The 1,153,433-nt window shown below is 39.0% G+C and overlaps 3 protein-coding genes and 3 long non-coding RNA genes across 41 annotated transcripts; 2 read left to right on the top strand and 4 right to left on the bottom strand.

Moving 5' to 3' along the window:
- Positions 1-1,356: 1,356 nt before the first annotated feature.
- On the bottom strand, positions 1,357-57,868 carry RNF217 (ring finger protein 217). Of its 5 annotated transcripts, XR_009153807.1 has the most exons (7): positions 56,929-57,868; positions 32,920-33,153; positions 25,082-25,246; positions 21,447-21,648; positions 9,323-9,394; positions 8,735-8,892; positions 1,357-6,786 (listed from the first exon to the last, which is right to left on the bottom strand). XR_009153807.1 is itself a non-coding variant. In XM_058172425.1 (6 exons), the coding sequence occupies exons 1-6, from the start codon at positions 57,547-57,549 to the stop codon at positions 6,753-6,755; spliced, it is 1,341 nt and encodes a 446-aa protein (XP_058028408.1). In that variant the 5' UTR covers positions 57,550-57,867; the 3' UTR covers positions 1,357-6,752. The 5 variants fall into 5 exon arrangements, 4 of the variants coding, with proteins under 4 accessions (XP_058028408.1, XP_058028396.1, XP_058028425.1 ...); XM_058172425.1 differs by lacking the exon at positions 8,735-8,892 and having other exon boundaries at positions 9,310-9,394; positions 56,929-57,867; XM_058172413.1 differs by lacking the exon at positions 8,735-8,892 and having other exon boundaries at positions 56,929-57,866.
- Positions 57,869-128,655: 70,787 nt separating this feature from the next.
- On the bottom strand, positions 128,656-771,556 carry NKAIN2 (sodium/potassium transporting ATPase interacting 2). Its single transcript, XM_058172453.1, has 7 exons — positions 770,666-771,556; positions 479,180-479,317; positions 431,484-431,564; positions 273,813-274,013; positions 162,517-162,577; positions 150,339-150,395; positions 128,656-128,741 (listed from the first exon to the last, which is right to left on the bottom strand). Exons 1-7 carry the CDS (start codon positions 770,717-770,719, stop codon positions 128,656-128,658), a joined length of 678 nt encoding a protein of 225 aa, XP_058028436.1. The 5' UTR covers positions 770,720-771,556.
- On the top strand, positions 173,829-202,287 carry LOC131192897 (uncharacterized). The gene is made up of 3 exons (XR_009153811.1): positions 173,829-173,866; positions 200,986-201,155; positions 201,999-202,287. It is a non-coding gene; the product is annotated as an uncharacterized LOC131192897 (long non-coding RNA).
- LOC131192901 (uncharacterized) lies at positions 369,963-370,355 on the bottom strand. Its single transcript, XR_009153812.1, has 2 exons — positions 370,294-370,355; positions 369,963-370,125 (listed from the first exon to the last, which is right to left on the bottom strand). It is a non-coding gene; the product is annotated as an uncharacterized LOC131192901 (long non-coding RNA).
- Positions 771,557-837,748: 66,192 nt separating the features above from the next.
- On the bottom strand, positions 837,749-846,940 carry LOC131193027 (uncharacterized). Its single transcript, XR_009153828.1, has 3 exons — positions 846,846-846,940; positions 838,108-838,198; positions 837,749-837,914 (listed from the first exon to the last, which is right to left on the bottom strand). It is a non-coding gene; the product is annotated as an uncharacterized LOC131193027 (long non-coding RNA).
- On the top strand, positions 846,313-1,106,224 carry TRDN (triadin). Of its 32 annotated transcripts, none has more exons than XM_058172483.1 (98): positions 846,313-846,794; positions 860,532-860,738; positions 871,502-871,639; positions 875,817-875,846; positions 877,457-877,486; positions 894,474-894,533; positions 895,033-895,095; positions 910,652-910,756; positions 912,635-912,748; positions 917,417-917,476; positions 930,770-930,829; positions 931,489-931,668; positions 939,115-939,174; positions 954,073-954,138; positions 965,242-965,271; positions 968,216-968,278; positions 968,401-968,460; positions 969,141-969,203; positions 970,188-970,250; positions 1,009,076-1,009,111; positions 1,011,330-1,011,386; positions 1,024,523-1,024,561; positions 1,025,978-1,026,010; positions 1,026,127-1,026,165; positions 1,027,034-1,027,066; positions 1,027,171-1,027,209; positions 1,028,654-1,028,686; positions 1,028,799-1,028,837; positions 1,030,840-1,030,872; positions 1,031,027-1,031,065; positions 1,031,188-1,031,220; positions 1,031,316-1,031,354; positions 1,032,331-1,032,363; positions 1,032,483-1,032,521; positions 1,032,644-1,032,676; positions 1,033,569-1,033,607; positions 1,033,911-1,033,943; positions 1,034,062-1,034,100; positions 1,034,223-1,034,255; positions 1,034,361-1,034,399; positions 1,034,702-1,034,734; positions 1,034,855-1,034,893; positions 1,035,016-1,035,048; positions 1,035,154-1,035,192; positions 1,035,495-1,035,527; positions 1,035,646-1,035,684; positions 1,035,807-1,035,839; positions 1,035,923-1,035,961; positions 1,036,084-1,036,116; positions 1,036,222-1,036,260; positions 1,036,563-1,036,595; positions 1,036,714-1,036,752; positions 1,036,875-1,036,907; positions 1,036,991-1,037,029; positions 1,037,415-1,037,447; positions 1,037,552-1,037,590; positions 1,038,809-1,038,841; positions 1,039,255-1,039,287; positions 1,040,168-1,040,200; positions 1,040,304-1,040,342; positions 1,040,527-1,040,565; positions 1,043,249-1,043,281; positions 1,043,397-1,043,435; positions 1,044,070-1,044,102; positions 1,044,202-1,044,240; positions 1,045,899-1,045,931; positions 1,046,035-1,046,073; positions 1,047,065-1,047,097; positions 1,047,205-1,047,243; positions 1,048,312-1,048,344; positions 1,048,453-1,048,491; positions 1,048,827-1,048,859; positions 1,048,973-1,049,011; positions 1,049,251-1,049,283; positions 1,049,388-1,049,426; positions 1,050,549-1,050,581; positions 1,050,695-1,050,733; positions 1,051,599-1,051,631; positions 1,051,713-1,051,751; positions 1,051,840-1,051,872; positions 1,051,999-1,052,037; positions 1,053,344-1,053,376; positions 1,055,802-1,055,828; positions 1,058,141-1,058,188; positions 1,062,381-1,062,419; positions 1,066,586-1,066,636; positions 1,068,935-1,068,982; positions 1,072,054-1,072,104; positions 1,076,129-1,076,167; positions 1,076,968-1,077,018; positions 1,081,562-1,081,588; positions 1,082,617-1,082,664; positions 1,086,968-1,087,006; positions 1,087,796-1,087,843; positions 1,088,031-1,088,075; positions 1,089,736-1,089,780; positions 1,091,386-1,091,415; positions 1,099,234-1,106,224. In XM_058172483.1, the coding sequence occupies exons 1-98, from the start codon at positions 846,773-846,775 to the stop codon at positions 1,099,347-1,099,349; spliced, it is 4,512 nt and encodes a 1,503-aa protein (XP_058028466.1). In that variant the 5' UTR covers positions 846,313-846,772; the 3' UTR covers positions 1,099,350-1,106,224. The 32 variants fall into 32 exon arrangements, with proteins under 32 accessions (XP_058028466.1, XP_058028475.1, XP_058028503.1 ...); XM_058172492.1 differs by having other exon boundaries at positions 1,076,132-1,076,167; XM_058172520.1 differs by having other exon boundaries at positions 1,034,861-1,034,893.
- Positions 1,106,225-1,153,433: the final 47,209 nt, after the last annotated feature.

Consider the following 1,153,433-nt stretch of genomic DNA (forward strand, 5'->3'; position numbering starts at 1 on the left):
TGATGCTGAAGAGGCCAGTGCAATGGTACAATTTCATTTCTCATTTTATGAAGCATTTTCTCCATTAACTGGCTTAATGGAAGATTGGAAGTAATTTTATACAATGCATAATATATTATTGATAAGTTGCTTACTTTTAAAACGTCCATGCAAAGAAGTGATTTTATGCCAAAAGCGAGAGTTGTTTAATTTGGATTAACGGGATATAATAAGGAATAGGAAGAGTAACACTTATCAAATTTACTTCAGTATTATGAAAATACAGTTGGAATATTTTGACAGTTTTCAGAAGAGATACCAGCCATAGGAACAATTTCATATGAAAGATTCAAATTCAAGATAATGGAAATTTATGAGATAAAATAAAACTTCTTTCTGAATATTTCTAGGTAAATATTCAAATATGACATATACACAGCACCAAATTATTCAGAAGATGGAAAAGAATAAACCTATGCTCTTAAGATGCAAAATATTTTTTAAGCAAAATGTGGATATACCTACTTTTTAAAAATCTATCTTCCGTCATCTAGTGGCTACTTATGTACTATCTTTTCAACTCAACATATGCATACTCATGCAGAAAAAAACATAACATACAATTATCTATCCATCCATCCATCCATCCCAATTGATCAGTTATCTCCCTACCAGAGACACTCATACAGAGGGCTCATCCATTGGAAAAGCACTGGTTTAATTATAATTATATTGCCTTATATGACTGGGGACCTTTAAAATTTCCAGGCAACATAGCTGATTTTATCACTTTGAGACCCCAAAATCTTGGCTCTTTGTGGGAAATAGTGTTTTAAATCTCAGCTCCTTTGTCACCTATTTTTTTCCCTCTCTCTCTCTCTGTCTCTCTCATACACACACATACACAACAGGAAAAAAGGGTCGGGAGGTGTGTGTTCTGAGGTGAAATGTTCTTATCCCAATGGGGTTTACTGAATAAATTTCAAATTTATTTTACTCCAAATTGCATTAAAGGTCAAGAAATTTCACTCAGGGTTGCAAAATCTCTGCTTAATATTCATTTTCCATCTTCCACTTTAATGGAATTCCTGCCTGTCTCTAATAATCCTCAGTATTATTAAAAATGTTCTTCCCATCCACTTCATACAGAAAATTTGGGTTACAGGTAAAAATTGCAGATGTATCCAGTTTTCCTCCCTCTTCTCAGTAAAAATTCTATCGTATTCCTGAAAGCTGATCCTGACATGATAGATCCCTCCAGTTATTGGGAACTACAGAAGGGGCAGGAAAGATTAACTGCCACTAAATTAAAGTCTTTAATACAAATTTTTATAGAAAATTATAGAAAAAGAAAAATAGAGACACTGATTCTGAAACCAGAGGAGAACACAGATGTTTTTATTTTATTTTTACCATAAGAAGTACGGTTTCAGATTTATTGTGTGTCAATTAGTCCACCACTTCCTTTCAGAAATATTGTTTATGATTTTTATAAATCAAAGTCTATTACAGCACAAAAGTACATATAGTTCCAAGTGTAATTATAACATATACTAGGTTGTTTAAATAAATTAAAACAAACAAACCACCTTGCCTTCTCACATAGTCAGGATTTCATATGCAACTTATTTGGAAATGTTACACAAACAGAGAAGCTATGAAGTTAGCACGTAACATTGGCAATGCATTAAAAAGATTATGAATGCCACAGAGGGGAAAAAAAAGACATATTCATTCCTTTGTCCTTGAAACTTCTGTATATGACTGCAAGTGTAAATTAATGTTCTATGTACTTAGTAATAATTAGTACTCTACAGTTTTCAAAATTCTGTATTCAGATCCTACTGCCATACAAAATACACCTCAGAAAAGCAAATGGGTAAAGCAACAACTTACACAGTTGACATCTCTTGATGGGAAATGAAGTGATCTCCTCCCATGAGAGAGAGTTGATCAATACTATCAGATCTGATGCCACAGAATTACTTTGCATGTCATGGAGGGTTTTCTTTTCTAGCGTATTTTGCTAATACTAAGACACATTCAGAAAGACAACACAATTACAGCCTTTAAAGGCGTAAATCAGCACTGCTGTAGAGAAGTATAAATGGATGGGATACAATTGTATATTTTAAGAAAAGGTTACCTGACGTATTTTCATAGATTAACATCATGTAAAACAAAATGTGTTCAATAATTTCACCTGCTTTTTTCAGTATGTCAGATCCATCAAATTACAGGGCAGCTTTCTCTGTTTTTAACAAAAACTTTGAATGGCGTCATCTTTAGAAAAAAAGCAGGCAAGCATCAATACAGTTATCAACCATCATGCCACCTAAAGCAAGATCATATTTTTTATAATTCACTGAATATCTTAGTAAAGCTGCACCAGAAATGGCAGTAGTGTTACGTGGTTACAACATCTTATTTTTTTTAAAAATCTATTCATTACTTTAATATAGACAACGCATTAAATGAATAGTTCTAAAGAAAGTGCTCTAGAAATACAGAACTAGCCAATATGTAGCCAAGAACTGCACTGCATTATGATTATGGTTTTTATACGGTAACTTCATTTACTGAAAATGTCCAAAAGTAGCACAATAGTTTGTTATAATCAGAGAAAGCCTATTTGCTGAAACCATACACAAGCTAAATATCAAATGGAGCCAGAATGTTAGTAATTTCTCCATTAAGATGAAATCCTCATGCAATTTAGTATTTTACTTTAAATGCAAATACAATTCTATTTGGCAAATATATATATTTAAAAAGCGCTGTATAATCTAATCTTCCTGGGGTTGACATATTTAGTTATATAGCAATCAGGATCTTAGAATAAATACTTGAGTGGCACAATATCATTCAAGCTTTTCTATTTTTCACTGTCAAATTAAAGAAGAATTATATCCTAAAAAGGAAACTTTTAAATAATTTAAATATTTCAAGTCTTTTGCTTTGATAAAGTTACATTATATAAATAAAAATATTAAAGATGACTTCCTTACTATAAATAAGAAAAGACTAGAGACATTGGGGACAAAAGTAATTTAAACTGGAGTAACTTTTCTCAGAAAAGCACCAAAGATCAAGCCAGAAATTGTGAAAGAGAAACACAATATTTATAATAGTCAAAAAACAATTCAGAAAAATACAATTTTCTTCCAGAAACAATCCATAATTATTCAATGATTGTTAAGCTGAACATGTTCACAGATATATAGTTAAGGCTGACTGAAATACAATTTGTAAAGATTAATCTTTAATAAACACTTTATAGAAAGCTAGTGCATATGTTTTTTTAATGGGATAGTATAATTTCATTTTGGGGTGAATTTACTAAAATAAGAATAACTACAGGATTTGACGGAAATATTTCTTCAAGCAGTAAGTTTAGTGTTAAAAGTTAAGAATTAGAATGGGAATAAAGCTTCAATTTTAAATTTCTTACAGGCATAATATGCATACATATTTGTGTTTTTTATTTTAATATATCAACTTTTTCAATACCACCCAATTTATATCCAAGATGCCATTTTTTTTAAAAAAAGGAAAACACTTGCATTTTATCCAGCAAAAGTAATCCACTTATAGAATGTTCGGTTTCCATAAATGAGATTATCTTATGTGGTCCCAAATGTGCAAACATGAATGAAAAAGACTGCAGCATTTCATAAGGGTCCACTCTGATTGTTCAAATGCAGAATCTTACACAAAATCATTGATTGTTATCTCTGTCAATTGTACTGATATTGTATTCTAGACAAATGGGCTAGCTGATAAGCATTTATCTTTGCACATAATTTGCTTTTACATACGAAGGTTTCTAGACAAAATCCAAGAACTGCTATATAGGCAGTATGTTTCACAAGGATAAAAGAAGGGGGAAAATATGGAAGCATTGCAGAAAAAGATAATTCTTAAATCAAATGGAAGCCTGGACATTGCTTTAATGTATTCCGCACTATAAACATCAAATCCAATCATAACTTGGGTGTCTGAATGTTAGTAATACAAAAATGTTTTCACAATAGCATCTGACATTATAAGGAAGGACTAAAATCCCTGAGTAAATCAAAGACAATAGATACGTTTGGCCTGAGAAAACAATTATTTGGGATTAAGTATACAATCGTTTTTTAAAAAAAAGTTTCTTAAGGCAGCATTCAACTTTGAAAAACACAATAAAAGAAAAACACATTAAGCTAAAAACATATTAATGATATATAGTTGAATGCAGATTTATGTTAACAGCAGACCCTTGAAATTAAATTATCTAAAATCAGTGGTGGGATTCAAGTAATTTAACAACCGGTTCTCTGCCCTAATGATTTCTTCCAACAACCAGTTTGCCAAACTGTTCAGAAAGTTAACAACCGGTTCTCCCAAAGTGGTGCGAACTGGCTGAATCCCACCACTGTCTAAAATAGTTCTAACTAATTTAAAGGCAGTTAATTTCAACATATCAAATCTTATTTTTTAATAAATAAAAATTATGTTAAAATGCAACGTCTCCCTAGTGACTCCCCAAAATCAGTTTAATTTTAATGGATAAAAAAGGCAGTAGTAAATATGGGTATTATTTGGGGTTAATAGAAAATGACTGATGCAAAACAGAATTTAAAGTGAACATATTTAACAAATTAGAGACATTAGTTTACTTCAACAGGCCAGACAATGAATCCAGATTATATACTACAGTTGATTTTATACAAACTGTTCCACTTAAGAAGTTTTGCTAAAATGCGTACATGTTCCTTTCCTGTGCAATGCATGGAGCCTATTAGCATGATTATAGACTGAATTCACGAACAAACAATTTGCAAAATAGCCATTTTCAGTAATACTGTCTTACTTTTTTAAGGATCTCCAATAGTGAAAGAAGTATTAATACCTCAGGCTGAATCATGCTGTCCATAGAATGCAAACGGAAGTCTCAACACTGACTCATGGAAATGGAAAAGGTGATTTGGCCTCTCTCACCCAAGCCATGAGAGAGAAAGAAAGAGAGAGAGAGAGAGAGAGATTGCACTTGAGCTGCAGCAGGTCTTCAATGAGGGAAAGTCCTTCCTCTCACTGTAGAACTACTTCAGTGACTTAAAGGACACTTTTAAAATTCAGTTCCTAAGGACTAACTGCATACCATGTTCCCCCTTTCCCCAACATTCTCTTCTATGTTACCCTGGACAAAACAGAAAAACTTTAAAAAAAATATCCTTGATCATTTTTATTCCTAAACCTTTTAGCCTATTATCATTTTTAAATTTTAAATCCAATAAATGGTTATTATTTTAAAAGCAAACCAACAAGAAAAACAAAATGTTATTCGGCTAACAGCTCTTGAAGTCAAACATTCAATTTTGTTGTAATAGCTTTTAAAAATTTTACTGGTAATCTTTTAACTCAATCACTTATATTCAGTATGTGTATATGGGTCAATTTAGGTATATAATAACCTACTTTATGACACTTGGTGAACACCAGAGAACTGTAGAGAAGCATGAGCATGCTGAGTCTATACAAAAACATAGGAAGTTTCACTTGGTGGTCATGATCCTTCCCAACTTTTAGGGATGAATCATAATATGGCAGACTAATCAGTAAGGTCCACATCTTCTCTTCGCCATTATGAAGAACCAGACCAACTGGCACTGTGTTTTAATTGGCCTTATATTAAGAACCTTTTCTGAAACTACAGACATTCCTAGATGTTCCTAGTGAAGAACCGGAAACAGTTTTAGACAAACTGATACAGTTTGGTGGAAATGTAATATATGTTGGTTTCTTCAGAGCAAAGTGTTACTTTCTATAATGGACTTTGCTGAACACTGTGAAGAACTATCTGAAAGAAGATTATTTCATTTCCTAGCTCTTCAAAACATCTTGATTTCTGTGGCATACTAGGTTATGATCATGCTACTGTCTTGCAGTGTGGATATGTATAACAAAGCTTGCATTGCATCAGACACTACAGAATAACCATAAAGAACAGGTTTTTGTCTTTCTCTAATTAGGTTAGACACAGTGAATTGCTTATACAATTCAAAACACAATAAATGGATGACATTATCTCCCAAACATCCAAGCTAATTTTTCCAACTTTTTAAACAGTAGTAAAATATGAGATATTGATGCTGTTCTAATCATTTCTCATTTCTATTCTGGATATCTGTCAACAGCTAATATGGTTCATTATTACGCAAAATTTCACATCTAAGACAATTATTGCATTCACCACCAAATGGATCCAACCATCATACTGTTGATGACCATAGTTATCATTTAACACAATACTTTTAATCAACTGCCAGCATGAAACCAATCTCTGAAGAGAAATCACCTTCACTCGAATTGTTTCTGTAAAAGTGCCAGAATTATTGTCAATAACTTGGGAAAATGTTGCTGAATTATATACTTCTTTCATGAGCTCATCAGTAGATAGGCATTTACAGTGCAGATATAAGCTGTTCAAGAAGGAAGAGCTGAATTAAACCTTAGGCAGTTGGGTTGGGAGTTTAAAAAAAACAAAACAAAACTTCTGGGGTCCCAGGTCTGAGCAGAATTCTGGCTTGTCTTTAGTAGTGTACAGTGCAATAAGAATATGGCAGATGGCCCCTAATATCTGCCAGGGCTGTGATATCGAGATAGTTAACCAACACATTATTGCTGTGTTGTTGTCATTTTGCATAAGCCTTGCAGGATCAGCTCCATTCAAATGCACAACTCTTCACTCGTACCAGGGCATTTCAGTTTGTGGTCTTTTCTTCTTCTTTTTACAAAGGCAATAGATGGGGAACACAAATAAACCTATTAAAAACAAGAGAAATCATTGCATTTTAAACATATGCCCACAATATCACTGTACACAAGTGTATTTTGAACTGGAATAAATGTATTCTGGTGAAGTCAAGCAAAATTCAGTAACAGTGCACATAACTTGTTATTCTCCAGAATCCTCATTTGACACACATGACTAGACTCAAATTATCTGACTTTGGCCTATTATGTGAAGACCCAGCTCTCTGGAAAAGGCTCTGATGATGGGAAAAGTGAAAGGAAAGAGAAGATGATGACAAGTGGCATGGCAGGGTGAATTTTAGGGGCAAAAGTTATGGATAGATCATCACTGAGAAAATCTATCAAGGTGGTTGGCTTGGAGTCGAAACAACTTGATGCCACATAGTAAGAAAATGCTTGCTTCAGAATACTGAATTTTAGAGCAACGTGCTTTATTCAGATTTCTATTGCCTTTCTTTAAAGAGCTCAGGGTCATATGCAGCACATTTTCCTGCAAAGTCTTCCCATAACCACCTGTGACTTAACTGGACCAGCCTAAAATCATCCAGCAAATATATACATGGCTGAGGAGAACATGGATTCATGAAAGCATGAATACAAATGATGGTTCAGGAATAGCACTGAAAATGCAATATTAAAAGCAACTACATTATAAAATATAAATATTGTAACATTATAAAAATAAAAAATTGGAAAATAAAACCATTTTCCAACTCTTTGCCATAGACCCAATTAAAAACTAAGACATCTTTAATTACAGCATATTAAAATTTAAAGAGCTCAAAAAGTAAAACAAAAATTCCTGGAATATGGCAATGTATGTTATAGGACAACCAATATCTTTAATCTCTCTAAGAACAGCATTTGTTGACAAAGATACTTAGAAATGAATAATATTGGGTATTTGAAAACAACCTGTAAACATTTCAGAAATTTTACTGTTGGAGTAAAATTTGCAACTCTACCAGTAATTAACTGTATGGCACTGTGGAAATTATGCAAATGAAGGCATTTCAAGGCAGTTAATAAGCAAGGTATTGCCTATATTCCCAAACTTAGATAAATTTACAGAATGTACAAAATATCACTCAACTTCCTCCTCATGACTGAAGATATCTTTTTTAAATTTTTGTCTTGGGAGATCTAGCAATATTCTTTTTAAATACAACAAGTGCAAGGTTTTTTTTTAAACAGTGTAACAATCAGATTTTACTTCATCTGGGATCTCTGACATGGCATCGGGAGGTGAAATGTATCCACAGATCACCATTAACATCCACCATTCCCTCAGTTTTATCTTAAAATAAAAACAATCTAGAGAGAGAGAGCAAAACTGTCATGCTGCAAAGCAAAGTGCCAGTTTCCAGTATCATCTTTATTTCCAAGAAAGTAAAAATGATTAGGAAAAGTACAGTACTTTGTATTTTCTAAAAGGTTAGGGAAAGTACTCCAAAAAGTACTTGCCTGGAAGTATGCCCATCTACTCAGAAAATGAATCCAAATCAGAGCAATGGGCTTTATTGGCATGATAGGTAGATTGTGAAATGGGGTTATAGCATGCATGGTAACCAGAGGTGGGTTTTAGCAGGTTCTGACCAGTTCTGGAGAACCGTAAAAATTCTGACTGGCCCCACCCCCATCTATTCTCTGCCTCCCAAGTCCCAGCTGATTGGGAGAAAATGGGGATTTTGCAGTAACCTTCCCCTGGAGTGGGGTGGGAATGGAGATTTTACAGTATTCTTCCCCTGCCACGCCCACCAAGCCACATCCACCAAGCTATGCCATGCCCACAGAACCGGTAGTAAAAAAATTTGAAACCCACCACTGATGATAACCATTGTGGGTGGACAAAGCCACCATTTCATTTCAAGATTTATAAGGTTGCCCAACTCAGACAGTGTGACTCTGACATACAACGTCTGTAACAGGTTCTCATAATTCAAACATATCTACTCACTGTGACTTAGCTTCTGATATTCGGAAGAGAATTTTACAATGTGCTGTTTGCTAGTGTTTTCAATGGTTCCTGCTGAATTTATTTATTCTAACTCTTGTGACTTTTTAAAAATTTACTTTCATATAATGGTAGGAAGAAGATAGCAGTTTCAACTAAATCTATTGGGAAACAGAGTAAAGGTAAGTTGCAAGAGGAAGAAGAATCAGAAAAAAAGTCATTATCAACCTATACCACCGAAATGTTACACTGGATCAGAATCCCTTCAATTCATGAAAACATAATGTAATCCAAATGAATACAATCAGTGTTAAAATGGAATTATGTGAACTGTTAATTGAAAATATTAAATATAATCAATATCTGTCTTTCAAACGTGCAGTTACTGAATTGTAGGGTGTTATTTATAGATAGAGGTTGAATTTCAGGAGACAGAGAGTAAGTGTTAATTGTGCTTTTAATTGAATTTCCAAGATTTCAATATCAGATAGCTCTGACACCTTTCTTCTTTCCCCGTTTATAATTTCTTTGAATGCGATATGTTCCAGAGTTTGAAAATTATGTAATTCAAAACATACCTTTTTCTCTTACCTATTAGAACAACTACAGCTCCTACTACCAGTCCCAAAACCAGTATTACTGGTGCAATAAGTAACTTCCCACCTGAAAAATAGAATTTTTTTTTACAGATTGTGAGATATTTCAAACCATGCTATTTTAATTTCTGCTGGAAACAAACTAGTAAAAATAAGCGAACAAACTTTAAAAATTTAAGGAATATGCATATCATTCACTTACATGAGAGAATTTTTTGCCTTTTGTGAATTACACTGTATCACCCTTACTGAAAAAAATCATTTAATTTATGCAACTTATGGGCCATCCAACTCCAAAGACTGGAGATCACTGCTTCATAAATCTAACTGCAGTTGTACACAAGGAAGTGAATAACTAGATTAGGGGATAAAACTGAACTTCCCTTATCTTCTCAATGGAAAATACCCTTTTTCTAGGATTAAATTTCAAAATTACTCATAACATCAAAAACCACACTATTAATTCAACATGTAATTGGCTCCTTGCAAAACACCTTTTAAAACTCAAAATAATTGTCTTTTGAAATCATGGAACCTTCTACTATGGGGTTTCTTTTCTCTCCGAAGAGGCTAAGAAGAGGGTAAAAGTGCACAATCAGAATCTACTTCTTTTTTTTCTAAGAGTAATTTATAAATACAGTATGTATGAAATAGATGATCTTTAGCACCTGCTTTTTATAATTGGTTAATCATATTCCTGACTCCAATCCTACAAAATCCCTGAATTTGTGCAAGTGTAAGAATTGATGCTGTTTAAAGGCAAAGGGTGGTCACACCAATATTGATTTGATGTGGATTTGTCTTTTCATTTACCTTCCATTTTGTTAATTGATAAAAATAAACTATTAACACTTCTGTTTCTGAAAGCATTCTTAATTTATAGCATTTTTGCACAACTGTCTAACACTATTGCACAGTATGTACACCCAAGATATTTGCACTTCACTGAACAAATCTATTGCCTGTCAAATATGAGCTGTGCATATTTATTCCAGGTATCAGTCAAAAATCAAAAATTGATTTCAAGGAAGCACATTCAGTAATTGAGCAAGTTACTGGCAGCTGTTATTGGTTATTTTTTTTAATGAAGAACGTTTTCTGATACTTATGAATAAAGGTAAAGGTTCCCCCTGCTAGTTGTTCCCGACTCTAGAGGGTGGTGCTCATCTCCGTTTCAAAGCCAAAGAGCCAACGCTGTCCAAAGACATCTCTGTGGTCATGTGGCCGACATGACTCAACGCCAAAGGCACATGGAATACCGTTACCTTCTAACCAAAGGTGGTCCCTATTTTTCTACTTGCATTTTTGTATGTGCTTTCAAACTGCTAGGTTGGCAGAAGCTGGGACAAGTAACGGGAGCTCTCCCCGTTACATGACACTGGGGATTCAAAACGCTGAATTGCCGACCTTTCGATCAACAAGCTCAGCGTCTTAGCCATTGAGCCACCTTGTGAATAAAACAACTGATCTAAATATCCAACACATTTTTGTCATAAATTTCAGCATTCTAATTGAATTTTAGTATATTAACTCATTGCACTTATTTAAAAAATTTGATGTTTCTGTTCCATCATTTAACTGTTTTCACAATACAAGTGTATTTCCTTCATTCTACTAACGATAAAATTGCAAACATAACTTCTTGTTTGCTAGTATCTTTAATATAGGTACAAAGTTTATTTAACCTACCAAACATTAAAGTTCCACAAAAAGTATTGTCCCAAGAGTATGTGTCTGTGTTTATTTATTAATGGTGACATTACAACAATGAAAGTAGAGAAGGGAGGAGGAAAGGTTGTGTTAAGGAAGGAAGTGGTAGCTGGGCAGGTCCGAATAACTGTCTGGTTCGGTTCTGCAACCCAACAAGAAAAACACAAACTCAGAGGATAATTAGAACTGCAGGAAAAAGTAATTGCTACCAACCTGCCTTCCATTGAGGACCTGTATATTGCACGAATCAAGAAGAGGGCCGTGAAAATATTTACAGACCCCTCGCATCCTGGACATAAACTGTTTCAACTACTACCCTCAAAACGACGCTATAGAGCACTGCACACCAGAACAACTAGACACAAGAACAGTTTTTCCCCGAAGGCCATCACTCTGCTAAACAAATAATTCCATCAACACTGTCAAACTATTTACTGAATCTGCACTACTATTAATCTTCTCATAGTTCCCATCACCAATCTCTTTCCATTTATGACTGTATGACTATAACTTGTTGCTGGCAATCCTTATGATTTATATTGATATATTGATCATCAATTGTGTTGTAAATGTTGTACCTTGATGAACGTATCTTTTCTTTTATGTACACTGAGAGCATATGCACCAAGACAAATTCCTTGTGTGTCCAATCACACTTGGCCAATAAAATAAAATAAAAATTCTATAAGTAATAAATGAAAGTTAATGACTAATGTTGAATAAGAGACTGTACAATGAATAGGTTGTTGGAAAATGGAAATAAAACTTTTTTATTAAAAAACAAAACAAAACAGTGGATTCCATCTCTCCTTCTCCCCCCCTCCCCTCATCTATCTTTGGAACTCACTGTTGTAATATTACTCCATGTTGTTATTTTTGAAAAGTACATAAAATCCAAATCCAAATTAATCCAGGGCTACAAAATATTGAAACTGTTTCCATAACCCCACCTCTATTAGTCTTGTACTGCAAACAGAAGCCTTGCAACATTTTTCAGGGTGGCACATTTATTCTTGCACGAAGTAAGGTCAGTCCCACATCTTTGCATTCAACCAAGAGCTGGCTGTTCCAACTCCAAGTCTTTGGTGATTCATGATATAGGTTCTGCCCTTGCAGTAGGCAAGCGTTGCTGTAGGATTCTTCCTCTTCCAGTGACTCAATGGCTAGAACAATTGAGCAATTAATTTTCCCATGGGTTCATATGAGAAACTGGGACTGTTCTGGAGGGCTGCAAGTGCACTGCCCTACCCAGATGGTCAGACTGGGATCATCTGTGGGACTGGATGTGGCCTACAGGCTGTAAAAGGAACAGATCTGGACTAGCAAATTAACTGCCGCTACGTTCCGGTAGTTTTATTTCATTTCCCCCTCTTAATTCTTTCAATTTTACTTTTGTATTATGGGATACCAGTCAGAGCTTGACCACAGCAGTTTGTGCAATAAATGAACCTGCTAGTGTTTTAATTATCAACTGATTTTAATTAATATTCTCAAGTACAAAAATACAAGAATTTAATGTACTTCCCAACATTAAAACTATAAACTAACAATGGTTTATGAGTTGGTTTCTGAAGGTGTATGAGTTAAAAATAAGAAGGCAGTTTTTTCATGTTCAACACACTCTAAGTATAGAGTAAAAGTTTATAAATTCAGAACAGAAATTTAAAAAATCTATAAACATCTTCCTTGATGGCCAGGTATGGCCTGTATTTCCAACATCACATCCACAGTTCTATTATGGTGCCTCCCTTGGTGGCAGTCAAGTTTCACTTGATTTACTAATTTATTTTACATCCATTTAATTGAAAAATAATCATTAGTGGAAAGTTGGCATGTTATTACAAAAGTACCAGCTTCAGGCAAAAATGCAGGCTACTGGGCTTTGCATAGACCCCAGGAATATTATTTAAAAAATAAAAAACTGAGTTTTATTTTAAAGTATGTTAACCTACAAGTTTTAAATTTAAATCTACTAATGAGACACAGAATATAAATTAGCCAGATAAAAGAGGAACATAGTACATTACTCACAGCCTTAGTGAGTTATTTTGAAAGAGGAAAGAATCACAGTTGGTAAAATGTAAACTAATTCTTTATCTAACATACGTAAATCTTTTCTCTTATCTTTTTCTTTCCGCTTTTATATATAAGATGTAAATAGGATTTAAAAATACATCCATATGAGATGTGGAAGCAAAATATCACCCCTTCCACCTTTTGCAATGCTTAATTTTGGGTAAGAGTAATTGGGTAATTTTTACTTCATTTCTATTGGTGATGACAGTTTTGTATTTTTTTTGTAAAAAAAACAAGGTTAAGCTTACATTGCAAAAAGTTTGATGACATTTAGCATGCTGACATTTCTCCCAACATTTATCTTAAATTCTCATTGCCATTTTAAATGTTCACTGATGCTCTGCTACATGCTGTCCTATAATTGACTGCATTCCATTTCATTTCAATTGTTTTATGTAAAAAGTTATTATCTTTTCTTTCCGGGAATCCTGTAGGGCAGACACTGTGTTGTAGAAAAAGCAGACAGCGCCACTCTTGTTAAGCAAACAAGCCAGCAGACAGCACAGAGTATAGACAACAGTAAAGTAGGCAACAAAGAATAAAGCTGTTAAGAGATAAAGTAAACTTCCCCCAATGGCTATTATCAGGGACTGCATTCCATCTATTGTAACATAAATGCCCAGGTCTTATAACATATTATAACATATTATCCAATTGGTAAGTAGTACAAGTCAGTTTGCATTGTATATATGTAAACAGATAATAAAAGCCTCTGTTTTCTGAGTCATTGTCATCTGATTTTGTGAGACAGGTTGTTGTTAAAGAAGATGCAGTACCATCCTTTTTCTTTACAGCATTTTTGGTAAAGGAATCTGATTTTCCATAATAATTTGGTTCCTCAAGTAGAATTGGAAGGAGTTGACTGGTGAACAAAAATTATGCCCACAAATGATTTCATCCTTGCCCTCATTCCTCTCAGATCCCCTCTCCAATTCAAACTTGGTAAAGATAAAAAAAAATGGGTAAGCTGGCAAAAAGACCCAATATCCTGGGTGACTCCTGTGGCATGTGCTCAGTGATTGGTCTTTAGACAAAGGGTCTCCAACCTTGGTCCCTTTAAGACTTGTGGACTTCAACTCCCAGAGTTCCTCAGCCAGCTTTGCTGGCTAAGGGACTCTGGGAGTTGAAGTCCACAAGTCTTAAAGGGACCAAGGTTGGAGACCCCTCATCAATATCTTAAATTCTATTCCTGAATGTGGGATCAGGAAGACTGAAACACTTGAATCTCTGATCCAGCTAAGGCAAAATAATTAAGGAAGTGAGAGGGTGAACTATGGACATTGATGGAATGGATGGACACCTAACAATCCTTAACAAAATAGTGGGTATAAATACCCGTGAATCGGATAAATAATATTTTATTTTAAAAGACCGTCAATATATAAAGGTAGGTAGAAGTATGAGATTTATAAGCAGAAAGGGGAAAAAAAGGTTAAGAGAAAACATGAGACAGATTAAAAGTCTCAGGAATTAAATAGCTGATTAAAAAGTAAACATTCCCAGTTGATTAAAACAAAACATATTAACAGAGATCACTGTGCACATGCCCACCCTGAGAATATTTTATGGACTACAGTTTGACTCCGGCTCAAAAGGAAGTACTGGTGGCAATGTTAACAGAGCTATAACTTTATTCACCTATTCAGAGGAAGTGATCATGCCACTAACTCAGACATACAATTTCTATTCAGATTTGGTAAACATCCCTGACAAACGTATGAAGAGGCAGAGTGGGGTACCAAAATATATCTTTGAGAGCAGCCTGGGCTGGATAATTAGGTCCATTTTTATCTGGGTAGACTGGATTCCAAATTATCTACACAATATGGTTTTACAATGTCCTAAAATTAATGCATCCTCAGAAATTTAAGTCATGTTTTATTTTATGAGATACATGGTCTGGCATTAATCAGTTTTCATGACTATCTTAGCTCAAAACCAATGCACTGAAATAAAATTTTCGGATTCTTGGTACCTTGATGAGGTACACTAAGTTTGTGTCTTGTTGGTTAAAGCTACTGATGAGTATACATGCATTTGCATGGTAATATACATATTCAGGTACTCCTCAACTTACAAAATTAAGACCAGAATCAGTTGTTGAGTGCAGTGGTACTTAAGTTAGACACTTATATGACTGCTTTGCTCAATGACTGCAATCTTGGCACTTCTAGTTGCAGTAATTAAACAATCTCCTGGTCATTAAGTGGCTGGAGCAAAAGAGCTGCCTGCTAAAGGATTTCAGCTCTGCGCAGAACTGAAATCCTCCTGACAGGCAGTTCCTTGAGAGTGAAAGGGTTTCAGTTCTATGTGGAGCTGAAATCCTCCTGGTTAGGGCTCCTTTCAAACTGTGAAACTGTGGTTGAACTGTGCCCGCTGGGTTTCCGAGCATTTCATCAGCCGAGGGCCCAGGGTAGGGGTGGCGGGTTGGCGGTTGTGATGAGAGAGAGTCTTGAGCCGAGAGAGTCCACTGTGCCTCAGATAGCCGGTTGTGAATCCCTTCTTGTGAAGTGGGGCCATAAGAATCAGATGGGTCTGTTGATCGCGTACCTGGCTCCTTGCTACGTGACTACAGCCCTGCCTGAGCTGCTTGAGGTGCTTGCCGGGGTGGCGATTGAGATCCCCAGACTTTTGGTCATGGGGGACTTCAATCTGCCATCGGCCGGCTTGTCATCGACGGTGGTTCAGGAGTTCCAGGCTTCCATGACGGCCTTGGACCTGATCCAAGTAACTGATGGACCTACACACACGGGGGGGTCCACACTGGACTTGATTTATATCTCTGGACAGTGGTTTAATGATCTGGTATTAGGGGATTTAGTGACGACACCGGTGTCATGGACAGATCATTTTCTCCTCCGCCTAGACTTTCAGACCGCCGCTCACCACCGCATGGAGACGGAACCAATGCGTTGGTTCCGTCCCAGGCGCCTGATGGACCCTGAGAGGTTCCTGACGGAGCTTGGGCCATTTCCTGATGATCTTGCCCATGGCACGACTGAAGAACTAGTGGCGGCCTGGGAACAGGCTGCGGCTGGGGCTTTGGACCGTGTCGTGCCTTTGTGGCCTCTGACCCGGCGTAGATCTCAATTGGCTCCTTGGTTCTCTGAGGAGCTGAGAGAGATGAAACGCCGGAGAAGAAGCCTAGAGAGTACCTGGAGGTCCAGCCGTTCCGAGGCTGATCGGACACTAGTTAGATCTTTTTCGAAGGCCTACCTAGTGGCAATGAGGGTTGCGAAACGTTCCTATGTTTCCACCCTCATTGCGTCGGCAGATAACCGCCCAGCTGCCCTGTTTCGGGTGACCCGTTCCCTTTTACACCAGGGGGGACGGGATGACCCCTTGCAGGGACGTGCTGAGGAGTTTAGTGGTTATCTATACGATAAAATCGCTCAGCTTCGGGATAGTTTGGACCAAGATTGTGATGATCTGGATGGGATGACTGAGACACGTCTTGTTGATGTTGTTTGGGATGAGTTTGATTCTGTGGCTCCCGAGGACGTGGACAGGCTGCTGGGGAGGTTACATGCCACTACATGTTTACTGGACCCGTGTCCCTCCTGGCTGGTGCTGGCCACTCAGGAGGTGACACGAGGCTGGCTCCAGGGAATTATAAATGCTTCTTTGTTGGAAGGGGTTTTCCCCGCTGCCTTGAAAGGGGCGGTGGTGAGACCCTCCTCAAGAAGCCTTCCTGGACCCAGCTATTTTGGGTAACTACCGTCCAGTCTCAACCTTCGCTTTGTGGCGAAGGTTGTAGAAATGTGGTGGCATGGCAGCTTCCCAGTACCTGGATGAAGCCGTCTATCTAGACCCATTCCAGTCCGGCTTCCGGTCCAGGTACAGCACGGAGACAGCTTTGGTCGCGTTGGTGGATGACCTCTGGAGGGCCAGGGATAGGGGTTCCTCTGCCCTGGTCCTGTTGGATCTTTCATCGGCTTTTGATACCATCGACCATGGTATCCTGCTGCGCCGGTTGGAGAGATTGGGAGTGGGAGGCACCGTTTATCGGTGGTTCTCCTCCTATCTCTCTGACCGGACGCAGACGGTGTTGACAGGGGGGCAGAGATCGACCGCGAGGCGCCTTACTTGTGGGGTGCCTCAGGGGTCGATTCTCTCGCCTCTCCTGTTCAACATCTACATGAAGCCGTTGTGTGAGGTCATCAGTGGCTTCGGGGTGAGTTATCAGCTGTACGCTGATGACACTCAGCTGTACTTTTCCACCCCGGGCCACCCCAACGAAGCTGTTGAACTGCTGTCTCGTTGCCTGGAGGCCGTACGGGTCTGGATGGGGAGAAACAGACTCAGACTCAATCCATCCAAGACGGAGTGGCTGTGGATGCCGGCACCCCGGTACAGTCAGCTGCAACCGCTGCTGTCTGTTGGGGGCGAGTCACTGGCCCCAACAGAGAGGGTACGCAACTTGGGCGTTCTCCTGGATGGACGGCTGTCGTTTGAAGATCATTTGGCGGCCGTCTCCAGGAGAGCCTTTTACCAGGTTCGCCTGGTCCGCCAGTTGCGTCCCTTTCTGGACCGGGATGCCTTATGCACGGTCACTCATGCTCTCGTCACTTCCCGCCTGGATTATTGCAATGCTCTCTACATGGGGCTACCCCTGAAGTGCACTCGGAGACTCCAGTTAGTCCAGAATGCAGCTGCGCGGGTGATCGAGGGAGCTCCTCGTTGCTCCCGGGTAACACCGCTCCTGCGCAGTCTGCACTGGCTACCTGTGGTCTTTCGGGTGCGCTTCAAGGTTTTGGTTACCACCTTCAAAGCGCTCCATGGCTTAGGGCCCGGGTACTTACGGGACCGCCTGCTGTTACCTTATGCCTCCCATCGACCCGTACGCTCTCACAGAGAGGGTCTCCTCAGGGTGCCGTCCGCCAAGCAATGCCGGCTGGCGGCCCCCAGGGGGAGGGCCTTCTCTGTTGGAGCACCTACGCTCTGGAACGACCTTCCCCCCAGTTTGCGCCAAATATCTGACCTTCGGACCTTTCGCCGGGAATTAAAAACTCACTTATTTATTCAAGCGGGACTGGACTGACTGATTTTTTAAATTCCAAATTTTAAAGTTTTAATCCTTTGTAATTTTATATGGGGTATTTTAGGTTAGGTCAATCTGACGGTTTTAATTCGGCCACTATTGAATAGGTATTTTAAATTGATATTTTAACTTTGTATACTTGCTGTTTTTATTTTTGGCTGTACACCGCCCTGAGTCCTTCGGGAGAAGGGCGGTATAAAAATTTAAATAAATAAATAAATAAATAAACTCAAATGTTTCAGCTCTATTCCTGCAGCCCCACAAGGATTTTCCTCTCGTCTCCATCCCCTCCGCTTGCAACCTTCGTCTTGAACTTCCCAATTGGCTTTCTGCAGAAGCTGGCAGAGAAGATTGCAAGTGGCAATTGCATGATTGTATGGTGCTTGGCAGCCAGCCATAAATACAAGCCAGTTGTCAAGTTCCCAAAATATGGTGATTTGACTGTGGAGGGAAGGTATAATGAGATGTTTTGCAATGATTGTGGTTCATGGCAAGAAAAACATCTTTCTTAGGCCATGGTAACTTTGGTCATTAAATGATATTCCTAAACCGAAGACTATCTGTGCAATGACAAAATCAACAATACAACTGCAGCAGCAAGTCTATTTTCAGTTTGCAAATGATTAATCTATTGTCAGCTTTAAACTGACTTTTCTGATATTTAAGAGACACTTGGCTTATCTGGTTTATAAATAATATTTAATGAACAAAAGACCTTGGCCAAGAATCAACATGGTCAAATGGGGATTCTTCACTGGACCAGAAATTTTCAATAGCAGTAACAGGCAAATTATGCAATGTCTCTAATGCTTTTCTCTTTCAGAAGCAGACTGTTGTGCAGTGTGGAAACTCAATATGAGCAGCTCACAAGCATGAAATGCACACAGTGGTGAAACAATGTGGGAGAAGTTGAGGAAAAAAAGAAAAATCTAAAAATCTTGCCTACATATTGCATGTCAAAGTATAGTATGTCCACCTGCCCACCTAGCACTGTTTGAAACCTGCAAATGCAAGTAGATAAACAGGTACCACTACAGTGGGCACATTAACAGAGACATGAAAGGAGCCCCCAACTGGGCATCCCCAGGCAACAGTAATGTCACCAGCTAATCCTTTCAACCCAGAAGTGCCTCAGTGCTTCCAACACGAATACGATGCAAGTGCAGTAGGTTTTTAAAGCAATTTTATGAAAGATTTCTTACAACCCTCCTTTATCCAAGCCCAGTTTGATTACAGATCAAAATTTCAAACAATGCATCATTTATAAAAACACACACATGCACACGATACTATCCTAGCTCTGTTCTAGCTCTGCCTAGACAGATGTATGCATATCTTGTTAAGTAGAGAAATTAAATTTAGTCCTGGACTTATTTAAAAATACATATTTCTTACTGATTACAGAGAGGCTTATGCGTGGACAGGGACTCATGATCATTTAGTAATCTTTACATCTTTCTATTTCCTCTGAAATTAAATCAATTGAAATCTGTTGAATGCCAAGCAGCTCCTTCCCCCACTATAAAGAAATGAATTCTGTGGTTTGTTTTACCTCTGAGTACAATACATAAGCAGTAATGCATTATCTGATCTATTATTCACTTAATTGGATTCAGATTCTGCAGAGCTTTAATATCTTAATACATTTGAAAGCGCTGCATTTTACTAATTTCCAAACCATTACTGGGATATGCAATTTTGGCTAAAACATCAGAAACTTTGGAAGAGCATATTGAGTTTCCAAGCAGCTGAGCAAAAAGAAATTAGTTAACATTTCATCTTGCTCTTTGCCAAATAGTTTTAAAAAGCATGTTTCTTCTTGATGTTCCTCTTGCTATAGTTTAGCAGATGAACATACAGAAAAGGGAATACATAGTAGAAATGTATTGTTTTGGTAACTTATCAATAAATTCCCCCCTCCCCCCTACAATTTATAAGGCAAGCTACTTCATACCTAAGAACGATAGCTTCCACTGACAATTCAGTTAACATTGCAGTAATTGCTTAATGGAATGGTCAGTACATTTATTTCATATTTCATTCAGTTACATTGTCAAAAGCAGATGTACAACTGTTCTAGTTACTAGTATTGTTATTAATGTGTCTCCTTAACACAATTTCTTTTCTACCCATTTCTCAATGTTTAGTACTTATTCGCAGGTCTATAAAATCAAGGCACAAAAAGCAATGTCCTTCCAACAATGCAATAAAATTGCCAAGAAATTCCCTGTTAAAAGTTCTTTTATATAATTCTGAACCACAGGCAATCATCATTTCAGTTTAGACAAATATTTTAAAAACATCCAGTGTATTTTATTTATTTATTTTAAACTCTGCTGCTAGGTTGTTATGTTTGCTATTCCATCATGATCTTGTAAAAGGATAAAAGAAAGAAAAAGTTATAACAGAGCTATTCTGCTATGCTCCCCTGTATCCCTGATTCTAATATGTATTATGAGAGTTCCATTAAACCACAAAAAAAACCCACTATACTTCATATAACCTTTCCATTTTTTAACAGGATGGCATCATGATCTGGATAAAACCCCTGTACCTTTAAACTCACTCTTTGTAATAGCAACACAACTTTTGACAACTATGAAACCCCTCAAGATTAATTAATTATTCAATTATCAGTTCTCCTGGAAGTTAAGGGGGCTGTATGGGAGCATCTCCCATACAGAGACAAGGGGCTGGCTGGCTGGCGGAAAAAAATGGGTTCAGAAAAATGGAAAATGTGTAAGCCTAGTTGTTTATTATTTTCTATAGATACAACATGATTTGCATTTTTTAAAAAGCATTGAGTTACAAACTCAAAACTGACACAGATTAAGACTGAAATATATAGAAAATATTAGGATAAATCCATCATTATGTTAACGGATGTGATTGTGAAACCAAAGTTTTAATTTCCCCATTCTATGGTGGAGGCTAGGGAATTCTGGGAGTTCAAGTCCACAAGTCTTAAAGTTGCTAAGGTTGGACACCCCTGCTCTCAATTGTTAGATTCTCAAAATATATAACTGGCATCTAATCTGTTAAGAAGTTCAAATCACATTTGTGCAATTCTTGATGCAACCTCAAGATGCATAGAATTAGGAAACCTAACAAGCATACTTTAGGAAGAGATTCCCATGGTAATAAATCTTACGTTCAGAACAAAAATTTATAGTTGGAGAAAGTATGTTTATTATTCTATGACGTGTTAATGAGGAATAAGCATCAGAGTTCTATCAATGGCAATTACTTCATAGATGACGTAATTTTCCAAAAGGTTTTATTACACACTTACCACAGACGGAGCCTCTCACTAATCTCCTTAAATGTGGACTTTCAGGGAGGTAGCGGTATTTGCATCCAAAAACACTGAGGTTTGATGTGTGATCTCCAAAGAAACGAAGCTGGCGATATCTCTCCCCACAGCGGTAACAGAAGTTAGTGTTGCATTGTGAGCAAGTCATATGATCACAGCCTTCTGTTCTCTGAATATGAATCTTTAAAAGTAAAACCGGTGGGAGGGAGGGATAAAAATAATTGTTTTTTAAAAAAGAAAGATTCCACCCAACGTTAACTACCTCAATTTTTTATGACAAATCATCCAATACATTCTGAAGAAAGGTACTATTGTAATAATACAGAGATTTATAGGAGAAGCTAAAAGGCTGCTGCAATTAAGGTTTTTAAAATACTGTTTAAAGCCACAAAAAATTATAAACTTAAAGAGACTGGTTATTTTCTCTATAACAATGAAACAATGGTAAATTAAATCTAAGAAAAACAATTAAAGTGCTGCAAAGTTAAAACATTCAGGAAAATTGACAAAATTTTTCAGCAATTCAAATTTTCCAAACTAGCATTTCAAGCCTCTCGTTCTTAGCCAAGAAGGAGAGTTATTATCCCATAGACAATCACCAAACATTTGCCTAAGTCTTTGGATAGAGTCCTAGGTTTATACAGTGCCATTTTGGAAGGTAATTAACAGTAATAGTCTATACAGTACATAAATATCAACAAAGACTCCATGATGCACATAAGGACTCACACTAAAAAGGTTGAAATTTTGGATATTAAAATAATTAAATTACATATATGTGTATTAAATATATTCAATGAAAAGTTGGTTCTTTTGATTTTTTCTTATTAATTGATTGTGTTTCTAGTTTATTAATGTTGGTTATTGAGAAAATTCATTCAGCTGTTTATCTATTTAACATCATATGTCTGTTGTTCCAACTGGAAACCCTGAGTGGTTCACAATAATAAAACAGAAAACAAATGGGCTAATTAAATAAATAAAAATATGAAGTCATAATTATTTTAATCGTTTTAAATCAGAGGTGTCAAACTCGATTTCATTGAGGGCTGCATCAGGATTGTGTTTGACCTGGGGGGGGGCAAGTGGGTGTGGCTGGGGTGGGCATGGCCAGTTCAATGTCACTCATGTCAGGAGTGCCTGTGGTTGCCTCCTGCAACTTTCTGCCAGTTAAAACGGAGCTCGGGAGGGCTATGTGCAGCCCTCCTGAGCTCCGTTTTTGCTGGCAGAAAGTTGCAGGAGGCCAACACAACCGAAAACAGAGCTCAGGAGGCTGTGCGCAGCCCTCCTAAGCTCCGTTTTGCTGGCAGAGGCTGGTCCTTCCCTGTTTCCAGGATGGCCCCCCCCCCAGGCCAGATCTAACCTTGAGTTTGACACCCCTGTTTTAAATCAACAAAGCATAATCACACAGAGTTTATACAAAAAGTCATGAAGAATCCTGTAAAGTGTCAATGGTATTTCTACTTTTTAGAAGCAAATCAAGATTCTAGGTATTTTATGTGTGAAAAATATTCCCTATTAGTACAACAAAAATATTTTAGATTATGCGGAAAGTTAGTAAAGCAGTATTTTTGCACAATGTATTTAAAATTTAAATTACTGAAACACCTGGCTTTTCAGTTATATAACTTAACCAGGAATTGACTATAAAAATAATTCAATTTAAATCCATCTTCTTAAAATTGCAGAATCTTCAAAGGATTTTTAAATTGCACTTGAAAGTTATAATCAAACTGATACCAATTACAACTGCTAGTAAACTGTTTATTCATTTTGAACAAAAACTTTTAAATAAATTTTATAAATAGCATGTGGTAATTAATTCTAGTCCCACTTTATTGTAAATTTCCCCTTTCAGATTACAAAAATAACAAATAAATTCAATATCTTTTGTTAGCTACCATATTTACTATAGCAAATCACTGGAAAGCTAAGGTACTTCCTTTTTTATGTAGTAGTATTTAAAACTTTGAGAAATGGTGGCAGAGGGTCTTGAATAACCCTTTACTTGAATTCTGTATAGTATTCAATTTCAAAACTTACAATTTTAAAACAGTAACGTTGCCTTGTCATTAAAAATAAGAATTGCAGACTAGATACAAATTAATCCTTTGGTATAATTTATAGCCTCTTCTGCAGTAATCCAATAGATTTATTTATTTATAATAAACACTAGGAAAAAACAATGCTGAAAATCTGAAATGTTATTTTCAAATCAGGATAAAGTGTTCCAAAAATGTATTCTACTTCGGTTTTATATAATGAATATGCAATTTGTAAAAACAAGCAGAACCAGTTGGTGGAAACATGTTGCATATCATCACCCTTAGAACATAAAGCACATGTTTGCTCAATAAAAAATAATGTTGTGTGTAGAAAGTTCAATTTCACTGGAGTTTTCACAGTTGTCAGATGAAGAAACTTGAAACACATTTTATTCCTGCAGTCAGATTTTGAGTTCTGTGTTCGTTAATGAATGAAACAATAGCTGTTAACATACAGGCTGCATCATCAGAATGTGGGAAAATCATTTTCTATTTTCAGGCTAGCATTTGATGACATTATTTTCCTATTTACTGCCTGAATGCTATTTATGCACTTTGATGCAAACATTTGGCTTTAATTTTACTTAAGTAAATGCAAGAGCCCCACTGTTTCAATAACTTTTGGACAGCTCCTGCAAAATAAATTTGCATGTTACAACTTTTATTTGTGTAAAAGCACAGATCAGAGAAATACTGCCCATGGGGAAGAAAGTAACCATCAACCAATCACCAATCAGTGACCTTCTCAAAATATTTGGGATTTATTTTTTGCAAGATTTGGTCATTTTTTTCAAGATGTTGAGTAATAGAAGGAAGCTCCCAATCTGTAAAATCATGGGCTGATGCTCATTCCTGAAAATATCGTTGACACTTCATGTACAGTATGGAAACTAAGTTATACTGTAATTCTGTCATCTGTAAAAAGCAAACATTTTTAAAAAAATGAATGTTGTCATATTTTTTAAAAAAGATTTTAAACAAAAGAGCCAAATGGTTTTAATTTAAAAAAGAAAACATTTTCACATAAAACTGCATTGCACTGGTCTTTAAGAAATATGGGTCCAACCTTGGCAATTCAATTCACCTTTCATCAATAACTATCATTAATATTTTTTTTTAAAAAAAATGCAGTGTTTTTCAATATTGCCAAATGTAGATTTCATCAAAAAAATTCAGTTGAAATATCTTTCTCCAACTTCCAATCCGGAATGTCTTGAAACAGAGAAATACATTATCAAATATCATTACCCAGAATAGTGTATCCTCAGAACTTACCATTTAAATGGTAAATGGTAAGTTCTGAGGAATACATCTTAGGTTAATCAGAAGAAGAAAAAAACTTTGGGAAATGAGGGAAGGAAAGGTTATTTGGCTTCTTTTCCTTTCCTGAGAAACAGAATGTTCTAAAAAGTCATTGGTTCAATAAAGAGGGTGATAAGAACTGTAATGTCAACAGATGAAAGAGATTGGTTTTCTCAGTTCGTTTCTTAGTAAGTGTTAGTTCTACTAATTGACTCTGCCCAGGCACCTCAATGAATAATATTGAAAGAACATGCGCTGTCTTCTTACCTTGCATTTTGGACATTTTTGAGCATTTCTTTGCCCATGTTCAATTTCACTGGCCCAGTGACGTAGCAGTTTGTCTCCCTTTTTAAACTCTTTGCAGTTGACACCTTCGTGCCAAGGAGAGTGGCACTTAAAACACCACACAAATTGGCAGGTTGGGCACTGGATCTGTTTAAGTAAAGAGCATAAAGCAATAAACATCTAAACAAATGGCCATTAAATGAAGGTGGGCAAGCATAACTCAGCTTCCCCTTGAACAAAAATTACAAGGGGGTATAGATGGTGAAGACATGTTACCAGGAAAACCACCTAATGCAGGTAGACCTCAACTTATGACCACAATTGAGCCCAAAATTTCTGTTGTTAAGTGAGTTTTACTCCATTTTACAACTTTTTTTGCCACAGTTGTTAAGTGAATCACTGCAGTTAATAACTTAATATGTTAAGGTTGTTATCTGGCTTCCCCATTGACTTTGTTATGAGAAGATTGCAAAACATTATCTTGGGACACAGCAATGGTTATAAATATGAACCACTTGCCAAGTGTATGAATTTTGATCACATGATCATGGGAATGCTGCAAAGGTTGTAACTGTGAAAAACAGTCATAAGGCACATTTTTCAGTGCCATTGGAACTTTGAATGGTCACTAAATGAACCGTAATTCTGCAATTTCTCATTTACTCACACAAAGCCCTTAAGAAGCCTTACCGGTTAGAGAAAAAGACATTTTATAGGGATTTAACTTTGTTGGGCAGCTTAAACCAATAAAATTCTCTTGAAATCAGAGTGTGTCACTGTAGGCTGATTTATATAATTTATCTCCCCACCACGCTAATTCCACTTACTTCAACTACTGTTAGTACAAAACCTATTCTTATCACCAATATTAGTGCTCTAATTGAACTTGGAAGACAAGAAGTAAAATATCCATTTATTATTATTAGCTGATAATGTTCATTTCATTTATCTTTCCATTGAGCACCAACTATAGACCAGCTTTTCCTTAGGAAATTGAACAAATATACAAAAAGTTGCAAATTCTCATTATCAATCAATTGAATAATGGTAAGTGGAAAACACTAATCAACGTTCAATCTTCAGTAGATATAGAGGACAGGCTTTCTTCCAAGTTAATTAAAAAGTTAAATCGAATATATTTATGTAAATTTATATTTGTCATGGTGATGCCCACTTTCTTTTTGGAATCTTGTGCCCCCTGACCCCAATGCCTGACAGTCAAAGGCTGTGATCTTCAGTTTATAAAAAATTACATGCCCCCGATAAATAGGATTGTCTTCAAAACCTATTTAATGCAGGAAGCAGCAGGTGAAGCTAAGCATCAAATACTGTACAATTAGCACAGGGCCCCCCCAAGGCTGTGTGCTCTCCCCACTTCTCTTCTCTCTGTATACCAATGACTGCATCTCCAATGATCCATCTGTTAAGCTACTGAAGTTCGCAGATGACACAACAGTGATTGGTCTCATTCGAGACAATGACGAATCCGCATATAGACGAGAGGTCGAACAACTAGCCTTGTGGTGCAACCAAAACAATCTGGAACTGAACACACTCAAAACCGTAGAAATGGTGGTAGACTTTAGGAGAAACCCTTCCATACTTCCACCTCTCACAATACTTGACAACACAGTATCAACAGTAGAAACCTTCAAATTTCTAGGTTCTATCATATCGCAAGATCTCAAATGGACAGCTAACATCAAAACATCATTAAAAAGGACAACAAAGAATGTTATTTCTCGCCAACACAGTAAGCTCAAACTGCCCAAGGAGCTGCTGATTCAGTTCTATAGAGGAATTATTGAGTCTGTCATTTGCACCTCTATAACTGTCTGGTTCGGTTCTGCAACCCAACAAGAAAGACACAGACTTCAGAGGATAATTAGAACTGCAGAAAAAATAATTGCTACCAACCTGCCTTCCATTGAGGACCTGTATACTGCACGAATCAAGAAGAGGGCCGTGAAAATATTTACAGACCCCTCACATCCTGGACATAAACTGTTTCAACTCCTACCATCAAAGCAGCTATAGAGCACTGCACACCAGAACAACTAGACACCAGAACAGTTTTTCCCCAAAGGCCATCACTCTGCTAAACAAATAATTCCATCAACACTGTCAAACTATTTACTGAATCTGCACTACTATTAATCTTCTCATAGTTCCCATCACCAATCTTTTTCCATTTATGACTGTATGACTATAACTTGTTGCTGGCAATCCTTATGATTTATATTGATATATTGACCATCAATTGTGTTGTAAATGTTGTACCTTGATGAACGTATCTTTTCTTTTATGTACACTGAGAGCATATGCACCAAGACAAATTCCTTGTGTGTCCAACCACACTTGGCCAATAAAAATTCTATTCTATTCTATTAATGAAAGAAGATGCAAAAAGATTCAATCTTACAATAAATGGAATCTGCAACAAGTATTCAGGTGTACCCTTACACAGTAAGAATTCTCTTATTCATTGGCTGGTAATAGACATCTGGGAATTTTGTTCAGGCTTTCTGTCATATGTAAATTTTCCTCAAAACATATTGTATTCATTATGAAAACTTATTGTTCCTGTTTAAGTTTTGTAGTATACTATAATATTATTATTCTTACAATGTTTTGGTGATAATCTTTAAGGAATACAGGAATCTGAGTTTTCAATATGCACTATGGACCAAGTGCAATAACACAGCAATCTTTGTATGCTTATGTTTTCTTTTCCTCTAAGGAAAGCAAATCTCATTAAGACCATTCAGTCTTTATTCTCTTTCTCACCTGTTTTATGCTTTATTTATTTAATTTATGTGCTACCCATCTTGTCCAGTGACGACTCTCAGACAGGTTTTAACTTTCGTAAGAATCCAGAATGTCAGCTCTGTTACATTTATTGCAATATACCAAATGAAAAACTGGTGTCATATGTTTATCTTTCCTACCAAGTTAATATATTTATCTTCATATTGGTAAGGCATTTTGATAGAACCCTATAGCTATTTCTCTGCAACAATCTAGATATAATAAGGGTTGTGGATTTGTTGCAATGGAACAAGTGCCTTGGTAAGATTCCATTAAGATTTCAGCAACCATCCTATTATTATGACCTCTGATCAAAGGCAGTTCTCTTGCATGAGGTTTTGTATTAATAAGAATTTATACAGCTCTAAAAATATGGCACAGCAAAGCTGTTAGCAAAATATTAATTAAGCAGAGGTTAAGTTCATTATGTCTTCCTGGTCAAGACAAAGATCTATTTTATTTTAATTTTTGAAACATAATTTTATATATATAATGGATGAGTGCAATGTGGCCAAGCCCTGCTACTGCTTGAAATAATAGGCACTGTATAACACACAAAGAATAACCTTATAACTACAGTTCCTTTGTTCTAGGTACTTCCCATAACTACTGGCTATGTCAGGACTGCGAGTTATATTTGTCTGACTTTATGTTGCCTTTCATTCAGGAGTTCAAGGAGGCATAGATAAATCCCTATTTTCTTCTTATATAAATGAGCCCCAGTGAAATGTTGTTATAACAGCACTTGGGATTTCCATGTGCAAGACCCTCCCAGCCACCAAAGCTCACTGGCATAGTTGCTATGTCTTAGCCCAACATACCTCCCAGATTTAAAAGAAAAAGAAATGGAATGCTTTCTATGTTGACATAATTTTCTAGAGAAAAGACACAATAAATTAAATGAATGTTCTTCCTGGTAACATATATTTGCGCAAATACAATATTCCTATATCATATTTTCAACAGAATATGTTATAGTTTTAAAAATCAGTAATATTGTTTTGAATCAATAGTCATGACATTTTTTTTGCACTGATCAATACTGGAAATTCTTTGATTAGGCCTCTTCTTAGAAATTAGGTAACCAACTAGGTAATTATCCTTCCAACCTAGTCTTGTACTTTTCCAAGTTGCAATATTCTATCCTTGGTGGGAGCTGTTCAGCTGTACTCTCTGCTTAACATGCAGCAACTTTAAAAAAAACCAGCTGACCTTTGAAATATTAATAATCATATGTAAATATGACTTAGTTGAGCAAGTTGTACTCTTAATGTTCAACCAAAACCTAGTTTTGCAACAGAGATATTTGGTCAGAAACAATATGAGGTAAATTTTAATATCAAATTAAATCTAAGCCAGACATAAACTACTTGTAGAGCTATACCTGATAGTTCTTTATTATCATTAAACTGGCTAAGTATTTTTTAATGAATTGGCAATGTGCATTTGCATAGAAAAAGTGCAAAATTTAGAACCAATAAAACGTTGAAGTAAATGGAGATAACACTAAAAGATTTATACTGCAAGCTTAACATGTACGATACACTACAGAGTATTCTCCTTTTGGGTGTGTAGGAAACAGCTGGTATAATCTTACAAGATCAGCCATTGCAGATATCTCATCTATATGCAAAGAATGGTAAAGCTTAATGTTCAAAGATAGCAAATGGCTTTTATTTTTGATGTCAGCAAAACTGAATCTATCCTTAAAAATCTATCTGCAGAAGAAAAGCAATCATATATATCTATATAAAATATAGATTATTAAATATGTGCAAAACATTTCAACTGAATATTTAAGTTAGGTATAGATGTTGTACTTAGCACATGAAAGACCACTATTCAAAGTGCCAGGTATCTACATCTTCTGGAAGACTCGACAAAGTTGTCTTAAGGTCTATTCCCGGTTGCTTCAGCAGGTATCTGCAGGCTAAACAACTTTACCAGCATACCCTATGGAACAGATGTCTATGCATGCACACACACACAGCCTGGGAAGACCACAAAATCAAATATTTGATCCTTTTTAAGAATCATACTTTAATGAGTGCTTTATAAAGTGTATAAAGTACTTTGTACAACCTTACAGTTTATATAATACAGAGGTCTTCAAACTTGGCAGCTTTAAGACTTGTGGACTTCAACTCCTATAATTCTCCAGACAGCTATTGCTCTCTAGGAGTCTCTGAGGCTTGGGACAGTAAAAAACGTCACTTCCTGTCCAACCGGAAGTTGGGAAACGAGCCATTTCTGGCCTCCGGAGGACCTCTGGGGGGCGGGAAAGGCCCTTTCGCCCTCCCCAGACTCAAAGAGGTGCTTTGGAGCCAGGTGAGAGAGAAAAACAGGCCTAGTGGGCCATCGCATGCCAGGAGTGGGGAGGGGGAGATCACACATGAATGCATGGGGCAGGGTGCATAGAATTACGGGTGTGGCACATGCGTGTGTGACCCCCCCATGCCCTCCTCTCCTGGGACGCCGTGGCAAAAAAGTTAGCCATTACTACTCTAAATGAATAAATTTAAGATTTAGCCTGGCTCGCTCCAGATTTGGATTTAATTTTCCTCAGTTCAACTAACATAGTTAATGATTAGGGGAACAAGTCTTGCAATATACAACATCCAGAGGGCACTAGGTAGCCTATCACCAAGGTTTTATGTGTGAAGCCTTTCTTTTTCCAGCTGTGTTTTTCACATTGCTTTTCAACACAGTATATCTGACAGGGTTGATATTGTGTGTAAAAATGGGGGGAGAAGATGCTATATATCCTGACATGATGAGTGCACAGAAATCTACAAGTTGTAGTTCAAGCGTACACCAGAGCTCTCTGTTAATTTCAAGACTTATTTTAGGAAAACATATAAAGATATATCCACCCTAATGTCATACTGCCAGATTTTTTCACTGGATGTCTTTCATGAACCACTGACATGCAACTTTAATTTTGATTTTCCTAAAGTATAATGGATTTCCAAAGGATAATTCCACAAAATAGTTCAGATATCATGAGCTGAATAAATTATGGTTCTAAGCTCACAAGAATTTTGTAGATTTTTTTAAATCAGAATTGGTCATAATATCCACAGTATATTACCCACAGTAACAAGTTACATATTTGCAAGGCATAGCAACTATTAGGAAGTTAAGGGAGGGGAAGCCTTTAGAGCAGCATTACTCAATGTGCTGCCCATATTGTCTAGACAGCAGCAGAATAGAGAAGACTACTTTAAGAAATGAAGGTGGTGAGGGATGAGTAAGGATACAAGTCAATAACACATTCCAAAGTTCTAACTCTATTAACTTTGAATTTGATTCCTAATCCTTTCAATGTGATTTAAGAAAAAAACAATTCAACAGAAAATGTAGAATATAAAGTACATTAGTCCTAAAACAAAAATTAAGAATGTAAAAAAGATATATTCATTAAGTGCCCTGATTATAAAAATATTTTCAAAAAGTGTGCTTTTCCCAAGAACACTGAGCTTTTGTATCTAATTAATTGCTAATTTTATATTATCAATGATGAAATATTAGATTATAAAATACAATCTAATAAATATTACATTAAAATATAAATATTAGGGCTGTACAGAGTTTCCAATTCAGTTCCAAAAGGTCCCTTTAGAGAATATGAGAAACATAATCTAAAATTTTTCCATCTTTTCCAAGGATCATGTGACTATCTTGTACAACTGCTATATATTTTTGTAAATAGATTCACTTGCTTTAAAGAGGGCTACATTTGCATCCCTGCACTATTTGAAAAACACTTTTGGAATATAATGAATTATTTCCATATAATTTGTAGAACATTATTCATGTCTAAGACTGTGTATGTATCGGTAACAGTTAGTGAGAAAGGCATCGGAATATTTAACTCTACTTAAACTGACATGATAGTATCTGCATTCTTGTAGGTAAATTCTACCTAAGAATTTCAAACCAAAATGGCATGAAAAATACAAGAATAATCCCAAAAGTAAAATGCAAAGCCCACCATTTACTTTGAGATGGTCAATTTCAGTGCAGTACCAAATCACAAAAGTAAAACTGGGAACTCTGTAAAATTCAGCTAGGTTCTCATATAGTACAATACTTCAAATAAACATTGCAAAGACCACCAAATACTTCAAAGTGGAAAAACTGCCAAACTCCATAAAATAATGCAGGCCAGATGGCCATTTCCAAACATAGACAAAAAATTGTAACAAACATAAGGATTAAACATGGCATCTGACTAGTTAGTCCAGATAGATTAATGGTTGACTAATATTGGAGTGCAAGCTATATATTTTTGTAAATAGATTCACTTGCTTTAAAGAGGGCTACATTTGCATCCCTGCACTATTTGAAAAACACTTTTGGAATATAATGAATTATTTCCATATAATTTGTAGAACATTATTCATGTCTAAGACTGTGTACCTATCGGTAACAGTTAGTGAGAAAGGCATCGGAATATTTAACTCTACTTAAACTGACATGATAGTATCTGCATTCTTGTAGGTAAATTCTACCTAAGAATTTCAGACCAAAATGGCATGAAAAATACAAGAATAATCCCAAGAGTAAAATGCAAAGCCCACCATTTACTTTGAGATGGTCGATTTCAGTGCAGTACCAAATCACAAAAGTAAAACTGGGAACTTTGTAAAATTCAGCTAAGTTCTCATATAGTACAATACTTCAAATAAACATTGCAAAGACCACCAAATACTTCAAAGTGGAAGAACTGCCAAACTCCATAAAATAATGCAGGCCAGATGGCCATTTCCAAACATAGACAAAAAGTTGTAACAAACATAAGGATTAAACATGGCATCTGACTAGTTAGTCCAGATAGATTAATGGTTGACTAATATTGGGTACGAAGCTATATATTTGTAGTCTAAAAACACATCTTACATGAGATTCCAGTAAGAGAAGAAAGCCCATTTAAATGCCCACCATATCCTGGCCTAATTTTGCTGCTCGCACTCTGCCATTTAATCCATAACTTGTGTGAGCATGCTCACTTTGTACTTGTTCTCCATTTTGGTAGGGGTCGGGATATGACCTTTCCTCTTGAAGGTTGTAAAGTGCTTGCATTGAGGGCATGGCTTGGTGCTTGAGCCGATACGGCCAAGTTCCAGGAAGTATTTATATTTGATGATGTCATCATGTGGCAAGTTGAAGAGGATGGTGGTTTCATCCAGATGTTCACTGCACTCTGTAATCGGACATGGGATATCTGCTTGCCCCACCTGCACCTGCATATAAACAGAACATGTTGATAAGATAATATGTCACAAAAGTAACCTCATAGAACTATTCAATTCATCTTTTAAGTGAATAGCTACCCTGTTTCCCCCAAAAGAAGACATTCCCTGATAACAAGCCCAATTGGGCTTTTGAACGCATGGCAATAAGGCCAAGAGCTTATTTCAGGGTTCAAAAAATATAAGACAGGGTCTTATTTTCAGGGAAACATGGTAGTCCTGGTCCTCACTTAACACCTGCCCTGTTTAGTCACTGTTTTCTGATGGGGCAGAAAAAGTAATTTTACGACTAGCCTTCACACGTATTACCGTCTCCAGGAGAGCTTTTTATCAGGTACGCCTGATCCACCAGTTGCGCCCCTTCCTTGACCGGGATGCCTTATGCACAGTCACTCATGCTCTTGTTACCTCTCGCCTGGACTACTGCAATGCTCTTTACATGGGGCTCCCCTTGAAGAGCACCCGAAGGCTCCAGTTGGTTCAGAATGCAGCTGCGCATGCATGGCTCGTGGCTCCCATGTAACACCACTCCTGCACAAGCTGCACTGGCTGCCTGTGGTCTTTCGGGTGCACTTCAAGGTGTTGGTTACCACCTTTAAAGCACTCCATGGCTTAGGACCGGGTTACTTACGGGACCGCCTACTGCCACCGTTTGCCTCCCACTGACCCGTGCGCTCTCACAGAGAGGGACTCCTCAGGGTACCGTCAGCCAAGCAATGTCGGCTGGCGGCCCCCAGGGCCTCCTCTGTGGGGGCTCCCACCCTCTGGAACAAACTTCCCCCAGGACTTGGTCAACTTCCAGACCTTCGGACCTTCCGCCGCGAGCTGAAGACATATCTATTTATTCGCGCAGGACTGGCATAGACTTTTTAAAGTTTTTATTATTTGGTTTTAAATTTTAAGGTGGGTTTTATTGTTCTAAATGCATTTTAATTTGGGGCCATATTTAATAAGTTTTTTAATTATTGATTTTATTCTGTATTTATTCACTGTTGTTTTATTTGGCTGTGAACCGCCCTGAGTCCTTCGGGAGAAGTATAAAAATTTAATTAATAAATAATAATAAATAAATAAATGACCATCATAGCATTCCCACAGTCATGTAATAAAAGGTTTGGGTACTTCACTAAAAGCAGGCCTTTATGACCTTCACCATATCCTGCAGTTATATAATCACCATTTGTGTGCTTCAAAGACAGCTTCCAACAAGCAAAGTCAATGGAAAAGCTAGCAAAAAAATTGAAAGTTGGGTGCACAAGGTATCTTGCTTAATGATAGCATTGCTTAATGATGAAGTTGCCAGTCCCAATTGTAGTTATTAAATGAGGACTATCTAATATAAGGCAATGGGGTTAAACTTAATATCAATTTTATTGTGTGTAAATACTACAAGCTATATTTATTTATTTATTTTATTTAATCAAATTTTTATACCGCCCTTCTCCCGAAGGACTCAGGGTGGTTTACAGCCAAAAAAACCCAGAACAAACATAATAAATACAGAATAAAATACTATTTAAAAAACTTATTCAATTTGGCCCAAGTTAAAATATCTTTAAAAGAATAAAACCCACTAAAATTAAAACCAGATAAAATCTAAAATCCTATGCCAGTCCTGCACAGATGAATAAATATGTCTTTAGCTCGCGGCGAAAGGTTCGAAGGTCCGGAAGTTGGCGAAGTCCTGGGGGAAGTTCATTCCAGAGGGTGGGAGCCCCACAGAGAAGGCCCTACTCCTGGGGGCCGCCAGCCGACATTGTTTGGTGGATGGCACTCTGAGGAGTCCCTCTCTGTGAGAGCGCACGGGTCGGTGAGAGGCAATCGGTAGCAGTAGGCGGTCCCGTAAGTAACCCGGTCCTAAGCCATGGAGCACTTTAAAAGTAGTAACCAGCACCTTGAAGTGCACCCGGAAGATCACAGGTAGCCAGTGCAGCCTGCGCAGGAGTGGTGTCACATGGGAGCCACGAGTGGCTCCCTCTATCACCCGTGCAGCTGCATTCTGAACCAACTGGAGCCTCCGGGTGCTCTTCAAGGGAAGCCCCATGTAGAGAGCATTGCAGTAATCCAAGCGAGAGGTAACAAGAGCATGAGTGACCGTACATAGGCATCCCGGTCAAGGAAGGGGTGCAACTGGCGAATCAGGGAAACCTGATAGAAAGCTCTCCTGGATACGGTTGTCAGATGGTCTTCGAAAGACAACCGCCCATCCAGGAGAACGCCCAAGTTGCGCACCCTTTCCATTGGGGCCAGTGACTCGCCCCCAACAGTCAGCCGCAGCTGCAGCTGACTGTACCGGGGTGCCGGCATCCATAGCCACTCCGTCTTGGAGGGATTGCGCTTGAGCCTGTTTCTCCCCATCCAGACCCGTACGGCTTCCAGACACCGGTACTGTACCTCGATAGCTTCGTTGGGGTGGCCTGGGGTGGAAAAGTACAGCTGCGTATCATCAGCGTACAATTGGTACCTCACCCCAAAGCCACTGATGATCTCACCCAACGGCTTCATATAGATGTTGAACAGGAGAGGCGAGAGAATCGACCCCTGCAGCACCCCACAAGTGAGGCACCTCGGGGTCGATCTCTGCCCCCCTGCCAACACCGTCTGCGACCGGTCAGAGAGATAGGAGGAGAACCACCGATAAACGGTGCCTCCCACTCCCAAACTCTCCAGCCGGTGCAGCAGGATACCATGGTCGATGGTATCAAAAGCCGCTGAGAGGTCTAATAGGACCAGGGCAGAGGAATAACCCCTATCCCTGGCCCTCCAGAGATCATCCACCAACGCGACCAAAGCCGTCTCCGTACTGTATCCGGGCCGAAAGCCGGACTGGAACGGGTCTAGATAGACAGTTTCATCCAGGTATTGGGGTAATTGACGTGCCACATTTTTTGTGAATATCATTTTGATATTCACAAAATGAAAGGAAAAAAACCAGGACCTAGTAACACCATTATGGAATATTCTAATATAAGAATTTAGAAGCTGTGGTCTCATAGAGTCCAGAAATTGCTTGGGTCAATAAAACAACCAATGCTCAGAGATTGTGGGGAGGCTTAATTCATTAACATTTAAGGACAACCTCTGCCACCAAATTTATTTAGACAATTTATTTTTTTTAAAAAATCTGCCTACAAAACAAATTCATAATGAAGAATAAAGGTTTTTAATCTGTCAGGTTTGCACAAGTTAAATTAAAAAAACTCTCAAAAATTATCAGTTACCCAGGCAAATTAATCTCTACTAGGTAACAGTGAAAGCTAGATGTATCAAGTACATCTGCATTAGGGGTGAAATCTAGCAGGTTCTGACAGGTTCTAGAGAACTGGTAGCAGAAATTTTGAGTAGTTCGGAGAACCAACAAATATCACCTCTGCTGGCCCCAGAGTGGGGTGGGAATGGAGATTTTGCAATATCCTTCTCCCAGGAGTGGGGAGGGAATGGGGATTTTACAATATCCTTCCCCTGGAGTGGGGTGGGAATGGAGATTTTGCAGTATCCCTCCCCTGCCATGCCCACCAAGCCACGTCCACCAAGCCACGCCCACAGAACCAGTAGTAAAAAAAACTGATCTACATCCAGCGAAACAATGTTAACAAAACTTGAAAAATATATAACAGCCAAGAAAAGCTAACAAACCACAACAGACAAACATGATACATCAGGGGTGTCAAACTTGATTTTATTGAGGGCCGCTTCAGGGTGGTGTTTGATCTCAGGGGGAGGGGGCGGATGGGTGTGGGCAGGGTGGGCATGGCCAGCTTGATGTCACTAGTGTCAGGGAGCACCTGAGGTGGCCTGGGTGGGGCTGAGGGGGATCCTCCAGCAAAAATGGACCCCCAGGAGGGCTGCATGTGGCCCTCCTGAGTTCCGTTTTCACTGGCAGAGGCACCGCAGGGCCAATCCTTTGTTATTTCCAGAACGGCCCCCTGGGCCAGATCTAAGCACCCCGCAAGCCAGATCTGGCCCCCGGGCCTTGAGTTTGACTTCCCTGTGACACAGGCTCAACTATACATCCGGGGCCTCAGGCTTGATAACAAAAACCTTTCTTCAAGATCTTATAAAAAGGCCAGCAAAGCCTGTCCTTTGTCACACATACTTTCAGCTAAGGCAGGCAATAAAAATAATCATAAAAAGAATAAATTTAAAATAATTTTTTAAAAACTAGTTTTTGAGAAAAATATTCTCAAATATTAAGTATATTCATGTTAAATAATCTGTACATATTTTTACCTTATTCAATTGGTGTTTTATAATACACTTTAAATAAATGAAAGATTTTTTTAACATAAATGAACAATGAAGCATTCAGATATTGTAATATAAATATTTATATTTCAATTACCATATTATCATCATTTCATTTTGACCTGATAAAAATAAATAGCAAGAGAGGTTCAATAAAAGTAAAATCTTACTTCAACCTATTAATCATAGACAATATTCCTTTATTTTGAGCCTGAGTCAGGCCAGGAGTAGCAGAAATTAGCAGCATTACAAAGAAAAAAGCTAAGATTGTAGCAGGGCTCACAAGTAATGATTTTAAAAGCTCCATAACTAGATTTTGAATCTTAACTTCAAAATCTAGTTATGAAACTTTTAAAATCATTACTTGTAAGTTTTTTTAAAAAAACATGCATTGTAAATTCAGTATGAAACAAAGATACAAAGACTGCTGCACTGCTACAAAATTAGATTGATTGTATCCAACTATTTACCTGTAAATTAATGTGGCTTAGTGATTAGGTTTGCAGTATTATATAGCACTTATTTATACAGGTAGTCCTTGACTTACAACAGTTCATTTAGTGATTGTTCAAAGTTACAATGCCACTGAAAAAAGTGACTTAGGAACATTTTTTAAACTTACCACCTTGGTAGCATCCCTATGATCATGTGATCAAAATTCAGATGCTTGGCAACTGGTTCATGCTTATGAACGTCACTGTGTCCCTAGGTCATGTAATCATCATTTGCAACCTTTTGAAAACAAAATCAATGGGGAAGACAGATTCACTTAAAAACTATGTTACTAACTTATTAACTGCAATGATTCACTTATCAGCTGTGGGAAGAAAGGTGATAAAATGAGGCAAAACTCGCTTAACAATTGTTTTACCTAACAACAGAAATTTTGGGCTCAGTTGTGATTGTAAGTCAAGGACTACCTGTTTATTACTTCACAGGTTCTCTAAGCCAGGGGTCTCCAACCTTGGCAATTTTAAGCCTGGTGGACTTCAACTCCCAGAATTCTGGGAGTTTAAGTTCTCCAGGCTTAAAGTTGCCAAGGTTGGAGACCCCTGCTCTAAGCGGTTTACAGAGTCAGCATGTTGCCCTCAACTATTTGGGTCATCTTACTGTCCTAAGAAGGATGGAAGTCTCAAACTCCTGGAGTGAGAAGTGAGTTAGCCTGCAGTAATGCATTCTAACCACTCTGCCACCACGGCTCAATATAAAGTATATGCATCGCACTAGCAAGAACTTGTTTTAAATTGGTCTAGTTTCTTCCTAATTTAAAATTGTTGATTTAAATCAGCATGGGTCCAAAGCTTTAGGTGCAGCACCCAGAGACTTCAAATGTCCGCTATCAAAATATAACGTGACAACAGCACAAAATAATTATGTAAAGTAATTACGTTGATGTTATAGGTCTGTGCAATAATTAGGGTCGGTTCAAAAGACAATTCACATGCATGCAAATACAGCAACTGTCTGCATATCATTAAAGCAGATATGCTGATTTTCCAGGTTTGCACAGCTGCTAGAGGGAGGCTTCTGCTACAGTTTACCAGCTGTACATTCTAGTAAACAGATGCTGCTTTAATGATGCCCAAACAGGGCTGCATTAAAGTGTTTCAAAGCACCATTTCCAACTCAAACATTTCATAGCCTTAATATTTCACTTTATATATTGTATAAGGAGTGCGATGACTTAGCAGCTAAAGACACTGAGCTTGTAGCTAAAAAACTGACAGCCAAGGTTTGAGGCCTGAATGCGGCGCAATGGGGTGAGCTCCTGTTATTTGCCCCAGCTCCTGACTACCTAGCAGTTCAAAACCATGCAAATGAGAATAGATTAATAGGTACCACTTTGGTGGGAAGTTAACAGCATTCTGTTTGCTTATAGCCATGCTAGTCATATGACCATAGAATGGTCTTCAGAGAATGATGGCTCCCTTGGCTAAGAAATGGAGATGAGCACACACACACTCCAGTCAGACATGACTGGACGGGAAACTTTTACATTTACCACTTTTATCCTAGAACCACTCACTAGTTTGTAGAGCAGGGCTTTCAAACTCCCAGTCTGTGGGCTACATGCATCATGTGCCCTGCAATATTTAGAGCACTATGTATTATGTCAGCATACTAAAATATGTTGAAAATATAGTATTTAGATACATTCATTTGACATTGTGGGTATAGAGCTCTTTGGGGCTAAGGATCATACTAATCTTGGAATGGGGTCATGGGGTCACAAACCAAAAACAGGCTGAAGATAAAAAATGTTATTTATTTTAAAATTAAATATAGATTTAATTTAATATAAGTGTAGGAATATACCTGATGCATTTTATAGTTCTCATTTTTAAAATCACATTTTAAAAATGTAGTTTGGCAACAACTTTTGGAAGGGCTTTAGGGACCACACCCAACCTTTTGGGACCCATATACAGCCCTAGAGATGTTATAATGTGCATTTTTGTTTCAGATTATAGCATTTAGACAGGAATGTATCAGGTTCCACAGCTAGACTTGCAAGGTAATCAGTCAAACGGGAGTGATGAATAATAACACTAATGCTTCATATGCAATTTAATATAAATACAGTAATCTAATAATTTTGACATACAAGTGTGGTAACAGTAAATTACTATCAGCCCCCTACACGCACACACACACACACATGTGCGCACACATGCACACACACGTGCATGCACACACACACACACCATGAGCCAGACAAAAAACACAGCTAGATGTACAAATTCTACTTTATTGTGAGGCTACATTGATAGAATCTTCCAAGTACACCACTTTTAACCACTTGAGCAATTAGGATGTTTGTGTGACTATTAACCCACTGGGGGTGGGGAGGAACCCTGCCTCTCTTGTATGATTGTTTCCTAGGCAACATCTCTTCCCTCTTTTCCCGCAAGGTCATCGATACAGTCTGTTATTAACACAGCTGCTTGCAATTACTGCAGGTTCAAGTCCCACCAGGCCCAAGGTTGACTCAGCCTTCCATCCTTTATAAGGTAGGTAAAATGAGGACCCAGATTGTTGGGGGTAATAAGTTGACTTTGTATATAATATACAAATGGATGAAGACTATTGCTTAACATAGTGTAAGCCGCCCCGAATCTTCGGAGAAGGGTGGGATATAAATGCAAATAAATAAAAAAAATTACAGCTACAGAAATCGATGAGTATGTAGATACATTAGAATAGAATAGAATAGAATAGAATAGAATAGAATAGAATAGAATAGAATAGAATAGAATAGAATAGAATAGAATTTTATTGGCCAAGTGTGATTGGACACACAAGGAATTTGTCTTGGTGCATATGCTCTCAGTGTACATAAAAGAAAAGATACGTTCATCAAGGTACAACATTTACAACACAATTGATGATCAATATATCAATATAAATCATAAGGATTGCCAGCAACAAGTTATAGTCATACAGTCATAAGTGGAAAGAGATTGGTGATGGGAACTATGAAACGATTAATAGTAGTGCAGATTCAGTAAATAGTCTGACAGTGTTGAGGGAATTATTTGTTTAGCAGAGTGATGGCCTTTGGGAAAAAACTGTTCTTGTGTCTAGTTGTTCTGGTGTGCAGTGCTCTATAGCGTCGTTTTGAGGGTAGGAGTTGAAACAGTTTATGTCCAGGATGCGAGGGATCTGCAAATATTTTCACGGCCCTCTTCTTGATTCGTGCAGTATACAGGTCCTCAATGGAAGGCAAGTTGGTAGCAATTATTTTTTCTGCAGTTCTAATTATCCTCTGAAGTCTGTGTTTTTCTTGTTGGGTTGTAGAACCGAACCAGACAGTTATAGAGGTGCAAATGACAGACTCAATAATTAAAGCAACAGTTATCAATAAAGCATGCTTTATTGTGCTGTAGTTGCAATTTCCACATAACATGGCAACCCTAACACAATTGGAAGGTGATGGCTTGGGGAAGGTTGCAATAGTATCAGCTGGTATTTAAAATCTGAGCGCAAGGTAAATTAATTCAATGATCAGTATATAAATTAGTGGTAAGAGACAGTGAGTCACCACAGTCTGAATGTTCCTCTTGCTAGGATTCTCTGGTGTCTAGTTTAGCAAGAAGCAAAACTTCCTTTCAGTTAAAATAGTTCTTCCAGGTGCAACTAACAACAAAATTCCTTTCTGCTGTTTCTGCTGCTGATAATAATTTTATTATTATCTCCTTAGAAATTGGTTTGATTTCTTTCAAACAAAGAACTTTGTTTGAAAGAACTTTAATTTTTTTTGTTTTATTTTCAAGACAATTTAACATTCAATTGGAAACTGATTTTGAAACACAGAAAATATATCTTTCAATCTTATCATCTTCTCCTTCAAAATACATACCATATTTTTTGGAGTATAAGACGCACCTTTTCCCCCCAAAAAAGAGGGTGAAAATCTGGGTGCATCTTACGCTCCAAATGTAGCCCCGCTTAGCTTCTAAAATGAATCTAGAAAGAGTGAAATCTAGAAATGTTTTTTTCTTAAAAATTTCTAGAAAAATCTAGAAATGACTCTAGAAAGAGTGCAGAGAAGAGCAACAAAGATGATTAGGGGACTGGAGGCTAAAACATATGAAGAACGGTTGCAGGAACTCGGTATGTCTAGTTTAATAAAAAGAAGGACTAAGGGAGACATGATAGCCGTGTTCCAATATCTCAGGGGTTGCCACAAAGAAGAGGGAGTCGGGCTGTTCTCCAAAGCTCCTGAGGGTAGAACAAGAAGCAATGGGTGGAAACTGATCAAAGAAAGAAGCAACTTAGAACCAAGGAGAAATTTCCTGACAGTTAGAACAATTAATAAGTGGAACGACTTGCCTTCAGAAGTTGTGAATGCTCCAACCCTGGAAATTTTTAAGAAAATGTTGGATAACCATCTGACTGAGATGATGTAGGGTTTCCTGCCTGGGCAGGGGGTTGGACTAGAAGGCCTCCAAGGTCCCTTCCAACTCTGATGTTATGTTATGTTATGAATGTTTCAGAGGCTGAAAAAAGCATCAGAAACAGAGCTTCAGAAAAAAAGCCCCAAACAGAGCTTCACGGAGCTTAGAAAAAAAGCTCCAAACGGAGCTTCAGAGGCTTTTTTCCTGAAGTTCTGTTTTGAAGGCTTTCAGAGGCAGAAAAATGTTTTTTCTGAAACAGAGTTTCAGAGGCAGGGAAAAAAAGCCAAAAAAAGCAAGGCACAGAGCTCACAACCAAGGAACCTGTTGCTAAAATTCACCTCTGGGAACAGCTGATTGGGGTACTCCGGGAAGCTAATCCACCTGTCATCAGCCTTTTTCTTATTTTGCTCCCCAAAAACTAAGGTGCATCTTATACTCCAAAAAATACGGTAAATATCTAGAGTTATTTTATTTAGCACAAATGAATATTTCTCATTTACTACATTTTCATAGCTTAAAGAACCCAACTTTGGAATAGTACCACTTGTCTGAAATTTAATTAAAATTCAATCTGCTTCCAAGCTTGAGACATACTGTTTATCATACTATAAATTAATGTGAAAGTAGAAACTGTAAACTCTTTAATTCAATATTTGTAAAGAATGTCCCTTCCCACATTTTTTATCCGAAAGCATGAAATATTCTGCAGCAGACTAACTTTTCCAAAATGTTTTTATCTGAAAAACAGTTTAATACAGAAATTGAAATCACAGAATATTCAATAACATGAAACATTCTCACTTCTGTAGAACTTTAACGTTCTTCCCAAAGGAACTTTCAGGAACACATATTGTATCATTTCAGTAACTGAAACTTATTTGGCAAAAAGTTAACACACTGAGATTTGAATCCCAAGCAAGCGATTTCTGAATTAATGCATTTTGTCTCAATGAAGCAAACTCCATTCCGGTTGCCTTATTACTTTGGGGGACATAACCACAATTATCCTTGGATTAAGGACAGACAGACTTGAAAGGATGAACCAGTTTCCTCAACCGATTCTGCATGACATGAAATTGCTGAAAATGATTACGTAATTTATTTTTACTGAGTCCTTATAGGAAAAGGAAAAACGTTATTACATGACTGTCTGCTTTGATGTCTAAGCAACTTGACAAGTCCTATATTAAAAGCATCTGAAGTGAAATGAAGTAGGGGAGGTAGAAGGCAATTATTACCAGGTATTTGGAACCTTCCCCAAATAAACACATCAGACAAGAACATTGGAAAATATTACTTTTAAACAGTAATTAAATTAACTTCAACTAAATTAACTAAATCAAACTGCCCTTATTGCTGAAAAATCATATAAGGAAACAAACAAACAACTATTATAAACAGCCAGTATCCATTGCTTTTGCCTTGTAGCAATTGCATTAAATGATAAAGATTTAAAGAACACTTGGTTTCTTAAAATAGAAAGAGTGACAACTTTTATTGGATTTGCGACAGTTTAGATTCTGAGCGTAGAGTTCCTACTCAGCATAAAAAGATACAAAAAAAAAAGAAAAGAAAACAATACAACATATAATTTTATAGTAAGACTAAGGAGTTAGGAATAAAATGCAATCAACTAGTCATAATTAACTAGTTTAAAGCTGAAGGAAAAGTATAATCAGCAAGTATTAACTAGCAATGTTTTAATAGACTTCCTAAAATGCCAAAAGGAAAGGTATCATTTGAAGAAAAGGCTGTATCACAGGAGGGAGCTACAGCTTGTTCCCTAAGAGGAGCAGTATATTTTGTGTAACTTTGTTGCTTGTATCCTTACTTTATATATAATATATAATCCTTATATTGATTGTCCTATGACTATCATTAAGTGTTGTACCTTATGATTCTTGAATAAGGTATCTTTTCTTTTATGTACACTGAAAGCATATGCACCAAGACAAGTTCCTTGTGTATCCAATCACACTTGGCCAATAAAAATTCAGTTCAGTTCAGTTCAGTTCAGTTCTGTTCTGTTCTGTTCTATTCTATCATAGAAGAACTTCCAACTTATAAGTCAAGTCAATACAGTAGAGATCAACCTAGACCAAAACTATTGTGGCAAACTGCTCTGGAGTTAAATGTGTTACAAACCCAGAGCCACACCATCCCAAAGGGGTTAAGACTCAATCTATCTCTGCCTTTCCAGACCCAAACAGGCTGCAACTATCTGCACAGATTGGCATTATCTTATGTACTGAAAATACCTATGCCCATACTTAGAAGAATGACTTCACTCCATAACAGCGAAGCCTATAACTTTCTCTCCATCACCATCAACTGGAGCCACCTCTGTTGGAATCACTGTAGAACAGTGCCTCCCATTCCAAATCCTTGGTGGCAAGACAGAAGGATTCCATAATCGGCAGTACTGAAGGGCAATAAGAGAGATCAAACAGCACTAGGGACATCACATTTCCCCTATCTGGTTACCCATAATGCAAACAATGTCCTATCTGTACTGTGCCCAAGTTTGAAATCTGACTAAATTGAGTCTGATTCCTCCAGGACTCTCTAAGTGGCAGCCCCATGACTTTCTCAATAACCTTCCCTAAAATGGAAGGTTGAAACCATGTTTCCAGTATGTCCATGTAATGCAATAGAAGCACCTATTGCTTCATTCAGGGAGGATAGCCACTCCCTCCCTGAATATAGGTTCATAGCACCTCCCCAGAGACTTTCACCAACTAGGAAGGGCAAAAATCCAGACTACATGGCGGAAAGTCAATGCTGCAGTCCACCTTGTTCAGTCCAGTTCCTTGGATATTACAGAATCAAACTCCTCACCGATAACCCGTTAAGGTGTAGTCTCAGACACTTCCTCTGAATTTGCACAGCTGACATCTAACTTCAAGCAAACCCAAATGATTTCGTCCTCCTAAGAAATTGACCTCAATGGTCTTCTAGACAATTATTAATGCCTATCCTTTTCAGCAACCAGTTAAATATCTCAGTGGAAATGTCATTATAGTTTCAGAAAACTCTTCAAGTAAGTCTGGAAACCGCATATTGCCACTGGATTATTTTAGATAATGAACTTCCAACTTTTCTTGTATCCGCATTAAATTACAAGTTTCCAACCACAACATTTTAGCTATATAGCATAATAGACCATAAGTGGTGTGGTTGGCAAGCTAAATATGTCTTTTTAAAATCAGGGTAACCCACCAAGTACAATCGTGGTTTAACGTGCCTCTTCTTTTTCATTTAATGCCAGCAATGTTTTAAAAATGGCATTCGCTATGTTATTGAATCAAGTAAGAAACAGCAAACAAGGAAAAAATGACTATTAATATTTTTAAAAATCCTTTCAAAATCGGCCTTAGTCCAACCTATTTTGGAATGTAGTAATTATAGTGATGTTGGAAGTTTTGTAATAAAACATTCATAGCCTGAAACTGTCCAGTTGTGATGGATTACAAATCTCGGAATTATCAATTAACAGAAGCCAGGAGTACAGCGATTTTAGAAAGCTGGTGTATACCAGAGTCATCTCTAGGTGAGATGGGCAGCATATAAATTTCATAACTAGATAAATAAAATACTAAGAATACTGTTTAACAAAACAGCAATTGTTCAAACTAGTATGTATGGTAGAAAGAAGAGTTATTTTTGTGGTGAAGCTTTCCCTCTCTCTTGCATTGAGCAAGGCCTATATTCACCAGCAGAAAAAATTACAACAAGCATTGAAAAATGTGATTTATGACCAGTTTTCACAGTTGCAATCTTTGCAGCATCTTCATGATCATGTGATCAAAATTCAGATGCTTGGCAACTGGTTCATATTTATGACCGTTGCTATAACCCAAGATCATGTGATCACCTTTTGCAACCTTCTCACAAGCAAAGTGAGCGGAGAAGCCAGATTTATTTAAGAACTGAGTTACTTATTTATCAACTATAGTGATTTGCTTAACAACTGTGGCAAGAAAAGTCATAAAATGGGGCAAAACATTCTTAACAAATGCCTCATTTAACAACAGAAATTTTAGGCTCAATTGTGGTTGTAAGTTGAGGACTACCTGTACTACATTCGAATCTTCAAACCTGTCTCCCCTCAATCCAGTAAGAGCCCGCTACAAAAAAACCGGTTAATTATCACTAAAAAGAACATGATACCCTGTTTTCCCCAAAATAAGACATCCCCTGATGATAAGGCCAAACAGGCTTTTGAGCGCAAGGCAATAAGGCCAAGCACTTATTTCAGGGTTCAAAAAAATATAAGACAAGGTCTTATTTTCAGGGAAACACAGTATCTAACAGTATGGTAGCTACTTTAATAGCACTGCCTCTGAAGAAATCGTTTCGTTTAAAATTGCACTCCATATAAATCATTCTAAGAAAGAAACAAACATAAAAATAGTAAGGTTAGGTGGTATGTCAAACACTAAAGTTAGGGGTATGTTAGCGTGCATATGGTCTCTATATTCTATCTGGTTTGAAATACGTCCAGTTTGACTGAAAGATCATGACTCCAAAAAAGCACAGGCAATTCCTCAGATTCAACATAATAAATTGCAACTCAAAATTGCTGGAAACTCAATTTTAAAAGCTTAGGCAGTCCATATAAAGCAAAATATTTTGAGCTGAGCCATCACAGCACACTGAACAGTATACTGAACACAAGGCATCATTACTCTATATAGAAAACATATGGACATACACAGGAGTGTGTTTTCCATAAAGTACATGCATATCAAGCATTCAAAAATATTCACAGATCTAGTATTACCAGTTTTATAGTGGAGTAAGACTTGTGCAGCAAAAGGGCTTCAGGAATTATTGGAGCAGATCTTAGAAAATGCTGTGTACCGTAAATGCAGTGAAGTCCCTTAACACTTCATAGCATACATATTAATTAATATCTGGAGGCTATTAATGCACACATTTATGTAATCGATTGAATCCCCACCTGCCCTGAAGTTTGCTTGGTAAATTTGGCCAGTTGTTCTTCTGACCTTAAAGTAGCACACCAAAATAACAACTTAAATTTATATGCTGTATATTTATATGCTCTTAGGGTAGTTTACATATTGTTAAAACATTTAGAAACACAAAAGCAACAGCAATTCATGTAAGGTAATTCATAGACAGCTATCTTGATCTGACGATTTAAAGGACTATAATCCATAACTTGATAAGAGAAAGAAAGTGCGGTACAGCAAGAAAACACTTCATATATTGCATATGGCTGGAAATTAAAAAGGCTAATATATTAGTTAATATTGAAAAAATTTATCGTGTTAATTCTTGGTTGGCAAGACAGAAGTGTTTACCGAGAGATGTGGTTATTTATTTTATAAATAAGAAGATTAGGTATGGAATTTTGCAAGCATTTTATAAAAATAAATTTCAAATACTAGGACAAGATATAATAATGATGAAGGAAATTCCTCCTAAAATGTTAAGAAAGAGAAAAGAATTTGCCTTTTTAGTGGATGAGCTTAAGAAACATCAGATATATTTTATTTTTTTTATAAAAAAGTTTTATTTTTACAATCATAACAAATAATTCATCCAATGTACAATTATATACAATTAGTCGGGCTTGCCCAGTCACCACCCCCCTTTTTAACTCTCTTCCCTCTTCTGCCTTCTTCTGCCTTCTTTCCAAACCTTCCTCTCCTTCTCTTATCCACATCCTCTCCTCCCTCCACCCTACACTCCTTCACCCTCTTCTACCTTCTTCTGCCTTCTTTCCAAACCTTCCTCTCCTTCTCTTATCTACATCCTCTCCTCCCTCCACCCTACACTCCTTCTCCCTCTTCTACCCCTCTTCCTTCCTCTTCTCCTCTTTCCTACCTCCTACTCTCTCTTTTCTCCCTCCCCACCGTTCTAAAATGGTAACTGGGCAGACCCGACCCTACATTAATTATATTTATACATCTTCATTAATCCCTGTACATTCACCATCACTCCATCTCTAGCCTCAACCCCCCAATTCCCCTCCCCCCCACCCCCCACCCCGACTTCCCAGAACAAAATGCAGGGTATCAAAACTAACAATCATAATCTAAAATAATTCCTAAATTATAATCTCTAGTCTCTCCACACTTAATCACACTCTCAATTCCCCTCTCCTTCAGAAATATATCTAATACAAAATATTTCCTAAATTTACTCATATGCTATTCGATATTTTTTTATCTGATACTTATTCTGAATATAATCAATCCACATTTTCCATTCTAAAATATATTTTTCTTGTGTATAGTCTTTCAAATAAGCAGAGATTTTTGCCATTTCTGCCAGATTTGATACTTTAAGTGTCCATTCTTCAATTGATATTTCCTCCAGACCCTCAATAATGCATTTCTAATTATATTATTTTTAAATATTTTATCTACTTTCTTATCATATAATAAATAAGCATGCCACCCATATAACAAACCATAACCTTCTATATTCAAAACTCTTTCCTCAGTCAAATTAATCCAATCAGTAATTAATGATAAAACAACTGCTTCATAATACAATTTTAAATTAGGCATTTTAAGACCCCCCCTTTCCCTTATATCCTGCATTATTTTTAATTTTATTCTTGGCTTTTTGCCCATCCATACAAAGTTATTAACCCCCTTTTGCCATTCCTGTAATTTGGTGTCATTCTTAAGCACCGGTATCATTTGAAACAAAAATAGAAACCTGGGCAAAACATTCATTTTTATAGCCGCTATTCTTCCCAACAGGGATAGTTGTAACTTCTTCCAACTCTCCATTTCTTTCCATAACTTCTGCCACAATACCTCATAATTATTTTTGTATAATTTAACATTTGAAGCTGTAATATATATTCCTAAATATTTAACCTTTTTAACGATTTCAAAACCTGTAGTTCTTTCTAACTCTTCTTTTTGTTGTATATTCATATTTTTAATTATCATCTTTGTCTTTTGCTGATTCACCTTAAATCCAGATACTTTGCCATACTGACCAATTATATCTTTTAAACCAGTAGCTGAGTATATTGGTTGAGATACAGTAACAACCAAGTCATCTGCAAAAGCTCTTAATCTGTAATCTTGATGTTTAACTCTAATTCCCTTTATTCGATCAGAACCACGTATTTTATTCAGAAGAATTTCTAAAGTTAAAATAAAAAGTAATGGAGACAGGGGACATCCCTGTCTCGTCCCTTTCCCAATTTTAAAAGTTTCTGTTAACTCATCAGATATATTTTAGATGGGAGATTCCAGCTGGCTTAACAGTGAATTATAAAGGAAGAAAGTATTTTCTTAATATAGTTTTTAAAGCACGAGATTTCTACACTAATGTATTAAAGATTGGGAACCCTTTATCGATAGATGTTAAGTTGAATGGTGAATAGATGGTGGAAAATGTGTAAGATAGAAAATAATGGGAGTGAGAATGTTTAATTTTATTATATATGATTATGGTTAATTTTTGTAAATGATTTATTTTGGATATAAATGTGTAATTTTAGGGGTACTATTTGATATATTTGAGGTATAAAGGAATAGGAAAATGGAATATTGTTTAATTTTGGAGGATAGATAGTAAAATTTAATTTGGATTAAATATTATATTTGAGAGATGGATGTAATGTTGTTATATGGTTAACTAGAATTTAATTGTTATAACTGATATATTTTGGATAAGTTATAGGTGTAATTTTAATAATGTTATTTGATATAAGTAAGGTAAAGTGAAGATTTTAATTATTACAATTGATATATTGTGGAGATAATATAGGATTAATAATAATATTTGTAATCTGATTTGATGTATGTAAATGATACCGAAGATATGAAAAGATGGATTATTGTTTATCCTTGGAGGCTGGACAGTAAAATTTAAGAAATTAAGTTGGAAATATGAACTATTCTTGAGAGACTGCTTAAGGAAGAAAGACATTTCAGAAGAATCCTTGGTGAATATTGGAAGATGGAACGTTGTTTTGGTACTGATTGATGAAGGTTGGATATTAAAAACTATGTACTTTAATGAAGAACAAATACGAACTCAATTGGAAATTTCTGAGATCGGGGAGTTGAGGTTTTAAGGAGTGACTATGGATTATGATTTGTGTTATATTTTAATTTTTGATTGTTAGTTTTATACCCTGTATTCGGTTCTGGGAAGTCCTGGGGGGGGGGAAGGGGGGGGGGGGGGGGGATGAGGTAGAAAATGGATTGATGGTTAATGTACAGAGATGATTGAAGATGTATAATCAATGTAAGATCGGAGCTGCCTGGCTATCATTTCAGAATGATGGGAAGGAAGGAAGTAGAAGAGAGAAGGAGGTAGGAAAGAGAAGAGGAGGAAGAGGAAAGGAAGGAAGAGGGATAGAAGAGGGAGAAGAAAGGAGTAGGGAGGAAGGAGGAGAGGAGGTAGGTAAGAGAAGGGGAGGATGGTCGTGGAAAGTAGAAGAAGGTAGAGAAGGGAAGAGAATAGGAAGGGGGTGGTGACCGGGCAGGTCCAATTAATTGTATATGATGGTACATTAAATATGTTATTGGATATGAATATTAAAATAAAACTTTTTATATTAAAAAAAAGGCTAATATATTGCCAGATGCATTTTTTGTCATCACACGAGCCCTATACACAAAAAAATTAATTAAAAAAACCATTAAAGTTCAGTTAATAATTGGCTGGAAAACTCTGCTGAAGATGTGACTCAGCTTACTCAAAATGATGCCTATTTTTGCCTGCTGACTCCACAGGCTTCCATCTCCAGCTGCTCATTATTTGTCTGACATTACTGTAGTGTAATACTATTCTTTCAGTTCATTAACAGCAGGCAGTATACAGTGTTCAATAAGTTTAAATCCGAATAAATTTTCTTTGAAAGTTCAGTAATGATAGTCTTTGCACCTATATTTGAAATTACAAGCCAGTTGGGAATAAACTATATTCTGTACAACAATGTATATCATATATTGAATCAAACATAATACATTACATGAAATTTTATTACAATTAGTTCAAATTTTAATATAGCGAGGAATACTCTGTACAGATTTGTTGTTATTCCAGCCTAGTGGAATTTTGATAAAATATTTGAATTTTTTAATACACATACAGGTAATCCTCGACTTACAACAATTCATTTAGTGACCTTCAAGGTTACAACGGCACTGAAAAAAGTGATTTACGACCATTTTGCACAGTTATGACCTTTGCAGCATTCTCCATGTTCATGTGATCAAAATTCAAATGCTTGGCAGCTGATTCATATTTATGACATTGCAGTGTCCCGGGGTCACCTGATCCCATTTCTGACAAGCAAAGTCGATGAGGAAGCCAGATTCACTTAATAACCAGGTTACTAACTTATCAACTGCAGTGATTCACTTAACAACTGTGGCAAGAAAGGTTATAAAATGGGGCAAAACTCAACTTAACAAATGCTTCACTTAACAACAGAAATGTTGGGCTCAATTGAGGTTGTAAGTCAAGGACTATCTGTAGTTGGAAGAGGTAAGCCTATTATTATTAAACAAAGTGTTTGCAATTCACACGCACACACAAAACACAGACATGTTTCTGGAGACATAGTCATTAATCAGCAGAACAGGAAAGGGAATCTTTTTCCTTGAGAATCTTACAGCATTTGATTAAAGAGTAAAGCAGTTAGAAAATGTTTGCCAAGGTAAACATTTTCCCCCTGTCATTTGACATAATCCTGAAGACTGAAGCAGCTTTAGAATTATTTCTACCTGAGATTTAAGTGTGTTCTATTCTTCTCACCAGAAGTATCTAAAGAAAAAATGAATATTCTTACCATAACATCCATTCCTTGTTCACCCATTATATCTAAGGATAAAAGGGTCAATTCATTGCAGGTACCATGTAGATTCACATGTTAGATTAAGCCAGGGGTAGTCAACCTTTTTATACCTACCGCCCACTTTTGTATCTCTGTTAGTAGTAAAAAATTTTAACTGCCCACCGGTTCCACAGTAACGCGCCGTGTATCGTTGTCTGTGCATGTCTCTCGCGCATCGTGGATTAGGTTTGGGGAGGGGGGCGCCGGCTACCAACTCTGCTTGTCTGTTACAGCTGGGTGGTGTGGGGGGAGATGCGTGAGCTATTCTGGGACAAGGCTCTTTTGTTTGCGCCATTTGGTTTCACTTACATAACGTGAACTAAACTTATGTGCGGGCGATACAAATGGTATATTTTCAGAAATTTAAATTGTCACGGGGAATTTTATGAAAACCTAATGAAAATGTTTTTAAATAATGCTATGGATTTTTTTTAAAAAGTCAATTAAATTTAAAAAAAGGAAAGTGCTTCAGTATCGAAAAAACCCTACCGCCCACCATGAAAACTGGAACGCCCACTAGGGAGCGGTAGGGACCAGGTTGACTACCACTGGATTAAGCTATGGTTTGTTCAACTATATTTTGTTGAAAGGAAAATACAATTGCCTAGTTTCACACATGGTCTTAAGCCTGTCAAACAAGTAATAGCTGAATGTGCATAAAATGCTATGCCCAAAGCAAACAAATACAATTACGGCTTTTTATAATATCTCATTTTCTTATTGTGTATTATTGCCTTGTATAATGCAGTTATTTCCTATTATTTGGTTGAAGACAGCACATGACCAACCCATGTTTTGAAGTATATTGCTTATATAATGTTATCATGCAAAATATTTCCTATTTCCTGGCCAAGCTATGCTGAAGGAGCTGCTGCAATTTTGTGTATCAAAAATGAGTCAAGACCAATCGCTTTATACATACAGTTTTATCCTATCTAATCTAGCATGCATTTGTATGGTGTTCTACAGAAAACAACAAAGCCAAGACGTGGACTACACACAATGTACATCACGTTTTTCATTTTTTTTTAAAAAAACCACCCCTTTTAATTATTTAGTATATTTACCCATTAAACAAACATTTGCTCAGGACTTTGCAAGGTAAGGGCCTATGACCCCAACTGTCCAAAACAATATGCATTACTGTAGGTCGTTATGACCTTGATTCAGTGCTTCTAGTATTCAAAAATACTTTAAGCACCAGCCCCAGTTCAAGGGTCTTCATGCCATGAATTCAGATATGCCCTCTCAACAGATTGGCTCTGAGTTTAAGTACCTTAAAAGTTTGTCACTTCTGATCCCCCCCAAAACATGCAATCCTATTCAGTTCAATTTATTTATTGGCCATCAATTTAGTATTAGTACAGAAAAATCATTAAGATTTGGAGTGACTGAAAGCTTGAGACTTATCTAAAATCAACATCTGCATACACGGTGATCTGAGCTTTAATTGCTATTCACCAGTAACTGATACCCCTCTTTCCCCAATTAGTATTTTAAACATTTTATTGTGTTTTCTGGGTTATGGGCAAACACCTCTCTGTATTTTCTAGAGCAAAGAATGTCACAAATGATAAACAATGTAACACTGACCTATTCCCAGAGATGTTGTAACATGGAAGGAATAAATATGAAGCTTTCAGAATGTTTACAGTCATGTTATATACTATTTTTAACTTTCCTACAACATACGAACTTATTAAATGCCAGGAGCATAGTAAACATACAACTAAATTATATAAGCATACAATAACTATTTTTCCATTGTGTGCAAAAAAAAATGAAATTAAATTCTTTTTTTATAATTCAGGTGTTTATGTGTATCTGTTTAAAATTAAAATCAAACACAAAAAGTTTTTTCAAGATAAATCTTGGCCAACTGCTTGGAATAATGTTATTAGTGTCTCAAAATTGCTGAGTTCCCTCAGCCTCTGAGGGAATTAGGGAAACAAAAATTATTGGGAAATTTTATAGAATAAAATGAGGAAGTGTGCCTATCAGTAGACACTACTAGCAAGTCAACATTCCACCTATCCTGAAAGACCTGAATTTTCTATCAAGTTAAGTAAAACATGAACTTTTTCAAAAGAAGAGCATCAAGACAAGCAAGAAAACAAAACAAAAACATTAGCACCAAAACTGGGCATAGGATTTTATTTTTACTGGAACAAGAGAGCAAGGCCTCATATAAATGTAAAATATTAAATAACCTTTTGTCCAATTTCATATCTCAACGACTCCGTTTAAGTATACCACAAAAATGTAGTCATAAAGACAACAGCTTTTTTGTCAATCATATAGATAAAACTGCTGTAGTGTCTCAGATTCTTTGATGTAAATATGGAGGCGGAATTCAACTTCTTTATAGACTGTAAGATCACTTAACCACATCAATCTTACATAGCTTGCTCCTACATCATAAGGCTGTTAATATGTAAAAAATTCTTTCCTCTTACCCTCTTTTCTTTCTATATTTTGTCTGAAGATTCTTTTATTTCTGATAATTGTAATCTGTTCTAGACGTATTTTCAGATGAATAGAAAGTATAAGAGCTTTAAATACATTGATACGTATAGAAAATAGAAATAAACGATCACTCTGGTCTTTAAACATTCTTTATGAATATAAATAATAACAGTTGATGAATAACAGTTATTCCGCAGCATAAAAAGAGTATCTTGCTTAAATACATATCCAAGCTATTAGCCTGATTAAAACTGATTAAAAGTTTTAAGCTAGAAAGTCACCTGATTCACCTATCCTGCTAAATCACAGTTTATTAACTAAAGTACAATTACTTGGTTTCAGAATATTAATTCATAATGTGATTTGTGTAATCTATGTAATACATTTGCAAAACATAGCTTATGGCTTAGCAGAATGTATGAACCTAACCCAGAAAACTATAGTTAAAACTAGCCTTGACTTAGCCTCAGAGTACGATACTAATTAGGTAGATTGTTCTGCTAATCTTCCTTGTAAAAAGTATGGTGGTATCATCAAATATGAGATAAAGAAAAAAATGCATGCAAAAATGTCAGCAACATGTTGATAGGAACACTTTTTAATAAGTAAACTAGCATTATAGAGGATACAAACCTAATGCTGCTAATTTTATTAATCTCTTTCACTCATACACCATTTTTTTCTTAACTAGCCTGAACGGTTTTGGAAAAAACTGAAAAGTCTTTTCATTTTCTATAACATTCAAGTCCCCCCCACCATTTACAGAGGAATAAGTCCATTTATGTCTTTCTGTCTTTCTTCTATTTCCTGCACTGATTTTAACTCTAAAAGAAATGCAAAAATTGAACTTTGGTGAAGACAGTCCTTGGCAGAGCAAAAAAAAATCAAAACACAAAGTGTAGCTAACATTAAAGAAAAAAATTGCAGACTTGTGTTTGTGTGTCCCATAGGAGGAGCTGCAGTTATATGATTTGCAACAAAACTCAAGCATTAGAGCAGCAATGGATTGTTGATGTTGATGTTGAGAAAAAAAGAAAATTATTTACAAGAAAATGCCAAATGCCATTTCCTACAGCACTGAGTAAAGTAATTCTCAATTACTACAGTGACTACACATGGTTAGTTTTCCCCACAACAACATGGAAGAATTTGATGTTATCTTCTTTGAGGATGTTTCCACCTCCACCCACTTTCTATTTATTCTATTCCTGTGGTTCTCAACCTTTTCTTCATCATGGAGCTCCTTTAAATACCTTTTGTGGCCACTGACCATGGACCCCAAAGACTTAACTCAAGATTTAAATCATAACATTTCTTCGCAGACACCCTGTGATGATATTGTGCCCCCCTCCCAGGGTTTCGCAGAGCACAGGTTGAGAACCTCTGTTCTATTCCATACCGCCCACCCATGCTCTAACCTGATCTGTTCCAACCTAGAGCAAGTTCAAATTCGGAAAAGGCTCATTTATCTTCTCACTGCACTGCCTTCAATGGCTTCTATGACCGATAAACAACCAGCCAATACCAATCACCACCACCCCCATACACAAACAAAAGCAGGAAGCTTCAAGGAAAGCATGACATTTGTGTCTTTTAAAAACAAGGTGGTCTTCCCTCCCCCCCCCTTACAAGTTTTGCATAGTTGACCAAAGAGAAAAGAGAGGAAAAAGGAAGAACAGGAAATTCAGGGATGCAGGATACCGAACAGGAAGTGGGGGGGTGTACGGATAGAAAAGGTGTTACTAAACCATGTGGAGGATAACAATAAAAGAATTTAGGCGTTCGACTCAGGAAGGACATGCTGTAAAAAAGAGACGTTCCACATTTAAGAAGCCCATACACACACACACACACACACATATATATACACACACACAGAGTATATATATATATATGTATATATACACATACTGTATGAAATAGGAAAAAGAAAACGGTGGGAATCTTAAGAGCTGGAAGAAGATTAAGCCAGGTCTTCCCTGACAGGCAGCTTCGTCCCCGAAACATACGTGTGCCTGCGGGTCGGGGGGGAGGGGGAGAGGTTTTCACGGATTTGGGAGGGAAGCATTCTGCACATGTGCCGAGCGCTATAATCCCGGCACGGATTTTTACCGACGCCCGCAGGAGACGAAAGAACGGGCAACTCGGGATCGCCCTAGGAGGCAAACAAGGGAAGGAGGCTCCCAGCGAAGACCACATGCCCGAAGGCCTTTGGGGAGGGGGGAGACATCACACACACCCTCCCCACAAGCCGTTCCAGGGAAAGGGAGAGAAGGGCAGGTCAAGGACAACTGAGCCAATAGCTGTACCCACTTGGGAGCTGAGATAGCGCTTGAGGCACGCTTCGCAGACGGGCTTCTTGCAACACGGCAGCGGCTTCAGGGGCTTCTCTTCCAGACAGACGCGGCAAGACAGCACCAGGAGGGTCCCGAAGTCCCCGGAGATCAGCCCGGAGAAAGATTCGGGCAGAAGATACAGGTCAACCTCGACGTGGCCGGAAGGGATCCCTTTTCCTCCGGCTCCCACTACGCTTGGCTGGGAGGGCGGCGGCGAGACGGCGGGCTGGGGGTCCTCTTGTCGGCCCTCTTCTCCTGGAGTAGGAGGAGGAGGAGGAGAAGGCGGCGGCGGCGGGCCGTCGTGGGACTGCTCGCTCTCCGCACGGGAGACGGGCCTCAAAGGAAGCCGGCAGCTGTTGCTACTTGGTGCTTCCGAGCGTGGACCCTCTTCCAAGGGAGCCCCGCCGCCGTTGCCGGCCTCCTGGCCTTGCGGTTCAGCCGGCGGCGGTCCAGCATCGTCCTCTTGCTGTGGCCTTGGTGTCCTTCCACTGACTGTGGGGAGCGGAGGTTGAGTCCCAGTGGTCGGGAGACGCGGCTCGGGGGCGGCGGCTCCGTCTGGCTCCGGCGGAGAGCTCGCCGTGCTAAGACGCTCCCCCATGCCCGCCGCCCCTGCAGCCACCCTCGCTGAAGCTGCTTCCCATCCAGTTCCCAAGCCGGAACTGGCCTTCGCATCCAAACCGCGGGGGGCGGGGCGGGGTGGAAGAAAAAAAAAACTCCTTCCAGAGGCGACCGTCGGGACCCCCTTGGCAAAAGGAAACCCGGAGGAGCAGCAGCCGCTTCGCAGCTCTCCGCGCCGAGGGCCCGACGCCCCAACGCGGCACCGCCTCCTCCTGCTTCGGCTCGCCGAGTTCAAAGAGGAATAGCTCCGCCCCCGCGCCGCGCGCGCACGACACACCGCCTCGTATTACCTACCTTCCTCTTTTGCGGGATTGTATCCAGCTCGCTCACGCGCCTACCATTCTGGCGCGCGCCGCTCCCCCCCCCCCCGCCGTCTCTTCGACGTTTCCAAATTCAGTCATCGGAATGCCACCTTTCTCTTACTTAGATGGTGTATGAATAGAACGCGGGTACTACAGCAGCCTAGATTTCTCCCACCCCCACGAAAGGGATTGTCTTTAAAAGAGCCTCCCTGAACTCGCCTCCTTTTATCAGCTTCCTTTTCAGAGAGTTGAAGTTATGCAGGTTTAATCAAAGTGCGAGGGAAAAGTAGGGGCGGCGGGGAGGAACCAAAGTTGTTAATAAAACTGAAAAAGTATATTATTTGTATACGGTTTATACAAATATACGGGGATTTACATTACGGATTTACCTTACTTTACCTTACTGGCTGATTTTGGTTAGCCAGGCTATGGTAAGGAAAGCTTTATTCAATAAGGTAATTTAACCCCATGGTCGGTTCAGTAAACGAAAGAAATAAGACAACAGGGCTGCTGCCGTGACTAAGGAGGATCCGGAAAAGAACAACACAACTGAGAAATGCTACCTTCTATAGCAGAGGTGTCCAACCTTGGCAACTTTAAGCCTGGTGGACTCCAACTCCCAGAATTCCCCAGCCAATGCTGGCTGGGGGATTCTGGGAATTGAAGTTCGCCAGGGTTAAAGTTGCCAAGGTTGGACACCTCTGTTCTATAGCAAAACAACAAAAACAACAACAACAAAATACCCCTCACTTGATTCAAGATGAGAAGAGTTATACTGGCTGGAAATAATTATTACATTGTAACTAAAATGTAACAAAAAGTATAATAGAAGCATGTATGTATGTATATAAAAATTAAATAACAGTTATATTTCAAGTAAATTGATCTCTATGAGTTGGTGACCATCCAATTTTGAATGTCAATTGAAAAAAAGAAAGTGAGAACTTGTCAAGCAGGACAAGTGGGAAGGTAGCACAGTTGGCTTGAATTTTTAAGTCAAAGCACTCTACCACATAATATTTTGTCTTGCTCACACATAATTTCTCACTAGACATCCCCAAGTTCTGCTCCACTTTTATTTTATTGCACAATAGCTAAAGGGTAGGCTTATTCACAACTGGTACACAGTAATGTGTAGAAAACCAGAAGCACAGAGAAATAGGATTCAATTAGCATGAGGACTTGGAAATAATGCTTTTGATTGATCCTTAAACATTTTGCTTGCCACAGATTTCCAGAGGTGCTTTTTCAGCAACAAACATTTCTCGGAGACTTTTTATGTTAAAATCTGTACACTCTATATTAATTTCAAGAAAGAAGTGTATTCTCAGAAGGTGTCATGGAGAACAATTTTGAGATGAACAGAATTGTTTTGGGCACAGCGTCCTCAACATATGTAAAACCAGAGGTTTTGCATTTTCAAATTCCATGCTTCCATTAGAATCCCTTCCAAACTTCATTTGGATCTGTGTATGTGAAAGATTTTTTGACTGAAGTTCCCTCTGAAAAGATAAGAACATCAGTCTTTGAAGTTAATTTATTGTATACATGCACCACTCACCAGTGCATGTTTTTGTTTCAATTAAGATTTTATGAACAATAATATTATGTTTCACACAACAGCCGTAAATCGTGGTTTATAAACTGCACTTTCTGGATTCACATAATGCACTAAGTCAGAACAATATGTTATGATTTGATATAGCACATGACTAGTTTTACCTAATCTCTCACTATGCTATTATTAATGTTTCTTCGAAGTTGAAGGACAATTTCTGTATTTTTAACAGCAGCCTAATATATAACAGTTTATGCAACAATAATAGTACATAGAATTAAGCAAAGGAAAAAGTTTTATTACCTCCATAAACTTTAAAAAATGTGGACACCTTTTGCAGCTATCGTGTTTAAGAAAAATCCATTATATGTAATCCTTTGCTGAAAATGCTATTTCTTTATCAATGGAATTAATTAGCAGTGAACATAATAAATGAATAGAGTCCCAGAGGACAAGCTTGGCAACAATGTGAAATGCCTGAGAAAGTTAAGAAATGCATTGGATGCAATGAAGCATAACTGAAATACATAGGTATTTTATTAGGGGTATAGACTGGAACAGAAGTCACCAACCTTTTGGACCTCAGGGACCACTAAATTCATAATTTTAAATCCTGCAGACCACTAATATGATTTTTTTAAAAAGATAAATAGTATTTAGTGCTATATAAAAAATGCAAATAATTTTTCTGCAGACCACCAAAATTTTCTCTGAATTATTCACTGTTATGAACAACTGTTATGAACAACTAAGTTTAAGTCACCCTATTGTGTCAAGCACTAGTTTAGATTAAAAACAATATGTTTATTTTTCCTATTGTCTTCTATAAAGTCAGGCTGTTTATATTTCACAATCATTTTGTACTTAGAACTATATTTACTGTTTAAATTTAGCATAAAATACTAGTAAATTGGAGGTAATGCGGCTATAAGTACTAGAAGTGTAATTAACTCTATAGGTAAAGGTAAAGGTTCCCCTCGCACATACATGCTATTCGTTGCTGACTCTAGGGGGCGGTGCTCATCTCCGTTTCAAAGCCGAAGAGCCAGCGCTGTCCAAAGACGTCTTCTTGCTCATGTGGCCAGCATGACTCAATACCAAAGACACACTCTATAGAAACTCTATAGAAAGCAGGTGTGTGTGTTTGTACTGGTACTGGTATATATTAATACACACACACACACACACACACACACACATGTATGTATGTATTTATATGTGTATTTATATATATATAATAAGAAATTGTATGTATGTATATATGCATGTATATAGCTAGCATTATCTCATTCAGACAATTTGCAAAAAAGTAGATTAGAGAAATATTTTTGCTTTCAGTTTTAAGCCTTTTAGGATTGCACAATCTGTTGAAATCAGATGCTATTTTTGGGCAAATGCATTTTTCAGCATGTTTCATTATCTGTTAGATAGGGGAAATAAAAAAAAAATCCCAATAAGCTATTAGATTTTATTTATTTATTTTATTTATTTAAATTTTTATACCGCCCTTCTCCCAAAGGACTCAGGGCGGTTCACAGCCTGGTAAAAATACAAGATAATACAATATACATATGATTAAAATATAATTAAAAAACTTATTGAATTGGCCACGATTAAAAATTTAGAATAAAACCCATTTAAAAACCCATAAGTTTAAAAACTAACCCAGTCCAGCGCAGATGAATAGATGAGTTTTAAGCTCGCGACGAAAGGTTCGGAGGTCCGGAAGTTGACGGAGTCCTGGGGGGAGTTCGTTCCAGAGGGCGGGAGCCCCCACAGAGAAGGCCCTTCCTGGGCGCCGCCAGACGACACTGTCGCTACCGACGGCACCCTGAGAGTCCCTCTCTGTGAGAGCGCACGGGTCGGTGAGAGGTATTCGGTAGCAGCAGGCGGTCCCAGAGATAGCCCGGCCCTATGCCATGGGCGCTTTGAAGGCGTTCACCAACACCTTGAAGCGCACCGGAAGGCCACAGGTAGCCAGTGCAGCCTGCGCAGGATAGGTGTCACGTGGGAGCCACGAGGGCTCCCTCTATCACCAGCGCAGCTGCATTCTGGACTAACTGAAGCCTCCGGATGCCCCTCAAGGGAGCCCCATGTAGAGAGCATTGCAGTAATCCAGGCGAGGCGTCACAAGGCGTGGTGACTGTGCATAAGGCATCCCGGTCTAGAAAGGCGCAGCTGGCGCACCAGGCGAACCTGGTGGAAAGCTCTCCTGGAGGCGGCCGTCAGGTGGTCTTCAAAAGACAGCCGCTCATCCAGGAGAACGCCCAAGTTGCGCACCCTCTCCATCGGGGCCAATGACTCGCTCCCAACAGTCAGCCGTGGACTCAGCTGACTGTGCGGGATGCCGGCATCCACAGCCACTCCGTCTTGGAGGATTGAGCTTGAGCCTGTTTCTCCCCATCCAGACCCGTCGGCTTCCAGACACCGGGACAGCACTTGATAGCTTCATTGGGGTGGCCGGTGTGGAAAAGTACAGCTGGGTGTCATCAGCGTACAGCTGGTACCTCACACCGAAGCCACTGATGATCTCACCCAGCGGCTTCATGTAGATGTTGAACAGGAGGGGCGAGAGAATCGACCCCTGCGGCACCCCACAAGGGAGGCGCCGCGGAGCCGACCTCTGCCCCCCCGCCAACACCGTCTGCGACCGTCGGAGAGATAGGAGGAGAACCACCGATAAGCGGTGCCTCACTCCCAATCCTCCAACGGGCGCAGCAGGATACCATGGTCGATGGTATCGAAAGCCGCTGAGAGGTCTAATAGGACCAGGGCAGAGGAACAACCCCTATCCCTGGCCCTCCAGAGATCATCCACCAACGCGACCAAAGCCGTCTCAGTGCTGTAACGGGGGCGGAAGCGGGACGGGAGCGGGTCTAGATAGACAGTTTCCTCCAGGTGCAGGGGAAACTGATATGCCACCATACTCTCTACAACCTTCGCCGCGAAGCGAAGGTTGGAGACCGGACGATAATTACCTAAAACAGCGGGTCAGGAAGGCTTCTTGAGGAGGGCCTCACCACCGCCTCTTTCAAGGCGGCGGAAGACTCCCTCCAACAAGGAAGCGCTCGTAATCCCTGGAGCCAGCCTCGTGTCACCTCCTGAGTGGCCAGCACCAGCCAGGAGGGCACGGGTCCAATAAACACGTGGTGGCATTCAATCCACCCAGCAACCTGTCCATGTCCTCGGGAGCCACAGGGTCAAACTCATCCCAAACAATATCACCAAGACCGCCCTCAGACGCCCCGTCCGAATCGCCACAATTTTGGTCCAGACCGTCCCGAAGCTGGACGATTTTATCGTATAGGTAACCGTTATACTCCTCAGCACGTCCCTGCAGCGGGTCATCCCGCTCCCCTGGTGAAGGAGGCGGGCCACCAAACAGGGCAGCTGGGCGGTTATCTGCCGGCGCAATGAGGGAGGGCGTAGCGCCTCGCTTCCCTCAGTGCCACTAGGTAGGTCCTAGTATAGGATCTAACTAGTGTCCGATCAACCTCTGAGCGGCTGGACCTCCAAGAACTCTCTAGGCGTCTTCTCCGGCGTTTCATCCCCTCAGCTCCTCGGAGAACCAAGGAGCCGGTTGGGATCTGCGCGGGTCAGAGGCGCAGAGGCACGACACGGTCTAAAGCCCCAGCCGCAGCCCGTTCCCAGGCTGCAGCTAGTTCCTCTGCCGTGCCGTGAGCCAGACCCTCAGGGAATGGCCCAAGCTCCGTCCGGAACCTCTCTGGGTCCATCAGGCGCCTGGGACGGTACCAACGTAATGGTTCCGTCTCCCTGCGGTGTTGGGTAGCGGTCAGAAAGTCCAGGCGAAGGAGAGAGTGATCTGACCATGACAAAGGCTCTGTGACTATATCTCCCAAGTCCAGATCCTTCAACCACTGACCAGAGATAAAAATCAGGTCCAGTGTGCCTCCCCCAATGTGAGTAGGGCCATCCACTACTTGAGTCAGGTCCAGGGCCGTCATGGAGGCCATGAACTCCCGAGCTACTGTCGATGGAGCCAGCAGATGGCAAGTTAAAGTCCCCATGACTAAAAGTCTGGGGTCTCCACTGCCACCCGGCAAGCACCTCCAGGAGCTCGGGCAGGCGGCTGTCACGCAGCAAGGAGCCAGGTACGCGACCAGCAAGCCCATCTGACATCTATGACCCCACCTCACAAGAGGATTCACACCGGCAATCTGAGGTACAGTGGTCTCCCTCGGCTCTAGACTCTCTTTAATAACAACCGCCACCCCCACCCCTACCCTGGGCCCTCGGCTGATGGAATGCACGGAAACCGGTGGGCACATCTCAACCAGGGCACGCCCCTTCAGTGCCCAACCAGGTCTCCATGCGCCTATAATATCCGGCACCCCTGAATCAGATCATGTATTAGGGGGCCTTATTAACCCACGGACCGTGCGTTGCATAACATCAGGCGAAGGCCCAGGCTCTGAGGGTCTTGACCATCCGAGGCAGGAGAAGTCAGGGGATCGGGGCGCGATCGCCTGTATACATCGACGCGTGACCCCTAAACGATCGATCCCCTTCCGCCATATCTGCCCCTCCCACTTACCGTGCAGATGGACTCACCCTCACACAAAGGAACAAACTCCCCCCCCATAACCTCCGAACCCATTTGATAGTCGCCACGAGCATGCGCTGGAACTGGTTTCCCTCGACGGGCTACCCCATCACCCACCCTAACCCTCCCACCCACCCCAACCCAAACCCGTCGGTTTCCTCCCCTTAAAATTTCCATTAAAACTCCCTTAAAAATCTATTAAAAACAATTAGTTAAAAAACCCTCCCCCTTAAAATCCCCATTAAAACTCCCCTTAAAAAATCTATTAAAACAATTAGTTAAAAATCCCCTAAGTCTCCCAGATTTAGCATGCCAACTCTCGGGGTTCCAAAACCCGTCCTCAAGGTGGGCCCTCGGTAGTGTGGAGGGCCAAACCTGCGAGAGAGGGGAATCTCGCAGGGCAAGAAGGTCCGCAGTTGAAAAACATAGTTCTAACTGTACATATGTGCAGATAGATCTTAGCTATCATAGCCATATATTCAAATGAATATTTGCAGTCAACTAATGCAATAAAGCATACCTTATTCCAATGGAATCATTTACATTTGCTGTACATACTCATTCTACCCAACGAGAAGGTTAAAAGAACTGAGTAGATCTCAGCAAAATCTATTCAGTTCAGCATTCAGTTTCCATAATGACTAACAAAATGCTTATAATTACTCCATAAACAGGATGTGACTGCAGTAGCACTGTTCTGCTTATGATTGCAGCAAATGTTTCAAACACATGTTTTGCTAGGATCATATGTCAGGACAACCATGCAAGTCCCAGAAAACCCACAGCTGCTTTAAAATGTTTCTATCACAAGTATTCCTCAAGTGTCCTATCAGAATTACATTTTACCCTTCAAATCCTGATCCTGTACAACCCACATTTATATTAAGAGGTATTTTGCCTTTAATACTGGAGGTTGTATATAGTCATTGATGGATTTATCCTTCATGAATGGATCCCCGAGGGTTGCAGTCACTATTTTATGGTTATGAATTCCAGTTTTTTAAACATTATCGGGAGAAAGCACTCTTTTCTACTTGACTCTCTCAGATTCTGGAATTATGAGAGAGGAACATATTCCCCATAACAGATGTAATTGTAAACATATTTATCCTATTCTCCGTGCTTACCTTTTTCTTAATCTGGAAAATTCTAAATCTTCTTGCAACCTATCTTCCAAGACGCATTGCTTCTGCTAAAAAGGAATCAAGGAATTTGAGATTAAAGTTAATTCATTCAAAAATTATATTTATATTTTTTTCAATAAATTTAGTGATGATTATATTATACAGATAACATTAATTAAATACCTAGTTCAAAAATAAATTAAAAAATAAAATTAAAAATGTGCAAAAAAAGAAGAAAGAAAAGGATACAAAGAAAAGGATATAAAGAGAAAAGGCTACCCCCTTCATCCCCAGCAAATACAATCAACATTAACAACTTATCACTATCTCTTAAAATACAACCAAACGCCTCTTCATCCCATACCAACCACATTCTCTATAAGTCCTCATGTAAAACCTCATCTCTCCATATTAATCAGCAAAAATGCAGTAAGGCTTAGCAGAAATAACATGATTACAAACTTTACCCATTATACCTTTTCAAATACATTATCTGGAGAGTCCAACATATTCTAAATTATATTTGAGAGTTCATTGACTGACATGATATAGTCCTGTGATTATTTGATACCTTTTTGGAATGGGATTTTAATATATATAAGCAGAGTTATGGCAAAATTTTATTTTAAATGTATTTATATGATATTGAATTATATACTCAAATTCTTTGTATACTTTGTCTCAACAAGTTGGTGAATTAATAATGGATTAAATGACAGTTTATATGGGAAGAATTATGAATATTTAATTTTGTCCATGCTTAACTTTTCACCTTGGTGCTTTGTCATTGATGCTGAAATATTAGCTATATTCACATGGCATGCTCAGCCATTTTCTGTATGAGAGCTCAACTTGGACCACTGACTAAATTATTAAGAAGGATCTTAAAAATACTATGTGTCCTTAACAAACAAATAAACAACAACAACCCAAACTCTTTAGCTGTAATTGTTCGGATTGGGATTAATCTGTTTTGTAACTGCCTGGGAGAAAAATGTATGACAAACTGAACTAGAAACATGTAAATATATATATCCTAGTTTGACTAGCTTTGCCCGCACTTTACATTCCAGTCCTGGTATCTCAGAAGGTAGGACTGTACAAACCTGTGAAGATAGAGCTTAGATTTTAGTCAACTGTTGCATTTTTCCCCCCTGCACAGTGGAACCAGTTTTGTAAGATGGCTAAACCTGTGTTGTCCTTTTGCTTCCAGAAGTGCAGGTTTAAGCTGTTTAAACTTCCTGTGCCTTGGCCTTTAAATAAAAGAAGGGGAGGGTTCACTGGTGGACTTAGAACATTCAAAGCATGTTAACTGATCAATAAACCACAGCTAACTATGATATGGTATATTTTGCTACTGAACTGATGGGTAACTGGCTTATTCATCTCATGCACTCATATCATTTGTTGCTAGGCTCCTATAAATATTTCTTCATTGCCCTTTCTTTGAAATCAATCTATTAAACAAATATAATGATTTTCCAGAGGATCTGGAAGGTAGGTTGGTTGACAGAAGACTCTGCCGTTTTGAATGCTTCAAGAGATGTAAATTACTGAAACCTGTGAGGTTTGAAACCATTGGCTTGATAGCAATAGCACTGAGTTTTATATACTGCTTCATAGTGCTTTACAGCCCTCACTAAGTGATTTACAGAATCAGCATATTTCCCCCAATAATCTGAGTCCTCATTTTATCGACCTTGGAAGGATGGAATGTTGAGTCAAGCTTGAGCAGTCAGGATTGAACTCCTAGAGAGAGCAATGAGTTAGCCTGCAGTACAGCATTCTAACCACTGCACCACCAGTTCTTGATGCCTTTTCATTTAAATATCTATGAACTGCTGCAAGTAAATGTGTTAGGATTCCTAGATTGGAGTACTGTCATCAGCACTTCTCTACGGGCATATTTTGAAACATTCCAAGACCAATAAAGTGACAACCTTATGACCCACAATTCATATCCTCTCCACAAACTTGAGCAAAAAGGAAATTGTGTGCAACTCATAGGGCATGCAAAATCACCAAAGAGCATGCCAAGGAAAAGAGGGGCAGGCTGTAAGTGAGGAATTCCCCTTTCATGCACTAAGGCAGGTCTCCTTGGCAAAAGGGGATTGAACTGGTACTGAAGAATGTAAATTATCTGAAAGTGAGCTGTCTTGTGATTCTCAGATGGAGAAGGGAATTTCATGTTGCAGATAGAAATGTTTCTAAGCTTGCACAATCATGTTGCACGTTCAAGTTCTTTCTGGCAGAAGTAAATGAGTCAGTGGTGAAATTCAATTTTTTTTACTACTGGTTCTGTGGGCGGGGTTTGGTGGGCGTGGCAGGGGAAGGATACTGCAAATTCCCCATTCCCACCCCACTTTGGGGCCAGCCAGAGGTGGTATTTGCCAGTTTTCGGAACTACTCAAAATTTCCACTACCGGTTCTCCAGAACCTATCAGAACCTGCTGAATTTCACCCCTGAAATAAGTGCTTTCTGAATATGAGATAGCTCATGAAGTGTCTTTGAAAATGATCATACATCACATGCCTGCCTGTGTGTTAATATATAACGATCTGGAAATTTACTTATATTGTAGATGAAGATTGGGAGAGTTATAAATAAAGGTAGTAGCCTATTCTTAATTTTTCTTAAATTAAATACTATCTAATGATGCAAAATCTGAAAATTAAGATCCTTGTTTTGATTTATCTTTTCTGCAAGTATGAATGAGGATGTAATTCCTATCAGTGATCCAGGAGTTATCTTTTTAACAGAGATCCATTTAATGGGACATCTAAGCTGTTGAGAAGTCTCAGAGGAAAAAAAGTTTATTTATTTTCTAGATGCTGCTTTCTGACCCTACAGAGGCCCATTTCCTGAACTCTTAATTTGTCCTGAGGATGGTGTCATTTCAGATATCTTTGTGAAATTTCCTTTTTCCTGCTTGGAATTTGAGATCACCTCTGTATTCTCATTTTGGAGTCGTACGATTTATTCTTTCCCTATGTTGTGATCTGTAGCCCATTCTTCCTTTACTAATGCGACGTGTGATGACCCAAACATTATGCCAACCCGCTGATGATTTTATTTCATCTCTGTATCGATATAAAGACTTTATATAAGTTCTTTGATTCCTTTCAGAAAAGAAAGCTTTTACTGTAGACAGCAGGGCATTGTCACTGAGGTCTCCAGAGAAATTTGAGCACTTTCAGCTGCTGGCTCAGGGAAACCAAATATAGGTGAGTTTAGGATTTACTTGCCTGGAATGCACAGGGTTATATATTATGTTGCTACATTATATATAAAGGCTCTGTTCAGAAATAAGTTGGCTTAGAACTTCTCTAGTGAAGGATCGTATTCAGAGAGGAACACAGAGTTCCTTTACCTTGGGGTCTTAATTTGCATTTTGGCTAAGAAGTATTATAGATATCATAATTTTAATCCACTGGCTTTAAAGCCCCCCAGAGATTCTTAAAGGATTCCTGGAGATTCCTCAGAGGCACACTTCCTTGATAGGCAACTTGCCAATTGCTCATTCTTGTTCACTGTACAGACCCAAAAAAGTTTGAGGTACAGTATATGGTCTTCTAAATGTGATCTATCACTGTTCCATAATTGTTAACCAGCCTGGCTATTCACTATTTAGAAGGAATTAAGATAGGAATGGCTAGGTCAAGTCGCAATGGTAAGCCTAATAGTCCCAGTTGTCTGAGGCTCACATTGATCTTGAACTGAAACATGGCCTCGTAATTTAAGAATAAATTAGGGCCAAATCAGTAACTCATCAGAGGTTTGCATGGTACAGCTGGAAGATTATGGAACAAAATCTGTTTACAGACTTTGTCTATACTCATTCTGAAATGTTGCCACTATTGGTGACCTAATAATAGTAACAACAACAATAGCTGATACAAGCTGGATTTGCTGAATCTGCCATTTTTATTATATAAAACAGTATTTTTAACACAAGAAATGTTATTTTGTAGGAAGAAGAAATTACCAAATAACTGTTGCCTCTGTGATTAGCATTGCTTTTGGTCTGTACAAATGTATAGCATCTCATTATAAAATGAGAGACATCACAAATTCTGATCCTTCAAATTTTGCAAACCACAGACCATATTTCTTTTTTAAAAAAACAACTTATAATTTAAATAATTTATATAAAAGCCTTCTATTACCGAAACTGTACATTTCAGTCTTTGGTCTACAAAACAGGAAGTGGTTGGAAACTTTCAGTGCTCTGTGTAAAATTGTGTCCATTTTCCATGCTCACAAGATTACATGACTAATAGTGTTAGTAACAATTTAGTGATATAAATATTAATACTGAGGTATTAATGTTTTGAGAGAAGTCTAATTGAATGTAAGTCAATTATTTTTTAAGATAACCAATCATCCTCCTTTAGGGAGGACAGTCCTTCTTTTGTAAGTTCTGCCCTCTCTCGAAAAGTGTCCTCCTACATGTCCTCCTTTTCGATATTTGAAGACTAATCTGTAAATCTCTGTATTTGACGATGCTGATCTGATCTCTTACGTGTGATGTGATGTATTTGCATTTGACATGACGATTCATCAAGGCTCGGTACAGTGTGGCAAGACGCAATTATGAGACGCATGCCCTCCGCCCAGGAAAATTGTTTTGAGAGAGTGCGCCACGCGCAAGAGAGCGCCGCATGCAAGTGGCTTTGTTTACTTCTTACCGAAACACGACACGGCACAGATGCACACATTAGACTCACTTCTTTCTCAGTGAATATTCAATCATACACAGGTGAGCACAATAATTCATGTTTTATTAATTCATTATCTATTTAATAATTTCCAAATATGTCTAATTTTATTTACAAGTTTATTGGCTTATGTTATTGTTTCAGTTTTAATAATTAATTTTATTTATTCAATTGCTAATGATTTTTGGAAAAGTAAGAAATCAAGATTGAATGTTGATACTCTAGCTGCAGCACTTGCCATAAAATTCAATATGAAGGATATTTCTTGTTCAGATATTTCCAATATATTGTTAGAAGATAAATTGACATAAAATATTAATTCAATGGAAAAGTACTCATTTAAATAATAATTAATAGGCATGTAAGCATAATTACAATATAAAATGTTATTGTTACAGATGTTTTTTATTATGCATTTATCATATTATAGTGTATTCTGTATTATTGTTGCAATGAATAAAATGTTTCTTTAATTTTTTCTTCAATTTATTTGTGTCCTCCTTCTCATTGTAAAAAAGTTGGTCACCTTATATTTTTGAATATATATAGGTGCACAATGTAAAATGTGCAGTAAAAAAATGACACCACATGCTATCTTTCTTTTTACAAATAATTATGTTATCAAATTCGGTATACATATTATTTGGGAAAACTCTTAAATTTTTACCTCACAAAAAATTAAAATAATGGGATTTGGAAGTCTCTAATGTTGGCAGATGATACCACTCTAATGCCAGAAAGCAAAGAGGAACTAAAAAGCCTCTTGATACGGGTGAAGGAGGAGAGTGGCTTGAAACTCAACATTAAGAAAACTAAGATCATGGCATCCGGCCCTCTCAATTCCTGGCAGATAGATGGGGAAGAAATGGAGGTAGTGACAGATTTTATTTTCCTGGGCTCCAAGATCACCGCAGATGGGGACTGTAGCCAAGAAATAAAAAGACGCTTGCTCCTTGGGAGGAAAGCTATGGCAAATCTAGACAGCGTACGAAAAAGCAGAGACCCTGCCAACAAAAGTGCGTATAGTCAAGGCTATGGTTTTCCCAGTTGCAATGTATGGCTGTGAAAGTTGGACCATAAGAAAGGCTGAGCGCCAAAGAATTGAGGCCTTTGAACTCTGGTGCTGGAGAAGACTCCTGCGAGTCCCTTGGACTGCAAGGCGAACAAACAAGTCAGTCCTAGAGGAGATCAACCCTGACTGCTCTTTAGAAGGCCAGATCCTGAAGATGAAACTGAAATATTTTGGCCACCTAATGAGAAGGAAGGACTCACTGGAGAAGAGACTAATGCTGGGAAAGATTGAGGGCAAAAGAAGAAGGCGACGACAGAGAATGAGGTGGCTGGATGGAGTCACTGAAGCAGTAGGGATGAGCTTAAATGGACTCCAGAGGATGGTAGAGGATAGGAAGGCCTGGAGGAACGTTGTCCATGGGGTCGTGATGGGTTGGACACGACTTCGCAACTAACAACAATGTTAGCAAATCTATGCTGCCTATAAGTGCAAAAACAACCGTGGACATAGAATTCAAATAAACAAGCATCTGCTATACAACAACCCTTAACAATTGTTAAGAAAAACAAAAAAGTCTGGTTAGAGGACATGGCAATTCCTGAAGACTATGATGGAATATGCACCAGTAGCAGCAAAAAGAGAGTATTTTGCTAATAAAGAGCTTTCCCTAAATGAGACCTGGATTAAGAAACTGTGCAATTCCAAGATAGATGGTGGGGGGAGGAGGTTCTAGAATCTCTCAGGATGTCTCTTGTAGATTATAAAGTTAAAACGTTAGTTTGGCAAGATTCTGTCCATTAGATGCCAGCTAATAAAGGATTGCACTTGATTGGATCTCACTGTTTCATGTCTGGACTTGGATCTGACAGTAGAATAGAAAAGAAAAAAACCAGAGAAAAATCGCAAAATACAAAGACCTCCAAAAAGAAGAACAATTGTGGCAAAAGGAGGCAAAGATAGCTCCAATAGTAGTAGGAGCCTTGGGTGCAATTCCAGAACATCTGGAGCATCACTTGAACATCATCAGCATTGACAAAGTCATCACCAATCAATTGCAAAAGGCAGCTTTCCTTGGAACAGCTTACATTCTGCGATGATGCCTGTAATAGTATTAAACAACTTCATCTCTGTCCCAGGGCTTTCGAAAAGACTTGGTAGGTGAATAAAATACCAAATCCAGTCTAAACATATGGCTGACTGGGTAACCAATAATAATAATAATAATATGATTGCCTTACAATCTGAGAACAAGCCAAATACACTGTAAAGATGATTGAAAAGGTTAACAGAGGAAGGTTATTTCCCCGTATTTTTTCTCTGATTTTCTGTTATTTGTTTAAAATTAATTTTGCCAGGTTTCTCATAATTTTCTAAGATACTTTGCAGCTTGTACATGATGCTCTAGGCTAATCAGATTCTTCCATTATTAAACTAAGCCATTCAAAGGAAATTAAGTAGCTACTGTTATGAATTGGTAACACCTAAAAGATTGTTTTGCTTGGCTGGTTGCATGGACTGTAGCTTCTAATTCCATGATTAGACACAGGTGCATGGACATTAGATTAGGGCAACTGAAAGTTATTGTACCTTCATAACATCTTGCTCAGTAAACCTAATCACTTGAACATGTCCATTTGACGTAAATGAAGTCAAATTAGTTAGATCTGTGAAATACATTTCTACTCTGGGTTGAAAAGCACAGAATTCTGCTATGTAAATAATAAAACAATTACAATAAAGTAAAAATAATTTTGAGGAGTATTTGACTTGAATTTTAGCTCCACAACCTTTAACTGTCAGATATTTTATTCATCATAAATAAAGGCCAGCAATTAAAGCCTGACAAAGAAGTACCAGAGTACATAGAAATCATATTGATTACATCATTACTGAAAGGAGATAAAAGAGCTTAATTACAGCTTTAAATACATAGTAAGTGCTAGTTGTAGAACTGATCATGAACTGTTCAGTGGTAAGTTCCAAGTTAAGTTAAAGAAAAAGAAAGCCAACCAGCTACCAAAATATGATCTTGAACATATACCGGAACTTACCATTTTCAAGGAGAACACCAGGAATTACTTTCAGACGTACTCCACCCAGAGTACTAATGTGAAATGGATAGTTAAATAATTTAAATAAATAAATTCCTCAATCTCATTGACAGTGTTTCTTGGCAATATACTACTTAATGATTCTTCAGTAACTTCTTTAGAAATGGAGACTGGGTAGAGCAGCTGACCCCAACTGGATTTGTTGGGATTGCAACTTCCAGAATTCTAGAAGTTCTTTCATGCTAGTTGGGAATTTGATGGCAGGTATGGAATGTACTTTAAGGGCACCAAATTAGAAAGAGTGGCCTAATATCCCTGATGGTTGTAGAATATTGAACTCATTTCAGTATTTTTCCTGGGACACTACATTTTATTTTCTCTATTAAAAGAGGAGCCATTCATGTACATGGGGAAAAAGCAATAAACACATTTTTGTGATGGGAATAATTTTATTCCTGATAATTCCAATTTTCAAATGAAACCTGAACCAATTATAAGACCTTTTGCTTCTGAGTTATATGCTGGTAATAGAATGCTGTGGCCTGGTGTTTGATGTAGGTACATAACAAATAGCCTTGTTCTTAAATTAAATAAATGCTTTTTTTTAAAAAAAACACCATAATATTATTCAAGATTATTTGAAAGCGCTCATCTGGCAAAAATACAGTCATGTTAAAACTTTGTTTCAGACATGCATCTAATCTTTTATATTTTCTGTCTTCTTTCCTACCATTTCCCCTTGATATATACTGTGTGTTAGTTATATTTGTGATGATTAAACAATAGTTATTTTGGTCTGATATAAAACTCTGTAAAGATCACGTTAGTCCTAGAGCTCCCTCTTGTGTATATTTGGTTAGTATGAAAAGCATTACAATAATTAAGGCTATTGTTCCCTATTATTTATTCATTCTTTTGGTTATGGTTGTTTGATATGATACAAGCATCTCATCAGTCCTTCTAGCCATGAACTAAGGTAGTATCAAGTGAAATGGAGAACCACTGAGAAATAAGATGGAGGCATCAGTATATTTGGAGAAATTCAAAGGTGTGCAGAAGTAAAAATATTAGGGAAGGTAAACCCTAATACCCTAATATCCTAACCCTAATATCACTCCTCCCCATCCATATCCCCAAGAGCAGTGGTGGGATTCAAATAATTTAATAACCGGTTCTCCGCCCTAATGATTTCTTTCAACAACCAGTTGCCAAACTGCTCAGAAAGTTAACAACCGGTTCTCCCGTAGTGGTGCAAACTGGCTGAATCCCACCACTGCCCAAGAGGTCTGTGACCCTTAATCCTCAAGAAGTATCAGTACTGCATGGAACAATGAGTAAAACTGATAGAGGGCAATGCATCTGACTAAGACAAAAATCTCTTGCTGGCTAATACATCTGTAATAATTGAGAGAAAGCTGCAGGCGCACAACCTGTATTCCCTAGTCCAGTTAAAACTGCACTCATAGAGATAAAAATGATCAAGGGAAAAAAGTTAGGACCAGTTGCAAGAAAGAAAGTATTGAAATATCATGGAAGAAATCTGGCCTGCAGCTGCTAGGTATTTGAGGCAGTTAGCAGTGATAGCCATCATTAAAAATATTCTGGTTTTTTAGTCAATTCTTTTTTTAAATTAATAACCTCCATCAACTCACAAAATGCATTTTATCCCAAACTATTTCTTAGAAAAATGTGATGTGGGAAGGCACACAAGGTGTTTTCTGTCCAATTTTCCTGAAAAGGACAAAGAAGAATACCAAGAAACTTCTTCCAGATTTAACTCCTACAGTTTGAACTCATTGTCATTTGCTTTTTTTCTCATGCCTCCTTATTTGTTGAATCTTTCTTTAATGCCAAAAGCAAAAAGCTAAAGCAATGAGACTAACATTATTGTAAGTAGGTAAGTTCAGAAACATCCTGCTGAAAACGTCCATGTTGAAGAATGTGTGTTTTTAAACAAGTGTAAAATGCCCTGAATAACTAACAAATAACAATGATGTCAAGCAGTGGTGGGTTTCAAATTTTTTTACTACCGGTTCTGTGGGCGTGGCTTGGTTGATGTGGCATGGCATGGCTTGGTGGGCGTGGCAAGGGAAGGATACTGTAAAATCTCCATTCCCACCCCACTCCAGGGGAAGTAATACTGTAAAATCTTCATTCCCACCCCACTCCAGGGGAAGGTTACTGTAAAATCCCCATTTCCTCCCAATCAGCTGGGATTTGGGAGGCAGAGAATAGATGGGGGTGGGGCCAGTCAGAATTTTTACTACCAGTTCTCTGAAATACTCAAAATTTCTGGTACCGGTTCTCCAGAACTGGTCAGAACCTGCTGAAACCCACCTCTGATGTCAAGTGCTTTCATCTGATATTTCCAGTATCTGGTAATGGTCAGAAAAGAATATAATGTTCAGGCAAAATACTTCAAGAATATAGATAGATGATAGATACATAGATAGATAGATAGATAGATAGATAAATAGATAGATAGATAGAGAATGAATTCCAAATTTATTGTTTTTATGAATAACTCAAGGCAGTGAACATATCCAAAAAGTTACCCTCTTCCTATTTTCCCCACAACAACTTTGTGGTGTGGATTGGACTGAGAAAGAATGATTGGCCCAAAGTCACTCAGCTGGCTTTCATGGCTAAGGCAGCACTTGAACTCATGGTCTTCTGCTTTCTAACTTGGTGCCTTAAACATTAGCCCAAACTGGCTCTCAGTTAGTAATGTTTATGGGTTTTTTTTGCCATGAATAGCATATGAGACCGTGACCCTCCTAGGAGAAACTACAGTTAATACAAAAAAAACAGTAATAGGATTGGGGCAGGAGTCTCTAATTGCTTCTAAGCTCAATTCAAAGTGCTGGCTATTATTTTTAAAAGTAATTCTGTGAAACATATTTATTTATTTTATTTATTATTTAAATTTGTATACCGCCCTTCTCCCGAAGGACTCAGGGCGGTTCACAGCCAGGTAAAAATACAATACAATAAATACAAATTAAAATATAATTAAAAAACTTATTAAAATTGGCCAGGATTAAAATTTAGAGCTAAAAACCCATTAAAACCCGTTAAAACACTAACCCAGTCCAGCGCAGATGAATAAGTAGGTTTTAAGCTCGCGGCGAAAGGTTCGGAGGTCCGGAAGTTGACGAAGTCCTGGGGGGAGTTCGTTCCAGAGGGCGGGAGCCCCCACAGAGAAGGCCCTTCCCCTGGGCGTCACCAGACGACACTGTCGCGCCGACGGCACCTGAGAGCCCCTCTCTGTGAGAGCGCACGGGTCGGTGAGAGGTATTCGGTAGCAGCAGGCGGTCCCGTAAGTATCCCGGCCCTATGCCATGGAGCGCTTTAAAGACATTCACCAACACCTTGAAGCGCACCCGGAAGGCCACAGGTAGCCAGTGCAGCCGGCGCAGGATAGGTGTCACTCGGGAGCCACGAGGGCTCCCTCAATCACCAGCGCAGCTGCATTCTGGACTAACTGTAGCCTCCGGATGCCCCTCAAGGGAGCCCCATGTGAGAGCATTGCAGTAGTCCAGGCGAGGCGTCACAAGGCGTGGTGACTGTGCACAAGGCATCCCGGTCTAGAAAGGCGCAATTGGCGCACCAGGCGGACCTGGTGGAAAGCTCTCCTGGAGATGGCCGTCAAATGGTCTTCAAAGACAGCCGTTCATCCAGGAGAACGCCCAAATTGCGCACCCTCTCCATCGGGGCCAATGACTCGCTCCCGACAGTCAGCCGCGGACTCAGCTGACTGTGCGGGATGCCGGCATCCACAGCCACTCCGTCTTGGAGGATTGAGCTTGAGCCTGTTCCTCCCCATCCAGACCCGTCGGCTTCCAGACACCGGGACAGCACTTGATGGCTTCATTGGGGTGGCCGGTGTGGAAAAGTACAGCTGGGTGTCATCAGCGTACAGCTGGTACCTCACACGAAGCCACTGATGATCTCACCCAGCGGCTTCATATAGATGTTGAACAGAAGGCGAGAGAATCGGCCCTGCGGCACCCACAAGTGAGGCGCGGGTGACCTCTGCCCCGTCAACACCGTCTGCGACCGGTCGGAGAGATAGGAGGAGAACCACCGATAAACGGTGCCTCCACTCCCAATCCCCCAACCGGCGCAGCAGGATACCATGGTCGATGGTATCAAAGCCGCTGAGAGGTCTAATAGGACCAGGGCAGAGGAATAACCCCTATCCCTGGCCCTCCAGAGATCATCCACCAACGCGACCAAAGCCGTCTCAGTCCTGTAACCGGGCCGGAAGCCGGACTGGAGCAGGTCCAGATAGACAGTTTCCTCCAGGTGAAGGGAAACTGATATGCCACCATACTCTCTACAACCTTCGCGCGGCGGGTTGGAGACTGGACGATAATTACCTAAAACAGCGGGTCAGGAAGGCTTCTTGAGGAGGGGCCTCACCACCGCCTCTTTCAAGGTGGCGGAAGACTCCTCCAACAAAGAAGCACTCGTAATCCCTGGAGCCAGCCTCGTGTCACCTCCTGAGTGGCCAGCACCAGCCAGGAGGGGCACGGGTCCAGTAAACATGTGGTGGCATTCAATCTACCCAGCAACCTGTCCATGTCCTCGGAGTCACAGGGTCAAACTCATCCCACAACATCACCAAGACCGCCCTCAGGCGTCCCGTCCGAATCGCTGCAATCTTGGTCCAGACCGTCCTTCAGCTGAGCGATTTTATCGTATAGATAACCGTTAAACTCCTCAGCACGTCCCTGCAGCGGGTCATCCCGCTCCCCTGGTGAAGGAGGCGGGTCACCAAACAGGGCAGCTGGGCGGTTATCTGCCGGCGCAATGAGGGAGGCGTAGCGCCTCGCTTCCTCAGTGCCACTAGGTAGGTCCTAGTATAGGATCTAACTAGTGTCCGATCAACCTCTGAGCGGCTGGACCTCCAGGAACTCTCTAGGCGTCTTCTCCGGCGTTTCATCCCCTCAGCTCCTCGGAGAACCAAGGGCGGTTGGGATCTCGCGGGTCAGAGGCCGCAAAGGCACGACACGGTCTAAAGCCCCAGCCGCAGCCCGTTCCCAGGCTGCAGCCAGTTCCTCTGCCGTGCCGTGAGCCAGACCCTCAGGAAATGGCCCAAGCTCCGTCCGGAACCTCTCTGGGTCCATCAGGCGCCTGGGGCGGTACCAACGTAATGGTTCCGTCTCCCTGCGGTGTTGGGTAGCGGTCAGAAAGTCCAGGCGAAGGAGAGAGTGATCTGACCATGACAAAGGTTCAATGACTATTTCCTTTAAGTCCAGATCTCTCAACCACTGACCAGAGACAAAAATCAGGTCCAGTGTGCCACCCCCGATGTGAGTGGGGCCATCCACTACTTGAGTCAGGTCCAAGGCCGTCATGGAAGCCAAGAACTCCCGAGCTACCGTCGATGGCGAGCCGGCAGATGGCAGGTTAAAGTCCCCATGACTAAAAGTCTGGGGTCTCCACCGCCACCCGGCAAGCACCTCTAGGAGCTCGGGCAGGGCAGCTGTCACGCAGCAAGGAGCCAGGTGCGACCAGCAAGCCCATCTGACATCTATGACCCCACCTCACAAGAGGATTCACACCCGGCTATCTGAGGTACAGTGGTCTCCCTCGGCTCTAGACTCTCTTTAATCACAACCGCCACCCCTCCACCCCTACCCTGGGCCCTCGGCTGATGGGCTGCACGGGAACCCGGTGGGCACATCTCAAACAGGGCACACCTTCATTGCCCAACCAGGTCTCCGTGCGCCTATAATATCCGCGGCACCCCCCTGAATTAGATCATGTATTAGGGGGGCCTTATTGGCCACGGACCGTGCGTTGCATAACATCAGACGAAGGCCCAGGCTCTGAGGGTCCTGACCATCCGGGGAACGGGTAAAGTTAGGGGGATCGGGGCACGCGATCGCCTGCATACATCGAACGCGTGACCCCCTATGTCGATACGATCCCCCCCTTCCGCCATATCTGCCCCTCCCACTTACCGTGCCAATAGACTCACCCTCACACAAAGGAACACCCTCCCCCCCCATAACCTCCGAACCCATTTGATAATCGCCACGAGCATGCGCTGGAACTGGTTTCCCTCCCGACGGGCTACCCCATCACCCGCCTACCCTCCCACCCCTTAAAATGCCCTATCTAAAACCCCAAAGGCTCTTTCTTCTGCATGCCACCTCTGTGGGTCCCAAGACCCGTCATTGAGGCCGGCCCTTGGTAGCGATATGGGCCATTCCTGCGGCGGGGCACCTCGCAGGCGCAGAGTTCACGTGCAGTGTAGCGCATAGGAAAGTGCGAATCGGCGAGGATGCTAAGATGGTAAAATCCCAAAGTAATAGAAATGGTGAGTCTTCCAGCGGAGTCCAGTTGGTCAAAGGACAAATGGAGCAGGAACCGGATAGCGATGACAAAACAGGAACAGACAGGCCGACAGTCTCCATAGCGTGCCTATGGAAGCAGTTCTACAATAGATCTTAATCAGGTAGACATGGCTAGCGGTCTGCCCAAGTCCCTAGACCAGTCCAAGCTAGTCCAATCCAGTCCAATCCACTCCATCCGCAGATGGACATGCATGACCGCCCAGTTTAGATGACCCATGGTCCGGGATAGGGGCGGAAATAAAATGGAGCAAGCCAGGCCATAAGGCCACAAAGGAAAATACGATGGAGCAAGCCAGGCCACCAGGGGCCATTTGATGACAAACAGGCCACAAGAGGGGACAAACCTCAGCCACGGTTCCGGCCTCCTCTCCCACCGGGGCGTTACCACACCCATCCTCGGTGGGGCTGCCAAATACAGGGCGCCGTTGGACAGGCACCTCGCGGTCCACATAGCCTCGCCGGGCGCAACCAGCGCCGATGGAACTGGCGCCGATGGAACTGGCGCCAAAGGCGCCGGCAAGCCCACCGACAGGCAAAAACGGGCCGGGATTCGCGCCAGCTGAAACCAGGCCGAATCCACACCCCGAAGCCGTCGGAGCCAGGCCGGGATCACCGACGATCTCACGCCGCTGGAATTTGGCCAAGATTGCAGGGGTCGCCGCTGGAAAGGGCTCCGCTAGGCAGAGCTCGCCGCTGGGCCGCTGGGCAGGGCTCCGCTGGGCAGGACTCGCCACTGGGCCGCTAGGCAGGGCTCCGCTGGGCAGGGCTCGCCGCTGGGCCGCTGGGCAGGGCTCCGCTGGGCAGGGCTCGCCGCTGGGCCGCTGGGCCGAGCTCCGCTGGGCAGGGCTCCGCTCGGCTGGGCAGGGCTCCGCTCGGCTGGGCAGGGCTCCGCTCCCCTCCGCTGGGCAAGGCAGGGCCAGAGCCGAGGCCGAAGCCCGCAACGAACAGCAGGCCTCCCTCGCCTCCCTCGCCTCCATCGCGTCTTCGCTTCGCTTCCTCCAAGATGGCCGCCCCCTTCCGGACCGCCACTCCGTCCCTCGGCCCGTTCTCGGCTGTCGCCTAACCAAGAGGCCACAAACCTCTCCAGCGGCAGCCAGACAGATCGAACCACACGCCGAGGGACCGGAGAAGCCTGGTGAGTCAGCCCGAAGCCTCCATTTCAGGGAGAGCCGCCACCGCCGATTCGGGCTCCTCTAAGCCGCTACCATTCTCGCGCATGCGCAGAGCCAAGATCCCAAAGTCCTGCCTAATTACAAAACTACCTGCCTAGTCATTCTAAAACTCCAGTAATCTTCTCTGTGTGCCTTACCTACCAGAAGTACAGTAAATTACATCTAAACAGGGAGGAGATTTTTTTGTCATGGTACCAACACAAAAAGATGGTATCAGAAGTTAAGGAAGGCTAAACCTAGTTAGGATCTTCAGGGAATATCAGGTATGTAAACTCATTGCTTTCTTTCTGGTCCCGGGCAACATTATTATATACACTTATTTTCACCCTGATATAACATAACATAATAACAGAGTTGGAAGGGACCAGACATTCCGCTTTTGGCAGGACAGTCCCGCTTTTGACAAATTTGTCCCGCGTCCCGCGGCGTTTTAAAAAAGCCCCGCTTTTTCCTGCGGAGGTGCCAACTTTCAAGACACGTGGACTTCAACTCCCAGGATTCCCAGCCACGGCTTCCCGTGCTGCACCGCGATTGGCTCCCTCTGGCTTCTTCTCAAAAAGAGAGGTGCGGCTTTGCCATTGGTTGCGCAGATGGGAAGGAGAAGGAGAGTTTAAGGAGAGAAAGACTGAGAGAAAGAGTGGGGAAAAAGATGAAAGAGAGAAAGTGGGGGGGAGGGGAAAGCTCAGCTCAGGGCCTTCCCTGCTTGGAGAGCAAACGAGGGCTTCGCATCGCCGGCCATAGGGACAGCCAGGCAGGAAATCCGAAGCCTTTTTTTTTCTACAGGAAGGGGCAGGGGAAGTGGATAGGATGACGATGACGATGACGGCATTTCACGGGGAAGGGTGTGGGGGGGTTAGAGGAAAGGGGGTCCCCCCCCGGCAGCCAGGGATTGCCCTTGGTTGGGGATGCAGGGCCGGGAATCCCAGCGAAAGCGGAGACTTGGTTGCTGCTGAGGCGCCGTGCGCCAGCGAGTAACTTTATGTCAGCCAACTTTTTGCAAAAGGAGCCGGTGGCGGCTTTCCCAGTTGATTTCCTGGCGCCCAGCCCGGAGTCAGTGGGGAACTATTTTTTTAAAGCGCTTTCCGATTACGGAGGTGTTGATGTTTCTCGGCCTTTTGCAACTTTTAAGAGGCGCGGACTTCCAACTGAACCCCGCGCACCTTAAAGTCACTAAAGGTGGCGGAACCTTGGCTTATATTATCGTTCTCTTTAACTTTCCGATTCTGTTTCTCTTCACGCGGACACACGCCGCCGCCGCTCCTCCTCATGCGTTTTGGACTATCGTTCCCAGAATTCCTAGCAAGTGACTCTCCTGGCTGGTTATGCTGGGACTCATAGTCTGCACGTGAGGGAAAGCGGGGTCTCCTTTCACAGGTTCTGCCATCAGGGCGCGCATTTTTTCGAGCTTTAAAGCAGGGGTCTCCAACCTTAGCAACTTTAAGCTTGGAGGACTTCAACTCCCAGAATCCCCCAGCCAGCTTTGCTGTGAACTAGGGGTCTCCAACCTTGTCAACTTTAAGACTTGTGGACTTGTGGGAATTCTGGGTTCTGGGAATTGAAGTCCTCCAGGCTTAAAGTTGGCAAGGTTGGAGACCCCCGCTTTAAAAGGGGTCATCATTCAGCTGAAAAGTGTGAATGCAAAAACCGGACGTGTCAAAGTCAAAGAACCCTTATGCCTCCCCCGGTAAACTAGTCTCCCTAGTTTAGAGATGAAGGATAGAAGGGGAGAAAGATGAAGAAGAGAAAAGGGGGGAGAAAGATGGAGAGAAAGAGAGGGAGGGAGAAAGAGAGATTAAGGAGAAAGATTGAGAGAAAAAGGGGGGAGAAAGATAAAGAAGAGAAAAGGGGGAGAAAGATGGAGAGAAAGAGGGAGGGAGAAAGAGAGATTAAGGAGAGAAAGATTGAGAGAAAGTGGGGGAGAAAGATGGAGAGAAAGAGAGGAAGGGAGGAGACATGCCCACCCGGTCACATGAAGCACCGCAGTTGTGACATGAGTGACATGGTTATTAAAAATGCTGCAACAGGGATAAATGATGACCGGTCATAAGTGTGAGGACTGATCAAAAGTGCGAGAACCTGTCAGAAATCACTTTTTTCAGTGCATAGGGACTACCCAGGTGGCTGAAAAAAGTGATTTCTGACAGGTTCTCACACTTTTGACCAATCCTCACACTTATGACCGGTCATCATTTATGCCTGTTGCAGCATTTTGTGAATAGGGACTACTCAGAGGGCTGAAAAAGTTATTTTTGACCTCTCCTCACACTTTTGACTGGTCCTCACACCTACAACTATCCTCACATTTTACATTTTGCACCCTATCTTGTAACCGTGATGAAGAGAAGCAGTTGTGAAATGAGTGACATGGTTGTTAAAAATGCTGCAATGGGCATAAATGTGAGAATGGTCATAAGTGCGAGGACCGGTCAGAAATTACTTTTTTTAGCCCTCTGAGTAGTTTCTATGCCCATAGCCAGGGCCACCCGGTCACATGAGCAGCTAGCCACGCCCACCCAGTCACATGACCACCAAGCCACACCCCAAAATAAGCCACACCCACAGAACCGGTACTAAAAAATTTAGAAACCCCCCCCCGGTCAATGGTGTCCCACTTTACCAATGTTAAAATCTGGTCACTATAACCTTGGAGGTCTTCTAGTCCAACCCCCTGTCGAGGCAGGAAACCCTACACCATTTCAGATAAATGGCTATCCAACATTTTCTTTAAAATTTCCAGTGTTGGTGCATTCACAACTTCTGCAGGCAAGTTGTTCCACTTATTGATTGTTCTAACGGTCAGGAAATTTCTCCTTAGTTCTAAGTTGCTTCTCTCCTTGATTTAATATATATAATATAATATATTTTAAATATTATGGGTTGATCTTTTATCCATTGCCCCCTTTTTAAAATAGTATTTTAGGTTTTTTGTTTTTTTTAACAAGGGACAAAGTTTCTAACAAAAGCTGTGATAATATATTGATTCTGTCTGGATGTTTTCTAATATCATGTTTATCTCCACCTTCACTCTTTTCTCCCTCTTTAAATCACTTTTTCGTTCATGTAAATTATCCTTTTCAGATTTGATTTTTGGGAAGAGGTGATACATTTTCTCTTCTGTATTATAGTAATTCTTTTAATTTTTAAAGCTTTCGATTATCTACCATTATCATGAATGAAGCTGCGGTTTTACATTTCTGAAATAGGATTTTTATCAGATAATTGCTACTTTATTCCTGAACTTGGAAGGGAACATTATAAGTTGTTTCTTATCTCTGCAGTCTAACAACTCATAGATACCTGGCCTTTAAAATTCAATTTAGTATATATTAATTTTTAGGGCAGCATTCTTATTTATGCTTACAAATCTACCTTGAAATCAAAATTCATAGCATAATTTAAATGAATCAGATTACTAGTTTTTGTTGCCTCAAGTTAACTGATACTAATCCTTTCATGGGTATTCTGTAACTGATACTAATCGTCTCCATGGGTATTCTCTTACCATACAGTTTCTGACTTTATGTTATTAAAATGCTTTTTAAAATATTATCTTCTAAGGATTTAATAGAATACAGGATAGCAGAGTTGACAATCTCTTATAAAAGGAACAAGAAAGGAAGGAAAGAACAGATGAAATAAGTTAAAACAGGAGAGAAAGAACCATTGATTGTGAGAGGCAATATTTAAAACAACTTGCATCTAGCTACATTTCAGAGGCATTCTGGAAAAGTTTACTAAGCCCCTCTAAAGCATTGGTTGATAGAATCAGACTTAAGGTCAGGATAATCTGAATACTCAGGATAAAACTTGGAAAGTTGGGAGTAAACATGCAGATTTTTTGCAGCACTTTAGTCTATTGTTTCAGAAATGCCATACTTTAAAACGAGATGGATTAATATTTTAGTTTGCCAATAGGTGGTGCTGGCAAATCAAAAAGAATTATTTGGTTCCTTTAATTCTGCAATACAAATAACTGAACTGTTAAATGTCTTCCGAATTCCAGCCAGTTTCAACATTCCTATAAAGTATAATACATTTTATTGTGTTTCGCCAATATTTGTTATTGCATGTATATTTTCTAGGGAAAAACTTTATTTTGAGTAACAAATAAACGAGCTTCTTTATTCTACCTAATGGCATAAAGAAGTATAAATCTGTTCTCTGCTAAAATTGGGATTGAAAATATTTATATTCTGTTCCCTCATTTATATAATTGTTATTTAAATACATATCCCCTCCTCTCTCTCTCTCTCTCTCTCTCTCACACACACACACACACACACACACACACATATGCAGGCACACACACACACACACACACACACACACAGGCAGGCACACACACACACTTCAGCAATATTGTTCTCAGGAAAGAAAGAAGTCAATTACAAGAAGTTAAAGCAGTAAGAATGTCACTTTAAAAATCTAATGTATAAAAGATAGAACATAAAAATTTAATAGAAAATGAATTACTATACTGTACTGTAGTACTATAAAGCAATTCAGTAACATTCTAAAATTCTAAGGGAAGAAAGTAAATCCATCAGGCATGGGAAATTTATTTCCCAAATTTCTTCTCTTTTTCAATGTTCAGTCCCAGTTTTGTATAACATTGGCTTCCAGAAAAGCCCTTTTGAATAGGTAACTCTTTGGGCACTGCTTGATGGATCAGCCAACAGAAATGCCATGAGCTGGAGAAATGTACATACAGTTGATTTAGAGACAGGGACAAAGAAACCCTCACCTATTGATGCAGCCATTGTCTTGGCACCAGTATCAAAATATTGCAATTGCAATCTTCTCTAATAGTTTTCAACTTCTCAGATCTATGGCCCTGAAATGGCTTGTAAGTCTCCCTCCAGGTTTTAACCAGGCCTGACCTCCTTAATAATGTCAAACAGGTTCTGCAAACTGTTGCAGAATTATAAAAGGGACACTCAACTTGCCCAGCCCAAAAGTAAGGTTCCTGGAACATAGGCTATATAGAAATTCATGTTCTTTAACTCATATTAATAGCATAGTGCCGTAACCCAAAGGTGAGTGATTCAGAGCATGCATATCTATCTCAAGACTGCTCAGGCAGAGTAATAGTTAGGCTATGAATCTGAGTTGAAAAGACATATTGAGCTACCTAGGTGTCTAATGGAAATGATGGATTGAAGAACATTCTTAAACTCTAAATCTGGTTCTTGTGGAAATGACAATTCATTTTAGATAGAATGAGAATAATTTAATCAGTGGAACCACAGTAACAAGTTTCTTCAGATAGTCTGAAATATATCTCAATTTACTGCCCCTTGTTCACTCATCTCTCTGGAAAATACAGTGGGCAACATGTGGTCCAGCAGGTGTTCCTGCATCCTATCATCTTTCATTAAGTGCCGTGCTAGATAGCATAGATGACATTTATCATTCAGATATATCTAGATCACTTGTTGGCTAGTTCTAAATAAGCAATAATAAGAACACTCGGATCATAAAAAACTGGAGTCAGCAGGAAAATTGAGCTAATTTCTGAATACTTTCGTGCCTTAGCAAGAAGCAAACGCTTTTCTGCATTATTAAAGATTCAATTATTCTTCTTCCTTTTTTTAAAAAAAAGTGTCCTTTTTGTGTAAAAGTTATAAAACAGATCTCACCTCAAATTCTAACTGAATGTCACATTGTGTTTAGAGAGCAAAGCACCTACGCGTAGGGCATTTGACTGTTATTCTAGATGTTCCCATTTGAATTCTCTCTGTTGGAAACATTAATCTTCTGAGCAGTTTATAAATTATTTCCTGCCTATTCCACATTACTTGGATTTTATCTCATGTGATCAAAAGAAGCTCAACATTTCTCTCTGGCATTTTGTTCCTGAGCAAAATGGTTTATTTTTCTCTAATCTGTGCTAAATTAATGCAGTCAGTTGTGGATATTCTGCTTTTTAGCAGAAAAAAGCATTCCATGTGCAAGCTGGAACAAAACAGAAGGAGGATAGATAAGGGATTTCTAACTCTTACACAAGCTATTTACAGATCAGGATTTAGGTTTCTCGACAGGATTAAGATTAGAACATATCAAAACATCCAGTACTGATAGAAGCAAATTCTCAGTCTTGTATGACTGAAGTGCAGTATATATTTTAATAATATGAATGGATTCATACTGGTATTGAGAGTAATATAAACAATTCAATAGAACATATTGGTTATATGAATTTATCATATTTAGATGATTAGATCAATCATTTCATTGATGCTTTTTTCTGTTTTTCAGCTTTGTGGGATTGATTCCTTTGAAATCCATCCAAGAACTTCATACATGCTTAGACTTGAGAAGAATTTTTGGTTTCCAAGGACATAATATATCCTACTTGGTTTCCATGTTCTTCTTCAACTTCTTCAACTTGGGATGAATGCTACTATGAATTTAAAAGCTCCTATAAGTAGAAATAACAATGTCAAGGTGAGTGGGGTATGCTGGATGTGTATATATAAAAGCTTGGCTGCAGTGTTTCTTTCTAGGGTGTCTTGATTATAGTATTTGTTTCCTGAAGGAAATAAACAGCCCAGAGCACATCCTCCCTAGCAACCAATATCTGGATAAGCAAGATAAATAGTCAAAAAAGAAACAATACTTTAATCAAGGAATCACAGAAGGAAAAAAAACACACATCATAACCAAAACTGATAGAGCAAGCTTCTATATGTAAACAGCTAGCAAAACCCTGCTGCCCTTCACACTGACTATGTTACCTAGCCTGATATTGTCCCAAAAGTGCTTTTTGAAAAGTCAACTGGACTTTGTTTTTTTCCTTGAAGATGTTTTGCTTCTCATCCAGGAAACTGACCAAATGGTGGAAGATGGAAGGATTGAATTAAATTGGAACACTGAAAATTTCCATAGACATTTAGCCTGGTAGTGAAACATCCACCAGAAACAACCAAGGTCAGAGGGCACCAAAAACCGACTGTTCAATTTTAAACTTGATATATTCTCTTCTACTGGAAGAAGAACTAAGGCAAACTCAGGAAAAGGTGAGATAAGGAGCAAAGAATCATTTTCCAAAACAAACAAACAAACCCTCCCTCACAATCTAGGTACAATGTTAAATGCCTTCTTGTAAGTAAGTCCCTTTGAGTCCAGTGGAATTTAGTCGCAGATCAACGTCTATAGTACTAAAGCTTTGATTTGTCTGTAAAAAAGCACTTAACCAGAATTTATTTATTTATTTATTTATTGTTCACATTTTTATACCGCCCTTCTCCGAAGACTCAGTCATTTAGTTTACTAAACAGGAAAACAGACATATCGATATTTAGGCAAAGTATTATAAAATCCACCCCAATCTAGTGATGAATATAAGACGCCTTTTGAAACAATTGTGTACCTTAAAATACAGCATCTTTCTGTGTGTGTGTATTACTGATTATCTATGTAAAATCTGACTCTTTCATTTGAATGTGCAGTGCATTGAGGAATTTTTATGATGTAAGCATTAGTCAATCTGGTGTCTTTCACATGTTTTCAGTAACAGTACTTATGTCCTACATTATGGGTCATCCTGACCAAGGCCTGATAGGACTTGATGCCTAAAATACCTGCATAACACCAAGTTCTCTACTTTGACCATAGGACAAGGCAGTTTTCTATTGTACTCTCCCTTGTCTTGAAAGACTGTGCAGTTGCCTCCATGGCAGGTTGAAAAGCTGAATATATCTCAAATAACTCTTAGGAGTCATATCATCCCATTCCTAGGGTTATCAGATAACTGGCAAAAGGAGGGCACATCTTCCCTTTCCTCCTCATATCCTCCATCTATTTGGCGTAGACTTAAAATAAAATATTGTCCAATTTTTTTTGAGGTTTTAAAAATTGAGTTATTTTTACAACAATAGTTTTTCACACTTTTGACGGTTGTCACCTTATAAATTGTCTGTTTCTTTAGTTCACCGACCCCTAGATTTACATAATTTATTTCCTAAATCCAGCAATTGGTTTCAGCCTAGCCCTCTCAAAATCAACAATCCCTCTAGTCAGTAGATCACATGAGTACATAGTTCACATTTTCTAATTTCTATGAAATTAGAAAAGTGCCCCATTGCCAATTCTATATTATCACTAGCATATTTCTAAAAAAATAAAAGTTCGTTGGAAAAATAATGCTATTGAAAAATCAGTCTTTCTGATGCTGGGAAAAGCGAGTTCATAAACATGTAGGCAAATTTTCACTATATTTTTTGTTACAGGTACCAAGAACATTAAACAATCAAGCAGATTTATCCCCCATTCCAATGGTCCATGCCTCCTTATGCCGGTTCAGATACCTGGTAGTCCTATTTACTTCTTAATTAACTTTTTATTATTTTTTGTTTGAAAAAGGAGCAGCAGAAGAGGAAGAGGTGTAGGAAGTTTGTAGGTCTCTGTATTCTGAAATGGCTTTTTCTGTGATCTGTGCGGAACAAAGATGGAGGTAGATGAGAAGCAGACACTTGTTTTTTTTCCCCCTCCATGAGGCTTCCTTCATGCCGAGGAACTTCAATGAATTCTATTTTCCTTTTTATAAGAATTACCCAAGAAACAACACTGAGGACAGGGAAGGGAACTTGAATTAATTGTACACAAACCTGTCCTTCTGCGGAGGACAGTTTTAATGTTTGAGAATCAAATTCTACACAGCTGAATAATAAAGATACAAGAAACACTGAAATGATGTCACTATATTGCATCTCTGAGGAATTAATTGTGTTTACCTGTGATGCAACTTTTAAAGTGGTTATTTACAGAGCTTTGGGCAGAATAATAAAATGGTGTTAAGATTTATATTGTAAATAGCACCTTAACAGGACTTTGCCACACACCCTGAATTATAATCCCCCTGTCAGGTTGCTTTCATTGAAGGGAAAGATTCAGCTTTTGGATGTAAATATCCTTCCCTATTATGACCCTGAATATTTAAAATGAGGTAAGAGATTTGTGTCTGAATGCTAAAGAAATATTAATTTGACCAATCTCTCTATACAATCTTTCCTGTTGTGCCAGTAATTTAACTACTGACCCCAATCCAACAATGAAAATGTGTGATTACAATTCTTGTCCATTATGGCAGTTTAAGTCTATATATCAAATTGTTATGTGAGCAACAGTGAGACAACTCTGGCAGTGATTGCATTACAGCAGCCACTATAGGCTCCGATTTTGATTGCTTTCCTTTTTTATTGCCTCTTAAAAACATTTTTCTGGGCTTTGTGAAAAACGTATTGTGGCCGTATGTTTCACAACTGCATTTTGATATGAAGAGATTATTACCTCAGTTCAGAATTAGAAGTCGCTTGGATATTATCTTTCAGCCAGTCTCAAGTGGGACAGATGCTGAGAACAAATTCTAGCTTTCTTCCAACCTCCCATAGTACATACAGGATTGCACATATTTTAGTTTAGAGGTCCAGTCCATTTAAAAAAAACAAAAAAAAAAACTAGGAATCCGAGGAGCACTTTAAAAGAGCTTCAGCCTTTAAAGTGTGCTACATAGGTTTAAGCTTTTTAAGTTGTTTAAAAAGTGAGGGGAATCTAATGCAACTTCTGAAGTAAAATAAATACAACTGCTGTTTGCCTCCAGGACCTGGCTTTTCCTACTTTTCTTTATATTATCTCAGAATACAATAGCCAGCTGAAATATTTTGGAAGCCTGAAAAATATATGTAGGCAGAAGCCAATTTATCTAAACTGAATTTTATTTGAAAGAGACTTTCTGTTGTATTACTGTCCAAGCAAAACATGTGGTGAAGCTCAGATAAATTTTTTGGAGAAAGAAACCTCTTTGACTACTCATTTAAACTGTGCCCTTAAATGTCTACATTTTCCCCCTAAATCTGAATTACTTCAGCACTTTCATAGTTACTGTTCTCAACTGCAGCCACCAGCTGGTGCATCTCAGTCAACATGTATGAATCTATGGGGGATCAACTCTTCTGAGGTCCATATTTACTACAAGGGTCACTAAATGTCTTAATTTAGCCCTAGATCAAATGTTTGATCAAATTCATACGTTTGCTGAACTGTAAATCTGCCTATACGAGTGAAGTGAACACTTACCGTGATTTTCCAATTCCTCTTCAGGATTGGATAAGAAGTCACAGGGAGAACAAAGATGTTATCTATCAACAACTTACACACTAAAGCCGTGATGGCGAACCTAGGACAAGCATGCCACGGGCACGCAGTGCCCTCTCTGTGGGCACACGAGCCGTCACCCCAGTTCAGCTCCGCCACACAGGTACACGCACCTCTCACCGGGCATCGGGTCTCTGCCATGCATGTGCAGGGCACAGGATGCGTGGCGGGTTGTATGCGCATGTGCATGGTGCATGCAGGGGGCCACACGTGCATGTGTGGGGGGCATGCACAGGAGCCATGCATGTATTGCATTTTGGGGGTTCGGGCACGTGCGCTTTGGGCACTCTGTCCGGAAAAATTTAGCCATCACTGCACTAGAGCTTGTCCAAAAGCAACAAGGTGACCATTTCTGTGCTAGATTAGTGGTCAATTAAAGCCAAGACCATTTTATGAATCAGGGAACAAACTGTTCAGATGATCCCTTTCCATTTTCATCTCACACTACTGAAGTCAGTGACCCAGTAGGTAGAATTGTGTAACTCAATATACTGAAAAAACTATTGCATTTATATTTTAGCTGATTGGTTTTACTTCCAAACAGGCATGATTGATCTGTTCATATTGAACAATACTTGGCATAAGGTGCACCCATGGGTGATGCCAGGCCTGACACCTATTGTGACCTTGCTTCCTTGCATCCTATTACTGTCACACCTGCAATTATTATGAGATGAGTATCATCTGATAAAATAGCTAGGGAAAAAGAGGTAGATTGAGAAGATGGGAAAAGGCTTCACAGGCAAATATCACATCCATACTTGTGAACAGGGTAAAGTGTAAGAAGCAGTAGTGCTGAGAATAAAGCTAACCTAATTGTCTGGACAAGCCTTTAATTACAATTAGGGAGGCTGAAACAAAACTGATATAATTTGAGACCCCCTGAGGTACAGAGAAGAGCGTTCCCTTTTAGTAAATAGGACTCTACCAGAATTAAAGCATAAATTGCTTTTACAAAAGCTCCATGATTCCCCCTTAAAAGCAAGAAATGTAATTACCCCAGTTAATTGGCATTCTAGCACTTAATTCTTCTAATCAGCTATTTGTACCGGAAATAGTCCTTCGGGAGAAGGGCGGTATAGAAATTTAATAAAATAAATAAATAAATAAATAAATAAATAAATAAATAAATAAATAAATAAATAAATACCTGTATAGTATCAGAGGTGAGTTTAATTTAGATTTTGTTTTCAGCCTCCTGTCAAAGCAGTCACTGGAATTGTCTTAATTTTTGTATAAACCTGGTTTGAAAATCTCTAAAACTCCCCCATCCATAGCAGGAAATAATGAAATGTATAACATAGGGGAAAAAAAACATCCTATTATCAACTAAGTGAAATATAAGGTTAAATTAATTTAGAAATAAACTATTCTACTTTATGTACTAGTGGTGGGAAAGATGGACAAGGTGACACATTCGTATAAAAAAATTGAAAGCAGCTGTGCATTTCCTGTTCATACAGTACAGCACAAATTGTTTTTGAAATGAGAACAATTTCTCTTTGAGAATCTTCCTCTGCCAAATATTTTTGCCTATTTGTATTGTTGCCTGGCTTAATATTTCAATTATGGCACAGAGTAGTTTGAACATTAATTTTTTCCCTAGAGAGAAAATAATAGAGACAGGGAGACACATTTTTACAAATTGGGACATAAAACCATAAAAAGAATCCATTATAGATTTTTCCCCTGCCATGGTAGCTCTGAATTGTAGCATAACAAACACCATATAAATGGTGTCTTTTTTTTCTCTTTCATTTTCATTAATTTAATTTATTTTTGCATCACATTCCCACTTCCTTTCTTCATTAGTCTTTTTTCATTTTTTCTAATGCTCTTGTTAAGCACTTACAACCCTGTGGTAATCAGCTGCTGCAGCATTTGTAGAGCTCAGAGGAAAACATTGCTGAGTTGTCAGCATGTTTTCAACTTCATTTAAAATGACAACATGGTAATCAGCCATACATGCTGCATGGCTGTGAGGGGGAAAAAGAATCAGTGTGAGTTCTCTGCCATTAATTCTCTTCCCAACAGTGACCCACATCTTTGTTTTCTAAGCAAGTTGAGTGCTTCGATAGGGTTTTGTTGTCCCTTTCTCAATGCTGATAGAATGATCACTTCATATCAGGGATAGTAAAGAGAATTACACAGAATTTTGATACCCCACTTCCCCTAAAATAAGACATCCCCTGATAATAAGCCCAATCAAGCTTTTGAGCGCATGTGCTAAAATAAGCCCTCCCCGAAAATCAACCCTCCCTGAAAATATTTAAATGCATGCGCAGCCGGTCCCCACCATTTCCTCTGATTAGAGTTAGGGAGAGAGAGCTGGAAATCAGGTAAGACGGCAAGAGGAGCCCCATCTTGCTCCACACGTCCTAAAGTAATAAGATATCCCTGAATATAAGGCCAAGCACTTATTTTGGGATTTAAAAAAAACATAAGACAGGGTCTCATTTTCGGGAAACACGGTATTAGAAGAGAAAGATACTCCTTCCCCAATTAAACATATAGAATTATCTGCATTTTTGTGAGCTATTCTTACTTCTGAGACATTGGCTCTGATTTTTCAATGTTTCAATGAGGTTAGAGTGAAATGGTTTGGCAACAAGATTTGATGAAGGCATTGCCTTTATGATGGAATACTATCCTTAATAATAATAGAAATTGAGTTGGCTATAAATGAAATTAACATTAAAAATGATAGCAGTGAAATTGGCTTTACATAGAAGATACATCTTGCTGGCCCCTTGGGAACAGTTCAATGATAAGTTCAAAATAATAAAGTGTTAGTTTAAAATTTATTTATTTATTTTATTTATTTATTTATTTTGTCACAACATTATATATAAGCATCACATAAAAAGATTATATAGTATATAAACATATATATGAGGTAATATAAGGAAGTATAAGCATATATATATATATATAAGATATATAAGAAGAAAAAAAGAAAAGAAAGAAAGCAAACAATAGGACAGGAACGGTAGGCACGTTTGTGCTCTTATGCACGCCCCATATAGTCTTCTTAGGAAAGGGGTGAGGTCAATAGTAGAAAGTTTTTGGTTAAAGCTTTTGGGATTATGGGAAGAGACCACAGAGTCAGGTAATGTGTTCCAAGCACTGATAACTCTGTTACAGAAATCATATTTTCTGCAATCTAGATTAAAGCGGTTAACATTAAGTTTGACTCTATTGGTTGCTCTTGTATGATTGCAATTGAAGCTGAAGTAGTCTTTAACAGGAAAAACATTACAATAGATGATTCTATGAGTTAAACTTAGGTCTTGTCGAAGGCGACGGAGTTCTAAGTTTTCTAAGCCTAGGATTTCAAGTCTGGTGGGATAAGGTATTTTGTTGTTTTCAGAGGAATGGAGAACTCTTCTTGTAAAATATTTCTGGACACATTCAATTGTATTGATGTCAGAAATGTGGTGTGGGTTCCAGACAGGCGAGCTGTATCCAAGAATTGGCCTAGCAAATGTTTTATATGCTCTGGTTAGTAGTGTAGTGTTTTTGGAAAAGAAGCTACGCAAAATAAGGTTTACAACTCTTAGAGCCTTTTTTGCTATGTAGTTGCAGTGGGCTTTAGCATTTAGGTCATTTGATATGAAAACTCCAAGATCTTTGACAGGGTGGGGGTCATCTGTAAGATAATGTCCATCAAGCATGTACTTAGTGTTTGGGTTCTTTTTTCCAATATGTAAGACTGAGCATTTGCTGGTTGAGATTTGGAGTTGCCAAGTTTTAGACCAAGCGGTTAGATGATCAAAGTCTTTTTGAATGGTAGATGTATTGTCGGTGATGTTAAATAGTTTGACATCAGCAAAGAGAACACAATTACTTGAGATATGGTCACAAAGATCATTTATGTATAGTATGAAGAGTGCTGGTCCAAGAACACTACCTTGAGGAACGCTACTCTTGACAGGAACAGGATTTGATAAAGCATTGCCAATTTTAACAACTTGTTGTCTGTTAGACAGAAAAGCAGATATCCAATTGTGAAGGGCACCTGAAGTGCCATAGGATTTTAGTTTTAGGAGAAGTTTATCATGTACTACTGAGTCAAAAGCCTTGCAGAAGTCTATGTAGATTGCATCTATTGCTTTGCATTGATCAAGATTTGTAGTCCATATGTTTTTACAGTGCAGAAGTTGTAAGTTACATGATAATTTTTTTCTGAAACTAAATTGTTTATTAGAGAGTAGGTTGTTTATTTCTAAGTGGAAGGTAATGGATTGGTTGATGATTGATTCCATTACTGTGCAGGTGACGCAGCATAGAGAGATTGGTCTGTAATTTTCAACTAAGCTGGGGTCTCCTTTTTTGAAGATTGGAATGACTGTGGCTAGTGACCAAAGTTTGGAAAGGGAATTGGTCGTGAAAGCTTTATCAAAGATTATGCTTAGGGGTTCTGCTATATTAGTGGAAAGTTTTTTTAAGAAGTATGCACATAGTCCATCAGGTCCAATGTATAGAGATGGTTTCAAGTTATGAAGAGCTTTTCCAACATTATCTTCTGTGAAATCTATATGTGTTAAGTCGTCATACTCATTGGTGGTACGATATTACGAAAATAATATTGTAAAGCGACATTTTTGTTGTGGGGAGAATTAGTAGGGGAAACAATGTTTTTGATTGAAAAGTCTCTGCTTGAAATGGGATGTAGATATGGTGGAGAGTCAATTTCAAATCTGTCTGAAAGGTCATGAACTTATAAGATGGCATAGATGGATCATCTTTTGGGATATGTCAAATGGATACTGAATTTGTGAGTGATATCTGGTCCTAGCAATAAACTAGCAATAAGGAGATCCAGACTAGTTCTGGCCTAGCATATCTTAGCTCAGGAACAGATCTTAGGTGCCTTTGCTTCAAATTTCTAGAGCATTGATGGGCTGCAAATATTCCCCGTGCATATGTAGTAACATGTTTATCAGAATTGCCAGAGTACATAATTTGAAATCAGATTGCTAGGATATTGCTGAATATCTATACTGAATATCTTCAGCAATATCTAGACTGTAGTGACTTCTAAATAGTGCTGGAGCAACATTTAGTAAGATTACTTAATTTTGGATCAAAGTTTCTCTGCAGCCTTGATCCAGAAACCATATATCAACCTTGTTTTAAATTCTTGATTTTGTTCCTGGCTATGACTCACATAGCCATTCCGTTCCATTATGCTCAGCTTTGGATGGTTGTTCCCATGGATTCAGCCTTTAATAGCATTTTTTTCTCCTTTTCTGGCCCCTTCATTTGATAGTAGTAAAAGTAAAAGTGGGACAATAAACTTGATTTTAGGGGAAGCCTCAAGCTATAGAACAGCATAATGTTACTGATTCCAGACTTTGCCATAAACAAAGAGAAGGTGAACTAGATAATATTTAGGCACCGAACAGTAGAACAAATAGAGTCTGGTTACAGGGTTATCTAACAAGATATAAACTAGTAGGGATTTGAAAGACGCCAAGAGCAGGTTTTACTATAATGAGTTAAATAATGGAAAATGCTTTGGAAAATGTAGTTAAAAGCCAGAGAACAGCTTTCTGAATAGCCTGCTGTACTGACCTAATAGACACTCATTTAAATGGAATAAAATATTTAGCTTTTGAACGCTATTGACTGGAAAAGATAACGTCAAAGGCTTCATGATAGTGGAATGCAGGAGTTAGGACACATTACTATTGTTGCAACAGCTACGGAGAGGATTAATCTGAACACCGAGAGCTCTGAATTCAGCATTGTCTATTAAAGGTCCATGGCAATTCTTAACTGGTCCCCAGGGATGGTTCATAGTCGGCAGGAAGAAAGCTGAGAGCCTGCTCTGGATGTTGAAATGGATTGTTATGTCAGTGCACAAAGCGTACCTCCTTTTATGGAATATCCTTTTTTTGCTTTAACTTCTCTTCCTATTACTTTTAGTTATCCAACCCCCCCTGCCCCTTTTTTTTTAATAGTAAAGCTGTCCTTTTTCGAAGCAGTGGAAAGATTTATGAGCCTCCTATGGATCTTGATTTCTTCTGTTGTGGGATAAAGATTGGATGCTGATGTTTTACCATAAACCTGTTTATGCATCAGTTTTTGGGTTAATTAAAAGAAATTGCCAAGTATGGTGAATTACAATTTCTCTGATGTATAACCATTACAGTTAAGGATGCCTTGAGTGTTTGCAACCATTGAAATGTGTTTCAACAGAATCCAATCCAGATTTTCAACAGAATTCAATCCAGCTATCTTAACTTGTTGTCTTAACTCATCTGACATCATTTGGGAAACAGTAGCAAATAAGGATGGATATGCATGTGCGTTGACTCACCTCGGGGTGGCAGCACCAACAGCCCTGCCGAGAAGGAACCTGCTTCCAGGCCACTTCTTCTGCGGTCACTTGCCGCAGCTCGCATGTGTCGCCCAGGGGTGGGTTCTAAATTTTTTTACTACTGGTTCTGTGGGCATGGCTTATTTTGTGGGCATGGCTTGATGGTCATATGATTGGGTAGGCATGGCCAACTCAATGTCTCTCATGTCAAGGGGTACCTCGCCTGGCCCCTCCCCTCCCAGCCATTCCTTGTCACACCCAGCCTCAATGTATCCATAGTTCTGCAAAAATGTTGTTCACCTTTTTGCAACTTTATTATCTACATAGATCAGGGATCTCCAAACTTGGCCACTTTAAGACTTATGGACTTCAACTCCCAGAATTCCTCAGCCAGCTTTGCTGTCTTAAAGTCTTAAAGTGGCCAAGGTCAGAGACCTCTGCTATAGATGCACTTTCATGGACCACTGAAAGGAGGAAATGGCTCACATGCTTTGCCCAAGAGTGTGATAGGCAACAGTCTTTTAAGGGGCTGCTAGAAAGAAGGGGGTGAAGTATTTTCCAAAGCACCAGAAGGCAAAACAAGAAGCCATGGATGGAAACTCAACAAAGAGAGAAGCAACCTAAAACTAAGGACAAACTTCCTGACAGTGTGAACCTATATAGGTTTCAGTCATAATTTTACATATAAAATAGCCATTCATGTAATACAACCTGCAAATTGTTCAAAACAATCATTAATATTATGGCTGACGTTTGACAGCAAGCCTAAAATCCCCATTCCCTCCCCACTCCAGGGGAAGGTTACTTCAAAATCCCCATTTCCTCCCCACCCCAATAATCTGTTCTGGGAAGGAATCAAACTCCCCCCTCTTCATTTCCCAAATAAAATATCCCAGATATTTAAGGAATAATCAAGCTGCTAGCAAGGAACCTGCCTGGAATTCCACATTCCTGCCAGCTGCATAAAGGAAACTTTGTAAGCAGAAAACAGCGTGCTTAGAGATCATAGAAAGTGGAAGCCGGAAGTTCGGCTCCATTTACAAGCAGGCAGAAAACTCATTCAAGACAGGATACTTCACAATGGAGATCGCCCAAATCTTTTTAGAAACACAAAGCCCATGTTGCACAAACCCCAAAACTTCAAAAACATTGAACCATATAAGAATTCCTCCTCTTATCCAATTTGTTGTTCGGCTGACCCAGAAAGAAGCTTCCAGCTCTGTCAATTTAAAATGACAGTGTTTCCCCCCACTCTTCTTTGCCAAGCGATCTCCTGGCTGAGAAGCGAGCCGATCAGTTGGGAGGCTTCTTGGCTTCTCAATTTAAAGGGATGGTGTCTTGTTTTTTTCCTCTCTTCTTCAACAAGTGAGTCTTGATTTTTTCCTTCTAGCCGATCAGCTGAGAGTCAGGAAGCAGCCATAGATTGGGGGCGAGGCCAGGCAGAATTTTTATTACCGGTTCTCCGAACTACTCAAAATGTTTACTACCAGTTCTTGCGAACTGGGGAGAACTGGTAACAACCCACTACTGGTGTCGCCCCGGCCACTGTTTCGTCTTCAGAGCCTTCCAGAAAGGCCCCTACAGCTGGGAAACGGGCTCTGGATTGATGCGGGTGATGCCCCCTGGCTTCTGTTTCACCTTCAGATGCCTTATGGAAAGCCCTCTGCAGCCAATAACAGAGCCCTCTGTTATCAGCTGTAGAGGGCTTTCCAGAAGGCATCTGAAGGCAAAACGGAGGCTGAGGGCAATGCGTGCGAGTGGCAGGAAGTGGCAGCAGCGCAGAAGAAATAGGCCACAGAAGAAGTATGCCACAGAAGAAGGGGCTGCAGAAGAAGGCAAGGCAGATGTCAGGATGTATGAGGCCTGGTAACTATGGCAGCTCCACCTCCATCCCCACTCTAGCTTAATTTTTATCTTGCCCCACTCCCTGCACCCCGGGGTGGGAGGGTGTTAATTAGAGCTAATTTTGGGGACAGGGCTTAATTTGAATGCATGCGTTCAAAAACATGATAGGGCTTCTTTTCGGTCTCATTTTCGGGGAAACACGGTACACTGATTTTTGTTATTAAGCACCTCTTTCACTTCATTACATATATGAATAAACCACATCCAGTTCTTTATATATTCATTAAGGTTAGCTTCAATTCATTACTGGAATTTGGTTGTATTTTATTTTATTTCTTTCTCTCCTGCTAAGGTATTTTTCATCACTGAAAATCTCCTACTTTTTGGCAGCAACTTCCATTGATCACCCCTCTTCCATAACATAACGGAATAAGGCAGTATCCGAAACATCTGAGTTTGAAATGGGCTGAAGACTCTAAGGAAACTGATTATTAATTGGCAATGAACTAAGAATGGGAGAGGCAGAAATAGATCTAGGCTCTGGCAAAGTCAAGCCAGAACACTAAAACATTCACAGCTGGCCTTTATACCTCCAACTCAGGGATGAAATCCAGCAGGTTCTGACAGGTTCTGGAGAACCAGTAGCAGAATTTTTTAGTAGTTCGGAGAACCATCAAATACCATCTCTGGCTGGCCCCAGTGTTGGGTGGGAATGGAGATTTTGCAATATCCTTCCCACACGAGTGAGGAGGGAATGGGGATTTTGCAGTATTCTTCCCCCAGGAGTGGGGAGGGAATGGGGATTTTACAGTATCCTTCCCCTGCCACATCCACCAAGCCACACCATGCCCACCAAGCCATGCCCACAGAACCGGTAAAATTGAATATCACCACTGCTTCAACTGGAAGAGACAAGCATAGTCTCAGCTGTAATTTTGTATTTCTTTGTCATTGCTGACATAGTGTATCTTCAGTGACGCTAAAATCCTCTTCCAAATAACAATATAGAAGCATTGCAAGAATCATGCAAATATATGTTCCATTGGAAAAATTCTTATACTCTTGGAGGTTTATAAAACAATAGTATTGAAATTTATTGGGTAAATTTATGGCATTATAAATACCTCCCCACTGAATGCAATAATGGATTTGTTGTGCCCACAGTCCCCAAATATATCAGCTTGCCTGAATGCAGAGGGAACAGTTTCTTCTTCCTTTTAGTTAGTCATTCATTGGTTCTAAAATATTTAAACAAAGAAAAGCTATTAGGGGGTGCATGCAGCATAGCAACTACTTATTCAATCCATGTTTTTCATGTTGCTCCTTCTCAATATTTCTGAAACATATTCACTGATTTAGATAAAGCAATAAATCAATGTTTTTCAATCTGGGCAGCTTTAAGACCTGTGGACTTCAACTCCCAGAAGTCCCCAAAAGAGCATGCTGAGGAGGAATTCTGGGAGATAAAGTTCACATTTTTTTAAGGTTGCCAAGTTTGAAATACACTGTTATAAATCATAACAGTTACAAATCAGGTGGCATGTTAAGAAAAAGAAATATATTTTATTGCTATTAGTTAAGATGAAAATGAGTATTTCAGGATTATTGCACATTCAAAAGCAAATAGTAATAAAAGAGAGATAATTGAGATGGGGAAATATCCACAGATTTCAGTATTCAATCCTGCATTAAGTTTTAGGAATTCAGTGGGAACAGAAGAAGGTTCTTGGATGAGAAGCAAAATGTTTTCAAGGGAAAAGCCAAGAAAGCTCAGTCTCTTTTTGAAAAGCACCTTTGAGATATGTGTAGAAAGGTGTGGCATTGATTGGCCAGAACCAGTGAGAAGATGCTGATTTGACTGGCCAAAGAGGTTTGGAGGATGTTATCCCCTACCCAACAATAGCAGCCATAATTGTGATTTGGACAGTTCTCTCTTCCTGCTGTTAACCCTCTGTCTCTTAAATTAATTGCCCTCCATGATTGCTTTGATATAAAGCAGGGGTGTCCAAACTTGGTCCCTTTAAGACTTGTGGACTTCAACTCCCAGAGTCCCTCAGCCAGCAAAGCTGGCTGAGGAACTCTGGGAATTGAAGTACAACTTAAAGGACAGTTTGAAATCCCATCACAGTTCTTTCTATTCATGAAGTTTAGTCCAAAAGTACTAATAACATAACATAGTAACAGAGTTGGAAGGGAACGTGGAGGTCTTCTAGTCCAACCCCTTGTCCAGGCAGGAAACCCTACACCATTTCAGACAAATGGCTATCCAACATTTTCTTAAAAATTTCCAGTGTTGGAGCATTCACAACTACTGCAGGCAAGTTGGTCCACTTATTGATTGTTCTGTCAGGAAATTTCTCCTTAGTTCTAAGTTGCTTCTCTCCTTGATTAGTTTCCACCCATTGCTTCTTGTTCTACCCTCAGATACTTTGGAGAATAGTTTGACTCCCTCTTCTTTGTGGCAACCCCTGAGATATTGGAACATGGCTATCATGTCTCCCCTAGTCCTTCTTTTCATTAAACTGGACATACTGAGTTCCTGCAACCATTCTTCATATGTTTTAGCCTTCAGTCCCCTAATCATCTTTGTTGCTCTTCTCTGCACTCTTTCTAGAGTCTCAACATCTTTTTTACATCTTGGCGACCAAAACTGAATGCAATATTCCAAGTGTGGCCTTACCAAAGCATTATAAAGTGGTATTAACACTTCACGTGATCTTGATTCTATCCCTCTGTTTATGCAGCCCAGAACTGTGTTGGCTTTTTTGGCAGCTGCTGCACACTGCTGGCTCATATCTAAATAGTTGTCCACTAGGATTCCAAGATCCCTCTCACAGTTACTACTATTGAGCAAGGTACCATATATACAGTACCTGTGCATTTTGTTTTTTTTGCCTAAATGTAGAACCTTACTTTTTTCACTGTTGAATTTCATTTTGTTAGATAACGCCCAATGTTCAAATCTGTCAAGATCCTTCTGTATCTTGAGCCTATCTTCTGGAGTGTTGACTATTTCTGCCAGCTTGGTGTCATCTGCAAATTTGATGAGTTCCTCATCTATCCCCTTGTCCAAGTCATTGATGAAGATGTTGAAGAGTACTGGGTCTAAAACAGAGCCTTGGGGTACTCCACTGCATACTTCCCTCCATGTGGATGTAGTTCCATTGAGGACTACATGTTGAGTGAGGTTGGTCAGCCAGTTATGAATCCATCTGGTGGTGGTGCTGTCTAACCCACATTTTTCTACTTTATCTCGTAGTAGGTTACGGTCTACTTTATCAAATGCTTTACTGAAGTCCAAGTAAATTATATCCACAGCATTCCTCTGGTCCACTAATTTTCTCATTTTGTCAAAGAATGCAATGAGATTAGTCGGGCATGATCTGTTTCTGACAAACCCATGTTGGCTTTTGGTTATTACTTTGTTTGCTTTTGTTCGGTGATTCGTTGTTTTATTATCTTTTCCAGAATCTTCCCTGGTATTGAGGTCAGGCTGATAGCTCCGTAGTTTCCTGGATCTGTTTCCCCCCCCCTTTTTTGAAGATGGGAACTACATCAGCTCTTTTCCAGTCCTCTGGCAGCTCCCCTGTGCTCCAGGATCTTTGAAAGATATAGTTCAGTGGTTCTGAGATCTCGTCTGCCAGTTCCTTCAGAACCTTGGGGTGTAATCCATCCGGTCCTGGTGATTTGAACTCATCTAGGGTAGACAGGTGTTCACTTACCATTTTTTCCCAATTTTAACTTGTGTTCCTAATCTGTTTTTTGTGGTGCTGTTTTTGATAGGTTGGATTGTTTTTTCCTTTTGTGTAAAGACAGATGCAAAAAATGAGTTAAGTAGATCTGCTTTCTCCCTGTTGCTTGTCACCTTCTTGCCACTTTCTCCCAGCAATGGGCCAATTGTTTCCTTGACTTTTTTCTTGTTTTTAACATGTTGGAAGAAGCTTTTTTTGTTATTTTTTTACTTTTGTCGCTAGCCTTTGTTCATTGTGAGCCTTAGCTTTCTTCACTTCATCTTTACAGGCTCGGGCTATCTGCTGATATTCTTCCTTAGTTATTTGCCCCTTTCCACTTGTCCTTTTTGTCTTTGTTAGGCAATATCTATGTGGCAGTAAAGATAGAACGGGGATGGTCAATTATTGAACTTTTCAGGCACTAATGACTCTTCAGGTTTTCATTCTATAGAGATATTGTATTTTTTGGAGTATAAGATGCACATTTCCCCCCCAAAAAAGAGGGTGAAAATCTGGGTGTGTCTTATACTCCGAATGTAGCCCCACCCAGCTTCTCAAATGGATGTTTCAGAGGTTGAACAAAGAATCAGAAATGGAGCTTAGAAAAAAAGCTCCAAACAGAGTTTAGAAAAAAAGCCCCAAACGGAGCTTCAGAAAAGAAATCCCAAATAGAGCGTCAGAAAAGAATTCCCCAAACAGAGCTTCAGAGACTTTTTTTTCTGAAGTTCTGTTTTGGAGGCTTTCAGAGGCAGAAAAAAGTTTTTTCTGAAATAGAGTTTCAGAAGCAGGAAAAAAAAGCAAAAAAAAAAAAAAAAGCAAGGCACAGAGCTCACAACCAAGGAACCTGTTGCTAAAATTCACCTCTGGGAACAGCTGATTGTGGGTATTCCTGGATGCCAATCCACCTGCCAATCAGCTTTTTTCTTATTTTCCTCCCCCAAAACTAAGGTGCATCTTATACTCTGGCACATCTTATACTCTGAAAAATACGGTATATTCTATATTTTCTGCTTTTAAAAATAAGATTGTAAAAAGAAGTTTCCAGCTATGATTCATTGAATGCGCTCAAGGTTCACTTTTTAAAAAGTGGTTATTTAATGAATACTCTCTAAAATGTAAAGAGCAGCAAAAAATAATTTGATTGAATTATGTTATTTTAATACAAAAATCTAGCTCTCAGGGCTGTGCATGATCCCTTTGTAGGCCCCCCGAAACTTCTTCATTTTTAGATTTCAAGAAGCCGTTTTATGCCCTTCAGAATCTAAATATGACTAATGAAACTTGAGGACAATGAATAGGTGGAAATTATTGTGCTGTTCATAAAAGAAGCAAATAATGGTTCAAAAGCAAAGAATTCAATCTCCCTTGAACCTTGAGCTCTGCTGATAATTGTTGCATAGGCCCTAGTTGTCCCTCAAATTCCCTCCACCCTAATATAGGTGTGGTCCTTGGTCACCAAAAGCTTTGCCAATCACTCTGATGGAGCATACAATTATTGCACAGAATGAACTTTTAGTTCACCATATATAGTCCTTCTTACATTTGCTTCCTATATCTCCAAAGGTTGTGGAAGAAGGAAGATTAGAGTATATTCAAAATTGGTAGTGGTGGATGAGAACAATGGAAAAATCCACTGAACTAGCAAATCTTTTATGAGTTTGGATGTAACCGCAATCCAGTGTGTCATTTTCCATAAAACGTTTTTGTTTAAAAAGATAAGACTTTTTCAGAAAGACTGGATGCTAAAGAATAAATTGTGTCTTATAATAAATAGCTCCTTATCCATATATGAGTCTGTATTTTAGAAATGAAGCTATGAGCTATGCCGTGCAGGGACACCCAAGACAGACAGGTCACAGCAGAGAGTTCTGACAAAACGTAATCCACTGGAGAAGGAAATGGCAACCCACTCCAGTATCTTTGCCATGAAAACCCCATGGACAGTACAAAAAAGACTTCATAGAACGAGGTGGCTGGATGGAGTCACTGAAGCAGTAGGCATGAGTTTAAATGGACTCCAGAGGATGGTAGAGGACAGGAAGGCCTGGAGGAATGTTGTCCATGGGGTCGCTATGGGTTGGACACGACTTCGCAACTAACAACAACAAATTTTAGAAATCTAATTATATTTTGCTATTGAAACAAGAAACAATAAAAATGCTAAGTAATTATGTGTGAGACAAAATGATATAGACAAATACCTAGAGTTTTGAATATATTCATGAATCTGGGTAGTTATTACATTTGTAGTAAGCTATAAATTACCAACACCACAGTAACTCTATAGGTAAATGTAAATGCAATGTAATGTAATGTAAAAGAGCTGATGCATCATTTGTACTATTTGAAATTTGCTAGGTTCAGTGAATATATCCTCAGTGTGGCTAAAGTTAAATTGTTGGAGTACATATTTTGATTATGCCCAGGTTGATAAAGCAATTGTTGGAGATCTGAAGTCTTGACACTGGCAATTTTGGAATCATGACATAACTGAATGATTACACAGCATTTCCCAGAAGTATAAAACTGTAATCTGTGACCTGCATTATATGGAGGTGCATTATATGGATGCTGGAAGAATGATAAATGCTTATGTATGGCTGTTTTCTCCAATTTTTCTTTGATGCAGGAAAGTTCTGATAGGGATCAACTTTCTCTACAAATGGAAGGTTTGTTCTCATTCATGGTGTGCCAAATGCAGGTATAATCTTATTTAACTTGGTCATTGTTAATAAGATAATGTGCAAGTCATGACGCCTGATTTGTCCTTAAAAACAGTCAACATTCTAATTTTTATTTATTTATTATTTATTTATTTGATTTTTATACCGCCCTTCTCCCGAAGGACTCAGGGCGGTGTACAGGCAAGATAAAACAATACAATATACAGATTAAAATACCATTTAAAAAACTTATTTAAATTAGCCTAAAATTAAAAATTTCCATACTAAAAACCCCGTTTAAAAATTGATAAAATTTTACATTAAATCTAATTTAAGCCAGCCCCGCGCGGATAAAGAGATGTGTCTTCAGTTCGCGACGGAATGTCCGAAGGTCAGGTATTTGACGTAAACCCGGGGGAAGCTCGTTCCAGAGTGTGGGCGCCCCCACAGAGAAGGCCCTTCCCCTGGGGGCCGCCAGCCGGCATTGTTTGGCGGACGGCACCCTGAGAAGTCCCTCTCTATGGGAGCGTACGGGTCGGTGGGAGGCATGTGGTAGCAGCAGGCGGTCCCGTAAGTACCCAGGTCCTAAGCCATGGAACGCTTTAAAGGTCATAACCAACACCTTAAAGTGCACTCGGAAGGCCACAGGCAGCCAGTGCAGCCTGCGCAGGATCGGTGTTACATGGGAGCTACGTGTAGCTCCCTCTATCACCCGCGCAGCTGCATTCTGGACTAACTGAAGCCTCCGAGTGCACTTCAAGTGGAGCCCCATGTAGAGAGCATTACAGTAATCCAAGCGAGAGGTAGCAGGCGCATGAGTGACTGTGCATAAGGCATCCCGATCAAGGAAGGCGCAACTGCGAACCAGGCGAACCTGGTGGAAGGCCCTCCTGGAGCGGCCGTCAAATGGTCTTCAAGCGACAGCCGATCATCCAGGAGGACACCTAAGTTGCGCACCCTATCCTTTGGGGCCAATAACTCGCCTCCAACAGCCAGCGCGGCTGCAGCTGACTGAATCGGTGCCAGCATCCACAGCCACTCCGTCTTGGAGGGATTAAGCTTGAGCCTGTTTCTCCCCATCCAGACCCGTACGGCTTCCAAACACTGGGACAGCACTTCAACAACTTCATTGGGGTGGTCCGGGGTGGAAAAGTACAGCTGGGTGTCATCAGCGTACTGCTGGTATCTCACCCCGAAACCACTGATGATCTCACCCAGCGGCTTCATGTAGATGTTGAACAGCAGGGGCGAGAGAATCGACCCCTGAGGGACCCCACAAGTGAGGCCCCACGCGGTCGACCTCTGCCCCCCTGTCAACACCGTCTGCGACCGGTCGGAGAGATAGGAGGAGAGCCACCGATATACGGTGCCTCCCACTCCCAATCCCCCCAACCGGCGCAGCAAGATACCATGGTCGATGGTATCGAACGCCGCTGAGAGGTCTAATAGGACCAGGGCAGAGGAATAACCCCTGTCCCTAGCCCTCCAGAGATCATCCACCAATGCTTCCACCAATAATTCATTTTGATATTTTTATCTTGGCTGGATTTGGATTTGGCTCTTACTAATTTTACGGTTTAAGTTTTGCTATATTTCTGTATGATTTAAATTTCTTCTATTGTGCTTGGAAACTTTGCAGGCTGTCCTAGGAATTGTATTGAAGAGTCTCATGTAAAACTTGAAAATAAAATAATTAAAGAAAAATGTCATAGCATCTAAAAGTGTTAAAATTTTGAGATTCAAGCATTTAATGAAATAAACAAGAACAATTTTATGGTCTATATGTGAAGAAAGAAAGTGGTGTAACTGTAGGAGATCTTTGCATTCTGAGAACTATCACCAGTGTATGAAGAAATATTCAGATATGACTAGACTTTGGGAATGAGTAATCCATAAGTAAAAAAAGACTCCAGTCAGATTGGCATATGTTATAGTCTGTATTTTATCTAATCTAGACTAAACATTATATTTTTATAAGCCTCTCCAAATTTCTGGATATTTTTTTCCTGATTACTCAGCAGGACGCTATGAGATAAGTACAACTATATCAGGGGTGTCAAACTCGATTTCATTGAGGGCCACAACAGGGCTGTGGTTGACCTTGGGACTGGCCAGCCGTGGCCGACTGGATGGGTGTGGCCAACTGGGTGGACATGGCCAGCTTGATGCCATACCCCAAACTGCTGGCATGTTTCCTCTTCGCATTGGGTAGACCAGGACAGTCCTGCGGGCCAGATGCAGCCTGTGGGCCTTGAGTTTGACACCCCTGAACTATATCATAAGCAACTCACAGTCAGCAATGACAGGGAATATCAGGAAATAAATGTGTAATTTAGCACCGCAAAACACAAATCTATAGTTGGAGTGTAAACAAAGAACTTTAGAACTTAGCCTATGACATTGGCCTCCTCCATGTTGCCAATGAGCACAATTGTGCTGGCTTAGTGGTTGCTAAACTCCATCCCTCAGCTATTTCTTTTCCTCATTATTGTAATGTTTGCTTTTGTTTTGTTTTGCTGTAATACACAAGAAGCTTGAATGAGAAAGGCAGGCATAGTCCCACTAAAGGCAAGAATACTTTAGACCATTGCTACACAACACTAAAAGATGCTTATTGGTATTTACCACGAGCAGCTGTAGGACACTCTGATCATGATTCACTTTGTACCTGCTTACAGGCAAAAACTTAAAACCACAAAACCAACAATTAAATTAGTGAAAACTTGGACTGAGAAGGCAAAGTTAAAGCTTCAGGCTTGCTTTGACTGCACTGATTGGAATATTTTTGAAGATACCTCTGCAGACCTGGATGAACTCACAGATACTGTAACATCATATGTCAGCTTCTGTGAAGACCTATGTGTACCTACAAGGAACTTGCGAATATACAACAAACCTTGGTTCACAGCTAAACTTAAGCAGCTATGTCATTCCAAAAAGGAAGCCTACAGAAAACATGATAATGTTACATTTCCAGGCCGGAAATGTATTAACAAGGGAGATCAGAGCAGCAAAAAGAAGCTCCTCTGAAAAGCTAAAGAATCAGTTCTCAATTAATGAACCAGCAAACACATGGAAAACTCTTAAAAATATCACTGGCTACGGCAAACCTCCTTCCCAGGCTGAAGGAAATCAACAACTGGCAGATGACCTGAACGTATTTTACCACATGTTTGAAAGGAAACTACAGCCACAACCCCCATCTCAGACACACTAACACCACCAAGCCTCCTACAACTGACCCCATCTCGGACACACCAACAACAGCCAAACCTTCTACAACTGATCCCATCCCATTGGGTTCACAATCCAAGGGTGGTTTTTAATAAGCCATTGCTCTTCATAGCAATAGCACAGAAGGATGGAAGTCTGAGTTCACCTTGAAGGTGAGATTCGAACTGCCAAATTGCAGGCACCTGGCAGTCAGCAGAAGTAGCTTGCAATACTGTATTCTAAGCACTGCCCCACCGTAGCTCAGTGGGGGGCTCTTGGCTAAGAAAGCCCATAATATGATTTCAAAATTTCTAACATGCCTACCAGCTGGCAAGCATTTAAGCAACTGATAAGATTTTATAGAGAAATCAAGATTGTCTTGCTAGGAGCCACATCCTTCATATCTTGTCATTTTTAAAAAAGGGAGCTAGCATTCATTTCTGCAAGTTTGGCATTTCCTGGTTCTGAAGTTCATGAAACCCAAGGCAGAGCTGCATATATGTAGGATGATGCTTTTTCTACAAATCAGGACTACCTGTGGAGAAGCATCTGCTTATCTTTAATATATGAAATCACTTAACTAGGAAGATGTCCGGTTGCCTTTGCTACAAAGTTATACAATATGACAAGATGAGCAGATATGCGCAGAACAGCCTAGCCACTGAAAATAGAATATTTTCCAGATACTTACAGAATGAAACTAAATATAATAAAGAAGAAGAAAAAAAAGCCAGACTGCAAAACCTTGAAGACAGCCAAAACACTATATGGCTTTAGTATCCCTCTCCCAGCAAAACTCTTAAGATGACTTATTGGTTAATTGAATCAATCCATCATGTTTTAGTGGCAGATTCGATTTTCAGAGTGTGATTCCTGTCTGAAGTACACTTGTAAGAGCACATCAGTATAAGACAAGGTATGGAATATATTTACGGTATGTGAACGTACATGTGTGCATAATATCTTCTATACTGAATTTTATGAGGTTCAGCTACTTATCTGCTAGAGTTCTGTTGCTTATTCTATCCTCCTGTCTCCCAGATCTTACTAAAATTTTGAAGTGAGTTTTATTTATTTTATTTATTTTGTCAAGCATGTATTAGATAACAGATATAAGTATAAACATGATTATGAATACAAGAAATGGATGCAAATAAAAGGGAACATTAGGACAGGGACAGTAGGCATGCTGGTGCGCTTATGGAGGCCCCTTAGAGACCACTTAGGAATGGGGTGAGTAGGCAGTAGACAGTCTAAGGTTAAAGTTTTGGGGGCTTGAGGAAGAAACCATAGAGTCAGGTAGAGCATTCCAGGTATTAACAACTCTGTTACTGAAGTCGTATTTTCTGCAATCAAGTTTGGCGCGGTTTACCATAGGTTTGTATCTATTGTGTGCTCTTGTATTGTTTTGGTTGAAGCTGAAGTATTCATTGACTGGTAGGACATTGTAGCAGATAATTTTACGTACTACTCTTAGGTTGGGACAGAAGGCGGTGAAGTTCTAAATTGTCTAAACCCAAAATTTGAAGTCTGGTGGCATAAGGTATTCTGTTGCTAGCAGAGGAGTGGAGTTGACAGAAAGATGTATAATCCTGGGTTAAGTGTCTGAAATACAGATTTTCCCTAGCAACCTACAAAATAGCAGGAGGCGCTTCTTTTTCTTACGTGGAAATGTAGTATTTTGGAAAGCTTGATCTGTTAATTTTTTGAGCCATAGAAGGATCATAGAAACAAGGCCTCCCTCCTCCTCCAGTGAATATTATTGTTTAGTTCACATTAGATGGAAAATTCATTTCTTTGCTTCTTTTGACTGTCTTCAAAGGTTGTTTCAGCACACGCTCAGCACATCTGAGTTTTCTACTATTTCAGATGGAAGGAAAAGATTAAACATTCATCATCTAAAACAATAAATACATTTTAAAAATCCCTGAATATAGAAAATATCAACAAAAGCTATTCTCATTGTTTTTCTCCATCTCCAGAAATCTTTTACCTTCTACATCTCTGCTTGCTGGCAAAGCTATTCTTGATTGTGCTAACAGTTCCATGAGAACTAATAGCAGGAGGGACATGTGAATAATATATTTCATTTTTTCTTCTAGGATTCTTATTTCAAAATAAAATTATTGCCTCTTCAGCTTTTTTCCTTGGGTATTTCTACTCAATCCATCTTTCTGAGCCAGTTATTATTAGCTCAGCAAATCCTTTGCTGTTACTTCTTGAATGCGACAGAAGTTTTGGAGGTTTGATTCTTTTGATGAGATTTCAAAATTTGATTATCATTACCTCAGTAGTGAGTTGCAAATCCCGTTGCTACCAGTTTGCTTGTGTGCACCTGCTTGCACGTGTGACGCTTCTGCACATGTATGGATGCTTCTGTGCATGCGCAGAAGTGTCTGGGTGGGTGGACAGAGCCTCCCGTCACCGCCGCTACCGGTTCGCCCAATTCGGGGTGAACTGGTAGCAACCCCCCACTTCATTGCCTCCTTCCTAGGGTTGAGAAAAAATGACTGGCCTAATGACATGCCATGGTGGGATTAGAGCTCAGTCTCCCGATTTCTAATCTGATGATTTAATCATTACACCAAACCAACTCTTTTAAATAGCCATTAAAACATGGGATCTAAAAATAGGAAAGCTGAATGAATGATGAGACCCAGTTCTGTCTTTCACTGTAAATACATGCTCTTCGCCTTTGGTTTCCAGAACTTGATTTTAAGGTAAATAACAAAATTAATTATTTTTTATAATTAAAAGTTATATAAACTTCATATGGCCTTTAATCTACTTTTTCTAGTATAAAAATTCTCCAACTAAATCTGCTTCTATTATTTCTGGTATGTTGTTTAAGGTATTGATTGTCTCTTTCTTTAATTGTCTCCACCTTTTCCTCCGATAACTGCTGCTTCCCTATAGGCTGTAAGTGCCTCATTGTGTCTGTTTTTTGGTAGCTAACATTGTTCCTCCAGTTTTGGATTCTGATCATAATTTCTCACCATCTAATTTCATTTGCACTTGGGATCCAGGATACAGTTCTTATAAAGCCTACACGGAATGGGTTTTGTAGAATACTTTTACTTCAATACATTTTTTTTTACATTGGGCTAAGATTGCAAGTAAATTTAGATGATTGATGCTAGGATCCATAATTGTACACCTGTTATTTGTTAAGACTATACTCAGTGGTGGGATTCAAATAATTTAACAACCGGTTCTCTGCCCTAATGACCAACTGGGTAGCCGTGCTGGGTGGTCATGTGACTGGGTGGGCGTGGACAACTCGACATCACTTACATCAAGGAGCGTTTCACCTCACCTGGCCTCTTGTGACCATGGGGATGCTACAATGGTCGAAAAACAAAAAACAAAAGGAAATTTCTTCCAACAACTGGTTCTCCGAACTGCTTCGAAAGTTAACTACTGGTTCTGGCGAACAGGCGCGAAGCGGTTGAATCCCACCTCTGACTATACTTAAGAATGGTTGCTCCTCTGCTGCAATTCGTTCTGCAATCTGAATCAATGTTTCTACTTCTTCATTGGCTTGCAGATACTGGAGACTGGTTATATTATAGCTACACTTATACAAGTAATCCTCAAATTACAACTGGTTGCTTAGTGACCTTTTGAAGTTACCACTAACCTAAAAAAGGAAATTTGGGACCTGGAGTCAAAGATCTGATTGTCTCGTCCTCTCTGTGATCATGTGACCAAATGTTAATCACACAGCAACATAGCTACGTTTATAGCCATTCAGTATTCTGCCCTCAGGTAAGTGGGAGGGTTTTGCTGAAAAATGGCACTTACTGCTACTTTTCAGTGAAATTGAGCCCATAGTGAACCATTGGTTTACTTAATCATTGCAGTATTCGCTTTAATGACCATGGTGATTCACTTAAAGCCTGCATCAAAATCAGCTTGGACATATAACCAACCTGTTTTACAACTGTCACAACATATGACAAGAAAGGGCAGACTCCATAACGGTTGTATGTCAAGGACTACCTGTATTTCTCTGAAAACAGTACAATTTTTCCTACACAAATCATTGTGCATACTCTCATGTTCCTCAGGACTTCTCCATCTAATGATCAGATTTTTCTGACATCTTACAAGATGAGCCATACTATTGGCAATCTTGAGATATCTGGAAAAAATAGTATACAATTAATGAAGTTCTATGTCTGTGTTCACAAATATTATCTCCTTCTCTTTCAAGGTCTATCTGGGATTTGTGTAATAAACAGTACTTTGCCTTTTGCTGACATTTGTTTTTCAGGCAGTATTTTCAGACAACTTCCTCATTTGCACCATACCATGGCACAAACATAACATGTTTTTTTCTGCTGTGTCCTCATGATGTTGCCTTCATTTCATTCCCAGCTCAGGAGTGAGACAGGCATAAGTCTTCCTTAACTGTAGAGAATTAATTTTCTCCCTTATTCCAGCACTTTCCAAAGGCAGCGTAAACCTGTTGGGCTTTGCCACTATTTATCTTGGAAGGAAGTCAGATGACTGTAGCACTAAGCAAGAGAAGCAGGGCAAGGATGAGCTATTGGGATAGCAGATTTCATGCTGGTAATTACTTTCTTGCTGATTCAAGAATGGTTGGATAGTGCTATAAATTATAATGGGCAGGACATTTATTCTGCTACAAATGTTTTAAAATTTGGACTCAGCAATCATACAAATAGTTATGCACATTCTCTACATTTAGTGATGCCTAAGATAGTTCCCCACTCCCAATCTTTTTGCAGCATCGTAGCTAGAGTAACAATTCTGACAAATATGCAATTGACCTCTGTGATATTTTGTGCCTTCTTTCCTGTGCATAGAATACGGTTGAATCCAGTCAGCATACTGCATGTATATGTGGTAACCGATCACATTTTGATAAAGTGAAATATTGTGTGTTGTTTTGGGTTAAAGATAAGGTAGAGTTGGGTTTTTTTTTAATCATTAAGAAATAGTTTTTGAGGTATGTGAGACTGGTACATTGAACTAATTCTGGGTCAGAATCAGGGGTGGTATTGACTTACCTTTGTGACCGGTTCGCAAATGTGAATGCATGCGCTCGCTTCGCTTATGCGGGAGACCTCTGCACATGTGCAGGACCTTTTGCGCATGTGCAGAGCATCAAAAACAGGATGTGATGACATCTGGGTGGGTGGGCGGAGCCTCCCGCAGCCGCCGCTACCTGTTCACCAGAACCGAATAGAACTGGCTGAATACCACCATTGGTCCGACATTTTAGTGGACAGTAGGACAAAGCACGTGTGTTTTGTTTGAATAATACTCCGCATGAAGATTATATATCATCATATGGAAAAATAACTTTTATCTCATTAATATTCATCCCAACTATTGACAGATTATTCAGAAGAATGAATAGTATTTATAATAGTATCTATATGGTAGAAGGCTTTCGTTCCATTAAAAACTTTTAAGAATTATTCACATTTCAAGATATTCTTCTTCATTTGAAGTATTCTAAATTCTTGATTCGTTCTCCCCCATGATAGACTAAATTCTATAGCTCCAACACAGGCAATATACAGGCAGTCCTTGACTTATGACCACAATTGAACCTAAAATTTATGTTGTTAAGTGAAACATTTGTTAAGTGAGTTGTGCCCCATTTTACAACCTTTCTGGCCACACCTGTTAAGTGAATCACTGCTGTTGATAAGTTAGTAGTCTGATTGTTAAGTGAACCTGGCTTCCCCATTGACTTTGCTCGTCAGAAGGTGGCAAAAGGGGATCACATGACCGTGGGACACTGCAATGGTCATAAATATGAACAAGTTGCCAAGCATCAGAATTTTGATCACACAATCTGCAAAGGTCATAACTGTGAAAAATGGTCATAAGTCACTTTTTTCAGTGCTGTTCAGTAGTGGGATTCACATTTTTTTACTACCAGTTCTGTGGGTGTGGCTTGGTAGGTGTGGCATATTTAGGTGAGTGTGGCTTGGTGGGTGTGGCAGAAGGATACTGTAAAATCTCCATTCCCACCCTACTCCAGGTGAAGGTTACTGCAAAATCCCCATTTCCTCCTGATCAGCTGGGACTTAGGAGGCAGAGAATAAATGGGGGCGGGGCCAGTTAGAGATGGTATTTACCGGTTCTCTGAACTACTCAAAATTTCTGCTCCCGGTTCTCCAGAACTGGTCAGAATCTGCTGAATGCCACTTCTGGTGCTATTGCAACTTTGAATGGTCATTAAATGCTGTTTAAGTAAAGGACTACCTGTACAGCCCCATATAGATTTACATCACAGAATCATCACATTGGGTGTGGCTGATAACTTTGTATCATGTATACTAAATGGTACAGTACTTAAAGAGCACCAGGATATCTGTCAGGTGTGGTAAAAATTGCTCCATGTCCCCAAATCTGCTTTTTCACTAAGGATTTATTTTTTTGGATTGGGCTCATTGCATTGTGATTTATTCATGACCAACACAGAAGCATTTTTGAGGGGTAGGAGATATTTACTATTATATAGTAATAAAGGAGAATATCTGTAGTTCAGGGTTGACATGAGGAGTCCTTGGTGCTGAGCTGGATTGTTTTCTTGCAGATGTTTCATTACCCAAACTAGGTAACATCATTAATGCTAAAAAAGAATGCCTTATAAATGCTAATGATGTTACCTAGTTTTGGTAATAAAATGACTGCAAGAAAACAACCCAGCTCAGAGAGCACCAAGGACCCCCTCACTGTTATATAGTTTGAGAGCCACATTTTTATAGCTACTAGAACTTTACCCAATTTCTGATCATGCCCGTCTTCTGAAAACACCAGAAAGCAAAATGTCATATATGAATTTAGTCTCCCCTCAGGTGTCACAAAAATGCAGTAATTGCCTTTTGAACAACTTGAGAAATTCCCAAAATAATACTATCAAATGGTATGGTCACTATAGTAAATTTGGCACAATTTTGGCCTAATTAAATATGTGAAAATCCATGGACAGCATCAAACAATGAGAATACTTGAGCATTTGTAAGTCACAGAAAAATGTTGTCTACAGTTAGCACAGCCGCATTTCCGTTTTCACAGGTTTGCACAACTCTTTAATGTTGGCACATAAGTGAACCGTCTCTTGGGCACCAATATCACTGAAGTACATGTTAGTTGAGTGTTCTCAAATCTCCCCACTGCAACATTCTCTATAGTTCTGCTTGTATGTGGGGAATAGCAAGATCGATAATGTTCTAGGGTGGACAGCATACGAAATAGCTCTTTCTTAAAGCCATGTTTCTACTGGAAGAACCTTTAAGGGTGCCATTTCTATATTAGACTCCATGGAGATTTCTCCCACATGACACACTAAAGCCTTTGGTACAGATGCGTCTCAGCCCCAAAGATTATTTTTTTGATCAAGAGGCACATATGCATTAAACTCACATTTCTCTGCACTAGATATTGCGATAAGATACCTTAGAATGTAGATATTCTTGCTGCCAGAGCTTGCAGCAAACAAGTATGAGGTGAAGTAGGTACTAAAAAGTTCTGTAGACAGGTCTGAAATAAGACTTTCATCAGTTCCCCTGCCCCTTTTCAAGTTCATTATGTGATCACTGATCTACAAAGAGATTTCTTACGATTTGGCCAAACCTGCAAGGTATCCAGTGGGTTGTATGTGGAAATTATTTTGATTGAGGAGGAAAACTGGTCTGGTCTACTTGTCTGCTAGATTCTGCCTCTGTGTATAGGACTTTTTTGCATGTCATTAAAGTTTCTTGCCCTGAACTTGACCATTGATGAGTTTTTTATCATTTGCCTTTTCCAAGATTAAAGGAATTTTTTCTAGTTGCTTTTGGAATAAAGCTGTAATGTCCAGAATTAGTCTGTTCCCATTTATTTGTCCCCCAAATCACAATCTGATTTCTTATGCAGCGATATTAAATAGATTTCAGCAGATTTCCCAACTAAAGTGTCCTTTGACTCAAACAAACCCACTGGTTTCTCTCAAACATAAAATATTTACCAAATTTTTTCAAATGGAGAAAGTCAACCTTATCTTTAGCAGCAGCAGCTAAAGGATTTTTTTTTCTGCCGATGGCCACGTGGCATAAATGAGGGCACATACCTGAATTTCTTCTTCAACGCAATTTCAGTAACAAAAAAAAATACCTGTTTCCAATCAGACGATCCCAGAGGGCTGTTAAAATCAAAGGTTAGGAAACTTTTCTCAGGAAATGCAGGATTTCAGATGAGAGTTCTACTCATCTCAAAAATTTCTAAAGCTAAAAGATAGTTTAGATTTCTGGCATAATCATTTTTTATAAAATGGCTCAAGACTTTCAGCTAAATTACAATGCAGTATTTTAATTTGTTTCCAATAGCTATATTTATATTCTAAGTGGTTATAAATCCTAAATATGTTTTTTTTAATGGAAAACAATGCTCCACATTTAACTTTTTATTATTTTTTCTGGGATTGTGCTTGACATATAAAATGTTGGATTATCTGCTATTCACTCCCTAGGATCATCTTTCACTCCACTCTTGAAGACTGCCCAACCATGTTCTAATCTGCTACTCTCAGAAATGATGGCGATTACTTGAGTGCTGTGTGCGCAGTGGTGAAATCCAAATTTTTTTACTACTAGTTCTGTAGCTGTGGCTTGGTGGGCATGGCAGGGGAAGGATACTGCAAAATCCTCATTCCCTCCCCACTCCTGGGGGAAGGATATTGCAAAATCTCCATTCCCACCACACTCCAGGTGAAGGATACTACAAAATCCCCCACTCCTGGGGGAAGGATATTGCAAAATCTCCATTTCCACCCCACTTGGGGGCCAGCCAGAGGTGGTATTTGCCGGTTCTCTGAATTACTCAAAATTTCTGCTACTGGTTCTCCGAACTGCTCAAAATTTCCGCTATCGGTTCTCCAGAACCTGTCAGAACCTGCTGGATTTCAGCCCTGTGTGTGAGCATGGAAATAAGAATGAGCTACCAAGTTTGATCAATTTCAAAAGCAGATCAGCTGCAATAGAAGTATTAGGCGATGGCCATCTGGGGAAAGCAATGAGAACTCACGGTTACTTTGTTGTTTCTGGAAATCAAGATTGTTCTTTCTGCAGAAATTAAGATGATAATCATTTAGTCCAAGAACAGTACAGTTGAGCAAAGTTTTCTTTGGACTATCACTATTATTCATAGTGTTAAATTTTCAAAGAAAAAAATTACAATGTGAAAAGCTGTTCAAATGAATTGCAGAGACATTGTCTTAATATAGATATAGTATCACACCCTCTCAACAGGGATTATTTAAAGCAGTGCCTTAATATTACTGAAAGTCTATTATAGACTTTAAATTCACTGATCAGGAGGAAATAAAAAGGCATATTTTAATAGCAGAGATTTTGTTATACATTCTGAGTTCTAGAAAAAGCCTTTTAATGTCAGTGGATAATGAAATACCGGTCACCTTTGACTGAGTTAAAATGATGTCATGACCTGGCAATTTCTATTCAGTCCTGACATATCTATGTGGAGCACAGCTCACAATTGCTTTCATGTAAATATAATAGGAATTTTTTTTGGTGGTATTTTTGTTCTTTCAAGAATGACGGATCAGAAAAAAGCTGTGAAAAGTATCAGAGGACCATAAAAACTGGGAAACCTATATATTTTTTCCATTTATTTTTTAAAATGCAAATTACACTAGTTAGTCAAAAAAGGTCACCTTTTGTTAAAAATACATTCAGAATTAACAAATGACTCTTAAGAAAAAAAATGAGAGAGACATTTGGATCATTAACACTTGCCTTTTGAATATTTGGATTTATAACAATAACAGAAAGCCCAGTCTAGAAAAATAACATAGTTCATTGGATTTTGAAGAGGATACAGCTGTATAATTCAACAGTGTTCAAATATTCTCACACTACTGTGCTCTTAAAATGTTTTCCATAGTGGATTTGTCAATTCAGTCATTGTTGTAATAATTATTTTGGAATGGTACTGATTTTGCTGCACAAGAATGAAAATAAATGCCTGGTCCCATGTCTGTCCACGTGTTTAATGTATATAGGTGTGTGCAGGCATATTTCTATATAGTGGACAATGTTTTATTTAAATTTAGAATTCTCATTGTCTCAAAATTCTCTAGTTTTATTCAGATGTACTTTTTAGCCTCTTCCTGGATCAACAGGTCTCATTTGAACACAGAAACCTGTTTTTCTTCCTGCCATCTGCTCTGCTACTTACCATCTACAGTTCTGCTCTGCTACTTAAACCATCATCTACAGTTACTGTGCTATGCTCCAAATAATTGCTGATGCTCAAAATCATGTTTCTGATAAAGTCTATTATAGCTGGTTATAGGCCTGTAAAACTTTCCATGCTGTTTATGGAGGCTCTTGATTCTTTACATGGAGACAAATATGCCCACAGGCCCAGTGATGCATCAACGCATAGAATATATGGGAATGTTCCACCTTCTTCTTATTCACTTATGTCCCATACTGGGTGATTTGCTTCTCCCTATGAGTGTCTGTGTATGTGTGTGTGTGTGTGTGTGTGTGTAAGGGGGGGGAGAGAGAGAGAGAGAGAGAGAGAGAGGGAGGAGGGAGATACATAAACCATAATATATCTATATGATTGTTATTATATTAAGTAACAGAAAAAAAGACTCTTTCCTTAACTGTATCAAAGTAAACATTTGATGTAAAGGTACAGGAATGCCTTAATTTAGAGTGTGGTACAAAGCAGGAATTGGTCAAATGTGCTTAGTTTGCACTCAATAATTCTAAACTAGAAGAATCACAATGTTTACTCATGGGGAGTGACAGCAAGCAAAATTTTATTAGTCCCCAGCATGTACTGTATGCTTTTGTTTATTTATTATTATAAATTGTAGTGTCTCTTTTGAGTAGAATTGAACGGCTGGTGACTTCACAGACATGCAGTTCTCTTGACACTGCAGAAGTGGTTACCCATTGCTTTTCTCCCCAGTTATATGGTTACATCATGAGGCAAAACTATGCACCTAATTGTAATATTAAAAGAATTAACTTATAAAGTGTTCAGTAAAAGTGAACTAGAGCATAAATTATGCAATGGATCCTTATTTCTTCTTAATAAGACTTTGAGATACAGAACAGTTAGCATTTAATGATGTCTAAACTTTTCTAGAATCTACAAATCTATTTTTGACAAATACTTTGTCCTATTTTATTGGTTGTAGAATGTCAGTGATAGATCATTTCATCAAACCTGCTGCTTTGATGATTTGAATGCAAATCTATACATTTGTCTTGACTTTATGCTAGTTACTGCAGAGTCATCTCATTTTCTTCATTGATATTAAGAATAATAAATGTAAAAAGCAAGGTTGGGGAGACAATCCATATATCATGTACTCCAGACTAATTTCACTGGTAATAAGTAAATTTCAGGTCTACAAGAGTTGTGCCTCTTGACCCTGACAAAAAATAATTAAATTGCAAACAACCATTAAAACTGAGAGCATCTTTAGAAGCTTAACTAAAGCAACAGTATATATGCTATCATTACTACCACTGGTGTTGATATAACCAGGCAGAGGCTTAATTATAAATTCTATATTTTTTGGAATTTTCAAGTACTAACCACTATTTTATATACATTTCATTATTGTACTATAGAGCGATGTGTTGTTCCACTCATATCACTGTTACTGATGTGACATTTATTGCTGGAACCAATTTGTTTTTGTTTCTGTTAGAAATACCTGTTCTGTTATCATTTAGGTGGCATTTTTGTAAATACACTGGTATGTATGGTACGATTACACTGGTGGTAATGGGTAAAGGTTAACTGTCTTATTTCTAGGGTACTTGTACTAAGAGTTACTATAATGGATGGTGGATATCTAGGCCATATAGAATTGAAACATTTGGCAAGTGCAGACAAAAGTTATTTGAAGAAGCTGTGGTGGGCTAAGAAGACCGTAACCCAGCAAGTGCCTAAGGCTGATGTATTTGTAGGTTTTAAATAAAGAAATTAGGGCAATTCAAGTTAAAAAAAAAAGCCTGAGCAATATAACTCTTCCCAAAGAAAAGCCACTGCAGTAGTTGAATATACAGCTCAAATTCAGAATACAGACGCGTCTAGGAGTCAAGAGTATTTCATAGACATTGACCTACTAGTAAAGTTTCCAAAGGCATCTTGTTGCCAACTACATAACAGCACAGGGTTTTTTTTAGCCACAAAAATACAGGAAGATAAGATACACATTCTAACACACAACAGTTTCCCCGGTACCACAAAAAAAAAAAAAAGGTTTTCAAAAATCTCACCAATGCAACTACTTCCACACCAACTTAAAAAAAAAAGAACAGAATCCAGAAAGATCTTATATGCTGCAGGTTTTCAGTGTTTTTTTAAAAAAAGCTCACTTACATAAGATTTTCAACTGGAATTAGTTATAAAAGAGTAAACATTGTTAATACTTATGCAGTTGGCCTCTGTCGATAGAAATATGCAGATATCTCTGTTATTAGTAAAAGACGTAGGTTAGAATCGTTTATAAAAGCACTTAGAGTGCATTCACTAAAACAGTGGGGTTAAGGAGCATTGAGTTTGCACTTTCTTTAGTTATTGTTTAGTAAAAGTTCCTTTTCCTGGCATTTCCCAGCTCCCAAAGTGTCCAGTTCTCTTAAAATACATTGAAGTAATTTGAAACTAGGTATTCTGGAAGCTTAACCATAAAGCACTTTTTTTCTGACAGATTTTTTTAAAAAATACAGACATCTCCGGAATGGTGGGAGCGTAGTCTATTACCTGACACAACTTTATAATTTTTGTTTAGAATTCATGAACAGTATGGTTGATCCTAAAGGAAGTGATTTCAGAGAGCTCTCATCAAAGTTCTCAGCGTGTGACTTAGTATGGGTTAAGGCAAGCATATATTAAACAGCCTTTAGGGCAAAAAACTTCCTGTCTGCTGACTTCAGCTTCAACGTTATCTAAAGATCTTTAATCTGTATGGACTAAGAAGACATGGCTCCAGACAGAGTACAAAAGAGCCTCAAGTTAGCTAAAACAGATGAGATTGTTTCATAAATCAGAGGCAAGTGCAAAAACAAAAAGGCAGAAGGTAGATAGTGGCCAGGAGATGGCACCACTGCTTTTTTAAAAAAACCTTCTGTGTAGGAACTTGGGAAATCAAAGTTGGGAGGGACTGGATCTTGTGCACTTCTGCCAGCACTAGCTAGACAGAGAGGCCCTTGTCTCTGAGTGTTCTATTATATATTGAAACAGAAAAGTTAGGTCTTCTTTCATTCTTCTGCAACCTGTAGGAGGCTGTGCAAGAAGTAGATCTTTGTCCAGTCTTTCATCCCCAGGACAGATTCAGCTTATGTCTACTTAGACCTAGAAAGAAAGAGAAAAAGAAGACAAAGACATTTTGTCACAAAGATAATTTATACCTCATCAATTCCCTTTGAACGGCAGCATGAGCCTAATTCATGGTCTTTCTCCAAAATTATCTTTAGTCCATTTTTGCATCTACTCGAAAGTTCTTGTTTAAACTACGGTTAAACACAGTACAACCACTAAAAAATGCCACACCATTTAATATCATAGAATATCAGAACAATTCACAGTTAATTGAAAGAGTATACAAGTATTTTGGTTTGACCCTGGAAGTCCGGATATTCTTGACAGTGTATTACTACATGATACATGATTCACATGCATACTATTTTATACACTATTCAACTTAATATTTTCATAATAATAGCACCAATAGCAACAATCTGATACCTGAAGAAGATGGGACAGGGTGCCTGAGATTGTGGTCCCTTTCCATTTCATGCTTCTATTTAATAGTTGTTTGGCTTTTTTAGAGGCATTTCCCTGTTAAGGGGAGAGGGAATGATAAGAGTGAAGAATTTCTCTAAATCTAGTGTTTACTTCCTAAGACTTAGCAGCAACTTCTCCATAGGGCCAATGGTGAAAGCAGCTGGGAATTCTATTTCAACACTGTTTAGATAGCCTTAGATTTCTGACAGCGTACTAAAAAGCAGAGACATCACCCTGCCAACAAAAGTGCCTATAGTCAAGGCTATGGTTTTCCCAGTTGCAATGTATGGCTGTGAAAGTTGGACCATAAGAAAGGCTGAGCGCCAAAGAATTGAGGCCTTTGAATTATGTGCTGGAGGAGACTCCTGCGAGTCCCCTGGACTGCAAGGCGAACAAACAAGTCAGTTCTAGAGGAGATAAACTCTGACTGCTCTCTAGAAGGCCAGATCCTGAAGATGAAACTGAAATGCTTTGGCCACCTAATGAGAAGGAAGGACTCCCTGGAGAAGAGCCTAATGCTGGAAAAGATTGAGAGCAAAAGAAGAAGGGGACAACAGAGAATGAGGTAGCTGGATGGAGTCCCTGAAGCAGTAGGCATGAGCTTAAATGGACTCCAGAGGATGGTAGAGGATATAGGAAGGCCTGGAGGAATGTTGTCCATGGGGTCGCGATGGGTTGGACATGACTTCACAACTAACAACAATAACAAGATTGACTCCATTTTAAAATCAGTGCATAGCAGTTAGAGTTGCCTCAGTTTTCTTCATGTTATCTGGGCACTGTGAGTGATAAGATGACAACTGTTGGCTATTTCTCAATGGAACAATAGAATCAAATCTCACTGAACTGTAGAAGGGGATATGATACAACTGACATTTGTTTTGGCTCTTAGGGACATAGTGGATTATAAACAAACAATGACATTCTAAGCTTGCTCTTCTAGCTTAGAGAAGAAGCACAGCAAAATGTGGAGAGGGAAATGTGATAACAAAATGCATTAGGGCAATGGAGTCTTTAAAGGTACAGTCTTTGGAATCTGGACAGCATAAAGGTTTAATAATACATGTGTAAATGTTTTCCCATGATCACAAATGATGGAATCAATGTAAAGTGTCTAAATCTTCATTGATTCCAATGAGGGAATCCCGATATGGTTTAAGATGGTTCACAAGAACTAAACTTCCTGATCTAAAGATTTCACTTAAAGAAGCAAATTGTATGTCATTGGATATGTGGGTCCATATAGATGACAGAACATGCATGGCTGAAATACTTCACAAAATCCTTCAAAATCCTTCAACAGTAGTGAGCTGTTTTTGAGCAATTCTTCCAAAACGACTAGCTTATGATCCTTTCCTTTCCTTTCCTTTCCTTTCCTTTCCTTTCCTTTCCTTTCCTTTCCTTTCCTTTCCTTTCCTTTCCTTTCCAATTTTTTTTACTACTAGTTCTGTGGCCGTGGCTTGGTGGGCATGGTGTGGCTTGGTGGGCGTGGCAGGGGAAGGATCCTGCAAAATCTCCATTCCCTCCCTACTCCAGGGGAAGGATCCTGCAAAATCTCCATTTCCACCCCAGTCCAGGGGAAGGATACTGCAAAATCCTCATTCCCTCTCCATTCCTGGGGGAAGGACACTGTAAAATCTCTATTCCCACCCCACTCTGGGGCCAGCCAGAGGTGGCATTTGCCATTCTCTGAACTACTCAAAATTTCCACTACCGGTTCTCCAAAACCTGTCAGAATCTACTGGATTTCACCCCTGATCTCTTCTATAAAGATTTTCTAGTATATCTGCTATTACATAACAGAAAATTTATTTGGCACTAATTTTTAATCTATTGATACAAAATCCATTTCTGAGATTCAATTCATTTGCTAAACAAAGCCAAAGTTTTGCTTTCTGGTTGACATGCCAAAGCCTCACAGACTACAATCACTGCAGAATTCCATGTCATAATCAGGTTGGTTATTTACATTTATTAGGCTATATTTAGACTGGTTATTTATCACAAATCAGGACACAGAGAATTTTGCTTAAGGTGTACTTGATTGTGTCAACTGATGCAGAAGCCTTAGCTTCCTAATAAATGAAAGGAGAACAATTTCCAAGCACTTCTGGTTCTCTCTAAATCTTTTTTGCCTTTCCTCTACTCTGTCTCTTCTCCCTTAGTAGGACAAAAAAATAATAACATACTTTTGAGGGCTTTTACTCACTACTGAAGGCAAATAATTTCTGATGACTTTTTGGACCATTAGAATTAGAGATGACCTACCTGCATTACTCACTAACAGTGATATTATTTAAGCTGGGTCACCAGGTACAGATGGCCAAACAACTAAGATAGTTTCTAGTCTCAGCAGTTTTTGTCCTTCCTTGCTTTGTGTCCTTTAGAGACCTTCTAGAGCCATGTCAAACTGGCAGCTGATGTTGTGGTCCGTCAGCAGTCTACGGAGCTGGCAACGGAGTCAGACAGTGATGAGGCTGAGGTGAGGCCAGGGCCATCGGGAAGTGAGGTGCGGACTCCAGAGCCTCCAGACCCTGATAATAGTGAGGTAGAGGAACAGGAGGAGCCTGTTCTTAATGCACACATGAGAAGGGCTGCCAGAAGGCAAGAGCAGCTCAAGCAGAGAGGACAACTTGGAGTAGGGCCAAGAGATGATTGGCCCCTCCCATAAGGCTTAAAATAGATCAGCACCAGCATTTGACCTTTGTCGGAAAACAACGTTTTAGCTGCATCTTCTGCTTCATCTTCTGCTTCGTATATGTCTTTGTTTTTGTGGCTTCTGGATGTTTGCCAGGAAGGGCCTTTGGCAGTTTGCCTAATTGGACTAAGGTTTGTGAGATAACTGAGGAATTGTGTTGGGAGGCATTTGTTTTACGTTAGTTGAACGACACTGGGAATGAAGTAATTCCCAGCTGTTTGAATAAAGTTTGTTTTTCCATGGACTAAGTTTATTACTACCTACTTGGGCCTGGCTCACAACAGCCCACGGGCCGGATGCATCATATGCAGGCCATGCCCACCCCAACTCCACAAATGGGGAAAACATCACGAAATGTCATGTGATGGCAATGTGATGTGGCGAGTTCAACACCTGTGTTCTAGAGGAACGAAGTTACTGGCAGGACTATTATCACTTTATTTTACAGTGCAATAAAATTTGAGGAGTAAAAGAGCGGAATAAAAGAAGCAAATGATCCTGCTTAGCATCAGTAAAATTATAGACTGCATGTAGAGCAAGTGAATTGGAGGTAAATCTGTCAAGAAAGGTTTTCAGCTTGAGGGACCAAAACTTGCAATATCATGCCCAACAACATGTAGCGCTCTTTTTTACTTTCTGAAATGTTGACAAATGTACAGGATTAACACAACCTGGCTATCTGAAAGAACCATCTGAAACATGACACCCTTTCTTGGTCTTCCTAACCCAGGGATTATTACTACTACTAGGGAGTCATTTCTCATCAAACTCTTTAAGTTTTGGAGAAAAAAATTAACATAAATATGGAATAGAAGACAGATAATTTTGGGTAGACAATACATCTCAACAAAAAGGTCCAGAAAGATGTTGCAGTCATTTCTATGTTTGTTTTAAACCATAATTTGTATGATTATTATTTTAAAATCCTGGTTTGCTGACTCAGAGGCAGCTGGATTTACATGACACTAACCCAATTACAGCAGCAGTGACTGAGTTTATACATGGCAGTCAAAACTACACATTTTATTTATTTTATTTTATTTATTTATTTTGACGAGTACATATTAGATAATATATATAAGTATAAGCATGAATTGAATACATAAAGTGAATAAAATTAAAGGGGACATTAGGACAGGGACGGTAGGCATGCTGGTGCTCTTATGCACGCCCCTTACAGACCTCTTAGGAATGGGGTGAGGTCAACAGTAGACAGTCTTAGGTTAAAGTTTTTGGGGTTTTGGGATGAGACCACAGAGTCAAAAATTCATACCACAACATGTGGTGTGAATCCATCTACTGGGCTACTTGCTTCTTCTCAATCTCAGTTGGCTTGTAAGAATCTGCCAGACTGTGATAGTATGTCCTCTGCTGCTTAAAAAATGAAACAGAGCAGAGTTTGAAATGTTTTCCCTGTACTCCCGTTTCAGCTATACGCTTCAAAATTTATGTTGACTCCTTCAGCCCTACAGCTTCCCGTTTAATAAGCTCTGTGAATACAAACAGCTACTCTCTAAGCCGAGAACATAAAAAGAATGGAACAATATCTCAACTGGGAGGCTCTGTATGTTGATGGCAAGGTAGACTACCTAAAAGAAGAAATACAATTAGAATTGCTCTAAGTAGATTTTGTTCGGTATATAGATGGTCCTTGACTTATTCTCCATTGATTTTGCTTGTTAGAAGGTTACAAAAAGGTGATCACATGGCCTAGGAACACTGCAACTGTCATAAATTTGAACCAATTGACAAGCATCTAAATTTTGATTACGTGACATCACATGAGGATGCTGCTATGATCGTAAGTGTGAAAAATGGTCATAAGTCACCTTTTTTTAGTGCCGTTGTAACTTTGAACGATCACTAAATGAAAGGTTGTAAATTGAGGACTACCTGTATAACATTTCAACAACAACAACCAAAGAGAGGGTAAAACATTTTTCTGGACACATGCAATGTTAAAGCCACAGCCACAGTTTCCCAGCCACAGCCATGATAGGACCATGTGCTGCTATTTGTGGCTCTTATGACCACCAACACAGAAGCTTCTGAAAACATCAAGAAAAAAAAAATCGCATATGGGATTTAATTATTGGAAAGCAGCTTATTAAATAGGCAGACCAATTCCATGCTAACATTGTATATTGAAAGGAAATGGCACAGAGATACTGTTTTCCATGCCCCTAAAATCTGGGATTCCCTAGCTGATTAGCATGGCCTCTTAACAGAATAATAGAGTTGGAAGGGACCTTCCAGTAATTGGGGTCTTCGCAGCACATGTCTGTTAGGCTGCCATCATATTAGGGTAAGTGAGAGAATTCCCTTCCAAACTTTTGAAACTTCAGCAGCCTTGAATTTTTCAATGTCAGTGCTCTGATATTAGAGAAGGCAGGGCACAGACTGATGGTCATGACAAGCTTTAGAGATCCTTACTCCCCAATCTTTCCCCTTCCTATCATGCCTTCTAATTAAGCCCTGGATCTAACACAAATATGACACTGTACATATATTTATATTTATAGCCAAAACTGACTTATTTTGCTTTCCAATGGTCTCAAAAAATTTCATCCTGGGCACCCTTTTTTTTTTTGAACTATTACCTTCTGGCAGATGGTACAGGATAATAAAAACAAGGACAAATAAGCTGAAAAACAGCTTCTATCCCAGGGCAATAACCATATTGAAATCTATGGTATAATGCAATATCGAGTTTTCAATTTCAATTATATAGAATGTAAAGGATGTATGTTTGTGTTTTTATTTTTATAGTTGTAATGTACATTGAAGACAGCATTTAATTTCGTTGTACCATGTGCAATGACAATAAAGTAAACTAAACTAAACTCATGTGGAGTTTTTGGAGTTGGGGAATTTTAGTATGTTGTGAATATTTTAATTTCCAATGTTTGTGCATTTTGTTTTTGATGATCTGATAGATTTAACTTGATCTGATTAGTTCTTACGTTGTTTTAGGAATAGCCATCTTGGATTGGCCTCTTATCAGATAAATAAAATAATAAATATTCAGAATGCAAATACATGGAAATTTAGTTTTCAATTTACCTAGCAACCTGCTTTTTTTTTTAAAAAAAAAAAAGCAAAACACAGACTATTTAGCTTACTATTTTTCTTGCTTACTGACAAGAAGCTGTTCAAGGTTTGCCTCATGGGTCTCCAGCCCTCCCTGAAAACTGATTGTGGGACTTTATACATACAAAGTACGAACATGAAGCTATGGTATTTCTCTTCCTGCTGCTTCAATAAAGTTGACTCAGTCCCTAAATCTAGAGACTTTTTGCATTATCAGAACTACAAAATAGTCATATCATATAAAAAGTATGTTCATATGTTCTCTAATAACCGCTGTGTGGACAAGCTGAACTCAACAGTAGGAGCAGGGAATGAGGAACACTTCATAGAATGTGGTAAGGTGATTGTCCATAAGGAAAGCCAATTGATTTCAGTTGAATGTCCATATTAATGTGCATTCAACATTTTTTTAAAAAAATCTTCCTGATGAAGCAGATTTGATTAATGGCAATCTCAAAGTTTGACCGGCCTAAGAGATCTGTCACCATTATATTCTACCTTTCAGTGCCTTTACACCAAGCATTGCACAGGACAAAATGCCGCATACTATAAAAGTAAAAATTTATTGTGAATACATTGTGAACTAACATTATTCAGGTATCACTGAATAATTTTCTTTGAATTGCAACAAGTAATTTTTCTTTAATTTTTTAGCATGTCTCCAGCAGTCCACTGAAGAAACATGAATGTAGATACTCACATATACATTGGTTGTAGCTGTAAATGTGATGTCTTCTGTGGGCCTTGATAGCCGTAAGAGTCAAATCCACCTATGAAATCAACTGAAAAAGGAAGGTATTTCTTTAATTGCTGACATCATTCTTTGAAGGGGTAAGTATCATGATTTTAAAACAGTTTTACACAAAGACTATCTCAGCCAGCAGCTTCTCTTCCTGTCTTCAGGAAGGTGCCAGTCACAGATTTATTAGTATCTATCGGTATAATAAAAAGAATTATACATTGCTTCTACTGCCAGCAAGCAGTCCATCTAGGTCAGGGGTCTGCAAACTTGGCTCTTTTAAGACTTGTGGACTTCAATTCCAGCTTTGCTGGCTGAGGAACTCTGGGAATTGAAGTCCACAAGTCTTAAAAGAGCCAAGTTTGCAGACACCTGACCTAGGTGGTGTATATAAATTGCTCATTTATTGAAGCTGCAAACAATGCAAAACTATTCCTTTGCAACTTTCAGATGTTTTAGCTAGTTGTGATTATAGGTATTACATATTTGCTGCCACACTGTGATTCCCTGAAAAAGAGATGAAAGCAGGTGAACAATGCTTTTGAAAAAAATAAAAGACTTCAGCATGTGAGGAAAGGAGGGAGAAATGGGAAGAGAAAGAGAGAAAAAACAATCATGATTGCAGTGATCCATGGGGGAAAAAGCCAAAATCCATAATGAGATGATAAACCTATTAGCGCCACCAACAAAAAAATGATATAAAAAGCATGTCAGTTTCGATTTCTCCAAAACTTTTAAACAGGCAAGATATTATCAAAAATAGGGGATAGAGAATAGGGAGGAGCCAAAAAAAAAAAAGAAAGAAAGAAAGAAAGAAAAGAAAAGAAAAAAGAAAGAAAAAAAGTCCATACATTTAGACTATAAGGTCAGTAGAATAAAATCATCCCCAAAACATAAGCTCGGGTTGACTATGTTAATATCACACAAACATGTTTCGCATAAAATAATTGTTATTTTTCTCACTTTTAAAAACAAAGATATTTAGTTAAGTCTATTTCTTATCACTGATGCCTTGGCCTGGCATCAAAGAATTCCTATATGTTGATCAATATTAAAGACGGTGTAGACCATGGGTGTCAAACTCGCGGTGTCACATTTCTGTCATGTGACATTTTTCCCATTTGCGAAGTTGGGGTGGGTGTGGCTTGTGCATGATGCATCTGGCCTGCAGGCCGCCAGCTTGACACCCCTGGTCAAACTGAATATGGGAAACCTCTGGTCCTTCAATTGTAGTTGAACTTCAATTCTCAGAATTCTTGCATGTTGGCCAAATACCATAAGGAATTGAGAGCCAAGTTTGCCAAGAAGGCGTGCCTAATTTTTTTTTTTTTGACCCAACAAGTAAACACATTTTGTGTGGATAACCCTGTTACATTGCAATTTTGTTGTTAAATATAGCACAGGGCCAAAGAATTGCGTCCGATATCCATAAGCTATATTATAGTACCATGTACTCAGAACTATTCTTACATAGCGTCCAGTCTGAAATAATTTTTTTATTTTGACTTCTTGAACATTTTCCAAATTGTTGTTCTTCTCACTAGGCGTTTTTAGCATGGAAGTGCCTAAAAAGCTGCCAAAACTTTTATCAGCTCCTTTCTAATAACACAGATATAAAATAAATACCAACAGATGCTCTAACTCCTAAACTGATTTATCAAAAGTGCTTTAGAGCTTTGCTTTGTATCTTGAAAAATAATCATCCAATATCACCACTAATTAAGCTTCTTCTTTCAGAAAAAGCATAAAAGTGCTAAGATATCTTCTCACTGATATAAAACATCAAAGGCTTAGAAATACTTTTAAAAGAAGGAATTATGTTAAATCTCATGAAGCCCCAAAATCTATATGCTTATCTAGAAGTAAGCTTGATTGATGATTTCACTGAGGCTTTAGTTCTCTTTACATTAGAATGCAGCAAATATTAATCAGGAAATAGAAGATTCAAGCATGCTAGTACCTGGTTATATAAATTGCCTTTAACTACTTTTCTCATGCAAAAGGTAATGCATGAACATCATATAAACATCTTCTTACAGTTCCCCTAGATTTTCCTAGCACTGCTTCTTCCTTTTTTCGAATCATACAACCTTAATTATAAAAGGAAATGGAGAATAGCACGCAATCACTATTTTTGCTCAGCCTCTGGATGAGGTACAGAGAGACTAAGCATCCTGCTTTGGAGAATGTTGTGTTGGAAATAAAACATAATTTCTTTCTCTTACCGAGCCTTGCCTTTTGCTTCTATTAAGCATTCTCAAGCATAATCCTGAAACTTTATGAGCAGATGAGTCCGTTTGGAATTTTGAAAATACGAGGGCTCTCTCACAAAATGGCTGCTTTCAGGACACGCATGCACAGAATGGCAGCCATGGTGATATAAACAAAGATCTGATTTAGGATGATGCTAATTGTCAGCCCCACCCTCTCACAGGATGCTCCAAATTATCTCAGCTTACCTAGTCTGGTTGAACATATTTCTAAGCAAAGAAGTGGGATATAGCCATCCATCTCTTAAAATTTTTCAAATAAAATAAAAAATTTCCTGCAAATAAAGATACTAGAGACTAGCAGTTTGCTTTTCAGCATGAAAATTACAAGAATGTTTAATAGGTAGGGGGAACAATCATGTGTCAGAGAGTCTACTGAACATCAAAAGAAATGGTCAGTAGACATTGGCACTTCTGAGTGTCACATAAGAGTTTTTATGTTCTTTAACTACTCAGAGTTTCGGGGAGTTAGGCAGCATAACAATAACAACAATAATACTATCCCCATTCTAAATAATGCTTGTATTAATTTAGTAGCTTACTAAAGCATCTAGATGATTTGAAGCAGCTTTGATTCTTAACAGTAACATTAAATTTCACACTTGGCTAGTAATTTAACTGTTAAGTTCTGGAAGTAACGAGGCTGGAGACCAGGGTAGTGACAACAGCTCTTTAATATAGGGTGAACCCAGCAACAGGCTGGGGGAAAAACCTCTCCTTTTATACAGTTCTACTGGAGGCTTCGTCCAATCAGCAACGTGCTGATTTCCCGCTCAAATATTTAAAGGTACAAACATGAATACATAACACTCCTCCCCTCCCAGAAAACACTTTGCCTCTATTTACATATTTATTTACATGTTATTTTTCGACGTAGTCACGCAAATAACCTGGGCGTCTCCTAGTTCTTTCTGACCTGCGCGGTTCAGTTCTGGGTGGTGTTTTGAGCTGGTCGGAGGGGCTGTTTTCTCCTCCCAGCTCTTTCTCTGAGCCAACGGGCTCCGGATTATTGGCCGACTCTTTTTCTTGGCCATCCGGCCTTGGATTACTTTTGAAACTTTCCCTGCTGTTTCCCTCGGGAACCTGATGGCGTCGCTGGAACTCTGGGACCTCAGCTAAGTCTTGCGCCTCCCCCGGGTCATTGTCAGCTGTGAATTCAAATTGGTATTGGTCATGATCTGTTTCATTTGGTTCGGTTTGATCAGTTATTCGTTTCCTTATCTGATCTATGTGGCGCCTCCACACTCGGTTGTCTGGTAGCTCTACCACGTACGATTTTGGGCCGGTTATCTTTATTATTTGTCCTGCGAACCAACTAGGGCCGTCCCCATAGTTTCGGGCCCACACCCGGTCGCCTATGCTCATTTCCTTGTCTTTTCTAGTTCCCCTTGTAACCCTCTGGTGTGTAATGGGGATTCAAGCGGTCAAGTGGGCACGGGTTTCCGTCCCATTAGTAATTCGGCTGGGCTTTTCCGGTGGCGTGCTTGGGGTTCTGTGCTGGGCGGCTAGGAAAAAGTCTATCTTTGTTTGCCAGTCACCTGGCTTGAGCCTGGACAATGCCTCCTTAGCGCTCCGGACGGGCGCTCTGCAAAACCATTCGGCGCGGGGTGGAAAGGCGCAGAGGGCATGTCGGATGCCTCCTCTGCCAGGTATTCTTCAAACTGGGCTGCCGTGGTGGGGCCCATTGTCGGACACCAGAGTGTCCGGCAACCCGTGAGTTGCGAATAGGTGGCGCAGGGCTGCGATTACTGCTTGGCCGTGGTGGATTTCATGAGTATGATCTCCAACCATTTAGAGAATGCATCAACAACCACTAGGAACGTTTGGCCGTGGAAAGGGCCAGCAAAATCAATGTGGATTCTTGACCAGGGCCCTTGGGGCTTTTCCCATTCTCTGACTGGGGCCGTTGGGGTAGAGGTCTGGACTCTTGGCAAGCCTGGCATTTCCCTACCCTCTCAGCAATCTCTGCGTCCATGGTGGCCACCACACATAGCTTCTAGCTAACCCCTTCATCCTTACGATCCCTGGGTGACCCTCGTGGAGGAGGTCCAATACCTTTCCCTTAATTTATCAGGAATTATTACACGATCACCCCATAACAGGCACCCCTTGAGCCGAGAGCTCATCTCGTTTTTAACAAATTCTTTGAACCGTTAAGCCCGGCGCAGCGGCCACCCTCTCTGTACCCAACCGGTACAGTCCTTAACACAATGTCGGTATGATGCCGAGCCACTTCCTTAGATGTGACTGGGCCAGAGTCAAGAGTCAATAAGTAGGATGGGCGTCCCGGGTGGGGTCTTGATCGCCCCTGGTAGTGGGCATCGGCTTAACGCGTCTGCATGCCCACTTCTTTTCCTGGTCGATGCTGCAGCTTATGCGAATAAGCGGCTAAGAATATAGTCCATCGGGTCAAGCGTGGCGAAAGTGCCACAGGCGTTGGCGATCGCCAGCCAGTATCCTAGTAGCGGTCTGTGGTCAGTCACGATTTCAAAATTCCGCCCAAAGACATATTCGTGGAATTTTTAACCCCTGACACAATGGCTAGTGCTTCTTTATCTAATTGGCTGTAGTTCTCTCTGGGAGGACATCGTTCTAGAGTAAAAGCTATAGGGGCTTCTGTGCCGTTTGGAAGTCTATGGCTGAGTACAGCCCCACCCCATAAGGGAGGCATCGCAAACCAGCACTAGGGGTAATGAGTTGTGATATTGGATGAGCAGGCTATCACTTGAGAGCAGGTTCTTTACTGCTTCAAAGCCCTATTTTCTGACTTTCCCCAAGACCAAACAGTATTTTTCCTAAGAGCCTATGCAGCGGTTCCATAGCAGTTGCTTTGTTCTTTAAAAGACCGCGTAAAATTCACCAATCCAGGAATGCCTGCAGCTCTGCTTTGTTTTTGGGCGCTGGAGCCTTCCTAATTGCCTTGACCTTGCTCTCAGTAGGGTGAATTCCTTTCTTGTCTATCCGGTAGCCCAAGAAATCGACGGATTCGACCCCTATCTGGCATTTGTTTGCCTTGGCTTTTAATCCGGCTGTCCGGAAAATGCCCAAAACCTTTCTTAACGCTCCCCAATTCCTCCATGTTTTCCCTGAAATTAGGACATCATCAGTAGGGAACTACCCTGGGAGCCCTGCAGTAGTCGTTCCATTAGGTTTTGGAACAGCCCTGGTGCCACACTGACCCCAAATTGCAATCGGGTGCACTTGAATGCCCCCTGTGCGTTACAATCGTTTGGGCTTGGCTGTGCGGGCGTCTACGGGCAGTTGTTGGTAGGCTTGGGCCAAGTCTAACTGCAAAGACTTGCCCTTGCCCCAAAGAGTGCAATAAGTGTTGCACCACGGAACCGGGTAAGCGCTTTTCTGTAAGGCTTTGTTAAGCGTCGCCTTGTAGTCAGCGCAAATTCTAATTGACCCGTCCGACTTTATTGGGGTGACGATTGGCGTCTCCCACTTTGCGTGATCGACTGGCACCAAAATCCCCTGATTTATGAGCTTGTCCAGCTCCTTATCGATTTTGGTTTTAGGGCAAAGGACTCTCCTCGCCTTAAGCCTAATGGGGGCTACCTGGGGGTCTAAGTTGAAGGAAATAGGGGTCCCCTTGTACTTGCCCAGGCAGTCCTTGAAGACATCTTCGAACTCGTTAAAGAGAATGTCTTTCAGGTTACAGTCACTTCTGTAGATGCCAGTCACTCCCATGCCCAGGGCACGAAACCAGTCTAGTCCCAACAGACTGGGCAGAGTTCCTTCGACGATCGTGATGGGCAGGGTCTTCTTGTATGGACCGTACTCGACTCGGACGGAGGTGGTCCCTCGAACAGGGATGCGATTCCCCTGGTAGTCGTGGACTCGTAGCCGTTGTGCTTGCAGGTGGCGCTTTGCGACGGACGGCAGCGACTTCGCCAAAGTGTCCCAGGACATGATGGTGATCGCTGATCCCGTGTCTACTTCAAGCCGGCACCGTACTCCCTCTATTTTTGGTTTGGTGAAGATCTTCTTCTCCACTTTGGTCGGTGACCTATGACCACAGTTGTTTGGTTGGAATCGCGCCTTTTTGTTTGAGCCAATCGCGGGTCGCCTTGCCGATTCCGCGCTCTGATTGGCGATTTGAATTTTCGGCGGGAAGGTTGGGCGCTCGACAAACTTGAGCTAGGTGCCCTTTCTTCCCACACCGCCGACATGTCGCGTCCTTAAACTTGCAGCGTTGGCGCTGGTGTTGACCCCGCAGCTTCCGCATTCGTCTCGGTCCCCTTTGTCGCGTTTCTCGGTTCGGCAGACCCTTCCTCATCTTCACCGTCGGATTCGGTCTGAACCTCCTCCTGGTGCACGGAGTTGCCTTGCGCTCGCCTTTTGTGGGACCGGCTTCTGCAGTGTCTCTGCCGCTTGGGAGGACATTTCATGTGCTCTGGCCGTCCAGGCGTTGGCCAGCGTTAGGTTGCTCTTTGCTAGCAGCCGTCGCCGCAAGCGGATGTCTTTGACCCCTCGGATGAGTTGCTCGAGGAGCACCTCGTCTAGGTCACGGTATCCGCAGTCCTTGGGCGCTTTTCTTAGGCGGCCATGTAGTCACCGATGGATTCGCCTCCATCTGCCTTCGCTCTCCGAATTCAAACCGCCGCACGTATTTGGACGGCGTTGGTGCGAAGTGGTTTTTTAGTAAAGTCTGTAAAGTTGGCCACGACACCGACTGCAACGGCGTTGGCTCTGCCAGGGCTTCCGCGATATCAATGACCTCCGGACCACAGTGGCTTAGGAAATAAGCCCTTTTCGGTTATCTGGAACTCCGTGCAGTTCGTTGGCTTCTAGGAAGCTTTCGAAACGGGTCATATACGTCCCCCATTTCTCTTTAGCCGGGTCAAACGGTGCGGGCGGAGTGTAACTGGCCATCTCCGCTGTTCTGCCCTGGGTTTGCTGGGTTCGGGTCTATCGTGCTTCAGCTCGGTTCTGGTTCTCCTCAGCCTCGATATCCCACCTTCGTCGCCAATGTTAAGTTCTGGAAGTAACGAGGCTGGAGACCAGGGTAGTGACAACAGCTCTTTAATATAGGGTGAACCCAGCAACAGGCTGGGGGAAAAACCTCTCCTTTTATACAGTTCTACTGGAGGCTTCGTCCAATCAGCAACGTGCTGATTTCCCGCTCAAATATTTAAAGGTACAAACATGAATACATAACATTAACTATACAATTTTACTTTGTAACTTGATTTTTAAAATATGTATCTGAAATTCCAGGGGAACAGAATTATGCAAGCAAGGCATCTGATTTAAAATATTTAGAGCTAATATAGGCTTCACCTAATAACCACAGTTGGGACTAGCACTCTGCCACTAGGTGACATGGACATTAAGTGAATGTCCATGTCACCTAGTCCATGTCACCTTAAGTGAATGTGACCTCACCTGTCTTATGACATCAGTTTCATTACTGCTATTAAATGACTCACCTACAGACATTAAGCACATCGCATGACTGTGGCTTACAACTTACTGCCAGTTTCTCTTCTGAGTGTCAAAAGCTGGTTGTGAAGCTCCTAATCCAGGGATGAAATGTTCCTGGTTCGGACCAGATCGCCTGATCCGGTAGCAATGGCAGTGGGTGGTTTGGAGGTAGCAAAAATCCCTCCCCCCCACATGCCCAGCTGAGCCGTGCGATCATCAGAGCTTTTTTTTTTAACTTTTAAAAGTATTTTTTCTTCAGCCGAAAAAATGCTTTTAAAAGTGAAAAAAAAAGCCTCTGATGATCGCGCGGCTCAGCTGGGATCGTCAGAACCCTTTACAAGCATTTTTCTACAACCGTTTTTCTACAACCTCTACAACCTCTTCATATTTATTTATTTATTTATTTATTTATTTATTTATTTATTTATTTATTTATTTATTTATTTATTTATTTATTTATTTATTTATTTATTTATTTATTTATTTATTTATTTATTTATTTATTTATTTATTTATTTATTTATTTATTTATTTATTTATTTATTTATTTATTTATTTATTTATTTATTTATTTATTTATTTATTTATTTATTTATTTATTTATTTATTTATTTATTTATTTATTTATTTATTTATTTATTTATTTATTTATTTATTTATTTATTTATTTATTTATTTATTTATTTATTTATTTATTTATTTATTTATTTATTTATTTATTTATTTATTTATTTATTTATTTATTTATTTATTTATTTATTTATTTATTTATTTATTTATTTATTTATTTATTTATTTATTTATTTATTTATTTATTTATTTATTTATTTATTTATTTATTTATTTATTTATTTATTTATTTATTTATTTATTTATTTATTTATTTATTTATTTATTTATTTATTTATTTATTTATTTATTTATTTATTTATTTATTTATTTATTTATTTATTTATTTATTTATTTATTTATTTATTTATTTATTTATTTATTTATTTATTTATTTATTTATTTATTTATTTATTTATTTATTTATTTATTTATTTATTTATTTATTTATTTATTTATTTATTTATTTATTTATTTATTTATTTATTTATTTATTTATTTATTTATTTATTTATTTATTTATTTATTTATTTATTTATTTATTTATTTATTTATTTATTTATTTATTTATTTATTTATTTATTTATTTATTTATTTATTTATTTATTTATTTATTTATTTATTTATTTATTTATTTATTTATTTATTTATTTATTTATTTATTTATTTATTTATTTATTTATTTATTTATTTATTTATTTATTTATTTATTTATTTATTTATTTATTTATTTATTTATTTATTTATTTATTTATTTATTTATTTATTTATTTATTTATTTATTTATTTATTTATTTATTTATTTATTTATTTATTTATTTATTTATTTATTTATTTATTTATTTATTTATTTATTTATTTATTTATTTATTTATTTATTTATTTATTTATTTATTTATTTATTTATTTATTTATTTATTTATTTATTTATTTATTTATTTATTTATTTATTTATTTATTTATTTATTTATTTATTTATTTATTTATTTATTTATTTATTTATTTATTTATTTATTTATTTATTTATTTATTTATTTATTTATTTATTTATTTATTTATTTATTTATTTATTTATTTATTTATTTATTTATTTATTTATTTATTTATTTATTTATTTATTTATTTATTTATTTATTTATTTATTTATTTATTTATTTATTTATTTATTTATTTATTTATTTATTTATTTATTTATTTATTTATTTATTTATTTATTTATTTATTTATTTATTTATTTATTTATTTATTTATTTATTTATTTATTTATTTATTTATTTATTTATTTATTTATTTATTTATTTATTTATTTATTTATTTATTTATTTATTTATTTATTTATTTATTTATTTATTTATTTATTTATTTATTTATTTATTTATTTATTTATTTATTTATCTATTTATTTATTTATTTATTTATTTATTTATTTATTTATTTATTTATTTATTTATTTATTTATTTATTTATTTATTTATTTATTTATTTATAAGAATAGTTAGTTCAGAACTGCTGTTGTTTCTCTGATCCTCTTGAATGAGAACAGCAGGGAGCCTCTGTGTCTTGTAACAACAAAGAAATTGCTGGGTTGAATGGTGATTTTTTTTCTCCCTACACTGCTCATTTTGAAATCCAGAACAGCAAGAGCAATGGGAAAAGGCAGCAGGTCATTTTAAAAATCTACCTGTCCACTTTTAGACAAAACAAAACAAATAAATAAAAAGCCACTGTGATGTAAAGCCTGCAGTGATATTAGAGAGGCAGGAAGAAAAGGAATTGTCCTCTCCCTGCTTGTTTTGGGGTAGTCAGAGCACACCCAGTAGATATACATACAAAGCACAACATCAATCATTGAGTGAGAAATCTATTGCAATTCCATTCGTAGGATCCAGGGGAAAAGCAATTAGTGGGTAGCTCTAGGATTCTGTAGGCTTCCATCTGGAAAAATCCCATATTAGGTTGGAGTGAAGGATTAGCTGTTTTCTGGTTAGGAGGTGAAACATCCATTCCATACAGGTTAAATAAATAAAAATATTGTTTGATTGCAAATATATTTCATTTGTTGTAATGAATATTAAAGCAATCTATGCATTTTTAGAGAAATGCTTATTAAGCCGCCCATCCTAAAACATGTATATATTCTCTCAGATACACAGAATTAATTTCTTACAATCCTGGATGTGTATCAGCTAGTTCAGATAAATGGTGAGAACGATTTATTTATTTATTTATAATCCAATTTCTATACCGCCCTTCTCCCGAAGGACTCAGGGCGGTTTACAGCCGTATTAAAAACACAAGAGTACACATAATATAAATAACAAATTTAAAACACATTTAAAACGAATATTTAATTGGCCAATTTACTAAAACGGTCAAGACCGACATAAAACCTTTTAAAATTTAAAAACTATAATAAAAATGCATTTAGGCTAGTCCCGCACGATTAAATAATAAAGTTTTCAATTCCCGCTTGAAGGTTTGGAGGTCGGGGAGTTGGCGTAACCCCGGAGGTAACTCATTCCAAAGGGCCGGTGCTGCCACAGAGAAGGCTCTCCCTCTGGGGGCCGCCAACCGACATTGTTTGGTTGACGGCACCCTGAGCAGGCCCACTCTGTGGGAGCGCACAGGTCGTTGGGAGGCTATCGGTGGCAGAAGGCGGTCTTGTAGATAACCTGGTCCTAAGCCATGGAGCGCTTTGAAGGTGGTCACTAACACCTTGAATTGCACCCGGAAGGCTACCGGCAGCCAGTGCAGGCCCCGCAGGATAGGTGTTATATGGGAGCAACGTGGTGCTCCCTCTATTACCCGCGCAGCTGCATTCTGGACTAGCTGGAGCCTCCTGGTGCTCTTCAAGGGGAGCCCCATGTAGAGAGCATTGCAATAATCCAGGCGAGAGGTAATGAGGGCGTGAGTGACCGTGCGTAAGGAGTACCGGTCAAGGAAGGGGTGCAACTGGTGAATCAGGCGAACCTGATAAAATGCTCCCTTGGCGACTGCCGTCAGGTGTTCTTCTAAAGACAGCCGATCGTCTAGGAGAACGCCCAAGTTGTGCACCCTTCCCCTGGGGGCCAATACTTCACCCCCAACATTCAGCGAAGGCGAAAGCTGGCTGTACCGGGATGCCGGAACCCACAGCCACTCTGTCTTGGTGGGGTTGAGCTGGAGCCTGTCCCTCCCCATCCAGACCCGCACGGCCTCAAGACACTGGGCTATCACCTCGACAGCTTCGTTGGGGTGGTTTGGAGTGGAAATGTACAGCTGAGTATCATCAGCGTACAGATGATAATCCACCCTGAAACCACAGATAACCTCACACAGTGGCTTCATGTAGATGTTGAACAGGAGAGGCGAGAGAACCGACCCTGAGGCACCCCACAAGTGAGGCACCTAGAAGTCGATCTCTGCCCCCCTGCCAACACCATCTGTGAACAGTCAGAGAGATAGGAGGAGAACCACCGATAAACGGTGCCTCCCACCCCCAATCCCTCCAACCGCCACAGCAGGATACCATGGTCGATGGTATCAAAAGCCGCCGAGAGATCTAAAAGGACCAGGACAGAGGAACATCCCCTGTCCCGAGCCTTCCAGAGGTCATCCACCAGCGCGACCAAAGCCATCTCAGTGCTGTACCCAGGTCTGAAGCCGGACTGGAACGGGTCTAGAAAGACAGATTCCTCCAGGTATTGGGGAAGCTGATATGCCACCACACTCTCAACAACCTTCGCCAAAAAGCGAAGGTTGGAGACTGGACGATAGTTCACCAATACAGCTGGGTCCAGGGAAGGCTTCTTGAGGAGGGGCCTCACCACCGCCTCTTTCAAAATGCCCCCCAACAAAGAAGCGTTGGTAACTCCCAGGAGCCAGCCTCGTGTCACCTCCCGTGTGGCCAGTACCAACCAGGAGGGACACGGGTCCAAACATGTGGTGGGATTCAGCCTACCCAACAGCCTGTCCATGTCGTCAGGAGTCACAGGATCAAACTCAGCCCAGGTAATGTCCACAAGACTCGGCCCCGTCATCTTGCCCGGATCTATCCAATCAGCGTCCACACCACTCCGGATCCAAGCGATTTTATCAGACAGATACTGTACGAAATCCTCAGCACGACCCTGCAAGGGGTCCTCCCGGGCCTCCTGCAAAAGCAGGGAGCGGGTCACCCTAAACAGGGCGGCCGGGCGATTATCTGCCGATGCGATAAGAGCAGAGAAATAGTTATGTTATAGTTATAGAATGATGGTAATAAAACTGGAACTGAAGAGATAAACCCCCAAATGTAAGAAAATAAAAGACCTCAGAGGACTTATTTAGAGTGTATCTATCCATGTGTTTTACTAAATTATATCTCTAAAAGATTCAAACAAATATCAAGCTGTATATTCTATTACGGGGCCCTTGCGGCTTTTGTATACTTTGCAATGGGCTATTTTAAAGGAAGAATATTTTTATCTTTCACATGGAGAAAAGGATGAATTCACATTACCAATTCCTGTATTGATGATTTCATTTAAGAAATGTAGCCACTGCAATTTTTTTCCACTTGATTTTAGAGCAAATCGAAACATTCTGATTGTAATGGCTGAATTAGACTGGACGTTTCACATTATATGATTACATCTGTTATACCAAAAATACAATTTTTTTGTTCAACAAAATGTCATGTCTACAGCTGACTAAAAAGATGCCTGAAGCATCTTTTTAAATAAATAAATAAGTAAATAAATAAATAAAGTAAGTAAGTAAGTAAGTAAGTAAGTAATAAAAAACTAAAATGGATGTGACTAACCATTGATATGAGGTTAGGTTTGAATCTACATAGTAGCAATAACAGTGATAAAGCACCAATTCTTCCTTCCCCTTACTGTATCTGCAGATTCTGCCAGCAACTCTATTTTGGAAAGGTGAGCAAGACTAGGCTCTTATATGCATTTCTTAGTGGTTAAAATTGTCCATATCCACTCAGGACTAGATAGATTCCACAGTGGTAAGTGAGACAATGCCCTGCATCATGGGTCTCCAACCTTGGCAACTTTTAAGACCTGTGGACTTCAACTCCCAGAATTCCTCAGCCAGCAAAGCTGCATCGCACCGAATGCAAAGCTGGCTTAGGAATTCTGGGAGTTGAAGTCCACAGGTCTTAAAAGTTGCCAAGGTTGGAGACCCTGCCTCACATAGTAATTTGGGATTCCTTTGAGTTTGTGGCACCTAAGGAAGTCAATAGGGCACTTGCTGTGTTTTGAAGGCTCCTTCCTGTAGGTTTCCTGTTTCCTTAGGGGTACCAGGCAGGACATGAATGTTTGGATGCGGGACACTGTCAACACTTCACTGGGCATTATTATATAATTACATGATGCAACATGATATAATAAGGCAATCAATTATGGTGGCATTATGCCACCAGCACTAAAAAGGTGAGTGCCCCCTCTTGGTGAATCCTTCCATGAATCTACACACTCTAACCCTCAGACTAAGTGCCATGGTTACACAGTGGTTAGAATACATCACTGCAGGCTACTTCTGCTGACTACCACTGCCAGCAGTTTGGCAATTCGATTTTCACCAGCTCAAGGTTGATTCCTACTTCTATCTTTCCAAAGTCAGTAAAATGAGGACCCAGATTTTTGGGGACAATAGGCTGACTCTGTAGACCATTTAGGGAGGGCTGTAAAGCATTGTGAAGTGGTATATAAGTCTATTTAAATGCTATTTCTATTGCTATACTTGATTATTCTTCTGCTGACAGTTTTGATTTTAGAACTCTGTAAGCCAAACTTGTTGAACTCTGGGGTGAGGGATTTTTCTCTAACTGCAAGTGTGTGTGTTTAGTAAAGTGAGCAAGCTCCTTCTTTGTGTATTTGTGTACTCTTGGTCTGGAAAGGACAATAACATCTAGCTATACATTGGTACTCTGGCCAGAGCTACTGTGGAAGCCTTGAACTGGTATCTGGAGGCTATAAGGGTCTAGATGGGATTAAACAAGGTCAGTTTAAATCCTTACAAGACAAAGTTGCTGTTTGTCAGCGGACATCTAGATGATGAAGTAACAGCAGTTTCAATATTTAATCAAAAGAGTTGTGTTTCCCCAGAAAATATTGGTTCATGATGTGAGTTTCTAGGATGTCTTAGTGCCAGTGACTCATGCCCTCAGAAATGTGGACACTGATTGAGCCAGAGAAACACAATAAATAAATTACTTTACAATCTTTTACTGTGCAGCACTAGGTAATATCAAGCTTGCTTGGTCAATACAGAATCCACCTATCCAGTTCAGACCTTAGTTTTATATGTTATGTATTCCTCAAAGAAGATGCCTCCAGCAAATACGATCAAATGACATACTGATATAGATTGTATATACTCCAGTGAAATGGAGATTGTACAGCATACTCTATGTTACAGTCAGCTTTCCAGGTCCACAATCTTTCTGTAATTGGCTGATAGACGTGGACATTGGAATACAATGTACCCCAGAGTGTGGTGTCCAATGATCTTTCTTTGATGTCCATTTGGGAAAAACATTAACAACGTGTCCTAAATATCCACCTCTGTACAATAGTTAAAAGACTTAAATATTTATAAGTGTAGAGGCACATGTTTATAGGAAAGATCATTATGGGAATAACCACATAAGTCAGCATTCCAATATAACTTAGAAATGCTTCACAGACTGTGACAGAATGTAATTTCACCTAATTTGTAAAATGTTTGGATAAATACAATGTATTTGTATCTGCATCCACAGGCAAATGCTTATCGTTCGTTCTTTTTTCTTCAGAGATCTCTCTTAGCTCTGAACTAGTTCCAGTCTGGAGACAAACTGAACAATACTAAATAAATGTACAGTAACAAAATCAGACTATTGAAAATAGTCAGATTTTTTTTCATTCCCATTTCTCTTCATATACCAAATGTGAAGAAATGCAAATTCCCCTTAGTGAAAAATAATCAGACACCTTTACATATAGTTTGGGAATGCAAGACCAAAATCATTTCCCTGACATTTTAATATCTAAAATTTGAGAGAGAGAGAGATACCTACACATATACTCAATCATTTGCTTGCTCACACATGCACTGCTATCCCTTTATAAAATTCAGAATTTCATTGTCTCATAAAACCTGGTGGCATGAACCATATCTCAAAATAAAAACGCACATAAATAGAAAATTGAGTTAAAGATAACTTACTTCTCTATTTTGGATTTTTTAAATATTACAAAACCTGTCTTATTTGGCCATATCCATTCTTTCCTATCTGTTCCCTTTTCTTAAGCAAGCCCAAGGAAGATGAGGGACATCACCAACACCAACTGTTGGGAAGTTCAGATGTAAAAATCCAGGCAGACAGTAGCACATAATCAAATTACACCCATGCATATCTGCATCAGTGAGCTCGTTTTGCTCTTGAGCCATACTGACAGTGAAAAAAAACTTGTTAACAGAACAAAACGAACACAAAGTTTTAATTAATGCAGAAAACCTGAAACAAACACTAGCTGCAGTTCCATCCAACTTATCCATGAACAAATCAAATTGTGGGGCTTACTTCCAAAAAGTATATAAAGGATTAGACTGGACATGAGGGCTGTTGATTCCCTTATGTACCTATGTATTCACTTTCGAATTTCTATTTTTCTTGTTCAGAAATTTCATCCAGCACTTATTCCAATTTAGCTGATTCCAATGCACCTCAAAATACCAGGTGTTGAGGTAAAAAGGTCCAAAAAAGCCGTTAGCATATAGCTAGTCAGCATTCCAATATAACTTAGAAATGCTTCACAGACTGTGACAGAATGTAATTTCACCTAATTTGTAAAATGTTTGGATAAATACAATGTATTTGTATCTGCATCCACAGGCAAATGCTTATCGTTCGTTCTTTTTTCTTCAGAGATCTCTCTTAGCTCTGAACTAGTTCCAGTCTGGAGACAAACTGAACAATACTAAATAAATGTACAGTAACAAAATCAGACTATTGAAAATAGTCAGATTTTTTCATTCCCATTTCTCTTCATATACCAAATGTGAAGAAATGCAAATTCCCCTTAGTGAAAAATAATCAGACACCTTTACATATAGTTTGGGAACGCAAGACCAAAATCATTTCCCTGACATTTTAATATCTAAAATTTGAGAGAGAGAGATACCTACACATATACTCAATCATTTGCTTGCTCACACATGCACTGCTATCCCTTTATAAAATTCAGAATTTCATTGTCTCATAAAACCTGGTGGCATGAACCATATCTCAAAATAAAAACGCACATAAATAGAAAATTGAGTTAAAGATAACTTACTTCTCTATTTTGGATTTTTTAAATATTACAAAACCTGTCTTATTTGGCCATATCCATTCTTTCCTATCTGTTCCCTTTTCTTAAGCAAGCCCAAGGAAGATGAGGGACATCACCAACACCAACTGTTGGGAAGTTCAGATGTAAAAATCCAGGCAGACAGTAGCACATAATCAAATTACACCCATGCATATCTGCATCAGTGAGCTCGTTTTGCTCTTGAGCCATACTGACAGTGAAAAAAAACTTGTTAACAGAACAAAACGAACACAAAGTTTTAATTAATGCAGAAAACCTGAAACAAACACTAGCTGCAGTTCCATCCAACTTATCCATGAACAAATCAAATTGTGGGGCTTACTTCCAAAAAGTATATAAAGGATTAGACTGGACATCAGGGCTGTTGATTCCCTTATGTACCTATGTATTCACTTTCGAATTTCTATTTTTCTTGTTCAGAAATTTCATCCAGCACTTATTCCAATTTAGCTGATTCCAATGCACCTCAAAATACCAGGTGTTGAGGTAAAAAGGTCCAAAAAAGCCGTTAGCATATAGCTAGTCAGCATTACACTAGTGACTAGTAAGTCAGTAATTATGTATAGAATGTACTGGAATGTTCAAATGAAGGAGAAAGTGAGGCAATATTACTGGAGAAAGGTATCTGTGAGACACCAAGGACTATTAAAAAATGGGTTACAGTAGCAGCCAGGTAAGTTCTGACTTGTGAAATGGAATATGAAATAGAAGAAAGCAGCGGTGTGGGGAAAAAGCAAACCCATGCCAGCAACTGAAAAGACTGTGGGGGAAAAGAGCTGTTCACATTTAGTATGATATGCAGAATTAGGAAATGAACAGAATGGAAGAGCTGTGAATTTTTGCTTCTTTCTCTTAGGTTGCATGATTAAAAACCGGCAAAATTACAGACAAGAGACAGATGAATGAATGAAGCAATTCTTCTGAGTCACTGCAGTGAGTTATAATGGTAAAATGATCAGCATATGTCAGGTAGAGTTCTTGAGCTTTCAGTGGAAACAAGATTTCTTCCATTATTGGAATTTCATCCTGTCAAATGCGTATACGCAGAGGCCATCCTTTCTGTGACATTTCATATTTGTGAAATATTGTTGGCAAATCCCCTGTTAATATCCAGCCAGCTATTGTACCCAGGCAAGTTACAAGACTCCGCTTTTAATTCATGAATTTTGAAAGTGTATAAATATTACGGTTTTAGTAAAGACCTTTCTGGATACACTTTATACATACAGTATAAATAAATCTCCTTCTCACCCCTATGGGTAGCATGTGTCTTCCTCATTCTTGGGTCCTCTACCTGGCAGTTTGAAGGGTTGAAGGTTCCGTGCAGCACCTTAGCTGTTCCTGGCACTCCATTCTTTTGGACAGAAAGCTTGTGACTGAGGGATGCTATGACACTCGTGTGTGTGTGTGTGTGTGTGTGTGTGTGTGTGTGTTGCTCTGGTTGTAAAATACCCAAATTGCAATCCCCTGACTGTGGGGACACTGCAACAGTCATACGTTTGAAGACTGGTTGTAAAGTTACTTTTCATCATAGTTGTAGCAACAAAAAAAACAACAACGTAAAATAGAGCAGTCATTAACTGAGGACTATTTATATCATTCTTGGCAATACTATACCTGAGTGGGCAATTCTCAGAGTTGGCTTTCATATTTGTGTTGTAAAATGCCCACAATCAGCTGGGTAAGGTATGGGCAGGGTAGAAATGTAATAAATAAATAAATCATCATCATTATCCAAGTTAAGGAAGGTTATCTTATTGGAATTATTTGCTGTTCTGCTGCTAACAGTTTGCTTTAAGTCACTCTTACTATTCCTGAACCACCTTTTTCTTGATTGTATTCATAGGATTCTATATATTCTTAAGTTTTTTGAAATCAAATTTCCTAATGTCCAAGATGTACATTTGTCTAGATTCTATTAGATATCCTTTTGGTTTACTTAATAGAAAAGATGCAGTGTATTCAAGATATTATAGACGAGGACTTCAAACTGCTCTGATATTCACCTGCTCACAAACAATACCTATTAGGTTTTTAGTCAACTAATAGTGTTAGCATTGACCAAATGTTTAGAAATTGCCATCTTTTACTCATAAAACCTGATAGTCAGTGAGCATGTAGACATTCAGAGCACTCAAAAGAACCTGTATTTCATGCATACAATTCAGACAGAGCACTGAGAAATATAATTTATATTTTCTCTCTCGGAAATCAAATTTCAATTGAACAGGGGTATTTCAAGAATCATTTCCATAATAATGTTCCATTTTACATATGGAACATTATAAAGCTGTCCCTGAAGGATTTTCAGATTGAACGAATGCTTTAAATAAGTTGAGAGGAGAAAAAAGGAGAAGAAAGGGAAAGAGGCAGGCCATGCCCAATCAATGCCATTTAGAGCCAACCCAAGCAATGAAATAAATCTCTAATGAAATAAGTTGTTAGTAGAGATTGATGTAGACAATTTTATTAGAAGAGAAATGTAGTCAGAAAACTGGTACAAATGGAGGAAAACTCCAGCAGGAAGATTAGTATTCTGAAAGGTTAAAGCAAGTGTGAGTCAACAACAATTATGTCCAGATGTTCTGCCTTCAGGCAATTCTTTTCTTATGAACTTGGCTGGACAGAAGCCCCTGAAGATTTTCTATGGAATTGTTCAGGGATGTAAGATATGCCTTGGGATACATCTGGGATTTGGAGAGAGCTTAGACTCAGTCTCACTCACAAGAAATCTTTGCAAAAGCACCAAATATTCTTTTAAACTTTCAGATTTCAGCGGGGACAGATTGGCTGTTTTAGAAAAAGTTGCCCACCATTACTGCTTTCACCAAGGAACTCCTGGTACATAATTCAAAATGCAATGGAGATCCTTCCGAGAACAGTTTTAAAGGGCTGCTATTCATCAAGGAGCAGAAATAACATTTTAGATTGGGTAAATTTGGTGAGGTTCCAATAGACTTATTTTCACAATGGCTTCTAATAAAAAGTATGCCTACATGAAGATTTGTTATGGTTTTGTTAAATTCTAAGATGTGATTATTCTAGCCACACTGTCCATAATATACAGTACAATACACTTTGTAATGTGATTTGGTTGGTATGGTGTTGTATGGTGTGATGTAGCATAGGATAGCATAGCGTAGCATAGCATAGCATAGCATAGCATAGCATAGTTCAATCTAAGCTTTTCTCTATAGTTTAAAGAGTATATAAGGAATATCTCTTCATTTTATCATGATAACAATACTGTAGGACAGTGTTTCTCACTCTTGGCCACTTGAACATGTGGGACTTCAGATCCATAATTCCTGACCATCCATCCACACATCCTCAAGTCACCAAGGTTGAGAGACATTCTTTTAAGGTATGAAATAATCAGCTTAGAGCAGTGATTAGCCCAAAGCCCCCAATGAACTTCTGGAGCTGAAGAAAGACATACAGGTTTTCTTGGAGTTAATCAATATGTTAACTGTGACACCACACAGTTATTAAAAATGTCAAACTAAAGTGCCAAACATTCTACAATTAGCAACACTCTCTATATATCTAAATATATTCACATATCATGGTATTCCCTTTCAGGATAAGGAATGTTTTGTAAGCTAAAGAAGTAAGCAACAGCAAGCTAAATAAATTCAAGACATGAGATAAAAGAAGAAAACATACTTAAATCTAGTCATTATCTATATAATTCACAGCAGTTCTCAGTATCTTGAAAACCATCCTTTCTTTCACTATGTCCATTCATTATGTCATATGTAGTTTTTTGTTCTTTAAACTTCTCACTTCTCTCTTTTTATGGATTTCCTCAACTATCAAATCATGATTTTTCTCAGTCTTCTCCATCAACTGTTCTCTTTATATTTATTTTATAATTTAATCTTCATTCATTTTCTGCACGGTACTTTGTTCATACTAATTACTTATTTTTATATTCAACTTATATTCATTCAGCTGCCACTCATTCTTGACCTACCTCTTCTGTCCTATCACATACACTTTCTGAATATCCTATTCCTACTGAACTGAACTGTATTGATTCTACTCATCCAATTTCCACTCTGATATAAAAAAGTGGGCTGAAAGCATTTAGTTTTAACAAATGTTCATTCCCACAACTGATGACATATATCCAACTACTTTCCCCCCAGTATTTGCATGTCTTGAATTTCTCTATCTGCCTTCCCATCTTTAGTAACAGTCTATGAAGGTCTGAAGATATCTACTAGGTTTGATTTATGAATTACTTACAATAATTTGTTTCATTTTTCCTATTGCACACAACTACCTTGGTCTTGAAAGATTAATTTTCAGATTTATAATCCTCATTGAAAGATATAATCTATCTAATATTCATTTAGCCAGACATATGGCACCATTTGTGTTCAACATATATTTATGATCAACATCTTTCTAACATCATAAAAAATGTCCTTAATGCATTCATCCATGCATGTATACATTCATTAAACACCCAAGAGGACATCAAACATCCTAATTTTATTTCTTGCTCAATGTTGGACCATTCACTAAGCATTTAACTTATTCTCATACTTTTTTTTTACTTCTATAACATGTCTTATTTATTTAGCAGCAAAACAGTGCAAAACATTCCATAATTCAAGCCATTCATTTTATGACATGCTTTTTTTTTTTGAATATGCATTCATTCATTCACTCATTTATTAATTCATTTATATAAACAAAACTACAGGCAAAGTTTCTAAAACAACAGAACCCAAATTCTTTTAAAGCACTCTGAAGAAGAATGTTTTATGATGCATGTGAAAAACTTGAAGGGTCATAGGAAAGCAGATCTCAGAAGTGAACTCATGCCACAAAAAAAAAGGAAAAAAAAGAAAAGGAAAAAAAAAGAAAAAAGAAAGAAAAAGAAAAAAAAAAGGAGAAAGAATGAAAGAAAAACCTTGTAAGAGTTCCCACAAACCATTTCAAAGGACACTCGAAGCAAAACATTCATAATGATAAAGAAATACATACTCTGGTTTGCTCCAGGGAGCCAGTAGGCCAATCTTCCGCCCATCACCGGGTATTCAGCTGTAAATTTTAGCAGGCCAAAACTCAGGTGAGAGTTTGAGAAAATAGAGATGTGATTTTCTTTAATAGGTAATGTATTTTTTTAAAAAATAATTAATGGTTCACTGGATACTACTTTAGAAGCTTCTAAACAGTATTAGCCTGTTAAGTTGTCAAAATGCTAGTGGATGAAAAGTGTGAGAAATAAAGCAACATGCAGTGGATAGATGCATCAACCCTAATCCAACACATATATTTTAGGATGCTCCTAACCGCTAGTCCATAAATTCTGATCATTTCCTTACTTCAAACCATGGTTTGTTTTAGTTAAGGTTCTAACTGAACCAGTTCAAGAAACTAGAGTATATGAGGATAGCAGCAGAACTGAAGGTAGGTTAGAAATGAGTCCCCCCATTTCCACAATTATTGCTTTCAAGATTTTTATTCAGAGATTGGCAGAATATAAAATTGTTGTTTTCCAAACACTGGTTATATATTCTCCCAGGAAGGATTCTACTGGTTTATCTTATTTGTAGCTGTCAGTTCAACTACACCGGATTCATATCTATATATGTGTTTTTAAAAATTATAATCTATATAATAAAGCTATGTGACAGATTAAGTGAAAATCAATAAAATTCAGGTGGTGCCAATCCATTTATTATACTATGATTGGGTAGAATATTAAATTGTTATTGTTATTAAACAGCACTGAATTTATTAAGCAGAATCCTAGGACAATGATATGATAGCAAATGTTTATATAGATGCAGTAAGTGACAAAACTTTAAAGAATACTAAAGTGATTTAAAGTGATACTAAATGTTTATATTTAGTATCACTTTAAATCACTTCAGTGTCCTTTAAAGTTTTGTTACTCACTGTATCTATATTTTTAGGTAAAGGTAAAGATTCCTCTCGCACATATGTGCTAGTCATTCCCGACTCTAGGGGGCAATGCTCATCTCCATTTCAAAACCGAAGAGCCAGCGCTTTCCAAAGACATCTCCGTGGTCATGTGGCCGACATGACTAAATGCCAAAGGCCTACAGAACGCTGTTACCTTTCCACCAAAGTTGGTCCCTATTTTTCTACTTGCATTTTTACGTGCTTTCAAACTGCTAGGTTGGCAGAAGCTGGGACAAATAATGGGAGCTCATTCCGTTACACGGCACTAGGGATTCGAACAATTGAACTGCTGATCTTTCAATCAACAAGCTCAGCGTCTTAGCCACTGAGCCACCACGTCCCTATCTATATTTTTATCCATAGTTATATCAACAGTTCCTTGAGGAGGTGGTAAGTATTGTTCAGAAAAGAAAGGGACCAGATAAATGTTGAGGAAAGAGGAGCAGATAAATTAATATATAGGAAGCACATCGACAGCACCACTTTTAGAGTGCAATTCCATTTATTAATTGTTTTTCATTACACAATTATTGTCTCAGCACTTTCCTTAACATCAGCTTCATTACTTGGGAAGGCAGCAATCCATAGCCAATTTTCTTTTCATGTTGTGCTTGTTCACATATAAATGCAGACCTTTTGTTCAAAATAGTTGCAATTAATAACTTCAAACAAAAGAAATGCAAAATCCTTCCACTCAAAGCCATTTATAATCCACTAAAATGAATTGAAATTCCCATCTTGAGCCTAACCTAATTTTTTACTGATAATAGGAATGGATTCCCAAAAGCACTTCATGCATCTTGATAGTAACATCCTAATTTTCTTTCCTGGTAAATGTTTTAAATAAGATTTTAGCACCCAAGGAAATTAACCTTTAAATTAATTGCACTTATAAAATGCCACCTCTGCTTTTGTCTTCAGCCTAATTACTTGCTAAAATTTAAACCAGCCTTAGTAGCTGGTTTTACTAGCTATCCTTTCAGTTTAGATTACTTGCAAATACAGGGAGTGTATCTGCTTCTATTTGTGATAACATTATAATGATTTTGTTCTGCCTCTACAAGGCCTGAGCTTTTAAAAACCTTATGATAGGCCAATCTGGGCTTGATACAATTCAGAGCGCAATTTGAAAACTTGTCACTAACTCCATAAACATTTCTAACATTTTGTTCATTGTTGGGAAGATTCTTAAGCACAGATAATCCACATCATTGTTGTACACTGTACTGATGTCATCATTCATAATTAGCTGAATTGTTCACTGCATCTCTGCTAAACAAACAGGACAATATTTTAATGCGTAACTGAATAATTCAGTATATTTTGTTTTTAAAATAAAGAAAATGAGCTGAAGGAAACTATGGAAAATGGCTGGAATGGGCGGGTTTAAGCCACAGATATCTCCTTTGAGTTTATTTTTTCTGAGAAAGGCAGCTTCCCATGTCAACTTTTCATTAAAGACAATATCTTGAGCCAATTGCACACATATATCTAGTGCAACATTAGTTCTGTCCTTATAGTTCAAGTCGTATAAAACCATCAGCGCAAAGGTCTGGGGTTAAGTGCCACTTGTACATACACAATGTCTGAGATTCACAACGTTACTATGCAGTGCATTGCTATGCCTGGTGGAAAAATTTTTCTTTGAACATCATCTCATGCCAAATTACTCATTTCTCTTTCAACATTTCTGGATCTGAAGCCACTCTAAGCAGCTCTTTCTTTGAGAAATAGTCTCATTCTCAGCCTCTTTTGCTGCCTAGAAGTTTTAAGAAGTTCTTACGCCCATGGGCCTTGCAAAACAAATCAGATAGCTGCACCTTGGGCCAACCTAGGGCCCCCAAGAACTGTCTCTGCCGCCACATTCTATACCAGTTGTAGCTTTTGAACATTCTTCATGGGAAGCCCCATGTAGAGTGCATTTCAATAATCCAGGCATAAGATGGCCAGGGCTTGAATGACTGAGTGCAGAGATTCCTGATCCAGGAAAGGTTGCAACTGGCACATACGTGAAATTGTGGAAATATTCTTCTTGTCACAACTGCCACCTGCTCTTCAAGAAGGAATTGTGAGTCCAGGAGAATCCCCAAGTTCTGCACCAGTTCTATCTGTAGTAGGCCCAGATCTCGAAGCTCCAGCACCCAAAGCCATTTGCTCTGGTCAGGGTTCAGTCGAAGCCTGTTGTCTCCTATCTCGATCCCCACAGTCTCCAGGAACCATGAGAGAGCAGTGACAGCATCACATGGGTTGGGGATATAGAGTTGGTATCATCCACGACAGGAGGATGCACCAGTTCGGGTGAACCGGTAGTGGCAGGTGATTTGGAGAATTGGTAGCGGCAGCAGCGAGGCTTCGCCCACCCACCTGGATGTCATTACTTCCTGGTTTTAACCAGGAAGTAACCTGTTTTTTACCCTCTGCACATGCACAGAAGGCTTTACGCATGCACAGAGGGTCCAAAATCAGACGTGATGCATGCACACACTTCCGAACCAGTAGGGAAGGGAATTTCTATCAACATTGATTGGGACTGGTTTTGGGGAAAGGAACAAACCAGAGCAAGACTGCAGTGCACTGCCCTATACCCTGTCACCAGCCAAAAGCATATCATGGTTGATGGTATCAAAGGCCACTGAGAGGTCAAAGAGAGCAAGGATGGGTGTACTACTCCTATCCTGCTTTTACTAGAGATCAAGTGCAACTAATGTTATTTCTGTCCCAGAACTGGGCCTGAATTCTGACTGGAAGGGGTCAAGACAATCAATTTTATCCAGGACTCTCTGAAGCTGCCAAGCAACATTTTTTTACTAAATGGGAAGGTGGGAAACTGGACAAATATTGTCCAGGTGGGTGAGATCAAGAGATTTTTTTTCCAGGTGACATCTACAGGGTTTTTTTTAATGTGACATATCCAAGGAGGCTATGTCAATTTTAAAAAATGGTAGGAATACTTGTAAATGTTATTAGATGATTGTGATAACTCTGACAGATAGTTGCACTGATTTGAGAATTTGAAATATTCTGTGAATAGTGATTGTCAATTTCAGCAAATCTTGGTTCAGTGCTTTTCTGTAATATTCTACCTCTCAGCAACTATGATAATTTGAAACCTCCTAATCACCAAATGTATGGATAGCTGATTCTACACGCATATTTATCTTTTGCAATGTTTGATTTCTACTCTTATCTAGCATTCAAGCTCATTGTTTCTGATTTTTTTCATACTCAAACCTGTCTGTTATTTGTTGAAGAACAATTCTTTAAGACTCCATGAGACAATTCGAGTCAGCTTTGCTGCATATGCATATTTGCTTCCTGCTCAACTGCTTGTCAAAATAAACTTTATTCAAATAGAATATATGTAACTCAGAGTTGAACTGTGGAGTCCTTGTTGCTCTCTGAGCTTGGTTTTTTGCTTGCAAACATTGCATTACCAATTAGGCAACATCATCAGGGCAACTGAACGTGGAGTTTGCTCTCAGCTTATAGTAGGTTACCCTGCTATAGGTTGCCTGTTGCCCTAGTCTAATGCAGGGGTCTCCAACCTTGGCAATTTTAAGCCTGGAGGAATTCAACTCCCAGAATACCTGGGAGTTGAAGTCCACCAGGCTTCAAGTTGCCAAGGCTGGGGACCTCTGGTCTAGTGTGTTTATGGCCCTTTGTTGGTCCTGAACGTTTGATTAAAGAGGCAATCTGGATTTGAAGTTTATCTATATGGATATCTAGGGGCTGGCCTACAGAATTATAGTTGGCTGAAGTACTGGAAGATAATGGAGTGATATGTTTGTCATCATTTTATGTGTGCTGTGTGCTGATCTCTATGTTTGTACTGGGCTATGCCCTCATTATCCTAAACTCACTGGCTCTTTTTCTATGCTGGATGCAAACAGATGTCATTGCTACACACTTACTGATTGAAAGGATTTGCCTTCGGTCCAAGATTCTCTCATGATCACAGTATTTCCGTGTTTTCTGGTAGTATGTTTCTTCTTTCCCACTCAGAGTTGTGAGCATGCTTTCAAAAAGATGACTATTTCACAACTGTTTATTTTCAGCTTCTATATTATGTATGTTTAAGATTGTTCTGTTAACTGATTTCTTATTAAAGACTGGTTAAACTTTTGAGAAACCTATTCATATGTGAGCAATTTTTGAATTTTTCTCTAGCTAGTTAGATGAATGTATGCCTGGCTTGGATTTTTCAATGCTGATTACTTTTAAAGGATCAACATAATAGTAAGAACAGTTCAACACTGAAGCCATATCAAGGGAATTGATGGGCTCTCCTTCGCTGCATGTGTTCAGACAGTGAATGGATACTTAATAGTTGTAAAAGCTTTATCTGGATTCCTGCACTGAGCAAAGAGATTGCTTGGGAATTTAAATGGCAATTTTAGATTTGATGAAATACCAATTGTATGTCAAATTATAATGCTTAACAGAGAAAATTGTAATATTTTTAATCTCCAATAATCTGAAGTAATTGAAACTTCTACATTTGTGCATAAAATTAGCAATAAGAATTAAAATGCTCATAACTACTCAGAACCACAGATTGAAAGCGTGAAAAATAAAATGACAGTCTAGTCAGATTGCAAAGTATCCTCAATATACCCCAAAAACTACTGTGAGCAACATCAATCTTTATGAAGCAACAAGTAGCTGCCTCACTCCCATTAAGGGATACTGGTGTTTGTCTACCTACGATATCTTCAGAAAGAAATTACTAATATAAATGATAATGTGCTTGGCCATATAATAAAAATGAATGTAAAAAATAATAACATGACATAACATAGTTCATGCTTTGTAGAAAAGGGTTAAAATAATTTAATCCCACAGAGTTAAATGATTGCAATTTTAGGATTGTAGCCTGATTTTGTAAATTTTCTTACCAGGAAATGCTATTCTATATACTGTCAGAAGGTTGAAGTTGTATACACATTAATCTGGAAGAAAGGCTCACTGAACTTAGTGAAACTTACTTCTAAGATGATGTGCAAAGCTAGGTATTCCGCAAAAAAATAAATAAATCAGGTTTATTTATACAGAGAATAGATATTATTACATCATAAATCATGCTTGCTAACATTAATGTAACATTAATTAGTTTCCTAATTCCTGTGTTGCTCTATAACAGGGGTGTCAAACTCAATTTCATTGAGGGCTACATCAGGGTTGTGTTTGACCTCGGAGGTGGCAGAGTGGGGCATGGCCGGGGTGGATATGGCCAGCTCAATGTTGCTTGTATCAGGGGCGCCTATGGTGGCTCAAGCGCTCTGCCAGAGAAAATGGGCTCCCGAGCTCTGTTTTCGGCTGTGACAGCCTCCTGCAACCTTCTGCCAGCAAAAACAGAGCTTGGGAGAGCCGCACACGGCCCTCCCAAGCTCCATTTTTGCTGGCAGAGGAACCGCGGGTCAGTCCTTCACTGTTTCCAAGGCGGCCCCGCAGACCAGATCTAAGTACCCTGTGGTACAGGCCTTGAGTTTAACATCCCTGCTCTATAAACAGAATAAGAGAAATAAATGTGGAAACTAAGTGATAAGGGCCACAAAAGAAGATATTACACAACAAAAGCTCTGTACTAAATTATTTAAAAATAATACTCTTTATCTAAATAATCCTATTTGGCAAACTGCATTTTTCCTAAAGTGGAATCAGGAAAAACTCTTTTGAAAGCCTCCACTATGTCTTCATCTCCACATATATTAAAGATGTGGTTAGAAAACCAGAGATCATCCTATCTTAGCCACAAAGCCAACTGAGTAACCTTGGGCCAGCCACTCTCTCTCAGTCCTAAGAAGCAGGCAAAAAAGAAGTTTGTAAATTTCCAAAAAAGTGGTTTGTAAATTTCTTCTGACCAAGAAAATTGCAGAGACTAGTCCAGACAGTCACTAGGAGTAAAAAACAAAAACAACAATTTGCACACAAAAAAGTAGCTTTTGCTATTCTTGATAGGGATTATGGATATTGAAGTACAACAATGTGAAGAACATACAGCTGGGAAGAGCTGTTTTAAATAATGGTAATATGACTTTATCTTTTAAAATTCACTATGTTTACACCATTCCTTTTTTATTAGGGCACAGTAGTGCCAAAAGAGAAAGCAGTCTTAGAAACTCTTCTTTTAATTTCATGTAATCTACAAATCCCAGCAGGCTGGTGTTTTATTGATGACTCCCTAGAGCTTTTTATGAAGTAACTAAATATTTAATGATTTTTTTTTAAAAAAGTACCAGAATTGTTTGGGAAGTTGACATAAAGCTTGTATTGGAGGAACAAATTGCATAGAGTTTAAACTGATTAAATGAATATTTCAAAGTAATAAAATTACTGTGCAATTTTATGAAAATGTAGCTCTAATAAGAGTTCAAAAAATAACTATAATGTGTGGATAAGATATTCCATCATGAAAGATAAATGTTGACATTTTAGTTGCTTTAGATTGCTACTGCTAATATTTCCAGTGACAGTAGAATACAATTGGTTTATAGTATCAAATTCAGCGACTGAAAAATAAGGGAAACACAGATTTCCTCTCTGTGTCATAGAACTCTAATTCTATCACATTTTATTTCTAAAATGTTTAATTTTTAGCTTTACATTCTATTTTACACCTTCATTCATTTCCCCCATCTACTTCCCTTAGAGAAGCCCCAAAATATTCCATTAACTGATATTGTTTATGCCTTGGCATATGTAGCAAATGTTCCAACAGTTCCAGATTTCACTGAATATTTCCCAATAAAATTTTGGACAGTTTATCTAAAATAATAAAATGATTATTTTAATGCCAGAGTATTTTAACTACATTGGGGACCTTACTGATTTAGAATATGAATCTGCCTAATTTACAATACTATCCAAACCAAACATAATTTCATTCAGCTGCTACACAGTATGATATGGAATGTAAAATGATCCTATACGTCATTGGAGACCATAACTATATTTTGTTTCCTCTTCTCTCAGCTGACTGGAACTGATTCTCAGCCTTAAGATACCCATAGCAGAATATTAAGATCTACTTACTTACATAGTAGATTATTAAGATCTATTTACTTACTTAAGAGATAGGCTATTATTCAGCCTATCTCTGTAGGCTGAACTAGGAAGTTGTGGAGAGGGGGACCACTAAAGGCAGCATGGGAAATCACTTATGTATTGTTGTTCAAAGAAATACATAGAGATGTCCATGAAGTCACCAGGTATCCAATCTGACAGAGATTTTTACCTCTCTTTGTTAATAAAACATGCTATAGCTGTTCATTTCAAGGAAATAAAGATATCCTAAACTCTAGGCCCGTGATGGCGAACCTATGGCACGTGTGCCAGAGGTGGCATGCAGTGCCCTCTCTGATGGCACGCGAGCCGTCGCCCCAGTTCAGCTCTGCTGCACATGCACACATACCTCCTGCTGGCCAGCTGGTTTTCGGGTCTCTGCCGTGCATGCGTGGGGGGGGAGCGGGGCACATGCGTGGGGGCCACGTGCACATGTGGGGGGCATGCAGGGTGCATGTACACATGCACAGGGGTGGGGTACATGTAGGGGGCTGCACGCCCATCGCATTTTGGGGGGTTCGGGCGCGCATGTGCACATTCGTGCCGCTTTGGGCACTCAGTCCAGAAAAGGTAAGCCATCACTGCTCTAGGCCTATTTAAACCTTCTTAGGACACCAATGAGATAGTGAACATGTACCTAAACAAATCTTTTTCTTGATCAGATGGTTTATTGCCGGGGTCTGCAAACTTGGCTCTTTTAAGACTTATGGACTTCAACTCTGGGAGTTGAAGTCCACAAGTCTTAAGAGCCAAGTTTGCAGACCCCTGGTTTATTGGAATATATCCCTTATAGAGAGTGATAATTAGTAACTGCCTAAGGTCTATAAAACAAAACATAAACTAAATTCATCTACTGCTCACACTGGCACATTCTTGGATCATTAAAATATTGTACTTATATTGAATAATAAATTCAATAACAAACCCTGGAGTACAGTACATGTCAATTATGAGAAAAGAAAAAGATTCCAGATTTCATGGATTTTCTTTTATGAAAGAAAATTAGGAAATAATTTTGCCCCATAACATGAAATTCAATCCAGCCACTGTTAGAACTTAATTTTCTTCACCTGGTGAAATCTAAGAGGCTTCAGAATGCTAAACTATGCACATAGTTATACTGAAATATTAAAACACAACATTTGTATCTTTAGGGCAGAAGTAGATGTTGTGTTCAACACAGACTGGAGTTGAAAAATAGTAGTCTCTTATCAATTCTAACCCCTGTCCATCTCCCAATAGCACTTTAAGTCTATTTATTTGCATTGTGAACATTATTATGTTTGCCTCAACATAAACTATCAATAGCAATAGCATCTAGACTTGTATACTGCCCCATTGTGCATTCTCTGGGTGGTTTACAATGTCAGCTTATTGTCCATAACAATCTGGCTCCTTATTTTACCGATTACAAGGATGAAAGTCTGAGTCAACCTTGAACCCAGTCAGGATGAAACTGCTGGCAGTTGGCAGAGTTTGCCTGCATTGCTGCATTCTAACCATTGCATCACCCAGGATTCCTTAGAACAGTGGTTCTCAACCTTTATAGTGCTGCAACCCCTTTAATACAATTCCCCACGATGTGGCGACCCCAACCGTAAAATTATTTTCATTTTGAATTTATCATGCCTGAAGCCGTATTGGCTAGCGATCTGAACTGCTTGCGATTGCCTTGAGGACGGAGGCATTAAAGTGGAGACTCCTCCCCTATTAAGTTCATTGTGCCTGAAGCCAGATTAGGCTAGCGATTGGGAGTGACTGCAGCTGGCTTGAGAGGAGAAATCAGAGCAAAGATTTCTCTCTTTTTTAATTCATCGCGCCTGAAGCCGAATTTCGCTAGCGATTTGAAGAGCCTGCAGCTGGCTTGTGGAGTCAACCATTGGAGTGCGATTCTTCGACTCACAAGTATACTTCCCATATTTCCGATGGTCTTAGGTGACTCCTGGCAAATCGTCATTCGACCCCCAACGGGGTCCCGACCCACAGGTTGAGAACCGCTGCCTTAGAAGGATGTTGTAGCAGAATTTGAGAAGTAAGATAGTAAGTGTAGGTGAACATTTTTGGAATGGTGAGAAACTCAACACAGAGCTTTCACCTTTTCTGTTAGACGCAATATGTACTTCTACCTTCAGAAACATTTTGTTATGTTAGCACAGATGTGGCGAGAAAACTGCAAGTAAATTGTTAAGGGAAAATGTACTTCTAATTTATATTTTGTGCATGTAGTTATATGTGTGCCTACAATATTTGAACTGTTTGTAATGTTTGTCCATGGCCCTTATGTACAGTCCAAAAGGTAAAATGGAAGTTAAAAATGATGACATAATAAACCCAAGAAATTAAGGAAGAGGGATGACTATTTGCATTGTGTGCAGCTTTAAAGGGTGATTCCATTCAAAAATCTCCAAGGTCATTCAGGATATAGAATCAAGGCAGTGTCTTTAAATGATTTCAGTGGGTTTCAGAAGCTCAATGGTTGTTGCAGCTTTCCTTCCATATGTGGAGAAATCCAAAGGGACTGGGAGTTGGCTGGTGTAAGAAGCTGGCTGATACAAGTCAGTTCCTTGTTAGTTTTATTATCTCCACAATCCCTACCTGTCAAAGCATTGGGAAGTGTGTTGCCTTGCTGTTTGTGTCTCTCTCTTCTGCCATAATTTCTTTAAGAACATAGCAGGGAGGGAGGGAGGGAGAGAGGAAAGGAAGGAAGGAAGGAAGGAAGGAAGGAAAGAAAGAAAGAAAGAGAGAGAGAGAGAGAGAGAGGGAGGGAGGGAGGAAGGAAGGAAGGAAGGAAGGGGAAAGGAGATTTTCCAATTATACTGCTGCTCTTTTTTAACAATGTTTTTCTTGTCTTTCCCCAAATCTTTGTTTACCTTTACCTTTATCTTTTTTAGCTCTCACTCTATCTAGTCTTGTGTCCTACATCTAAATTGCCATTCTTCAATTCTTTCAACTTCATCTTTCATTTCCCTTTGATTCTGTCTACCCCAACAAATATGCAATACTTACGCCTGCCTTCTGCTACTTCACTGTCACTAGCTTGTATTGTATTAAGACTTCATTGCATGAATGAATCTAAGACTGCATGCCCGTTGCTGAAAAACTATAGATAATGCAGACTAAATCTTTATAACATGGTGTATTGTGTATACCATTGTGACAACACCCTCTTCAGAGCATTATTTATTTAATTAATACATGGCCACTCATCTCATATATCTCTGGAAGACTAATAATTAAATCAGAGTAAAAATAATAAGAACACACAGAATTGGGGGGAAAAAACAGGAAAAGCATAGGATAGCAGCAGAGAATACTAATACACACTCAAACTAACCACAAATCGGGCTCATCCATATTATCAGGGCCCTAGGACTGATGGCAAAGTCAGATTTTTAGTGATTTACAAAAGACTAGCGAAGAAAACAACAGGAACAATTGTAGACATTTTGATGTTTTCACATTGTAATCTATTGTTGAATCTTTTATCAAATTGAATCACAAATCCTGAACTGATTAAATGGAAGCCTCTTTCCTTAGAAACTCAAATCCAAATCAGAATTTGCCAACTCTGAATTCTGAACTGCATCGTGATTCACACATACCCATACCTATGTCAAAAGTAAAACTAAAGCTACTGAACTAGGGGTAATCATTATTCAACTAGCTGTACAGGTGTATTAAACCAAGAGAAAGCCATATATATATATATTACTGCACCCTCTTTTGATGTTAGCAGAGTCTCTTCTATTTCATCTCTTTGCCATGAAACTGTATCTATCCTTGCCAAATGCCACCGCAAACCTCATAGCCAGTTACAAGAGTTTTACATACAGGATAAAGCATTAGTAAGGCTGTAGTTATCAGCAGTCATAGTGAGAAACAAAACGAGCTGTGCTAATGAAGAATGTTTGGAGGGAGAGAATTTGCGCAGCTTCATTCCAGAACAAAGTCGTTATTTTGTAAAGCTGCATGTTGCCCTTCTCCCCACTGGCTTCAAACACTTGGGAGCTTTTTTGGAGCCCATATGTTAGGCAAGCTTCTACACTTTAACTTATTCCTATCTTTTATAACATGGCAAAGTATTCAGAATGGTATTAGAGTGGAATGGATGAGCGAAATGGGTGATATAAAAATGATTTCAACCCGCACATAATAAACCTTTAGTACTTACAGCTGTCCTCTTCTTCGGTGATACATTTCACAACATAACAGGCGTAGATGAATCCTGCCAGCTTAAACAAAATGGGACAATATTAGATGTGCAGACAAACTGGTTAGTAGGCTTGGCAGTGGCTTGTTCCTACAAGACAAATGCTATCCTGCCCACTCCCCCATTTTGTTAAGAAAATGGCATGTGTTGTGTTTAAAACAACGATACATTTCTAGCAATAATAATCTGCACAAGATTGTAATGATTGTCTGAGTCTACTGCAGTGGTGATTTTTTTTTCTTAATTTATGAACATATTTACGTCACTCAAAAATAAATAGCAATAGCACTTAGAGTTATATATCGCTTCACAGTCCTCTCCAAGCAATTTACAGAGTTAGCATATTGCCCCCAACAACCTGGGTCCTCCTTTTACCAACCTCAGAAGGATGGAAGGCTGAATCAACCTTGAGCTGGTGAGAATCGAACTGGTGAACCGCTGGCAGTCAGCAGAATTAGCCTGCAATACTGCACTCTAACCACTGCGCCACCACAGCTCTTATAAAATAATAATAAATTGGTATGTAAGAATGCCTGTCGCTGTTTCACTGAAAGCTTGCCACAGAAGCAAAAGTCATGGTGTGTTTCCTACAACTCTTACAAGTTATAAGATAGCCACTCAAATCTAAGGAAAAAGGGTGAACAAAACAGTTTTCATTCAGGGGAAACTGCACCTTCCTGTTTCAACGATCCATCCATATGTGCATTGCATAAGAGAAAAAGGAAGTGGCTTTAAAGAGACCTCTGTTTATAAATGCAACAAAAATCTAGCACCAATAGAAGAAAATATATATGGGTCAGGAGGACTGCACTGTGGCATCCTTGATGCTCTCTGAAGTTGGTTGTTGGCTTACAGTTGGTTTCATTACCTGACTAGGTAATATCTTCAGTGCTCTGCACTGCATCTTCAGTGTCCTGAAGATCTTACCTAGACAGGTAGTGACACGTCTGCAAACAATCAACCGAGCAGAGAGAGCGCCAAGGATGCCACAAAAACTACGCAAACAAGAAGTGAAAAATATGTTTTCAGATTACTAATCTTCCGTTCCACTAGAATTCACAGCCCACTTTTAAATAAACTTATAGGTCCTGTTTACCATAGAGAAATCTATATAATATTCAGATTGCTTCCCTGTGTGACACCTTTTCTGCACTAGATCTTGAAGAAAGTAGCAGTATTCACCATTCCTGCCTTCAAGCAACCTGTTAATAGAGTTGTTCAACTGTAGCAGTTCTAAGGCCATAAATAATTTTTTTTTTAAAATAAGAAAATTAAGTAACTGATGTCACATTGTCATTAGTCTGGTGGTCAGCAACCCCGCCCCCAGCAAAATCCATGTATCTATATTGTATAAAATGTAAATAAGCGTCCCTTGACATGTAGCAACAAGGTTACCCTGCTCTAGTTAGTAAATCTCCAGTGTAGAAGCCGCAGTAATTATCTAGGGCAGTGTTTTTCAAACTTGGCGACTTTAAGATGTGTAGACTTCAACTCTGGGAGTTGAAGTCCACAAGTCTTAAAGTTGCCAAAATTTTATTTATTTATTTATTTATTTATTTATTTATTTATTTATTTATTTATTTATTTATTTATTTATTTATTTAATTAATACATGGCCACTCATCTCATATATCTCTGGAAGACTAATAATTAAATCAGAGTAAAAATAATAAGAACACACAGAATTGGGGGGAAAAAAACAGGAAAAGCATAGGATAGCAGCAGAGAATACTCATACACACTCAAACTAACCACAAATCGGGCTCATCCATATTATCAGGGCCCTAGGACTGATGGCAAAGTCAGATTTTTAGTGATTTACAAAAGACTAGCGAAGAAAACAACAGGAACAATTGTAGACATTTTGATGTTTTCACATTGTAATCTATTGTTGAATCTTTTATCAAATTGAATCATAAATCCTGAACTGATTAAATGGAAGCCTCTTTCCTTAGAAACTCAAATCCAAATCAGAATTTGCCAACTCTGAATTCTGAACTGCATCGTGATTCACACATACCCATACCTATGTCAAAAGTAAAACTAAAGCTACTGAACTAGGGGTAATCATTATTCAACTAGCTGTACAGGTGTATTAAACCAAGAGAAAGCCATATATATATATATTACTGCACCCTCTTTTGATGTTAGCAGAGTCTCTTCTATTTCATCTCTTTGCCATGAAACTGTATCTATTCTTGCCAAATGCCACCGCAAACCTCATAGCCAGTTACAAGAGTTTTACATACAGGATAAAGCATTAGTAAGGCTGTAGTTATCAGCAGTCATAGTAAGAAACAAAACAAGCTGTGCTAATGAAGAATGTTTGGAGGGAGAGAATTTGCACAGCTTCATTCCAGAACAAAGTCGTTATTTTGTAAAGCTGCATGTTGCCCTTCTCCCCATTGGCTTCAAACACTTGGGAGCTTTTTTGGAGCCCATATGTTAGGCTAGCTTCTACACTTTAACTTATTCCTATCTTTTATAACATGGCAAAGTATTCAGAATGGTATTAGAGTGGAATGGATGAGCGAGATGGGTGATATAAAAATGATTTCAACCCGCACATAATAAACCTTTAGTACTTACAGCTGTCCTCTTCTTCGGTGATACATTTCACAACATAACAGGCGTAGATGAATCCTGCCAGCTTAAACAAAATGGGACAATATTAGATGTGCAGACAAAGTGGTTAGTAGGCTTGGCAGTGGCTTGTTCCTACAAGACAAATGCTATCCTGCCCACTCCCCCATTTTGTTAAGAAAATGGCATGTGTTGTGTTTAAAACAACGATACATTTCTAGCAATAATAATCTGCACAAGATTGTAATGATTGTCTGAGTCTACTGCAGTGGTGATTTTTTTTTCTTAATTTATGAACATATTTACGTCACTCAAAAATAAATAGCAATAGCACTTAGAGTTATATATCGCTTCACAGTCCTCTCCAAGCAATTTACAGAGTTAGCATATTGCCCCCAACAACCTGGGTCCTCCTTTTACCAACCTCAGAAGGATAGAAGGCTGAATCAACCTTGAGCTGGTGACAATCGAACTGGTGAACTGCTGGCAGTCAGCAGAATTAGCCTGCAATACTGCACTCTAACCACTGCGCCACCACAGCTCTTATAAAATAATAATAAATTGGTATGTAAGAATGCCTGTCGCTGTTTCACTGAAAGCTTGCCACAGAAGCAAAAGTCATGGTGTGTTTCCTACAACTCTTACAAGTTATAAGATAGTCACTCAAATCTAAGGAAAAAGGGTGAACAAAACAGTTTTCATTCAGGGGAAACTGCACCTTCCTGTTTCAACGATCCATCCATATGTGCATTGCAGAAGAGAAAAAGGAAGTGGCTTTAAAGAGACCTCTGTTTATAAATACAACAAAAATCTAGCACCAATAGAAGAAAATATATATGGGTCAGGAGGACTGCACTGTGGCATCCTTGATGCTCTCTGAAGTTGGTTGTTGGCTTGCAGACCTGAAGATCTTACCTAGACAGGTAGTGACACGTCTGCAAACAATCAACCGAGCAGAGAGAGCGCCAAGGATGCCACAAAAACTATGCAAACAAGAAGTGAAAAATATGTTTTCAGATTACTAATCTTCCGTTCCACTAGAATTCACAGCCCACTTTTAAATAAACTTATAGGTCCTGTTTACCATAGAGAAATCTATATAATATTCAGATTGCTTCCCTGTATGACACCTTTTCTGCACTAGATCTTGAAGAAAGTAGCAGTATTCACCATTCCTGCCTTCAAGCAACCTGTTAATAGAGTTGTTCAACTGTAGCAGTTCTAAGGCCATAAATATTTTTTTTAAAAAAATAAGAAAATTAAGTAACTGATGTCACATTGTCATTTGTCTGGTGGTCAGCAACCCCGCCCCCAGCAAAATCCATGTATCTATATTGTATAAAATGTAAATAAGCGTCCCTTGACATGTAGCAACAAGGTTACCCTGCTCTAGTTAGTAAATCTCCAGTGTAGAAGCCGCAGTAATTATCTAGGGCAGTGTTTTTCAAACTTGGCGACTTTAAGATGTGTAGACTTCAACTTCTAGAATTCCCTAGACTGCATGCTGGGAGCTGAAGTCCATACATCTTAAAATTGCTAAATTTGAAAAACAGTGATCTAGTGACTTTTCTATAAGAATCTATGGCATTAAACTTAAAACTGAAAGGGGGTTCGGTGGGAAAATAAGGAAGAGTAGCTGCAAAAATGGGCAGGCAAAACCCAGAAACTGGACAGATTCATGAAGAAGATATTCAGTCTTGGAACTGGTGGGAAGAAATCTGATTACACTGCTGCACTTGGCCTGGTTTTAGAGGGAAGCACAATGTTTAAATTAGGGGTGAAATGCTCCTGGTTCGGACCGGATCACGTGATCCGGTAGTGATGGTGGTGGGTGGTTTGGAGAACTGGTAGCAAAAATCCCCATCCCCCACCCCAGCTGAGCTGTGGGATCATCAGAGGTTGTTTTTTTTTTACTTTTAAAAGCATTTTTTCTTCAGCTGAAAAAAAGCTTTTAAAAATAACAAAAAAAGCCTCTGATGATCGCACGGCTCAGCTGGGATTATCAGAACCCTTTAAAAGCATTTTTTCCACAACCTCTTCGGCCTAAGAGATTATTAAAAAAAAGCTTTTAAAAGGCTCCCCTCGCCAGAACCTTTTAAAAACATTTTTTCTACAACCTCTTCGGCCGAAGAGATTGTAGAAAAAAATGTTTTTAAAAGATTCTGGCGATCAGGCAACTCAGCTGGGATCGTCAGAACCCTTTAAAAGCTTTTTTTTTCCTTTGGCGATCCCAGCTGAGTTGCCTGATTATCACAGGCTTTTAAAAGCATTTTTTTTACAACCTCTTCGGTGGAAGAGATTGTAGAAAAAATGCTTTTAAAAGTTAAAAAAAAAAAAGTTGGCCACGAGCACCCAGTCACATTACCCCCCCCAAGCCACGCCCACAGAACCGGTAGTAACAAACTTTACATTTCACCCCTGGTTTAAATGTAATACTACATGGGCAGTATTATGAAATTACTTCTATGGGCATGCTGAGGACACCAACAGGATTAGATAGACTATTTTCCCATTACCAGTATAGCTTAAATCATAGGTGTTCAACCTTCTGGCTTTCCTGGGCCACACTGAGTGAAGAACAATTGTCTTGGGCTGCATATAAAATATATAACATAGTTAATGTATATAAATGACAAACTTCCTTTATTTTTAATATATTTTTGTATTATTTTTAATATATTTAATATTATTTTATATATTATGGGGCCAAATTACTACATGTCCAGGGCAGCACACAGCCCATGGGCTATGGATTGGGCAGATCTAAAAGATTTTTAAAGGTGTTTTTTTTTTAAAGAAAAGCCTGTTCCATTATTTCTTATATGGTGATCTAACAGTGAGATAATTACATTTCTGTGTCAGTTTATCACAGTATTCTTGGTAACCAAAGCCATGCCTTTAGCACTTCCCTCCCGCCCCCCGCCCCCCGAACGATATGCATTAAGTCTGGACTCTTCCTCCAATACTTTATCATTATTGGAACCAGTTTGGGACTTTGGCTGGATTTTGTGTTTTCTAAATTATCCGAGGCTTCATTTGCCATTACAAGATTTTTCATGTAAATCAGAGTTGGGAAATGATAGCCCCTTTGTGACTTCTGGACTTCAACTCCCAGAATTACTGAGCCACAAGTCATAAAAAGCCCATTGTTCCACAACTCTGATGTAAATGCAAGGAAGAGAGCTGTGGGGAAACGGTCAACAAAAGCTTGACTATAAAGTTTGCTTCATATATTACCAGGAAAATGTTATTCTTCACAACCAAGAGATTCTATTGATCCTTCTTTCAGTGTTCAGTGTTCACAGAGATCAGAATTTATAGTCTAGGAAGTTGTGTGATTTCAGGCATGCCCATTTCTTTGTAGTAGAAACAGGTACTATTCATTAAGCTTCCATCAGGAGGGGTTCATACTGACAATGGTTTACAGCACCAGAGTCTTGAATGTTCAAATGAACATTAGAGAATCAGGAGATTTTTAAAACTCCCTTTAATGTTGAGAAGGTTTTCCAAGAACAAAAAAGGCAAGCATCTTGTGCTTCCCTTAAGATCAAGAAGAGTCTTATGCCTGCTCTTTTGGAGCTCTGCTCATGCATCAGAAAGACTAGATCTGGCTGATCATTTTAACGGTGGATGGTAGGAAAAATGTATTTCTTCATAGGTCACCAGCTGAGCTCCGTAGAGCAGGAGTTCCCGACCAGCACACAAAGACTCTCTGCTGTGCTTTAGCACAGCTTGTCAAGCAGGCCTCCGAATGGAGCCAATTATAACTGTTCACTGAACCATCTCTTTTATCACAATTTCCCAGCTGGTGATCAGCCCTAGATGGGTGTTCAGTGGCTGGTCTGCCCAGCTATACACTTTCTGACCTTTGGGACACTAGGGAGAAAACGTTTGCGTCTTTCTGCTCTCTCTTTAAGCTAGCCATTGGGAAGAACAGCAAATTAGCACAGATGTGCAGAAGAAGTGGGTGAAAAAAATCCCTGAGGTAAATTGGTTGAAAAACTCTGCTGAATAGTTCAAGAATTATTTTAATTATATCTAATAGGCAATAAGAGATGTGCTGCATTATGTAAGAATTTCAGCAAGTTTGAAATTTAGTGTAATTCTTAGAATTCTATCTATGTGTATACATAGATTAAAAACATGATACTATTCAAGAGTTGTCTAAATCAAACTATAATAGTAAAGAACTACATTGCTCAAAAGGATTAGGAGAAACTGTAGTAGAATATTGTCATATCTCATGAAGAAGGCATTTTTTTTTCTTTTTGATGTCCTTGATTTCTGGGATTACACAGACTCATTCATTCTTAAAGCTGCCTTCTGGAATGCTTCTTAATTTCTCAGTCCAATCTACTTTCCTTTTATTTTTTTGGTAGCTTCCTAGCTAACTTTCTTAGTTTTGGAGGGATCTGCAAATTTAATGTTCTGTTTTGTCATTAAACAATTTGGCTGGTATTAAATGTGTTTAGATATATTTTAGATGATTGTTTCCAGAAGGTGGTGCTGAAGGATTACTATTCTGCTTCAAGCCTTCAAGTTTCATTACAGAGTCCCTCAGGGCTCCATTTAATCCCCCATACTTTTTAACATCTACATGAAAGAGCTGGGAGAGGTCATTTTGGCAAGTAAGCGTAGATACCATTGATATGCGAATGACATCAGACATACCTCTCCTTTTCATCTAACACAGGCGAGCTGTGTTTGGTGTTTTGAACCAGTGCTTGGGCAGGATCAAGCTTTGCCTGAGAGCCAACAAAGCAAGATTTAATGCATACAAAATAGAGATATTGTGTGTGTGTGGCTGGCTGTCCCGTAATAGTCTGCACTTGCCCTAAAGGAGCAAGTTGAAGAGGCTCCTAGATTTACCACTGTCATTAAAGGTAAAAGTAAGGGTTCCCTTTGCACATATGTGATAGTTGTTCCCAACTCTAGGGGGCGATGCTCATCTCTATTTCAATGCCGAAGAGCCAGTGCTGTCCGAAGAGTCGCCGTGGTCATGTGGCTGGCATGACTAAACGCCAAAGGCGCACAGAACGCTGTTACCTTCCCACCAAAGGTGGTCCCTATTTTTCTACTTGCATTTTTACGTGCTTTCAAACTGCTAGGTTGGCAGAAGCTGGGACAAATAATGGGAGCTCATTCCGTTACATGGCACTAGGGATTCGAACAATTGAACTGCTGATCTTTCAATCAACAAGCTCAGCATCGAAGCTTCCGGGTGGCTCCGCTGCGCTAAATGGCGGGCAATCTCAGTCCGCCCGTTCTTTGTGATTCTGTGAGAGCTGTTTAGACAGCGTTAATCTGCTGTCAACAGCTCGTAAATCTCTACCCTCGGGCAAGGAGGGGGATGATGAGCATTTGAGCTGAAGTTGAGCCCCCAAGAAAAGCCCCAGAATGATTTCTGGTGGTTTGATGGGAACGCTCCTTCTATAGCTCAAAAAAAGCTCCAGAATCCAGAACGCCTCTGCAAAAGCAGAGCAAAACGCAGCGTCCATCTCCGTGACTGAAGAGGATTATTGATAAATTGTCAACATGGAAAGAGCCGAAAGCAGGAGGGCTGGCATTTGATTGTAAGATGATTTTAACTCCCTGACAGAGAAGTTATTTGTATTTAAGAGTGGAGATGAAGAAAGATGGCGTTTTGTGTTTTGAAAGTGAAAGCTAAGGAAATGCTGATTACAATCGCTGGCGTGGAACCTTTAAGAAGAAAATAACAAGATTTTTTTTTTAAAATGGAATTCTTTTTTTAAAAATCTATTTTTTTTATTATCTTTTTTTTACAGTGTTTAAGAAGAAAAATTTATTGGTTTTTTTCTCTTTTTATTCCCCCCCCCCTTTTTCTTCTTCTTGATATTACTTAGTTTAAAAATGGCTTTTAAGCAAAGAGATTTAACCACTTCTAAAATATTGGAAATTTCTTCACTTCAGGTACGGAAATTGAGAGAGGATATTAAAGAAAGTCTAAGGAATTTTTTACAGGAGCTTATGGGCTCATCTTTCAGAAATAGATCAAAATTTAATGAAATGGAGAAAGAAATACTGGATTTTAAAGATTTGGTGGAAGAGCAGAGTAGGGAGATGAAAAAATTAAAGGAATCAATTACCCCATTATTGTTATCTAGTACACAGACAGAAGAAAGACTGAATGAATTTAACCAAATTAATTTAGATTTGCAAAGGAAAATAGATGAAGTTCAAATTAATTTGAATTTAGAAAATAAAATAGATGATATTCAGGTTAAGGCTGATAAGGCAGAGGAAGAAAGGGTTATATTACAATATAAATTAATGGAATATGCTATAAGGGTGAGAGGAATAAGAGAGTGTAAGGAAGAAAATTTGAAAGAGATTTTTATTCAGGCCTTTGCTCAGATAGAGGGAGTGGAACCAGAAGATTTTGAAGTTAATATTGAAAAAATTTATCGTGTTAATTCTTGGTGGGCAAGGCAGAAGTGCTTACCGAGAGATGTGGTTATTTATTTTACAAATAAGAGGATTAGGTATGGAATTTTGCGAGCATTTTATAAAAATAAATTTCAAATATTAGGACAAGATATAATAATGATGAAGGAAATTCCTCCTAAAATGTTAAGAAGAAAAGAATTTGCCTTTCTGGTGGATGAGCTTAAGAAACATCAGATATATTTTAGATGGGAGGTTCCAGCTGGTTTAACACTGAATTATAAAGGAAGAAAGTATTTTCTCAACACAATTTGTAAAGCACGAGATTTTATACTAATGTATTAAAGATTGGGAATTCTTTGTTAACAGATGTTAAGTTGAATGGTGAATAGATGGTGAAAATGTGTAAGACAGAAGAAGGGAGGAGAATGTTTAACTTTATTATATATGATTATGGTTAATTTTGTAAATGATTTATTGTGGATATAAATGTGTAATTTTAGGGGTACTATTTGATATATTTAAGGTATAAAGGAATAGGAAGATGGAATATTGTTTAATTTTGGAGGATAGATAGTAAAATTTAGGAATTTGGATTAAATATTATATTTAAGAGATGGATGTAATGTTAATTAGAATGTAATTGTTATAATAGATATATTTTGGATAAGTTATAGGTGTAATTTTAATAATGTTATTTGATATAAGTAAGGTAAAGTGAAGATTTTAACTACTACAATTGATACTTTGGATATTTGTAATATTATTTGTCGTATATATAAATGTTAAAGATGTGAAAAGATGGACTATTGCTTACCCTTGAAGGTTGGACAGAAAAATTAAAGAAACTAAGTTGGAAATATGAACTATTTTGAGAGACTGCTTAGGGAAGAAAGACATTTTAGAAGAACCCTTGGTGAATATTGGAAGATGGAACGTTGTTTTGATATTGATTGATGAAGGTTGGATATTAAAAACTATGTACTTTATTCAAGAATAAACACTAACTCAATCGGAAACTTCTGAGAACTCTAGGAGTGGAATGGTCTGATATATAATGGATTGGAAGAAAAGTATCTTCTTTGTCTTTGGAAGGGGAGTGGAGGTTTTAAGGAATGACTATGGATTATGATTTGTGCTAGATTTTAATTTTGTTGTTAGTTTTATACCCTGTATTCGGTTCTCGGAAGTCCTGGGGGTGGGGGAGGAAAGGGGAAGGAGGGGGGAGGGGGCAGAAAATGGATTGATAGTTAATGTACAAAGATGATTGAAGATGTATAATTAATGTAAGATCGGACCTGCCTGGCTACTACTTTAGAATGATGGGAAAGAAGGAAGTAGAAGAGAGAAGGAGGAAAGAGAAGAGGAGGAGGAGGAAAGGAAGGAAGAGGGGAAGAGGGAGAAGAAAGGAGTAGGGAGGAAAGAGGAGAGGATGTAGATAAGAGAGGGGGAGGATGGTTATGGAAAGTAGAAGAAGGTAGAGAGGGAGAGTAAAAGGAAAAGGAAGGGGGTGGTGACCGGGCAGATCCGATTAATTGTATATGATGGTACATTAAATATGTTATTGGATATGTTATTGGATAAGAATGTCAAAATAAAACTTTTTTGAACAAAAAAACAAGCTCAGCATCTTAGCCTCTGAGCCACCGCATCTCTATTACTACTGTCATTAGAGACCCAGATAGCTTCTGTGGTAGAGAGTGGTTTTTCACCATCATTACTTAAAGCTGATTTACCAACTGCAACCTTATCTGAAAAGAGACAAATTCACAATACTTAATAATTCTCATGATTTTCTGGCTAAACTGTAGGAATGCATTCTATCTGGAGCTGAAGTGGTCCAAAACTTTAGTTAGTTCAAAATAGAAAGGCTAGACGGCTCATTAGAATGGGCCACATTTATATATTAAGTCAGTATTTCACTCATCCATATTGGCTGTAAGTCCATTTCCATATCCAGTTCACAGCAATGATTTTGATTTTTAAACCATTAAGTTGCTTAGGATCATGTTACCTGATCTTCTAATGAGGACTTTCTTCTTATGCTTCTACTAAAGGAGGTGGGTTGGGCCTCTACAGGGGGAAAAACTTTTTTTGGTGATTCCAGGGGTGAAATGCTCCCGGATCAGACCGGATTGCGCAATCCGGTAGCGATTGTGGCCGGTAGTTCGGCAATCCGGTAGCAATGGTGGAGTTAAGCTCCGCCCACCCGCCCGGGTGTCATTACTTCCTGGTTTTAACCAGGAAGTAATGTGTTTTTTACCTTCTGCACATATACAGAAGGTGTCCGAATGGCACAGGCACTTCTGAGCCAGTAAGGAAGGTAAGTAGATTTCACCCCTGGGTGATACTCCATTTATGGAATTTCCTACCCTAGAGACTTGACTGATGCCCAGATTAGAATAATTTCAGCATCAAATTTTTAAATGCCCTCCAACTGTATTTTAATTTGTATCATTTTAGGTTTTGAATTATCACCTTGCTGTTGCTTAATTTGCATAGTGTTTTCATTTTGTATTTAGTTTGGTTTTATTGCATATGTTTTTACTGAAATTATATCTTTGGGTGTATTTTATTGTAAACTGCCCAAAGAGTTTAAATAAAAATTTAATAAAAATCTTGCCTTATCTAAAGTATGTGCCATTTGAATTTTATGAGTGTGCACATAGGTGGAGAAAATATACTAGTTATCCATCTGCTGTCTATGTTAATATTACAAAGGACTGGCATGAAATCAGTTCTGAGGCATGAAATGCAATGGCATGCTTCTGGCAAAGTAGCCCATTTGTCTAATTTAACTTTTACTAAGATCCTTTAATACTAGGCTAATTACAAACATATTTTTCACTATTAAGATGTTTAGCAGATGGTGGCCATTGAAGAGGTATATTGGGAAACTCTTCCAAATTGGCAACAGATGATGTACTTTCAAAAGAAGTAGCTATGGGCTAAGACACAAAGTGCTCTGATGCCTTGGAGAATAGTGTTATGTCAAGCCAATGATGGCTGTTTGCAAGGCCTCAAAATGGTTGAAAGTGTATAGATGTTAATTCTAAATTTATTTGGTAGAGATGGCTTTGATCTAAATACTATGAATCACAGTCTGCTGTTTACTCTTATTAAACTTACAAAAGCTAGGGTTTTTGATATTGCTTGCCATGTCTTATGGACTCCTCTGGCTCCATTGTTTTGGAGGCTGAAGTAAAGATCTTAACTAGTTGTTGGCCTGAAGTTCAAGAGGCAACAGGCTGTTAGTCACTGGAGAGTGATGGGTCTGACTCAACCCAGTTGGCAGCTGATTCTGATGATCAGGATTTTAAGGGAAAGCGATGTTAACTTCTTTGATTAACACAGCCAGGAACTGCCTACATAACAGTGAATTTCAGGTATTCCCTCTATTGGAAACTACGTTTCTGCTTCTATATTTCTGTGTCTCTAATACCCTGTTCCAAATAGTGTCTCTTTGCCTTGTGATCAAACATGCGGCTTATTTTTCAGACTGACTCAACCTACTGTATGTACTTATCTTGAACTTGGCTTTCCTGTCTCTAAATATTCTTGACTATGTTGGAGTGCTAAGCATAATTACGAGGCAAGCAAACTCTTCAAATCTTGCTGCTCTCTAAATAAATAGCCAGCCTTTGTCTCTGTCTCAAGATTTATAACCTGCTGATAAAATAATAATTATTTATATAACTCTAGTGCTCTCCTGCGTCTGCTTTCAAACAATTGCTTGTTCCTATTCTAAGAAGCAATTGAAGAATTTCTAACAAAAGTCTTGAATTTTTTAAAATCCTGTCTGCTCTAGTGTTTTGAACCAGTCTTGATTAAGCTGTTAAAGCTCTTGATTTACTGACTTAAAACAAAATCAGAAAACATTCCCTCACAAGCTTATCACTTGGATTTTCTCTCCCCCCACTTCCCCATGTCATTTAGATCAGGAGTTCAAATCTTTTGGCTTCATTGAATGAAGAGGAAATTTTTGGGTCACATATAAAATATATAATATAGCTAACATACATAAATAACAAATTTCCTTTATTTTGGGGTATGTGTATCTTGTGGTGCCAGATAGTAGCTGTCCAGACCCACATGCGGCCCATGAGTTGGATTTAGAACAAAGTGGGTAGAAGAATAGAGAGCGAAACAAAAAAGACAGTTCTCATAATGGAAAGTTGTGAACTGTACTAAATTATTTAGCTGATTAGGACGTAAAAGGTCAGAGAGGAGCATCAAAGTTGCTCCTTTGAATTGATAGGGCAATCTCACCTCCTTAATTACTTATGTACATGTAAGATTATCAGGATTTTAAGATTAAAATCTTAAAACCTACTACTTAAAACCTACTTATTTCATCCTGCTGGACTCGCTTAAATTTTAAATTATCAAATTGATTTTATGGGTTTTAAATTTTTTGTAAATTTTAGAGGGTAATATTTTATCTATAAGTAGCCATATCAAATAGGTTTTTTAAGGGTTGTTTTTAGTTTTGTATTGTTGTTTTCTTTCTGTATTTTATTCTTGGCTGTATATCGCCCTGAGTCCTTCGGGAGAAGGGCGGTCTATAAATAAAAATATTCTATTTTATTCTATTCTATTCTATTATGTGTCTAGCTCTAGAGTCACAAACCACAGAACCATGAAAAGAAATAAATACTACATTGGGAGTCATATATTTTACACAGGAGATCATTTAAACACAGTATGTCCCATCTGTAAGATGGTATTTCCCTACTTTAGAACGGTACCATTTCATTCCACTATAGCTATTTTAATAGGCAGCAGCTATATCAATTGTTGTTTGCCATTCTATGTAAACAACAATTATTTATTCTTGACCTTTTGGTTCTCAGTATGTTAAACACAGAATTCGTGTTTTTCTGGAGGGTCAAATTCCATAATGCATTACCTACATGCAATTTTGTTTATATTTTTCTCGCAACAACAGCAGTAGGGTCTCAATTAGGATGGGAACATAATGCTTTTCAAAATTCTTCCTTGGTCCATGGTGTTTTCCTGCTGAAAATTCTTCTACAAATGATAAAACAGGGAGGGGCTAACAGAATGGGTATAAATTTGAATTCTCTATTTCAAGATCCTCTGCCCATAGCTGTTTTTTGAAATTATATGTATATACAGCATACAAACACAACTAATCAGAGAATTTCCCTGTATTATCAGATTTGATCCTGGAGTTATGTTAATGCCTAAGCATCAAACAGGGCTAAGATGAGCATGCAGGCTTGCTGAATAAAATAACAAAAAAACAATGTTATTTTTCATGAAGGAATTAGCATTTCAGAGATCAGTTCCCAGGTGAAAAGTTGCAAGTTTCCCAAATACAGATATGCTTTTTGTTTTCAGATAGCATCTTTTGCAGAAGCAGGTAAGGTTGTTAAGTAAGATAAGGAGGGAATAAAGATAGACACGAAGCAATGTGGATTTTGTTGCAGTTTTTGTCATTGTAGCATGTCGTCTCTGCCATATTTTATTATTCTTTTTACATGGCTTAAAGGTGAATGATTTTGTTCTATGTATGGGATTCTCTTTCTCATCATGTTAAGCACTGAGTCAAATAGTTCAGGATCTCTAAAGGAGATCTAAAAACACAAAAAAGTGTTTCTATTCAAAGATTTCTCGCTTTCTGTAACAATATCGAAATTGAATAAGTTATTAACAAACCCCCTTGGTACACCATAGGAAACTTATCAAAACTAAAAACCTACAATTCAGTTGATTTTTGTTAACTATTATCAGCTACTGACATCAGTGCTTCATTTTAATGTGATTCAGCTCCATGGATGTTGCTCCATAGCCAAATACAACATAGTTTTATCACAGTTATGACTTACTACCTTAGCAGAAAAGATTTAATGAAGGCACTAAATATATGGGAATGCTTTCCGTCTTGGAACCAATTTTCATAATGGAAAATGGACTTTTGTGGAAGAACAATGAATACATTTGTCCGATATCATTAATATAATATAGTTTATAGTTTATAGTTTACTTTATTGTCATTGCACATGGTACAATGAAATTAAATGCCCTCGCCAGTGTACATTATAACTATAAAAATAAAAACACAAACATACATCCTTTACATTCTATATAATTGAAATTGAAAACCCGATATTGCATTATATCGTAGAATTCAATATGATTATTGCCCTGGGATAGAAGCTGTTTTTCCAGCTTATTTGTCTTTGTTTTTATTGACCTGTACCATCTGCCAGATGGTAATAGTTCAAAAAAAGGGTGCCCAGGATGAGTTGGATCTTTAAGAATGTTTTGAACTTTCTTAAGGAAGCGGGAGGTATAAAGCTCTTCCAAAGAGGGGAGAGGGCAACCAATGATCCTCTGGGCAATAATGTTGACCCTCTGGAGTGGGGTCCTATCTGCCACTATGGAATTGGCAAACCATACACAAATGCAGTATGTAAATTACTTCTTACATAAATCTCTCCATCTCTAGGATTTGTTTCCACTGAAGTGTGGATTATCTCTTTTAACATTACCTTACACAAATTCTTTCTCTGTAATAAGTGGTTGGAATGTAGCAACAGGCACTCAGCTGCCTTTCCCAAAGGAGGTGATTAAGGATGGTTTGAAATCAAGCAGCACAATGTGGCTTTGTTTGTCTGGTGCATGGTCCGGCCATTCCCTCTCAGATCTTTTAAAGCTGCCCTAGCCTCTGTAAAAAAAGAAAGGTTGACATCTTCTCTATTGCTTGCATTTTCTTTTTATTTTCCCCATTCCTCAGATTGGTGGCATGATTGGGGCCAACCTCACTGCAGACAGATTGGGGGAAGCACTTACTCAGATTCTCCCTAGAGACCACCTATTTTTGCAAGATCTCTCTATGGGATTGTCTCAGTCTTAGAAGGCAAGCGACTCATTCCACAGTAAGTAGTTTACATATGATGGGAAAATTTGATAGAGGAGTTATTTTATCTCAAACAAGTCCATGTTTGTTTAGGTCTAAACATAACCCCTCTGGGTTAATTGTGTGAATTACTAGTTTGATTTAAAAAGTTTGCTTAAGAGGACTGGCATATATCATGCCTCTTTTCTCTTTCCCCTGAAAATGAGTATTTCAATAGAGTACCTCTATTTAGAGACCTCCAAATGGATTTGAACATGGTATCATAAGTTTTGAGGTACCTTTCAGAATTTAATGAAAAAAATGGCACCACTAGAAAGGAGATAATGAGCCTTTGGGGGATGGTGCAGTGAAAGACCCTAGCTTTTCCTTACCGAATTACCCTCAAGGTAGAAACGCTGCCATGGAAACATTTCTTATTTTGAGAGATTTTCTGAAACCTCTTTTCCTCTTATAGAGACCGTAATGATTAGAAGCAATGGAGTAGAGCATTCTGCCGAGATTCAATCTATATCTTCCCAGCTTTAAGAGTATCCAGATTTATTGAAAGAAAGGCTTGGTTAGTTATGTCTGGGGTAGAGAAGTGGAACAAGTAATTCTATTCAGATGCACCAAACAATTTCTCTTCCACTCTGTCCCTCACACCCCCCACCCCCAATATCCTTCTCCTTCATATCCCCTTAAGACAGAAATGTGTACCTGGATTGAAATGAAGAGCCTAGAATAGGAAACACCTTCCCTTAGATCTGGGACTTGGCAATGTGAAGCCATGGCAGGCAAATTTCTTGACCTGACTCAATCATGGCATGATACTACTTAGTTTAACAAGACCCTGTTATAATTTATATACCATAAATTGTCTGTAACTAGAAGGCTTAATTTTTCCCAAGCATTTTTATACAGCTGGTTCAACCATATTAAAAAAAATAGGGAAAAAAAAGAAGAGGAGGAAAAAGAGAAAGAATGGAAGAAAGACCTCTGTTCCCAGTTAGAAGAGTTGGGGAAAGCTACAAACTGGAAGAGATAGGGGAGCTCTGCAAAATCAGAGCAGGGAAGATTCAGACAGGTCTCAACTTGATAGTCATGAGAAGGCTGCATAGAGTTTGGACACGCTGCCAGTACCGTTGCTGGGAAATTGGGGAGGAGCTGTAAGATCTGTATGGAGTGTTGGCAGGAAGAGCAAAGAAAAGCATTTATAGTATAGCATAGTGACTTTTTATGTTCCCATCCTAGTCCTATAGAAGTAAGGATTAGAGCAGTTCCACACATTCTGGTACTGAAGAAGGCTGTTAAATCTTGGTGTTCCAGGAAACCTTTAGAGACTGAAGAGGATATGTCCACCTGCAGTTGAAGATTGTTTATAGTGGCAGCGTTTCCTCAGTGGAACAGATTTCACAGTTATGAGGCATGGCTGTTAGGGATTTTTTTAAAAAACAACCCTTGTTATGACTAAGGAGCATATTTTTGCTTAGAATTGAAGCAATTGTCATTGTCATTTGTAATTCAAACAATTTATAAACCAGAATTGAAGAAAAGAAGAAAAACAACAACAGTAACAACCACAGATGTTCAGTTAAATGAGTTGAAAATAATGATGTATGATTTTTCAGGTTGCGTTAAGACATAAATTGAGATGGATCGGTTGCTTTTATGGTGTGGAGACAATAACTTGGTCCTTAACACCAATAAGACCAAGGAGCTTATAGTGGACTATAGAAAGAATAGATTAGACATCTACCCCTTGCTTATCACTGGAGACTGAATGGAAGAAGTTTCTGGGTGTTATCATAAAAGAGGACCTGACCTGGGGCACTTATAATATATAATATATAACAACAGAGTTGGAAGGGACCTTGGAGGCCTTCTAGCCCAACCCCCTGCCCAGGCAGGAAACCCTACACCATCTCAGTCAGATGGTTATCCAACATTTTCTTAAAAATTTCTAGTGTAGTCTACTTCTGCAGGCAAGTCGTTCCACTTATTAATTGTTCTAACCGTCAGGAAATTTCTCCTTAGTTCTAAGTTGCTTCTTTCCTTGATCAGTTTCCACCCATTGCTTCTTGTTCTACCCTCAGGTGCTTTGGAGAACAACCCAACTCCCTCTTCTTTGTGGCAACCCCTGAGATATTGGAACTTACATTGCACTTGCACTTACACTTACATTGCAGCACTGGTCAAAAGGGCGATTATACAACCTGAGACTTCTCAAGAAACAATAACTGAAGGAAAAACTGCTGGTGACCTTCTACTGCTGTACCATAGAGAGTATTTTAACTTAATGCATCTGTGTATGGTTTGCCAACTGCATAGTGGCAGATAGGACAGTATTCCAGAGGGTCAATGTCATTGCCTAGAGGATCATTGTTTGCCCTCTCCCCTCTTTGGAAGAGCTTTATCGCTCCTGCTGCTTTAAGAAAGTTCAAAACATTCTTAGATCCATCTCATCCTGGGCACCCTTTTTTTGAAGTATTACCATCTGGCAGAACGGTACAGGATAATAAAAACAAGGACAAATAGGCTGAAAAACAGCTTCTACCCCAGGACAGTAACTATATTTAATTCTACTGTATAGTGCAATACTAATGCAATATTGGGTTTTCAATTCAATTATATAAAATTTGGATGTGTGTTTGTGTTTTATTTTTATAGTTATAATGTACACATTATAACTATAAACACAAAGATGACATTTAATTTCATTGTACGAGATGCAATGACAATAAAGTAAACTTAACTTAAATTGTGTGCAACTGAGAACTGCTTCAACTTTAGACAGTATCAAATTCATATGTGTGAATCAAACAACCACCTGTATTAGTTTTCTTGTTTATATAATAAACTAAATATATAATAATTGTGTAAAATGTGGGATTTTTATAATTGTGAAAGCTGGATTCTCTTCCCTACAATTCTATCTTAGTGAAGAGAACAAGTAGCAAAGGGCAACAGCTGCAGACTGAGAGTCTGTGTATGCAGGATCACAATTATTGTACAAATAATTAAAAAATAATGCAAATCTGAAAGACAGATATATCGATAGAGATAATTAGATAGCTGTCTTATAGTTTTTTGAACCCCGAAATAAGCACTTGGCCTTATTTTCGAGGAGGTCTTATTATTTTGGGGCGCATGGAGCAAGACAGGGATCCTCTTGCTATCTTAACCTGATTTCCAGGTCTGTCTCCCTAACCCTAACCAGAGGAAATGGTGGGGACTGGCTGTGCATATGTTTAATATTTTCAGGGAAGGTCTTATTTTCAGGAAAACATGGTAATAGATATATAGACAGACAGACAGAATGTTAAGAGTTTTCTTGAATGTAGATGTCAGTATACACATATAATTTCCAAGGTCACTAACTTTTGAGATAATACTAAAATAAAAATCAAATTCTGTCTTATCTGTTTCTTGTGACTTTCTTTATGGAAACAAATTGTTTTCATACACTAAAAATACCATCTGAGTTGGTGAGGGAGAGGCACGCTATATAGGAAAGCACATAATTCATACATATGCTTTTGTTTCCTGTTAAGCTAAATTGAAAAGGATAATATTCTTTTGAACTATATACCTAGTGCATGGAATTTGACAACCAGACAACATAAATGGGTTCTCCATGCCCTTATTGTAAGTAAATGATTGATATTGCAACATTGGAAAGATGTATGACTCCATTTATTCAGTGAATTGAAGACCTGATTCAACTTGCCACTTACAAGTGGATTGGCTATAAGCGTAGATTTTATATGGATCTTTTATGTGCTGTTTTGTTTCTTTTCTTTGACAATGTATGTATCTCTATCATTATTATCCTGTGTTTTGCTTTTTTCCTAATAAAGAAGAATAGAATATAAATAATTAAAAAAACAACACAAAGAAAGATAGAAAACAACAAACAAGATGAAAAATTGCCCAGCTAATCATAGAGTTCCAGAGAAGGGCAGAGAAAGAATTATATCTAAATAAAGCAGTGCAAAAAATTGAGAATAGTAATCAAGGGATATGAAGCAAACAAGGAGTTCAAAACTGGGAAAGGAATTTGTTCAAATTGTGTATTGTGGCTTCACTAATTTAACTTATATACCAATATTAACACACATATACTCTATACACGTTCCTACGTTAACAAATAATGCCAACCCAGTGCAAATCAATTAAATTTGAAGTAGACTTTTTCTCCCTAAGGTCAAACATTTTCAAGGATAGTGACTATCCATGAAATTACTGGAAACTGAAGGACTCTGATCTGAGGAAAGACTACTGAAGGTTTCATAATTACAACAGGAACAAGATTTATTTTCAGAAAATACATTACATAAATAAGCAAAGCTAGCTAGCTACAATCCAATGAGAAAGAAAGTTGAAAGAGCTGTTGTAGTCCGCCAGCAGCCTATGGAGCTGGCAGCGGAGTCGGACAATGATGAGGCTGAGGAAGAACATGGGCCAATCCTGGAGGCTGGGGAAGGCCTGGATGGGGGCTCTGCGTCAGAGGCAGAGATGGGGCTAGGGCCATCTGGGAGTGATATGCGGACTCCAGAGCCTTCAGAGGCTGACAGTAGTGATGCAGAGGAACAGGAGAAGCCTGAAGGCAAGAGCAGCTAAAGCAAAGAGGACAATTCGGGAGTAGGGCCAAGAGATAATTGGCCCCTCCCATAAGGTTTAAAAGACCAGCAATGGCGTTTGGGCTCTTTGTTGGAAAACAACGTTGATACACTTGCTCTTTGTCTTACTGCATTTATTTCTTATTTCTTGTTCTTCTGCTTTTGAACTTTTGTCAAGAAACGCCTTTGGCAGTTTGCCTAATTAGACCAAAATTGGTGATAAGACTGAAGAATTGTGTTATGAAGAATTTGTTTTGATTTAATTTGGACTATGCTGAGAATGAGTTAATTCTCAGCTGTTCTAATAAAGTCTCTTTGTTTTTGAACTGAGTGCGCCTACTACTACCTACTTGGGCCTGGGTCACAACAAGAGCATGTGCTTTAGGTTTGTATGCTTTTTTCTGAGAAAAAAAGGCAGTGAGAAAGGGAGCTCAGGAAAGCTGACCCTCAAAATTTTCATATATTTTGGATTTCCAATGAACAAACTAGAAATTGTGCCATTAAAAGTGGAGTCGGCAACTGAAGTAAAATGAAGAGCTGCTTACATAGACCAGCTCTTTGTATTTCTTCTCCAGTGAAGGAGAGGAGTTAAGATCACTCACCAGTGCTCCAGACTGTTACTCCTTGTGAGGAGACTGCAAGACAACAGACTCTGGGAGATGAGCAAACAGATAATTTGTTCAAACCACAGTCACCACCTTCAAAAAGACACTGGGTTCAAACACTTCCTTTTTCTAATCATTTTTGTTAACTTCTTTCCAGCTGGGTGAACATGCAGCTCTGGAATGTGCCCAGTGAGCAGTGTGGTGGAGCCTCCCCCATCTGCTGAAGGGAGTTTGCTGGGGAGGAAGATGGCGAGGCATGGAGCTTACACTTGGAGGCTCAGTGGGAGGTGCTATTTGGGATAGTGGCAAAATTGGAGGAAGTGGAGGGATTTCCAACATGAGCTGCAGAGTGTGCAGCTTAATTTTGAACTATAAAAGTCAAATAACAGCAATAGCTTTTAGACTTATATATACCCTTCACAGTGCTTTACAGCCCTTTCTAAGCTGTTTACAGAATCAGGATATTGCCCCCAATAATCTGGGTCCTCATTTTACCGACCTTGGAAGGATGGAAGGATGTTTCAACCTTGAGCCTGTTAGAACCAAATATCTGGTGTGAGCAGTGAGTTGTCAGCAGTAACCACATTCTAACCACTGCACCACCATGGCTCTAATATCCACTTTTCTTCTTTATATCCAATCCTCTAAGACCGTGATGATGAACCTATGGCACGCATGCTGGAAATGATACACAGAGCTATTTCTCCGGGCATGCCAGCCATCACCCGTTGCACTTCTGGGTTCCGGCACGCACGTGTGCGCTGGCCAGCTGGTCTTGACGCATGTGGGAGTGCCAGAAACTGGAAGAGCAGCTCCCTGGCACACACGCGTGTGCTGGGAAGCTGAGTTTCTGGTTTCTGGTGTGTGCGTGCGCGCCAGACAGCTGGTCTTCATTTGCGCATGCGCGCCATATACTGGAAGACCAGATGACCGGTGCACATGTGCACACCGGAAACTGGAAGCTTAGCTTCCCAGCACCTGCATGTGCACTGGAGAACTGCTCTTCCAGTTTCCAGCATTCCTGCACATGTGTGCTGGGGAGCCACTCTTTTGCTATAAATATCATTAAAATTTCATAATTATATGAAGACATATTAATATAATCAAAATGAAAAACATAGATAAAGTATTGTAGCTGTTTCCCAACACATATAACACTACCCAATTTCCCAATTCTAGCCATTTTCAAATGTGTGGACTTCAACTCCCAAAATACTCCAGCCAGTAATGAGGTATTGCTGGGAGTTGAAATCCACACACTTCTGAAGATGTCTGAGATTGGGAAACGCTACCACTACGCTGTTTTCCTTGTGATCTTGCTTTATTGAAACAACTCAATAGGAAGAACTGCCTCATGATAGGCATTAAATTTTAGGAGTTAATTTTAGGATTAAATTTTGAAACTTGAAAATACTCATGCTAGTTCAGAGATAGCAGAACATTAAAGGATAGGACACTTGGTCCACTCCTCAGCCACTTTCTAATTAAATTAGCAATGTGAATCCAGAAACTCATTCCTGAGAAATGCTCCCCTCCAAAATTTTATTTTCTGAAATATGTTCCAAAAGCATTTCCTCTGGAACTGACATGAAAGAAAAGGGCTAAAAACTTCAGAGAAAAACTCTCAAAACAGAACTTTCAGTAAATGTACTAAAGTTTCAAATTTATAAACACAAACACTGAATGCCTTGCCCTTAGCTAGATATATACAAAGATATGAGCTAAAATTTGCGGCAATCATCACCATGAAGGAAATACACTTGAAATTGATTGTTTACAGGAAAAAACACACACCTTCTCATGGACTAGAAAAATATTGTGATTTTTTAAATGTATATTTATTTACTCATATATTTATATCTTGCCTTTATTTATTTTTTTTACAAAAAGTGAACTTGGCAAACCCAACACATCTTCCTTCTCCTTTTTTGTCTATAACAATAACCCTGTGAAGTGAGTTGGGCTGAGAGAGAGTGACTGACCCAAGGTCACCAGCTGGCTTTCATGGCCAAGGTGGGACTAGAACTCACACTCTTCCACTTTCTAGCCTGGTGCCTTAATCACTTGACCAAACTGTAATATATGAATATATAAAGATGAAGGTAATGTGAACCTTCTCTCTCCCCCTCTCTCCCCCATATTTTACTGTTCTATTACAACCAAGATGAAAAGCTGGTTATCTCAATACCTTCGTCCTTTCCTGCCCAACTGTATTTATTCGGCTGACTTGGAACAACAGGTCCTGCATTGCTCTGCTTCATAAAACCTCTATTCTGATGATGAAAGGACAGTAGGAGAAAGCAGTAAAATGTGTATAGAGAATGTACTGAATGTGCTGCTTCTCCTCCTTCCTGTCAGGGCAGGGAAGCATATGAAGGAGTGCACCTGCCTGTCACTTTTTCCTCAAGTGCTTTTCAAGAAGGAAGCATACATAATACCTTCCCGCTTCCATGGTTTCCGAGAAAGTTACCGAATGATTTTTAATCACCTGGTTTTGATATCTGACTGCCTTTGGCAGCATGAGCTTTTCCTAGCGTAATGTCTCCCTGAATGTCACCTTTTCCCATCAGCTTTAGGATTAGGATAAGAAAAATTGGTGCTTTGTGCTGCTGCAGATCCGACAAAACCTCCTGCTCACAGCTCTCCAAACGAACGCCTTGCCTTAAACGGCCCCCTCCTTGTAACCACCTGGATTAGATCAAGTAGCTGATTATAAATGTTAGGCAGTTATTTGGGGCAGACAACATCTGCATATCCTGAAGACCGGGAAGACTGTTTGCTGAGATCTATTTCTGATAGCAGAAAAGACAAGCCAGAATCTTTCTGGTAAACAAAGACAAGCTTTGACAAGCTCTTCTCTGCTGAGTACAAACTGCCTCATAAGCCGGAAACCCATATGGTGAACTATTTGCATGAAGGATGGGTTCTGAATTTAGAGTATTTTTTTCTAAGAATCTCAAGACTGTTATAATTGCTTGGCATGGTCACCTCAGGAGACAGTGGAAGAAACAGCAGCGCCAACATTTTTATCTTTCATTTATTCTTTGGATCCAAGTTCTGGAGGTGTATTTTAAAAGGAAAGAACTCTGAACAAAACAAACATGAAAATTGAAGCATTATATTTATTCTACCATAAGTAACAGTAGAATATTGCAGCTATTTTAAAATTACTAAATCATAAAATAAGCACCACCCAAAGTACAGTCTTTACGAATATAGTCATGTTTAATGTATGCATGTATTGAAAAATGATGGGTTTCCTGGGAAGCCATTACACTGGATCACTTAAGAGGTTCCGATTACATGGTTCTTCTCCTAGTTATTTATAACTGTTCTGGATTTTCCAGGGAAATAAATGCATTAAGGATCTCTGAACATCCTAGATCCGTGATGGCAAACCTATGGCATGTGTGCCAGAGGTGGCATGCAGAGCCCTCTCTGCTGGCATAAGCGCCGTCGCCCCAGGTGAGATCTCTGTGGCATTTCTTTCGTGAGCTTCTGTTTTCCTGCAAACGCCGAAACAGCTCATGAAAGAAGATCTTTTCTCTTGCTGCGCTTCCAGTGTTGGGATGCCCCACCTCCCGATGGCCAGCTGGTCTTCGGGTCTCTGCTATGCTTGTGCACTCGCATATTTGTGCACGCGCATGTTCATGGACACAAAAGCACCTTTCCATTTGGGCATGCACACACACACAGTTTGGGCATTCGATGTCTAAAAGATTCGCCATCACTGTCCTAGATGGAACAACTTATAGACAGATTCAACAGATCCTTACATTGCCATTCAATTTGGCCTAGTTATCATCAACCCACTGCCAGCTTCCTTTAGTAATGAATGGGGTCACGTTCCCATCCTAACTGATCAATAGCCAAAACTTGCCTAAAATGGATTATGGAGAAATTTCTTGTAGATTTGATATAAACGTGCTTTCAAAGGATGACATTCTTTTTCCTCAAAAGAAACAAAAACAAACCTAATCTTCATCTGAGCCTGTGGAACTACTAAAGCTGTCTTCTTGTTATTATGCAATTGCAGGTGCTAAAGATGGTAAAGTAATTGTCATAATATCATAGTATGATGCAGCTAGTCATATTTGGTCATATACAATAAAGCTTTCTGATTTTTTGGGGGGAGTGAGGAGTAGTTGTATTGTCTTTTTTTTTCTTTATCTGCGTTTATTAAAGCAAACAAAAGCTAGTGTATTATTCTCACTTTGAATGCATGCAAATTAAACAATTTAGATTGCTTAGCATCTGTAAGGGCTCCTTGGAGATCCATGCCTGCCTCACAATTGTAATACAGCTTGAAGAGAGAAATTAACAAAAGCTTAGATCAGTCTGCTTTAGAAAGCACAATCAGATACCCAACAGCATCCATGGTGTGATTTAATAATTTGTTTTATTTACTGAAAGAACCATCTGTAAATAAGATGTGTTCATTGTTTACCATGACCTATTGTACCTGTTAGAAAACACAGTACCTTGCTAGGCATCTCCATTTTGCTGATCTCTCCCAAGGGCATCCTTTATACATCATCTGCAGCTTCTCTCCTAACTAAACCACAAGGCACTGCTAATGTCTATGGTCTACTGTTCACTTGTTACATGACAGCTGGGCAGGCTGACAGGAGTGAGAAAGGAGCTTTCTCGATCTAAGATATCTGAATTTGACAAGAGCTAGCAAGCTGATGAGGGAAGGACCAGAAAAGGCATTTTAAAGGAGAACCAAAGTAGCAGTACTGTAGTCAAATCTCTAGAGACATCACATTTATTTGTTAAATTTTATTTATTTATTACATTTTAATGCTGCCCAACTCTCTGATAAAGTGACTGGGACGTTTACAATACAAAGACAACACAAAGCGATTATAATTAAAAGAATTAAATAGAAAGCTAAAAACCAAGAGCATGGGTAACATGGCAGTTGTTGTGGTCTGCCAGCAGCCTGTGGAGCTGGCAACGGAGTTGGACAGTGATGAGGCTGAGGTGGGGCCAGGGCCATCAGAGAGTGAGGTGCAGACTCCAGAGCCTCCAGAAACTGATAGTAGTGAGGCGGAGGAACAGGAGGAGCCTATTCCTAACGCACGCATGAGAAGAGCTGCCAGAAGGCAAGAGCAGCTCAAGCAAAGAGGACAACTTGGGAGTAGGGCCAAGAAATGATTGGCCCTCTCATAAGGCTTAAAACAGACCAGCAACGGCATTTGGGCTTTGCCAGTGTAGGAATTTAGCACCCACCCCCCTCCTAGAAGAATGAAATATTTTAGAAAATATTTAAAAAGGCAGAATATATTTCCCTGGATGAGAAATGGAGAAACATGTTTTAAAGACAAAGCAGCTCCCTGCAACTTCCTGCCACCCCCCACCTTTATCAATGGGCCATCTGCATCATAATAGAACCCATCTAGCAACTGAAACTCACCACATGGCACCTGGGAAGATTACATCAGCCAGCAAGGCTAGCTAAGACTCCCACCCCCTGGGAGTCTGACAACCAATCAGGATACTCTTCCTGTGCCCCAGAAAGTTCAAAGCTCAGAAAAAGCATAAAACCAGGGAGCACACAGGATCTCACCCTTTTTTTCTGTTCAGGATCTCAAGCCATGTGATCCTGACCACCATTAAACCATCTTTCCAAGCAGTCTCCATGTTTCCAGTGTCTTTGTCCCCACTTGGAACTGAACCCAGATGGATATTTCTTCCAACACCAGAAAACAATGTTGGTAGCTTCGTCTTCTTGCATTTATTTTTGTATTGGTGACTTCTGAACCTTTGCCAAGAAAGGCCTTTGGCAGTTTGCCTAATTGGACCAAGTTTTGAGATAGGACTGAGGAATTTGTGTTGGGAGGAATTTGCTTTAATTTAGTTGAACTACGCTGGGAATGAAGTAATTCTCAGCTGTTCGAATAAAGTTTGTTTGTCTTTTCACTGACTGAGTTTCCTACTACCTAGTTGGGCCTGGGTCACAACAGCGGTGGGATCTTGTCTTTACTGCTCAGCCACCCCAAAGAAATGTGCTCTTATTGGGACTTTAGGCCAGGTAGCAGAGCCATCTCTTCCAGAAGACCAGGAGTGCATGCGTGGGGACCACAGTAGAAAAATCTCTTATCCTGCATCCACAAGCTGAAATTCTTTGGCAGGCAGGATTTGAAGTAGGCCTATTCCGCTGGAGTGAGTTGGGCAGGCTACTGACACTGGGGTGAGATGAGTTCTCAGATACTGAGACAACACCCATGTCATAAAGAGCTTGAAGAGTAATGACCAACACCTTGAATTGAACTCAGAAGCATACTGGTAACCAGTGCAGCTCATTTCATCATTGCAATCTTGATGACTTTCTATATTACACTAATCTTTGCATAGTTGTTAAATTTTCCTCCTTCAGATTTCCATTGTAATATATCAGAGCTCTAAAAAGTGTATTTTAATGAGCATCCCCTTAACATATATGCAACCCAAGCACTGCTTGAGTGACTTGTATTAATGGTGATGGATTTCCATTTAAGCACTGGGAATAAGCTATGGACTTACAAGTGTGGGCATCTGCAGAGAAGAAGGAAGATTTGACTCATCATTAAGTTAATTAATAGTGAGATAGATAAACAATATACATTTTCAGCTTTGGGATTAGACAGGAAAGCTACTGGAAGGTTTTTTTAAAAAAAAAAGGATGGAAAAAGAAAACATTAAGCGTCTCTACTATGGCCGTCTTTCCCCAAGCAGTTTGCTTAAAAATAATCAATACTCATCTCCTCAGGAAAAGGATAGTTTTAGAAAGCCACGATCTCTGATACATATTAAGACATATGGGAGAATTATGATACTTACACTACTTGACAAGGCAGTGATTTATCACGGGGCATACTATGGACTTCTTGAGGGTGACACACTTACAGTCTGGTATGATATGACATCCTACAAGCAACTGGTCCAAAGAAGCTGGAATCTCCTGAGAAATTAAAGCTGTAAAAGCTTTTCTCTCTGGAATCTAACAAAATTATGTTAGTAGCTACAAGGAGGGGAGACGACAAATTAAAAAGGGGACTCATTCTTGGAAAGGCTGTCTCTCTCTTTCTAAAACTGCATCACTGTAGCCAGCTAAGTGGACAAGTTATTTCTGACAGTTTATGAGCCTTGTTAATATAATGTGCTATCTGGGAAAGTGCCAGCTAGCAAGATCCAGGGAAGTCAAAATTAGACCCCAGTGGTGGCAGGAATCAGAGACCCATTTAATACCAAGTGTTTTAGCTGAGCTGTCTCTTCTGCTGCCAAATCAGCAATATTCAACCTGGAGCTATTGGGCTTTGTATACCTCACAATAGACCTGGATGCACAATTATTAGTAGCATTAAATTGCTCCGGGAGTGGGGGGGCGGAGGAGAGGGGGGAAGCATGGAAATAACAGGAAGCTGTCTTATGCCAATTCAGACCATTGGTCCAATTTGCTAAATGACTGGCAGTTGCTCGCCTGTGTCAGGAAAGAAACATAGTGACATTTGTTCTTTTGAGCTGTGGTTCAAAATTATAGAGTTTGAATTTTATAACTCAATTGAAAATTCTTGATTAGAAATGGCAATGATAAAAGGTGAAACAATGCTTTGAGTTCTCTTTTTAGAATCCCCCCACCCCCAAGTTTGGGAAGGAGAAGATCACACAAACTCCCTCTGCATCTGAAGAATGGAGGAAGAAAGTAAAATTTTTAATTATTATGCTGAATACTTCTTTTGGAATACATTCTTTTTATTTAACTGCAAGCAAATCTGTAAAGTAGCTGTACAAATGTAACAAAAATGAATAAGTTTTTGCAGTACCTTAAACATTTCCCAAATTTATTATGGCATGAACTTTTAACTGCTGAAGCCTAACTCATCAGTCATCTGCTGCACAAACCATGAGAAGGCCAGAGGGCGATTTGTTGGCCCAGAAAGAAATGTTTGCTTGAGGAAGAGCTGCTGGGTGAAAATAAAATTAAAAGACATTTTATGAGTCCTGTAGGAGGCCTCTCATGTGGTTAGCCAGTCTGGCATACAGAATTTCAGACTAGGTAGGACTCTGCTATTTTCCAGCAGAGTGATGCTCTTTACAGCTATCCTGTAGACCAGGGTTTTTCAAACTAAGTTTTATAAGAAATTAGGGCAAAAAAGCCACCCCCACCTTTATCAATGGGCCATCTGCATCATAATAGAACCCATCTAGCAACTGAAACTCACCACATGGCACCTGGGAAGATTACATCAGCCAGCAAGGCTAGCTAAGACTCCCACCCCCTGGGAGTCTGACAACCAATCAGGATACTCTTCCTGTGCCCCAGAAAGTTCAAAGCTCAGAAAAAGCATAAAACCAGGGAGCACACAGGATCTCACCCTTTTTTTCTGTTCAGGATCTCAAGCCATGTGATCCTGACCACCATTAAACCATCTTTCCAAGCAGTCTCCATGTTTCCAGTGTCTTTGTCCCCACTTGGAACTGAACCCAGATGGATATTTCTTCCAACACCAGAAAACAATGTTGGTAGCTTCGTCTTCTTGCATTTATTTGCTTAAAATATAATTAAGAGTTTCCATCACTTTTAATAACTGGCTAGAGTTTATTTAGGAATGGTAGAACAGAAATTGGTCCCTAACTAACTTTCCTGATGGAAAATGGTTTCCAGACTCTATTTAATTCAAGGCAACATTTGTAAGAGTGAAAGGCATTATCTCTGCATTCACTTTCTTATGGACCAAAAATAAGAAATCTAGTACAACTTTTGTAATTTTTTTTTATTAAAAGCCATATATTTTTATGAACTGCAGCTCATTTCATCATTGCAATCTTGATGACTTTCTATATTACACTAATCTTTGCATAGTTGTTAAATTTTCCTCCTTCAGATTTCCATTGTAATATATCAGAGCTCTAAAAAGTGTATTTTAATGAGCATCCCCTTAACATATATGCAACCCAAGCACTGCTTGAGTGACTTGTATTAATGGTGATGGATTTCCATTTAAGCACTGGGAATAAGCTATGGACTTACAAGTGTGGGCATCTGCAGAGAAGAAGGAAGAAAGTAAAATTTTAATTATTATGCTGAATACTTCTTTTGGAATACATTCTTTTATTTAACTGCAAGCAAATCTGTAAAGTAGCTGTACAAATGTAACAAAATGAATAAGTTTTGCAGTACCTTAAACATTTCCCAAATTTATTATGGCATGAACTTTTAACTGCTGAAGCCTAACTCATCAGTCATCTGCTGCACAAACCATGAGAAGGCCAGGAGTGCATGCGTGGGGACCACAGTAGAAAAATCTCTTATCCTGCATCCACAAGCTGAAATTCTTTGGCAGGCAGGATTTGAAGTAGGCCTATTCCGCTGGAGTGAGTTGGGCAGGCTACTGACACTGGGGTGAGATGAGTTCTCAGATACTGAGACAACACCCATGTCATAAAGAGCTTGAAGAGTAATGACCAACACCTTGAATTGAACTCAGAAGCATACTGGTAACCAGTGCAGCTCATTATAAAAGTGATGTTACATGTGAAACCCAAGGGGCCTCCAGAACTGACCGTACTGCTATGTTCTGTGCCAGTTGTAACTTCTGAATACTCTTCAAGGATAGCTCCATGTAAGAGCACATTACAGTAATCTAACAGAGAGATGACAAGGACATGAGCGACTGTGTGCACAGCCACATCATCCAGGAAAAGACACAAATGGCGCACAACACGATGTTAAAAATGTTCATTAAAATGGTAGTGCTTGTGAAATCATTGTTATAAAATGGATCATTAAAAGGATCAGATGCTTTTCTTTTGAGAATCCAATTCATTTTTCAGGTACCAAAATAAAAACACCTCATACTAGGAATGGTGAAATATATGGGATGACCTCCATTTCTGGGTCATAGCCATGCATCTCTGTATTAGAGGAAAAGTGGGCATTTCTTTTCTTTTCTTCCTTCCTTCCTTTCCCTCTCTTTCTCTCGTCTCTGTCTCATTAATTAACATTAGCCTTATAATAGCATTATCATTAAAATATAATTAAGAGTTTCCATCACTTTTAATAACTGGCTAGAGTTTATTTAGGAATGGTAGAACAGAAATTGGTCCCTAACTAACTTTCCTGATGGAAAATGGTTTCCAGACTCTATTTAATTCAAGGCAACATTTGTAAGAGTGAAAGGCATTATCTCTGCATTCACTTTCTTATGGACCAAAAATAAGAAATCTAGTACAACTTTTGTAATTTTTTTTTATTAAAAGCCATATATTTTTATGAACTGCAGCTCATTTCATCATTGCAATCTTGATGACTTTCTATATTACACTAATCTTTGCATAGTTGTTAAATTTTCCTCCTTCAGATTTCCATTGTAATATATCAGAGCTCTAAAAAGTGTATTTTAATGAGCATCCCCTTAACATATATGCAACCCAAGCACTGCTTGAGTGACTTGTATTAATGGTGATGGATTTCCATTTAAGCACTGGGAATAAGCTATGGACTTACAAGTGTGGGCATCTGCAGAGAAGAAGGAAGATTTGACTCATCATTAAGTTAATTAATAGTGAGATAGATAAACAATATACATTTTCAGCTTTGGGATTAGACAGGAAAGCTACTGGAAGGTTTTTTTTTAAAAAAAAAGGATGGAAAAAGAAAACATTAAGCGTCTCTACTATGGCCGTCTTTCCCCAAGCAGTTTGCTTAAAAATAATCAATACTCATCTCCTCAGGAAAAGGATAGTTTTAGAAAGCCACGATCTCTGATACATATTAAGACATATGGGAGAATTATGATACTTACACTACTTGACAAGGCAGTGATTTGTCACGGGGCATACTATGGACTTCTTGAGGGTGACACACTTACAGTCTGGTATGATATGACATCCTACAAGCAACTGGTCCAAAGAAGCTGGAATCTCCTGAGAAATTAAAGCTGTAAAAGCTTTTCTCTCTGGAATCTAACAAAATTATGTTAGTAGCTACAAGGAGGGGAGACGACAAATTAAAAAGGGGACTCATTCTTGGAAAGGCTGTCTCTCTCTTTCTAAAACTGCATCACTGTAGCCAGCTAAGTGGACAAGTTATTTCTGACAGTTTATGAGCCTTGTTAATATAATGTGCTATCTGGGAAAGTGCCAGCTAGCAAGATCCAGGGAAGTCAAAATTAGACCCCAGTGGTGGCAGGAATCAGAGACCCATTTAATACCAAGTGTTTTAGCTGAGCTGTCTCTTCTGCTGCCAAATCAGCAATATTCAACCTGGAGCTATTGGGCTTTGTATACCTCACAATAGACCTGGATGCACAATTATTAGTAGCATTAAATTGCTCCGGGAGTGGGGGGGCGGAGGAGAGGGGGGAAGCATGGAAATAACAGGAAGCTGTCTTATGCCAATTCAGACCATTGGTCCAATTTGCTAAATGACTGGCAGTTGTTCGCCTGTGTCAGGAAAGAAACATAGTGACATTTGTTCTTTTGAGCTGTGGTTCAAAATTATAGAGTTTGAATTTTATAACTCAATTGAAAATTCTTGATTAGAAATGGCAATGATAAAAGGTGAAACAATGCTTTGAGTTCTCTTTTTAGAATCCCCCCACCCCCAAGTTTGGGAAGGAGAAGATCACACAAACTCCCTCTGCATCTGAAGAATGGAGGAAGAAAGTAAAATTTTTAATTATTATGCTGAATACTTCTTTTGGAATACATTCTTTTTATTTAACTGCAAGCAAATCTGTAAAGTAGCTGTACAAATGTAACAAAAATGAATAAGTTTTTGCAGTACCTTAAACATTTCCCAAATTTATTATGGCATGAACTTTTAACTGCTGAAGCCTAACTCATCAGTCATCTGCTGCACAAACCATGAGAAGGCCAGAGGGCGATTTGTTGGCCCAGAAAGAAATGTTTGCTTGAGGAAGAGCTGCTGGGTGAAAATAAAATTAAAAGACATTTTATGAGTCCTGTAGGAGGCCTCTCATGTGGTTAGCCAGTCTGGCATACAGAATTTCAGACTAGGTAGGACTCTGCTATTTTCCAGCAGAGTGATGCTCTTTACAGCTATCCTGTAGACCAGGGTTTTTCAAACTAAGTTTTATAAGAAATTAGGGCAAAAAAGCCACCCCCACCACACTCAAATTTTCAGTCAGTAACAGTTTCAACACCTGAAAATGATTGAAAAATCTCTGCTTTAGACTTACTTTGTGCTTTACAGCCCTCTCTACACGGTTTACAGAGTCAGCATATTTCCTCCAACAATCTGGGTCACCAATTTACCAACCTCAGAAGGATGGAAGGCTGAATCAACCTTGAGTCGCTGAGAGTTGAACTGCTGGCAAGCGGCAGAATTAGCCTACAATACTGCATCTAACCATTGTGCCACCAAGTCTCTCTCTCACAATATCCACTGACGCCTCCTTAAAGATGTACCAGAGACTAATTAAATTAAAGGCTGTCAAGTTGCCAAAAAGCACCAAGCTTTAGTTTCATCTCCATTTCAAATATATCTCCTGACCCTTATAGTTGCTATATGTATTTTAAGGGGTGAAGGGAGAATAGTGAGTGACTCTACCCTTACGATTTATTTTCAGGTTAAAGGCTCAGCATTTTTTGTATGTTTTTGCTCCTAGTCTGCCTAGGATCATCTGCCTATATGCACTCCAGATCTAGATATCCTATAAGGAACTTGAAAAAGTCTACAAATAAAGGGAGTTATCAGCTCTGGGTTGCAAAGAGCCAAATGATAATGAGATAATAACACAGGGGTGCAGAAAATTCCCTTTTCTTCATCGGGAGTTTTGTAGCCCAACAAAAATTTACAAAATTTACAAATTTACACACTGCAAATAAGGTGTACCTTTAACAAATAAGAAATCAGTTATGACTCATCTGAGTTTACCCTGAGTTTTTAGACTTTGTAATTACTTTAGTGTTTAGGAAGAAAGATAAAAATAACAGATGCAAAAAGAGATGAAAGAAATTAAGAGGGAATAATGCTTGGAAGTGCATTTTTGTGTGTGATAGTGCTGATCCTTCAGAACAGCTTTGAACTTGAAGTTAGATCTGCTTCTACATTGGCTATCTTCCAGCAGATGGTCCAGACCGAGATCTTCAAGACATTGTCTGGGGGATGATGTTTCTTTGATATTTATAGCAGTGTGGGTTTTAGCACTTTAGCACTATTTTTATATTCTTGATTTTTTGTACTGTGGTTCTATTATATTTGTAAACCACAAAGAGTCTGTTAGATTGCCGTGGGCAAAAAAATCTAAATCAATCAATCAATCCTTAAAGGAAAGGAACCCGAGCCAGAGCCAATTTACAGTTAGCATCTACTTGTATAACCTTTATTTGAGGAACAGCAGTAGCAGCAAAAGTATAGTATAGCAATATAGTATAGCAGTGTTTCAATATTTGAGGAGCTGTCACACAGCGGAGGAGGTCAACCTGCTTTTCAAAGCAAAAGAAAGCAAGACAAGAAACTTAGGATGGCAACTAATCAAGGAGAGAAAAGCAACCTAAAATGAAGGAGAAATGCTCTAACAGTGAGAACAAATAATCAGTGGAACGGTTGCCTTCAGAAGTTGTGGGTGCTCCATCTCTGGAGGCTTTTAAGAAGAGATTGGACACCAACTTGTCTGGAATGTATAGGTCAGTGATGGCGAACCTTTGATGTCACTGCATGCCAGCCTGTGTGCCGGAAGTGGCACGCGAAATTAGCCTGCGAGGTATGCGCGGTCCCACTGGCCGTTGTGTGTGCAGGAGCACTAATACCCGGAAGAGCAGCGGTCCATCATGCATGTGCAAGCTGGCACCTGAACACCCAGATACCGGCATGGAAGCACGTCCAATGAGCAGCTGGCCATCGTGCTTGCACGCAACATCAATCCGGAAGGTTGGGTGCCAACCTGCGCATATGTGACGGAATGCCACTCTTCCAGGTTCTGCCACTCCCACATGCGCAACAGCCAGCTGACCGGCATGCATGTGATCACAGGACTGCGGAATAGGAGCCAGTGAGGCTGCGTATTCTTCACAGGAGGGTTTCTTCTGCCGCTTCCAGCATGCGTGCCATAGGTCCACCGACACTGGTATAGGTTCTCCTGCTTGAGCAGGAGTTTGGACTACAAGACCTACAAGGTCCCTTTCAGCTCTTGTTACTTTGTTAATAGTGTTTGTACTCTGATGATTTTCCTAAGTGAAACTGTAGACCTTGAATCCACTCAGTTGTTTGGAGGATTTAATTTATTACAAATTCCTTAATTAGATGAACTGAATTAGTTACTTTAAAGCCATATATATAAAATCAAGGAATAGTTGATTAAGCTGCAAAATTATTTTTTTTAATTAAATATGTATGCCATCCTTCTCACTATCCAAAGCAATAAATACGAACATAATTACTGAAATGTTTTAAAATGTCTCAAAAATTTCTTAAATGAAATAAACATTCTTTAGACCAGATTTTATTTTTTAAAAATGTATGAAGTACAACTTGTTTTAACATTTGGAAAATATCCTAATGGATTATGGAACAATGTCAGTTCAGGAGGCATAGGAAAACCAAAACAAAATAAACAATGCATATAATAAGTCTTGCTGTTTGTTGGACTTTTTAAAAATCAAAACAACTTGAAAGAAGTTCCTTAGACATCATTGCATTTTAACAAAATAAATATAATCACAACTTCCTAAATGGTGGTTTTTTGTTTTTTTTTGAGAAGGAACAATCCTGAACCCCTTCATTTTGTATTGCATTCCCTAGAGGAAAACCTCAAATTCAGTCCAAGGGGGGTCAAGGTGGAATACTCAGAGTACCCTAGCAGGCATTCAGTAATCTGTGTTTGTTATTAAAAACATTTATTGAACAAAACCATTGTTATTAAAAACATTTATTGAACAAAACCATTGTTCAATAAACTGGGGTGTTCCTTAAGGAAGGAAATAGTTTGTATGGATGGAATTCAGATTAAAGGAGACCAAAATAAACTGCAAGTATGTTATTTAATTATTACTCTGCAATTATCCTCCAAATATTAATTGCTAACAATTATTATTGTGAAAATGTGCTATGGTTTAATGCGCTCACCTTATTTTAAGACATTTGTCTTTTTGTTTTGTTTACACAAAACATCTGAAAACAAAGTGAGTGCACCAAGCCGTAACAAAATTCATTATAGTTAACAAATGCATCTGACAGTTGAGACAGAGAAGAAAGGCAAAAAGTATGCTTGGCCTTTACAGAATGCAAGATTAACTTGAAAGAAAAAAATATCACTCATATTTCTAGTGGAAATCATTGCTGGCTACTATGGCAGGGAAAGACAGGAGGAACCTATTTCATAATTGCCACATTGGTGTCAACCAATGTTTGTGAAAATCCTGAATGATTGCTGCAATGTACAAACAATTGCCTAGGATAATCTTCCCCAACCTAGATGTCCTCAAGATGTGATGTGTGAACTTCAACTCCCATATTTCCCCAGCTAGCATGGTCATTGCAAATAACTATGGTAGCTCATAAATCTGAAAGGAGTTCAGTATGGAGGCTGGCTTAGGGAACATAGTAACTACATGACAGTTCTAGTTTCCACAAGATAAAAAGCCTCAATATTAATGAGGGGCCCATTTAGGGAAGTCATCTAGAGAACATTAAGACAGAAAAGCCATGTTGGAAGGATCATCTAGCTCACGGAATCCAGTGCAGGTCCCCCTACTCAGTGTAGGATATTATAAGAACTCTGCATAAGGTTGGTTTATGACCTGCTTTCATGGAATTTTGCACTGAGAATTCTGTTCTCAAATTCACTTGCTTTAACTTGAGGATAATATTTCCCTATCTTTAAAAAACTGGACTAGTAATAGATTGTAAACATATTTCTGTGGCACCTTGGGGTGCTATATTCCTGTTATAGTTTGTGTTAAAGAATTTGGATGTGGTAGTAGTGGAAAGGGTAATATAATAGTTGTAGTAAAATCAGTTTTCTACAAAAAGTCAACAGTTTAAGGTCCCTTGTAATTGGATAGCTAATGTCCTTAATTTCTAGTATCTGAACTACATTTCTCCTTTTCAATTATATTGTTTACTCTTTATTTTTTACTTCCTGGATCCTACACCATCCCCACTAATATTTGTTTTAATTACAGAAGGCCTATTTTCAGCAAGGTTAATAATAAGAAATAGACTTGACGAAAGCTTCATTTTTACTAAACATTTAGCAGTACTAATTTTTTTTTATGCATCGCTGTTTGAAAGCTGTGCATCAAAAAGGGACAGAGTCATTATAAATTAGTTAATAATAATAATAATAATAATAATAATAATAATAATAATAATAATAATAATAATAATAATAATAATAATAATATAATTTGTATTCCGCCCTTCTCCCGGAGGACTCAGGGCGGTGAACAGGCAGATAAAATAAAGACAATACATTCAATAAAAACAATATTGTAAAAAACTTATTCCAATAGCCTAAATTTAAAATACAATACAAAATATAAAATAAACCCCAATAAAATCCATATTTAAAACCCTATTAAGCCAGTCCTGCTCGAAAGAATAGATATGTTTTAAGCTCGCGGCGAAAAGTCCGGAGGTCTGGAAGTTGTCGAAGTCCTGGGGGAAGCTCATTCCAGAGGGTAGGTGCTCCCACAGAGAAGGCTCTCCCCCTGGGGGTCGCCAGTCTGCACTGTCTGGCTGACGGCACCCTGAGGAGGCCCTCTCTATGAGAGCGTACCGGTCGGTGGGAGGCATGTGGTAACAGAAGGCGGTCCCGAAGATATCCCGGTCCTATGCCATGGAGCGCTTTAAAGGTGGTAACCAACACCTTGAAGTGCACTCGGAAAACCACAGGTAGCCAGTGCAGCCTGCGCAGGATCGGTGTTATATGGGAGCCACAAGTGGCTCCCTCTATCACCCGCGCGGCTGCATTCTGAACTAACTGAAGTCTCCGGGTGCACCTCAAGGGGAGCCCCATGTAGAGAGCGTTACAGTAGTCCAGGCGAGAAGTGACGAGGGCATGAGTGACCGTGCATAAGGCATCCCGGTCTAGAAAGGGGCGCAACTGGCGGACCAGGCGAACCTGGTAAAAAGCTCTCCTTCATCCAACTTCAACATTCAGTACAGCAAGATACTCTGATCTCTGCTTTCCAAAGTTGCTGAGATGTCTAATAGAATTAACAGGTGCATTATTCCTGTTTCTTGTTCTCAGCAAAGTTCATTCCATGTAGCAATCATGGTAGTCTTTGTCTCAAAGCAGAATTCAGGCTCAAGTCAGACTGAAATAAGTTTTATTTATTTAATAAATTCTATTTCCTGGAATAATGCCAAGAGTTATTTCTTTTAAAACCTTGGGTCTAGGTTACTTGAGGAACCATTTCACGCCACTAGGACTGGCCTGCCCCACCTGTGCTGGTGGAAGAGGTATGCTATGGGCACTGTCAGTCAAGGAATTCCAGCTGGTGGGGTCCAGAAGAACAGCCTTCTCTGCCGCACAACCCGGGCCCTTTGGAACATCTTGCCGCTTTGAGGTGAGATTGGCTCCTATCTTTCTGACCTTCTATAAGGGCTTGAAGACAGGACTCTGCCAGATGGCTTGGGGCCAGAAGGGAGCATCACACTGGAAGTGACTTAATTCTGAATTAAGAATTAAGAGCCAATCCTACCTACCCGCTGTGCATCCTTATCCCTCCCTCCCCATCTTTCAACTATAATTCTATTTTGATTGTAATTTTCATTGTCATTGTTTTAGAAATGTTTATCTTTTATCATTTTAATGCTTTTAAGGCTGTAAGCCATTCTGAGTCATTCTGAAACAAGATGGACAAAAAATAAATTTAATAAATAATAATAATATATAAATAAGAGTAGGCTATAAATCCCTCACCCAAGCACTTTATCTATGAAGGAATTGTTAATAATTTGTATGTAGTCATATATTATTTCTGGGTCTTATGAGAGTATAATTTAATTACCCTATTTTATTTTATTTTATTTTACTTTATTGTCATTGAATCTCATAAACAAAATCAAGTGCCATCTTCAGTGTACATTATAATTATAAAAATAAAACACAAACGCACATCCTTCACATTCTATACAATTGAACTGAAAACGGATATTGCATTAATATTGCACTATACAGTAGAATCCAATATAGTTACTGCCCTGGGGTAGAAGCTGTTTTGCAGCCTATTTGTCCTTGTTTTTATTATCCTGTACCGTCTGCCAGATGGTAATAGTTCAAAAAAGGGTGCCCAGGATGAGATGGATCTTTAAGAATGTTTTGAACTTTCTTAAGGCAGCAGGAGCTATAAAGTTGTTCCAAAGAGTGGAGAGGGCAACCAATGATCTATTATTTTCTTGTTTTTCAGTGATATAATCATGGCACTGCTGGGGAGGAGCCCTGCCCTCAAGAAATTGCTGGGAAATTTTATTTTCCTTGGAGAAACTGTCTACCCAATTTAACAAAATAGCAGAGTTGGAAGGGACCTCGGAGGTCTTCTAGTCCAACTCTCTGCTCAAGAAGGAAACCCTAGCTAGAACATAATTACATAGAGATAATTACATAGAGAAATCTTACTGACCACATAGTAGAGTGATAGTACACAGAATCACCCTTGTAACCCAGGAAGAAGAAGCATCCATATGGGGTAGAAGGTATTAAACTAACTAGGGAGGAAAAATAACTGAAAAATGGCTCCAAATGAAAAGTTTACTTAAACAACACGGCTGTACTGAAATAGCTGTTTCTGGCCAAAACATGACCATAAATGCAATCATGTTGATATGAGCGATCTGTATATGCATGTTTTCTATCTTTAATGAATAAATGATTATTTAGTTTCATTTCTTTTGTAACAAACATCATGTAAAAAATGTCTTTAAACCCAAACAACTTTTATAATAAAGCCTACCATCACAAACCCCCAAGCCCTAAGGAGAACACTGTACAAATTAGAAAAGAAAAGAAAAGATAAGCAAGAAGCTAGTTAAAAATGTTATGGGCCAAAACGGTGTTGTTTGGGACACATCGTAAAATGGAATGATTGCTTAGTCTGTGCGGGAAGGAGAAAGGAAGGGCAGTTTACATTCAAGTGAAATATCAGGCTAAACTGAAAGTATGACCTTATTATAGCTGGATTCATTGCCTTGGCTAAATCCAAGCTGAAGCAGGAAAATTTAATTGGCAGACTAGAAGAGGATGCAAGATGACATTACACAGTAGGCTTGAAGTCATGTAGCCATCTTCAAAAACAGATGATCTGTGCAGCTGCCCGATAAGAAGAAATGCCAGGCAAAGCCAAGCAATAAAGCTGCTTTGAGATCTCACCCTTCTCATATACAGAGCAAGGAAAATATCTGTGGATCTATTTCTAAAAGGTAGCAGCAGTACATTTCTAATGCTACTTACAGAATTAAATCTTGTGCAAAGAGGTGGGGAGGGGGAGATCATGGTTATTAGACAACTGTGATTAGTCAAGTAATGCTTATAGTTGTGAGAGCATTACCCAGAAAAAAAAAATACAGCTTTAGCTGAAGTGAAATTTGGCCAGATATGTAAGAACTAAAAGCTTTAGAAAGAAGTCTGCAGTCCTCTACATTTAAAACATATATTCTTCCCCAAATTAATATATTCCCAATAAAATTTGCAGCTGGTATATTTCAATTCATCTCAATCAGGAGAACTGTACGATAGTGATAAGTGCCTTTTTGAGACCCTGAAATTCTAGGATACCACTGAAGTTTAAGTTAAATATTTGTTCTAGAAAAGAACAAGAAATTCTTAGAAATTTTCATCTAACTTTTATATGGCAGAACTATAGTCAGCTTAAAATTAACAATTTGTAATCAGAGTTTAATCAAAAAGAAGCCTGTACCATGTGCCTTTTGTTGACATCTGAATCCAAGGGAATGAAAATTATTTACTCATTTGTTAGATTGATTTGTTAGTCTATTTTTCTCCTGGAGCTCACAACAATACACATACTATTATCTTTTCCAGTCTTTTTCACAACAAACAGGTAGGATAGGCTGGACCAATAGACACGCCTCTGAATCAGCAGCAACTATAGCAAACCATGATAACAAAATGATGCCATACATGTATTGATGTCTCAACCAAATGACGCCATGATGTATTTGTATCCTGATATCAGAAACAAGACGATAAAGCTCATAGTTGTGTCATGATTTCTTCTAACAGAAACAAGAAAATAAGCCACATAGCTGTGTGGTATCTTAATATGTTTTGTTATTTTGTCTTTCCTTATTCCCCCTTTCAGATGCCCATGCTTTGAATTCTAGCTGTTTAAAAAACAAGTAATAATCAATGGTCACACTGATCAATGAGCAACGGTACTTTATCTTTATAGTAGGTCTGTTCAAATTCCAAATATACTCCAGGTAATTCAATATTAAAATGATCCCACTGAAACCCTATAAATCTCCTACATGTATTTGCTGGTACAGCAAGGTTTTAAGACTCCCAGGCTATCGTTTATGGTATTTGGAGAAATGTACCTGTATATAATTGAAAAATCAATAGCACCATGATGGCAAACCTATGGCATGTGTGCCACAGGTGGAACGCAGAGCCATATCTGTGGGCACGTGAGTGTTGCCCTAGCTCAGCACTTAGTGTGCATGTGCGTGCTGGCTAGCTGGTTTTTGGGCCTTCCGGGACCACTAGATGTTGGGAAACAGGCTGTTTCTGCTCTGGAGGGCCTCTGGGGTGTGGAGAAGGCCATTTTCATCCTCCTCAGGCTCCAAGAAAACCTCTGGAGCCTGGGGAGGGCAAAAAATGGGCCTACTGGGCCCACTGGTAACCTTTTTGCCATCACATGCATGTGTGGGGGGGTGGCAGGGCACAGGGCGAATTGAATTATGAGTGAGGGGACACGCCCACGTGACCCCCTCGCGCTCCCCCCACTTTTGGCACGTGACGGCAAAAATGTTAGCCATCACTGCAATAACATGTTGATTTCCAAAGTATTGATTCCATTCATTAAATAGGAATAACGGTTAGATTACTAGCCAAATAAGACAGTAGAAATGATTGAGAATGACATCTGTTCACGTTCATGACATCTGTTCATGTTCATGATATATTTACTGCCCATTTAACTATTCAAAATCTAGGTGAAGTAGCTGCAAATAGATTGTAATGTTTCTGTATTAGCACATGGTGTTAAACGTGGTACAAAAGATATTGTTTCCATGGAGAATTGAGCGCCTATAGAAATAAATTCTTCTAGAAATTAAACAAGTGTTTTTTTAAATGACCATATAATTCTTTGCATTGGGATGGAGTTGGAGTGATTGAATGGAGCTGAGTGTTTACTGGCTTGACACCTATATGGAGTTCATAGCAGATATTTTCTCTTTGCCCCAAAGAGAGAAATATCAGCCACTACTTCACAGCCTCCTGATTGAGAAGCAAGAACTCCTCCTCTGGGCAATCAAGCTGCTTCTAGAAATTACAGTATTTTTCAGAGTATAAGACACTCCGAACTATAAGACGTACCTACCTTTTTTGGTTAAGAAAACAGGAAAAAGAAATCTGCCTCTGCCTCCCAGCAATTTTGCCTTGTTGCAGCAAACAGCAAACAGCCTGCTTTACTTTCATTTTTGTTTTCAGCATAACTTGATTAGCACAAGAAAAAAAAATCTGCTCCCAGCAATTTACCTCCTTGCAGCAAGCAGCAGAGCCCCCCCGCTAAACAGCTGAGAGTCAGGAGGCCGATCCAACGGACAATCAACTTGTGCTAATTAGGCCGTGCTGAAGCTGAAATAGGCTGTTTCTTCTTGCTGCAAGGAGGTAAGTTGCTGGAAGGCAGAGGCCAAAGGGTGGGGGCCAGTGGGTGGGCGGGGCTACATTCGGTGTATAAGACGCACCTAAATTTTCACCCCCTTTTAGGGGAGAAAAAGATGCGTCTTATACTCTGAAAAATACGGTAAACAGTAAAATAACTAAAGATTTTAGTAGTTTATATAACAATAAATTACAGAGTCAGAATCGACTTTTGAAGTCTTGTAGTTCAATTCTCTGGCCAGGACAGGAATCTTCATAGCATCCCAGATAAATGATTATCTAACCTGAGACTGAAAAATTCCAGTGACTGAGCATCATGACTCCACCTCACCAATTAATAACACTTATAATAAAAAAATATTAAGTGTGGATCTTCCTTTGCAAATTTTCCATTCATTGGTGACTACCTTCAGAGGCTATGGAGAATAAATTCTCTTCCCTTCAAGTATTAGAAACTACTATCATGTATTTCCTTAGTCTTTTCTTTAGGATAAACCAGGGTGAAATCCAGCAGATTCTGACAGGTTCTAGAAAACCGGTAGCAGAAATTTTGAGTAGTTTGGAGAACCGGCAACGGAAATTTTGAGTAGTTCAGAGAACCGGCAAATACCATCTCTGGCTGGCCCCAGAGTGAGGTGGGAATGGAGATTTTGCAATATCCTTCCCCCAGGAGTGGGGAGGAATGGAGATTTTGCAGGATTCTTCCCCTGCCATGCCCACCAAGCCCCGCCTACCACACCCACCAAGCCACACCCACAGAACCGGTAGTAAAAAAAAATTGGATTTCACCATTGGGATAAATCTACCCAATTCTTTAAAACAGCATTCATTGAATTTAGTCTAAATTTAGTAAAAAAAATACTGGGTTGTGTTTTTTTTGCTGTTTTTTTTTCAGATCCTCTTACCTAGTAGCAACCAGAACATTAATCTTCCACAATGAATGGTCCCTGAAGCCAAAAAGATTGGGTACTGCTGATCTAGGTTGTTATGTTTTAATTCCTACTCCCAAATCTGAATAGCTAATTATAATTTCATAAAGAAATTCTCAATTTTTATGTAAAGCACGAAGAGCATCCTTTTGATTCTCTCTGATTATCTTTCATTTCCAAACATTTAAATAGGTTGGCTTCATAAAAGTCGCTATCAAGCTATTTCTTCATTAGTGGCCTGATATGATTAAAAACACATTCCTTGCAAAGAAACAGCATGCCAGTGTAATATTTACCGCTGCTGACTGCAGGAAAGGTAGCTCAGCAAGGAGACTCACACTTACTTTGTAGAAGAGAATGCACAAATAGCCTACCTCTCACTTTAAATTCTAGACATTTGGGGTAATAATATTGCTATATTTTACAAGGGCTGCAAGGGAGTTTGCAAGGTACAATGGCTGACAGCAAGTGTTCTATTAAAGGTAAAGGCAAAGGTTCCCCTCGCACATACGTGCTAGTCGTTGCCGACTCTAGGGGGTGGTGCTCATCTCCGTTTCAAAGCCGAAGAGCCAGCGCTGTCCGAAGATGTCTCCGTGGTCATGTGGCCGGCATGACTAAATGCCAAAGGTGCATGGAACACTGTTACCTTCCCACCAAAGGTGGTCCCTATTTTTTCTACTTGAATTTTTACGTGCTTTCGAAACTGCTAGGTTGGCAGAAGCTGGGACAAGTAATGGGAGCTCACCCCGTTACATGGCAGCACTAGGGATTCAAACCGCTGAACTGCCGACCTTTCGATCGACAAGCTCAACATCCTAACCCCTGAGCCACCACGTCCCTAAGTGTTCTATTATGGCCTGCTAAATGCTAGACAATCTTTTTTTAACTGTCTACAGCACGGGTGTCAAACTTGCCGTATCACATTGCCGTCATGTGATATTTCGCAATGTTTTCCCCTGTGCGGAGCTGGGGTGGGTGTGGCCTGCGGGTGACACATCCAGCCCATGGGCTGCCAGTTTGACACCCCTGGTCTACAGCAAAGAATTGAAACAGGAGAAGCCTTTACGTTTTTAAATTATTTTCTGCACTACGTGATTTGTTTTGCTCTGTACAAGAACTACAATATGAAGATTTTAATAAAATAATAATGCTCATAATATTAGTACTAATGTATTTCATCATTTAAAACTGGAATGCCCATTAAAAAGTGTATTATCATCACTATGGACCATTATACTTTAAAAAAATGACCACTTAAACCATAGGCACAGTTAAATCTGATAACTATAAATCCTTGTTAGTAATAATGGTGAAATGTATTCCACTATGAACTCAAGTTGCTACGGGGCCAACAAGTCCCCTACTGTGCCAGGTGCTTGATATGTCTGATCCAATTTTCTTCTGTTGTAAAATAGCTATCATTGCTTTAAGTGCTGTTTTGCTCCTTTGCTTGGCAGCTGTGTTCACAGGCTGCTGTCCAGCTATATTTCCTCCTAAACTATTTTTGTAGCCACAGAAATTGTACTTTCATTAGATAAAGGTTAAATATAACCATGTTATTTTGACTTTAATTTCTTACCATTCACACATGTTTTGTAGTTTTAGCCATTTGAATGACAGGTGGAATAATAAATGGACCATTTGGAGAAAAGCTTTCATGAGGTGATAGTGTGAATGGCAACTGAACCATACTAGTCTTGCTAGGCATTACGTTTATCTAGGACTGGGGTGTCAAACACAATTTCATTGAGGGCTGCATCAGTGCTGTAGTTGACCTCGGGGGGCTGGGTGGGTGAGTAGCTTGACATTACTCCCCAAACTGCTGACATGTTTCCTCTTCGCACTGGGTAGACTGGGCCGAAGCCGCATTGGGTAGACTGGGCCGAAACTGCATTGGGTAGAGTGACTGAAGCGACGCAGGCTGGCACCTTATGTTTTCCAAGATGGCCCCGCAGACCAGATCCGACCACATTGTGGGCCGGATCTGGCCTGCAGGTCAAGTTTGGCACCCCTGATCTAGGAGTTTGTTTGTTTACATTTATATCCCGCCCTTCTCCGAAGACTCAGGGCGGCTTACAGTGTATAAGGCAATAGTCTCATTCTATTTGTATATTTTTTACAAAGTCAACTTATTGCCCCCCCAACAATCTGGGTCCTCATTTTACCTACCTTATAAAGGATGGAAGGCTGAGTCAACCTTGGGCCGGGCTTGAACCTGCAGTAATTGCAGGCTACTGTGTTCTAATAACAGGCTTCTTAACAGCCTGAGCTATCCCGGCCCAAGAACATCAAAGTCCATTTATCATTGGGCTAAATAATATCTCACCCGAGCCCTATTAAAAGGGAGGACCTATAAAAGCCCTATTATGAGGACCCAGATTGTTGGGGGCAATAAAGTTGACTTTGTATATAACATACAAATGGATGAAGACTATTGCTTAACACAGTGTAAGCTGCCCTGAGTCTTCGGAGAAGGGCAGGATATAAATTCAAATAAATAAAAAAAAAGCAATAGAAATGATTTTTTATGGGGAACTGCAGATAAGATAGTATTCAAAGTCAATCACATGCTCACTTAAACATTTAGATAATGAAACTATGATAAAGAATTTAGAAGAAAGTACAGGTAGTCCTTGACTTATGACCACAATTGGAACCATAACTTCTGTCAGTAAACGAGGAGGTTGTGCCTAACTTTACTATCTTTTTTTGCTGTCATCATAAAGTGAATCACCATAATTGTTAAGTGGATCACATGGTTGTTAAGCGAATCTGGATCTCCCATTGACTTTGCTTTTTGGAAGGACTGGTTGTAAGATATTTGCTTCAACACCATTGTAACTTCAAATGGTGACTAAACAAATGTTCATAAATAAAGATTATCTGTAGAAAGGATGTTTTTTTCAATTGCTATCTTACAATGAATCTCAGTAAAGTGTTCTCTCTTAGAAGTGTTCTCTTTCTGGGCAGAAGTGACTGATATCCACAAAACATTAAATATCTCCTAAAAAGTTGATTGAAGTTATAATTGAATCTGTATAACATATACTGTTTCATACTACAATGTCCCTGAAATAAAATGCCTTTGACCCTGAAGCTAATGGTGAACTTGCTGGACCTATTCTACTTTTTTAAACTTTGTCTTGTAATATGTGCTTTCAAATTCTTTTTTGGCTTTTGTTGGTTTTTATCATAAATATCTATGAAGTCCATTGGCTAAATTGGCTCCTTCTGTGACTGATATCCTACTATTTGGAGATTTAATCCATTCTGTTATCCATGATAGACAACCAGCACAGTAATATAATTTAAGGTTATGAAATACAAGGTTACTTTTTTCTTTTGAATCCTGCAAAATTTTAAAGTTTGGCATTTTGTCTTTTTAAAACACTTCATGAAATTTGCCTTTACCTGGCTACCAGCTCATCTTAGATTGTATTGCATTTTTATAGTTGGGATAAGTCCTGGTCAAGAAAGTTTAAGATTTGTGCATCTTCTAAGATCCTTTGAAAAAATCCCTTTCCATAATTTATTACAATTGTTCTGAAAGAAGTCTTTATTGCCTCTTGTCAGATAAAGTCTCAAATATTTCACTGGAGTTTTTGTTATAGATACACAATTCTTGCATATATTTTTTTTTGTGGTTAAATATTGTGAATTTATTTTTTTTTTTACATTGAGAAACCATCTCAGCCTAGTAAGGACTGGTCTGCCCCACCTGAGCTGGCAGAAGAGGCATGCTGTGGATTCTATCAGTCAAGGAATTCCAGCTGGCGAGGGCCAGGAGAACAGCTTCATCTGCTGCAGTCCTGGCCCTTTGGAACATTTTGCATTCTGAGATGAGATTGACTCCTATCCTTCTAACCTGCTATAAGGGTCTGAAGACCTGGCTCGGCCTGCTGGCCCAAGGATGAGTATCACACTGGGTGTGTGTGTTGATGAATTAAGAGCCAATCCCACCTCCCCACCATGAATCTTACTTCCTCCCTCCCCATCTTTTAACTGTAATTCTATTTTGATTGTAATTTTCATTATTGTTTTAGAAATATTTATCCTTTTAATGCTGTAAGCCACCCAGTTTTATATCTGGGGATTTTACCAAAGTCTTTCATTGTTTTCATCAAATGTGGCACTCTGTGGCTGCATAATGGAATGTATGTACTATGCAGTGGTGGGTTTCAAAATTTTTTACTACCAGTTCTGTGGGTGTGGCTTGGTGGGTGTGGCTTGGTGGGCGTGGCTTGGTAGGTGTGGCAGGGAAAGTATATTGTAAAATCTCCATTCCCACCCCACTCCAGGGGAAGGATACTGTAAAATCCCCATTCCCTCCACAATCCAGAGGAAGGATACTGCAAAATCCCCATTTCCTCCCAATCAGCTGGGACTCAGGAAGCAGAGAATAGATGGGGTTGGGGTCAGTCAGAGGTGGTATTTACAGTTCTCCAAATTACTCAAAATTTCTGCTATCGGTTCTCCAGAACTGGTCAGAACCTGCTGACACCCACCTCTGATACTACATTATATGTATTTCAGCTTGTATTCTTCTTCTTGGATTTGGATCCTGAATTTTTCTGTCTCTCCAAATCTTATCTGATAAGCTTTCTAAAGCAATTACAGATAATGAGGGAGAAAGTGGGGGCCCCTTGCCTGGTGCTTTTGCTTATTAGAAAACTTGTGCTGAGTGCTCCTTTTGCTGTTGCCAAAAAGGGAAATATATTGAAACTGAAAGAAAAATAAAGAATTCTTTTTCATGCACTTGATGTCTGCAAGTTCATCCTACAGTTCAGTTGCAGATGTCTGATGAATTGTACAGCTCAACACAAAAGGAGCAGTGGATTTCCCCCCCCCCAAAAAACTTACAATTGGTATTCATTGCAGCCAGCCCGCAAATTTTAGCCTAAATAGAAAATAAACCTTAAAGCTGGAATCTAGAAGAAAGCAGAATTTCTTCCTATTAAAAGCCTGATCATGTACACTTTAAAAGCATAAACAATTTATTTGAGATCTTAATTTGTAGTTGTGGTCCCAAGATCTTACTGACATACTTTGACAGTTAAGTACAAATTCAGTTATTCATTCAATGGACTTGATCTAACACCTCTATCAAATAACTAGTATTATTTTTTCTTTCACTTATTGCTTAAATGAGCAGCTAGTCATTTCCTCAGGAGTAGTATAATAAGATTTATTTAAAAACATTTGTTTAAATAAATTTGCATAAAAATAAGTCTCCCTTATTGTTTTTAAACAAGAGTGAACCTGAAAATATTTCCCCCTTTCCACCCCTCCGATTGCACAATTAATAAGTAATTTCAGAAGCACTAATTATTCCTAAAGACTCTGAAAAGGCCATCAAATAAGCATAAAGTTATTAAAATGCAATCTCTCATTTCAACTACTTAATATACATAAAAGAGAAACTTATAACGGGTGGCTTAATTTTTTCCCCCAATGAAAGGTAGCCGCAGCCTGGCTGCTTCTCTTTACCGCCTTCTCTGGCACTAGGAGCCAAGTGTCAGCCATACACCCAGTCGCCCATGCAGAGATCAGGTAGGCCACGGCAAAGGCAAGCAGACTTGGCTGTGTGAGAGGTAGCTAAGGGAGGAAGACTCACAAAGCAGAGATCAGTGGCCTGAGGGGGCCGCAGTTGAGGCAAGTGAGGGAACCAGAGAGCAGCAGGAGCTATGCCACAGGTGGGCGGGGTGAGATTAGGAGTGAGGGGTGCAGCGGCCAGGCAGCCTTTTAACAACTGGTTCAGCTGAAGTGGTGTGAACCAGTTGAACGCCACCACTGAACAATACTGATGCCTCTGAACTTTGGTGTTGGAGAAGATTCCTAAAAATGCCATGGACAGCCAAGAAAACAAACAAATGTATCATCACACAAATCAACCCCTATTTCCCATTCAAGCTGCAAATGACTGTACTGTGCAAATTATTGTACTTTGGCTATATTATGTAAACATTTAGCTCCCTAGATAAGTGTAATGCTGGGAAAGATGAAGAAGAAGATAACTGGCAACCAGGTGGATAAACCCAATTACAATAGTGATGGATATATCACTGGAAGACTTGAGGTATCAGGTTAGGGGCAGATCATCCTGAAGAAAATCATGAAGAAAAATTCATGAAGAAAAGTTGCTAAGAGTCAATATTGACTTGATGACACATAATCAGTCTATCAAATCAATTTAACTAAACTGGTATAGTTTAAAGGCCCATGTAGCAAATTAGGGTTTTATGATGAAGGCAATCTGATTCACAGACACACAGAAAAATGCCCCACCAGAAGATTTAGAAATGAGGGTGGGCAAGTATTAGCAAATATTTTGTTGCAAATCATTTGGGTCCTCCTCACATCCAGAAACTCTCATCAGTCTTCCGTCTTTCACTGATTCTTTCAGTCTTTTACATTAAACTATTAAATTAATTTTACCTCTATGTATGTGTGAAAAGACATGCGCTTAAGTATATCTGAAATGAAGAGATCTGAATAGCTTCTAATTTACAGGTAGATTTCAGTCAATAACCACTTGTTCTGTGATCTTTCAAAGTTGCAGCAGTGCTGAATGTACATATAGATCAATCACTGAGGTTCTAGCCACTGCACTACCCCCACAATCACCTAATCATAATTCAGGTGTTTGGTTTACATTTATGATAGTTGTAGCATCCTGTAGTCATTTGATCACTGTTTGTGACCTTCCTTGTTAACTCCCTACAAGCAAAGTCAGTAGGGAGTTGGCAGAGAATATTGCAAGTTGCTCTCATCATTTTTACTCGTGAAAAGCCGCACTATGGTTTCAACAACCCTCCTCAGCCTGCACAGACTCAGAATTCTACAGTAATCCTTCCCCAACCTTCATGTAGTTGCCACTGCATCCCCCTGCCTCACACCATAGTTCTCATCTGCTGTTTGGTCTGCTTGTAAGTCACCTGGGAATTGCAATACACTCGGATTCCCCATTGACTTTATTTGTAGGAAACTGGTCTCAAGTTGCAGTCATGCGAAATCTTCTCTTAACAACCCACAGTTTTTGTTGAACAATGGCAACAGGTACTACCAGAATTGCCATCACTCAGTGATGCAGTCCCATGACAATGTGTTGCTAAGCAAGGATTAATAGTATTTGGGGATCCAGTGAATTATCATAAGATAATTCGGAAATATGTCACCAATCTATGAATTTCCACTTTAATATTAATTTGTAACAGTTTTTTTAACAGATTAACAGAGTTGGAAGGGACCTTATCGATCATCTAGTCCAACCCCCCGCTCAAGCATATCAACTCCTACTTTCTGAGATTTTAGACTTTTCATTAAGAATGTGTCTGAAATCTACATTTCCATGGGAATATTCATCACCTTTCGGCTTTGGCTCCCTGAACTCACTGGAGAAGAGCCTAATTGCTGGGAAAGATTGAGAGCAAAAGAAGAATGGGACGACAGAGAATGAGGTGGCTGGATGGCGTCACTGAAGCAGTAGGCATGAGCTTAAATGGAGTCCAGAGTATGGTAGAGGACAGGAAGGCCTGGAGAAATGTTGTCCATGGGGTCGCGATGGATCGACACGACACAACTAACAACAACATTCATCACCTCTAAGTTCACCCATCCTCATTCAAATCTATAAATCTTTCACCTCTGTTTTTGTTTTTCAAGTACACATTTTCCTTCTTTAATTCCACTAATTAATTCAAGGAAGCTTCCATATAGTGTCAACAGATGAATACTAACCTCCCCTTCCACCCTTCAATTTTTTCCCAGGAAGAAAAACGAAAGTGTAAACCAGGTTAGCAACCCTAGTCATATCTATGACACAAATAGCATGCTCTTCTGATAATCTTCTGGTCACAAAATTGGTAGATTTCTGCCCATTTTGGCAAGTATGCCATAAACTGTTTTTAATCTATTTTTAAGATTTGAAATGAAGACTATCTTGTCAGCTAACACATTTTAAATTAGGTTCTTCACATTTCTCAGTATCTAATTGCACATTATATAGTTTTCTTATTCCTTGATAATCTTAATGTTCCCACTAAGTTGGCCCAAAAAATCATGGTTCATAAATAGTTCCTGAATGAAAATAGTACCTTCATTTATTGCAAGTTGAAGAAACGTGATCATTATTATTCCAAAGAATCCATAGACTGGTGAGGAGAGTAGAAAGAATAAATGATTTTATATAATCTGAAAGATATTGCAGTTTCCAAGTATCATGGAACACATTCTTTTTTCCGTATTCTGTAGATATGATCCTAGATTTCAGTCTTTTTAGTTGTTTGGATAAAAGGAGTCTGATTTAAAACATAATGCTTAATTCATTTTTTCTTTAAAAAAGTATTTCATTTTTAGGAAAAAATCCAACTTGGCTAATATAAAATAATACAAACAGATGATGTTGTATTTCACCTTGTCTGTGTATTATAATTGGGAAGGCTTGTTTTCATTTTTCATTGTTATAAAACATCAGAATATCCATATTATGACGGAGGAGCCACAAAAAGGTGTAAGTATTTTACAGTTCCAAATTTTGGTACCTATGTATTTGAAGGTGTTGAAAGTATCTGTAGATACAGTATGTCAGTAACTAGCACTTTGTTCAGAGAAGAGTGAAAACGGGGGTTGAGGGGGGAGGTGGTCAAGGCAAAGCTGCAGAAATTCAATGACAATAAATCATTATCTTTCTATTTTGAGATGAGGTGTGACAAATTCTTTGACAGCTGTAGTGTAAACAGCTGAGCGAAACTCCCGAGACCATGCAGATGATGAGCTGATTCTTAGGAAGAAGATATAAAAAGTAATTCCTGTATCACAGCATTAAACATTCTTTTGTATTTCCATCTATGACAAAACTGACCAGAGTTGATTGCAAAACTTGCGCCATGTGTTGTAAATGTTGTACCTTGATGAACGTATCTTTTCTTTTATGTACACTGAGAGCATATGCACCAAGACAAATTCCTTGTGTGTCCAATCACACTTGGCCAATAAAAATTCTATTCTATTCTATTCTATTCTTACAACTTTTTGTTCAGCAAAATGCATATACTTTACCATATCTTAAGACTTTTGTCTGTTTTAGTGGTTTTCAATTATTGCCCTAAGATCCAAGAATTAAGGTGCAAGCCCTTCCTAGATGAATGGAAGCAAAATGAAGATGGGCAGAAGAGGGGAAAAAAAGTCCAGTGAAAAAAGTAAGTCAGCTCAATTGTCCCCAAGTACAAGAAAGAGGTCAACAGTTTTTCTTTTCCTCTGGAAGTTTTTCTCACTCTTTCTGTTTATTTACTAGGCTTGTAAGTACTTCAAACCTGGGGCAAGCGAGAATGCTGCACTTTCTGCTATATGGAGAGTTGCTGTAACTTTAATGAATGGAATCTTTAAAACAATGACATAGGATGGGATTTTTTTTTCCTGCCATGGAAAAATGTAGAGAAAGGTCATTTTCATGAATGAATTGTAGAAAGGGGATATACCTGTCTAAGACCAGCTCTCTTGTAAATTAATTGCAAGGCCTGACTCACCTCATTTACTCATTTTTCCTAAAGTATTTAAAATAGAGTAGAGTAGAGTAGACTAGAGAGTAGAGTAGAGTAGAGTAGAATAGAATAGAACAGAATAGAATAACAGGATCTAGTCCAACCCCTGCTCAGACAGAAACCCTATACCATTTCAGACAAATGATTGTCCAATTTCTTCTCAAACAGATCCAGTGTTGGAGCATTCACAACTTCTGGAGGCAAGTTGTTTCACTGATTAATTGTTCTAACTGTCATGAAATTTCTTCTTAGTTCTAGGTTGCTTCTCTCCTTGATTAGTTTCCATCCTTTGCTTCTTGTCCTGCCTTCAGGTGCTTTGGAGAATAGTTCGACTGCCTTGTCTCTGTGGCAACCCCTGAGATATTGGAATGCTATTATGTCACCCTAGTCTTCTTTTTCATTACATTAGATATACCCAATTCCAGCAACCATTCTTTACCTGTTTTAGCTTCAAACCCCCTAATCATCTTTATTGCTCTTCTCTGCACTCTTTTTAGAGTCTCAACTTCTTTTCTATATCGTGGTGATCAAAACTGGTTTGCATTATTCCAAGTGTGGCCTTAATCAAGGCATTATAAAGTAACACTTCATGTGATTTTGATTCTATCCCTCTGTTAATGCAGCCTAGAACTGTGTTGTTGGCTTTGCAGCCTAGAATTGTGTTGGCTTTTCTCAAGGACCACCCTGTAAAACAAGGGAAATGCACAACACACACACATATTCAAGTTGTTGTGTAATGCATGTATATAAAATACTTAACTGTGGCTTAACTTTTGTTATTAAATACCAGAATGAAACAAGAAGGCTGGGAATAATTAATGAAGATGCCCAGAAATAAACATTAGAAAGCCTTTGGGAAAATGAGATCCTACAGTTGTGAGTCAGCTGTCCAAAGCAGTTTTTCATTTAATTTGTACAATTAATGCTCAGACAATTTAGCTAAAAAGCAAAGTCAACTGAACATAATGGATTAAAAGAATGAAGAAGAGGCTAAGAGTTCTAGAATTAATACGAAACTACCTTCATACTAAGAAATTAGTAGAGGAAAGTAGAAGGAAAGGAATTATACTAAGAAACTGAAAAGGTACCATTAACCCAGATATCAAAGGCAGGATTCAAGAAATGTGTAAATTGCCAATTTTTGAAAAGACTGTTATTTCTACTGATTAAAAATAATATAACCCATTTACCATCTGAATTGATTTCATAATATTTGAAAGCATGTTAACTTTTTGTTTGTAATTTGTTACATGCTTATTAAATCATTAAATGAAAATATAATATATTTAAATGATTTATGTGATTATGTTAATTTTTAGGGTTCTCTTTTTCATTTCATTTTATTCTTTTTAATTTTATTTGCTTTGGTTTTCTAATTTTCTAACTAATTAATTCATTCTATGTGTGCATATTACTATTCAAATCAAATAAATCTTTATTATGTTCATAGAAACCCTAAGGGAATGGGGCAAAAATTAGTAGGAAGAAACAATAAAACAGGCAAACTAAAAAAATTATAAACCTAAAAGACATTAGTAAAATGTCATTAGTAAAAGTAAGCATCTAAAGGAAATTATGTAAAAGAATATGCAAAAAATATGAGCCATAGAAAGTATAAAATTATGAAAAATGAGAATCTAAAAAAGAATGAACTAAGGAACTATTAAAAAGAAACAAGGGAGCATCTATAGATACATATATAGAATGTAAGATATTATGTATATATATTTTTTTCTGCATATCGTTTTCTCTGTATTTCTTTTAAAATTTGTAATATATTTGTAATAAAATTACTAGTCTACAGATAGTTTTCAACCTGTGACCATTCCAAGTAATGATGGTCTTGAACACATGCCGTTTACAGCCTGTCCTTGGAGGTCTTGGTATCCCAGCAGCTCCACGGTCACATCATTGCAATCTGGGCCCTGTGACTTTATGATTATCATCTGCAAATTTCCCCGCACCCTTCCTTTTATGTAATCTTAGGACTAATTTCAAAATCTCTTTTTAAGCAATTCTGTTTTCAGAATTCTGGAAGATTCTCCTGATCCTTTGTGTGCCTTAAAAGAAAGCTGGAGAGTGAAAAATTTAAAACAGATTCTGGCCCCAGCCACCATTTGCTTTAGCTTTGGCATAAAGCTCCCTCCAAAGAAATTGGAACCAAGGGAAAAAAATGGTCTTAAAACTCTCTACGAGCAACAGAAAAAAATTAATCGTAGCAAAGTAAATGCGTTGCCATTTCTATAAATACTCTAAATTACTGATATTATATTTAGATCTATTCATAGCTGAGCACAGTTTCATCTGTTGAAGTCCTGCAAAAGGTAATAGATCAAGTCTCAGTTGAATTAAGTCATTTATAAATATTTCAAAGTAGGAGCTATAAAATTTAACTCATTAAGTTTTGAAACTCACAATCTCCCCCTATCCATCTGGCTAATCAAGAGATCTTCCAACTGGTCTAATAATAATTTGTAACGCGTGATCAACATGCATTGATTTCAAATACCTAACAACAAAGGAAGGAAAATAAATACATATAAACTGCCTTATATATGGAAGCAGTTATTATTCTGATGGAGGGAACAGGGAAATTGATTGCCCAAATTACATCTTAAGCATCTGTGGTAGCATATATTAGGATGGGATATAACCACTGGCTAGGTGGCTAAGATGCTGAGCTTGTCTATCAGAAACGTCGGCAGTTTGGCGGTTCAAATCCCTAGTATAGGTCTCCTATGTGAACAGGGGGGGTTGGGTTAGATGACCTCAAAGGTCCTTTCTAACTCTGTTACTGTTATTATTAGATTGTCTGTTCATTTTAGCTTGAGGAGAGACAAAAGGACAGGCTTAGTCTTAAAATACCTGAACTCAGTTCAGCATCTTATTCAAGAAAACTGCAAAGGCAAATAAATATCCACTAAACACAGCCTAGGGTAGTATACAGGGTTAAATAATATAGTATTCACAAGACAACCTGCAAATTATATCTTAGAAAGGAGGAGAAAATGTGTGAAAGATGAGACCGTGGAACACCTGACAAAGAATGTCGCCCGCTGTTATCTCATCAGACTCCTTGACTCTCCCAGTTTAAAAGAAGAGGCCCCCAGTAGTCACTCAGGCATCCTAGCTTCCTGCTTCAGAGCCTCCATCTCCTGGAAATAGCCTGTCAGGTCCCATCTGTTTTTTTCTTTTGTGAAGTTGCCAACCCCCTGAGAATGGGTCCTCCGTTCCTGTCTCCTTGCTGATGCAGGAAAACCAAAGGGGAATAACCCCTCCAATCTGCCAGAAATTGGTTTTCTGATATCAAGGACTGCTTCAGGGAGCTGCAATCTGCAACACTTAAATGAAAATTAGATTCGTAAGTACAGTGTTTTCTTTTGTTGTCTGATTGCAAAACCCTTCATTTTTGCCTGCTTCTTGCCATGTGCATTGAAAGAGCTTAAAGTGAAATAAGACATTAATGGTAAGAATCCTGAAAATAAGCATGCATTATGACCTCTGCTATGGTATGAAAAACAACAACAACAACAACAACAACAACAACACATAGGCAAGGCTTTACTAACATTTCCAACCTGCCCCAAATAGAAACTTGTTGTTGTGGCTTGAAAGACTGCATAAGTTTAAGGTAGTACAATTAGTTGCCGTGAGATTTGCCAGAACCCAGAAGGCCATTAAACATGTGTCTTATTAGGTATGACACAGCCATTAATCACCCAGAGCATTTCTTTTGATTGGTTTATCAATCAAGCCACTGTGTCTTTACCTCACGTTTAACACATTTATCTAAGGTCATAAATTTGCATTGTGTTTAAAGGCAAGGAAGTATCATTTTGATTGGCTGGATTCAGCTTTAATCCAGATTCCTTTTGTAGCTCTGGTCTCCATTGTCTACAAGGAAGTTTCACCTCTAATTCTGCAGGGATTTCATAGTAGGCTTTGTATATTCAGATGTATATTTTTATAGCAGGACCCAATTCTTGGAACTGGCCATAGATTTTTTGTTAGCTGTACTGAACAAAACAAGTAGTAGAAATATATTATTTACCATCAAGCAAAACAATATATAGTCTCAAACTACTGTTGATTCAGACTGAAAGCCTATGTAGTCCGGAACTGTATTCTTATAGTGTTCAGCTAATTGTATTAAGAAAACTCCACAATTAGGATTTGTGCTTGTTAACTTTCTCCCATTTCTCCTCCCAGCAATGCACCATGCACACACTTCCTGAGAGATGACAAGCTGCTAAAAGCCCTCTTGATTAATTGATTAATAATACTTAATTTAACTCTGCCTGAAGACGAAAAAACAGACATGTGTTACATTAGTAGACCGAGACCCTTTTCTAGAATTTTCCTTAAGAAACAGATAAATATGAATGCTTGGAAGTTTGGCCCATTGGTAAGATGCTCCCCTTAGGATACATGTTAAGGTTGCTCCACCTTCTATGAGAAAAGTCAGAAATGTAAAATCAAAGAAAAGATAGACATAATTATCTAAATTTATCAGGGAACTAAATATTTCAAAATATCTAAGGCAGGGGTGTCAAACTCATGTCATCATGTCATTGTCACGTGATGTATTGGGATTTCCCCCCACTTCGCTAAAACAGGCATGGGCATGGCCTATGGGCTGGAGTTTGTCAGCCCTGATCTAAGGGAGTTTCCCTGACATCGTAACATATATAGATAACTCTGTAACTGTTAGAAGAGAAAATAAACATCACCCATCAGTTTTTTTCTGGGAATAAAAGGGAAAGGACGTTCTTGGAATTTTGACCCAACTTGATCAAGTCCTTCCATGTGTTACTTATTTATTTAGCACAGGGTTCAGTCCATGAGAAAGGCCGCTTAGGATCTAGATTTTGATCAGGTTACATCTGATTGCACCCTCTATTTCCGGAACTGTATCAAGGAAGGTATAGATACTTCACAGACAGATAGTGTTGATACTGGAGGTAGAGATAGTCCTCAATTTACAACCAGCCGTTTAGTGATCTGTTGAAGTTACAACGGCACTGAAAAAAGTGACTTATGACCGCTTTTCACACTTATGACTGTTGTGTCATCCCTAGGGTCACATGATCAAAATTAGGATGATTGGCAACTGGCAATTGCTGTTTCCCAGGGTTATGTGATCACCTTTTGACAAGCAAAGACAATGGGGAAGCCAGATTCATTTTACAACCAAGTTGCTAACTTAACAACCTGCAATGCGACAAGAAACGTCATAAATGGGGCAAAATTCTCTTAACAACTCTCTTGCTTTGCAATTGTGGTCGTAAGTTGAGGACTGCTGTAATACATAATCACTATCAACACAAGTAATTGCTGATAGTTCTGTTTCACTTTAATTACTGTAATCTCTTTGAAAGCTTCCCAGGTTAGGAGGTTTCATTTCTTGTTTCAAAGAATTCCATAATTTACATGCCTGCCCCTATTTTCTCTTAATGCCTATCCAAGAGACAAATAAAAATAAAAGGAATACATAGATACAGTATTTATGACATATGACTATACTTTCAAAAGAAAGCATTGCTATGCTTTCCTGGTTAGGAATTATTGGATGTTGATCACAGCTTTAAATAAAGCTATGGTATCCTTTTATTATTTATGATGACCTGACTATCAATATATCTTTTAATGTTATGTTAAAGAGTTTTTTCCCCTTCTTAATTACATTGAAAAGATTTTGTTAAGCCTGTTATTTTTAAAGCGAAGGGCTGAGAGACTTGCTGGTTTAAAAATCTTAAATTTATACAATAAAATTTAACTTTATAAAGAATCACTGAATGGGCTGTCAAACCAGAGCAGTACTGACTCTAATAGCGCAATCAATTTTTCTTAGACCTGGCAGGCAATTAACTGTTTAGGCGGTTTATGATGAAAACAAATATCATAAGCTATTATTGTGCGCTGGAAAAAGATTAAATAGGGCAGTTATAATAACTGTACACTTATTGTACAGTTATACAATACACTTACTGTAATTGCATTGTAGTTCTAAATTCAGAAAAGGTCTGAAAATAATTAATGCATGTTTTTCTTTTCTTTTCAATAAGGCTGCTTGACTTAATTAGATTTGACAAAGTTTTACCATAGTTGCTTTCAAGGTGTTTAGGTTGAAATTCTAAACGGGTTTATCCAGGAGTAGCTTCCATTGAAATGTATGTATTTATTTTTCAAAAACAGCTTTATCTATAAATAATTAAAAATTCATTCTAAACTTGAAATATTCTAGGGTCAGAGCACAATATATAAATATTGCTCAATTTTTATTAACTCACAAAGGCACTGTCAATAAAATATAGTCTAAATACATTTCACATTCCCAAGTATTTACCAACTACCATGTCTATTGCTAAGGATGTATCACTTTGCAGATGCCGTTGGTGTTATCAAGCTTTTAAGCAGAATCTATGGCAAGAGTTGATTCTTAGTTTAATCTCCCATTCGCTTAAACTCAAAAACCACTCAGGCTTTTCTGACTGAGTTTCACTGCTTCTTCTTTCCCCCCCAGATAATATTTTATCTCTTGATCACTGGAGGATGGCATGATAATCAGTTTGGAGTCTGCCTGGCTTCCTAAGGTTCCAATTCCCTTTTGGGTTGAATCACTTCTTGATCTGGTATAGCTCAATGCCCCTTCTATTTCCCTCTCCCTTTCTCACTTTTTTTTTTTGCCATGGAATCTGACTTTTATGAGTATCTTATAGCTTTCTGTGTGATGCCTTCTTGGATGTTGTTAAATTCTTGATTTTTCAAGACACCTGCAGCACACATTGACTATTTAAATACTGTGGTTATTCTATTTCCTCAAAAGAAGATTCTTCTCTGTGGTTCTTTTTGTTCAGCCTAAGGCAGAATGATTTTCCCACTTCCAAGCAAAAAACGAGATTAAAATCCCTATCTTCTTTTCCTCATTTCTTGCCTAGGGTACAGTAGTAGGGGTAAGCCTTTCTTCTTCCTGACATGGATTGATTATTGGCTTTCTTGTGATCTCACTTTCACTTTGAATGTAATTGCATAAACTAATGTTTAAAAAGTTTTTATCAATTATTCCCCAGAGAGGAAATAATATTGTTGTACAATGATACTGATTTTTCTCATACTAGGTTTCAATTGGTGGCTTAGAAATAAAGTATACCACATTTCTTTAAACTGTAAGGAGGCTTATGTCATCATTTTCTTTCCTTCAACTTATTTCAGAGCCTCTTCTTCACACCAATAAACTGTTCATATAAAGAAATATAAGCAGTATCTTATACTGCGTTTCCCTGAAAGTAAGACCCAACTGGAAAAGAAGTCCTAGCATGATTTTTCAGGATGCTTGTAATATAAGCCCTACCCCAAAATAAGCCCCAGTTGTCAGCCAGATGGGTGCATTTAGTACCCGATTTCCCCCCAAATAAGACCTAACCAGAAACTACGCCCTAATGCATCTTTTGAAGCAAAAATTAATATAAGATGTGGTCTTATTTTGGGGGAAATACAGTAAATGTTTCTGCTATCAAATATCAAAAAATTAAATGTGTCCACAATTGCCTGACCAGGCATTTACATATAACCTTACTACTCATACTGATACTTCTGGAAATCTTTGTCAGAACTTGCTACATCATATAGCTGATGAGCTAAACAGTAGTCTTGAAGCAATGTCTTGTGCAGGTTTTCACTTTAACAACTAAAGACTTAATCCAGGAAACACAAGTATACAATCATGTGTCAGAACAGCACAGGAAGGTTAGCTGATAGGGCTATTCTTATTCATGGCAACAGAGAAATTTCTATTATATAGTGATGACAGCAAGAGAATTTCTAAGCAATATAATAAAAAGCCTGGCTATCTCCTGTGGATAGCCTATGTGTAATATACATATAATGAGTATCATTATATTACTTAATTACCATAGTTATTTAAACATTAAGTCTGCAATCTGATAGACTCGATAATATTCATAGTAATGAGCAGAAGCTATAGTAGTGCTTCGGGGCTAGATATCTTTTAATAAATCTACAAGCATCATTAGGCCTTTTCTTCCATTCAGGCTGTTGTCTTTTATATATATATCATGTCCTGTGGCTTTACCTTAAAGCCACAAGACACGATATTGACTTTAAAAAGACCAGAACTATCGCCAAAACACTCACGAGGTCCACACAGGATGTCACCACCACACATCCACCCAGAAAGCAGACCTAAACCCACACTGATCATGAAGCACGATCATGGACCAGAAGCCAGACCGCAGCTGCAACATTAGCCATTTCAAACCCCTCCAATCCATACATGCAGCAGACTGACACCCACTATGAAGATGTAGCATGACCACAAACACGAAGCCAAACAAAAGCAATGCAGCTCACCAGCTCAAATCCCCCTGCAATTCAGACTAATTTGAGCACAACCAAGCCCCCACCCAAACAGGACACCCCCCCAGCCAATCAGAGCACAAAAAACCCCCCATCCAATCAGAGCACAGCCAAGCTCCCACCCAATCAGTTCAAACCCCCACTAGCAGTTAAAAAGGAAGAAACAGCTGCAATCACACATTGCTCCCAGAAGCACGAAGCTGAAGCCTGAAGATGATGAATGAGACTTCATCAAAACGTCGCCAAGACACTTCCAATTTTATGTGGGAGAAAACCCGAATAACCAAAGACCTACATATATATAAATATAAATTCTTCTGCGCATGCGCGTTATGGAGGCTTTCTGAAATCTTGTGGAGTCGGCGGCTGGAAGTCCTCGGCCACGATGCCGTTCAGCCCAGCTGCTTGTCTTCGGGCCCCGGTCTTGTCATCTTCTCGGCCACCGAGAGCGAGGTCTTCGGGCCTCATTGAACTCTCGGCTGCCGAGTATGGAGCTGGAGTTTGCCCTCAGGCAGCGAACGGCGGCGGCCATGTTGGGGGGGGTCTGCGGAGACGCCCGGCATAAATCAGCAGCTTTCGGGCCGTTGTGGCCGCAGATACCAATTGGACATCAACAAAGGACATTAACAATGGCTGAGGCGCCCGAACACCGACGGAGGATGTTAATGGTGGTATGCTGGACACCGGGTGTTCGGGTCGCTATTAATTTTTGGTGCTGGGACGGGACTCGTATGGGCATGAACAGCGCCCCCTCCCCCCCCCTTCATGGTCATGGACTGGAACATCGCTTTCTCCCCTACTCTGACTTTTGTTATGGCCTGCCAACATACCGCAACCGTCATCAGCGGTTCACCTCTCTTTGAGCCACTCTTTCCATCAGCGACGGAGAGGTGGTTGGCCTGGACAATTTTAACAGGACCTACTATACTAGGACCTACCTAGTGGCACTGAGGGAAGCGAGGCGTTGCTACGCCTCCTCCCTCATTGCGTCGGCAGATAACCGCCCAGCTGCCCTGTTTCGGGTGACCCGCTCCCTCCTTCACCAGGGGGAGCGGGATGGCCCGGTGGAGGGGCGATGCTGAGAGTTTATGATTATCTATCGATAAAATCGTTCAGCTTAGGGACGGTCTGGACCAAAATTGTGGCGATTCGGACGGGGCATCTGAGGCGGTCTTGGTGATTTTGTTTGGGATGAGTTTGACCCTGTGACTCCCGAGGACATGGACAGGTTGCTGGGTAGATTGAATGTCACCACGTGTTTACTGGACCCGTGCCCCTCCTGGCTGGTGCTGGCCACTCAGGAGGTGACACGAGGCTGGCTCAGGGATTCTGAGTGCTTCCTTGTTGGAGGAGTCTTTCCGGCCGCCTTGAAAGAGGCGGTGGTGAGGCCCTCCTCAAGAAGCCTTCCTGGACCCGGCTGTTTTAGGTAATTATCGTCCGGTCTCCAACCTTCGCGGCGAAGGTTGTAGAAATATGGTGGCATATCAGTTTCCCCTGCACCTGGAGGAAACTGTCTATCTGGACCCGTTCCAGTCCGGCTTCCGGCCCAGTTACAGCACTGAGGCGGCTTTGGTCGCGTTGGTGGATGATCTCTGGAGGGCCAGGGATAGGGTTGTTCCTCTGCCCTGGTCCTATTAGACCTCTCAGCGGCTTTGATACCATCGACCATGGTATCCTGCTGCGCGGTTGGGGGATTGGGAGTGGGAGGCACCGTTTATCGGTGGTTCTCCTCCTATCTCTCCGACCGGTCGCAGACGGTGTTGACGGGGGCAGAGGTCGACCCGCGGCGCCTCACTTGTGGGGTGCCGCGGGGTCATTCTCTCGCCCTTCTGTTCAACATCTATATGAAGCCGCTGGGTGAGATCATCAGTGGCTTTGGTGTGAGGTACCAGCTGTCGCTGATGACACCCAGCTGTACTTTTCACACGGGCCACCCCAATGAAGCTATCAGTGCTGTCGGTGTTTGGAAGCTGTCTGGTCTGGATGGGGAGAAACAGGCTCAAGCTCAATCCCTCCAAGGCGGAGTGGCTGTGGATGCCGGCATCCCGGTACAGTCAGCTGAGTCCACGGCTGACTGTCGGGAGGCGAGTCATTGGCCCCGATGGAGAGGTGCGCAATTTGGGCGTTCTCCTGGATGAGCGGCTGTCTTTTGAAGACCACTTGACGGCCGTCTCCAGGAGAGCTTTCCACCAGGTTCGCCTGGTGCGCCAGTTGCGCCTTTCTGAACCGGGATGCCTTGTGCACAGTCACTCACGCCCTTGTGGCGTCTCGTCTGGACTACTGCAATGCTCTCTACATGGGGCTCCCTTGAGGGGCATCCGGAGGCTACAGTTAGTCAGAATGCAGCTGCGCGGGTGATAGAGGGAGCCCTCGTGGCTCCCGGTGACACCTATCCTGCGCAGGCTGCACTGGCTACCTGTGGCCTTCGGGTGCGCTTCAAATTGTTGGTGAACGTCTTTAAAGCGCTCCATGGCATAGGGCGGGTTACTTACGGGACCGCCTGCTGCTACGAATACCTCTCACCGACCCGTGCGCTCTCACAGAGGGACTCCTCAGGGTGCCGTCGGTAGCGACAGTGTCGTCTGGCGGCGCCCAGGAAGGGCCTTCTCTGTGGGGCTCCGCCCTCTGGAACAAACTCCCCAGGACTTCCGTCAACTTCGGACCTCCAGACCTTTCGCATGAGCTTAAAACTCATTTATTCATCTCGCTGGACTGGGTTAGTTTTTAAGTTTATGGGTTTTAATGGGTTTTATTTCTAAATTTTAATTCTGGCCAATTTAATAAGTTTTTTAATTGTATTTTAATTGTATTTATAGTGTATTATGTATTTTTACTTGGCTGTGAACCGCCCTGAGTCCTTCGGGAGAAGGGCGGTATACAAATTTAAATAATAAATAAATAATAAATAAATAAACAGCAGCAGAGCGGCATGTGGGGCCATATTGGGCCCAGAGGTATAATCTGCCGACTTAGGGGTGGAGGCATGGACGGCGTAAGGGCACTGCAGCGTCGGTTCAACTATCACACCGCACGGGTCTTTCTCCCGTGATGGTGCGTTGCCGGGAACTCGAGGGAGATCTTTTTATTCTTGTGATCCCACGGACTCCTACGGACTACGACCCACATGGCTGATTATCTAATGTTGGGTCCTGGCGATCGATGGATACGACGGTAACATCTTGGCGGCTAAGGATGGACATTTTTCCGCGACTTTAGGGACTATCTCTCCATGAGATATTCATTTGCCGAACTACTATGACTGCGAGGTTCCCCGCCTGCAGGAATGGCCTCAAGCTATCGAGGCTTACCTTGAAGGGTCTTGGGACCCAGAGAGGTGGCATCTGACCAAGAAGAATTTGTGGGGTTTTAAATAGTTTTTAAATAAGGGTTTTTAAGGGGAGGGATTTGTGGTGGGGAGGACCCGTCGGGAGGATCCAGCCCTGTGCTAGTTCACGACATTCGCCATCTTGTCTGAAGGCAGGGGAGGCGTTCCAGGTTTAGAGGCTGTTCGATCTGTACGGTAAGTGGGAGAGGCAGATATGGCGGGGGAGGGCCGTGTCGAGTTGTGGGGGCACGTGTTCGATGTCTGAGGCGATCACGTGCTCCGGCCTCAGTCCCTACCCGTTCCTCGGGTGGCCATGATCCTCAGAGCTTGGATCTTGGCTGATGTTATGTAATGCCGGTCCGTGGTTAATAAGGCTCCCTGATTTGTGATCTTATTCAGGGGGTCCGCGGACCTCATGGGCATTACGGAGACCTAGTTGGGCCCTGAGGGGGTCCCCTTGTTGAGATGTGCCTCAGGCTTCCGAGCATTTCATCAGCCGAGGTCCAAGGTAGGGGTGGGGGTGGCGGTTGTTATTAAGGAAGATCTAGAGCCGAGGAGACCACTGTTCCTCAGATTGCCGGCTGCGAATCCCTCTGTGTGCGTTGGGGCTATAGGAATCAGTTGGGCTTGGTGATCGCGTACCTGGCTCCTTGCTGCGTGACCACAGCCCTGCCGAGCTGTTGGAGGTACTGGCTGCTGTGGCGGTTGAGACCCCAAACTTATAGTCATGGGGATTTCAACTTGCCATCAGTTGGCTTGTCATCGACGGCAGCTCGGGAGTTCAAACTTCCATGACGGCCTTGGACCTGATTCGAGTAAATGATGGCCCCACGCACACAGGGGAGGCATGCTGGATCTGATTTATATCTCTGGACAGTGGTTAAATGATCTGGTATTAGATGATTTAGTAACAGAACCAATGTCATGGTCGGATCATTTCTCCTTCGCCTAGACTTCCGAACCGCCATTCACCACCGCGGGAGGCGGAACCTATCGGTGGTTCCGTCCCAGGCGCCTGATGGACCCTGAGAGGTTCCAGATGGAGCTTGGGCCATTCCCTGAGGATCTGGCCCACGGCACGACTGAGGAACTGGTCGTGGCCTGGGAGCAGGCAGCGGCGGGGCCCTGGACGTGTCGCGCCTTTGCGGCCTCTGACCCGGCGCAGATCTTGTCCGGCCTTGGTTCTCCGAGGGGCTGAGGGAGATGAAACGCCGGAGAAGATGCCTAGAGAGCACCTGGAGGTCAGTCGCTCCGGCTGATCGGACACTAGTTGGGACCTATTCTAGGACCTACCTGGTGGCAATGAGGGAAGTGAGGCGCTCCTACGCCTCCACCCTCATTGCGGCGGCAGATAACCGCCCGGCCGCCCTGTTTCGGGTGACCCGCTCTCTCCTACATCAGGAGGTGCAGGATGACCCTTTGCAGGGACGAGCCGAGGAGTTTAGTGGTTATCTATCGATAAAATCGCTCAGCTGAGGGCGGTCTGGACGAATTTGGGATGATCAAGCGAGGAGAGGAGGCACGTCTTGTTGAGCACATTTGGGATGAGTTTGACCCTGTGGCTCCCGAGGACGTGGACAGGTTGTTGGGGAGGCTTCACGGCACGACATGTTTACTGGACCCGTGCCCTTCCTGGCTGGTACTGGCCACTCAGGCGGTGACACGAGGCTGGCTCCAGAGGATTATCAACGCTTCTTTGTTGGATGGGGTTTTCCCTGCCGCCTTGAAAGAGGCGGTGGTGAGACCCCTCCTTAAGAAGCCCTCTTTGGACCCAGCTATTTTGGGTAATTATCGTCCAGCTTTGTTGCGAAGGTTGTAGAGAGTGCCGTGGCACGACAGCTGCCCCAACACCTGGATGAAGATGTCTATCTAGACCCGTTCCAGTCCGGCTTCCGACCCGGATACAGCACGGAGACAGCTTTGGTCGCATTGGTGGATGATCTCTGGAGGGCCAGGGACAGGGGATATTCCTCTGCCCTGGTCCTATTAGACCTCTCAGCGGCGTTCGATACCATCGATCATGGTATCCTGCTGCGCCGGTTGGGGGGATTGGGAGTGGGAGGCACCGTATATCGGTGGTTCTCCTCCTATCTCTCCGACCAGTCGCAGACGGTGTTGACAGGGGGGCAGAGGTCGACCGCGAGGGGCCTCACTTGTGGGGTCCCGCAGGGGTCGATTCTCTCGCCCCTGCTGTTCAACATCTACATCAGGGGTGTCCAAAGTTTTTTAAGTGAGGGCCAAATACAGAAAAATAAGCAAAGGCCCGGGCCACCGGGGGGGGGGGGGGATTTTTGTACCAGTTCTGTGGGCGTGGCTTATTTTGGGGTGTGGCTTGGTGGTCATGTGACTGGTGGGCGTGGCTAACTCCTCATGTGACTGAGTGGATGTGGCTATGGGCATAGAAACCTAAATACATAGAGACCTAAATACTGACAGCGGCTACCAGTAATCCTCGGCTTGCAACCACTCATTTAGCGACCAATACAACAGCACTGAAAAAAGTGACTTACCACCAGTCTTTGCATTTATGACCTTAGCATCCCCAGTTACATCAAAGTCAAGCTTTTGGCAACCAGCATGTATTTACTGGGGATTTTCCGTCCGTCATGAACTCTCTTCCCACTGAGGAGACACAGCAGCCAATGGAGGGACTCCGGGAGGCCCAGGCGAGGCCCGCACGCTTCTCGCAGCCACTCAGGTGTGCCAGCGGCTCCACCCAGGCCAGAAAGGGACGGGCTAACTAGGGGCGAGTGGGCGGGCACCGGCCCCTCCTCCGAGCGCCGAGTGGCGGCGGCGGCGGCGGCGGCGGCGGCGGCGGCCAATGGGGCGGGCGAGCTCGGCGCGTCACGGGCCGCACACGGGCCCGCGGCTGAGGTAAAGTGGGCGTGTGGCGGGCGCGCGGCGCTGCCGGCGGCGCATGGGCGATGCCTTGCCGCGACCGGCGCGTGGTGGGCCAGCGAGGCAGAGGCCGGGATGCCGGCGAGTGGCGGGCGGGCCTCGGCAGCTGCGCCGCCGACCCGGCCGGGCAGCGGTGACAGCCTGAGCCCGGACAGCAGCAGCAGCAGCGCCGGCGGCAGCGATGCTGCTGCGCTGGGGGGAACGGCTGCGGTGCGGGCGATGGGGGCGCCGAGGAGGCCACGGCCACGTGGGCGTCGGCGTCGCGTCACGACTGGCCGGGATCGGTGGCGGCCCAGCTCAAACTCCTGCCCATGAGCGACCAGATCCGGGGCTGCAGACCATCATCGCGACAAGTAAGCGCCCCTGGCGCGTGCAGGCGCCCGCGCCGGAGAGGATCCAGCGGGGCTGGGAAGCAGGCGCCTCGCCCGCCTGGCTTCGGGGCTGCAGCCCGCGTGGGGACGATGGGCGTCGCCGCCCGCCCGCCTTTTCCTCTGTCTGGTGGGCCGGGCTGGAGCCATGGGCGTCCTGGGCGCCCCCTACAGCCCAGTGGCAGAATGGCCGGCCCGCAGCCCCAGGTGGGCGGGGATCGCCTCAGCGGAGCCACTCCGCATCTGCAACCGGGCGAGCGGCGGCTTCCTTGGGGGCCAGGACGGGGGCCGCACCCCACTGTCCACCGAGAATTTGCTGCGGGCCAATAAAAACTGACCCGCGGGCCGCAGTTGGCCCGCGGGCCGTAGTTTGGACACCCCTGATCTACATGAAGCCGTTGGGTGAGATCATCAGTGGTTTCGGGGTGAGATACCAGCAGTACGCTGACGACACCCAGCTGTACTTTTCCACCCCGGACCACCCCAATGAAGTTGTTGAAGTGTTGTCCCGGTGTTTGGAAGCTGTACGGGTCTGGATGGGGAGAAACAGGCTCAAGCTTAATCCCTCCAAGACGGAGTGGCTGTGGATGCCGGCACCCCGATTCAGTCAGCTGCAGCCGCGGCTGGCTGTTGGTGGCGAGTTACTGGCCCCAAAGGATAGGGTGCGCAACTTGGGTGTCCTCCTGGATGATCGGCTGTCGTTTGAAGACCATTTGACGGCCGTCTCCAGGAGGGCCTTCCACCAGGTTCGCCTGGTTCGGCAGTTGCGCCCCTTCCTTGATCGGGATGCCTTATGCACAGTCACTCATGCGCTCGTTACCTCTCGCTTGGATTACTGTAATGCTCTCTACATGGGGCTCCCCTTGAAGTGCGCTCGGAGGCTTCAGTTAGTCCAGAATGCAGCTGCGTGGGTTATAAGGGAGCTACGCGTAGCTCCCATGTAACACCGCTCCTGCGCAGACTGCACTGGCTGCCTGTGGCCTTCCGGGTGCACTTTAAGGTGTTGGTTATGACCTTTAAAGCGCTCCATGGCTCAAGACCTGGGTACTTACGGGACTGCCTGCTGTTACCACACGCCTCCCACTGACCCGTACGCTCCCACAGAGAGGGACTTCTCAGGGTGCCGTCCGCCAAACAATGTCGGCTGGCGGCCCCCAGGGGAAGAGCCTTCTCTGTGGGGGCTCCCACATTCTGGAATGAGCTTCCCCCGGGTTTACGCCAAATACCTGACCTTCGGACATTTCGTCGCGAACTCAAGACTCATCTTTTTATCCGCGCGGGGCTGGCTTAAATTGGGATTTTAATGTTAAATTTATTAATTTTAAACGGGGTTTTAGTATGGTAAATTTTAATCACTGGGCTAATTTAAATAAGTTTTTTAAATCGTATTTTAAACTTGTATATTGTATTGTCGGTTTTATTATGCCTGTACACCACCCTGAGTCCTTCGGGAGAAGGGCGGTATAAAAATCAAATCAAATAAATAAATAAATAAATAAATAAATTCTCTCAATCACTCATTTCCTGATCATCTCCTGTTTGGAATATTGCAATATGCTAAATATGGGGCTACCCTTGAAGAATATCCAGAAGCTACAGTTGATACAAAATGCAGCAGCACAAGCAATTTTGATCACCCAAGGATGGTGCGTTTCATACCTTTACTGTGTGAGCTGTACTTGGTGCCATTTTGCACACGGACGCTTCCCAGCCACTTGAAAGGAACCATCCCTTCTCATCACCACCACCCCGGTCCACAAAGCCAGACAGGTTGAGGAACTCTGTTCTACTTGGTATTTCTTCCTCCAATTTTATCCTCACTAAACAACATTGAAAGTTATGATAGGCTAAGAAACATATGGCCCACCATTGATCACTGACATTCCGTAGTTTACTGTGGACTTGAATCTAGTCTCCTATGTAATCCAAACTCGAAGCAGGACATCATATTAATTATCACCAATGTAGTAGTTAGGTAGATTAGTGCAAGCTATTGGTAAGCAGTCAATTAAGATGTTTAGCATTTAACAAGAGCAGGGTATAGTGGACAATTGGTGAATATTAAAATGGGACAACCAAGGAGTACGAGACTTGCACTTCAAAATTTACTATGGCACAATTGGTCAGACTATATTACTTTTTTTTCCTATTCATCCGCATTATTCCCCCCCCCCATTTATTATGTTTTTTATATATTGAGATTCTATTACTAGTTCTGGACTATTTTTTTAAGCAGGTGCATTATTTCTAGGAATCCACATTTAATCAATTAATCAGATCAATTTCTTAACATAATATACGGAATAATATGCCCTTATTTGGACATTTCTAATGCAAGCAATTATGTTGTGGAGAGACATGCTATCTAAAGAAAGGGCCTATTTTCTTTCACACAGTGGAAAAATAAATATAAAATAAATGTCTGCTTTAACATATCCAAACTCAAACAAATATGCATTTCCTTCAGAAAAGTTGTTTATATGCATATGCAAATTTAATTGCTTAATTAATTAGGTAAGAGTTAATCAGCTAACAGCTGTAATTTCTTTTCAGGTAGCTTTTGAAGTTTACATATGAAAGAAAGTCCATGCTAAGGCATCAGATGATTAGTCTCCATGCCTGAATAAACAGTTTTTGTTTCTTTGCTGAGGAAATAAGCTTGTGTTTGTGAAGGCCACATTGATTATAAGGTGTTGCTAATATGGACAATTCCTTTAAGGTTGCAAGCTTTAAGTTCTGTTCCTGGGAGTATGTCCCACTGTACGCAAGGAGCATTTTAGTAATATTGGATTGGATTGTACAATCCTATCATTTGTCATAGAGTCTAGGTCTATTTTTCTTTGCCGACATATTTTTGTCCCATGAAACTGCTTCCTCTAATATTATATTCTCCTTGGAGTTAGATCCCTCAATCAGATAACAGTCTTGATCTAATATCATAAATAAGTTACTATTGCATATGTTAGTATCTAATAGACCAAACAGTCATCTGATTTAGTATATCAGATCTTCCAAGTGGTGCAAATTGCATATAATTGTTCTGCTTGTGTTCAGTTTGCACTTTCTGGCATAGTTTGTTTTTGTTGATAATACTATCTCTCAGCCTTCAATCCTCTCTGAACTCAATTCCCATCTTGCTTGAGTTTATGTAACTGTATTTATTCATTGTAATATCACTCATTCTTGTTTTCCTCTTCAAATTCTTGCAAATGTTGTTTCTAAGATTAGAAGACTGATTTTTTTTGCTCCAACTAAATTTTCTGTGTCATCCAGAAAAATTGCCTCTTCATGTTGAAATAAAGGTGCCGTATTATGATGTCCTTCTGATTAATTTTGCCTTGATTAAAAGTTTTTATTTCTTTAACTGATTGATTTTTCAATTCTAATAACTTTGGTCCACACTGAAATTATGTTTTTGCATAGTTGCAATGATTTTCTTCATATTCATTATTAAATAACAAAACAAAAGGAAGCTTTTATAAGAATACATATCCGTCATATTCAGTTAGGTTTATATATAAATTATACCACATTACAGAATTAATTTTTTATATTTTAAACAATTTACATGCTTCGTAAGAAGAAAAAAAGTAAGATTAAATATATAGATAAGCATAAACACTGTTCATTTCTAAACAGTCCCCCCATGAAAACTCCAGGGAGAAAATATTGTGTTCAAATCAAGAATTTGATAACTTCTGGTGTAACTGACATATATAAAGTATCTTGGGATCTGTTAATAAAAACCATTGTGAAATTATAAAATTATGCAATGTCCATTTCTTTGTCGTCTTGTTGGTTTCGATGCTGGGCATGTAATTCAAAAGAACATCACCATCTACAATAACTAAGGAGACTTATAGAGCAAAATAAAAGTTTTAAATCTATACAAATAAGATTTAGAGTTTTCCTTGGAATAGATATATGGAACATTACAATTCCTTATTCTGTATCTCCCTATATTCTTTAATATCTACAGAACCTATAAAAGTTGTGTTGTATTGTATTGTACTTATTATATTGTAGAGATTCTGCTAAATCTATAAGCAGAGGCAATTTTGAATAGCTTGGCTTCGTATAGTGATGTCACAAAGTTTTTTATTTCAGTTATTTCCATTTTTTTGATTTTGGCAAATAATATTTAGAATAGAATAGAATAGAATAGAATAGAATAGAATAGAATAGAATAGAATTGAATTTTATTGGCCAAGTGTGATTGGACACACAAGGAATTTGTCTTGGTGCATATGCTCTCAGTGTACATAAAAGAAAAGATACGTTCATCAAGGTACAACATTTACAACATAATTGATGGTCAATATATCAATATAAATCATAAGGATTGCCAGCAAAAGTTATAGTCATAGTCATAGTCATAGTCATAGTCATAGACTATAGTCATAGTCATTATGTCGCAAAACCTCAAGTAGCATCATCCCCATCTGATTCAATCAAATGACTATGCTCCTCATTCAACCTGTATTGTCTAGTAAATAGATATTTTCTATTTTCTATTTCTATTTTCTAATGAGGTTTCTCCCATATCATTAATCTAGCATGATAAGATTGTGAGCTATTGCAACCCACACACTTTGGCAGCTACCATAAAAACATTTTAAAACAGCTACTCAGGAAAAATTTCAAGAGGATAAACCATGTGTTTATTGATATGAGACAGAAATTACACAATATAATATAAAGTTAATTTTTTTCCCCGGAAAGGGAGCCTTTCTGAGTGAAAAATAAGGGAGGAAATTTATTTATAAACTTCCAAAACAATGTGTTAAATTCCTGAAAATATGCTCTCTTTCTCAATATCTGACATATGGCATAGATGACCACTAGCAAAATGTTTTAAATATATTGATTTTACTGCAAATACTCAGCTTTTGTACAGACCACCTATCTGAACCTAGTATAGTGCTATTTCTTGTGAATATTTTTGAAATATTCTAGGTATATCCCTTCCTGTGAAAGATAAATTATTGCTTCCGTGCATTATTAGAATAAAACTGATTTTTATATCTTGGCAGCCTCTAATGGCATCAGTTGTGATTTAGATCAATTAATATTAATAGTCACTTCCGGTGAGATGGATTCATAACTCAATTCATTGTATTAATTCTGGTATAAAAAACATTAGTGTCAACAGATCAACTGTGAACTAGGTTATTTAATATTCCTTGCCAGTATGATCAAAATCAACACCTTCAAAGTACTCCATGGCTTAGGACCGGGGTATCTACGGGACCGCCTACTGCCACCAGTAGCCTCGCACCAACTAGTGCGCTCTCACAAAGAGGGCCTCCTCCGGATACTGTCAGCCAAACAATGTCGGCTGGCGACCTCCAGGGGGAGGGCCTTCTCTGTGTGGGCTCCCGCCCTCTGGAACGAGCTGCCTCCGGGGCTTCGTCAACTCCTCGACCTCCGGACCTTCTGCCGCAAGCTGAAGACGCTGTTGTTTTGACGTGCAGGACTAGCTTGAACATAGTTTTAAATTAGGGTTTTAATCAGGGTTTTAAATGGGGTTTTAAACTGTATTTAAAATTTTTAGGCCATTATTGAATCAGTTTTTTATATAGTTTTTAATTTGTATTGTATATATTGTGTTTTTTACTGGCTGTGAACCACCCTGAGTCCTTCGGGAGAAGGGCGGTATACAAATATAATAAATAAATAAATAAATAAATAAATAAATAAATAAATAAATAAATAACAATCTTACTATTATGTGTAATCTCACCTGCTAATATTCTAAGCATAAAACATTAATGGAGAAAGGAGATGACTTTCTCTTATTTTTTAAAAAAGAGCTTCAATAAAATCCCATTGGATTTGACCTTGGTCTTAAATTGACTTAAAAAGTGTCAAAGAAAATAATATCTTGAAAGGCTGAAAAACAGACACTGCCAATTAATTTTACCAAAGTGTTTCTGTGCACCCAATGAAATAATTACAAGAGTTTTTACCTTGGCACAATATGCTAGAAAAATGTCTAAAGGTAAAGGTAAAGGTTCCCCTCGCAGATATGTGCTAGTCGTTCCCGACTCTAGGGGGCAGTGGTAATCTCTGTTTCAAAGGCGAAGAGCCAGCGCTGTCAGAAGATGTCTCTGTGGTCATGTGGCCAGCATGACTAAACGCCAAAGGCGCACAGAACGCTGTTACCTTCCCACCAAAGGTGGTCCCTATTTTTCTATTTGCATTTTTTACCTGCTTTCTAATTGCTAGGTTGGCAGAAGCTGGGACAAATAACGGGAGTGCACCCCATTTCGCGGCACTAGTGATTTGAACCGCTGAACTGCTGACCTTTTGATCGACAAGCTCAGTGTCTTAACCACTGAGCCACCGCATCCCTCACAAAAATGTCTAGCAAGGAAGAATTGCTGGTACTATAAAATAAACAAAGCAATAGAAAATGAGGCATCTAAAGTGATTAAAACTTTGATTTTAGAACGTTACCAATCGACTAAAGGCCCTGATAAATTTGAAATGAGAGCTTGGAATTAATTATAAAGAACCCTTCCTGTGGGAAAAATACTTTTGATTGAATTCTTAAAAAAATAAGATAAGACCAAAAATTGGACACTAGAGGGAACTATTGTAGAAGGAACTAAAGATTACAATTAAGAGAGAACAACATTCAAACACAACTTACAAATACAGAATGAGAGAAATGTTGAAGGATATTTTTGAACAATGGACCCAGATATTAATTTTAAGCGTGTCAGCCTCTATAGACAGATTCTGTTCAAAAGATGTTATTGAAGTGGAGGAAGTTTTAGCAGACATGACTGAGATTTATCTGAAAGTGGATTGAAAAATGACAGGTTTCAATTCTTAGAATTTTTGGAATTATAGTACTCAAGTCTTAAAGTTGACAAGTTTGGAGACTAATAATATGGAAAAAGATACTACACTGGATATTCAAATGAAACTGACTGATGTCATAATAATTAAAAAGAATATATAAATAAGAATCCCAGATATTAGATTTGTCTCCTATATTGTATTTAGGAAAGAGACTTGTTTGAAGAAATTTATGAGAAGAAACAAACAGAAAGTAAAAAGAAATTAAGCTCTAGAATGTTATTTAAAGGAAAAAATCAAAACTATAAAAATACAGGAATATAAAGTTGGTTTATCTGATTAAAGTTAAAATAGATATGCTACCTCTGGTAACCCTTAATGGATTTTTGCTGATCAGGCCTGGTTTAATGATTTGTTTAGAGATAAGAGATGGGATTTGGGAAGAAAACACTTGTATTTTAAGGGACGGGGATAAATTACTAAAATTGTTTATACTTATTACAATTAAGGGGGGAGTCCTTTTTATATATTTATTTTCTTTTTCTTTTCTATATTATTATTCTTTATTTCTTTTCTATTTCTCTATTGTTTCTTCTCTTCAGTTTCTATTTTTTATTATTTTATCTTTTTTAAATTCTATTATTTTTTAACTCTTTAATGTTTAATAAAATTATTACTAAAAAAGTAGATGGCCATTTGTGCCCTGGTTTCCAACACAGGGGCTCCACTTGGTGGGCTAGAGGAAATTTGGCAAAGTTGCATGATTCTTTAAGTCTTCCCTTTGGTCATTGCAAGGCCAATGGGAATTCAGCATGGGTTTTAAAGAGAGCCTCCACATTTCCCCACAGAAATGGAAATGAAGTAAAATCAATAAAGAGATAGGAGAACATTCATCCTTTTACCAGATATAAAGGCCTTAGAGATCCTTTTTGATATTGCTATCGCCATCAGCAAATAATCAAGTAGTTGCTGCTAATTTCACCAGGTCTCCACAATGGGGTTAGATTGGCTCTTTTCTTTTTTTCTACTTTTGCCCTCCCTCCTAAGCATTTCTTCATTCTGCTTTGGTGCTAGAAACAGACAGTGACAGGCTGCTTGAAGTGAGCAGCTGTTCTCAAACAAAGCAGGTAGAAATGTAAGAAAAGCTGTCAAGCCCATAACAATAAGCCCATCATGACATAATTACAGTAAATCTCTAGAGTGGTCTTTATGCACATAGCACCATATGTTTTCAGAAGAGGAAAGATGCCACAGTATGCGATAGTGGGATGTAAGCAGTTTCAGATAATTTTTCTGGTTTTTTTAAATCTGAGAAATTAGCATATAGGTTTGTCAATTGACAACACGGAGAAAGAGTCAATTAAGTCAGCTGGTATGTAATTTGTAGTTTAAAAAGTTGAAAGGTAAAAGCAGACAAAAGGAAGGAACTGACAGATATATACATATTCTCCTATAGCGCTCATCCATTTAACTATTCTCCGAGTTGTACCATAGAAAAATTTCTACTTCCTAGTAATATTTTTTTCTATTTATTGTTACAACTTTACAACAGCTGTTATGGGAGCAAATCTTTGTAATAATTTTTTTTCATTATAAATAAGATCATAGTGAGTAGGTCAGATACTCTCATATCCTAGCTATCAGGATATTTGTATATGTCACATTTCAAACATGCCAAGGAATGTAAATGGAATCTATTTTTTATCCTCACAATAACCTTGTAAAGTCATCTGAGATAGAGTTATTTAAAAACAATTAAGCAGGAGACTAGCTCATCCGAGTCTAAATTCAAAATAATTTTCAGTGTCTCAATTTAAAAATAAAACCTCAATGAATATTTCAAATAGCTACTAATTTCAGCTTACCCTCCATATTATACCATGCTCACATACATTCTTCCATCAAGCAACTATTGTACAGAAAAGCGAATTTAGTGAATGAGGATCCCTGTTTATATAGGAAATACAAGACACAAGACCTGTTAATGAGTTCATAACTGAAAAGTCATTTACGGTAGATCTTTTATCCAGAGCAAAGATTTTAAACATGTCAAAGAGTGTTATCCAAAAAGTTTTTATTGGTCAAAAAAGGTTTATACAAATACATATCAGGTATGGTAAATTTTCATTTTTCTTATACAAGATAAGAATTTTACTCAAAATTTTAAACACATACATCAGCCATATGGCAAGCAGGTGATACGAAGTAGCTAAGTTTATCAATCTTACATACGCAATAAAGAAGGGTCAAGAATAATCAGAATATCATACAAAGGAGAATAAGGAAAACCAACACAATACCAAATATCATTGTCACTTCCTAGTTTTGGATCTCAGAACTCTGGGTTCAGCCTGACCCAACTCAGGGCATAACAGCGGCAGCCGCCTCCTCCCCATGGTCTATAACCTCCCTTCTTCAACTCCTGGGTCATCTAATTCCAGGAGGGCTTTGTGTTCCTCCACGTGAGGCCGCAGCCTCCATAATTGTACTAATTTTTTTCGTAATGCCCTCCCGGAAAATCATCAATCCCTCTGGCATCAGCCATCTGAAGCCTACTCCCTTCTGGTACAATTTGCTTGACAAAAAGTAATATTTCTTTCTCATTTCACGTACCTGTCTGGGAATCTGCCTCAGAATGGCTATCTCCCTGCCCCTATAAGTCAGTGCCCCACTCCTATGTTTTCTAAGAATTTCATCTCTCGTCTCTCTTCTCACAAATTTGACATGAACCTCTCTAGGAACTGCATGCGTGCGTGCATATTTTGAATTAACTCTATAAGCTCGATCCACATCCCAATTCATAAAGTCAACACCTCTCCCAAGAAATTCTCCCAACAGTTAGTCACAACATCTCTCAAGTCTTCTTGGTCCACTTCTTCCAGATTTTGAAACCTAAGGAAATAAGACATTTTATCCATCTGTAGTCCAAGCACAGCATTGCCTGTCGTCTCCTCTCTTTTCTGCACTGCCGCATCTCACCCTCAGACCTTCCACTTTCTGCTTGTTTTCTGCTGAGACTTGTTGAGTGTCCTTTAAATCCTTTTGGATAGTCACAATTTCTGCTCTTATTTCATCAGTTTCTTGTCCATATTAGATAACTTTTCCAAAATTCTCTCCATTTCTCCAGCAGTTGGTCTCTGACCTTTTGCCATTTAAAAATTTTTAAAATCCTCAGGCAAGCACAGTATCCTTGTAATTTCCTCCGGATCCACCAGGGGCACTCACAGGAGCAACGAGTCAGAGTACAGTTAGTCAACCAGGAAGCCGAAGGAAGTGATGTCATCAAGATTCTCATAGTGAAGGCGGGCTGGGCGCCACCATTGTTCCCCAGAGGAGGGGCCTCAAACCCTCCCTCCTAAATTTCTCCATCACCTCTTCTCTCCAGAGCTCCACAAAACCGGTAATCTTGTTATTTTAAGTTCTCCTCTCTCCAAAGTGATTCGTGCTCCTTCCAGTCGCAGGGAGAAACCCCCGCACTCCGGAGCACTCCACTCACATTGCCGATATCTCCTTCCCTTCTCCTCTTCAATTCTTCTCCGTTCCCTGTTCGCCACCAGGCTGCTGCAATTATAAATCCAAAGCCCCGGTGTCACCGGGCACAGCGGCCCAGGCGACGACCAAAATAATGGCCGCGGCCTGAGGCCTCCGAACCCCTCCGAGCCTAGGACGCGCCAGCATCGGTCCCCCCAGTCCTGTATGTCGGCTGGGAGGCCCCTGGCGAGCCGTCCGTGCGGCAGGTGTCCTTTTCGGAACACCTGGCCCCTAAGGGCCTCGGAGGCGGCCGGATTCGGACACTGGAGGCAGGAGAGGCACCTCCAGATGTCCGTTGCCGCCGGATACCGGAAGTCGTCCTCCTCAAAGAGTGTTATCAATACACATTAGCTCTTTCTTCTTTCTAAGGTTTTATTTCATTTTGAGTGATTGAATAGTTTCTATCTATTAAGTAGTTTCTATAAAGTAAAACTGATTATTATTACTAGATTGTGGTCTTTCTGCTTGTTTCAGAAAATGAACTAGCTATAAATAAGTTGAATTAAAAAAATTGGATACTGATTCTAGGGTGGAATCACTGAAAAGCTTGAAAAATGTATTACCTGACCATGTATTAGAGATAATTTAAATGTAGTATTAGATATTGGCAGAACAAGAAAAATAAACAATTCAAGCTCAATATGAAGCCATCATAAGAGTCTTTAAGCAACAACAACAAGATTGCTATATGAAGCAAAGGCAATCATATGATTTGTTGGGAATATATACTAGATGTCCAACCTACAGTAGAAGACCAAAGTAGCAGTGCCTTACAAAAGTTTGTTGTTGTTTTCCTTAGCAATTGTCTTCCTTGATTGAAAGAACTGTTGGTTTTTGTACTATACTCACCTAAATCTTACAGTGAAGCTATCAATTCATGTTGCAACAAGGAATTTTGCCACAAAGCCATTGATACATGCCCTTTCATTTGTCACTGGAACAAAGGAGGAAGAGGTTTTGAGTTTGGCTCTAGAACCGTGGTGGCACAGTGGTTAGAATGCAGTATTGTGGGCTAATTCTGCCAACAGCCAGCAATTCAAATCTTATAGGCTTAAGATTGACTAAGCCTTCTACTCTTCCAAGGTTGGCAAAATAAGGCACCAGATTGTTGGGGACAATATACTGACTCTGTAAACTGCTTAGAGAGGGCTGTAAAGCACAAGTCTATATTCTAAATTCTAAATGCAGGGAGGGAAGAGGAAACAAGGAGAGGGAAAGAGAAGGGGAGGAAGGAATGGGAGAGGAGAGAAGCTTTATGCTGCAAAGAGTAGGCTTGCTTGAGATGTGGATTCTAGTAGGGTTTTTTCTTCCTTTTTAACTGGTGGCCTCTTAGAAACAGGGCCACTCAGGAGAAAGGAAGCCACCCCACCAGCCAAACACTCTGGCACCTGCAGCCAGGTAGGATCCAGGGTCCTGACTGGTCTAGCCAAAAGGTTAAACCTGACTCTGGCAGTGGTGGGGGACAGGGACGGAAACGTCTGATGTAAGTGTTGCCATGGTGTTTATGAAGGAAGCTACTGGAGTGAGTGATTCAGCTGCTGTCATTGTGCATGGGGAAAGATTCATATTGGAGTGATTTTAATGGCTGCCTCATCCTGTTTTCCTGTCCTGAGCAAGGGTGGCTCAGAGAAGCTCCAGCTTCCCAGGCCACTGCCACTTTTTTTCCTGGCCTTCTTGTACTTGCATGACACTGAAGCACCTCTCACCCTCAAGAATGGCCTGGGTCAAGCTTCTGAAGAACTCCCCTAACCTGCTGGGATGCCAAAGACTTAATGACCTATAAATTGATTAATGATCACAACTGGGAGTGCTGAGGTTGCAGTCATTGAGTGAAGCAGTCATGCGGTATTTTGTTTATTAATCATTTTGATCAATAATAAAAAAACCAGTCCCAATTAAAATCCCACTAGAGGACTACCTGTAGTCTGAGGAAACCTGGCTCATCAAGTAAAAAGAAGGCGTTCATTTTATTATTGGTACTTTTAAAGTATTTTGCTTTACTATAGAAATATTCTGCTTATAACTAAAAAAAAATGATTTAACCCCAGGACCACAGAAACAACCTGTATTCCTTCCTCATAGTTATTACATAACTATAAATTAAGTGAATTTAAAATATGAAGTTGCACATTCTCTTTTCTTTAAGGATTGGCAAACAGATTTTTTAAAAATCCAGAATCATTTGTAAAGTAAAGCTTGACAGCAGCCATGTGAAAAAGAAGAGATAATATACATGGTATATATAAGGATTCTGAATTCCCCAGCTGTGCATCTTCCTACATCTCATCCTCACTGTGTAGAGAAATTCTTTGACTTTCCAGAAAGGATTTTCATGGGATGCTGAAAAGGATGGGGAAAATCTTTTTTTTTTTTGACATTTCTATTCACACTATGAGTTGAGTAAACCTAAGTCTGAAGATGAGCAATATTACCTGGTGAGTTTCATCGTTAAACTAGAATTAGAACACTGATTTCTACTATCCAAAATCTAAGATCAGATCCACAAGACATTGCTGGTTCCAACTGTACTCTTCTAATATAGATATGATCTGAATTATTTAGTAAGAACACAAAAGGGAGGCAAAATCTGTGGTATTTTTTGTGTTTTATATTTCCAGAAGGTATTTCATTAGAGCCCTAAGTTCCCATTTGGTATTACTTACCTCTACTTAGCCTGCAATTATGAAACCATTATTTACTCTCACTTACCAAAACTGTTTATTGCAAAATGCCAGTTGGACTGGCTCCTTAGTAAATGGTTTTCTAAGTGCATCTTAAATTTCCACAATTGTTGATCTATTGGTTGCTATCCACAAAACTTGCTCTTGGCTTTACTAAAACCTTCTCCCAGAAAAAATGATAAAGGCATCACAATTAATCTTGCTATCTATCATTTATATCCCAACCAAATACATAATACATGCACACTTTCCTTAAGGAAAGAAAGAGAGCTGCCAATTTTGTACCTTATGTAAGCTGTGCAAAATTGATATAACACTTTTTTGTTCATCCAGTTTTCATTAGGAGGAGTGTACAGGGAACTAGCATATTTCTTTATGTGTGTTTTCATTTTTCACACATTAATCCAAGAGGCACAAATATATGTTACTTGTGTTTTCTTCTGAAAGGACTGAGATATGGCTCTCTTCTACTATACCAAAATAACTAGGAAACACTAGTTATCCTTTCTGACTGCTAGAAGGGGGAAAATATTACACTTGGTCTTTCAAAGGCAAAACTCTGGTAAGATTAAAGCCTGTGATTTAAGGGAAGAACTTATTGTGTGTCTAATTTGTTTAGCTGAAAATGCCAGAACTGAGCCTGCAATCTTAAATCTCCTTATTTGGAAGGCTTAGCAATTACTTAGGGGCTCTTATCAGAATAGATAAAATTTGTATGAAGTTGTGGTGTTATAAAGTTTTAATTACAGGTAAACTTCAAAATACTGAAGATCAAGGAAGCTATGGAATAAGAGCCTAATATTTTGTTACAGCTGCCCTCAGTGATATAATTTTATTAGACATTGAATTCCTAGGTATACTTATTTGGAAGTATTTCTTTTTGAAGCACAATTTCATGATAATTTAAAATTATCTGCTCATTCACTTTAATTCTGCTCCGGCTCCTTTCAACCAGTGGGGTCAAATAATGACAAAAAAGGAGGTTGTGAGCTTCACAAAGGCACAAATCTTGAATGAGCAATAAAAATCCCCTTGAGGCTTATTGAAATGCTTGCAGTGAGCAAGGGCAAGGAAGAGGTTCAGCCCTCATCCTTGATGCCTTCTAATGTAAATGAATTTTGTCATTCATTCCTATGTAAAACTTTCACTTTATAGGAAATTCTTGTAATCAGAACAAACCCTATTCTCTGGCACTGAGATTAAGTCCCACTCAATCTGCCACAAGGAAATGCCAGACTCCATACGGTTCTTATTAAGCAATCCTTATAATTTATGCACCATTCCTTCCATTATAGACAAACCATCATTATGGGAGTAGATTTAATACTGATGAACTAAAAGATAAGCAGCCCAAGATTTCTCTCTCTGTGTGCTATACATTGAATGCCCTGTAAAGCTGACCAAGAGTTATAGTATACTACCAATCAAACCCATTTTTTAAAAAAAAAAACTTCTACAAAAGATCAAGGGTAAGCTTTATGCTTGAAATTCCCTTTGTAAAGTAAGAGCTTATGTGACTAAATCTATCAGTCCAGACAGATGATACAATGACTTGGTGGTTTTTTGCTTCCCCCAAACTTCCACTGCTAATGATGTGCTGTTTAATATTACTGTCAGACTCGTCAATATATGATGCTCTGAGGCAATGTCAAGCAGACTACAGCTGAAGTCACTTTTTTTTTTTGCTAATAAGACAGGATGGTTTTATTGCATAAGCAGTGTGTGGTCTGACACATATTTATACCATGTACTAATTTCATTCATTCTTATCTGAAGGACTACTCACTCTGCAACATCTATCTGTATCAGTGACAACCAATTGTTCTGGTTAAAAAAAAATGAGTCGCATTGACTTAGAAAACAGCTCCACCTCAATCAAATATTATTATTTTCTTACTATGCCCATTGAGCCCAAACTTCATTACAAAAGATCTCATTTAAAAGGTCATTTAACTCTGACAAATTATTACTAATCACTTGAAGCATAGAAAGACTTGGCAACAATGTTCTCAATACACAGTGAGAAAATTTTCCAGATAAAGCTTGTAATATTCTCTCCAAAATCTGAACAGGTGACCCGAACTTTTCAGCACATTTACTCAGGAATATAAATATAACTCCAGCTTTAAAATCTCTAATTGCATTTGATTGACAGAGGTATATTGAAAGTTACTTCCACCATAACAGAATCACTCTCTTTTCTCCCACCTTTGTGGGTAGGTCCTGAGCTGCTTAATTTTGGGCAGGCTTAACAAAAACAGCACAATGTCCTTCAAAAGAGAAAGTTGATTTTAAATAATTCAAATGGTTGAATATCCACAGCAGAGCTCTCAATATGTAGCTTAACTGCTTCAATTGGGGTTAAGTTGACAGTACGGTAGTAGATCAAGCAGCTGATATTCTTATCCTGAAAATTTCATGGCAGTAAAGAACTGACTATTGACACTTTGGTTGCACAGTGCACAATTTCATTTAAATATTGGGGTTTTCATTCATTTTTTCCTATAAATGTTGAGAAGAATTCAAACTTAATTAAATTTGCAGATGACACCAAGCTAGCAGGAATAGCCAGCACTCCAGAAGACAGGCTGAAGATACCGAAGGATCTCAACAGACTGGAACACTAGGCCCTATCTAAAAAAAAGAAATTCAATGGTGAAAAAATAAGGTTCTACACTTAGACAAGAAAAAACAAACACACAGGTACAGAATAGGTGGTACCTGGCTCAACAGTAATAATTTTGAGAGGAATCTTGGAGTCCCAGTGGACAATCACTTAAATATGAGTCAGCAGTGTGTTGCAGCTGCCAAAAAAGCCAACACTGTACTAGGTTGCATTAACAGAGGTATAGAATCAAGATCACATGAAGTGTTAGTACCACTTTATAATGTTTTGGGAAGGCCACACTTGGAATACTGCATCCAGTTTTGGTCACCACAATATAAAAAAGATGTTGAGACTCTAGAAAGAATGCAGAGAAGAGCAACAAGGATGTTTAGGGGACTGGAGGCTAAAACATATGAAGAATGGTTGCAGGAACTCAGTATGTCCAGTTTAATGAAAAGAAGGACTAGGGATGATATGATAGCAGTGTTCTAAGGGGCTGTCACAAAGAAGAGGGGATCAACCTATTCTTCAAAGCATCTGAAGGCAGGGCAATAAGCAATGGATGGAAACTCATGGAGAGAACCAACCTAGAACTAAGGGGAAATTTCCTGACATTTGGAATAATTAATCAGTAGAACAACTTGCCTCTAGAAGTTGTGAGTGCTCCAACACTGGAGGTTTTAAATAAGAGACTGGATAACCATTTGTCTGAAATGTTATATGGTTCTTACTTGAGTAGAGTGTTGGACTAGAAAACCTCCAAGGACCCTTCCAACTCTGTTATTCTGTTAAATTTGGGCTATACTAAAATCAGTAGATCTATCTTAATCATGACTGAGGAAAGAAGTAGCTTTCATGTTCTGGCCAAGATTTTAAAATGAGAGTTGATCAGTTAAGCAGTTGGAGAACGTTATAGGAAAATTACAGTTAGGCAAATTTGTAACGGAGAAAGTCAGATTGGAAGGCTGGTTTGTAACTGACAGCAGCACAGCTAAAAGTTGAAAGCAAAACAACTACTTCTCTCCAGAAAGGTTGGAAAAAGTCAAGAGGCGAAAGCCGATTGATGAGATGATGTGAAGCTGTACCCTGCCTGTTGTTACGATAAAACTTCAGGCAGACAGAAAATCCCAGCTTCAGAAAGAGGTCTACTTACAGGAAACTTCGTAAGTTTTCTGAAATTTTTTTAAAAAAGGAATAATTCTGAATTCTGAAGTGATAAAAAGGTCTAAAAGCAGACTTTTATACTAAGTGCAGATTTATGTGATTTATAGAATCAGATCCAAAGGAAAAATTATTAGGAGATTATTACCTCCAGAAGACTAGCTTAATAGGAATGATGTTTCATAAAAGTATGTCTGGTATGATTTGCTTGATCAGAGGGAGTTTAATTCTGTGGCTGGGGGAAAGTAAAACCCTGAAACAAGAATCTCACATAGACTTGTTGAGTGGAAAAGAAATAGGAATATTTCTGCAATGTGGCTTATTAAATTGCTCAGTGAAAAAAAAATTAGAAGTAAGATTGGCTCATAAAGTTCTTGGACTTTGTTTTCTGGATACTATTGCTCAGAGTCTGAAAAATATTGTATAGAACTCTCTGTAAAGGAAGGCAGATCTGATTAAATATGTCTAGTGAAGACCTGGTGGGATGAGTAAGTGAAGGATCCAATTCATCTAAAAGAAACAGAAGCAATTAAGAAGAATGTTGATTAGCATTATTTGTTAAACATATCAGAAATCCAAGCAAATGAAATTGGTGTAGACACTATTTTATAAAAATAGTGGAAAAAAGAATAAAGGCAATAGTGTTGCTGATAGCTACTATTGCTTACCCAACTAAGGAACAGATATGACTTATGTTTTATAAAAGCAAACTGCAGATTTTTTAAGAAGCATGTATTATTTTCTGTTTTTTATTTGTAGACCAACTGCTTTCAAAAGGACAATCCAAATAATACAACAATTTAATATCATGAAGTAGTTAACTTTGGTATTAAGAAGACCCAAGTTCAATTCAATGACTTGGACGGGGGGATAGATGGGGAACTCATCAAATTTGCAGATGACACCAAGCTGGCAGGAATAGCCAACACTCCAGAAGATAGGCTCAAGTTACAGAGGGATCTTGACAGACTTGAACATTGGGCGCTATCTAACAAAATGAAATTCAACAGTGAAAAAAGTAAGGTTCTACATTTAGGCAAAAAAACCAAAATGCACAGGTATTGTATATGTGGTACCTTGCTCAAAAGTAGTACCTGTGAGAGGGATCTTGGAGTCCTAGTGGATAACCATTTAGATATGAGCCAGCAGTGTGCAGAAGCTGCTAAAAAAGCCAACACAGTTCTGGGCTGCATAAACAGAGGGATAGAATCAAGATCACATGAAGTGTTGGTACCACTTTATAATGCCTTGGTAAGGCCACACTTGGAATATTGCATCCAGTTTTGGTCGCCACGATGTAAAAAAGATGTTGAGACTCTGGAAAGAGTGCAGAGAAGAGCAACAAAGATGATTAGGGGACTGGAGGCTAAAACATATGAAGAACGGTTGCAGGAACTGGGTATGTTTAGTTTAATAAAAAGAAGGACTAGGGGAGACATGATAGCCGTGTTCCAATATCTCAGGGGTTGCCACAAAGAAGAGGGAGTCGGGCTGTTCTCCAAAGCACCTGAGGGTAGAATAAGAAGCAATGGGTGGAAACTGATCAAAGAAAGAAGCAACTTAGAACTAAGGAGAAATTTCCTGACAGTTAGAACAATTAATAAGTGGAACGACTTGCCTACAGAAGTTGTGAATGCTCCAACACAGGAAATTTTTAAGAAAATGTTGGATAACCATCTGACTGAGATGGTATAGGGTTTCCTGCCTGGGCAGGGGGTTGGACTAGAAGGCCTCCAAGGTTCCTTCCAACTCTGTTGTTATGTTATGTTAAGTCCACCATGGATGTTCCTTAAATGGGAATTTGTGCAAGTTATTCATTCTCAGCTGATCATACCTCACAAAATGCTTATTGTGGAGAAAAAGAGAATGAGGAAGCACTAGTCATACTATCTTGAGCTCGTAAACTAAATGCAGGCTATAAAACTATCTAATCAATAAGCTAAGACAACACAAGTATCAATAGCAACCACTGTAGAAATTTTAAAGGCCTCTTTTGAATATCAGGTTTGAGACATTCCTCATCTTAGAGGCAAGATGTCCTAAAGAAGGGGACAGCCGCTAAGAAGTTATATTATCAGTCCCACCATATTACCTCTTGTGGTTGGGAACCTGCAACATTCCTATAGTAGTGCTAAAATACTAATCATGAGGAACATTGATCATCCCAATTAGTGTTGGGAGACAATTCTGCCAGGGATGGTCCTTCCAGGAATTCCTTATTTAATTTAGTATGTTGGGAATATAAGAAATATTGTGAACCATTCCTTTTTGGTGTGATGAAAAAGGATAAAAAAACATGCTTAAAGCTAAGCAATTCAGGAAGGTGGTTGTTTTTTTTTTTTGGTCTAAGTGAGGAACACAAAGTAGCAGGGACAAAGTGACTTTATAATGCTGGATTCCTTAACTTTATGGAAAAAGGAGCTTAAAGTGAGAAATAATAAATGCACAGTTGCAAACAACTCCAGTGGGGAAAATAGAGAACAGGATAAGAAAAGTATACCGCTACATCAAAAATTTAATGAAGATATATAAAGCCAAAATCATGACACATATAGGAAACTAGGTGAATACCCGTGCTCCGCTACAAAACTATGTGATGGAGCTTGATAAATCGACACTTAAAGGTAAAGGTAAAGGTTCCCCTCGCACATACATGCTAGTCGTTGCCGACTCTAGAGGGCGGTGCTCATCTCCGTTTCAAAGCCGAAGAGCCAGCGCTGTCCGAAGACATCTCCGTGGTCATGTGGCCAGCATGACTCAACGCCAAAGGCACACGGAACGCTGTTATCTTCCCACCAAAGGTGGTCCTATTTTTTCTACTTGCATTTTTACGTGCTTTCGAAACTGCTAGGTTGGCAGAAGCTGGGACAAGTAACAGGAGCTTATCCCATTACACGGCAGCACTAGGAATTCGAACCGCCGAGCTGCCGATCTTTCGATCGACAAGCTCAACGTCCTAGCCCCTGAGCCACCGCGTCCCTCTTAGAGTCCAAAAATTAATGAATAGTTATGATCGGCCTCTCCTCTCCCCTTCTCTCCCTCACACTTGCCCCACAGAAGCCTCTCCTCTCTATCCCCTTCTCTCCCTCAGGCTTGCCCCATAGATTCCTCTCCCCTTCTCTCCCTCAGGCTGGCCCCATAGATCTTCTCCTCTCCCCTTCTCTCCCTCATGCTTGCCCCACAGAAGCCTCTCCTCTCCCCTTCTCTCCCCCAGGCTGACCCCACAAAAGCCTCTCCTCTCCTTTCCTTTCCTCTCCTCTTCCTCACACTGGCTCCACAAAAGCCTTTCTTATCCTACCCTCTTCTCTCCCTCAGGCTGGCCCCATAGATCCTCTCATCTCCCCTTCTCTCCCTCAGCCTTGCACCACAGAAACGTCTCCTATCCTATCCCCTTCTCTCTCTCAGGCTTTCTAGCCCCATCTTTCCATGGGGCTTGCCTCACAGAAGCCTGTCCTATGCTATCCCATTGTCTCCAGAGTTATTTTCAAGTTGGGAGGGGGAGTAGAACGTCTGACTACTTAGCATCAGAGTGTGTTATAATAATATAGGAAATACTAATGCTCTGATGGTCATTTTGAAAAATCCTTTCTTAGTAAGCACCTAAAAGCCAAGAGGAACATACATGGCAAATTTCAAGTTTGTAGGCTTTATGATTCTGGAGATTTTGTGATTAATGTGTGAGTGGTTTTCGCTTTTATTTATATAGATAGAAAAAGAGAAGTCATAAAGATACAGCTAGCCCAGAACTTCAGAGGTTGTTGTCAGGAAAGTTAAAGCTCAGAATAAACTGAGTTTAGCAAAAGATGCTAAGAATTACCAAAACAACTTTTTAGACATCTCTAAGAGAAGGAAGAAAAAAATAACTATTATGCTATCAATGAGTATAAAATGATAACAAAGAAAACTCTCATTATGGCTCAGTCCTTGTGAAGAGCAAGAGAAGGAAAAAGATTGAAATTTCAATTAAAAAAAACATTAAGGATTTCAATTTCAAAGAATTAAATCTGCAAATGACATAAAATAGGATGGGACAATTATAATTATATCCTAAAAACAGATAAAATAAAAATGAATTTATTAAGATAGAAAATAAGATAAGGAAATTTGAGACAATTGAGAAATTTGAGATTTGTCTTTGGTGAAAAGGATAGCTACATAATTTTTGATTAATACATTAATAAATGCCCATTTGGTCTTGGGAAACGAAGTCCGAGAGGACCATGATGGTGTCCTTCCAATACCTGAAAACATGTTAAATGGAAAAAGGGCAAGCCCTACTCTCTATTCTAGAATGCAGGACACAGGATAATGGATTTAAGTGATGGGATCAAAGGTTAGAAAATATTCCTAAAAATAAGAGAAGTTTGACGGGGTAACCAATTATATAGAAATAAGTGACCTTCCCATTTTTGGAATATGTTTAAGTGGTAACATTGGTCAGAGGATGTTTTAGTTTATATTCCTGCACTGAACTTTGGGTTGAGTTCAGTGACTTAAACGGCCTCTTCCAATTCTATTATTCTATGCTTTTATAATTTCAAGTATAATTTAGATATTTTAATGTAGTTGTTTGAAAAAAATTATCCCCTTTTGTTCTGTTAATAAAGTTGTAGTTTTGTGGAATTACAAGGATTGTGATGGCAATCTTGTACTAGTTGAATAGTGCTTCAGGGAATCCATTTTGATTTTAGTGATTAAAGGTTTTTTTTTTTTAAAGTCTGCTTTGGAATTTAAAAAAGAACTGTGGGAGGTTGTAAATCTTATTATATTCTAAGATATAATGATACTATAATAGCTTATATTATCTGATAACAATAATATTGATTTAAAAAAAGAGAAATAAAAATAGGCTAGGCAAGTCCAACGAAGGGGTTAACTATAATATCAATTTTTCCACAAAACATTTACTGTAAAAATCCAGAACTGCTAACCTGATTACGGGATTTGGTTATTAACATAAAGGGAGGTTGGTAATACTATCACAATAATTATTTTAATGTACTCCTATCACATCAGTGGAAAACAAATTGCAGTCTATGTAGAACATTATATAAGCAAGCACTCAGAAGGATCAATATGATAATACTCAGCTTTTATATCAAGTTTGTTGCTGGTTGTATTAAAATTATTACTGAAGATATATTGTAAGGTATAGATAAAGAATTAACCAACTTTTTCTTTTTTCATTGTTGAATCATGTGCAATAGTATATTTTGTAGAAAGGAGCATCTGAATGGCAGCTAAAGAATAATAAACAGGTTTCCTTGGTTAATAGTCACAGGATTCTGATGCTCACAAGTACTTCTACCTGATTATAATATAGGAAATATAATGTTTTATATCTCAAAACATTAGTTTCAGCTCAACGAGAAACCAAATGTCTAAGAAGTAAAAAAAATATAAAAGTAACAGAAAATAGATGCAGAGATTTGTGTGTGTGTGGGGGGGGGTGTTCTCTCATTTTAATTAAGTTTTTTTAAAAAAGGCTCTGACAATCCCAAGGCTCAGCTGTGATCATCAGAAGCGGCAAGCGGGCAAGTGGGTGATTGGGTGGGCATGGGCGGGGCGGGGGGGCAGGGATTTTTACTACTGGTTCTCCAAACCACCCACTGCCATTGCTACTGGATTGGCCAACCCGGTCCAAACCGGGAGCATTTCCCCCAAGGTTTAAAACTAGTAGAATGACTATGGCAAAAAAAAAGCAAAGGTAGTGCCAATAGTAACAGGCGATCCCAATACCAAATTTGGGTGTAACCCCAACACAACTGAAGCACCACTTGAACAACATTACAACTGACAAAATCACAACCAGGCAACTGCAAATCACAACTTACATCACAACTTACATCCTTAGAGGATACATTTAAATACCATCAAACATCCATATCTGCCTATCCCAGGTCCTTGGGAAGGACTCAATAGGTGGATAAAAATGCCAAATCCAATCTGGATGCCAAATCCAGTCTGGATGACTCTATGACCAACCATAAATACTCCACTGACCCCCAATATCAGTACTGACTACTTTGGAGAAGCTTAGTCTAGTATAAATGAAAAGTAAGCCAGCAGTAATTGCAATAACATTTTAATATGATATTGTACATTATTGTACAAAGACAAACAGTAACTTATGAATGAATATTTCTGTAGAATATAGAAATATATTACAATTATTTCTCTATTCAACAAAAATAAAAAATAAAAACATTTCCCATCATTAATTAATGGCGATGATGGGAAGGTAATATTACTTGGCTTATATTATTTTAAGTAAATCACTTGAGCAGAAAATTTTCAGTTTTGCTATCTATCTTTGCTATCTACACCACCTTCCTATTGCTGTCTGATTTATCTGGCTTGAGCACAAACTTCTCACACTATAGCAATATGTTTACTCCCGACTTCTCTCAGTATTCCTGTCATGCTGGTAATAAAACCTGGAATTATATGGGAATCAGTCAAGAATCATAATGTCAGCCTGTAGAGCAGGGGTCTCCAATCTTGGCAACTTTAAGATTTGTAGACTTCAATTCCCACAATTCCTCTGCTTGCTGGCTGAGGAATTGTGGTAGTTGAAGTCCACAAGACTTAAAGTGGGAGTTGAAGTCCACAAGACTTAAAGTTGCCAAGATTGGAGACCCTTGCTGTAGAGAGTATAAAGGATGCCAGTGATGGAGAGAGGAAAGATCTATTACCAAGGCAACCATCAGATAAATATGGCTTAAGCCAACATGAAGATTTACAAAAATGCCTAAGACCAGCGCTCTCTAATTCACATGGCAATTAAAGAGAGAAGAGGGGAAGAACATCCAGACTTGAAAAATGATGCTGCTATAGCGATTCTAATTACAAGTAATGTTAGGCCTATGTGATGTTTATTTCTTGATCTGATATAGCCCTTCAAAATCTATTTTTCTTTTGCCCTGATTTAAAAGTATACTTTTGCTTGTTTAACCGTTTCTGCACAGTTTCTCTAAGGTCATCTCTGTGGATGGCTCTACAGATGGATTGGGACAGGCTATATACATAGCAATTTAGGATCATATTGATTAATTAACACCCAACTTAGCTAGTGCCCTGGACTAATTAGTCCATGTACTAGGTGCCAAATGATGTAAAAACCTAAGAGGATTTGAGAGAAGAGCCTTAGCTAGTCCGTGGTTCAGAAATATTAGGATCCACAGGAACATTTTCCATGTTTGGCAGCAGAATGTACTTGTTTCCAAGATGCTGGCACTACGACAAATCAGACAAATGCTTTTGAGAACTTCAGACTATCATCTAATTAGGCCACTTGGTGGGAAAAGAAATGATCCAACCCCTGAGGGAAAAATACAATCATTGGTAGATTGAATGACCTGAGAGATCTTTTTCCTTTGTTTGCTCAGGAAGCCAGCTCACATATGGATTCGTTGATAAAGACTGGTTCTAATAGAATAAAATAAATGATGAAAGTAGTGGAAATAGCATTCTTTGATCTGCCTGTTGGGTTACAACATCTTCTTGAACAAATATAACTTACCAACTCAATAAGGATATATCTAGTACAGGAGGAAAGCAGGAAAATGGCATCAAAGTATAATGAACTTGTCCCCTAAAGTTTTCTCAATTACTTTGTGGTCCATTTTATTGTCTTATTTTCACATCACTTTATCCTCCCTTATCTTCATTTTTTTTTACCACAGTCATTATTGTCCCTTTATAAGTGTGGATATTTATACTACTGCTATGGGGAAAAGGAAGAAGATACAGGCTACATCTGCATCAGAGACTCCATCCAAGACTATGAAAAACAAAGTTCACAGATCTATGACAAGCAAGCAAGCTTCTCTTGTAGGGGTGAAATCCAGCAGGTTCTGACAGATTCTGGAGAACCAGTAGCAGAAATTTTGAGTAGTTTGGAGACCCGGCAAATACCACCTCTGGCTGGCCCCAGAGTGGGGTGGGAATGGAGATTTTGCAATATCCTTGCCCAGGAGTGGGGAAGAAATGGGGATTTTGCAGTATCTGTCCCCTGGAGTGGGGTGGGAATGGAGATTTTGCAGCATCCTTCCCCTGCCACACCTACCAAGCCATGCCCACAGAACCAGTAGTAAAAAAAATGAATTTCACCACTGCTCTCTTGTAGGTAACATCACCCCACTTTGGCTGTCTGATAGGATGATTCCCTGGAGTGGGATTTACAAGCTCAGATTGAAAATCAGCCATTTATAGCTCTTTCTTCCTCCTTGAGAGAGGATGTTCTTTCTCCTCAGACTGTAGCTGCTTGCTCAGTGGCCATACAGCTCACGCAGGATGAGGATTTAAATCTTGAATCTTTGAAAAGAGTACATATGCTTGTTTAGATCAGGAATCTCCAACCTTGGTCCCTTTAAGACTTGTGGACTTCAACTCCCAGAGTTCCTAGGGACTCTGGGAATTGAAGTCCACAAGTCTTAAAGGGACCAAGGTTGGAGACCCCTGGTTTAGATGACAAGACATTGTTTCTTATTGGCGCACACTGTTCTTTTAAACTCCCACCATGGTTGACCATGGTTAAAAATACAGTAGATGCTTCAAAAGAGTCTCTTGTAAAGTTCATTGAGAGCCAACCTAACAAAATTATTCCTTCTGCCAAAGCAAATGATTTGTGCATGAAATGCCGCTTAAAATAGCCAAGAGAGAAAAGGAGGTCCTCATCTCTGAACTTAGCTTTTGAAAGGGAAGTAAGAAAAAAAAAAAGGGAGAAGGCTCAGAAATCTCACACAACTGGCAAACTCAGAAAGAAAAATCTTATAAAAAGTGTCTCCTACAAACTAATCAGATAACTTTGCACATCTTAAACATTAGAGTACATGAAGGCATATGAGGGTCTTTAAAAAGCTGCCATCTAACTCTTGCTATTACATTGTGATGACACATTTGGGCAACAGTCTCCAACATGCTGTTTCAGATGAAACTCTTACTGACCGTCGTTTCCAATTCAGATTTTCCACTCAGAGGAAATCAGTCCATTTTTAACTCAATTATTAAATCAAGAGTGAATTTAATAAATAATTGATTTAATAAATAATTAAATCAAGAGTGCAGAGAATAGCAATAAAGATGATAAGGGGATTCAAGAACGGTTGCTGGAACTGGATGTGTCTAGTGTTATGAAAAGAAGGACTAGGGGTGATATGATAGCAGTGTTCCGATATCTCAGGGCCTGCGGCAAAGAAGAGGGAGTCAAACTATTCTCCAAAGCACCTGAGTGTAGAACAAGAAGCAATGGGTGGAAATTAATCAAGGAGAGAAGCAACTTAGGACAAATTAGAAGAAATTTCCTTTCTCCTTAGAACAATTAATCAGTGGAACAATTTGCCCCCAGAAGTTGTGAATGCTCCAACAATGGAAGTTTTTAAGAGGATGTTGCATAAACTTTTGTCTGGTGTAGGATTTCCTGACTAAGCAGGGGACTAGAAGACCTCCAAGGTCACTTCCAATTCTGTTATTCTATTCTACTCTACTCTACTCTACTCACCAAGAGTATGCTGGCATATTAAAAAAATAACAGAATTGGAATGGACCTTGGAGATTTAGTCCAATCCTATTGCTCAAACAGGAAACCCTGTACCATTTCAAATAAATGGTTGTCAAACTTTGTTTATCCACATCTTCTGGAGGCAAGTCATTCCACTGATTAAATGTTCTAACTGTCAAGAAATTTCTCCTTAGTTCTAGATTGCTTCTTTCTTCGATTAGAAGGATCTATCACTTCTTATATTCCCTCTAATCTTTGGGTGGTTCAATATACAAAAGTAAGACTTCTTTTAATTTTGAATAGTGATTTTATTAAAAATTACAACCACAATGACAAAAACTAGTATAGACTGGAAAAATGCAGAGTTTTGACTCAATAGGAAGGAGTAAAGAAAATTTCAAAGGATCGTGTTGATTATGGCTGAGTTTGTTGGGAAACAGCATTAAGTCTCAGCAGACAAGACACAATAACCCTGAAAATGCAATTCATGATTTTTCTCTTCAGCCTGAAGATAAGGCCTCACTTCTTTTGGATTCCCTCAAGTAGCAAATATGATTGGAATGCTGCTGCTCAAGTTTTCAATTTCTTCTTCCTAGATTTTATAAAAACCCAGGTAGCATAGAAATTTATACTTCATCTTTCACGAAGTCCAAAACTGGTCAACTACTTTGACTCTCTGTACCACAAGACTTCCAACTGTAGAAGTGATTCTTAAATTCTGTAGTAACCCTGGTATCATTCATGCTATACTTATTGCATATGTTTATATACTTTATACATTAAATCACTATTCTACTTTTCTTGAATTTACTAATGTTACAGTAATTTAAATTTACTAATGTTTATAGTAATTTGAATTTACTAATGTTAATATAATGTTATATTTTGGAAGAATTAGCTGATTTAATGTAAAAATTTATTGTTATAAACTACTTTAAACTAGTATTTAAAGCTGATGAAGGGAATGTTCCTTTTGAAATAAAGAAACAACTTTAGATTATTTTATCACATCCTAATGATTGGGTAAATGGAATTACATAATCCTCAAATATGCGTAAACTAAACAAGCGATGTCATCATTTCAGAGATATTTCCTTATCCTAAACAGAAATCAGAATAGCCATGGGTAGGCATAAAAACAGTGAGAGGAGAAGCAATTTTCAAATTCCTGTCAGCTTCCCCCATCTTCCTTCCTTCCTTCCTTCCTTCCTTCCTTCCTTCCTTCCTTCCTTCCTTCCTTCCTTCCTTCCACCCGCTACTTTGGCTTGTGGAGGTGTATAAGAAGTGCTGCACAATTAGGAAACTCTGCAGGAATTCTGTAGACCAAGAAGTGTGCAGGGTGTGTTTGTCCTTGCTTTCTATTTCCCCTTCCCTTCTGGTGCTGGTTGGGGAGGAGGGAAGGGGTGAGCCAGAGATTGTGAGAGTGTCTGGGAAACTGTCACAGCACATTCAAAATGAGCATCACATGACTGCAGTTGCAGCAGTCCAGCAATGCTGTAGCAGCACTAGCAGCCACCCAGCAGCACTAAGGCACTCACAGGTTTCCTAAAACTTCATTCCCTCAGGAATCATGGATCCCAGATTTGGGATGCATGCTGTAAGTTATCCCATTTGAGGTACCTTGGTTCAAAAATTGTTTTCTGATAATGTACTGTTTCATCCAGTTTAAAGGTTATAGGAACAAGAGTTTAAGTAGTTTATAGCTACCCAAATGTGTGTGTATGTGTATGTGTGTATGCATGTGTAATAAAGTTTTTTTTGTTACTAAAACTAATTCAAAAATATTTTTGGATATGAGATACAGAAAACTGTCATATATAAACTCTAAGCAAATGTAGCTGAAGAATACCTTTTTTATATCATAAATCTGTAATAAGGTGCAGTACTGTATCTATCTCAAACTATCCTTGGTGAAGAGCAGAGATAGATTTTTGAAGTAATTATTTCTTTGGAAAGTTTATGTATATGAATAGTATTAACTGTCTTGTAAACTATAATTGAGGGAAGTCTTTGATCTAAGGATTTCCAAGATTAATGACACAGTTTGTTCAATTTTATACTTCAAACAGGTATTTAGTGAATTTTTTCTAAGAGAAGGAAAAATGCAGTACCTGTAACGAGGCTTATATCAAACAAACTAAAATTCTTAAATAAAATTGCAGTGGCTCCAATTTCCCTCTCATGTTTTATAGACCATAACAACTGGAATATCACACAGCTACTTTTTTTTCAACCTTGCCAGCTTTAAAATGTGTGGACTTCAGCTCTGGGGAATTCTGGGAGTTGAAGTCCACATATTTTAAAGCTATCAATGGCTTGAAAAACATCTCAGAGGGATATGGACTGAGATAGAAGAGACCTCATAGATTACCCAGTGGGAACACTGCTACTGTAAGAAATCTGCACCACAGAAAACACTGCTCATTGTTTAGAGAAACAAACAAAACATTTAAGGGGACAATCAGGGAGAATTAGGGTAATCCACTCTCCAACATATAGCAGACTAATTAAGAGTGTGGTTTTGAGAAGGGCATTTACAGAAAGGTCAAGATGATGACTGCAACCAAGCAATTGAAGCCCAACCTATATTTCACAGTGTTGCTATACACATTAAAAGGAAGCATGACTTTTATTGCATGGTTGTGGCTGCCATCTTTTATGACCCCTATGGTGACACCCAGATGTTATTATACCTTAGCACTGTGATGGCGAGCCTATGGCCCAAAGTGGCACACAGAGCCATGTCGCCTGGCATGTGCAGCGGCACCCATTCCTCTTCCAGGTTTCTGGCACACATGCGCGTGTGACGATCTTTGTGCTTGCATCAGAACTGATCTTTCATTTCCCAGTATGAGCATGTGTGCTGACCAGTGGATCAGCAGTAAAGCTGTAATCTTGATCTCTTTATATTTTAGGAGCTGCATTAGCTAGTTGGCCAACTGAATAATAGATTTAAATGACAGAAAAAAACACAAAACTCATGCCTTACACTTTTACTTCACTCCTGACAATCAGCAAATTACCTCTACTTTCAGAGAGCGCCATCATCTTCCTCTTGCACAGATATTAAATCATGTGCCCAAAATCTGCTACAAATATCTCTCAAACTCAGCTATATCATCAAAAATGTACAGGTAATCCTTGGCTTATGACCATTCACTTAGCGTTACAACAGTGCTGAAAAAAGTAACTATCAACCAGTCCTTACAACCATTGCAGCATCAAAACCACTGCAGTCACATGATCAAAATTCAGATGCTTGGCAACTGGCATGTATTTATGATAGTTGTAGCATCCTGGGGTCATGTGATTGCCATTTGTGTCCTTCCCAGGAGCTTTTGACAACCAAGATCAATGGGAAGAACTGGATTTTCTTAACGACCACATGATTCTCTTAACAACCAAGACAAAAATGTCTTTTTTGGGGGTATATATTTTTTATTTTTTAACAAAGAAGAACAACAATACATAACATACATTGACATAAAACATATGACAAGAAAGAATAACAATACATAACATAAATTAACATAGAACCTATGTTCCTTCTTCACATCAGCTTCGTTTCCTTATTCCTCTCATTTTTACATCCTTGTTCCCCTTCTCTTTTTGTTTAATTAAGCTTTTCTTTTTTACCCATTCTCTCTTATTTCTTTTTATCTTCTATCCTATCTATCCTTCTGACTATTCAGTTTCTTTCATATCTTGCCATTATATCTACATGTATATATAAGCTTTTCGCCTTTTTTCATCATCTAGTATTTCTGGTCTCTAACCAATTCCCTAATTTTACGTTTTCTAGCAATTTTCTATAATCCTTTTTGATGTGGACCTTCTGTAAACATATCACATCTGCATCTATTTTTTTAAAATTTGTTGAGGGTTTAAGCTCTCTTTCTTGGTATGTTTAAACCATTAATGTTTACTAAAAAGACCTTTCCCTTTTTTTATTTGTTCTGCCTTTTTTGTGCTTCTTGTCTCTCTTACTAGCCTCCTTCCTTCTCCTTCTCTTTCTATCCGCTCTTTTTCTTGTCTCTTTTGTATTTCTCTTTCTTGTTCTATTTCCACTAGAATCTCTCTGTCTTGACTTCTGTGCTCAAGTTCCTCCTTACTTTCCTGTTCTTCTTCCTGTACAAAGTGTTGTTCAAAAAAATCCTGCGCTTTTTCAATTGTGCCTACCTTATATTTTTTTGCCTGCCATGTTATGAGTATTCCTTCCGGTATTAACCATCTAAACCTGACCTTGTGTCTTGTTAATTGTGTTGTGAGAAAGTGGTATTGTTGTCTCTGGTCCCTTATTCTGTGTGGTATTTGTTTTAATACCTTCTCTATCACACGCCTCTCATCTTCTTCTGGGGTTTTTCCTCTGTTGAATGCTGCTGTTGCTTTTCACTCTTTGCTTTCCACTTTTGCAGCTGTCATTGCTCCAGGTCGGCCATAAAGACCGATTTCCTCTCTGCCAGTTTAAGAATGCTGCTCCTGACTGCTTGGGTGGTTGCTTTCCACCTCCAGCACCTACGGAGCTTCCTCTTTAGTTTATCAATCTGTCCAAGATCGATAATGCCCTAAAAGCAGGCTCTTAGCAAAGATTTTTCAGGATTTAGGGACAGAGATCTGTTCCCTCACCCCTGCTCCATGATGATCACTGCCGGAAGTCCAAGGCAAAAATGTCTTAATGGGTTAAATTGAGCATAACTCACTTAACAACTGCATCATTTAGCGACAGAAGATCTAATCCCAATTGTTGTTCTAAGTTGAGAACTACCTGCATGTGCAATATATGAACAATTCACTTGTTCTTACATTTCATCTAGTTCTGTCCCCAAATATGAAAGTCACAGGCAATTATAACTCAAAATCCTCAATACCAATTTGTGGTTAAACATTATTCAATTCCCCTTTATTGAAATTTCTGCCTTTCTTGTGCATTTCATCTCTTAAAGCCGTATCTTTTGGGAAGGTGGAGATACATTTTTCTGTGGAATGAGTTAGCTGAATTATCCCAAATGTTCTAGAGTAAATCAACTAAATTTGGAAAGTCCAGAGGTATACAGACTCATTTCTGTATATCCTTATCTTTAACAGGTTTTAATTTGGTATAGGCTTAGAGGTGTTGGGTGGAAATGAATAATTAAGAGGTTGAACAGAATTAAAATACAAAAGGCATCGAGAGTGATAATTACCTACTTGACAGGGGCCATTCACAAGACAGTTGTTAGGTGTGATATTCTGACATTAGTGAGATAATTAACACATGTAGTATGATAAAATTCCTTTGCCTTTGTAGATTGGAAGGAATCTCTTGTTGAATAGTTTCATGCTATTGTTCTTTGCATTTATTTATTTTGTTAAGAGATAAAGTGCAAATACTACGTATTCTTGAAACTATTAATAGTTAAATATTTATTTTTATTAAAGTTGTAAACAACCTTTCTCAGACATACAGTTTAATTAAGTGTAGTAAGATTGCCCAGAAAACAGCTGCTCCAGTAAATTAATCCTGACTAGATTCAAATTAAAGCCCCACCAGTTAGAAAGAGAATCTCAATTTATTCAGAAGGAAACTGCAGTTTATCAAATGATCCATAGAGTTGAAACAGACTTCGGAAGTCTGCTAGTCCAACCACCTGCCCAAGGAATAAGTCTTTAGTGCAGGAAACAAATGACTGTCCAGTCTTTTCTTGAATGGCTCCAGTTATGGAGCATCCACAATTTCAAGAGGCAGGTTCTTCCATTGCTTAATAGCTCTTAATGTTTTATAGATGGCATATGTCACCAGAAAGATTAGCAAAAATGTTTAAGGATAAACAGCTAAATGTTGGAAATGTTTTCAATTGCTGGGATCATATTATCATATGTGGTGGACATGTACGGAAGCAAAAAATTATTGGATTAGAATACAGTCATGGTTAAAAGAAATGTTGCACCAATATATAGAGTTAAAACCAGAGGCATTTTTATTGGGTATATTACCGGAGAAAAATATAGCAAAGAAGATACATATTTGATTATTCATATAATAACAGCGGTGAAAATTGTATTTGCACAAAAGTGGAAGACAGAAAAAATCCCATCAGAAGGAGAGGTAATAAAGGAGATTTTAGAATGTGCAGAATGTGCAGAAATGAATAGGTTAACATTAAGAATAAAAGATAAAGAGAAATCTGTGTATTTCAAGACATGGGGATGATTTTATGTATCGTTAGAAAAGAAATATGAATAAAAGATTATAGAAAAATAAATTAGATAAGGTATAAGTAAATGAGAGAGAAGACAAAAAAGAAATAGAAACCCAGAAGCAGGGGTGGGTTCCAAATTTTTTTACTACTGGTTCTGTGGACGTGGCTTATTTGGAGGGTGTGGCTTGGTGGTCATGTGACTGAGTGGGCCTGGCCAACTTGAAGTCACTCAGGGCAAGGTGAGGCAGCACCTTGCTGTGAGTGACATCAAGTTGGCCATGCCCAGTCAGTCACATGACCAATGCTGCAGAAACAGGGCGATTTCTCCCAGGGGACAGCCAGAGCTTCGCTGCCTCCTCTATTCCTCACAGTAGCTGCCTCCAAGTCCTTGCGAAGGGACACATACACACACACACAACACAACACAACAGACTCACACACAGAAGTTTTTTTTTTACTTTTAAAAGCCTTTTTTTGGCTGAAGAAAAGATGCTTTTAAAAATAAAAAAAACCAAACCTCTGATGATCGGGGAACCAGTTTGGGGGCGTGGCCAGCCAGCCATTACTACCGGTTCTCTGAACACCAGCAGATTTTTACTACCGGCTCTCCAGAACTGGAGCGAACCGGGAGCAACTCATCACTACCCAGAAGATACTGTGTAAATGGAAAAGGGGAAGGGGGGAGGGAGAAAGAAAATGTTATTATATAAATGTACATTTATGATGATATGTGTGAATTTAGTAAAATGAAAAAGTAATTGAAAAGAAAGTAAAAATTGGGTTTCCTCGAATACCACTTTGGAAAATACTAAATTGAAAATGAATACAGCAATAGAGAGAGAATGAAGAGGGTCAGAAGAGAAAAGCGAGGAAAGAGAGAGAGGGAAAGAAGAAAGGGAAAAGGAGAGGAGGAAAGAGAGGGGAAACAAGAGTAGGAGAGAAGGTTAGAAGGGAGGAAGAAGGGAGGTGTGGGGAAAGAAAGGGGAAGTAGAGAAGGAGAAGGAGAGGAGGAAAGTAGAAGAGTAGATGGAAGAAGGGAGGAAAAGGAAAGAGAGGAGTGGGAGAAGAAGGATTGTTGTAAAACAAGGGAGATGAAATGGTAGAAGAGCAATCACAAATATACTGAAATTGTTTAGGATGAAGATTTTATTAGTATGAAAGTTAAAAGAAGATATGTATGTTAGATAAGAAACTGTACATTTAAGATACGCCTATGAGAAAAAAAAATAAAAAACATTTTCAAAAAAAAAAAAGCTCTTACAGTCAGGAAATTCCTCCTTAGTTCAAGTTTGGACCTCCCACTCTCAACTTTCCATCTGTTGGTTTTTGTCTTCCCTTTGGGTGTTAGAAGGAATACATTTCCTCTTCCCTATGACATCCCTTCACAAAAAATACTCCTAACAAAAGCCTACCAAAAAACAAAACAAAAAAGAATAACATCCTAGGGAGGACAAGGATTCTCAGCAGACCTTCAGTACTGAATATCTGGCACAACGGAAGAGAAGAAAACTAAAATATCCAAGACAGGTGGAACTTTCATGCCTCACTCAGTTGGACAAAATGGATGACAGGAATCCTGAAGCAAGGCACTTCAGAAAGGAGGGGGATCATATCTAGAATAATTTATTTCATAGGAGAGGAAGAAGTCAAGAAAAATAAATAGCTGTGAAGGCAAGATTTCATTATTTTAAAATAAAAATGTGTCCAGCTACTTTTTTTGTTTGTGTCGAGGGTTCTCTTGAGTTCTTTTCATGTAGAATAAAAGACGTTTCTCTTCATTCTAGCAATCAAAATACTATATTCCCAGTAACACCATTATAATTAGCTTAAATATGAACTTTTGTTTTAAAAAAAGCATATCCCTTTCTCTTTGCATCACAGATCAAAGTTCAATTTGAATCACAAGAAATATCTGAGGAGTTCAGATTTACTTCCTATAGTTCTACCTAAGTAGGAGGCACATTAAAATGTTGTGTTAAAAATAAAATACCGCTACTGAATAACAACAAAATATGAGGCATTAGTACTAAAAATAGAACTTGACAAATTACTTAAGTTAAATAATCTTATTTACATGAATAGTGATGCTCAAATGAAGGCTTTAATTTGATTCCATTTCTAAATGCAATATTTGTGACCATCTCTGGAAGAAAAATCCACCTTCTTTCTTTTTAATGACAAGGTCAGACAATGGAGTTTAGAGGAGGACTGGAATCACATGGAGCTGAAGACATCTTCAAAACTAGTTGCTAGGTTGCCAGGCTGTTTTTTTCCCCCTGAAGTTTTGCTATAATCTGTCTCTTGGTTTTTCAAAATGTCCTTTCCCCCTCTCACTTTGAAACAAGCATCTTTTCCCCCCCTAGGCTTGAGCATTTCTTCTGAATTTATCTAGGTAGGGTTTACAAGGTTACTTAATAGAGCTAGAGGTGTGAAGGGTGCTTACTGCTAGAATAGCTGTTTTCTGTTGCCATCTTTTTGAAGATCCTGGGCTGTCTAAGATGAAAAAGTGGGAAGAAAAGATGATATTCACGATTTCCCCTTTTGGGATTAGACTGAAGTGCTGAGTGTCAGGACAGCTTCAGACCACGGAAGAGAGGATAGTACAGTAACAGACAAGACATCCAGACAGCCACTTCATAATTAACTAAGTGCAACTTCACTCTTGAGAATTTCTCATCTTTGTAGTAAATTTCAACAGCAAATTCTCGATCATGAATGGAGATTAGATAGAAAAAAAAATTGCAAAATTCCCCCACCCCCTGCATGGCATGAATATTTATAGTGTAACTAAGCTGGGGCCTATAAAACGCTTGCAAAGCTGATAGCCCCATCTACTTACTTATTTACCACCAGCTGTGAGCAATTTCTCAGTGGTTTACAATCATATAATATCTACACATAAAAGCAGCTATACGTACAGAAATAAGAACCGTGGTGCTACATAATCTCATAACAGTTAGATCTGAAATGCCCTGCAGAAGGGTTCAGTTTTCAAAGCCCTTCTAAATGATGCAAAGTAGGTGAAATCAAACTTTGCCGAGAAGAGGCTTTTTCATAAGATGGGTCCAGAACAATAAAGCACTCCCTTTAGACACTCCCCAGGTCATGAGATACCCTAGGCTTTTCCACCTGGGATAATTGTATTGGATAGATGGGTTCTGTCTGAAAAAAGTGGTCCTAGGAGCCAAAACAGCTCCTTAAATCAGGGCTCTCCAACCTTGGCAACTTTAAGCCTGGTGGACTTCAACTCCCAGAATCTGGTTTAAAGTTGCCAAGGTTGGAGTTCCTGCTTCAAATTATATTCAGAAGCCTACTGGAAACCAATGCAGAGCATACCATTATGTGACTTTAATGATTCTCACCTGCCCACATGCTATATTCAGCCGCAGCTGCAGTTTTTGGATGGTTTTCAAAGACAGACCCAAGAAAAGCAAATGATGATGATAACATGTACGTTCCTGTTTCAGATAGGTCAATAACTAGATCTTGCTCCAGATAGGGCTATGATTGTTACATAAGCTAGTTTGCCTCATGCCCCCCTCACCACAGCCTTGCTGTAGTTCTGATTCCAAAAGAATTCCCAAGTTGTAGACCTGCTCCTATGTACACATGCCATCTCATTCACGGTTAAAATCAGAGATGACAGAGAACCAAGTGGGTTGTAAACCGACCACTGTTTACAGCAGCCCCATATTTCTAGAGTAAATCTTAGCCTCAGTTTTGTCCCATCTAGGTCCATGTAGACTCTAGACCAGTGATGGTTAACCTTTTCGGTGCTGAGTGCCCAAAGCTCAAGCGAATGCATGAGCATATGCCCAAACTCCCAAAATGCAATGAGAGCGACTCCGTGCATGTGCCCCACCCCGTGCATGCAGATGTGTTCCCTGTGCATCTGTGCGCCAGAGGTGGGTTTCAGCAGGTTCTGACCAGTTTTGAAATTTTGAGTAGTTTGGAGAATCGGTTAAATACTACCTCTGACTGTGTCCGCCCCATCTATTCTCTGCCTCCCAAGTCCCAACTGATCGGGAGGAAATGGGGATTTTGCAGTAACCTTCCCCTGGAGTGGGGTAGGAATGGAGATTTTACAGTATTCTTCCCCTGCCACGCCCACCAAGCCATGACATGCCCACCAAGCCACACCCACAGAACCGGTAGTAAATTTTTTTGAAACCCACCACTGGGTTGCGCGTCCCTCGCGCATGCACCCCAGTCCTTCCACATTTGCCACAGCCCCTTCATGCCCCATTTTGGCTTCCAGGTGGTACAGGAGAATTTCCAGGCCCAAAATGGGGTGGGGGACCCACAAGCCCCCCCCCCATGCCCTATTTCGGCTTCCAGGTTCGTGGACGAGGATTTCCAGGCACAAAATGAGGCCTGGAAAACCTCCCGCACCAAACTGGAAGCCAAAACAAGGTTTGGGGGACTGCATGAGGCACCCGGTGCACCTTTTTGGGCCTGGAAAGCTTCTGGCAGCAACATGGAAGTTAAAATGGTGCGCAGGGGTGCAGTGTGAGGGCCCCCATTTTGGAACTGAAAAGCCTCCTGCACCAACCTGCAGCCCCCATGCATGCGCCCCTCCCCTCCGTGCCTGCTCACTCATGTCTCCCACATATGCCACACTCCTGTACATGCACGGCAGAGACCCGAGGACCAGTTGCTAGTGGAAGGCCCGCGCACATGTGTGATAAAGCTGGGATGGGGCGACGGCTAGCATGCCATAGGTTTGCCATCATGGCTCTAGACACTGGGTCAAGAGTTTCATTGGATCTCCAGCCTGGTCTGGAATGGAGATATACAGTTGTATAACATTTCATCCTACACCAACATATGACCTCCGCTGACAGTAAACAACAGGTGAAAACAAACCAAATTCCGAGGTACACTGCAAGGGAGTGCTCACCTGTTCAATCTCTCATTTCCATTAGCTCTAATTGGAACTGCACACCTAGAAGAATGGAACCACTGCAGAACAGTGCCTCTGATTTCCATCACTTATGGATTGGAAAATACCACAATTCATGATTCAGAAATTCAAAAGGACCTGAAGAGCATTTAAGATCCAGGAAAAGTCATCCAGCAGAACATTAATTTTTTTCTGTCCCATCTCTAGTCCTGAATCTTGACTGAGGACAGTCCAAGTGACCCCTTTTTCTAAAGCACTCTGTAACTTAGAAACAAATCTTTATCTAGAAGATAATGGCATAAAGCAGTCAAGTTCATAGAAGGTTTCTTAAGAAAGAGCCACAATACCACTTCCTTCTGGGTGCAGCTGACTACTTATTTGGTATTCATATCACCCAACCACATGAAATAACCAGAAGGGCATAAATCCAATTCACAGGTGACAGAGCATACCCTTGCCACAGCATTCATTGAGGTCAAAATGAATTCTAGAACAGTGCCCCCCAACTTTTGAGCACTAGGGACCAGATCCGTGGAAAAAGGTTTTTCTGTAGACCGGAGGGTGTGTGGTTTTGCATGCTGTCTGCATACTGTGGATGGGGCTTCGCTTGTTTGCATGGACCAGTTGCTGGCATGCCGCAGGCTGCCGGTCCATGGACTGTGGGTTGGGGACCCCTGTTCTAGAACACTGTGCAAAACAGTGATGACTTCAGAGGAAGGGGATTATTTGGACACTTTCAAACACTGTCCATGAAGAATCTTGAGTGATTAGAAATCCATTTCTACTAGGTTCTTATCAAGTCCTCCTAATGGGAGAAAGCGAGCAAGGCAGATAAGAAAGAAGGAATTTTTGGGGAAAGATATTTGGAATTGTTTAGAAAAGACTCACACAATTTTGCAGCTTATGCTCCCTTAGTACAGCACACAAAACTGGATAGCATCAGGAATTGCAATTATGGAATACAGAAAGAACACTGCATTAGATACTACTAGATGGCATTAGTGGTTGGTCCATCTAAAAGGTTTACTAATGGAATGAGTAGGGTGTAATTTGCCAATGTTTACAAAGTTTGTGAATTTCCTTTAAAATGTAAAAAATAGAAATGTTTGCTTTGAATGTTTAGTTACATCTGATCGATAAGTGCTATCAATTCTAGCTGTGATCAATAACAGGGTCAGCCCATGGAAACAGTCTATGTCAGGCAGTTAGACTGGAATCACACTTTGTTAATAAATGCTATAGAAACAAATCATGAAGCCCTGACTGTGAAGTCCCTCCCCTTCCTCCATAACCCAGGGAATTAGGCCAATTTGAGGGGTTTTGTTGTTGTTGTTATTATTATTCCTTATTTTCTGGACTTTTTTGTTTTCTAACTGTTTTTCTAACTGTTGCTGCATAGGTTTCCCAAGGTTATCTCTCTGGCTTTCCACACACACTGCCTACAGAGAATAAAATGAATAAAATATGAATCTGATATATGTAAAATCCCAGGTTGTATTCCTGGCATATTCAAGTAAGACTGAGGAGGACTGCTACCTGAAACTTTATGAATCCATTGTTAGTCCATATGGAAATCAGCTCTAATGACTAATACCATGGCTCATTAGTAAAATGTACTGTACTTTTTATGGATGCAACTTGTAAAACAAGGGCTCTGGTTTTATAATTTGAACAATCCCTCAGAAATTAAGTAATAATATGTGAGTGTTGTGTGAATATGAGGCAGGAGTCAAGTAAATGTCTACTCAATGTAGATTATGTAAACTATTAGGTTTCAACATAAAGGGAAAAGCTCTAGGTCAGTGATGGCTAACCTTTTCCGGACTGAGTGCCTAAAGCACCCCCGAACCCCCAAAATGCAATGAGTGCAAAGGGACCACACATGTGCCCCTCCCACGCACATCCTGGTTCCTCTGCATGCACGGCAGAGACCCGGCGACCAGCTGGCCGGCGGGAGGCACACACACATGTGCAGCAGAACTGAACTGGGGTGATGATTTGCATACCTACAGAGAGGGCGCTGCATGCCACTTGTGACATGCGTGTCATAGGTTCACCATTACGACTCTAGGTATAAATTCAGCTCATGTTCTTGTGAAATTCACACATATTTCATAGGCATTTATGAAACACCAGTATTGTTTCACAAAGTCACGTCTTGTTCTATGTCTATGAGTTAGAGAGAGAGAAAGAGAGCTCTGTAATGCAGTAAAATGATATTGTATTTCATTCCTTTTAATCAGAGTTGTGATTTATTATTAAATTACAGGTCAACTCGCTGATCTATATATTCTCCAATACTTGGACATATTTGTGCAAATATATCTCTTTTCTGTTCTGTTTTCCAAGAATCACTTTTACATATAATTTCTTTCAGGTAACAAACATTGGCCAAAAGATACACAAGACTATTCAATATGAGGAAATAGTTTACAGTAATATTTAACTATTCTGTTTTTCACCATTTGGTGAAATGTTTTTTCTACTTTACAGTATAAATTTTTTTCAGAAAAACTAGGTGATTAATTTAAGGTCACAGTTCTGCTTCCATAAGCATGCTCTGCAGAATGTAAAATGGTTGTGCTTTAATGCTTTTAAGGTTATTATAGCAGGTGAAGAATTAAATATTAAATATTGTGTCTGCTTTTTATGGTATATAGAAAGATACACAAGTATTTCTTTCTACTAAAACTCCACTTTTAAATTCTGAATATGGGCTTAGACTTTCCTGGCAGATTTGTTCCTGAAAAGAAAATTAATTGTACTAGATGGCATTAGTGGTTGGTCCATGTAAAAGGTTTACTAATGGAATGAGTAGGGTGTAATTTGCCAATGTTTACAAAGTTTGTGAATTTCCTTTAAAATGTAAAAAATAGAAATGTTTGCTTTGAATGTTTAGTTACATCTGACCGATAAGTGCTATCAATTCTAGCTGTGATCAATAACAGGGTCAGCCCATGGAAACAGTCTATGTCAGGCAGTTAGACTGGAATCACACTTTGTTAATAAATGCTATAGAAACAAATCATGAAGCCCTGACTGTGAAGTCCCTCCCCTTTCTCCATAACCCAGGGAATTAGGCCAATTTGAGGGGTTTTGTTGTTGTTGTTATTATTATTCCTTATTTTCTGGGCTTTTTTGTTTTCTAACTGTTTTTCTAACTGTTGCTGCATAGGTTTCCCAAGGTTATCTCTCTGGCTTTCCACACACACTGCCTACAGAGAATAAAATGAATAAAATATGAATCTGATATATGTAAAATCCCAGGTTGTATTCCTGGCATATTCAAGTAAGACTGAGGAGGACTGCTACCTGAAACTTTATGAATCCATTGTTAGTCCATATGGAAATCAGCTCTAATGACTAATACCTTGGCTCATTAGTAAAATGTACTGTACTTTTTATGGATGCAACTTGTAAAACAAGGGCTCTGGTTTTATAATTTGAACAATCCCTCAGAAATTAAGTAATAATATGTGAGTGTTGTGTGAATATGAGGCAGGAGTCAAGTAAATGTCTACTCAATGTAGATTATGTAAACTATTAGGTTTCAACATAAAGGGAAAAGCTCTAGGTCAGTGATGGCTAACCTTTTCCGGACTGAGTGCCTAAAGCACCCCCGAACCCCCAAAATGCAATGAGTGCAAAGGGCCCCACACATGTGCCCCTCCCACGCACATCCTGGTTCCTCTGCATGCACGGCAGAGACCCGGCGACCAGCTGGCCGGCGGGAGGCACACACACATGTGCAGCAGAACTGAACTGGGGTGATGACTTGCATACCTACAGAGAGGGCGCTGCATGCCACTTGTGACATGCGTGTCATAGGTTCACCATTACGACTCTAGGTATAAATTCAGCTCATGTTCTTGTGAAATTCACACATATTTCATAGGCATTTATGAAACACCAGTATTGTTTCACAAAGTCACGTCTTGTTCTATGTCTATGAGTTAGAGAGAGAGAAAGAGAGCTCTGTAATGCAGTAAAATGATATTGTATTTCATTCCTTTTAATCAGAGTTGTGATTTATTATTAAATTACAGGTCAACTCACTGATCTATATATTCTCCAATACTTGGACATATTTGTGCAAATATATCTCTTTTCTGTTCTGTTTTCCAAGAATCACTTTTACATATAATTTCTTTCAGGTAACAAACATTGGCCAAAAGATACACAAGACTATTCAATATGAGGAAATAGTTTACAGTAATATTTAACTATTCTGTTTTTCACCATTTGGTGAAATGTTTTTTCTACTTTACAGTATAAATTTTTTTCAGAAAAACTAGGTGATTAATTTAAGATCACAGTTCTGCTTCCATAAGCATGCTCTGCAGAATGTAAAATGGTTGTGCTTTAATGCTTTTAAGGTTATTATAGCAGGTGAAGAATTAAATATTAAATATTGTGTCTGCTTTTTATGGTATATAGAAAGATACACAAGTATTTCTTTCTACTAAAACTCCACTTTTAAATTCTGAATATGGGCTTAGACTTTCCTGGCAGATTTGTTCCTGAAAAGAAAAATTAATTGTACTAGATCAAAAATGGAATAATGAATCTAGAGAAAACAGGTGATTTTAAAGAAGCACATATGATATATATTTCAGGTTTCTTGATTTTTAGAAATCTCATGTAGCATAATTAATAATCTATTCACTTCTAAGGCACAATTTACACAATTATCTCCCCAGGGAGTTCTTCTTGCAATATAAAAGTCTTACTATTTTTTTTTAAAAAATCTCTTATTTATTTATGAATTTATATATTCATATATTAATGCTTTTCTATTGGGTATATATATATATATATATATATGTATGTATGTATGTATGTATGTATGTATGTATGTATGTATGTATGTATGTATGTATGTATGTATGTATGTATGTAGGTCTTGGCATATTCAGGTCTTTTCCCTGTAAGGTTGAGAGTATCTTGGTGACGTTTCGACAGGGTCTCACTCATCATCTTCAGGCTGGTGCTTTCGGCTTTGAGCTTCTGTGGGCAAAGCATGGTCAGAACTGCCATCTTTCTATAAATACTGGTGGGGAGGTGGGGAGTGTTGCTGTGAGTGGGCTGGTTGGCTGTGTGGTTGCATCTTGATTGGTAGATGGAGTGGGTGTTTGCAGATTGGTCGGCTGCCTCGCAGCATCCTGTGTGCGTGTGGTCCTAGTATTTTGTTCCTGAGCTTTGGTGTTGTGGCTTCTGGAGTTCTGTGATGTGATGTCTTGAGCAGATAGCTGTGATGCAGCATTAGTTTGCTCAATCATACACCTTGCATTTATCCCTAAATGCTTCTCAAAATACATTGAAATTCTTGAAATTCTGATGCTTGAAATTCTGATGCTCGCATCTGAAACTATAGCTTGCAAATGTTCTGTAGAACACCACATGATTTTGTGTCCTCTAGATTTACACAATTCTAGAGATCAATCTTTAAAAATGATATGTGGTTCAAACTAAATATACTTAAAAAGAGTATTGCAATTTTTGTATTCTCTTGGGTTGAGATACCTCATATAAGAAGATAACAAAAGAAGAGATAATGGGATACTTACTGCAAAAAAGATTTGTAGAGCACTGTGAGCCACTTCTATATATTGATATTCAAGAACGCACCCTGACACAGTGATGTAGCGATGGTCTTCTGGGGCCCAATCTGGGGCTGGAGTCACAGATGTCACTGTGCAGCCTGGGCCATTTTCCATCCACCAAGACCGGTGCATTGAAATATTGAAGGTCAGAATAAGATCTGTTTCCTGTCAAAGGGAAAAGTCAGGTGAAGGTTAGTTTGAACGATGGCTTTAATATAAAAAAAACCACAACAACTTAAAATTATCTCCACTCAGTTTTAAAATTAACATTTGCAACTGGACTTGTAATTTGTGACACAATATTTCAGTTTTTATGATATCATTCAGCTTCCACAAATAAGAGAGAGATGATTCTGTCTCCTGTATATCCAGTGACAACACAGACTGACGACAGAAGGCCACAATCGGCTTAAAGAAGCAACCTGTGAAAAAGGAATCCAAGTGTTCAGTCAAGCAAGAAAATTAAACCTTTTGTGTGAAATGGCTGCTCAGATTCCAATCATCCCCACAGATTGTTTTTACAGTTCCATTAATTTTTATTATCAATATTGAGCTACCTAATAAAGATTTTGAAACCAAAGATACTTATGTCTGATGGAGGAGAATCATTATATTCCACAATAACAACTTCATATTAACTGTTGAATATGAAGGTGGTAATGTCATGGTTTTGGGATACAGATAGTCTCTGACTTATGAACATAATTGAGGCCAAAATTTCTTGCTGATGAGACACTTATTAAGTGAATTTGCCCATTTTACAAACTTTTTTGCCATAGTCGTTAAGTGATTCACGGTAGTTGTTAAGTTAGTAACACGGTTGTTAAATGAGCCTGGTTTCCCCACTGACTTTGCTTGTCAGAAGGCTGCAAAAGGTGATCATGTGGACCAGGGACACTGCAATTGTCATAAATATAGTCCATTGCCCAGCATCTGAATTTTGATCATGTGACCATGGGGGATGATGCTATGGTCATCGGTCATTTTTTTCAGTGCCGTTGTAACTTTGAACAGTCACTAAATGAATTGCTGAGTCAAGGACTACAGTCAAGGACTACCTGTATTTTGGACTGGTTCACCCGTACCGGTAGTTCCAATCACCGGCTGGGCCCACCCACCCATCCTGGTCCTATATCTGGTCCTATATCTCTCACTCTCTGGCTCGTTTGCCCTGCCCATGCTGCCCAGCTGATTTCTGTGCCTCGCCCGCTCTACTCACTGTGGCTGCCCGAGAAGGTGTGCTGGAAGCCACGCACATAAAATCACCGTGTGTTTGAAGCTGCGCACAAGCGCAGAAGGCGCACTCACATTTTTGGTTCTGCACTAAGCAAAACGGTTGTTAAATTAGGTGAAGCCCACTTCTGATGGTATGTATCATGTTTTGGAGTGGCCAAATGAATGTTAGACTGAAGCCACAAAGATATGTTGTGGCACTATCTGATATCACTAGGAAACACTCAGATATTCCTGAAGTCAGCATGAAGGAATGAGCCAAAATGCTTACATAGGAACATAGGAGGTTGGTCACCAGATGGAGGAAGCATGTGGTTGCAGTTATTGCCACTGATATTACTGAAAAGGATGGTTCTTTTTTTACATTCATGCCTCATACTCACTGGATTGTTTTGCTTATGAAATAAATGAAACAAGCACTAAACATTGGAGTTATTTGCTCATTCAATTTATTATTTATTATCGCTTACTTGAAGCTCCGATAAAATACAGTACAGAGTTATACAAAAATTCAGAAGATCAAAAAGACGCAAATATATTTTCAGAGAACTGTATATTGGAATAGCCAGCTAATTGCCATATGTTTGATTGTTCTCATGTATTCAAAGCCTGTAAATAATCAATAAGGCAATCTATACATTGTATTCTTTATATTGCTATACCGTATTATGGTTTAATGTAGTGATAAACTATTGCATAAATACTATAATTATACATGATGTTTTCATAAATCTCTTAACTAAATACCTTATCAAAATTTCTTAAGAAACGACAACTCTCATCCAGTGAGATCCTCTTAATACTGTAGCTTATAAGTGACTAAAGAATAAGAAGATTAATAAAAGGAACCACACAATAATACTATCACAGTGGAGAAATGCAAAGTAGAATTCAGGTAGTCCTGGTCTAATAAACACAGTTGGGATTGGCAGTTTGTGGGTGAAGCAAAGCAGTCACTAAGAGATACTGAAACTGTGCTTATGATTTTATGTCAGCTTTCCGTTTGCTTTACAGATTTGCAGATGATGAAAATATTAGGATCGGTCATAAAATTACTGTTTCATCACTGAAAGTCTGTAGAGATTTTCAGTCATCCAGGTCATGGCTGTCCCAAAGGTGCTTTTTCAGGACCTTTTTCTTGTTTTTTCTTTGAAGACATTTTTCTTCTCATCCAAGAAGCTTTTTCAGCTCTGAAAGGCTAGTGGGGAATGGGAGGATTTAAAGTATATTCATCACAGACAACTGGTCATTTGCATCCTTTTAGAGGGTTATTGAAGCACTTCGAGGTTTATCTGTGTCCTCAGGATCATTTGAGTAGTGCTCCTGGTTCCTGTAGTCTGGAATTTTTTTCTCTGGAAATCCATTCCTACTCTGACACCCTTCCAAGGGTGTTCATCCCAAATTGTATAGCTAAAAGTTTGTAAAAGTCTTTATAGCTAAAAGTAGAAGTAAAAGTCTGTTTCATCACTGTTAGAACTTCGAATGGTCTTTAATAAGGGAACTGCTAAACAAGGACTACCTGTACTTCAAAAATTTGCATTGGCTTTCAAGTGTGTCTATGTATGTATGAATAATTTACAGTAGATTTATAGGTGAATTTTAATGTGACCATTTTTGCAGGTGATACCAGGTTATTCAGGATTATCCCATCAAATTGTTGAATGGGCAATGAATGGCTAAAGTAGTTCACTATAAATCTAAATGTAAAACATTGAACTTTTGGAGTTAAATATTACAGCTCAATATATTCTCTAGGAAGATCAGAACTGACTGACCAGAAAAAAGACCTTGAAGTCTTATCGTAAGGTGATGAAAATTCCAATTTATTCCATGCTAGGCATCATACTGGTGTGGTGAGTATACTTTGGCTACAGTGCAGTGTTCTATTATTCTATATTGTTATACTGAGTATACATTGACAGAGAGAGATAGAAAGAGAGAGAGAGTAAGTGTAAATAGGTAAATAACCTTTTAGAGATCACAACCACAGAGAAAACTATGCTTTTCAACAGATGTCACAAATATTAAATTATGAAGACTACTTCATTTTACCACTCATTATTTTTGGTTACAATCGGTCAAACTCCTTTAATTTTACGTGCCACAATTAATTTAATAATGTGAAACTAATGCTGTTGCGTTTTAATTGAAATTAAGCATTTGGCAGAAAGACGGCTAAATACGATTGGGATTCAGGTTGATATATGTTCCCTTTGAAGACACCTGAGGCAAAAAGAGAACCCCCTCCCCTTGTTATCTTCCTTAAAATCCACAAAATAAAAATCTTATACCCCAGGAGAGGGGAAGCAAAAATCAAATCTACTGTAAAGAAATCGTAAACTACTGAATTCCTGGCCCACTTTATATGCTGTTCTAGAGGCTTAACAAGGAAGAAGGCTAACTGCTAGTTATGGTGATAAGTATAGGAAAAAAGGAAAGAAATATAGGTTGGATACACTACGGTATTGCTCCAGAACTTTCATGAAGTCAATCGAATTCCTATATGATTGTTAAGATTTAATGCAGTTCAGCAGTGTTATACGGCAGTTGTATGCATATCTACTAAGACCGTGATGGTGAACCTATGGCACGTGTGCCACAGATGGCATGTGTAGCCATATCAGTGGGCACACCAGTGCAGCTCAGGCGCGCATGCGCGCTAGCTAGCTGATTTTCCCACCAGAAGTAGGGAAACAGGCTGTTTCCTGCTTCCGGAGGGCCTGGGGATGGGGGGTAGGGAAGGCCCATTTTTCTTTCTCACCTGGGTCCAGATCATCTCTATGCATATAGGGAGGGTGCAAATAGCATTCCCCAGGCCCTCTGGAGGCCCAAAACAGCCCATTTCCCAACTTCCAGTTGGACAGGAAGTGATGCTTTTTGCTGTCCCCAGACTCCAGAGACTCCTAGAGAGGTCTCTGCAGGCTGGGGACAGCAAAAAAAGTCACTTCCTGTCCAACCAGAAGTTGAAAAATGAGCCATTTCGGGCCTCTGGAGGATCTCTGAGGGGGTGGGGAAGGCTGTTTTTGCCCTCCCCAGATGCCTAGAGAGGATCTGGAGCCAGGTGAGAAAGAATAACGGGCCTACCGGGCCATCGCATGCCAGGAGCAGGGGGGAGGGGGGTTGCGCATGCATGCATGGGGTGGGGCGCATAGAATTATGGGTGTGGGCACACATGTACGCAAACCTTCCCCCCAACCCCCCATTCTGGAGCGCGATAGCAAAAAGGTTAGCCATCATTGTACTAAGTTATTAGTCCTAAACCTAACCAAGACATGGGATCCACTCTTTAAGAGTCTGATAAGAGATACCGTTCAACAGCTGAGCAAAGAAAATCTGTCACAAACAATACTACACTTAAATTACCCATCTCGATTATCTAAACAAAATCTGAACACATCAAACATGGTCATTGGCTGCTTGGCTCTATGCACTTCACATCTGTGTCAGTTTATATGTGAAATATCTTAACAACCAAGATGGCCAATTACTCTGTGGTGTACTCCCTTTTATAAATAATTGATTAAGAGTGAATAAATAATTTATAGAGGCTATGAGGGTATTAACAATAAAATGTGTGCTGCAGAAATCTGTAGTGCATGAGTTCTTTAGGTCTGACTTAGAGCTCAGTCTTGCTGAGACTCAAAGCTGCAAATGGGAAGTTCTTAAAAATGAGGGCAAATATACGTGTCCCAGGATAATGTTGTAAGATCAAATCTGGGTTGATCACCAGAACCAGAGGTTTACTTTTCTGAGCTTTAAAACTGGTGCTGGAGTCCATCTTCAGTTCTTAAGAAGTCTTCATAAAAAAGATAATGTCCTTTCATTGAGCATATAATTTTGAATCTAGAGGGGAGGAAAACCCAGTGGTGAAATCCAGTTTTTTTTACTACTAGTTCTGTGGGCGTGGCTTGGCGAATATAGTGTGGCTTGGTAGGCATGGCAAAGGAAGGACACTGCAAAATCTCCATTTCTACCCCACTCCAGGGGAAGGATACTGCAAAATCCCCATTTCCTCCTTGGGACTCGGGAGGCAGAGAATAGATGGGGGCGGGGCCAGTCAGAATTTTTACTAACGATTCTCTGAACTACTCAAAATTTCCGCTACTGGTTCTCCAGAACTGGTCAGAACTTGCTGAAACCCACCTCTGCTGTCCCCACAAAGGAAGAGCAGCATGATAGGATTCTGCAGGAAACAGCCCAATGGGAGAATGTTAAATTAACCCAGATAAGATCCCGTTTAAGATGAATGAAGTTAGGCACCTGGGACAGATACTTTCATCAAAAAGCATTAAGCCAAACGATAGTAAAGTTCAAGCTATAGTTAATTATTGCATTACAAGATAAAGAAAGGTTAACAGATAATTTGGGGGAGGGTCAGACTGAACTGATAGTAACCTCTGCTTGATAATGCCATATTGCAATGGCCTTGGGGATAGGAAAACATTTTGACATTTCTGAAAACTATACTGGACAACAAAGATCTTGTTTCCTGAACACTTTTGGCTGTATTTTATAGATTTTTGGCTGTGAATCACAAAAATAATAATTTAATCTATCATGTATCATTTTATAGTAATCTTCTGTTTCAGTGATTTTTTTTTATATAATGTATGTTTTAAGTTTAGTAATTTAATAAAGTTTACTCATTTTAATTTTACTAATTAGTAATTCCCATTAGAATGGTCTCTCTTTATTGGTCATCAGTGTTAAGTTTTCAAGACTGTCTTGTCACGTAATGGCAATGTATACTCTTCAGTACCTGTTGGCCATGCTGAACACATGAATGAAATATACAAAAACATGGAATTGCTGTTGAAGCACATCCAGTACACCAAGTACAACTGGAATATCCGTAGAAATCTAAAAATAGTGACTCTGCTGCTTAGATATGTCAAGTAGATGTATCAAGTACTGTCATTACATTTGCAAATGGGACAGCCATGCAAGAAAGCCATATTACATTAAAACAAAATAGCCAATCAGAAAGAATTTGGTTCCAGGACAGAAAAACCACTTGTTGACCCGACAAAAATATATCTGCCTCTGTTTCACATAAAACGTGAACTGATAACAAATTATGTGAAAGTGATGAACAAGGAAGGTGACGTTTTTTGTTATTTGAGACAGATATTTCCAATAACTGATGCCAAGATTAAGGAAGGCATTTTTGTTGATCCATGGAGCAGATCTGTCATCAGTGACAAGCAGTTTGAAGATTTGTTAGTGGGGCCAGAAAAAATTAACTGGAAAGCATTCAAAGGTGTCATTGAGAATTTTCTTGGCGATTACAGAGTACCAAGCTACATTCAGTAATTGACAAACTTCTTACAGTGTACAAGACCATGACGTGAAACAAGTTACCAAAGATTCATTTTCTGCCTTCGCGCTTGGACTTCTTTCCCAACAATCTAGGTGCAATTAGTGACGAACATGGTAAAAGTTTTCACTAAGTCATTGCCAAAATGGAAAAATGGTATCATGGAATCTATCAATGCTGACTAACTACTGTTGGAGAGTTCAGTGAGATGTATCAGACATGGAGTACAAACAAAAATCAGCAGCAAGCACTTAGTCCTGTTGAACTCATGCAGAGCATGGGAAATATGATACGATTAAATACATTATAGTCATTAAAAGTTAATTTCATATTTCTCATGATTTTTATGAAATACAGTCATTTGAAATTACCGTATTTTTCACACTATAAGATAGCAATAGCACTTAGACTTATATACCACTTCGGAGTGCTTTTACAGTCCTCTCTAAGTGGTTTACAGAGTCAGCATATTGCTCCCAGCAATCTGGGTCCTCATTTTACCCACCACGGAAGGATGGAAGTTGAGTCAACCATGAGCCAGTAAGATTTGAATTGCCGAACTGCAGCTAGCAGTCAGCTGAAGTAGCCTACAGTACTGCATTCCAACCACTGCGCTACCTCAGCTCTATAATGCTTTTGCACTTCCCCCAAAAAAGTGGGTGGAAATGTCAGTGCGCCTTATAGAGTGAATATTGTGTGGGGGTGGGGGTGGGAGGTGCGGCACTGCTCACCACTGGAGAATGCTGGAGCCTTTCAGCCGAGCAGCTGACTGGTGGTTGGATTGGCCTCCCAAAATACTGCCAGTCAGCTGTTCTAGGAAGCGGGAATCGCTGCTACCTATTTCTGCCACCCGTTTGCCACTGCCGTTCACTGCTGCCTATCACTGCTAAATTGGCGGCGGCAGCAAATGGGTGGCAGTGATTGGCAGCAATCAGTGGTGGCAAATGGGCAGCGACGATTGGTGGAGAATGGGTGGTGATGTATGGGTGGCAGCAATGGCGGTGAAGGCAAATGGGCGGTGGCGGCGATCCCCACCGCCTAGAACAGCTGATCGGGGGTATTCTGGGATGCTGATCCAACTGCCAATCAGCTACTCGGCAGCAAAGGCTCCAGTGTTCCCCGGCGGGGGCAGCAGATATGGAGAAGGCAGGCTGTTTGCTCTAAGGATGCTAGCCAGATGGATACCAGATAAATGCTGGGAGGCAGAGGCAGATTTTTTTTTCTTGTTTTCCTCCTCTAAAGTTAATGTGCGCCTTTTAGTCCACAGCATTTTATAGTGCAAAAAAATACTGTATGTTTGTCTTCGGTTTAAAAGGGTCTAGTAACCACTAAAAGTTTTTCAGGAAGCAAAACTTTTGGAAAAAAAATTGTTGTTCAGTGTATTATGTACAGGACCTCTTTTGAAATTATATGATGCAAATAAGGCAATTATTATTCAAGTAGATGCATCTCAGAATCTCAGAATGAGATGGGGCTTGCCTTTTACAAGAGGATATTCATATGTATTAAAAAATTTGACCAACACAACAGAATAATGCTGCAGTAGGAAAAAGTTATTATTGTGTTTGCTTCTAAGAGATTTTATCAGTATATTTAAATCTTAAAACTGTAATGTTAAAAAAATTACTAATGGATCAGAAGCCACAAGGCAACTTCTGTAAATTTCATTAGTAAGAAAAATGCAATCTACAGATAGTCCTCCAGCATGTTTCTAGTGATAAACCGCTGATTGTAGGTTTATTTTCTATAGAAGCATTGCTAAATATCGAATTATTGAATGACATTGTTATGGATGGCAAAATAGCTTACTTTTGTTCTGTTTCCCTCCCCCAATACTCCCAACAAAGAGTCAGTCAAAGGCCTTATTTTCTAATTTATTTACATAGATAAATGTTCTGGCCACATCTATCCACAGGCCTGCCAAGTCTCTGGAGATAACGAGGAAATTATAGATAAGGCCAGAATTACTCACGAATATATTCTTCCCTCCATTGATACAGTTTGCCCGCGCAAATTCATTGCTTTGTCCAAGACAAAAAACCAGGAAGTTCCGCCTCCTTTTTATAGTCTCTGCAGATGTCACTGCATGACCATCATTCTTTGGCTTTGTCCCAACGCTTCCTCTGCTGCGCGCGCCGGTCACGTCTGCGCAGTCTTGCATCACTCCAAAACTGTTCTTGGGGCGTTGCCAAATCAGAAGAAGGCCCGGGAGAATCAGGCCTTGCCGGCCCCTCCTCCTCCCTTTGGGTGGGTGCCAGGGAGGGAGAGGGCCCAAGAGAAGCAGGCCTTGCCAGGTCTTCTCCCTCACTTTCTGAATCATCCGAGTCCAGGAGTCCGGGTCCAGGAACCTGGGTCACAACAACTTTGTACATTTTATATCTAAGGCAGGAATAGATTTGTTGATGCAGCTATCATAAAGTCAACGTCTGGAATTATAGCCCTTATCTGGATTTGTTCACGCTGGGTGGCTATGATGGACAAAGCAACTAGAAGTTATTCCACAATTATATTGGTGCATGAAGCTATGATCTTCACAGGATGGTCTCTTGAAAACAGGATAAAATTACTATACCTAGTCATACAAGAGTAGACATGCTTAGTCTCCTTTATAAACCGTTATCAAAGTACTCACAGAACAAAATAAAAAGTTTTTGTACTGGCCAAAATGATACAACTAAGAGTGTCAATTTAACTGAAAGGTGCAAAATTTATAAAGGATAGAGGTTGATGTTAATGAAAATAATTTACAGCATTTAATTTATAAGCCATTTCATCAGAAAAGCAACTCAAGACTGCACACTAAAACATTAAAAACGTATCCTAAAACAAAAGAAAAGAAACTAGAAATTAGGGAAAAAAAGAAGGAAGGAAGGAAGGAGAAAGGAAGAAGGAAGGAAGGAAGATCGTGTCAAGAAAATGAAAAAGTATTAAAATATCTTATATTTCCAGCAGATTTATTAAGATACTCTAACCCAAGACTTGTTAAAAGTGTCCATTTTTTACAGGTTTCTTAAAAGATAGCAGGGAGAAATTAGAAGACATTGAGGGACTCAAGACAAAGCATAAAGGAGGGCAAATGATGCCACATCCTTCATGATGTCATCATGCAATGCATATTACCAACATAACTCTTTTGTGTCATGATCGACTGACACAAATTGCTTAGTTACATCATGTAGCATATATCATCATGGCTTTTACATTGCATCTTTGGTTTTCCTTAATATAACTTTATTGATTTTCAAAAAAGATACAAATTTAAAAGATAAACAAACAAAAAAGATTTTAAAAAAGAAAAAGCCAGGAAAGAGTGAAAGTCAAAAAGAAAGGGAAAAACAAGAGAAATAGAAATAGAAATAGAATGAATCACATTTTTGGTGTAGATATAAATAAAAAACACCTTAAACTCTTACTCTAAGATTAACGTTTGCCTAGATTATTTCCCATATAATTCTAATCATCAAATCCCAAAATCAGTTTTTCATTTCTTCCAGTTTCTCTCAAAAAGTCCAAAAATGTTTGCCAAGTATAAATGAAGTTTATCAAAGTCTTTTCTCTAATCAAGGCTGCCAATTTCACCATTGCTCCCAATTCTATCAGTGTCAAGATCCATTCTTCCATTGTAGTTAATTGTAAATCCTTCTGCCTTTCAGCATATAAAAAATTAGATATAAAAATCTCATTGTCATTATCATACATAAAAACAAAGTTACATAAGATGTTTTCATTTGTTCGTCCCTTAAGGCCAAAAGAAAAGTCTCTGGTTCAACTTTACATTCACTTTTAACATCTTCTGCATCAAAATACACAACTTGATTCCAAAATTTTCTAAGCTTTATTACAGGTCCACCAAAAATGGGGGAAAAAATTCCTTAATTTGGTTACATTTCCAGCAAATATCTGAAATTCCCTTATACAAGGGGTGTCAAACTCGATTTCATTGAGGGCCACATCAGGGTTGTGTTTCACTTCTGGGGTCCGTGTGGGCATGGCCAGGATGGGCGTGGGCAGCTCAAAGTCATTTGTGTTGGGGATGCTTGTGGTGGTCCGAGTGCTCTGCCAGGAAAAACAGGCTCTGAAGCTCCATGTGCGGTCCTCCTGAGCTCCATTTTCACTGGAAGAGGGTTGCTAGAGGCCAGGGCAGCCAGCGGAGCCTGGGAGCCCGTTTCTGCTGGCAGAGGCACTGCAGGCCAGTCCTTCGTTGTTTCCAGGGTGGCCCCATGGGCTGGATCTAAGTATTCTGTGGGCCAGATCCAGCCCCCAGGCCTTGAGTTTGACACCCCTGTTTTTGACAATTTAACCAGCGTCATGTACAAATGATAACATTGTTTTATAAAAATCCTCTTAAAATTATAATTTAATGGTAAACTTGAACTCTTTCTACCCTACATTCTCCCTATGTTTCTACTATTTCTGTTAGATAAGTGAGCTTCATTATTTTAGAATTGAAAGTGGAATAATAATAATAATAATAATAATAATAATAATAATAATAATAATAATAATAATAATAATAATAATAATAATAATAATATTTTAATTTGTATACCACCCTTCTCCCGAAGGACTCAGGGCGGTGAACAGGCAAATAAAATACAAACAAAAACATACACCATAATTAAAACAACCCTTAAAAAACTGATTCAAAATTAGCCAAAAAATTTAAAATAACCTTATATCCCATAAAAATTACAGAATTTAAAACCCACAATTAAAAATTAAAAATGTAGAATTTAAAATCAAGCCAGTCCAGCCAAACGGAATAAATAAGTTTTAAGTTCGCGGCGAAAGGTCCCGAGGTCAGGTAGTTGTCGAAGCCTGGGGGGGAAGCTCGTTCCACAGGGTAGGAGCCCCCACAGAGAAGGCCCTCCCCCTGGGGGCCGCCAGTCGACATTGTTTGGCTGACGGCACCCTGAGGAGTCCCTCTCTGTGGGAACGCACTGGACGCTGGGAGATAGAGGCCGGCAGTAGACGGTCCCGTAAGTAGCCCGGTCCTAAGCCATGGAGCGCTTTAAAGATGGTAACCAATACCTTGAAGCGCACCCGGAAAACAACAGGTAGCCAGTGCAGTCTGCGCAGGTTAGGTGTTACGTGGGAGCTTCGAACTGCTCCCTCAATAACCCGCGCAGCTGCATTCTGGACTAGCTGAAGTCTCCGGGTGCTCTTCAAGGGGAGCCCCATGTAGAGAGCATTGCAGTAGTCCAGACGAGAGGCAACGAGAGCATGAGTGACCGTGCATAGGGCATCCCGGTCCAGGAAGGGACGCAACTGGCGGATCAGGCGAACCTGATAAAAAGCTCTCCTGGAGACGGTGGTCAAATGATCTTCAAAGGACAACCGACCATCCAGGAGCACGCCCAAGTTGCGTACCTTCTCCATCGGGGCCAACGACTCGCCCCCGATAGACAGCCGCATCTGCAGCTGACTGTACCGAGGTGCCGGCATCCACAGCCACTCCGTCTTGGAGGGATTAAGTTTGAGCCTGTTCCTCCCCATCCAGACCCGTACGGCTTCCAAACACCGGGACAGCACTTCGACAGCTTCGCTGGGGTGGCCCGGGGTGGAAAAGTACAGCTGAGTATCATCAGCGTACAGTTGGTATCTCACCCCAAAGCCACTGATGATCTCACCCAGCGGCTTCATATAGATGTTGAACAGGAGGGGTGAGAGAATCGATCCCTGCGGCACCCCACACATGAGGCACCTCGGAGTCGATCTCTGCCCCCCTGTCAACACCGTCTGCGTCCGGTCAGAGAGGTAGGAGGAGAACCACCGATAAACGGTGCCTCCCACTCCCAACCCCTCCAACCGGCGCAGCAGGATACCATGGTCGATGGTATCAAAAGCCGCTGAGAGGTCTAATAGGACCAGGGCAGAGGAATAACCCCTATCCCTGGCCCTCCAGAGATCATCCACCAGCGTGACCAAAGCTGTCTCCGTACTGTATCCAGGCCGGAAGCCAGACTGGAACGGGTCTAGATAGACAGCTTCATCCAGGTACTGGGGTAGCTGACATGCCACCACACTCTCTACAACCTTCGCCGTAAAGCGAAGATTGGAGACTTTCTGGTAATTCCCTAAAACAGCTGGGTCCAGGAACCTGGGTCACAACAACTTTGTACATTTTATATCTAAGGCAGGAATAGATTTGTTGATGCAGCTATCATAAAGTCAACGTCTGGAATTATAGCCCTTATCTGGATTTGTTCACGCTGGGTGGCTATGATGGACAAAGCAACTAGAAGTTATTCCACAATTATATTGGTGCATGAAGCTATGATCTTCACAGGATGGTCTCTTGAAAACAGGATAAAATTACTATACCTAGTCATACAAGAGTAGACATGCTTAGTCTCCTTTATAAACCGTTATCAAAGTACTCACAGAACAAAATAAAAAGTTTTTGTACTGGCCAAAATGATACAACTAAGATTGTCAATTTAACTGAAAGGTGCAAAATTTATAAAGGATAGAGGTTGATGTTAATGAAAATAATTTACAGCATTTAATTTATAAGCCATTTCATCAGAAAAGCAACTCAAGACTGCACACTAAAACATTAAAAACGTATCCTAAAACAAAAGAAAAGTCTCTGGTTCAACTTTACATTCACTTTTAACATCTTCTGCATCAAAATACACAACTTGATTCCAAAATTTTCTAAGCTTTATTACAGGTCCACCAAAAATGGGGGAAAAAATTCCTTAATTTGGTTACATTTCCAGCAAATATCTGAAATTCCCTTATACAAGGGGTGTCAAACTCGATTTCATTGGGGGCCACATCAGGGTTGTGTTTCACTTCTGGGGTCCGTGTGGGCATGGCCAGGATGGGCGTGGGCAGCTCAAAGTCATTTGTGTTGGGGATGCTTGTGGTGGTCCGAGTGCTCTGCCAGGAAAAACAGGCTCTGAAGCTCCATGTGCGGTCCCCCTGAGCTCCATTTTCACTGGAAGAGGGTTGCTAGAGGCCAGGGCAGCCGAAAACGGAGCCTGGGAGCCCGTTTCTGCTGGCAGAGGCACTGCAGGCCCCTCGGGTCGATCTCTGCCCCCCTGTCAACACCGTCTGCGTCCGGTCAGAGAGGTAGGAGGAGAACCACCGATAAACGGTGCCTCCCACTCCCAACCCCTCCAACCGGCGCAGTAGGATACCATGGTCGATGGTATCAAAAGCCGCTGAGAGGTCTAATAGGACCAGGGCAGAGGAATAACCCCTATCCCTGGCCCTCCAGAGATCATCCACCAGCGTGACCAAAGCTGTCTCCGTACTGTATCCAGGCCGGAAGCCAGACTGGAACGGGTCTAGATAGACAGCTTCATCCAGGTACTGGGGTAGCTGACATGCCACCACACTCTCTACAACCTTCGCCGTAAAGCGAAGATTGGAGACTTTCTGGTAATTCCCTAAAACAGCTGGGTCCAGGGAAGGCTTCTTGAGGAGAGGTCTCACCACCGCCTCTTTCAAGGCAGCGGGAAAGACCCCCTCCCACAAAGAAGCATTTGTAATCCCCTGAAGCTAGCCTCGTGTCACCTCCTGTGTAGCCAATACCAACCAGGAGGGGCACGGATCCAGTAAACATGTGGTGGCATTCAGCCCACCCAGCAACCTGTCCATGTCCTCGGGAGTCACAGGGTCAAAATCATCCCAAACTACCTCAACAAGATGGGTCTCGGAACTCTCGTCTGGATCTACCCAATTTTGATCCAATCCATCCCGAAGCTGAACGATTTTATCGTATAGATAACCGTTAAACTCCTCGGCATGCCCTTGTAGGGGGTCCTCCCGCCCCTCCTATAAAAATTAGATATAAAAATCTCATTGTCATTATCATACATAAAAACAAAGTTACATAAGATGTTTTCATTTGTTCGTCCCTTAAGGCCAAAAGAAAAGTCTCTGGTTCAACTTTACATTCACTTTTAACATCTTCTGCATCAAAATACACAACTTGATTCCAAAATTTTCTAAGCTTTATTACAGGTCCACCAAAAATGGGGGAAAAAATTCCTTAATTTGGTTACATTTCCAGCAAATATCTGAAATTCCCTTATACAAGGGGTGTCAAACTCGATTTCATTGAGGGCCGCATCAGGGTTGTGTTTCACTTCTGGGGTCCGTGTGGGCATGGCCAGGATGGGCGTGGGCAGCTCAAAGTCATTTGTGTTGGGGATGCTTGTGGTGGTCCGAGTGCTCTGCCAGGAAAAACAGGCTCTGAAGCTCCATGTGCGGTCCTCCTGAGCTCCATTTTCACTGGAAGAGGGTTGCTAGAGGCCAGGGCAGCCGAAAACGGAGCCTGGGAGCCCGTTTCTGCTGGCAGAGGCACTGCAGGCCAGTCCTTCGTTGTTTCCAGGGTGGCCCCATGGGCTGGATCTAAGTATTCTGTGGGCCAGATCCAGCCCCCAGGCCTTGAGTTTGACACCCCTGTTTTTGACAATTTAACCAGCGTCATGTACAAATGATAACATTGTTTTATAAAAATCCTCTTAAAATTATAATTTAATGGTAAACTTGAACTCTTTCTACCCTACATTCTCCCTATGTTTCTACTATTTCTGTTAGATAAGTGAGCTTCATTATTTTAGAATTGAAAGTGGAATAATAATAATAATAATAATAATAACAACAATAATAATAATAATAATAATAATAATAATAATAATAATAATAATAATATTTTAATTTGTATACCACCCTTCTCCCGAAGGACTCAGGGCGGTGGACAGGCAAATAAAATACAAACAAAAACATACACCATAATTAAAACAACCCTTAAAAAACTGATTCAAAATTAGCCAAAAAATTTAAAATAACCTTATATCCCATAAAAATTACAGAATTTAAAACCCACAATTAAAAATTAAAAATGTAGAATTTAAAATCAAGCCAGTCCAGCCAAACGGAATAAATAAGTTTTAAGTTCATGCGAAAGGTCCCGAGGTCAGGTAGTTGTCGAAGCCTGGGGAAGCTCGTTCCACAGGGTGGAGCTCCCACAGAAGGCCCTCCTGGGGGCCGCCAGACGACATTGTTTGGCTGACGGCACCCTGAGGAGTCCCTCTCTGTGGGAACGCACTGGACGCTGGGAGATAGAGGCCGGCAGTAGACGGTCCCGTAAGTAGCCCGGTCCTAAGCCATGGAGCGCTTTAAAGATGGTAACCAATACCTTGAAGCGCACCCGGAAAACAACAGGTAGCCAGTGCAGTCTGCGCAGGTTAGGTGTTACGTGGGAGCTTCGAACTGCTCCCTCAATAACCCGCGCAGCTGCATTCTGGACTAGCTGAAGTCTCCGGGTGCTCTTCAAGGGAGCCCATGTGAGAGCATTGCAGTAGTCCAGACGAGAGGCAACGAGAGCATGAGTGACCGTGCATAGGGCATCCCGGTCCAGGAAGGGACGCAACTGGCGGATCAGGCGAACCTGATAAAAAGCTCTCCTGGAGACGGTGGTCAAATGATCTTCAAAGGACAACCGACCATCCAGGAGCACGCCCAAGTTGCGTACCTTTTCCATCGGGGCCAATGACTCGCCCCCGATAGACAGCCGCATCTGTAGCTGACTGTACCGAGGTGCCGGCATCCACAGCCACTCCGTCTTGGAGGGATTAAGTTTGAGCCTGTTCCTCCCCATCCAGACCCGTACGGCTTCCAAACACCGGGACAGCACTTCGACAGCTTCGCTGGGGTGGCCCGGGGTGGAAAAGTACAGCTGAGTATCATCAGTGTACAGTTGGTATCTCACCCCAAAGCCACTGATGATCTCACCCAGCGGCTTCATATAGATGTTGAACAGGAGGGGTGAGAGAATCGATCCCTGCGGCACCCCACACATGAGGCCCCTCGGAGTCGATCTCTGCCCCCCTGTCAACACCGTCTGCGTCCGGTCAGAGAGGTAGGAGGAGAACCACCGATAAACGGTGCCTCCCACTCCCAACCCCTCCAACCGGCGCAGTAGGATACCATGGTCGATGGTATCAAAAGCCGCTGAGAAGTCTAATAGGACCAGGGCAGAGGAATAACCCCTATCCCTGGCCCTCCAGAGATCATCCACCAGCGTGACCAAAGCTGTCTCCGTACTGTATCCAGGCCGGAAGCCAGACTGGAACGGGTCTAGATAGACAGCTTCATCCAGGTACTGGGGTAGCTGACATGCCACCACACTCTCTACAACCTTCGCCGTAAAGCGAAGATTGGAGACTTTCTGGTAATTCCCTAAAACAGCTGGGTCCAGGGAAGGCTTCTTGAGGAGAGGTCTCACCACCGCCTCTTTCAAGGCAGCGGGAAAGACCCCCTCCCACAAAGAAGCATTTGTAATCCCCTGAAGCTAGCCTCGTGTCACCTCCTGTGTAGCCAATACCAACCAGGAGGGGCACGGATCCAGTAAACATGTGGTGGCATTCAGCCCACCCAGCAACCTGTCCATGTCCTCGGGAGTCACAGGGTCAAAATCATCCCAAACTACCTCAACAAGATGGGTCTCGGAACTCTCGTCTGGATCTACCCAATTTTGATCCAATCCATCCCGAAGCTGAACGATTTTATCGTATAGATAACCGTTAAACTCCTCGGCATGCCCTTGTAGGGGGTCCTCCCACCCCTCCTGTTGAAGGAGAGAACGGGTCACCCGAAACAGGGCGGCCGGGCGGTTATCTGCCGACGCAATGAGGGAGGAAACAGGAAAGTTTCACATCCCTCAGTGCCACTAGGTAGGTCCTGCTATAGGACCTAACTAGTGTCCGGTCAGCCTCAGAACGGCTGGATCTCCAGACACTCTCTAGGCGTCTTCTCCGGCGTTTCATCTCCCTCAGCTCCTCGGAGAACCAAGGAGCTGGTTGAGACCGACGTTGGGTCAGAGGCCGCAAAGGCACGACACGGTCCAAAGCTCCAGCCGCGGCCTGTTCCCAGGCCGCGACTAGCTCTTCAGTCGTGCCGTGGGCCAGGTTCTCGGGAAACGGCCCAAGCTCCGTCAGGAACCTCTCAGGGTCCATCAGGCGCCTGGGACGGAACCAACGCATTGGTTCCGACTCCCTGCGGCGGTGGGTAGCGGTCCAGACGAAGGAGAAAGTCCAGACGAAGGAGAAAATGATCTGACCATGACAAAGGGTCGATAACTAAATCATTTAAAATCAGATCATTCAACCACTGGCCAGAGATAAAAACCAAGTCTAGGGTGCCTCCCCCAATGTGAGTAGGGCCATCAATTAATTGAGTCAGGTCCATGGCCGTCATGGAAGCCATGAACTCCCGAGCGGTCGAGGATGCCGTGCCAGTTGATGGCAAGTTGAAATCCCCCATGACCAACAGTCTAGGGGTTTCAACTGCCAACCCAGCTAGCAACTCCAACAGCTCGGGCAGGGCTGTTGTCACGCAGCAAGGAGCCAGGTACGTGATCAACAAGCCCACCTGAGTCCTACGACCCCATTTCACATAGAGGGATTCACAACCAGCTATCTGAGGCACAGTGGTCTCCCTTGGTTCCAGACTTTCCTTAACAATAACCGCCACCCCGCCACCCCTACCTTGGGCCCTCGGCTGATGGAATGCTCGGAAACCTGGTGGGCACATCTCCACTAGGGGAACCCCCCCTTCCGTGCCCATCCAGGTCTCTGTAATGCCCATAACGTCCGTGGTGCCCTCCTGAATTAGATCTGAGATCAGGGGGGCTTTGTTAACCACGGACCTTGCATTGCATAACATCAGCCGGAGGCCCAAGTCCTGAGTACTCTGGCCACCCGGGGAACGGGAAGAAGCAGGGGGGCCGGAGCATGCGATCACTCTTAAATAGCGAGGGCGTACTCCCAAAACTCGATGTGGCCCCCCCCTTCTGTCATATCTGCCTCTCCCGCTTACCGTGTCAATAGCACAACCCTGATAAGCTGGAACGAAACCCTCCCCCACCTCCCTCGGACCTAACTTAATGCCACGAACACACACTGGACTTGGCTCCCTCCCCGACGGGTTTCCCTCCCCACCCATTCTTCCCCCTCCCCCCCAACCCAAGCCCGTCAATTTCCACCCTCCCCGTAAAATTCCCATTAAAACTCCCCTTAAAAAATTGGTTAAAACAATTAATTAAAAATCCTCTAAGTCTCCTATTCTTGGCATGCCATCTCTTCTAGTTTCAGCTAGATAAATGACATAGTTTACAAGATCTTGAGGAGTAAGATTAACCTGTTTTGGTCCAAAGTATCTTCAATCCAATGAGATTATGGAATGAACAATTCAAATAATTAAATCAATACTTTACAAAGTACAAGAATAGGTGAGGATGTTCATTTAGTTTTATTGGAACTTCAGAATATACTCTTGACTAGCCTGAAGTTACCCTTGCAGTTATTGCCAAACCTCATATTAGGGACCCTCCTTCCATCTATCAAACAATTCTTCTGCCTGGATTCCTCAGGGAATACATTTTCAATTGCAGCGGCAACAGGTTAAGCACAAAGAATATTATGATTGGATTGGCAAGCTTACTAGCAGCCTGTAGAGCACAGGATTCAATGTGCATAGCAACAGCAGGGGGTCGGCAACTGGAAAGGATAATAACACCATATATAGATTGTACTATGTTGAGATACCAGCAGGAAATAGTTAGTGACGCAATAGGAGATATCATCAGGAGAATCAAATAACCTCAAGGTTAGAATAAAGATTGAAACTCAGGCAACAGAGTCAAACTGTATGATCTCTGCAGCTGTAGTGTCTTAGCAGTTGGCTCTACTTCAAAGAAGCTGAAAATTCACAATCCTCATATCAATAATTGGGAATAAGTGGAATAGGCAGGATTAGGAATAAAATTTGTCTTTTGTGTATGTATGTGTGCCTTTGAGTGAATACTGACTTTTGACAATTGCATGGACAAAACCCGGCAGTTTTCTTGGCAAGTATCTGCCAATGTCATCTTCTAAGATTTCATAGACGGACTGGCCTAAGGATTGGCCTTCTGTTTAAGGTGGGACTAGAAATGTCAGTCTCCTGGTTTCTAGCCTGGTGCTTTAACCACTACACCAAACTGGCTCTTATTAGTACAACTACTTATAGCTAAATATAACAGAAGTTGGATGCTGAGTTCATATTTCGGTTCTTTATGCAGAATGAAGGTAGTTTTATAATTTTTTTCTTAATATATTCAGAAATTTGATTCATGATTTATACAAGTCCCTAAATTTTAATCGTGGTTAAATAAATCAATATTACATTTCTTTCCTTTTTCTTTCCCCTTATTTAACAATCTAACAAGATTGTTAAAAAACAAGATCTAACAATCTTTAATTCCTCCAAATATCTTAGAACTTGATTTTTTTTCTGCCTTTCTCACCTAGTTTTTAAAAAGGTTTAACAGGTCTCCTTTGTAAATCCAATATAGGAAAATTATCCAAGTCACTTTCCTGATTTGTTATTGGAGTTGGGTGGCATAAAAATGTGAAATATACAAAAAATACATAAAGATGATAAATTCATAAATAATCTTCCTTTCCTTTCCTTTCCTTTCCTTTCCTTTCCTTTCCTTTCCTTTCCTTTCCTTTTCTCCTTCCTTCTTTCCTCCCTCCCCCACTGTTTCTCTAAGGGAACCAGGATAGTATATAATTAATGTATTTCTTTATGAAATATAATTGGTCTAAAGACACATTGTGTGCTTTATAGTGAGTGGGTGTGAAACTAAATTAAAAGGAATCTCTTGATTCTCTCTTCTCTACTAGTGACTAGAATGTAGACATATTTTGGTCTGGTTTAGCCGTAGACTTCCTCTTATTTCTCTGGCTTATACATTTCTTGATGTATTAGGACTTCTTAAAGCATCAAGCTTCTCAGGATGCATTGTCCAAACACCAGTTTTTAATCAAATCAGTTGATAAAAGAAAAGCCTTTTCAGCCACTGGCTCTAACACCTCAAAGTCCTTCCAGATACCTTTCAGCACTAAAAGCAATGAACTTTAATAAGAATGACTTGCTGCAGAGACAGTTACAAAGAAAACTCCCTGTTTCTGAAGTCTGAATCGGTGACTGAAATGTTTATTTAAGGATCTGGTAGGCAGTAGATTTACCCTTCTAACTCTGATGTCTCTGTCAGTGTCTTAAATTAAGTTTTCAGTAGCTGATTTGTCCCTGGGAAATGCAAAAATGTGGTTGAGCTGTCTCCTGGGGCTTCTTATACTAAATTTTTTGTTTGTGTTTAGTACTAATGCAGAATTAGAGGGACTGCTGTGTTAGAGAGCTGGAAGATCAATGCTTTTATTACTTTGAATTGGAAAGCTGGTATATTCAATAAGGTTCCGGCTGGGAGAAATACTATAGAAAGTTTCCTTTCTCCCTTTCTTTCTGGGTTTCAAAATGTAAAACATTAGTAAATGTGAACTCAAAATAAGAGAATCACTGGCAATTTAGTAGAATATGATAATATAGAGATTCTTAAAAGGAATTGTAGCATTATTTTAATTATAGATATTCTTCCAATTAAGAAAACGGCTTATTCTAACCAAGCAATACATAGGTATGATGTCAATGAGAATAAATGCTGATGTCACTTTCTGATTCTTAATTAGATTAGAAGATTAGAATTCTTTATTGGCCAAGTGTGACTGGACACACAAGGAATTTGTGTTTTGTGCATATACTCTCAGTGTACATAAAAAGAAAACGTTTGTTAAGAATCATAAGGTACAACACTTAATGATAGTCATAGGGTACAAATAAGCAGTCAAATCATACTAGGAAACAATCGATATAAATCATGAGGATACAGCAACAAGTTACAGTCATACAGTCATAAGTGAGAGGAGATGGGTGATAGGAGCAATGAGAAGATAAATAGTAATACTAATACAGACTTAATGAATAGTTTGATAGTGTTGAGGGAATTATTTGTTTAGCAGAGTGATGGCATTTGTGAAAAACTGTTCTTGTGTCTAGTTGTTCTGGTGTATAGTGCTCTATAGCGTCGTTTTGAGGGTAGGAATTGAAACAATTTATGTCCAGGATGCGAGGGTGTAATTGTCCACAAAAGCAAAGAATAAGGAAATATAAACTACCAAATTAATAAATTTGGAGAAGGCTTGTAAGGACATCAGAGTTAAGTTCGGATGGCAGGTAGAAACCTACTGCTGCACAAAGGAGAAGATATCTGAGGGAACTGTCTCTTGCCAGTCACATCTATCAATGTTGCGGGTCCCATCCCCCAGGAAGATACACCTGGTGGGACCCAGAAGAAGGGCCTTCTCCGTAGTGGCTCCCTCTCTCTGGAACAGAAGGTGCTGAAGACCTGGTTCTGCCAGTGGGTCTGGGGGACGCAGATGGAGCCCATTAAATGGCTTGGATGATGTATTGTCACGGGGTGGGGTGGGGGGTTCTTTTATTTATATGTATGATTCTCTCTTTTATGAGTTTTATTGTTTTTATATGATAGCAATAGCACTTAGATTTATATGCCGCTTTACAGTTAGCATATTGACCCCAACAATTTGGCTCCTCATTTTACTCACCTCGGAAGGATGGAAGGCTGAGTCACCCTTGAGCCTGGTGGCAGCTGGCAGTCAGCAGAAGTAGCCTGCAGTACTGCACTCTAACCACTGTGCCACCGAGGCTCATGATGTTTTTATATTCTTGTAAGCTGCCTTGTGTCGTCATGTGCGAATAGGTGGCAATATAAATCAATCAATCAATCAAACAAACAAACAAACAAACAAACAAACAAACAAAATGTAGAAAAGAGGGAAAAGGAAAACAAAGAAAAAAATTATGGAGAAAGAAATCCAACCAGGGAACAGAAAAACTATTACGAGCACCAAAGCCATAGCACAGCTTTTAATTGCCATTTTTTCTGGCAGTATATAACTAGAGAGGACGTGGAAAATCTTTAAGACAAGTTGTGAAATCCATATTTATTTGTTCATGGCTACACAATCACAGAACCCCACACTATTTTAATCTATACATGATAAGGCAAATAAGGTATTTGAAAGTGCTGAAAAGATCCATTGCACATATTTCCCAATTAAAACATTTATGTGTTAGCGCAGAGAACATTTACACATTTGTGCACAGGTTCCTGAATCTAGCAATTTGAGGGAACTAACAGTTCCATTTATTAAGTAATAAAATGTCCCAGTGTGCCTATTGTCTTCAGAATACTATTTGGCCCCTCAAATGTGCTATAGCTACTCTTTCAAACTCCCCTCTTCAGGTTGCTAGGTCAAGCTGGTATAATTTTTTCACCATAAGCTCTTACTCTTTTGCCTTCATTTCAGCTCTCCACTATTCCTGCTGGGATACCTCTGGAACAGGGCCTCAGGCAAGGGAAGTCTATTGTCAAAGACTCCACCATCCCCTTTTGGGCATGTTGCTTCTGAGGTCCTCTTCTGTAGACTTGCTGTTTTGCAGAAGCATTTACTATCAGAAATGGCTGCACTCACTGCCCTAAATGTTGTATCCGCAAAGGACAAATTATGTGCTAGGTTGGTTAGCGCTCTCTCTCTCTCTCTCTCTCTTCTCTTCCCCCCCCTCTCTGTGTGTGTCTAAGACCCAATAAAATGAAACAAGAAAAAAGTGCAACAAATCTGAAAGCAACATTAGGAATGTTTTCATTCTCAATTCAAGATGTGTACATAAAACTCAATGGCTCATCCTTGTTCAATGTGGTGCTAATGAGGCCAGGGAGCAATGCAGTCAAGCACACAAAATATGAACATTAATGGAACAACCCCAACCATTCAAAAGTAATGTGATTGCCTAATCACTTGCTTTCTTTACAATGCTGGGTCATTGTTAAGCAGGATGATAGGACTATTTCAAGTAGAAGATTTGACGTATGATCAACAGTAGTGGGGACAGAGCTGGGTGTCACATATGGCAGTGCCTATTTCTACTTAGTGGCAGTAGAAAAAAGTTAGCCATCTCAACCAACTTATTCTAGGCTACCAACAATTTTAAGAATATTTAAAAAACAGTACAAAATAAATACATACAGCATTCAATAAAATTATCATAATAATTGTGACTAAAAATCAGAAACGTTCCTAAATGTATTCTGAGTTCTAGGCCTCAGCACATAGCCAAGTTTTTAAAGACTTACAAAATGCTAACAGAGTCAGGACCATTGTAATTTCTGAAGGAAGGATGTTTCAAAGGGTGGGGCTACAGAAGATAAGGTAGGTCTTCTGATCCCTGCCAGTTAATACTCCTTGGCCCAAGAAATTCAGAGCATGCCCTGAATATTAGCTGGACCCAATTGGTCAGACAAAAACTATTGGGAAAAAGATGATCCTTTGGGTAACCAGTCCCAAGCCCAGGGCTTTAAGGGTGACAACCAGCTCCTTGAATTGAGTCTTGAAACATACTGGTAACAGATGCAGCTATTACGGTATATGTATTGCATACCTGATACCATTTACTATATGTGTACCGTGAGCTATATTTGTACCAATTGAATCGTCTGAATGCTCTTCAGGAATAGCCTCATGTAGAGTGCCAAGATGTCTTTTTGTTGATGTTGATTAAGGGTCAACTCCGAGGCTAGACCAGTGAATATCCGATTGACAGAGATTCTGAATCCGTCTATCTTTTGTATGGATATGGAAAAGTTAATGAACCACCATCTTCCAAAGATGTACTTAAGTTACTCTTATGCTTACGCAAAAATATTGTAATCCAAAAATGGCATTTGGAGAATATCATAAATAACAGCTTTGGTAAAGATTTACACCAAGACCTGCTTGATGTAAATCTGGTTAGGACAGTGAGCAATTTCCAGGTATAATTGATTAGACCAGGTTCCCCACTCCCCACTCTCTGCATAAGAGAGACTGTACTCAATAAGTTGTACAGTACTTTTTTTTGCTAGTCTCCAAACATGAAAGCCTTTGATGTCATTACATGCTACCCAGCCTGGATGATATAAGACTGATATTAGTGGAGGCAAATTAAACAGAACCACATAGTTCATTTCTGCAAGTTTAGCTTGCTTATTGCTCTTTGATCCCATACCCAATCTGCTTCTGGAACATTTTCTTCTTCCTAAGCTAAAGTTTGCCAGCTCTGAAAGCCTTCAATGTTTGCCAGCCAATTATTTTGTGAGATAGGAATGCATTTGAATTGATCATACAGACTAATAAAAGACTTAGCCAGCTATGAATTGGCCCTGCTAAATTTGTCATTAGGTTTCTATTTGAAAGGTCTGATAATGTCCCATCAATATTTAGCTCAGAATGTAATGGAATAGTTGTTTTTCTGAGACTCGTTCTATAAAACATGTGAAATTAATCAGAGATAATGGATCTCACAGGGGAAAGAGTTCCTCTTGGTTGTTATTGAACATCATTTTTTTAAAAAGCAGGGGGTGTCCAATGAGACACCAAATCGGTTTTTCCTCTATTCACCCATAAATATTTCTCAGTATTTGCTCTTCTTAAGCTTAATCATGAAAATTCAGCTCAAAGGTGGAATTGGGCTTTCTTTATAGTTCTCCTCTTATCAGTTTTCTGTGATCTTCTCATACAATACATCATTATCACTTCTGATGTCACTGTGAGTGGTGGGATGCTCCCGGTTTAACAACCATTTTGGTGAGTGTGTGTGTGTGTGTGTGTGTAAAACTAAGGTGCTTGCACGCAGCGCTGAAAATGGAGCATTCAGAAGCTGAGCTGCTTACCTTCCAAGTCAGGAATGGTAAGTAGAACAGCAAGGGGAGGGAAATCAGCTGTGCCGTGCGATTGAGATGAGCTACAAAGCAGGAAATAAATGACAAGATAGAGTGGGGGTGGGTGGGACCAACTGATTGTCGGCACTACCAGTTCACCTGGATTGGTCCTGACTGGCTGAATACCACCTCTGGTCGCTGTGCTGATTTAATACTTAATGCACTTTGTCCTAATCATGTTTCAGAGAAAACATTCAACAAATACGCTTTTCATTACTAATATGTTGTCCAATATTCATTGTCTCTGTATTCATTTGATCATTTTCCTTTTACAAAAATCTGAAATTTGAAAGAAAGAATACGTGTGGTCAAAGTAGAAAAATGAACTATAGTGAAAGTATTTATAATGCAAGAGCTGTTAGCACAAATAATACATTTTTGTTTTCAATACTTAAGTTTGTTATTACAACAGGGCAGAGCAGAACCTCTGTATACATGACATCAGAGGTGGGTTTCAACAGGTTCTGACCAGTTCTGGAGAACCGGTAGCGGAAATTTTGAGTAGTTCGGAGAACTGGTAGTAAAAATTCTGACTGGCCCCGCCCCCATCTATTCTTTGCCTCCCAAGTCCGAGCTGATCGGAAAGAAATGGGGATTTTGTAGTAACCTTTCTCTGGAGTGGGGTGGGAATGGAGATTTTACAGTATCCTTCCCCTGCCACGCCCACCAAGCCACACCCACAGAACCGGTAGTAACCCACCACTGCATGACATATTATCTAAATTCAGCAGACTGCCTATGTATCCATAATATTTTCTGAAATAACTGCTTTGTAGAATAAATTCAACATCTGAACATTTATAGCAATACTCTTTGTAGTACTTGATGATTCAGGATATGTTTGGAGTCCTGGTGGTATAGGCAAATTCTGCCCACAGCCTGGAATTCATTCCTGACAGAACTCAAGATTGACTTGGCCTTCCATCCTTCAGAAGTTGGTAAAATGAGGACCCAGACTGTTGGAGGCAATATGTGAATAATGCTTATGTTGTAAACCATCCAGAGTTATGGGATAGTATTTAAGCCTAAATGCTATTGCCAATGCCATTGTATATTTATTGCAGATACAAACATTATTTTGATGGCAATATCATTGCTTTTTTTAATTTTCAATTGACTATGCTTTGCATTTGTATTTGTAACCCATTTTTTGGGATTGTTTTTATTTTTATTGTTTTATTAGTTATTATCATCATGATTAGTTGCATATAGTCAGACATTATTATCAGTGTAGGATCAACCCTAACCCTAACCCTTTGAAGTAAGCAAGATCATAAAACTCTACTTTCTCTTTTGAAATTCTAGAAGTGTGGGCATTATTCTCTTATTAATTCTGGAGAACACACAATTATTATTTTCTGTGTTTTTTAGGGTTTAACACCTGACTTTCAGTGATTTCTAGTATCTAGAAACGGGTGGGTTGGAGGAACAGATATTAATTCAACAGCTCTTTCTCATTTTGTTTTCCAATTCAAATGAACTGTTCCATTTGAGGAAATGTTAAGAAAGGTATTAGGCAAAGCTTTCTTATTATACCTTTGTTAATTTCCATAGATTAAAAAAGACAATTTTATTTTAGAAACTCACTTGCGTGGAGAGTGACTTGGTACTATGCCCTATTAAACTCACATCATACACCAAATTAGGCAATATTGTAGTAGTTCTCTAGTGTTACATCATTCATTTAAAATGTTATAACTGTGTTCTGTAATTAAATTTTATATAGCTGTAATAGCTTGTTTTTTACTTGTTTCACCCTCTCATATTTGTTTTTATCATATGACCTAATTGTGAATTTTCAGCGTTGCTGCCTATTTGTATGCAGTTATCATTCAGCACTGATCAGAAAATGGTTTCAGCAATAGCACACTCTTTCCGATGAGTGAACACCCATCCCTGTCATTAGCTGTTTGGCAGGATGCTTTGGAAGCTAACAACAGTGATGGGTGTTTACTTGGCAACATTCTTTACCAGGTTATTAGCATAAATGCTTAGAATGTTGTAACCTATGGGAAATAGGAAGTATGTAAACTCATGAATAGAAAACAAAAACAAAAAAACCCTAGTCTCTATACTGGAATCTATGCATGTTTACTCTAACAAAAATCTATTTTGTTTGATCAGATTTACCTTAATATGGAAACTATGAAATCTTATAAAAGAGAAAAATGTGGCTTAATCTAGCCAAAAATTACATCTTCAGGCAAGGCAATTTCCCAGATGTAGAAGTTTGTTATGACAAAGCACTGATGCGCACAAGCTTTCCCCATAAGCAACAGGTCTGTGCACTTATGTTTATTTAATGCCCTTATTTATTCATTTAACTATTTGTTTACTTATTCCTCTACACATCTATTCTACAGTTTTCACTTTTTGTTTAGTTTACTCATCATTCAAAAAACCTTAATTACAAAATTACCTGCAGGAAACCAAAGCAACATAATTTTTTTTTTTATATAAAACAGATATGAAAAGCGCTAGAATAGGATATCATTGGGTCTTTCCTCACTTATCTCTTATTTTCCATATTTCAGGGATGAGCAATACTATTAAAAATAGTAATTGCAGATTATTCTGTTTGAAAAAATACCCTATGTCAAACAAGGGATATAGTTTCAAACGTTATGGAAATTACTAAGTGTTCCTGTTTACTGTTGGATTCAGGTATAATTCTTTGATTGTTAATCTTATCATTAGACGAATATGACACCTGTTTGATTGCTAATTATTCTTTTAAAATAGGTGAATTGTTTTGCTTATTTAAGAACATCACCTACTTTTTGATCTAATTGCTGGCTTGAGGCATGAAATGCTATTACTAAGCATGGGAAATCCCAATTTTATGGAACAGAAAATGAAGATAAGCTGATAATACTGTTTGATGACTGTCCCTAAATTTATCCACACCAGAAAGTCAATTTGGGATTTTCAGTATGCGATTTCCAGCCAAAGTCATAGGCTAATATTGAAACCACAATACATCTTCCTGGAAGCTGTTTTTGCCCACCATTCCCTAACTTTGGTGCCTTTGAAATGCCCAACTGATCTTCACATATAGACTAATTGGATATGATAGGAGTTGTAGTCCTATACCGCCAAAGGGCACCCAATTAAGAAAAGTGCCTTATGGTAGAGTTACTTTTGTCAAACAAAAGTAGCAGCCTTTTCTGTAAATTAGAAAAAGCAAGCAAGCATCCATCCATGGCCATGCTGTCATGACACTCATTGTAAGCACAAGGCCACACAGGGAAATAAATGAATGCAAACGCGGAATCTATTCTAACCTTATCACAACTCAAATCAAAACATCAACTACAATAGTAGATATTTCTAGCTTCACAGACTTCATCCTTTATTTTAAGACCCTCTTTAACTGAAGGGCTGTTTACATTGAACATTTTAATAAGGATAAACAAATAATGTTAACTTAAGCATTATATTTTAATGTGGTATTATTCATTAACACCAAGTTCAAATTAGATTTTCATTCTTTTGTGTTATGCAATTCAGTATGCTTTAGTGTGTTAAACTAAATATTCAGTAGGTCTTTTCAACATGACCTACTCTTTGTACACTAACAAGAAGCTCTGGGCTTCTACAGTATATTAATAAATGCTTTTTCTTTCTCCCTTAATCAGATTGACAATTATATTAAATTTCATGAGACTCTACTTAAAGGCAAAGCATTGTTCTCAAGAAAAGCCAGGACATCAAACTCAGTTAATTGACAGGTACATTTTGGTTTCAAAGCAGCTTTCTGAAGTTTAAAGCTATTGCCAGAGTCCTCTTAAGAAAATCAATGAATACAACGGAAGTCCTGAATTGCAGTTAATGCTTCAAAGGAAAAAAAAAACACTAACCATATGACAGTGGCTTATGGATAATTTTTATTATCAGGATTACTATTCATAGTTACTATACTGACCTAATTTTCTCCTGTGATTTTTTTTAATCCATTTCCTTCCACTTAGACAGTCTTTCAAAGAATGTCAAGTAAAAGGGGAGCATAGCAAAAGAGCATGTATTTTATAAGAACAAAAGGATATAAACATGACCATGAATACATTTAGGATAGAAATAAGATGATGCTTTACTACTCAGAAGAACAAAATTCCACAAGAAAAAGTGCAAAGATCATTTGCCAGGACAAAGAATATGATTAAGCTAATGAGAAAGTCACAGAGAGAAGAAATCAAAGTTAATAAATTAGAAGCAATGTATAATGAAACTTTAATCCAATGCTTCACTAATCACACTGAAATCTTTAAGGATTTCTTCCCCCTAGGAAAAGTGTTCTTATAATGTAATATAATTCTTTTGTTAGTATTCTCCCTTCCACATACAGCTTTCTCTGACTTTTATACAGTAAATTTTGAAAGTAAGAGGTGAAACAGGCTGCAATGTATTTTCAGTATTTTCAAATTTCAACTGCTGAAGGCCAAAGGTTTCCCTCTTGATTGCAGATGAGGGCCAGAGATACTTTTTACAAATCACCAAAACCTGCTGTTCAGCCTTGTGATTCTTGAGGCATCTATATCTTTGTTGGAAGTAAAATCTGATCCAGTTCCAAACTGGGAGAAAGACGCTGGGGGAAAAAAAGGGAATTGGAAGCAGGCTGCAGGAAAAGAGGTCTCCATTTATTTAGGAATCAGAAGTGAAATTGCATAGCAATTGGTTCTGGGACAGCTGACAACCTGGTCTGGTGAGTGGATGGACTTATATTATTTTGGGGCTGTGGGATTGAGATTTCTGGGCTTGTTGGGCAATAGTTTCAAGCGTGTGTTATTCTAATTGTGGTGGCTTGGTTTCTATTGTGGCTGGGAGGTCATGCCCTGTCCTTGAGGTCGGATGGGGGAATGCAGTTTTTAGGTTCTTTTGTCTCTCTGCTTTTTAATCTGATCTATTCCAGCCTTCTGTAGAGGCTGTAGCTGAAGGTGTTTTGTTTATGAATAGAATAGTTTGTGAAACTAAATATCAATTCACAGGGGCCGGCCACTCGAATTGTTTTTACTTTAGGGAAGCATTTTCTCTTTGGGATAGAGGGGTAGAATTACTTTGCTAATATGGGGGCTTTCTTATATTAAAAGGAGTGGGGATGGGGATTCTCCCTACATCTTAATAAAGCAAATAATGTGCGCCTGTTAAGTAAAACTTCCAAAATGCAATGAATACCCATTAGGGAAGAATACAGGCACACATATAAGCAGCTCTCTTTTGTGCTTTTACTCTGTCTTTATTCATCGGGTCTGCCCTTCAATTTTCCACAAGTTAAACCCAGTTCCTGGCTGGACATGGCTGGCCTGAGAACTTAAATTAGGTTTAACTAGTGCTTGGATGTGACATTCCCAGGGCATATCTGAACTATAGATTAGATTGGGAAAAATGAAAACAAGACAAAAGAAAATGTTAAACTGCTCCACATTTCTGCCAAGAATACCACATGGGCATTTTTGAAGTTACTAACATAACATAACATAACATAACATAACATCAGAGTTGGAAGGGACCTTGGAGGCCTTCTAGTCCAACCCCCTGCCCAGGCAGGAAACCCTATACCATCTCAGTCAGATGGTTATCCAACATTTTCTTAAAAATGTTAAATGTTATATGTTAAATGTTAAAAATGTTACTAGGAATCAGACTGACTCAATGGAGCTTTACATACAACACCATCGTTAACAGTCTTACATACAACAGTCTTTACATACAACACCATCGTTAACAGTCCTTCTAGGCAAGTATTTAAATATCTGCTGATGCTTATGTGCCTTGCTGAACTGAGATAATCCTAATAATTAGGTTCGCCACAGAAATTGACTTAGGTGGATCAAGAATCAGATATAGCGGGAAGACTCTTTCCAAGAGAAAAGCAGCTGGATTCTGTCCTTAATGTCAGATGAGAAAGCTCAGTAATCCATTCCAAATAAAAATGCCCTCTATTCAGTGACAAAAAGAAAACATGTGTTGAACACCTAAAGCTGAATTTGGACAGCGAGGTTCCATCCTTTGTACTGCAACAGTGGTTGAACCAGATCCAAAACTGAAATTATTCCCAGAGGACAAAGAGGAGCAAGGCAGTAGAGACCAGCGATGAACAAGTAACTGTATAAAAATGCCTGTATATGCTACCAAAATACCTGTTCCAAACTAGATGAAGAGGAAAATCTATCAATTCAAGCATATCAGACAGGACAGGTAGCTCTGGAAACATTTTCTTTTCTCCCCCTGCTCCGATATTATTACATTAAAGAAGCACTTAAATTCAAGCATCTGCAATGTTATCATTTACAATACAACAATAACAAAACCATTTCACTCCTGGACAACCCCAGATAGTTGTCACCACCTACATCTGTAACTGCTGCTCGAATCCAGGCAGAGTAATTATGCAGCCCAGTTTTCGCTACAAAGACTGCACTTCAGTTATATTAGTCCTAAAACAAATATTAATCAAAATGATGGGGAAAAAAGAACAGCATGAGATAACAGCAATCCAGACTGGTGTGTCAGACCCTAATAAAGAAATAAGTGAGCCGATTTTTTTTTAAAAAGGAGGGGTTCAGTAGCGTGAAAGCATTCTTATGTTTATCTCTGGGATATCAATAATTATAGGCAATACACTTATCATTTCCATGCATTTTGCATATTTAAATTCTTCTGAAGGAGGAATTCTAATTTTAATCTATTTAATGCTTCTGATACCATGCATAGAGCCAAGAGAACAGATGCAATCCCAAATTCGATATCCTGCCTCTTCATCCTTTCGCCCTGTCTCCAACTTGGAAATGGCTCCTGTTGAGAGCAAAATTCCATCTAACAAGCAACAGATGGCGTGAGAAAGTGAGAACTCTAAAAAAGAACTGTGATCCGTGAATGCTTACATGCTAATAAATTTGTTAGCCTTAGTGTGTCAAGACTTTTTGTGGCTCTTGTTCCATACCTGTGCTTAATTTCTAAACCTTAAATTTTATGCACACTGGTCTGTCGTAACTCACTGGTTTTCTTATTTGAAAGCCTTATTTTCTCAAACTAGGTGAGTGCTGAAATAAAAGGCATTTTGGGTGTGTATGTGTGAATAGAGTAATAAAAGATGCACCATGTCACCCTTATAACACGGAAGATGGAACTACAAGAACAAAGAAAGATCAAAGAAGAGATAAATACAAACTTAGATAAAAACAGATTTTTCAGTTGTTATTTTGAATGCTGTTTTGCCAGTTGTAGATCAGGGTGTCAAACTCAATTTCATTGAGGGTTACATCAAGGCTGTGTTTGATCTCGGGGTGGGTTTGGCCAGGGTGGATGGCCAACTCAACATCATTCGTGCAAGGGCGCCTGAGGAAGCCTGAGCACTTTGCCAGTGAAAACGGGCTCCCAACTTCCATTTTCGGCTGTGATGGCCTCCTGCAACCTTCTGCAAGGCAGCCTGGGAGGGCCGCACCAGGGGCCAGTCTGCTGATTCTAGGGCAGCCCTGTGGGCCATGTGTGGGGGGTGCATGTGCATGCATGAAGGGCACATGCAGGGGTTGTGCATGCATGGGGGATGGGGTGCATAGGGGGCTGCACGCATTGCATTTTGGGGTTTTGGGTATGTGCTTTTGGAAATCGGTCTGGAAAAGGTTAGCCATCACTGCACTACCCTCTGTAAATGGGAAAGAGGAACATAGAATGGCTATTTGGGAAGCAAATAGGAAGTGCACAATAGTAATGAACAGTGTACACATATTTAAAATAACTGCTTTAAGGCATTTGTTTGGAAGACCTACCAATGGGGAATATGAATCCTCTTGAGAAGGATCTCTATCTTCCCGAGAAAGACTGCCAATGGAACAAGAAACATTGTTTAGCCATACTTTGGTTCAGAAAGAGTTACTATCCCACACTTTTAGACTTAACACACCTTCTTCTTTTTTTACTTTCTTGATGAAAAATAAATCAAAACATTGAATCCTTCAGCCTAGAAGAACAAAGAAGCAAGCTGTGCAATTTATTACAAGGAAGTTTTCAGAAGGCGCTTAATGTGCAACGTAATATTTAACCTAACTGTACAAAAATTAATAAGGAACCCATTTATTATAGTGGATTTCCCCTCCCCCTGCAATTGATAAGCCCTGTCAAATGATTCTGTCAAGAAAGGAAATCTTTTTCCAGGGGTTGCACAAACAGAATAAACCAGAGAAATAACATTATTTCAGATAAACGATCAATTTCTCCATAGTCCTTGACACTCATTTCAAAGAAGATTTCTGCTGGGCTACACCAGGAAATCTCTCATGCATGTAATAGAATCAAAGAGGTCCATTATAGTTCAAATTGGCATGATCTCTGTTTAGCTCTGAACTCACTTTCTCCAACAGTAGAGTCAGGTATTGAGAATCCCCAGTGGATTTTAATACAGATTGTCTCTCCTAAGCTGTGGCGTGTGCTAGAGGCTATGAATAGCCTCCAAGCCCTTGGTTTTTTTTTGGAAAAAACTAATACAAAACATTGTTTTAATTCCTTCCTGTATTTATTGGCAGTTTCTATTTTTTTAAAAAAAGAATGTTTTTAAGTCCCCCTCTGTACAGGTAGTCCTCTACTTACAGAAGTTCGTTTAGTGACCATTCAAAGTTACAGCTGTACTGAAAAAAGTGACTTAGGACTATTTTTCACAGTTATAACTTTTGCAGCATCCCCATGGTCAAAATTCAGATGCTTGGCAACTGGTTCACACTTACGCCCGTTGCAGTGTCCCAGGGTCATATGATCACCTTTTGCAACTTTCTGACAAGCAAAGTCAATGGGGAAGCCAGATTCATTTAACCACCGGATTACTAATTTATCAACTGCAGTGATTCACTTAACAACAGTGGCAATGAAGGTCGTAAATGGGGAAAAACCCACTTTACAAATGTTTCACTTGGCAACTGAAATGTTGGGCTCAATTGTGGCCGTAAATCGAGGACTACCTGCATATAACTGTGGTTTAGCCAAAGAACAGCATATGCATATTAGTACTAAAGAACCAGTGTAAGATACTGCTGAATTATGTTTTTGCTCCTCTTCTTTTAGTGAGGTAGTGAAATACTAATATCACTCTATAAAGCTTTAGTAAGACTACACCTAGAGTACTGCATCCAGTTTTGGTCACCAAACTATAAAAAAGATGTTGAGACTCTAGAAAAAGTGCAGACAAAAGCAACCAAGATGATTAGGGGACTGGAGACGAAAACATGAAGAATAGTTACAGGAACTGGGCATGGGTAGTCTAGTGAAGAGGACGACCAGGGGAGACATGATAACAGTCTTCCAATATTTGAGGGGCTGCCACAGAGAGGAGGGGGTCAGGCTGTTTTCCAAAACACCTGAAGGCCAGACCAGGAATAATGGATGGAAACAGATCAAGGAGAGATTCTACCTAGAAATCAGGATAAATTTTATGACAGTGAGAACAATCAACCAATGGAACAGCTTGCCTTCAGAAATTGTAGAAGCTTCATTACTGGAAGCTTTCAAGAAGAGACTGGACTGCCATCTGTCCGAAATGGTGTAGGGTCTGCTTGGGCAGGGGGCTGGACTAGATGACCTACAGGGTCACTTCCAACTCTGTTAATCTGTATCTGTATCTTCTTCATATTCACCAACTTGATTTTTTTTAATCTATATCATGCGTAAATGCTGTAATTATGCTAAACATAAGAAGATTTAATGAATGTTGATTCTGATGTTTATTAATTTTTTTACTTCCAGTGTTATTATCCTCTACTGTTTGTCCAATCTATCAGCAATGACAATAGCAACTTTGGCCCTTTTGTTTTCGAGACTATTTAAATGTTTGACTTGTGTGACTGCTGTTAGATTATTAAAAAGCAGAGTTAAACAAAGCGCTCCAGAAAAACCTTACGCCATCTGGAGGCATTTATGACTGACTTTGGATGAAGACCAATAACTGTAGGAATGGTGCAGTATGACAATTTCATTGACTGCTCCATTCTTATCTGTCAGAGACAAAATGCTGTGACTTACCAGCCAGGGTATGTCAGATCATCCCCATTATGCACTCAAGCTTGATTGAACATTAGAAAAAGGATTCTGAACAGAAAGCGTGCTGGAGAATGGAACAGGTTACCCAGAGAGATGGTAGTCTCCCTTTGTTGGATGTGTTTAAATGGAGATTAGATAGCTATCACTTAGTGATGTTTTAATTTGGATTAGTACACTGGGCAATGAATGGCCTTAATTACCAGTTCTAACCCTGTGATTCTAAAAAGAATATGTAATGGTTTAATTAACTCCACAATTTGTCCAAATCCTAGTGGCTTTTTCACACACTGCAGCCTTGTGTAAGAGCCTGTTAAAAATAATTCCCGTGTTGTCTATGTAACTATGGAAAATTAGTTGTCTATCTAAAAGACTATACTGTTCAAAGACAAAAGGTTAAATCTTTCTGTGCAACACCAAACTTATCTACCTTATGATCCTAGCAATTAATAAGGTGATAAAATCTGAGAAGTGAAAAAACTACAAGAAAAAATGAGGCATTATTCTCATTGCTTCTTCTTGGCTTTTTCACTAAGATCAAACGTAGTTGCTATTTTTCAAGTTTTATCGTTGTTCATTAAAAATGTTTGTAAAATTTCTTTTTTTTTTGTCTCTTGTATTTCCCCCCCCCATTTTTACTTTATGTAGATTAGTGTAGGGGTTTTTCTTTTTATAAAATAAAGATTATTATATAATAGGATAATTTTCTCCTAGTATTATGAAGATTGCATTAGTATAGTACGCAAAGCTGAATTTTTACCATCTTCTTTAGTAGTTCACATTATTTGCTCTACCAATGGCAGGTAGGAATTATGTCCCAATAATGAATCATGATGAAAAATCACATTCCCTATTGATATACTTTTTTCCTAGCTTACCCTCTGAAAATGCAGTTTTATGGAATCAATGCAATTAGTTTGATACTACTGACTCAAAAAGATGGGTTTTTAAAATGAGACATTTAAAAAGAAGAAATAAGTGAGCTGGTTTTGGTCACAGGAAATGAACTTGAACTCTGCAGTCTGTGTGGATGAATTTTAAGAAACAAGTATTGATTTCAGTCGATAAACATGGTAGTATTTGTCATTTCCTTCACTGCTGTAATAATAAAGATTAAATGGATGCCACTATACATTGCTGCCTTTGCTTTAAATATAATACAAAGCATAAACACACATGAGAAAGTATTCTTATGTAATGAGTAGTAAAACCCTATGAAATCAACAGCATTTACTTTGAATATGCATAAAATTTCACTATTAATTAAAAAACACTCCTCAAAAAAAACTTAACAAGATTTTGAAACGATAGGAGGGGTTATATAGGATAGAGTACTTGCAAATGTTCTCTCTTCAAACTCTGAGGTAAAGAGCATGATCAAGAGCTCAATTTTACAAATTACAAGTTTGCCTCAAAATGGTGAAGGAAGCCAATATTAATCTTATTTCACAAACAGTCTTTCATCTGCCACACTGCCAATTCACTACCATCAATGAAGCAGCAGATAAATAAACACAAAAGCAGGAACAGCAAGACAAAAATTGAAGCTGAGACCAGATTTTTACTGAATCAAATTCTAAACACATGCCTAAGTTATATATTTTTATTGTATTTGAGAGGATTGAAGCACTGTTCTACTGAGCTCCAACTCTTTCTCTTAAAGGAAAAAGGAAGAAAACCCATCCAGTAAACATATACCTTGTATGTGTAATACTATTCATCTTCTTCACTTAAAATTACTTTACCAAACTACTCTTCGTTTGGTTGACAGATTGTGTGTCATCAAGTCATTGTTGACTCTTAGCAATCACATAGACAATTTGTTCCTCACCTGTATTTTAAATATTCCAACAAGCACCTATCACAACTGTAACTGAATCCATACATCTAGCTGCAGGTTGTCCTCTTTCTTTCTACCTTTCTCAGCATTAGAGCCTTGTCTAGAGAGCTAGGCCAGTATCCAAAGTACACAGATTTGAGCCTGGCTATACATATCTTGAGTGAGAACTATAGATTTTTTGGTTCAATGTTCTAGTTGTTTTCTTGGCTGTCCATGGTTTTCTAAGGAGTCTTGGCAGATACCAAAGTTCAAAAGCGTCAATATTCAATAGGAAGAATAAGTCCACCTTCCACTTCCATAGATGTTACAGGAAACAGTATGACTGGCATGATTCTGATCTGTCAGTATAGACACATCACAGCATTTGAATATCTTTTCTTGGGGTCTTAATGGCCACCGTACCAAGTGCTACTCTGTGGTTTTATTTCTAAACTTCTGGTTTCTTAATTGCTGATGGTGAACCTGAAAGATCCAGAAAATATCTTCCACTTCTCTATCTTCATAATTACTGCTAAGGCTGGTTGTTCTACTTGTTATCATTAGTTTGGTTTTCTTCATATTTAACTTCAGTCCCATTTTTTTTTCATTGTGTTTCTTGGCTTTTATTAGTAGAACTGCTCTGGCTTTTTCAGTTATTCTGCATGCATCAGTAATATCTCTCATTTTTCTCAGCTTTTTTATAAGAAAGCTTGAACATCTGGTATCTCTTTTTCCAGGTAGGACTTTAATTTGTATGAATGAACCTGAGTATTATTTTGCTAATATGTGAAATTAACAATATTACATGATAGTTTGCACCTGTGTGTGTGTATGTGCCTTTCAGTCATGTTGACTCCTGGCTAGTGCCTGCAGTTTTCTTGGCAAGATATCAGAAGTGGTTTGCCATTGTGTGCTTTTTACAGCTGTGAGAAAATGACTGGCCCAAGATCACCCAGATGACTTTATGTCTAAAATGGAATTGGAACTTAGAGTCTACTAGTACCAACCCTGATGTCTTAACCACTACACCAAACATTGCATTTTCTTATATCACTTCTACCTGATATAAGCACTTGTTTTCCTGACCTGAGAACTGGGATAACCAGTTTCCAAGACCGCTGGTTACACCTTCAAGTTCATCTCAATGGCCCGGAACCATCCCTCCCTACTAGCTTTTTCCAAGGCCTTTGGTCGCACCCGTTATATTGGTACATCCACCCTCATGTTCTTATCACCTATGCTAGTTCCACCCCTGGTAGCTCTTTTTATCTCTACCTTTCACCTGGCACCCATATATGCTCGTTACCGTCTCCCCGACCGGGGTAATACCATTTAGTCCGGGTGGAGCCCTATTCTTGGCTTTACATATTCCCTAAGCGGGTATTATTCTTTCATGCTTGTCATGCTTTGGTATAGTCTTGGCATAGATTCCCAACATTCTTCATTCATCCCTCCGAAGAACACATACAACACGTCCACCAAAGGTGGGTTTCAGCAGGTTCTGACCAGTTCTGGAAAACAGGTAGCAGAAATTTTGAGTAGTTCAGAGAACCTGTAGTAAAAATTCTGCCTGGCCCCACCCTCATCTATTCTCTGCCTCCTATGTCCCAGCTGATTGGGAGGAAAGGGAGATTTTTAGAGTATCCTTCCCTTGGATTGGGGAGGGAATGGAGATTTTAGAATATCTCTATTTTAGAATATCCCTGCCATGCCCACCAAGCCACGCCCACCAAGTCATGCCACGCCCACCAAGCCACACCCACAGAACTGGTATTTGAAACCCACCACTGATGTACACCCAACCATGATAAAGCAGTACATCAGGATTTGGGGAGAACTGTCTATTTATTCTTGGCAATTCTTAAGCCCACATGTTCTGAATAAGTTCTGATCTAGAACAACTGATCTCTGTGATAATACTTAGAATGAAAGATGAGCAAATATTACAGCCATGATCCTTCTTTATACGCGGCTGCAGAAAGCATTTATAGAAGGAATTTTTAAAATATAATTCTTTTTTCCCCATTCAACCTTGAATGCACAGTAAGTTACTCGAGATCCAGTCCTAAAGTAACCATTCAGCATGTAAAGCTGAATGGGTTGAATAGAGTAACAAGGCTAATGTAAAAACCACAGGAATGGGAATACATAGTACAGATATTCCTTGCTTATCGGTTACTTTATTTAACAAGTCTTAAAGTTAGAATATTGTAAAAAAGCCAACTTTCCAACCAAGCCTTACATTTATGACTGTTGCAGCAGCCCATGGTCATGTGATCATTTGTAAGCATCACAATTGGCTTCCAACAAGCAGAGTTAATGGAGAATGCATAAGTAAGATCATAAATTGTGATCATGTGATATCTGCGCAAGCTGCACTGGCTGCCTCTGGTCTTCCAGGTGCAATTCAAGGTGTTGGTCATCATCTTTAACGAGCTCCATGGCTTAAGACCGGGGTATTTACGGGACCGCCTACTGCCACCATTTGCCTCCCATAGAACTGTGCGCTCCCATAGGGAGGGCCTCCTTAGGGTGCCATCAGCCAAACAATGTCGGCTGGTGATCCCCAGGGGGAGAGCCTTCTCTGTGGGAGCACCTACCCTCTGGAATGAGCTTCCCCCAGGACTTCGACAGCTTCCTGACCTTCGGACCTTCCGCCGTGAGCTGAAGACGTACTTATTCTTCCGTGCAGGACTGGCATAAAATTGAAATTTACTAGTAATTTTAATGGGTTTTTTTATGGTTTTAATATGTATTTTAATTAATGGGCCAAATTGAATAGGTTTTTTAAATTGATTTTAAATGTATATTGTACATTTTCATTGTGTTTTACTTGGCTGTAAACCGCCCTGAGTCCTTCGGGAGAAGGGCGGTATAGAAATTAAATTATTCTATTCTATTCTATTCTATTCTATTCTATTCTATTCTATTCTATTCTATTCTATTCTATTCTATTCTATCTTGCTTAATTACCAAATAGGAAATGATGTTGTAAACCCATCATAGAATAGAATAGAATAATTTATTGGCCAGGTGTGATTGGACACACAAGGAATTTTTCTCCCATGTATAAGCTCTCAGCATACATACAAGCAACAAGTGATAAATAAATAAAGCAATGAATAAAATCATGATCATAATCATAAAATACAATCATGGTCACATTGACTGAGTTGCTTAATGATGAAATTTTGTCCCAATTTGGTGACTAAGTGAAGTGACTACCTCTATATATGCTAAGATGATTTTGTTGATCCATTCGCATGTCACTGTTAATCTCTCATGAATGAAAAACCTCATGCTCACATAAATGGAAAATATACAACATATAATGGCTATTTCACAGACCATCTAGGACAATTACAGTTTGCTCATCTTCTTTAATATTTTAAAAGCTACTTTAAAATGAAGTTTTCCAGAGAATAGTTGGTAGGTAGTTTCTTGCTGTTATTTTTATTTTATTCATTTGACTTTATCCGATTTTGTGTTAGGAATTTTTGTTACTACTATAATATGTGTGTTTACTGTGAACTGCTTAGATTTGCTCTGGCAAGTTTTATTATTTTTTATTGAGGTGTAATTACTGTAGTTGTTTTAATATGTATTTTATTGTTGATTGCCATGGCAAACAACACTGTTTCTATAGTTAATATGATGGAATACCAATTAAATAAAAAAAACACCAAATAATTGTTTTTTCTTGAAACTTTTTGTTACTAGGAAAAGAATAACAATATCTGGTAAATGTAAGTAAGTTCTTTTAGGTCATAGATATATAACATTTAAACTGTTCACACTTACAATGCAAGACTGGCTTTCTGCTTGTTAGTAGTACTATTTTGGACTACAGTAGTCAAAGATGCAAGAAAGGAGGTGCAAGGTTCATAACAAAATTATATTCAATGCAAAATTATGAAAAAAGCATAAAATGCTATGACTTTTTATAAACCAGAATACTATAGCAATATTAATAAACATTTTAATTTACTTTTTGTGGATAGGTCCTTCATGTTTATAACCATATTTCAATGTATTGGGTAGACCAGTGTTTCTCAACCTTGGCAAGGTTTGCTGGGGAATTCTGGGAATTGAAGTCTACCAATCTTCAAGCTGCCAAGGTTGAGAAACATTGGTAGACCATTATTCCCATAAAATAGTTTCACTGCATTATGTAAAATGTCCAGTCTTAGTGAACTTTTTGCTTAGTAAAATGGACAGTTCAGTAAAGAGCCCTATTCTCTTTTCCACACTGATCTCCTATCCCTTTTTTCATTACTGTAATGCTATATAATGTTTTAGTATATACCTTGCCCGTTCTCTTGGTGATCTATGAGATAGCTTTACAAAGAGTATATGAATGTATTAATACCTCACTGTCCATCATTGTGATAGATAAGTAATATATACAGTTGACAGCTTTCCATCATGAGGACTTTCAGGAACAATGATATTAACAACTGGGAATGGGCAAATCTATCAATCATAGTATGTCACAGTTTTTCATTTTCAAAAATGAGCAATTATTTTTTCCCGTTTAATTCTCTCGATTTTTACAAGCCATTTTTTCAGATATGGTTTTTTTTCCCTGTGCTTTCTCCTAATACATGCAGTTTTAATTGAAGATTTTATTATCAATATCAATTTGGTTGCAAGTAACTTGAGAAACTAAAATTATATTATTAGAATTAAACATCCATTTTTTTCTATCAACAATACTGGTTCATGTTTTTTCCCCTGCAGATTTTGTTTTCTCATGTGGGTAAAGTCTAGAAACATTTTTCTGCTAGCAAGCACTGCTTGAAACCATAGATCCAAACATCAGAATGAAGTCTCGTAGCTGCTGCGTAGCAAGTCTCTACCATTCAATTTCAGTACTTTATCCTGGCAGGTATAAATAATAGCAAGCCGGATAAAATTAAGTAGTTGATAGAAAGCAAAGTTCAAAGGAATCACTTGAATAATCACTTGTTAAAACTAGTATCAGGATTGTATCTTTGAGATTCACTCACACTTAACATTATAAATATACAAATAAATGCTAAATATGCTCCCTAGAAAGAAATGTGATTGGAAAAGGTTATATTCACAAGGCAGATTCCATATTTCTCCAAACCTTAATTTTATTGGTTATTCAGTTTTTCTTTAAAAACATGGCGAATGGTGTTTTGTACCGTATAAGTAGTGAGATGTAGTTTTCACTCTGGTCCTCCAAAAAGGTGGGAAAATACTTAAAGCTCATTGGTTAAGCCGTCTGGCAGCCCTCTATAAAAGAGGACACTGCCAGACTAGCACTCTGTTGGGTTGTACTGGTTTACTAATAAAGAGCTGTTGTTACTGAAAGAGCTGTGTCCGTCTCTTCCATCATCGGATCTAACAAATGGCATCTAGATTTATTCTGAAGCCATAACTGAGAAACATTTTCATTAAGACAGCTAATATAACACAAATGGATACGGAAGGTTTTTGCCTGATGAAGAGTTCTGGAGAACTTTTAAGCTTTTTTATATTAGTCCTTACCAAAATATCATCCATCCAGCTTTTTCCTCCCCTGACTCATACAGGTATGAGTGTTGATTTTGTCCACATTTCAGACATATTTTCCCTCCTATGAACAGCAATAAAGACAAACACTGGCAGTTTGGGAGGCTCCATATTCTTACTTACATTCCTGCTATATAAATCAAATCGGAGCTTTGGTAGAATGCTTTAAAAAAAAGTCTGCTTGGATTTTACCACTGGACTGTTACTAGCAAGTGCTGCTGTTAAGAGATAATAAATCATGTATCATCAGCCTTAGTCAAAGAGCAAACTGGTTTGCTCTCCCACAACTTTATGATACTTAAGCATAAATCTATGGTCGTTTTAAATGCTGCAAATTCTTCAAGATAAGGTTTCTTTTTCTTTCAAGTAGCATCCTCGCATAATTAAAATATTAAGCAACATGGAAAAGGCTACCACAATCCTTCGTTAATACACAATTAAAACTGAAATCTTTTATAGGAATTTTATTACCATACGCGATTTATGGGGTTCATCAGCCACTATCACAGAACATCTAACTTAGTTATTTTAGACTTGTTTATCACATTAGACTCATTTATCACATTAGACTGTTTAAAGGTTCAAGAGTTACAATACCTGGAAACAGAAAGTGATAGCTTAATTTGAACATTAAAATTAGTCCAGGTGCTACATTGACCTCTCTGGCTTTTACCCAGAAGCAATCAGTCATTAGTTTGGAAGAAATAATGAAAGCTCTGTTGTGCTTAGGTTATTTTTCTGCATGATTATAGATCACCACTGACAATATGTTTCAGGAGTATTTCAGCAAAGCCCCTTTGGACTGAGTTTTGGGTCTTACATATACAATGCCTTACTTCCTTTGAAGTAAATAAAATGAATCATGAAGTCATTTTTTTAAGCATCCCTGCCATGGAAATGTTTGCTTTTTTATTAAAATGGAAATGAACTTACCATGCATTTAGGGAGAAGAGAGGGTCGTTTGAGGATACTATAGTTAAAAACAGCATGTCAATCACAGCAAAGATTTGTGGCTTTATTTGCTCAGCAGCGTAATTTAACAGTGATAAATCGTTTTTATGATATACTTGCATTTTTTTAAATCATAATTTGAAAACTTTCACTGTAACTTCAAAGCTTTCACTAATAACAGGATTTGAGATATTACTAATATATTATTACATTCCAGACCCTATAATGTGGCTTAACTAATGGGAGTTTATGTGCAAGATAGAGGTTAGACATACTTGAGTTGGTATTAAAAATTCTACCAAAAGTCTGGAGCCAGTTTACTCATGAGAGCCACTACTTCTCTTTCGACCCCTCTTCCCCCCAAAAAATACCAACAAAAGTTTTTGGAATAACTTCTCATACTTTGAAATAATGAAGTAAAAAACTTAAATATACTTGTACATGCATACCTGCAAATAACAGATGAAACTGAATGAAAGACAGAAAAAACAATGAAGTGGCTGCAAGCTTTATAGAGGCACATCATGTTTACTCTTTGCCTTGAAGAGACCTGAGTTACTTCCAGACCATGCAATTCTGTTGGACAGAAATTAAAACAACAACCGTACCTTGTTGGACATGTCAATGGCTGACTTAAGGTTGTGTATTTAAAATGTAATGTAAGATTAAATAAATTTAATCATTAAGCAGTTCCACTGTTTTTTCCCCTTTGTAACCTACACAGTATTTCCAATCGAGGGAAATATATATAGCTCAGTGTTGAAAGGGGGGGTCTCTGAGCTTGGTTGTTTCTTTCAGATGTTTCATTACCCAAACTAGGTCAGGTGTCTGCAACCTTAAACATTCAAAGAGCCATTTGGCCTCGTTTCCCACAGAAAAGAAAACACCGGGAGTCACAAAACTTGGGTGGGTGTGGCCAACTCAATGTCACTCATCCCACCCAGTCACATGATACCCCACAGCCACACCTACCCATATTTTGAGGCTCCCAGTGTTTTCTGTAGGAAACAGGTATTTCTCTCTGTGTGTCTCTTTCTCTGTCTCTCTCATCTCTCTCAGGCCAGGCAAACAGTGAATGGAAGGGGAGGGCAAGGGGTGGAGCCAGCCAGTGGTGGGTTGAGCTGATAGGGAGCCACAGCAGGGGGACGAAAGAGCCTCATGTGGCTCCAGAGCCGTGGGTTGCAGACACCCAAACTAGGTGAATCATCATACAATATTTCTCCTGAAAAGCAAACAAAATTCTGTAATATTGTGAGAAGAACTTTTGGAATTTCAAACTTTGTTTGGATTTCTTAGCCAAATGTATTTATCGTTCTTTGCTTGTTATTGAACACTATCAGAAAGAAACGTTATTTGTAGCATTTACTGACTTAAAGTACTATATGGCTCACATTTTTTGTATCTCATCCAAACACTAGCACTTTATTCTAACATCTCCCCGATAGTGATATTTTCCTCTTTGCATCTCCACAATAACTAAATTCTAGCTAAAACTGAAAGCCTCTTCAGAATTAGCCTGGCATACTGCTAAAATGCATTTAAGTAATCCATTCTAGAATTAACCAGTGACCATCTGAAGTAAAAAATTGCTTTCCTGCAGAGTGAACTTATTGGTCCATTTAGCTCTTTGTCTTGGGTCAGGCTGGCAGTAACATTCCAGAATTTCAATTCGACAGACTCCAACTCTAGTCGGAGATGCCAGACTAGATCCTGGCACATCCTCTGCCCACTAATATATTGACCTGTCTAAGCCGATATAAAGCACTTTTGGTGAGAACCACTACCTGGAAATGGAGACATTAAACAACCAGTAAAAATATTGAGGTCTCAGTCTCAATGGCATCATACTTTGGAAAGAAACTTACATCTTTCAAATGAGATGAATTCCTTGATTCTCAATCTGAACTGCTTTTATATAAAGTGCAATAGATGTATTAACAACCATCAGGAGGTTTGGCATTGCTCTAGTCAGACACACAAGTGACATTCTCCATACTGAATTCCATGTTTCATGTAAGCCAAATAAATAAATAAAGCCCTTATTATTTAATTGCTTATAGAACCCCATCATGAATCCCAATATATTTATTTTCAAAACAATGTCAATAATTCTCTAAAACAAAAATAAGTATTGAATGTAATTATTCAATAAAGTCGAAAAAGAGGAAATAGAGAAGAATTCAATAAATGAAATGCTAACACTGCATCATCTCAGTTTTCAAAAGTTAGAAAGGAAGCAGAAAAAGAACAGGTATTCTCATCATTCTCTCCATGGAAAGTAAGCAGAAACAGAAAGAACACTGAATACTAATAGCTATCTATGGAAATGATATTAATGGGAGAACATTTTGTTTTTAAGAACATGATATTTATTTCTTGGATGACAGCCTGCTAGCACACAATGAATTGCAACTGACAAACACTAGGAAAATGTACAGTATACAGCTGAAGCACGGTAAATTGATCAGGAACTTAAGCTTGAGTCTTACATGGGCTATAAAACCTTACAAAATTCTGATAAGTACTTATGCACTGAAAGAATAAGTAAAGAATAACTAAAAAGTTGCCTATTAAGCCACTCAAAGAAAAATCAGGAATAACACTGAGTCATAAACTCTTCAACCTACATTATGAATTTACTGATTACCATCACCATCATGATAATGTGGAATTATCAAGAATAAGTTCTTTCAGAATAATCAAAATAATGTTTCATTTCTTTAATCAGGTAATTTCCTTACTTGAAAGTGGAAGTGCTGCAAGCATAATACTGTATATCTTATATTTACCAAAGCATTTGACAAAGCAAATGCTTTTGACAAAAGGGGCGTTGGTACTTACCTGAGACGCACCTTCTAGTTCAGTGGAGACAGCAGTCAGAGTGGGTGGAGCTCCTCTGTTCAGATTGGATAACTGAGTCTGTTGAAGCTGAAAGTCCCGCCCCTTGCTGCTGGGAACCCCAGATTTTGATGAAGGCGAGAAAAACCAGACTCAATGCGTCGTGGAAAATAGAGAAACAAATTTTATTATCCAAAACAAACAAACAAAAGAGGATCCAGACCGAAATAGGGAGGGGCTGACTGCTGTCTCCACTGAACTAGAAGGTGCGTCTCAGGTAAGTACCAACGCCCCTTCTCCGTTATGGTGGAGACAGCAGTCAGAGTGGGACATACCAAAGCCTAGTGTCCCTAACTATGGGAGGGATCGGTCTGGACAGATTCAACCTCAGATACAAGTACCTGCTACAGCACCCTACGGCCAAAGGCAGCTTCAGCCGAAGCATACTTGTCCACTCTGTAGTGTCTAATAAACGGAGAGGGCGACGACCAGGTGGCTGCCCTGCATATCTCTGGCAAGGATGCCTGAGTAGACCAGGCCGCTGAGGTAGCTGCACTGCGAGTGGAATGCGCTGTTAAACGCGGGGGCCTAGGCAGGGATCTCATCTCGTAAGCCTTAGCTATCGTATGCCTAATCCATCTGCCTATAGTGGACGATGTCACCTTACGCCCTAAAGAAACAGGAAGGAAAGACACAAACAAGGACTCTGTTCTCCTTAACTCTGCTGTTCTCTTAATGTAAATTCTCAAAGCTCTTCGAACATCTAAAGTATGCCAGCGCTCTAACCCGTGAACTGGGTGAGGGCAAAATTAGGCAAATTAAGTTCCTGCATGCGATGGAAAACTGAATTTACTTTAGGAATGAATGAAGGATCCAAACGGAGCACTACTCGATCCGGATGGAAAACACAAAGATCACTGCGGACAGAGAGGGCAGCTAATTCTGAAATCCTTCTGGCAGAGGTGATAGCCACCAAAAAGGCAACCTTACAAGTTAATAGCCTCAGAGGTAGACCTCAATGGCTCATAAGGAGGCCCTGTTAGGGAATTTAGGACCAGCGAAAGATCCCAAGTGGGATATCTGTGGACCACGGAGGACATAAATTTTGGCCCTTTGAAAACCTCCTGATAGAAGGATGTTGAGACAAGGAAGTCAGTGGATCACAGGATAAAACCGTGGAAATAGCTGCTACCTGTCTACGAAGTGTGTTGGGAGCTAACCCCTTGTCTAACCCTTCCTGCAAAAATTCCAATATATGCAAAATGGAAACCCGGAGTGGAGAAACCCCCGCCCTTTGACACCAGGAACAAAAAGCCCGCCAAGAGGCTGAGTAAATGCGCTCAGTGGAAGGCCTCCGGGACGCTAACATAGTCCGGATAAGCCTGGCAGACATATTGTCTCTTCTCATGGCGCCCCGCTCAAGCGCCAGGCGGTCAACTGGAGCCATAGAGGATCTGGATGAACCAGAGCCCCTTGAGATAACGACACTCTGCTGGGAGGAATCCTCCAGGGGGGAGCCACTGACAGCGACTTGAGATCTGCGAACCAAGACCTCCGAGGCCAGTGAGGGGCGATTAAGATGACCTCTGCCTGTTCCTCCAGAATCCGACGGACCACTCTCGGGATGATTGAGAGAGGCGGGAACGCGTAGAGTAACCCCTCTGGCCATGGACTGCGAAGAGCATCGACTCCCTCTGCTAGATGATCTGGAAACCTGGCAAAGAAACGAGGAAGCTGCGTGTTCTGCCGTGTTGCGAACATGTCCACCACTGGAGTGCCAAATCGACGTGAGAGGTCATTGAACAGATCTGGATGCAGACGCCACTCCGCCTGGTTGATGACTTGACGACTGAGCCAGTCTGCCTGAATATTGGACACCCCTGAGATGTGTTCTGCAGTCAAGGACAGAAGATTCCGTTCTGCCCACAGGAATAGGGTCCTTGCTTCCTTCATCAAGGACTTGGATCTGGTGCCCCCTTGTCGGTTGACATGAGCCTTGGCTGTGATATTGTCCGTGAGCACCAGTACATGCTTGCCTGATAGATGGTTCTGGAAAAAACAAAGAGCTAGATAAATAGCCCGTAGCTCTAGCCGGTTGATAGGAAAACGGCGTTCAGTGATGGACCAGCTCCCTTGAGCCAGCAGCGATTTGAGGTGTGCACCCCAACCGAAAAGACTGGCATCCGTAGTTACCACCAAACGATGAGGCTCGTGCAAAGGAGATCCCTTGGAAATCGCCGATGACAACCACCAGAAGAAGGACTTGCGAACCTCCTTGGGCAGTAGGACTTTGGAAGTGGAATTGCCTGTGCCCGCTCTTTGGAATGGCAACAGGAACCACTGGAGGTCTCTAGTATGAAATCTCGCCCATGGAACGATGGAAATGGTTGAAATCATCTTTCCCAGGAGTTGGGATAATGACAGCAAGGAAACTCTGCTTTCCTTTATTAAAGAACCAGCTAAAGATCTTTTTTTTTTGTGTGTGTGCAAAAATTGTTTTATTAGTTCTCATTCTGCATATTAAAAAAAAAAACTAGCCCCAAATCTGCACAGAAAACATGTTTTTTGGAGCAATTCACTTCTTGCCATAGATACTATCCAACGCAGCTAAAGATCTTAAACTACTCTGTCTCTCCTGAGATAAAGAGACTCTACCTAATATGGAATCAATATTTGCTCCTAAGTGAAGTAAACAGGTTGAGGGGGTCAAATGACTTTTCTCTATATTAATAGAGAAGCCATGTAAAGAAAGAGTCTGAACTACAATCTGTAAATCCCTTCTGGCCATTGACTCTGACGATGATAAAATTAAAATATCATCCAAATAACAATAAAGTCGAATAGGTATGGACCTAAGATGAGCTGCCATAGCAGCCAAGATCTTGGTGAAAACCCTCGGGGCAGAAGACAACCCAAAGGGCAGTGCCCTATATTGATAGTGAACCCCCTTATAACAAAACCGGAGAAACTTCCTATGATCCGGGAAAATAGGGATATGAAGATAAGCTTCAGTGAGGTCTATGGAAGTGAGGAAGTCGCCCTTCCGAACGCCATCTAGAATCGAACGAAGAGAGTGCATTTTAAACTTATGATAAACAATAAAACGATTTAGTCTCTTGAGGTCTAAAATGGGCCTCCAGCCCCCCGAAGATTTGGGAACTAGGAACAAAAGAGAATAAAACCCATGTCCCCTTTGCCTTACGGGAACTGGTTGAATAGCCCTAATCTCCATTAAATGCTTAACTGCTGCCGCCATATGGACCCGTTTATCCCTGTTCCTAGATACCGGACAGCGAATGAAAAAATCTTTGGAAGGAAACAAATTCCAGAGACAAACCGTATCGAATTGTATTCTTAACCCAATTATCAGAAGTAGTGAACTCCCATTGATCCATAAAATGGGCTAACCTGCCCCTATGGGAGGACTAGCAATGCACCTATCGATGACGCCGGAATGGACGACTTCCTCCTCCACGAAAGGGCCGCTTGGAAGGAAAGGGCCTACCCCGTGAAACTCTATCATGACCTCCTCTTTGTCTAGGAGCCCAGGACCCCTGGAACTTGGAAGAACCAGCCCCCCATTCAGAACCTCGAAAAGAAGATTGACGAGAAAAGGGAGTAAATCTGGCTTCCTCTGCGATAGACTGAAGGTAATATCTTTCTTTTGTCTTTAGTCTCGACCAATAGAGGGTCCAACGCAGCACCAAAAAGTAGCTCCCCCGCGAAGGGAGCCGATGCCAGCCTCCATTTGTGGCGGGCATCCGCCTGCCAATGTCTAAGCCAGAGTAAGCGTTGAGCCGTCAAAGCTGAAGCCATGGATTTGGAAACAAAACGTATGGCATGTAAAGTGGCATCCGCCGAAAATTGAACAGCTGCAATTATCTTATTCAGGTCCTGGTGGATACGAGTATCCTCTGCTGGAAGTTTATCCTGTAATTGTCTGAGCCACAACAAGGTGGACCTATTAAAGAAAGATGCTGAAGAAGCCGACCGGATTGCCCAAGCTGCACCTAGATGAGCTCTCTGCAGGACTTGCTCCGCCCGTCTATCCTCTGGACGAAGGTTCTCTTCAGGCTGGCCCGGAATGGATGAGGAAGATGCCAGAGCTGCAACTGGACCATCTACAGTGGGTGTCTGTAGAGCTGAAGCTAATTTGGGGTCCACATTGAAGAAACGTTTGTCTGCTGAGGAAGGAACCGTAGAAGAACCAGGGGCTGTCCACTGGCGTTTGATTACGTCCATGAAAAGTGGGGGTGCTGGAATAGAATCCGAACTCGGTCAGGTTCAGAAAAAAGAATGTCAGATGCACCCTTGGAGGATGATGCCACAGGTTGATCCGAGGAAGAACTCAATTGAGCCACATTCTTTGCCTTGAAAAGCAAGGACTTAAAAAGACTAGGAGGAAAAAGACCAGTAAATGCCGGCTGGTCAGGTAATAACCCTTCATCTTCAGACAGGTCAGGATCTCCCCTTTCTAATCCCTCCAAAAGAGAGGGATGGCTAGTTACTGAGTGGGTAGGCGAGACTGTACCCAGCTGTGACTGCATTTCCTCCTCTTCAGGATCCTCCTCCCTCACTGATAGCCTTGAATGGGACAAGGAAGCCCTCTCAGATATCTGCATGCCCGATAAAAGGGTCCTTTGAATCGTCTGTTCAATGATTGCCTGAATATGTGGCGAAACAGGCAAGAGGCTCTGCCCCCTGACCAACAACATGGGTTGCAGTAGAAGGAACTATCTGAGAAAACTCCTCAGGAGACTCAATAACTGGTGCATCAACTGTATGAGAAACTGGAGGAAGGGATCCTCCCCCATAATGCGTCTGTAGGAATATCCACTGGGCAACATTGTAAGGAAGCTTGACCAGGAGAGGTAGAAATAATACCCTCTCGAATAAGAGACCCAGCAGAAGTACTGGGTTCTGGATTGGCCATTGAAGAAGAGGGTAAATTAGAGACTGCCCTACTACATATTCTCTGTATTGCTTCATCTCTTCTCTGCTCATCCCTCAGAGATGCTTTAGACGACTTACTGCGGCCTGAAGTAGGTGGGGCCTTGGTTTTCTGCTTGGAAACACGGCTGCACTTTGCAATAGGGGCCTTGGGAGAGACCCCTCCTGATGGACCTTGCTCCTCCGGCAATGGAGACCCCTGGCGTTTGTTGGATTTTGCCAAGGCCTTAGGCATGATGAAATATTAAGTTTCTAGACCTCAATAAGGCCAAAGAATCACTTCTCCTCTTTTTTTAAAAAATTCAAAATGGCAGCCGCCAATAGAGAGAGGGAGAAACTGACTATTAAAGTCCGAACTGGAGGAGAACTGCATCTGAAATAATGAGAGCACAAAGCTCAACGCCCAAATTAGCCCCTAACTCCGCCTAATGTAAACTTCAGGACTAATCTTCTGAAGACTCACTCCAAATGTGCTCAAAAGGGCCACCGGAGTTTGGATAGGGGAGAGGCGGAGTGAGCACTAAGCTCTAAGTGTCTCCTGCAATAAGCGATCCATTTAAACTGTTTTGGGCGGGAAAAATCAGATCGCGCGAAATAGGAGACGGAGGGCTGGGTAAATTGCAGGCTACCCTGTGGGAGCGGAAACCAAACTCCTCAGCGATCATAATTAAAGCCGGGCGGCAAACTAATCCAAACAATTTCTATACCGCCCAGCAAGCCCTCGGCAGTGCTAGAAGCTGCCCCAACGATACTGGGAGTGAATAACTCCACTCATCCAATCCCTGCTGGCTTCGGGGGCGCTAAAAACCCCACCAAAAATATCCTGGAACGCCTGCAGCTCAACAGGATTGAAGCAGAAGTAATAATCACTTCTGCAGCCAGCGGAGAAAAAATAAGAAAAATGTTACTCACAAGTATGTATCCTGCAAGTCAGGCAGGGAGAAATCCACAATGCAACCGTCCAGGCTGAACAACTGAGTCAAAATCTGGGGTTCCCAGCAGCAAGGGGCGAGACTTTCAGCTTCAACAGACTCAGTTATCCAATCTGAACAGAGGAACTCCACCCACTCTGACTGCTGTCTCCACCATAACGGAGAACACCCATTCTGATGAACCAATTAAGTCTGGACTAAATGGCTTAATAGGTTGATCTACAGTTGGACTGAAATTTTTATTGAAAGAGACCTTATCGTTAGCATGTTACTAATCTGGAATAAATTATTCAGTAGGATGCTGTACCCTGGAAAACAGAATAGAAATTGAAAAGTTCAACAAGTTTAGAGGAGTGGGCCAAAACTACACATTTTTTTTTAAAAAAACATTTAAATGTAATATTATTTCTATTAGTTTCAGCTCTTCTGGTTTTTGTCAGTGCTATAGTTAATATCTAGATAATTTTTGTGATTTTTTAAAAAAAAGTCTGAGTTATTGTTCATTGGTGTTGTGCATTTTTAAGTTTCTTTAGAAATGTAACAGTTATTTTGATCTTTTCCATGGAGAACTCTAGGATAGATACTTTATTCTATATAAAATAAGAAAAATGCAGTTCAGTACTAATGGAGAAAATGATTGGTTGTTTTTGTGTGAATATGTGCAGATATGAGCATATGGCTGGTTAGAACAGCATGCAGCACTCCTTAAACCAGGCAACTGCTAACAGAGAAGCTTAAATAAAGCTGCCAAATTTTAAGTATATAAAACGCAAATAGAATCCCCTTTGTCATGATAGACCTTCAGCACCTTAATTGTCTGATGAATCTATCCAGAGGATACCCAATGAAGGTTAACCTTATTGTGATGAAATCTCCTTGGAAAACAGTAGTGGTTTTTGTCTGAAAATTTGAATTCCTGAAATTGCTGCCCCAAATTAAGAAAATACAAGTATTTTAAAAAATAAACCTGTTTTGTATTATTAAAAGAAAATTGTTTTACCATAATATTGACAGTACAAACATTATAAACATTTAGTCCTCAGTGTTTCTCCAAGAAATTTTTAAAAAACAGGATCATATGCATTTAAAAAGAGAGTGAAGAACTAGAATGAAATGAGGCATTCAGTCAACTTAATATAACATCATTTTATTAGAAACAGAAATATGAAACTAAGAGAATAAAAATATCATGGAGTTGCAAATATATATCTGTACTTTGGAGGAGCTAACGTAGTATTAAAATCTTTTAAATACTTTACCTTTCTGTTTCTTACTTTATCTTATTTTTGTACTTCATTCTCTATCCTCAGTTATTCTGAATAGCAAACTTTCAAATAACTCCAGTTTCTGTTCTTTCAGAATATGTGTCTTTCCTATTGCAGTGGCAAAATGAGTTTTTATCCTTTATTTATTGGCTACTGATTACTAAAAGCACAAAGAGCAACATTCATGCAATCAGCATTCTTGTTGGAAGTTGAAATATTATTTGTAGGCATTTGTATGTCTGTGTGAACATTTCTGAAATAGAAAACTGATGAGCTATTATTGGTGAAGCAGGTCTCATGACTATAAGAGAAATAAGATTTATTTATAAGAAATACATCTACTTTATACCTGTGAATATATGCCTGGCCAGAATGGCAGAAGGACATTACCTGAGATAAGCAAAAATTAGGCAGAAAAGGAGGCAGAAAAATTGGGGGATATAAAGTAAATCCTTTCTATTTACATAGTATTTGTGATCAGTAAATCATGAGGTCATTTTATTTAGACCTCCCATAAGTCTAAGCTAATTGGCCATTGCAAAGTCAACGGCATTGTAATGATGTCATAACAAAGAGAGGGGGATTTTATGAAAATTCCAAGACCTTAATAATTATTCTTAAGCTAAAGGTAGCTCCACTTTCTGACCCTGAGAAGTTTCCAGAATGTAACAACTTCTGTAAATGATGGACATATTCCTTTTGGCTGGCTATATTAAATTATTTAAAGCAGCTTTCCAAAATCAATTCTAGTTTCTTTCAACCAGTTGAATTTAATTCACAAAATACCTGGGGCATTAGATACAACCAGGTTGAGGAAAACTAATTTAAAGAAGGTTTTAAAAATGCTATCATTTTTTTAAAAAGTGCTTGAAGATAGCAGCATAGTGAGAAGTCTTAAATGGTGAGAAATACTTTTTTTCAAAGTATGTTAGATGTTGTGAGCACATTGCTTTCCCAAGAGGGGAAGATTATATGTGATTTTTCCAGACTAGATCTGTTAGCTCCATATATTACAAAATAACTTTCTACTGCCTTAAACAATAAATTAAGCACAAAACTCCACAAGGGGATATATGGGGAAATTTCTAAAATACTTCATACTATCCATGTGATAGACTATAATTTCAATCTCCCATACTCATCAAGGCAATCTCATGGGAGAAGGGATCTAACATAGCTAAAGGGCTCCAAATGGGAAGATTACATAAGGATGTAATCCTCACAACAGATGCAAGAGCAAGAATAATGTTCATTTGACTAAATATTATTTAAGACATTTATAGGGATAAAGTAAAAGCTTCCTCAAATCAAACTTGATTTCTGGTGACAATACCTGGCCAATACCTAGCTCATCCTGAAAACCCTAAGTGGGGTTCAAACTTGGTTAGCAAGCCAGGAATTTCATAAAGGCTGTAAACTAGAGGGGAACTTTAGAAAATAATGGCAAAGATGTGCCAGACCACATCTGTACTGCTGTCAAAAACCCAATATAGCCATGCTTATGAAGTTACCAGAAGTTAGAGGAAATTTTATTTTGATCTCCAAACAATTCCCTGTAGGCAATATTTTTGGTAATAAATGTTGAAAAATAAATATTTGCCTTCACAAATAAAATGAAAATATCCCAGGAAAAAAAAAAAAACAAGCACGGAAAGCAATATCATCTATTTTTAAAACCTTCAGGTTAGGGGTATGCTAATCAGTCAAGGTCCAATATGAACTTTTGAATCAAAGACTCAATTTGAACTTACTAGATTCCATTTAGTCTGAGTAATCAAATGAAATTTATCAAATACATGTCTATGTGTGCATGTCCAAAAATCTACCAAAGTTTCACACTGGTTCAAAGCCATCTCTGAATTGAAACTTCATCCTGAAGCTTCACTGCTCACATAGAAGCTTCACTGCTCACATAGTGCATAATCTCTTAAAATCTCTTTAAAAAAAGTAATTCCAACTTATTTAATACAACTTTTAGGTTGTTGTTGTTGTTGTTAGTTGCAAAGTCGTGTCTGACTGATTGTGGACAACGTTCCTCCAGGCCTTCCTGTCCTCTACCATCCTCTGGAGTCCATTTAAGCTCACTCCAATCTTGCAGTATAAATAGCAAACTTCAGGCTGATTAGAATACAACTTAATTGCATTCAAGTCATTGCAATTCAATCTCTCTTTCCTTCTCTAGAAATAATGTTTATCACTAAACAGGATCACACAGGTTTTTTTTTTAATATAAAACCAGTTCTAAGCTCTAATTCAGGATTGGAATTTTGTTCTTCAAAATAAAGCTTAAAAACATCGTATGTCACTTAATAATAAAAAGACCTAATCATTTCCAAATTCCAAATGTGCTATTTATTATGTATGCATGGGGAACAACAAAACAATTCCTATAGCAAACAAAAATGACACGGTTTGTTTGGCATCTTTATTACATCATACACTGTGCATTATTGCACTTGCACTAATTTAGCTCAAAAGTAAAGAGAACATTTTCTCCCCAAGTTAGGAAATAATTTATTTCCTAGTCGCTATGAATTTGCTCTTTTTCCTCCTCGTTCCTTCAGCTTTCTTAACTAATCTTAGCTGGCTGAGGTCAAAAGGAGGAGAAAAACAAAACTACCTTTCTTCTTGCTTCTCTCTGAACCCCTGATATGTCAAGATATAAAGCTTTGGAAGTCTTCAGAAAAATTCTTAGAAAAACTATCATTTCCACATGAAGTCTTAAAATCCTCCTGTTGTGTCTCCAATGACAAATTAACCAGGACATATCCTGTCTCAGCAAATAGGTTTTGTAGAGTTAAAGCAAACAAAGCTGGGCCACTTAGAGGTTTCTTGCAGACCATCAATTGGGCCAGGTGGAAAGCACAGTCTAAAGATGGGACTAGAGCTCAAGGCTTCCTAGTTTCTAACCTGGTGCATTAACCACTAAACGAACTAACTCTCTAGAGAAAGACAAAGGATACTTATAACATTTGTGTTTTGTTTATAGTAGGTTACAAGCCTGAAATTTGAATTTGAAAGTAGGACTCAGATTTAAAAAAAGCATGATGGAAAAAAACTAATTATCTTATTCTGCATTTCCACACAATAATCTAGGCAGCCAAACTCTGGGAAACAAAGATTCCTTGGGGTACTGGGAAGTGAGCCCTCTTTTGTGGCCATATAGGGATTTAATGAGGCATCTGATGCAACAACACATTTCCGGCAACACTCCCCAATTTTCATGAGGTCCTCAACTCTAACAAGTCATTAGCAGAAAATAAAGCCATCTTACTTATGAGCCATGTAGAAGCAGGGCCTGACACTATTATAGCTTGATGTGCATCCCATGTTTTTACTATATGAGGTAGCTGGTCAGAAGAATTAATGGAAAGACAGCCTCCCTCTTCCCCCATCCCACCAGCACAAGATGACAATGTATTCCTTACCATAGGCATCAGGATCACATAAAGTTGCAGTTATGGGTACAATGGAAAAATGACTTACCCAGTTATTAAACCATTAAGCCACAAATGTTATAAGCACCCATCTAATACTGTATTTACAATATAGTAAATATAGACAACATTTATGGCAGGATGGTGATGGAATAGGCACACCTTTATTTTCCCTTTTATTTTTTAAGCCTTCATAGGAAGAAAGAAAAAAGAAAAGAAAAAGAATATACCTAGGACTGACAAAATATAAAAGCTATACATGCTTAAAGACAAAGGAAAACCACCACCAATATTCTCACTAGTAATCATGAAATGGAACAAGTATTTTTTTAAAAAAATATTATGCATTAGTTTGGCACTTTGACAACAAATATTAACATCAGATCAGATATTGACAAAAACTACCAATTCGATATAAAGCATCACTCAAATTATTAATAATACAACAAGAATGAGAAAGAATTCTTACACAATATTGTTATGGACAGTCAGAAAGAACCCAGTACTTTGAAACCTTAGCTTAAAAGAAATGGAAACTTCAGATTTGACAGAAATCTATATGCAAAACTATAGTCCGTAAATGGTTTCCAAATTATATTATTGTTAGAATCAGATTTATTTTTTAAACATGAAGATTTTTTAATATATATTCCACTATTTAATCTGCCAAACTGGTAATGAACAAATTGAATATAATTTCTATTGGAAGGGAGAAATATCCTCTATCTTAAACTGGGGAGCTAAAATTTTGCAAATTGGGCCTATATATACATATAGTAATTGGATTGCCTTCTTAACTAGGGAGCAACAGCCTTAGTTATGGGAATTATCATAACAAAGGGCAGAAATAAGAAATAGGGGGAACTAGAATATCAAATAAGCTCTGTGTACTTAACCCTCTAAAAATATTCAGCGGTAATTTTTAATCTTAACATTTCCCCAATTAATGTGTCCTTTTTCCAATTCTAGTTGTAGCATGGCTTCAAACTGTAAAAATGAAACAAGGTGAATTCTTATTGATATTGCCAACTTTGTGTTAATTTCTCTATCATGCCCAATATATTTTACAAAACTGGGAGTATAGTACAACACATTTTAAATGTAGAAGAAAATTGGGTAGGGCTGTTCTATATTGAAATAATAATAATAATAATAATAATAATAATAATAATAATAATAATAATAATAATAATAATAATAATAATAATAATAATAATTTAATTTGTATACCGCCCTTCTCCCGAAGGACTCAGGGCGGTGAACAGGCAAGTAAAATACAAAACAGAAATATACACCATAATTAAACAACCCTTAAAAAACTGATTCAAATATGCCCGAAATTTAAAATAACACCACACCCCATACAAATTACAACAATTTAAAACCCACAATTAAAATGTAAAAATTTAAGAATCAGGCCAGGCCAGCCATATGAAATAAATAGGTTTTAAGTTCGCGGCGAAAGATCGTAAGGTCAGGTAGTTGTCGAAGCCCGAGGGGAAGCTCGTTCCACAGGGTAGGAGCCCCCACAGAGAAAGCCCTCCCCCTGGGGGCCGCCAGTCGACATTGTTTGGCTGACGGCACCCTGAGGAGTCCCTCTCTGCAGACGTTGGGAGATAGAAGCCGGCAGTAGACGGTCCCGTAAGTAGCCCGGTCCTAAGCCATGGAGCGCTTTAAAGGTGGTAACCAATATCTTGAAGCGCACCCGGAAAACAACAGGTAGCCAGTGCAGTCTGCGCAGGATAGGTGTTACGTGGGAGCTCCAAACCGCTCCCTCAATAACCCGCGCAGCCGCATTCTGGACTAGCTGAAGTCTCCGGGTGCTCTTCAAGGGGAGCCCCATGTAGAGAGCATTGCAGTAGTCCAGACGAGAGGTAACGAGAGCATGAGTGACCGTGCATAGGGCATCCCGGTCCAGGAAGGGACGCAACTGGCGGATCAGGCGAACCTGATAAAAAGCTCTCCTGGAGACGGTCGCCAAATGATCTTCAAAGGACAACCGCCCATCCAGGAGCACGCCCAAGTTGCGTACCTTCTCCATCGGGGCCAACAACTCGCCCCCGATAGACAGCCGCATCTGCAGCTGGCTGTACCGAGGTGCCGGCATCCATAGCCACTCCGTCTTGGAGGGATTAAGTTTGAGCCTGTTTCTCCCCATCCAGACCCATACGGCTTCCAAACACCGGGACAGCACTTTGACAGCTTCGCTGGGGTGGCTCGGGGTGGAAAAGTACAGCTGGGTATCATCAGCGTACAGTTGGTATCTCACCCCAAAGCCACTGATGATCTCACCCAGCGGCTTCATATAGATGTTGAACAGGAGGGGTGAGAGAATCGATCCCTGCGGCACCCCACACATGAGGCGCCTCGGAGTCGATCTCTGCCCCCCTGTCAACACCGTCTGGGTCCGGTCAGAGAGGTAGGAGGAGAACCACCGATAAACGGTGCCTCCCACTCCCAACCCCTCCAACCGGCGCAGCAGGATACCATGGTCGATGGTATCAAAAGCCGCTGAGAGGTCTAATAGGACCAGGGCAGAGGAATAACCCCTATCCCTGGCCCTCCAGAGATCATCCACCAGCGCGACCAAAGCTGTCTCCATACTGTATCCAGGCCGAAAGCCGGACTGGAACGACTCTAGATAGACAGCTTCATCCAGGTACTGGGGTAGCTGACATGCCACCACACTCTCTACAACCTTCGCCGTAAAGCGAAGATTGGAGACTGGCCGGTAATTCCCTAAAACAGCTGGGTCCAGGGAAGGCTTCTTGAGGAGGGGTCTCACCACCGCCTCTTTCAAGGCAGCGGGAAAGACCCCCTCCCGCAAAGAAGCATTTGCAATCCCCCGGAGCCAGCCTCGTGTCACCTCCTGTGTAGCCAGTACTAACCAGGAGGGGCACGGATCCAGTAAACATGTGGTGGCATTCAGCCTACCCAGCAACCTGTCATGTCTTTGGGAGTCACAGGGTCAAAATTATCCCAAACCACCTCAACAAGACGGGTCTCGGAACTTTCGTCTGGATCTATCAATGTTCTTTCATTGATTATAGCCTTATAACTGCACAAAAATTTCTATTGATCTATGAGGTTCTGGTAAAAGGGCTATTTGTGGAGATTAGCAACAACATTAAAGTATTGTTTATTCTATAAAAATGTAACATAATGAATTTCTATCTTGAAACAAAGATCTTTATAAAAGTGTGCACTTATAATACTACAAATTGGTTTGAGTCTCCATATTGTTGTCTCAATTAACATCATATTTATCTCTTTAAGCCAAAGACTAGGTTTGTAAAAAAAAATAAAAAATCACAAAATTGAATGATAGCCAAGTGGCACAGTTCACCAAAATAGTTTCTATTGAATCTACATGTTCATATATTACATGAACTTAATAGAAAGCAATGTTATTTTAAAAAGTTGTGTACAAAAAGTCAGATTACAGGACAGCTGTCTGAATAAAAAGTTTGTATTTGGCAGAATGAGTTTAAATCCATTTTATTTTTGAGCACAGTGGTTAGAATGCAGTATTGTAGGCAAACTCTGCCCACAGTCTGTTGTTCAATCCTGATGGAGCTCAAGGCTGACTCAGCCTTCCATCCTTCCAAGGTTGGTAAAATGAGAACCCAGATTGTTGGGGACAATATGATGACGCTGTAAAGCACCTATAGAGTGCTGTATAGCACTATGAGCTGGCATATACCGTAATTTTCGCTCCATATGACAGTTCCCCCCACAAAGTGGGTGGAAATGTCTGTGTGTCTTATTAAGCGAATATTGCAGCCAGGGCACAGCAGCAGGGTCATTTTACAGTGCTGAACCCCCCTTCTTCTGTCTCTTTTCCACAGTGCAGGAGTCAAAGAGCTGGCACATGAGCGGACACCTATTTGTAGTCCACTCAGGCTCCGCCTCCTGCCCTCACTACATTGCTGCTCCATATTTGGCGCTGCATATTCACAGTGAGACGGTGCTCCATATTCATATTTTTTTTCTTGTTTTCCTCCTCTAAACCTAGGTGTGTCTTATGGTCAGGTACGTCTTATAGTGCAAAAAATATGGTAAGTCTAAGTGCTATTGCTAATTTTTGAAGTGTAGGTTAAGGGAAATTCAGTTTAAAATTAGGTATGTTTAGGAAATGTGTACTTATACATATCATGGAAAGTTCTGAATGATGATACTATGAATACAAGTTTTTGTATGTTGAATATTTAAAACATATTCTGGCTTTCAAATAATCCTTATTCCCCTCCCATTCTACCGAAGACTCACAGATAGTGTACCATAGAGAAAATGAAACTGGATAGACCAAGGACCCAATCCAGAGTAAGATACTTTTGTCCCTAAGTAGAATTTGCTAGTATGTATTTATCTCATTTTCTATGAATGGGAACACTTATCCAATTGTGTATATAATACATATTTCAAAAAGAACAAGTGTAAAGAAATTTAAAGAGTGAATCTTTTGTATTCAATTATCTTCTGTGTGTATGAGATAAGTCTCAGCCTGGCTGGGAATTCAGAGAACCACATTCCTATATCAGTCTCGGAGAAGATCGAAATAGAGACTAGACTTTAACCCGGCAAAAGTGACAAAGGAAAAAAAATCTGGATAAGAATGTAAAACAAATCAAGAGATAGCAGTGCTGCTGTTGTGTCCACCAGGCTTACTAACTTTCAATCTTCTAAAACCAGGCAAGCCAAACTGGGGAGATTGAGTCAAGTTAGAGAGGAACTAATAAAAGTGGCAGAATGAAAACAAATATCTAAACCTAAGTTATGCCTAACTGAAAGCATTGGCTGGTGCAAGGAACACTGAACTATGCAGTTATAAGTTTACTTTGGCATTTTGAATGTTGCATGAATCTAGTGTGCTCAATTTATCTTAGTTTATTTGATTAGTTGAAACTACAAGAAGTGCAGTTCCATAAGTCACTACTGCTGTTTATTTGGCTATTTACGAAGAGAGGGTTTGTCCACATCCTTTATGAACTACACCAGGGCTGTCAAACTCGATTTCATTGAGGGTCACATGAGGGTTGTGTTTGACCTCAGAGGGTTGGGGTGGGTGTGGCCAGCTTTACAATACTTATGTCGGGGGCGCCTGTGGTACAGTAGTGGGTTTCAAATTTTTTTACTACCGGTTCAGGCCAGTGTCGCGATGGAATGGTTGCAAGCCCCGAAAACTCTGGGGTAAGCACCGATATTCACCTCAAAATGGAGGTCCGTTCAGGACCATAGCTGCCCCGTAGAGGCAGCGAAGAATGAGGGAGCCGCTGGAGCGAACAGGGAAATTGCAAATTCCCTGTAGCTCTGGCCTTTTCCCCTCGATCCAGCGAGGAGGAACTGCAGGCGCCATCAGCTGCTCCAAAATCGGGATGGCCACAAGAATGGGCAGGAGGTGAAGCATAAAATCTGACCAGGATATCAAAGCTGGGTGAGTTGACACCAACTCACAAAGAGGCATTTTTGTGGAAATAAGCACAAGCTTAAAGGAAACATTGAAATAGTGGCTAACTTTAAGTGAAAGTGAAAACAGAAGGAAATAACTTAAAAGATAGCTGAATTCTGACAAAGAGGGATTGGAATTGAAGTTTAGAGCCCCAATTAAATAAAGGAAAATAAGTTCTCTTCTAATTAAATAATTGTTTGAGACTTTTGGAAGTTTTGATTGACTATTTAAGATATACATAAGAAAAGAAAAAAGAGAAAGGAGCCAAAGGAAATACTACATTGATTTTAATGGAATACCCTAAATCACTCTATTCTTTGTAATTTGGGACTAAAAGAAATATAAAGAAATTATTAAAATGAGATAAAATTTGGAAAAAGGGAAACAAGCAGAGACAAAGAAAAGGCGTGGTGTAGTATCACACAAACAAAATGGATACTGTGTTATTTGTGACTATAAATTAAAGACATCTAAAGGCAGAGGAAGAAATGAAAGAAAGAATTGTCTTTTTGATTTCAAGATAATTTCAAGAAAGATGGATATATCTGTGTGATTGCAGGATATTTTTAAGAAAGGATTTTGAATAAGAAAGCTGACCTTTATGATTTAAAACATCTAAGAACAAGAAGAAATTCAATTGCCATTTAAGCATGATTGAAACAAAATGGACACTTTGTTATTTGTGAACTGCAGCTGTATTAAAGAATGACATTTGGAGGCAGAGGAAGAAATATAAGAAGGAATTGTCTTTGTGATTTCAGGACAATTTCCAGGAAGATGGATATGTCAGTGCGATTGCAAGACAGCTTTAAGAAAGGTTTTTTTAATTAGATGGCTGACCTCTGATTTAAAAGCATTACAGAATAAGTTGAGATTTGTGATATTTAAGAATTTAAGAGATAATTAAAAGAATAATTACTAATGATGTCTTGCGGAAACTAAGAGAATTATGTTAAATATGAAATTGAAACTGAAATGATATCTAAGAGAAAACTAAAATTTTATGTTGATCTTTTTTGTTTCTCTTGGGTATTGGGCTATGAAATAACAATTGTCTTGATGAAATTAAAACTATTGTTATATTTGGAACGAAGGAGGGTAGGATAAAAAGGGGGTTAAAATATGGGGACTAGACTTGATTTAAATATTGATTTCAGAATGGGGGAATGGAACAGATTTTTTGATAGATATGTGCAAATAATAATTTTAAGAGGGAGAAGGAAATATATTGGATATAATACAATGGGGGTAAAATTTGAATTATGTTTAATGATGTACCTGACTGATATCCTGTTCAAAAATATTTTTTTATTTAAAAAAAAATAAAAATAAAAAACTTTTTTCAAAAAAAAAAATTACTACCAGTTCTGTGGGCATGGCTTGGTGGGCGTGGCATGTCATGGCTTGGATGGTGTGGCAGGGGAAGGATACTTTAAAATATCCATTCCCACCCCGCTCCAGGGAAAGGTTACTGCAAAACCTCCATTTCCTCCCGATCAGCTGGAACTTGGGATGCAGAGAATAGATGGGGGCAGGGCCAGTCAGATGTGGTTTTTACCAGTTCTCCGAACTACTCAAAATTTCCGCTACCGGTTCTCCAGAACTGGTCAGAACCTGCTGAAAACCACCTCTACTGTGGTAGCCTGAGCACTCTGCCAGTGAAAACAGGCCCGCAAGCTCTGTTTTCAGCTGCACTGGCCTCCTACAATCCTCTGCCAGCAAAAACAGAGCTTGGGAGGCTCTCCCGAGCTCTATTTTCGTTGGCAGAGCACCGCGGGCCAGTTCTTCGCTGTTTTCAGGGTGTCCCTGCGGGCCAGATCTAAGCACCCCACAGGTTTAATCTGGCCCGTGGGCCTTGAGTTTGCCACCCCTAAACTACACTGACTCACACTTGAATTTCTTGCCTCTGAAGCTGAAAAGCTTGAAGCAATAATCAAAAGTCCTGCAAAACCTGCCAACTTGTCAAGTGTGTGTGTGTGTGTGTGTGTGTGTGTGTGTGTATGTGTGTTTGTGAATGAAGGGAGAATTTTATTAACGTAAAAGGCAATATAAATGCACTTTCAAAAGACATAGTGAGGTGTAGCTGCCATTAAAATGAATTGGAGATGTTTGGCTACCTTCCATATGATATTCTGGCACGAGAGAGAGAAGGCCTTTAACCATTATCTGCAATGAGATTTCATTTGCAACCTTAATGTGAGATGGAAAATAGCATTTGGGACGTTGGAATTGCACAGCCTGCTTCTATTGCAGGTGTCTAATTGATAGCAATACAAGCTTCATTAGAATACACAGCAGGCTGCAAAACTTTCTAAAATGCCATCAAAGATGAATGTAATTTGTTATTAGTAAAGGTAACTGTCTGGTTTGGGAGCTTTGGCTGAAATATGCTACAGACTGTTTAAACTGTTTCTTCAGCAACATTGCTATGGGACAGAGCAAATAGCAGGCAGAAAAAAAAGAGGTGAGGAAGAAATACAGGGATATAAAATAGCGGATCTGTCAGACTATTTGATTCAACGTTACTCCGAACATTTTAGCCAACTCTAAATTCAGGTTTCATCAGTTCTGAAACTTCTTCTTTTGCTCATATTCATCTCCTTGCTTTTATTTTGAAAACTTAGTCTATCCCTCGGTTACTGGATAAATTATCTTTTCATAGAATAAAAAACGAACAGAAACATTAACGGGTGTGCGGGGGGGGACGGGACTAGCTTTTCCAAACATTCTGTTCTTCCTTGTTTTCCTCTTATGACACTGTGGTGCTCTACTGCAGTGCATAATTATTTCTGAGGGATGGAAAGGAAGAAAGATTGTTACTAGCTGTAGATTCAGCTGCCTTGGAATAATTACCAGCAAAAGTTGTTTCAAGAAAGAATACTCTATTCTATATATTTGTCTGCTACACTGTGATCGTCCCAACTCCCTCTCTTCCTCCAAAAGGACAAGACAACATTGATTGATGTCCATCAAGTGCTCTCTAGCTATTTTATATATTTGCTGGCAGAGATTTCCATTTGTCAGATGCAATGTCTATCTGTACCACAAGGGAATTCGCTTACATTTCCAAAAAACTAGCTGGCTTGAAGGTTTTCAGGCACTGGCCAGCCTTTTATCGAAGTGAGACAAGGAGGCTTTTCAATGACTATTACAGAAAAGGAAATGAAGAAACTGACAATGGCCCAGTCCAATTCAATTCATTTCCAAGCTCTGCAATTGCTTCTATTCATTTTGTGTGTCTGAATAGTAGGTGCTGGTGAAAAAAACCCTGAAATAACTCTAAACATTCACTTTCCATCAGGTACTTCAACGAGTAAACTATCTGAAATGTACAGAACATGATTCCTGCACTGCTTGTCCGCCATTTGCTCAGCCACTGAGTAGTGCCATCATTGATCCTTCATTTTGAAATAACCCAAAACCTGACTTTGCACTCTTGTACAATATAATGTTAAGGTCTGAGAATAAACACAGATTAATGTTGCTGTCATCTTCTTTATTCATAATAATGAATGTGAACATTTTAACACAGGTTTAATATTCAATATCTTTAATATTCAAAATCACGGTCAGACTACACAAGAACTAGGAATATTTTGAAATAAAAATAAGCCTACGGAATTGGGGTATAGTGATAATAAAATCATCAACATGGCATCATGATCTTGACAGCCGTTTCCAAATGTATATAGATATATATATGTATAGATATATGTTTTACATCTCTATATGCATTAAGAATTTGTGCAGACAGATTAGGTACAGGTATCCCTCAATTAATGATGGTAATTGGGACCAGAATTTCTGTGCAGTAGTAAAATGTGTGATCACATGAATACGTTGTTTAGTGTTGGCAGGCTGATAAACCCTGTTGCAATAATCAAGTGAAGATCATAGGGCCGTGATGGTGAACCTATGGCACGCAAATGCAGTCACATGACGCTGGGATGCTGAGACTTCGTAAATGTGAACTGGTTGTCAAGGGCCTGAATTAAGATCATGTGACTGTGGGGAAGCTGTGATGGCCAGAACCTTGAGGACCAGTAAGTGGCGCTCATCAAGCACCATTATAACAGTTATATTGTAACAGTTGCTGAACAAGTGGTCCTAACCCGAGGACAACTTCTATAAACAAGCCTTATAATGTGCTATCAAAGTGTATAATGACTTGCTTGGTTATCACAGCCAAATATAAAAGTTTGAAAGTAATTAATCTGTAGAAAAATAGACTAAGAACATATAATTAGTCAGGATTGGAGGGGACAAATTAAACATAACTTCTTAAAGAATCGACAATTACAAATAACTAGATATAGAGATAATGTCCCAATTCTGTACAGCTGACATATAATGCCATTGTATGTATGTGTTTGTGTGTGGTTTTGCAACCTAACTAAAGACATTTCAAATAGTTAATCAAATGAGCTTTAGACAATTAATTGACTGTTCTATTACACTGGCATAATTTTGCATATGAATGAAGACACAGTATTTCTGCAGGAAGAGGCATATTTTTATTTTAGATGATGCACACATTCATAATCACAGGCATAGTTTTAGAAATTACATTTTTCTTTTGTAAAAGAAATTAGAATAGATCACATGGTACTGCCATCTGCTGTTTTTTTTGTACTAACAATCATGATAACTTAAGTCCTATTGTGATGGGTTTATCATAAGCATGACTAACTCTGGAAAGGATCCAGTTCCGTACATCAGCTTTCCCAAAGCCAAGGTACAAAGGTTTTCTTATATTGTGGGTATATTGATGTGGGTATGGGTTGTACCTAGAAGAGGGCTGCATAATGCTAAGACCTACAGTTTTTTAATAAGCATTTTATTTTTTAAAACAGATTCTCTTGATTGGCCTTGGTAAGACCACACTTGGTATACTACATCCAGTTTTGGTCATCATGATGTAAAAAAGATGTTGAGAATCTAGAACAGAGAAGACCAACAAAGATGATTAGGGGATTGGACGCTAAAAATTTATTTTTATTAAAAATAAAAATAAAGAACAGTTGCTGGAATTGGATATGTCTAGTTTAATGAAAAGAAGGACTAGGGGTGACATGATATCAGTGTTCCAATATCTAAAGGGCTGCCATAAAGAAGAGGGGGTCAACCTATTCTCCAAAGCACCTGAAGGCAGGACAAGAAACAATGGATGGAAACTAATCAAGGAGAGAAGCAACCTAGAATTAAGGAGAAATTTCCTAACAGTTAGAACAATTAATCAGTGGAATGATTTGCCCCCAGAAGTTGTGGGTGCTACAACACTGGAAGTTTTTAAGAAGAGATTAGACAACCATTTGTTTGAAATGTTATAGGGGGTTGGATTAGAAGACCTCCAAGGTGCCTTCCAACTTTGTTATTCTGTTATTTCATGATTCAGAACTTTCTGAATCTATGAAATAAAGAGAAAACTTCTTTCCTATACAGCCATTTTCCTTGAATAAAAAAGTATATATACCAAAAAGAATTCAAGACATATACTTCCCACCCAGTACTCTCACATGAACTATGCTGCCCATTCTTTTTTAATCTGAATGTATAGATTGTTTTCTAGATTGTTTTCTGATTACATAACATAATAACAGAGTTGGAAGGGACCTTGGAGGTTAGTCCAACCCCCTGCCCAGGCAGGAAACCCTACACCATTTCAGACAAATGGCTATCCAACATTTTCTTAAAAATTTCCAGTGTTGGAGCATTCACAACTTCTGGAGGCAAGTTGATTATGTAAGATTAACATGGATTACAATGAATATACAATATTATCTTTTTCCTCATGATGCAGTACTAAAAATGATCATATTGGAATCAAAAGCTGTAAAATAAACAGTACATCTGGAAAAGCACAATTAGCATGGTTGAAAATGGAAAGGCAGATGATGCAAATATTCGTGCGCCATAAAATGTCAAGTTCAATGCCTCGCTGTGCACTAGATTGCTTAAAGAAGTGGCCTTCTAGTGCTAAGAAAACCCCTTAATGCATAAAAAGACAGCATAATTGCAAACTGTGTAATTTTATTAAAATCAAGCTTGTAACATTTAAAATGAAATGCATATTTGAAGTTTTATGCATTTTTATCAATTAAATGCAAGTGAAAATGTCACAAAGCAGAAATATCTGCTGTTTTAAAGGTCTCGGATCAAAGATTAAGTCTCGGGATTCTTAACACTCAGAGAGCAAAACAACATTTTAATAAAAAGATAAACAAGCCTTATTACCATATTCAGTTTCTACCCTTCTTTCTATTTGCTTTTCTCCCCTCAAATTTAATGAGTTCTATATTCTAACAAACAGGACTGCAGAAAACAATTCCTTGCACTCTACACTGAAGTCCCACCTTTTATCAGCATGAATGAGTTGATGCAACATTTGCAGAGTTATTTACTTCAACATAAAGTAAATGACCAAAATGTGTGGTCTTATACTTCATCTTTAGCTAGACTGCATATTGTCAATTGCAATAATGATCCCATAATGCAACATGTTTTCTTCTAAGACATGGTGTCAAACTCAAGGCCCACGGGTCACATCCGGCCCACAGGGTGCTTAGTTTTGGCCAGTGGGGCAGCCCTGGAAACAGCAAAGGACCGGCCTGCAAAAATGGAGCTTGGGAGGGCCATACGCGGACTTTCCAAGCTCCGTTTTCGAGAGCGATAGCCTTCTGCAGCCCTCTGTCAGCAAAAATGGAGCTTGCGCGCAGCCCCTCTGAGCTCCGTTTTCGCTGGCCGAGAGTTGTAGGAGGCCATCACGGCTGAAAACAAGTGACGTTGAGCAGACATGAGTGACGTCAAGCTGGTCATGCCCACCCAGGCCATACCCACCCAGGCCCCCAAGGTCAAACACAACCCTGATGCGGCCCTCAATGAAATTGAGTTTGACGCACACACACACACACCGTGTTCTAAGGCATCATCTGTCCTTGAATTAAAATAATCTCAGTTCAAGAATCAATCATAGTCAATAGGATGAGAATTGGAAAAACATGTAACACAACCTACTTATACTTGGTCACATACAAAACACAGCATAGTAAAAAATGCACATTACAAATCAATTCATAAAAGCAAATTAAAATATAATTCAAATTCCACTGATTTCTTTCCACCTACACTTTCTACATCTTGAAAGGCACTGTGCCTGACAAGCAAAAACAGGATTTTGCTCCTTGCCATGTGATTTCTCAGTTTCTATCTAAAAAATTATATTAAAAATTGGCTGCAGTGCCTGGAGATGTTTGTGTTCAGGCGGCCACCATGGTGCTCTGGAAATTCTTTAAAAAAACAACAACACAGGAAAATTTATATTAGTTTTTTTTTACATTTCCCACATGGGCATTGTCAAGAAGCAGTGTTTTTATATCCTCTTTCAAGAATCTTAGATCCTGAGATTTAGTTAGTGGTCTCACTAATGCTTTTATTACTACTGGTATGTTCAATAATTTTTGAAAGTTTTATTACATAGATATTATTTGTTAAGTGATGTCACTGGCCTGTTAGAGCAGAGAAGGATATTATGAAGATTGCTATGAAGAAGATGATATAGTCAATCTACCTCAGTCTCTTTGTTTTTCATGTTCTTTTCACAGAATCCTTAACGCCTAACACACACTCCCCACACTGTGTTTCTTCTAAAATAGAAATTAAAATGTGTTTCTACAAATGGGTCTTCATTTTCAGCGGCTTTCGATACCATCGACCATGGTATCTTGCTGCGCCGGTTGGAGGGATTGGGAGTGGGAGGCACCGTTTATCGGTGGTTCTCCTCCTATCTCTCCGACCGGTCGCAGACGGTGTTGACAGGAGGGCAGAGGTCGGCTCCGAGGCGCCTCATGTGTGGGGTGCTGCAGGGGTCGATTCTCTCACCCCTTCTGTTCAACATCTATATGAAGCCGCTGGGTGAGATCATCAGTGGTTTCGGTGTGAGGTACCAGCTGTACGCTGATGACACCCAGCTGTACTTTTCCACACCGGACCACCCCAATGAAGCTATCGAAGTGCTGTCCCGATGTTTGGAAGCCGTACGGGTCTGGATGGGGAGAAACAGGCTCAAGCTCAATCCCTCCAAGACAGAGTGGCTGTGGATGCCGGCATCCCGGTACAGTCAGCTGAGTCCACGGCTGACTGTTGGGGGCAAGTCATTGGCCCCGATGGAGAGGGTGCGCAACTTGGGTGTCCTCCTGGATGAACGGCTGTTTTTTGAAGATCACTTGACGGCCGTCTCCAGGAGAGCTTTCCACCAGGTTCGCCTGGTGCGCCAGTTGCGCCCCTTTCTAGACCAGGATGCCTTATGCACAGTCACTCACGCACTCGTGACGTCTTGTCTGGATTACTGCAATGCTCTCTACATGGGGCTCCCCTTGAGGGGCATCCGGAGGCTCCAGTTAGTCCAGAATGCGGCTGCGCGGGTGATAGAGGTAGCCCCTCGTGGCTCCCGTGTGACACCTATCCTGCGCAGACTGCACTGGCTACCTGTGGCCTTCCGGGTGCGCTTCAAGGTTTTGGTGACAATCTTTAAAGCGCTCCATGGCATAGGGCCGGGTTACTTACGGGACCGCCTGCTGCTACCGAGTACCTCTCACCGACCCGTGCGCTCTCACAGAGAGGGACTCCTCAGGGTGCCGTCGGCTAGGCAGTGCTGTCTGGCGACACCCAGGGGAAGGGCCTTCTCTGTGGGGGCTCCCACCCTCTGGAACGAACTCCCTCCAGGACTTCGTCAACTTCCGGACCTCCGAACCTTTCGTCACGAGCTCAAAACACACCTATTTATTTGCGCGGGGCTGGGTTAGTTTTTAAATTTATTGGTTTTAATGGGGTTCTTAGTATTTATATTGTTTTTTATCAATCTGGCTATTGAATAAGTTTTTTATGTCTGATTTTAAATTGAATTTATATGTTTGTTTTTAATTGCCTGTGAACCGCCCTGAGTCCCTAGGGAGATAGGGCGGTATATAAATCTGAAAAATAAATAAATAAATAAATAAATTTTACTTTTTAATTGGAAAAAGTATTCCATCTTTGTTTTTTATATTGCTCAATGTCTCAGTATTGTCCATTTCCCTCCTTAACTACTTTTCATCTGATCTAAGAGTCTATGGTTTCGTGAGGAAAGAATGGGGCACTATATTTTTTAAAGTGCAGCAAAGTAGCAATGCTGAAGGAGACCACTCTGTTGCAGCCATGTTCCCTAAGCCTCAATACATTTTGCATTGTAAGGAGAAGGAAATATTATTGGGATTGAAGCTGCAATGCCTCAGCTCATTTAGGAAAGTAGAAATTCCACTGCTAACTCTACTAAGCTCAGCCTTCCTATATGTAGGCATGTGAAAGATTATATTAAAAATCTCTCTCTCTCTCTCCTCCAAAAAGTTCCTTTTACAGCCTGATTTGATTGTTACATCCTGATAAAGTTTACATATCTACTCCTGTTAAGCATGTATGAACCTTACTGAATTAGGAGGATGGCCAGAGGTACACAAAATACTCAGTTTTGTTTTTTACAATGTACTGATACCAGGGGTGGGTTCTACTTACCTTTACTACCAGTTCGCATCATGCTCGCATGGTCTTCTGCACATGCAAAGAGTTTTGATGACATTTGGACCAGTGTGTGGAGCCTCCCACTGGTTTTACTACTGGTTCTATAGAACTGGTCGGAACCGGGGGCAACCCACCACTGACGGATTCAAATCTAATCAACAGACTATTGTTTCTTTGCATGGACACCTCATGGAAAATAACAATGAATTTAACATGTGTCAGTGACTTGTACATGGTTGGAGATCATACGGAGAAGACTATAGGCATCCATTAGTTGTTTTTCAATTTAATCTGTCCAACATTATTGACATTTTCCAGGAATGCCCTTTAGAAGCCAGCAGTCTGTTAGTTTGAGGTAAATACTTCTTTTAAATTCAAATATAAATTTGAAATAGTATGATAATGTGTGTAATTTAAAGGAGGCTAAGAACTTCATGCTTTTGAGGTTTCAGAGCATTATGAATCTTAGAAGCTTCACCCAAAGGTATTCACCTCTTATTTTTAATGTGATCCAGTAGTTGGTAGAAGCTATTATCTTAAAAGGGTGAAATGTTACTTCTCACTCAATGCAACTGCATAAATATTTTAAAAACAGCATAAAATGTTATTTTAAAATGTTTCTGCATAGGAAGGTTTCTCTTTCAAGAACCTACCTATAATTTGTATTTGAATTATGGGACATAATGTATGCATCCATTGGGGAACAGAGCAAGGGAGAGATTCAGCAGGATAAGTAAATTGTAATTATTTAACAAGTGACCAGCTCAGTGCTCTAGCTAATTTTGAACTCTCTTGTTTAAGTCCCTCAAGGGCATCCTTTGGCATTCAGACTTAAGAGGCATTAGCAGAGTCTCTTATTATTTCTGTCGGGAAGCGTGTTCTGTCCAGAGTCACTTAGGTAATCAATGTCAATTTATACTAGACAGGAGTTGCACCAGCCTTAGCATCTGTTATTAAACCTGTTTCCAGAGAACAAAATTACATTAATTCAGAGCGAGGTATATAAATAATCCTTTTATGGATCATATCACTATGCACATTAAACAGTATGTACGGACTTCTAGGATGTTTTCCTTTGATGGAGGTAACTCCATTATTATCCACTATTATTGTACAAATGCAATATTCATTTTAAGGAATATTTCAGCAGATTTTTATGGCTAATGTGACTAGGCAGCCTGTGGGCCCTCTATATTATGGGCTGGTTCAGACAGGAGGAGAAATGCAGTTTCTGGAGGAGACATCCTGTTAACTGAGTTGGATGGGGAAAACCACTGATAGGAAATTGGCCATGAAAGAAGGCTTCATTCTGATGTCAACTCTCATATAACAAAGCTTGGATTGCATAATGTAAGTTGGTAGTTTATTTCTCTCCTCTAAGTCCACTTCTATCCTGCCATGTTTGAGTGTTTTCAATCTAGTGTGAATTTTCCCTAATCCCAGGGAACAGAATTCTTCTGTGATCCTGCTTTCTGTTCAACATCTCTATTTCCTTGGAAGTCTAGGATATGACAAACCTAGTTTCTATTAATACTCTGAATCTGGATAAAACCTGGAAATTAGGGTCCGCTAAAGTGATTTTGGGACAGATTGCTATTTACAAGAAGGAGCATAACTCTAATCTGCCTTGTCCTAATTGAAAATCTTTAATAAAGCTTAGTAAATACTGATCTGTTGTCCTTGAATTCTGATGCAGAGCTAAATATGATGGTGCAGCAACTGTACCAAATCAAAACAAGTAAACAAAAACATAACATTTCCTATTTGTATAAAATGTCACGATAGTTGGAGAAGAGAAGTAGTAATGATCCACACTTGTGTGCCCAAATTAAAATTACTGCCTTGTGACCAGATCACCATCACTGTATTTTAAAAGGATGGGTAGCTTGTGGGAGTTGGTGAAATATAAGTCTCTCTTACTAACTGAAGGATCAAGACATGAATGTGTGTCACTCAAAAAAAAATATACAAATAGAATGAGACTATTGCCTTATACACTGTAAGCCGCCCTGAGTCTTCGGAGAAGGGCGGGGTATAAATGTAAACAAAAAAAAAAACAAAACCTCATACTGCAAATTTTAAGGATTCAAGGGATCACTGTCCATTTTGTTGAAATGGCCTTACATATTTTTTTTTGTTTACATTTATACCCCGTCCTTCTCCAAAGACTCAGGGCGGCTTACAATGTATAAGGCAATAGTCTCATTCTATTTGTATATTTTTTACAAAGTCAACTTATTGCCCCCCCAACAATCTGGGTCCTCATTTTACCTACCTTATAAAGGGTGGAAGGCTGAGTCAACCTTGGGCCGGGCTCGAACCTGCAGTAATTGCATGCTCTGTGTTCTAATAACAGGCTTCTCTACTGCCTGAGCTATCCCGGCCCCTTTCAGGTTCACATTCAGATTCTGTACTCATCCAGAGATGAAAACAAACAGAACAAAATGTTATTATGCTCAGATGGATTCACCAAATGAGTTATGTCACCAGAAGGAATACCTATGTCGGCCTCAAGATAGTGCTTTTGAATAGAAATGTTACCCCCTCTGTGACCCTTTTCTTATACACCAGATAATTCCTTCTATAGAAAGCTGGGGTAAGTAGGACTTGTATAGATGGAGGACACATTGCAGATATGTGCATTTTGGAGGCACTCTATGATGCTCATGTGAAGATGTAGTATTCAGAAAGCCAATGCAAAATGAAAGGAAAGATTTATTTAAAAATATTTTGTTGTGTTTAATTTTGTTTTAACACAAAACATTCTGCTAAGTGTACATGGAAAATTTTATAATTGATGGATGAGCTCCAATTATTCATCATTCAATTTTTTTATTATTCATGATTAATTAAGTTAAATTATTGTTTTTCCTGGTTCTGACCCCACCCCACCCGTTTTGTGAGAAGTGTCATTTATATTTACACATCCAAGTTCATGTCCCCACAATTATTTGGGTCTGCAGAATTGGCTTTAGCTGCAGTTAGCTTAAGTTGAATTAGTTTCTGTTTTTTCTTCCTTTTCTAGGAGGGGTCTCTTCAGTTCAAGGAAAAATTGTACCTTTGTAGCTCTATGTGCCAAGCTGTTGCATGGCTGTTCAGAACCATGAAATGAACAAACAAAAAAGGTTTAATGACAATATGTATGTATTTGGTTATTTAGATCCAAAAATGTTTCAGACTCTGTTCACTCTCTCAAGTTCACAGTAGTTATAGTCTCTCCAGCATTTTTGCACAGAAGCTTCATTAGCCAGCTGGCTTGAAAGCAAACCTAAAATAATGCTATCTATTCTCCATGCTGTTTGAGAAGGCAAATTCTGACTTGTCTTTTTGCACCCCCTCATTAGCCTGGAAGGGATTGCAGCAGCCCCACGACTTCTTTAAATTAGCCCTAACTCCTTTCCTCTGACCCCAGGTGCCACTACGTTTAGGTAAACAGTTCTCCCTCTGCCAGAAGCGAAATTGGATTAACAGGCTTGCACATTCACATATTGCAAAGAGGGCTCTGCAAAATCAATCAGCCAGAAAATGCTGTGGCACAGACAAAACGATCAACAAGGGGTTTTGATCTTACTTTCTTTCACCAGACAAAAAGAGATGGAAAGTAAGAAAGCTGGACACAGAAGATCTCATGACAGGACTCTTCTGAATCAATGCTCAGCATTTAGTACTGAAGGGAGACCAATTTCAAGGGTTAAAGAAAAAAAAAAGATACTGGTTTGAAATGCGAGCAAGGCATCCTCTTGTGTGATCCTCCATCAGGGATAAAGACTTAACAAAACTTTCACTAACCAAGCAATAGTCAGGCAAATGTAATGGGGTGCTGGCAGGGGTGAAATGTAAAATTTGTTACTACCGGTTCTGTGGGGGTGGCTTGGGGTGGTGGTGTAATTTGACTGGGTAGGCGTGGCCAACTTTTTTTTTTTACTTTTAAAAGCATTTTTTCTGCAACCTCTTCGGCCGAAGAGGTTGTAAAAAAAATGCTTTTAAAAGCCTGTGATGATCAGGCAATTCAGCTGGGATCACCAGAGGAAAAAAAGCTTTTAAAGGATTCTGACAATCCCAGTAGAGTTGCCTGATGACCAGAACCTTTTAAAAGCATTTTTTTACAACCTCTTCGGCCAAAGAGTTTGTAGAAAACATGCTTTTAAAGGGTTCTGGCAATCCGTGCAATCATCATAAGCTTTTTTTTTTTAACTTTTAAAAGTATTTTTTCGGCCGAAGAAAAAATGCTTTAAAAATAATAATAAAAAAACCACCTCTGATGATCACACGGCTCATCTGGGGTGGGGGAGGGGAGGGATTTTTGCTACCGGTTCTCCATACCACCCACTGCCATCGCTACTGGATCGGGTGATCTGGTCCGAACCGGGAGCATTTCAGCCCTGGGTGCTGGCTAGAATTCAATTTAGATGAAGCAACTTACCCGGCATGCATAACTGAGATCTAGGTAGCCCAGAATAAGGAGTTCCCCTCAGTTCCCACTCAGGTTTCAGGTTTAGCAACCTGGGAAGAAGGGTAACTATTGTTATCCATGTATCGGTGGCTTTTCAGAACTTCTGCACTATGGATTATTGCCTGGTATCATTCTCTAACTAAAGTTGGACTTTAGGGATCAGCTGTGATTGCCACTGTTGTATTTTCTTCCCTGCTACACAGCATCATCCCTGCCTGGCCTGCTGATTCTATTGGCATGCTGGTTATAAACCATCAGGGCTTTCAACTTCTAGCGGGTGACAATGAGTCTAGAGTAGCTACGAAGTTCACAGCCACCATGGCGGCCATGAACCTGTCCAAAGTCATTGAAACCCTGGTGCATACTGGTGGTCACACTTCAAAATGTGTGGGGGGAGGGTTAAGTCTCAAGGCAATTGCAAATAATTGTTTACAAGGCAATTGTAAACCAGTGGAGGACATTCACGGCAGTCTGTTGATATGGTCAGATCAGTCTCTGTCTTTCAGCATCTGGTATTACCCCATCCTTTCAGTGAGACAGGGCCCTTTAAAATGGCTTACTCCAGGTGACTTTTGGATCTGTTGACTTCTAGAAGGAGCTTTGGGTCTGGTGGACAATTCACCTGAAGCTAAGTCACGGCTTGGAATTGGTGAGTGGCTGAGGCCTTAGATCACATTACCCCTATTCAGCCTTTCCCTGTGCACTAATCCCATGGTGCATCTTGGTTTTCCAAAGAGCTTTGGGAGGTGAAATGCCAGAGATGTCTGAAGCATTGTAACAGGAAGATGAAAAGCATGTCTGATTGAATATGAATAATAACTCATATTCAAGTTTACATCACTCACTAATTTGGAACTAGAACTGATACACCAAATTATAACATGGAACTCTGTGAATAAGAAAACTCAAATCTGGAACATGGCATGATTCTATGTATAAAATTATAATCCAAGACTAATTTCCACATAGAGAAAAACATCAGATTTACTTTTTAAATATGAAGTTATATGGACATAAGAGAACCACCTAAAGTTAGGTTAACTTCAATCTCAAGGTCCTAAAAACTTATGTTTTTGCATGGGCTTGGTGTAAGTGCGATAGAGCCAGGGGTGAAATGCTCCCAATTTGGACCGGCTCGTGTGATCTGGTAGTGATGGCGGCGGCTGGTTCGGAGGACCAGTAGCAAAAATCCCTGGCCCCACACCCCCTGCACCATCAGCAGAGGTTTTTTTTTCTACTTTTAAAAGCAGTTTTTTCTTCAGCCGAAACATGCCTTAAAAGCAAAAAAAAAGCCTTTGAGGATCCCGCCCCTCAGCTGAGATCGGCAGAGCCTTTAAACTTTAAAAACAATTTTTTTAAAGGCTCCTCTGGCGATCTCACCTGAGTTCCTCATCAGCAGAACCTTAAAAAACATGTTTTCTGTAGAAAACATGTAGAAAACCTCCTTTTAAGAGATTCTAAGGCACTTACCTGATTACTGATCGAATGCATGGCTTTTTTCCCAGCCCGAAAGCCCCAGTTTCACTTTCAGCACCAGACAGAATCAGTTGCTTAGCTAATCTATTTCATCATTGAGCAACTAATGCTGGCTGGCTTTTCTGGCTGAGGAACTCTGGGAATTGAAGTCCACAAACCTTAAAGTTACTAAGGTTGGAAACCCCTGATCTAAAAAATATAAATAAAATAAAATAATAAAATAAAATATTTGTGCAGCTTTCTGAGATTTGGTATGTTTCTGTAGTGTCTCACTCTAACTACACAAACACACAAAATCTCAGAAAGCTGTATGTGGTATTTTGTGTGTGTATGTGTGTGTGTCAGTTGTGTTGTGTTATGTTGTGTGTGTGTAAAGTGTGAAAGTTGGTTTTTGAGCTTTTTGTGTCTGTGTGAAGTGTGAAGTGCAGCTGCTTTTACATTGTGTGTGAGTCAGTTGTGTTGTGTTGTGTGTGTGTAAAGTGTGAAAGTTGGTTTTTGGTACCTATTGTTTTTTATACTTTATTATTTTTATTATTTATTGTTATTGGCCACGCTCACCCAGTCATCTGACCACCAAGCCACGCCCACCAATTAAGCCATGCCCACAGAACCGGTAGGGAAAATTTTTAGTTTTCACCCCTGGATAGAGCCCATGTCTTGGTTTTGTTATTTTATAAAGCTTGGCTGCTGTGCTTTTATTTTATGTTATATATTTTATTTGTTTTTAATGTATTTTATTATAAGCCACTCCAGAGTCACATATTGTATGTGAGATGGGAAGTTATACATAGCACAGCATAGCATAGCATACCATCACCCATCTCCTTCCACTTATGACCGTAACTTTGTTGTTTATATCCTTACAATTTATACTGTAATTGATTGTTTCCTGATTGCTTAATTGTAGCCCATGACTATCATTAAGTATTGTATCATTGTTAAATTTGTATCCTATGACTATCATTAAGTCGTAAGTGTTGTACCTTGATGATTGTATTCTTTTCTTTTATGTACACTGAGGGCATATGCACCAAGACAAATTCCTTGTGTGTCCAATCACACTTGGCCAATAAAAATTCTGTTCTATTGTAAAGCATAGCATAGCATAGCATAGCATAGCATAGCATAGCATAGCATAGCATAGCATAGCATAGCATAGCATATAAATGATGCTTAAGAAGGGTCCACAGCATTGTCTGGGATACAGCCCATTCTCTTCATGACCTGTTTTCCTTGTTACCTTCTGGGAGGAGGCTTTGTGGTATCTGAAGCAGAACATCTAGATTTAGGCATAGTTTTGTTCCATAGAGAATCAACATTGTGAACTTTCAAGTTTCCTCCTTCTGTTACACATTCAAAATGAACAGTGATTAAGGGTGTGTGTGTGTGTTTGTGTATTTTGTGTGTATGTGTGTGTGTAGCATGTGTATATGTGTGTTATGTATGTGTATGGGTAGATATATACTTTGAGAGCAGGCAATTTCATTTTTAATGTGTGCCAGAGTGCTCACAGTAAAAAATGACAATAAAAGTTATCTTGTAGTGTATAGATAAAATCAATAAATAAATCTGAACACCCATTTTTGCAAGGTTGTTTCTTGTTTTTAAAGGGTGAGTTATCCAGAGTCGTCCATAGGCCTCTAAATTGTAATTAATTAGTCAATTAATTAATTTCTGGGATGACATTGGACGATCTGACTAGAATTGCACCGGAAAGAACATCAGCATAATAAATCTATTAATCAGCAATTCAACTCTCACTAAAAGTTAGCCAAGGAAGTAGATAGATGTTCAGTTAGCAACAGTGACCAGGAGTCCTTTTGACCTCTTCCAGATGGTGCTGAAGAAGTTGTATCTGTCATGGTGGCATATGCATCACTCCCTGATCATATTTCTGTAAGCTGGGCTAGGGAAAGTTTAAGGGCGTGGTTGTTTAGCTGTTCCTCTTCCTGGGTGCTTCCTGTATGTCTTCATGGTATTCAGCACTCTTACATTGCTGGACAAAGTTCTTCGCATCTAGGAAGTTTTGTTTTGGGCCACAGAAAATGATTGGTGTTTGAATATGGCCTATATGGGTTGCTGTCAGCATTTTGAAATGGTACAGCTTAGGAAACAAAAGTCACAAGAATAACTGGAACTCCATTGTTATAATATAATAATAACACAGGTTGAAAGCCTGAAAGAGATTCTCTCTTCCCTCTTATATTAAAAAAAATCAAAGTGGGTCGAACTGGAATTTTTTTCCTCATTCTTTCCTGCGTATCCAGGTTAAGTTGATGTTTATGCAACAGTTGCTGAATTTGTTCTTCAGGACCATCTCCATAGTCCTCTAGAACTGCAAATTTGAGATTTGTGCTCTATATTCTTTCTTTAAATTAATAACATTAAAAACTTCCTTCCTTCCTTCCTTCCTTCCTTCCTTTTATTCTATACAAGATAATCCTAGGTAGTTCACTATAATGTTAAATAAAACAGAATAAATAAAATAAATCAACCAAACATCAACAGTTAGAAATATTTTTTTACTATGACATTGTAAGCTTTCCTAGAATATATTGGCTGTTAACAGAGAAAGAAGCAGAAGCAAGAAACTTGAGTATTCATTTCTGGCTAGCTGGCCAGTATAATTTAGTCATTAAATTTAAAGAGCTCGCATTACATATTTTCTCTCCAATTCAGAAACAGATGAGAGATTTTTATCTGCATTATGTATGGTATTAATCATACATTTTTTATAAACACAAGTGGCAAAAAACATAAGCTCCACAGTAGCAATTATATTTAAAGAAAACATTTTACCAGTTTTCTTTTAATTAACAGAGAGATACCATCACAAATCAGGCAGGAAGAGATAGGAGAAATGTTGCATGGGCAGACAAAATATTTTAAAATTCATTAAAAATATTGTTAGTGTTCTACAGACTTATCTATATGGCTGCATAAAATGTGGCTCTAGATTTGGGAAAATGAGAATTGATTCCGAATATGCAGTCAAGTCCGAGGGTAAGAAAAAGGGTAGCTTGAATTAACTTACATAAGCAAAATAGATAACTGGACTTAGGTAACCACTTCTGATTGTTTTATTAACAACTTTTGACAAACATTCAGCATAGCAAATGAATACAGACCAAATGATGAATCACTTGTTCTCCTGTTTGACCATCATATATTTCGGTACATGATGGAAAAAGAAAACACTACAGGTAATCATATTTTATCTAGTGCAACCTTCTCCAGCCTAAGTTCCAGTATACTCATTACTGATAATTTCTAGTCTTTCATAAATACATAATAAATAAATACAATTACAGTATTTTCAACTATATCCCTACCTTTTACTCTGCTAGCATAAATTCCACATAATTTTGCTTTTCTTCCCTATTTTCTTCGAATTTCTCTATTACAGAGTTAAACCAAATCTGAAATTTAATCTACATATTTTAAAAATAATCAGTATCCATTCTTCTTTAGACCACAACAGAGAGTCATATTATTTAATTAACTAAAAGTGACTTAGGAGTTGTAGACATGCAGTACACTGAACACAGTAATCACAGCAAGTGGTAACATTTTAACTGATCTTGATATTAACTGTTCTTGACTTGCATCAGAATTAGTTAGCTTTGAAGAATAAGAGCCCAGCAGAAAATTCAGAATTGTAGATTAGCCTAGAAAATTGAGTAAACGAATCTTAGAACTCTAGAGATGTGCTATGTTCCTTCTTGCTTCAAACGGTCTACTATCAGTCCAGTGCCGAAGAAACCCTCCATCAAGGAACTGAACGACTTCAGACCAGTTGCTCTGACATCTGTTGTTATGAAGACTTTTGAAAAGCTAGTGCTGGCCCACCTGAAAACCATCATGGATCCGCTGTTCGACCCCTTACAATTTGCCTACTGAGCAAATAGATTGACAGATGATGCTGTTAATATGACTCTGCATTACATCCTACATCTTGAATTTCCAAAGACCTATGCAAGGGTCTTGTTTGTAGACTTCAGCTCAGCATTCAATACCATCATTCCAAATATACTTCTAACTAAACTAAATCAGCTAGCTGTACCTGACCACTTGTAAATGGATCATAAGCTTCCTAACAGACAGGAAGCAGCAGGTAAAGCTAAGCAATATCACATCAGATACCTGTACAATTAGCACAGGAGCCTCTCAATGTTGTGTGCTCTCTCCACTTCTATCTATATACCAATGACTGCATCTCAAAAGATCCCTCTGTTAAAATACTGAAGTTTGCAGATGATACAACAGTGATTGGCTTCATTCGAGACAACGATGACTCTGCATACAGAGGGGAGGTTGAACAACTAGCCGTGTGGTGCAACCAGAACAATCTTGAACTAAATACACTGAGAAGTGATGGTAGATTTTAGGAGAAACCCTCCTATACTACCACCTCTTACAATACTAGACAACACACTATCAACAGTAAAGTACTTGAAGTTTCTAGGTTCTATCGTATCTCAAGACTTAAAATGGATACCTAACATCAAAAACATCATCAAAAAAGCACGTTCTGCGCCAACTCAGAATGTTCTGCGCCAACTCAGAAAGCTCAAACAGCCCAAAGAGCTGCTGATTCAGTTCTACAGAGGAATTGTTGAGTCTGTCATCCGCACCTCTATAACTGTCTGGTTTAGTTCTGCAACCAAACATGACAGACACAGACTTCAGAGGATAATTAGAACTGCAGAAAAAACAATTGCTACCAACCTGCCTTGCATTGAGGACCTGTATACTGCACGAGTTAAAAAGAGGGCTGTGAAAATATCTACAGACCCCTCACATCCTGGACATAAATAGTTTCAACTTCTACCCTCAAGACGACGCTATAGGGCTCTGCACACTAGAACAACAAGACCCAAGGATAGTTTTTTCCTGAATGCCATCACTTTGCTAAACAACTAATTGCTAGGACACTGCCAAATTAACTACTACTAAGTATTACTATTCTTCTTCTCCTCATCTTTACTAGTACCTATCTCTTCCCACTTATGGCTATATCCATGTTGCTTGTATCTTTACAATTTATATTGTTTTTATTGGTTTCTAGTGTGTTTTGATTGCTTATTAATATCCTATGACTATCACTAAGTGTTGTATCTTATGATTCTTGATGAATATATTTTATTTTTTCTTTATGTATGCTGAGAGCATAAGAACCAAATTCAAATTACTTGTGCGTCCAATCACACTTGGCCAGTAAAGAATTCTATTCTATTCTATTCTATTCTATTCTATTTTATTCTATTCTATTCTATTCCTATCTTTTTCTTAAAAAAATATTTGGTCTTCCTTCTTAATTGTAATATATATAGGGTTGTAAATTAGCTGAGATTAATGGTCTCTCTAAGACTTGACATTTACTTGATGGCATATCAATCAGTCACTCAATCAAATCAGTAACTTTTAAATTTGTAAATAAATAAAATAATATGATTATTTCTTTGCTTTTAAATGGTGAATACATTCATTTCTCTTGGATAGTGGAAAGGATGGAACATCTATGATATACTTAGCATTTAATAATGTTATTTGTTCCTTTATAAAAAGCAAGTTGTTCGTTTGCTAAATGTTTAAAAATTGGTTTATCTAACTAATAAATTAGGTAAATGTGGCCACTATATATAGGTAATCCTTGTGGTAACATTAACCACAATTGAATTTATGTTGGTAAGTGAGAAATTTATTAAGTGAGTTTTGCCCCTTTTTATGACTTTTCTTGCCATATTTGTTAAGTGAATCACTGCAGTTGTTAATTAGTAGCACAATTGTTAAATGAATCTGGCTTCCCCATTGACTTTGCCAGTGAGAAAGTCACAAAAGATAATCATATGATCCCGGGAATGTGTTTGTGCAACATTGTGGTTAGCCCTTATAAAATACAGTATGAAATGCTTCTCAACCTACTATACAGCAATGGCATGAAAATATGAGCCAGCAGTGTGCAGCAGCTGCCGCCAAAAAAGCCAACACAGTTCTGGGCTGCATAAACAGAGGGATAGAATCAAGATCACGTGAAGTGTTAGGGCCACTTTATAATGCCTTGGTAAGGCCACACTTGGAATACTGCATCAAGTTTTGGTCGCCACGATGTAAAAAAGACATTGAGACTCTGGAAAGAGTGCAGAGAAGAGCAACAAAGATGATTAGGGGACTGGAGACTAAAACATATGAAGAACGGTTGCAGGAACTGGGTATGTCTAGTTTAATAAAAAGAAGGGCTAGGGGAAACATGATAGCAGTGTTCCAATATCTCAGGGGCTGCCACAAAGAAGAGGGAGTCAAGCTATTCTCCAAAGCACCTGAAGGCAGGACAAGAAGCAATGGGTGGAAACTAATCAAGGAGAGAAGCAACTTAGAACTAAGGAGAAATTTCCTGACAGTTAGAACAATCAATAAGTGGAACAACTTGCTTGCAGAAGTTGTGAATGCTCCAACACTAGAAATTTTTAAGAAAGTGTTGGATAGCCATTTGTCTGAAATGGTGTAGGGTTTCCTGCCTGGGCAAGGTCCCTCCCAACTCTGTTGTTATGTTATGTTATGTTATGTTACGTTACGTTACGTTACGTTACGTTACGTTACGTTACGTTACGTTACGTTACGTCATGTCTCAGTTAGATTTGATGGGCACATAACAAGATATGAACTACTTTCATGCATTATAATGAAGTTGAGCAAGTTACCTTAGAAGATGCTGCTAAAAATTGAATGCTGTCCAAAATGAGGATATCAGATTTTCTCTGCAATCTGTTTACTAGAGAATATATCACCAGTTCTGCTACAGCTGTGTTTTTCTAGCAAAAGAGGATCAGAGTGGTTTTTGGATTTTTTTGAAATGTGTATCTTAATGAGACCTTCCTTCCTTCCTTCCTTCCTTCCTTCCTTCCTTCCTTCCTTCCTTCCTTCCTTCCTTCCCTCCCTCCCTCCCTCTCTTTCATTTTAAATAACCCACAATATTTTATATATAATAGAACTGCAGAATGTAAGAATCAAATTACATTCAATAAATCACATTCTACATTAAATACTACCTTTATTAAAATATAAACACAAATATTGAATAGAATTTGGCAAAATGTGAGGTTTCCTGATTTTTTATAGAGAAGAAGCAGATTTCTAAAATGTCCCTTGTTCAACTCAGTTTCATGATATCTGATTACCATATCAATATCATATTTCTCACATATTGCAATATAGAAACTTTCATAAAAATGAATATATTACCAGGCAAGACATCTTTATTCCCTGAGTTGTTGTTGGGTATTTTTTGGGGGAGGCGGGCAGGAGTGAAATGCTACTGGCCGAATCGGTAGTGGCAGTGGCACGTGGTTTGAAGAACTGGTAGCAGCGGCAGCGCAAGACTCTGCCCATCCACTTCCTGGTTTTAACCTTCTGCACATGCACAGAAGGCTTTGTGCATGCGCAGAGGGTCCAAGCACGCACTTCTGAACCTGTATGGAAGGTAAGTAGATTTCACCGCTGGGGGTGGGGTACCTTTGAGTCAGTGACTTCCTGGACAGTAACTGCCAGGACAAATCCTTGCTTTGTCTGCTTCCTAGGGCTGGAAGTGAATGACTGGCCAATGTCTCCTAACTGGTTTCATGTCTAAGGAGAAACCAGAATTCTTAGGCACCTGGTTCTAGTCTGATGTCTTAATTCTTACATCAAACTGGATTATCTAGAACTTTTCCTTTAGGTAGCCCATAATTTAGAACTTTAATGACTAATGTCCATCCCTTGTGATATATAGCGTGACAACTCATTCTAACATTAGGCTTCTATATCTCACTGAAGTTATATCACCATTATCCACAATGTTTTGAAAGTGTGAGGAAAGTTTCTTCAAGTGTAAAATGCACAGGTTTAGAACTCCAGAGTAATCCAGTTTCCCTTCTCCTTTCTGGTGGGAAAGAACATTTATAATGAATGACAAAATGTAAGGGCCTAGAATACAGAAGTGGAGATTAATCAATTTTTTAAAATAAGATGATGAAAAATATTTTTTCATTATAATTTTACATGTATTTTGCATTATAAGAATGTGATAAAAGACTTGGCTTAAGAAAAAGGACGACAGCTTCGTATGATTCAGTCATATCGTTATTTTCCAACAGCTCTTGCCCTAATTACAACTATTTATTTAACAGAAAAGTTGTTGAACAAGGATTCTTCCACTTCGTTAGGGACCTATTCAGATGCTAACAATTCTTCTTCTTCTTCTTTTTTTGCTCAGATTTTTTTTTTTAAAAAAAATTGTGGCATCAAAGTTTTTTTAGCAAAAGGGGATTTTAAAAGAGAAGCAGCTGAGGACACAAGGTCAACTTGTTAACACACTTAGCGACAAGACGGCAGGGAGAGATGTGAATGGGCTTTTAAAGAGGTTCAAGCAGAGCAAAGTTGGCTGAGGGAAATGCTCCTGGTCTTTTCAGGACCTTGCTTATTGTTATCTATAAGTTTATATTCTACATGTAGAGATGACTTTCTCATTATCATGCAAAAGCTCTTCTAAAATCTTAGCATTTGTTCAATGTGTTCTGCTCTTTCATAGGCTTAGTACTGTACATCTACAATGTCAGGGAAGTTTTCCAAACCTCACAACTGGCACCTCCTGGATTCTATTTATCTGGATCCTTGCCCAGCATGGATGGCTTCAACACATACACAACGTTTGTTTTCACTGCCAAATTTTGTTTTGAATACAATCCTTATTATTGGAAAGTGTTTAATGTCTGTTTGCTTGTTTTATCTAGAGAACTTGCATCTCACCTTTCAGCACTGCGGTTCCAACACAATAAAACCAAAATAAATAACACTGATCAAATGAAGCAAAGCAACCGGCAAAAATAGTAGCAGCAACTGGCAGCCAGCAGCAGAAGGTGTAGTAGCAGTGTTAAGATGAAAACCTTGACAGATGGCTGGAAATCCAACAAAATAACAGAATAAACTATTCCTCAATGCTGCTCAGATGAAAAAGATTGCTATATCTAAGAAAATGGAAACTGACATTCGTTTTCCCATTGTTCCATGGATGGAAGAGGTATAAAGTGTGATGAGGTATTACTACAGAGAAAAAATATTTTCTTGTCTTTACTGACCTATCTTCTAAAGCAGTGGTCTCAAACCTTTCTGGCTCAGTAGACAGGCAGAAGCGTCGACAGCAAGGTGTGGGGAAGAGAGGGGATGGTTTCACTCATGTGTGAATGCTGCTTTCACAAAGGCAGCTTTGGAAGCATGCGTCCACTTGCTCGCCAATTCCGTGGCTAAATCCAAATGGGCCATGGCTCAGCACTGGGCTGCGGCTTGGAGGTTGGGGATCCCTGCTCTAAAACCGGGAATGAGTAGAAACATAGGTGAAGTTGAGACTCTAGAAAAAGTGCACAGAAGAGCAACCAGGATGATTAGGGGACTGGAGATGAAAACATATGAAGAATGGTTACAGGAATAAATTGTATAATTGGATAGAAATAAGAAATGGTACATGACGAAAAAGGGGAAAAGGTTACGAAAAAAAGGTAGTGCATGAAAGAAAGTGTATTGTTAGAATGACAGGGGATGAACAGGCTCCGACTCAACCCATCCAAGACGGAGTGGCTATGGATGCCAACATCCCGGCACAATCAGCTTACCCCATTGCTGACTGTGGGGGGCGAATCGTTAGCCCCCAGGGAATCGGTGCGCAATTTAGGCGTTCTCCTGGACGCACGGCTGTCTTTAGAAGACCATTTGACGGCCGTCACCAGGGGAGCTTTTTGTCAGGTCCGCCTGATTCGCCAATTGTGCCCTTTCCTGGACCAGGACTCGTTATGCACGGTCACTCATGCCCTCGTCACTTCCCGTCTGGATTACTGCAATGCTCTCTACATGGGGCTCCCCGGAGGCTCCAACTGGTACAGAATGCGGCCGCGTGGGGGATTGAGGGAGCTCCTCGTAGCTCCCATGTAACACCTCTCCTGCGCAGGCTGCACTGGTTGCCAGTGGTCTTCCGGGTGCGCTTCAAGGTGTTGGTTATCACCTTTAAAGCGCTCCATGGCATTGGACCGGGATATTTCCAGGACCGCCTGCTGCCGCCAGTTACCTCCCATTGTCCGGTACATCCAGTGCGCTCTCACAGGGAGGGCCTTCTTAGGGTGCCATCGGCTAGCCAATGTCGGCTGGCGGCCCCCAGGGGAAGAGCATTCTCTGTGGAGGCCCCGGCTCTATGGAATGAGCTGCCGGTGGGACTCCATCTCCTCCCTGAACTCCGGAATTTTAAACGCGAGCTCAAGACTTTCTTTTTTCACCAAGCGGGGCTGGCCTGATTGATTTTAATATGGGGGGTTTTAGCAGGTTTTTAACTGGGTTTTAGCTTTTGAAAAATTTTAGCTAATATTTTAAGTATACAGCGGTTGAATTAGATTTTTAAACTTGTTATAGTATTTTAATTTGTTTTGGATTTTTGTTGTTTTATTTGCTGTAATAAGTCAGCAAATTTGAAAAAGGGTGTCACCCTGACTCTTCGGAAAGGGCGGTATAAAAATATGAATAAATAAATAAATAAATAAATAGGTATGATGGAATATACATAGAAATAAGGGATAATGGGACAAAAAGTTAAATGAGAGGGGAAAATGTAAATAATAGAGGATTGCCGATTTGAAGCTGATGTAAAGAAGGAGTATATGTTTTATGTTAGTGTTTGTTATGTCTTGTTGTTTTTTAAAAAATAAAAAAGTATTTTAAAAAAAGAAGAACGGTTACAGGAACTGGGCATGGCTAGTTTAGTGAAGAGGAGGACAAGGGAAGACATGATAGCAGTCTTCCAATATTTGAGGGGTTGCTGCAGAGAGGAAGAAGTCAAGCTATTTTCTAAAGCACCTTTAGGCCAGACAAGGAATAATGGATGGAAACTGAAGAAGGAGAGATTTAACCTGGAAATAAGGAAAAAATTTTTGACAGTGAGAACAATCAACCAATGGAACAGCTTGCCTTTGGAAGTTGTGGGAGCTTCATCATTTTAGACTGTCAAGACAAGACTGGACTGCCATTTGTCAGAAATGGTTTAGGGTCTCCTACTTAGGCGGGGGTTGGACTAGATGACCTACAAGGTCTCTTCCAACTCTTAATCTGTAAAGTAAAAAACCTGATCCCAAGTCTTTATTAAAAACTACTACTTTGAATATTGTCCACAAATAAAATTGGATACCAACAAGGAATTACTGTATTAGATATTACAGCCTGGGTACTTCCATTAATAATCTTTTCAATTGAATTATGTAACCACTAATCTTTCCAAACAGTCTTCAAAGGCAGACCCATAGAGAAAACAAATTCAGTAATCCAATTTTATTTCATTGCAATTTTATTGCAACATAGAGCTCCAGTCAAAAATTCAAGTAATGCTTTTTAAAAAAATAATGCTTACATTGGTTTCAATTGATTTGAATCCTACGTTTGTTTGACTTTTTGACACAAACTTTTGGTGACTAATGTCCTTGCTGTTACCTACACCACAAATCACAATGTCAGCCTCCATTTACCATCTGCCATTCACACTTCATAGTTTTTCTTCGCTTGGATTTTGTTGCTACTTTTTATGTAATAGATTGAAACCAAAAGTTTAATATGTCGGGTACTTACTTACTTTTTGCAAAAGAAAAAAAGAAAAAAAAGAAAAAAAAAGGAGAAATGGAAATAGTTAAAGAAAATGGAAGGAAAGTATTTTTGATGTCATTTTTCTCTGTTTGGAATACTGGTAGAAAACCCGCACACCATGAATTAATTACCTTAAAGTTTTGTTTACATCAAGTTTCCCCAAACTCTTGGCCCTTTTCTGAAGTTTCAGATTGTTCACGAACACCCAAACATTTATTATATGAAAATAATTTAATAAATACTATTTTCATTAATAGTACTATAAACAACGACAACAACAACAGTATTCTCTTGCATAGTTTGATTGACCTTTGGGGGGCATCAATATTGACCAATTAAGGGAACTCAGGTTTACATTGTTCAAAGAAACCAGAGCTGCATTTCCAAGAAAATAGTAGTAAGATATACACAGGATTTCTTCACAGAGTTCTCCTTTTTATATCATGGATGAATATTTGCTGCTCGGTGGCAATATTCATTTACATATTAATTCATTGTGATTCTATGTTCACAGAATCACAAAAAGTGCATTTGGGTGAGTCAGCAAATTTGAAAAAGGGTGTCAGCAAATTTGAACTATTCTTTAAGCAGATCAAAAACACACAGGGGGCAAATCAATGTTGGACAATGCCTGAACAAAACAGAAATTCAACCTGGTAACTAAAAATATCTTAAGCACACATCTTCCATGAACCTTCAACATAATAACATTGAAGTGGAACATTCAACAACATAAACAGTTTTCTGAACTGTTCTAAAGATTTTTCAAGGAATTTCTTCTGCCAAACAAGTGAAACACAAAGAATTTCCATTTACCTTCAAACACATTGTCAATGCAAGGTAATTCAAAGTGATTTGTAGTTACTCCCTTAATATATGAAAAAGTGAAATGATAATACTTTTAACTGGACCTATCATTATGAATGGTAGAATTAAATACAGCATATTTTTAGCCTAAATACAGAAAAGCTAGAGAATTCAAATGTTCTCCTTGATTCTGCCCCAAAGGACTGAATGGCAGATTTACCAAACAAACCTGCTCATTTTTTATGGAGAGTTCCAATTTGGTTCCAGAAGAAAGAAATGGTCTTTCTCCATTTTTCTCCAGAATGGAAGAATAAAAAACCTATGGCAGTTCCAAAGTTACTATTGTTCCCTCTGGGTTCTAGGGTGTGTCAAGGATATATGGAGATCTATAGGAGTATCCCCAAACCACCCCTTTGAAACATCATCAAAATAAGAACTTAAGGCTTCCATGATGCCTGAGATTTAAGCTTTAATTCTGGGACAAGAGGTTCAAAACACCTTTATAAGGTACATGTGGATCATCTTCTGCCCCATGACTCTGTTCACGGCATGTTGTGAACTGAGGCAAGCTCTTCAGATTAATGTTGCAAAATGTTTTCTCTTTATCTAGAGCAAGGGTGTCAAACTAGCAACCTGCGAGGCGGATGCATCACATGCAGGCCACACCCACCGCAGCTCCGCACAAGGAAAAACCATCATGAAATATCATGTGATGGCAACATGGTGCCACGAATTTGACACCCATGACTTAGAGCCTGTACGTATCAGTTACTTTTCACCAGTGAAACCAGAATGTATTCTAGACCACATACAGAACATGAGTTTCTATGAATAAAAAATGCAAACATGGTTTGATCAAATTTCAAAATGATACAAGAAATTAGTTACTCAGGTCAGAGTTTCACAATAATTCTTGGATGGCCAGTTCCCAAAATGGGTCCCTTTCCTACCTATCATAGTTTCACTAATTTACATACAACTGAACAACAGATGCCCTGAAGATAGCAATTCAGTTTGCTATGTGATAATGATCCATAGAATCAGTTTTTTTGGCATTTATTTCTCTATTAGACAGGTTTTACCCATTTTCATTTTCTTGCAATTTTGGCTTAGTTTCAGGTGGAAGGTGCTAGCTAAACTAAACTAAAAAAACCCTGCTGAATATTTCACTCACACATTTCTCCCCCCAAAAAGGAAGGAAGAACACTTTATATTCAAGTGATTATGAAGAAACATGCCAATTAATAGAAACAAAAGGGATTATGCTGAAAAAAATAGACAAACATCGTTTTCAAATAAATATGGATAAGTATATACATTACACAATATCCAAAGCATTGGAAAAAAAGGGATACTTCAGTGGACAAATGGCTGGCCCTTGGGGCAAAATTCAGCTGCATGGTTTGATAGATATTCATAAACTGAAATGTGGTATATAAAGTGAGGCAAGTATCATATTATAAGGCAGAAAAAACATATATAATAAGCAACTAGAAAAATATTCTCTTTGTACAAGACTGTCCTATCTGACTGTCCCAGTTTTTCTACCCTTTGTAGCCTCCCATACTCATCAAAAAGAGTCTAGGTGGCGTAGTGGTTAGAATGCAGTACTGCAGGCTACTTCATCTGACTGCTAGTTGCAGTTCGGCAGTTCAAATCTCACCGGCTCAAGGTTGACTCATCCTCCCATCCTTCGGAGGTGGGTAAAATGAGGACTCAGATTGTTGGGGGCAATATGCTGACTCTGTGAACCACTTAGAGAGGGCTGTAAAAGCACTATAAAGTGGTATATATGTCTAAGTGCTATTGCTATTACACGTCATTGTGGAGGTCGGAACAATTTTTTGATACTACTATCTATTTGTGTGTATAGTAAAGAAGTCAGGAAAGCCCTTTAGATGAGCTGAACTATATTAATCTATCTTTGAAACCGCCACAATATAAATAAATCTGCACTTTTGCATTGCCAACATGATGCCGTCAGGAAGGAATTAAATAAAAGGTAATATCAGATTCTGTTCAGAAATAATTATTCTTCTCTTGTAAGAGGCAAGTTTTATGTTACTGAGTTTTAATGTACACTGATCAGTGACCTCAATGCAGTTTTTTGTCTTCTTCTCCTATAGAAAACCCATTATTTTCATGGAAATTTGTACTATTTTTCTAAATGATACAATGAATTAATGATAGGTCTTAGGTGATATCTGCACTTCCATTAAAAGAATTAGTCAGAACCAGAACATTTTAATGCTAAGAACAAATAGCTCAAAAATCTTTTTTAAGAAAGGGATTAACACTATGCCAAATGCTTGGGATAAGAAGCTCTTTATTTAGGTTTTATGTTTTAAAGTGACCCTTTCATGGATCACTGCCTTGAGATGGCAAAGGGGCTCGTGCAGTGCAATGAAGCTACAAGCTATACTATGCAGGGCCACCCAAGATGGACAGGTCATAGCAGAGAGCTCTGACAAAACGTGATCCACTGGAGAAGGAAATGGCAAACTACTCCAGTATCTTTGCCATAAAAACCCCATGGACAGTACCAAAAGACAAAAAAATATGATGCTGGAAGATGAGCCCCTCAGGTCAGAAGGTGTCCAATATGCTACTGGGGAAGAGCAGAGGGCTAGTACTAATAGCGTCAGAAAGAGTAAAGGGACTGGACCAAAGCCAAAAGGATGCTCAGCGGTGGATGTATCTGGTGGTGAAAGGAAAGTCCGATGCTATAAACATCTATACTGCATAGGAACTTGGAATGTAAGATCCATGAATCAAGGCAAGCTGGATGTGGTCAAACAAGGGATGACAAGATTGAACATCGACATCTTAGGAATCAGCGAACTAAAATGGACAGGAATGGGTGAATTTAATTCAGATGAACATCAGGTAAGATGTACACAAGAATCCCTCAGAAGAAATTGAGTAGCCTTCATAGTCAATAAAAAAATAGGAAAAGCAGTACTGGGATATAATCCCCAAAATGACAGAATGATCTCAGTTTGAATCCAAGGCAAACCATTCAACATCACAGTGGTCCAAATCTGTGCCCCAACCACTGGTGCTCAAGAGGCTGAAGATAATAATAATAATAATAATAATAATAATAATAATAATAATAATAATAATAATAATAATAATAATAATAATAATAATAATAATAATAATAATAATAATAATAATTTAATTTTTATAAGTTGACGGGTTCTATGAAGACCTACACCACCTTCCAGAATTAACACCAAAAATGATGTCCTTATCACCATGGAGGATTAGAATGGTAAAGTAGGACGTCAAAAGATAATTGGAATGACAGTTATAGGCAAGTTTGGTCTTGGAATACAAAATGAGGCAGGGCACAGGCTGGTAGAATTTTGTCAAGGGAATATGATGGTCATAGGAAATACTTTTTTCCAACAACCCAAAAGACGTCTTTACACATGGACAGCACCAGACGGTCAACACAAAAATCAGATTGATTATGTGCTCTGCAGCCAAAGATGGAGAAGCTCTATACAGTCAGTAAAAACAAGACCAAGAGCTGACTGTGGCTCAGATCATGAGCTTCTCGTGGCAGAATTTAGGCTTAAATTAAAGAAAGTAGGGAAAACCACTAGGCCATTCAGGTATAAACTAGGTGATATCCCTGATAAATATACAGTAGAGGTGACAAATAGATTTAAGGAATTAGATCTGATAGACAGAGTGCCTGAAGAACTATGAACAACATTGTACAAAAGGTACCAACTAAAACCATCCCAAAGGGGGAAAAAATGCAAGAAAGTAAAATGGCTGTCTGAGGAAGCCTTACAAATAGCTGAGAAAAGAAGGGAAACAAAAGACAAGGGAGAAAGATACACCCAATTAAATACAGAATTCCAGAGAATAGCTAGAAGAGATAAGAATGCCTTCTTAAAGGAACAGTGCAAAGAAATAGAAGAAAACAATAGAATAGAGAGGACCAGAGAACTTTTCAAGAAAATTGGAGATATAAAGGGAACGTTTCATGCAAAGATGGGCATGATAAAGGACCAAATGGCAGGGACCTAACAGAAACAGAAGAGATGGCAAAGAAGAGGTGGCAAAATTACACAGAAGAACTATACAAGAATGAGCTTAACATCCCTGATAACCACGATGGGGTGGCCATTGACCTCTAGCCAGACATCCTGGAATGTGAAGTCAAATGGGCCTTAGGAAGTCTGAGAAACTGCAAAGCTGGTGGAGGTGACAGTATTCCAGCTGAGGTATTCAAAATCTTAAAAGACGATGCAGTAAAAGTGCTACACTCAATATGCCAGCAAATTTGGAAAACTCAATAGTGCTCACAGGATTGGAAAATGTCAGTTTACATTCCAATTCCAAAGAAGGACAATGCCAAAGAATGCTCAAACTACCGCACCATTGTACTCATTTCACATGCTCAAAAGCTAAGCTCCAGAAATATGTGGACCAAGAACTACCAGAAGTGCAGGCAGGATTCCAAAGAAGCAGAGGAACTAAAGATCAAATTGCCAGATATGCTGGATCATGGAGAAAACTAGGGAGTTCCGGAAAAAATATCTACTTCTGCTTCATTGACTATGCTAAAGCCTTTGATTGTGTGGATCACAACAAATTGTGGCAAGTTTTCAAAGAGATGGGAGTACCAGACCATTGTATTTGTCTCTTGAGAAACCTATATGCGGGTCAAGAAGCAACAGTGAGAACTGGCCACGGAACCACTGATTGGTTCAAAATTGAGAAAGGAGTTCGGCAAGGCTGTATACTGTCACCCTGCCTATTTTTTTTTATTTATTTACATTTATATCCCGCCCTTCTCCGAAGACTCAGGGCGGCTTACAGTGTGTAAGGCAATAGTCTCATTCTATTTGAATATTTATATACAAAGTCAACTTATTGCCCCCCCAACAATCTGGGTCCTCATTTTACCTACCTTATAAAGGATGGAAGGCTGAGTCAACCTTGGGCCTGGTGGGACTAGAACCTGCAGTAATTGCAGTAATTGCAAGCAGCTGTGTTTAATAACAGGCTTCTTACAGCCTGAGCCACACCTTATATTTAACTTATATGCAGAGCACATTATGAGAAAGGCAGTGCTAGACGAATCACAGTTGGAATTAAGATTGCTGGGAGAAATATCAACAACCTCAGATATGCAGATGATACCACTCTAATGGCAGAAAGTGAAGAGGAACTAAAGAGCCTTCTGATACATAAATAGATGGGGAAGAAATGGAAGTAGTGACAGATTTTATTTTCCTAGGCTCCAAGATCACCGCAGATGGTGACTTAATTAAAGAAATTAAAAGACGCTTGCTCCTAGGGAGGAAATCTATGGCAAACTTAGACAGCATACTAAAAAGCAGAGGCATCACCCTGACAACAAAAGGGCGTATAGTCAAGGCTATGGTTTTCCCAGTTGCAATGTATGGCTGTGAAAGTTGGACCATAAGAAAGGGTGAGCACCAAAGAATTGAGGCCCTTGAACAATGATACTGGAGAAGATTCCTGTGAGTCCCTTGAACTGCAAGGTAATCAAACCAGTCAGTCCTAAAGGAGATCAACCCTGACTGCTCTTTAGAAGATCAGATCCTCCAGATCCTGAAGATGAAACTCAAATACTTTGGCCATTTAATGAGAAGAAAGGATTCAGTGGAGAAGAGCCTAACGCTGGGAATGATTGAGGGCAAAAGAATTAGGGAATGACAGAGAATGCGGTGGTTGGATGGAATGGACGTTGGTCTTACCTGAGACGTCCTTTCTCAGCAAGGAGGAAAACGGCAGTCAGGCATGGGTTAACTCTTGTGTCAAGCTTGTAGGACCGAGTCTTTAATCTGTTTCAAGCCCCGCCTTATCCTGTTGTCTCTCCAGTTTTTGGCGAGGAAGCTGCTCAGACTCTACGTGTCTTCCTGAAATGACAAACAATTAATGTACGCCCCCCCCCCATGGATAAACATCGGCCCCAGAAGGGTGGGGCTGACTGCCGTTTTCCTCCTTGCTGAGAAAGGACGTCTCAGGTAAGACCAACGTCCATTCTCCAGACAGGTGGGAAAACGGCAGTCAGGCATGGGACATACCAAAGCTAGGTGATTGTCCGGGAGGGTGAAGATAGGCCGATGAGTCATGGGTTGTCGTGTACACTTTGCAAAACTCGCTCATCAAGGAGGCTTCTGCCGATGCATAGGTATCGAGTTTATAGTGTCTGATGAAAGGCGACGGTGATGACCAAGTTGCCGCCTGCATACTTCCTCTAAGGCGCCTGGGTCGCCCAAGCTGCAGTGGAGGCACTCCTCGTGGAGTGTGCTGTGATGTTCTTTGGCCGAGGAAGAGATTGCAAATCGTATGTCATGGCTATGGTGGCCCGTATCCATCTGCCAATGGTAGGTCCTGAAACTTTAGAGCCTAACGAAGAAGGTTGGAAGGAAACAAGGAGAGCTTCCGCTTACTTAAATGGAGAAGTACGATGTAAGTATATCTTTAAGGCTCTTCGGACATCCAACGATGCCATTCATGTTCCTTTGATGTCTGGGTACGGGACAGAAATTTGGGAGAATCAGTTCCTGAGAACGATGAAATAGTGAATTAACTTTTGGAACAAAGGTTGGGTCGAGACGCAGAACTACCCTATCGAGGTGAAAATGCAAAGGTCTTTGCGTGTTGAGAGCGCTGCCAATTCTGAAATGCGGCGAGCTGAAGTTATGGCAATAAGGAAAGTCACCTTGAAAGTCAAGAGTCGTAAAGAAGCCTCTCGGAGTGGTTCAAATGGCGCCTCATTAATGTATTAAGAACTTTATTAAGGTTCCAGGATGGGTACCTGTGAATAGTAGGAGGATGCAGGTTAGAGGCTCCCTCAAAACAATCTGATGACTGGATCCTTTGCCAGGGACTCTGATGAGTTGAAGGTAAGCACCGAGGAAAGAGCTGCGACTTGGCGTCGGAGGGTGTTAGGAGAGAGACCTGACGTCAGGCCCTCTTGTAGGAAACCAATGATGTGAGATAGGTCAGGATCCCTAGGAGAAATGGACCTCTTTGAGCACCATATCGAGAAAGCTTTCCAAGTGAATTGGTATATGCGCCGTGGATGGTCGTCGTGCCGCCTGAATTGTCGGTACTGCATCTGGGGAATGTTGAGACCGCTAAGATGTCCCGCTCAATCGCCAGACGGTGAGTTGTAACCACTGAGGTTCTGGATGGATGAGAACGCCTGACTGAGAGCAATCTGATTGTCTGGTATGCGCCAAGGTGTTGTCACTGAAAGAGCTTTGAGGTCCGCAAACCAAGGTCTCCGAGGCCAATGAGGAGCCACTAGGATTAGTTCGGCCTTCTCTTCCAGGAGTTTTCTGATTACCTTGGGAATTAATGGAAGCGGAGGGAACGCATAAAGCAGTTCCGTGGCCATGGTGATCTTAGCGCATCGACCGCTTCCGCTCCTGGGGACGGGAACCTGGCAAAGAATCTGGGTAGTTGAGATTTGAGGAGTTGCAAATAGATCCACCTTGGGAAGCCCAAATCGAAGGGAAATCTTTTGAAAGAGAGCTGGATCTAGTTTCCACTCCGCTTGATCTATTTGCTGGCGACTGAGGGCATCCGCCCGAACATTTGCTGTGCCTGAAATATGGGAAGCTCGAAGCGAGAGAAGGTTGAATTCGGCCCAGTGGCCGAGGGTCAGTGTCTCTGTCATGAGGGTTCTTGAATGTGTGCCTCCCCATCTGTTTATATGGGCTTTTGCTGTTGTGTTGTCTGTGAGCACAAGAATGTCCTGACCCTTCACTAAGTCGTGGAAGTGGAGAAGGGCCTTGTGGATTGCTCTTAGTTCTAGAAGGTTTATATTGAGTTTGCTCCTGTGCTGACCATAAGCCTTGAGCCATATTTGGACCCAGGTGGGCTCCCCATCCTGTGAGACTGGCATCTGTCGTAAGGACAATTCTGTTGGGTTCTCTGAATCGACTGCCCTTGGACAGAGCGTCTGATAGCCACCACTGGAGTGATGTCAATGTCTTTGGTAGAAGACGAATTCTTGTTAGTGATGTGGACTGGCCTCTTCGTTGATACGGGAGCAAGGTCCATTGTAGTTCCCTGCTGTGTAAGCGAGACCAGGGTACAATTCCAAAAGTGGAAACCATCTTCCCCAATAGTTGGGAAAGAGATTTCAAGGGACTGGATCGGGAATAAATGATCTGTCTGACCAGATCCTTGAGACTATTCTGGCGATCCTGGGAGAGGAATACTAATGACTGTTTGGAATCTATGATAGCTCCCAGGTGTAAGATAATGTTGGAAGGTGAGAGGTGGCTTTTGGCCCAATTTATGGAAAAGCCATGTTCCTGTAGTATATGAATAGTGGTATTTAGGTCCCGATGAGCCAAGGGCTCAGATCGACATGATGATAATATCATCCAGGTAGAATTGGATACGGATGGGATGAGTGCGAATGTGACCAATTAAGGCTCCCATGACTTTGGAGAACACTCTAGGGGCTGAAGATAAACCAAACGGAAGGGCCCTATATTGAAAATGTTGGCCATTGTAACAGAAACGGAGGTATTTTCTATGTCCCGGGGCAATAAGAACATGAAGATAAGCTTCTGTTAGGTCTATTGAAGCCATGAAATCCTCTGGGTGAATGGCTTCTAAAATAGAATGTAAGGACTGCATCTTAAATTTTCGATAAGCAATGAATTTATTTAAGGATTTAAGGTCCAGAATTGCCCTCCATCCCCCCGAGGGTTTAGCTACTACAAAAAGTCTAGAGTAAAACCCCTTGCCCTGATGAGACTGTGGAACCTGTTGAATAGCTTTGATATTGGAGAGATGAGTAATGGCCTCTTCCATGATAGCACGGTTATGACTGTCGTGAGAAATGGGACAAGGAATAAAAAACCTAGGGGGAATAGAGGTGAATTCTAAAAAGAGACCTTCCCTAATAGTCTGTAGAACCCAAGCATCCGAAATAGTAGATTCCCAGTGGGCGGAGAAAAGGGACAGGCGTCCGCCAATGGGAGGGGAAGAGAGTGAATTACTTAGATCTACGGGAGCCCCTTCCCCTACCCCCACGGAAGGGCTTTCGGGAAGAAATCTTGTAAGGTGTTCTGACCTGATTGTCCTGCTGAAAGGAGCCTCTGGGTTGAAACGGTCTGTGTTGACGTGGCTGGTAGAAGCTGGAATCGGAACCCCGAAAGGACTGATGACGAGAATAAGGAGTTGAGCGAACGTCAGAGCGCCTGGACAATGATGGAAGAATCTTCCGCTTATCTTTTGTTTCAATCAAGAGGGGTTCAAGTGACTCCCCAAACAATTTTTCTCCTGAAAAGGGTGATGAGGCTAGTCTCCATTTGTTTTGACATCTGCCTGCCAATTACGAAGCCAAAGGAGCCTGCGTGAAGTGATAGAAGACCCTATGGCCTTGGATGCAAACGAGCGGCATTGAGTGTGGCATCTGCCGAGTATTCCAGAGCTGCAATGATCTTGTTAAGGTCCTGGTGGGATCTTGTATCTGCTGTGTTTGTCCTTGCTTGTAACTGCTTCAACCAAATGATGGTTGCTCTGTTGAAAAGGATGCTGAAGCAGCCGCCTTCACTGACCAAGCTGCCGCCTGATGCCCTTTTATTAGAACCTTTTCAGCCCTTTTATCTTCAGGACGAAGATATTCCTCTGGGGGTCCCGTTATGTGGAGGTGGCAGAAAGAGAGACTATAGGATTGTCTACTGCGGTACCTGTAGGAGGTTGGACATTTCAGAAGTCATATTATATAAACGCTTGTCTAGGCTGTTTGGAAAAGGTCCAGAACCTGGGACTCCCCATTGTCGTTGAACCACATCTGTAAATAGTTTGGGGACGGTACAGCGCCTGCTGTTATTGCTGGTTCAGAAAATAAAGTAGTAGAGGATCATCCCCTTTTTCCCTACTAATTCTAGTTGTGGCCACTTCTCCCAATCGGGTGGTCATTTGGGCCTTATGTAATAGTGATTTAAAGACTTGAGGATTAAATAATCCAATGAAGGCTGGTTGTTCAAGATCTAAGCCTTCATCTTCTGAAAGGGCCTCATCCCTAGGGATCTCTCCCTCTGACAAATATTCTTGATCTGAATGGTCAGGAGATACCGTCTGCCCGTGTTCTGACATGATGTCTTCAGAACCTAGATGTTCCTGATGAGATCTGGCTGGAGGAGCTTGAGGCCTAGACTCCTGCTGATAACATTGCCTGAAGCTGGATCGAATTGCATCAGCAATGAGAATCCCAAACTCTGGAGGAAGCTGTAAGCCCCCCTGGCCCTGGATAGGATTGGAATGGGGCGCTGTTTGAATGGGCTCCCTGGCATCAGAATGTTGGCTTGGTCTTATATCAGTTTCTGGCATAGTCTGAAACAATGGGGCCCCATCTATAGGGACTGGAGTAGATCCTGTAGTTGGTTGATCTGGTGACCAATTAGGGGGTAAAGAGGTAACAGATGCTGCCCTGTGGGGGGACTGTTCCTCCTCCCGTGAAGGAGTAGTACTCACAGTGGACTGAGGTCTGGAAGTGAGAGAGGCCTGGTGCTGGGCCTTGGAGACTGCCTTTTCTAATGCCTTATGTCTCCTCCTTTCCTCCACCGTGGGTTTGGATTTGAGTTCAGATCCCTTACTTTTGGAAGATCTGCCTGTAGGGGCTGATGTTCCCTCCTGGGACATCCTCAGGAACCCGGGAGGTGATATTTCTTTCTTTATTGGTCTTTTTGCTCATTTTTTAATAATCCTCCGAAATAAGCAGGCAAAAGCTTAGTAAGAATCGCTTCCCAATATGGCGACCGGCTAAAGAACTTTAATTGCCTCCAAAATGGCGCCCGGAGTCTTTTCGCGCCAAAATTAGCCGTTTCGAGAGATCGCGCCAATATCAACTGCCCTTGTGGCCTCAGAGGCAAAGCTCAAGTAAGAGGCCCCACTCTACTTCCCCACGATTTCACCAGCCGGTGGTATACTTGCGTGAGGAGGGTTCTGTAGGCCAGCCAAACTGTTCTCCGCAGCTGCAGCTGAGATCGGAAAGATAAGGGCTGTAATAGATCTCTCGGTGTGCCGTTTAGCTGCTCAGCAAAGGCTGTGAAACGCAGCTTGCAGAAAACTCCGCCCCTTTGCAGAGTTGGGAAGCTAAGCAAACCTCTCTGAGCCCCGGGAGGTTGCTGAGGAATGAATCTGCCAGCCGGCAAGATTGCTGCTCTCCTTTTGCCGCTTGATGATTGAAATCTGAATCCTTTGTAAATATTGAAATAACGCTGAAAACTTGATTAAATAAACGCACAGAATAAAAATAAAACTAGAGCTAACTTAGGAGCTCAGGAAGACACGTTGGTCCAGCTTGGGACCGAGTAAAAAACTGGAGAGACAACAGGATAAGGCGGGGCTTGAAACAGATTAAAGACTCGGTCCTACAAGCTTGACACAAGAGTTAACCCATGCCTGACTGCCGTTTTCCCACCTGTCTGGAGAATCACTGAACCAGTCAACGTGAGCTTAAATGGTCTCTGGGGGATGGTAGAGGATAGGAAGGCCTGGAAGAAAGTTGTCCACGGGGTCACGATGGGTCGGACACGACTTCGCAACTAACAACAAATTTTAAAGTGAAGCTATCTAACTGAACTTTCTTAGAACAGAAGAATGAATGAAGATAAATGACTGTACTTTTTTGAAAGATAAAAAGGGACAGAGAAACTTAATCTCGCTTTTTGATCAGATTGTTGCTGTTATGGTTATCATCATTACCATTACTGGAATACTGTATGTACCATATCTTGATTTCATCAAAGCATTTGAGAAAGTAACTCATAACTCAAATTAATTGGTTAACAAGCTAATTAAGTGTGAGGTTGATGACATTTCAATTAAGCAGGTACATAACTGGCTTCGAAAGCATGCTCAAAGTATGCTTATCAATGGTTCATTATCAAACTGGAGCAAGATATTGAGTGGGAGGTCAAAATATTAAAGTTTGGCCTGTATTCTTTAGTATTTTTATTAATGGCTTGGATGAAGACTGGTGCTAACATAAAATTGGGTATCATTACCAGAAGCCTAGAAGTGAAATTTAAGTAGATTGAAATAAGCATTTTGATAGATTATTGAAAGAGATTGAAAATCATAGTATCAAGTTTAAAGAAACAAATGCAAAATTCTTCCCTAATGTAACATAGATATAGTGCATAGCAGGGGTGAAATCCAGCAGGTTCTGACAGGTTCTGGAGAACTGATAGCGGAAATTTTGAGCAGTTTGGAGAACCGGCAAATACTACCTCTAGCTGGCCCCAGAGTGGGGTGGGAATGGAAATTTTGCAATATCCTTCCCCCAGGAGTGGGGAGGGAATGGGGATTTTGCAGTATCCTTCCCCTGCCACGCCTACCACGCCACACCCACTAAGCCACACCATGCCCACCAAGCCACGCCTACAGAACTGGTAGTTAAAAAAAATTGGATTTCACCACTTGTGCATAGGTGTAAGATGGGAAATATTGGCCTTTGAAAAAGTAGTTAGCAATAAAGAACAAATACTGATGTATTTGATTATTGGTTTTGCGGGAGATTCCTGAGGAAACATCAACCCAGAGTTCTCATTCAAGGCGAATATGACAAGGCTCAAATGAGCATATTTCAGTCACATTATGGAAAGATCTAGTTTTCTGATGAAGTTTAAAATACCAACAAAGCTGGAAGGAAAGCAAACAAGTGGACAAAGGTGGAGAAACCCAATTTTAGCAGTGGTGGGTGTGCCATAAAATGTGCTGTTATATAATGTGTGTGAAGTTGAGTCTTTCTAATTTTTCCTTTAGACACCCAGTCTTATAATTTTCTAAATTTCTTTTGATCCCCATCTCAATTCAATGTGAGAGGAGGCAGAGTTCTGAGTGAAACATACTGTCTGTCTGTCTGTCCAACCACCCATCTGTCCATTCATCCATCCATCCATAAATGACCATAATTATTCAGTGTTTGTATTTTTCCAGAGCAGTGAAATAGCTTCAACAATGAAAGTAATACTGTCCACAATATAAAGTGACATAAAGCTCATTCTAAGAGCTGATTCATACATGCATCTCTATTATTGTATAATTTACTGCCTAATGCATGGACAGCCTCCACTAAACTGCTTTGCACTTGTTATGTCTCTGAAGTTTGATTTGTGAGGTTCATTTTGCATATCATTGCTTCATACTGCAGTTATTAAATGATGAACAAGCACGTGTGATTTCTCCTTAACAGCTTGAATCTGACAGGTAAATAATTAGATAAAATTGTGGGCCTACAATGATCTCTTTGCTTTCTGCTTTGGACTTTTATCAGCCTTTGCAGGAAGACTAGTATCACATTCATATCACTTTTCTTACCAGAACACTGTAGAAATGCAAGCAGTTACTTCTAGAGTAACAGAAGGACCAGAAACATAATTTCATCGTGAGCATCCTCATGGATGCAATGAGCGGGCGCAAATAATGACATATATGTCATGACACAATGTAAGAATATAAAGGGCAGAGTTTGCACATGATGTCAACAGCACACATTTAGACCTTTGAGCAAAACCTTGGTTTACTGCAGACATTCCCAATCTCAACTCCTGTTGTAGGAAAAACTGTGCCCTTGTTGGTAGCTGTCCATCATACACTTAAAGATGCTAAATACAGGCAACAACAGACATTGTTTACCTGCTCTCGATAGAATCTGTTCCATTTTTTGGAGAGTTTGTGACATCGTCTGAATCTTCTAAATTTGTGCCCTCTTGTCTAGCATCTTGAACAACGTGAAACACATTTTTAAACTTTTATTGCTATAGAGGTCAAAGTGCAGGGGTGTCAAACTTGATTTCATTGAGGGCTGCATCAGGCTTGTGTTTGACCTCAGGAGGGCCAAGTGGGTGTGGCCAAGGTGGGCATGGCCAGCTCAACGTCATTCGTGTTGGGGACGTCTGTGGTGACCTGAGCGCTCTGGCAGAGGCATCGCGGGCTGGCCTTTTGCTGTTTTCAGGGTGGCCCTGCGGGCCAGATCGAAACACCCAGGGCCTTGAGTTTGACATCCCTGTCATAGTGGATTTCTGCATTAGACAGAGGGTTGGATTAGATCACCTCCTAGGTCCCTTCCAGCTATTCAAAAGTCTGAAGATAATGATATTGCATCTTTATAATTCCTTCTCTAAACTAAATATGCCTAATTATTTCTCTTTTTCCTCCCAAAATAATTCCTAAGACACTCGTCATCTTTATTACTCATTTCTGAGCAATAAAGAAATGAAGTAAAGAAACTTTAATGATGAAAGAATTTTACAAATGTAATTAAATTACAGAATTTTCTTGTTTCATTTTAAATGTTTGTCTTTTCCATGGGGCTCTGCTCAAAAATAGATCCAAAAAATCTGAAATTGCCTCTCACTAACTTCATTGATCTAATAATGTAGAAAATACCAGAATGAAACTTTTAGGATCAGTTTGGATATAAATCTTTAAAGAAAAAAAATTGGAAAGCTTATATTGCATGTATTTTTGTACTTTTGGTAGATGTTATTGACATATCTTGAAAGTTATTTCCATCATAATTTGAACAGTGAAATTCTCACTGTCCTTTTTATTGTTGTTGGCTATAGCCTAGGGGAAAATCACCGTTTAGGATTCTATGATGAGTGAGAAGGCCAATTCAATCTAATTGTAACAGGTAAGTTTCCTGTTAATTCTATTGAACCACTTTGCCCAAAAACCCCAATGTGCTAATCTAATTGTACTAAAAAATGTAGGTGAAACTTTCATTCTGTTTATTAAAGTATTCACATTTACACAAACAATTATTTGTGCACCGGAATGTTAAATTTAATGGATAATATGAGCTATCTGTTCTGGGTGGGATCAATTTCAAATTTGTCTTTTCATTCATTTATAGATCTCCAGGAGTCTTAGGTACATAAAGGTTAACGCACATAATATGTGCAAAAACTTTACAGTAACAACAGTGTCTGCTCGCTTCCTATTTATTTATTTATTTTATTTATTTATTTCGATTTTTATACCGCCCTTCTCCCGAAGGACTCAGGGCGGTGTACAGCCAAATAAAAAGCGCAATATATAAATTAAAACAAGACTAAAACAAACATATTACAAAATGGCCAAAAATTTAAAAAATTTAAAAAATTTAAAAAATTTAAAAAATTTAAAATAGTTTAAAAACCCTAAAAATATAAATAACCCCAGATTAAAATTTAATTAGGCCAGTCCCGCTTGAATAAATAGATGTGTTTTCATCTCACGGCGATTATCCCACTCAATAAGAAGATGTATTAAAAAGCCAACTGGAAACTTTTTTTGTTTGTGTTTTGTTAACTATATTTTTCATCTCAAGGAATAAGATAGTGTAATCATGTTCTAATTATCTTCAAAAGGGGACAGGAGGCACCAACAATCCAGAATTCATTACTTAGCATGGAAATAAAGACAATTTTACTTAACCAAACACATAATTGTTGTCCAGAAACTCCGTTAGTAAAAATAATAAACAAAACTTTAAAATAATGTTAAAACAACAATTAGATAAGCATAAAAGTATCAGTATTAAAGAGTTACATTATTCCATGTTGTCTTGTTTAATTTGAAACAAAAGGAGCTTTTTATAAACAACCATCGTTACGTTTGTTTGTGTGTATATTGCCTGTATGTGTAAATTATCATTTCAAGTAAAATATATTCAAACTTAAGGTATCAATTATCTTCATCATCAATACAATTATTACTGAGTTTTAAAAAAGACTTCTAACATTTCTAAACATAACAAACTACCTATGGGACAGGCTGTTCTCCTGTACGCTGCTAAGAGAGTCCAAAGCAATGGGTTGTTAACTTCATCTGATTGGCCTGAGACTGAGTTGAATTTGTTTAAACACACCTCCTCTTCCTGTTTAGCTCCAGTTTATTAACTCAGTCGGCCATACAGAGACTACCTCCTTTAGCTCCATTGCTTTTGACTCTTTTATCAGCTCATAGGACTTCAATAAATTAGGAAAAATTCTTAAAAAAAGTTTTAAAGTGCCCAATTGTTTTTTCTTGACTGCTGGGAGCCGGAGCGGCAGGGAAAGAGGCTCGCGCTTCGCGCACAGCCCAGCGCCGCACAGCTGAGCCGCCCAAAGGCCGGCGGCCATTTTTTCTTCAATCCAAGCCCCTCAAGCCTCGTGGGATCGCCGGATTGAGGAACGGACATCGCTGGACCTCACCAAACTGTAAGTGGAGGCCAGCGGAGCGCAGGAGAAGCCGTGGTGTCGGCTTCGCGCCTGCGGGGGTGGCAAAAAAGATCCGTGGTGTCGGTGGCTAGTTCCCCCTGCCAACGCTGCAGTAAAAAGGGCGCGATAGGAGCAGTGGTGCCTGCTTCAAGCCATTTGGGGACCCCCCCCCCAAGCAACCCCCCATGCACCCTTTGAATGCTTTGAATCCAGCTGTGGTGTCAGCTTGGTGCTAACTGGCCCTTATTGTTTGACCTTATTCCAGGATTCTCAGATCAGGGCCACTATATTATTTGGGCATATATTCCAAGGCCTCTGATAACCACTAGGCCTCATTTCCAAGATGGCGGATCGCAGCAGATCTCCTTCCCGGCTTCTGCCTCGCCTCCCAAGGACACCTTACTAGCGTGGCTCCTCCCCTCACAAGAGCAGATCCAAATCAAGGGCTTCTGCCACCAAATCCAAGTCTTCTACTTCTCTCCAAACCTCTGCTGCTGCAGAGAGATGCCTCAGAAGACAACGGGCCTTGGATAGGCAATTTGATAAAGCAAAACAAAATTAGCAGAGGAAGGCAGGAAACTTCTGTTCCACTAACTGAAGATTCTCCTCTATTAAATCAGCCTGGATGGTCTCCCACTATCCCTAGTGGTTCAGGAGAAACCAGGAAACAATTTGTACAGTTTTGGAGATTCTTCTAGAGCCATGCCTGAGCCCCACATCAGGCACCTTCTGCCACCTTCACTCCCACAGCAGCGGGAGTCTCCCACAGAGAGGACAGTAATCCTGCCATTTCTCAGGATATACGTCATCTTATCATGCAAACCATTTCTCAAGGCATTGACAATGCCTTCACTCAGAGAGGTTTCCCAGCTCCATCTCCTTCGGGCAGCTCTGACCAAAGACCCCATTCTGATAGCCACCCACCCAGACTATGCGCGCACACGATCTCCAACCCCTTCACATCATAGTGAGGACTCCTTTTTGGGGGAGGAAGACATAGCAGAGTATAATCTGTCTGAAGACGAAGAGTCTGCCCCAGACAAACCTGCTCCCACCGGCCTTTTTCGCCATGAGCTTTTCTACACATTACTACACAAGGCAAAAGTTACGGCCAACATGGGGGTTGCCTTACGCCAATCTGAGGGAGCTTCAGATCCGTCAGACCCCAACAAATTCCTCTTTACTGAACCAGTCTCAGAGCAACGGGTAATTCCTTCACCCAAGCTCTTCTTGGACACCATCCAACGTCAATGGGGTCACCCTGGTGCCATTCCTACTCCTAGTGGCTCAGACAAAAAGATGTACATGACGGATCAAGATCTTGAGGACCTCCTCAAGGTTCCTACCAGACACCCCAATTGCCACCTTGGCTTCTTCCTCCAACATTATACCTTCAGATGCAGCAGAAGGTCTCGAGCGGAGGACCGCAGGCGGAACTCTCCACCAAAAACCCATCAAGCGGCTGCCTGGGCTATCAGATCTGCCACAGCAGCCTCATTCTTTGCTAGAACCTCTTTGATATGGCTCAGACAAATGCAGGAGAGGATTCCTCAGGATGATTCCAGATTACATCAGGACATAAATAAATCGATAGCGGCTGCTGAATACACTGCGGATGCCACCCTTAATTCTGCAAAATTTGCATCCCGAGCCCTTGCCTCCAGCATCACCTCCAGGAGGCTGTTATGGCTCAGACAATGGCAAGCCGACATGAAGACCAAATGGTGGTTAGCGGCTGCCCCATTTAATGGTGGATCTCTCTTTGGTGAAGCCCTAGACCCTATTTTAGTTGAGGGAAAAGACAAACGTAAGATCCTACCCCACGTCTCCAGACGCTCAGATAGACGTCCTTCTCTTCCTTACCGCAGACAGCCTTTTCGCACCCAGGATCCCGGGTTTCAATCCCCGGCCTATCAACGTTCCTTCCAACCTCCCCCTGACAGGTTTCAGGACAGACAGTCCTTTCGTGACAGGACCAGGCAATCCCAGACCAGACGTCCCTACCGTGGATCCGGCTTCCGACCTTATCGCAGGAACAAATGACTATCCCGGCCAGGATCCCATCGGCGGTCGTCTCACCAAGTTCGTCCCTACCTGGTCCCACACGACAACCGATGCCTGGGTACTGCAAACCATCACCCTTGGTCTCTCCCTCGAATTCAATTCAAATCCTCCGAGGAGATTCATCCAATGCCAGATTCCCAAAGAACCCACCAAGAGGGCTCAAATGGAAGACGAGATTCAACACCTGTTGTCCATCAATGCCATAGAACCGGTTCCCACGCCTCACCAGGGGACCGGCTTCTATTCAATTCTTTTCCTAGTGGACAAAAAAATCAGGCGGCACCAGAGCAATCTTAGACCTGAAGCAACTGAACCTTCACATCAAATATCGCAGATTCAAGATGCACTCCCTCAATTCAATCTTAGGAAGCATCAGAAGAGGGGACTATCTAACATCCATCGACTTCAAGAAGGCCTATCTACATGTACCCATCAGACCAGCCCACAGACGCTTTCTCAGGTTCAGTTATGCCGGAGCCCACTTTCAATACAGGGCCCTGCCCTTCGGTCTATCTTCCGCTCCTCGTACCTTCACCAAGATTCTGGATGCTGTGGCGGCCCACCTTCGCACAATTCCAGTAAGAATGCAATGTTACCTGGACGATATATTGATTCTGTCGTCTTCCGCCCAGCAGGCGTTATGGGACTTACAGGTAACAATTCAATCCCTACAGGATCACGGCTTTTCGGTCAACAAAGCAAAGAGCCATCTAGTGCCTACGACCGAAATTGTCCATCTGGGAGCAAGAATCAACACCAGATCCTGCCAGGTGTTTCTTTCCCGAGACCATCTCCTCAACATGAGAGACACGACAAAAAAGGTAAAGGCACTCAAGAGCGTTCCACTTTCACTGCTCTCACAGTTATTGGGAAAGATGGTCTCTTGTCTGTCGATCGTGCCCTGGGCACGTCTTCACTCACAACCCCTACAATGGCTTCTTCTCCCACACCAAAGAACAGGCAACAGCCATACCGAAATCAGAATTCCTCTGCCCCCAAAGGTCAGAAAGTCTCTACAGTGGTGGCTGTCTCCAGCCCTGACAAAAGGCTGCTCATTCCAGGAACATTGCCGTCAGGTCCTCACCACGGATGCAAGCCTCTACGGCTAGGGTGCCCACCTATCAGACCAGGTAACTCAGGGTCGCTGGTCCCCCAACGACCTCAAGAACGACATCAACTGGTTGGAAATGAGAGCTGCTCATCTAGCTCTCAGGTACTTCCAAGCGCAGCTATCAAACCATCATGTGCTACTGCTGACGGACAACAATACCACAAAGGCCCATGTGAACCGTCAAGGAGGCACCCGATTCCGCATATTGATGAAAGAGGCTGCAGCCATAGGTCTGTGGGCAGAAAAACATCTTCTCTCACTACAGGCAGCCCACATATCCGGAGTCGCCAACACACAAGCGGATTGGCTGAGCAGGACGACCATCGATCAATCAGAGTGGCAACTGCATCCGGATTTGTTTCTCACAATCACGATCAAATTCGGGCAACCCATAGTAGACCTCTTTGCCAGCCCAACCAACAAACAACTTCCAAGGTTCTTCTCCAGGTTCCAAACCCCAGGAGCAGAAGGAACAGATGCCCTACGATGTCAGTGGCCCCGGGGCCTTCTTTATGCCTTCCCCCCGACTCCCCTTCTGCCAAGGGTCATACGAAAGATCTTGGAACAGAGGCAGAAGTTCTCCTCATAGCCCCTTACTGGCCTCGACGGAGTTGGTTTGCGGATCTGGTGAGCCTGTCCATCAATCCACCTTGGCGAATTCCACGGATCAGATTTCACGCCAAGGAGCCATTCTCCACCCAGAACCTCAATATTACCAACTAGCCGTCTGGCACTTGACAGGGAGATACTAAGGAAAGAAAAGCATTCCACGGGGGTCATTTCCACCCTTCTGGCTTCTAGACGCCCATCCACAACGCGTATTTACGAGGCCACATGGTCATCATTCCATCGCTGGTGTCTTAGACAGCGAATAGAACCTACTTCTGCCTCCATCAGACAAATCCTGCAATTCCTCCAGGACGGATTGGACAAGGGTTTAGCCACCAACACCATCCGCCGGCAGGTTGCAGCTCTGGCCACCGTTTTATTCTGTGATGGGACCTCCACACTTTCTCAACACCCCCGTATCCGACGTTTTTTGAGGGGAGCTTACAATCTGCGACCGCCTCCGGTACACAGATACCCTACCTGGGACCTAACCCTTGTCCTTCAGAAGCTTACGTCTTCCCCTTTTGAACCCTTGAGCTCCTCCAGTCTCAAGCTCTTAACCTTTAAAGTCGCCTTTCTCATAGCCATAACCTCAGCCCGCAGGATCTCCGAGATCGCTGCCCTTTCGGTTAGGAAGGACTTATGCATTTTTCACTCTAACTGGGTCATTCTCCGATTAGACCCTACCTTTCTCCCTAAAATAAACACAAGTTTTCATAGGTGTCAAGAAGTCATCTTACCGGATTTTTGTCCTCATCCCAAGCATCCATCGGAGCATCGATGGCACACGCTGGACGTAAGAAGGGCCCTGCGTATTTACCTCAACAGAACAGCTCCTTTCAGGAAGACAGAATCTCTATTTGTCTCCTTTCAACCAAGGGCTCTGGGCACCAAAGTCTCCCCATCCACCATAGGCAGGTGGATAAAGGCATGTATTTCCATGGCCTACGACCAGCAGAGACACCATCTTCCAGGCCGCATCACTGCACACTCCACCCGCAGCGCGGCCACCACAGCTGCCTGGGCCACCCAGGCCTCTATCTTGGACATTTGCAGAGCAGCCACGTGGGCCTCTCCTTCGCCATTTATTAAAAACTACAAGATGGACCAATTTGCCTCAGCCGAGGCCTCATTCGGACGGAGGGTCCTGCAGCGAGTTCTTCCTGTTGCTGAGTCTTCCTAATCTTTCCTTTCCCGCCCTAGGGATATTTAGCTTGGGTATATCCCATTGCTTTGGACTCTCTTAGCAGCGTACAGGAGAAGGAACATTGGCTTACCTGAAGGTTCCTTCTATGTACGCTGCGTGAGAGTCCAACCCCTCCCTATTTTCACTTATTGTTTTTGTCTATATACAGGGATCTGGAGGTTATTGTTCCGTTTTTTCCAGTTTTCAAATTGAGTTCGTCTTCTCCAATACCGCTTCTTCGTTAATAAACTGGAGCTAAACAGGAAGAGGAGGCGTGTTTCAACTCAGTCTCAGGCCAATCAGATGAAGTTAACAACCCATTGCTTTGGACTCTCACGCAGCGTACATAGAAGGAACCTTCAGGTAAGCCAATGTTCCCTTTAAACAGAAGTGACCGTAAAGCATGATGTCACGTGACTGCATTGCTTAACCGATGGCAGTCCCAGCAGTCCCCGCTGGCATCATGATTGCTGGGAGATTCCATTACCTTTGTTAACTGAATACCACTAAATGTTAGGCAAGGATCTAACCTGATCTATGCCATTTCCTCCTTGGTCCCTCCCAACCTTGCGCCTTGGTAAGATAAGGAACTGTCTCCTCTTCAGTTCCCCACTTTCACTAATCTCTCCCATCTCTGCCCTTTTGATTACCCTGCACAGCAGCACTTCTCAGGGTGGAAGATGATGTTCAGATGCTTACCAGTGCTTGGATGCTTTGGAGGTCTGGATGAGGAAGAACTGCCTATAGACTCAACCCTGGCAGGATGAGTGGCTTTGAGTCTGGGGTGTTCTTATCCTTAACTGTTGAAGGGATAGCAATCACCCAGACATAAGTTGGTGCACAATTTGGAGGCTTTGTAAACTGTCAACTCTTGGTTGGATTACTGAATTTTGATGTGTGTGAGAGACTACCCTTGAAAACCACCTAGAAGTTATAAATAATTTAGCATGCAAGCTTGCATGCAGTTTTGCATGCTTCGCATTTTGTCCTTTGATGTTGTGGAACTTCCAGTTGTTTTCTAGTTCCAATTCAAAGTGCTGTTTGTTTCTTTAAAGCCTAAATGGCGCCGTGACAGGTTATTTGGGGGACTGCCTTTCCCTAAGAGTATCTGCCTGGCCCATCAGGGTAGGCAAGCTGGGATGTGTTCCAGATGCTTTCCTTCAATATTGCCATCTGGTGGGACCTTGGAAACATGCATTTTCTGTAGCTGCCTCAATCATTTGGAACAATCTCTACTTTGAGAGTTGGAATGCTCCAGCACTATCAGTCTTCTGGAAAGCTGCAAAGACTTAGTATTTGTCCAGGCACCGGACAAGATAGATATGAGCCCAATAAATGTTAACGTAAATGTGGATTCAGTGGGATGTGGTTCAGTGGTTTGGATAATGTTGTTATATTTATTCATATTTCTTCTCTTTTTATTAAGTTGGTCATAATTCTCCTCTTTTTATTAAGTATTACTGAGGGATTATTATATACAAAATAGGTGGCATATATAATTTATAAACAAATAAACACATGCACAATGCAGAAATGTCCATATATTTGTTTCTCTCTCAATTGTTTCCCAGCAATAAGATTAGTTCAAAACTGGCCAATTTTTCAAGTTTGAGAGGGGAAAATCTTATGATCTCTCTCCAACAGTGCCATCTTTTTAAAAATTTCTTAATTATAAAAATACATACATGTGATCACATCTTTTGCTTGAGAAGATTTAGTTTTAATTTCAATGAGCACAAGCATTTTACCAGCAGTGAATTCCCATTTACCAAGGTATCACTCCAAATTTGAATCTGTATGTGCCCTTTGATGGTAGCAATATGTGAAAACATTGAAGCAGTTCTATGAAAGACAGCAGGAATTTGGAGTAGGTAATTGTGCAAACAAGCACTGGGAAGTCTAGCTAGAATCAAGGTTAAATTCAGTAATGCATTCAATATGGCAACTATATACTCTGCCACCAAAAAGAGCTGAGAGAACATTCTATTTTAGGGCTTTAAGCTCTTTTTGTTACTGAATCCATATAAGAAAGTAATAGTAAGGCTGTGGTTAATATATTAAATAAATTGAATTTGTTGACAACAGAACATATGATAGCAATCACAGCTTAGAATGTTTTGCAAAATACAGAGTTTCAAGGCATTGCCCACATTTAATAGAATTGAATAGAGAGAACATAAACATATTGAGATAACAGGGTTAGCCAATGGCAGATACACCTTACAGCTCTCCAAAGCTAGATTCACCACTTCTGCATGTGCATATGTTAATCACACTTGAAATATTAGAACTACTTTTACACAATCTGGGTGCTTCTTATGGCCCAATACAGATAAACAATACACAGAAGGACCTTAGGCAACCACACTTAATTTTTGAAGAAGGAAAACAAAATTGCATAGCAAGAGATGTCATTAGTTCAGCATTGTTTTCTATTTTTTCCACATGAATAATATTTAGATCTTTCGTATTTTGCTTCACAGTTGGGAAATGTTTATATTTTGTTTCTCATTCCTGATTCAATAAATGGCTGAAATGTTCTAATTATTGAGAAGCAAAAGAGAAACAATATAATCCAGTAAATGAGGGAGTACATGGATTTTGATTAAAAATAACAACAACAACAACAACAACAACAACAGAGTTGGAAGGGACCTTGGAGGTCTTTTAGTCCAACCCCTTGCCCAGGCAGGAAACCCTACACCATTTCAGACAAATGGTTATCCAACATTTCCTTAAAAATTTCTAGTGTTGGGAGCATTCATAACTTCTGCAGGCAAGTTGTTCCACTGATTAATTGTTCTAACTGTCAGAAAATTTCTCCTTAGTTCTAAGTTGCTTCTCTCCTTGATTAGTTTCCACCCATTGCTTCTTGTTCTACCCTCAGGTGCTTTGGAGAATAGTTTGACTCCCTCTTCTTTGTGGCAACCCCTGAGATATTGGAACACTGCTATCATGTCTCCCCTAGCCCTTCTTTTCATTAAACTAGACAAACTGAGTTCATGCAACCGTTCTTCATATTCATATTCTAGAGTTTCAACATCTTTTTTACATCGTGGCGACCAAAACAGAATGTAATATTCCAAGTATGGCCTTACCAAGGCATTATAAAGTGGTATTAACACTTCACGTGTTCTTGATTCTATCTCTCTGTTTATGCAGCCCATAATTGTGTTGGCTTTTTTGGCGGCAGCTGCTGCACACTGCTGGCTCATATTTAAATGGTTGTCCACTAGGACTCCAAGATCTCTCTCACAGGTACTACTATTGAGCAAGGTACCACATATCTGGTACCTGTGCATTTTGGTTTTTTTGCCTAAATGTAGAACCTTACTTTTTTCACTGTTGAATTTCATTTTGTTAGATAGAGCCCTATGTTCAAGTCTGTCAAGATCCTTCTGTCTCTTGAGCCTATTTTCTGGAGTGTTGGCTATTCCTGCCAGCTTGGGGTCATTTGCAAATTTGATGAGTTCCCCATCTATCCCCTTGTCCAAGTCATTGATGAAGATGTTGAAGAGTACTGGGCCTAAAACAGAGCCTTGGGGTACTCCACTGCATACTTCCCTCCATGCTGATTAAGTTCCATTGAGGACTACACGTTGAGTGACGTTGGTCAGCCAGTTACAAATCCATCTGGTGGTAGTGCTGTCTAACCCACATTTTTCTACTTTATCTAGTAGTAGGTTATGGTCTACTTTATCAAATGCTTTACTGAAGTCCAAGTAAATTTACTGAAGTAAATTATAAAATCGAGACTACATTTTCTAAGCAGTGAAGTTTTGGTGACTACCCGAAGAAAAGCTAGGCAATTTTCTTGGTTCAGAAATAGTTTGTCAGTGTCTTCCTCCAGGATAGTTTTCAACTCCCCAATGTAGCCTACAGACCAGGACCCGCCTTGTGGTCCTCCAGTCCTCTTCCTACTTAGCTTCTGAGATCAGAGAAGCAGATGACACCTGCTCTCATCAGTTGATTTAACTCCTGGTAATTAACCGAAAGGTGCTTTTTCAAGATGCAGATGGACTTTCTGGTTTTTCTTTGAAAACGTTTTGCTTCTCATCTGAGAACCTTCTTGTATGGGAAGCAAAACATCTTCAAAGAAAAACCAGAAAGTCCAATTGAAGATGCATTTTTGGAACAACCATGACCTAGATGACTGAGACTCTCCATAGACATCCTGATAGTTAAATGGATAAGTCTATAGGACTATGAGGTTATGGAAGCCAGTCTGGTCTAGTGGTTAAGGCACCAGGATAGAAACCAGAAGACTGTGAGTTCTAGTCTTGCTTTAGGCATGAAAGCCAGCTGAGTCACTCTCTCTTAGCCTAATTCACAACACAAGTTTATTGTTGTGGGGAAAATAGCAGGAGGAAGGAGTATTTTGTATGTTTATTTATAAAAATAATAAAGAAGGGATAAAAAATCTGAAAAAGAAATCTAAATAAGTCTAGATTGGTTTCTTAGTAACCATATTAAACAGTTGATTTCCCATTGTCCTTCCTTCCTTTCTTTATATAATGTATGGTATCAGTATCAGAATTATTGAAATGTGTTTCCTTGCTACTGTAGTCTTATTTCATTTGATTGTATTACTGTAAATTTGCAGTAATAATGCAGTTCATTTGTAATACATTACTGTAAATTAGGAAGCATTATCACCATTCAAAAAACAATGGATGCATTAATTCTTAAAAGCACCTTTTCCTATAAAGAATATTTTGGATTCTGTTAACTGGCATCGTTATTGGAAAGCCTAATGCTTCCTTTTAATTATTGCTGTGTTTCTACCCTTTTTTGGGTGATAGAAATGCATGTGGGATTTTTTGGGTGGGGGGTGGGGAATACTATCTAGCATGGAAAGCACCTGACAGCAATTTTCTCGAAGCCCAATGTAGGTAAGCCACATTTTCATCTTTATTTCCCCAGGAAGTTATAAACGGGATGTTGCCAAGTTAACCCTTATTAGTGATACTTTCAGAGGAAGTATCCGCAGCTCCCTGAATCTAAAAATGGGTCTGGAAACAAGAACATCAATAGGCTTTTATTTCAGATGGCCTCGATTCTGGAAAATAAATTTACTGAATTTTGAAAAATATAACTGGGGGGAAGCTGCAAAACATTATGTTTTTTATCATTACATCAAATGAAAACATTTGCTTATTCAGAAAGCTGCCCCATGATCAGTCAAATGAATCAATATAAGTGGCTGAAGGAGAGAAAGATCTTGATATTAATCAGTGTGAGCATCATTTCACCAAAAGCTTTCAAGTTCCATTATTGATCTTAGAGGAATATGGGTGAAATCAATAAGACGTAAAAGAGCTTAGCTGTGAGTGGGGTGCGCAAACTTATTTTAAACCCTCTTGTAATGTTCAATTAGTTAAAAATAGTCCTGGTTCAACTTTTTGAAGGCTAAACTTTTCTTAGGGGGGGAAAAAATCCTGAATCTATTTCTGTTTTGCCTACTTTGAAGAGTAAAATCCATCACCTACTACAGATTCACTATGCAATTTTTATTTAGTTTGCAGAGCCCTGAAATATTCGCAATAGGTGATAATGCACTGCAATACTGCTAACTACTGCTAAAAAAAATTTTTCATTTGAATTTTCATTTGTAATATAAAATTAATCTAAAAAAGATGGAAAAAAGATTTGCACAGTAGAGTTAGATAATTATATAGTTATCACTGAATAGGCAATCGAGAGTGAAAAATATTTTGGAAACTAAACATTTGATTAAAGATATGGTTCATATTGATCTTTTTTAATTTCCTCTTATGTGATTCTGCGTGCTAATTTGAAAGCATTTTATCTTCTTGAAATGTATTATACTTGGCTTGCATTAATAGAAATGCTTTTTTATCTGGCAGAATTCCTGTTTTGAGTCTTAAGTCTTATTTTACATATATATCATTTGGGAGAGGAAATAACAAATCCTGTTTCTACCCTCAAACATATTCCAAACTTCTCCTTGGAAATAATCATTCAGTAAAAATAAGTAAGAATTGATTATTTTTTCATGAGTGTCTGCTTAATATAACCAGAACACCATACTTTCTAACTGAATTCTACAGCCTTCAGCACCAATTTGCAACTGAAAGTATAGATAGCACATTAATTAACATTGATTATTTTTAGCATGATAAAAAAAAATAAAAAAATTCATATCTGATCCTAATGTTCTCCTGTTTGTGATGGAAGAATGTTTTATACCTAAGTGTTCATCTTGGTGGCATTTATTTTTGTATACAGGTGGTTGTCTTGTAATAAGCATAATGTTGTTTGGTAAGAAACATGACAAATATGCCAGGGGAAAAGAATAATAACCCAGCAAATTGGAGATATATATTCTTTCCACTAAGCTACCCTTATGACCTGCCAAATACAACCAAGCCAAAGAGTAAAAACACCAGAGAAAGCTTTGTGGTTCACAAGTGGCCTTTTTCCATGGGATTCAAGCTGACACTAAAAAAGGTAAAGGTTCCCCTCGCACATACGTGCTAGTCGTTGCCGACTCTAGGGGGCAGTGCTCATCTCCGTTTCAAAGCTGAAGAGCCAGCGCTGTCCAAAGACGTCTCCGTGGTCATGTGGCCGGCATGACTCAACGCCAAAGGCGCACGGAACGCTGACACTCAACGCCAAAGGCGCACGGAAAGCTGACACTAAAGGAGCCCTTTTCAGCAAATGAGAGGACACATTCACACTGTTCTTTCTGGGAAGACATTGATATCAAATATTCATGGTATTCTCTTGTCTATACAAGTTCGGGTTGATGGTGCAATTGTGTCAGACTCACCTCGCACCAAAATTCAGTTGTTTTTGCACTTTCTTTCTCGACAATTCATTGTTGGCTGTTGAGAGATGGGAAATGATGCCTTATCAAACTGCTTTATGACCTGTGTCTCATTTGTTCTAAAGACCTAAGTTAACAGCCTCCTTTCTGGAAGCATATATTCCAGGATCATTTTTCTTTGTGAATGTTTATCAGAAATCTGGAATTTCATAAGACAAGGCAGAGATAAAAGTTTACTCACATGCATTGTCATATTAGAAAAATGATGCCCTGTCCATTAAACTATGAGGGAAAAAATCTATTGTAGGGACGCATGAGCACAAACAGAATTCAGAAGATGTGTAAGTATATATATGTTCTCTTCATGCTGTTAAATAGCGTTTCTTTCCAGGTTGTTCCGTCCCTTATATTTTTGTGGCTTGTGTCAGCAGACAATAATTTATTTTCAGTTCAGATATTAAAGAAGGAAAAACAACTATGTGCACTAATAAGGATTGTCATTGCAATACAAGAGAATACAGAGAAAAAGGCCACTCATATGGACAGGTGAGGGTGCAGTTCTGTGCCTGATCAACAACTGAAAAATGTTTCATGTACGGTAAACCTCTTCCAACACAGAATGTCATTAAATACTAGATATAGGGCTCAATTAACTATCAAACTCGATTCAAAGCTGGGATCCAAAAACAGAGTAATTATCTAAGACAGCCTGAGGTGAAAAAAGTGCCTCGTTGCATCAAAGCATTCACAGAGAGCTATAGGTAGCACAAAATACAGAAGTTGTTACAGTTCTTGCCTACGGGCTTACAATTTAAGATTGATAGAACAAAGGTGAAGGGAGAAGAGGGGAGCTTAGAATCATGAGGACTCACAGAGAAGACTTAATACGGCACTGAGGCGAAACTTTGAAAGGCAAGCAAAGGCTCTGCTATCATGTTGGCTAGGAGCAGGATGCATAATATTTACATATTTGTATAAGAAAATTAATGAAAATAGAGCTTTGCCCCAAAGGTCACATAATTCAATTGTAATGCTTATAATTTAATTGTGAAGCATTCTAGTCCATGATCCATTAGAATAGAATAGAATAGAACAGAATAGAATAGAATAGAATTCTTCATTGACCAAGTGTGATTGGACACACAAGGAATTTGTCTTGGTGCATATGCTCTCAGTGTACATAAAAAGACAAGATATACTCATCAAGAATCATAAGGTACATCACTTAATGATAGACATAGGGTACAAATAAGCAATCAAATCATACTAGAAAACAATCAATATCAATATAAATAGTAAGGATACAAGCAACAAAGCTACAGTCATGCAGTCATAAGTGGGAGGAGATGGGTGATAGGAAAGATGAGAAGACTAATAGTAATAGTAATGCAGCCTTTGTGAATAGTTTGACAGTGTTGAAGGAATTACATAGAAAGGTGGAGATTTGTGCAATATTGTGACTGTTAAAAGTACACAAGAATGAACTCTTTATAGTCTTTGGGGAATTCAGCTTTATTTATTTGTTTGATTGTTTTATTTGCTAACAGGAACATTAGACCCTGAAGACATCAGCAACCTGCTAACATTTCTTTAATAGAGTGAAGTTCATATATCAAATGGACTACGAACTTCTATTTAGCAACAATGAAAAATAAAAAGATTCGGAAGAAGAGCCATACTAAATGTAGAAAGGAAATGATACAGGATACAGTTCATATGCAAATAAAAAGTGAGATTCACATTGACTTTTTTTTACTGCATGTCAGGCATGTTTAAGTGTTTGTGTTATTGTTAAAATAAAATAATATGCTTAGGCAGTTTCCTATATAAATATGGAGAGGTGTTATATTTGACTATTAAAATGACATTAAGAAGCCAGCTAGGATAGAAATCCCTCTAAATCCAAGGAAATGTTTGGTTTTTATCTTATTTCAGATATGCAAACCTTTCACAGTATACTTGACTCACAATAATATTTTGTTCAGAAGTTACAGTAATTTACGGAATTTTAGATATACAGGTTGGATTGTTACACTCAAAAGAAAATTCCAGCCAACTAAAGTATCATGAATTTTATAATATTAGTATCTGGAACCTTCTGAATTATGATGTAGGAATTTTATACAATAAAATGACAAATCCCCAGCTATAAACTAGTTCCATTTAGAGAAGCTAATTGCTATGATTCTGCAAAGAAAAATGGAACAATGATTACAATTGAAAAAAATCTAGGAACTATAATCTATTGGGATGGGAATATTCAGAACCAAAAGAAAACTCTTACCTAAGATTGTAGGAGGGAAAATCTGGGGAATGGAAAATTAATTACAGATCTGTGATCTACTGGGGGAAAGGCAGGATAAATCTCCATTTAGAAGCACAGTCATTTACAAAAGCAGATGTCCACAGTTCTGGTGAGTCTCCCCATAATTTACAGTAGAATGAGCAATCCCATTCTCCTAATATTTATTTATTTATTTATTTTGTCACAATAATATATATAAGTATCATACAAAAAAAGATTATATATATATATATATATATATAATATATATATATGAAGAAGAAAAAGAAAAACAATAGGACAGGGACGGTAGGCACGTTTGTGCTCTTATGCACGCCCCTTATAGTCTTCTTAGGAAAGGGGTGAGGTCAATATTAGAAAGTTTTTGGTTAAAGCTTTTGGGATTACGGGAAGAGACCACAGAGTCAGGTAAAGTATTCCAAGCACTGATGATTCTGTTACAGAAGTCATATTTTCTGCAATCTAGATTAAAGCGGTTAACATTAAGTTTAAATCTATTGGTTGCTCTTGTATTATTGCAATTAAAGCTGAAGTAGTCTTTAATAGGAAGGACATTACAATAGATGATTCTATGAGTTAAACACAGGTCCTGTCGAAGGCGACGGAGTTCCAAGTTTTCTAAGCCTAGGATTTCAAGTCTGGTGGGATAAGGTATTTTGTTGTTTTCAGAGGAATGAAGAACTCTTCTTGTAAAATATTTCTGGACATGTTCAATTGTATTGATGTCAGAAATGTGGTGAGGGTTCCAGACAGGCGAGCTGTATTCAAGAATTGGTCTAGCAAATGTTTTATATCCTCTGGTTAGTAGTGTAGTGTTTTTGGAAAAGAAGTTATGTAAGATTAGGTTTACAACTCTTAGAGCCTTTTTTGCGATGTAGTTGCAGTGGGCTTTGGCACTTAGATCATTTGATATGAAAACTCCAAGGTCTTTGACAGGGTGGGGATCATCTGCAAGGTAATGTCCATCAAGTATGTACTTAGTGTTTGGGTTCTTTTTTCTAATATGTAAGACTATATATATATACAACTATTTCTAAACCAGACTTATTTATTTATTTATTTATTTATTTATTTATTTACATATTTCCAATATGTAAGACTATAAATATACAACTATTTCTAAACCAGACTTCTGCTCAACAGGCATTGCCACCACTTAAAGCAAAGCCTGGATCCAATCTTATGGCAAAAATAAAAACATGAAGTTTGACATTGTGTGTACCTGTCATAACCCTATCATAACTTATAACCCTGGAAATAGACAGTAATGGGATACTAAAACAGCCAATTAATAATATTATTGTATTTATTTATTTTTAATTTATTACCTTTATGAATTGCCCATCCCCTTCACAGAGGGACAATTCACCTCTTACCCTCACAGCTATGTAAAAAGATGTGTCTGTGCAACATATCACAGCCTTGCATTTCAAAAATTTTTTTTTTTTAGTAAATGCGTGCGGTGGCTCATGTCATTTGGGTGACAAACAATTAAAACAAAAACAAGGTAAAACAGCCAAAAATCTAAAACCAACACCCATGGCATAAAAATAGCTGCTGAGAATATTCACAGCATCCCATATTCAATATTTATTTATTTAAAGGCACATGGAGAGATGGAGCTTCCCCAGGAAATGTAAATATATATTGCTAGACATATTTATGTGATACAAAATAGTCTATCTATCTTTCTTTCTTTCTTATGCAGTGTTCACCCCTGCGGTTCAGAATGAAGCAAATGGAATTATATTTCTAGTCATAAGCAAACCAGGCTGATTTTTCTACTATTCCTTTTATCTCTGCCTTTGATAAAAGTGAGAGAGCAGTTAGTGCCATTTCATTGCTAGTGAAAAGAAGACCCCCCCAAAGGCCAAAAGAGATATCATAAAAAAAAAAAAGTGACAGCTGAACGAGATCAAGGCAGACTTGTTTTTGTAGCTTGTAGTTGGTGTTTTGTGAGAATCACAGATTGGGATCAATGAAACTGAATATAAAGTGCCTGTTCCAAAATGCTACCATTCTAATGTAGGTGAAAAACAGATTGATGAGCAAAATTTTTTAAAGACTGATATATGTGAAGAAGAAAATAATGCATTCCGAAGAAAAGAAAATTCTGAAGGATTGTGAAAGACAGTGATAAAGTCTGATTTTTTGTGTGTGCTAGGAATGCTACTATAATATTGTCTGTGAAAGAAAGGGGGAGGATTTTTACAGCCAGGAAACCATGGTTGAATTTATACACTTCATTGAGCTACGCTTGGTTTAACCACATAATGCATGAAGCAAATGTCACTGATTATTAGCCATAAATCCTGGATACATATATGACGCTGAACCAATCCCATAGTATGTTAAACAATTTTTTAAAATGCATATCAATAGATGAGAATACTATGGTGTAGAGTTGAACTGTGGTGTCCTTTTTGAGTTTGGCTGTTTACTTGCAGAAATGTTGGTATCCAATAACATCTTCAATTAATAGCTGATTATTCAGTGACATTTGCTTCATGTATTGCACAAGTGTCAAACTTGATTGCGTGACATATCGTGACATTTTTTGCCTTTGTGGAGCTGGGGTGGGTGTGGCCTGTGCATGACGCATCCAGCCCGTGGGCCACTAGTGTGACGGGCCTGATGTATTGTATCTAACCAAGTTCAGAAAACAACAAGCACACCACAAAATTCCCAATAATTGATTTAAATAATATGTCTAATAATAATTCCTAACTCTTTACTACTGGAAAAATGTTTTATCTTGAGTTTTAATGCTACTAATTTTTGTTAGGTAAGCGGTCACAAGATAGCTAGTTAGTCAAGAAGGAAAGTTGGAGCTTTACGGAGCAAAGAATACATAGAAAAGGGCTTTATTTTTTCAGTTGTACATAAAATGAGCAAAAGAGTTAATATCTGTGCCTAACTTGCCATTTCATAATAATGCTGAAGACAGAAGCAGAAAGGGCACTGTGCTTGCATCTTTCCTTCCCTTCGCAATTAACAGTATGCAAATCAGATTATTGAAAAAGGTCAACAACACTGGGACCCTAATCTAGAATAGTTGCTCGGTGCCAATGGAATGTAAATATGCAAATACTAATAAAGTAGGGGAACATACACAAAGCCCTGACCAAGAAAGAAATGTGTGCTTAGGGGAGAAGTAGTTTAAGGAGGAATGAGTAAAGCCAATTTCTGAAACTCAAAAAGTCACACACTGAATCAGCAAACAAAGAAAAGAAAATCAAACCATAGGTCAAATAACAGATGGATATTTACACTAAGAACTATTGATATATTTAAAAATATATTCAAACCATATCAGAATGTAATTTCAATGGCTTTTGATTTTTTTAGATATTTTTGTCCAAACTGAACCTGTCAGAAATGAGTTAAATTAAATACTATTGATGATATTTACGGGGATAACGATAATAAAATGCATTAAATGCATTCTCCGGTGGAATAACTGCTTATTGAAAATAAGGTTAGTTGAATTTTGTCAGGCTTTCTCTTGAACTGAAATAGAATCATACTCCGATTCCAAATCAAGAAGGAAAGTCCCACTTGTAACAGTCACATAAATTACAACTTTGGGGGATAGTAATAACTGACATTACAACTCTTCAAACCTATAATTTATTTGATTGCTACAATATCAGTACCACAAATACTGAGGGTTATAGTGTTTGTCCAAGAACTGAATGACATCTTACAGAATAGATTCCTTCTTTCCTGTCCACAGTGTGTAGTCTATAACTCAGTTGATAAGTTTGATAAAGATAAAATTATTGTACTTGGCAAGGGAACTTTCTCAGCATTCCCGATTATTCTGATAGCCTAGCAGGTGGGACATTTCTAGTAGATTTTCTTGAAGATTGTCAAAGGAAATACAATCTAGTCTTTAGTTTGTCAGCCATAGATTTAAAAATTGGTCAGCTGGAAATGGCAAATAAGCTTAGCCCTAAATTATATGAGTACCCAATAATAAAATTCTTAAGAAAGAATCATACTTTCCCTATCCGTTTCTCTCCTGATGCCCAGTAAGTTCAGTGTTTTTCATACATTTATTCCTAAATTTAACAAAACTGAGTACTGTGTTTTGGAATTAAAATTTCCTTCAGCAATATTTGAAATATCCATAGGAAAAAGAAAGAAAAAGCACAAGAAGAACTTCTCGACTATACTTTAAATGATTATTGCATTTATACATTCTTAGATAATACTGTAGTTTAATGACACCCATAGAACCATCAATAAAATTTTGAAAGAAATCCATTCCCCTCCCCACAAAAAAGAGAGAAAGAACAACAACAGAGACCATAATGGCAAACTAGAAACACAAGTGTACAGAAAAACCACCCACACCAACCAAGTGCTCCACTACCAAAGCAGCAACCCAACCTCCCACATGAGAATTTGCATAAGAACTTTAGATGAGCACAAACTCACTACAGCAACTCTGAACAGCAGAAAAAAGAAACAGAGTACCTATACAATTTATTCCAACAAAATGGAAATATACACAACAGAAGACTAGCAGAAAACATCCATGAGCACCAACTAGCACTCAGCAGACATGATGATTTTTTTTTTAAAATTTCACAATTTATGGACAGACTTAACCATAGTTTCAGTTGGAAAACTATGGACATTCGATGGACATTATCTTACAGATGACCCCCACCCTGTCAAAGACCTTGGAGTTTTCATATCCAATGATCTAAGTGCCAAAGCCCACTGCAACTACATCGCAAAAAAGGCTTTAAGAGTTGTAAACCTAATCTTACGTAGCTTCTTCTCCAGCAACACTACACTACTTACCAGAGCTTATAAAACATTTGCTAGACCAATTCTTGAATACAGCTCGCCTGTCTGGAACCCATACCACATTTCTGACATCAATACAATTGAACATGTCCAGAAATATTTTACAAGAAGAGTTCTTCATTCCTCTGAAAACAACAAAATACCTTATCCCACCAGACTTGAAATCTTGGGTTTAGAAAACTTAGAACTACGCCGCCTTCGACAGGACCTGTGTTTAACTCATAGAATCATCTATTGCAATGTCCTTCCTGTTAAAGACTACTTCAGCTTCAATCACAACAATACAAGAGCAAACAATAGATTTAAACTTAATGTTAACCACTTCAATCTTGATTGCAGAAAATATGACTTCTGTAACAGAGTTGTTAATGCTTGGAACACACTACCTGACTCTGTGGTCTCTTCTCAAAATCCCCAAAGCTTTAACCAAAAACGGTCTACTAATGACCTCACCCCATTCCTAAGAGGTCCGTAAGGGGCGTGCATAAGAGCACAAACGTGCCTACCGTTCCTGTTCTATTGTTTTCTTTCAATATATCCAATCAATATAGTTATTGCATACTTATGCTTATATATAAATTTTACAAATTTTACAAATACAAATTTCTGGGTTCTATCATATCGCAAGATCTCAAATGGACAGCTAACATCAAAAACATCATTAAAAAAGGACAACAAAGAATGTTCTTTCTGCGCCAACTCAGTAAGCTCAAACTGCCCAAGGAGCTGCTGATCCAATTCTACAGAGGAATTATTGAGTCTGTCATTTGCACCTCTATAACTGTCTGGTTCGGTTCTGCAACCCAACAAGAAAGACACAGACTTCAGAGGATAATTAGAACTGCAGAAAAAATAATTGCTACCAACTTGCCTTCCATTGAGGACCTGTATACTGCACGAATCAAGAAGAGGGCCGTGAAAATATTTGCAGATCCCTCGCATCCTGGACATAAACTGTTTCAACTCCTACCCTCAAAACGACGCTATAGAGCACTGCACACCAGAACAACTAGACACAAGAACAGTTTTTTCCCCAAAGGCCATCACTCTGCTAAACAAATAATTCCCTCAACACTGTCAGACTATTTACTGAATCTGCACTACTATTAATCGTTTCATAGCTCCCATCACCAATCTCCTTCCACTTATGACTGTATGACTATAACTTGTTGCTGGCAATCCTTATGATTTATATTGATATATTGATCATCAATTGTGTTGTAAATGTTGTACCTTGATGAACGTATCTTTTCTTTTATGTACACTGAGAGCATATGCACCAAGACAAATTCCTTGTGTGTCCAATCACACTTGGCCAATAAAAATTCTATTCTATTCTATTCTATTCTATTCTATATATATATGCTTATATATTATATAGTTACTTTCATGCTTATGCTTATATATACTGTTGTGACAAAATAAATAAATAAATAAAATAAAATAAAAATAAACTATGACATCTGAGACTAAGCCAAATCCAAAACCATAGGGAATTTCTAGAAGCCTGGAAATCTGACAGATTAGCCTTCAATAGACACATAGACATTAGCATCTATAGCAGGGGTGAAATGTAAAATTTGTTACTACGGGTTCTGTGGGCATGGCTTGGTAGTGGGGGGTAATGTGACTGGGAGGGCATGGCCAACTTTTTTTTTTACTTTTCAAAGCATTTTTTCTAAAAGCCTCTGATGATCAGGCAACTCATCTGGGATCGCCAGAGGTGCCTTTTAAAAGCATTTTTTCTACAACTTCTTCAGCTGAAGAGGTTGTAAAAAGTGCTTTTAAAAGCCTCTGATGATCCCAGATGAACTGTGTGATCATCACAGGCTTTTTTTTCCTTTTAAAAACATTTTTTTGGCCAAAGAAAAACTGCTTTTAAAAGTAAAAAAAAAAAAAAAACCTCTGATGATTGCGCGGCTCAGCTGGGCATGGGAGGGGGGCAGGGATTTTTGCTACCGGTTCTCCGAAAACCTGCCGTCATCGTTACTGGATCGGGCTATTTGGTCCGAACTGGGAGCATTTCACCCCGATCTATAGACTATGCAAAGGAGATAACCAGCCAAAAAGAGAACAAAAAGAGCTAACCACATTGGTAAACATAGATTAACTCCATGATTAGCAGCAGACCAATAATCAAGTAAACAATATCCCAATCAAGGGCCAACCCTCACCAACAGGCTCAGGAATGGGGGGTGGAGAGGAAAGAGGCTTAACTGCCTGTTGGGTGGCGGAATAAGGAATTATTATTGTTATTATTATTGTTGTTGTTGTTGTTATTATTCAGATTATTTTGAATGATTCTGGGTTAATTGCTTAGTAAGGGTGAAACAAAAATAGAAATCTAGCTAGGAAATTCTTTATTTGGCACTAAAGCAATATGTACATGTTATACATTTCAAGTAACCTAAAAGAAAAACTGGTACTAATTAATCTGGCATGTGATATCTGCATTCCCTTTGCATTTCGTATTTCAGATGGCCACTCTAAATATTCACCATATATTTGGAAATTCAGTATTTTTTTTATTTTAAATTTAGTAGGTATAGACTGACAATTCCTAATATTACTATGCAATCTGCTAAGAAACCTGCCTCTAACATGTAAGGCAGAAGAAGCTGCAGTCTTTCCAGAAAAAAATCCTTTCTCTATTTGATAATTTCTGAAGGATGACTGTATAAAATTATTCTTGAAAGCCCTCAAGGTATTTAAAAGTTGTTTGTTAGAGCAGCGGTCACCAACTGGTGGTCCATGGGCCACTCGTGGTCCGTGAGAAAATTTTGGTGGTCCGCAGAAAAATTATTTGCATTTTTTATATTGCACTAAATCAGGGGTCCTCAAACTATGGCCCCTGGGACGGATACATGCATTTGTGTTGCTGCACAGAGTCTCTCCCTTTGGGGTTTTTTTGTGTGGGTCAGAGGGGGCCAGAAATTCTGACTTGGGGTCTGCTTCAGCCTCCTGATGCAGGGCTTTGGGCAAAGGCTTGAGTGAAGCGCCACTGGTGGCAAAGAGCTTGAGGGCCTTGTTCCAGTGGGACTGCATCATGGCCTGGAACTGGCTGACCACCTCAGCCTGCTGATCCTCCAGGCACCATTACCTGGCCTTGAACTCCCACAGGTCTTCCTTCTGGTTGGAAAGCCTATTCTCGTAGTCCTCAGTGAGGTGCTTCTGCTGAGCCTCCTTCTCGGTCAGATCCAATTTGAAATGAGCCAGCTGTTTTGCCAACTCTCTCATGGTGGCTGCTTAGCTCCAACAACTGCTTCCTGTTGGGCCCTAAGGAGCCCAGGTAAGGAGTCACTGGGAGGGGAGGGGTGAGTAGAGGACGGTGAGGTACCCCTTGACATGAGTGACATTGAGTTGATCATGCCCACCCAGTCACATGATCACCTAGCCGCACACACCCAGTCGGTCATTAGGCAGATCATATTAGTGGTCCGCAGGATTAAAAATTATGAATTAGTAGTCCCTGAGGTCTGAAAGGTTGGGGATCCCTGGTTAGAGCACAGGTCCAACTAAAGATTATGCTCAGTAAAAGTTTTGCTGCACTTCTCAGAGTACTAGTCTATAACTGAAAAGTCATGTAACCTTTCATCTACAAGTTAATGTATTCAGAAACTGAATATATTTTAGTTAATTTGCATTTTTATTTCTCATATAAAGGGACTTCATGCCACTAAAAACAAAGAAAGATTCACAGCAAGGCTTTGTTCTTTTTTTGCATATGTCAGCCAGGTTCCAACCTTCTAACAATTCCACAATTATAGCCAAGAAGCTGGTAGTACTTTCAGATGCATCATAATTAAAATATTGTATTCTAAATCTGTTAAAATGTCATTTTATTTCTGTTACTTTATTATTAAATATTTTTCTACTGTCCACCAAAACTCATTTAAAGAAGAATGCCAGAATTAAAATCCCAAGAGCCTAGTTCTAAATGATATTAAATACCCCAAACCAAAAATTCTTGACAAAAGATAATGTTACTGAAGTTATAAAATGTCTTCAAAACGTAAAATGAGTTAAAAGTGTCCTTATTTGGTTGAATTAAAATAGCATGCAGCCCTCGTGAGCTCCATTTTCAGCTGGGGTAGCCTCCTGCAACCCTCTGCCAGCGAAAACAGAACTCAGGGGGCTGCATGTAGCCCTCACAAGCTCCATTTTCGCTGGCAGAGGCACCACAGGCTGGTGTTTGCTGTTGCTAGGGTGGCCCTAACCCAGATCTAAGCACTCCATGTTTTGAATATGCAAGTAGGAGTGAGTCTTACATCAGCCTTCACTCATTGGTTCATTTTCCCCAGCGGGAAAATGAACAAGCATCAGTGGCTGACAGGCTGGACAGCTCCCGGTAAAAGGAGCTGCAGCATCAGGCAGTTCTCAGTCTGAAGTTTCTGTTGTTCCCTGTTGCCTGCAATAAACAGTTGTTTTACTTCACTATGATTGTCCTGCTTCTCTTTTTATGGCCGGACTTAACACCATGGGTTAGATTCAGCCCCCAGCCCTTGAGTTTGACACCCCTGTACTACAAGGTGTCTCAACTCTTCAGCAAAAAGCACAGCAGAATTAATGAAATAATTTTTCCCTACAGTCAGAGAATAATCAGTTTTGCAGAGTTCTGGTGTGAGAAATTTTTGGACGAACTTTTCTTCTTTAGACAAGAAAAATAGGATAAGAGAAAGATGTCCACAAATCAGCTTTCCCCACAATTTTTTTATTAGTTTAACTGCTAAGTACCAAGGAACTACACAGCAAAAACACTTTTTATCTTTCCATTCCATTTGGTAAATCATATATTGATTTAGTACAGAAATATAACATGACATTTCCCTTTTCTAATCTTGAGTGGACAGGAAAAATGCTGGGTAAATTATATTATTTGGATCATCAAACTAGACAGTGCCATGGAACACGAGAGTAAATAATTGAAGCAATCTGCAATCATCTACTATTGCTTCAAATTGCAGGCATGCTATTTTAATCACCTTCTTCCGAGTCACAAAAATAAAAAAGTAGAATGCTTTAACGTTCAACATTGTTCTGATGTTTTTCACATTACATAAAACAGTTACCTTTGCTCAATGGAGTACATCAGACACTTTGCAGAAAAGCTATGTCTTGAAATTGGAGTTGAACAAGATAACTGAAGACAGTGCTGCCCACCCTCCCTCCCTCCCTCCCTCCCTCCCTCCCCCACCAAAACAATTCAGAATATTCAATTTTTTTATGTCTGAATCATGTCTACATTTTCTACTACGATCATTTATTGGAGTGTATGTACAACTATCACCATGCTACGGCTTTCTACATTCCTACACACTAATTTCTCATTTTATTCTCATTTTATTCCTTTTATTTGTAATTATTTTATTATTTAAACCTATGTATTTATTTTTTATATTGTATGTATTGATCAGATTGATCATGAGACCAGATCATTTTTGGAAAACCAGTGTTATACCCTTCAACCTTTCCTTTAAGTTTTGCAAACTAATAAGGTATATATTTTTCTGTATTCTCTTCTGTTCTTTATTAAATTTCTGTCCCACCTCAATCATAACACTCTTTTTCTACAAGAAAAAAATAATAATTGCAATCAACATTCAATCTAGAACTGGAAGATTTTTCATTTCATTTGTTGATTCATGCCTTACTTCTTATATTTCATATTGCAATTTTTCATGAGTATAATCTTATGGGCTCATAAATATTGAACTCCACCACTTATGATAGCTTGGGTTAATTGAGGCTTTCAGCATTGACAAGGTTATCAACTTTAGTCATAGTGTCACATATAGTTCAAGGATCAATTTTGATCCCTTTTTTGCCAGTATGCCAGAAGCACAAACAAAGTTGGCATTTCTCCCAATGATATTACTATGCTCTACTTTGTAAGCTAGAATGTCTAAATACTGCCTTGCAAGCCAACAGAAAGTTGTCCCATTCTACCAATTCAGAGGTACATCGAGTAAATGACAGAAACTCAGAATACAGTTTCCATGTATTTATTGCCTTTTCTCATACAAATGCTTGTTGCTTTTTGTCTTAAAAACTGACAGGATTACATATCAGGCTCATCCATTTAACATACATGTTAATTAAACCAGAAGCTTAGAATGCTTCTTGGTCTGAAAGGGCCTTTAATTTCTCTCCCCTCCCCAAACTATTTAGTGATGGCAGGCATGACTTCTTTCTCAATTTTATCGCTTTTTGTTTTCAAACCATTTTGCTTTTTTTAAGTGTTGATCATCGGAAAATATCTTTTAAACTTAGTCAAAGGGGATATCATTGTTTTTAATATAGAGATATTGATGTGCAATTTGTTTTAAAATCCAAATTGTGATAAAGATGCATAATTTGGCTATATCTCGTCTTTCATTAATGGGCCTCCAGTTTCTTAAAATTAAATCTCGAGGAAGGATATGAGAAGAGAATCCATCTAATGAAGCCTTTTTCTACAGATAGGCTTCGGTTTGGAGAAGAGATAGACTGAAGTAAATGACAAGAGACCCAGTACCTTTCTACCACTTCACGAAAAGAAAACAGCTGACACAACAGTAAAAGTCAGCCAAGAGAAATTTTCAAGGTGGCTTGAGAATGAGTTAGCAAACAAGAGCCTCTTTTACTGGTTAAAAATTACAAGAGACTAGAGAGTTTAACACATTATTAGCTAAAAAAATAAAATGTCTGTCATGAAAACACATTTCATCTGTCTTATCTGATTCAAGAAGACGTGCTTAAAAGGATCAAATCTGAAACAGCATATGCCTAGAAATGTGTACATTAACTGAAAAGTCTTTATTCTCATTCTGAATCTTACATATGTTTCACCACATCTAAAGCTGCAAAAAAGAGCATAGTGCTCATGAAAGTCAACAGGAAATTGTACATATGTCTAGAAGAAATGTTTAGGAGCACTTTCGTTCTCCATTCCTCAAATGCCTCAGATCCTTAATTCCATTGGCACAATATACTTGCAGTCACTTAAGACAGAACATTTGTCTTCAGAGAGCTGGCATTTTAATACATAGTTTTAAATCAGCGGGAGAGAGCTTATCTAAGCCAATTAAAAGGATCATGAATAAAATTGAAAGAGTGGTCAGCAACAACTAAAAGTGGCATATATTTTGGAAACTGCCAGTGACACAAATTTACAGGAACAACTTTTTATGATATGCATGCCATTTCTTTTAATTTCATTTTACAGTACTTTAACCATTCAAATATTTATAGAGATGCATTACTGCAGAAGCAACATTTTATTTATTTATTATATTTATTGCCTGCTTTTCTGCTTATATAAGCACTCCAGGGGGCTTGAAATAATTAGAACTAAATACAAAATATAAACCATGTCAGTGAAATCAGTATCATTAAAATCACTATCATTAAATAAATTAACAGCTGAAAGTTTGGTGAAAGAGATGTGTTTCTGTTATTTTCCCAAAATACTTGAAAATACAGACTATGGTAAATACTGACCAGGAGAATCAGACACAAAGCTATATAGGGTTTAAAAGTCCATGCTGAAATCATAAATCATATCCATGGGGTGATGTATAGCCAGTGCAGATTTTTCAGTATTCCAGTAGATATCATGTGATCCAGGGGTGAAATCCAGCAGGTTCTGACAGGTTCTGGAGAACTGGTAGTGGAAATTTTGAGTAGTTCAGAAAACTGGTAGCGGAAATTTTGAGTAGGTAAGAGAACTGGTGTTGTGGCTCCAGCCCCCGAACCTGGCCCCATGCTCAAAAGTGACTCCGAGAGTGAGGGGGAAGGGCCGGTAAGGCTTACCTCAGAAGCACCGATTCCTTTGGCCCGGCCCTAGGAGCCAGAACCTGGCCAGTCGGAGGACATAATGAGGCTGACATCCCGATTCCTCCCTTCCTCAGGCTACGCCTTCAGACACAGCTGATAATCACACTAATCAAGCCTGGATCGACCCGCGCTTCAGAAGATTAGAGAGGCGGCATCATCAAAGGGAAGGGTGGGGCAGGAGCCCCACCCCACAGGATATATAAGGAGCTTTGGGACTGCTCTCAGTTCCATGGGAAGCAAATTAGCTGAACCATGTCGAAGTGAGCTGAAGTCTTAATCTGTTTGAACTTTTTGGCAGGCAGCTGCGTTTTCTCAGCCAGGACTGATAGGAGCCGTGAACCCACTGGCTGTAGGCCAGCTCGTTACTCCAAAGTGAGGACCGAGACAGAACAACTGGCAAATGCCACCTCTGGCTGGCCCTAGAGTGGGGAGGGAATGGGGATTTTGCAGTATCCTTCCCCTGGAGTGGGGCGGGTATGGAGATTGTACAGTATAAAAATCGAATAAATAAATAAATAAATAAAATCTTTCCCCTGCCATGCCCACCAAGCCATGCCCACCCAGCCACACCATGCCCATCAAGCCATGCTCACAGAACCGGTAGTAAAAAAATTTGAATTTCACCACTGTGTGATACCCATACATTGCAGACTTAGCAACATACCTGCAGCCTTTTGCACCAAATGCCATTTCTAAATACTTTTCAAGGATAGCCTCACTTAAAGCATGTTGCAGTAATAAATATTTTTTGCAACCAAAGTCTAGATAACCAGTCAGGTCGAACCAAGAATCTGGGCAATGTATTCCTTGTTAGAGCCATCACCTAAGAATTCAATGACCATGGAGTATGCCCAGATTATAAACCCGTTCTCTCTGGGCGAGTGCAGTGCTGTCCAAAATAGGTATAATTTTAATCCCCAAATCCAGTTTTCTCGTGAACTACACAATCTTCACCTTGTTGAGATTTCATATCAAATTGTTCTTTCATCCAGACTTTAATCAAGATAAAGCAATGCCAAAGGGTATGGGTTGCTTTATAGGATTAGAGTTTGGAATAGAGCCCCAAATGATCTTTCATCTACATGAAGATGAAAAATAGCATCGGAACAAGATATAAGCTTGTCAACGTATAGAAATCAAGGCCTAGGTATTGATATTGGATCCATATTGATTCATGGACAAAATTTTGATTGAAACAGATCCAGATAATCATACAATGCACCTGGAGCTGCAAGATGAGTACTTTCTAAATTCCTTTCACTGAATAATGGAATATTGAGCCAAGCTTATAACTAAAGGTCATGCTGGCCATATGACTGCGGAAATGTCTTCGGACAGTGCTGGTGTCAGGCCTGGAAGGCCGTAGGTCGTAGGTTTCCAGATGCTGCCACATTTCTCCCCTGAGGGGGAGAAGGGGGGGTGATGGGTATAGTTACATTCTTCAAGCGGTCAAGGTCGGATTGTGTTCGCATCTGCAGAAGGAGTGGCAAGAAGAGGTTTCGAATAAAGTGGAAGAACGTTGGACCATGTGACCGGCAAAGGGGTTAGGGGGGTGGGACTCTTGGGGTTTGTATAACTGAGAAAAGAATCCAGAAGTTTCAGTTTTGGAATTTCACTCATCGTGTACCAGTTTCCTTATGCTAGTAAAGAACTTTGAAAGACAATGGCTTCAGAGTTTTTTTTATGCAGAAGAGGTTTTTCTGGAACCTTGACACCCCCTATAATCAGCAACGACTAGTGGAATAAAATCTGCAGGGACTCCTCCACCGAATAATTAAAAGAGAACTTCTGAATCGCCTTGCGGTGAGATGGGCAGCAAACAAACAAATTAAATAAATAAATATTCAAGTAATTCTTCTGTAGGAAAATGCACATTCAAATAACTACTGAACTCTTCCCTTCAGTAATGGATGAATCCCAATCTGATTCTTTGACCCAACAAGAATAAGAAAGGTCAAGAAAGCGTATGGTGACTATAATCTTTCCAGATACAGTATATCTTATGTCCTTTTCTGCAAAGAACAAGAGAATTGATCACATTGATTTTTCAACTATTCTGGGTCATCTCTCCAAAAATCTTAAAAATGCAAGACCTCCGTAACACTAGCAACCTATTTCATGCAGATGAAAGAAGGCAGGGACGCCAAGTCCACTTGCTGCCTCTATTACCTTAAAAAAGGGATTGACTCCATGTTCAGTCTTCAGCCTTCCACCTAGTTGTTTCACTGCCCTCAGGTTCCTGGTAAACTGAGATGCTCCTTTAGCTAGAGGGAAGGATGGGCTTAGGAAAGATAATGTCAAAGATGTTCCAAAAGTATCATTGACATACCAGATAGTCAATTCCATCAGGATATTCAGGGGATCCATGATAGATCTAGGCTGGACAATTTCAATACTTCTCCAGTGTAGCAAACTTTCATAGTATTAGCTGTTCATCTAAAATTTATCTGAGAATGAACTGTTCATAATAATTGAGTTACACAGAATTCCTATATTTTCAGAGCATCAGTTTCAGATAAACAGAAGACAGTAAAATCTGGTAAGATTAATTGGGAGGAGAACCTGTCTCCTATTTATAAATATCTGTTAGAAACCATGATTTGTGCAAACGAGTCCATTTCTGTGACAGCATAATTATCCAGAAGATGTTGTAAATGTTGTACCTTGATGAACGTATCTTTTCTTTTATGTACACTGAGAGCATATGCACCAAGACAAATTCCTTGTGTGTCCAATCACACTTGGCCAATAAAATTCTATTCTTCTTCTTCTTTACATTATGTAATGTAAATGTTAGTCCATTTCATGCAAAGTGCATTCCATCATGAGTCAATAAATTGAGATTTCACTGTACTAAACTTACGAGTATACCCTACTGCAAGCACAGGGCTGAATAATAATTGAGAAATTATTATTGAAAAAATATTATGACCATTATCCATGCAATTATACAATGGGCATGAAATCCTAAACCAGTGTTGACTGGACAATCTCAGTGACTGCCAGATGAAAAATGGTCCCCATCAGAAAATGCTATTTGCTGCAATCTTCCATGACATCTTGCTGACTTTTGTTAGCTAACAAGACAGCTTTTGTGAGAGAAAACGTGACTGGATCCGAACAGGCACAATTTCTCTGGAACAATTGAATACATCCACAAGATCATCCAAACTCCAGATAACTGCTCCTTGTAAGTAAGAAGCTGCCATTTTTACTACTGGATTATGAGTGGAGTGGCTGGGAATCAGGATGACATCAAGCTCCCACTCTCAGAGCAGTCTTTACTGTCAGACTATATTAGATTGCCTACATATCAAGTGATTTGGTCAATGACCACTGTCATATGCTGTCAGCATATGACAGCAAAACCTCTTGTAAATAACTATTTAAAAGTATGGTTGCTGAATTTAAAAGTTTAAATAAATTGTAAAATTTAATATATTCAGTGTTGTTATTAAATACAGCAAATGACAAAAGATCAAATCTGTGATCTTTTTAATGTCAAAATAGATGCACTCTAGCGACCAAGAGTACTTGAATTTTCAATTAGCATATCTTATGCATTTGATAATTCAAAGATGCTCTAATACGCACATCTATAAATACATTTGTATTTGCTTGTTTATAAATAAGCACAGAGTCATAGAATTGGAAGAGCTATTTAAGACATCCTAATACAATCCAGGTTACCTCATGCTTGACAGATAGCTGCCCTGCCTCTATCCAGTGAAGGAGAATTCACCACTTTACTACTCAGCGATTGGCATCATATATTCATTAAATTCTTGTGGAAGCTGCATACTTTTCAAAGAGTCTGAGTAAGGACATTGACTACTAAATTGTGTTCATTCTTAATAGTGATATGAATGTGATATTTCACTAGGTAGGGAGAAAATTGTAAAAATGCATCAAGAAACATTCCTAGAAACCCAAGAGCCAGGCAATTATCATTACAATTGTATTCTCAAGTCATATGTGCTAATGAAGAAAAACTAATTATGTAGCTTCATAATCAGTAACCTAGTAAGTCTTTTCCCCCAAACCTTCCTTCCAAATAAATGGCTGATTACACTAGAAGCCCATTAATTTTCCCATTTATATATATATTAAAAAAGCACTGCATCCCAGGAAACTGTTCAATCATAAAAGCTTTAATTTTATATTCCATATAGAATTCTGATCTTTACACACTGAATCAGAAGTATTATTTAATTTCATGAAACCACTTTCTGTTAATATTATTTTATTTCACAAGTTTACATTACTGCTTAATGTCAAATAGCTCTGTGTGGCTTACTGTAGGAGAAGAAGTGGCAAAACCTGGGGGCGGAGTCAAAAGAGGAATCGGCCTAGAGTCTCTATATAGCCACAAATGGATAAAGTACAAAAGAGGTGGGTTCTACTTAACTTTACTACCGGTTCGCAACAGGACTGTGCACGTGTGCTTGCTTTGCTTGCTCGCTTTTGTGCATGTGCAGAAGCTTCTGCACATGTGCATCAACTTCCTGATGACATCCGAGTCAGTGGGCAGAGCCTCCCGCTGGTTTTACTACCGGTTGTTGCAAACTGATCCGAACTAGGGGCAACCCACCACTGAAGTACAACCCCTTAACTAGTGACAAAATTGTGCTGACTGTTAGTTAAATAGATTCCTGTGCATAAGCATGAATTAAATCAGTTTTTAATTAGAACATCACATGTGTTCCCAGTCTTTCGTGCCTGACACAAAAATAATTTTAAAAATCATATGAATAAAATCTATATAATAGGTAACATAAAGAGGTAGTAGTCAAGTCTTACTCAACTGATGGTATTGTTGGCAACAGTATGGATATTGTTTGCCACTGCCTTCTTCCAGAATGTATTATGAATTACCACACTGATTTCTTGGTAGTTTCCCATTCAAGTAAAGCCTCACCCACCTCAGCAAATGCTATCTAGAGGCCGACACCCAGTCTTGACAATCAGCCACATAAATAACATATTAGTGTAAACTGTAACGGGGAGAAAAACTTCCAGGATGTTATTTGAAATGTAATTCTTCCTGTGGAAGAAAAGGAAAACCAATAGCTGATCATATAGATATGCATAATGACAACTCCATAAGGTGCTCCAATAATAAGCTTGAAGATAGAACTTCAGATGAATTGAGTATTCTTGAATAAGAAATAACCATTGTTTTCAGGAAACAAAGCAATGGTGGGTGTAGAAATTACTTTGGAGAGACAGAGGATTGGGTAGCTTTGCATTTGCAAGATCAGCAGCAAATATTGTTTGCATGGAAATAAGTGTGCTACCTCCTTCATGTTCGTATTATGTTGGCCAGTCTCTATTATATATGTCTTTTATTTTTATTCGTTGTTTTCACATTTTTGCCAGGGGGAGTTGAAAGCTACCTCATCAGATTGAAGACCTACAGTCATAAATTAATTATTCACCTCTGCTCCACCACTTGTCTAATCTATATTTTTCTAGTAGGATAGATCTCAGCATGTAAACAAACTTACCGCTGAGCAAAGTCAGGTGAAGAAAAGTCCAGTTCATAGAATTACTCAAATTAGCTAGCTATTTTAGAAGAGAGGTGCTTTTTTTATATTGTTCCTTGTTAAAGAGCTACCTCTTGGCATGAAATCAACAATCACCTACACTTCTGTTTGATTCGCAAGGTTACTTAATCAATCAAGTCCCACCCCACAAACACAAAATCCAATTTCTTTTTGAATAAGTGCTTGTGGTTCCTCGGTAAGTGGAGTGCTATACTCTTGCAATTGTCTGGTGAACAGATAGCATGCACCATAAATTAATCCCACTGAAATTGCAGGAGCAGATTTTGGAAGAAGCACATTAGGTACAACCAAGTCTCTGTGTCTGAATGTACAAGGGTGGGATGGGATAAGTCACCACATAATGGATTTTTTTCATCATCATGAAACAAAAGAAGCCACACTGGGGGAAAAAGAGGGCCAAGTGTCATGAACGTATCCTGGAGATAGTCAATAAAGTATGCTTAAAATAAGTTTGCAGTACAATATAAATGGTTTAAATGAATGAACAAATAAAGGTGCTAGTTGTGCAGAAAAACAGTATGACTATATATACAAATGCAACACCAACAGCAGAGAAAGGTTGAGTCTCTAAGTTGCACCGCCCATGATGGAGACTGGTCAAAGTTTGACTTCTGTCCAATGAGTCTGATTCCCCTAACAACCCTTGATGAATTTAACTGTCCTATGAAGAATGACTGCCATTTCAAATTTCCCTTGGAGTCCTCCAGAAACTAAGATGCAATGAAATTTATCTTTAACACCTAGACAGTAGTTTGGGGAAATGAGAAATCTGAAAATCACAATCTGTAAAGGAGGCCAGGAGCCAAGGTGATGAGACCAGGCACAGCTAAAAGATAACTAGAAGACAGGATCAGAGAGAAAGTCAGATGTTGTAGTACCACTACTGCAAAAAAGATGGAGATATGTAATGATATGTATTGCTTTTCTCCATGCACTGGAGTTTGGTTCTACATTAAACTTCCTTTTTCTTCTTTTGTTCTGTATTTTCCTTTTACATTTTATGTAAAACTGTTTCTCTCTAAGCCAGTGATGGCTAACCTTTTCCGGACCGAGTGCCCAAAGTGCGCATGTGTGCACGTGAATGTCTGCATGCACGCATGAACCCCCAAAATGCAATGCGTGCACAGCCTCCACACATGCGTCCCACCCCCCACGTACATGTGTGCCTCCTGCATGTGCCCCATACTCCCACATATGTCCCCCCGCTTGTGCCCTGCCCCCCATGCATGCACAGCAGAGACCCGAACACCAGTTGGCCGGTGGGAGGCGCGCAGCAGAGCTGAACTGGGGCAACGGCTCGCATGCCATCAGAGAGGGCTCTGCATGCCTCCTCTGGCACGCGTGCCATAGGTTCGCCATCACGGCTCTAAGCTATTCTTTACACGTGGTCTTTCAACTAATTTTGTGTTTCTTATTTATTTATTTAAGAACTGTGTACAATAAAAATTAAAATATTAAAGTATTTCAATAAAATATTAAAAGCACAAAAACAGTATATAAAATGTAAAATGGTGCAAGGAATGTTAAAGTTAATGAAAAGGGGTTAGAACTTTCAGGGCACTAAGTAGTCCCATGGTTGTGTGCCCCTCTTGGGTGCACCAGGCAAGGCTGCAGAGCCACATTTTTATGCCTTTCCAGAAGTTCAGAAAAGGTAAAGGCATGCCTCACCTCCAAGGGGAGAATGTTCCACAGAGTGGGAGCAATGTCAGAGAAGTCCATCTTGCTGGACACTGCCAATCCAAATTCTTTGCTTGACAGGGTCTGCAACATACTTTCCCAGACTGACTAGGTGGGCCAGGCTCATGTAACAGAACTATAAAGTGTAAAATATCCTTGTCTGATCGACCACCTAGAAATACCTAAGAGATATTGCCTAGGAACTCTCTTATGTTGTTTTCGTGAGATTGCTAATTGAATTGTGTTGGTCAGTATATCTTGGTAGTTAACAATTATAATGTCAACAAGCATTATAAGAAGCAGGAAGCATGTCAGGATGAAGCCAGTTAGAATTGAAGAATAAGCAAGTACAAAGGCACAAACAGAGTGTGGGACGATCCTGTTGTCTGCACTAAGCTCAAGCGGAACAGAAAGGATCTAACTGAAATTTGAATAAGTGGAGTGAATTTGGAAGGTTCTTCAATGAGAGGCTGCCTTTGTGTGCCTCATCACATGAAAAATATACGTGTCAATCCTATACGGTACACCAAAGTAAGATACCAATGACATCAAAATCAGGATTTCTTTCATTGTAACATCTATCGTAACAGAATCTTTCAGTCTCCACCTCCCCTACTTTATCTTTGGGTGAGTTAGAGAGGGTTTGTCCCAGAGGTGGTATTCAGCCAGTTTCCATCGGTTCGCATGAACCGTTGGTGGAAATTTGGCCAAGGTCGCCAAACCGGTAGCGATGGCTGGCTGGCCATGCCCTCGAAACCAGTCCCTGGTTGCCGCTCGCTTGTCCCACCCACCATGTTCCTAGCTGCCATGTTCTTCGCACATGTGCATCCCATTGCCTTGCAGATCCAATGGGATGTGCATGCGCTAAGAACATGGTGGCAATGGCAACAGCTTTTTCCGTGACCTCTGGTATTTTTTGGCGGCCTGCAGCCTGGGAGGCTACTTTGCCAGCCACTTTTCAGTAGCAGTGGCTGTGGGGGCCACCAAAACTCTGGTCAGTTTGCCTTCCGGACTCTGGACCAGCCGCCGTGGAAGGTAAGTAGCCCGAACAAAGAGGCTGTGGTGGGGAAGGAAGCGGGACTAGGGCCAGGGCTGCTAAAGGAGGGGAAATGGGGGCAACTGGTGAAGGGAGGACGGGGACAGATAGGTGGAAATTCCAAAAATTTTCCTACCTTTCTCTGTGGGCGTGGCTAGGTGGGGGGCATGTGATTAAGTGGACATGGGCGTGAATGACGTCAAATTGGCCATACCTACTCAGTCACATGCCCCCCAACCTAGCCATGCCCATCGAACTGGTAGCAAAAAATTTTGAAACCCACCACTGGTTTGTCCTAGATATTTTCTCACATAATTTTCTTTGCCTGGGCTCAAGCCCCTCTTACCTGAGCATTGCCTTGGTAGTGGCTTTTCCTTATGTTCTGTCCTTCAAGACCATTCTCTTTGCCATTCGCATACCTAATCTCAAATCCTGACTAGAGTCCTGTCTGAAATTTAGGGATTGCAATTAAGTGGGATTAAACATGTTATGTGTAGCTGATGTTGTAATATACATCCAACATGAGTTCATTTCCTCCTTTTTAATTTTTATGAATTCTCTTAAGATTTGGTTAATGTACTCTCTCTATCCCATTCTCTTTCACACAAAGTTTAGTCAGATTTTCTCCTATAGTCTGCTAGAGACTCAACTATTTCTAGCTATGATTATAATTTCTTTCTATTCTATCACCTTTAACTTCTTATTACCATATGAATTATTAGTTGAAAGTAGAAAAATAAAAGTGTTCATGAAAGCTTACCCAAATACACTATTTCTATAGCAATACCGAATTTAATTTTCCAATCATTTCCATTCTAACTGGTAGAAATGCTGAGGTTAAAAAACCCTGCGAACTAATTTATCTGGAACCACAAGCGTCCTTATAGTATCTATCCATGTAACTATCTTCAATATAGCCTGCACTGTTGGATACCAGCTCCATTTTCAATTTTCATTTGTTAGATATATGATCAACCATGTCAAATCTGTAATAGTAATAGAAGTTGGAAAAATAAAATGAAGTCATTTACTTAAAACATTTTGATAGCTATTTGTAAAAAAAAAAACTGGACAGATTTCATGCTCAAAGGCATTTACCTACAAAGTTAACTGGATGCTTTGAGAAGAAAAGTAATTTAATTTCTCAGTTATCTTAACAGAACATCTGCTAAACCAATATCCATGGAAGCTAATATGTTCAAAATTAAATATCCTGCAGGTACCTTATTAGAATACATGCAACACTGAAAGTTAACTGCTAACCACTCCATTATAAATTATTTCTCTAAGAGATATAAAGTAATAAGGGGCCAATGTATCTCTAAGCCTAAATCACTCCAGTACTAAGATGATAGGAAAAATACAATGAGATAAATGCTGAAATGTTGTATTAAAAATGTCTTATCTTTTACATGTTATGAAATAACATGTTTAACTTATTATTATGTACAAATGTACAAACATACATTTGAAATTATGTAATTTCATTGACTCATGGTTGAAAATATAATACAACGTGGCAAAACTGTTACCTTAGATATCTGTAAGGTCTTCTACGCTAATGTTTGTAGACTCTAATATGTGATTTTTCAGTTTCATTTGATAGGAAAAATACAATGAGATAAATGTTGAAATGTTGTATTAAAAATGTCTTATCTTTTACATGTTATGAAATAACATGTTTAACTTATTATTATGTACAAATGTACAAACATACATTTGAAATTACCGTATATACTCGAGTATAAGCCGAGTTTTTCAGCACGTTTTTTGTGCTGAAAAACGTCCCCTCGGCTTATACTCGAGTCTACGTCTTCGGGAACCCCGCACAGGAGGGGGTACCGAACGGACTCCCATGGGAGGGACGGGGAGCGGGCCCGCCGAGGTCTCGCGGGATTTGTCGCCCCCAGGCCGGCCCCTATTCCCGTGTCTGGTGGGCGGACGGCACAAACTTGGCGGGCTGTGCATTGGCGCGGGGAAGCCCTGGTGGTGCAGTGTTCCCGTTCGCCCTGGCCTCCGTCCTCCGATCTCCTGCGCTGGGAGCGAGCGAGCGAGCCAGCGAACGGCTTCGGGCACCGCGGACTTTGGCAAGGAGGAAGGTGGGAGGGAAGCGGAGCTGCCGGCTGTGGGGGGGTTGAGGGGCGTGCAAGAGGAGTGAGCGTGGAAAGGCCTTTTTGTGTGTGTGTGTGTGCGCGCCTGTGTGCCCTAGGGAGGGAAGCGGAGCTGCCGGCTGTGGGGGGGTTGAGGGGCGTGCAAGAGGAGTGAGCGTGGAAAGGCCTTTTTGTGTGTGTGTGCGTGTGTGTGCGCGCCTGTGTGCCCTAGGGAGGGAAGCGGAGCTGCCGGCTGTGTGGGGGGGTTGAGGGGCGTGCAAGAGGAGCGCGCCTCCTCCTCTTCCTCCACGCTCGCTCCTCTTGCACGCCTCAACCCCACCATCCCCCACCCTCTCCGCGCGTGAAGGCCACCTCCTCCCTCTTCCAGGCGGCGGCGGCGGCGGCGGCGGCTCCGAGCGGAGCGCCACAGCCGGCAGCTCCGCTTCCCTCCCACCGGTCCCAGTCCAGCCGAACGGTGAAAGCGACATGCCGAGCGCCGCTCCGCCACCGCTCGCTGGATTGGGACCGCTTGGCTTGGTCCGCGGGCGGGCGGGGAGCCGCCAGCCTTCTGGGCTGAGGGTGGGAGGGTTTCCCCTTGAAAGGGCTGCGGGTTGGAGGAGCTGCCGGGCCCCCAGCTGGCCCGTCCTGTCTCTCTTGCGAGCGAGTTCCTAAGAGCCGCAAGGATACCCAGTTCAAAGCAACCCGCGGGGCTCCTCCGTCCGTGCTCGCCCGGTCTCGTGACGGGGACGGCCGGGCTAACGCCTGGCGTTTGCCGGCTGGAAGCTTAACGCTGGGATGATGAGCCCAAGAGCGGAGCGGCTTTGAATTGCAACCTTGGCTGGAGTTTCGCTTCACCTTCCTGCATCGGTTGGCCTGAGGGCTTCAAGCGAGCCGGGCTGCGTGGGGAAGGCTACCGGTCGACCCAACCAAACCCCTGGCTCTACACGGCTGGGCGGGCGGGAGAAAAGGGGTGGGTAGAAGGGGCTTGTAGGAAGGCTTCAGGCGCCCCGAGCAGAGCTGGAGCCGCCAGGCGGCTTTTCCGATTGCGCTGAAGCTCCCCACATCCCTTCCCCGTGTGCCAGATGTGGAGCCCCTGGCAAGGGCCGCCTGTGGATGATGGGGCTTGAACTCTGCGAGTCTGGAAGATCCAGCCACCGCTCGGGAAACCTCCTCCTCAGCCGAGAAGGCTGGCGGCTCCCCGCCCGCCGCCGCCTGGAAGAGGAGGAGGCGCGCCTCTTGCACGCCTCAACCCCCACAGCCGGCAGCTCCGCCTCCCTAGGCACACAGGTGCGCACACACACGCCTCGTGAGACGCCTTGCTTGCATGTCACACACACGCACCGCTCGCTGGACTGGGACCGTGGGAGGAAGCGGAGCTGCCGCTGTGGCGCCCGCCGAGCCGGAGCCGCCGCCGCCGCCGCCGCCGCCGCCGCCTGGAAGAGGAGGAGGTTTCCCCTTGAAAGGGCTGCGGGTTGAGGAGCTGCCGGGCCCCAGCTGGCCCGTCCTGTCTCTCTTGCGAGCGAGTTCCTAAGAGCCGCAAGGATACCCAGTTCAAAGCAACCCGCTGGGCTCCTCCGTCCGTGCTCGCCCGGTCTCGTGACGGGGACGGCCGGGCTAACGCCTGGCGTTTGCCGGCTGGAAGCTTAACGCGGGGATGATGAGCCCAAGAGCGGAGCGGCTTTGAATTGCAACCTTGGCTGGAGTTTCGGCTTCACCTTCCCTGCATCGGTTGGCCTGAGGGCTTCAAGCGTAGCCGGGCTGCGTGGGGAAGGCTACCGGGTCGACCCAACCAAACCCCTGGCTCTACACGGCTGGGCGGGCGGGGAGAAAAGGGGTGGGTAGAAGGGGGCTTGTAGGAAGGCTTCAGGCGCCCCCCGAGCAGAGCTGGAGCTCCGGCCAGGCGGCTTTTCCGAATGCGTTGAAGCTCCCCCCCCCACATCCCTTCCCCGGTGTGCCAGATGTGGAGCCCCCTGGCAAGGGCCGCCTGTGGATGATGGGGCTTGGAACTCTGCGAGTCTGGAAGATCCAGCTTTCACCGTTCGGGGAAACCTCCTCCTCAGCCGAGAAGGCTGGCGGCTCCCCGCCCGCCGCCGCCGCCGCCTCCCACCGTCCCAGTCCAGCCGAACGGTGAAAGCGGAGCGGCGCCGGCATGTCGCTTTCACCGTTCGGCTGGACTGGGACCGTGGGAGGAAGCGGAGCTGCCGCTGTGGCGCCCGCCGAGCCGGAGCCGCCGCCGCCGCCGCCGCCGCCGCCGCCTGGAAGAGGAGGAGGTGACCTTCACGCTGGAGAGGGTGGGGATGGTGGGGTTGAGGGGCGGCAAGAGGAGCGAGCGTGGAGGAAGAGGAGGAGGCGCGCCTCTTGCACGCCTCAACCCCCACACAGCCGGCAGCTCCGCTTCCTCCCTAGGGCACACAGGTGCGCACACACGCACACACACACAAAAAGGCCTTTCCACGCCACTCCTCTTGCACGCCTCAACCCCCACAGCCGGCAGCTCCGCCTCCCTAGGGCACACAGGCGCACACACACGCACACACACACAAAAAGGCCTTTCCACGCCACTCCTCTTGCACACCTCAACCCCCACAGCCGGCAGCTCCGCTTCCTCCCACCTTCCTCCTTGCCAAAGTCCGCGGTGCCCGGTTGCTCGCTGGCTCGCCGCCGCCTCCCAGCGCAGGAGATCGGAGGACGGAGGCCAGGGCGAACGGGAACAGCCCACGCCCAAGAGGGAAAGGGAGCGAGTGGGTGGGTGGCTGGGACGAGACCCCACCACAAACACACACACACACGCCTCGTGAGACGCCTTGCTTGCATGTCACACACACGCACCGCCGCTGGGAAAAAAAGGATGGATGGATGGATGGAAGTAAGGAAGGAAGGATGGATTGATGGATGGGCGACCGCTTTGAGCGCAACCCTTCTCCCGCAACTAAGGGGGTCAATGTTTTCCCAATCCTAGGGTGTGGGAAACAGTCATTCTTTCTTCCCTCCTAGTCTCTCCCGAGATCGCACTGCAGCGCCCATCATCCCCAGCCGGCAATCTGAGCTCGTGCCATGGCCGGCGTGGAGGGTGTGGTGGTGGTAAAACGGCCAGGAGAAAGCTTTCGCTCTTTTCGAGAGGTCCTCTTGGAAGGCTGCCTTGGAAAGGGAAAGTGGGGAGGGGGCAGAGATTTCTCCTCAAGGTCCCCTTGGAAGGCTGGGTTGGAAAGGGAAAGTGGGAGGGGCAGAGATTTCTTCCTCGGTCCTTCTAGAGTCCTTGAGAAACTGATATCATACAAGGTTAATAAATTATACTCCTCCTCCTCATTGATGAGTTTTTCATCCTGAAATTGATTGAAACAGTGTACCATCATATGCTGCCATAGTATAGTGTTAACAACATCTGTAAAGATGATATATGAGCATGACACTAAGTTTTTTCTATATTTCCCTTTATTGAAAAACTTCCATCATGCTTCTTTCTGAAAACAAAGGTCATTATAATATACCTCATTATATATTTGATTTGATGATATTTCAGTTAATAAATACCATTTAAGGTGTTAAGCTTCTTTTCTTTTTCAGCAGCAAAGTGAATTACAACTTTAAAGAACTTTATTACTTTATATTCATTTATTTTAAGTATAGATTTTAGATTTTTAAACAAATATGTTTAGAGCTTTTATATCTTTCAAGTTATTCAAATTATCCTCAGCAGGTATATAATGGCATCCAATTCCAATATCATGTTGGGGCTTTTGAGCAAGGGAGGAGGAACGTGAGCACCGCCTTTCGCTGGCATTCCGGGATTTCCTTTGTTTAGAGCTGGGAATCCTCCTTCCCCTTTGCACTCCTCCTCCTCCTCTCTCTCTCTCTCTCTCTCTCTCTCACACACACACACACACACACACACACACAGACTTCTAAAGTCGATTGGCACAATGAAAGGCAAAGACCACAATTGTTTTAAGAAAGAAGCTTTAGCAGGAAGGGGGGATGGGAGGGTGTTTTAAGTTTTGGCAAACAGCCAGGCCAACTGGATTGGAGAAGGGCACACAACTGGCCTTAACATTTTAGCTGCTGTCTTTTTCCTCACACTTGGGTTTAATGATATTAGAGACCCTTATTGCCCTGCCAAAAAAAAAAAAAGCCACCCCAACGTCTATGAAAATTAACCTTCTCTGCCAAGAGACACTGTGCAGGGTATTTTCACTATTGGTGTGCATACAGGCTTAGATTTGTGCTGGGTTCTTAGTGCTTAGAGCACTGACCTTCAGAGGCACCCTGGTCCCTTGGAAGCTAAAGGAGGACTCATTTTCATGCTTGCAGTTGTATTGTCAATTTCTGTGAGACAATGTTGTTGAAGTAACTCACTCACTCATTCATTCATTCATTCATTCCTTGTGTGTCCAATCACACTTAGCCAATAAAAATTCTATTCTATTCTATTCTATTCATTCATTCATTCATTCATTTTATTTTGTCAAATACATATTAAATAATTATATAAATATAAGCATGAATTGAATACATAAAAGGAATACAACTAAAGGGAACATTAGGACAGGGACGGTAGGCACGCTGGTGCTCTTATGCACGCCTTACAGACCTCTTAGGAATGGGGTGAGGTCAATACTAGATAGTCTTTGGTTAAGGCTTTGGGGATTTTGGGAAGAGACCACAGAGTCAGGTAGCACATTCCAGGCATTAACAACTCTGTTACTGAAGTCACATTTTCTGCAATCTAGATTGGAGAGGTTCACTTTTAAGTTTGAATCTATTGTGTTCTCGTGTATTGTTGTGGTTGAAGCTGAAGTAGTCATTGATAGGAAGTACATTGTAGCAGATAATTTTATGAGCTATGCTCAGGTCATACCAAAGGCGGCGTAGTTCTAAATTTTCTAAAGCTGGGAATCCTCCTTCCCCCTTTTGCACTTTTATTGTTTTTCGTTCAAATAAATATTCATGTTATTTTACTTGGCTCTATCTTTATTTTTTACATTGACCAGTAGCTGCCTCATTTCCCACCCTCGGCTTATACTCGAGTCAATAGTTTTTCCCAGTTTTTGTGGTAAAAATAGGTGCCTCGGCTTATATTCGGATCGGCTTATACTCGAGTATATACGGTATGTAATTTCATTGACTCATGGTTGAAAATATAATACAACGTGGCAAAACTGTTACCTTAGATATCTGTAAGGTCTTCTACGCTAATGTTTGTAGACTCTAATATGTGATTTTTCAGTTTCATTTTGAAACTGAGTCACTAGCACCATGTAGATAAGGAAAGGAACATTGACATAATTATGTGGACCTACAGATAATCTTAAAAGTATCCTTAAGTTTAATCAGGAACCCTAATCAGAGACATTCGTTTTGAGATAAGCTGAAAATAAAGATTTCCACTGAAGTAGATAGCATGAAATGAAAATACGGAGAGAGAAGAATAAATGTAAGCCTAATATACACAATAAATTAAGTCCATCTAGAGGACATTCAATTTCTTATCTTCCTCTTTTAATTTAATTTTGGTCTGGTTGTTTGAACTGCTAAAAATTCTGAAAAACATGCAGTTAGGCCCTTCATCTCTCTCTTCTACATGGGTGATGGTCTTTTGGACATTTAAAGATCCTGACTTGATAGATGAATATTTTGGAGACATCATTATGCCAGGCCATGTGATGACTCTATAGAATTTTGCAGAAGGCCACAAAAACAACCTATATTCATTCCATCTGTTGACAAAGTGAAATGAACCTTCAGGAGAGATAAAACGAGATACAGGTAGTCCTCAAATTACAATAGTTCATTTAATGACCATTCAAAGTTACAACAGCACTGAAAAAAGTGACTTATGACCGTTTTTCACACTTATGACCATTGCAGCATCTCCATGGCCACATGATCAAAATTCAGATGCTTGGCAACTGGTTCGAATTTATTATAGTTGCAGTGTCCCTGGGTCATGTGATCACCTTTTGCGACCTTCTGACAAGAAAAATCAAGGGGAAAGCCAGATTCACTTAACAACTGCAGTAATTCACTGTGGCAAGAAAAGTTGTAAAATAGGCAAAACTCACTTAACAAATGTATCGCTTAGCAATATAGATTTTGGGTTCAATTGTGATTGTAAGTTGAGGACTACCTGTACCATGTTCTAGGAACAAAGCTCTGGGAACTTAAAAAACAAACAAACGCAACTGATTTTAAAGGATTGTAACCTAAAAAACAGTGATTTCTGTTACAGTTGGAATATTCATCCCTTTATGACCCTTTAACTTCTTTGCAAATTTCATTTCTAAATGAACAGATATAAATATAATTTGTTTTTCTCATGCCACACTAGGAAAGAACACTTTTCCCCCCTAAGTCTCATTCCAGGTCCAGCTATCAAATCAGACTGGTTCTGCATAACTATGGTTATCTCTCTACATCCTTAGTGAAAAGATAAAACCAAACTAGACACGTTTTCAAAGCGCTAGACTTGCAACAATTCAATTACAATTTTATGTCAAACAAAATACCATGTCAAACAAAGTGTAAAGATGTTAACTGTAGAGGCACTAAAATTATCTCATGCTAAAACAACACATATATAATACAATTGCTTTTGGATGACAACACATCATATTCTTTAAAACAGTCAGATAACTGAAATACTTTCATAGATCAAAGGAATACTGTATATTTTTCTGTTTTGAGCAGATTTTCTATTTGCTGGTGCATTCCTTTCTCACTAGTACTATCTGTCTAAACCAGTTTGTATATAAGTTTGAATTTGCAAATTATTTCAATTCTTTCAAGTCTCCATAATAGACTTGTTACATTAGCTAGTAAAATCACCAGAGCACCAAGTATTAAAAAAATATAAGAATATAGTAAGAATACTCAATTTTGTATTTTATTTATTTTATTTATTTATTTTATTTAATTTTTATACCGCCCTTCTCCCGAAGGACTCAGGGCGGTGTACAGGCAAAAGTAAAAACAAACAAACGCAACTGATTTTAAAGGATTGTAACCTAAAAAACAGTGATTTCTGTTACAGTTGGAATATTCATCCCTTTATGACCCTTTAACTTCTTTGCAAATTTCATTTCTAAATGAACAGATATAAATATAATTTGTTTTTCTCACGCCACACTAGGAAAGAACACTTTTCCCCCCTAAGTCTCATTCCAGGTCCAGCTATCAAATCAGACTGGATCTGCATAACTATGGTTATCTCTCTACATCCTTAGTGAAAAGATAAAACCAAACTAGACACGTTTTCAAAGCGCTAGACTTGCAACAATTCAATTACAATTTTATGTCAAACAAAATACCATGTCAAACAAAGTGTAAAGATGTTAACTGTAGAGGCACTAAAATTATCTCATGCTAAAACAACACATATATAATACAATTGCTTTTGGATGACAACACATCATATTCTTTAAAACAGTCAGATAACTGAAATACTTTCATAGATCAAAGGAATGCTGTATATTTTTCTGTTTTGAGCAGATTTTCTATTTGCTGGTGCATTCCTTTCTCACTAGTACTATCTGTCTAAACCAGTTTGTATATAAGTTTGAATTTGCAAATTATTTCAATTCTTTCAAGTCTCCATAATAGACTTGTTACATTAGCTAGTAAAATCACTAGAGCACCAAGTATTAAAAAAAATATAAGAATATAGTAAGAATACTCAATTTTGTATTTTATTTATTTTATTTATTTATTTTATTTAATTTTTATACCGCCCTTCTCCCGAAGGACTCAGGGCGGTGTACAGGCAAAAGTAAAAACAACACAATATACAGATTAAAATACCATTTAAAAACTTATTAAATTAGCCTGAGATTAAAAATTTTCCATACTAAAAACCCCATTCAAAATTAATAAAATTTCCCCTTAAAACTAATTTAAGCCAGCCCTGCTGAAAAAGGCAGTAATTTGTGCTTGTAAAAGAAATACCCTAAACTCTGTGTGTTTGGGGGAAAGAGGAGGAGGAGGAAGAGGAAGAGGAGGAAGAAAGATATTCTGTACAGAGTTTCTTAACTTGAAGGAGAGAAATCTAGACTCAAAAATAAGAAAGAAAAGGAAAATATTTCAATTTAAATTAACTCATTTAGGTCCTGGATCTATTAAGACTGCTTTTTTGAAAGTGTTGTGCACCCTTGGCATTTATGTAGCCATTCTTAGCTGTGACATTCAACATTCAAAATTCACCAGCCTTGATGATTCTTAAGGTCTGCCCTTACCTATTTTATACCTTGGATTCATTCCAAAAAGCTGCTGCCATCTGCAGCTGCCCTCTGATCCTGGGAAAAAGCACATCTGCTTTAAAGAGTTGCAGTCAGAGGCTACCTTCATGCATCTGTGCTCTTGAAAGCACTTCCTGAAGCTTATATAGTATTGCTCTTGATTTCCAGGGCAAAGTTTAATGTGATGCTAAAGCAAAAGGACATATTTTATTTAACCTTGTACTCAGGGATATCACAACCAATATTCCTCCTCTGCCGGTATTTCTACCTCACCTTATTTCAAGGTGATAATTGAAAAATTAAAATTTCATGCAAACATTCCGTGCTACTTAGTGTTCTTTGAAGCAAGGACACCAGATGCACTTCCAGTGACCTAAGAGACTGTGAATCTGAAGTAAATTACAGTTTAATTTCTAAAAAAGAAAGTAATCAACCTCTATAAGAAAGCATATAATATAATTTTTCTTGCCAACATAATATTATTTAAAAGCGTCTGCGTAATAGCATGAGCTCTATGTAATTTGTACTCCCAACAGAAAATATTCCATACATAAGGCAGCTTTTCTAAAACGTAACTTTTGTCCTTTTTGTTACCTGGCAACTGCTCGTAATAATTTTGATAAGCTGTGAAAACCGTGCTATCATGGGGAAGACATTAACCATGACACAATGGCCCAAAATGTCCAAAGTCCGCTGTCAAACTTCACATTATTTATCTATCTCAGGTTCTAATGCAAGGAGAGCAACTCACTGGCAGGAGCTGCTAATCTCATCGTTCTGAATACCCCATTATTGTTATCAAGCTCTTTGACTTTGGTAAAGAGCTACTGTAAAAGTGTCACAACCTTTGTGACATGGGAGGAGGAGAAAGAACCATTAGTAATTTTTCTCACACGGAATAGAGCAATAGCTCGGAAAATGCTATCTTGATCAGGCAAGTAATGACAGAAAATCATTTGCAGATAAGCAAGAGGAAAATAAGACTCATAACTACTTCCTTCTCAGGTGAAATAGCTTTTCCTAGGGAAGAAAGGTATATTTTACATACAGAGAAAATAATATATTCCCAGCTGGGCAATTATTAAGCTATATTTTTAACATATGGATTCCTAAAATTACTTTGCGGAAGATTCTCTCTCATGCTTTACAATCTGAACTGTGTCCCTGGTGTAACATAAGAATGGTCCAAAGTTTCCCCAAGGTCACATTTTATTCGCTGTTTACAGTTAATTCACAGCAATAGCCTTTTCAAACAAGGTTCAATATTCTTTTTCTTGTGCGAAGAATTTCCCACGAGCGCATTTAACTATGCTATCATATTTATTTTCAGGGAACCATTCAAATAATGAGGGGGGGGGGGAACCCAAACAAACCAAAACAGTGGGGCAACCTTAAATCTCATTTGATCATTCAAGACTACTTGAACTTTCTGGTAAAGAAAACAGTGAACAAGTTGTTTTTAGAGTGTGTGATCTTCAATGATGCTCATGTAGAATACTGTAATCAAATATATCACATGGTCAGGAGTGTCAGGCTGAATAAGAGTACGTGTGTTGGCTGTGAACTTTAAGAACTATGTCTCTTATTATTCATAAGTCAAAATCTTTTTCCCCCCCTATCTGTTATCTGTTTAGGTTCTTAGGCAAGTATACAGAGTTACTTCAAAGAAACATAGTTAATAGATGTCAGCCAATTCTGTGAAAGTATCCATCAATTTGTCTACATTCCAAATATTTCTGATAATTCAAAGTGATTAAACTTATACTTCAGTCTTGTTTAAAAAATGGAACAGATTTACAACTTTCATCTAACAATTTATTCTCAAAAAGTTGGTGATCTGCAGTTGGGCCATAGTCCTTTTTCTGTGATTACTATCACAAGCTGATTCAATGCTTACAACTTTCTATGACTTGGGATGTATTAGTAGCAGCATTTGGGACACATGATGTGGATATATCACAGCAGCTTCAAACCTATCCTAGATAAGTGTGACACAGGAGACTATTGAAATGAATACCACATAGTAGGGAATTTCTACCCAGTTCATTGCAAATCTCAGAGTTTGAAGGCATTAAATTAAATAAATAAATAAATAAAATCACAACAGAATCAATAGTAATGGGGAAATAAGAAGCTCCTCAAATTCACTTAGACATGGGACTAGAAAACAGTATTTCATGCTAATTGAATTAAATCTTATAAAATCTAACTGAGTCTGTTTTCACATCAAACTTTCAGACTTTTTATTTGTGAAAGTATTTTTCAGAAAATGTGCAGTTGCTAGTAATTCTTTTTTTTTTCCAAGCCAGAAGCAAAGGATATGGCTCTTTAAGTACCTCTCGATTCCCTGCAGGAACCACAATCAATTAATGCTGTATCTAGTGTTTCTTTCATACTGCTACACAGGCAAGATTCTAGACAATATATATTGTTTTAGAATCATTGCCCATTGTGTGGGCACCACATGAAAGCTGTGGCTTCCCATGCTGGCAGCTTCAGAGATTCGCACTGTTTGTATGCATTAATTTACCACACAAATCAGTTCTTTATACCATACCATCATTTCCCTCCCTCCCACCCCCTCACACACTCACTTTCCAGTAGACGAAGATTTTTCCATATCAGACAGAAAATCATTTGATTTCTGAAAGCCAATTCCAATAAAAGCTTTAAAATATCTTCTATACAACGGTATATGTCATACATGGCCTTAAAGATGGAGATGGATCAGAATGAAGCAATTGCTGGTTTATTTCATTTCCTATGATTAAAAATAGTAGTGATTCTTTGTCATCTTTGTCAACTCTTCTCTAATGATCTGGTGAAAAATTAGGTGACCCGAAGGCCAATTTAAATGTAACAAGGTAAACAGAAAAAGAACAAATTCTAAGTAGTTTTGAAGCAATTCACAAATTCCACTGAACAGTAATAGAAACAAAAGCAGGGAAAATGGGTTCCAAAGTAAAGGCAACATGTTTATTGTTTAAATGGTTTGGCAAAAAACAATTTAAAGTATAATCAAAATTTTTAATAAACATTTCTTCATCTGTAATCCCCTTCACAAAGGACTTAATCCAAAATATGCTGGGCCACCAATAGACATTTTTTCAGGCACTATGAATCCATCTCTCCTGTTTTGCATATCAGTGTATATCTTCTCCACATAGTCTGAGTAAGAATAGATGGATCAGTCTATTTTCAAACTCTTATCACTTTTGTTTGTGTCCAACCTTGTCTGTTCTATCCTTTTAATGAACAGTATAAGTATTATTAAACCATTATATTTTGCCTCAAAATATGTATTATATATTTTTCTCAAAAATGCATTTCTGATTAATCTTGATAACTTCCTATAAAACTTTGAAAATTTTGTCAAAACATTTGGCCAGCAAAGCAGTACTACTAACTAAAACTGTTGCTTTTCTTCTTTACATTATTTGTAAACCATCACAATCTCAGGACATCAGGGTAAAACAAATCAAAGATACACAAATAACAAAATAATAAAAATACAACAAAATTATTTGAATGGAGGAACACTATAGTCCCATCAGTAATATCTGAAAAACTGTAGAAAAAGGACAGCTTTTGATTTTTCTAAATTCAAGGATGCAAAGTACCTTTTGAACCTTCGAGCTGATATACTGGGATTCATTCAAGTCCCATGAGCCTCACAAGAGGGGACTCCCATAAAGCCTTCTTGAATTAGACCACAGAATTAATTGCAGCAAAACAGTGCCTAATGTAACATATAGCTGTGCCATAAAGAGCTTTATAGTAAACTAGGCAATTTATGACCTATTGGGTCATTGTTTCAGAGATATTACCTTACCTAAGCAGAGAAACAGAATGATTACAGGCAAACAAAAATAAGTGGGAGTGGGAGGCAACTTCTGCATTCATATTGGCTTCCCCATTGAATTCCCTCTCTCCCTTGTTCCATCTATCCTTCCTTCCTTCCTTCCTTCCTTCCTTCCTTCCTTCCTTCCTTCCATCCATCCATCCATCCATCCATCCATCCATCCACATTTATAGGAAAGCAAGATTTCTCAGATAACTATTGCTAGATCTGTATGAATACACAATTGACTTCAAGTCCTCCATAGGCTTGGACATTTTCTCAGTACAACCACCTCACAGTACTGTGGGGAAAAGAAAATGGAGCACCATGATTAGGGGACTAGAAGTTAAAACATGCGAAGAACAGTTGCAGGAATTGCGTATGTCTAGTTTAATGAAAAGAAGGACTAGGGGATCCAATATCTAAGGGTTGCCATAAAGAAGAGAGGGTCAACCTATTCTCCAAAGCACCAGAAGAAAGGATAAGAAACAATAGATAGAAACTAATTAAGAAGAAAAGCAACCTAGAACTAAGGAGATATCTCCTAACAGTGAGAACAATTAATCAACGGAACAGCTTACTTCCAGAAAACCAGGAGGGTTTTAAGAGAAGATTGGACAACCATTTGTCTAAAATAGTATAGAATTTCCTGCTTGAGCTAGGGCTTGGACTAGAAAACCTTCACCCCTTCCAACCCTATTATTATATGTTCTATGCCAGTGGTAGTCAACCTGGTCCCTACCGCCCACTAGTGGGTGTTCCAGCTTTCATGGTGGGTGGTAAGGGTTTTGTCCAATACTGAAGCACTTTCTTTTTTTTTTAATTTAATTGACTTTTTAAAAAAATCATAGCATTATTTAAAAACATCTTCATTATGTTTTCATAAAATTCCCCGTGACAATTTAAATTTCTGAAAATATACTATTTGTATCGCCTACGCATGTTTAGTTCACGTTACGTAAGTGAAACTAAATGGCGCTATAGTGCGACCGCAAACAAAAGAGCCTCGTCCCAGAATATCTTGCGCATCTCCCCCCACACCACCCAGCTGTAAGACAAGCAGAGCTGGTAGCCGGCGCCCCTCCCCAAACCCAATCCACGATGCACGAGAGGCATGCGCAGACGACAATACATGGCACATTACTGTGGAACCGGTGGGCGGTTAGAAAATTTTACTACTAACAGAGATACAAAAGTGGGTGGTAGGTATAAAAGGTTGACTACCCCTGTTCTATGCTTTTGGTAGGAAGAGTTCTACTTCACAAGCCTCCCTTCTGACTCTGTTATTCTGTTATGTTAAACTATGAACACCACCTTATTCAGAATAAAGATGGCATAAAAATAATACATACAAAGATGGGTTTTTTCTACTCTTGACCAAGATGTGTGTTCAGTAAGAAGTAAAGTTGCTGAAATCACTTAAAGGATAAACAAAATACTTCAATCCTTCTATATATTGTTAAAAAGGAAACAAAATTACAAAACAGTTGCCAATGCCAGTTATCTTGTCCTTTCTTCACTAATTAGCAAAACTATTTTGAATATGCGCGCGTCTATACCAAATCCACAACTCAATGAACAAGAAAAAAAGCAATAATATGATCATATTTAAAAGCATCTGACCAAGTTATGGTATTCCCAAGTATGAAATTAGCATTATAAGATTAGTCTTTGGAAATCTTAGCCCATTCACTATCCTCATTAAAAGTTGTCCTCCTAGGTTTATATTTTATACTGATATAAATTTTATATTGTCAGTGATTTAAGACATGCACTACTGAGGCAACCCTGATATTCCTCATTTCCAAGATTACTAAAGAAATGACCAGATTTTAAGTATGTAAGAGCAAATGTCTTTAGAACAGGAGAGGTAAACATCAGATGATTTAGCCTATCAGGCAGTGAATTACCTTTGATAGGTCTCCAGCTTCCAAGTAGAAGCAGATAACAAATATGTTCCATGTAACCCAGAGGATTAGCCAGACAGCATACTGTAGAGAAGGAAAAGAAAATCATACATTATTATTTTTAAATATTGTTTAGGCTGAAATGATTCTGAAACAACAAAAATGAAAATGCTGGCACAGGCATGCATACACAGTCATTTTGTTACGTGAAAGAGGTTTACTTACCTTCCCAAATAAAGATAAAATGAGCGGCACCTTTCATTTCACATTTACTCAATATAATAATATGATAGAGTGCTAGTCCTCAATCAATGACAATTTATTCAACAACCATTCAAATATAGAGCAATGTAATACAACTCGTACCTATGCCTGGTTCCTGAAGCTATGGCCAAAATAATGTTCCCATGGTCACTTGATGAAAATTTGGGCACTTGGCAGCCCGCTGACACAACTGCAGGGGCACTTCAACTCCTGCCACTTGCATGTCTTTCCCCATCTCTGCTCTTTTGGCCATTCTGCACAGTGGCACTCCTGGGGGGACAGAGATGGTACTGGGGTTAATTGACCCCTTCCCTGAGCCTCTACTTCAACTCAAGCACTGCTGATGCCACCACCACCATGAAGAGGGTCACCTCAAGGCCCATACTGTGGCCAACCACCCCAATGCCACATTGCAAAGCACTAACCGCCCTGTCATCCATAGGTCCTGCTGTCCCCACCGTACCTTCACCATCTTCATCCTCCTGTTGCTAACTAGGCATATCCAGCCTGATCCTATGCAAGACAGCTGGCTGTACCAGACCTCCTTCCTAAGGACAATCATGTTTTTCCAAACAACCTGCGATCTTCTCACAATGCTTCAGAGATTGTTGAAGGCTCTGGGCTTTTACTTCAGCATCACATATATTTCATTGTATCTGTTTATCTGACTTATTTATTTGATTCAATATAAACACAGCTTGACTCGAACTATCTCTGGGCAGTTCACAATATAAAGCTTAATGAAAAACTTTCTACAAAATAAGAGGGGTTATATGCACTCTATGCAACATAACAAAAAGAAAACACAAACAACAAGGGGTCCCATCCATTGGCTCAAGGCCTGGAAGAACAACCAAGTCAGCAACCCCATTTCAAGGCTGGAAAGCCTGCAGGCTGGGAGCCACATGGATTTCAGGGCAGCAACACAACAGAGAAAGCATGTTTTGAGGGTTCCACTATATACTCCTATTTAATCTAAGGGATTCAAAGTGTCCCCATTTGTCAATACATACTGGCTGGGCAGAAGCTATGGGAGATACATGATTCTTAAGATAACCTGACCTTATGCCATGCAGGACTTCATAGGTAATTTATCAGCATCTTGAATCAGGCCAAGCTTAGTGGGAACCAGTGCAGCTCATGGAACAGAAGTGTCATTTTAGTATGCCCATCACTGCCCATGCCACCACATTCTGGACCAGTTGAAACTTTTGAGTGATGGGGCGTGGCCATGACCGTGGTGGGGTAAGGACCTTTCCTTCACTTCACAGGGCTTATTAATGAAGATTTATGAGAATTTATGCCGTTTGGAATGCACTGTTATGGACGAAAGTTAATAAATCATGAACTGAAAGTATTAACAGCCCAGCAGATTGAATTTAAAACTGGTAGGTCATTTGAAACGGCTTGAATTAAGGAGTTTCTACAGCGTGGATTGACCGAGCCGGCAGACAGGATAAGTTGGAATAAATTACTGTGTTCTGTTTTTTCAAAATTAACTATCTTGTTCTGTGTTAAAAAAATTTTATTCTACTGCTGAGGCTAAGTGAAGGACTGAATTTGATAATGAGAAGATTTTTTTTGAGCCTTCCGAAGTTCAGCCAAGAATAATTTATCTGCTTTGCTGTCGTGGAGGAAAAATGGCGCTGATTAATGTTAGCTGTGAAGTTTTGTGTTTCTTTGTGGAGTAATAAATCATGAACTGAAAGTGTTAACAGCCCAGCAGATTGAATTTAAAACTGGTAGGTCATCTGAAACGGCTTGAATTAAGGAGTTTCTACAGCGTGGGTTGACCGAAGCCGGCAGACAAGATAAGTTGGAATAAATTGCTGTGTTTTGTTTTTCCAAAATTAACTATCTTGTTCTGTGTTAAAAAATTTTTTTCTATTGCTGAGGCTAAGTGAAGGACTGAATTTGATAATGAGAAGATTATTTTTTTTTTGAGCCTTCCGGAAGTTCAGCCAAGAAGAATTTAATTGAAGAGAAGAGAAACTGATTTTTTATTGGATTGTTTGGTAGTAAGAGGATTTTACTGAGCTAATTTTTTCTTTATTTTTTTTTCTCTGGAGAGCAAATTAATAGCTTGTTTATATTACAAAAAAAAAAAAAAAGGATTTTGCTTCGTTTAAGTTGGTTTGTCTTCCTTTCTGCTTTGCTGACGTGGAGGAAAAATGGCGCTGATTAATGTTAGCTGTGAAGTTTTGTGTTTCTTTGTGGAGTATCCTTGAACTTGAGAGATAACAGTGCAAATAAGCCGCTTCGCTTCAATTAAAAGACAGTCGTCCTTTGATCTTCACTAAGACCCTCTGTAAAATTGGTTTGGAATCCTAGTTTGGGAAATTTTTTGGTTTTTTTCAAAATGACTCAACAACTTTCAGAAACGCAGCAACTTGCTGCAGCTTTAAATAAAATTGGGGAAAAAATAGCAGGACTATCAGAACGTATAGATAATTTGACATTGAAACTGACATCTGAAATGCAGAATTTAAAGCAAGAGATGAATGAAAACTTTGCAAAACAAAAGAGGAAATGATAATGATTAAAGATGAAATGGAGCAGATGCATGTGCATGAAGTAAAAGTAGATCGGCAAATTGGTAAAATATTTTATAAAATGAGCAGCAAGATAAGAGAATCTGTCTTTTGGAAGAAGACATGAGGAAATATAATTTAGTTATCAGAGGAATCTCAGAAGAAAAGGAGGATAAATTGAAACAGCGGGTTCTGAAATGGATTAATGATTTGCATACGCAACTTACGCTCACAATAGCAGACCTGGCAAGTGTTTTTAGAATTGGATACAGAAGGCAAAATGGTTCTAACAGGAATGTGCTTGTCAGGTTCGCAAATCTTGGTGATAAGTTGGAAGTTATGGCCAAGGTGAGAGAGTTGGGAGATGCTTTGAAGTTGAAGGAAGACTATTCAAGTCTTCCCGGATATATCAAGAGAAGAAAGGGCATGGAGATTTTTTTTAAAACCAATCACAAAAGTTTTGAGGGATAATGGAATTAAATACAATTGGAGGCCACCACAACAATTGAAATTTTTTTATAAAGGAAGGATGCGTACAATCACCCCAGATATAGATGCATTATTATATTTACGGGAGCTTGGACTGATTGAGATGGAGGATTTAATGGAGATAAAAGATCAAATGCTTCAGATGGGTGGAACATACGTGGAAACATCAATCCCAGAAGAAGAAAAAGGGGCTATTGGAGGGCAAGACTCCAAAGGGTTAAAGAGGAAAGAAATATCACCTGTGTTGGTTGAACAGAAGAAGAGTCGTGAGGATACAGTAAGAGAAGAAGCAGATAAGAGTCTTGGAAAATACGAAGCTGAATGCGGGTCATCGCTATCTTTTTTTTTGAGTGATGAATTTAAATAGACAGCCCGAAAGAAGTGGCCCGGGCATTGGCACGTCCCCTCTCCCCCATTCTCTTTATAGAGGCGAAATCGATGAGGATGTGGGGGAAGAAGATTGTTTGTACTTTATTGTTTGTTTTGTTTTTTGTTTTTTTTCTGTTTTCTTATTGTTGTTTATATGTTAAATATGGTAGTTTAATGTCGGGTGGTGGGCACAGAAAGGAAGATGCGGGGATAGGATTAAAAAATTTATATTTTAAATGGGAGTTATAAAAATAATGTCATGGAATGTGAAGGGTACAGGGAACCAGATTAAAAGAAGAAGATTGGAGCTTAAGATTAAAAGGGATTTGCCAGACATTTTATTTTTACAAGAAACCCATCAGAAATCTGAAGATTCAAATAGAATGTATATAAAAGGTATGCAAATATATGAAAAGCATTTGGATCTTCAAAAGCTAGAGGAGTTGCAACACTGATATCAGATAGGGTGTACTTTGAAAACATAAGGTAATTTTGGATGAAGATGGAAGATATGTAATAATTGTTGGAAATCTTAATGAGGAAAAAGTGACACTTGTTAATTTATATTTACCGAATGAAAACAAAGAGAATTTCTTGAAAAATAACAAAATTTTGGAGAATGAAAGTGTAGGAAAGTAATTGTGGCTGGGGATTTTAATTAATCAGAGATAAAATAGATAGTACTAATCCCACCCGCTGTGGAGGAGCAAATAAAATGGGGATTTTAAATATGTGGATGCTTCAAATGGCGTGGTTGATGTGGAGAGAGGTTAAAGGAATTGAGAGAGTATACACTTTTTTCTAAGATATATAATACATATTCTAGAATTGATTATATTTTTCTTTCTAAAGATTTGTTGAATAATGTGGATAAGGTAGATGTGGGAATTTAAAGATTCTGATCATGCAGAAGTTATGGTGGACTTAGATTTTAATTTTGAGAAAAAGAAGCTATTGGAGATATGATGAGAAACTGTATAAAATGAAAAGGATAAAAAATGGATACTTAAAAAACTGGAGGAAAGTTGGAGATTAAATGATAACGGGGAGGTTAAATTTGAAATTGTTTGGGATGCGATGAAAGCGGTGTTTAGAGGGGAGAGTATTAAATTATCAAGTAGGAAATATAAAAATTATAAAATTAAAATGGAAAGAGATAAAAATCAGATTAAAGAATTGGAAAATCAATTTTTGCTTACTAAAGAAAAAAAAATTCTTCAGGAGCTTAATATGTTAAGAAATAAAATGATAGAAGAAGATACAGAGTTAGTAAAAAGAAATTTGAGATTTTTAAATAGGAATTTTTTTGAATTTAGTAATAGAAATTCTAAATTATTGGCAAAGATGGCGAAAGATAAAAGAGAGAAGAGAGAAATTGGAGTTTTGATAGATGATAGAGGTATAAGATGTTATAAAAAATTAGAGAAATGTGAAGTGGTTAGAAATTTTTTTCAGAAACTATATTCAAAGAAACCAATTAATCGGGGAAAATTGCAAAGCTATTTAGAAAAGTATGTGGTGAAAATTGATCAAACATATAAGGAATTGATGGAAGAAGATATAACACAAGATGAGATTAATGGAATAATACAAAAATTAAAATTAGGGAAAGCTCCAGGTGAGGATGGATTACCTATTGAGTTTTATAAAGAATTTAAAGAATTAATAATACCAAGATTGCAAAAATTATTTAATGGAATATTACATGGTGGGGAAGTACCTTCGTCATGGAATAGAACGGTGATATCCTAATTCCTAAACCAGATAAAGATTTAGAAAGGATTGAGTCCTATCGGCCCATTTCTTTAATTAATCAGGATGCAAAGATATTTACTGCTATTATAAGTAATAGATTAAATAGATTTATAGATAGATATATAAGTTATAATCAAGTAGGTTTTGTGAAGGGTAGATACATGAGTGATATTGTTAGAAGAGTATTAAATATTATAGATGTAGCTGAATATAATGGTGATCAAATTGGTATAGTATCATTGGATATTTTAAAGCTTTTGATTCTGTACAATGGGAAACAATTAAAGTAATTGTGGAGGCTTTAGGCTTTGGTAATAAGTTTATACATGTTATTTCAAAATTATACCAAAAGAGCAGTGCAAGAGTGAAGGTGAATGGAATATTAACTGAAGAGATAAAATTAGAAGCTGGTACGAGACAAGGATGTCCCCTGTCCCCAACATTATTTTTATTGGCTATGGAAATATTGACAAAAATGATAGAAAAAGATGAAGAATTAGAAGGATATAAGGGGTATAAGATAAATTTGTATGGATGATACTTTAATTATTTTGAAAATGTAGAGAAAGATTTGAAAAGATATATAAGCATTTGATAGAATTTGAAGAAATGACAGGATTGAAAGTAAATTGGTCAAAGTCAGAATTATTGATGGATAGTAATGGTAATGAGTCTGAGAATATGCAAGAGCAATTTGGGATAAGGATTAAAACACATTGAAATATTTGGGTATAGTGCTTTCACTTAAGGTTAAAGAATTGAAAAAACTTAATTATGATGTGGTGATTAACGAAATTGAGAAGAAGATAGATAAATATAAAATTTTAAAGTTGTCTTGGTTTGGTAGAATTGCAATGTGTAAGATGATGTTGCTGCCCAAGTTCAACTTTTTATTCGAGATGCTACCACTAAATTTGACAGAGAAAGATATTGAAGGATATCAGAAAAAACTGGATAAATTTTGCAATGGTGGCAAAAGACCCAGATTAGTGAAGAAAATGTGGTATCAAAATCAAAAGGAAGGTGGATTAGGAATCCCCAAATTATTTAATTATTACTGTGCGTATGGTATCCGGATAGTGGTAAAAATACTTAAAGGTGAAGATAATTATTGGAGAGATTTAGAGTTAAGGGATATAGAGAAATTTGGATCAAGGTGGTTTTTAGATAAAGCAAATTTAAAATGTGTAAGTAGAAGTTATTGGTTAAAGGGATTAATAAAAACGTGGGACAAATCTGTTAAAATTTTAATTCCGGATATAATCTTTTTGGGGGAGACAACTGGAATTTGGCCAATTAAAAATAATATAAAACGTAATGAAGTGATTAAAGAGGAAAATATAGAAATTATTAGAGATTGGATAAAAGTTATGGGAAATGAAAGGAGGAATAAAGAAATTATTGAAAAATTAGGGTTAAGTTGGTTTGAAAAATACAGATAGAAAATGGACAAAAAAACTAAAGGAAAATTATTCAATAAATAGATGTGAAACTGAATTTGAATATTTAGTATCTCGGATTATGAAAGATGAAATTGGGCTAAAGGGACTCGTTAGTAGGGTTTATAAGATTATAAATTCTGATGAAAAATTACAAAGAGTGATGAGGACAAATTGGGAAAAAGATCTTAATATTGAAATACCAGAATCAGATTGGAATGTGAATTGGAAGAGTAGAATTATGAGAACTTTATCTATAAGGATTAAAGAGCACAATTATAAAGTTGTTTGAAATGGTATTTGACTCCAGTAAGATTGTCACAAATGGATAAAAAACTAGTAAAAATGTTGGAGATGTGAGATGGAATTGGGGACTTATGAACATATGTGGTATAATTGTGATAAGGTTAAAAGTTTTGGCAACAATTGGAGAAAATGATATTTGAAATGATGGGGAAAGTAATAACATTGAGAGTGGAAACTATATTATTGTTGGTAATTAAGGAAATAGAATTAACAAAATATGAAAAAGAATTGATTAGAATTATGATTATAATAGGTAGAATTATAATAGCTAGATATTGGAAACTAGATGTGATTTTTAGAATAGAAGAGTGGAATTCTGAAATGTGGAAATTAGCTTTAAATGATAAAATGACATGTGATATTAAAATTAGAAGTGGTGTGTATAAAGAAGATATTTTCTGGAAGACTTGGAAACCATTTGTGGACTTTGCGCTTGGAACATTGGACGCTTCAGTACCTGTACCTCGAGAACGTGGATTTTGGCAATCATGAGGATATATCCGAAGACCCAAATCTTCCTTTTATGTATAGCACAAGGGTGTAATAATGTATTTTGTTTGTTTGTTTGTTGTAAAAAAAGTAATAAAAAAAAAAAAAGAAACAAAAAAAAAAAAAAAGAAACTTTTGAGTGATTTTCAAGGATGGTCCCATGTAGAGTACATTCCAGTAGTCAAGCCTTGAGAAGATGAAGGCATGAGTGACTGTCTGAAATGACTCCTGGTCAAGGAAGGGGTACATCTGGTACACCAGATGGAGCTTTACCAAGGTCTCTTAGTCACAGCTGGCACCTATTACTCTTTGAGCAGCAGCTGCAAATTCAAGACACTTCCCAGATTATGTATCACTCTTGTGTCCATACATGTTGTTCTCTCAAAGAGCATAGATAGAAAATCCTCAGTTCCAAGGAACCTCAAGAGCCACAACCACTCAGTGTTGGTAGGACTGATTTGGAGTTAGTTCCTTACCAACTTGTCTCACACAGTCTACGGGAACTGAGACAGAACCAAATTTCACTTGATTAGCTCATAGTCAAGAGAGATATTTGGATATGATCAGTATATTCATAATGCAGAACCCTAAACTGACAAACAAGCTCACCCAGGGGTTTCATATAGATGTAACACAGATGGGGAGAGAGAGTTGAGCTCTGTGGCACCTGACAAAAGGAGGGAGAACTTCCCCTGTATCCAGCCAACACTGACTGGATTTGGCCAGGAAGGAGGAGAACCACCACCAAGTGGTGCTACTAATTTCCAATTCCTGCAGGTGATCCAGAAGGATTCTGTAGTTGATGGTACCAAAAGCTCCAAGATGGGTAACCTTTCTATCCCAGCTCCAGAGTTCATCATCAAATTCAAGCAACACTACCTCTGTATGAATCCTTGCATGAATCCTGACTGAGATGGGTCTGTGTGTCACATGCATATTCATACTCAGTCTAGGTCAGTTTTGGTACACTTTGTCAATATGCATAAGTTCATAAATTATGCACAAATATGCATAAGTGCCATTTTACCCCAAAATGCTCACACTTTTCCTTGAAACCTCAGATTTGCAAATGAGGGTCTACTTTGCAAGCCAAAATGTTATTAGTCACAACTACCACTAGGAAAGATAAGCAACGTACTGATAGTTCTGATAATTCTCAAAGAATAATTAATAATTTCATGCTAATCTGCCTCAACTCCACAATAATTAAATTAATTATATAAGACCATTACATTACTAATACCAAAATTGTTTTCAAGCAAATCAAAGCACAACTTTAAAGCTATATGCTCTCACTTTATCATTTCATAAGCCTACTTAGTTGTTTCAACCATGTAAATCAGTGATTCTGTTTCATTTATTAAGGGTAATTATATCTCAATTATCCACAGTGCTTGACAACCAGCATGTTTTTACGATTGCAGCATCCCAGAGTCATGTGATCCCCATTTGTGACCTTTCCAGCCAAGCTTTTATCAACCAGCATCAATGGAGGAATCCAGATTCACTTAACAACATATCCTATTTCATTGCTGCCTGTATGAAAGGGTGAGAGACAGATACCTCGTTCTATATACTAAAGCCATGATGGCAAACCTATGGCACGCGTGCCACAGGTGGCACGTGGAGCTATATCTGTGGGCATACGAGCATTGCCCTAGTTCAGCTCCAGTGTGCATGCATGGGGCCAGCTGACTTTCACGCCTTCCGGTCCCACCGGAAGTCAGGAAAGAGGCCGTTTCCAGCCTCCAGAGAGCCTCTGGGGGGTGGGGAAGGCCATTTTCACCCTCCCCAGGCTCCTAGAAAGCCTCTGGAGCTTGGGGAGGGTGAAAAATGGACCTACTGGATCCACCATGCCATCGCATGCCAAAAGTGGGGGGAGCAGGAGGGGTTACGTGCATGTGTTGTGGGGGACGGGACGCACTGAATTATGGGTGTGGGCACACACGCACGTGCTCCCCCTGCTTTTGGCACGTGACGGCAAAAAGGTTAGCCCTCACTGTACTAAAGGAATGATCCATTGGGAACCCCATATCAAAACAACTTACCTTATGTGTGGCCAGAATTTGAAAACAACATTTAATACAGCACAGTACTTGAGCAAAATAGAATAGAATAGAATAGAATTTTTTATTGGCCAAGTGTGATTGGACACACAAGGAATTTGTCTTGGTGCATATGCTCTCAGTGTACATAAAAGAAAAGATACGTTCATCAAGGTACAACATTTACAACACAAATGATGGTCAATATATCAATATAAATCATAAGGGTTACCAGCAACAAAGTTACAGTCATACAGTCGTAAGTGGAAAGAGATTGGTGATGGGAATGATGAGAAGATTAATAGTAGTGCGGATTTAGTAAATAGTTTGACAGTGTTGAGGGAATTATTTGTTTAGCAGAGTGATGGCCTTCGGGGAAAAACTGTTCTTGTGTCTAGTTGTTCTGGTGTGCAGTGCTCTATAGAGTCATTTTGAGGGTAGGAGTTGAAACAGTTTATGTCCAGGATGTGAGGGATCGTTTGGTTGAGATCAGCATGTGTGGGACTGATTGGGTATATTGGAGGGGGACACTAAAATATAATTTTATTATATTTTATTTATCCATATATTAAATTATTGTATTTATTCAAATTTCATTTTAAATTGTATTTTATTGGATATTAGTAATAATTTGTTTTTGGAACTCTGTACTTTGATATGGCCCATGGGCTAATCAATAAAGTACACTAACTTCAGAACTACTGTGATTTGCTTAACAACCATGTTAAAAAAGGTTATAAAATTGGGCATAACCCACTTAACCAATTTGCTTAACCAAGGAAATTCTGGTCTTGTGATTGTGATTGTAAATTGAGGACTATCTATTGGGTTAATGCATTTCCTTTCATTTCTTGCCTGACTGGAAGAAGATGGGAAGTTTTAATTTCAGTTTAAAATTTAAAGACTGGAACCAAAATGAATTGACCAAATCACTGTTTTTTTTCAATTCAGCATTTTTCTCACCCGAGATGTGTATAGATGAAGGATGAATTTAGGAGGATCTTAGATTGAATCCCAATTTTACAAAAAGGATTTAACAGGCCACACTGTAAACTCAGCAAAAACCAATCAAGTCCCTAAAGTAAAAGGCACTTACAAAATAAGAGAAAGTGTTAACTTCAAGAAGGCAAGCCGGAGAGCATTGTAGGAAGTTAGCACCCACCCTTCTCCTAGAAGAATGAAATATTTTATAAAATATTAAAAAGGGCAGAATATTATATTTCCCTGGATGAGAAATGGAGAAACATGTTTTAAGGACAAAGCAGCTTCCTGCAGCTTCCCGCCTCCCCCCTCACCTTTATCAATGGGCCAGAGGCAGAAATTCATTCTCCCCACCTTTATCAATGGATCATCATCTGCAACACAATAGGACCCATCTAGCAACAGAAACTCACCACATGGCACCTGGGAAGATTACATCAACCAGTAAGACTAGCTAAGACCCTCACCCCCGGGGGTCTGACAACCAATCAGGATACTCTTCCTGTGCCCCGGGAAGTTCAAAGCTCAGAGAGGGTATAAAACCAAGGCATACTTAGCATCTCGGCCCCTTTTCTGTTCAGGAACTCAAACCATGTGATCCTGTCCACCATTAATCCATCTTTCCAAGCAGTCTCCATGTTTCCCACTTGGAACGGAACCCAGATGGACATTTCTTCCAACAGCGTAATATGGTCGAGAATGGTTAGTGGTTAGTGTCAGGTGGCAGTTAGAAAAAAACATTAAAAAAGATTAAAAAATCCACTTGCTTAAGTTAAGGAAGAGTGTATAAGGAAGAGTGTATAAGGAAGAGTGTATAAGGAAGAGTGTTCTTATCTAGCCCACTCCTTCCAGATTATTTTAATAAGCATTAACTTTAACCAATGAACAAAGTCAATTTTGCCACCTGTGTTAACAGTAATTATTGCTTGTATTAATGCTGATTAACTGCAATTACATTATAACCTGTCAGAGTTTGTTGCAAAATCAAATCTAGAAAGCATACACAGGTAAACTGATTCAGCAGGATTCATTAACTTCTTTATATACATAATAATACATGAAGTAAATTTACAATACCAACAGCTGATTCTTTTAACGTGGTAGAAGTTACAGGCAGAGGAAAGAACAGTTCTTAGTTTCAGCTCACAGTTCAGAGCAGGCAAGCCCAGACTTGTTTAGTTCTCAGCAAAGAATCAGACTCAGAGCTTAAAGCTGCAGGGCTAAGCCACGCCCAGACTTCTTACTTAAGTTTCTGTTTCTAAACAGTCCCCCTTGGCTGACTATCCAAAGTCCCCCTTGGCTGACTTAGTTGCTATGCCTATTCATTGGCTGATCTATTCCAGTCTATGAATATTCATACTCTGACATAATCTACCCAATCAAATTGTAGATTTGTATGTATCAATCCCTGGAGAGGATATATGGTATAACTTCCACCTCCTGCAAGTATTGGCTGTTAGTCTTTGGTACTTTGGCATTGGTCAATACATGAATTTATACTTCAAATTAATTACATCTTGGCTTCCATTTAAATATGCCCTTGGTAGGAAGTGTTCTACTTCACAAACCAACTCCAAATCATAGGTTCTGAGTATGATTTCAACAAATTACAGTTGGTCTTACCTTGTTGACACCTTCAAAGCAGCATGAAATTGTAATTAATCCAAAAAGACTACTCTTTTTCTTCTGGCTGCTCTAGAAAATGAGAGATGTTGGCAAAATGTGCTAATATCTCTGCTCCTTGCTTCTCACAATAAATTCATGTCACTAAAACTGACCCATCAAAAATAATGCTACCATACAAGTGGCAGTTCTGTAAATTTCAACTTTGAGCCATAATGTTTGTAAGTATTTTTCCAATGCCAATTTTAAATTCCTGGCAAATTTTCTTTTTTTCTTAAGAGGTTAAAAAATCTATATGCAGCTGAATTTTCCTTTGATCATTACAACTTTAATCATCTATAAATAAGAAACACTGTGTGCTGATAGATGTAGGTACTAATTAAGTTAGATAATTAATTAATACATGGACTCTGTTTCAGACAGGTGTGCAAAGGTGCTTTGCTGTAAGAACAGTAATTAAAGCTGTTCCTAAGCATACAGCATTTCTTCCCAGTTTCTCTTGTCTTCTTTGGAAGACAGGTCAATATTATCATCAACATATTGATGGCATGTTGGTGAAGGGATTGGATTGGAAAATAATTAACTCAGCTAATGGTTTGAATCAAAGGCTTACTACTTCAGAGTGACCACAGAATGCAACTGTACTAGTTCCTAACTGTTGCCTTGTATTATGTGATTGCTAGTTCAATTATCTTTAAAATCAAAGCCTCATTTCGAAAAATATTGTAAATGTTTCAGATTTGTCAGGATATACGACCTCCAGATTGCAGCCATTTAAATACCTCTTTGGGTTCATGCTTGAACTAATCAATTCGGCAAGGCAGCATAGAAGGTCTGTGGCAAGATAATGAACAAATCCCATACCATGTCCTAGTTCTACTTACCGCTGCATTTTATGAGAAAGTTTCAAATTGTGAAAACCTGCCCTCCCGTTTTCTGGGAATAGTAGGAGAACTACATAATCTGACAGCAACCATGACACAAATTACAAGACTCACAAATCAATAAGGTTTTTGTAACAATAGAAAATTAGGATTGCCAAGCTCAACTCCCAAGAGGTATGTCATACCTTTCAGAGATATACAGAAGAGATAAATTCAGTAGGTATGCTGATTAAAAGTGGGAGAAACAGGATTTGGGTTTTTTATTAAACTCTTAAAGGAGAGCTTTATAAAAGTCTTGGGCTATAGAGAAACATAAGAAGACATACTTTATGGATGGGATAGCAGTGATTCAGTGGGTGGTACCTTCAGAGGTTGCACAAATGAGTGGGTTTTATGAATAGACTCACCACCGGCATATTCTCTTGCACCTGATTAATTTGTAGAGAGAGAATATTGGTTGTAAGAAAACAGTTATCCTAGTTATGCTAGGATGAGAATATTTAAACCTCTTTGGTGGTCACATGGTCCCACGTTCTCCCAGTTCATTCAAATATCTTCTCGCCACTCCTCCTGCAGATGTGAACACCATCCGACCTTGACCGCTTGAAGAATGTTACCATACCCCTCAACCCCCCTTCTTCCCCTCAGGGGGAAAAATGTGGCAGCGTCTGGAACCCTAAAGTCTAGTATGGTTTCCAGGCCTGACAACGCTGTTCACTGACCGCCTTAGAAATTTCGGTGCCAATTGTTGTAATTTGTAAGTACCTGTAGCTTGGGGGAATGTCTGTTATAATTTTGGACAGTCACTAAGGGATTAGTTATTAGTTAAAGACTCCTTGTACCAAATGCACAAAATGTCAGGGTTCCAAGTAACAACCCCAACAAAAGAAGATTCTAAGGCTTGAAGTTCCTCAAAGTTCCATTTTATTAGAGATGTCAAATTGGCACATCTGGAAAAACCCGAATCTGAAAGCTTCCAGGTTTTCCTCACCAAATCCAAGTCCCTGTCCAGTACCCACATGTCCATCTCATAGTCCAATCAAAGCATCATCCCAATTGGAGATGCCTCCCAGTCACACCCCTCCAGGTTCAGGGCAAGATGTCCTTTACCTTCTGAGAAAGGAATGTTATTATGACTATATATCACCCCTGCTCCACACAATCCCCCCCTCCCACAATAGTAAATGTGGCAGGCCTGAAGGCCCAATGCAAAAGATGGCTTCCAGGCCTGACACAAACTTTGTCTTTTCCTATATGCCAGTATAGGAAAAGCAGTAGTGCCAGTAGTTCAGGAATGGAATTTGTCTTGCAATACTGCAACAATATTTGCTTTCTGCATCCCACAGACATTCATACCTGGAGAATAATCCCTTCTACCTTTGGTAGAACAAATACTTTCCCTTGACATTAAATATAAAGAGAGGATTTCTTTCTTCTGCTCTACCCATTGTTCCTTTGTCTACATCTTTTTTCTTTTTGAAGCTTCTTCTTTTTCTTTACACCTCTTGTTCCTGTGTGTTTCTCTTTTCTGTGTGGTGTCTTAATAAACCTAACACTATTTTAAACAGATAGTTTGGGTGCCAGATTCTGTTTTCAGGGATTGTAAATGTGTCTCCACAGGCAAAGGTGTCCCCAGGTGCGATACCAGGTATTGGGCTTTGAAGTGTCTTTTAGTTTTTCCAATAGCAGAAACAGAAAGATAGTTGGAACACTTAACAACAGTATGATTTCGTATCAAGATATCAGATTAAAATAGACCCAGAAGATCACATGGAATCGATCTGAAGAAAAGCTGCATCTGCAGCAAATAACAGGTCTTAGTAACACTGTTAAACTAATTAGATATCTAGAGACTTATTCAACTTTACTCATAACCTTTGTGCTCCTCTCTAAAGGCAGTAAGACTATTTAAAGCAGTAAGAGCAAAAAGCTGTATAACACTGTTTACTAAATATCCACTAATAATAATAGATGAAATTCTGTTCTTTATTAGGTTGACGTTAAGAGCTTTTTAGCAGGGTTCTTTTTTAATCTAATGCCTTGAATTAGTAACCTGTGTAATAATCAGAATTAAAGTAGTCCATTCCAATGTATCTAGGTTTACTTATTTCTAACACATGAGAGATGGTACTCTTCATTCATGCTTTAACAATCCCAACTTTTCCTGTTTCATGCTTTTCATATCTCTTGCTCTTCAAAAAGCAAGGAGCTTCTTTTTCAGTATTGATAACATTTGTTACCGTACTTCCTTACAGCTTTTGTCTGTACATGGCATCAGTAATCAGAGAAGTGCCTTCCAATCTGGCATCTCACAATTTGCTATTTGAACAATCAAAAAATGATAATTATCTTCATACAAGAAGTTATTTACTTTATCTGGATGGCTTGATAGGGTTTACTTACTTTATGGATACGGCTATGTACCATAGAACAGTGATTCTGGCCTACTGTCAAAATTAAACTAATTTTAATTAACTAAAAACAATCATATCAGGAGCTCATGTTTAGTGTAATCTTGTGTGACAACAGTGTCTACTAAAGCATCTGATAAATTGACCCCATGCTAAATTGTTAAAAAAAAAGCCTTTCCCGATATATTACCATTATAGAATGGCCCAGTTGGTAGAAGCTCAATTGTGCATATATAATTCCAAAGAACATCAATAAGAAAAGTTTAGTTATTAGATAATTTCTAATTTTCATGATTAAAGATACCAGAGATGGAATATTTTTTTTAATTGTTCAAAAAAGTAATGAGTCTCCCCAAAGAGGAATATTTAATTATCCTACACATATAAAACTGAGGATTATGCTCAAGGAGTGGGAAAAAGAAAGAGGAAAAAAGATGAAGCACAAAAGGTTTGTGACTAAGATAAACTCTCTCTAAAGTAGATAGATGATAGATAGATAGATAGATAGATAGATAGATAGATAGATAGATAGATAGACTGTACTTATACATACATATGTACATACATACATAAATTCATAATAAAAACACAAAGAGGCAGCCAAGGTGATCTTATAAATATAAACAATGAATCTATAATATTAACTGAAATTCAAGATCTTATTCATGGAGGAATTATGGACTTAGAATGAGAAATTAGAAAAGTCAAGCTGCGATTTTGCAAAATGTGAATGTTTTACCATTAAAAAGTCATCCTTAAAAATTTCTTTCAAGTTTAAAACCAACAGTCTGCAAGATACCCAGTGCTAAGAAGATAAAGCACGAGTTCCAATGAACTTCCGTTTACAAGGGATTTGATATATCAACACTGCTCAGCAGGAAGCTTTAGAAGATTTTAAGACTAGGCTCAGTCAATTATTCAGTCAATTTAGTATTGATTGAATAATATTCGGTCAATAGTAATTTTGGTAGCAGCTCAACCTGAGTAAGTGTCTGTCTGAGATTTCAGCAGATGAGATTCACATTAATCCTTTATTTTCTATTTTAGTTTGTACCTAAAGTCTATTGTAAAACATTTCCATTGGTGTGGATTTCTTTTCAATTCTTTGGAAATTTAATCCACAGCAAAGCTGGCATTCTTGCAGCTACAGCTTAGGCACTGGCTGGGAAAATTGCCATCAGCATTTATACTTGATGCACATACATTGTCTTTTGGCTCTGCATACACACGGGTCCATCTGTTGGAATGGCCTCATGCCATTTCTCGGTTAGCTAGAGTACAAGATTGAGCTTTAGTGCCAAGGAACCTTTGATAGACAGGTTCCCAAACCTTGTGACTTCTTCGCAAGAAGTAACTTTTATCTGAAACAGTGACTTCTTCGCAAGAAGTAACTTTTATCTGAAACATTGGTATACTATCAGTCTCTCTGCATGTTGTTAACAACTGTACGTGCAAGTTTATTTTACACAATAAAAGAAAAATCTGAATGAAGGTATGGTGGTTTCAACTATGAATTTATAAAAGACACAGCAAAATGGAAATAGGACAAAGAAAAATATATAGAGAAAATATCAACATATGACTAAGATTTGCTGACCCAGGAAGCTATTAACAGCATAAAATAGCTGCAGAATCTATTTGGTGCTTATTTCCGAATAGGTTTATTTCAGTCGGGATTACTTAGTATTTAAGTAATTGACTGAGTTATATGTTATGTATCCTTTGCCTCAGCTCAGATAGATTTCTAGATATCATGCCATCAGTGATTGGATGGGGCATTTATTAAAAAATGGCTATAAATTAATGGAAAGTAATCATTCTTTGCCATATGCCCTTCAATGAAAATAAGAGTATAGATAAAGAATAAAATCCTATGCCTTCTCTTAGGCAAGAATCAAAAACAATTATTTAACAGTAGGTACTATAGAGTAACACTACCATTTATGCTGTTTTCAATTTTAAAATTTAAAACTACATTTTAAATAGAAAGGATTAAAATAATAATAAAATTCCCAAACTTCAGTAAGTGAATTTCACTTCCAAAGATTACCAATATGGTAGATGCCACATTGGAAGTCACCAGCCAGTAAGATACCAACTCTCAAAGCACTGCAGTTCTGTCGTAACTCACTCCTAATTTCAATCTCCACTTTACTTGGACAAGCTGGCTGACTGTATCATGCTCATATTTGCCCACAACTTCCTATAGGGTCACAACTCTTGGTTTGAAAACTCCAGCTTTAAATAATTATAGGACCATGCTGACAATGTTAAGCAGAAGTCCTGTTCATTTTAACAATCACAACTATTATGTCAGGTCAGGGATGGGTTCTACTTACTTTTACTATCAGTTCAACGGGATTGTGCACGCACCAAGCTTCTGCATATACGCAGATCGCCTATGATGACATCTGGGTTGGTGGGCGGAGCCTCCCGCTGGTTTTACTACCTGTTCTATAGAGCAGGTAGTAAAACTTTTTCCATAGAACAGGGGGCAACCCACCACTGTGTCAAGTGCAAAACTGGGGGCAACCCACCACTGTGTCAGGTACAAAAGACCAGGATCACATATTAAGTTCCAATTAAACTGATTTATTGCTCATACTTATGCAGATGGTATACAATTTGATGGTAGATAAGGGTTAACAGAATTCAAGAGGGGTTTTACTTAGTGTGCTTATGGCCATGTAGGGATTCTAAGCTGATCCTCTTTTGACTCTGCCCCCAAGCGCTCCCACTCCTTCTCCTACATCCTGCTTCTAAATATATCACTACCAAAATATTAAAGACATTTTGCAGTTTTATTAAGAATACAGAAATAAAATAGACAGCACAAAATTAAATTATACAGGTAGTCCTCGATTTACAATAGTTCATTTAGTGACTGTTCAAAGTTACAACAGTACTGAAAAAAGTGACTGATGACCGCTTTTCCACACTTAAAACTGTTGCACCATTCCCATGGTCATGGGGTCAAAATTTAGACACTTGGCAACTGATTTGCAGTTGCAGTGTCCCTGGCTCATGTGATCTGGCTCTAACAAGCAAAGTCAATGGGAAGCCAGATTCATTTAACACTGTCACTAAATTAACAACTGTGGCAATAAATGTCATAAAATGGGGAAAAATTCATTTATCAACTGCCTCACTTACAAACAGAAATTTTGGGCTGATTGATATCAATTCTAGATTTTGACTTCTAAATATGAGAAGACAATAATATTGATCAGCAAGAAACCAATTCAATGGCTGAGACTTAATATTGATTAAATCCATGGGAAAGGTAATTTATTTCTAACACAAAATTATATTCTTAAGGCAAAAGTTCAACAAAACAAACACATTAAGCCCAGAATTCAACAAAATAAGTTTTGGTATATTATTTATATTAACATCTTGAAGACTTATTTATCTTCCCAAAATCATGCAAATATTAAACCAAAATGGAACAATTAACAGTTTGACAATTTGGCAAGCCCAAATAACATGTCAGAGGCATCTCAAAAATACTATGGTATTTAGAATAAAAACTGATACCAAATTCTTCTTAAATGTCTGCTGGATTGTCCAAAAAACATGGTAGTATTTTTTGATGAATTAATCTCACTTTAAGGCTGTGAGAAACATATTTATCATTTATTTTTCCACATAAAGTTTTGAGAATTTTCAACCAATTGTATACATTAATATGAAACTCAATTGAAACAATTTGAAATATTTGAAACAACAAACTATTATCTTCTTGGGGATAATTATTCTAGTATATTTAAAACTAATTATTCCGCTATATTACAGGAATTTAAAATGTTTGTGATTCAACTGGATGTCTAGTAGACATTCCATTTAATTGAACAACTGATAATCAAACATATATCCACAGTTTTAGATGAAACAACTCAATAATTATCAAGATATCTAATGTATAATGTATAACTGATGATAATTTTGTTCAGTTCCAGCTATCTTTATATCCAAAATATTTTTGATTGCCTAATAAAACAGACCACTGATTTCAAAACCAATTTGGATATAAGAGACTACTCTTTCCTGTTAGAATAAATTATCTAGGTTCACATACTGATAAAACATACAAGCAAAAAGGAGGCTTAGTGTGAATGTATATGGCGAGATTACATTAAGATGCTTTTCATATTGCCATTTTGTGTAAGAAGTCTTGAGTGGTTTGATTCAATAATCCATTTTATTAGCTAAAGCATTTTTAAAAACCTAAGTATAGCATACTGCATTGTCTGGTTTCCAATTAAGATGTAAGATATATATATGTATTAAATCAACTGTGATTTACATTAAATATTTTATGAAATAAAAAAAAATAACTGGTTACATTAAAATACACTTTGAGGGATTTATCAAAATATAATTTGGATAAGTCATTATACAGGAAAAATCTCTTTACTTAATTGCACTGGAAATAAAGCGTAACCCAAAGGAAAGAGTGGAAAAGAAGACATATAAAATAAATCCAACAATATAATGGATGAGGCTGCAATAAAGGAAACTGTTGCTATATTCTTTGTCACTTTCACATTTTGCTGACTTAAAATTTTGTTAGGCACTTTACCGATTTAATGAGCTCGCTAGCAGAAACTACTGAGATTAGATTGGATATGGCAGAAAGAGCAAAGATTGAAATATTTGGTCATGGAGAATTTGCATCAATGAACTCTAGGAAGGAAGATTGAATTGGTGTGTCCGCTCAATTGCCAAGGTTTTGATACATATGTTACCAAGAGAGGTAGGTGCTCATGCTGGTCTAATCCTCAAAAGATAAAAGCTTGACTCTTTTTCTAATGCCTCCAAGCTGACTTTTTTCATGAAAACTAATTTCACTTGAAGGAAACAGCAAACACGTTTTATCCACATCAGTTCTGCACTCACAATGTCACACAGCTCTAGGAAAACAGTAATAGAATGCTGAATAAACAAACGTTAGCCGTACTTGAGACATTTATTTGTATATGGTATATAAACATACATTACTATATAGCCTGTTAAAATCTGAGATTACTTTTGCCATATGACAACACCACATTAAATGCATGCAATTTTAATGTGCAAATATATATAATGCCAGAAATTCAAGCTGAATTAAAAATTGAAGTGACCTTCATTTATGTTATTGTTGCGGTATATGTTTAATCTGTCTTGCATTTTATTGTTTCAGGAAAAGAAGTGGCATTCATCATTAACACATATTTCTTTTCATCAACAAACATTTGCATGCTTGGAGAACCCAGAAGAAGTCCAGTTATCTGAGAATTAGGTTGATGATACCATGTTTCCCCGAAAATAAGACATCCCCTGATAATAAGCCCAATTGGGCTTTTGAGAGCACGCGTTAAAATAAGCCTTCCCCTGAAAATATGCCCTCCCCAAAAATATTTAAATGCAGAGCTGGAAATCAGGTAAAATGGCAAGAGGAGCCCCATCTTTCTCTACAGGCCCCAAAATAATAAGATCTTCCCGAAAATAAGGCCAAGCGCTTATTTCGGAGTTCAAAAAAATATAAGACAGGGTCTTATTTTCAGGGAAACATGGTAGATAGTTAATGAAAATATTTCTAAATATCAGCCTGGTCTAAAATTCTTACTAAAATTGGAAATCCCACTTTCAAGTTTTTAACTTGAAAGTGGGATTCCCCATTCTGGCCTGGGAATTCTGGGAGCTGAAGTCCACAAGTCTTAAAGTTGCCAAGGTTGGAAACCCCTAGGATACAGCAGAGAAACCACCAGACTCTTCATCTTTCTTAAAACCTCGGTGCTGGAATAAAACCTAGATATAAAATAGTCTGCATTTCCTAGATACAGACAGTGCTTTAATTCTATTAGATTCCAGACTTGCTTTCTCCATTCATTATGACTATCTTTCTTCAGCTGCTTTTCTTATTGAGTCTAATTAAGGAAATTTATTGAAAAGAAAAGGGGGTTAGATTACAGAATTTTGGAAATCCAAAGCATTCTAGCTTGAAGGCATTCAAACTCAATCTGTTCCTTCTCATATAAGCCTACATAGTCTCCAGGTAGTTGGACAACACTTTTACTGTATTCGTTTGCCTTGAGGGCAAGAAATATAACTAGCTATCATCAGCATACTAATGGTACCTGATCTTGTGCTGATAGATGACCTCCTGTGGTAGGTTCATGTATTATATTTAATCTATTTTTCACCCGAAGCTTAAATATTGAAATTAACGGTGAAAGTGCCTGCAATTTCTTTCTTAGTTCCCTAAGTGTCAAATGTCCAAATTATTAATGTACATTGGTGACTGGGGAAGGATGCAAAGGGGGCGGGCTGTGTAAAGTGTGTAAAGTGAAGTAACATCTTTCACAAATCACAGTGCAAACTCTGCTCCTTGCCACCATGCAACTTGAGATGCAACTATGACAGGGTGGAGCTTGCATTGTAATGTCATAATGCTTTACCAAAAAAAAAAAAAAAGTGTGGGAATAATTAGGAATGGATGTCTGCATCCACAAAACACAATGCAAGGTAGATCTTGATAATGGGGGAAAGGGAGTTTATAATATCTCAGGGGTTGCCATAAAGAAGAGGGAGTCGGGCTGTTCTCCAAAGCACCTGAGGGTAGAACAAGAAGCAATGGGTGGAAACTGATCAAGGAGAGAAGCAACTTAGAACTAAGGAGAAATTTCCTGACAGAACAATCAATAAGTGGAACGACTTGCCTGCAGAAGTTGTGAATGCTCCAACACTGGAAATTTTTAAGAAAATGTTGGATAACCATCTGACTGAGATGGTGTAGGGTTTCCTGCCTGGGCAGGGGGTTGGACTAGAAGGCCTCCAAGGTCCCTTCCAACTCTGTTGTTATGTTATGTTATGTTATGTTATGTTATATTATATTATATTATATTATATTATATTATATTATATTATATTATATTATATTATATTAAATTATATCATAATTTATATTATAATTTATATTATATTATATTATATTATATTATATTATATTAATTATATTATATTATATTATATTATATTATATTATATTATATTATATTATATTATATTATATTATATTATATTATATTATATTATTATATTATATTATATTATATTATATTATATTATATTATATTATATTATATTATATTATATTATATTATATTATTATATTATATTCCTGGGGTTTTTGTGACAAGCAACACAAATCTAGGAAAGCTAGTATTCAGTGTAAGTAGATAAAATGAAGGAAGGAGGAATACTCTTGAGGAACAGGATGAAGAGCTGTAATGAAGACAACAGTCAGTTAAAAGAAACTTGAGTCAGGGTCAGAATTGTAATCTGAGAAAGTGTTTCAGAAAAGAACATACCTATTTTCACAAAGATAGAGGGAGGAAAAGGGAAAGAACATTTGGACTTGCAAGATTCTGTTAAGATAACCTTATATTAAAAGTGGAATTAGCATGCATGACAGGTTTTTATTTGGAGAATTGTTCTTTTTATCCTATAACTGTTTGAAAATGGATTAATAAAAATATTCAATAAAAAAAGTCTTTAAAAAAACCCCACTGAACTAGTGGAGGCAAAATTCGGGTATGTTGTTCTATTCTTAAACTCGGCCAGTTCAGAGAGAGTGAAGAAGTAATAACCACTCAATTTTGAATATTATTTTTTATATATATATATATAAAAATTATTTCCATTTTCCAACATCATATTTATGTACAATCTGTTATCCATCATTAATCATTAATTTTTATTTATTGCTGATTCGGGCCTGCCCAACTGCCACTTCCTTTCTTCACAACCTCGCTCTACCCTCTACTACATTCCCCTCCTTCATCTCCTTCACTTTACTACTTCCTCTCCTCCTTCTCCACTCCTCCTTTCTTCCACCCTTTCTAACCTTCTTATTCCCCTCCTTTCTTCCACCCTTTCTAACCTTCTTATTCCCCTCCTCCTTCTCAACTCTTTCCTACCTACTTTCTTCCCTCCTTCTACTCCTCTCTCCCTTTCTTTCTGAAATGGCAGTTGGGTAGCCCCAATAACATTTCAAATTTTAATTTCATATTTTCAATCATTACTGTACATTAATAACCAATCCATGTATCATTTTCCCCACCTCTCCCCCACCCTCCCCTCTCCTTCCCCCTTCCCTCCCCGGACTTCCCAGAGCAAATACCGGGTATTATGACCAACAATCACAAGCTAAAATATACAAAATATACCTAAACTCTCTAAAACTTTAAATCCCCTCACAATAAAAATAAAGAGATAAGAAAGAATAATAAAAAAGAAAAAGAAAAGGAACAATACCAATACAATCTTCCCTTCACATATTACTTCTTCTTACAGTCCATTTTTAAAATTAGTCCATCTTCTCAAATTCAAATTTTCTCCACTTGTATATTCCTTCAAATTTGATCAGTCCATTTCTTAAATTACAATCCATCTTCTCGAGCTCAAATTTTCATCACTTATGTATTTCTTCAATTGTCATAACATTTAATGTCCAATCTTCCAATATTACTTCATCAGTCAAATATCATTACGAATAAAGTCTCTCAGATACAATATTTCCAACTTAACTTCATAGCTTTTGCTGTCTATAAACTTATAACCAAAGCATATCAATTAAAATGAATAATCATTTAAGTTACATCCACAATATAACAGTAGACAATTAACATCATTACATCCACATCATTATCTAAATTCATAAATTTTGCTTTCCATCCTTCGCAATTAAATAGTATCATCCCATAGGTTTATACCTTACAAATAACAAATAACAAAAATCCTATAATTTATATCCTAAAGAAATCAATTCTAGAAATTAACCATAATCATCATATTTACATCTTAAACATTCCTCCCCTCTCCTATTCTATTTTCCATCATCTCAAACCAGTTAACTTAGCATCTAACAACAAAGGATTCCCACTCTTTAAAACATTAATATAGAAATGTGTTGCTTTCATAACTATATTAAGAAAATACTTTCTACCTCTAAAATTCACTGACAAACCCATTGGAACTTCCCATCTAAAATATATCTGTTGTTTCTTAAACTCATCCACTAAAAAAGCAAATTCTCTTCTCTTTCTTAACATTTTAGGAGGAATTTCCTTCATCATTTTTATATCTTGTCCCAATATTTGAAATTTATTTTTATAAAAGGCTTGCAAGATTTCATACCTAACCTTTTTAGTTGTAAAATAAATAACCACATCCCTCGGTAATCTATTTTGTCTTGCCCACCAAGAATTAACACAATAAATTCTTTCAATATTAATCTCAAAGTCTTCTGGCTCCACACCCTTTATCTGAGCAAAAGCTTGCGTAAAAATATCTTTTAAATTTTCCTTCCTACCTTCCTTCAACCCCCTCACCCTTATGGCATATTCCATTAATCTATATTGTAATATTACTCTTTCTTCATCTGCCCTATCTACCTTTGCCTGTATATCTTCCATCTTATTATCTAAGTTCCAATTGTTTTGATTCTTTTGAATTTCCTCTATTTTCCTTTGCAACTCTAAATTAACTTTATTAAGTTCTTCCAAACTATCCTCCATCTGAATACAAGACCTTAATATTTGCGAAATTGCATCCTTTACCATTTTCATTTCCCTCTTCTGCTCTTCCACCACTTCCTTAAAATCCAACATCTCTTTCTCTATTTTATCAAAATTTTGATCTATTTCTGAAAAACGAGACTCCAGAAACTCCTGTAAAAAAATTCTTAATTCCTCTTTGATGTCTTCTTTTAATTTTCGTATCTGAACTGAAGAAATTTCAAAGTTTTTAGTGGCTTTTGGTACTAATTGCTTAAAAGCCATTTTTTAGAATATATAACCTACCCAATAACAGAGGACAAAAAGGGGTTAAAAAGGAAAGATTCAAAAAACTTTTCTTCTAAATCACTATAATCCCAAAGAAGAAGAAAATATATAAATCATAAAATTCTCATTTCTTCCATTTAGTCAGTATTTTCTTGTATATCTCCTAGTTCCACACTAGCTGTTAATAAGCATTTCCTTAACTTTCGTTTCCAATATACAAATCGCCATTTGCTTGCATTCCACAAAATGCCATTTGCTTTCTTCTCTCCTATCTTCGTAACAAATGTATCCTCTATTAGGAGCTTGCAGGCTTCTTGCAAACAAATGCTAGAACTCCAGTTTCTGCTCTGTCTGCGTTACAATCCATCACAAATCCATTTCTGCCGCGGAGATTGGGCACTATGTTTTTTTCTGCCAAAAGGCAGATGCCCTCCGATTCCAGAGCTTCTTTCAGGCTTTAGAAGGAGCACTCCCCTCCCCTCCCCTTGAGCCACCTTCTCCGGGTGGCTCAACTTCAGCCTGAATGCTCATCTCTCCCTCTTTGCCCGAGGGGGAGATTTTCAAGCTGCCGGACAGCTGATTGACGCTGTCCTGGCAGCTCTACAGACTACGGGGTTAGCGGTCTAAAAAACACAGTATCAAAGTAGAAACCTTTAAATTTCTAGGTTCTATCATATCGCAAGATCTAAAATGGACAGCCAACATCAAAAACATCATTAAAAAAGGACAACAAAGAATGTTCTTTCTGCGCCAACTCAGTAAGCTCAAACTGCCCAAGGAGCTGCTGATTCAGTTCTACAGAGGAATTATTGAATCTGTCATTTGCACCTCCATAACTGTCTGGTTCGGTTCTGCAACCCAACAAGAAAAATACAGACTTCAGAGGATAATTAGAACTGCAGAAAAAATAATTGCTACCAACCTGCCTTCCATTGAGGACCTGTATACTGCACGAATCAAGAAGAGGGCCGTGAAAATATTTACAGATCCCTCGCATCCTGGATATAAACTGTTTCAACTCCTACCCTCAAAACAACGCTATAGAGCACTGCACACTAGAACAACTAGACACAAGAACAGTTTTTTATTTTTTTATTTTTTTTATTTTTCAAATTTATATACCGCCCTATCTCCCTAAGGACTCAGGGCGGTTCACAGGCAGTTAAAATACATATAAATACAAATTAAAAAACAACAATTAAAAAACTTATTCTATTGCCTAATTTAAAAACAATATAAATAATAAAAAAACCCTTAAAACCAATAACTTTAAAGTCTAATCCAGTCCCGCGCAGATGAATAAGTGCGTTTTAAGCTCGCGACGAAAGGTTCGGAGGTCCGGAAGTTGACGAAGTCCTGGGGGGAGTTCGTTCCAGAGGGTGGAGCCCCACAGAAGGCCCTTCCTGGGTGTCGCCAGACGGCACTGCCTAGCTGACGGCACCCTGAGGAGTCCCTCTCTGTGGGAGCGCACAGGTCGGTGAGAGGTATTTGGAAGCAGTAGGCGGTCCCGTAAATAGCCCGGCCCTATGCCATGGAGCGCTTTAAAGATTGTCACCAACACCTTGAAGCGCACCCGGAAGGCCACAGGTAGCCAGTGCAGTCTGCGCAGGATAGGTGTAACACGGGAGCCCCGAGGGGCTCCCTCTATCACCCGCGCAGCCGCGTTCTGGACCAACTGAAGCCTCCGGATGCCCCTCAAGGGGAGCCCCATGTAGAGCATTGCAGTAATCCAGGCGAGGCGTCACGAGGCGTGAGTGACCGTGCATAAGGCATCCCGGTCTAGAAAGGGGCGCAACTGGCGCACCAGGCGAACCTGGTGAAAAGCTCTCCTGGAGACGGCCGTCAAATGGTCTTCAAAGACAGCCGTTCATCCAGGAGAACGCCCAGATTGCGCACCCTCTCCATCGGGCCAATGACTCGCCCCCAACAGTCAGCCGAGGACTCAGCTGACTGTACCGGGATGCCGGCATCCACAGCCACTCAGTCTTGGAGGGATTGAGCTTGAGCCTGTTTCTCCCCATCCAGACCCGTACGGCCTCCAAACACCGGGACAGCACTTCGATAGCTTCATTGGGGTGGCCCGGTGTGGAAAAGTACAGCTGGGTGTCATCAGCGTACAGCTGGTACCTCACACCGAAGCCACTGATGATCTCACCCAGCGGCTTCATATAGATGTTGAACAGAAGGCGAGAGAATCGGCCCTGCGGCACCCACAAGTGAGGCGCCTCGGGGCCGACCTCTGCCCCCCTGTCAACACCGTCTGCGACCGGTCGGAGAGATAGGAGGAGAACCACCGATAAACGGTGCCTCCCACTCCCAATCCCCCCAACCGGCGCAGCAAGATACCATGGTCGATGGTATCGAAAGCCGCTGAGAGGTCTAATAGGACCAGGGCAGAGGAACAACCCCTATCCCTGGCCCTCCAGAGATCATCCACCAACGCGACCAAAGCCGTCTCCGTGCTGTAACCGGGCGGAAACCGGACTGGAACGGGTCTAGATAGACAGTTTCATCCAGGTGCAGAGGAAACTGATATGCCACCATACTCTCTACAACCTTCGCGCGGGTTGGAGACCGACGATAATTACCTAAGACAGCCGGGTCCAGGAGGGCTTCTTGAGGAGGGCCTCACCACCGCCTCTTTCAAGGCGGCGGAAGACTCCCTCCAACAAGGAGGCACTCGTAATCGCCTGGAGCCAGCCTCGTGTCACCTCCTGAGTGGCCAGCACCAGCCAGGAGGGCACGGGTCCAGTAAACACGTGGTGGCATTCAGCCTACCCAACAACCTGTCCATGTCCTCGGAGCCACAGGGTCAAACTCATCCCAACAAATGTCACCAAGACCACCCTCAGGCGCCTCATCTGAATCGCCGCAATTTTGGTCTAGACCGTCTCGAGCTGAGCGATTTTATCGTATAGATAACCGTTAAACTCCTCAGCACGTCCCTGCAGCGGGTCATCCCGCTCCCCTGGTGAAGGAGGGCGGGTCACCCAAAAGGGCGGCTGGGCGGTTATCTGCCGGCGCAATGAGGGAGGAGGCGTAGCAACGCCTCGCTTCCTCAGTGCCACTAGGTAGGTCCTAGTATAGGACCTAACTAGTGTCCGATCAGCTTCTAAACGGCTAGACCTCCAGGAGCTCTCTAGGCGTCTTCTCCGGCGTTTCATCCCCTCAGCTCCTCGGAGAACCAAGGAGCGGTTGGGATCTGCGCCGGGTCAGAGGCGCAGAGGCACGACACGGTCTAAAGCCCCAGTCGCAGCCCGTTGCCAGGCTGCGGCTAGTTCCTCTGCCGTGCCGTGAGCCAGACCCTCAGGAAGTGGCCCAAGCTCCGTCCGGAACCTCTCCGGGTCCATCAGGCGCCTGGGACGGAACCAACGTTGTGGTTCCGTCTCCCTGCGGTGTTGAGTGGCGGTCAGAAAGTCCAGGCGAAGGAGAGTGACCTGACCATGACAAAGGTTCTATGACTACATCTCTCAAATCCAGATCCTTCAACCACTGACCAGAGATAAAAATAAGATCCAGAGTGCCACCCCCGATGTGAGTGGGGCCATCAACTACTTGAGTCAGGTCCAAGGCCGTCATGGAAGCCATGAACTCCCGAGCCACTGTCGATGACGAGCCGGCAGATGGCAAGTTAAAGTCCCCCATGGCTAAAAGTTTGGGGGTCTCCACTGCCACCCGGCAAGCACCTCCAGGAGCTCAGGCAGGGCAGCTGTCACGCAGCAAGGAGCCAGGTACGTGACCAGCAAGCCCATCTGACACCTATGACCCCATCTCACAAGAGGATTCACACCCGGCAATCTGAGGTACAGTGGTCTCCCTCGGCTCTAGACTCTCTTTAATAGCAACCGCCACCCCACCCCTACCCTGGGCCTCGGCTGATGGAATGCACGGAAACCCGGTGGGCACATTTCGACCAGGGCACGCCTTCAGTGCCCAACCAGGTCTCCGTAACGCCTATAAGATCCGCGCCTCCCTGGATAAGATCGTGTATTAGGGGGGCCTTATTGGCCACGGACCGTGCGTTGCATAACATAAGACGAAGGCCCAGGCTCTGAGGGTCTTGACCATCCGGGGAACGGGAAAAGTCAGAGGGATCGGGGCACGCGATCGCTTGCAGACATCGAACGCGTGACCCCCTAGACCGATACGATCCCCCCCTTCCGCCATATCTGCCCCTCCCACTTACCGTGCAAATGGAACCACCCTCACAAAAAGGAACACATTCCCCCCCCATAACCTCCGAACCCACTAAATAATCGCCACGAGCGCGCGCAGGGACTGGTTTCCCTCCCGACGGGCTACCCCCAACACCCGCCCTAACCCTCCCACCCCTTAAAAATGCCCTATCTAAAAAACCCCAAAGGCTCTTCCTCTTCGCATGCCACCTCTGTGGGTCCCAAGACCCGTCATTGAGGCCGGCCCTTGGTAGTGAGACGGGCCATTCCTGCGAGGCGGGGGCACCTCGCAGGCGCAAGAGTTCATGTGCAGCGTAACGCATAGAAAAGTACGAATCGGTGAGGGTGCTAAGATGGTAACATCCCAGATGGTAAGACGTTAAAAGATGGATCCTCCAACGGATGTCCAGATGTCAAAGAGGACAAATAAAGCTGGAACCAGATGAAGATGATAAGCCCAGGTAAACAGGCCGGCAGCCTCCATGGTAAACCTATGGAAAATGTTTCTACAGAAGGTCTTAATAAGGTAGAAATGGCCGTCAGTCTGTTCATAGTCCATAGTCCAATCCAGTCCAGTCCAGTCCAGTCCAGGAACCCGTGGGTATAAATACCTGACGACCCAGCTTTGATGGTCAAAAGTCCGGGGAGGAAGGCAGGCCATACAGCAAAAGGCAGATGAACAAAGCACGATGTAATGTGCCAAAGTGCCAGAAGAGGAGCCAAACCATAGCCTTGCCTCCGGCCTCATCTCCGACCACGGCCTCACCACGCCCCGCCGATGGAACCGATGGGGCCGCTGGAACACTGGACGCCGCTGACGGGCGCCTCGCGCCCACAAGGCCTCGCCAGGCGCAACAAAGCGCCGATGGAGCTGGCGGGCCCACGACCAGGCGAACGGGCCGAATCCATGCCCCAGCTGGAATCGGGCGAATTCTCATCGCCGCTGGAATCGGCTGGGCGGCCCGAAATCGAGGCCTGCAATCAGCACAGGCAGCAGCAGGCCTCCCTCGCCTCCCTCGCGTCCCCAAAAATGGCCACCACCAACCGGTCCGCCGCTCTTCCCTCGGCCCGTTCTTGGCTGCCGCACATCCGAGAGGGCCAAAAGACCTCTCCTGCGGCTGCCAAGTAGATGATGCAGCACACCGAGGGACAGGAGCAGCCTGGTAAGTCATCAGGAGTCCCCCATTTCAGGAAAAGCACCCCACGCCGATCCGAGCTCCTCTAGTAAACCGCCATCCTCGCGCATGCGCAGAGCCTTGTTTTCCCGAAGGCCATCACTCTGCTAAACAAATAATTCCATTGACACTGTCAAACTATTTACTGAATCTGCACTACTATTAATCTTCTCATAGTTCCCATCACCAATCTCTTTCCACTTATGACTGTATGACTGTAACTTGTTGCTGGCAATCCTTATGATTTATATTGATATACTGACCATCAATTGTGTTGTAAATGTTGTACCTTGATGAACGTATCTTTTCTTTTATGTACACTGAGAGCATATGCACCAAGACAAATTCCTTGTGTGTCCAATCACACTTGGCCAATAAAATTCTATTCTATTCTATTCTATTCTATTCTATTCTATTCTATTCTATTCTATTCTATTCTATTCTATTCTATTCTATTCCATTCTATTCTATTCTATTCTATAATGGGTAGCATGTCAATTTGGGCCAAAGTAAAAAACAAAAACAAAAAACGAATCCCTGTCATTTTATAGGCCTAACTACCAAATCCTCTATTTAAAATCAACCAAAATATTGTCTGGGCTAAGGGTTGATATAGCCAGGAGACTACATAACCCAACAGACCCAATTTACCTCCTCTTGAATGAGGTAAACCCAAGTAGTAGACTGGGACAGACCAGGGAACCAGCCTGCATGAAGGTTCACTTGTGTTACAGATATAAGTACTCTGTGAGTTATGACCATTTGAAGTTACAGCTGCACTGAATGAATGGCAATTACACCTGGTCTTTAGAGATGCAATCATTTCAGCATCCCAGCAATCATGTGATCAAAATTTGGGCATTTGGCAACCCATCTGCATTTATGACCTCAAGGCAGTGGTGAAATCTGAACCGGTTTACTACTGGTTCACTGGCTGCACATGCGCGCTGCGTGCCAAATGCACACTGCGCATGTGCATGCGGTGCACACCATATACCAAATGCGAGGTGCGCATGCGTGCATATGCAGTGCATATCAAAGGGAGGCATGAGGTAAGTAGAACAGTGCCCGGGGTGTGTGTGATCAGCTGCGACGCACTATCTTTTTTTTACTTTTAAAAGTGTTTTTACCACCTATTCGGCCAAATAAGTTATTAAAAAATGCTTTTAAAAATAAAAAAAAAGGCTCTGATGATCGCCCGGCTCAGCTGTGATCGTCAGAGGTTTTTTTTACCTTTTAAAAGCATTTTTTTACAACCTATTCCTACCATTAGGGTGGGAATAGCGAGCGACCTGGAAAGAAGCAGCAAGCGGGCAACCAGGAGATTGGGCGGGGGGCATGGGGAGGCACGGATTTTTGCTACCGGTTCTCCGAACCACCCGCCACCATTGCTACTGGATCAGTTGATCCGATCTGAATCGGGAGAATTTCACCCGCCTCAAGAACATTTAAACTTTCTGTAAGATCACTGTTACAATTACTTCAAATGTACATGGGTGTTATCTTGATGTAGCAAAATTATTAATCTGAGAAGGTGGTAGTCACTGGATATTGCAGTTAATTTCTTTCAGTCTCAAATAATACATTCAAAGACTACTCTTAAATCAAAGGCAATGTAAAAAGAATATTTAGGAAAACTGGATTACCTCTCTATTAAGTATTACAGCATTGCACATAGAACCAAAGTAGAATATCCTGATTCATGTCCTGTCCATTTAGGGGCCAGAATATTTTCTGGAACAAGTCTAAATGTTTATAATAAAGAAATTTAGCATATAGCTTGCTGATTTTTGTCAGGTTAATTAAATAATCATTTGGTGGATTACGATCATCAGTTTTATTGTATATTAGGAGAGTGCCTGATTGCAGCATTTTTTAAAAAAATCTCAAACTAGAGTAAAGGCTAAATAACACAGGAACAACGAAAATATTTTTCTCATCTTAGGCATGTTATGTAAGCAATATAAGATGTTATTCATGCTGAGAATATTGCCATCAAGAAAATCTCAAAGCACACATATATTTTACTAGCTGGATACCCCTACAAAACTATGTGATCAAGCTTGATAAATCGACACTTACAGCTTGAAAATTAATGAGTAGTTACAATCGGCGTCTCCTCTCCCCTTCTCTCCCTCAGCCTTGCCCTACAGAAACCTCTCCTCCCCTATCCCCCTTCTTTCCCTCAGGCTGGCCCCATTGATCCTCTCCTATCTTATCCCCTTCTCTTCCTTTCAGGTGGGGAGTAGAATGTCTAAACTTCCAGCCCACAGTCCGGATGAGTCATGTGCTGGCCACGCCGACGTGGCAGTTGGAACAGAGTTCTTTTCAGATGGTTGGGGGAGTAGAACATCTAACTCCTTAGCATCAGAGCATGTTAATAATAATATAAGAAATACTAATGATCTAACGGTCATTTCGTAAAATCTTTTCTTAGCGAGCATCTAGAAGCCAAGAGAAACATACGTGCCAAATTTCAAGTTTATAGGCTTTATGGTCCTGGAAATTTTGTGATGATGCGTGAGTGGTATTTCACTTTTCTATATATAAATTAAATAAAATAGGGACTGAAGTATTGAGGAAGCAAGTGTTTTCTTACACAAATTATTTATTGCATTTCTAACCTGATAAGACACATCTAAACCCCCTTTCCTGTCTTTAGATTTATTTAATTTCTAATATATATATATATATATATATATATATATATATATATATATATATATATATATATATATATATATATATATATTATTATTATTATTATTATAGGTTGGTAATGATAATATGAGCAGCGATATCATTATTAACAGTAATGTGATGTGTGCCCAATACCCAAAGGCCTTCCAGGCACATGTACATAATTAAGATACAGATAATGTTCAATTAATTAAAAACTGAAGAAAAAAAAAAGATTAGCCCAGGAAAAATCTCAAACTCAAGAATTGCTGCCATACATATTACAGTATATTTGTGCCAATAAAGTCCCCAAGCACATAGGAAGTTGAGCATGAAATGCAGACCTGCCTCTGAGCTGCCAGTGTCTCAAAGTCTGGCACGAGGAAGAGGCAGGTGGGAGTTTATGCTTTGGGTATTGTACAGGTTGTGATGTGGCACAGCTTAGTAAATTAAGATTTAGAGCAATTTGGTCCCACAAATTCATTTAATAAGGAAGAGAAAGGAACGGAATAAGAAGCAATCCAAACCAGGTCACATTGTCTATAACTGGAATAGAGACATTAAAAATCTGACAGGTTTACAGTGAACAGTACAATCGTTTGGGCTGCCATTTAAAGTAGGCTCAGCATAAAAGTAACAGTAAAAGAGCTACGCTACTTCATAGAAGGTTGAACCTAGCCTCCCAGTTCTTGTTATTAACCAAACTCTGGTCATTGATATCTATATGTTAGATGGTTCTGACCAATTCTGGAGAACCGGTAGCGGAAATTTTGAGTAGTTTGGAGAACCGGTAAATATCACCTCTGACTGGCCCCGCCCCCATCTATTCTCTGCCTCCTGAGTGCCAGCTGATCGGGAGGAAATGGGGATTTTAAAGTAACCTTCCCCTGCGGTGGGGAGGGAATGGAGATTTTACAGTATCCTTCCCTGCCACACCCACCAAGCCACGCCCACAGAATTGGTAGTAAAAAATTTTTAAACCCACCACTGGTGTGCCCATGTTGTAACACCTTTGTTTTCTTAATCGTACTGGTTGCTAGTTTACTTCTGACTTTGATAGCAACAGTAACAGAGTTGGAAGGGACCTTGGAGGTCATCTAGTCCAACCCCTTGCTCACCGAGGAGACCTGTACTTGGGATTTGAACCGCTGAACTGCTGACCTTTCTGATCGACAAGCTCAGTGTCTTAGCCACTGAGTAACCTATTCATGGTGCTAATTGTTATCTATAAAGCGGTTCCAGAACCCTGTAAATGTGCCTTCTCTTTAGCAGGGCCTACCTGGCCTCTGGAACAAGGTTCCCACAAAATCAAAAATACTACCAAAATTCAGTGGCAAATTGCTGATTTCTTCTGCTGCAGTTTTAGTTCTTTTTAAAGTTCAGATAAGAACTAAATGACCATATTAAGCTTCTTAAGCTTAAAACATCTATATTGCTTTTAAAAAGCCTCCAAAATCTCATTTAGTTCAAAAATGAATTGAACAATACTAGTGAAATCATTGCTATACTTCATGTGGATGTTGACGAAAGAAGGAAGGAAGGAAGGAAGGAAGAAAGGAAGGAAGGAAGGAAGGAAGGAAGGAAGGAGAGATAGAAAAGAAAGAAAGAAAGAAAAGAAAGAGAGATAGAAAAGAAAGAAAAGACAGAGACAGAGAAAGAAGAAAGAAAGAGAGAGAGAAGAAAGAAACCAGAGAGGGAAGAAAGAAAGAGAGAGAGAGAAGAAAGAAAGAGAGAGAGAGAGAAGAAAGAAAGAAAGAAAAAGAGAGAGAGAGAAGAAAGAGAGAGAGAGAGAGAGAGAGAGAAGAAAGCAAGCAAGAAAGAAAGCTTGTTCCTGAGCTAACAGATGGATTCATCTGAGGGTGAGATGGTGGCTAATTTGCTTGCTTACCCAAGCAAGACATAGATCGAAATAGATTGGTATAGCTGTGTGGGTGTGGATGGGGGAGTGTGAAGAAAGAGGTGGACCATGACAATACTTTGAAGAACAGTTTCTTGTCATTACATATTCTGGACCATATCAAGAATGAAGATAAGAAGGTTAGATCTCATTCTAGTTCTAATTCTGCAGCAGATACAACACAATTCTATACAAATTTATTATCCCATATAGTTTCTACTGAGGAATAGTCAGTCTCTTCTCATCTTATGTATCTTTAGTTTTGCACTGAAAATGGTATTTTTAAAAACCTTTGTCATCTCTCTCTCTCCCTCTCCCTCCCTCTTTCCCTCTCTCTTTCTCTCTCACACACACAGGCTCACTAAAGACATCCACTAAAAAACACAATGATAACTCATGCACAAACTAATTACTTCCATCATTTGCACAAGTACATTATAATTCCCCTTCCTCTCTGAAGACATTCATGTCTTCCTAACTGCATCTAAGTTTTCATAAGCATCTAAAATGAAATACTAGACTAATATATTGATATCACCCTGCTTCACCATCTGACTTCATCTCATTTCAAGGACAGTTGTTTCTGGTACCCTTCTAAAGGGCATCGCAATGGCTGAATTTCTTTTCTTTTGTAAAACTGAAGAATGATGGCAAGACATCATCTGCTCATAAATCCAGAAGACTAGCAGTTTATTTACTATGACTTGTTGGAATGAATAGATTGACTCATCAGAGGAATGAACTCTGTTGTGTATAAACTACATGAAAATTTTAAGATTTGTCAATAGTCTTAATGTGTCAGAACAATGATGGTATATTCTGAATTTCAAATTTGGTTATTAAAAAAATTTCATCCTCATCTTCTCATTTCCTAGTAATAGATGAAACGTGCAACAGTTAATTAATTTAATACATATCCAGAAATAATTTCACATTTGAGATTCAATTATTTCATGCTTTCCTTCTCACTGGTATCACATCACGATATTATGAAAGTATGAATGATTTTTCACAAATTTTCATGCATGTAAGTGTAATTACTCTAATGGTTTGTAAAAATACAGTTTAAAATATTTATTTAAATAAATGAATATTCAAATATTACATTATTTTCTTAAATAATGGTTGGCAAGATGAAATTGATTTAAATATCTTTTCCAGGAAATGTGTTCTAGTCTTGTAATCTCTGTAGTTTATTGATAACACCTTATATACAGGTGAAACTCGAAAAATTAGAATATCGTGCAAAAGTTCATATATTTCAATAATGCAACTTAAACGTGAAACTAATATATGAGATAGACTCATTACATGCAAAGCGAGATAGTTCACACCTTGATTTGTCATAATTTTGATGATTATGGCTTACAGCTCATGGAAACCCCAAATTCACAATCTCAGAAAATTAGAATATTGTGAAAAGGTTCAATATTCTAGGTTCAAAGTGTCCCACTCTAATCAGCTAATTAAGCCATAACACCTGCAAAGGGTTCCTGAGCCTTTAAATGGTCTCCCAGTCTGTTCAGTAGGAATCACAATCATGGGAAAGACTGCTGACCTGACAGTTGTACAGAAAACCATCATTGACACCCTCCATAAGGAGGAAAAGCTTCAAAAGGTAATTGCAAAAGAAGTTGGATGTTCCCAAAGTGCTGTATCAAAGCACATTAATAGAAAGTCGTGTGGAAGAAAAAGGTGCACAAGCAGCAGGGATGACCGCAGCCTGGAGAGGATTGTCAGGAAAAGGCCATTCAAAAGTGTTGGGACTTTCACAAGGAGTGTACTGAGGCTGGAGTCAGTGCATCAAGAGCCACCACACACAGACGGATCCTGGACATGGGCTTCAAATGTCGTATTCCTCTTGTCAAGCCGCTCCTAAACAACAAACAACGTCAGAAGTGTCTTACCTGGGCTAAAGAAAAAAAGAACTGGTCTGTTGCTAAGTAGTCCAAAGTCCTCTTTTCTGATGAGAGCAACTTTTGCATCTCATTTGGAAACCAAGGACCCAGAGTCTGGAGGAAGAATGGAGAGGTACACACTGCAAGATGCTTGAAGTCCAGTGTGAAGTTTCCACAGTCTGTGTTGATTTGGGGAGCCATGTCATCTGCTGGTGTTGGTCCACTGTGCTTCATTAAGTCCAGGGTCAACGCAGCCGTCTACCAGGAGATTTTGGAGCACTTCATGCTTCCCTACGCAGACGAGCTTTATGGGGATGCTGAGTTCATTTTCCAGCAGGACTTGGCACCTGCCCACACTGCCAAAAGTACCAAAACCTGGTTCAATGCCCATGTGATTACTGTGCTTGATTGGCCAGCAAACTCACCTGACCTGAACCCCATAGAGAATCTATGGGGCATTGCCAAGAGAAAGATGAGAGACATAAGACTGAACAATGCAGAAGAGCTGAAGGCCGCTATTGAAGCATCCTGGTCTTCCATAACACCTCAACAATGCCACAGACTGATAGCATCCATGCCACGCCGCATTGAGGCAGTAATTGATGCAAAAGGGCCCCAAACCAAGTACTGAGTACATATGCATGCTTATACTTTTCAGAGGTCTGGTATTGTTCTATGTCCAATCCTTTTTTTATTGATTTCATGTAATATTCTAATTTTCTGAGATTGTGAATTTGGGGTTTTCATGAGCTGTCAGCCATAATCATCAAAATTATGACAAATCAAGGCGTGAACTATCTTGCTTTACATGTAATGAGTCTATCTCATATATTAGTTTCACCTTTTAAGTTGCATTACTGAAATAAATGAACTTTTGCACAATATTCCAATTTTTTGAGTTTCACCTGTATTGAATGGCATATAAAGAAGTATCAAATGATTTGCTCTATGTTCAAACAAAATTATGGACACTGAAATAGAAATGAAAACACATAATTGGAATATTGGAATTGGAATATTCTTTATTGGCTAAGTATGATTGGACACACAAGGAATTTGTCTCTCAGTGTACATTCTGCACAAACAACAAAGTGATGTCACCGATCATACAATACAATCATAAATCATAAGATACAAGTAACAAATAATAAATCATAAGATACCAATTGGAGAAGGTAGTAGGAATGATGAGAAGATAAGATAAGACTAATAATAGCAATACAGCCCTACTATATGGGTAAATATATTTAGGCATAAAACAGTGTTGTGGGAGTTAGGTGTTTAACAGACTGTTCGCATGTGGGGGGGGGGGAATCTTTGTGTTTAGTTGTTTTGGCATGCAATGCCCTATAGTGGTGCCCTGAAGGGAGGAGTTGAAACAGTTTATGTCCAGGATGTGAGGGGTCTGTAGATATTTTCACAGTCCACTTTCTGGCTCATGCAGTATACAGATCCTCAATTAGTTGACTTTTTACCACAGCTAATTTCTTAATTATAGGTAATCCTTGTGCAATGACTCTTTTGTACAGCAACTGTTCACAGTTATAGCAGTGAAGAAAAATAATTTTACAACCTTTCCTTACATTTATGATCTTCACAGGTGTGTAAGTCAAAGGAAAGCAGAAATAAGACTGTAAGCATAGTTGCTGTTTCGTTTAGCACCCACACCTGAGTTACCAATCCCAATTGTCGTGATTAAACAAGGATTACATGTATATAGAGAGAAAACCAAAGTTAGTTGCATTGCTTCTTATGCGTGGCATGATATTTATTATGGTACAAGTTGCAAAGAAAACCATGCTAGTGAGGAAAAAAATAATTCTTTTGTCAGTGCCATATGGATAAAATGCCATATTGGTAGCCATTTATAATACAATATCTGCAAACCTAACTGAACATCAGATGCTACAGCACTGAGATTCCTATTACTTTACATTTGATATTTATTATCTGCAGTATGGCTCCTCTGACAGGAATCTGTGTGGCCTTATCACTGTGCCTATGCATAGACAATAAACCATAAAACAAGTCTCTAGATAAATTGTACAATTTACAACTAAACTATGGAAATTGTGAGAAATTGGAATTTGGGGGCACTCTAACTGCTGTGTTTCACACTATGCATGTTTTTTATCTTGCTTTTCAATGTCAGCTGTAAAATGTTTCTTTCCAGGGAATAGCACACATGACAACAAGCGTGGTGTGAAAAAGTAATTTGCTGTTTTCCCTGCAGACCACTCGAAAGCTGAACAACTTGCTGAAACAGTAAGATAGAGAAGGATCAAAACGGCAAGATTTACAGCGAACTCAGTGCATACATTCAAGGAAGGGAAGACACAATAAAAGAATCCTTAAAGGTAGTCAGCCAGTATAAAGCAATGCAGCACAGTACACATGTCTTACAGCATGGTCTTTCAAGTAAAAAGAGACAACTTGCTCCAAAAGAAAGGATATGAATCACGCTAAGGAGAAAAGAAGCATTCACAGAAAATATTACAGTAGAACTGCAGGCAGACAGTGTGTGTGTCTACGGATTGTGAAAAAAGAATAAAGACCAATTCTTTATCCAAACGATAAACTCTAATTACTGCATATATTTATGTCATATGTCAATCCGTTTTATTTCTGCATTAATCAGCAATGTTTTTAATTTTCAAAAAACCCCTACATATCTAATTATGCAGTTATGAAATTGTTTTCCCTTCAACTATACAATCCCAATTGTATTTTATCTCTCAACAATCATTTTTGCATTGATTCCAATTCCTTTTTTTTTTCCAGCTGAAAATTGTCATATTCAAAGAAGTGCAAACCCCACTTGGTATAGAATAGCTTACAGGCAGTTTCCTGACAAGAGCTTTTCTTAGCTGTAACTCAGGGGTGTCAAACTCAAGGTGCTTAGATCTGGCTTGTGGGGCCGCCCTGGAAACAGTGAAGGACCGGCCTGTGGCCTCTGCTTGCGAGGGCCATATGCGGCCCTCCTAGGCTCCGTTTTTGGTTGTGACTGCCTCCAGCGAAAATGGAGCTCAAGAGGGCTATGTGAGGACCTCCCAGGCTCCATTTACAATGGCAGAGAGCTGCAGGATGTTGAGCTGGCCACACCCACCCTGGCCATGCCAACTCATTCCCCCCACACAAGGTCAAACACAACCCTGATACGGCCCTCAATGAAATCGAGTTTGACATCCCTGCTCTAACTAGTGGTCTCTGAGATTGAACATGGAAGCTTCATATGCAAAACATATATTCTACTATTATATTTTCTCCTAACAAGGGTAAAAGAGCTAAGTTGCCCAATAGCTTCACAGTAGTAGGAAAGAAAAGAAAAGAAAAAAAGAAAAGAAAAGAAAAGAAAAGAGGATTTTACATGTAAACTTAGGCATGATCTCTATTTCAGGGGTCTCCAACTTTGGCAACTTGTGGACTTCAACTCCCAGAATTCCTCAGCCAGCTGGGAACCAACAATTATGCTTAAGGAACTGAGCAATTGTCACCTGCTAGATTTCTTCTAAGAATTCAGAAAACATCTTTGGAATGCAGCCACCAGTCACCTAGCAGGCTTCTAAAGGCCTTTGGAAAAGAAATCCGACACAATTCTTATTTGTTGAAGTCACCACATATTGTGCCTGGGTTCTGTGTGAAGGAAGTTTCCATCACGTTTTAAAGATCTTAGGGGATGCGCCTCTTAAGATAGAACACAGGACATAATAAAATAGAGTTGGAAGGGGCCTTGGAGGTCTTCTGGTCCAAGCTCCTGCCCATGGCAGGACACCCTCTATCATTTAGGCAAAATGGTGGTTCAGTCTCTTCTTGAAAACCTCCAGTGATGGAGCACCCACAACTTCTGGAAGCAAGCCATTGCACTGATTAATCATTCTCACTGTCAGGAAATTTCTAGGTTGTATCTCTTTTTAATGATCTTCCACCGTCTACTTTTTGTCCTGCCCTCTGGTGCCCTCTGGAGAATAAGTTGACCCCCTATTTTTTTGTGACAACCCCTCAAGTAATGGAAGACTTCTACCATAAAGATGCCTAACTCCTGAAGTCAATGTCTTGAGGTTACTCTTGTTCAGTATTTTGGGGAAAGGATAAGCTTGCACAGGTATCTTTCATGATATCAAGGCATGAAGGCAGCAGCCAGGTGCTATGTTTTCCTGTCCTATTGTTTTCTTTCGTTATATCCAATTAATATAGTTATTACATACTCATACTTATATATATGCTTATATGTTGTATAATTATTTCATGCTTATGCTTATATATACTGTGTGACAAAATAAATAAATAAATAAATACATAAATAAAAATAAATATAGTTTTCAATGTAGTTTAAAACAAGTTATCCCAGGTATCCTCCTTCTAACTCTTCCTTTTTACATCCAGTTCTATTTTTCTTTAAATAAAGCATATTATAGGCACCAGTGTCAAGATAAACTAGAAAAGTCTTTGTTAGGCGAGTTAAAGCTGATTGTAACAGCTTATACAAGTAACAAAACAACAACAGAAAGACATTTAGGTAAATTTATGAATAAACCTTATTTTCTCCTTCCTGCTGCTTGGAAGATAACTAGTTAGCAATAGCCATTTTTCATAGAGCTCTATTTTTTCATATATAAATATGTTTTGAACTATATATGGATGTGGTAGAAGGATATTTGCAAGAACAGAAAGCCACAGAGAACTATAGAAAAATGGTGTTGCTGTAAATTAAATTTAGACATTATCTTGCTTCATGCTTTTATTTTCTTAGATGCATTATTTCTTACTCAATTTATGTGTTCTGCATAATACTGCTTATCCCAGAAAGGAATTACCTTAAAGAAATATAAATATGTCATAATGTTTGAATCTATGAGCCATCAGAGGAAATAAAATAATTTTCCCCCACTAAAATAACAATGAAATAAAATGTAATACATTTTGGGGGGTTTGTGTCCTTTCTTCCATCTCCTGGCTTAGGGACCACAGGAATATCATAAACCATGTTAACATAATGAAGAACTATAGCTGAAAATATCAGATACTCTTCAAAGATGAATGGATTTTTAACAGTTACCTGCTCCATAAAGATGAAACAAAACACAAATTTATATTTGAATAAATCAAAATCTGATTTTGTGGGGAAAATAGGGTATATATATTACAAATAATCCAAGAAAGAAATAAAAAGCTAAAATACAAAGAGGAAGGGAAACAGCTCATCTCTAAAAGGTTTACTTGGAAGTCTCACTAAAGCCAATAAAGTTTACTTCCAAGCATTTGAGTTTAAGATTGCAGTTTAAAGCCAATTATGATAATTTACAGTCTTTACCTACAAATCCATATTAGCTACTGAAATTCAAGCAGTGATTTGCATAGCAGTAATTAAAGCAGTATCTTAGATTTTATAAGTAGAAAGATAGACTAATTTAACTGCTAATCTCCAGATGAAAGCTGAACATTCATTTGCTTGTTTTTCTGTCTCAGAGGTTTGAGAAAAAAATATTTAACCGTTACCTGCAGTTAATGTAGCTTTTAGACTTATCTAACAAAAAGCCTCTGATTTTATGAATCCAAACTTGCTGCTGTTTGAAAAGAATACGATTTTGATGCATCAAGGAAGGTATTTTCAGAAATAGTCAAGAAATGCTGCTTAGTGACCTCGCACTAAGAATGGGAAATTCTTTCCCTTTCAGTTTCATTCGTTTTTGCATTTTCCAACCTAGTCTTAAATTCATTTCACTCATTTCTGTACGTTATAAATTCAGTCCCAATACCTGGCAAAAAAGGAAAACCTGACTGAAAATTAATATCATATTAGTCATTGAGAGAACTTTCTAATTTGTATGTTTCATAAATATTAGTTTTCTTTAATATTATTCCTATCATGTACATTTCTTCAAACATATTCATTTTGTACATACTTTTTTCAATAGATGCTTTTTAGTGTTTGTATATTTTATGAATTTTGCAAATCTATTCTGGTTGGGTTTTTTTATTATAGATTTTTTATTTTTAAATATATATCAATATCAATACATGAACAGTGTTGCCCCTGGGGATAATTCATTTTGATACAAACATTGGCACCGAGGGCTGAAAAGGGAGTGCATGCTCATGCGCTTGAGTGGGCCGCAACCCGGAAGTGGAGCTGCCCAGGGCGCATGCACACACCTGAAAATGAACTTCCAGTTTCTGGCATGCATATGTGCGCTGGCTAGCTGATCTTCGGGTTTTTGGCATGCATGCACACAAGATGATCGCCTGGCTGGCACACATGCTCACGCAGGAAAACAGAAGACCAGCTCTTTCAGTTTCCAGCACTGCCACATGCAAAAAGGCCAGCTGATTGTTGCAAGCACATGGGCACCAGAAACCTGGAAGAAGAATGGGCGATGCAGCATGTGCCAGGTGACATGGCTCCGCGTGCCACTTTGGGCACGCGCGCCATAGGTTCGGCACCACGGCTCTAGTCTTTTCTATCAAATTGTTACTTATATTCTATTATATAAAAAGGAGGGAAAAATTATATCTGCTAATATTCCCTCTAAATCAGGTCACTATTACTAATCCTAATAAATTATTTTTTTCTCTATAAATTTCTAATCAGGCCATCGTTATTTTACAAAAAAAGAAGAAAAAATATCTAGAATAATTTCTTTCTATCCATCATCTATCGCCCATTTTAATACTTTAATTCTTATTTGTTTTTTCTTATTTGTAACTATTGTAGAGTCAAGAATTTATAAAATAATTTGAGCATTTCAAAGCACAGGACTATATTCAATATTATATGAATACTCCTTGTATTTACAGAAATCCGCACAGATCTCCTTCTTTTCTATCTGTGAAAATAGAAATTATTCTGGAAAGTTTTCTAAATCTTTGGATATGAAGGGTGATAATGGGAGTATGAAGATCCTGTTCAAATGTTCATATATTGCAGAATTAGGAAGAAAATAGTTCATGTTCTCTAGTAGAATGGCTTCCAATCAATGTTTCCAAATTGCTTTACCAGGAAAATGTGCCAGAGACAGATATGAAGCATAAGTAATTTGTAAATCAATGTAAGAAGAAAAAAATGGGCTCTGCTGTGCTCCTTTTTACCTGAGACAGAATGACATTGCATTAAGTAGCTTCAACTCCATGCCAAGCTTGTTGATGTCTATCATCCACAAAATGTATACACAAACGTGCATTTGGAGATCTGTTCTAATTAACATGTATATATCAGGAATGGAAGTTGCTATTTCATTCCTCTGACATGTTAATTTTAATCCACAGGAACATCAGGCTGGCATCTATACTATTCCCAGCAATGAAACAGAGAGACTCAAAACATCCAAGAAACATTATATGAAATTAGGAGAGTAGATTTGTTGCATGGATCTTCCTATCAGGATATTTGGCAAAATATCAAAAACAAGCTCTTGTAGGCTTGAGAATTACTTCTTTATCCTTGTGTGACAATGCTTGTAATCTGTGAATCACCCAGATAGTTCACTGACCTGTGCTTTATCCCGTATAAAAGGCTATATATTTAGTAGAGAAGGAGATTGCTTGTAAACATGTCAAGAGCTAACAGACACAGAATTCCTGAATTCCTTCCTGACAGAAGGAATGGAAAGAAGAATATGCATGCATGTTAGGAGCTCTTTTACTATAATTTGGAGGAAAACCATGAATTATATTTTATAATGTCAATAATTCAGAATGATTCTATGAAGAAATAATGAGTTTGGCGGAGGAGAGTGCTTCAAAGCTGGACTTCAACGAAGAGAATGCTAAGTATAAGGAGTATACAGGACGTGACTCTTGCAGACATAAAGCAAAGGAGTAGACACCTGGCTTGTTTGTCAAATTGATGTGTGTGCGGAAAAAATCTATAGTATTGGCAGAGATGTCGATGGTGGTAAAGCTACAGAAATTCTTCTAGGATAGTACAAACTATACAGTATAGTTAAATGAACTGGCTTGGAAAAATAGTTAGTGTGATAGGATATTCTACTGTATCAGTTTTATGATAAACATAACTTAATTTAAGACAATATGCAAATCAAACCACTGTGATAGAGAATCCTGAGGAAGGAACTATTGCAATTAGCTGAGTTTAGTGAGTTTATTTCCACTAAAACTTCAAAGTGCTTTGTTGTAATGAAATATATTTCATTACAACACTGACTAAGCATAAAGAAATATACACAAGAAGCATAATGTCCACATAGTATAAATAAATAAATAAATAAATAAATAAATAAATAAATAAATAAATAAATAAATAAATAAATAAATAAATAATCCACAAGAAGCAGGGATCGACTGGCCAACTTACCAGGATCATCTCCTGGTGACCTGACTGCCACAGAGCGGCCCTCAGTAGGCTCAAGCTGAAAGCTCTTTACGCTGGAATCAATTGGTGGTCAAAGTCAAAGGAATTGACACATTGGAAGTATAGTTGTCAAAGAAGTGTAATGGTATCCAGGGATAGGTTGCCCTAGGGAAAAGCACATCTGTCTTTAGCTAGGACTGAGTCAAAAGCTGGGGACCGTTGGGGTAGGCGTGTCCTTACAGCTTTGACAGACTCAGTCCTATTGGCTAGCAGATGAGGACAACCCATTCCCGGATGCTATCTCCACTTCAAGGGAGAAGCAACACTGACTAAGCATAAACAAATATCCACAAGCAGCATAATATTCAAAATATGTGTTGGAATTTGATTATGTTTTTGACTACAGATGGTTCAGAATGCAGTGGCACAAGCAGTAATGGGCACTTCTCATTGTGGCCATATGTCACCACTGCTATGAGAGCTGCATTGGCTGCCAGTTGGATTCCAGATACAGTTCAAAGTGCTGGTTCTTACCTCTGAAACCCTTCATGAGCTGGTTATATGAGGACCAGTGGTGGGTTGTTCCCAGTTCGGGAGAACTGGTAGTGATGGAGGCGGGAGGCTCTGCCCACCTGTCATCCAAAATGATCTGCATATGCGCAGCCGCGCTGTACGTTACCAAACTGATGAGGACCATCTTTCTCCCATTGTTTTTACCCATCCAGTGTGTTTGCGCAGAATGGGTGCATTCCAGGTATCTTTTATTACATGTTGCCATCTTTGGGGACTTGGAAAGCACGTCTTCTCTGTTGCAACCTCCACACTCTGGGACATCATTTCTCCAGAAATGTGGATGCTGCCCTCTTTCCTGTGATTCCAATAAGCTCTTACAACCTGGCTTTAGTACCAGATTTAGGGTTGATGTGTTTGGGAACGTCCTTGCCATTTTTCGTTTTCAATAAAGGAGGATATTTGAAGCTCAGGGTTGAAATGAGATGCTTTCTGAGCTTGGTTGTTTCTTGCAAACATTTCATTACCCTATATATTTTTTGTTTTTAATGGTAGTTTTTAGCCCAAGATGCCTTGTTTTGTTTTATTAACGTTTTAACTAATTTAGTATTATATTTTGCAAGCCTCTCAGAATCTGCTGGAGTGGGCAGCTGTAATAACTTTAATAAATAAATAAAGTCCTCTTGCCTTCTGAGCACTCAGAAGCAATTATCCATTTCAAAAATCGGAAGTATATAACTACAGCTACATTATTATGAAGGACTATATTCATTTAATAACTCTGAATCATCAAAGTTGCTGATAAAGTCGAAATAGCAATTGCTAAGTTCTAGCGGATGAACTTAACTTGCTGTTATTATTTATCCTTATGGATAACATTTTTAGCATATGTTGAAAAGCTAAAAAAGCCATCGAATCTAGTTGGCCGAGCAGTAAAAGAATAGATAAAGTTTGATTCTGTAGTCTATGCAAATGTCATCTCTGTTGACCAAACATCTTGTATTATACTTTAAAACCATTTTTATTGCACTCCTTTTTATCTTCATCCTTCTTTGAATACTCTTCAACTCTGATTTCTATCTGAGTTTAGCTCTGAATTAGATTTGCCACTATGGTGAATAGTTTTAAGGTTAAAGTTTTATGCATGTTGTCTTAAGTGTTCCACTAAGCTAAGGACTGGATTTAAGTATTTTTTCTCTCTCTGCCACCTAACCCATTCTGGCATTCAAAATTTATTATGAACAGCTACTGCAAGATTGCATAGTTCTTTGTGGATTTTATGTTTAATTCTTTTAGAAAAACAGTACAAGAAAAAGTCAGATTGGAGGAAGAAAGGGAGGGAGGGAGAGAGATGGAAATCGCCCATTTCACTCACAACACATAAATAGCTTAACTTTTCAGATATTGAAATACTCCAGTACTTATACATGACATTATGTAAATCCTGGTAACATACTTTAAAAAAAAAATCCAGTGATCTCTGAACAATTTGCTGTATTTTCTGGATATAGTTAATCTGTCTTGATCACAAAGATTATATGTACAGATGCCTCCTAATCTGTACAGATTGTCTTAACATCTCTTAATTCTTACTGCATATAGCAGGTACATTCTTAAGCATAAAAAGTTAATGATACTTACTCCTGTTATGTAGCGAGGTCTATACTGGATGGTTCCAAATAGGCCAAGTATGACTATAATAATGTGTACAAAATTTGCCAGGATTGGTGCCCACTGATAACCAAGGAAATCAAATATCTGTCTCTCCAGCACACAGACCTAGAATTAAACAACAACAGTGATTTGATTAGAATAGCTCAAGAAAAAAATAAAAAATAAAAGAGAGAGGAAAAAACAGTGTTTTGAAAAATAGTTTCTCCTTCTTCAGTACCACCATTAAAAATTTGTCGTATTGCTTGATGCGGCAAAAAAGGCAAAGAAAAGCAGATTTTTACTATGATTCACTCTTTTTGTCTTACTAAAAATGTACCGTTTTAGAGCAACAGTCCACTGAAATCTGTTTAGATAAAATATTCACATGGGCAGTTTTAGCAAGATACAAATCCCCATTCAATGAGATGCTGCAGCTGAAGGCAGTGAAGCATTAACAACTTCATCATTTACCGTTAATAGGATTTCCATGTCTAGAATGGATGGTTTGTTTGCAAGGTTTTTATCAGATCAAAATGTGAGTGCATACATGTGTGTGTGTGGCAAAGGATCTGAATCAAGTTTCAGATAAATGAAATTAAGAGTAATCCAAGTTTGCAAGGCAAGTGACTGCACTGCAAAACTATGATTTATTATTTATTTATTTACTAATTTATTTCATATGCTGCTAGTTTCACTACCTAGTTTCACTGGCTTACATAACATGAAAGAATTAAAAGGGTTAAAATTAACAAAAATTAAATAAAGGATTTTTTTGAAGGTATGGACTTGAACATTTTGTAGAGTCCTAAAAGAGATTTTGGGAACTAGATGTATTTCATAAATTAAATTCTGCCTTATTGAAACCTTCTGAAAATCTACTGAAAAACTCAGTTTATTTCTAAGACTTCTCTTCTACCTTGATAAAATATTGAGAGAGAAAGAGAGACAGACAGACAGACAAACAGAGAAACAGACAGAGACTGACTCATTAGACACGTACCATCACTTAATAACATAGATGGATCATTCAGATAATTGTCTCTCAAAATGTGTCAAGCTCTTGGAAACGTACAGAACTTGTTATTCTCAGGAATGCCAAACATAGAAGGCACAATGATTGTAGTTGTTGTCATTGTGTAAAGTGGAAGTCCCTTTTAGCAACTGTCAAAACCCGTGTACTGTGATTTTCATCACTATGGAATGGCTTCGTATGAGCTAAATGCATCACTGCTTTACACTTCTGATCCAAGATCTGAGGACAACAGCCTCAGATGAAATGATACGATAACTGTTTTAGCACCATCACTATTCACAGTCCAAGCATACTTGGTTCCAGTGAGTTGACAGAAAGAGCTAAAGAACGATAGAACCGCAATAATAGTACCAAAGTAGCCTCCCCTTTTGTCTGTTGCTTCCCACAGAAGGAGTGTCTCCTTAATGTTGCAAAGGACAGAACAAATATGTATGCGTAAGAACAAATGAATGAGAGCTGAACAGTGGTGGGATTCAGCCAGTTCGCACCACTTCGGGAGAACCGGTTGTAAACTTTCTGAGCAGTTTGGCAAACTGGTTATTGGAAGAAATCATTAGGACAGAGAACCGGTTGTTAAATTACTTGAATCCCACCACTGGAGCTGAATCCTGGTTCTCACCTTCAGAATCTTATTTATGAATGGTGAGAGGGATGTTTGATTAAGCAGACTTGCTTTGTTTTCTCATAACTATTATTCCCTATGAGATTCAGGTTTAGCTGAATCAGATCTTTTTCATAAAATTCCAGAAGATGACAGCATCCTGATTGTCATCTAAAAAGTTAACTAGAAGAGGTCTGGTTCATAGCTGAAAGAGAAACCATTATAAATCCGAGAGTTATAAACTAGACTGGGAAATAAAAAATCATATTAGAAGAAGGCTATAGTAAGTCTCTTCTATAACGTTTCCAGGAAATCAATATACTGTACAATAGATATGCCCAAATAGTCATCAGGAGACAATTCATGCATTAATGAAATGATTTCCATCCAAAAAAGTTAATGACATGATATGAGATCAGTCTCTAGTCTTTAAGGTACCACAAAGTTTTCCTGCAATAGAAACAAGAACTTACTGCTCTATGTTGTGATATTAATATATATATGTATGGCTGAAAGTAAATTTGAACTAATGTAATTTTAATATTTCAAGGATGACATAATTCTTTATATCAGTTAAATGCATTACAATCTCAAGGAAATTTGGGGAAATTTTTTTGTTTTGTTTACGAACTGAGTAATACAATTAGTCCACTTTCAGAATCAAGTCACCACACTTATGGAAACATAGAACAACCATTCAGTCTAATTTACCTGTCTAACACATATCAGTTTTCACATTCATATTCCTATTACATGATACAATCTACATAACATGTATTGCAAATAACTCAGGGTCCCAGCTAACTAAACCATAGCATCTACACACAAAATACAAAATATTTTCATATCCTCAATAACTCTAATATCACAAGCATTCTTCATACATTTATTCAAATTTAGTAAGAAATTTTCACTGCATAGTTGGAAATTATTTCTGAACTTATTTACACATGCCTACCCATAAATCCATTCATTATTTTTACTTGGGCCTATCCTTTTCATCTATCTTGAAAAGTGGTACTAAAAGCAAGGGAAAGCAAAACATTTGCTTGTAACCCTTGGGTACCCATTATCATTAGCCAAGGACTACACATGGTTTATGCATTGCCTGTTGTTGTAAATCAAAATGGGAAACCACTAGCAGCATATAACAGATTTAAGTTTATCTATATTTTTCAAGCTGTCTTGAAGATTTAGATATAGGAAACAAAGAAATTTGACTTTTGTTATATAACAAAAATGATATTTCATATTTATTAAGCCTGCACTACTATTAATCATCTCATCGTTCCTATCACCCATCTCCTTCCACTAATGACTATATGATTGTAACTTTGTTGCTTATATCCTTATGATTTATATTGATTGTTTCCTAATACGATTTGATTGCTTATTTTTACCCTATGACTATCATTAAGTGTTGTACCTTATGATTCTTGACAAACATATCTTTTTTTTTATGTACACTGAGAGCCTATGCACAAATTCCTTGTGTGTCCAATCACACTTGGCCAATAAAATTCTATTCTATTCTATTATAAAAATAGCATTGATGATCAGGAAAACATTTTTTTTAACTGATTCAGACTTCCAATATATATCTATAGTGCAATGGTTTATTTTAATTGTTTACATGAATAAACTAAGTGAGCAATTGATCAGGGATTTTGATGCTCTTGAGGAATAATTACATTAATCTCAAAGGAATATAGAGAAGCTCTTCAATATGATTATTTATGTACTTTATTCAAGACCCAACAAAATATGCGCACAGTGTACCATTTTAAATGGCATGCATATAAATGCTTTGCATCATTTTGCTATATTCAAACAACAGCTTGATAAGGAACAAGGCCCTCAAGAGGGTCTAACTAGCTATGTCCTTGAAATCCTTTATAAATTAAAATAAAATCAGTAAACAAAATTAATTATTCTGGTGAGATACTTTATCTCAGAAACCGATATTAGCTTTTAAATAAACAAAAGTGCATGTATAACACAAGCACCTAATTCAACTGCTCCACTGCCATGTTTGAGTAGAAATAGCGTACACAGAGTATTTCCATGTTCTTTTTTTTACATTTTAAGAAGAAACAGTTTTCTCTCTTCCGCCATTTTCTTTAAACTTTGTTTCTGTTCTGAATTTACAGGCAAGCAACACATCCAGTAATTCCATTTTGTACTTTATTTGTATATTACATTAGGCATATTATTAAGTGTTTAAAGACTTTCCATATTTTAGAAAAGCGCATCAGGAAGCGCTTTAGCTAATCTTTGTCATAGGGCAACCAACTTGGAATGCTCAGCTGCCAGGAGGGAGCTTAAAGAAACAAAAATGATAGGCAAAGACAGTTTGAACAGACAAGTTCTTCTGAAAAAACTGAACTTTAGAAAAAGGAATAGTTCCTCCCAAAGAGATCTCAGTATTTTTAGATACCAAGAGAGAGGGATTGCAACAGAAAAAAAAAAAGCTAGAGATAGACTATCCAGTATATCACAGGTATTAAAAAAATACATATGCAAGAAAGCTAAAAGCATTTTGAAAAAATGCCGGGGGAAAAACCTTCTAATTAGCAAAATACATTGCCAACCTTTTAACTTTAAAAGTACATGGAGTTGCCCTTTTTATATGGTAACAGTTGCTGGGACACTTTGAGTTACTTATTGGAAATCAACATAATTTTTTTGAAAAATGAAATTTGGGAGTGTGCCTCTATGTAAAAAATAACTCATGTACTAAATTGATAATTCATCACTTACTGACTTACTGCTACATTAATATTACTTCCAAAGTTTTTATTTCATTTTATGCAGTTTGTAAATTTCTATTCCTTTTTTTTCCCTTTTATCTTTTTTTGGCTTTTTTGGAGGGGAAGGAAGCCTACCAAAAATATATTTCAATGAGCTGGTCAAAATGTGTCATTTAATCTTGTTAGAAAATGAGAAATTGTGTCAGAACATATTCAACTGAATAAAGAGGCTAAGAACGAGAAGGAAGAAAACAGCACTGAAGATAAAGACATTGATGATGAAAAATTAAATGATTACACTGGGAGTAACAATGAAAAAAAGAGACGGGATAGGAGGAAACAATCTACAAAAATGAAGCAAACTAAGGGAAGAAAAGGAAAGGGGAAACGGCTAGAGGAAAATATTTTTAATGATTATACTGGGATTAACAGTGGCAAAAATAGAGGGGACGAAGCAAGAAAGAAAAGAAAAAAAGGGAAAGGATTAGGCACAAAAAAGTTAAATGATTACACTGAGATCAACAGTGGGGAAATAAGAAAAGTGAGAGGAGAAAAGGGGAACAGATCAGATGGGAACTTAGAGCAAACTAGATGAGTAAGGGGTTTAAAAGACAAAGGAAGGATACAGAAGAAAAGACATAATGATTATGAAAAGAAAGAAAAAAAGAAAAAAGAAAGAAAGAAAAAGAAAATGAGAGAATGGGATAAAGGGAGGAAAATTTTAAGAGGTGGATTGCTGGATGGACCAAGAAAAAATGGTTAAATTAATGGAAAGGAGTAAGGGTAATAGGATATATACCTATAATATAAGTGACTGTATTATGATTAATATTTGTGATTGTAATACGAATTAAATGAATTGTATTAATATCAGTATTGTAAAATTGAATTATGATATAAATTGTGAAATACAAAAAGAATAGTAGAAGGGTGAATATGATCTTATTATGATGTATTTAGAAGCAGTTAAGATATGGAAATTCAAATGAAATTGAAATTGAATAAGATATTAATAGAAATTAAGAAAAAGAAGATGATTAAAATATTGTGATAATGTTCGTATCTGAAAAAGGTGGTGTGAAAAACAAATCGGAAGAAAGATACTGTTTTTGGTAAAATGGTAAAATGATTAATAGGGAAATAAGAAATGATAAATTAGAAAATGACTATTAGAAAATAATTGACAGTAAGAAATAAATGTGAAATATCAAGCTACAATAAAAAAATAGAAACTAAGGATGGAAATGACTGTTTAAATTAAAGGGTTTCAATAGAATAAAGGAAATAAGAGAAAACAAATTGATGATTAAGAAACGTGGTGATTTTGAGAAATATATGTGATAAATGGAGAAATAAGATAATGAAATGAAATAAGATTAAGATTGGAGGTTAGGGTAGATGGTAATATTGATAATATATTAAATATTAAGTAGAGATGAAAAGTAAAAAAGTAGGAAAAAAGAATACTATGGCAGAAATTGAAATATATAAATTATATTTGGGAAATACTTATGTTATAAGCTGTATAAATTTTGAATCAGTCAATACCCTATTCAGAAAAAAATGTACTGTTTGTTTGTTTGTATGTTTGTTTTTAAAAAAATAATATATATATATTATTATAAGTACAAATTAAAAAAGAGAAAATTTATCAGTTCACATTAGCAACAGAAGATAAGAATATTTGTTTCATGTAGGCAATATTTTTGTGCAAAACATTAAAAAATATTTAGATTACTGTATTTTTCAGACTATAAGAAACTCCAGACTATAAAATGCACATTAGCTTTAGAGGAGGAAAAAAAAATCTGCCTCTACTGCCATGGCCCGTTTGCCACCGCTGCGACCCATTTGCCGCCATAGAGCATTCACTGCCGCCAAGGCCTGTGCGCTTATGGCAGCAGTGGCAGCAAAGATCCCCACCTAGAACAGCTGATTGGCCCCACACCAATCCCTCCTCCCCCCCACTGAAATATTTGCTCTGTAAGATGCAAAGGCATTTCCACCCACTTTTGAGGGGGGGAAGTGCGTCTTATAGTCTGAAAAATATGGTATATACAGTACTTCTCCCACTAATTTTTGAAATGCTTCCATGTTTCAGTAATTTTTATTTGATAGGTTTATTTCATGAACTAATTCTGGTATTTTAATTTACTTTACTTTATGCCTTTGAATGCTTTTATTGCTGTAAAAAGAACTATAGTGATTATTTCTCCTTTTTACTAGATTTACAATATCCTATGATAAACAAGACTTTGGTACAGGAGAGTACTCTCAACGGCCACAGTGAAAGAAACATGTTGAAACAGAATTCTAGAAAAAAACTTGTCCAAAAGTAAGTAGTACAACCTTATTTCACCTAATACAAGCTTGCTGTTTATGCATGTTAAAAATCATTTTCAATCTTCAGTTTTGACATGATCAATCAAACTGAAATACTGTAGCGGTTTTCAAAAAATGAACTGCAACAATTAAATATATTGCTGGACAAAAAAACAACAACACCACCCTATAGACTATTGAACAGAGACAATACTTTTACCTTGTAGAGACAGGTAAAGGTAATTTTTACCTTATGAAGGGAGGGACCAAGTTGGGACCAAGTTGGGAATGGCTTCAATCAGGGTGGGTCTTCGGCTAATGACTAGTGGGATTCAGTATACGATGGCAAGGGGGACAGTCATGTGGTTTTGTGGTTATGTGATACTGCATTTTGTGCTAACTGCACAAAATACTGCATGTGCTAAGTGACCACATCACTTAGCGATGGGAATTCCAGTTTCAATTGCCATCGTTATTCAAAGTTTGCTTGGACTCAACCCTCTAGACCAGGGGTGCCAAACTGGCGGCCCATGGCCGGATGCGTCATTGCACAGGCCACACCCACCCCAGCTCTGCAAATGAAGAAAAGTCACGAACATCACATGACGAGTTTGACACCTGTGCTCTAGACTATTAATCTACACTATATTATATATTGTAAACTATAATAATTTTCAATATTTATAGTGTTGAAATTAGTATAGAGAATACAACGTAAGTATTATGACAAACTGATCATATAGCCTGGCAGTTAAGTTTGGGTGGTTCTTTCAGAAACCTACTCTGCTCCTAGAAATAAGGCATAATGTCATTTTTTTTAAAAAGGAAAAGACCTGTAAAAGAACCTCTTGGCAAAAACTACAAAATTAATGCCACATAGATAATTTACTGTTGCCCGAGGACCAGCTATGCATTATTTTTAGGAGGCCCCTGACCAGTTTTCTGACCAGGTGTTCTTTAAAAAAACAAAAAACAAAACTGGACTCCAGCCTTGAGCAATCCAACTTTGAAACCAAATTTTTCAGAAATATGCCCTCAAGGAAAACAACTGACACTAATCAGAAGCCAAGAACTGTTAACTAGAGAGTACTGGATACGAAGCCTCAGTAATATTTTCTAACAGTGCAAAATAATCCATGGGCAAGAGAGACCTTGGTTTATTTTTTCAATAGAATGCATTCTGGAACCAGCAGGATTAATAGGAAATGGGATTTGGGCGAGAGGGACTCAGTTCTGCATTTCTCAGTGGCAGAAAATTATACCAGGGTCATGTTAATTTAGGAATATAAGCAATCCACTAAGCCACTACTTGTTTTCAAAAAAGAAACAAGAAAAATAATTATCAGCCACCTGACAATATATCTTTTATGATCTCTGCATCTCTCTCAAAATTCTGATTATGCCCGATTTTTCATTCAAATCATCTTGGAAACTGAAGGAGGGGGATATTGGCTTTTCATACAATAGAATCAAGATGTTAGACTCCTTTTTAAAATACAATCACAGGATCAAGAATGTACTTGAATCCGAAATTTAATACTATTCCTTGGCAGAAGGAATTTCTGGCAAGAAATCATCCCAAAATGTATTGATAAAATCCACTACTCAAAGTGGATTATAATATATAAAACTTTTGGCAGTACTTGCTTTCCCTTAAAAATTGCAATTGAACCAAGATTTCTCTTTTTTTGGTCTCAACAGCTTATATTCAGCTTATCTCTCAGCCTCCTTGTGCTTTGTGGTGCCTCTTTTGGCAACCTGGGAGAGGTTGTTATTAAATACAGAATTGTGTAGTATTTCAATGTTCACTAGTATATGTATCTCTCTGAAGTTTTTGGCTCATGGCATAGCATAAGTGGGGGCTCTGTCTGCCCCCTGTGCCATTGTTTCTGGTCTTCTTTTTAAATCTCCAGAGTAGAGTAAAAGGGTAACATAAAATCCTTAAAGCCTCAAGTCCTAGCGATCTCTGGCATAGGAACTTGTTGCTAAGGACATGGAGCCCTGTTTAATTTTAACTGCATATTTCATTTATTCGTGCAATGAGAAAGGCACTTTGCATATGTTGAAGATTTATTTATTTATTTATTTGTCAAACACAAGAGTATATATAAGTATAAGCATGAAATAACCATACGAATTGGATACAATCAAAAGGAACATTAGGACAGGAATGGTAGGCACGCTGGTGCTCTTATGCACGCCCCTTACAGACCTCTTAGGAATGGGGTGAGGTCAATAGTAGATAGTCTTTGGTTAAAGCTTTGGGGATTTTGGGAGGAGACCACAGAGTCAGGTAGTGCATTCCAGGCATTAACAACTCTGTTACTGAAGTCATATTTTCTACAATCAAGATTGGAGCGGTTCACTTTAAGTTTAAATCTATTGTGTGCTTGTGTATTGTTACGACTGAAGCTGAAGTAGTCTTCAACAGGAAGGACATTGTAGCAGATGATTTTATGAGTTATACTCAGGTCATGCCGAAGGTGGCAGAGTTCTAAATTTTCTAAACCCAGGATTTCAAGTCTGGTGGCATAAGGTATTTTGTTATAGTCAGAGGAGTGGAGAACTCTTGTAAAATATTTCTCGACACGCTCAATTGTATTAATATGGGTTCCAGACAGGTGAGCTGTATTCGAGAATTGGTCTAGCAAATGTTTTGTATGCTCTGGTTAGTAGTGTAATCTTTCTGGAGAAGAAGCTATGCAAGATTAAGTTTACAACTCTTAAAGCCTTTTTGACGATGTAGTTGCAGTGGGCTTTGGCACTTAGATCGTTTGATATGAAAACTCCAAGGTCTTTGACGGGGTGAGGGTCATCTACAAGGTAATGTCCATCAAGCTTGTATTTAGTGTTCTGATTCTTTTTTCCAATGTGTAAAACAGAGCATTTGCTGGTTGAGATTTAGAATTGCCAAATTTTTGACCATTCCGACACAAAGTCAAGGTCTTTTTGAAGAGTAGTGTTGTGGCTCCGGCTGCCGGGCCGGGCCTCCTGGAGCCGGATGACTCGGAGAGTGAGGAGGAGGAGATGGAAAGGCCTCCTTCCCCCCCCTGGATCTTCCTCCTTCTTGGCACCATCTCAGATTCCAGCTGCAGGCCAGGAGGAGGAAGAGGAGCTGACAAGGCCTCTTTCCCCTGACCCCTCCTCCTTCCTGGCAAGGCCCCAAGAACGAGCTGCTGAGGATCAATCTTGGCTAGATGCGAAACAGCGATGCTGAGAGAAGTGTGCGCAGCAGAGAAAGGGGTGGGGCAGGGCCAGGGAGTGCTGAGTCATGGAGCCACACCCCACAGGGGATAAAAGCAGGGAGAGTGCTCTGTAGGCCCTTGTGTCAGACAAAGTTACGGACTACTGGCTCTTGGACTGAAGGCTGGGATTACTTTTGAGTGCTTTAAGATCATCCTCCAGACTCCCGGCAACAATCTGTCGGCACGCTGCTAAGAGATAAGGACTTGGCTGGCACGTGAAGGAATGTTGCCAGAACTTTTGTTGCCCTAAGGAACCCAGCCAAGTGTAAATAAATTGCTGGCAGACCACCTCAGCTGGTGTATTGTTTTTGGAAGGAAGGGAGGGGACAGAACAGGTAGCTGCATTGTTGGTAGTGTTAAATAGTTTAACATCATCGGCGAAGAGAACACAATTACTTATAATATGGTCACAGAGGTCGTTAATGTATAATATGAAAAGTATTGGTCCTAGAACGCTACCTTGGGGGACACTGCTATTGACAGGAGCAGGATTTGATAGGGCACTGCCTATTTTGACCTAAAGATACTTTTATTTTTTTCTGATGGCAAGCTATAATGTCTCTGGGCTCCTTATGTTTAGTAGAAACATTGACATAGTAGACAGATTCAAGTATAATTACTAACGGTAGCCCAATCTTGTTACGAAAATAAAGCCTCAACCAAGCAGTAGGGACAAGCAGTTCTATGATGCCTTACAGATGTACTGTCAAGACCCTTTAAAGCAGGGGTCTCTAACCTTGGTCCCTTTAAGACTTGTGGACTTCAACTCCCAGAGTTCCTCAGCCAGTTGGGAGTTGAAGTCCACAAGCCTTAAAGGGACCAAGGTTAGAGACCCCTGCTTTAAACTATATAAAGCAATGCAGATCAATTCAGGATGAGTTGCACAAGGAATCGTGATAGCGAATGAAAGTCAAAATAGTAAGTAAAATAGGTGAGTTAAACCCCAGAGACTTAGCACACTTTAGGTGCCAAAACAAAAAAGTTCCAAATCCTACAGATTGAACGGAATTTTTTTTTTAATATTCCAATTCCATCCCTTTCAGTGAGATACACATCTCTTTAGACAAATGCTAGACTGAATGGCACAATATGTTAGGGACTGATTAATTTGCCTAGATCAACTTAGGGTTATAGACATATGCAGTTGAAAGACACCTCAAAGATGCCTCCCCATTTTGTCTCTTTTGTTTATGCGAGGCATTTATAGGCCCGTCCTGCCAGATTTTAATGACTTTTAAATGCCGTAGGTGATTTTGAAGCTATACAACTAAATGTTACATTCTTTCCTAACAAACAGGTACAATGAATATCCTGAATATACAACCAGTGGAAACTAATGCTAACTAACACATGCTGATATTCAGCAACAAGATTTAGGAGCATTCTCTTTCAACGATCTTGAAAAATACCAATCACATAGATTGTATTCAGTATGTTAGATCTCCAATGTGATTTAGCTGTAATTTCCATGCGATGGTTTTTTTTTTTATGCACATCATCACTGAGATGTAGATAACTATTTGCAACTGTACTAAATTTAATAGCCTGCATATTAACAGCTGCAATAATAATCCAAAGGATATTTTTTATTGGAAAATTATAGAACTCTGTACATCCTAGAAATGAGAGATAAATAGGTCAAGCTATTAAAAATAAACAATATAAAATTATATCAAAACACAACTTTATTTTTATTGATTTATCTGAGCTAACTTTCTCTTATTTGTAATTTATGCATTACATTTGCTATCATTTACAGAGTTATGAATTATAAACACTATCATAAAAAGCCTGCAGGTTTTCCATTTCATTGAAAATGTATGTGTTTTTTTCACTACATCATCCAGAAGTGACCCACCAAAAGCTACATGTCATGTTCTTATACTCCAATTAAAAAACTTCTATATATATGCAGTTTCAATAGCAAAAATTCATGCAGCGAATTGCAAGACATAAGTAATGATAGTAAATATTGAGCAATGGATGTGTGTGCATATATCATTGTTTCTTTTAATGAAATACAGAAACTTCTTTGTACTTAAACTTCTCTGTAAATGTTTTTTTTTAAATGTATTTATTTATTTATTTATTTTTCAAATTTATATACCGCCCTATCTCCCTAAGGACTCAGGGCGGTTCACAGGCAGTTAAAATACATATAAATACAAATTAAAAAACAACAATTAAAAAACTTATTCTATTGCCGAATTTAAAAAACAATATAAATAATAAAAAAACCCTTAAAACCAATAACTTTAAAATCTAATCCAGTCCCGCGCAGATGAATAAGTGCGTTTTAAGCTCGCGACGAAAGGTTCGGAGGTCCGGAAGTTGACGAAGTCCTGGGGGGGAGTTCGTTCCAGAGGGTGGGAGCCCCCACAGAGAAGGCCCTTCCCCTGGGTGTCGCCAGACGGCACTGCCTAGCTGACGGCACCCTGAGGAGTCCCTCTCTGTGGGAGCGCACGGGTCGGTGAGAGGTATTTGGTAGCAGTGGCTACCAAATACTACCAAAATGGCTATTAACTACGAAACAACTCTTTCCTTTAGAAAATTATACAGATACACACACAGAGAGTTCTTTTAATTATAATAAATGTAAGAATTTTCTAGTTTAAAAAAAATTACATTGCAAATATAAACCATTAGTGTCAGAAAGCAATTTTAGACATATATTTCTCCTCAGAGAGAAATATTTATTTACAGATTGCACTAATAACAAGAACAGATAGTCCTTGTAGATTTTCAAGAGGAAGAAGAAATTTCCTGCTTTTTAGTTACTTGGCACCGAATCCGGACACTCAAATTGTTTTTTGTCTCTATAAAGCTCATCCTGCTTTATAGATAGTCTATAAGACCGCTTAAGAGAGCTGTAATAGAACATTGATTGGAGCCATAGTTGGGAATAGCAAAATTTAAAACATGCTGTCTGCATTTCAACTTCAAGGATTACTTTGCTGCTACATAGAAAATATCTGTAATATTATGAGATTTTTACTGTTGGGCTTTTTTAATTCTTTTTTTTTTTTTTTTTTTTTTTTGCTGCTCAAAATGTTGCAAGCACTGCTTGAGTGCTAATATGCAGAAATGGATTTCATGGCATTTTAGCATAGTAACCATAAATGTCACCATTACTTCCTAATTTACAGTACTATCTTAATATTATAGAGTTACTATATCAACATCAGGGGTTACATTGGATTGTAGATATGAGCCAACATTACAATTGGCTTTGCTGCTTTACATTTTTACTGTATGACACATTGAAAGTTCTACATTATTTGAGATGCTTATACATCGGCATCCTTCCTTCAGACTTCTTCCCAATGAAGGTTGACATGGAAGAAGACGGGCAAGCAGAAATTCAGGAATAGGGGAAGGAATAGCTAATGCCACAATACCCTCCCACAAACACAGCTACAGAGTTATCACTTGAGATAACAACAGTTTCTGCAAAAGTTCTATTGCTTAGCATTCTGACACGGTCTTTGAAACCACCAGAGGCCAACTCTAAAGTTCAACACAGGCAAGAGTAGCACAGCACAAGCTTCTTTGTAATTCTAAAGTGGTCTTCTTTGATTAAAGGTAAAGGTTATTACATTGGACATTGGAAGCTGTGATACGGCCCTCTAATGGTTTCCTACTGCTTCACAGATCATTACGTAAGGAAGTGTCTCCCTATTCGTATTATTCTAAGCTTTGATATCCTTAAATAGCAAAAGTAAGAAAGAGTATCCACATGAACAAACTCTAGCGTTTTGTAAATTTATGAACTTCAGAAAACCCATCTATCATGTTTAAACTAGGAAGGAAGCACTGAAATAATAATTCTATTATTAGGACCACAAATCCTCAACTGCATGAGATATTTCTTCATACACTGTAGAAGTTCTTTGCTCCAAAAAGACAATTAACAATTAGCCTGAGCCCCTGTAACTAATATTTCCTGGGCTTGATCAAATAAATAGGAAGAAGTGGCGGGGGGGGGGGGCAAACATGAAAAGGTCTGCACTTGGTTGTAACTGGAGATAGATCTGGTCTTTGGGCAAATCAACTCATTTGGAGAGACAGTTCATGATATTTGTTCCACTTGGTTAGCAGGTTCTTGCTTTGTACTGCATTCATTGAGTTCTCATAGATGTCAATGAATAATGCAGTTTCCAGCCCGCATATCGCACAGTCTGATATGGATGAGGACTCATGAGGAAGTGGATGGATTAAAATCACACAGTTGACTTGCAGGCCAAGGGAGGCCTAGAACCTGATCCTAGTCCAACAGTGTAATCACTAAGGCATACTGGTTCTCTCGTTTTGAGAGCAACTGCTATGTAGCAATTAAAATGTGTCAGCCCTGTAAAGCAGACCAGACCATGAAGCAGGTATCAATGTGTGTCGATGTACAACCACAACTGAGCCCAAAATATCTGTCACTAAGTGAGGTTTGCCCCATTTTACGACCTTTCTTGCCACGGTTGTTAAATGAATCACTGCAATGGCTCAGTTAGTAACCTAGTTGTTAAGTGACTCTGGCTTCCCCATTGACTTTGCTTGTCAGAAGGTCACAAAAGGTGTTTCACGTGACCCCTGGACACTGCAACTGTCATAAATATGAGTCAGTTGACAAGAGGCCGATCATGGAGATGCCGCAATGTTCATAAGCGTGAAAAACGGTCATAAGTCATTTTTTCGGTGCTGCAGTAACTTTGAACAGTCATTAAGTGAAGTGTTGTAACTCAAGGACTACCTGCGGTAATAGAATCTTGGAGCCAGAATGTGCTTCTCCTCCTCTCTCTTTTATCTTTATGTGAATTTGTGTTGGGTCTACCTGGGATATTTTTGGACTTGTCCTGCCTCAGCTAGACTTCTGCAATATAGTATTTAATTGCTTGTTGTCTTGGTAATGGATCTTCTCTCTTCCTCAAGCTGATCTTCTTTGCTCTCTACATCATGAGAGAAGCCAAGAGTCTTCTCTGGATCTTTCTGAGGCCCTAAGCTTGTATTACAATAAGAGGAAAAAGGGGAAATGGAGTAAAATGTACATGACCCTCCTTAGTTTTATGAAAAGTAAAAGAAAAGGAATAGAGAGGCGAGTACATTTGCAAAATTCTTTATTGCAGGGGTTTTCAAAGTTGGCATTTTTAAGACTGATGGACTTCAATTCCCAGAATTTCCCAACCAGTATGGCTGGCTGAAGAATTCTGGGAGTTGAAGTCCACAAGTCTTAATGGTGCCAAGTTTGGAGACCCCTGCTTCATTGTAACCTAACAATAAAGGTAGTGTTATTACTCATGTTTTGTGCTTCTTGTCTGGACTACCCTGCAGGGCTGACAGATATAAATATCACTACTAATAATCATTTCTTCCCACCATGCATTATTTGCAATTCCTACTGAATTATGGTGCAATCATACGCTCAGCAAGCTTCCTGCTTACCCCTACCTTTTTTAAAAGTAAGAATGGGATAAAGCTATTAAGAATATTTTACACATCGTCAATCACCATCTCTCAAACACATCCTGCTAAGCTTCAGGAGAAAAACAGAAGAGGATACGGAACATTTCCTAAGCTTTGGTAGAAAATCCAAGCAAGCTCACTGGAAGTCCCTCTCAAAGCCCAATTTTCTACCCCATATTTGCCTTCTAATCCTTGCTCTCTCCTCCTTTGAGTTTGGTTTCTTTGCTTCAGTACTTACAGCAATTTCTCTTGGAGGCAGCCAAAGAGGTAATGTAGTGCGGCTGCAAGCAATTTTCCAACAGAATCTTGCCATTGCCAAATAAATGTCGTATTTCAAAGAGCATTTGCCAGAGTTCTAACAGGGAGATATTGTTGATGCCTCCTTTTTCTGGCCAAACCTCATATCTCTAGCTGTTTCAAAGGGGTGATCACCTTGCTGGTTTGATAAAATCCAAGAATTCAACAATAATTATTATCCTGGCAGGGTGCAATGCAGCAAACAGTTAGGTGGCAGGTATTTAAATTCTGCATGTCCAAAACAGTAGGGTCTACTCATTTGCGGCACTGAATATTTTTAATAATCATGAGCCTTGTCATAGGATATGAAAGGCAAATTAAATTGCCATACTGTTCCACAATGCCTATCAGGAGGAAAAAAAGCAAGTTGAAAATTTCAGCTTATCTCCCGTTTCCATTGACGTTGGCTTGTTAGCTAATGACCCTTTTTGAGCTAAAAAGCAATTAGCTATGCAGTCATGACCAGCAAAAGCTAGGTGTTTACAACTGTTTTTGACTCATTTAACATAGACTAGTCTAAGAGAAAAGAAATCTAATGCTTCATTTAAGTTCATAAAGGCAGTAAAAATGCTCGGCAGCTTAGTAACAATAAATACATAAAATATACCTTGAATCAAAACCTCCCTTCTTGAAACAAATCTAACTATACTAACTGCAGATATTATAATGTGTGTCATCTATTCTGAACAGATTTCTAACTATTTTCTACTAAAAATAATATATTAATTGTGGAAAGCCACACCCCCTCCCCGGAAGAATGAAATATTCTGAGGAATATTTTTAAAAAGGCAGATTATTATATTTCCCAAAGAGAGAAATGGAGATACATGTTTTCTTATAGCCAGAAAGCAACCCTTTCCTTAATAGCCCACACCAGATGTCAGCACTTAAGAGATAAAGAGCTTATTGAAAGAAGACAAGTATCTGGATAGCTCTATTCATAAGCAAATACCCTCACCCAAGAGCCAAAGCAGGACGAAAGTCATTAAGCCACAATAGGAATTATCCAACACCCTTTCAAAACACAAGCCCCTTCATTGCATCATCCTCAAAGCAGTCCAAACCTCAGCCAAACCTAACTCAGACAAACACCTAGGATTTGTACTTTGCCTGTACAGCCAGCTATGACCCCTACACAGTGGTGAAATCCAATTTTTTACTGCCAATTCGGTGGGTATGGCTTGGTGGGCGTGGCAGGTGAAGGATACTGCAAAATCCCCATTTCCTCCCCTCTCCTGGGGGAAGGATATCGCAAAATCTCCATTCCTTCCCCACTCTGGGGCCAGCCAGAGGTGGTAGTTCTCTGAACTGCTCAAAATTTCAGCTACCGGTTCTCCAGAACCTGTCAGAACCTGCTGGATTTTGCCCCTGCCCCTACATAATCTCTATATGGCCCCATGGGAGTCTGACAACAGCCAATAGAATACATGTTCTTGCCAGGAACAGGAAGTTAAAGTGCAAAGCCCAAGAGAAGGTATAAAAAACCCCCACTCTCAACTCCATTTTGTGAACTGTGCAGAACCACAAACCAATGTGGTTCTACTTCATCAATAAACCATCTTTCCAATCAGTCTCCATGTTTCCAGTGTCTTTCTCCCAGCTTGGAACTGAACTGGATGGATATTTCTTCCCACACAATAAAAAGGTGATTGTACAATTTTAATGAACCTGCAATTCAATATATTTTTATATACTATTTATTCTATAATATGATTCTATACGTCCAAAGGCCCCCAGCCAGGTAAGTCTGCTCAGTCATTAAACTGGGGAAAAAGGAGAGATTTGAGAATATTCAGATTCCTAGCAGGTAATCCCTATTGATTTTAAAGGATTTTAGGCATTAAAGGTCTGTATAATTCCCACTGAAAATCTAACTAAGAAAGAACTGAGTTAATTAAAATCAGTTATACAGATTAGTCAGTGGCAGGCTTGGAATAAAATTGACATGTGAGACTTATTTGAGGGTTTAGATGTTAGATTTCAACATTGGTGATCCAAATTCAATTTGGAAGTCAACAGGTAACTTTGACCCAACTTTTTCTTTCCAGCCATCATAATGTTGATAACTTCTTCATTAGGCCCACCAAGAAAACTTGGTGCTAATACCTGGCTGAGAACAGCTTTCAAAGGAATACTTGAGCCTTGCCAAGGAGGTGGCTGCTTTCATACTTCAGAGTGGAGTTATTCATTCATGCTAAACACCTCTTCCAAATGCACAGCCCCAGAATAGAGATATATCAAGTGTCTTTTCCTCTACATGATTTTAGTACTGTACACATATTCCCCTAATATTCTCCCTCATCTGATGCATTTTCTTTAACGTAACATTTTATGTACTTTTTAAAACTGGAAAATAAAATGAACAATTCTGAAAAGTATGGATTTCAGAATGTAAATTCTTTTTTATTTGTACACTGTGCAGCGTCCCACTGTGAGAAAGGCGGGTGGTTTTTAAATGCTATAAATAAAAATAAATAAATACATAAATAAATAGATACATTTTCATTCATGTATAGATTTGGGAAGTAAATTAACCAAAGTTATTAATTAATAAATGTATCACTAAAACTTGAACTATGGTTAATACTATGCCTAGATTCTGATGAAGAATTTCAATCATGGCTTATGGTTACTTTCAGGAATTCTTTAGAATGCTCTGCTGCTAGTAAGGTAAATTATTGAATTACATGTATAGCAGGGGTGGGTTCTACTTACCTTTACTACCAGTTCATATTGTGCCCGAGCCTGCTTGGCTTGCACACATGCGCACTCTTCTGCACATTCTATAGAACCGTTCCGAACCGGGGGGGGGGGCAACCTGCTACTGATGTACAGCAATAAGTGAAAGTGCTTTTGACATTTTTTTTTTAATTCTCAATGCGAATATGGTGCATTTTAACTGACATCAGTTTGTAACCAATAAATAACAAAAAAGCATGGTGAGAAACCTAAATATATAGATATGTTTTCAATCTCAATATTTAATCACAATGAACTGCCCTTACAAAACTATATCAGTTTGAAAACCATTATGGGCATCAATGCACAAGAGTGTTTCATTGGCTACCTGGGACTGGCTGAAGGTAGCCAGTAACAAAAATGATTTTAAAATTTCAGGAGAAAGGATAGTAAGTATAGTGCAATAAAAAAAACATAAATGGCATTTTAGGAAGAATCATAATATAACAAATCAAATCAATTCATCATCATTAGAGTAGGTTTTAAATTAACGATGCAACTGAGAAAGATCTCAAACTTTTTAATAAAGTTTTCTGGCTGGTCCCTTAATACTACTCTGGAAAATTTGATTTTGAAGAATGGAACGCAAAAATAAAAGACCAAGCAACTACAATAATTGTCTATCCTACTTCATCTATACAGTACATTGACTCTAAATTTGTCTGTTTGCAGTTTCTCTACCACAGGGGCCTCAAACTTGCAGCCCAGAGCCTCCAAGTTATATTCTGTGACCTGAAATGATACTTCGGCAGCAATAACAATCGTAGCATTATTTTAGAGGGTTTGCTCTGCTTCAGTTATTATCTGGAAAAGCAGAATATGTGCAAAGGCTAGAACCAACCTTCCTTCTTTCCTTCCTTCCTTCCTTCCCTCTCTCCCTCATATCAGTGGCCTCAGTAGTAAGACAATGGGCTTGCTTTTCCTTTCTTTAAACTTAAAAGCTCAAAGAACATCTGCAAATAATCTTTAGCTGTTCTGGTTTCACAGTATGCAGCAACATAATCAGGCTTTCATTATCACTCTATAATATGAAGGAACCCTTGATTAGTTGTATGCCCAAGGGAATTCCAAGCCTGCAGACATGTCTAAACTATTGCAATTGTGTCCGTTTGTGAAGCTACTTCAGTCACCAATAACTTACTGGGAAATCTACTAAGAGGCAGCTGGACTCGGCTGACATAGGAATACACCCTAGAATAGATTGATCCCATTTGGAGTATTGGGTCCACTTCCAAAAGACAATATATATTGGTGCAAATTCAGACAAGATTACTATGATGGTAAAACTAAAATTCTATGAGGCATGGTGAAATATAAAGGTATATTTAACCTAGAAAGAAGATAACTGTGATACAAGATATAACTATTGGATATCATCCCACCTAGTACTTTGCAGCACAGTGGGTACACTCCAGGTCCTCTCCATTGAACATTGTCATCTTGTGGCATCTAAGAAACATTGCAGCTGCCACCATCTGGAATAGCATCATCCAGAGATAAGGACAGCACTGTACTCTCTCTCCTGGAAGTCCAGAAAACTTTGAAAATCTGGCTTTTGTTCCAGGCCTGGGTTTTATGCAGAGGGGGGCTGCTGCCGATTCAGACTGGTTCGGGAGAATTGGTTGTTACGATTCTGTGCAGTTTGGCAAACTGGCAAATTCCACCACTGGCTGGCCCTGTCTGCCCCACCCCACTCTATCTCACCTAACTTGCCTTTACCGGTGGTTAGAGTCATGCCCACACCTCTGGCTCGCTCGCCCAGACCATGCGGGTTAGCTGATCTTTGTGCCTCGTCCACTTGCCTGCCTTCACCGTGGCCTACCACACCAGCCATGTGAGCCAGGTGATCTCTGCACCTCGCCCACTTGCCTGCCTTTGCCGCTGCATATCACGGTGGCCACGTGGCCCAGCTGATCTCCGTGCCTCACCTGCTCTGCTCACCTGGACTGCCCATGAAGGTACGGCGCTCAGCCGAAGGGCTGCCGAAGGGTGGACATGGCAAGGCTCAGGCCTGGCTCTCACCATCCTTTTGCCTGCATGCCACCACTTGCACTTTGCCTCGAATTGGGGCCCACGGAATGCACCAGTCCTGGCTCTGGCCTTACCCGGGACTTCCGCTACATGCCCCCCTCTGGACTCAAACTATGCCGCCCTGGGCCGAAGCAATTTATCTGGCGTGTGTGCAGGGCCCCCGAAGTTGTTTGGGTAAGGTTCTTACCTGTAAGAAGTCCCATCTGGAAAGCACTGCAATGGAGACAAGCAGCCGGGTTGAATCTCCAGCGTCTCTCAGATCTTGCAGCCACTTCTTCCGGCCCTTGTGTTGGCTGAGCCTCGGTCCTCATGGAGATGCTCCATGTGCTCTCCAGGTTGGCAGTTGTTTCTCTCCGCTGCTGTTCTTGCTGGGAAGCATCTTGTGCAGCCCAGTGAAATTTTGAAGCTGTGAGCTGCCACTTTGGCTCCTGTAAGTTCCATCTGGAAAGCGCTGTGGCCTTACAGCAGAGAGAAACAGCATTCAACTTGGCTGCTTCTTTCTGTCGCAGCACTTTCTGGATGGGACTTAGAGGAAAGCGGCGGCTAACAGCTGCTAAATTTCACTGTGCTGTGCAAAACGCTCTCCCAGCAAGAGCAGCACAGAAGAGAAACAGCTGCCACCCCAGAGAGCACATCGAGTGTCTCCCCAAGCACCCAAGGCATGTCCAGCACCAACAAGGGCCGCAAGAAGTAGCCACAAGATCAAGCAACATCTCGATGGGTGGGAGACTTGAGAGAAAATTCCTCCCCCGAGGGCCACCTGCCCAGAATGTCACAGCCATTCTGGAGTTTGCTCTCAGGGTGGATCAGTAAGTTCTTGCTTTGCTCCCCGGGAAGGGCTCAGTCATGGAGGGCTGTGTGCCCAGACCTGATGCTTTCTCTTGGGCCTCCTGCCTGTGTGACAGGAGGAGGAAGTGTGTGGTGGGGAAGGCTGTCTTCAGTTTTTGCAGCCAAAGCAAGTCTGTGAACTTGCATATGTATGAGGTCTTCTGCCTTGAGCATAAGGTTGAACTATAAGATTTCCAAGGTACATTCTAGCCTGTGATTCTAAAGTCTCCAAAACAAAGGAATTTGCTTAAATTGTGTGTGTGTGTGTGTGTGTGTGTGTGTGTGTTTATCTATGTGTGTGAGAGAGAGGGAGGGAGGTAGAGATGTGGCTTCTTAGGGGTGCATTTTGGAGAAGTATCATGAGAAATGCTAAAAGGGCAATCATTTTGGGATTAAATTCCAAATGAAATTGGGTCTTCAGGGTAAGGAGACATGAAGAACTTTCACTGCAGGTTTCTAAAAATCTTATTAAAATGAATGTCTAGAGGCAGCTCTTTAACTCATTAGTCTAGATGGAGCAAAAGAGATAGGCTATCTCTTAGGCAAAGAAACAACATCAAGTTGGCCACGCCCACCCAGTCAGGTGGTCACATCACTATCTGGCCACGCCCACCGAGCCACACCACCAAGCCAGTCATTAGGGAAGAGAACTGGTTGTTAAAAAATGTGAAGCCCACTACTGGTATTATATTTATGATTTGTTTAATGTGCCCTGTTTTGATTTTGTTATTTTTTATTCTGCACTGTCTGATAGTTTTTAGCTATTCTTTTTGTTGTGGTTTCTAGATTTGTACACTTTTGTACACTTTCCAGAGTCCACTGGAGTAGGATGACCAATAAATTTAAATCAATCAATCAATCAAGGTATGAGTCAGGCTGTTCCACTAGTAGATGTTGATCTGAACTGGAATTTCTTCCTTAAAAGTTAGGCCACTTATGTATACAGACAGAAAGAAAGGTGTAACAGAATAGCAGAAGAACAGAGTTGGAAGGGACTTTGGAAGTATTCCAGTCCAATGTCCTGCTTGAGAAGGAGACCTGTAGAAATAACTGTCCAATGCTACAATGGCTGTAAATCAATATAATTTGATATTCAAATGAAGCAGGGCATAGCATTAAGCTTAAAGTATTAGCTTAGTATTAGTTCAGCTTAGGGACGGTCTGGACCAAAATTGTGGCGATTCGGACGGGGCATCTGAGGGCGGTCTTGGTGATGTTGTCTGGGATGAGTTTGACCCTGTGACTCCCGAGGTTGCTGGGTAGATTGAATGCCACCACGTGTTTACTGGACCCGTGCCCCTCCTGGCTGGTGCTGGCCACTCAGGAGGTGACACGAGGCTGGCTCCAGGGGATTACGAGCGCTTCCTTGTTGGAGGGAGTCTTTCTGGCCGCCTTGAAAGAGGCGGTGGTGAGGCCCCTCCTCAAGAAGCCTTCCCTGGACCCGGCTGTTTTAGGTAATTATCGTCCGGTCTCCAACCTTCGCGGCGAAGGTTGTAGAAATATGGTGGCATATCAGTTTCCCCTGCACCTGGAGAAACTGTCTATCTGGACCCGTTCAGTCCGGCTTCGGCCCGGTTACAGCACTGAGGCGGCTTTGGTCGCGTTGGTGGATGATCTCTGGAGGGCCAGGGATAGGGGTTGTTCCTCTGCCCTGGTCCTATTAGACCTCTCAGCGGCTTTCGATACCATCGACCATGGTATCCTGCTGCGCCGGTTGGAGGGATTGGGAGTGGGAGGCACCGTTCATCGGTGGTTCTCCTCCTATCTCTCCGACCGGTCGCAGACGGTGTTGACGGGGGGACAGAGGTCGACCCCGCGGCGCCTCACTTGTGGGGTGCCGCAGGGGTCGATTCTCTCGCCCCTTCTGTTCAACATCTATATGAAGCCGCTGGGTGAGATCATCAGTGGCTTCGGTGTGAGGTACCAGCTGTCGCTGATGACACCCAGCTGTACTTTTCACACGGGCCACCCCAATGAAGCTATCGAAGTGCTGTCGGTGTTTGGAAGCCGTGCGGGTCTGGATGGGGAGAAACAGGCTCAAGCTCAATCCCTCCAAGGCGGAGTGGCTGTGGATGCGGCATCCCGGTACAGTCAGCTGAGTCCACGGCTGACTGTCGGGAGCGAGTCATTGGCCCGATGGAGAGGGTGCGCAATTTGGGCGTTCTCCTGGATGAGCGGCTGTCTTTGAAGACCACTTGACGGCCGTCTCCAGGAGAGCTTTCCACCAGGTTCGCCTGGTGCGCCAGTTCGCCCTTTCTAGACCAGGATGCCTTGTGCACAGTCACTCACGCCCTTGTGATGTCTCGTCTGGACTACTGCAATGCTCTCTACATGGGGCTCCCCTTGGGGGGCATCCGGAGGCTACACTTAGTGCACTATGCAGCTGCGGGTGATAGAGGAGCCCTCGTGGCTCCCGGTGACACCTATCCTCGCAGGCTGCACTGGCTACCTGTGGCCTTCGGGTGCGCTTCAAGGTGTTGGTGAGCGTCTTTAAAGCGCTCCATGGCATAGGGCCGGGTTATTTACGGGACCGCCTGCTGCTACGAATACCTCTCACCGACCCGTGCGCTCTCACAGAGGGACTCCTCAGGGTGCCGTCGGTGACAGTGTCGTCTGGCGGCGCCCAGGAAGGGCCTTCTCTGTGGGGGCTCCCGCCCTCTGGAACGAACTCCCCCCAGGACTCCGTCAACTTCCGGACCTCCGAACCTTTCGCCGCGAGCTTAAAACTCACTTATTCATCTGCGCTGGACTGGGTTAGTTTTTTAAGTCTATGGGTTTTTAATGGGTTTTTATTTTTAAATTTTAATTGTGGCCAATTTAATAAGTTTTTTAATTGTATTTTAATCGTATTTATAGTGTATTGTGTATTTTTTACCTGGCTGTGAACCGCCCTGAGTCCTTCGGGAGAAGGGCGGTATACAAATTTAAATAATAAATAAATAATAAATAATATTACCTGAGTTTTTAAAACACTGGCTTCCAACTGAAATACACACTTTAACAGTTGTATGGAATAAAGAATTAGAGGTTCCTTTCTATCCCCTGGACAATGGAAAGAGGGGCTGACATATTACCAAAAGTTACATTAAACCTCGAAGTATGTTTTATTCAATAAAAATACTATTTTAAACCAATTAGACTTCATTGGTTTTGAGTAGGAAACTAAAATTTGCCAGCTATTGGAGAGGCAATGGAATTTGTACTTTTATTTATTTATTTATTTATTATTCATATTTGTATACCGCCCTATCTCCCGAAGGACTCAGGGCGGTTCACAGGCACATAAAACATTTATATACAAATTAAGATAATCATTAAAAAACTTATTCTAATGCCAAATTATTAAAAAATATAAATATAAATATTAAAACCAATTTAAAACCCCTATAAATTTAAAATCTAAGCCAGTCCTGCACAGATGAATAAATGTGTCTTGAGCTCGCGACGGAAGGTTCGGAGGTCCGGAAGTTGACGGAGTCCTGGGGGGAGTTCGTTCCAGAGGGTGGGAGCCCCCACAGAGAAGGCCCTTCCCCTGGGCGTCGCCAGACGACACTGCCTAGCTGACGGCACCATGAGGAGTCCCTCTCTGTGAGAGCGCACGGGTCGGTGAGAGGTATTCGGTAGCAGTAGGCGGTCCCGTAGATAACCCGGCCCTATGCCATGGAGCGCTTTGAAGATGGTTACCAAAATCTTGAAGCGCACCCGGAAGGCCACAGGTAGCCAGTGCAGTCTGCGCAGGATTGGTGTCATACAGGAGCCATGAGGGGCTCCCTCTATAACCCGCGCAGCCGCATTCTGAACTAACTGCAGCCTCCGGATGCCCTTCAAGGGGAGCCCCATGTAGAGAGCATTGCAGTAATCCAGGCGAGACGTCACGAGGCGTGAGTGACCGTGCATAGGGCATCCCGGTCTAGAAAGGCGCAACTGGCGCACCAGGCGAACCTGGTAGAAAGCTCTCCTGGAGGCGGCCGTCAAATGATCTTCAAAGACAGCCCGTTCATCCAGGAGGGCGCCCAAGTTGCGCACCCTTCCATCGGGGCCAATGACTCGCCCCAACAGTCAGCTGAGGACTCAGCTGACTGTGCGGGATGCCGGCATCCACAGCCACTCTGTCTTGGAGGGATTGAGCTTGAGCCTGTTTCTCCCCATCCAGACCCGTACGGCCTCCAAGCACCGGGACAACACTTCGATAGCTTCGTTGGGGTGGCCCGGTGTGGAAAAGTACAGCTGGGTGTCATCAGCGTACAGCTGGTACCTCACACCGAAGCCACTGATGATCTCACCCAGCGGCTTCATATAGATGTTGGACAAAAGGGGCGAGAGGATGGGCCCTGCGGCACCCACAAGTGAGGCGCCTCGGGCCGACCTCTGCCCCCCTGTCAACACCGCCTGCGACCGACCGGAGAGATAGGAGGAGACCCACCGATAAACGGTGCCTCCCACTCCCAATCCCCCCAACCGGCGCAGCAGGATACCATGGTCGATGGTATCAAAAGCCGCTGAGAGGTCTAATAGGACCAGGGCAGAGGAACATCCCCTATCCCTGGCCCTCCAGAGATCATCCACCAACGCGACCAAAGCCGTCTCAGTGCTGTAACCGGGCCGAAGCCGGACTGGAACGGGTCCAGATAGACAGTTTCATCCAGGTGTAAGGAAACTGATATGCCACCATACTCTCTACAACCTTCGCAGCGGGTTGGAGACGACGATAATTACCTAAAACAGCGGGTCAGGAAGGCTTCTTGAGGAGGGTCTCACCACCGCCTCTTTCAAGGCGGCGGAAGACTCCCTCCACCAAGGAAGCTCGTAATGCCTGGAGCCAGCCTCGTGTCACCTCCTGGTGGCCAGCACCAACCAGGAGGGCACGGGTCCAGTAAACACGTGGTGGCATTCAACCTACCCAACAACCTGTCCATGTCCTCGGGAGCCACAGGGTCAAACTCATCCCATAAAATGTCACTAAGACCACCCTCAGCCGTCTCACCCGCAATTTTGGTCCAGACCATCCCGAAGCTGAGCGATTTTATCGTATAGATAACCGTTAAACTCCTCAGCACGTCCCTGCAACGGGTCATCCCGCTCCCCTGGTGTAGGAGGAGGCGTAGCTACGCCTCGCTTCCCTCAGTGCCACTAGGTAAGCCTAGTATAGGACTTCACTAGTGTCCGATCAGCTTCGAGCAGCTAGACCTCCAGGAACTCTCTAGGCGTCTTCTCCGGCGCTTCATCCTCTCAGCTCCTCGGAGAACCAAGGGCGGTTGGGACCTGCGCCGGGTCAGAGGCCGCAAAGGCACGACACGGTCTAAGGCCCCATGTGCTCTCCAGGTTGGCAGTTGTTTCTCTCCGCTGTTCTTGCTGGGAAGCATCTTGTGCAGCCCAGTGAAATTTTGAAGCTGTGAGCTGCCACTTTGGCTCCTGTAAGTTCCATCTGGAAAGCGCTGTGGCCTTACAGCAGAGAGAAACAGCATTCAACTTGGCTGCTTCTTTCTGTCGCAGCACTTTCTGGATGGGACTTAGAGGAAAGCGGCGGCTAACAGCTGCTAAATTTCACTGTGCTGTGCAAAACGCTCTCCCAGCAAGAGCAGCACAGAAGAGAAACAGCTGCCACCCCAGAGAGCACATCGAGTGTTTCCCCAAGCACCCAAGGCATGTCCAGCACCAACAAGGGCCGCAAGAAGTAGCCACAAGATCAAGCAACATCTCGATGGGTGGGAGACTTGAGAGAAAATTCCTCCCCCGAGGGCCACCTGCCCAGAATGTCACAGCCATTCTGGAGTTTGCTCTCAGGGTGGATCAGTAAGTTCTTGCTTTGCTCCCCGGGAAGGGCTCAGTCATGGAGGGCTGTGTGCCCAGACCTGATGCTTTCTCTTGGGCCTCATGCCTGTGTGACAGGAGGAGGAAGTGTGTGGTGGGGAAGGCTGTCTTCAGTTCTTGCAGCCAAAGCAAGTCTGTGAACTTGCATATGTATGAGGTCTTCTGCCTTGAGCATAAGGTTGAACTATAAGATTTCCAAGGTACATTCTAGCCTGTGATTCTAAAGTCTCCAAAACAAAGGAATTTGCTTAAAGTGTGTGTGTGTGTGTGTGTGTGTGTGTGTGTGTGTGTGTTTATCTATGTGTGTGAGAGAGAGGGAGGGAGGTAGAGATGTGGCTTCTTAGGGGTGCATTTTGGAGAAGTATCATGAGAAATGCTAAAAGGGCAATCATTTTGGGATTAAATTCCAAATGAAATTGGGTCTTCAGGGTAAGGAGACATGAAGAACTTTCACTGCAGGTTTCTAAAAATCTTATTAAAATGAATGTCTAGAGGCAGCTCTTTAACTCATTAGTCTAGATGGAGCAAAAGAGATAGGCTATCTCTTAGGCAAAGAAACAGCATCAAGTTGGCCACACCCACCCAGTCAGGTGGTCACATCACTATCTGGCCACGCCCACCGAGCCACACCACCAAGCCAGTCATTAGGGAAGAGAACTGGTTGTTAAAAAATGTGAAGCCCACTACTGGTATTATATTTATGATTTGTTTAATGTGCCCTGTTTTGATTTTGTTATTTTTTATTCTGCACTGTCTGATAGTTTTTAGCTATTCTTTTTGTTGTGGTTTCTAGATTTGTACACTTTTGTACACTTTCCAGAGTCCACTGGAGTAGGATGACCAATAAATTTAAATCAATCAATCAATCAAGGTATGAGTCAGGCTGTTCCACTAGTAGATGTTGATCTGAACTGGTTTACTACCAGTTTGCTGGCTGCGCATGTGTGCTGCGTGCCATGCATCAATTGCAAGGTGCGCACACATGCGCAGTACATGCCAAAAGGAGGCATGGGGTAAGTAGAACAGCACGCAGGGGTGTGTGTGATCAGCTGTGGCACGTGTTGTTGTTTTTTTACTTTTAAAGCAGTTTTTACAACCTATTCGCCCAAATTGGTTGCAAAAAAATGCTTTTAAAAGTAAAATAAAAGCTCTGATGATCATGTGGGTCAGCTGTGATCGTCAGAGCCTTTTTTTACCTTTTAAAAGCATCTTTTTATAACCTATTTGCCCAAATAGGTTGTAAAAAATGTTTTTAAATAATGCTATGAAAATTTTTAAAAGTCAATTAACTTTATAAAAGGAAAGTTCTTCTGATAGGGACATAAGATTTTTGGAGTCCTGGACATTGGCTGTTGATTCATTTGTTACCTATAGTCATTGAACAAAGACAGAAATGTAAGCAAAATGAAAATGTTTGGCTTTATTAAAAAAAACACATGAAATATCAAATCTCTCTTTTTTTGTCTCTCTTGACTCCCTCAGGGTTAATTCAATTATTCTGAGCAAGATTTACAGAAAAAATGAGGCAGAAAAGAAATGAATGAATGTACTCTTTCTTATTTCCATCAATAGCAAAAAAGAGAGGCTTGCAATCGATTCACTGGCATCTCACATTACAGAGACCCAAGCTATGATTTGATAAGGATCTTTTAGACAATATGACTTCTCTTACATATGTTGTTGGTCTCTCAAAAACAATGTTCTAATTAGATGGTGAAAACAAATTGCAGCAATTTGTTTGATTGATTTCTATCCCACTTTTTCTCCAAGGGATCATGACAGTGTCCTTCATTTTATCTCTTCAATAACAATCCTATAAAGTAAGCTGGGTTGAGTGAGAATGAAAGGCCCAATTAGTTGTTGTTTTAATCCATTATTTTAAATCCATTATTTGATAAGACACTTATCAAAAATATTTGAAAACTAGTAAGTAGTGGAGGACTACTTTCTAAAATTCCAGATGAAGAAAAATTTAAAGGCAGCTTCTATAAGAAATCTTAAAGTACTCTATCTGAGAGGCTCAAAGGTCCATAAGCTGCATATTTGCTCTGTTAAGATCAGAAACGATATTCTGTTCTGAAGACATATTTTTAAGGCCTAAGAAAATGTGTGATTTTTCTTAAACCTACAGGGTGTTTTTAAAAAAATATTTTGAACTGTTCAGCTTACTGAAACTACTTTATATACCGAAATGTATAAATGTCAGCTGATATTGGCAAATCAAGTAGATTTTACTGACATTCAAAAATTAAACAGAGTATATACAAAGAAGGTGAGCAGCTATGTTGTAGTCAATAAACAGAATTCCATATCTTCTGTAGTATGTTTTGGTTCCTGACTTTGGCTGTTTATCATATTACCTCATAATGTTTCAACAAGCATACATGATCAAGGGAAAATAGATAATGAATTCTGGTAAGTCTTTCATAGACTTTAAGGATTCTGAATCTTATAGTAGTCACTTTGCCATGATAGCTAACATACACAATTCACTGTAATAGTTGTAATTTATAATTAGATATTAGCATACTATTTTTATGTAATATAAGAATACTTGGTTTATGTCTGCCATGGTGATATCGTCAACAACATTCTTCAGTCTTCTGAGTGGAGGAGGCAGTTATATTTAATAAGCACCTTTTAAGTGATGTACCACATATCTAATATTAGAGAGGATTATGATATTATTTCAAGTAGTGAAATCTTGTTGGTATATTTTAGGATCCCCTGTAAATGAAACTATTTTGATTTTGCCCTGCTTGCAAAATCACATTTGTCACAGTTATCACAGTTTTGGCACATTTGTATAGTAAGTCAGTACCGCCTTATACAATAGATTAGAACAGAACAGACTAGACTAGACTAGACTAGACTAGACTAGACTAGACTAGACTAGACTTTTATTGGCCAAGTGTGATTGGACACACAAGGAATTTGTCTTGGTGCATACGCTCTCAATGTACATAAAATAAAAGATACCTTCATCAAGAATCATAAGGTACAACACTTAATGATACTCATAGGGTACCAATAAGCAATTGAATCATATTAGGAAACAGTCAATATAAATCGTAAGTTACAGTTGTACAGTCATAAGTGGAAGGAGATGGGTGATGGGAATGATGAGAAGATTAATAGTAGTGCAGACTTAGTAAATAGTTTGACAGTGTTGAGGGAATTATTTGTTTAGCAGAGTGATGGTTTTGGGAAAAAACTGTTCTGGTGTCTAGTTGTTCTGGTGTGCAGTGCTCTATAGCGTCGTTTTGAGGGTAGGAGTTGAAACAGTTTATGTCCAGGGTATGAGGGGGTCTGTAAATATTTTCACAGCCCTCTTTTTGACTCCTGCAGTATACAGGTTCTCAGTGGAAGGCAGGTTGGTAGCAATTGTTTTTTCTACAGTTCTAATTATCCTCTGAAGTCTGTATCTGCCTTGTTGGGTTGCAAAACCAAACTAGATAGTTATAGAAGTGCAGATGACAGACTCAATAATTCCTCCGTAGAACTGTATCAGCATTTCCTTGGGCAATTTGAGCTTTCTGAGTTGGCACAGAAAGAACATTTTTGTTGTGTTTTTTTGATGACATTTTTGATGTTAGGTGTCCATTTTAGGTCTTATTTAGGTAATTTAAAGATAAAATGGTAATGATTTTTTTTGCACATTTGACTGGAGCTATGAATAAGTCTTTGCACAGTTGACTGGAGCAAGTTAAGCCTACAATTTTCATAAGTGTCAACCATAAGTAATGGGAAATTTTCAACTTGACCTATAGATCCTGTAATGTATTACTGTAAGTTTTGGCGGGAGTTTTAGGCGGGAAATATCTCGTTTCTGATTGGATGCAGCCTCAGGCTGAAGTGTATATAAGGAGAGGTTTTTCTCCAGAGTTTTGCTGGGTCACACTATATTAAAGAGCTGTTGTCACTAACCTGGTCTCCTGCCTCGTCAATACCCAAACATAACATTGGCGACGAAGGTGGGATCTTGAGGCAGAGCACCAGAACAGAGCTGAACTCACTACGAGAATCAAACCCAGCAAGGTGACGGCGAATGCAGCGATGACCGGCTACACGCCACCCACTCCGTTTGACCCTGCCCAGGAGACATGGGGAATATATGACCCGTTTGAAAGTTTCCTGGAGGCAAACGAGCTACAGGAGTCTCCGACAACCGCAAACGGGCTTACTTCATAAGCCACTGTGGGTCAGCAGTCATCGCCGTCAGAAGCCCTAGCGGAGCCAACACCGCTACACTCCGTATCGTGGCAGACCCTTCAGACCCTCCTGAAGAATCACTACGCACCAGCCCCGTCCAAATCGTTCGGCAGTGCGAGTTTGGGGAGCGCAGGCAACAAGAAGGCGAGTCTATCAGCGACTACATGGCAGCCCTGAGACAAGCCTCCAAGCATTGCAGTACCGCGATCTGGACGAAGAGCTGCTGGAACAACTTATACGGGGGGTCAGAGACATCCGTTTGAGGAGACGGTTGCTAGCCAAGAGCAACCTGACATTGGCAAACGCTCTGGACGAAGCCAGAGCCCATGAGATGTCCAACCATGCAGCAGACACCTTACAAAGCGACTCACGCCGATGGCGGGCGCAAAGCGAGCACAGTCCACCACGAAGAAACCTATCGTGAGTCAACCAGCGAAGAGGAGGAAGAAGTCCACTACACCGGAAAATCGACAAGGAAGACCCGGAGGAATGCGGAAGTTGCGGGCGACATCAGCGCCAAAGATGTAAGTTCAGGGCGCCATTTGCGGCGGTGTGAAAGGAAGGGCACCTGGCTCAAGTCTGCCGAGCACCCCAACCTTCCGCCGAAAATTCAAATCGGCCAATCAGAGCGGCTCTGAGTCAGAGATGCAAACCCCACATTCCGAAATTTCAAACCAGCCAATCAGAGCGAGATCGGCGAGGCGACCCGCGATTGGCCAGGAAAGAAAGAGCAGTCAAACCGAATGACTGTTACCATAGACCACGCAGCTACCCGCATCGAAGAAAAGATCTTCACAAACCCGACAATTGAAGGCGTACCGTGCCGACTGGAAGTAGACACAGGATCAGCTATCACAATCATGTCCTAGGACACTTTTGTGAAAGCCTTGGCGCACATCGCAAAGCGCAAGCTACAGAAACAACGGCTCCGGGTGCAGGATTACCAGGGCAACCGCATCCCTGTTCGAGGACAACGACCGTCGAGGTCAAGTACGGGACATACGAAAAGACCCTGCCCATCACGTTAGTCGAGGAACCTTGCCAAGCTTGCTGGGGCTAGACTGGTTCAGGCGTTGGGAATGGGGTGACTGGCGTCCACCGGAGCGGATGCAACCTGCAAAACGCCCTACTGGAGGAATTCGCAGACGATTCGAGGACCGTTTAGGCAAGTACAAGGGACCCCTATCTCCTTCAATTTAGACCCCAAATAGCTCCCATTAGGTTAAAGGCAAGGAGGGTTCCTTTGCACTCAAACCTAAAATCGACAAAGAGTTAGATAAATTAGTCAGCCAGGGATACTAGTGCCAGTTGACCATGCCAAATGGGAGACGCCAATCGTCACCCTATAAAACCAGACGGGTCCATAAGAATTTGCGCTGATTACAAGGCTACCTTGAACAAAGCATTGCAAAAGCGCCTACCCAGTTCCAGTAGTGCAACACTTATTGCACTCACTAGGACACGGACAAGTTTTCGCCAAATTAGACTTGGCACAAGCGTACCAACAGCTACCCGTAGATGCTAGCACAGCTGAGGCCCAGACCATTGTAACGCACCGGGTGCCTTTAAGTGCACCCGGTTACAGTTCGGGTGAGTGTGGCCCCGGGCTATTCAAAATTTGATGGGCGGCTCCTACAAGGGTTACCGAGTCGTACCCTATTCGATGATGTGTTGGTATCAGGGAAGATTTAAGAGAACTGGGGAAGCGATTAAGGAAAGTTTTGGCCATTTTAGGTCGGCAGGATTAAAAGTCAAAGCAAGCAAGTGTCAGATAGGGGTCGAATCTGTTGAATTTTGGGCTATAGAATAGACAAAAGGATTCACCCACTGAGAGCAAAGTCAAGCGATAAAGAGAGCCCCAGCACCCAAAAACAAGACAGAACTCCAGGCTTTCCTGGGTCTGGTAAACTTTACGCCGTGTTTTTAAAAGACAAGGCAACCGTTGCTGAACCGCTGCATAAATTGCTTGGAAAAACACTGTTTGGTCGTGGGGAAGTCAGAGAATAGGGCATTTGAGGCAGTAAAAGTTTGCTATCAAGCGATAGCCTGTTAATACAATACAACAACAGACTGCCGTTAGTATTGGTTTGTGATCGTCCCCTATGGAGTAGGAGCTGTACTTAGCCACAGACTCCCAAAGCGGCACTGAAGCCCTATAGCGTTCTATTCACGAGCGATGTCCCGGCTGAAAGGAATTACAGCCAGCTAGATAGGAGGCTCTCGCAATAGTGTCAGGGTGAAAAATTTCACGAATCGTTTTGGGCGTGATTTGAAATTGTTACTGATCACAGACCGCTATTGGGGTTACTGGCTGGCGACCGCCCAACGCCAGTAGCACTCTCACCTAGACTGACCAGATGGACTATTTTTTGACCGCATACTCCTACAAGCTGCAGCATCGGCCTGGAAAGGAGCTGGGGCATGCGGACGCATTGAGCAGATGCCCATTGCCAGGGAAATCGAGGACCCCACCCGGGCACACCCGTTCTACTAATTGACTCTTTGGACTCTGGGCCAGTCACATCGCAGGAAGTGGCTCGGGCCTCCTACCGGGACGTTGTTTTAAGGACTGTAATCAGTTGGGTTCAAGGGATGGCCGCTGCGCCGGGCGACGTTTCAAGGAATTTGTAAAGAAAAAGGGAATTGTCTGTGCAAGGGGTGCCTGCTCTGGGGGATAGGGTGGTAGTTCCAGAGAAGCTGAGAAAAAGTCCTGGAACTCCTGCATGAGGGTCACCCAGGAATTGTGAGGATGAAGGGTTTGGCTAGGAGCTATGTCTGGTGGCCCCTAATGGACAGGGAAATCAGTGACAGGGTTGGCGATGCCAAGTATGTCAGGAATCCAGACCACTACCACCTACGGCCCCAGTTTTGGAGTGGGAGAAACCCCAAGGCCCTTGGTCCCGCATACACATTGATTTTGCCGGCCCCTTCCACGGCCAAACATTTCTAATTGTGGTGGATGCATTCTCCAAATGGCTGGAGATCATCCTAATGAAATCCACAACCGCGGGAGCTGTCATCTCAGCACTAAAACACCTTTTCGCCACGCACGGGCTACCGGACACCCTCGTGTCCGATAACGGCCCACAGTTCACCGCAGCATTATTTGAAGGGTACCTGGCTGAAGAGGGCATCCGACATGCCCTCTCAGCGCCGTTCCACCCTGCGTCGAACGGCCTTGCTGAACGTTTTGTCCGGAGTGCGAAGAAGCGCTATCACGAAGCGGCCCGGCGATTGGCAGGCACAAATCGACGCATTCCTAACCGTCCAACACAGGACCCCTGTGTGGCCACCGCCGCAGCCCAGCCGAGCTATTAATGGGGCGGAAGCTACGGTGCCCGCTAGACCGGCTACACCGAACTACGTGCAGGACGGGTTCAAAACAAAACCAGATAGAATCCGAGAGTTAAACATAGGAGACTCGGTGTGGGCACATAATTACAGCGACGGCCCTAACTGGAAGAGGGGATAGTCATAGACAAACGGGCCCCAAATCTTATCTAGTGGAACTAGACGATGGCAGAATCTGGAGGCGCCACATAGATCAATTAAGAAACAGATTGAGCGATAAGGCAGAATTAGGCGAGAACAGCCCTGACTATGATTTAATTAACCCCACAGCTGACCGGCGCCAAGAACAAACAGAAAGCGTAAGCAAAGGACCAAACAGAGACTTATCTGAGTCAGGCGAGGTCCAGCGACACCCTCCGGTCCCTCTAGAGGACAGCAGGTCCGAGCCGGCGAATAATCCAGGGCCGGATGGCCGGGAGGAGGAGCTCAGAGGAACGAAAAGTCCCTCCGGCAAGCTCGACTCAACTCCAGAAAGTGAACTGCGCAGGTCCGGGAGAGTCAGGAGACGCCCCACGTACCTGCAGGACTACGTAGAGAAGTAATATGCAAATATTGGCAAAGTGCCTTCTGGGAGGAAAGGAGTGTAATGTATTACTGTAAGTTTTGGCGGGAGTTTTAGGCGGGAAATATCTCGTTTCTGATTGGATGCAGCCTCAGGCTGAAGTGTATATAAGGAGAGGTTTTTCTCCAGAGTTTTGCTGGGTCACACTATATTAAAGAGCTGTTGTCACTAACCTGGTCTCCTGCCTCGTCAATACCCAAACATAACAGATCCATTTATTGTAAAATCAAACTTGAAATATCTCCTTAAAAGACTTTTATGTACAGTGAAAATGAAATTGACACCAGTTCATAATAAGCAACAAAAAGATTTGCACAACTTCACATCCTGGAGTTCTACTTAAAAGTACCAAAGGATTTTTTTTTCTATCATAGTCCACCCTCTAAAATCACCCTTTCAAAAGCAATTTGTGTGAAAATAATTTCATATATATACAAAGATCAGACCAATTATTAGCCCAGACAGAGTAATGAGCTAGTTTTCAAATTGCACAGAATTTTTCCCTGCTTAACCACAATGGCGTGGAAGAAGAAAAAAAGCATTGCCGATGAATGGCATGGAATATAAGATATTACTGGCATAGCTTGATCTGCAGTTAATCGCATAGCAGCAACAGCAGCAGCAGCCTCAATTTTCTTTTTATTTCCTATTGACTAAAAATCTATACCTTACAAAGTGCAGTTTGCATTTTAGCAAACTCATAAGTTTTGTTATTTTTAGCTGACTATCATAATTATATTACAATACTGTTGCTGTTTTGTAAATATTTTATACCTAATATTAAATTATTAGGAATGAACTATTTTCTTACTTAAACTTATGGTCCTTGTGACCATTCCTTCTGCATATTTTCAACAATAAAGTGATTTCTGTCTGTAAATCTCTAATTCTTAAAATCATCTATTACTTCCCTTTTCATATTGATCAGATGTATCTTCTTACTTAAAAAGCCAGTTTGTGTGCTGGAAGAAGAAAAAGAAAGATGCTAACACATCATTTAAAAAAAACTTTATATGCCCTTTTAAATCAAGCTTTCTGAAAATGGCAAGATCTAGTCTTAGGTTTTACAATATACAAATTTTGAATAACTATTAAAATACATAATGAACTAAACATAACCATTAAAATATAAAATAAACAATAAAAGAAGCAGCCAAGATAATTAAGAATTATGTGCAAAATTAATGTTAATTTTCAAGTTTACAGGACTATGAGGAATGTTCCAGTGGATAGCCATTCTCTCTACCAATCTCTCTATAGGAAACAGTGGAGGACCAGCTCACAGTGACTCCGTCAGCAAATATAGAGCTTGGGAGGGTTGCCTGTAGTGGCAGGAAGCTGAAAATGGAGCTCGCGAGGGTCACATGTGGCCCTCCCAAGCTCTGTTTCGCTGGTAGAGGCTTGCAGGAAGCTGTCGCAGCCGAAAACTGAGCTTGGGAGCCCATTTTTGCTGGCAGAGTGCTCGGGTCGCCACAGTCCTCTCCCCGACACGAGTGATGTTCAGCTGGCCATATCCACCCTGTCCACGCTGAGGTCAAACACAATCCTGTTGCAGCCCTTAATGAAATTGAGTTTGATACTCCTGATATACAGTAGCCTATTTTTTATGAATTGGCTAGAGAACTAAAACAAAAAAACCAAAAAAAAAACCCCAAACAAGTAATCTGAGTGGGTATATCAATACAACAGTTGTTCAAGAGCTATTTTAGTCATAAGAGATGAGCTGTTTTTAGTTAGAAAAGAAGGATCAATTCCAGGGTTAAGAAAACTCGTTCAGAGATTATCTTTCTCTTTGTTTTTAATAAAATTTTCTTGATGCTTTCTCCCCTGCTAAATCAGTTGGGAGGCCACATAAATGTTTTAAATAAATAAATAATTCAAATTTCAGTGTCCTCTATAAATTGCCTGACATTTGCTGAATCCCTTAAGAATAGTTGGGAGGGCTGTATAGGAAAAATGGTGACGATGTATGAGAATTGTTTTGAAAAACTGATCCTTCACGTAGAAAAATGAAATCCGCATGCCCAATGCTTTAAAAGCTACTGTATGGGATATTGGATATGCAGTGTGCTGTGGAGTTTCTTTGCTTTGCAAATGATTCCTAGGTGATAGAGAGGAGATGAATGTAAATCAACAGCACGTAGATTATAAATTGAAAGAAATGTGTATTTCTTTTGCCCCCTGCAGGCTAAGCACTTCTGGGAAAACCCAAAGAATTCACTAGCGCCTCTCAAATCTGCCAGGTGGAATTCAGATGGAGTTTGGGAAAATCAGATTCGAAGAAATTTCTTCCCTGGATAGTTCCTCGGTTCTAATAATTGAAACATTTTTGCGTGGGAAACAAAAGCAACAGAGCTATTTTTACTTTCATAGAGTACATATGGTGTTTCATATGCAGAAGGATTCTGCCATGTTATCTTCTATTAGCATGGGGTATGTTTTATGCATGCAGAGGGATATTCTCAGATACTAAGTAAAATTACCCTTCACGGAAACAATTAGGAATACAGAAACGTTTTATCCTCATGAATGAATAATCCTGTAGTATAAGTGTGTGGTAGATACTGGCTATGTGAAAGTCAGTGAGTTATATAGAAGACGTATATTTTCTCCCGTATAGGCTATTCATAGAATTGAGATGGGTTTTATCTTAACCATCAATGGTGTTCATAAGCCTACAGGTAGTTTGGTGTTACCTTTAAGTTAGCTAACATTCTACTTTTTATTTAAAACATCATTTATTGAATCAGGCTTTACAATTAGCAAAAGGATTTAAATTCAAAAGTTGACATTTAAAATCCAGATGAATTTCAAACGTCAACTTTTATGGTAATAGACAAAAAGTCCAAAAAGCCCACATGTCAAGTCAATCCAAGAATTGAAAACTTTGCTAAATGAGATTTATCCCTACATGAAACACCAACAAATCTTTCACTTCCTCTCCCAAGCAACAATCTTTAAGAATAACCATGTTAATGAAATTATTAGAAGCAGGGTATGCATAGTATTTCAGTCTCAAAAAATGAATTATAATGAAATGTACAACATAAGATTTGGACTTTAACATAAGACTTTATATCTATAAAACTAGGATTTGCTATTTCTTCTGCTCCCTGATTTAATCTTACAGGTGGATTATCATCTGTACACTGATGATACTCAGCTGTACATTTCCACCCCGAACCACCCCAACGAAGCCGTTGAGGTGATGGGCCGGTGTCTTGAGGCTGTGCAGGTCTGGATGGGGAGGAACAGGCTCCGACTCAACCCTTCCAAGACAGAGTGGCTGTGGGTTCCGTCGTCCCGGTACAGTCAGCTTACACCATTGTTGACTGTGGGGGAGGAAGTGTTGACCCCCAGGGAGGGAGTGCGCAACCTAGGCGTTCTCCTGGACGATCGGCTGTCCTTAGAGGATCATTTGACAGCCGTCGCCAGGGGAGCATTTTATCAGGTTCACCTGATTCGCCAGTTGCGCCCCTTCCTTGACCGGGATGCCTTACGCACGGTCACTCACGCCCTCGTCACTTCCCGCCTGGACTATTGCAATGCTCTCTACATGGGGCTCCCCTTGAAGAGCACCCAGAGGCTCCAGTTAGTCCAGAATGCGGCCACACAGGTGATAGAGGGAGCACCGCGTTGCTCCCATATAACACCCATCCTGCGCGGCCTACACTGGCTACCGGTAGCCTTCCGGGTGCAATTCAAGGTTTTGGTTACCATCTTTAAAGCGCTCCATGGCTTAGGACCGGGATACCTTCGAGACCGCCTTCTGCCACCGATTGCCTCCCAACGACCTGTGCGCTCCCACAGAGCGGGCCTCCTCAGGGTGCCGTCGACCAAACAATGTAGGTTGGCGACCCCCAGGGGGAGGGCCTTCTCTGTGGCAGCACCGGCCCTGTGGAACAAGCTTCCTCCGGGATTACGACAACTCCCCGACCTCCGGACCGTCAGACGTGAACTGAAGACTTTATTATTTCAACGCGCTGGACTAGCCTAAGAATAAAATGTTTTAGCTAAATTTTAACGGGTTTTTAACTGGTTTTGTATTGTTTTTAGTGATTTGGCTATGATAATATTTAGTTTTAATTGGGTTTTAAAGTTTATTTATTATACTGTCTTTTAATATGCCTGTGAACCGCCCTGAGTCCTACGGGAGAAGGTGCGGTATAAAAGTATGATTAATAAATAAATAAATAAATAAAATAAATCTGAGAGGAAAGAAAATTCGAAGTTCATGATTTAGCTGACCAAACCTGGTGTACTGTTTCCCAGTGATCGAGAATTTAGGAAAGTATTTTGTCTCTCAAATGTGTTTCACAACACAGGTTATAATTCCCTCTTTTCAACACTCAGATTTTGGGACAGGAACAAGGTGAATAAATGAAAGACATATTTAGTTCACCTATCCATCTTCCTAAAATGATCTGAAAAAACTTCACTTTAAATGTGGCTCACCAATAATTTCTTGTAGTTTGCTAGTGAGTAATAATAAACTCCATGTTGCTGTAGATTGAGACAGGCAATAAATTTAAAAGATGTATTCATAAGATGCTGCACTGAGTTTAACTGATCATAAAATGCATAGGCTGATACCACGATATATGTTACAGCATAATCTGCATTATTTATAGTTTAATCTACAACCTTAAAGTTTTTGTGTCTGAAAGAACATATTATTCCAATTCCATATTCACATATGATTTTACAAGAGAAAAACAAGTATTATCAAAATATGAATTAATTGGGCCTATTTTTCATATATAACTTTGCCAACTGGATCATCTTTCTAAAAAGTTGTTTTTGTAGCTTTGCTCCTTTACCATCATAAAAAAGTTGTTTCTATTAGTTTCTAGGCAAATTTATTTTCTTAGAGTCAAACATTCAATCAAAATGAATATTCAACAAAATGTTCAAGCAGAAAATTAAATCCAACCTTAACAATCCAAGGGCACTTGTAATTTATGGACCACTGGTTGTTATAATTAATTTTTAAAAAATTGAACTAGAAAATTACTTAATTATGAGAAAAGGAACTAAATGCTTTTCCTAGCTACTTTCCTAATCTATGTAAATTAAAAACATCAGAAACTCCATTGATGGGACTGCACAGCCATACAGTGAAGAAAAACTGCTACTCTTTATCCTTGACATATTCAATTTAAGCACCTATGCATCAATGATGTCAAATAGAATAGAGCTTTTCTGGGTCCAAAAAAATGATGCTATCGGAGATGATCAATTCAACTGTAATAACCTGCCAAATCTAGATTTGCAAAATGAATCTGGTTTTGTTAAAATCATATAGCAAAAATGTACAGCTACTATAGGTATTCACAAGTCCATTAACACTGTGTAAAAACATTGTAAAAATATAAGCCGCCCTTTCTACAAAACCTAAATCCAGACTACAATAGTGATAGAGTCAGAAGATTACTAACATGTAACATTTAGAAAATAAGCCAAAGCCAATTCCTAAGTATTCTTCACTAAGATTGCAAATGTACACAGTAACTGGATAAATGTTAAAATATGGATGTGGTTTATTTATGAAACAAATATACAATCTGTTCTACATGTGTGAAGACCACAGCTGTGCTTGGTGATAAAAAGAATCATGTTATTGTTTTCTGATACAAAAAGAAAAGGGACAAATGACTGACTCTAGAGAGACTGTGGATGATATATGGACTGGAAATTACTTCAAAAGGGAGGAGAGAAAATATACTGAATTTTAATTCAGGTAAGACAGAGGTTCTTTGTGAAAAGGAAAACCACTTTTTGAAGATAAGAAGGTAAAGGTAAAGGGTCCTCACACATATGTGCTAGTCGTTCCTGACTCTAGGGGGTGGTGCTCATTTCCATTTCAAAGCCGAAGAGCCAGTGCTGTCCAAAGACGTCTCCGTGATCATGTGGCTGGTATGACTAAAGGCCAAAGGCACACAGAACATTGTTACCTTCCCACCAAAGGTAGTCCCTATTTTTCTACTTGTATTTTTTACGTGCTTTCGAACTACTAGGCTGGCAGAAGCTGGGACAAGTTAACGGGAGCTCACCCTGTTATGTGGCACTAGGGAATCGAACCACTGAACTGCTGACCTTTCGATCGACAAGCTCAGCATCTTAGCCACTGAGCTACCACATCCCTTTTGAAGATACTGGTGACAAAACAGACTAGATGTACAATTTTCTTTGGTACTATTTGGTGAAGTCTGGAAGGTGACATTAATAATGAATGTTTTTTATCCACTATGGATAAGACACCATCTGTGAAGTTATTTTTTTTTTTAACTATTGAGCTTAGTCACAGCCATCTATTTGACAGTTATCTCTTAAACTTGATTAATTTAGCTTTCAGGATAAGTTGAAAGCAACAGCTATTAAAAATTGGTTGCTACTGCTTAGACAGGACCAGAAAATCTTAATAGGTGACTCTTCTTTTGTGCCATTTATATTGGTATTTTTTCTCTAATATATAGGTTCAAGTCAACCAACAGATTGCTTTCATGTATAATATAACCACCTATCAGACAGACTGGTCAGAACAAGGAGCAATAGTGCAGCTTAAGCCATGGAATCCCTTTCTTGAGAGATTGACCTGTATTTTACTCATACAGTCTGCTATTTTCTTGACTTTTTGAATATTTCAAAGTGAAATTTCAGCACCATAGGTTCATCACTATTAACATGTTCAATTATTTCTATATTTTTTAAAAAAGGAATGTTGAATAAAGAGCTAGTAGGAATTTATTCATTGCCTTTGAATTTCGGGATGTAATCAAACATAGAATTAGAAAGTTGGAAGGCAACACTTAAGCCATAAAATCACATCAGGGGCTATGTATTAAAGTTAAACAACTACAACAGATGGTTTTCTAGCCTCTGGTGAAGGAGGGAGGGCTGCATCCATGTTGATTTGCTTTTACTACTAGGAAATTTCTTCTAACATTCAGTCACAATCTGCTCTATTATAAATTAAAGTCATTTTTTCTATATCCTTTCATGAAGAAACAACAGAGAACAAGTCTTGATCTCTGTGTATCAGACAGACAGATGGACAGATAGGAAGACATTCTTTAAGATATATGAAGAGTGCTATTACATCCCCACCCACCCCCGGCAATCATCTCAACCAGAACAATCCCAATAACTTTAATCTCTGTTCATAGGATTTACTTTCTAGTCCTCTGACTATTATTATCCTTCTCTAAATCTGTTCAAGTTTGTCTGAATCTTTCCCACCAGTTTTCAACACATAGCACAATAAAGGCGGGATCTGATCAACTTAATATGTCCTGATTGGAAACTGTACTGCTGCTCATGCAGTCTAAAATTTTATTTGCCTTTTAGTTAACCACATCCTACTGCTGACTCTTACTCGGTTTGCAATCCACTAGTATTCCAAGATCTGTTTCTGAAGTGCTATTATCAAGTCACATATATTTGATATTGAATCTGTGCATTGCTTTTCTGTTCCATAAAATGAAACAGTTTATGACATTGTTAAATCTTTTATTTCCAACCCATATTTCTAATCTAGCAATAGAATTCTGGATTTTTTTTCTGCCTCCCAGAATATTTATAAACATTCCTTGGATCACATCATCCAATCATTAATTTTAAAAAATCCTGAGGAGTAAAAGGCCCAGCATTAAACTCTTAAACAATATAGTATCATGAGAAATTACTGAGTAGATATTGTTGAAAAAGATTTTCAAGACAGATGTGTATTCACTTGATTCTTATATCATTGAGCCTATACGCAAAGGTTGATAATCAGAATTTTATGGGGTATTTTCTTAAATAATTTGAGATATATGATTTTCCCCACAATTACTAAGGAAGCTATCCAATCAAAATATGATAAAATATTCTACTCAAAGCTTGTCATTGATTTCTGGTAATAACCACACTGCTTTCAAGATATTTAGGTATGTTATTATTTACTTTGGAATCTTCCCAGGCATCAAAGTTAGACAGACTGTTCTGTATTCCCCATAATTCCCTTCTAATGATCATCTGATGACTCACTCCTTCTCCAAGATTTTTCACATATTTTGTATTTTCAAGACAAAATACCAGTTATTTCTTTAGTAGACTGGATACAATTCACCTACATGTACTTATGCTAATATATTTGTCTGAATTATTATCACAACACCTTGGCAATGTCCAAATTTATAGGTCAAAACCTCAGACTTTGAGCAATGACCATGCTGGTTGAGGAATTCTGGGAGTTGAAGTCTTCAAATCAAATTTGCTTCATAGATTTATCTGAATCACACCCAAGCCAGAAGAATGTGAGTGTTCATTTTGGCATAGCTTAATTGGGTTCAGCATATATTCCTATTTTATCCTCTTCCCCACCTAATATATATTTAATTGTTCCTATTGCATAGCTTCCACATATTTAAAAGTACCTCTTTATATAGGGTTGTTTACATGGATAAAATGCTAATATCTGGAATATTTCAATCTTTCTGGCACTTTGTAAAAGTTTCCTATCAAAGAATCAACAGAGAACTGATTATTCTAAACCCATTCATTTTCTAATTTTCATGCATCTGCGTTCCACTGATATGGTCAGAATAAAAAAATACAGCTTGCTTTTATCATATTAACTAAACCCTTTCATTTCATTAATTTCTGTTCAAGTACTTTTTCTTGGAGATTTTATACTGATTTTTTTGTTTGTTTACATTTATACCCCGCCCTTCTCCGAAGACTCAGGGCGGCTTACAGTGTATAAGGCAATAGTCTCATTCTATTTGTATATTTTTACAAAGTCAACTTATTGCCCCCCCAACAATCTGGGTCCTCATTTTACCTACCTTATAAAGGATGGAAGGCTGAGTCAACCTTGGGCCGGGCTTGAACCTGCAGTAATTGCAGGCTTTTGTGTTCTTAATAACAGGCCTTACCAGCCTGAGCTATCCGGCCCCTGATTTACTAATATTCCAACCCAAACGAAATTGGGAATCAATCAGGGGTGAAATGTAAAATTTGTTATGTGGGTGTGGTTTGGTGGGGGCGTAATATGACTGGGTGGGCCAACTTTTTTTTTTTACTTTTAAAAGCATTTTTTCTACAACCTCTTTGGCCAAAAAGGTTGTAAAAAATGCTTTTAAAAGCCTCTGATGATCAGGCAACTCAGCTGGGATGACCAAAGGAGCCTTTTAAAAGCTTTTTTTTACAACCTCTTCAGCTGAAGAGATTGTAGAAAAAAATGCTTTTAAAAGGTTCTGACGATCCCAGCTGAGCTGCGCGATCATCAGAGGCTTTTTTTTCCTTTTAAAAGCATTTTTTTGGCAGAAGAAAAAATGCTTTTAAAAGTTAAAAAAAACAAACCCTCTGATGATCGTGTGGCTCAGCAGGCGGTGGGGGGGGCAGGGATTTTTGCTACTGGTTCTCCAAACTACCTGCCGCCATCGCTACCGGATTGGGTGATCCGGTCCGAACTGGGAGCATTTCACCCCTGGAATCAATGCTTCCTCTGTTACACTTCCTTTGGATTTGTTCCCAGACACATCCAGTCAGACCTATAATCCATCAGTCTTTGAGCTAGCAGGAAAGTGTGTCGGCATAAAATTTGCAGCCCTGAGAGCTGAGCTGTATTCTACCACAGTAATGAGGCCAGCAAGTGGTGCTCTTCTTTCAGTTTCAAAGTAAGTTAAAGAAAGTATCTAAGGATTTGGATCTCACCTGTTTTTCTTTTAAATTTAAATTTCATTTCATTAAACTTTTAAAAACATTGTAATTAATATTTATTTTAGAAAACCTTTGTAGCTAGTAGTTTTATATACAAGCTAAAGAGCAACATAACTAATACTATTATGAAAAAAAATCATGATTTGGAAAAGAAACCAAATTGTTAATAAAATATGCTAGAGTGCACCCGTGGCAATGCTTATCTTGAGAGAAGAGTAAGGTAAGCCACACTTTAAAACTAGGTCAAGTAAAGAGAATCAAAATGGATCATGGTGAGGTGGCAGTTACACATTAATGAGGAGATCACATCAAAATGGTTGTTGAGGAATATTTGTGCACAGTTAGGAGAATGTAAGTATGTAGCCTGTGTTCCATCGACTGCATTGCCATCAGGGTTCAAACCAGGGGTGAAATTCAGCCTGTTCTATCCGATTCGGGTGAACCGGTGGCGGCGGCTGCAGGAGACTCCCACTCCACCCAAGTGGACGTCATGACATGGCTTTTTTGCGCTGATTTTAAGCCTATGCGCAGAAGGCTTTGCGCATGTGCGGACAATGGTGCATGCAAGCGAAGTGAGCGCTTGCGCGGTGCACACACTTTTGCAAACCACTAGGGAAGTTAAGTGAATTTCACCCCTGCTTCAAACTGATTCTTGCAATTATAACAAAGCCTACTTATTGAGACTAAAAGACAGTCAGCTGAAAAAAAATATTAAAATGCATACATCATTAAATATTAATTGTCTAATTAAAAAGTTACTGTTTCAGTTCAGTAGGTCATTAATTTTACTCATCTTACTGAATTTTTAACAGAAACTATCACACTAGCTAGCTAACTCACCTTGATTACAGTTTTGTTAATAAAGTCTGACAAATGCTCAGCGCAACACTGGACTGTGCTTGCCTTTTAATATTATTATTCTTACTATGGTACCAAATTAAGAAAATGAACAGAATGATTATTTGACAAATTAAAAGAAACATTCCAGTAACTTATAGCTCAATCATGTACAAATGCATGAATAAATTCCATTACCATATTGCAGAATTAACTCATCCTAAGTAGTTATTATTGGAAGACAAATATTTGATTTTTTCCTCTTATCATCATTCTCTTGCTAATATTCTACTTCAACCCTTGCACAAATATAAGTAAATAAATCTAATACTGGCACAAGCTAAAATTCTTTTAGTGTCTTGCTTCAGCATTATTTTACTGAAAATAAATAAGTCAGAAATGACCAATGGCTATCTGAACAGTCAGTTAAGAAATTTCTCAAACCAACTGTACCCTATCAATCAAAAAACTACAGGAAAAAATAATAATAAAGGAGGTCAGGGCTTGAAAATTGTACATATTAGTTGACTAGGATAAGGCTCCAGATGGATATGAAAGAGATATTGAGGGATAGATAGAGAAGAATGAAAATAAGAATGAATACAGTAGCTATAAATCTGGATCAATTTTCCACCCAACATTTATACAGATACCTGAATTATGACCATTCGTTAAGTAATAGTTCAAACTTACTAGGGCCCCAGAAACTGCATTTCTGCACTTGCATTTATGACTGTTGCACTACCTCCATGGTCACTTTTTCACAATTTAGGTTCTTGGTAACCAGCTTATATTTATGACTGGCTACAGATTCCTATAGTCAAGTGATCATGATTTGAAAAAGTTCCCAGCCAGTTTCTGACAAAAAACAACTGGGGAAACTCAATATATTTAAAGACCATGTGATGCACTTAACAACCATGATAAAAATGATCATAAAATCAGTTCTGGTCAATTGATGACTTGCTCTACAACTATCACAACTTAAGATGGAAATTAGAACCAGAATTTCCATCACTAAACAATGCAGTCATAAAGCACAACCACATTAAACGCAAGTCCCATAATTCCAGTTGCCATCATTAACCAAATCCCATGGTGATTTGGCATTGCAACTTCCCACCCATCTCCCACAACTAAAGTCAATGGCAGGAAATTTCAAGCTTCTAGCCAGCAGACAGGTAAGTAGTTGTTGACAGGTGGGGTTGCAAGGCTTCAGGGAAGGTGTCAAAAGGTGTGAGCTGGAGAGGGTGAATGAGGTACAAGTGGGTGTGAAGGGTCCATAGGGGTGTAAGGGAATGCACAGGCAATGCAATGGGAGGGTGTGTGAGTGAAGGTTGGGTGTTCAAGGGACTGTTGGAGAGTGTAGCCTGGGACAGGGAGGTAGTGCAAGAAATGAAGTGAGAGGGGAAGGATGTGCGAGAGGGAGAGACGTGAGAGAGGGGACAAGAGTGGCATGTTGAGGGTCAGGGAGGGTGCACGAGTGCAAGTGCAAAGGGGCTGGGGGAATGCGACAATGCCACAAGTAAATTTGTCTTTGATATCACTGTTTTAGTGACATCACTATTTAATATAGCCTGAAGTTTTGTATGAAAATAGCTTAATTGGTGTAAAATAATGGTTCTTGTTTATGTTTTTTGTCTGTGAGGCAAAAACCTGCCTAGGATGAAGGAACTGTCTCGGTAATACAAGGGGCTGTAGAAGGCATAAGATAAACACAGACATAAAGAGGGAACTTTAGAAATTTCACATAGAAAATGAAATTAGGGGATGGGAAGGAATATGAAGTTTTGTGATTATGTGTCAGGTGAGAGTGAACTCAGGCTAAGGCTGTTTTTAAACTATAGCAAAAAATGTAACAAACTGGTCCAGATGGGAATCAGGTAAAGGGGCTTGAAAGGGCCCGCTCTAAAAAAATAAGTGAATGCTGTCAGGTCACATGTAGCTGCGAGCAGATTTAGGCTAAATATGAGTAGACAGTGGTCTAGGGTGCCAATGCCTTCCTCCTTCCTAAACTTTCTAAAAATACAACATTTTGCATCAGTGGGAGAAGGTGACATCAGTCAATGTCGTCGAGGGGTGCCATATACCCTTGAGCCAGCACTGGTTGTAGAGCCAGTGGAGCCTGTGGAGAGAGCCAGAGCCAGAGCCTGTGGAGAGTCCCAAGTGACCGGTGACAGGCAGCAAATTATTAAATGAATTGTTTTTAAGAGTCTGGCACAGATTTCATGAAACTTGCTCTATACAGTATAAAAAAGATTGTTCAACTAGAACTTCTCAAGAAGTTTCCACCTCTTTGGGAATGAGCATCTTGAAACAAAAGTTTCATGACATGCTCCTTTTATGGGCTTGCAGGTAGCATTATTGCCTTTCAAGACCGAAAAAAATCATTTAAAAAGTTACAAGTCAATCATGTAAGTAGGAATAAGGTATGTTTAGAATGCGTGCATTTGTATAGCTTGTTCTACATTACAGTGATCACATGCCCTTAAAGGACAATCCTTTATTTCAGAAAGCTGTCCTTTGGATTCATTTCATTCATTTATTTATTTTCTTCATTTTGCTCTTGAATGTAAAGCACAGTTATAAACATAATAAATTATCTTTTGTTAACCCTTATGTGCGTCTTTTAGATTTGCCCTTTATTTTTTCCAGTAAAATATCATCACTATAGGTGTTCCATAAAAAAGATCAGAATTGTGCAAGTAATAATATAGTTCTCTGTGACACTCTATGAAAATGAAAGTTGGATTTGAAGAAGCAGGATTGGAAGAGTATTGATATTTTTGAATTTGATGATGGAGAAGACTCCCAAGAATAATTTGGACAACCTCAAGGAATCTTAGATAATAAACAAGTGATATCTTCAAACAAATCAGGCTCATATTGAATACATTCTGTAGAGAGTAGATTTATGAAAAAGATTATAATGTTGAGAATGTTAGAAGGACAAAGAAGAATAGACAACAAGATGGATGGATTCAGTTACAGTAGTGATGGAAGACCTGAAGGTCTATTTTACATCTTAGCCTATAATAAAACTGCAAGAATGATAGTATTGAAGCCTTAAATAGGGCAAAATGCAACTTCCAGAATTGAAATGGAAAGAGACAAAGTAATCTTATGCACCTAGTTTGGCTTAACAAGTCATGTGGATCTATTCTAATTTTCTCTAAATTGTGATTTCTGTCTTGTGTCTAAAATTGCTAAGAATATACTCCAAAGGGAAGACTTGTCACTGGAATACTTCCCCTCCTCCCCGAAGTTCAAAAACCTATGAGTTTGCAAACATTTCAACATCAGGTTAAAACTTAATTATTTACCAAGATAATATAAAATAACATGCTGCTTTGTTTAGTTTGTTCTGCTATTTTTATGTTTTTAATTTGTTCTCACCGTAATATCATTCTATGAAATATGTAAGCCAAAAAGACTTCAAATAAATAAACTCATAAATATATAATTATGGAGCAATGAGGACTGAATAGGCTCAGTAGGCACAGAATAATAATCATCCATTGCGAAGAAGGAAAATTAAAAGAGTATGAAATCCTAAAGCATCCTATGCCTGACATCCTATGCCAACCAAAGACTGGTGCAAAGACTGGCTAAGATCCTCATCAGGTATATTCTATGATGCATATTGTTTTGGCTTGTTACACTTTTTCTTCAGCTAAGATATTAATTCTGAGGTTTTTTCCACCTAAATAGTATGTTGAGTTTTGCTAGGCCTAGAGGTGGTGGTGGTAGAACAGACTTCATTTCCAGAAAGGTAAACTATATAGGTCTTGGAGATCAAGAAAACACCTCAACGTATGCACTTTTCAGATAACTATTGCTGGATTAATTAGCTCTCTCTCCATTTTTCACTGCATTTCATAACAGAATTCGTGATACTTGACTCTGAGTTCACCAAATGTCTGCAATCCAATTAGTTCAGCACTTATTGCTTTCCTACCTGAAAAGAGTTATCTCATACTAAACGTATTTTTTCTTCATTTTGCCTTGTGCTGACTAATTGGAAAAGTGCTTGTTAGTCAAGTTTGTATGCAAGAAATAGTGTAGATAATTTCTATTTAGTTGCATTTTTTTGTCATTTCAAACCTATGGGTAACCGCCTTAAGGAAAGGTACTAATGGCTTTCAAATTATGATGGAATGTCTAATAGATTTTAGGTAAGTGGAGGAGAAAAAGAGAACATTGCAAAGGAGAGACCCCAGCTGTGGGGAGGGAAGAAGCACCAGACAGACACTCAAAGCAACCCTGCCTTAATTACACTAAAGATAAATTCAGCTGGGAAATAGCTTTGACAGGCTTTCAAGATTCTGTTATGTTACCCTCCTAACAGTAAAGATCATTGCAAAAATTCAAGTGGTTCTCATTTCCTGAGTTTATCAGTCTCAAAGGACTCCACCCCCACCAAAGAAATAAAGTCTATATAATGATGCTGCACCAGGCAAAATTAATATTAATACAGCAACTTATAATAGGACTGTGCAATGAAGCTTCGTTTTACTAGCAATCCCAGTGAAAAGACACACACACAGAGTGCTTTGAGGATGACACCACACCCTCATAATCCAAGCTGTTGGTTTAAATACTACCCGTAAATCCATTGCAGAATCTTATTGCACGTACTTCAAGATTTAGAATTTGATGTTTAGATAAATCAAAATCACCTTCTCCTTTTTTGTTTGAATCCATAAAAGTTGAAAACATGAAAAGAGATGAGGCCTGGGGAATTAGTCTCTTTGCATAACTGGCCTTGCTTCCTTGCCTCTCCATCAGTAACCAGGAAGATCTGAAGAGCAGTCTTATCCATGTTTTATTAGAAATTGGCTTTAGAAGTTACATGGGGGGAAGAAGCATTTATAAAACACAAGGTAAAGTCACAAATGATTTTATTAATGTTCAGTTATGTTCCATAAGCATACTCCAACAAAATAATTAGCAAATCAATATCAGGAATCTTCAAGTGGAAGGCCTTCTGTTGCCAGGCACAAAGGATCAGGATCGCACATAAATTCTAGTTCAGAAGGTTTATTGCTGAAACTTATACAGAATAATCTGGCCAAGTAACACAGAATACTAAATTGGCACCAAATAAAGATCTATAGAATTCAAGATGGGTTGAACTTGGATCATCTGTGGGAATGTAATAACTCTAGGCTGATGACTCACTTAATTCCACCCTCCCCCCCTCCAGCTGTACCTGTTCTTCTTCTAAATCTATGCACCCATACATGGGAACATACATGCTATGGGAACCATACATGCTATGGGAACCATAGCAAAAAAGCCTCAGAGTAGGACCATAATTGAGATGAGAATCTTTGTCCTTGAGTGAAGTGGTCAGTGAGTTGTCATGTGACCACCTTGCTCAATGACCCAATTTGGTTTAGGATTGTGAAGATTATTGGAGATTTAGATCAGTATCTTCTAGAGGCCCTTGTGTAGAAGAAGAGCAGGCAAAGCTGGGGTGGGGGCAGAGTTAAGTGTATCATCAGTTTAGAGTCCTTGCATTCCCACAAGTGTTCCAATTTCATCCCCTCCTGAGTTCCGTTGACCCTAATCTGGTACCAATTTGATGTTGAACTTTACTTGATCAGATACTTGTATATATGCTTGAAAAATCTTCTATACTGCAACCTTATGAATGGCCCCGATTCTTTGCCCTGACATCTTGTTTTCCTGTCTTACATTGCAATCCCTTTTCAAAGTTGTTCCATACAAGCCATTATTATTGTAGATGCATTTAAAACTTAAATAAATTTTATTTAAGGGGGGAGGTGAGTTTTTCTAGAGTTAGACTGCTTTTTCAATATTAAGCTATTCAAAAAAGTCACACAGAAGTTCGGGTTGTTTCTTCAGTCTTGATGATTACCTAGTGCTTAATAGGAACACACCACATTTTCTTTTTCTAAAATATTCTTGGAAATTAACCCTTGCCAGAATCAGAAACAGGTCTAGGTAGCATTATGCAATATGTGAATTAAATAAAACCGCTGTACCTCCTAAATTATCAACTGCAACAAAAGATATCTAATTACGTTTAATTGCTTTTCATTCCAACTAACCTTATTTAGAGTTGTTATTATTATACAAGCTATGTCTTTTTCCAGTGTTTTTCAGCAATTATTTAAGTTTTAAATGCATCTACAATAAGAATGGCTTGCACAAAAAAGAAAGAGGAAGAATTTTTTTTTTTTTTGGCTGTAGAGCAATCATAAGTGTATTGTTTTCATCCGCAGAGTTCTTGCTATGATACAATGGCAAATTCAGATTCCCTATAAAACAATCATATTGCTCCCCAATAGTTAAGACCATCTAAGCAGGGCCTCTTTCTTCATACCTATGTTTAGGTGTATGCCTTTAACACCATTTCATTTGTAATAACAATGGCAGCACTTTTTTTTTTCTAAAGTAGATTTGATTTTAAGCAAGTAAATAATAAAATACAGTATGGGATCCTTGTTGCTCTCTGAACTTGGTTGTTTTTTGGTTGTTTGCACTGAGGATGACCTAGTTTGGTAATGAAATGTCTGCAAGAAAACAACCAAACTCAGAGAGTACCAAGGACCTCACAGTTCAACCCTGAACTACAAATATTCTCTTCTAAAAGAGAATTGATCCTTTTTCTTCAGTGCTGATTGGTACCTTTTTATATATATTTCTCTTCTACTGTTACTCTTCTATATATTTTCTTCTTCTCTGTCTTTTGTCTCATTAGATTCACTGCCAATTACTGTTCAGGCAAACTATACAACAAGTATCTTTTTGGAACTCGATCAGATACAGGACTAAAATAACAAAAAAAAACAACAACAAAAAACCTCATATATGACTAGTATTCTCCAGAGGAGATGGACCAACATCATCAATCCAAAGGATTAGGAGAGATTTATTTCAAAGGATAGAGACCACAAGGATGGGATGCCTAGAGTTGCTATAAGCCAATCGCACTGTGAGAGAAAAGCATGGGGGGGGGGAGTGAAGTGAAAAGAAAGCAAACGTGCTGACAAAATAGGAAACAGAAATTTGCTTACAAACATTAAAATGGGAGGGGGCTACTCTTAAGAATCATTCAAAGCAAAAAAGTTGAACATGATTCTCCCCCCCCTCCCCAATTGTGGTAATTAGAAATAGTAATTTTTGAAGAGATATTTTGTCCAAACCTTGAAGCCAGATCAAAGATAGGAAATATGCTCTGGAATGGCAATGCATATGTTTTGCTATTGATTAAAATTGGTTTTAGACTGTCCTTTGGCCAAAGAAACCAAGATGTGAATCTAAGGAAAGAATACAAGTCATGAATAAAATTAGACTTGCTAATAACAGCTGTCTTTATTTTGCCATTATTTGACCTGCTAGCAAATCCCTAGCAGCATGGGAAGGAGAGGAACTGCAATTTCTTTCTTAAATGTAGCACAGAAAACAGATAATATATCTTTTCTCCCTAATCCAAAATCTTAAGGGAGGGAGAGGGAGAGAGGAAAGAAGGGGGGGGGGAGAGAGAAAGAGAGAGACCCCAGTCATACCCACATAGGAATGGCTTTTTCTTCTTGAAACCAATGCTAACTTCATTTTCAAAAAGCTACAACATGCATAAAATGCTGTACAACCTGCTTGACAAGTGAATCCTTAGTTCTAAAATAAGGCTTACTTTCATTTTTATTAATCTAAAAGATAAACCTAGACTGATTCCAAGAAAATCTGGAATATAGATCAAAAACAAAACAAACCAAACCCCTAAAATGTTTGCTTTCTATCATCTTTTTCGAAAGTGCAGGAAAATTAAAGCATTACACATGGAAAATCTAAATACTGTAGGGCAAGGTTTTTGAGCTATGTGATTTTGAAATCTGTTTCTTTAAAATGCACATAAGATTTGGGCTAAAATAATACAGGAAGTTTAGATCTCTATTAAGAGAACAGTCCTGTCATGTGTTATTGGAAAAGTTGAAAAGTTTTTCAACTTTCAAAGTCATTCATTCATTCATTCATTCATTCATTCATTCATTCATTCATTCATTCATTCATTCTACTGTGCTTTCAAGTCAATCTGGATTCTTTGCAACTGCCTGAAAAAGTTGCTGCAATTTTCCTGACAAGATTTCAGAAGTGGATTGCCCTTGAGTTATTCTTCCTAGGGATGAGAAAGAATCACTAACTTAAGATCACATATCTGGTTTCACGCCTAAGATGAAACTAGACGTCACGGTCTCCCGGTTTTCAGCCTGGTGCCTTAATCATTATACCAAACTGACACTCTCTTTCATATTTAAAAACCTTTAAAAAGATTTTAACTTTTTTGTTCTGAGACAAATTGCAATAATATTTGTACAATAAAAATTGAATCATTAGTAAGAAATTTTTATGGCAAAAAAAGCTCTTTTTAAAAAAAAAAGCTAAATATGAATTCTTAAATTTTATATTAGAGGAGTTTTGTATAAGGCAAACATTATTACTTTTTTAAAAAAAGAATCTATGGCTAATTGGTTCTATTTTGCAAAGTTCCTTTTAAAATTCAAAATTACACAGAACTGAAACAGCTAAGAAAAAAGAGAAGGGAAGGGTAGGGTAGGATAAGACAGGACAGGACACGAGACTATAGGGTAGGTTTCAGGTTCATGCCATACAGATGACCCTGAAAAGTGGGGGGGGGGGGAGAAATCATATTTTCTGTTTAAATATGGCAATCAAGGATTGGAAATCTGGATAACAGCAATTTAGCAAAGTTTTCTTTGTAACGTAACACTTTGGTGGGCTGTAGACTTTGAGAGTGCATATGAAAGAATTCTATGAAGAAAAAGTGGATGTTTGCCAAAGTATCAGAACATTAAATTAGACATTAGGCTAGCAGGACAGCAGAAAATTGATTGTCTATAATGAAACCAGTAGAGCTTGGCAGCCTTGTTTGCTCAAGCTTTTTTTTTTCTCTCTTGCTTTTTATCACTGTTCATTTGTTATAGCATGCCAAGATCATAGGTTAACACAGTTAGAATTTCTTTCCTTCAGATGCAGTGAAAACAATTCTGGGAAACGAAAACTTTCATCTAACATTTCAATAATTATCTTTTCCTATTCCTGTCGATTTTTAAGATAGTGCCCTAAACATTTTGCTCAAATGCTATTAGAACTGCATTTCTCTATGTTTTGAGATGCAAAGTATGTATCAGTTTTATACCCATTATTTTGTAAGCCATACAAGTTTTAGATGAGAGAAAATCTGGACATTCAGAGAAATAGATGGCCAAAACAAAACTTGTGTCTGGAACCCTCAACAGTTTATTAATTATTAAGTCTGTAAATGGGGATTGCCATTGACAGAATGTTCTGTTTTGAAACACTTATATATAGAAATGAAGCGTATTACCAAGTAGGCTTCGTTAAAACGTCATGGCCTCCGATATTTAGTTTATGGATGGAATTATTATTTTTCCCCTATAGAGGAGCATCAAATGAACTATTACTCGGTTAGTGCAATTTTTATTTCAATCACAGGTAAGCATATATACCTTGTTAGATCGAGGTAAGGAAGAAACAAGCGGTATCTTTCAGTACTTTATTCAGCAGCAGGCAGAATACGAACAGCTCGGCAGCAGCCAAGCCCGTCTCTTTATAGAGTGCCAGAATGCAAGCTGGCCACTGACAGCGCTTTAATTTTCCTGCCGCTGAAACACCCAATCAGCGGTGGGCATGCACGTACTGTGTAACACCCCTCCCCTCCTGGAAAGGACAAAGCCAATCAGTTTTTTACACAGCTCACGTAATCACGTAAGTAGGTGAGACGCCTAATAATCCTACTGGGCCTGTGCGAATCAGTTCTTCTCTGGTCTCCCTTGAGTGAGGGTGGACCGATCACATCTTCGGCTGGCAGCAATGGAAATATCTGGAACTCTGCCTCCTGCATTGCAGTTCCAGGCTCGGCATCGAGAGGGGTCTCGTCCTGGCCACTCCGAGGGACTGCCAGATTCAGATAAGTCACCACAAACTTCCCTCAGGTTGAAGCTCAGGTTGTCATCTTCTATGGCAGTCAGGGCTGGTTCTCTGCGGTCGGGTTCACTGTTACTGTATGGTCCTCGGGGCGGAGACCTGGGCCTGTTGGAGTTGTTTACCTGAGTTTCTCTCCCAGGCCTTCTCAGTTGGGACTCTCGTACTCGAATCTGTAGCTGGTCGATGTGTCGTCTCCACACTCGGCTGTCATCCAGCTCTACCTTGTACGATTTGGGCCCTGTAATGGCAGTGATGGTGGCCAGAATCCAGGTGGGAGGCCCAGCGTAGTCTCAAACTCCCTGCTTAGTTCGGGTTGTTGTCCAGTCGTATCAGGGTGGTAGTTTGGGTGTAGTCTGTCCAGTTGAGACCTCAGTTTCTGTCCCATTAATGGTTCAGCGGGGCTGTGCCCAGTGGCAGCACTGAGGGTGATGTGTTGCACTAGGAGGAACTGGTCAATTTTCTCCTGCCAGTTCCTGGGCCCCATGTGGGCGAGGGTCTCCTTGGTCAGCCGGACCATTTGTTCTGCTTGACCATTATTGGCCAGCCTGAACGGGGCTACCAAGATGTGTCAGATCCCCAGTCCCTCCAAGAATGCCTCCATAGTCTTAGCTGTCAGCTGTTGTCTGACAGCAGGGTATCCGGTAGGCCATGGATGGCAAACAGCCTTCTCAGGGCTCGTATGGTGGCTTCCATCATGCAGGTAGGCATGATGACAACCTCCAACCACTTTGAGTAGGTGTCCACCACTATTAAAAATGGGTCCCGCAAAGTCTATGTGCACCCTGGACCAGAGTCCCTTGGGTACTTCCCACTCCCTGGGGGTTGTGCGGGGTGGTGCTGGCGTGTTTCTTGGCAAGGCCTGCACGTTGCCACTCATTCTATGATGTCCACCAGATGTAGCTCCGGGCGAGTGCTTTCATGCACACGATGCCTGGGTGCCCGGTATGTAATGTTTTGAACACTTGTCTTCACAAACTCTGGGCAACTATTACCCTTTCTCTCCATAGCAGGCAGTCCTTTAGCACTGACAGTTCTGGTTGTCTCTTTTCAAAGTGTCTGAATTCTTCTTCCATTTTTTCAGGCAGCCACCACCTCAACACCCACTTCAAGACCTTGGATAGTATCTTGTCTCTTCTGGTGTGGTCCAAGATCTTGGTGGATGTGATGGGGCTGTCTTCATCTGCATCGATGAGCAGGACATGGGTGTTGGGTGCAGGGTTCTGTACTAATTCTGGCAAGGGGCATCTGCTGAGGGCATCTGCATTAGTGATGTTCTTGCCCGGCCGGTGTATTAGTTTGCAAATGTCATCCGTTAGAAACATGGACCACCTCGTCAGTTTGGGCGACATAAATGCTGGTGTTTGTTGATTTCCTGCGATGAGACCCAGTAGGGGTTTGTGGTCGGTGATGAGTTTGAATGTCCGGCCATAGAGGTACTTGTGAAATCACTTGATTCCTGCCATGGCAGCTAGGGCTTCTTTATCAAGCTAGCTGTAGTTTCATTCGGCAGGAAAGAGAGTCTTAGAGTAGAACGCTATTGGGGCCTCTGGCCCATCCAGAAGTCTGTGGCTCAGAACGGCTCATACTCCGAAAGGGGACGTGTCACAGGTCAGCAGTAGTGGCAGGGTCTCAGTGTATTGGATGAGGACGCTGTTCGACGATAGGAGGTCTTTTTCTTTTTGTCCCCATGACCATGCTGCTGACTTCCCCAGAAGCCGGTGGAGCGGTTCAGCAACGGTAGCCTTTTGTTTTAATTGTAAAAATTCAGCAGTCACAAAAAGGCTTGTAATTCCACCTTATTCCTTGGGGGTGGGACTTCTGTGATGTTCTTTATCTTTGACTGGGTTGGGTGGATCCCTGCGCCATCAATTAGATATCTCAGGAATACCACTTGGGTGACAACGATTTGGCACTTTTCTTTTTTTTACTTTAAGGCCTCTCTGCTGGAACCTCCCCAAAGTCTCTCTCAGTCTGGCCATTAATTGCTCCATAGATTGTCCTGATATTAAGACGTCATCGGAGTAGGGGATGATGCCTGGAATGCCCTGCAGCAGCCTGTCCATCATGCTCTGGGAGAGCCCTGGGGCTACACTTACTCCAAATTGCAGTTTTTTGCATTTGACTGCCCCCCCCAGTGAGTCACTGTTGTTTGGGCTTCTGCAGTGGCCTCATCTACAAGCAGTTGCTGATATGCTTGAGCCAGGTCCAATTTGGCGAATACCTTGCCCTTGCCCAGGGAGTGCAACAGATATTGTACCACTGGGACTGGATACGCGTGCTGCTGCAAGGCCTTATTGATTGTGCATTTATAGTCAGCGCACACTCTAATTCATCCGTCTGGCTTCATTAGGGTGACAATTGGGGTCTCCCACGTGGTGTGATCAATTGGCTCCAAGATTCCCTGGGCAATCAGTTTGTCTAATTGCTCATCTACTTTGGACTGCAGAGCAAAGGGAACCCTGCGAGGCTTTAGCCTGATGGGGGAGATTTGGGGGTCTAGGTTAAATGATATGACTTTCCCTGTATATTTACCTAGGCTCCTGTTGAACACATTTCCAAATTCGGCTAGCAGCTGGTCCAGCTCAATCCCTCGGATCTGGTGCAGTCCCATGATGGTTAGCCCCAGTGGCTTGAACCACTCTATGCCCAGTAACATGGGGTGCTTGCTGGAGACGACTGTTAGGGGCAGCTGGCCACAGAACTCCTTGAATTTGACCCTAACCTCAGCTCTGCCCAGCACAGTGATGGGGTTGCCTTGGAAGTTGTTCAGGCAGATTCTTTGAGGCTTCAGCTGGTTTTTCTTCATGTTAGGGTTTAACCTCTTTAGGGTCTCCCACGAGATGATTGTGAAGAACGACCCAGTGTCCAGTTCCATGTTGCACAGGTCCCCTCGATGGAGATGGTTACATGTAACTTCTCCCCATCGCAGGCGTCGGCATGCCCCACATAGGTTTGGTGGATCTCACGGTGATCCGGGTAGGCGTCTTCCCTGCATCAATTTCGTTGGGGGCCATGTTTGGCTGCTCCTTGTCATCTGGGTGCTTTTGGTGGTCTGCTGGATGGATGGATGGGCTGGGTGGCTCAGCAGGCCTCAGCGATGTGTCCCTTCCATTAGCAGCAGCGGCAAATGGCATCCTTGAAGCAGCACGATGACTTCGTGTGGGCTCCCAGGCAGCCTGAGCAACAGGGTGGTTGGGGTCCCTGTCCTGGTGGTTTCCTCGTCGGTCTGGGTAGACTCGTCAACCCCCTTCTTCCTTGGAGTTTTCCCATAGGGGTTCGGGCTCGTGGTAGGTCTGGTGCACGCTGCTGGTTCTTTTAAAGTCTGCAGCCAATGCATCCAAGGTTTTGGCTGCTTTTGCTTCCTCTACTGCATCCTTGAATGTGACCCCTCGCCTGACCATTAATTTCTTTTGGAGGGCCAGGTCCCTCATGCCCAGTAAGATTCGGTCCCTCATCATTTCCTCCGGGCCGTTGAACTCGCATTTGAAGCAAGCTCACGAAGGTCTGCTACTAAATTGTTGATGGTCTCCCCCTCTCACTGGCAGTGCTGGTAAAATTCGTGTCTGCTGACCAAAGGGGTGGCGACTGGGGCATAGTGTTCCCTCAGTTTGCTTTGTAGCATGGACCATGAAATGGACTCGATGTCCGCTAGTGAGACGAGGGTCTGCGCCATCTTGTAGAGCTTCGGACCGCAGTAGGTTAGGAAGATGGCTCTTTTTCGGTCGTCCGGCAGATCTTGAGAATTATTTGCTTGCAGGAAGGTCCTGAAGCAGCTCATGTAGGTGTGCCTTTCTTCCAATCTTGGATCGTAGGTTGCCAGGGTGGGTGCGGGTTGGTTTGCCATTCTGGTCGGCTGATGGAGGGTTGTTCCACTCGATAAGATGACTGCGGCTTGACACATGGAGCTGGTCAGTTACCTTGTCCTTCCTGAGATCCCACCTTCATCGCCCGTGTTAGATCGAGGCAAGGAAGAGACAAGCGGTATCTTTCAGCACTTTATTCAGCAGCAGGCAGAATATGAATAGCTCAGCAGCAGCCAAGCCCACCTCTTTATAGAGCCCCGGCATGCAAGCCAGCCACTGACAGTGCTTTAATTTTCCCGCCGCTGAAACACCCAATCAGGGGCAGGCATGCAAATATCACCACATACCTCCGTATGTAACATGCCTTCTGCCATGCCACTTATTACCATATATGGTGGACTTGTAAAAAAGTTAAAGCATTTTGGATTAAAGTATGGTGGATCATGCAGAATATTTTGAAAAAGAAGATTAAGTTTACCCCGCAGTTCTTTTTACTAGGAATAATTATGGATTGTACAGCTATAGAGACTAAATTGATTTTGAACTTAATAACAGCCGCAAGACTTTTGATTGCTCAATATTGGAAGAAAGAAGAATTACCTACAATTGAAGAATGGACACTTAAAGTATCAAATCTGGCAGAAATGGCAAAAATCTCTGCTTACTTGAAAGACTATACACAAGAAAAATATATTTTAGAATGGAAAATGTGGATTGATTATATTCAAAATAAGTATCAGATAAAAAAATATCGAATAGCATATGAGTAAATTTAGGAAATATTTTGTATTAGATATATTTCTGAAGGAGAGGGGAATTGAGAGTGTGATTAAGTGTGGAGAGACTAGAGATTATAATTTAGGAATTATTTTAGATTATGATTGTTAGTTTTGATACCCTGCATTTTGTTCTGGGAAGTCGGGGTGGGGGTAAGGGGAGGGAATTGGGGGTTGAGGCTAGAGATGGAGTGATGGTTAATGTACAGGGATTATTGAAGATGTATAAATATAATTAATGTAGGGTCGGGTCTGCCCAGTTACCATTTTAGAACGGTGGGGAGGAGAAAAGAGAGTAGGAGGTAGGAAAGAGGAGAAGAGGAAGGAAGAGGGTAGAAGAGGAGAAGGAAGGTGTAGGGTGCAGGGAGGAGAGGATGTAGATAAGAGAAGGAGAGGAAGCTTTGGAAAGTAAAAGAAGGTAGAAGAGGGAAGAGTGTTAAAAAGGGGGGGGGTGACTGGGCAAGCCCGACTAATTGTATATAACTGTACATTGAATGAGTTGTTTGACATGATTGTAAAAATAAAACTTTTTTATGAAAAAAAAAAACATGCCTTCTGCCACATCTTATTGTGGCTGGTTAGATAAATCTGGTAAGAAGTAATTCTGAATTTTTTTGGATCCATGAACCCTGGACTACAGGGTGCTGCTTAAAAGAGTAAATGTTCTGAAGACTGAATTAGCTGCTCACACTCTGCTTTGTTTGCTCTCTCCATATTGCTATGTACTGTATTCCACAGAAATAAATCATATATACTCTGTTGCAAAGACAGCTCCAATTGTGTACATATATCTTCCAGGGTGGGTGATGAGGGAACTCTCTCCCTTTTTTTTATATTCTCCACTTTCATAAATCCATACTCCTTTATTTTTGTCCTGATATAATTCTAGAAACTTCCCTAGATGCTTAATCTTTATACCAATATTTTGAAAAAACTTTATTCATTGATGTTATAACTTGTCTGGGATTGTGTGAGTGATATTGCTGCCAAAAGCTCTTGATGCATCTCCCATCGATTTTTAAACCATATTTTATTCCATATATATCATTGTTCTAGTCATTGTTTTTCTTCCTGTATTTCTACATCTATCACCCTTTTCCCAGATGGAAACAACATCAAATATCAACTCTTTATGCAGGATATGCAGTTATTGCTAATGCAACGAGGATGTTTAGAGAACTCACACAAAAACGGATTGCTTGTCAACCATATCTTTGATCAGACTCTCGATCTGTGTATCATGCTTTATTTCAATGATTCATAGCACATATGCAGAAAAAAGAGAGATTAATTGAGCTTTAATGGACTGATAATGTGGTACAATTAATGAGAAAGCAACCTAAAATAATATCAATAATAATAGTAAAAATTATACCCTTTTATATACATAGTATTTTTCTTCTTCAATTAAGTTGTGTCCAATTGATAGACACAGTTTAGAGAAATCCCTGCAGTTTTCTTGGTAAGATTTTTCAGAAGTGATATGCCATTGCCTGCTTTCCAGGGCTACAAGAAAGAGACTGGCCCAAAGTCACACAGATAGCTGACTTTGTGCTCAAAACAGGACTAGAACTCATGGTTTTTAGCTTGTTGTCTTAACCACTATGCTAAACTAGCTCTAAATACACAGTAACAGCATTATCATTTCCATTATTTTCCAATTTGGAAATTTTGTCTGGAAATCCTTATATAATAATACATACATGGGAACTAAGGGCCTAAGGGAACCACTCAGAAGCTTCACTGTGTCCAGAATGCAGCTATGTTGGCAGTTACAGGTACAGCTTAATATAACCTGGATATAAATACACTTCCATCTGCAATTCCAGGTGCTAATACTTACTTACATGGTATAGAACTATGTTATTTGTGAGACCATTCATTTTCCAATAGTATCCCCTGAACTTTGGCTAGCCCCAATGTTACTTTTTGGGAAGGCAATAAACACCTGTTTTGTTTACTGGCACTTGGCCCAGAAGAGGCCTATTGGATGCATTCCCCCCCCAGCACTTATATATATTTTATTTGGTTTTCATATCTTGTTTTATTACAGGTAGCCCTAAGCTTATGTGATGGAATGTAGTAGTTTGTGATGGAATGTAGTAGCTTGAAATTCCCTAGAAGCAGGGGTGCATTCCAAAGGAATAAGAGGCAGCTCAGTTCAGATATTTTGCTTGTGAGAAAGAGGATGAAGACAGCCACTCCCTAATAGGTCTCGAAGTATATTCTTAATGTAGATAGTAGAGTGCTTCAGTTTGGCAAGATTCTGTCTGTAAGTGTGGAAAAATAAAGAAATCTACTTGAAATGATCACCATGTGTCTTTTGTGGTTCTGGGGGCATGGCAGCTTATAATGGCAACTGAGACTAGAATTGTCATCACTAAACAACGATCACAAAGTATAATTTCACACCTCACATGACCATGATTTCTGTTTTCCTGCTGTCTTCCCCATTGACTTTGCTTGTGGGAAGCCAGCAGCCATAAAGTCAGAAATTATGATTATGTGACTGCCACTTGCTGCAACATCATAATTGCAAGCTTGATCGCGATCATGTGACTATTGGGATGCTGCAATAGCTAGAACTCCAAGGACTGATCACACGTCCTCCTTGTTCAGCACAGTTGCAACTCTGGTAGGTCACTGAACAAGTAGAGGTAACCCAAGGACTATCTTTGCATTTTTTTTAATGGATTTGTTATTGCTAGCAATGATGCACACAATCCTGTGTTGACTAGGAAGGCTACACAAATGGATCAATCATCAATCAATCAATTGTTGACAGGATGGTATTATTGTTGTTATTATTTCTAGCAATCATATTTTTTTATTCTTTTTGAAATGTTAACTACTACCTATCTTCAAATATCAATAAAAGATCTTGGGGAGAAGTCATATTAGAATCTTTGCACATAGAAAGGAAAACTTTGCTATTCAAAATTCTGTTTACAACCTCTGAGACCTGTGTAAATAGTCCGTAAGATGACTAATTCACATATAATGTTCAAAACACAGTCCATTCAGCAGTTCCAAGAAGGTTCCACACCCATTTGCACTATTCAGGTGACCTTGATGGCACAGATAAGCCTCCAAGTGGTCTCAACGACTCTCAGAGAGAATGCTAAGGATGAGATGACTGCAAGGACTATAAATCCTTCCATTCTCCACCATTCAATTAGAAATGAAGAACCTTCTTGGATGAGAAGTGAAACTTCTTCAAGGAAAAACAAAGAAAATTGAGTTGACTCTTGAAAAAGCACCTTTGGATATTGTCTGTATATAATTCTGGTATTGTCTGTATATAATTCTGTATTCCTTCTCTTTGTATAATTAATAAATGTTCCTAAAAAGAAGGAAAACTGATTTATTTAGTCAAATATGAGACAAGAATCAATTGTGCATACAGTATTTGTTTAACAAGGGTTAACGCCTTTTTTTTTTAGTACCTACTTGAAATTTTCAAGAGTATTTGTGGGAAACTTGAATATATACACTATTTACTTCGTTTACTAAGACATTTCACAGTGGGTTGATCTGGAAATGGCATTGGTAACCTGAAAGTACCCTTTGACCCCCTTTTTTTTAAATAAATCAAGTAAAGAACATTTTTTTCTCTACCCTGTTCCTCAGGACCAAGGACATTGAATAATAGACTGCTTTGTGACCTTTCTCTGCAAGAAAGTACAAGTACAGCTGCATTTTACCTGGGCTAGCCAGTGAAGATGACAATATTAATGGGACCATTAGCCAGGCCCTGAATATCAGGTGCCTCAAAAAGGAGCTCATGCTTCTAACATCATCATTCAAGGGGAACAAAGCAAACAAAAGAAAAGGAAGATTTAAAAGGAAGATCAAGCAGAAGGTTTGTTCTCTGTCCAAGAAGCCACAGATTGAAAATATTGCAAAGGTATCTCTGATTCAGACTACAGAGGGTGACAAAACAGAATGTAAATAGTGGAATTTTTGCTAACATCTTTTACTTCTAATAACAAAAATAATATGTAGGATTGGGTTGGTTTTCCTACTGAAGAATTTCTTTGTTTATTAAGGCTGGGAGCAACAGAAAGCTGATTAGGGTCTTTCTACTCTTACTACTATTCTGGCATAAAAATCAACATTGTTGATAAGCAATTTGTAATACTATTAAAAGGGCCAGCGGCTTCCCCCATGCTTCTCAGCTCCTTTTTGCCTGTCTGTCCTCCACTCAGACTATGTTCTGGGGGGAAGGGATGATTATTCCCAAGTGTTGCTTCTGGTACAGGGAAATATTTCACGAAAAGGCCACAGTTCATAAGAGCAGGATGCCTCCCTTTGCAATATAAGGGAAATACACCCTCTAATCTTTGCAATTGCTTGTTGGAATTCAAAACAGCCCTCGCTTAATGACCAATCGTTTTGTGACCATTCAAGGTTATGATGGGACACCCCAAAAGGTACTTATGACCCAGTTTCAGAGTTCTTATATCCACCCCTCCTCCCTGATCCTGTGATTGCACTTTTGCAACCCGCTTGCATTTACGGATGTTTGCAGCGTCCTGTAGTCACATGGTCACAATTTTTGGTGGCAATGGGGAATGAAAATAAATTATAACAATCCAGAGATAGAGCAAAAGGATTTGCTGTCTTAATCTTGCCATTGACTGTATGTTGATGCTGGAATAACACATTTTATTTTTTTAATCTGAACTAGTCTATAATGATTTCCCCATGATCCTGATTCTGGGGGATCAGGGAGCTCTCCAGATTCTGAGGTAATTTTTTCTTCCAAAGCCTAAACCTATTAATCCCTCTTCCTTTTCCTGTAAATACAAATCTTTAGCTAATTTCTTGAGCCTTTAGCTGGACAGGAGATATTATCCCAAAGCAACTGGAGGCATTTTTTCTCAGTGTTGGTTATAGGTAGGTATCTCTGCCTTCTTTTCACTTTCTTCCTTTAGGCAGAAATAGTGTCATTCAAACCAAATTCCCACTAGATCATTTTTAAGATTGTCTTCGCCCCCTAGCATCACTGACAACCACTCAATAAAATCAGTCTTGGTAAACAGGGATAGGTTTTTTTATATATATAAAAATAAAGCAGTGGTGTTATTTCAGACTGTTTGCATGGTTTCCTGTAATCAGGAAGCAATGTGAAATCTCCTCCTTATGGAATATGGAGCTTCATGCCGATTTCTCTTCTCCAATTTATTCTTTCCAACACTTGGATCTGTAAGATTGAACATTTCGTGCTCCTCTAAGTTGAATGGGCTACTCCCAGTGCCTTGCCAACTACAATAATAGTCCCCATGCTTTCTGGCTACCTGGCAGGTCTGGCATAGGGTTATAGTTTTTATTGGTTTTAATTGATTGGGGTTTACTCTTAATTTTTAATATGGGCCAAATTGAATTAGTTTTTTAAATTGTATTTTATTCTGTATTTATTTTGTTTGGTGTTTTAGCTGGCTGTAAACCGCCCTGAGTCCTTCGGGAGAAGGGCGGTATAAAAATTTGATAAATAAATAAATAAATAAATAAATAAATAAATAAATAAATAAATAAATAAATAAATAAATAAATAAATACCGACTTTAAAAAAATGCCATTTTTGAAGGATTTATAGTAACTTAGGAAAACCATTTAACTGAAAATCAAAACTCTTACTGGATCACTGATTTTGCAGAAGTCTGCATCATTACTGTTTCTGATAAGCCTGGACTGTGTGTTCCCTTACTGAATTTGCACTGCTGTTCAATAATTCTGTAGTAGTATGCCAAAGTCCTAACGTATACAGTATAATAGGCAAGTTAAAGGTTTTTTTTAAAAAAATAAATGACTGAATTCAAAAACAAGAATTTATCTCAGCACTTAAAGATCAGAAACTGCACATTACATTAGTTCTTTCCCCTGTCTGGGAGAGGTGAATCAATGTAAAACCAACCTGCTTACAATTTACACTGTTACTTGACAAATCACATTCAGAACTTGGTTCATTTGATGCTACATTTGCTAAATAATACTCAGCAACCAGACCTCTCACATAATGGCTCACCTACGATGTTTGTAAGCTTCTGAAACAGATACAATCTTCATTTTACTTATTTTTAGATTTATATCCCATTTTTCCTTCAGCAGATTAAAAAGGCATACAAAACCCTCCTTTTCTCCTATCTGGGTTACTGACTAGCCTAAAGTCACCTCTGTGACTTAGGTAAACCTATGTGAATAAGATTAGATTTGAACCTGGGTCTCCCTGGGGTTAGTCCAACAACCTTTATACAGATAGTCCTCAACTTATGACCAGAACTGAACCCAAAATTTCTGTTGCCAATTGAAACATTTGTTAAGTGAGTTTTGCCCCATTTACGGCCTTCATTGCTACAGTGAATCACTGTAGTTGATGAATTATTAACCTGATTGTTAAGTGAATCTGCCTTCCCCATTGACTTTGCTTGTCGGAAGATTGCAAAAGGTGATCACATGACCTTGGGGCACAGCAATGGTCGTAAGTATGAGCCAGTTGCCAAACATCTGAATTTTGATCACATGATCGTTGGGATGCTGCAAAGGTTATAACTGTGAAAAACAGTCATAAGTCACTTTTTTCAGTACCCTTGTAACTTTGAATGGTCACTAAATGAACTTCTAAGTCGAGGACTACCTGTATTGTATTGGCTTTCTAAACAATTTGATGGCAGGTAAATCTCGCAGAAGGTAATGACTATCACATCGGGAAAATGAATATGAAGCTCATTTGCTCACTAGGCTAATTTTTTCCCTAAGTAGTTATTTTAGAGCACAATCCACAAAAAGTCTGATTGTCTCTACTTCATTTTATTATGCATATGTGAAATGCCCTATATTCTATGAAAGATGAGAGGGAAAAGCCTTCAATTAGCTTCTGATAACAAAATAGCCTTTAAATGGAAAATATTTCTTTATTCTCCATAAAATGCTCAGAAAAAGTTCAGAATTCAGAGTTCAAAATTTTAAACAAAGCATCAACACTAAAAACACTACTCAATTCAAATCCTCTTGGTTTCGGAGCTTAGGAGATCACAAAGAGAGAGTCAACAGAATCAGCAGATACTGCACTACCCAAAGGAAAGGATTCTCATGTAAGACTTTCTTTGCAATATATTTTCTTTATGAAGTGCTTCACATTTAGGACTGTGAAGACCACCTGCCATTTCCATTTTAATCTCAAATGTTTTTTTTTAACCTGCAAATAGGTTTTTTAGAACAGAGATAAATCCTCAGTTCTCAAAAGCTGCCCCAAATATTACATCAAATAAGAAGCTTATAGATAAATATTATTCTGACATATTGATCATAAAAATTAGACTATTAGTTGTTTAAATATATGCTTCCCCCAGCTATTCTTTATTCTGAGGTTATTGTACAGAGAAATGTAATATACAAATAATTCTTACTACCAAAGTTGAGCCTGGTACTATGGTTGTAAGTTGTTGCGGATGTTAAACAGGTGTGACAAGGTCTGATTTCATGACTGTTTTTGTGGCAGTCATTAAGCAAACATGATGGTCGCTAGGCAAATCCATTCTACCCAATGGACATTTTTTTTTTGCTGAAAACCAGAAGTAAATGCTGGAAACAGCCAAGAAATGTAAAAATTTCTTGTGCTGCTTGTGCTGTGCTGCTTAATGACTGTGGGATACTATAAATGGCCATCTTTATGCTACAAACCATAAAGATGAGCTGGTTGCCATGGGCTCAAAATGTAATCCTTTGAGTCCAGGTGTGGTTATTAAGCTTGTGGCCATTGTAATTTTGAAATCGGGTCATAAGTAGCTTTCGGAGGGTCAGTCATAACTTCCATAATTTGCTAAGCAATCATAAGTCTACCTGTACTTGGATCACTAATATAGGAAATATTTTTAAAGGTGTAGTTACCTAGAAAAATATTTTAAGAACAATTATAGTGTTAACACATATAACTACTATAGTGAGCAAATCTTTTCACAATGTCCTTCTTTCAAAGGTTCCTAAGCAGTGGTGGGTAGTGGCGGTGATGGGAGGCTCCACCCACCCCATGGACGTCTCTGCACATTTCTTTTATTTATTTATTTTATTTATTTGTCGATATATATTAGATAATATATATAAGTATAAGCATGAATTGAATACATAAAATGAATACAATTAAAGGGAACATTAGGAAAGGGATGGTAGGCACACTGGTGCTCTTATGCACATGCATAAGTGTTGGGCGCACAAGCGCATGCACGGCCACGAGCGAACCGGTACTGGCTGAAATTGAAACCCACTAATGTTCCTAAGCTCAGACTTTTAAGAGTCAAATTAGCACAAGTACAAGTAAAAAGAGATAGCATAAGATCTCTTGATAATTTATGAATAGCCTGGATGCTTTTCATCTTAAAAAATATTTTTAATTTAACTGCACTGAAAGCTTTTTTTCTTCTTGCTTTTTATGGCCACTCCACATAAAGCAAATATGCTTATTTGAATAATTATAGAGATTGCACTCCATTGTTCAGTTATAACAGCAATTAGTGCAGTCAGTGTAAAAAAAAGAGGCATTAAGCAGCAAAACATTTTATCACTCATTTTATAAAGGGCTGGTTTTGCTAAGCATGTGAACTGGAAAATCTTGACTCAGCACTTGGTTTCCTACACTGGCTATATTCCCAGTGGCCTTGCTACTGGCACACATTTGATTATACCATCCATTAGCTCTCTATTTTCATTTGAATCAACATTATGGCCTATGCTGAATTCAAGAAATTGAGCAATACAATCCCACATGGGTCTCTCACACCAGGCATTTTCTACCAACTCTGGGAAGAAACTGGACTTAACACTGAGCACATGCAAAAGAATTGCAGCAGCTGCAACTTTTATATCATCATAGTGTAATACAGCACTTTAGTTCCAGATGCAATAAGACTATAATTTCCTATAACCAGCAGGGCATCAAGACCTGATAGTTTCCATAAACTATTTCCCGTAAATTCTTGAAAATGCATGTCACAATTCCACCACAATACAAGCTTTCTTCTTTTCAGCAAACAACAGATAATATATGAGTTGAAGACAAGAAGGATGAGAGAATGTGGATCCCAGCGATGACACATTGTGTCTATAAGCGTGGGATTTAGGCACCTGTAAAATGAATTAGAAGTTGGAAAACAACCAAGCATGAAAACTGAAGAACATAGCAAAAATCAGACTTATTGGAATACGCAGGAGACCTAGAAGAAATAAGATAATGAAAAACATACAGAACTGGAGAAAAATCAGAGAAACGCAAAAAATCATGAGAAAGGTACTCTAACTTATAGTACGTCTTGTCAAAAAGGCTTCTAAGTTTAGTTTATCTGGGTAGGTTACTGCAGTCTCCAGTTCTGAAAATCAGCACATAACTCAACACAACAGTCCGAAGTCCCACAAACTTCTAGCGTTGTTCAGTAGCATGACAGGTGATAGAAGGAAAGGAAGATGCTGTTCCTGGGTGATCTTGTGTAATTGGACAGAAACTGGTACTGACAGATAGCAATTTGACAAACTACAAACGGCCCTATCTTACAAATCTTTTGAGTAGGAAATCTCTCCAGGCATGGATCAGTCTAACAGGCCAAAACAGATGTAAAGGTTCAGCAAATAAATTGCCCTTTATTTCCAGTGGAGATTGAATTAAATGACATTAAAAGAGAACATTTTGCATATTTCACTAATTTTATGCAATTGCTCAAACAATAGGGTACCAGTACTTATACTCATGTGATATACTTGAAGAAGAGAAACACAGATACATTTTTTTGTTTAGTTCTATGAAAAGGCCTAGAGTAACAGTACTGTGGAATGATAAGTACTGTATAAGGATGAGAGTATAAATAAATCTTCCGATTTGGTGGTGGAAGAAGGAAATCACTTAACTTCTTTTATCTCCTAGAATTGTGTCAATACATTACTCATTAATTTACTATACTATAGGGATAACCTGAAGCATTTGATAACAGTGTGTCAGTTCAGTCAACGGTCATTTAATCAAATATGCAAAATTTTAAAATATGGCAACAACTCACTTTTTTTTTGCTCTGCATGGATAGTGAAGGTCAGTGGGTGAGAGAGATGTAAAGCTATTAAGGAGGAAAGGTACATCCTTGGGGTGAATGTTATTAGCATAGCTATGTAAAAGAAAATGATGGGAGTGAATAATTGTAATCTGAATATTAAGAATGTGAAAGTTCATTAATAGGACCTTCGCAAAATGTCAGCGCTTTTCAAATATCTGCTGTTGGGAAAAAAACGAACAATAATTTGCAAAAATCTAGATATTAGAATAGAATATAAATAATATTTTGAAAGTAAGAAAATCTTAAAAATCATATAGCTAAACATGTTTCTCCTGGGATTAAATATAATTCGATTTGCAAATATGGAACACATTGTGGATGTGGTATGCAATCATTGTTTTTTGCCTGTTCTCAGTTTGTTACTTTATTTCTGAGAAGAAAAGTAAAAGCCACAGTCTGACATTCAAACTTTAAACCAAACTGTATTTTGATTATATTAGGGCATATTCAAGTTAACAGGAAAAGCATTCTATGGGGGGAAAAAGAAAACCCTCCTTCATTATATCTTTGAGAAAGCTAATGAAGAAAAACCATAGTGTGCCGCGGAGTCATTATGACCTGCTTCACATGTAGTCGTAGGCCATAAATCATGCCTTATAGACCAAATCAGTTCTCTGTTAAATAACATTTCTGTTCCGTAAATAAGCAGGGACTTTATGAGAGCTTTCATAATTCATTTCTTCTTTATAGAAAAGCATTCTGGGTTTTCATGTCTTCATATTATATATTTTCAGAGCTGACTTGCAGAACAGATATGCAAAAGCTATCAGAACTGATAGATGTACTCCAAGCCATTTGAGAAAAAAAAATGGGCTCAGCATAAACATGTATTTGTACATTTTCAGTCTAATTTGACCAAGTAAAAATATGAACTCAACAAGAATTACTGAAAGTGGTGAAACTATTTTGTTGATCAACTGTATCTTCCTATGGGGAGTATGCAGTATTTCTGAAATTTGATTTGTAAAGCTGAAACAAGCAGAAATACTGATTTAGGAGATTTAATGCCAACCAAAGTATTTATATCTTAAATTCTGCAAGACATGTAAATCATCCATAAAGTAAATAAAGGATGTAATACAATGAAAAAAGAGGGGGGAAAAGGAGAAATAGTTCCAGGACAAATTAAAACATATACAGTATGAAAGAATGGAGACATTCTGTCAGGCTACCTCCGACGGTAAATAGGAAAGAATTCACCTTGACTCCATTTGGAATGAAAACAAGTACTTTTACTTTTACAGTCGTGATAGCAGCCAAGCAAAGCTGGAACTGAGACAAAATATGGCAAACATATCATATCCCCCCAATTGTCCCTCCTCCTCCAGGAGGTCAGGCTGGTCTGGTCCAATGCCAACTCCTTCACGGCCCCTCGTGGTAATCTTCTTCCACAGGTCTCTGGATGTCAGTCAACTCAGGAATGCAGTGTCGGTTAGAAAAGCGCGCGCTGATAACACTCAATCATTAATCATCCCTCCTCCCTGTTATGTCAGCCGACACTCTTAATAAGCTCCTTTCCTTACCCCGGACGGTGGTATGATACATCTCATGATCTTAAGAGTTTATAATACAGAAATAACATTTTACATTCTATCTACTGATATAATCATTTAAAAGTAAATGACGAGTGGAGTGGAGGCTGACACATTCTGCCAAATCATAGCATAAATTGGAGCTTAGAAATTATATTTCATCTGCAGTTTAATATAATATTAAATGTGGTGACTGTTTCATAAATGTTCACTCAACATGTATTTACTAATAATAATTTTGTTTGTTTTTGTTTGAAAACATAGTAACCATAATCATCAACCAGGTGGCAATGGTTATACTCAACAAAGATTGCAAATAGTAAAAAGCAATAGATAATAATATTTTCTTTGGAGTATGAATTGTTTCTCTTGGAGTAAAGGACTTACAGGTCCTTGAAAAATCTCTTCTGCATAGAAAAGCATTCTGGGTTTTCATGTCTTCATATTATATATTTTCAGAGCTGACTTGCAGAACAGATATGCAAAAGCTATCAGAACTGATAGATGTACTCCAAGCCATTTGAGAAAAAAAAATGGGCTCAGCATAAACATGTATTTGTACATTTTCAGTCTAATTTGACCAAGTAAAAATATGAACTCAACAAGAATTACTGAAAGTGGTGAAACTATTTTGTTGATCAACTGTATCTTCCTATGGGGAGTATGCAGTATTTCTGAAATTTGATTTGTAAAGCTGAAACAAGCAGAAATACTGATTTAGGAGATTTAATGCCAACCAAAGTATTTATATCTTAAATTCTGCAAGACATGTAAATCATCCATAAAGTAAATAAAGGATGTAATACAATGAAAAAAGAGGGGGGAAAAGGAGAAATAGTTCCAGGACAAATTAAAACATATACAGTATGAAAGAATGGAGACATTCTGTCAGGCTACCTCCGACGGTAAATAGGAAAGAATTCACCTTGACTCCATTTGGAATGAAAACAAGTACTTTTACTTTTACAGTCGTGATAGCAGCCAAGCAAAGCTGGAACTGAGACAAAATATGGCAAACATATCATATCCCCCCAATTGTCCCTCCTCCTCCAGGAGGTCAGGCTGGTCTGGTCCAATGCCAACTCCTTCACGGCCCCTCGTGGTAATCTTCTTCCACAGGTCTCTGGATGTCAGTCAACTCAGGAATGCAGTGTCGGTTAGAAAAGCGCGCGCTGATAACACTCAATCATTAATCATCCCTCCTCCCTGTTATGTCAGCCGACACTCTTAATAAGCTCCTTTCCCTTACCCCGGACGGTGGTATGATACATCTCATGATCTTAAGAGTTTATAATACAGAAATAAACATTTTACATTCTATCTACTGATATAATCATTTAAAAGTAAATGACGAGTGGAGTGGAGGCTGACACATTCTGCCAAATCATAGCATAAATTGGAGCTTAGAAATTATATTTCATCTGCAGTTTAATATAATATTAAATGTGGTGACTGTTTCATAAATGTTCACTCAACATGTATTTACTAATAATAATTTTGTTTGTTTTTGTTTGAAAACATAGTAACCATAATCATCAACCAGGTGGCAATGGTTATACTCAACAAAGATTGCAAATAGTAAAAAGCAATAGATAATAATATTTTCTTTGGAGTATGAATTGTTTCTCTTGGAGTAAAGGACTTACAGGTCCTTGAAAAATCTCTTCTGCAGGTAGAATTTGAAATAACAATGGGACTACAATATTCTTCAGCAGAGTTCAAGAAGGCATATATATTATTCAAGTTTAATTCTAGGCATGTTCCAAGCCTATGAAGGCATATTTGAAAAGATCACAAAAGGATAACCGCTATTTAACTCCATACACAGTGCAAGGGAGATCAACAGGGTTAATCTCATCCAGCACCTATTCTGCAGTAAGCGGGTGTCATGTGTCACTGCTAAAAACACTTGCTATCGATTGATTCCGCTGAGTAAAAGGCAAGAAAGTAATAAGACAGATTTGAACAGCTGAAAGCCGAGAAAAGCAACACGCTATGAAAAAGTAATTTGGGTTGGGACAACAGAAATAAAAAGAAACCTGTAAATGTTACAGGTCAATGGCCTGGAAATGTGCAATAAAACTACATGCCTCTCTCACTTTTTTTAAAAAATAAATAAAAATCTTTATTTTTGTTAAATTTAATTATATATATATATAACATGGACTCCTCATAAATCAGACAAATCAAGAAAATTAGTCAACAATTTTGGATAAAATAATTATTTCTGTTTGGCTGCCCAAGAGAAAGCTAGAATGCCACCTTAGACGTGCAGAGAGGCGCTAGACAAGCCGCAAAAATGAATCATCAACATTCAAGCATGCTGTTATTCAACAGGTCCAATGCAAGTGCTGTTCTCTGGAATAGGTGAGAACACAAACTTAACACATCTTCACTTCCAGCATTAATTCATTATTTTTCCGTAAATGAGCAACAGTGTGTGATTTTAGTATGCTGGTTACTTCTCAACTAAAACAATTCTTATTCTGATGTAACTAACTATAATGGAGTTCTTCAGGGAAGTGCTTATGTGTCATTTCCTAAAGCAGGCAATTGATCTTGACACGGGGTTAAATAACATCGATGTTAAACTATGTTTTTGTTTGTAATTTTCTGATTTCACTTTCAGTTTGATTGCCCAAAAATAGAAAGGTGGAATTGCATTGGACCATTTGGCTATCTAATTTTTCAGTCCTAAATTCATTTCTTCTTGTTCCGGCATTGGTTTGTAAATGTTTCTTCAAATCTGCAAAGAAAGTTTATGCATGTTTTTGTTCATTATTCCTCATATATATATATTTATTTATTTATTTATTTATTTAAGGAAATATTTTGAATGTAAAGCTTTACAGACAGAAATATTTTTAAGCAATCTCTATTTTATACCATTTATAAATTATTTTCCTATATAAAATATGAATAACATATGCTTTTCTTATAGACATTCTTTTTTTGCAAATGTGAATCACAAAATCTAGTATTACCCATTCTTAGAAGTTTTCTTAGACACACTATTTTCTGCAGAAAGTAAAACATAGGGTAACCTCATTCAATTCACGTGTACTGTAATCATACGGACTTACTTGACACAAACTTTGCTAATTTAATTCACACCAGGTATCCTACCACACACATTAGCAAGATAATGTTCAAGATTTCTAACCCATAATTCAACAATATAAGGAGTGACAAATGCCAGATGTGCAAATTAGATTCAGAATGCCAACTCATGTTGCTAACATTCAATAACAGAAAAGCCAAAATACATGTAATTTTGTTTTATTGATGATATTAAGACATTTGACCACAACATACCATAGATACCTCTTAGAACCAAGGATGTTTTATTTATTTTTATTTATTTATTTATTTATCCCTTGGACTACAAGTCAGTCCTAGAGGAGATCAACCCTGACTGCTCTTTAGAAGGTCAGATCCTGAAGATGAAACTGAAATACTTTGGCCACCTAATGAGAAAGAAGGACTCACTGGAGAAGAGCCTAATGCTGGGAAAGATTGAGGGCAAAAGAAGAAGGGGACGATAGAGAACGAGGTGGCTGGATGGAGTCACTGAAGCAATAGGCATGAGTTTAAATGGACTCCAGAGGATGGTAGAGGACAGGAAGGCCTGGAGGAATGTTGTCCATGGGATCGCGATGGGTCGGACACAACTTTGCAACTAACAACAACCAAAAAATCAAGCATCCATGTCATAGTTAGAAAGTTTAGGTTTTTTAGCTACTAAGGGATTGTCAAAATCAGAAGTGAACTTTTAAAGATAAGCAGTAGTGGAATATATCAATTAATTGGGCTGATGGTAATAGTTGAAATGAAAACACACACATCCCCCCCGCCACATGTATATACACAAACACATCCACGCTTTTCCTGGAAACCTCAGATGGTAACAAAGTTAAAGTCTTTCTTCTCTTCTCTATTATGAATTCTAATGCAACCTAGGTCACCGATGGAGCATCTTGTTCAGTTTTTTTGAAAAAGAAAACAGTGATGTCATAGGCTAAAAGAATTCTGCATAAATGACATGCCTTTATCTTTTCCATCAAAGCCATAATGCTTATATGGGAAGGCAAATAATGGAACAAACATCATCCCTATTCTTTTTTCTGAAATGTGCAGTCCAGGGAAAATCTGTCAGAATTCAGAAGGATTCTTTGTTCTGAAGCAAAGTTTATATTTATTGGGGCTGATCTTTTTGTTCATTACAATGCCTGACTTCTGAACTTCAATATGAAATACTTTTCAGGAAATATACATTAATGGTTGAAATGTTTCCACAAAAAGAGAACCGTAGATCACAAGCAGCAAGTCTGTTTGCGTTGTCAGAAGAAAGCCATAATGCTTTATTTTTAGAGCCTACAAGCTTCCATCATCAGAAGCAATAACAGTTTGCCAGTGACGTCAATTTAGCTCTACAAAAAAATGATGGGTGCAGAGCAGTGGTGGGTTGCTCCTGGTTCAGTCCGGTTCTATAGAATTGCTAGTAAAACCGGTTGGAGGCTCCGCCCACCCACCACGATGTCATCATGGGTGACCTGTGCATGTGCAGAAGCGAGTGAAGCACACGTGCGCGCGCGCTCCCATTGCAAACTGGTAGTAAAGGTAAATGGAACCCACCCCTGGTGCAGAGACATAAAGAATGGATGAAAAGTACAAGCTTTCTGTATTACCAAATGCATGATAATAATAAGACACTTCACTTATGTTATCCAAATTTATTTTTAAAGAAGAATCACTGCTTTTAGATTCTTTAATAGTACACAATTTGCTGTCTACTTTCACTGTCTTTTTCAGTAGTTACAAATGGCAATACATAATTAGAATTAAGTGATCATATAGTTTAGTTTCTGCTGAAATTTTGCCAATAAATAAAGTGATCTGTTTCTGATCTGTCAGTGGGATATAATTTGTTTTGAAATGAGGTTGATTGCAATACACAAAAGGGCCCATCAGTGTTACTCAATCCTTTCTATTGTATATAGCCTTTGGCTTCTCAGTTGTCACATGTTAGAACTGGTATTTGGCTTAGGGCAATGGAGATGTGATCTGAAGCTGGGGGATGCTATCTTCAGTCCCTTGTAATGGTCAGATCAGTGTTGGGTTTTTGTTTTTTTTAGTTTTCTGTAGCTGCTCTCCACTGCTGAGATGAAAAATATATTCTCTAGTTTGCCTCAGGTACCTAAAGGATCCTTGCTGTGTTTCAGAGGGAATTGGGGAGCGTTCTTAAAGTTCTGGTTCATGATTTCACTGAAGCCTTAGTTGCTGCTTGGAATGAGAAAGCAACAGCCTTGGATTATCACTCATAGACTTTTCTTATATGTGAAACCCAGAAACCTCACTGATCAGAGGAATCTGGAAGATGAAATAGAAAGACAATTATTGGAGGAAATGAAGAAGGAACTCATCTAAGCATGGTGAGAACTTTTACCTCTCGCTTGGATTATTGCAATGCTCTCTACATGGGGCTCCCCTTGAAGAGCACCCGGAGGCTCCAGTTGGTTCAGAATGCAGCTGCGCGGGTGATAGAGGGAGCCACTCATGGCTCCCATGTGACACCACTCCTGCGCAGGCTGCACTGGCTACCTGTGGTCTTCCGGGTGCACTTCAAGGTGCTGGTTACTACCTTTAAAGCGCTCCATGGCTTAGGACGGGGTTACTTACGGGACCGCCTACTGCTACCGACTGCCTCTCACCGACCCGTGCGCTCTCACAGAGAGGGACTCCTTAGGGTGCCGTCCGCCAACAATGTCGGTTGGCGGCCCCCAGAGGAAGGACCTTCTCTGTGGGGGCTCCCACCCTCTGGAATGAACTTCCCCCAGGACTTCGCCAACTTCCTGACCTTCGAACCTTTTGCCGCGAGCTGAAGACATACCGTATATACTCGAGTATAAGCCGAGTTTTTCAGCACGTTTTTTGTGCTGAAAAACGTCCCCTCGGCTTATACTCGGGTATATCTGACTTATCTCAGTTTTTTTTTTCTTCTTTTTCACATTATACGGATGGTGCAAACTTGGCGGGCTTTTGCATTAGCTGGGAAGCCCTGCCGGTGCAGTGAGAGGGCGGGCGGGGAGCCGCCAGCCTTCTCGGCTGAGGAGGAGGCTTTCCTGACCGGTGCTGCCTCATTTCCTCCTCGGCTTATACTCGAGTCCCCAGTTTACCCCAGTTTTTTGGGGTAAAATTGGGGACCTCGGCTTATACTCGGATCGGCTTATATTCGAGTATATATGGTATTTATTCATCCGTGCAGGACTGGCATAGGATTTTAGATTTTATTCGGTGTTAATTTTAGTGGGTTTTATTGTTTTAAAGATATTTTAATTTGGGCCAAATTGAATAAGTTTTTTAAATATTATTTTATTCTGTATTTATTCTGTTGTTTTTTATCTGGCTGTAAACCGCCCTGAGTCCTTCGGGAGAAGGGCGGTATAAAAATTTGATTAAATAAATAAATAAATAAATACTAATGTGATGACAACAGCAGCAAAATATAACTATTTTTTCACTCTAATTGCATCTGCAGATAGCTGGGTGGTGGCCCTGTTTGAAGTGACCTAGTTCCTTATTGCTAAGAAAGATCCAGAGGAACACCTACTGGGCTGCCATGTGTACTATTCAAATTATCTGCTGGATGAAGGCACTTTGTTTTGCTTTAAACTGCAAGCTGGCTTTGTAGATTCCATGGAAGGCACCAAGACACAGTCATGTTTGATTATCTGGGAAGAGTTTTAGCTTGTTGGTACTATTGAACTGGACAGCATCCTTGGGGCTGTAAGTGAAGTCACTTGTGAATTAAAACCAGTGCCTTTGATTGGACAGTCTTCTGGGAGATGATACGTGGTTGCATCCCAGCAGTAGTGAAATGTTTTTGAGGAAGAAGGAATGGTCCCACCAGTTCCTAAACAGGCAGTGGTCTACCCCTTCCCCAAGAAAACTCTGCTGGATCCAACATTGCTGTCTCCATCCTTTTTAATGAAAGTGGTTGAGAAGATGGTCAGGCTGCATTAATTCTGGGCATTCTTGATTTTTCAGCAGTTTTCAGTACCACTGATTATGATATCCTTACGAATCAGGTTCAGAGCAGGGGTAAAATTCTCCCGGTTTGGACCGGCTCATCTAATCCGGTAGCGATGGCAGTGGGTGGTTCGGAGAACCGGTAGCAAAAATCCCTGGCCCCACCCCCTGCCCCTGCTGAGCCGTGCCATCATCAGAGGTGTTTTTCTTTTACTTTTAAAAGCAGTTTTCCTTCAGCCGAAAACATGCCTTTAAAAGTAAAAAAAAGCCTTTGAGGATCCTGCGGCTCAGCTGAGATCGTCAGAACACATTAGAAGTTTTTTTTTTTTTTAACAACCTCTTCGGCCAAAGAGGTTGTAAAAAAAAAGTTTTAAAAGGCTCCTCTGGCGATCCCAGCTGAGTTCCTCATCACCAGAACCTTAAAAAACATATTTTCTACAAGCTCTTCAGCCGAACAGCTTGTAGAAAACCTCCTTTTAAGAGATTCTGGGCTGCAATAAGGCACTTACCTAATTAACTGCTCCTTTCCGGCTGGGAAAGCCATGCTTTACATCAGTTGCATCAGCTAGCAACTGAAGCTGCCTGCCTGAAATCCATTTCAGTCAGCAACTCAATTTGCCTGCTTTGCTGACTGAGGAACTCTGGGAATTGAAGTCCACAAACCTTAAAGTTACTAAGTTTGGAGACCCCTGATCTAAAAAATATAAATAAAATAAAATAATAAAAAATTTGTGCAGCTTTCTGAGATTTGGTGTGTTTCTGTAGTGTTTCACTCTAACTACACAAACACGCAAAATCTCACAAAGCTGTATGTGGCATTTTGTGTGTGTGTGTGAGTCAGTTGTGTTGTGTTGTGTGTGTTTAAAGTGTGAAAGTTGTTTTTTGAGCTTTTTGTGGCTGTGTGAGGTTCCTGCTTGTTGCAGGGGCCATTTTGGGTGAAGTGCAGCTGCTTTTACATTGTGTGTGAGTCAGTTGTGTTGTATTGTGTGTGTGTAAAGTGTGGAAGTTGGTTTTTGGTACCTCTTATTGTTTTGTATACTTTGTTTATTATTTTTATTATTTATTGTTATTGGCCACGCCCACCCAGTCATTTGACCACCAAGCCACACCCACCAATTAAGCCCGCCCACAGAACCATTAGGGAAAATTTTTAGATTTCACCCCTGGTTCAGAGGTTAGGAATGGGGGCACAGTGTTGAGTGGTTGTCCTCTTTTATTTATTTTTATCCCTATTTTATTATTTTTATAAATAACTTAAGGTGATAAAGATACATATAGTCCATCCTCCTCCTATTTCCCCCCACAACAATCCTATGAATTGGATTGATCTGAAAGAAAGTGACTGGCCCAATGTCACCCAACCAGCTTTCAGGTGGGACTAAAACTCACAATTCTTTTTCTTTTAGGGCCACTTCCAGTTGGTATTATTGGGAGACAAAGATGTAGTAACTTCACTGGATTTTTCAGGATTCTATCTACTTCTTTTTAATATCTCAATGAAGCTGCTGTGTAAAGTCATCTACTGAATATGAGATTAAGTATCATTAGTATACTGATGATACTCAGTTATAGAATTCCAATCCAAGAGATACCATGAAGGTTCTTTTCCATTGTCTGGAGACTATGAGGATCTGGACAGGGAAGAACAGGCCTCAGCTTAACTGAGGTTATATTAACCAGCTGTAGGTTTTGTTAAGTGAATCGCTGCAGTCATTCAATGAATTCCACAGTTTTTTTTTAGTTTTTTTTTAACATTTATATCCCGCCCTTCTCCGAAGACTCAGGGCTTACAGTGTATAAGGCAATATACGGCAGTTGTTAAGTGACTGAATTTGTTTGTTGAAAGCTGGCTGCGAAGGTCACAAATGGCAATCACACGATCCAAGGAAGCTGCAGCCCAGGTGTTGTGTCTTGCCCGCTCCCCCTGCCGCAGCTGGGCCCCTCTTATCTCCTGCCAGACGCTGATAGTGCTGAAGAATGTCCTGGCATGCCTCCAGCCCCCAGCCCTGGCACCATGCCCGGACAGGCCGAACAAACAAACCTCCCTCCGATAGCATGTGCGCCTGAAGCCAGCCACGAGCTGAGATTACCAACAGCTGGAGACGAAACGATGCAATGGATAGACCCACGCTTCCGGAGAATGGAGAGGCGACGTCACCAAAAGGAAGGGAGGGGCAGGCCTGGATAAGTGCTGAGTCATGGAGCCACACCCCATGGCCTATATAAGGGATCTGCTTTCTGGCATTCTCTGAGTCAGGCAAAGTCTAACTTGGATTGCTGAAGTCACTTCCTGGTCTCCTGCCTGCCTTGAGAACTCTGATAGGACTTTGGCAGAGCTGCAGAGGCACGCTTGATACGGACTTCCCCGACCCGGCCGTCAGCGGAGGAGTGGGACACGACACTAGGTATGTAAAATGTAAAATTTTACAAAATGTAAAATTTATTACTACCGGTTCTGTGGGGGTGGCTTGGTGCGGGGGGATAATGTGACTGGGTGGGCATGGCCAACAACCTCGACCGAAGAGGTTGTAAAAAAATGCTTTTAAAAGCCTCTGATGATCCCAGCTGGGCCGCGCAATCATCAGAGGCTTTTTAAAAAAACTTTTAAAAGCATTTTTTGGCTGAAGAAAAAATGCTTTTAAAAGTAAAAAAAACCTCTGATGATCATGCGGCTCAGCTGGGCATGGGGGAGGGGCAGGGATTTTTGCTACCGTTTCTCCGAACCACCCATGGCCATCGCTACCGGATCGAGCTATCCGGTTCGAACCAGAAGCATTTCACCCCTGCTGCAGCCTTCATAAATTCATTTGATCCAAGGGCCTAAATGTTGATTATGCAACCGTGGGCATGGTGTGACAATTTTAACTGCAAGGGTTGGTCACAAATCCCCCTTTTTAGTGGTGGTGTAACTTTGAATGGTGCTAAATGAATGATTGTATATCAAGGACTAAGTATATAGCAAAAAATATAGGATAAAAAGAACACTAAATGTCTAAAATTGTAGTCAGGGATTTGGGTCTAATAAACAAAATATAAAGATAAAAAAGTCTGCAGTAAATGTAGTGCAGAAACAAAAAAAAAAGAATAACTGAGAATGACAGCAAGCATTGTCCAGAAAGTTCATAGCAACCTGAGTTTCCCCAGTGAACACCAAGAGCCACTTCTCCAGTTTATCTGAATGACCAGAAATATTTTGTACTGAGAAATACACCCCATATAATGATATTTATAATACATTCTTTTTCAAGGAATTCATCTGGATGGGAGTGAGAGAATTACCAATATCTATCAACATAAATGGAATTTCATAAACTTTTATAGAGTTGATTTACCACTTGATACAATCTGGGCTCATGTGAGGTTCTAGTATCCAATTAATTATCTTTAGCTTACAATAAAAATATTAAATAGATATTTATTAGCATGGTTAAGATTAGAGTCCTATCAAACTTAAATAGCATGGAAGCTGTTCATATAATTTTGTATTGTTTATCGATTGTCTATACATTTATGCTATATTTTAATGTATATTTATTTGTAAGTGTAAATAAATAAACAAGCAATTTCTTGTTTCTTATTAAAAACAAAGGCTTTCTTTGTTATAGATTCCATTCGCATTGCTCAAATGATAAACAGAAATAATTTAAAGCAACACCTTCAGGCAGTTATACATTAAAATTCATGTAAAGTATGAACCATTAAAAATCCTCTTTTTTTAATTCAGGCCATCAACTCACTTGATGCAATGTAAAAAATTAATGTGAAAGTGAAAACCATATATCAAAAGTCACTAAAATGTGGCTTCTTTTATCAATAAATAATGATAATAAATTACATTTTACAAGTGCACCTTATGTCCAGAGGTACATATACATATTTAAAATATCCATAATGAAATATTAATTTAAATAAATAAATAAGTAAATATGAAGATAAAAATTTCAAGGAGAATGTATCATATACCATTGTCAGAGAGGGATATATCAATTTCTCCTGAAAGAAATCATTTACGATGCATGCATTATTTCTATCTATTTCAAGAAAGACTGGCCGTATTCTATCTATGTGCTGGGCCATATTAAAAACAACAATGGAGGATTTAGTTATGATGTTATAATTGGAACAAATATCTAAATAGCTATAGACCAGGGGTGTCAAACTCAAGGCCCGCAGGGTGCTTAGATCTGGCCCATGGGGCTGGCTTGGAAACAGCAAAGGACTGGCCCACGGTGCTTCTGTCAGTGAAAATGGAGCTCGGGGAGGGGCGTGAGCTCAGTTTTCACTGGCAGAGGGCTGCAGGAGGCTGTTATGGTTGAAAACGGGGCACAGGAGAGTGGCACATGGCCCCTCCGAGTTCCATTTTCACTGGCAGAGGGCTATTAAAACATATTAAAAACAAAACAAAAGGAGAAATATTTCCCTTTTTGCATTTGAACATGCAAGAAGGGACAGGAAAGGAGAAAGGGAAAGAAAGACAAAGAAAGGGAAAGATAGTAAGAAAGCAAGGAAGGAAAAATAAGAGGGGAAGGAAGAAGAAAAATGAAGAGGGAGGGAGAGAAGGAAGGAAGGAAGGAAGGAAGGAAGGAAGGAAGGAAGGAAGGAAGGAAGGAAGGAAGGAAGGAGATTATAATGAGAGTGAGGGAGGATCTCAGGGAAGTCCTGCCTTAGCACTTGGCCACCACAGATGCATCCGACACGAGTCCCCTGTCACACCCATCATGGCCATGTCCCCTGGTCATGCCCCACCAGCCATCTGAGGTCAATCACAACCCTGATGCGGCCCTCAATGAAATCGAGTTTGACACTCCTGCTATAGACAATTGAAACGTATTTTAGTCCATAATAAAATATTAAATTACTACAGGTAAAATTGAAGAATCACTAGAAAGCACAGAGAATGCAATACAGATACAGGTAGCCCTCAGTTAACAACCAGTCTTTCAGCATCTATGCAAAGTTATGACGGCACTGAATCAGTGGTGGTTACAATCGGTCCTTATGAAGATTGCAATGTTCTGTAATCACTTGGTTGCAATCTGCATCCTTCCTTGCTGTCTTCCCACAATCAATGCTGAGGAAGCTGGGAGAGAAGGTTGCAAGTTGCTCAAGTAAATCTCCCTCACCTGGGCACTTTCTCCCAGCTTCTTTGCATTCATGCCACACCTCCCCAGACATCCACACATACTCACACCTCTTCCCTGAACTTTTGCTATGCTTCTGCTACATCTCCCCTGCCATTTAACACACCCTTCCTGACCAGTCACACGGTCTCCCCCAACCGGCAGCACAGCTCCACTGTGCACGTGCCCTAACAACCATTCACTCTTCCACACACCCCATGAGCCTTGTTTAGCTTGCACAGCGCCTCCCTGGCCACTTGTGCAATTTTGTGAAACCTTCCCTGCTTGCCAACCTGCTTGCAAACCACCCAGGTGATGCAATTTCTTTCCCCACTGACTTTGGTTGTTGGGAGCCAGCAGAAAATTGAAAAGAAATACTTGCTTAATAACCCACAATCCTTACTTAACAATGGCTACTGGGCCTGCAGGGATTGCCATGGCTAAGCAATGCATTCATGTGGTGTTGCACTCTATCATCACATCACTTAACAATGGAAATTCCAGTCCTAATTGCTTCCATAGCTGGAGGAGTACTTGTACAGAAGGGAGGGGGACAAGAAAGAGAAATGTATGGGAATAATGAAACTTTAAAACAAATATTAAAAAGAAAGAGAAGTGTACAAATAAAAACATGGAGCTACAATCCAACCAACAAGCAGCAAAATATAAGAACTGTATTCAAACCAGAAGAAAAATGTTTCAAGTGACTACATTGGTGAACAGAAGAAAGGCATATTAGAAAATATTTAAAAGGATAATTGTGCTTTTAATGTCAATAATTTATTTTTGTTTCTCCTAATAGAATGGAGCTGCAAAGCAGAACACAATAACATGATTGTTTCTTTTGTGGCTGAAAATACCTCCATAATTTTAATGTGTTTATATGTTAACTGGTGATTTGTAACTTTATTAAGGAACGTAGTGAAATGAGAAAGAAGGAAAGGTATGAATTTTCTTTGCTTTTCAATATTGTCTTATCAAACTTGCACAGTTGTTCATAAACAGTACATAAAGTTAATTAATAATTAAGATATTTCAAATGTGAAAAAAGAAAAGGTAATTAACCAACGCAAAGAATTTTAAGTGTTCAGCTTTTAAGCAACTGTATCTGAATCCCTGGATATTCAGTCAATATTTGGAACTTTACTTCAGGATTTCTAGTTGTGATTTTTTTTTAAGCAGGGAAATTATATTTTTCTATTACATAGCAAGCTGTTTTCCTTGTGGGAATAACTGTACCTGGAATTCGATACAAGTGAGAATTATAATCAGTGTTTTTATAAGAACATACTAAAATGCAAATGTTTAGACAGAAGTTGAGTTCATTTTTTAAAAAAAAGAAACATGAGTTGGAAGAGGGAGACATTAGAAAATAAACTTATCTTTCTGAAAGGCATTTATTCTACTTTTAGAAATCTTTTAGAAATCTATACAAGGTTGATTCAGCCTTCCATCCTTCCAAGGTGGGTAAAATGAAGACCCAGATTGTTGGGGGCAATATGCTGACTCTGGAAACCGCTTAGAGAGGGCTGTAAAGCAATGTAAAGCGGTTTATAAGTCTAAGAGCTACTGCTGTTACTGCTGTATTTATTAAATATTTACTTGCATTTATAGGCTTGCCAATTATTTGGCTGTGAACCGCCCTGAGTCCTTCGGGAGAAGGGCGGTATAAAAATTTAATTAAATAAATAAATAAAATTAAATAAATAAATCCAATCTAGCAGCATGCTGAATGGTTTACATACCATATACAATACAAAAGTAAAAAACAAAAATAAATACAAGAATTAAATTACAATTATATTTTAATATTTTACAAAGCTGAATAAATTATGCAGATATTTAAGAAAATTCACCCTCTGCTTTGTGATAATCAGTAGGCTAGTGACTTGTTTAGAAAAAGAAATCTGTACACTGAGAAAATAAATAATTTATACTAAATTAACAATTGCATTCATGTATCAAATTCTACAGGGAATGCCACATATTCATAAAATTAGAAACACAACAATAGCAATACACAACTATCCTCTTGATTACATCTAAATTGTGAAGCAGCATTTTGTTAATTGTTAGCCAGCCTGACACCGATTTTGATCAGTTAATATCCTTGTTCTTTCATCAATCCATCTGGTTAGTTTCTTAGCCTAGCAAATGATAAAGATTCACTGCAACAAAGATATACTTAGAGCAATAAAAATATACTTAGATTTTCCATATAGTTATTAAAATGGCCAATGTTTAATTTGCACAAGGAATCTAAGCAGCACTAAAGGATCACTAGACTTTTGCCTCGTGTGATTCACATTTTTTTCACAAGTAATGATAACTAATTTGACACTAAGGAAACATAAACACTTTCATTTTGGAGCATGCCATATGGATTTTGCATTTTCAGAAAACAAGGAAAAGCAATAGCCATACATTCATTTCCTAGGCCAGATGCACTTCCATAAACAATACACAGTAGTATTTGAAGAAGATAACTACTAGAACCCTCCTAATTAAATAAAACACAAACGAAGCACTAACTAAATATAAGTACAATAGCATTGCCAGTTGCTAAATGTAGCTAAACAGAACCCAGGAGCAACGTAACATGGAGAGATAAAAGAGTGCTTTTATAAAGATAGTAAAATGTAGATTTATCAGAAGTTTTCTAATGTAAACACAAGAAACAGAGATTCTCGTACATTTAGATAGTGATGGTACAATATTAATTTTTATCTAAGACATGATAAAAAACCTCTTTTTCACATTCATTTCTAAACAAAGAAGATATAAATTCATGAAGAGGAGGAGCTTAACATCTTTCAGACTCAGTTCTGGATCAAATGACAGAGTTAACCCATTCCTGACTGCTGGCCCCACACTCAGAGAGTAGCACCGTGCTTTCTTTTTTGAAAATGTAAAAGAGCTAAAATAGCAATAGGAATAACAATATCATTTAAGACTTATATACCACTTCGTAGTGCTTTACAGCACTCTCCTAGCAGTTTACAGAGTCAGCATATTGCCCCCAACAATCTGGGTCCTCATTTTACCCACTTCAAAAGGATGGAAGGCTGAGTTGAGCTGGATTGAACTCCTGGTAGTGGGCAGAGTTAGCCTGCAATATTGCATTCTAACCACAAATGCACAGGTACCAAGTCTATTATTCTTAATTTTTAAGTTATATTGTTCACAGGAGCAAATGGCTGCTAGAAAGTAAGATAGTAAAGTCTAATGATAATGATGATACTATAATTGAAATAAATTTTAAAAAGCAGAACTGTAAGTAATTAGAGTATGTTTTTACGGGTAGGGGGAGTGACCCGTCGGGGAGGGTATGTCCAGTCCCAACGCGGGCTCACGACATTATTTCAGTTGGTCCGAAGACAGGGGGGAGGGGATTGTACAGAGCGGAGAACATTATCCCATCTATACGGTGAGTGGGAGGGGCAGATATGGCGGAGGCAGGGGGCCGTATCGTTTTTTGGGAGCACGTGTTCGATGTTTAAAAGCGATCACGTGCTCCAGCCCCCCAGTCCTCACTCGTTCCCCGGATGGTCAAGACCCTCAGAGCTTGGGTCTTCGGCTGATGCTTTGCAATGCCCGGTCCGTGGTTAACAAGGCTCCCCTGATTTGTGACCTTATTCAGGGGGAGTCCGCGGACCTTATGAGCATTACGGAGACTTGGTTGGGCACAGAAGGGGGTGTACCCCTGGTCGAACTGTGCCCTCCGGGTTTCCGTGCATTCCATCAGCCGAGGACCCAAGGTAGGGGTCGGGGGGTGGCGGTTGTGATTAAAGAAAGTCTGGAGCCGAGGGAGTCCACTGTTCCTCAGATAGCTGGCTGTGAATCCCTCCTTGTGAAGTGGGGCCACCGGAATCAGATGGGGCTGTTGATCACGTACCTGGCTCCTTGCTACGTGACTACAGCCCTACCTGAACTGCTAGAGGTGCTTGCTGGCGTGGCCGGGGAGATCCCCAGACTACTGGGCTTGGGGGATTTCAACCTGCCCTCTGCCGGCTTGTCGTCAACGGTGGTTCAGGAGTTCCAGGCCTCCATGACGGCCTTGGACCTGATTCAAGTAACTGATGGCCCTACACACATTGGGGGAGGCGCGCTAGACTTGATTTTTATCTCTGGTCAGTGGGTAAATGATCTGGATTTAGGAGATTTAGTGAAAGAACCGGTGTCATGGTCAGATCATTTTCTTCTTCGCCTAGACTTTCAGACCGCCGGTCACCACCGCAGGGTGACGGAGCCAATGCGTTGGTTCCGTCCCAGGCGCCTGATGGACCGGAGAGGTCCCTGATGGAGCTGGGGCCGCTTCCTGAGGATCTTCCCCACGGCACGACTGAAGAACTGGTTGCGGCCTGGGAACGGGCCGCGGCTGGGGCTTTGGACCGTGTCGTGCCTTTGCGGCCTCTGACCCGGCGTAGATCTCAATTGGCTCCCTGGTTTTCCGAGGAGCTGAGAGAGATGAAACGCCGGAGAAGACGCCTAGAGAGTATTTGGAGGTCTAGCCGTTCCGAGGCTGATCGGACACTAGTGAGGTCCTTTACTAGGACCTACCTAGTGGCAATGAAGGAGGCGAAGCGTTCCTACGTTTCCACCCTCATTGCATCGGCAGATAACCGCCCGGCCGCCCTGTTTCGGGTGACCCGTTCCCTCCTCCATCAAGAGGGACGGGATGACCCCTTACAGGGACGAGCTGAGGAGTTTAACGGTTATCTATACGATAAAATCGTTCAACTTCGGGATAGTTTGGACCAAGATTGCGAGGATCCAGCTGAGATGACAGAGACACGTCTTGTTGAGGTTATTTGGGATGAGTTCGATTCTGTGGCTCCCGAGGACATGGACAGGTTGCTGGGGAGGTTACATGCAACTACATGTTTACTGGACCCGTGCCCTTCCTGGTTAGTGCTGGCTGCTCAGGAAGTGACACGAGGCTGGCTCCAGGGATTATAAATGCTTCTTTGATGGAAGGGGTTTTCCCCGCCGCCTTGAAGGAGGCGGTGGTGAGACCTCTCCTCAAGAAGCCTTCCCTGGACCCAGCTATTTTGGGTAATTATCGTCCAGTCTCCAACCTTCGCTTTGTGGCGAAGGTTGTAGAGAGTGTGGTTGCATGGCAGCTCCCCCGGCACCTGGAGGAAACTGTCTATCTGGACCCGTTCCAGTCCGGCTTCCGACCCGGTTATAGCACGGAGACGGCTTTGGTCGCGTTGGTGGATGACCTCTGGAGGGCCAGGGACAGGGGTTGCTCCTCTGCCTTGGTCCTATTAGATCTCTCAGCGGCTTTCGATACCATCGACCATGGTATCCTGCTGCGCGGGTTGGAGGGATTGGGAGTGGGGGGCACCGTTTATCGGTGGTCCCCCTCCTATCTCTCTGACCGGCCGCAGACGGTGTTGACAGGGGGGCAGAGGTCGTCCTCGAGGCGCCTCACTTGTGGGGTGCCTCAGGGGTCGATTCTCTCGCCTACCCTGTTCAACATCTATATGAAGCCGCTGGGTGAGGTCATCAGTGGTTTCGGGGTGAGTTATCATCTGTACGCTGATGATACTCAGCTGTACTTCTCCACCCCGGACCACCCCAACGAAGCGGTCGAAGTGCTGTCCCGGTGCCTGGAAGCTGTACGGGTCTGGATGGGGAGAAACAGACTCAAGCTCAATCCTCCAAGACGGAGTGGCTGTGGATGCCGGCATCCCGGTACAGTCAGCTGCATCCGCAGCTGACTGTTGAAGCAGTTAGTGGCCCCAAAGGAGGTGGTTCGCAACTTGGGCGTCCTCCTGGATGGACGGCTGTCTTTTGATGAACACCTGGCGGCCGTCGCCCGGGGGGGCCTTTTCCCGGTTCGCCTGGTTCGCGAGTTCGTCCTTCCTTGACCGGGATGCCTTATGCACGGTCACTCACGCTCTGGTTACGTCTAGGCTGGATTATTGCAATGCTCTCTACATGGGGCTGCCCTTGAGGTGCACCCGGAGGCTGCAGTTAGTCCAGAATGCGGCTGCGCGAGTAGTAACGGGAGCCGCTCGTGGCTCCCACGTGACATCGCTGCTCCGTAGCTTGCACTGGCTTCCTGTGGTCTTTCGGGTGCGCTTCAAGATTTTGGTAACTATCTTTAAAGTGCTCCATGGCTTAGGACCCGGGTACTTACGAGACCGCCTGCTGTTACCCTTTGCCTCCCATCGACCCGTACGCTCGCACAGAGAGGGTCTCCTCAGGGTGCCGTCCGCCAAACAGTGTCGGCTGGCGGCCCCCAGGAGTAGGGCCTTCTCTGTGGGGGCAGTGACGCTCTGGAACGAACTTCCCCCCGGCCTGCGTCAAGTGCCTGATCTTCGGACCTTCCGTCGTGAGCTCAAAACATATTTATTCATTAAAGCGGGACTGGCATAATTAGTGATGTATTTTAATTGGGTTTTAATATTTTTAACTTTTTAACTTAAATTTTAATAATCAGCCTTTAAAATTTGCTCTTTTTAAATGTTGTTTTAAATTGTATATATCTTTGTTTTTATTCTGGCTGTACACTGCCCTGAGTCCTTTGGGAGAAGGACGGTATAAAAATTTAATAAATAAATAAATAAATAAAATAAATAAATAAAACTGAACTTTGTTAAAAAAAGTGGTTACTTAAGCATGTAGGACCAACTGTAAAGCATGATAAAGCATTGGAGATGGTAAAAAGTCACCATCACCCAGTCATCTAAACAGAAAACTCTTGTTATATTAGGACAGTGTTTTAACAAGCTCCCCTACTATCCACTATTAAAAACAAAGACTTTCTAAGACTCCTTATGCTATATGACTATAGCAAGATCTTCTGATGGATGAAAGCAAGCAAGCTACACTGCAGCATCACCATTTTCAATGATTTTTAAATGCAAAGAGTTCTAATTATGAATAGATTGCCAGAACTGTTGAAATATTTCATTTTACTTTTAAAATACTCCAGTGAAAATCAGGGTCAGTGGATCTCATAAATTTTATTGATTTTATACTGTTTTTAAAGGTGATTGTCTCTTAGATCTGTAAGTGTATTTGTTTGTAGTTGTTACAGATTTATTCCTCCTTCCCACCCACCCCCATCACAATTGGATTATATTAAGTCAAAACCTCACACTTAGAACTTTAAATAATCACCTCCAAGCAAGTCTGGAAATGACTGCAGCTGTACTTAATAACATGAAGAAAATGAAATATAGAAGAAACTCTTTTCACAGTGCATCTTCATTCATGTCAATAAATTCACCAAATTAACTGCAATCATTCTATCTAAGGAACCCACAAAAGAAGCACTTCTATTGTTTTACTATTTTTTTTTAAAAAAAACCTACCTAATGTTAGATAGGGATCATTGTTTGGGTTTCAAAGGATAACAATAAATTGGCAGATTTCCATGAACCAACCTTCCTTCCTTCCTTCCTAAAAGAGACAACTTTATGGCCTCTTTACAGTTCAGAAAATTCTAAAGAAGTGCACCTGCCATTAGAGCTGTGCGGAGGTGGAATAATTGTTGTACATGTTGAAAAAATGTTGAGTGATGATTTACTGTATACTTCCCTCCTGTGGTTCACAAATAGATGGTACATTTTTCATTGCTAATTCAAATGCTATTCAGTGAGTCCTAGCATGCTAAATTTGTGCTAAGAATAGGGACTTGAGGCCACCATCCATGTGCATACCTGAATTTCTCTTCCATAAACAAGGCGAACAGCACCCAATTAAAGTATATGAATGCAATGGTCAACTCAATTTTTTGCATTGCTGACACAAACTATTCTATGACAGCTGCTCGTTCTTTAGAATATAGTCCTCCTTTTCCACAATAATATAGGTCTCCATCATGGTTAATCATTTTATTCAAACTCTCTCAGATTTCCCTCCTTGAAATCCTTCCTTTCCAAGTAGCCTATATAAGAAGTCAGTATAATTAATGGGTTTCCTAAAAGATACGTATCAGGGACCTTTCCCTCTGGGAACAACTCTGTTTGCAAAGTTATCCAGTAAAAGTTTTTCCATGCAAAGATTTTAACAAATCTATATTTAGAATAATGTTATATCAGTGCATTTTCTTCAGGCTTTCTTAAATAATATGATGTTCACTATCTTTCATTTGGGACTTATTTTATTAATAGACTAGCTGATAACCTGGCGTTGCCCGAGTATTTATTTATCCCAATCCTGTATTAGACAGGAAGAGCAACTTCACCCTGAGCCCTGATTTCAGTGAGAATTAAATTAGTTAAAAATGTTTTCCCTGTGCCCCCAGAAGCGTCAAGTAAAATGATACCACCTTGCTGTTTTGCTAGCTGGTCCATGATCATTTGGTATGCTTTTTTCTGATCTTGATTTAGAAGTGGTTTCTTGTTTGCAATATATGCACTAAGCTGTTCGATGTTGAACTTCTTTTCTCGTATATAATCTGTGTGAAGTACGTCGTGTCCATCTCATAGTGGTACAGGCAGGCCAAGTTGCAGTAATGTTTTATTGATCATGGCCATACATTTGTCCTCAAGAATAATCAAAGTCTTGTTGAAAATGTCCAGACCAAACATAATTTCTAATGTTGGATTTTCCCCCTCACCAGAGGGAGCCCCCTTGTGGAGTACTGTGAAGCCATTACCATGGCAACTCCACTTTGCTGTACGGTAGAAGCCATTTTAAGCACAACAGGCTGTATCTTAACAGAACACACAACCCGAGGGGTGTTAGGGATGACTTAACTGCACAGTATTTTTTTTCCAGAGAGTAAATCACCTCTGTACCAAGTTTGGTTGAAATTGCTCGAGACGTTCCAGAGTTATGCTGAAACATAAACACACACACACAGCCATTTAAATAAATAAATAAAGAGAGAGAGAGAGAGACATAGAGAGAGAGAGAGACACTGAGTACATCATCTTGCCATGGGTGTTGTTATACTTTCTTCTTTAACTTACTTGGTGGATGTTGTCTTTTTCTTGAAACAATTGTAATTTCTCACACATTTTTCTGTGTAGCATCCGAGGGATTAATTTATTAATACTCACTTTCAGCTCGCTAGATTATATAGTGTTATTTTGTGACAATGCCCGTGTTAGCACTCTAACGTTCATCTCCAAATATGAAACATAATTTAAGAATTCCTTTTGAATTACTCTGCTTTGCTTTTGCTCAACAACTATTAAGTATTCAAACTTTTTTATTTCAATTTTAAATCTATCTTCTATTTTCTCAATAATAAAGAGCAGATCTGATTTTTTCCCTCCAGTTTTTGTAAGATCTTCCTACTCTCAAGATTTAGGGGGGTAAAAATTGTCTGAAGTGTTGTTGCTGTCAAAGCAATGTTGCAAGTGAAGAGCTGCTCCTCAAAGCATCAAAGCTGTCATCTCATCTCAAGGTTCAGTGTGGCCACTTCAAGGAGCATTCTAAATCATCTGTGTATGCTTATACAGGGACTGCAAATACTTTTGCTTCAATTAGTGACAAAGCAGTGAGGAGAACTGTTTCACTCCAAAGTTCCCAGATATTCTCTGTTCTGACTCAGGCTTCCTTAAATTGCAAGAAGCAGAGTCTTACACGACTGTGAATTACGTTCATTCACAGTCAGCAGGGCTTTGCAAACAATCTTTTATAGGCATATTTATTAACACACCTCATCTCACTGGGAAAACTGCCAGGTAACTAGTTTCCAACTGCAGACAAGGCAAAACTTGGCACAGAGTCTTTTAAAGTCACAAATAGAACTTTCTACTTTGGCACTTTGAATGAACTGTTTCCTGCAAAAGCTGCCACCCACCCACCCCCGTTCGCTCCTCTTTTGTTTCCTATAGGAAGGGCCAATTATCTCCAAAGTGTGGCTTTACTCCCGAGTTGACCCTGCTTTCTTAGTTGTTCTTGGCTTCTGGCAGCTCTGAGCATGCACACACTGGGAACAGGCTCCAACTCTTCTTCTGACTCACTGCTATCTATCTCCCTCTCTGCCTCCAATGCAGAGCCCTTGCCTGAGCTTTCCCCAACCGCCACGGCTGGCCCATGTTCCTCCCCAACCTCCTCACTGTCCGACTTTGCTGCCAGTTCTGCCAGCTGCCGGCGGGCCACAACATTCTCATTCAGCCCACTGCAATACAACTTTCAAAGAAAATACAATACAGATAGTCATCGACTTAGAACATTTCGTTTAGGGACTGTTTGAAGTTACAATGGCACTGAAAAAAGTGTCTTATGGCTGTTTTTCATATTTACAACCATTGCAGCATTCCCCTGGTCACGTGATCAAAATTCAGACATTTGGCAACTGACTCGTTTTATGATCACCTTTTGCGACCTTCTGACAAGCGAGGTCATGGGGAAGCCAGATTCATTTAACAACCATGTTACTAACTTAACAACTGAAGTGATTCATTTAACAACGGTGACAAGACAGGTCGTAAAATGGCAGAAACTCACTAAACAAGTGTCTCACTTAGCAACAGAAATGTTGAGCTCAGTTGTGGTCATAAGTCGAGGACTACTAATATAAAGGGAGGAAGGAATATAGAAAAGAAAGCAAAGAGGAAGCAAAAAGTGCAAGAAAAGAAAAAAATCAATAGAAAAATAGAAAAGAAGGATTCAAAAAAGTGGTTTTTCAATTGTCATGGGATAGTTGAATTCATCTCTGACTTTTAATTTTATGTTTCAGTGTTATACTTGATTTTCTTTAAAACATTTTGGATTTCCCTGTTAAAAGCATTAGATGGTTATCATTCCCACAGTTACAGGTGTTTTTTTTTTAGAAATGGATGGATTGATTTAACCCTGAACAAGTATACAGGAGAGGAACATTGTATAACAAGTAGTTTAATGATGCTATTAGCTCTGCTTTATTAAGGGCATATGAATGCCACACTAACTAACATGGACAATATTAATTTAGTATATTGTAATTCAGTGCCTTGCTACTGAGCTCATTTGCTAGCCTCATAAGCCTTGCACTGCTGAAAACCTGACAGTATAATTTGGCTGCCTGAGGCAAAGCATTCTGGGGTTGCTATCAGGTCAGGAAGGTGCAATACCAATTAATGCATTAAAGTAGAAGGCAACATTTTAGTGGGGTCTGCCTTCTTTCGAATGCTGTGTATGCTGGGTTGAAGCAAATGATCCTGAAAGAAATTCTGTGTTTGCAATCCGACCGCACATCTATTTCTACTTTCCCAAGAGTCAGCCCCACCGAATTCAGCATTGCTTACCAGTGGAGTTTTCTTATTGTTGCACTTAGAGCAACATCAAAGGCAAAACATACATGGAGAACTGGAGTTTATATTATGGCATCCCTGAATTTTTAATGCAATTTACAACATTTGTGTTTTTTCTACTATCTATAAATTTAGAAATAAATTTATGTTTTCAGATGGTGGCAAACATTAAATCTCCGAAGTAACTTATGCATATGAAAAGCAACTTTCTCGCCAAAGCTAATTATACTAAACCTCCTTAAATGTCCTTAATCCTCTAATCCCCCATCCCAATTGTAAGCATATTTAAGTACACATGTAACTGTGTTGGCTCATATTCCTTCCCTGCCAATTGCTTATCACATTAGGTAGTGCCATATACAGAGTCTACAATGTACGAAGAGAATTATGGAGATGGTTGCTTAAGAACATCTTTAGTGGATATGGTAAAATCCAGTTTGAGAGAAACTCTCATCAGGGTCATTAGCTTTTGAAAGAAACACACAACATTGATTAATTTCAGTTGAACAAAACCTAGTCAATATTAAATGATAAAGAAGCCCTCAAACTGAGAGCTCAACTCCAGATGACTGGGTCCAAGATGAACCAAGCAGAAGCAGATGCAATGGTCTCCTTTTGAAATGACCTTCCAATCTTACCTCCATTAATGGCTCATAATTCCTGTTTATGCCTGAGAAGAAATTATAATTTCCATAAAGAGCATATGCTTTGGCTATTCATCCAGCTTGTTGTGACTCTATATCTGAGGATAGCTTCTACATCCATTTCAGCAAAGATACATAAGTTCTCCCTGCACTTAGAAGCTGTGTTTCTGAATACTTTTAAGAGTGGTCCATCAAATGTTCATGTTTTCCAGATAAACATGGGAAAATAAGAAGAAGAAATGGAAAACATGGGGGCACTGGGAGCACTGCAACACACCCCAACTCCAGACATTGTCAGGAATTGGTTATATAGATAGTCTTTTATAGCCACAATTGGGACCAGCAACTTGGTTGTTATGTGATGCTATTGCAAAGACCATGACACTACTTAAGATTTTACTTCAGTTTTCTTTTTCCCCATTCCTCTTTCCTTTGAAATACTGACTTTGGGGCTGGGAAAATTAGAAAGGAATAATGTTTGTATTTACATTCACCGGAGGGGAGGAAATGACAAGAGAGTCATTTCCTCCCCAGGCACACAGTAAGGAATGCACATTGAAAGACATGCTCACAGCTCTTAGTCCCCAGTGTACTAACAAACTAGGCAAACAGCCAGAGCATTGCTTTGAATGTGTACTGTATGCTTGATTATTCTCTTGTCATCCCTTCCTCTCCCATCTCACTACTGAGCAAGAGGGAAAAATGGTCAAGGATAGGACAGGGTACTAATTGACTATAATGGCCTAAGAGTGTGTGTGTGTGTGTGTGTGTGAGAGAGAGAGAGAGAGAGAGAGAGAGAGAGAGAGTGAGAGGGAGAGAGAGGGAGGAGAGGGAGAGGGAGAGGGAGAGGGAGAGAGAGAGAGAGAGAGAGAGGATCATAAATGGATGCCTTTGCCCCAAAGTTATTTTTTTTTCAACAATAATAAGGTAACTTTGAATGGTCATTGCATGAAACAGTCAATAAGCAAGGTTCACTTACAGACATAATAAAGCCTATTAATGTTGCCCTATTGTTAAGCTAATGTTTAACAACATTTAAACATTGTTAAACTAATGTTTGGCTATCCATTGCTTTGTTGAGTGACACAAGCACTTTAAAATCTAAACTTTAGCAAATAAGAAGGCAACATAGTGGTTGGGCTTTGTGTCCCCTTGATTAAACAGTGTCATTTTTGGGAATCCAGGATGCAGGTCCTCTCTGTTGTAGTATTTGCCCTGGGATCCAGACAGCTTCTAACCAGATGGTGTTCTGTAAGAGTTCAAAAATATAAATGTTCTCCCAGGCCTTGGAGTAGGGAAGATGGAAACCCTGGTTAGATATATTTGTCATATGACTATATGTTTTAATTTTTTTGGTCTGGATCTGTAATTTTGTTTATTTCCTTTATTAATGTTTTAGCTTATATTTGTATTTGTTTTGAAACTGTGAGCTGCCCAAGTTCATCAGGAGTCAAATTGACTGATGTATGTATGTATATATGTATAAATAAATAATTAGTCTTATTATGTAAAGCTTACTCAGCTGAATGCGCTTGTTTTGTTCAAGTTGCAGCCATGTCCAAGAATGTGGTCATATTATGATGTTAATGTTGAACTAGAATCAAGAAGCAAAAGCAAATGCATTGACCTTCTTTAAGAGTTTTAAGCTTTTTTTGAAAGAGAAATGTCGGTAGGTTATGGGCAATGCCTGCTGTCTTATATGGAAGAGAAAAAGTATACAAAGAAAAAAATGTACAGTATTTTCACTGTCATGCTTATCTGAGAGTTGTACTTGAACTGCACAATTAATAGTACTATGAATGAAGACACACTAGTTATTTAATATCATTTGTAGCTACTAGAGCTCAGAGGATCTTTAAGGATGTGCTTTGCTCAAGTCTCAATGTTGCTTCATGGGCCTCCTGATTTTTAAGAGCTAAGTGGGTGCATTACTCCATGACTGGCATTTGAAGGCATTTTTCAAGTGGTAGCAGGGCAGATGAAGTGATACAAAAAACATAACAGAGGAAAATTGCTCCAACCGTGATTTTTTATGTTGGTCAGTATCATAGTGGCCATTCCTTGAGGTCAAAGTTCTAACACTGATTGTAAAAAGACAGAGTCTTCTGGAAAGTATAAACCTAGTTCTCTAGCTTCAACCTGATCTGTTGAAAAACCACGTATGGATATGTATTTATATTACACACACATATATAATATCACAGATAACTTCCACTGCACTGAAATTCAGAGAACATGAAATAAAGATATGCATATAGGGTTGAAATTGTATCTTATTTCAGAGAAATTATTAATAATGGCAAGGAAAAGTATTTTGTATAATTCCAAGGACATGAGTAATGATTTCACTTTGCCCTCAGTGTCAAAGAGGTTTTCGGTGTCATGTATGAGAGGCTAATACATGATTTTTCTGGCTACACTTTTCTCTTGTAATATAATTGCCCAGACTCTGCTCAAGAGAAGCCTCTAGTTGAAATATCAGGGTTATGGTGGGTCAGAAATGAAGTGAATTGTGCTGGCTGACCCAACTAAGGAAGAGAGAACAATGCTATCCTTTTCTGAACCTGGTTCCAATCTGCACTATAAATCTTTGATTCCCGTGAACATTTTACTCATAACACAGATTTTTAGCTAGGAGCCCAAGACTATAACTGCATAGACATAAGTGGAAATCAAAATAGAGGCAACATGTCCCCACACCAGGGGTGGGTTCTACTTACTTTTACTACCTGTTCGCATCATGCCCGCTTCTGCGCATGCGCAGATCGCTTTTGTTGATGTTTGGTTCAGTGGGCGGAGCCTCCTGCCGGTTTTACTACCACTTCTAGTGCGAACCAGGGGCAACCTACCACTGCCCCACACCTCAAAACAGACAAATTTTAGCTGACTCTTTAGTTAAAACATCAGTAAAGCTTTCCATATACCCTGCCATCCATCTCCTCCTTCGTTAGTATGTGAATAAACATATTCCCATTTTAAAACCATTTTTTAAAAAAAAGGTTCAGAGGTATTCGCTAATAAATCCTGACCATGTCTCTGTGAAGAAGCAAGACAAATATATATTTCATTTTAGAAGGAAAATAAGACACAGAGGATTTGTTTCTGGACATTAGGCTGAATGATGGATGCTTGTGGCTTCAGGAAGACAAGGACATGTTCACACAAGTACATTTTTCAGGAGATTCTAAATATCAGTACATTGTATAACCTGCACATTTAATTTGAACAGAGTCATTTTTAATGTCATTTTCCCTGAATTTCTACAGGGTTTTTAATTATGAAAATAGGGACAAGGAAAATGCAATTTATTTTGTCTTCTGATTACCCTTCATAACTAGGACAAAATTAAAGACATGATGGTGATTCTTACGCAAGATCTCTACGGGGTGCTGTTAACGCTATACTGAAGACTTGACAGGACAATTTGTTATAAAAAGACAGGTTTTGCGTTGTTGGTCAGTTTCTAGCATGGACAGAATAATCAAGGGTAGGAAAGGCAAAAAAAAATTCAGCACAAAAAACACAAGAGAAGCAACTAGCTTCTGAAATAGCAGTTTAGTCTAGTTGTACTTGAAAAGCCTTGCCATTTAATAGAAACGGAATTATCCCGTATCAATACTCCTGCAACAAGATATCACATGCAAAAAACTGCATTTGCAGAAAACTAAATGCACACATTATGAATTGAATCAATGCCACAGAGAAGTGTGATATTATGCAAGTTAGCTGAATTAAAACTTAGTTGTTCTAATGAACCTGACAACTTATAATTTTCCAATAATTTCAGCATCAATTTCCAAGAATATGCATATTGTTAGCAAAGTAATACTTATTAAAGTGTTACTCCAGTAGAGTAACACTCCACCTCAATCCCAAATTTCTCATGATGATTGATAATTTAAAGTTAAATTCCTCAATGTATATATTTTTTGATTGTGCTTACAAATATATAAAGTTAATGATTTTATGCCAAATAATTCATTGTAAGTAAATAAAATCACACAGATGCAATGCTGTCAAAGATCAGTATTGTTTATCTGACACATCTCCTATTTTAACTTCTGGACCAAGCTTTTATTCAGGAACCAAATGCCATTATCTGTTCTACTTTAGTCACACTCATAGTTTCTTTTCACTGTACAGTTGCCCATTTTTTATAAAATTACGGTTGATATTCCTTTTCCAATCTCAAGGGTGTGCCCTTTCCATTTGAGCTTTCAAGCAAAAAGATTGTTTTTTCCAGAAATTGCTGTAGTTAACAATGTCTGTTGCTATAATGTTAGAAATTTTAGTCAGCTTGAAAGTGTGTGAAAGGTGAATAATAAACAATTTTCATGTACCTGTATCACCAAATCATGATTTAGATTAGGATCGCGATAAGACACATAATTTAAACAAAGCCTTTAAACAAAACCTTTCTTTTTCTTTTTCAATAGCTCAGGTGTACCAGAGAGGTAAAACATCAGATTAATAATAATAATAATAATAATAATATTTTAATTTGTATACCGCCCTTCTCCCGAAGGACTCAGGGCGGTGAACAGGCAGATAAAATACAAATACACACAATAATTAAAAACATCCCTTAAAAAACTAATTTAAATGCCCAAATGTTAAAAAACATACTCCCCCATAAAATCGCAAAATTTTAAAAACCCATCCAATAAAGATAAAAATCAGGCTAGTCCAGCCATACGAAATAAATAAGTTTTAAGATTGAATCTTTCTTATTGTGGAGGCTTCCATTTGGATTTGTAAGTCTAGAGTGAACATTTAGTGCAAAACTAAAGCCCAAAAATCATTTTAACAAGAAGTGTGTTTGTGTGTGTGTGTGTGTGTGTGTATCTCCTTCATGCACTGGGATGTGGTGAGAGAGAAGAACATTCCAAGCCATTGCAGGCTGACTTTAGACATAGCTCTGGTGCTTTGGAAAATAAATTGAGATACCCCCCCCCCTTCACTTACGGGCTGAAGAGAGGGTCAACTTATTTTCCAAAGCACCAGAGGGCAGGACAAGCAACAATGTATGGAAACTTATCAAGAAGAGAAGCAACCTGGAATTAAGGAGAAACTTCCTAATAGTGAGAACTATTAACAACTGGAACAGCTTGCCTTCAGAAGTTATGGGTGTTTCATCACTGGAGGTTTTTAAGAAGAGACTGGACAGCCACTTGTTGAAATGGTATAGGGCAGTGATGGCGAACCTTTTCGGCACAGAGTGCTGAAAAGGTCGCGCAGAAACATTGTGTGCGCGCACACTTGCTCATTGGGGCCGCACTCTGAAAAAGATGAACTTCTCGGTTCTAGCGCACATGCACATCTGACAATCAGCTGGCTGGCATGCATGCGCACACCGGTTTTCGGCACTGCCGCGCACACAAAGGATAGCTGATCATTGTGCGTGCATGCGCACCAGAAACCCGGAAGAGAAACATGCAAAGCTGCGTGTGCCAGGCGACAGGGCTTCATGTGCCACTTTGGGCATGTGTGCCATAGGTTTGCCATCATGGGTATACGGTCTCCTGCTTGAGCAAGGGGTTGGACTTGAAGACCTCCAAGGTCCCTTCCAACTCTATTGTAATTCTAACCTGTCTATGCTTCTGTATTATTCCTGCATGCCAGACTCCAAAAATGAAGAAAGTCAAAATGAGTTTCTTCGAAGTAATTTCCAATATCGTTCCTCACATTTAGATCCTCTTACTCCCACAACCAAGCTATCTAAACTTTTTTGTCTCTTGTGTTTCTGGAATGGAGTCCCCCACTCCTGGGAATCCAAATGACATCCCACCATATTGCACTATGGTTTTATTTGTTTTTATTTATTCATTAAATGTCTATGCCACCCATCTGACTAACATAATGGCTCAGGGCAGCCTATATTTCCAAGTGGAGAGTCTGTAGCAGCAATTACATGATAGCCACGTGGCCCATTCTTTTAAAATATGAGAGAATTTCTATGATCCCATAGAAATCACTCTATCACAAAGTAGTTGGCCGTACCCTCCTCTCTCCCAGAAGTCAAGTACTGTATATAGCAGGGGGGTGGGCCCATTAAAACTCGAAGGAGGCATTTGGTTAATTGTCACTTAGAACATATGTGTCACTGGGTATAAGCTGGTAGTTTCATAGATCAAAAATGCTAGTTCTATAGTGCTAGCTGTACTGTACCTAAAATAATTTTTGTTGCAATGAAAGGTTTCTTTCCAGAAGTCTTAATGTATTAGTTGCCAAAAGTTGTACCATACATTAATAGGAAATAATCACTTAAATATGTATTAATATAAAAAACTAAGCCATTACAAATCCTGAACAGGTATGCAAGTGAGAAAAAGAGAGAGAGAGAAATATATACACCAGCTGGGTGAAAACAGGTTGATATCTTCTCAGAGGAATTTAAAAATGCCAGATGCCAGGATCAGGTAAATTAGTTTACAGATTTTGATAGCATCTTCCATACTACAGGAGTGTCAATCAGCACAGATACCTCTATCTTTAGATGAGTGGAGCAGTAGCTCAGGTAAACAATGAGCAAGGAACGATTTCATTCTTTTGTGCCAGGGTTCTCTGCCACATTCTTCCTCTGCGAAAACATACAGATGAAACTTGTCCACCCGTTAAAATGGAACTTCTAGAAAAAAAACCCCAATATTTTCGTAACCCCTAAATGTGTTCAAACTGCATAGAAGACATCATCCTTTGGGTCTGAGGATCTAAAGGAAATAATGCACAATATTGAGCCAGTTCGGTATAGGACTTAAGGCCCCAGTCTAGAAACCTGGGGACTGTGTGTTCTAGACCTGCCTAAGGCACAAAGTCAGCTGGATGACCTCGGCCAGTCACACCTCTCAATAAATAGAATAGAATAGAATTCTTTAATGTCCAAGTGTGATTGGACACACAAGGAATTTGTCTTGGTGCATACACTCTCGAAGTACATAAAAGAAAAGATACATTCGTCAAGAATCATAAGGTATAACACTTAATGATAGTCATAGGGAAACAGTCAATATAAATCTTAAGGATACCAGCAACAAGGTTACTGTCATACAGTCATAGGTGGGAGGAGATGGGTGATAGGAATGATGAGAAGATTAATAGTAATGCAGACTTAGTAACTAGTTTGACAGTGTTGAGGGAATTATTTGTTTAACAGAGTGATGGCATTCGGAAAGAAACTGTTCTTGTGTCTAGTTGTTCTGGTGTTCAGTGCTCTATAGCTGTGATGGTGAACCTATGGCACGTGTGCTGGAAGTGGAGCCATCTCTCCGGGCACATGAGCCATTGCTGGTTACTATTCTGGATTACAACATACTGGCCAGCTGATCTTCACGTGCACGGGAACGCCGGAAACTGAAAGAACAACCACCTGGTGAGCATGTGCATGCCGGGAAGATGATCTTCTAGGGCTTGCATGTGCTCCAGCCACCTGTCCTTCCAGTTTCTGGCACGCATGCATGCGCAAAGATCAGCTGGCCAGTATGAATACATGCACCAGAACATCATCTCCCTGGTGTGCACATGCATACTGGCTGGCTGCTCTTCCTGGTGCATGCATGCACATCAGTCACCTATTTTTCTGGTTTCTGCCATTTATGCATGCATGAAGACCAGCTAGCCAGTGTGCATCTGTGCGCCAGAAACCAAAATACTATCTTCTCGGCACACACATGTGCGCTGGGCGGCTGCTTGTTCAGTTTCTGGCACTCCCATGCACATGAATATCAGCTGGCCAGCACACCGTAACCCAGAAGAGCAACTAGTGATGGTTCACATGCCTGGAGAGATGCACGTGCTGAAAATCGAAAGATCATCTGCTGTTCCCTTTTCCGGCACGCGGGCACACATGCGCTCCCATTTCGGCACTCAGTGCCGAAAAGGTTCACCAACACTGCTCTATAGCATCGTTTTGAGGGTGCGAGTGTGCAAGTGGCCTGTAACCCTAGGAAGCAGGCAAGGGAAAATCACTTCCAAATCAATTGCCAAAAAAAACTACAGGGACTTGTCCAGGGAGTTGCCAGGAATCAATAGCAACTTGTAGACACAAAAAATAATGTAACCTAATGTAACATAAACAAAATTATTATACTTAATCGTGAGTTATTTGGATACAGATTTCAAGGCACAATGCATATTCATCATCACCTTTTATTTTCTGAAGTCAGAAAAGCTGCAATTTTAAACACCATTTTTAAAGAGCGTCTTCTATTAAATTTAGCAGGACTTTTTCTGACAACCATGTATAGAATTGCAATCTGAACAATGAACTAGTTTTCAGATTGTTCCATCATCAATCACATTGGCTAAGGATGATAGCAACTATTATCCAACCAATTTTGAGAGTGCTAGGTTGAAAAGCTGACTTACCTTTTTGGAAACTTTAAAGTATATTATTCATCTGTCATAAGTTCCTACCATGTTTTCTTCAAAGGAAAACAATTCTAAATTTAGAGAACGCCTCCCACCCACCCCCAAAAGAAAAACAATAGCAGGTTGGGAAAAATATAAAAGTACGGGGGGGGGGGAATCCTGTACCTTTTCAACATCTAACACCACACACACACACACACACACACACACACACACATCTTTATTTATTTCAGACAGACAGAGAGAAAGGGAAAAGGAAAAGAAAGGAAGGGAAAGGGAAGCTATACTGGAAAAAGGAAAAGAGGAAAAGCAATGAACAAAGGTCTACCTAGCTGAACTAGAACTGAACAAGGAATGAAAGACAAGGGAAAGAAACCTACAAAATAGTACAAAAAGGGTCCCATTCTCCAGCAACATAGCTAAGTGCCAGTCTTTCCAAGTTGGGAGGGCAACAGCTAATCTTTAAGGCTATCCCCACTTACAATAGGAATATCTGTAGGCATCTGCATCTCTAACCAACTCTCCTTTTTTTCCCCAACAGCACTTTCTCTATTCAGAAAGATACCTAACTCCTGGGATTACCGAATTCTTCTTCCTTTTCAGTAATTATTAAGTCCCCATCCTGGATTTTCAGTTCACATCAATAGCAAGTACTTAATTTTATTTAGACCCGTTCCAGTCCGGCTTCCGACCTGGGTACAGCACGGAGACGGCTTTGGTCGCGTTGGTGGATGATCTCTGGAGGGCTCGGGATAGGGGTTGTTCCTCTGTCCTGGTCCTATTAGACCTCTCAGCGGCTTTTGATACCACCGACCATGGTATCCTGCTGCGACGATTAGAGAGACTGGGAGCGGGGGGGGGGCACCATTTTTCGGTGGATCTCCTCCTATCTCTCTGACCAGTCGCAGATGGTGTTGGCAGAGGAGCAGAGGTCGACCGCGAGGCGCCTCACGTGTGGGGTGCCGCAGGGGTCGGTTCTCTCACCTCTCCTGTTCAACATCTATATGAAGCTGCTGGGGGAGATCATCCATGGTTTTGGGGTGCAGTATCACCAGTACGCTGATGACACTCAGCTGTACATTTCCACCCCTGACCACCCCAATGAGGCCATCTAAGTGATGTCCCGGTGTCTGGAGGATGTACAGGTCTGGATGGGGAGGAACAGGCTCCGACTCAATCCCTCCAAGACTGAGTAGCTGTGGATACCAGCATCCCGGTACAGTCAGATTGTTCCATCGCTGACTGTGGGAGCCGAGTCATTGGCCCCCATGGAGAGGGTTCGCAACTTGGGTGTTCTCCTGGATGCTCGGCTGTCGTTAGAAGAACATTTGACGGCCGTCGCCAGGGGAGCCTTTTATCAGGTGCACCTGATTTGCCAGTTGCGCCCCTTCATAGACCAGGATGCCTTGTGCACTGTCACTCATGCCCTTGTCACTTCCCGCCTGGACTACTGTAACACTCTCTAAATGGGGCTCCCCTTGAAGGGCACCCGGAGGCTCCAACTGGTCCAGAATGCGGCTGCGCAGGTGATAGAGGGAGCCACCCATGGCTCCCATATAACACCTCTCCTGCGCAAGCTGCACTGGTTGCCAGTGGTCTTCCGGGTGCAATTCAAGGTGTTGGTAACCACCTTTAAAGCGCTCCATGGCTTAGGATCGGGCTATTTACGGAATCACCTGCTGCCACTGATAGCCTCCCACCGACCTGTGCGCTCCCACAGGGAGGGTCTACTCAGGGTGCCATCAGCCAAACAATGCTGGCTGGCGACCCCCAGGGGGAGAGCCTTCTCTGTGGGGGCACCTACCCTCTGGAACGAGCTTCCTCCGGGGTTACGATCAGTCTCCGACCTCCAGACCTTCTGACGCGAGCTCAAGACCCTTTTATTTTATCGCGCGGGGCTGGCTTAATGTGTTATGGTTTTTAATTGGGGTTTTACTATTGTTTTTAATAGTTTTAATGTTTAGCCAAATTTGAATTAGATTTCTATAGTGTTTTTTAATTTATTTATGTACATTGTTTTATGTTGGCTGTAAACCGCCCTGAGTCCTTCGGGAGAAGGACGGTATAGAAATTTAATAAACTAAACTAAACTAACTTTCCAATTAAGGGCTCACTTTGGTTACCTTCAAGCAACAAAACTTGTTTGAAAGGCAATCAAATACCACCTGAAAATGGGAGAGAGAAACAGAACCAAACCCAGAAGATTTGCAAGATACAGGTGATATCAGCCCTTCAGATAGACCAGATCCCACAGAAAGACCATAATTCTGTTTTATTGAAATAAATTATTATAAATTATAAATTTTATTACAATAAAATTGTAATCCTAACTGAGCTTCTCTTCCCTTCCAACTTACATCTTAACTCTTACAATGCCCGAATATCTCCTTGATACTATCTCCCTTCCCAGGACTAAGGAGTGCTTCTGTTCATCTTTGCATACCTAATGTTTTCTGAATATTTGCTTCAAGGCCATCTCCCTGCCTTTCTATAGACGATCCCGGTTAAAAAGTCCTCTTTAGGTTTCTGCCATTCACACCTGAATGATTGCACAGCAATGTTGTGATTTTCAGCTTGTCAATAAATAGGGATTGCAAAATATCACAGTGTATGCTGCCTCTCAACATTAACCCTATTCAAACTTGCATTTCTTCCAAGCCATGTTTTGACTGAAATTCTGTTAGAACTTGCAAACTGGCTGTTAATGAATATGACAACAGCTTAATGGCACAACTTTATATAGTGCTAAAAGTTCCAGTGTATTTCTCTTGTACTATTTGGGTTCAGGTTTGAAATATTGACAGTAAGCAACCAAAAAATTGAAGACAATCTGATTTTTTGTATCAAAGAGTCAGAAACTATTGCACATTGAGATGTGAAAAAAATCCTTAAAATATTAAAAATGTGAACGACCATAAGGAATTGAAGTTGTCATTTTAATTTTCAAAATTTTGAAAAGATGAATATTATGATTATGCAGTGGGTGTTTTTCTTGTTTCTGAAATTAGAAAGTATTTACCAATAGTATGTGCACTGCCCAGGTAGCATGTTTTCCAAACTCTATTACTTTCAATGTTCTACCTATTGTATTGAATTTGAAGAGAGTTATAAAATAAAATAAAATAAAATATTTTTAAGGCAATAAAGTTAATAATTGTTCATACCGATGGTTTAATAGCCAGCCAGAAAGTTCCCTGACATTTATTGTATGTGAAACATCAGTTTACTTCTGTAAATGTCTGGGAGAAAAGCTGCTGCAAATATGCTGTATATTCTCCTGAAGCTTCGTTATTTGGTTGCAAAATGAATACATTCTGCATATTAATGGGATAGTTTGTAATATTCATAATACAATATTTTTCTTACATGGTTACAACTGCATTACTAGCTCATTTTATGGAATCGTGTATTGTAAATCCTTACAGAACTGCAATTGTTAAGTGGGAATGTTAAATACCTTTTAATGAAAATGGTAACAGGATAAGATATCTAACACTAGTCCATTTTTCACTGTAATTTTTATTTAAACATTTACTGAATTTTGGAAAATGACAGGAAGGAAAGCTGAAGAGCATCGTACTCTTTCTCTGTCTCACACTAACCTACTTCAGTTCTCGGGAACTGAGTTCTGGGGGAAACTAGGAGGACAGAGTTCTAGGTATAACTCTTTGACCACTTGTGTGGAAGATGGGGTAAAAAAAAATTATACTATACTTCACTACATTATACAATACTATATAAGGTAAACAAATGGCATAAATTGGATTTTCATATATGCCTAAGAACTAGGAGTATGGTAGCAAAGATATTCCATTAAGAAAGCTCTTCCATCTGCACGCACAAAAAGCTTGAGGTTTAGATACAAAGTCTTCTTTCATTTATTCAGTTTTGATGCCACCTGCCACTCTAACCTACTCTAGGCAGCTCATAAAGAACAGCAAAAAAATAATGAACTACAATAAATCAGACCATAAAAAATTGTTGAATTATTACAAGATGAGAATCCTGACAACATATCAAAATATAAAACATCACCAACAGGGGAGTCCCATCCACCCAACATCAAAGCCTAGGAAAACTGCCAGATTTTGAGCATTCCGACATAAAAGAAGACCTTTGACCATACACATAAATCACTTCTGTCTTTAAAGGTAATAAAATCGAGCAAGGAGCTAGTGAAATTGTTTAAAAAGTCATGTCAATTTTGCAAACTAGTTGCTCACCCTGAGCCTTGAGCTATGAGAATGTCAAGGCATCCTGCAAATAGTGAAGTAATGTTTCAATACAGATTTAATCAGAATATGGTGGAACACAGTGCAGAATATCGTATAACTTTGCATCTGTGCTTACAAAAAAAGTAACAACCTCAAACTGATCCTTTCAAGAGATCATGCAGTTCCATCCAGAACTAATTCAACCATCTCTTCCAGGCACTTTAGGATATAATTCTTTGCATTATTTAAAAACTTTTACAGTAATTGGCATTTACTAGTGTATGGTTTTAAAGGCTTTCTATGAGAAAATAAGGTCACCGTTTGCAAAATAACTAATGGCCAAGGAACTCTAACACTCTTGCCTGGATCCATGCCAATTACCATAGGGAATCTGAATGTTATTCATGATTTGCTTGGCTATTTTCCTAAACATAAGCTTTGCACTTTTTTTAAAAAAAAAGAAAAATTAAATGCATTCACCTGGGGCTATACATCATTTTTCTAAGTACTTATGTTCAATTAAGTAATGGCGGTCTCTCATACAAATTTAGTAGACCCCGTAAGAGAAATGAAGTTATCAAAAAAGACTGTGTCAAATGTTCCTCATCTGATACAAAGGAGATTAGTACATGACATTAGAACAGAAGGAGAACTAAAGCACTAATACATCACCTTGGTTTCCTGCTGTCAAGCGGATTAACAAGGAGACAGAGCAATAACTTATTCATGCAAACACGCTTATTTACTTCATTAGATAAATGCTTGGTGCATTCAGGGTTTTATTTTCTTTTGTTACACAGCTTTAAGTGATGCTGATTCTTTTTAAATGACTTTGCCAATGGGTACATAAAATATCCCATGAAAGAGAAAGGAGGGGACCAGCGAGACCTTGTGATGGCTCCCTTACTGCAGTTATCATCTTTTGAGATATATATTACTGTTCCTTAATTAAGGCTTGAATGCTGTCCAGAGTCACTATTGTGTGAGATGGGCAACCACACAAATTTGATAAAACAAATAAGTGAAATAAATACATAGAGCAATTGCATCTAAGCAATTGTAGATGCATGAAATTCACCATATTTACATGTGAATACATGCCAACACAACATGTGGACATGCCAATACTGGTAACTGATTTTTCAGCCATTAAATCATCTCTTACGACAGCACTTGCAGCTCTGCCCAAGGGAACCAGTGAAATGGATACTTAATGCTGCTGTACTTGCTAAGAAGGGATGATCATTTCTTATTATTTTCCAAACAGAGAGAATTAAAAAAAATCCTCAGAGACCTATATCACTAATCAATTCCTTTAAAGAGAAGGAACACTTAGATATAAATGCAGGTCTGGGGAAAAAATTCTGCAAAAAAAGACAGATGCAGAATATGCTAAATGCAAGCATTTGTGATCCTCAAATGTAGCATGTCAATTGCAGTTACAAACCATTCCATACCAAAGGAGTCAAAATGTCAGAAACCAAAGTACAATTCCATTTCAGTGTGAAAATATGCAAATTTATTATCCTATTACCAGATCTGAAGATTGATTAGAAACTATGTTAATCAGTGCTGCCTGATGAGGCTAACTTCCACAGCTGAGGTACCTGTAATGAGGATCTCTAGAATTCCCCCTCAAGATAATAAGTCTCCCATCTTAAGGTTCAACTATGTCTGGCTTGTCAATAAGACAATCTTCCTGTTTGATCAGTTCCTTTGCTCAGGAAGAAGTAAGAGGAGGAAAAATCTCTTGCATGTTTGTTGTGTTAGAAGGAAAGGGAATAGCAATAGCACTTAGACTTATATACCGCTTCACAGTGCTTTCCAGCCTTCTCTAAGCGGTTTCCAGAGTCAGCATATTGCCCCCACCAATTTTGGCTCTTCATTTTACCCACCTCAGAAGAATGGAAGGCTGAGTCAACCTTCAGCCTGGTGAGATCCAATCTGCCAAATTGCAGACAGCTGGCTGTCAGCAGAAGTAGTCTGCAATACTGCACTATAACCACTGTGCTACCATGACTCTTTAAATATACTTTAAATATAAGCACCAGTGGTATAAATTGAACTCTGGCTCAAATAGGGAAGACTTTTTCATTATAACAAGGCGCTGTGAGAGCCACAAGCAGGCCATGGAGGTGAGGAGAGCAGTGGCGTTAGCCCAGGGGTGAAATCTACTTACCTTCCTTACCGACTCAGAAGTGCGCGCGTACGTCTATGCGCGCACAAACATGTGCATGCGCAAAACCTTCTGCACATGCACAGAAGGTAAAAAACACATTTCTTCCTGGTTAAAATCAGGAAGTAATGACAGCCAGGCAGGTGAGTGGAGCTTTGCTCCGCCATTGTTACCGGATCGCCGAACTACCAGCCAAGATCGCTGCTGGATCACGCGATCCAGACTGATTCGGTAGCATTTCACCTCTGCATTAACCGCAGCCAGGCCGGGCCAGTGCTCTAGACTTGCAACTTGCTCTCACCGAAGCACCAAGAAGCACCAGATAGATGAGGGGCAAATACTTCCCTCCTGCTCTGGAATATGGAGTGAGTCTCCATCCCCACGGTTGCCCTTACCTTCTCAGGCCAAGCGAGGAGTGACGGGGAGGGGAGGGGAGGGTAAGGGCTGGGGCCAGCCAGCCGGCAGGGAGCCACAGCAGGGAAATGAAAGAGCCGCATGCGGCTTGGAAGCTGCACATTGCTGACAGCCAGGCTAGAGGAAAGACATAATTGACAATGTGTACATATGTGTACACTCAATGTGTTCTTCAGAGGGTAATGAAACCACATAGTTCAAAGATTGCTCACTGCATTAAATCTCCAGCTTCCTTTTTTCCTAGAAGATCCGCAAAATGCAAAATGTTAACCTTCTTTGATGAAAAACAAAACAAAAACTAGTCACCAATTTTGATTTTTAAAATCCCAATTATATGATTTTCTCATGTAAATGTGTCTTTCAGTCAATAACAAATAAAAACATTTGGACTTAGCCTGCAATGTGCAGTTGTTAAAAGTAATATTTTTAATGTGGAATGGTTTGAAGACTATAAAGTATTCAACATGACAACTGTTGTGAGATATGATTTATTCGGAAGCACACTATTCTGAAATAGAATTCTGAAAAAAAAAATCACACGAATCTGTAGAGATGATTGTGTACTTTTATTTCATTGGAGAAGTTGATTGAAACAGGTCTCTGGACATTAGAATTTAGTTATATTTCTAGAAAGTATAGTTTTAAAAAGATCACATCTTTTAAAACCATTTGCAAAGTTTGGCTTTCATACATATTATTGCTTCCAATATTTCTGTTTTTCACAGTGACTGTACATTAACCATTTGTTTGGTTTTTCTCGTTGAACAGAAATAATCATGTGTTCTTTGTTTTAATACCACAATGGGGAAAACACTGTAGTTACTGATTACACTGCCAAAATGCTGCTTTCTGTGTGATTAAAAAAAAAATCAAAGAAAAATTGTTTATTTTATAATTTGTTTTTAATATAAAATTATTGAAGCTCACGTGTCATGGATAAAATCTGGCAACCCTATCTATACGTTAAGGGATTTATTTCTTTTTATATGTCTACCTGTTCTTGATACGTAACTAGTGTTTTTTGTGAAAGTAGTGAAATTTTCTTTTGTCAATATGCTTCTCCAAAATGTATGATACTGCGGGGGAGGGGGACAAGGGAGGAAGTGGGACCAGCAAAAACGGTTCTATTTTCCTTTTCACGCTATTGTTAACATAAGCAGAGATATGCAAGTATGAATAAGCATGTACCTGAGGGAGATTCCATTAAGAAATATGCAATATAAATAAATTAAAACAAATACATGTTATTAATTTTTTTCACAACATACCTTCGTACTATAATCAAGGTATCAGAAATGTTTCGTTTAAACCAATGCTTACTGTATATCACTGATAACTAGAAAACAAAGCATTGTCCTAACATTAATGTTCACTTGCCTGCCACATCATCAGAGCATGTAAGTGGGATATAACCTCAGGAATGGCTTGTCCTACTACTTGGGATTTTATTTATTTATTTATTTGCTGACCCAAGTATTCTGAGTATAAAAGGCAGGGTAAAAATAAAATTATAAAAATCTTTCTGTCATTGTTGTGTCTCGTCCGATCTCACCACAGCCGGGGCCTTCTTATCTGCTTCCGAACACGGAGGAATGTCCTAGTATGCCTCCCGGCCCCAGCCCTGGCTCCATGCCCAGACAGGCTGAAGAGGAGGAAGTATCTCCAGCCCCCAGCTCTGGCTCCATGCCCAGGCAAATGGAGCAACTAGACCCCTCCCCCTCCTCCACAGCATGTGAGCCTGAGGGAGGTCAATTGCCAACAGCTGCAGAAGGAGTGACCCTCGCGTCAGAAGACTTGATAGACGGAGGCAACAGAAGGAAGGGAGGGGCAGGCCTGGATAAGTGCTGAGTCATGGAGCCACACCCCATGGCCTATATAAAGGACCTGTTTTCTGGCATTCTCTGAGTCAGGCAAAGTCTAAACATAACTTGCTGAAATCACTTTCTGGTCTCCTGCCTGCCCTGAGGACTTTGCTAGGACTTTGGCAGAGCTGCAGAGGCACGCCTGATTTGGATTTCCCTGACCCGGCCGTCAGCGGAGGAGTGGGACACGACAGTCATATTCTTTTCACTTCAAAGAGAGGAAGAGAGTAACAACAAATACGTACCGCATTTTTTGGAGTATAAAATGTTCCCAACTATAAGACAGACCTACCTTTTTTGGTGAGGAAAACAAGAAAAAGAAATCAGCCTCTGCCTCCCATAAATTTACCTCCTTGCAGCAAGCAGCAGAGGTCCCCCTGCACCCTGAAACAGCTGAGAGTCGGTATCCAAGGGACAATCAACTTGTGCTAATTAGGCTGTGCTAAAGCTGAAATGGGCTGTTTCTTCTTGCTGCTTGCTGCAAGGAGGTAAATTGCTGGGAGGCAGAGGCCAAAGGGTGGGGGTCAGTGGGTGGGCTGGGCTACATTTGGTGTATAAGACGCACCCAAATTTTCACCCCCTTTTAGGGGAAAAACAGGTGCGTCTTATACTCCGAAAAATACGGTATTTTTATTTATCTGACCATACCTATTTTTTCTCCCACTTCTTAGTTTGTTTCCACAATTTAGAATTTATTCCTTTTAATTGCATTGGCAACCTTAGTTCTCTTAAAAATTGATAGCAACAAGACTTTCAAGTTGCTAACAACTATCTTGGGGGGGGGGGACAACACTTTCTGCTTTTCCAGCCACAACTGCTGATCAGCCCCAAGTCTGCTTGAGTCATGAACGTTATGGCAGCAAAACAGGAAAGAAACTCCTAAGAGACCAATGGGAGAAATAACCACTTGACACAGAAAGAAGTTCCCTGGGGAACAAGATCCTGGATCTTAGACTACTACTGCATGTAAAAGTGCTTCCAGAAGTCAGGGTTTAATATGCTTTGAGACAAGTGTGTCTTTTTAAGACATGTAGAGAGAATGCAAACAAGTGTCCCCTGGCAGTGTCTTCACTTGCCTTAGAAAGAAATGCTTGTATCAAAACAAGTTCAAGATTTCTAACATAGTTTGAAACAGTGGTGAAATCCATTTTTTTTAATACTGGTTCTGTGGGCATGGCTTGGTGGGTGTGGTGTGGCTTGGTGGGTGTGGCAGGAGAAGGATACTGCACAATTCCCACCCCACTCTGAAGCCAGCCAGAGGTGATATTTGCCCGTTCTCTGAACTGCTCAAAATTTCCGCTACCGGTTCTTCAGAACCTGTCAGAACCTGCTGGATTTCACCCCTGGTTTGAAGGTAGAACTTTTCTAAGGAAAACCCATGGCAAATGTTTTTATTCTTTTGTGAAACAGGACCATTACAGTTCAAGCATTTGTAAATTTAAGTTCTTTTATGGAGAGCAAGGATGGTTATGTCACTAAGACCAAGAACAGACCCCAAAGTTGGTCAAAAATTTTTTAAAAAATCACTACATATGCTATATTTAACCATATACATTAACTATTCAATGTTGATATATTTATCACTGTATTTTTCACTGTATTTAGTAGGAGAGAAAAAATATAAACGGTTGGAAGAAATTCTTAGAGGAGTTCTGGGGCCGTTAAGAAGCTACATAGACAACTATTGTGATGCTAAAGAATACTAAATTAGACAGCATCAACCTTCCTCAACCCAAACATGTGCGTTCGAGGAAGACTTATTGGCTTAATTGGCTAGTGAGGTCCTTCCATCCAGTTAAGGACTATTTGAAATGAGAATTCAGGATATAGGGTATCCCAGGCTTATCTCTTATCAACTATGTAAGTTTGAAATTTAAGCCTGGGACTTAAATTTCTTGCCTTAAGCCTTGGACATGTCTTTCTTTCAGTCTCTACACAGTTTTGATAAACATAACAAAAGAAAAGAACAAGAGCTTTGATTGCTAAATTCAGTTATGACTTCAGCACATCTGAATTGATTGGTTAAATCAGAATTGTTGTATAAATGGAAAGTAGTATCCCAGGAAATCAACACCTCTTTGAAGGATTAGTGTAAGTGCTCTGTATTCAGGGGTGAAAATGTAAAATTTGTTACTACCAGTTCTGTGGGCATGGCTTGGGCGGGTGGTAATGTGACTGGATGGGTGTGGCCAACTTTTTATTTTACTTTTAAAAGCATTTTTTCTACAACTTCTTCGACCAAAGAGGTTGTAAAAAATGCTTTTAAAAAGCCTTTGATGATCAGGCAACTCAGCTGGGATCGCCAGAGGTAAAAAAACTTTTAAAGGGTTTTGACAATCCCAACTGAGTTGCCTGATCCTCAGAACCTTTTAAAAGCATTTTTTTACAACCTCTTCGAAATAGGTTATAAAAAAATGCTTTTAAAAGGTTCTGGCGATCAGGCAACTCAGCTGGGATTGCCAGAGGAGCCTTTTAAAAGCTTTTTTTACAACCTCTTCAGGCGAAGAGGTTGTAGAAAAAATGCTTTTAAAGAGTTCTGACGATCCCAGCTGAGCCCCGCGATCATCAGAGGGTTTTTTTTTAACTTTAAAAGCATTTTTTTGGCCGAAGAAAAAATGCTTTTAAAAGTAAAAAAACAACCCTCTGATGATCGTGTAGCTCAGCTGGGCATGGGGGGGGACGACAGGGATTTTTGTTACTTCTCCAAACCACCCGCCGCCATCGGGCGATCCAGTCTGAACCGGGAGCGTTGTCTGTATTTGTTTTTATGCAGAAACTCTTGATATGCCCTTTGCTATGCACAGCACTCAGCTGTGTAATGCTGGGAAAATGCAGAGAACCCAGTTCTAGACGTCAGAAAATAGAAAAAATTGTTTTCTTAATTGCCGGATGCAATCTTATTTTTTTATTATTATTTAGATTTTTTGTGGCTTTGTGGCGAAGGTTGTAGAGAGTGTGTACCTGGAGGAAGCTGTCTATCTAGACCCGTTCCAGTCCGGCTTCCGGCCCGGATATAGCACGGAGACAGCTTTGGTCGCGTTGGTGGATGACCTCTGGAGGGCCAGGGATAGGGGTTGCTCCTCTGCCCTGGTCCTGTTGGATCTCTCATCGGCTTTTGATACCATCGACCATGGTATCCTGCTGCGCCGGTTGGAGGGGTTGGGAGTGGGAGGCACCGTTAATCGGTGGTTCTCCTCCTACCTCTCCGACCGGTCGCAGACGGTGTTGACAGGGGGGCAGAGATCGGCCGCAAGGCGCCTCACTAATGGGGTGCCGCAGGGGTCGATTCTCTCACCTCTCCTGTTCAACATCTACATGAAGCCGTTGGGCGAGGTCATCAGTGGCTTTGGGGTGAGTTATCATCTGTACGCTGATGATACTCAGCTGTACTTTTCCACCCCAGGCCACCCCAGCGAAGCTGTCGAAGTGCTGTCCGTACGGGTCTGGATGGGGAAAAACAGACTCAGACTCAATCCATCCAAGACGGAGTGGCTGTGGATGCCGGCATCCCGGTACAGTCAGCTGCAACCGCGGCTGACTGTTGGGGGCAAGTCACTGGCCCCAATGGAAAGGGTGTGCAACTTGGGCGTTCTCCTGGATGAACGGCTGTCGTTTGAAGATCACTTGACGGCCATCTCCAGGAGAGCTTTTTACCAGGTTCGCCTGGTCCGCCAGTTGCGCCCCTTTCTTGACCGGGATGCCTTATGCACGGTCACTCATGCTCGCCACTGACTGGATTATTGCAATGCTCTCTACATGGGGCTACCCCTGAAGTGTACCCGGAGACTGCAGTTAGTCCAGAATGCAGCTGCGCGGGTGATTGAGGGAGCACCGCGTTGCTCCCGGGTAACACCACTCCTGCGCAGTCTGCACTGGCTACCTGTGGTCTTCCGGGTGCGCTTCAAGGTTTTGGTTACCATCTTCAAAGCGCTCCATGGCTTAGGGCCCGGGTACTTACGGGACCGCCTGCTGTTTCCACATGCCTCCCACCGACCCATACGCTCTCACAGAGAGGGTCTTCTCAGGGTGCTGCCCGCCAAGCAGTGTCGGCTGGCGGCCCCCAGGGGAAGGTCCTTCTCTGTGGGAGCACCTACTCTCTGGAACAAACTTCCCCCCGGTTTACGCCAATTGCCTGACCTTCGGACCTTCCGCCGGGAACTGAAAACTTATTTATTTATACAAGCGGGACTGGCCTGATTTTTAAATTCTAAATTTTAAATTTTAAACTTTTAATGGTAATTTTATTGGGTATTTTATATGGTCAATTGACGGTTTTAATTTCGGCCTAGTATTGAATAAGCTTTTTAATTGTTATTTTAATATGTATATTAACTGTTTTAAATGAAGGCTGTACACCGCCCTGAGTCCTTCGGGAGAAGGGCGGTATAGAAGTTTGATTAATAAATAAATAAATAAATAAATAATTAATAAATAAATAAATATTATTATTTATAAATCTGCTTTATTTTAAAAAAGTAAAAATATACAGGTAGTCTTCAGTTTACAATAGTTCATTTACTGACCATTCAAAGTTACAAAGGCATTGAAAAAGTGACTTAGGACCATTTTTCACAGTTACAATCTTTGCAGCATCCCCATGATCATGTTATCAAAATTAAGATGCTTGGCATATTTATGACTGTTGCTATGTCCCAAACTCATATGATCTCTTTTGTGACCTTCTGACAAGCAAAGTTAATGGGGAAGCCAGATTCACTTAGCATTCGGGTTACTAACTTATCAACTGCAGTGATTCACTTAACAATGGAGGCAAGAAAAGTCATAAAATGGGGCAAAACTCATTTAACAAACACTTAACAACAGAAATTTTGGACTCAATTGTGGTCACATTGAGGACTACCTGTATAACTTATGGTACTATATTCTGCATCTGATAATCCAAAAATTATTGTCTTGCTCTCCTGATATCTTTTAACTTTAACAGTGAGATATAGAAATGCTAGTATCTTAGTGGGGAGCAAAGTTGATTTTTGTTTTTGGATTAATATTTATACTTTATTACTTTATACTTTTGGTTAAACAGCATTCCAATTTTTTTTACCAAAAAGTCTTACAATGAATAAGATACGTTGATCTCACTATGTCACTTTGCATCAAGAGTTGGCTAGGAGTTTTGTAAAGGACAGCAGGCTGTTCTACCATCTGCTGTCTGATTATTGTCCTGAATGTTTCCTCTAACAATAGGCTTTCTTATTACCAAATCTAGGATGAATTGACATTGACTGATTTAGGCTATTAAAAGACACACAGAGAACATAACTCACAGGTTTTGATCAGGGACCTCACCATAGACTTGGGCAGAGCAAGAATGGTTGGATAAACAAACCACCATTAAAACTTTCAAGAGTTGTGTGGGGAAAAAAGTTAAGTTTCAAAAAGTTGTATTTTCACTACACAAGAATGGGAACAAAATATTGTGTAAATCAAGTTGCTTGTTTGATATATTTGGTAGCAGTGGTCAACTTTATTGAAACAGAAGTAAAATGTTTAACATTGCACAACTGGCCAAAGGGGATGGGGTTTTAAAACTCATGTTACATAAAGAGAAAAAAGTCCATTTTATTGTGTGTTTTTAATATTCTACAGTTTGAGTTTAAGCTGAAAGGAGTATAAACCCTATAGGTGTTTGTGGGTATGCAGATGTGTTTTAAGATATGTGGCCTTGAAATTACTAATAATAGAAATCTGTACTTTTTTATTCTGTTCATTGATTACAAAAAAGAAGTATTACGTATCGTCTTTAAATTTCAAGGTATTTGTATTTTCTCTTAAGCACAGCCAACAAAGGTCAGTCTGAGGAATGTCAAGAGGAAAGAGGTTGACATTTACAGCAATATTTAAACAATCATTGCAATTTCTGTAGAATTATTTGTCAACCAACACAAACCTCGATGTTTTTAAATATTATCTTCTTACAGGTGTTAAGTGTTATCCACAATAACTCAGAATCCAATCCAATCCAATCTTTTAATGCCGGAAGGAGCTTTTAAAAAAAATCCCTTCCCAGGCATCAACCAGAGGCCATATTAGAGATAAGTTACTTAGAGATAAAGAAATGGAATAGTTCCCAGATTTTGATTAATAGCTTGATGGGTCAAGTAACGGTCTCTGGAAGTCACTGATTATAATGATCCCCTTCACTCAAGATTATTCCTTTGCATAGATATTACTTTCAATTTCTGTAAATTATGCTTCTCATTCTCCAAAAGGTACACTGTCTGCTCTCATGATATTTTGTATAAAATAACCCTAACCCTAACCCTGTGAGAGAGATTGATGTGGCCCAAAGTCACCCAGCTGGTTTTTATGCCTAAAGCACGATTGGAATTTATAGTCCCCTCTTTCCCCAACCAAACTGGCTCTCCAGATTGGTTATCTATAATTGCAATTAATCAACTTCAGCTTATTAGGTCATTTCTATGACACATTGATAAAATTACTGTACCTTGATTGATTGGATTCTGATAATGGCACTTTAAGTTATCCTCTTATAAACTTTATAGATGAGTTCATTCCTTTACGACATGGCCTGTTCATTACATTGTACAGTATACCTCTATATTATTAGGGTTCCATTTTACAAACTTCAAAATATTTTTATTTTATTTATTCATCCCTTTTTCAGTTAATTTGTTTAAGGGCCTCTGGTGGCTCAACAGGCTAATGCAGCCTGTTATTAACAGCAACTGCTTGTAATATTGCAGGTTCAAGTCCCACCAGGCCCAAGGTTGACTCAGCCTTCCATCCTTTATAAGGTAGGTAAAATGAGGACCCAGATTGCTGGGGGGCAATAAGTTGACTTTGTATATAGTATACAAAATGGATGAAGACTATTGCCTGACATAATGTAAGCCGCCCTGAGTCTTTGGAGAAGGGCGGGATATAAATGCAAATAAAATAAATAAATAAATAAATAAAATAAATAAATAAGTATAATTCTTTTTAAATAGTATGGAAAGTGCCTCAGATGAACTAATAAATGTGTGATCCTTCTGCACTGAACATAACCGCAGTTTATTCTTTGGCTGTGATGCAAAATGTATGCCTACTTCAATCAGTTATTATTAATATACCATGAAGCTATTCTGTATCAACTGCCTAGATTTCTTTTTTTTTAAATATAATTCCTTCTTCACAGATTTCCCATATTGCTATTTATAATAGGATGAGGGGTTTTTTTGTATATCAAACATTCATTTTCTCTCAATATATGTTTCCAAAATTGGAAACTGTATTCATAAATCCGCATCTATCTCTTTTTCAATTATTTTTGCTGTGATTTTTGAATGAACAATGAACATAGATTTGGGGGGTGGGGGGAGGAATATAAAAAAGTGCACTAGCAATGCACTTTGTATGGGATTACCATTCAAAAGTCTTTAGAAACTGCAGGAAGCGGCTCAAGCAGTTTTGAGCTTCTCTAGGGTTGTGCCAAAAACATGTGAGCTGCACTGGGTGATGGTTTGCTCCTTGGTCCAATTTAAGATGTTGGTTATTACTTCTAACCTCCTTCATGCCATGGGACCAGGTTACCCAAAGAACAGTCTTGTTCCTATTTCACTGACCCATCCCACCTGGTCAGTCATGGCGGGTATGTTATGGACCCCATCTGTTAAAATAATTTTGACTGGGGGGGGGGGTGTTCTAGGAAGAGAACCTTTTCTGCCATTGCTCCAGCCCTAAAATGTCTCGTCCCTGGAAGTCTTCCAGAAGAATCTCAAGGCATGGCTCTGCCAGCTGACGTGGGTGTCAGGGTTCCAAGTAACACCTCCAACAAAAGAGGGGTGTCTTTGCTGAGGGCAATCCCGAGCAAGCAGTGAAGTGAAAATAACTCGATCACTGTCCAAATCATTGTATTTCCCCACTCTCTGGAAGCTTGACTATAAAGTCCATTGTGATTTCCTTCCAAGGACAGCTGGGGTTGGCCACTTGCTGGAGGACACCAGGAGGTCTCCCTGGTCTCATTTCCATGGTTGCACAGGTGGCACAGCACAGTTCCTCAAAGTTCCATTTTATTCCCAGATGTGCCAATATGACATCTCTAATAAAATTGAACTTTGAGGAACTTTTAGCCTCGGAGCTTTCTTTCGTTGGGGGTGTTACTTGGAACCCTGACAATGGGAGGTTTAAGAATGGTATGTAACCCTAGGAGTGGTTGGTGCGGGTGCTCCCTCTGCCTTTTTTTAGTTTTAAACTCGTAATTTATTTTTATTTATTTATATCCTTCCTCCATTATTTTTACAAATAAGGCAGTGAACGTATCAAAAATACCTTCCTCCTATTTTTCCCACACCACCTTTGGATTGGACTAAGAAAGTGACTGATCCAAAGTCACCCAGTTGGCTTTCATGGCTAAGACGGGACTTGAACTCATGGTCACATGCTTTCTAGCCTGAAGTCTTAACCGCTACACCAAACCGGCTCATTTAACTGTATAACTAAGTAATAATATAACTCAAGATTCTGGGAATATATTGCTTGTCTCATATTTGAAGTAGAATATTACTTATTCTGGAAAGTGACATCAGGAAAACTCAATCGCTTTTTGATATTTAATAATAATGTATTAATATCACATATGAACAGAAAACATTTTCTGTTAATGTGTATTATATTATCCTACTTATATTAAACCACTTGCAATGTTAAATTGCTGTTCTCCTAATTTACATTATTTTAAGGCAGCAGTCCTTAAACTGTGGTCCAGGGCCCATAGGTGTCTCAGAGACCATGCCAGGGACTCAACAAAGTCAAATAAATAATATTTTTAAAACTTCAGTTCAAATTTCCAATATAGTACATACTGATAGATGTAATCCACATAAACCAAAACTCTTTGGGGTCTTATAAACCATCATTGGACAGCATTTGGTCATTTTCATAATCTCCAATATAATTTGGTGTGATTCACAAACATATATCTCACTATTAATCTCAGATTCCGTCTTGTAGTTTAGTAGGATTAAAAGCAACAATTTTATACGTGGAAGATTTTTTTTTCTAAAAAAGAAAATAATTATTGTTTTCAGTCATCTTTCTAAATCAACAAAGTAGCTGTCATTTTATTTAGTAAAGTATTGCTTGTCAATACTTACTTATTTTAACCAGTGCACAAAAGACACGTGACTGCTCAATGTCTTGCAAATAAGAAGTGGACTGCAGAAACAATATACTTACAGTACAAGAAACTGCTGGATCTCCTTTCATGTCTTCTAAGATACTTTTTAATTGGCTTCAATTATTCATTATAAGAAAAGTACATTTCCCCATAATTACCCAAAGATGACTCAAACCCGTCGCACTGCTATGAAGAAAAAAAACCAAGATACTATATTTTAATCTGGTCCAGCCAGTCTTTGAAGAATTTCCATGTCTCTCAACATATCCTATTAAAATGTATCATGTATGGTGTTATTGCATGGGGAATTATTATTTTAACACCCCCAAAGTTTTTGGCAACTTGTACTAGGGTATCACAGAAGTTTCATAATAACGGAGTTGGAAGGGACCTTGGAGGTCTTCTAGTCCAACCCCCTGCCCAGGCAGGAAATCCTACACCATTTCAGACAAATGGTTATCCAACATTTTCTTAAAAATTTCCAGTGTTGGAGCATTCACAACTTCTGCAGGCAAGTCGTTCCACTTATTAATTGTTCTAACTGTCAGGAAATTTCTCCTTAGTTCTAAGTTGCTTCTTTCCTTGATCAGTTTCCACCCATTGCTTCTTGTTCTATCCTCAGGTGCTTTGGAGAACAGCCCGACTCCCTCTTCTTTGTGGCAACCCCTGAGATATTGGAACACTGCTATCATGTCTCCCCTAGTCCTTCTTTTTATTAAACTAGACATACCCAGTTCCTGCAACCGTTCTTCATATGTTTTAGCCTCCAGTCCCCTAATCATCTTTGTTGCTCTTCTCTGCACTCTTTCTAGAGTCTCAACATCTTTTTTACAACATGGCGACCAAAACTGAATGCAATATTCCAAGTGTGGCCTTACCAAGGCATTATAAAGTGGCCCTAACACTTCACGTGATCTTGATTCTATCTCTCTGTTTATGCAGCCCAGAACTGTGTTGCCTTTTTTAGCAGCTGCTGCACACTGCTGGCTCATATCTAAATGGTTGTCCACTAGGACTCCAAGATCCCTCTCACAGTTACTACTATTGAGCAAGGTACCACATATACGGTACCTGTGCATTATTATTTTTTTTTGCCTAAATGTAGAACCTTACTTTTTTTCACGGTTGAATTTCATTTTGTTAGATAGCACCCAATGTTCAAGTCTGTCAAGATCCTTCTGTATCTTGAGCCTATCTTCTGGAGTGTTGGCTATTCCTGCCAGCTTGATGTCATCTGCAAATTTGATGAGTTCCTCATCTATCCCCTTGTCCAAGTCATTGATGAAGATTTTGAAGAGTACTGGGCCTAAAACAGAGCCTTGGGGCACTCCACTGCATACTTCCCTCCATGTAGATGTAGTTCCATTGAGGACTACACGTTGAGTGCGGTTGGTCAGCCAGTTACAAATCCATCTGATGGTGGTGCTGTCTAACCCACACTTTTCTACTTTATCTAGTAGTAGGTTATGGTCTACTTTATCAAATGCTTTACTGAAGTCCAAGTAAATTGAATCGACAGCATTCCTCTGGGTCCACTAATTTTGTCATTTTGTCAAAGAATGCAATAAGATTAGTCTGGCATGATCTGTTTTTGACAAACCCATGTTGGCTTTTGGTTATTACTTTGTTTGCTTCTAGGTGTTTGGTGATTCATTGCTTGATTATCTTTTCCAGAATCTTCCCTGGTATTGAGGTCAGGCTGATAGGTCTGTAAGAAGGATGCACTAAAAGTTTGTTTCTATATTTAGATAATCTGACATGAGTCATCTCTTAATTTAATTCTTTCAATTTGTTTACAAAATCTCAATTAATCTGAATTGCAAAATATAGGATTAAAAAACCTGCCCTTTTAAAAAGATAAAACTATATTCACCAAGCATATGTGTTTGCATTGATCTATTATATTTATGCAAATCTAAATGCTTATTTTGCAGCTTAGATAACTGTATATGAATATTTTTGAAAAAGAAAAGGCATATGTCCAAGACATAAGCATAGCTAGTATCATGGCTAAGAACATACTTTTGATGCTCTTACTACTTTTATCATTTTACTGCAATTTTTACTATTATTCTAGTAATAATTGCGATACAATATTCATGTTGTGCTTATGGTATTTTTTGTGTGCTCTACAAAAAGACAATTGGCAAATTTACGATCTGCAACAGGGGACACAAATGTATAGGATCAACTGGACCTACATGTGCTTATCAATACTCCACCCATCCCAGCAATTGTTTAGCTGTTTATGTTTTTCCTTGTGCAAGTTACACAGGGATATCTGTATCTTTATCTACAGCACTCCTACATTAATACTCATTAATATGGCACCTTATTCTGATGTATTATTATATGCCAATAACTTATCTTTGGAATGGAAACACCTTCAAGACCTGGTAACAGCAAAAGGAAATTACAAAGGTTCAGTTTAGATTAGGGGTCTCCAACCTTGCAACTTTAAGATTTGTGGACTTCAAGGTTGCCAAAATTGAAGATCCCTAATTTACCTCAAATGTAATATTAGCATACAAACTAAGTCCCCTTCAAAATTCAGATGTGCTGATGTTCACATGGTAATTCAAATCTGTCTGTCCTGACAAAATAAGCATTACTATACGCAAATGAGAAACTGTATTGGACAAGAACAGGAAATGGGTGTAAACCTTCCCTTACACATTGTGCATCTTCCTTGTGTTGAAATTATACAAAAAGATTTTGGCACCTGGCCTTCACAAGGCTCTAACAGGGCTATTTCACTGAATTTTACCAGGCACTTTATTTCATTAGGTTACAGCCTTTCTAAAATGACTGATTTTGTCAGACCCTCTTTAGCTGGAGGGCACTCCGATATATTTGCTAGCAAAAGGGTTAATGGATTCAGCCTTAGAAATATGCACTGCTTTAAAGGCTTATATGATGGATAGTGAACTGCATACACACTAGTAAACAGAGGTGAAAAACAAATTAATTGGAAGGTAGAGAGTTTATTGTTTGCTTGCCTTTTGATAGATGGATCTCATTATTTTTCTTGGGTAGACAAAGCCATAACAGCTCACCAAGGAAGGCAAAGTGGCAGCTTCAGGAAACTGCTTACAGATGGACAGCCAGCAGGCTAAAAATATTACTTCATGTCCACCTCATCAATAAACCAACTCCATGCAGAATGGTAATTCTTCTTTCCTGCTCGGGCTGCCCTTTGTGAGGCAGAAAGGATGTTATTGATAATAGGGGGATGTTCAACAAAATATACACAGTGGCACATACTCATTTGCTAAGGTAAATCCATACCGAGTAGCTATGCAATCTTTTAATTCCATTATTTAAAATGGCAGCAGGCTATTGTTGATGTCTTAAGAGATTATGCTGATCCTGTATTTTGTTGCTAGGTTATTAATGATTAATGGTACAGATTTATTATTTGCCTAAATTTAGATGTAGTATATTCTACATGTTGAGAACACTTATTTTTCCCTCAGCCTTAATTAATTTCAACAAGTATAATGCTGATACAAAGTTTGTTTTAAAAAAACAAAAAATGAAGAAAGTGAATATAAATAAAAAAATAAAAAAGGCTGTATAGAACAAGTTAAACAAAATGCTTGTTAAAATACTTTCACAGCACTAATTTTCAAAAATATTTGAATTCTTCTTAAACAGCCAAATGAAATATATTCCGCCCCCCAAATGAAACGAAAAGTGTAATGTTAAGTGTTAAGAAGCCATGCTTTAGGCAGGTGTCTCTAACAGAAGCAGCTGGAACTTGATGAAACCAAAAGAACAGCGGATATTAGTAAGCCTGGTAGAACAGTGAATAACCAATTTGTGTGATCACATGTTTCACAGTTAACCATAAGCTGTTCTTACTGTGCCATCTAAATAAACTCTTTTGGAACTCTAAGAGCAATTAAAATTAAGTAAAAACATGGTACAATAAGTGAGGAAGCCTATAAAAGCTGGGTGATAGCTTTCACATAGTCGAATTCTATGTGACTGTGACATTTCTTATTTTACATTTAAATCTTGCAATGATTTAGATGAAATGTTTAATTTTGGATCAATAATAACACATAATAATATTACAATAATAACGCAAAACTGGAGTTTCTGCCATATTTAAAATTTTATCCGTAACAAATATACAATGAATTCCTTTTGGCCAATTATATTTGTGAATTTCAATATATATTAAATCACTGAAGAGATTCCAAAACTAGAGAAAAATAAAATGATAGATGCCTGTCATGTTGAAGCCCTCCTCTCACAATAAGTGATATATTAATTAATAAATTAAAAGCAACTTGTATTCTGCCTCAAAACAAGAAGAATAAGAACAGATAAACCAAAAATAAGGAAACTCAGTAGCATCTTTCCTGGTTTTGGGGTCTGATAATCCCCCTTCTTCTAAAAGGACACGGATGCTCAGTGGCTAAAATGCTGAGCTTGTTAATCGAAAGGTTGGCAGTTCAGTAGTTCGAATCCCTGCATAATGGGGTAAGCTCCCATTACTTCTTCCAGCTTCTGCCAACCTAGCAGTTCGAAAGAATGTAAAAATGCAAGAAGAAAAATAGGGACCACCTTTGGTGGGAAGGTAACAGCATTCCATGCACCTTTGGCGTTTAGTCATGCCAGCCACATGACCACAGAGACATCTTCGGACAGTGCTGACTCTTCGGCTTTGAAATGGAGATGAGCAACGTCCCCTAGAGTCGGGATGACTAGCACATATGTGCGAGGGGAACCTTTATAATCCCCCTTTTTAATCCCCCTTCTTAATATGCTTTACAGTTGGTACCTGGGGAGAAACAATTCTTCACGTCTTACTGGTCATGTATAAGTAGGAGAAAGGCAGTCCCAAAGATATCTATTACCTAACTACAATGTTTTTAAAGTTAGCAACCATCACCTTAAATTGTAACCAGAAGGCAGTACTAACTCCCAACCTAACTCAGTTTAATTCCATATGCAGTTACATTTAATCAAAAGCAAACCCTTAGTCCCTTCTGTAGCCATGAATGTATACCACATATATATCTTTTCCTTGGCTCAATCTGGAAACTAGAAAATATAGAAACCCTTCCTGGCACAATTAATCTAGCAATATTATATACACTGCATTTCCCAGATAAGTAAATTTGTAGGACATTAAATATTGCCTATCATATTCAATATAGATTGCAGTAATTTTTTAAAAGATCCAATGAAAGAGAAAGCTAATTTTGGATGTTCTAAATTTCTAGCGAAGGTAAAATAGTATTGATCTATTATTTATTGCCAACATCTGATTCTAATGAATAATTTTTAATCTCTTAAAATAAAATCTATGATATTTCTGATTTGTTTTGTTGCACAGTTCATTATAAAAAAAACAAAGTAGACTGCAGCTTTATATTTTTTTATCCAATTCTTCTGAAAAAACAAGCAATTGGAAAGAACTGAAATACACAATAAAATACACAAAGGCTTCTTTGTTATAGATCCAGAATAAATGCAATTGATTTCGTCATTTTGCAGACAATTCACCACTTTTCTAATGAGAGTCCTAATGTTACAGAGCATTAAACAAGGATTTAGTCATAGTAACCTATCCAAGATTTATTTTTGAATATTAGGAAGCTAGGAAAAGTTAAATTTGTCAAAACTGATGAAAACTGATGAAAAAGAAACTATAATAATACCAGTCTTAGTGGCACATTGGCACAGGATGAAGAAAAATGCCTTCTACCAATTTGATGGGTTTTTTTTTTCTATTCTAGTTGTGTTGTTGTGTACTTAATTTTGTACTGGATTTGTTTTTATATTGTAGTTTTTTCTACCTGAGCTACTGAAAATCATTTTTATTGTAGTAGCATAAAAAGACAGTATGTTAAAGAAGCAATTAAATAAATAATAAAAAAGGATAACCAATTTAAATGAAAGAAAAGTATTCAAAGGAAACCTGGCCATCATTTGTTGTTTTTGTTCGGTTGCTAAGTCATGTCTGACTCTTTATGAACCCATGGATCATAGCATGCCACGCTCCTTAGAAAAAAGCAGAACTCAATGCCTTATCCATGAAAAGTGCAAGGTAGGTGTAGACATTTGGACACCCTTCAAGTGCTACAGTTTTGTTCTTTTATCAATTGTCTCAAAGAAAGACAAGTTTAAGCACCTGAAATTCAAAGTATAGATGGATCTTTGAGACATGCAGGATGAAAGATGGCAGAAGGCTGACCAGAAAGGACTGAAAGAATGCTGGGCTAAACACTTTTCCAACTTAATCAGCTGTCCATAGTTAACCATGATATCATCCAGAAGATTCCTCAGCTGGCAGTCTTGATTGTCCTAGATCTCTACTCATGAGATCAAGAAAGTGACAGGACAAGATGGTATTCTCCTGAGATCTACAAAGCATGACACCCAAATATACTGCAGGCATTCCAGGATATTGAGTCCAGGAGCGATGCTTGATGACTTCCTGGAAGCCCTCATTGTGGCGCACTAAAAATAAGTGAACCAAATCAGACTGTGAAAACTACACAATTATCTCATTGCTGTCCACTGCAGTTGAGATCTTTGTCCACATTCTCCTAAACAGATTGGTCATTATCTTGGAAAGAATCTCCCAGAGGGGCAGTATGGTTTTTGGCCAGAATGGAGTTGTGATGACCTGAGGCTTGGCACAGAATGAAGGCTTAACTCCCCTTTATTGTTCCAACTTTCCCCCAAAAGTCCCATCATTCACTGCAAGTCCAGGAGCCAACCTCTAAACATGCACCTCCAATAGGTCCTGGCTGCTATTAGTCTAGAGAAGCAGCACAGTTCTGACAGCAGCCACAGGTCAAGGTTTTATTTGGTTTCAGAGAGTTCTGGTCACAGGAAGAGTTCCCTGGGACTGCAGCAGCACCCAAGTATGTCACCGAGACCTCGCATGTAGCCCTGCGCTGATCCCGCCTCCATTCTCCATTCTCCATTCTCAGTGATTGGGGGAGAGAGGTAATTGCTCATCACTGGAGCTCTGTTGCTCCTCTGCTCCTGCCTGCCCTATCCTCCCCCTTGCCTAATCCTCTTGTGCTCCATCTCACTTGCTTGCAACACTTTCCAGGCCCAAGGGACCCAGGACTGCCTCAACGTGCTCCTCTGATCATTTCTCCATTTGTCCTAGCTCCGTCTCCTCCTCCTCCTTGGACTCAGACGCCAACTGGTTCAGGGTTGACAATGATAGTACAGCAGATATGATGCCATCTTTACTATGTTTTCACTGACCTGACAAAGGCATTTGACACTTGAAACAGAGAGGCTTTCTGCATCATTCTGAGATGTCATAGATATCCAGGAAATTCATGAAGCTTATTCAACTACTCCATAACAGAAGTTGTTTACAACGGTGATACATCAGCTGCATTTATCTTTTCCAATGGAGTAAAACAGAATTGTGTGCTAACACTGGTCCTATTCCATCTGTTCTTTACTTGAATGTTGTCGAAATCTGTCCAGGATCTGAAGGAGGGAATGTACATTGGGTAACTATTGACAGCTCTCTCTTTGATTTTTGCTGCTTGAATACAGTACCAGAGTACCAACCTGGAGGTCTTAGATTATGAGGAATCCACCATCATTGATTCCTCATTATCAGAGGCCAGGTGTGATGAATGGGACATGTCATCAGAATCAATGACTGCCATATGTTTTGACAATTGCTCACCAGTATACTGATGTCTGGGAACAGACCTCAAGGTCAACCATGTAAGCACTACAAAGACACTATAAAAGAAATTCTACACCAGTGATTCTCAACCTGTGGTGTGAGGACCCTTGGAGGTCCATAACGTCATCACAGGAGGATCATGAAGGCTTGAAGAAATGTTATGATTTAAATCTTGGGTTATGTCTTGGTGGTCCTTGGCCATGTCTCGTGACCACAAAAGGTATTTAAAGAAAAGGCTGAGAATCACTGCTCTACATTACTTTGGTACTAGCCAAAGATAGAAGCTGCAGCTGCTTATCAAACCCATTGGTGAGCCCTGTGCTATGAAGCCTCCACCAGCTTTGAAGATGGGTGCCACTGAAAACTGATATAAAACCATAAATGGTTTTATCCAGCAGTTTCTGACAGGTTCTGGAGAACCGGTAGTGGAAATTTTGAGTAGTTTGGAGAACCGGCAAATACCACCTCTGGCTGGCCCCAGAGTGGGGTGGAAATGGAGATTTTGTACTATCCTTCCCCTGCCACGCCCACCAAGCCACACCATGCCCACCAAGCCACGCCCACAGAACTGGTAGTAAAAAAAATTGCATTTCACCACTGTGTCACAGAATAAGGCCCAGTGACTACAACAATGGACTTCCAGTGCTCCCACTGTGTTAGACTCTGTACTTCCACACTGGAACTGCAGAGTGTTCTCATATGAACTGCACAACAGAGTGTCTTTTTCAAACCCAAAATATTACTATGTATGTTAATAGGAACAAAAAGTTATTGACTTGTTACGCCTAAAATTACCTAGGTGAAATCAATTCCATAAATAAGCAGATATTTTGACCAGTTTTACATCTAACGCTGTGACCGCTGAACTCTCTTCTTTCTAATATTAGTTCTTCTAAGAAGCTGTCTGAACATTTGAAAACGAAGATAATTCATTAATACAAAGCAATGAATGACTATGGGGTGGGGGGAAAGCCTCTAAAATACTTCTGGCTAGCAGTCTACCATTGTGTGAAGCATTGCTGAGAATGAAAATTAGAATAGAATAGAATAGAATAGAATAGAATAGAATTTTATTGGCCAAGTGTAATTGGACACACAAGGAATTTGTCTTGGTGCATATGCTCTCAGTGTACATAAAAGAAAAGATACGTTCATCAAGGTACAACATTTACAACACAATTGATGATCAATATATCAATATAAATCATAAGGATTGCCAGCAACAAGTTATAGTCATACAGTCATAAGTGGAAAGAGATTGGTGATGGGAACTATGAAATGATTAATAGTAGTGCAGATTCAGTAAATAGTCTGACAGTGTTGAGGGAATTATTTGTTTAGCAGAGTGATGGCCTTCGGGAAAAAACTGTTCTTGTGTCTAGTTGTTCTGGTGTGCAGTGCTCTATAGCGTCGTTTTGAGGGTAGGAGTTGAAACAGTTTATGTCCAGGATGCGAGGGATCTGCAAATATTTTCACGGCCCTCTTCTTGATTCGTGCAGTATACAGGTCCTCAATGGAAGGCAAGTTGGTAGCAATTATTTTTCTGCAGTTCTAATTATCCTCTGAAGTCTGTGTTTTTCTTGTTGGGTTGCAGAACCGAACCAGACAGTTATAGAGGTGCAAATGACAGACTCAATAATTCCTCTGTAGAATTGGATCAGCAGCTCCTTGGGCAGTTTGAGCTTACTGAGTTGGCGCAGAAAGAACATTCTTTGTTGTCCTTTTTAATGATGTTTTGATGTTAGCTGTCCATTTGAGATCTTGCGATATGATAGAACCCAGAAATTTGAAGGTTTCTACTGTTGATACTGTGTTGTCAAGTATTGTGAGAGGTGGAAGTATGGAAGGGTTTCTCCTAAAGTCTACCACCATTTCTACGGTTTTGAGTGTGTTCAGTTCCAGATTGTTTTGGTTGCACCACAAGGCTAGTCGTTCGACCTCTCGTCTATATCGGATTCGTCATTGTCTCGAATGAGACCAATCACTGTTGTGTCATCTGCGAACTTCAGTAGCTTAACAGATGGATCATTGGAGATGCAGTCATTGGTATACAGAGAGAAGAGAAGTGGGAGAGCACACAGCTTTGGGGCGCCCCTGTGCTAATTGTACAGGTATTTGATGTGATCTTGCTTAGCTTCACCTGCTGCTTCCTGTTTGTTAGGAAGCTTGTGATCCACTTACAAGTCTGTTCCGGTACCTGTAGCTGGTTTAGCTTAGTTAGAAGAATGTCTGGAATGATGGTATTGAATGCTGAACTAAAGTCTACAAAAAGGACCCTTGCATAGGTCTTTGGAGACTCAAGATGTTGTAGGATGTAGTGCAGAGCCATATTAACAGCATCATCTGTTGATCTATTTGCTCGGTATGCAAATTGCAAGGGGTCTAAGAGCGGATTCGTGATGGTTTTCAGGTAGGAAAGCACTAGCCTTTCAAAGGTTTTCATGACTACAGATGTTAGAGCAACTGGTCTGTAGTCATTCAGTTCCTTGATGGTGGGCTTCTTCAGCACTGGGATGATGGTAGAGCGTTTGAAGCAAGAAGGAACATAGCACATCTCTAGTGATTTATTGAAAATATGGGTTAGGGTTAGGGTTAGGGTTTTACATGGAACTGTTAAAGTCAGGCAGTATGTTGAAGACTAAGGAAAATTTCTCCTATAGTTACATAAAAAGTGGACAGAGCCACAATCCCTGCAAATGACAGCCTGAAAAAAATTAACTGATGATGGACTAGTTTCCACAGAACATTATCGCTTATATTAAAAAACCCCCGATCTTAATGGGATTGCTGCACCCCTAATGTTCCTTATGGATTAACCTTGTATTATAATGATTCACCCCAATAATCTTTGGAGTAGTGTTTCTTCAGGGCTTCCTGATGTTGATCTCTACTCCCAGGTTGCACCTGAAAGAACAGCTGAATGATGAGGTTAGACAAAAGAGACTTTGGTCCTACCTGAACATTCTTTCTCATGGCAATGGTGGACGGAATCCAGGAGTGGATGTTGCTCTCTCTTCTACCTGGAAACTGAAGGTGTCATCATTTTTGGGAACGCCTCTGTTGCCTGGCTAGTCCCCAGTTCGGCGAAGGCGCAGCAATGATGAGGCACGGAATCTGAGAAAACAGAAGTTCCCTCCTGGCCTGTGGACCAGACAGCTGCAGGGTTGGGCTGGATTCACCATCGCCATGAGAAAGAATGTTCAGGTAGGACCAACATCTTTTCTCCATGGCGCTAGGTGGAGGGAATCCAGGAGTGGGACTTACCAAAGCCAGTGCGCTCTAAGAGCAGGAAGCAGCCTGGTCCCCAATCACCCTTTCATTGTGGACCCTCTGGAGAATCGTCGTCCAAAGGCCACGTCCGCTGAAGCAAAGGTGTCCAAGTTGTAATGACATATGAAGGGGGATGGAGAAGACTAAGCTGCATGACAGACCTCCTTTATGGAAGTCTGTCTCACCCACGCCACTGTTGTAGCTGCACTCCAGGTGGAATGGGCCATCGCATTCCGAGGCATTGGCAAGGATTGAAGCTCGTATGCCTTGGCAATGGATGCTCAAATCCACCGTCCCACAGTCAATGGAGTGACCTTCTGTCCCAGCGTCGAAGGCTGGAAAGAAATAAACAAAGACTCCGTCCTCTTCAGAAAGGAGGTACTTTTGATGTAGATGCGGAGAGCCCTCCTCACATCCAAGGTGTGCCATTTCTCCTCCAGGGCATGTTTTGGCTCGGGACAGAAGTTAAGGAAAATCAATTCCTGGGCCCTATGGAACCAGGAATTCACCTTTGGGATGAAAGAGGGGTCTAACCGCAGGACCATTCTGTCAGTATGAAAAATACATGTCAGTCCTCACTGAAAGGGCTGCCAATTCTGAAATACATCTGGCTGATTGATTGCCACCAGGAAGGCCATCTTAAATGTGAGGAACCGCAGGCTAGCCAATCTCAGTGGCTTGAAGGTGCTCCCAAGTGAGGGTATTCAGTACCTTCGTCAGGTCCCAGGTAGGATACCTGTGGGCCACAGGGATCTGCAAGTTAGTAGCACCCCAAAAATCTGTGCACAGTGGGATGTCATGTGAGAGGCTGCAGACCCCATATGACAAGACTGAAGACAGTGCTGCCACCTGTCTTCTCATAGTATTAGGCGCCAAACCCTTATCCAAGCCATCCTGGAGAAACTCCAAAACTTGAGCCACTGATCCTGAAGAAGGATCAGTGTTCGTCCTGGAGCATCAGGCTCAAAAGGCCTTCCAGGTAGCATCGTACACTCTGTTGGTGGATGGCCTCCTAGAGGCCTGAATGGTCTGGATGACCCCTGGAGGAGAGGTTGAATGGACTCAGAACCCTCCGCTCAATCGCCAGACTGTTAGCTGGAACCACTGTGGATCTGGATGGATCAGGGGTCCCTGGCTGTGGTTGATTTTGTCCCGAGGTATCCTCCAGGGCCTGGCCACTGAGAGGCTGACCAGGTCCACAAACCATGGTCTCCTGGGCCAATGAGGGGCTAACAGCAAAATCTCTGCCCTTTCCCCTAAGACCTTCCTGATCATTGCTGGCAGCAACAGAAGGGGAGGAAAGGCATACAAAAGCCCCTGAGGCCACGGGGTGCAAACGGCGTCGACCCCCTCGGCCCCTGGCAATGCAAACCTGGTGAAGAACCTCGGCAACTGTTTGTTGCAAGGGGCTGCAAATAGGTCTAGGATTGGGACACCAAAGCAATCTGCCAGCTCCTGAAACAGGGAGGGATGCAGACGCCATTCTGACTGATCTACTGTCACTCTGCTTAGACAATCTGCCTGCATATTCTGCACCCCCGAAATATGTTCTGCCCAAATGGACAGAAGATGACTCTTTGCCCACGACATGACATGGCCTCTTCCATGAGGGACCTGGAATTAGTTGCCTCTTGGTGGTTGATGTGGGCCTTTGCGGCCACGTTGTCCATCAAAATCAATATATGTTCTCTGGTCACTTCAGTACTCTGGAATCCCCTGAGAGCCAGATGCACTGCCCTGAGCTCCAGCCAATTGACATTGTGGCTCAGGTCCGTTTAAGTCCATCTGCCCTGAGCCATCAATGACTGGAGATGGGTCCACCAACTGAAGAGGCTGGTGTCGGTCATGATGGTCAGATGGGCGGACTCTTTGAACAGGCACCTCCTGTCGAGGGTCTGGGATAACCCTGAGAGAAGCACCTTCCCTGGGACCCGGATCCTGAGGGACGAGTTGCTCCTGCCCGACCTCTGGTAAGGCAAGAGAAACCATTGCAGGGTGCTGGCATGAAGACGTGCCCATGGTACGATGGCAATACAGGACACCATCTTTCCCAGTAATTGAGACAGGAGGGCTAAAGATACTTTTACCTTCTGTATGCATGCGTATGGCTAAGGTTTGCAAGGTGAGAGGGAGACCACGCACTTGGAAATGTCTATGATTGCCCACAGATGAAGCAATCTGGTGGTCGGAGAAAAGTGGCTTTTCTTGGTGTTCATCGCAAAGCCATGGTCTTGTAGTACCTGGATCGTTGTTCTCAAGTCCTGCTCTGCTTGAAGCTCGGAAGAGGACTGGATCAAAATATCAACCAGATAACACTGGACCCTGATTGATAAAGTCCTTAGGTGGGCTACCAGTGCAGCCAGCATCTTAGTGAATGCCTGAGGTGCCAATGACAGGCTGAAGGGCAAAGCCTTGTATTGGTAGTGTTTGTTGTTGTAAGAGAATTGGAGGTACTGCTGATGAGCGGGCAGAATAAGTACGTGTAAGTACACCTCTGTCAAGTTATGGAGGTAAGGAAGTCGTCCACGTGGATGCTCTCCAGTATCAGCTGTAATGACTGCATTTTGAATCTTTTGTAGGTGAGGTATTTGTTAAGGCATTTTAGATCCAGACTTGCTCTTTCTTTGGGATGAGGAACAGGATTGAATAAAATCCCCACCCCCACTGATCTGGAGGGACCGGCTGTATGGCCTGGATCTCCAGACCTGATGGAAACAGGCCTCTCTTTACTGAATCCTGTGACAAAGGACAGTGGATGAAGAACTCTGTGGGGGGGGGGGGTGGAGAGGAATCCTAGAGCCAAGCCCAACCTCACCATGCTGAGGACCCAGTTGTCTGATGTTGTAACCTCCCAGTGATGGAAATAGAGGCTGAGCTGGCTGCCAATGGGCAGATTGGCTATGCAGTCACTTGGATTGTCTGAAGGGGCGACCTCCTGCCCTGCGAAAGGGCTGCTTGTCTGAAAATGGTTCACGGTTTCAAAAATCCGTTCTGTCAGATGGTCTGTCCTGCCGGCCAAAAAATGATCTCTAGGGCTGCTGGTACTCAGACCCAGCATCAGGGGCCCGAAAGGGCTGCCTCCAGAAATAGGGAGCTGGTCTTCTCTCACCCCGCCTGAACATAGTAGGCATGGTCTTGCCTCTGTCCCTGGTGTCCACTAGGATTGGCTCTAATGTCATACCAAACAACTTGCCACCCGTAAAGGAAGCAGATGCCAGCTTCCATTTATTCTTATTGTCAGCTTGCCAATGGCGGAGCCATAGCAAGCAACGAGCTTCACAGCAGAGGCGACGGACCGAGATGCGAACTACTCCGCATTCAAAGTAGTGTCATCTGAAAATTCAGCTGCTGCCATCAACTTATTGGTGTCTTGGTGGAATATCTGGGGCCACCCTCACCTGCAGTTGGCGGAGCCAGAGCAGGAAGGCTCTGTTAAAAAAAGAAATGGCGGTAGCGGCCTTCACCAGACAGCTGCCTGGTGTGCCCTGCAGAGGCTCAATTCCACCTTTTTATCCTCCATCTTAAGGCTGTCCATGGCATCAGTGGGAAAGATGGCAGTAGAGTGTAAGGGTGCCACCAGGCCATTTATCTCTGGCATTTGCAGGACCTGTGAAAAGTCTGCAGCCACATTATACCATTTTCTCTCCGTCCCTGTAGTTGGAAGTCCTGATCCAGGCTGGGACCACTGCCTCAGGACAACGTCCAAGAAGAGCTTGGGCAATGGAACCACTTCCTGCTCCACGGTTGGCTCTGAAAAGAGCATGTAACTGGAGTCCTGTGCCTTGGGAGAAGTCTCATGGACAGGATCAGACCCCAATTTTGTGATGGTCTGGGCCTTGCAGAGCAAAGACCAAAATAATTCAGGCTGAAAGAGGCCAGTGAAGGAATCCCCACTCTGAATGGAGGGTGCCTCGAATTAAGCAATTGCTCAGAAATTCCTGACTCAATATCCTCACTTTGGTGGAGGCCAGCTGTAGTTGGCCTAAAGGTAGTCTCTGGTGGACCTGAGCCTGATCTAGCAAAGTGGTCCTGCCCAGCTGAATGAGGCATTATTGAGGATGCAGCAGAAAAAGCCTCATTATAAACAGAGCCTTTCCTATCAATAGGGAAATTCAGCTCACCACTGCCATCTGGTGACAAGGCTCGGTAAGAAAAAGACCCGGCGAGGCTTGTCTTTTCAAAATTCCCCAGTGGAATTTTGGGGGAATGACAGGGAGGAGCTGGCTCACCCTTCTTCTTTGCCGCCTATTCTGCCTTGGCTAACTCCCTTTCTAAGGCCTTCTGATGCCTCTGGGCGTCCTTTTCGGCCACCTTAGTGCCTCTGGTGCTGCCAGATGTGTTAATCCTCTTGGCAGCTGAGGCTCGGCTGGAGAAGGCCTGGCTGCGATCTGGAGGAGGCAGAGGAAACTCCCTAACCTCCTTTTTCTGCGGAGCCTTGCTGTGGGAAGGGTCCAGAGCCGCCATGCTGCCTGAAGGCAATGACAGGCAGACCTGGACCGGGTAACAGCTGCCACTGCTCAGCATGAGGAGCACTAAGCTCCCTGGCTGCAATCAAATGTGCCCAGATGAAGCTGGGCATGGACTGAGGTCCTGAAAGGAAGGCAGCCAAACCGCTGTGGTTAACTGCTACCACGGCTTCTTTCTTCTCCGGCGCTAATGTGTGAGCCGCAAACAGTGTGCCCAGGCAAAGCTGGGCAGGGACTGAGTCCCCTCCATGCTCCTGCAGGCAAGCTAAGGGTCTGAACAAGGCAGACCCTCCTCCATTCTTCAGGAGGTTGTCAGGGACCTCGGCTTGACAGCCAGAAAGGTTTCTGACCAGTTGACCGGTCAGACGACCGAAGCATGATCTGCGCTGCGAGGAAACAGGTTGAAAAGCCTCATGCTTAGGAAGGAATCCAGGAGTCGGTGAAGAATTCTGAGCAATCTAAAAAAAAAGTCTCTATCTGGCTGAAGACTGAGACGAAGTAGGGACTAGCCAGACAACGGAGGCGTTCCCAAAAATCATGACATGCTCAGTCTCCAGGCAGAAGAGAGAGCAACACCCACTCTTGGATTCCCTCAACCCAGCTCCATGGAGAATATTCCATTCTAACAACTTTCCCATTTAGATCATCCCCCCGCCCCATCCCAAGCTGCTTGGATATGACCGTGGAGTATCTAAGATGTTTATGCTATGAGACTTCAACTGACCTTCCCTGAAAAAGAATACAGTCCAGAAGTTAATACATCCATTAACTCAGGGGTCTCCAACCTTGGCAACTTTAAGCCTGGAGGACATCAACTCCCAGAATGCCCCAGCCAGCTTTGCTTTGCTGGTTGGGCTTTCTGAGAGTTGAAATCCACCAGGCTTAAAAGTTGTCAAGGTTGGAGACCCCTGCATTAACTGGATGATAATCATGGCTTGTTCAAAATAATCTGGAACCTGACCATTTAAGTGGCTACATAGTAAACCTTTTTTTTTTTGTGGGGGAGGGCATGGGGAGAGAGGTCCAGCTATATTTGAAATTAGAAGACATTTCCATAAATCCTTCACTGATCTCCTTGGAGTTCTTCCTGGTTGTGATTTACTATATGAGAGAAGATAGAGCTATTTTATCAAATTTCCCCCAGGTACCTGATAGACCATGACAGATTTCAAAGAATGCCTAGGCGATCACCTGAACCTCTGGTGGGTAGTTCTGTGGTGAACCTTTTTGACCTAAGACATCTAAGATGACAGTGGGTCGTGACAGATTTGTTCTTGAACATCCTCCGGATTTGCTGACTGAAGGAAGTTCTTTGGTTATTGAGGAGCTCTGGGAGATAAAACGACACAAGGACACCGTAAAGCAGCACTCTAGAATAGAACAAAGAAGAAACCCAAATATGGATAAAAGTTCATAACTGAGCCTACACAATAATAGCAAGCTCGATCTCAAGAGATTTACTATCCATAAATTAACCTGCACTATTTCCCCTTTTAATACTGTTTTTTAAAAATGCCTTTATTCTTGTCCTTTAGGGTGACTATGTTTTATGAGACAATTTGTCTACCTCCCAATGTAATCTAGCATCTCTTCTAGATTCCTCTACTACTTCTACAGACTGTATTGTGAAGATGAATTGTTCATGCTCAGTAGCTAAAATATGGCAGGAAATTCTACATTTAATTTTGTGCACCTCTTCAGTAGTTTCCATTATTCTTTTCACTAAAGGTGAATTATTTGGAAGAGAGCAAAGACTCCTTCCTTCAAGTTTATTTGCATACATGTGATCAAGAGTTAGTGTTCAGGACCAGTGAAAAAATTTCTTTGGAGATTCCTAATCAACCTTGGCAATATATTCTGATGAAAATCTATTCATCTCTGAACCTTTCCAACATTAAAAATATATCACTTCTTACCTTAGGAAGTAATAAAACCATAAAGTTTTCCAAATAAGATGGATTCTGAGAAGAGACCCAAAGTCTGTCCTATAAAATGCAGATTATATTCAATTTATGATGTGATTATTCCATATAATGACCTATTTGGTTTACTTATGGTTCTTTCCCACATAAATATAACTCTTAAATAAAGACGACCTCCTGTTGTACCTCAGCACATTAATTTCATTGCTTATGCTCTTTGATTCATCATTTAGGTAAGTATTGAATAATTTTGACTGTGCAACTAAATCACTTTTGGATGACACAGTAAGCGGTCTGAAAAATAAATTGCTCATATGGGGAATTACATTTAAAATCTTCACCTTGTTTTGTAGCAAGAAAGGTAAAAATGTGGAGTTTTATGTAAGCAAGATTCAGATAACTGAAAGGGATCAGTTCTTGAACTGCAGGAAATAACAATGAAGGGTATGCCAGATTTCTCTTACAGAGTTTCCAGCATGTTTTAGGATATCAAGATCCTAAACCACCTAAGATATGTGGTTTTGCCACATATCTTATTTAAAACTTCTCTTACAGCATTTTTCTATTAGAAATCCTAATATCTTTTGGCTAAAGCTCTAATTTTATTTTTTCTGGAGAAAATCTCTGGACTTTTGTTCTACAGTGATCAAACATCAAAAGCTCCCCATGCTAAGAAAAATGTGAACTTGTGGAATGTCTCTTTCTCACATCTGACAGGAATAAGTGACAACACTCTTTTTTTTTTTTTTGATAATAATAAGTTCAGACCAGAGCTGGAAACCTGGGAAATTGAGAATCAAATTCAGACCTTCTTGGGACTTGGGGTAAATTCTAAATTCATCCATTGTATTTGAATTCTATCCAAATCAGATTCCATGGTTATGATTCTTTTCCCTCAATCCTGGCCACCAAACCACTTTTCTAAGCCCTGGAAAGAAGGCAAGGGCAAATCACTTCTGAAAAATGTTATGAAGAAAATTGCAGGGGGTAGTCACAGAAGTCAAAACTGACACATGGCAATTTTCTCAGTTGACTGAGAAATTCAAGACTGTTGACCTCAAACAATGTTTTTAAATCTACTGTTTCAATTTTACGTTTACATTCTGCCAAACAGAAATATAATACTATTTTCTTTTGAAAGTGTGGAATAATTTGTGATCTTTGTGGTTGCACAGCTAAAAATAAAAACAAATAACAAATTGAAAAAAAACCATAATACTATTATTAGAAGCATGTTTATATAATCCTTAAATATGACTGTTAGCTTAATACACATTAAACCTACTGAACAGCACAGAATAACTATAAAGCAAGCAGGTTTTTTTAACAACACCAGCAATGTGCTAGACAGAAATCCTAAGATGTTCTTTGAGAACTGAAAAACTTTTGAATGTGAGAGTTCTAATGTTATGAACATTATGTTGTTATTGGAACTAGGATCTGTTTTAGTTCTGAAAATTGTTAATTTCTGGTTTTCTGTAACTCTGTATTTTATTATAAGGTAAGCTGCTTAGAATCTAAGAGTGAGGCAAGGTATACATTGTAGTAAGTGAGAGCACCTGCAATGGAAAATATGGCAAGTGGTGATGTGTATGATTATTTCAATGAATAAAAAAAAATTCTAGCACCAAAACACAACAGGACAGTGAATTTTACAACAAGGATAAAGCTACTGAATAAAGATTATTCTGAAAAATTAAGTTACCTGAACAGAAAACAGCACTTCAGAAAGGGCCTCACGAGATGGCTTTAGGATCTACTGTGTTTTCCCGAAAATAAGCCCTCCCCAGATAATAAGCCCTTCCCTGAAAACAAGCCCTCCCCAAAAAATATTTAAACACATGCACAGCCGGCCCGTGCCATTTCCTCTGGTTAGGGAGACCGAGCTAAAAATCAGGTAAGAAGGCAAGAGGATCCCTGTCTTGCTCCACGCGCTCCAAAATAATAAGACATCCCAGAAAATAAGGCCAAGCGCTTATTTCAGGGGTTCAAAAAATATAAGACAGGGTCTTATTTTTGGGGAAACACGGTAGTAAGAAACAGTCATTTGGGCCACCATTAGGAGTTTCAGCAATTGCGGTATTCTGAATGGAATCCAAATATGGATTGGTGACTTCCAATCCATTTTTGGATTCCATTCAGAATACCGCAATTGCTAATGGTGACCCGAATGACTGTTTCTTACTTACATATCTGCAACTGTCTGAAAGCCATTTTGAGGAGATTATGTTGCATTTCAAATACTTCTTTTGAGTACTGAAACAAGGTTGCCATTCACTGTGGCTTAAAACCAACCAGCTCTATAATTTAAATTATGGGATAAAAGTAGTAGTGCCTAAAATTCTAATAATCGTCGGTATCCATGATAAGCCATAATGATAGCAAAAGGACAATATGAATGCCATGACATAAGTGACTTAATTATGCAATTTGTGTTAGTTGAATTAAAATGTGTGATATAAATACATATGTCATGTTACCTCTACAGGTTAGATCATAACACGTTTCATCATTGGCCACCTTTTCCCTTACAGTTGCACTTGTTTTCAATGGATCTCTGCCACTTCCAATCCTCTGGAATAGTTTTATTTTATCCCATAAAAAAGAAACTGAAGGGTATATGAATAACTGCTAATTCATGTCTCAATTCCTGATTTACAGAGGCTGTAAAGGGCTATTAAAGAATAGATATTGGATATTGAACTTCAGAAAGACTGAAGTGTGGACAGGTTTATTATCACTGCACTATTTATTTAAGCTCACACTATAAGCAGAAGAATAACTTTAGTGCAGTTCAATCTTTTTACCCCTTGGCCCCATTGAACAAGAACATTGGTAGTATCCCTATTAATCAACGTGTGTGTGTGTGTGTGTGTGTGTGTGTGTGTGTGTGTGTGTGCGTGTATGAGAGAGAGAGAGAGAAAGAGAGAGAGAGAGAGAAAATAATCAGTGAATCATATTACTTTCTAAAATATTTTTTCATGTCATATTTATTATTTTTATTATAAATAATAAAGGTGGCAGATGTAATCTCCTTCCTATTTGCAACTTTTCAACAACTTTTCCAGAGAGATCAGCTGTGCCAAAGGATGTACTTACTTTCCTCCTATTAGATTTGTTTCCAGTGTGTTATCTATTGGTTACAAATACAGGGTGCAGGTTATTGAAAATAGACTACAATGTATTTTATTTTAGACTGTTTAGTATTCACATTTATTTTCATCTGAATCCAATCATTGCCAGACATATTCTATCACTATTTTCATTGTATATTTTGACCACATAAAGAGTAGGATAACTGTAGGTAGACTTTTCTCTCTTTGACAAGTAAACTATTAGACCAGTGGTTCTCAACCTTTACAGTGCCTTTAATACAATTCCCCACGATGTGGCGACCCCTTTAATACAATTCCCCACGATGTGGCGACCCCAACCGTAAAATTATTTTCGTTTTGAATTTATTGCACCTGAAGCCGTATTGGCTAGCGATCTGAACTGCTTGCGATTGCCTTGAGAATGGAGGCATTAAAGCGGAGACTCCTCCCCTATTAAGTTTATGGCGCCTGAAGCCAGATTAGGCTAGCGATTGGGAGTGATTGCAGCTGGCTTGAGAGGGAGACATCAGAGCAAAGATTTCTCTCTTTTTTAATTCATCGCGCCTGAAGCCAAATTCGGCTAGCGATTTGAAGAGCCTGCAGCTGGCTTGTGGAGTCAACTATTGGAGCACGATTCTTCGACTTGCAAGTATACTTCCCATATTTCTGATGGTGTTAGGCGACCCCTGGCAAATCGTCATTCGATCCCCAACGGGGTCGCGACCCATAGGTTGAGAACCACTGTATTAGACAAATATGGCCTGACGCTATTAAAGGAGAACCATTTTTCCAATGTTATTGGTTCATTCAATAATTGTGCTGAAATCAAGATCAATTTCAAGTTATATAAGTCAACCTACTTCCACAAATTGTTGGTTTCCAAATTATTTCCAACTACAACATCTGAAAACTGATGAAATAGCTACTATTTTAAGGTGATAAATACATAAATCTATAGCATAATCTGCAAAGTTATACTAAATAATGTTATGAAAATAGCATAACACAAGTAAAAAGCAAGAATACTCCCCCAACTTAAACATGCTTCCAGAACCCAATCCAGAAATTCATCCAGAATAATGCTAAAATCAGTGTTTATGAAAATGTTTAAGAGCTCTGAGAGAATTAACACATTTGCCCCTTCATGAACAAGACCATATATTGGCCAGAATATTGCCAGACATGCCTCAGAAGAGGACTGAACAACCTAGCCTCATTTTTCAAAAGTGTTTTGATCTGGTTTTGATGCACTCTGTAAACCATTTTTAAAATAAATGCATAAAATATGAATCCATTTTTATGCACCTCTTAATGAACACAATTTGTACAACATAATTTGTACTTTCCTAGTAAGTACATAGTTGCTACTATTCTTCATGTAAGCCCCCTGAAGGACAACATCAGGTAAACATTAAAAAAAATACCTCACATCTTTTCTAAAAAAAGAAAAACATGAATTTGGCAAAGCCTAGTCTTAGGATCTGAAGACACTCCTTGAAGGACCCATTATCAATTGAGTAATTCCATGGATAAAAAACTAAACTTGGTTATAGTCATTTGAACCAGCTTTTCTAGGAACTAGATAACATCCTAAGATATTGGCTAGGTATAACTAAGGAGGGAGATTTACATGTCTGCAAAGTCACCCAGCATCCCTTTATCTTCAAAACAGTTCAGCTAAATGAGAAAAAGCATCTGGGAAAGTGTTCTGAATTTCTAACTAGTTTAAAAACAAGACAGTAATTAAGGCGTTTCTGGCTCATTTTAAAAGGGTGAAGTAAATCCAGATTTAATCACCTTGATTCACTATCACCATGCATAATAGAAAGGTAGGTGTGTGTGTTTGTGTGTACGTCTGTATACACATATACACAAACATTATTTAAATACTGTACCTTTTCTATCACTATAGGTATACTCTACCAACAGAGTAGGGTACTCTGCAGAATAAGGTTTAGTTGTGAAAACCACCTATCAATGGGGATTTGTTTAAAAATGTGGGTAAAATGTAATTCAGTGAAATCAGCTGAAACATTATAATCACCCTTGCCATGAAAGAACCACTTAAACTCATTGTTAAGTCCTTCAACTAAACAAAGGTTACTAGGTTACCATTCTTGGTTTTTAAAACTTTAAAACATGATTCTTGCAATGACTATGTAGGCAAGAATAGACACGAATAAACACATTGTACAGTGTAAGCCTTTTGTGCCTTTTGCTAGTCCCCAAACTCCAAAGATTTTCCTAGAATTAAATGTTGGTTTAAGTATTGTTGATATTTAATGCAATTATGTAATGAACTAGAGACATCCTGAATGCTCCTTTTAGTTATCAAAAATATCAACTCATGCATTATCTAGTATGGCACTCTTGTGAAGGCGGGATGTAATATTAGTAAGATAAACAAATGAAGCATGGGATATAAAAAGAGCAGGCTACAATAGTAGGGAAAAATAATTTTGAGGGAATCTTTGTAAACATATTTATTTAAGCCTACAAAGGTCAGATATTTTTACAAGGAATAAATGAGAGATATAGAAATGATGGACACTAAACATAATGTGTTTGGAGTCCCGCTTGGTATTTTACAAAATAGCTTGTTTTAATGTGTATGTATTTAACTGCTAAGCGCCCTGCTGACTGAACCAGAGTTTGAATTCCTAGTAATAGCACAAATAAATATGAGGGAGTGCCTATCTCCAGTAAGATCAGCCAAGTGTAAGAATTTTGAGTTCCTTCAATTAAACAATGTAATCTCTCTAGACCTCAGAGATGTGTCCCCTCTATTGCATTGCCTGCCCTCTGGAATATTTCTGTTCCAGAGCAAAATGGCTCCCATTCTCATGAAACACACTGAAAATCTAACTATTCTCCCAGGCCCTGCGATGCAGTGGTTGATCTCATTAGGGTTTTCTTGTGGGATTTTGTTCTGTCCTATATCTTCTCTGAATGTATATCATTTGTTTCTTTACGGTATTTCATTGTTCTGGCATCTGAAGTCAATTGGAGCCAGATAATCTTTAAATTTAAGAAAGGAAGGAGGAAAGACACACAATCGTCATTGTGTTATCTTTCAGCATATTAATTTTTCAGAAACTGGAAAAAATTGTTTTTAGAAAGTACAGCAGTGATTGAGCTGTTTCTTTTCCATTTGGTTGTGGGTTGGTTTTTAAAAAGATACTTGTTATTTTGTTTATATGGGTAAATAAATAGATTTGCAGGCATATTGTTTGAAATGGATAAACATTACAGGTAATCATCAATATACTACCATTTGTTCAGTGACTGAAGCTATGGCAGCACTGAACAAATGCTAGTTACACCTGTTCATTGAAGTTACACCTGCTGCAATGCCTTCACAATTTTGCGATCAAAATTTGGACACTTGGCAGTATCACAGATTCTTTTTAATCTGTACCGTTTGATTGACTAAAGCTCAAAATATCCATCGAAAGCACCGGACTCTAGCCAACTAGATTTTTATAACTCCCTCTAGGAGTTGGAAAGATGTTTTATTGTGGGGGGAAAAATCTAATATACCAAAGTGAAACATAGTAACATATATAAGTGAGTTCTTTCTAGGTCAATTGTCTTGAAACTATACTGTATTTGTATTACTATTAACACTATACAGTAATCTGTATACTATATTCTACTACTATTATTACACCTTACTCTAGGCTGAGGGGTCTTTGGTGCTCTTGGAGGATGGTTATTTTCTTGCCGACGTTTCATTACCCAAACTAGGTAACATCATCAGTGCATCCCTCATTTCAACCTCGAGCAACAAATATTCTCCTTTATATATACCAATATGTATGTACGTATCTATATATATATGTGTGTGTGTGTGTGTATGTATGTATGTATGTATGTATGTATGAATGTATGTGTATGTGCATGTGTATGTATATATGTGTGTGTGTGCGTGTGTGTGTGTGTGTATATAAATACTGTCTCTCTATAAAGACTGGTGGGGTGTGTTGCTGTGAGAGACGGCATATAGAGAGACGCCATCTCTGACCATGCTTTGCTCGCACAAGCACAAAGCCGAAAGCACCAGCCTGAAGATGATGAGACCTCGTTGAAATGTCGCCAAGATACTCTCAACCTTACACGGGAAAAGACCCGAATATGCCAAGACCTACATACCTATACCCATGAAAATCTACGAAAACAAATATCCCACCTCTACGGGAAGGAAACCTTCCGAATGACCAGGACCCATGAAAAACTTGAAGTCCAAAGAGCTACCATCTTATGTGACCTCACATTCCTACACAACTGCCGAGACAAGAACGTGATCCCCACATCTTTCCAACTAAAATTCCATTCCAAAACCCCAGCCACTGAAAGGATCCTGAAAAGAACAGAATTAGCCCTGATCAGAAACGAACTCCACAGAAAAAGATTCCTACTAGACCAAACCAACAAGGACCTACTCACTCTGCACCTCAAACTCAGCAACAAATCCACCCAGTACTCTGGGACAAATCTAAACAACTAGCCCTCTGGAGAGCCGAAACAGAAACCTACCACAAGACGGACACACACACCAACAAACTCCTCAGATTAGAAAAATGCCAGAAGCCTAACCCCCCTCCACAGCAACTCATGAAACAAACAGTACAGTCTCTTGATTTCTAGGCTGGTGCCTTTAATTACTAGACCACAATGGCTCTCATCTGCTTAGTTCAATATAAAAATGGTTTTGCCAATGTGGGATTTTGCAAGCAGATTTCTTTGGTGCCATTAGCTGATGTCTGCAAGTATTCCAAATGCAGGATAACAAGCATAAAGAGACATTCTTAATACTCATTAAAACTTTCAGAAGATGGATATATCTGAAGGAGTCCTCTACTGATGAGCGCAACATCTGGATAAGCATATCTAGCAATTCTCTTTTTGTACAGAACTAAGCAGACTGTATCTGCTAAGGTTCCAAATAGCTGCTTTCTCTAAGGGCTGCAATGATTAGGAATTCTGCGACCTGTTGTCTAAAAGCACCTGGAGGTGATGTTGCTATAAAAGTTTCCAGAGACAGCATACAGAACAATAAAGCAACAAAACAAAATTTGTTATTCCCTCTTCACTTTCCATTTTCCACATATTCCATGAGGGATGAGAATCTTTTGGAGTCAAAGAAATTCCATTGTGGGAATAAATCTTTCTTTATCTGATCTTGTATGGAGGCTTGTGAATAATAAAGAAAATCCTATCATGTTTTTTTGGTTATAGAATTAAATATAATTAAATAATGTAAGAAATATCTTTTTTTTTTTGGACATATTAGAGATATTTACCTGGTTAACTTTACATTACATTTAAAATTGGATTAAATTTAAGACAAAGCTGCAAATTATTCAATAAAAATTCAAGACCTTTTAAAAATTAGATTTGTATGGCTGTTGATCTTGCAAATACAGTTTAAAAACATCAATATAAATAAAAAATACCCAAAAATATAATTTCAAAATTTCAAAAACATTCTAGCAAAACTGTTCTACATTGTTATAGTAATAATATTTTGAAATCTAGAGGACTGTTATAATGAGCTATATTAGTAATTCATTTGCTTTTTGCAAACTAAGGCAAACTAATTGCCTTACTAATATATTAATATATTAATAGTATAAACATATTATAGATATATCTTACAATTTATTTATCTATAATTATGGCTCTGATTGCACTATATTAGGGATAAAAAAGGAATGGAAAAGATCTTGATTAAACATTTTGGTAGATGTGTACTATATATAAAATCACTAGTAGGGAAGGAAATGGGATGGGGGATTTGAAAACAGCACCCCTGGCTTTATGCTTTGGAATTGTTAGTATTTATATGCCTGCTTAAATAAAACAGGAGTCTATAAATTAAAATATAAAAAAGATGAACGTTTATTTAGAAAAGTAAAACTTACCACAGTTTTCGGTCTGAATGGCCCATACAAAAACAAGAAGTTCTTACTAGATTTTCAATCTCAGTCTTCAATCGACATAGAAAAAGATGAGCAATATTCTATTCAGAAGGATTTAGTTTTCATATTAGAGACTCTTTATCTAACAAACATCATTCATTACGGAACTCTTGATCAATTACACAGGGTTCTTGATCTGTTAATTGCCATGGCTTCAATAACAACTTAGTTTTTATTGATGAAATTGCAAGAAATGCAAAGCAGATTAAAAACGACACATAAATGAGAAAGTTTATGTTATTTAACACTCTAGAATGTAATTGAGAAGGATCTTGCAGAATGATTCAAACTCTTAATATGGATCCACTATAGGCTATAGCAGAGATCAAAAGTCATATGTTGTGATTTAATTTCACATATAATGCTTAAGACTAACCACTGCTAGCTTACTCATATATTTTTAAAACATTTGAACTATGTATGGTATGAATGTTTACAATGTGTTTATCTACTGGACTTAATTAATGATAGGCAAATTACTTTCCATCAAGCTTTTAAGTAGCACAGATTATTGCTCATCAGAGAACAGCACTATGAAAATCCATTTCTTATAGCAGAGGCAGGGTATTTCCTAATGGGTATGTCTCTCCCATTCATTCAAGAGGCAAGGCTAGAAGCCTCTGAAGCTCCTTCCTGTGGCAAGAGGTCACTTTCTCACTTTCAAAATGGCCAGCTAGAAAGAGAACTTAAAGAACACATGAGAAAAGTAGGAATAAAATTATACTAAAATGATACTATTTATAATTTGTTCACTGTATTGATGAGGTCCTAAATATGTGGTATTTTATTCCTTTTTAAATTAGTCTGTTGGATGCGCTCTCTCCTTTGCAGAAGATGGCCTTCACAATAAGACCAATGTATCATTTTCCTTACAGTATAGCCAGGATATTCAGGAGGCTCCAGCTAGTCCAGAATGCGGCTGCACAGGTAATTGAGGGAGCACCACGTTGCTCCCAAATAACACCTATCCTGCGTGGCCTGCACTGGCTGCTGGTAGCCTTCCGGGTGCAATTCAAGGTGTTAGTGATCACCTTCAAAGCGCTCCATGGCTTAGGACCGGGTTATCTACGAGACCGCCTTCTGCCACCGATAGCCTCCCAACGACCTGTGCGCTCCCACAGAGTGGGCCTGCTCCGGGTGCCATCATCCAAACAATGTCGGTTGGTGGCCCCCAGGGGGAGAGCCTTCTCTGTGGCAGCACCGGCCCTTTGGAACGAGTTACCTCCGGGGTTACGCCAACTCCCCGACCTCCGAACCTTCAAGTGGGAATTGAAGACTTTACTATTTAATCGTGCGGGACTAGCCTAAGTGTGTTTTAATTAATTTATTTATAATTTTAAATTTTAAAGGGTTTTATATCGGTCTATGACTGTTTTAGTTAATTGGGCCTATTAAATATTTCGTTTTAAATTTGTTTTAAATTTGTGGTTTATAATTTGTATATTCTGTGTTTTAATATGGCTTTGAACCACCCTGAGTCCTTCGGGAGAAGGGCGGTATAGAAATTAAATTATAAATAAATAAATAAAATATTCTACAGTAGAGTATACCAGAACCATCCCTGAGGGTGGAAACTCATTCAGAAGACCCCCCCGATCTCAATTAGCAGTCTTTTTTTCCCTCCACTCTCTTGATGAAAGATTTTACTTAATTTCAAGCTAAAGTGTGTAGTATTTAATAAAGGGGAACATAGATGACCACGTGATAGTCCTATCTCCAGGAGATGTTGGTGCTGAGGGCAGCCAACATGGAATGCTTCACACAATTTACACACAATAGTCCTCAATTTACAACAGTTTGTTAGTGACTGTTCAAAACTACATCGGCACTGAAAAAAGTGACTTATGACCGTTTTCACAGGTACAACCTTTCCAGCATCCCAATAGAATAGAATAGAATAGAATAGAATAGAATAGAATAGAATAGAATAGAATAGAATTTTTTATTGGCCAAGTGTGATTTGAGACGGAAGGAATTTGTCTTGGTGCATACGCTCTCAGTGTACAAAAAAGAAAAGATACGTTCATCAAGAATCATAAGGTACAACACTTAATGATAGTCATAGGGTACAAATAAGCAATCAGGAAACAATCAATATCAATATAAATCGTAAGGATACAAGCAACAAAGTTACATTCATCACATGATCATGTGATCAAAATTCAAATGCTTGGCAACTGGTTCATACTTATGATCCTTGCTGTATCCCAAGATCATGTGATCATATTTTTCAACCTTCTGACGAGCAAAGTCAATGGGGAAGCCAGTTCACTTAACAATCAGATTACTAACTTATCAACTGCAGTGATTTATTTAATAACTGAAGCAAGAAAGTTGTAAAATGGGGCAAAATTCGTTTAACAAATGTCTCACTTAACAACAAAATTTTGGGCTCAATTGTGGTCATAAGTCGAGGACTACCTGTACTCCCTATGGAACAAGGCTGTTTTACGTCTAGTAGTTTGTTTGATACAGGATTTGATTCACCTGCATATCACGGTCAATCAATGCAGCTCTGCTGCGAAGATGAACTGTTGAAAAAGTTAATTAAGAGCCTGTTGAAGATTGCAAACTCTTCTTCTTTTCCTCAGGTAGATACTGAAAGCCTATGTAATGTCTGATTTGTTAGCAAATGGACATAGATAGCACATTTGAAACATTAGGATCTGCTCTATGGTTTTACTGCATATTCTAGGGATAGAGCTGGATTCGTTCAATCTTCACACCTGGGTCTAGATGATGAAATTTACCTGTCCTAGGATTAGGAACTTCCCCCTTTCTTCATAAACATGCAGACTGTCCAGTCTCTTGCATAGAAGACGTGAAACAAAATGGACAAGAGTTTTGACGATTGCCTAGATAGAGATGTCCTGTCTGAAAATAGAGTAAAGGTAAAGGTAAAGGTAAAGGTTCCCCTCACACATAAGTGTGTTCCCGACTCTAGGGGGCTTAAAAGTTAATAAAAGTTAGAAAGCATTTCATATGGTAAAATGTGTTCTTCGGCTGATATTCTCAGTAGATGGTTTATGGCCTACAGAATTGGATGACATTTGGTCAATTTGTATGAATTGGAAGAGGGACTGAAACAACACTAGGCAGATTTGTTAAAGTTTATAATGCAACACTGTAGGCCATTGTTTGGTACCAATCTGATACTATGAGGGACCACAGGTGTGCAAATTGTAAGCCTCCTCCACAATGGATTTATTGTTTGCATCTTCCTTTTTGAGAATGAGAAAAACTCATTCTCAAGTTCAAATTTAGCCAGATCTGAGGTTCAGCTCTCTGCCACCTTCCCAGGTTTATGCTCTCTGCTTTAGGTGAAGTAGGGGTAAAAAGATTGTGTAGCATATAGGCTGATGTCCTGCTACTTCTCCCTTCATATTTTTTACTTCCTAGAGACTTGGCTTTCTTTCACTCTTTATTTCATTTAAGGACATTGTCTAAGGCCTCAAAAATAATTTATCCCTAATATGAGGATTGATTTTTATTTAAGAGACCTTGTTCTTTATGATGTAGTTTGCAGTTCAAAAAAAAAAATCAAATGTACCAATATATGGAAAAAACATCACAATTGCATATATTAGAGAATGGGAGAAATACGGTTGGCTTGGTGGAGTTTTTTCCCTGGGGGAAAAAAGTCATTGAAAAAATGTAATCACAATTTTTATCCAAACATTACCTGAACTTCAATCGTCATTTCATAACTTGAATATACTTGAGTAGTAACCATATATTATCAAGATAAAATTTACAACTTGGATGAGAAATTCTATAAAAATTAATGTTTTACCTCAACAAAATAACAATATTCTGAGATGACAGTCCTTGCTTATTGCTCCCAATGTGAAGTTTGAAGTATGTCAAACTGGGCACTATTTTTACTAGAAATATCAATAAAAATCTTCCCTGGGAAGTTATTCCTTAAAGTGTTCAATGGTTATAAAAACTCGACATTTTCATCAAAAATATAATTCAAAAAGGTTATCATTCTATGCCAATGTCTTTCTCTATATCAGTTCTGTTAGTGCAGCCATGGCCAGCAAAAAAATCCAAAACACATCAAATAACTCATTGCCTGTATTTGTCAACATATTTATAGGTTGACAAGCAATTACTGACAGCATGATGAAGGAGGACCTTGGAGCCGTATTGTTTAATGCTACGAAAATTTTGAAGATTGCCACCAAACAATCTTTAGTCTCATTCTATAGTTAACAGGCTAATAGCACTGTCACACTACTGTGGAATTGGACAGAAAAACAATCTAGCAACAGTCCCAAAAGTACTTTTTCAAAAAGCAACTGGACTTCCTTGTTTTTCCTTAAAGACATTTCGCTGCTCATTCAAGAAGATTCTTCAGTTCTGACTGAATGGTGGAGAATGGAAGGACTTGTATTCCTTGCAGGCATCTTGTTATTACTCTCTCTGAAAATTGTTGAGGTCACTTGAAAGTTATCTGTGCCCTCAGGGTCACCTAAATAGTGCAAATGGGTGGAACTTTCTTAGAATTGCTGAAAGGACTCTGTTGTAAACAGGAGATAGATGGAGTCGTATCCCACCCTCTCTGCTGATAGAGGGCTGTTCAGTTTTTAATGTAGTTGGCCTTTTTGACCCCTCTTTCCAACCCTCTTTCTCTGTCTAGAAAGTGGACTTTGGTATCTTCAAAAAAAGTGGCCTGTCTTTCAAATGCAGATGGACTGCTGAACCTTGTCCTGATGGTTCTGTTCTCCTATGTTGTACCATGTGTTTGTGAAGTGGTTGTTTTGTTTCTCCAGTGTACAGATCTGCACGTCCCACTGCATTATACTGCACATACCACATTGCTCAGTTTGTGTCCGAGTACCATATATACTCAAATATAAGCCGATCCGAGTATAAGCCGAGGTCCCCAATTTTACCCCAAAAAACTGGGGTAAACTGGGGACTCGAGTATAAGCCGAGGGTGGGAAATGAGGCAGCTACCGGTCGGGGAAACCCTCCCTCCCTCAGCCGAGAAGGCTGGCGGCTCCCCCGCCCCGCCCTCTCACTGCACCGGCAGGGCTTCCCCGCGCTAATGCAAAAGCCCGCCAAGTTTGCGCCATAATGTGAAAAAAAGAAGAAAAAAAAAACTCGAGTATAAGCCGTATATACTCGAGTATAAGCCGAGGGGACGTTTTTCAGCACAAAAAACGTGCTGAAAAACTCGGCTTATACTCGAGTATATACGGTATTTTGTCCTTGGGGTGGACAAGCTTCTACTTTAGTGTATTCTTGGATTTAAAGTATGCATGTATGTTGTGTTGGTGAAAAATTAAAAGCGAAATTAAAAATCTTCAAGAAGACATAGGTTTTGAACAGGGTTTTGAAAGATGGGGAAAGGAAAGGTTGCTTTTCTTTTTTTGCCAGATGGTTATTTTTTAATTAATCTGGAATTTTATTCTTTCTTTGAAGGATACTATGTTTTTAATATTAATGGGATAGGGATACTACAAAATATCTGAGAATGTCTTGGATTTTACATGTTGAAAGCAATGTTTATTTTATTCATTACAATATTAGAAACAGATATCATTAAAGTTAGGAAAGAAGTGAAATTATATTTTTAATCTGAAGACAAACACATTTTACAGGTAGCCCTTTACTTATGATCAAAATTGCAGCCATTAGTAGTTGTGGTTGTAAGTCAAGATACCAGATGACTGGATTCTATTTTGCAATTGTTTTTATGATGGCCATAAAGTCATAGTTAAATGAACCACATAGTTGTTAAGTGAAACACATGCTCATTAAGCCAGTCTAATCCAGCAAAAAACACCAGAAAAAAGTCACAAATAAGGGTCATATGATCCTTTATTTCATATGGTTATAAATAAAGTTAGTTGCCAAGCCCCTGAAATGACCATGGGAGGACAGAGTTCTAACTTCAAGAATGGTTAATAAGTAGCTTTTTTTTTGAAGTCCATTGTAATTTCAAACAGCTGTTAGATAACCAATCATATGTTGAGGACTACCTATATTTCAAGAACTACACCTGATCTGGAACATATTCTTTAGTTTCATATTTCTTCCAATCTAGTAATATAGTTTTCCAATAAAAAGTATATTACAATATTCTTTTAAATTGTTTTTTAAAATTCCAAATTAAGGCAGAAATAAGCCTAAACAAAACTATATTTGAAAAGTATGAATGTGAAATGGCTGATTTTTTTTCATCCCAAATTAAATTTAGTACATGATAACTTAAAGTACTAAAGTAAATTCAAACAAGCTAAATTATTATTGCATAACAAGTCTATAGAAAACCAAAACTAAATTAAACTTATTTTCGTTCCATTAACGGAGCTCACCTTGCTGACAATCAAAAGAAAAAAGAAAAAAAAGAAAAATGAAGTCTTTTTACAATCAACATAAGCATGGAATTGCATTATTCCTGTCTCCCTGACAACCTGTCAACTTTCACGACCCAAGAAAATTCCCAACTGAATTGCTGATCCAGATGTTTAATAATTCAGAGATCTGTTCTTTTTTGGGAGAAATGGCATTTGTCATTAATGACTAAACTACCACCAAACAGCTCTCTGTCCTCTATCTTAATGTGCCAAATGTGATGCGATGCCAGGGTTGTTAAATTAACTAAATCACTTCAGATACCTTTCAGTCGAAGGACTATGACAACAAAGGATAAAATAATCACCTCCACAAAGAGCCAGTTCTTTCCCTTAATATTTCAAAAAATAATGGCATTTTATCATTCAACGTATTATTTGTATGTTTTTTAAATGTAAGTTCCAGTCAGTTAAAAATGAAAGAGTTTGCTATAAACAGAAGTCAACTTAATTTTATGAATCATAATACTCCTGGGACATATTAAAAACTCAAAGTACCTAATTAAATTAGGTATGAGATGACTTAGATAATTAGATAACTTACGTACTTCAGATTTAACCTCACAGGCTACAATATAATAGGTGGACAGTGCTCTAGCCTGCACCAGCATAACAGAGCAGGATTTAATATTTAATAATTTGTGAATCAAAGTCAAACAGTAATAATTTAAATAAAACAATGGGCATGGGGGAAAATATTTTTTAACAGGTTTCCATGGGCAATGGAGGCAAATATCATCTTACAATTCTTTAGTTGAGATTTACTCAAGGAAGCAGATAACCTCCTGATGATGAATGAGAGACAATTTGCACAATTTATACAGGCAAAGCATAAATGAAGCAGAGAAATACCTTCAGACAGAAGCACAGAGAGAATGAGAAAAGCTTTAATTGCAGAAATGTACAGACTGTACAAAATTGGGGGGGAGGGGGGAATAGGCTTCAGATGCAAGGAAAGAAAGTCTGGAAGGGAAGGGAAGGGAAGGGAAGGGGAAGGGAAGGGGAAGGGGAATAATCTTTATTGGCCGTGTGATTCAGGCACACAAGGAATTTATCTCCGATGCACACTCTCAGTGTATATGCAAAAACAACAGAAGCAAAGCAAAATAAGTATCAAAGTGACTGTAGAATGCAGCTAAATCTGTACAAGTATAACTAACTACTGTATACTGCTATATTTGATAGCTATCACTTATTGACCGAATTTCTCAGTTGAACACCTATTATATATACCCTGAGTAAACGATTACAATAAAAAATGTTTTGGAAATTTTAGATATCAGAGAAGAGTAGAAGTTTTAGATAAAAGTGATACACCTCAACATCCCAGTCTATAAAGGCATCTGATTCATCTCATATCCTTTATCCTACATAGAAAGCCATCCAATTTGTTGCATTAAATCATATAATAATATATTCTGTTTCATGCAAAATAAACTGAATTTGTTTAACTACAAAGGACTATTCTAAACTTTGTCCCCAATATATCCAACTGGTGGAAGTAATTTCACAATCTGTCATTGTGAGCCTGCCTTTATCTTTTTCAAATCAGTGAAGTTCTTTTGCTTTGCTTTAAAGAAAGTTTCTTGCTATATTTTGTTTTTCAGATCTAATTAAAAAGCACCCAACCTGCTGTTGACATCATTCAAAGATTTATACTGCTTTCAATCATTATTTACACCTAATCCTGGAGGGCAAATTATTCAACCAACAGAGCGGGAAACCTAAACTCTATCTCTCCCCTCCCCTTATCTTTATTGTTTATGTCTGATGTGACTGAAAATATTTTTATTCTTGGAGGAATTAGATAAAAGAAACAGTTCAAACAGCGATACTGGTCACCAGTTAGAAACATTATAATTGGTAGAATGGCTCTGAGATGCTGTCGAGATGTTCAGTGTTATAATAAATACTAATGCTCATTGATTGAAGGGATCCTCATTTTCATTTCTTGGTATGGGCATACAGAACCCAAAATGTACTCAAATAAATATTATTATCAATTAGACGTTGTGTCAGCTATTAAGCAAATGGAAACATCAAAGTACACTATGATAGCTGGTTCTATTCCTGATCCTTACTGGGTACACTGCCATTAATTCTGAAGTAAACACAGGACGATGTTTCAGCAGCTGGATTTGCTGTATAAGGCATAATTCAGAAGCTACTGTACATGCGTGCATTTGCATTTATCTCAGCTTACTTGTTACAGACTCTTTGTTAACTTCAACCCAAGCCTTTCCATTTTATTTAACACTGACCTCATAACTGTGGTTTTCTGACCTTCCAAATAAAACCTCTGTATATTAGAACAGTATTCTAACACATACATTATTGTGATAAATTACAGATATTGTTTCCTTCCTGTCTAGCAGCATCCTAATGGGTTTTATATTTCAAATCACTGGGTTTAGATAAGCCTGCAACTTCATCTATTTCCTTCAACTCCTTTTAAATTTCTTGGTATTTTCAGAAAGATGGTGGCCAAGGACAAACACTTGGTTGTATTTCTGAAGATTGTAGAAGTCCATCATATTTGTAAGAATATCACTTGAAACCAGTACAAAGTATGTCTCAAAAAACTTGCTAAAATCCAGATGAAATTTCACATGTCATTTTTCAGATATCCCACTAGCAAAAAATGCAGAAATATGCTTCACAGATTTCCACTCTTCATGAGAGAAACCTATTCCTATATTCCAACACATGTAAATATTTCAATCTTAACCATCACCCTAAATTTGAAAAACACTGAAGTTCTAATTCAACTGGGAAACTTAAGAATCCTATAGCAGTTCCAGAGTGGAAACCATTTTAAAATATTTGACAAACTCCCTATTTCATCAGTCATTTTATTTTCTCCAGGGTGTAAGTATACTGTAGATTCTTTGCAGCTCACTAATGATATCAAAAGAATATCATGTGGGTAGAAGCAAGGAAGGATTATCAGGTTTCATACTTTAGCTGGAATGGCTGCTGAGTCACCTTCCCAAGGCTGTGATTGATGACACTGATGTCCTGCAGGGAACAGAATATTGAATGATCCCAGCAGTGACTAGAAAGTCAAAGCAAGAAAAGCTTCTCATTAGGATTCTTCAAGAGCCACAATAGCTACATGGAAACAGGACATACAAGACTTAGGTTTATACTTGTTGAAAGGAACATAGTTATTTTCTCTTTATGTGAGCAAACATAGTGATGTCATTGGGAATTTTCCCAGTTATTCATTGAGATACTGGCTCGCTTGCAATGACTCTTGACATTGTATAATGCTGAAGTTCCATTTTGATAGAGCAGTTCATAAAACAGAGTTGTTATACAGTGTGCTGAGGAACACCCACCACTGTCTGCACAGCTACATTATGGACCAACTGAAGCTTCTGGATGGTCTTCAAGGATAGCCCAGAGCAGTTTGCTATAATCAAGCCATGAGATGATCAAGACACAATGACTGTCTCAAAAGCTTTGTACTGAAGGAAAGGATGCAACTGGTGCACCAATGAGCAGGACCTGTGGCTCCAGGAAGATTCCCTCATTGCACACCTCTCTTGAACAGGGAATTTTAACCCAAGGTCAGAAGTGGGATATCTCCACATCTGGGTGTCCTAAATACCCACCACCACTCGGTCTTAGTAGGATTGAGTTGGTCAGTTTCACATAAGGCTTTCAGGCAATGGGGCAGAATCTCAACAGAGGGACTTGATTAGCTTGAAGTCAAGATATATAATTGGGTATCATGATTATACTGGTGATTCTAAACTACAAATCAGCAGATTAATGGATCCAGCAATTTCATTAGAAGATCCTGTCCACATACTGTTTATGCACTGGTCCATTTTTATTTTAATGTTTTAATTCTTAAAGTGAATGTTTTTAATGTCCTTATTGTTTTATATTACACATATGTATTGTTGTAAGTTGCCCAGAATCACTTGACAATGAAATGGGCAGATTGAAAACAAAAGGCCAAAGTGGTCCCAGTAGTGGTAGGAGTACTCAGGGATGAGAATTCTAAACTGGGAGAGAAACAAAATCAGAACTTTTTTGTCCAGAAGGGTGCAGGGCTAGGAACAACTAAGATTCTGGGAAGAATCCTCAAACTTGCAGACTTCTGATAGGGGACATGAGATTGAGGAGGACACATAGACCACCCATAAGACCGAGAATAACTCTAAATCACTAACACAATTACTGTTCATTCAGAAAGGAAATTATGAGGTTGAGCTAAAGTGGGAAGATCTAAGCTTTGGATAGAAAAACATGCAATGTTTGTGTGAATACATATGTTTGCAACATACCTGAGCTGTTTTCAATGGTAGGGATTGGGAGAACTGTTCTATGGTGTTTGTCTTTGTTTCACAGAAGTCAGTTCCACTCAATATTGATGGTCGGGGAGAGATTGTTCCCTTGGTACCATTGTGGGTACCTACCTTCTACTCACTCTTCCAACCTTTTGTAAATATTAAATATATAATATTTATATATTTATATTATAAATATTTATATTTATATATTCATATTAAATATATAAAAATTCCTTTTTGTTGTTAATCATATTACTGGTTTCCCCAAAACAGCACTGACCATACCCTCTCTGAAATAAAAAGCTAGGTTCTTAATCCACCTAGATATTTTGCATATGATTGATGGGCAAAAAACTAGATAATGGGTCTATTCTATTTCTAAGTAGCTTGTCTAGATCTTCTGTTTAAACAAGCTGAAAAATATCTATTAAAACTAATCAAGACAACGCATAAGCTACATCCATCTCTGACAAAGATCAATTTGATTTCTCCTCTGAGGACTGAGAACTGGCAGAGGAAGCAATGGCACTATTTGATAGAACTGAAGAAAAGGGGAAGCTTCCAACTGTGACACAATATCTTGAAACTGGAAGATTCTGGAATGCCTCCAAATTGATAAAAAGTGAATCCATATGCATACATATGAAGCTATGTGTATTCAGAACCTCAGGATCCAATCATGGGGAGAAAAAGAAAATATCTAAGGAGAAAGGCCAATTATAAAAAAAAGTCTTGGAGAAATTAGAGTTCAGCAGTTATACATATCTGTTCCTAGTCTTACACCTACAATCTTAGTGTTCTATGTATGCAAATTAGTTGTATTTTTTCGTTCTTGTTTCCTGCATTGGTCGTTGATCTTCCTTGTGATCTCTTGTCTTTTGCCCTCTGGTTCTTATTGATTACCCTTTACTCATTTTGATTGAACATCCCAAGCAAAAGCACAAGGCAGGGTAGCATACAACTAAGAAAACTTGAATGCACTGGAAATTTGGTTATAACAGGCCACTGAAAATTGAAGGATTGTATCTACTAGATTTATATGGAGCAGATTATCCTGACCAGAAATAGGTTTGCTAGCTAAAATCCAGACGTGAGTGGAAAGAAATACAAATTTGCTTGTTATTAAAGTTCTGCACTGTTCCGAAATGTGGTATAAAGCACATAAATACAAACAAAGCATCTATCCTAACGTAACATAACATAACATAACATAACATCAGAGTTGGAAGGGACCTTGGAGGCCTTCTAGTCCAACCCCCTGCCCAGGCAGGAAACCCTACACCATCTCAGTCAGATGGTTATCCAACATTTTCTTAAAAATTTCCAGTGTTGGAGCATTTACAACTTCTGAAGGCAAGTCGTTCCACTTGTTAATTGTTCTAACTGTCAGGAAATTTCTCCTTAGTTCTAAGTTGCTTCTTTCTTTGATCAGTTTCCACCCATTGCTTCTTGTTCTACCCTCAGGTGCTTTGGAGAACAGCCCAACTCCCTCTTCTTTGTGGCAGCCCCTGAGATAATGGAACACAGCTATCATGTCTCCCCTAGTCCTTCTTTTTGTTAAACTAGACATACCCAGTTCCTGCAACCGTTCTTCATATGTTTTAGCCTCCAGTCCCCTAATCATCTTTGTTGCTCTTCTCTGCACTCTTTCTAGAGTCTCAACATCTTTTTTACATCGTGGCGACCAAAACTGGATGCAATATTCCAAGTGTGGCCTTACCAAGGCATTATAAAGTGGTACTAACACTTCACGTGATCTTGATTCCTCTGTTTATGCAGCCCAGAACTGTGTTGGCTTTTTTAACAGCTGCTGCACACTGCTGGCTCATATCTAAATGGTTATCCACTAGGACTCCAAGATCCCTCTCACAGGTACTACTATTGAGCAAGGTACCACATATACGGTACTGGTACATTTTGTTTTTTTGGCCTAAATGTAGAACCTTACTTTTTTCACTGTTGAATTTCATTTTGTTAGATAGCGCCCAATGTTCAAGTCTGTCAAGATCTTTCTGTAACTTGAGCCTATCTTCTGGAGTGTTGGCTATTCCTGCCAGCTTGGTGTCATCTGCAAATTTGATGAGTTCCCCATCTATCCCCTCGTCCAAGTCATTGATGAAGATGTTGAAGAGTACTGGGCCTAAAACAGAGCCTTGGGGTACTCCACTGCATACTTCCCTCCATGTGGATGTAGTTCTGTTGAGAACTACACGTTGAGTGCGGTTGGTCAGCCAGTTACGAATCCATCTGAAACATTAAAGCATCAATGTTCTTTGAAAGGGTTGCATAGCTACTTTGAAGTTGTCCCTAGCTGTTTATGCATTGTGCACATACATAAGTGCATAGTTTCATTGGTGGTCCTAGTTAGGATTAGAGTTAGCATGGTTAGATCATGCATTTGAGGTTTATGTCACAATAATTATCCATCAATCACTTCAGTGATTTTAACTCCTCATGGTGTCAGGTAATTCTGCTCAGAATACTTGTGAGTGGCATTGCTTAAAATCAGAATCATATCCTTATGTCAGTTTAAATCCTGAGCAACAGATGGACCAATGGAAGATAATCTGCCCAGGCCTTTAGAAAATGTCTGGATTTAGCTGTCTCAGCAAACAGACTACTGAATTAGGTCCAATATAGAGAAAGCAAAACAGTCTAGGTTTCAACATGAATCTGTTCATGACATTGCAATTATTGCTGGCTCTCCAAATCTATACCAGTTCCATAGCATGGCCTGCTATCTTATGTTGGGCCTGACATCATAAACACTTTTTATATGGTCGTAACAAAGCTATGAATTATCAAACCACTCCAGATAATGAAGCTTCCATGTTTGACTTAAATTACCACAAACCATCATCACACTTGGAGCCTTCAACACCATGATCATCAGGCACAGCAATTTTTAAAACTGCGAGTCAATTATCAGCCAAGTATCAACCAATACTATTAGGTTTTGTAACACCTGGTATTTTTTTTAAAATACTGTAATTTTTGGAGTATAAGACGCATCTTAGTTTTGGGGGAGGAAAATAAGAAAAAAGCTGATTGGCAGGTGGATTGGCCTCCCAGAATACTCCCAATCAGCTGTTCTCAGAGGTGAGTTTTAGCAACAGGTTTTTTGGTTGTGAGCTTTGTGCCTTGCTTTTTTCTTTTTTTTTTTTTTTGCTTTTTTTTCTGCCTCTGAAAGCCTCCAAAACAGCTTAAAAAAACAACAACCAAAAACCCTCTGAAGATCTGTTTGGGAGCTTCTTTTCTGAAATTCTAATTATTCTTTTCTGAAGCTCCGCTTGGGGGCTTTTTTCCTGAAGCTCTGTTTGGAGCTTTTTTCCTAAGCTCCCTTAAGCTCCGTTTGGGGCTTTTTTTCTGAAGCTTCGTTTCTTATGCTTTTTTCAGCCTCTGAAACGTTGGTTTGAGAAGCTGGGCAGGACTACATTTGGAGCATAAGACGTACCCAGATTTTCACACTCTTTTTTTGGGGGGGAAAGGTGTGTCTTATACGTCGAAAAATGCGGTAACTTTTATTCATTTTTTCCAAAGTTGCTTTTTCACGAAGCAACTGGATTTTCTGGTTTTCTTTGAAGATGTTTCGCTTCTTATTCAAGAAGCTTTTTCAGTTTTGACTGGAGGTGGGGAATGGAAGGATTTTATGCAAGGAGTGTTAGAGCTGAAGAAGCTTCTTGGATGAGAAGCGAAACGTCTTCAAAGAAAAATCAGATAGTACAGTTGCCTCTTGAAAAAAGCACTTTTGGGACAACCATGACCCGGGTGACTGAGAATCTCCATAGAGGTTTATTCATTTATATTCATATGTGAGTGTATGTATGCACCTTCAGGTTAGACCGGGCTCCTGGCAATTAAACAGAGGCAGTTTCTTGGCAGCATTTTAAGAAGTAGATTCTCCTTACCTTCTTCGTAATGCTAAAAGAAAACAACTGGTCCAAAATAACCCACTTGGACTCACTACTAAGGCAAGACTAAACTCAGATTTCTCCATTTCTAGTCCAGGGCCTTAACCATTAGACTAAAAAGAGTTCTCAGTCTGGTATAGGAAGAAAAAAAAAACTTTGATAAGACTGATTTTGCAAACTACAAAACTGCACTTGGCAGAAAGAATATACATCTGCGGATTAAACAAGGCCATAAAGAGTTGTTGCAATTTTAAGATATTTCGCAAGAATGAACATCTTTAAAAATTTAAATCAAAAAGGGGCTTGTTGCTAGAGGACAAAGCCAGACTAAAAGAGCCTTTAAAGAGCAATCCCTAAGAAGTTTCTTGGCTAGTTTCACAAAGCTTTAAAGAAAAAGAATGTTTCTCTACTTACAAAATTGATGAAGATTTGTTCTGACTCTACTGCTTACAAGGCAGCCTATCTAGTGAAAGCATTCCCAGATGTGTGGCGAAGAGAGATTATTGTTAACTATTATAAAATATTGATGAACAAAGAAGCGCTGAAAGATTACAGAGTACCTCTGTGGCTTCAATTACAAAAGCATAAAGACAGAAGTAAAAGAATGCTTCAAGGAGGAAATACTAATGCTTGAGCCCATACTGTCTTTGCATCAATATAAGGGCTGTGGACTGAGCAAAGACTTGCAAGAGAAAAAGGAGGCATAATATTTCCCCACTTCCTCTGTGTCCTCTTGAAAATTGTTCTAAGATGGTAAAGGTATCCTGCAAAAAAGTTTTGGGAACCTTATACGGACTACAATGGGAAGGGGAAATTGGCAAAACATGGTTTTCTGTTCTTTAGTGGGAAGGCTCTGTTGTATTAATAATGTAATTAATAAACCAAAGGCCAGCAGTAATTTTTTTTTTTAATTTACATTTATATCCTGCCCTTCTCCGAAGACTCAGGGCGGCTTATATTGTGTAAGGCAATAGTCTCATTCTATTTGTATATTTATATACAAAGTCAACTTATTGCCCCCCCCAACAATCTGGGTTCTCATTTTACCTACCTTATAAAGGATGGAAGGCTGAGTCAACCTTGGGCCTGGTGGGACTCGAGCCTGCAGTAATTGCAAGCAGCTGTGTTTAATAACAGGCTTCTTACAGCCTGAGCCACACCGCAGCCCCTTTAATTAATTGTAAGACAGACATTTCTAGAAAACGTAGCACTGTATAAAAGTTGAAAATATGAGTTAATGCAAAAGGTGGCTTTTTAAAACCTTTTTTTCTTGTACGAGATTACTGGAACAAAATACTACAGGTGGCAAGGATAATCCTTTACTTTCAGCAGCCCCTGGGGTTTCAAACAGAACTACATCCATCTGATTACTTCAACCTACTTTGAAGCTGTCATCTAGGACTTCAACTGCCCATTTACTAACTGGCCAGCTACCGCAGAAATGTATGTAATTGTTTAATATGTAAACTATAAATGTAGATAGTATAAATATTCTAGAGTTCATAGTTCAGGCTAAAGGAGATATTATTATTCAAAAAGTTATTTTCAATCTTGTTCTCTTGCTGTAAATTATCACAGTCCCTCACCTTTTAATCTAAATTAAAATCTAGAACAGGAAGTAGAGTACATATAATATGTCACAGAAGTGAGTACACACCCTCACATTTTGTAAATATTTAAGTATATCTTTTCATGTGACAACACTAAATAAATGACACTTGGCTACAATGTAAAGCAGTGAGTATTTATTTATTTATTTATTTTATTTATTTATCAAACTTCTATACCGCCCTTCTCCCGAAGGACTCAGGGCGGTGTACAGCCTTCATTTAAAACAATAAATATACATATTAAAATAACCATTAAAAAGCTTATTCAATGAAAGGCCAGATTAAAACCGTCGATTGACCATAAAAATACCCAATAAAATTACCATTAAAAGTTTAAAATTTAAATTTAGAATTTAAAAAGTCAGGCCAGTCCTGCTTGTATAAATAAATAAGTTTTCAGTTCCCGGCGGAAGGTCCGAAGGTCAGGCAATTGGCGTAAACCGGGGGGAAGTTCGTTCCAGAGAGTAGGTGCTCCCACAGAAGGACCTTCCCTGGGGCCGCCAGCCGACACTGCTTGGCGGACGGCACCCTGAGAAGACCTCTCTGTGAGAGCGTACGGGTCGGTGGGAGGCATGTGGAAACAGCAGGCGGTCCCGTAAGTACCGGGCCCTAAGCCATGGGCGCTTTGAAGGTGGTAACCAAAACCTTGAAGCGCACCGGAAGACCACAGGTAGCCAGTGCAGACTGCGCAGGAGAGGTGTTACCGGGAGCAACGCGGTGCTCCCTCAATCACCCGCAGCTGCATTCTGGACTAACTGCAGTCTCCGGTACACTTCAAAGGTAGCCCCATGTAGAGAGCATTGCAATAATCCAGTCGAGAAGTGGCGAGCATGAGTGACCGTGCATAAGGCATCCCGGTCAAGAAAGGCGCAACTGGCGGACCAGGCGGACCTGGTAAAAGCTCTCCTGGAGACGGCCGTCAAGTGATCTTCAAGCGACAGCCGTTCATCCAGGAGAACGCCCAAGTTGCGCACTCTTTCCGTTGGGGCCAGTGACTCGCCCCAACAGTCAGCCGCGGTTGCAGCTGACTGTACCGGGATGCCGGCATCCACAGCCACTCCGTCTTGGATGGATTGAGTTTGAGTCTGTCTCTCCCCATCCAGACCCGTACGGCCTCCAAACAACGGGACAGCACTTCAACAGCTTCGCTGGGGTGGCCTGGGGTGGAAAAGTACAGCTGAGTATCATCAGCGTACAGATGATAACTCACCCCAAAGCCACTGATGACCTCGCCAACGGCTTCATGTAGATGTTGAACAGGAGGCGAGAGAATCGACCCCGCGGCACCCACAAGTGAGGCGCCTCGCGGCCGATCTCTGCCCCCTGTCAACACCGACTGCGACGGTCGGAGGTAGGAGGAGAACCACCGATAAGCGGTGCCTCCACTCCCAACCCCTCCAACCGGCGCAGCAGGATACCATGGTCGATGGTATCAAAAGCCGATGAGAGATCCAACAGGACCAGGGCAGAGGAACAACCCCTATCCCTGGCCCTCAGAGGTCATCCACCAACGCGACCAAAGCTGTCTCCGTGCTATAACCGGGCCGGAAGCCGGACTGGAGCAGGTCTAGATAGACAGCTTCCTCCAGGTACTGAGGAACTGCCGTGCCACCACACTCTCTACAACCTTCGCCACAAAGCGAAGGTTGGAGACTGGACGATAATTACCCAAAATAGCTGGGTCCAGGAAGGCTTCTTGAGGAGGGTCTCACCACCGCCTCTTTCAAGGCAGCGGAAAGACCCCTCCATCAAAGAAGCATTTATAATACCCGAGCCAGCCTCGTGTCACATCCTGAGTGGCCAGCACCAGCCAGGAGGGCACGGGTCCAGTAAACATGTAGTGGCATGCAGCCTCCCAGCAACCTGTCCATGTCCTCGGAGCCACAGAATCAAACTCATCCCAAACCACATCAACAAGACGAGCCTCAGTCATCTCAGCTGGATCATCGCAATCTTGGTCCAAGCTATCCCGAAGCTGAGCGATTTTATCGTATAGATAACCACTAAACTCCTCGGCACGTCCCTGTAGGGTCATCCCGTCCCCTGGTGAAGAAGGAACGGGTCACCCAAACAGGGCGGCCGGGCGGTTATCTGCCGGCGCAATGAGGGAGGAGGCGAGAACGCCACCCTCAGTGCCACTAGGTAGGTCTTTGAAAAGACCTAACTAGTGTCCGATCAGCCGGAGCGGCTGGACCTCCAGGTGCTCTCTAGGCGTCTTCTCCGGCGTTTCATCTCTCAGCTCCTCAGAGAACCAAGGAGCTAATCGAGATCTGCGCCGGGTCAGAGGCCGCAAAGGCACGACACGGTCCAAAGCCCCAGCCGCGGCCTGTTCCCAGGCCGCGACTAGTTCTTCAGTCGTGCCATGGGTAAGATCCTCAGGAACGGCCCAAGCTCCGTCTGGAACCTCTCAGGGTCCATCAGGCGCCTGGGACGGAACCAACGCATTGGCTCCGTCTCCTGCAGTGGTGAGTAGCGGTCTGAAAGTCTAGGCGGAGGAGAAAATGATCTGACCATGACACCGGTATTGTCACTAAATCTCTTACTACCAGATCATTAAACCACTGTCCAGAGATATAAATCAGATCCAGCGCAGATCCCCGTGTGAGTAGGGCCATCAGTTACTTGAATCAGGTCCAAGGCCGTCATGGAAGCCTGGAACTCCTGAACCACTGTTGATGACAAGCCAGCCGATGGCAGATTGAAATCGCCCATGACCAAAAGTCTGGGGATCTCAACAGCCACCCGGCAAGCACCTCCAGTAGCTCAGGCAGGGCTGTAGTCACGTAGCAAGGAGCCAGGTACGCGATCAACAAACCCATCTGATTCTTATGGCCCCACTTCACAAGAAGGATTCACAGCCGGCTATCTGAGGAACAGTGGTCTCTCGGCTCTAGACCCTCTCTCATTACAACCGCCACCCTCCACCCCTACCCTGGGCCCTTGGCTGATGGAATGCTCGGAAACCTGGCGGGCACAGTTCAACTAGGGCACCCCTTCTGCACCCAACCAGGTCTCCGTAATGCCCATAAAGTCCGTGGATTCCCCTGGATAAGATCGCAAATCAGGGGCCTTGTTAACCACGGACCGGCATTGCACAACATCAACCGGAGGCCCGGCTCTGAGGATCCTGACCTTCCGGGAACGGGAAAGACTAGGGGCCGGAGCACACGATCGCTTTTATACAGCGAACACGTGCTCCCAACGAACGACACGCCCCTTGCTTCCGCCATATCTGCCCCTCCACTTACCGTACAGATGGAACCAACTTCCAATTCTGGAACGAACCTCACCCCTCCCTCGGACCAGATGAAAAAACGCCGTGAACTGGGACTGGGACTGAACCAACCCTCCCCGACGGGATCTCCCCCCCTCCCGTCACTTTCCTCTCCCCCTTTAAAAAACCCTTATTAAAAAACCTATGTACAAAACCCCATAAATTCTTCTTCCTCGCATGCCACCTCTCCGGGTCCCAAGACCCCTCGTTAAGGCCGGCCCTCGATAACCCAGATGGCCATTCCTGTGAGGCGGGGGAACCTCGCAGTTGAAGAAGTTCGGCAGCCGTATATTTCATGCATAAAGATCTAAATAACAGCGGGGAGAGGAAAAGTTCCCGGTCAGTAGATGGTATTGCGGACGATGGGTGAAACCGGAACAGTCACAGACAACGGCCAAAAGGCCGGTAGGGCAACAGTTAGATGAAATAAAAGTTGGGCTGATGAATTCTGCCCATAATGTCGCCCATCGACTAAGGTCAAAGTTCCACCTGCCAGAGCTGTTCGTATCCAAACCGGCGATAACATTGCCGCTCAAAAAGTGCGGCAAACCGTCCAGGCATCCGCAAAGATGGCAAATGCGGTCAATGATGGTGAATCGTTGGGTTGTTGGTATCCGTGCTGCTAAGCAGAGCTGCCAAAAAATCAGCGGCCCACACTCAGTCGCCGATGTCCTGACGACCGGCTGCAGCAACCCTCGCCCAAGCCAGGCCATTTCTAGCGCGCGCCAATCCGCGCCCTTCCAAAATGGCGGCCGTCGTTCATCATCATTAGTAGTGGCCTCCGATGGTATCAGGGCCACTGTTGGTATCATTGCCGCTGGACGCTTCAGCCGGTGACACCCATGCTGGGTAATCGGCCACTGATGACCCATGCGGCCGCCTGGCAGCGAACCACAAAACCGGGCCGGCTCTTCTCAGCGGGCGCTGCTACCCGCCCGGCGCCTCTGCCCCGTTCCTGGCAGCCGGGGGTCCAACAGGGCCCACAGGTCTTCATCCGGCTGTCGGGAAGATGGTCCACAGGGCGATAGCTCCAGGCCGCTCGGCAACAGCTCTCCGGTCTTCCCGGCGGGCGCTGGCGGGCGCTGCCCCATGCCACGCCCAACCAAAATGGCCGCCGCCATCCGCCCGTCCGCCGTCCGCTGCTCGCCCGGCACTTTAGCCCCGTTCCTGGCAGCCGGGGGTCCAGCAGGGCCCACAGGTCTCTATCCGGCTGTCAGGAAGATGTCAGGAAGAGTATACAGCTTGTATAACAGTGTAAATGTGCTGTTGCCTCAAAATAACGCAACACACAGCCATTAAAGTCTATACATCCTATATTCTAAGGAATACATCCTATATGCTAAGGCAGTTTAACTTTTCTACTTATATACATCATACGTTGCCATGTTAATAAACATTTTTGAAATATTAAATATTAATTTTCTGTTTTCTTCAGCTCTTAAAAATAAACTTTGTTTTAATAACTATGTTTCAGCCAACTTGTTACCATTCAGAAAGACTAAGTTAAATATCTTAACAAAATGCAATCTTATCCATTATTCATTGTTAGACATTGTAAATAACATTGGGATTAATATCATGCCTTAAATCAGCCTTCTTTCTTATTATGAGGGATAACAAGCACTATCATCCCTTGGCACTCCAGTTAATGGCCACAATGATCATAGATAATCGTAGAAGTAAATGCAGATAACAGAACAGAAAAACAAAAGAGTTATTCCAGAGTTGGAAGGGACCTTGTAAGTCTTTTAGTCTAACCTCCTGCTCAAGCAGGAAGCCCTACAGCATTTCAGACAAATGGCTGTCCAAGATCTTCTTAAAAACTTCCAGTGATGACAGCAAACTGTACACTCGTTAATTTTTCTTACTGTTAGGAAATTTCTCCTTAGTTCTAGGTTGATTCTCTCCTTTATTAGTTTCCATCCATTGCTTCTTGTCCTGCCTTCAGGTACTTTGGAGAATAGGTTGACCACCTCTTCTTTATGGCAGTCCTCAGATATTGAAACACTCCTATCATGTCACCCCTAGACATGCAATTCAGTCTAACTCAGGTATATGCAATTAACTAATACTTTTAAGTATTGTATACCTCTATCACGGGTTATTTCTTTTAAGTACTCCCTTGCAAATTTTTGTTCCATGTACAATTTCCCTTGTAAGTTATTAGTAGAACCTTGATATATAAACATATATAAACAATGCAATTATTCCCCATCTCATCAGTGCTTCTCAACTACTTTAACAACTTAGCAACTTTATGATGCATGTCCCTGGATTAGAAAAGACTACATTATAAATAGATTTAATATTTGTTGGGAAATGTTTAGAAATTTCAATTAATGCAAAATTACATTGCCTGTGAATGTCCATCTAACAACACTTCAGGTTTGCTATTTGTATTGTATTGTATTGTATTGTATTATTGTATTGTATTGTATTATATTATTTCTTTTATTCATTAAACATGAAACTCAGTCAACTGAACATTTAAAGATGTGTCATAAATATCATTGACTGGTGCTAATGATTGATACAGGTTGGTGCCACGGTCTATTATATTATTATTATTATTATTATTATTATTATTATTATTATTATTATTATTATTATTATTATTATTATTATATAATATATATATTTACTCAAGGGTAAAATGCTCCCGGTTCAGTCCGGTTCTCCCAAACCGGTAGTAAAAAAGGCTACTGGTTCGCCAAAACAGTAGTTAAAAATGTAAAAAAAGAAGTTCCAACGATCAAGTGAGTGATGCCTGATCTTTTAAGCATTTTTTACTACTGGTTCTCCGGAACTGGTAGTTAAAATGCTTTATTAGTAAACCAGTTCAGATTTCACCACTGCTTCAACTTCTTGTGACAGAATGAGAAAATAGAAACACTGTCTGCCATTCTAACATGTGAACTTCAGGACATGCACACTGATTTTGTACTCCTGGCTGAGACAAATTTACTGAAGAAGATGAATATCATGATAAAGTGAAGGACAGAAGGACTATTTGGCACAGATAGGTCTGGTGGCAAAGATCCAAGCCAGCAGTGTTCTGCCAACTGAGGGATTAATACCCACGGTTAACACTAAATCTCAAAGGTCCGAGGCCGGACCTGGGTAGAACTGAAGCAATCACACTTAGAAACTGTCAAGTCAACAAAATTTTTAATCAGGCCGGAACCTCAGTACTCAATGGGTGCAATGTGAGTGAACAAAGTCTGTTTAAAGTCAGCGCTGGGAGCTTCTGCCTCCTGGCATGCTTTATCAGCAATGGTTCACACCTCCAGACATGCCCCCGTGTCGTAACCACCATCCAGTGAACATCCCAGGGTCCCGGAAACCCTGGGCGGCCTCTGCACAAGACACTGGAGGAGCGGCATCTGGATCCTCCGTTGACTGCGGCGGCACTCCCCGCCGATCACTGGCACACTCAGCTGGTGGTCAGCTGAGCTGTGGCCTCCCGGCCACCCAACAGACAGATGCTTAGCAATGCTGGCCTGACACACAGATGGTCTTCACAGCAGGAAATAGTCACCACTGCTGTATCCACGCCTGCCGCTCTCTCAACTCTCCACGCTGCTCTTGCTGCTCTGCTGTCCGTCCACCGTCCCCCCCCCCCCAGGTATGGCAAACCTCGGACTGAGGTTCAACACTAAAGAGGGAGAAGGGTTTTAAAACTAGATACATATACATACGAATTAAATAGGTACTCTTACTTTATGAGATGACTTACTTTGCAGAAAGAGAAACAGTTAACCTAGGCATGCTTTTAGACATAATAAATCAAGCTATTGCTTTCTACTGCCAGAAGCTAGGAAGTGAGAACTGGTTTCTTTCTCTGTACCCGCTGACAGCTATAGAATTAGTCCTGCATGGTTAATAGTGAAACAGAGATATTCCTATCTTTGATGATGCTGTGAAAAAGGAAAATGAACTCATAAAATAAAGGGATTTGTGACCTCAAGATCTCTGTTAATTTCCTGATAGTCCAAAGCCTTGTGAGATTACCGCCTTCAGGTCCAACCTCAAAGCAAAACAAGTTCATAAACATTAAAACCAGACATTTTCAGTTCTTCTGAAATTATAATTATAACACTTATCTGAATAGATTCCTGATATTTCAGTTTACAGTCACAAATCAATCCAATGCAGGAAGAATATGCCAGACAAATAAAAAATATAGAAGACTAAGTAGTTACTCTTTTGAAAAGAACTATACCTTGGTAGAGATACAAGTTGACATAGCAGATACGATCTGGACTAACTAATAAGGCCTCCGTCAAGAAAAGCTTTTGTTAAAATAAGATTCCTCTTATTTCCCAGTGTCTGGACCTCTGAGAGTCTGTTTTGCTCAACCCTAGCAAAACTGAATGCCTGTGAGATTTAAGACCCATTCCCAGTTCAGAAGATTTTTCACTTTCAACTCTGCCTGGAGTGCACTTTTCCAGTCAGAGATGATACACAATTTGGAGGTCCTCCTGGACTCATGGCTCTTGGTCATAGGTGATAGCAATTGCTAAAGCAGATCTTTGCACAGGTTTGTTTTGTCCCACCAACTGGGCCCACTTCTGGATTCCTTGCTTATGCATTATTTACTAACTACTTGGATTATTATAAGCCACTTTACTTGGGGATGTCTTTGAAGAGCATGTGGAAGCTATAACTGGTACAGGCAGTTTTTGGAACTTCTCACTACTCTCATATAACACTATTACTCCTCAAATAGCCCTGGCTCCCAATAAGCTTCTAGGGATAATTCAAGGTGCTGATTATTCCTTATAAAATCTCACATAGCATAGGGCCAGGATACTTGTGGTACCTCCTTTTTCCCATTGCTTCCATTTACTTCACCAGAACTAGAAGAGAGGACATGTTCCACATCCCCACCATTAAACAATAATGTCTTGTTGGACTCAGGAGTCATGCCTTCTCAGTGGCAGCACCTGGCCTTATGGAATATCACTGAACAGAGATCTGGATGCCCTGATCCTGCTAGCCTTTTGTATGATTCTGAAGATCCAGTTGTTTTCCTAGGAATTTAGGCCAGGCTATTAGGTGAGCAATACTGCTGAGTGGTATGTATTATATACTTCAGAAGTAATGGTTTATCATTTGCAACTGTTTGTTTTAATCTTTGTTCACCATCCAGAAACATTGTTGTAAGACAGGTCTTACATATATCATTTAATATTAATTGTAATTGATTATATATAAATTGTTTAAATAGATATAAAGCATGCATGAGAATAAATTGTATTAAAATGGTTCAACATTGATAACAGGATTTTTAGAATAGATTTTACCAAAAGTTGGATTTGAGAAATGGAAATCAGAACAGGAAATAACTAGGATGTGTAGACCAAAATATGATGTAATATATGTAAATATAAGGGTATATAGGGGGTCAATTATGTGTATATAATTAGAAAGGTATGCTGAATATATAGGATATTTGTGTTATACTTTAGTGTGTATGGTGGAGATAACGCCAGGATGGTCGCACCATGTCCAATTTCTTTTTTAATATGATATAAATAAAAAAAATAAAAAAAGATAACAGGATTTCTGTTATCTTTTTGGTTATTTAAAGTATCTCTGAATAATGTGACTATAAATAAACATGTAAGGATTATGGATTATTATTGAGGTCATGAATGTACATGTGGTATTTTATGAAGACATTTTTAAGTAGAAAGTTGAATGATTTGCAGCAAATGCTAGAATGGATTAACAGCTATGGATCTGAAAATTATTGCATTAGAAACCAAAATAAGTGTGTTTAATAGTGAAAATGGATAGAACTAGTATTAATTATGGATAAATGAGGGGAAAATTATGAAAACATGTTCTATAATGTTCCTTCCCTAATGATGGGTAGCTGAATAAAAAAAAATTAAGTTGACCAAATACTTGCAGAAAGGGGAGTTAGTAGTATGTAGTTTATTAAGAGGAATCAATGCTTGCCTAAAGAGATAAAACTGGCTATATATTAAAACCCATGTTTGGCCAGTAAATTGAATGTTGATGCATTAGAAGAAACATTAAAATGAATTGAACATACTGGTAATGGCAGTAATGTTTGTAATAGAACAAAAAAAGAAGGGGTGGGGGTCAGGAATGAATGAATGAATGGAATACATGAATGAATGCAATGGAATAGGAAAGTGAATAGTGTGAAAGAAATACATTAAAATAACTCATTCTATAAAGAAAATAAATGGTAATCAAAACACAAAATAAACATAGCAACAAAGAATGAATGAGATTGATAAACTCATGGTTCGGTGGAGTTGCCTCATTTTCAATGAGAAGTAACAAATTTAAATAACATGGACTTCCAAACTGTGGAAGCAAGGATGATTTGGTTTGTACAGTAAATGGTATTGGTATATGTTTCTTTATCTTCATGCATTTAATTTATTTGGCTTACACTTTCTTTTTGACACTTTGCATAACATTACTTATCCCAAAGTTGGATTAACATGATGGGTTTGCATGTATATATAGATATTACACGTACACAAAACACAAAGACCCCTTGCAATTTGCATACCGAGCAAATAGATCAACAGATGATGCTGTTAATATGGCTCTGCACTACATCCTACAACATCTTGAGTCTCCAAAGACCTATGCAAGGGTCCTCTTTGCAGACTTTAGTTCAGCATTCAATACCATCATTCTAGACACTCTTCTAATGAAGCCAAACCAACTACAAGTACCTGAACAGACTTGTAAGTGGATCACAAGCTTCCTAACAAACAGGAAGCAGCAGGTAAAGCTAAGCAGGATCATTTCAGATACCTGTACAATTAGCACAGCCCCCCCCCACCAAGGCTGTGTGCTCTCCCCACTTCTCTTCTCTCTGTATACCAATGACTGCATCTCCAACGATCCATCTGTTAAGCTACTGAAGTTCGCAGATGACACAACAGTGATTGGTCTCATTCGAGACAATGACGAATCCGCATATAGACGAGAGGTCGAACGACTAGCCTTGTGGTGCAACCAAAACAATCTGGAACTGAACACACTCAAAACCGTAGAAATGGTGGTAGACTTTAGGAGAAACCCTTCCATACTTCCACCTCTCACAATACTTGACAACACAGTATCAACAGTAGAAACCTTCAAATTTCTAGGTTCTATCATATCGCAAGATCTAAAATGGACAGCTAACATCAAAAACATCATTAAAAAAGGACAACAAAGAATGTTCTTTCTGCGCCAATTCAGTAAGCTCAAACTGCCCAAGGAGCTGCTGATTCAGTTCTACAGAGGAATTATTGAGTCTGTCATTTGCACCTCTATAACTGTCTGGTTCGGTTCTGCAACCCAACAAGAAAGACACAGACTTCAGAGGATAATTAGAACTGCAGAAAAAATAATTGCTACCAACCTGCCTTCCATTGAGGACCTGCACGAATCAAGAAGAGGGCCGTGAAAATATTTACAGATCCCACACATCCTGGTCATAAAATGTTTCAACTCCTACCATCAAAATGACGCTACAGAGCATTGCACACCAGAACAACTAAACACAAGAACAGTTTTTCCCCTAAGGCCATCTCTCTGCCAAACAAATAATTCCCTCAACACTGTCAAACTATTTACTAAATCTACACTACTATTAATCTTCTCATCATTTTCATCACCAATCTCTTTCCACTTATGACTGTATGACTGTAACTTTTTGTTGCTATCATTAAGGGTTAAACTGCAACCTATGACCATCATTTGTGTTGTAAATGTTGTACCTTTGATGTATTTTTTTTTCTTTTTCTTTTATGTACACTGAGAGCATATGCACCAAAACAAATTCCTTGTGTGTCCAATCACACTTGGCCAATAAAAAAATTCTATTCTATTCTATTCTATATACAGTACATAATTGAGAATATCAGAAAGGCTGGTTTTAAAATTTCTCTCGATTTTGCCTTCAAAGAACAAAGAAAAATTCATTATTTTTATCCCCCTTAATTCTTTCAATCTTTTTAGGATTTAAGAAATTATTTTTTAAAAAAAATAAAAAGTTTCCTTTTCAGCATAAAATTGTCACTGGAGTTACCTTTAGAATAGCCTTCTCTATTTCTTTAAAACAACACAAAATCCTCAAGGAATTAATCCATGCTGTAGAGAATCTCATAGTGGAACACTAAAAATTTAGAGCTTCCTGAAGTATTAAGCAGTTTTCCCTTTTAAAACACACTCCAGTATTCAAACCCAGCGGGCTACCATATTAAATCCATTAATAGCTGCTGTGTGACTAGCCGTCTTGGCAACTGTATTATATGGAATAGGGAAAAAATGCTTATAGGGCACTCTTACACTTTTTTTTTGTACCCTTGCACTTTCACAGAAATTTCACCCCACAGGCAGAAGCAGATGAGACTGGTGAGGAAGTAATAAATGCTACTTACCCAGAGTAAAAATAGAACTGTACCTCTGCCACCATTTACATAATAAAAAGAATACATCCAGATTAAAGAATTATGTTCTGCTATGTAATATACAGATGGCATTTCCCTTAAATTGGCACATGTCATATTGGAAGAGATGATGAGGTTGTACACAAAGGGCCATGGAGAACTCCCACAGGGATGGCCATATGCTTTCTTTCATGTGTAGGACTTATCTGCATATCTTGGATAATTGGATCATTCTAAAGAAGGCTTCAGCTATTTAAAGGAAGAGATAATCCGCATTTCCAGAGAGATAGCCAATTAATTTTAGATGCCTTAGAGGCTAATGAATTCTATGAATTTATGAACTCTTCCTGGTTGGAACTGAAGCATTTTACTTCTGTGAAAGCAGTATTTTGATACTAATTGCAAATGGACCGTTAGCTGGCAGAGGAATGGATAAGTATGCTCATGTCCTAAAGCACCATATGATAATATTGTGCAGATATCTATAAAATAACTTTACTCCTTGGAGACAGGTAAGAAAGTGAGAAAAAGGAATACAGATCCTTGGAAGAGTACTGCTACGTAACTGGAAGTAAACACTGGTTTCTGGCAAAACTACCATATTGTATATTGTGGCACTGTGACTGGCACACCTCAAACAGCCATAAGTGCAGGTCAGTGGCTGTGGCTGGTGCAGTGCAACCACAAATAGTTGAAAACAAGCTCTTTCCACCTGAGCAAAAAGGAAACCGCCCAAACAGCAGAGAAAGGAAAGATCAACTCTTAATTGACAAGATGATTCTGGAAAACTACAAGAGTAGGAAGACCAACTTGAATGTAGCATGGATTTATTACAATAAGGCATTTGACTTCCTGCCACATGAGTACCTAGAAATAACAAGAGTCAATAGAAACATCAGAAGTTTTCGTGCCAAGATTGGTGGCACAAAGGATGACACAGTTGTTGGTCAACGGTGATTGATCGGGAGAGGTTAATATCAAAAGAGGAATCTTTCAAGGAGACTCATAATTACCACTATTGTTTGCCATTGCACGGATTCCTCTCTCAAAAATATAGAATAACTTCAGGCCGAGACTATCAAATATCAAAAACATCTTCCAGGCTACCCCATCCATTACATGGATGATCTGTAACTATGAAAAAGATCTGAAATAGAATTGCTGCTCAACACTGTCCATGTATGTAGCTGAGACACTGAAATGGAGTTTTGACTGAACAAATGTGCCGTCCTCATCATCAACAGGGAAAAACTAGTGAAAACTCAAGGGATCCAGGTCTCTTATGGAAATAACATCAAGAATCTAGATGAAGACAATCACTACAAATCTGGACCTCCTTCAAGCTGACAACATCAAGCACACTGAAATAAAAAAAGGTTATAAGTGAATAATCACGAGAGTGAAGATGTCCAAACTCAGGCAATTATGAAATGTATGAATATCAGAAAGTACAATTCTTGATTTTCAGAAAGTGCATTATAAAATGGGGAAAAAAATTGAATTATGAAATGTTTTGCACCCATATGGAAATGAGAATTGATTGCTGAAGACCAAGTAGCTAGCAGAAAGCCAAAAAGAAATGGAGTGAAATATTATTATGTTACACACAAATGACAAAGTAGTAAAGAGAAAGAAAAATTTGTACCTTGGTCAAATATATATTAAAGATGGAAAATGGATATTAATATGCACAAATGGTAACAGAAAGGTTGTGAATAGTATATGGTCTGTTGCAAGAAATTAATTGTTTTTGAAAGAAATAGAAACAGCTGTGTAGTTCTGCTGGCTTTGTTATACAGACCTGTGAGTTTGACAAAACAAATTTAAAGAGCTGAAAGCATCTGGAATGGAGTACTTAAGTGTGTGTGGAAAAACAGGAAGATATAGGGTTAAGAACAAACGAGTGCTCAAGGAATGTGCATTCAATTTAAAAGAAGGCAACCAGTGCAAAAAAAAAAAAGTGAAGTGTTTTAGTCATAGAAAAATAATAAATGAAGATTGAATTGCAAAATAATTATATAAAGGAAGAGTAAATGGTCAAGAGGAATTGTAGTTGAATGGAGTTCACAAGACCCTAAAAATAGAGGGCTGAGAGGTATAAAAAATGAAAAGGAATATACAGCCATGTGAAAAAGAAAGCATACCCTCTTTGAGTTCTATGGTTTAGGACATAGTAAAAATTATCTGGCCCTTAGCAGTTCTTAAAAGCAGGTAAATACAACGTCCCCTTTTATTCGTATCCATTTCATGTATTAATAACCATGTCTATACCTATGTCTGTTATCTAATACATGCTTCACAAAACAAATAAAAAAATGCAAATAAATAAACCTCAGATGAACAAGAACGCATTTTTATTTTACAAAAAGAAAGCCAATATGGAGAAGACATGTATGAAAAACTAAGTACACCTCGTGATTCAATAGCATATAGAACCACTTTTAGCAGCAATAATTTGAAATAATCATTTTCTGTATAACTGTATCTGTCTCTCACATCACTGTGGAGGAATTTTGGTCCACTACTCTTTACAACATTGCTTCAGTTTATTGAGGTTTGTGGGCATTTGTTTATGCGTAGCTGTCTTGAGTTCCTCCCACAGCGTTACAATCGGGTTGAGATCTCGACTTTGACTGGGCCATTGCAATACCTTTACTTTTTCAGCCATTCTATCATAGATTTGCTGATATGCTTGGGATCACTGTCCTGTTGCATGACCCAATGTCAGCCAAGTTTTAGCGGCCAAGACTTTACACCCCTCCGTCACTGTGCTTGATGGTTGGTATATTTGTGCTGATATGCTGTGTTTAGTTTTTGCCAAACATAGCACTGTGCATTATGGCCAAATATCTCCATTTTGATCTCATCTGTCCAAACGATCAGAAGTCTTGTGAAGTCTTCGGATACAAACCTAAGCCATGCTGCCATATTCTTTTTAGAGAGAAGAGATTTTCTCCTGGCAAGCCTTCCAAACAAACCATACTTGTTCAGTCTTTTTCCAATTGTATTGTCATGAATTTTAACATTTAACATTTAACATTTAAGAGTTTGAGATGCAACTCTTGGATTTTTTGCAATTTCTCTGAGCATTACATGATCTGATCTTAGGGTGAATTTGCTGGGACAGACACTCTGAGGAAGATTGGCCACTATCTTGAATATAAACCGAGGTAAAATGCTCCTGGTTCGGACCAGTTCAGCTGATTTGGTAGCGATGGCGGCAGGTGGTTCGGAGAACCAGTAGCAAAAATCTCTGCCCACCCCCATGCTCACCCAATTGCCCAGCCGCCCGCTTGCCGCTTCTTTTAAAAAATGCTTTTAAAAGGTAAAAAAAGGGCTCTGACGATCACAGCTGAGTCGCGCAATTGTCAGAGCCTCTTTTTTTTTTACTTTTAAAAGCATTTTTACAACCTATTGCAACCTATTGTTCCTTTAAAAGTAAAAAAAAAGATCGCGTGCCACAGCTGATCACACACACATACCCCACGCGCTGTTCTACTTACCCCATGCCTCCTTTTGGTGCGCATGCACAGCCAGCGAACCGGTAGTAAACCAGTTCAGATTTCACCACTGATACAAACCCACTCGTGAATAATCTTCCTCACTGTAGAATGATGAACTTTAAATTGTTTGGAAATGGCCTTACCAGGAAACCCTTCCCAGATTGAGAGGCAGCAACAATTGCTTCTCTAAGATAATTGCTGCTGTCTTTCCTCTTTGGCACTGTATTGACAGTCAATTCTAGTACAATCTTAGGCATGAAAAGTTGGCTGGGTGATTTTGAGCCAGTCAGACCACCCAAATCACAGGCTGACAGAGGAAGGAGAATTAGTTGTGTTACCTCCCTTGAGTTTATAAAACCAATAATGAAAGGATTTAAAAAAATCAAAACAGTATTTGGCTACAAAGGAAGCAAGAATGGTTTTCAAGGAGAAAGAGAATGATAGAGGGAATGATATTGGTAGGAACTAGTTTAAGCTAAGTTCCCTTTTAAAAATCCCATATCTTTAAATTTGTTTTATTTATATCACTACTTATTCATTTGGTGGATCTAAATAATGTTTACCTCCCAAAAGAAATACTTTGATTTTTACTGATGGATGTACATATATACATTTGAAACGGAGTGCAGGTAATGTTTGAGTAGCAGAATGGATTGATGTTGGCCTGTTACCCTCTCTAATCTCTATACCAGTAATGGCAAACCTATGGCATGTGTGCCACAGGTGGCACATGTAGCCATATTGGTGGGCATGCAAGCTCAGCTCCACTGGGCCCACCTGCAATAGGGAAACAGGTTGTTTCCTACCTCCAGAGTACATTTTTAACCTTGCATGCTGTCCAGTGTCACTGCCGGCAGAATTCACAGGCATGTCAAGCACATTTTATTCTTGAGAATCTTATGAATTGCTGAGCAATCTTGCAATATGTCTCCCCTCTCATTTAATTCAAATCAGAAACGTATATAGCTTGTATGTGACATTCCCAGACAAAGGAAGCTTTTATCCATATACTATTGATTTGTGGAACTGTGTGAACTCTTTTCCATTTAGCATCTGCTTGAATTTAGAGGATTAATCAATGCATAGCTGTTTCTATTATTTAAACTGCAATCCCATGCACAATGTACTTTTTTATTTATTGGTATCACAAATTCAGAAAAGGCACATCAACTTACATCTTCAAGCACATTATTTTCTGTTAGCAGTGGATGCTGGAAACTAACTCCCAGAGATTGGGGTTAAGTCAAGCTAACATTGAAAACAATACTCTTATCTGACATCCATGACCTTTTTGATTAAAACAACTTGTCTCTTTTTCAAAAGGCAGCTATTACATCTCATTAACCACTCAGCACCCATGCTGTCCTTTAAAATGCCATGCTATACAATTTTTGTTCTCTTGACTGATGATATTTTGGATTTTTTTTCTTAGGTTAATACAATAGAAATAGCATGTGGTAAAAACATTAACAATAGTTCAGGATTAAAAAATAAAGAAGTATCTGCTGAGCCATACCTTTCTAATTTTTATATCACATCATTCTTCTTAGTCTACTTGGACTAACATTGTTCTTAAGTTCACATAGGAATGCCACTGCAAATTATGAAGCTACTCTGTAGGTTGATAAGCAATTGAAGATAGTTTTAAAATCTAGTTAATATTATGACTTGCAGCACTCAATCAGAAACTTAGAAGATGCACTCTATAGCTAATTTGGAGGCAATTGGAATATGGATGAGGGGCAACAACATAATGTTAAATCCATACTAGTTTCAGGGTTTCATTATTCAAAGACATTAAAGATCTAAATACGTCCTTTCCTCGATTGGGAAGTGTATTTAGTATATCCCTTGGGATTCTCCTTGATCCTCACTTTTCTCAAACAGTGTTTGTCTGAAATGACTTTCTTTCTTTCTTTCTTTCTTTCTTTCTTTCTTTCTTTCTTTCTTTCTTTCTTTCTTTCTTTCTTTCGTCACACAGTATATATAATCATAAGCATGAAATAACTATACAATATATGAGCATATATATAAGCATGAGTATATAATAAGTATATTAACTGGATATAACGAAAGGAAACAATAGGACAGGAACGGTAGGCACGCTTATGCTCTTATGCACAACCTTTCAATCTTTCAACCGCTTTCAATCTTTCAACCGCTTCAGCTGATACATAAGGTACAATCTTATCGGAAGAAGACAGACATTGCTTCTGTTAGTCATGCTTCATACAGTACACAGTGCACTGTCTATGAGTTGCCTTTGATGACAGTGTACAATCTTCTTTCATCTCTAATCATAAATGTGGCAACCAAACTTCATCTGTCACTCCTACGTCACAATGAAACTTGCAAAGTGTCAATTGTTGTGGTTTCCTATTTTCTTTTACAATTGGTCTGAAGTGTTCATTTTAGATGTTTCCCTATATACCTATCCTCAACTAAAACCAGGAGATTTCAGGGTCACCACAGGTAATATCGATACAAGCATGTTTGTGGATAAAAAAGAAAATTCATGTTTTGAAAAATGTTCTATAGTATTTTTTTTCTTTATTTGAAATCAATATGTCTGGGCTATGTGATTTTGGGTTGTGTCCCTCCCATTCCCCCCCACCCCGATCAGTGTTACAGGCATCATGTGTTTTAGGGTCTATCCATTCTAAATCCAGGTTAAATAACAAGAATTGCAAAATTATGGCTTGGAATTAACTATCAGCATTTAGCACTGTGGTAAAAATCCTCTTTCTTTCCCATTAATGATGAGATGGATTTATTTCTATATTTTAAATTATGGAAATTATTTGAAAATAATTTTGGTAAAATAGTCTTCCTTGCTCTGCATTAAGGGATGAAAGATCTGGAAATACCTGAGTTCATGTCTAAGTAAAATATTTGAAAGACACTCATATCACCACTATTCTGGGGACCTCTTTTCTCTGTCACACATTTGGAAACTCATATACTTGTTCCCACACTCAAAAATCATATGCTGTAAATCAGTTTTTACAAGACTTGACTGAAGTAAAAAGTCCTTTAATAGATCAAAGTAGTTAAATTCTGACACTGGTAAAAGAAAATATATGTGTAGTTACTTTTTCCCTCCTGGGTCAGCAAATTTTCTAAGAACCTTGTGTGTGTGTGTGTGTGTGTGTGTGTGTGTGTGTGTGTGTGTGTGTGTGTGTATATATGTATATTCTTTTAATAATAGTCTATTTTTATCAACCTTTATGTACTGGAAGATTTTGTTTAACAATTATTAGAAATGCACAGAACAAAGAATTCCAATTATCATCTTCACAGTGCAGCTGCAGTTTTTTGTTAGCAGATGCCACTTTGCTAAAAATCTATCACTTTGTTTAGTCTTTCCAAAAATAGTCTTCGATATATTATTGGGAAAAGCTTGTTATAATAGAAGGTAAATCCAGGGCCCAGGTACATAAATAGTCATTGAATTAATTTAAAATAATTAATAAAACCTTATACCAAAATAGAGATGATTCTTTCCACCAAAATGGAGCCTGTCCATTACATTTGCATATCACAATGGCCACTGAGTAAAGCATCTCATTTAACAACTCCCCCATCCCTGTTCTCTCAATGCAATTGTTAATTAATATGAAAGTTGTTAAGTGAAGAACAGGGTGCCAAAGGGGTGGGGGAGGTTCTTAGAGACTCAGCACAAGCCTTGGATCACCTTCCCTGGGCTTCCTAAGGCCTCCCCAATTCTCAAGGCACCTGCAGCTCTGATTCCTTTGGGGTTCCCCAGGCCTCGACCTGCTCCCAAGCCAGCACAAAGAGGGCTTTAGACTCCCTTGCCTGGCTGAATAGCCAGCTTGGGAGTAGTATGAAGCCTGGGAAGCCCCAAAGGGCAGGGGAAAGCCTTGGGGGGCTCTTGGAAGGTCAGATGGGAAATAGGCCTTAACTAATGGCCCTCTGTATTCCAGTCACTTCTGCTGACCATCTCTAGGCTCTCTTGCCTAGCTGAGTGACTGGCTTGAGAGCAGTCCAAGGCCTGCAGAGACCTGGCAGGATGATTGGGAAAAGGGAGGGGCACTGAGCATCTCCCATCAGTTGTAAGGGTGAATGATGGCAGGGGCACTACTTTGAAATCAGATCGTAAATACTTTTTGGGTAGTCTGACTGATCGAGGACTACCTCTATATGATGGAAGAACTATTTATTTATTTAAATATTTATTTATTTATTTAATATATACATACTATGCATGTTTTGAAAATGATTCAGAACAGAATGTTCTGTTGGCAGCCTATATTATGTTTCTATGATTTCTGTTGCTAATCATCTCCTGAAACATTTATATTTTATATTTTTGTTTGCCAAGATTTGGTCTCTTTCTAAAAGGAACATTGTATCATAGTAAGAAAATTGTATTCTTTTTAAGAAAATGAAGTTGAGGGGAGGGTTACGTCCTTATACAGAAGTAGTTTTTTTGAAATGTGGGATATATAGACAGCTGTCCAAAAAAATGAAGGTGATGCCAGAAAACAAGTTCGTTTTGTTAGTTGTTTATATAATGCAAGGAAGACATTAACCTTCTTTCTTCTTCCTTCTTGTATTAAGAAATCACAACTGAGCTATCATCATTCAACAATTCATACGTCATTATTTTTTCTACTGGATAGACAGCATTTGACTGGGCGTGGCCCAGACAATTCATGTAATTTTCTGTCATGGGATCCTGAAAGTAGGATGACTGGTATGAGATTTCCTATATTAGCCCTATATTGATAATGGAATGTTGTTAATACAGTGCAGTAATGATTTCCTGCTTTATTTTCAAGTTTTAAGACAAGATTGTAGGGTTGAAAAGGCGATGCTTACTCTCCTGTATTAATCAGGGGCTTCAAGATGCAATACCATGAACAATAGCAACCATATTAAAAACAGATGTTAACAAGCAACTGCAACTTCTGGAGAATGAGATGAAAGCAGAAACAAATGTTTAATTTTATATTTATGCTCTGTAATAGAAGTTGCATTTTTATACTCAGGAGAGACGAAAGAGATACAAAGCTACTGCTTTATATTAATCACTGATTTATATCTAGTTATAAAACCTTAACAGCATATTCATTATTGCTTGAGTATTTGCTTCCATAGTCACAATGATCTATTATTTAGCTCAGAGAACTGGAAAACAACCTAGGTCACTTCCCATCACCTGTAACCAGCTAAATATCTTTTTAAGCAGGGATCTCCAACCTTGGCAACTATAGTTAAAAGAAGACCATGACCTAGAATGATATATACTCAGGCCTGCTTACATTATGCTGAAGAAGTTCATTGATACTAATTCTGCTAAAACTGGTGATCTCTTTCAATCTTCTTGGATTGCTTTAATTTTAATGTAGTTATAGTGATTGATTTTGGATCCTAAGGAATACTTAAAATAAGGAATACTTAGTCCAGGCAGCTAACCAATATGCTATGTCTTTTGAATGACTCCTTTAAAACAGGGATCTCCACCCTTGGCAACTTTAAAACTTGTGGACTTCAATTTCCAGAATTCCCCAGCCAGCCATACTGGGATACACAGATAAGAGCATCTTGAAAAATGAGAAGTCTCCTAAGCAGACCAAATGTATTGGTGATATCTATTTTACTGGGCAAATTCACAGAAATTTAACCCTAACCCCTAATTGGAATTCCGCCCTAATGGGATTTTTCCATTTTTTTAAACCAGGAAATGCAGATAAGGTTGTCCTGAAACATGAGAGGCCTCCTAAGCATACCAATATTCTTATTACTCTATTTGGCAATATCTATTTTCCAATACAAATTCTTGAAGAGGAAAACTTAACCCTAAGTGAATTTCTACTCTAAGGGATGTTTCAATGTATTTTACCAGGAAACGCAGATAAGACAGTCTCAAAACAGGAGAGGCCTCATAAGCATACCAATACTTTACAAATCTATTGGCAATATCAATTTTGCTGGCTGAATTCATGGAGAACTAACCCTAACCTTAATCCGAATCACAACCCTAACCCCAAGCCTAATTGCAATTGCACCCTACTGGGATTTTTCTGTATGTTTTAGTAGGACACACAGATAAGGCTGTCTCAAAACATAAGAAGCCTCCTAAGCATACTGATATTCTAGAATTCTAATGGCAATACTATTTCCCACTACAAAATCTTGTAGACCTAATCCTAACCCTAATCAGAACCCTCACCCCATCCTAAATATACACTCTAACACTGTATTTATGTATTTGCAATATTTATTTTTGTGGGCAAATTCATAAAGACATGTGAATTCAGTGGATTTCCACTATAAAGGGATTATTCCATGTGTTTTACCAAGAAAAAGAAACTCTGAAGCATACTATGAATTTGTTGGTTATCTCCATTTTGCTCTCTGAATTCAAGGGGACTTAATCCTAACCCTAAGTGGGTTTGCCTCCCAATGGGATTTTCTCATATATTTTACCAGAAAATGCAAAAAGGGCAGATTTCCAGGAGTACTGATAACTACTGTCCTAAACATATCGATCCACTATGAATGTTAATGAACTTCATTTTGCTTTCTGAATTCATGCTAGCCTAACAAAAACTCTAAGTGGATTAGCCTCCTAATGGGATTTTCCCAATTTTTTTTACCAGAAAATGTAGATAAGGATGGGTGCAAAAAGTCAGTGCACTCCTAAACATACCAATGTGCTACAAATCTGTTGACAATCTCTATTTTGCTCTCAAAATTTATCCACACCTAACTCTAACGCTTGGAGCCCAGGAAAATAAAATCTGTCACTACCTCCATTTCTTCACCTATCTGCCAGGAATTGAAAGGGATGGATGCCATGATTTTTGTTTTCTTAATGTTGAGTTTCAAGCCAACTTTTGCACTCTCCTCCTTCACCCGCATTTATTTATTTATTTATTTTATTAAATTTTTATACCGCCCTTCTCCCGAAGGACTCAGGGCGGTGTACAGCCAAAGTAAAAACAAAGATATATACAGTTTAAAACAACAATTAAAAAGAGCAAATTTTAAAGGCCAATTATTAAAATTTAAATTAAAAAGTTAAAAAATATTAAAAACCCAATTAAAATACATCACTAATTATGCCAGTCCCGCTTTAATGAATAAATATGTTTTGAGCTCACGACGGAAGGTCCGAAGATCGGGCACTTGACGCAGACCGGGGGGAAGTTCATTCCAGAGCGTCACTGCCCCCACAGAGAAGGCCCTACTCCTGGGGGCCGCCAGCCGACACTGTTTGGCGGACGGCACCCTGAGGAGACCCTCTCTGTGCGAGCGTACGGGTCGGTGGGAGGCAAAAGGTAACAGCAGGCGGTCTCGTAAGTACCCGGGTCCTAAGCCATGGAGCGCTTTAAAGATAGTTACCAAAATCTTGAAGCGCACCCGAAAGACCACAGGAAGCCAGTGCAAGCTACGGAGCAGCGATGTCACGTGGGAGCCACGAGCGGCTCCCGTTACTACTCGCGCAGCCGCATTCTGGACTAACTGCAGCCTCCGGGTGCACCTCAAGGGCAGCCCCATGTAGAGAGCATTGCAATAATCCAGCCTAGACGTAACCAGAGCGTGAGTGACCGTGCATAAGGCATCCCGATCAAGGAAGGGACGCAACTGGCGAACCAGGCGAACCTGGTAAAAGGCCCTCCTGGCGACGGCCGCCAGGTGTTCATCAAAAGACAGCCGTCCGTCCAGGAGGACACCCAAGTTGCGAACCGCCTCCTTTGGGGCCACTAACTCGCCCCCAACAGTCAGCTGCGGATGCAGCTGACTGTACCGGGATGCCGGCATCCACAGCCACTCCGTCTTGGAGGGATTGAGCTTGAGTCTGTTTCTCCCCATCCAGACCCGTACAGCTTCCAGGCACCGGGACAGCACGACCGCTTCGTTGGGGTGGTCCAGGGTGGAAAAGTACAGCTGAGTATCATCAGCGTACAGATGATAACTCACCCCGAAACCACTGATGACCTCACCCAGCGGCTTCATATAGATGTTGAACAGGGTGGGCGAGAGAATCGACCCCTGAGGCACCCCACAAGTGAGGCGCCTCGAGGACGACCTCTGCCCCCGTCAACACCGTCTGCGACCGGTCAGAGAGATAGGAGGGGAACCACCGATAAACGGTGCCCCCCACTCCCAATCCCTCCAACCGGCGCAGCAGGATACCATGGTCGATGGTATCGAAAGCCGCTGAGAGATCTAATAGGACCAAGGCAGAGGAGCAACCCCTGTCCCTGGCCCTCCAGAGGTCATCCACCAACGCGACCAAAGCCGTCTCCGTGCTATAACCGGGTCGGAAGCCGGACTGGAACGGGTCCAGATAGACAGTTTCCTCCAGGTGCCGGGGGAGCTGCCATGCAACCACACTCTCAACAACCTTCGCCACAAAGCGAAGGTTGGAGACTGGACGATAATTACTCAAAATAGCTGGGTCCAGGGAAGGCTTCTTGAGGAGAGGTCTCACCACCTCCTCCTTCAAGGCGGCGGGGAAAACCCCTTCCATCAAAGAAGCATTTATAATCCCCTGGAGCCAGCCTCGTGTCACTTCCTGAGCAGCCAGCACTAACCAGGAAGGGCACGGGTCCAGTAAACATGTAGTTGCATGTAACCTCCCCAGCAACCTGTCCATGTCCTCGGGAGCCACAGAATCAAACTCATATCAAACTCATCAAGAGACTCTTTAGTTCCTCTTCACTTTCTGCCATTAGAGTGGTATCATCTGCATATCTGAGGTTGTTGATATTTCTTCCGGCAATCTTAATTCCAATTTTTGATTCATCTAGCCCCGCTTTTCTCATGATGTGTTCTGCATATAAGTTAAATAGGCAGGCTGATAGTATACAGCCTTGCCGGACTCCTTTCCCAATTTTGAACCAATCAGTGGTTCCGTGTCCAGTTCTCACTGTGGCTTCTTGACCCGCATACAGGTTTCCCAGGAGACAAATAAGATGGTCTGGTACTCTCATCTCTTTAAGACGCTTGCTCCTGGGAAGGAAAGCTATGGCAAATCTAGACAGCGTACTAAAAAGCAGATACATCACCCTGCCAACAAAAGTGCGTATAGTCAAAGCTATGGTTTTTCCAGTTGCAATGTATGGCTGTGAAGGTTGGACCATAAGAAAGGCTAAGCGCCAAAGAATTGAGGCCTTTGAACTCTGGTGCTGGAGAAGACTCCTGCGAGTCCCTTGGACTGCAAGGCGAACAAACAAGTCAGTTCTAGAGGAGATCAACACTGACTGCTCTTTAGAAGGCCAGATCCCGAAGATGAAACTGAAATACTTTGGCCACCTAATGAGAAAGAAGGACTCACTGGAGAAGAGCCTAATGCTGGGAAAGATTGAGGGCAAAAGAAGAAGGCGACGACAGAGGCTGGATGGAGTCACTGAAGCAGTAGGCATGAGTTTAAATGGACTCCAGAGGATGGTAGAGGACAGGAAGGCCTGGAGGAATGTTGTCCATTGCCTGGAGGAATGTTGTCCATCGCGATGGGTCGGACATGACTTTGCAACTAACAACAACAACAACTCTAACGCTAAATTTATTTGCTGCCCAATGGGATTTTCCTCTTTATTTTACCATGATAGACACAAAAAGTCTACAATCTCCTAAACATATCAATGTGCTACAAATATGTCCACAACTTCCTAAGTCTAACCCCAAGAATGGGACTTTCATATGAATTTTACCAGGAAATGCAGATTGGGCAGGGTTAAAAAAATCAGCACTCTCCTATGCACTATACTGCACTATGAATGTTTAGGAACCCTCCATTTTACTTTCCAAATTCATGCAGACGTAACCCTAACCCTAAATGGGTTTGCCCCCAATGGGATTTTCACATGACTTTTACTAGGAAAAATGGTAAGGCATTTAGGGCAGGCTCGAAAAGTCAGTGCCTTCCTAAGCATTCTGATGCCTTAAGAATCCATTGGCGGTGACAATTTTCCTGCCTGAACTCATGGTGACCTAACCCTAACCTTAAACAGATTTGCACACTAATTTTCCTTGTAATCTAAATCTAAATCTTTATCAGATAAGCTGATATTACTGAAAAGCTCTCTTCCTCCTAATATGTTGGAAGTTTAGAAATATGCATGTCTATTCATCAGGTTTTTTTCTAGTAATCTATTAATCTATTATTAGCTTTCGCAACTATGTTGTGTGAGAGTCACATACATTTTCATTTAATAAATCATGAACTGAAGAATTCCCTTACATTTTCAATCTCTGCAGATATTTGAACTGGTAATTTTGACTATAATTTCAATAGGCTATTGAATGTGCCTTGGCATTTTTCCTGATTTTCTACCTAATGCTTAACTGACTTTCTTCTTGTCAGAACCATCTGTTTAAATCACATTTCTAATATTTATATTCAGTTAACACTTAGGTTCTCAGTATGGTTCTATAAAAATTCTTACATAATGTTCTTATAAACTTCAATCAACAACCATATGTTTCTCTCTCTTTTACAGACACATACACACTCAGACACTGTATATATGTGTGTGTATGTATGTATGTATGCATGTGTGTACAACATCCACATACATCTACATATATATCCAAATGCTTTATTGTTTCTTAAACTAAAATAATATTAAAAGTTACCATGGAGAAAATATATACCACATAATAAATTTTCAACAGTAAAATAAAGGTAAAATACCTGCCGCTGTAGGTAAAGCAGCTGTGAAAACCTTGCAAGGTCCCTGGTATAAGCACTTGAAATATTTCTAATTAATTTTTAGCCAAAAATTCATAATTTCTGAGCCAAGTGCTTGCCATATTTACAGAAAATGTAATTCATATCTCCTCTGATTTATACATTTTATGAACTGTATCTAGAAATCTAATTCTAGAAGTCATTTAGCAAAAAAAGAGGGAACATTGGAACATATCAAAGTAGTTAGCTCAACTAAATATTACTCAATTTGGATCCATAAACTCTTAACATGAAATTAGGAAACTTTAAAACTATAACTTATCTAAACCATTACATAAAATCTGATGCTATATCTGTGTCATACAGTACTTAATTTTCTTCTCCTAGCCTCTTTCCATTGAATTTAACAGATCAGAAAATGCCAAAGATAAGTGGATTCACTTATCTTTATTGTATTAAAGAACTATTCTGATATTCTGAAAACATAATTTAGAGCTTATGAAGTAGAAGTACTCTTCCCACTGAACTCTAGAAACACACTGATGTCCAGACCAAGTCTTCTCCTGCCATTAGATCTATGATTAGAACTGCAGATTTGTATCTTTTTTTTATGAGATTTTCCCCCCACAAGATTAAAAGGAAATTTGACTGGTTTTCAACTGTTCCAATCATTCTCTTTTTGATCCCTTCACTGTTCAATTTTCACTCTTTATTTCCAGTTGAAAAAGGAGTTTGACTTGAATATCAAACAACCTTCAGCCAAATCTGAAGACATGTAATTGTTCTGCTCCTTCTTAAACTATAATTTCCTTTTCAGGCTACAGTATTGATTGTATCCTTCTTAGGTTCCATCCTTCATAGTTTTTAATTAAACTTACTTTGCTATTATTTCTTGTTATTTCCCAATATCCAAAATATGCTATGCTCTTTTAAGGCTTTTTAATGGTTTTAATCCTCCTCCTTTCCTTTCCAAGCTGATTTCTGATTTCCCCCACTTATCTCCCTATCCTATAGCCCTGATGGCGAACCTGTGGCACGCGTAGCCATATCAGTGGGCACACGAGCTCAGCTCCGATGCACATGCGCACACTGGCCAACTGATTTTCGGGCCTTCTAGGCCCACCAGAAGTAGGAAAACAGGCTGTTTCCTGCCTCCAGAGGGCCTGGGAAGGCCCGTTTTTCTCTCTTACCTGGCTCCAGAGCCTCTCTAGGAGTCTAGGGGAGTGGAAAACTGCCTTTCCCACCCCTCCCCAGGCCCTCCAGAGGCCAGAAATGGCCCATTTACCACCTTCCGGTTGGACAGGAAGTGACATTTCTGCTGTCCCCAGCCCCCCCAGAGCCTCTCTAGGAGTCTGGAGGTTGGAGACAGCAAAAAACATCACTTCCTGCCCAACCGGAAGTTAGGTAAACGGGCCATTTCTGGCCTCCGGAGGGCCTCTAGGGAAACGGGGAAGGCCATTTTCTACCCTCCCAGACTCACAGAGAGCATCTGGAGATAGGTAAGAGAGAAAAACTGGCGTACCGGGCCATCGCATGTCGGGAGGGAGGGAAGAATTGTGTGCGCATGCGCGGGGGTGAGGTGCATAGAATTATGGGTATGGGCACGGACGCGCGTGAACACCCCCCCCACCCCCCACCCCTTCCTGGCACGCAATGGCAAAAAGGTTAGCCATTGCTGTCCTATAGTGTTTAGTCACATATTTATTTTTATAAATGGCTGTATTACTTTTGTTCTTATTTTCTTTGCAACTCTATAGTTACGATTCCATTTTCTCTTTTCCTACAATTGTCTTCTCTCTTTTCCTGGATTTCTTCAAACAGACATTTTTACATCAAACTAAAATCAATCTACTCTCCTCCCTCTTTTTTCCCCTTACTCCATAACTCTGTTGCCTCTCCCACACCCTTCATATTCATAGTAGTATATGGTGTTAATGTAACCTTGAGGGTGCTTAAAGAAAATTGTAAAGAAAATGATATCATCCTATTATGCATGTGTTAAACATTTTCAATAGCTTATTTAATATCTACATGAGGCCACTGGGGAAGTTATCCAGCAGTTTGGAATCTGGAACTACCAATATGTTGACGATACCCAACTGTACTTCTCCAGGCTATACTGCAGATGCTGACTGAACTTTATCCCAATTCTTTCTGAATGGTGGGGGGGGACACACACTGAACCCTAGCAAAATAGAACTACTGTTTGTACATCAGGAGTCTTCTGTGTCCCCTGTTGTACATGGTTGGACTGCCCCTTAAAGGAACAGGTCTATGACTCTGAAATCCTCCAGGTGTCACAGCTTTAGCTGGTTAGATATTTTCTTATCTCTTTTTCTATTTCCAATTCTACAGAGGAATTATTGAGTCTATCATCTGTACCTCTATAACTGTCTGGTTTGGTTCTGCAACCCAACAAGACAGACACAGATTTCAGAGCATAATTAGAACTGCAGAAAAAATAATTGCTACCAACCTGCCTTCCATTGAGGACCTGTATACTGCACGAATCAAGAAGAGGGCTGTGAAAATATTTACAGATCCCTCGCATTCTGGACATAAACTGTTTCAACTCCTGCCCTCAAAACGACGCTATAGAGCACTGCACACCAGAACAACTAGAATATAAGAACAGTTTTTTCCTGAACGCCATCACTCTGCTAAACAAATAATTCCCTCAACACTGTCAAACTATTTACCAAATCTGCACTACTAATAATTGTCTCATCGTTCCCATCACCCATCTTCTTCCACTTATGACTGTATAACTATAACTTTGTTGCTTGTATCCTTACGATTTATACTATTATTGATTGGTTCCTGATTGCTTATTTGTACCCTATGACTATCATTAAGTGTTGTATCTTATGATTCTTGATGAACGTATCTTTTCTATTATGTACGCTGAGAGCATATGCACCAAGACAAATTCCTTGTGTGTCTAATCACACTTGGCTATTCTATTTTATTCTATTCCATTCCCATTCCCATTCCCATTCCCATTCCCATCCCATCCCATTCATGGGCTGAAGGACCTGCATAATAAAGGTAGGTTTTTTACATCTCTTCTGCACTGGAGTTGTGCAACCATAGTTAAATTTAGATACAGACAAGAATTTTACTGTTAGAAATTGCTAAGGTAGCAGTAATCCAATGGGGACTATAATAAGAATAATAATGCATGGCCAGTGGGCATTTTTCTATTAAAAGATTCAATTCTGTTAACCCTTAATTTCAGGTATATGGTCCTTTATTTCTTTAAAGAGGATTCACTATTCATGCTGACTTGAACAAATGCCATCAGTCCGAAAGTACAAGATCTGCCTTTGAAGAATAAAAACTGCGGTCAAAACCATGTTGCCTGGAGCAATTTAAAAACAACAGCGAATTCTTAGACATATCTAGGGAGAAGAATTAGATCATGTGATTTGGATTAACAAAGGTATGAAATAGTTTCTCTGTTTGCAAAAATCACATGTAGCAAAATCAAGCTGTAACATTCTTGGTTTAATTTTTATATTCCTCTGTATCTTTTTAGAATGTAAGAGTAAAAAAAAAGAGATGTCAAAAGAGCGCTAAAGCTATAAGGCATAGAATACAGAAGTTAAGATTTTATGCTTTACAAGTGAATCATTTTAGAGCACATTTTTTTTTACAACATAAATATTCATAATAAGGACAAGAGAGGCCACTACATTTCCAACTTCTGTTTTGGACTTCACTGTTTATTTTAACAAAGGGCAGAAGATAAATGAAACACAGTTAGAGCTGCTGTTATTACAAAGGAAAAAGTCTTATCTACTTGACTCATTTAAAAAAAAAGGCAAACAAATTCATAACATAAAGAAGCTTTATGGGAGGCATCTCAAACACTCATTGCTAAAATACAGTCCATCACAGCAGCCAAAAGCTAATTTAAACATGGTAATGATGTCTTGATGTCATAGTACGACCATGAGTCCATTGGATGTTAGATGTGCTTTCACTGTTAACAACACCAAGAGATAGTGGAGGCATTGATAAGTAATCTGACTTTTCCAATGAATTTAGATCTTCAAAATACCTTTACATTTCCATTATAACTATTAGAGCATCAGATTTGTAATTTTAATTGGTAAATTCCTGCAGACTATATTATAGTGGAATGGTGAAATCCCATTTTTTTTACTACCGGTTCTGTGGGCATGGCTTGGGCGTGGTGTGGCTTGGTGGGCATGGCAGGGGAAGGATACTGCAAAATCTCCATTCCCTCCCCACTCTGGGGCCAGCCAGAGGTGGCATTTGTTAGTTCTCCAAACTGCTCAAAATTTCTGCCACCAGAACCTGCTGGATTTAACCCGGTTATAGTGGCCTTGAATACACAGACATAACTCTAGTAGTAAAACTCTCCGTAGTACTTCATGATTTAGTGTTTTAAATAGAAAAAGCAAGTACTTTGTATTGGCCACAGATGGGATGATTTCCTAAAAGTATACTAAACTCCCACAAGACAGATTTATAGAATAATAAAGCACAGGTTATTTTTTCCCCTCATGTTTTGTTTTATAATCATTTCCTACAAATATTATTCTAAACCTGAAAACATCCATGCAGAGCACTAGTAAAACAAGACAGAAAATGACTGTATTCTGCTTCAAAAATATGCTACTTTTTAAAAACAGAATTTGAGAAGGGGAGGAAAGCAAGCATACTCATGCTTTACCCTTCTGCTTCACATATGAATCAATTTCAAATTCATAGCAATGATTTATTTCTATAGTTGTAGTAGAGATTTGAAAATTATCTAGGATCCTACATGTTTGGTATTTACTTAAGCATTGTTTGTTCTTCCAGGAAAGACGTTTGGATGCAAAATATTCTCTAGAGCAGTGTTCCCCAGGGAAATCCTTGAAACAGTACGTTTTCATCTACTTTTAATTGTAAGTCTCATCCCAGTTTATCTTTCTGCACTATCAACTGTGAATAAAAATGACCCAAAGTTTTCATTTGAAGCACACACTGCAGCTCTCTTAATCATAATAATTGTCTTAATTACAGAAAATATTTTAAAATGTCTCATTTTACTGTCACACATGGAGAGATCTTCAGCTAGAACAGAAGCCATTGTCAGATTGAATTTTTTTGTTAAGGCAGGTAATTCCTGAAGGCAGTTTTATAGCTAATATAACTGAAAATGAAAGAATATTTAAATTTATTTAAATATGTATTTAAAATATTTATTTTATTTTATTTTGTCAGCAAGATTCAGTGAATGTTTGTATAACCTCTATTAATAACAATACATCACAGTTTAAAAACAATCAGTGAAGAACTCAAGTGGTAGGCAAATGTGATAAGCAACTAGGTTTACAGCATTCGTTTAATTTGTATCAGTCCACCTATTCTAACAAGGGATATGGTGGCTCAGTGGCTAAGATGCTGAGCATGTCGACTGAAAGTTCAGCGGTTCGAATCCTGAGTGCCGCATAATGGGATGAGCTCCCGTTACTTGTCCCAGCTTCTGCTAACCTAGTAGTTCGAAAGCACATAAAAAATGCAACCAGAAAATAGGGACCATCTTTGGTGGGAAGGTAACAGCGTTCTGGGAACCTTTGGAGTTTAGTCATGCCAGCCACATGACCACGGAGATGTCTTCAGACAGCGCTGGCTCTTTGGCTTTGAAATGGAGATGAGCACCGCCCCCTAGAGTCAGGAACGACTAGCACATATGTGCGAGAGGAACCTTTACCTTTACCTACCTATTCTAAGAAGCTCATGATGGAATTTTTAATGTTATTTCATTTTGCTTTTGGAATGAACACATAGTGGATAAGGTTTGGTTGAAAGACTGTCATAGCTTGTCATTTAAAGAGTTAATGGATTCACAGTTTAATTAAACCAGATCTGAGTCTAGCAATCTATTTCTGGTTCCCTAGAGTTATTAAGCGACCAACAAGATAGGACCAGGACTTTCTGGAAAATTAATCCAGTCTTCCCTTACTGGTAATCAGTGTCCTTCATGTCTTTTAGAAAGCCATTAATAATTAAGATGCTACTGAATTTCAATTATGAATGCTTTAGGTGTTCTTCAATCAGCAGTTTATTCATCATCTCCCCCTTCTCCTCCTCCTCTTCCTTTGATGTTATAATTCCTTTCCTATGTATCTCTTAGATGTTCTGCATCACCAGTTTTCCAATTCTTTATTCAGGATTTTTAGTTCCTGAGCAACAAAAGCATTTTATATCAAGCTATCTTTTGGAAGGCCATTCTATATGTTGTTAGAGCAACCATTTATTCCCTTCAAATGCAGTCATAACCAATGATCAAAGATTGCTTAGAGGTAATTGCAGTCTGGAGTATACAGAATCTGCAGGTTCTCATTTCCACCACTCAGAGTTCCCTTTCATCTCCAGCAGCTGGAGGCAAAAGGAAAGCTAGATTCCCCCTGTCCGTCCCCCCCCCATATTTTGCTATGCACTTTTAATTTGATAGATAGGAAATCACTTTCATTTCTTTCTCAAGAAAAAGAAACTTTTCATGACATATTCATAGGACACTAATTTATTTTTAGTTATAATAAGCCCAGTGCCACAGAGGTGACAGCATCTTCTCTTCCACTTTACAGTAATCATTCAAATGATTTGGAGTTTTGTTGGCTTCTCATATTTCAATTAAATATCATAGGAAGCTATGGTGGATAATTTCTTCATGTTTTTCCAGTTTAGGAAACATTTTATAGCCACAAAGACTACAGACTGATAGAAAAAAATGTAACAGAAAAAACAAAGTAAAGACCAGCATTTTTCACATTTCATAATAATTGGTCAAAAAAGTGCAAAAAAGTGTAAAAAAAGCTTTAGGTACCTGGGATTGAGTTACAATCCCAGTTGAATGAGTAATAAAGTACAATAATTAAGCCATATTCAGCGCATTAATAAAGTAAATGGAATTTACCTCTCAATAAATATGCAAAGAATTGCTGCTTTATAGAAAAATAAATTTGTGGTTACTTCTAGTATTTTAAATCACAAAAAAATATAAAAATATTAAATATATTCTATGAATTTTTAGTAAGGAAATAGCTGGCATTATCAGACTCTAATAATACTGATTAAAACCTAAACATAATTTATTTTGCCAGATCATGCCATTATGCTGCTATCGAAACCCACGGCAGATTTTTAATTACTTATAGTAAATCAGGGGTGAAATTCAAACTTTTTCCCTACCGGTTCTGTGGGCCTGGCTTGGTGGGCATGGCAGGGGAAGGATATTGCAAAATCTCCATTCCCACCTAACTCTGGGGCCAGCCAGAGGTGGTATTTGCTTGTTCTCCGAACTACTCAAAATTTCTGCTACCAGTTCTCCAGAACCTGTTAGAACCTGCTGGATTTCACCCCTGAGGTAAATTCTACATCTCATTGAATCATAGGGCTGGAAGTGACCTTGGAGGCCTTCTAATCCAAAATCCTGCCCAAGGCAGGAATCCTTAAACAATCCCAGACAAATGGTTGTTCAATGTTTTCTCGAAAACCTTCAACAATGAGGCTGCCCACAATTCCAGGAGGCAAATCTCCCCTTTTTAAATACAGAACTACACAAATTCTCCACTTCTCAGTTACTGTCTGCTTTGCTTTCTCACTACCTTACACATAAATTTCTGTTTATAACTAGAAATGTGGAATTGGTATATTATCTAAAAATAAAAATAAAAACTTTTTATGAAACAAGCCACTACTATTTATATAGCTCAAGTTGGCCCAAATATTCTGTCAGTTTGCTTTAAAATATTATGATAAACTTCTCAAATGTTCAGTTCTAAAACCATCATGAAATATCACAATGTTTAGTTGTTTTCCTTCTACAAATGATGACAACAACAATCTTGTAAATGAATGGTTGATCCATATATTTGAAAGGAATGGACTTAACAATATATCTTACCAAAAATGTAAGTATCAGATTATTTAAAAAAAATAGAAAAGAATTTGTGCAAGTAGAAATTTAAGTTGTCAATAAAACACCAAAGTGTGCGGGGGTTTTTTGGTTCTCTCTGCTTTCTTAAGTTCATCTCATGAATTTAACACAAACATAAATCTGGATCAATTACTGACAGAGCTATTACAGATACTGTTTATTTGAGTTTACCTCCTGGAATGGAACCCTGAAATTACAAAAATAAGTGAAGAATGGTTTTTGTCGGTGACATGTACATGGACTAGTTTTATATCTAGTTTCAAAAGCAAAGATGGTTGTTTTTCTGCCATAAAACCGTAATACGGTTTTTTTGAGATAAATCCTACATCAGGCATACTGGATTTAGGTCTGTTTTGTTTGTCAGTGATGCACTAGGACAGTGTTAGTGAACCTTTTTGACACTGAGTGCCAAAACGGGAACACATGCGTGCACATGCACAGGTGCCAGAAACCGGAAGCCATTCAATGCGCCTGTATGCGCTGGTAAGATGATCTTTTGGTTTCTGGAGCACACATGCATACAGGCCACCTGGTCTTCTGGTTTCTGGCACACATGCACGCATGAAGACCAGCTGGCCTGTGCAGATGCGCGCACCAGAATCCAGAAGGTCATCTTCCTGGGATGAGTATTCACTTTGGGCAGCTGCTCTTCCAGTTTCCAGTGCTCCTGCATCCTTGAAGACCAGCTGGCTGGCATGCTGGAACCCGGAAGAGCAACGGGCAATGGCTCACATGCCTGGAGAGATGGCTCTGCGTGCCACTTTCGGCAAGCGTGCCACAGGTTCGCTATCACAGCACTAAGATTCTCCTCCCTTTTCTTGCCTCTCCCAGCCCATTTTCTAACTTGATCGTCATTTTGCTCTCCACATTAAATACGATCTTATTCTATTCAGTTTTTAGAAAATGGCCGTGCAAACAGGCCTTTAGAGTCATAATTTTTTTTCAATCACTCCACTGGGTTAAAAAAAAGTTTCAATACAGCAACCTACAATCTAAAGACAGTTGAGAAGCAAACTTGCCATTTGAAATACAAATGTAAAGGTCTGAAATATATAATTTTTAAATGCTATGCAAATAAAACTTTATCTTGGTCCTGGAAAATTTGGGGTAGAATCTTTCGTTTTGAGACACAAAATAAGTCAAGCTTTTCAAACACTGTTTCTCAAACACATTCCTTCGAATATATGGTATTCAAATTATTTAGACAACTAAGACAAACAGTAAGACACTGAACTAAGTTTGGTAAATACTGCAGTTCTTGATTCCACACAGAGCACCCTACTAGAATTCCAGCACCTAAATTTCATATTAATTAGCGCTTCCAAATAATTTTCAGAGTTACGAATACATATATTACCATGCCAGCAATCTCTGTACAAGAGAGGATGCAAATCATGATCCAAATGATGCCAAACCAGGTACGTTATTTGGGCTTTAGGACATTTAAACACTTTTGTGCAGTTATATAACTTGGAAAAGATATCTAGCCACCAGGTATGTGAATGTGGGTTTAGCACCTCTTAAAAATAATAAACATAAAACTTATCAGTGTGGCCCTTATACTTGGAAATTATTGAGATGATCAGAGCATGCCTTGTGACATCATAAAAAGGCATAAGGACAGGAACAAGAGAAAAAGAGAAAAAGAAAAAGGGAAAAAAAGAAAAAGAGAAAGGAAAAAGAGAAAAGAACTTTCCTGGATCCACAAGGGCAACGTCTCTGCAAATAAGGAATCCCACAAAATCTCCCAGCCAGTAGAGCTGATGTAAAGGGTAAAGGTAAAGGTTCCCCCGCACATGCATGCTAGTCATGCATGCATGTGCGGGGGAAGTAGGGGGCAGTGCTCATCTCCATTTCTAAGCCGAAGAGCCAGTGTTGTCCAAAGACGACTCCGTGGTCATGTGGCTGGCATGACTAAATGCCAAAGGTGCATGAAGCGCTGTTACCTTCCCACCGAAGTGGTTCCTTTTTTAATACTTGCATTTTTTATGTGCTTTCGAACTGCTAGGTTGGCAGAAGCTGGGACAAGTAACTGGAGCTCACTCCATTACGCGGCACTCGGGATTCACAGCGCTGAACTGCCGACCTTCTGATTGACATGCTCAGTGTCTTAGCCACTGAGCCACCACGCCCCTTTGAGAAGGCATCAAAGAGGGGTCTAGAAAAGACCTATCTCTATAACTTAGGGTTAGATTCTATAGATAGCCCGTCAAACAGGACTTACAACTGCCTATCATTTGGCAATAGAATTCAGGGGTTCTGGTGATCTCATTCTGACTATCAATGTTCCTGCTCCCTATTTTACTACTGGTTTGGCCTAAATATTCTGGAGAGAAGTCAAGATTGCAAAGTCCTTATATAAAATATGTGAATGAGGTTGGTAGCTTCCTGACAACAGCAAAGGCATCAGGTCAAACGGTATTCTAAATGAAGATGTTGAGAATCATAGAATAGAATAGAATAGAATAGAACAGAATAGAATAGAATAGAATAGAATTTTTTATTGGCCAAGTGTGATTGGACACACAAGGAATTTGTCTTGGTGCATATGGTCTCAGTGTACATAAAAGAAAAGATACCTTCATCAAGGTACAACATTGGTACAACATAGTCGAGGTCTGAACTAGGCACAGTAACTTCAAACCTCAATACTGAATTGAAAGTCATTTTGGGGTGGTAAGAAGAAAAAAGAGGAAGAAGCAACATAAGCAATAAAATACGGCTTGACAATTAACACGTCTTGAATAAATAGCAAATTGAATACATAATATGGTTAATATATTCTAGTACACCATTAATAACTTAAATATACAGACATTTGACATATAATTTCTAATGAAAACATGTCTCTATTAAGCTATAATATACAATATTTGATTAAGATAACTGAAATCAATAAGAGGGAAAAGAAAAACTATAAATAATAAACAATACCAAAATATTGTAAATAATGTGTAGACTACATGTCAGATTAAAGTATGAACTTTAGAACTCAACTTTTGAAACTAACACAATTTGATGTAATCACTGTAGTCCAGTAATGCTTTCCAAATAAAAGAACTGTACATCATATTTGTTTTTTAGGTATGAAGTCATTTTAGACATGGAACACATACATACACACAAGTGCTGCTTCCAGAAAAATAGATCGTGTTAATTCATTACTGTTAGTACAGATATATGATAGAAACTGTATACACCAAGAGTTGGAAGGGTTTATCACTTCCACTAAACACTAATGTCACAAAAAGATATTAAGACCCTGCAACTTTATTGTCTCCAGTGACTTCACCCATCCCCCAACATATTTACATATGTTTAAAACAATTATTAACAATTTGCTTATTAATTCTTTTGGATATTTGATGTTTTAAATACTTTGTTTCTCCACAAATGTATTCAAGATTCTTTCATATAGGCTCTTTTAAATTAAAAGACTTAGAATTTATACAAAAGTCCATTATTTTAACTGGAGTAGGAACAAAACAGGATTTCCTCCTGTAAGTATTCAAATGGGTGAACCAAAGAAAAGACATTAGTGATATTCTCAGTATCCTCACTGGCTCCATACAGGAATATTGGAGTAATTCTTTTCTCTTTTCATCACAAATGGGCTCAAGTCTAAGGAACTACAAAAAACTGCAGGGGAAAAAAATCCAGAGAAAAATTACATCTGTCGCAGAGTACTACAATAAGAAAAAATGGCCCACTTTGCTTCGCATCAGCAGAAAGCTAAAAAACAAACAAAACCTCAGCATTTAATTTGTAATATGCTAATATGAAATACTAAATCTTATCATTCATAGATGTTTTTACTTTAGGGATCTAAATCTCTCCGGTAGAGGAATGAAGGAATATGATACATGAAAGGAAAACATCAGGGCACTATTAAATCTGTTGTTGTTGCTGCTATTCTTGGTATCTCCAGCTGTTCAAAATTTTTTGAAAAAATGGTTCCCCGAATTATGCTAGTTCTAACCTAATTACCAATTGATCTTTCTTGATGATGTCACTAGGGGGTTGCTATATAATCAGCATTCCTCTTGAATAGCAAACTAAAATTACTATTAGGTGAAACAGAGGCAGAGAAAATGAAATTTCATGTATTGTTTGCATTTTCATCATTCCTATGGCCATTGAAATAAATGAGTAAGTGAAAAACAATCCAGCAAATTTAAATGAGGAATCAGGAACAAAAAAAGATTAAAGGCTTAATGCTGCACACAATATCAATAATTTCTATAAAGCCGACAAGCATTTGCTTTCTCTAGACGGATCCACAATAACTCTTTTTTAGAGATGAGATTTCTTTCCTGGAAGGTTCACTGAATTGCTAACTAATTGCATTCACAGTATTTGCCATATCATCATCAAGGAACTTTTTATGGTTGCATGCAAATAGATTAAAATCAATTAAAGAGATGAGTCCATTTTTTCCATGTATTTTTATTTAGTCTGACAGCTGTTTTCTGAATCCTACAAAGACTGCATATGCAGCAGATAATCCCGTATGAATATACCAATTGTTATATTTGTTACTTCCTTTATAGAAAAGCTGTTACATAAAAGTGAAGCAGTTCAAAGTGACAGCTAAAACTCTCCCTCCATGCCTCAAGTCATCTCTAGAAATTGCACAGCCTGCTATTTCATTACCATTCCAAGGCACAACTGAATTCATTCAAACTAAAGTCTGAAAAAGTGATGCAATTTGGCTTCAACTTTGAGCTACAAACAAAGAACCTGTTGTGATAATACAAGAAAAAATATATGAAACTATTTCAAAATATATAGTCTGTTCAAGAACTCTACCTTCTAATTTCTTTGCCTTATAAAACCTCCGGCGGTGAAATTGTCCATAGATAAGTAACAGCATCTTAAGCCATTTTATATTAACTTTTATAATCTACACCAACATTAGCGTTAGTTCTGGATATGGTCCACAAGCCATTTTTCCCTAATAGTTGGGCTTATACCAGCATTTGAATCATTTGCTATTGTCACCAACCTTGTGTTAAAACAGTGGGGAACCATAAAACATATTTCTCATTCTTAATGTAATACAACAGGCTTATGTGGAGGAATTCTTAACATACAACAGACTGTTAAATCAATAATCACCTAGTAGTCTACCTCCATAATTTTCTGGCTTCTCTAACTATAATTTATTTTTATAACATGGATGTAATCCAGTTTACAATTATTTGTCTATAAACTCTAAAAATTTAAATAGGACAATATTGCCTTGTGAGTGTTGTAACCCGTAATTAGTCTCAATACAGACAGCACTAGGTAATTACAGGTAGTTCTCGACTTACAACAATTCATTCAGAAACTGTTCAAAGTTACAACAGCACCGAAAAAAGTGACTTATGACCAGTGGTGGGGTTCAAATGATTTAACAACCGGTTCTCTGCCCTAATGATTTCTTCCAACAACAGTTCACCAAACTGCTCAGAAAGTTAACAACCGGTTCGCCCGAAGTGGTGCAAACTGGCTGAATCCCACCACTGTTTATGACTATTTTTCATATTTATGATCGTTCCAGCATCCCAAATGTCATGTGATCAAAATTTAGATGTTTGGCAATTGACTTCCATTTATGAAGGCTGAAGTATCCCAGGGTCATATGGTCACCTTCTGCAATCTTCGGACAAGCAAAGTCAATGGGGAAGCCAGATTCACTTAACAATCTAAGTTGTTACTATGTTAACAACTGCAGTGATTCACGTAGCAACTGTGGCAAGAAAGGTCCTAAAATGAGGCAAAATTAACTGTCTCACTTAGTAACAAAAATTTTGGTCAATTGTGGTCATAAGTAGAGGACTACCTATATACAAAGAAAAAGAATGGGAAGGGTTTTGTCCCTACCCTAATAAAGTTTCAAGATTGTAAAATAATTATACTGTTAACTTACTTTAACAGAATAACAGAACTGAAAGGGACCTTGGAGGTCTTCTAGTCCAACCCCCTGCTCAGGCAGGAAACTCTATACCATTTCAGACAAATGGTTGTCCAAACTCTTCTTTAAAACTTCCAGTGTTAACATTCAAAACTTCTGAAGGCAAGTTGTTCCACTTATTAATCATTCCAACTGTCAGGAAATTCCCAATCCCCTAAGCATCTTTGTTGCTCTTCTCTGCCCTCTTTCTAGAATCTCAACAACTTTTTTACATCGTGGTGACCAAAACTGGATGCAGTGTTCCAAGTGTGGTCTTACCAAGGCATTATAAAGTGGTATTAGCACTTCATGTGATTTTGATTCTATCCCACTGTTAATGCAACCTGGAACTGTGTTGGCTTTTTTGGCAGCTGCAGCACACTGCTGGCTCATATTTAAATGATTGTCCACTTAAGATCCTTTTTACAGTTACTACTATTGAGCCAGGTATCACTTATACTATACCTGAGCATTTGATTGTTCTTGCCTAAATGTAAAACCTTACTTTTTTTCACACTGAAATTCATTTTGTTTGATAGTGCCCAATGTTTAAGTCTGTCAAGATCCTTCTGTATCTTAAGGTATCTTCTGAAGTGTTGGCTATTCCTGCCAGCTTGGTGTCGTCTTCAAATTGGATGAGTTCCCTATCTATCACCTCATTCAAATCATTGATGAAGATGTTGATGAGTAGTGGGCCTAAAACAGAACCTTGGGATACCTCATTGCGTATCTCCCTCCATCTAGATCCAATTCCATTGAGGACTACATGATCAGCCACTTATGAGTCCATCTAGTGGTGATAGTGTCTAACCCACATTTTTCTACAGGAATCTTATCAAGTAGTAGGGTTGTGGTCCACTTTACCAAATGCCTTACTGAATCCAAGTAAATTATATTCAAAGCATTCCTATGATTCACTAATTTTGTCACTTTCTCAAAGAATCCAGTAAGATTTGTCTGGCATGATCTATAATAATAATAACAACAACAACAACAACAACAACAACAACAACAACAACAACAACAGAGTTGGAAGGGACCTTGGAGGTCTTCTAGTCCAACCTGCTGCCCAGGCAGGAAACCCTACACCATTTCAGACAAATGGTTATCCAACATTTTCTTAAAAATTTCCAGTGTTGGAGCATTCACAACTTCTGCAAAACATCTTTGTCAAAAACATCTGTTTTTGACAAACTCATGGTGGCTTTTGGTTATGACTTTGCCTCTAGGTGTTCACTGATTCATTGCTTATCTTTTCCAGAATCTTCCCAGGTATTGAGGTCAACCTTGGGATGTAATCCATTTGGTCCTGGTGATTTAAACTTGTGTAGGGTGGGCAGGTGCTCACTTACCATTGTCTTGCCTATTTTAACTTGTATTCCTAATCCTACTTAGCAGATGTATTGTTCTGTTCTCTTCCACCTTCTGCTGAAATTCATAGGGCAGAACATGTGACAGACTTTCTCAGTGGTGTCCCATAATTTACTGAGTATCTCCCCACATCTCCCAAATATAGATGGCCCAACTTTCCTTGTTTTTAGGATGCAATTATAAAGTGGTACTATTCCAACAAGCATAATAGTTTGGCAATTATAAAAATTGCTTTTTAAAACGTGTATTACATTTTTATTAATACTTTCCTTATTTAATACTTAGCCTCTTAAAATAAAATACAAAGTAACACCATTTTAGAAAATGTAAAGTCAGTCAGAATAAACACTGCACAAGAAGGCAAATAGTCTGATTCAATATAATACATTTTCCTATAATTTAGAAGCTATTTTGAGACATCTTCCCACCTCCTCCACAAATGCTAATAAATTAGTGAGATGTAATAAGTACAGGGGATAAGTAGCACTTAAGAAAGTAAATATGATACAGCAAATTTGGTATTAATGGTTTTTCACTGAATTGTCAGTTTCTTCAAGACCCAATTTAATAATACCGATATAATGCAATTAGATTTTGTATCAAACTTTTCAAACATGTGTATTTCTATTCTCTTGGTAATTAAGCAGAAATCTCTAATGCCTATGAGGGGACTTTGTAAGATGACCTTTTAAATCACTCAACCATTTTCTAGGTTTGAATATATTATTTCTTTTGAAATAACACCCAGATCAGGAATACTCCTTGAAAGTTCTCTTAAAGCAGTCTTCATTCCCATTTAACATATGTATAAGTGGTACAAGAACGTGCTCAAAGGATAAAGTATTCTCTGCATCTCCAAAGTTCCATTAAATTCACAGTTGGAAAAGGCTATTTTAGTCACTGAGTCTAATACATCATTAAGTGCAGAAATCTTAAATTCTTAATCTAACAAATGGGCATCCAGACTTTACCTGAACTCACCTAGTGAAGGGGACACCAGCAGTTCTCTATATACAGGTAGCCCTCAACTTACCACCATTCAATTAGTGATCGCTCAAAGTTACAATACTGAAAAAAGTGGCTATTGACCACTTTTTCAGTATTGTTTTCACACTTACAACTATAGATAGATAGATAGATAGATAGATAGATAGATAGATAGATAGATAGATAGATAGATAGATAGATAGAAAGAATGAATTCTTTATTGGCCAAGTGTGATTGGACACACAAGGTATTTGTCTTGGTGCATACGCTCTCAGTGTACATAAAGGAAAAGATACATTCGTCAAGAATCAAAAGGTACAACACTTAATGATAGTCATAGGGAACAAATAAGCAATCAAATCATATTAGGAAACAGTCAATATAAATTGTAAGGATACAAGCAACAAGGTTACAGTCATACAGTCATAAGTGGGAGGAGATAGTTGATAGGAATGATGAGAAGATTAATAGTAGTGCAGATTTAGTAAATAGCTTGGCAGTGTTGAGGGAATTATTTGTTGAGCAGAAAGATGGCGTTTGGGGAAAAAACTGTTCTTGTGTCTAGCTGTTCTGGTGTGCAGTGCTCTATACTGGCGTTTTGAGGGTAGGAGTTGAAACAGTTTATGTCCAAGATGTGAGGGGTCTGTAAATATTTTCACAGCCCTCTTTTTGACTCGTGCAGGTCCTCAATGGAAGGCAGGCTGATAGCAATTGTTTTCTCTGCACTTCTAATTATCCTCTGAAGTCTGAGGCTGTCTTGTTGGGTTGCAGAACCAAACCAAACAGTTATAGAGGTACAGATGACAGACTCAATAATTCCTCTGTAGAACTGTATCAGCAGCTCCTTGGGCAGTTTGAGCTTTCTGAGTTGGTGCAGAAAGAACATTCTTTGTTGTGCTTTTTTGATGATGTTTTTGATGTTAGGTGTTTTATGTTTTGAGATATGGTAGAACCTAGAAATTTGAAGGTCTCTACTGTTGATACTGTGCTGTCTAGTATTGTAAGTGGTTGTATGGGAGGGTTTCTCCTAAAGTCCACCACCTTTTCTACAGTTTTGAGTGTCTTCAGTTCCAGATTGTTCTGGTCGCACCACAAGGCTAGTTGTTCAACCTCCCGTCTGTATGCGGATTCATCATTGCCTCAAATGAGACTGATCACTGTTGTGTAATCTGCGAACTTCAGTAGTTTAACAGATGGATCTATTGCAGTATGTCTGTGGTCATAGGATTGACAACTGGCATATATTTATGGCAGTTATACTATCCCGGGGAGGGGATCATGTGATCATCACATAACCTTCCCAGCCAGCTTCCGACAAGCAAAGCCAATGGGGGAAGCCAAATTCACTTAACAACTGTAGTGATTTGCTTAAAAACTGCAGCAAAAAAAAGGTCATAAAATGGAGTACTTCACTTAAAAGCTGTCTTACTTAGCAATGGAAATTTTGGGCTCGACTGCGGTTATAAGTCAAGGTCTACATGTAATTGGTTTTACTGTCAAAGTGCTCTTAGTGTTAGGATTACATGGTAGCGCAGTGGTTAGAATGCAGTATTGCAGGCTAACTCTGCATTACCACAACCAGGAGTTCGATCCTGACAGATTCAAGATTAATTCAGCCTTCCATCTTTCTGAAGTCAGTAAAATAAGGACCCAGATTGTTGGGGGCAATATGCTGACTCTGTAAACCACTTAGAGAGGCCTGTAAAGCACTGTGAAGCAGTGTATAATTCTAAGTGCTATTGCTATTACAAGTATGTTACATTTAAAGTCTTAGTTTCCTTTCAAATAAAAGGGGATCAATGTGTAAACTTCCCAGAGCTGACAGAATCTTCTTCTGAAAGAGATACTTTTCCTGTGCCCCTCACACTGACTTAGGCAAAAAAGTGATTTTCTTGTTTCAGGAAAAAAAATCAGATAATCAAACAGAGGCATACTTGCATCAGAACTACACTAAGGATGTGCTAAGATTTTCACTAACCAGCAGTTCTAAATTGTTAATCTCAAGAAAGTTATTAGTAACTATCCTATAATGAGAATTTATTTGTTAGATGCAAAGTAATTCTGTAGAGGTAATCTAATTTGCATTCATTAGTTCTACTATGTTCTAATACAACTGAATAGTTCTATTTTAATTTTGCTATTTTTGTTATACAGTATAGAACAAATAAAATCAGATGAGAGAAACTGCAATAAGAAACGATTTTACAGAGCTAAGTAAGGAGTTTGCTTTAAAGTCTCAATTACTAATTCATTAAATATTAATGTGCCATTCCCACCCCCACCACTTAGATATAGTCATTAAAAACAAAACTTCTAAATTTTTAATCTGCATTTGACATGAGAATGAGTCGTGCTTCAGGTCTGAACAAATCCTGAATCCCGAGACAGATCAAGTTAATTCAGGACAGCTTGTCGATTACTTGGGATTAAGTAAGTAGCTCTTACTGATTCAACCTCTCGCCCTGGAATTTCAATATGATGCAAATGCTGGCACGAAGTACAGTATGGTACTTGTGAAAAAGTCCACAGCATACAGTGCAAAGATAAGTAAGATTTGACTAAGTGTGATCTGTTCTCAACTTAAAGTCACCCTTGCAGTCAGATCAAACTTAAGCCCTAAGATCATAGGGACAGGTCTTATGGCTACCGATTTGGGAACAGAGTAGCAGAAGGACAGATCAAGAAGGAGACAGAGGGGAAATTTAAATCAATAATGAGTTCAAAAGGGTTTGGAGAACGTTACAGTAACAGTATGAACAGCTAACAACTGGAAATATAAATGACAAACATAGTAACAGGTATTTATAACGAGTTGTATCAGAGTTCTACAGCCTTATTTGGTCATGATCACTGTCTCCAGAAAGTGTGGCCAAAGATGACACTTTGGAAGAAAAATATCAACATCCTCCAGTTTTTCTACATGGAGAAACTGTCTCTTCCCATTCTTAAGTAAGTTGGGGAAATAGGGCTTAATACAAATCTGTAGATAGCCTTTTCAGATATGTTATATTTGGGGGACCTAAGGTTAAAACATAACAAATGGACATGGCTGGCCTTCAATTACATTTTCATTTAAAAAACAAACAGCAAGAAAAAAAATGCAACACCTGTGAAGAAAAAGATGGCCTTTCCACACTTGCATCTAAGCATTGTATGAACATGTCTGAGTCCTTCGGGAGAAGGGCGGTATAGAAATCAAATAAATAAATAAAAACCATTTTTGCTGGGCTTGTTGTGCTTTGTAACGCTGGCTTTATCTTGTCCTCAGCTGAGATAACTGAGACAGGCTTAAGTAACCCAGTTGCAATTTAAAGTAGTGAGGTTTTTTTCCCCTATTAAGGAAATAGCAGTTTAAATGTGAAGACAATCCTTATCAGTAGGTGGACAATCCGGTGGTTTGCAGGAAAAATTACCATTCCTATATTAACCCACTGATTGTTGTGAACTAGTGTGTATATGCCCCACCTCCATTGTGTTATTTACATGATAAATTATTCATGGCACTCATCCATGCAAAAGAAAAGAGTGATAATTATTCTTAAAAAGAGCACTAATACTACAGGACAGAACCACAGCTATTAGAATAAACAGGTATACAGCAAAAAATCAGGGCACACCTACTAGCAATGGATCTTGAATGCCACCCAGAGTTCATTAGAGTTGGCTAATAAATTCAAATAAATAAACTTGTAGGAAGTCACTGAAAAGTTCTGTTGGAAATTGTAAAAGGCACTAAATGCACATTAAGAAAACACATAGTACTTTTAATGTGTGGTTTGAATGTAAACTTTGGAGAAATTGAGAATATGGGATTACAGGACAATTTGGACTGAGTACACACAATAATGCAGAAGATAGTTTAATAAAAATTTGGAAAAGAGTGTACTTTCTTCATTGCCAATACCTGCTTCCAGCAACATAAAGAGTCTCTACATTTGTATAGCATCAGAGGGAGTGACATTTGTATAGCATCAGAGGGAGTGAATTAGAATCAAATAAACGTCCTCAGAGGAAATATTATTATTATTATTATTATTATTATTATTATTATTATTATTATTATTATTATTATTATTATTATTATTATTATTAATTTGATTTTTATACCGCCCTTCTCCCGAAGGACTCAGGGCGGTGTAGAGGCAAAAATAAAACAGATAACACAATATACAGTTTAAAATGCAAATTAAAAAACTTATTTAAAATTAGCCTGAGAAGTTAAAATATAACATAAACTAAAAACCCCATTTAAATTAATTAATAAAAATTTAAAATTAATAAAATTCAATTCAAGCCAGCCCCGCGCGAATGAAAAGATGTGTCTTCAGTTCGCGACGGAATGTCCGAAGGTCAGGTATTTGGCGTAAACCCGGGGGAAGCTCGTTCCAGAGTGTGGGAGCCCCCACAGAGAAGGCCCTTCCCCTGGGGGCCGCCAGCCGACATTGTTTGGCGGACGGCACCCTGAGAAGTCCCTCTCTGTGAGAGCGTACGGGTCGGTGGGAGGCATGTGGTAACAGCAGGCGGTCCCGTAAGTACCCAGGCCCTAAGCCATGGAGCGCCTTAAAGGTCGTAACCAACACCTTAAAGTGCACTCGAAAGGCCACAGGTAGCCAGTGCAGTCTGCGCAGGAGACTAGTGCAATCCAGTCAGCCAGGATACTTTCAGGTGAAGATTATGAAAAAGACCATGAAATATCGGTGTCAAGCATAGGTTAAAATTAGAAAATTAAGCAGAGTAAATGTGTCAGTAAGACTTGACCTGGAAGAGATACAGTCAGAATATAAGATCAATTGAAAGAACAGATTCGGTACATTTCATTTATGCAAAATAGAGCTTGAGAAGCTACAGAAAGAGAAAAGAGGCATTATGAAACTAAAACAGAACAAAAAATCACTAAATTTCAAAGAGGTAAAAATCAAAGTGCCTTTCACAAAAAGCTATCACGATAGGAAAGACAAAGGATGAAAGCCTTGGACAACAAAAAGGACATATGATAACTAAATCATAGACATAGACTTCAAATATCAAAAGGAAAGGATAAGAAAAGATGTCTCAATCAAGAATGTTCATAAATATAGAAAAATAAAAGATCTTTTAAAGAAGATCACAAGAATCATAAGAAAATGTATCGCTAAGACTGGAAAAGTCAAGAATAATCTCAGAAGTCATCAGAGGCACATGAAGTTAAAATATGGAAGTCTGCCATAATATGGGTTTATAGAATAACTAAGTTATTTGTAAAGACAGAATATATATAAGAAGCAACTTCATTAAAAATAAAGAAACAGACCAACTGTCAAATAGGAAAACAGCAGGTGTAGTTGAAATATTCACTTTACAATTTAAAGCTGCAAGAGAAGAGAAAGTCAACGCACTAACAGCTCTATGTCAGTCAATATGGATCAAGAGAAGGGAATGTGCCAATTAGCAAACCTCTGTACTAGTCATGCAAAGTTTTGCTTCTATTCTTAAAAAGAAGAATACAGCAATGCATGGGGAGAAAAATGACAAATGAACAGTCAGATTTCAGAAAAAGCAGAATGACATAAAATCGGATAACTAACACAAGATGGATAATGGAAAGAGAACAGAAGATAGAAGTTTTCCTTCATTTTCCTGACTACTGCAAGGCTAGAAAGTGGAACATATCAAGACTAATGGAAGTGCCAGAATGCTTGATTATCCTTCTGAGGAAACCTTACAATGAACAAAAGTCTATTAAAATAAATGAAGAAGCAGAATGTCCAGAATAAGGGAATAAGATGAGGGTGCATATTATCCCCATCTTTATTTATCATACAGAACAAATGTAAGAATGGCAGGATTCAAACAGATAAGAATTAGAATCAAACCAGTAGATTAAAACAGTTACAATTTGCAATATTGTAGCAGATTATGGATACTGCATTAGCTCAAAGTGAAGACTTAGAGCTCATTATGAAAGTAAAAATGGAATCTGAAAAATAGATTAAAATTAAATATGAACTAAACAAAAATATGCAACCTATAAACTTAGTGAATTTACAGTTCAGAAGTGGACATGGCCTTGTTTTCTTGGGTTGAAAAATAAAGTTAACTTTTCTGCAGTACTGAACGGCTATGAAAACCAGGCAGCAACAAAGTCTGAAAAAAATAAGACAAAAACTAGAAAATCAAAATCAGAGTATCATGGATTGAGCATCACCAATCAACCGTCTAGATCAGGGGTCTGCAAACTGGGCTCTTTTAAGACTTGTGGACTTCGACTCCCAGAGTTCCTCAGGCAGCAAAGCTGGAACTTGAAGTCCACAAGTCTTAAAAAAGCCAAGTTTGTAGACCTCGGGTCTAGATCAAAAAGTGGGGTGTTCCTATCTACCAGCTTGCAGAAAAGCACATACTTTAAGCAAAGTTTGTTAATGGACGGTATATTAGAAAAATGATTAGGTTTGATAAATTTGTGGGAAACAAAAGGGGAAGCATTTTTGTCATAGAATTATTTATACTGTAACAAATTAAAATTACAGAATAACAAAATTAAACATGATAGTTATAAAATAAAAAAATAAAGTAATGGCAAGTATTACAAAGTTTCAAAAACATTATAGTGAGAAAAAATGGAAGATGTGACCCTACTGTAGTTAGATTTACCCTTTCATGTGACCCTACCGGATCCTACAGGATGGACAAACTTCTCTCAACATTTCACTACAGATCTAATAAAACTAGCTAAGGTCCTTATTATTTTAAGTTTAGTTGATGGCAACTGGAAAGTGATTTTGTAATGATCAGGCAAATGGAATTCTTTTTTTAGGGTTCTGAGGAAATAAAACAATGGGCCAAATAGCGAACGACATCCTAAATCACATTGGTTCCACAAAGGCAAAAGGAATGTAGTGGATATCTTTCGAAATCTTTATTCAAGTATTGCTGATGACATCAACAGCATTCATAGCCGAGTTAAAAGCACTTATCAAAGGTAGATTTAACACTGTCAGATAGTTTTCAGTGCAATAGAAATTCTTGATTACAGGAAAATACGGTGACACTTTATTGCCTACCAAGGCAGTTAGCTGTTTGAATTGTGCAATCAATGAAATCTTTATTATTTTCTTTGTAGCTATAAGGAGAAGATGGGCAAATGCCTCAATAGAGAGCCCGTAAGTTTTATATGTGCCAATATTTATAGCAGCACTAGACAATGTACTAAATGAAAAACTAAACTGGATTTGTTTCAGAAATATTTTTACTTATCCTTATAACGTAAATCAGTAATTAAATATTTTTAGCCTCGTGCAGCCCTCCCAAGCTGTTTTCACTGGCAGAGGGTTGCAGGAGGCCATCCCAGCTGAAAACAGAGCTCCTGAGGACCAAGCAGGGTCCCCCCGAGCTCCGTTTTTGCTGGCAGAGGGTTGCAGGAGGCCAAGAGAGCTGAAAACGGAGCTTGGGAGCCCGTTTTCGCTGGCAGAGCGTTCGGACCCCCACAGGCACCCCCTGACAGAAGTGATATCATCCTGGCCACACAGCCCTGCCCCCCCCCGAGGTCAAACACAACCCTGATGCAGCCCTCAATGAAAACAAGTTTGACACCCCTGCTCTAGTATGAACAGAAAATATTTAATACATATGATGGTAAAACTATATGAAAATACTTTCTGTTCAAATTAAATGATGGATAGTTCTATAATGGGGGGTATTTTAGAGCCCTTTTATGAAAATAACAACTCTAATATTCTAGCCTTCTGGAATACAACCATAGGTGTTAATTTACCTGAAGAAAGCAGTTAGAATGGCAAGGTACCATTTTTTAAAGCATCTGAAATAAGTTAGGATGGCATACATTTATCCATTTAGCCAGAAGTGAAGCTTGACTTAATTGCACCCAACTAACCATCTTTAGAGTGATTGAGGTCTAATTGGACCATTTCCAGTTCTCCAGGTTTGGCTCTGAAAATCTGGAAGCAATGTGTTGAATACAAATTCTAGTAATTATTTCTTATTAGTGAGCTAAGCTAAGCATCATTATAATGACCAGAAGTAGCAGTGCTCTACTTTTATTTTTCTCTCTTGCCTGTTCTCCTGACCTGATTCATCAGTCTTCCTGAATTGGAACAGAAATGCAGTATATATAAAGAAATAAACAAAAAGATATGCCAGTCCCTTCCACCCTACCATAATGCTGAAACAATTTTACAAAATTCTCCTTATATATCCCCCGATTCTGTTTCCCATTTCCTTCCATCAATCAAGGTAAGTGCACAGGTTGAAGAAACCAAATGAGAGCACTTCAGTAGTTCAGGCATGAGTGACCCCACATGCACAAATATTCCCAATCCAAAAATAGTCACAATTTCCTTAATAAGCAATGGGGCAAAGGTTCTCCTGGACACAGACTCGACCTTCTCATGCTTTCTCTGCAAAGAACACCACTAGCCCTATCTCTGTTGGATCCAAACCAACCAAGTAGTCATCAACTTTCCTCCCATGCTCTTCCCGGCTATAATCTTGTCTATCTCTCCTGTTTCATCCAACTCCAAATTCTTATTGTTCAGCTTATGTGCTCAAAACTCTATATCTTTATGTCTTCTACCTCTGTTAAGAAAGAGAATGACTGGCTTCAAATCAACCAGCTGGCTTCATGCCAAAGGCAGGACTAGATTTCATAACCTCCTGACTTCTATTCTGATGGCTTAACCATTGCACCAAACTTGCTCTCCTATCTATGCAGTATTACCTTTAAAAATAATACTTCTAATACTCTTTTAAATAGAGACTGTTTGATGTCTCGCTTCTGAGAATCTTGCCAAGAAAACTGCAGGGACTTATTCAGGTAATCACTAGGAGTCAACACCGACTTGAAAGTATGTGTGCGTGCACAAACCCACATATTAATTATTAAAGAGAATTGAAAATCACATCTTCCAATTAGAAGTTATTCTTCACATCTTCAATGCAAAAGAATATATCTTGCTTTCTCTTAAAGTGCAGAATGTGGATATCGACAAGGAGGCAAAGTAGCAGTCCTATCTCTCCTTGAAGATCTCCAGAATCAGATATTTTGAAGAATTCAGTACACTGGTTGATTTCTAATGATTATTCTCTTTAAGTGGAACATCAGTACTTTGTTAGGAAAAGAATTATTACCTCTCTTCCCAATAAATATCTTTCTGAATATGTAGATTGGGATATCATATTTCCGAAGTATGTTATGTCCAATTAAAAAGCAGCATCAGGAGACAGCATTGTGTTTGTTTTTTAAAATGCATTCATCTATTTAAATTATGCTGTCAATTTTATTCCATAGTTCTGAGATTTCTACAAAAAGTAGCTGTGAAGGATGGAGTTCCCCCAAATGGCTAAGAACGTTTGGACCCATTTTTTCATCTCAGAAAAATTTGTTAATCTGCACATACACTGATTCAGAGAGCAGGGGAAAATGCAAAAAAATACTATAGATACAGTAGATCACTCTTCTTGTGATGTAATTGAAGAGAGATGACATACAAGACCTGAATTTAGATTTTGGAGGAATAACTTTCTTTCTACCTACAGATCCTCCATTTGTGAAAAGAGCAGGAAGAATAATATTCAGCATTTCTAGCCCAACTGTTCAATATATTGCTGCCCAAATCTTTTCATTTTACCAATCAATCAAGTGTGAATGAAATAATTTATGAAGTCTTTAAAAGAAAGTCCAGAAACGTCCTACTATTAACCTTCTGAGCTCAACTTTTGGATAAGAGAAATGCCACATCAACCACATGGCTGCTTCCCAGGGTACAACTCCAAGGGATTTAATACCTGCACTTCTTGAGAAGAGCCTTTATCTCATATATAAACGTGAAGAAAATAATATAATCAGCATTCTAATACATTGTTTCCTGAAGTTTAGGATATTTTTTGATTACAGGTAGTACGCAACTTACAACTGTAATAGAGCCTGCCCATTAAAGTCCCAAGTGGTGATGGCCATTAAACAAGACCGTCTCATTTAATGATATCCCCCACCCCCTCCTGTCCCTGATAAAGTTGTTAAACAAATATGCGAGATGTGGAGCACAGGGTGCTTTGGGGTGAGGAGGCCCTGGGAAGCCTATTGCTTACTGCCCTGGGCTGTTAAGACCTTCTCTACCTCTGAGGCCAGAATTGGAGAACTCACTGCAGCTAACTTGCGGTAGGTAACTTGTTGCAGGACACTACCAGACTCTGTGGACTCTTCTCAAAATCCCCAAAGCTTTAACCAAAAACTATCTACTATTGACCTCACCCCATCCTAAGAGTTCTATAAGAGGCATGCATAAGAGCACCAACGTGGCGACCGTTCCTGTCCTAATGTTCCCTTTGATTGTATACAATTTCATATAGTTATTACATACTTATGGTTATATATATGCTTATATATCGTATAGTAATTTCATGCTTATGCTTATATACAATGTTGTGACAAATAAATAAATAAATAAAAATAAATAAAACTCGCCACGACCAACTCACTGTGGGACAACTTGTCACGGGGCAATTTAACAATTCAATTATTTAAAATAAATAAAAAATATTTTAATTTTTGTCATTTACATGTCATTTTGCATCCCTTCTTTAATGATTCTATTCTATTCCACCATTTCTTTGATACCAGTGTAACTTTTGTCCCATGGAGAGTTGGCCATGGTGAGTTGTCCTGCAGTGAGTTAGCTGCAGCAAGTTGGCCATGGCAAATTGGCCGTGGTTACTTGGCCATGGTGAACTGACCATGGCGAATTGTCATAGATCCTTCTGAGGCTCCGTGCTCCATGCCCTGCCCCCAGGGTTCCTGCAGGTCTTAGCCTGCTCCCAACCTTGCCCTTTAATCCCCCAAGTCTAAAGCCAGGCAGCACAACTAGATGCACAAGGATGGTAGTTACAGCTTGTAGATCTCTGCATACTTCCCATCCAGCCATCCAAGGGACCTATAGGACTGCTTCTCACCCAATTTCAGGGGCCGGCAGCATCCATCTTGCTTTTCTGTTTTTTGCAGTGATGCCTAGCCAATGCAATGTGAGGCTCAGCTTTCTTAGAGAGGCTGCCTGCCTCATGGTAACCTCATGCTATTAATGCAAGCAGGTACTATTTTTGTTAGCCTGTAGGGGGCTCCATTTTTAAAACTCCGTTTGTGGAGTTTTGGGGCCCCACATCACATTGGCTGGGGCAAAAAAGAAAAGTATCTAAAGAAATGACTTCTGATCTTCTTTGTAGCCAATATAAACATGTTCATTACCATTTCCTTCCTCCTAACTTATATATCATGCCTTCTTAAAAACAGTAATTTTTAATCAATAAGTCTGAAATCAATTTATTTTTGTTCATTTTTAGCAAAAACATCCATAAAGGGTTTCTAGTCTTTTTAAAAAGTAGTTATTTTTCTGTTTAATTATACAAGTAAATTAATCCATTTCAGCATTCCTTCAATGTATATTCTTCCACTGTGGATATTTCACTATTATTTCAGTTTTGTGCATATAGTAATCTCACCTCAGTTATCATGTAAAAGTAATTGTCCATGAGTCTTATCTAGTCAATTATCTATATCCTAAGCTGTGGTTTCAACTGAAAATTAAGTTTTAAAATTCTCTGCATCATCATATATATTTGTATTCAATATTTTTTATTTTTTTTACAAGTCTACCATTTATGGTAAATGTCCTTTTGTGCTTTTCACATTTCCAGCAACAGCTAGAAGTACCTTTAGGTAACTTTCAGACTCTCTCTGGATTCTATACTGTTACATCCTTTTATAGAAATTTTCTCTGAAATCATAAGACAATATGAATTTTAGTTCATTTAGTTCATCATAAACACATTTTTCCATTGATCCAGCTATGTATTATAACCAAGATTCTTAGTCTATGTTATCCTACCCTCTTCAACTACTTTTTACATTTCAAATCAAGTACAACTGTTATATACTTGATATCTTTCTATCTATGTAAAATCTCTCCCTTAAATGCACATATAAAAACCACAGAAAAATATATTCTTCAATTGTTTTCTTGGTTTTCATCTTAAATTACCTGTTTTCTTATACTAACAAATCTTCATATGTTAATCAATTTATTTTCTGTAAAATACATGAGCTGAGGCAAATATAAGTATTTTCAGCCATAGTCTGAGTGTGTATGTATTCCAGATTCATAATATGGTATTCCTAATATAATGATCTTTAAAGCTGATATTTTATCAAAAAAAACCCATGCCACCCAAATCTCACACTATGTACTTCTAATCATAATCTTATGTCTTAACAATAGCCATTCCTTCATCCAAACATTTTGTTTGGTTGCTTTGCAACCGCCATTCTTTTTTTATGCATTTTTCTCATTCCTAGTCTAAAGAGACTAAATCCTCAAGGTAGAATCTGTCCAATCCTATACTGGAAGATACTTACAGTAGTTACCCCCAATGAGATCAAATAGACATAGACTTAAATATAATTCTTCTCTGTAGCAGCCCCTCCCCCCACTTTGAAACACCCTATTTTAGGAGATATGCCAAGCACCTCCTAATTGGCCTTCTGCAAAGCATCAAAATTAGCTGCATTCTAGCAGTATTCAGTGACTCATAACCGATACTGCTGTCTGTTCAGTTTTGGGTAACATTTTTTATTACTTTCTCGTTGATGTTGTGTAATAGGGATTTGATTTTTAATTTTGAAATATTTAGAATCTTGGGAATCGGATAGCACAGAAAAGCTTGTTAAATAAACCAATAAAAAGCACCCAATCAACTATTATCCAATGTTAAAATATTTTGCTCCATTCTGTATTAGTAAACAAAATTTAAGTGATGTTCTCCTTTAATTGTAATAGTGCCTTCTGATTTCTTTAACGTCCAACCTTCAAAGCGTCATCCTATTATGATTTTTTAAGATAATTCACAATGAAAACATTTTCCCATTAAATCTTATAATCAATTCCAAAATATTTCAAATCCATCTAGATTTTTAGTCCATATGTAACTTTCTAGGTGAGAAGCAGTGGCTCAGTGGCTAAGACACTGAACTTGTCGATCGAAAGATCAGCAGTTCAGCGGTTTGAATCCCTAGTGCTGCGTAACAGGGTGAGCTCCCGTTACTTGTCCCAGCTTCTGCCAACCTAGCAGTTCGAAAGCACGTAAAAAAGGCAAGTAGAAAAATAGGGATCACCTTTGGTGGGAAGGTAACAGCCTTTGGCGTTTAGTCATGCCGGCCACATGACCACGGAGACATCTTCAGACAGCACTGGCTCTTTGGCTTTGAAAAGGAGATGAGCACCGCCCCCTAGATTCGGGAATGACAAGCACATATGTACGAGGGGAACCTTTACCTTAACTTTCTAGAATCAATGCTTAATCATCTTTGTGCTGTTTATTCCAAAATAATTCTTAAGTCCTTAAATTTGTATTTAAAACAGCTTTTGCTAAGAGTTAAAGGAAACTTACCCACTGCTATAACAGATCAACAGATAATTCTGTTGATCCAAAGGTTTCTGCTCGCTGAAAAGCAATTAATAAGTAATTTCCAAAAATGATTAGAAAATCAAATATGCAAACTCAATGTCCCTTTAAAGTTACTGATCTTGGTGTGAGCAATAAGATGGCTTTCCCTTGACCTCCAGACATTTAAACCCACTGACAAGAAGCAACTGTATGGTGCAATTTCAAGTCTTCTCCTTGTCTTGAGAGGTGTTATGAAGAACCAGCCCTTCATTTTGCTTGGTCATCTTCAGTTTCTTCCCTGCAGATCCTGCAATAGTAACTTCTGGATAATTTCTATCAAGGTCTTATCTTCCCGATTTTTGCACTTATTAATTATCCTATGAACATATGTTGCTAATGCAGGTCTCAAGAGAGACATATTATTTCCTTTCCCAAATTAATGTGTTGTGCCTGAAGCTTCAGAATTACATACCAGATGTTCAAAGTCTATTTTGATATTATAGCAGCATTCCAAGCTCATCAAAAAATAAGCAAAGAACATAGAAGCAATAGTAACAGAATAATATTTTCAGAATACAAGGTAAATTATGACACTATTACATAAAAGAAACTATAGCCTCTATGATTCATTGTATCCACATCCCAAATTAGAATATATGTGTATATATTTTTGATATCCAATAAACTTTATTTATTTAAAATATTTGATTTGCTGGTCATCTTAAACAACTCCAGGCAGCACACAACAGCAATAACTATATATAAACACAAATAAACACATATAACTATAAAGCATAATCATAAAGTAAAACAGTAAAAACATTAAATACCTACACCTTAATCGTGTACTTAGGATGCCCTATAGCAAACTCCAGTTACCCTCATTCTTTTCTTTCCATTCTATCCTATCCCAGGTCTCAGTAAAAAAACAGGACTAGATGTTCTTCCAACAGGTTAAAAGGGTGAGATCCTGCTGAATTTCCAGAGGTGGAGGATATTTCAAAAGCTAGGGTGCCTTTGAAAAGACAGTCTTCCAAGATCCCAAGCAAGTAACAGTAGACAAGATCATAAATTGAGGTCTATGCAAAAGGTGGTTGCCTGAAGAAGTCTGTTTGAAATTCAAGCAGCAGCAGAATTGTCCAAATTCATTCCATAGCCAAACTAGCTATGTTGGCTAGTCTAATAGTCAAGGGTTCCAGAACAAGAAAACACAGGAATAACAGTCATAAGGTGTAATTCCAAACGGTTGATTCCAACAAAGGCTGAAGGGAAAGCAGCTACATAAATCTGTCTATAGGCAGCTAGCTGCAATTACTCAGGTCTTGTCCTTTTGCTTAGTGAGGAGCCTCACTGAATGTCATTTCTCTGCTTACCACTGCATGCATCAAGATCTGGGGCTTGGGGGTTGTGCCACATCATCCGACTGCTCCAATTGATCAAGAAATGTCTGTGATTGATCAGCCTCCTCAGATGAATTATAACTTGAATTCAACCTGAAGCTGACAATCTACAGACTCAGCTAGAGCAATCCTGTCAGAATTGGAGTGAATCATGGCCCATGACAAGACCTAAGCCCTGAGGAAATCCACACTGTAGAGGCCTAGGACTTGACCTCTCTTCACCCACCAATACCAACTAGAACTGGTCATGGAGAAAGGAGAACCACTGCAAAATGATGTCTCTCACTCCTAACCCCTGGAGCCAGTCCAGAAGAATACTGTCGTCAATGGTACTGAAAACTGCCAAAGAACCAAGAGAGCCAGAAAAATTGTACTACCCCTTCCTGAGCTCTCCAAAGTTCATCAGCAAGTGTGCCCATTGCCCTTTCATTGCTAGACCCCAGCCTGAAGATTGAAAAGAGTCTAGATAATCCACTTCATCCAGGCTCCTTCGAAGCTGTGTCCCAAATGCGTCAACAATCTTCCAACCCACCCTCCCAAAAGGGAGGGTTGGAGATAGGACAAAAGTTGTCTAACAGAGATGGATGCAAGCATGCCCTTTTGAAAAGGAAGCACACTCATGCTTCCTTCAAGTTAGGCATTAACCATTGCTTGACCCAGCCATATTCCATCTCACAGGAAATTTAACAACCAGAAAAGGGAAGGGTCCAGAATACAAATGGCCAGGTTCACAGGCAGAAGAACCCTCTCCACATCCTCAGGATCAAGTGGCTCAAACTCCTTCTAGATAACAGGGCTCAGACATATCTAAATCACTTCCAAAGGATCTGTACAGTCAGAGCCTGACTCTGAGTGAAATCAAGCAACTTTATCTGACAGATATTCCTCATAGAGGTCTTGGAGGATTTCCCCAACTCCTCCTTAACCTTTATCATTTTTTTAAGATTGGGCAACACTTAAAATAATTTCATTTGCAAGCAAAAATGTCAAGAAAGTCCTTAATGCTTTTAAAAATCACTTCATTGCTACCCTTGGTAATCATTTTCTCTATTTGGGATTTCACTTGTGAATTCTGATATTGTCAAAAAATCATAAACTCTACAGATATCAGCAGCAGGTTTGTTGGAATCTCAAGGCTGAGGACAAAACTAGCATGAAAAATATCAAAATGAGGGAAATTCCACAAGCAACCTAAGTAAGTATGTCCACTGGCTACAGAATACTTAATTGTTGCGGATGGGTGCTGAATATGAATGTGAGAAAACAAGATACTGCATCCATAGCTAAATGTCAGGGTTCCAAGTAACACCCCAATGAAAGAAGACTCCAAAGCTTGAGTTTCCTCAAAGTTCCTTTTTATTGAAGATGTCATATTGGCACATCTGGGAATACCTGAATCTGAAAGTTTCCAGGTATTCCCCACCCAAGTGAAAATTCAAGTCCCTGCCTAGCACCCACATGTCCATCACATGGTCCAATCATCCACTGTCCAAACTGGAGACACCCCCCCCAGTCATCAGACTCTAAGTGCCAGGGCAAGCTGTCCTTGACTCTCTCAGAAAGGATTGTAATTTTGACTACATATCACCCATATTCTATGCAATCCCCCCTCCCATTTTCCCACAGAAGAAAAAGTGGCAGGTCCGAAGGCCCAAAGGTAAAAGATGGCTTCCACTCGGACACTAACTTTTTAGAACATTAAATATTTAATATGGCAAAATGTTATTACATGTCATTCTTGTGCATTCAAAATATTCTACCAGAAAGAACAGTGAAGCATGCAATTGTATTTACAGATATGGAAGAAAAAATGAAGAAAGAGTATGGAACAGTGGCCAATGAGTATTTCTTTTATTCTTCAAAAGCCACATTTTCATCCTCTGAAAAAGAAATAAATTTATCCGCTATTTTCTTCCATAAATTATCAGAACTGTCTCAAATGTAAGCTTCCTACAACCAATGCAAATTTCGGTTACCATAGGTGAGGACAATTTGTGATCCATGGGCTATTTACAACTTCTAATTCCTTTCTTATGACCTCCAGAATCACAAAAATACATGCTAGTGAAAAATCTATTATATGATTTCTGGCTTTTTTTAAAAAGTGAAACGTAATAGTTTTAAAATATCTATTTTCCTTTAAATTCCCTCCAACTAACAAGCAGTTCATCATTCTTTTGACCAAATCTTAGAAAACTGTCTTAAAACACTTAAATCCAGGGGTCCCCAACTTGTGGGTCGCAGCCCACTAGTGGGTTATGAGGGAATTGCAACTGGGCTGCAAAAACAGCCAGCAAACACATGCATGTGTATCTTCTCTTGTGCAAACAGCAGGTGAGTGTGTGTGCTCCATTTGCATGAGCGGCAGGTGCACTTGCACACTGCTCACGCAAATGGAGCTGTGTGTTGTGTGTGCACGCTTACCAGCTGCTTGTGTGGAACCATCCACTCTCCACCCCGCCAGTCTGCAAAGCCAGAAATGTTGGGGAACTCTGATTTAAGACCATAATAGAACATTAAATGATGAAAACATCTTAAATTAAGTTAGGAGAAATTAAGAGAAGGGAGACAATATTATCTTATGTAGTTAAAAATGTCCAAAATTAGACTAATCAATGCTGTAAAGACACTTGAGAGTTTATTTGAGTATTACATTTAGTTTTAGTTAATATACTGAAGACAGAATTCTGATAGTGAATTAAGAATGGATTAAAATTAATGAAAGGAAATGGTAGATATCTTATTATATATTATATATCTGAAAATCTCATTTGCAGTCATTAAGGGTAGTAAGTTATCATGCAGTCCTAAATTTCCACCCTTCATAACTTCAGTGTTCCCTTCTTAAGGAAAACGATTATGGATATGGTGAAGTAAGTATATAGGGCAAACCTACTGCACAGTTCATGACTTGCTCCAATTTTAGAGTCTTTGGGGATCTTGATGTTAGGCAGAGAAATACTACATCTCTTTCTTCTTTTTGAACTTTTAAAAAGTCCTTCTTATTGTTGCAGAATTAATCTTAACATTTATTTGGGTTGTAATTAGAATGGAGAGTTGCAAAATAATTTGGTCCATACAATTCACAGCCCTTACAGGATGTCTTGTCTTTCTTTTCTTTTTTTCTGCCATCAGAATAGCTAACTAAAATAGCTTGCCACAAAGAAGTAGGAAATAGTGGGTGCCTGACATCAAATTTCTTCTTCAAGGCCAGAATGTATTCCCATTCCCAGAGAACAAACTCTGAAATATTCTATTACCTCTAGAACACTGTAACTGAAGAAAAAAATATTCTCAAACTTCTTCCCAAACTATATATGCTTATTGCCTCTCTTGGGAATTAGTTGCTTCCTTTATCAGCTCGTTACAGAATTCTTCATCTGCTTATAAACTTAAATATGGTCACCAATTGCTCCAATCCTATGACTTCCTTCAAGTATGACTCAAGGTCAGACTGCATCACTAACATCGCTGCAGGTCATGAAGACTGAATCTTGACCATCTTTACTTTTGGTTCTTAAGATACCACTGGTAGAAAGCATTTATTTCTATTTCTGCCCATTCATACAGTCACATGTTAATATAGGCAGTCTTTGACTTACAACAATGCACTGAGTGACTGAAGTTACATTGGCAATGAAAAAAATGACTTACAACTGTTTTTCACACTTACAACCAAGGGTGAAATGCTACCAGTTCAGGCTGGTTTGCCTGAATCGGTAGTAAAAAATGCTAAAAAAAAGTAAAAAAAAAAGTTCAGACGATCGCGCAGTACAGCTGATTGTTGCACAGTTAATCTTCAAAACTTTTTTTTTTTACTTTTTAAGCATTTTTATATTCTTCTTACAGTCTCTGTTTACCCAAAAGTGACAGTGATCAAGTTACCCAAAAAGGGCAATCAGCAATCTCAGAACAAATCCCCTTGCAATCAGAAGATTACCTTACAGCTGAGCTCACAGTTCCTTAAAACACATTGCTTTTTTGGTCATTCTCCTTCTTCCTTGTTTCTTCCCCTATAAAATTTAATTAACAACATACAATACTTAAAACTGCAGCATAGAAATCAAACATAAAATAGGAAAGTGCACCTAAAAATTAAATGCCACCCTCAATAAACCATTTGATACATTTGTCAACATTGAGTCCTGGAAAATCTCTGAACAAATCTCTGAAATTTTCTCTGCAATGTATTTGGAAGTGGTTTTCCATTGGCTCCTCCCTAGGGCTGAAAGAGAATGACTTTTACCCAGTTGGCTTTGTTCCTAAGGCAGGACTAGAATTCACGGTCTCCTGGTTTCCAGCCTAATGCCTTAACGATCACACCAAAGTGGCTCTTTATTTAATGCATTAAATATTATATCTAAATACATATCCAAGGTATACATATTCAAAGTTAGTTATGGATGGGTATATATGTATATGTGTGTATATGCATTTCCCAATGACTACCAACTAGTAATGAAAACTGATCAGTTGCATCTTATACTGAAAAGAAAGAGAAATTTCCAGGGTTACCAAGAAAATGATGAATTCCATAAATAGCTTATTTTCAGCCCAAAACACTTTAGAAAAAATTCTGATTCTTCTATACAATATAAAATATGATGAAGTCTGTTGCAATGTACATTGATACTAGATTAAACAAAGCTCCCAGAGAAAAAAGTAATTTGAACTGTTTTTGACAAAATAACCCCCATCATTTAAAACTCCTCTCCCCAAAGGAGAAAAAAAAATAGAAAATTCACTCATAATCTTACAGCTTCAATTGCTAAATATCTGTGGCGGAATCTAGCATTAAGCTATAGCAGGGAAAATAGTAAATAGTAAATATTTAAATCTATTTAAATATTTAAATATAGTAAATAGTAAATAGTAAAGAAAAATATCAGCCTTCAGTCATTGCTATGCAGGAATCTACACCAAAAGGATCCCCCTAATTTCTGCCCAGCATTTATCAATTAGTTATGCAGAGTGTGCTTTAGTCTGGTAAGATTTTGTCTGCTGGTCAACAGCAATAGACTGCTATGAGCATTTGCACATTCTTGCTTTACCACACTTGACAATATCAGAACTATGTACATGACAAAAGTCAATTAAATTCCATTTTTACTACTTCAAGAATTCAAGGAGAAATTCTTGAATTGTTTTCATTTATCTGAAGTCAAGTTCCAACTAAATAATTCAGGATATGACTCCAGCAGATAATACTAACTAAAAGATTATGGAGGACCTAAACTAATGGTTTTTTCAGAAAATTTACTTACTTTGTTCCTGTATTCAAGCGGTGAAGCATTTCAGAACAATTTGATATCCAAAGCTGATCCACTTACCTGATTATAAGCCCTATCAAACATGCATAGGACTATGTTGTCAATGATCAATTATACTTCAGTGCTCTCAGTGTACATAAAAGAAAAGATACGTTCATCAAGGTACAACATTTACAACACAATTGATGATCAATATATCAATATAAATCATAAGGATTGCCAGCAACAAAGTTATAGTCATACAGTCATAACTGGAAAGAGATTGGTGATGGGAACTATGAGAAGATTAATAGTAGTGCAATTTTAGTAAATAGTTTGACAGTGTTGAGGGAATTATTTGTTTAGCAGAGTGATGGCCTTCTGGAAAAAACTGTTCTTGTGTCTAGTTGTTCTGGTGTGCAGTGCTCTATAGCGTCGTTTTGAGGGTAGGAGTTGAAACAGTTTATGTCCTGGATGTGAGGGATCTGTAAATATTTTCACGGCCCTCTTCTTGATTTTGTTTGTCACTTTATTCTCATGATGAGTTGGAAGTAGACTTTTTTCCAGGCAGGTACAACTAGTTTGAAAAATCCACAGTGGTCTGTGATATGCAAGTCAGTCATTTTCCTTGATTTTCATGCGGGTTTTGCAAGTGTTTGAGCAGTCATAATGCAGCAAATGCATTTAAAGAGAATTCAGTCTGTAGTTTAGCCCTTCCATTATTTTATATTGAAAGATACATAGATGACTATTGTGCACTATACCTGAGCTTTCTACAAACATAAAATTTAGTTATTTGCATTATAAAACTGCAATTGTTGCTACCGATGACATTGCAATTTTCTTTGTAACGTATAATTTGAACATTTTGTACTCACTTCGCGTGTGCGCCTTCCATGCATGCACCCGGCCTTCCGTGCATGCACTTTGCAGGTGCGCGTGCCTTCTGTGCACAAGCCTGGCCTCAATAATGTGGCTAAATAGGACAGCACTATGCTGGGGCAGCTGGGCAGACCCACCTGCAGTCGCCTTTACCGGTTTTCCTGAACTGCTCCAAATCGACTGAATATCACTTCTGCACTGGAGGTTTTTAAGAAGAGATTGGACAGTAATTTGTCTGGAATGGTATAAGGCAGTGGTAGTCAACCTGATCCCTACCACCCACTAGTGGGCGTTACAGCTTTCATGGTGGGCGATAGGGGTTTTATCTGATACTAAAGCACTTTCCTTTTTTTAAATTTAATTGATTTTTAAAACAAATTTCATAGCATTATTTAAAAACATTTTCATTAGGTTTTCATAAAATTCCCGTGACAATTTAAATTTCTGAAAATATCACCAGCGTATGTGTATCGCCCGCGCATAAGTTTAGTTCACGTTATGTAAGTGAAACTAAATGGCACTATAGTGCGACTGCAAACAAAAGAGCCTCATCCCAGAATAGCTTGCGCATCTCCCCCCACACCACCCAGCTGTAATAGACAAGCAGAGCTAGTAGCCGGCGCCCCCCACAAACCCAATCCACAATGTGCGAGAGGCATGCGCAGACGATACACGGAGCCGGTGGGCAGTTAGAAAATTTTACTACTAACAGAGATACAAAACTGGGCGGAGGTATAAAAAGGTTGACTACCCGTGGTATAAGGTTTCTTGCTTGGGCAGGGAGTTGGTCTAGACCAGGGCTCTCCAACCTTGGCAAATTTAAGACTTGTGGACTTCAACTCCCAGAATTTCTCAGCCAGCTTTGCTGGCTGAGCAATTCTGGGAGCTGAAGTCCGCAAATCTTAAAGTTGCCAAGGTTGGAGAGCCCTGGTCTTGAAGATATATTTATATTTTAAATGGGAGTTATAAAAATAATGTCATGGAATGTGAAGGGTACAGGGAATCAGATTAAAAGAAGAAGATTGGAGCTTAAGATTAAAAGGGATTTATCAGAAATTTTATTTTTACAAGAAACCCATCAGAAATCTGAAGATTCAAATAGAATGTATATAAAAGGTATGCAAATATATGAAAAAGCATTTGGAACTTCAAAAGCTAGAGGAGTTGCAACACTGATATCAGATAGGGTGTACTTTGAAAAACATAAGGTAATTTTGGATGAAGATGGAAGATATGTAATAATTGTTGGAAATCTTAATGAGGAAAAAGTGACACTTGTTAATTTATATTTACGAATGAAAACAAAGAGAATTTCTTGAAAAAATAACAAAAATTTGGAGAATGAAAGTGTAGGGAAAGTAATTGTGGCTGGGGATTTTAATTTAATCAGAGATAAAATAGACAGTACTAATCCCACCCGCTGTGGAGGAGCAAATAAAATGGGGATTTTAAATATGTGGATGCTTCGAAACGGCGTGGTTGATGTGTGGAGAGAGGTTAAAGGAATTGAGAGAGTATACACTTTTTTCTCTAAGATATATAATACATATTCTAGAATTGATTATATTTTTCTTTCTAAAGATTTGTTGAACAATGTGGATAAGGTAGATGTGGGAATTTTTAAAGATTCTGATCATGCAGAAGTTATGGTGGACTTAGATTTTAATTTTGAGAAAAAAAGAAGCTATTGGAGATATGACGAGAAATTGTATAAAAATGAAAAGGATAAAAAATGGATACTTAAAAAATTGGAGGAAAGTTGGAGATTAAATGATAACGGGGAGGTTAAATTTGAAATTGTTTGGGATGCGATGAAAGCGGTGTTTAGAGGGGAGAGTTCAAATTATCAAGTAGGATACCTGTACCTCGAGAACGTGGATTTTGGCAATCATGAGGATATATCCGAAGACCCAAATCTTCCTTTTATGTATAGCACAAGGGTGTAATAATGTATTTTCTTTTTGTTTGTTTGTTGCAAAAAAAGTAATAAAAAATTTAAAAAAAAAAGAGTTGGAGAAAAAAAAAAAAAGAAGACTTCCAAGGTCCCTCCAAACTCTGTTATTCTGTATAAATTCAAGATGAATGTCTCATTATGCAAGTATTTCCAGTTATAGAGAAAGGATTAGATTATATTCACATATCCGAATCTACTGTAATTTTATAGGGTGTAATTGTATTTTAAATTTTTCGCCAATTGAATAAGTTTTTTAAGGGTTGTTCTTAATATTGTATGTGTTTGTTTTTGTATTTTATTTGGTTGTTCACCGCCCTGAGTCCTTCGGGAGAAGGGCGGTATACAAATTAAATTATTATTATTATTATTATTATTATTATTATTATTATTATTATTATTATTATTATTATTATTATTATTATTATTCCAACTCTTTCTAGATGAGAATTAAATTACACATAAAATACACCATCAGAAGAGTGCTATCTCTGGCTAATTCCTTAAGCCTCTAAGAACTAAGTAACAAATGCTATTCAAATGTAGGAAGCATTAACTCAGCTTTCACATAGTGTCAATACTGCATGGAATTAAAGCTGGAGAAAGAGGGCAGTATATCACTACGATCACTGCCAATGCCAAGAAGCCGGCAGAGAACTACAATCTAAACCAGGGCTGGGCAACTATGGCCCCTTTATGACCTATGGACTTCAACTCCCAGAATTCCTGAGCCAGCATGCTGGCTCAGGAATTCTGGGAGTTGAAGTCCATAGGTCATAAAGGGGCCATAGTTGCCCAGCCCTGATCTAAACCTACCTAACAGACAAACAGAAAGGAAAGAAAAAAGCAGCAGTCCTAGCAGGGTTGACTTAAAATGAGGGCAAAATGTTCTCTCCATTATTGATACCGAAATCTCCAGAAAAGTAGGGTTAAGTGAAGTACAATTGGAACAATAGAAAGTAGTTAGAAGGGCATTTTGCTTTTAGAGAGTTTTCTTTGTGACTTTGGATACATTTTAAAGGGAGAGAGAAATTAAAGAGTACAAAATGTTCAAATTATACGCTACAAAGAAAATTGCAATGTCATCGGTAGCAACAATTGCAGTTTTATAATGCAAATAACTAAATTTTATGTTTGTAGAAAGCTCAGGTATAGTGCACAATAGTCATCTATGTATCTTTCAATATAAAATAATGGAAGGGCTAAACTACAGACTGAATTCTCTTTAAATGCATTTGCTGCATTATGACTGCTCAAACACTTGCAAAACCCACATGAAAATCAAGGAAAATGACTGACTTGCATATCACAGACCACTGTGGATTTTTCAAACTGGTTGTACCTGCCTGGAAAAAAGTCTACTTCCAACTCATCATGAGAATAAAGTGACAAACAAAATCAAGAAGAAGGCCGTGAAAATATTTACAGATCCCTCACATCCAGGACATAAACTGTTTCAACTCCTACCCTCAAAACGACGCTATAGAGCACTGCACACCAGAACAACTAGACACAAGAACAGTTTTTCCCCAAAGGCCATCACTCTGCTAAACAAATAATTCCCTCAACACTGTCAAACTATTTACTAAAACTGCACTACTATTAATCTTCTCATAGTTCCCATCACCAATCTCTTTCTTATGACTGTATGACTGTAACTTTGTTGCTGGCAGTCCTTATGATTTATATTGATATATTGACCATCAATTGTGTTGTAAAAGTTGTACCTTGATGAACGTATCTTTTCTTTTAATAATAATAATAATAATAATATTTTAATTTGTATACCGCCCTTCTCCCGAAGGACTCAGGGCGGTGCACAGCCAGAATAAAATACAAAAAGAACAATACATATAATATTAAGAACAACCCCTAAAAAACTTATTCAATTGGCCAAAAATTTAAAATACAATAACAACCTATATAATTTACAAAAATTTAAAACCCATAAAACAAATTAAAAATTTTAAAATCAACCAGTCCAGCTAAACGGAATAAATAGGTTTTAAGTTCGCGGCGAAAGGTCCGAAGGTCGGATAGTTGACGAAGTCCGGGGGGAAGTTCGTTCCACAGGGTAGGAGCCCCCACAGAGAAGGCCCTCCCCCTGGGGGCCGCCAGTCAACATTGCTTGGCTGATGGCACCCTAAGGAGTCTCTCTCTGTGAGAATACACCGGTCGCTGGGAGATAGAAGATGGCAGTAGTAGTTCACTTTTATGTACACTGAGAGCATATGCACCAACAAATTCCTTGTGTGTCCAATCACACTTGGCCAATAAAAAATTCTATTCTATTCTATTCTATTCTATTCTATTCTATTCTATTCTATTCTATTCTATTCTATTCTATTCTATTCTAGAAAATAACAGAATATTATAATATAGAAATGATACTACCTGGTATGAAGATCCCTCCCAGAGCAGGAAAAGTTTCATAATGATTCTTGGTAAGCGAATTAATACTTGCTAGAAGGAATAAAGTGTCAAAAACCTGGCCTCACCATCAGAATGCATATTTCATCTCAGAGAATCTAGAACAGGCATATACAATCTATAGGGAGAAAAAGGCCACACTGATAAATTAAAAATCCTCACAAGCCACAAAGGAATACCTGGCACACAGATCAGCTATTCCACAGCTAGTAAAGCGGTGGAACCACAAGAGCTGGCAGTGACAATAAGGCTTGGAGGCAATACCAATGCACATCTTTTGGGGAGACAGCTGAGAATTTATTACTTTTTAAAAAGTGCCAATGGGCTGCACAAGGCTGCTTGGCAGGCCACATGCTGCTTAAGGCTGTATGTCATGCAAGACTGATCTAGAAAGTCATTTGATGCTTTGCTTAGGGTTGCAAGCACAGTCATAAGTAACATAGGAACAATTCTGACAATAAAATAAGCATAATTAGCAAGCATAATTCTGTAAATATTGGAGACACAACCATATCTGTTGATTTTTATACTTAAAAGGTGGTATATCAAAGCAGGCGTAAACAGAAGGAAATGTATATGGTAGCTTCTTCACGTTGAATATAAATAAATATGATTTCTGATTCCTGACTTTCACTGAAGATTTGGTTGTCTTGACATTTTTGAAATGCTTTCATGGATCAAGTTGTATATATTTTTAAAATCTCTCATAAAATTCCTTTCGTTCATTCAACAGAATAATGATAATCATAATAATACTAATAAGAGGAGGGGGGAGTAAAGAAGATAGTAAGAAAGATAAACAATACAACCATTCTACTTGGGTAAATACACATAGACACAAGACAGTACTGTGAGAATTAGGTGTTCAGCAGAGTGATGACACAAGGAAAAAGCTGTGTCTGTGTCTAGTTGTTTTGATCTGCAATGCCCTGTAATGTCACGTAATGCCAGGTTTCATCCCAAAACCACGCAAAATTTAACCTTAGACTTGCTACTGTTGACCTCACCCTATTCCTAAGAGGTCTGTAAGGGGTGTGCATAAGAGCACCAGCATGCCTACCATCCCTGTCCTAATGTTCCCTTTAACTGTATTCATTTTATGTATTCAATTCAATTCATGCTTATATTTATATACATTATAATACGTACTCAAAATTATGAGGAGGAGTTGAAACAGTTTATATCCAGGATGTGAGGGATCTCCAGATATTTTCTCAGCCCTCATTCTAATACAATATACAGGTCTTCTATGGAAGGCTGGTTGCAATTGTTTTTCCTGCTAGTTTTAAGAGTCTGTACTTGTCCCATTTGGTTGCTATACCAAACTAGACAGTTATAGAAGTACAAATGACAGACTCAATAATTCCTCTGTAAAATTGTACTGTCATATCTGACTAAAGCAAGGAACAGTTAACCATGATTACAAAACTATAACAATCTTGAATTACTGGCAATATACACGTACAATATGTACTTTCAACATGTGAATACAAAGAAAAAGATGCTAAAATAATATGCTGTTATGAGCCAATAAATCAACGTGCAAAAAGGGACACTATTTTCTACAAAGTTTTAATTGAAGGATAAAAAGGCAAGAACATGCTGACAAGAAATTAAGCCATATTAAACTTAGATGAAGGTAAAAAGATTAAAACTCCCAAGAGTTCACCTTGGTTCCTTTTGACTGCATGGGCGCATCCATATAATTTTCTTGGCAAAAATAGTAAACAATTGGGCATTTTTCAACTTCCCAGACTAGCCTAGGGGCCCTAGGATTTCCTGATGTGGTCCAAACCAAACATAAACTAACTCTTGCTGTGCTATGCTTATTTTTGTAGGTTTTTTCCCCAAGTTTGGCTAGATGCAATATTGAACCAGATACAATACTGACATAACTGTAATAGAAAAATGAAATATTGATCTCATGGCTGTTCTCATTATTCTTAGTTGAGGCCAAACCTGTCAGTCATTGCATCCAATACTCTTCTGCCCAGATCTCTTTCTTTGGGCACAGCTGCTACACTCCTCCTCCCATTACACCCTCTTTTTTGGGGGGGTGGGGCAGCATTTCTAGTCTTTTGGAAAAATAGAGAAGTAAAGGCTTAATGAAGATCAACAGAGCAACTTCAGATCCATTGGTTTCACTTCAAATAAATTAAAATCTATTCCAAATTATTCTAATGCAACTTCAGATTCTGAACTTTGGATGAAAATGATGCATCCTCTTAGAATTTACTCTATTCAAGTGCTACCTGGAGTGAAGTTCCCAGATACAAAGATTACTGTAATAGTCATTTGGACATTTGGACATTATACATTACAGAAGGAGCAAATAATAGTTTGCAAACTTGATTCATATTAGGGATTAATATAGAGTTGTATATTTAACTATTGTAGCTATAGAGAGCTTCATTCTGGCACATAAGACGTTTGGCAACCTTCCACACACTTTATTAACATAAACAGGTTTTGCTGGTTATTGCTACAAAATAACTGAATAAAGATAAACTAATCTCTGTTATAGCCAGAATATGGCCACATAATTGTTCAAAAAGTTTTAAAATGTCTTGTGTTTGTAGACTTCCTTCCTGGAGTTCCATGACAACTCAAACCTAATTTACTATCCCTATAGCCATCTTCAAGCATTTTATGATTTACACAGAACTTTTTTGTATTAAGAAATCACTGTTTTGTATGCTCATTAATTTATCTTTTTCTATGTTGTATTTCATTACTTTTCTTATGGCGCTAATGTCTCTATTTGTATCCCTTGCTGGTGTTCAAGTCTTGCAGACTTGTATGATCTGACAAAAGGAATTAATAAGCTGTTTCCCATTTTTAAATCATTAATAAAGACAATGTCACCAATTTCCTTCTGTTCTGTATTTTCTTTCTGAACAGCAAGATAGTTAATCATATTAGAGATATGGCACCCATTATCATTTAAGAGGCAACATGATGAAAATCCATTTCCTCTTGAAGAATACTAATAGAATGCATTCTTCACCATGAGGGTTTTTATCTTCCTCAAAATGCCAGAGTTTGACAAAACAGAATTTTAAAAACTGGAAAGGAAAGGAGAATTAGAATCTCTAATATGATCAAGTTTGCAACTATTATTTGCTCTTTCTGTAATGAATAATGCCCAAATTGACAAACTACTATTATAGTAATCTGGGAACTTCACTCCAGATTTAGGTGTTTCATGCCCAGTATGAACATCCAAGCCAACAGTACCAGCAAATTTAGTCACTTCTTGTTTACAGTTTTTCAACAGCAGCTGCAAGACACTAGAACCAAAGCAAGCTCTGGATAGAAATCAGCAGCAACTCCATGCCCTAACAACTGGCCCCATCTGACAAACCTCTGCAGGAATTCTGTTGCTCATGAAAGCATTTCTTATTTCCAAGTGAAAGATGAAACTAATTTTGAGCTATTGGAATTGGAGAAAATGGAAGTCCTATTCATGTATGATCAAATTTCATAAAATTTCAATGAGCAGTGGAAAACAAAACTGACTTCTTAAGTTTTGGCTCTATCATTTGGTACAATGCAGATGCCTCCAAAGGAAATTTTGGCATAGGTTGAAATGAAATAAGTAATAAGGCCCTTCAGTTTTAACAAGCAAGCACAAAAAATTACAAACAGAAAAGAACTCAAAAACTTGTTGTATTTCTAGTGAAAATGGTTGATGCTTAAAATAAAAAGAAAACTCCTGATGTCTTTGTGGCCATAATCCATGCAGTTTTCTTGCCAACAAGCATAAATGGTTTGCTACTATCTTATTTCAGGAGATGTTTTAGACCAGTATTTCTCTACCTTGGCAACTTGAAGATGTGTGGACTTCAACTCCCAGAATTCCCTAGTGAGCAACCACTTCTAACCCTGCAGATTTTTTTAAAGATAGCAATAGCACTTAAGACTTATATACCGCTTCACATTGCTTTACAGCCCTCTCTAAGCAGTTTACAGAGTCAGCATATTGCCCCCACCAATCTGGGGTTTTTACCAACCTCAGAAGGATGAAAGGCTGAGTCAGCCTTGAGCCTGGTGAGATTCGATCTGCCCAACTGCTGATAGCTGGTGATCAGCAGAAGTAGCCTGCAGTATTGCACTCTAACCACTGCGCCAACATGGCTCTTAAGATCCATCAAAAGAAACGAGATGCAGCCACCTATTTCTATATATAGAATTACAAGTAGTCCAGTAGTTGTTAAGTGAGACGTACCTGATTTTATGACGTCTTTTGACATGATGGTTAAGTGAATCACCATGGTCATTGAGTGAAGCATGCAGCCATTAAGCAAATCCGAATTCTCCCATTGACTTCGTTTGTTGGAAGCTGGCTAGGAAAGTTGCATTTGATAATCACATGATCATGGATATAATGATATAAATCCATGTTGATTGCCAAAGGCCTGAATTTTGATTATGTAACCAGAGGGATGCTAAAATGGTCATAAGTGTGAGGACTGGCCATGTCACCTTTTTTTAGTACCATCATCACTTTGAATGGTTGCTGAACAAATGATTGGTTGAGGACTACATATGCTATGTAGAGCTCTATTTAAAAAAGAAAAAAGAGGGAGGAAAGGGTTGAAATTTAAAAAAACATTAAATATATTTACAGCATAACATTAAAAACTGTTATCTGGATATGCAAAAATAATTTTTTATTTATTTATTTATTTTGTCATAACAGTATATATAAGCATTAACATGAAATAACTATCTAACATATAAGCATATATATGAGCATAAGTATGTAATAACTGTATTAATTGGATATAATGAAGAGGAACAATAGGACAGGGAACGGTAGGTACGTTTGTGCTCTTATGCACGCCCCTTATAGACCTCTTAGGAATGGGGTGAGGTCAATAGTAGATAGTTTTTGGTTAAAGATTTTGGGATTTTGAAAAGAGACCACAGAGTCAGGCAATGTGTTCCAAGCATTAACAACTCTGTTACAGAAGTCATATTTTCTGCAATCAAGATTGAAGAGGTTAACATTAAGCGGTTAACATTGTTGTGATTGAAGCTGAAGAAGTTTTCAACTGGAAGAACTTTGCAATAGATGATTCTATGAGTTAAACACAGGTCCTGTCGAAGGCGGCGGAGTTCTAAATTTTCTAAACCCAGGATTTCAAGTCTCGTGGCATTGTATGCAGAGGAGTGGAGAATTCTTCTTGTAAAATATTTCTAGACATATTCAATTGTGTTGATATCAGAAATGTGGTATGGGTTCCAAACAGGCGAGCTGGATTCAAGAATTGGACTAGCAAATATTTTATATGCTCTGGTTAGTAGTGTAGTGTTTTTTGAAAAGAAGCTATGCAAGATTAGATTTACAACTCTTAAAGCCTTTTTTGCGATGTAGTTGCAGTGGGCTTTGGCACTTAGATCATTTGATATTAAAACTCCAACGTCTTTAACAGGGTGGGGGTCATCTGTAAGGTAATGTCTATCGAGCTTGTACTTAGAGTTTTGGTTCTTTTTTCCGATATGTAAGACTGAGCATTTGCTGGTTGAAATTTGGAGTTGCCAAGTTTTAGACCATTCGGATACAAAGTCAAGGTCTTTTTGAAGGGTAGTTGTGTTGTTGGTATTGCTTCCCAATTGCTGGGATCCAGTCAGTCTTAACTATGTCAAATATGGCACTTCAAGGGAAAAGTACTATGGGCATACAGGCTGTCTCATGACTTTAACACCACAGACTGTATTTGACTGTGAAATGTATGTGCAAATCTGTTAGGGCTCTCCTTGTGAACTTTTTTCACAATTTCACTTAGGAATAAGTTATCCTGACATAATTTAGCTGTGTTTTTTGGCTAGGTACTTGTGTCTTCCCTCAAATTTATTTTTAAGCAACAGTGCTCTCTTAGCACTGTTTTTTTTTAATTTATTTACATTTATATCCCGCCCTTCTCCGAAGACTCAGGGCGGCTTACAGTGTATAAGGCAATAGTCTCATTCTATTTGTATATTTACAAAGTCAACTTATTGCCCCCCCAACAATCTGGGTCCTCATTTTACCTACCTTATAAAGGATGGAAGGCTGAGTCAACCTTGGGCCAGGCTTGAACCTGCAGTAATTGCAGGCTGTTGTGTTTTAATAACAGGCTTCTTACAGCCTGAGCTACCACAGCCCTTTAACTTTTTAAACGGCAGTGTATGTGTGTGTGTAGGGCAGTGGTGGGATTAAATTTTTTTTTACTACCAGTTCTGTGGGCATGGCATGGCATGGCTTGGTGGGCGTGGCAGGGGAAGGATATTGTAAAATCTCCATTCCCTCCCCACTCCAGGGGAAGGATACTGCAAAGCCCCCATTTCCTCCCAATCAGCTGGGATTCAGGAGGCAGAGAATAGATGGAGGCGGGGCCAGTCAGAGGTGATATTTACTGGTTCTCTGAACTACTCAAAATTTCCGCTAACGGTTCTCCAGAACTGGTCAGAACCTACTGAATACCACCTCTGGTGTATGTGTGTGGGGTGGGGGAGTTACCACAATGCTGATATCAAATAAGCACCTTTCACTGCCAGCTGCCTAAGAGAATGAAAGTTTTAATGCCTACAGGAATACTTTTCCAATTTATTGAAAATATATCATTTCAAAAAGACATTGCACATCCCAATTTAATTTGAGAGAAAGAAAGAAATTATTCTTTGGAGCAACAAAGCTGAAATGGGTAGTGTTGGAAGAAATATCCATCTGGGTTCAGTTCCAAGTGGGGACAAAGACACTGGAAACATGGAGGCTGCTTGGAAAGATGGTTTAATGGTGGTCAGGATCACATGGCTTGAGATCCTGAACAGAAAAGGGATGAGATCCTGTGCACACCCTGGCTTTATGCTTTTTCTGAGCTTTGAACTTTCTGGGGCACAGGAAGAGTACCCTGATTGTCTGTCAAGACTCCCAGGGGGTGGGGGTCTTAGCTAGCCTTGCTGGCTGATGTAATCTTCCCAGGTGCCATGTGGTGAGTTTCAGTTGCTAGATGGGTCCTATTATGTTGCAGATGATGGCCCGTTGACAAAGGTGGGGAGAATGAGTTTCTACCTCTGACCCATTGACAAAGGTGGGGGGGAGGGGGGTGGGTGCTAAATTCCTACAGTAGGGGCAGAGCCCCTAACAATATTAACAACACTGAACCAATTATCTTAAAAGATCTCCTTTGCCTGAAAATCTTTTAGTGGTACTTCATGGAAAAAAGGCTTGCTTACAACAGACCCCTAACTCCCCCTAAAAACACAGCACAGATTAATGGCAAAAGTGCCTCTCTCTTTTGTTTGCAGAACTAATATATCACACCACTGATACAAAAGAAAAAAATGGACATATCAAAGGGTTTATGCAGAGGCACTAGAAAGTCACGTTAGTGCCTACTGGTTTTCAGCTTCACCCAACTTTGTGTTAAAAGACAAAAGACAGAGGAGACAATGAGAACACTGTGAAGTGCCAAATTCCAGTGCTCTTTTATTTACAAGGTGTTTTTGCCCCATATATAGTCCATTGTTAGAATGTGAACAACTAAAAAAGCCAAGTAGCTGCTGCCAAGTATTTTGTTTGAAAGTGTGTTGTCAAGTCTCTAAAAGCTGACTGCAGCCAAGAAAACTCAATTCTCACAGAATCTCATTATCTGGATTCATTGAAAGGGAAAAAGAATTAAGTTACAGAAGAAGCTGGATATGTATGCTTGAGAACTCCATCTATCAATAAGTTTGTTAAAAGCAGGGCTTCTTTGATTCCTCTTTCTAACTGCCTCTTGGTATAAGGGAGATGTTGCTATCTGCATGCCTGATACGAAAAGACAAGTGTCCATATTACTATCCTGCAATATTTTGCCAACTTACATTACCATTTCCAAGACTCCAAATGTTCTGTAACATTTGTCTAAGTCTTCTAAGAGAAATAAACAAGTGACCTGGAGTAGGAGGGGCACAAAGAATGTCCTTATCCGTTTGTTGGTTTATTTTTTTAAGCCTTTTTTTTTTACTACCAATTGGCCCCATAGCAGCCACTCTGTGCACATGCAGATCTAATTCTGTGAGAGGATTAGTAGCAGACAATGGAAGTTACAGCTTTCACAGCTTTTCAGAAGGTCATAAAAATGGGGCTGTTCCAGAAGGTCTTTGAGAACTGAGTGCTGTAGATAATGCCAGGAATGCTACCTTAATTGCAATTTTCAAACTGTAATTATATATACTTCTTTTATTATATATTACTATATTTTATTGTTATTGCACTGGCTAAGACTTTCTTTTGAGTAATGCTTGTTGCTGAGACTGAAGTGGTTTATAAATAAGTATAAATCTCAAATGTTTTCACTAGCTTTTAAAATTGTTTATTCTGTTTGGTAAACCATGTTAATTAACTTTTTTGAAATAAAGTAATGCTCAAGCAATATTATTTCTTAAGGTATTATCTTCCACAGAACATACATATCACTTTCAAAGAGATCACAGAAACACTGATTTCTTCCTCCAGCAATTTATATTATCAGAGTGGACAACATATATCTATCTATCTATCTATCTATCTATCTATCTATCTATCTATCTATCTATCTATCTATCTATCTAAATCCTTTTCCGAAGAATAAGTCCCAGTGTCCCATGGCGCTCATTTCTAAATACAGATGAATAGGTTAGTACAGTGGTGGCAAACCTATGGCACGCGTGCTACAGGTGGCATGCACAGCCCTCTCTGCGGGCACGCCAGCCGTCGCCCCAGCCCAGTTCCACCATGCATGCGTACAAATCTCCTGCTGGCCAGATGATCTTTGGATCTTTGCCGCGCATGTGCAGGATGCATGTGGGAGACGTGTGCGCGCATGTGCGAGAGGTGGGGCACATGTGTGGAGGGTATAAGTTGGTACAGGAGGCTTTCCAGGCTCAAAATGAGGTGCAGGGGGCCCTTGTGCATGCACGGGGGTGGAGTGCATGTGTTCTGTTTCCCTTCCCCCAATACTCCCAGCAAAGAGTCAGTCAGAGGCCTCCTTTTCTGATTTATTTATATATATATAAATGTCCTGGCTACGTCTACCCACGGGCCTGCCAAGTTTCTGGAGATAACAAGGAAATTACAGATAAGGCCAGAATTACTCACGAATATATTCTTCCCTCCGTTGATACAGATTGCCTGCCCAAATTCATTACTTTGTCCAAGACAAAAAACCAGGAAGTCCCGCCTCCTATTTATAGTCTCTGCAGATGTCACTGCATGACAATTATGACTTGGCTTTGTCCCAACTCTTCCGCTGCTGCGCACGCCGATCACGCCTACGTAACCTTGCATCACTCCAAAACTGTTCTTGGGGCGTTGCCAAATCAGAAGGAGGCTCCATGGAATCAGGCTTTGCCGGCCCCTCCTCCTCCCTTTGAGTGGGTGCCAGGGAGGGAAAGGGCTCAAGAGAAGCAGGGCTGGCCAGGTCTTCTCCCTCACTTTCTGAATCATCCGAGTCCAGGAGTCCGGGTCCAGGAACCTGGGTCACAACAGCATGCTTGTGGGGCACTCACATTGCATTTTGGGGGTTCGGGTATGGACATGTGAATTTGCGCGCACTGGGCACTCGGCACCAAAAAAGGTTAACCATCACTGGGCTAGTACCATTAATATGCTGGAGGAATTTACATTATATGCCATTTTGTTCACTCTCTATAAATAATTATTGTACAGGTCAATCCAAGAGCAACAACAATACTATTCAGACACCGGTGCAAAAGTGCTGAAGAGTATAAGCGAAGTATAGTCTTTAGCAATGTATAAATGTATCCACTTACAGCTGTAACATCAAACTTCCAGCAGTTCAAGAGCTATACCAAGCTTAGTGTGGTAGGTCAATGGCATATTCCAAAAGTAAACATGCCAAGGACCTTTGGGAAGGAGTTTTAGGCATTTTAAGGGGTGAAATAAAGCAGCCATCCTAAGCAACGATAAGTATCTACATGCATCTCCAAAGTCTTCAAATGCAACAACAACAACATGCTAGGATATGGGTATATTCAGATATACTTTTTAATGCATTTACTTTTCCTCTGTGACACAATTGTACAGGGAAGATCAGATGTCATTATTTTCAATTTGTAAATCTCTCACATTTTCTCACCATTTTTTTCCACATATCCATTAAAAAGAAAAAGACAAAACTGTTTTCTGTGTCACAATTTGATCAGCAGAGCTGGTTCTGTGAATCTTGAACTATCCAAGATTTACTTGAGACCGAGTCATGCATGTTATTATTATATAGAAAAATGAAACAATTCTGTTAAAATGTAGTCCATTCTAGTAGTTTAAAATTGATGTTCTCATTCATGCATAGATATTTGGGCCTTCATATGCTGCCAAATGGGTAATCCAAGGAAATTGTGGAAACAGCAAATACTATTCTAAAGTCATTCTCTTTTTTAAACCCAAGATGGCAAATTTGTTTCTTTTTTTTAAAAAAAATAGAGCCAACTTGGGTTCTTAAATTGCAAGAAATGTTTTTCTCGGCCTTCCAAGAGAGGTTATGGTGAACTGAAGACAGCTATGCAAGAGCAGAACTGACAACCAGGCAAAGACCAAAGGACCAGTGAATAAATTATGGTCATTCCTTGGAACCTCTCTGGATGAGGACAGGATAGGAGACACCAGACAGCAGTACCTCAAAATGAGATTGTCAGCATTCCAGAAAAACCCCAACTCTTGCATATTGGAAGAAAGAACCCAATCACAAAGTACATGCTTGATGGACATTGCCTCGCAGATGACCCCCACCCTGTCAAAGACCTTGGAGTTTTTATATCTAATGATTTAAGTTCCAAAGCCCACTGCAACTATATAGCTAAGAAGGCTCTAAGAGTTGTTAACTTAATTTTACGTAGCTTCTTTTCAAAAAACACCACGCTACTGACCAGAGCATATAAAACATTTGTTAGGCCAATTCTCGATTACTGCTCTCCTGTCTGGAACCCATATCATATATCTGACATCAACACAGTTGAGCGTGTCCAAAGGTATTTTACGAGAAGAATTCTCCACTCCTCCGAAACTAATAAAATACCTTATTCCACCAGACTTGATATCTTGGGTCTAGAAAACTTGGAACTTCGTCGCTTTCGACAAGACCTGGGTTTAGCATATAAAATCATCCATTGTAATGTCCTTCCTGTCAATGACTTTTTTAGTTTCAATAACAATATCACAAGAGCTACCAATAGATTTAAACTCAATGTCAACCGCTCCAGTTTAGATTGCAGAAAACACGATTTCTGTAACAGAATTGTATATACTTGGAATGCATTACCTGACTCTGTAGTTTCTTCTCATAACCCCAAAGGCTTTATTCAAAAACTGTCCACGGTTGACCTCACCACTTTCCTAAGAGGATTCTAAGGGGCGTGCATAAGAGCACATACGTGCCTACCGTTCCTGTCCTACTGTTTCTTCCCCTATGTATATATATGTTTTTAGTACCTCGTTTCTCCTTGTATATACGTTCATATATTATATAACCCTTTATGCAACGCTTGTATATATATATATATTGTTATATTGTTATGACGAATAAAATAAATAAAAATAAATAAAAACTCCAAGTAAAAACTCTTAAGCAAGCATTTTTCAAAGTTCTATTTACTAGAATAGGTAAACTGGCACATCTGGAAAAACCCAAATCTGAGAGGTTCCGGTTTTCCCTCAGTAAATCAAAACACCCAAAACCATCCCCTCACTCCTCAGTCGATCACATGCTCCAATCACCATCCATCCCATCTCGAGACAGCACTCTGACCACTCCTTCTCCAGATGCAGGATCGGCCTGACCTTGACCGACAGGAAGAATGCTATTATGTCTAAAGACAATCCCTCTACTAAATTCCCCCCTCCTACTTTCCCACACATGAGAAGGTGGCGCATGGAAGCTTCTGGCCTAATATGGCTTCCAAAGCTGACAGAGATTTCAGAATAGCAGTTTTCGACAGGTGTGAGTGTCAGAAAGGGAAAGGAGTAGTCATCTTGTTTGCAATCCATGGAAAAGTCTTTTAAGGCAGTGTTTCCCAATCTTTCCAGCTCTGAGGACTAGTAGTGGCAGCAGTGGAGGGAGAGAGGGGATGGTTCTCCTGTACGCTGCTTAGAGAGTCCAAAGCAATGGGTTGTTAACTTCAGCTGATTGGCCAGAGACTGAGTTGAATTTGTTTAAACACGCCTCCTCTTCCTGCTTAGCTCCAGTTTATTAACTCAGTCGGCCATAGAGAGACTACCTCCTTTAGCTCCATTGCTTTGACTCTTCAATCAGCATATTTGGACCTTAAATTAAAAGAAAAAAATTCTCAAACCTCTCTCTCAAAAAAAAACCCCTTTTCTTTATTATTCCTTACTGCTGGGAGCCTGAAATGAGCTGAGCTGCTAGAGCAACGGCGGCCATTTATTTTTTTTTGGGTCATTTTGCCGAATCCAAGCCTCGCAGCATCATCCGGACTGCCTGGGACATTGCTGGACCTTCAAAATCGTGAGTTGCAGCCAGCGGAGCGCAGGAGAAGCCGTGGTGTCGGCTTCGCGCTTGCAGGGGTGGAGAAAGATCCGTGTTGTCGGATGCAAGCTCCCTTTGCCAATGCTGCGGTGACTAGGTGCCTGAGAAGCAGTGGTGTCTGCTTCGCGCTATAAATTTGGGGACCACCCCCTTGCACCCCTCCACGCAGCTTAAAGGCACTTTTCAAGCCGTGGTGTCGGCTTGGTGCTAATCATCCCTTTTCCTCTCATCTCATTCCAGGATTCTTGAATCGGGCCTATAGTGACTTGAAAATTTATTTGAGGCTTCCACTGACTCCAGGCCTCTATTCCAAGATGGCTGACCGCAGCAGGTCTTCTTCCCAGGCTTCTTCCTCACCCTCCCAGGGACACCATTCCAACGTGGCCCCAGCCCCTCATAGAAGCAGATCCAAATCTAGGGTACCCTCTACCAGATCCAAATCTTTTGCCTCTCATCATACCCTGCTGCTGCAGAAAGGGATGCCTTAAGAAGGCAGCGTGCCCTGGATAGGCAATTTGATAAGGCCAAACAAAAATTAGCAGAGGATTGCAGGGAAGATCCTGTCCCCCCAGTGGGCATCAGAGACTTTACCTCACCTCAGCAGACTGAGGCTTTTCATCAGCCCCTGTTAAACCAACCTGGATGGTTCCCCCACTCTCCCAAGTGGTTCAGGAGAAAACCAGGAGACAGTCACTGCAGTGTTTGGGGACACTTCCAGACCTATGCCAGAACCACCTCATCAGGCACCTTCTGCCACCTTTACCCCCACAGCAGCGGGGACCCTTCAGAGAGAGGACAGCAATCCTAGTATTCCTTAGGACATATGCCATCTTATTATTCAAACTATTTCTCAAGGCATTGATTCAGCCTTTACTCAGAGAGGTTTTCCAGCCCCTTTTCCAACTGGCTCTTCAGGCCAGAGATCCCACTCTGAAAGCCATCACACCAGACAACGCGTTCAACGCACACGTTCTCCCATCCCTTCCCACCAAAATGAGGATTCCTTTTTGGGGGAAAAAGAAGACATGGCAGATTTTAACTTATCAGAGGATGAGGAATCTGCCCCAGACAAGCCTGCCCCCACTGGGATTTTTCGCCATGAACTTTTTTATACCTTATTACACAAGGCCAAAATCACAGCCAACATGGGGGTTGCTTCACGCCAAATGGAAGGTGTTTCAGATACATCTGACCCCACCAAATTCCTTTTCACTGAACCAGTTTCAGAGCAACGGGTAATTCCATCACCTAAGCTCTTCTTAGACATCATTCAGCGTCAATGGGGTCACCCAGGTACCATTCCCACCCCTAGTGGTTCAGACAAGAAAATGTACACAACAGATCAGGAGCTCGAGGACCTTCTTAAGGTTCCAACCATAGATACCCCCGTAGCCACCATGGCCTCCTCCTCCAACATAATTTCTTCAGATGCAGCAGAGGGACTTCGAACCGAGGATCGCAGGGCAGAACTCTCCACTCGTAAGACCCACCAAGCGGCTGCATGATCCATTAGATCAGCCACAGCAGCCTCATTCTTCGCAAGGACCTCTTTACTCTGGCTTAGGCAAATGCAAGCAAGGATTCTTCAAGAGGATTCCAGATTGCATCAGGACATAAATAAATTGGTAGCAGCTGCTGAATTCACTGCTGATGCCACCCTTAATTCGGCAAAATTTGCATCTCGAGCCCTTGCCTCCAGCATCACTTCCAGAAGATTGCTTTGGCTCAGACAATGGCAAGCCGACATGAAAACCAAGTGGCGGTTGGCAGCTGCCCCATTCAAGGGCGGTTCCCTCTTTGGGGAGGCCCTAGACCCAATTTTAGTCAAAGGGAAGGACAAGCGGAAGGTCCTCCCTTATATGTCCAGAAGATTCGACAGACGGGCTTCTCTCCCCTATCACAGGCAGCCCTTTCATTCCCAGGATCCCGGGTTTCAATCCCCGGCTTACCAACAATCCTTCCAGTCGCCCCCCGATAGAGCACCTGACAGACAGTCTTTCCGAGACAGGTCTAGACAACCACAGGCCAGACGCCCCTTCCGTGGATCTGGTTTCCGGCCTTATCGCAGAAACAAATGACTATACCGATCAGGATCCCATCGGCGGTTGCCTCGCCAAATTCGTTTCCATTTGGCACAACACGACCACCGACGCCTGGGTGCTCCAGACACTCACACTAGGCCTAACTCTCGAATTCAACTCCGAACCCCCAAGGAGGTTCATCCAGTGCTCCATTCCCAAGGAGTCCACCAAAAGGGCTCAAATGGAAGCAGAGATTCAGCACCTGCTGTCCATCAGAGCCATAGAACCGGTATCCCTACCTCATCAGGGGACTGGCTTCTATTTCATTCTATTCTTAGTAGAGAAGAAATCAGGAGGAAGCAGAGCCATCCTGGACCTAAAACAACTAAATTTGCACATCAAGTATTGCAGATTCAAGATGCACTCCCTCAGTTCAATTTTGGGAAGCATCAGAAAAGGAGATTATCTAACATCCATCGACCTCAAAGAGGCCTATTTACATGTGCCCATCAGGCCAGCCCACAGACACTTTCTCAGGTTCAGCTATGCAGGGGCCCATTTTCAATACAGGGCTCTTCCCTTCGGCCTCTCATCTGCTCCTCGCACCTTCACCAAGCTTCTGGATGCAGTGGCGGCCCACCTACGGTCAATTCCCATCCAAATACAGTGTTACCTGGACGATATATTAATCCAGTCGTTTTCCTTCCAACAGGCGCTACTGGACTAACAGGTAACGATTCAAACCCTACAGGGTCACGGATTCTCTGTGAACAGAGAAAAGAGCCATCTGGTGCCATCACTCGACATAGTCCATCTGGGGGCGAGAATCAACACCAGATCTTGCCAGGTATTCCTCTCTCGAGACCGTTTCAACAACAACAGAGACACGATAAAGAAGGTAAGGGCACTCAGACGGATCCCACTATCGTTGCTATCCCAGTTACTGGGAAAGATGGTATCTTGTCTTACAATTGTTCCCTGGGCACGCTTCCACTCACGACCCTTACAATGGTTACTTCTGCCAAACCAAAGGGCAGGCACCAGTCATACAGAAACCAGGATCCTCCCGCCCCCAAAGGTCAGGAAATCCCTGCAGTGGTGGATGTCCCCAGACCTAGCAAAAGGCTGCTCGTTTCTGGAACATCACCACCTCGTCCTTACCACGGACGCAAGTCTCTACGGCTGGGGTGCTCATCTCCTAGATCAGATGACCCAGGGTTGCTGGACTCCCAACAACCTCAAAAACGACATAAATTGGTTGGAACTGAGGGAAGCCCATCTGGCTCTAAAACACTTTCGAGCACAATTAGCAGGCCATCATGTGTTGTTATTGACGGACAACATAACCACAAAGGTTCATGTAAACCGTCAGGGGGGAACCCACTCTTGCCTCCTGATGAACGAGGCAGCAGCGATGGGCCTGTGGGAAGAAAGGCATCTTCTATCACTACAGGCAGCACACATATCCGGAGTCGCCAACACACAAGCGGATTGGCTGAGCCGGACCACCATCGACCAATCAGAGTGGCAACTAAATCCGGATCTGTTTCTTTTCATCACAAACAAATTCGGCCTGCCCATAATAGATCTTTTTGCCAGCCTGACCAACAACCAACTGCCCAGATTCTTCTCCAGGTTCCACACCCCAGGAGCAGAAGGAACAGATGCCCTACAATGTCAGTGGCCCCAGGGTCTTCTTTACGCCTTTCCTCCGACCCCTCTTCTGCCAAGGGTCATTCAGAAGATCTTGGAAAAGAAGGCAGAGGTCCTCCTCATAGCCCCTTACTGGCCTCGTTGGAGTTGGTTTGCGAATTTGATGAGCCTATCCATCACTCCACATTGGCGAATTCCACCAGATCAGATTTCACTACGCCAAGGAGCCATTCTTCATCCAGAGCCTCAATGTTATCAACTAGCTGCCTGGCCGCCTGGCACTTGACCGGGAGATCCTAAGGAAGGAAAAGCATTCTGCGGGGGTCATCTCCACCCTCCTGGCTTCTAGATGCCCATCCACAACGCGCATTTATGAGGCCACATGGTCATCCTTCCACCGCTGGTGTCTTAGACATCAAATAGTCCCCACTTCTGCTTCTATTCAGCAGATCCTGCAATTCCTCCAGGACGGATTGGACAAAGGCTTGGCCACCAACACTATCCGTCGGCAGGTTGCAGCTCTTGCCACTGTCCTTTTCTGTGACGGGACCTCCACATTTTCTTAACATCCACCGTTTCTTAAGGGGAGCCTACAATCTGCGTCCCCCTCCAGTATCCGACCTGGGATCTAACCCTGGTCCTTCAGATGCTTACTTCATCCCCTTTCGAACCCTTGAGCTCCTCCAGCCTCAAGCTCTTAACCTTTAAAGTAGCTTTTCTCATAGCCATAACCTCCGCCTGCAGGATCTCCGAAATGGCTGCTCTATCAGTCAGGAAGGACTTACGCATTTTTCACCCTAACAGAGTCATTCTCCGTTTAGACCCTACATTCCTTCCAAAAATAAACACGTGGTTCCATAGGTCTCAGGAGGTTATCTTCCCGGACTTCTGCCCTCATCCCAAACATCCTTCAGAGCATCGATGGCACACGCTGGATGTACACGGGGCCTTACATATCTACCTCGACAGAACAGCTCCGTTTAGGAAGACAGAATCCTTGTTTGTTTCATTTCAACCAAGGGTCCTGGGCACCAAAGTATCTCCATCCACCATAGGCAGGTGGATAAAAGCCTGTATTTCCATGGCCTATGACCAGCAGAAACACCATCTTCCAGGCCGCATCACGGCTCATTCCACCCGCAGTGCAGCTACCACAGCCGCCTGGGCCACTCAAGCCTCTATCTTGGACATCTGCAGAGCGGCCACATGGGCCTCTCCCTCGCCCTTTATCAAAAACTACAAGATGGACCAATTTGCCTCAGCCGAGGCCTCATTCGGACGGAGGGTCCTGCAGCGAGTTCTTCCTGCTGCTGAAAATTTGGATTCCTCTGTTCCCCACCCTAGGGATATTTAGCTTGGGTATATCCCATTGCTTTGGACTCTCTAAGCAGCGTACAGGAGAAGGAACATTGGCTTACCTGAAGGTTCCTTCTATGTACGCTGCGTGAGAGTCCAACCCCGCCCTATGTTCCTTTATTGTTTTCCTTGTTCTATGCAGGGGTCTGGAGGTGCTTGGTCCGTTTCCAGTTCCCAATTGAGTTCGTCTTCTCAAGTACCGGTTCTTCGTTAATAAACTGGAGCTAAGCAGGAAGAGGAGGCGTGTTTAAACAAATTCAACTCAGTCTCTGGTCAATCAGCTGAAGTTAACAACCCATTGCTTTGGACTCTCATGCAGCGTACATAGAAGGAACCTTCAGGTAAGCCAATGTTCCTTTTATGTATACATTTGCCGCTTGCACAAACGGAGCTCTGCGCACTTGTGCGCTCACCCATGTGTTCATATGACCCGGTTTTGGGCTGTGGCTTGGGGGGTTGAAACCCCTATTTTAAAGGATATTAAGTTCACAAAGTTCACTTTCTAATCACTTTTGGAAATTGCACATTAACTACTTCTAACTTATTAGAGACCTTTAGACCAATAAGTTTGAAAAGCCAAGTACATTTGCCTTCAATCCTGAATGAAATAAAATTCTCATTTATAAGCTTAAGAATTTAAAAATCTGAAATAAACAACAGAAAACTAAATAAAATTTTGATCTTATAAATGGACTAAGGGACCAGATAAAAATTGGAGCACAACATTTTGAAATTAACTATAAAGAACAAACAGTTTCTCATGGGAAATAGATTTGGTTTTAGTTATTACAAGACAAAATAAACAGTTCCATGATTTCAAAATTGGTTTTTGAAAGAGGTCTAAAGTTTTTAGGTAGAGGAACTATTTACAAGCCTGCAACATGTTGCAAAGCATTCTAACAGTGAAAATAGTGAAGATGATTTTTTAAACAATAGAATCAGAAAATGCCACGATTATCAAAAATGTCAGTAGTTATATCTGCTTCTATGGATAAACTATGTCCAAAAGATGTTATTGAAGGAATTACAGATGTAGAACAAATTTTAGCTGTCAAGATAGAGATGGTATCAAAAGAGGATTTGCAACTGACATGGCAAGAGAACAACTTATAAAAAGATGTTTCACTAGGTCTACAAAAAAAAAATAAAAAAATGGCTGAGGCTTTAAAATTTAAAAGGGAAATAAAGTGAAAATCCAAGAGAGTGACCTGAATAATTTTTCCCCATTGGATTTACAAAAAAGGCTTTTAAAGTCTTGAAGAACTTTGTGCAATAGGACAAAAAGAAAGAAAGAAATCAAATCAAATCAAATCCTAAAATGATACTAGAATTAATTAAAGATTAAAACTGTTAGAAATAAAGGAAAATAATATAAAATTGGTTTTATTTGTTTAAGGTTAAAAGAAGATATGTTATTTCTGGCAACCCTTTACATTTTTTTCTGCTGACACATAAAATGTGTTTTAAGTTTTAAGATTTGTTTATTGACAAGAGGTTGGATATGGGATGAAACAACAAATATTTTAACTTTAAAGAGGTACATTTGCTTATACTTGTGATCAAGGTTGGAAGTCATTATTTTATGTTTCTTTTCTCTTTCTCTCTTTTTATTTCTTTCTATTCACTTGTTTCTTCTTATTTCTTGTATTAGATTTTACGATTATAATCAAAATTCTTCATAAAAATATATTCATCGAATTTTTCTGTGGTATTTTGGGTTCTCCCAAACATACATTGCTTAGAAATACAAGTGCTTAGAAATCCACTTCTTAGAACATTATTCTTCCAAATTTTAGATTATCCCTGATTCTATCGCCCTTTTGCAAGGCTTAAAGACATGCAATGGATGTGCTGATGTGTGGTTTTTTTACCTCAGCTGCAGATTACCGTCCAGAGTCATGAATTTGAGATGAACAACCATACAAATTGAAATAATAAATAAAAACAAAAATCTGCGCTAAGCCCAGGAACCAAAGAGAGCATGACAAAGAAGCTCAGAACAGAAGAGGAACAGAATCAGGCTTTCAAGATTTTGTTACTATAGTCTACATCTATAAAATATAGTTCCAGTGAAACTTGTGGAATCTGTTTCTTGACCTGGCCTAACTTGAAGGACTGAACATTGGCCTGGATGGGTGTTATTTAGTTTATTATGTGCCATCAACTCAATGTTAAATCATATCACAATATATTTTTCCTCCATGATAATGCAGCCACATTTTATTTTATCTATCAATGCAGGGTGGGCTTTTTGGGGGGTAAAATACAGGAATGAGACCTTCTCTTATGCAGTATGAAATGGTGTCTTTGCTGTTGATACCAGAGTGATCTTCCGATATTGTGGTTGCCCAATATAGGTGTCTCCTTCTTTAGCTGGGCAGTTTGGGATGATCCTCATATCTTGGGTAGCTATCCTGGGATTATATAGTCTTGGCATATACTCTCAGCATTCTTCGTTTATCCCTCCTGGGAACATCCCACCAAGATATGGTAGCACAGCAGGATTGTATGGGGGTTGGGTGAGGTGTTCTAACTTAGATACTGTTATAAAAGTTACCAACTACAAGACACTACCAATTCAAAATGATACCTTTAACCATATTTGGCACTTCTAAGTTTTTGTTTTTCTATATATGTGGTTGATTAATAATTGCAATTGATTAAAATAGGAGATGACTGCTAACCCAAACATAAATACGGCTCCCGTACATGCACAAAGATATACAGCAGGAGGTAGAAGAAGAATTCAGTATTTCTGCAAACAATGTTGAAAATGACTATCAATAAATTAAGCAATCAGCCAGCCCTTGAACTTAAATGGCTAAAGACAAAAATAAAGTCAACAAAAATTATGTCTCTGTGTTAATAACAACTATATGCCCAAGAGAGCCAGTGTTTTCCCCCCCCCCCACCCATATTATTTCTATATTGCCTCTATACAAATGCAACTTTTTTGGGCAAAAACCTTCAACTGTGCTATTAGACATGGAAGTTTTTTCGGAGGAGATACCTGCAGTAGTATCATCTCCACCTTGCCATTATTGTATAAGTAATTCAGGTGAGGAACTGCAGATATTTATCTGATATTGGGATCATTCGTATTTTCAGATAGCTAGATAAAATAATTTCTTTACTAAGTCCTCTAGAATAAGATAATATAGTGAAGGATTTAGAATTTTTGCTTTCTATTTCTTTATGCTATGTTCTGCAAAAGCAGGTAATTCATTCAAAGCTAAATAACAGTATAAATTGCCAGATTTGAGCCATATAGAAATTAACTCTGGCATAATATTATTCAATATTCTACAATACTGGAATAGTTTTTAGTATTCCTCACAATAAGCAATTAAGTGCAGAGACTTTAAGATTTATATTTTGGTCACAAACTATTCAAAACCATTAAATCAATCTTTAAAATTGCATGCTTTTGATAATGTATTAGTAAAAATTGTAACACCTTATCTCCTTTGTGCCAGCCATATTATTCCTTGGCTAAACCAAGATTCTTTTTGCTATCTACAGTAGATGTATGAATGTATTTCTCTATTAGCATGGACATTGTTAGCACTTCATTGAAAATTCTTCTATTCCAAATGATGTTAGGATTGTTGTTTTGGAACCTATTTAAGCACTTTAAGCTGTTTTACTTATTTAGGCTTTTTGCCTACTTAAATGCAAAACCCCTTTAAAACCTCTCCTGGCAGGCCTAAACTTTTCAGTAACTACCATAAAGACATGTGCTCTAGATCATATTAAGGCAATTATGAAGGAATTTTGTATAATTTATTTTTTTAAAAAATTAAGGAGATACAGGAGCAACATTTTTCAAGTTCCTAAAGAGTGTTATGCAGAGGTTAAGACCAGTTGATATACTCCCAGAAAGGACAGGACAGATAATCTATATATATAAAAAGCAAAAACCACTCATGCCATTATCACAAAATCTCCAGAATCGTAAAGCTTACAAACTTGAAAATTGCCACGTATGTTCGTCTTGGCTTCTAGGTGCTCACTAAGAAAGGATTTTTCAAAATGACCATCAGATCATTAGTATTTCCTATATTATGTTTAACATGCTCTGATGCTACTGCCTCTCCCCACCTAACATAACATAACATAACAACAGAGTTGGAAGGGACCTTGGAGGCCTTCTAGTCCAACCCCCTGCCCAGGTAGGAAACCCTACACCATCTCAGTCAGATGGTTATCCAACATTTTCTTAAAAATTTCCAGTGTTGGAGCATTCACAACTTCTGAAGGCAAGTCGTTCCACTTATTAATTATTCTAACTGTCAGGAAATTTCTCCTTAGTTCTAAGTTGCTTCTTTCTTTGATCAGTTTCCACCCATTGCTTCTTGTTCTACCCTCAGGTGCTTTGGAGAACAGCCCGACTCCCTCTTCTTTGTGGCAACCCCTGAGATATTGGAACACAGCTATCATGTCTCCCCTAGTCCTTCTTTTTATTAAACTAGACATACCCAGTTCCTGCAACCGTTCTTCATATGTTTTAGCCTCCAGTCCCTAATCATCTTTGTTGCTCTTCTCTGCACTCTTTCTAGAGTCTCAACATCTTTTTACATCGTGGCGACCAAAACTGGATGCAATATTCCAAGTGTGGCCTTACCAAGGCATTATAAAGTGGTACTAACACTTCACGTGATCTTGATTCTATCCTCTGTTTATGCAGCCCAGAACTGTGTTGGCTTTTTTAGCAGCTGCTGCACACTGCTGGCTCATATCTAAATGGTTATCCACTAGGACTCCAAGATCCCTCTCACAGGTACTACTATTGAGCAAGGTACCACATATACGGTACTGGTGCATTTTGTTTTTTTGGCCTAAATGTAGAACCTTACTTTTTTCACTTTGTGAATTTCATTTTGTTAGATAGCGCCCAATGTTCTAGTCTGTCAAGATCTTTCTGTATCTTGAGCCTATCTTCTGAAGTGTTGGCTATTCCTGCCAGCTTGGTATCATCTGCAAATTTGATGAGTTTCCCATCTATCCCCTCGTCCAAGTTATTGATGAAGATGTTGAAGAGTACTGGGCCTAAAACAGAGCCTTGGGGTACTCCACTGCATACTTCCTTCCATGTGGATGTAGTTCCGTTGAGGACTACACGTTGAGTGCGGTTGGTCAGCCAGTTACGAATTCATCTGGTAGTGGTGCTGTCTAACCCACACTTTTCTACTTTATCTAGTAGTAGGTTATGGTCTACTTTATCAAATGCTTTACTGAAGTCCAAGTAAATTATATCGACAGCATTCCTCTGGTCTACTAATTTTGTCATTTTGTCAAAGAATGCGATAAGATTAGTCTGGCATGATCTGTTTTTGACAAACCCATGTTGGCTTTTGGTTATTACTTTGTTTGCTTCTAGGTGTTCGGTGATTCGTTGCTTGATTATCTTTTCCAGAATCTTCCCCGGTATTGAGGTCAGGCTGATAGGTCTGTAGTTTCCTGGATCTGTTTTTTTCCTTTTTTGAAGATGGGAACTACATCAGCTCTTTTCCAGTCCTCTGGCAGCTCCCCTGTGCTCCAGGATCTTTGAAAGATATAGTTCAGTGGTTCTGAGATCACGTCTGCCATTTCCTTCAGAACCTTGGGGTGTAATCCATCCGGTCCTGGTGATTTGAACTCGTCTAGGGTAGACAGGTGTTCTGTCTGACCTGAAAGAAATCTGTTCCAAATGCAAAACACAAGCAGCAGAGAGGCGTTTCACTTTCACTTTTACTTTCACAGCAGGAAGCAGCTTTAATACAGAACACTTGTGCTAAGCCACAACCAGTCTCCTTTCTGTCTCCTCCTTGCTCACACAGCAAATACTGTTTTACTTTCCAAACAGCCTCTGATGCTAAGCAGTTCTACTCCCCCTCCTCACCTGAAAAGAAATCTGTTCCATGCTCTGATGCTAAGGAGTACTACTCTCCCTCCCCACCTGAAAAAAATCTGTTCCAAATTCAAAACAAGCAGAGGAGAGGAATTTCACTTTAAATTTTACTTTCACAGCAGCAAGCAGGGGATAGGATATGGGAGGCTTCTGTGGGGCAAGGCTGAAGGAGAGAAGGGGATAGAATAGGGGAGGCTTCTGTGGAGCAAGCCTGAGGGAAAGAAGGAGAGAGGAGAGGCAGATCATAACTACTCATTAATTTTCAAACTATAAGTGTTGATTTATCAAGCCCGATCACACAGTTTCGTAGCGAAGCACAGGTATCCAGCTAGTAGTCTTATACTGCAGTAAGGCAGATTCTAGTTCATTGTTAGGGGGGAAAAACCACTATAGTAAGAGTAGTTTGCAATTAGGAACAATTACAAAGAAGGATGGTGTGTTTAAATTTCATGGATTTGTGCAAGAAGATAGATTTCATCTGCCAGGGAAGCTTTAATTTGATTTTATGCCCTGAACAAAGGGATGGACTTGTTGTTTTAAAGAGCTCTTTTCAACTGAACAATTCTACTTTGTTTTGTCTTACACTTCCATCAGTCTGACGTGGGATATGATCGGCCTTACCCATCTGATCTTCAGAACAATACCCAGCATATACCCAGCAAAAAGTAATCTATCATTACTTTTACCTTTTAAGAGTTGTTATGAATAAGATATAGAATTGTAGTTCAGGATGAAAATTAAAAAATAATTAAACAGAAAAAATATCTGTTATCCATCAATGGCAGTTAAATCAGGCCTTTCTTTCAATCCCATAATTTTCATCATTTCTGCATTTCACATAAATTTGAGCAGATATAGATGACATCAATTCAGAGAGATTAAATACAGTCAGTGAAAGCAAGTTTTGATCTTCCCTATTAAAGCAATGCCCATGAACATAACCCTATTCACAGCTCTATATACCTTTGTCTCTCAAGTGGAAATGATCAATACCACAACCTTTGAATGTCTTCAAACAATAGTAACTCTGCAATCCATTAAAAGGCTGTAATTATTTGAATCTAGGACTGAATCCCACTAGGATTAGCAAAGTTTCTTAAGAGACATATATAGGATAACACAAAGACTTCATTTGGAATTTTCTTCATGTTCCAGACCAAAGTAAAGGGGAAAAGAGTGTTATATCTCTTTATCATCAAATGGAACTGAAAAGTTCTCTTTTTACCTAAAAGTTATTCAGATTTTAAAATATGTTTCTCCACTAAAATACAATGAATAGTCCCAGTGAAGAAGTCACAACATAATTTACTGCTATTGCCAACAATCCTTATTTTTGTCAACAGCTTACACAGGCATATTTTTGAAACAATGCAGACGGATAGTGTTTAGTGTACCTATCAAGCTCCGTCAACACTTTAAGGCAAAGGAGACTGCTTCCTTTAACTTTACCTCCAAATATACTGGTGAAAAATCCATCCCAATCTTAATATAATAATTTGACAATTCTTAATTTTCCCCATGTATTACAGGAGGGAGTGACATATGGCATCTCTCATAGGATGCATGCTGAATTCTGCATAATTGCATTGAAGAGACTGAGGACTCCTTTTCTTAATACACCAATAAGCTTATCAGCTCCACCCCAGCTTGGTGACAGTCCTCCTTGGAGTCTCCTAACTTCTTCTTGTGTCAGTCATAACAGGGAAGGCATAGGAATTAGCTATTTTCTTCCACTGTGACAAGTTCAGAAATTTCATTCATGTTCTTGAAATTTAATTCAAAGCTAGGAGACTGTGAAATTGGAATCAACGAACTTGGGGAGAAGGAACCCTCTCCCCAATATGTAATAAATTATCCAAATAGGACGATCCTGACCAAATTGGATAGCTAGTATAAAAGTTACTCTTGCAACTGTATACTTAATGGTTGCTTTCTGCTTCTTCACTTCTTCCTAAAGAAGTCTTTGGAATGAGAAAAGAAGCCATGGAGAAGAAAGGAGATGAGAAAAAGAAAGAAGTTACTTTAGAACAGGGATGTCAAACTCAATTTCATTGAGGGCCGCATCAGTTTGACCTTGCGGGGCTGGAGTTGGCATGGCTAGGGTGGGCATGGCCCGCTTGACATCCCTCGTGTCAGGGACGCCTGTAGTGGCCCAAGTGCTCTGCCAGAGAAAACGGGCTCCCAAGCTCTGTTTTTAGCTGCAAAGGCTTCCTGCAACCCTCTGCCAGTGAAAGAGGAGCTTGGGAGGGCTGTGGGCCGGTCCTTCACTATTTCCAGGGCGGCCCCATGGGCCATATCTAAGCACCTTGCGGGCCAGATTCTGCTCCCGGGCCTTGAGTTTTACACCCCTGCTTTAGAAAGACAAGGAATAAAGCCTAAATTGTCTAAATACAGTACATGTTTAAATAATATTAATTCCTGATTACCTTACATGTTGTTAAGTATACTTTATTTAAAAATGTCTAAATTTCTTCCAAACAGGAAGGGTACAATCTCATTTTGACTTATATTTAAACATAAAAGCAGCAATTGAATTTGTGCAAGGTTGCTGCGTTTCTGAATAGCCATCCACACAATTTTTTAACAGAAACATATGCCATATGCATATACATACAATTTCTCTCCAGCACACAATTGTTTCAAGGGAGGACAATATTCCAAAAACTACATTTTAATTTCTATAAATTTCCATACAGAAGAACTAAATTGCTTGACGGAATCAGGGCATAAAAATTAAAATGCCCTTTTTGAAGCCCCCAAATACTTGTCATGTACCCAGCTTTCAGATGCAGCCTCAGCAAAGTACAGTAACTCTCCAGATTCATTTGTTTTTTGATCAGTCTTCATCTAAGTTAAGAAATAATTTGTTTAATAATTGATCATACCATTTCCCATTTTGTCTTTTATATGCCTGACCTTCATTCTTCTGCCAAATGTGCTCAGCATTTACCTGTGACAGTTAAGGAAGATGTCATTTATTCTAGGAACATGCACTGCAGGAGAGAGAAAAAGGTATTCAGAGACAATGAGGAATAGTATCTGAAGCATCAGATGTAAATTTAAACATAAATTATTTCAGTGAGGTATGCTGCCACAAGATAGTCCCAGGCAGATCACGCTGTAGTATCAGTTCCATAATTTGTCACTGTGATTATTTGCCACTAATTTAACTGGGCATTTTAAAAATAAAAGTGTACTATATTCTCAATCAGATAAATTAATTTCATTTTTATGTGGATTTTTGTTGTGTGTAAGTTAAGCAAGGGCAAGTCAAGAATTTTGTGTTGGAAGGCAACAGGAAAGTTTCATTAGCTTTCTTAAATAAGAAACCACTATATTCTATGTCTACCTTTTAGTTCTATTAATTATAGGTTTATGTATTTTTACTGCAGCCTTCACTAGACTAAAGGCTTTGATTTGATTTGGAAACAGAATGGTATTTCTCGAGGATTCAAGAGTTTACCTGGAGTATCTATCTATGGAGAGAACTACAGAGATAAGCTCCGAGAATTTAAATAATAGCAATTAGCAAAATATGATTTAAGCCCAGGGCAGAAAGAGAACATTAGAAAGAAACTGGAACTGTTTCTTCCTTTAACTATCTTTAAGATAAGAGGGAGAGAGGAAAATGCTGCCAAGTTCTAAAGATTTTGGTACAATAGCCTATATAGTCGCCTTCGGCAAGACCTAAGTTTAACTCATAGAATCATCTATTGTAATGTCCTTCTTGTTAAAGACTACTTCAGCTTTAATTGCAATAATACAAGAGCAACCAATAGAGTCAAACTTAATGTTAACCGCTTTAATCTAGATTGCAGAAAATATGACTTCTGTAACAGAATCATCAGTGCTTGGAACACATTACCTGACTCTGTGGTCTCTTCCCATAATCCCAAAAGCTTTAACCAAAAACTTTCTACTATTGACCTCATCCCATTCCCAAGAGGACCATAAGGGGCATTCATAAGAGCACAAACGTGCCTACCGTTCCTGTCCTATTGTTTTTCTTTTTCTTCTTATATATATATATGCTTATACTTCCTTATATCTCCTCATATATATGTTTATATACTGTATAATCTTTTTGTGTGATACCTATGTATATTGTTGTGACAAATAAATAAATAAATAAATAAATAAATAAATAAATAAATAAATAAATAAATAAATAAATAAATAAATATCAGGAGTGTCAAACTCAAGGCCCACGAGCCGCATCCAGCCCGCAGGGTACTTAAATCTGGCTCGTGGTGCCAGCCTGGAAACAACGAAGGACCAGCCCGCAGTGCTTTTGCCAGCAAAAATGGACTCCCGCGCTCCGTTTTCACTGGCAGAGGGCTGCAGGAGGCCATCACAACTGAAAATGGAGGCCTTTTGCTGACAGAGGGCTGCAGGACGTCGAGCTGGCCACACCCACCCTGGCCATACCCACCCCAGCCACACCCCTACCCCAAGTGCGGCCCTTAATGAAATCAAGTTTGACAGGTCTATATCAATAATACAATGTTCTAGAAAATTCTGTCATCTAGTTCTTGACCTGGCCTACCTCAAAGGGCTAAGCCTGCAACTTCTTAAAACAAATGTATCTTTTTCTGTAGGATAACTGCACGATCCTGGAAAAAACTACAGCTGCTTTTAGGAACTGTAGGAGATCTTTCAAATATGCCCTGGTCTATATTCTGAAACACCTTCAAATCTAATATCCCATTCACTCCTAATATGTACCAGAACAAAGCACAAATTGACAAAACATGTGGTTGATAATACCCTATTGGGCATTCTAAATTACTTCTAACCTGTTCACTTTTAGAAAAACATATTTATGAAGAGCCCTAAATAATGGAACCTTTTGTGGATTTTTTTTTTCAGAACTGTACACATTTCCACAGGTTTAAAAAGAAGCTGTATCTCATTCATTCCAGCAACCAGATCAATCAGCTGGCAGATGTTAACAGGTCCCTATCATTTTTTAATAAATCAGATTGATTGTTTTGAATTAAAATCACTCCACCAAAATGTCAGTGAATGTTTTAAAATACTAATGAGTCAGATGGCTTGATAGTTGCCACACAATATAATGCATGTTATATTTTGAGATTGTCTGTATAAGGGGTATTCTGATCATTATAGATCTGTCATAAGCAAGTCACACCACCCTAACCGTTTTTCCTTTTTTGACAAAGTTATTTGCTTAATAAATTGGAGGTGGGGGTAGAGGAGATGTTGTAAACATTAGAGTAACTTGATTTCAGCAAACAGAGAATAGTCCTCATTAATAAAATCCTAAAATGCAACTATGAGATGAATTAAAGCAGGGACAATGGAGGCAACCCAGCTTGGTACTACAGGCAGTTCTTGTCTTGCAACAGTTTATTTAGTGACCATTCAAAGTTACAATGGCACTGAAAAAAGTGACTTTTGACCTCAGACTTATGACCATTGCAGCATTTTCATGGTCACGTGATTTACATTCAGTTGCTTGACAACTGGTTCATATTTATGATGGTTACAGTGTTCCAGGGTCATTTGATCATCTTTTGTGAATTTCTGACAAGCCAAGTCAATGGGGAAGCCAGATTCACTTAACTGTGTTACTAATTTAATAGCTGCAGTGATTCAGTTAACAAATGTGACAGGAAAAGTTGTAAAATGGGGCAAAACTCACTTAACGAATTTCTCACTTAACAACATAAATTCTGGGCTCAAATTGTGGTCGTAAGTCGAAGACTACCTATAGTACATGTGAAATGATCTGATTAAACCTATTAATCAGACGTTAAACATGAGCCAACAGAAAGATGCAATGCACTGCAATGCATCTGGCTAAAAGTGATAAATGTTAGATCACGGAAAGTAATTGTTCCACTATGCTCTTCCTTGTTCAGACTCTACTTGGAGTGTTGAGTCCAGATTTGGGGAAATGAGTTCAAAAACATCAGTTACAAATGAGAGCATGTTCAGAAGAGGGCTAATTAAATGGGAATAAGAGAATTGAGGGGGGATATAATAGCTTTCTTCAAATAACTGAAGGTTGTCAAATAGGAAGAGAACTTTTATCCCAGAGACCAGGGCCTAGAAGTAATGAATTAAAATTACAAAGAAATAAGACACCAGGAGAAACATCTTGACAATATGAGTTGTCAGATAACAAAACAAGTTATCACTTGAAGTGCAAAATTAATGGTAAAATTAGAAATCCTCAAATATAGAGCCTGAATGGTATCCTCCAGTGATACTCTTAGTAGAATTTGCACTGAGCAGCAAGTTGGATTAGATGACCTCTAAGGGACTCTGATTTTATGGTACACTTCTTTTACGACCACTCCTTTCTACATTTTTCCCAACACAACAATTTTGTTAGATAGCTTGGGATGAGAATTACTATCTCCAAATCATGCATAAGCTTTCAAGGCTGAGCATAAACTTGCACTGGAGAGCTTAAATCCAATATCCTAACCTGCTGCACAATTAATTAATTTGAAGTTCTAAGCATTGTTAATTCCTACATTGGCAAGTAAAAAGCATCAACCTTCTGGTAATTTTACTAAAAAAAAAAAAGATGGCAACCAGATCACTTTGGCAGAATATTAAGTATTAAATCATCTAAAAGTAAAAAGGGAGGCTGAAAACCTCAGAACTGCCGATCTACATCTAAATGTAAAAAAAGTGTTTCAATTCAAATACTACTATTTAACACCTTCTGGTAATGATAATGGTAAACCTAATCTAATTATTTGATCTTCACCCCACTGAAGTTCCACCCCAGAAGCATTACCTTATTATTTTCAGGTCTTAGGTTGACGAAGATCCAATTTATTCCAGTCAATCTAACCTAACAGTTTGAAATAGAGCATTATATACTACTATATAAAGTTCAATTTTGTAAAGTATAACAAATATTTATCTTTATCTACCCATGGGATGAAACTTGGCTCACATCAACTTTAATAATTACATGGAGAAAGGTTGAATAAATTGCAGCATATTAAGATGCACATCATTATAAGGAGAATTTCCTTCAAGACAAGAAGAAAGACATGTGCAACTTCAGGACACTTATTTATTTATTCACAGGGAAGAAATAACTTCTTAAAATAAATTCTAAGCCTAAATTTATTTCTGAAAGATATACTACAGAAATTTAATACTCTTGAGAATTACAGGTTTAAGAGTGTGAAAACTCAATTACAACCATTATAATCATACTATTCTATAAGTTTTGATGAATCTGAAGTGAAACAATCTAACACAGCCAGCAGGAAACCATTATTTGATAGCCTATATAAACTATCACATTTCAGTGTTTATAATAGAGATTCAACCAGCTGAGAACTTTAAATGAACACACTAATCTCCAGAAATTACTTCCACACTTATTAGTCTCCCTCTCTGTCTCTCCCTCCCTGCCTTATAAAAGTAAAAGAGGCCGGAAACAACCCATTTGCCGACTGTTGGCAAATGCACTGTTTCTGGCCTCCAGAGGACCTCGGGGGGGTGGGGGAGGCCGTTTTCGCCCTTCCCAAGCTCCCAGAAAGGCTCTGGAGTCTGGGGAGAGAGAAAAATGGATCTTCCTCACCACCCTCCCAGGCCCTCCGGAGCCTGTTTCCCTACTTCCAGTGGGCCCAGAAGGCCCAAAGATCAGCTGGCGGAGCTGAACTTGCGTGCCCACTGATATGGCTACACATGCCACCTGTATTCAGGATTAATGTAATATCAAGAAAGCCAATCTCAGCTCGGCCATGGCATGAGAAAGAGAGTTATAATGAAAACAAATTTTGACTAACTACTAGAGATATGATGTCACGGTGAATGATGTCATGCCATTACATAGCCAAATCTATTTAATTACTTGTCCTTTCAAAATCAAGAGAAGAAGAGTTATGCAGCTGAAGTGGACATCCTAGGAAAGATTTCCTCTTTTCTGATATTAAACTGAAAGACAGGTCAGAGCATAAGAAAAATGGAACCATATTCACATTATTGTTTTGACAACCAGAAATCTTTGTGCGGTACTTCCTTTGGGCTATTTTGTTGTCTCACAACAAAGTGCCAAAATAGAGAGAAAATAACATCCATTTCAGCAAAATAGGAAGAAGGTATTTTCATACAGATAATCCTTGACTTATAACTACAATTGGGTCTGTGAGGTCATAAAGTGAAATGTCACTTGACCGCAATGACTTACAACAGCAATCCTGGCACTTCCTTCTGCAGACATTAACTGAGAATTGCTGATCACTAAGCAAGTATCTATCCCAATTCAAGCCATTCTGGGCTTGGTCCTTCCCAGCCCTGAGCTTCAGTAAGGTAAAGGATGTCTCTCTCTCCCTCCACCCACCCATCTTACCCACATTTCTGGCCTTTGGCTGCCCTGAAACCAGTGACAAATCGGAAGGGTCAGACTGGGCATGACTCAGCAGCAGCAGGAGAAAGATGACGGTGAAGGTCAGCTTGGCCAAAAGGACATAAATGGGGAGAGTTAGGTGGAGGGAATTGAGGCACCTCTGTGCTGTCAAAGTGTCTGAATTTTGATTATTTGATCTTGTGGTCACTGCTATAACTGAAATTTTGGGCACAGTTCATTAAGTCTCTTCATTCAGTGTCATTGTAACATCTAAAGGATGCTTAACAAATGGTCATAGGCAAAGACTATAGGTAGTCAGTCCCCCTTAGCAATCACAACTGAGACCAGCAACTGTCACTAAACAACACAGTCATTAAGTGAAACATCACTTGACTGCAATGGGTTTACAACTTCACTTCTACTGTGGTCATTAAGTGAATCACTCTGGATCATTCAGCAAGGCATTATGCGATCACGGCTTGTGAGTTTACCGCTGACTTCTCCATTGTTTCTGCTTTTAAGAAACTGATTATACAGCATACAAATGGTAACTGCATGTCCAAGGGACATGTAACAATCATAAATGGTCACCAGTTGTGAAGTACCTGAATGTCAACCACATAATCATGCAGATAGTACAATAGTTGTACATTTGAAAAGAAATCACCCAGTTACTTTTCATTGCTATCAAAACTTCAAACTAGGCAGTTGTTTAGCAAGGTCTACTTCTATACAATCAATCAATATTAACTTTTTATCATTGTCTACCACTAACTTATTATAAATTATTATTATTATTATAAATAAGTATCGTATTTTCCAGTGCACTGACACAAGGTTACATGGTTCCCTTTTACTTCGCCCTTAATTGAAATGCTTTATTTATATAAATGCAAGACTTTGTGGGATTCGAAACAAGCAACTAGAAATGTGATAGTGATTAAAGTGAACCAAATACTTCCAAAGACAGCAAAAAAAATACTTCTTTTACGTTAATTGTACAGCCAATACTTCTTTGGTTTGTAACTTATTTACATACTGTTATGAGAAATATCGAAGTTATCCAAAACCTGTTATCTTGAAATTATAATGCCTGGTACTGGCATTGAAATGCAAACTTCGAATAGAATCATTTCTGGCATGAACGTTTATTGATAATCTTTCTATTTCAGATGTTTAATAAAATAATAGAATTCCCAGTATATAACATAAAAATATTTGTGATTATCACAGAAATTAGCACATTAATTAAATTTATAAAATTGTAAGGGGAAAATGTTTTTTTGCTTCCACATTCAATAAAAAAAATGTTTTCCACCTGACTGAAAATATCTTCATTAAAAAGTCATGTATCTCTCATTCTAATTAATTAAGATTTTTATGTTCATAGTTACACATAGATTTACATAATTTCTACTTTAGGCTACAGACAATACATTAAAACCATAACAATAATGAAAAGAGATTTCAAACAGAATAAACTCCAATTATAATAATTGAAGAAATAAAAATAAAACATACATTGCTTGTATAAAATGTGAAAAACAATTTGCCTGGAAAACAAAAAACACAACAGTTTGATATTCTGATCAGTGAAATGTTTTATTTTTTTTCTGTGAATTCTTTCTTCCATTCTATATATTTTCTACCAATGGTGCATGTATATACTGTAGTCATAAATGACAATATTCAGGATGTATTCCCAAGTTGTTAATTAATCACATCCAAAAGCTATCAGAAAACAACCTTCAGTTGTATTTTGAAAATATTTTCTTATAAAAATGTAATAAATGTTACAAAGTTCAGAAGCTTAGTTATATACTTTGTAGCACCATAGCAAATACTAACTAAAGTACAATACCTATTTTGACTGCAGGTAATCCTCAACTTACAATAACTTATTCGGGGTTCGTTCAAAGTTACTGTACAATAGGGCTGAACTAAGAAGGGATTTATGACTCGTGGCCAAAGTTACAGTTGCTGTAGCACCCTCATGGTCACATGATCACAATCTTGGCACTTGGCAATCTGTTTACACTTATGAACAGTTGCCAAGCACCTTACAATCACATGATCACATTTGCAACCTTCCTTGCTGACATCCCTCAAGCAAAGTCAACGGGGTCAGGAGAGATTGCAAGCTGCTCAGATTAAGTCTCCCCCACTTATGCTGACCTTTGTTTACTTGCACTCACTATGCCCTCGCCTCCTTCACATGCATGCATCATAGCCTCCTTCCCACCTTAGCTCGCACAAATGCATCATGGCCTCCTTCTCGCCTTCATTCACTTGCACTGAACCCTCTTTCACTTATAAGTACCTGAAAAAGGAATCATCTTGCCGGCACGTATGCGCACATCACTTTTCAGCATTGCTACACACACAAAGGGATCGCGCTCCAGAAAAGCCAAATTTCTGGGTTCTGGCATGCATGCGCGCCTGACAATCAGCTGGCCGGCACGCACTGCCACGCATGCAAAGGACAGCTGCTCATTGCGCATGTATGCATGCCACAAACCCAGAAGACAAACAGGCAAGGCTGTGTATGTCAGGTGACATGGTTTTGCGTGCCGCTTTGGGCATGAGTATCATAGGTTTGCCATCATGACCCTAGAATCTCCAAGGATGTAGGCAGAATGTTATAGCTGTCATTTGACAAGGTTCTGTCCATTAGACAAAGGATTGGACTTGATTGGATCTCACTGTGTCATCTTTGGGCTTGGGCCTGATAGTATAATAATTGCCTTTTGATCTCTATCTAGCCTTGAGTCTTCTGGTTAAGTGGGAATTGGGATTTGTACTCGGCAAAGTTCAAAATATATGAACAAAATGCTTTTGAATACTGATATATGAATGCAATACACATAGTGCCATGTGATATATTGAATACGTAAGATCCTCATAAATGAAGTGTATCCATTAAGAAACCGAGTTGTCACTGTGAAATTATCGCCTTTATTATATGTTTCAATTGCAGTAATTATCATTTTGGAATTAGGTACATCCAATAATTTCCATTTTGGGGAATAGTGATCAAATAACATCTATCGGTGAGCTACCAAAGTACATTTTAATTTCTTGCTGTTAATCACTGACCATTTTATGAAAGTATTTTTGGAAAGCATGAGCTCACAACCTTGAGTAGGAAGTTGAGCTGGGCTGAATAGAGCTGTGAGAATGAGGCAATGATTACAGTGAATATCTTTTATCGACCTTTTCACTTTCTTATTCGTTGTACATACGGTAGTAGTGAGAGCTCCAGCAGTAGGAGAGAGCAGAGCACCAAATAATTTAAGAATAAATGAAAACAAAAACTCTATGTACAGTACATGTCTATGTAAAGACAGCTGTAGAAAAATTCTACTTAGCACTAATAGCATCAGAGGGAATATTCAATATTCATGCAAGCACATCTCATGGAAAAGATGTCAGCAATGGGCACAAAAGCAGCTAATTGAAGATACATGACATTACGTCCTCTCAGTACAATTTTTATTTTAACTACAGGTAGTCCTCGACTTACAACCACAGCTGAGCCCAAAATTTCCATTCCTAACTGAGACAGTAGTTCAATTAGTTTTACCTCATTTTGCAACCTTTTTTTGCCAGTTGTTAAGTAAATCATTGCCATTTTTAAGTTAGTAACTTGGTTGTAAAGTGACTTTGATTTCTACACTGAATTTATTATGTTTTGTGATAAAACTGATTTTATATGCCAAATACACTGAGGCGTTTATAACTCCCATAATAAATAAAACAAGTACCAAATTTTTCGGACTGTGTCTTATAGAGCGAATATGGGCCTGTTTTTGGTCTCCCAAACTCTCCATGGATTCCGTTTTTGCCCTCTCTGGCATCCAGAAGTACAGGCTAAAAATGGGCCCGTTTTTGGCTTCCGGAGGCCTCCACGGGTCCCATTTTTGCCCTCCCCAGCATCAGGGAGGCTAAAAATGGGACACACAGATGATTTGGCAGAGTATTTCTGGGTGCCGGAGAGGGCAAAAACGGGATGCACAGAGGCCCAAAACTTTTTTCTTTTGTTCCTTCTCTAAACCTAGGCATGTCTTATAGTCTGAAAAATACAGTATATTGACTCTGAGAAATTTCAGACTTCATTCCAAACATAAACTAACTGTTGTGTCTCGCCCAATCTCACCACAGCCGGGGTCTGCTTATCTGCTTCTGAACACTGAAGAATGTCCTAGCATGCCTCCCGGCCCCAGCCCTGGCTCCATGCCCAGACAGGCTGAGGAGGGGGCATCTCCCGGCCCCAGCCCTGGCTCCATGCCCAGACAGGCTGAAGAAGAGCAAGTATCTCCAGCCCCAGCTCTGGCTCCATGCCCAGGCAAACGGAGCAACTAGACCCCTCCCCCTCCTCCACAGCATGTGAGCCTGAGGAAGGTCAATTACCAACAGCTGCCGATTGGAGTGACCCTCGCTTCAGAAGAATTGATAGGCGGCGGCGTCAGAAGGAAGGGAGGGGCAGGCCTGGATAAGTGCTGAGTCATGGAGCCACACCCCATGGCCTATATAAAGGATCTGCTTTCTGGCAGTCTCTGAGTCAGGCAAAGTCTAAACATATCTTGCTGAAGTCACTTTCTGGTCTCCTGCCTGCCTTGAGGACTTTGCTAGGACTTTGGCAGAGCTGCAGAGGCACACCTGATTCGGATTTCCCTGACCCGGCCGTCAGCGGAGGAGTGGGACACGACACTAACAATATTTCTATGAAAAGGAAAACTATGGCAAAATTATGTGACATTACAAGCGAATGAAGATTAAACAGTTAAAATAGTCATTTACTGGGGATGTACATGAATAAACAACTTAATTGTAAAGAAGAACAGGGAGAGCTTCGAAGTCTTGGACCATCCAAATATATACTCATTTCAAGAGTTCATGTTTATAAAACTCACTCTTCCTTTTCAACAAACACAAAGGAAACAAAAGCTTCATGAGGATGGTAATGGACACTAAGGGGTAGCTAGCATCACATTCTCCTTTCACTGCTGCACAACAAAAGCTTCTATTACGGCTTAACAGTAAAGGAAATTCAATTAATCCTTTGTAACAGAATACTAAGGTCAGAGCACCCATTACTATGGATAGTAGGCCACTAATCCCTTCAACTGAGAAAATGTCACTTCTTATTCCTATTGTATGATTTAGAAAGAAATCCAAGGAACAATCTTTTCTTGCCAGTAACTTCTCTATTCCAGATTGAGTGCTTGGCCTCTATCCCAAGAGTTTTACATTTGGGAAAAATAAGATACTTGTGTGGAGGTTTGGAGTAAGTGACAAGGAAAGGCTTAAGTATCAATTTCCGTGCTCCATGCCTCATTTTAGTTCTAATTGCCATTACGGGCAGCAATTTTTCTACTTTAAAGGGAATTGCCAACTATGCTACCATGGTATGTATCTGCTTGTACCATATAGTTTATACTTAAAAAAGGACAAGCACATAATCTATTGGAAGTCATCAAGGGGAACACTGTAGTATTTAAGTAAAAGAACAGAAGAAAATTTTTAATTCACATTGTATCTAATTGTGCTTACAATGCAGATATATTTATTAGTGTTAAACAGTTATTAATTCATTCCAAAGCTTCTGCAATTGAAGTACTTATTAAGCATAGTTTCAGACTGAAAGATGGACATTTTAGTTTTCAGTCCTCCTTCACATGAAACGTACTGAATTTCAATGGAATAAATCCTATTTATTTATTAATTTAGATTTTTACAGGAAGATTAGTGGAGTTAGTGTTATTTTGATTAACACACATTCAACATAAAATGTATTCATTCTTGAATTTTTAAAATTATTTTATTAACCAAGCTATATGGCTGGGACAGTGCACCTATAGTGGACAGAAATTAAGCTTCCTATAATTTGGTTCTAAATCTTTATCTTCACCAACATTCAGGTCCAAGTATACTAGACAGACTGCAATATCAGCCTTTGTAAGCAATGAACTCATCAAAGAAGTCCATCACAGTTTGTAGATTGTGATAGACTTTTTCCTCCATCTTCCTTGGTTTTTGAAGTTATGAAGAATCTGCTTAGGAATTAATGCATCTTCCCAATTCCTGATTTGTATCATGACTTTTGCTATCTCTACTATATAGCTTGTCTTGATTTTAGCACTGTGGTATCAAACGTGGAATTTGCCTTTACATGGAAATAAACATGAACTTGGCCTTTCTAATCCTTACTTGCCAGCTTTCAAATCAAATTCACATATGTTGCAAATAATACCTTGCAAAGCTTGACACAAATGAATAAAAATATATAAATATATATTCATACTAAATACTGTAAGTCATAAATAATTTTCTTGTTAGAAACAAAAGACCTCTCTCCCTTAGCCTGCAATATTTTCTTTTCCTACAATATTTTCTTTTCCTACAAAGTAAGCTTAGGCTAAATCATACAAAGGTCCTAGTTATTATGCAGAATATTGTAATTTGAAAAGTAACAGGCAATTCAGTAGCAATATATGGAGACTGTTAGCTTCTTTCTTTTGTGTAGCTTCTTTTTCTTTTGTGTACTAAAGCTGCATAGTCAGCCAATATGCAGGACACAATTGAACACTATGGATGGACTATATGTGCATATTGGATTGGGCTATTCAGTCAGTCATGAAGCTTGTAGCGGATTTTCCTGTTAAGATAATATGAACTATCAGCAATTACCAAGATGGTAATTAACTAAGAAGCTGTAAAACTTTCATCAGTTCTAAATTAACATTTTATTTTGCAATTTTTGGGAGGGGGTTCTGACTGGCTGCTAGATGATCATGAATGCCAGCATTAGCGCTAATATCGCTGCTCACACATTTATCAAAATGAAATCACTATGTCCTTTTCTGCTATGCACATAATTAGGTAAGAAATATTCAATATTAACTATGGAGGGTTTTTTTTTGAGGGGGCAGAACAATCTATAAGAAGAGCATTCAGTTTAATATGTTGATGTTCATTGCTGTGTCATGAGCTGCATAGGTTGCTTCACGTTTAATTTTGATTAGGATCTCATAGTCTTGTATGTTACAACACTGAAGAAAATATATGCTGCTAAAAGTGCATCATAATAGTTCTCTAAGAAACAGTTTTCAATGAAAAATAAAGTATAAAAGAAAAAAGGGGGTTGTGGCATTGGATAACTGAAAATTGTAATGCATTAAAACAATCCATTTATCAGACCTATGAAGGAGATTCTTAAAAGATGAAAAATTAGTTTAATAAATAATCTAGGGCATTACCTCTTTATGCATTATGCTACAAATTATCTACAAAACAATAACAGAAACAGTGCTGTAGAGAAAGCTTTTGTGAAAATTCATGGATAGGAAAAAGTAACTATCTGGGAAAGTACTTCTTTATAAAGATTCTCAATTTAAATTGTATTACATTTGCTTATAATAAAGTTATCTTCTGTATAACTCTTAACTGTTGTGCCTTTGCCACAGAAAAATTATCTCTTTGTCCTGTATCAACTCAGATATTTTCAAAACTATTCTGGAAGATTGGGGGGTTGGAATGGGAAATTTCTAATGTTTAAACATTAAGTTAAAACACATTTTTGGATATACTTTAGCTCAATTATTGTAATATTTAACACTGGGTAGTGCTTTCAAATGCACTGAGGATTTCATATGCATTAACTAATTGAAATCTAATCAAATCATTGCACAAGAAATGGAATGTTGGACTTACCTTGAACGTTCTTTCTATGTGCACTGCTGGAGAGTCCAAGCATAGGTTTCAATTCGTCTGAATGACTAGAGACTGAGTTGGAAAATCTTTGGCCACATCTCCTCCTCCCAGCCGAGCCTCAGTTTTTTTCAATGAAGACCAGGAACTGGAAAAGACACAGTCCATCCGAAGAATCGACTACTCCTGGACCGCAGACCACAATATGCCAGTGTGGGATTGGACTCTCCTCCAGCGCACATAGAAAGAATGTTCAAGGTAAGTCCAATGTTCCTTCTCCTGTGCGCTGCTTGGAGAGTCCAAGCATGGGATATACCCAAGCTAAACTGTTGTTGGGCGGGAGACAGATTGGTCCAGGGTCCCTCGGCCGGCAGGACTCGCTGTAAGACACGTCTCCCAAATGCTGCCTTTTGAGAAGCAAACTGGCCCAACTTGTAATTCCTCACGAATGGAAAAGGGGAAGCCCAAGTGGCTGCCCTGCAAATTTCTAGAATCGAAGCTTGCGTAACCCAGGCCGTTGTGGTGGCAGCACTGTGAGTCAAATGCGCCGTGATACGACACGGTACGGGATGGGCCAGATGTTCATAGGCTAAAGCAATACAAGCCTTGAGCCAACATCCAATGGTAGATGGTGACACCTTCTTCCCCATCGAGGTGGGCTGAAATGACACAAACAAAGATTCCGTATGCCGGAAGAATGTTGTACGCTTAATATATCTCTTCAGAGCTCTGCATACATCCAAAGTATGCCAACGTTTCTCACATGAATGTCTCGGCTTCAGACAGAAGTCAGGTAGAAAAACTTCCTGAGCCCAGTGGAACCAGGTATTTATCTTTGGCACAAATGTTGGGTCCAAACGAAGAATTACACTGTCCGGTTGAAAGATGCACAAATCTTGACGCACTGAAAGAGCAGCCAGCTCTGATATTCTGCGTGCAGATGTAATCGCAACTAAAAAGGCAACTTTGAGCATGCACAGTCTGAGAGTGGCAGTCCTTAAGGGCTCAAACAGAGGTAAGGTGAGCACCTGCAAAACTACAGACAGATCCCAAGTAGGATATCTGTGGATCGTTGGTGGCAACAGGTTGACAGCCCCTTTCAAATAGCTGTGGTTGCCAAGGCCGCAACCTGATGGTGCAATGTATTGGTGGACAATCCTTTCTCTAGACCCTGTTGAAGAAAATCCAAAACTCATGGAACCGTGGCAGACGTAGGAACCATGTTCTTTCTGGTACACCAATGACAGAAAGATGCCCGGTAGCATCATAAATCCAAATTGTTTATTTACTTATTTTATTTATTTTATTTTATTTGCATTTATATCCCGCCCTTCTCCGAAGACTCAGGGCAGCTTACACTATATAAAGCAATAGTCTTAATCCATTTGTATATTATATACAAAGTCAACTTATTGCTCCCAACAATCTGGGTCCTCATTTTACCTACCTTATAAAGGATGGAAGGCTAAGTCAACCTTGAGCCTGGTGGGACTTGAACTTGCAGTAATTGCAAGCAGCTGTGTTATTGTTGAAGCTTTCCTAGAAGCAAGAATGGTAGAAATTACTGTTGGAGAAAATTGACCTTTTCGGAGGATTGCCAAACACCTCATGTTCAATTGCCAAACAGCTAACCTGTGCCACTGAGGGTCCGGGTGTTGGAGGGCCCCTTGGCTGAGGGAGATCCTGTGTGGTGGTATTGTCCAGGGATGGGAAACAGACAGGGACATCAGATCTGCAAACCACAGACGCAGAGACCAGTGAGGTGCTACCAACAGCACCTCTGCTTCTTCCTCCAAGATCTTCTGTATGATTCTCTGGATCAGAGGAATGGGAGGGAATACATATAGTAGACCGGCTGGCCACGGGCACTGAAGGGCATTGACCCCTTCAGCCGCTGGTGTCCAGCACCAGGAGAAGAACCGGGGCAGTTGAGTGTTCTGCGGACTGGCAAACAGGTCTAGAACCGGTGTCCTGAATTGAGCTGTCATGAGATGGAAGAGGTTCGGATGGAGCCGCCATTAGGATTGATCGATGGTTGTCCTGCTCAACCAGTCCGCTGTGGAATTGGATGTCCTGGCAATGTGCTCCACTTGCAATGACAGCAGATGTTTCTCCGCCCAGAGACACAAAGTCCTCACTTTGCGCATGAGAACTTTGGATCAAGTGCCTCCCTGCCTGTTGACGTGTGCCTTGGCGGTGACATTGTCCATCAGCAACAGCACGTGACGATTCGACAACTCAGGTTGAAAGTGGTGCAGCACCAGATGAGCCGTTCTCAGCTCTAACCAATTGATGTCATTGAGTAGATCCTTCTGGGACCACCTCCTTTGCACCACGTTGGAATTCAGGTGGGCACCCCAGCCAAACAGGCTTACATCTGATGTCAGCAGTCTGACATCAGTCTGGGAGGCTCTCAGAATAGGCATCCTTTCTCTACAGCTGCTGACTTCCTCCAATCCAGGGAGCAAAGGACGGTAGAGGAACCCTGATCTTGCACAAAGTGAATTGCTGCGCCTTGACCTCTGACTGGGCAGGAGGAGCCATTGTAAGGCCCTCATATGTAAATAAGCCCATGGGATTATTGCTAGGCCAGAAATCATTTTCCCTAATAACTGGAAAAGAATCAACAAGGGAACTAGCTGTAAGGACTGGACCTGAACTACCATCGCCCTCAAGCTGTCTCTGCATTCCTGGGATAGGAAGACCTGCGATAACTGTCGATCACCACCCCTCAGTATTGCCAGTGGTGGCCTGCATATGCAAACCTCAGGAACCTCCTGTGGGACAGCCTGATGGGAACATGGAGGTATGCCTCCTTGAGATCTATTGATGTTAAGAGAAGGCTGCAGCCAACCGCCATTTGGACTTCATGTCCACCTGCCACTGGTGTAACCATAATAAACGTCTAAAGGTGATATTAGATGCTACAGCTCTAGAAGCAAATTTGGCTGCATTAAGAGTCGCATCCGCCGTATACTCTCTTGCAGCAATCAATTTACTGATGTCTTGTTGGAGATGGGTATCCTCAGGAGATGCCTTGGCCTGCATCTGCTTTAACCATAAAAGTGTTGTCCTAGAAAAAATGAAGCTGCTGTGGCACATCTAATTGCCCAAGCTGCTGCTTGGTGAGTTTTGTGTGTAGCTAACTCCGCTTTCTTATGCTTAGCTCTCAACCCTTCAGCCGTATCAGAAGGAAAAAGAGCAGCTGAAGCCAAATTTGCCAAAGGGGCATCTACAGCTGATACTTGAAGAAGCTCCTCAAGCTCCTTTTCAGCTGTGTACATCTTTTTATCCATGCCACTGGGTGCAGGGACTGAAGCAGGTTGCTCCCATTGCCTTTGAATAACATCAACAAAAAATTTTGGGGAAGGAATAACTTCCTGAGTTGTGACCTGCTCTGTAAAAAGGCTAGCACAAAGATCCTGAGATTCCTTAGGATCTGTGGTAGAACTCTCCATCCTACCCATATTAGCTGTCGCTTTGGCCTTAAGCCACAACATTTTAAAGAGATTGGGCCTGAATAGACCCGAATATGTGGGACTATCTGGGGAAATCCCTTCCTTATCTGAAAATTCAAAACCCCTAATTCTACTTCTCCTTCCAGCGAGGTCTTGCTGCAGGGGTGAAATGCTCCCGGTTCGGACCAGCTTGCCCGATCCGGTAGCGATGGTGCCTGCTGGTTCGGACAACCGATGGCAAAAATCCCTGGCCCTGCCTCCCCTGCCTCTCCTGAGCTGGACCATCAGCAGAGGGTTTTCTTTTTTTTTTCTTTTAAAAGCAGTTAACTTAAACAAATCTCTCTATCTGAGTGAGTTGAAAAAAACTGAGGCTCGGCCAGGAGGAGGAGGCGTGCCCAAAGATTTTCCAACTCAGTCTCTAGTCAATCAGACAAATTGAAACCCATGCTTGGACTCTCCAAGCAGCGCACAGGAGAACAATATTATTTCCTCTCATACTACACAAGAAGGCACTGAAATTGAAGAACGTAGTTGCCTTAAAAGAGCCTTGATGTCAGAGAAGACATTGCAGTGGGATCTTTTCCTAACACTTATCTTAAATAGCAGTTCTGTAAAGAAGAAAGTGCTAGAAAGTGCTAGAAATGCAGCAGCCATGATGATTAACATAGCTACATCTCTAGGGAGGAGCCTTCAATCTAACTAATTATACATATTTACACACACACACACACACACACACACACACATTAAATATTGCTAAAAATGGACAAAAAGGAATTACATCTCAAAAGTTACGTTCTCTTACTTGGAAACTCAGATAAAAATCTGAAATCTCATTATTTCATGATTCCATAAAACTTCTACTATCTTTCAACTGCTTTTAACAATTACCTGGGAGAAATTGTAGCTTACTTTTGATAGAACCACACTCAGTCTTGATAGGACTGACTCCCACTCAGTCTTTAATGGCAGCCCTAAACAGGGTACCTACAGTAACCAAAAGAGTAGAGCATTAAGCCTAAGAGTTGCTGTGACAATGTCCTCCGATCCCAGGTAAGATCACATTGCAGAAGTCTGTGTTATAGCAATATCAATAGCTTAGACTTATATACCGTTTCACAGTGCTTTACAGCCCTCCCTAAGCAGTTTTACAGAGTCAGCATATTGCCCCCAACAATCTGGATCCTCATTTTACCGACCTCATAAGGATGGAAGTCTGAGTCAACTATGAGCTGCTCAGAATCGAACTCCTGGTAATGGACTGTGAGTTAGCTTGCAGTATTGTATTCTAACCACTGCACCACCACAGCTCATAAAGCTTGCAGTCCCAGTAGCCATGCCTCCCACTCCAGGAAAGGCTGCAATGGATATATCAACTAAAGACAGGCATGGGTCTAAGAACTCCAAGTTATGGACCTCAGAGGCACTAGAAACACAGCATTGCAGTTGAAAGAGAATTCTACTGAACAAACAGTAACCATTTTTGCTAGAGATCAGTTTCAGCCTGCTTTGTCCCATCTAGATTCTCATAGGCACTACACATTAAGTCAAGCTTCTATGGTATCTTCATCTAGGGCCAGGGGAGCAATGTCGACGTAAATGTTATCAAAATACCAGACCTTGAACCACTGGACAATCTCTCCCAGCACCTTCATTAAGCATAATCAGCAAAGGGTAAAAGACCTCATAAAATTAATGCCACTGACTGAAACTTCTCATTAAGATAAGAATGGAACCACTGCATATAATAACAATTCCCAGCCTGCACAGATCCAACAAGATACCATGGTTGCCACTATCAAAAGCCCTTACCAAGAAGTCTAATAGGATCAAAAGGGATGCACTATCACCTTTAAGGTACCAACAAATATCATATATCATCAATGTCATTTCCACGCTATGCCCACACTTAGTCCTGACTGAAAATAAGTTTGGGTAATCTGCTTCCCCTATTGTATTCTGCAGCGAATTCCCTACCCTACTCAATAATTTTGCTTAAAAATCGAAAGCTGTAAAACGTGCAATAGTTATAAAGTGGCATTAGTTCCAAGGAAGTCTTCTTAAAAATTAGGCGCACCACGGCTTCCTAAAAAGAGAGGCATTGATAATCTCCTAGATTCAGTTTGTTCAACATAAAATTATGTTGAATGTTGTTCAGTTCACAACATTTAAAACTCCCGAAAATGTTTTGTATACTTTATTAAGTAATAAAACTGTTTTGTCTCAGATAGAAAACTCTAGTCATATAAACAAGCATACTGCAAGAAAACAGTTGGAAACATTGTTTAAAAATATTTGCAGTGATATCTATTTTAAGTTTCTTAATAGCTGAGATTTTCCTATTATATGCCATTTAAAAAAAAAACAAGCTTACTTGTCATTCCATACTAAAACTACAAGCTTTAGTTGTATACAATGCATATATAATTCAAATGCACTTCACTGAGATGTAAAGTTCTATTATTATTTTTAGATTTATTTGCCACCTATCTCGCACTTCAAGGCAACTCTACTTTACTCTATAGTAAATAATCAGAATAAAGCTTGATCTGTCTGAGTCTTTCACAATGTATTTATGCCATGAATAGAAATGTGAAAGTCTCTTAAAAAGAAATCTAGGTATCTTTCTCCATTCTTTCCTAGGCTATTTAACACCCCCCACATATACACACATTAAAATGGATGAGGACTGTTACAGTATACAATTCTTCTTTTTAAATTATACAAAAACCAGTTATGATAGAGGAAAATGCTCTATGTTTAGAACCATATCAAATCAAGCACAAATAAATTCACGTGAAAAAAGGCTTGCATTTTCCAGTGGAAGCGAGTCCGTGAAGTTTTAAAAGTTAATAAAAATGATAATGCAATTTCCATTCCCCTAACCACAGATCCAGACACAGTAACACCACAATGTAGCTAAGGATTAAACCAGTTTTAAAGAGCTGCCTGTTACACAAAATGTTGTGCCTGGCATCATATTCAAATACATCCAGAGTTCTCTCCTTGTCCAAAAAAGAAACCTGGAATATTCACATCACCTAACTCTATAGATCCACTTTCCCTACTCACAGTTCTCCAGGTTAACAAGCAATTATCTGTTCCAACACAAAATGCTGATGTCCCAATCTTCTCCCCCAATTAAAAAAAAAATGAATAAGCTAGGAAGTTGGAATTCTTTGTATATTATATTTGTATATACTTTGTATAATATTATTGTATATTATTATTTCATATTATTTCCCATTAAGATTTTTTTATCATTACTCTGATTATACCACAATTTTATATGAAAGAAGAGAGTGTGATAGAAAAATTAAGTTTTTTAAAATATAAAATAAAGGACTCTAAAAATATACAATAAGATATGCATACAGGTTTGGCTGGAACCTTCACAGAGTTGTAAACTGACAAACATTTCTCATAAGCAATGGATGGACTGAAATCAAGAAATTATTAAAGATGCATTAAGTGCAATATATGTGGAAATAGATCGATTCACTATGGATGTTTACTTTCTAGTGAAAACAAAAGATGGGCCCTTTCATTTTTAAAATGTAATTTAATAAGATACTATGCGCTCTAACAATCTAGGGCAGTGGTATCAAACTTGATTTCATTGAGGGCCGCATCAGGGTTGTGTTTGACCTGGGGGGGGGGACAGAGTGGGCATGACCAAGGTGGGCATGGCCAGCTCGACGTTTTCAACCACAATGGCCTCCTGCAGCCCTCTGCCAGCGAAAACAGAGCTGGGGGTGGGGCTCAGGCCAGATCTAAGCACCTTGAGTTTGACACCCCTGATCTAGGCCAAATAAAGGATTCACAGCATTTGAATCAAATGTTTAAAACTATGAGATCTGACATTGTCTAGTCTGAGAGCAGTATACTAATACAAGCTGCTACCCAAACTATGCTTACAAAAAAGTAACAGAACAGAGCTAGAGTTACTACTGCATGTAATGAAAATCCAGAATTCCTCAGGCTTCGACTTACCTGGGAAACAGCATGCTCTAGTTTACTTATTCATGCTATTTGATTGTCTTCCTTCGATCATGCTGCCAGCGGGGATGACCAAAAAGAATCTAGCATCTCCATGTCTACTCATCACATGCACATTAGGCACTTATTTCTTTATGAATAAGCCAGAGTCGAAACCCATGGGGGTGGTGTATGTGTTGTGTTTGAAAGTATTACGAGGAATCAAAACCAAGCAATGTTTGATGATGTACATTTTGCAACTATATAAGAAAGATTCACAGAAAATACATTACAGGGATAAGCAAATCTTAGCACCCAGCTAACTGTAGACCATCAGGAGAAGAGTCAATAGAGTCAAAAGAAAATGTCCTCTGGGTATCAATAAAACAAAGGGACATAAAATAAATTCCTCACTTTCTAGGTCATTAACTATTATGTTACTTTAAAATCTATCCACTTGTCAAGTGACTCTAGGAAGCTTACAGGAAGACTCTAGGAAGCTTATATTTAAAAAGAATAAAGAAAATACATTTCACAGAATAAGACAACCACTCCATGTGGTTCTTAAATAAACATTTTCCCCTGTGTCTTTGTGTTTTATCTTATTTTGAAATTTAATAAAAGTTTTGGAAAACACATACACATAAACACAAGGAGTCAGCGCCACTGAATATGCACCTTTAAGAGCAATGACTCTGGTTCTTGCTTACAAAACGAAGAGACTAGCAAGTTCCAGTTCCTGTATCACAACCACAGTCATAGCCATCCACATTGTGAACCTCACCTGCTAGCAAGATATGCTAAACAAGAAAGCTGAAGCAATATGTACACATGAAATCGCTACATGCCTGGGTGATACAACCTTTTGAAGAGATCTGGATTACTTCTAAGTGTCTAACTTCTAATTAAACATTCATAGGAAAGCAGAAATTTATATATAGTTAAAGTATTTATAGCCTACCCATTATCTAGAAGATTTCAGTGCAGGTTGCAATCTACAACAGGGCTTGAATAGTTTAGGAGTCCACTTTTCTAAGCTACTTTTAAAATGTTTAGAACTCCAGAACTCCAAAACAAAGTATTTTAGCTTTTTTGTTTTTATTTATATTATATATGGATTTTGGTTGCAAATTATTTCTTATCCATGTGAATGAATGAAGGACTAATGAGATGGTGTATACTTGTTTTTTCTTCAATAAACAAATACAATAGTAAAATGTAGCTGCTGTCTGAAGACTCAAGGATTCAAGGATGGAAAATGTTGATTATGACAATGAAAGAAACTAAAGAAATGAAGATGTTTGTACACTTCAAATAAAACTGGATTATGTCATAGCTCTTATACAAGTGGACACTAAAACATACTTATTGTGTACAGAGAATAAACTATTCTTCTCTGTGTTAAATATGCCATTGTCCAGAATGCACGAATTACAACAAAAGTACTGTATTATAAAAATACTTGAATTGTCTTCTCTGCAAATTAAAACCTTCTGATGATATTCCCAAATTGCACAGACATTCATTACATTACATACAAAAATACTTTCTTTTATGGGAATTCACAAGGTTGTACTCTCACTCACAACAACAACAACAAACAGATAAAGATAGTACAGGTAGTCCTCAAGTTACAACCCCAAAATTTATGTTGTAACATTTGTGTAAGTGAGTTAGCCCCATTTTATGACTTTTCTTGCCACAGATGTTAAGTGAATTGCTGCATTTGTTAAGTTAGTAACATGGTTGTTAAATGAAATTGGCTTCCTCATTGACTTTGCTTGTGAGAAGGTCCCAAAAGGTGATCACAAGATCCTGGGACACTACAACTGTAATAAACATGAACCAGCTGACAAACATCTGAAGTTTGATCACGTGACATGAGGTTGCTGCAATGGTCATGTGGAAAACAATCTTAAGTCACTGTTTTCAGTGCTGCTGTAACTTTGAACGGTCACTAAATGAACTGTTGTAAGTTGTATTTTGTATATATTTTGTACTAAAGCTACTAAAAAGAAAATAAAGTTCTTCCAATAGTTAGCAAGACTTGTACTCTTACTTGTTTAAATGAGCATTTGGAAGCTTCAGAAGAAGCAGGTCTCTACAATAACAACTAGCCAGCCATGATTAGCTGCTCTGCTACTTGTCTAGGACATTGTAAATCAAATCATGTAACATGACTTGCCTTCCACAATGCAAGCAAAATGTTATGCAAAGTTTAATCCATAACTTTATTAATAAAATCAGGACTCTAGACCTTTCTCAGACAGGTAGAAACTCATATATTAAACTGTATCCAGACTGAATGCTTTTGTGGACAATATATGGAAATACTACAATAAGGGGAATGTAATTCTTTTGGACTCATTTGATTTCTCAGCAGTTTAATATCAATGATTATGGCAATCTTCTGTACTATCTATGAAAATAAGAAAGAAGACACCTTTTAAAACTAAGTGAGTGGCTGCAATCAGTGGAGGGGAGTAGAGATCAACCCTTCGGATCCCCCAATTGTGGATCCTGATGACACCGGGGTTGACATTTTATAGCCACTGGGCAAGATCATCTAATAATATAAAGTCAGATTTGAATCAGTACATAGATGACAATAATTATGTATCTCAATTCTGAGCCATAAAGAAGATGGGGCCAAAGTTCTTTCTTTGATGTTTGGAGGCTAGGAGGGTCTGGATGGGAATAAACATTAGACTTCACAAGACTGAATATATTTGTGTGCAGAAGCATTTCAACTGGAGATACTCTATCTTTGGCTCTGGATAGGGTTATGCTTCCTTGTGCAAAGCTAATTTGTAAGCTGGGGAATCTCTGGGCTCATAGCTTTTATCAAGAAGAACAGGTGGCAGCTGTGGCTAGAAGGGCCTTTACAAAGATCCATCTTGTGCACCAATTGCAGGATCAAGAGACTTTGCTCATTGTCACTCACCTCCTGTTTGGAATAATGAAATATGCTCCACATGGAGTTGCCTTTGAAGACTTCCCAGAAATTGCATCAGACTGCAAATTGTCTGTTCGCCAATCTACCCATGTAACATCTCTGCTTCAAGGACTGCACTGGTTATCTGTTTATTTCCAAGGGATCTAAAATAAATACTGTACATTGAACATGCAGGCGATCATCCTCGAAGCCCTTCATGGGTCAGGATTTGGTGACTGCAGGATCCTCTTCTCCCAATGATCTCTGATCCTTTGCTGAGAAGGAGAAGAGGGAATCCTCTCCTTCTTCAAACTCTCACAAAAAGTCATCTGCAGAAATCCTGGGATTGGACTTTGTCAGTACTTACCCACCTTCTCTGGAAGACCATTCCACCTGATATCAGGTGGGTCTGCTTCTACCAATCTTCCATAATTTTATCAAAATATGTTTTGAAACAATATTTCAACACCAAGATTTCAAAGACTGAGAAGGTTATCCTAGTTTCTCCTGAAATGCAATTCTGTAATGATTGTTCCTTGGGCTATTATTTACTATAGTGTGGTATTTATGCTGTTTTGTTTATTTTTAATCTCATACTATTCTGGAGACCAGTAAGCTCTCTCAGAGTCAGAAATGACTGTTGAGCCATAAGCCTAATAAGCAAATAAAATCACAAAAAAGTTTAAAAACTATCTATAAAATAATTACCAAGTCAATTTTAAATCAGGGATAAATTACAAACATATTTAGAACAGTTTCTAAAGATAAAGAATTTTAATTTTAAAAGCTATAACCAAAACATTTTTCAAAGATGATTTTTAGAACTTTTGAATTCAATTTTGTATGATATATTTCAATCAGAATAATATATTGCCCAGAAACACAGAAGTACAATTATCCAAAAATAAAGTGGTAAGGATAACATATGGATCATAGAACGAATTATGGTTAAAAAAAAGTTGCAAGCTAAATGATTAAAAAGGACATGAAATTCTAACTTGGACTGTTTCAGTATATTTAATAGCAATATAATTTACAGATATCAGCAGTTAAAGATTTTCACAGCTTGGAAATAAATATTGTCACCTCTTAATGTCTCTATGTAACCTATACTTAAAGACACAGTTAAGGAGCGGGCTGCCACAAAAATGGTAACTGAGCTTCATTCACTTATATAATTGTTAGTTGCTGAAAACAAAGTGGTTGTCCATGCAGTCACTTGGAGACAACAAGGAAAGCTTTTGAAGTAGCCAAGGGATTCTGGAAAAAGACATGGCTGCTTTAATTATTTAAAGAGAGGTGCTGGATATGCTCTCCCACGCATTCCTTAGTAATCAGTCTGAAGGATTTGCATAGCCCTTACACAAAGGTTACAGATCATGAAAAAAAAATATAACAGTCTCCAAATAATCTCATAAAAATGAGCAGCCCACATGGTTTTATTATTTACTGTTCACCAACATGCACCCTCATATAAGTTGTGGACCCTCCAAAAAAACAAAAATTCTTTGAATTTTCCTCCCTTGGAGAAAATAAACAGTGGATCTCTATCTCAAACTGACATTTAAAGGAAGGTACTGGAAGTGAAGTAGATGGGTCCTGCTGCCTCTATATTTCATCTTGAGGATGCTTCACTATGACAAAATAGACTTTATAACACACTTAAGAGATTCACATCTTCTTACTAGTGTAATCATTAAGGACTGACGAGTACAAAGTGAATCATAATGGCATTTTTAAAATAAAACACATATATAATAGAGTCTCTGCGGATAGTCACTAAATGACAAATATCTAGTGGAGACACTGAAATAAATGTACAGCTTCTACAAAAAAGGGAAATTCTAAACCTGATAATAAGAAAAGGAATAAAAAAAATAAAACTACTCATATCAAAGCATCTCTATTCAAATCTGTATAGAATACTGTGGACGTTAATTTATATCTCACCTTTTTGCTATTTTTATAAGAAACTCAAGGCTGCAAATGTATCTAACACACCTCACTCCTATTTTTCCTACAATCACCACACAATGAGATGAATTGGGCTGAGAGTAACTGGCCTAAAGTCACCTAGCTGGCTTCCTCAAGAACAGAGGTCTTCAAATGTGGCAGCTTTAAGACTTGTGGACTTAACTCCCTTAGCTGGCTGGAGAATTCTGGGAGTTGAAGTCCACAAGTCTTAAAGCTGCCAAGTTTGAAAACCTCTGCTCAAGGTTTGTGTTCAACATTCAACAATGTGGGAGAAAAAATAAACCATGATGAGAAAAAGGTATAGTTTTGAGGGCTTTTAACTTTTTTTAAGTAATCCTGTATGAGTCATGATATGACAGGGGCATGTAAAATTATGACGCCGTGGAAAATTCTCATAATTGGAAGCCAAGGTGATACAATCAAGCTTACTGATAATGGACCAAGGACAGGAAAGCTATACTAATCTCCAATTTTAAGCTATAATCTACTAGCACAAGATATCATAGTGGTTAGCAACTTGCAGAACACTAAAATCTCCTTCAAATAATTCAATTATTTCTTGGAACATAAGGCCAATAACTGTTTGTGGGAGTATGCAGATCTCTGAAGAGTTGTTCTATTTCAATGAGGCTTTGAATGAAGCACCTTGCTTTTCTTTGCCAAGCTAGAACAGCTGCTTCGCTCATAACAGCAGCTTCAATGCCTGTGTCCTGCTTACATGAATGCCTTGTTAATGGAGCAGAGGAAGTTGGGCCCACCTCAACTCTCTGCTTCTCCATGAGGTGAAGCCAGATCACAGGAGACATGCAGAAAACCTACTGACAACTAATCAGCAGTACCCCTAGTAGATGGAAATAAATTCTGGCCTGGATAATCACAACCCAAACTCATTATCTTCTTAGCACAAGCCATTTGACCAAAGCAATGTTCTTAAAACTGAACCAAATTAGACTTTACTGTAATTTATATATTGTGCTGATTTTCCATATACAGGAAGACAATAGTTTTTCACTGACCTAGCATTTACATCGTAATTTTGTTTTTCAGCCTAAAAGCGAACCATTTTGCACTTACTTTCCCAGCAATTATACAATTACAGAAAATGTCTAGTTTGTTTTGCTGGATATATCTTTCAACCTACAGCAACATTTCAATTCCAGGCAGTTTTGGATGATACTGCTTGTTTGGGCTTAGTCCAGTGGTGGGTTTCACTTACCTTTGCTACCGGTTCACTTGTGCATGTGCATGAGCTTCTGTGCATGCGCAGAGCGTATTTGATGATGTCTGCGTGGGTGGGCAGAGCCTCCTGCCACCACTACTACCAGTTTGCTCAAACACGGTCGAACCAGTATCAACCCACCACTGGCTTAGTCTGATTTATTACCACATTATTGAAATTAATAATTTGGATTAGTTAGTGGAAAAATTACCTACAGGTAAGGTGTGTAACCCTGTGCCAATTATCTTCAATGCCAGTAGTATCAGTATAGCATTGACTTAGATTTGCCAATACTGTTTTTAAAAAAAAAACAAATGTTTTAATACTTTTTGTCCTTTTTTGGATGAATTGATCCACGGATGTTCTAAGATCAATTTTATCCCTTGGGTTCTGATATTTGGACAATATAAATATCCCAGCTTGATATCCGGGCTTTTGAAGGGCCATATACAACTTGAAGAAATCTGAATATCTTACAAATATATATAATACACAGTATATAATTCTACCTCTAGGTTCCATCTGCTAGTTCTAGAATGGTAGCAAATCATGAATAGACATTTGATGGAAACACAAGCTAAATATAAACTTAAAACTAAGTAGAAACATTGTTGATTTCAATGTAGGTTCACAACTTTTACGGATAAGGATAAACTTACTTTAAACAAACTGGTACACACACAGTATTGTTTCTGAATCCAGTATTTTATTTATTTATATATTTATATATATATCTTCTCTTTCTCTCTCTCTCTCTCTCTCTCTCTCTCTCTCTCACAAACACACACACACACACACACACACACACTCACTCACAGGATCTCAGTGACTAGCGGTTTCTCTACTTAAAAAAGACATGGCCACCATAACCGTATCAATCTATTCTCTTTCAGGATAAGCAACAATACACAGAACCCAGAAAAGAACAAAGAAATAATAAATCAAGGGGGGGGGGAAAGGCATAAGAAAAGGAAAAGGAACTACCAGTATTAACTAAAACCAGTTCACATCAACTTCATTCACTATAGTTCTCCATAACTATCTAGTCTTACAAGCCATCTCAGCTTCTACTAGGCTCATGTACCACTTCATACATTGCCTTTTATTCTTTAGCTTCTCCCCTTTTTTGAAAATCTGATTCACTCTCTCAATTGTATCTTACTCAGTCTTTGCCCTCCCTTTCAACCCATTCACTTTTTCTTCTTGGATTTGGCAATTTGCGGTACAATTCCCACTCACTTATTCTATGTGGCCAAATCATCTTGGTGTACCTGTTCTTGTACTGGTCACTTAATTTTTTATTTTATTTCTATTCCTTCAGCACCCATTTATTCTTGAGCCCATCTCTTTTTATTTTACTACAGTACAATAGTAATTTCTACCAAATTCAACTTTTATGTTTCTCTTGACACACCCAATTCTCAAAATGGACAGAAGCATGCTCTTAGGCATTTTTTCTTCTTTTGACAATTTCTTATATATAATTCTACCAAAATGCCTTTTGGTTTATTCCAAAAATGCCTTTATTTTATTTTACTAAATGACTCTGGGCAACTTACCACTAAAAGCCAGTATAAGCAAAATGCAGTTGAGCAGAAAAGTAAAAACAACAAACAAAAAACAAAACAAATCAAACCAACAAGGAAAGAGAAATCTATACTGTAACCACTTACTGTAGGTGGAAGAAATGGCAAACAGAAGATGACGAACTATTAAAAGAATGAAGAGCTGGTGAGAATGAAGAGTTTGCAGTAATTCTTCTCTGGACAAGGAAAGGACTTGGTTATCCATTCTCTGGACAAGGAAAGGACTTGGTTATCCATACGTGCTCCAGACACTTGCTACTGGAAATGGCAACATAGTAATAATCTCTGGAAGGCTTAGAGCTTTAGGAGATGAGGGAATAACCATCTTGCTAAAACCACATTTGGTGCCCTCAAAAGAGATACTGGGTTTGCATACTTCCTTTTCTAATCACTTCTCAATATTGCTTGTTAACTGTTTTTCAGCTATTAGGAAACTTTGGATCAACTTGCCTTACAGCACCAGATGAGTGTCCTTCAACTCTTAGTGAAAAAAGTTTTAAATACAAGCTTAAGGATTTTTTTAAAAAATCTTTTGGAATGAACAGCAAAAGGGTGATTAGAATTTTGGAAAGTTACAGATGGAGTGAGGGTCCAGATGGACTTGAAATAACATTTTGCAATTTATTATAGGAATCCTTCCCATAGGAACATAGTGTTGTTTTGAATTCTCTAAAAAAACCTGACGAAATTTTGAAGGTTGGATACTAAGGTAATTCTTAACTTACAATCACAAATGGGTCCAAAACTTCCATTGCCAAGTGTTTAAGTGAATTGTGCCCAATTTTACCACCTTTTTCGCTGGGGTTATAAGTGAACCACCATGGTTGTTAAGGAACTCCTGCGGTCATTAGCATATCTGTCTCCCCCCATTGATGTTGCTTGTTTGAAGCTCTGAAGTCGGAAATGCAGATCACATGACATCAAGATGCTACAACTATCGTACATACATGCTAGTTACCAATTTTTGCCCATGTGACCAGATGGATGCTACAACAGTCATACATGCGAGGACCAGTCATTAAGTCACTTTTTTAAGCACCATCATTACTTTTAATGTTTTTCAAATGAATGGTTGTAAGTCGGGAAAACTAGAAGGAATTAAAGATTACAATTAAAAGAGAAGAATACTAAAATGTCACTAATTTGACTAAATATGACCAATAAAAAAGGAGGTAAAATATTATAAAATTAGACATAGAAAGATACCTTTGAACAATGACCTCAGAAGTTAAGTTTAAGAATGTCTGGCTCTATAGAGAGACTATTTGAGACTGTTCTGAAAGTGGATTTTAAAATGATAGGTTACAAGAATTACATAGGAAAAGATGCTATATTGAATATATAAATGAAACCAACTGATGTCTTAAAAATTAAAAGGGATATACAAATAACAAATCAAGATGGTGACCTAGATAATTTTATCAAATTTATTTGTTATCACTCTGAAGAATGTTGTGATAATGAACAAAGATAAAAATGAAAAGAAATCAAATTCTAGGCTATTGCTTGATCAAGATTGTTAATAGTAAAAGGAAGAATGATGAAGTTGGTTTATTTGATCAAGGTTAAAATAGATATATTATCTCTAGTAAACTTTAATGGACTTTTGCTGATCAGGATTGAACAAGGAGGTTTCAACAATTTGTTCACGGATAAAAAAAGTGATATGGGAAGAAGGCATCATTTGTAGTATTTTAAGCGTTGATTAATTACTAGAGTTGTTTATACATTTATTTATTTTCCTTTGCTTCATTTTTGTTTTTCCTTTTCTATTTTTGTTTTATGAACATTATTTTTATTCTAATTTTTTTAGTTCGTATTTAAAAAAATATAAAAAATAAAAATATAAAATTTTGATCAATTATACAATTATGCATAATCAATATCTTGATACTAAGAAGTACATTTTTAACAAATGCAATCATGATAAACTGCATGCAAACTTGAGAATGTTTGAACTCCTTTAAATTCCAAATTCTTCATCTTTAACTATTTTTATTTCTTATGTTTTATTTTATAATCTGTCTTGTCAGGGGTAGGTTTCTCAGCAACTGATCATGAACTGAATACATAGCAAGCAGTGTTAGTGGAAGGAATGCAGAGATGACCTGGTCCAGCTCCCTTGATACCCCTAGGTATGCTGATTTCATACCAGCACTATCAATCAAGTGTCAATTTGTAGCTCCTCTTTTCCCTTAATGAATTTTTAACAGCAAGAAAAAAGAAGGCAGAAGATGCAGTGGGAAAACATGTAAGTAAAAGATTATAATTTCTTGATCTCCACCCATATAACGATGATATAATTATTGCATCATAAACATTTGGTCTAAAAGTACAGTATTCATAATACATGAATATTTGTACCTTGTACAATCCACAAATAGGGATATGGTAAATATTATATGTTTAACTCTTTCTGTGAAGGTGGCCTTTCTCAGTCCAGAAATTCTGAAATGCACTTAGCAACTATGCAAAAACCCACCAGAAAAACACAATTAATTAAAACTGCCTGATAAATTACTGTATGTCTCTGAATCAATGTATGTATGCTTCTGAAGTTTCCTGTACCAACACATTTTTAATTTCTTAGGGCATACTGAAAAAAAGTAAACTCAATAACATTCTTAAGTTTCTCTCAACCTTTCCAGGATCATTAACAAAAATTAATAAACATCGTAATACAATACACACTCATATGCATCAATGTTTTGCACAGATCAATCACAGCAAAATGATTTATGAGCAAACAATGAAAAGTGATCCAATAAGGAAGAAAACATTTCTCAACAGTATTTAATATTTTGGAATAAATGTAACATATAGTTGTCCAAGGATATAAAGCAATTGAACTATCAAATGGTCAGTTTTCTCCTCTCATTTAATAGATCAGAGCTATATATTATTATGGTTTGCTTAGCAGGAGTCAAGAGAGCTAAACTAATGTCATGAAGTCAAGAATTAAGTTTTACAATTGGCCTTATATTCTATTTCGTAAACTTTGAAACACGAAAACTGTACAACTTTATGTCATGCCCCATTTCAGCTTAAGTAAACTTTGGCACATTTTAAATTAATTAATGGTTGTGTGCATAGGTCCTTCTACGTTGAGCCAAAAAGACAAGGAAACCAAACCCAGTTAACATTGGATGTCTGGGACAAAGAAGGAAATGTAGCATTTTGATAGAATTCTTTTTTTTCTCCAGAAACATCTGGTTACTAACTCATCCTTCTACTTGATTCCATAGGACAAGTCCTGAACACTGATTTCTTTGGTTACATGAAACAAAAGAAGAAAATAAAGATTTGAAATAGCCAACTAATACATTACTGATAAATGTTCCAGGTTCTTCAAACAGTTTAATATAAAAGCAAATATTGATACTTTCAAGACAGCATTCCCCCCCTAAGAAATTGCATATAAGTAAGTAAAACAAATACTATTCTGAAGGACAAAATTTAGATACCACCACACACAACTGAAGAGTTGATAGATTCACTGAAACACCTTCCTAGGCTAAGCAATACCATTGGCCATTTTCTACTCCCAGACTATCTTTTTAACCACCTGTCATTCGGAGAAAATAAAGCACCTTAAATGGTATCTTACCAACTATTAGAAAATTTGTTGCTGTTCTCAAGGTTAATTGCTTTTCTCACTCATTTATAACTAGACTCTATGCAGAGGTTCAAATCATCCACTCCCATGCAAATAGGACAGAATTGCAATTGTAAGAAACTATTTCACAACCTGTTCCACTTAATTCAATCAAGGGATCTTCACAAACCGTTTGGCTAATTGGAATTGCATATCTGAAACACCTTTTCACTTACTAGTCAAAGTGTTCAGCAAAACTACAGTAGTTGGAATCTCGGACACACAAGGTCAGAGACTGAGACCGATTTGCTAGTTATCTCCTTTTCAATCTGTGGCCAAGGCAGTTTCATCACTCCAATAAAATTACACGATCCGGTTATCTGAGCTTTTACCACACACTTAAAAACAATACGCTACTTAATCCCTAAACACAGCCTCTCACCTGATAATCTGAAACCGCTTTATAATCATGATCGCAAAGCATTCACCCGTTTTAATTAAGAAGAACCAATTCCAAGCCTCCGCTTTAAGCCTCCCCTGAAGGTAAGTTAACTTTTCACGCCTTCCTAAACTACACCTTCTGTGGCAATTTACCCCGAAGTCCAATTCCCTTTCAAAAATCGTTCAGCTTTAGAAAGATCCCAGATCTCTCTTGAGTTGGCGGGCCTTCTAATGGAAAAGAGGTCTCACTTTTTAAACGCCACAACAATGCTTCCCACACTCGGGAAAACAGCCCACTCCGTTCAAGGAGACTCGCTCCCGAGTTAAGAGCACAGAACCGGAACCTCAAACAAAAATCTACCCCGTCCTCAGGTGAAATCCATTTGGCCAATACCTAACAGCATTGCCACACTTCAGGTTATCTTTCTTCCAATTTCTGCTCTCCTCGCATTAGCCCTATCACCCTGAGCCCCCACCTCGCTTTTGCACTTTCTTTCGCAAGGGAGTCTCCGGATCGGAGGGAGGGGATCGGGAGAGACAATTAAAAGGAAGCCAAAGCAGCAGCCGGCTTACTCACTTACCAGTTGCATGCCACAGATAAAGATCAGCGTGCACCTGCCGCTGCAGTAACCCATGGTTTCCCCGAGCCCTCGCAGCAGCCCCGCAGTCCCACGCAGAGCCCAGCCGTATCCAATCAGATGGTGGGAGAGGCTAAGCGAGCCTGGGCAGGATTCAAAGGGCTCCTATCTGCCGCCGCCGCCATTGCGTCCCGGGAAGGGGCGGACATCAGGATCGCCTTAACAGCAGCAGCAGCAGCAACAGCAGCAGCCGCCGCGCCAACAATCGCCTCCGGCGCCCTCCCGCCCCTCGTGCAAAGCGGCGCGGGCGGAAATGGTGTCCCGGCATCCAGCAAGCAAGGCGGCGTCTCCCAAAGGCATCCGACGGCCTTTGCAAGTTTGTTCGCCAGCCGGGTTCAGCTCTTGATCCATCCAGCCATTCGGGCAGGTGGGAAGGAGAGAAGCAAGCGAGCTCAGCCCCTTCTGTAGTCTTGATGTACACTCTCTCTCACTCCCGCGTCGGCTGTTTTCTCACGCCCCGCTTAACCAGTACCACCACCCCCCTCCGCTCCTTGTTTTGTTTCGCCTGAAGACAACAGCAAGCCCAAGTCTCTTGTCAGCGCTCGGTCGGGGCTCCTTTTTGCCTCGGTCCCGCCGTTCAATGGCAACGCGGCTATTCCCAATGCAGCACAGCAACAGAAGGAGGAGGAGGAGGAGGAGGAGAAGGGAGCTGGCTGTTGCTCAGAAGCATGACAGGCGCTGTCTCTCAATGTTTGCAAGGCAACGGCAGCAGCCGCCGCCGCTCCCTGCTCAGCCCAGTTTGAAGCACGCGGGGCGGCGGGGTGGGAGGCTGAAAGGAAAGGTTGGTGTGGGGAGAGGAAGGATAGGAGGGAGACCGCCTGGTCCCCTTATGACCTTAGCTCTGCCCTAGGCTTCGGGAACATCTTCCTTCTCACGCGCACACCCAGCTTCTCGCCTCGCTCCCCCCCCCCTATTTTTTTTTTTTTTTGCTTTCTTTTCTGAAATGGCACCTCGGCGTCGCGTCCACCCCCGCCTGCGTCGCGGCGCAAACCGTGAAGTTGAGAAGACTAGCGGCGCTTTTTGAGCGGGATTGCACACAAGGATCTCGGGGGAGGAAGGAGATGTGTGAGAGAAAGGGGGAGTAGCCCACGGACGGCGGGTGCTTTGGCTGGGCTGCTGCAACGGCAGCGGCCGTCAGAGGCAAATGAGGGGCGGCCTCGGTTGGCGGGAGGAAGGGTCCCCGGGAGCCGCCGCCTGCTTGCTCTCCCCGGGGCACGTCAGGGAGCTTGGCCGGCTTTGCTTCTGCTACCTTCCTCCCCGACTAAGGAAGCGGCGGGGGCTGTGTCCCTGGAAGTGGACGCGGGCTCAGGCGAGCGGCGCGGCGCTCTCTACTGCCGGCTGCTGGACCTTTGTTGCAGAGGCAAGCTCAGGTAAAGGGAAAGCAGGCAGGCGTGCCCAGCAACGAATCAGGCCCCCTTCTTGATTAGCGGCCACCTCGGCCCGTGAAACACAAGAGGTTGCTAAGTGTGGTTGCTTGCTCTTTGTACTGCGCTTCTCATCCACCCTGCTGGATTTCTTTATCCATTCCTATCGACTGCAAATCCCTCTCTCTCTCTCTCTCTCTCTCTCAAGAGAAAGAGAAATTAAAAAAGGAAGGAAGGAAAGAAATATGGGCATCTTTTCCTGCCTGTATTTCTGTTTGAAAGGTCCTTTTGCCCCACAGTTGTTGAAGAGAATAAGGTTTCTGCCCCGGGGGAGAATGCAACTTTCATTCTAACAAAAGCAAGTCTACTTCCCCTCGGTGTTGATGGAAAAGGACACTTGGTTTTAAGAGTTACATTCAAGTTTTCTCTAAGACTGGAACTGAACACACTCAAAACCGTAGAAATGGTGGTAGACTTTAGGAAAAACCCTTCCATACGTCCACCTCTCACAATACTTGACAACACAGTATCAACAGTAGAAACCTTCAAACTTCTGGGTTCTATCATATCGCAAGATCTCAAATGGACAGCTAACATCAAAAACATCATTAAAAAAGGACAACAAAGAATGTTCCTTCTGCGCCAACTCAGTAAGCTCAAACTGCCCAAGGAGCTGCTGATCCAATTCTACAGAGGAATTATTGAGTCTGTCATTTGCACCTCTATAACTGTCTGGTTCGGTTCTGCAACCCAACAAGAAAAACACAGACTTCAGAGGATAATTAGAACTGCAGAAAAAATAATTGCTACCAACTTGCCTTCCATTGAGGACCTGTATACTGCACGAATCAAGAAGAGGGCCGTGAAAATATTTGCAGATCCCTCGCATCCTGGACAAAAACTGTTTCAACTCCTACCATCAAAACGACGCTATAGAGCACTGCACACCAGAACAACTAGACACAAGAACAGTTTTTTCCCGAAGGCCATCACTCTGCTAAACAAATAATTCCCTCAACACTGTCAGACTATTTACTGAATCTGCACTACTATTAATCGTTTCATAGTTCCCATCACCGATCTCTTTCCACTTATGACTGTATGACTATAACTTGTTGCTGGCAATCCTTATGATTTATATTGATATATTGATCATCAATTGTGTTGTAAATGTTGTACCTTGATGAACGTATCTTTTCTTTTATGTACACTGAGAGCATATGCACCAAGACAAATTCCTTGTGTGTCCAATCACACTTGGCCAATAAAAATTCTATTCTATTCTATTCTATATACTACTGAAACTCTCTATAATCTTTACCTGGGTGAAACACAGCATCATTGAACAATTTTCGAACCAAGGTACCTCAAATAGGTGAATTTGCAAAATATCGCCAAAATGACTCCCAAGGGAATGAAATTGGGGAAAGTTGTGCTAGCAGGGATTCAAGGGAGGGAGGGAGAGAAGTGGTGGCTCTTGTGATCCAGTGATTCTCATTTTTAATGTTCTGGGACAGTTTCCCAGCCACTCTCACAATCCCTCACTCACTCAGTTCCCACCCAGCAGTCGCTTGCTGAGAAGGGAAGGGGGAGAGAAAGGAACTTCCATCAACCCTTCCTAGATTATGCGTACATACAGATATATATCTCCACTTGTGTGTGCCCCACATGCCCTACATGACTCACACCTAGAAATGGGAAGATAGATTCATTTTATTGCAATTTATTTCATTTCAACTATAGAAGCAACAATGGTAAAGGAAGATGAAAATATACTTTTGTGATGGATGCTGTGGCTATCAGCTTAATTTGGTTTACTGCAATCCTTTTTGTGGGGAAATTGGTAGTTGGGTATTTAAGCATCTTAACAGTCATCAGGTAGCATTTACTGTACAAGCATTAGAAGTTGAACTGAAAGGAAAGGAAAGGAAAGTTGAGCTGAAAGAAACAAAGAAAGGAGAACTTCTATCTGTTTTGTTCTGATCATTTTCTCAGCTTTCTCCAAGTATTACAAGTCACTATTCTTTTTAAAAGATAATTAAAACACTTGTTACTTACCCATTGTGACTAGAATGAGTCAATATCCATCTGATGGATGTCAGCAGATGCTACAACTTCTTCAGTATATTCAAGAACAAGCTAAAATGAGAAAAATGCTTTGGCAAGACTGGGCATATCTCTCCCATTCATTTAAAGTCATATACATCGCCTGCCATGGGGAAATGGTTAAGATATGACGCTAGAAACCAGGATACTGTGAGTTCTAGTTCTGCTGCAGACACAAAGCTATGTGGGAGTTGTGGACCAATCACTCTTTCTCAGCCCTAGGAAGAATGGAAGAACAATCTAACAAACACTCAAGTACAAAGTTGATAGTATAGTGTCCTGTAGAATAGCATTTTTAAAATTATATTCTGTGGAACTTTAAATCTGCTTTAAATTTAAACTTTAAAACTTTAAATTGGGTGAGATTCATGAGAGATTAAGGAGGAAACTTAAAGTCAGTTTTCTATTACTAGAACTTTGCTCTTGACTGTTCTGGGATTCTCACCAGGTTTCCACAACCTGGAAAACTCCTACTCTAGATCTTTTTAAAAAATACTGCATTTTTCAATATATCCCAAACAGCATAGTGTGGGTGGCAAACAATTGATGTAACTCAGAAGTCTTAGAAAAACATATTGGAAAAGGCATATCTAAACTGGTTATTCTCAGGTGATGATATGGATACTGAAAGTGGGATTTAGATGCAGCCTGGATGGGACACAGGGTGAGGCATTAGAACTTTAATTGAATATTTGATTGAGTTTTCTTCTACACTAAGACTGGGACACAGAACTGATTTATTTCACTAGTAGCAGATTCTTAGCTAGCTCTACAGACCACATTGTTTATTAAGAGATCAGCCTGAAGAAATCTCTTTGAAAATCTGTATCATTACTATCACCCTTAGAGGATGTTGAGTCTGATCTATGTACAGACCATAATAGATTCTGATACATAGATTGGTTTATGAAGTCTTTGTATGTGGTCTTTTTGTGTAGTTTGGATTTCAGTGTTATCTTTTGTTTTCTAACTATACAGTAAATAAAAAAATCACCCAGTCAAAATTCTTATGATATTTCAAAACAAAAGCATGAAATTTGCCAGTTTCAGTAAATGCTTACTGACATTTTTGTCCCGTTTCTGTAGCCCATCTACTGTGAAATAGAAATTCCTTACTTGATCAAAATGCTCGTTGAATCTTCCAGCAACAGATCAAAAGATCCTATCTCTGAAGGCATAAGTTGGTTTCCGAGGCAAAAACCAAAGCCACAGAGCACCTACACAGCACTTAACAGTTTCCTCTTCTGCTAACATGTTATCATCACCTTTTGCTTCTGATACTACAGTGGTGGGTTCACAGTATCAATTAATTCACATGCCAATTCTGCCAATTCTGGATCGTTATTATATGTTATTGTCTACCCTGGTATAGATAAGTTCCATTGGTTGGGAAATATTTGGTATATAAGATTAATTGGATGAAAAAAAAACATTTTCTTTTCTGATCGCTAGATCAATATAACATACTATATGTTAAATTGTACATGTAACTATTGTTGCATGTACAAATACATTAAATGTTTAGGATTAAAGATACCAAAATACTTCTAAATATGTAGAAAGGAAGATTTCTATGGATATTACAAATAGCCCTTGTTTATTGACATTCGTTCAGTGCCTGCTCAAAGTTAAAATGGCACTTGGGACTAATCCTTGAAGTTCTAGTTATCATAGCATCTTTGTGCTCATGTGGTCATAATATGGATGCCTCATAACCAGCTTGCACGTATGATGGTTGCAGCATTCTATGGTCACATGATCACCATTTGGGATCTTTCTTGTTAGATTCCCACAAGCAAAAGCAATGGGGAAACTGTCAGGGAAGATTGAAAGCCACTTCTTTGGGTGAAAGTGTGCAAATGTCTTGTGATACAGGAAATCACTCACTGTTCTTACCCAGCAACAGCCTATCCAAGTCCCTCTACACTTGTACCATGTATCACAGGCCATGTATCCCCTGCCAGGCAGTAGCCATTTCTGGCTCTGCTGTGCTCACCAGGCCTTTTTTTTTTTTTTACATTTATATCCCGCCCTTCTCCGAAGACTCAGGGCGGCTTACATTGTGTAAGGCAATAGTCTCATTCTATTTGTATATTTACAAAGTCAACTTCTTGCCCCCCCAACAATCTGGGTCCTCATTTTACCTACCTTATAAAGGATGGAAGGCTGAGTCAACCTTGGACCTGGTGGGACTAGAACCTGCAGTAATTGCAGGCTGCTGTGTTCTAATAACAGGCTTCTTACAACCTGAGCCACACCGCCTTAATTATTTGCTGGCCTGATTGAAAGCCACCAGGGACTTATTTAACAACTTTCAGTTCTTGCTTAATAATGGAAATTGGGAGTGACGGAATTAAGCAATGTGGTCATGTGACATTGCTGTTTCTGACCACATTGCTCAGTGACAGAAATTCTATTCCTAGTTACTGTCATTAACCGAGAACCACCTGTAGTTGGTGGATTAAAAGTCCACTTAATCGGTGGGTAAAATCAATATTAATGAAATTAATATTAAAGGTAAAGAATAGAATAGAATAGAATTTTATTGGCCAAGTGTGATTGGACACACAAGGAATTTGTCTTGGTGCATATGCTCTCAGTGTACATAAAAGAAAAGATACGTTCATCAAGGTACAACATTTTCAACACAATTGATGATCAATATATCAATATAAATCATAAGGATTGCCAGCAACAAGTTCCCCTCACACATATGTGCTAGTCGTTCCTGAGTCTAGGGGGCGGTGCTCATCTCTGTTTCAAAGCCAAAGAGCCAGAACTGTCCAAAGACGTCTCCATGGTCATGTGGCCAGCATGACTAAACACCAAAGGTGCATGGAACGCTGTTACCTTCCCACTAAAGATGGTCCCTATTTTTCTACTTGCATTTTTTACATGCTTTCGAACTGCTAGGTTGGCAGAAGCTGGGAGAGGTAACGGGAGCTCACCCCATTACATGGCAGTAGGGATTCGAACTGCTGAACTGCTGACCTTTCGTTTGACAAGCCCAGCGTCTTAGCCACTGAGCCACCACGTCCCAAAATTAATATTACTCCTCAATATAAATTTTAAGAGGTATCCTGGTGTTAATTCAAAATAGTTTTTTAAAAAATTCATATTGATCTAAGGAAATTTATATGACAAGTCAGGCTGCCAAAAATGTTATTGGCTAAATTGGTACTATGTCACAAAGAAGGAAATTTTAATTTGCCAGACTTTTTAAAATATTGTGTATTTATTTGATTGTCTATATTTATGTGGAATGAGAATTTAACTGAATGTCAATCTCTATGGATTCTATTCAAAAGTTATTATGTATCCCTGTTTAGATCTTGGCAAATACTCAGATCAATATAAGCCAAAGAAAAAACTTTTTTTCATTTCCTGTCTTACATGCAGCTAAACATGTTTAGGCCCTAAGGGGATGTAGATTGGATTTTGATGCTGGGTCTCATGAATATTTAATTTTATGGAAAATCTCTGCTTTAAAAATAGGTGATAAGATAGTCTTTTGAAAGAATTGGCAAATACTAAAATAGACACATTAATTCAATTATTTTTTAATTATTGTCTTACAATTTTTCAACAATTAATGTGGACCTTTCTTTGCTTGATGCAAATCAATAGCAATATAATTAACTTAAGCGTGTTTTGATTTTTTAAATATGCACCATATGCATTAACTTGAGATGCTATCATTTTTTAAAATTGAATCTAGTTCTGAAATTGCAACTGAGTTTGAAAATATGTCAGATGTTGCAAATATCTTTAAAGCTGAAATTACTGATATTTTTGATTTTTGAAAGATTATGGAAGACTTTCAATACCCAATAATTGAACATGAATCAGCATCTTAAAATTTTGCTTCTTTGGATTTGAATTTTAAATTCATCAATTTTTTAAATTCTAACTCTATTAGACTTCTGAAAAATGTATCTATATAATTGTGTGTGTGTGTTGATAATATAAGAGGTACATTAAAATGTATGATCTAATTAGGTCCCATTTTGATTTCTTTTTGGAAATACATAACATATGCAAGTAGATGTTTTATATATACTACATCTTTTCAAATTAAATATGTCAATGTAAATTTTAATTATGTTCCAAAATTGTGAAATCTGATTATTTTAAGGAGTATTGGTTATATTGGGAATGAGGAAGAATCAAAAGAATTGAATGAGAAATTGAAATAGTGCTATTATCCACGACTGGATTTAGGAAATGAGATATTTATCCAGTTTTTGAAAAAGCTATGTCCAAAAAATAATACAGTCTGTTTCCCTTGTAGTGGTGGGTTGTCCCCGGTTCGGACTGGTTCTATAGAACCGGTAGTAAAACTGACGGGAGGCTCCGGCCCCTGACCCGAACGTCATCAAAAGTGATCTGTGCATGTGGGCACAATGCGAACCAGTAGTAAAGATAAGTAGAACCCACCCCTGTTCCTTTGGTGTAGATTCCGTGATGTGTTATAAAAAAATTGTACTTTTAAAACACAATTTGATGCATTTAAAAATGATGGGATAAATTTATGACATTTAGATGATTTACATTTTTAGTATATTAGGTTCTTTTAGGGTTTTTTCCCCATTTATTTGTTTGCTTCTTTATTTGCCTGTGGGATATTACTCTTTTCTTTTTAATTTGTTTTTATATATTGTTTTCCCTGTATTTCTCTTTAAAAAATTGCAGCACTTTTAAAATCACTCTTTGCTTCTGGGTATATTACAGCTGGAGTGACTGTCTCACTGTATATCATGAAATGATGGCCCCTGATCATCAAGAGCTAGATTGTTATTAATGTAAGAGATACAACATGAGGTAAACAATATTGCTTTTGTCTCCAAACGCTGTACAATTATTGTTCCACCTCTGATTCTGATTGGATTACAAGGCATGGTTCACATGCAACTGACTTTACACTGAAGGCACTAATATACAACTGAATAAGTTATTTGATTTTTTTAATGAAAAGTTGAATCCATAGAATAACTACAATATTTCTTTCTATACTGTGTTTTTATTGTTTGTAAGCTGCTTAGAGTCTCAGTGAGCGAGTAAGTGGCTATATAAATTTTCTAAATAAATAAATAAATGTTGATAGTGTATTGTATGAAGCAGATGATGAATAACATAAAAAGCTTCATTTTTCCAACAATCTTTTCTATTCTGTTTAGCATTTTCCATCAAAATATTACTCTGGAATTGTAGTTTTTAATGTAATATTACTGTATTTTTCGGAGTATAAGACGCACCTTCCCCCCCAAAAAAAAGAGGGTGAAAATCTGGGTGCGTCTTATACTCCAAATGTAGCCCTGCCCAGCTTCTCAAATAGAGGTTTCAGAGGCTGAAAAAAGCATCAGAAAGGAGCTTCAGAAAAAAAAAGCCCCAAACGAAGCTTCAGAAAAGAAGCTCCCAAACAGAGCTTCAGAGGCTTTTTTTCTGAAGTTCTGTTTTGGAGGCTTTCAGAGGCAGGGAAAAAAAAGCCAAAAAAAAGCCAAAAAAAAGCAGGCACAGAGCTCACAACCAAGGAACCTGTTGCTAAAATTCACCTCTGGAAACAGCTGATCGGGGGTATTCTGGGAAGCCGATCCACCTGCCAATCAGCTTTTTTCTTATTTTTCTCCCCAAAAACTAAGGTTTTTATACTCTGAAAAATACAGTAACTAGAAAAAAATGTTAAGTTTGTTAACAAATAAAAGAGATTAGAAGTTGGCAATGGTGAGTGTTGTGTCTCGCCCAATCTCACCACAGCCGGGGCCTTCTTATCTGCTTCCGAACACAGAGGAATGTCCTAGTATGCCTCCCGGCCCCAGCCCTGGCTCCATGCCCAGGCAAACGGAGCAACTAGACCCCTCCTCCTCCTCCACAGCATGTGAGCCTGAGGGAGGTCTATTGCCAACAGCTGCCGACTGGAGTGACCCTCGCGTCAGAAGACTTGATAGGCGGAGGCAACAGAAGGAAGGGAGGGGCAGGCCTGGATAAGTGCTGAGTCATGGAGCCACACCCCATGGCCTATATAAAGGATCTGCTTTCTGGCATTCTCTGAGTCAGGCAAAGTCTAAACATATCTTGCTGAAGTCACTTTCTGGTCTCCTGCCTGCCCTGAGGACTTTGCTAGGACTTTGGCAGAGCTGCAGAGGCACACCTGATTCGGATTTCCCTGACCTGGCCATCAGCGGAGGAGTGGGACACGACAGGTGATGCTATTGAGGCAGTCTATATTCTGGTTCTGTTTTAAGAACAAGAATACAGGAAGTCCTCGAACTATGACCGTAACGGAGCCTGCCCTTTACAATCACAAGTGGTGACAACTATTATGAGAGAATCTGGCTTAATGACCCCCATCTTTTGCGCTCCCTGATGCTACTGTTAAATGCACAGGTCTTTAAGTGAGCATGGGGTACTGCATGGGAGAGGAAGGCCCTGGGAGGCCGGCCTCCCAACTGGGTCCATAAAGGGGGCAGGAAAAACTTTGCAAATTAGGACCTAGCACTGCATTCCAGTGCCAGAGAAGTTTCCAAACAAGCCTCCATGCTTGACTGATGAAGCCATGCTTGTGGGTGGGGCCTCTGCCCCAATAATATAGTCATTGGGAAACTGCATACTTCTCCTGGCTCTTGCTAGCTCTGGGGAAGTCTGTTGCCTCCATGCAAAGCAACTGCTTCAGGACAAGCTTCCAGAGGTTTCCAAGCTTTTTGTTGTCTTTGGGACCCAGCTTCTGCTGTAGCCATTTGGTGCATGTTGATTCTGCCACGTTTTCTTTGGACCTGAACTTTTTCTTCGGATCCTCAAGGCAAACAAGCCACAGAAAGATTTTCTTTGCTTGCTTGCTTGCTTGCTTGCTTTCTTCTATCTTGGTTCTGGCAGTGACTCATCAAGATAAATAACTTATAGATTTTGTCACCCTCTTTCCAGGCCTGCAGTAAATTTAACAAATTAAGTGGTTAAAAGAGACTGAGATTAGAGAGTTAGAGGCAGAGATTTTAGTTTCAGTTAATTGGGAGAGAAAGATCAAGACTGTTCCTCCCAGCCCTTTTGCTTTCTTTATTGAAGAAATGTCAGTTTTGGAGGGAGGGAGGGAAGGCGGGGTTAAGAAAAGGAAAGGTTTGGGGAAGTTTGTCCTGAAGCTGCCACTCTTGAGCCTAGGAAAGGTTTGCAATCTCCTGACAGCCAGCTGATGGGGGCAGAAAGTTCCAAAAGCAGCTGCCATTTCCACAAGTAATTGTCAGAGCGCTGAAAATGCTGGCTGCTTCCAGGAGGCATGGGGTCCTGTTTGAGGTGGGATGGTGGGGAGAGACGTGGCGGTGTTGCAGCATCCCTGTGGGCAAATAATAAGGAAAAATGACCAGAAGGATCTTACAGCCGTAAGTTTGAAAAAGATTCGTAGGTAGCTTTTAAGGGGTCTGTCGTAACTTTGAGCTGCTGTTAAGTGGCCAGTCATACCTCAAGGACTAGCTGTATTTAGAAAGGTAGCAAATAAAATCAGAGCTACCGGATCTGGCCTGCAAAACTCCTTATAACCACTAAATGGTATGATGTTCATTTATGAGGAGGCAAAGACCCAAGATGAATTAACTGTATTTATTAAGATCAGCTCTGACATCACAGTGCATGTTTTACAAGACCTGCCATTTCTTATTTGCATCATAACATCACACGCAAATATTTAAGGGGCATGATTTGCATTAGCATATAAAAGTGCGCATTGTATCATTCCCTCCTCTTGTAATGTGGAAGTCCCTGCCATCTCTCTAAGCATTAAGCCGACCCAATCCTGCTTAACCTTCAGAGTGAGGGAGATGTTGGCATCTGCTGAGATGATCATAAAGTAACTGAGGCATAATTATCCTTTCATGTGTCAAAGTGTTCAAAATAACCTGTCTTTTGTGCTGTCTTTAATAACTGTACTGATGTATTCCACAGCAGGTTCTATGGGTGGATATTTAGGGACTGACATATAAGCAAAGATTCTATATGTGATAACAACGGATTGACATTAAAGGTAAGCTTTAACTTAAAATTTCTAGGATGCATGCATAAGAGTGAAGAGTATGTGTTGTGTCTTACATAGAACCAGCTTCTACAAAATGGAATTTCATTTTATAGCAATTAAATAAATATAAAGTAAACACCGAAATCTAAATGGGTTTTGCTCATTTTTTAAAAACACTTTTGTCAGACAATAACTTTATAGTATTAATTTATAAATATAATAAATATTTCAAGCTCAGATTAAGCTCAGTAAGCTTAACATGAAGATAGCTTATTGTGATCTACGCCTCCCTTGTTTTCATTTCTCAGTCTTTTTCCATCCACACATTCTTTGCAAGCTTATGTTTTTCACAGAGGCCTTATCAATTCAAAGTGAACCTATTTCAGGCAATAACAGTATTAGGTATGATAATCTATAGCATTTTCTTTGTACAGCTATTCTTTTTATGAAAGAATAGTGGCAGTTTTGTAAGGTAAATAATTATTGGATAACAAAATAGCAAATAAATTTTATAAATAAATAAATAAGAACATGTCCATGAGACAGATGGCAAATAAATTTTATAAACAAACAAATGAAAAAGCTGTCTTTGACCAGCATCACATCTATAAATTTGTACATCTGGTCAGTAATAGACTACAGCAGTTACTACCATAATTCAGAAATTTGATCTTGTATTAGGTTTTGTATGGATTTTAATATTCTGGTGATGTATTACTTAAAGCATCCTACCTGGAAGGAGAGACCATCTTGCAAATATCTCTTTCACCATGAAGGTTTCTGTTTGGCTGAAAAGCTGCTTCTGAGACCTAGGGAAATTTCTAGAATAGGATAGGATAGGCTATAGGATAGGACAGGACAGGACAAGACAAGACAAGATAAACTTGTCTGGCTGTTCACCGCCCTGAGTCCTTCGGGAGAAGGGCGATATACAAATTAAATTATTATTATTATTATTATTATTATTATTATTATTATTATTATTATTATTATTATTATTATTATTATTATTATTATTATTATTATTATTATTATTTATTGTCACTTTTTTCTGTGAACACACTGGCACACATTAAAAAAATGAAATTCTGATTTTGCCCATTCTCAAATGAAAACACATGAAGATGATATTGGGCAATTGGGAAAAAAAGAGCTTTTTCTAAGAACCTCCCCATGATGCATTCATGAGAAAGACATTCTAGATTTAACTGATATATGAAATGTTAAGAAAAACTGTGCTTTGAAGGAAAATGAAATGTCATGTGAAAATGAAGGTAACATTTTTATCTTTAGCAATTCTGTTTACATATCTTCTACTGCATCACTGTTCAGTAATGCATTCATGTATGACTGTAAACCCTATTGCTGCTTCAAAGACTATGTCAAACACCCTTTTCCTGGTCCTGAAGGATTTCAAGGATTGATTGCCCAAATGACAGTTTACTTACTTTACTGTCATATACATTTGTGAAATGCTATAACAAGTTGATTAGAGGGTTCATATTTTGCATAGTGACAAAATCATCTGTCATATAATAGTCTGATGTCTTAAAACCATTTAACTAAATAACAGTTCCTAGTGGAAAAATGTAATTCGTTGCAGTAAAACTGATTTACAAGTGCCTTATGTCAGACTTTAACTAAATGTTAGGATGTATTAAATGGAACTTTCCACAGAATTAGCTGTGAACACAGAAATCCATGGAAAAGGAAGATCTCTTTATAAAGATTACAAGCAAGAAATTTACTTATTGTTTTAGAAAAGTTTGCAAAAATTCTGTAATATATTATTAACATATGCCATTTACTACTCTATGATAACTAAATGGTAGAAATCTTTAATCCCCTCCAGTGTCGCTAACATATAAATTCCCTAGTAGCCAACTATGTGTGATATATAGTTTGTTGCTCTGTTCACTTAATTTTTGGGGTAGGAACCAATAATCAGGTATGATGAAAGTCCAACAACATTAGGAAAATCACTGCCCTCTATATTATTTCATTAGAATAGTAGAAAGATGTTTAATACATTAGATACATTATAATGAACCTCTTTTTGTCATATAAACCCAATATCTTTATATATTACTTCAGTTAGAATGGTGAGATTTTATATCTAAAAAGTAAATTGAAAATATACTATATTAGGGAAATAGCAGTTTGTGTAAAAATCTATCCCAATGATGTCTATAATGCATAGTTTTATTCCAAAACAGTGAAAATGGGATTAATATACAAGGTTTGTTGTAAAATGAAATATTGATTACAGACAAGTCTAAAGGCACATAAAAATGGAAGAAATGTAAAATTTCTACCAAAAGGAAAGGCAATAGATGACATATATAAGTAACTTCTTTTTATAGTAAATGGTTAATGTTAATATAATTTTGTTTATATTAAGCTATTTTATGTTAGATTAAGAGAGAATTGAAATAGAAAATGAAAGGGAGGGAGGGAAGAATTTCTAGAGTGTAAAAGAATGAAAGGTTTGTTAGATAGGATAAAATTGCAAAATAAAATTATATTTTAAGAGGTTTTATTTTTTTCTTCTTCTTACGCTATACATTAGCCATAGCTGTGGCATCAGCACAAAATAATCAGGTACATTCCTGCATTTGTTAATTAACTCATTACTGAAATTGGATAGCCCAACTTCAAGATCATATGGAATTTAGAATTTAAATTTGTGGAAAGAGAAAGCCTGCATCTCTGCATTATTGGAAGCAGGTGGGAAAGCAGGGGTTATACACTATTCTTTATTTATACTATATAAAAAACTTTCATAAGATATGATTATGAGCTGGGGAGATTAGATTTAACATTAAGAAAACAACACCTTGTAAAATCTTAGGTGAATTTCTAGGAAATAAACTGGGGGAGAGGAGGATCACATTAAAATCAGTTCATGAAATCAAGCAGAGATTAGAATATAAACCAAAAATAAGGAATTGACTTATGAGAGCTCAAACTGTGATAGTGACCTTTAGCTGGAAGCAACTGCGGTTATCCTTGAACAAATGTATAGCCGCATTTGTATAAGAACAAAGATAGCAGGACTTTACACACTTAAACAGATTAAGTAAAATGAGAAATTTTAGTCAGGACACAAAGGCATCGTGGCAAAATGGAGCAGGAGAAGACATTTTTATGAAATGGGTGGGAACTAAAATAGGGGGAAAATTTGAGGAGTGTTAGGGAATAGGAGAGACTATTGGGCATTCTGGACCACAGATACTAAAAACAAATCATTTTCAAAATATTTCCAAGAAGAAGTTGCTAGGAATGTGGTGGCTCACATGATAGGACGCTGGGTTGACAATTTGCAGGCCCGCATGCAAAGCCCGAGTGCTGCTGTGTGATAGGGTGAGCTTCCGCCATTTGCTCCAATTCCTGCCGACCTAGCAGTCCAACCTACATGTTACACAAACATGTAAAATGTGAGTAGATAAATAGGTACCACTTCGGTCGGCTCGTTAATGGGGACATGAAAGGAACCCCAACTGGGCACCCACCAGACCAATGGTGATGTCACTGACTGATCCTTTCACCACAGGAGCATTTTAGTGCTTCCGACATAGTACAGGAAAGTGTACAATATAACATACAGTATAACATACAGTATAGTATGTTATAGCTACGGTAATAATTCCCTCAGATCATCTAGCCTTTTTATAACACCCACTTGTTCATTATTTGGCAAGGAACTGAAAGAGTTAATCAAATTCGTCTCTAAGGGTTCTTCAGAAAATTGATTTGCTGTGGGAAGTACAGATTGTTTGCTCAGACTTTTTCTTCTCCAGGACTGTGGTGATAGAATGTCCTTGGAGTTACCTACTTTTATCTTGCTACAATTAAACTTTAAAGTAAAAGCACTCTTATTGCCAAGATGAGTTATTAATGAGCTTACTCCCTCTGTGTGAAACACATGTAATGGGAAGATCACAAACTTGCTCAAAAAAGGCTTCACTTTGAACAGCCTGTTGGTAGGATATTCAAATGTTAGGATCTGTTTAGTGGTTCTCCTGGATGGAAGCCATGCAACCTTGCAAATCAGTGTACTGCCTTTCACAGTGTGGAAGCTGACTGAGAGACAGAATGGTTGCACTTCTGGATCCCCATTTTCCTCTATTTATTCTGTTATTATTATTATTTTTATTTTTATTATTATTATTATTATTATTATTATTATTATTATTATTATTATTATTATTATTATTATTATTATTATTATTATTATTATTATTATTATCTGATTTGGATGTAAGTAAAAGTTATGATGTAATTGCCTTTCATCCAAAAGTGATACTTGCATATTTTTCTGGATATAGGTTTATACTGCAAAATATGAGGTCTTCCCCTGTATACGTTGTAGGTTGGACATGATATGCACTGTAGGATATGTGAGATGGATTCTTCACAGTGTGTCTTCTGTAAGGAAACTCCATTTTCTTAGATTGTCCTTTGATCCTCCTACCCCAGTGCACAATCTATTTAGTGATATCCACACAGGCCAAAGTTGTTCTTCACCAGGCAGCAGACAATTGTGGTTGTGCCTCACAATAGCTCTTTACTTGGTTCCATAGTTTCAGGGCGGTATGTGGTGGCTGGTTGTTAGGAGGGGACGGAGGCTTTAAGGAAGCTGATCCTCAATCTCAGTGTAAAGTCATAAATTGGTAGATAATGGTGAATGGTGGCCTTTAGCAGGTCTTGCTGACCCATTCAAGGAGAGAACCAACCTAGAACTAAGAAATTTCCTATCAATGAGAACAATTAATCAGTGGAACTGCTTGCCTTCAGAAGTTGTGAGTGCTCCATCACTGGAGCTTTTAAGAAGAGATTGGACAGCCACTTGTCTGGAATAGTATAGGGTCTCCTGCTTGTGCAGGGATAGAATACCTTAGACTAGAAGACCTTCAAGATTCCTTCCAACCCTGTTATTCTGTTTTGTTCCTCACTCTCTTTTTAGGTTCCAAAATGAGATCCATTTTTCCATCTGTTATTGGTTTTTGAGACACGGTTATATCAGGGTGAGCTTGTTTTGACTGACTTTAACAGTAGTGTATGAATGTGTTTAAGCTTAATAAGAGACTCTTAGAATGTCCACTTGGTTGTTAACTGTTAAAAGCTCAAGAATTGACAATACAGTTTGTGCCATCAGTAGGCATTGGCTGCTTATAAAGTCAGTAACATTTTTATTTTTTAAGTCCTAATCCCCTTGTTGTATAAGTCCTGCAGCAGCTGGACAAATGGCTGCAATCTGTAAGGCAGAAGCTTCCTCAGGGATAGAAGAAGAAAGATTTAAAAGTTGGGAACTCTCTGTCTCTGTTTGTAAATCCCATTCCAGGAGGATCTATTAGAGAAGCCATCAGGAAAAGTGCAGGGGGTTTGATTAGCTGTTTTCCTTTTAGGTAACTGTCAACTTTGAGTTGTTTGGTAGGCTTGAATGAAATCTAAGAAGCAGAATGTGAATATTGCCTTTTCTTCCTTTTCTCCATGACAGAAATGGAAAGAATATAGGTCTCCATTAAAAAGAGTAAAAATACAGGACTCTAGCAGAACAGTTAATTAAAAATTTAAAAAGTGGCTTTAGAGGGAGCTTTTAACAACAGATGCTACTTCAATACCATCTTTCTGGACTCTCCTGTTCGTTTATACAGATTTTTAGGCTGATCCATTCTCAGTGGACTCTGGGTCGTAAACTATAAAATAGTAACAATACAATTAAAACAAAAGCTAATACAATAGAATTCTTATCAAAACCATAAAAACCCTCATCATGGTGTTCCCATTCAGCTGGAGTTAAAAATGTGAGATAGAATAAGACCAGTGGCGGGATTCAAATAATTTAACAACTGGTTCTCTGCCCTAATGACCAGCTGGGTAGGCGTGGCTCGGTGGTCATGTGACCATGTGGCCAACTCAATGTCAGGGGAATGGGCGCTTCGCCTTAGCTGTTACAATGTAAAAGGGTTAAACCAGAGAGGCACTTTCTGTAAGCAGGGCAATAAAGATTAGGCTAGAAACACCACCAGAATATTTCCTTCCTGCCTTCCTTACAGGATTAGTCCTGTAAAGTGGAAAAAAAACAAAATAAGATTTCTTCCAACAACCGGTTCTCCCGAATAGGTGCGAACCATTTTCATTTGCTTACCCAAAGCTAGGAGGTTATGGTTATATGTAAAAATTAAGTTGAATTCCTTGGTGCTAGTAACATGGTAGGTATTTTTGACGTAGTAGATAGTAATGGATATACTTAAATATTTTGTAAAATAAATAAATAAATAAATAAATAAATAAATATTTAAATCTATATTTAAAATCTATGTTTAAAAATATTTAAATATAGATATGTGGATGTAAAAAAATTTCAAACACAAATAATAATTTAGAGACTGAATTGGTAATTGATAGAATCTTTGTGGCCTTGCCAAAAAGGGAAGCAGATGGAAAACCAATTTCTAATCTCAGTAATACTCAAAATTCAAGCTTGACTACTATATGTGACACAAATGTATTTTAAAAATTGCATACCGCTCTCATTGTTCATGCCCTCCATAGGGAGGAGGGAGCGGATATGAACCACAGTTTAAGGATCTTACCCTCAAAAGTTGCCCATTCACAGTAATTAAACCACACCACTAACAAAGAAAAAGGAGATGATGTTCTCTCCCAAATTAATCTATTTTAGTAGGATCATTTTAATTCATACAGAATATATATAAAACTGACCAAAAATAGAACATAGAAGTTAGAATAATAGGGTTGGAAAGGACATTGGAGGACTTCTAGCCCAACCCCCAGACCATGGCAGGAAATCCTATACCATTCCAGAAAAATTGTTGTCCAGTCTCTTCTTGAAAATCTCCAGTGATGGAGCTCCTGTAACTTCCAGATTGATTGATTAATTGTTCTCACTGTCATGAAATTTCTTGTTAGTTCTAAGTTGGATCTCTCTTTAATGATCTTCCATCCATTACTTCTTGTTGGGTTCTATTTTCCCTGTAATTTCATAATCAACTAAATATGATACAGTTTCCTCTTTTCATCATCAGGACTTAATGTTCTCCAGTTTTCTGGTCCAAGCACTTTGTGAGAGAAAACATATAAGGGCCGGTTTAGCTCAGGCTGGTAAGGCCTGTTATTAAGAACACAAAGCCTGCAATTACTGCAGGTTCGAGCCCGGCCCAAGGTTGACTCAGCCTTCCATCCTTTATAAGGTAGGTAAAATGAGGACCCAGATTGTTGGGGGGGCAATAAGTTGACTTTGTAAAAATATACAAATAGAATGAGACTATTGCCTTATACACTGTAAGCCACCCTGAGTCTTCGGAGAAGGGCGGGGTATAAATGTAAACAAAAAATATATATATAAAAGCTTCAGTATTTTGCTGTCAGAAATTGATGATCTATCATGATTCTCTAGGGGAAGTTATCATCTTAAAAGGATGCTAGTGGATATATTATAAGCACTCTTCTGGATGTAAAAGGCTATCTATCCATAATTCTTGTCAATTAACCATCAAAATGTATGAAACAGGAAAGTACACCATGAATTGTGTATTGAAACATTGCCATTCCTAATTTTGATATTGCCAAGGGCCAAGTGTCCTTTGGTTAAGTGGCTTATTCCGTAGGTTTAAAAAATAAGGTAAAAATAAAACCAATGCAATTTACACAGAAAGGAGGCAGGGTCCAGAATGCCAAGTAATACCAGATGGTCCATCTTGCTCATAACTAGCATCTGGCTTTCTTCAGCATTCATTGTAGCCATTTGGAATGCTATAACTATAGCCTGGCAAAAGCTTTTAGTTTTCACAGATCAAGAACCCATTTTTAAGTAACAAGCAGTTTACATCTCCTGGAGCTTCCAGTCTGTGCCAGTTGGATTCCAATATTCTGGCAAACTTGAGGATCTCAGCAATAAATTGCCCAAGATTAAAACAAAAAAGCCAATCAAATGTAGAATTATTCTGAATAAGAGAGATGAGATCTGCTATATCCTAAAGGGTTACAGTTAGCATATGTTCTAAACTCTGCAAAAACACCTCTAGGGAAATTTATTTCCTCACTCCATGAAAACTCCCAAATTATATATCCTTTTCAGGAAGAGGGCATACATGTTAATTGTAACCGACTAATTATTGCTCTCTATTCAGGATATTTTGCTATCCATACATCTTCAGTCATTTATGGATTATATTTATTTATTGTTTTGTTTGTACCTCATCTTTATTATTTGTATAAATAACTCAAGGCAGTGAACATATCTCATACACTTTCCTGCTTCTATTTTCCTCACAACAACTATATGAGGTGGTTAGGCTGAGACAAAGTGACTGAACCAAAGTCACCCAGCTGACTTTCATGACTAAGGTGGGACTTAACTCACAGTCTCCAGTTTTCTAGACTAATAGGCCTTAATCACTAGACCAAACTGGCTCTCAGATTGTTCATTATCATCTGTCCCAAAACAATTGCAATCTCTCTTCAATATTTGGATAGAAACTAGAGATAGAGTTGTCACCTTCTTGCCACCTTCTCCCATTAATTGGACCCATTGTTTCATTAACTTTTTTCTTGCTTTACATGTTGAAAAAATTACGTACTTGTTTGTTCAAAATGTCATATTCATATGCCACATGGTTTACCAATTGACAATTGAGTGATTGAAAGACTAAAAAATCTTGGTTCACATTTCATACTATGTTATGATTGACTTGACTATGTTTATTCATAGTGGTTAATAAATAGCTATTATTCAAACATAGTTCAATAGGTAGTTCAATTTATTGTGTTGTTTACCACAGTAGCCAAATTCCTCTATCACACAGCCTTCCTCAACCTTAGTTTCCTTCAAATATATAGAATCTGACTTCTGGAAATTTCAGCATTGGCTATACAGGCTGAGAAATTCTTGAACTTGAAATCCTAACTAGAGAAAACCCGGGTGGGGGAGGCAAACGACATTATTGTGATGAGCAAATTTAAGTATTAAAAATACTTTATTTATTTATTCACAGAGGATTTAAATTGCAAAAAAGTCAAAGAATGTAATAATTTTCATATGTCTTTCCAAGTTTTCTAATAATTTGATGGCATAATTTTTAATTATTTCATGATTGCCAATTTCCAATAAAAGAACTTTTTTTTTCAGCTGCCATGGAACGGGTCTTTTTTCATCTGTTGTCTTTAAATCCACTCTTGAGAACACATTTATCATTTGAACTTGATGTAAAAAGAAAAAAAAAGCATTGTTTCATCTTTATAGTTTCAGAAAAGATGAGCACCTGTCCAGCTGAATAATAAGCTTCCATCCTTAACTGATTAACAAGATTCCAGACATGTGAACTTTAAAGCAAACCCCAATGAGTTCAAAGGAGTTCTAGTCTAACTGAAAATATTTTTAGGTCTAAAAAACCTTGTTAAAGCTTTGAATATTTTTGTGGAAGGAACAAAGAAAAAAAAGAAAAGAAATCAAGTTGTAGGACATTATTTGAAGGGATTAATGATCAAGACTGTTAGACGTAAAAAATGTAAAATTGGTTTGTTTATTTATTTATTTATTTATTTATTTATTTATTTATTTTTCACATTTTTATACCACCCTTCTCCGAGGACTCAGGGCGGTGTACAGCATAGATAAAATATAAATACCAAAAAATTTAAAATACAATATTCATTAAAAATCTGATTCAATAAGCTGAGTATTTAAAATAAGTGGGTAAAATTTTAAAAATAAATTAAACCCCATTAAAAACCACACTAACAAACCCTCGATTAAAATTTATCGTTAGGTTTATTTGATTAAGATTAAAATAGATATATTGTTCTGGTAACCTTTAATGGATTTTTGTTGACATCAGGACTGAAATGAAATTTTATGGATTTGTTTATAGATAAGAGATGGAATAAGGGAAGAATATATTGTTTGTTTCATTTTTAAAGAAGGCAATGCATTACTAATATTGTTTATATTTGTGATTGTGATTATATTTCTTTATATATTTCTTTTATTTTTTCATTATATTCTTATCTTTCGTTTTCTGTGTTTCTATTTTTTCTTTTTTGCACCTTTTTTTTAATTCTTTTTTACTTTGTATTAGTTTTTATTGTTGTACCTTGTAATCTTTAATAATATTACTATAAAAATGTCATTATAACATTTTTAAGGACATGCTGCCTTGATAGACATTATTGGAGATTTCAATTTTTTTAATCCATATTGAATACATCCCTATCCATTGATCTTGAACTTTTGATAAAGTCGCATTTTAGGTTTAACTTCTGCCATGGATTCCATCAAATAAGAAAGACTCCCAGGATCTTTGTAGTAGCCAAAGTATCTGGCCCATACTGAGTTGTTAAAACTTGCTTAAATTCAAAATATTACCGTTGTTGTGAACTAAGAAAACCACATTCTTTTTGCAGTCACTAAAAATCCTTAAAATATATTACATTATAATTGAATGAATTTATTTATTTATTTATTTATTTATTTATTTATTTATTTATTTATTTATTTATTTATTTATTTATTTATTTATTTATTTATCGTATTTATATACCGCCCTATCTCCCTAGGGACTCAGGGCGGTTCACAGGCAGATAAAAAGTACAAATAAATACAGAATAAAATAACAATTAAAAAACTTATTCTACACAGCCGAATAATTAAAAAAAGCAATATAAATAATAAAACCCATTAAAACCAATATAAATTTAAAATCTAGTCCAGTCCTGCGCAGATGAATAAATATGTTTTAAGCTCGCGGCGGAAGGTTCGGAGATCCGGAAGTTGGCGAAGTCCTGGGGGGGAGTTCGTTCCAGAGGGTGGGAGCCCCCACAGAGAAGGCCCTTCCCCTGGGTGTCGCCAAACGACACTGTCTAGCAGACGGCACCCTGAGGAGTCCCTCTCTGTGAGAGCGCACGGGTCAGTGAGAGGTATTCGGTAGCAGTAGGCGGTCCCGTAAATAGCCCGGCCCTATGCCATGGAGCGCTTTAAAGATAGTTACCAAAACCTTGAAGCGCACCCGGAAGGCCACAGGTAGCCAGTGCAGTCTGCACAGGAGAGGTGTCACATTAAATTAAAGTCACTGTTCCACCATACCTTCCAATAAAAAAAATTATCACGTATTTTTAAGGTAGAATTTATCCAAAGAGTTAAATATTCATGAGTCTCATTACTAAAATCTAATCTACACCTTGATATGGCCAAATATTTCTTGCAGCCTGCACTCCTGGAAATAATATGCCTTTTTTAGTATATGTGATCCATATGTATATTTATATATATACACACACAACATAGACACACACAGACACATATATACATACATACATGCGTGCATACATACATGCGTGCATACATACATGCGTGCATACATACATGCGTGCATACATACATACATACATACATACATACATACATACATATATACATACATACATGCGTGCATACATACATACAAACTGGGTTTCTCCAGCTATGTAAAGTAACTGGCAACAATAACAGTACATCTATTGACTACTGCTGACAGGAAGTCTGAGCCTCTCTAGATCTGCTTGCTACTCTCTATCCTTTATTTTTTGTTCCAGAGTTTGTTTCATCTGATCGTATTTCATTTTATTTATTTTATTTTATTATTTATTTTATTTATTTTGTCACACAGTATATATAAGCATAAGCATGAAATAACTATACAATATATAAGTATTAGTATGTAATAACTATATTAATTGGATATAACAAAAGGAAACAATAAGACAGAAACGGTAGGCACGCTTGTGCTCTTATGCATGCCCCTTACAGACCTCCTAGGAATGGGGTGAGGTCAATAGTAGACAGTTTTTGGTTGAAGCTTTGGGGATTTTGGGAAGAGACCACAGAGTCAGGTAGTGTATTCCAAGCATTAACAACTTTGTTACTGAAGTTATATTTTCTGCAATCAAGATTGGAGCGGTTAACATTAAGCTTAAATCTATTGTTTGCTTGTGTATTGTTGCAATTGAAGCTGAAGTAGTCTTTGACAGGAAGGACATTGTAATAGATGATTCTATGAGTTAACTCAGGTCATGTCGAAGGCGGCGTAGTTCTAAATTTTCTAAATTTAGAATTTCTAAATTTTCTAAACCCAGGATTTCAAGTCTGGTGGCATAAGGTATTTTGTTGTATTCAGAGGAGTGGAGAACTCTTCTTGTAAAATATTTCTGGACACGTTCAATTGTATTGATGTCAGAAATGTGGTATGGGTTCCAAACAGTCAAGCTGTATTCAAGAATTGATCTAGCAAATATTTTATATGCTCTGGTTAGTAGTGTAGTGTTTTTGGAGAAGAAGCTACGCAAGATTAGGTTTACAACTCTTAAGGCCTTTTTTGCGATGTAGTTACAGTGGGCTTTGGCACGTAGATCATTTGATATGAAAACTCCAAGGTCTTTAACAGGGTGGGGTCATCTGTAAGGTAATGTCCATCAAGCTTGTACTTAGTGTTTAGGTTCTTTTTTCCAATATGTAAGACTGGGCATTTGCTGGTTGAGATTTGGAGTTGCCAAGTTTTAGACCATTCAGATACAAAGTCAAGGTCTTTTTGAAGGGTAGTTGTGTTGTTGTTGGTGTTAAATAGTTTGACATCATCAGCAAAGAGAACACAATTACTTGTAATATGGTCACAGAGATCATTAATGTATAATATGAAGAGTGTTTGTCCAAGAACACTGCCTTGGGGAATGCCACTTTTGACAGGAACAGGATTTGATAGAGCATTGCCAATTTTGACCACTTGTTGTCTGTTTGATAGGAAAGCTGTTATCCAATTGTGGAGGGGTCCTGAGATGCCATAGGATTTTAGTTTTATGAGAAGTTTATCATGTACTACTGAATCAAAAGCTTTACAGAAGTCTATGTAGATTGCATCTATTGCTTTGCCCTGATCAAGATTTATATGTTTTTGCAATGAAGAAGCTGTAAATTACGTAATAATTTTTTTCTGAAACCAAATTGTTTATTAGAGAGTAGGTTGTTTGTTTCAAGGTGGAGGGTAATGGATTGGTTGATGATTGATTCCATTACTTTGCAGGTGGCACAGGTCTGCAATTTTCAACTAGGCTGGGGTCTCCTTTTTTGAAAAAAAGAGATGACCATGACAAGTGACCAAAGTTTGGGAAGGGAACTGGTCATGAAAGCTTTTTCAAAGATTATGCTTAGGGGTTCTGCTATATTAGTGGAAAGAACCAAAGAAGTAGGGTAGCCTAGATTTTAAAGATTCGATTCAAAGTTTTGATCATGTGGATTAAAAAATTGTTCTGAAGTCCTGAATTGTCCTAAAAGGTTTAACCAAAAATTTATAGAAGCTAGGTCAACTTTGATCATACCTATCTCCTTTGTAGATGTGCATTTGAGACACAATAAGGTATCTGGAGAGCTGTTGTGTTGAATTTAGATTGTACCCTTTCTAAGGAAGTGAACAAGAAGCTGGATGGCCAATTAGAGTCCCTAAAAGGAGCTGGGTTGATGACTTATCTTGAAAGAGCTCAGCTGGAATATATCTTCTCTTGGAGAGAAAAAAATTGAGGATGGCATTGGCAGATCCTTGTCTAGTAGCAGCAGCATATTCACAATGGGCTTTTTCAAGCCACTGAAACAGATGACTATTCCTAAGTACTTAAAGCAAGCCACTTATTCTGTTCTATGGCCATTAATGCTCCATAAAAAAAATTAATCCAAACCAAATCAAAGCCTTTTTCTGCATCAGAGATACTAGTAGAGCAAAATCCATTCTATCTTTAGCTCTATCCTACCTATGAATTCATAAGCACAGATTATCAAATGTTTGATAAACCTAGATTCAGAAGGGGAATTATATATAATAAAGCCTCCTGCAACTGCTTAGCCAATGATGCAATTGGAATCTTAATATCCATATTAATAAATGAAATAAACCTACAACTAACACAACAGTTTGGAGCTTTACCTGGTTTTAAAATCAGCCTTATATTAGCTTCATTTAACAATAGAGGCATACTGAAACTAATGCAAGTTTTGAATGCAGATGAGGGAGATCAGAGGAATCAACCAGTTACTTTCCACATCTAACATTAGTGTAGTACCATTAGGCAATAAATCAAAGCAAAGTTAATAAAAACAGGATAGGGTTCTGCCAAGTGAGGGTGGGGTGGCATATCAGTACAATTTTCTTCCCAGTCTAGGATGAGTACAAAGTGATAACTCAGCCATGAAGACAGGGTTGGTTCTCAGTTATTAGTGAAAGCCTCCTCTGGAAGTTAGTCCCATATTTTGTTTGCACTTGAATGAGAAAAATCTTCCCAACTGAACTGTTCCCTTTGATCTTGTTATTGTGCTAGTTTCTAGTTAGGCTGTTTTACAATAGCTTGTTATCCCTCCAAATACTATGGTTATTGTTTCATTTTCTTCCATTCAATTGTGTCCTATTCTTGGAGATTGCCTAGACAAATTCCTGCAGTTTTCTTGGCAAGATTTTCCTGATTTACCTCCTTCCTAGAGCTGAGAGAAAGTGACTAGTTCAAGATCACTCAGCTACTTTGTGCCTCAGGTGGAACTAGAACTTACCATCTCCCAGTTTTTAACCTGATGCCTTAACCACTATACCAAACTGGCTCTCATGGTTATTGTACATTAGTGTTAAGTATTTACCAGTAACCTCTGATATTTAAAGATACTAGTAAAGAGGGTGGGGGAGATATTAAAGAAAAGGGTATATAATGCATACAGTTATGTCAATTTGAGTGTATTGAGCATTTGAATCAGTACTGACACCTGATAACTGGTTTGACAACTGCCCCTGCTGTGTTCTTGGCAAGATTTCAGAAATAGTTCGCCACTGTCTGAGAGACTGTGACTGGCCCAAGGTCACCCAACTTGCTTCATACTTGAAGCAGGGGTAGAACTCACAGGCTCATTATTTCTAACTTCCAACCATTAGAGCAAACTGGCTCTCACATTCTGGGCCTTTTTTTTATTAAGGATTTTTTATGGTTTACCATCTTTGTGAAGATAACATCAAAGCCTAACTGCCATTGATTAATGTTTAAATTGAAAGTTAATGTTTTAAATTTAAGTGACAATTAGATTTAAATTGTTTTTCTCTGCTTTAATATTTCAAATACAGTTAGAGTTGTTCCTATTTAAATGTTGCTCCTTCACTGAGTGAAAAATATTTCAGTCCTTCTTCAGAAAGAATTTTAATATTGTGGAATACTTCTTTTCCTATCTAGGTACCCTCAATTTTAAACAGCAGTTCAGTCCCATGTGATGCTCTCATTCACTCTGAAAATTTTTGCATGAGTGGTAAATGGTCTCAGAGATCCCACCTAGCATTTGCAAAGAAATAGTCGCAAGAGATCAAGAGAGAACCAGATTCAGTAAAACTAATTTGACCTACTAATAATGCTTTTAAAAAGCAGTAGCACATAACAAACCCATTCATTGCAAAATAATACAATAGGATAAAAATAAGGGGATGATGCACATTTTGATTGATAAGTAGTAGCATCATCCTTAAACAAAATGTTCCCCAAATTAATTCAAACTGCCGAAGAACTGAGAATAATGGATATGTCGCATGGCTTAATTACAGCAAACAAACGGTAATTGATCAACTCTAATGGGGAAATGACACTGGAGTCACTAATAGGTCAATTGTCTCAAACATCTCCATTAGTTTAACATTATTGAAAGTAAATGATGTGTCCCTGAAATTCCTTTTAAAAAAATCAACCATGTATCAACTTCTAAGAAGTGCAAGAGAAACAATATTAATATTGTGCAGAAGCATCAAATAATTATTAATAATAGTACAAAATCTGATGAGAAGTAAAAGGCAGTATTTTAGAATTCACCAAAGCTTTTAAAGGAATATCTCTAATAAGTAACAAAATTCCTACTCATAAGATTGAAAGATATAGCAAAAGATATAGCATTTAGATTTATATACTACCTGCTGTAGTGCTTTACAGCACTCTCTGGGTGATATACAACATAGAAGCATTATTTGCATATTTCCCCAACAATCTGGGTTCTCATTATACAGAGCTTGAAAGGATGGAAGGCTGAGTTAACATTAGTCCCATTAGGATTGAACTCCAGACTGTGGACTGAGTTTTGCCTACAGTTTTGCACTTTAACCACTGTGCTACCAGGGCTCATCATCTCACATAAGGATGATTCCGTTCTTACTGAGGTGTAAGAGTAGACACAGGAAGCCAACTGTTGCCTGAGTATCCTGTGTTACAAGCAAATGCTTGTGTGCATTTGGGACACCATCATGTCTAAGTTTACCAAATAGTGGGAAAAAACTAAAACATTAGATAGATAGAAATAGATATGTGCACCAGAGAATATATTTATTTATCTCCTTGTATTTAAATGTAATTGGAACATTTATTGGAAGATAGACATCTCTTGAAATAACTTCCCTGAAATCATGACTTTTTACTGTTTGTGGGCAGGTGCTGGGAAGATCAATAGACCAATGGAAAGACAAGAATGACAGTAATGGGAAAATTGGGGGAGAGTGGGCAGGAAAACTGATTGGAAGAATGGCCAATGAGAAGATCAGTGTGTTTTTCTTTGAAGTTGTTTCGCTTCTCATCGAAGAAGCTTCTTCAGCTTCTTGAATGAGAAGCAAAACATCTTCAAAGGAAAACCAGAAAGTCCAGTTGCCTCTTGAAAAGCACCTTTGGGACAACCGTGACCTGGATGACTGAGAATCTCCATAGACATCTAAAGGAAGAAATTGAATCCAGAAATATAGAAAAAAACCTTTGCTGCTGCCTGTTACTTGGAGGTATTTGTGACTAAAGAATCATGGTGGTAGTAGAGAATGAGGGGGAAGAGAAGATATTGTAGTGTCTGGATGCTTGAGATGTTTCAGTCATTTCTGCCCACGCAGAATGTTCCAGCCAACTGGATGTGCTCCAGTCCCCCACTATTAAGCATTGTTATCTTGTGTGATCTAGGAAAGCCTGCCTTTTCTGTTTCACCCATCACCCTCTGGAACAGTATCCCCCAGAGATAAAGATGATACCCTCTCTCCTGGGGTTCCAGAAAGCTTTGAAACCTGGCTTTGGTCCAAACCCTAGGATTGATTGCAGGTGATTTAATAATGCTGTTTGCTTTATGAATTTTGTTATCAGAACTTTTTATTCTGTGTTTCCTGACGATTTAATAACTTTAACTGTTTTTATGTCGTTTTAGTTTTGTGCACTACCCAGAGTCCACTGAAGTTGGGTGGCCAATAAATTAAAATAAAATAAATAATAGTATCATTATCATCAGTGGTAATATCAGTAGCAGGATTATCATTCATAAGGAGTACTGCAAATGTTTTATTTTAGGGGGTCATGCCATCCCATGGGGATAATATTTCATGATTTTTATAAAATAACTGCAGACTGCACTGTAATAAATGTGTTAGTCTAAGATAGCAAAGTGCATTTATAATGTATGTTTACATTATAAAGGTATACTAGATCTGGATTGCAAGGGTTTGCCAACAAAACTTTAGGGGGAGGCCAAAGTAGAAGTAGCTTGCATTTTGGATATGGTTAGAACCATGGTGGCACAGTGGTTAGTATTGCAGGCTAGTTCTGCTGACTTCCAGCAGTTTGATTCTCATCGACTGAAGGTTGACTCAGCCTTCCATCCTTGCAAGGTCGGTAAAATGAGGACCCAGGTTGTTGGGGGCAATATGCTGATTCTGTAAACCATTTAGAGAGGGCTGTAAAGTAGTATGAAGTGGTATGTAAGTTTAAGTGCTATTGCTATACAAGTTGCAAAAGCCTGTGGAACTTTTATATACCAAACTGCTGAAATAGAATTTAAGCTTGCACTAGTAACGGCATTAAATAAATTATGCTATAATGGTCTGTTAGCACAGATAATATGCTGCCTCTAAGACAACTTTCATTTTCCTAATTGGAGCATTGCAAGTTTATGAAACTCTGTAGAGATTCTCAGTCATCCAGGTCATGGTTGTTCCAAAGGTGCTTTTTCAGGAGGCAACTGGACTTGCTTTTTTTTTTCTTTGAAGACCTTTCGCTTCTCATCCAAGAAGCTCTAAAACAATGTAAATGACCAGCTGTCTGCAAGTAATATAAATCCTTCCATTCCCCACCATCCAGTCAGAGCTGAAGAAGCTTCTTGGATGAGAAGCTAAACATCTTCAAAAAAAAAAAAACCACACAAGAAAATCCAGTTGCCTCCTGAAAAAGTACCTTTGGGATAAGCTTACGAAACATTTCAGAATGCCAACAATATTAAATGTGTATTGGATTTTGCTATTCTGAAACAAATAAGTGCCCTCTTATCTGTTTATCTGAATATAAAATGCAAATTGCTGCAACCTAACACACATTCACATGCTGTTATTACTTTTTTTCTGCTTTAAGGTTTACAACTACCCTGAAAACCTCTTTTTAATGCGTTGGAAGTTTTATGAGAAGTTGTTCTCTGTGAAAACACTCAAAGACAGACAACGATATATTTCTCAGATAAAGAGGGCACTAGATGTCAGTAGCCGCTCTCTAGAGATCCCAATTTTTACAGCCTCATTAGCAGTGTCTTAATTAGATGTCAGGCAGGTTAAAACCGACTTCTTAAGTTGAAGTAAAAGGCAATGAAGGGCAACTGATGTGATCTCAACATGCTAAGTTACAAACTTCAAACTGTTACAAAATTCAGGATAGAAAAGAGCATGGCTTTAAATGTTTGGGATACAGTTCAGTGGTGGGTTTCAAATTTTTTTACTACCGGTTCTGTGGGTGTGGCTTGGTGGGCTTAGCAGGGGAAGGATACTGTAAAATCTCCATTCCTACCCACTCCAGGGGAAGGTTACTGCAAAATCCCCCTTATCTCCCGATCAGCTGGGACTTGGGAGGCAGATAATAGATGAGGGTGGGGCCAGTCTGAATTTTTACTACCAATTCTCAGAACTACTCAAAATTTCCGCTACCAGTTCTCTAGAACTGGTCAGAACCTGCTGAAACCCACCTCTGATACAGTTATTTGAGAAGTGATGTTGGATAGCTTTTCCAATATTCCTTGTTGACAGAAAAAGAATTAATTTTTAGATTCACTGTTCACATATGACTTCAAATACCAGAGGGAGAATCCCAATTGTTGTAGAATACTCAGTAGAAAATAGATTATTTGGTTCAGCTTGAAAATCAGTGGAAACTACATTCCTACTGTAGTTCTCCCTTTCCATTCATGGGAGCAGGGATCAAAGGGGAATTGATCCCATGCCGGCTTTCAGCCTGTCAGTAGATCATCTTCAAAAAGATAACTTATCATCCATTTTACTGCACCTTCAGTCAGTCCTGCATTCTAGCTTTCCTCATCTCTCTTCACATATTGTTTACAACTCTTGTATAGTTCTCTGATAACAAACTATTAATGAACAAAGGTCTAACTTACATATGAAACACAGATAACAAATTTAGGCAGAAACTCTTGAAGCATTAACTTAAAATAGATTAAATCAGAAATTCAAAGGGGTTACATCCCCAATTATATATTGTGGGAAATACCCTAAAGATGTTTTTCACAGTTAACTTTGCATGAAGGGATATTAGGAAGTGTTTTTGAGGTAAAATCCTTTAAGTATAACATATGCTATGGGTTCATATATGAAAAAAATACCCTACAGGAAGCGATGACCAAAGACAGAATGCAAAGTCTTCCTCAACGTCTCTCTCTCCCCTCCAGCTGCATGCTAAATGGTAAGTTTATGCATATATAAGTTTATTCAAATTATATTGAAATTTAAGACAAGCCATGGAATGTATAAATTATTATGTTGTATCAAAACTTGCTAATTGCTATATTGTGCATTATTCTCTTAGTTCGCTTTCCTGGAGTGCTTATGATTCTTCTTATTAAGTTCTTACCAAAAAAGAATTTTTTTCTGGATGTCCATTAGCTATCCCATACTTTGAAGCAGTGGAAGCCGAAGTTCACCAATTCCCATAATACGCTTTTACCCAGAAACATATGGCTGACTGTGTGACTTATCCATATAATACTATGGTCCTCAGAATTCTTATGAAGGTGGAACTGAGAATATGTGTGTGGTTCGACTTTAACCTGAAAAGGTTTCTCACTTGAGAGTTAATGGAATAAGGAAAGGGCAAACATATACCTGGTATTTGCACCCACTTTTCCATCTTTCTGTCTTGAGGCAGGAGGCCTAAAACAATTTTGTGCTGTTTTTTTTCCTGATTGCAAAAAGAATTATCTTTTTACTCAAACAATCCTCTCCAGATTACCTTTGTCAAGGCAGAAGTTTGGGGACTAAGGAGGAAAATATGTGACTCATTGAATCATTGTTAAGTTAATAATATGGTGGTTAAGTGAATCTGGCTTCCCCATTGACTTTGCTTGTTAGAAAGTCATAAAAGGTGATTACATGACCCCAGAATACTGCAACTGTCATAAATATGAACCCGCTGCCAAGCATCTGAATTTTGATCACATAATCATGGAGATCAAGGAACTGAATGACTACAGACCAGTTGCTCTAACATCTGTAGTTATGAAAATCTTTGAAAGGCTAGTGATGTCCCACCTGAAAACCATCACGGATCTGCTGTTAGACTCCCTGTAATTTGCATACCAAACAAATAGATCGACAGATGCTGCTGCTAATATGACTCTGCACTATATCCTATAACATCTTGAATCTAAAAAAACCTACGCAAGGCTCCTCTTTGTACTCTTTAGTTCAGCATTCAATACCATCATACCGGATATTCTTCTAACTAAACTAAATCAGCTAGCGGTACCTGAACACACTTGTAAGTGGATCACAAACTTCCTAACAGACAGGAAGCAGCAGGTGAAGCTAAGCAATATCACATCAGATACCTGTAAAATTAGCAAAGGGGCCCTCCAAGGATGTGTGCTTTCTCCACTTTTCTCTATATTTTTATTTATTTATTTATTTATTTATTTATTTATTTATTTACTTATTTACTTATTTATTTATTTTACCATTGGCTGCACCTCAAAAGATTCATTGGTTAAACTACTGAAGTTTGTAGATGATACAACATTGATTGGTCTCATTCGAAACAAAGATGAATCCGCATACAGACAGGAAGTTGAACAACTAGCCTCATGGTGCGACTGGAACAATCTGGAACTGAACACACTCAAAACCGTAGAAATGGTGGTAGACTTTAGGAGAAACCCTCCCATACTACCACCTCTTACAATATTAGACAACACAATATCAATATAGAGACCTTCAAATTTCTAGGTTCTATCATATCAAGACCTAAAATGGACACCTAACATAAAAAAGTCATCAAAAAAGCACATAAAAGAATATTTTTTCTGTGCCAACTCAGGAAGCTCAAACTGCCCAAGGAGCTGCTGATACAGTTCTACAGAGGAATTATTTGAATCTGTCATCTCTATAACTGTCTAGAGCAGGGGTGTCCAAACTTGGTCCCTTTAAGACTTTTGGACTTCAACTCCCAGAGTTCCTCAGCCAGCTTTGCTGGCTGAGGGACTCTGGGAGTTGAAGTCCAAAAGTCTTAAAGGGACCAAGTTTGGACACCCCTGGTCTAGAGAGATTATATAGAGAGATTGGAATTTATTTCTATATGTAAAAGGGGTTTGAGATTACCAAGATTACCTTCTGCCAAGGAGATTTTTAATAATGAAAGACTTGGAACCATTTCACACCTTGGACAGATCTGTCTTCAAGATAACACATCCTAAGCTAGTTCTGTATGATAATCAGCAATCTTTATGTATGCAAGCATGTATTTCAAGCTTTTATAAGGTTGTCCAACTCAAACAGTGCAACTCTGAGTGTTGTATCATATAAATAATCGTTAACCAAAAAGAAATAATCATACTCATTAAATAAATATCCCAGGATATAAAATAGTAAAGCAAACAGGATAATGTAAAATAACCAAAAGAGATTTAGCAATAGATTTGTTACATTCTCACTGTACATGTTTTGAGGTACTCAGTTAAAGCAGTTGTGTGTCTTGAAAAGCATTTAATGTAATTCATATTTTTGCTAGTTTCTGTCAGTTTTCATTAGCGATACACTTTTTAGGAAATAAAAAATAGTCTTTTAATTAGGTATCTGAATGATAACGTATCCTTTTTTTTATTCATAATAGAAATGGTTGGGTACGGATAAAGGCTGATTTGGATAAAACAAATGTGACTTGGAGGCATTGCTTCCTCATAAACTTACTATGTGGGCTTAAAAGATTTAAAAATAAATCTTTGCCATGATGTCATCTTCTCTTCTAGGGAACTAATGCTTGGGTAACATGACTGTCATGAGAAGTAAATATGAATGTTGGGTTCCAGTGTTACATTGATGAGAAGCATTATTTCTCAAACAAACAAACAAACAAACAAACAAACAAACAAACAAACAAACATCAATAGTCTTCTGTGAGGCTGAAAATATTATGACAGCAATTTGCACTCATTCAGTGCCTTAATATAAAGTGCAGTATGATTACAAAAATTCAGTGGATGTGTAAAATATCTATGAGGTGGAAGCAGGAATTCGTTTAAATTATTGAAATTCAGAGTTAATTTCCTAGGCAGAATATTATAATTGAATCATTTTTACCTGAACAATATAGGAATATTTGAATATAGTTATTTTTGCAAGAACATTTGTTTTACATTATATTGGTTTTTATTTTAACAACTCTTTTTAAAAATTAAAGTTGATGTAAACACTATTCCTTCATGATATATTTGTCTTCTGTGTTGATGACATGGTGGGACAAGTCAGCTTAGCTACACAGTGAGTTTAAACTTGTAATTCATATATGAACAACAGTGACCTCATGTGGCTACTGCTTTAAGATTTATCACTCAGAGATCAATAGGAAAGTCTCTTTTTCAAAATTAGCCCATAAAAAATTATAAGAGGATAACTAAGCATGATATTTTTCACTCTTAAATACTTTTTGGTGGTTTGATAAAAGGCCTTTCTTCTACAGGCCATCTTATTGACAATTAATGGTCAAGAAACATCTCTAGTCTTTACAACTTTGAAGATCTCTCAGACATTAATTGCATTTGTATAATGTGATAATTTGTAATCTACTTTTTTTTTATTTGCATTTATATCCCGCCCTTCTCCGAAGACTCAGGGCGGCTTACACTATGTTAGCAATAGTCTTCATCCTATTTGTATATTTATATACAAAGTCAACTTATTGCCCCCAACAGTCTGGGTCCTCATTTTACCTACCTTATAAAGGATGGAAGACTGAGTCAACCTTGGGCCTGGTGGGACTAGAACCTGCAGTAATTGCAAGCAGCTGTGTTAATAACAGACTGCATTAGTCTGTTGAGCCACAAGAGGCCCTCTGACATTAGTGAGGTAGAAAAAATATTTTCAGGACACTTATTACATCTGATCTAGGTAAAGTTGCTTACCGCTAAGTTCTCCTCAAATTCAAACTAATTTATTCCTGTACTTTCAACAGAAGTTATTTATTATTACCTTTTGTTGAAGTTAAACAATTTGGCTACTTTCCTCCAAAATCTTCTTATATAGTTTCCTTTTTGGTTATTCATGGAGTTCAAATTCATAGAAATAAGAAGACTTTAAAGATTATTTAACTCAGTCTCTAAACCCACACATTCCTAATGTTCATTTTAAATATACTTAGTGCAACATGAGAGAACTGATTATGAATATAGGGAGACTTTATTGAAGGATGTTGCTCATCTGAATAAGAAATCACTACTATTCAGAAAAAAATTCAGAGGCATGTTATCTGTGGCTACCATATTATTCAGCTTCCAAAAGGAATTGACTTAGGTCCAACAAGGCTTAGCTTCTTATAGAGACTTGAAAATAAGCATTTACTTTATTACTCCTACAGATAATGCTAAAAGAAAAGGCTGATTAAAACTTGTCATGGTTGAGCAGGAATGACTTTTACTAGCTGCTCCAATCTAGGCACTTTCCAAATTTTCAGATTTCAGTTCCCTTAATTTCCAGCAAGGTTCAGCATTGCTAGGAGTTCTGGTCAAATGCATTTAACTTTGACTAGTTTAGGGAAGAGTGATCTTCATTGTATATGCTGGCCTAGCTTTAAATATTTTGCTGCCTTGTGTGCAGGAGGATGTCCATCTCACTCCAAAAACATGCATAGAAGCTGATCAGATGAAATATTGTATTTTACTTCAAGACAGTGAATAGGATTCTTCTATTCACTATCCATGATATCTGTTCTTGACGTCAACTTCATTTTGTTTGATAATAGGGCTGGATCTGTGGACAATTCTCCCCAGCCTTATTTTATTTGGACTGAATTTGAACAATTATTTAAGAAAGCATATCCTTTCTAGAACTTGCAGAAAAAAATAATGTACACACAACCCTATGCTTGGCATTTAAACTACTGGAATTCAAGGTAGCAGTTAAGTTTTTTAGATAAGTAGCAATTGCTTAGTGCACAAATCTACATTGTGAAGCAGAAAGAAGATGTGGAAAAATTGCATATTGTTCTGGTCACCTCTGATTTCATATAAATCATAGCAGAGCCTGAAAACAGATGATGTGGCTTTCAAAGCTAGATGATATTGTATGATTGTGGAGCTGGTTCTCATGGAGATACCAAAATAATTTCTGTATTCTGTTTTATATACTGGTAATTATGGCATTTAGGCTGCAATCCTAAACATGCTTCCTTGAAAGTTGGTTTTAATTGAAAATCAGGAGATAGATGGATCTCCTTAACTTTCTCCCATGTTTGCTTAGAAACAGTAAGCTTTTCCATTACGTTAATGGAACAAATGCAAATTTTGGATGTCTTTTTTATTTTAATGAAGATAAATCATAACTTAAATCACCAAAATTCAATAGCTACAGCTTTTCAACATCTAAAAATGGAAAGGTGTCTATCTTAGACTTTGCCAGTCTCGACCATCGCTCTTAGAAATGAGGAAACTGCCAAAAAATTAATACCAATATTAACATCAGAAATATAGCCAAATACATAAGGGCATTCTAAGAGTCAGCCAATAAAACCCGTCTCCATGAATGGATGAACCTGTCAGCTCCATTTTTATTTATATTCATTTCACAAATGTGTGCAGTCTCATACTTATCACATAACATGAATCATTTACAATACCTGGTTATATGGATAAGTGTGCTGGTTATAAGAAAAAGTGTGCTGAATATGCAAGAATGTAACTTGCAAAAGACAATTCGCTCTATTTCATCTATTGTGTTATGGCTTTTTTAGTCATAAATCTTTGTAGCTTCATGTTCACATTTGTACTTTCCTATCAACATGGATATGAAGTGTTTTAAGTTAACCACACTTTGCAAAATGAGCCAAATCAGAAATAATGTTTCTTTCTATTCAGTATTTCATACCAAACATTGTAACTATTTTTTTGGCATTATATACTGTAAAGGTTATGTTGATTACAATCTTAAGTTTAAATTCTTTATACTGGATAATTTTCCAATATTTTTCAAAAATCAAAGTTTAATTAGGAGACAACCTCTATTCGCTGATTTATTTTAAGAGAGTTGTCAATAGCACTAAAATCAACATATTATTTCTGAATTCACAGAACTATTTGATAATCTAAAAAGGCTATGAGGCCAAGAAAACTACTTTAAAGCTAGCACAATCATTTTGTCAAAGTTTTGAGATAAAATATTTATGCTTGCTTATAGCTGAATTACTCAGATGGATTGATGTATCACAGATTATGACCCGCACTTAAGAAATTATGTTCTGACTGATTTCTGGCAGTTTGTGACTAGTGGGAACCAGTTGGTAGATGTAAATTTGAAAAAGCAAAGAAAAAAGGAAAAGAGAAATGTGTTTGGTCTAACAAAAACATGAAGATGGAAAACAGGATTTTTAATTTCAGGAAAAAAGGGAAATAAAATAAACTTTATTTTGTGTTCTATAGGAATTTTGTTTTTCCATAGATACTTATTAATGATGTTCAATAAGTAAACAATAATTTTATGCACTCAGGGTGACAATTAGCTTACAACTTTCATAAAACCATTTGTTGAAAAAGTAGATGTGGAAACAAATCTGTTTAAGGAGAGGAGTTTGAAATGTTATAAAATAATCTAGTCTGCGATGTGAATTATGATAAGAATTTCAAGTTTGAATGAGAATCACTGATCAAATGCACCAAGAAAGTGGGGTTTTTTCAGTCATCAAAGCCTTTGATAGGATGGGAAAAGCCTAGCCTCTGAATTTGGGGGAATTGAAGTATTCATGTTTTATTTTATTTTATTATTTATACATCACATTTCTATCTTGCCCATCTTGCCTAAATGACTGTGCGTGGTTTACAATGCAACAAACATCTAACATCTAACAATTAGGCAGTCATTTTGCATACTATTCTATTTAGTTCTGTTCCTATTACGATTGTGGCCCTTAGGGCAACCCAGTCATACTGCCTAGGGCTATATATTTTAAGGTACTTTTGCAACTCAGTGCAACATACATGAAATCAGTAAAATTGATTTTTTCATAGGCATCCCAGCAAGTTATGTTGATGCCAAACTGTCAATATGCTGCACAACATTGCAATTTAAGCTCCACCCTTTCATAACTATGTCACAATTTGCATGAAATTCTTTAAGGAACAGAGTGTACTGTTATGTTGTAACAAATGTTTTTTCACCCATCTTCTGACCGAACACTAGTGAGGTCATATATTCAGACCTATCTAGTGGCGATCAGGGCGGCGAAACATAACTATTTCTCCGCACTCATCGCATCGGCAGATAATCGCCCAGCCACCCTGTTTAGGGTGACCCGCTCCCTGCTTAGGCAGGAGGCTCGGGAGGACCCCTTATAGGGACGCGCTGAGGATTTTGTTCAGTATCTGTCTGATAAAATCGCTCAGATTCGGGACGGCCTGGACACTGATTGGATAGATCCAGGTGGGATGGCGGAGACGAGTCTTGAGAGTGTTATCTGGGCTGAGTTCGATCCTGTGACTCCTGATGATATGGACAGGTTGTTGGGTATCTTCTACCCATCTTCTGAAGAAACCCAAGTATTCGTTGCCTTTCATAGTCTAGATTTCTGTCCTAAATATGCCTTCCATCAACTGTCAGTAAATCATTGCACTGGCCAATAATAGAATACAATAAGTATTCACCGAAGAGTCATGAAAAGCACAGATCCTAGCCTCCATGAGCACCGATTGTGTGGTGTTGAAAACTTCCACCTGAAAGAACAATGCAGGCCATCAAGTTGATCAAGGAGTAATTTGGCCACTTGGTTGAACTCAGGAAACATGGAGAAAAGGCTAAGGTTATATAATGTATGATTGCTCCGGAAACTGCTGGATTCACCTTATAAGAAGTAATTAAAATATTCATTATTCAGGGATAATCAGTACTTGGTGCCTCCAATAAAGCATATATCTTTGGGTACAGTCAACTGCTACAAACTTGTAAGCTAGGATGTGAAACAAGTAGTTGAACAGTGGTTCTCAACCTGTGGTCCACTGAGGGTCCATAATGTTGTCACAGGGGGTCCACAAAGGCTTGAAGAAATGTTATAATTTAAATCTTGAGTAAAGTGTTGGAGGTCTGTGGCCATGGTCTGTGGCCACAAAAGGTATTTAAAGAGGGTGTTGAAGAGAAAAGGTTGAGAACCATTGTAGTAGAACATTATTTATTTATTTATTTATTTATTTATTTATTTAGTCAAATACATTTTAAATAATATATATAAGTATAAGCATGAATTGAATACATAAAATGAATACAACTAAAGAGAATATTGGGACAGGGACGGTAGGCACGCTGTATGCACGCCCCTTGCAGACCTCTTAGGAACGGGGTGAGGTCAACTGTAGGCAGCCTTAGGTTAAAGTTTTGGGGATTTGGGGATGAGACCACGGAATCTGGTAGTGCATTCCAGGCATTAACAACTCTGTTACTGAAGTCATATTTTCTGCAATCGAGATTGGAGCGGTTCACTTTAAGTTTGTATCTATCGTGTATTATTGTGGTTGAAGCTGAAGTAGTCATTGACAGGAAGGACATTGTAGCAGATGATTTTATGAGCTATGCTCAGGTCATACCGAAGGCGGCACAGTTCTAAATTTTCTAAACCCAGAATTTCTAGTCTGGTGGCATAAGGTATTTTCTTGCGAGCAGAAGAGTGGAGGACTCTTCTTGTGAAAAATTTCTGGACGTGCTCAATTGTATTAATGTCTGATATGCAATGTGGGTTCCAGACAGATGAGCTGTATTCGAGAATTGGTCTAGCAAACGTTTCGTATGCTCTGGTTAGTAGAAGAAGAAGAAGCAGCTACGCAAGATTAGGTTTACAACTCTTAATGCCTTTTTTGGCGATGTTGTTACAGTGGGCTTTGGCACTTGGAATACTGATATCATTTGATATCAGTATTCCAAGGTCCTTGACAGAGTGAGGGTCATCTACAAGGTCATGTCCACCTGGCTTGTATTTTGTGTTCTGATTCTTTTTGCCAATGTGTAAAGAAGAAGAATTCTTTACACATTCTAGAAGAATACAATCACAATTATAGCAAGCAGTTGGCATGGTAGGTTACTTTGTAAGACTCCTCTCTACTAGATCCTTTAATGCATAGAGATATTGAAATGATTCAGTCAATATTGCTCTAGGCTACTAGGCATATGTCCGCTTACCTAGTCTCTAAGGAGACAAAATGAAATCCTTAGAGAACAACTTGCCTTTATCTTGATTCCCATGTATTCAGGCTGAGCTTTGTTTGTGGTTGTAAATCACCTGAGTAATGGCAGTGTATCCACTTTTGAAATATATAGCAAAAATAAAAAGTCTTCTGACCTGTTCTGGTTGTACAGGCAATCTGGCTGTGACATCTGTCACCTTATTGATCTGCAGGCTTGACGTCTGTACTTGTTTCTCCTTGGTTAACTTCAGAGATTCAGGTGGAACAGAGGATACCACCCCTTTCAGCTGCCTCTCCAAATCCACTTTTGTGATTCTTGCTCTGAGACAAGTGTTCAGAGAGGAATTATTCACCGTGATATATTGTGCCAGGGAGTGAGATCATTTTTTTCTGTATGTGCCCTAGCAGTTAGGAATCATTCTACTGCTGTATTTTTGTTGAATCTCTGCAATTCATTGCTGCTGCTGACACTTTAGCCTTCAGGACTTTGCCTTTCCAAAGTGATATGAGTTCAAATCTAATTTTGCCTAGAGCACCACTTAGTGTCATATCAAAATGGAGTCATTAAAATGTCCAAATCTATTTTTCTAGTTTTTAAGCCCTGGAACCACACTTGGAAACTGCTGCTAATTTAATTCTAGGACTCTATGTTATACCCTGAATTTTGCAGTACAAAATTTATTAAAGCCACTGTAATCAACAGAAGGGGGAATAGATAGTTATAAAAGCTCTCTCTCTATATATATATATATCCCTCTGTTTTTCTTTTTGATGGTACCAGTCTTTACAAAGATAATTACAAAGAATAGAATAAGGAAAGAAGTGTACCATTATGTAATCTTAGAGAGGATAAAATATATAAAAGCATTTATAACTGCTGTAAAGAAGACCAGAAGCCACTTATTTTTCTTTTTCTTTTTTATTTCTGCTTTTTTCCCTTTTATTTCTTTACTATTGATTCTATTATTATTTTTTCGCTAAACACGTGCTACTTTTACTTTGTGAAAAGTCTTCAATACAAATAAATCAATGTACCAGCCTTTGATTCAAAAACAATGACACAGATGCTTAATTATGTAGGGATTTTTAAAAAAAACATGTAAAGCTTTTGGATTAGCCACAATTGTTCATCTTCACTCTTATCTCTTATCTCTTCACTCTTATCTCTTATTATTATTATCTCATATTCACCAAGAATACATACAATGTTAATAACTTTTGAACTATTAAATGTATCTTCATCTCTAAGAAACATTTCAAACATTTCAATTTGTATACCAGTATAGCATAAATAACTAATTTATGGGTTTTTAAACATTTCAAATAAAAAAAGTTACATTTGCATTATGTTGATTTTGAAGTTTACCAAAGTGATTTATCTTTGGTTTCCAATCAAATGGTATATGTAGGTATTTTTAAAAAGTTGAACAACTAGAATTTGTGATGAAAATACTGGCTGAGGGATAATTTAAGGATTACTTGATTGTTGCAATGCACACAAAAGGCTGCATCTTAAAGTAAAGTCAGATCAAAAGGCTTAATGATCTGAAGCCACAATTCTAAAAAAGAGTAGTTTAAATACTAATATCATTTTATAAATCCTTTTAACTGTCAATCCTTCTTTCCATTTTTTAAACAGTTTGGGGACATTCTTTTAGTATATTTAGTTTTTGGTGAAAAATCTAGCTACAGCTACAAAAACCTAGCTTCTCTTATTTCCTGTTTGTTTCAAAAAACAATGTCTAAGAAGTATTGTCCAAAGATATAAAGAAATGTCTCCACCATAGCTATGAAGAAAAGGAGTTTTTTTGTATACTCTCTTTAGCGTCCCATACTAAAAGTGTATGGGACAAAATATTGACTGTTCTTAATTTTAATATAAAATCCGCCAATATGGATAAAATCATTTTACCATGTCCCATTTCCTTGAATCCGTTTTAGGATTTAGTCACATGGCAGCTTAAACTGCTTGTCTCCAGCTTGTTTTTAAAAAGAAAATAAAAAACCTTCAGGAATTCCAGTATAGATTGCAGTGGGTTAATATTGGCACTGACTTGATGTTCAATCTGGACTAAGGCCAAAGGGAGACCTTACCAGTCATTCTCTTGCTCCTTGTTCTTTCCTTGTGTAGGAAATCCAGTGTATAATAAATGGTCAAGGTATGGACAGGTCTTCCTGTCTTTTTCCTTTAATGAATGGTTCCAACTCATTGATCTCATGGAGACCTTACTTCCCTTTCCTGTATTCAGCTATTTTAACTTTATATAATCATCTTATTGCTCATTTTTACTTTTTTAAAAAACATTATACCCAATTCTGGACAAACTGAGACTATTTAGTGGAAGGCAGAATGTATAGGAGAGCTCACTCCAGATGTTTACATGTTTTGGATTTGAAGCATCAAACCAGAAAGTAGCCGTAGCATTTTGATAATAACAGTCGATAGGCTCCTTGTAGAATTTAAAAAGTAGCTACTATCATCTGGGCAACTAAAATTTGCTACAAGTGATAACATGAGATCTGTGCTGGCAAACTGGCTATCCTAAATAGAAGTCACACTATGGTAGCATTGGAGATCTGCCTAGATTTATCACACAATGTATACAGCAGTGTGAGGAGGAACTGCCATACATGGCACAGTATTATTGTCTCATGAAGTTTAAAGCATAATTATAATCAACAGTGGGGTGAACACCAGAGGTAAAAATATAGTGTAGAAAAGAGGACTTTTGTGTCTTGAGAGCAGTAACACGCCAGCTGACCGGTGCACATTTAAGCACAGGAACACGACAAGGAGCCAGTCGGTATGGGATGGTTTTGTGTGGCGCTTCCGGCATGCGTGCCATAGGTTCGCCAACACGGGGCCAAAGAGTACATGAATATTTCCTAACTGACAGCATATAATGTGATTTCTAAAATGCAATAGTCTTCTGGTGATTGCCAGCAATCATAAGGTATCTGCTGCAATCACAAAGAATCCTAATTCTTGACTATAACTTATTCTATATTTACTAGAAGTTTAGAATACAAAAGTTTGTACATATATATTGTAACAAAGCCACTACAACTTTCACAATATGCACAACTTATCTCTCTACCTCTATAAAATGCTGTGGGAAATTTAACCTTTTCTAAACAGTCAAGGTTTTTTGCTATGAAAAAAAATTGTATATAATAAAGAAGCAAAGAAGTGACTTGTGAAATTAAGTAGGGGAATTTGGGTGGTGGGGAACAATCACAAAAAGGGTGTGTGGGGGGGGGGGCTTTCCTTACTCTTTTGGCAGGAAAGGAATTGCCATCTTTGCTCACTAAAAGTTATTTTAAATATTTAATAGCACCAGGAACCCAATGGAGGATTTCAGTACCCAAAGGCCTCTTTCAAATATATGAATACCTTACTAATAGGTAAATAGGCAGAACCTGTTTAAATTCTGCTTAGCCATCTTCTAATTCAGAGTTTCTGCCTTTAAGGGTAACCATGCACTTAGAAACTAGAGGCATTTGGAGGATGTGGGGAGAAAGGTTCAGTATTCTTTTGCAGAGAGAGGGGGGGATCTCTCTAATGGGGGGAAGTTCTTACCAACTTTGGAAAAGTTTCCATCTTTCAGCGGTTCCATCATTTGTTTACTACATTCAATAAACATCCTCTTTCATGGCAGACATGGCAACAGTGACAAAGGGTATCACTGATTACCAACTCGGAGTCTCTTTATATGCTATCTTTGGGGTCGAAGGTGAACATGCCAGTGAAGACATGGGGAAATGACAGAAAGAGTGGAATGCTGTCCATCCCTGATTCTCCACTCAAAAGCAGAGTAAGGCACAAAATAAGGTATCAACAGCGACAAAAAATAAAAAACAAAAAAAACAAAACAGCCTTTGTCGTCTTTCAGGCTTCTGCTTAGTACGCAATAGAAGTCATTCTCTTTGATTAAATTAAAAACAAAAAGAAAGGGGGATTAGCATCAAATCCTTTGAGTATTTGTGATATTCAATTAAAATGTATTGAGTAATAAAAATGCATGGCATATGCAGGAAATAATAGTTAAAAAGGCTAATTGGAAACCTGGCTGTTAAAATGACAAATTGTTCTTTCCTTCGCTTTTGATTCATGTAGCATTATATATCAATAAGGGCTGGTTTGGAAAATGTCTCAGCCTTTGATAGACATTGGTAGACTGGTTAGCTATTGCTAATGATAAGCCAGTCAGATCAGTCTCAAGAGTAAATAAGAAAAGAAAAAAAAAAACTAAGAAGGCCCAGCCACTAGGAACCTTTGATATTTGGATCTGCAAGAAAGACGTTTAGCTCCTTGAGTTTGATTTAGCTTTGAGAAAATGTATGTGTTAGTATGGCAGTTTATGGTTTATTTGGATTTAATGCATTCATCCCAGTCTTCATAAAAACATCTATTTGATGAATTAAAAATTTCTATAAAAGTAGCATGAATTATCAGTGCAGTTTTCTTCGGTGGTTTACTATACAAATATTTTCATTTCAGAAGCCTGCAGATATTATTAGACTGCAACACTTCATTTGATACTTGGCTGGTTGGTTTTAATATTTAGCTAATATATCACAATGTATAATATAAATAGGTTTTCTTTGTTTTGTTTTTCCCTGGCAGGTGCTAGAATATAAATTGGTATATTTTGGAGCCTTCCCATAACTGTTAGAGCCTTCATATAACTGTTACTTCATTTCTTTCTTTCTTCACAAAATGCTAGGCCATAATATAGTTTTTGATGTCTGAGATGCTAGCTAGGGCATTTGTACTGAATGCCTCCGAATGCTTCCGAGGAGCATTTTTTTTAAAAAAAAAAATAGGGACACATTTGTCATTTGTCATTTATAAATTCAGATTCTAAGTTTGATCTTTTTATAATTTAACCTTTGATGGAATTAGTTTATTCAGATTCATGACAGGCATTTTTATTCTGACCATAGCTTCAACAATGAACAAGTGGAGATCACAAAGGAATTATGGACTGGAAAGTAAAAAAGAAAAAAGAAAAAAGAAAGAGGCAATGGAAGACATGTCTACAAAGTCACTGGTTACTAATTGTTGTAAATACTCGATGGGAAGCCACAAGGAAATGTAATTTTATTTATATATTAGATTTTTACCCTGCCTTCATTACTTTATAAGTAACTCAAACTGGTTATACATAACAGCTCTTTTGTTTATTTTCCCCACAGCAACAACCCTGTGAGGTGGTCTGAGAGAGAATGATTGGTCCAAAATAACTCAGCCAGCATCCTGACAACCTTGGAAGTTGAAAGAACATACTGGATGAAGGCAATATCAAATCATCTTCTTATTCCTATTTAAAAAACACACCAGAAATTGAGGTTGAGAAAGAAAGTTTTCATCAATTTTCATACAGCTACAATATACTGGTAATGTAAATACGAGTAGGGCTTCCTAAACCCTTTGCTATCACACCTATCTTTAGTGTAATCTTAATGTATACACCTCTAAAACTCCAAATACCACAATGAATACCAAGTTAACAACATAAACAATATAATTAAACTTTGGGAAAAATGGATTGATTGTAACCTTGTAAGTGACTCTTACAGTTACATGCCTCTTCTGGACTCTATCTGCACTTTTCTAAGAGAGGTGCACCTCATAGTTTTTGTTTTGTTTTTTTAGGGGTGGGGGGAAACAGAATAACAGAATAAAACAGAATTCAAACTGGAATACTCAAGGTGTTTTATTGCACCTTGAACATTCCAGTTTGAATTCTTCAAATATGTGTCTCTGTGCATACATATACTGTATATTAAAGATTTTTAAAAATAATATAAAAGCAAGCACAAACTAATACAAATAAGAGAAAAGAAGTCAAAGAGAAATACAAGGGGAAAATGAAAAATAGAAAAAAGATGTAACGTAGCTTCTGATTTTCTTTATAATAATTATAAGCACAATTATAAGTTTACCTCTTATTCCATGGTTACAACATAGCTCTCTTCATATAATTTATTCTGTTTTATCATCAAAATCATAAATCGTAAGTTCATTTTTTCTGTTTTATCCAAAAAGTCTCCCAATATAGGTTCCTGTAATGATTAGCCCCTTCCCATAAAGAATTCCAGGAGTTTCATTTTATGATAATTGCAACTGAAGTGTTTCTCGGACTTTTTTTTCTGAGCCACTGAGATCATAACTGCAGCTGTGGATCTCCATTATCTGGTGATATCTATCATGCAATGCAAGACACTTCCTGGTTTTGTTCTGAGAATCCACAAAGCACTGGGGTAAAAAGAGCAGAAAAGAAAAATGCTACTTTGTGCTTATTTTTCTACAATATAATAATTGTTTATAGTGGTTTAAAGCTGCAGCCCACTTCCATTCTGATAAACTCTCCTTAAATGCTGGGTCAAACCAAACAGACCATTGAACTGAGTTGTAAAATGGGAAAGGAAGCTTAAATGCTCAGCTGAAAGAGTGTCATAATTATTCCAGTACAATTAATATACTATTTTACAATCTCAAAATATTTACTTGAAGTTATGATCCTCTTCTTTTTTCATATTTCTTCCTCTTGTGAAACAAATTCTAATTTTTCCATGCTTTACTTTTTAGAATCACATTGGTTTCCTTTTCATTTCTCCAAATATTCTTTTGATCCTACCACCAGGCTACCTACTTCATTTTCTCTACTCTATTCTATTCCCTTATGGTGCTCTCTATATTTCATGATTTAGACCTTTCCCTCTGGGTTAGCTTTGCCATAACTCAGTATTAAAAGAAGTATATCTATGTTGGGAGGACAATCTGGTGTTCTCCATATGTTTGGACTTCAAATCACATCAGTTCCAAACATTTCATTATCTTGTGTTTTCACCAGTCACTGTGTTTCACTCTGGAACTACTTATTGGAACAAGGGAAGACAAACGATGGCTTTCCAGATGTTTCTGAATTTCAGTTTTCTCACCTGTTCCTATCAGCATGGCCAACGATGAGAAATAATGCAAATGTATTCAATAATGTTTACATTTGAGAAATGATTGGGCAGTTGATTTTACAGTAGACACTTGCCATTTCAATCATCAAAGCTCTTTGCTACTGTTTTACTTACTTGATTTTCTCTTGAAAGAATATTTCACATTTGAGTTTTACATATAACAAAAATATTGTCATGTCCCAAGAATCAGAGAATGACTCCATGAAGAAGCTATTTCAGCGAAGATCTGTGAAATGCCAGATTCAGGATATGCAAAGCAAAGAATTACATGAGGCTGCCCACTACCTGGGCATATGGAGAAGTCAGATGATGAAGTAAGGCTTCCAAGCTCTATTTTGGCAAATAGAGAGGAAAGCTGAGCAAAAATTCTGTGAGGCACCTTGCCAAGCAAGAGACTAAATCTATTGATTAAAGACAGAAAACTGCCTTCTGATTTAAGAAACACCGCTGGCCCATGATTCCTTGTTGAAGCAACTATCTGATCTCTGTCTCTTGTGTGATGCTTGTTGTGAAATCTGCTTGTGAAATTCTGATCTCTGGATTAGCTGATAGCCCTGACCTGGATCTTGGAACTCTGGATTGGATTTGGACTACCCTGCTGTGTGCTTCTCTTAAAAGAAGGGCCGCAGTGTGGCTCAGGCTGTAAGATATCCTGTTATTAAACACAGCTGCCTGCAATTACTGCAGGTTCAAGTCCCACCAGGCCCAAGGTTGACTCAGCCTTCCATCCTTTATAAAGTAGGTAAAATGAGGACCCAGATTGTTGGGGGCAATAAGTTGACTTTGTATATAAATATACAAATAGAATGAGACTATTGCCTTACACAATGTAAGCCGCCCTGAGTCTTCGGAGAAGGGCGGGATATAAATGCAAATTTAAAAAAAAAAGAAAAAAAAAGAAAAGCCATTCAGACAAGTTTCTTTCAGAGATTGCATTTTGACTTTTCTGCTGCTGTATTTTGATTTTGAGTAAACTACTAATTCCCATAGCAAATGTATGAATGAGTGTTCAGTTGGAACCAGAAACAGGACAAATGTCATGATTTAATGTTGATTGCTTTCTTACTCCTATTGCAGTGGTCTCAGCAGATCAATGGTAATCACAAATAGGTTCCTCTGGGAAAGCAAGTCTTTTTGGCTCCTCCCAACTTATTGCTAGATGAAATCAATCTGCTTTTGGTTGGAAGCTTGCTGCTCACTTTACCTTCTACCAGGGGTGAAATCTAAAAATTTTCGCTACCAGTTCTATGGGCGAAGCTTAATTGGTGGGTGTGGCTTGATGATCAGGTGACCGGGTGGGCATGGCCAATAACAATAAATAATAAAAATAATAAACAAAGTACACAAAACAATAAGAGGTACCAAAAACCAACTTTCACACTTTACACACACAAAACACAAGACAACTGACTCACACACAATGTACTTCATCCAAAATGGCCCCTGCAACAAGCACACAAACCTCACACAGCCACAAAAAGCTCAAAAACTAACTTTCATACTTTACACACATACAACACAACTGACTCACACACACACACAAAATGCCACATACAGCTTTGTGAGATTTTGTGTAGTTAGAGTAAAACACTACAGAAACACACCAAGTCTCACAAAGCTGCACAAATATTTTATTATTTTATTTTATTTATATTTTTAGATAAAAGCAGCTAAATTTAAAACTTCCTTAACTTTAAATTGCTGTCTAAAAAAAATCCTTAAAAAACCCCCAATTAACTATTTTTTTAAAGCTCCCCCCCTTACTAACCCAATTGAAGGCAGGCAGATTGTGTTGCTCACCTATGAGATGGATTGCAGGCAGGCAGATTGAGTTGCTAGCTGATGCAATTGATTGCAGCAGCCAAAGCAAAGCAAGGCAGGAGCGAGCCCAAAAGAAGCAGCAGCAAGTAGGCAAGTGGGGACTGGGTGATTGGGTAGGCATGGGCGGGGGGGGGGGCATTTTTGCTACGGTTTTCTGAAATACCCACCCCCATTGCTATCGGATTGTGCAATCTGGTCCAAACCGGGAGCATTTCACCCCTGCCTTCTACCTTTCAGAAGGTTCCAGAGAGCCCACAATTTTCAAGCAATTCTGTGTGAGATCATTAGAGAGGAAATACATGTTTCATTTCCACTAGGGATGACTTCTTTTTTCAATAGGTTGTAATATGACTGAGTTCATTGACAATTTCATAGGATAATTAATATTTCATGTCGAGGGCAGGAAAAGCAATTTCAGACAAAGCACCCATTGGCAACATTAGGTTAAGAATTCCTATCTTTTTACTAAAGTGAATGAGATTTATCCCAATATAGTTTAATAAATTGTTTTCTCATTTTCCTTAAAGGACAGCACATTAATCAGAATGGATGCTGTCATTCTTACCAGTACTAGTCATAAAATTGTTCATCACCATTGGATATTCTACTTTTGAATGAAACCACTGGTAGACAAAGTTTAATCAAATCTGGCACAAGCCTAGCCCTAGTAAAATCTTATTGAGCCCAATTCTTTATTTGCAGAATAGAACAGAATTTTGTCCAATTAAAGCTGTAACCTTCTAACCTACTGGATGTATGTGTGTGGCTCTCCTGAACCTCTTACCCACCGCTTACCCATCCATCTAGCTTGAAGTTTTGCAGTCTCTTAATCCATGCCTCTTGGAAAGTTATCTGCTGCCAGAACTTTTATCCACTGATTCTCCAGATAAACATTCCATCACAACTAAAGAGATAATGGGTCTGTTAATCTATCAGGTTCTGGGCTGAAATGGAGGCCTGATGATATGTAAACCAATTAATCTTATGATAAAAAGAGCAGTGCAAAAGAATGAAAGATTTAAATTTAGTAGGCATCTGACTATCTCCTTTGTAAGTATATAGCTCTTATATTAACTTGAAAAATAAAAGTTTTCAAAGTTGATTACTTTTCAAAGTAATCAACAGAAATCTCCTGATTTGGTACTCAGCTACAGCAACATCCCTTTAAAAACTAAATAAATGTCTTTTGAAATTAATTATGGAACTGGAAATGCTTAGATCTGTAGCTCAGTAACATATAAAAGGCCACAAGTTCTCCCTGCTTTTTTGGTGGAAAAAGTGTGCTTTTCATTGGATGTTAAAGTCAGAATGGAGAGTCCTTATCTGCATTGTAATAGAAAACAGGTATGTGGGAAAGCTTTTTCTGTAGATGTGTTGAATAAAAGAGATTAAGGCTATAATCCCATGCCTATTAATTGGAAGCATATTCTATTACAATAAATGTGTTTCACTATGTTATGAATGCTTCCTTCTAATCTAAAATAATCTGAGGTAGCATGAATTTATTTGCTTACTTGCTTGTGCGCAGATATTATGTGTGGAAGAGTGAGGTCGTTGAGACTGTCAGGAAATTGTTATTTGCCTAACTAGTTGGCCAGGCAATATATAAACTAACTATGTATGTTTGTAGAAAGGCATGATATTGCTTTAAGGCTGTGCTGCATCCTGATTGGTTGAGCTCTGTAGCCAATGTATAAAAGGTCTATTAAATTATAGCTTGTTGAGGAATTACAGGGATGCTACAGCATTGTAATCTGATGACATGCTGCAACTGTATATTTGAGCTTTATGATCGTTGCTTGATCATAGCTAGTTACTGATTCCTCAAGATACTGACTGTTGTGAATTGAACTGAACTAAACTGACTTTATATGTGTATAACCTGGAATTGTTTTTGGACTATGACTTTGCCTTTTCCCTAAAAGTAAAGGAATATCAAACCCCAGTTTGTCTGCAAGTGACTGTTATTATATACAACCAGTCTCAGTCGTTTTTCATGCATAGGGTACTCTGCTCAACAGTCCACAATCTTAGTTGTGAACCTAGATTACCCTTAACAGAGACAACATGAAGATAGTACTTAAGAAAGTACTTTGCTTGAAACAGTCCTAGCATTTATATTTTTTCTTTCCATAAATTCAGGGTTTTCCCTGAATTTGTTAAAGGTTTGTGAAAGGGTGTGATAGTTGAGTTGGCTGGGCCTTAATAAGGTAGCATAATTTGTGTTGTCAGGATATCATAATCAAGGTGCTTTATAAAGATAATTTGCAATATTTTGAACCCTCAATAAATGCTTTTAAAAGCTGTTTGTTGAAGCTTCAAACAGTTGTAGCAGGGATGTCAAACTCGCGGGCTGGATGCGTCATATGCTAGCCATGCCCACCCATTTTAGCGAAAGGGGAAAAAGTTGTGATACATCACATGAAGACAACGTGTTGTTACAAGTTTGACACCCCTGAGTTATAGCATACCCCTCATTTCCTAATGTAACTCATGACTTTTCTTCTGGTTACTGGTTCATTCTTCTGGATACTGGTCCAGCATAGAGTCCTGGACCAGTATCCAGAAGAATGAACCAGTAACCAGAATGTTCCCATATTATGTATGGGAGAGTACCTAGCCCTCTGGAGAAGGTTCTAATGTTGTGAAAGATGGAAGGGAAGAGAAGAATAGGAAGACCATTGGCAAGGTGGTAGATTGCAGTAGCAATAGAAGATCTGAGGGACCATGTTAGGGAGGGATCATCATGAAGAAAATCTGTAAGTGCTAAGATCATCACTCATTCATGGTATATAAAGAAAATCTTGTGAAGTTGATTAGTCTGAGAAATCTTGACTAGCCAAAGTCATCCAGCGAGCTTCATGCCTAAATGAGAATATGAAGATGAATCTGTCTACTACTAAGCCAGTGTTTTAATATTCTACTACAGTCAATATATTGTGTTAGGCTTCCTTATTAGGAGTACAGTTCATTCTGCCATTACCATTCTAGACATTCAAGTATTCCTTCATCTGTCATCATAGTTATTAAACACACACACATGCAATACTTAAGCATTGGCATTTGTTTTCATCTTGTTTATAGCTGGGATTAGAAACCTCAGAAAACTCCCAGAGGAATTCTTATAATAGCTGCCCTGCTGATATTTTATTGCTTAATTATTTTTCTCCTTTCTGATATTTAAATTGAATGCATTTTTTGAAGTTTATGTTTTAATATATTTTTAATTGCTATAACTTGGAGGCGGGGGAGAGAGGGAAAGAACTTCTCATGTTTCCCATATTTTTTTATATTGTGCACATTAATGGGTTGTGAGTTACATTGCTGGTGTGGAACAGCTGGATTTGAGCAGGCTACATTAAAAGGTGAGTTGCAAGTATCGTGATATTCTAAATGTTGATAGAGCAACGGACTGCTTGAGGAATACATAATCTCTATTCAGTGGATTTTCAAATAAGAAGGATTTTAGTTTCTTCATACATCAAGAGACTAGATCTCTCCAGTTTCTCCACCTTCCCTTCTTTTTCAGTGCAAATATACCTGGTTTAAACCCTCCCCACCAATGCTCGGAAACATCTACCTGATGCTCAATGCTTGTTAAAAGTGAGTATGAATGTACAATAACATCAAGTGAACTGGAATTAAGTATGATTTTACTTGTCTTTGCTAGGTTTTACACATATCAGTCACAGTAAAACAGCTTGGTGAACTTAATCTTTGGACTAATAGCTATGGGGTGGGGAAGGCAATGTTGCCTTTTAGTTCAAGTAAATAAGTTGTATTATTGCATGGATTCTAAAATTAAATAAGCCTGCTGTATTTAGGGCTTTTTCTGAATAATACCATCAATCCCTATCCTAAAGTCCTGTTCTGTGGACAGAACAGGTATCTTCCATGTGTCCACATTTAAAACATCTCTCTCTTCCACACCCCTCTTTGTTTAATGGAATTTCACATGTCTGAACAATTTTAACCTACCAGCCTCATTGACACATTTAAACAGGGTTTTACTGACTCGAAGTTCATTTTACAGTTCAATCCATAGAAGAGGAATAGGCAAATAGATGTTTTCCAGATTAGCAAAGCCTCACAAGGAACTGTGAGAATCCAGGAATCCAATACATCTGGAAAGGAATGAGCGCAGCCCCTGCTACAAAAAGATCAGCTAGAGATACTCTCATGTAAAATGGGCTCCCACTGATCCATTTCAATTGAGTCACAATTTTATTGGTTGCTCAACAGATTGTCACAAAGTGTTGGAGAGCCAACAGACCTTGCTTATGTATGAGTCATTCAAAGAACTCCCTTTCAGAGAATTTTAGTAAATTAGTAAATCAGTTTCTTAGTGGAAATAAGACCACATTTACCCATGCCTCAGAGAAAACTCTTCAGAGTGTATCGATACTTTTAAATAACTTCTGTTATGTACTTGTTCTTTCTACCATTTTGCTACACAGCCTAACATCTAACTTTTGTATATTCTGCCTTCTTGGCTCTGCTTTTTATACCTTCAGAAAGGGGGAAATGGTGCTAGATAACTGAGTTTAGAAAACTTGGAAACCAATGTTATGTTTTGAGACAATCATTTTTGACATTCTCCTTATCTATAGCTCTCCAGCTTCTTGCTACATGGCAACATCTGGTAGCTATGAGACACACATATGGACAAGCAACTTTAATTTCTCACTATACATGCTGTAAAAATACTACATTAAATTGCAGAAAAGGCCAAGTATTGCAGTTATGCTACATTGGAACAACATTCTAATTTTATAATAGATAAAGATTTATTAATGATACACTCTCCGAAAATTCTTGCCAGGAAAGGGGAAAATATTCCTATTTGAATTCATTCAAAGGGATATTTGGCCCCTGCACATATGTTTTTTTCTGAATTGCACAAGTTTACGTTTGTCTTCATCAACAGACTTAAAATGGGTTTTCTTTAACAGAAGTGCAGATGGGGAATCTAGCAATGTTTCTCAAATTGAATTCCCATTGCTATCATGTCACATTTTTCACTGATACCACCCACTGTTTTCTAAAAGTACTCTCTCAACAACAATCTGCCTGAATTATAGTTTGAGACAGTTTCCTCATTAACCTCTCCCCATTTTTATTTCTAGCAATTGCCTTGGTTTTCTAATTGTATTTCTTTTGCTTCTTTTCTTCATAGTGCCTGTAAAGTGAAATGCCAATTTTGTAATTACTGATATGCCGAAGTACTTATTTCTATCCCTCCTTATCCTTATTGCTTCCAAACCCATAAGTGTCCACTTCCTAAACTCTTGAGGATTCATAAATAACTGCATAATTTTTAATTGTTTAACCAGAGTTCACGGGAAGCACACACATCATAACCATTAGCACAGAAAGGAGACACTTGAGTGCTCAGTTACTCATAGTTTAATTATTGTTAATAAATTTTGAGCATTTCTCGGAGCATGACCGAAGTGTGGGTTTCCACACAATATGCACTTCATTTATACCCACAAAAAATGATGAGACTGTATTGAGATACACTGGAAGGATAAGATAAATTGAGGAAAAACTAACTTACACATAGTAATTTAATTTTATAGATTAAAAAAAACATTAGGTATCTTTCACATTCTCTCTACTATGCCATTAACTCCTAGTAGGAGATATTTCCTCCCCTAGTGACTTGTAGTCTCACAATATTAGCTATGAAGAAATGGCCTTGGAAAATATTACTCAGTAATGAAAAAAGGAAAGTGTGGAAAAAAATGTCTAATTAAACCTGCTTCGATTTGTTTTACTGAAGATGAGGCAGAGAGAAAAAACACTGCTGGGCTTGATTTTCTTATGCTACTCCAATGAAGATCATTTTTGAAACCTTCCTGGGCCTGTTTTTTTTAACCTTGCCTATCTTGAAGGACTAACATCATCCACATCATTATTGTGTTGATATAACAGTAGCAAGGTTTATATACTCTGAGCTGTGGTTGGCTGATTCTACAGTCATTAGTGAAGCATTGAAGGAAGGGAGCTGTATGAGGCAGAGTATTCAGCAGGTTCTGACAGGTTCTGGAGAACCGGTAGCAGAAATTTTGAGTGGTTCTGAGAACTGGCAAATACCCCTTCTGGCTGGCCCCAGAGTGGGGTGGGAATGGAGATTTTTGCAATATCCTGTCCCCTGCCATACCCACCATGTCACACCATGCCCACCAAGCCACGCCCACAGAACCAGTAGTAAAAAAAAAATTAATTCCACCACTGGTATGAGCCTAGAGTGCCAAGGTATCAAGTCTAGTAGCACTTTTTCTAACCCTTTTTTATTAAAAAAAAAAAAAAAAGCTTTCATGAGTGAAAGTCATTTCATCAGATGCCTAGTAGGGCTTAATGTAGGACTTAAATAACTTGAAGTAGGATAGAAATTAGGGTGAGGTGGGGCTACTCTATTAACAATTATTATATGTTAAAAACGCATTCTGTTATAATCTTCTGAGGTTGCTTGAAACCATCTGAAGTATGCAATGGTGTGCTGCTAAATATTTAAGAACTGGCTCTCACACCTTTATCACACCTTTATCCATGCTTGAGAAAGTGAAGTGTTGTCCAGGATGGGCTATAGCAGAGATGGCTAACCTTTTTGCCATCACGTGCCAGGAGGTGGGGTGGGGGTTGCGCACATGCGTGCCCACACCCATAATTCTATGCACCTTGCCCCCATGCATGTATGTGCAGCTCTCCCCCTGCTCCTGGCACGCAATGGCCTGGTAGGCCCATTTTTCTCTCTCACCTGGCTCCAGAGCCTCTCTATGAGTCTGGGGAGGACGAAAACGGCCTTCCCCACTCCCTTGGAGGCTCTCCGGAGGCCAAAAACTGCCTGTTTGCCAACTTCCAGTTGGACAGGAAGTGATGTTTTTTGCTGTCCAGAGACTCCTAGAGAGCCGGCCAAAACTCAGAAGAGCAATGGGCGATGGCTGGCATGCCCAGAGAGATGGCTCTGTGTGCCACTTGCAGCACACCTCCTCTAGGGCCATGGTTTGCCATCATGGCCCTAGAGGAATCCAACCCTTGTGTTGCCTAAGTTCCATCAGTTTCTTCTGTTACTTCCAAGGATTTTGTGATACAGAAAACTGGGGGTGATATTGCTTAAATCATAATACAAGAATGAGACAAGACCAGCCGTATAATGCAGAAAATAAAATTGGGAGTGCCAAAAAAAAGTGTAAAAAAAAAGCTGTTTTCCTATGGAAATCTCTGTCCCTATATCTTTATCAGATGTTATTCACTTACAGAAAATAAAATTTAGAAGACAACTGCAGGATTGTACTCTTCTTCCATGCTTCATTGCAAAATCGTTCAGACTTTCCTATTATTTATGTGGCACAACATCAGGAAGAGAAAAGTAAGACTTGTAGACCCTGTTGCTAATAAAAGGTTGATAAAGGTTGTTGTAGGAATACAGAGTTTTCCACAATCTCTGTATATTAGCCATAGAGTCTCATTATATTCTAGAAGTAAGGTTTTTGTTATGCTCCAAAAATTTAACATTAAAAATTGCTCCTCACAGGCTGCTGGCAGCTGCCTAAACCAAAAGTAAATCTTCTTTCCCAAGGACAAATCTCAGGAGCAAGTTTTACAAAGATAGAAGTAGGAGTGTTAAAATGAATTCCAAAAAGTGAATTATTTCTCCTTTAGAATAAAAGTAAGTATATCTCCCTAGATTAGGTTAGGAACTTTATGTCTTTTCTCATAATCTTCCATTATAACAATGAGGAGGCTCAAATTTGAACAATGGGGCGGGATGTTATTCTTCAGGGTGGGTTAGACAATGAACACTTGAATCTTATTAGTCTACAAATGAACCAGCCATATTCCTTCACCATGCATCCTGTAAAAGTAAGTTAGGTATTATCTGTTTCTCAAAACTGCTGCAGCTTTGTCACATGAGGAAGGTTGTGTGTGTTTTTAGCTTTAAAACGTCTTATACAAGTTATTGATGAGCTCCTGTCTTCTTTATATGCTTTTCATTGACAAGAAAAGGGCAAAACGATATAACTAATTTTGGAAGTTCTTTCTCTATTCCCTTTTTTTCCTGTAGCCTGATATTTTATTTCTCTTGGAATAATAATTCTGCAGAGATATGTAAGGTGGTAGTACATTAACTTCCTATGCTTATTATGCCTCAGAAAAGCATTTGATAAATAGACTCTTGTCCCTATTGCTAATGTTTAACTAAGCAGACCTGCTAAAGCAGCTCTTCAAGACCTTCATGAATCAGCTTTGGGATTACTGCTAGCAAAACTTCCAAATCTATTATCTGCAATCGTGACATCAGCTTTATAATGGATCCTAAATCCTTGGAGTCCTTGTTGGAGAACAACTATTTTCCAATATGCTGATGATTGCGCATACTATTCACGCTTCATTGTACACTGCCATATTTCACTTTACTCTTCAAACATTAGTCTTAAATGAGACATGGTACAAAGTAGAGGACTCAACATTCAACAGAGTTTTTTCTCAGTACTATACTATCAAGGGCATCTGCACCAAACCAAGAATTTTTTAAAAAAGGTCATATAAATTAAAGATAGATGTCCACAGTCATGTCCAATTCTAGGGAGCAGTGCTCATCTCTGTTTCTTAGCCCAGGAAGCCAATATTGTCTGAACACCCTTCTGTGATCATGTGGCCAGCATGACTACACCTTGAGGCACATGGAACGCAGTTAGCTTCCTACTGAAATGGTACCTATTTATCTACTCTCATTCGCATGCTTTCAGACTGCTAGGTTGGCAGGATCTGGGGAAGTAATGGGAGCTCACAGCGTCATGCAATGCTCAGATCTTGAATCATGGCTATCAGCTTTCCAGCTGCTAAGCTCAGCATCTTTAGCCGCTGAATGATCACACGCCCCCTGACTACACTAATATTAAGACAAAACCCTGCCTCTTGTACCAATATAGATATTATGGGGGGTACATAATGTCAAAATATATGTCATATTACAGTATTTCTCCTCCGTATTCTGTTGATCTTAATGAACATTGGTTGTTCCCACTGTGTTTTCCAGAGTACAATTGTTGCAATCTTCAATTTTCACATAGAGACCTTGTAGCTTCTGACAGAGTTCTGGGTTTCTCGGGTCCTACAAAACTATTCTTTTTTCACAAAATTGTATTAAATTTCAAAAGAATGTACAACACAAAAGAACAAAGAAAAAAATCAGAAAAAGAAAAGGAAGTGGGTCAAGGAAAAAAATAGTGAAGTGCAGACAAGAAAAGAAAAAAGCTATAGAAAAGAGTAACCCGTGATTTCCTTTTGTACAGAGGCAGCATAAAATACAGTGATCCTTTCAACTAGAGGATTCCAAAGCACAAAGTACTTTTGTAGTCATAAACAGTTCTAGTGATCAAATCCCAAAGTTAAAATTTCATTTCTATCAAACAATTCCAAAAGTGGATTCTAAATAGAAACTAAGCTAGACAGTCTACTTTTTAATCAAAGCAGTCAATTTCACCATCTCTGCCAACTCCATTAACGTCACCATCCATTCTTTCGTTGTTGGTATTTGTGTGTCCTCCAATCTCTATGCATGAAGAAAACATAGATAACTGCTGTTATATATAAGAACAAAGTTCCATTTTTTTAAATATTTTTCCAGTTTGTTTCTCCATCAAACCTGGAAGAAAAACTTCTGCTTTCAATTGTTCGATTCAATTTGAGAATTCTCTGAATTAAAATATAGATCTCACCCCCATATTTCTTAGCTTGCTTACATTATGATGCTAAGGTACCTTCAATTTTCTTACATTTTCAACATACATTTGACACACCCTTATAGATCTTTGACAATTTATCAAGTATTTAAATATCAACGATACATCATCTTGTAAAGGTTTTCTTTCAAATAATAAATTCAATATAAATTTCAGCCCTTTACTCCTCATATTTTCCCATTGATCAAGCATTATGTTGTATCCAATATTTTTCCCTGGTTAATCATATAATCTTTGACATATTCATCTTCCATATTCATTTTCAATAGTAATTTATACATCTTAGCAATTTTGCCAGTGCTACATAAATCCAATTCAAAGTCAGTTTTCTCATTCATAAAAACAGAATTCTTCTTATCCAGTTTAAATCTCCCTGTCAACTGAGGGTAAGTAAACCATTGACAAATGTAACTATCACTTTCCAGTTCTCCTCTATTTTTAATTTAGGTTCTCCTTTCAGAGAAAATAAATCAGCATAGGTCAGCCAAGTTAGTGTAGCTATCATTTCTCTTCTACAAAAGGATTCTTGGGGTGATAAGCCTAAAGGAATTTTAGGAGTCTAACTTACTCTCTTCAAAATCCTCATGGTGGCACATTCATCAAATGATTTTAAAAATCTATATCAACCTTGACTAGGCATACCATGCCATACCATAGCCATGCCATACAAACCTCAAACCATGCCCTTCCAACTCCTACAAAACTATGCTTATAGATAGCATGGCTCAAGTAATTATAGGCAATACATAGATGTTTTATGTCTGATTAAGGAAGGAGCTATGAAGTCTTAGACTTTCTAACCAATACCCCTACAAATAAAAATCCTCATTTTATGCATACACAAAACAAGATGGTCATTAGATTTACATTTGCACAAACCATGGCAGCTCCTGAGTTTTTAAACACAGTAATATTTTACTGTCAACTGTCTATTCATGTAAGTGTTGAGAATGCTATTAGGAACTTCCAACCTATCATAGGTCTTCTGTTCTTAGGTGAATTCCAATTAAAATTTAATAGGTTAAAATGAAATTTTCAGTGTAAATAATATAATTTAACTCTTCTAGTCCCTGTTGCAAAATCAATTTATATAAAAGCTAATGGAAAAGGGAAGCAGCAGATGGAAGTAATTGCAAGTTCTCCTTTCCTGAATCTTAGCTTAACTTTTTCTTGGATTACAAACACAATTCTGTATTTTGGGGCTCAGACTGAATTCAGAACAAACTGCAAGTGATTGCATGCTCTGTGTAGATAACATGCAGCTGCCAAGCTTGTTAAGCAAATCCTTCATATCTAGAACAGCCACTAAAGAAATAGCTGATGAATATTAGTCATGTTTCCATAAAGATTATGTACACTATTTCTCAGTGGAGTTTGTATTATTGTAACTCTTCGATTTATCTATGTTAATATGATGAATTTTGTGGTTGCTAAAAAGAAATAGATTCATAAACCACAATTCCCTGGAATCTGATGTAAACCACGTTTTGCAGCAATTCAGTTTAAAATCCACTTTTCAACGCCACATTTCACTTCAGGACATGCAACCCAGAAAGATGATGCCCAAGAGAATTATTTTTCATTAGTGACAGTTAACAATGCTCTAAACGACAAGGCCTCTTTTTCAGAAACTTAATCAGTACCCACATTCTTATATGCTAAGCAAAATGAAAGCATCATAAAAATTCCATAATCAAGTAGATGCAATATTATCTTCAAATTTATTGATTGTAAACCAGCATTCAGAAAAGTATCCTCTGATTTGGGACTAAAATATTGGAGCAGGTAAGCTTTGCACAGGGGAAATAATGTTTGGAGATGAAGTTTTAAGAATAATATTTGTAGAAACAACTGTGGAGGCTGGTTATTATTTGAAAGAAAACAGAAAAATAATCTTTATTCATGAAATAAAATTATAGAAAAGCTAAGTTGTATCAGTCTGTAGCTTAAAATAACATTGTGCACCCTCCAAATTGGATGTATGTATAAAGACAGTCCATACTACTGAAGAAGAACTGGGAGAAATAAAAATGTGGAGTGTGTTTGTTCATCAACTTTATAGATGCAGAAAGACAATGCACACAATGCTAAATCTTCCAACAGAAAAATAATATCATTTGCTGCTAAGTATTGACTATTCTATACTCAACATGTCCAAGTGACACTAAGATGGAGAAAATCCATAGGATCATTTTTGTTTTGTTCTAACTTTATGGATATGTGCCCTGTTTCCCCCAAAATAAGACATCCCCTGATAATAAGCCCAATCGGATTTTTGAGCACATGGCAATAAGGCCAAGTGCTTATTTCAGGGTTCCAAAAAATATAAGGCAGGGTCTTATTTTGGGGGAAACATGGTACCAAAAATAAGAGATCTGGTTTGTGTGTGTGTATGCCCGTGCAAGGTGGCTTAATTCATGAGAATGTGTAGCTCCAATTAATGAAACAAATAGATTGGTCAGATTTTTCTAGGTTGAAAAAAAGAGATGAGATACTGTCATTTTAAAAGAAAGTTCTTTAAAAAGATCTGCAATAAGGAACCTTTGAGCTTTCTTTGAATTGCAAACAGCCAATTATGGGAAACCTCCTGCTGGCAAACAAAAAAAGAGAAGTGATTGCAAAAAGCTGAATATTTCAAGATTGGGTGGGTTTGAAATTCATCCCTCAAAATTGGTTATGTATACTTGATTTTTAAAACCTATCACGGATAAATTCATTGTACTGGAAATTGAGCACTCAGAAAACAGTTGAACTCCAAACCATGAAACGTGCAAGATTCTTCTTGTCACTTAAGACAGATGGGATTGTTGAGGGCCCCGGCATGCTGTGAATCACCGGCAGTGACCATAAGGGTCAAAACTATCAACAGAAAAACTCTCAACTCTTCCATGAAGCGAAATAGAAAGGGAATTTTATATCATGGCAGGCTGTCTGTCATTTTGGCCTCCTGGCATTTCATGTACATGAGATCAAGCTGCTGTTCTTTACACTGAGTGCAATTGATTTTGAGTGCAGAAGTGGGCCTGAAAGCATACACAAATAGCTGTTAAGCCTTATGTTTCTCAGCTGGAGTCCAGTGTTACTTTCAAGAGTAAAGTGTTTCCCAGAGAGAACAGGGAATGCTTGGCTCAGTATTATCAAAAAGTGGATGATGCTAATTTCTGCTTCTTTTAAGCAAAAATATCTGAGCCTTGATCTCAACAGATCTATGTCACTGCAGACTACCTTGAACTCATGTTTCCCTATTGCCTTTGCTGAGGTCTGGCTGATAAAATGGTTCAAATCTCATACAATGCAGAATAAAAAACTGCACTTCTGGCAGAGAGTAACTAAGTACAAACATATCAGGCAGAGAGGACTGGATTCTAGGTTCTCCCTTTTTGCAGTCTTATTTCCTCCAAAATCTAAATAACATATTTTGTTCAGATAATACACTTTTCTTTGATGGTTTTTAAAGCAAATCAATAATGGTAGAGAAATGTGGTGCACTACTGTTGGAGTGATGCAATTGTGTTTCACATTTTTGTTTTAAGAAGTTTTGTCTAGAGACAACTGATAATCTATTGCAAATTCCAATTCCAATATTTTCTTCCTGAAACAGTTGGGAAATATTGAGCTCACTATATGAAGTTTTATTTATTTACTTATTTGCATAGTTATTTTTACAAAAACCAAACATTTCTTTACATTCCTAATTTCACCCAATATGTATACTACATTGTCTGTTATTTGAATTTTGTTTCTCAGTTTTGGCTGAAAACTGCACTACAAAATTCAAAGATGTGCACAACCTGAAGAATAATTATATTTTGTTCTTTAGAACAGTTTGGAAATGCAGATGAGATCAAGTTGATTAAGCATGTAGCTCCAACCAAAGTCTCCAGCATTTCTAAATTCCCTTTCCTTTCCTTGTTATGCTATAAATTATCAGAGCACAGACAGTTGGAAAAGGAATGTATCAAAAAGCTGCTAAATGTCTAAGACAGCAACCAGTCTTAGCGGTCCAGTAAAGGGCATTTTCTCAATAAATTATCTACTGTTCCTGACTGTCTGTGCCCAACTATGATTCTATTGTATATAGATTCACCTGAGCCACATGACACATCAACTCCAAATATCAATCTTATTTTAACCTAGCAGATTGTGTGCCAGGTTTCATCAGGTACTTCATCAGCGGCTTCTGAATCTGAGTTGCAAAAATGTGAATAATCACTAGAAAATATTGAATTTAGTAGCTTAAATACTTATGTTACCTCTAATATTGTATGGACAGTAGCTTTTGATTTTACTTTTATTCAGCTAATCAGAATAATACAAATTTAAAGAAAACAGCTTTGTGCACTGTGTGAAAACAATCCTACTGTTAATTATTCTTTATTTATTATTTTGTCAGTATCTCATTAATCCAGACTCTGAAATAACCCATAACTGCCTATCTGACACTGATCCTAGGCAGCTGCTAACCACTAATAAAAACAGAAATATAAAAACAGATCACACCCCTTCCACCAGATACCAGATCACTCATTCTGTAGACCCCTTGATTCAACCCCATCCTAGCCCTTTGCTTTTTGGAGGACAGCCAGATCTTTACAGCCTCTGGAAGACTAAAAGGGTAGGGGATCCCTGAATCTTAATGTCGGTAGCTATTGCAAAGTGACAGGGTTCGCAATAGAGAAGGCACATCTCCAAAGTCCAACAAATAACAATGTTTAAAGGAAGAGACCTGGGACATGCCCATCCTATCTGGCCTAGTGAGCACATATCTTTGAGAAGAGGTGATCCTACATGTAACTTGGCCTTATGCCATAGAGGGATTTAAAGATGATAACCAGCACCTTGAATTGTATCTGGAAAGCAAGTTAATGAATGGGCTAGGTAAACTCAACACACTAAGCAAAACCTTGCCTCCCCAAAACAAAAAGTCATGAACTTAGTATATTGTACAAATATGTCTGCTAGGTCACTATTTAATCTATTTAAGCACAATATTGAACATAGCCAGTGAGTGAACAAGTATGTATGTCTTCTTTTAACCCTTCTGACTCACAGGACAAAGAGGTAAATGGCTCAAAGTCATTAAACAGTGAATACCGGTATAATGGCAATTAACATTTTAAGAGAATATATAAAATAGCAGCCAGATCTGAGTTGCAAAAATCTGGATGACCAGTAGATGAGAGCAGATACTGAAAACTGATACCATCTTGTTTTGGCTTTCTCAAAATGAAAAGAAACATGAGAATGAGAATGGAATTCAATTTCATGGAATGTGAGAAGATTATATTTCTAAATTAGAAATAGCAAGTGGTAGAAATCAGCCAAGCCCAATCACTGCAAGGTATGATGTTGCCAAATACTTATTTTGTGAATGTTTTTGCCCCTTCCCCCAAAACACCTTTATCAGGGATAGATGCATCTATGCTAAATTTAGTGAAAGCAACTGGTTCTTATCCTAGACAGCTGATCCTTGATTGCTCTCTGCCCTGCTGCTTTGCACCCAAGTGCCAAGTCTCATGTGAGGATCTTCCCGCTCTTCCTGGGTTAGAGTCTGGGATGCTGCATCAAAGTAATTAGCCAAGGTATGACCTGGCTAGTTACTTTGCCTAATTTCAGAGTTCTTGTGAATGACCTTTTTCCTTGGAGGAATATCTTGAAACAAGTAGTCTTCAACATGCAACCATTGATTTAACAACCATTTGAAGTTACGACTGCACTGAAAAAAGTGATTTACAACCAGTCCTCACACTTAAAGATACTGTGGAGTCCTTGGTGCTCTCTGACCTTAGTTATTTGTTTGCAGACATTTCGTTTCCCAACTAGATAACATCAGCGCTAATGAGTGGTTCGCTATTTATGGGGGTTGACTCGGTATTTATGTATAGTAGTTGCCCTGTCAGTGATGGTGAGGTGCAGGTGTTTTTTTTTTTTTTTGCCCCATGGTAATTATTTGATTAGCTATAGCGATAGTACTTAGACTTACACACCACACCATAGTGCTCTACAGCAGGGGTCTCCAACCTTGGTCCCTTTAAGGCTTGTGGACTTCAACTCCCAGAGTTCCTCAGACAGTTGGAGACCCCTGCTCTACAGCACTCTCTGGGTGGTTTACAACATCAGCATATTGCTTCCAACAATCCGAATCTTCACTTTGCTGACCTCAAAAGGTCAACCTTGAGTTCGTCAGGATTGAACTCCAGACTGTGGGCAGAATTAGCCTACAATACTGCATTCTAACCACTGAGCCACCAGTTCCCTTGGTACTGATTAAGGTATTGTTTTCAGTTTCATTGTTTGCGTCTTAGTAGTTTCTTGATTAGGGTATTATTCTCTGATTGATTGATTGATTGTTTTACTGGTGTAAATCCTGCTTGCTGAAGAGGATGTGTTCTAGTCTTTTTGTTTCCTTCTTAATATTTTTATTGTTGTCAACTGTCCCATTGGCATATGCAGCAAAAGAAACACCTGGGACATTATTTTACCAAGAGTACAACTTTACTGATAATTCCATACAGGCACAAAGAAGTCAAGCTAGCTCTGAAGATTTTGGATGAAAAACAGTGTAATTAATTTCCTCTTTTCCCCATTTGGGCCACCCATTGCCATTGCCCACCAATCCCACACATCCCATCACATGGCCTTGAAGTGTCAGGATTTTCTCAAGCTGCAAATTTCTCATGTCCCTCCCAGCTCCCAATACATTCCTTCCTCCCTCCCTTAGTTTCTCTTGTCAAGTTATAAGTAGAGGTGCATTATGAGTTAGCCTTGACAATTGTCTTTTTTTAATAGTGTGCAAATGTATTTTATCTTTATGTGTCTATAGATGGCTAAAGTATCTGAGTGCCAAGCTTCCAGGAATCCCTTATATTTTTGGATTTAGCTTGGTCTAGGATGCTCACAGTTTCCCAGGGAAAGTATGATTTAGTCTGTCCATGTATTATGATATGAAGGAGCTTTCATTGTGTCTCTGACTGCTAATTGGTGTTCTTGGATGCGCTCTGCTAGCCTGCTAATCTTCAGTCTGTCTGTCATATACAGTGGTTGTTACAGTCCTTATATTGTATGTTGTAGATGAGTCCTGTTTTTTCTTCTTGGGTCTTTGGGTTTACTTAAGATATTTTGGAGGGCTTTAATTGGTTGGTGCTATGATGATCCCATGTGGTTGCAATATTTGCTAGTTGTTTCTAAGATATTTCTGTTATTACCCTTTTCATAGCTTGAGTATCAGACCCGGAAGCCATATTTTACCTTTGTGCCTTCAGGCTCCAGGCCTGCCACAATCCTACCATGGGAAGTTGGGAGGGGGGATAGCACAGAGGGAAGTAGGTTGTAGCCATAATAAAATTCTTTGTAGAAAATCAAGGCCAAGGTGCCCAGCAGTTGTGCCAAGAAGAAGAGGAGGATATCTTCTGTTATGGAATGGATATGATTGGAAACATGTGGGTGATGTGGGCAAGGTCTTGAACTTTCTTTTGGGTGAGGAAAACCCGGAAGCTCTCAGATTCGGGTTTTCCCAGACGTGCCAATATGACACCTTTAATAAAAGTTAGCTTTGAGGAACTTCAAACCTCAGAGTTTGATTTTGTTGGGGGTGTTACTTGGAACCCTGAATTTGAGGTAGTTCTGTTGTAATGGATTGAGTGGTCAGGCACTTTAGATAAAGTTGCATCGGTATTCATTTTATATAGGCAATCTGTTTCTTTTTCTGGGTTCTGGATTGTTGCACTGTTTCTGTACGCATCTGAATAATGTTCTTACATAGCTTCTCTAGTGGGAGGTTGAGCTATTACTTTGTCAATAGAGTATTTGGTTAGTGTGTCATAGTGGGTCTTAAAGATAGGTCACTAAAAACCTTGGCTCTGTCAGATTCAAATCCTTTCCATTCCCTAAGAAAAGCTGAAAAATGGTTTTAGCTTTGAAGCTGATGTACTTATTTCCTCCCCATGATACTCAAGAAGTTGGAGTTTCTGTGCCATTGAATCCCTCTGCTATCAGAATATATTTATTACTTGCTTACAACATTTTAATACCAAAATACAACATGCAGGTTTATACGCAGGACATCAAAAGAATTAATGGAATTCAGAGTTTTCCACAAGAAACTGTTTCGGCTTTAAAGGCAAGATGTAAATATGAGATGAGGCATCCTAGAGGTACAAGATATAATTAAATATTACAGAAACCAATTTCCTCTTTATCTTCAGTCCTCTAGATAAGGCAAACAGCTTAGAAGGAAGCCTGCAGGTCTCAGAGTAAAATCACAGTTCAGGGCCCAGTGAAATGAAAGAGATTGTCAAAAATGTCCACAAGTACAGTATAGTGTAGAAAGAATTCCTGTGTTCATCATCTAAAGTGAAGAAATGTATGTCTTGGCATTACTCATATAGTTTATTTCACCACAAGCATCATTTTTGTATGTCATTCTGTTCCAATAATACAGCCAATAAGCATTGATCTGTCAATAAGCAGAACATTTGTAAGAGGGTATACTGTGTACTAATCAATTATTAGAAATGGAACATAACATTTAAAATAAACTTCCACTTTTTGTGATTTGCAATTATTTTTACAGTGGAAACAATGTTTTACTTTTGAAGATATAATCCCACAATTGGTTTTTTTATTGGGGAGGGAGAGATGGCTGGTACCTTCAAATCATTATTGATTCTTGGCAACTGTCTGGATTCCCTACTGTTTTCTTGGCAAAGTATTTCACAATGGTTTGTCCTTGTCTACTTCCTAGAGCCAAGAGAGAAAGAGAATGGAGAATGGAGGTTAAATATACATGTCCCAGGATAATGTTGCAGGTTCCAATCTGAGACGGTCACCAGGACTAAAGGTTTATTCTTCTAAGCTTTTGGGCTCATGCCATCCTTAGGGAACTTTTTCTTCATAATATGAGCGCTGGGCTATTCTATGCATTGTATTTATATGGGTCCTGGTTGTGCGTAGCTTTTAGTTGTTAACTAGGGTGTTGATGGCTGGCTATTAAGTTGATGGCTTAGGGCCGCTCCATGGCTTAGGGCTGGGTTACTTACGGGACCGCCTACTGCTACTGATTGCCTCCCACCGACCCGTGCGCTCTCACAGAGAGGGATTCCTCAGGGTGCCATCCGCCAAGCAATGTCGGCTGGCGGCCCCCAGGAGAAGGGCCTTCTCTGTGGGGGCTCCCACCCTCTGGAATGAACTTCCCCCAGGACTCCATCAACTGCCTGACCTTCGGACCTTCCGCCGCGAGTTGAAGACATATCTATTTATTTGCGCAGGACTGGCATAGAAATTTTTAGTAGTTTTTAATATTTGGATTTAAATTTTATTGGGTTTCATGGTTTTAAATGGATTTTAATTTGGCCTTACATTTAATAAGTTTTTTAATTATTGTTTTATTGTGCACTTTTTACTGTTTTATCTGGCTGTGAACCGCCCTGAGTCCTTCGGGAGAAGGGCAGTATAAAAATTTAATAAATAAATAAATAAATAAATAAATAAATAAATAAATAAATAAATGTTGTTTCCAGAAAGAGACTGGTCCGAAGTCACCCAGCTGGCTTTGTGCTTAAGCAGGGCTAGAAATCACAATTTCCTGGTTTCTAGCCTAATTCCTTATACACTTCATCAAACTGGCAACACAACGTTGAGGAACGTGTATTGGTGCAATGTACCAAATCCATTATTTTGTTTACTACAGCTCAGTAGGTGCAATTTTATTTACAGAACTATTTTTGCAAATCCCATCTCACATCTGGAACTAAATACCATCATTCCAGACATTCTTCTATCTAAGCTAAACCAGCTACAGGTACCGGAACAGACTTGTAAGTGGATCACAAGCTTCCTAACAAACAGAAAGCAGCAGGTGAAGCTAAGCAAGATCACATCAAATACCTGTACAATTAGCACAGGGGCCCCCCAAGGCTGTGTGCTCTCCCCACTTCTCTTCTCTCTCTATACCTGCCTTCCATTGAGGACCTATATACTGCATGAATATACTGCGTGAAAATATTTACAGATCCCTCACATCCAGGACATAAACTGTTTCAACTCCTACCCTCAAAACGATGCTATAGAGCACTGCACAACAGAACAACTAGACACAAGAACAGTTTTTTCCCGAACGCCATCACTCTGCTAAACAAATAATTCCCTCAACACTGTCAAACTATTTACTAAATCTGCACTACTATTAATCTTCTCATAGTTCCCATCACCAATCTCTTTCCACTTATGACTGTATGACTGTAACTTTGGTGCTGGCAATCCTTATGATTTATATTGATATATTGACCATCAATTGTGTTGTAAATGTTGTACCTTGATGAATGTATCTTTTCTTTTATGTACACTGAGAGCATATGCACCAAGACAAATTCCTTGTGTGTCCAATCACACTTGGCCAATAAAATTCTCTTCTATTCTATTCTAAAATAAATTGCAGTGGGCTAAATTTCACAATGAGAAGGAGCAGGGACTCTGAGTTCATTTCCTTCTTATTCCAGACCTCCAGAGACATTCTTTGGGGTTTGTGGGCATTTGTTGGGAAAACCACCATCCGTAGGAACAGTGGGTTAAGATGTTGCCAGCATATAGATGGCTACTAGATGGAAGCAAAGAGATAACCTAAACTCTTGCCCTTTGCTACCATCTAGTAGGTGTTTACATTTCTGCAGGCCAGATCTAATACTTCTAATTTAACTTGTTATGTGAAACAAAACAATGATGTAATGATGGTTCTAATATAGTAAAGCAGTCCTTAGGTATAGTATAGTAAAGCAGGTTTATTTGCTTTATGATATGACTCTGCTTCAAAGTGGCTACTGGTTGCGGAACTATCTTTTTCAAACTACAATTAGTAGGTAATTAAATAACCTCTTTGAAATATTTATTGCACAGGAAAAGTAATGTACTCTTCTTGCTGTACCACTTGCAATCAGGAAAGAGTAACTTCATTCAGGAATGAGTAACATTATCCTTATGAACTGGGGGTGTGCAAAATATTTTAAAGTCAAATTGTTTCAAACTCCATGCTTGAGCATGAAACTACACAGTTATTGTGACTCTGAAATGGTGCTTCTAAGATAAAATAAACTCAAATGCTTTGATCATTCCTATTATGAATGCCCCATCTGTCTCTAAGATCCTATCTATTTCAAATTGGCATAAATGGCAAAGTTCTTGAAAATATCACATTCTGTTTTGGGGAAAAAAATAGATAGGAATAGCACAAACACACACACACATAAATATATAGACACAGATTTTATGGGGAATGTAGTATGAAAAGGCCTTTTTTCATATTTCATAAAATTTGGCAATTTCTCCTTTAAATGAAGAGAAGACTCGGAGGAGACATGATAGCCATGTTCCAATATTTGAGGGGCTGCCACAGAGAGGAAGGGGTCAAGCTATTTTCCAAGGCACCCCAAGGGCAGACAAGGAATAATAGATGGTCAAGGAGAGATTCAACTAGAAAGAAGGATAAATTTTCTGACCCTGAGAACAATCAACCACTGGAACAGCTTGCCTTCAGAAGTTGTGGGAGCTTCATCCCTGGAGGCTTTGAAGAAGAGATTAGACTGCCATTTATCAGAAATGGTGTAGGTGTAGGGTCTCCTGTCCCCGCCATTTTGGTGGGGAAAAGGGGAGAGGGGCTACAAATTGATGCCAAAATTAGATGATGTGATCTCTGTTCACCTCTTCTACCAATGTTTAGCTTTGTTGTTTGGAAATGTTTAAGAAATGTGATTCTTGCTCATAGCTCTATGAGAAAACAAACCTCTCCGACTAATCTCATTGAGCATAATGTAGTTTTGCATCAGATTTCACACCTTTCTGAAACCATCTTTTCGTATGTCAAAACTTTCCCCATTAAATTCTACATTGTAATGAAAGCTCATTTGAGCTGTTTTTTTTATCTTATCTATTGACAGCGTGGCACAAGCAAGATTATGAATGCAATTAGCACACTTTAATTACTGGCTGGGTAGGTAATGCATTGATAACTGTCCTGCTTGCTGTTTTATGGAAGATTTGCCTCATTGTTCATTTGTTTATAATTATTATGCTTCAACAAAGAAGAATGAATGTCCCTCTTGAAAATAGCTTTTTATTCGATTCTAAGCTACAAAATATAGTAGAGCTTCCAATCCTGTCAGTACACCAGGTATGATCAATAGGCCTCTTTATTAGGAAGCTTTCTGTTAAAGGGTTACTTTTAAAAAAAAAAAGAAATAACTCAATTTTTCTATGTATTTGATTTTTTAAAAATTGTGTTGTTTTGACAGCATTTCATTATTCCTTAAATATGGCAATTAGTAACCTCCTTCCCAATATTTAATTCCTCCATCTATTTCTGATTACTTCTGTGTTTCTGTTTAAAACCGGCTGGATTAAATCTTCAAATAAAGTATTTAGTAAATGAATACAAAATTCGAATGTTCAAACAACCACTGAATGCCTTGATTCCACTAACTAAAGGGGAGCTCAAATATAAATACTTAGGGATAAAAGAGACTGATACTCTGATGAGAATAGGGGAAGAAATGAGAGGGGATGCACGAGTGCACGGGAGGCATTATGAAGCTCCAAGAGATTGAGTAAGAGGTGCAGGGTGTGGCAGGTGTGCGAAGGTGCATTGCAGGTGGTGTGTGCATACAAAGGAGCAGTGTGGATCAGGGAGGGTGCATGAGGATATGCAAATGGACAACATGTTGCAACCACAGACAGGCTGGGAAAGAGTGAACAGGTGGGGCAGACCCACCTCGGTAGTTTGTGACCTTTTCTGCCAGCTTCTCCATTGACTTACTGGGAAAGTCAGCAGGGAAGTTTGCAGACGGTGACCAATTGATTGCAGGGCACTGCAACTGGTTGTGTGAACTGATTGCCAAGCACCACATTGTGATCACATGACCATGTGGGTACTAGGAGAGCTGGAATTCAAAGGACCACTTGTAACCACCATTTGTTCAGCATTGTGATAATTTTGAACAGTTGCTGAACAAATGGTGATTGGTTGAAGACTATCTGTATAAGCAACAGAATATCAGGACAGCTTTGTATGAATTTATTTCTGTATTGCTCATACGTCACAATCTGCTGATGACAGAACTCGCAAGTAAAGGGGACAACCAAATTTAGTTTATTAGCAATCAAGGATAGGCAAGTTTGTATCTATCAGAAGATTTAGATCAGGGGTCTTCAACCTTGGCTACTTTAAGCCTGGCGGACTTCAACTCCCAGAATCCCACAGCCAACAAAGCTGGCTGGGGAATTCTGGGAGTTGAAGTCTACCAGGCTTAAAGTTGCCAAGGCTGAAGACCCCTGATTTAGATTATATTTTGCATATACCTTTCTCAAACTTGCTAGAGACGATGGAAACCAACGTTCAAAACTTCAGAAGGACACAGATTTTTGTAATTCGATAGCACTGATAGTAGACATTGTAGCTGTTCTTGTCCCTCTATTGCTCCAAATTCAGCAGTCATTACACAAAACCTAGCCATGATATCCAACAGAACTAAAGTTTTTTTCTGAAGATGTTCTTATATCTTCTTGAAATCTAGAGTATATATTTTGCCATTAAAGTAGTTTACAGTATTCAATTGTACAAACAGATTAAAAGAGTTTATGAAAACACACATTAAAATATTACAAGAGGGTGTAAAAAGAATAAGCTATCACATAAACAAAACAATAACAAAATAAAAGCAAAGAAAAAGCTTACAATATCACAGTCACATCAACACATCATTAAAACACCTAGAAAAATCCAAATGTCTTTGCCTGGTGCCAAAAAGATAAAAGAAATGGTACCATAGAACAATAGAGTGGGAAGGCACCTGGGAAGTCTCCTACTCCAGCCTGCTGTTTGAGCAGGAGACTCTATATCAGGGGTGTCCAAACTTGGTCCCTTTAAGACTTGTGGACTTCAACTCCCAGAGTTCCTCAGCCAGCTTTGCTGGCTGAGGGACTCTGGGAGTTGAAGTCCACAAGTCTTAAAGGGACCAAGTTTGGACACCCCTGCTCTATATCATTTCATACAAATGGCTGTCCAGTCTTTTTTTGAAAGCCTTCAGTGTTGGAGCACCCACAACTTCTGGAGGCAAGCTCTTCCATTTATTGAGTGCTCTCACTGTTAGGCAATTTCTCCTTAGTTCTAGGTTCCTTCTCTCCTTGATTAGTTTCCAGCCCTTGTTTCTTGTCTTGCTTTTCAGTGCTTTGGAAAATAGTTTGAACCCCTCATCTTTGTAGGAGCCCCTCAATATTGGTACAGTGCTAACATGTCACTGCTAGTCCTTCATTTCATTAGACTAGATACATCCAGTAACTGTTCTTCATGTTTTAGCCTCCAGCCCCCTAATCACTTTTGTTACCATGGGGGAAGCATACAAATCAGGGGTTACAACTGAAAATGCTTTGTCCCAAATAGCGATGAAACTGTGAGAAAGAGAGTAATACTGTTTTCATCACTCTTAGTATAAGCTGATTTGGACAATAACTTTGGATGGCTTTCAAGATTCTGTTACTTTAGTATTTATTCATTCATTTCAGAAGTCAAAGTGACTTTTAACTCCTGAGTTTGCCGGTCTTAAAGGATTTGACAACATGGAAAGAATCATTATTTCAAAACTGTGGTCTCATGCTGTGAAGGGCTTAAATTTTAAATGGAAAGTAATTGGAAACTATTGAAGAGCCAAAAGATCTGATTATGTTTACTGTATGTCACTCAGTTCTAATCAGGATTCTTACTACAATATTTTAATTGGTGTTTTGGAACATACTCAGGGTCATATAAAATATATGGCAGCAATCTAAAAATTATCACAGAGAGCTTATTTCTGTCTAAGTATGGCTGCAGCTGGCATACCAGCCCTAACTGATGAAAGCTGTTTCTTGTCACTGATGCAATGTATGCTGTAATTTCAGAAAATGATCCAGAAGCACCTCTAAGCTACAGACTTAATCTTTTAGAGTCTATCTTGTCTGCACTGAGCTTTGGTTTGCTAGTCTTCCTAACCAGGCACTGATTAGGCATCCTCATCTTCTCACCAAATGAGACAACCCATGAGTGCCAAGGGTAAACAAGCATGGGGTGATGTTATATCAGGCCTTAACACTGAAATTCATTTAGAGAAGCGATTAAACAATCATGGACACTTCTACTGCTGGAACTGTAGAATAAAATTGTAGACACATTTGATCAATTTTCCTTCAAAGTGTCTAGCCAAGAAGTGATGCAACAATCTACTTGGGGTTCTGTATGACCTCTGGTTGGGTCAGATCACAAAAAGAACCAAGGCATTTGGAGAAGCTTGGTTAAAGATATCAGAGGCTTGCTTTTTCAACTCCTCATGACCATAAAATAGTCATAATGAGTTTCTACTAGTGATCAGATAACCTCCTGCATTCTAATAATCCTCTACCTCTACTTCATTGCCTTCAGGCAAGAGTCTCTGTCATGGGAAAAGAAATTCAGAAATTATTGCATCAACCATCTTGGTCACCTCTGTATTCCACATGCAGCTAAATCTTTTAGAATCCATTGGAATCATTCAGCCTCTGGAAACAGGTCATCCCAGTACAGTGATGGCGAACCTATGGCACGTGTGCCAGAGGTGGCATGTAACGCCCTCTCAGTGGGCATGTGAGCTGTTGCCCCAGCTCAACTCCGCCACTCATGTGTGCATGTCTCCCACCAGCCAGCTGGTCTTCGGGTCTCTACTGTGCATGCATGTGGGGTGCATGTGGGGGTGGTGGTATATGCATGCATGCCTGGGGGTGCATGCACGTGTGGCCCCACACATACATGGGGACACGTGCACATGCACAGTAGCAGGGAACATGCAAGGGCCTGCGTGCACATTGCATTTTGGGGGGTGCACGTGCATGCTTTGGGCACTCGGTCCGGAAAAAGTTAGCCATCACTGTCCTAGTAGATCTCTTTTCCTAATTATTCCTACAGAGAGGAATAATTGTTGGAAAACTAAATCTCAGCAGGACATGGTTTTATTGAAAAAAGGAAAGAAATATCAAATATCTCACTTTCAGCCTATTATCTCCCTGCCTAATAAAGGAAAACTAAATCATAGTGGGTCCTGCCACATTGAAGAATTCTCATCTTGCATTCTGTCCTCTATAACATTCTCTATAACAATATGACATCTGTCCTCCTTATCACTTCACAAAAATAGAGTGAGCATATGGGTTTGAAAATGTATGGATTTTTCAATCTAGGTTCTCAAAATGCTGTTTCAAACACATCTCTCAAATACTGTTTTAAACATATCCCATTGTGAATGCTAGAGAATTCACAGTCTGATCTAGACATTATAAAGCATCATGTAATTTTTTTGAAGATTCCCAAACTTCTCTTAGTTGTCTAAGCTTTGACATTGCAGACATTTTATATTAAATTAAAAACAAAACAGGCACACAAGTTATCTATCCATCAAGAATTAGACTGATACCAGCGAACATCAGGACTCTGCATTTACCAGTAACCATAGCTATTAATATGTATACTCAGAGATTTGAAAATGCATTCGAAGAGATTCATTCTTGGTATGAACCAGCAGATTTCTTCTTAGAAACTGAGGGGCAAGAACTAAAAAAAGAAACAGAGGGTGAGATGGAGTATTTCAGTGATTTTAAATGTCAGCAGGGAATTCAACAGGGAAAAATTTACCTAAGTTAAATTTTCTTCTTCAGTCACTGTGGCTGACTTCACGGTGTCCTTCCCAACCCAAATAAGGCCCGGAAAGAATGTGCTAAGAGTATGCTAAGAATACATTTCAGCTTGGTTGGATAAGATTACCGTCAAGTCTGTATTTCATGTTTTCTGCCATAGACCTCAAAGAACTGTAATCATATTAAAAGAAGCGGCTAGGGCTTTGACAGCTCCTTCCAATTCCTTTGTGCTGCCTTTGCTTTTAGCCGCTTGGCTTTCTAGTTTGGAGCTGGGTGCTTAAAACTGAATAAAATAGATCAAGTCCCGGAGTGGTGCCTAGGATGCCAAATAAGCTGAGCTACAGATCTGCTGAGAGCCATGGCTATTTTTATTAGAAGCTGATACTTTAGTGTAGCTGTGAACACTGCCTTGGGAGAGGGTTAGTTTCTAGCAAAGGTGGGGAAGGCAAGGCAGGGCTTTGTAGAGAAAGTAGCTCAAAAGAAGAACCCAAAGAAAGTTAGAAGTGCAGAGGACGTCCCACCTTTTAATACACCATCTCCTGCGAGAGTCAACATTGGCCCTGTCAGATCCTCTGAGCTGCTAATACAACGTGACCTTTTTTTCACAGTGCATTTCTTACTATCAGCATTATGACTGAGATTGCAGCAGAAGGTACTGTAACAATCTTGATGTTGTAATTGTCTGAAAAAGATTTCTACTCACTATTTTTAATAGACTCAGCCACTCAGCGTGATCTACATATTTTTTTTAGGAAATTGTGGCTTTGCTGAAGGGCATGCTTGAAGGGAAGAAGCTGCTCCTCTTTAGCAGCTGGAATTTGTACTAGTTAATAAAACCTGATCATCAGTCACCTCTAAAAATAGCCTTGGTCATATAAAGCTTGGGAAGGCAGGCTTAGACAGAGAGGCTGCAGAAATAAAAAGGACAAAGAAATAATAATAAAGCTGGGATGGTAGATTTTAAAGCTCATCCTAGTCACTATATTGTTGTTTGGCATTTATGTACTGTATCCCTTTCTGAATCCATCTTACATTTGCTGGCAAACTTTTCAGGCACTTTTTAAAAGATATTTTATCTTTCTTTTATTATTTTTATAAGTAACTCAAAGCAGTGAACATACCTAATACTTCTTACTCTTCCTGTTTTTTCCACAACAACAACCCTTGAAGTGAGTTGAGCTAAGGAAGAGGGATTTACTCTAAGTCATCCGGCCAGCTTTCATGCCTAAAGCAGGATAATTCCTGCTTGATTTTATTTATTTTTTATCTATGTATCAAATTTAGAAACCTCCATCTCCCTCACAGAGGGACTCAGGGCTGAGTACAAGTAAACTATTAAAACATAAAAATTGTATATAGAATTTAGATAAAAGGCAAAGATAGGTAAAATTCAGAATTAAAAGGTGGAAGAGAGGGCCTTTAGGCACTATTCAGCCCCACAACTGCGTCCTTCTCTGTGACCTCCAAGCAAGATGGAGAGCAAGGTGTTTAGACATTTCCAAAAGGTCAGGAAAGTGGGGGGGGGCTCACCTCTGGGTAGACTGTTCCAAAAAATGGAGGTAATGGGAGAAAAGTCTTGTCTTCCTGGGTGCCACCAGTTGAAATTGTTTAACTGACAAGGTCTGCAACATTCCATTCCTGTCTGGGTGGGAAAATGGGATGAAGATGGTTCTGCAGGTAACCTGGCCCCATACCATGTAGGGCTAATTTTAATTTCCTGTTTCATACATTCTACGTTCTGCTGATTTTTGCAGTATTCCACTTCACAAATTATATGAGCTCAAAACTGTCTTTCCACCAATGGTATGCCGAACAGGAATAATGAAAGAAATAATGCAATTTCAAATGCTGTTTTCCATGTTGTCACTTTATATTTTAGGTTGATGTATACCTATATTTAAAACACTATATATAGACCGGAATATATTAAATGTATTTGGTTTAATGTGAGCTGCTGTTTGCTAAACAAATATTTCTAATAGTGCGTTTGTTTTCAGATCAGGCCTTGAAAATGTGCAAATATATCTCTCCCCCAAAAAGAGAAGTCAGGATTCTGATCTCCCCCACTGTGTTTAATTAGGGAAGTGCAGCATGGGTTGTTACAGAGGAAGTAAAATGCAGGATTTGAACCTTGAGGAACGAATCACTTAAAGGCATGATGCAAATGTAAACGCTACACAGTATGCCTTATCAAATTAAATCTTTGAAATACATTCAGTGCTTTGTAAGACTAGATGCTATTAATCTTGAAAGTCTTCAGTAATTATATAGTTTTGGAAGTTGTATATGAGGGTTGCCTGAATGAAGGCTAGAGAGAATAAAATCTGAACTTATAAATAAAGAAATGGTTATCTGGAAAATATCAATAGTTCATGAATAATTTTAATATGTCCAGACTATTAAATGTATACAAACGTTTTATTCAGTACAATGATGAAGGATTTTTAAAATGTAGGCTTTTAAATATACTGTTCAATTTTACAATGGAATCTCATAGCATTTTTTTTCTCATTATGAATCTTCGCATTCTACTTTCCCAGCTTATAACCATCCTTTCTGTAACAAAAGCTCTTATTCAACAGACCAACATTGTGTCCCAAATCTCTGCCGTTGTTAATGAAATATGAAAGCAAAATAAGTTTAATATAAAAGAATTTGCATTGGATATTATTGGAGACTGAATCTGTTGCTTTCTATTTCTGGGATGCTTAATATTCATGTTGAGTGGTATGTTTGTGAAAAGCAGGCACAAAGCCAATATAGCTGTCTACTTTGATCAGAGTTTGGGTAGATGTAATGAAGTATTTGAAGAAGAACATGTTGAAGCTGGACAAGACCAGATTCATACAAAAGACCAAAATTCTTTAAAAGGTAACAATCTACTTGCTGGCTCAAAAGCCAGCGACCAAGCTGGCTCAAAAGCCAGCGATCAAGCTGGCTCAGAAGCCAGTGACCAACACAGAACAAAACTTGAACAGGTTAAGGGATTTAATATTAAATGGATGCTAAATTTTGGGCCAATATTGGCACTGGAAAAAAATGTGGACTAAAATATTTAATTTACTCTGCTCAACAGTTTAAAAGACACTCTTTATAAAATTATATATTGATGTCATTTGACACCTATGAAACAAAAAATGTATAAAAATGTTTCAAGTAAAGTTTGGCAATATGGAAAAGTGGATGAAACCTATTATTATATGTAATGGAATTGTAAAGTGACCAAAATTTTTGGTTGATGATCCACAGGACATTGGAGAAAATAATGGGAATCCCTTTTTAGATGAAACCAGACCTTTACTTATTAGAATCAATGGAAGAAGAACTGTGTAAAAAGCATGTGTCTTATTGTTGCACATTGTTACAGCAGCAGGATTATTATATCCATAGAAATGGAAAACTAAAGATGTTTCAAGCAAGCAAGAGTATTTAAATACTGAAGACTATTTAAAGTTACAGACTTGTCAGAGATGGACAAAACTTACTTGTCTAATGAGAGAGAAATCTACAGAGGATTTATTAAAAATTGGGGTTACATTACAAAAGTAGAGAAATATAGTTTGATGATAAAGGGTTTTCTAGATTAAAAAAGGGGAGATCATGGGAAATGTAAACAGTGATTAAAACAATAAAAGAAATGGTTAATGGATGCCTGAGGAAAGTGGAAATAGACTATGGATTTTTTTACTTATGTTACATGGTTTGTTTTGTTTTTGAATATGTTTGTATGTTTTTGTATGTGTTTTTATGTCCATTTTATGTGTAGAGTTTTAATAAAGTTTGTATAGAAAATTCTCAAAATTTAAGAATAACTGAGTAACTGATGTAACTAAGAATTCTTTTTCCTGAGAAGAGTTATGGGGAGCTCTTCTACTAAATAATTTATCTCATGTAAACATCTGCATTATTATTGTGCAGATACTTACATCTTGAGTCTGGCAATTATTAAATGTAAAGCTCAGTTGGAATGTTCTAGTAGAGGGGTACAATATAAAAGATAGGAAATTAAAAGAAGAAAGAAAAGTTTTGTTTGGATTTTAGCATCCCAGAAGATCATGATCGTTTATAGATGGCAAAAAATAACTTTCAAAGGAAAGAGAGATCTTTGACAGATTGTTGGACCAGTTGTACGGCAGTTCTTTTTTTATAGTTTATATAATATACAAAATATTTTGTATAGTTGTATATTTTGATAATATATAATTTTATCAAAATTTTAAAAATAAAGATCAAAAGAAATGAAAGCAAAAGCTAAATATACAAGAAAGAGAAAAGAAAAATAGAAAAGAAAATATATATATTGAGAGATTTCCAATCTTCTTTACAACAGTTATAAGCACAATTATCCAATCTAATAAAATAGTATGTGTGTGTATAGATATAGATACATAGAACCTAAAAGCATTGCTTAACAATTATTTTAAAAGCATTAACAACTATAAAAGTAAATTAATAAAACAGTAAAAGAAAATGTAGGTATGTTAATAATAGTGGTACCACTCATAATTTCACACATCCCCTGGGTTGGATAAAAAAAATGCATTTATCATGCTTTATATCAAGATCAATCTTTCTTAAATACTAGTATTAATTTATCAGTAATTGATGCTAGTATTTGTTAATAGTTTCCTTTTTCTTATAAATAATGAATGAAGGGAAATATACGTGTTGCACGATCCAATCTCAGTTGGTCACTGGGAACAGAGGCTCAGTCTTCTGAGCTTTTGGGCTCATGTTGGAGTCCATCCACATTCTGGTGAGAGAAAAGTTCCATGAGAATGGACTCCAGCATGAGTCCAAAAACTTGGAAGACTAAATCTCTGGTCCCTGTGACTGACCCAGATTGGATCCTTCAATAACAATAGAATTTTTTTTAAAAAAACAACAACCATAACTGTGCTGAGCAACAAAGAAATTATTTTGTCTACTTCTTCTTATGCTGAATATGATCTTAAATGAAAATAACCAAATAAACATATGAAGATTTTTTTTTTTAACCAGGGTTTAAAAATTACATTTAATTAGCATACAGTTATTTAAGATAACTTCCGTAATTATCCACAGCAGTGATTCTTTAAGGTTGATTTCTATATAAAATCTTATTAAGAATATGTTCCTCTTCAAATTATATTTAGCATATTTGTATTTGGCAGCTTGTGGGTACATAGTATAATCTCACAGTGAAAGGTGATGAAGTCTTCAATATATAATATCATAAACAAATGGAACGATGGAAAGATTTCTATTTCTGTTATTAACTATTTAGTTAAAGGGAACTTTTCCAGCATTCGTTTGAATATGAGCAAAACACTCCTAACATTCAAGAGGTTCTGTTTTCTTGATATCCTTGATTCTACAGAGATTCTGTCGAACGTAACCTTCTGTGCCTCATTTTTCTGCTCAACCCGGGAAGTCAGAGATTGAGGCCATGGTGTTAACATTTTTAGGGTCAGTTGTCCAGGGATGCTTTAAGAGCCAATACAATACAATGCAATACAATATAATATAATGGTAAGCATGGAAAAGTTAAGAAACTTAAACAAAGGGTATTAAAAAGTAAAGGCATACTTTTAAATATGTTTCAAAACAATCAAGGCCTTTTTAATATCATCCATGGTAGATTAATAAGCTAAGAACCATTACATTTAAAATGAAATAAGAACTGTGGTGGCATAGTGATTAGAATGCACTATTGCAGGCTAATTCTGCTGACTGCCAGGAGTTTGATCCTGACCAGCTCAAGGTTGACTCAGCCTTCTAGCCTTCCGAGATTGGTAAAATGAGGACTAAGATTGTTGGGAGCACTATGTTGATGCTATAAACTGCTTAGCGAGGGCTATGAAGCACTAGGGAAGCACTATAAAGCGGTATATACGGTAAGTTTAAGTGCCATTGCTAAATTGTTAATAATTTTTTCCAACATTTTTAACCCCAGCTTTTTCCAGGTCAGTTTGTAACCCCTTTGAAACTTGTTACCAGAAAACTGAACAAATAACAAACTGTTCATTGTTATTTTTATCTACTATTTATCATTTGTTTCTTTTAGTTTATTAAATTATTGAATCAAAATATTCTGTATTCCAAAAAACTCCTAAAGAATAGCCTATGAAATCTTGAATCTATTTATGAATTCCTTCTTATTTTTCTGGTTGTTGTTTTTTCAAAATACGTGTATATTTCGGTGAATACATTTTGGTTATGCAGATTGAAGATAACCAAGTGTGGTAAGAAAGAACTAAAGCCTGTTTTTTTATATGTAATTATCTGTCAAATACTTAATTTTATCTGATACTTTCTGGGGTAAATCTGTATTTTATTTTGATTTGTTAGTTTGGACTTTTCTTCAGAGGTAACTGGTTGGCTTCTGTAAGAAACAAAATGTTGAAATATAACATGACATGAGAAGAGCTATTCTTACAATCTTGTGAATATCCTAAGCAAATTTGTCTGGACAATTACTTTCTGGCTTACTGGGAGACCAAAGTTGTTTTTGTTTATTCTAGAATGTTTTGGGTTCTATCCCCTCCCATTCCAAAATCTATAGTGATTATACTCAAGCTAATGAGATGCAGGTTCCCCTATTATCAAGTATTATAATAAAATGTCCCTTCTAAAATATTCTTATAGATTGAAAATGTGAAATTTATTCTGTTGGGACCCATTCTTTGTTCCATTAAATCTATTCAATAATTAGCCTACAGAAACAATATCAAAAAGAATAGTTAGGTCAGTTATTGTTCCTTCTGGGTTTTACAATCTCTGCAGAAATGACTATACAAAGGTGTTTGGGAAACTGAAGGTGACACAGTACACCCAACGAGAAAAAAAACCAACCAGTCAAGTCAGCTCTTTTGTTCTCCCATGTATCTGCAATCTGAACTTTTGCACCTTTATCTCTGCATTAATTTAAAATAGAAATGTTTGTGTGGGACCACATAATGCATTCACAATATGCAAAATAATTTTGACAGGATCAACAATGCTGTCTTATTTTTTAAAAAATCTAACCCCTTTCCGTATTTGAATAATGCTGAAATGCATAAAGGCAATTTTAAAAAACCACCAATAATACAAAAATAAAGAAGGGGGTGGAAATCATATGGTTTAAAAGGAACTATATTCTTTGTCATATACATTCACAGTAAACTCAGGATGTTTTCAGAATTCTAATCTAAAAGTACCATGAAATTACTTCTAAATTTTAAAGAAAAAAATATGCTTCAGTATCACCTTATTTTTATATCTTGAAAAATTTTACAATTATGTGTATGTGTAGTCTGAATAGATATGTTACTTTGAATTTAAGAGGCTTCCATTTTCTCTCATAATATTTTCAAGGTACTGTTGTGAGTACTTTCTGGAAATATTATTTGAATCTTTTCTATATTATATTATATTCTATAATATAATGGAGGGACCATCGCATCCCACTGGGATTGGTCTGTCCCATCTGTGCTGTTAAAGGAGGCATGTTGTGAGCGCTGTCAACCTGATTATTCCGGTGGGTGAGGTCCAGGACCAGGGCCTTCTCTGTTGTTGAACCTGCCCTCTGGAATATTTCCTCCCTCCCGGTGTGAGGTCAGCCCCAATCCTTCTCTCTGTAGCTCTCTGGCAGCAAGCATGCTATGTCCCAATTGCTAAACTGGAAAGGCTTTGCTTTCTATCTGGATGGGTGACTACATGTGAGCGCTGTCTGCTATGGAGGATTCACAAAGTGGGGGGGGGAATCAATGTGTTTGCTCATCTTTTTCAATGCCTGGATGCATTGCACTACCTGACTCTGTAGTTTCTTCCGCAACCCCCCAAAACTTTAAGCTTAAACTGTCTACTGTTGACTTCACCCCATTCCTAAGAGGTCTGTAAGGGGCGTGCATAAGTGCACCTGCATGCCTACCGTCCCTGTCCTAATATTCCCTTTTTACTTACTCTTTTCATGTATCCAAATTATGTTTATACTTTTACCTGTTATCTTACATATGATTGACAAAAATAAATAAATAAAAATAAGAGCCTGGCTCTGCCAGCTAGCTTGGGGTTTCAAAAGGGGGACATCACAGTGGAGGTGGTTGTTTAACAACAGAACCCACCTCCCCCCCACCTCCTATCCCCACTCTCCCCATCATTAATTGGATTGTAGCATTGGTTTGTTTTAGCTTATAAATGTATATTTATCTTTTATGATTGTAAGCCACCTCAAGTAACCTTGTGGTAAGATGGGCGGCCAATAAATTTTATAAATAAATAATTATCAAATTATCTTGACTTCATTTGTGTTGCTTACTAGAATGCTAGAATCCATCACAGAAAAACAGAAGGAAACATAGGCCATCTTATGCTTAGAAGTAAGGAAATACAGAGTTTTTCTATCTTAGAATTGCTGTGGTTTATTTACTGAAATTTATCTGTAGGTAAATTAGATCCAGAGGATGTCAATTTGCATTTAACATCTGTTTTCTCCCATTATCTCTTACATAAGGCAAATAATCAGTAGCTTTCCAGATGTTTTGAACTAACTCAAAAAATTCTTTTCCATCAGATTACTATTTCTGCCTTCCCTTTATTTAATTCTTTCTACAGAGAACCATCTTAGGGCAGAGGAATAATGAAACTTTGCTTTGATTTAATGGAGGCTTGATCAAATGAAGTAGATTTGTGAATTGAAGTAGAGACACCATTTGAGTGCATTAAATCAAATCATGTAACTGAAATATGTGAAGATTGGTTTTGTCTGAAAAATTCACCAGCCTCACTATTTTAATCTCATTTTGTAAAACGTAAAATAGAAGCTTTCATATTATAGCTTATGGATAAATATTTTTAAGAATTAAATTATTAAATCAGCTTTCCCTTAGAACTTGTTAAAGGACAAATTGGGTTATATCTTCTTGAATCTCAAATTTCCAGTTTGAATGGATCAGTTTGATTTGCCCAAGATCTTTTAATTGGGAATCTATTTGTTTGGAAACACTTGAGATGACCCTGAGGTACCAGGAATTTCTTTCCAGCTTCATCATTTCTTGTCTTCATCATTGTCAGACTTGAAATATGTAGTTAGATAGAAGGAAGCAAATGCACTTTTTTATTGTTGCTATTGGCAATGATTGAGAATCAGAAACCATAACAAATATAGACATGCCTCATTCAGATATTTCCTGGCCAATGTAGTCCCACTTTCTGGCTGCCTCTACTACAACAATGAATGAGAAATGCTAGAAAAAGAATACTAGCTTTATGATTAATTTTAATTATCAGTTTGAAAAATCTATTTAAGGAGAAAACAACTATATCTTACTTAACACTATCTTCTTCTTATGAAGTATATTTGGATTTATTCCTTTTTTCTTTTCTTTTTAAAAAATTCAAATTTTCCAGGTCCTTTGTTCTTAGTTAAAAGCAATAATAACCTTCACAATAGATTGATGTGGAAATTATTATATCACAAAGGCAGGTTCCAACCCCAGGTAGATGTAAGCAGCAGGAGGGGAAGAACTCTGTAGAAAGAGACACTTTATTTCCATATTAATTCATTTTTAAAATATAAAAGACAGAAGCAATAACAGGTCACATACTGTTTTAAGGAATATTTTCTGTATTTATCCCTTAAAAGCAGTCCTGAAATTGATTTTGTTGTAGAATTTTCTCATTCAAAACTCTGCTACACATTTTCATATAGAAAATGGGTTTGTACATAATTTTGCTTAGCATGCATATATTTAATCCAAATTTTTATAAAATAATTATCTCTTCTAGAAGAAATGAAATATGTATGGTATAATACTTGAATATGGAGTCATCTAGAAAAGTCAAATCACTTATCCAGAAAAAGTTATTTAGGTTTTTAAATGCAAATCTTGCCAGTGCACAAGGCCAAAGAATACTATACAGTCTCTGCTAGAATGCACTGGCAAAGAAGTATTGTACCGTATATACTCGAATATAAGCCGATCCGAGTATAAGCCGAGGTCCCCAATTTTACCCCAAAAACTGGGGTAAACTGGGGACTCGAGTATAAGCCGAGGGTGGGAAATGAGGCACCTACCGGTTGGGGAAACCCTCCCTCCCTCAGCTGAGAAGGCTGGCGGCTCCCCCGCCCCGCCCTCTCACTGCACCGGCAGGGCTTCCCCGCGCCGTCCGGTAAAATGTGAAAAAAAGGAAAAAAAAAACCCTCGAGTATAAGCCGTATATACTCGAGTATAAGCCGAGGGGCTTAAAAAAAACAACAACTCGAGTATAAGCCGTATAGACCCGAGTATAAGCCGAGGGGACGTTTTTCAGTACAAAAAACGTGCTGAAAAACTCGGCTTATACTCGAGTATATACGGTATTTCTGAACTATAAGATGCACTCCCCCCCCCAAAAAAAAAGTGCATGGAAGGGTCTGTGCAACTTACAGAACAAAAGTTGCTGAAGCCCTGCCCGCCCACCGGCCCCCACCCTTCAGCCGTTTTCAGCCTCTGCGTGCCCCGTTTTTGGCCTCCGCATGTTTCGTTTTCAGCCCATTCCAGATGGCAAGGATCACTGCCACCTATCACCGTTGCTTGCTGCCACTGTCGCTCACCGCTGGTGGTCACTGCCTGCGATAGGCTGACTGGAACAGGCCAAAAACTGGACATGCGGAGGCCAAAAACAGGACATGTGGAAGCTGAAAATGGGGCACATGGAGGCCAAAAACGGGACGTGCGGAGGTGGGGATAGGTGGCAACAGCAGTGATAGGGGGCAACAGCAGCGATGGGTGGCAATGATCCCCGCAGCCTAGAACAGCTGATTGGAAATATTCCGGGAGGCCGATGCAACCACCAATCAGCTGCTTGTGCTAAATCAGGCTGCGATAACCTGCTGAAGCTGACCAGGTTGTTTTTGCAAGGATGCTAACCAGATGACTACCAATGGATTCTGGGAGGCAGAGGCAGATTTTTTTTCTTGTTTTCCTCCCCAAAAGCTAGGTGTGTCTTATGGTCTGGAGCATCTTCTAGTGCAAAAAATATGGTAATTAACTATATTCTGAGACTATTATTGCAGTGTCAAACTAGGATGTTTTTTCTTGATTAGAATATTTTTTTCTGTATCTTAAAATAAGTATTATGGGACTTTCATACTGAGGCAAGAAAAATAGATTTTAAGTTGTGTGAGTTGTACTTGTATTGATTCAGGTATTTGAAGACCATTATAATATCCCCAAAGAGCTTGATTGGTGTAGTGGTTAAACCATCAGACTAGAAACTGGGAGAAACTGGGAGACTAAATTCTAGTCTATTTGGGGCCATTTATTCTCTCTCAGCCATAGGAAGGAGGCAAAGGCATAGCACTTTTGAAAAAAAACGTTGTTCTAATCCAGGCAATTGCCAGGAGTTAGCACTGAACTAAAGGCACAAAAAACAAACAAAATGTCTCTATTCCTTCTTTTCTTCTGAAAACTAATGACTTCAGGATCTAAGACATGCTGCAACGGTCGTAAGTGAGAAAAAAGGTCATAAGTCACTTTTTCAGTGATGGTGTAACTTTGAACGGTCACTAAATGAAGTAAGTCGAGGACTACCCGTATTTTTGAGCACCGAGCAATATTCCATTTTCAGTATTTAGCAGCAGAAGTTTTTGGAGAACTCAGAAATACATCATTTTATCTGCACTATTTTTCTTCAAAATATTTCTAATGCCAGTCATCACATTTTTGAATTAAAACAGAGAACCGCAAAATCAGATAAATAGATATATCTCAATCTGCATATTAGTCCAGGTGTTGCAGAGCAGATGATCTTGAATTAGAATTTGAAAAAGAATTCTTTAATTAGTTCATCCTTATGCAAAAAAATTGTCAAAATGGGGCAAAGGAATCTGAATCAGGATGCCTTTAGAAATATTTGTTTTCCCTTTGATTTTCCAATATGTAAATCAGGTGATGCTCATAACAATTTTGAGATCTCTGGGCAGGATGTTCTTTTGTAGTATAATGCCTTTCCAGATAGCTGTTATCTTTGTTAACTGTTATATAATAATAGTCATCACGATAGAAGCAGCTGAAATAGAATGCGTTTAAGCAGCATCACCTGTTGCAATCACACAACTGTTCCACTTTTGATGGAACACATAATGCTACTGATTTGGAATTTGGCATTTTGTAGTAGAGCTTTGTAACCGTTACTTGGCACACTTTGTCTCCTGGAGACATTTGACAGAACCAAAATTATGCCTTGAAAAATGGGAAAAGTGCTGCCTTTTAACATGTAAAAAATATTTTTTAAAAGCATACAGATTGCATCTGTATGACTGCACTAAGCTGAATACATCACTCATCAATAAAACCCATTTCATATAGGTGGCAAGAGCTATGCCAATTTTGTTCAGCTTGACATTTCAAGGTAGAAATCCTAAGTTTCAAACAAATCACTTGATCAGCAGAAGAATTTTTGAAAAAAACTGCAAATGAAAAGAGGACAAAAAAAGAAGGGAGATTGTGTACAATGCAAAATGGGTAAAATTGTCCTGCTGGCAAGGAAGCCAGTTAGAATTATGTCTGTTGACTTTGAAAAGCATTAGAATCTTCACTAGCAAAGCTGGGAGATTGTATTATCATCATGAATGATTGTAAGGACACATCTGAACGACTCTAATTCTGACAATTGGTGGAACTGTTTCAAAATTTCAATCACCACATTTAAATCTGCAAAGATCTCACTCTCTGCCTAAAATCTGCAGCAAAATAACTTAAACAAGCATTGATTGTCACATTGATAGGGGAAGTTATTGCACTCATTTGGGAATCACGGCAGAAGTACACTTTTCTTTCTTTAGGTATTGTTCATAACTTCTGATTATATGTCATTGTGTAAATCTAGAATAATGTACAGTTAGTTTTTTTATGCATTAAATTATAATCTAATTTTACCAAACTGGTAAATGGTATGATTTACACTAAAATGATAAACTAAAATTACACTGTACAGAAAATCAAATTATTTCTATTATGATTTAGTAGAGTTGTTTAATCCTCAATATTTTATCTGATGTAAAAATAAACATTAGGAATAAGGTACGCATTTCTGTTGAAAATAAATAATTTGTATAGAAACTCTTAATGAAGTTATCTGTGAGACATCAGGTAGAGTTTATTCCTATTCTCATATGGCAAGTTTACTTTATATATCTTGCCCAATTGAGGCAAGCCACTCAAAATGAGGGCAATGCCAATTTGCCAATTTTGGAATCATTGCCTTCAGCTATATAAACTCATAGCCAAAACTGGTTGTCTGAATGATAGAATCATCTCAGTTGTTCACGTGCCATCCTGAGGTGGCTTACTGGGATGATGTTGTTATTTATAGGAACATATTCCTATAAATCACCAAGAATCCAGCTTGTTGCAAAGGTGACTTTTGACTATAAATATTCTCCATACATTTTAAAAAACTGTTGCATAATATAATACATTTAACAATCAAAATAGAAGCCTGCTAGCTAGTCTTCTACTTAGGCTATAACTTTCATTGAATCAGCAGGCAAGTAGCAATAACAAATTAATTTTCACCTTAAACTTGGCTAACACTTATCATTTCTGGAAGATGTATTTGTGTGATAGTATGCTTATTTATGCGGACATCCAATTTGCCATTGGAATTCTGGCTAACTAAAATAGGGTTAAACAGAAAGCAACTTATAGATAACAAGAGTAATGAAAGCAAATGTCCAATTGAAGGCAAACTGCAGTCACATTTATAATCCCAAACCCAAACAGCAAGATGGAAATTATGGTTTGGTAATACTGGAAAATAGTAACAACAACAACAACTATAAAGCATTTATTAAGTGTACAGTATTATTCCTTAAAGGAAGCTTCTGGGTTCTTTATTTTTAAAACCTCTTGCAGTGGAGCTAAGTGTTCACTATAAAAAAAAACCAATTTCAAATGTAAATTTGAATAAAAACCATTATACATTTTGCATTTATAAAATATGAATATAAAGAACAGCAAGAAGCTAAAACATTTAAGGGTTCATTTTACTGTAGAGTTTACTTACAATAAAAGAGAGAAATTGGGAGCCATTCTACAGGCACTGTTATGTGTCTTTCAAAAGTTTGCCGTTTCCTTTCCCTTGGCCCTGTGAATGTTATCTTTGTTTTTTGTTTTTAATTCTGTGCTTTTTCTTTACTTCTTTTCATATTCTCTTCTCCTTTTCCCTATACTTCTCCTAGGAATGATGGTTGGTTGCCAACTGTCTTAGGAATTCCTTTCCTTTTGGCTACTTCCCCTGTCAATCTATCAATTGAATACTTTGCTTCCCTTGTATCCCCTTCTCTTTTTCCTCTTTTTGTCTTAGTGGAAATGCAGAGCAATGGTGGAAATGCAGTGTTAAAACACTGTGCACTGATTTAATTTCTTTTACTTGTTGTTAGGACCTGTGTCCACAACGACGGTCATAGACAACAAGAATGGATCAGTTCCTGTGCCGCATATGAAAATGTCCAAGAGATCAGTATCAGAAGATTTTGCAACAACCTTCAGTTCACCTGCAGCATGGCTCCTTGTAGTTGCTCTTATCGTTACCTGGTCAGCAGTGGCTATTGTCATGTTCGACTTAGTGGATTACAGAACCTTGGCAGGTAATATTCATATATGCTGTAAAATATAAGATATTCATGCATGCAGCAGAATCTAGTGAGAAGCGTCATCTGGGAACTGGCTAAACTATTGTTCTCCACAAGTTAACAGAGTTATGAACCAAACATAAACTGTTAACATTGATTTCAGTTTTAAAATACCTGGAATATCTAGTTATTCTATAACACCTCAGTTTCTGAATTTATTATACCAAAAAATCTGGGTGCTATTTCATTGTGTAATAGAGGAGAATTTTTTTCTGAATATGCAAATTTCCAAACAATTCTAAAATCTGCAAAATTCAGCTGAGCTGTAATTATCATTGTTTTATATTAAGTGACTCACAGATTTATCTGGGCAAATTTCATTTAGCTTTCCAATTTTAACAGGACCATTGAGGATTAAACTTTGGTCTCCGGTTCATTTCTATGCTTGCTAAATAACTACGAATCATATTTTAATGGTTTGAACAGACTGCACAAAGATTTGTTTAGTATTTTTTCAATTATATGTGAAAGGGGCAATATATTTAATGCAATAAAATAACTGCAAATGAGAGTAATTTATTCAGGCAGGATAGATAGCTTCTTTGCTAATAATGGCAAACTGTTACTGTATATGTGTGAATTCTCTTAAATTATTTTTTTTCCAGATATTGAAGATAGGAAACACTTTCATTAAATCAAATTTAGCATCTGGGAGCAGCAATTGGTGCAAAATGCAGCAGCCCATGCCTGTGCCGCAGTGTGTGCATGTTGCACATTAGCTAAATGAGCTTCCTTGGTTGACATCTCTGGCCAATGGAAGACCATTTTCCCTGAGCTTCAGTTGACCCCAAATCTACTGACCCTTCTAAAGGCCCTTAAGACTGATCATGTTTCCAGGCATGGGAATCATCATTTTAGTGACAATATTTGACATGCCACGTTGTTTAGATTGGTTTAGTCTCCAGATTGTTTTGGGTGTAGCTGCGTTTTATAGTATGTTTTGTATTGTTTTTGCTGCTGTAAGCTGCCCATAGCTGCTATAACTGAGATGGGCAGTTATATGAATCAAAGAAATAAGGGATGATAAGAAGGAGAGTGACATCATTGCACACTGTTGTAGTTGTATACTTGCATCTCATGTACTCTCCTAACACTCTTATTTTCATTCTTTCTGACTCCTCTTTTTTTTCTTTGAACTGTTGTTTTCTGATTCCTGCTCCTTTTTCTCTGTATTTTCTGCCTGGTTAGAAGAAGCAGCTCAGTCTTTCCAAAGATCTAATTTTTTTTCCCCGCTCGCATAGATTTTTCTTTTTTAAAAAAATATTAGATTAAGAGTTGCATTATATTAGGCAGAGATTCAAAAGAAGCTGCAGAGCTTCAAGTAACCTATCCCTGCTTTTAAAGAAGTGCATAAATTCTCCATTTGACTTACGTGAATGTGGCTGGAGATAGTCTGCTCTAGATTGTTACTAAAGGCACATTACTTCTCTTCTCCAAACATGGTCTAACAGAGTTGGGGAACTTCTCAGAGCTATATCTATAATTCAAGTGTGGCCTGCTACTTTTGATTCCTCCAACAAAATGAGTCTATGGGGGGCTTTTGTCTTTTAGATGAAACATAGAGAAATTATGAAAGAGCACTCAGAGGTATATTTTTTTAAAAAAAGGAGAGAGCTTCTATGAAACAACACAGGTTGTTCCCCCTGGTCTTATAAATAATAATAAAATATAGAGTGCAATAAAAGTAGCGTGTTTCATCTTCTAACAAATCATCATATAATTTAACAGCTTATTTAAATCCATCCTTAAAATCATCAAATTGATTCAGTAAGCCCCATTGGTTGCCATAAAGCCATTGCTTGAAGTTTACTACTGTATGTCTAGTACTACCTAGAACCTAAGAATCTGTCTCATTATCGGTGGGTAAAGGGTTTTTGTTTTTTGTTTTAAATGAATTCTTTAAATTTGAAAAGTAGAATTAGATACACAATCATTTTAGAGTAGGTCAAAGTGCTTTCCTGGATAAGGGCCACTACTAAGCAATAATTTTGCCAAAAGGTTTTAGATCTCTGAGTTCCTCTGTGGTTGGGGCTTTGATTCTCACAGTTTCTGCAGCATTTATTTGCTTGAGTGATCATTGCTATAATTGTAAATAGTACAGAAATTTATACACTCATGCATTGTGGTCTGGATACTGATATATAGGAGAACAGTAATCACGGAGGTTAATTCATGGAGACTGCACAATATGGGCAGCCTTGATGTCACATGATGTATTTTAATATATTTGAATTTCCCAGGTTTATTCAGATAATTTGAATACATTAAAAACTTCCTTGTTGTAGAGGTAACCCATGTTCTTCATTGAAACAAATAACTAGACATGCATCATCTGGCAAGGTTCTTAATACCAATAGAAAGTTGATTTAAGACAAAAATGTAAAACACCAATATGGGAAGTCTATAACCTAGCTGTTCTGATACGTTTCTAGCAACAGATATATTTTGATTTCAAACTTTGAACTCCTGTAACGCAGCTTTTACTCTAACTAATAACTATAAATTACTCTAAAATTTGGTCTTAAAAACATAAAGGACATATCCCTTAACTAAAGACAGAAGGAAATACCCTAGTGAATATTTTAGATGTTCATGCTCACAGAAAAAATTGAGAGTCAAAGAAAATGCTGAATTAGAAAGTTGCTATTTCATCATGTGGTTGCTTCTACTAGCTATGAAAAAACAAGTTTGCTTTTATATTTTGAACTGAACTGGAGTTTTTGCAACAATGATATAGGAAAGCTACAAAGAGGTTAATCCAGTCTGATTATAAAAAAGTTTGAGAATTAAAGAAAGCTCACTAAATGTGATTATCAAAGAAAATCAAAACTAATTCAGATATTATTACATGAAATGCTCAAAATAAACTCTAGAATAATAGTTTTAGTTTTTAATAATTTTGTCAGATATAGCTCAGATGTTTAATTATCCTCTGTGTGTGTGTTTGTGTGTGTGTATACACACACACACACACACTGTATACACACACACATATATTATTTGACTTAATCTATCTATTGGATGATTTCTAATATTAAATTGTGGAAACTCTTTTTAAAAACAGCCTAAAGTAAATCAGATTAGAAATATATATAGTCCCAACTTGCTGCAAAAATGAGGATGCAAACCTATCTAAATCTGAATAACATACAAGTTTTAATTATTAATTATTTAATTCTTACATACCTTAAGAACTCCAGTGAGAAAATTCTATGAAGTTGTAATTCAAATACAAGAAAATCCATATCCAGTTAATAAAAAACAGTAGAAATTAAAAAAAGAATCTAACTAATCAGATACAAACGTGAAAGTACCATAAAATATCCCAAACTTTCTGGTTTTTCTTTGAAGACATTTCTCCATAGACATTTACCATAAAATACAATACATATTCAATAGCTGAAGAAGCTGTCCAAAAGAAAAGTTAAAACTACATCAGGGAGACAAAAATGCCACTTTTAAAAAGCATTGACCTAGCCCTGAAAGTCACTAATAAAGGCATCCAATAAATTCCGAAGTCAGAAGTTTCCTCTCTCAGGGTTAAGTTCCCCTTAGTGGCAGTAGAGGAAGAAGGGCTTTGAAGATGCCCCAAGGATATAGATTGAGAAATAACCAAGAACTGGAGGGTCTTGAGACAGATGTTAGCTGTATCAGCAACCCACAAGCAGCTCAGTTCAGGCCATGAAATGCAAAGAAAAGTGTTCTTTGAAATGTGGAGAAGGAGGGAAGAATATGTTTATTATGGAGCTGTAGCCTCCTGCTGACAGAAAGCAATCAACTGCTTAATATGGTTTCAAAATACAAATGTATTTTGCTAGGATTAGGACCAGGATCAGGTAAATATATGGCTGCTTTAAAGAGTTGCAGAAAGATGCTACACTCCTGCCTCTGAGAGCTCCAATGCATCTTAGTATGGATCTTAGGGTTCCTTAAGTAATTAGTTGTTACACCAAGTACAAAAAGTAGTGTCTTGAATTGCACCACAGACAAACTGATATTTGATTAAGGGAAAAATAGAACTGGTATAAATAAATAGATAAATATAAGCGAGATAATAGATAAATATATCAATAAATATAGGAGATCTGCTGGTACAGTAATTAGAATGCAGTATTGCAGGCTAACTCTGTCCATGGTCTAGAGTTTGATCTTGACAGGCTCCAGGTTGACATAGCTTTCCCTCCCTCTTGAGGTCAGTAAAATGAGGACCCAGGTGGCATGCAGAGCCCTCTCTGCAGGCATGACAGCTGTCGCCCCAGCCCAGCTCCATCGTGCATGTGCGCGCATCTCCTGCCGGCAACAGATGGTCTTTGGGTCTCTGCTGTGCATGTGCTGGGTGCATGTGGGTGACATGTGTGTGCATGTACAGGAGGTACAGGTTGGTGCAGGAGGCTTTCCAGGCCCCAAATGGGGTACAGGGGGCACTCGTGCATGCCCGGGGTGGGTTGCATGTATGGGGGGTGCTTGCATTGCATTTTGAGGGTTCAGGTACGGACATGGGAATTCACACGCACTTTGGGCACTCTGCACCAAAAAGGTTAACCATCACTGTATTAGGATGTTGTGATGCAAGCTGTACCCTTTATAATTTGCATCATGGTGTTGCACAAAATGCATAAGAAGCAGAGTTCATATTGACCTGTCCTGATGAACATTTTAACTCTTTACCCCTCCTCAGCTCCATTAGTACCTATAATCACACAATGACTTGTGCAAAGTTGCCTAGTGCAAAGTTGGTAGATTTTACACATTGTTTAAATAAACAGACAAACAGTGCGAGGGATAAGGCAATGATCCCAGTCTCCTTTGACACTAGTGACATTGGAAAATGCGGTTAGCCTGCCCTGAAAAATCAAATTCAGGCTGCTAGATAATAAATTGAAGCCTAGAAATTAGAAAATTCATTACATTCTTAGAATGCTACCTGCTCTACTCATAGGCATAACTAGACAGGCAGAGCTCAAGGCTATCAGTGTGTTGATGAAATGTGGTACCCAGTGGAAAGATTCACATTTGACAGACCTTGGGGAACATTCCTGGACAAACAAAATTGGAGAGATGGACTCTCCTTGAACTGAAGTGAAATCAAGCTGCTGACACTTAACATCAACACACTGCCAAAGCAGCTTTGAAGTAACCCCCCTGGGGAAAGTTAACAGGGGCTAAGCAGCATCAAGTTTGGAAGGCTGAGATATTTCAGAAAATAATATAAGGCAATATATTGCTGGTACATGTCACCAGAGAAACTGTCTAGATTTCCTTCAAATTCATGTTGTAAAAAAGCTAGAAAATTTCAGACTCAATCACATATAATAACTGAGAAAATAATAAAAATTTAGATTAGTACAGAACTTAATCCAGAATGTTTAAGGGACTGATGGATAAGTAGAAACCGGGGGGGGGGGGAACATGAAACTTTGTTTTTATACACAACAAATATTATGTGCAGAAAGGTAGAAAAAGTCAGCTATACTCCAATAGAGGAATAGATGGTGAAGAAACTCTAGAATAATAGTTTTAGTTTTTAATAATTTTGTCAGATATAGCTCAGATGTTTAACTTGTTGAGATGGATAAATTGGCTTTAATTAGAGATAGAACCTTGTCAAAGTTCAGTGTTGACTGGAAACCCTTTATTGACTTTTTGCATGAATTTGAAACAAAATAAAATTATGATATATATTTTTGATGATTAGAAAGATTATAGAGAAATCTAAACAATGTTGTAACTATTTTTTTTTATAAATAATTTTTATTTCCATTTTCCAACATCATATTTATGTACAAACTATTATCCATCATTAATCATTAAATTTTTATTTATTACTGATTCAGGCCTGCCCGATTACCACTTCCTTTCTTCACAACCTCCCTCTACACCCTCTACTACTTTCCCATCCATCCTCATCTCCTTCACTTTACTACTTCCTCTCCTTCTTCTCCACTCCTCCCTTCTTCCACCCTATCTAACCTTCTTATTCCCCTCCTCCTTCTCTACTCATTCCTACCTACTTTTTCCCTCCTTCTACTCCTCTCTCCTTTTCTTCCTGAAATGGCAGTCGAGCATCCCCAATATCATTTAAAAATTTTTAATTTCATATCTTCAAAAATTACTGTACATTAATAATCAATCCATGTATCATTTCCCCCCCCTTACCCCCCCCCCTCCCCCTTACCCCCCCCCCAGACTTCCCAGAGCAAATACCGGGTATTATGACCAACAATCACAAACTAACGTATACAAAATATACATAACCTCCCACCTTTAAAAATTTAAAACTTTAGATCCCCTCACAATAAAAATAAAAAGATAGGAAAGAATAATAAAAAAAAAGAAAAGAAGAGAAGCAATACCAACTTCACATATTACTTCTTCTTACAGTCCATTTTTAAAATTAATCCATCTTCTCAAATTCAATTTTTTTTCCACTTGTATATTCCTTCAAATTTCATAAGTCCATTTCTCAAATTACTGTCCATCTTCTCGAACTCAAATTTTTATCACTTATATATTTCTTCAATTGCCATAACATTTAATGTCCGTTCTTCTTACAGTCCATTTTAAAAATTAGTCCATCTTCTAAAGTTCAATTTTTTTTCCAGCCACTTGTATATTCCTTCAAATTTCATAAGTCCATTTCTTAATTTACAATCCAGCTTCTCAAATTCAAATTTTCATCACTTATATATTTCTTCAATTGTCATAAGATTTAATATCCAATCTTCCAATACTACTCCATCAATCAAATATCATTTCGAATAAAATCTCTCAAATATAGTATTTCCAGCTTAACTTCGTAACTTTTACTATCTATAAACGTATCATTTAAAACAAATAATCATTTAAACTACATCCACAATATAACAGTAAGCAGTTAAAATCATTACATCCACATTATCTAAATTCATAAATTTCACTTTCCATCCTTCACAATTGAATAATATCATCCCATAGATTTATACCATACGAATAGCAAATAACAAAAATCCTATAATTTATATCCTAAACAAATCAATTCCAAAAATTAACCATAATCATCATATTCACATCTTAAACATTCCTCCCCTCTCCCATTCTATTTTCCATCATTTCCAAACCAATTAACTTAGCATCTAACAACAAAGGATTCCCACTCTTTAAAACATTAATATAAAAATGTCTCGCTTTCATAACTGAATTAAGAAAATACTTTCTGCCTCTAAAATTCACTGACAAACCCATTGGGACTTCCCATCTAAAATATATCTGATGTTTCTTAAACTCATCCACTAAAAAAGCAAATTCTCTTCTCTTTCTTAACATTTTAGGAGGAATTTTTATTTCTTGTCCCAATATTTGGAATTTATTTTTATAAAAGGCTTGCAAAATTTCATACCTAACCTTTTTAGTTGTAAAATAAATAACCACATCCCTCGGTACTCTATTTTGTCTTGCCCACCAAGAATTAACATGATAAATTCTTTCAATATTAGTCTCAAAATCTTCCGGCTCCACACCCTTTATCTGAGCAAAGGCTTGCGTAAAAATCTCCTTTAAATTTTCCTTCCTATTTTGTTTCAACCCCCTCACCCTTATAGCATATTCCATTAATCTATATTGTAATATTACTCTTTCTTCATCTGCCCTATCTACCTTTGCCTGTATATCTTCCATCTTATTATCTAAATTCCAATTGTTTTGATTTTTTTGAGTTTCTTCTATTTTCCTTTGCAACTCTAAATTAGCTTTATTAATTTCTGCAAGATCATCCTCCATCTGAATACAAGAGCTCAATATTTGTGCAATTGCATCCTTTACCATTTTCATTTCCCTCTTCTGCTCTTCCACCACTTCCTTAAAATTCAACATCTCTTTCTCTATTTCATCAAATTTTTGATCTATTTCTAAAAAATGACTCTCCAAAAACTCCTGTAAAGAATTTCTTAATTCCTTTTTAATTTCTTCTTTTAATTTTTGAATCTGAGCTGAAGAAATTTCAGTTTTTAATGACTTTTGGCACTATTTGCTTAAAAGCCATTTTTAAATATATATATATATATATATATAGCTTGATAATGGACCAAGAAGAATAAAAAAAAATTAAAAAAGAAAAATTAAAAAAACTTTTCTTCTAAATCACTATAATCCCAAAGAAGAAGAAAAAATATAAATCATAAGATTCTCATTTCTTCCATTTAATCATTCCTATATATCTTCTATTTCGACACTAGCTGTTAGCTTTAACTTTCGTTTTCAATACACACATTCCACAAAACCACCATTTGCTTTCTTCTCTCCTATCTTCGCAGCAAATATATCCTCAGGGGTTTGCAGTCTTCTTACAAACAAGTGTTAAAACTCCAGTTTCTGCTCTGTCCACGTTACAGTCCATCATAAATCAACTCCAGCCGTGGAAATTGGACGCTTCGTTTGTCCACCATAAAGGCAGAAGCCTCGCCCAGCCAGGAGCTTATCAGGCTATGGAAAGAGAACTCCCCGTAAGCCTTAGAAGCTTATTAGGGTGTCTCAACTTCAAACCTGAATGCTCATCTTTCCTTCTTTGCCCGAAGGAGAGAATTCCAAGCTGTTGGACCCAGATTTACGATGTCCTGACAGCTCTACTGACTAGGGAGTTAGCAGCTAAATCATAGCTGTTCTCCACGAAGCGGAGCCATACCGGAAGTCAGCAATGTTGTAACTATTGAGTAAGAGGTCAATTTAAAGTTACACTTCACTGCTGTAAAAGAATATTGGAAGTTATTTCTTTCTATTCCTTTTCTGTACTTTTCTTTCTCTTCTTCTCTGTTTTCTTCCCTTCCCTTCGTGCTTTATTGTAAATGTTGGTTCTTGTTATTTTTTTATCTTTCCTCTTAAAATTTTAATAAAGTTATAAAATGGAAAAAAAATGTTAAGACACACAAGCAATTTGGAACTGGATTAATGGATAGATGTGAGAGTTTGAAAAAATGCCATGAATATCTCATACTCATATTTTAATAATAATAACAACAACAACAAAATGTGATAAGTAAACATTTATGTGTCAATGATAGAAGTCTTCAACCTAAAATGGGGATATTCGAGAACTTACTACCATGTTTTCCCGAAAATAAGACCCTGTCTTATATTTTTTTGAACCCTGAAATAAGCATTTGGCCTTATTGCCCTGCGCTCAAAAGCCTGATTGGGCTTATTATCAGGGGATGTCTTATTTTGGGGGAAACAGGGTAGTGAATGAGACTATAGATATAATTGTTATTGGAAATTTGCTGAGAATCAGTTGGATACAATCATTTCTGAAAACCAACTCAGTAGAAACAACAGGACATACTGGTGGACATGTTACTTTTTTATCTGAGTAAAGTTATAAAAACTTGTCTATTATGAAGATCGGTCTCCTCGTAAGATACCTGTACAAGATCTTTAGCCAGAAATATAAATTAGATCAAGAGATACGTTATCAACCACTAGATCAAAATGGTCAAGGCATGCAAGAAACTATTTATGTTTATGACATGATAGAAAAAAACCAAATTTCTTGATACACTAAAATGAGTGTGCTTTAGAATACTGTAAAAGAAAAAATGAGTGGATGGATGAAAAAGAAACTGAATGAAGAAATGAACACAACCAATTCCTTGATAGCATGTGGCTATCACATCCATCATAAATATGTCATTTGCTAAGTGTCTGAATTTTCATCACATGACCATGGGGATGCTGCAACGGTTGTGTGAAAAATGGTCATAAGTCACTTGTTTTCATTGTCACTATAACTTTGAACGGTCACTAAATGAACTACCTCTATCACATTGTAAGAAAGGATCAGCTAAATAGAGGAAGCTAACCAACATAGATTGATTGTAGTGTCCAGGAAGCTGTAAAAATAGAAAGGTTTCCTTCAGGAAATTTAAAACAAAGTTGTTACTTATATGTAACATCATTAGAACCACAAACTGTCAGAAAAAGAATACTGTACATAGTAATTATTAAATATGCACTGTGGGAAATGTTATGGACTTCTTTCAATGTATTTGAAAAAGACAATTATCTAGGAAACCAAGAGAGATTCAGGAAATTTTAGCCTTGTCAGTTTAATGCTTTTTCTGAATGAAACTGTAATTATACAAGAAATAATTAAGTGTACGGAAGGGTAATCCTTGCTGAAGGAAAACCAGTATGGATTTTTCAAAAATAAATCTGGCTTTACCTACCAACCTTCTAGAGCTGTTTAAGAGAATCAAACAGGCTCTTGGATGAAGGTAAAACCCAAAAGCGACTGTGAAGAATTGAAAAAAATATCTCTTTAAATTGGGTAAATGGTGAACCAAAATATCCAGCAGGGCAGTGGTGAAATCCAATTTTTTTTACTACCGGTTCTGTGGGCATGGTGTGGCTTGGTGGGCGTGGCAGGGGAAGGATATTGCAAAATCTCTATTCCCACCCCACTCTGGAGCCAGCCAGAGGTGTCATTTGCTGGGTCTCCGAACTGCTCAAAATTTCCGCTACCGGTTCTCCAAACTGTTCAAAATTTTTGCTACCAGTTCTCCAGAACCTGTCAGAACCTGCTGGATTTCACCCCTGCAGCAGGGTTATTCTAATGTTGTAGTCTCATTATAACTAATATCAAGGCTAACTCCTTAGAAGTATTCTTTTAAAGGGATTATAAATCCGTTAATTAACTAAATTTTTACAGTATTTCTTCCTTCCTTGCTCTTATCTTTCTATTTTGTATTTAGGACAGTCCATAAACAAACTTACCACGGATCCATTGAGAATCATGCATGGTGCTGTGGAAGAGAGCACCAATTCCATTTATGGTTTTCTTTCTTTACTGTCTGATCTCATATTTGAAGATGAAGATGAGAATGGAAAAGGTAAGTAAATTAGTCTGTTGATCTGATTTATCTTTCTGCACAATTTTTTAAAGCAAAAATGAATATGAAATGTCACTCTTAAAGTATTAAAGTTTACAAAATGTCCAGCATAGTTCCTTTTTCTTCTTTTTGTAAAATAAATCCATGCGCTATTAAGGGAAGAATGCCAGAATTAAAACGTTAGCATTATTTTCAGCCTTGCTCTAAAATATATAAAAATGGTAGAACTACAGGACAAACATGCTGCCAAGGAATTAGCTTCAGCGGTACTATTCATAAGCCTTACATTTTAATTTTGTGTGAGAGAAGAATATTTGAGCAACAGCAATTCTAAATGGACCTTGGATGCTTTCACATCTAAGGGTGTTCACTTGTCCCACCTTGCATTTTGTATTAATCAGTAGATGTCAGAGCTGCTGGCATCAACAATAACATTTCAGTCCAACTGAAAGAAAATCTGAATGCTAATATGCTACCTGTGGTCTTGTCAACATATACATTGGCAGTAATTTGGGGAAACTGCATAACTAAGTCCAACAACTCAGAGGCTTTTGATTGTTTTGTCTAAACAACAGCCCATGTTATGGGTTTGGGGAGCTTGGGATGTAATGGGGACATTTTTCCCCCTTTTAAAGTAATTTAAAAATTGGTTATGTGCCAGTCCTTGTGAACTTCTAATGAAACTCACAAATAAATGGCTTAACAGCTCAGAATTAGCTTCTTTTTAAATGAATTCCCCATAACAGAATTTTTTTTTCCTATGGCATAGTATGAATTGTTGTTTAGACATAATAATAAAACAGTACACATTTGAGGCTCATGCTTATGTAGTTTATAAGTTCTAGCCAAAATGATAGCTGTGACAGTGAGTGGTTTGTAGTTGGTAGATTCTTAAGTGACAATGGAAATGTTTGTGCATGCATATAGATAGATAGATAGATAGATAGATAGATAGATAGATAGATAGATAGATAGATATGTAGGTAGATAGGTAGATAGGTAGATATGAATATGCCGCTTATCTGCTACTTGGGATAAAGTACAGCAGGGGTCCACAACCCCCAATTCGGGGACCAGCATGCCAGAAACCGGGCCGCGCAGACAAGTGAAACCCCATCCACAGGACACAGGCAACACATGAAACCACACCCCCTCCAGTCTGAGGAAAAATCTCTCTTCACGTAACTGGTCCCTGGTGCCCCAAAGGTTGGGGACCACTGAAGTACAAGTAGTCTTCGATGTATGACCGTAATTGAGTCCGGAATTTATGTTGCTAAATGAGAAATTTGTTAAGTAAGTTTTGCCCCATTTTATAACTTTTCTTGCTATATTTGTTAAGTGAATCACTGCAGTTGTTAAATTAGTAACATGGTGTCAGGGATCCAACTAACACTCCCAACAAAAGAAGACTCTGAGGCTAGAAGATCCTCAAAATTCCACTTTATTAGAGATGTCATATTGGTACATCTGGGAAAACCTGAATCTGAAATCTTCCGGGTTTTCCCCACCTAAAGAAAAGTCAAAGTCCCGTCCTCTGTACCCACATGTCCATCACATGGTCCAAACAATCCACCGTCCCAACTGGAGATGCCTCCTAGTCACACCGCTCCAGGTGCAGGCTAAACGTCCTTGACTCCCAGAGAAAAGAATGTTGTTATGGCTAGATATCTCTACAACTCCATGCAATCCTCCTCCCAGTTTCCCACAGCACTAAGTGTGGCAACCCTGAAGATCCAAAGAAAAAGATGACCTCCAGGGCTAACACATGGTTTTTAAGTGAATCTGGATTCCCTACTAACTTTGGTTGTCAAAATTTTGCAAAAGATGATCAAATAATCCTGGGACACTGCAACCATCATAAATTTGAACCAGTTTTCAAATGTAAATCATGTGACCATGGAGATGCTGCAATGCATGTTGACTCAGCCTTCCATCCTTTATAAGGTAGGTAAAATGAGGACCCAGATTGTTGGGGGGGCAATAAGTTGACTTTGTAAAAAATATACAAATAGAATGAGACTATTGCCTTATATACTGTAAGCCGCCCTGAGTCTTCGGAGAAGGGCGGGATATAAATGTAAACAAAAAAAAATGGTATAAGTGTGAAAAATGGTCATAAGTCACTTTTTTCAATGCCATTGTAACTTTGAGCAGTCACTAAACGAACTGTTTAAGTCGAGGAGTACCTGTAAGCAATGGTTTCATGATTGGGATGTTCCTTTATAGCCCAGATCACATGCATTTTTAACTAATATAATTAAAACTCAGCTGGAACAAAAGCACTGCCCCTGACAAGGACATTTGACAGTTTGAAGTAGCATCTAATTTCAACCATTGCGGGGATCTTTGATTAGTACCGCCTGCAAATACTAACCACTGATATTTAGTATTGTTTTGCCACTGGGTCCCATTTCTTGATAGAGTGTCAGATCATTTAACCATGTTACTGAAGCAGAAATGCAGCTCTTTAGTCCTTTCTAAACAAAAATTGTCATGTAAGATTTTCAATTGTGACAATAAAAGTGTAAAACTGTAATCACAAAACATAGAGTTACAGAGAGAATTTCACTTTCCATTTACCTCCTATATTTTAGTTGAAAAAGAATTGAACAAATTACATTCTTTCTCAAACACCCTACATTAAATATAATGCAGCAATACTTTCAAAAGTCCATAATTTCTAATTAAAAATGTACATTATAGTAATAATTTTCATAAGAGCTCAAAACTAAGGCAGATTATAATTCTAACGTTTGAAGATTCTTTTATGCTTTTGGAAACCATGTATTGCATATACCAATTAGAAACTCCAATAGAAGGAAGATACTAGAAGTCTTCCTATTTTTAAGGCTTATTGAAAGTTATTTTTCTTTTAAATAGAACTGTCATGGTCATTATTAGGAACAGACAATAGTTTGCATTCCAAAACATGAGGAAATACAAACATAGCATCTCTCTGATATTCTTTTAATGCTACTTCATCTTTTTCCAGGATCATATGATAATTGGAGAGGACAGCTACATAATCCCAGAAAATGTATTTATTCGTTTATAAAATGAATTCATTTATTCATTTAGTCTATACACACCTTGCAATTGCAGACAGATGCTATGTTACTGCTCCCTTACACATTGAAGTACCATTTAGGAATTAAATTTGAAGTAGCCATGGTAATGATAGCAACCTTTAACAATCTGACACACTCCAGTTATATTAGGTTGTAATTCATGAACATCTGGGAATTATGAAAAAAATCATTCAGCTTATCTGAAAGGTCAAAGGGCCCAAATGGGAAGTGGTTGACCTCAATAACAATTTGTTCAAATTACTTGTAGTCAACTAATGATACATGTCAAAATCTCAAAGTTAAGGGATTTTGGGAGGCTCTTTATTTAATTAGAGCTTTTCAAACTGCCTAAATAATTTTAGGATGTATATGGGCAACTCAGGGCTAGGGTCAAGGAAAAAGCCCTAGCTTTCCTAAATAATAAAAAAGAGCCAAAACATTACCACCATATCATCTGAAGCTATCAGGACAAATAAAAAAGATGACAGAGGCAAGCATGTATCATTGAGTTTAGGGAGTGAAATCAGATTTGGCACAATAAATGCTATTGGAATGGAAAATACTGAAATTGCAATGAAAAAAATCTGTTTGGTGCTTGGGCCACTTGAATTCAATATATAAACTCATATTTGTCCATTCCTATCTCAGATCACAATCATTTCCATAAATTCTGATATGCTCATAAAAAAATAGCAATACAAAAATCTCAAAACAGAGCTTCTTCTCTCTCTTTTTCATTTACCAGTCATAATGTTTGAATGCATTTAAATGTGAAAATAATCTAGCATGGAATAAGAATGCAACTAGATTATTATTCTGATTATTATTATTATTATTCAAGACCTGTGGTGGCGCAGTGGTTAGAGTGCAGTACTGCATGCTACTTCTGCTGACTGCCAGCTTGCCTACAATTTGGCAGTTTTAACCTCACCAGGCTCAAGGTTGACTCAGCTTTCCATCCTTCCAAAGTGGGTAAAATGAGGGTCCAGATTGTTGGAGGCAATAGGCTGACTCTGTAAACTGCTTAGAGGGGGGGTAAAGTGTAAGTGCTATCACTATTGCTATTGCTGTTCATTTTATTCTGCTTATTATTTTATCTCTTGGCTTAGGTGAAGGAGAGCCATCCCTGAAAGTAAAAGGTTTGTTGATTTTTATAAAGAATCATATGCTTTGTGTGATTAAGTGGGTATTAGGGCAGAAACAATGCAGCTTTGTACTGCCAGGCCTTTGCTAATTATGCACCTTCCTACTAATTGCACGTTTCTTCTCTGAATAAATGGATAAATATCATTTGAAAGCCATGCAGAATAGTCAGCTCCTGGATAGCAAGTTGCATGCCCGAACAGCTAAAGGTGTTCTCCAGTAAAGTTAAAAACCTGAGTAAGTTGCTATTGCCCTAAATGGCTTGTTTTATTTTTTGGTAAAATTCCTGTGTGATATTTAAATAGGGGGAGATGTTTTCTGAACACTACTTTTTTATATTAAAACTGACTTTTTGAAGATTCCCTGTATGGAAATCTAGTTGATAAAGTTAACTTTCTCAAAATGAGGAAGCCTTTCTCATTGGATTTTATCTTAACTCCTATAAGTACCCTACAAAGAACTGAACAGAGACTGAAATGGCATGGAGCTTAGCACATTCATCTACATTGTGTTGCCTTTGCAACTAGGGCCTCTTCTGAAGCTTCTGCAGTTCTACCAAAGTTAATGCAGAAAATGGAAAAGAAGCAAATAAAGCTGCCCATTCAATGGAGCTGATGGCTTTGCCTGAATGTAGTGCTTCCATTTTAAACTCTATAGGCCACCTAAGGGAGTGTTATTTTTTTTTAGCTGAAAGACACTGTAGAAATTAATGGCATTGCATTTTGTGTAAGAGATACAGCTACTGTCAGAGTAATAATGATGTACAATGATTTATTACTTGAAAATATTATTCTTTATTAACTGAAAAAAACAACAGATATTTGTCCCTCATTTGGGAACAAATTATGAAGTCCCTGGCCCTGATGGAATCAGTTGTCTATGGAGGAGAAAATTAGCAGCTTTCAGTTCATGTCCTCCAAAATGGAGGAAAGTGCTCTGGTACCTAGTTCTTGCCATATCCAATGAAATAGCTTTTGTCCCAACAGGATGAACTGTATGGGCAAGTGGGAAAGGTTTAGCTGTAAAGTAGGATCAGTGAAATTCTTCAATCTCATAAACTGGTGAAGATAGTGAATCAGCAAGAACCTGTATATTCCATTGAACTTAAAATTATAGTGCTTCATCATTGGAGGTTTTTAAGAAGAGACTGGACAGCCACTTGCCTGATTTCCAGAATGATGTCCTGTTGAATCAGCAGTCAGCATTAAAGAAGCCAATTTAGTCTAGTTGTTAAGGCATCAGGACAGAAACTGGGAGACTATGAGTTATAGTCCCTTCTTAGCCATGAAAGCCATCTGGATGACTTCAGGCCCATTCTTCTCCTTCTCAGTCTAATCCATCTCACAGGGTTGTGGTTGTGGGGAAAAGAGGAGGGAGGAGTATTAGGTATGATCATTGCCTTGAATTATTTATAAAAACAATACAGTCGAGATTAAAAATAACAAATAGAACCAGTTACTTCAAAGCTCATCCTATTAAGACAGAAGTTAGGCCCTTCCTTAATTTTGTCAGAATTTCTTTTTTTAAAAAAAAATTGTTTAAGACTGCAGAAGAATGCTTTTCAAATTCACTAGTAACTTCGTGATTTTTTTCCCCTCCCATGCAGAAGAAATTCAACCACCAGTCAAAAAGAAAGGTGAGCAAATTTAAGAACAAATTAGGTTTCATCTTTTATCTTAACATTGTCCTAATGTTGTCCTAAACATGGCTTAGGACCGGGATACTTACGGGACCGTCTACTGCCGTCTTCTATCTCCCAGCGACCGGGGCGGCCCCCAGGGGGAGGGCCTTCTCTATGGGGGCTCCTACCCTGTGGAATGAGCTTCCCCCTGGACTCCGACAATTGCCTGACCTTAGGACCTTTCGCCACGAACTTAAAACCTATTTATTTCGTATTGCTGCACTGGCTTGATTTTTAAAATTTTAATTTGTTTTAATGGGTTTTAAATTTCTGTAATTTTATAGGGTGTAATTGTATTTTAAATTTTTCGCCAATTGAATAAGTTTTTTAAGGGTTGTTCTTAATATTGTATGTGTTTGTTTTTGCATTTTATTTGGTTGTTCACCGCCCTGAGTCCTTCGGGAGAAGGGCGGTATACAAATTAAATTATTATTATTATTATTATTATTATTATTATTATTATTATTATTATTATTATTATTATTATTATTATTATTATTATTAGATGGCAGCTTTCTGCTGATGTATTTTACTAGCATGGTTCATAAAACACTGGAAGAATAGAGAAAACTATGAAAACAAGCTGGGTGGAATAAAAGTAAATAAAATTACCTTTGAGGACTAGAAGAGCTTTTGAAAAAAAGAGGATTTTCAGAATTCCCTGCCCTGCTAATTCCTCACCTTGATAATAAAAAATTAGAAGAAGCTGAACTTCCTTGCAGATAGTGTATTAATGGAAATTCTGATAAAAACACAGATAAGGGCTCAGCTATGTTAGGGCAAATTTGTTCACAGCTCCCTAAAGATACAAATATCTTAGCTTACAGAGGACAGAGAAAATGGGGCTTACCTGTCCATTCATATCTTGCCTCTTTCTGATTCATTTCCATTGGTAAGCATCTGAACACTTTGTTGATTTTCCTTCTGTTAGTATTTTCAGCAATTGCTAAAATTGCCTGTCCTGCAAATTTCACAACTCCAGTAATTTCTTTTCGGCTTGTCAGGAAGCTCAAAAAGGCTCAGGACAACTGCCAAAGAGAAGGAGGAAGGGGGACGCTACAGGATATAGAAGATTAGAAAAGGGAAGCAGGACAAAAAGAACTTTGATGGAAACCACTGAGCTGAGCTATGTCCTAGATTTTATTATACATTTGAGACATATGGTGCCTGGAAAGCCATTAAAAAAAGGTGTGGACCAATAGAAGTGAAGTTGGGGAAAGGCAAGACTCTGAAATGTTATACTAATATGAGAATCTGAAAAGACAGGCAGAGAGAACAAGTGAAACAAGGGAATTTTTTTATAAGAGGGGGTGCTATGTAGGCCACTTGGAGCACCTGAGGAGTGGTGAGATATAAATCTAAGAGTGAGATTCTGTCATTGTTAATCATAACTTCCTCTTAAAATTCAAGTACTGTTTAAAACTTGTGACAAAATATTACAATAGAAAGCTTTTCATGCCATCTAATTAAGCTTAGTCTTACATTAAGGAGCATGCCTCCTTAATGATTAAAGAGAATTTATAGGTCTGTGCTGTAAATAAGGAATCTTTTTTAGTTGTTCAGTATGAAGGTATAAACTAAGGAACTTTAAAATATAAATAATAAAATATAAAGGTTGCATATGTTGGACAGAGCCCTGATATCAGAGATCAGACACTATAAGAGAGAGAGAGAGAGAGAGAGAGAGAGAGAGAGAGAGAGAGAGAGAGAGAGAGAGAGAGAGAGATGTATGTGTGTATGTATGTATGTGTGTGTATGTCAAGATAATGTGCTGTAAGAACTGAGTCATTATGGCTGAAATATCATGGTTTATGACTTCATGTTATACCCAGTGTAAATAAAGTGTGGTTTATTTACAAACTATGTCTTGGTATGCTATGTGAAGCCCTAAATTGCCATGCTTTCCCCTTTTCTTTTAACCACAGTGATTTTAAACAATACTGAGATGTCTATTTTTTTATGACATGGTTAAAACAAACATTGAAAAATAGAAAACAAGAAATGTTTTAAGCTGCAGAAAAATTAAAAATACAAGCCATAGAACAGCTCGATTCTCTCCTGAAAACCTGTGGACTTGATAGGGTGTGCCAGTATGGCAGATATTGGCACCAGTTGGGTAATTAGTTATTCTATTTGCTCCTCTCTAAAGAATATCTCTATTTGCATATTTAGTGCTTTCAGAGTTTAGCTGATTTTCTCTTTATATCTCCATATGGCAATGTGCTTTTTTTGTATTTGAATTGCTTTTGCCATGGTTTGGAATGGGGCTTGCTGTCTCTTAACTGCTTCCCACTGGCTGGTGTTTTCAGAATCTTTGTTCATGTTTTTTTCTGTTGAAAAATGTAGTTTTATTTCCAAAGGTTCCTGAATTACATAAATATTCTCTTGACATGCTTTCAAAGCTTATTTTAAATATTGTCTTCCTTTGTTCAAGCACAATTAATGCAGGGTTTGGATTAGAATTACCCATTTTAGTGGCATTATACAAATCACTACATTTTATATATGTCAGGGCATTTGGAAGCACATTGACTGACTGATTGATTATATGCCTTATATGCCACCAAATTGTTGTCAACTCTTAGCAACCACATACATTTTCTCCCTGATGATCTATCCCTAATCTGGTCCTTCAGCTCTTCCAATAGTGCACTCACTGCCATTTAACCAAGTCCATCTTCCTTGCTGCTGGTCATCCTCTTCTTTTTTCTTCCACCTTTCCCAACATTAGAGTTTGTTTCGGAGAGAGTCTTCCCATAATGTGTCCAAAGTAGGTTAATTTTAGCCTGGTCACTTCTGCCTTGAGTGAGAAATCTAGGTTGATTTGTTTGGTTGTCTCTTAATTGGTTTTCTTGACTGTCTATGGTGTTCTCAGGAGACTTGACCAACAAGAAATTTAAAAGCATCAATAAGCTTCCCATCATGCATATTTGAAAGCTCATTCTATTTCAGATAGATGACCCTTTGGTAAAATGAAGAGATGGAACTGTTCCCCCCCCAAAAAAAAACCCACAAAGCCACCACCATATAAACCCGTTCTATTATTTAATTCAATATATTCTGTATCATACCTATCCTACTTTAATTAATAAAGCTTTGAACCAAAGAAAAGGGGGATATACACATTTTACTGAGGTGGCGCAGTGGTTAGAGTGCAGTACTGCAGGCTACTTCAGCTGACTGCTAGCTGCAGTTTGGCAGTTCAAATCTCACCAGGCTCAAGGTTGACTCAACCTTCCCTCCTTCCGAGGTGGGTAAAATGAGGACCAAGATTGTTGGGGGCAATGTGCTGGTCGGTAAACCACTTAGAGAGGACTGTAAAAGCACTATGAAGCAGTATATAAGTCTAAGTGCTAAAATGGTTCTTGAATATGTATGTATGTATGTATGTATGTATGTATTATCTGCTGCTTAGTGCCTATACTTGTTTTATAATGATCAATGCCTCAATGCTGTTTTTTAATCAGTCCTTTCCAATGGACTGGTAGAATTTCCCAATGTCTGTTACTATAATTAACTGCCAAAGGTACATCCCATGCAGGGTCTTCTTTTGCCATGGCATTTTCTCTGCTTGATGTTCCTTTCATGTCTGTTGCTGCTACAGGCAATCTCTCATCAGCTCATTTTGGATGCCATCTTACTGCTGTACTCCTAGATGCTCTTTGGGGACCTGTCTTATCTTTTGACAGGTATTTGATTATTACTTGGGATTGCTGTGGTCTGCTCTCAGGTCCTGCCCCCACTTTGTACTGGTGTCATGTGACTTTTCTTTCTCCCATACATTATTCCAGTACAGTTTTGTTTCTGCTGTTACAGTGGTATTGCACAGAACTTGGGAATACACTTTGGATAGTTCTTTGTAGAATAGTGCAGTTGCCTTCTTTGTCTCTGTTTCTCTACTGTATCTGCTTAGCCTGGTAGCCATTAGCGATCTCAAGGGGGTTCAGATGGCTCTTGTATTTTTTTTTCTTCAGTAGTTGAGTCTTATCCTTAATAGTCACATGCTTCTGTAATTCCACCAGCTGAATAGCTTTTCTCTGAGTTGCCTTGATCTTAGCCAAGTCCAGACAATGTTAATTACAGTCAAAGACCAGAATTGTAATCTCTTACCTCACTTTCAAGGGATGATGGTGGTTATGTACTGCTGTTTTTTCTTGATTGTGTAGCCAAACATCTCCAAGATTACCTGCCATGGCAGGCGTGGCCTGTTACAAAACATCTGCACATCAGAAACTGAACCAGTTGCCAGGACATGACAAACCAGCCTACTATGAACATCCAGAAGTCCAAAGGCCTTGGAAATAAATAATTTTAATTTGTAATTAAAACCATATTTTTATACCATGTAGGTGGAGTAGGAAGCCTTAGAGGCATTTTGTTTTCCCTAAGCATCACAGTACCTACCTATAATGCAATTTTAGCAACTTTTATTTAATTGTATCCAACTATCTCCTGATAAGAATGGTTAAATTAAAAATTATTGATTAAATCTGAAAAGGTCTATTTAAAAAAAGCAGAAACAAAAAAACTATGAGCAACTACTGAATATTTCATAATGCAAAAATACTCTTTCTGTGTGTGGGGGGAGGGGTGTTTGTGTTTTTTTTTTGCAAGACATCACTGCTTGCTCATAGGAGAACTTGCTGTAAAGTTGGATCTGGGCCTCCTTGTTATAGCTAAACATTTATTTAGAATTTTTAAAATAAATTTTAGTCAGGTTTTAATAATTGTTATAATCATGAATATTTGTCAGGTGCTTAGAGCTACCGGCATTGCTCGCTCTCTCTCTTTCTCTTTAAGAGACTTGACAGTTTTATTTAAGTAAGAATTTACTGTAGTAAAAGTACAAAGAAGAACAATGGCCTTGGATTCAAGGAAAGTAAAAATGTAGAGGAACAGAAGCTGGTTGAAGAATCTGTATTTAGTTTTTCACAAGAGATGATAATTTAAATAGCAGCCTGAACATTCCAGGATTTCAAATTGAACGATCAGACAGGGTTCCAGAAACATCTGGTAAAAAGAAAGGAGGAGGCTTATGCCTATATATTAATTCAACCTGGTGTCAAGATTTTAACATAATTTACAAATTCTGTGACAACAATTTAGAGACTCTAATTATCAATTGCAAACCTTACTATTCGCCTCGTGAATTTTCCTCATTTCTTCTAATTGCTGTTTATGTCCCACCACAAGCCTGTGTAAACGAGGCATTACGAACTCTAGCTGACCAAATCATGGAGGCTGAAGCCAAACACCCTGATTCACTGGCCATTGTTTTGGGAGATCTAAACAAGGCAAACTTAAGGAAAGAACTACCAAAATACTTTCAGCATGTCAATTGTCCCACCAGAGGCAAGAATACTCTAGACCACTGCTACACAACACTAAAAGATGCCTATCGGTCTTTACCACGTGCAGCTGTAGGACACTCTGATCATTGCATGATTCACCTTGTACCTGCTTACAGGCAAAGACTTAAAGCCATAAAACCAATAATTAAATCAGTGAAAACCTGGACGGAGGAATCAGAATTAAAGCTACAGGCATGTTTTGACTGCACTGATTGGAATATTTTTAAAGATACCTCTGCAGACCTGGATGAACTCACAGATACTGTAACATCATATGTCAGCTTCTGTGAAGACCTATGTGTACCTACAAGGAACTTGCGAATACACAGTAATAACAAACCTTGGTTTACACCTAAACTTAAGCAGCTACGACATTCCAAAGAGGAAGCCTACAGAAAAGGTGATAAAATGCTGTACAATCAGGCCAGAAATGCACTAACAAGGAGATAAGAGCAGCAAAAGAAGCTACTCTGAAAAGCTAAAGAATCAATTTTCAGCAAATGAACCAGCAAACATGTGGAAAACTCTTAAAAATATCACCGGCTATGGCAAACCTCCTTCCCAGGCTGAAGGTAATCAACAACTGGCAGATGACCTGAATGAGTTTTACTGCAGGTTTGAAAGGAAACTACAGCCACCTATCTCCACAACCCCATCTCAGACACACCAACAACAGCCAAGCCTCCTACAACTGACCCCATTTCATTGGGTTCACAACCCCTAGTGATCACAGAAAAGGAAGTGCAGGACCTATTTCACAGACAAAAGCCAGGAAAAGCTCCAGGCCCAGACAAGATAACTCCTTCTTGCTTAAAAGTCTGTGCTGACCAATTGGCCCCATCTTCACCCATATTTTCAATAAATCACTAGAGATGTGCTATGTTCCTTCTTGCTTCAAACGCTCTACCATCATCCCAGTGCCAAAGAAGCCCACCATCAAGGAACTGAATGACTACAGACCAGTTGCTCTAACATCTGTAGTCATGAAAACCTTTGAAAGGCTAGTGCTTTCCTACCTGAAAACCATCACGAATCCGCTTTTAGACCCCTTGCAATTTGCATACCGAGCAAATAGATCAACAGATGATGCTGTTAATATGGCTCTGCACTACATCCTACAACATCTTGAGTCTCCAAAGACCTATGCAAGGGTCCTTTTTGTAGACTTTAGTTCAGCATTCAATACCATCATTCCAGACATTCTTCTAACTAAGCTAAACCAGCTACAGGTACAGACTTGTAAGTGGATCACAAGCTTCCTAACAAACAGGAAGCAGCAGGTGAAGCTAAGCAAGATCACATCAAATACCTGTACAATTAGCACAGGGGCCCCCCAAGGCTGTGTGCTCTCCCCACTTCTCTTCTCTCTGTATACCAATGACTGCATCTCCAATGATCCATTTGTTAAGCTACTGAAGTTCGCAGATGACACAACAGTGATTGGTCTCATTCGAGACAATGACGAATCCGCATATAGACGAGAGGTCGAACGACTAGCCTTGTGGTGCAACCAAAACAATCTGGAACTGAACACACTCAAAACCGTAGAAATGGTGGTAGATTTTAGGAAAAACCCTTCCATACTTCCACCTCTCACAATACTTGACAACACAGTATCAACAGTAGAAACCTTCAAATTTCTGGGTTCTATCATATCGCAAGATCTCAAATGGACAGCTAACATCAAAACATCATTAAAAAGGACAACAAAGAATGTTCTTTCTGCGCCAACTCAGTAAGCTCAAACTGCCCAAGGAGCTGCTGATCCAATTCTACAGAGGAATTATTGAGTCTGTCATTTGCACCTCTATAACTGTCTGGTTCGGTTCTGCAACCCAACAAGAAAAACACAGACTTCAGAGGATAATTAGAACTGCAGAAAAATAATTGCTACCAACTTGCCTTCCATTGAGGACCTGTATACTGCACGAATCAAGAAGAGGGCCGTGAAAATATTTGCAGATCCCTCGCATCCTGGACATAAACTGTTTCAACTCCTACCCTCAAAACGACGCTATAGAGCACTGCACACCAGAACAACTAGACACAAGAACAGTTTTTTCCCGAAGGCCATCACTCTGCTAAACAAATAATTCCCTCAACACTGTCAGACTATTTACTGAATCTGCAGTAATTAATTTAATTTAATTAATTTAATTAATCGTTTCATAGTTCCCATCACCAATCTCTTTCCACTTATGACTGTATGACTATAACTTGTTGCTGGCAATCCTTATGATTTATATTGATATATTATCATCAATTGTGTTGTAAATGTTGTACCTTGATGAACGTATCTTTTCTTTTATGTACACTGAGAGCATATGCACCAAGACAAATTCCTTGTGTGTTCAATCACACTTGGCCAATAAAATTCTATTCTATTCTATTCTATTTAATGTAACAGCTTTCAGCTTTAACTGAAAGCAAGGAAGAGTTCAGAAATTTTTACTTCAGATCAGCACAGTTTAGCATGCTGGTATGTAAGTAACTGCTATACTTAGTTACAGTTCATTTCAATATGTCGTGTTAAACTAGGGCGAGCAATTGTCTTGATTGAAACAAATATTAAAATAAACCATGGTTTGGTAAATTTCAGGGACATAATAAATGATGGATACTTAAACTCAGAGATAAATGCTTCTGAAGTCCTTGACGTCATTTTGGAAGAAACAAATGTAACTTCATTGTGGTTAAAGATGTGTTTTCTGAAAATTGTTTTGCATGTGGAAAACATGCAAATATGGGATTAGGGCTAGGGTCTGAGAAATATATTTCAAAATATAACCTAATTGGGAGCATGTGCTCGTCTGTGCCAAGACCAAAAATAAAAGTTGCCCAGAGGCATGCGTGCCTACACGCGCTTGTCTAGGCCGAGACCAAGTTAGGAGTTGGGCAGGGGCTTGTGTGCACTGGAAAATGTACTTGCAGTTTCTTCAGGTTTCTTCTTCTTTACTATTGCAAGTCTTCAGATTACTACTGAACATGCGCACACGCCAATCAGCTGGCAAGCGTGCCCCAGAAAACGTACTTCCGGTTTCCGACATGCACATGCATGCTGGCCGGCAAGTCTTCAGGTTATTGCCACACATGCACACATGCCGATCAGCTGGCCAGTGCACATGCTCACGCCAGAAAATAGAAGACCAGCTCTGACGCAAGCACAAAGGCCAGTTGATGGTTGCGCACACATGCGCACCAGAAATCTGGAAAAGGAATGGGCACTGCTGCGTGTGCCAGGCGACATGGCTTTGCATGCCTCTTCAGGCATGTGTGCAATAGGTTTGCCATCATGGGCATATTGCATAGAACATATGGATAATGGTCAAGTTATATAGAAGGAGTACATAACCCGGAGGCTGCAGTTGGTCCAGAATGCAGCTGCGCGAGTAGTAATGGGAGCCACCCGAGGCTCCCGCGTAACACCTCTGCTCCGCAGTCTGCACTGGCTTCCTGTGGTCTTTCGGGTGTGCTTCAAGATTTTGGTTACCACCTTTAAAGCACTTCATGGCTTAGGACCCGGGTACTTACGAGACCACCTGCTGTTACCTTATGCCTCCCACCGACCCGTACGCTCTCACAGAGAGGGTCTCCTCAGGGTGCCGTCCGCCAAACAATGTCGGCTGGCGACCCCCAGGAGTAGGGCCTTCTCTGTGGGAGCTCCGACGCTCTGGAATGAACTTCCCCCTGGCATACGTCAGGTGCCTGATCTTCGGACCTTCCGTCGTGAACTAAAAACATATCTATTTACTCAAGCGGGACTGGCATGAATTGGTTGATTTTATTGGGGGTTTTAATCTATATTTTAAATTTTAAATTTTAAAATTTAAATTTATTTTAATTTGTCAGCCGTCTACTAATTTGGTCCATTTTAAATATGTTTTAATTGTATATATTTTGTATTTTACTTTGGCTGTACACCGCCCTGAGTCCTTTGGGAGAAGGGCGGTATAAAAATTCAATAAATAAATAAATAAATAAATAATACTATGGTACACGTATGATGGAAATATGTAATCAATTTTGTAAGGTTTGAGGAATTCATACACACACACACACACACACCAAATTAATATATGATTACATTTTAAAATATGTTAATTCATATGAATGGGAGTATTGTATATATTAATTGTAATGTGTCCTATATATAAGCCTAAACTGGTAGTACTTCTTTATAAGGCCTTGGTAAGACCACACTTCAGGGACGTGTGGCTCAGGGGCTAGGACGTTGAGCTTGTCGATTGAAAGGTTGGCAGCTCAGCGGTTCGAATCCCTAGTGCTGCCGTGTAATGGGGTGAGCTCCCGTTACTTGTCCCAGCTTCTGCCAACCTAGCAGTTTTGAAAGCACGTAAAAATGCAAGTAGAAAAAATAGGGACCACCTTTAGTGAGAAGGTAATAGTGTACCGTGTGCCTTTGGCGTTGAGTCATGCCGGCCACATGACCACAGAGACATCTTCGGACAGCGCTGGCTCTTCAGCTTTGAAACGGAGATGAGCACCGCCCCCTAGAGTCGGCAACGACTATCACGTATGTGCGAGGGGAACCTTTACCTTTACCTTTAAGACAACACTTGGATACTATATCCAGTTTTGGTCACCACAATATAAAAAGATGTTGAGAGTCTGGAAAGAGTATAGAGAAAAGTAGCAAATATGATTAGGGGGCTGGAGGCTAAAACATATGAAGAAAGGTTGTAGGAATCGGGTATGTCTAGTCTAGTGAAAAAAAGGATTAAGGTTAACATGATAACAGTGTTCCAATATTTGAGGGGCTGCCACAAAGAAGAGGGGGTTTCCCAAACTAAACAATGGTTCCTTAGGTAAATTTTCTTAAATAGCATCAGTTTTAGCTAAGACCAAACAGACAACACCATCCCAAGTCCAGCAAAATTTATAGACAATGGAGAAGTTTATTAGGATACTAACTGCATATAGATGGAATCCAGGGCCACACTCATTGACAATAACTGCCAGCAGCATCATAGGAATTTTAAAGAACATATTGTACAAAAGGGAACACTGCAGGAAACAGCTAAATAGAAATACTTGTATTATTCATTGCATCCACATTCTTAAAGATTCTCTTCCTATATACAGGAATTTATACTTAGCCACAAATGTCATGAAGGCTGCAAACTAGACACATTTATAGGAAAATGCCCTTGATTTCTCAGTCAACATAGTTTTGATGACATAATAAGTAGTCTTCACTGCATTAATGATAAAGAGCTGACATTTAGGAAAGTACAACAGTTCTCTTGCAACTACTTACTCGAAAATCTGCTGTGCAGACATTTTAATAAGTTTATGTGGCTTATTGAATTGGGTTTATTTATGTTTGATCTTGTTTTATTGCACTTTATTGTGTTGTTTATACTTTTAACTATATTCCATTGTAGGAATCAAACTGAAGGGCTATTCACATTTTTCTACATAAATAAACATAAGCCTTCTCCAGATCAGTCTCATGATGCAGATAGTTACACTCAATTTGCAAAAATACTTCTTGACGCTGTTCATACCATAGATTTACTGCACTCAGTTCTCATTACCAATGATTTTGCAGCACAAGATCGCACTAACTAAATTCAAAGTCACTCTTCTGGGAACACAAATTCTCACTTATTTTCACTATGTAGTGCCTGGTGTCGTATGAAGCTTTAGCTTAGCACGATGTCAGTACAGGCAAAGCTTTGTGATATCACTAGTCCCTTCCCCTCTGATCAGGTAGAGAAGAATGAGTGGAGCCAGTGGAAATACCACTGTACTATATTAAACATAATTTTCCTTTAAAAAATGCAGGGCCTCCTAAATCAGACCAAAGTTCAATTTGGTCTTGGATCTGATGTCTCATAGTGGCCAGTCAGCTAACTTTCAACAACTCACAATTGAAACTAAAAAGGCAGCTGAGTTTAACCCATTCCCCAATTACTAAATGATTACTTCAATGCAATTTGTCATTGAAGTGGAAATGCTTTGCCATTATTTATTACCAGGATATTTTTTCTAACTTTGCAATCTAACCAACAGATCTGAAATTCTTTGAGGATCTCCCATCTAGAACTTAACTTCCAAGATCAGTCATATTTCAAACAGCCACACTGTGATTAGCAGTCCTTTTGAACTGAGATTCACTCCTGCAGATTAAGATGGACATACCCATACAACTTTCAGCAAGTACAGTAATTTGCCATTGTTGTCTTCTCTAGCCAACTCAGCTAAAGCTGGCCTCCATCCAGCTACCAATAGATTTAACCCTATTTAGCTTTTTAGATCAGCCAAGGTTGGCTAGATGATGTCACCTATTTAGATAGCTCATAAATAGGCCTACTGAACTTGAGAACTTTTATTGTTGTTATTTTGAAGAATGTAAATCAGTCACAATGTGAAAAAGATAACTACAAAATGATTAGGGTTTCTATCAAAATGCATTGTAAGGATCTGTTATGTTTGCCATTTAGCAAATCTGTAGAAAATGGTTTTAAAAGTGATTTCATGCAGTGCTTTTTTAAGACATATTGCCCAATAAAAATAATCAAAAATAATACCTTCAAATCAAAGTATTTGCCTCTGTGGGAAATATGATATGTTTGACTTGCCTGCAGTAATATTTTCACCACTGAAGACTTCTGTGAAACTATGCACAGTGAGAAAAATGCTTTAAATGCTCAGCAGTAAATCCCTAATCCATGTTAAGTCTGTGTTGTTCGCTTCCTCCAGACAAAATAGTGTTAATATTTAGATGCATCATAAAATCATCCCATATCAAATACTTTCTTGATAAACAATGAACTACTGATTTTAAGACCTACAGTTGTTTGCTTCTCAGTGATATAACTATGTTGTTCTATGGTGATTAAGTTCATAGAAGAAGTCTACTTTGGATTTATTTTTCAGTAAAATGGAGCAATCTACCATTATAGGTTACATCATAGCTCAACCCAACTCAGATACTTGTAACATAGAGATGCATTATCCATAGATTTTGGTTGAAAAAAATCTAGCAATATATGTCTGAGGAATCTAAGTACAAAAAGATGTATACTTTGGAATGTTGCGAAGAAAAGAAGCAAGTTACTAAGAACTGTATATAAAAATGAATATTAAAATCAAGTCTCATTTGGGTGAAGCTTGAGTCCTGGTGACCTCTTGGACATGGTTGAGTAGTTGTCTTGAAAATAGTATAGAAGTTATTTGCCATTGCTTGCTTTCAGGATACTCTTTAACATCTTAGTCTTGATTACAGATATGAGATTGCAGGACTGCTTTACTTCAGTTGTTTTTACCTAACCTATAAGATGAGACAAGGTTGGAATGCTTTACTGATGGGTTGCTGTAACTTTTTATGGGATCCAGGAAGTGTACCTCCTCTGCAGCTATGCTTACTCTGACCATATAGATCTTTAGGAAGGCACTTAAACCTGGCTCTTCCCAGAGATGTTGGATTAACCATGATGTGCATTTGTGCAAACCCACTAATTGTGATGTAGGTTGCTTCTTCTTTTCAGTATAGTTGCTTTTTTATTATTTGTTTAACTTGTTCTTATTTCTGTAAGTTGCCTAAAGTCATTGGTGAGTAGGCAGATTTAGATTCTGACTAAGAAAAGAACAGAAAAGAAAAAGCAGACTTTCTTGTGATTTTTTTAAAAAACCCAACAGATAATTAAAGAAAAATAAGAAATTCTGGCACAGACCATATTTAGACTGATCTAAATATTTACCCATTTTTAGTGATGGTGATTCCAATTATTTTTCTACAGTTAAGATTTTTACCATAGATTTCTTTTTTAGTTTGGCACACAAATGACTTAAAATTAGCACCACAGCACACCTCCCAACAGAATGGCAGAATGTAAATTCCATCTGTCATTTACACTGAGCATGCATTGAAGACTTTAAATTGTTGCAGGTCAGGATATCTTTACTTGCCTCATACATATTTTTTTTCTTTTTTCCCTTACAAATGAGTTTCACTTGCTGAATTCACATTGCATTTTGTAGGAAGTTAAGTGATTCCTTTTAGATTGTTTTTAGATAGTGTTCTTGTAATATCTTATACAAGAAATTGTGTAAGTGGGAACATGAGCTAAAAGTTGTAACAATTATAAATTCTTCAGGTTGACTGTGGTGTATGGTCATGTATTAAGCCAAGTGGAAATACCTTCTGCGGAAGGAAATTGTGTCAAGACTTTAAGAAACCGAAATGCCTTAATGAACTGAAAAATAGGATCTTTGGGAAACAGTTAAAATAAGCATGTTAAGATATTGTTCTCATTTCTAATGAGAAAGAGAATAGGTAGCTGATAGTGATTCCATTACTATCTGATGAGGCGATTCTTTTACATAAATGTCTCTTGCCTTATACTTCTCAACTGTTTTATGCAGGGAAAATATCAAGATACTGTAATTATTTTTTTTACAGCTTTAACATTTTACAGCATTAACATACAAGGTTTTTTTTTACAGTTTTATATTTGGTTGGATATTATCAAAGACATTAGTACGTGTGAGATTTATCTGGTCATTTAATATCAATCTGCTTTTGTTGAAACAAAATTTGTCGTTTTCAGTTCCATATATTTTAACAGATTATATGTTTGTATTGCACTGGATTGCATTGCATTTACTATATTAGGTAACCTTGGGCCAATCACTCTCTTTCAGTCCAATTCACCTCACAAGGTGGTTGTTGTGGGGAAAATAGGAAGAAGGTGTATTGGATATGTACACTGCCTTGAGTTATTTGTAAAAATATAAAGATGGGATATAAATAAATAAAAATATTACTATATGAACACATTATATGCAGTGTAGCCATTTGCAAAGATAACAGATTGTTCCAATAGAACATAACTAAAATTGCTGAAGGAGTTGTAGCAGTGCTGTAACATCAGTTGATTGAAGACTTTGTGTGATATATTTTATTAGAAATCTTTCCTTTGCATTCATTTCTAGCACACTAGGATTTTTAAAAAAAAATTTTAAACCTTGAAAATATTTTTCTGAGCTATCTGTGGACATAGTTTTTCACTTCTGTGCTTTCCACATCTGGCATTACATGGGCTATATTAATCAGCCAAAAATATTGAGAATCATATCTTGACAAATGGTATCTCAACAAGCTTTTAGTTTACAGGATATAAAACAATTATTTAACTACAGTATAAGTGTTTTGTATCCTCATGTCATCAGTGAGGAAACTTTTATAAAATTGGCAATTTAAGAAGCTGTGGATTTCCCTCTTTTTTTGCTCTATTTCCTTGTAGCTAATGAAAAAGGAGCAATGGAATACATTTTAAATACATACTCTCTCACAATAATTTAATAAACTGTGGTGCCATCTCATGAAGAATTGGGGTGGTTGCCTTGGTGACAGAGATTATCCTTGCTGCTGCAGGATTCTGGCAGTTTTCTAAAAATGAATTCATAATATTTTGGATTTATTAAAAATATGCTTTTCTGATGGAGATAAATTGCATCCTTTCAGCTGGCCATGTAATGCTTCTATAAAAATACAACTGCTTTAGCAAGTCAGCAAAAAGATATTATGTGATTAGTTGGAAATTAAAGCACATGCTATTTCAAAAAGTGAAAGGAAGCTTCGGAGAATGTGATTCATTCCACATTAAATTTTTAGCATTCCTTTAGGTTGCTGACTGCCCACACTAACCTCCAAATAATTTCTGTAGGATCCAGTCTCCTTGTCAGCAGTGCTACATTTTGACAGCCTTGCATTTTGGAGGTAGAAATCCACACACAAAAAATGGTATATTAAACCTAAAATAGATTGAGCAGGGTTTTTGTAAAACAACACAAAACTCTAGCCAGAAAGTGGATGCCATTCAACTCACTCTATATCAGTTATCCATTTTCTGTTTCTGGCCACTAAAAGTGGCAACCATGCTTGCCACAGGTGACTGGCTTATATAATATATATAATATATATCTATATAACAACAGAGTTGGAAGGGACCTTGAAGGCCTTCTAGTCCAACCACCTGCCCAGGCAGGAAACCCTACACCATCTCAGCCAGATGGTTATCCAACATTTTCTTAAAAATTTCCAGTGTTGGAGCATTCACAACTTCTGCAGGCAAGTCGTTCCACTTATTAATTGTTCTAACTGTCAGGAAATTTCTCCTTAGTTCTAAGTTGCTTCTTTCTTTGATCAGTTTCCACCCATTGCTTCTTGTTCTACCCTCAGATGCTTTGGAGAACAGCCCGACTCCCTCTTCTTTGTGGCAACCCCTGAGATATTGGAACACTGCTACCTCTGCCCTTCTTATAAAACTGTATCAGCATGACTAGGAATTGACCATTATGGATTAATGATTAGGTTAACTGGCCTAGACTTCAAACCTCCACCCACCCCCCAATTCACCTATTCAAGTGACCCATTAGTTATTTCAGTTTCTCAGATTTCAAATTTTAAAAAGAGCAAATTTCACACATAGAACCCAGAAGGAAACTGCTTCTTCTTTCACGGTGAATAACCAATAGTCCTAGAACTAAGGAGAAATTTCCTGACAGTTAGAACAATTAACCAGTGGAACAACATGCCACCAGAACTTGTAAATGCTCCAACACTTGAAGTTTTTAAGCAGAGATTGGATAACCATTTGTCTGAAATGGTATAGGGTTTCCTGCCTGAGCAGGTTTGGACTAGAAGACCTCCAGAATCCCTTCCAACTCTGCTATTCTATTCTATTCTATTCTATTCTATTCTATTCTATTCTATTCTATTCTATTCTTGGCTGCTGACTGAAAACTCAGTAACACTAATTTTGAGCAGTGCTTTTTTCAAAGGGTAAACTTATTTATTTATGAATCTATTTATTTATATCCTGTTTTTATTATTTTTATAAATAACACAAGGCAGTGAACATACATAATATGTGTTTAGTGGGAATAGTTAGTCAAGAACCTCTGAAATCTTAACATCTTGTTGGTACTCACAGAGGCAAACCATTCCAGCTCTTAAGAAAAATTCAGTGGGCTCACTTTTTAAAGCAAACTTGCTCATTTCATACTGTCTGAACCACCAGAGAAACCACAACATATTGTACTTATTATTTTCCAGATTTTATGACCAACAATCTGTCGGGAAATGTATAGGAAAGATAGTGTATTATGGAAATCTAATATCTATAATTAGAATTACATATGAAAATCTCTATATGTGCAAGTTTCTCCCATCAAGAGTTATCACAAAGGATAGGTCTAAAACCAAACTTGGAATCTGATTGAACTGGAATGGTAAAATCCGTTCTGTTGCAATCTGATTAGACGCAGAGCACCTTACCCAAGGAAATTTTTCTTCACATCTTAGGTATATTTTCAGGCAAAGCCACTGAAAGAAACAGCAAAATGTATCACTATCACTAGCAAAATGGCTAGGGGCAGTTCCATTACGTTTCTCTGAAAGCCAATTCTGAACTGAATGTTGAGGTTTTACCTTAAGTGATTTTTTTTGATGGAATATATTTTGAAAGCAGAAATCCTACCAAGAGCAAAGTATAAAGAGTATCTCTATACTTCAAACATAATATTTTAGTCATTATGCCTCTGTAATGTTTTCTCTGTTCCAGAAATCCAGATAGACAAGGCTGAAAAAATAGAGAAAGTAGAAAAGAAGCCAACACCAAAAGGTAATATTATATCTACTTGAGTATGTATATATTCTGTGCATTGGCAGATCTGGTTTAGCACTCTCTTGCACAAACACATGCAAAGGGTTATAGTTGATGCCCTTGAGCTCATTGTTGATGTCAGCAAGCATAAAATGCAAGCCTTGAAACCAATTCTATCAGAACATTCATTTTGTGTTGCCAAAGTTATCAAGCAGAATCAAATGCCTGTTCAACATAGTCTCCTCTCATTTTTATTGGAAAATAATCCACAACAGTATACAGGGAAAAAAACCCCTATTCATTTCTATCCACCCACCCCCCAAACTGTGGAAAGTTAAAATGGGACATATCAAGGATGATGTTTTATCCATGGTGAGTATATTATTGATCAGAGCTTCCTATATTTCAGTTGTGCATTTGTCAACTTTGATGTATTTGCACTGGACTTCCTTCACGGTGTACAAAACATAACAGTTTCCTTTTCCTCTAATTAGCTGGTTTTCTTCTTTGCTTGTAGAAATTCAGAGAGACAAGGGAAAGGAAAGAGAAGAGAAAATAGAAAAGAAACTACCGCTCAAAGGTAATTAGTTTCATTTATTTTATCATCCAAACGTTTTATATACAAGAAGAACATACAAAACTGCTCCAAACCTTGGGAAACATAGACAGTTACATAAAGCTGCACAAAGCAAACTTTTCGCACAATAGATTTTCCCATGACTATATCACACATATCATATCGCAAGATCTAAAATGGACAGCTAACATCAAAAACATCATTAAAAAAGGACAGCAAAGAATGTTCTTTCTGCGCCAACTCAGTAAGCTCAAACTGCCCAAGGAGCTGCTGATTCAGTTCTACAGAGGAATTATTGAAAAAATAATTGCTACCAACCTGCCTTCCATTGAGGACCTGTATACTGCACGAATCAAGAAGAGGGCCGTGAAAATATTTACAGACCCCTCGCATCCTGGACATAAACTGTTTCAACTTCTACCCTCAAAACGACGCTATAGAGCACTGCAGACCAGAACAACTAGACACAAGAACAGTTTTTTCCCGAAGGCCATCACTCTGCTAAACAAATAATTCCATCAACACTGTCAAACTATTTACTGAATCTGCACTACTATTAATCTTCTCATAGTTCCCATCATCAATCTCTTTCCATTTATGACTGTATGACTATAACTTGTTGCTGGCAATCCTTATGATTTATATTGATATATTGACCATCAATTGTGTTGTAAATGTTGTACCTTGATGAAAGTATCTTTTCTTTTATGTACACTGAGAGCATATGCACCAAGACAAATTCCTTGTGTGTCCAATCACACTTGGCTAATAAAATTCTATTCTATTCTATTCTATTCTATTCTACATCATAGATCTGCTCTGGAAGAGTAATGTGTTTGGTGGTTGTTTCATCAGCTCACTCATAAATACCCCTGGATATAACCCATGATTAAAATAATAATCAGACAACTAAAAGCAGATGAAAGCTTTAAGGATACCTTGAAGGAAATGCCTATATCTTTCTTAGTCAGATATGGTGAAGAACTTATAACAAGGAGATCAATCTAAAACATATGAAGAACGGTTGCAGGAATTGGGTATGTCAAGTTTAATGAAAAGAAGGACAAGGGGTGACATGATAGCAACATTCCAATATCTAAGGGGCTGATACAAAGAAGAGAGGGTCAACCCATTTTCCAAAGCACCTGAAGACAGGACAAGAAACAATGGATAGAAACTAATGAAGAAGAGGAGCAATCTAGAACTGGGGAGAAATTTCCTGAAAGTTAGAACAATTAATCAATGAAATGACTTGTGTCCAGAAGTTGTGGGTACTCCAACACTGGAGTCTTTAAAGAAGAGTTTGGAATTTGTCTGATGTGGTATAGGGTTTGAGCAGAGAGTTGGACTAGAAGATCTCCAAAGTTCCTTCCAACTCTATTATTCTGTTATTAGTTTAGCAGTTTCTTCCCATAGAGGTTAATCAAATAACAAAATACTGAAGAATTAAAGAGTGAAAGATCTCATTGATTGAAAAATTAATATCTTGGCTAAGTCTTTATGAACACTTCAAATAAAGATGTCTTTGTTAACATTTGCTGGGTTTTTTAAAGCTACATTAATAAAGCATTCTGAATATATTACCTTTGTCTATACAAAGACAGACCTTTTAGAATAGGCCTATTTAATATGAGTGTTTAAAATCTTTATAAGATTTGTTCTTTCTTTATATGTTTCATTTTCTTTTTCTTTCTTTTTTTATTATGTTACACTCTGAACATTGGAGCTATTGCATTGATCAGAAATGGCACTAAACCATGGTAGGACCTTCTGAGCCCTGGTTTAATAGCACAAAAGAAAAATGGAAGAAATGAAAGCTGGCAGTATCATTTCAGTCTGCAAATGCTGAATTTTTTAGTATTTTCACCTGGATTGCCATCGGCTGACCCATTTCTGCCAGGGCCACCTGCTGCTATCTGCCATTTGCTAAACTGAGCCCAGATTAACTTTTGACATTTGATTGCAGCTGCTCCCAAAGCTGCAGTGGCTGCACTTAAGAGCTTCGAGATTCTATTTAATGTGTAGTGGGCAGAAATAATTTCTTGCATGTCCAATTCATTCCAAGCTTGCAGGAAGACAACAAATTGTTTGCCATAGGCTCGCTCAAACTATGTAAATTAGTGCTTAATTATGGCTATTAACAATATGGCCCTTCCTGGATTATCTCAGTCTTGAAGAGAATAATGCGGAGTAAACCAAATTAGGAAAAAAAGAAATATGTTTTAATTTGTGCCAAGGTGTTAATTTTTAATATGAATGTGTATGTGTATACACAAAGAGAGAGAAATTATTAAAAACGTTGCATTGCAAATATGCCAGTTAAAACAATATGTTTTGCTTAAAGTTTTTTAAAAATAAAACCTACATCAGTTTGAAGAATTGATAAACATAAGAAAAGAAAGAAAAAGAAAACACAAAACTTTGTAAGTATGATTTTAAAAACCCAAATAGATCTATCCCAAAATCTCTGTCTTCAAATAGCGATAGAAGGTAATATATTAGGAATATTTTGTTAATATAATTAAAAATAGAGAGCAAATATCAACAAAGCAATCTTTAACTGAGGTGTTTTAAGCCTTAATATAATAACATATATATTTGCCTAAATGCTGGATTAGTAAAGTGGTGATATTGCTTCTGCAGACAGTACCAAATTACCTTGCACCCTTTCCTTATTTACAGTTTGCTGTTGTTTTTATAGGTTTCTCTATATTCTTGCTAATGTCCCAGCACTAATACTGCAGAAGATTGTACAAGGCCATGCCTCAGGGTGACATTTTTCTCCACAAAGGTGACTTCCTTTGTAAAATTGCAGGTGTGATAAAATTCATCTCATTGCGCTGAGGAGGCCGTACAGCCATAGACAAGGCACTTTACATTCTTCTAAAACCTCATCAAGTAGATAAGTTCTCAAAGCAATGCTCTTCACTTCAGGAACCTTAGTAGGTCAAGATGTTTCAAACAGGTGCGCCACACAGACCACTGAAGTGAAGCATTTCTTTGGAGCTTTGCATAGCACCATCCTTTAAAAAGTCAACCTACTTTCAGCAGACACTCTTCTCTTTAAATGTGCATTGGTAGCAATGTGACAGAGGCCATACAGAAGAATTTGGGGGAAGGGAAATAGTGTGTGTCTAGATGTTTACAGAACTAAAGTAATCATGGCAAAATGATATTTATATATATGGAGATCGTAGTGGATTGGCCTTGGGTTAATAAACATCGGCTTGTGAGATATGGTATATTTAGCGGGCCCTTTTTTTAGTTTGATCTGTTTTCATTAAACTAGAGATGATTATCTCTCCCAGAAGAAGGAGAAAGTGATTACTCACTTGCATAATTCTAATGTATACAAATGATTTTAATTTAAAACTGCTTGTATAAATTAGAATGCCATAAAACAAAGCCAAGCAATATAGGTATTCCTAGAATATTGTACACAGCCTCAGGCTCATGGCAACTGCATTTAGAGGCAGTTAAAGGCTGAGCAGGAAATAAATGGATTAATAACATTTTGGTATTTGTCTAGGGGAAGTCAGGCAAGGGGCTTCTGCTCTCAATTTAATGCTTCTACCCAAAGTATTGCATATGACAGTAGCTTCAATAGCATTTGGAATTGTTTTCTGAGATTAATTTTCAGAATGCCTAAAAGTGTGCCTGCTTGTTTCTTAAGAATGAAAACCAGAAGCTATTTATGGTTCTAGGACCTTTTCCAACTAGTCTTTAATTACTGGCTAAAACGTAAAGAGATGCCAAATTTCCTTCCTAAGATATGCTTACAGGAGCAACTAATCTTCTGTAAAGGTGACACCTGGCATTAGCACGTGATGCTATTGATACTGAAAATGGGGTTCTCTAACATTTACTTTGTGCATCAACATAGTGCAAATGTCAACCTTAAAATTAAGACTTGGATCCAGGATATTTTTATACAAAAGTATATTGCCCAGCTTAGGATAAGAAAACTGCACCATCGCTTATGGTTCTCAGTAGGATTTTGAGGCTTTGGTCACAGTCTTTTGTCCATGAATGAAGGGTTATGGCACAGGTACAGAAGGGTAAAACTTATGTCATGACAGTATGGTATTGTTTTGGTCATCAGCCCACCCCACACCCTTGCCCTTCTCTGTATACATTATTGCCAAGGTTAAAACGCCTCACGTTCAAATGGATTGGTTCTGAGGGAAGTCGGTAATCTGAGGAGGGGACTGATGCTGGCAAGGCTGAATATCTGTGGTGCCAAAGACAATTTTAGAAGAGAAGCTGGCAGGGGTTCATGTGAGTTTTGGTTCTGGTCTTGAGGATCAGGCAACATAGAAGATCTCTGTCACTTACAGCCCCTTCCTTCAAAGTATCAGGAACAATTACCGGGAAGCTGCAGACTTCAGTTAGAAGAGACTCACAAAAGATCAGTTCTTTTATGCTTTTTAATACAGATGGCAGAAGAAGATCCACATTCTGCTTAAAGCAGAAAAGGATTGTTAAAATTGTTACACCTTATATTGTGAAAATTAAAGTGAAACAGCTTACAGCTGAAACACTAAGTAGAGATTCAGCCCACAATTTTACAATCTTGGATCTAAGTAAACCATTGGTTATAGATTTTATGCTAGCCTATATAAATGTTATGTACAATTTTGTTTTACCTTTTATATAAATAGTTTTGCACACTTCACTTGAACAATCTCAGGAAATGTGTAAGCTTACATGGGAACGTCTGTGGTCAGTGTGAATGGTGTCTTAGAGTTTTAACAGAATTTAGAACATGTGATAATCTTTGATTCTTTATTATTTTACTCTGATTGGTGTGGCTTATGTTCAGATAAATAAAACTTGACTTGGACTTTAAAATTGCAAATCAAGGTTGATGTTAAAAGATGAAAGTAAGTGAAAATGAAAATGTTAAGATTGGTCTACTTTAAACTAATCTCACAATACTAGAAATTTTTTTTATTTTGTCACAACAGTATATACAATCATCAACATAAACAATAATCCACCATGAGAGAAAAAGTATATATAAGTAAAAGTGTAAGTAAAAGTATGCATATAATACTATAATGAAGAGAACAATAGGACAGGAACAGTAGGCACTTTTGTGCTCTTATGCACACCCCTTATAGTCCTCTTAGGAATGGGGTGAGGTCAATAGTAGACAGTTTTTGGTTGAAGATTTTGGGGTTTTGAGTAGAGACTATAGAGTCAGGTAGTGAGTTCCAAGCATTAACAACTCTGTTACAAAAGTCATATTTTCTGCAATCAAGTTTGAAGCGGTTGACATTAAGTTTAAATCTATTGTTTGCTCTTGTATTGTTGCGATTGAAGCTGAAGTAGTCTTTTACAGGAAGGATATTACAATAGATGATTCTGTGTGTTAAACACAGATCATGTCAGAGTCGGCATTTAGTTTAGTTTCTAAACTAAATTTAGTTTAGTTTCTAAACTAGAATTCTAGGTTAAACTTGAAAGCTTTCATTTCATGGACTTCCTGTTTGGCACCGTAGGTGATGGTGGTGATCTTTACGATCATCAACCTCTGGATTATGTGGAATCACTAGGACAGCTTAAATCTGCCGTCCAGCGGTTCAAAAAACCCCCTCTTTGGGAGAAGAAGAGGAGGTGAGCTGCAGGGTAGAGGTAGAACTTCCCTAAAGCCCCTGAGAAAAAAGGGGTTTGAAGGGTTAAGTTCCCTCCAGCAACCCGAAGTGCTCCAGATCCGAGGATTTTTCTGCTTTGGTGGAACCAATCACCACGACCAAACGCCAAGATTTATTTTGGACAATAAAGGATTATACCGGACAGAACGAAAGTGGGAGAACTTTATGCAAGTAGCCAAGCCAATTCCCCGTTACTTTGTAACAATAGCAAAGAAATAGCAAGAAAATGGAGGCAAATTGTTAACAAGCTAATGAGTGGAAAGCGAAAGTGATACTTTTATTGCTTGCTGTCTGCTGCTGGTAAATTGCATGTTATTTGCTACTTTGCATGTTCTTTGCTGCCTGCTGATAGAATCGAGGGGAGATTTTTAAATATTGCTTTAAAAGACTGTGCTTCTCAGAAGATTTAAAGTGAATATTAAGTTGGAAATAAATAAATAAATAAATAATTTTATAGAAGATGGCAGCCAAACAATTAAAGTCTACTGTAACAAACGGCTCTGGAATTTCATCAGCTGTTGCCTCTCCAGCTCATACAGCAGAGACTAGAACATTGAATTTAGAGGCGTTACAAGAGAACTTAAAAGACTTTATACAAGAAAAATTTAAAGTAATAACTGATGAGATGTCTGAAATGAAAGAGCAGATATTAGAAATTCAAGTGGGAAATAAAGAAGTTAAAGAAGGATTTGTAATTGCAGTACAAAGTTTGGCAACAAATGTGATTTTATTAGAAGAGGAAGTTGAAGAAATCAAGCAACTTAACTCAAAATTAGAAAATAAAATGGATGAATTTCAAAGTAAAATGAAAAAAACAGATGATGAAATAGTTTTGATACAATATAGAAATACGGAATTTGCTTTAAGAATCCGTGGCTTGAAAGAGAATAAAGAAGAGAATTTAAGGGAAATTTTTTCTGAAGTATTTGCTGAGATATTAGCAGTCCATCCAGCAGATGTGGCTTATCAAATTGATAAAATATATCGTGTGAATTCTTGGATAGCAAGGCAAAAAAAGTTGCCAAGGGATGTTGTTATTTATTTTACAAATAGAACAGTGAGAAATCAGATTCTGCAAGCCTCATATAAGGGGGAGAAGATACAGGTTGCTGGTCAAGATATTTTAATATTAAAGGAAATTCCACCAAAAATGTTAAGGGCTAGGAAGGAATTTGCCTTCCTGGTGAATGAACTTAAAAAATGTCAGATTGAATATAGATGGGATATTCCAACTGGTATAATAGTATATTATGCAGGGAAAGTACATCGTCTCAATACAGTTGGAAAAGCAAGAGAATTTTATGTTGAGGCATTAAAAGTTGGAAGTCTTCCCCCATTGGAAGCTAGAAGAAGGGAGGCTGAAGTGAAGGAAAGAGAAGTGAAGCAGGTACAAGAACAGATTGTGATGGAAGAAGATTTATTACAAGTGTTGGAAATACCTACGACGGGTTCAGATTCAAAGGAACAAAGGCTGACAAGAGCTGCTGCTAAACGCAAGGAACAAGAGATGAAGGCACAACAACAACTGGCAACTACTACAATGGAAACAGTGGGAGGAGCAAGGCCTAAAGCAAAATGTGATCTGCGGCTGGTGTTCCAAAAGTTTCCTTTGGCCGATAATGGCAATTAAACTATTATCTTGGAATGTTAATGGTTTGAATTCACCACAGAAGAGAAGGAAAGTATTTCATTATTTGAAACAATTTAAAAATGACATTACCTGTTTACAAGAAACACATATTAGATCTTTAGACCAGAAATATTTGATAAACTCAAAACTGGGAGTACATTTTGTTGCCTCCTCTTTGGAAAAAAAAACGGTTTAGTTATATATATAAAGAAGGATATATCAGCAAAATTAATTGAGGTGGATAAGCAAGGAAGATACATTGCTATTGAACTTTTGTTGGAGGGAAAGAAGACATTATTAATAGGAGTTTATGCTCCGAATCAACAACAAGAAAATTTTTTCAAGTGTTTACATAAAAGAATAGTATTTTGGGATTATAAATCATATATATTAATGGGTGATTGGAATGGTGTGTTGGATACTCAAAAAGACAAAAAAAGTTTAAGGAAGATGTCAAGCCAGGTGAAATTACCAAAGGCTTTTTTTGAAATGATGGAGGACTTGGAATTAAGAGATATTTGGAGAGAACATAATACAGAAGAGAGGGATTTTACCTTCTTTTCTGACAGGCATCAATCATTTTCAAGGATTGATTTTATTTTGATTTCTAATGATTTGTATTCTAGAGTGAAGAAGACTAAGATTTGTTCAAGAACTCTATCTGATCATAGTCCGGTTTGGATTGAATTTGATCGGGAAAAGGAGGCTAGGAGATCATGGAGGTTGAATGAGAATTTGTTTAAATATGAACAAAATGTAAATGAATGTAAAAAGCAAATGAAAGAATTTTTTATTATGAATATGAAAAAAGAGACATCTATAGAGATGATTTGGGAAGCTAGCAAGGCTTATATGAGAGGAAATCTTATACAAATGAATATTAAATACAAAAATAAATTGCAGAAAAAGAAAAAGGAATTGGAAGAGGAAATTAAAAAGAAAGAACAGTTATTGATAAATAGCTCAGGAAATAGTAAAATAAAAGAATCAATAAATATATTAAGAGGTCAGTTTAACATGTTGATGGCAGATCAAGTAGCAATTAATTTATAATATGTAAAACATAATACGTTTAATAATGCCAATAAGCCAGGAAGATGGCTTGCCTATTTAATAAGGAAAAAACAGAAATCACGAACGATTGATAAAATAGAATATAGGGGTAAGGAAGTTTATCAAAAGAACTTGATTAAAAAAGTTATAGTAAGTTATATACTAGGGATATGATTGATGATACAGAGATAGAAAGATATTTACAACAACAAAATATTTGTGAGCTTACAGAAAATCAAAGAGAAGAACTGAATCAATTAATTACTTCAGAGGAAATTTTGTTAGCAATTAAGCAACTTAAAATCGGTAAAGCACCAGGTACAGATGGTTTAACAGCTGTTTATTATAAAAATTTACAAAATGAGATGGTTGAACCACTTAAAGAGTTATTTAATAAAATTCAAATGGGAGGGGATGTTCCCCCTTCATGGAGGACAGCCTTTATTTCGTTAATACCGAAGGAAGATTGAGATGGTATTAAAGCAGAGAATTATAGGCCTATATCACTTTTAAATACTGATTAAAAGATATTTGCCAAGATACTTGCTAATAGATTAATGCCAGTGATGAATCAAATAATTCATAATGATCAGTCAGGATTTATTAAGGGTAGGCAGATGAGATATAATGTGAGGTAAATTGTAAATTTACTTGAATATTTGGAACGAAACAACCAAGTCTCAGCGGCATTCTTTTTTTTGGATGCTGAAAAAGCTTTTGATAGATTGGATTGGCAGTTTTTGTTTAAAGTAATAGAAAAAATGCAATTTGGGGATTATTTTATCCATGCAATTAAAGCAATATATCAGAAGCAAACAGCACAAATAATAGTAAATGGTGGGTTAACAGAAACTTTTAAAATTGGGAAAGGGACGAGACAGGGATGTCCCCTGTCCCCATTACTTTTTATTTTAACTTTAGAATTTCTTCTGAATTTATTTATTTATTTAATTATTTAATTAAACTTTTATACCGCCCTTCTCCCGAAGGACTCAGGGCGGTGTACAGCCTTCATTTAAAACAATTAATATACATATTAAAATAACAATTAAAAAGCTTATTCAATCAAAGGCCGAAATTAAAACCGTCCAATTGACCATATAAAATACCCAGTAAAATTACAATTAAAAATTTAAAAAAATTTAAAATTTAGAATTTAAAAATCAGGCCAGTCCCGCTTGGATAAATAAATAAGTTTTCAGTTCCCAGCGAAAGGTCCGAAGGTCAGGCAATTGGCGTAAATAAAATACGTGGTTCCGATCGAATAAAGGGAATTAGAGTTAAACATCAAGATTATAGATTAAGAGCTTTTGCAAATGACTTGGTTGTTACTGTATCCCAACCAATATACTCAGCTACTGGTTTAAAAGATATAATTGGTCAGTATGGTAAAGTATCTGGATTTAAGGTGAATCAGCAAAAGACAAAGATGATAACTAAAAATATGAATATACAACAAAAAGAAGAGTTAGAAAGAACTACAGGTTTTGAAATCGTTAAAAAGGTTAAATATTTAGGAATATATATTACAGCTTCAAATGTCAAATTATACAAAAATAATTATGAGGTATTGTGGCAGAAGGTATGGAAAGAAATGGAGAATTGGAAGAAGTTACAACTATCCTTGCTGGGAAGAATAGCGGCTATAAAAATGAATGTTTTGCCCAGGTTTCTATTTTTGTTTCAAATGATACCGGTACTTAAGAATGATATCAAATTACAGGAATAGCAAAAGGGGATTAATAACTTTGTATGGATGGGCAAAAAACCAAGAATAAAATTAAAAATAATGCAGGATACAAGGGAAAGGGGGGGTCTTAAAATGCCTAATTTAAAATTGTATTATGAAGCAATTGTCTTATCATTAATTACTGATTGGATTAATTTAACTGAGGAAAGATTTTTGAATATAGAAGGTTATGGTTTGTTATATGGGTGGCATGCCTATTTATTATATGATAAGAAAGTAGATAAAATATTTAAAAATAATATAATTAGAAATGCATTATTGAGGGTCTGGAGGAAATATCAATATAAATTAGATGGAAAGATTCCAATATGGGCAATCCTGAGACACATGATAGAAAATATAAATATATATCAAAAGATGGAGGTAGTTACCTATAAAGAACTTCTTTGTATGGAAAAGGGGGAATTACAATTAAAATCCAGAGAAAAGATGGGGGAAGAAGGGAAAAATTATACATGGTTCCAATATGGACAATTACAAGCTAGATGGAAATTAGATCAAAAAATAGGTGTTAAGCAAACTGAGGATAATTTGTTAAAACAAATGAGAGATCAAGGCCAGCATATTAAGAGGTTGTATAATGTATTAGTAGAAATAGACTCAGAGACTGAATTGGTTAAGGATTGTATGATTAAGTGGGCACAAAATTTTCAGCAACCAATAATGTTGGAAACTTGGGAAAGAATTTGGGTGAGGAATGTTAAATTTACACAAGCGCAAAATATGAGAGAAAATTTTTATAAGATGTTTTATAGTTGGCATTTAGACCCCAAAGTTGTCATGAATGTATCCTAATGTACAGGCTAAATGTTGGAGACGCGATTGTGAAGATGCCACTTATTACCATATATGGTGGACTTGTAAAAAAGTTAAAGCATTTTGGATTAAAGCAGTGCTTCTCAATTATTTTCTGTCATGCCCCCCTAGGAAGAAGAAAACATTTTTTGTGCCCCCCACGCAACTGTAAATAGTATCATTATTAAAAAAAATAATGCGCACATCTGTCGGGCAACAAAGTAAGTGTGGACGGACGTCCCACACTAAAGATGGCTCCGACAGGCTCGTGTCACAAGGGTTTTGGACAGCCAATCAGATGCTCCCGTTGTTCTCTGATTGGATACAGAGACATAAACACGGGGCTTAGCTTGTTATGACAGTGTTTGCCGAGGTCAAACGCGCCCCCCTTTATGGGACCTCACGCCCCCCTTGGGGGGCGCGCCCCACTATTTGAGAAACACTGGATTAAAGTATGGTGGATCATGCAGAATATTTTGAAAAAGAAGATTAAGTTTACTCCGCAGTTCTTTCTACTAGGAATAATTATGGATTGTACAGCTATAGAGACTAAATTGATTTTGAACTTAATAACAGCCGCAAGACTTTTGATTGCTCAATATTGGAAGAAAGAAGAATTACCTACAATTGAAGAATGGACAAAGTATCAAATCTGGCAGAAATGGCAAAAATTTCTGCTTACTTGAAAGACTATACACAAGAAAAATGTATTTTAGAATGGAAAATGTGGATTGATTATATTCAAAATAAGTATCAGATAAAAAAATATTGAATAGCATATGAGTAAATTTAGGAAATATTTTGTATTAGATATATTTCTGAAGGAGAGGGGAATTGAGAGTGTGATTATGTGTGGAGTGACTAGAGATTATAATTTAGGAATTATTTTGGATTATGATTGTTAGTTTTGATACCCTGCATTTTGTTCTGGGAAGTCGGGGTGGGGGGTAAGGGGGAGGGGAATTGGGGGGTTGAGGGTAGAGATGGAGTGATGGTTAATGTACAGGGATTATTGAAGATGTATAAATATAATTAATGTAGGGTCGGGTCTGCCCAGTTACCATTTTAGAACGGTGGGGAGGGAGAAAAGAGGAGAGAGTAGGAGGTAGGAAAGAGGAGAAGAGGAAGGAAGAGGGGTAGAAGAGGGAGAAGGAAGGTGTAGGGTGGAGGGAGGAGAGGATGTAGATAAGAGAAGGAGAGGAAGGTCTGGAAAGTAAAAGAAGGTAGAAGAGGGAAGAGTGTTAAAAAGGGGTGGTGGTGACTGGGCAAGCCGACTAATTGTATATAACTGTACATTGGATGAGCTGTACATTGGATGAGCTGTTTGTAAAAATAAAACTTTTTTATGAAAAAAAAAGAAAGCTTTCATTTCATGTGTATCGTTTTTAGAGCCATTTTCTCTCTCTCTCTCTCTCTCTCTCCACACACACACACTTACACACGCACATAAACTAAACTCCCACAGACACACGCAGAACACACACACATGAATATATATCTCAGTGTTATATGCTGTATGTGCTTCTATTGGCCAAAGGCAAGAAAGTGCTGCCTTGATGTCTCTATGAAGCAGTAACTTAACTTGCTAAGTAAAGTGGAATGTAGATTAGTTTATGTAATGAATAAATATATTTTTCTACCGCTCAGTTTTGGATGGCAATGTGGTAATTAGTTTGAAAGCTCTGCTCTTTGGATCTTGGTATCCTGGTTATTGCACAGTATGCTAATCTCAATCTGTAGAACAGTGACCATTAGTTCCTCATAAGGACATGGAAAGAGGCATAACTTCAGGCTAAATTCTCATCTAGCACAGCAGGTGTTGGCAAAATAAGAAACCTCAAGTTCCAGTGATGATTATACATTTTGACAACTCTTCCTTGGTGACACTGAGTATTCACAGGCCATGAGAATATCAGGGGTTTAGATAAAGCATTTATTTGTTTAGAATACATGTGTGTGTGTGTGTATGTTTCTTTGTGTATCTCTTTGTGTATATGCTCACACACATGCATTTCTAATGCTCTTATTAGATGACTGTTTAAGACTTTGATATGATTTAACTTTAGCATTTTGTATTGGTGGGGAAATTGTAAATAGCTACTATACGTAGAAATCATACTGAGGTCAGTATATTTTATTTCAGGGAATAAGCTGTTATAGCAACAGCCACCTGGTGTCTTATGAATAATAAATTAAACAACAAATTGTGGGGAATGGGTTATTCATCAGATATTTATTTTTATTTATTATAAAATGTATATCATATCCTTCAAGTGCTTAAAAACCCCTACAGCAGCTAAGTGAATTTGTTCTATTTGTTAAGGCACCAGAATAGGAGTAGGAAACTGTGTTGGATATGTTTGATGCCTTTTTTTTATTCATAAAAATAATCAAGTTAGGATACAAATAAATAAAATAATACAATTAAAAAATAAATAGCAGATAGCTTTGCATATTTCCTAGGCTACCAGATATTGGGTGTAAAAACAATGATGATCATTAGATTGTAAAAAAACCTCTCTTTGCTGTTGATAATATTTTAGCAACCAAGATATGCAAGTTGTTGATTTTTGTTAGTGGGCCAAGGAGTGGCCAACAGAGAGTGCCCAGTGAGGCTTTATAGCTGCAGGCACTAGGGTGGCTATCTACTCATCCTTTACTGTACCTATAGCACAGATAAGCTGCTGGAGGAATTGTTGGACTGAGATATGGTTACTAATGTTCTGCTGCCATCAATGAGTCATCCAGAGTTTTACAACCCTGATATGATAGACCAATTCCAATTCCAACAAATTGGTGGCCATAGCCTATCATAAAATTACAAATAGCTGTGCCACTGATATTTTGGCATTCATTGGAGGGAACCTCAGGACTTGTAGGTGGCCTTAGGTCTCTTATGTTGCTGATCTGAAATAGAACAGTTCCAAAGAAAAAAGAGCAATTGTCATCCTCATCAAGTCAAACCACAGAGGCATAACAACTTACAGGTTAATTCACTAGTATACTATCATATACAGAATCTTTGTGATCATAACAGTGCATGGAGTCATCTGCTTAGTAAGTAGATATAGAATTAATTTCTACTGGAAAAAAAACCCCCATCAACCCATTTTCTCCAATTTTGTAGTCACCAGATGAAATTCTCAACATTTCCAGTCAGCATAGGAATTTTAGTAAAAAGGAAAGAAATAGGGAATGCGTTGTTTCTACTTGTATTTGCTTCATCAAATAAGTTTAGCCTTATGTAATAAGGAATATTGTTTGAGGACACAAAAGTGTTTTTTCTTTGTCAAGCTAGAAACCATTTCCTTAATGAGCTGAACAATTTTCTCACTAGTTTCAGAACAAATTTAAGAATCTTAAGCACATAAACAGGAATGACACTGTGGGTGAGCGAGCAGCTGTTTGTGGGTGTTGATTCTGTACGTCCACAGAAAATAGTCCCCTAGATAGCTTGATTTAAAAATGCAATGCATCCTGAAGATGTGTATTTGTTTAAAGAACACCCCATTGTTAATTCATGTCCTTGAAGCTGAACTAACTTCCAAAAATAAAAACTTTACTTGGCAGGCAATATGGTTTTTTGTTAAGAATAGAAAGTTGCATTGGTAAATGGCAATGCATTGAGCTAGCAAATCAGCATACTGATGTTATATAAAAAGTTAGATTATGCAACAGAGAGTAATTATAGCAATAGCAATTATATGCAGTGGTGGGATTCAGCTGGTTTACACCACTTCGAGAGAACCGGTTGTTAACTTTCTGAGCAGTTTGGCAAACTGGTTGTTGGAAGAAATCATTAGGGCAGAGAACCAGTTGTTAAATTACTTGAATCCCACCACTGCTTATATGCCATTCCATAGTGCTTTACAGCACTTTCTGAGAAGTTTACAATCCAGCATATTGCCCCCAACAGTCCTCATTTTACTGACCTTGGAAGGATGGAAGGCTGATTCAACCTTCAGCTGGTCAGGATTGAATTCCTGTATGTGGGCAAGTTAGCCGGCAATACTGCATTGTAACCACTGTACCATCGTGGCTCTAAGGTATTGAAAACAAATGATAGCAATGTAGAAGTATCCATTTTGTCACACCTACAATAAACTCATTTAACAGATTAACAGAGTTGGAAGGGACCTTATAGGTCATCTAGTCCAACCCCCCGCTCAAGCAGGGGACCCTATACCATTTCTGACAAATGGCAGTCCAATCTTTTCTTGAAAGTCTCAAGTTATGAAGCTCCCACAACTTCCACATGGATGGGGGCAGGGGAAATCCCACCATGATGCCTCTATTCTCTATGTATCTATACTACATGCTGATGGGATCCAATAAAATCCTTCATATGTAACGCCTACAAGTAGGGAGGTGAAGGCATGTAGACACTGCTTTTATAACTCCTACTCAATATGGAACTATGGTTGACCTACATGTGATGTGATATAACCACTTTTACTCTGATGTAATTAAATTTTCCAAACTGGTACAGTACAATGGATAGAATCTAGTCTAATATTTGTGTTGAATCTCATTGGTTAACTCAACTTTGTTATGCATGAGTATTATACTTCAAAAGGGCAGTTTTACATCTGTATTCAATAACATTATTTCATGTTACTCTTCTAAACTGTAGATCACTTAGAAATGTCAATGTATTAATATTGTTATTCATAGAAATTCACAAAGAGAAACCTGAGAAATACGAGAAGCCTAAAAAAGTAGAGAAGACCAAAAAGCTTGAAAAAGTAGAAAAACCTCAAAAAAGGGAACTTACTAAAGGTGAGAACGAACCACTGATCATAATCTTGATAATCAGGTTAACCTTGTGATTGCTTTTTGGCATAGTAGAGTGTATAATCCATTGCTGAAGTTTAAGGGACCAAAACCAGAATGGGACTACTTGATGCAGTCAACTCACTGCAGCCAACTTGCCATGGCCAAATTGCTACAGCCAACTTGCCGCTGCAGGCAACTCGCTGCAGGACAACTCGCCACAGCCATGGGACAACTTTAACTGAATTGTTAAATTGTTTAATTATTTAAAAAAAAAAAAAATATTTTAATTTTTGGCATTTGCATTTCATTCTGTTCCTCCTTTTTGCATCCTTTTTTTAATGTTTCTATTCCACCTTTTCTTCGATATTAGTATAACTCTTGTCCTGCAGCAAGTTGTCCCATGGTGAGTTGGCTGTGGCGAGTTACCCGCGATGAATTGTCATAGACCCAACCAAAACAGTACTAGAACAGTTTCTGCTCTTTTTAGAAATGTGAATTGTCAGTTTTTCCAACAGATAAGATGAGATCTCACAGGATCTCATCGTTGCTTCCTAACAAAATGGAAAAACTTTACTATTGCAAGAGGAAAAAATAAACTCCCTCTTTCTCAACTACAGTATGATGAAGACCATAGAGAGCTTGAATCAACAGCAAAGGAACAATATCTGGTTTTAATTTCTAATCAAGTGAAGAAGAACTGAAAGAGGAAATGAGAAAACAATAACAAGACTAGATTTAGAAGAAGGATTATTAGCTTTCTGATGAATGTCTGTCATTGGATGGTTAGAATACATTCACATTCCTGAATATCTTCCAACAATTTGCATTCTGTTAGTCAGAATTAGAAACAAATTTCTGGTATTCTTTGCCTTGGGTTTTGAAAAAAATTAAATTTAACTTTTTACTATATTTGTGGCTCTGTGCTGCTGCAAATCTACCACAGATACTGATTTCTATAGAGAATGGCATATTAATGTTCCTCTGTAATAAATGGCAAAGCTCACTGGATCCTTCTTTAATAAAAATTCAACATTTTAGAATCAGACTTCAGTTGATTTATTTGGAAATATATTGATCATAGTGCCACCTTTTTGTACTGATTTATACTGTTGACAGTATTGAGGAACATTTCACAAACCAATAAATTGAATGAGCAATAAGGAGTAACTTCTGTGAATAGGATTTCTGTAGAAATCCTGTGCATATTACATCAGGGATGTCAAACTCGATTTCATCGAGGCTGCATCAGGGTTGTGTTTTACCTCAGGGGGCCAGGGTGGGTGTGGCCAGCTCGACATCACTTGTGTGATCAAATGCCACTTTTGCTAGTAGTTTGGTTTGCTAGCACCTGACTAGATGGCTCAGTGGCTAAGACACTGAGCTTGTCAATCAGAAAGGTTGGCAGTTCAACGGTTCGAATCGCTAGTACAGGTCTCCTGCGTGAGCATGGGATTGGTCTAGATGACCTCCAAGGTCCCTTCCAATTCTGTTACTGTTACCAGAGTTCACGAGGGCCGCGCGTAGCCCTCTTGGGCTCCGTTTTTGGCTGCGACAGCCTCCTGCAGCTCTTTTCCAGTGAAAATGGAGCTTGGGAGGGCCTCCCGGGCTCCATTTTTGCTGGCAGAAGCACCATGGGCCGGTACGTCTCTATTTCCAGGGCAGTCCCATGGGCCACATCTAAGCACCCTGTGGACCGGATGCGGCCTGCAGGCCTTGAGTTTGACACCCATGTACTACATGATCATGAACAGAAGGGAAAGTGTAGCAGAATAATGTAGCAAAATGAGACCAATGTCAATAGTAATTCAGAAAATGTAATTGCACTATTTTGGTAAGATGACATTTTTAACTGTATATCTAAATATATTTATTTGCTTATAGTGATACACAAAGAAAAACCTGAAAGACATGAAAAAGTTGAAAAAAGGGAAAAACCTGAAAAGAAAAGCAAATATGAAGAACCTGGAAAGATGGAAAAGAAAGAAAAAGCTACAGGTAATTATAACTTTAGTGAAGTCTGAAGGTGAACAATTCAATTTGTAATATGAAACACCCATAGGAGATAGGGAGAAAATATTCTGTTCCAAATCAATTTTTGCTGAGAGATGGAACATGAAGTTAAATTTGAGTTTCATTTTTATTTCATTGTGTTTCTCGGGAATCGGTTAAAATCCACTACTTAAAAAAAGGACCAATTCCTTTCCTAGGTTTCCTAGATAAAATATATTCTCTTAAGACTTAAGATGAATTCTCTCATTCTTCTGTTATTCTGCTTTATGGAGGCAATCATTGCTTTCATTTGTGAAAAAACAGTGGGTGATTTACACCACTTTCAATTTATAAAAGCCTAACACTTTATCTGATTAGTTGCAAGCTATTAAAATTTGAGGAAGGGCAGTGACAGAAGAAAAGAAAATAGGTTTTAATTAAAGAAGATAACAAACCATTGTGTTGCAGCACACTAAGCGGGTTTACCAAAGACTAATTCATTTGGCAGTTGCCAAATTGTTTATGATAGACAGTATCATGTTCAGTGTTAATTCCTTTATTCTTTAGGGACTTGGATCACCAAAGTTCAACTTGTTGCCTATTGATAGGCCTTTTTGGGCACCTCACTGCCCTTGCACCACAAAAATATGATTTCCTGTTCAATAATAGTAATATTATTCTCATGATTTTTGCAAAGGTATTTAGGGGAAAATGTTCTCCCCATATATCAAAAATGTGCAACAATATGTTTATGTTTTTGTTGAGATCTTAAATACAAGTTATGGTGATGTATGAATATCCAGTTCAAGAGAAATCAAAATCAGTATATTACATCTGTTGTGACTATATTTAATGAGTAGATCTCCAAGTATGCTGCATTCTTCCATTCTCTCCTTTCCCTCTCCCCTACATAGCTTTGAAAATCTGTTCCAGAGGATCCCAAGTCCCCAAAGTAGAATTAGGGGTGCTGAAGCCTGCAGGGAAAGAGTAAATCCATTCCTCTGGCAGATATCTTTTCTTCAGCAGATAAACACAAATTGCTTCCACCCATTATGATTACCCCACGAAATTGTCATGAAAATGATGGTGCTCTCCCAGGCACAAAACCCACTTGTGTACTACTTTGAAAGTTGATGGATGATAATAAAAAGCTAATTATATTGTACTTGCCTGCAAAGAGAATGACTCGCTTAAGGCAACAGGACATATGGTATTTGTAGGAGCACTTACGGTCATTTTTCACTGTAGTGTATTGAATTTAACATTTCCTTATGGCACAATCATGGCCAACTGGGGCTAAGGGTCATATATGGCAGGAAATTGAACTATTGACTGACATAGCTATTATTTGTGTGCATCATTTCAGTTGATAAACCAAGTTTTAAGAGGATTTTCAACGGAATTAGCACTGCAGGAAAGGGTTTTATGCATATGCACAGCTGCATATTTATAACAGCTCCACGATCATTCATGTTTCTCTTGTGGTTATCTCTTAAAATGTAAAGGTCTTTATTTAAAAGCTGGCCATTTTGAAATCTTACAAGTGCATTAAAATATTAAAAAATTCCAGTGGCAATTAAAAAAGGACAAAGAATCTGAACAAATGTGGTGTCAAAAACCCTATACCCATGATGGTGAACCTATGGCAAGCGTGCTAGACGTGGCACGCAGAGCCCTTTTTGTGGGCATGCACACAATCGCCCCAGCCCAGCTCCAATCGTATTTCTTTGTTGCGTTTCACTCAATCGATTCCAACTTCTTGTGAAAGAAAAAGATCTCACAAAGTTGGAATTGATTGAGTGAACTTTTTCACTTGCGCGCTTCACAATGGGAGAGACGGGATCCTGTCCTCCTCCTGAAGCCCATTACAACACGGAGCTACAATGCGACCCTGCGTTGGCTCGGCTCGGCTTGGCAAAAAAAAAAAAGTGGTTTCTTTTCCTGCAGAACTGCTGGTGTTGGGATGCCCTGCCTCCCTGCCAGCCGGCTGAGCAACTTAGCTTGGCCACCTATTAGCTCCACCCCACCCTCTGTCTCAACAAGTGGCTTGCAAAAGTTTGGTCTGGCTCCTCGAGAGACAGAGTTTTCAGGGGACTGGTCTAGCACCCGGGCTAGCTTCAACACAAACATTCATTCTCAGCTTTGAGATTACTAGCTGCAACGGGCAGCAAAGCTAGGTTTGTCCCCCTGCACCAATCAGACAAAACAGGAAAAGGGGGCAGAGAGAAACAGTTCTGTTGCCAAGGTACTCGCAGGTCAGAGGGGGGGCAGAAATTCTAACTTCAGCCTCCTGGTGTGGCGCGGGGCTTTGGCTGAAGGCTGGAAGGAAGCACCGCTGGCTCGCTCACGTTCTCCCTCCCCAGTCTAGCTTGATGTAGGTGGCAGCACAGCTCAAATTGCCCTTTCCAAGCCCACTGTCAGTGAAGCTGGGTGCCAGTGAGGGCTGGCTTTTTGCCTAGCTTTGTCCAGCTGTCAGGGGGAAAATGGACAGGGGCCTGGGAAGCCTACGTCAAGCTAGACTGGGAAAGCTGTCTGCAAGAGGAAGAGAAGCCAGGAGAGCCAGACCCAGACGCTTCCCGAGTCCCCTCATCCCAGAAGCAGCAACCTTGCACTCTCCCCACTCTGCTAGCCCCCTTCTTTGCACGGGATCACCCAGCAGTGGGAACAGAGAGGGAGAAGGGAACACCGCCCCCTTCTCCCTTTCTGTTCCCGCTGCCGGGTGATCTGTTTGTTATTAAATTCATATCTTCTCTTTCTCCTAAGAGCTTAAAATGGCTTATTTATTTATTTATTTATTTATTTGATTTGATTTGATTTTTATACCGCCCTTCTCCCGAAGGACTCAGGGCGGTGTACAGGCATAATAAAACCGACAATAGAATATACAAGTTTAAAATACGATTTAAAAAAACTTATTTTAAATTAGCCCAATGATTAAAATTTACCATACTAAAAAAAAAACCCGTTTAAAATTAATAAATTTAAATATTAAAATCCCAATTTAAGCCAGCCCCGGCTTAAGGTGACTTCCATAATTATATTGCCAACAACCATCCTATTAATTAGGTTGGGTCGAGAGAAGATGACCCAAAGTAATGCTGTGAATTTGGTGATTTATCTTAGAGCAATACTTTAAGCGATATATTATACAGGCTCTCTGCATATCTAGAGACATATGGTGTATCTATATCTATACCCAGTCCACTATTCACATTTAGAGTATGCAACATCAAGCTGCAGAAAAAGGAATAAAAAACAGTTTGCAAAAGAAACAAATAGATGATAGATAGACAGACAGACAGACAAATAGAGGCAGGCAGGCAGGCAAGCAGGCAGATGATAGAAATGAAATGATAACAGATAAAACAAAGAGATATATAAACTCTAAATTTGATTGGCTTTAGTTTAGCAACCTTTGGAGTTAATGGGCAAAATCTGCTGGAGAGGGATATGCTGTGCTATAATATCAGCAACAATTGAGGAAATGTGAAGATATGGTTCTTGGGAGATCAGCAGGCTTTTGGGGTTCACTTGGTGTTGCTAAGAGGAAGAGGAAAGAGATGGAACAACATACTCTTCTTTAATTGTCATTTTCCACGCCTACTTAAGTTGAAGACAGTTTGGTGCATTGCTTAAGGCACCAGGCTGGAAGCTGGGAGAGCACGACTTCTAGTGCTGCCTAAGGCAAAAAACTAGTGCTGCCTAAGGCACAAAACCTGCTGGGTGACTTTAAATCACCCAGCAGGTTTAACTCTCTTAGCCCTAGGAAGCAGACAGGGGCAAGCCACTTCCAAAATCATTGGCAAGAAAATTGCATTAGCTTCTCCAGGCAGTTGCCAGGAGAATAGAATAGAATAGAATAGAATAGATTTTTTTATTGGCCAAGTGTGATTGAACACACAAGGAATTTGTCTTGGTGCATATGCTCTCAGTGTACATAAAAGAAAAGATACATTCATCAAGGTACAACATTTACAACACAAATGATGGTCAATATATCAGTATAAATCATAAGGATTACCAGCAACAAAGTTACAGTCATACAGTCATAAGTGGAAAGAGATTGGTGATGGGAACGATGAGAAGATTAATAGTAGTGCAGATTTAGTAAATAGTTTGACAGTGTTGAGGGAATTATTTGTTTAGCAGAGTGATGGCCTTCGGGAAAAAACTGTTCTTGTGTCTAGTTGTTCTGGTGTGCAGTGCTCTATAGCATCGTTTTGAGGGTAGGAGTTGAAACAGTTTATGTCCAGGATGTGAGGGTTGACACTGTCAACACTGACTTGAAGACACAGACACATATATACTCACAAACCCAAATAAAAAAAACACACAAATATTTTGCTTTTATAGTCTACTTTGAATGCACTTCATCTATAGTGTATGTCCATTCACCCAAATATATGGTATAGTGTCATATCATGTTACGGTATTATACAATTATTGGCATTTCATTCTAGTGACAAGTATATAATGGGCAGTAATATGGCTAAGAGGTTCTAAGAAGTTCTGTACTTCACTGACATATATACCTTTTGTTTCTTTATTATTTTCCAAGGTCTGTTACTGAAATATAATAATTTTCTCTTATTGTTGATTGTTCTATATTCTATTCTTGTTCTATAAAGGGACTGCGTTTATACTATATTCTTTTTTTAAAAAAAAATGTTTCAGTATCTTCCAAGGAGAAGACTGCAAAGCAAGAGAAAAAGAAAGCAACTCCTTCCCCAAAAGGTAATTTTACTGATTTTACTTGACTGAGAAATAATTCAACAAGCAGCACATTTTTGATAGGAGGGAGGAGACTGAATGCAGAATGCTCCCTTCCATGTAACTCTGTTGACAAGGGAGTTTCCCCATATAACTGCTATTAAAATAGCGTATGTGAGTCTAGCTATCTTCTTTATGATGTCTGTAATGTATCTTTAAAAGTTTTGGCGGGAAAAAAGCACGTTGCTGATTGGTTGAAGCCACCGGCTAAACTGTATATAAGGAGAGGTTTTCCCGGGCACTGGTTGCTGGGTTCACCATATAGTAAAGAGCTGTTGTCACTATCCTGGTCTCCTGCCTCGTTATTGCCCGAATCTAACACTGGCGACGAGGGTGGGATCTCAAGGCTAAGAGCGCCAGGAAAAGAGCTGAACTCACCAGGAAGACGCGAACCCAGCAAAACAAGGGCGGAAAGCAGCGATGTCTGGCTACACACCGCCAGCGCCATTTGACCCAGCTAAGGAAAAATGGGGGTCATACATGGCTCGTTTCGAGTGTTTCCTCGAGGCGAACGAACTTCAGGGAGTTTCAGACAACAGGAAACGAGCCTATTTCCTGAGCCACTGCGGTCCAGAAGTTTTTGACACCGCAGAATCCCTGGCTGAGCCAACGCCGGTACAGTCGGTACCGTGGCAAACTCTGCAAACTTTACTAAAAGCCCATTTTGCACCAATGCCATCCAAGTATGTGCAACGGTTCGAATTCGGGGAGCGCAGACAGCAAGAAGGCGAGTCCATCAGCGCATACATGGCCGCCCTGAGGAAAGCCTCAAAACATTGCGAGTACCGAGACTTGGACGAGGCATTGCTGGAGCAACTCATCCGCGGGGTCAGGGACATCCGTTTGCGGAGGCGGCTGCTGTCTAAAAGCAACCTAACGCTGGCAAACACCTTGGACGAAGCCAGGGCTCACGAGATGTCTACCCAAGCGGCGGAAACCCTACAAAAGCAGGTCGCACTAACGGCTGGTGCGAAAGCAACCCCGGTCACCAAGGAAGAGGTCCAGGCCGAATGGGAGGGTGAGGAGGAGGAAGGAGCCTTCCACACGGGGAGGCCGGAGAAAGACGACCGGGGTGACTGCGCGAGTTGCGGAGGGCAACACCAACGACAACAATGCAGATTTAAAGATGCAACTTGTCGGCGATGCGAAAGGAAGGGCACCTAGCACAGGTCTGTCGAGCTCCCAACCTTCCCGCCAAAAATTCAAACCGGCCAATCAGAGCGCTGGAACGCGGCGGCCCGCGAGTGGTCAGTTTAAAAAGGCGGTTGAATCAGACTGTCGTGAGAGTGGGTCACGATCTACTCGCTTAGAGAAAAAATCTTTACAAAGGCAAAGATTGAGGGGTGCCGTGCCGATTGAGGTGGACACCGGCTCATCAATCACGATCATGTCCTGGGACACTCGTGAGAGCCTTACCCGCCATCGCAAAGCGCAAACTGCAACCACAGAAATTAAAGGTACAAGACTACCAGGGAATCGCATCCCGTCCGAGGGTAACGTCCGTCCACGCCGAGTATGGACAATACAAGAAAACTCTGCCCATCACCATCGCCGATGGGACCCTGCCAAGCTTGTTGGGACTGGACTGGTTCGAGCATTGGGCATGGGAGTGACTGGAATCTTCAGAAACGAAGTCGACCTCAAAGACGCACTCGTGAAAGAATTTGGGGACGCCAGAGACTGCCTGGGCAAGTACACGGGACCCCTATCTCGCTCAACCTAGATCCCCAAGTTGCCCCTATCCGCCTAAAGGCTAGAAGGGTCCCGTCGCCTAAAGCCCAGGATTGATCGAACTGGACAAGCTAGTAAACCAGGAATTCTAGTGCCAGTTGACCATGCTAAGTGGGAGACCCTATAGTCACCCCAGTCAAACCGGACGGGTCGGTCCGGATTTGCGCTGATTACAAGGCAACGCTTAACAAAGCGTTGCAAAGAGTGCTTACCCCGTTCCGGTGGTACAGCACTTACTGCACTCAATGGGGCAAGGGCAAGTTTTTGCCAAGCTAGACTTGGCCCAAGCCTATCAACAGCTGCCCGTAGATAGCAGCACAGCCGAAGCGCAGACAATTGTGACGCACAGAGGGGCTTTTAAGTGTACCCGGTTACAGTTTGGGGTTAGTGTGGCTCCAGGGTTATTTCAGAACCTAATGGAGCGGCTGTTGCAGGGCCTGCCAGGGGTGGTACCATATTTTGACGATGTACTGGTATCCGCTGAAAATCTAGAGGAATTAGGGGTAAGGCTGCGAAAAGTTTTGGGCATTTTCCGGTCTGCCGGTCTCACGGTAAAACTGAACAAATGCCAGATCGGGGTTGAGTCTGTGGAATTCCTGGGCTACCGGATAGACAGGGAAGGGATTCACCCCACTGAAAGCAAGGTACGGGCCATCAGGAAGGCCCCGGTTCCAAAGAACAAAACAGAGTTACAGGCATTCTTAGGTCTGGTCAACTTCTATGCAGTATTCTTAAGGAATAAGGCAACAGTAGCTGAGCCGCTGCATAAATTACTAGCAAAGACGGCTGCATGGTCTTGGGGAAAGGCGGAAGCTAGGGCATTCGAAGGGGTAAAGAATCTCCTAACGAGTGATAGCCTCCTTATCCAATACAATGGCACGCTGCCATTAGTGTTAAGCTGCGATGCATCTCCCTATGGGGTGGGGGCTGTGCTCAGCCACAGGTTACCAAATGGCACAGAAGCCCCTATTGCATACTACTCCCGAACCATGTCATCAACTGAAAGGAATTATAGCCAGCTTGATAAGGAAGCCTTGGCTATAGTTTCAGGAGTAAAGAAATTCCATGAATATGTATTTGGTCGTGATTTTGAAATCATCACGGACCATAGACCATTGCTAGGTCTGTTGGCAGGCGACCGCCCAACGCCCGTGGCACTTTCGCCCAGACTGACCCGATGGACTATCTTCCTGGCAGCGTATTCCTACAAATTACTACACCGGCCAGGAAAGGAATTAGGGCATGCAGACGCCCTGAGCAGATGCCCGTTACCAGAGACTATCGAAGACCCCACTCCGGGATACCAGTTCTGCTAATTGACTCTTTGGACTCTGGCCCAGTCACATCCAAAGAGGTGGCTCGGGCTTCAGATAAGGACATTACAATAAGAACTGTGATTGGTTGGGTACAAGAGGTTGGCCCGCTCGCGGCGGTTTAAAGAGTTTGTAAAAACGTGGGAACTCTCGGCTCAAGGGGTGCCTGCTATGGGGGATTGAGTGGTGATCCCAGAGAAATTGAGAAAAAAGGTATTGGATCTCCTTCACGAAGGCCACCCAGGGATCGTGAGAATGAAGGGTCTAGCGAGAAGCTATGTGTGGTGGCCCTTAATGGACTCGGAAATTGCTGAAAGGGTAGGGAAATGCCAGGCCTGCCAGGAGTCCAGACCGCTACCCCCAACGGCCCCAATTCGGGAATGGGAGAGACCCCAGGGCCCCTGGTCTAGGATCCATATCGATTTTGCCGGCCCCTTCCACGGCCAAACCTTTCTGGTAGTAGTCGATGCCTACTCCAAATGGCTGGAAATCATCCTCATGAAATCCATGACAGCCGAGGCCGTGATTTCAGTCCTACGGCACCTATTTGTAACCCACGGGTTGCCCGATACGTTAGTCTCCGATAACGGCCCGCAATTCACGGCAACCCAGTTTGAGGGGTACTTGGCAGAGGAGGGCATCCGACATGTCCTCTTGGCGCCTTTCCACCCTGCGACGAACGGCCTTGCAGAACGTTTCGTTCGGAGCGCAAAGGAAGCATTGTCCAGAATCAGGCCAGGCGATTGGCAAACAAAAATTGATACATATTTAGCAGTCCAACACAGAACCCCCTGTGTCACAACTGGCCGCAGCCCGGCCGAGCTATTAATGGGTCGGAAGCTTAGGTGCCCACTAGACCGTTTAAACCCAAACTACACACCAGACGGTTACAAAGGGGCACACGGTAAAACAAGAGGGATGGCAACAGGCGACCTAGTGTGGGCACACAACTACAGCGAGGGCCCAACCTGGTTAGCAGGAACAATCCTAGAAATAACAGGACCAAAGTCATATCTAATAGAGTTGGAGGATGGCCGGGTATGGAAGCGCCACATAGACCAGATAAGAAAACGCATAACAGGTAATACAGAATCAGACGAAACATGCCCTGACTATTCAATGTTGGAATCCACAGCTGACTCAAACCCGGGGCTAACGCGGGACTTATCTGAGTGCCGGGAGGTCCAGCGACGCCAACTGGTTCATCCTGAAGACAGCAGGGAAGACTCTGCAAATAATCCAGGGCCGGATGGCCTAGAGGAGGAGCTGAGAGGAACAAACAGTCCCTCCGGTCAGCTCGACTCACTCCCAGAGAATGAATTGCGCAGGTCTGAAAGAGTCAGGAGACGCCCAGTCTACTTGCGTGATTACGTCGAAAAATAAGATGTAAATTTTATGTAAATATTAGGTAAAGTGTTTTCTGGGAGGGAAGGAGTGTAATGTATCTTTAAAAGTTTTGGCGGGAAAAAAGCACGTTGCTGATTGGTTGAAGCCACCGGCTAAACTGTATATAAGGAGAGGTTTTCCCGGGCACTGGTTGCTGGGTTTGTTAGGTTCTGGAAGTAACGAGGCTGGAGACCAGGGTAGTGACAACAGCTCTTTAATATAGGGTGAACCCAGCAACAGGCTGGGGGAAAAACCACTCCTTTTATACAGTTCTACTGGCGGCTTCGTCCAATCAGCAACGTGCTGATTTCCCGCCCAAATATTTAAAGGTACATACAAGAATACATAACACTCCTCCCCTCCCAGAAAACACTTTGCTATTATTTACATGTTATTTTTCGACGTAGTCACGCAAATAACCTGGGCGTCTCCTAGTTCTTTCAGACCTGCGCGGTTCAGTCCTGGGTGGTGTTTTGAGCTGGTCAGAGGGGCTGTTTGCTCCTCCCAGCTCTTTCTCTAGGCCATCGGGCCCTGGATTATTTGCAGACTCTTTTTCTTGGCCATCCGGACCTGGATTACTTTTGTAATTTTCCCTGTCGTTTCCCTCGGGAACCTGATGGCGTCGCTGGACCTCCGGGACCTCAGCTAAGTCTTGTGCCTCCCCCGGGTCATGGTCAGCTGTGGGTTCAAATAAGGAGGGGTCATAATTTATTTCCTGTGGCTTAGTTTGTTCAGTTATTCGTCTCCTTATCTGATCTATGTGGCGCCTCCATACTCGGTTGTCTTGTAATTCGACCAAGTATGACTTTGGGCCGGTTGCTTTTATTATTTGCCAACTTGGGCCGTCCCCGTAGTTGCGGGCCCACACTCGGTCGCCTATGCCCATTTCCCTTGTTTTGTCTATTTCCCCCTTGTAACCCTCTGGTGTGTAATGGGGACTCAACCGGTCAAGTGGGCACCGAAGTTTCCGTCCCATCAATAATTCGGCTGGGCTTCTGCCTGTAGCAGTGCTTGGGGTTCTGTGCTGAACGGCCAGAAAGAAATCTATCTTTGTTTGCCAGTCCCCTGGCTTGAGCCTGGACAATGCCTCCTTAGCGCTCCGGACGGAACGCTCTGCAAGGCCATTCGACGCAGGGTGGAAAGGCGCAGAGAGGGCATGTCGGATGCCCTCCTCTGCCAAGTATTCTTCGAACTGGGCTGCCGTGAATTGCGGCCCATTGTCGGACACCAGAGTGTCAGGCAACCCGTGGGTTGCGAATAAGTGGCGCAGGGCTGCGATTACTGCCTCGGCCGTAGTGGATTTCATGAGTATGATCTCCAACCATTTAGAGAATGCGTCGACAACCACTAGGAAAGTTTGGCCATGGAAAGGGCCAGCAAAATCAATGTGGATTCTTGACCAGGGCCCTTGGGGTTTTTCCCATTCCCTGACTGGGGCCGTTGGGGGTAGGGGTCTGGACTCTTGGCAAGCCTGGCATTTCCCCACCCTCTCAGCAATCTCTGAGTCCATGAGTGGCCACCACACATAGCTTCTCGCTAGCCCCTTCATCCTGACGATCCCTGGGTGGCCCTCGTGGAGGAGGTCCAGTACCTTTCCCCTTAATTTATCGGGGATTACCACATGATCACCCCATAACAGGCACCCCCCTTGAGCCGAGAGTTCATCCCGTTTTTTAACAAATTCCTTAAAGCGTTCGCCCGGCGCAGCGGGCCACCCTCTTTGTACCCAACCGAGTACAGTCCTTAACATAATGTCCCGGTATGATGCCCGAGCCACTTCCTTAGATGTGACTGGGCCAGAGTCCAAAGAGTCAATAAGCAGGACGGGCGTCCCCGGCGTAGGGTCTTCGATGGCCCCTGGTAGTGGGCATCTGCTTAACGCGTCTGCATGCCCCACTTCTTTTCCTGGTCGATGCTGCAGCTTGTACGAATAAGCGGCTAAGAAAATAGTCCATCGGGTCAAGCGTGGCGAAAGTGCCACAGGCGTTGGGCGGTCGCCAGCCAGTATCCCTAGTAGCGGTCTGTGGTCAGTCACGATTTCAAAATCCCGCCCAAAAACATATTCGTGGAATTTTTTCACCCCTGACACAATGGCTAGTGCTTCTTTATCTAATTGGCTGTAGTTCCTCTCTGGGGAGGACATCGTTCTAGAGTAAAAAGCTATAGGGGCTTCTGTGCCGTTTGGAAGTCTATGGCTGAGTACAGCCCCCACCCCGTAAGGGGAGGCATCGCAAACCAGCACTAGGGGCAAAGTGTTATGATATTGGATGAGCAGGCTGTCACTCGAGAGCAGGTTTTTTACTGCTTCGAAAGCCCTATTTTCCGACTTTCCCCAAGACCAAACAGTATTTTTTCCTAAAAGCCTATGCAGCGGTTCAGCAACGGTCGCTTTGTTTTTTAAAAAAACCGCGTAAAAATTCACTAGCCCCAGGAATGCCTGTAGCTCTGCTTTGTTTTTGGGCGCTGGAGCCTTTCTAATTGCCTTGACCTTGCTCTCAGTGGGGTGAATTCCTTTCTTGTCTATCCGGTAGCCCAAGAATTCGACGGATTCGACCCCTATCTGGCATTTGTTTACCTTGACTTTTAATCCGGCTGTCCGGAAAATGCCCAAAACCTTTCTCAACCGCTCCCCCAATTCCTCTACGTTTTCCCCTGAAATCAAGACATCATCGAAGTAGGGAACTACCCCTGGGAGCCCTTGCAGAAGTCGTTCCATTAGGTTTTGGAACAGCCCTGGTGCCACACTCACCCCAAATTGCAATCGGTACACTTGAAGGCCCCCTGTGCGTTACAATCGTTTGGGCTTCGGCTGTGCGGGCGCTCACGGCAGTTGTTGGTAGGCTTGAGCCAAGTCTAACTTTGCAAAGACTTGCCCTCGCCCCAAAGAGTGCAGCAAATGTTGCACCACGGGAACCGGGTAAGCGCTTTTCTGTAAGGCTTTGTTAAGCGTCGCCTTGTAGTCAGCGCAAATTCTAATTGACCCGTCTGGTTTTATTGGGGTGACGATTGGCGTCTCCCACTTTGCGTGATCGACTGGCACCAAAATCCCCTGATTTATGAGCTTATCTAGCTCCTTGTCAATTTTTGGTTTTAGGGCAAAAGGGACTCTCCTCGCCTTAAGCCTAATGGGAGCTACCTGGGGGTCTAAGTTAAAGGAAATAGGGGTCCCCTTGTACTTGCCCAGGCAGTTCTTGAAGACATCTTCGAACTCGTTAAAGAGAATGTCTTTCAGGTTACAGTCACTTAGGTAGATGCCAGTCACTCCCATGCCCAGGGCACGAAACCAGTCTAGCCCCAACAGACTGGGCAGGGTCCCTTCGACGATCGTGATGGGCAGGGTCTTCTTGTGTGGTCCGTACTCGACTCGGACGGAGGTGGTCCCTCGAACAGGGATGCGATTCCCTTGGTAGTCGTGGACTCGTAGCCGTTGTGCTTGCAGGTGGCGCTTCGCGACTGACGGCAGTGACTTTGCCAAAGTGTCCCAGGACATGATGGTGATCGCTGATCCCGTGTCTACTTCGAGCCGGCACCGTACTCCCTCTATTTTTGGTTTGGTGAAGATCTTCTTCTCCACTCGGGTCGAGGCGTGGCCTATGACCACAGTCGTTTGGTTTGACTCCGCGCCTTTTTTGTTTGAGCCAATCGCGGGTCGCCTTGCCGATTCCGCGCTCTGATTGGCCGATTTGAATTTTCGGCGGGAAGGTTGGGCCGCTCGACAAACTTGAGCTAGGTGCCCTTTCTTCCCGCACCGCCGACATGTCGCGTCCTTAAACTTGCAGCGTTGGCGCTGGTGTTGACCACCGCAGCTTCCGCATTCGTCTCGGTCCCCTTTGTCGCGTTTCTCGGTTCGGCAGACCCCTTCCTCATCTTCACCATCGGATTCGGTCTGAACCTCCTCCTGGTGCACTGGAGTTGGCTTCGCGCTCGCCTTTGGTGGGAGAGGCTTTTGCAGTGTCTCCGCCGCTTGGGTGGACATTTCATGTGCTCTGGCTTCGTCCAGAGCGTTGGCCAGCGTTAGGTTGCTCTTTGCTAGCAGCCGTCGCCGCAAGCGGATGTCTCTGACCCCTCGGATGAGTTGCTCGAGGAGCACCTCGTCTAGGTCGCGGTATCCGCAGTCCTTGGACGCTTTCCTTAGGGCGGCCATGTAGTCACCGATGGATTCGCCCTCCATCTGCCTTCGCTCTCCGAATTCAAACCGCCGACGTATTTGGACGGCGCGCGCCAAGTGGTTTTTTAGTAAGGTCTGTAGAGTTGGCCACGACACCGATTGTAACGGCGTTGGCTCTGCCAGGGCTTCCGCGATATCAATGACCTCCGGACCACAGTGGCTTAAGAAATAAGCCCTTTTGCGGTTATCTGGAACTCCTTGCAGTTCGTTGGCTTCTAGAAAGCTTTCGAAACGGGTCATATACGTTCCCCATTTCTCTTTAGCCGGGTCAAACGGTGCGGGCGGAGTGTAGCTGGCCATCTCCGCTTTTCTGCCCTGTGTTTGCTGGGTTCGGGTCTCTCGTGCTTCAGCTCGGTTCTGGTTTTCCTTAGCCTCGATATCCCACCTTCGTCGCCAGTGTTAGGTTCTGGAAGTAACGAGGCTGGAGACCAGGGTAGTGACAACAGCTCTTTAATATAGGGTGAACCCAGCAACAGGCTGGGGGAAAAACCACTCCTTTTATACAGTTCTACTGGCGGCTTCGTCCAATCAGCAACGTGCTGATTTCCCGCCCAAATATTTAAAGGTACATACAAGAATACATAACAGGGTTCACCATATAGTAAAGAGCTGTTGTCACTATCCTGGTCTCCTGCCTCGTTATTGCCTGAATCTAACAATGTCCGTCCAGGGGTAGATCCCTTCTTGAGCTTTTTATTTTGGATTTTCTTCTCCAAGAACTTGAATGGATGAACTCTGATGAAATACTGTAGGAATGGTTTAACTTTCAAAGAGCAGGTATTCTTTCATTGCCCATATTTGGTTTTTTTATCACCGGATTGCCTGTGAAACTTTAGCATATGACAAAACTATTGTGCACAATTTTTCCTGGGTGGGTGCCTCATTGCAGTCAGAGGCAAGACATTTGCCTATTTGTATCCTACCTTTATTATTTTTATAAATAACTCATGATGATGAACATAGCCAACATACTTTCCTATTGTTCCCACGATAACAATCCTGTGAGGTGAGTTGGGCTGAGAGAGCGTGACTGGCCCAAGGTTACCCAGCCGGTTTTCATGGCTAAGGCAGGACTAGAACTCAACAGTCACCCCTTTCTAGCTTAGTGTCTTAACCACTAGACCAGGGGTGTCCAACTCGCATTGTCACGGTGATGTCATGTGACGTATTGCAACTTTTTCCCCCTTCGCTAAATCGGGTGTGGGTGGAGGCCACGAGTTTGACAGCCCTGCCTTAGACCAACCAATTGGTATTTTCAGAGGTGGTGATGCTGCTGGTGGTTTTCTCCAAAATTAGTGGAAGAGAAAGGTTTATAATAAACATTTTACCTGTGTATCACTTTTTGTTAAGTGAGACTCAGGCTATTTCGGAGGTTGTTTATATTGCTTTGTATGTGAATCTCATCACATCTAAAAATAGAGGCGCACTTTGTGCTCTATTATTTACCACATCAACTTTTTTATTCCTCTATTACTAAGTTCTCTCACTGACAGCTTATTTTACAGCTAGGGGGAAAAAAAAGATGCTGGTATAAGCTGTTCATTAAATTGCCACAGACCTTGTAGGGTAAAAGTTCTAAGGGAGGAAGTTTGCAATTCTTTTTATTGGCATTGTATTTTTAAATAAACTTTGGGATAAAGTACAGAGAAATCTATAGGCTTCTCATTGGTTTCATTTTCTTCACTCTTCATATATGTACAAGGATAGGATAAAACCTACCCTTAAAGTTTTTATATTTAGGTGCTTACTATAAAAGTGTTAACTCTACCTCATATTCCAGTTAAATTGGATATTTTTCACATGTCTACTCAAAAGTAATTTTCACTGAATTCAGTAGGGCTTATTCCAAAGAACGTGGATGCAAGATTGCAGTAATCCTATTGAACTTAATGGAAATGGTTTCTTAGTAGATAACATAAAGTGGCATTTTATGGTATATTTATGATCTTTTCCCTGATTTTTGTGATTTAGAGAGTGCCACTTCTCTTAAAACAAAATAAAACGAAATAAAACTCCAACTTAAACACGAATGACAGCAATCATTTGATTGAATCCTCATTTTAACAAAGTAAAATGTGGGGAAGGATATTTAGGAATGCCAGTAAGGCATTGCGGGGTTATTCTTTATAAATAATGACTTGCACAGAAATGATGCAAATGACACAAATTCTGTCATTTGCATAATGGTGACGTAATGCAAATTATATAAATTATATGTTTTCTGCAGTTTGCAAAGGTAAAATTAGGTTTGCTATATCAGGAACTAGAGCCTCAGGCTCCACCAGGAAATAAACCAATAGGTGTCTAACTTCCCCAATATAAATGGAATATTTCCTAAGGCCTGACTGAGGAAGAAAAATAAATTTATCTGATTTAAGCAGGCCACATCCTAAAGGAAACTGCATTAAAAACATTGCTCTTGAAATTTTATGTCTGTTCTGTTACGAAGAGCACTTGTAACGCTATTCACAGTTGGAGCTGTTCTGGTGTACACTGGTGATAATGGAACTATTATCAAGAGAGATGATTTTGATATTGGTTGTATATTGGAAAATGCTTAAAAAATAAGTCCCAACATTTTGAATTAAACTCAGAAGCCCTAAACAATTGTTTCTGACTTTGGCATTGCTTTACTGTGGCTGAATAGGCTTGTTTTTTTTTTTTAGTGATTCATTGAAACATTAGCGGAGAGGCCATGTGGCACAGTAGTTAAAATACAGTGTTGCAGGCTAATTCTGTTTAGTGCCAGCAGTTCGATTCCCACCAGGTCAAGGTCACTCAGCCTTCTATCCTTCCAAGGTTGCTAAAATGAGGATCCAGATTGTTGGGGGCAATATGCTGACTCTGTAAACCGCTTAGAGAGAGCTATAAAACTCATTATGAAGCGGTATGTAAGCCTAAGTGCTATTGTGGCACCAATTTTATTTGTAAGCTTTCCAGAATGGCTTTGCAGAGTGATAGGGGCAGCATATAAATTTAATACATAAATAAATTGTGTGCAGGTTGTGGTCTCCGAATTGCCTTCAAAGACAGCTCAGGATAAACGGTGTTAAAATAAGCTCTGCAAGGGATCTCCTTCTCTGACAAAGGTTAGAACTTGAAAATTACTCCACTCATTGTGAAATGGAGAAGCAGATCATTACTGTGATCTGCTTCTCCATATTCAGGTAGCAAATTTCTCATCTTCACTACTACAATTCTCCAAGGGCCAAAAATTACTTTATTAACCGTACCTCTATATTCTGTTAATTTGGCTTAATCATGATTAGACTGTAACAGACACTCCTGCATCTTTATTTAGTGATGTAAACTCATTAATGCAAATGTTTTTCTTCCCCACTGCATATGAAAGAGTAGAGATCAAGCAGTGGTGGGATTCAATTTTTTTTATTACCGGTTCTGTGCGTGTGGCTTGGTGGGTGTGGCATGTTTTGGTGGGCGTGGCTTGTTGGGCATGGCAGGGGAAGGATACTGTAAAATCTCCATTCCCTCCCCACTCCAGGGAAAGATTACTGCAAAATCCCCATTTCCTCCCGATCAGCTGGGACTTGGGAGGCAGAGAATAGATGGGGGCCAGCCAGAAGTGGTATTTACTAGTTCTCCGAACTACTCAAAATTTCCGCTACCGGTTTTTCAGAACTGGTCAGAACCTGCTGAATACCACTTTTGAAAGCAAGTGCTTTATAATAAAGGGAGTATGGAGAATGCCCTGAAAAATCCAGCCTCAGGTTATATTTTGTTCCTGAGATGAAGAAGGTAGTCTTGAGACTCATCTATTCTCTCTCATTTAAAACAAGCTTTTGCTTTTCCACAGCTGGAATAACAGTTCCATAATGTTATGCTCCCTTGGTCTTTTCTGCTTCAGTATAAAATATAATACAAATACAGTTTATATTTATTTTGCAAATACATGTTCTTTAGTCAACTAGGAAAAAAAATTGAGGTGATGTTGATGATCTCAGTTCTTCTCTTCTTTGTCTCTCTGAATTGATGGGAATAGTTTTCAGGAGAACTGTACCTTTATGTTTGTTACATCATTCTATAGCTCTGGGAACTCAGATCATTCTTATAGATAAGTTTTCTTTTAAAAATGGAGCACTTGCAAATGATTTGTGTATACGAAGATTATGGAAATAGTGTGATTGTCTGTTGTATCAAATTACTATATTACTCCACAGTTTGTAATTTGCACCAAACATACCAGGAAAATGATCTGTAAATCATCATAAAACAATTACATACATTTATGCCTGCCATTGAAAACCCATTAAAACAAGTGTGTCTTGAGCTATCTATATTGTTAGGTGGCAGATGACTGATGTGATTACATAAGTGTTCTGCATCTCATTCTGCATTTTAAAGGATAATGGAATTAAACAACAAAATTACCTGTAAAAAAAAACCTTTTCAAAGGAATTAAGGATCATGTATCTTAGTACACTTCTCCATATTATAGAAAGTGCTAGTAAAGTAATGTTAATATCTTTAGTGAGGATTACATAAAATTTTGCTATTTAACGCTTTGAATTAAATCCACAATAGCATTCCATATGGAGTACAGGATTCTCAGTTCACATCAATTACTTTTTCTTAAATGAATAAATTAATATTTGTGTTTTATAAATTGAATGGTAAAATAAGATAATTTTCTCATTTTAGTAACAGAAAAAATGAAAACTGAACAGCAAGAAAGGATGGAAAAAAAAGTCATCACAAAAGGTATTTCTTTAGTTATTAATAATATTCAGGAGTGAACTTCCTTAATTTCTTTAATTATATAGCAAGAATGCAGAGGCCAAATCACTGCAGGAGGCTACTAGTAAAATAATGATAAAGCCAGCAGGATTTAAACATCAGTATGAATCACATCAGATATGGAATTTAACTCTCCAAATTTTCAGCAATAACTGTGTATTCTGTGAGTTGAAGTTTACATATCTGGATATGGCCAAGTTGGAAAATCCTTGTCTAAACGTTACTTTATTCTTCTATTGTGCAGAATTTAAATCTAATTTAAAAGATTAATTGTTGTTGTTAAATATTAAGACTTCTAAGATTTGTTTGGATGTGTTACTATTTTGCTATTGTCATGCTATTGTTTTGTTTTACTCAGACAACTAGATAAACAATATTTCATTAAATACAAGCATGTCCTAGTGCAAGTATAAAAAAAAACCTAGGCATTATTCTCTTGAATTAGGTCCTGTTTAAACAGTGTGCTTAAAATAGTTTTCCACTTATGGTTTCCACTTATGGTTAATAATGACACTGTGGTTTTTTAAAACTTCATAAGCTGTACTGAAGATATTTTGAATGCCATATGGCAGGGATTTGTGAAAAAGTGACTTTTGAACCTAAAACATTTATGTTGCATGCAGATAAAAAGAGCATCCAAGTTGAAGAAAAGATAAAAAAAGATGTGAAAGAAAAAAAACCCGAGGCCAAGGCACCTGAAAAACTAAAGACCAAGGAAATCAAAGCAGCGGAAGTTACATCACCAAAAGCCAAGGAAAAAAAGGAGACTGCCCTGGCAGTCAGAGAAAAAATCGATCATGAAGGTAAACAATATCAGGAGGAGGTCACCAAGAAATGCTGAAGTGCAGGAAGGAATTCAGATTCCCCTTTTTAGAAAGAATTCATCCATAATTATGAGGAGGAGGGGGGAGGGATGTCTTGGATCTACTGATGTCTACTTTTTTTGACTAATAATTATTTTAGGAACAAATTTCACTATAAAAGCATTTCCAGCATAAGAAAGATGTGAAATCTCTTAACTTTGTCTAAGGGAAGGAATAGTGACTATTAGGCCCCATCTAGTGATCTTCACATCTTCACATTCTTAAATCTAAGCAGAAAATTTGTCAGGAATTGGAATGAGAAAGGGACGGAGGTAGGCAGAATTTGGGGAACATAGATTTTGAGTTATATGCAATTTATATCTCTTTCTACAATACATGCATTGAATGAGGAAAAAATGGAGGCATGGGGAGGATTGACCTCTCTGAATGCTTTTGACATCATCAGCCAGCCAGCCAATCATTTTGCTGGCTCTTCTGTGAGATGTTTGTTTCTGGAATGTATATTTCTTTTTTTGAATCCATCCATTTATTTCTCATGTACCAGTTTCATGGCTGTTATCAGGTGGGTTAAAATAGGAGTCCCCAACCCACCCCGCCAGCCACGGCCAACTACCATGAGCCAATCAGAACTAGGCTGCGGAAGTGATGGGCGAGTGTGCGCGCAAGAAGTGGGTGAGCGCTTGTGCTCCCTTTCTACCTCATGCGGAACCATCACCTCTCCCTCCCCCACCCACTGGCCCACAAAGGTAGAAAGGTTCGGAAATTTCAGGTTAAAAGAAACATATATGACAAGGGGATAAAATCCAAAACATGATTTTAAAAAGACTTAAGTTACTTTGTTTCACTCTGGTGCCAGTCTCCAAGAGGAATCCCTGAGGGTAAGAGTTCTTATAAATTCTAAAAATGTATCTAGCTCATTAAAAAAAAAAACCACATGCTAGTTGCATGCAATAGGAAACATACAGGTAGGGCACATTTAACATTTGGTTATCAGCTTTAGACTCAATCTGGACTTCTTTCCTTCTCTCTTAGATGGATATTTTTACTTGTCCACTTCCACCCAACACATTCCATTTTTTCATTGCTTTCTCTGCCAAGTGATTTAGTTCTTGCTTGTGGTTCCAGCCAACCATTCTCTTTTTAAAAATATTCCAATTCAAAGGCTCTAATGTTCATTTCCTCATTTTTGTAGTCAGCCAACCAGCTTTTGGTGAGTAGAATGGAGAGTCAATCCTAAATGAGCTGTTTTCAACTTCACTTAAACTTCCCAGCCCTTTGAAATTCCATTCCACATTGGGGGGTTTTTCTTTTTCGTCTTCAAACGTTGACACTCTCCCAAGTCTGCTGATGCTTTTATTTTAAGCACAGATGGTGGCATTTTGAAAACATCAGGATTCACACGGGGAAATGGTAGACAATACAGATATTATTAGCTTTTAGAATGCATCTTTTACAGAATTTTGAAAATTTCATACAAATCTTCAGTTTGAGCTGTTTTCAATTTGAGCCCCCCACCCCCTTTTCTTTTTAGAAGGAGAGGGAAATGAAAGTCTTCCTATTCACCTCCATGCTGTGAAAAAACACTATATTTTAAATTTTATTTATTGTTAGGTCCCCTAATCTGATTTATTTCTTAGAAATTATTAGGATTATCTCTTGAGTAAAAAGGAATGCATGTAACTAAAATGACAGCACTCATCAATTTTTTAAAAAACCTCTTCCTATTCATTTGAAATACTATACAAAATTTTAACATATCTAAGTTAAGAACATTTATGCATCATCTTTAATTTTCAAGTCTCTCTCTCTCCCTCCCTGTCTCTCCCTCTCCCTCTCCCTCTCTCCCTCCCTGTCTCTCTCCCTCCATCCCTCCCTGTCTCTCTCCCTCCCTCCCTCTCCCTCTCCCTCACCCTCTCTCTGTCTCTCTCTCTCCCCATCTCTCTCTCTGGGTTTTTCAGTTTTTTAAAGTTTTGTCAGGCAGGAACAACCAGGCCCACATGTGCAAAGCTTGAGCTAACTACTTTATTATAGTCTGACTATAATACAAGAATCTCCCCAGTCTGGCAGTTCTTTTCTGGGAATAGCCTTCCTCCCTGTCAGTCTGGATGCTTCCTAAAAAGTTCAAATAATTCATCCCCAAATTTGTATTAAAATTCTTGGGCTTTTTGTTTGGGTTTCTATTATTGCATGCATGTTTCTGCATACCTTTCCTGATATTTGTATTTCTCCAACCAATTTCTCATAATATTATGTGTTTATGTGCATATTTATTCCAATAAACACATTTTTGTGCTCATTATTACCTAATATATGCATCTTATGTCTTTTTATTTCCTTGTGAATTTGCATTGCATTCAGAGCAGTGTTAGTTAAAGCCAGAAAGCTTGAAGGGTGTGAATACAGTAATCTATATAAAAATTAAATTGAAAAAAATATATGTCCCAGTTAATTGGACTATGAATATGGATATTATTCTTTACCCATAGCAGATTAGGAAACAAAATCAAAATTTAGATTTAAAACAAAACAAAAAAACTTTGAACCTTAGCATTACTATTCCTTCATATTCGTTTTTCTGACCTGTTCAAGCATTTCTGTCTTTTTGACAGATGTGCCATATAGAAATTGGGAGCACTGGTGGTGAGCTCATATCTGAAGAGATTGCTCTCATTACTCTCTGAATGAGCTCTCAGTTTGAGTAAAATGTACTGAGCTGACAAAGGGCTGATAGGGTTATGGAACGAAGAATGTATGAACTTAATATTTCTTCCTTTGGCAGAGCAACCCTGAGTGCAGGATTGCCCTACAAGCTGCAACCCATCAGAACAAAAATGAAAATTGTGAGATTTCTGCATTTCCCTGCTAGGTCACTTCTGCATAATAAAAAAGAGATTTCCCTGATGTAGATGTAGAGAAAGAGCGGAACATTTGGCTCCTGAACCCTTTCCCAGACATTTTCCATTCCATTACTTCAGATGTTGTGTTTCTCTGAATTTCAGTCGTCAATTTTTTTTTAAAAAAAAATCTATTAATGTTCTTTAAAATCAGCACTTTATGATAAAATATGGTTATATGTGTGTTTATCAGATAATGCCGCTATAAATATTTTATGAGGAAAATATAAACACATATATTTAAATATGAGTTAATGTATGCATTTTGGTGGAAAGCTTTAAAAATATTTTTGGCAGAATGGGTACATGAAAGTTTACACATGAAATAGTGATCAAATATACTGTATTGATTTTTTTGTCATCCCTAGTGGTAATCAGTGTCTGATACAAACTGCAGTGCAGGTACCATAGTTTTACACATTTAGCCAACGGTCCTGGCTCTGCGTTGGAAAAAAAATATTTTATTGATAGCTAGAGTGAGGTGCAGGGGTGAAATCCAGCAGGTTCTGACAGGTTCTGGAGAACCGGTAGTGGAAATTTTGAGTAGTTCGGAGAACCGGCAAATGCCACCTCTGGCTGGCCCCAGAGTGGGGTGGGAATGGAGATTTTGCAGTATCCTTCCCCTGGAGTGGGGTAGGAATGGAGACTTTGCAGTATCTTTTCAAGCCGCGCCCACAAACCACACCACGCCCATCAAGCCACTCCCACAGAACTGGTAGTAAAAAAACAATGGATTTCACCACTGGTGAAACTGGTTGTCTTCAGCATCAGTTTTTTTGCCAATTCCAGTGAAGGACACATCGTAAAGGTGAACAAATATTGGCTGGTTTCACTGCTGTCCCTTCACCCTCCCCCCCCGGATGTAATTCATGGTTTAATAAATTGAAAGATGATTCAATTGAGATATAGAGTGTAAAATTTTGAAACTGATAACTGACACATGTTTGTCATAAGCATAAATCAACCCTTTATCGCAATGCACATGGATTTTTCTGCCTGGATTAAAAAAAAAAAAAGCCAGGAGGTAATGTGAATTTTCCAAAGCTATCCAGAAAGAATGGATGGAAACTGCAGAGCAAAACTAGACAACGTGCAAATTATATAACCATGGCAATTAACTAATTGCCATGGTTATATAATTTGCACGTTGTCTAGTTTTTTTAAAAATAATGTTAAAATATCGGGATTATGTTCGTGCTGTGAGAAACCGAATGTTTTCCCCAAATTCCTTTGATTTTATTTATTTTTTAATTCATTCATCCGGGATCGTGGTTCAATACTGACCTCCATACCCAAGCATTGCCTGCCAAGGAGTATGAGTTTTCAACAACAGAAACGCTGGGGGGAAAGGATTACTTATTCTCTTCCGTACCAGTTGATCATAATGCAGAGTGGCCCTTTGTGTGCTTCCAGGGAAGCCAGGAAAATTGCAGATTGGAGCAGGGGAATACAACCTGTGCGTTATCTAATTTAGACCTCAGTGGAAACCACAGCTGATGTTTTTGTGCATTCCTCTTCCAGATGAATATCAGGTGGCAATTCATAAAGCTTAAAAATCCAGTTCTTTCCAGTGGAATTAGTAGAAAAGCATTGCTAATGGAAATAGTCTGTAAAGAGCCCAGAAAGGCAAACTTGACCTGAATTCTTCAGCAAGAGCCCAACATTTCTAAGGAGAAATTTCCTGACAGTTAGAACAATTAATTAATGGAACAACTTGCCTGCAGAAGTTGTAAATGCTCCAACACTGGAAATTTTTAAGAAAATGTTGGATAACCATTTGTCTGAAATGGTGTAGGGTTTCCTGCCTGGGCAGCGGGTTGGACTAGAAGACCTCCAAGATCCCTTCCAACTCTGTTATTATTATTTTTATTTTCCATCTGTTGAATGTAGTAGCTTTTATTTTGTAGCAGCTGCAGATAAATTAAAATTAAACTTAATATATTTTATTTAATTGAATAAGAAAATAAATTAGAATCGATAAATCATTTTCTGCTGCACAGATTTATCATGCAGTTAATTTTCTTCTGCCTCCAAATGTTTTAATTTTAAATGGTCTGCAAACTCCTTTTATAATTGGATCACAAATGCTGCCCAAAGGAAAGGGAAGATGTTTATTTTTGTGGAGCAGATAACTAAAATTATGCTGAAATGACCACTACAAGCTCTGCCGACAGTCCAATGGCCATTGCTGTTTTCAAAATTGTTACATAGCCTTGCCAGTGACTAGAGACAAGAACTTAGAAGTAATGCAAGGAGCTTGGCCCTGGTGAAAGAAAGAAAAAAAAATGTTTCTGAGACTTGGGGGTAGTAAATTTGAAAGTTGTCTTTCAGTACAAATACTTTGTGCCAAATGGAAATTTATCTTCTGAATGCAAATTCTTTATAGGAGTCGTATAATTACAGAAGTTAATTCTTTTGGATTTATGGACTTATGCATGTATGATTATGTTTCATCAATTCTTTTGCAGATGTCTATTTCGTACATGCAGATTTACCTTGTGTGTGTGTGTGTTTTTTTTTAAATGTGCTTTTTAAAATGAAGATGAGAGCCAGTTTGATGTAGTGGGTAAGGCACCAGGTTAGAAACTGGGAGACTGTGAGTTCTAGCCTGCCTTAGATATGAAGCCAGCTGGGTGACTTCGGGACAGTCCTTCTCAGCCCTAGGGCAGAAGAAGAAGAAGCAGAAGCAGCAGAAGAAACATAGAACATAGAATAATAGAATTGGAAGGGACCTCAGAGATCTTCTGGTCCAACCCCCTGCTCGAGCGGGAGACCCTATACCATTTCAGACAAATGGATGTCCATCTCTCTTTTTGAAAGCTTTCAATGATGAAACACCCGCAACTTCTGAAAGCAAGCTATTCCATTGGTTGAGTGCTCTCACCATTACAAAATTTCTCCTTAGTTCTAGGTTACTTCTCTCCTTGGTTAGCTTCCAACCATTGTTTCAAGACAAAGAAGGAAGAGGAGGAGAAAGAAGAAGAAGAAGAAGAAGAAGAAGAAGAAGAAGAAGAAGAAGAAGAAGAAGAAGAAGAAGAGGAGGAGGAGGAGGAGGAGGAGGAGGAGGAGGAGGAGGAGGAGGAGGAGGAGGAGGAGGGCATTTGACGCACTGGCTTTCATATTTATATACTGTTTCTTTATTAAAATGATTGTATGTAAGCATCCTCTGAAGTGCAATTGACACATAGAATCTTGAGCTTTATTTAACACTTCTTTCTTCATTTTAGCCTATATATAAATTTATCACTGTTTAATTGATAAATTGCATAAATTTGTTGAGGGTAGAGTTCAGTGGTTCTCAGCTTGTGGTCTGTGGACCCCTGGGGGCAGTTGATGTCATCATGGGGGGGGGTCCATGAAGGCTTGAAGAAATGCTATGATTTAAATTTTGATTTAAGTCTTGGGTGGCCTGTAGCCGTGGTTATGGCCACAAAAGGTAAGGGGTCCATGGTGAAGAAAAAGTTGAGAACCACTGGTCTTATTGATCAGGGGTCTCCAACCTTGGTACCTTAAAGACTTGTGGACTTCAACTCCCAGAGTCCCTCAGCCAGCAAAGCTGTTATTGATTGTCTATTTTCACTTGTCCATTGATATTTTTTAATATTTATTATTTTAATGGGAATTCTAGTGCTTTAACAGAAAATGCTCCTGGCGCTGCAATAGGAATTTGTTTTTATCTATTCTCAAAGACCAGTATTGAACAGACAATATTACATTTTCAATTAAAATATCTATGGTTATTAAATCAGTCTTAAAATGAAAATAGTGATTAACAAGAGGATACAGTTGTCCTATAAATAAATGCCAGAAACATTTGGACTACATTGCCTAGTTCAGGAATAGCCCATTTCATGTTGCTAGACTCAAGACACTCAGCTTTACTCCCCATTGAGCAAGATAGCTAGGGCTATTGGAAATAGTGGTTCAGTCATCTCTTAAAGGTCTCACATTGTCTATCCCTTAGTTCTGGGGTCTCCAACCTTTGCTGGCTGGGGGACTCTGGGACCCACAAGTCTTAAAGGGACCAAGGTTGGAGACCCCTGCCTTAGTTAGCTTAACTGTCCATACTGGAAACATTTAGATTACTTAAATGCAAATCCCTCGGTTAGGAAAAAAAAATGAGTTCCAGCAGTTTTTCAACCTGGCATTCTGTACATGATCTGGGATTGCAACTCCCAGCTATTACAGCCTTTTGCTCTGCTGATGAATTTCAGTCCCAACCTTTGTGGAAAGTGACTAATTTGGGAAGGTGGAAGTAGGGAAAAGAACTGGTGATTTGGTCCTCAATATTACCCATGACCTAGAGAGTCCTGGCCATTGGGAACACTATATTTGTGCAGAAAGCCTGAAGGAAATTTCTATGGAAGAATCTTTAAAAAGAAACACCAATGCTATCATTTGTTTCATGGTTACTTCAAGAAATAAAAAGTCATTAAGAGTTCCAGCACAGTACTCTTTTTTTTAATCTTCATTTTTTAAAAAAAATCTAATTATGCCTTATTGCTCTTTTTTCCTCCTTCTATTCTGCCAGATCAATTTGCATTCTGTCGTTATATGATTGACATGTTTGCACACGGGAATTTGTACACAGGTATTTGAAATGAATGCTGTCAATGAAATGTTTGGTTTTTCTCAGAGCTTCTACTATTTTGTGCTCTTCAAATATCTCCCTGTGTGTTTGCGTGTGTGTGTTGTTAAACATGGAAACTGAGAGTGCACAGGTTAAATAAAGCATATTAACAAATGGCTTGATCCGTTAAAGCTTCTAATAAATTTTTCTGTAGTTGCATGCATGTAAGTTAATGTCAATATAAAAAGATGAAATCAGCGGAGATTTGATAAAGAAGGAAGATGCTTTCTTTAGCAGATGGCATACTGATTGTTTGCATGATGCTTTTATGCCATAGGAAAGATAAAATAGTTACTTGAAGTAAGGTTTCGTTGTATTTTCTTAAGATAGTAGAAAGCATCAAAAGACTGACCAAAAAAATCAAAAGCAGGGACAAATATCTCATGAAGATATTTTGAACCAGTTGGAGTTTTTAGGATAGAAAAAAAGTGATTTTGGGGTGTGTGTGTTGGGTTTATACTGGTATGTAACCACCAAAAACAAAAAAACCAAAACCAAAACTTCCAGGACCATAGATAAATTTTCCTTTCTATAAGTTTGCCAAAGCTTTCTGACCATAACTGATGATAATTAACATCATGTCATCAATTTTGAGGTGGATAACAGGTGAAAAAATTGTACTCAAATCCAAAAAGTAGAAATATAACATTTTTAAAAATCCAAAAGAAACATCCAAATATTTTTCCCCAAATCCAGTCCGTCCGTCCCCCCTCACCATCTACTTTGCAGGTCTGAAGCTTGTGACATGGTGATCATAAGAATATGGTTATTTCTGAAAAAATGAGTATGGCGACTTGCTAAAATATTTTAGGAAACTAATTATAGTCAAGAAAAATTATGAATTAATATAAAGTGTGTGAAACTTGAAAGACATTCAAATCCTCTATGTAATAAATGTAGTGATTAGGTAGGCTGCCTTTGGATCATGAATAACAGCTCATTTTTTTCCACTGATCTTGATGAGATTCAAGGTTCTTCTACTTTTAGGGAAAGGGATATAATTACCAATGCCACTTAACCCTCAGATTCATAGAGTTAGTTGACCATGGGAATTAGGTAACCATAACCACATCCACTTCCTTTTCTGATATGGCACCTCTTTCCATATCTTTTCTTAGCATGCCATTTTCAAAACAAGCAGAAATGAATGTTTTTCTGAGTATTGCCAGTTAATAAACCAAGAATATAAATGTATTGCTTTCTTACCTGGGCATTTTAAAGGGAGTTGCTAATGCTAAAAAAATCCTACAGAAATCTCTCTAAAGTATGTTTCTCAGTATTATAGAGGGCACCAATTTATTTAATTCGACTATAAATAAAGGTCTGTTGACATAACCATTTACATGGTTTGTGTGGGAGGGCTATGCATGTTTTATAAACATAGAATTTGAGAAAATTAACCAAGCAATTAATCATGATGTGGTTATGGTTACCTAATTCCCACGGTCAACTAACTCTATGAATCTGAGGGTTAATTGTCCCTTCTGACTTCTGTTATTAAGGCAAAGACCTAGATTGGCCCACAGAAATGTAACCTTATAGAACCATAAAGGTGGAAGGGACTACTGTGGTCATATGGTTCAATCTCTTGCCTCTCTATAGCCTTTGTGGCCATTTTGATCTTTATCCTCACTCAATTCTAATGGGTTTGAAAAAAGGAACAGAAATAGAAAGGAATTATTCCTTCTAACTTTGTCAGTAGCAACACCACCATCAATCATTGTGTCATCACAATTGAAGAAGGAGAAGAAAAACAGGAAATGGGCAATAGGTAACAGCCTTCTGGCCTTCTTGCAGTAGCTGCATACTACTGCATAGTAATCCTGAATAGTGTGCTGTTATGTTGCTGCTGCACAAAATTGAGGTAATAGTCTCTGTATTGCTTACATTTCAAAAGCAAGTGAATGTGCTTTGGTAGAGGTCATTCATTAGATTCCAAAATGTAAATGATAATAACAGATCACAGTAAAGGGAAATGTTTTTCATGGATTTTATAGAATTTCATATGCTGCCATGTACATAATTTAGGTTACTCTTTAGAATTCTTGTGAGCTCTAACTGAAGAATATATATTCCTATTTTTGCATTCAGCAAATATAATTTCACTTTATGATGGCCGGTTATGTGTGGAAAATTTTTTCCTCTGTACTTCTATATGCAAGGGGTTTTGTAATATGTATAATAATGTGCAGAACTGAGGAAAAAGGATACTTCATCTTTTACAGTGTTTAGCAAGAATAAAATGAAAACTGGACACTATTATTGCTTTCCCCCCCCGAATAACAATAATATTTTCGATTCAAAGTGTTATTTCATACATATACCCAATCAAGAACTAATCTGAGATGTGAGGATCCACAAACAGGTTTCTCAGTGCAAGACAGTTCTATCCAAAAACACTGAGCTGAATCAGATGTTCATTCTGTAGCCCTCGTCATCTTGGACAAGGCTTACCCAGGAAAATTTTCAATTACTGCTTATGTTTGCTAGTAGCCATCCCATTAAGTTACTTGAAATGTTTCCCATATTTATCCCATTCTCCTGCAATCTATAAAAAGTTTAATATGCCAAAAAATGAATACTTAGCTTCTGGGATTGCAACTTTTCAACTTTCCTACACATAGATCTGCTTTGACGCATTGATCTAGACTAGACTGAAATCTCGTTTATACCCACTCAAGAGTAAGTTTCACTCAGTTTAATAGGACTTATTCCAAGGTAAATTAATATTTCAGCCATTACAGGTAGTCCTCGACTTACGACCACAGTTGAGCCCAAAATTTATGTTGTTAAGTGAAACATTTAAGTAAGTTAAGTGAGTTTTGCCTCATTTTACGACCATAGTTGCTACAACTGTAAAGTGAATCACCGTAGTTGATAAGTTAGTAATGTGGTTTTATGTGAATCTGGCTTCCCCTTAGATTTTACAATTACGTTCTGAGTTTCTGGTAAAAAGTTCAAGTCGACTTTTGGCTGTTATAGCTGAAATATATAGGAAAGGAAGTGTCATAGATAAGAGTTCCTCAATTTTGCTGGCCTTACGGACTGGCAGGGAGGGACAGGAAATTCTGTTCCCCCTGCCAGTCCGTGATGAAATTCTGTTCTGCATGAAATTCTGTTCTGCATGAGCAGTGGTCAGGCGAATGCGCAGCTTCATTTGTGTGAGCGGCGGGCACGCACGCCCACCTCTCACACAAATGGAGCATGCTCGCATGCGCGCACTTGCTCCTCATGCAAGTAGGGATACACACACTTGCCCACCACTTCTGTGGCGCGGTTCTGAATGGCTCAGGGCGGTTGTGGGTCACGACCTGGGGATTGGGTACCCCTATCATAGATGACATATTAAATGCCATTCAGTCATGAAATTAGCAGGTATGTTTGGACTGTTCACACTCTCACAGTTTAACATAGCTCACACAGTTGTTGTGAAGAAAAGATAAAGAGGGGGGAAGACTCTATCTTGAGTCCCCAGACCTAAAACATATATCTATGAAATACCCTTTGGCTATAGTCTGCACAGCATGTGGCTTATAACCAAAAATTATGCTTTACACTATCCTAATTAAACTAATTAGAATCCTTTACAATGAAAGCAAGTAAAAATATTAAATCATGTTCAATGGGTGCATGGCTTCTTTCAGATCAAAATTCTCACCCCTAAAGTCAATGAGTTCAAGATCTGGAGACAGGGTTTCAGGACTTTCAATGGATAAAACAATTTCCTTCTTAAAAATTGACCACCATCCCAAAAAAAAGAGGGCCCCCAAAAAAGAGGCCCTGTGGTTGATGGCTGGTTGCTGTCAGGATGCCATTTTAACAGTTGTGATATTTATATTTAATTATCAAATTTGTAATTTTTTTATTTATGGCATAAACTAACCAACAAATGAACATTATACAAAAGCCAATTAAAATTATTAAATGTAAATAAAAACAAGGGGACCAAAGGGAGTACAGGACCGTAAAAAAAGGAGCTGGAGTGTTTACAAAATATCACATATCACTGCCCATGTTACTGCATTTTGCACCAGGGCAGCCCCATGTGATGGCGGAGTTGTTAGAGTGCAGTAAGTCAGGCAACTTCTGCTGATCACTGGCTGCCAGCAGTTTGGCAGTTCAGGTCTTATCAGGTTGACTCAGTCTTCAATCCCTCTGAGGTCAGTAAAAATGAGGACACAGATTGTTGGGGGCAATATGCTGACTCTAAACCACTTAGAGAAGGCTGTAAAGCACTGTGAAGTGGTATATAAGTCTAAGTGCTATTGCTATTGCTATGTAGAATGCATTAAAGTAATCCATTTGGGGGGTGACCAGGGAATGAGTGACTGTGAGCAAAACCCCATAATCCAGGAATGGCCACACAACTAGCACATAACACAAAGATACACAAAGGGAGGAGAAATTCAAAACGAATGGAGAAATTATGTGAATACACATAAATGTCTCTGATTTAGCAATCAGATGTGGAAAACATCTGAAACGAATTTACAGATAGCAACGAATGAGCCTAAGCATAACTAAAATAGAACTACTCTCCTTCTGCTACTCAACTACTATTAACTTCCTTTAATTATGCACCATGCTTTAATTATGTGTCTGTGGGGAATTTTAAAAAATTCTAAGTATGGAGGGAGCAATATTCATTAAGACCACAGTACATGGGGAGGGGAAGTGTAATTCTAACAAAATTACCCTCATGCTGTAATTAGCAACAGGGAAACAAGTTCTCACTAGTGTCACTGGGAACCTTTTCTAGTTTTAATTTTACTGCTTGGAGTAGTTTTTATCAGGATAATGACTGGAGAAGAAGGGTTACATTTCTCTTCCCCCTATCCAGATTAATTTTTTTAATTTCCTGAATTGCTTGAAAGACACTGAATTAACTCAATCACTGTTGCTCAGCCTATTCTACCTAGGAGATTGCAATGAAGATAAAATATTGGTCATATTATCTGGGCACCATGGAGGAAAGATAGGATAAATATTGCTAATTGCACATTAATAAAGAGGGATAACAAGGAAATGATTTGCTTTGCAATTTAGTGCAATGTTATTGAATTCTGTTCCATTGAACCATTATGTGAAATGTGTTTTTAGTTTGGTATTTGCTTTCCTGAATTGTATTATGCTTTTCTCAAAGAAAAGTTATGTACAAGAATCTACATGCATATTCTATGTCTATTTAGTTTTCAGCTGAGCAGGCAACCCACCCTTAATAATCAACGTCATCCAGTATTAATGGCAAAAATTATATATATATTAGATACCATAGTTTGCTTTATGAACAATTGTGTATAAAACTGCACATGTGACAATGAATCCAATGAAAATGCACACAAATCTTCAGGTTTTTTTTAAATTCTAAACTGAAGTCTAACTAGCATTTAGAATGGGGAAAGGAGAAATAGGAGGAAGAATTGAAAATACTTCTGCAGAAAATGGTTTGAAGAGATCAAGAGATGAAGAGATTTGTGAATTGAAGGAATCCATGAATATCCAAATCAATTGAACTATGTTTCTGCTATAGTCAAAAAAATATATAATCCTTTGAAAATAAAGGTATAATCCTACTCCAGTTAGACACAATAGCTAACATCCATTTAAACACATTTATGTAGATAGTTTGGCCTGAATGCAGTATGTCACTGCCAAGCCTATATTTTGCATGTTAAAAAAACATGGCCACTACATTGTAAAGACTTATAGAAAACAAGATTAGAAAAAGCTTAGCCGGAGAACTTGTAGAGTCATAGCCACTTAAAATACTAAGTAGGCATGCTGTTTTTAAAAAGTAACATTTCCTTCAAGTTAAGCTCAGCTTCATAGACATGTTCATATACGTTGTGCTAGATGGATTTTTCAGCTTCCAAACTCCAGGAATTCCTGGTGATTTAAGTCCATCCCGCTTATCTTCTGAACCAGAAAAACCAGATCACAAGGTGTCTAACACAATATAAAGTCCTTCTATGCACTATGATAGTGATGGTGAACCTTTTAAGCACAAAGTGCCCAAACTGGAATGCGCACACATGCATGCATGCCAGACTGCTGGAAACTCGATGACCAGCCAGCTGAGCTGGGGTGACGGCGCACCTGCCCACAGAGAGGGCTCTGAGCTGGGGCAATGGCACATGTGCCCACAAAGAGGGCTCTGCGTGCCATAGGTTTGCCATCACAGCATTATGATCTCGAGGTTTATGATTTCAGTAATGCTTACCCTTCTTAATCAAGTCATTTTGGAATGATACAAAATACCAGTAACATCCATAGAATTTGCCTTAAAGAGGTTTCTTGAGAGATCATGCTTGAAGATTTCCTTTATAAAAAAAAATAGTTAGGTAACACATACTAAATATTTTGATGATAAAATTTTAATCACCTGAGCAACAAATAGATTTTTAAATTATTATCATTCATCTTGTGTGTGTTTGTTTATATAGGTGTGTGTTTATGCAAGCTTCTATTGACATTAACCCTCTGTCAAAAATAATTGTGGTATAGCGATAGTAAGAGTGGAAGGACATCCTATTATCTTTCTCTGGTCAATAGCTAATCTATTAGATTTTATAAGCATGTAAATGATTAATTGCACTGGTGCTTATTATTGCTCACTAGACATATTATAGTCTCCCCACAGGACAAACTGACCTCATGGTATCCTGTAGTGTGCGAGATATCAGCAAGACTATTTTCATTAAGCATTTTGATTACAAACTGTGTGTAGCACTCTGTTGCAATTGGAATTGTATCTAATCCCCTGCTTCTGAAGATAGCTGTAATAATGGAATCTCATTATTAATGAAAACTCTACTTTTAAGCCAGCAGTGTTTACAGCAAACCAAGATGGTGCCATTGATTTTATTACACAAAGACTTCCACTGTATCCTGATAGCTGATAGATGCATGTAATTCACAGCATTTAGGTGATGATCTCCCTATGCACATATTGTCATTTGTTGCCCCTATTCCTCAAGGTTCCCTACAAACAAATAAGAAATATATAGTTGAGTAAAAAGCTGGACTTGGAAGTTTTGCCAGACTATTGGATCATTATTTAAATTTACACAACCTTTGGGGTTGTTAGCCATTTTATTTTTCTAATGAATGTTCTCTCACACAGAGAATTAATGAATATGTTCAATAATTTTTTTACAGTAAGACAGTTATTTGCAATGACATTGAGAATGCCCTATTTCCTAATAAAACAGTAATTAATAAACAGTTACTGCTCTTTTCTTTTTCCTGCTGTTTTTCATGGTAGCAAAAGCTGCCTTATTTCTATAATGTTATGTGTATTTATTGTACACGCTCATTCTCAAATCACTCTAGGGAAAGTATCTGCAGGCATGAATTAGTTCTATTATGTTATAATTGCAAATAGTGGTAACAAGGTCTTTTATTTGACTTCCACCGGGCCTTAACTTTCTGTATCTTTACCCTGGTTTTCTTCTTAACTCCTTAACTTCCTACTGTTGGAAAATTGGTTTAGGTTAACCTTGGGCATTTCCTTTGCCTTCTTGTCCTTATTGGTTTTTTTGTCTTCATGATTTGCCAATTCATACACCTTTACACCTAGCTATTCTTCTATCCTGACTATGACTCCTTGAGTTTGCTTTCAGTCAAAAAAGGCACGTTCACATAAAAGGAAGAATAACATGTCTTTTGCTTTAGTTTTGTCCTGTTGGTTAAGCAAGTTCTGGAGATTATAGAATGATAATGCCGAAAATAAAAATTTCAACAAAAAGATTAGTATTATTGGCCAAGATTTTCCCCAGATCAGCGACCCCTCTTTACAGAAAATGTTCTCATTTGCTATTGACTAATATATTGTAATTTACAAAATTAGAATCCAGGGAAAACTTTTAAGATGGCTTATCTTGTGTTTTAAGCATTCAAAGCAAATGAGACAGGAGAAGAATGTTATTTAAAATTACGTAGTGATGAGGTGCTGGAAAATATGAGTTATAAAAAGAGACGAATGTGAAATTGTTTTCTAAGAAAATGGGCTGTTTCCTGAAAAATGATTCAGCCTGTTCTTAGAAAAATCTCTGGGCCACTTTTGAATTTATTCGGTACATCACACTTTTTCAAAATATAATGTATAAATGAATCACATTATTTTTTCTGGTAAAACTTTACAAACATACAACATGTAAAACATTTGCAGACACAAGATGCAAATACACGTACATGCCCTGCTCCTGTCTTCGTTTCCCTTTTGGAGACAGGAAGAGCATGCTGAAAGCCACTTAATGGTTCCTCTTGCAATTTCTTAACCCCAATTCTCACAATTTTTCAGTCATCTGCTTCTACCTAGACCTGTTCCAGACATTTGGGCAGCATTTCCAAAGCAGAACTGAATGGATTCAACTTGCTGCAAGTGGGAGGCAAGAGAAGGAAAGTTACCCATTATAATGCAACATCTGAAATCTCAGCTATCAGATAGATACTTATATTCAAGATTTTAATTTCAGACTAACCCCAATCCTCTCCTAGTTATAAAAGGCAGGGAGAGAAAAACGTATGAGGTTTGCTGAGCTGCAATGTTTGAAATGTACAGTTCCTACATTTTAATATGCTGAGGTACTCTTATTTTTATTTATTTATTTATTTATTTAATCATATTTATATACCGCCCTATCTCCCGAAGGACTCAGGGCGGTTCACAGGCGCTTAAAAACACATAAATACAGAATAAAAACAATTAAAAAACTTATTTTAAAGCCCGTTAATTAAAATATACAAATAAAACCCAATTAAAACCCATAAGTTTAAAATCTAGCTCAGTCCTGCACAATTAAATAAGTATGTTTTAAGCCCGCGGCGGAAGGTCCGAAGGTCCGGAAGCTGACGGAGTCCGGGGGGTAGTTCGTTCCAAAGGGTGGGAGCCCCCACAGAGAAGGCCCTTCCCCTGGGTGTCGCCAGACGACATTGCCTCGCTGACGGCACCCTGAGGAGACCCTCTCTGTGAGAGCGCACGGGTCGGTGAGAGGTATTCGGTAGCAGTAGCGGTCCCGTAAATAACCCGGCCCAATGCCATGGAGCGCTTTAAAGGTGGTCACCAAAACCTTGAAGCGCACCCGGAAGGCCACAGGTAGCCAGTGCAGTCTGCGCAGGATGGGTGTTATACGGGAGCCACGAGGGGCTCCATCTATCACCCGCACAGCCGCATTCTGGACTAACTGCAGCCTCCGGATGCCCTTCAAGGGGAGCCCCATGTAGAGAGCATTGCAGTAATCCAGGCGAGACGTCACGAGTGCGTGAGTGACCGTGCATAGGGCATCCTGGTCCAGAAAGGGGCGCAACTGGCGTACCAGGCGAACCTGGTAGAACGCTCTCCTGGAGACAGCCGTCAAATGATCTTCTAGAGACAGCCGTTCGTCCAGGAGGACGCCTAAGTTGCGGACCCTCTCCATCGGGGCCAATGACTCGCCACCGATGGTCAGCCGCGGATTAAGCTGACTGTACCAGGATGCCGGCATCCACAGCCACTCTGTCTTGGCGGGATTGAGCTTGAGCCTGTTTCTCCCCATCCAGACCCGTACGGCCTCCAGACACTGGGACAGCACTTCGATAGCTTCGTTGGGGTGGTCCGGTGTAGAAAAGTACAGCTGGGTGCCATCCGCATACAGCTGGTACTTCACACCGAACCCACTGTTGATCTCACCCAGCGGCTTCATGTAGATGTTAAACAGAAGGGGCGAGAGGATCGACCCCTGCGGGACCCCACAAGTGAGGCGCCTCGGGGCCGACCTCTGCCCCCTGTCAACACAGACTGCGACCGGTCGGAGAGATAGGAGGAGAACCACCGATAAACGGTGCCTCCCACTCCCAATCCTCCAACCGCGCAGCAGGATACCATGGTCGATGGTATCGAAAGCCGCTGAGAGGTCTAATAGGACCAGGGCAGAGGAGCAACCCCTATCCCTGGCCCTCCAGAGATCATCCACCAACGCGACCAAAGCCGTCTCCGTGCTGTAACCGGGCCGGAAACCGGACTGGAACGGGTCTAGATAGACAGCTTCATCCAGGTGCAAGGGGAACTGATATGCCACCATATTTCTACAACCTTCGCCGCAGAAGGTTGGAGACCGGACGATAATTACCTAAAACAGCCGGGTCCAGGAAGGCTTCTTAAGGAGGGCCTCACCACCGCCTCTTTCAAGGCGGCCGGAAGACACCTCCACCAAAGAAGCGATCGAATCGCCTGGAGCCAGCCTCGTGTGACCTCCCGAGTGGCCAGCACCAGCCAGGAGGGGCACGGGTCCAGTAAACATGTGGTGGCATTCAGCCTACCCAGCAACCTGTCCATGTCCTCAGGAGCCACAGGGTCAAATTCATCCCAAACAATATCGCCAAGACCACCCTCGAGCATCTCACCCGCATCACCGCAATCTTGGTCCAAGCCATCCCGGTTGAACGATTTTATCGATAGATAACCGTTAAACTCCTCAGCACGCCCCTGCAACGGGTCATCCCGCTCCCCTGATGTAGGAGGGAGCGAGTCACCCAAACAGGGCGGCTGGGCGGTTATCTGCCGATGCAATGAGGGAGGAGGCGAGCTACGCCGCTTCCTCAATGCCACTAGGTAAGTCCTAGTATAGGACTTCACTAGTGTCCGATCAGCTTCGAGCGGCTAGACCTCCAGGAACTCTCTAGGCGTCTTCTCCGGCGCTTCATCCCTCTCAGCTCCTCGGAGAACCAAGGAGCCGGTTGGGACCTGCGCCGGGTCAGAGGCCGCAAAGGCACGACACGGTCTAAGGCCCCCGCCGCGGCCCGTTCCCAGGCCGCCACAAGTTCCTCAGCCGAGCCGTGAGCCAGACCCTCAGGAAACGGCCCAAGCTCCGTCCGGAACCCATCAGGGTCCATCAGGCGCCTGGGGCGGAACCAACGTGTCAGCTCCGCCTCCCTGCGGTGGTGAATGGCGGTCAGAAAGTCTAGGCGAAGAAGAGAGTGATCTGACCATGACAAAGGTTATACAGGCCTTCCTGAGGAAATAGGCTTATAACTAGGTAATGCTACCCACTTGTCCTTTCTCCATATTCCTGTTGGTCAGAAGGTTTGGTCATCAAATACTGGAGGCAGAAAAAAAAGTAGGCAAGATAGGTTTCAGGCTGTAGGGTGTCTTGTGGCATCATTGCTTAAGTACTTACGAGACCGCCTGCTGTTACCCTATGCCTCCCACCGACCCGTACGCTCTCATAGAGAGGGTCTCCTCAGGGTGCCGTCCGCCAAACAGTGTTGGCTGGTGGCCCCCAGGAGTAGGGCCTTCTCTGTGGGAGCATCAACGCTCTGGAATGAACTTCCCCCTGGCCTACGTCAAGTGCCTGATCTTCGGACCTTCCGTCGTGAGCTAAAAACATACTTATTTATTCAAGCGGGACTGGCATAATAGTTGATTTTAAATTGGGGTTTTATTAATATTTTTTTTTTTAAAAAATTTAATTTAAATTTTGATTATCAGCCTTTTTTTGTAATTTGCTATTTTTTAATTGGTTTTAATTGTACATATTCTGTGTTTTATCTTTGGCTGTACACCGCCCTGAGTCCTTCGGGAGAAGGGCGGTATAAAAATTTGATAAATAAATAAATAAATAAATAAAGTCCAATAGAAGTTGGATACCTTGTCCAAATACTCAAAACTGCCTATGTTCCCATTGCTCAATTCTGTAGAACAGAAACTCTGAATCCATCTCATTCTGGAAGAAGAGAGTTTGGTGCTGGCTATCCAGAGGATGGACTTCAGATTTTTTTTTACAATCTAGAACAGCCATTTCCAGCTTGGGAATCTCTTTGTGTTGCTCTTCTCCTAAAATAAAACCCAACAGCTTTGAAGACTTCTCATATGGAAGAGGAGACTTCAAACTAATTGTGGGTTGAGCCCCCTAAGGACTCTTTGATTTAGTCATCCTTTCATGGATTCTGGGATTCTGCATAGCCCAAGCTGGTGCTGAACAGGGTGTAATTCCTCTTAGACGCAATATGGAGAATGTACATTTTATTTATGTATTTATTTATGTCACACAGTATATATAAGCATAAGCATGAAACAATTATACAACACATAAACATATAGATGAGTATGAGTATGTATTATACTCATACTCATAGTAATATATTAATTGGATATAACGAAGGAAAACAATAGGACAGGAACGGTAGGCACTTTTGTGCTCTCCCTTACAGACCTCTTAGGAATGGGGTGAGGTTAATGGTAGATAGTTTTTGGTTGAAGCTTTTGGGATTTTGGGAAGAGACCACAGAGTCAGGTAGTGTATTCCAAGCATTAACAACTCTGTTACTGAAGTCATATTTTCTGCAATCAAGATTGGAGCGGTTAACATTAAGCTTAAATCTATTGTGTGCTCGTGTATTGTTGTGATTGAAGCTGAAGTAGTCTTTGACAGGAAGGACATTGTAATAGATGATTCTATGAGTTAAACTCAGGTCATGTTGAAGGTGGCGTAGTTCTAAATTTTCTAAACCCAGGATTTCAAGTCTGGCGGCATAAGGTATTTTGTTGTATTCGGAGGAGTGGAGTACTCTTCATGTAAAATATTTCTGGACATGTTCAATTGTATTGATGTCAGAAATGTGGTATGGGTTCCAAACAGTCGAGCTATATTCAAGAATTGGTCTAGCAAATGTTTTATATGCTCTGGTTAGTAGTGTAGTGTTTTTGGAGAAAAAGCTACGCAAGATTAGGTTTACAACTTTTAAAGCCTTTTTTTGCGATGTAGTTACAGTAGGCTTTGGCACTTAGATCATTTGAAATGAAAACTCCAAGATCTTTAACAGGGTGGGGGTCATCAGTAAGGTAATGTCCATCAAGCTTGTACTTAGTGTTTAAGTTCTTTTTTCCAATATGTAAGACTGAGCATTTGCTAGTTGAGATTTGGAGTTGCCAAGTTTTAGACCATTCAGATAAGAAGTCCAGGTCTTTTTGGAGGATAGCTGTATTGCTGGTGGTGTTAAATAGTTTGACATCGTCAGCAAAGAGAACACAATTACTTGTAATATAGTCACAGAGATCATTAATGTATAATATGAAGAGTGTTGGTCCAAGAACGCTGCCTTGGGGAACGCCACTTTTAACCGGAACAGAGTTTGATAGAGCAATGCCAATTTTGACCACTTGTTGTCTCAGCTTTCTCCCACAGTGCTCACTGAAGTAGTTCCTGTCAGCCTTCTTTTATACTGCAAGCTCTGTGAGGAAAAAACTAAGGGAGTCACTGAAATAAAGCCACATAGCCACATCATTTAGCTCTTGAAAGGGAGCAGACCAGGCAGGCTTCACTAAGCAGCTTCAAGGGACTGCTTGGTTCAAAGCCTTGTCAAATTGAAGCATGTTGAAATTCCTTTCAGAATGAAAGTCTACCAGAATGACCTCATCCATGTTCAGCCAGAAACTGCATTATATATTTCATAACTTATAACTCCCTTAAAAACTGAGATTTTAAATTCCCACTTGAGGATAGGCAGGTGGGCTAAGTAGGTGTTCAAAGTTAAAATGTAGAAGAGGAAAACTATATTGCGGTATGTTTGTGAGTGTAAATATATTCCAAATTTGTCAAGGTAAAAGTTTCTATGCCAGTGTGTAATAAAATAACCTAATACGGCAGGCATACATTTTTATGAATGCATTTGACTGTATTATCTCAAAACATCAAAGCTTTGGTTGTCATAATCCTGATTTATATTACTAATCATTTTTGTGAATTCACGCCTATTTTCAAGATGTATGGAAAGTAACAGTAGAAGAAATAAGTTATACCAAAGTATTTTATTATATATATTTTATTAGAGTGAAGGTGGAAAAAAGAGGGTTTATGTTTAAAAGAGATGCTAGCAGATTCAGAGGACATTTATTGCCAACATATCCCTCATGTAATTGGAAAGGAAAAACATTTTAGCCAAAGTTATTCTACTAAAGTGGACGAAGGTTTTCCTAATCAAATTAAACATGATTTTGCCCTTGATCCTGGAGAAACATTTCCCTTTAGCTTTGGTTATGACTCCAGTGACATTGCCTATGCTAGCCACCTTCTAGAATGGATCATCTGGGGGTGTGATCACTTGTGGAAAATGTAGAGGTGTATTTTACGCCTGTGTATTCTAAATGTCCTACTCTCTGTGTCCTACTCTTCTTCCAGTGGTGGGTTGCTACCGGTTCACACCGGATTGGGTGAACCAGTAGCAGCGGTTCCGCCCACCTGCCCGGACACTTCTGCGCATGCACACAAGCGCATGCACACAAGCGAACCAGTAGCGACAGGATTTGGAAACCTCCCCTGACTTCTTCGCTTTCTTCACAAAATGATAATCCCCTTCTCTGAAAAATACACCATCTGCTCATGCTACCCTGTAGCTGCTCTCAAGCTGACATTTCTATGAAGGCTTGGTAAAATGCTACACAAAGTAAAGCAGCTGTTAAAGTGTTTAGGTCTCCACAACCTGGTAGATGTTCATGAATTAGAAAAGTCCTTTCTATTACAAGCAGAAGGAAAAGGGCTTTCAGGCCAACAATCAAGAGCTCTAAATGTGTAATGCTTGATTTGTATGGATTGATGTTTTTTTAACCCCGAATACAAAGTGATCAGCAAATAATTCAGCATTTTTAATTTCTATGATTTCACACTCACTCATCTAAAACTTCAAATCAAAGGGTTTTATTTGTTCTGCCCTCTTTTATTCTAAGAGGTACTTAGCAATATACACAAGCAGTTCAGAAGAAACTCCATTCTGCTGAGGGACTGCTTTTTTTAAAAGTAATCTCCAAGTGTACTTCATTATATATTATGTATTATTCTGCATATTATTATAATTAATAGCCTTTCATGCCTCTCTTGTGTTCAGGATCGTATCCCCCCCTATTTTTGGAACAGACCTCGGCAATCACAGCTCTTCTCCCAGCTGCTGAAGGTAAGTTCACTTAATGTCTATAAAAAAACAGAAACAACGTTCAGATATGTTTACAGAGTATCTTGACCAAAATAGATACTATTATTCAAACTGATATCAGTATCCTATCCTGGGTCAGAGCTGGGGATGGAGATAAAGAAAAGCTTAACTATAACATCCAGAGTCTAAATTCAAAATATTGCTCAGGATCAAAACAATACAAGTTGCTAAGTCAGTCCAAAAACCAAAGCCACACCACTCCAAATCCATGTTGAGATTCCCGGAAACACAAGACAAGAAAATTAGCCTCCAAGCTGCAAAAATGAGGATGTCAGGGAGGTTAGTTAGGATTCAAATGCAAGGGAATCCACTCATCAAGCTTCGCAAGCAACCTATTGTTCCCAATAATAAACTTCTCTTAGACAAAGAATATTAACTAAAAGTTATAGTTACATAGTCCTTACTCAGTTGGCATCAGGTCGGATCTGCCTTAAATTCTACAGATATCGAGCAATTCTTAAATGTACTTTTATTTTCAAGACCTTCCCTTGTACATTTGTACACTGATACATCCTTATCTTCTCACATTTGATTTGACATATCTGCCATTTTCATGGACTGTGCTGGTAAATATGGGTTAGAGTCTTGGTCAACGTATTCTGGGTTAGTGGAGATTGATTATGGCCAGAGACAATCTGGGTCATGTGATCCAGAGAGCTTAGTGAGATCACCTGACTCATCTTCCTTATCTAAGAGCCGAGGTGGTGCGGTGGTTAGAGTGCAGTACTGCAGGCTACTTCAGCTGACTGCAGTTCGGCAGTTCAAATCTCACCGGCTCAAGGTTGACTCAGCCTTCCATCCTTCCAAGATGGGTAAAATGAGGACCCAGATTGTTGGGGGCAATGGGCTGACTGTGTAAACCACTTAGAGAGGGCTGTAAAACACTGTGAAGCTTTATATAAGTCTAAGTGCTGTTGCTATTGCTAAGAAATCTTTTTCAGGTGAAGTCATAACAACCAGGTTTCAGCTACGAAACTAAAATCAAATCAGTTTTGCTCACTCAGTTTTGCTCCAGGATTACTTCTAAATTTGATGAATTATAAAGATTCAGGTTTTAGTCCACTAATATAATTTACAGTACCTACCACTTTTAAAATGGCCTGGGAATAAATGTTTGTCTTTTCCTGCAGTTTTCTTGTTCTGCTGACGAACATAGTGAGTTCACTAAGGAGAGAGACAAGAATTGCCTCCTTGTTCCTTCCGTTGTCATATGTATAGCAGACTAACTCTTTGAAATTTCAGCAAGATAAGCATGTAATAATAATTTTGTAAAACTAGGCAAGAAATTGTCAAGTGCTTCATATTACAGCATTCTTTGACAATCTCTCCACTTTGTTTCTGTAAGAAATAAGTAAATAATTAAAAATGGAAAATATGCTCCCAGAAAAACTACTACAACCCTAGCAGGTGTAGAGTGATGGTGATAGTTGTTTGGGTGCCTGACTCAGCATTGGCTTCTGGGGACTAGACTAGTCCCTGCATTTTCCTTAGCAAGATTTTTCAGAAATGGTTTGCCACTGACTTCTTCCAAAGACTGAGAGACAGTGACTGGACCAACTGTTATCCAGGTCCAAGGTCATCCAGTTGGCTTGATGTTGAGTAAATCATGTTCTCCAATTTCTAGTTTTGTGTCTTAATCACTGAAGCAAAATGGCTACCATTTCATATGCCCAGTAGTACAACTATTTAATTCTTGCTTTAAGTATAGTTCCATTTCTAGATTTTTTTTTTCTAAACGTACTTTCTCTTGGATAAAGATTGGAAAGTCTCATTCTTTCAAGAATATCTAGAAACAGGGTACTATATTAATCAATTAGTTTCCCTTGAAAAAAGTTCCAAGCAAAGCATTTTATGGTCACCCAAGAAGCCATGAGCATGAGGTATTTAGAAATCTAGCATAGTATGATTGAATAGGGTAAGATTAGGAAGCAGGATGAGAATAATAAGCAGATCAGGGCTTACCTTAATGAGACTGTAGCACTTAAAGATGATTGTTTCTTCCCAAAAATAAGCTGATAGTTTGACTTCCATTTCCTGTAAAAGACTTTCATGTAAATATAGAAGGTAGAGCTGAATTCACAATTTAGTCCCCAAATGCCTGATGTTAAGCAGGACATATTGCTTCTGCTTTTGATGGATGCAACTCTTCATCTTACGAAACAAACAAACAAACACAAATTTAAGAACTAAATGCTGTTGTGTCACCCCATTTGTCATAATGGTAAATATTTATTGTGTTAAGTTCAAATGCTCTGATTTAGTTCCTAATTTTCAGAATTATGAATTACATGTTGCTTTTGCTGATCCTCAAAGGAATTGTAACCATTATGGGATTGGCTGTGTATATGTTTCATGCCAGTGGTGCTATATGTAATCATATTCATAAATCGATGCATGCAGCAGCTGCAGAAATTGAGAAGAAGATATAGCCCCCTCACACAGCTGAATTCTGATATTGGGATTATTGAAGAAAAAAATAGGTCCATAGACAATATTGGGACCCATCCCAATATCGGGAGTTAATAAAATTCGTTCAAGGAAAAAAGGAAAGGAAAAAATTAATAATAAAAGACATGCTTTTTGTAAAGTCCCCAGCATAGTGGTCAGGCAGTGATCTAAATCTGAGAAAGATGTAGGAGAAATTTGGATATGTTTCTGGACATTATTTCTGAAGTATTAAAACCTAAATTGCTTCCACCTATCCTGTCCTGTCTGATTTGGCAAGGAAGGCATACTATCTGCTAGGGAATGTTGGCTAGCAAGATCCAGAAGGCATGGGTTTAAAGCCCATCTCTTGGTTGTGTGCATGATTATGTTAGATTATGTCTGCCTGCTATGTGATTTTTTAAAATGTTTGTTTCTTATATTGTTTGTTTTATATATTTATTGTAAGCATATAAAAGTGAGATGGGAGACTGTATAAATTAAATAAATAAATGCTATTAATTCTGTAAACTGAAGGTAAATTTAGTGTCATATGTAACCGATTCAAAACTTTGCATATGAAAAGCTCTGTGCAAAGATTAACTAGATAAAGATTAAAAAGAAAGATAATTGTTTTTCTGCTGTGAGAGTAATAAAACAGTGTGCTGAACTGACGTATAAAATTATAGGTTAGGTCTAGTCCACTGCATCCACATTAGAATCTAGATATAGAACTACCATGTTTCTCCAAAACTAAGACATGTCTGGATAATAAGCCCAATTGGGCTTCTGAGTGCATGCACTAAAATAAGGCCCCCCCAAATAAGCCCCCCAATACATAGACACATGCGCAGCTTCCATGCAAGCAACATGATATGAGGAGGCAAGGCCAGAGAGGGGGGAAAGGGAGGGGGAACATGCCCCACGTGTCCCCCATCCAAATGGAATGGTCTCATGGAGGACGCTCCCACTAACCCTAGCTCACACGCCCCTACTCTTAGTGCGGCTGCCAAAAATCTTGCCAGCCCTAGCCCTGTCGACTTGGGACTGGGGGGAGGGGGACTAGCACCTGGGCTCCAGCCCAGCAAACCCCGCCCCCTCATGCCCGTCCTCTGGCCCCATGTGAAAAGTGGCTCCGGCCGCCCTGACCTCTTCACTGCAGCTTCTCCCACCCGCACCCACCGCCAATTGGCCTTGGCTTCGGGGACAAATGGGCCTCCAACAGGGGCAGCTGCTCGACAAAAGGCGAGTCGCAGCTGGGAACCCCTTGCAAACCCCGTGAGGGAACTCAGCTGGCTGGGGGGGGGGAGGGGAGCCCACAATTCCAACAAGCAGATCTTGCAAGCAGCCTCCCTCCCTGCCTCAACTAGAAGGCAGCACCTCCTTGCTTCCCTGCCTGGCCACCTGGCTCCACACAATGGGAGGGTCTGGAGACATCCTGCTCCTTCCCCACACTGAAAGGAGTCCCCCATGGGTGGGTGGTAAGTGGCCCCCATGGATGCCAAAAGCCCTATGGCGGAGGAGAAAGACCAGGGAGGGATCTCTTGGACAGGCCTGGAGTTGCCAGGGGAGGGGGAAGTCGCCTTCCTCTTCTGCCTGCTGCCCACATCCATAACCCAACGTTGCCCTCAGCAAACCTTTTTTGTGTGTGTATGTGGGTCAGATGCTAAAACGGCCTCAACCCGCCAGGACTGGAGCTCCGAGATGGGACTTGATAAATGGAGCAGCTTAGGGGGAGGGAGGGCGGCAAGGGAGGCTGCTCTGATGAGCCCACCGGGTTAAACGCTCAGGTAGTGGAAAGAGGTGGGGGAGAAAGGCAACCACAATGATGCCGATGCCGGGATGCCGAGTCCCCGGGGTGGCCAGTCTGGCATTCGACTTAGCGGGCGATCCTTGATGAGCAGAGGCCAGTAAAGGGAAGGAGGAAGAGGAAGAGGCACCCCTGACCGAAGGGCAGCCTCGATATGCCTGCAAGGATGCCTGAGGGGATCCAACTGCCGTCCTCTTTCCCTGAGCTTCATGCTTTAACTTCCGAGTCTGCCTTCGTTCATCCCAGCATTTCCAAGACCAGAAAACCCACTTGTTGCAAGCTACGGCCACTTTCCGCCTCCCAAAAAGAAAAGAAAAGTGCCCCGTTTCTGCATGGATGGCAGACACGTGTGGGGCATGTTCCCCCCTTTGCCCCCCCCACCTCCTCACTTCGTACTGTTTGCATGGGAAGCTATGAAAAAGCTGCCACAATTGCCTGAGGCAGCAGCCTGAGCAGCATTGGCAAAGCAGCTGGTGGGTGTTCCGGGGATGAGGTTTAGGGATAAGAACCCCCCCCCCCATAATAAGGCCAAGGCCATATTTCGGGGGTCAAAAGAAAATAAGACCTTGTCCTATTTTTGGGGAAACATGGTATAACTCTGATGCTGGGCTCTTACTCCTAATGCTATGTTTTCTCCTTAGACTTATTTACACAGTTTTACAAGACTCATTTCTGTGAAGCATAACATAACATAACATAACATAACATAACATAACATAACATAACATAACATAACATAACATAACATAACATAACATAACATAACATAACATAACATAACATAACATAACATCAGAGTTGGAAGGGACCTTGGAGGCCTTCTAGTCCAACCCCCTGCCCAGGCAGGAAACCCCACACCATCTCAGTCAGATGGTTATCCAACATTTTCTTAAAAATTTCCAGTGTTGGAGCATTCACAACTTCTGAAGGCAAGTCGTTCCACTTATTAATTGTTCTAACTGTCAGGAAATTTCTCCTTAGTTCTAAGTTGCTTCTTTCTTTGACCAGTTTCCACCCATTGCTTCTTTTTCTACCCTCAGGTGCTTTGGTGAACAGCCTGACTCCCTCTTCTTTGTGGCAGCCCCTAAGATATTGGAACACAGTTATCATGTCTCCCCTAGTCCTTCTTTTTGTTAAACTAGACATACCCAGTTCCTGCAACTGTTCTTCATATGTTTTATCCTCCAGTCCCCTAATCATCTTTGTTGCTCTTCTCTGCACTCTTTCTAGTGTCTCAACATCTTTTTGGTGGCGACCAAAACTGGATGCAATATTCCAAGTGTGGCCTTACCAAGTCATTATAAAGTGGCACTAACACTTCACGTGATCTTGATTCTATCCCTCTGTTTATGCAGCCCAGAACTGTGTTGGCTTTTTTAACAGCTGCTGCACACTGCTGGCTCATATCTAAATGGTTATCCACTAGGACTCCAAGATCCCTCTCACAGGTACTACTATTGAGCAAGGTACCACATATACGGTACTGGTGCATTTTGTTTTTTTGGCCTAAATGTAGAACCTTACTTTAAGCTATTAGACGTGGTCTGCAAGCAGGTGACAATTTAGAACAAGGATCCAAGAGTCAGTATTATTTTTAATATAGAGAGAAACAAACAAAAATCAATATGAAGCCTTCAAGTTTTGAAGCAATTCTGTACCAGGCATGCGACCAGAACAGGAAAAAAAAACCTTTACCCTATTTGATATCTGATGCTGACAATGATGTGTATAAAAGTGAGAAATGTACAGATGTTCCAAGAAGGCTGCACAATATGATTCAGTATTGAAAGCAACATAGAATGGTTTCTACCTAAAACTAATTTCAGAGTTCTGTAATTTAGGATATATATTGTCAGGAAAAAAAATAATTCATTAAGAAAATATTTCTCACAGACTTAAGTACTGATTAATCTTTTTGCATGATTATCTGTGCTTGTCTAGTCCCTACCAAATTAACCATGTCCTAGTATGAGAAACATCACTTTTGGTTCCATTTCTCTGAAATTGCTATTTTTTATTTCTTTTTTTATACTGAATTTCGATATGATGCTGGCTCCAAATCAGTCTATTCCAGTATTTTCTTTGCTACTTCCATGTTCCCCCCCCCCTTCCCAGCTTGTGGCAATTTTCTTCCAATCTTTCATAAAATATGATGGCATGCCTATTGTGGCTTGTAAGAATGATTCTACATTAATTAATTTAGGCTGTCTCTGATTCCTTTTCAGAGTAGCTTGGGGATAACTGATGAATTGCCCATTTACTCATCAATTTCTATTTCTCTCAGGGAGCACTTTATTTATAGTTTTTCTTCCTATTATAATGCTATTTCATTATAAAAAAACTATGGAAAAGTAATGAAAAACCTAGATGCTTAGCCATTCCTTTAGGATGGAATACAGAAGCATGCTAATTTCTTAACGCATTATTATATGACTTGGGCCCAGAGATAGGGCCAGCATATTTATTTACACCTTTTAGTATAGTGAACCTTCGTTACTCAGAAAACCTGGCCTGGAAACTTCATCAAGGTGAAAATGAATCAGATTCCAGTTCAGTTGTGGGACTATGGAAAGTTAGGTAGATGACATGTAGAAGTCTCTGGAATTTACTGTTGAAATCTGTAGAAGGACAGTGTCCGTCAATATAAAAAGAAAATGTATATAGAACAAATCTCCCTTGTGGGATATGGGCAATATAAAAACATAAAAATAAATCAATAAATCTTCTGTGGAGGTTTTTTTTTAATGATCTCATTTGATCCAATGAAGCTTACCCATAAAACATAAACCATGTTGCTGATTTGGTCACCAACAGGTTCACAATTAAAATAAAATGCCTGGTATACAAATAAAAGCATAGGCAGTGGAGCTGGAGCTGCTGCCAAGCATTTCCACTGCATCCTTGGCATTTTTATTTCATTTTGCATTTGGAATTCACTGCCAATTAACTTTGGAGGGCCAAACTTCCATATTATACTTTTAAATCTGAAGGCAGTCTGTTTTCTGCTACCTACTATCTTCCTTAATGGGTTACCATACTTGAAATGGCTTTAAGTATTCTGACCTGTGAAAGATTTTAAGCTCCTCCTCTAGAGAGCAAAGTTGAATCCTCACAGAAGATCCACAACAGATTCACATCATTTGAGTGCAAGAATATTGAATGTGCCTTAGCTATCTATTATTCCATTCCAACAGCAAAAAAATTATATGCTGGAAAGGCAATAAACAGCAGAGTAGAAGATTTCAGACACTTAGGGAAGCTATGCTATCTCCCAGAATGACCTATCTGCATCATTATACCTTAGCTTTCTTAGTCCCAAAGGGTTTGGCTATATCCAATCCAAATAACAGACAATGTGTTTAAAAACATTAGATTAATTTATACTGTAGTGATTGCAGTACCTATTTCTGGCTTAGCATTCTTGAGACAAGTCGAACAGATGGGATTCAGAATTTAAAAAAATAGCTACTCTCAAAATCTCAGATTGATTTTATTTACATTTCCTTGACCTTTGTAAACTGCCTGATTACATCAGGATGGCACAGCTATGCAGTGCTGAAGAGAAGAATAGAAGCTAAAAGAAACACTCATTAAAAAAAAAAAAGAATGTTTGAAGAGACCCTGTCAGATGAGATGAGCTCAGAGGCACAGCAGGCTTCAGAGAAGTTCTAATATACCAGGAATATCATTTCTATTCTCAGCTGATTTCAATGAATATTAATACTTCGAATACTTGGAAACTGAGAATAGCCAATATATTAACTGTTTCATAAAATGAAATGAAATAGCCATGTTGGTTAGGAATTCTGGAAGCACCAGTCGCAATATTCCTTGATGCCACAAGGTGAGGAAGGCTTGAAAGAGAATATACCCTTAAATAGTATAAATAGAACTGATCTAGCTAAAATGAAATCGAGCATTAATTTTAAAATTATTTCATGCTATACTCAATAATGCAGTATTAGCGGGGACTGGTATAGATATGAAACAGAGATCTAACTCAAGATTAATCTGTTTTATATTGCCAATTAACTTTGGAGGGGCAAACTTCCATATTATACTTTTAAATCTGAAGGCAGTATTTTAAGGGAAATCAAGCTACTGATTTCACAAAAATGTGTCTCCATAACCTTTCTTACAGTTTTGATCAGAAGCACCAAATGCACCCAGGCTCCAACTGAAGCAACTGCTTATTCTTTTTGCTTCTATATGTTCCTCTTCTTTTGGGCCCCTTTTCTTACTTCCTCCTTTTGCTGATGATGGATGGGCAGCAAGCTGTTTCTGAATCAGCACTAATGTCACTTACTCACTCTCTGTATCATCTTGGAACTTAAAGTGTGAAAATACAGAGCTTGGTAACGTGTATCTTCGGAGAGTCTCAGTTGTGTAGCACTATGCCATCTAACTCAAGTGCTTTGCTATATTTAGAGATTCTCATCACAGGCAGATCAACAGGCAGTTGCTGCACTCTAATCTACTTTGAAGGACACTTGGCATAAATCCAGTGCTGCTCCTCCTTGCCTTCTTCCATCTCTTAAAAACACTTGACATCACAGGTGGAAGACATAAGATGTTGTAGAAGTCATTGAAGACCATTTTAGAGCAATGTGCCTGACCTTTTGAGGCTTACATTAAAACCCTTCTTATTTTTCTCATCACATCTTCCAATCTTTGTCTCCTTCACTGACTTTCCAAAGTTTTTTTTTTTTACTTGAGAAAGAGATCTTTTTGATTTAGGAATTTTCTAGGACCTTGTTCCATTAATGTAGGGTTATGGAAAGTAAAACGTATTTTGAAAAAAAGTAACATTCAAGGAAAACCTTGGTAATAGTTCTTTGTTTCAGATAAGAATGCGCATATTCTGGAAATGGCAACTCATGTTAAAGTCTGGATGAGGTCATATGACATGGCAATGTGAATGTGCAGGCTCAGTTGTTCATTTCTATTGTGAAATATTAAAAATATGTTTACCAGGCTATGGATGGGAAAGCTTTTTTATTGAGCAGATCTATTTTGAAGTAGATAAACAATCTGGGATTACATGCAAAGTTAGCTTCTGGGATCTGGCTTCTGCATAACTTAGAATTAAGTTATTAATTCTGTTCAGCCCTGGAATGACCTTTTAAGAAACACAATTACTTAATTTATTTACGCTATAAATCCATTCCTGGCTACCTGCAAGCTACCTTTGCTTCTTCACCTAATTTGCAACTTTGTTGTAACTTGTGAAATGCAAAATCTATGCTAAGAGTCATATAATACATATTAGAACTGAGTGGGTGGAATGACATAAGATTATTGTCCAAATCAATTTATTTACTTTTGAAAGAGCATGCACTAATAGCACCATATTTTCTACTCTATGTTCCCATTGAATGCTGTATATTATTCTCCCTTAGTAGTTTATGTTTGCCAGTTGCTTTTCAACTTTCATTATTAGGGTCACTTCAAATGATTTCTTAGTTTGCTCATATGGGACTTAAAATGAATTTTTGGATGCCATGGATTTATGACTAGGATGATGCTATTTATTCCTATAAATAGGAATATTTATAACACTGATTACTTGATAATGAAAAAGGATTCTTACCTGATACTTAATTTAGGAAGAAACAAGTGCCTCTTACTAAACATCACAGATTTTTTTATTATGCATAAACTTTGTCACAATTTTTTCTGTGATTTTTTTCTTCTGACGGTTGTCCTAGTTTCCAGATACATGTGTATATGTGTATATTGCATGAACTTAGTGTGCATACTTGCACCTTGGGGTTTGTAAGCACCCCGAAAAAAGAGTACACCTTTGGTTCACCTTTACCCAGGAAATTCATGGAGTTGCAGTTCCAAAGGCACAGAAGAAGGAAGGTTGCTAGTGTCTAATAGTATTGCACACATGTTGGAGATGAAAGTAAAGGCGTTAATTCCATTTTTCTGGCATGTTCAGAACAGTTGTTACTGTCTAGACCAGGGATGTCAAACTCAAGGCCCGCAGGCTGGAATCTGGCCCATGGGGTGCTTAGATCTGACCCTCAGGACCAACCTGCAAACAGGGAAGAACCGGCCCGCGGTGCCTCTGTCACAAAAATGAAGCTCGTTTTCCCTGGCAGAGGGTTACAGGACGCTGTTGCTGCTGAAAGCAGAGCTTGGGAGCTTGTTTTTCCTGGCAGAGCGCTCAGGCCACCACAGGCGCCCCTAACATGAGTGACATCAAGCTGGCCACGCCCCCCCGGCCACACATTTCCTGGTCCCCCTAGGTCACAAGCAACCCTGATGTGGCCCTAAAAGAAATCAAGTTTGACACCCCTGGTCTCTAGTAAATGTGCATGAAACCAAATGCAAACAAAGTTTCTGCTTCTTAGAAATTTTTACACTTGGGTAGACCCTATGTGTACAAAGAATGTATCTGACCTATTGATATATTTGTACTGGATTGGAATGATAAATCTGAGTTGGTTCATGGCTGTGAAGTGTAAAGAAAAATGGTACGTATTTTTAATATAAAAGAAACTACTCATGGCTGAACAATTTAACAGATATTTCATTGCACTGTGGATATCACAGTATTGGCACACAGGCAGAATCAATTTTGTTTTCATACCTCTTTGTAAATGTCTTCTCTGCCATAGCACATGGATGGTGCTTATATTTATGAAACCAATATGCAGAAAGACTATAGGGTTTATAGCTTTTAAGAACATATCTGCTTTGTAATACTCACAATCACATATTTGCTGGTGCTTCTGCAAACATGCTGTCCTTTCTCATCCCTGGTAATTCATTGTTTGCATTCCTTGGTTTAACATTTTAAAATTATTCTTTTGCTCATACAGTGGGAAAGCTGAACGTGACAGCTACAAAAAGTAAGTAGTGTATATTGTATTCTGTTGTTTGCTTTTGGCTGGATAACCATACCAGTTCCATCTGAAATGGTCATGTGATTTGAGGATAGACTCTTTTGGTATCCAGAAAAAAATCTTGTGTATTCAAATCAGCATGTGTGGGAAGAGTTAGGATGTGCCTAAAAAACCATGATGAAGCTAACTTAATCCTGTGTCCTTTGGAGGTAAATGCACAGGATTCCAGATCACAAGGAGATTTCAAAGGTCCTCCTCTGAAGATAATCAGGTTGTATAAATGAATGCAAGGGGTCAGGACAGAGACTAGTTAGTGCTACTCTCTTCTCCTTTTGTAAGTTGATAAAATGTGTGAGGCATTTCTCTGTATGTTTGCAATAAATAACAAAATATGTTAATATCAGCGATGCTGAAATTGAGGGCAGAGTTAAAGATAAAACTTCATGTTTGCTTTTCTTTTCCTTGTCTCATGACTAAAGTTTCTTAGTCATTTGTGGGAGAAGCAGCTCCTGATCATGACTGATCTTAAGTCCGTAAGATATATTTCAGCAAATTAATTGAATATGGGTTTATTAGAAAAACAGCTTCCTCTCTTACTTCTTTCTCTTCCTACCAGATGCTTGGTATAGCCACATGTTGTATTAACTGCAATATAGGTCAATGGTAGCATTGCAGGTTGCAAATGGGAGCACATATGATTGAATGCTCTTTTGTTTAAAAAAAAACAGTCCTCTAAAGACAATTCATTTGAATGATTTGGAGCTAATCTATCCCCAATACATTTTAATTATTTAGACCTCTGTTTCTGTGTCTGTTTGCCTTTGCCTCCATCTGCATAACTGTCTCAGTCACTGTCTCTGGCTTTATCCATCTCCTTCACTGTCTCTATAATTATCCATCTCTGCCTCATTTATATCATCCGTATTATCCAGTCTGTGTCTGCAGCCTGATGTAACTGAGACACAAACTGATGAAACTGAAGGAAGGCTAATTGTCTACTCTATCGGGGGTTGGACCTGAGGGAAGCCTTTTAGATGGGGTTCCTCAATGGAGAGAGCCTTAGTAGCAGCAGACTTGAGGTGAATGATAATTGACCACATCGCGTCAAAATATTCTCACTTCTAGATCCAGAAAGGATCTGTCTCCCTCCTCTTCAGAATACAGCCAGGTATATTCAAGACCCTTCCCTCAGATAACCCCCTGAAATCACCCTTAGACCTATTTAGCTAGGGTGGAAAGCTCTGGATAAACATTAAAGGGCGGCAAAGCATTTTCAGTCTCTTTCAGCTGCCCTTCCCTTTTTCCTTCAGGAGCACAAGAAAAGGAAAAGAGCATCCAGGAGCAATCAACATGGAAGCTGCCAGAGACTCTAATGTCTCTCTTTCTTGTACCTGCCACAACAGCCACAGCAGAATTAGTGGCTCTTCTTTCACTCACTCTGCCTTCCTTTAGAGCTATCAAGTAGCATGTAGTTGACAACTGGACGTGGCAGCAACGAGTCAGAAAAAAAGTTGACTTGGCTTCCATCCAATCACTGTCAAATATAGCAAACCAGCTAAGATAGCCTCAATCACTTTACATGGTTTGTTGAAGGTGTGGGCTAAGGAACGGGTGATAACCGGAACCCCTTTATTAAATGTACAGCATTACTCTTCATGTAATCATCTTTTTAAAAATGTGCACAGGCCGTTATTATGTGGAGGAATGCAACATAATCTGAGACTGGACAAATGCATCAATATATACATACATAAAGGTTTCCCTGCCCAGTCATATCTGACTCTAGGACACAATCCTCATCTCCATTGCTTGGCCAAAGGAGCCAGCATTGTCCAAAGATATTTTCTGTGATCATGTGGCCAACATGGCTATACGCCAAAGGCACACAGAATGTTGTTACCTTCCCACAAAAGTGGTACCTGTCAATCTACTCACATTGGATGCTTTCAAACTGCTAGGTGGGCAGGAGCTGGGTCCTGCAAGATGCAAACCTGGGCTGTCAGCTTTCCAGCTGATGAGCTCAGAATCTTTAACCTCATTTACCTTTGGAAAAGAATCAAAGAGCACATCTAAATTATAAATCTGAAGTTTTGGAGAGGTCTTATCCAATCCAGCATAGAACTCTAGATTGCCAGGATCACCTAGTCCTTTTGTGGATAAAGTTTAAATGCATTTGCCCCTCATCCACTTCATTATGAATCAGATGTCCATATCAGATGATTGAATTTATTTGGATGAAAAAGAGAGACATAGAGAGGGTTATCACCAAAATGTAGAAGTATCAAAGCTTTAAAATCTGGATAGTTTCCTAGTGTAGTTTATTATATACAGTAAATAGAGTGGGCAATGAGATAGAGGGACCACCTTCCAAGACCATTTTTCCAACAATGACAAGACTGACCATTAAAAAAAAATGTTTCTAAATTCTATCCCATCCAAATGCTCTGATCGTCAGATATAATGGCTGAAATCCAACAGTGCTGACATTTTGCTTTTCAACCCTAAATAGCAAAATAAACACATTATTTGTGCCCAGTTATTATCACAGATTATCAAAGTACTTTCTGTCCCTAATGAGGTAAAAATGAAGTCGAAGTGTATCAGAATTATCCTGGGTGGTCCAGAAATTCAGTTATCCCTCCATTCAAATGTCAATCAACTGCACTGCTGTTCCACAGTATGGCATTAGACTACTTAAAAAAACAACACACCTTCTGAAGTTGTTTTTCCTAGCATTCTCCCACTTCTGTGTGAAGTCTTTTACCTCCATTAATATGAATAGGCTGTTGACTAGGCAACATTTTGTGCTGTTTATTTTATTTTTAGATTCAGAGGTATTTTATTTCTCCAAGTGCAGAAGTAGAAAGTAGAAAAGGTTCTGTCATTTTGACTACTAATTCTTGAATAAAAATGCACTTTGAAATAATTTCCTTTTAAATTTATTCTTTAGAAGTGGAAAAAGGAAAAAAAGTGGTTCAAGAAAAGAAAGCTATTCCTCAAGTTATAAGAAAAGGTAGGGTATTTATTATTTTAAAATAAAGCAATTAATTTGCTTCATCTGTAAAGGGCTCTCATCTGCCTATTGTATTTAAATAAAATGAAACCAATTAATTACCCTTTGATTTATGTCTTTAGAAGAAGAGAGGAAAAAAGTAACTGCTGAGAAGAAAGATGTTCCTGAAATTAAAAAGAAAGGTAAGTTATTTGCATAAGTATTGCATTATTAGATTGCTGCGGTATTATATAGGTATATGGTTATTTCTGAAGTATCACAAATTCGTATCAAATAATCAAGTATAGAATCACCACTTTAATAAAATGGAGACTGGAATATGTGTGAATATATGTGATGCTTTTAAAAGGAAGAGTGAAGCTTCAATTGCACAATCACAGTTGACCTTTTTTGGGTGAATTCCCTGGACATATCTGTAGCATTTGGAAAGAGAGTATCAGACTGAGCCCGAAGGTGGGGTCAAATGCATCATCATTCTGGGATCCTATGCCCCTGAAAGAGACCTAAGTCCAGAGAGGCATGGTAGCCTAGTGGTGAAGATGCTCACTTCCCACTCAGAAGGTTGAGAGTTCAGTCCCAGGTAGCAGCAGCAGATATTTCTCTCTTAGGGCTCAAAGGAAAAATATCTGCTGTGAACTTCCCATCTAGGTGTCAGGAAGCTATGTTGTAGGGGATAACAATTTAAATGAAACAATACATACATTCATCATGAGATGTAAGCTAAATGCCTGCTGACACAGAACTCTAAATCACAGCTGTTTGTTTTAGTGTTGGATGGACAGAATGAGTTGAGCTTCTTTTTCAGTTTATTGGCTACTTCTGATCTTATGATCCAAAGCCTTTTTTTTTTTTCATATTTTAGAAGTGGAAGAAGAAAAAAAGAGAATCCATGAGAAGAAAGATGTTTCCGATATTCAAGCAAAAGGTATGCTTTTAGACTGTGATTTTTTAAAATTTTTTATCATTAACACAATAGTTTAAATATAAGGGATTATATATAAATATAATCTCATTAGACATTACATCCTCCATTAGAAGTGTTGTAATCTATAGATTATTGAATCCCACTGATATCAGTGAGCATCTCCCAGGTACATAACATTCTTTACATTCGTCGTTAACCAGCAAAAATTACTGTCAAAACTAAAATTAAAGCCATCTCACTATGCTAATATAATAACTAAATGTAGGGAATTATAAATATAAATTTATTATTGGCACATAATATCACTGTCATTAAGATTATAAATAAATAACCTATGAATGCAGTGCTACATAAATCTATGTATTTGGTATACTATTATACACACAAACAGGGAGAGAGGGAGAAAAAGAAAGGGGGGGGTAAATAATGATAATATTGATGTAAACATAGATGATATAGATACATAGATGATATAGATCCATGATGGCGAACCTATGGTGCATGTGCCACAGGTGGTACACAGCGCCCTCTCTGTGGGCAGACGCGCAGTCACCACAGTTATGCTCCACCGTGCATGCGCGGGCCTCCCACTGGCCAGCTGGTTGTTGGGTCTCTGCCAACATGTGCGGGGGGCGGGCATATGTGGGGGGCACGCATGTGTGTGGAGGTGCATGTGGGGGTGTGCGGATGCATGGGGGTGGTGTGTGTGTGGGGCATATGTGGGAGTGGGGCACATGTGCAGGGGCACATGTGCATTGTATTTTGGGGATTCAGGCATGCGGACACACACACTTTGGGCACTCAATCTGGAAGAGGTTAGCCATCACTGAAATAGATAGATATATCTCCTCCAAGTATGTTAAAGTTTAGACTGAATTCAATATTCAATCATTCAAAATGATAGCATACATTTTTCATAAGCTTGCTGAAGTATGTGATTTACTTTTCCAGCATAAGAAACATCTTTTTTAAATTAATTTTTAGGGAAAAAAGAAGAAAGAAGGAAAACTTTTGAGAGGACAGCACCCTCTGTAGTTAAAAAAGCAGGTAAGAAATACTCTATATTCTGTTACTCCTTTCAGCGAAAACTGATTACTACCTGAGTTTATGTTTTAGATTTTTAACTGAGTGGGTATGTAAATGTTGATTTTTAAAAATCTTCTGAATTTAGTATTTTTTAAAATCAAAAATGATTTTTTTACTTCAGGTTTACATTGTGCCTAAACCTGAACTTTTAACTTGGTCCTTTTTTGTTTTTAATAGTATTCACTATTATACAATTACTACATCTTTGTATCTATGGCATAAAATTATGTCAGCATTTTCTTAATACAATATAATAAGGTATTTTGGTGGCAAATTTTCATAGTAAAAATTAATGAGAATTAATCAGGGCTCTTACATACTGTACATGAACAGTTCTTCAAAGAAATTAATGTTTGTAGAAAATCAGTATTTATAAACAATTATGACCATAATAACAAAAATATATTTTATGACAAGTAATTCAGTTTATGGACTGGTACTCCAGATATGTTAATTCTTTTAGTTGCATGAACTTTCATCAAAACCATCACTGAAATGTGGCTATGCTGGAACACTATTCAGGATACTGGGAAGACACAGTTGAAACTTCATATGACCCACATCATCTCCATCTGTATGAGAAGTAAAGAAAAGGCAATATGGCAGCCATAACCGCACAATTCCCTTTTCTATGCAGAACAAATGTGACCCATAGAAAAAGGGACAGAACTTCTGTTAGGCAGTTGCAGCTGTTATCTTCATTTCTTCTGTTCATATCTACTCACCCTTGTGCTAATTGTTGCACCCTACTAGCTCTCCTCTGAATAAGATATCAGCAAAAAGCTGGATGGAATTAGATCTACGTTCCCAAAGTAGAAAGTAAAACTACAGTATAAGAATGAAAATGCATTGCACTCATTTGTCAAAAACAAAAGACATTTTGCATATTTGGGAATTGAACTCCCATTTTGTTCATACCTACTTGAAATTAAATTCCACCAATCTCAGTAAGCTTATTTCTGAATAAATTTACAATATATAATATTTCATTGGAATAGAAGGCTCTTGCAACAGTAACTCATAACCTTATTTTTAAAATAGCCTTATTTTTAATTGTTAATAATAGAGTTATCCTGATGGTCCTATAGAGAATGATAGGATGATGAAGGTGGTTTGACTTTATGGTTCGATGGTTTTATCTATTCAGGTTTAGTTTTACCATTGATGGTCTGGTTTGTATTGCTCTTAACTTTTGTAAACCACTGAGGGCTTGTGTGATTGTGGCAACAATAAAATCTGATAAAGAAACATATAAATATTTAATATACTTGTGTAGTCCCTCATCTCCAGAGGCTTTTCCAGTCAATGTAAGTTGGGGAGAGAAATTGTTATGTATTCGTCTGTAACATACCCAAATACTCCCCTAAAACTGTTGTAAATGGAAAACTCTGTGTGTCTATTCAAGCTGATTTCTCCTGGAATTTGGCTAGTGTTTATATGAGCCTCATTCCCCCCACCCACCCACACCCATTTACAGTATATTGGGAGAAGGTCATTGTGCAAATTGGATATGACTGAAAGTTGCATAGTACTTAAATAACAACAACAACAACAACAACAGAGTTGGAAGGGACCTTGGAGGTCTTCTAGTCCAACCCCCTGCCCAGGCAGGAAATCCTACACCACTTCAGACAAATGGTTATCCAACATCTTCTTAAAAATTTCCAGTGTTGGAGCATTCACAACTTCTGCAGGCAAGTTGTTCCACTTATTGATTGTTCTAACTGTCAGGATATTTCTTCTTAGTTCTAAGTTGCTTCTCTCCTTGATTAGTTTCCACCCATTGCTTCTTGTCCTGCCCTCAGGTGTTTGGAGAATAGCTTGAACCCCTCTTCTTTGTGGCAGCCCCTGAGATATTGGAACATTGCTATAATGTCTCCTCTAGTTCTTCTTTTCATTAAACTAGACATACCCAGAAGTAGACATACTCAGAAGTATGTACTTCCAGAAGTTAATATATTGAAAAATGATTTTTGTAGCATTATTTAAATGTCATATGAAGATATTATTGTGTAATGCATGGCATCATGACTACTATGAATATATAAAAATTGGTCAGTTTGTATGAAATTATTGTTTCGTCACACAATCAGTCAGATGTTCAGACTTGGGGGTTGAGAGGGATTATGTTCGAGAAGCTTGGCTGCTGCAGCAGAACATGCTCCCACTAAATGATACAACTTGACTGATGACCCACAACATGTCCAGTCTGATGGGGCAGATAGATGTAATTGAGTGAGGTGACCTCTTAGATAACCTGCCCCTGTGTCATGTACAGTTTTAAAGATCACAGCATCTTGAAATGGACCCAGAAGCAATTTGGCAACCAATGTGGCTCATGGAGCAGAAATGTAACACACATATCTGCATCACTGCATTTTGCACCAGCTTAAGCTTCTGGATACTCTTCAATAGCAGCCCTATGTAGAAGGTATTATAGTACTCCATCTGAGATGGGATTAGGGCATAAATGACTTGACAGGAAGGAAGGGTTGCAATTGACACGCAGCGTGAAGCTGTGCACAAGTCCTCCTGGCCATGGCTGCCACTTGTGCTTCAAACAAGAGTCATGAATTTAGAACAATTTCCAGATTGCACATTGGGTTTGTCTGGAACAACTGCAACCCATATAAAGCCAAATATGGTAAATCCTGAGATATGGAAGGTTCCCCAAACCCAAAGCCACTCAGTCTTGTCAAGATTCAGTTGAAGCGTGTTGTTCCCCATCCAGACCTCCCCCCCCCCCTGCCCCAGGTCTCCAGGCACCAAGAAAGGATATCAACAGCATCATTTAGCTTAACAGGGACAGAAGTGTATAGCTGGGTATTATCAACATATTGATGATACCTTACCCCATGATCAGTAATCTCACCCAGTAGCTTCATATAGATCAGGGGTAGTCAACCTTTTCATACCTACCACCCACTTTTGTCTCTCTGTTAGTAGTAAAATTTTCTAACCGCCCACCGGTTCCACAGTAATGCGCCGTGTATCGTCGTGTATCGTCGTCTGTGCATGCCTCTCGCGCATCATGGATTGGGTTTGGGGGGCTCTGGCTACCAGCTCTGCTTGTCTGTTACAGCTGGGTGGTGTGAGGGGAGATGTGCGAGCTATTCTGGGACAAGGCTCTTTTGTTTGCGGTCGCACTATAGCGCCATTTAGTTTCACTTACGTAACGTGAAGTAAACTTATGCGTGGGCGATACAAATAGTATATTTTCAGAAATTTAAATTGTCATGGGGAATTTTATGAAAACCTAATGAAAATGTTTTTAAATAATGCTATGAAATTTTTTTGAAAAGTCAATTAAATAAAAAAAAAGGGAAATGCTTCAGTATCTGACAAAACCTCTACCGCCCACCATGAAAGCTGGAATGTCCACTAGTGGGCGGTAGGGACCAGGTTGACTACCACTGATATAGATGTTAAACAGAAATGGAAATAACACGATCCAGCAGGAATGCCGGTACGGTAGCAACAACTCCAATTGATCCTTAGAGCTCAAATTAATGAACAGGGTCTCATAACCTAATGAACAGAGTCCCACAACAGTGAAGAACAGCACTCCTGGCGGGGGCCTTAATGCTGCCCATCCACATAAAGCCTTGGACAAAGAATGAAAGCCAGACTGAAGTTTCTCTCAAGGATAGAATTTTCTCTGCATTTGTTAAAATGATGCTCACAATTCTAAATTTGTTTCTTTACATCATAGCTTGCTATGTGCAAATTGTCAGCAGGCAGGGCTGTAATTCTATTGTTCTCATTTTGCACATCTGTTTTCTTTTTTCCAGTAAGAATAATTGGTTATGCCAGGTAGCAGTAGATTCTGACTTTCAGAATTCTTGTGGGGGAATGTATTGAGGAATTTGAGGAAATGTATAGACAGATGCTTAGTTCAATATATTTCACAGTAAAATACAAAGGGGGGGGAGTGTTTGTTAGATTATATTCCCCCGTTCCTCTACATGTCCTTGCACATGTATTATCATTGCATCTTTCAAGATTTAAAGGGATGGGTTTTGTATATGTCTGGCTACATCAAACAACTAAATAATATATTTTATATTCATTATGGTTAAAGCAGGTGGGTTGTAAGATAGAAAATATTTGAAGTTTGTTTACTTGTTCAATATAGCATAAATCAGTTTTTCTCTGGAAATCAAAGTGCCACATAGCAAGGTTTCAATTCTGTGCAAATTCTGATGGGACCAAAAGTAACATGAATAGAACCCCTCGAACAAAAAACACTTCCAAATATTAAGGACATTAATTTCATACACCTTTCCCCTGCACACCCACGTGAATTATATCTGGGTGTGCAGTAAATACCTATACCTGTGCATAACTCCCAGATGCATAGTTACAGATGACTTGAACCTTCCTTCTTTGGCTTTTATCTGATGTGGAAGCCATGAGACATTTGTTGCTGCAGGAAATACATTGACTTCAGGTAGGACAGAGGAAAATTTGCCCAATTAAACATTGAAATTATAGAGGACAACAAAAGTTATATAAGCAATGCAATGAAACTAAGGATAACAACTACATCAGAAGGAAAAGGGGAAAAAAAAAGAAAATTGCAGGAATAATGGAAAATATTATGCAACAATGGGCATAATAAAAGGCAAAAAATAATAATAATAAAGGTCTACTAGAGAAACCCAAAGATGGAAAATAGGGCATGCATAAACCTGAGGTCTGTACAGAGATGATCCCATCTCAGAATTAATGATATGCATGGATGTTTGATCACTGGACTACAGCCAGAAGGTCTGAAAAGTGAAGTTAATGGGCCCTGGAAAACATTGCTTCATCAAAGCTGCAGGAATTGATGAAATACCAGCAGAACTATTTAAAATCTTAGATGATGATGATGATGATGATGATGCCATTAAAGTACTTCATGTGGTTTGGAAGCAGCTGCTGAAAACATAGCAGTGGCCTAACGGAAAAGATCAATACCCAAAAGGGCAACGCTAACAAACGTTCAGACTAGTGAGTAGTTGTGCTTAATTCACATGCCAGTAAGATAATCCTCAAGATGCTGCAAACCAGAATTCAACAGTGCATGGAATAAAAACTGGCAGAAGCACAAGCCGTATTCAGTGGAGGCAGGGTCACCCAAAATGACATTGGTAACTTCTGATGGATAATGGGATAGGGAGAGGAATTCTAAACAGGCATTCTATGTTAGCATTGCTAATTATTCAAAGGCTTTTTGTGACTGTGTAGCTCTCGCACACAAAAATTGTGGACAACCCTTAAAAACATGGATATAGGCTACTTCGTCTGCCTCCTGAATAATTTATATGATCACCAGAAAGCAACGTTTATAATGGAGGACATAAATAGATCAGAATCAGGAAAGGAACATTCCACCATCTCTTTATTATGTGCAGAATTTATCACAAGAAATACTGTCCTAAAAGAAGCAGAAATTGGAATCTTATTTGCTGGAAGGGACATCAGAAAGTTCAACTATGCTAATGATACCGCTTTAATGCCTGGAAACAAAGGGAGATAAGCAAGGAGGAGATAGAGAATGTCTTGTTCAAAGATACTGCACAACCTGACTTGCCACTCACCATGTAAAAAAAAACAAAAAACCAACCCAAAATATGTCAATAAGAAAAGCTAGTCAAAGGTAAGTAAATGGAGATGACACTGAAGTGTTAACTTATTTTCTTCAGTTCAGAAAGTCATGGGAATAATCGTCATAGCTCTGAATGAAAAGAAATTACAGTAAAAAGATCTAAGCAAAATATTACAGTGAAGAGAAATCACACTGATAACAAATGTACTGATTGCCAAGGCCATTGTTTTTCCAGTTGAAATATATGGTTGTAAAAGCTGAACCATCTGAAAAACCTGAACGAAGAAAAATGATACTTCTGAGTTGTGGTGCTGGAGAATATGGTTGAGAATATCTTGGACCATAAGAAGAAGAAATAATTTGGTAGCAGATATAATAAAACCAGACTGTGCCTTAAGAATACTAAGCTATGTGCTGGTCATGACCTTCCAAATGCATTGGGTCACAGAGCACCTCAAAAGCTTCCAAGTCTATGACAGCTTTGCATGCGCTGCTGGGCCCTGTAACCGATCAAACCTTCCCATTGGGGTGGAGAGAAAACTGAAAGTCTCCAAAGCCATAGCAGTAGTTGACTGTAACCTCCTGGGTGTCGGGGAAAGGAGCAGGCCTGGGCCTCCCAGCAGTGGTGGGTTTCAAAATTGTTTACTACAGGTTCTGTGGGCATGGCTTGGAGGGCGTGGCATGGTTTAGAGGGCAAGGCTTGGAGGGCGTGGCAAGGGAAGGATATTGTAAAATCTCCATTCCTACCCCAATCCAGGGGAAGGTTACTGCAAAATCCCCATTTCCTCCCGATCAGCTGAGACTTGGGAGGCAGAGAATAAATGGAGGTGGGACCAGTCAGAATTTTTACTACCGGTTCTCCGAACTACTCAAAATTTCCACTACCGGTTCTCCAGAACTGGTCAGAACCTGCTGAAACCTACCTCTGCCTCCCAGGCTTGGTGATTTCTGTATCATGAAGATTTAAGTTCTGATTCCTGCACCTAAACATTGAGCTTGCAAAGAATACATTCCTTAGGTCCAGAATCCAAAGAGACTGGCCATTCTAAATTTTACCATAGTTGGGAGGTAATTGGCTAAGATTGTTAATTTAGCATTACAACGTCTATGGAGATTCTCAGTCATCCAGGTCATGTTGTCCAAAAGGTGCTTTTCAAAAGGCAACTGGACTTTCTTTGTTTTTCCTTGAAGTGCAGTTGGAAATGCTGAAGGGACTGTGTTATAAACACATCTACATTAAAATTGGGCAGCCTCCTGTCAACAGAAGGGAAGGGATGCACACTATCTAGCTTCTGTTTACAACACAATCCTTTCAGCAGTTCCAAGAAGGTTCCACCCCCATGTGCACCACTCAGGTGACCCTGAGGGCACAGATAAACCTGTAAGTGACAGTGCTATTGAACAGATGACTGCAAGGAATATAAATCCTTCCATTCTCCACCATTCAGTCAGAATTGAGGAAGCTACTGGGATGAGTATGAGTGCTTCATGATCAGACCAAGGACCAGAAGCCAGACCGCAGCTGCAACATTAGCCATTTCAAACCCCTCCAATCCATACATGCAGCAGACTGACACCCACTATGAAGATGTAGCACAACCACGAAGCCAAACAACAGCAATGCAGCTCACCAGCTCAAATCCCTCTGCAACACAGACTAAACTGAGCACAATCAAGCCCCCACCCAAACAGGACACACCCCCAGCCAATCAGAGCACAAAAAACCCCCCATCCAATCAGAGCACAGCCAAGCTCCCACCCAATCAGTTCAAACCCCCACTAGCAGTTAAAAAGAAGAAACAGCTGTGATCACACATTGCTCCCAGAAGCACGAAGCTGAAGCCTGAAGATGACGAATGAGACTTCGTCGAAACGTCGCCAAGACACTTCCAATTTTACGTGGGAGAAAACCCGAATAACCAAAGACCTACACATATATATATATATATTTGTTTTCTGAGGTTTTCGTGGGTGTTTGTATGTAGGTATTTGGTTATTCAGGTTTTCTCCCGCGTAAAATTGGAAGTGTCTTGGCGACATTTTGACGAAGTCTCATTCGTCATCTTCAGGCTTCAGCTTCGTGCTTCTGGGAGCAATGTGTGATTGCAGCTGTTTCTTCCTTTTTAACTGCTAGTGGAGGTTTGAACTGATTGGGTGGGAGCTTGGCTGTGCTCTGATTGGATGGGGTTTTTTTGTGTGTGTGTGCTCTGATTGGCTGGGGGTGTGTCCTGTTTGGGTGGGGATTTGAGCTGGTAAGCTGCACTGCTGTTGTTTGGCTTCGTGTTCTTGGTCGTGCTACATCTTCATAGTGGGTGTCAGTCTGCTGCATGTATGGATTGGAGGGGTTTGAAATGGCTAATGTTGCAGCTGCGGTCTGGCTTCTGGTCCTTGGTCGTGCTTCCTGATCAGTGTGGGTTTGGGTCTGCTTTCTGGGTGGATGTGTGGTGGTGACATCCTGTGTGGACCTCGTGAATGTGGGTCTGGTGTCATTCCTCGTGTTAAGGACTCGTTTGTCAATAAGGGCGGGTTTCCAAATGGCTGGTAGGCGGGAGGTATCATCTCGTTTGTTCATGCTGTGTGGGCGTTTTTCTATCTCGATGGCTTCTCTGATTATTCTGTTGTTAAAGTGTTCAGTTTTGGCGATAGTTCTGGTCTTTTTAAAGTCAATATCGTGTCCTGTGGCTTTAAGTTGTTGGACCAGGGAAGAAGTTGGTTCCTCTTTTTTGACTGAGTTCTTGTGTTCTTCAATGTGTGCACTTATTCTTCTGTTGGTTTGTCCGATGTATGTGGTGGGGCAGGCGGTGTATGGGATTTCATATATTCCTTGATTTTCTAACTCAATTTTGTCTCTGGGGTTTCTTAGGATGGTGGATATTTTTTGGTTTGTGCAGAATGCTGTCTTGATGTTATGTTTGTGGAGGATCTTGCACAAAAAAACAACAACACCCATCCAATCAGAGCACAGCCAAGCTCCCACCCAATCAGTTCAAACCCCCACTAGCAGTTAAAAAGGAAGAAACAGCTGCAATCACACATTGCTCCCAGAAGCACGAAGCTGAAGCCTGAAGATGACGAATGAGACTTTGTCGAAACGTCGGCAAGACACTTCCAATTTTACGCGGGAGAAAACCCGAATAACCAAAGACCTATATATATATATATATATATATATATGCAGATTTTGGTATGTTCGGGTCTTTTCCCTTGTAAGATTGGAAGTATTTAGGCAACGTTTTGATGAGATCTCACTCATCATCTTCAGGCTTTGGCTTTGTTCTTATGTGAGCAATGTTCTTATGTGAGCAAAATGTATATATATATATATATATATTTGTCAGATATTTTAATTGTTCCTTTCAGGTGAGATGATGTTTTATTGAGATACACACACACACACACACACACACACACACACCAATTAGTGGACCAATGAGTAAAACATAATCCTCACCTGAAAGGAATAATTAAAGTATCTGAGTCTTGATAAAATGAGCAACAAATCAATATGCCTCAAAGATGCTACAGTGGTGCCTGAGATTTGAGAAAACAGTATAAAGTAGTTCAGAGACACTTTACTGATTTCAATCAAGATATGTATTTTTTTCTCTAGACATTCTCTATCAGTCTGATGGAAAATCAATTGCTTTTGCCCATTCTGAAAAGGACAAAACGTTAGTGAAATTCCTGCAGATTGGATGTGATGATGTTGTTCTTACTAGCACTGATGGTGGACTAGCACTGATGATGTTACCTAGTTTGGGTAATGAAATATCTTCAAGAAAACAGCCAAGCTCAGACAGCACCAAGAATAAGGGTGGGCTAAGGTTAAGGATATAGTCATGTCCAATGGTGAAATCCAATTTTTTTTACTACTGGTTCTGTGGGTGTGGCTTGGTGGTCGTGGCTTGGTGGGTGCGGCAGGGGAAGGATACTGCAGAATCTCCATTCCCACCCCACTCCAGGGGAAGGATATTGCAAAATCTCCATTTCCACCCCCACTCTGGGACCAGCCAGAAGTGGTATTTGCTGGTTCTCCAAATTACTCAACATTTCCGCTGCCGGTTCTCTAAACTGCTCAAAATTTCTGTGGCTCAGCAGTTCAGCAGCCCAGGTTCAAGACCCAAGTGCCATGCGATGGAGTGAGCTCCTGTTCTCACCCCAGTATATATAATTATATACCACTTTGTTGGGAAGGTAACAGTGTTCCATGTCATCGTGCTGGCCACATGACTGCTGAAATGTCTTTCGACCATGCTGGCTCAATGGCCTTGAAACGGAAAGGAGCACTGCTGTTTAGCAGGGATCAGATGTGGCTCGGTGCGAATGAGGAGACTGAGTTCAGATCTCTCTTGATAAATAAAACACACTTATTCGGCTGAACAAAGGTGGGTCCTCCATAAGATTGGACAAACCCTGAATACAGTGTGAAGCAAGTATATATAGTTTTCTTATTTTTACTTAGTTACGTAAGAGGAAGCCAGGAAGATAGATAGAGTGTAAAAGTTATAAAAATACTCATGTAAACCTTCTGTGTTTTAACCACAGCCTTGTGGTCTCTTATGGAACTTCCCACAACCCTAAAGGCCTGGCCACCTCAGCATAATAAACTTTTAACTAATCACCTGAGTTATTAGAGTCCTGATCAACCTATATGCTCAGCAACGACTAGTGGAGTAAAATCCATGAGGACTCCATTATCTTTTTTTAACCTTTTTTTATTAAGTTAGGTTAATTATACCCAGGCCACAAGAATCTTGGATGAACACTAGAAATCTCTTAACCTTTGGCTGCCATCTACTGGCTAGTTAAAATTTTGCATTCTAGATATGGTAAGGTAAAGGTTACCCTCGCACATACGTGCTAGTTGTTGCCAACTCTAGGGGGCGGTGCTCATCTCCATTTCAAAGCTGAAGAGCCAGCGCTATCCGAAGACGTCTTCATGGTCATGTGTCCATCATGACTAAACGCCAAAGGCACATGCAACGCTGTTACCTTCCCACCAAAGGTGGTCCCTATTTTATCTACTTGCATTTTTACGTGCTTTCGAAACTGCTAGGTTGGCAGAAGCTGGGACAAGTAACGGGAGTTCACCCCGTTACACGGCAACACTAGGCATTCGAACCGCTGACCTGCCAAGCTTTCGATTGACAAGCTCAACGTCCTAGCCCCTGAGCCACCATGTCCCTCTAGATATGGTAGCCTACCATAAATATTGCATTATCCCTAAGAAGTACTGTATTAAGAGATGGCAAGCTGACAAATTGATTGGCTTGGGAGTTTTTTCAATTCTACTCTCTCAATAAAGAAAAAAAAAATCAGCCAGCTATGTGTTTTCTACAATAATGTCTCAGTCAGAGAACTGAGAAATAAGGCATTCAGAGAGAGCATAGTAACTCACCTGTGTACAAATTGAAGGAAGAAATTAATATATCTAGATTCCACCCCCACCTACCTCCAATATCCTTTAATCCATCCCAGAACAATTCCAGTTGACTGAAAAAGAATGCCTGCAATGGTTTGGGAGGGAACACATGGTAGAGGGAATTTCTCTCCCAATAATTGAAATACCACCTATGGAAAAGTATGTTGGGGAGTTATAAAATTGACATCCTCACCTGCATTCATCAAACTGCTTACTTCATAATGGCTTCTCAGAATGGGATTACGGCATTAGGGAGCAATTCAAAAGTCACTTATCAGTCTCTTGATTCCAGCAGGAGTACATACATATGCATGAGCAGTGAATCATCCCCTCAGGTTGCCTTTCTAAATGCACATTTGCAGAAATAAATAGTAATGCCAACGTTTTCCTTGGAACTTGATATCAATAGTATGCTGGGAATAATAAAAGTGTGCCATACCAAGAAAATGTAAAGCCCAATAAATAATAAGGGTTTTTAACAAAAGTGAGACAGATAATGCATATTGTTGAAACTAGCATCAATTACTGTCATAGTATCTAATGTGGAAAGCAGTTGTGTTAAATTCAAGTTAACATCCATTTAGCTGTTTTGGTGGGAGGATCTAACTCATGGCTTTTCTCTGAATTTAAAAAAAGCCCAAACCTTAAATGAGAATATTAGCCCCAGCACTAAAACAAATATTGACTTGATAGCATGGGTTTTGCCAAAAGTAAAACCTGATAGGATTGTGTAAAGGGAAGTGGGGATTCAAAACAGTCACCCTTCAACTGCTTAACATTCAAAAGGTTTATTTTTCTACATTTGGTATGAAAATCTTATTTGCTTATAATAACATGATCTTGTAGTTCATGTTAATGTTCTTAATTAACTGCAGGAGTAAAGCATTAGTGTGATGCTTTGCAGGCATTTTGCTTCCTATAGGCACTTCGAAAATGTACTTTTTCAAATCCGAAAAACACTACAATCAATATTCTGCTATTTATTTTATCATTTTCATTATTCATTATACAAGGTTGAGGAAAGCCAAATGTAATGGCTTCCTCTCTTCTCAGTGTTTCTCCATAAGCCTGCGAAATTCCAAGATGGCATCAGTACTGTGTTTCCCTGAAAATAAGACCTAACAAGAAAATAAGCCCTAGCCTGGTTTTTTAGCGTGCTCCTAATATAAGCTCTATCCCAAAAATAAGCCCCAGTTAAGGTTGTCATCCGCTGGGGCTGGGTGGATGTGGCCAATACCAGAGACAGCAAGGGCACAAGGGCCAACAACGTTCAGCAGCAGCTGCAGCCCACACAGCCCAGGCCTTGGAGAGAGAAGGCCTAAGCAGGGAGAGTAGTCTATACATGGAGATTTTCAGCATGCTTTGGAACCATAATTGCTTGGGATTCTTACTCAGATGGTTCATATTTTCCCCTTCTACATGTGAAAAGCAATGGGATCAGGTGGAAGGGATATATTAGTATATGTAAGAAAATGCATAAATCTGATTAGAAGTTTTGGAATATTCCACTTGGAGACTGTTAACAATATATGAATTATAATAAAATAATGTTTGTTTTTGTAAGGTTTTTTTTAAAAAAAGTCATGCTTCAGATGGGTCTTTCTGAACAGAGAATTCTAGTCAACCCCACAAATAGAGCTTTTAAAAATATAGCATTAAAAATGATAGCTACCCATGCTGTGCATATTTGCCATTTTCATATATATACTTTAAACAGGTTTTCTCTTTTGAAATGCTAACTTGATAGCATTTTTAACTTGACTATAATTGCCATGTTTGCTCATCAGATTAGTGTAATATATAATGAAATTTCCAATTAATGTGTGTTCATAGTAACAAGGTATGGCGGATTAGTTTTTCATTTTCCTGAAAAACATGTGGCTGTTGCTGGATATATCGTTAGCTTTTCTTTGCAGCATTTGGGTTGCAAAAAAGAAAAAAAAATCTATGAACACAAAAGTACAAACACAGTTTCTGACAGTATTAGAAATCTTAGAAACTCATTAAAACTCCTTCGGTTCTTTTCTCATATTTATGCATGTCACTTATGAGTGCAACATTGCTAAATTATTATTTAACTACAGCCATATGTTTCTTTCCTCTTTGTACACTACCTTGAAATTAGAAAGGTTTTTTATGTGTGTGTGTGTATGCAGTAAGACTACAAAGACTTTAACAATCACATGTGTGACCAAGAAATAGAACTTAAGAGGCAATTAGATACATAGAAAGTTTGTTATTTCCTGTTTGAAGTCACCCATAGGAAAAAACCTTGTTTATCCTTTTTCCCAGCGGTATTTTTCCATAAGTCTGATGGTTTCATATACATTTCTATGGGGAAGAATGAAGTGGTATTGCATTTATAATAATAGAAATAGTAACTGTAATAGTAATATCTTGCCATCAGTGAAGTATGAGTAGCAACACTTGGCAGGCAGTAAACACTTATCTTAGAATAATAGAAAGAACATTGTAAGCTTCCTGCTCCTAAGAAGTTTGTAATTGAAAATACTAAATGGAAAGCCTATAGAGAGAGATAAAGACAAGTTATAAAGGAAAGGATGCGAGCAAATGCTATTTCTATTTCAAATAGAACATTTTAGTTACAGTTGGGAATAGCAATAAACAGATTTTTCTGCCAAAATTCAGCAGAGCATGTTAGGGTTGCCAGGGGCTTAAATAGGATGCTAATGAGCTTGGTTTTGCTTACCTCTGATTTATATATTAAGGGAGAGCTGCTTAGGGAAACCTCTGTGATAAAAGTCTATGTCATGAGATATTCTTTATTTTGGTCGGCTCTTAATACATTTCTGATCTCTGGTATTTCAATTTCATATATGCTGGAGTTATTTCTAAAATGCTTCCTTTTAATGCTAAATTTACACTAACCCTGAATAAATTGTTTAAAAGATTTTAATTATTGCAGGATATTCAAATCCGTCCAAACATTTTTTGTTGTTGTTTAGTATCCCTGAACATGCCTATAATCTAGGAAGAATCAACAGGGTGTATACATCTAAGGCTTTATGAAGAGCAAATCAGTAGTTTGGAGATGAGCCATGGGCATAATACCCCTCCCCATGTAACATAGATCCTTTGACACTGTATGTTAATTGAGTTACCTCCACAGAGTTTAAATAGAGAATTAATTGCAAAGATGATTAGCTGACTGAGGGTGTTCAGTCAGATGTGCACAGCTCTGAATAATCACACCTTTTTTTTTTTTTTTGCAGTATATAGTTTGACAGGAACACAGAAATGATTAAAAATGAGATGAGTCAAGGAACTCGTCTCCATTGTGGAAACTTTAGTTAGGCTATGTTTCCCATGGTCATGATGGAAGAGTTCTCAGAGTGTGACTTTACCTCAGACTACCCTCCAGACTTACATCATAGTTCTTGTAGTCGCCCCTTCATCCAGAAACCAATCTCAGAAAACTTCAAATAGATTGTATAAGAGAAAACTGCAACTGCTGTTTCTTTTATTTATCGCAGCACAGACAGAATTCAGAGGAGGTAAAACAGATCATTGAAATGAGAATGCCTCCTTCAAATGGCTCCAAAGGAAAACAAAAACAAGAAAAGAATTCCAGCGTCTCTTTGTGAACTTTCTTTACTTTTGAATCTTTCCCTTGCAAGAATCTTTCTTTGATGTCTCTTACATGATGTCACCAAGCAAAAGAAATTAATTTCAAAAGAAAAGAGAAGTGAGCAAAACCATAGTTAAGATTTAGTCAAGATATAGGGATTTAGTCCGATCATAGGGATGCATTGAGCCTTGAAAACTAAAACTGGATAGATAAAAAGCAAGACAAATCTAAAGTCAGTTGGACAGGGCACTGGGGGGAAAAAAAGATGAAGAAAGGGCAAGAAATGGATACACTGACATATAAATAACAGGAAGGAGAAGATCAGGGAAGAGCACAAGCTGGTTTTGAATGGAAGAGACATCCATGGACCAAAAATGTATAAAGCAAAAGACACAAGTACAGATACACATCCACCTATTTCCAGGACAGATGATAGTAGAAGGGAAGAATTTGTATTGTGAATAATAATGAACAACTGGAGATAAGCAAACTCAATAATGCAAAATAGCCAATGTATACACAGATATTAAGTGCAGATTATAATGCTAACTGAACATATCAATTAGTCAGTGTAGCTACACTAAAAGTACAGAATCTAAGTGTAAGATTTGCATGTATTTGAAAGTTAAAATGGTAAATAGAACCATCTGGAATGGCTGGGGAATTTATACAGCCATGTGGCTATCAATATGACTGGGCAGAAAACTTTTTCAATAAAAAAAATTATGACTGGGCATCATTATAAAATGAGCAATATAATAAAACAAGTTTACAGCTTTATTTGTCCTTTTGCCGCATGGGCAAAAACTTACCCCAGATGAAATACTCTTTCTACAACAGTTGTAAAAAGAACATTGAATCGAGCCCTTCTATAGTTAGGGCTAGTGATTTGCCTTTGATCTCTGGCTAGTCTAACCAACCTTACTGGAAGACAAAGAAATATAGTTAGAAATAAATCCGTTGGAAGAAATGCCAAGTCTAATGGAATACTAATATCCTTAATTAGAAGCTAGCATTGCTTTCATTGCTCTCCCAAATTTCACATGTTGCTTTGTCACTTGCATGAATTCTTAGAGCCCATATAAATTCTTTGAAAAATCAAGATTGCCCATCGCCTAAAATATAAATGAGTGGGATGTAAATGCCACTCTACTTTTGTTTTTATTCAGCTAAAGGTCATTGTTTTGCAGTATTATTAAAAGGCTTTTCAAATTGTTGAATAACATTTTAGGATCCTTCCAAATCATAAATAGGTCTCTTTCTTCCATGGTGTATCTCTGAGTGAAATCTAGGTAAATGAGATGCATTTCTATTTAATTTTGCTTTGTTTTCCTCTATTGTCTCTTATTTATTGTAGCATAAGCTAATGTCGAATATTTCACTCTTCAACACAAAATAAAGTCAAGGATTGCTAATCAGCTTCTTTTTTAAAATATTCATATAGATAAAACACATTAATCCCCTCACCTGCAATAATGCAAAACAGAGCAGTAATTAGTCTAGAAGAAATAACAACAGACAATTCTGTTGTCAAGTTTGCTAAAATGAACACAATTGGCAAAACAGGTATCTGGTAGAATCCTCTTTGATACTATTCAAAAGCCAGCACTACCTTGCTCTAGAGATGGTATCACGGGTGCACAAACTTGCTCTAATGGATGAAACAAAAATAAGGGCCTGGGAAGGATTGAGAATTGAAAGAATTGAGGCCTTTGAACTATGGTGCTGGAGAAGACTCCTGAAAGTCCCATGGACTGCAAGATGGACAAACAGGTCAGTCCTAGAGGAGATCAACCCTGACTGCTCCTTAAAAGGCCAGATCCTGAAGATGAAACTGAAATACTCTGGCCACTTAATGAGAAGGAAGGACTCACTGGAGAAGAGTCTAATGCTGGGAAAGATTGAGAGCAAAAGAAGGAGGGGACGACAGAGAATTAGGTGGCTGGATGGAGTCACTGAAGCAGTTAGCGTGAGCTTAAATGGACTCCAGCGGGTGGTAGAGGACAGGAAGGCCTGGAAGAACGTTGTCCATGGGGTTGCGATGGTTCAGACACAACTTCTCAACTAACAACAACAACAAATGAATCTGATTACTACTCAAGATATATGTATTTTTTTATCATAGTTTGTTTTAGACAGAATCAATCTTTCTTCTTGGACATGGTATCTGTAAATGAACTTCAGTTGTTATAGATATTGGTATCCTTGAAGAAAGACTGATTCATTCATCCTAATTCAATGAATCTATGACTGCTCCAGTTCCATCCCCCTTTCTTAAAAAATGACCAGGACTATAGTTACTAATCCTGAAAGGGGCCACTCTTAGATGGTTGTGAAGCTAGTTAAGACCATCAGCTTACTCAGAGGGAATATTGACAATTTCATTTTGCTCCTTCAGTGTTCCAAGGACTATTAGGCTGTATTAGAGCTAAAGTTGAAAAAATAAAAATCTGTCCTTTGAATTAAATTATATCTTCTGGCTTTGACAAGGGAATTGTGTTCACTTCCTTTCTCACTGTATATGTGGCTAGATAACTTCTTTCTTTGGGAAATACATCAGTATCTTACTTTTCCTATTAATAGGTGACAGTGAAAAGTAATATTGGTGTGAGATTACATTCAGGAAATCATTTATGAACTTTTACTCTGTCTTCGATTAATTATTGTTCTGTTGGCTATTTTGTTTCATGACTTTTTAGCTATGTTGAGAGTTTTTGGAAATAGAACTGAAGATTATAAATGTTTTAATAAACACATGTAAAGAAATTCATCTGAAAAGTGGAGATTACCTGAAGAAAAAGGTCCAAGTAGTCACAGGTTTTTTGTGTGTGAATGTAGTGGAACTATATTCTGTATACATTTATATATTTATATGGGCTCTATATACTGCCAACCTAGCAGTTCGAAAGCACATAAAAAATGCAAGTAGAAAAATAAGGACCACCTTTGGTGGGAAGGTAACAGAGTTTGGTGCACCTTTGGTGTTTAGTCATGCCGGCCACATGACCACGGAGATATCTTCGGACAGTGCTGGCTCTTCAGGTTTGAAATGGAGATGAGCACTGCCCCCTAGAGTCGGGAACGTCTAGCACATATGTGCAAGGGGAACCTTTCAATGTGTGTTGAGGAAAGCCCTTGGGAGCATTTTGGCTAGCAGTAGAGAAGAAAGCTACTTACAGAAACTTGTTAGGTCTTTAGGGGCCTCCTCTTGATGGGAGAAGTTCTTTTTTTCCTCCAGGCCTCTTTCAACCGCTGGTCAGCTAGGGAATAGCCTAACAGTGTGAAAGGAGCTTTCCTGCACAGCTGGCATTTCTCATTTTCTGGCAATAGTGGGAAGAATGTAAGCTACATAAAAACAAAAAAGAATGCATCTTTTTCTGCCATTTGCCTTTCACAATTGTTGGTCCTCTGAGAAATGGTTCAGAAAGTCCAACCTAGGAGTTTTTTTTTAAAGCATGGCTCTACACACAAAATATAAATGCATTAAAATATGAAATCATTTGCAGAAAATGCATATGTTAGGAAAGTTCATGTGGAAATGCCCCTTTTGGGAGAAATGCAAAACTTTGAAGAAGTATTATACTGCCAGTGCTGGTTGTATAACTATAAAAGTTCACATGCCCCCTTTTGCAAAAAATAATTTTAATGAGGCTACATGTGAAACATTTGTTGGTACTTAGTGCAATAGAAATAATTTGAATCCAAAAACAACTAAACAACAATTCTACAGCAATATTTCAGACAGTAGTTGTGGAAATAAGAATAGAATAGAATAGAATAGAATAGAATAGAATAGAATAGAATAGAATACTTAATTGGCCTAGTGTGATTGGAAACACACAAGGAATTTGTCTCTGGTACATAAGCTCTCAGTTTATACAAGCAACAAGAGATACTCATAATCATAAGATACAATCATAATAAATCATAGATAGATAAATCACAATCAGTGATAGTCATAGGATACTAATGCAATCAACATAAATCATAATAGGATGCTAAATAAAACCAATCAACATAAATCATGAGATACAACAACAAGTTATAGTCACAAAAACCTAAGGAAATAGATAGTAGGACAGATGAGAAGGATAAAAAGTAATAGAGCCCTACTAGGACACCCAAGGCATAAACAGTGTTATGGGAATTAGTTATTTAACAGATTGACAGCAAGCAGTGGGGAGAGACTATCTTTGTGTCTAGTTATTTTGGTGTGCAATGCCCTATAGTATCATCTTGAGAGAAGAAGTTGAAACAGTTTATATCTAGGATGTGACGGGTCTGTACTTATTTTCACAGCCCTCTTTCTAGCTCTTCAAATATTTATACATAGAAATCCTTCCTTTCTACTCCAATGAGTACTCAAGGAGTAAATAAGTACAATAGCTTCACACCCATGAATCATCCAATAAAACATTAGATGTAAATATCAGCTGTATACAGGCATGCTTATTTATTTTATTTTTATCTATTTAATTTGTATTCCACCTTTATTATGTTTTACAAATAACTGAAAATGGAGAACATATCCAATACCCCTTCCTCCTTGTATTTTTGATGCATCACCGCATATATCTGAGAGACATGCTGTGGAAATTCTTCCTGGCAGGGTCCAGGAGAAGCGTCTTCTCTGCTGTGGCTCCCACCATATGGAACATCGTACCCCCCTGAGGTGAGCTTCGCTCCTACCCTTCTGTCTTGCCACTGGAGCCTGAAGATCTGGCTTTGCCAGATGGCTTGGGGCCTTAACAGGGAGCATCATATTGGAGGTGGTTATTGAATTAAGAGGTCATTCCAGGGGTGAAATCCAGCAGATTCTGACATGTTCTGGAGAACTGGTAGTGGAAATTTTGAGCAGTTTGGAGTACTGGCAAATACCACCTCTGACTGGTCCCAGAATGGGGTGAGAATGGAGATTTTGCAATATCCTTCCCCTGGAGTGGGGTGGGAATGCGATTTTGCAGTATCCTTCCCCTGCCATGCCCACCAAGCCACACCACACCCACCGAGCCACGCCTACAGAACCTGTAGTAAAAAAATTTGAATTTCACTACTGGGTCATTCCTCCCCCACCCCATACAAATCCTATTCACTCTCTCCCCATCTTTTAACTATATCTTGATTGGGATTTATATTTTTATTCTTTTAAAGATATTTATTTGTTAGGTTTTTAAAGTTTTAATTCTGGAAGCCTCCCAGAGTCATTTGCTATGAAACGGGTGGCAAATAAATTCAATAAATAAATATTTTTATTGTATCAGATTGCCCCCTCAGGAACCTTTTATGTGTTCTTTCCAGAATACGGCAATGAGCTTTTGCATTTCCAGAAGCCATTTTCATCATAGCTTGTAACTTTTACTTATACATATCCTCTATGACCCCCTTCATGGATTACTGCCTTGTCATGGCAAAGGGGCTTGTGTAGCTCAATGAAGCAACCAGCTATGCTATGCAGGGCCATCGAAGATGGACAGGTCATAGCAGAGAGTCCTGACAAAATGTGATCCACTGGAGAAGGAAATGGCAACCCACTCCAGTATCTTTGCCATGAAAACCCTATGGACAGTACCAAAAGGAAAAAAGATAAGATGCCGGAAGATGAGCCCCTCAGATTTGAAGGTGTCCAATATGCTACTGGGGAAGAGCAGAGGTCTAATACTAGTAGCACCAGAAAGAGTGAAGGGACTGGGCCAAAGCCGAAAGTATGCTCAGTTGTGGATGTATCTGGTGGTGAAAGGAAAGTCCAATGCTGTAAAGATTTTTCCTCCATAGCAACCTGGAATGTAAGATCAATGAATCAAGGCAAGCTGGACGTGGTCAAACAAGAGATGAAAAGATTGAACATATATGCATTTTGTCCCAATAAAAACATTTCTTTCCATTTTCCCAACGTATGCATTTTTGCAGTATTTTTTCTCCAATATATTGTTTTTCAAAATAGCAAAAACACTTGTGACAATGGACCTGGGTCAGCTGACTTTATAGACTCCAAAATATTCCTCACTGCCTATAGTTCTAACCCAGCCTGCTCAGTGACTTAGAGTTACTGAACAGCTGTGGCTGCATCGGGGTCAGGTGTATTGCTCCGTCTCCATGGGCTTCGGTGACAAAGCTATGTTTGCGTTGCCTGCTGCCGTTTTGCCCGGGTGTGACAAAATGGAACATACTGTCACCAGGGCTCCGATGTTTAAATGCCAGCTTCTGCAGCTTTCCAAAGGCCATTGATACATGGGAAATGAGGAAAAAAGGCAAAATTGGTCTCTCACACATTCACCCTCACCTTTGTTACTCTTTGTGTGTGGGTGAGAGAGAGAGGGAAGGAGGGAGAAAGAGAGAGAGAGAGAGAGAGAGAGAGAGAGAGAGAGAGAGAGGACGAACATATGTGACAATTTTACTTGGTATTGTGGATATGTTGGGAGGGAAGGAAAGGAAAAGAAAGTAATTTTTGTCCATATTTCATTATTAATAGCTTGTGGTGTTGTTTATACAAACGAAGAAGAAGCACCGGTGACCCCTTGTGGCTGCACCTGTGATTTGCTTTGGGCTTTAGTGTTTGCCAGGATGATACTGTTTTTCCTCCATTAAAGTGTTTTGGCACTCCCAAGCGGAGAGGATCACAGTATAATGTTACAGTCGTGAATACCTTCCCAGTGGTTGGAATTAAAAGGAGGTCAGGTTAAAGGCGTTGTGGTAATTAGAGTTACCAAATGACAAAGGTAGAGAAGAACATAATTTTTATTTTGACAATCTGGAGTCACTGGTGTACAAAACGTCTGAGTTTCAGCTTATGCAGCGCAGACTGATTCATCTTTGCTTCGTCAAGAGTCCCCGGCACTATTAGCATCAATATTTCCTCCCGCCTCCTACCTTGTACCCACCAAGCTTGTGGTATGATTCATCTGCTGTTCCCTGGCATCCTCCTTCAGAGATGAGCAACCACAGGACCAGCCTTCAGGAAAAGGAAACGAGTTCCCAAAAGCACCCATCTGAAATGGCTGAAAAATCTGTTGCAACATTTGGTGCGGCTTCTGGGGATAACACTCTTGATGCAAAAAAACTATAATTTTGCTTAAGGGTTATAAAGGCATAAAGATTTTATTTTCCCGGGTTCCAGGCAATGCTTATAAGATTGTTCTCCAGGTATCTGATCAGACCCACACTTGAGGTCAGAAGTAGATTAGTCCTGCAAGAGCTATCTGTTGCCACTAAACGTATGACCACAACGGAGCCCAAAATTTCTGTTGCTAAGTGAGGCAATTATTAAGTGAAAATTTTGCCCTATTTTACAACCTTTTTTTGGCAGCGTTGTTAAGTGAATCACTGTAGTTGATAAGTTAGTAATATGGTTGTTATGTTGGAAGTGAATCTGGCTTTCCCGTTGACTTTGCTTGTCAGAAGATCATAAGGTGGAGATGAAACAGCATACAGGGGGGAAGTTCAAAAACCTATCCACTTGGTGCTTAAGAAACAACCTGCACCTGAACATCAGCAAGACCAAGGAGATGGTGTTGGACTTCCGGAAGAAGAGAGAGGAACCTGCCCCACTTTACATCGAGGGGGGTTGTGTAGAGAGACTTTCCTCCTTTAAATTCCTGGGAGTCCATCTCAGTGAAGACCTCACCTGGATAAATAATACAATCCAGGTGGTCTGGCCCAATAGAGACTCTTTCCTTAGGATCTTGTGTAAAAACAGGGTGAAACAACAACTGATGACCTCCTTTTACTGGTCCACAATAGAAAGTGTCTTCACTTATTGCATCACACTATGGCATACCGGTTTGACAGCCGTGGATAGAAAAACATTACAGAGGGTGATGAGCACAGCACAAAACATCTTGGGTTGTCCTCTGATACCACTAGATGAGATCGCTAGGACTCGCTGCTTTAGAAGATTGAGGAAAATCCTCAGGGATGACTCACACCCTGGTCACCACTTCTCTATCTTCCTACCATTGGGAAGGAGATATAGAAGGATAGCCAGCTGCAGGCTGAAGAACAGTTTTTATCCATGGGCTGTCAGACTCCTGAATGCGAAATAACATCATAACTACATAGTATGATGGACATGCAAGGCCGGTGCAACGTGTAACTGGTGCAATAGGACTGGGGGCTGTTAATATGATTTATTGGGTATGGGATTTTCTATCTTTACTTTGAATTGTATTGTCTTGGGGGATGCACTGAGGGAGCTCAACCAATCTCATTGTACATATATTGTGCACTGACAATAAAGATTTGAAATTCGAAATAAAAGATGATAACATGAAACCCTGGGACATTGCAACCATCATAAATATGAATCAGTTGCCAAGTTTCTGAATTTTGATCACTGCAACGGTTGTGAGTGTGAAAAACTGTCATAAGCAACTTTGGGACAACCGTGACCTGGATGACTGAGAATCTCTACAGACTTTTAGCTATACAATTTGGGATGAACATCCTTTGAATGGTGTGGGAATAGGAATGGATTTCCAGAGGAAAAATATTTCAGACTACAGGAACCAGGAGCACTACTCAGGTGACCCTGAGGACATAGATAAACCTCCAAGTGCTTTAATGACCCTCTAAAAGGATGCAGCTGTCTGCAAGGAATATAAATCCTACCTTTCCCCACTATTCTATCAGAGCTGAAGAAGCTTCTTGGATGAGAAGTGAAACATCTTCAAAAAACAAACAAACCCCAAAACAAGGAAAGTCCAGTTGCCTCCAGAAAAAGCACCTTTGGGACCTACAATTGCTACTGTTTATTTTGTAGAACACTATGAATGAGAGAATCAAAAACAAGTTTTTTTTAAAAAAAAGTCTCACTCTTAATCTACACCAGAATGGTCACCAGTAAAAGAAGTGGAATCTTCAAAAGTTAGGGCAAAATTCCTTGTTTCTGATTTTTCCCTCTTCTGTCTTGGTAGCTAATTTTAATTGTATGACTTTTTTTTAATTATATGACTTATGATATGTAGACATATAACATTAAATGATAACTTCAGCATCAAGTATACAGGTATGGGATGTTTCTCTGAAGGTGCATTTATTAACTCACTCAACCATACAAAATTGCAAATGCTGAAGTGTGGACTGATTTTCATGTGAAATTGTGCATGAAGGCAATGGGCATGTTTAAGAGACCTAGGGAACCAACAAATAGTATCAGAAATAAGTGGGAGATATTCTATGCTGCTCCAAATTATATTACTATTTAAATATATGACCAGGTTTAACCAATAGACCTTTTCATTTTCTAAAAGTATCACCTTACATCTTTTTAATGTGAAAATTTAATGGCTCCATTTTAAGGAGCGTCATAAAATGATTGGCAGATGATCGGTGGACAGAATTTTGCCGCAGACATCATTAATATGCAAAATGTAAACAGACAATTTAGCAGATAGAAGCATTATATATAAAAGACTTGTAGCCTGTAGTTGAAATATTAATACAATACTATTTCAGTAGTAACTGCAATTTTTATTGTATGCAGATTGTCTTAATCTGTGGGAAAAAAACACTTGAAAACCAAGAAAGATATTTTAGAGAAATAAAGAACACCCCAAAGAAGTGACCCTGCCTCCCCTAAAAAAAGGTACAAGGGGAAAAGAACATACAATTATTGCTCCCGGCTCCTCTTTCTTGTCAACTAAGGTTGCCAAATCCCATTGGAATCAAACATCAAATATATATCCATTTATTCCATACTCCCAAAAGGACAAGAAAGACAAAACAAAAATTAATTGTTATTTGAATTAATATTTATTGATCAAAACTGTCTGGAAAATAAGCTATCTCATATATAAAATTTATTGAACCACATTTGCACATATGATCACCAATCATTCTCTTTCATCCAATCTTTTCTCTCCCACCCCTCACATACAGTGATAGACTGCAAATATCTGGGATCAGTAAGTATCAAGCTAGACAGGCTTCTTCCCTCTGAGTTTGTGGTGGATTCCTCTCATTTTGTGTAGCCTGTTGCTCTGGCAGGAATGACTTTGTTTAATTCAGCTTATTTTTGCACAATGGAATGGATACTTGGGAAGAGAGTCTAGAAGTATTGAGATAGGAAGGGAATTAATAAGAGCCTTTGTATTGGGCTATAGATATCAATAAATCCCTTTGACTTAAGTAATTCTTATGTGCATGCATACACATGATACTCTAAATGCTGGTCAGCAGGATTTTCCTCTCATAGTTTTCCATATACAGGAAGTAAACGTCTGTAATGGAGCCTGTTTCATCCATGGAGACATTTCATTGAAGAAAGAGATTGACTTTACTGAGACCTCATTTGTATAGTTTTTTTTTTTGTTTACATTTATACCCCGCCCTTCTCCGAAGACTCAGGGCGGCTTACAATGTATAAGGCAATAGTCTCATTCTATTTGTATATTTTTTTACAAAGTCAACTTATTGCCCCCCCAACAATCTGGGTCCTCATTTTACCTACCTTATAAAGGGTGGAAGGCTGAGTCAACCTTGGGCCGGGCTCGAACCTGCAGTAATTGCAGGCTCTGTGTTCTAATAACAGGCTTCTCTATTGCCTGAGCTATCCCGGCTCAAAGGATGGTTTCCACCACAGACATGCATTTTCTGCAAAAGAAGGTTGACAAGAAGACAATTCTTGTGTCTGTCTCTGAAACGGCAATACAGTAGCTGCTTTTCGTCCCACCAACCGCTCCCCCCAAATCCCTTGCCTCTTTTTCAGTCACTTGCTGGAAGCATTTAGCCTTTCATCTTTCAACTGAACCTTTCTTTGTTTCCATATTCTCAGTAATTCCAAATCAGAGATAAGTATTTTAAGAAAAAAAAATATTGTGTTTCATCCAGGAGCACTTTCAACACTCCTCTGTAAAAAGAACAAACAAAACAAAAATGTGGGAGCTGGTAATTTTGCTCTGCTGTACCCACACAAAGAAATATTGTATAATGGCATTCTTATGATGCATCTCTTGAACAAAGTGGAATATTCAGTACTACTCTAGAAAGCGCTCTTCTATATTTCAAGAGAGTTAGAGCTTGCAAATATGATCTGGATACGTCAAAAAGCCATTTCCTTAATAGATTGCTTAACTGAAACCAAGTTTTAATAGCAGCTGCGGTAAAAGGCCAACAAGACAGAACCTTGAACTAATGACTTTCATCAAGCTGCTCTCATGTCAATAATTAAATATCCTAAGCCAAATTTGTGTCTAAATGGAAAGAAGAGCAATTGATTTCAATTTTTAGAACTCAGCCTAGAAGTTGGCAAAAAAAGCTATAAAATAACTGAATGATGGGTTTAAATCATGAGAATGTCATGGCTGAAGATTAAAATTATGACTTTTTGTAAGGAGAATGCATTAAAAATTTAATGCTTTGCAAAATTGTAAACTGGCAAATATTATTGTTGGACTGTCTGTGTTTCTGATTACTGAAGACTCATGACCAAACATTTCAAAAGTCTAATTTGTCCATTGACCTGATTATTCAAATACCATGTATGAGACACATGCTATTTATAGAGCACAGTTACTGCTCTATTACTGTAATTTACTACTGTTTGCTTTTTTAAGAATACGATTTGGAAAATGTCCTCATTTGTCTTCTTGCACTTACTTTTGTCTGGGATAGAACTGTAGCATCGCTTTTGTACAATGAAAATAGTTTTTTTGTAGCCAGTCTGGGTACATGAGAGACTGAAGGTGTTAAGAATTCAGCAATGTCACTAACATATAGATGAACGTGAAGAGAAGCTAGGATATTCCTTGTTTAGTCTCTTTATAAAGGTACCGAATCTGAAAGACTTCAAACCTATCAAAAATTATCTGTTGTGGAGGAGGCCTAGTATTTAATGGGGAAAATAAAGTGGTTTGTTTGTGTTTTTGCATAATAATCTGCTACTTAATATAATTTTTATAGCCCCTCTTTCAGAATAATAATCCTCTCAAGGCATGTTTAAAGGAATTAAAGAATTGTAAATAAAAATGCAATAACTATTACTGAAAAAAAAATAGAAGATCTTTCCAATAAGGCATTTGATGACAGTGCCCTCTCTGCTCAAGCAGAGTTGTCTGGGGTGATGTTTGTTGATCCAACTTCCTTCTCTTTTTAGAGATCCTTTCCACAGGGAAAATGGTGGCAACAGTTCTGCAGGATATATATTGGGGAGAAGAATCCAACTGAGAAAACTTTTATGATGCTTATTGCTCATCTTCATTTCTGAGTTTATGCCAATCGCTCTGGCAAGGGAATAGGGAAAGAGCTTAACTGAGCAGCTTTGGGGAATGCTTGTTACTTGTCCAATGTACCTGAAGCTGAAGTGTTGTCATTCAAATTGTTGTGATTCCCCCCTCCTCTTCTAAGCTAAATGATAAATACCCTTCTGTGATTGGAAGCAATTAGTTTTCTTCCCACTGTTACCCTTAGAATATTTAACACATTCTAATTCAATAGGTTAGATCAAAGGAATTATCCACAATGTCCCTACCTATCTGAAACCTTGCTTGCTTATACGCCTCCATAACTCTGTTTTCAGTTAACACTGCTAATTAACTCAGTTAATAAATACAAGTCCATCAGCTAATATAAAGATTAAAAAGTTGTGGAGAATTTTAGCATCAGTCGCTGTTATTAGAAACATTCAACATTCAAGCAAAAATGTCTTCTGTTTGATTGACCTTAGTACCAGAGTCAAATAGTAATGATGCAGTGTTGTATAAATTAATCAAAGGCAATAATGTGCTCCAGAATCATGCATGTATTCCTCAATAAGCCTATTAATTATACAAAAAGGCATAATTAATAAACAAATCCACTAGTCTAGGAAAAAGTTATTAATGTTTGCCAGCTTGCTATTCTCCCTGAAATGAAAATTTCATTAATTAAAATTTTGAGCAGTGTATTCATTTAATACTGAATTAATACTACTATGTTTGTGTTAAATTATTCTCAGTTGATGTATAGTTGTTGATATTTCAAATTGCCCACCCCTACATGGTCTTCTCTTTATTCTTAAATAATTGTATAACCTATGAGCCAAAATCTAGGATATTCATCTTTTGCAGCTAATTTTGCTGTAAGTGTAGGGATATGGACCATTAAAAAAACACTTCTTCGTCTAAAAATAAGTCCATTCTAAAGCAGTTGCTCTTGATTGTTTAATTTTCATGCTGGCAGTCACATGAAAAGGAGATGTCACTGTACACCACAGAAGCAAATAGGCCCATCTCAGTTTTAGTTCCTGCAGGATGCTAATATCCTGGGAAAATGAAAGGTACTCTACTCCCCTAATTAAAGTGGGCTGCATCACTTGATGGAACTGCCTTCTGCACATGTTTCTGCATGTAAACAACACCATCACCATCTCAACACTGGTATCTTGGAAGTGGAATGTCATTTCACTTTGCAGGGCTGCATCAAATGGCCTTTTGACTGAAAGCTCAACTGCTTCCTAAGCAACCTGGTTGCATTTAACAACTTTGAAAGAGCATAAACTGGTCTAATTAGCATATATATATATATCTGATATAAACACTCATTGATAATGTTTAGATAAACTTAGATCAATTCAATGCATAAAGCTCTTAGTCGTAAAATTTCAGCACCGGCCTAACTTCATATGGTCACTGATTGAGACAGTGGGTAAGCAAAGACTTAGCCTTATTCCCTCACTTGTTATCTGATTTTGACTAGATTTTATTCAGTACAATGTATGTAAACACTATCATCAAATTGATTTCTGAGATCATGAGAATAACAGCCCCCTCCTCTGTTGAACTGGGGAAATAGCTATCAGGCAGAGGCATCTAAAACTATTAAATGTTATGGATTGTCTTCTTTTAAGAGTGCAGTGTCAAAACAACTTAAGCAATCAGTTTATAGCATGTCTTTCAGTATATCAGAATCAAATTAAAGGAATGCATCTTTCAATTATTTGCTCAGGAGCCTAATATTCTATAAAATGTACCTTTTTTTTGTCAAAGAGGTTCTTTTACAGGTAGTCTCTACTTTTTTTTAATTTCATTTTGTCACAATAGTATACATAAACATCGACATAAAATAACAACACATCATAAAAGAAAAACATATATATAAGCAAAAGTATGCAACAACTATGTTAATTTGATATAATGAAAGGGAACAATAGGACAGGAATGGTAGGCACTTTTGTGCTCTTATGCACGCCTGTTATAGTCCTCTTAGGAATGGGGTGAGGTCAATAGTAGACAGTTTTTGGTTGAAGTTTTTGGGATTTTGAGTAGAGACTATAGAGTCAGGTAGTGAGTTCCAAGCGTTAACAACTGTGTTACAGAAGTCATATTTTCTGCAATCAAGTTTGAAGCGGTTTACATTAAGTTTGAATCTATTGTTTGCTCTTGTATTATTGCGATTGAAGCTGAAGTAGTCTTTTACAGGAAGGATATTGCAATAGATGATTCTCTGTGTTAAACACAGGTCATGTCGGAGTCGGCGGAGTTCTAAATTTTCTAATCCCAGGATTTCAAGTCTGGTAGCATAAGATATTTTGTTGTTTTTGGATGAGCAAAGAACTCTTCTAGGAAAATATTTCTGGACGCGTTCGATTGTATTAATGTCAGAGATGTGATATGGGTTCCAGACGGATGAGCTGTATTCAAGAATAGGTCTGGCAAATGTTTTGTATGCTCTGGTTAGTAGTGTAGAGTTTTTGGAAAAGAAGCTGTGTAAAATTAGGTTTACAACTCTTAGAGCCATTTTTGCTATGTAATTGCAGTGGGCTTTGGCACTTAGGTCATTTGATATGAAAACTCCAAGGTCTTTGACAGGGTGGGGGTCATCAGTAAGGTAATGTCCATCAAGCTTGTACTTGTTGTTAGGGTTCTTTTTTCCAATATGTAAGACTGAGCATTTGCTGGTTGAGATTTGGAGTTGCCAAGTTTTAGCTTTGCTGGCTGAGGGACTCTGGGAGTTGAAGTCCACAAGTCTTAAAGGGACCAAGGTTGGAGACCCCTGTACTAGGCTGTTTCTATAGAGCACTTATTGTAACAATGCTTTCAATTAGTATTACCCATTACATGTCTGTTTACTCTTTTGTAATCCCTTCCTCTCCAATGAATGTAAATTACAAATATTAATTCCTTTCTTGTTAATTATTTCATTGCCAGAATGAGAAATTCAAAGGATGGTTAGAAGGGAAACAAAGCAGAAGGTATGAAATGACTAATCTTGTAAGTTTTGAGCTGGCTATTCCAGTGCTGCTGGGGTGAGCATTACAAAACACAGGCGAGTGGGGGGAAAGAAAACATAGTTGCAATCACATGATTTCCCACTTAGTGACCACTTCACTTATCAATGGAGTTGCCCATCACATTTGTGATCACTAAATGACTAAATCACTATCTGTATTCCAATGAAGATTTACATGGTATCTAGTGAGCTTAAAATTTGACAACTTAAATAACTAAATAACTGGTTAAATTCTCAAGTTTTAATCTGACAATTTGCATTATTCTGAACCACATTCCATGAAAAAACATTTTCCAGATATTATTTTCATTAGTTAGATTTATAATCCATATTTTCTCTGGGAATTTAAGGTAGTATATATATCTTTCTTTTCATTTGGATAACAGTCTTGTGATTAGACTGGCCTGAAAGAATGCTTAGTCCATAGTCATTCAATGAAAGTAGAATAAACCTGTGTCTCCACATTCTTAATCTAATATCACACTATTCCCTACCCCTGCAACTTTATCCTTCCAGGTTCCAATATTATGTTTTTTAAAAAATAATAATAATTTAGTTGTAGTATTTCTTTATAAGAATAGGTTAACAACTGTAGAAGTGCTTCATAGTTTTTTCTACTCTCTATGGCCATTTTATTTGTCATTTAATTTAGCTATAATTTCCAGTTACCATCAATGGAATTCCAGAAAGTTTTTTTGGTTCTGAACAATCCAAGAAATCTCAAGCACTGTTCAAAGTTTCATTTTTATTATTAACAGTGGCTCCTTCTTGTAAAGAAATTCTTAATAAATTATCCAAGATGAAATCCTCTTAATGGATTTCAAATCTGGATTACTTGATAATATATCTAACAATAATCTCCATGAAACCACAGAAGCCCACTTGGGAAAGTCTGTTCATGTTTATAATATTCTGCTTTAAAACAAGCTGGTCATTTCAATTTTACTTTTTATACCATGTTCCCTCCAAAATAAGACCAGGTCTTATATTAATTTTTGCTCCAAAAGACGCATTAGGGCTTATTCGGAGAAGGGCGGGATATAAATGCAAATAAAATAAAATAAAATAAATAAATAAATTTTGGGGAAAATATGCTACTAAATGCATCCATCTAGCTGACAATCTTAATTGGGGCTTATTTTGGGGGGAGGGCTTATATTAAGAGCATCCTGAAAAATCATGCTAGGACTTATTTTCCAATTGGGTCCTATTTTCGGGGAAATAGGGTAATAGTCTGAAGGTATATTTTTACAAATTATTGTTGCAAAGATCAAGTGTAATCTAGAACTCTGTTAAAAGTAAGCAGAGTCAAAAGATTTGAAATACAAATCCTCTTATATCATGAGCAAGCTTTAATGAACAGCCATAAGGAATCCACTGTCTTTTATTTATTGGTGGACATGCACAATCAGAATAGATGTGACAGGCAGGATGTGAAGAGCTAAACTTCTGGCATAGAATGAAGATCTTTCATTATGCTTTTTTCGTGATCAAAGCAAGTTCGTTGCTTTAATGAGGCAGCTTGGACTATAATATATGAAACCAATAATTATTGCATATTCTTTTTCAGATGGTTAATAAACATAGTAAAAGCTGCAATACATTTGAACAGAATATTTAATGAGTGCTGAAAAATCCTGACAAAGAAATCTAGTCAATTGCAAATGAAAAAAAGGAGACAAAATACTATAAACAGATATTATTTGCTCTCTTCCTGATCAATAGCAAAGCAGAGGGATATTTCTTTGCTGTTGCAAACAGAAACCTTCACTAAGGAAGGCCCCTGTCCAAATTTCTCTGGATAGGATAGGAAGATGAGTGGCATATAAATGTAATAAATAAAAAATAGACAAATCTTTTATAAATGTAACTTGAAGTAAGGCTTATCAAAAAGCAATGGGGATTATTTCTGGGTAGTTCCATAGAGAGTTGGCCAAGTTGGGGATTATGCAGTTGAAAGAGAAGAATTTAATGTATTGCATTGATGTTGATGTCAATCAGCCATCTCTTGAAGATAGGCCTTCTACTGACATTACTTAGGACAAATATAACTCACATACTAAGAATAGCACAACCTCCCATTTACGTTTTAAACAATTAAATCAAGTTATCAGCTGTCTTTACTTGCTAATCAGTTGTACTTTCTTTGAACTCCTTGCCTAAAGTATGTGACATTAACACTATGCACACCCTTCAGTTAGGAAAAAAGATGCAAGTTTTTGTGACCAAGAACATTTTCCATGCGAAGGAAATTTAGTGAGCCATAGTTCTTGATGATAACATCAGGATAATTGTCCTTACTGCTTGGTGTCCTCAGTGTTTTGTAGCTGGTGGCATTTTATATTATAGAAAACAAAGGGACAGGATTAACAACACAGCTTAAAGCTGGGATGGGGTATGGTCAGTGTCTGGGATAGGGGAGTGTCTCAATATTTTGAATATATTCAAATAAAAATCTGTGTCATTTGGATAAAAATGAAGTTTGCTAGTACCCACAGTAGAAGATACACAAGTTGTAATTCACTACTGTATTGTAAAATTAACATTATGCAATGGATATGTGAGAGGAGCAATGACCAAAACGTGTCACTTCTAAAACTTCAGCACTCACACGGAAGAGAACCAGATGTACAGGGAATGGAGAACAGGTTTTTCCAAGCTTCTCTGCTACTTCTTATGCAGGGGAAAAATGAAGCACACATGTATTGAGTCATCCAAGAATAAATTATGAAGCCTGAAAGCAGATGTTGGTGTTTTAATGATATGAAGAAAGATGCTTTGTATACACCACTGTGTATTAGAAAGCATCACTTTTTTAAAGCATAACTTTATTTAATACCGTATATGATCCAATGATCCAATGATCCATCTGTTAAGCTACTGAAGTTCGCAGATGACACAACAGTGATTGGTCTCATTCGAGACAATGACGAATCCGCATATAGACGAGAGGTCGAACGACTAGCCTTGTGGTGCAACCAAAACAATCTGGAACTGAACACACTCAAAACCGTAGAAATGGTGGTAGACTTTAGGAAAAACCCTTCCATACTTCCACCTCTCACAATACTTGACAACACAGTATCAACAGTAGAAACCTTCAAATTTCTGGGTTCTATCATATCGCAAGATCTCAAATGGACAGCTAACATCAAAAACATCATTAAAAAAGGACAACAAAGAATGTTCTTTCTGCGCCAACTCAGTAAGCTCAAACTGCCCAAGGAGCTGCTGATCCAATTCTACAGAGGAATTATTGAGTCTGTCATTTGCACCTCTATAACTGTCTGGTTCGGTTCTGCAACCCAACAAGAAAAACACAGACTTCAGAGGATAATTAGAACTGCAGAAAAATAATTGCTACCAACCTGCCTTCCATTGAGGACCTGTATACTGCACGAATCAAGAAGAGGGCCGTGAAAATATTTGCAGATCCCTCGCATCCTGGACATAAACTGTTTCAACTCCTACCCTCAAAACGACGCTATAGAGCACTGCACACCAGAACAACTAGACACAAGAACAGTTTTTTCCCGAAGGCCATCACTCTGCTAAACAAATAATTCCCTCAACACTGTCAGACTATTTACTGAATCTGCACTACTATTAATCGTTTCATAGTTCCCATCACCAATCTCTTTCCACTTATGACTGTATGACTATAACTTGTTGCTGGCAATCCTTATGATCTATATTGATATATTGATCATCAATTGTGTTGTAAATGTTGTACCTTGATGAACGTATCTTTTCTTTTATGTACACTGAGAGCATATGCACCAAGACAAATTCCTTGTGTGTCCAATCACACTTGGCCAATAAAATAAAAATTCTATTCTATATCCAGAAGCCTTGGAAATCTCCATCTTAGTATATGTGCATGGGTATTTGTGACCAACTAAGTGAAAGTGTAAGTGCAAGAGTTAAATAAACTTTTTTTAAAAAAATGATGTTGTGGTAAATTTATTGAGGTTCTAGCACCAATACTACAAATTCTCTAACAAACGTGTCTCAGAATGAGGCAGATATAGTAAGAATAGCTTTACTGTAGGATCCGGGACTAGAGATTTGTTCTTCCAAGCTTTCAGACTCGTGCTGGAGCCCATCCTCGGGGAACTTCTAAGTCATCAGGATACTATACATAGTATTTATGTGGTGTCTGGTTGTGTGTGACTGTTAATTGTTGATTGGGGTGTTGATAGCTGGCTATTAAGTCATAGATTGTTGATTCCTTGTGCTGCCGTGTCCTCAGCTCCTAAGTACCTGGTAAGATGGTAGTAAATCGGCACTCCTGTTGAGTGGCAAGGGTACTGTTTCCCAGGCTTCAATTATTTCTCCGTCTGTTTTTGTTCCTGCTCAGCCAACAATCTTAGTAGCTGCAAAATTGAATGCATGTCCTTGTTCATTGCAGTGTGAGGCTACCAATGACTTTGGGTTTCCTTTTCTAACAGCTTGCTCATGTTCTTTAATCTGGTGGTTAACTCCCTCCCTATCTGTCTTACATAATCACAAGGGCAATCCATGCAGGGAATCCAGTAAATTTCTCCCACTTCCAACCAATCTTTGTGCTGCATGATTTGTTCTCCTATGGTAGCCTCTGAGTAGTCAGCGATACCCACTTTCAGATCTCAGAAGCTCCGTTCTACTGCTTCTGAAATGTTTTTGATGTATGGCAGGATGTGTTATATCCTTCCTTCCTTCCTTTTTTCAAGGACTTGCAGCAAGCTCCATTTTATCTTCTAGTATTATAGTGGTGAATGAAGAAAGCTAATATTTAAGCAGCTCCTGAGTCTAGCACATTTGATGACCATTTCCATCATTCGTGGAGAGTATGGTTTGATGTGCTTGCTTGGGGAACAATAGAACCTTTCATATTTAGAAGTCTTTAATAAACAATGACTGATTAAATGTCACTTCAAATGTCTAGTTTTAATTCTGTTAATATCAATCTAAATAGATACATATTCAGAATCCTATTGTATCTTAGCTTTCCTTCAATTCCTCCAGCTACTGATGAAAATTGGCTTAATGATAATTATAATTCAATACATCTGGTTGGTTCCAATTTGGAAAGGGCTGTTTCACAGAATCCCAAAGATTCTTGGTGTGTGAATTTTGATTTGCGGCAATCGGAGGTGCTTTGAAAATATGATAGAATGGATTTAATTCAGTCTTGGCCTTGGTTAGATAATTACCGGGCTATTAGTTCCTTGAGTAGGGATAAAGCACAGTTACCTAGTACTTGACACCTGATGCCCATACTTTCTGAGATGAGGCTGTATTAAGAATTGTCTCTCATTGCTTAAAATATTCCAATGAAAAGCTGTTTTTCAGAGAGCTTATGCCACCTGCTGCAGCTTTTATTTTAACACGGAACATTTTGCTAGGGGCAGCAAATGGAACATTAAGTACCATCCATGCATGATGTATTGGTTTAAAAGCCCCCATTAATGTGTCAAAAGTGCAGGAAATGATTTCACACATATGGCTAACATACTGTATCTAGAAACCTTCTGCTTATTCAGTGTCTTGGAAGCCCCAAAGTCTATGTGCTTGTGTTAGTTTTCTATATCTATGTGAATGGAAACCCTGGTCTTTAGAGGTTGAATAGAGAATTGGAAATGCCTTGGTTAGCTTAGGTTTACCAGGTGAGTTTTCAACTAAAATAAAGCAAATAGTTCATTAGCAAATATGTCCTCTGAATGCACTGAGACTATTTTTCTGAGTAAACATTGTTCTGAGCAAACTATCCTTCCATGAAAGGTCTCAAGTACAGAATCACATGTTGGTAAAACTTTTGAATTCCTCTATCCCTTCTGCCCATCTATTGAAATATATTATATCATGATTTTTGAATTCTAGCATGCCCGATTGTTTAGATAACCAGACACTCCAACCTAGATGTGTTGAGACTATAGGTTACTAGATTCCTAGTTATAGAGGTTGGGGAAGATTAGCCTATACCAGGGGTGTGTGAAACTCAAGGCCTGGGGGCCAGATCTGGCCCGCGGGTTGCTTAGACCTGGCCTTAGGGCTGTCCTGGAAACAGTGAAAGTGCCTGCAGATGCACTGGCTCACAGTGCCTCTGCAGTGAAAACGGAGCTTGGGAGGGCTGTGTGAGGCTCTCCTGAGCTCTGTTTTCACTGGCAGAGGGTTGCAAGAGGTCATCGCAGCCGAAAACAAAGCTTGCAAGGGCCGGGGGGCGGCACTCCCCAGCTCCGTTTTCGCTGGCAGAGGGTTGCAGGAGTCTGTCGCAGTTGAAACAGAGCTTAAGAGCCCATTTTTGTTGGCAGAGCATTCAGGCCATCACAGGCAACCCCGACATGAGTGACTTCGAGCTGGTCACGCTCACCCTGGCCACGCCCATCCCATCTCCCCAAGATCAAACACAACCTTGATGCAGCCCTCAGTGAAATTGAGTTTGACACTCCTGGCCTATACTATAAACATCAGAATTACATCTATCATTGATGATAGGGTCCCTTACATAGGTATGGAGAGGACTATTTGTTCAGCTGCTGTCATCCTTTTTTTCTCAAGTTTTTCACATTCTATCAACATTGACTCCATATTTAAGATTCCTAAGATATAATCTTGTTTTCTGATAAAAATCCCAACTGTTCTTATTTTTTGTTTATAGCTGGCTTTTGTTTCTTACCACATATGTTCCATTTGGTGGATTTAGTTCTTTATAAAAAATCACCTTGTTCTCCGTAATGACCATCCATAGTCCCGAAAACATAGTTTCCTTTTATTGAAAACATATGCCTTGCATATGTAAAAATACATTCCTGCAATTATTCACAAACCCACCCCGCAGTCCTCTGAATCCCATAGAGGTTTGCAAACTGGTTCAGTATCGTTTGTGCTGTATCTATGCATTATGTTAATCAGTGATGTTCAATATAGGGAATAATTTATCATCGTTATCCAGTACGGAGAAGATTGCTTGCTTGCATAAGGAAACTGAGAACAATCTCAAAACTTACTCTTGACCCTGATTTTCCCTGGGCAAAGTTGCTGTGGTTTGACAATGCTCCAGCTTTGTGATTGCGAAGATTGTTCGTGCATAGTGGAAACAGTATCAGAGTCACTCCAGATTTTGCCTGAAGTATGTTAACGGAATCATGACCCACATTTTGAGATTCCCTAGTGTATTTCATTAGGGGCCTTAGCAGAAAACTGGCAGAGGAATTGCTGTGCATATTAAATAAAGAACTAATCGCAAACTGTACTTTTCGGGGTATAAGACGCACTTCCTCCCCCCCCCAAAAGAGGGTGGAAATGCTGGTGCGTCTTATACACCAAATACAGCCATATTTGGCCTCCCAAAACCTCACACATTCCATTTTTCGCAAAAATGGGGTGCGCAGAGGCTTTGGGAGGCCTGCAGAGAGCTCCTAGGGGCTGGGATGGCAAAAACACCCTGTTTTTGGCCTCCCAAACCCCCCCACATGTTGCATTTTTGCCCTTCCCAGCAAAAAACGGGACATCCAGAGGGTTTGCGAGGCCTACAGAGTGCTCCTCGGTGCCGGGGAGGGCAAAAACCTTTTTTTTCGTGCTTACCTTTTTGAAATCTTGGTGTGTCTTATACACCGGTGCATCTTATAGTCCGAAAAATACGGTAGTTCTTTATTCAAGGAGTAACTATGAATGAATAGTAAAAGGGAATAGGAGAAAAACAATTCTTCAGCAGAGCTTTGTTTCTTGTTTTAACCTTTTTATATATTACTAGGTGAAAATAAATACATACAAATCAGTTCCTCATTTGATAATCCTTAAACATTGGAATGTTTGAAAAACAAGCTACCCTTGAAACGGAATTGGACGAATCTTCTTTATGAGAAAGCTACTGTATTTGAGTAAAATAATATTTTTATCTAAAACATAAAGAAATATCCCAATGTATCAGAATTTTTGTAATGGAGCATGTTGTAGATCACATCTGTTGTTGAACATAATGTTACCGGTGAGTTTGGGTTTTATAGCTTCCAGTAATAGCAGATAATTGTGATAAATGATTCATATCAACTACAAGCGACATTTTTTTAAATTTCCATATCTGGCAACCATAAAGCATTTATGAATGCTTCAATAGACCTCCATGACCGAAAACAGCTTTGTGATTAATTTCATCTCAGTGTGGTAATTAGCAGGGTTTGAAGCGATTCCTGGAAAATAGAGGCGGAAGATTAACCCACAAACTTTTTTTTTCAGAGCAAAGGGCAATGTACACATACCCAATAATGCATGAGTTTCTTCTGGAAACTGCTAGGCTTTTTATTAGCTCAGAAAGAAAGAAAAGGGTCTTACAAAAATGGCGCATGAGCCCTAAAGAGCAGAAATCAGAGCAAGGGGTCCCAAAGAGATAAGCTTCATACAAGTAAAAGGAAACAGTTGGGATAATACAGTACATATCTAAATGAAGGCTGGCCTTGAAAAGTGCTGGAAGGTGTTTTGCCAGAAATAGCTCTCATTGCCTTTTATTCTAGTTATCCCAAAGGGCAAAAATGCAAGTACTTCAAAGTAAAGTTTTTAGCGAGAGTAAGTTTGGTCTGGTGGTTAAATCATCAGGCTAGAAACCAGGAGACTGAGTTCTAGGCATGAAAGCTGGCTAGGTGACCTTGGGCCAGTACATCTCCCTCAGCACGACCTACCTCACAGGACAATATGAGGAAGAAAGAGTATTAGGTATATTCAAGTATAAAAGAGTTATTTATAAAAATAATAAAGACAGGATAAATAAATGAATAAATTATTTCATATCCCAGGGTTGCATTCCGGCATTCAAATTAGATCCTAACATTGAAACACCCATCGTTTAGAAAGCTTAGGGTGGAGCTCCCTGGAGAAATACATTTTTATTTTTTGTGATGATGAAATAAATGGTTGGCTTGTGGTGCATATGTGAGAGCCTTTAGCAGTGCTAACTGCTAATACGTAACAGTACACTTATTTCCTTTTATAATATATTCTTACAGACACAAAAGAAGCTGTTTCCATCAAAGACCTAAAAAGTGAGTCTTATTTTTCTAATTATGCTCTTACCTTTGTTTATTTTATTTTACCATTATTAGCGTTTGCTTTGATACATCCAATTATGAATATTGAAGTATATCATTTTATACATTCTTTTTTTTGGAGGGGTAAAAGGCGTCTTGTAAATAGGATTTACGTCTGGCTAGATCTGCAGAGAATTGTGCTATAATATTGTATGAAAATGCAGATATGGAAAGAGTGACACCATTTATAATTTTAAAGTGACATGTTTAGACTTAGCAGTTTCTTCTATTCTGAATCAATTCACACTGCATTTTCAGTTCCCCATTCCCATTTGTGACTGACAGTTATTTTTTCCCTTCTTCATTTTCTTTTTTTTTTTAAATTTACATCTTGAAAAAGCAGATAGGGATTGAAATGTCAACTGTGATCTCAGCTGAGTTTTTCTTAGTGGCCATGAGCTAGATAGAAGAGTTCATGTATCTGGTTCCTATATAATAAGATCTGAAGACTCTTAGTCCTTCAATAATGAATATAAGCCCCTGGCATGAAAAATAGAACTCATCAAGCATTTGCCCTTTCTGTTTCTGGGAAAGTGATCCAGGAAACAAAGAATCCTGCATTTTTTAACCAGGTAAAATGTGGCCTAAAATTGCCCCATGCAACCTTATAAAACGAAAGCTGAACAGCTTTCAGCTATGTGTAGGAAGTCCTTTTACCTATGACTACAACTGAGTCATAATTTCCATTGCTAAGCGAGGCACCCCATTTGACAACCTTTTCTTTGCCATGGTTGTTAAGTGAATCACAGTCATTAAGCAAATCTGTCTTACATCATCAGCTGGGAAGGTCACAAATCCCACGATCTCACGATTCCAAGATGCTGGACAGTCCTAAATTCATGCCAATTGCCAAGTGTCCAAATTATTATCACATGGCTATTGGGATGATGCAACAAAAAGTGTGAGGACTGGTAATAAGTAACTTTTTTTCAGTGCTACTGTAACGTTGAACAGTCCCTAAACAAATGGTTGTAAATCGAGGACCCCCTGTATTTTTCTGCTGAATTGCAGAAGGCATCCAAGTATTTACAGAAGAAAGAAAAAGGACAAACACATCTGAAAGGGAGGGCTACTTGTTTCAGATCTTTTCCAGCATATTGCAGTGATGTTATTCTCACTGTGCTTCTATAGCACCACTAAAATCTAGATACAACTCAGTATCACAACTTTTCTCATTTGGGGATCAGGAGGAATCATGCTTCTTCCACAGGTGTAACTATTCCAATTGTGGCATCAAGTTCCCAGGAAGTAGATGCATGAATAAAGGGAAGACTTTGGATCATCAAAAGCAAATATATATATACACACACTTGAAAACCCCCAGAGCAAAAAGGCCATCACAGGAAAGATAAAATACAAATTTTATTGCTGTTTCTTGCTACTGATTTCAGTTGTTCAGTTTGAGTAGCAGGTACAGCTTTGATGGACAATTCTGATCCTTCGGCATGGCATCTTCTAGCCTAGGAAAATGGATGCTGCAATCCATCATGTCCCTGACATAAATGATCATAGTTCAATATTCTCTTCTGAGTAGCACTTATCTTCCGCATTACAGAAGGAGTGTCTGATTGTTTTCTTGTCAAGTAGGCATGTTCTGCACAGAGACAGGCTGTGAACTGACTCTAATCACACGTAGCCCTGTTGACCTGAAGTGGGGATGGGTTTTCTCATTTATCATAAAAGATGGATCAAACACAAGCCGGATTGTTCATTGTTTGCACGCGTACATGTATGTCAAAGCTGAGCTGGGGACACTGATCTATGCTACAACTTGAGAATAACCTGTTTTGCTTTATTTTGGAGGAGGAGAGTACAAATATAGAGACTTCAGTTTCCTTCAGGGAGAATGTTATTCCAGCTATGCCTTTTTATGCAAATGATGTGTGTGGTTTGTGAAATGACTATTAAATTGGGATGCTAAGTTGTATAATACAAAAATCTACATTTGTTAATATTAGTAATTATCACTTGATTTCAAATCACGCTTTCTCCCCTTATTTTTTACTTAATAGAATCCCAAGAAACAGCTATTTTAATTATCTTCTCTTTTTCCTTATGAAAAGGATACTAAGGGCAATATTTTCCCTATGTTGTTTTGCCATCTTTTTATTTATTTATTTATTTTGTTATAGCATGCCTTGTTATGATTGCTTTAATTTGTTCTCATTTCAAGAGCCAGCAAAAACTCCTGCATCCCCCCAGCCAGTTTCCATAAAAGTGGCAACACCAGGTAAATAATTCAATTGTTTTCTCTTGCTTTGTTTCAGGATTATTTAATCACCCTTTTGGGCAGCATATATTTCTTTTCTTTTCTTTTTTTAATTATTTTATTTCATTGCACCAGAGTGCCATCTGTTGGTTCAGATGAGTAGGAACTCTTTTTTTGTTCTCTGAAAATAAAAATAATGAAGTGGGTTCTGCCGTGCCAATTGACAAAACCATACATAATCATTTACAAGCCACAATGATTGGATTCACTCATTGTGTTAAATCAAAACTAAGCACATTACACTGCACTGTGGCTTAGCCATGAGGAGCGAACCTTCCAAATCTCAGAAGGAAAGCTTTTCCTCACAGAACATGACCAGCATCTAATTGCTAAGGGTGGAATTTCTTGAAATAAGGGAAATAAGCACAAGTAAGGCTGCTTTTGAAAAGCAAGCTCAGTGGATATTCACTGCATTTCTGTAAAATATATGGCCACATTTGCAAATATAGACATAGATGAAGGCAGGGGTGGGCTGCTGGGGGTTCGCAGAGGTTCAAGAGAATCTCTAGCTAAGATTCTGTGCAGTTTGGAGAGCCCCCAAATCCCACTCCTGGCTGGCCCCACCCACCCCTCCCCTCCCTGGAGTCCCCACACGGCCTGTTTTGGATGCAGGTAAGTGCAGGGCGCACATGGAAGCTCGGGGAGGATGAAAAACAGGCCAGTTCAGAAAGGCCAGAAATGGGCCCATTTCCAGCCTCTTAGGGGACCTCTGGAGCCTGAGAAGGCTATTTTTCGCCCTCCCGGAGGCTCGAGAAAAGCCTCTGGAGCCCGGGGAGGGCAACCACCATCCCCGCCACCTCCATGGTGCAGGAGGCCGACTAGGCCATGCCCACCATGGTCACACCCACCCAGCAACTAGGCAGACAACCCCTTGCTTAAAATTTTTAAAGCCCACCCCTGGATGAAGGCCTTTCTGCAAAGAACTACATTATTTTTGGGAAAATGATGTAAATATTTTTACTGGCTTATAGAAGGTTGTTCCATTTTACAGAAGATCATCCCATATTTAATGAGTTGTTATATGGCTGTCCTTTACCTGTTTTTATGGAAAACCCAACAACATGGGTTATATAATTACAAATTTTCCATTATAATAAGACATTTGGTATTTCTACTCTGAATACTTAACTACGATAAAATTATTTCTAAAGTTGAATCTATAGGCATGAATTAGCTTCTGCAAATCAGCGTCCTCCTTTAGCCACGTTTTTAGAGAAGAGGAGGGTGGTGACAGAAAGTAAAAATAAAAGCATATTTTTCTTCAATAGTTTTTGGTTTGATTCTGTGCCCTACAACTGTGAGCCCCAAATAGATTACCCCAATTAAATGGAAAATCTTATCCTTTTTAAAAAAATCTGCATTGAGTAAGTGAAAGGAGGAAACAGATGCTGAAGGTATAATATAATTATCCTAAAACAACAGATTATTCAAATAGTCCCACAAGGAAATAATTTTTTAAATTGATAACAGTGACTCAGGTCATTGCAGATGACTTCAAATATAGTCTTCACAATGTATAAATCTTCATTTACCCATTTTGAATAGTATTATTCCTTTGTAAAAAATATCAACATTAAAATGCATTCATGAGCGTACATTCATTGTTCTGCAAAATCATGATATCCTTTAACAAAAATGACATTATAAAGTAACTGCTAGTTCTTAAAAAACAAACCCACCATTTTTTCAGATATTTTTTAACATCCCAGTCTGCCCAGCTCCCTGAAATATTCAAATAATAACCAAACCTATTTTTGCTTGTTTCCCTGAAAAATAAGCTACATGCTGCCATCTGCTGAAACAAATTTGTAAATTCATCAGACAAATATTTTGATTCCCCCCCCCACACACAAATTGTTTATTTCAATATTGCAACAATTGCTGAAAATGCATATGGGGCTGAGTTATTCTAAAATTAATTTATTGCCTAAAAATATATTAATAAAGCACAGAGCTTTTGTTGAAACTATGTAGTAATATATGTGAAGGACTGAACAAGTTCAAATGTGAAAGGATTAAATGTTTAGGTGAATTCTAACATGAAGAAAGTTAGAAAAGTCAGAGTGACCATAAAAAATCTGTTAGTATAGGAGGCAACTTGGATTTAAGTTTGACTGAAATCCATGGGGAAATAAAAAATTCTGCACAATAAAATGTTTGCAGTTCAATTGCAGAAATGTTTATTCAGAAGCAATTCCTACAAAGTTACTGAGGCTGACTTTTACATATTTATATATTTTAATAATAACAACAGAGTTGGAAGGGACCTTGGAGGCCTTCTAGTCCAACCTCCTGCCCAGGCAGGAAACCCTACACAATCTCAGACAGATGGTATTTCTTAAAAATTTCCAATGCTGGAGCGTTCACAACTTTTGCAGGCAAGTGGTTCCACTTATTAATTGTTCTAACTGTCAGGAAATTTCTCCTTAGTTCTAAGTTGCTTCTTTCCTTGATCAGTTTCCACCCATTGCTTCTTGTTCTACCCACAGGTGCTTTGGAGAATAGTTTGACTCCCTCTTCTTTGTGGCAACCCCTGAGATATTGGAACACTGCTATCATGTCTCCCCTAGTCCTTCTTTTCATTAAATTAGACATACCCAGTTCCTGCAACTGTTCTTCATATGTTTTAGCCTCCAGTCCCCTAATCATCTTTGCTGCTCTTCTCTGCACTCTTTCTAGAGTCTCAACATCTTTTTTACATCACAGCGACCAAAACTAAATGCAGTATTCCAAGTGTAGCCTTACCAAGGCATTATAAGGTGGCACTAAAACTTCATGTGATCTTGATTCTATCCCTCTGTTTATGCAGCCCAGAACTGTGTTGGCTTTTTTAGCAGCTGCTGCACACTGCTGGCTCATATCTAAATGGTTGTCCACTAGGACTCCAAGATCCCTCTTACAGGTAGTACTATTGAGCAAGGTACCACATATACGGTACCTGTGCATATTTTTTTTTTGGCCTAAATGTAGAACCTTACTTTTTTCACTGTTGAATTTCATTTTGTTAGATAGTGCCCAATGTTCAAGTCTGTCAAGATCCTTCTGTAACTTGAGCCTATCTTCTGGAGTGTTGGCTATTCCTGCCAGCTTGGGGTCATCTGCAAATTTGATGAGTTCCCCATCTATCCCCTCGTCCAAGTCATTGATGAAGATGTTGAAGAGTACTGGGCCTAAAACAGAGCCTTGGGGTACTCCACTGCATACTTCCCTCATGTGGATGTAGTTCCGTTGAGGACTACACGTTGAGTGCGGTTGGTCAGCCAGTTATGAATCCATCTGGTGGTGGTGCTATCTAACCCACATTTTTCTACTTTATCTAGTAGTAGGTTATGGTCTACTTTATCAAATGTTTTACTGAAGTCCAAGTAAATTATATCGACAGCATTCCTCTGGTCTACTAATTTTGTCACTTTGTCAAAGAATGCAATAAGATTAGTCGGGCATGATCTGTTTTTGACAAACCCATGTTGGCTTTTGGTTATTACTTTGTTTGCTTCTAGGTGTTCGGTGATTCGTTGCTTGGTTATCTTTTCCAGAATCTTCCCCGGTATTGAGGTCAGGCTGATAGGTCTGTAGTTTCCTGGATCTGTTTTTTTTCTTTTTTGAAGATGGGAACTACATCAGCTCTTTTCCAGTCCTCTGGCAGCTTCCCTGAATCCAGAATCTTTGAAAGATATAGCATGCGGCCAAGAAGAGTTTCTGGGGATTTTTAAATAGGTTTTTTAAAAGGGGTCTTTTAAGGGGAGGGAGGGATACGACGGGTGGGGGGAAAAACCCGTCGGGGAGGGATTTAGCCCCTGTGCTTGTTCGCGGCATTGTACATCTGGTCCGAAGGCAGAGGGGGATGGGTTCATTCCAGGAGTGGAGAATCGTTCCATCTGTACGGTAGGTGGGAGAGGCAGATATGGCGGAAGCAGGGGGCCGTATCAAGTGTTGGGAGCACGTGCTCGCTGTCTCAAAACGATCACGTGCTCCGGCCCCCCAGTCTTCACCCGTTCCCCGGGTGGCCATGGTCCTCAGAGCCTTGGTCTCTGGTTGATGTTATGTAATGCCCGGTCCGTGGTCAATAAGGCCCCCCTGATTGGGGATCTTATTCAGGGGGAAGCCGCGGACCTTATGGGCATTACGGAGACCTGGTTGGGTCCGGAGGGGGGGTTCCCCTTGTGGAGTTATGCCCACCAGGTTTCCGAGCATTTCATCAGCCGAGAGCCCAAGGTAGGGGTGTGGGGGTAGCGGTTGTCATTAGAGAAAGTCTAGAGCTGAGGGAGGCCACTGTACCTCAGATTGCCGGCTGTGAATCCCTCTTTGTGAAGTGGGGCCACCGCGATCAGATGGGCCTGTTGATCACGTACCTGGCTCCTTGCTGCGTGACCACAGCCCTACCCGAGTTGTTGGAGGTGCTCGCCGGGGTGGCGGTGGAGACCCCCAGACTGATAGTCATGGGGGACTTTAACCTGCCATCGACGGGCCTATCATCGACAACGGCTCAGGAGTTCCAGGCTTCCATGACGGCCTTGGACCTGATTCAGGTAATTGATGGCCCCACGCACATAGGGGGTGGCACACTGGACCTGATTTATATCTCTGGTCAGTGGCGAAATGATCTGGTATTAGATAATTTAGAAACGGAGCCGGTGTCATGGTCAGATCATTTTCTCCTTCGCTTAGATTTTCGGACCGCTATCCACCACTGCAGGGAGACGGAGCCAACGCGCTGGTTCCGTCCCAGGCGCCTGATGGACCCGGAGAGGTTCCTGATGGAGCTTGGGCCGTTTCCTGAGGACCTGGCCCACGGCACGGCTGGAGAGCTAGTTGCGGCCTGGGAACGGGCCGCGGCTGGAGCTTTGGACCGTGTCGTGCCCTTGCGGCCTCTGACCTGGCGTAGGTCTCGCCCGGCCCCTTGGTTCTCCGAGGGGCTGAGGGAGATGAAACACCGGAGAAGATGCCTAGAGAGTGTCTGGAGGGCCAGCCGGTCAGAAGCTGACCGAACACTAGTTAGAGCCTATTCTAGGACCTACCTAGTGGCAATGAGGGAGGCGAGGCGTTCCTACACTTCCACCCTCATTGCGTCGGCAGATAACCGCCCGGCCGCCCTGTTTCGGGTGGCCCGCTCCCTCCTGCATCAGGAGGTGCGGGATGACCCGTTGCAGGGCCGTGCCGAGGAGTTTAGTGGTTATACGACAAAATCGTTCAGCTCCGGGACGGCTTGGACCGAAATTGGGATGATCCAGGTGGGAGGGCGGAGTCGCGTCTTGTGGAGGTTATTTGGGATGAGTTTGATCCTGTGACTCTCGAGGACGTGGACAGGTTGCTGGGGAGGCTGCATACTACGACATGTTTACTGGACCCGTGCCCTTCCTGGTTGGTACTGGCCTCCCGGGAAGTGACACGAGGCTGGCTCCAGGGGATTACTAACGCTTCTTTGTTGGAGGGAGTTTTCCCTGCTGCCTTGAAGGAGGTAGTGGTGAGACCCCTCCTCAAGAAGCCTTCCCTGGACCCAGCTATTTTAGGTAACTACCGTCCGGTCTCCAACCTTCGCTTCACTGCGAAGGTTGTAGAGAGTGCTGTGGCACGCCAGCTACCCCAGTACCTGGATGAAGCCGTCTATCTAGACCCGTGCCAGTCCGGTTTCCGACCCGGATACAGCACGGAGACAGCTTTGGTCGCGTTGGTGGATGATCTCTGGAGGGCCAGAGACAGGGGTTATTCCTCTGCCCTGGTCCTATTAGACCTCTCAGCGGCTTTCGATACCATCGACCATGGTATCCTGCTGCGCCGGTTGGAGGGGTTGGGAGTGGGAGGCACCGTTTATCGGTGGTTCTCCTCCTATCTCTCCGACCGGTCGCAGACGGTGTTGACAGGGGGGCAGAGGTCGACCGCGAGACACCTCACTTGTGGGGTGCCGCAGGGGTCGATTCTCTCGCCCCTCCTGTTCAACATCTATATGAAGCCGTTGGGTGAGATCATCAGTGGCTTTGGGGTGAGATATCAACTGTACGCTGATGATACTCAGCTGTACTTTTCCACCCCGGGCCACCCCAACGAAGCTGTCGAAGTGTTGTCCCGGTGTTTGGAAGCCGTACGGGTCTGGATGGGGAGGAACAGGCTCAAGCTCAATCCCTCCAAGACGGAGTGGCTGTGGATGCCGGCACCCCGATACAGTCAGCTGCAGCCACAGCTGACTTTTGGGGGCGAGTTATTGGCCCCAAAGGAGGGAGTGCGCAACTTGGGTGTTCTCCTGGATGCACGGCTGTCGTTTGAAGATCATTTGGCGGCCGTCTCCAGGAGAGCCTTTCACCAGGTTCGCCTGGTTCGCCAGTTGCGCCCCTTCCTTGATCGGGATGCCCTATGCACAGTAACTCACGCTCTTGTCACCTCCCGCCTGGATTATTGCAATGCTCTCTACATGGGGCTCCCCTTGAGATGCACTCAGAGGCTTCAGTTGGTCCAGAATGCAGCTGCGCGGGTGATAGAGGGAGTCACACGTAGCTCCCATGTGACACCTCTCCTGCGCAGACTGCACTGGCTTCCTGTTGCCTTTCAAGTGCATTTCAAGGTTCTGGTAACCACCTTTAAAGCGCTCCATGGCTTGGGACCTGGGTACTTACGGGACCGCCTTCTGTTACCTCATGCCTCCCACCGACCCGTACGCTCGCACAGAGAGGGCCTTCTCAGGGTGCCGTCCGCCAGACAATGTCGGCTGGCGGCCCCCAGAGGAAGATCCTTCTCAGTGGGGGCCCCCACTCTTTGGAATGAACTCCCCCCTGGTTTACGCCAAATACCTGACCTTCGGACTTTTCGCCGCGGACTGGAAACATATCTGTTTGTTCGTATGGGCTTTCTTAAATTGTTTAGTTTTAAATTCTAAATTTCTCTCTGGTTTTAATTGGGGTTTTTTAGATTCTTAATTATTTTAATTTCGGCCACACTGTATAATAAGCTTTTTAATTGTATTTTAACTGTATATTGTTTCTTTTTACTTTGGCTGTACACCGCCCTGAGTCCTTCGGGAGAAGGGCGGTTTATAAATCTAATAAAATAAATAAATAAAATAAATAGTTCAGTGGTTCTGAGATCTCGTCAGCCAGTTCCTTCAGAACCTTGGGGTGTAATCCATTCCGGTTCTGGTGATTTGAACTCGTCTAGGGTAGACAGGTGTTCACTTACCATTTTTTTTCCTATTTTAACTTGTGTTCCTAATCTGTTTTTTGTGGTGCTGTTTTTGATAGGTTGGATTGTTTTTTCCTTTTGTGTAAAGACAGATGCAAAATATGAGTTAAGTAGAGCTGCTTTCTCCCTGTTGCTTGTCATCTTCTTGTTACTTTCTCCCAGCAATGGGTCAATTGTTTCCTTGACTTTTTTCTTGTTTTTAAAATGTTGGAAGAAGCTTTTTTTGGTTATTTTTTACTTTTGTTGCTAGCCTTTGTTCATTGTGAGCCTTAGCTTTCCTCACTTCATCTTTACAGGCTCGGGCTATTTGCTGATATTCTGCCTTAGTTATTTGCCCCTCTTTCCACTTTTTATACTTGTCCTTTTTGTCTTTCAATTTGTCAGATAGTTCTTTATGCATCCATGCTGGTTTCTTTTGAGATCTATTATTTTTCTTCTTCATTGGAATTGTGCTAGACTAGGCTTTTATAATCTAACTTTTCAAAATTTCCCAAGCTTCTTGAGTTGTTTTCCCCTTGAGGATTCTCATCCATTGAATCCTTCTAAAGCTGTCTCTAAGTTTATTGAAATTAGCTCTCTTAAAGTCCAAGACTCTAGTTTGATTTTGTTCTACTACTTGTATTTGCTTAATGTCGAATTCCAATATTGCATGATCACTTGTCCCCAAGGTTCCTGTAGCTTCAATACCTTCTATCATTTCATCTCTGTTAGTGAGAATTAAGTCCAATATGGCTGATCCCCTTGTTGCCTTCTCTATTTTTTGGGAAACAAAGTTGTCTGCTAGGTTTGTTAGGAACCTGTTGGATCTTCCACTTGGTGCAGAGTTTGTCTCCCAGTTGATGTCAGGGAAGTTTTATCTTTCACATTTTTGTATTTTTTATCATTAAAATCCCATTTATTTATTTTCTTTAAAATTGGATAAACCTACCCCCTTCAAATTGGGACATGGTGGCTCAGTGGCTAAGACTCTGAGCTTGTTGATTAAAAGGCCGGCAGTTCAGCAGTTCGAATCCTAGTGCTGCATAATGGAGTGAGCTCCTGTTATTTGTCCCAGCTTCTGCCAACCTAGCAGTTCAAAAGCACGTAAAGAAGGCAAGTAGAAAAATAGGGACCACTTTGGCGGGAAGGTAACAGCGTTCCATGCACCTTTGGCATTTAGTCATGCCAGCCACATGACCACAGGCTCTTCAGCTTTGGAACGGAGATGAGCACAGCCCCCTAGAGTCAGGAACGAATAGCACATATGTGCAAGGGGAACCTTTCCCTTTACCCCCTTCAAAATTGAGTTTCTCAAGATGACTTACAAAATATTAAAATCATAGTGTATATTTAAACTAAAATAATTAAAATTCACTATATAAACAATACAAGTCTAGCTGCACATTGATTAAAATGCTTCTGTATAGTGTATTACCTGTGTATTTGCTGTATTAACAGGGGAAAAAGATATGGGGAAAATATATGTAGTATACTTTTGTAGTATAGTATATACCCGTGATGGTGAACCAATGGCACGTGTGCCACAGGTGGCATGCGGAGCCATATTGGTGGGCACGTGAGTTCAGCTCTGGCGCACTGGCCAGCTGATTTCCGAGCCTTCTGGGCCCACCGGAAGTCGGGAAACAGGCTGTTTCCAGCCTCCAGAGGGTCTCCGGGGAGATGAGGAAGGCTGTTTTTGCCCTCCCCAGGTTCCTAGAAAGGCTCTGGAGCCTGGGAAGGGCAAAAAAAGGACCTACCAGGCCCACTGTGCCATTGCATGGCAAAAGGGGGTGAGCACAGGGGCATCGCACGCGCATGCACTGGGGGCAGGGTGCATAGAATTATGGATGTTGGCACACACACGTGCGACCCCTTCATGTGCTACCCCTGCTTTTGGCACATGATGGCAAAAAGGTTAGCCATCACTGGTATATACTATAATTTTTATTGAAGAAATGCTTAGCAAAGTAAAAACCAGAAAAGAAAATAAAGATGATAAATAAAAAAATACTGGAAAAAATAGAAAAGGAAGAAAAGGAAAAGAGATTATAGAGAAGCAGCTTCCGATCTTCTTGACAGTAGCTATAAATAGATTTTAATTCTATTCTACTCTCTAGATTCCACAGGAATGCATCAGAGGCAATTTTCAGAATGTGTTGACACTATAAATGGTCTGGATGATCCTGGAGCCCCTGGACATTACTATTTATATGACAATAACTAAAGTCCATTAAATGTTTTTTTATAGCACTTCTAATATAGTTGTTTCTAAAAAAGCAAAATGCAAGAGGAAAAGATTATGCTGGCGCATCAATTCTTGTTTGGATCACTAACATTCTTGAAAATTTGGGTGTAATTCAGTGGTGGATTTCAATTTTTTTTACTACCGGTTCTATGAGTGTGGCTTGGTGGGCGTGGCATGGCTTGGTGGCTGTGGCTTGGTGGGAGTGGCAGGAGAAGGATACTGTAAAATCTCCATTCCCATCTCACTCCAGAGGAAGGATATGCAAAATCCCAATTTCGTCCTGATCAGCTGGGACTTGGGAGGCAGAGAACAGATGGGGGTGGGGCCAATCACAACTTTTACTACCGGTTCTCCGAACTACTCAAAATTTCCGCTACCAGTTCTCCAGAACTGGTCAGAACCTGCTGAAACCCACCTCTGGTGTAATTGCTCAGATATATAGTAATCTCAAACTTGGTTTCTCAATTCTCAATTCTTACCTCAAAGTACTCTCTTTCTGCTATAGTTCTACTTTTTAGAAGTAGTCATTTGCATAAACAAATCAATTGAAACAATCATCTATTGTGATTAGAAGTTTCAAACTTTACAACTGCAATACTGAGTATAGTAAAATTGATTCACGGCTATTGCGACTTCTGCATGAATCAGGCAGGGGGAGCAAGCTAGCTACAGGAAGAAATCTGAAGGCTGATGAGAAAACTTCTTAATATAGAAGTAACACTGATGAGATGTTGACTTTATGTGTGATTTCATAGCCTTGAAAACAAATTTTCTTTAAAGGAAACATAAAACATGTTTATTCTGTCAGCTTCTAGCAAAGCTACTCTAGAGACAATGCTGTACTTTAGAATTTTTTTCACATCTTGCCAGTAGTGGATTCCACTTACCTTTGCTACCGGTTCGGAATTGGGAGAGCGTGCGCCACTTCTGCACATGCGCAGAGCATCCGTGATGATGTCCAGGCGGGTGGATGGAGCCTTCCACCGTCGTCACTACCGGTTCACCCGAACTGGTAGAAATCCACCACTGCATCTTGTCTTGCTGTTAATTGATAGCAAACCTAGGTCTTCTACAAGGAAGGCTTGATACCTTCCTGATTATCTAACCACCTGTTTGAGATTTGGGGAGTTGATCTTCTAAATATTCCCCCAGTAGCAGATGGGCTTGTCCCACCCTCTTCTGCGAGCTTCCTTTTCCTTCCTGAGCCATCACCAATATGGGTGGTCTCTATTCTTCTGTTATGACACATCACTGCCTTTTCAAGTAGCTTCAGAGGATGTTGGATACTCAATTTGTGATTTGGGAATTATATAGATTCCATGCCCCATGCTTCTGTGTCAGGCAATGAGGCAAAACATATCCTATTTAGTCACAAGAAATTTGTTAAAAGAGAGATGTAGGGTTGTTCAAAACCATTCGCCTCATTTCCCCCTTAGTTCTACTGGAAAAAAATGGGAACTCCCCCCCCCCAAATAATAGAGTGAAGAGAATGTAGTAGAAGGAAGGAAGTAATGTTATATAACCTCCATTATATCCAATTATGCTTAGATCACGGATGTCAAACTCGCTCTGTCACGTTGCAATTACGTGACATTTCATGACATTCTCCCCATTCGCGGAGCTGGGGTGGGTGTGGCCTGTGCATGACACATCCAGCCTGCAGGTCACCAGTTTGACACCCTTAGCTTAGATAATCATTGCTGAGTATCTCATGAAGAAAATATTAATATAGCAACAATTAAATATAATAAAATGCCTAGTGCATTCTATCACATGCAGCATTCTATCACATGCAGCCACATAATAATATTAATATATTATTTATAATGTTAATCCAAACAATTAATCATATGATTACTAATGTAATATTGAATTGAATTCTGACCTGTGTTGCAATAGTAGCAAGGCTTCAGTGTGCATTAAGACATTATTTATATGGGAAAATAATATTTTTCTGTCTGTAATTTGATAGAATAAAATTAAGAATTTCATAGCCTAATGCCATTTCTTGACAGGGCAGATGCAATGCAAATTGGACTCAGCAACCCACTGATGACATTGCTAGGGGCTTAATGCCAGGATCCAGATTCCCTAACTACTTACCAAACACTGTTTCTGATCCCATTTCGAACACCAAGTTGTTATGAATAATTCTGTGCCTAATGAATAAAGGAAACCAATAGGTAATAGGAAAGTTTATCCAGCAATGATTAGTGGATCTATATCAGATATCAATATTGGGATAGTTACAGTACTTAGAAACATTCATAGCTCCATGTGTCCATGTCTCATTGATTCAGTGAATGGTTTTGCCAAATATGGTTAAACTATAATGGTATAGTACTATAATGGTACTTTGCTCCCCACATGATCTTTTGAAATGCCTATTAGTCATTTCTCTCATTTTAGGATATGTTGACATGCATATGGACTAGTTTTTTAAATTTTTAAATTTTATAGGGGTTTTAATTGGTCTTAATATTTATACTATTTTAATAATCTGGCTTTTTGAATAAGTTTCTTAATGGTTTTTTAATCTGTATATATATGTTTTTTATCTGCCTGTGAACCGCCCTGAGTCCTTCGGGAGATAGGGCGGTATATAAATTCGAATAAATAAATAATAAATAAATAAATATTAATTTAATATTAATTGGCTGTTGTGAGCTACCCAGAGTTGCATAAAATGGGTGACTATATACATCTTTTAAAGGAGATGTGGTGGCTCAGTGACTAAGACACTGAGCTTGTCGATCGGAAAGGTCAGCATCAAATCCCTAGCGCCGCGTAATGAAATGAGCTCCCGTTACTTGCCCCAGCTTCTGCCAACCTAGCAGTTCAAAAGGATGTAAAAATGCAAGTAGAAAAATAGGGACCACCGTGGTGGGAAGGTAACAGCGTTCCATGCACCTTCAGCGTTTAGTCATGCTGGCCACATGACCACAGAATTGTCATCAGACAGCCCTGGCTCTTCAGCTTAGAAATGGAGATGAGCACTGCCCCCTAGAGTCAGGAATGACTAGCACGTATTTGCAAAGGGAATTTTACCTTTACGTTTACCTTTACCTTATACATCTTTTAAATAAGCAAATAAACACTAATTTATTAGCTTGGTTTTCTTGCACATGACTTGTCTGTTTAGATCTAATGGAGAAGGACCTTTGTATCTCTCTATAGATGATTTGCTTCTATGGCAATAGGTTTTTAGTTTATTTTTATTTTTTCCTGGGGGGGAAGGAAGAGGTTCTTGTAAGAAAGTGAGTGGGTTGGACAAGACATTTCTTGTTTGCTGGCAGATAAACAATAGTTAGCTGTCGTTGCTGCAAAGCTGATTCATCCTTGGTTCTCTATGAGCACTGTAAACTTACAAAAAAGCAAAACATGTCCTTACTTCTCTCTTGGAATAAAACAAACTAACTGTCCTTTCAAAGTTTTAATTGGGAATGAATAAGCTCTCTGTCTACAACCTTAAAGTCTATCATTTGATTTTCTACTCAGTGTAGAAATACACTGCTTACTAAAAAGTCTCAAGGGCAGGGACAATGTCCTTGTTTTCCTCTTACTTTCCAGAACTATACGGGAAAGAAAAGCTGATAGAAGTAGGAAACTACACCCCATTTTCTCACCTCTGCCTTCCCAAAAACATATTGATAATAGAATACTATTGAAAATTTATCATAATTCTTTTATCCTTTCATTTTAGCAGACAAGCCAAAGAAGGCTGCGCATGTGAAAGAATCTGGTAAGACCTGGGTATTTCTCCCCCTCCCCCCAAATTACACTTTCTATTTTGAATACTTTGTATTAATTCATGCAAGATTATTGATGTGAGGATGCCGTAGAAGAAGACATTGAGTAATAAAATAAAATGACATGAAAAATAGACTACATCTTGTTCCTATGAGTTACTTAGGACTAATCCCTACAGCTCCCCTATCTGCTGCCTCGAAATAATCCATATTCTGGTCTTCACTTTCTATCTCTTCAATCCATTCACTGAGAGTGGATGAACCATGCCTGCATATGTAATTACATTTTCTTATTGTAATTATCTCCAGTATGAAAGGCATTTATTTTATTTTATTTTATTTTGTCACAACAGTATATAGAATCATCAACATAAACAATAATTCATCATGAGAGAAAAAGTATATATAAGTAAAAGTATAAGTAAAAGTATGCATATAATACTATAATGAAGAGAACAATAGGACAGGAACGGTAGGCACTTTTGTGCTCTTATGCACGCCCCTTATAGTCCTCTTAGGAATGGGGTGAGGTCAATAGTAGACAGTTTTTGTTTGAAGATTTTGGGGTTTTAAGGAGAGACTATAGAGTCAGGTAGTGAGTTCCAAGCGTTAACAACTCTGTTACAAAAGTCATGTTTTTAAAGGACATTTAAAATTAAAGTTTTAAATTAAATTAAATTAAATTAAATTAAATTTAACATTAAAAATACATTTAAAGGACACACTAACAAGTCTATCTAATGGGCTTATTATTTTCCTTATAGAATTCCATGCTTCTAACAAAGTTTTTTCGATAATATGTCCCTTCAAATGTTTATCCTCCTCTGTGTCTCATAAATAACTGTGAAGTCTATTAGTAGTATTAACTGGCAGTTAATACTGCCAGCTTTCTGAGCTTTCCGTTTCGGCTTTTCCCAGCTGTGCCAACATGACATCTCTAATAAATTGGAACTTTGAGGAACCTCAAGAGCTTTATTTTCATTGGGGCTGTTCCCTGGAACCCTGACATTAACATTCTACTGATCAAGAATTTTATTCATTCTGTTACCCATGACAAGCAATTTGCTTTCTCATTTAATATAAATTTTGAAGAATTTACTTAGAAACATACTCATGGCAATGAGAATAAATTTTCTACAGAATTGGAAGAAATAAACAATTCTGTTGATATCTGATTGGCTACTTAAATTTGGAGAATATGCAGCAATAACAAAAATAAACAGCATATATACAACAGGAAGAAAATAAGAGCCACTTAATTCCTGCTTTGTTTTCATTATGAAATCACAAGACTAATTAACTGTGATCATGGTTTCTCATTTCACTAATGATATGGAATATATGGAATAAGCACACCCTTATAGACTCTAATGGAGCAATCATGTCCTGTTCTTTTCCTTACATCCTAGAAACACATAAAAAAGAAAAGCCAATAGAAATAGGTTAGTATGTTAATATTTTTTCTTTTACAACCACAAAACATGATATTGGACATGGATATGGATTATACATGTTCAAATTGTAGAATAACTGAAATCCTTATATCTTCTTCTTTTAGCCAAAGTGCCAAAGAAACATGTGCATGTAAAGAAATCTGGTAAGACTGGGGTAAAAAAACATATCTCAGAAATGATACTGTTCCCTTTGAAAACTTAATGTAAATTAACAGAAGATTATGGAAATGGATGTTCCACATTCTAAGTGATTACTTACCCTGTTTTCCCCAAAATAATACATCCCCTGATAATAAGCCCAATCAGACTTTTGAGCGCATGGCAATAAGGCCAAGCACTTATTTCAGGGTTCAAGAAATATAAGACAGGGTCTTATTTTCAGGGAAACACGGTAGTGAAATAAAGTCCAAAATTTGCATAATAAATTACTAGGCCTCATCCACACAGCCCTATAGCTTTGGCTTCGACATGGTTTGCTTGCCTTTTCTTGAGGAGATGTTCTCACGTTGGATCTTGGTATTGAAGCCAGAATACTGGAAGAAGGGGTAGTAACTACACAGGCTTATTCTCAAGTCAAAAGACCTATAAGCCTTAAGAAGAAAACCATAGAAACAAAAAAAAAAAAAAAAGAATAGATAATATGCCAACTGAATCCAGAATCTATTCAATCCCATATTACTTTTGTTTCTGGAATTAAAGTGCCCTCAGTCTGTCATTTGCTTCTTTGTTAAGTATTAAATTATATACTGTTTATTTTGAACATTTAAATTCAAAAATCATTTTCTGGTCATATAAACCTTGTTATTTTTTTTTAAAAATCAACAAAAATGAATATTTGAGTTATCTAGTCAGAGGAGTCTCCTGAATTCTACCTTAATTTTAATTGAGGAATTAAAACATTCTGTCTCTAAGTGCCCTCAATTTATTACTTCCTTCTTTGTTAAGTATGGAATCATTCACTGTTTATTTTGAATACCCAAATCAAGTTCAAACCTTCTTCTTATTTTCTAGAACCAGACAAGAAAGAAAAATCAATAGAAATAGGTAAGCATGCTCTTATTTCCCTACATTTACTTACCTAAAATTTGTGTTAAGCCTAAATATTCAACATGTGTGATAATCAATATATTTAAATCTTTTCATTTCAGCCAAGCTGCCAAAGAAGGCTGTGTATGCAAACAAAACTGGTAAGGCTAAGGGTAAAAAATTCTGGGACATTCAACTTTCTACTTTGAAAATTAATCAAAGACTACAGAAATGAGTGTTCTATAAGAGAACTATTGAACTAAAAAAAATCAAACATTGATAGGAGATGAGTCAATATTTTGTCAACCATGCTAAATTGACAATGGGGAAATCCAATATTGAAAATCTGGGGGGAAATGTCGATATGGAAAAATTGGATGAAAGTGGGAATATTGACTTTGGATCAATTGGTAGATGACGACAACAAATGTTTAACATATGATATGCTAAGAGACAAATATTTATTAGATGTAACTCCGTGGCAATACTTATAGCTACAATAATTGTTAACAGCATTGTTTGAACCAGCAGCGTTTTCACTTTCTGAGACACCTGAGATATGAGAACTTTTAAAACAAAAAAACCAACTATTCATTTCAACAGATATTATCAATAAATCAATTCAATATGCAAAAGGTAAACAATTAGTGGAATAAAGATTTAGAGGTTCCTATATTGCCTAGACAATGAGACTGTGTCTTAACATCTATACCAAGAATATCAATAGATCTCAATTTACGACTTATAAAACCAATAATAATATTTAGAATTTATTGGGCTCCATTATGTCTGTATAAAAAAGAATTGTGTAGGAAAGCATTTTGTTGGGATGCAGTAATGGCAATGCTTCTTTAAAGGCAAAAGCATTAAATTTTGAGACAAAATAATGGACTACATAAATGTTGACTGTACAACAGAAGCCGAGATTTTCTGAGAATAATGTCTTAAATTACATACCTAGTACATGGAATTTGACAACTGAACGACATGGATTCTCCGTGCCTTTATTGTAGCTAAAAGACTGATAATGCAACATTGAAAAGATAAATGTGTGGCTTTACTGGATTGAAGGTCTGATCACAGTTGCTACCTATGAGTGAATTGCCTATAGAATGTATACTTTGTGTGGATAAATATAAGAAAATATGACACTCATTTATACAAAGTACTCTAGGTTAAAAAAAGAATGAAAGTTATATAAAATGTATTAGAAAAATATATATACCTGAATAATGTTTGTATTAGATTATATATAGAGCTGTATCTGTTTATTGTTCTAACAACATATTATACTCTGTATCCTATTTTTTCTGTTGTATTTTTTCACTTATTTTTAAGCACTTCTTATGCATTGTTTTGATTATGTATGTATTGTTTTGTTCCTTTTGCTTTTTTCTGTTATTGTTTTAAAAGCAATAAAGTTATTTTAAAAATATTGATAGGAGACTGCATTCTGTCCAATATGATTAATTGGGGAATTTTAAAAAATCTATATTAAAGTGTCCTCACTCTTATCACTTTTTCTGTTAAGCATGGAGTCATCCATTGTTTATTTTGAACACCTAAATGCAGAAATCATGTTCAAATCTTCCTCTTATTTTCTAGAAGCAGACAAGAAAGAAAAGCCAATAGATATAGGTAGGTATGGTCTCATTTCCCCACTTTTGCTATTTGAAAGATATGATATGTATATTAATTATTCATGTTCAATATTTATAATAACCAATATTCTTAAATCTTTTCCTTTTAGCCAAGCTGCTAAAGAAAGCTCTGCGTGCAAACAAAACTGGTAAGATCTAAGTAAAAACAATTCTAGAAAATTCCATTTTCCACTTTGAAAATTAATAAAAGACTACAGACCGGTTTAGCTCACGCTGGTAAAAGCCTGTTATTAAGAACACAGTAGCCTGCAATTACTGCAGGTTCGAGCCCGGCCCAAGGTTGACTCAGCCTTCCACCCTTTATAAGGTAGGTAAAATGAGGACCCAGATTGTTGGGGGGGCAATAAGTTGACTTTGTAAAAATATACAAATAGAATGAGACTATTGCCTTATACACTGTAAGCCGCCCTGAGTCTTCGGAGAAGGGTGGGGTATAAATGTAAACAAAAAAAAAAGAAATGAGAGTTCCAAGAGAAGCGACTAATTGCTAAAAAATAAAACACCAAATGTTTTGATTCCCTTCATTTCCTCCACCCCGCTCCTTGGGAAAAGATGGCCTATTCTATTGGCCCTGCCCAGATGATTGATGAACTGTATGGAGTTTTTTATTTTATTTTATTTATTTATTTATTTATTTTTCAAGCATGTATAAGGTAACAGATATAAGTATAAACATGATTATGAATACAAGAAATGGCTATGAATAAATGGGGGGACAGTAGGACGGATGGTAGGCCCCTTAAGCTCCCTAGTTCTGGTGGAGTTTATGATTTACTCTGTGGATCTGGTGGATGGTCTAGGTGAGGTCTCAGCTGTTGACAGGCATGGGTTTTTGACCACAACACCCGTAGGTGACCTGTTTCTGTGCATCAATACCAGGCACATTTTAGATTATTAAGAAACCCCAGGAGATGGTGCACCAAAGAAATGCAAGTCTGATTGAATATGGGGAATTGCTGGTATTGCCTTGTGGTGATAAAGCCAACAAAATGTAAGTTTTATGAATGTTGATAGCTGTCCAGTGGCCCTATTTATGGTGACCCAGCCTCTCCTCGATTCTCTCAAGGATGGCCACAGGATCATCTGAACTGCTGTGATAGAGAATATTCTAGAGAGCTGACAGATAATATTGCTCAGATTGACATTGAGTTGGATTCTGTTTGGGTGGGTCTGGTCTGATATGGGTGCCTAGTGCCCAGTCTTGTAGTATGAGCTGGGTGAGTCCTGAGGGATAGACAGAGTTCTTTGTGCTGTTGCTTTGGCTATTTGTTTGTTGGGCCCAGGTCTTTGCCACTGTAATGAACTCTCTCAGGAAAGGGTAGTGCCTAGAGCCCAAAAGAAGGTGGTGGTATTCCCTCTCTTTAAGATCCAACAATTTTATTTAACTACTGACCTGTCTCTAATCTTCCCCTTTCGGAGAAGGTTGCTGAGAAGGTGATCAGACTGCAATTAACGGAATAACAGAGTTGAAGGGACCTTGTAGGTCATCTAGTCCAATGCCCTGCCCAAACAGGAGACCCTACGCCATTTCTGACAGATGGCAGTCCAGTCTCTTCTGAGAACCCTCTAGGAACTGGATTGCCTAGGCCTATTTCAGCTGGGTTTCATGTAAGGATTCAATACAGAGACAGTCTCAGTAATCTGACTTGTAAGTGATATAAAATTGCCAAGAAAAAACCCACAGTACATAAATCATAAAGTGCATTCTGGCAAGTATGACTTATCTAGTAAGAACAGTCCCTTCAATCCTAATTTAGTTTTATTAGTTAAATTAAAAGACTGGCTTAAAATGACTTCATTCTACCATTTAATTCTGTAAGAGAGGACCAGGCTGAGCATGAGAGAGGGTCAAATGTGTCATGAGTCACAAGTCCCTTCATACCCACAAGAGATCTAAATCCAGCCCACCTTGAATTCTGTCGACTCTTATCTACTGCCAATTTGCTTTGACCATTAGTAGTTCAGATTTTTGTAGAGAGTGTTAGCATGCAATAAACCTGTAGTCATTTCAACCACCGTGCTTCCTGATTTCTTGCACCTGACAATTCTGTGTAAAGTAGGGAATCACCCACTGTCTTTAGAAGTAGCCAAATACAGAAATAATGTTCTGGTCTTTTTCTTATTGCCTAGAATCCCACAAGAAAGAAAAGCCATTAAAAACAGGTAAGCATGAATTACTGCCCCATCTTTGTTTATGTGAAACATATTAATATAGTACAGCTGTGCAACATTTATTAAAACTCAGTACTTATAACTTTAATTGATCATTTGTGTTCAATCTATGTCATAGTCAAAATGTTTGAATTTTTTCGTTTAGTCAAAGTGCCAAAGAAAGATGCGCATGTAAACAAAACTGGTAAGTGCCATGTAAAAATAAATCGAGAAAATTGCACCTTTCTGTTTAAAGAATTAGTATAAATTAACACAACCCTATGAAGATGAGAGAAATAATGTTTTGATCTTTTTCTTATTGCCTAGAATCCCACAAGAAAGAAAAGCCATTAAAAACAGGTAAGCATGAATTACTGCCCCATCTTTGCTTATGTGAAATATTAATATAGTACAACTGTGCAACATTTATTAAAATATATTAATTTTCATTTTAGCCAAGCTACCAATGAAGGATATCCATGTAAAAGAATCTGGTAAGATCTGGATCAAAACAAATCTAGCAATTTACACTTCAGCTAACGTAAAATTATTATGATTATGATTGCCTTGAAAAAGAGACCAGGCAGAAAAAAATCAAATGATGAATAATAGAGTGCCTTCTGCCCAATCTTGGTCTCCTAGGGCTCATCTCTTGCCCTGCCTCCTAGATCATTTGCTTACTGCTTGTTGAAGATATACCTTGTATGAGATCCTCTTTCTCAGGGTTGGCTTGCGGGAGAGGCCGGTTAAAGCTACTCCAGCTTATCTAACTAGAAAATGTTATTTTCTATGAAAGAACAGAGACAGACTTCCTCCATGTCTATTTTTTGTTGGCTGGAAAAGGAATCTTTAGTGTTGCCAGCATTCTGGGCTCTAAACATATAGAAGGACCATCTCAATTGGTTAGAAATGCCCTCCATAGTGAATTTAATGTTTACAATCAGAGATATTGGAACTTTTACACTTAAAGTTCATCCTTTTTTTTAGGGAAAGTTAGTCTACCCAAAACCTAAAACCAAAACCAAGTGTTAGAATAGAAGAATAGAATAGAGCTGGAAGGGAATGTGGAGGTCTTCTAGTCCAGTCCTCTGGTCAAACAGGAGACCCTATAACTGTAATGAAGAACCTATGGCACGCGTGGTGGAAGTGGCACACAGAGCCATCTCTCTGGGCACTCCAGCCATTGCCTGTTGCTCTTCTGGGTTCTGGCACACACATGTGCACCAGCAAGCTGGTCTTCACGCACACGGGAATGCTGGAAACTGAAAGAGCAGGTCCCTGGCGTGCATGCCAACACTGCCCTATAACGTTCTTTAAGTACAGTACTCCCATCAGTAATCACTAGCCCTTAAATAGTATCTTGTGAGACTGAAAATATTTCTCCCCTCCTCTTTCTAGTCTTTTAGAGGGAGGGTCTCTTTAGTACATCAAATGTTGACATCATGTTCTGGTTTTCCTCTTACTTTCTAGAACCCCACAAGAAAGAAAAACCAAGAGAAACGGGTAAGAGCTCTCTTATTTTGTCTTCTATTCTACTCTGGAACATATGGGCATTAAAGGGATGTTGATCATTTGTGTTCAAGCTATGCCATATTCAAAATGTTTGAATATTTTTCTTTTAGTCAAAGTGCCAAAGAAGGATGTGCATGTAAACAAAACTGGTAAGTGCCATGTAAAAACAAAGCTAAAAAATTGCACCTTTCCATTTGAAAAATTGTTATAAGTTAACACAACTTTATGAAGATGAGAGAAATAATGTTCTGGTCTTTCTCTTATTGTCTAGAATCCCACAAGAAAGAAAAACCACTAGAAACAGGTAAACACGAATTACTGCCCCATCTTTGTTTATGCAAAACATATATATTATGGTACAACTGTGCAACATTTATTAAAACTCAGTATTTTCAACCTTTCATTTTAGCCAGGCTACTGATGAAGGATATCCATATAAAAGAATCTGGTAAGATCTGAATCAAAATAGATCCAACAATTTACATTTCCCATCAGTTAACACAAAATTATGATGATTAGTTGCCTTGAAAAAGAGACTGACAAAAAAAAATCAAATAATGATGAATAATAGAGTGCCTTCTGCCACTCTTGGTTTCCTAGGGCTCTTCTCTTGCCTGGCCCCTTAGATCATTGGTTTATCACTTGTATGAGAGCCTCTTTCTCACGGCTGGCTTGCCGCCAGAGGGAAGGGCCCTTTAGTATGAAGGCCCAAATCTTGACATCATGTTCTGGTTTTCCTCTTACTTTCTAGAACCCCACAGGAAAGAAAACCAAGAGAAACGGGTATGAGCTCTTACTTTGTCTTCTGTGGTTCTCTGGAACATATGAGCATAAAAGTGATATTGATCATTTGGATTCAATCTATGTCATAATGAAAATCTTTGAATTTTTTTTTTAGTCAAAGTGCCAAAGAAAGATGTGAAGGCAAACAAAATTGGTAAGTGCTATGTAAAAATAAATCTAGAAAATTGAATCTTTCTGTTGAAAAATTGTTATAAGTTAACACAACTCTATGAAGACAAGAGCAATAATATTCTGGTCTTTCCCTTATTCTGTAGAATCCCTCAGGAAAGAAAAACCATTAGAAACAGGTAAACACGAATTACTGCCCCATCTTTGTTTATGCAAAACATATATATTATGGTACAACTGTGCAACATTTATTAAAACTCAGTATTTTCAACCTTTCATTTTAGCCAGGCTACTGATGAAGGATATCCATATAAAAGAATCTGGTAAGATCTGAATCAAAATAGATCCAACAATTTACATTTCCCATCAGTTAACACAAAATTATGATGATTAGTTGCCTTGAAAAAGAGACTGACAAAAAAAAATCAAATAATGATGAATAATAGAGTGCCTTCTGCCACTCTTGGTTTCCTAGGGCTCTTCTCTTGCCTGGCCCCTTAGATCATTGGTTTATCACTTGTATGAGAGCCTCTTTCTCACGGCTGGCTTGCCGCCAGAGGGAAGGGCCCTTTAGTATGAAGGCCCAAATCTTGACATCATGTTCTGGTTTTCCTCTTACTTTCTAGAACCCCACAGGAAAGAAAAACCAAGAGAAACGGGTATGAGCTCTTATTTTGTCTTCTGTGGTTCTCTGGAACATATTGGCATTAAAGAGATATTGATCATTTGGATTCAATCTATGTCATAGTTCAAATGTTTTAATTCTTTTTCTTTTAGTCAAAATGCCAAAGAAAGATATGCATGTAAACAAAACTGGTAAGTGCCATGTAAAAACAAATCTAGAAAATTACATCTTTCTGTTTGAAAAATTGTTATAAGTTAACACAATTTTATGAAGATGAGAGAAATAATGTTCTGGTCTTTCTCTTATTGTCTAGAACCCTACAAGAAAGAAAAACCACTAGAAACAGGTAAACACGAATTACTGCCCCATCTTTGTTTATGCAAAACATATATATTATAGTACAACTGTGCAACATTTATTAAAACTCAGTATTTTCAACCTTTCATTTTAGCCAGGCTACCGATGAAGGATATCCATATAAAAGAATCTGGTAAGATCTGAATCAAAATAGATCCAACAATTTACATTTCCCATCAGTTAACACAAAATTATGATGATTAGTTGCCTTGAAAAAGAGACTGACAAAAAAAATCAAATAATGATGAATAATAGAGTGCCTTCTGCCTCTCTTGGTTTCCTAAGGCTCTTCTCTTGCCTGGCCCCTTAGATCATTGGTTTATCACTTGTATGAGAGCCTCTTTCTCAGGGCTGGCTTGCTGCCAGAGGGAAGGGCCCTTTAGTATGAAGGCCCAAATCTTGACATCATGTTTTGGTTTTCCTCTTACTTTCTAGAACCCTACAAAAAAGAAAAGCTGAGAGAAATGGGTAAGAGCTCTCTTATTTTGTCTTCTGTGGTTCTCTGGAACATATTGGCATTAAAGAGATATTGATCATTTGGATTCAATCTATGTCATAGTTCAAATGTTTTAATTCTTTTTCTTTTAGTCAAAATGCCAAAGAAGGATGTGCATATAAACAAAACTGGTAAGTGCCACGTAAAAACCAATCTAGAAAATTACATCTTTCTGTTTGAAGAATTGTTATAAGTTAACACAATTTTATGAAGATGAGAGAAATAATGTTCTGGTCTTTCTCTTATTGTCTAGAATCCCACAAGAAAGAAAAACCACTAGAAACAGGTAAACACGAATTACTGCCCCATCTTTGTTTATGCAAAACATATATATTATGGTACAACTGTGCAACATTTATTAAAACTCAGTATTTTCAACCTTTCATTTTAGCCAGGCTACCGATGAAGGATATCCATATAAAAGAATCTGGTAAGATCTGAATCAAAATAGATCCAACAATTTACATTTCCCATCAGTTAACACAAAATTATGATGATTAGTTGCCTTGAAAAAGAGACTGACAAAAAAAATTAAATAATGATGAATAATAGAGTGCCTTCTGCCACTCTTGGTTTCCTAGGGCTCTTCTCTTGCCTGGCCTCTTAGATCATTGGTTTATCACTTGTATGAGAGCCTCTTTCTCACGGCTGGCTTGCTGCCAGAGGGAAGGGCCCTTTAGTATGAAGGCCCAAATCTTGACATCATGTTCTGGTTTTCCTCTTACTTTCTAGAACCCCACAGGAAAGAAAAACCAAGAGAAACGGGTAAGAGTTCTTATTTTGTCTTCTGTGGTTCTCTGGAACATATTGGCATTAAAGAGATATTGATCATTTGGATTCAATCTATGTCATAGTTCAAATGTTTTAATTCTTTTTCTTTTAGTCAAAATGCCAAAGAAAGATATGCATGTAAACAAAACTGGTAAGTGCCATGTAAAAACAAATCTAGAAAATTACATCTTTCTGTTTGAAAAATTGTTATAAGTTAACACAACTTTATGAAGATGAGAGAAATAATGTTCTGGTCTTTCTCTTATTGTCTAGAACCCCACAAAAAAGAAAAGCTGAGAGAAATGGGTAAGAGCTATTCTACTCTGGGATGTTGATCATTTGTGTTCAATCTATGCCATATTCAAAATGTTTGAATATTTTTCTTTTAGTCAAAGTGCCAAAAAAGGATGTGCATATAAACAAAACTGGTAAGTGCCACGTAAAAACCAATCTAGAAAATTACATCTTTCTGTTTGAAGAATTGTTATAAGTTAACACAATTTTATGAAGATGAGAGAAATAATGTTCTGGTCTTTCTCTTATTGTCTAGAATCCCACAAGAAAGAAAAACCACTAGAAACAGGTAAACACGAATTACTGCCCCATCTTTGTTTATGCAAAACATATATATTATGGTACAACTGTGCAACATTTATTAAAACTCAGTATTTTCAACCTTTCATTTTAGCCAGGCTACCGATGAAGGATATCCATATAAAAGAATCTGGTAAGATCTGAATCAAAATAGATCCAACAATTTACATTTCCCATCAGTTAACACAAAATTATGATGATTAGTTGCCTTGAAAAAGAGACTGACAAAAAAAATTAAATAATGATGAATAATAGAGTGCCTTCTGCCACTCTTGGTTTCCTAGGGCTCTTCTCTTGCCTGGCCTCTTAGATCATTGGTTTATCACTTGTATGAGAGCCTCTTTCTCACGGCTGGCTTGCTGCCAGAGGGAAGGGCCCTTTAGTATGAAGGCCCAAATCTTGACATCATGTTCTGGTTTTCCTCTTACTTTCTAGAACCCCACAGGAAAGAAAAACCAAGAGAAACGGGTAAGAGTTCTTATTTTGTCTTCTGTGGTTCTCTGGAACATATTGGCATTAAAGAGATATTGATCATTTGGATTCAATCTATGTCATAGTTCAAATGTTTTAATTCTTTTTCTTTTAGTCAAAATGCCAAAGAAAGATATGCATGTAAACAAAACTGGTAAGTGCCATGTAAAAACAAATCTAGAAAATTACATCTTTCTGTTTGAAAAATTGTTATAAGTTAACACAACTTTATGAAGATGAGAGAAATAATGTTCTGGTCTTTCTCTTATTGTCTAGAACCCCACAAAAAAGAAAAGCTGAGAGAAATGGGTAAGAGCTATTCTACTCTGGGATGTTGATCATTTGTGTTCAATCTATGCCATATTCAAAATGTTTGAATATTTTTCTTTTAGTCAAAGTGCCAAAAAAGGATGTGCATATAAACAAAACTGGTAAGTGCCGTGTAAAAACAAATCTAGAAAATTGCTTCTTTCTGTTTGAAGAATTGTTATAATGGCAGTAGCACTTAGACTTATATATGGGGTCACAGTGCTTTACAGCCTTCTCTAAGAGGTTTACAGAGTCAGCATATTGCCCTCAACAATCTTGCTCCTCAATTTACCAACCTTGGAATGATGGAAGCCTGAGTCAACCTTGACCTGGTGAGAATCAAACTGCCAAACTTCTGGAAGCCGGCAGTCAGCTGCCAGCAGCCAGCAGAATTAGCCTGCAGTACTGCATTGTAAACACTGCGCCATCACGGCTCCAATATAATAAATTATCACAACTCTATGAAGATGAGAGAAATAATATTCTGCCCTTTCTTTTATTGTCTAGAGTCCCACAAGAAAGAAAAGCCATTAGAAACAGGTAAACATGAATTAATGCCTCACTTTTGCTTAGTTGAAACATATTAATATATCACAGCTGTGTAACATTTATTAAAACTCTGTACTTTTAACTTTTCATTTTAGCCAAGTTACCGATGAAGGATATCCATGTAAAAAAATCTGGTAAGATCTGGATCAAAAGAGGTCTACTTCCCATCAGTTAAGACAAAATTATTATGATGAGTTGCCTTGAAAAAGAGACTGACAAAAAAAATGAAATAACGATAAATAATAGTGCCTTCTGCTCACTCTTGGTTTCCTAGGACTCATCTGTTGCCCTGCTTCCTAAATCATTTCCTTATCAGTTGTTGAAGATATATTCTCATGTAAGATCCTCTTTCTCAGAAGATCTACAGGATCTTGTTGTAGAGGCCGGTTGAAGCTACTCCAGTTTGTCCAATTTGAAAATGTATTTTCTATGAGAGAGCAGAAAAAGACCTCCTCCATGTGTATAATGTTTTGCCTTTAGTGTTGCCAACATTCTAAACCTAAATCTATAGCTTTAAACCTATAGAAGGATCATATCAATTGGTTATAGATTCCCTCCATAGTTTAATTTTGACAATCACAGATATTGGAACTTTCACAGTTAAAGTTTATCCTTTGTTTTTATCCTCTACCCGATACTTTATGCCAAAACTGAGTATTCTCTAAGTACAGTACTCCCATCAGTAATCATTAGTCCTTAAATAGAACCTTGCAAAACTGAAAGTATTTGTTTCGTCCTTTTTTTAATCCTTTAGAGCAGAGGTCTCCAACCTTGGCAACTTTATGACTTGTGGACTTCAACTCCCAGAATTCTGGGAGTTGAAGTCCACAAATCGTAAAATTGCCAAGGTTGGAGACCCCTGCTTTAGAGGGACGGTCCCTTCTGAAATGCTACCAAGACTTTTCCCCCACTGGCAGACTAAGCTGCCTTTTATCTGACCACTGACAAGATTGCTTCTGTCTCCCAAGGTCACTTCCACATACCATCATAGTACAGTAATCTCCTCACAGCTTTACAGACATTGCTTATTTTCAGGACCATTTCTTACATAACTGTCTATATCCCTTGTCCTGGTCCATATAGTAATCCTCCTCTGCCTGCCTGATTCCGTTCCCCATTAGAAGCCCTCAACAAGGGTGACTCCTTTCCCACATCATGTTCCTCCTCCCTATGATGACCCTTCCTTTAACTCTGAACTTGGCAGAGAACATTGCTGCAACTCCCTGACCGCAGCAGCAGGAGAAGGAACAAACTTCTCCTTACACTGTCTTTGTGTCAGGAGAAGAATCTTTCTCTTTAATATAAACACCCAAATGTTGACATCATGTTCTGGTTTTCCCCTTACTTTCTAGAACCCTACAAGAAAGAAAAGCCAAGAGAAATGGGTAAGGGCTCTCTTATTTTGTCTTCTGCACTTCTTTGGAACATATGGGCTTTAAAGGGATATTGATCATTTGGATTCAATCTATGTCATAGCCCAAATGTTTGAATCTTTGACACTTTTAGCCAAAGTGCCAAAGAAAGATGTAAACAAAGCTGGTAAGTGCCATATAAAAATAAATCTAAAAAAGTGCACTTTTCTGTTTGAAGAATTGTATAAATTAACACAACTCTATGATGATGAGTGTTCTGTGAAACCAATGAATTAAAAGGATCAATTTGGATGTTACCATTTCTGGGTTTTCTATTCAGAAAAACCTGCTCAATTTGGCTTCATTTTGAATATCAAATTAAAAGTTTCACTGACTTCACTGGACATTCCAATGCAGAACTGTTTTTGTCTTCCTTTTATTTCTAGACCCACGTAAGAAAGAAAAAACAGTAGAAATAGGTAAATATTCTCATTTTTTCCCCGTTTGCCTCCATGCAGCACTGACATGGTGTATTGTTCAAAATTTATAGTAACCTAAAACAATAATTTTAGCCATGCTTTCAGAGAAAGATAAGCTTATCAAAGAATCTGTTAAGATCTGGATAAAAATAAATCTAGGAAAGTACACTTTCTGTAAGAGTTTTGTGTTTTTATGAGCTAGAATTTGACCTGAGTTACTGCTAGTTGCTCAGGTTTAATATCTATAAAAGAAAAGAGAGTTGCTTATAGACAATACATTATAGGAGTAGGCAAAGATAGCTGCATCCTACCTGGGGAAAAGTAAAAGAAAATGCATTCCATGCATATATTTCTAGAGCAAATGCAGATGGAAATGAACTCAGATTAGCAAGCCTATAAAACAAACAGCAGGCAGAATGAGATAGATAAAAGAGGGAAGCAAAACAAATCCTGAATTATCTATGTGTATCCAGCTTCCCTCTTGTGGTCAGTGAGTGAAGAGATGCTGAATAATCATGGCCATGGATTCATATCTCCCTTTCCACTAAGCACTTTTTTACTTTTTATATTAGCACTTAATATAAATTAACATGCGACAGTGGAAATAGATGTGTTATAAGAAAATTGTAGAGAGTAAGGAAAATGACCTTGATAGTGGTAGGCAAACTCCATTGAAAAGATAACAAGGGATGAAACATTTTTTAAGTCCAGAGGTTCAAGTCTATATTCAGCCACAGAGCCTGAGTAAATGACTTTGGGCCAGTCTGTTTGTCTCAGCCCGACCAACCACACAAAGTTGTTGTGGGAAGAAATGGGAAGAAAGAATACTATTTATTGTAATTTAATGCAGAAATCATGTTCGGGTCTTCTTAATTTCTAGAAACACATAAGAAAGAAAAGCAAATAGACATAGGTAAGACTATTCATGCTATCTAACCTTGCCCTCAGTGAAGCATATTGAAATGCTATAATGTTTAAAGTTATCATATCCCAATATTTACCCTTTTTTATTTCAGCAAAGCTACCAAAAAAGGATGTGCATGTGAAAGAAACTGGTAAGCACAAGGGGGAAAAATCAATCTAGAAAATTAGAGAGGAGGGAGGGAGGAAGCAAGGAATTTTTAACATTTAGTATAATTAGTAAATTTGAGTTTATTTTCTGTTATCTTCTTGGCTTCCCTGAAATATATTGATAGAGCAGCCCAGAATGTATGTAAACCCAATATCTTTGTTTTTCAGCGCCCCAGCCCAAAAAGGATATCCATATTCAAGAATCTGGTAAGACCTGGATAAAAAAGAAAATCAATAGTATAAATCAATAGAAGATTATGGATATGTTCTTCCTCTTCAACATTTTCTTTGGCTCAGTTTTTGTTAACTCCGATAACACATATCCAACATTCCACAAACGTACCAGCAATGATTATGATGATTTAACTCATATAGATTTCACAGAAGACAATGTTGGAAAAGCTCTTCATAACTTAAAACCATCGCTATCTATTGGACCCGATGGACTATGTGCATACTTCTTAAAAAAACTTTCCATTAATATAGCAGAACCCATAAGTATTATCTTTGATAAAGCTTTCACTACCAGTTCTCTTCCCAAACTTTGGTCACTAGCCACAGTCATCTCTATCTTCAAAAAAGGAGACCCCAGCTTAGTCGAAAATTACAGACTGATCTCTCTTTGCTGCGTCACCTGCAAAGTCATGGAATCAATCATCAACCAATCCATTACCTCACACTTAGAAACTAACAACCTACTCTCCAATAAACAATTTGGTTTCAGGAAAAAATTATGTAACTTACAACTTCTCCACTGTAAAAACATATGGATTACAAATCTTGATCAAGGCAAATCAATAGATGCAATCTACATAGACTTCTGCAAAGCTTTTGACTCAGTAGTACACGATAAACTTCTCCTAAAACTAATATCCTATGGCATCTCAGGACCCCTTCACAAATGGATATCTGCTTTTCTGTCTAACAGACAACAAGTGGTCAAAATTGGCAATCCTTTATCAAATCTGTTCCTGTCAAGAGTGGCGTTCCTCAAGGCAGCATCCTTGGACCAACATTCTTTATACTATACATTAATGATCTTTGTGACCATATCTCAAGTAATTGTGTTCTCTTTGCTGATGATGTCAAACTATTTAACACCACAGACAATACTTCTATCATTCAAAATGACCTTGATCATCTAACCGCTTGGTCTAAAAATTGGCAGCTCCAAATTTCAACCAGCAAATGCTCAGTCTTACATATAGGAAAAAAGAACCCAAACACTAAGTACATACTAGATGGACATTACCTTACAGATGACCCCCATCCCGTTAAAGACCTTGGAGTTTTCATGTCAAATGATCTAAGTGCCAAAGCCCACTGCAACTACATAGCAAAAAAAGCTCTAAGAATTGTAAACCTAATTTTGCGTAGCTTCTTTTCCAAAAACACCACACTACTAACCAGAGCATATAAAACATTTGCTAGACCAATTCTAGAATACAGCTCGCCTGTTTGGAACCCTCACCACATCTCTGACATCAATACAATTGAACGTGTCCAGAAATATTTTACAAGAAGAGTTCTCCATTCCTCTGAAAACAATAAAATACCCTATCGCACCAGACTTGAAATCCTAGGCTTAGAAAACTTGGAACTCCGTCACCTTCGACAAGACCTAAGTTTAACTCACAGAATCATCTACTGTAATGTCCTTCCCGTTAAAGACTACTTCAGCTTTAATTGCAATAATACTAGAGCAACTAATAGATTTAAACTTAATGTCAACCGCTTTAATCTAGATTGCAGAAAATATGACTTCTGTAACAGAATCATCAGTGCTTGGAATACTTTACCTGACTCTGTGGTCTCTTCTCATAATCCTAAAAGCTTTAACCAAAAACTTTCTACTATTGACCTCACCCCATTCCTAAGAGGACCATAAGGGGCATGCATAAGCGCACAAACGTGCCTACCGTTCCTGTCCTATTGTTTTTCTTTTCTCCTTCCTATATATATATATATATATGCTTATACCTCCTTATATTTACTCATATATGTGTTTATATACTATATAATCTTTTTGTATGATACCTACATATATTGTTGTGACAAAATAAATAAATAAAAATAAATAAATGTGTAAGATTTGACAAGTGAGATAATTTAATCAAGAATGTAATGCTATAACTTTTATGAAGGATTTGCTATTAGAATATCAGTTACAGTATAAAGAAGAAAAGGGAAACACATAGAAAAAACAAGATGTACAAAAATTATCACCATAGAAAAAATGAGATATACTAAAATTATCACCATGTCAGTTAATACTTAGTTGGGTAACTTTTAGCATGAATTACGGCCTTACAACATTTTCCCATGGAGTGAACCAAGTCTTTTAGTTCTGCAGCTATTATAATGTGAAACCAAGATTGAATGACTGCTTCTATTAACTGGGTTTTATTGCTGGGTTGCTTCTGACTAACAAGTTTCTTTTATCGGCTCCATAGATTTTCAATTGGGTTAAGGTCTGGGCTATTCCCAGGCCATTCCAGCAGTGGAATATGATTATCTTGAAACTCCAAAAAAAAAAAATGGTGTTATTAGCCATCAAACCTCAAAAATACACTTTTCCCAAAATGTTTCCACAATTTTGGCCACTACTGTATATGGAATTTCTGCATTTCAATCCTATTAATGGAAAAAAGTAGCTTAGTCACTGTAAATTGGAGATGGAGGGAGGGAGGGAAAGAAGGAAGGAAGGAAGGAAGGAAGGATGGAAGGATCGTTCAATCCCAGTTTTATTTTAATTGGTGAATCATGGAATTGTTGTATGTGTGTGATCTTGCTCTATCATTTCACCCTTTGTAATATATGGAATAAACACACTCTTTGCTCTATAGACTCTGATGGAGAATCTTATTTTGTTCTTCTTCCTACTTCTTAGAATCACATAAAAAAGAAAAGCCAATAGAAATAGGTTAGTATGTTAATATTTTCTTTCTTTTACAACCACAAAACACGATATTGGACATAGATATGGGCTATACATGTTCAAAATGTGGAATAACTGAAATGTTTATATCTTTTTTTAGCCAAAATGCCAAAGAAACATGTGCATGTAAAAGAATCTGGTAAGACTGGGGTAAAAACATATTTCAAAAATCACTATGTTCCCTTTGAATGCTTAGTATAAATTAACAGAAGACTATGAAAATGGATGTTACACATCCTAAGTGACTACATAGTAAAATAAAGCCCAAAATATGAATAATATACTATATTCTTCACACTCTGGGTTACCTAGGCCTCATCCACACAGTCCTGTTCCTTTGGCTCCAAGACAGTCTGCTTGCCATTTTTTAAGGAGATGTCCTCAAAATGGACCTTGGTATTGGCCCCAGATTGTGGGTGACCTAGAAGAAATATTTCCTTGTTTGCTGGCAGATAAGCACTACCATGAAAACATGAATGTGTTACATTTTAGTTCTATTACTGGAAGAAGGGATGGCAATTGCTCAGTCTTATACTCAATTTAGAAGATATTAGAAGCCTTAACAAGAAAAACACAGAAACAAACAAAAATAATAGATAATAAAGTGCATTCTGCCAACTGAATCCAGAATGTATTTAATCCCAGATTAGTTTTGCTTGTAGAATTGAAGTGTTCTCAGTCTGTGAAGTTAAGTCTTTGTTAAGTATTCAATTATAGACTGTTTATTTTGAAATTTTGAATGCAAAAATCATGGTCTCCCTTTTACTTTCTAGAAGCAGACAAGAAAGAAAAACCAACAGAAATAGGTAAACATGGTCTTATTTTCCCACCTATGCTAACCTTAAAGATGTGTTAAAGGTACTGATTATCCAGATTCAACATTTATCATAATCTTTTCATTTTAGCTAAGCTGCCAAAGAAGGCTGTACATGCAAACAAAACTGGTAAGACCTGAGGAAAAAAATATAAAGTATTCCATTTGATGCCCTCAAAAATTAATAAAAACTACAGAAATTAGTGTTCCCTAAATAAAGTGAAATAAAACATCAAGCATAGAGAGGAGACTATGTTCTGTCCAATGAATTTATCTGGCCAGAAGTTCCTTTTCTACCTGTTTTAAATGTGGACTTAAAAGATTTGCTGACTTAAAATGATGTCTCTCTATGATTTTAATCTATTTAATGTATGGAATTATAAGAACACATCCTGCTTCTCCAGAGCCATCTGGAAAAATCCAGGAACTATGTCAGGATGCTTTTCATAGACTATAGCTTGGCCTTCAACACCGTTCTGCCAAGCATCCTTATCGAAAAGCTGACTGACTTGGATTTTCCCTCTTCCATCTGTGATTGGATCAACGACTTTCTGAGGGACCAACAGTGAGGGTTGGATCTGTCATATCCCCCCCCCCCCGAAGCTTAGCACTGGCTCACCACAGGGCTGTGAGCTCAGTCCCTACCTGTATTCACTGTACACACATGATTGTGTACCGTCAGACCCATCTACTGTGATCATTAAGTTCTCAGATGACACCACATACTGGGTCTTATTACAGGTGGAGACGAAACAGCATACAGGGGTGAAGTTCAAAAACTTTCCACATGGTGCTTAAAAAACAGCCTGCACCTGAACATCAGAAAGACTAAGGAGATGGTGTTGGACTTCTGGAGGAAAAGAGAGGAATCTGCCCCACTTTACATTGAGGGGGCTATGTAGAGAGAGTTTCTTCCTTTAAATTCCTGGGAGTCCATCTCAGCGAAGACCTTACCTGGAAAAACAACACAATCCAGGTGGTGAGGATGGCCCAACAGAGACTCTATTTCCTTAGGATCTTATGTAAAACCAGGGTGGAACAACAATTTTTTGCGGGACACAATAGAAAGCATCCTCACTTATTGCATTAGAACAGAACAGAACAGAACAGAACAGAACAGAACAGAATAGAATAGAATAGAATTTTTTATTGGCCAAGTGTGATTGGACACACAAGGAATTTGTCTTGGTGCATATGCTCTCAGTGTACATAAAAGAAAAGATATGTACATTACGGTATGGCATGCTGGTCTGACAGCTGTGGATAGAAAAACATTACAGAGGGAGGTGAGTACAGCACAAAACATCGTGAGCTATCCCCTGAAACAACTAGACGAGATCGCTAGGGCTCATTGCCTTAGAAGAATGAGAAAAATTCTCAGGGATGACTCTCACCCTGATCATCACTTCTTTACCCTCCTACCATTGGGAAGGAGATAAAGAAGTATTGCCCGCTGTACAAACAGGCTGAAGAACAGTTTTTATCCGTGGGCTGTCAGAGTCCTGAATGAGAAATAACTTCATAACTATGTAGTATGATGGACTGCAGGGCCAGTGCAATGTGTAACGTGTTCACACTGGTTCAATAGGACTGGGTGTTTTGTTAATATGATTTATTGGGTTAGGGATTTTCTGTCTTCATTGTGAGTTGTATTGTGTTGGAGGGGTGCACTGAGGGAGCTCAACCAATTTCATTCTACGTATGTTGTGCACATAAAGATTTGAATTGAATTTTATTTTGCACCCTGAAATGCAGAAATTACATTCTGATCTTCCTCCTATTTCCTAGAAACACATAAGAAAGAAAAGCCAACAGAAACTGGTAAGTATGTTGTCACTGTATCTCCTTTAGTTCCCTGAGGCAAATAGTTTAAACAAGTTGTTAATATTTATAATAACTTAGTACTTATATCCCTTTATTATAGCCAAGCTGCCAAAGAGTGATGTGCACTTAAAAGAAACTGGTAAGGGCTGAATAAAACAATTCTAGCATGTTCCACTTACAGCCTTCAATTCCTTCTATAAATTAACCCAAGACTATCAACATGAGTTTGCCTCAAAAATGTGCCTGACTGAAGAAATCAAATAATAAGTCCGGATAATAGAGTACCTTCTATTATCCTAGAGCCCACCCTTGGCTTTCTAGCACTCATCCCTTAACCTGCTCCAAGATTATTTGCTTACCATTGCTTGAAGATATGTCCTCCCAGGAGATGCTTCAGCTTAGGGTTTGTTTGCTGCTGCAATTCTTCAGGTGATCCACCTAAACAGTGTTTTTTCCATGAGAAAACAGAAGCAGACCTCCTGTATGACTGAGTTTCACAAAGAAGTAGTCTTTAGAGTTGATAAACTATTGGATTCCAGTTATCCCACAAGAGGACTAAACCATCCCATCTGACCATGAATCCTTGTAAATCCAATGTCATGTTAACATTGTCATATTAAACACAATGTCTTGGTTAAAAACTAGTATCTCCTTTTTGGAAGTAGTCCTTGCTTCTGTATGGCTGGTAGGCCTTGTTTGGAATATTGAACTCATTAATAATCAACACTGGGTTTTCCCTAAGTTTATTATTCCTATCTATAACCTCCATAGCAGCTTTAGTAAGACACTGCATGACACCTCCCTCCTATTGATCTGAGCTCTTCCATCACCCACCTTTTACATCTTCTTTGCCTGTATCTTTCTCATATCTCAGCCAAGTATAGACCCTTCCTTATACTTAGTTCTCTTTCCTTAAATGTCATTTTTCTTAAATCTCTGCTCATGGGAGAACTTTACTCTCACACCTGAGAGTAGAACAGGACGAGGAGTTAATTACTGCACTTATGCAAAATAGGGAAACTTCTCTTTTTACATCTGTGCCCCAGATGTTTGTAATATATGAAATAATCCCACACTATGCAATGAACACTAAAATATGGAAATAATGTTCTTGTCTTCCTCTGTCTTAGAATCACTCAAGAAAGGAAAGATGGCAGAAACGGGTAAGTATGCACCTGTGTTTAATCTTTGTATCCATGAAACACATGAATATGGATAACCTAGGGTCCAGATTTTATCATAATTAAAATGCACAATCTTTTTATTTTAGCCAAGCTGCCAAAGAAGGATATTCATGTAAAAGAATCTGGTAAGACCTGGGTAAAAACATATGCATGAAATTACATGTTTCACTTTGAACATTTACTGTGAATTAAGTCAGTTCTAGAGGAGATCAACCCTGACTGCTCTTTAGAAGGCCAGATCCTGAAGATGAAACTGAAATACTTTGGCCACCTAATGAGAAAGAAGGACTCACTGGACAAGAGCCTAATGCTGGGAAAGATTGAGGGCAAAAGAAGAAGGGGACGACAGAGAATGAGGTGGCTGGATGGAGTCAGTGAAGCAGTAGGCATGAGTTTAAATGGACTCCGGAGGATGGTAGAGGACAGGAAGACCTGGAGGAATGTTGTCCATGGGGTCGCGATGGGTCGGACATGACTTTGCAGCTAACAACAACAACAAAGACACATCTATGGAAATGAGTTTTCCATACTTATTAAGTTACTAAGAAAAGTGTCTAAGTAGTGGAATAATATCAAAGATGATTAATATACTGCATTCTGCGCACTATGGATTATCTAATTAGAAAAATTTGTTCAATCTCCATTTTAATTGTGAATTGAGGCATCTCATTGTCTATAAGTGATCTTACTCTATCATTTTATTCTTTATAAAACATGGTCTTACTTTACTATAAAACACTCTAGTACAGAAATAATGTTCTGGTCTCTGGTTTTCTAGAAACAGTTAACTATGTTTTTATTCTTTCCCCTTTGCTTCTATGAAACATGTGGATGTAATATGCTGTTCAAACTATATAATAAACCAATATTTAAAAGCATTTATTTTAGCCAAGCTGTCAAAGAAGGATCTGCATGTTAAAAATCCAGTAAGATCAAATGTAGAAATTACTTTGAACATTTATTATAGCACAACACAAGATTATGGGAATGAATGTACAATAAAAAAAATAAATAACTAAGAAGAGAAATAAAATAACTCCTTTCCATCCTCCTGTTCCTCTTCTCTCTGTTGCCATTCCCTTTAATTGGCAGAGGAGAAGGAACAAACCACTGTCTTTGTGCCAGGGGTAGCATCTTTCCCTCCCAATTCCCAAATGTTGACATCATTGTCTGGTTTTCCTCTTACTTTCTAGAACCCCACAAGAAAGAAAAGCCAAGAGAAATGGGTAAGCATTCTTTTATTGTGTCCTCTCTGAAACACATGGGCATTAAATAGATATTGATTATCTGTGGTCAATCTATGTCATAGTCAAAATATTTGTTTGTTTTTTTAGCCAAAGTGTCAAAGAAAGATGTACCTGTAAATAAAACCGGTAAGTGCTATGTAAGGCTAGGTCTAGAAAATCCCATTTTCCACTCTGGACAATTACTATGTAAACACATGCTGTGGAAATGAATGTGCCATAAAACTAGTGAATTATACTGAATTAAAGTTGCAAAATTGGATGATAGACTACATTCTGCCTCCCTTGGGTGTTCTAGTCAAAAGACCCCACTCAGTCTATGCTTCAAATTAACTGTCAAATTAAAAGACTCTCTTAACTTCAAGGTATCTCAGTCTATGATATAATTCTATGAAGAGTGTCACCCACTGCTTGTTATAAACAACCAAAGGTAGAAGTAATTTTCTGGTCGTCTTATTTTCTAGACGCAAATAAGAAAGGGAAACCAACAGAAACAGGTAAGCATGCTCCTGTTTTCCCACTTATGCTTACTTGAAAGATTTGTTCCAAAAACTCATTATCCATATTCAACATTTATAATAATCAATATATTTATACTTTTTCATTTTAGCCAAACTGCCAAAGAAGGCTGCGCATGCAAACCAAACAGGTAAGACCTCAGAGGGAAAATCCTGTGAAATTCAACTTCCTGTTTTGAAAATTAACAAAATATTATCTGGCCAGAAAGGTCTTGTCAACTCTGATTTCTTTTAATTATGGAATTAAGTTAGATCATTGACTTAAAATAATTTCACTCTATGATTTTAACATGTTTAATGTATGGAGTTAATATTTATTTTGTACTCTGAAATGCAGAAATCATATTCTGATCTTTCTTTTATTTTCTAGTAACACATAAGAAAGAAAAGCCAATAGATATAGGTGTGTATGTTGTTATTGTACCTCCTTTATTTTCTTGAAGCAAATGATATGGTAGAGTTGTTCAACATTTATAATAACTCAGTACGTATATACTTTTATTTTAGCCAAACTGCTAAAGAAGGATATCCATGTAAAAGAATCGGGTAAGATTTGGGTAAAAAACAATTTAGCGATTTACAGTTCCCACCAGTTAACTCAAGATTTATTGAGATGTTTTTGCTGAAACAAAATGTGTAAAAGTGTCTGACTGAAGAAATCAAATGATTAGGATGGATCTGAAGTGCTTTCTGCCCACTCTTGGTTTCTTAATAGTCATTTCTTGCCCTACTCCAACATAATTTGCTTCCTGTTGCTTGAAGATATATGTTCACATGAGGTGTTCCATGTTAGGGTTTGCTTGCTGCTGAGGCAGGCTGGAATCATCTTCCAGATGATCTCAGGAGGTCATACAGCGGACCTCCTGTATGACTGAATTGGTAAATTGTTGGATTTCAATTATCCCACAATAGGACCAAACCATTCCATCTGGCCATGAATCCTTGTGAATCCAATATCATTATATCTGTGGCTTCTAGAAAACTAGATCTTTCCTATTTGGAGGTTGTCCTTGCTTCTGTCTCGCTGGTAGGTTTTGTTTGGAATAATGATCTCATAAATCACCAACACTGGTAAATAATCCCTAAATTTATTATTTCTATCTATTACTTCCATGGCAACCTTAGCAAGACATGCATGACCCCCCCCCTCCACTATTGATCTGAACCTTTCTTCCATCACCCACCTTTTTTTTTTTTTAATTTATATCCCGCCCTTCTCCGAAGACTCAGGGCAGCTTACATTGTCTAAGCTTCTTTTACTTCTTTTACTTCTTCTTTGACTGTATCTTTCCCACATCTTAGCCAAGTTTGGACCCTTCCTTCTACTTCTTCCCCCAGATGCCATTTCTCTTAAATCTCTCTTTGTGAAAGAACTTTACTGTCACATCTGACAGTAGCAGAAGTAGAAGGAAGAGGCCACCACTGTGTTTGCACCAGAGGGGAAATATCTGAATGAATAGATAATAAAGTACAGTCTGCCAAAGCTGAGTTACCTAGTCAAAGCAGTCCCTTCAATCCCAATTTAGTTTCAGTTGGGGAATTACAACCTTTCCCCTCTAAGTACCTCACTCCATCATTTGCTTCTCTGTTATGTATTAAACTAAACACTGTTTATTTTAAATACCCAAATGTAGAATTCATATTTTTGTCCTTCCTCTTACTTTTTAGAAGCAGACAAGAAAGAAAAGCCAACTGAAATAGGTAAGCACACTCTTATTTTCCTGAAATAACCTTACCTGAAAGATGCGTTATACATACTGATAATCCATGTTCAGCATTTACAATAATTGATCTATTTAATCTTTTTATTGTAGCCAAGCTGTCCAAAAAGCCTGTGCAAGCAAGCAAAACTGGTAAGACTTGAGAAAGAATAAATTTGGAAAATTCCACTTTCCATCTTGAAAATTAAGAAAAGACTACAGGAATGTTTCATAAGAGCGGGTTAAATTTAATTGGGCGCTTCAAGGCTCTTGTTTTGATCCCAATTGTTCAACAATTGGAAGTCCAATTAGGCATCGAATACAGCCTGTATCTATTATTGCTCGTAGTTCTCCTCGTTCCCCCATCTCTGGCACCACCAGTCTCACTTTAATTGAAAAGGGTGGTCCCACCATCGGGTGGTCTTCTCTGCTAGCCTTGTCGAGAAGGGCTTCTTCGACCAGAGGTTCCTCGCTCTCTTCAGTGTGGAGGGGAACCTCTATGGCTTGTCTGGAAATCGATTGGTGTCTGGGGCCTTGCTTGGAGCCCTTTTTACTCTGGCAGCTGTGGCTGGACGGTGTTGTGGAACTGGAACAGGGGCCAGGCAGTCAGAAGCTCGACTGCAGAGTCAGGGGATGGTTTTGGGAGATTTTTATTATTTATTTATTATTTCAATTTCTATACCACCCTTCTCCTGAAGGACTCAGGGTGGTTTACAGCCAGCTAAGAACAACAAATATAAACATTAAAAACAAATTTAAAAGATTAATTTAAATAGGCTGAAAATTCTAAAAACTACTAGAAACCCCCATTAAAAAACAATTAAACTATTTTCCCAGATGTGCCTGTTTACCTATCCTAGTAAATAGAACTTTGAAAGATGCTTGATTCGGAGTTTTTACTTGGAGTGGAGGGGGTGTTTCTGGAACGCTGACACAGTGGCTAATTGATGAAAATAAGTCATCAAATGTAGAAAGGATCAATCAATGAAAAATCATTTTCTTGACTTTTGTTTTTTAGAAACACACAAGAAGGAAAAGCCAGTAGAAATTGGTAATTATGCTGTTCGTGTCCTATTTTTAGTTCCCTGTTTACAATTTATAATAACCCCACATTTGTATTATTTAATTTTAGCCAAGCTACCAAAGAAGGATATTCTTGTAAAAGAAACTGGTAAGATCTTAGCAAAATAAATAAGTAAAAATGCCCATAATAAGTTATGTAGGATCATCATCTTCAGGTCTTTCTCTTTACTTTCTAGAAGCAGATAAGAAAGAAAAGTCAATACAAATAGGTAAGGACTCTTTTATTTTCTAACCTTTGCTTCCTGAAACAAATAGTTATGATAGGAATATTGATTATCTATGTATAAAATGTATTATAACCAAAATACTTTTTATTTTTTATTTTATTTTTTTAGCCAAGCTGCCTAAGAAGGATGTGCATATAAAGGAATCTGGTAGGATCTGGGCAAAAACACACCTATGTATGAATTTGCATTTTCCACTTTTAAGCACTTAATTTTAAGTGAAATAAAATTAAGGGCATGGTTCATATACATTTTGACCACTATGGACTCAACCACATAACCCAATTGCTGTAGATTCAAGATAGTCTGTTACTGTTTGTAGAGGACATATTGTCACTTAATCTAATATTGTCACTCCATCTCAGGGCTAGCTTGCGACTGAGAAATGGTGAATGTGCTCCAGGCAATCCAGACCCTTGATGTTTTCTATCAGAAAACAGAAGTAATAATAATAATAATAATAATAATAATAATAATAATAATAATAATAATAATAATAATAATAATAATAATAATAATAATAGAGTTGGAACGGACCTTGGAGGTCTTATAGTCCAACCCCTTGCCCAGGCAGGAAACCCTACACCACTTCAGACAAATGGTTATCCAACATCTTCTTAAAAATTTCCAGTGTTGGAGCATTCACAACTTCTGCAGGCAAGTTGTTCCACTGATTAATTGTTCTAACTGTCAGGAAATTTCTCCTTAGTTCTAAGTTGCTTCTCTCCTTGATTAGTTTCCACCCGTTGCTTCTTCTCCTACTCTCAGGTGCTTTGGAGAATAGTTTTGACTCCCTCTTCTTTGTGGCAACCCCTGAGTTATTGGAACACGGTTATCATGTCTCCCCTAGTCCTTTCATTAAACTAGACATACCAGTTTTTGCTGGTATGTTTCTTCATATGTTTTAGCCTCCAGTCCCCTTAGATTGCCTACATAAACATTCTGGGTTGCCTAGACATGGATTCTCTAATGTTGGCAAGCTACTGGGTTTCATTATTCCACCAATGGACTGAACCATCCCATCCATCATGAATTGTGACTATCAAGGAAATGAAATCCCTCCAATTTGCAGCTTGCCTTTCCTTTTGGGGTGGTGAGAGTGGGGTCATTTTAAGGGCATTTGGAAGACCACAACTGTTCCTTCCCAATTGGTGCCATTCCCACCAATAAGCCCTGTAAAACTTAATAGATATTGCAAAGCTGATGGCACCTCTCATCATGCCATCTTAATCTTTCTTCCCTCTTCCACTTTATAATTCTCCTTCTCTACCAGCCTGGCTCTCTGAGTCACATGAAGCTTTCCAGCCAAGGGCAGATCCTTATCCGTCTTCCATGACCCCTTCTGTTATCTCTGCCTTTGCTACTGCATCTGACAGCAGTAGTAGGTAACCAGAGGGGAACAAGGGGAACTATAAGCATTCGAATGGAGAAATAACACTCTGGTTTTCTCTTCTAGAACTGCATAAGAAAGAAAAGACAATGGAAACAGGTGAAAAATCTTTTATTTTCTGAAACATATGGTTATGATAAAAGATATTGATTATCTAGGTTCAAAATTTACAATAACAAAAAATTTGTACTATTTTAGCCAAAGTGCCAAAGAAGGATGTGCGTGTAGAAATAAAATTGGCAAGTCCTTTGTAAAAATAAGCTCAGAAAATTGCACTTTTTACTTTTAACACCCAGTATGCATGAAGGCAAGCCTGTGGAAATCAGCATGCCATTTAAGTACATATAATATGGTGAACAATATGACTATAACAATATAACTATATATTGTATATCCATGTAAAAAACTTACTATAGGTTTTTTTTATGTATGTCTGGCAATCTGGTATTCTTCAGTCAGAATAGTTCTAGCAAATCAACTTTTATAAAACTTATTAATTATTCTTCATGCAAACTATGCAAATATAATATCTGATGCACTGAATATCTTGACTGTCTCCAATCTTAATAAGCCATTTTGAAATGAAATATTTACCTTTTGCTCAAGTGTGTGTGTGTGTGTGTGTGTGTGTGTGAGAGAGAGAGAGAGAGAGACATACACAGAGACAGAGACAGAGGAGACAAAGATACATACTTGACAGAAGGAGAACTTATTTTTTGATGCTATAAGATATGATTGTATATCAGTAAGTTGGAGGGAGAGAGAACTTTGCTCATGAATATTACTATAGACTTGATAACATTCCCAAATTCAAAAAGCACAGCTGTTATTGCATTGTCTTATTGAGGCAAACATTTCCCAATCTCGTATAAGCGATGGAAATGCATAACACAACATACTATTTTATTAGTAATTCTGTTCCTGTATATGAAATGTGTAAACAGCTCTGGGGATGTAATCCCTTTATAACTAAAATAAATATCAGGTGTTCTTCAAATATTTTTTCAAAGTGTTGCTATATTTTAAAATAGTGCTTTATTATCATACATAAAAATATGTGGATGATCTATATACTAAGCAAAGATTAAGTAATTGAATACTTTATCACGTAGTGGATCTTGGAGATCATCTTTGGGGAAAAGAACCATCCAATCTGCCTCATGGCTTTCCTATACAGAGGTTGTATGGTGCCACCTCATAAGTGGGCACCTTTCTGAGAGTAGTAGAGGCTGTTTTCTACTGTCCTGGAGTGAGCCAAATAGTGGCACTCCCCAAATGCTGCTCACTTGCGGGAGAGCACCACATGGCCTCTGTATTGGAAGGCTGCATGGCGGATTGATTGGTTCTTTTTCCCAAAGGTGATCTTCAGAAAAAAGTAAGTGAAGTGAGGCATGACAGTGGGGTAGAGGAGGCCCAAGGCCTGTGAAGACTCAGTTGTTTGGGAGGTAAGCCCAAAGGATCCAGAATGGCAGGATGGGGGAAAAATAGACAGGTGAGGTCTCTACAACATCCTATAGTTGGTACTAAAGGCAGCCAGATTTTTGTTCACGTGACCACAGGAGGGCTGAAGCAGCTATAAATTCAGATATAGGTTGTAAATCTTTTTGTTCAGTGCTATCATAATTTCAGATGGCCTCTGAACAAACAGTCATAAGTCAAGGACTGCTTGTAATCCCCCTTCCCCTTGGGGATGAATGGTGCTTTTGTTTTTGGCATATTCATCATTGGGGAAAAAGCCATTATTAATCAAGATGACAGGAAAACCTCTGCATTTTTGAAGCGCTGAATCTACCCTTCAACCCTAATCCAAAAAATAAAAAAAATAGCATGTAAGAAAAGTTTATGCTGCCACCTAACCCATCTAGGTGAGAAGAAGGCAATGCAGTGGTGAAATCCAGTTATTTTTTTTTACTACCAGTTCTGTGGGTGTGGTTTGGTGGGCATGGTGTGGCTTGTGGGCATGGCAGGGAAAGGATACTTCAAAATCTCCATTCCCACCCACCTAGGGATTCAGAACAAAAAGATGTTATCAATGCTTCTTTTTAGAATGCTCACTATGTATTTCCTTGTGCTCCAGAACTTCACTAAACAGTCTTCAAGTAATTAGATCATGTTTATTGGGAGAATCCACTTTTTGTTAAGATCTTTATGGAAAATCTTTAAAACACTTTTTCAACCTTCTTCAGGAAAGAAAAGAGTGTTGGGAAGTAACAGGAATACACTTTTGTTTTTGTTTTACACCATGGGGATCACTGATTCAAAAACATCTTTCTCCTCTTCTACCAGATTCATCCCAAGTTGCTTTTTTAAGAAGAGTTGAAAATATTGCTTCATTCTACATGGCTACATATTGGAATTCTCATGAGGATTTTATTATTTCTTAGGCTTTTAAAGCTTTTATGGTGCTTTTAGATTGGGTAGCTACCACTTGGGATATCAGTGGTAATGTATACTAATAAATGTGTGTTTTAAGAATTTTGAGGTTCTATATAGTTTTCAGAATATTTTCTTACTGTATTTGCAGCTGTTGGAGGAACTCACAAGCCAAAAGGTCAGGAATGTTATTTCCTTTTAAATTTTATATACTTATATCGAGAATGCTGTGCAGTCTGATCCCTAGCCAATGTTCAGAGAAGGGTTGTCGAGACCTTCATTAAGTTCAATAATTTTGATAGCTGGGTTTGTACTGTCTCGTGAGATCATACACTTCTCTTTTGCACCATAACAATCATTACTGCTTTTTTGTTAAAAGTGTTTCCAGTTTTGAACTATCACTTGTATTAAAACTAATATTTTGTAGTTGACTTCCTTCTTTAAATTATTTAGGATTGTATTAGAGTTCCAGATTTCTCAGGTCTATCTATTCCATTTTAACTCTATGTATGAGAAGCGTTCTGTTTTTATTTATTTAACGTTATTTATTTACTTACTCATTAAAAATAAATTTATATAGGTGCCCAGCTCACACATAGGTGACTCCTATTTTAAAATTAGTTTTATTTTTTTATGTAAATAATACATTAACATAATTTATGGTTCCTTTTTTGAAGAAAAACTATGACTTAGATCTATTATGACTTTGGAATTAAAAACATGCTTATTTATTTATTTACATCCTGCCTTTATTATTTTTATAAATAAATCAAGGCAAAGAACATATATAATATGCCTTCCTCTCTTATTTTCCCCCCAAAACAACCCTGTGAGGGGATTTGAGCTGAGAGTGACTGGTCACCCAGCTAGTTTTCATGATTAAGGTGGGACTAGAAGTCACAGTCACCTGGTTTCCAGCCTGTGGTGCCTTCAAGTCTGTGCTTCATTAGCTTACACAGTAGTACCTTGGTATCCGTCAATAATCCATTCCAGAAGATGAATGAGGAATACTAAAACTGATGAGTACTAAGAAAATCATGTGACCCGCTATTTTGGCCAGAAGAAATAGCGAGTCACAAGGCAGCCATCAACTACTGGCAAAAAGACGAGTCCTGGGACAAGATTTATGCTTCAAAATGTGTTGAATATCAAATCTGATGAGTTTTGAAGTAGTCAAGTGCCGAGATAGACTATATCAGTGGTGAAATCCAATTTTTTTTCTACCAGTTCTGTGGGTGTGGCTTGGTGGGTGTGGTGTGGCTTGGTGGGTGTGGCTTGGTGGGCATGGCAGGGAAAGGATACTGCAAAATCTTAATTCCCACCCCACTCCAGGGGAAGGATACTGCAAAATCCCCATTCCCTCCCGCCTCCTAGGCGAAGGATATTGCAAAATCTCCATTCCCACCCCACTCTGGGGCCAGCCAGAGTTGGTATTTGCCGGTTCTCTGAACTGCTCAAAATTTCTGTTACCGGTTCTCCAGAACCTGTCATAACCTACTGGATTTCACCCCTGGACTGTATCCTAAATCTGCCGAAGCTTTCCTCAGAAACTGCGTATTCTTCTCCTTTGCCATGCTGCAAGGGGAATTTAAAGAATTATTTGGTTATCTTTAAGATGAACTTCAGCTTACAAATAAGATGCATGGTGATTAACAATTGATAAGTAAAACAGTGGGTAGTTTAGGATTCAGGTAACAAGCCAAATGCAGGTAAGAATAGCAACAGATGCCTCCAGTTTATTTCTCACAGCCATTTCAAGGAAGATAACCTCTCAATCTATGCACCTTATGTCTATTGATGCACAATGCTCTTCTCCCACTAACTCCCACTAACTAACTAGGGAAGACGTCCAGGTAAATACATTCAGGTTGATCAACATACTGTAGGATTTTATATTATTTTAATTATAGGGCTACTTGTAATGCAGATTCTAAACTCTGGCAGACGACAGTCATGTGATCACATTTTGAGTGCTCTGCAACCAGCTCATATTTATGGCTATTTGTAACATCTGGCAGACACTTGGCTATTATTTATAATCTTTTTTTTTTTTGCTGGAAAGTGGCATTTACTTCAGGTTTCCAGCAAAAACACCAGTCACTGCAGATAATGAATTCACTTAAGGACCGCCACCAAAAAAAAAAGATTGCAAAATTGATCATGGTCACCTGATAACCCACTTAACCATCAGCATGATTTATGACCATAATTCTGGGCTCAACTCTGGTCATAAATTGAGGACTACCTGTATCATGTTCTTTATCTCTCTGCAATTCTGCAAGATTATAATCTAGATATAGATTTCTTAGAAGACATAAATGTAATGTTATTGGATAATTTTAATTTATCTGTTATGATCTAATTATTATGCAAAAATGTCACTTTAAATAAGCGGTAAAGATTTAATGCTTTTTCAAAAGCTCTTTGTTTGCATAAGCCATTCTCTTTGAGACTAGCAGTGTTACAATGTCCTTTATCTTTGTTTTGCAGCTTTACAAGAAAAGAAAGAAGAAAGACCTAGCAAGGCAGCAGAACAAGGTAAAAAAAGAAACTCAGTGAAGCTGATATTATCTAAAGCAAGTGTCAGAGCTGTTTTTTAAAAAAGCACATTTCATATTTCAAGAAATGGACAACCTTGAATTTGTCTCTTTTAACTATCTCGGTGAGTAGTCTTTTCAATCTGTCTGGGAAGCATCATTTTGACAGAACTCAGTTTGTATGTACTCAAGTGCAGAGATAAAATGTAACCGTTTATCTAAACATGTCATCTTTTGTGGCCTAAATTCTTTTAACCAACTTGATTTGTGGCAGAAAGGCTTTAAGGAGAGATGAACACTCTAAGGCATAGGCATTATTCTTTTATGTTTTAACAATATCTGACCATCTATGTGGATTTTTAAAGAAGTTGCATTGCTTACAGGTAGTCCTTGACTTCCAACCATTCATTTAATGGCCATTCAAATGTACAGTTTTCCCAGATGCCTTCCAACAAGCCAAGTCAATGGGGGAATGCCAGATTCGCTTAATAACCACGTGGTTTGCTTGACAAACATGGCGAAAAGGACCATAATATTGGGCCTGATTCACTTAATAATCACTTTGCTTAACAATGGAAATTCTGGTTCCAATCATGGTCATAAATTGAGGACTATCTGTACTGTGGGGCAAAGGCAGGTATAGAAAGTGGACTTCCGTATGTTTCCATTTAAATGGAAATCAGCATACAGGTTTAATATAGAAAAAGGTATAGAATAGAATAGAATAGAATAGAATAGAATAGAATAGAATAGAATAGAATAGAATAGAATAGAATAGAATTTTATTGGCCAAGTGTGATTGGACACACAAGGAATTTGTCTTGGTGCATATAGAATTGATAAAAAGAATTGTATAGAATTGATATAAAGGAAAACACTAGATAAAGTGAAGTTTTAAATAATTTAAATAAATTTCAACATCAGGCATTGTTTCTTTGGATGCTGGAGCACGGTTTCTTCTTTTTCCTTCCGGACACAGTTAATTTTGCATCCTATCATTTTGTCACCATTAGTATTTAGTTACCAATTTAAATAATCATGTCTTTAAAAAGTCCTAGGTAAAATTCAATTGCTAGACTTTTCTATGGATAATCTGTGCTGCTTAGGTTTTGATAATGCTACAAATGCCCTTAAGTGATGGACGTTGGGATATAGATCTCCAAACAAATTTAAGTAAGATGTCACACCCCAATATTTATCATTTGTTTCCAAAGGATTTGTTCCAGCCTCCTATTTAATCATCTATTCCAGTTTTGAAATTTCATAAGGTTAGACCTCAGCAGTCCTTTTTGAATATTTTAAGAGTAATCCTATGTATCTTCAGTTACGTTCATGTGGAGATGAAGCAATAAAAACTCTAAACCATATGATACTATTTTGTTCCCTGTATAAGGACTCTAGCTTTATCTTATCTAGAAGAAATTTCAAGGTAGGGCATGTGATTTCTCTTTAATTTCTTTTGGACAGGGACTAGAAAATATCTCCCCAAGTCTCCCAATTCTTCATTATTTTTTCCCATTATGACAATATATAGAAAAATGTAATGCTTCTATTATGAGATATTTTGTTTGTATCTGGCCTTGGGGCTATAATAAATTGTATTAGATTTGATATAAATATATAAAGTTAATATTAAAGTTAATTCTATATAAAGTTAATATTTATTCCAAATAACACAAACTAAATGACACAGAGACCTAAATATATGAGAATTAAAAAAAATTAGTTTCAACATCTTTGATGAACTTACTCGTGACACGATGTAATTTGCATTATTTTCTTACCTTTAAAAAAGTGTTACTTCAAATATTTATGGAATGATAATGACAAGCTTAGAGGGGATAAAATCATTACAGTTATTTTTCTATATACCAACAAGCTATTAGATTTTAAATATAGAAGAAAAATATGATATTGTAGAATCTCTTGTGAAAATAGCCTTAGTGATTACACCAATAGCTTCATACGTAAATATGTGGGCAAACATAACTTTGCCCGGTTCCAAAGTCAGATGACTCTTTAGATGTTTAAGCTGAACACTTAGAAATCATTAATGTTTTCTTTTACTCCTAAGTACTTAACACAGTGTTTCTCAAACTTGGCAGCTTTCAGATGTGCAGATTTCAACTCCCAGCATGTTGACTGGGGAAAACACACATCTCAAAGCTGCCAAGCTTGAGAAACACTGATTTAAGCGATACTTGAGTAGTTTCATTCCCATGTTTCTTTTCAATCTTTCTGATTCTATCCCATGGACATCTGCAGAAACCTGCCGCTATTATCACAATGTTTATGCTGCAAATTCTGCCCTTTTTTATATGCATGCACTGTCGTGATGTCCATACAAACCAGGCAGAACTTTGTGTCATGATGCTGTAACCCTGCCTTCATCATTCTGCTTGGTCTCCTTTCGGCCTCTTCCTCAATGAAAACAACTGTTTTTCTAGGAAAAGTGAGAAGAGAAATGTAGCCAGCTTTGCCCCATGAACATACCATTCACATGAAGTCAATGAAAGAGTTGAGTTGCCTTCATTCTTGGTGGCTCAGTGTTTAGAATGCAGCACTGCAAGCTATTTCTACTGACTGCCAGCTGTCAGCAGTTTGGCAGTTCAATTGTCACTAGGCTCAAGGTTTACTCAGCCTTCCAGCCTTCCGAGATTGGTAAAATGAAGACCCAGATTGTTGGGGGCAATATGCTGAGTCTGCAAACTGCTTAGAGAGGAATGTAAAACACTATATACTGTAAGTCTAAGTGCTATTGCTTTTCCGGGCTGCACAATATGATGTTTATATCACACAGCTTGAGGAACACAATGTCTCAAATTATCCGCTGAAAGTGTTTGTGGAAGCAGAATAAATATAAGCAAAGACTCCCTCAATTCAGAAGTGATTTCTGGGAAACATGCAAGCATTTTTCTAGGCAGAGATACTGAATTGGTGTGTCATTGCCTTTTGTATCGGGGATATTTGTTCAACTTCCTAGTCTATTTGAGAATTTGAAATGCCTAGTAATCTTCCATGAAAGTATTGATCTGGTCCAACAACTACGTACTTTCCTGAGATCGGTCTTAGTCAGTGAGATGCTGCCACTTGTAATACAGGAGGTAAAAGATATCAGCTCCAGTATTAACCCCAAAAGATCCAGAGGTAGCATCTGAAGTCTTGTTCATGCTGTCAAAAAATGAAAGGCCATAAAATTCATGTTTCTGATTGCAGCAGGGGATTTAAATTTTTTTCATTAGCTTGGAATTTCTTTTTAGTCCATGGTGGAGACAATGAAAAAGCATGGAGCTGGGCATTGCTCACACATGGATCTCCTCCTCATAAAGACAGAGAAGAAATCCATCTGTAAAGATTTCTAATTTACACCTTTAGGCCAGTAGGTAAACTTACTGCAATTGCCCTTCCTTTCTCCCATTTCTGCAAATTTTGTTACCATGAGGGATCCTAGGTGCTCTCTGAGCTTGGTTGTTTTCATTACCCAAACTAGGTTCCATCATCAGGGCTAGTAAGGAATGGGGTTTGCTCTCAGTTTATATTCTAGTGGCTACATATACAGTACATATACAAATATTCTTCTGTATTAATTTTGCGATCATTTGCTAATTTAGAATATTGTAAAGAGATGCAGGTACATGAGTAAAGTACTTGTAAGATGTGACTATTAGAGAAAAATATTGACTGGAATATGTCCATTGGGGAAAAATAAAGAATATGCATACAGAAATTCATTCTGACCTTTTAAAATGTAAATAATTGCAAAAAGGTATTTAAATTACAATTCCATCTCTCCCTGGTCTTCTTCTCTCTACATTTTGTCTACAAGCATTCTTGGGAAACATGAGCAGCATCCTCAAACCTGCACTCATAGTTTCAAACACATCTTATAATTGGCTCTTCTTTAATTAAGATTTCAGTGATGATCTTTTCATTTTAAAGTTGGTTTTCTAAAGGAAAGCACTAATAACAGAAGCATAATAATAGGAGAACAGAGATTTTGGCTGCTTTCCATTTCAAGGGAAAGGGTAATGTTTAGAATTGAACAGGCACCATATAGACTTTTAATCTGATGAATTTTACCCCCTGATTTCAATAAATGTATTTCTTCATACGGTTTCCTATTAATCGTGTCGTCATAGCTACTATATGAGGAAATAAGGGATTTATTATTTTTCTCATTTATTTTTCTGCAGATAAATCAGACTCCAAAGAATCGAGTAAAGTGTTTCACAGTATGTATATATTTTGTGGATATGATAAATTATCTGACAGTTTATCCATGAATAATATTTCTCTTTATTTTCATTATTTTAAAGTATTACAAGATCATTTCAAGTCTTCATTAAGAGTAAAAGAAATTCATTTTTCTTTTCTTTTTTTAAAAAAATAATCTACTATGCTTCCCAAGTAGACAGTTAAAGAAAAAAGAAATGATGGATGTGGGCACAATTAATCATACTTTAGATTCCACGATGCCAATATTATTGTATTTTACTGTTCTATTATTTTGAGCTCAGTTATCATTTCCACAGCATAGCAGTGGAAATATATATTTCAATATATTTATTATTTGTAGGAATCTATTTTATATTAATGATGCTGTACTTTTAGTTTTCTGGATTAAAAAGTAATTTTTCCAGTTCAGTTATAAAAATATGATCACATATACGCTTAAAATTTGGAAATGCATAAATAATACTACAAAAGATTATTATTACTTACAATTATTTTATAGCATTCAGCATGTAGTAATATTAATTATAATACTGGATCACAAATCAAATATATCCAAAACCCAGATAACATTAGAGCTTTTGAAAAATGTAAGTTTTATAAAGGAGTTTTCCATGTAGGCTTATGAATTCATATATGGATGAGCTGCAAATAATTTAACAGTAATTTTCTGAATTGTAAGCACCTGTGTTGTATTACCCTTCTCCTTTCCATCCTGAAATATTCATCTCAAGCAATTAACTATTATGATGTAAAACCAGAATTTAAAATATTTGTATGCTTCCCTTAAGGGATATACCTTCTCAAGATGGTTCCTCAACTTAATATAATTGTAATATTTGCAAAATAAAGCTGCCAGGTTATAATATAATATATGCTTACCCAACTTTTCAACCATCTATAATTTGTATGTGCATGAAAATTAACACAACTCTGGTATTTATTTTGTAGAACACATGAAGGAAAAAGAAACAAATTATGTTTCTTTTGAATTCTTTAAAAAGTGAAGATTATAAATAAGCAGCTGAAGGCAAACTTGAAATTAAAATATAAGTATGATAAAACTGCCAAATTCTTCCTGTTCTTGATTATATATAAACAATTAAGCTGGAATAAATATGTGTCTGGTCTTGAAATATTTAACTGCAAGGCTAATATTTAATATTACATGAATGCAGACAGCAGGGAAAAAAGCATATGTGAAATGAGACTGAAATGCCTTAAGGGGTTCATGAAAACAAAGAATAAAATCATTTACACATATATATTAAATACCCAATCTTCTCCTTTTCTTTCTCATTTAAATTCAAAGTCTATAGGGAACAATCGTGTGGCATCTGGCTGGGTATTGTCAAAGGCTTTCCTTTGCGTTGTACGTATCTTGCTTTCCTATGCATTGTAAATGCGTAAGATCCATTAAGTACGATAAAGCTTACTTAGCAATCAGTGTTGTCAGAATTTCAGCCTTAATTGGAAATCAGCATCTAAGAATACAACAGGGTAAATATGAATAGATAGAATAGATTTTTTTATTGGCCAAGTGTGATTGGACACACAAGGAATTTGTCTTGGTGAATACGCTCTCAGTGTACATAAAAGAAAAGATACCTTCATCATGGTACAACACTTACAACACTTAATGATATTTGTATAGGGTACAAATTTAACAGTTAATGATACAATACTTAATGATAGTCATAGGCTACAATTAACCAATCAGGAAACAATATCAATATAAATCGTAAGGATACAAGCAACAAAGTTACAGTCATACAGTCATAAGTGGAAGGAGATGGGTGATGGGAACGATTAGAAGATGAATAGTAGTGCAGATTTAGTAACTAGTTTGACAGTGTTGAGGGAATTATTTGTTTAGCAGAGTGATGGCCTTCGGGAAAAAAACTGTTCTTGTGTCTAGTTGTTCTGCTGTGTAGCGTTGTTTTGAGGGTAGGAGTTGAAACAGTTTATGTCCAGGATGTGAGGAGTCTGTAAATATTTTCACAGCCCTCTTTTTGACTCATGCAGTATACAGGTCCCCAATGGAAGGCAGGTTGGTAGCAATTGTTTTTTCTGCAGTTCTAATTATCCGTTGAAGTCTGTGTCTGTCTTGTTGGGTTGCAGAACCAAACCAGACAGTTATAGAGGTGCAGATGATGAATAGGATTTGGATAGTGGAACTCTACATACTATTGCCAGGATGATGATTTTAGGCCCCCAATACACAGTGTAGCTTTGAGAAGAATAATTTTAACTGCAAACTATGGTATAGACAGGACACATTTATAGGCGAGACAATGGAAGAAGATTCTGCAACATTCAATACAGGTAGTTCTTCAATTATAACTGGTTGCTTAATGGCTGTTCAAAGTTATGCCAGACATCTCCAGAGCTATTTATAACCTGATTTGAAGTTTCGATGGCTGCTGCACACACACACCCTCCTCAGTCACATGATTTAATTTGGGGCACTTGGCAATCCACTTCCCCCTATAGCCATTTGCAGTGTCCTGTGGTCATCTAACCATGATTTGTAATGTTTTTTCCCGATTTCTGGCTAATATTTCCAGTTTCTGGCAAAAAGTGCCTGTTGGGGAAAATAGATTTTCTTAATGACTGTGGTGTTTACTTATCGACTGCTGCAAAAAATGTGGTCAAATGTGCCTCAAATTAAAGTCTCAATGATTTACAACCATAATCTGGGCTCAATCAGGGTCATAAATCAAGGACTACCTGTAGAGGAGTGTAGAATCTCATATTCCCGTGGCATCTGGGAGCCTTTAGTCTTCACAAAGGTGATCATGATCCCAGCTAGTTATAGCAGCTTTCCTGAACAGGCTTATAATAAAGCTCCTCTCAAGGTAGCTTATATCTAGCTACCTTATACCTCTTGCAGTTACTCATACTTCTAATAAATCACATTAGCTGTTTATCTTTTCTTGCCTAAAAGTTATCAATACCAGCTCACTCATCACATTCTCACTACTAGGTGGCTAGCCTTGGCAAAGTAGTTTTGAAATAAAAATGTAACACTCTTGAGCTTAACTGCATGAGGATTATGAGGAGCAAACTGGTGGAGAAAGTGAAAGGAAGAGACCTACTTTTCAAAATCTAAATTCTTAACTTTGCTCTGCCATGCACAGGAATTACCAATAGAGAAGCTATTTTATACAAGAAAGAAAGAGAGCACAAATCCTCCTTGATATTTATTTATTTATATTTTAATCTCATTTGTATTTTGCTATTAGCCACCCAGAATTCTTTTAGCGTAGGAGTAGATTATAATGGCTGCTAAATAAATGAAATCTTAAATACAGCAATTGAAAGTTAGTATGAAAGCTGTCTAGTTAAGTAATAGGATTTATGATCTGACAAAATATAGCCATCCTCATATATTCATATATCTAGACATTGTTAGGCAAGTAGGAAATTATTTAAGTATCTAGTAACCACAGAGACTTGTCTTAGAAAGTAGGTTCCACAACTCATTGCTTGGTGTTATACTTTCCATGGCTTTTAAAAGTCTTGCATTTAAAATGCCACATCGGGTCAGGCAAATTATAATTGAATGCAATTAGGATTGCTGCAAGCTACAGTCTTCTTTCATTCCAGTTGAGTGAGATACAAGAAGATCTGAAATGACCGAGGGGGCTTTCAAGACATCATTCCCCATTTATTTCTGTCCATCTATTTCTGCTCCTTCTACTTCTGTCAAAGTATTGCTAAACCTGGAATCTGAAAGGTCAAAGTGCAACACCACCCATTATTGACATTCAGCGTGATTGGTCACCTGTTGTTTCTATAATAGCAAAAATCTGTAGAGAATCAAGCCATAAGGTTGGGATCACTTTGATGCTTACATGTAGAAGCATCTTATGCTCTTTATGAACAGAATAGATTTCAGTCAAAGGAAAAATGCTGCGGTCATGGAAAGAGTCACATAAGTGCAGTTCTTTTTCTGTGAACACAAGCTATGGCCAATCCCTGCTTGAAAAAAGTTAGATTCCACTCATGATTTTAACTATTGATACTTAATACTGCTAATACTGAAAAAAAATTGCAATATATCCAACTCAAAACTCAGCTAAAATATCATTTGATGCAGCTTCAGTTTGGAATTATTAATTGCTAAATGTGACTAATGTTTCCTCACTGTGCTTTTACACAGAGCTTGAGAAAGAAAAATTAATGAAGATCACAGAAACCCAGAAGAAAAGGGGTAAAGAAATATATTTATAAAGTTTTAAATTTATTTTCAGACTGCAAAAATAGAAAAGAAATTCTTTTCAAGCCCATAGAGTTAGCAAAGAGAGTGGAAAAACTTGTGGAAGGAAATAATAATTTTATTTATTTATTTATTTATTTATTAAATTTTTATACCGCCCTTCTCCCGAAGGACTCAGGATGGTTTACAGCCATGATAAAAACAACAACAGGATACACATAAAACCATAATTTAAAAAACTTATTTTACAAATGGCCGAATTAAAACATTTAGAATAAAACCCCAAATTTTAAAATGTTAAACCATTAAAACTAATTAAAATCCTATTAAAATCCTATGCCAGTCCTGCGCGAACAAACAAATAGGTCTTCAGTTCTCGGTCCGGGAACTGTCCGAAGGTCCGGCAGTTGCCGAAGTCTAGGGGGAAGTTCGTTCCAAAGGGTGGGAGCCCCCAGAGAGAAGGCCCTCCCCCTGGGGGCCGTCAGCCGACATTGCTTGGCGGACGGCACCCTAAGGAGTCCCTCTCTGTGCGAGCATACAGGTCGGTGGGAGGCATTCGGTAACAGCAGGCGGTCCCGTAAGTACCCTGGCCCTAAGCCATGGAGCACTTTAAAGGTAGTCACCAACACCTTGAAGTGCACCCAAAAGACCACAGGTAGCCAGTGCAGACTGCGCAGGAGAGGTGTTACATGGGAGCAACGTGTGGCTCCCACTATCACCCGCGCAGCTGCGTTCTGAACCAACTGGAGCCTCCGGGTATTCTTCAAGGGGAGCCCCATGTAGAGAGCGTTACAGTAGTCCAAGCGAGAGGTAACCAGAGCATGAGTGACCGTGCATAAGGCATCCCGGTCGAGGAAGGGGCGCAACTGGCGAACCAGGCGAACCTGTAAAAAGCCCTCCTGGCGACGGTCGTCAAATGATCTTCGAAAGACAACCGTCCATCCAGGAGGACGCCCAAGTTGCGCACCCTTTCCACTGGGGCCAATGATTCGCCCCCAACAGTCAGCCACGGCTGCAGCTGACTGTACCGGGGTGCCGACATCCACAGCCACTCCATCTTGGAGGGATTGAGTTTGAGCCTGTTTCTCCCCATCCAGACCCGTACAGCTTCCAAACACCGGGACAGCACTTCGATGGCTTCGTTGGGATGGCCTGGGGTGGAAAAGTAGAGCTGCATGTCATCAGCGTACAGTTGGTACCTCACCGCAAAGCCATTGATGATCTCACCCAGCGGCTTCATATAGATGTTGAACAGGAGAGGCGAGAGAATTGACCCCTGCGGCACCCCACATGTGAGGGGCCTCGCGGTCGATCTCTGCCCTCTTGCCAACACCGTCTGCGACCGGTCAGAGAGATAGGAGGAGAACCACCGATAAACAGTGCCTCCCACTCCCAAACTCCCCAACCAGTGCAGCAGGATACCATGGACGATGGTATCAAAAGCCACTGAGAGGTCTAATAGGACCAGGGCAGAGGAACAACCCCTGTCCCTGGCCCTCCAGAGATCATCAACCAACACGACCAAAGCCGTCTCCGTGCTGTACCCGGGTCGGAAGCCAGACTGGAACGGGTCTAGATAGACAGATTCCTCCAGGTATTGGGGTAATTGACGTGCCACCACACTCTCAACAACCTTCGCCACAAAGCGAAGGTTGGAGACAGGACGGTAATTTCCTAAAACAGCCGGGTCCAGGGAGGGCTTCTTGAGGAGGGGCCTCACCACCGCCTCTTTCAAGGCGACGGGGAAAACACCCTCCATCAAAGAAGCATTTATAATCCCCTGGAGCCAGCCTCGTGTCACCTCCTGTGTGGCCAGCACCAACCAGGAGGGGCACGAGTCCAATAAACATGTGGTGGCATACAACCGCCCCAACAACCTGTCCATGTCCTCGGGAGTCACAGGGTCAAATCCATCCCAAATAATCTGAACAAGACATGTCTCCAGCCCCTCACCCGGATCTACCCACTGTTGATCCATTCCGTCCCTAAGCTGAACGATTTTATCGTATAGATAACCACTAAACTCCTCGGCACGGCCCTGTAAGGGGTCATCCCGCACCTCCTGATGAAGGAGGGAGCGGGTCACCCGAAACAGGGCCGCCGGGCGGTTATCTGCTGACGCAATGAGGGAGGAAACGTAGGAATGTTTGATGATTTGTTTTGTTTTATTTGATCTACCTATACAGTATATAATCTTTTAAATGGAGGTTTAAAAACACCCAGAAATGTGGGGAGGTTTTTTAAAAGAAAAAATGCAAAACAAAAGGAATAAATAAATGAATATTTTCATAGATATCTCAAAAGAAAAAGTAAAGCCTCCTATTGCTGTCAAAGGAAAAGGTAAATATAATTTCTAAGATCTTATTCTTTTTTTTAACTAGGGCCATTTTAGATTTCAGAAATGTTTTTGTTGTTGTTGCTAAACTAATTTAAGATAGTTATATGAGAAACATGAGTTGAGCTCAGTATTGCCAGTGAACAAATGAAGATCCTTAATTTATCATTGTCCTCTTTTTTGGTCTTAACTTTAATTCACTTTCATCTGTTGGCTCTTCCACATATAGGATTTGCACCACTCCCAATGGGTTCTGAACTTTTCCAGACCCATCTTCTTATGATTTCTATTGGTACTTTGGTTGATTTAATCCCAACCTGCTTCATTAATAGTAGATCTGAAGTAGGTTTTCAGATGGAAAAATAGGGTATTTGTGGTGGCCTTGGTGAGAACTTTTGCATTATTCTCTAATTGCTTTCTGATCAATAGCTACTTAGCAAGTCCTATATGGTAAATGCTATGTTAGCAGTTTCACATTTTAGACGTCTGATAAATTGATTAATCAATTTATATGGCCACCCTCCTTGCAAATTGTGAGTCTGCTTGGCTAACTTAGGGTTAAAACAGAAAGACAAAAAGAAAGAAAGCAAAAATAAAAAAAGACAATAACATTGAAGTGTACCCAAGCTTAACCACAATCATAATCCCAACTATTAGAAAACAAAACTCTTGTAATATCCAAGCTCAATACTAGGGGAACTGAGCTGATGAAATGAATTTTCCCTTCACTGGTTCAAGTGAAGTGAGAGAAGGTGAAATTTCCTTCCTTCCTTCCTTCCTTCCTTCCTTCCTTCCTTCCTTCCTTCCTTCCTTCCTTCCTTCCTTCCAAATTTTATGCCTCCCATTTCCCCTAGAACTACTGTAACAGGTTTTCTTTTTCTTTTTTTTAATTGAAAAAGTTTTACAAAACTTCCCCCCCCCCTTTTCCCCTTCCCCCCTTTCCCCCCTCCCTTCACAAACCTCCCTCCCCCTCCCCCCCCCGACTTCCCGGAACAAACACAAGGTATAGTTAAAAATAAAACAAACATACGCTAAAAATTTTTCCTCCTAACTCAATTATACTCGTACAACTCTCATCAATTCCTAACTTCCCCCAAAACAATCAGAAATAATACATCCTAATCATTCAAAGGCAGTCTGATAACTCTTAGTCTGATATCTGTTTTGAATATTGTCAATCCATTTTTTCCATTCACTTAAATATCTTTCTTGCGTATTGTCTTTCAAAAAGGCTGAGATTTTTGCCATCTCAGCCAAATTGGCAACTTTCAATATCCATTCTTCTATTGTGGGTACTTCTTTTTTCTTCCAATACTATCCTATACTGTAACAGGTTTTCTTTCCTCCTCCTCCTCCTCCTCTTTTCTTGTTCTTAGTGCTGTAAGGTCAGTAACACTGAAGACAATTGTGATTGGGTTTCAAACTGCTTTTGAAAAATAGCAAGATTGAAACCATGATGGAATAATTTAGTTTTACCTACTCTTATAAACCATTGATTTTCAATCCCAGCCACCTACCACACACACACATACACACACACACACATAAAGAGTAGTGGCCAAAATTGTGGAAACCTTGGGAAAATATATTTTTGAGGTTTGATTGCTAATAACATCATTTTTGGGGAGGGGGGAAGTTTCAAGCAAATCATATTCCACTCCTGGAATAGCCTGGGAATAGCCCAGACCTTAACCCAATTGAAAATCTATGGAGCCGATAAAAGAAACTTGTTGGTCAGAAGCGACCCAGCAATAAAACCCAGTTAATAGAAGCAATCATTCAATCTTGGTTTCACATTATAACAGCTGCAGAACTAAAAGACTTGGTTTACTCCATGGGAAGACGTTGTAAGGCCGTAATTCATGCTAAAGGTTACCCAACTAAGTATTAACTGACATGGTGATAATTTTTGTACATCTCATTTTTTCTATGGTGATACTTTTTGCAAATCTCGTTTTTCCTACATGTTTCACTTTTCTTCTTTATACTGTAACAGCTATTCTAATAGCAAATCCTTCATAAAAGTTATTGCATTACATTCTTGATTAAATAACCTTTCCATGGATATATAATTTGAATTGATTGCTTATTTGTACCCTATGACTCTCATTAAATGTTGTTCTATCTTATGATTCTTGACAAATGTATCTTTTCTTTTATGTACACCGAGAATGTATGTACTTGGCCAATAAAGAATTCTATTCATAAAGAATTCTATTCAAAAAAGTAGTGTTATTAGCTAGCTGTAGAAAATACACTTTTCCCAAAAGGTTTCCACAATTTTGGGCACTACTGTATATTAGACAACCCTTTGCCCCAATGGGCCATTGTTTCAGGAAGATTTAAAAAAAAAACCTAAACAGAGGAACAGAAAGACCACCTTTAGGCAAAAAAAGCAGTGGGAGCAGGAGCAACTTTCAACTTCCTTCCAGCTTCCCCATTGAAAATAAAAATCTTCCTTCCTTCAGGAAGTGAGAGATTTTAAGTGTAGCACCAGCCTGGCAGCTGAAGCAGTCATAACTTTTCCAAATTTTATTCCTTGGGGAATGATGGGTCTTGGATTTGGGACACATTTTGTATGTTTGCTCATTTCAGGTATCTTTGTTCAAAACCTGTTGCCCTATGATGTACTGTTTTGCCAGTTAACAGTTATATAAAGAAGATACTGGATTTCATTTTCACAGTTCAAAAGCATAGCAATAAAATCATGGAATCTTTTTAAATGAGCTAAATTATACTTCTAACAGTTGTAATGAACTGTGATTTTATGATAAAGAGAATATCCAGCCTTTTTAATGCTAAATATCTGCAAAGCTATGAACTTTGATAATAATAATCTTCCAGTAGGTCTACAATGAAAAAGGGATAGACATTCATAATATGATACTGCTTTATTCTTCTTAACTTTGTGGTTTGCTTAATTCCAGGTTCAGCACATATTGCTAACCCTTGTGTTACAATTGCAAAAATATTGTGATTATAGCTTTTAAAATAGGGACTGGCACATTTGTACTTAAGGCAAGGGAAGACACGCTTAAAATTGAACTTTGCAAGCTAAGAAAATTGAATTTTTCAGAGGCAGCAAAATCAAATGATGCAAAGCTTCCCATTGCCGAGAAAAAGAAAGGTAAGTACATTATTATATTAATCAAAATATCAAATTCTTGCATTTGCTTTCCTTCTCTTGAAATGAAAGGAGTCTTCCCTCCTCAGAAATTTTTTAAATAACTGGTGAAGAAATCCAAACAAGATTTTGTTCACAGTTTATGATTATAATACCACCTAAATTTACCTAATCCAATCTCAGGAGAGTGTATCAGAAGCTGGGCTACAGATCATATCAACTCATGTTTTGCACTCTCTGAAGCTCTACTGAAAATTGGATCGGGGGGGGAGTGGGGGGAAATAGCTAGCTTCTTCTATGTAGTGTTTGTATAAGTTTGGGGGCATCATGGCCAATGAAAATTCCTCTAGTCAGCTGAGAAAGGGAATGAGTGAAATTAATGAATAGGATGAGTGAAATTAACCTGTATCTGTATCTATATATAAGGTCATTTGTATCTTATTGTTCTAAATATCAGACAAACAAGCTCTCATGCCTATGATATATGTCCAATTTATGTAGTGTCTGTGATTTGGGGAAAGGGGAGAGATGGCTGAGCCACAAATGTTACGCAAGTCAGTCGTGTAATATGTGTCCAATTTTTTGCTATTGTTTAGTGCTGCACATAAGGTTGGATCAGAGATTCAATTAAGCTGTCTATTATTTTATGTGCTGCACTTTATATAATACAAATTGATCACTCTTTAGAGCAAAAAGGCCCTTGATTCTTTGTGAGCATGTCACAGCATTGATGTTTTGTCAAAAAAAATATAACTGCTATGTCTAAATTGGTTGCAAGTGTCCATACAGCTTGAGGCTTTGCTAGTCTTCCCATTCTTTTTTTTCATAATAGTAAGTGGCATGACACATAGCTCCTATGACAGAAGGTTTGAGAAAAGTCACAACAAAATCCTCCAACAATCTCAGTCTAGTAAATCACATTTTCTTTGATATTTACTCTATTGAACAATAACAAAATTTCATTTTGGCATTCCTATTGAGAATCAATGTTTTTCAGGATTTGAGTGATATACCTCTTTTGCATTCAGGATCATCAGTATGATGTATAGAACATCACAGCATGCATCCCTTTAAAATGTTAAATTTTCTCTGCAAGTTGAGAACTTAATTACCTGTAGTGATCACAGAATAAGTAAAAAGAAAAAGAAAAGCATTCATTAGTTTAATAAAAACTATTAACAAGCAAAATCAATGGGGAAGCTAGCAGGAAGTCCAATTCCCATTGCTTTTTTGGTCCACTCATGGCAATTCCTTTTTTTTTTTTTTTTTTGGTTTTAGGTAAGGAAATATCTCTGAACTTATGGCCCAATGGGTCATGGGTTGTCTGGTTTTTGTTTGTAGTTAGTACAATATGACAGGAGAGGAGGAAGATGGGTTTTTTCCCCCTACATCTCTTGCTGGGCCTGAATGTGGAAACTATCAAGGCCAAAGACATGGAAGCCCATTGTTGCATGAAAATTAACTAGCAGTAACACTCTCTTGCCAATGATTTTGCCTGACACCATATTTCTGCTTTTACTTCCTGCCTCAGAAGAATTAGATAAGAAAGCCCTCTCTTGCCAATCCTGGTTTTATTGCTTTCAGCAAGTAATATTTGTTAGATATTGGGAGGATTCTTTCTCAATGGAAAGTAGGCTAAAGTTATTATATTTCATTTTTAATGTATCTCAGTGTACCCACAGTAAAAAAATGACAATAAAGCTTCTCTTCTCTTCTCTTCTCTTCTCTTCTCTTCTCTTCTCTTCTCTTCTCTTCTCTCCTCTCCTCTCCTCTCCTCTCCTCTCCTCTTCTCTCCTCTCCTCCCCCTCCCCATGTCCATCTCATCTCATTATCATCTTGCAAGAGAACTATCTCTAGAAAATTAGCATAAACATTTCAACCGTCTAAAGTTCAAAATAAGTTACAGTCAATACATAACCAAGCTTCCCAAATCCTCCAGTCCTAAATCTGGAGATAGACAATATAAGAGAGCCAAGTTTCCTGGGAAGAGAAGTTCACTCACAGATCTGTTCTGATGAACAGATTTTTCTAGCTACTCAATAGTCCTATGCTTCCTTTTCCTTTCTTTTTAAAAAATGTTCTCTTGAGGATTAGGGTACTGTCCAGAAAAACACAGGAGACAGTGCTGGCTTTCACAGATAGAATTTGGCAAACGTTTTCTTCTTTGAGGGGTCCTTGGTGCTCTCTGAGCTTGGTTGAACTCAGAGTCAAGCTCAGAGCCTGAAGCAAGTTCAGAGAGCACCAAAGACCCTCAAAGACCCCTCATTTCAACTCTGAATTACAAATATTTTTCTTTATTTTTATTCTTTCACTGCCTCACCAAGAATATCTATATCAAGTGTTACCTACTTGAATGGTGTCCACCTGAGCCTGCTATGAATTATTTTTTCCATTATCCTTCTCTATCCTTTTCCAGATACCACTACTGAGTATTGGTCCATGATAGAAATAAGTGGTGTTCTGAAATGTTTCAGTTCAACTATTGCCATTTCCCAATAATGTACTTAGGAGCACTTCATTGACTGATCTCTCTTCAGAAACCCAGTAAGCTATTTTTGGTTGGAGGTGAAAAGGCACAGATAGTCTACTCAATTGTATGGGAACATTCCTTTTTGTTTATTTGTTTCCTCCATCTCCGGTCTTTTCATAAGAGCTGTGGGACCAATTTCTTTATGTCTTCTAGCAACTGTTTGTTTTTTTACCTCTATTGTCTGCAAAAAGTGAGGCAAGTGTGCATTTAAAAAAACTCATATTTTTTCAATCCAAATTTATCTATTTTTAACAATAGAAATATCCATGAGGTTGAGGCCGTTCACAAAATATTGTATTGCCGTTTCAGCCTTTTAAATGTTCTTTCTTGCCTAGCTATGAATCCTAATGGCATCTTTGCAATTGATAGCATGGTGGATAAAACATATCATGCTTCCTAAATTTCCATATTTTAAATAGCACTCTTTGATATTCTCATTCATGCTGACTTGCCTGCTGCAGCTGCTAAGCACACCAGGCAACCTTTACCAATTATGCTTCCTTATTTAAATACCCACTTGACCTGAAGCAAAACCAAATAATGGGACATGGGTTGAAAGAGGCAATGAAATAAGGAATAAAGATCAAGAGAAGCTGAGATATTAAACAACCCCTCCACCCAAAGATTATAATATCCCTGCAGTTCAGCTGTGAAGCAGACTGATAGTGCAATCATATACATACCTGCTGTATGTTATGAGTCCTTGGTTCATGTGAGCTGGATCTTGATAGTAGCTTGTTAGGAATGGTCATAAGTAGAGCCTAGCCTCCCCACACTAGAGAGCTAAGCTGTTGCATGGAGATGTTCTCTTTGCTGTCTTTACGAAGACAGCTAAGGAAGAAATGGGTTGTGTGTTGCATTATATACATGCCTGAGTGTCAGCTTGAACATGTAGACTAGACTGGACAAGAAATGTGGCCAGATGAGCTCATTCTACTTGTAAGATTACATTAACAAATCATGCAAGTCTGAAAGTACAAATCTCTCATGGTCCCTTTTTACAGCCTGATAAGCTGGGGAGAATCCTTTCTGAGTTTATTTCTCTAACCATTATGCATCTGAGAGCTCTACCAATTCTTACCTGATCTTTCCCTAGGCATCACTTCGTAGTTTTCCCAAGGTCATTCCCACATACCATTACATCAAGCAAGGCTAGCGAGTCTGTATATTATTTACTCTATTGAAACTTAATATGATCTTACCAGATGGTGATGTTAAAAAAAAAAAAAGAACTGAGCAAGAATGGGAAGGAAATGTGGACATGAGTTCATTCTTTTAATCTTTTTTCAGTGGGTTATTAGTTCAATTTTCAGTCTGATTTATAGTTTTAAATAATCTTCAAGCTATTAGAAATAATGTAAAAATGTTTATTTTTCCCTTGAGACTGTTTTACAGTACAGTATAGCAAAGATAAGGAATACATTCAAAATTTAGATGGGCTGACAATCTTGACTTTAAAAAGAAACTATTGGGTTTTTTTTCCCCCTTTTTCTTTAGAAGCTGACATTAAAAAGGGGGAAAGCCCAGCTAAAACAGGTAACTAACTGATTCTAAATAACTTGGATTAGAAGTGTCTGCTATAGATTTTCTTAATTCTTTGGACACTGCTATAGTGCTCAACCTGAGAAACAAAATTTCATGTGTCAAAGTCGCTAATTTTTAATTATTCTTTCATTTGTATTAATAACAACTATGTGCTATGTTCTCTTAATAGGAGACCTTTAAAGTTCTCATTAATAGTTGATTAAAAGTACAATTGTCTAAAATCCCTCTTTGTTTAATAATTCTATAATTATCTAAAACTCTGTAGTAAATAATGAGGTTTACTATATTCAATCTGTACCATAAAAGTTGTGATACCAAAGGTCAAATCAGAAATATTTTGACAAAAATATTGTATATTTTTAAAACTTTCCACTACTTGTAGTTTGTTTCTAAACCTTGTACAATCAGCCAATGTAGTGTACAAACTGGTCATACAAATGTTCCCATTTCTCTTATTTTATGAAAGCAAAATTGTTTTACCTATACAAACTGCTGAAGATTGTAATTGATAAAGAAATGTTTATTCGTCCCTTGGCTGTTACACTTATTGTTTTATAAAATCTTTCTTTGCTATACATATGTATTTAATAAATTAATAAATAGCTCTTCCAATCAAATGGCTTTGGGTCAAAGAGAAATTACAATATTACACTTTTGGAGAGCACATAGTTGGAAAAGACTGTTGTAATAAATAAATAACTGGTTTACAGCTTAAACTGACTGATAGGTAGATAGATTTCAAAGAAAGCAATTGTTATTTCTTATATCTGATTTACAATATTTTTTTTTAGCCTCCAGCGTGATAAAACAAACCAAGAACATTTCTCATCCTGCCATTACAGGTATGATCTTGTCTTTTGCGGTTTCTTTTTAAACATTGATTTGCTATTTTTCATTTTTAATTCATTATTAGTGACCTAGAGTTGCAGTAGCAAGATAGCTAGCCATATAAATAAGATAGAGATATGATAGAGATATATCATATAGATAGATAGATAGATAGATAGATAGATAGATAGATAGATAGATAGAGATAGATAGATAGATAGATAGATAGACAGATAGACAGACAGATATACTGAATTTTAATTTATAAATATACATATATATGTATATGTATACATATCTGCTATGTTAGCAGAGTAGACACTGTAAAGAAGATAAGAATTGTATACGGCATATGAGAAATCCCCCAGGGCTTTCTAGAACAGTTTGTGTGCAAACTATCTATTTCTCCTATTGAGTACTATAGAGGCATCCACAGGATTCAGTACTTTCATCAAAAAGACAAAAGGAGGGTTGTACCATACAATGCAAGATCTGCTCCTTTGATACATGCATACAATGTCACAACCATAGCATACAGAAGCATAAAACTTGTTGTTATGTCAGAACAGAGCTCACATCTCTAGCTATATTATGGTGACAGGAATGAAAGGAAGTGCCTGGTTGGGGGGAGACACTCCAAGGCTCAAAGATATGGGATTTCTACCATTACATCACTGTGTGTGAATATTCTATTCTCACAAGCATCCTAATTCCAAGGGTTCTTGCATAGGGCACCTCTCTGCCTCTCCTGATGCAGGACTTCACAAAAGTAACACATTAAACTGAATGTAGCCCATTGGTTGTGTATGCTGTATATTTAGTAAAGCTTAAATTAAATTCCATGATTTTGCCCTATTCAGAGAGAATGGAGATGCCAGGAGCTTGACTTGATCTTAGGGATTATATTGTAGAGATCAAAACCAATGGATAACCAATGGATAAGCCATGGCTTCTCTCAAGTTAGAAATAAAGTGGGTGGAAACCAAAGTAGCTTCTTGAAAATGTTGCATTAATCCATATTTAATAATATATTTAAGATACTTGTCTTTACAATGTATGCAAATTACTGAACATTAAGTGCTGGTTTTGAAATTAACCAATACAGTACAAGATAATTTATTCTCTTGATCTTGTCCAATTTCACTTGTAATTTCTAGCTAGGAAATTACTGGAGATCCTTTTGTTCATACATAAATGTTCTTCTGAAAGAGAGTACCATGCCTCATTGTTTAAAGGATGTAATTATTAGACCTCTACTTAAGGATGCCTTTTTGTCTTCTCTAGAAATTTCATATAGCACATGCATTTAGCATCACACTGACCCTTGGAAAAAGTGTATTGTGCTTGTGTTAAAAGCAATAAAAGGCTGCTAATTTGCTTCTAGTTTTGGTACAAGATGTTAGATATTACCTTTAAAAGCTCACATGGCCTAACAAGCTACCTCATTCATTGAGAGATGGTCTCATAATTCTCGGAAATCTACAGATGCTAAAGGCTCATCTTGAGATGAGGTGACTTGATGTCAAGCTTTTTTTCAGCCTAATGAGCTGAGAGGACAGATCTCTTTGCTTTTTTTTTTTTTAAAAATTACTTTTTAACAGGCTTTTTGATTATTTAAATTCTGGTTTTCATTTTTAAACTTTGGGTGTTTTTACTGAATAGCATCAAAAAACTTCAAGAGCCAACAGTATCAAAAGTACATAAGCAAGTAATACATCAAAGAAATAAAACTACAGCCAAGACTTCAGAAAGAATAAAGCTCCTAATGCCTCCTAATCACTTGTCTATAGATTATGTCCAATATCAGAGGCAGGATGCTTCTGAAAATACTGAGCTAGATATGCCTCCCCCCATCAGAGTTCCAATTAACACCCCCAACAAAAGAAGACTCCGAGGCTAGAAGTTCCCCAAAGTTTCATTTTATTAGAGATGTCACATTGGGACATCTGAGAAAACCCGAATCTGAAAGATTCCAGGTTTTCCCCACCCAAAAGAAAGTCCAAGTCCCTTCCCCCTGCACCCCCTGTCCATCACATGGTCCAATCAATGCACCATCCCAACTGAAGATGCATCCTGATCACGCCATTCCAGGTGCAGGCTAGATGTCCTTGACTCAGAGAAAAGAATGTTGTTATGGCTAGATATCCCTGCAACTCCATGCAATCCCCACTCCCAATTTCCCACAGCAGTAAATGTGGCAGCCCAGAAGATCCAAAGAAAAAGATGGCCTCCAGGGCTGACACCCCCATTATCTGTTCTGACAACAGGCATTTTTATATTCCTTTTTTTGTCATTTTTTGGGTTTTTCACGCAGCATAGTTAATGATTCTAAACTGATTGGTTTCCTCTTGTCATTATATACATATATTACTTCATGATTTTTTTTTCTTATCCTCTCGTTTGTGCATGTGCATATGGATGGACATGCATTCTCTTACACGTTCTATTAAATGGCTATTTCTTTTAGAGTAGGCATGCTCCTGTAAATCAGGAAATATTTTCTGGCACTATGGTTCACTTGCTTGAAGAATTTTCATTTGGAAACATTGTCTGTGGCCCATTTGCACACACATGAAAAGAGTATATAATTAATACTCTCTTGGCATTCTCGAAAGAAGAGAAAACTCATTAAAATTATGAAATGATTATAAAGAATAGTGACAGGTGATACCAAGAGAGGAACCCAAATAAATAGTGTCCAAAATTAATGAGCCCAGAAGAATTGATTATTTTGAAATAGGAGCATGCTTCTTAAATATATGCCTAGGAATTGTGACTTTTACAAGTCCCTCTGATGTAACCAGAATAAATGCTTGTATTGTAGACAACGAAAGTAAGGAATTTCCTGAATTCTCTCTGTGCTTTGTCAAATAATGGCACTGAATCACTACTATTAATTTGTTCCCTGTGGAACAATACAATACCTTTGAGGTAGATGCCACTAATTACCTTGAAGGCTGAGCACTAGAGCTAGAGGATGAAGAAAATGGAGCAGAAATCCTTAGTACAAACTTTTGAATACTTCTCAGCCAAACTTTTGACATAATGGATCAAATGCTTGATTACATTGACAGAGCATGTTCTAATGAAGCTGTAAAATAAGAATTAGCTGCAATGGATAGCTGTGAAATTAATTTGAGAGACACAATAAATGTAATACAAATGGATCTGATGGATGATTTATTCCCTAAAGGGGATAAACAGATATTAAATCAAGAAAACTGATTTGGATTTTTTTTTCTTGATTTACAAAAGAGTTCTGTCAAGATTTGAAAGGATTATTTTAGAAGTGAAAAACAAAAGGATAAAATTTACTTATTGATACAAAATAAATATGTTAAAGTTGTGATAAATGATCAGCAAACTACCTCTGGGACTTTTCTTTTTTTGAAGGGGTTAAACAGTAATTTGAAAACTTACTTAATTTGAAAGTTTATAAGATTGTCGTGATTGGCCAGGGTTAAAAAGGAAGAAAACAGGTATAGCTGATTGCCCTTACTGGACTTTTGTTGACAGATTGATTCACATAGCATTTTGACTGGGTTTTTATTGTTGTGTTTTTACTTAAGAGGTATAAGAGAAGAGTAGACAAAGCTGGGGCGAGGGCATCATCACTTTAGAGTCATTGTATCTCCACAAGTGTTCCATGTCCAATCCCTCTTGAATTCTGTTGACCCTTATCTAGCACAATTTAGTGTTGAACTTTATTTGACCAGATTCTTGTGTATAGGCTTGAATAAATCTTCTATGCTGCAACTTTATGAATACTCCTGATTCTTTGTACCTGATAGGAGATGAGCTATTTTATTTATTTATTTATTTATTTATTTATTTATTTATTTATTTATTTATTTATTTTGTCAAACACAATAATATATATAAGTATATGCATGAAATAACCACACAAATTGAATACAACCAAAGGGAACATTAGGACAGGAACGGTAGGCACGCTGGTGCTCTTCTGCATGCCCCTTACAGACCTCTTAGGAATGGGGTGAGGTCAACTGTAGACAGTCTTTGGTTAAAGTTTTGGGGATTTGGGGATGAGACCATGGAGTCAGGTAGTGCATTCCAGCTATGGGGGGAAGGGAGGTTATGTTTTATTTAGAGACAGTGATAAGCTACTAAAATTGTTTTTACCTGTTGGGATGAAGGAGGAAGTCATTTCTTTATTCTCTCTCTTCCTCCTTTATTTTTTTTTTCCTTTTACACACTCCCTGGTTTTTCTTTTTCGTATATTTTTCTGTTTATATTTTTGCAGTACTCTATGTATTGATTTTTATTCTTTGCATTTATAATTTTTAATAACGTAATTAAAAAAAAGAGAGAGAATGGAAGTTGCCTACTGTGTGCTGACACTGTTTTGACTCTGGTGGTATATAAACATAAATGCATAATTTGGAATACTATTACCATAAATTGCATAGAAAATTACATTATTGTGACTTTCGGCCATAAAAATGTTTCATTTTGCAATCTTTATTTTCTAAAGATTAGAGGGAAATAAAATTAATTTTATTTTGTTTTTCTCTGTTTCCTTTTTGTTTGTTTTAGGCAAGGAGGCAGAACATAAACCACCAAGTAAGTTTCTAAACTTTACAACTATTAAAAAATACAGGAACAGTGATGATGGTTAGAATTCAATGATATTCGCCAGTTGGGTTTTTACTGACAGTGGCAAACGTTTATCCTTTGCCTACCTTCTAAACCAGCTGTGGGATTTGGAAATTCTCCAGAGCAGATCTGGAGGTTCCACAAGGAGATACATTGAGTTCCATTCACATACAGATGGATGTTGTATTTTTTCATTGAAATGGGTTTATAATCATACCTTAGCTGTATGGAGTAGTCATAATAGCTTTACTCCAGTAATATATGTGACTATCACATGATTTTCCAGACTATATAATAATGTCCTATAGTATGGTATGATTTTACTGAGCAATAGAGACAAATGGTCTGTCTGTCTGTCTGTCTGTCTATTTATCTATCTATCTATGATAATCTATGAATAAATTATTGTGAAGTACAATCTTAATCCTGTTTGTTGCAAATCTAACCTAGAAATTCCATGATATTTCTGAAGAAGCAGTGTAGAGAGGTCACTGACCAGGATTCTAATAGAACTAGACTACTCAACTGTTTTTTTTCCCACCTGTTTCATTTCATGGAGTTCTTCAGAATGGAGTGGTGCCTAACGTTGAGGAACCTGCTAGGTCTATCCATCTTAAAAGGTTTCTCCTCCCTGCAGTGGTCCTCCCTAGTTACATAGGTCCTTATTCCTTTTATATGAAGGAGATTTAATGAAGTTACCAAGACTTACCATTTGCATGTTCTCAACAGACTGCTAATATACCCATTCCAGAACTGTATTGTATGTAGGCTTATCTAATGTCAATTCATTATAATGTCAATTCATTATCTACTGTATGCTAGTTTGCGAACATCAGAAGACAGGACTAACATTGTAGCTCTTCTCTCAGTAATTCTGGAATGACTCGTTTTGTGTGAAATCCCATCTGAAAAGAATTTAAAAGTTAAGAGTAGAGACTATACAATACAACAGCAAAGCAATGTTGAATTCATCTTGTATTTCTCTCACTTTTTAGAACAAAAAGTTCTTGGGCACGAAAAAGGAGCTCATCCAGCAAAACCAGGTATTTATTCTAATATTCACACTTCACACAACCACTTGGCAAAGTAGGAGAAGAAATTGACAAACTGAGCAGAATAATAAGGCCTTGAGCATCCAACATTACTGCTATTCTCCAAAGTATACTTCTTAGGCTTGCTCTTGGCTTAAATAATAGGGATGCACCATTCTGTCCTTATTCATAAGTAAGCATGAATTTTTCTTTATTGGCGGGGAGGAGGGGAGCGGGCATGCAGTATGTGTAGAATCTAAGCCAAAAGCAAGCTTAAGAACGACAACCCAACATTATCCTTTTCTCCTTTTCCTCCATTGAAGTAAGGTTCTTTAATTTCTCTCCAAGTCCAAAGAAATTACAAGATGTGTCATGTTATATTTATACTTGCTGCCCTGCTTTGCATGTGAATGCTTTTTCTAAACCTTCAATTTAAATAGCCTTATTAACTTGGTTGCTAATAATGTCTTTGCTGTATTCCATCTTTTTCTGACAAGGTGGTTAGGCACTTTAACATATTGAATTAATAGAATTTCCTAACTATTGTTAGCCAACTAGCTTAAATAATGCATTTGACAATTAACTGGTATTAATATTATACTTTCTTATATTTATGTCATTTTTTAAAAAACAGTAAAGAATATAAATAGTTCACATGTAAAGAGCTAGAAAACTGAAATACCAGTGTTTCTTTCAGGGATGCCTGCAAAGAGAAAGTCAAAAGTCAAGATTGTGTCTACATCCATGTGATCAAAGCCTGCCTCTTTTTAAAATGTAAAAAGGGGTGGAGTTTTGATTACACGTTGGCTTCTTTGATCCCTTTCCCTGCAGGCATAACTGGTTCCATCAACAACAAGCTGCCCTATGAATGAGTCCAATGTGAATTTCCTTGATATAAGAAGAGTTTAAATGCAATAATAACTCAATCTATAGCAGATTGACACATTTGGAACTCTTTCCTTCAGCACCAGTAATGAACATCTTTGTGCTGCATATCATGTTTTATTGCCGCAGAGAGCATAATATTAAGTAATATAGTAAGAATTAGTTACATTGCAAAATAAATGTAATTAAAAGAGGGTTTGGCTAGATGATGTCGGAGAATGTAAGCTGTAGCTGTTCTCAGGAGGCATCTCTTTTTATGATTTATGGAAAGTATCCATGTGCAAAGAAGCAGTGTGTTCCCTGTAGTGAATTGCAAGTTGCAGTTTGCTACAATATAAATGTAGAATAATTGGTAAAAATTACTGTAACTCTCATATACTGGCCATTACAATATAGCCAGTAAAAGATAGCAGATCTTCTACATATTTTTTAGAGTAGGTTTATCCAGAGTGGTCGATATCAACTCCCAAAGGTCAATGGGACTATTATTATTATTATTATTATTATTATTATTATTATTATTATTATTAGTAGTAGTAGTAGTAGTAGTAGTAGTAGTAGTAGTAAAGGTAAAGGTAAAGGTTCCCCTCGCACATATGTGCTAGTCGTTCCTGACTCTAGGGGACAATACTCATTTTCGTTTCAAAGCCAAAGAGCCAGTGCTGTCCGAAGACATATCCGTGGTCATGTGGCCAGTATGACTATATGCCAAAGGCGTATGGAACGCTATTACCTTCCCACCAAAGATGGTCCCTATTTCTCTACTTGCATTTTTCCCATGCTTTCGAACTGCTAGGTTGGCAGAAGCTGGGACAAGTAACGGGAGCTCACCCCGTTATGCGGCACTAGGGATTCGAACCACTGAACTGCCAACGTTTCGATCGACAAGCTCAACATCCTAACCCCTGAGCCACCACGTCCCTGTGTAGTAGTAGTAATAGAAGTTAAATTAGTATTTATTAAATTATTTTATATGATAAATGTTTGGGGGTTGATGAACAATCTGAAACTTTATGAAGTTAATGAACTAACTTTATGATTAATGAGCGCAGAGTTTGGGAACCACTGTTTAGAGGCGTTAATAGTTGCATAGCATTCTTTAAATCCCACAATCCCTCCATTTGTCTACTTCATTTCTTCCATGACTACAAAATGAACTCCCTCTGATCACATTGTCTCTGAACTTGAATACAAATTTAGCAACACATTATGATAATATGGCTTTCTTGTAGCCAAATTTAGTCTTGGTGCCAAAAAAGATTTTGCACCAAATTTCATACTTTATTCTTACTCATTTTTTTAAAAGATTGTAAGCTTTTACACTGCTGTGATAATCAATATATAATTAATGTAATATTATGCTACAAATAGCTCTCTTTAAATATTTGTGCCCATACTTCAAGTACAGATGGAGGACAGCTACACAAGTATATAGATTGCTGCTCTTGAGAGAATGACTTACTACACTGATTATTGTGTTGTGTTATCAGTTGTCTCCTATCTGATGGGTAACTGAAGAACATCTATGAATACCAATATATTAACATAGCTAAATTTGAATAATCTTTGCATTAGTTTAAAATGGGAAAGGTAAAGATAGTAACAGGAAGGAAACCTTAAATTACCTATTTCTATATCTATCAATCACGAACAGAAGTAATTGGAATTATATTTTAAAAGTCATTATCTATTTCTAACTTTCTTTCACTACTTATGTATTTTGCTAGATCTCTAATTAATTGCTTGTGGAAGATGTTTAATATTTTGGAATATCAGGAACTTTATTTGCATTAAAAAAAACTATTGGTGCATTCTATTTTTAAATTATTTAAATCTAAAAATTATTTTCATGTAACATAGCTGCATGAAAAGACAAGGCTCTGCCTTCTACATTTATATTTACTTTTTATTTATGTCTTATATTTCTACTCAATAAATGTTAAACTGTTTGATGTGCCCCTCATTTGCAGCTGTAATCAATATTTCAAACCATTTTAGTTGTCTGCCATGTTACAAGGATGTAAAATGGATACTGACTATCTCAGTCAGTATCTGCAGAACAGATCATGTTAAAACAATAATATCAAGTCCCAAGGCAAAATCCAATATATACAGTTTTGGCATTAAAACAGATCAGACCTTCCTAATGGGCACCCTCCAGCTATCACTTTTATCCTGAACCAGTGTCTATTGATCTTCTGGCTGATGGATTGTCGGAAACATAATCCAACTTATCTGAAAGACATTTATTCAAGAAGACTAGTCTATATCTGGAATAATAAGTCTAGACTAGCCCTTTTATCTTGCAAGAAAATAAAATGATAAAAATCGAATTCATAATATCTATAATCTGCCAAAAATTCCTGTCAACTTCTTTATATCTTAAAAGTTTTCATTTTCACTGCCCTTATATTTTCTCAGATATCTTGTGGGCTAGATTAGGATAATTCAACATGTAGAATCTCTTTGGAGATTCTCAGTCATCCAAGTCATGGTTGTTTTTTCCAAAGGCAACTGGATTTGGCCAGAATTTAAGAAGCTTCTTGGATGAGAAGCAAAATGTCTTCAAGGAAAACCGAAGTCGGGGCGGGAATAGCTCAGACTGGTAAAGACTGTTATTAAGAACACAAAGCCTGCAATTACTGCAGGTTCAAGCCCGGCCCAAGGTTGACTCAGCCTTCCATCCTTTATAAGGTAGGTAAAATGAGGACCCAGATTGTTGGGGGGGCAATAAGTTGACTTTGTAAAAATATACAAATAGAATGAGACTATTGCCTTATACACTGTAAGCCGCCCTGAGTCTTCGGAGAAGGGCGGGGTATAAATGTAAACAAAAAACAAACAAACAAAAAAAAAGTCCAGTTGCCTTTGGAAAAAATACCTTTGGGACAATGTGTAGAGCTTGTTTTTACAAGTGAAATATTTCTACATTAACTTAACAAAAGTGTATGCATACAGAGTCTTTGATTTACAACTGGTCACTTAGTGCCCATTCAAAGTTACAACCGACCTACTTTGGGAGTACTAACAACCCAGATTCAAAGTTCCAATGGTCAGGTCCCCTCCAAGGTCATGTGATCACTTGGCAATATAGCCACATTGATGGCCCTTTGCAGCATCCTGTGATCACATGACTGTTTTACGATCGTTTGGCTGAAATCTGGCACTTATTTCCTGTTTTCTGCAAAACCACACCCATAGGTTTGCTTAATAACCACCACTTAATGACTGCCACTAAAAAGGTCCTAATATCAGGTTGATCGTGTTTTGTAAACTTTACAATGTGCAACAGTCATGGGTAGATTCTATTATAGTCATATGTAAATAACTACCTGCATCGAAAACAGCCCCGAACTCTCAAAGTATGAAGATTTATATAGATATACTTATTTTTTTTCCTTTCTCTTTCTATCTCCATGCTACCCAACAGAAAGACCCGAAAAAGCAACAGCTGAACTCAAAGTTGCAGGTAAACGTATAGTATATGTACATAGCATATAGTACATACATACATATATTATATGTAATAACAAGCCACGAGAACCGTGTACCTGATGGAGCTTAATGTACCCAGAACCTCACCTAATATATCTACTGAGCACCATAAAAACTAATTATATTTGTCCCATTAAAAGATCTGCCTCAAACTATCAATTATTCTATTTTTATCACTCACTTCATCTTCAAGGTAGCCGCAAACTTTAATCACTTACTTGGAATTATCTGGCTGTTTGTGTCTGGGAGGGTAATGTAGCATGTGGAGAGATTATGCCAGACTGCTCACAGTTGAGCAGATAGAGACTGAAGTTGCATTAAAGTGAGCTGGATTGGGGTGGGGGGAGGGGCAGATAGAATGAACAGCTTTATGGCAAACTGCCAACTACCTGCTGTTGTTCTCAGCAGGAAGTATCAGAGTGGCAGCCATGCTCCAGCTCTGCACCTTAGTTAATTTCAGTCTGTCTCCTTGTATGAAGTCACAGTTGATTGACTGTATTCAGGGATGCCTGGGAAAAAATGGATGCTGAAGAAAGACATCTGTGCATATATCAAATCACTTGAGATATGATTCAATCAAAGGCCATAGAAGATTATGTAAATGCGCAAAATATAAGATCTGTTTTGTTTCCAACCACACTTAACTTCCTTGCTGCTGACAGACGGAAATCACAAGCTTGTTTTCTCCAAGAGTTTGTGAAACAATATGCAAATATCCAAGTACCCTAAAGTTTAACCCCTATGATTTGGACATTCTTTGCAGATGAGAAAAAAACAGAAAAATCTTTGAGAGAAAAGAAGGAAAAATATGGTAAGACTGGTGGTTGTGGCTGTTGTTGTTGTTTTGCCTTCTAAAAGACTGCATGAAAAGTAATTGTTCTCTGAATTTGCTAATATCTTTCCTTCCTCGCTTACCTTAATATTAATAAAGTGGATTGTATGAGCTTCAGTTTAAATGCTGTATTTGATTTCTCTTTCTTTTTCTTTTACTTATATAGGAAAAACAGTTGAAAAGACACTCTTGAAAGTAAAACATGACAAAGGTATGTATGTATGTATGTATGTATGTATGTATGTATGTATGTATGTATGTATGTAAGTAAGTAAGTAAGTAAGTAATGTATCAGTGGTTGAATTCAAATTTTTTTACTACCAGTTCTATGAGCATGGCTTGGCGGGTGTGGCTTGGTGGGCATGGCAGGGGAAGGATACTGTAAAATCTCATTCCCACTCCACTCCAGGGGAAGGTTACTGCAAAATCCCCATTTCCTCCTGATCAGCTGGGACTCAGGAGGCAGAAAATAGATGGGGGCAGTGCCAGTCAGAGATGGTATTTACCGGTTCTCCGAACTACTCAAAATTTCCGCTATCGGTTCTCCAGAACTGTTCAGAACCTGCTGAATACCTCCTCTGGTATGTATATATGTATGTATTAGGTTTCTATCTAGCCATTCTATCAAGAGTTCAAGGTAATCTCTTCTTGTGAAGTAGGTTGGGGTGATGCAGAGCGAGTCTAGAATCACCCAGTGAGCTTCAGTGGCTGAGCTAGATTAGAGCAGGGGTGTTTAACTCGATTCCATTGAGTGTCACCTCAGGATTGTGTTTGATCTTAGAGCCCAGGGTGGGCGTGGCCAGGATGGGGCTTTTCAAGCTCCGTTTTCAGCAGCAACGGCCTCCTGCAACCCTCTGCCAGTGAAAACAGAGCTCAGGAGGGCTGCACGCAGCCCTCCCATGCTCCATTTTTACTGGCAGAGGTACTGCAAGCCGTCCTTCGCTGTTTCTAGGGTGGCCTCGCAGGCCAGATCTAAGCACCCCACAGGCCAGATCCGGCCCCTGGGCCTTGAGTTTGACACCCCTGGATTAGAGTCTTTGTCTCCCTCTTCTTTTTACAGCAATATACAATTGTCCTTACAAACCATATATCTAGAGTTACTTTTAAAAGAAGAACAACAAGCTTCTAAATTTTTGTTTGAAATTGGACTATTGTGGAATTTAGCTTTTCAGTTGGTCCTCTGTAACTACTGTATTCTTGGGGATGGGAAATGGAATTGGTTCCGAAAGGTCTAGGATAGGAGTGTCAAACTCAAGACCTGGGGGCTGGATCTGGCCTGCAGGGTGCTTAGATCTGGCCTGCGAGGCCGCCCTGGAAACAGCAAAGGACTGGCCTATGGTGCCTCTGCCAGTGAAAATGGAGCTCCGTTTTCACTGGTAGAGGGTTGCAGGAGGCTGTCACAGCTAAAAACGGAGCTTGGGAGACTGTTTTCACTGGCAGAGTGCTTGGGCCACCACAGGCACCCTCAACATGGGTGTAGTTGAGCTGGTCATGTCCACCCTGGCTAGGCCCACCCCGGCCCCCTGAGGTCAAACACAACCCTGATGTGGCCCTCAATGAAATCAAGTTTGACACCCCTGGTCTAGGAGAAAGATAGGGAAAGATAGAAACATGGTCACTAATCCTTCATCATGAGTGAGGACCTTTGATTCCTTGATTTTGTGACCCAGGGAAGTTTTCCCTCTAGTCTAGTTAAAGTCTCATGGACTTTGATTAAGGACTAAATAAATATTGTGAAACATGTAAAGTTCTTTGAAGAGAGTAGTTGTGCACATCATGTAAACGTTTACGTATCTATATATCTATTTCTATGTCTATAATACTTGTATTTAATTAAATAAATAATTAAATATTTTTGTTCTGTTTAACAGTTCCTGCAGAAAAAGCAGCCCATTTTTATTACAATATGACTACAGGTAATTGGTGGTTGGTTTCCTTCTCCTCCTCCCCCTTACTCTTTAAATCTAGTGCCTATTAAGATTCATTATTAATTGTTCGCTATTGAGATCCATTGATCTTAATGAAAAACCACATTTTTACTTGATGATTGAACTCGTATGTGGCTATTTCCCAAACCATAACTTTCTACTGTTTGATATACTATGGGTGGGGGTGGGGGGTAGGGATTTGCCCAATTTGAGCAGGTGCTCCAGTTGCAGCCCTACCTGGGACCTTTGCATAGTGATCCATGCCCTCATTAACACTTGGTTAGATTTTCTGCAGCTATTCTACAAGACCATTCAGAAGCTGTAGGCGGTCCAAAATGGGGCTCATGTAGAATCTGGCACTCACACATGGGCCCTATGTTGGCTTCCTTAGGTTTTCAGATATGATTTAAAGTTGATGGCTTGGCAGCAAGTTAGTTTCAGGGCTGCTTTTACCAATGAGAATCAATTCTGACCAATTCAACATTTTTGGGAAAAGTGATCTTTCCTCCCCACTTCTACATGTATAGAACAGTGATGGGTAACCTTTTTGTTGTCACGTGCCAAAAGAGCGCATGCGTGACATTATGCACAAGTGCCCATAATGCAATGCGTGCTCAACCCCTGACCCCCTGCAGATGTGTGTGTGACGCGACCCCCCTCGCACTCCCCCATGCCCCGTTTTGGGCCTAGTAGGCTTCCCTGCAGCCTCCTGAGAGCAAAAATGGGCTGTGGGGGTGTGTACCGCATCCCTGACTCCCCGTTTTGGGCCTAATAGGCCTCCTTACAGCCTACTGGGAGCAAAAACGGGTCACGGGGGGCTGCGCCACACACCCCTGCACCCCGTTTTGTGCTTAGTAGGCCTCTCTGCAGTTATAACCAATAATCCAATGCGCGCATGACACCCCCTGTGTGCCATGCCCCCCCGTCCATGCATGCACATCTTGCACATGTGCCTCACCCCCCATGCATGCGTGGCAGTGACCCAAAAATCATCTGGCCAGCAGGAGGCATGTGCACATGCGCAGTGGAGCTGAGATGGGTTGACAGCTCGTGTGCTCGCAGAGAGGGCTCTGCGTGCCACCTGTGGCATACGTGCCAGGACAGTATAGGAGGACAGTATAGGAGGCTAAATCATGTTGCATTTCTGTAGCAACACCAGTTTTTTGGAATGGCCTCCTTCTGGAATGTAGGCTAGTTCTGAACTTGACTGCCTTTTGGAGGCAGCTGAAAACACATCTCTTCTGGAAGGTCTTGGAAGTGGTTTCCATGCACCTCAAAAGAATATTAAAAGATGGACAAATAAGGAAGCCTTATGGTATCACCCAGGAGGGTTTCTTATACAAGTCCACAAAAAAAAAAGAGCCTTTCATCCCATTATCAAAGACATTCATAGTCATAGCTGTTTTGAGTTTCAGTATGAAGTGACTTCAAAAATGCTGCCAGATTAACTTAATTAAAAAAGCAATTGAAAGAAAGCAAATTAACAAAGAAATCAAAGAATTAATTGATTAGCAAAGAAAGCAAAGAATTAGCAAAGAAACTTGCTCTACCGATTCCCTCCCTCTTTCTGAGATTTTCTTTCTTTCTTTTCAGAAAAAATTTCAAAAGCTGCAAAACCAGGAAGTAAGTTAAAGGCCTTGCAAATATCTTTGATTTTCAAGTGACTTTAATTCCTTGTCAGGACATGTAACTCGGTATCCACAGTTTTGTTTCACCTCATCTTGTCAGATTAAGAAAGAATGAACAATTTGCCTTTGAAAACTAGTTAATGAGGGAAAGCTCATTTTACGTATTTTGTAAGATTAAATTAATCTTGAAAGCAGTTGCATTGTGAAGGAGAAAAGATAAATTAGTACAAAAAATGTGAACAAGACATCCATTTTTATACATTATGTTGCTACCTGCACAAGTACAAGAGGAGATAGTTCCAAAAAATAGGAAATAGTTCCCCTTCCAGTAATTGTGTCATAGATTATGGCCATTACATAAAACTTCAGATTTCAATCTTCTACAATTTGTTTTTGAAGTTTAGGATGGGAAGGATTTACATTATTATAATTGTAGTACAATGATTCTTTAATACCAAAAATAAGACTCAAGTCAGTAAAATTAATTTGTAATTCAGTAATTCACATAAGGGATGCGGTGGCTCAGTGGCTAAGATGCTGAGCTTGTCGATGAAAGGTTGGCAGTTCAGCAGTTCAAATCCCTAGTGCTGTGTAATGGGGTGAGCTCCAGTTACTTGTACCAGCTTCTGCCAACCTAGCAGTTCGAAAGCACGTAAAAAATACAAGTAGAAAAATAGGGACCACCTTTGGTGGGAAAGTAACAGCGTTCCTTGCGCTTTTGGCGTTTAGTCATGCTGGCCACATGACCACGGAGATGTCTTCGGACAGCGCTGGCTCTTCGGCTTTGAAACGGAGATGAGCACTGCCCCCTAGAGTCAGAAACGACTAGCACATATGTGTGAGGGGAACCTTTACCTTCACATTCAGTACAGGTTAGAATTTCAACTTCCACTAATTTTTTGCAGATGAAAATTGTGCTCATGAGAGGCCAAAAGCCCACATGAACCTATTTTTAAAATTCTAAGCTATAATTCAACTAAATGGAAGACTTGCTTTACAGTCTTAGAATAATTATTAGCCTTTATCATCTTCCTTCAAGAAAGGGGGGGGGGTCAACTCTTAAAAATGGACCTGCATAAACATAAGAAAAGTTCAGATTAGCTGAACAGAATTTGTGTACTGGTCATGCTAATGACTGTCCATGTTGATGCACTATTTTTGTAGGATTGAAAATCCTTATTTTAATCGATGAATGTGAATCAAATGGCATGTTTCCATCTTACTAGGAAGAGGAAGACGGGTTGTATACATTCGTCATCTTGAGTTATTTGTAAAGATAATAAAGACAGAATATTAACTAATTGGAATGTAAAAAACCACCTAAGTAGTTTCAGTGGCTTACTTCTTCCCCATACATATGTCCCCTGCATGAATGATACTGCTGAGAGCAGGGTTGTTTTGTTTTGCTTCTGATGTGAATTATTATCTTGATCTTGTAAGTTGATTGCCCCAGTGAGAGAGAAGATCCCTTCAGTGAGAAAGTTTCTTTTTAGGGACAGTCTCCTATCTGAACCAGTGTATTAATGAGCCATAAAAGAAATAAAAAACAAATAATTCTATTGCTTCTAAGCTTTGTTTATGGCCAATTAATGGTTTTGGGAAGTCCTTTAAGGCCTGGGGTTCACATATGCAAGCTGCAGTGTTGAGCATTTGGTGTGATGCATAACTTGTGTATTCACTGAACATGATGTAAATTTCTCTCGCATGAGGCTGCTGAAATACCTACCATTGTTGTCAGGCTTTCTCTAGCAGGCTGGACTGGATCTAATTAAACGGGCATCAAGAATCCCGGAATTTCTGATAAGATAGTTTAGCTGTGGAAAAGTTAAGGGACCATTATGAAACAGTGACGGCATCTTGCATTTATCAAACACAAGTTCTGTTTATAAGGTTTCATGTTCACATTTTTTTTTTGCATCTGTTTCTTCTACCCTTTCTAAAACTAATTATCTTGGGTGGGAGATACAATTTCCATCTGTTTCATGTTTTAGTAGCCCGATCGGGTATTTGGCTGGGTGAGAACCCTTGCAGTTGTTTGCTTTCATCCAGAGAACACAAGTAGCTTTCTATAACCACATTCTGATTAATCTCAGAGCGAGAGGGCTGTTCTGTAGCATTAAGGTTTCATCCATGAACTAGAGCTAAGCAAAATAGCCCCCAGCATAATTATCCTAGGATGTTTGGGCTTCAATTACAACCTGTTGTTTTCTATAAAAGATGTCAGGATGAGAGCATATCTGTGATATATTGTGGACTTTATGTTGCATTGTCTTACTTACAAGTAAGATTGCTGGTTATAAACGCCTAGAGGGAAGAATTAACAACTGAACAAAGGAAAACTGGACTTTATCCAATGCAGAAATCTAGGGAGCAAGCAATAATGAACATACTCACAGTGTTAAATCAGATTTACCATAGTTAACATAGGAACTGTTGGGCTTGTTCAATTATTTTTAGCTAAATGTTTATAATTAATACTTTTTACTCCATTTTGTTGCTTCTTAATGATAATTTGATTAATTAACACTTAAATATACTAATTACCTGATAGTGGTTAAAAACACCTTGTACATCCCAGACAAGACTGTGAACAAGACTGAGAGTATCTTCTTTGGGATTTTTAAAGGAATGTCTGGCATGGATTTGAATGGATGAAAGTGATTTAAGTATTATGTAGCATATTTTACTTCTGTCTGTTATTTTGGATACTTGTACCCTTGGCCTATCCATATCAGGACAGGCTTCCTTCTCCCTAGTGCACACATGCAAAGAGCTGCCAGAAGGCAAGAGCAGCTAAAGCAAAAAGGATGACTCGGGAGTCAGGCCAGGAGATGATTGGCCTCTCCCATAAGGCTTAAAAGAGCAGCAATGGCTCTTGAGCTCTTTGTAGGAAAGCAACGTTGCTACATTTGTTTCTAGTCGTGGTCTCTTGTTTCTGAAGTTTGTGGGGCTTTGCCAAGAAAAGCCTTTGGCAGGGTGCCAAAGAAGACAAAGGTCTGTGATAAGGCCAAAGGACTTTTTCTGAAGGATTTATTTTGGAATTAATTTGGACTAAACTGAGAATGAAGTAATTCTCAGCTGTTCTAATAAAATATGTTTGTTTAGGACTGATTGTGTCTGGTAATAACTACTTGGGACTAGGTCACAACAATTTGCTGGTCTTTTACAGTGACAAAGACTGCCTGGTTATTTTGGATATTTTTAAAATAAATAAATAAAATGATCCGGTTCTCAGTGGACCAGTTAATCAAAGTCAACTATGATGTTGTTTCGTGACACAATGTGTTAATGAAGTCTCCGTCTGCTTTGCCTTTGCTGCCAAAGTACTTTGCTTTAATGAAAGATGTCTGCTGAGTGACCTGCTCCTGACCCACAAGCATAACTCATTACATATTTGGCTCAAGATGGAATTGCACGGAGATATCTCTAATTAGCAACATTTTTATATTCAGGTCAAGAAAATTTAACAGCCTTTCCTAAGCAGCTGCAAGCTATTTGACACATCAAATATGATGACCAGCATCAAAAATGTGCACCAAGAAAAAAGGAGTCCCTTTTAAAAGGATTGCTAAAGACTTGAAGCTGCATTAATAAGATATGCGTTTGAGCAAATCTTACCACACTTTTTCTCTAATTTCATTTTGTCTTGTATGGAAAACCGAACAAAAATATATCTTCATATTACTCCCCAAAACTGAAGCTGTGTTTGTGGGGGGTGCACGCCCGCAGATGTACACAGACATGCACATAATTTGCCCATCTCCTTGTACAACTGTATAAGAAATATGGGCATGGCACACAGGAGACACCAACAAAGAAATTTAGTTAATGAAAAGTCTGATGCTAGAGCAGAGGTGTCAAACTCATGGCCCAGGGACCAGATTTGGCCCATGGGGGGCTTAAATCTGGCCCATGGGGTCACCCTGGAAACAGCAAAGAATCAGACCATGGTGCCTCTGCCAGCAAAAACGGAGCTTGGGAGGGCCACCTGAGGCCCTCCCGAGCTCTGTTTTTGCCAGTAGAGGGTTGCAGGACATAGTCGCAGTGAAAAACAGAGCTCGGGAGCCCATTTCATTGGAAGAGTGCTCAGGCCACTACAGGCGCCCCCGACACAAGTGATGTCGAGCTGGTCATGTGCACCCTGGCCACACCCACCCTGGCCCTCCAGGGTCAAACACAACCTTGATGATGCCCTCAATGAAATCGAGTTTGACACCCCTGTCCTAGAGTCTTGAGCCATTCTTCCATTTCCCTTCTGAATGTTTTCTCACCCACTGGCATCCATGAGAGTAAAGGCAAAGATTCTAAATCCGGGATTGGCATTGTCTTCCAGCTGCTTGAGGGGCAGGAAAAGAATCAGGGGAGAGCTCACACTTTTCCTTCCCCTAAATCACAGGCTCTGACAGCCTGAAGAAACTGCCTCTGCCGGTTGGTCTGGGGACCCAATGCAGGAGTACTATACTGGAGGTGGCTACTGGATTAATTAGCTGACCCCACTGTCTCTCTTACGTTTCCTACTTCTTCTCCCACCCATTTTAATTCACATTGTTTTACTTTCATCGTTTATTTTTGTTTTATTGCTTTACTATTGTTACATTTACATTTTTTATCTTTTTTTTTCATTTTTACTATTGTAAGCCACCCAGAGTAATCCCAGGGTGAGATAGGCAGCAAATAAATTTAAGAAATAAATAAAATTAATAAAGCAAGGAAAGCAGGGCAGAGGGAATTTCCATAGAAGCTGGCAGGGTGGATCACCACCGCATTCAGAGAAGGCAGCAATCATTGAACATTGTACTTTGTATCATTGCAACTCATGCTATACTGTGCCATAGTGGTGCAGTGGTTAGAGTCTAGTACTGCATGCTAACTCACTGCTCACTGCAGGAGTTCAATCTTGAGCGGCTCAAGGATGACTCAGCCTTCCATCCTTCTGAGATCAGTAAAATGAGGACCCAGATTGTTGGGGGCAAATATGCAGACTCCATAAACCACTTAGAGAGGGCTGTAAACCACTATGAAACAGTATACAAGTCCAAGCGCTATTGCTATATTGAGCAAAAACTCACCGTTTCTCCCAGTCTGACAAACCGTTATTATTGTTATTTGTTGTTGCTGTTGTTTCATGAAGCATGGGCAGAGTCATAGCTGGTGACACAACCGCATTAGATCGCTTGACTGAATTTGTTTCCCCCCCCCCTTTTGCCATTCCATACTTCTAAAAAGAAGAACATAGAACTCCTACATGTCAAAGAAGCATTACCTTCTCCCTCCCTCCCTCCCTCCCTCTCCCCCCCCTCTCTTTTACTTTTGGTGTTGTGAATAAAAAGTAGTATTTCCAATTATGCCATCATCAAATTTCATCCATGGGATCTTGGGATCCTTTACTTTCTGCAATGTACGCTCAGATTCTTTAGAAGTGGCAACCGGGGAATCAGGGTCTACATGGAGCCCACAGGCCATAGATTGCCCAGCCCTGTTTGAGAAAGAAAACACATTTGAAGCTCCAAAGCTCCATCCAATTATTTCAGACAGCTTGTATATGAAAGTCATATAATAATGAATACAAATGGGCATAAACTGTACCTTGGGTCCATATACATTAGCATTTCCGTTGTGTATTTGACTTCTAATTTTCTATTTACTAATACTGAGGAGCCTATTTGTAATTCTTCTGCCCCATGAAGAGTATATTCTGAAATAACTGCAATGAAGAAAGAGAAATGTCACTTCATAACTGACATTTCTGCTCACAGTATTTTGTGTCAGTCAATAACATAGGAATAACGTGTGCCCTTCAATCTCAGATCTCAGTTGGCAAGGTTAAAAAAAAGTCTGTTTCGATTTGTGAAAAAACAAATGCAGGATAAAACATTGCTTGCCATTTATTTAACTATTAAAACTCTTGATTTCACCCATGCCTGACTAGGGAAGAAAGTGATTTTGGACATTGATAATCTACATCAGTCTCTCGAAGTGTTTGACTTCAATTCCTGGAATTTCTATCAAGGCTTGATGGCCACATATTTTGACAAAAAGCTAGGGAAGTTGATCTATTATTTATTTATTTATTTATTTATTTATTTATTTATTTATTTATTTATTTATTTATTTATTTAGATTTTTATATCGCCCTTCTCCCGAAGGACTCAGGGCGGTGTACAGCCAAATTATAAAAACAACACAATGTACAATTAAAACAAAAACTTAAAACAAGCATATTCCATAAAAGGCCGAAATTTAAAACGATCAAATTTAAAATCCTTAAAATTCATAAATAATAACCCCAATTAAAATTATTTAGGATTAAAAATTTAAGCCAGTCCCGCTTGAATAAACAAATGCGTTTTCAGCTCATGGCGAAAGGTCCGAAGGTCAGGTAATTGGCGCAAACCAGGGGGAAGTTCATTCCAAAGGGTAGGAGCTCCTACAGAGAAGGCCCTTCCGCTGGGGGCCGCCAGCCGACATTGCTTGGCGGATGGCACCCTGAGAAGACCCTCTCTGTGTGAGCGTACAGGTCGGTGGGAGGCATGAGGTAACAGCAGGTGGTCCCGTAAGTACCCGGGCCCTAAGCCATGGAGAACTTTAAAGGTAACCAAAACCTTAAAGTGCACCCGAAAGACCACAGGAAGCCAGTGCAGACTGCGCAGGAGCGGTGTTACGTGGGAGCAACGTGAGGCTCCCTCAATCACCCGCGCAGCTGCATTCTGAACTAACTGAAGCCTCCGGGTGCACTTCAGGGGAAGCCCCATGTAGAGAGCATTGCAATAATCCAAACGAGAAGTGACAAGAGCGTGAGTGACCGTGCATAAGGCATCCCGGTCAAGGAAGGGGCGCAACTGGCGGACCAGGCGCACCTGGTAAAAAACTCTCCTGGAGACGGCCGCCAAATGATCTTCAAATGAAAGCCGTCCATCCAGGAGAACACCCAAGTTGCGCACCCTTTCCATTGGGGCCAATGACTCGCCCCCAACAGTCAGCTGCGGTTGCAGCTGACTGTACCGAGGGGCCCGCATCCACAGCCACTTCGTCTTGGAGGGATTGAGCTTGAGCCTGTTTCTTCCCATCCAGACCCGTACGGCTTCCAGGCACTGGGACAGCACTTCGACAGCTTCGTTGGGGTGACCCAGGCTGGAAAAGTACAGCTGCGTGTCGTCAGCGTACAGATGGTAACTCACCCCGAAGCCACTGATGACCTCGCCCAGCGGCTTCATATAGATGTTGAACAGGAGAGGCGAGAGAATCGACCCCTGAGGCACCCCACAAGTAAGGCGCCTCGCGGTCGATCTCTGCCCCCCCTGTCAACACCGTCTGCATCCGGTCGGAGAGATAGGAGGAGAACCACTGATACACGGTGCCTCCCACTCCCAAACTCTCCAACCGGTGCAGCAAAATACCATGGTCGATGGTATCAAAAGCCACTGAGAGATCTAACAGGACCAGGGCAGAGGAACAACCCCTATCCCTGGCCCTCCAGAGGTCATCCACCAACGCGACCAAAGCTGTCTCCATACTATGTCCGAACCAGAAGCCGGACTGGAACGGGTCTAGATAAACAGCTTCATCCAGGTACCGGGGGAGCTGCCATGCAACCACACTCTCTACAACCTTCGCCACAAAGCGAAGGTTGGAGACTGGACGATAATTTCCTAAAATAGCCGGGTCCAGGGAAGGCTTCTTGAGGAGGGGCCTCACCACCACCTCTTTCAAGGCGGCGGGGAAAACCCCTTCCAATCTATGCTTTGGTAGGTTAGATGTTTCCTTAGTTTACAGCTAAATACTCTGATCATTCTTTTTATTCCCCTCTTTTCAGCTGCTGTTCGCTACTATCAATGTGTCTTTGTAAATGGAATTAATGGTTACACACCTCGACATTCTGTTACTCAAGAAAAACCTGCTGATCCCAAGTTGAAGGCACGGAAACAGTAATGTCCTGCAACCTGTGACATTGCAACAATTTTGCACTTTGCACCCACTTCAGGGGGTCATCTGGAAGTCCACTTGGCACCTGTGACAATGGAAGTATGATCTGACTGATCACATGCATCTGTAAAGGTTGTCTATTGGTTGTTAGAGCACCAGAGACAATTTGATGGCATTATGTGATTAAGGATATCCATGCTACTTCCCTGAATGAAAGCATGGTGCTGAAACAGTACTTGACAGTAAGTTCTGTGTGCTGGTGTAGGTGTATGTATATTCATATCTTCCGTCAAAGTCTGTTTCTAGTTTCTGTTTTAGACCTAGCTAGTATGGAAAACATTTTCCATGGTATCAGTTTTGGAAAATGTTGAAACGGAATTAGTCAGTTGCAGTACAGTTTGCAATCTAGTGCTAAATGAAATCACAAGTCAGTCCATGCTAAATTTTTAAGTACCGTATATACTCGAGTATAAGCCGAGTTTTTCAGCACGTTTTTTGTGCTGAAAAACGTCCCCTCGGCTTATACTCGGGTCTATACGGCTTATACTCGAGTTTTTTTTTTTTTAAGCCCCTCGGCTTATACTCGAGTATATACGGCTTATACTCGAGTTTTTTTTTTTCTTCTTTTTTTCACATTTTACCGGACGGCGCGGGGAAGCCCTGCCGGTGCAGTGAGAGGGCGGGGCGGAGGAGCCGCCAGCCTTCTCAGCTGAGGGAGGGAGGGTTTCCCCAACCGGTAGGTGCCTCATTTCCCACCCTCGGCTTATACTCGAGTCCCCAGTTTACCCCAGTTTTTGGGGTAAAATTGGGGACCTCGGCTTATACTCGGATCGGCTTATATTCGAGTATATACGGTAATCAGACTCCAATAATAAAATGTATGTTTGACATATGATTTTTTTTTTGTAAAAGCAAGCAATAAAATGTTTGCTATTTACACATTTGAGTGATATTTGAATTAAGAATATCAATTTCTCTTTACTTACTATTTGAAATAACAGACTGATATCTCAACATCAAAAGAAAAAATATAATGCTTCCAGTGAAAATATCTAAAGATGTTATTCTGGCTGCCTATTAAAATAGGTTTTGCTTTGTAAATAATACTGTATCTTTGTAAGTAGTTGTTCCTAATTTCTATTAAATGTATTTTGTGTAAATAATTTTATACTTGTTTGCAATGTCAAACTGAACAAATTATGTATTGTTTTTACACAAATTGTGTAAAGACAACTCTTTACACAAAAATTACATCCGAAGTCTTTAACTGAATCAATTTCATAGGTTTCTAAAGGGAGACTATTGTTGAAATGTTGATATTTATTTTGAAGAGACAGTACAGGGTTTATGAAACTACGCCTAAAGAGGTTGAAGCAATTCATGACAATGTTTGGTTTTCCCTCTCTGTCTCTCTCTTTACATATTTCATCTTTTCATGTCTTGGTCATACTAAAATAGGACTGGAATTTAATGCTACCCAGGCAATTTCCATTACTGTATTTGCAACCTGATCTAATATGGTTCTCCCATTGTGAAAGTAATTTATTGGGAGAAAAACAAATACAGATAAATGAAATACTTGATTACTACCAGCTGTGGAAATGTAAGGTTTGTTCTGTATTAGACTGAAGGCTAAATCACAGACAAGTGATTTAGGATCATTATGTCAGAAATAAAAGATTGTACTACTTAAAGAATGTACTTTGGAAGTACAGGCTTATCCCGCTGCTGGATGAGCAAAATGAGGAGGCGCGTCAACAAAGCAGAGAATTAAAGACTAGACTGTAGTCTTTATGAAATATTTTTTGATATGTCACAAGGTATATGCATTGATTCAAAGATTGGTATTATTAATATTGTATCATGATTGATGAAAGCACTCAAACTTTTTATAAATGATGATACCTCATAAGTGACATGAATACATTTAAATGTTGTACTTGATTATATGGTAGAATTGTAGAGTTGGCATAGCATTAATGTCACCAACTCAACCATATCAAGAATTATGATCCACCATGAGTGCAGAAGTGTAGAAGTTTTGAATGTAACTTTGATATCTGCCTCTTTTAGATGGTTCATATCTACCTCTGATCTTCCCAAAACAGAAACTTTAGGGTTCTGTTCACTTTTCTTAGAATTCATTTATTTTGCTATTTGTAGCATAGTTTCAGTAGCTTTCCAAAGACCTGCTGATTTAAATGGGTGTTTTTAGTCAAATCGCACAAGGTTTCTCTTAGAGTTTTATTGAAATATTGCTAATTGTAGGTAACCTTATTTAGATTATTAAAAGCTGTTTAACTGAGATTTATTGAAGCATATCCCAATTCCCTATAACTGATTCAAGTGCAATAGCATATTTGAAAAGACATTTCCCTTTAGATATCCAGCTGACTCAGAGAAATTCAAAATATAAAATCTCACATAATGGTCAATGATTCCAAAAGCATTAATCATTTGCTTAAAACACAAGTTTCTTATTGCATCCATCCAGACATCAGATTAATAAAAAATCCTGCTATTATTTGAATTACATTTTTTTATCCATGTTTTAACTGTTGATTTGCAAAACAAAATGGTCAAAGGGTATCATGGTAGGTGCAGCTCAGTTTGATTATTTGACAGGGCAATGATCCATGATATTTTTATTTATCTTGGTATTTTATTTAATACCAAGATAAGTTCATTGAATAGGTCGCCACAAATTCACTTAAAATCCTAAACTAAAATACTTTTTCATGTTCTAATCCTTAATAATGCTTTCAGTGAGATTTCTCAAGACTGAGAACATTTGTTTACTTGGCTTCCACATTAAGGTATGATGTTAATAGACAAAGTCTTCATCACAAAAGCAGAGGCCCCATTGTGCTGTTGTGCATGTATTTCTAACAACAGATAGAGATGAGAAATACAACATTTCATGATATAGCAGACAAAATAATCCTATGGCAGCATAGATAGTAGGGACACTTCCTGCTGTATATCTTATTGATAAGGACAATGGAAAAGAAAGAGGGACTTATATTTTTGTCTCTGTTTTTGATTATTCTTTTTTCACCTCCTTAATTTTATTTGGAATGGAAATTATGCCAGTTCCTGGGCTAGCATATTTCCTTTCCGTTTTGTGGATATATTGGGAATGGAAATTATGCCATTATTTTAATTATGGGAGTTTGAACTGATAGCACTAGATGTGGCCATGGCATCTTCTCTTTTTTTGGCTGAACTTTCCTTTTTCATTAGTTAAGACAGCCACAAAGGCAGAAGTGTATACTCTCACACAATGAGGTTCCTCAATGAAAATCCTCATTGGCCTCTTTCTCTACGGAGGACCATCTCTTTTTCCACCCACTGGGAGGAAGGCCTGCAATAAGGATACCACTCCAGAAACTGTAGTACTGTTTATTGTAAGTACAGTGTCAGCTAAGTTAAACAATTATTGCTACGCTCACTTTCCTACATCCACACTACTTAGTTCTTCATGATAACTATACTATTTCTATATATTTAAACTCAAGCGCAGGCCCTTTTCACAGTAGAAATCAGGGAGTGAATATATGACATCCATAATTTCTGGTTCCATTTCATTTAAGAAAAGTAAGAAAAAAAACACACACTGGCTAAATTATTCTTGTATCCCTTAGTTTTGAAAATAACAATCTCTAACAGTAGTTTGCCAAGCTATCCACTGCCTTAAATGCAGCAGATGTCTCCCAATTGTCAAAATAATATACCAATTTATAAGCACTGAAAATAAGACTATCTCAAAGCAAAGAAATAAATAATGCTTTGTACAAAATTGTTTTTAAAGACATCCAGATAGATTCATGTCTTTGCAAAGTCAGTAGAGGTGTATTTTGAAGGTAAGATCAAAAAGGGCTGAGAATGATTAGAATTAACGCAGGCAAGGTCTTGTTTTAAACAAGAAGGGAATGAAATATTTTAATGGATGCAAAAAGAAAAGGTAAACATAACATAAACATAAGAACGGCAAAATGAAGAGGTATATCACCACTTTGAATGGATGTAGTAGAAGGAATGCTGAGGAAATTTTTTAAAAGGTGATGCAAATCAATGAGTACAACACAGATGGGAAAAGAAACATGGTAAATAAAGAAAAATGTTTGATCTTCCATTTTGAGAGATAAACATTAGAAAACAGAAAACTAATGCAGGTTGTTTTCTACAAACTAGAGAAAGTACTTTAAAGGAGACTTAGCTGTAAAATAGTCAGTGGTGTTTTGCAATTACCAAAGTAGATTTATATTTAAGAACACAGTGCAGCATTTTGGATAAATGTGGCAGAGAATTAGGTGATGGATTTGTTCCAATTACTGTCAGACATAACACTTTTCCCTTTTTAACAATTGTGAGACATATACTGTATTTGGTCAATAAGAAGACTGAAAGGCCTGCACATTTTCCACACATTTATCATCAATGTTCTCCCCTATTCTCAGTACACAGTCATGAGTTCCAATCTCTCATTTCTTAACCACACAAAGCAAGGGTAAGGCTATGACTCAGTCGCAATAGAAGATACCTATCTCTCTCATTCCCTCTAATCATTGGTATAGTGTCTTGATATAGGCCTATCTATAAATACCAAGAAAGCAGAGAATAATCTTTGTTATAATCTATAGCAGAGTAAACAATATTGTGCTCATGGACCCTTCCTTGGTACCTTCTGGATTCTAGGCTGCAGATGATGTTTTTTTCATGTTTTTTTTTAATTTAAAAAAAGGATGAGGCTTGCCATGTTACAAGCACCAGGTACTAACATATGGATCAGTGGTGAAATGTAAAATTTGTTACTACCAGTTCTGTGAGTGTGGCTTGGTGGGGGGGGTAATGTGACTGGGTATGACTCAGCCAAAGAGGTTGTAGAAAAAATGCTTTTAAAGGGCTCTGATGATCCCAACTGAGCCGCACGATCATCAGAGGCTTTTTTTTATTTTTAAAAGCATTTTTTTCAGCCAAAGGAAAAATGCTTTTAAAAGTAAAAAAAAAAACCCTCTGATGATCGCATGGCTCAGCTGGGCATGTGGGGGGGGGGCAGGGATTTTTGCTACTGGTTCTCCGAATCACCCGCCATCGCTACTAGATCGGGCGATCCAGTCCGAACCGGGAGCATTTCACCCCTGATATGGATCTTGTAGATCACGGGTGTCAAACTCACAGCATCACGTTGCCGTCACATGACGTATCATGACGATTTTTCCCTTTGCAGATCTGGGGTGGGCGTGGTCTGCACGTGACACATCCGGCCCACAGGCTGCCAGTTTGACACCTCTGCTGTAGATAGTCTTAGAAAATAAAAATGCTAGGTAGCTACAGCTTAGCACTTGGTTTGGAAATACATTCACCTTTCCAGAAAAAATATAGAGAAAATGACAGAGGGTGGGGGGAGAGAGAAAGGGACAGTGTTAAGGGTAATCTGGGTTCACAACCAAGGTTGTGGACTGTTGAGCAGAGTACCCTACGCATGAAAATGACTGAGACTGGTTGTATACAATAACAGTCACTTGCAGACAAACTGGGGTTTGATATTCCTTTACTTTTAGGAAAAAGGCAAAGACATAGTCCAAAAACAATTCCAGATCATACACATATAAAGCCAGTCAGGGATGTTACAAATATCAAGTCTTCTTACCAACGTAGACTTGCACAACAAACAAGGTCTTCTTTCAGTTCAGCAAAACACAGTTCAATTCACAACAGTCAGTATCTTGAGGAATCAATAACTAGCCATGATCAAGCAATGATCATAAAGCTCAAATATATAGTTGCAGCATGTCATCAGGTTACAATGCTGTAGTGTCCCTGTAGATTCCCCACAAGCCATAATTTAGTAGTTCTTTTATACATTGGCTACAGAGCTCAACCAATCAGGATGCTTGCATGATGCAGCACAGCCTTAAAGCAATATCATGCCTTTTACAAACATACATAGTTAGTTTATATATTGCCTGGCCAACTAGTTAGGCAAATAACAATTTCCTGACACAGAGCAAACTAGAGGTAATCACAAATGAGATGAATTTTATGACCGGTTGTAGTGACTATGACAGTCATTTGTCAAATAGAGTAGTCTATATGGCAGCCATCTGTAAGAACGTTCAGTATGCCAAAATGATAGCCTACTTCTGAGCCACTCCATGAGTGTAGGTAGTCTGGATTTATAACTTTATACAAAAATATGTATCTCACCATACTGACAACTTTATAAAATGGAAAAGAGAAGTGAGAAAAGTTGTGTAGTCTGAGAATGTGGTAATTGGTTGTGAATTTCTCCAAAATTGATAGAACTGCACAAAAAGGGTTTTATGATTTCCTGAAGGAAGAGCACTGATCTGAAAAATATATTGTTTAGAATATATTTTAGGCTTTGGTCCTACAGACTTTTAATCTATAGGGTTATTGAAATTAAGAAATAGTTGGAGCTCTACCAGTGATGACTTGCCCTGACTTAGCAGGAGATGCTTATACAGTAGAAAGTTATTTAGACTATTAAGAAATATTCTTTTATTTCACAATTATATTTGACTGCTATGTTAAAATATTGGCACTTATTCAAAATTAAATAAAGGTTTTAAAATAAGCAACAAAAAAGAATGCCAAGGAAAGGAATATTTTGATTTTATATTTATGTCTTTATGTCTTCATTTGCATTTTAATTTTGTACATACTTTAGCAACACTACAAATGTTTTCCTTTCAAAAATTATTTCATTTTTTTGGTCTCCAAGTGACATCCTATATAGAAAATGTTTTATCATGAAGACACTGCATTGACTACAGATTGTAATTATTTATGTAATACTTCTAAACATAGAAAGAAAAATTGTTGAATAGCTGAATTGAGATGCACATTTGAAGCCCTGTAGCAAGATATTTCCGAAGAGAGTTTGAAAAAAAATTGTGTTGTTTGGTTTCTGTCAAATTACTTACTGTTGCAAACCTCACTGATAGTCTGTAAATGAGAAAATATCAAGTCCTTTCAATAAAAGGGAAATGTTTTCAACCTTATGTTTCTCCATTTTTAAATTAAATATTATTGCTCCATTACATTTTAAAATGTTTTTAGTTTCAAACTTTAAATGATCTTTTATAATCTATTGTTTCAAATTCCTAAAGTGAATATTCACAGCTAAAACATTTGGTGTTGCTTTTTTTTTTTGGAACTATTTTGATATGCACACCAGTGTGAAATCACAGCTGCCAGTACTTTAGCTTGTGTTAGCTTTCATATTCATCAAGTTCTTCCCAAGAACCTAGAATGTCATAATGTATCAGTGTAGTATATGTGAGGATCCCAGCAATATGGAAATATTCGTCAATGCCCAGATTTTCTAAGTGCCATCCAAGACTTTTGGTATGGCACCCAGTGAGCAAATAACTATTGGGACCACTACAGTTGGCTTATGCCATTATCCACGCTTTCTTTTCAACCACAGTTAAATTTGGTGTGTTATGAGCCAACTTCTTATCATATTTGTCAATGACTGAATTTCAATTTCTGATTTTCCATAAAACTTCAGATCATTTATATTAAGCATATGTGAGAATGTGTTAGTATTTAAGATCCAAGGTGTGTTTTCTTCAATATTACTGAAAGTTGGACCATAACAATGACAAATAATAAGAGTGACGATGAGTCATCCTGGAAGATGCCTCTTCTAACATTAACAAGCCCATATTTTTCAATTCCAGCCACCAATTCGGTCTTCTTATTTTTTCTATAAAGATTCTGATATTTTTTCTGACCTCAGTTGTTTCCAAATATTCATGATCTAATTACCGGTATGTGGTAATGAATCAAACATTATAATCAATCCAGACCATATGTAAATCATTTTATTAGCTTTTGTAATCTTCCAATCCTATTCTATCAATCAAAGGTGGTTCTTTTCTACTGTTACTTTTTCTTTTATTTCCTTTCTATTCTGTTGGTAGATTGTTATTTCCTTCTAAATAATCTTGGATATTGTCTGCTAAATAATCTTGGATGTTGATCCATTTCCAATAGGTGTTTTGCCCAAGCTAATTTTTTCTACTCTACTCCCTATTCCCACATTATTTTTGTCCTGTAACATCTGAAGTGAAAATCAAGCTTTTATACATGTAAACAGAACTCTCTCCCTTTTACTACTACTTACCAATATTAATCTTTTCTCTAGATTATAAAATAACTTTTCAAGTTTCTTTTACTCCTTTATAGGCTATTTTGGTGGTTAAAAGTATGACCAATATCATTGATATTAATTATAAATGGGGTATGGGGGAAAAAAACCCCAGTAATAATTTGAATATAATTTCCTAAATAGACAATGAAGGTTCCTTCCTTATTCTTGGGATAGAAATGTTGATAGGATCCCTTAATGGAAATGAACACATAAACATGCATTAAAAAAATAAGATGTAGTTAATTTTGTTCCCCGGATAAGAAAATCAGCAAAAAACCCATCATTTTCCCCATTGGTACCTATATGGTTTAAATGAGCTCTATCTCTCAACTAGCTATTCATTATTTTCTTGTGTTCTCCAAGTAAAGTACACTTTGTTGCCATCAGGATTAAATCAGATACACATGGAAATTCAAGACTGATTATGGAGCCATTCCATCATGGGCAAGTGACTGAAATGTGCTCTATCACCAGATGAAATATTGACAGACTCCCAGAGCTAACAAGGAAACTGACCTCTCTTAAGCCTTTCTTTGGCTTATTGGCATGCAGTATCGGTTTCCTTCTGAATTTGGATTGCAATGCCACCAGTTTTAAGAATCTGGAAGATAAAGAGGCAGGGCTCATAGCTTTTCACTTTTGCTTTTTATGATTTTATTCACCTAACGGAGATAGAAGCCAATCCAGTCACGCTTCATCGAAAAAATCAACCAATTTCACTTCTCTGATGTGGATTCTTTTGCAAATAATTCTCCCACTCCCAGCATAGCAGTTTGTTGTAAAAGGGTAGGAGAATTTTACTTTTCTATGTATGCAAATCTACTTAGCACAAATCTATTTTAAACATGAGGGCTCTAAGCAGGATAAAACATGAGTTTTACAAACCTGCATGTTTGTACCTCTTTAATTTGCTAATATCAGACCTATGTGTAGTTCTATCCAGAGTTTTTAAAAAGGCATGTTGAACTTAGTGGCAATTTCTATCCCTTACAGTCAGTGGTGGGATTTAAGTAATTTAACAACCGGTTCTCTGCCCTAATGATTTCTTCCAACAACCAGTTTGCCAAACTGCTCAGAAAGTTAACAACCGGTTCTCCCGAAGTGGTGCGAACTGGCTGAATCCCACCACTGCTTACAGTCAGATGAAATGTCATTTGGCCTGGATCCAATGGTATCCGGATAGGTGAACCTTTGATTAGATCTTCCATCTCCCTTCTAGCACCATAAAATCTGCAGTGGTTTGTAATTTGTGATTTTTTTTTTCCTGTTTGGCCAGATTTCTCCAGGTTTTACCCTCAAAAATGCTTCATAGACTTGATCACTCATAATCTAAACTAAGTCTTCTATCCTTTTTGGACCCACTAGGCATTTTTCCCCTCTTATTTAAAATCCATTATTTATCCTCAACACTTATTAGGGTGAATTCCACCTTAGTTATTTTAGCTGCCTTCTTTCCATTAACCTCATTTTCTAACCTTCTGTCTTGGTTTTTCTTTCTTAAGAAAATGTTTTTCCTTCTTAACTCTACTTCTAATGTTATCATGGCATCGTGTGTATACCAGCCTATCTGCAGCCCACCCCCTTCTCCTAGGAGAGTTTTCTTCTGAGAATCTTAATTAGAACGTAGAATAATTTTATTGTCACTTTGAATGTACACTAATCGGCATACATTAAAATGAAATTTTGTTGCATACAGCTCTCAAAGGGTCACCTCCACTACATAAACATGACAAAATAATAAATAAATACAAAATTATGTAAATAACCACATATATTATATGACACAGAGAAACAACATAATCTAGTTTGGATGTATGCATGTACATGGCAAGAAAAACTAATCTTGCCAGTTTACCGGACAGATGGCATAGGGAACAAAGCTGTTACAGAATTTGGTAGTCCTGCTAGAAATACTTGGAAACCTCCTCCTAAGAAGGGAACAACAGAAGCAGACCTTGAAGTGGGTGTGTGGAGTCTCTAACAATGCATTGAGCTTTAAGCACATAGCACATTGTGCAATTAAGGCTTACTCATAGTTCTTTATCAGCAAAGCAGATGACAACTATTTTCTTGTTTTCTGAAAGAAGGTATGGATATGTGGAAAATTGTATTTATTGAATGTTTTCATATAATAACAAACCAAACAAAAAAAAAAAGAAAAGAAAAAGAAAACTAAACTTAAGAAACATGTAAAAGACTTCTGGCCTTCTTTTCAACAGATGATTACAATTTTACTGTTCTTCTACCTTAAGTATTTTACAATACTATACAATACCCTTCACTTTTGCATTAATCTTCATCTTTCTTAGTCTTCAAATCCATAAATCATCAGTTCATTGCTTTTTCCCAGCAAAAGGTCCATATAAATCAGCGGTTCTCAACCTGTGGGTCGGGACTCCATTGGGGGTCGAATGACGATTTGCCAGGGGTCGCCTAAGACCATCGGAAATATGGGAAGTATATTTGCAAGTCGAAGAATCGCGCTCCAATGGTTAACTCCGTAAGCCAGCTGCAGGCTCTTCAAATCACTAGCCAAATTCGGCTTCAGGTGCAATGAATTAAAAAAGAGAGAAATCTTTGCTCTGATGTCTCCCTCTCAAGCCAGCTGCAATCACTCCCAATCGCTAGCCTAATCTGGCTTCAGGCACGATAAACTTAATAGGGGAGAAGTCTCCGCTTTAATGCCTCCATCCTCAAGGCAATCGCAAGCAATTCAGATCGCTAGCCAATACGGCTTCAGGCGCGATAAATTCAAAACGAAAATAATTTTACAGTTGGGGTCGCCACATCGTGGGGAATTGTATTAAAGGGGTTGCAGTACTATAAAGGTTGAGAACCACTGATATAAATAAAACAAATGTGTCCAACCCACAGCCCACAGGCTTCATGTGGCCCTGGATAGTTAACAATGTGGTTCTATAAGATTGTATACTCTTAACGTTATTATGTGATTTTATATACATTAACTATACTATATATTTCATGTGCAGCCCAAGACAATATCTCTTCAATCAATGCAGCCTAGACAACCCAAAATGTTGGCCAACCATGACATAAGGCTCCCAGTCTTTCTAAAAAGTTTTTGTTATTTGAAATAGGTCAGTTTTTCTATTTCTGGAAATTCTAACATTTTCACAATCCACTCCTCCACCGCCAAAATTTCACTCTTCTTCCGTCATTCTGCATAGGTATGTCGAAAACCAATGACAAACAATAAAAGTGATTCATGAGAACCACTGCTTAGGGAAATGAAGTCCACTATCTCTGGCCTTTATTTTTATCCTACCTACCTAGTCCAGAAAAAGGAGAGGAATCTTGATCTGGGCTATTCTAAAAACATCCCTATTGGTAGGGAGCAGTGGTGGTATTCAGCTGGTTTATACAGGTTCAGGTGAACTGGTAGCGGCGACTGTGGGTGGGCCTGCCCGCCCCAGCGCTATGCTGTCCTATTAAGCCAATTTTTTGAGGGTGGGCACATGCATGGAAGGTGCGCATGTGAGCAAAGTGCATGCACGGAAGGCCAGATGCATGTGTGGAAGTCACATGCGACGTGAGCATGCACGTGCGCGGTGAACCAGTGGTAAAAATATACGAAACCGACCTCTGGTGGGGAGAATACCTGTCCCGGAAGTGGGGCAACTCTTCCTTAAGGGCCAGGGATGACACTCAAACTTTGAGAAAAGAAATATATAGATAACTATATCGTAGACCTTACAATTTACCTAACATTGTTTTTAAAGGTAAGTAACACACTCACCCCAACACTCTGGAAAAGGCAGAAAATCCCATCCTCATCCCTGAGCATCACTTTAATTTGTCTATTTTGATCATTTCCTACCCACTGCAGCCTTTGGCTACCAAAAGATTTCCCACCTGGTCACAAACCAGTTCTCCAAAATCTCAGGATAGATTCTAGTGCTAAGATTCATCATTTATGGATTAAGCATCTTATTTTTAGCAAACGATATGTCCCTCCTTTACACCAGGAGCTCAAGGAGGCTTACAATATATTTCTTTGTTTTTTTTCCCCCCACAACAACCCCCCTGTGAAGTAGTGTGGGCTAAGTAAGAATAAGTAACCCAAAGTCGCTGAGTGAGTTTCTGTGGCTGAGAGTATACTGGAAACCTAGGCTTCCATGGTCAGTCCCACATTTTAGACATTGTATGACACTCACCTCATCATGCAGCCCATGACATTGAGCCGAGTATATTTTGCACAAAAAATCCAGTCCAGTCTTTCTTCACTCTGTTAAGTTGCTAGGTAACACTCCAACAGCACTCCAATTAGCTATGCACTCTGCACAACACAAACCCACTTGTATCATTTTGTCTTGAAGAAGTAATTAACCCAAAGCTTTTTCTTTCCTGGTGTCTTCCTTTGCCATCCCTATTCCTACAACGGCAGTCCTCCAAGGAGCTTTTTCTTTCTTTCTTTCATCCTTTGAAGTAGTTAGCCAATTTTCTCCATATGTGTGCCTTTATTTTGCAACATGTTAAAAATCAAAGCGAATGGGGGCATATTTCATCCCCGTTTCATTTGATATTGAACATTTTTTTCTTTTGTATAGCATCTGTTTACTCTGCTGAGTGATAAAAGTCACAATAATGGGAATGGCAATGTCAAAGCCCAAGGCAGACCACACAGTACAGTGGGAAATGCAGCATTATTGCATCATAGTGAAAAGCTCCAATGACGGATCTCCAAAAAACCCATCTGTTCCCTCTGGCATTTGCCCTTCTTTAATTCACGTCTCACTGAGGTCACAATATCTCTAAAACTTCAACCAGGCATTTCTCCCCTTTGTTCTGTTAACTGTTCTTATTGCCTATGTTAAATGACAATGCAAATTGCATTGCATTTTCTTTGCTTATGCTGTAAAATGGTGGATATTGGTAGCTGTACTAATGAGGCAAGGTTACTGCTGCAGTGAAATATGCAAAATCATCTATCACAGTTAGTTACGGTCTACCACCTTCCTAAAGATAACTTGCTCACCATAACATTTTTCAGCCAGGCACTAGAAGTCAATTTGTTACTCTGTAATGAGCAGTATGGGTCATCTTAGACTGATTGATGAAGGAGACAAAGTCTCTGTCTCCCGCTACCCCCCCCCCTCGCCCCCAATTTATCTTTCTTCTGGAAACATCTTATGTCCAAACAGACCAATAATGCTGAACTGCTCACAGAGAGTAAGAAAAGAGAAAAAATAATATAGAATGACAATCAGCTTTTTTGGTGATAACAGAATAACAGAGTTGGAAGGAACCTTGGAGGTCTTCTAGTCCAACCCCCTGCTGAAACAGGAGACCCAACCCATTCTTGGACAAATGATTGTCCAATCTCTTCTTAAAAACCTCCAGCAATGATGCACCCACAATTTCTGGAGACAAGCCATTCCATTGATTAATTGTTCTCAATGACAGGAAATTTCTCCTTGATTTTAGGTTGGATCTCTCTTTGTTAAGCTTCCAGCAGTTACTTCTTGTCTTTCTCTCAGGTAATTTGGAGAATGGGTTTTCCTCTTTGGTGACACTGCTCAAATACTGGAAGACTGCTATCATGTCAACCCTAGTTCTTCTCTTTATTTGACTGGACATAGTTCCTGCAGCTGTTCACCATATAGAATAGAATAGAATAGAATAGAATAGAATAGAATAGAATAGAATAGAATAGAATAGAATAGAATAGAATAGAATAGAATTTTTTATTGGCCAAGTGTGATTGGATAGATAAGGAATTTGTCTTGGTGCATATGCTCTCAGTGTACATAAAAGAAAAGATACGTTCATCAAGAATTCTAAGGTACAAACACTTAATGATAATCATGGGGTACAAATAAACAATCAGGAAACAATATCAATATCAATATAAATCATAAGGATACAAGCAGCAAAATTACAGTCATACAGTCATAAGTGGAAGGAGATGGGTGATGGGAAAAATGAGAAGATTAATAGTAGTGCAGATTTAATAAATAGTTTGACAGTGTTGAGGGAATTATTTAGCAGAGTGATGGCATTCGGGAAAAAACTGTTCTTGTGTCTAGTTCTGGTGTGCAGTGCTCTATAGGGTCGCTTTGAGGGTAGGAGTTGAAACAGTTTATGTCCAGGATGTGAGGGGTTTGTAAATATTTTCACAGCCCTCTTTTTGACTTGTGCTGTATACAGGTCCTCAATGGAAGGCAAGTTGGTAGCAATTGTTTTTTCTGTAGTTCTAATTATCCTCTGAAGTCTGTGTCTGTCTTGTTGGGTTGCAGAACCAAACCAGACAGTTATAGAGGTGCAGATGACAGATTCAATAATTCCTCTGTAGAACATAAATGTAGAATAGAAAATATATTTTAGTCTTTAACCCTCTAATCATCTTTGTTGCTTTTCTCTCACTCTTTCTAGTGTCTCAATATTTTTTGGGGTATCGCGGTAACCGCAACTGAACTCAAAATTGGAAAATTATTGTTTTCATAGAATCATAGGTGACTGGACATCATTTACTGAAAGATTTGAATAATTAGTTGAGGTAAATGAGATAGTTCTGAAAAAAGATGCTTATATTATTGAATGGTGGTGGGATGCAAGTATTTAGCTTATAGAATAGAATAGATTTTTTTTTTATTGGCCAAGTTGATTGCACACACAAGGAATTTGTCATGTTGCATATGCTCTCAGTGTACATAAAAGCAGCTTTTATGTACACTTATTAAGCAGCTTAACTGCCCCACAAAAACTTTCACAATGCAGGTTTGCAGACTTAGAAAAAACAATACAAGAATACCTGGGGCTCAAACCATTAAGAATTTCAGGACATTTCATGGTTTCATGAGTGGAAACAGAAAAACGGACAGCCCTAACGGCACTTAACTTATAAAGCTATCTGAACATTGTACATTTAGTAAAAAACTAAATAATGCATTGAGAGACCAGCTAGCTTGTGTACTTCTTAAGGAAAGCATCAATAAATCATTCTGAAAAGAGACAAATTTAACATTTAAGAGAATGACTACAGTGGCCATTTCCATGGAAACTGGTGTTAAAGAGATACTATAGAGTTACAGTTGGGAGTAAAGCAAGAGTAATCAGTCAAGGTGAACTATGCTATTGTTGTGGCAGAGGTTTGTCAAACTCAAGCCTATTTAGTCTGTGAAATATCTTCATATTTACAGTACATTTTCAGCCTAAACACCTTAGCAGAATCAGCATCTAAGAATGAAAAACAATTTGGGAGACTTAACAAAATCTTAATTTTATTGAGGTCCTATCTAAGAGTTTCTAAGGTTTCAAGTCATACAGTGTTGATTTCATCCTTGCTAAATAATATTTGCTTTGGATGGAGATTTAATATTTAACTACAGACATTTCAGGTAGAAGTAGAAAAACTCTTGTCTAAAAACATGGAACACACTTAATTATGGAGATCATGACTATCAGCTATAATTCTTAGATATATGCGAGGATATCTTTATAAAGTCCCAATCTTCAAATGACAAACTTTACATATATGTAGTAAGGAATACATTAATAGAGGCAGGTAATTTGTTGTTTCTAATATTCCCTTTGGGGAAACTGGTAGTTTTAAGTGCAGTGTCTTTCTTTCAGATAAATGGGTTAAAATTCATCTACTTAAGCCCACTTCAAATAATTTTGAAACTGAATCAAGGATGTCCACAGCATCAGTCCTTGGCTTAACAATAGCAGAGATGATTGAGGTGCCATCCTTTTTAATATTTGTATTTTACTGACTTATTTTTATTCTGCCTTTATTAGTTTTATATCTAACTCAAGGTGACGAATGTAACTAATGCAGCTTCCTCCACAACAACCACCTTGTAAGATGAGTTTGGCTGGGAGAGAATGAGTGGCCCAAAGTCATCCAGCCAGCTTTCATGCCTAAGGCAGGACTAGAACTCACAGTCTCCTGGTTTCAATGTTGGTGCCTTAACCGCTAGACCAAACTGGCTGTTTGTGTTGCACAAATATTGTGCAATAAACATTGGGTTGCACAAATAATAAATGCATATGCTTCATGCATGGAGAAAGAGTGGGTCTTCAATAGTCTGGTCACCCACCCAGTTTGAAGCTAGGAAGTGGCATCATCATGAACTGAATGATTAAATTGTACAATCTCTAACACCCAGGTGATAAGAGTTTTAATTTCCCAATATAGCAGTATGGAATGGTTCTGGTGACCATTCCATAAATGGGATTCAAACTAAGAACCCTTCCTCTTTTGTAGCCAGCTGATGAAAAACACCAACAATCAATAGTTAAGAAATTATGTTTCTGCTATCAGCCATTCAAAGGACTTGGTCTTAATTGCAACAAAGAGTAATAGTGGAATATTCCTTTTCAAGTGTTTAGAGTACACTCGGGTCCGGATCTCAGTCTTTTGTTAGAGCTATTGAGTGGCTCTCTAAATATTGTATAGAAACTTGGAAGAAAACAAATCAGAGTAAATTGCAGTCAGTTGAAAAGATTGGATAGAGCTTAATTCAGTTATATTAGTTCTTCAGCAGCAATATTTTTGCATATCTGCTTTCCATTCTAGGTGTCATTTTTAGAGACCTTTTTCTCTAGTATCAAGAAAATTTCAGTTTCTGTTTTCTTACATCTTACTGTTTAGCATTACGGTTATCTACCCACATAGTTGGATGGCTCAGTCTTCCTGAGCTGATTAGTAATGCAAATGACATACTGCACTCTACAGAAATTCCAAAAATAGATAGGCTTCCTTTTTAAAATGTAGGTGTAAACAGGATAACACAAACTATCTAACCAGAATATTTTTCTGTCATTTTCAATGTTCTTCTAGCCTATCTCATGGTACACCAGCTAAATTTTGGTTTGTTCTAACCATGGTTTGTTCCATAACCCTCATGTACATGTTAAACTAATGTTGACATGATGTCCAACCAAAGCTTACTTCTTGACATGCAATTCAGCCTAACTGCACTTACGGCCACTTTCCTCTTGCTTGCTGTATCTTTCTCCACTATATGAAAGAGTCAAGAATGGGAACATTTAAGCAGGTCTTATTGGAGTTATTACAGATGTGAAAGAGGATCAGAGAACAAGCAACATCCAGCCCAAACATAGCTTTAAAATAAAGAACCATAAGGCATATATTACTTTCTCTATGAAAGGGCATTATTTCTTAGTTTGTAAAAGAATCACCCTGCGTTAATTTTATTAACTCACAAAGAGATCACATATAATTGCCCCTAGGACAGGTTGCTCTTCCTAGACCATCATGAGACCAGGCTTAATGGCTGTGCATCGGAACTTTGTATTCAAGTTTTATAAAAACCATGTAGTTACATTCCCTTAAAAAGCAGAGTGGAGATCTCAAAATGGTGTCTTATCAATTCATGCATAATTCTGTGCCGGCTATGTGAGCAAGCTACATTGGAAGGATTCATTGGAAGAACTGCTTCTCACACATAAACTCACACATACCCATATATATCCAGTGCCTTGCAATTGGCAGGTTCCTGTTTATATCAGGGGTATCTTTGTGTGAGTACATTTTTGTCCTGTCCTTATTAACAAGCAAGACCAATCCCTCCTGCGCAGACTGCACTGGCTACCTGTGGCCTTCTGGGTGTGCTTCAAGATTCTGGTAACTATCCTCAAAGCGCTCCATGGCATAGGGCCGGGTTATTTACGGGACCGCCTGCTGCTACCGAATACCTCTCACCGACCCGTGCGCTCTCACAGAGAGGGACTCCTCAGGGTGCCGTCGGCTAGGCAGTGCTGGCTGGCGACGCCCAGGGGAAGGGCCTTCTCTGTGGGGGCCTCCACCCTCTGGAACGAACTTCCCCCAGGACTTCGTCAGCTTCCTGACCTCCGAACCTTCTGCTGAGAGCTTAAAACACATCTATTTATCTGCGTAGGACTGGACTAGATTTTAAAATTTAAATTGGTTTTAAATGGGTTTTATTATGTATATTGTTATTTTTAATTATTCGGCCATTTGTAATAAGTTTTTTAACTGATGTTTTATTTCGTATTTATATGTATATTTTTTATTTGGCTGTGAACCGCCTTGAGCCCCTAGGGAGATAGGGCGGTATAAAAATACGAATAAATAAATAAATAAATAAATAAATTTGAAAGGGTATTATGTCTTCAGTGCTTCCCCCACCCCACCTTAGTCTCTTATTAAGTCTGAACCAGGAAAATGTATTTTGGGCAACACATTTGGAAGATCATATCTTGTCTTCTTTTCTTAGGGTGTTCACTGATAAGAAGGACAATTTCAGTAGTACTAACCTAAAGAGCACCTATCTAAAATCCTGGTTGTTTGGGAGTGTTTTTTAATCTGGAAAAAAAAATGCTTGATTTGCATTTTGGAGACAACTCAGAGAACATAAAAACAGCAATAAAAACCCAGTATTTCAGTGACTATTAAGAACAGAAGCCAGACAACTCAATTTTCTTTCTGCCTGGTTGAAAAAAAAAACCACCACCCTCCCCCCCCCCAAAAAAAATCACATGGATATATTCAGTGGTGAGATTCAAATAATTTAACAACCAGTTCTCTGCCCTAATGATTTCTTCCAACAACCAGTTCACCAAACTGCTCAGAAAGTTAACAACCGGTTCTCCCGAAGTGGTGCGAACTGGCTGAATCCCACCACTGGATATATTTAACCAGAGGGAGGGTAAAATTCTGCTGAAAAAAATCTATGCATAATTATCTCAAATCTGAGGAAAACTGTCTCCTTGGTATAAAGAAATGATGGATCTCCATAAGCAAGGAGAACCAATTGAGCATCTCTTAAGAAGGAGTTCCATTATTGGGAGACTGTCACTGAAGAGATCCTGCTCCTATTTACCACACTATAGACCAAACTTATCAAGGGGCTACAAACAGGACTTCCCCAACTGGCTTTATTGAGGAGGAAATGTGTTTATGTATCTGAGTGCTAACCTATTTAGAGCTTAATAGACTAATAGTGACAATTGAGCAATCAATGCTGTAGTTTTAATATGGGTCTTATGTGGTACTATTTAGTCACTCCACTTAAGAATCAGGCAGCTGTGTTTTGCCCCAATTCCAGCTTCCAACCACCTTCAAAGACAGCTACATGGAATACATTGCAAAAAAATCAGACTAGGGGTTATTAAATGAAGGATCACTGAGGTTAGGCTATTTCAGTCTAGCTAGCATATACATGAAAGCTGGGTCTAGCCACTCCTTATCACTGATGCTATGTGTGCTTCTAGTGATAGATTGGAATGAAGGAGAACCACCCAGATTGTGCGTCTGTTGTAACTTAGAGAGAATGCTACCACATCAGATAAATATGGCATTTTTTAAATTTCTTCATAACCTCAAGGCAATTGTCAAATATCTGCACCTCTCCTAAATCAAGAAATGGAAAGGAAAAAGGGAGCTGAATATGATCAGCATACTAATGAGAGCACTTCCAATATCCATTAATTTAGATATTGAGCAGCAAGGGAGTAATAACTGAGTCCTGAGGGAGCCTGTAATTCAAAAGCCAGGTGCCTGAACAAGAATATCTCATTGACATTCGCTTCACCTACAAATAGGAATGGAATTAATGTAACATGATCTCTGAGGGAGAGAGGGGTTCAGAAATGTGGAAAACAAATAAGCAAATAAATACATTAAAATAAATAATGCTGTCTCCGGGTTCAATACAGGCTCAGTCCAAAATATCCCACAATCTCTGGTTTCAAAGGATTCAAGACCAGCATTTTCCCTCGTCTTTCTCCTAGTGGAAGAAATGTGGTCAAGCAGAAGGTTCCATCACTATGACAGACGCCATCCTTTCTATATATATGAAGTATAGAATATACTAGACAACCCAAAACCCATTTGGTCATCCCTTCAGAGAAAAAGAATGACTACAGGTGGGCAAAAAAGGAGTGGAGGTGGGAGCAAATTCCCGCCAGCTTTCCAATTGACAGTGCTGGTTGGAAGCTGGCAAAGAGTGTCAGACATCATTCCTCCTCTGACCCACAGAACTTCCTGTCACTTTGTTGAGTGGAGAGGAAACAAAGGGAGTTATGGATGAAAGGAAAATAGCACTCCTGTTGTGGCTCCAGCCCGCCCCCCCGGGCCTGGCCCCCTGCCTGAAAGTGACTCAGAGAGTGAGGGGAAAGGGCCGTCAGGGCTCCCTTCTGCAGGGCCGGCCTCTCTGGCTCAGCTCCAGGAGCCAGAGGCAGGCCAGGTGGAGGAGGTGATGAGGCCTCTGTCTCCTGTATCTCCCCCCGCCCAGGAAATGCTTCCAGACCCAGCTGTGGACAATCAGCCCTGGTTAGATCCCAGGTTTCGTAGACAAGAGAGGTGGGAACAACAGAAGCAGGGGTGGGGCAGGCCTAGAAAGTGCTGAGTCACGGAGCCACACCCCACAGGGTATAAAAGCAGGAGGGGCTACTATACTACTTCGTGACGAACAAATCAACTGACTGGAGAACACTTGAGCTGAACTATCTGACTGAGCATATGGCCTGAATTGCTGTTTAGTCCTGACTTCCTGGTTGCTCCAGTAATGAGCTCTGCAATGCTGGCATCAAGGAGATAAGAAAACCTTGGAAGCGAACGCTGGTTTGCTGCCAGCATGCCTCCCGGACTGAGATGGGGGACAGAACAACTCCCACTCTTCACTGTATTCCCAAGGAGCCCACTATCCAGAGAGGAAGAGAGACAACCTGTCAACAGTAGCCACACACACCCTCCCCACTCCCGCAGGCAGCCCAACCTCACCAGCAGGCATCCTTCTCTCACCACCCCATTGCCATTAAGATATTTCAAACTCAGTTCCAAAGCAGCCAATTTCCACTCACTTGTCAGGCCTTCTCACCAGCTGACTGGATACAGGAGTAAGAGGGAGATGGGGTAAAACATGGGGATCAGAGGTGGTATTCAGCCAGTTTGGGCCGGTTCGGGTGAACTGGTAGTGGCAATTTTAACTGATTCATCAAACTGACAAATACTACCTCTCGCTAGCCGCACCCACCCCTCAATGCCTCAACACCTCAATGCCTCACCTGCTCTGCTCAGCTCACCAAAAGTAAGCATGCCACCTGCTCACCCTTCTCCTTGGGTCAGGAGCCAGTGCCCAGGGACGTGCCATTCCCTGAGGCCCTGGAGCCTCTGCCCGCTCACCGCCTGCCTTGGCCAGAGCCAGGGAACGCGCCATTCCCTGGCTCTGGTCTTTCTGGGGCCTCCTCCTGCATATTGCCCGCTCTCACTTTGCAACGTCACCCCGTTTCCCCTCTTTAAGAGGTCCCAGTCCTTACTCAATCTGCCCTTTTCCTCCCCCATGACAGCCTCTTTCTTCATCCCATGACCTTATCTTCCTCCCATGGCTGGCTGCCAGGGAAGGCAAGCAGCCCTGAGCTGTCACCGCTAGGCTCCCTGCCAGCCCAAGACTCCCAGCCACCACGTCTTTGCCAGCCAGGAACCAAGCTGGCAGTGGTGGCTGGTTGGAGGCTTTCTGTGCCGAAAAAGAGGTGGCAGCTGCAAGCTTCTTGCGCTGAAAACTACCGGCCTTTGCTTCTTGAACGTGCCAAAAAAGAGTTTCAGTCCCATGACCATCACCGCCACCGTTTTCTTTGCGCTGGACACCTCCCCCCCATTCCTGCCAGCTTGAGCCTCCCAGCAGCGCAGCAGGCAATGGAGTGCACATCCGTGGCCAGCATGAAGAACAGGGCATCAAGGGCAGCAACAGTCATGGCTCTTTTTTGGCACATTCAAGAAGCAGAGGCTGGTAGTTTTCGGCACAAGAAGCCTGCAGCCACCACCTCTTTTTTGGCTCAAGAAGCCTCCAGCCAGCCACTGCTGCCAGCTTGGTTCTGGATGGCAAATAGGCAGCAGATGGGAGGCTTGAGCTGGTGGAGAGCCCAGCAGTGTCGGCTCAGGGCTGCTTGCCTTCCCTGGCAGCCAGCCGCGGGGAGAAGGTAAGGTTGCAGGATGAAGAAAGAGGCGGTTGTGGGGAAGGAAGCGGGCAGATTGAGTAAGGGTCGGGGCCTCTGGAGGAGGGGAAACTGGGCAACAAGTGGCAAAGGGAGGGTGGGTGGCATGCAGGAGGCCTTTGACAGATTCTGAGTTTAGCCATCTCAGATCCTGGGCAGAATATAATAAGTAGAGAGGCTGCAATAGCTGTAAATTCATTTTTTTTTACCAAAGGGTTCTGTGGGTGTGGCTTGGTGGGCGTGGCTTGGTGGCAGTCATGTGACTGAGTGGGCATGGCCAACTCAATGTCACTCACAGCAAGGTGCCGCCTCACCAAGCCACGCCTACCAAGCCACACCCACAGAAGCAGTAGTAGAAAAATTTGAATCCCACCTCTGGTGGGGATATAGCCCTCCCATCTTCCCTCGTATCACACAACCTAGCAGTGTGTGCATGGGATGTGTAGTCAGAAGGCTTGGTAGTGCTGAAGAGGCATACTTCCCCAAATTTCATTCCCACAGGAGACATGAGTCCTGGCATTCTATAAGTTACTTGGTTCGATCATGGTTGCCCTGTACCTTCCAATTTTGCCCAAGTGAAGGTTACAAACAGATGCAAGAGTTTTAGTAGTATATAGATAGATATCATATGAAATCTATCAATCAAAGCAGGATATTCCATAGCTAGGTAATATTAGCGTGGAGGCTTTTTTCCTTATCCAGGGCATTTCACCAGAATATTTAAAAGTCTCTAGAGGTACAAGTGAAGACCAGTATTTCTTTACCAAAGAAACTTCTTTACTGTTCCTCTACAAATAGAGCTTTAAAAATCAAGACCTGGGAGTTTCTAATGGCTCCAAATGAACAAAAACGATTTTCCTTAGGACTTCCTAAATTTAAAAATGATACAAGTGAGCTGAGCAAGCTACATATTCAGCTAGCTGAATGTTTTGCACCACCTTCATAGGTAGCCCCATACAGTATGCAAACATTGCAGAAGCCTAAACAGGTGATTTAGGTTCTGGACTAACATAAAAATTAGAGCTGCAACACGAGATTTCATTCTGGGCCACCTCTTTGCAGAATTCATAAACATCAGTCTGCCAGAAATATTTCTGTACTATTCTTTTGACTACAAATATAGTATACAGATCAAAGAATTTTAAAACATGTCAGCTCGCATTTGTTTGATATAATCAAACTCTGGCTCTGCGCATGCGCAAGATGGCTGCTTAACCGGGAGATCGGGAGGACGATGATACGGTGAAGTGGGGGATGGCGACGCCCAGGCGGCCTGCCGAGCAGCCTGCGCCCCCCGGTTAGGTGTATTATCATCTGAGCAGCCGTGAGAGAGGTCTTGGGACCTCCTTGGACTCACGGCTGCCGAGACCGAAGCTGGGGAAGGGCGAGCTGCGAACGGCGGCCATCTTACTACTCGGCCGGGCGGGAGCCGAAGAAGGAAACAGCTGGACATGGAGGAAGGACGCCGGTACCCAGGTGGCCTGCCAAGCGGTTTTGCCCCCCGATCCGGTATGTCATCTTTCGGGCAGCCGGGGGAGAGGTCTGGGAGCCTCTCTGGACCCCCGGCTGCCGGGAACGAGGCCGGGGGATGGGCGAGCTGCGGATGGCTGCCACTGGGCTACGGACGAGGTTGCGGCTTGGATGTGGTTGGGGAAGCCGCAGCTGGGTTTCCCCCCGTTTCGTCGTTTTTTGACATCTGGCGTCTTCGGATGATTTCGGGGCTCTCCAGCTCTTCTTGATTTCCCCTGACCCCCTTTGGACTTGGTGGAGGGGCCTAGGGCCTAGGGCCTAGGGTGAAGGGCTGTGAAAGATCCCCCTTGTGGCCCCTACTGGAGGTGTCCTGGCCTAGTCTGGCCTAGTCAGCCTAGCGGGGCCTGCTTCTTCTCGGACTAGGAGTTGCATTGTCATCTGCAACATGGGTCAGCTGCATTCGTCATCTTGCACTTTATATGGCCGGCTGGAGTTTGTGGGTTATGGCCATTTTTGGAACTGTCCGGGAAGGTGATTGGAGACCGAATGGTGTATTGAGGCCCTATTCTGCAACATCTATTGAGGAAACATCCATTTTGGAAATATCGGTGACGCCACGAACGGGGGAGATGAATACCACCTCTGTTAGGATGGATTTTAGGACTGAGCTTTGCGCAGAGTAGCAATAACCTTTTACTATCAGACTGCATCTGCGACTCATACCAGCTTGTATCAGCTTTAAGCCAGCCACCATCTGAAGACATTTTGGAAGATGGGTATCCACTTGGACTTGGCATTACATCCTGCCACCCCAGACATTACATTGCTACCTCACATCGTCTACTTTCTCCTGTTTATGCTTTTAACTTATTTATGCGATATTCTGCCTTAGAACTCTTGCGCCTGCAGTGCCCCGCCTCAGGAATGGCCCGCCGCATTATCAAGGGCCGGCCTCAATGTGGTCTTGGGACCCACAGAGGTGGCATCACGAAAAAAGAGCCTTTGGGGTTTTTTAGATAGGGCTTTTTTAAGGGGTGGGAGGGTTAAGGCGGGCGTTGGGGGTAGCCCGTCGGGTGGGGAGCCAGTCCTTGCGCGTGCTCGTGACGGTTCTTTAATAGGTTCGGAGGTTAGGGGGGGAGATTGCGTTCCTGCTGGTGAGGGCGGCTCGATTTGCACGGTAAGTGGGAGGGGCAGATATGGCGGAAGGGGGGGATCATACCGTTCTGGGGGGGCGCGCGCCCGATGTCTGCAAGCGGTCACGCGCCCCGATCCCTCGTCCTTTTCCCGTTCCCCGGATGGCCTAGACCCCCAGAGCCTGGGCCTTCGGCTGATGTTATGCAACGCACGGTCCGTAGTTAATAAGGCCCCCCTAATATACGATCTTATTCAGGGGGGCGCTGCGGACCTTATAGGCGTTACGGAAACCTGGCTGGGCATGGAAGGGGGAGTGCCCCTTGTCGAGATGTGCCCGCCGGGTTTCCGTGCATTCCATCAGCCGAGGGCTCAGGGTAGGGGTGGGGGGGTGGCGGTTGTGATTAGAGAGAGTCTAGAGCCGAGGGAGACCACTGTACCTCAGATTGCCGGGTGCGAATCCCTCTTTGTGAGATGGGGTCATAGGTGTCAGATGGGTTTGCTGATCACGTACCTGGCTCCTTGCTGCGTGACAGCTGCCCTGCCCGAGCTCCTGGAGGTGCTGGCCGGGGTGGCAGTGGAGACCCCCAGACTTTTAGTCATGGGGGACTTTAACTTGCCATCGTCCGGCTCGTCATCGACGGCAGCTCGGGAGTTCATCGCTTCCATGATGGCCTTGGACCTGACCCAAGTAGTTGATGGCCCTACTCACATTGGGGGTGGCACTCTGGACCTGATTTTTGTCTCTGGTCAGTGGTCGAGAGATCTGGACTTAAAGGAAATAGTCACTGAACCTTTGTCATGGTCAGATCACTCTCTTCTTCGTCTGGACTTTCTGACCGCCATTCACCACCGCAGGGAGACGGAGCCGACACGTTGGTTCTGTCCCAGGCGCCTGATGGACCGGAGGGTTCGGACGGAGCTTGGGCCATTTCCTGAGGTCTGGCTCACGGTTCGGCTGAGGAACTTGTTGCGGCCTGGGAGCGGGCAGCGGCGGGGCCTTAGACCGTGTCATGCCTTTGCGGCCTCTGACCCGGCGCAGGTCCCAACCGGCTCCTTGGTTCTCCGAGGAGCTGAGAGGATGAAGCGCGGAGAAGATGCCTAGAGAGTTCCTGGAGGTCAGCCGTTCAGAAGCTGATCGGACACTAGTGAAGTCCTATACTAGGGCTTACCTAGTGGCATTGAGGAAGCGGCGTAGCTCGCCTCCTCCCTCATTGCATCGGCAGATAACCGCCCAGCCGCCCTGTTTGGTGACCCGCTCCCTCCTATATCAGGGGAGCGGGATGACCCGTTGCAGGGGCGTGCTGAGAGTTTAACGGTTATCTATACGATAAAATCGTTCAGCTTCGGGATGGTCTGGACCAAGATTGCGGGATATGGGTGAGGCGGCTGAAGGTGGTCTTGGTGACATTTTATGGGATGAGTTTGACCCTGTCGCTCCCGAGGACATGGACAGGTTGTTGGGGAGGCTGAATGCCACCACGTGTTTACTGGACCCCTGCCCCTCCTGGTTGGTGCTGGCCACGCAGGAGGTGACACGAGCTGGCTCAGGCTATTACGAGCGCTTCTTTGGTGGAGGTGTCTTTCCGGCCGCCTTGAAAGAGGCGGTGGTGAGGCCCTCCTCAAGAAGCCTTCCTGGACCCGGCTGTTTTAGATAATTATCGTCCGGTCTCCAACCCGCTTGGCGAAGGTTGTAGAAATATGGTGGCATATCAGTTTCCCTTGCACCTGGATGAAACTGTCTATCTAGACCCGTTCCAGTCCGGTTTCCGGCCCGGTTACAGCACGGAGACGGCTTTGGTCACGTTGGTGGATGATCTCTGGAGGGCCAGGGATAGGGGTTGTTCCTCTGCCCTGGTCCCATTAGACCTCTCAGCGGCTTTCGATACCCTCGACCATGGTATCCTGCTGCGCGGTTGGAGGATTGGGAGTGGGAGGCACCGTTTATCGGTGGTTCTCCTCCTATCTCTCCGACGATGCAGTCGGTGTTGACAGGGGCAGAGGTCGGCCCCGAGGCGCCTCACTTGTGGGGTGCCGCGGGGATCGATCCTCTCGCCCTTCTGTTCAACATCTATATGAAGCCGCTGGGTGAGATCATCAGTGGGTTCGGTGTGAGGTACCAGCTGTACGCGGATGACACCCAGCTGTACTTTTCACACGGACCACCCCAATGAAGCTATCAAAGTGCTGTCCCGGTGTCTGGAGGCCGTCGGGTCTGGATGGGGAGAAACAGGCTCAAGCTCAATCCCTCCAAGACAGAGTGGCTGTGGATGCGGCATCCCGGTACAGTCAGCTAAATCATGACTGACCATCGGTGGCGAGTCATTGGCCCCGATGGAGAGGGTGCGCAACAGCGTCCTCCTGGATGAGCGGCTGTCTCTAGAAGATCATTTGACGGCCGTCTCCAGGAAGCGTTCTACCAGGTTCGCCTGGTGCGCCAGTTGCGCCCCTTTCTGGACCGGGATGCCCTGTGCACGGTCACTCACGCTCTCGTGACGTCTCGCCTGGATTACTGCAACACTCTCTACATGGGGCTCCCCTTGAAGGGCATCCGGAGGCTGCAGTTAGTCCAGAATGCGGCTCCGGGGGTTATAGATGGAGCCCCTCGTGGCTCCCGCATAACACCCATCCTGCGCAGGCTGCACTGGCTACCTGTGGCCTTCCGGGTGCGCTTCAAGGTTTTGGTGACCACCTTCAAAGCGCTCCATGGCATAGGGCCGGGTTATCTACGGGACCGCCTACTGCGACCAGATACCTCTCACCGACCCGTGCGCTCTCACAGAGAGGGACTCCTCAGGGTGCCGTCAGCTAGGCAGTGTCGTCTGGCGGCGCCCAGGGGAAGGGCCTTCTCTGTGGGGGCTCCCGCCCTCTGGAACGAACTCCCCCCAGGACTCCGTCAACTTCCGGACCTCCGAACCTTCCGTCGCGAGCTCAAGACACATTTATTCATCTGTGCAGGACTGGCTTAGATTTTAAATTTATAGGGGTTTTAAATTGGTTTTAATATTTATATTTCCATTTTAATAATTGGGGCATTAGAATAAGTTTTTTAATGACTATTTTAATTTGTATATTGATGTTTTTATATGCCTGTGAACCGCCCTGAGTCCTTTGGGAGATAGGGCGGTATATAAATTCGAATAATAAATAAATAATAAATAAATAAATAAATGATAGGGTATTCTGATGCTGAAGAATAAAAAATTGGAAATGATTTAATGTTTTATATGCCAAGATAAAATTGAAGCATTACAAAAATAATCATCTATATAGTTCTGTGCTGATGTCAAAGTAGCCTTCAACCTGTTAACATTCAAAAAAGGCAGCAAAATGACATTTAGCATTTCTAATCCCAAATGATGCATAATACACCGTAATTGTTGCCTCATCAGCTTTGTCTCTTAACGAAAGTGAAAATGTAAAAGACAAAACAGAATGCAAACATGTTCATATCTGTAGGCTTCATGTTTTCCTGAATAGTTGGGTTTATGCCTTAATGCTGTCAAATTAGCTTAACTGGGAATGACCTTGAATTGGCCCTGACACTTTGACACTTCCATCGTTAAATGGTGTTTGCTGGGTATAACTTAATTAAAATGTTGCAGCAAATAGATTGACTGTATTGCTTACAAGTTTCAGAATCCAGAGCTTCACTTGGTTTTTATGTGGTATTGCAGGAACCTCATCCAAGAGCATCTCTAACAAGCCCTGCTGATATCAAAAAGGCATCATGAGCATGGCCACCATTCTGACAGGGTAATCCGCTTCACTTGCAGATGTCACTAAATTCATTATGTTGGCTACAATTTTATACCAAGATTAAAATGAAGTTTTCAAAATGTGTCTTTCAAATAGTTGTTAATAAAGGTCAGGATGCCTCTCAGGTGGTTAATATTTAGTCAAAATTATGTTCACAGAGCAATAATATTAAAAAAAAAATTTAAATTCCATCTTTGTTTTTTTTTTTTTTGTATAAATAACTCAAGATGGGGAACACACAAAACATTCCTTCCTCCTATTTTCCCCATAACAATCTTGTGAAGAGAGTTGGGTTGAGAGAGAGCTCTCAGCTTGCGGCCCTCCCAAGCTCCATTTTCATTTGCAGAGGGTTTGCAGAAGACCATCACAGCCAAAAATGGAGCTCAGGAGCCCATTTTCACCGGCAGAACGCTGGGACCACCAATGTCACTCCACGAGTCTTAAAGGGACCAAGGTTGGAGTCCCCTGGTCTAGACCAATGCCTTAACCACTGGATTTGCAGCAATCTAGAAAGCACGAAAAAATAATCTGATATAGTTCAGTCTAGTGTGTGGGCAGGCAGTTCCTTTAAGGTATGGGAATTCCTTGGGTCAGTCACCCACTGCAATGGATATTTTCCCAAACCAACTAAATTTCTGTAATTTGTTCTATTGTTGGGCACTTTTAGAAGGCTAAGAATCTGCAGCTTTCTGTTTTGCCCTATTTCCTTTTTCTAATATGAACAGAATAGGGATGCAGTGGCTCAGGGGCTACGAGGCTGAGCTTGTCGATCGAAAGGTCAGCAGTTCAGCGGTTTGAATCCCTAGTGCTGCCGTGTAATGGGGTGAGCTCCTGTTACTTGTCCCAGCTTCTGCCAACCTAGCAGTTCGAAAGCATGTAAAAAATGGAAGTAGAAAAATAGGGACCACCTTTGGTGGGAAGGTAACAGCGTTCCATGCACCTTTGGCACTGAGTCATGCTGGCCACATGACCACGGAGATGTCTTTGGACAGTGCTGGCTCTTTGGCTTTGAAACGAAGATGAGCACCGCCCCCTAGAGTTGGGAACGAGTAGCACGTATGTGCGAGGGGAACCTTTACCTTTACCTTTAATATGAACAGAACAAAACAAAGCAGAACAGATTAAGCTCTTCTGCCTTTAATTGATGGTGGACAGCCCCACCCTATAAAAAGGCATGTTACTTACATTGAATAATTAGTGGAAAAATCTTGGAATCCATTCTCCCTTGCAACTAGTACAAATATAGACATTTTATTTATTTATTTATTTATTTATTTATTTTATTTGATTTTTATACCGCCCTTCTCCCGAAGGACTCAGGGCGGTGTACAGGCAGAAGTAAAAAAGACAATACAATATACAATTTAAAATGTAAATTAAAAAACTTATTATAATTAGCCCGAAACTTTAAAATATATAAAAAACTAAAATCCCATTTAAAATTGATATTAAAAATTTAAGAAATTTAAAAGACCGATAAAATTCAAGCCAGCCCCGCGCGAATGAAAAGATGTGTCTTCAGTTCGCGGCGGAAGGTCCGAAGGTCAGGTATTTGGTGTAAACCCGGGGGAAGCTCGTTCCAGAGTGTGGGAGCCCCCACAGAAAGCACCTTCCCCTGGGGGCCGCCAGCCGGCATTGCTTGGCGGACGGCACCCTGAGAAGTCCCTCTCTGTGAGAGCGTACGGGTCGGTGGGAGGCATGAGGTAACAGCAGGCGGTCCCGTAAGTACCCAGGCCCTAAGCCATGGAGCGCTTTAAAGGTCGTAACCAAAACCTTAAAGTGCACTCGAAAGGCCACAGGTAGCCAGTGCAGTCTGCGCAGGAGCGGTGTTACGTGGGAGCTACGAGTAGCTCCCTCTATCACCCGCGCAGCTGCATTCTGTACTAACTGAAGCCTCCGAGTGCACCTCAAGGGGAGCCCCATGTAGAGAGCATTACAATAATCCAAGCGAGAGGTAACGAGCGCGTGAGTGACTGTGCACAGGGCATCCCGATCAAGGAAGGGGCGCAACTGCCGAACCAGGCGAACCTGGTGGAAGGCCCTCCTGGAGACGGCCGTCAAATGATCTTCAAACGACAGCCGTTCATCCAGGAGGACACCTAAGTTGCGCACCCTATCCTTTGGGGCCAATAACTCGCCTCCAACAGTCAGCTGCGGCTGCAGCTGACTGAATCAGGATGCCGGCATCCACAGCCACTCCGTCTTGGAGGGATTAAGCTTGAGCCTGTTTCTCCCCATCCAGACCCGTACGGCCTCCAAACACCGGGACAGCACTTCAACAACTTCATTGGGGTGGCCCGGGGTGGAAAAGTACAGCTGGGTGTCATCAGCGTACTGCTGGTATCTCACCCCGAAGCCACTGATGATCTCACCCAACGGCTTCATATAGATGTTGAACAGAAGGGGCGAGAGAATCGACCCCTGCGGCACCTCACAAGTGAGGCACCTCGCGGTCGACCTCTGCCCCCCTGTCAACACCGTCTGCGACCGGTCAGAGAGATAGGAGGAGAACCACCGATACACGGTGCCTCCCACTCCCAATCCCCCCAACCGGCGCAGCAAGATACCATGGTCGATGGTATCAAAAGCCGCTGAGAGGTCTAATAGGACCAGGGCAGAGGAATAACCCCTGTCCCTGTCCCTCCAGAGATCATCCACCAATGCGACCAAAGCTGTCTCCGTGCTGTATCCGGGTCGGAAGCCGGACTGGAACGGGTCTAGATAGACGGATTCATCAAACTAGACGGATTTGGCTTTCTTTCCATACTTTTCATTCAATTTGTGGCAATCACAGCACTGGTACAGATGTTTAAATAGCATTCTAACATAAGAGTGTCAGAACTGATGTTCTTCCTCCTGTATTATATTTAGAACCTGGGTGTATTTAGAGGTTGATATGGATTTTTTAGTGCAGATGTTTCATGATTGTTTTGCATATTTTGGTCAATTTAATTGGTTTGTGATAAGAAAAGAATGCACAGATGTCAGGGAAACAAATATGTAGCAGCTTCTACAACGAGAATAATAAGAGCAAATAAATAATGAAAGCAGGTGCTCTCTGTACATGTTCCTGGCAAGAAAAAAGTGGAAGGAAGTAACTTATATTTAGCAGTTTCTTAAATAAAAAGCAGGGCAAGTGGCAGCCACAGATGGGATATAGAATAAATCTTTTAACTCTCAATGTACACCCACAGCCTATTTGTGTTAAGTTTATTGTTTGAGGTAAATTTCAGACAGGCATTAGTGGCAACACTTAACTGAGTTTGAAAATATTAAACAAAGTCAGATCTTGGAAAGGGGACCACCAAGGGAATTCCACAGTAAAAAAAATAAATGTGCAGATAGTCCTCAACTTACAACAGTTCATTTAGTGCGGTTCACAGTTACAAAACTGCACTGAAAAATGTGACATGATCATTTTTCACAGTTATGCTCTTTTGTAGCATCCCCATGATCATGTGATCAAAATTCAGATGCTTGGTAATTGGTTCATATTTATGACTGTTGCTGTGTCCCAAGGTCGCATTGTCACATGATCATCTTTTCCGACTTTCTGACAAGCAAAGCCAATGGGGGAAACCAGATTCATTTAACAACTGGGTTACTAACTTATCAACTGTAGATTCACTTAACCACTGTGGCAAGAAAGGTGGTAAAATGGGGCAAAAACTCACTTAACAAATGTGTCACTTAACAACAGGAATCTTGGACTCAATTGTGGTTGTCAGTTGAGGACTACCTGTATCTCAGAAGCTAGCAGTGGCAAACCGATCCTGGACCTCGCTCAATAAAACTGCTGTGGATATATCCATAAAGTCAGCAGGAGTCAAGTTTTAACACACAAGATTTCATTTTTACTTTAATCTACTTCACAAAAGAGGAATCATCACCTTATATCCATTCTCAAATCTTCTCTGCATTAAAGTTAGTATTTTAGACAATCAGTGGTCTTGCTTTAAATACAACTTTATTACATTTAAAAAATAATAAAAAGCAAAGAAATAATAGAGTGAAAAGGCGGAAGGAACTGGGAATTGGGCAAGAAGGAAAAAAGCAAAAGAAAAAAGAGTAACTTATGACTTCCTTCAGTACAGGTATAAACATAAAATACAGTGAACCTTTGAATTAGAGTTAAGCACAGCGTACAGCAGTTCTGTAGTCATGAACAATACAAGTCATCAAATTTCAGGGTCAAAGTTTCATTTCTTTCAGTTTCAAGCAAAAAAAATCCAAAAGTGGTTTCCAAATATAAACAAAGGCTTTTCTTTAATCAAAGTGATTAATTTTGTCCTCTCTAGCAACTCTGTTAACTCTTCAACTACATACAGGTAGTCCTCGACTTATAACAGTTTGTTTAGTGACCATTTGAAGTTACAACAGCACTGAAAAAAGGGACTTATGATTGTTTTTTACACTTACGACCGTTGCAGCATCCCTCTGGTCACGTGAACAAAATTTGGACACTTGGCAACTGACTTGTATTAATGACGGTTGTAGTGTCCTGGGGTAATGTTAAGGTGGCCTACAAAACCTTGTTAAGAACAAAGGTCCCCATACAAGCCCTAAGCCCTGGGAGAAACTTTGTCTCATCTTTCCACAACAATGTGATCATCGTTTTCGACCTAGCAACAAGCAAAGTCAAATCCAGATTCACTTAACATCTGTGTTACTAATTTAACACCTGCAGTGATTCACTTAACAACTGCAGCAAGAAAAGTTGTAAAATAGGGCAAAACTCACTTAAAAAATCTCTTGCTTAGCAACATAAATTTTGGGCTCAGTTGAGGTAAAACCAGGACTACCTGTAATTATAAAAAAAGGAAAAATATTTGCCTGGGTAGTAATCAGTAAATAATGTTCAAGACCACCTTAGATTTATTCAGGTTTATAGAATTTTAAATAACCAGCATTAACTTCACAATTTATTCACTTATTTGTGCATTCTTTGATTGTTTTGCTTTTCATCCAGCTTATTACATTGCCATTTTTTTCCATGTTTAATTGAGAAATTGTTTGAGGGACCAATTGTTTGAGGACGTTTACCAATAAACAGACAAAAACTAGTAGGCCCAAAGTTTCCAATATTATCACAAAGATTATATTTAAAAGTTCTTTCAATGGCATTTGAATATTATTTTATATTTTTAACATCGAGACGAATTTGAATGCTGATACATTTCCTGAGTTTCCGTTTTCTAAGCCAAAGTATCTTGGAAAGTTTTGAGGTTTCGTAGCGTTTTGGGAAATGTAACACAGCAAAATGTTTGGTTTTGCTTTGGTTTGAACTATGCAAGGACCAAAAAAATATGTTTTTATCATTCTTATTACTCCGGAATGTGTGTTTCCCTCCGTGTAATTTAGAGAGTGTAATTTCCTGAAGATTCAGCTTCTGACAGCTTTTTGAAATTTTTCAACACCTCAGGAGGCAAATTACAAGAAATCTCATAAAAACCTTAGCCTTAGCTGCAATGCAAAAGAATAATGATATTTAGAATATGTGATTTAGATGTCTGGATAGATCTGTTGATATATTCTAATTGGCTCATCCAGGTCTGTGTGACTCTGCTGCACACTGGGGGGTTTTCTGCATAATACAACAATTTGTGTGGAGCTAGCCTGAAAGTTATTTCTGGACTGCTATTATTAATGGGTTTGGGGAGCTAGCTCTTAAAAATAAACAAGTCTTTTAACAACATAGTGTCAGTTTATAACATCACAACATTTAGCTTATTTTAAAGCATTAATTACAGAAACATAAAACATGTATCGATATGAAGTTTTTCGTAATAATTTTTAGTCACTAACATGGAATGAGCACAATGGATGACTCATGCTGGTTTAATTCCAGATTTAGGTTAGCACTCATCCTTGTTGACTTTATGATGTTGTCTTTGAACAAGTACAGTAATAAAATGAATTTTCAAGAATTCCTCTTCAGTAGTGAAAAGCCCATACAGCTGTCCTTGACTTACAACCAATTGTTTAACAACTATTCAGAATTACAATGGAACTGGGGGGGGGGGGAAAGACTTATGACCAGTCCTCTCAACTGACGCATCTTCATGATCATGTTCAAAATTCAGGTGCTTGGCAATCAGCAAATTTGCAGTTTCCTGGGATCATGTGATCACCATTTGTGATCTTCACAGCCAGCTTCCGACAAGCAAAGTCAATGAGAAAGCTGGATTTGCTTAATGACTGTGTGATTCATTTAACAACTGCAGTGAGCCACTTCAAAAAAAAAACATGGCAAAAAAAGATTGTAAAATTGGGGGCGACTCACTTAACAACCAAGCATTGCTTAGCAATGAAAATTTTGGTCCCAATTGTGGTTGTAGGTTAAGGTCAGAGTTCCCCAACTTTTCTGACTTTGCAGACTGGTGGGGAAAGGAAGGAGAGGAGATGCTTCCACATGAGAAGTGGGCCAGGACATGTGAGCAGCGCCATTTCCGAGAGCAGTGGACATACATGCCTGCTGCTTGTACAAATGGAGCGTGCATGTCTGCACTCATCCACCACTTCCGTGCCCCAGTTCCGAAAGACTCAAGGCCCAGTAGTGGTCTACAGGCAGTGGTACGATTCAAATAATTTAACAACCGGTTCGCCCAGGGTCAGATTGGCTGTCGTGGGAAGTATGGCCCATTCCTGTCCTCCAGCTCTGCCCCACATATGGGATAAGCCTCCCATGACAGCCAACCTGACCCTGGGTGAATTGGTTGTTAAATTACCCCCCTCCCTACTATCAAAGTGGATCCTGGCTGTTGCGTTGCAATGGAAAAATGGGAAATGGAACGGCCATCATGAGGTAAGGAGTAGGAGCAGGGAGAAGAAAGAGGGGAAGTGGCCTCCTCCTTCCCTCCCGCCGGCCGTTCTGTTGCCCATTTCTCCATTGCAGCACAATGCCCAGGATCTACTTTGATAGCAGGGAATTAGTGGGTAATTTAGCTACTGATTCGCTCGAACTAGTGGGAACCGGCTGAATCCCACCACTGGCCGCAACCCACGGGTTGGGGACCCCTGGTCTAGGACTTCCTATATGTTTTGTTTCTGCATTGCTTCCCCCCCCATTCCTAAATATCATTTAACTGAACTTCATTTGCAGATATGTTGATCTTCGTTATTAGGAATGGCCCTCAAATGCAATTTTGTTGGCATTTACAAATATTCTTACAGGACGTTCTTACATGCTCTATTTAGAGCATTCATTCTGTGACATAGATCTGATGCCACGGTGAACAGAAAGCTTTTGAGGGTTTTCAGTTCATTTGTTAATTGTTTCAGTTATTGATTTCCACTTGCAACTTCTTCTCTGTCGGGATAATGTTTTGCAGACTTACACAGGCAGATAAATGTAAATAAATGCATGGAAATTTATGGGCAATAGAATGCTAGAAACCTAATTGCTTGTCTTGTCATGAAGGGGTATTTGATCATTAATGGACTACTAAAACACTGGTGGCAGTAAAAGCGAACACTTAGTGAACTAGAAACAGAAAGCCTCAGCATTATTTAGCTGACATTATCTATCTTCAGCTATTGTCTAGCTCAGACTGACAAAGCACAAGTAATGATTGGCTATTGGTATTGACTCCCAGCCACAGATTCGCAAGTACATAGAAAGCACCATCCTGATTGCATCTGAATTGTTCAGGTCTTAAGGATAATGCAGAGAAATCTCAGGTTAATTTTGTAGTGTGTTGCTAATGGGTAACAAATGGGAGAGCTGAGGGTATGGTAGATTTCTAGATTGTTTGAGAATTTATTTTTAGCTGGGAAAGAAGGTGACTGAGGACAGACATGAGGTGTACAAAATCACAGCAAGGAAAAGTGGGTCAGGTGACTTTTTTCTCCCTCTCTTCAATCAGGGTCTATGCAGGGAAGTGATTAGAAGGTAATTTAAAACAGCGAAAGAGAACGCTTCTTCACACTGTGTATAATTAACTGGTGGGATTCTGCAATAGCACTGTAGGAGTCTATATAACTACAGAGCCCTCACATCCTGCACATAATCTGTTTCAACTCCTCCCCTCGGGACACCCTATAGGGCGTTGCATGCCAAAACAACTAGACACAGAGACAGTTTTTCCCCCTTGTGCCATCACTCTGCTGAACACCTAATCCTCATGGTACTGTCTTATGTGTAAGCATATTCATATCTTGTATGGTTGTAATATTGTTATTGTCCTTCTCGTATTTTTTACTACCCCCTCTTATTGGTATCATTATTATGATTATTACCCTATTGCTTTGCATGTACACTGAGAGCTTCTGCACCAGAGACAAATTCCTTTTGTCTAATCACACTTGACCCAATATTCTATTCTATTCTATTCTATTCTATTCTATTCTATTCTACCCTACCCTACCCTACCCTACCCTACCCTACCCTACCCTACCCTACCCTACCCTACCCTACCCTAGTCTATTGATGTGATGGTGCAGTGGTTAGAATGCAGTACAGCAGGCTACTTCTGCGGACTGCCGGCTGCTTGCAATTTGGCAGTTCAAATCTCACCAGGCTCAAGGTTGGCTCAGCCTTCCATCCTTCCAAGGTCAGTAAACTGAGGATTCAGATTGTTGGGGGCAATATGCTGACTTTGTAAATTGCTTAGAAAGGGCTGTAAAGCACTGTGAAGCAGTATATATGTCTAAGTGCTGTTCCACTCCACTCCACTCCATTCCATTCCATTCTTCTACTCTATTCTACTATACTTTCTTTGGATAGGATACAAATACAGGATCCAGGGGTTCTAAAAATGTGGGAGCAACATTTCCTTTTACATTTCACAAGGAATTTGGCTGGCAGGCAAATAATGGGAACAGAAAATACCACTCATTAAAACAAAAAGCAAACAGTAAGGCAATGCTAGTCTGGCAGGCATCTGATGAATTGGTTCACAGACAGAGTAACTATGTTAAACTCAAGGAAGATTTGAGGATCCCTAGTAGCTTTTAGCATTAAAATTTAGTTTGATTTGACTCTGAAGGAAGAGAGCAAAAGCCAGATAACAAAATGGACAGACGAATAGCAAAGAATAATATAAAAGATACCATCTTAATATACTTATAATAATAAAGAAATATAAATTAAGATGATGCAAAATTAAGAAGACAGCTTCAAGGTCTGGACTTGGCTGATCAATTTTTTGCAAAGATATAGCTGGGGCCTTTTTCTGCCTAAGCAGATATAATTAATTATTCCTGACACTTGATACACTGTTTCTGTCTCTTCTTCTATAATCCTCTGTCTGTCTGTTGTTGGGGCTCTAGTCAATTTGATTGGGAGCCCAGTGAATGTAAGTATATTTTTGAAAAATAATTGTTTCAAATTTCAATTGGTTTGGTTCATCTTTCAGTAAATCACTTCCCCCCACAATACTGTTATTAGAACTACTGTATGTCATGGGTGCTGTTTATTGTTGCTGTTTTATACCTTTGAGTCAATGGATGCTGTTTCCCTGGCCAAGGTTTGCCATTGCATCCTTTCCAGGGCGGAGATAGAATGACTGGCCTAAGGCACAATTAGAATTCAAGGTCTCCAGCCACTGAGTGCTGGATTTAGCACACCAGGTTTTCATTAAGTATAAAGAGAAGCAGAATTCTTCACTTGGTCAGTGGCTTCCATATAACTATTTCTACACTGATAAAAGAGAATAGGTGCAACTCAGGGTTGAAATGTGGGGTTCTTGGTTCTTGGTGCTCTCTGAGCTTGGTGGTTTTCTTGCAAACATTTCATTACCCAACTAGGTAACGTCATCAGTGATCTGTCTCTGTCTCTCAGTCTCTCTCTCTCTGTCTCTCTCTCTAACTTTGTTCATAGATTATGATGGTAGGTACAGAATGATGAGATATTGTTAGTGTAGAGACATACAGACATAACTTTGAAGAAAGACACAATAATTAAGTAAAGATTCAATATAACCTTGGGAGGGAAGAATGGATGAGAAAAAACTCAAAGTAAGTCAACCTTAATTCTTTTGGGTATAAGAGAAGGCACAGAGAAACTGAGATTTCCAAGATTTTGTTAATATCTGATAATATTACCTAATAGAGAGATGGATGACATAAACATTTAATAAATAAACTAAATAAGTAAATAAATAAATGTTTCCTGACCTGGCTTATATTGAAGGGCTGAGAATTAAGCTCCTGGAGAAAAGGCAGAGTATAAAACTAATCAACAAATAAAAGAAAAATTCCCCCCCTCTTTTCTTCCAGTGTTAAGTAGCAATAGTGGGCCATGAGACTACTCTGCTCTCCCCTCTATATAAAAGCTGTAGTCAGAGAACAGCTGTAATAAATCATTTCAGTCTGTAGGGAAAGGATTTGATCTGAGCCGTTGCTTTAAAATAAATGTCAAAGCAGAGTTTCTTGAATAAATCAATATTATTTCCATGATAGTGTATTTATCCAAAGGCCAAGGAGAACTGCTTGCAGGGTCTTGCCTGGTTTTCTTTTTTGTATGCTAAAAAATACTGATTTTTTTTCAAACCTTTCTCATTCAGGGAAGATCAGTCTACATACTACCATATCTTTGTATTTATGTTTAAATCATTAAATAGAATGAAAAAAGTTCTGAATGACACGAACTATAATAACATTTCATTCAATCAATAAATTCATTCATCTGCATAAATAGATAATTATATATATTTGAGCAGAGGTAATTTTTGCAGTGAAAATTTTTTTTTTCTGGACATGCTCTTTATCAAGATAGCGCTGAATCCTTTCTCTATTTATGCATCTCTCTTATGCATGCTTATTTGTACCCTATGACTATCATTAAGGAATTATTGAGGAATTATTGAGTCTGTCATTTGCACCTCTATAACTGTCTGGTTCGGTTCTGCAACCCAACAAGAAAAACACAGACTTCAGAGGATAATTAGAACTGCAGAAAAAATAATTGCTACCAACTTGCCTTCCATTGAGGACCTGTATACTGCACGAATCAAGAAGAGGGCCGTGAAAATATTTGCAGATCCCTCGCATTCTGGACATAAACTGTTTCAACTCCTACCCTCAAAACGATGCTATAGAGCACTGCACACCAGAACAACTAGACACAAGAACAGTTTTTTCCCGAAGGCCATCACTCTGCTAAACAAATAATTCCCTCAACACTGTCAGACTATTTACTGAATCTGCACTACTATTAATCGTTTCATAATTCCCATCACCAATCTCTTTCCACTTATGACTGTATGACTATAACTTGTTGCTGGCAATCCTTATGATTTACATTGATATATTGATCATCAATTGTGTTGTAAATGTTGTACCTTGATGAACGTATCTTTTCTTTTATGTACACTGAGAGCATATGCACCAAGACAAATTCCTTGTGTGTCCAATCACACTTGGCCAATAAAAATTCTATTCTATTCTATTCTATTCTATTCTATTCTATTCTATTCTATTAAGTGTTGTACCTTATGATTCTTGATGAACGTATCTTTTCTTTTATGTATGCTGAGAGCATATGCACCAAGACAAATTCCTTGTGTGTCCAATCACACTTGGCCAATAAAAAAATTCTATACTGTTCTATTCTAGTTAAGAAATCATTGGAATAGCAATTTAATGATCCTGGCAGGGAGAAATATCAGCTGTGCATGTCCTTACACGTATCTATCTGACTGGTTTACCTGACCTTGTTATTTTAATATTTGTGTATTAGATACACAAGGTACCCAATCTGGTATGAAGATCAGTTTTTAAGGCAATGTCCAAATGGTCTTGTAGACTGCTTAGAGGAGTCCTTACTGAAATTATAAATTAAATTATAAATTTAAAAAATGCATGAAGCTATTTAAAACCAACTCTTCCATTAATCCCAGGTCAATAAAAAATGCGTTATGATTTCATCTACCATCCAGAGCAGGAGTCTCCAACCTTGGCCACTTTAAGCCTGGCGGACTTCAACTCCCAGAATTCCCCAGCCAGCAAAGCTGGCTGTGGAATTCTGGGAGTTGAAGTCCGCTAGGCTTAAAGTGGCCAAGGTTGGAGACCCCTGATCCAGAAGGTCTGAACAGCTAGTAAAAAAATCCAACCAGTTTCTACCTGCTTTTTCTGAACATTTTCTGCCTCTGTAAATGCTGCTTGAAAAAATGTGAGCCAAGGTTGAAAAATATATCTTTCTTCTCATTGAAATGTCCTTATTCTTCATTTATCCATCTCTGAATATTACCGTAACTTCTTCCCTGTCACTATCAGTTCGCTAAGCATATTTTTAGTGAAGTTAGTGAATCAGACACTCATTTTCCACTTTAAGTCATACTGAAATTTTACTTATTTTCAGCTAACAAATTCATCTGTAATCAGTACAATTCATCTGCGTTGTACTGCATTTTGTGTAATAATCTCCAGTTTTGACCTGTCATTTCTTCCAATCTTACTACTCTGGTGGGATAGTCACAATGTGCATAAAACAAAGGGAAGATATTATGAAGCTTGGGGAAAAAACCCAACTCTTTTTATCCAGGTGATTATACAACTGGAGATTTATTGCAGTGGTTATTGAATTCATAGTTGGGTGATGGCTGGATCGGTATTATTCCTGTGTTACCGCTTGGGACTATTCCATCTTTCTTCTTTTATAAATAATTCTGAATATCCTTGCTAAAAATAAAAAGCCCTGGTTTCATGCCAGATTGCTTCAAAGTGATAACTCTAATCCCACTGGGAAAGGATGAGCATCACTATGCAGCACTCTGTGCTCAGTTTTCCAAGCTTATTAATGAAGTCTAGAAATACTGGCCTGTCCACTCTGTTATTCCTGGGAGACACAAGGAGGATACATACATGCAGAAGGACCAGGAAATAAACCAGATTTCAAATTTCATTACCAATCCTTTCTTAATTACAGAAGTTTTATCAATTTAACAGTCTCCTTCTCCCCCCCCCTTTTTTTTTTTTTTTAGAATTTTTCCTGTACTGTTTCTTTCCCTCCACTTTTGGCATCTTTGATGTATTTTTGGATTGCCTCTTACCTGCTAGTGGAACTTCCTTCCTTCCTTCCTTCCTTCCTTCCTTCCTTCCTTCCTTCCTTCCTTCCTTCCTTCCTTCCTTCCTTCCTTCCTTCTCTTTCTTTCTTTCTCTTTCTTTCTTTTATTATTTCTTTTCTTTCTTTCTTCCTTCCTTCCTTTCCTTTCTCTCTTTCTCTTTCTTTCTTTTTCTTTTCTTTCCTTTCTTCCGTCATCTTTTCTTTCTTCCTTCCTTTCTTCCTTCCTTCCTTTCTTCTTTTTCTTTCTTTTCCTTCCTTCCTTCCTTCCTTCCTTCCTTCCTTCCTTCCTTCCTTCCTTCCTTTCTTTTCTTTCTTTTTTAAATATAGATGTTCCCATCTCAGAAATCTCATCACGCATCATGAATAAACGCCTTGCCATTTCTTTATTTGCTGCCATAAACTAGTCTTCAGATTAATAGTAGCAGCAGGTTACTATGGACCACTCCAGTGTAAAACATAAAATCTTTAAACTGAGCTCAGTTTCTGGTGACTTCACAAATCACCCATGTTCTTTTCTGGATAATAATAAGGAAATAATCTGTTATTGCCTTTTTTGTGGGCCTTTTTTCAAGTTCTCAATTGAATCAATTTTGGGGGATTTCCTGGTGGTCTCCCATCAAATAATAACCAGGACTGACCCTAGATAATATTTTTAAGGTCACCTGTTAAAAGGAAAATATCTAGTGTTTTATACCCATAATTTCTAAACTTTCAGTCAGAGGGTAACTCTCCTCATATTTATTAATCTCTGATCTGTATTTCCAATTAAACCAAACCTTATGAATTGAATCTTGGGCTAGCAATTAGAAGCATGCAGTGATGAAATCCACATTTTTTTACTACCAGGGTGTGGTGTGGCTTGGTGGGCATGGCAGGGAAGGATACTACAAAATCTCAATTCCCACCCCACTTCAGGGGAAGGATACTGCAAAATTCCCATCCCCTCCCCACTCTGGGGCCAGCCAGAGGTGGCATTTGCGAGTTTATTTATTTATTTATTTATTTTATTTGATTTTTATACCGCCCTTCTCCCGAAGGACTCAGGGCGGTGTACAGGCATAATAAAACCGACAATACAATATACAAGTTCTCCGAACTACTCAAATTTTCTGCTACAAGTTCTCCAGAACTTGTCAGAACCTGCTGGATTTCACCCCTGGAAGCATGTATCCAGATCATGACAATCCTGGTTTACATATAAAGCCGAATCCAATGTAGGATGAATGAAATGTAACAGAAGTATAGGATTGGGAGATTTGGCTTGGTGAAGGACTATGAAAAGATTCTAGGAATAGTAATCCCAAAAGTGCTTTTTCAAGAGGCAACTGGACTTTCTTGTTCTTGTTTGAAGAGGTTTCGCTACTCATCCAAAATGTTTCCTGTATGAGAAGTGAAATGTCTTCAAAGAAAAAAAAATACAGTTGCCTCTTGAAAAAGCACCTTTGGGACAATCATGAGGTGGATGACTGAGAATCTTCATAGACATCTAAGAATAGTAGTGGACCACTAGCTTAACATGAACAAGTAGTGTGATGCTGCAGCTAGAAGTGCTCATGCAGTCTTATGTTACATTAATAGACTTAGTTCAAGTTATAAGAGGTAATAGTTCTATTAACTTATATAACTATAGCCTGCATTAGGAGAATTGTGTCCAAAATTTAGTGCAGTGAATATGAAGATGTTGGAACCAGTTCAGAGGAAGAGCTACCAGGATGCTTAGGGGTCCCTAAACCAAGCCCTATAAGCTTACAAAAAGGAAAAATACAGTGTGGTCTAGAAAAAACACAAATCGGTGGCCTGAAAGCAGACCAGGACAAGAATTGAGTGGTTGAAACTTCAGAGTTTTCCTGCCAAACTGTGAACTGTGAACATAGACAAAGTTTACAGACCAATTTACGCCTTGGTGTCTAGTCTACACATACCGGTAGTCCTCAACTTACAAATATGATGGAGTAGTCATGACTTACAGTAGTAAGTCATGATGATCATATTCAGATTTGGTGTGCCTGTGGAAGTGACTCGGAGATTTGCACATGCCCAGTTTCAAAAACCTGAAATGTACAGTTTCAGTTTATGTGGAACAAAATGCTGAGAAAATCCACGTGCCAGGGGTGATAAATCTTGCCAAGTCTCTCTGATGGAGAACTTCTCTTTTACAGTTGTCAATCTTCTTTGAAAGGGATGAGGCTGCCAGTTGTGAACCATCTGGTCTAATGGAAAGACCCCTATCAGCTTTGAACTGCAGTTAAGCAAAGTATGAAAGACTGCGGCAAAATTGGTGCCAATGTGGCTACATTTATTTTACTTACTTTGGCTAATTACTGTAGATTTGGCTCTAAATGAACAAAGAGAGGCTGCTTTTTTCAACAGTGAACTAGTCTTGAGATTTGATAGCTTCTGAAAATATGTAAATTAGGAATACTTTCAAAGCAGCCTCATTTCATCAAAACATTCACACACCCAATTCTTTACATGTTGGAAGGACTATGTTTTTATTAAGGGTTTAATCATACTCATGATACTCATGGGAGCAAGTCCCAGAGATAAGAAAGAAGAGATCTTTTCAAGTGGGATCACAGAAAGAGATCTGTTTCAGTTTTTTCTTCCTTAAACCAACAGGAGGAAAATCCAACAGATGATGATGATGATGCAGAACAGTCTTGCAAGCTTAAGACAGAGCTATTGCACCTGAACTGCAAAATGGCAAATGAATATTGTATGGCAAACAAAGCCATAGACAACTCACATCCATTGTTGTCTGGTGGTCATCTAAATTTTTAGCAGTTCAAATACAATAGCCTTGTTTCATCCCCCCAGCCTGGAATCCAGTCTCCACCATTCTGTCATCTAGCTCTTCTTCCAATGAATAGTAATGTTTTTGCATTACCATATCTGGTCTATAAATATCTAGATGACCATAAAATAGTAGCAAAATCAATATCCCTCCGTTCCCATCTAGTGGTTGTCCAGATTTTTGCAGACCTGATATGGTAGTGCTAGAAGAAAAACAGAAAATATACAGGACTAGGTCAGATTACAAATTATCAGGCTCCAATTATCCTACTTTGGACACATTATGTGAAGACCCAGCTCTCTGGAGAAGGCTCTTATGTTGGGAAAGGTGGAAGGAAAGGGTAGAAGAGCAGAACCAGCAGCAAGACAGATGGATTCAGTTACAGTGGCAAAGTGTGTACTGTTAGAAGTCTTGAAAATCCAGGTTAGGGATAGTGTGTCATAGAGGAAATGCATCTATGTCATTGTTAATACTTGATATTAATTTGATGGCACATAATCAGATCAATGTCTGTGGAGATTCTCAATCATCCAGGTTTATGATTGTCCCAAAGGTGCTTTTTCAAGAGGCAACTGGATTTTCTCAGATTTTTTTTGAAGATGTTTCTCTTCTCATCCAAGAAGCAGAGCTGAAGAAGCTTCTTGGATGAGAAGCAAAACGTCTTCAAAGAAAAACCAGAAAGTACAGTTGCCTCTTGAAAAAGCACCTTTGGGATAATCAGATCAGGTTAGGTATTGGATAGCTGCCAGCACAGATGCATGTAAACATATGGCTTTATTCTTCTGGCATGTACATTTTCATTCTAATACTCAGGCATGGATCCGTTATCTTGGTAGATTGTATTTGGGACAATTAGGACACCATATCCTTACCAGAAATATCACCCACTGTTACTTGTGAGCACTTGCTGAATTGGATCTTCTATTTTCTGGCAATTTTCTGATAGGTGCTGACATGTACTGAGTCACATTTGCCATATTGATCCTTGTTTAGCAAGATGAGAAAAGATTCTTTCACAACCAATGTAATCTGTAAGTATTTAGTGGAGCGGAAGAGGAAAAGATAAGTAAAAAGGAACTAAAGAAATAATATTGTGTAAATAAAAGGCACTCTTTTCCAAACATGGAAGAGATTATTTGTTGTCAGCATTGCTAAGAGAGAAAATGTAAAAATAAATAAAAACAGGCACACGTTTCTTAACTCTTTCTTTTTTTTTTCATTTTTGAAAAATCTTTCCTCCTCCTCCTCCTCCTCCTCCTCATTATTATTATTATTATTATTGTTGTTGTTGTTGTTGTTGTTGTTGTTATTATTATTATTATTATTATTATTTTAATTTCTATACCGCCCTTCTCCCAAAGGATTCAGGGCGGTTTACAGCCTTGTTATTAGGACAAACCTCCTCTCCATAAGCATTGAAGCAATCTAAAGCAGTGGTCTCCAACCTTGGCAACTTTAAGCCTGGTGGACTTCAACTTTCAGAATTCTGGGGATTGAAGTCGTCCAGGCTTAAAGTTGCCAAGGTTGGGGACCCCTGATCTAAAGGAAATAAAAATAGTCATGAAGTCACTAAGAATTACGTTGGAAAACTCCAAACTCAACTCTGCTCACTAACCCTCCATCAGAGCAACCTGGATGAGAATACAATATAAACAGAGATGTTTGGGAAGAGGAGAGAGGCTGTGTCAAAAAGGTCAGTATGTCAGCCATATCCACATGACCAAAGTCTTCCCCCTTTTTTTATGTCGCTGGACTTGGATTGTGCAGTTGGAGGGGGGCTGCTAATTTGGCTTTTTTGATTCCCTCCAAGGGAAAACTCTTGTTATATTGATGCAGTCTAAACGGATGGTGAGAGAAATGGGGCTGTTGTCACAAAACTGCCCCTGGCAGTAACAAGGAATTTCCTTTAGAAAATTTTGTGTTGCAATATGCAGAAGAAGAAAAAAAACTCCATCTATTTCTTTCATTGTGTATCATAGAAATGGAACATGTAATGTTAGCTGCCACAACAGTGGAAAATACCAATTCAGTGGTTAGGAACATTTAGGAAAGGAATTACAAATAAAGCAGCCTCTGTTCTCCTTATGCCATGCTTTTTAAGTGACAACCAAAAAGGTAGAAGATTAGGGATTTTGCAAAAGGTAAAATAACTGTTTTCTAACATGGCAGTTAAAAGAAAAAGATCACCTTGCTTATTTATTTATATAAGTTTTTCTATTCTGACCTGCTAATGCATATTGATTTAATTTCATATATATGGACATTTCAGAAAGCTACTATTTAAAAAACCTAGATGCAAAATGCTGGCTTTCAGAAATAATAGCATGGAAAGATTTGCGAAGTTTTAAATGTCAAATAAAATCAGGATTCTCTAAAGCTTTTTTTTTTTCATCAAAGCTTTATTTTGACAAAATTGAAGCCCTCTGCACTCATCAGCTTCAGCAGTTTATTTTTGTTCAAATATATATTGTTTATATAAACAGTGAAAAGGCTTGTTACAATTTTTCAAAGAGTTTTGTGTGAATAAATGGTTATGAAAAAGTTATATTTCATGTACATATACTGATCAGTTTTGGCACAAATGTAAGTACAATAATTGCAATTTTTCCCAAACAGTACAGAACAATAAACAAGATCTCTTTCAGCAAAATTCTTGCCTGTGGTATGGTTTAGGCCCAATTCACACAAACATTCAAAAGGTCATTTTACTTTGTCAGTTTTGTGAGATATCAATCTGCCTGGGGACCTGAAATACTTTAGGACAGTTAACCAGTCTCAGACATTTTTTTAAAAATGTGTTACAACAGCATTACATGAATATGCATCTCATAAAATAATTCACCCTATGAGCTTGGAAAAAAAAAAAAGCAATTTTGTGAAAGTTTTGTTTCATCAAATATAGGAGAATTTGATCTCAAATTGAAGTGTTATATAAGAACAGCATTCTGTCTGATTTGCAAATAAAATGTTTGAACCTTTTCATGAAGAAGAAATGACATTTTTTGCCCCCAAAGTCGTTGCTACCCACCATGCAAAATTTAAGATTTACATATAATTAGGCTGACAAATGTTCTGTATCAAGAAAATGTAAACATTATTTTCTGTATCATTTTTCCCCGCTATTTAGTTCTATTCTAGCCAGAAAAAAAACCAACAAGGAAAAGTAACCACGGATGTCTTGGGGGCAGGGACAAAAATATCTGCAGGTATCCTGATTTCTTTCTGCAAATAACATGAATTACGTATTTGCAACATACGTGATGATGTAGTTATACAACTGCTTTATTTGCAATATGACACCATGGCGTATGTACCATTTGTGGTAACTGTGGCTGATGGATAAAACTAATGACTAAAAAAAACCAACAGAAAATCTAACAATCATGAAAGGTACTTGAAGTCAAGATTAAGCTGTGCATTATTAAATTATTAACTTGTAAACATGGGTATTTTTTTTTCTTCCATCACCCATTACAATAAGTTGATTAAAGGCTTGGGTTAGAGAATTTTTTTTCCAATGTACATTAAGCTTCATTTGTTTTCTTATTTGGCACTGAGATTACCATGAAAGGTCTTTTTCGTGGTTGTTGTTTTTTAATATGATGAAACAGGAGACAGTTATTAATGAAAACACTGATAACAATTTTGGATTTTCCATGTTGTAAAGTGTAACATTTGTAACATCAATTACTTAGACTTCTCTCCATGCAAATTTTATTTTCTTTAGTAGATTTCTATGCCACCTTTTCTCCCTGAGATAAAGGCAGGGGTGAAATGCTACCGATTGGACCGGATCATGTGATCCCGTAGCGATCACGGCTGGTAGTTCGGCGATCCGGTAGAAATGGCGGAGTGAAGCTCCACCCACCTGCCCAGGTGTCATTACTTCCTGGTTTTAACCAGGAAGTAATGTTTTTTTACGTATGCATAATGCGCAGAAGGTCTTGCGCATGCGCAGAAGGTCGAGCGAAGTGAGCATGCGTGTGCAGCACATGCACTCCCAAGCCGGTAAAGAAGGTATATAGATTTCACCCCAGATGAAGGTAGTTACATAGGGCTTTCTCTTTGTTTTATCCTTTGAAAAACTTATCAAGTAGGCTAAACTGAGAGTGATTGGCTCAAATTTGGCCAGTGAACTGCGATCCCAGTCCTAATCCAACACTTTAACTGCCACACCATACTGGCATATACAGATGATCTAAGAAGCAGGCGACAGAACTTTTGTGAAGCACAGAAAAACAAAAGTAAAGTTGCTTTCTAGTGAATGTTGAAAATGGTAGCTATAGTACATATAGTATATATTTATGAAACTTCACAAGCTTTTGTTGTGATTCACAACTGCAGTAGACAATGTATGAGAAAAATGGGTAACGGATAAGAATATTTTAGTTTTGAATGGAGTACAGAAATTGGTGGCTTTTTAGTAACAACTAAGTTTGGCTTCTTGGATATTTCAAAATGTGATCGCTACTCAGAGTTACATGCAGAATTCTTAGATGTGGATAATCCATAGCACAGGAAGTCCTTGACTTACAACTATTTGTTTAGTAATTGTTCAAAGTTAGGATGGTGCTGACAAAAATGACTTACAACCTATCCTCATACTTATTACTGTCATGAGTGTGAGGTTCAGACTCACACTAACTCCTCAGTTACAGGATCAAACTTTGGGCACTTGGAAACTGGTTATGTATTTACAACAGTTGCATCATCCTGGATCATGTGATCACCATTTGCAACTTCTCCTGGGGGCTTCCAACAAGTTAAAATAATGGGGGAAGCTGGATTTGCTTTGTGACCTTGGCAAAAAAAGATTGTATAACCAGGTATGACTCTTTTAATAACTGCATCTCTTAGTGACACAAGTTCTATTCCCAATTATGGCTGTAAATCAAGGACTATTTGTATTATTTTCAAAAGTTTCAAAAATTTGCCTGAATTCTTTCCGTATTTCCTAATTCTGAATTCACATCAGAGTGCAAAATACAAATAGGACAGTACCAATTAGATTTTAAGTACTGTGGTTAATTGGTGCTGGAGAAGACTCCTGCAAGTCCCTTGGATGCAAGACGATCAAACCAGTCAGTCCTAGAGATAAACCCTGATTGCTCTTTAGAAGGTCAGATCCTGAAGATGAAACTGAAATATTTTGGCCACCTAATGAGAAGGAAGGACTCACTGGAGAAGAGCCTAATGCTGGGAAAGATTAAGGGCAAAAGAAGAAGGGGACAACAAAGAATGAAGTGGCTGAATGGAATCATTGAAGCAGTCGGCATCAGCTTAAATGGTGTCTGGGGGATGGTAGAGAACAGGAAGGCCTGGAGGAAAGTTGTCCATGGGGTCATGATGGGTTGGACACAACTTCACAACTAACAACAACAACAACTATGGTTAATTATGGTTCGGTAAGTTAAAGGCAAATTGCAACTTCAACTTACATGTTTGAAAGGGCAGGAAGAAAAGTGTGCGCCACAGCTGTCCACATCCACTCCTCCAATAGTCTATTTTTTCAAACTGTTTATTGTTTGAAAACTGAAGGAGGTAAACTTGAGCCAGGAGTAATACCACCAATGGTGGTGGTAGGCTTTATGCCAATCATAAGCAAGCAATATGTCCCCCTTCCTGCTGCCCCGTGGGAATTTCCAGGCCTGAAAGTCACAACTGGGAATATGGGATGTTATGTAGCAAATTGGGAGGATAGATGTGCCCCATGTTGATGCAGGAGGAAGAGGTTGCCCATGAAGTAAGGATTCAGAGTAAGATTGTTGGGAGGGTAAGAATATATGTGCTGATGGAATGCAGTGGTGACTTCTTCAGCCTGATTGAGTCAACAATAACTAAGAGAGAAGTTGGGAGTCTATAAAAGCCATGAGGATGGATGGGCACAGATGATCTACAAAACTACCCATCTACTTGTGGATTAAATAAGATATCATGCTCTCTATTTTCTCAATCCCCACCATCACCATCTGCCAATCTGCAGCTGTTTTATACAGGATGTACAATCCAAGTGTCACTGCTCTCCGAAGACCATACTTTCTGCAAGGGAAGTATTTCCTCTGGAATATCTCTATTGTTGCTAAAAGATGGAAGATGAATTATGCATAATCAATCTGTTACATCCTGAGAAATCTTTCCAAATGCTCCTTGTAGTAATCGATCAATTAGACATTTTGTAAATGGCAATTAAGCACACACAGAGTTGAGAATTCAAACGCAAGAATAAATCCCAAACAGTATTAGACATAGTTTGTCTTGGTCTATGCGGAACCTTTCAAGTGTGGTGTTGATTGCTGGCTACTTATATTAGACTAAATAGTTCTGATCCTTGATGACAAAAAACCCAAACCCTGAATCTCTTATTGCTGTGAATGAGAACTACGGCACAAACATCCTGTTTTACAAAAACTGCACACAGTTAACCCTTAACTTACAACCATTTGTTTACTGACAGTTCAAAGTTACGACAGCCTCAGAAAAAGATGATTTATGACCCGTCCTCTAAATTTTAATCATTGTACCACTGCCTTGGTCACATTGCACTTGGCAACCAACACATAGTTGTGATAGTTGCAGTGTCTTGCAGTCACATGATTGAAATTTGTGATCTCCCCAGCTGGCTTCAGACAAGCAAAGTCACTTGGGGAAACCAGGTTTATTTAATGACCATGTGATTCACTTAACAATGTCTGATTCACTTAATGGTCACAGTAAAAATGGTCACAAAATTGGATCTGGTCTTAATGATTCATTTTATAATGGCACTGGCTTCTGACAAAAATCCCAATCGCAATTGTGGTTGTACACTGAGAGCTACCTGTATGTCTGGGAGAAAGAATCATGAAAAACCCTTGAAATACAAAATATTTACAAGTAATTAGAATATTGCCTATTTTTTTTTCAACGAAAAGCTTGTTTCTAGCAAGCAGAAGTTCAATTCTTTTTAAGAGAAAAGGGAAGATGAATTAATATAGTCCTATAGAGAGAGCATATTTTTCTACAATGCTTTTCGGCGGTCCTCCCTCACTGCTTATAACCAACTAAGTTATAACCAAGGAGGGCAGGCAGAGAGAAACTCTACTGAATCACTGTAATACTATACAGAAGTGAAGAGGGTTCCTTAAGTTCTCTTATTTATGAAAATATATCTATGAGCACTTCTATACGAGGACTCAAATATGAATTCAAAAAATAGCTCAAAGTCTCTGGGATTCCCTGTGGGTTAGTTTAGCTCGGCACTTTAGTTGATTTATGAATGGCTCAGCTGATGTGCAACCCCAATTATGATCTCAAATCTCAAAGAAGGATTTCTCTTGCAATGATTTCTATCTTTTCTGCTGAGCATGAGGCAGTCCATTCCTGCAATGAAGGAAACCTTGTTCTCTCTCTCTCTCTCTCTCCCTAGTTCCTGATCTTGATTAAGCTCTTTAAAAAAAAAACACAACCTACTGAATTGACTCAGCAGTGGTAAAATTAAGATATTTTTTTTCCTCTCCCTTTTTATGAATCAAATTATTCTGCCTAGCTCGGAGCTGTTTGCTTTTGTTGTTAAGTGTTTGTTTTGTTTCTTTTGTACAGACTAGGGACCGTGCAATGAATTTTACTTCTTACAGCCTAAAAAAAATTGTTTTTACTTACAACATATTGCCATGCTTCAGCCAATAGCCACAATAGGTGCTGGAAGAAATGGGTTGCAAAATGGCAGACATTTTATCATGCCACCTTCCCACCTCTTCCTCAGGTTTCTAGAAACATAAGAAATGATGGCCTGGTAGATTTTTATTTATATATATATATATATATATTGATTGAGAAAATAGAGAGCATGATATCATATATATATATGTTTTCTGAGGTTTTCACGGGTGTTTGTATATAGGTCTTTGGTTGTTCGGGTTTTCTCCCGTGTAAAATTGGAAGTGTCTTGGCGACGTTTCGACGAAGTCTCATTCGTCATCTTCAGGCTGCGATCACACATTGCTCCCAGAAGCACGAAGCTGAAGCCTGAAGATGACGAATGAGACTTCGTCAAACGTCGCCAAGACACTTCCAATTTTACACGGGAGAAAACCCAACAACTAAAGACCTATATATATATATATATATATATATATATATATATATATATATATATATATATATATAAATACACACACACACACACATATAATATAAAGAATATATAAATATTATATATATGTATATAATATGTATAATATATGTTATAAAGAATATATATTCTTTATAACATATAAAGAATATATAAATATTATATATGTATATAATATGTATAATATATGTTATAAAGAATATATATTCTTTATAACATATAAAGAATATATAAATATTATATGTATGTATGTATGTATTTGCAGGGACCTAATGATCAGTTGGGTTGGGGTACAGTGACTCAGCAGTTAAAGTCGCTGAGCTTGTCAGCTGCAATGTTGAGAGCTCAGGTTTGAGACCCGAGTGTTGTGCGATGGAGTGAGGCTCTTGCCCTAGCTTCTGCCAATCTAGCAGTTCAAAAGCATGCAAATGTGAGTAGATAAATAGATACCATTTCGGTGGGGCAGTAATGGCATTCTCAGGATATAGTCATACTGGCCACATGACCATGGAACAATGCTGGCTCCCTTGACTAAAAAATGGAGCTCAGTATTGCCTCCTAGAGTCAGGGACAAGTAGACAGGGGAAACGTTTAGCTTTTAATGATCAGTTAGTGGGACAGCAGGGATTGACTTGTTCTCAGTATTTGAAGAATATAGCTCAAGTGAAGATTATAGGGTGTTCCATTTCAAATCATTTGAGAGAGACTTGGGTGCTATATCGAATTCCTTTATCCCAAACCATCTTTGGAATTAAAAGGCAATTTAATCACATTTTCACTCCAGCCCAATGATCCACAGAAGGATCATTCATTGCACTCCTTTCTGGATTAATCTTCACAACTGGCTTTTGAATGCCATTATTCTAAAAACTGGGCAGAGCCAGAATACTAAAATTGATTTAATTAATCTAGATGAAATGGATAAATTAAGATATAATTAAAATTAAAGAGAGTTAATGAACTGCATCAAATATAACTCTCTACATATTAAACATTTTCTGCCTTCTGTTATATGAACATTATGATGTAATTTGTGAAGGTATTTTGATGGCTGCCCTCAACATCTTGCAAAGGAAGTGCATTGACAAGCTTTATTTTATTTATTTATTTATTTAATCGCATTTTTATACCGCCCTATCTCCCAAAGGACTCAGGGCGGTTTACAGCCTAATAAAACGTACATATAAATACAAAATAAAACACCAATTAAAAAAAATAAGGCCGAATATTAAAACTACAATAAGATAATAAAACCCCGTTAAAACCAGATTTAAAATTTAAAATTCTAGTCCAGTCCTGCGCAGATAAATAGATGTGTCTTAAGCTCGCAGCGAAAGGTTCGAAGGTCAGGAAGTTGGCGAAGTCTTGGGGGAAGTTCGTTCCAGAGGGTGGGAGCCTCCACAGAAAAGGCCCTTCCCCTGGGCGTCGCCAGCCGGCACTGCCTGGCTGATGGCACCCTGAGGAGTCCCTCCCTGTGAGAGCGCACGGGTCGGTGGGAGGCAATTGGTGGCAGCAGACGGTCCCGTAAGTAACCCGGCCCAATGCCATGGAGCGCTTTGAAGATAGTTACCAAAACCTTGAAGCGCACCCAAAAGGCCACAGGTAGCCAGTGCAGTCTGTGCAGGAGAGGTGTCACATGGGAGCCACGAGGGGCTCCCTCTATCACCCACGCAGCCGCGTTCTGGACCAAC

Source organism: Ahaetulla prasina, chromosome 1 (assembly GCF_028640845.1).
Source record: "Ahaetulla prasina isolate Xishuangbanna chromosome 1, ASM2864084v1, whole genome shotgun sequence".
NCBI lineage: Eukaryota > Metazoa > Chordata > Lepidosauria > Squamata > Colubridae > Ahaetulla > Ahaetulla prasina.

Coding starts and splice junctions, on each gene's coding strand:
- RNF217 (XM_058172413.1), bottom strand. CDS start 57,549: ATGGGGGAGCGTCTTAGCACGGCGAGCTCTCCGCCGGAGCCAGACGGA. Junction 25,247..32,919: donor AAATGGAGAACAAGTACAAA/GTGAGCATGCTC, acceptor TTACTTAAACAG/ATCCAGTGCCCAACCTGCCA. Junction 6,787..9,322: donor AGCTGTAGTTGTTCTAATAG/GTAAGAGAAAAA, acceptor TGTTTTTAATAG/GTTTATTTGTGTTCCCCATC.
- NKAIN2 (XM_058172453.1), bottom strand. CDS start 770,719: ATGGGTTACTGCAGCGGCAGGTGCACGCTGATCTTTATCTGTGGCATG. Junction 431,565..479,179: donor GACCTCGCTACATAACAGGA/GTAAGTATCATT, acceptor CCTTCTCTACAG/TATGCTGTCTGGCTAATCCT. Junction 150,396..162,516: donor CACCGAAGAAGAGGACAGCT/GTAAGTACTAAA, acceptor TAAAATTTACAG/CTGAATACCCGGTGATGGGC.
- TRDN (XM_058172483.1), top strand. CDS start 846,773: ATGACTGAGATTGCAGCAGAAG. Junction 1,036,596..1,036,713: donor AGAAAAACCAAGAGAAACGG/GTAAGAGTTCTT, acceptor TTTTTCTTTTAG/TCAAAATGCCAAAGAAAGAT. Junction 1,043,282..1,043,396: donor AGAAAAGCCAATAGAAATAG/GTTAGTATGTTA, acceptor ATCTTTTTTTAG/CCAAAATGCCAAAGAAACAT.